General features: G+C 46.1%; 4 protein-coding genes, 1 long non-coding RNA gene and 3 pseudogenes across 22 annotated transcripts; 3 read left to right on the top strand and 5 right to left on the bottom strand.

Moving 5' to 3' along the window:
• Positions 1 to 108,502: 108,502 nt before the first annotated feature.
• Positions 108,503 to 111,764, bottom strand: LOC135051114 (uncharacterized). Its single transcript, XM_063957278.1, has 7 exons — positions 111,678 to 111,764; positions 111,456 to 111,605; positions 110,884 to 110,973; positions 110,676 to 110,759; positions 110,368 to 110,571; positions 109,421 to 109,624; positions 108,503 to 109,302 (listed from the first exon to the last, which is right to left on the bottom strand). The coding sequence occupies exons 2-7, from the start codon at positions 111,490 to 111,492 to the stop codon at positions 108,707 to 108,709; spliced, it is 1,215 nt and encodes a 404-aa protein (XP_063813348.1). The 5' UTR covers positions 111,493 to 111,605; positions 111,678 to 111,764; the 3' UTR covers positions 108,503 to 108,706.
• Positions 111,765 to 152,730: 40,966 nt separating this feature from the next.
• On the bottom strand, positions 152,731 to 690,627 carry LOC135045518 (complement receptor type 1-like). 7 transcript variants are annotated; one of them, XM_063955306.1, is made up of 15 exons: positions 690,551 to 690,627; positions 608,694 to 608,789; positions 582,562 to 582,639; positions 541,379 to 541,573; positions 538,782 to 538,878; positions 495,834 to 495,913; positions 410,495 to 410,674; positions 369,932 to 370,111; positions 346,585 to 346,764; positions 306,922 to 307,101; positions 265,277 to 265,456; positions 241,855 to 242,034; positions 163,251 to 163,347; positions 157,341 to 157,420; positions 152,731 to 153,152 (listed from the first exon to the last, which is right to left on the bottom strand). In XM_063955306.1, the coding sequence occupies exons 1-15, from the start codon at positions 690,603 to 690,605 to the stop codon at positions 152,989 to 152,991; spliced, it is 2,022 nt and encodes a 673-aa protein (XP_063811376.1). In that variant the 5' UTR covers positions 690,606 to 690,627; the 3' UTR covers positions 152,731 to 152,988. The 7 variants fall into 7 exon arrangements, with proteins under 7 accessions (XP_063811376.1, XP_063811375.1, XP_063811379.1 ...); XM_063955305.1 differs by lacking the exon at positions 163,251 to 163,347 and adding an exon at positions 158,778 to 158,874; XM_063955310.1 differs by lacking the exon at positions 152,731 to 153,152 and adding an exon at positions 158,778 to 158,874.
• LOC135054300 (5S ribosomal RNA) lies at positions 314,882 to 315,000 on the top strand (annotated as a pseudogene).
• On the top strand, positions 356,253 to 356,371 carry LOC135052637 (5S ribosomal RNA; annotated as a pseudogene).
• Positions 690,628 to 716,127: 25,500 nt separating the features above from the next.
• On the top strand, positions 716,128 to 724,328 carry LOC135045502 (serine/arginine repetitive matrix protein 1-like). The gene is made up of 7 exons (XM_063955304.1): positions 716,128 to 716,496; positions 720,532 to 720,710; positions 720,878 to 721,397; positions 721,481 to 721,978; positions 722,082 to 722,207; positions 722,283 to 723,358; positions 724,218 to 724,328. The coding sequence occupies exons 2-6, from the start codon at positions 720,534 to 720,536 to the stop codon at positions 722,531 to 722,533; spliced, it is 1,572 nt and encodes a 523-aa protein (XP_063811374.1). The 5' UTR covers positions 716,128 to 716,496; positions 720,532 to 720,533; the 3' UTR covers positions 722,534 to 723,358; positions 724,218 to 724,328.
• Positions 724,329 to 756,104: 31,776 nt separating this feature from the next.
• Positions 756,105 to 757,054, bottom strand: LOC135051113 (uncharacterized). The gene is made up of 3 exons (XR_010242044.1): positions 756,807 to 757,054; positions 756,353 to 756,709; positions 756,105 to 756,271 (listed from the first exon to the last, which is right to left on the bottom strand). It is a non-coding gene; the product is annotated as an uncharacterized LOC135051113 (long non-coding RNA).
• An 83,390-nt stretch (positions 757,055 to 840,444) lies between these two features.
• Positions 840,445 to 1,002,766, bottom strand: LOC135045354 (complement decay-accelerating factor-like). 12 transcript variants are annotated; one of them, XM_063955295.1, is made up of 13 exons: positions 1,002,534 to 1,002,766; positions 989,957 to 990,031; positions 975,395 to 975,586; positions 962,346 to 962,445; positions 912,737 to 912,816; positions 895,856 to 896,035; positions 885,524 to 885,703; positions 869,480 to 869,533; positions 868,778 to 868,837; positions 866,571 to 866,627; positions 863,200 to 863,229; positions 850,993 to 851,065; positions 840,445 to 842,017 (listed from the first exon to the last, which is right to left on the bottom strand). In XM_063955295.1, exons 2-13 carry the CDS (start codon positions 990,015 to 990,017, stop codon positions 841,966 to 841,968), a joined length of 1,119 nt encoding a protein of 372 aa, XP_063811365.1. In that variant the 5' UTR covers positions 990,018 to 990,031; positions 1,002,534 to 1,002,766; the 3' UTR covers positions 840,445 to 841,965. The 12 variants fall into 12 exon arrangements, with proteins under 12 accessions (XP_063811365.1, XP_063811364.1, XP_063811363.1 ...); XM_063955294.1 differs by lacking the exon at positions 1,002,534 to 1,002,766 and adding an exon at positions 1,002,414 to 1,002,435; XM_063955293.1 differs by lacking the exon at positions 1,002,534 to 1,002,766 and adding an exon at positions 1,002,143 to 1,002,191.
• On the bottom strand, positions 928,596 to 928,711 carry LOC135054233 (U6 spliceosomal RNA; annotated as a pseudogene).
• Positions 1,002,767 to 1,126,875: the final 124,109 nt, after the last annotated feature.

Below are 1,126,875 nucleotides of genomic sequence, written 5' to 3'. Positions count from 1 at the left end.
TCAGGCCAGAAGTCAGAATTTCCCAAGAAGACTTTTATCATTCCGGTGACCTTGAAGATCCTCGGTCAAACTGTCAAGACTGAGGCCTTTGTGGACAGTGGGGCCGACGGGGTTTTTATGGACCGCCAATTCGCCCTAAAACACTCTGTTCCCTTAGTACCCTTGGCATCGGAAATTGAGATTTGTGGGTTAAACGGGGAACCATTATCCCAAGGTAAAATTACCTCTTGCACTAGCCAGATTTCTTTGTTTATTGGAGCCACACACTCTGAAAAATTGTCCTTTTATGTGACTGTCTGTACTTTTGCCCCATTGGTGTTGGGGTTACCCTGGTTAAGGGCCCACAATCCTCAATTTGACTGGGTCTCTGGGGAGATTCTTAGTTGGGGTACTGATTGTTTCAGGAGTTGCTTGAGCCTTCCAGTCAGGCTCTCGCAGCTAAGTTTGCCAGGATTGCCAGGGTGTTATGCAGATTTTGCGGACGTGTTCTCCAAAAAAGTTGCAGAGGTACTACCTCCCCATCGCCCCTATGACTGTGCCATTGATTTGTTGCCAAATGCTAAGCTTCCCAAGAGCAGGTTGTACTCCCTGTCACGTCCTGAGACTCAGGCTATGGCAGAGTACATTCAGGAGAACTTGGCTAAGGGATTTATCAGACCTTCACAGTCTCCAGTTGGGTCGGGGTTCTTCTTCGTGGGTAAAAAGGACGGTTCGTTGCGACCCTGCATCGACTTCAGGGAATTGAACCGTATCACGATTAAAAACTCATACCCACTGCCTCTCATTTCGGTCTTGTTTGACCAGCTTCGTACTGCCACCATTTTTTCTAAGATTGACCTACGCGGTGCGTACAATCTAATCCGAATAAGAGAGGGGGATGAATGGAAGACTGCCTTTAATACCCACTCAGGGCATTATGAATATTTGGTGATGCCTTTTGGGCTCTGTAATGCCCCGGCAGTCTTCCAGGATTTCATGAATGATGTGCTCAGGGAATATTTGGATAGATTCTTAGTTGTATACTTAGATGACATCCTAATCTTCTCCCATTCCCTGGAGGAACATCGGAAGCATGTACGCTTAGTCCTCCAGAAACTCAGAGACCACCGGCTTGGGGTGAAGCTGGAGAAGTGCGAATTTGAAGTTCAGCAAATCGCATTTCTAGGATATATTATCTCCCCAGAAGGTTTCCAAATGGAGGGTTCCAAGGTACAGGCAGTCCTGGATTGGGTGCAGCCCACTAGTTTGAAGGCGCTTCAGCGTTTCCTGGGCTTTGCAAATTTTTATAGACGATTTATCGCTGGATTTTCGTCTATAGTGGCGCCCTTGGTGGCACTCACTAAGAAAGGGGCGGATGTTGCTCACTGGTCTTGTGAGGCTAAAGCGGCTTTTGCCCGTCTCAAAAGGGCATTTGTTTTGGCCAAGGTGCTGCGACACCCAGATCCAGAGCGTCCTTTTGTGGTGGAGGTGGATGCCTCTGAGATGGGTATTGGGGCAGTGCTTTCTCAGATGGGAGTGTCTGATAATCGCCTTCATCCCTGTGCTTACTTTTCCCGTAAATTTTCGCCTGCCGAGATGAATTATGACGTGGGTAACCGGGAATTGTTGGCTATTAAGGATGCACTCGAGGAGTGGAGACACTGGCTTGAGGGGGCTAAGTTTGTGGTCTCAATTCTCACTGACCATAAGAATCTGGCATATTTAGAGTCAGCGAAGCGTCTCAATGCCAGGCAGGCACGATGGGCTTTGTTTTTTGCTCGCTTTAATTTTTTGATAACATATCGCCCTGGGTCAAAAAACATCAAGGCTGATGCGCTCTCGCGGAGTTTTGCTCCAATCCAGGAGACCACCGAGGAGCCGTTGCCCATTGTTTCCCCATCATGTATTAAAGTGGGCATTACCCAGGACCTCTTATCATTAGTCCTTAGAGCACAGGAGCAGGCTCCTCCAGACCTTCCGGTAGGTCTTTTGTTTGTGCCTCCTAGGTTAAGACAGCGAGTGTTCCTGGAATTCCATGCCAAGAAGTCGGCAGGTCACCCGGGTATTGCCAGAACTCGGGAGTTGCTATCTAGGGCGGTGTGGTGGCCCTCGGTGGCTAAGGATGTGGATCAGTGGGTTCGGGCATGTGACATCTGTGCCCGAAATAAGACTCCTAGAGGGGTTCCTGTTGGCCCATTACATCCACTCTCTATCCCATCTAAGCCATGGACCCACATTTCAATGGATTTTGTGGTGGACTTGCCCAAATCCTCGGGGATGACAGCCATCTGGGTTGTCGTTGACAGGTTTTCGAAGATGGCGCACTTCGTTCCACTGGTTGGGCTGCCATCAGCCAGACGCCTGTCTGAATTATTTATGCTGCATGTTGTGCGTCTCCACGGGTTGCCACTTGATGTGGTCTCTGACCGCGGATCCCAGTTTGTGGCCAAATTCTGGAGGGCATTTTGTTCCGATCTCCAGATTTCTGTCAGCTTGTCGTCAGGCTACCATCCGCAGTCTAATGGGCAGACTGAAAGGGTGAACCAGTCCTTGGAGCAGTTCCTCAGGTGTTATGTCTCCAAGTGTCAGACTGACTGGGTTGCTCATCTGTCCATGGCGGAGTTTGCCTATAACAACGCGGCTCACTCTGCTACAGGGATCTCTCCCTTCCTTTGTGTGTATGGGCATCATCCTAAGGCCAATTCTTTTGACCCCCTGGACTCCACGCCTGGTGGTTCCTCTGTGGTTTCGGTCCTTAGAGGTATTTGGCGGAAAGTGAAGAAAGCCCTTGTGTCTGTGTCATTAGTGACCAAAAGGGTTTTTGATAAGCGGAAAAGACCCTGCAGCTTCAAATTAGGAGACTTCGTCTGGTTGTCTACCAAGAATTTGAAGTTGAGACAGCCATCTCATAAGTTAGGGCCCCGGTTCATCGGCCCTTATAAGATCACCAGGGTTATCAATCCGGTGGCATTTCAGTTAGATCTGCCCCGTTCTTTGGGTATCAATAAAACATTTCATTGTTCCCTTTTAAAACGGGCGATTAGTAATCCTTCTTCCAGTGGAAGACCTTCCCCTCTTCTGATACGTGGCCAGAGGGAGTTTGTTGTTGAAAGGATTCTTGACTCCAAGGTGGTTCGGGGTCGGCTGTCATTTTTGGTGCACTGGAAGGGGTATGGCCCGGAGGAGCGGTCGTGGGTGCGCAGTTGTGATCTTCATGCCCCCAGACTAATACGCTCTTTCTTCTCGCAGTTCCCCGATAAACCCGGTGGTAGGGGTTCTTTGACCCCTCGTCAGAGGGGGGGTACTGTTAGGGTCTCCTGCCCTGTGCTGTCACGTCGTCATGGCAACCGGGAGACAAGTGCTAGTGGAGTAACCTGAGCGCAGCTGATACTCCGGTTCGGGTCTTTTGCTGTGCAGTGGTTATAGGCTCTGTGCACGGCAGGGGATCCGGTGCTGGTTTTTGTGCTCACAGTCTGTGAGGTCTGAGTGGGGCGTGGACAGCACCTGCTTTATAAGGCCTCTTTTCAGGGTAAGCAGATGCTGCTGAATCTCTGTTGGTTAGTCAGTTCATGAAAGTTAGCCAGTACTGTGTAGCTTTGTATTTGTTTGTTGCTTACTGCAAATAGGCCTGGGGATTTGGTATTACACTCTGCCAATCCAGACCTAGCAGTAAGACTGGAGTCAGTCGTTTAGCTTGCTGGGGTTCTGTTATTACTCTGTGAACTTAGCAAGTTTGCGGCTGTATTCTAACACTTGCCTGTCTAATCCTGTCTCACTGTGCTAGGTGTCAGGGGTCAGTTTAGTGGCAGTAAGCTTAAACCTGTGCACTGCAAGTGAGAATCAGGATTGTGGAGGCTCTCCTTGTGTCTATCATTCCATCTCTGACCAAGGAGTTTACTGCCACACCCGTTGGTAACCCTTTAGGGTTTTGCTGTTGCCCTTAGCAACAGCATTTCGGGTTCTCTACGTATTAAAACACAACATCTTGCTTTTTACATCTGAGCAGTTCTAATACAAGGGAGATACCCAGTTCCTTAGCCTCTGGGCTTCTCTGTTCACTGTGTGTGTATTTTGTTACCCTATCACCTTCTGTGTACGTTATGTCATATTCCCCAGTTTGTCTGTGAGTCCATTTGTTTTGCATAACAGTTCAAACACCAGTACATTCCTGCAGACACTGGAGTGCATAACAGTTCTGACACTAGTACTTTCCTGCAGGCACTGGTGTGCATAACACCAACCAAAAGAGCTATGGCCATTCAGTATTTCCATAGGCGTAATTCTAATATTATTATGTTGCAAGAGACCCATCTTAAAACACCCCATTCTTCCCTCACGACCAAACAATATCCCACGGTCTTTCACTCCTCAATGAACACTAAGCGTCGAGGCACTGCGATTCTAATCCATCATAATACACCTATCACTATACATGATTCTATTTCTGATCCACTGAGCCGCTTCCTTATCCTCACGGGTACGTACAAACAAGCCCAAATCATATTAGCCTCAGTTTATGCCTCTAATGACCAACAAGGTTCCCTCTACGCTACCTTCTTCAATCAACTTGCCCAACTGCCCCGGGGACTCACCATTATAGGAGGGGATTTCAATACTATCGTAGACCCCAAACTGGATAGATCTCGCTCCTCTGATACTCCCCCCAGGCACGCCAAGACATCCAAGACACTTTTATCACGACTAGCTCTCCACGACCTATATGATGCTTGGAGAATACAATACCCCCCATGACCTGCACACTTGCATAGATTATTTTTTTGTAGATCGTGCTACATCCCAAACTCTTCTTGGCGCACAGGTCCTCCCGGTCCCGTGGTCAGATCATCTAGCTATCGAATTGGAAATTTCTTCTAATATGGGCTCTCGCCCCGCTCGCCACTGGCAACTTAATGAATCCCTCCTCTTGAAACAATCCAATATTGAGGCTATTAACACAGCCCTCACGGATTTCTTTACCCTCAACACCACCCCTGGTATCCCCCCACCCACCCTATGGGAAGCTCATAAGGCTACTCTTCGGGGTACCCTTATTAGTTTAGCAGCTGCATCTAAGAAAGCAGAGATGGCACGCATATTAGAGCTTGAAAAGACACTAGCCTCCTTAACGGATCTTCACCACAATCATCCTAAAAGACGCACTTATTTAAAGATACTCGCTGTTAAGGGGCAATTGTTGCATATCTTGTCTAAAAAGGCAGTGCAGACTCTTTTGTGGGTTCGACAAACTTTTTACGAAAAGTCTGACAAAGCTGACACCATCTTAGCCCGCAAGCTTCGCGCTAAACGCACTCGCAACCGTATCCTTACGCTGAAATGTCTAGACACCACTGCTACTCACGATCCTCAGGTAATGACTAGGCAATTCCGTCAGTTCTTTGAATCGCTCTACAATCTTTCACATAGCCCCTCTACCTCACCCTCAGACCTCACCTCTCTTACCTAGTACCTGGATTCCTGCTCTTTGCCTAAGTTATCCGTGACTCAGCTTCAAAACCTTAATGCAGCGATCACTGACGAGGAGATTAGGATAGCTATTAAATCGCTACGCTGCTCTGCAGCACCAGGTCCTGATTGTTTCACCGCCCTTTACTACAAAAAATGTACAGACTCGCTGCTCCCTATGCTTCGTCCCCTTTTCAACTCACTACTAGAGGGCGGTTCGCTTGATGATGCCACCACCAGGGCCAACATTGTAATTATCCCTAAACCACAGAGAGACCCTCTAGAGATGGGCAACTATAGGCCTATCTCTCTTCTAAACGTTGATTTAAAACTTTTTGCTAAGATCCTTGCCATGCGCTTAACCCCTTTACTGACGTCCTTGGTCCATCCGGACCAGGTGGACTTTATCCCCAACAGACAAGCTTCCGATAATACGAGGCGTCTGATCAATCTTATTCAAATAGCGACAACCCACTCGCAGTCGACCCTGGTGGTGGCGCTCGATGCCGAAAAAGCCTTTGACAGGGTTGCCTGGCCGTTTTTGACTCAAACCCTCTGTCATATGGGATTTCGAGGCGCTTTCTCAATGGTATTAATTCACTCTATCATAACCCCTCCGCCTCCGTATTGGTAAATGGCCTCTCCTCCGAGCCCTTCCAAATTAAAAACGGTACCCTCGTCATGGAGCCTTTCGCAGCGAGGATTAGACTTAATGGTAATATCAGGGGTATAAAGGTGGGACACTCGGACCATAAGATAGCACTATACACGGACGATGTAATACTGACATTGACCAATCCTACTGTCTCCCTCCCAACCTTATTCGCTGAAGCTCGCACTTATGGCTTACACTCAAATTATAACATCAATATAGATAAAACAGAATTTTTAGATATCAATATCCCATACTCAGATCTAACACTGCTTCAAACTGACTTTCCTTTTCGGTGGCAACCTGAAAAGCTCAAATATTTGGGGGTATACCTAACGAAATCATATCCCTGGTTATACGCGGCCAATTTCCCGAGGTTGCTGGCCTCTATCAAAATGGACCTATCAACGTGGGATAAACAATATATATCATGGTTCGGTCGCACCGCGGCGTTCTACCCCGCTTATTATACTTGTGGCAGACGCTACCAATTCATATCCCCACCTCAATTCTTAAGAACTTACAGCGAGACATCTCAAATTTTATATGGGCAACCAAGAAACCGAGGGTTAAGATGTGAATACTGCAAAAACATCAATCCTCAGGGGGAGTGGGCATACCTGATCTTATTAAATACTTCGAGCTACTCATTTAGCCTCCTGTATTCATTGGCATGCCCCTCCGAACCAGAAAGTTTGGACACACATTGAAGCCCACACATTGTCGGTCTATTTCCCCTCTACCCTTTTATGGTGCTCCCGCGCACATCGTCCGTCAACTTCCTCCTTTCTTCCTACGATACGGTTCACACTATCGACTTGGGATTTCTGTACACGTTTCTACAAACTTCACTCCTTTCACCCCCTTCTGGTCCCCTTATGGAACAACCCTGCTTTCATTCCCGGTATGGACCACTGTCAATTCCCACTGTGGACTGCCCATAATATTTTGTTCCCTCTGGATATAGCTCCCTTACACACCTTTCCGGACTTTGCTAACATACAATCGCGCTTTAATCTCCCCCACAGAGTTTTCTACCAATTTTTACAAATCTGACATTTTTACCACGCACTTAACTGTCCCTTGCACCTACTTCAGCTATTGAATCCCTTTGTTGTTCACACCACTTCTCTAAAGGCCTCATTTCGTCAATTTATCAAATTTACTATCTCACAATCAACCCGCTAAGGAATCTCATGAACTGGCCTGGGAGAATGACACGGGCGAGGTTCTTACTCCCAACGATTGGTCTCAAATTAAATTGGCCATATCAAAATGTTCAATCTCAGTGCGCATTAAAGAAAATGCTTATAAACTGTATACTCGCTGGTATCTAGTTCCGACCCGACTCTGTGTTATTTTCCCTGATGCCTCGGATCTCTGTTGGCGACAATGTGGCCAGAAGGGGTCTTTATTACACGTTTGGTGGACGTGCCCTAGTTTAAACCAATATTGGCAGGAAATACACAAATTAATTAAAAATGTCACTGACTTTGATATGCCCTCTTCACCTTTTTACTCTCTTTTAGCTAGACCGATCCCCAACTTTCCGCGCCCCACACACAAATTGATTAATCATATACTTAACACTGCTAAATGTCAAATTGCAGCACATTGGAAATCTACCGCCCCCCCTCACCTCCCTGCTACTATTAACGCCATATGGTCAACTTACAGATTGGAACGAATCTCCTCAGTTATACATGACACCCCGATTCAATTTGTTCGCGTTTGGTCACCCTGGACCGATTATAACGACGCCGAACCTCCCTTGTCAACCGTCTGATCTTGCTTTGTGGACTTCTGAATTACTATAGTGTGGTGATACACCTCGACTGGCAACCCCCCCCCCCTAATTACTTTTATCTTACGGCTACATCTCTGATTTTGTGATTCCTAACCCTCGTCCTACCTCCCCCTTTCTTCTTTTTCCCCCTTTTCTCTTGCTCTCCCTCTTTATACCCTTTCTACCCTCTTGTCTCTCTCTTTACACATTCCTTAAAATTCTGTGTTTTCTTTTTTTTCTTTTCTCTTACATTCTATTACATATTGTTCAGATTATTGACTAGTATATTCTTCTTCACATAAACAAAATGTTATGCTCTATTTCAGTACTATGATAGATTACACCTTTACTGATTTTTGATGATGTCTACTAGACCGCAGACTTTTTTTTTTACAGTTTAACAATGTCTTGCTTGAGATTCCATGATAAGTCTACTGTTTTCTCCCACTTTGTGCAACCTAATTCTGCATTACCTAATAAAATATTATAAAAAAAAAAAAAAAAAGAACCCGGCGTCCAAAGGAAACATCCTGGGAAGCGGCAGTATCGAATAGAGATGAGCGGGTTTGGCTCCTCGGAATCCGAACCCCCCCGAACTTCAGCCTTTTTACACGGGTCCGAGGCAGACTCGGATCCTCCCGCCTTGCTCGGTTAACCCGAGCGCGCCCGAACGTCATCATCACGCTGTCGGATTCTCACGAGGCTCAGATTCTATATAAGGAGCCGCGCGTCGCCGCCATTTTTCACACGTGCATTGAGATTCATAGGGAGAGGACGTGGCTGGCGTCCTCTCCGTTTATAGAGATTCGAGAAGAGAGTGAGACAGTCTCACTAGAGAGAGACACAGTAGTAATTTTGGGGAGCATTAGGAGGAGTACTACTACTACTAGTACTTGCTGAAGTGAAGTGATAGATAGTGTGACTGTATTGTATTATCTGACTTGTGGGGGAGACACTGACAGTGGGGAGCAGTTAGAGTCTGAGAGCAGGACTCAGGACTCAGGAGTACATACTACATATAACGTACAGTGCACACTTTTGCTGCCAGAGTGCCACACCAGTATAATATATATTGTGATTATATGCTTAGGAGTACTACTTGCAAGTTGCTGATAGTGTGACCAGTGACCTGACCACCAGTTTAATAATCACCACCAGTTTAATTAATATATATATATATATATATAATTGTATATAACTAATATATATATAATATTATAATTGTATACCACCTACCCGTGTTTTTTTCTTTTCTTTCTTCTTGATACATACTACTATAGTAGCTTACTGTAGCAGTCTGCGGTGCTGCTGAGCTGACAGTGTCCAGCAGGTCCGTCATCAGTCATCATTACCTAATAAATATATATCTACCTGTCCGGCTGCAGTACTAGTGATATTATATATACATATATATATTGATTTCATATCATTATCATCCAGTCTATATTAGCAGCAGACACAGTACGGCAGTCCACGGCTGTAGCTACCTCTGTGTCGGCACTCGGCAGTCCATCCATAATTGTATACCACCTACCCGTGGTTTTTTTTTTCTTTCTTCTTGATACATACTACTATAGTAGCTTACTGTAGCAGTCTGCGGTGCTGCTGAGCTGACAGTGTCCAGCAGGTCCGTCATCAGTCATCATTACCTAATAAATATATATCTACCTGTCCGGCTGCAGTACTAGTGATATTATATATACATATATATATTGATTTCATATCATTATCATCCAGTCTATATTAGCAGCAGACACAGTACGGTAGTCCACGGCTGTAGCTACATCTGTGTCGGCACTCGGCAGTCCATCCATAAGTATACTAGTATCCATCCATCTCCATTGTTTACCTGAGGTGCCTTTTAGTTGTGCCTATTAAAATATGGAGAACAAAAATGTTGAGGTTCTAAAATTAGGGAAAGATCAAGATCCACTTCCACCTCGTGCTGAAGCTGCTGCCACTAGTCATGGCCGAGACGATGAAATGCCAGCAACGTCGTCTGCCAAGGCGATGCCCAATGTCATAGTACAGAGCATGTCAAATCCAAAACACCAAATATCAGTAAAAAAAGGACTCCAAAACCTAAAATAAAATTGTCGGAGGAGAAGCGTAAACTTGCCAATATGCCATTTACCACACGGAGTGGCAAGGAACGGCTGAGGCCCTGGCCTATGTTCATGGCTAGTGGTTCAGCTTCACATGAGGATGGAAGCACTCAGCCTCTCGCTAGAAAAATGAAAAGACTCAAGCTGGCAAAAGCAGTAGCACCGCAAAGAACTGTGCGTTCTTCGAAATCCCAAATCCACAAGGAGAGTCCGACTCCAATTGTGTCGGTTACGATGCCTGACCTTCCCAACACTGGACGTGAAGAGCATGCGCCTTCCACCATTTGCACGCCCCCTGCAAGTGCTGGAAGGAGCACCCGCAGTCCAGTTCCTGATAGTCAGATTGAAGATGTCAGTGTTGAAGTACACCAGGATGAGGAGGATATGGGTGTTGCTGGCGCTGGGGAGGAAATTGACCAGGAGGATTCTGATGGTGAGGTGGTTTGTTTAAGTCAGGCACCCGGGGAGACACCTGTTGTCCGTGGGAGGAATATGGCCACTGACATGCCTGGTGAAAATACCAAAAAAATCAGCTCTTCGGTGTGGAAGTATTTCAACAGAAATGCGGACAACAGGTGTCAAGCCGTGTGTTGCCTTTGTCAAGCTGTAATAAGTAGGGGTAAGGACGTTAACCACCTCGGAACATCCTCCCTTATACGTCACCTGCAGCGCATTCATAATAAGTCAGTGACAAGTTCAAAAACTTTGGGTGACAGCGGAAGCAGTCCACTGACCAGTAAATACCTTCCTCTTGTAACCAAGCTCACGCAAACCACCCCACCAACTCCCTCAGTGTCAATTTCCTCCTTCCCCAGGAATGCCAATAGTCCTGCAGGCCATGTCACTGGCAATTCTGACGATTCCTCTCCTGCCTGGGATTCCTCCGATGCATCCTTGCGTGTAACGCCTACTGCTGCTGGCACTGCTGTTGTTGCTGCTGGGAGTCGATGGTCATCCCAGAGGGGAAGTCGTAAGACCACTTTTACTACTTCCACCAAGCAATTGACTGTCCAACAGTCCTTTGCGAGGAAGATGAAATATCACAGCAGTCATCCTACTGCAAAGCGGATAACTGAGGCCTTGGCATCCTGGGTGGTGAGAAACGTGGTTCCGGTATCCATCATTACTGCAGAGCCAACTAGAGACTTGTTGGAGGTACTGTGTCCCCGGTACCAAATACCATCTAGGTTCCATTTCTCTAGGCAGGCGATACCGAAAATGTACACAGACCTCAGAAAAAGAGTCACCAGTGTCCTAAAAAATGCAGCTGTACCCAATGTCCACTTAACCACGGACATGTGGACAAGTGGAGCAGGGCAGGGTCAGGACTATATGACTGTGACAGCCCACTGGGTAGATGTATGGACTCCCGCCGCAAGAACAGCAGCGGCGGCACCAGTAGCAGCATCTCGCAAACGCCAACTCTTTCCTAGGCAGGCTACGCTTTGTATCACCGGTTTCCAGAATACGCACACAGCTGAAAACCTCTTACGGCAACTGAGGAAGATCATCGCGGAATGGCTTACCCCAATTGGACTCTCCTGTGGATTTGTGGCATCGGACAACGCCAGCAATATTGTGTGTGCATTAAATATGGGCAAATTCCAGCACGTCCCATGTTTTGCACATACCTTGAATTTGGTGGTGCAGAATTTTTAAAAAAACGACAGGGGCGTGCAAGAGATGCTGTCGGTGGCCAGAAGAATTGCGGGACACTTTCGGCGTACAGGCACCACGTACAGAAGACTGGAGCACCACCAAAAACAACTGAACCTGCCCTGCCATCATCTGAAGCAAGAAGTGGTAACGAGGTGGAATTCAACCCTCTATATGCTTCAGAGGTTGGAGGAGCAGCAAAAGGCCATTCAAGCCTATACAATTGAGCACGATATAGGAGGTGGAATGCACCTGTCTCAAGCGCAGTGGAGAATGATTTCAACGTTGTGCAAGGTTCTGCTGCCCTTTGAACTTGCCACACGTGAAGTCAGTTCAGACACTGCCAGCCTGAGTCAGGTCATTCCCCTCATCAGGCATTTGCAGAAGAAGCTGGAGACATTGAAGGAGGAGCTAACACGGAGCGATTCCGCTAGGCATGTGGGACTTGTGGATGGAGCCCTTAATTCGCTTAACAAGGATTCACGGGTGGTCAATCTGTTGAAATCAGAGCACTAAATTTTGGCCACCGTGCTCGATACTAGATTTAAAGCCTACCTTGGATCTCTCTTTCCGGCAGACACAAGACTGCTGGGGTTGAAAGACCTGCTGGTGAGAAAATTGTCAAGTCAAGCGGAACGCGACCTGTCAACATCTCCTCCTTCACATTCTCCCGCAACTGGGGGTGCGAGGAAAAGGCTCAGAATTCCGAGCCCACCCGCTGGCGGTGATGCAGGGCAGTCTGGAGCGACTGCTGATGCTGACATCTGGTCCGGACTGAAGGACATGACAACGATTACGGACATGTCGTCTACTGTCACTGCATATGATTCTCTCACCATTGAAAGAATGGTGGAGGATTATATGAGTGACCGCATCCAAGTAGGCACGTCACACAGTCCGTACTTATACTGGCAGGAAAAAGAGGCAATTTGGAGGCCCTTGCACAAACTGGCTTTATTCTACCTAAGTTGCCCTCCCACAAGTGTGTACTCCGAAAGAGTGTTTAGTGCCGCCGCTCACCTTGTCAGCAATCGGCGTACGAGGTTACATCCAGAAAATGTGGAGAAGATGATGTTCATTAAAATGAATTATAATCAATTCCTCCGTGGAGACATTGACCAGCAGCAATTGCCTCCACAAAGTACACAGGGAGCTGAGATGGTGGATTCCAGTGGGGACGAATTGATAATCTGTGAGGAGGGGGATGTACACGGTGATATATCGGAGGATGATGATGAGGTGGACATCTTGCCTCTGTAGAGCCAGTTTGTGCAAGGAGAGATTAATTGCTTCTTTTTTGGTGGGGGTCCAAACCATCCCGTCATTTCAGTCACAGTCGTGTGGCAGACCCTGTCACTGAAATGATGGGTTGGTTAAAGTGTGCATGTCCTGTTTATACAACATAACGGTGGGTGGGAGGGCCCAAGGACAATTCCATCTTGCACCTCTTTTTTCTTTAATTTTTCTTTGCGTCATGTGCTGTTTGTGGAGTGTTTTTTGGAAGGGCCATCCTGCGTGACACTGCAGTGCCACTCCTAGATGGGCCCGGTGTTTGTGTCGGCCACTAGGGTCGCTTATCTTACTCACACAGCTACCTCATTGCGCCTCTTTTTTTCTTTGCGTCATGTGCTGTTTGGGGAGTGTTTTTTGGAAGGGCCATCCTGCGTGACACTGCAGTGCCACTCCTAGATGGGCCCGGTGTTTGTGTCGGCCACTAGGGTCGCTTATCTTACTCACACAGCTACCTCATTGCGCCTCTTTTTTTCTTTGCGTCATGTGCTGTTTGGGGAGTGTTTTTTGGAAGGGCCATCCTGCGTGACACTGCAGTGCCACTCCTAGATGGGCCAGGTGTTTGTGTCGGCCACTAGGGTCGCTTAGCTTAGTCATCCAGCGACCTCGGTGCAAATTTTAGGACTAAAAATAATATTGTGAGGTGTGAGGTATTCAGAATAGACTGAAAATGAGTGGAAATTATGGTTTTTGAGGTTAATAATACTTTGGGATCAAAATGACCCCCAAATTCTATGATTTAAGCTGTTTTTTAGGTTTTTTGGAAAAAAACACCCGAATCCAAAACACACCCGAATCCGACAAAAAAAATTCGGTGAGGTTTTGCCAAAACGCGGTCGAACCCAAAACACGGCCGCGGAACCGAACCCAAAACCAAAACCCGAAAAATTTCCGGCGCTCATCTCTAGTATCGAAGGCATAGAACCTTATGAACGTGTTCACTGAGGACCACGTAGCCGCCTTGCACAATTGTTCAAGGGTCGCACCACGGCGGGCCGCCCAAGAAGGTCCAACAGACGAGTAGAATGGGCCGTAATGTGAGCAGGAGCCGACCGACCAGCCCTCACATAAGCATGTGCAATCACCATTCTAATCCATCTGGCCAAAGTCTGCTTGTGAGCAGGCCAGCCCCGTTTGTGAAATCCAAACAGTACAAAGAGAGAATCAGATTTCCTAATGGAAGCAGTTCTCTTCACATAGATACGGAGAGCCCGTACCACATCCAAAGACCGCTCTATGGGAGACAGATCAGGAGAAACAAGTGCCGGAACTACAATCTCCTGGTTAAGGTGGAACGAGGAAACCACCTTAGGTAAATATCCGGGACGAGTCCTAAGAACCGCCCGGTCACGGTGAAATATCAGATATGGGGAACTACAAAACAAGGCACCCAAATCCGACACTCTTCTAGCTGCAGCAATAGCCAGCAGAAACACCATCTTAAGGGAAAACCACTTAAGATCAGCTGAACCAAGAGGTTCAAACGGCGACTCTTGTACCACCTGCAAAACCACCGACAAGTCCCAAGGAGCCACAGGCGGGACATACGGAGGTTGGATACGCAACACACCCTGAGTAAAGGTATGCACATCAGATAAGGTCGCAATTTTTCTCTGATACCACACCGACAAGGCAGAAATATGAACCTTGAGGGAGGCCAGACGCAGGCCTAAGTCCAGGCCCTGCTGAAGAAAAGCCAACAACTTGGCTATACTAAACTTGGAAGCGTCATAATCGTTAGATGCGCACCAAACAAAGTAAGAATGCCAGACCCTATAGTAAATCCGAGCAGAAGCCGGTTTCCAGGCCCGCAACATAGTTTGAATGACCGCCTCAGAAAACCCCTTAGCCCTTAAGCCGGAAGCTTCAAGAGCCATGCCGTCAAAGACAGCCGGGCTAGGTCCTGGTAGACACAGGGGCCCTGAACGAGGAGGTCTGGGCGTTGTGGAAGTAGAATTGGACGATAGGCCTTGCAGGTCTGAGAACCAGTGCCGTCTGGGACACGCTGGAGCTATGAGAAGCAGAATTCTTTTTTCTTGCTTGAACTTCCGAATTACCCTGGGCAGGAGTGACACCGAGGGAACACGTACGGCAGCCGAAACCTCCACGGCACCGCCAGCGCATCCACGAATGCTGCTTGAGGATCCCTTGTCCTTGCTCCGAAGACCGGAACCTTGTGATTGTGTCGAGACGCCATCAGATCTACGTCTGGAAGACACCACTTTTCCACTAGGGGTTGAAACACTTCTGGATGGAGGCCCCACTCGCCGGCATGTACGTCCTGACAACTGAGAAAGTCTGCTTCCCAATTCAGGACTCCCGGAATGAAGATTGCCGATATGGCCAGTAGATGGCGTTTCGCCCAATGTAGAATCCGTGAGACTTCCTTCATTGCTAGACGGCTTCGAGGGCCGCCTTGATGATTTATGTAAGCCACTGTGGTGGAGTTGTCTGACTGCACTTGAACAGGACGGTTCTGAATTAAATGCTGGGCTGGGTTCAATACCTTGAAGACCGCCCGCAATTCCAGAATGTTGATCGAGAGGAGGGACTCCTCCTTTGTCCACCGGCCCTGAAGGGAGTGTTGCTCCAGCACTGCGTCCCAACCTCTTAGACTGGCATCTGTCGTCAACAGGACCCAGTTGGATATCCAGAAGGGACGGCCTCTGCACAATTGTTGGTCCTGGAGCCACCAAAGCAGCGACAGACGGACCTCCGAAGTCAATGAGATAATTTGAGACCTGATGCAGTGAGGCAGGCCGTCCCACTTGGCTAGAATCAGCCTCTGGAGGGGGCGAGAATGGAATTGAGCATACTCTATCATGTTGAATGCTGATACCATGAGGCCGAGCACCTGCATCGCCAAATGTATCGACACGTGCGGTCAAGAAAGGAAGCAACGAATCCTGTCCTGAAGCGTCAGGACTTTCTCCTGACACAAGAACAACCTCTGGTTGTGAGTGTCCAATAGCGCTCCCAGATGCACCATGCTCTGAGCAGGGATCAGGGAGGATTTCTTCCAGTTGATGAGCCACCCGTGGGCTTGTAGAAACCGGACCATCATATCTAGATGACATAGGAGAAGTTCTGGGGAATTTGCCAGGATTAACAAGTCGTCCAGATACGGCAGTATCCTGACCCCTTGACGGTGGAGTACCACCGTCATCACCGCCATGACTTTGGTGAAGACTCACGGAGCCGTTGTTAAACCAAAAGGTAACGCCCGAAACTGGTAATGGAGGTTGCCAATAGCAAACCTCAGGTATTGCTGATGTGACGCTGCTATAGGAATATGCAGGTAAGCATCCTGTATGTCCAGGGAGACCATGTAGTCCCCAGGTTCCAAGGCCAGAACTATAGAGCGAAGGGTTTCCATATGGAACTTGGAAATCTTCACAAACCTGTTCAATGCCTTGAGGTTGAGAATGGGCCGGGAGGACCCATTCGGTTTCGGGACTAGAAACAGCAGAGAATAGTACCCCCAGCTCGTCTGCGCAAGAGGCACCTGTACTACGACTCCTGTATCCAGGAGGGTCTGTACCACCGAATGCAGAGTGTTTGCCTTTGTCTGGTCCAATGGGACGTCTGTCTGGCAAAATCGATGAGGGGGTCGGTTTTTGAAGGCTATGGCGTAATCTCGAGTGACGACTTTCCATACCCAGGCATCTGAAGTGGTCTTCAACCATTCCTGGGTATACCCTAGAAGCCGGCCCCCCCACCCTGGGATCCCCAAGGGGGAGTCCCGCCCCGTCATGCGGCAGACTTATCGGCCTTGGAAGCTGGCTGACAGGCCGCCCAGGCTCTTTTGGGCTTTGGCTTACCAGGTTTGGAAGTGCGGGCCTGCTTGTTGTACTCCTGACCTTTTAAGTCCTCCCCAACAGAATATCTCCCTTGAAAGAGAGTACCTCCAGGGTTTTTCTAGAGTCCAGATCCACAGACCAAGATCTCAGCCACAATATCCGGCCAGCCAGGACTGACGTAGTAGAGGCCTTGGCTGTTAGGATACCGGCATCAGAAGCCGCCTCTTTAATATAGCGAGAAGCTGTGACAATATACGACAAGCATTGTCTAGCATGGTCAGAAGAGATTTCAGCTTCTAACTCCAAGGCCCATGCTTCAATAGCCTCTGCAGCCCATGATGCTGCAATAGTGGGCCTTTGTGCAGCACCCGTGAGGGTGTAAATTGCTTTCAGACAACCCTCCACACGTTTATCCGTAGGCTCCTTTAGAGACGTGACGGTAGTGACAGGTAAAGCTGAGGAAACCACCATCCTAGCCACATGTGAGTCTACTGGAGGAGGCGTTTCCCAATTTTTAGACAGCTCTGGTGCGAGGGGATAGCGAGCCAGCATCTTCTTTTGAGGCACAAACTTCGTACCCAGGTTTTCCCAGGGTTCCTGATGTATATCCACTAGGTGGTCAGAGTGAGGTAAAACTTGTTTAACCACCTTCTGACGCTTGAACCTATCTGGTTTCCTAGGAGGGACGGATGGCTCGGGATCATCCGTAATCTGTAGAATTAACTTAATAGCCTCCAAAAGATCAGGAACATCCACATGTGAACTACCCTCCCCATCAGCCGTATCTGAGTCAGAACCTGTGGGGTCAGTGTAAGTGCCGTCTTCATCAGACGAGGTGTCAGTGACAGCAGTGGATTGTGAGTAGACTAGCGCTCGCTTAGAGGACCCCTTGGACTTAGGCGAGCGATGGTCAGACTTTTTAGTAGTCAGGGACTGGTTCAACTTCAATTGGGCAGATAAATCATCCGCCCATGGTGGGTTAGCTGCAGGGACCACATACGGTTGTACCAGCATAGGGGGTACCATAGGGGGTGTTAGTTTATTAACTAGCGTATGTAGAAGCGTGGAAAAAGCGGCCCACGGTGGGTCATTATGTACCTCCGTTGCCACAGTCCCACTGGGGGGCAAGGTGCCCCCAGAACCAGAGCCCACAGCTGCTACATTCTCCTTATAGGGATCTGTGGCTTCAGCAACACCGGCAGTGTGTTCAGCCCCAGAACCGTTACCCTCAGAAGCAGACATGATATAACTTGCAGTATCAGGTAACACAGTACAATTGGCAGCAGCACAATACCTCTTACCCAAACCCCTGCGCAGTGTAGTCAGCACTAGCAGAGATAAAGGACAGATATGGTGACTAAAATCACAGAGAAAAATACGTATTAAGGTATATCTTTGTGAAAATCCTATATCAATATAAAACCTGACGCACCAAGCCCCCTCAGGTTATAGAATATAGGGATAGAAAGTTGAGTGAAAGACACGAAATGGACACCACTCAGCTATCTAATGCACACACAGATAGTCACAGCTTGTACAATGCAGAGGTTATTACTAAGAATAATACTGCACTGGACTAGCTTATATATATATATATATATATAGCTATATAGTCAATAGATATAACACTGCACAGTAAGAACTGGATGTATATCACAGGGTAATTGTTTAGAAAACCCTGACTAAATGCACTCTTTCTTAACTAGCACTGTCTAAAAAGGCAGGTAGAATTCTTAAGTGTCATGTAAAGTCACAGCACAACCAGGCGGCTTTACACAGGTGGATTTGCCCAAACAGTCCCAGGAACAGTGAAGCTGAGAGATAATGGCACCCAGACACTGACAGGGAGTGAGGGAGAGACAGTTATGCAGCTCCAGGGCGGGAACATTTGCGTGAAATGGCGCCCTGGGGCTGGGGGAGGGGCTTCAGGTCTAAGCCTTATCCCCCTGCTGGCAAAACCACCGGGTGCTGTGGGCTACTGAAAATGGTTTAGAGAGAAAACCTGACCTGCACCCATGCCCTGGTGATCTAGTGGGATCGCCTGTACTGCCACAGTGTCCACCACCAGCGCGCGCGGCCCGCCTCCCACTGACCGCGCCGGATCGCGATAAAGACCGTGTCCTGCAAGCGGGACCCACTTACCACCTCCTGAAACGCGGCCACGCGATCCCGGAGAGCCCCCGTCATGTGTGCCTGACTTTAGAAGAAAACCGGAGCCTCCTGCTGTAGTTACCCGGCAACCAGGGCTCGGGAGTGTACAGCGCCGCTTGGGAGAGCTGGAGCTGCAGCAGTGAATGTCTTCTGACATTTACCACCGCTGCTGCCCTTGAAGTCTTCACTTTTTTCTTCAAAAAAAGCTCTTCTTAGGGCTGCCTGGAGCAGCCCCTCTGTTATGTGCCTGCTTACTGCAGCACCAAATACAAAACTGAGCTCCTGTGCAGGGAGGCGGGGTTATAGAGGAGGCGGCGCTGTGCATTCTGGGAACAGTCAAAGCTTTGAGCCTGTTGGTGCCTCAGATCAAGATCCTACTCTACACCCCCAATGTCTATCCTTGTGGAGCCCAGTGTACCCCGCAGCAGAAATCTGAATCTCTACCTGAAAAGGTTCAAGTTCAAGATGGAATCCCTGAGGGTACTGATTTCCAGTCTGGAAGAGGGGGACTTCATGGTGTCAGTAGACATAAAAGATTCTTACTTGCATGTTCCCATTTATCCTCTTCACCAAGCTTATCTGAGATTCGCAGTACAGGATTGCCATTACCAGTTTCAGCCGTTGCCGTTCGGACTCTCCACGGCACCGAGGGTATTCACCAAGGTGATGGCGGAGATGATAGTCCTCCTTCGTTAAAAAGGAGTCAATATAATTCCTTATCTGGACGATCTCCTGATAAAAGCGAGATCCAGGGAACAGTTGGTGCAGAACATCGCACTCACCCTGTCAATACTCCAACAACACGGTTGGATCATGAATATTCCAAAGTCGCAGTTGGAACCGATGACAAGATTGTCCTTTTTAGGGATGATTCTGGACACAGAAGTACGGAGAGTATTTCTTCCAGTGGAAAAGGCTCTGGAAATCCAGAAAATGGTCAAACAAATATTGAAACCAACAAGCGTGTTGATCCATCAATGCATTCGGTTGTTGGGGAAAATGGTGGCGGCCTACGAGGCCATACAGTTTGGCCGATTTCATGCCAGAGTATTCCAGGGGGAATACTGGTCCGGATGCCACCTACACATACACCGGAAAATAATCCTGTCCCCCAAAGCCAGGATTTCGCTCCTGTGGTAGCTACACAGTTCTCACCTACTAGAGGGACGCAGGTTTGGGATTCACGACTGGGTCCTAATAACTACAGATGCAAGTCTCTGAGGCTGGAGAGCTGTCACACAGGGGGAAAGCTTCCAAAGAAAATGGTCAAGTCAGGAAGCCTGCCTTCACTTAAACGTTCTGGAATTGAGAGCCATTTACAATGGCCTTCTACAAGCGGTACATCTTCTTCAAGATCCCATGCAGATCCAGTATACAATGTAACAGCAGTCGCGTACATAAACAGGCAAGGCGGAACGAAAAGCAGAGCGGCAATGGCAGAGGTGACAATGATTCTCCTCTGGGCAGAAAGACATGTTAGAGCTCTGTCAGCAATTTTCATTCCGGGAGTGGACAACTGGGAAAAAGACTTCCTCAGCAGATACGATCTCCATCCAGGAGAGTGGGGCCTCCACCAAGAAGTCTTCGCAGAGGTGACGAGTCTTTGGGGAGTTCCTCAAGTAGACATGATGGCATCTCGTCTAAACAAGAAGCTTCAGAGATATTGTTCCAGGTCGAGAGACCCTCAAGCAATAGCAGTGGATACACTGGTGACCCAGTGGGTGTTTCGTTCGGTATATGTTTTCCCTCAACTTCCACTGATTCCAAAAGTTCTTAAAATAATAATAAGAACAAGAGTTTGAGCAATCTTCATTGCCCCAGACTGGCCAAGGAGGGCTTGGTATCCAGATCTTCAGGAGTTGCTCATAGAAGATCCTCGGCTTCTTCCTCCTCGAGAGGACCTACTACAGCAGGGGCCATGTGTGTATCAAGACTTACCGCGGCTACGTTTGACGGCATGGCTGTTGAGCGTCGGATCCTAACCCGAAAGGGTATTCCCAAGGAAGTCATCCCCACTCTTATTCAGGCCAGGAAAGGAGTAACGTCTAAACATTACCACCATATTTGGAGAAAATATGTGTCTTGTGGTGAATCCAAGAAGGCTCCTACGGAAGAGTTTGAGTTGGGACGTTTTCTGCAGGCTGGTGTAGATGCGGACCTTAGATTGGGGTCAATCAAAGTCCAGATTTTGGCCTTATAAGTTTTCTTTCAAAAACAACTTGCCTCCTTTCCAGAAGTTCAGATGTTCGTGAAAGAGGTCCTGCACATCCAGCCTCCATTTGGGCCTCCAGTGGTACCATGGGAACTTAATGTGGTGTTGCAGTTCCTTCAATCGTGCTGGTTTGAGCCTCTACAAGAAATAGAGTTGAAGTTTCTCACTTGGAAAGTAGTGATGCTGTTGGCGTTGGCATCCACAAGGCGGGTGTCTGAATTGGGGGCCTTGTCCCACAAGAGCCCTTACCTGATCTTCCATGAAGATAGGGCAGAGTTGAGAACTCGTCAACATTTTCTTCCAAAGGTGGTTTCCTCTTTCCACATAAACCAACCTATTGTGGTGCCAGTTGCTACTGACACGTTCGCTGAGTCAAAGTCTCTAGATGTGTTTAGAGCTTTGAAGATTTATGTCGCTAAAACAGCTCGAATATGGAAAACAGAGGTTTTGTTTGTCCTGTATGCTCCCAACAAGATTGGGTGTCCTGCTTCCAAGCAGACTATTGCGCGCTGGATCAGAGGTACGATTCAGCAAGCTCATTCTACGGCTGGATTGCCGTTACCGATGTCGGTGAAGGCCCATTCTACTAGGAAGGTGGGCTCCTCCTGGGCGGCTGCCCGGGGGGTCTCGGCATTACAACTTTGCCGAGCAGCTACTTGGTCAGGGTCAAACACATTTGCAAAATTCTACAAGTTTGACACCTTGGCCGATGAGGACCTAAAGTTTGGTCAATCGGTGCTGTAGGGTCATCCGCACTCTCCCGCCCGTACTGGAACTTTGGTATAGACCCCATGGTCTTCATGTCATCCCCAGCATCCTCTAGGACGTATGAGTAAATAGGATTTTGATAACCTACCGGTAAATCCTTTTCTCCTAGTCCGTAGAGGATGCTGGGCGCCCGTCCCAGTGCGTACTTTACCTGCAGTTTAGTTATTAGTTACACAAGTTGTGTTATCATGGTTTCAGCATGTTGCTGCAATTAGTTCATGCCTGTTGGCATGTGTTATGTTGAATGCCATGTGTGCGGCATGGTTGAGGGTGTGAGTTGGTAGACATCTCACTACTAGTTAAGTAATTCCTTTCCTCGAAATGTCAGTCTCCCTGGGCACAGTTCCTACAACTGAGGTCTGAAGGAGGGGCATAGAGGGAGGAGCCAGTTCACACCCAATGAAAAGTCTTTGGAGTGCCCATGTTTTCTGCGGATCCCGTCTATACCCCATGGTCTTGATGTCGTCCGCAGCATCCTCTATGGACTAGGAGAAAAGGATTTACCGGTAGGTTATCAAAATCCTATTATTTAGATGTTAAACAGTAACATATGTACAATAAAAACGTGATTTTTCTTGTAATTGTTCCTAAAAAGCAGAAAAATGGCCGAAATGATGTACCACATGAACTTTGAGAGTTGCATTGATGTAGAAGGGAATTTTGGACTTGAAGATGGGAGGTGAATATTTGCATATACACACACTGTAAATTCAATATAAATAATTTTATTTGCTCTTATTTGATGAAATACAAATCCTGGGTATCGTTTTCCATCGTTTATAAAAGTTGCAAAAAAATCAACCATTTGACATCATGTAATTGTCTCCAATACTTTGTGTATGGTCACTAACACCCTGCTACCTCAAGTGGCGCTTTTTGCAGCTGATTTCTTTTTGGACCTCACATAGGTTGCGTACAGCAGAATTAATGCACAATATTACCCCGATGCCCATGACTTGTTACTTGTAATTAACAACTTTACTGTACAGGTCATGGACCATTTGAATAAAAACACATAATTGTGCATTATTTGTGAAATCTGCCTATTTGTCAAATTGCAGGGACAGATAATATTAATATCCTTCTTAAGCATTTTGTCGAAGTCAAAAATATTACATAGAACATACAGACTCCACACATATAAGTCGCTATACTTGCAAATACGCCCAGCAAGCACAGCAATATATGGTAACACACGCATTTACACGGACATGCCACAGAGATGAATTCGACACTTATTTCATACAGCACATAATTATAATAATATCAAGCGCCAGACATCATAATGATTTAAAATTATATAATGGAGTAATGTCATGTATGTGTATTATTGGAATGAAGCAAGATAGACCTGTCATATTTGGTATTAAAGCAAGCAGATTAATGTGTAGATTCATTTGATACTTGTTATTAAGTTGTAGGACATTGCAACAAGGAGTTATGATTAAATGTATGAAAGCTAAAATCACTCTTATTAGGACAATAGACATTTCCAAACAGGTGGTGGACAGGAAACTCAGGCCAGCCCTTTGGATGTCTTCAAGGCTGAACCTGTTTAGCATATGAACAGACCAGTGACTCATCATGAATGAGAAAGTTCCCTTACTTAAACTAGATAACACATTACAGAGACACACAGTTGCTAGTTGCTGTTTTGTCCCAGACGATGATGGAGTTGCTGCCAGACCAGTTACTGTATTTATTTGCTGAGAGAGAGAGATATATTAAGAGGAGGATGCATTGAAAGATATGGTAATTGTATCGCTGGCCTGTAACTGTATGTATTAACTGCTTACTGTATAAATTGTAACCATGTAACAATATGTATACTGTACATTGTGATATATTGAATACATATCCTTTTAATAACAAATATATACATCAATGAGCTTTGGAACTCAGATAATGTGTGGGTGTATTGTTTTCTCTTATGAGATGCGGTGTTTTTGCGATGTATAGCTCTCATTCATGGCACATGGTAATAAGATTTGCAGGCGTCTACAATATGTATTAGAGCGGGCATTTTAAATATTTTTTAGAAAGCAGTTTGGTATTCACAGATGGGTGCTCGTCCGGGATATCACGGTCTTAATGATGCACTGTACATTACTAACGCAACGCTGTGGTCGATCAGCTTGTGGTGGACGCATCGTGATGCTAAGAAAATCATATCCGTGTGTTCTATTGTGTTATATGTAAGCCGATGGTATGAAAATTCAAGGGACAATGTGTTTCTCATAATATTTAAAATGCTAAAATGTATTTTTATTGTTGCAAAACAAAGTTCAAATAAGTCATATTGTGTTTGATTCAGATTGGATTGTTTATCTGTTAAGTAGATTTAAAAGTACATTTAAAAGTTGCTGCATAGCCTTGAAATAGTTTTTTTTTTAAAAACTCAGGCCTAAAATAACTCCTGGTGCTTGTATAATTTGTGATTTCTTTGTGACAAAATAAGCCGCATGGTCTGTGCTCCATTTTGGGCTAACCACATGGCCTGTCCACCATCTTGTGTAAACCTCATGGATGTGGAAGGGGGAGGAGCAGTGGCCATTTCAGGAAGGTCATTTTCTAAATAGCTGATTTTCAGTCTGCTCAGAACAATCAGTGTCCTTTGTCACATCAAGCACTATTTATGGGTTACCAATTGATTTATTTAACCCATGCCATAGTCAATTACAAATAGTTTCAATTGGGCCTAGTAAGAGAGAAATGGTGAGATAAATGCTTGGCTTGGTGCAAGAAATTGCATACAGAAAAAAATAAAAAAATATTTTTTTCCCTTCTTTCCCAGGATTTAGTTAACTCTCTGTTTGCTATAAGATAGGCATTGAAATGTTAATTAACTGGTTCAACCACTAGTACAGGCAGGCAAAACATCTTTGATATGCAAATTAGAAGCACTGAATGGGTGAATGAGTCTCATAGGAGGCCAGTAAATGAGATAGATAGATATATATATATATATATATATATATATATATATATATATATATATAATATTATTGTAATTATATGTATATTTATATCAGTGTATGTTCTGCAAGATAGCTATCCAATCTGAATCATATCATTTAAATTATAGATTATTGCAGTCATTATAGATCTGTGTGAAATCGGATACATTTGTTGCTATACAGGTTGAGTATCTCTTATCCAAAATGCTTGGGACCAGAAGTATTTTGGATATCGGATTTTTCCGTATTTTGGAATAATTCCATACCATAATGAGATATCATGGTGATGGGACCTAAGTCTAAGTACAGAATACATGTATGTTTCATATACACCTTATACACACAGCCTGAAGTTATTTTAGCCAATATTTTTAATAACTTTGTGCATTAAACAAAGTTTGTGTTTATACACACAATTCATTTATGTTTCATATATACCTAATACACAGGTACCTAATACAAAGGTCATTTAATACAATATTTTTAATAACTTTGTATATTAAATCAGGTAGGTGTAAAATTGAGCCATCAGAAAACAAAGGTTTCATTATCTCAGTCTCACTCAAAAAAGTCCGTATTTTGGAATATTCCGTATTTCGGAATATTTGGATAAGGGATCTCAACCTGTATAGGTAAATTTGAAATAACAGTATTTAAGGATGTAAGTGTAAAGACACAAACACAGTTCTGGCCTGGTTGTTAAGGTTTATACAGAAAAAAAACTGGGTGTTGTATTAAGTGAGCGATTATAGTTAGTATTGCTCACATTTATAGAGTTGTGTGACTTGTTTTATTGCGTTCGCACATTGGTACACGTGGTACTGAACGTGAGGACAGTGTACAAAAATGTGCACGTGGCGCAAGGCCGCACACATGGCATAGGGGTACGCATGGTTGCGTAATTACGCAAGCTTGCGTAGGGTTGTAACTGAAAACAAAACAAAAATTATCTTGGCGCACCAGAGGTTAGAGGAAGAATAACAGAGAGAATAGGTCAGACTGATTATAACTAAATGTATTTATTTTATATTTTTTATTTAAAACACAATATAAAAGGATCATGAAATTCCCTTCAAAAAATCAACATGATTCTATCTTTGCATCACATGATAAAACAAAGTGGTACACTGATATTGTTAATTAACTGCCTTTCACAGACAATAATGTATTAGTGTTAATATCCAATACCTTATACCAATCTAGTTAAATGATCGCCTCAAAGGCGCAGGTAAAAAGTCCCGAGACCTGCTCGTCCCACGTAGATGAAACTTAATGTCCCTTTAGGAGAACAGTCTCTATTGATGTGGACTTTGTTAGCCGTGTGTTACCTTGTCCCCAGCAGCTCAATTTGATTACTCAAAAAACCTTTTAAAGCTTTTAAAAGCAGTTTCGGGTTACTCCACCCTTTACTGCAGCCGTGTTTAATGCACAGGTACTATCCTATGTTGCCCACTATAAGGTGTGTGAGCTGGCGCTTGTTAGGTGATGGTACCTGTAGGCTTTTATGTTTTGTGTCCTCCGTCCACTCCTCTACTGGGTCCGTGCCTTGTGGTGCTTCGTGGACCTCCGGTGGGGCCGGCCAGCCGATTCCCAGAGCTCTGATACAACCTGTATCGCCTGGCCCGCATGTGTGGAACGCAGGCCAGTGGCTTCCGGTTTCGCGGCTTCCGGGGATACGTCTCGTCAGCGGGTCAGGTTAAGCTCCAGCTCCCGAAATCCGCATGCAGCAATTCAACGCGTTTCTCCCGTAAAGGGCTTCGTCAGGGATAGATGCCATGCCTAGGAAAATGTCGTATATGACTTAAACTTCCCAATGATTGGTCCTCACTGTGGGATCCTAATTTGTGTACATTAACTCCTTCCTCCCTTACAAGGATAAAGTTTTTGTGCATATAATAAGGGTAACTCATGTTGTAAAAAATATTAAATTCATAAAACAAAGAGAATCAATCGTGTATAAAAATTTTTCACACATAAAAAATATATAGTTATAAACATTCAAAAATTATCTGTTTATAAATGATCATAAAAAGATCATAAAAAATCGTAAATAATCATGAAAAATCAGTCTGACGAGATAGTAAATGAAAAGGAGAAACAGAAGAAAAAAAGGGGGGAAGAAAAGAGAAAGAGGGGAAAGATTTCTCCCTTTATCCGATCCATAAAGAGGTCTGAAGGATCTATATTTATTAGAAATATGGCACAGCTCATTTAAAACGTCTGGACAAGATGTTCATCTCTGCTCTTTTTCTAATCTTTTTCTGCCCTTTTCCCCTCTTTCTCTTTTCTTCCCCCCTTTTTTCTTCTGTTTCTCCTTTTCATTTACATAGCGCAACTTGATACCCCTTTTACGAGCTTTTGCATCGTGTAGAGCATACGCAAGCGTGATTTGTGTATAAGTGCATAGGGAGTTTTCGCTGGTCTCTCTCAGGAAAATCTCCAGCGGTGGATATTTGCTGGAAAAGGTAAGTCACTCCTAACACTTCCAGTAAATAGAAACCAATAGGGACCTCACTGGGTACGCGGTGGTCACTATTGGAGTGAGTCTTGGTACTCAGCGGAGAAGGAGTGGGTGAAAGCGCTCTAAGAACTTTCACGTCTATTCGTGACGTGCATTGGGGATTGCGTAAAAGGAAAAAGTCTGCGATGGGATCCAATTGCACAAGCGGTGGACGTATGGTAGCCAGGGTTCCGGTTTAAGAGCCGCGGCCCAAGGGGTCAGTGAGGTTTGTTATGTGTGGAAAATATGGTTCACACGCTGAAGACTTTTTGTCTGAATGGGTACGTATGACTAACAAAGATAGGGTATCATTCCATAGGGTGGGCAGCTTTGAGCCAGAGGTACTGCAGAATGTAGGTATTAAAATATGCCTGATTAAATCCAGAAAACAAATGGTCAGACATACAAATTATTTAAACCTGTGGCAGGAAGAGGGGTTGGTGAGTTTGATCCTAAGGTATTGCAGGTGGTATGTCTAACCAAAGTCATATAAGACAAGAATGGAAATATAAGAACTGTTTGAACTTGTAGCAACAATAAACAAGTAGGAAGAAAAAGAGAATGCAAGTACACCGCCATATGTAGATGTGGAAGCAGTTACAGCCAGCATACAAACTATAGAAAATAATAAAACTATGAAAAATATGACCGTACCCTATATATGTACTAATGAATGTTGAAGTTTTATTTAGGAGGAGAAGGTGACCTGATTGTTTTCAGCCATCTCTCATGCACTCAGAGGAGTATCCAATGGGTAAAAGAAGAGCAGTAGCCTGCGGGGGAAGTGGCTGAGACCAGTGGAACTGGTAAGTACATATATAGTAAACCCAAAAAAATAAAAATAAAAATCAAGAAAGTAACGTCAGAAATGGAGAAAAACCTGTCCGCACATTAGTATTTGCCAGTAGGAAAGTGGACAGAGACAAGGTAACCCCTGGGTATTTCTTTCAGTTACCATATAAGAAGTATTCATTCCTAGTAATGCCCCTAGTCAAGATGAGCTTGGAAATGTTTGTTGGACCATGTACAGACCCTTCATACGGGATGAGAAGGACTGAATGAATACTTTGCATGACCTAGAAGCTTGTTAAACTTTTTTTTTTTGTCTTTTGCAGTAATAGAAAACTCTCCATCTGGATAAGATCACTGGTAAACACTAATTCGGCAAATGGGAGGTGGCTGTCTCTGTGCTAATGGACGGGCTCAATAAGGCATTGAGGGCAGGGTGCAGACTTCTTTGCAAAATTGGAAAGGGGTCACAGTAGCTAATCTTAGAGAGTGTGCTATTGAACATACCAAGAATAGTGCTAGGCGCAGAGAACAACAGGACGAGAGTTTGAGGATGGTAAGTATACAGGCACATACAGGAAAGACCCATCAGTCCAAACCCCAGATCCCTAATGGTCAATAATATGTTACACTTGTAGGAAGGGCATTTTGCCAGAGATTGTAGGAGTAGTAGGACACATAGTCAATATAGACCCCCTAGACAGAAAACACAAGCCACATTATTAAACACATAGACGGGACCAAGGGACATATAGTAAGGAATCATAAGCCATATAGAAAACACAGATTTGGCTAATGGGAAGAACAAAATAAATGCAACATTACCCTTTGACAAAACTTGCTGGGGTTAAGATGGGGCCTCTAAACTTTTGCTTCTTTTTTTCCTAGCAGAAATGGCCCCTGATTAACTTAACAGGAGCTTTGTTAGATATGATATACATATAATGTGCTCCCGCTCAGGAAGTACAAAGTATGTTAGACACCCACGAAGACTAATGTTACATTTCACTGTTCTAGATGCATGTCCATCACAGGTAGAGGAAATTATCTCACATATACCGGGTTCTCTATGAACTTAGGATGGACAGGACACTGGATTGATGGCTGGGATAGTCCCAATAGCGATACGATAAACACAGAATTTTTTTTAAGGGGAGTAGACCAAGTAGAGAATCACTTCGCTGTAGTGCCCAATCCAGTTGTCAAATTTTTATAAAATCTTCTCCACCTCTACAAACTCACCTGTCACCAACCTCTATTCTGTTTCTCTAGTTTCCTCTTCATCTTTTGCGTTCACACAGGGTGGTACAATACATGGACCCGATTACAGTTCAAACACTATATGCCTAATTGGTCCTTCAGAGTTCTGCCCGAACCCAGTATATCTCACCAGCATGATAACACCAGTTTTACTGCAGTGTGCCTTGTCATGCACAAAGGGTGGAGGAAGGATGAGAATACTAGTGAAGGGAAATTTTGTATAGACACTGATATGCCTGTTGGTGAATGGCAAACCTGACATTTTCTTTTTCATTTTCTTCTTCTTTCTCTCCTCTAGAGATTTTTTTTTTTTTGAGTTATGCTCATGGTACTCTACACTGTAAACACACAATGACTTCGTACAGTTAACACCCTTTAGGAATTATTGTTATGTATTGGTGTGCACTGATGTTTTCTCAGAGGCATTTACTGCCACCATGAATGCTGCTGTGTTTACCGCAAAGAAAAAAATTGCGCAGAAATTTGTGTGTAGATAATGGTACCCCTAGAAGTAGGAGCAAAGCTTGAAATTGTACTATTGTGATCATAGATACTGCCACTAGTATTATGTAGCATCGGAACCATTCCCAGATCTTCACTTAACGAATCACCCTCTTCAAAATTTGTTTTTGTTTTGGTATTTGTGTCTTTTTGTTGTTTTTGGAAGACAACCTCATGTCATGATTGATTCGCACAATGATCAGAAATACACCAATGAGGTGACAGTACAGTACTTTATCGAGATGAGCCAGCATTTGAGAACTTGACAAAAGAACTTGAAACTGTTGATTGCTGGTATGCCAAATACTAACTGTCTTGATTGTGAACCAAGAGACTGTGTGATTGTTCTTACGCTCAGGTTGCGTAATAGACAGGTGGGAAGGACCATACCAAGTTTTGTTGACAGCACTATCCCAGTGAAAGTAGCCGAGAGAGAGACTTAGGTCCACGATTCCCATTGCAGGAAAGTCGGTAGTCCGGAAGGAACTCGTAAATGGAGTGAGATCGCAAAAGTATCACCAGAGAGTCTGTTCCGTGAAGACTGAGAGGCGGCACTGTTTAACACTACCTGAGCGTACTAAAGGATTGCAGAAAGACCAGTCATTGTAATTGATTTGTTATGAACAAGAGCTGTTTAGTTCTATTTCTCTTTTCTCTCTTTCCCGCTGACAAACTTTTTTTTCAGGACATTCTATTTTTGCGAGGTTTTTTTTATGAGGAGTCGAGTGTGGGACTGGAACTGGTTCTGGAGGAAGGAGTGATTTCCTTATAGGATCCCAGGATTAGCCGATCAGTTTGTTAAAGCCAGAGAAAAATCAAAGGTCTAGTAGTTATGGAGTTCGGAGGTAATCAGGAACAATCAGATAATGGCTATTCACACATTGCAGATAAAGAGCTCATTAATATATGTGGAAGAAAGGTTTATGAGTGGCTCTCCCCGAACTCCGAAGGTTTATGTTATTTAGGAAGGACACTTCTTATAACCCTTGTTCAATTATTAAACAGACCTAGCATATGTTCCAGAAATGGAAACAATGTTCAGAAAAGGATAGGAATATGTAGGAATATGTAGATCATGAAAATTTTATATGTCACGTTCACGATTTGTTTGTGTCTTCTTCATCTACCCAGCAGAACCTCAATCGAATCCAAACAACAGTGTAATGTGTGGGTGTATTGTTTTCTCTTATGGGATGCAGTGTTTTGCGATGTATAGCGCCAGGGGCGGATTGGGAACAAAAAGCGGCCCTGGAAAAATTTGTACTAGTGGCCCCGCATGGGTAGCCCCAGAGGTGTAAGGTCTAGCCATGGGCCGTGGCAGCAGCACCCTCTCCCAAAGACTTTCCAGATAGTGGGCATGTCCAGCATCAAGGGGGAAGTTAAAAAGAAATAAAACTAAATATTATGAGCACATTACATGATACTTCTTCAGAATTTAGGAAACGATATCATTCTTTAGAAAGATATATTTTCCTGCTTATTACACCAACCATATCCCAATCACTATTCACTCAATCTTATATGCCAGCCAAGCTGGCAGACAGAGCATACACTAGATCATCTGCAATCACAGGCTAAGTGGCAAAGTCATTTTCATATAAGCAAATTATTTAGCATCTTATTCATTCTGTCTATAAATAGGACCACATGTCCTCAAACAAAACAGGTCCCACGGGTGCGTCGGCCCACCGGTGATCTTCCCTGTAAACCCTATGGCCAATCCGCCTCTGTATAGCGCACATTCATGGCACATGGTAATAAGATGTGCAGGCATCTACAATATATATTAGAGCGGGCATTTTAAATATTTGTTAGAAAGTAATTTGGTATTCATAATTTCTTCCAAATTTGTACTCATTACTTCTGTTCAACATAGTGATGTAAGTTTGTCCCAGTCACCTGGAGGCAAGATAAATGCAAAATTTAGATTTAAAACATTATATATATATATATATATATATATATATATATATATATATATATAAAACAATTGGTATAAGGGTTCTGGCGACCACAGGTGTATCAATTAAAATATGTATCAGTCCATGTGCATAAAAATATATAACAAATTTATTGAAGAAGTCAACAGGACGAAACGCGTTGGGCTCTCCCTCTCTGACCTTCCACCTATAAGTTAAGACTCTCCTTTAATTATTCTAGATACCTGAACATTTTTATTTTATTTTATCTGGATTTCAGAACCATGTTTATGTGGTTTTAAAGTACAATCCATTCCCTCCCCCCATCTTTTTAAGAGTTTAATATAGTATAGATACATTTTATACCGTTATACTCTATTGTATTTTATCTGTACCAAATAAATTTGTTATATATTTTTATGCACATGGACTGATACATATTTTAATTGATACACCTGTGGTCGCCAGAGCCCTTATACCAATTGTTCATAAACCACTCTTACAGTAACTTACCATTGCTGCATACTTAAGGGACGGCAGACGCCCAAAATTATTGGGAGTTCATTTAGTTGGGTGTCTATAACATTTGTGGCGCTTGCATATTCTTTGTTTTATATATATATAGGGATACAATATAGCCCGGCACTCCTGTTACCCCTGTAGATATAGTGCTGAGGTGCCCTCCTGGTGATGTAAAATCACAATATAGAAGAAGCGTGCTATGGCAGCGGCACTCATTAGACTTGACAAGATTCTGCAAAAGCTGTGTGGTTTAATCCAGCAGTTACCATAGCGTGATTCTTCTATTTATTTATTTATTAGCAGTTTCTTATATAGCGCAGCATATTCCGTTGCGCTTTACAATTAGAACAGTTATAGAACAAAACTGGGCAAAGACAGACAGACAAACAGACAGAGGTAGGAAGGCCCTGCTCGCAAGCTTACAATCTTTAGACACACACACACACACACACACACACACACACACACACACACACACACATATATATACACAATATATAGTGCACTTGCACTTTGGGAGAGCACACAGGAGCACACTTGAATTTGTTGTTCATTTGTGGATATATATATACACCATTTTTTTCGAGATTCTCCCTAAGTGGGGCCTTTTTTCAGTTTTTATTGATTAGACCTTCACGAATTATGACTGAGGTCCTAGAATTTTTTAAATTGTCCAACAAACCTGTACTGTTAAATGGTCCTAAGGACCTGAAGATCTCTATGATTGTCAATTTTGGATTGTATAGCTATATTGATCATCCCTCTGAAAAAGTCCGCTAAGGACGAAACGCGTCAGAGTGGAAGAGAGAAAAAATATACCCTTCATTTCTTCATTTGACACTTAATATTGCTATGTGTTTGTGAAAGGGTGATCTCTTTTAACAATTTGTGCTTTTAATAAATTGTTATTATTTATTCATGTGGTCAATTGCATTGCTGGTATAGCGGGGAGTGAATATTAGCACCATCTGATTCATTGTATGGAGGTGTTAGTTTGGTCCTGGCTAACAGTAGGACCGTATCAGAGGGCAGCAATTTTACAGCGCAGGATAAAGGTTTTTTGGTCTCTCTCTCTCTCTCTCTCTCTCTCTATATATATATATATAAATATATAGCATACGGATGGTGGTACTCAAATAAACCAGTCTCAAACAGCAAGGAAATGATCAACGTTTCGAGACTTTAATCTCGTCGCCGGGATACATACTGCATACAACCAAACAGTGCACTTAAATACCTTCACCACAGAACAATCCGGCCTCCAGGACTCCCGGAAGCCGCCCACAGGACATCATTCACAGGAACCTGTCATACAGGTAACCCACACGCAGAGGCGTATCTAAGGGGGGTCGAGCAGAGGGGGGCGCCGCCGCCGGCCAGGGCATCATGCCCACCTGCCACCCGCTATTGCTCTGCCCCCGTACCGCTGCAATGTGAGTGGGGGAGAGCGCAGCGTCTCTCCTGCCCCTCAATGTGCTCACTGCTCAGTGTGTGTCTGTCTGGTCTCCGGCGGTGTTAGCCAATCAGAGCTTGCAGACCGGCTCCTGATTGGCTGCCGGTCCGCGAGCTCTGATTGGCTAACGAATCGGCGCCACATTTAAGCTAACCGCCGCCAGAAACGGGACTTCATGGAGCGTTGAGGGGCAGGAGAGGTGCTGCGCTGCACTCTCCTCCCCTCACATGGCAGAGGCCAGCGGCAGCGGTGACAGTGAGCGGGGATCCTGTTTGAAGTAAGCAGCAGCCAGCGGGAGGGCACTGTTTGCAATATGTATCTGGCACTGTGGGGCAATGTGTTTCTGGCACTGTGGGGCAATATGTATCGGGAACTGTGGGGCACTGTGTATCTGGCACTGTGGGGCACTGTTTATCTGGTACTGTGGGGCAATATGTATCTGGCACTATGGGGCACTGTATCTGGCACTGTGGGGCACTGTGTATCTGGCACTGTGGGGCAATATGTATCTGACACTGTGGGGCAATATGTATCTGGCACTGTGGGGCACTGTGTGTCTGGCACTGTGGGGCAATTGTGTATCTGGCACTGTGTAAAAATGGGACTCAGCGTGCATACTGTGTAAAATGGGGACTCTGCGTGCGTACTGTGCAAAAATTGAATGAAGGTGTGCTGAGAGACGACACAAGGGGTAGGTGATAGTGTGCTGCGAGGCGACACAGGGGGTAGATGATAGTCATGTTGGCATGCCCCATTTTCAGTGGCCATGCCTCTTCTGGTATGTGACCGCACCCCTTCTGGAAAAACAATCAAACAAACAAACATTGTTTACAAACATTCAGCACATGAAGCAACATCTGTTTATACATATTGAACACTGTTGCAAAATACGATCTGTTATACATACAATAATTGAAAGTTTGTAACAAACTAACTGGCATATTGCATGTGGATACATTATAGCTTGTAAGTACTATATTCAGCATAGCCATAATATGGAACGTTACTAGCACGAATAACATAACGTGCTGTAACCGTATACCTGGGTATCATCAGCCTAACAGGAAATAACTAAATGTCCCAGAAACACATACTGTATATGCTGCATAAAACAAAGCATAAGGGGAACATGATTTTAAATAAAACAATGTAAGCCCAAATGTTCGTTGAGACCCTTCAGGGCTAGTGTACCTAACCTGTGGATTCAGCCAGCCTCACAGCGCAGTGATTTGCCCGATCTATCGCCCCCTCTGATGGACCATGGTATATGGTCAATCAGGGTGAACCTGAACGTGGACATATTATGTCCAGCGTTCAAAAAATGTTGCGCAACTGGTCGCTTTGACTCTTCTCATATGCTGCCTCGATGGCTGATCTATGCATGGCAATGTGCTCGCGTGCTGTCCTCTCCGTCTTGCCAACATAGCTCAGTCCACAGGGACAAGTGATCAGATATATCACAAACGTAGTTTGACAGGTAAGGCGATGACGAATGGTGATGGTCTTGCCACTGTGCGGATGATTAAAAGATGTGCATGACGTCATATACCTACATGTAGTGCACGCCAAAAATTTATAACATCCAGGTTTGAGTGTCAAAAAGCTGGATTGCATCTTCTATTTGGCTTGCAGATCAGTGATGTCAGTTTTCATAACAATGACCCTAATGTCTCGTCCTTTGGTATAACAAGGCATGATGCGAACATCTTTCAGATTCACTGAGGGATCAGATTGCACAATTATATATATATATATATATATATATATATATATTTAATAAAAAAAAAATACAGATACGTTAGCCTCCACTACTCTACTCTGGGTATTAGTAAATCCTACTAGTACAGGTAACATCCATACCATCCATCCCAGTTGTGACCAGTGGCGGGTTTCACCTATGGGCTGCAGGGCTGTAGGAGTGTAGCCCTCCAAGTAAATTTCACCACCCGTCTCAGTGTCAGTGAAGCCAGATGCAGACCGTGACTGCACTGACAATGGGCCTGACTTATAGATGGAAGCAAGCCCGATTTGTACTCAGTTGAGTGATTATCGTCCAACTGCGCATGTGCCACGATGATCTTGCAATGGCGGTCACAGAAATTATTTGACAGGGACCATTTGGGGGGTGTGGCAAAAACACAGGCATGTCATGACCATTTTCCGGGTTTGTCTAAGCCTGCGACTGCGATCCAGTACGCAGTAATGGCAGGCTTCAGCGTTTTACTGCAGCTATGCTGTCGACCGTAGGGCTACACAGATCTTTAATAATGAACTGATCGGTGACCGACACTGCCTGTTTGTAAGCAGCCGGCATTTGCTTATTTTTGCACAGTCACTGCGTACACATTTGCAGCTGCAGTGGCATTAGCGTATACATCTGAATCAGGCCCAGAAACAGTTCTTCAGATAAATTGGTTATATCACACAGATTTAACCAATTTGTCTGAACAACCATTTTAGTTCATTTTCCAGTGTTTGGGGCAAGTGGTTGATTGTTTTTTGCACCCATACATTACCAGATTTTCCAACCAGCCAACTGATAGTAGATGGAACAGTCCCGGGTTTTCTGTACAGGTCAAAGGAACGCTTTACCATGCAGGTTACCAGCAAACACCTCTTTGTCAACGTGTTTCGGTTCTTCCGAGCCTTTTTCAAGACAACAAGTTGTCTTGAAAATGATTCAGATGAACTGAAACATGTTGATAAATGGGACTGTTCCATCTGCTATCAGGTCATATACATATACAATGCATCCGGAAAGTATTCACAACGCTTTACTTTTTACACATTTTGTTATGTTACAGCCTTATTCCAAAATGGAATAAATTCATTTTTTCCCTCAAAATTCTACACACAATACCCCATAGTGACAACGTTAAAACTTTTTTGGGGATTTTTGCAAAATTATTAAAATAAAAAATTAAGAAATGTATACAAGTATTCACATCCTTTGCTCAATACTTTGTTGATGCACATTTGGCAGCAATTGCAGCCTCAAGTATGATGCCACAAGCTTGGCACACCTATCTTTAGACAGTTTTGCCCATTCCTCTTTGCAGCACCTCTCAAGCACCATCAGGTTGGATGGGAAGCGTCAGTGCACAGACATTTTCAGATCTCTCCAGAGATGTTCAATCGGATTCAAGTCTGGGCTCTGGCTGGGCCACTCAAGGACATTCACAGAGTTGTCCTGAAGCCACTCCTTTGATACAGCAGCAGATATTTTTCTGCACCCTTCCTCAGATTTGTGCCTTGAGATAATCCTGTCTCGGAGGTCTACAAACAATTCCCTTGACTTCATGCTTGGCTTGTGCTCAGACATGCACTGTCAAGTGTTGGACCTTATATAGACAGGTGTGTGCCTTTCCAAATCATGTCCAATCAACTGAATTTACCACAGGTGGACTCCAATTAAGCTGTTAGAACATCTCAAGGATGATCAGTGGAAAAAGGATGCACCTGGGCTCAATTTTTGTGCTTCATGGCAAAGGCTGTGAATACTTATGTACATGTGATTTCTTCATTTTTTTATTTTTAATAAATTAGCAAAAATCCCCAAAAACTTTTTTCACATTGTCATTATGGGGTATTGTGTGTAGAATTTTGAGGGACACAATGAATTTATTCCATTTTGGAATAAGGCTGTAACATAACAAAATGTGGAAAAAGTGAAGATCTGTGAATATTTTCCGGATGCACTGTATATACTATTTAATCACATGTGTTTTTATTTTTGTGGAATTTTTTTACATTTTTTATGGATAATTTATTCAGGTCTCCTGCCATCTGTGATTGTGCTTTCGAGTGTCAGCCGAGTGAGGAGAGGCACAGGAAGAGAGCTGTTAAAGAAACCTTTATGTGCAAGAACCAGGATGGCCATTAAATGAGTGTCTTCAAAAACGGGAATATCTACACGTGGTGAAGTTAATCCAAAGATTCTTTTATGTGCATGAAGCAAGATAGTTCCAATGTAAGTGTTGTCAAAAGGGAATCCAATCACATGTTTTGAAGGCAGGCTTTGCACATGCAGCAAGACTTTTTTTTTTTATCTCTTGATTTTTCAAAATAGTCGAACATACATGTTATACAAAAATGCATAAGAAGTATAAAAGCAGATAAAAAATAAGTAATCGTTCAAACAACAAATAGCATGTTGATATATAACAACAGTAGAAATGATCAACTACATTTTTGTAGTAAATTTGGGGTATAAAACAAAAACAGTAAATAAAAAAGAAAACCACATTATTAGTAGACAAATAACGACATACAGTATCAATGGAAAAGGGTGAAGAAGGGAATGGAAGGAGGTATAGGAGGATAAAAAGGCAACCTGCTCTCAGTAACTACGTGTGTGACAGGTGTGCCTGGCACACAGCGCAGTCGTCCTGAGGGCTCAACTCCCCGCATCCATTCATGGGGCCCAGAGTCTGCGGCATTGTAATGAGTCTCATTACAAGCCGCCGGACGGCGCGAGCATTCAAAGGGGAGATGTTGTTATCCGGCAGTGTGCCTGCCTCCTAACCCCCGATGCCTGCTCCCGTCTCCTGGCCCCCCACTGCCTGGCTCCCGCCCTTACACTCTGGCTGCCCGGCTCTTGCTTTATGATCCCGCAGCCCCTCTCTGTCTGCCCTTCCCCCGCCTCCTAACACGCTGGCTCCCTCACGCAGAGGCAGGCTGCCCGGCTCCTGCTTTATGACGCCTCGGGTACACGGATCCTGCACCCACACTCCTGCTCCCGCCTCCTGACACACTGGTTCCCGCACACAGAGGCAGGTCCACCAGCATGAGGAGCCACTGGTGAGAACAGAGGGAACTGACAGTGGAGAGTGCCGGGGCGAGGATAGAGTAGAGTATGTATGTGGCTGATTAGTATGTACACATATTGTATATCTTTGTGTATATATGAGTACATGTGGCTGTGTGTGTGCTTATATGTGGCTGGGTGTGTGTGTGTGTGTGTGTGTGTGTGTATATATATATATATATATATATATATGTGTGTGTATATATATATATATATGTGTGTGTGTATATATATATATATATATATATATATATATTGTTCGGTGTGTGTGTGTGTATATATATACCCTTGCAAAACAGTCGGCACTCCCAGGCTCTTAGAGGCAGCGTGCTCCGTGCCAGATCAGGAAACAATACAAACAACTCCAAGAATGAACGGCACTGGAGACAAGAATATTGCACAGCAGAAATTGTATTGAAGGCTACAGCTGTTTCAGGGCATCAGCCCTTTCCTCAGGCCAAATACAAATAAGGACACACAGACATAGAACACTTACCCTGTTAAATACCCCCCGGGACACACTCGCCGCCGCGTCTCCTCCACGCCGTCCCGTTTCCGGGTGTCGAGCCGTCGGATCACTTCCGCCCAGCGCGTCACCGTAACCATGGCAACACAGTACTTACTTGTCAGCCAGGCACAGCCGCTCTCCAACGCGGACCCCCCGCATGCTCTCCCCGTACACAGGTGCCGGATATAGACACGTTCAGCGGGTGCTCCCTATAACACATAAATGGACATATTTTATTTACTTTATAAAGATAAAAACAACATCTTATATTGCACACATACAATAAGTAAAGGAACCTATTACATATGTCAAAAAACTCATCGCTTAGGTCAAAACCGCACATATCTACCCCATGTCCAAGGTCACTAAAGATAATTTATTTTTAATTAATTTATTACACCAAGACCCACTAATTCACCTAGCCAGCATCCAAATGGAGCAGCTGGTGGAACTGCACACAGGAACAAATGGGGATGTATCTAAGTTATTCTAAACGAATACATTCCAATTAATCTTATCATTGAGACCCCGGGGCCACAAAGTGTCCAGCCTCATGATCCACCGGGTCTCTTTTTCCAATAGGATTTTAGCCCTATCCCCACCTCTTAATGATGGTGGTACATGCTCGATTCCAAAATACTTCAAAGAATTAATGGTATGATGGGCTGTTAAAAAATGTCGGGCCACCGGCTGCTCCACCGGTTTGCCCTCCAAAATCAATTTAATGGCAGAACGATGAGCTGCCATCCGTTCACTGAATTTTCTCGTGGTTTGTCCTATATAGAACAACCCACATGGGCAGACAATAGCATAAACAACGTATGATGTGCTACATGTAATCACCTGTCTGATGGTAAATGTCACATTACAGTTTGGGTGCTTAAACTCTTTGCAGGCAATCATGTGTTTACATGTAGCACATTTGGGACAACTATAACACCCAGGGGGTTTCCTATGTATAGTAACATCATCTACACCCTTCATCCCTGAAATATCGGTTTTTACAACCAGATCTCTGAGGTTTGCCCCTCTCCTGAAGGCTGTAGTTGGTTTTAACCCTCTAAATGATGTTAAATCTGGGTCCGATGCCACTATTGGCCAAAGGGCTTGTGTAGCCCTACGTATGATAGGACTAGTAGTTGAAAAATCACAAGGCCACGGAAGGATATTCCTAGTGCTTTTCTGAATAGGGTGTAATAGCTCATTCCTGGACATCTGGAGTACCTTGTCTTTCTGTATTTGTAATAACGACCCATCATACCCCCTAGCAAGGAATTTAGAGACCATATTATCTAGTAATCCAGGGACTTTTGCCCTGTCACTCGTGATGCGTGCCACTCGCATCATCTGTGACAAGGGAAGCCCCCTCTTAAGGGGTTCAGGGTGGTGACTAGATGCCATCAATAATGTATTTCTATCTGTGGGTTTGGAGAAAATTTCTGTAGAAATCACTCCATCATTAATCATGACTTTAACATCCAGGAACGTAACTTCCTTTTCATCGCAGACATACGTGAATTTGATGGGTGAAGGCAGGGCGTTAATTTCTGCCATCAATTCCACGAAGCTTTCTCTCCCTCCGCTCCACAGAAAGAAAACATAATCTATGTACCTGGTATACATTAGGATGTTATTGGCCACTCCCTGGTCCAGGAAGAACATTCTATGCTCTTCTGAGAACATGAAAACATTAGCGTACGAGGGTGCGACCGATGATCCCATCGCGCACCCTCGCAGCTGTAAATAGAATTCACCATCGAACAGGAAATAGTTCCTGTACAAGGTGAGTTCCAATAAAGTCAAAAACAACTTATGGTCAAATACAGCCGTGTCCAAGTGTTTCTCAAGGAAGCCCTGCATAGCCCTCATCCCCTCCTGATGTGGGATGGATGTGTAAAGGCTGCATACATCTAAACAGCACATCAAGGTGCCTGGAACCAAACCCTGTACTTCATGTAATTTAAGGATAAATGAGTTAGTGTCCTTAAGAAACGTAATTTGGGCTGGTAACAATGGTTGAAGAATGCTGTCAAGGAGTTGTGACACCGGTTGATAGAGAGAATCCCTCGCCGAAATAATCGGCCTTCCCGGAGGGCTGGCTTGATTTTTATGAAGCTTGGGTATCGTGTATAGCAATGGGCTTTTCGGATGGTTAACACGTAGGGCCTTATGAACCTTTGCCGGTAAAAGTCCCTCTTCCTTGGCTTTATCTAGAATAGAGAAAAGTTCCTGTTGATATTCAGAAACAGGGTTGCCCCTCAATTTGCAATACACCCCTTCCTCTCCCAGCTGCGACAAGGCCTCTTGACGATAATATTCAATATCTAAGACGACAATGGCCCCGCCCTTGTCGGCGGGCCGTATGACAATGTCATTATATGAACGCAGATGGCCAAGTGCCTGTCTCTCTTCAACCGACAAATTCCCCTTGACTTTAGCTGGAGCTGCCACATATTTACTAATGGAGTCATCCATTAATCTTCCAAAAGTTTTGATCGAGGAATTCAATGAAACGGGGTCAAAGTTCGACCTAGATTTTTTCTGTAAGAAAGGATCAAAAATGGAAACTGGACTGTGTTCCTGTGGTGTATTCTGAAAAAACTCCTTCAATCGGAGTTTCCGTGTAAACTTATGGAGATCCCTAGACCAAGCAAAGGGATCATGCCGGTTGGTGGGCACAAAGCTGAGTCCTTTGCTAAGGACACCCATTTCATCAGGTGTCAGCACTCTTTTGGAAAGATTAAAGACTAATTGTAGGTCTTGTTTTGGGCCGCTCTTCTGACCCCTTTTGTTCTGGCCACCCCGGCGGGTGCCAGTGCATCGGCTTGGGTCTGACCATCTAAAGGGCCCCGTCCCAAAGGGGCACTTCCAGACGCCTCATCTGTTTCAGAAAAAATAAAATCACTGTCACTGCTTGATTTTGTATTTTTATTCTGTTTTTGCTTTTGCCAGGGACGGCGTCTGTAGGATGGTCTAGGTCTATCCTGAGTATCCATGCCTGCCAACCACCGATACACCTTGTTCTCCTCATAGTCTTGGTCTACCGTCATCTTTTTGTTCCGCTTGAACTTTAATAGATCACGGCGATATTGGTCACATTGGGTTCTCAATTTCCCCATCCAATCCTGTGATTCGTCCTGTTGAAGAATTTTTAAATTTTCTTTTTCAAATGTAGTGATCTTGTGTCTGGTGACTTCTAATTCTCGGTTGGTTTCTTCAATGACAAGAACCATGAGATCAAATGCACACCGGTTCAATATGCCTATCCATTTTCTGACGAAGTCTGGATTATAACGCCCTATCGTGGGCACATTCCGAACACGGAACCCTCTTGGAATCTTATGTTCTTTATAATATTCTGTTAACGATATTCCATGCAGGAGAAAGTCAATTTCCCGACGTTTATATTTCATCAGTTGGAACAGGCAATCTTCCGCTCTCATAACTGAATCAGTAACCGGTATGCTTTCTTTAGACAAGATCCTATCAATCTGTTCTTGTGTGAAACCAAAAGTCTCTCCCGGGGCCATAGTTCCCATGATATGGCACCCTGGGGTATCAGGTTGTGAAGACATGTTGCTTGTCTAGTACCTGTGCGATATTAAAAAAGTTCCTCTCCCAAACACTGGAAGCAGAGTATTCAGGCTTTAGAATTCAGAGAAAAAAAATGAAGCAGATGGTGCCATACAACGGGTGTTCAAAAGACACTTAAATACCCTTGCAAAACAGTCGGCACTCCCAGGCTCTTAGAGGCAGCGTGCTCCGTGCCAGATCAGGAAACAATACAAACAACTCCAAGAATGAACGGCACTGGAGACAAGAATATTGCACAGCAGAAATTGTATTGAAGGCTACAGCTGTTTCAGGGCATCAGCCCTTTCCTCAGGCCAAATACAAATAAGGACACACAGACATAGAGCACTTACCCTGTTAAATACCCCCCGGGACACACTCGCCGCCGCGTCTCCTCCACGCCGTCCCGTTTCCGGGTGTCGAGCCGTCGGATCACTTCCGCCCAGCGCGTCACCGTAACCATGGCAACACAGTACTTACTTGTCAGCCAGGCACAGCCGCTCTCCAACGCGGACCCCCCGCATGCTCTCCCCGTACACAGGTGCCGGATATAGACACGTTCAGCGGGTGCTCCCTATAACACATAAATGGACATATTTTATTTACTTTATAAAGATAAAAACAACATCTTATATTGCACACATACAATAAGTAAAGGAACCTATTACATATGTCAAAAAACTCATCGCTTAGGTCAAAACCGCACATATCTACCCCATGTCCAAGGTCACTAAAGATAATTTATTTTTAATTAATTTATTACACCAAGACCCACTAATTCACCTAGCCAGCATCCAAATGGAGCAGCTGGTGGAACTGCACACAGGAACAAATGGGGATGTATCTAAGTTATTCTAAACGAATACATTCCAATTAATCTTATCATTGAGACCCCGGGGCCACAAAGTGTCCAGCCTCATGATCCACCGGGTCTCTTTTTCCAATAGGATTTTAGCCCTATCCCCACCTCTTAATGATGGTGGTACATGTTCGATTCCAAAATACTTCAAAGAATTAATGGTATGATGGGCTGTTAAAAAATGTCGGGCCACCGGCTGCTCCACCGGTTTGCCCTCCAAAATCAATTTAATGGCAGAACGATGAGCTGCCATCCGTTCGCTGAATTTTCTCGTGGTTTGTCCTATACAGAACAACCCACATGGGCAGACAATAGCATAAACAACGTATGATGTGCTACATGTAATCACCTGTCTGATGGTAAATGTCACATTACGGTTTGGGTGCTTAAACTCTTTGCAGGCAATCATGTGTTTACATGTAGCACATTTGGGACAACGATAACACCCAGGGGGTTTCCTATGTATAGTAACATCATCTACACCCTTAATCCCTGAAATATCGGTTTTTACAACCAGATCTCTGAGGTTTGCCCCTCTCCTGAAGGCTGTAGTTGGTTTTAACCCTCTAAATGATGTTAAATCTGGGTCCGATGCCACTATTGGCCAAAGGGCTTGTGTAGCCCTACGTATGATAGGACTAGTAGTTGAAAAATCACAAGGCCACGGAAGGATATTCCTAGTGCTTTTCTGAATAGGGTGTAATAGCTCATTCCTGGACATCTGGAGTACCTTGTCTTTCTGTATTTGTAATAACGACCCATCATACCCCCTAGCAAGGAATTTAGAGACCATATTATCTAGTAATCCAGGGACTTTTGCCCTGTCACTCGTGATGCGTGCCACTCGCATCATCTGTGACAAGGGAAGCCCCCTCTTAAGGTGTTCAGGGTGGTGACTAGATGCCATCAATAATGTATTTCTATCTGTGGGTTTGGAGAAAATTTCTGTAGAAATCACTCCATCATTAATCATGACTTTAACATCCAGGAACGTAACTTCCTTTTCATCGCAGACATACGTGAATTTGATGGGTGAAGGCAGGGCGTTAATTTCTGCCATCAATTCCACGAAGCTTTCTCTCCCTCCGCTCCACAGAAAGAAAACATCATCAATGTACCTGGTATACATTAGGATGTTATTGGCCACTCCCGGGTCCAGGAAGAACATTCTATGCTCTTCTGAGAACATGAAAACATTAGCGTACGAAGGTGCGACCGATGATCCCATCGCGCACCCTCGCAGCTGTAAATAAATTATCTTTAGTGACCTTGGACATGGGGTAGATATGTGCGGTTTTGACCTAAGCGATGAGTTTTTTGACATATGTAATAGGTTCCTTTACTTATTGTATGTGTGCAATATAAGATGTTGTTTTTATCTTTATAAAGTAAATAAAATATGTCCATTTATGTGTTATAGGGAGCACCCGCTGAACGTGTCTATATCCGGCACCTGTGTACGGGGAGAGCATGCGGGGGGTCCGCGTTGGAGAGCGGCTGTGCCTGGCTGACAAGTAAGTACTGTGTTGCCATGGTTACGGTGACGCGCTGGGCGGAAGTGATCCGACGGCTCGACACCCGGAAACGGGACGGCGTGGAGGAGACGCGGCGGCGAGTGTGTCCCGGGGGGTATTTAACAGGGTAAGTGTTCTATGTCTGTGTGTCCTTATTTGTATTTGGCCTGAGGAAAGGGCTGATGCCCTGAAACAGCTGTAGCCTTCAATACAATTTCTGCTGTGCAATATTCTTGTCTCCAGTGCCGTTCATTCTTGGAGTTGTTTGTATTGTTTCCTGATCTGGCACGGAGCACGCTGCCTCTAAGAGCCTGGGAGTGCCGACTGTTTTGCAAGGGTATTTAAGTGTCTTTTGAACACCCGTTGTATGGCACCATCTGCTTCATTTTTTCTCTCTGAATTCTAAAGCCTGAATACTCTGCTTCCAGTGTTTGGGAGAGGAACTTTTTTAATATCGCACAGGTACTAGACAAGCAACATGTCTTCACAACCTGATACCCCAGGGTGCCATATCATGGGAACTATGGCCCCGGGAGAGACTTTTGGTTTCACACAAGAACAGATTGATAGGATCTTGTCTAAAGAAAGCATACCGGTTACTGATTCAGTTATGAGAGCGGAAGATTGCCTGTTCCAACTGATGAAATATAAACGTCTGGAAATTGACTTTCTCCTGCATGGAATATCGTTAACAGAATATTATAAAGAACATAAGATTCCAAGAGGGTTCCGTGTTCGGAATGTGCCCACGATAGGGCGTTATAATCCAGACTTCGTCAGAAAATGGATAGGCATATTGAACCGGTGTGCATTTGATCTCATGGTTCTTGTCATTGAAGAAACCAACCGAGAATTAGAAGTCACCAGACACAAGATCACTACATTTGAAAAAGAAAATTTAAAAATTCTTCAACAGGACGAATCACAGGATTGGATGGGGAAATTGAGAACCCAATGTGACCAATATCGCCGTGATCTATTACAGTTCAAGCGGAACAAAAAGATGACGGTAGACCAAGACTATGAGGAGAACAAGGTGTATCGGTGGTTGGCAGGCATGGATACTCAGGATAGACCTAGACCATCCTACAGACGCCGTCCCTGGCAAAAGCAAAAACAGAATAAAAATACAAAATCAAGCAGTGACAGTGATTTTATTTTTTCTGAAACAGATGAGGCGTCTGGAAGTGCCCCTTTGGGACGGGGCCCTTTAGATGGTCAGACCCAAGCCGATGCACTGCCACCCGCCGGGGTGGCCAGAACAAAAGGGGTCAGAAGAGCGGCCCAAAACAAGACCTACAATTAGTCTTTAATCTTTCCAAAAGAGTGCTGACACCTGATGAAATGGGTGTCCTTAGCAAAGGACTCAGCTTTGTGCCCACCAACCGGCATGATCCCTTTGCTTGGTCTAGGGATCTCCATAAGTTTACACGGAAACTCCGATTGAAGGAGTTTTTTCAGAATACACCACAGGAACACAGTCCAGTTTTCATTTTTGATCCTTTCTTACAGAAAAAATCTAGGTCGAACTTTGACCCCGTTTCATTGAATTCCTCGATCAAAACTTTTGGAAGACTAATGGATGACTCCATTAGTAAATATGTGGCAGCTCCAGCTAAAGTCAAGGGGAATTTGTCGGTTGAAGAGAGACAGGCACTTGGCCATCTGCGTTCATATAATGACATTGTCATACGGCCCGCCGACAAGGGCGGGGCCATTGTCGTCTTAGATATTGAATATTATCGTCAAGAGGCCTTGTCGCAGCTGGGAGAGGAAGGGGTGTATTGCAAATTGAGGGGCAACCCTGTTTCTGAATATCAACAGGAACTTTTCTCTATTCTAGATAAAGCCAAGGAAGAGGGACTTTTACCGGCAAAGGTTCATAAGGCCCTACGTGTTAACCATCCGAAAAGCCCATTGCTATACACGATACCCAAGCTTCATAAAAATCAAGCCAGCCCTCCGGGAAGGCCGATTATTTCGGCGAGGGATTCTCTCTATCAACCGGTGTCACAACTCCTTGACAGCGTTCTTCAACCATTGTTACCAGCCCAAATTACGTTTCTTAAGGACACTAACTCATTTATCCTTAAATTACATGAAGTACAGGGTTTGGTTCCAGGCACCTTGATGTGCTGTTTAGATGTATGCAGCCTTTACACATCCATCCCACATCAGGAGGGGATGAGGGCTATGCAGGGCTTCCTTGAGAAACACTTGGACACGGCTGTATTTGACCATAAGTTGTTTTTGACTTTATTGGAACTCACCTTGTACAGGAACTATTTCCTGTTCGATGGTGAATTCTATTTACAGCTGCGAGGGTGCGCGATGGGATCATCGGTCGCACCCTCGTACGCTAATGTTTTCATGTTCTCAGAAGAGCATAGAATGTTCTTCCTGGACCAGGGAGTGGCCAATAACATCCTAATGTATACCAGGTACATAGATGATGTTTTCTTTCTGTGGAGCGGAGGGAGAGAAAGCTTCGTGGAATTGATGGCAGAAATTAACGCCCTGCCTTCACCCATCAAATTCACGTATGTCTGCGATGAAAAGGAAGTTACGTTCCTGGATGTTAAAGTCATGATTAATGATAGAGTGATTTCTACAGAAATTTTCTCCAAACCCACAGATAGAAATACATTATTGATGGCATCTAGTCACCACCCTGAACCCCTTAAGAGGGGGCTTCCCTTGTCACAGATGATGCGAGTGGCACGCATCACGAGTGACAGGGCAAAAGTCCCTGGATTACTAGATAATATGGTCTCTAAATTCCTTGCTAGGGGGTATGATGGGTCGTTATTACAAATACAGAAAGACAAGGTACTCCAGATGTCCAGGAATGAGCTATTACACCCTATTCAGAAAAGCACTAGGAATATCCTTCCGTGGCCTTGTGATTTTTCAACTACTAGTCCTATCATACGTAGGGCTACACAAGCCCTTTGGCCAATAGTGGCATCGGACCCAGATTTAACATCATTTAGAGGGTTAAAACCAACTACAGCCTTCAGGAGAGGGGCAAACCTCAGAGATCTGGTTGTAAAAACCGATATTTCAGGGATGAAGGGTGTAGATGATGTTACTATACATAGGAAACCCCCTGGGTGTTATCGTTGTCCCAAATGTGCTACATGTAAACACATGATTGCCTGCAAAGAGTTTAAGCACCCAAACCGTAATGTGACATTTACCATCAGACAGGTGATTACATGTAGCACATCATACGTTGTTTATGCTATTGTCTGCCCATGTGGGTTGTTCTATATAGGACAAACCACGAGAAAATTCAGTGAACGGATGGCAGCTCATCGTTCTGCCATTAAATTGATTTTGGAGGGCAAACCGGTGGAGCAGCCGGTGGCCCGACATTTTTTAACAGCCCATCATACCATTAATTCTTTGAAGTATTTTGGAATCGAACATGTACCACCATCATTAAGAGGTGGGGATAGGGCTAAAATCCTATTGGAAAAAGAGACCCGGTGGATCATGAGGCTGGACACTTTGTGGCCCCGGGGTCTCAATGATAAGATTAATTGGAATGTATTCGTTTAGAATAACTTAGATACATCCCCATTTGTTCCTGTGTGCAGTTCCACCAGCTGCTCCATTTGGATGCTGGCTAGGTGAATTAGTGGGTCTTGGTGTAATAAATTAATTAAAAATAAATTATCTTTAGTGACCTTGGACATGGGGTAGATATGTGCGGTTTTGACCTAAGCGATGAGTTTTTTGACATATGTAATAGGTTCCTTTACTTATTGTATGTGTGCAATATAAGATGTTGTTTTTATCTTTATAAAGTAAATAAAATATGTCCATTTATGTGTTATAGGGAGCACCCGCTGAACGTGTCTATATCCGGCACCTGTGTACGGGGAGAGCATGCGGGGGGTCCGCGTTGGAGAGCGGCTGTGCCTGGCTGACAAGTAAGTACTGTGTTGCCATGGTTACGGTGACGCGCTGGGCGGAAGTGATCCGACGGCTCGACACCCGGAAACGGGACGGCGTGGAGGAGACGCGGCGGCGAGTGTGTCCCGGGGGGTATTTAACAGGGTAAGTGTTCTATGTCTGTGTGTCCTTATTTGTATTTGGCCTGAGGAAAGGGCTGATGCCCTGAAACAGCTGTAGCCTTCAATACAATTTCTGCTGTGCAATATTCTTGTCTCCAGTGCCGTTCATTCTTGGAGTTGTTTGTATTGTTTCCTGATCTGGCACGGAGCACGCTGCCTCTAAGAGCCTGGGAGTGCCGACTGTTTTGCAAGGGTATTTAAGTGTCTTTTGAACACCCGTTGTATGGCACCATCTGCTTCATTTTTTTTCTCTGAATTCTAAAGCCTGAATACTCTGCTTCCAGTGTTTGGGAGAGGAACTTTTTTAATATCGCACAGGTACTAGACAAGCAACATGTCTTCACAACCTGATACCCCAGGGTGCCATATCATGGGAACTATGGCCCCGGGAGAGACTTTTGGTTTCACACAAGAACAGATTGATAGGATCTTGTCTAAAGAAAGCATACCGGTTACTGATTCAGTTATGAGAGCGGAAGATTGCCTGTTCCAACTGATGAAATATAAACGTCGGGAAATTGACTTTCTCCTGCATGGAATATCGTTAACAGAATATTATAAAGAACATAAGATTCCAAGAGGGTTCCGTGTTCGGAATGTGCCCACGATAGGGCGTTATAATCCAGACTTCGTCAGAAAATGGATAGGCATATTGAACCGGTGTGCATTTGATCTCATGGTTCTTGTCATTGAAGAAACCAACCGAGAATTAGAAGTCACCAGACACAAGATCACTACATTTGAAAAAGAAAATTTAAAAATTCTTCAACAGGACGAATCACAGGATTGGATGGGGAAATTGAGAACCCAATGTGACCAATATCGCCGTGATCTATTAAAGTTCAAGCGGAACAAAAAGATGACGGTAGACCAAGACTATGAGGAGAACAAGGTGTATCGGTGGTTGGCAGGCATGGATACTCAGGATAGACCTAGACCATCCTACAGACGCCGTCCCTGGCAAAAGCAAAAACAGAATAAAAATACAAAATCAAGCAGTGACAGTGATTTTATTTTTTCTGAAACAGATGAGGCGTCTGGAAGTGCCCCTTTGGGACGGGGCCCTTTAGATGGTCAGACCCAAGCTGATGCACTGCCACCCGCCGGGGTGGCCAGAACAAAAGGGGTCAGAAGAGCGGCCCAAAACAAGACCTACAATTAGTCTTTAATCTTTCCAAAAGAGTGCTGACACCTGATGAAATGGGTGTCCTTAGCAAAGGACTCAGCTTTGTGCCCACCAACCGGCATGATCCCTTTGCTTGGTCTAGGGATCTCCATAAGTTTACACGGAAACTCCGATTGAAGGAGTTTTTTCAGAATACACCACAGGAACACAGTCCAGTTTTCATTTTTGATCCTTTCTTACAGAAAAAATCTAGGTCGAACTTTGACCCCGTTTCATTGAATTCCTCGATCAAAACTTTTGGAAGACTAATGGATGACTCCATTAGTAAATATGTGGCAGCTCCAGCTAAAGTCAAGGGGAATTTGTCGGTTGAAGAGAGACAGGCACTTGGCCATCTGCGTTCATATAATGACATTGTCATACGGCCCGCCGACAAGGGCGGGGCCATTGTCGTCTTAGATATTGAATATTATCGTCAAGAGGCCTTGTCGCAGCTGGGAGAGGAAGGGGTGTATTGCAAATTGAGGGGCAACCCTGTTTCTGAATATCAACAGGAACTTTTCTCTATTCTAGATAAAGCCAAGGAAGAGGGACTTTTACCGGCAAAGGTTCATAAGGCCCTACGTGTTAACCATCCGAAAAGCCCATTGCTATACACGATACCCAAGCTTCATAAAAATCAAGCCAGCCCTCCGGGAAGGCCGATTATTTCGGCGAGGGATTCTCTCTATCAACCGGTGTCACAACTCCTTGACAGCATTCTTCAACCATTGTTACCAGCCCAAATTACGTTTCTTAAGGACACTAACTCATTTATCCTTAAATTACATGAAGTACAGGGTTTGGTTCCAGGCACCTTGATGTGCTGTTTAGATGTATGCAGCCTTTACACATCCATCCCACATCAGGAGGGGATGAGGGCTATGCAGGGCTTCCTTGAGAAACACTTGGACACGGCTGTATTTGACCATAAGTTGTTTTTGACTTTATTGGAACTCACCTTGTACAGGAACTATTTCCTGTTCGATGGTGAATTCTATTTACAGCTGCGAGGGTGCGCGATGGGATCATCGGTCGCACCCTCGTACGCTAATGTTTTCATGTTCTCAGAAGAGCATAGAATGTTCTTCCTGGACCAGGGAGTGGCCAATAACATCCTAATGTATACCAGGTACATAGATGATGTTTTCTTTCTGTGGAGCGGAGGGAGAGAAAGCTTCGTGGAATTGATGGCAGAAATTAACGCCCTGCCTTCACCCATCAAATTCACGTATGTCTGCGATGAAAAGGAAGTTACGTTCCTGGATGTTAAAGTCATGATTAATGATAGAGTGATTTCTACAGAAATTTTCTCCAAACCCACAGATAGAAATACATTATTGATGGCATCTAGTCACCACCCTGAACCCCTTAAGAGGGGGCTTCCCTTGTTACAGATGATGCGAGTGGCACGCATCACGAGTGACAGGGCAAAAGTCCCTGGATTACTAGATAATATGGTCTCTAAATTCCTTGCTAGGGGGTATGATGGGTCGTTATTACAAATACAGAAAGACAAGGTACTCCAGATGTCCAGGAATGAGCTATTACACCCTATTCAGAAAAGCACTAGGAATATCCTTCCGTGGCCTTGTGATTTTTCAACTACTAGTCCTATCATACGTAGGGCTACACAAGCCCTTTGGCCAATAGTGGCATCGGACCCAGATTTAACATCATTTAGAGGGTTAAAACCAACTACAGCCTTCAGGAGAGGGGCAAACCTCAGAGATCTGGTTGTAAAAACCGATATTTCAGGGATGAAGGGTGTAGATGATGTTACTATACATAGGAAACCCCCTGGGTGTTATCGTTGTCCCAAATGTGCTACATGTAAACACATGATTGCCTGCAAAGAGTTTAAGCACCCAAACCGTAATGTGACATTTACCATCAGACAGGTGATTACATGTAGCACATCATACGTTGTTTATGCTATTGTCTGCCCATGTGGGTTGTTCTATATAGGACAAACCACGAGAAAATTCAGTGAACGGATGGCAGCTCATCGTTCTGCCATTAAATTGATTTTGGAGGGCAAACCGGTGGAGCAGCCGGTGGCCCGACATTTTTTAACAGCCCATCATACCATTAATTCTTTGAAGTATTTTGGAATCGAACATGTACCACCATCATTAAGAGGTGGGGATAGGGCTAAAATCCTATTGGAAAAAGAGACCCGGTGGATCATGAGGCTGGACACTTTGTGGCCCCGGGGTCTCAATGATAAGATTAATTGGAATGTATTCGTTTAGAATAACTTAGATACATCCCCATTTGTTCCTGTGTGCAGTTCCACCAGCTGCTCCATTTGGATGCTGGCTAGGTGAATTAGTGGGTCTTGGTGTAATAAATTAATTAAAAATAAATTATCTTTAGTGACCTTGGACATGGGGTAGATATGTGCGGTTTTGACCTAAGCGATGAGTTTTTTGACATATGTAATAGGTTCCTTTACTTATTGTATGTGTGCAATATAAGATGTTGTTTTTATCTTTATACAGTAAATAAAATATGTCCATTTATGTGTTATAGGGAGCACCCGCTGAACGTGTCTATATCCGGCACCTGTGTATGGGGAGAGCATGCGGGGGGTCCGCGTTGGAGAGCGGCTGTGCCTGGCTGACAAGTAAGTACTGTGTTGCCATGGTTACGGTGACGCGCTGGGCGGAAGTGATCCGACGGCTCGACACCCGGAAACGGGACGGCGTGGAGGAGACGCGGCGGCGAGTGTGTCCCGGGGGGTATTTAACAGGGAAAGTGTTCTATGTCTGTGTGTCCTTATTTGTATTTGGCCTGAGGAAAGGGCTGATGCCCTGAAACAGCTGTAGCCTTCAATACAATTTCTGCTGTGCAATATTCTTGTCTCCAGTGCCGTTCATTCTTGGAGTTGTTTGTATATATATATATATATATATATATATATATTAGAGATGTGCACCGTACATTTTTCGGATTTTGTGTTTTGGATTTGGATTTGGTTCCGTGGCCGTGGTTTGGATTTGGACGCATTTTGGCAAAACCTCCCTGAAATTTTTTTTGTCAGATTCGGGTGTTTTTTTCAAAAACCCCTCAAAAACAGCTAAAATCATAGAATTTGGGGGTCATTTTGATCCTATGGTATTATTAACCTCAATAACCACAATTTCCACTCATTTTCAGTCTATTCTGAACACCTCACACCTCACAATATTATTTTTAGTCCTAAAATTTGCACCGAGGTCGCTGGATGACTAAGCTAAGCGACCCAAGAGGGCGGCACAAACACCTGGCCCATCTAGGAGTGGCACTGCAGTGTCAGACAGGATGGCACTTCAAAAAATTGGCCCCAAACAGCACATGATGCAAAGAAAAGAGAAAAAGAGGTGCACTGTGGTCGCTGGACGACTAAGCTAAGCGACACAAACACCTCAATATCACAGAAATTATTCGTTCTAATCAATGGTATTATTGGTCCAAATCACTGGAAGAAAATGACAAAATTACTGGAATTATTCGTTCTAATCAATGGTATTATTGGTCCAAATCACTGGAAGAAAATGACAAAATTACTGGAATTATTCGTTCTAATCAATGGTATTATTGGTCCAAATCACTGGAAGAAATGACAAAATCACTGGAATTATTCGTTCTAATCAATGGTATTATTGGTCCAAATCACTGGAAGAAAATGACAAAATCACTGGAATTATTTGTTCTAATCAATGGTATTATTGGTCCAAATCACTGGAAGAAAATGACAAAATCACTGGAATTATTTGGCAAGATCACTGGAATTAATAATTATAAATCACTGATATTAATTGGTAAAATCTCGCTATCGCCTGCCTAGTGAAGTGGAATCTAGATGGGATTTTGTACTGGGGACACAATAACTTCATCAATTGTCTAAATCCCACTGCACTAATGGCGGAAAACGGGCACACGTCTAAGAGCACACTGATTATACTGAGAACTGATTATACTGATCACTGATGATACTACGGAGAACTGACACTGAGCAGCGAGAACAGCACTGGACTATTGTACTGTAGTATACTGGTCACCACAATGCAGCACTGACACTGAGCACAGATATTAAGCACTGATCAGGATACTAGAAGTGACTCAGAGCTGCAAGATACAGCAATGGCCTACTGTACTGTACTACTATAATTATATACTGGTGGTCCCCACAATGCAGCACATTGAGCACAGATATTACCAGGTGTATCTCACACATCGCTCAGTACAGATTACAGGATGTATAATCACCAGGTGTATTACACACGTTGCACAGTACAGTATACAGGGTGTATAATTAATTACCAGGTGTATCACACACATCGCAACGTACAGTATATAGGGTGTATAATCCCCAGGTGTATCTCACACATCACACAGTACAGTATATAAAGTGTATAATCCCCATGTGTATCTCACACATCGCTCAGTACAGATTACAGGATGTATAATCACCAGGTGTATAACACACGTCGCACAGTACAGTATACAGGGTGTATAATCCCCAGGTGTATCTCACACATCACTCAGTACAGTATATAGGGTGTATAATCCCCAGGTGTATCTCACACATCGCTCAGTACAGATTACAGGATGTATTATCAATCACCAGGTGTATAACACACGTCGCACAGTACAGTATACAGGGTGTATAATCCCCAGGTGTATCTCACACATCACTCAATACAGTATATAGGGTGTATAATCCCCAGGTGTATCTCACACATCGCTCAGTACAGGTTACAGGATGTATAATCAATCACCAGGTGTATAACACACGTCGCACAATACAGTATACAGGGTGTATTAATTACCAGGTGTATCACACACATCGCATAGTACAGTATATAGGGTGTATAATCCCCAGGTGTATCTCACACATCACACAGTACAGTATATAGGGTGTATAATCCCCAGGTGTATCTCACACATAGATCAGTACAGTATACAGGGTGTATAATCACCAGGTGTATCACAAACGTTGCACAGTACAGTATACAGGGTGTATAATCCCCAGGTGTATCTCACACATCACTCAGTACAGATTACAGGATGTATAAAATCACCAGGTGTATAACACACGTCGCACAGTACAGTATACATACTGGTCACAACAATGCAGCAGATATTGAGCACTGATCAGGATACTAGAAGGGACACAGAGCTGCAAGATACAGCAATGGCCTACTGTACTGTACTATATGTATACTGCTGGTCACCAAAATGCTGCACTGTCCTACTATTTACTACTCACAATAATGCTGCACAGATATGGATAGTATACTTGACACAGAGCTGCAAGATGCAGCAATGGCCTACTGTACTGTACTACTATAATTATATACTAGTGGTCCCCACAATGCAGCACACTGAGCACAGATATTTGCAGCACACTGAGCACAGATATGGAGCGTTTTCAGGCAGAGAACGTAGATATTTGCAGCACACTGAGCACAGATATTTGCAGCACACTGAGCACAAATATTTGCAGCACACTGAGCACAGATACGGAGCTTTTCAGGGAGAGAACGCAGTCATGTCCTCTCCGTTCAATCTCCAATGCACGAGTGAAAATGGCGGTGACGCTCGGCTCTTTATACGGAATACGAATCTCGCGTGAATCCGACAGCTGGATGATGTGTTCGGGCGCGTTCGGGTTAACCAAGCAAGGCGGGAAGATCCGAGGCTGCCTCGGACCCGTGTAAAATAGGTGAAGTTCGGGGGAGGGGGGGGGGGGTTCGGATCTCAATGAACCGAAGCCGCTCATCTCTAATATATATACAGTCCAACTCTTGGTCTGGCACTCCTCGTCCCTACAGGGTATCTGCTCCGGTGCCCTCCTTAAGCATCAATAGCTTAATGTATAGTCGATGGAAGGCGGCACTCGGAGACTTTCACAAATTCAGAAATGTGCTTTAATGTGCGTCAACGTTTCGGGAGTCAAACTCCCTTCTTCAGGACACAGCAAACAAGTGCAGATACAGTGCAAAACAATATTTAAATAGCTTACCCTGGGGAAGGTAAGCTATTTAAATGTTGTTTTACACTGTGTCTGTACTTGTTTGCTGTGTCCTGAAGAAGGGAGTTGTGAACGTCTCCGAGTGCCGTCTTCCATCGACTATATATATATATATATATATATATATATATACATACATATATATATATACATACATACATACATACACTTATATATACATATGTGTACGTATGTATGTGTATCTATCTATCTATCTATCTATCTATATATTTGTTCGGTGTGTGTGTGTATATATATATATATATATATATATATATATATTAAAACAACATATTACAGTATTGTCATATAAACTTCCATAACATGAATAGAAGGATCACACATGTTGATTGAGTAATACATTCATTTGTAATAATCCATTGTATGATGTTCTCAGTCATTCGGTGAAGTGCTTATTCTTCAACATGAATCTGTTCACAAATTCATAGAAACCCAAATTCGTAGAAACACAACGCGTTTCGTCCGTTAGGACTTCATCAGGGTTTCACATCAAAAAATGGCTTCACCAAAATATGTCAATACAAACAAAGCGTGGAATTGCTGAGAATGTATTCCTTTTAGGTACTAATTGACCTTCAATTTATGGGTGTGACCAAAGTAAATCAGTAGTATATCCGTATGCTTCCTTCTAATAAATCCTATTGGACTTCAAAAATAAAAGGGCAAACCAGATGGATTCAAAAAGCACTATCCAATCCACTCCCTGACATAGTGTCTCAAGGTCCACCTCACACCTATAACAGCTGTGAGGTGGACCTTGAGACACTATGGGGTATATTTACTAAGCTCCCGATTTTGACCGAGATGCCGTTTTTTCTTCAAAGTGTCATCTCGGTTAATCTCGGTCATTTACTAAACACTAATCACGGCAGTGATGAGGGCATTCGTAATTTTTTGCAAGTTCAGGTAAAAAATTACGAATGAATACACCATCGGTCAAAACGCGGCTGTTTAAGTATGAATCTCGGTCATTTACTAAGAAGTGCAAAGCCAAAAAAGAACAAACACTGCCGTGAAAAATTTCAACTCGTAAAAAAGTGCTAAAAAAAAACAGAACTTTTTTTTTAATTCGTGATTGGATAGGCATGCACGGATCCATGAGATCCGTGCATGTATATCAGTGGGAAGGGGTGGGAAAGTGCTTATTTTTTAAAAAAAAATTGCGTGGGGTCCCCCCTCCTAAGCATAACCAGCCTCGGGCTCTTTGAGCCGATCCTGGTTGCAGAAATATGGTGAAAAAAATGACAGGGGTTCCCCCATATTTAAGCAACCAGCATCGGGCTCTGCGCCTGGTCCTGGTCCCAAAAATACGGGGGACAAAAAGAGTAGGGGTCCCCCGTATTTTTAAAACCAGCACCGGGCTCCACTAGCTGGACAGATAATGCCACAGCCGGGGGTCACTTTTATACAGCGCCCTGCGGCCGTGGCATCAAAAATCCAACTAGTCACCCCTGGCCGGGGTACCCTGGGGGAGTGGGAACCCCTTCAATCAAGGGGTCCCCCCCCCCCAGCCACCCAAGGGCCAGGGGTGAAGCCCGAGGCTGTCCCCCCCCATCCAATGGGCTGCGGATGGGAGGGCTGATAGCCTTTGTTGTAAAATAAAAGATATTGTTTTTAGTAGCAGTACTACAAGTCCCAGCAAGCCTCCCCCGCATGCTGGTACTTGGAGAACCACAAGTACCAGCATGCGGCGGAAAAACGGGCCCGCTGGTACCTGTAGTACTACCACTAAAAAAATACCCAAAAAAACACAAGACACACACACCGTGAAAGTATAATTTTATTACATACATACACACATACATACATACTTACCTTATGTTCCCACGCAGGTCGGTCCTCTTCTCCAGTAGAATCCAAGGGGTACCTGTTGAATAAATTCTACTCACGAGATCCAGGGGTCCAGGCTCCTCGGCAAATCCAGGGATAATCCACGTACTTGAATAAAACAAAAAAACGGTTGCCCGACCACGAACTGAAAGGTGACCCATGTTTGCACATGGGTCACCTTCCCACGAATGCCAGAAACCCACTTTGCCTTCTGGCTAAGTGGGTTTCTTCAGCCAATCAGGGAGTGCCACGTTGTGGCACCCTCCTGATCAGCTGTGTGGTCCTGTCCTCACTGACAGGCAGCACGCGGCAGTGTTACAATGTAGCGCCTATGCGCTACATTGTAACCAATGATGGGAACTTTCTGCTCAGCGGTGACGTCACTTTAGGTCAACCGCAGGGCAGAAAGTTCCCATCATTGGTTACAATGTAGCGCATAGGCGCTACATTGTAACACTGCCGTGTGCCGCCTGTCAGTGAAGACAGGAGCACACAGCTGATCAGGAGAGTGCTACAACGTGGCACTCCCTGATTGGCTGAAGAAACCCACTTAGCCAGAAGGCAAAGTGGGTTTCTGGCATTCGTGGGAAGGTGACCCATGTGCAAACATGGGTCACCTTTCAGTTCGTGGTCGGGCAACCGTTTTTTTGTTTTATTCAAGTACGTGGATTATCCCTGGATTTCCCGAGGAGCCTGGACCCCTGGATCTCGTGAGTATAATTTTTTCAACAGGTACCCCTTGGATTCTACTGGAGAAGAGGACCGACCTGCGTGAGAACATAAGGTAAGTATGTATGTATGTGTGTATGTATGTAATAAAATTATACTTTCACGGTGTGTGTGTCTTGTGTTTTTTTGGGTATTTTTTTAGTGGTAGTACTACAGGTACCAGCGGGCCCGTTTTTCCGCCGCATGCTGGTACTTGTGGTTCTCCAAGTACCAGCATGCGGGGGAGGCTTGCTGGGACTTGTAGTACTGCTACTAAAAACAATATCTTTTATTTTACAACAAAGGCTATCAGCCCTCCCATCCGCAGCCCATTGGATGGGGGGGGACAGCCTCGGGCTTCACCCCTGGCCCTTGGGTGGCTGGGGGGGGGGGACCCCTTGATTGAAGGGGTCCCCACTCCCCCAGGGTACCCCGGCCAGGGGTGACTAGTTGGATTTTTGATGCCACGGCCGCAGGGCACTATATAAAAGTGACCCCCGGCTGTGGCATTATCTGTCCAGCTAGTGGAGCCCGGTGCTGGTTTTAAAAATACGGGGGACCCCTACTCTTTTTGTCCCCCGTATTTTTGGGACCAGGACCAGGCGCAGAGCCCGATGCTGGTTGCTTAAATATGGGGGAACCCCTGTCATTTTTCCCCCCATATTTCTGCAACCAGGATCGGCTCAAAGAGCCCGAGGCTGGTTATGCTTAGGAGGGGGGACCCCACGCAATTTTTTTGGGGATTTTACATTGTTTAATTAAAAAAAAAAAAAAAAAAGAACCCCAGCACGGATCACACAGATCCGGCCGAGATTGATTGTAAAAAAAAAAAGGCAGTGTTTTGCTAATCACTGCCGTAAAATTAGGTAAAAAAAAAACGAATGACATCGACATCGGAAGAAAAGAAAAACACGAATACGACAGCTTAGTAAATCCATCGTAATAAATTCAAAAAGTTGCAGTTTTACACTGTCGATGTCATTCGTGATTGAACTTTGACCTATTTTCGGGAATTACGAATGTTAGTAAATGTACCCCTATGTCAGGGAGTGGATTGGATAGTGCTTTTTGAATCCATCTGGTTTGCCCTTTTATTTTTAAATTGTATTAAGTAGTGATTCTCCAGTGAGTCATTTAATATAATAGGATTTTAATTACCTACCGGTAAATCCTTTTCTCCTAGTCCGTAGAGGATGCTGGGGTCCATATTAGTACCATGGGGTATAGATGGGTCCACCAGGAGCCATGCGAACTTTAAGACTTTGATAGTGTGGGCTGGCTCCTCCCTCTATGACCCTCCTACCAGACTCAGTCTAGAAACTGTGCCTGACGAGACGGACAACTTCGAGAGAAGGATTTTACACAGATAGTAGCGAGATTCACACCAGCTCACACATACAAGGCACATCAAGCTAACTAGCTTGAAAACTCAGCAATGGCTGAACAATATTACTTAACCAAGTAAGAAAAAACAGTACTTAATCAAGAACAAAGCAGTACTGAACTAAGTAACCACTGCAGGATCACGAAGCACTGGGCGGGTGCCCAGCATCCTCTACGGACTACAAGAAAAGGATTTACCGGTAGGTAATTAAAATCCTATTTTCTCTTACATCCTAGAGGATGCTGGGGTGCATATAAGTACCATGGGGATGTACCAAAGCACCCAGAATGGGAGGGAGAGCGCGGAGGCTCCTGCAGAACTGATTGACCAAACTTTAGGTCACCAGTGGCCAAAGTATCGAACTTGTAGAACTTAGCAAACGTGTTCGACCCAGATCAAGTAGCCGCTCGGCAAAGCTGCAGAGCAGAGACACCCCAGGCAGCCATCCAGGAAGAACCGACCTTACAAGTAGAGTGGGCCTTAACAGATCTTGGACACGGCAATCCTACTGTAGAATATGCATGCTGGATAGTGACCCTGATCCATCGAGAGATCGTCTGTTTAGAAGCAGGACACACAATCTTCTTGGGATCATACAGAAGAAACAGAGAGTCCGATTTCCTGTGACAGCAGTCCTCTTCACATAGATTTTCAGAGCCCTCACAACATCCAAGGACTTTGATGGAATTGAGGAGTCAGTAGCAACTGGCACCACAATAGGTTGGTTGATATGAAAAGCCGACACAACCTTTGGAAGGAATTGCTGACGTGTCCGGAGCTCAGCTCTAATTCATGGAAGATCAAGTAGGGGCTTTTACAAGACAAAGCCCCCAACTCCAACACACGTCTAGCAGAAGCTAAGGCCAGCCAACAAAGTGACAGCCTTCCACGTGAGAAACTTAACCTCAATCTCCTGTAGAGGCTCGAACCAATCCGATTGGAGGAACTGTAACACCACTTTAAGATCCCAGGGTGCCGTAGGCGGCACAAAGGGAGGGTGGATGTGCAGAAACCCTTTCAAGAAAGTCTGAACCTCAGGGAGGGAAGCCAGTTGTTTCTGGAAGAAAATGGATAAGGCCAAAATCTGGACCTTTATGGATCCCAACTTCAGGCCCATATCCACACCTGCTTGCAGGAAGAGGAGAAACCGTCCCAGTTGAAACTCCCCCGTAGGAAACTTATTGGATTCACACCAAGATACATCGTTTTTCCAAATGCGATGGTAATGTTTAGATGTTACTCCTTTCCTAGCCTGTAATAGGGTAGGAATAACCTTGTTCGGAATGTCCTTCCGAGCTAATATCTGGCGTTTAACCTCCATGCCGTCAAATGTAGCCGCGGTAAGTCTTGATAAGCGAACGGCCCCTGTTGTAGTAGTTCCTCCCAAAGAGGAAGAGGCCTCAGATTTTCCAGCAGTAAATCCAGAAGATCCGCGTACCAAGCCCTTCTTGGCCAGTCCGGAGCAATGAGGATCGCCTGAACTCTTGTACTCTTTATGAGCTTTAGAATCCTGAGAATGAGTGGAAGTAGAGGAAACATGTACACTGACTGGAACACCCACGGAGTCACCAGGGCGTCCACCGCCACTTCTTGTGGGTCTCTTGACCTGGAACAGTACCTCCGACGTTTCTTGTTGACACGGGAGGCGATCATGTCTATTTGGGGTACACCCCAAAAATGTGTCACCTCTGTGAACACCTCAGAATGGAGGTCCCACTCTCCTGCTGAGGAAGTCCGCTTCCCAGTTGTCCACTCCCGGAATGAAGATTGCTGACAGCGCCAACGCGTGCCTTTCTGCCCAGAGGATGATTCTTGTTACCTCTGACATTGAAGCTCTGCTCTTCGATCCGCCGATGTTGTAGAAGATGCGCCGCTTGTAGAAGACCATTGTATACAGCCCTTAGTTCCAGAATGTTGTTTGTAAGACTGGATTCCAGACCTGGCCACCTTCCTTGAAAGGTTTCCCCTTGGGTGACTGCGCCCCAACCTCTGAGACTTGCATCCGTGGTTAGAAGGATCCAGTCCTGAATCCCGAACCTGCGGCCCTCTAGAAGGCGAGGCAATTGTAGCCACCGCAGGAGTGGAATCCTGGCTTTTGGTGTCCGACGTATCCTCTGGTGCATGTGTAGATGAGATCCCAACCACTTGTCCAGGAGGTCCAGTTGGAAGGACCGTGCACGAAATCTTCCGTACTGAAGAGCCTCGTAGGAGGCAACCATCTTCCCCAGAAGGCGAATGCACTGATGAACCGATACCTGGGTAGGTTTCAAGACATCCCGGACCATACTTTGGATCACCAACGCCTTTTCCACCGGTAGAAATACCCTCTGCACTTCTGTGTCGAGGATCATCCCCAGGAAAGACAATCTCCTTGTCGGCTCCAAATGTGATTTTGGAAGATTCAGGATCCATCCATGGTCCCTGAGCAGTCGAGTCGTGAGAGCAATGGACTGCAACAACCTCTCCCTGGAAGATGCCTTTATCAGTAGATCATCCAGATAAGGGCTTATATTCACCCCTGCCTGCGGAGGAGGATCATCATCTCCACCATTATCTTGGTGAACACCCTTGGTGCTGTGGAGAGGCCGAACGGCAGTGCCTGGAACTGATAGTGACAGTCCAACAGCGCAAATCTGAGATAAGCCTGATGTGGTGGCCAAATCGGAATGTTGTCCAAGGATACCAGAAACTCTCCCTCCTCCAGCCCTGAGATCACCGCTCTCAGAGACTCCATTTTGAACTTGAATTCCCTTAAATAAGTGTTTAGCGGCCTCAGGTTCAAAATTGGCCTGACAGAACCATCCGATTTCGGTACCACAAAGAGGTTTGACTAGTAACCCTGGTTTACCAGAGGAGGTGGAACTGGAACAATTACATCTGCCCTTTCCAATTTGTGAATGGCTTCCTGAAGGATATCCCTGTCTGACAGCAAAGCTGGCAGATCTGATTTGAAGAACCTGTGGGGTGGGAGCTTTTGAAACTTCAGTTTGTACCCCTGGGACACAATATCCTGTACCCAGGGATCCAGACTGGACGACACCCAGACGTGACTGTAATGTCTGAGCCTTGCTCCCACCTGCCCGTTCTCCAGGCAGGGAGGTCCACCATCATGCTGAGGATTTTGAGGACACAGAGGCAGGCTTCTGGTCTTGGGATCCTGCAGGTGCCGTTTTTTGGGATTTAGCTCGGCCACCCCTGAAGAAAGTGGTAGGAGTCTTGGACTTTTTAGCTTTTGCAGACTGAAAGGAAAGGGTTTCTTCGTCATCTGAGAGGCCGAGGGAAGAAAGGTTGACTTACCAGCGGTTGCAGTGGAGATCCACGCATCCAATGCTTCCCCAAATTTTGCCTGACCTGTGAAGGGTAGGTTCTCCACACTTCTCCTGGATTCTGAGTCTGCAGTCATCATCCATGGCTGAGACAGCCATGGATGATGTCCTTGCAGTCAGATTACCCAGGTCCTTCATGGCATACACCATGAAACCCACATTTTCATGTATGTTACTTAAAAACAATTCAATGTCACTTCTCTCCATAGAATTTAAGTCCTCTAGTAATGTGCCTGACCACTTTACTATGGCTTTAGAAATCCATGCAAAGGCAATAGTGGGCCTTAACGCCACTCCTGAAGAAGTGTATTTGCATTTGAGCGTAGTTTCAATCTTGCGGTCTGCCGGTTCTTTCAAAGTGGTATACCCCGAGACAGGCAACACCACCTTTTTAGACAGTCTAGATACAGAGACATCTACTATAGATGGGGTTTCCCACTTTTTCATCATCCTCAGGGAAAGGAAAAGTCACATGAACCCTCTTTGGGATCTGGAATTTTTTCTCTGGATTTTCCCAGGATTTTTCAAATAATGCATTTAATTCCTTAGACGCAGGGAAGGTCAGGGAGGCCTTCTTATTGTCTGTAAAGTAAGCCTCCTCTACCTGTTTGGGTGGTTTGTCAGTAATGTGTAACACATCCCTAATAGCCTCAATCATGAGTTGCACCCCTCTTGCCAGGGAAGCCTCACCCCCCCATGCAAATCCGTATCACCCTTTGCCATGTCAGAGTCGGTGTCCGTGTCGACCTGCATAATCTGAACAAGCGCACGTTTCTTGGATACACCAGGTGATTTTGAGGTAGTGGGGACAGAACCAGACAAAACCTCCACAGATTGTTTTAAAATATGTGGTTCAGTCTCATAATGTGCAATCCTAGTAGAAATCTGGGATATCATTCCCTTAATAGAAGCCACCCACTGGGGCTCGGATTCGGAAGGCTGAGACAAAATATTACATTCCTGGGTACAAGGAATGGATTCCTCTGGAGAAGATACATATTTTGCTGCACAAGACACAGTGTCCCTGGACATGGCTATGTGATAATCAGCATACACACACACAGGAAAATGTCAGACAGAGTTTCCCCCAAGTACCTTCAGAGAAACACAGAGATTGGAGCCAGCACACACAGCGCCCCAGTAAGCAGTGACAGAGTAACTGCCTGGCGCAGACTGTGTACCTTAATAGATTACACAGTGAAATTACAGCCTCTCCCCCCCCCTTCTACAACCCCCTGGTACAGCACAGGATAGCTGGAGTCGTGTGGAGGGTCAGCGCTCCCTGTCAGTGTCTCTCAGTGATGAACTGCAGGAAGAAAATGGCGCTGGTGAGCTGCTGGGTCTGCTCGGAGAAGGAGCTGCGCCCCCAAACATGGCGGGCTTACCGCACTTACAGGATTATACTGGCCTGAGGTAATTTATACTAGCAGCAGAACAACAAGTTGATCGCTAGCTGAAAATGTTCGCTGCGCAGCGATGATGCCAAAAAACGTCACTTCTGCGCATGCGTATGCGGCGCAATGCGCACGCGCGACGTACTTTCACAAAAGCTGAAGTAGTTTCACACAAGGTCTAGCGAAGCTTTTCAGTCGCAGTGCTGGCCGCAGAGTGATTGACAGGAAGGGGGCGTTTCTGGGTGTCAACTGACCGTTTTCAGGGAGTGATCGAAAAAACGAAGGCGTGCCAGGAAAAATGCAGGCGTGGCTGGGCGAACGCAGGGCGTGTTTGTGACATCAAAACAGGAACTAAACAGTCTGAAGTGATCGCAATCTAGGAGTAGGTCTGGAGCTACTCTGAAACTGCACAATTTTTTTTTTTAGCCGCTCTGCGATCCTTTCGTTCGCACTTCTGCTGAGATACACTCCCAGAGGGCGGCGGCTTAGCATTTGCACGGCTGCTAAAAACAGCTAGCAATCGATCAACCCGGGTTCAGTACGTTTTACCGCCGGACGGAATCCCAGCGGTTGGAATACCGATACCGGGATCCTGACAGGCACAATCCCGACAGGGGGGCGAGCGCAACGCAGCCCCTTGCAGGCTCATTGCGCTCGCCACGCTGCAGGCACGGTGCCTCGCTACACTCGGCACACTAGGCACACTAATTTATTCTCCCTCTGTGGGTGTCGTGGACACCCACAGAGGGAGAATATGTCGGGATTGTGCCGGTCGGGATCCCGGTGTCAGTATCCCATATGTGCTGGCCCAGGGCGCGCCTCACAGCGCAACACCATATGTACCGCTGAGCCTCCGGAGCACAGTGTCAGTACTGCGCTCCCACCCTGATGCCGCCATTCACCCCGGCTCCCCGCTTGTCGGGTCACCGGGGACACACTTACCACCGCGATCTTCTGGCTCTGTTAGGGGGTGGCGGCAGGCTGCGGGAGTGAGCGGTCGCCTTGGGGGCTAACAATCATCACCGTCAGGAGCTTAATGTCCTGTCAGCGGAGATTGTGGCCATTAATTACTCCCCCCCTAAGACCCATGAAGCAGAAAAATAAAACCAGAAAAGCTCTAAGAGCTCCCCTAGCTGTGACCGGCTCCTCCGGGCACATTTTTTAAAACTGAGTCTGGTAGGAGGGGCATAGAGGCAGGAACCAGCCCACACTATCAAAGTCTTAAAGTGCCCATGGCTCCTGGTGGACCCATCTATACCCCATGGTACTAATATGGACCCCAGTATCCTCTAGGACGTAAGAGAAAATATATTACATAATAAGGCTCATACTCATCAATGATCAACTCATCACCATGCTTGGAATAAAACCGCACCTATGGGAAAACATGATTTTTCATCTTGCTTGAGTTACACCTTTTTGGTTCTTTTGTATAATCACACAATGTACTTTCCTATTTATTTGCACCTCAGAAACAGAAGCGGATAATGGGGGTCATTCCGAGTTGTTCGCTCGCAAGCGGATTTTAGCAGATTTGCTCATGCTAAGCCGCCGCCTACTGGGAGTGAATCTTAGCATCTTAAAATTGCGAACGAAAGATTCGCAATATTGCGATTACACACCTCGTAGCAGTTTCTGAGTAGCTCCACACTTATTTGGCATCTGCGATCATTTCACTGCTTGTCGTTCCTGGTTTGACGTCACAAACACACCCAGCGTTCGCCCAGACACTCCTCCGTTTCTCCGGCCACTCCTGCGTTTTTTCCGGAAACGGTAGCGTTTTTCCCACACGCCCATAAAACGGCCTGTTTCCGCCCAGTAACACCCATTTCCTGTCAATCACATTACGATCACCAGAACGATGAAAAAGCCGTGAGTAAAAATCCTAACTGCATAGCAAATTTACTTGGCGCAGTGCGGACATTGCGCATGCGCATTAAGCGGAAAATTGCTGCGATGCGAAGATTTTTACCGTGCGAACAACTCGGAATGTCCCCCAATATGTATATATGAAGGTGACACATGACAGATATCACTTCCAGCTGAGAAGAACTCTGCCACTTGCTTAATAGCTAGCTCCATAATATAGACATTTATGGTATAACCTGGACTTTTTCTTCTCTTTATTTAAAAATAAAATAAAAATAAAATAAAAATAAATGCATTTTTAAATTCCTCATGGCAGTTCAATTAATTTTCTAAGATGCTACTTGTATTTCCTAAATAGAAACTTCAAAATATAATAGAACTCTGCTATAGATGCTTGTGAAATGCTTCAAACATACTGTTCTCCAAAAAGACTGTGGTGCTGCTCGTAATGAGGATTTATTTGCAAAGTGACAGACAGGAAGGGACCTTTTGGGGAAGATAACGGGGAGTGGTGGGAAAACCGCAGGCATGTCATGGCCGTTTACATAAAAGCTGCAATCTCTTACGTACAGAAACATGTGGCCTGCATTGCTATTGCCAAGTCCAGTGTGCATATCCCATACTTGCCTACATTTAGGCTGCTCCCTCCTGGAGGGAGCAGTCTGGTCACGTAGGAGAGGCGTGGAGGTGGTGGTACGGGGGCATGGAAGAGGCGGCATGGGGGCATGGTGATGTGATCACATTCTTGTAGCCCCGACCCCCGCTTTACAATGCCCACAACACCCTGCCCCTTCTGTGTGATGGGATGTCGAGGTGAGCTGGGGGAATGCGGTAAGCAGTGGGGAGCGGCGGGGGTTGACCAGCATGTGGGAGACTTGCCCACTTCCCTGGGAGGCCGGGAGTGCCACACGATTTTCGTGAGCCTCCGGGCCTTTCTGGGAGAGTAGGCAAGTATGCATACCCTTCAACATGACCCTTTCCATTAGGTACAAAATGCTTGGTTCCTGGACTTTCTTTCCAGTGGCAGTTACAGATGTGGGGCTGCAGCACAGTCCAAAATTCAAATAGGGGAGCCACACCAACTGCCACCCCAAACACTGCCAAACATCATTGGCCAGGACTCGCTGGCAGTTGGTGTGGCTCCCCTATTTGAATTTTGGACTGTACTGCAGCCCAACCTCTGTAACTGCCACTGGCAAAGAAATCCAGGAACAGAGCATTTTGTATCTAATGGAACGGGTTATGTGGGAGGCTATGAGTATGGCATATCCATAGGTCTACGTGTAAGCCTGATGTTCCTTGTTCTTGCATATAGTCTGAGAATGTGTATGTAATTGCAAATGAGTTGCGATAGTTCCGGTATGCATCTCTTTTCATTATTGAGAGGCAGTTTCACTTGCGGATATCAGCAGTTGCGAAGGCGAAAAAATCACACTTGCAATTACATTTGTGTTTATCTCTGAATCAGCCCCTCTGCCTATACGTACACTAAAAGAATCAAGGAAACAAACAGAAACATGAGGACAGCTTTTCTCCAATCCCAGTGACTCATGTTCGGACTTCCTGGAAGAAACCTATTTTTATGTTTGGTCAGGTGAAAGTGTTCAGAGTCTGTGAGAGTTTGCCCATGTTGCTTATTCATTTGGCACACACTGATGGATTGCATTGCGGAACCTTTTTTATTTCCTGTGAATTTCTTTTCATTGACTGGTACTGAACCACACGCATGCAGTTATCTCTACAGTAACTATCATGTTGCTAGGGAGTGGTAATTCTGTGTAACTTCTTGCAAAATTTCTCATTACTCAAGCTCTCATAAGTGCATAACAGAACGTCAACAAACGCTTTAAGGCAAACCCTTCACATTCCTAAATGTCTCTATAGATACACTGCAAATGCTTTCCACTTCCCACTGCATACCTCCCAACATGACCCACTCCAGGAGGGACAAAATGCTCTGCTCCTGGACTTTTCTCTTAATTATGATTGCCAGCACCTGTGCTGAACAGGTTAATGAACATGAAAGGTGTTTCAGTACAGGTGCTGGCAATCATAGAGTAAGAGGGAAGTCCAGAAGCAGAGCATTCTGTGCCTCCTGGAGAGGGTCATGTTGGGAGGTATGCCACTGTATTCTCATATATGGGGATGTATCCCTGTTTTTATGCAAGGCGTATAAGGCACGTGTACAAAAAAATAAAACAGTCATATTTACGTACTGGCCAAGGTGCTGTTTTCAATATTTTTAAGCTGCTTTTCTCTATAGTCTGTCTGACTTATCACTTTTGTGATGTCTCAGAGTTGTATTCATTGGTCAGAAATCTCTATAAACAGATCCTGCACAAAAGAGAATTTTTCAAATAAAGTTAATGCAGTTTTCAAGAGGGAACAGTCTTCAAACATACTGTAGTATACAGATGTAACAGTGTTTATTATTGCAGCAATCGCAGCAATCAGTGGCGGAACTAGCAAGCGGTGGGCCCAGGTGCGACAAAATGCTTTGGCCCCCCCCCCCCCCATCCCATCCAAGTTCACCCCCTCACCCCTTGAGAGGATCTGGTGAGGGGGACCTGCTCAGGGCCAGAGAAATGGATACCTAGCAACAGTGCCGTAACTAGACATTTTAGCACTGTGTGCAAGAAACGGCATCGGAGCCCCACCCCTGCATGCAAAACAGGGGCAGTGCACCCGCCGTAGGTGCACGCAAAAATACATAGTGGCGTGGCTTCGCGGGGAAGGGGTGTGGCCACAAAATAATACCAATTCCTAAAACGGTGCACAGTAGTCTCCATTCTTCAAATTACGCCGCACAGTAGCACCACTACACCAGGTAGAGACCCTTTTACACCTTACAGTGAACAGATTCCTCTTTTTACACATTACGGCAGACAGCGTCCCCTTTTTACACATTACGGCAGACAGCGTCCCCCTTTTTATACATTACGGCAGACAGCGTCCCCTTTTTACACATAACGGCAGACAGCGTGCCCTTGTTACACATAGCGGCAGACAGCGTGCACTTTTTACACATTACGGCAGACAGCGTACACTTTTTACACATAACGGCAGACAGCGTGCCCTTGTTAAACATAGCGGCAGACAGCGTACACTTTTTACACATAACGGCAGACAGCGTCCCCCTTTTTACACATTATGGCAGACAGCGTCCCCTTTTTACACATTACGGCAGACAGCGTACACTTTTTACACATAATGGCAGACAACGTACACTTTTTACACATAGCGGCAGACAGCGTGCCCTTGTTACACATTACGGCAGACAACGTGCCCTTGTTACACATTACGGCAGACAGCGTGCCCTTGTTACACATTACGGCAGACAGCGTGCCCTTATTACACTTTACGGCTGGCAGATTCCCCCTTTTTACACGTTGCGGCAAGCAGTCCCCTGTTTTTACACATTGCGGCAGGCAGATTCCCCATTTTTACACATTACGGCAGGCAGATTCTCCCTTTTTACACATAGCGGCAGGCAGATTCCCCATTTTTACACATAGCGGCAGGCAGATTCCCCATTTTTACACATTGCGGCAGGCAGTCCCCCCTTTTTACACATTGCGGCAGGCAGTCCCCCATTTTTACACATAACGGCAGGCAGTCCACCCTTTTTACACATTGCGGTAGGCAGTCCCCCATTTTTACACATAGCGGCAGGCAGTCCCAACAAATAAAGAAAGAAAGAGACAGAAAGAAATAAAGAAAGAGACAGAAAGAAATAAAGAGAAAGAAAGAAAGTAGAATCATACTTACCCTCTCCGCTGGCTCAGGCTCCTCGTGCAGCTTGACGATTCCCGGGCAGTAGACGAGGTGGAGGAGGGAGCCGCAGCAGCGCTGTGTTATTGGTGGAGGCGCTGCTGCTGCTGCCCCCCTGCTTCACTATAGGCTGTTCTCGGAAGACAGCCTATAGTGAAGCAGAGGGGCAGCAGCAGCAGCGCCTCCACCAGTAACAAAGCGCTGCTGCGGCTCCCTCCTTCACCTCCGTCCTCCTTCTTCCCCCGTCCGTGCCGCTGCTCTTCTCCTCTGTGGGCGGCTGTGCGCTGCGGGCAGCGGCATGTAATGAGTCAGTTTGACTCATTACATGCTTGGGCCCCTGGACAGAGGCGGGCCCCAGTGCAACGCACTGCTTGCCCTGCCGGTAGTTCCGCCTCTGGCAGCAATGACTATTTACATCATACTTTCCTACTTTTGAATAAGCATTTCAGGGAGATTGTGAAAGTAACACCTATCAGCGCGGGCGTGTACGGCTACATCGGAGAGGCGTGTCATGAAAATGACTTACATCCAACTGTAAATGAGCCCAAAGTTAGTAAGATATTGATAAGTAAGTTAGTAAGATTGTTGAAGAAAAGACACTGACATTTTGCAGGATTTGTTTGTGTATTGTGTTTTAGAAGAGGTTCCATATACTGTAAGTGTGCATAGGGATCATTGTGCCTTATAACCAATGCAGGGAAATGGCACTAATGATCCCATTTGAATGTATGTATCTCTGATTTATTTTTCCCGCAAGAATGTAATAGCTGCATAATGGGTGTAAAGTGTAATCAGGGAGATTGCTGGTCTATTCAGGGAGTCAGTGAGATTGCTGCTATTTCAGGGAGTCTCCTGCAGAATGAGGGAGGGTAGGCAACTATGATTTACACACGTGATAGAGATGTGCACCGGAAATTTTTCGGGTTTTGTGTTTTGGTTTTGGGTTCGGTTCCGCGGCCGTGTTTTGGGTTCGACCGCGTTTTGGCAAAACCTCACCGAATTTTTTTTGTCGGATTCGGGTGTGTTTTGGATTCGGGTGTTTTTTTTAAAAAACACTAAAAAACAGTTTAAATCATAGAATTTGGGGGTCATTTTGATCCCAAAGTATTATTAACCTCAAAAACCATAATTTCCACTCATTTTCAGTCTATTCTGAATACCTCACACCTCACAATATTATTTTTAGTCCTAAAATTTGCACCTAGGTCGCTGGATGACTAAGCTAAGCGACCCTAGTGGCCGACACAAACACCGTGCCCATCTAGGAGTGGCACTGCAGTGTCACGCAGGATGGCCCTTCCAAAAAACCCTCCCCAAACAGCACATGACGCAAAGAAAAAAAGAGGCGCAATGAGGTAGCTGTGTGAGTAAGATAAGCGACCCTAGTGGCCGACACAAACACCGGGCCCATCTAGGAGTGGCACTGCAGTGTCACGCAGGATGGCCCTTCCAAAAAACCCTCCCCAAACAGCACATGACGCAAAGAAAAAAAGAGGCGCAATGAGGTAGCTGTGTGAGTAAGATAAGCGACCCTAGTGGCCGACACAAACACCGGGCCCATCTAGGAGTGGCACTGCAGTGTCACGCAGGATGGCCCTTCCAAAAAACCCTCCCCAAACAGCACATAACGCAAAGAAAAAAAGAGGCGCAATGAGGTAGCTGTGTGAGTAAGATAAGCGACCCTAGTGGCCGACACAAACACCGGGCCCATCTAGGAGTGGCACTGCAGTGTCACGCAGGATGGCCCTTCCAAAAAACCCTCCCCAAACAGCACATGACGCAAAGAAAAAAAGAGGCGCAATGAGGTAGCTGTGTGAGTAAGATAAGCGACCCTAGTGGCCGACACAAACACCGGGCCCATCTAGGAGTGGCACTGCAGTGTCACGCAGGATGGCCCTTCCAAAAAACCCTCCCCAAACAGCACATGACGCAAAGAAAAAAAGAGGCGCAATGAGGTAGCTGTGTGAGTAAGATAAGCGACCCTAGTGGCCGACACAAACACCGTGCCCATCTTGGAGTGGCACTGCAGTGTCACGCAGGATGGCCCTTCCAAAAAACCCTCCCCAAACAGCACATGACGCAAAGAAAAAAAGAGGCGCAATGAGGTAGCTGTGTGAGTAAGATAAGCGACCCTAGTGGCCGACACAAACACCGGGCCCATCTAGGAGTGGCACTGCAGTGTCACGCAGGATGGCCCTTCCAAAAAACCCTCCCCAAACAGCACATGACGCAAAGAAAAAAAGAGGCACAATGAGGTAGCTGTGTGAGTAAGATAAGCGACCCTAGTGGCCGACACAAACACCGGGCCCATCTAGGAGTGGCACTGCAGTGTCACGCAGGATGGCCCTTCCAAAAAACCCTCCCCAAACAGCACATGACGCAAAGAAAAAAAGAGGCGCAATGAGGTAGCTGTGTGAGTAAGATAAGCGACCCTAGTGGCTGACACAAACACCGGGCCCATCTAGGAGTGGCACTGCAGTGTCACGCAGGATGGCCCTTCCAAAAAACCCTCCCCAAACAGCACATGACGCAAAGAAAAAAAGAGGCGCAATGAGGTAGCTGTGTGAGTAAGATAAGCGACCCTAGTGGCCGACACAAACACCGTGCCCATCTAGGAGTGGCACTGCAGTGTCACGCAGGATGGCCCTTCCAAAAAACCCTCCCCAAACAGCACATGACGCAAAGAAAAAAAGAGGCGCAATGAGGTAGCTGTGTGAGTAAGATAAGCGACCCTAGTGGCCGACACAAACACCGGGCCCATCTAGGAGTGGCACTGCAGTGTCACGCAGGATGGCCCTTCCAAAAAACCCTCCCCAAACAGCACATGACGCAAAGAAAAAAAGAGGCGCAATGAGGTAGCTGTGTGAGTAAGATAAGCGACCCTAGTGGCCGACACAAACACCGGGCCCATCTAGGAGTGGCACTGCACGCAGGATGGCCCTTCCAAAAAACCCTCCCCAAACAGCACATGACGCAAAGAAAAATGAAAGAAAAAAGAGGTGCAAGATGGAATTGTCCTTGGGCCCTCCCACCCACCCTTATGTTGTATAAACAGGACATGCACACTTTAACCAACCCATCATTTCGGTGACCGGGTCTGCCACACGACTGTGACTGAAATTACGGGTTGGTTTGGACCCCCACCAAAATAGAAGCAATTAATCTCTCCTTGCACAAACTGGCTCTACAAGATGTCCACCTCATCATCATCCTCCGATATATCACCGTGTACATCCCCCTCCTCACAGATTATCAATTCGTCCCCACTGGAATCCACCATCTCAGCTCCCCGTGTACTTTGTGGAGGCAATTGCTGCTGGTCAATGTCTCCACGGAGGAATTGATTATAATTCATTTTAATGAACATCATCTTCTCCACATTTTCTGGAAGTAACCTGGTACGCCGATTGCTGACAAGGTGAGCGGCGGCACTAAACACTCTTTCGGAGTACACACTTGTGGGAGGGCAACTTAGGTAGAATAAAGCCAGTTTGTGCAAGGGCCTCCAAATTGCCTCTTTTTCCTGCCAGTATAAGTACGGACTGTCTGACGTGCCTACTTGGATGCGGTCACTCATATAATCCTCCACCATTCTTTCAATGGGGAGAGAATCATATGCAGTGCCAGTAGATGACATGTCCGTAATCGTTGGCAGGTCCTTCAGTCCGGACCAGATGTCAGCATCAGCAGTCGCTCCAGACTGCCCTGCATCACCGCCAGCGGGTGGGCTCGGAATTCTGAGCCTTTTCCTCGCACCCCCAGTTGCGGGAGAATGTGAAGGAGGAGATGTTGACAGGTCGCGTTCCGCTTGACTTGACAATTTTCTCACCAGCAGGTCTTTCAACCCCAGCAGACTTGTGTGTGCCGGAAAGAGAGATCCAAGGTAGGTTTTAAATCTAGGATCGAGCACGGTGGCCAAAATGTAGTTCTCTGATTTCAACAGATTGACCACCCGTGAATCCTTGTTAAGCGAATTAAGGGCTCCATCCACAAGTCCCACATGCCTAGCGGAATCGCTCTGTCTTAGCTCCTCCTTCAATGCCTCCAGCTTCTTCTGCAAAAGCCTGATGAGGGGAATGACCTGACTCAGGCTGGCAGTGTCTGAACTGACTTCACGTGTGGCAAGTTCAAAAGGTTGCAGAACCTTGCACAACGTTTAAATCATTCTCCACTGCGCTTGAGACAGGTGCATTCCACCTCCTATATCGTGCTCAATTGTATAGGCTTGAATGGCCTTTTGCTGCTCCTCCAACCTCTGAAGCATATAGAGGGTTGAATTCCACCTCGTTACCACTTCTTGCTTCAGATGATGGCAGGGCAGGTTCAGGCGTTTTTGGTGGTGCTCCAGTCTTCTGTACGTGGTGCCTGTACGCCGAAAGTGTCCCGCAATTCTTCTGGCCACCGACAGCATCTCTTGCACGCCCCTGTCGTTTTTTAAATAATTCTGCACCACCAAATTCAAGGTATGTGCAAAACATGGGACGTGCTGGAAATTGCCCAGATTTAATGCACACACAATATTGCTGGCGTTGTCCGATGCCACAAATCCACAGGAGAGTCCAATTGGGGTAAGCCATTCCGCGATGATCTTCCTCAGTTGCCGTAAGAGGTTTTCAGCTGTGTGCGTATGCTGGAAACCGGTGATACAAAGCGTAACCTGCCTAGGAAAGAGTTGGCGTTTGCGAGATGCTGCTACTGGTGCCGCCGCTGCTGTTCTTGCGGCGGGAGTCCATACATCTATCCAGTGGGCTGTCACAGTCATATAGTCCTGACCCTGCCCTGCTCCACTTGTCCACATGTCCGTGGTTAAGTGGACATTGGGTACAGCTGCATTTTTTAGGACACTGGTGACTCTTTTTCTGAGGTCTGTGTACATTTTCGGTATCGCCTGCCTAGAGAAATGGAACCTAGATGGTATTTGGTACCGGGGACACAGTACCTCCAACAAGTCTCTAGTTGGATCTGCAGTAATGATGGATACCGGAACCACGTTTCTCACCACCCAGGATGCCTGTCACAACTGAGGGCCTGAGCTGACGGAAGGCAGCCTCAGTTGTAGGGGCTGAGATGTACCGGAACCTGGGAGGTTGTATCAGACCCCTGGACATGTAAGTAACATGAAGAGAAACCGCCCGAAGGCGTGACCACGACAACTTGAGTAAAAGTCAATGATATTTATTTATGACAAACTCCATGCATCACAGAAGCAGTAAAAAGTAACATAAAAATCAGCAGAGAAATAATAATACAGTTCCTGGGTACTACAGGGTGGCAGGGGCCACAGAGCTCTGGTGGTATGAGACAGTTCTTATTATCTGCAAGTTGGAAAGTCCTTACCAGGCTCAACTGTAGCAATGAGGAAAGCCCAGGGTCGTACCAGCTGGTGTTCCAGGGAAAGCTGGACTGCTGTAGATAAAATGCTGCTGTGGGTACTGGTTAGAACCAGACAGGTGTTGGCACGGAGTGGATACTGGCTGGAACCAGTTAAATAATAAATAAAGCTTGAGAGCGATGCAATGTAGATGAAATGTAGAATTTGAGAGCGGAGAAATAATAATACCGGTGGAGAGTGGTAAACTGCAGAAAGGACACCGGCCCTTTAAGAGAAGCTGTACACTGCTGGAAGCTGAGCTGGAAGCAGGTGATGTTGTAACTGGAAACAGGTGAGTCCAGTATGGATCGGAGAGTCAGGCTACACCGCAGATGGAATGCTGGTGCGGGTCTCTATAGCAGAAGTCTGGAGACAGGAGCTGGAACCTGGAAGACATTCACAGAAGAGAGACAAACTGGAACTAGGTTTGACAACCAAAGCACTGACGCCTTCCTTGCTCAGGCACAACCTATTTATACCTGCAGCAAGGAAGGCATTGGCTAGGCAATTATGCAAATTAATAATACTGACAACGGATTGGTAGGAATGATCAGCTGACAGAATCCAAGATGGCTGCGCCCATGCAGACACTTGGAGGGAAGTTTGGATTGTAATCCATGTGGTCTGGAAAACAGTAATGGCGGCGCCGGCCACCGGAGACAGGAGACGCCAGGCTGACAGATGCACATCCGACCACGCGGACACAGCGGAGGCCGCAGCTGACGTAATCGCCACTCTGAATGCAGAAGCTCAGGGACGGCGGCGGAGGCCGCGGGAGACGCCATGCCAGATGTATAAGGCGTTACTGTGACTGCGTTCAGAGAGACAGGAGAGGATGCGGGAATGTGCACATCAGGATAACAGATGGGATCCGGTCCTGGAGCGCTGAGCCAGCCTTAGGAGGCATCTGATAGGTAAGAAATGGCGTCCAGATACCCGGATCGTGACAGCACCCCCCCCTTTAGGAGTGGCCCCAGGACACTTCTTTGGCTTTTGAGGAAACTTGGAATGGAATCTCCGGACCAAGGCAGGAGCATGGACATCAGAAGCATTGGTCCATGAACGTTCCTCAGGGCCATAACCCTTCCAGTCAATAAGATACTGAAGTTGACCGTAACGGTGACGTGAGTCCAGGATCTTGGCTACTTCATACTCAACGCCTCGTTGAGTTTGGACTTTCGGAGTTGGAGGAAGTGAGGAATGAAACCGATTCAAGATTAGCGGTTTCAACAGGGAAACATGGAATGTCCTGGGTATCTTTAAGAAGGGAGGCAACTGGAGTCTGTAAGCAACAGGATTGATGACTTGATCAATTTTAAAAGGACCGATGTAGCGAGGTGCAAACTTCATACTGGGAACTCTTAACCTCAAATTCTTCGTGGATAACCATACCCGATCACCCACCTTGAGAGCAGGAACTGCTCGACGCTTCTTATCCGCAAACTTCTTGTACCTGAACGATGCCTTGAGCAGAGCTGATCGTACGCTCTTCCAGATATTGGCAAACTGATGCAAGGTGATATCCACTGCGGGAACAGAAGTTGCTGGAAGCGGTTGGAACTCAGGGACTTTAGGGTGGAATCCAAAGTTGGTGAAGAATGGTGTTGAAGAAGATGAAGAATGATACTGGTTGTTATGACAGAACTCGGCCCAGGGAAGTAATTGAACCCAGTCATCTTGAGAGGAGGACACATAGATGCGGAGGAAGGACTCCAAGTCCTGATTCACCCTCTCAGTTTGACCATTGGTCTGAGGATGGTAAGCCGTGGAAAACTTTAGCTTGACTTGGAGGGCTTGACATAAACTTCGCCAGAATTTGGCTGTGAATTGAACTCCTCGATCTGAGATAATTTCTTCTGGAAGACCGTGGAGTCGAAAGATCTCTTGTATGAATACTTGAGCCAACTTGGAAGCTGACGGAAGACCGGTGAGAGGAATGAAGTGTGCCATCTTGGTGAACCGGTCAACTACCACCCAGATGGTATTAAACTTGTTGCACATGGGCAAATCTGTAATAAAATCCATCGACAAATGGGTCCATGGTCGACGGGGAACAGATAGTGGAACCAGTTGCCCCGCAGGCGACTGGCGGGATACTTTATGTTGAGCACACTTTGGGCAAGATGCAATAAACTCCAAAACGTCCTTTTTCAGAGTTGGCCACCAATAAGACCTAGAGATAAACTCCAGGGTTTTTTGGATACCTGTATGTCTGGCAAAGCGGGAAGCATGGGCCCAATGCATGAGCTTCTTCCTTAGTGTCGGCTTCACAAAACTTTTCCCTGATGGGGGCGTAGAGTCCATCCCTACCGTGGAGAATGCCAACGGATTTATAATAGGATGCTTGTCTGAAGACTCTGACTCATTTTCTTGCTCCCATGAGCGGGAAAGGGCATCGGCCTTGCGATTCTGAGAGCCCGGACAGAACTGGAGTTTAAAGTCGAACCTGGAAAAGAAAAGTGCCCATCTGGCCTGACGAGGGTTGAGACATTGTGCGCCTTTCAGATATAGAAGGTTCTTGTGGTCTGTAAGGATGGTGATTGAATGAGAAGCTCCCTCCAACAGATATCTCCACTCCTCTAGAGCGAGCTTGATGGCTAGCAACTCCTGGTCGCCAATGGCATAGTTGCGCTCCGCTGGGGAGAACTTCCGTGAGAAGAAACTGCAAGGATGTAAATGGCCATCTTTAGCACTCTGAGATAACACCGCTCCTACTCCAACGGAGGAGGCATCCACCTCTAGGATGAAAGGAGAGTCGATGTCAGGCTGTTTCAGGACAGGCGCAGAGATGAACCTCTGTTTTAAAAGATGAAAAGCTTGCATGGCTTCTTCAGACCACTTGGACGGGTTAGCACCCTTCTTGGTGAAAGCAGTAATAGGCGCCACAATGGTGGAAAAGTCTCGTATAAACTTTCGGTAATAATTGGCGAACCCTAAGAACCTCTGGACCCCTTTGAGGGTTAAGGGTACCGGCCAATTCTGGATTGCTTGTAGTTTCTCAGGATCCATCTCTAGTCCGGAACCGGACACAATGTACCCTAGAAACGGAATGGACTTGACTTCAAAGACGCATTTCTCTAATTTGCAATAGAGATGATTGACACGGAGACGGGACAGAACCTCCTTTACCCAAAAACTATGTTCCTCTAAATTGTTGGCAAAAATGAGGATATCGTCTAGATAGACCACGACATGACGGTATAGAATGTCTCTGAAGATCTCATTGACGAAATGCTGGAAGACAGCTGGAGCATTGCTCAATCCGAAGGGCATGACGAGGTACTCGTAATGACCGTCACGGGTGTTAAATGCGGTCTTCCACTCGTCACCCTCACGGATCCGGATGAGATTGTATGCACCTCTCAAGTCCTGCTTTGTAAAGATGGTAGCTCCGCTAACTCTGTCAAAGAGCTCAGTAATCAGGGGTAAAGGATAGCGGTTCTTAATGGTAATGTCGTTCAAACCTCTGTAGTCGATGCACGGCCGCAGACCACCATCTTTCTTTTTTACAAAAAAGAAGCCTGCGCCGGCTGGAGAAGAAGAAGGTCGAATGAACCCCTTTGCTAGGTTCTCTTTAATGTATGCCTCCATAGAATGCGTCTCGGGCAGAGACAACGGATAAGTTCGGCCTCGAGGTGGAACCTTCCCTGGAACGAGATCAATCGGGCAGTCCCATTCTCTATGAGGAGGAAGGATATCAGCAGAAGCTTTACTGAACACATCCGTGAAATCTTGATATGGAGGAGGTGGAACATCAGACGACCTGGGGGAGGAAGAACAGACAGGCAACACTTTAAACAAACATGTCTCAGCACAGGAGGGACCCCATGCCAGGATTTGCGTAGTCGTCCAATCAATTGTAGGATTGTGAAGACGGAGCCATGGAAGGCCCAGGACCACAGGATGTGTGGCTCTTGGAATCACTAAAAGTGAAATAAGTTCGGAATGAAGAACTCCCACTCTCAGACGAACTGGTAGAGTCCTTAGAGCAATAACTGTATCAAAAATTTTACTGCCATCCACGGCAGTTAAGGAAAAGGAGGAAGGAAGTCTCTCGGTGGGTAGGGACCACCGTTTAACATAGGCTTCGGTAATAAAGTTCCCAGCTGCTCCGGAATCCAGGAGGGCAATGACGTTCTGATAACGTTGAGCAACTTGAAGCGAGACTGGGAGATTACAATCTTGAGGAGATGGAGAGGAGATCATTACTCCTAGCCGGCCCTCTCCTTGACGAGCTAGGACTTGGAGTCCCGGACGTTTGGGACAGGCATTAATGGTGTGAGACGGAGCTGCACAATAAAGACAGAGAGACTCGGAGAGACGTCTTCGGCGCTCAGCAGGAGTTAAACGGGAACGGCCAATTTGCATGGGTTCATCTTTAGTTGGTGACAGTTGGCGAGGAGGAGGAGCAGAAGATTTTGGAGCAGATGATCTTCCACGCTCAGTTGCTCTCTCTCTGAAACGTAAGTCAACTTTTGTACAAAGTGAGATTAGCTCATCTAACTTGGAGGGTAAGTCTCTGGTAGCTAACTCATCTTTAATACGCTCGGATAAACCATGCCAGAATGCAGCATACAGGGCCTCGTCGTTCCATGCCAGTTCAGATGCCAGGATCTGGAACTGTATAAGATATTGTCCTACAGTATGTGATCCCTGGCGTAAACGGAGAATCTCAGACGAAGCTGAAGTTACCCGGCCTGGCTCGTCGAAGATGCGCCTGAATGTTGACACGAATGCAGTGTAAGAAGATAGCAGGGTGTCGGACCTCTCCCAAAACGGTGATGCCCAGTCAAGGGCTGAGCCACTGAGAAGTGAGATGATGTAGGCAATTTTTGTACGGTCACTGGGAAAATTGCCAGGTTGTAGCTCAAACTGAATCTCACACTGGTTGAGAAATGCCCTGCAGAATCTTGGAGATCCGTCAAATTTTGCTGGCGTTGGAAGATGAAGACGTGGAGCAGAAATGGGTAAGGTGGGTGGGGTTATAACTGGAGTCACTGTGGTTGACGCACCAGAAGCGCCTGATCCACGGAGAGTTGTCTGAATCCCATCCAGCCGAGTAGAGAGATCCTGGAGACAGTGGATGATGTGGCCCTGTGCAGCCTCCTGATGTTCTAGTCGGGCTGCCAGTTCTTGCATCGGCCTGGCCGCTTGATCCTGGTCTCCGGCTGGATTCATTAGGTCAGTGCTTACTGTCACAACTGAGGGCCTGAGCTGACGGAAGGCAGCCTCAGTTGTAGGGGCTGAGATGTACCGGAACCTGGGAGGTTGTATCAGACCCCTGGACATGTAAGTAACATGAAGAGAAACCGCCCGAAGGCGTGACCACGACAACTTGAGTAAAAGTCAATGATATTTATTTATGACAAACTCCATGCATCACAGAAGCAGTAAAAAGTAACATAAAAATCAGCAGAGAAATAATAATACAGTTCCTGGGTACTACAGGGTGGCAGGGGCCACAGAGCTCTGGTGGTATGAGACAGTTCTTATTATCTGCAAGTTGGAAAGTCCTTACCAGGCTCAACTGTAGCAATGAGGAAAGCCCAGGGTCGTACCAGCTGGTGTTCCAGGGAAAGCTGGACTGCTGTAGATAAAATGCTGCTGTGGGTACTGGTTAGAACCAGACAGGTGTTGGCACGGAGTGGATACTGGCTGGAACCAGTTAAATAATAAATAAAGCTTGAGAGCGATGCAATGTAGATGAAATGTAGAATTTGAGAGCGGAGAAATAATAATACCGGTGGAGAGTGGTAAACTGCAGAAAGGACACCGGCCCTTTAAGAGAAGCTGTACACTGCTGGAAGCTGAGCTGGAAGCAGGTGATGTTGTAACTGGAAACAGGTGAGTCCAGTATGGATCGGAGAGTCAGGCTACACCACAGATGGAATGCTGGTGCGGGTCTCTATAGCAGAAGTCTGGAGACAGGAGCTGGAACCTGGAAGACATTCACAGAAGAGAGACAAACTGGAACTAGGTTTGACAACCAAAGCACTGACGCCTTCCTTGCTCAGGCACAACCTATTTATACCTGCAGCAAGGAAGGCATTGGCTAGGCAATTATGCAAATTAATAATACTGACAACGGATTGGTAGGAATGATCAGCTGACAGAATCCAAGATGGCTGCGCCCATGCAGACACTTGGAGGGAAGTTTGGATTGTAATCCATGTGGTCTGGAAAACAGTAATGGCGGCGCCGGCCACCGGAGACAGGAGACGCCAGGCTGACAGATGCACATCCGACCACGCGGACACAGCGGAGGCCGCAGCTGACGTAATCGCCACTCGAATGCAGAAGCTCAGGGACGGCGGCGGAGGCCGCGGGAGACGCCATGCCAGATGTATAAGGCGTTACTGTGACTGCATCCAGAGAGACAGGAGAGGATGCGGGAATGTGCACATCAGGATAACAGATGGGATCCGGTCCTGGAGCGCTGAGCCAGCCTTAGGAGGCATCTGATAGGTAAGAAATGGCGTCCAGATACCCGGATCGTGACAATGCCAAGGCCTCAGTTTTCCGCTTTGCAGCAGGATGACTGCTGTGATATTTCATCTTCCTCGCAAAGGACTGTTGGACAGTCAATTGCTTGGTGGAAGTAGTAAAAGTGGTCTTACGACTTCCCCTCTGGGATGACCATCGACTCCCAGCAGCAACAACAGCAGCGCCAGCAGCAGTAGGCGTTACACGCAAGGATGCATCGGAGGAATCCCAGGCAGGAGAGGAATCGTCAGAATTGCCAGTGACATGGCCTGCAGGACTATTGGCATTCCTGGGGAAGGAGGAAATTGACACTGAGGGAGTTGGTGGGGTGGTTTGCGTGAGCTTGGTTACAAGAGGAAGGGATTTACTGGTCAGTGGACTGCTTCCGCTGTCACCCAAAGTTTTTGAACTTGTCACTGACTTATTATGAATGCGCTGCAGGTGACGTATAAGGGAGGATGTTCCGAGGTGGTTAACGTCCTTACCCCTACTTATTACAGCTTGACAAAGGCAACACACGGCTTGACACCTGTTGTCCGCATTTCTGTTGAAATACTTCCACACCGAAGAGCTGATTTTTTTGGTATTTTCACCTGGCATGTCAATGGCCATATTCCTCCCATGGACAACAGGTGTCTCCCCGGGTGCCTGACTTAAACAAACCACCTCACCATCAGAATCCTCCTTGCAATTTCCTCCCCAGCGCCAGCAACACCCATATCCTCCTCATCCTGGTGTACTTCAACACTGACATCTTCAATCTGACTATCAGGAACTGGACTGCGGGTGCTCCTTCCAGCACTTGCAGGGGGCGTGCAAATGGTGGAAGGCGCATGCTCTTCACGTCCAGTGTTGGGAAGGTCAGGCATCGCAACCGACACAATTGGACTCTCCTTGTGGATTTGGGATTTCGAAGAACGCACAGTTCTTTGCGGTGCTTTTGCCAGCTTGAGTCTTTTCATTTTTCTAGCGAGAGGCTGAGTGCTTCCATCCTCATGTGAAGCTGAACCACTAGCCATGAACATAGGCCAGGGCCTCAGCCGTTCCTTGCCACTCCGTGTGGTAAATGGCATATTGGCAAGTTTACGCTTCTCCTCCGACAATTTTACTTTAGATTTTGGAGTCCTTTTTTTCCTGATATTTGGTGTTTTGGATTTTACATGCTCTGTACTATGACATTGGGCATCGGCCTTGGCAGACGACGTTGCTGGCATTTCATCGTCTGGGCCATGACTAGTGGCAGCAGCTTCAGCACGAGGTGGAAGTGGATCTTGATCTTTCCCTAATTTTGGAACCTCAACATTTTTGTTCTCCATATTTTAATAGGCACAACTAAAAGGCACCTCAGGTAAACAATGGAGATGGATGGATACTAGTATACTTATGGATGGACTGCCGAGTGCCGACACAGAGGTAGCTACAGCCGTGGACTACCGTACTGTGTCTGCTGCTAATATAGACTGGATGATAATGAGATGAAATCAATATATATATATGTATGTATATATAATATCACTAGTACTGCAGCCGGACAGGTAGATAATATATTTATTATGTAATGATGACTGATGACGGACCTGCTGGACACTGTCAGCTCAGCAGCACCGCAGACTGCTACAGTAAGCTACTATACTATAGTAGTATGTACAAAGAAGAAAAAAAAAAAAAAAACCACGGGTAGGTGGTATACAATTATGGATGGACTGCCGAGTGCAGACACAGAGGTAGCTACAGCCGTGGACTAACGTACTGTGTCTGCTGCTAATATAGAGTCTAGACTGGATGATAAATTATTGATAATGAGATGAAATCAATATAATATCACTAGTACTGCAGCCGGACAGGTACTATATATATTTATTATGTAATGACTGATGACGGACCTGCTGGACACTGTCAGGTCAGCACAGCACCGCAGACTGCTACAGTAAGCTACTATAGTAGTATGTATAAAGAAGAATGAAAAAAAAAAAAACCACGGGTAGGTGGTATACAATATTATATATATATATATATATTATATACAATTATATATATATATATATATATATTAAACTGGTGGTGATTGATTATTAAACTGGTGGTCAGGTCACGTTGCAACTTGCAACTAGTACTCCGAGGCCTAAGCAGACAATCACAAAATATATTATTATACTGGTGGTCAGTGTGGTCACAACAATGGCAGTGTGGCACTGACTCTGGCAGCAAAAGTGTGCACTGTACTGTACTCCTGAGTCCTGCTCTCAGACTCTAACTGCTCCCCACTGTCAGTGTCTCCCCCACAAGTCAGATAATACACTTACAGTCACACTATCTAATCTATAAATATCACTTCAGCAAGTAGTATAGTAGTATACAGTATAGTAGTACTCCTCCTAATAATGCTCCCCAAAATACTGTGTCTCTCTCTTCTCTAAACGGAGAGGACGCCAGCCACGTCCTCTCCCTATGACTCTATAAATATCACTTCAGCAAGTAGTATAGTAGTATACAGTATAGTAGTACTCCTCCTAATAATGCTCCCCAAAATACTGTGTCTCTCTCTTCTCTAAACGGAGAGGACGCCAGACACGTCCTCTCCCTATGACTCTATAAATATCACTTCAGCAAGTAGTATAGTAGTATACAGTATAGTAGTACTCCTCCTAATAATGCTCCCCAAAATACTGTGTCTCTCTCTTCTCTAAACGGAGAGGACGCCAGACACGTCCTCTCCCTATGACTCTATAAATATCACTTCAGCAAGTAGTATAGTAGTATACAGTATAGTAGTACTCCTCCTAATAATGCTCCCCAAAATACTGTGTCTCTCTCTTCTCTAAACGGAGAGGACGCCAGACACGTCCTCTCCCTATGACTCTATAAATATCACTTCAGCAAGTAGTATAGTAGTATACAGTATAGTAGTACTCCTCCTAATAATGCTCCCCAAAATACTGTGTCTCTCTCTTCTCTAAACGGAGAGGACGCCAGACACGTCCTCTCCCTATGACTCTATAAATATCACTTCAGCAAGTAGTATAGTAGTATACAGTATAGTAGTACTCCTCCTAATAATGCTCCCCAAAATACTGTGTCTCTCTCTTCTCTAAACGGAGAGGACGCCAGCCACGTCCTCTCCCTATGACTCTATAAATATCACTTCAGCAAGTAGTATAGTAGTATACAGTATAGTAGTACTCCTCCTAATAATGCTCCCCAAAATACTGTGTCTCTCTCTTCTCTAAACGGAGAGGACGCCAGCCACGTCCTCTCCCTATGACTCTATAAATGTCACTTCAGCAAGTAGTATAGTAGTATACAGTATAGTAGTACTCCTCCTAATAATGCTCCCCAAAATACTGTGTCTCTCTCTTCTCTAAACGGAGAGGACGCCAGACACGTCCTCTCCCTATGACTCTATAAATATCACTTCAGCAAGTAGTATAGTAGTATACAGTATAGTAGTACTCCTCCTAATAATGCTCCCCAAAATACTGTGTCTCTCTCTTCTCTAAACGGAGAGGACGCCAGACACGTCCTCTCCCTATGACTCTATAAATATCACTTCAGCAAGTAGTATAGTAGTATACAGTATAGTAGTACTCCTCCTAATAATGCTCCCCAAAATACTGTGTCTCTCTCTTCTCTAAACGGAGAGGACGCCAGACACGTCCTCTCCCTATGACTCTATAAATATCACTTCAGCAAGTAGTATAGTAGTATACAGTATAGTAGTACTCCTCCTAATAATGCTCCCCAAAATACTGTGTCTCTCTCTTCTCTAAACGGAGAGGACGCCAGACACGTCCTCTCCCTATGACTCTATAAATATCACTTCAGCAAGTAGTATAGTAGTATACAGTATAGTAGTACTCCTCCTAATAATGCTCCCCAAAATACTGTGTCTCTCTCTTCTCTAAACGGAGAGGACGCCAGACACGTCCTCTCCCTATGACTCTATAAATATCACTTCAGCAAGTAGTATAGTAGTATACAGTATAGTAGTACTCCTCCTAATAATGCTCCCCAAAATACTGTGTCTCTCTCTTCTCTAAACGGAGAGGACGCCAGACACGTCCTCTCCCTATGACTCTATAAATATCACTTCAGCAAGTAGTATAGTAGTATACAGTATAGTAGTACTCCTCCTAATAATGCTCCCCAAAATACTGTGTCTCTCTCTTCTCTAAACGGAGAGGACGCCAGACACGTCCTCTCCCTATGACTCTCAATGCACGTGTGAAAATGGCGGCGACGCGCGGCTCCTTATATAGAATCCGAGTCTCGCGATAGAATCCGAGCCTCGCGAGAATCCGACAGCGTGATGATGACGTTCGGGCGCGCTCGGGTTAACCGAGCAAGGCGGGAAGATCCGAGTCGCTCGGACCCGTGTAAAAAAACATGAAGTTCGGGCGGGTTCGGATTCAGAGGAACCGAACCCGCTCATCTCTAGTGATTAGGCAATGTAATGCCTGTGGATTGCGAGTGTGACTATATATACTTGCACGCCAGTGTGCATCACGCCAAATGAATCGCACCTGCGGCTAGTTGCACTTTATCAACGACTGTCTGTCTTTTTATCTATGATAAATACAGTGGCAAACATATGATTTCTAAAGGGGGTTTCCAAAGGCAGTCTGCAATCTCCCACTCTGCGATACATTGGAGCAAGTGTGTGAGTCTGGGGGAGTGGTAGAAGAACCTAGTAATAATAACAACCCTGGACTTTAATGTAAACATTAGTCTTTTTATACACTGGATACTGTATGGAATACAGTATTAATATTTGACACTATAGATGGTCTATAGTATAGGCTGCATAAAAAATGTAAATAATATAAATAAATGGTCAGGAAAAGGTTAAACATACCATAATAAATAAATAAATAAATACACAAACATAATAGAACCATACTGCACTTTCTAAGCACACATTTTCCCGGGTGGTCTTCAGGTTGCCGAATGTCGGGATCCCGGCGCACAGTATACCGCGCCGGAATCCCGACACCGGGCATACTGACAGATATTCTCCCTCGTGGGGGTCCACGACCCCCCTGGAGGGAGAATAAATAGCGTGGCGAGCGCAGCAAGCCCGCAAGGGGCTCATTTGCGCTCGCCACGCTGTCGGTATGCTGGTCGCCGGGAGCCCGGTCGCCGGCATACCATACTACACCCCATTTTCCCACCTCATGGTAAGGCTCCTGTCTCTTCTTTCTGGCAACTACTGTCTGGTCCAGTGCGCTGATTGTGGACTCAGAACACACACACACACACACACACACACACACACACACACACACACACACACACACACACACACACACCTTGGTAGAAGAGGCTGCTACCACTGGGCATGTCCTGCAGCTCTGATCTGTCCCTTAAACTGTATGATGTGGTGGCAGCTCTAATAATTGTTGTCATGATCCGGGCTACAGCCAGCCATTACTCACTGCGACGCCAGCTTCCAGGGGTGCCATCAGACGTCAGCTACGGCGCCGGCCGGTGGCCGCCATACCTGCTGCTGTTCTGTCTCAGAGTACTCTGTAGTGGAATGCATGGAATACACAGAGTCAGCTGATTGCAGTAATGCCCAAGGGGAACCCTGGACTTGCTCAGCTGATTACTCTGTCCAATAGCAGACTGTCTCAGGGTATATAAATGGGATCCTGGAAACAGGAAGGCGCCTGAACAACTTCCTTCTTCAGTGCATGCTGCTGTGTGTTGCTGCTCCAGGTTCCAGGCTGCACTCTGTGGGCCTAATTCAGACCTGATCGCAGCAGCACATTTTTTTCTCTAATGGGCAAAACCATGGGGGTAATTCCAAGTTGATCGCAGCATGAAATTTTTTAGCAGTTGGGCAAAACCATGTGCACTGCAGGGGGGGCAGATATAACATGTGCAGAGAGAGTTAGATTTGGGTGTGGTGAGTTCAATCTGCAATCTAAATTGCAGTGTAAAAATAAAGCAGCCAGTATTTACCCTGCACAGAAAAAAATAACCCACCCAAATCTAACTCTCTCTGCAAATGTTATATCTGCCCCCCCCTGCAATGCACATGGTTTTGCCCAACTGCTAAAAAAAATTCCTGCTGCGATCAACTTGGAATTACCCCCCATGTGCAGTGCAGGTGGGGCAGATATAACATGTGCAGAGAGAGTTAGATTTGGGTGGGTTATTTTGTTTCTGTGCAAGAAATGGTTTATTTATCCAACTGGATAAAGTACTTTGGCGCTTTTAGGGGACTGATCTCCACGAGCTGCTGCTATATAAGAATAGTCAATTCTCAGCACAAAATACAAAACAATATATACAAGTAGCAGCGCTTAGACCAGGGGTGGACAATTATTTCAGCTGGGGGGCCACTTAACACTTCCAGTGAATATTCGAGGGCCGCACACAAAATATCTTGTATATACAATACTCCTATAGGTGTGTGGTATGTGTGACCGCCGTGATCCCGGCAGCGGAATCCCGGTGGGGGGTGGCGAGTACAGCAAGCCTCTTGCGGGCTCGCTGCGCTCTCCACGCTGCGGTCTTGGTGGTGAATGGGTTCTATTCCTACTCTATGGGTGTCATGGACATCCACGGGTGAGAATAGTCCCTGTTGGTTGGGATTGTGAGGGGGCGGCATGTAGGGGAGATTATGTGACCATCGGTCTCCTGACCGCCGGTCACATAACTACATCCCCTCCTAGAGCAGCTCCCATCTCCCCTGTACCCATATAGAAGCTTCTATCCACCCCTCCATCTCTCCTTGTCCCATATAGCAGCTTCTGTCACCCCCTCCCTCTCCCCTGGACCCATACAGCAGCTTTTAAACACCCCCAACACAAACACAGATACTACCTTCCGCTCCCCCCCCCCCCCACTTCGGGTACAGTTAGCAGCTTTTAACTATCCACTCCCTCCCTCCCTGCACACAGATAGCAGCTTCCTCCCCATACTCAGCACCGCTGTGCCCTCGCCAGGCAGCTCCCGTTGCCAGCCGCCAGCTTTGCATGTTTTCAGATGTGCCGTCCGGATCCACGCTCTTGCTTTGGCTCCCCCCCCCCCCCATGCCGCCCAGTGGCTGACATCAGAGAGGAATTTCCGGTCAGCTGCCCCTGTGACGCGATCTTCCTTTCCTCAGCGGTGCAGCATCTTGGAGCTGCTGTAGCGCAATGACAAGCAGCGGAGCCGATTGGGCCGCTTGTCATTGTGCACTGGGGGGGGGGGGAAGCGCAGCGGGCTACACAGGATCGGTTCGCGGGCCGCATCCGGCCCGTGGGCCGCCTGTTGCCCATCCCTAGCTTAGACCAATAAGTGTTTCAACAGCACATAATAGATAAAATCACACATTTAATTTGAATAAAAGTCAGTAAAAAATTATCATACAATCAGATGGTATAAAATACAGTAAACCACGGAACCTCATTAGTATCCGGTACAATTTTGCAGACCTCACTGATGGTGCTTGTTCTTATTCATATGGACTGCCTCTAGTGGATAGTAGACGGATTATTAGTTAGCACAGTTTATGATGGTAACATTACCAATGTAGAACCGCCGGAGGATTGTCAATGCCTCGTCCAATTGCTCTTTGGATAAGCTGTCCTCTCTAGGCTTTGCTGTGTCTGACGTTAGAAAGTGCATCCACAGGTAAATTGGTGTCCAAAGGCTTCTCCAGCGGCACACCCGCCCCATGCCTGAATCGAATCACCGTACTTTAGGATGGCGTAACCTGAACTGCGGTTTGGTAATTGCAGGGAAGCTCAATTCTTCCCTGCTCTCTGTCCGCACCCAGTGCTGGCTCCACCCCCTGACCTCCCATGAGCCTCTGCGGCCTTCTGGGAGGTCAGCTGGTGGCACATGCACAGACCCGCTGACTGACTTCAAGCACTGCAGAGGGGTACTGCCGGAGAAGAGAGCATTGCTGGAGCCCAGGACACCACACTGATTCGCTGGAAGGGTGAGTATACATGAATTGCTACTTATATCAGCTATATATCGCAACGACCCATGTGATGTATAGTGATAAGTATCAATTAATTTTTCTTTTTTTTATGAATAGGCCCCTTATTCATATTAAATAGACTATCATTTGTTATTTATCCTCTGACTCCTCAGCTTTTACTGGGTACCTGTCCAGGGGGCCGCAACCTGCGAATTAGGAGCGGCAAAACTCAAATCACCATTGGAGGTGGTCACTGGTGAAAACCTTCCGGTCGGTTAGACTCTGCACCTCTGGTCAGGTCTCGTCAACATCCGGTACTAGCAGTACATGAGGAGATCATATATTCGACCCCCTCATCTGTTGTGGCAATCCAACTCAGTAACTCCCTCTCACAAATCACCAGCTGAGTTCACAGGGACCCAGGACGTGTCAGTCGTATTATAATAAGAATTTACTTACCGATAATTCTATTTCTCATAGTCCGTAGTGGATGCTGGGGACTCCGTAAGGACCATGGGGAATAGCGGCTCCGCAGGAGACTGGGCACATCTAAAGAAAGCTTTAGGACTAACTGGTGTGCACTGGCTCCTCCCCCTATGACCCTCCTCCAAGCCTCAGTTAGGATACTGTGCCCGGACGAGCGTACACAATAAGGAAGGATTTTGAATCCCGGGTAAGACTCATACCAGCCACACCAATCACACCGTATAACCTGTGATCTGAACCCAGTTAACAGCATGATAACAGAGGAGCCTCTGAAAGATGGCTCACAACAATAATAACCCGATTTTTGTAACAATAACTATGTACAAGTATTGCAGACAATCCGCACTTGGGATGGGCGCCCAGCATCCACTACGGACTATGAGAAATAGAATTATCGGTAAGTAAATTCTTATTTTCTCTAACGTCCTAAGTGGATGCTGGGGACTCCGTAAGGACCATGGGGATTATACCAAAGCTCCCAAACGGGCGGGAGAGTGCGGATGACTCTGCAGCACCAAATGAGAGAACTCCAGGTCCTCCTCAGCCAGGATATCAATTTTGTAGAATTTTACAAACGTATTTGCTCCTGACCAAGTAGCTGCTCGGCAAAGTTGTAAAGCCGAGACCCCTCGGGCAGCCGCCCAAGATGAGCCCACCTTCCTTGTGGAGTGGGCATTTACAGATTTTTGGCTGTGGCAGGCCTGCCACAGAATGTGCAAGCTGAATTGTACTACAAATCCAACGAGCAATAGTCTGCTTAGAAGCAGGAACACCCAGCTTGTTGGGTGCACACAGGATAAACAGCGAGTCAGATTTCCTGACTCCAGCCGTCCTGGAAACATATATTTTCAGGGCACAGTGACAACGTCTAGCAACTTGGAGGCCTCCAAGTCCCTAGTAGCCGCAGGCACCACCAATAGGTTGGTTCAGGTGAGACGCTGAAACCACCTTGGGGAGAAACTGAGGACGAGTCCTCAATTCCGCCCTGTCCGAATGGAAAATCAGATAAGGGCTTTTTTAGGATAAAGCCGCCAATTCTGACATGCGCCTGGCCCAGGCCAGAGCCAACAGCATGACCACTTTCCATGTGAGATGTTTTAACTCCACAGATTTAAGTGGTTCAAACCAATGTGACTTTTGGAACCCAAAACTACATTGAGATCCCAAAGTGCCACTGGAGGCACAAAAGGAGGCTGTATATGCAGTACCCCTTTTACAACGTCTGAACTTCAGGGACTGAAGCTAGTTCTTTTTGGAAGAAAATTGACAGGGCCGAAATTTGAACCTTAATGGACCCCAATTTCAGGCCCATAGACACTCCTGTTTGCAGGAAATGTAGGAATCGACCCAGTTGAATTTCCTCCGTCGGGCATTACTGGCCTCGCACCACGCAACATATTTTCGCCAATTGCGGTGATAAAGTTTTTGCGGTTACATCCTTCCTGGCTTTGATCAGGATAGGGATGACTTCATCCGGAATGCCTTTTTTCCTTCAGGATCCGGCGTTCAACCGCCATGCCGTCAAACGCAGCCGCGGTAAGTCTTGGAACAGACAGGGTCCTTGCTGGAGCAGGTCCCTTCTTAGAGGTAGAGGCCACGGATCTTCCGTGAGCATCTCTTGAAGTTACGGTTACCAAGTCCTTCTTGGCCAATCCGGAGCCACGAATAAAGTGCTTTCTCCTCTCCATCTTATCAATCTCAGTACCTTGGGTATGAGAGGCAGAGGAGGGAACACATACACTGACTGGTACACCCACGGTGTTACCAGAGCGTCTACAACTATTGCCTGAGGGTCTCTTGACCTGGCGCAATACCTGTCGAGTTTTTTAATCATGTGGACGACTTCTGGGTGAAGTCCCCACTCTCCCGGGTGGAGGTCGTGCTGAGGAAGTCTGCTTCCCAGTTGTCCACTCCCGGAATGAATACTGACAGTGCTATCACATGATTTTCCGCCCAGCGAAGAATCCCTGCAGCTTCTGCCATTGCCCTCCTGCTTCTTGTGCCACCCTGTCTGTTTACGTGGGTGACTGCCATGATGTTGTCCGACTGGATCAATACCGGCTGACCTTGAAGCAGAGGTCTTGCTAAGCTTAGAGCATTGTAAATGGCCCTTAGCTTCAGGATATTTATGTGAAGTGATGTATCCAGGCTTGACCCTAAGCCCTGGATATTCCTTCCCTGTGTGACTGCTCCCCAGCCTCGCAGGCTGGCATCCGTGGTCACCAGGACCCAGTCCTGAATGCCGAATCTGCGGCCCTCTAGAAGATGAGCACTCTGCAACCACCACAGGATGGATACCCTTGTCCTTGGTGACAGGGTTATCCGCTGATGCATCTGAAAATGCGACCCGGACCATTTGTCCAGTAGGTTCCACTGGAAAGTTCTTGCGTGGAATCTATCGAATGGGATTGCTTCGTAGGAAGCCACCATTTTTACCCAGAACCCTTGTGCATTGATGCACTGAGACTTGGTTCGGTTTTAGGAGGTTCCTGACTAGCTCGGATAACTCCCTGGCTTTCTCTTCCGGGAGAAACACCTTTTTTCTGGACTGTGTCCAGGAACATCCCTAGGAAACAGAAGACAAGTCGTCGGAACCAGCTGCGATTTTGGAATATTGAGAATCCAATCGTGCTGCCGCAACACTACCTGAGATAGTGCTACACCGACTTCCAACTGTTCCCTGGATCTTACCCTTATCAGGGAATCGTCCAAGTAAGGGATAACTAAAATTCCCTTCCTTCGAAGGGATATAATTTCGGCCATTACCTTGGTAAAGACCCGGGGTGTCGTGGACCATCCCTACGGCAGCGTCTGAACTGATAGTGACAGTTCTGTACCATAACCTGAGGTACCCTTGGTGAGAAGGGTAAATTTTGACATGAAGGTAAGCATCCTTGATGTCCCGAGACATCATGTAGTCCCCTTCTTCCAGGTTCGCAATCACTGCTCTGAGTGACTCAATCTTGAATTTGAACCTCTGTATGTAAGTGTTCAAAGATTTTAGATTTTAGATTTAGATTTTAGATTTAGAATCGGTCTCACCGAGCCGTCTGGCTTCGGTACCACAATAGTGTGGAATAATACCCCGTTCCCTGTTGCAGGAGGGGTACCTTGATTATCACCTGCTGGGAATACAGCTTGTGAATGGCTTCCAAAACTGCCTCCCTGTCAGAGGGAGACGTCGGTAAAGCCGACTTTTGGAAACGGCGAGGGGGAGACGTCTCGAATTTCAATATGTACCCTTGAGATATTACCTGAAGGATCCAGGGGTCTACTTGCGAGTGAGCCCACTGCGCACTGAAATTCATTGAGAACGGGCCCCCACCGTGCCTGAGCTTGTAAGGCCCTAGCGTCATACTGAGGGCTTTGCAGAGGCGGGAAAGGATTTCTGTTCCTGGGAACTGGGTAATCTCTTCAGCCTTTTTCCTCTCCCTCTGTCACGAGCAGAAAAGAGGAACCTTTTGTCCGCTTGCCAACAAAGGACTGCGCCTGATAATACGGCATCTTATTTTGAGAGGCGACCTGGGGTACAAACGTGGATTTCCCAGTTGTTGCCGTGGCCACCAGGTCTAAAAGACCGACCCCAAATGTCCCCTTTCAAAGGCAATACTTCCAAATGCCGTTTGGAATCCGCATCACCTGACCATTTTACTGGTAGAATTGGACAATGCACTTATACTTGATGCCAGTCGGCAAATATTCCGCTGTGCATCCTGCATATATAGAAATGCATCTTTTAATTGCTCTATAGGCAATAATATACTATTCTTATCTAGGATATCAATATTTCCAGTCAGGGAATCCGACCATGCCAACCCAGCACTGCACCTCCAGGCTGAGGCGATTGCTGGTCGCAGTATAACACCAGTATGTGTGTGAATACATTTTTGGATAACCTCCTGCTTTCTATCAGCAGGATCCTTAAGGGCGGCCATCTCATGAGAGGGTAGAGCCCTTGTTCTTACAAGCGTGTGAGCGCCTTATCCCCCCTAGGGGGTGTTTCCCAACGCACCCTAACCTCTGGCGGGAAAGGGTATACAGCCAATACTTTTTAAGAAATTATCAATTGTTATCGGGGGGAAACCCACGCATCACCACACACCTCATTTTATTTCTCAGATTCAGGAAAACTACAGGTAGTTTTTCCCTCACCGAACATAATACCCCTTTTTGGTGGTACTCGTATTATCAGAAATGTATAAAACATTTTCCATTGTCTCAATCATGTAACGTGTGGCCCTACTGGAAATCACGGTTGTCTCTTCACCGTCGACACAGGAGTCAGTATCCGTGTCGGCGTCTGTATCTGCCATCTGAGGTAACGGGCGCTTTAGAGCCCCTGACGGCCTATGAGACGTCTGGACAGGTACAAGCTGAGTAGCCGGCTGTCTCATGTCAACCACTGTTTTTTTATACAGAGCTGACACTGACACGTAATTTTCAACAGTACATCCACTCAGGTGTCGACCCCCTAGGTGGTGACATCACTGTTACAGACACTCTGCTCCGTCTCCACATCATTTTTCTCCTCATACATGTCGACACAAACGTACCGACACACAGCACACACACAGGGAATGCTCTGATAGAGGACAGGACCCCACTAGCCCTTTGGGGAGACAGAGGGAGAGTATGCCAGCACACACCAGAGCGCTATATATATATACAGGGATAACCTTATATAAGTGTTTTTCCCCTTATAGCTGCTGTATGTTTTAATACTGCGCCTAATTAGTGCCCCCCTCTCTTTTTTTAACCCTTTCTGTAGTGTAGTGACTGCAGGGAAGAGCCAGGGAGCTTCCCTCCAACTGAGCTGTGAGGGAAAATGGCGCCAGTGTGCTGAGGAGATAGGCTCCGCCCCCTTTTCGGCGGCCTTATCACCCGTTTTTCTGTATATTCTGGCAGGGGTTAAATGCATCCATATAGCCCAGGAGCTATATGTGATGTATTTTTTTGCCATGTAAGGTATTTTTATCATGTTTTATTGCGTCTCAGGGCGCCCCCCCCAGCGCCCTGCACCCTCAGTGACCGGAGTATGAAGTGTGCTGAGAGCAATGGCGCACAGCTGCAGTGCTGTGCGCTACCTTATTGAAGACAGGAACGTCTTCTGCCGCCGATTTTTCCGGACCTCTTCGCTCTTCTGGCTCTGTAAGGGGGCCGGCGGCGCGGCTCCGGGACCCATCCAGGCTGGGCCTGTGATCGTCCCTCTGGAGCTAATGTCCAGTAGCCAAGAAGCCCAATCCACTCTGCACGCAGGTGAGTTCGCTTCTTCTCCCCTTAGTCCCTCGATGCAGTGAGCCTGTTGCCAGCAGGTCTCACTGAAAATAACAAACCTAAACTAAAACTTTCACTAAGAAGCTCAGGAGAGCCCCTAGTGTGCACCCTTCTCGTCGGGCACAGAAATCTAACTGAGGCTTGGAGGAGGGTCATAGGGGGAGGAGCCAGTGCACACCAGTTAGTCCTAAAGCTTTCTTTAGATGTGCCCAGTCTCCTGCGGAGCCGCTATTCCCCATGGTCCTTACGGAGTCCCCAGCATCCACTTAGGACGTTAGAGAAATATGATTGATAACAATGTTATTGTTATAATAATAATAATAATAATAACAACAACAACAACAACAACAACAACAACAACAACAACAACAACAACAACAACAACAACAACAATAATTGTATTTATATTGCACTCTTTCTCCAACAGGACTCAAGGTGCTTCATAATTTCAGTCACTTGCCAAAGGGGGGGGGGGGGGTTCCTGGCAACCAGAGACCCCCCCTTGTGTTTGCCTATGCAATAGATCACTGTAGTATTTGAACATAGTATAATAAATTAATAATATGTATATCAGCATAGTTAGTTTTAGTTAGGACACTAATCAAAGTGAATTTAAGGTACACCATTTACTACCATGAGTATAACACATGCAGTACGTTAGTGCTTGTGGAAATAGTATTAAGTTAAGCATGGACAAAATCCTGCTGCCACCAATGCCATCAGGGAAGAACCACCAGGCTAAAGAGAAGCTTCGCACTGCAGCCAAGATGGCGCCAGATGCTGTCTTCCCCGGCTCTCCCCTAGCAGTCTCTCAGTCTCCACAATCTGCCGGCCAGGACTCGCCTTCTCCTGAAGCTCCACAGGTCCCGCTCAGTGCTGCATCACCCCGTGCCTCCCCAGAATTTTCCAGCCTGGCACTCACTTTACCAGACACGCCAGTCACATATACAGTAGTGACATGGTAAATGCCATTCGTGTGGCCATTGGCTCATCGCTAAAGGTGCAGACAGCTGACATAAATAAACAGATTTCACAACTCACACACAGGGTTATGGAATCTGAGCAGAGGTTTTGGGACACTTGTGCTGATGTTGCAGAACAGGCTGTTTCTTATAATACTAAATCTTGCTACCAGCTGCATAACAAAGTTGAACACCTTGGAAATAGGTAGAAGCCCAACAACCTCAGTATCATAGGCCTCAGTGAATCTATCAAAGGTCAAGAATTATATGATTTTTTCAGTCTACCACTACCTACTCTTTTACATGTTCAGGATTGTTGCTCAGACCTCGTTATAGAAAGGGCTCATCGCATAGGCCATCTTCGGTCCCACGATAGCAAGAGACCCAGTGCGGTCATTTTTAGAGCTTAAAATTACCTTCATAAAGAAGCACTCTGGCTGGCCTCGCGCAAACATAGGAACATTACCTGGGATGGTCATAAAATCCTATTGTTCCAGGACTACTCGGCTGAGCTCACAAGAGCTAGGAAAGTGTTTTCTCCTTTATGTTCTAAGCTTATACACAACGGCCAGAAATTTGCTTTGCTGTATCCTGCACGCTTGTACTTTGGGAACACGTTTAAGGATTTCATGTCCGTTACTGATGCAGAGGCGTTCTTACAGGAGGAGGCTGATTTTTCTTCCGATCCTGCCTGATGTTCAGGAATGTCGCTTTTCTCCACTATTATAGTACCAAGTTGCCCACTTCATTTGGTAGACAGACTTTGGATTGTCTGATTCTTTTTCAAGTTCCTGTCTGATGTTTTGACTTGATACATGTGTATGTGATTTTCTCTTCTCATTGTTTATAGTGACTGTGGCAGTATCATCTGGGCTTGACTGATGCGGTGCATGGCCTGCATACTAGAATGGTCTACGGAGAGCTTTAACTACCCCTTAACTGGATATTTTTGCCTTACAGATTCTCCCGCGAAGTAATTTATTTCGGTATACGTGTATTGCATATGTTCTTTTGATTATTTTTCTGTTTGTATATGTACCCCAGTCTGTGATCCCTGTTTGTTCTTTGTTTGTCCCTCCCTTGGCTCTCATCCTCTTCCCCTCACCGGAATTTCTCTTGCACAAAAACAATTTACTAGCACGATGGTTATATATAATTGTACCGCCTTATTCTCAGATCCCACTTTGGCAGTATCTATTACTCTTCCCCCCCAATATATTAATGACTTATATTAGAGTTGGAAGTTGGAATGTAGGCGGGATTAATTCCCCACACAAACATAAAAAATTGTTAATATACCTTTCTAAATTGAAACTGGAGCTGGTCTTTTTACAAGAGTCACATCCAGGGCCGAAACTAGGATTTTCATCACCCGGGGCAAGGCAGTAATTTGGCGCCCCCTCCCTCCCCCCCTCAACCCCCCCCCCACAAAACAAACAAACAAACAAACAAACAAACAAACAAACAAACCCTATCACACTAAAATAATCAGATTATCAAAAGTTTTGAAAAAAGGGGATACTATTGGACAATATTCTCCTATGTGCCTCAAATGCCCTATGCGTCACCAGTGCCTCAAATGCCTCAAATGCCTCAAATGCCCCCGCCAGTGTGATCAACTACATGCTCGTCTGTGTTTCCCCATACATTGCACTATATCATAACACTTCATCACTGCACTACATTCCTCTATTCACTGCACTACATCGCTATACTACATCCCCTACATGCTGAAATACATCACTACACTACATGTCCCTATGCACTGCACTACATACCCTATATGCTATACTACATAGCTATGCTACATCCCCTTATATGCTACACCACATAAGTGCACTACATGCCCCTTTATACTGCAATACATTACTACACTATATACCCTGTATGGTACACTACATCACTGCACTACACCACCCTATAAGCTACACCAAATCTGGGAGGCAAAGCGGGGGTTGATAATGCTAACTGGGAGCACAGTGCGCTTCTATAGCTTGTATGGTGCACTGCACGCTAGTCGCAGCACTGCATAGCAAAGAAGAGAGTTTAAGACAGTAGCCGACATAGGAAAGATCCCAGGTACTGGAGCTCACCCGCACAGCATCGCAGCCAGCTGCAGATACATTGCCCTGGGAGCTGTCTGCTGTCTCACTGGAGCAGCACAGCACTACCAGTAAAAAAAACAAAACAAAAACTTTCTCTGTAACTCCTTGGCGCCCCCCTCAAATCCGGCACCCGGGGCGCATGCCCCGTTAGCCCCTCCCTGGTTACGGCCCTGGTCACATCCCATGCCTAGGAAAATACTTAAATCGGGAATTTTGCAATGGAAAGTCATAGGATCTGCATCCTTCACCTCTAAAGCGAGAGGCATGGTAATTCTAGCTAAACAACATCTTCCTATAGATATTCTTAAGGTTATTGCTGATCCTGAAGTGTTATGCCATATTACTCTGGGAAAACATACCTTCGTATGCTGTAATCTGTATGTACTGTACCTAACATTTATTCCAAGAGCTTTTTTCAGAATATTGTAATGTTACTTACACCATTTTTAGACATGCCTATTTTGCTATGTGGAGATTTCAATTTGATATCTTCAGTATCTCTAGATAGACAGTTTCAGAAGAGTAGCTAGGGAATTCAATTTAAATCGATAACGTCTTAAGACCCGTTAACTTGCGGTCACGTGATCATTTTTCTGGGTGAAATATTATCGGTATATTCATTTACGTGTTTATCGGGTGATAAGTGTATTTTCGTTTTTGCTTTCACCCGTAACCGATTTTCAATGGTTAAAGATAGGTTTAACACGGAATGGTATTCAATTTTTCGAAACCGATTTTTTTCGGTCGTTTTGACGGGTACTTATCGCCGTTTTACTTCACCTACTGCTGAGTAGGTGAAATATATTTTTATGTTATTTTTTTGCTGCAAAAAATAAGATTTTACTCACCGGTAAATCTATTTCTCGTAGTCCGTAGTGGATGCTGGGAACTCCGTAAGGACCATGGGGAATAGCGGCTCTGCAGGAGACTGGGCACAACTAAAGAAAGCTTTAGGACTACCTGGTGTGCACTGGCTCCTCCCTCTATGACCCTCCTCCAGACCTCAGTTAGGATACTGTGCCCGGAAGAGCTGACACAATAAGGAAAGGATTTGGAATCCCGGGTAAGACTCATACCAGCCACACCAATCACACCGTATAACTCGTGATATTATACCCAGTTAACAGTATGAAATCTATCTGAGCCTCACTAACAGATGGCTCATAACAATAACCCTTTAGTTAGGCAATAACTATATACAAGTATTGCAGACAATCCGCACTTGGGAGGGGCGCCCAGCATCCACTACGGACTACGAGAAATAGATTTACCGGTGAGTAAAATCTTATTTTCTCTGACATCCTAGTGGATGCTAGGAACTCCGTAAGGACCATGGGGATTATACCAAAGCTCCCAAACGGGCGGGAGAGTGCGGATGACTCTGCAGCACCGAATGAGCAAACTCAAGGTCCTCCTCAGCCAGGGTATCAAACTTGTAGACTTTTGCAAAAATGTTTGAACCCGACCAAGTAAAAGCTCGGCAAAGTTGTAAAGCCGAGACCCCTCGGGCAGCCGCCCAAGAAGAGCCCACTTTCCTCGTGGAATGGGCTTTTACAGATTTAGGGTGCGGCAGTCCAGCCGCAGAATGTGCAAGTTGAATCGTGCTACAGATCCAGCGAGCAATAGTCTGCTTAGAAGCAGGAGCACCCAGCTTGTTGGGTGCATACAGGATAAATAGCGAGTCAGTTTTCCTGACTCCAGCCGTCCTGGAAACATATATTTTCAGGGCCCTGACTACGTCCAGTAACTTGGAGTCCTCCAAGTCCCACGTAGCCGCAGGCACCACGATAGGTTGGTTCACATGAAAAGCTGATACCACCTTAGGAAGGAATTGGGAACGAGTCCTCAATTCCGCCCTATCCATATGAAAATCTTAGATAAGGGCTTTTGCATGACAAAACTGCCAATTCTGATACACGCCTGGCCGACGCCAAGGCCAACAGCATGACCACTATCCACGTGAGGTATTTTAGCTCTACGGATTTAAGTGGCTCAACCCAATGTGATTTCAGGAAATCCAACACCACGTTGAGATCCCACGGTGCCACTAGAGGCACAAACGGGGGCTGAATATGCAGCACTCCCTTAACAAAAGTCTGAACTTCCGGCAGTGAAGCCAGTTCTTTTTGGAAGAAAATGTACAGAGCCGAAATCTGGACCTTAACGTAACCCAATTTTAGGCCCGTAGTCACTCCTGACTGTAGGAAGTGCAGAAATCGACCCAGTTGAAATTCCTCCGTTGGGGCCTTCCTGGCCTCACACCAAGCAACATATTTTTGCTATATGCGGTGATAATATTTTGCGATCACATCTTTCCTAGCCTTAATCAGCGTAGGAATGACTTCCTCCGGAATGCCTTTTTCCTTTAGGATCCGGTGTTCAACCGCCATGCCGTCAAACACAGCCGTGGTAAGTCTTGGAACAGGCAGGGCCCCTGCTACAGCAGGTCCTGTCTGAGCGGCAGAGGCCATGGGTCCTCTGAGATCATTTCTTGAAATTCTGGGTACCAAGCTCTTCTTGGCCAATCCGGAACCACGAGTATAGTTCTTACTCCTTTCCTTCTTAGTATTCTCAATACCTTGGGTATGAGAGGCAAAGGACGGAACACATACACCGACTGGTACACCCACGGTGTTACCAGAGCGTCCACAGCTATCGCCTGAGGGTCCCTTGACCTGGCGCAATATCTTTTTAGCTTTTTGTTAAGGCGGGACGCCATCATGTCCACCTGTGGCCTTTCCCAATGGTGTACAATCATTTTGAAGACTTCTGGATGAAGTCCCCACTCTCCCGGGTGGAGGTCGCGCCTGCTGAGAAAGTCTGCTTCCCAGTTGTCCACTCCGGGAATGAACACTGCTGACAGTGCTAACACATGATTTTCCGCCCATCGGAAAATCCTTGTGGCTTCTTCCATCACCATCCTGCTTCTTGTGCCGCCCTGCTGGTTTACATGGGCGACCGCCCTGATGTTGTCTGACTGGATCAGCACCGGCTGGTGTTGATGCAGGGGTCTAGCCTGACTTAGGGCATTGTGAATGGCCCTTAGTCCCAAAATATTTATGTGTAGGGAAGTCTCCTGACTTGACCATAGTCCTTGGAAGTTTCTTCCCTGTGTGACTGCCCCCCAGCCTCGAAGGCTGGCATCTGTGGTCACCAGGACCCAGTCCTGTATGCCGAATCTGCGGCCCTCTAGAAGATGAGCACTTTGCAGCCACCACAACAGCGACACCCTGGCCCTTGGAGACAGGGTTATCAGCCGATGCATCTGAAGATGCGACCCGGACCACTTGTACAACAGATCCCACTGGAAGATCCTTGCATGGAACCTACCGAATGGAATTTCTTCGTAAGAAGCTACCATCTTTCCCAGGACTCGCGTGCATTGATGCACCGAAACCTGTATTTGTATTAGGAGGTCTCTGACTAGAGATGACAACTCCTTGGCCTTCTCCTCCGGGAGAAACCCTTTTTCCTGTTCTGTGTCCAGAACCATACCCAGGAACAGTAGACGCGTCGTAGGAACCAGCTGCGACTTTGGACTATTCAGAATCCAGCCGTGCTGTTGTAGCACTTCCCGAGATAGTGCTACTCCGACGAACAACTGCTCCCTGGACCTCGCCTTTATAACGAGATCGTCCAAGTACGGGATAATTATAACCCCCTTTTTTCGAAGGAGTATCATCATTTCGGCCATTACCTTGGTAAATACCCTCGGTGCCGGGGACAGACCAACGGCAACGTCTGGAATTGGTAATGACAGTCCTGTACCACAATTTTGAGGTACTCCTGGTGAGGAGGGTAAATGGGGACATGCAGGTAAGCATCCTTGATGTCCAGTGATACCATGTAATCCCCTTCGTCCAGGCTTGCAATAACCGCCCTGAGCGATTCCATTTTGAACTTGAACCTTCGTATATAAGTGTTCAAGGATTTCAATTTTAGAATGGGTCTCACCGAACCGTCTGGTTTCGGTACCACAAACATTGTGAAATAGTAACCCCGGCCTTGTTGAAGGAGGGGTACCGTGATTATCACCTGCTGGAAGTACAGCTTGTGAATTGCCGCCAGTACTACCTCTCCTCGAGGGCAGCAGGCAAGGCTGATTTGAGGTAACGGCGAGGGGGAGTCGCCCCGAAACTCCAGCTTGTATCCCTGTGATACTACTTGCAGAACCCAGGGATCCACCTGTGAGCGAGCCCACTGGTCGCTGAAGTTCCCGAGACGCGCCCCCACCGCACCTGGCTCCACCTGTGGAGCCCCAGCGTCATGCGGTGGACTCAGAGGAAGCGGGGGAAGATTTTTGATTCTGGGAACTGGCTGTCTGGTGCAGCTTTTTCCCTCTTCCCTTGTCTCTGTGCAGAAAGGAAGCGCCTTTAACCCGCTTGCTTTTCTGAAGCCGAAAGGACTGTACCTTATAATACGGTGCTTTCTTAGGCTGTGAGGAAACTTGAGGTAAATTTTTTCCTTCCCAGCTGTTGCTGTGGATACGAGGTCCCAGAGACCATCCCCAAACAATTCCTCACCCTTATAAGGCAGAATCTTCATGTGCCTTCTAAAGTCAGCATTGCCTGTCCACTGCCGGGTCCCTAATACCCTCCTGGCAGAATGGACATTGCATTAATTCTGGATGCCAGCCGGCAAATATCCCTCTGTGCATCCCTCATATATAAGACGACATCTTTAATATGCTCTATGGTTAGCAAATAGTATCCCTGTCCTGACAGGGTAATAGACCACGCTGCAGCAGCACTATCCATGCTGAGGCAATTGCAGGTCTCAGTATAGTACCTGAGTGTGTATATACAGACTTCAGGATAGCCTCCTGCTTTTTATCAGCAGGCTCCTTCAAAGTGGCCGTATTCTAAGACGGGAGTGCCACCTTTTTTGACAAACGTGTGAGCGCCTTTTCCACCCTAGGGGATATCTCCCAACGTGACCTATCCTCTGGCGGGAAAGGGTACGCCATCAGTAACTTTTTAGAAATTACCAGTTTCTTATCGGGGGAACCCACGCTTCATTCACTCATCTGATGGGGGAACAAAACACTGTCTGCTTTTTCTCCCCAAACATAAAACCCCTTTTTTGTGGTACCTGGGTTAATGTCAGAAATGTGTAACACATTTTTCATTGCCGAGATCATGCAACGGATGTTCCTAGTGGATTGTGTATATGTCTCAACCTCGTCGACACTGGAGTCAGACTCTGTGTCGACATCTGTGTCTGCCATCTGAGGTAGCGGGCGTTTTTGAGCCCCTGATGGCATTTGAGACGCCTGGGCAGGCGCGGGCTGAGAAGCCGGCTGTCCCACAGCTGTTACCTCATCCAGCCTTTTATGTAAGGAGTTGACACTGTCGGTTAATACCTTCCACCTATCCATCCACTCTGGTGTCGGCCCCACAGGGGGCGACATCACATTTATCGGCATCTGCTCCGCCTCCACATAAGCTTCCTGATCAACCATGTCGACACAGCCGTACCGACACACCGCACACACACAGGGAATGCTCTGACTGAGGACAGGACCCCACAAAGTCCTTTGGGGAGACAGAGAGAGAGTATGCCAGCACACACCAGAGCGCTATATAATGCAGGGATTCACACTACCCACAGTGATTTTTCCCTTATAGCTGCTATAATACACAGATTTGCGCCTAAATTTAGTGCCCCCCCTCTCTTTTTAACCCTTTGAGCTTGAAAACTACAGGGGAGAGCCTGGGGAGCTGTCTTCCAGCTGCACTGTGAAGAGAAAATGGCGCCAGTGTGCTGAGGGAGATAGCCCCGCCCCTTTTTCGGCGGACTTTCTCCCGCTTTTTTATGGATCCTGGCAGGGGTATTTTTCACATACCGTATTTTTCGGACCATAAGACGCACTTTTTCTCCCCAAAAATGTGGGGAAAAAAGTATGTGCGTCTTATGGAGCGAATAAGACATGTTTGCGGGTAGCGCCGGGTCCTGGATGCTGCTGCGCCGTCATCAGCAGAGCGCCCGCATCTCAGAAGCAGAGCCGGCATCATGTGACTCCCCCGCTCCCCCCCCCACCCCACCTCCTCCCTCCTCAGGAGTGCACCGCGGGCAGCTTTAGCTGAGAGAGTGGAGGCTGGGAACCACTGATACTGTCAGTGTGTGTGTGTGTCTATGTGTATGCTGGCTCTGATGTGTGTGTGTGTCTCTGTATGCTGGCTCTGACAGAAGGCTGCACTGTACAGAATCTTTGTAGGAGTCTGAGAAATCACACAGAAATATCTCTTAGAGGTTGGTGAAAACTAGGGAGGCAGCGCAAGGATGATAAAGCAGAAATGGTTCCGAATATTTTTTTTCAGTTTTCCTACTCTAAAAACTAGGTGCGTCTTATGGTCAGGTGCGTCTTATGGTCCGAAAAATACGGTATATAGCCTCTGGGACTATATATTGTGATTATTTTGCCAGCCAAGGTGTTAATATTGCTGCTCAGGGCGCCCCCCCCCCCCCAGCGCCCTGCACCCATCAGTGACCGGAGTGTGAGGTGTGCATGAGGAGCAATGGCGCACAGCTGCAGTGCTGTGCGCTACCTTGTTGAAGACCGAAGTCTTCTGCCGCCGATTTTCAGGACCATCTTCATGCTTCTGGCTCTGTAAGGGGGACGGCGGCGCGGCTCCGGGACCGGACGATCGAGGTCGGGCCCTGTGTTCGATCCCTCTGGAGCTAATGGTGTCCAGTAGCCTAAGAAGCCCAAGCTAGCTGCAAGCAGGTAGGTTCGCTTCTTCTCCCCTTAGTCCCTCGTAGCAGTGAGTCTGTTGCCAGCAGATCTCACTGAAAATAAAAAACCTAAAATATACTTTCTTTTCTAGGAGCTCAGGAGAGCCCCTAGTGTGCATCCAGCTCAGCCGGGCACAAGATTCTAACTGAGGTCTGGAGGAGGGTCATAGAGGGAGGAGCCAGTGCACATCAGGTAGTCCTAAAGCTTTCTTTAGTTGTGCCCAGTCTCCTGCGGAGCCGCTATTCCCCATGGTCCAGACGGAGTTCCCAGCATCCACTAGGACGTCAGAGAAAGGCAATAGTTTAGTTGTTGTTTTTTTTTTAAAGTGTGCCCTATGATTTTTTTAAAAAATTCTCTTTTTTTATATTTTTAAAAGCATTTTTAAATTATTTTTTGGGTTACTGTAATATTTATCCCCATGATGCAATGCAAAAGTCCCCAGGATGCATTGCTCCTGTTTTGACAGGAATCTGTCACTCCTCTCTTGGGACTTCAAGGAGAAACACAGCAATTGTGCAGTCTGCTGTTGGATACGTTTTTTTGCGGTTAGTTTGCGGATTTATTACTTGACAACTTTTTAGCTCCGTCTACAATCATGGAGCCATTCACTGATACAGTTTGGATGTTCATGATCCAGGCTGCTGTTGTGACACAGGAGGACAGGACAGATGAGGAAGGTGATCAGTCAATTGCTCCAGGTGGTGAGGTAGAGCGCGTTTCAATTCCACGCCCACGTAACTATCGTTATAGGCGTGTGCTGGCAGACTTATCCGAGGTGGATGTGATTAAGAACTTTCGCTTATCCTCTCGTTCAATCCATATGCTGTATGACTTGATGGAGCCGGACCTTGAACCACGGGTGCCCACTAATCACGCAGTCAGTGGTATGTCTAAACTGCTGGCTGCATTACTTTATTTTGCGTCTGGCACTTTTCAGCCAGTTTTGTCCCAAACAGTCGGTTTTTCACAGCCCACATTTTCGCGTATTTTAACTCAGGTCTGTACGGCTTTCCGTAAATTAACGACCCAGTTTATTTATTTTCCAAGCACTGTCAGCAAATGGAGGGAGGTCAAATTGGAATTTTTTGAGAAATCACGCTTTCCCAATGTATTGGGCGCGATAGATTGCACTCATGTGGCAATTGCACCACCAAGGCAAATGGAAGAGTGTTTTCGTAATAGAAAATCTTTCCATTCCTTGAATGTACAGATGGTGTGTGATGCCAAATTGAAAATCACTAATCTTTTTGTGGGCTTCCCTGGGTTGGCCCACGCCTCCTTTATTTTGAGCCAGTCATACATGTTCCGTGATTTTGAGGATTGCAACATGCCGGATGGGTGGCTGTTGGGTGAGGTTTTTTTTTCCTTTCTGATTTTTACTAAATTTTTTAATTGTGGTTTATTATTTATGTTTTTTCCCACCATTTATTTCTTTAAGGTGATGGTGGATACCCTAACAAGAGTTGGCTTCTTACCCCATTGTCCAATCCCGTTAGTGATGCTGAGCATATGTACCAAAAAGCGCACATTACATCGAGGGGTGTAATTGAAAGGACCTTCGGTGTGCTTAAATCCCGGTTTCGCTGTTCAGACAGGTCCGGGGTTATGCTGTTATATTCTCCGGATAAAGTTTGCAATATAGTTAATGCTTGTTGCATTTTACATAACATCTGTGTTGCAAACCGATATCCGGAGAATATAGATCCAGGTGTTTGGCGGGATTCGGACATTTGCTCAGCATCACTTGAGGGTATGAATGATGGAGGTGATACTCATCGAACACTAATTGATGGATTCTTCGCTGGTGAGTTTTTTTGTATTGCCTTTCTATTTGTTTGTGCTTGTTAGATACTGATCCTACTAATGTTTTTTTCTTTTTTTTGATTTGCAGAAGAATGTGCATGAGATTTTCTTCAGAGTTTGGCCCCTGTTGTTTAAAATATGGCCATTTGGTTTTTCTTGTTTGCTTTTTGAAGCGCAGTTGTTTATTTTTCAATTTACTTGTTGGAGGGTTTTAAAAAATGTTTTACTTACACTTACCTGTCCCTGGCTCCTGTGATCCATCCTTCCCTGCAGCGAGATGGCCTCTCCACTTCTTTCCTGGCAGAAGGAGGTTGATGCTGAGGGATCCCTTCAGTCTCCTTTCCGGTGAGTATCCCCCAAATCCCCTCCCTGCCTCCTCTGTGTCCACGCTAGCTTTTAGGTTGTAACTGTGTACTAAGCCCAGTCCTCTTTGTTTTTCCTAGGAACACTGATTGGGACTTTTCTTTGATCCTTTCAACACAACCAAATCAACTTTCTTATCAAACTGATCAGAAGGTTGCAAAGTTTTAAACTTCTTAAAGGTTACAATGTAAAAGATTATTCAAGGATGTTTTAATGAGTTTATTAAAGTGATGAATTTAATTTGTTTTGTAAATGTCAATGAACTGTAAACATTATTTACTTGTGTTTGCATTTTTATACAAGTTTTTTTTAATGAACTTACATATTAAAAGTAATTTGTTCAATTTTTTTTAATAAATAACAATATAATTGGTATAGTATACCTATATAAATATATAGGTATAGTGTATATCCCTCCATTTAACAGTGCACACACATAAGCATCCAAATGCACAGAAACAAATCATGTAGGCAAGACGCCAAACAATCAAACACAGTTATGTTTACCCTGAGAAACAAATGTAAAATGTATAACATTAAAATGAATGATAGTGCAAACCACAACGAGTAGTACATATAGACATTGGTCTAATTTGAGAGGACAAGTAACAATTAACAATGTGATTCATCTGGTTTTTGTTGTTGTGTGTATGGTCCTGGTGTGGTTGCACTATCAGGAGGAGCAGGACTAGGAGCTGTTGGCATTTGCGGATGGACATCACCAGAGTGCAATCCATGTAATTGTCCCTCTGGACCAAAACCTGGAAATGGTTGAGTTGATTCTTGAATGGCTGGATGGTGTTGTCCCTGACTCAAAGCAGCCAACATCTTCAACATGATAGTATTCATAGTTTGGAGTTGTGTAGCTATTAGAGATGTATTTGCTGCAGTTTGGCTATGGCTGGTCTGCATGATTTGTAGGGTGTTTCCTTGGCACGAAGTGTTGTCCACAAGTTTGTTTAAGGCAACAATCATGGTACCTAGTTTGGACTCTATGCCCTGTAACACGGTAGAAGTGGAGGTTGTCACGTCTCTTAGATAATCAGAGAAACGTCCCAGTGTTTCGTCCATCTTTAGCAGACGGTGGTCTACGGTTACACGAAAGCTTTCTTGTCTGTTCTCCATTTGTTTCGCTATGTCATTCACACGTTCAGTAGTCCCTGTCGATAGGCCTGTCCGTATATCCTCCAACACTTGAAATTGACTTTCTAAAAAAAAAAATAGATTTAATTAAAATGTTAGTTAACTATTATTGTCATACTTGCGTATAGTTTACATTTTAGAAAATTAAAAAAGTTGGAATACACTAGTTACACATTACTGTACCTATAGGAGATGATACTTGTGTCCTATCAGGCTCATCTAAAGGTTCTACATCTTCCTCAAGGGAAAAAGCTGCAGTAATTGCTGTGGCAGATTCAATCAGCTCCTCCGATGTGTTGGTATGTACGTCAGATAATCGTGTACTCTCTTGTTCTGGTTCCTGAAATGGCTCATTTATTGGGCTTGAAGGAGAAGTGGAAATTAAATCTACAATTGAAGAAAAAGTAAAAAATATGAAACATGTTAGTTTACAGTAAATATGTGTTTTGAGCGAGTGCATGAATACGCTTCAAATGTGGAGGTTCAATCTGCTGCTGACAATGGGGGTAATTATGAGTTGATCACAGCAGCAAGTTTGTTAGCAATTGGGCAAGAGCATGTGCACTGCAGGGGAGGCAGATATAACATGTGCAGAGAGAGTTATATTTGGGTGGGTTATTTTGTTTCTGTGCAGGGTAAATACTGGCTGCTTTATTTTTACACTGCAATTTAGATTGCAGATTTAACACACCACACCCAAATCTAATCAATCTGCACAGGTTATATCTGCCTCACCTGCAGTGCACATGGTTTTGCCCAACTACTTAAAAATTTTCCTGCTGCAACCAACTTGGAATTACCCCCAATATATGTTGTTCTCAGTCTCTCAAGTGTGCAACATAACTTCTAATGTTCCTTTACATTTTTCGAGGCAAGAGCAGCTGCATGTTATGCAGAGAAATATTAGAGCTGATCTCAACCTACTTCTGGCAGAATGGTGTGTAATGTTACACAATGGTCATACACCTTCACACTTTTTTAAACCATGGTTGCCACGAAGCATATTTGCACATGATTATTTCCTTAAAACATTGTGAAATTGGGGAGCTCATCTTGCATTTTCACATTAAGTAGTATTGGTGGTTGCATCACAATTGCAGGATATGGTCCTAACTTGAAAATTCTTTTACCTTCCGCAGTGGGCTGTGGGTCCTGGGTTATCGTCAATATGGCAGCGGTGCTGCTTTCCAGAATATGTGATGGTGTCAATTTTTCAGTAACTTTTTTATGAATTAATTTTCCTGGAGTAGGATCAGCTTGGACGTTTTTTACGGCTTTGTCGTGTCTTCTTCTTACATCCTCACTCGTCAGTTGACTCATGGTCAATGTACCTGCTTAATAAGAAAGTTTACTTAGAATAATTTTCAAAACAGTTTATTTAGTTACCAAAATTACTACAAACTTAAGTCGTACTCAATTATTTAACTAATAGATTTACCATGAGTTTTACTTGTCTTTTTGGAAGATGTTCCAGCTGCTGATGCCATTTTTTCAGCAAGATTTCTTAAAAGCTGTGAATCTCCTAATTTTGGAAATTAGGGCATTACAGGTGTACCAATTTTTTTTTACAGAAAATGAATACAATGTAGACCACTTTATTGCTGATATGAATATTGCTTGATATTATCTGGTAATTGTGTAATTACCTTGGCCTTTTGATGACTTTGAAGTTGTGGCTTGTCTACTCCCGCTACCGGATACCTGAACTTGTCTTGGTCGATGTGTTTCACTGGGATCTGTATTAAAGGGAGTGTTATGCATAAATGTTAATCTGCTTAATACAAAGGCAAGTCTGAAGTATTGAATATTTTTTATAAAATAAAAAAATAAAAAATTCTACCTAGACAAAAAAGATGCATAGATTAATGACAGATAAACCAAAATCTACGTTATTTGCTAAACATATTGTAAATTTTTTACAAGAAATAATCAAATGAAAGTCAAAAAAACAATAATAATAATATTCTTCAGGTGCATATAGTTATTACTGTTTTATTTGGGTGAATTGGTGGTGAATACATGGTAGTCTTATTTATTGAAAGTGAGGTGAAGTTTACTTTTGGCCAGCTTTTTGAACACATTTTTTTTTTAACCCTTCAAAATAGTCTGAAATATTTTAATCCATAAGAAAAATGGCATACAGGAGCAGTATTTTTAAATACAGCTTGTAATGTGTTTTGGAGTATTTGAGTTTATTATAAATGGACTTTTAAAATACCTTCTTCAGTGTGTATTCTGCTGACCATTGATGCCATCCTTGCTTGTTTAGGGTGATGGGATTTTGCCCTTTTTTCAACTTCTGCAGTGCGTATTTTTTTACTTGGTCTGCCTTCTTGACTCTCCTTACGAGTACTTTCTTGAATTCCACCTTTAAAACATACTACATTAGTAAAAAAAGAAACTTTTAAATTTGCATACAATTTTTAATTCAAATACTTACTTTGTGCCTAACTTGAGACTGAAGGCCGAGAGTGTCTGTGAGCAGTACCACTTGTTGATGGACCTTGATGTCTTTCCATTGATTCTCTTATATCTGTATATTTTTGATAATAATGTCAAAAAAATTGGTTAAATTAAAGACAATAAAAATGGGGGTGGGTGGTGGGTTGGTTATAATTAGTGATGAGCGGGTTCGGTTTCTCGGAAACCGAACCCCCCCGAACTTCAACTTGTTTACACGGGTCCGAGGCAGGTTCGAACCTTCCCGCCTTGCTCGGCTAACCCGAGCGCGCCCGAACATCATCATCCCGCTGTCGGATTCTCGCGAGATTCGGATTCTATATAAGCAGCCGCGCGTCGCCGCCATTTTCACTCGTGCATTGGAGATGATAGGGAGAGGACGTGGCTGGCGTCCTCTCCGTTTATTGTAGAAGACAGAACTTGATTCATTGGTTGTTTATTGCTTAATTGTGGGGAGGATTGGGGAGCAGCTGTTAGGAGTACAGTGCAGAGTTTTGCTGATAAGTGACCACCAGTTTTTATCCGTTCTCTGCCTGAAAAAAACGCTCCATACCATATCTGTGCTCAGTGTGCTGCATAATATATCTGTGCTGAGTGCTCACACTGCTTAATTGTGGGGACTGGGGAGCAGCTATAGCAGGAGTACAGTGCAGAGTTTTGCTGACAGTGACCACCAGTATACGTTGTCTGCCTGAAAAACACTCCATATCTGTGCTCAGTGTGCTGCTTTATTGTGGGGACTGGGAGTGGGGACCACCAGTATAATTAATATTATATAGGAGGAGTACAGTGCAGAGTGCACTGCTGTACCTACCTCTGTGTCGTCATCAATTAAGTATACTATCCATCTACATTCTAAACCTGTGGTGCATTTTAGTTTTGCAGTTTTCTGACAGTGTCCACCAGTATACTATATATAGCAGTACGGTAGGCCACTGCTGTACCTACCTCTGTGTCATCACTCGTCATCCATTAAGTATACTATCCATCTACATTCTATACCTGTGGTGCATTTTAGTTTTGCAGTTTGCTGACAGTGTCCACCAGTATACTATATATAGCAGTACGGTAGGCCACTGCTGTACCTACCTCTGTGTCGTCACTCGTCATCCATTAAGTATACTATCCATCTACATTCTATACCTGTGGTGCATTTTAGACAGTTTTGCAGTTTGCTGACAGTGTCCACCAGTATACTATATATATATACTTATAGCAGTACGGTAGGCCACTGCTGTACCTACCTCTGTGTCGTCACTCGTCATCCATTAAGTATACTATCCATCTACATTCTATACCTGGGGTGCATTTTAGACAGTTTTACAGTTTGCTGACAGTGTCCACCAGTTTATTATATATATACCTATAGCAGTACGGTAGGCCACTGCTGTACCTACCTCTGTGTCATCACTCGTCATCCATTAAGTATACTATCCATCTACATTCTATACCTGTGGTGCATTTTAGACAGTTTTGCAGTTTGCTGACAGTGTCCACCAGTTTATTATATATATACTTATAGCAGTACGGTAGGCCACTACTGTACCTACCTCTGTGTCGTCACTCATCATCCATTAAGTATACTATCCATCTACATTCTATACCTGTGGTGCATTTTAGACAGTTTTGCAGTTTGCTGACAGTGTCCACCAGTATACTATATATATACTTATAGCAGTACGGTAGGCCACTGCTGTACCTACCTCTGTGTCGTCACTCGTCATCCATTAAGTATACTATCCATCTACATTCTATACCTGTGGTGCATTTTAGACAGTTTTGCAGTTTGCTGGCAGTGTCCACCAGTTTATTATATATATATACTTGTAGCAGTACGGTAGGCCACTGCTGTACCTACCTCTGTGTCGTCACTCGTCATCCATTTAGTATACTATCCATCTACATTCTATACCTGTGGTGCATTTAAGACAGTTTTGCAGTTTGCTGACAGTGTCCACCAGTATACTATATATATACTTATAGCAGTACGGTAGGCCACTGTTGTACCTACCTCTGTGTCGTCACTCGTCATCCATTAAGTATACTATCCATCTACATTCTATACCTGTGGTGCATTTTAGACAGTTTTGCAGTTTGCTGACAGTGTCCACCAGTTTATTATATATATACTTGTAGCAGTACGGTAGGCCACTGCTGTACCTACCTCTGTGTCGTCACTCGTCATCCATTAAGTATACTATCCATCTACATTCTATACCTGTGGTGCATTTTAGACAGTTTTGCAGTTTGCTGACAGTGTCCACCAGTTTATTATATATATACTTATAGCAGTACGGTAGGCCACTGCTGTACCTACCTCTGTGTCGTCACTCGTCATCCATTAAGTATACTATCCATCTACATTCTATACCTGTGGTGCATTTTAGACAGTTTTGCAGTTTTCTGACAGTGTCCACCAGTATACTATATATATATACTTATAGCAGTACGGTAGGCCACTGCTGTACCTACCTCTGTGTCGTCACTCGTCATCCATTAAGTATACTATCCATCTACATTCTATACCTGTGGTGCATTTTAGACAGTTTTGCAGTTTGCTGACAGTGTCCACCAGTTTATTATGTATATACTTATAGCAGTATGGTAGGCCACTGCTGTACCTACCTCTGTGTCGTCACTCGTTATCCATTAAGTATACTATCCATCTACATTCTACACCTGTGGTGCATTTTAGACAGTTTTGCAGTTTGCTGACAGTGTCCACCAGTTTATTATATATATACTTATAGCAGTACGGTAGGCCACTGCTGTACCTACCTCTGTGTCGTCACTCGTCATCCATTAAGTATACTATCCATCTACATTCTATACCTGTGGTGCATTTTAGACAGTTTTGCAGTTTGCTGACAGTGTCCACCAGTATACTATATATATACTTATAGCAGTACGGTAGGCCACTGCTGTACCTACCTCTGTGTCGTCACTCGTCATCCATTAAGTATACTATCCATCTACATTCTATACCTGTGGTGCATTTTAGACAGTTTTGCAGTTTGCTGACAGTGTCCACCAGTTTATTATATATATACTTATAGCAGTACGGTAGGCCACTGCTGTACCTACCTCTGTGTCATCACTCGTCATCCATTAAGTATACTATCCATCTACATTCTATACCTGTGGTGCATTTTAGACAGTTTTACATTTTGCTGACAGTGTCCACCAGTATGCTATATATATACTTATAGCAGTACGGTAGGCCACTGCTGTACCTACCTCTGTGTCGTCACTCGTCATCCATTAAGTATACTATCCATCTACATTCTATACCTGTGGTGCATTTTAGACAGTTTTGCAGTTTGCTGACAGTGTCCACCAGTTTATTATATATATACTTATAGCAGTACGGTAGGCCACTGCTGTACCTACCTCTGTGTCGTCACTCGTCATCCATTAAGTATACTATCCATCTACATTCTATACCTGTGGTGCATTTTAGACAGTTTTGCACAGTAAATATAGTAGTAGGCCATTGCTATTGATACTGGCATATAATTCCACACATTAAAAAATGGAGAACAAAAATGTGGAGGTTAAAGGGAAAGATCAAGATCCACTTCCACCTCGTGCTGAAGCTGCTGCCACTAGTCATGGCCGAGACGATGAAATGCCATCAACGTCGTCTGCCAAGGCCGATGCCCAATGTCATAGTAGAGAGCATGTAAAATCCAAAACACAAAAGTTCAGTAAAATGACCCAAAAATCAAAATTAAAAGCATCTGAGGAGAAGTGTAAACTTGCCAATATGCCATTTACGACACGGAGTGGCAAGGAACGGCTGAGGCCCTGGCCTATGTTCATGGCTAGTGGTTCAGCTTCACATGAGGATGGAAGCACTCATCCTCTCGCTAGAAAAAAGAAAAGACTTAAGCTGGCAAAAGCACAGCAAAGAACTGTGCGTTCTTCAAAATCACAAATCCCCAAGGAGAGTCCAACTGTGTCGGTTGCGATGCCTGACCTTCCCAACACTGCAGTCCAGTTCCTGATAGTCAAATTGAAGATGTCACTGTTGAAGTACACCAGGATGAGGATATGGGTGTTGCTGGCGCTGGGGAGGAAATTGACAAGGAGGATTCTGATGGTGAGGTGGTTTGTTTAAGTCAGGCACCCGGGGAGACACCTGTTGTCCGTGGGAGGAATATGGCCATTGACATGCCTGGTCAAAATACAAAAAAAATCAGCTCTTCGGTGTGGAATTATTTCAACACAAATGCGGACAACAGGTGTCAAGCCGTGTGTTGCCTTTGTCAAGCTGTAATAAGTAGGGGTAAGGACGTTAACCACCTCGGAACATCCTCCCTTAATCGTCACCTGCAGCGCATTCATCATAAGTCAGTGACAAGTTTAAAAACTTTGGGTGACAGCGGAAACAGTCCACTGACCACTAAATCCCTTCCTCTTGTAACCAAGCTCCTGCAAACCACACCACCAACTCCCTCAGTGTCAATTTCCTCCTTACCCAGGAAAGCCAATAGTCCTGCAGGCCATGTCACTGTCAAGTCTGACGAGTACTCTCCTGCCTGGGATTCCTCCGATGCATCCTTGAGTGTAACGCCTACTGCTGCTGGCGCTGCTGTTGTTGCTGCTGGGAGTCGATCGTCATCGAAGAGGGGAAGTCGGAAGACCACTTGTACTACTTCCAGTAAGCAATTGACTGTCCAATAGTCCTTTGCGAGGAAGATGAAATATCACAGCAGTCATCCTGCTGCAAAGCAGATAACTCAGGCCTTGGCAGCCTGGGCGGTGAGAAACGTGGTTCCGGTATCCATCGTTAATTCAGAGGCAACTATAGACTTAATTGAGGTACTGTGTCCCCGGTACCAAATACCATCTAGGTTCCATTTCTCTAGGCAGGCGATACCGAAAATGTACACAGACGTCAGAAAAAGAGTCACCAGTGTCCTAAAAAATGCAGTTGTACCCAATGTCCACTTAACCACGGACATGTGGACAAGTGGAGCAGGGCAGACTCAGGACTATATGACTGTGACAGCCCACTGGGTACATGTATTGCCTCCCGCAGCAAGAACAGCAGCGGCGGCACCAGTAGCAGCATCTCGCAAACGCCAACTCGTTCCTAGGCAGGCTACGCTTTGTATCACCGCTTTCCAGAATAGGCACACAGCTGACAACCTTTTACGGCAACTGAGGAAGATCATCGCAGAATGGCTTACCCCAATTGGACTCTCCTGTGGATTTGTGACATCGGACAACGCCAGCAATATTGTGCGTGCATTACATCTGGGCAAATTCCAGCACGTCCCATGTTTTGCACATACATTGAATTTGGTGGTGCAGAATTATTTAAAAAACGACAGGGGCATGCAAGAGATGCTGTCGGTGGCCCGAAGAATTGCGGGCCACTTTCGGCATTCAGGCACCACGTACAGAAGACTGGAGCACCACCAAACATTCCTGAACCTGCCCTGCCATCATCTGAAGCAAGAGGTGGTAACGAGGTGGAATTCAACCCTCTATATGCTTCAGAGGATGGAGGAGCAGCAAAAGGCCATTCAAGCCTATACATCTGCCCACGATATAGGCAAAGGAGGGGGAATGCACCTGACTCAAGCGCAGTGGAGAATGATTTCAACGTTGTGCAAGGTTCTGCAACCTTTTGAACTTGCCACACGTGAAGTCAGTTCAGACACTGCCAGCCTGAGTCAGGTCATTCCCCTCATCAGGCTTTTGCAGAAGAAGCTGGAGACATTGAAGGAGGAGCTAAAACAGAGCGATTCCGCTAGGCATGTGGGACTTGTGGATGGAGCCCTTAATTCACTTAACCAGGATTCATGGGTGGTCAATCTGTTGAAATCAGAGCACTACATTTTGGCCACCGTGCTCGATCCTAGATTTAAAACCTACGTTGTATCTCTCTTTCCGGCAGACACAAGTCTGCAGAGGTTCAAAGACCTGCTGGTGAGAAAATTGTCAAGTCAAGCGGAACGTGACCCGTCAACATCTCCTCCTTCACATTCTCCCGCAACTGGGGGTGCGAGGAAAAGGCTAAGAATTCCTAGCCCACCCGCTGGCGGTGATGCAGGGCAGTCTGGAGCGAGTGCTGACATCTGGTCCGGACTGAAGGACCTGCCAATGATTACTGACATGTCGTCTACTGTCACTGCATATGATTCTCTCACCATGGAAAGAATGGTGGAGGATTATATGAGTGACGGCATCCAAGTAGGCACGTCAGACAGTCCGTACGTATACTGGCAGGAAAAAGAGGCAATTTGGAGGCCCTTGCACAAACTGGCTTTATTCTACCTAAGTTGCCCTCCCTCCAGTGTGTACTCCGAAAGAGTGTTTAGTGCAGCCGCTCACCTTGTCAGCAATCAGCGTACGAGGTTACTTCCAGAAAATGTGAAGAAGATGATGTTCATCAAAATGAATTATAATCAATTCCTCCGTGGAGACATTCACCAGCAGCAATTGCCTCCAGAAAGTACACGGGGACCTGAGATGGTGGATTCCAGTGGGGACGAATTAATAATCTGTGAGGAGGGGGATGTACACAGTGAAAGGGGTGAGGAATCGGAGGATGATGATGAGGTGGACATCTTGCCTCTGTAGAGCCAGTTTGTGCAAGGAGAGATTGATTGCTTCTTTTTTGGTGGGGGCACAAACCAACCAGTCATTTCAGTCACAGTCGTGTGGCAGACCCTGTCGCTGAAATGATGGGTTCGTTAAAGTGTGCATGTCCTGTTTATACAACATAAGGGTGGGTGGGAGGGCCCAAGGACAATTCCATCTTGCACCTCTTTTTTCTTTCATTTTTCTTTGCATCATGTGCTGTTTGGGGACAATTTTTTTGAAGGGCCATCCTGCCTGACACTGCAGTGCCACTCCTAGATGGGCCAGGTGTTTGTGTCGGCCACTTGGGTCGCTTAGCTTAGTCACACAGCCACCTTGGTGCGCCTCTTTTTTTCTTTGCATCATGTGTTGTTTGGGGACAATTTTTTGGAAGGGCCATCCTGCCTGACACTGCAGTGCAACTCCTAGATGGGCCAGGTGTTTGTGTCGGCCACTTGTGTCGCTTAGCTTGGTCACACAGCCATCTTGGTGCGCCTCTTTTTTTCTTTGCATCATGCGCTGTTTGGGGACAATTTTTTGGAAGTGCCATCCTGTCTTGATTGACACTGCAGTGCCACTCCTAGATGGGCCGGGTGTTTGTGTCGGCCACTTGTGTCGCTTAGCTTAGTCACACAGCGACCTTGGTGAGCCTCTTTTTTTCTTTGCATCATGTGCTGTTTGGGGACAATTTTTTGGAAGTGCCATCCTGTCTTGATTGACACTGCAGTGCCACTCCTAGATGGGCCAGGTGTTTGTGTCGGCCACTTGTGTCGCTTAGCTTAGTCACACAGCGACCTTGGTGCGCCTCTTTTTTTCTTTGCATCATGTGCTGTTTGGGGACAATTTTTTGGAAGGGCCATCCTGTCTTGATTGACACTGCAGTGCCACTCCTAGATGGGCCAGGTGTTTGTGTCGGCCACTTGTGTCGCTTAGCTTAGTCACACAGCCACCTTGGTGCGCCTCTTTTTTTCTTTGCATCATGTGCTGTTTGGGGACAATTTTTGGAAGTGCCATCCTGTCTTGATTGACACTGCAGTGCCACTCCTAGATGGGCCAGGTGTTTGTGTCGGCCACTTGTGTCGCTTAGCTTAGTCACACAGCCACCTTGGTGCGCCTCTTTTTTTCTTTGCATCATGTGCTGTTTGGGGACAATTTTTTGGAAGTGCCATCCTGTCTTGTTTGACACTGCAGTGCCACTCCTAGATGGACCAGGTGTTTGTGTCGGCCACTTGTGTCGCTTAGCTTAGTCACACAGCCACCTTGGTGCGCCTCTTTTTTTCTTTGCATCATGTGCTGTTTGGGGACAATTTTTTGGAAGTGCCATCCTGTCTTGATTGACACTGCAGTGCCACTCCTAGATGGGCCAGGTGTTTGTGTCGGTCACTTGTGTCGCTTAGCTTAGTCACACAGCCACCTTGGTGCGCCTCTTTTTTTCTTTGCATCATGTGCTGTTGGGGGACTATTTTTTTTAAAGGGCCATCCTGCCTGACACTGCAGTGCCACTCCTAGATGGGCCAGGTGTTTGTGTCGGCCACTTGTGTCGCTGAGCTTAGCCATCCAGCGACCTCGGTGCAAATTTTAGGACTAAAAATAATATTGTGAGGTGTGAGGTGTTCAGAATAGACTGGAAATGAGTGGAAATTATGGTTATTGAGGTTAATAATACTATGAGATCAAAATGACCCCCAAATTCTATGATTTAAGCTGTTTTTTAGGTTTTTTTAAAAAAAACACCCGAATCCAAAACACACGCGAATCCGACAAAAAATTTTCGGTGAGGTTTTGCCAAAACGCGTCCGAATCCAAAACACGGCCGCGGAACCGAACCCAAAACCAAAACACAAAACGCAAAAAATTTCCGGTGCACATCACTAGTTATAATGATTACCTGTGCTTATAGCAGGCCTGGAAATGCTGCTATCTATGCTTGCTGGCAAGCCTTGAACCATAGCCGGATTCATTCTCTGAATGATTTTTTCTTCCCAGGGCAGCCAAGTTATGTCCAATGCCGGTCCTCCACCTGTACCTTTTTTTATAATTATGCTCTTTGGCCATTATTTTCTTGGTGCATCTCCTGCAATCACTGTATCTTTTTTTACAAACATCTACTTCCCTGACTACACCAGAAACTGCAGTAACATTATCTGCAATTTTCCGCCATCTTTTCATCTTTTCACTCGGATGAGTTTTAGCAGAGCGATGTCCTAAAAGCTTGTCATAAAATTTGTCAACACCATCGATTAATGCATCATTCTCTGCATTGTTAAATCTGGCAGCTCGGATTGCCTTAGTTTTTTTAGATTTGGAGTGAGCGGGTGGTCTTCAGTATGCCGGCTGTCGGGATCCCGGCGCACAGTATACCGGCGCCGGGATCCCGACAGCCGGCATACCGACACTTATTCTCCGTCGTGGGGGTCCATGACCCCCCTGGAGGGAGAATAAAATAGTGTGGCGCGCGTAGCGCGGCGAGCGCAGCGAGCCCGCAAGGGGCTCGTTTGCGCTCGCCACACTGTCGGTAAGCCGGCGGTCGGGCTCTCGGCGCCGGTATGCTGGGCGCCGGGAACCCGACCGCCGGCATATTGTAGTGAACCCGGAGTGAGCACGTACCTCAGCCTCAGAGGTGTCAGTATCCTCATTATTTCCCTGTAAATTTTGTTTTACAAAAGTTACAACAACAAAAAAAGGGATGGCGGGGTGGGTGCATGTGTGTGGAGGGCTGGCGGGTGGGTGCATGTGTGTGGAGGGATGGCGGGGTGGGTGCATGTGTGTGGAGGGCTGGCGGGTGGGTGCATGTGTGTGGAGGGCTGGCGGGGTGGGTGCATGTGTGTGGAGGGCTGGCGGGTGGGTGCATGTGTGTGGAGGGATGGCGGGGTGGGTGCATGTGTGTGGAGGGCTGGCGGGTGGGTGCATGTGTGTGGAGGGATGGCGGGGTGGGTGCATGTGTGTGGAGGGCTGGCGGGTGGGTGCATGTGTGTGGAGGGATAGCGGGGTGGGTGCATGTGTGTGGAGGGCTGGCAGGTGGGTGCATGTGTGTGGAGGGATGGCGGAGTGAGTGCATGTGTGTGGAGGGATGGCGGGGTGGGTGCATGTGTGTGGAGGGATGGCGGAGTGAGTGCATGTGTGTGGAGGGATGGCGGAGTGAGTGCATGTGTGTGGAGGGATGGCGGGGTGGGTGCATGTGTGTGGAGGGATGGCGGAGTGAGTGCATGTGTGTGGAGGGATGGCGGGGTGGGTGCATGTGTGTGGAGGGATGGGTGCATGTGTGTGGAGGGATGGGTGCATGTGTGTGGAGGGTTGGGTGCATGTGTGTGGAGGGATGGTGGGATGGGTGCATGTGTGTGGAGGGATGGTGGTGGTGGGTGCATGTGTGGGTAGGAAGCATGCGGTGTCAGCCAGTGACGGGACAGGGCAGGTGGGGGTGGGGTGGGGGGGTGGATGGATATGGTGGAGTGGTGGAGGAGTTTGTTAAGCACTGTTTTTAAAAAAAATACCTGTGTCTGTTGATGATGAGACCCTGGACTCTGTATTGGCTCAGGCTGCCACTCCTCATCACTATTAGAATTTGAAGACACTGGAGAAGGGATTGGCCTCTGTCTCTTCTCACGAGACATTCTTTTAACCGCTGTTTTAAAAAAACAGAAGTAAACATGCAGCAGAACATTGAACATGATAGAACATGCAGCACCACACTGCATTTGAAACATAATAATTTCAGACAATTTTTATAAAATTACTGTTATTTAAAAAACAAAAAAACACATAAGAAAATATCAACCAAAAAAAAACAAACAAAAAAAAAACATTAGCATGATGCCCCTCCACCCACCCATCTGAACTTGCCATGTGGCCCCTGCCAGCATATGCCCTTTGCCATTTGGCCCCCAGGGGCCCCATGGCACAGGGGTTAAACTACAGGGGGCCCATGTGGCCACATGGCAGTTTTGTATGGGCGGGCGGGGGTCGGAGCCCCCGGGGGCCACATGGCACAGGGGGGAAAATACAGGGGGCCCATGTGGCCACATGGCAGGTTCCAATGGGTGGGCGGGGGTCGGGGCCCCCGGGGGCCACATGGCACAGGGGGGAAAATACAGGGGGCCCATGTGGCCACATGGCAGGTTCGGATGGGCGGGCGGGGGTCGGGGCCCCTGGGGGCCACATGGCACAGGGGGGAAAATACAGGGGGCCCATGTTGCCACATGGCAGGTTTGTATGGGCGGGCGGGGGTCGGGGTCCCCGGGAGCCACTTGGCACAGGGGGGGAAAATACAGGGGGCCCATGTGGCCATATGGCAGGTTCAGATGGGCGGGCGGGGGTTGGGGCCCCCGGGGGCCACATGACACAGGGGGGAAAATACAGGGGGCCCAGGTGGCCACATGGCAGGTTCGGATGGGCGGGCAGGGGTCGGGGCCCCCGGGGGCCACATGGCACAAGGGGGAAAATACAGGGGGCCCAGGTGGCCACATGGCAGGTTCCAATGGGTGGGCGGGGGTCGGGGCCCCCGGGGGCCACATGGCACAGGGGGGAAAATACAGGGGGCCCATGTGGCCACATGGCAGGTTCGGATGGGCGGGCGGGGGTCGGGGCCCCCGGGGGTCACATGGTACAGGGGGGAAAATACAGGGGGCCCATGTGGCCACATGGCAGGTTTGTATGGGCGGGCGGGGGTCGGGGCCCCCGGGGGCCACATGGCACAGGGGGGAAAATACAGGGGGCCCCTGTGGCCACATGGCAGGTTCAGATGGGCGGGCGGGGGTCGGGGCCCCCGGGGGCCACATGGCACAGGGGGGAAAATACAGGGGGCCCAGGTGGCCACATTGCAGGTTCGGATGGGCGGTTGGACGGACAACACAGATTGGGCAACTTACCAATCTACTCCACCAAACAGGGCAAGAAAAATATGCTTCTTCTAACTGGCTGGCTTCTAGGCTGGCTTCTGGCTGGCTTCTAGATAGCTTGTAGCTGGCTTCTTGGCTGGCTTCGCTTCTTGGCTGACTTCTGGCACTTGCAGTACTTCCACATTAAACATACAGGTATGCTATACACCGTGGAGGCTGAACAACGGCGGGAAAAACAAGCTTATATATAGCGATATTTGGCACCACCCCATATACGGCCGATTGGACAGTTAACGGTTGAAGTGGGCGTTAAGTCGTTGCTAATTGGATACCTGCGCAAAGACGAAACCGAAAGTAATATTTTTCGACCGAATGCACCGAGAACACATTTCACCCGAAAACGTGTGGCGCAGTTCGATAGATTGAATATACCCCCTGTTCACCCGCCTAAATTTGGCGTCCCCTTACTTGCTAAGAAACTACAGCTTTTAGATATCTGGAGAGTTTTACATCCATTGGACAAATTTTTTTCCTGCATCTCTGTCTCCAAAGGCACTACAGTATGTCATGCATTGATTACTTACTAGTTTCAGGCTTTTTACTGTCTAAGATTTCCAATACGGTTATTGAACCGATCTCCTTGTCTGACCATGCTGTGGTCTGGAGGGAACTACAACTCTCTCAGGAACGCTCTAGCTTTACTTCTTGGCGTTGCCCTCCTTCCCTGGCCAGATCTGCTGCATTACATAAAGCAGTACTCAATTCCTGGGATGACTATGCGTATCATAATGCTACATCCCTTGTGGAAGACCCACCTCTCTTTACCGGCAGGCCTCTAAGGCGACGATTAGAGGTCTAATTATTTCCCATTCGGCTACCACAAAACAGACATTGATGCAGGAATACCTCCAAGCTCAACGATCTTTAACCTCCTATCTTGAGGAATTTATACAAACCCCGAACAGTTCCACTAAAATAGTTTATGTTAAGGCCAAGACGCTGTTCGATGGTTTATTTGTTAAAATGGAATCCTCTTACACGTTCCATAAAAATGACAAATTCCACAAATATGGCAATAAATCCAGTAAGATTTTATTTAACCTACTGAAGGGTCAACACCCTCTCTCGACCATACATCCCTTAAAGATGATGGATGGTGGCCTTACTAATAATAATATCCAAACAGATGCTGTGTTATCTGATTTTTACAAGTCCCTTTATGCAGCATGCCCCCCCTCCCTCCCCCCCTCCCCCACCCCCTTTTCCTATAATGGATTTTTGGTTACCAATCCCTCAGCTCACTCCCGAACATGGTGATTCCCTGGTCTCCCCCATCACAGAAGAGAAGTTCTCTAAAGCCATCTCTGGCCTTAAAGTAGGCAAAGCCCCTGTACCTGATGGCTTTACTTCAGATTTTTACAAATTGCTTGCTCCCCGTATTGCTCCAATCCTTGCTAATGTTTTTATTGTTATTTTATTTGAACAGAAAATGCCATCCTATTTCAATTCAGCTGTGTTGAGGGTGATCCCTAAACCGGGACGAGATCTGTCTGATCCTGGTTCCTATCGCCCGATTTACCTCCTAAATATTGATTACAAGATACTGACAAAGATCGTGGCAGAGCATCTAAAATTGATTCTGCCCCGGGTGGTACACCAGGATCAGACAGGTTTCAATATGGATCGAAATCCGGTGGTAAATATTAGAAGAGTTTTGGCGGTAATTGCTGACTCACAGTGCACTATGTCATCAACCCTGAAAGCTATTCTTTCTCTGGACGCGGAAAAGGCTTTCGACATGGTGCACTTTGATTACTTATATGATACTCTTGGTAGATTTGGTTTCCCACCGCTGTATTCTACTTCAGCCTCCAGGGTGATTTGCAATGGTATGCTCTCAGATAGCTTTCCCATATTGAGAGGTACCTGACAGGGGTGCCCTCTGTCCCCGCTTTTGTTCACCCTGGCTCTTCAGCCATTGGCGATCGCTTTAAGACAGTCACCCCTCTATCAGGGTATTCCCATAGGTAATATTAATCTTCGTCTAGCATTATATGCCGACGATATGCTTTTATTTTTTTCCAATCCGGAACATTCCATCCCCATTGCCTTTGACATTATCTAGCAATTTAGCAGTTTTTCGGGTTACAAAATAAATGTTTATAAGTCAGAATTACTAGTATTGAAAGGCCCGCTTCCTTCCCTCCCGAGTAGAGACCACTTAAACGCGATTAAGATAATTCCCATATCAAATACTTGGGAATTAATATTCCGAGCAACCTTAAGATTCTGTACAGACTTAATTTTACAACTCGGTTATCTCATGTTGCTAGAGCACTAGATAACTGGAAGAATTCACCGCTGTCCATGCTTGGGAGGATTGAGGTGATAAAATCGATGATTTTTCCCAAACTTACGTACGTTATGCAAATGCTACTTATTTGCTTTTCTAATACTGATATTAAGGCGGCCACGGTGATGTTTCAAAGGTTTATTTGGAAATTTAAAAAGTCAAGAATTTCATGTATGAAGCTGCAAATGTCTAAATGTAAAGGGGACTATGTTTCCCCGATCTTATACAATATTCTAGAGCTCTGTCTTTTAGATATGTGGTGGATTGGCTGGTGGATTGGCTGGTGGATTGGCTTTTGGAAACTAATACAGTATATTACCTAGACTGTGCGCTCCTTGCACCTTATGCACACCTGGGACACTTCTTCACACTCCAAGAACTCATTTACTGCTTGCCATCTATTCTCATATCTTTTTCACTAATATGTATGAGGCTTGGGGATATATTAATAAAACATTACGTGGGGATCCAGGGAACTCCTGGTGGATTCCTCTGTGGGGAAATCCTATATTTCTTCCCAGCTTAGATAGCTCTGCTTTACATAGACTGCAGCATAAAGGTCTTACTTCTACAGCCCAAGTGTTTGACCCAGGAGGTGAGGTTTGTGCTTTTCCGGACATTCAAGAGCAGTTTGGTCTTTCGTCCCAATACTTATTTCCATTTATACAAAATTAAACATTATTTGGTCTCTCTTCCCCACCGATGCCGGACGTATCTTATCCTGAACCCCTTATCCCCCTGATGGCTGGATTTTCAAAGAATAAATTTAAAACCAGAAAAGTGTATGATATACTGATGAATACCACTGTTCCTAATTTATGGGAATCCTCTGCCTCTCTCTGGAGAAAAGATATGACTTCCTTACACCAAAGTGAGATTCTCTTTAAACACTACCTCAAAGTGATGAATATGCTACAATCTTCCTCGCTTAAAGAAGTACATGTTAAGACGGTATATAGGGCATATATCTCTCAGAAACAGAGGTATTGGTATTTATAGCAATTATCTTGTTTATACAAGTTCAGCAATACCACCCCATATATCTCAATAATAGTAAATTGTACATGTGTAAACCATTTATCCTTATTGTAGCTTATATGTTGTTTGGGAAGGTTTTATGCTATGCCATTAATATACTGTAGGTAATGTATTTATTTCCAATGGTGTGTGTCCCACTAAGAGAATCCTGTTTTGTTTCTCCCCTTTTGGTGTGCCTTGCTGTGGTTTTTTTTCTCAAGTCCCCTTTAATCCTCTTTTCATCCCTCAGAGTTTCTGCTATGGTTATCAGAATCCCACTCATTTGAGTGCCAGCACCTGTTTGCCTCATTCTCTGTGCCTCATGCTTTAAGGAGCAGTAGAAGTAGTTCTAGTACTAACTTGCTCCCTTTTGGTCTTAGCCTGTATTGACTTGGAGGGCCATGACTTACTGCCGCAGTGAAGTCCAGTCTGCCCTGTAGCAGTTCTTGGTGCATATTGGGGAGTTCTTTTGATTCCAGTTTAAGTATCAAATTGGGTAGATTGGCTCAGAATCCACCAAATCCCTGTGAGCATGATAGTGAGGTTCTTGTGAATGAAAGTGCCATTAGCCATAAATTTCTGGGTCCTGATGGGTTGTGGGGAAACTATTATAATCCTCTACAGCATGATGTTGTCCCTGCCCTAATGGGTTTATTTTATGGCACTCATAAACATACACCCTGTCATAATTATGTTATGAATCACAAGATATTAGGCAACATGAAACCCTGTTTGTTTATTAATTGTATAATACTGTACTTTCAGTTATTTTATTTACCAGCATGTTGACTTGTGAATGAACCTTTATGTGTATAGCCAGTTGCTGTGGTAATTATTTGTCTGACAAGGTACCATTAAAAGTGGGGCTGGCAAATTTATGTATACAGGTTGAGTATCCCTTATCCAAAATGCTTGGGACCAGAGGTATTTTGAATATGGGATTTTTCCGTATTTTGGAATAATTGCATACCATAATGAGATATCATGGCGATAGGACCTAAGTCTAAGTACAGAATACATGTATGTTACATATACACCTTATACACAGAGCTTGAAGGTAATTTTAGCCAATATTTTTAATAACTTTGTGCACCAAAAAAAGTGTGTGTACATTCACACAATTCATTTATGTTTCATATACACCTTATACACACAGCCTGAAGGTCATTTAATACAATATTTTTAATAACTTTGTGTATTAAACAAAGTTTGAGTACATTGAGCCATCAAAAAACAAAGGTTTTACTATCTCACTCTCACTCAAAAAAGTCCGTATTCTGGAATATTCCGTATTTCGGAATATTTGGATATGGGCAGTGGTGCAAGTAGAAAAAATGTCTTACAGGTACTGTGTGTGCGCGCCGAAGGCGCGCGCACCCAAAATATGGGCGTGGCCAAATGCCATATGGGGCGTGGCCAATGAAAATGTGGGCGTGATACACATATGGGGGAGGGGCAGATACACATATGACCCCCACATGCCAGATACACGAATGCCCCACAGTGCCAGATACACATTGCCCCACAGTGCCAGATACACAAATGCCCCACAGTGCCAGATACACGAATGCCCCCCACAGTGCCAGATATACATTGCCCCCCACAGTGCCAGATATACATTGCCCCCCACAGTGCCAGATATACATTGCCCACAACAGTGCCAGGTATACATTGCCCCCCACAGTGCCAGGTATACATTGCCCCCCACAGTGCCAGATATACATTGCCCCCCACAGTGCCAGATATACATTGCCCCCCACAGTGCCAGGTATTCCTAAAGCAGCAGAATCCCCCCCCCCCTCCCCCTGCTCACCGCTGCTGCTGACTTGTGTGAGGGGAGGAGAGCGCAGTCTCCGGCGGGTGAGTTCAATATTCAGCGCCGATCCGTAAGCCAATCAAAGCTCCGCGAGCTCTGATTGGCTCACGTGCGGCGCTGATTTGAAAGAAGACAATGAGAGGCAGGAGAGGCGCAGGCTGCGCTCTCCTCCCCTCACATCAGCGGTAGTAAGCGGCGGCCCGTCGGTGTGGGTACGGCGTACCCACGGCGAAATTCTTAAGGGTACGCCGTACCCGCATACTTGCACCGCTGACTTAAAATCACCATGTCCACTGTACAGCAGCAGCACCAAATATAACTTACCTAATAAGTGTGTTATATACAGTGCCCCACATTATATATATATATATATATATATATACATATATATATATATACACACACACACTGCCCCAGGCCGCTGACACTGTTTTATAGTATATATATATATATATATATATATATATACACACACACACACACACACACACACACACACACACACACACACACACACACACACACACGACTAGTACAGACAGTACACTGTCTGTACTAGTCTAGTATCTAGTATATGTACTATTAAAACAGTGTCAGCAGCCTGGGGCAGTGTGTGTGTGTGTGTATATATATATATGTGTGTGTATGTATATACATATATATATATACACACACACACACACACACACACACACACACACACACACACACATATATATATTTATATATGCACACACATACACTCTATATAAAGTTACACTGAGTGTACCTCACTCAGGCAGTTAAGCTGCTAGTGCTCCAGCTCGCCTCTACAACAAACTGCGATGACTGCGCCTAACGGTAACGGCCCCCCGGCCCTGTGTCTCTGCTACTCGCCGCCAGTGCCACTACCGCTGCTCAAGCCTCGGCCTCCTCAGACCCGCCGCGCCCAGCCAGCCCTCAGCTGCGGGAGCGTGATGACGTCATGATCATGCTCCCAGCAGGCTGAGAAGGGGAGGCGCTGATGCGGAGGCGCCCAGCGGCTGCAGCGGAACCTGGGGAGCGCAATACAGTCCAGTGAGCGACGCAGCCCGGCGGAGTGGGTACGGCGTACCCGCGGCAAAATTCTTAAGGGTACGCCGTACCCGCCCGTACCCGCCCACTTGCAGGGCTGGATATGGGATACTCAACCTGTACCACATTGTTACTGCTGGCAAGTGATCCAACAGGCAAAGCTATGGACAGTGAGATTGGAGTATGTTGGAACTGGGATTTCAAATGTAGGTTTATAGTGCAGATAAATGCCTCCAGCTGTGGGCTGGGAGCTGTGCTCTGCCAGATAACTAAACAAGGGGAAAAACGCCATTTCATTTTCCGAAGTAGGAAACTGCTCCCCAGAGAGGTAGCCTCTGTCGGAGTGAGGGCCCTACCATAAGAGCCATCCTACCTGCATGTGCCAGACTTCCCTGTCATTACAGACCACAATCTTGTTAGTTGGTGGAATAAGGTATCTGGAGATAACAGATAGATACTGAAGGGGGTACACATGGAGAGATCAGTGCTTAAATTCTTAGCAATCTGACTAGACTCCATGTGTATGCCCCATAGCGATAGCGATGCTATAGCTGACTATAGACTTGGCATGCATGCCAAATCTAGTGTAACCTCTTTTTCCCTTTAGGGATTACTATTGGTAGTATTTTATAGTTGTGCCTCCACCCAAGCTATAATTTAATTTTGGGCTTGCTTCATCCCTGGAGGGATGAAGAATATGCCGTACGATTTACCTCCCTATGGGTTTACCTGTTTTATCTTTGGGTGCCAGGTTCCGTGGCAAGGTCTACTCTCACATACCCAACACAGTAAGTAACAGTTTTTGTTTTATTGCAATAAGCAATAGCTTTAATAACCTGTGGAGGGTTTACCTCCTGGCATACATTAAATTTATAAACAGGGAATAGTCTGAACTGTTAATATCCCTGATCAAACCTTTAACACTCTATACATATACTAGGTATTTTGGTTTACTCCTATACAATAGGTAATGCAGGCAATACAAAAATTACCTTTTAAAAAAAATATATATAGGTGAATTAATACTGAAATACCCGGGTATTTTGTTATAAATAAGCAGCTGCAATACCTGTTCTAATTGGAGCCCTTAATGCTGTCCCTGTACAGTGGCGGAAGTCCGGGAGGCAGTGGAGTCGGCTGCCGCCGGCCTCCAGCACTGAAGGGCGTACCTTCTCCATTGCCTCTGGTGACTGTGCTGCTGCATGACACCCCTGTTTTTTTTTTTTTTTTTTAATTCAACAATTTTTATTAGATTTTTATATAGAAATACAAAAAACAGGGAAGACCTTCATGGCACAGACAAACCAAAGACCGGAGAGAAACCGGTATAGTTACAGTGTTCCAACGTAAAGTGCTTTTAAATCACATCAGTGAAATCAACAAATACATATATGGTCTGTAGCTGTGGGCTTGGGTAAAAGGCAAAGGATGGACAATCTTAATCTACATGAGGTCTAAGAAATGATGGAAACAGTACCCGTTTGCGTCTCAGCATACGAAATCATCATATACCCAAGGTCAAGCACCTAGCTTTGCCTGAGAGTTCACAGAACATCAATATACCGGAGAGGTCAATGAAGAAGACAGACAGGAGGAGGGGGGGGGGGGGGGAACAAATGGGGAAGACAATACAAGTATGATCAGTTCCTGAATGAGTAACGGCCAAAGACATCTTAATTAAGAATAATAAAAAGGCATTTCCGGCATGTTTAGCCATTCTAACCAAAGAGAAGGTTCAGTATCTAATTGGCCTCGGACTAAACATACAGCGTGGGGTATTAAGATTAGTATGATTACATTTCCTAGGAAAAGAACAGGAGGTCTCAAAGGAACAGTACATAGGCCTAAGTTATCAATAGGCCCTATCGATTTGTCTATATAGGTACCACTTTGTGGTCTCAAATAATTTATAGATGAAAGATTGTATGTCCGGATCTAGAGTATCAATATACCTCTCCCACTTCTTGGCAAACCGCCTGACCCCAATTTCTATGTCAGGAAGAGTAGCACGCCTCTCAAAATAAATAATTCGGAGGGTCATGTGTTTTACAGCCATCAAAGAAGGGGTAGACGGTTTGATCCAATTATTAAGAATTTGTTTCTTGGCAATTGTCAAAATGACAGAGATTACCGGAGCAATATCTCTATCTTCAGGCCCAAGAGACCATTCACTAAAATCAAGTAACAAGCAAGCCTTAGGACGTTTTATTAACTGTAAGTTAAATACTGTGTTGAGATAAGCGACCACCTTATACCAAAACTTAGATATTTTCCGGCAAGACCACATATTGTGGTACAAGGTGGCATTCTGCGCAGTACATTTGATGCAACAGCCAGTGTCGTCTGGGACCATGTGTGCCCTCTGATTAGGTGCTATATATGCCCTTTGGAGCGTTTTCAAGTGTACCTCTTGCAAAGAGGCAGAATATAAGGACCTAAAAATGGGTAAAATGTTATCTAATAATTCAGCGCTCGATCCCATATTGGGGATATCTCTGGACCATGAGGACAGCGCGGGTTCCCAGAGCCGGTCTCTATATGAGACCCTAAAGGTGTTTCTGAAATAATTGAGATGGTAAGGACAATCTTTAGTGAGCACCATTAGGGTGCGCAGCGGGTCTGTGGTAGCCTCAGAAATCATAGGATGAGACTGGGATTGAGCAAAATGCCTAGCCTGTAGGTAAATAAAAAATTCCCGGTGGGATATACCAAACTTTATCTGGATGTCAGAGAAAGAAAGCACTGCGTTGCCTCCTGGGTCATATATGTCTCTAATAGCTGCGATCCCCTTTTCTCTCCAACTCAAAAAATGTGTGTTATCAAGGCCAGGAAGGAAACATGGGTTACCCCAAAACGTAGTGTGAAGAGAGGTGTCAGGTTTTCTCTGTGCTTTAGTGTGTGTGACCTGCCATGCTCGATATGTATGCCAACACAAAATATTCTGTTTTATCCCAGGTGGGAGGCGGGAGTTTGGGGTGTGTAAGAGTGCAGCAGGGGAGAAAGGGTGAAATACGGCCAGTTCAAGTGTCAGGTTCGTAAATACTGATCTGCCCCAAAGCCAGTCTGTGATATACAGTACCTGTACATTGCTGCTCTACTAAATAGGACTGGATCCGGGATTCCCATACCTCCCTCTTCACGTAATAGCTGCAATCTAGCGTAGGGGACTCCTGGACTTTTTCCGGCCCATAGAAATCTAGTGAAACATTGCTTAAGGAAAAGGACATCTTTCTCAACGAGGGCAATAGGGAGCATAAGCAGGAAATAAGCAATCTTGGGAAATATCACAGATTTAATAACCTCTGCATGACCCATAAGAGATAAGGGCAGGGACGCCCAGTCAGTAAGTATTTTAGACACCTTGGACAAAATAGGACCAAAATTAATCGCATATAGATCCGGGAGAGAAGTAGGGATCTGAACTCCTAAATATTTAAGACTATCTCGGGTAACTGGGAATCGGGACAGGACCGGGTGTGATGGAAAGAGGGAGGAGTCCCCTGAGAGGAGGAGGAGCTCGGATTTGGATATATTAATCTTGTATCCCGCAAAAGAACCAAATTGTTCAATCAGGGAGACAATCGCAGGGATGGACGTATCAGGATGGGAAATAAATAGCAGCATGTCGTCGGCATACAGTGATAATTTTAGCGTGGTGTCCATGATTTTTATGCCTGCAAATTCGGGAGAGTTTCTCAGGGAAACAGCTAAGGGTTCTAAAGCTAAGGCAAATAATAAAGGTGACAAGGGGCAGCCCTGTCGTGTGCCACTCTGGATAAGGAAAGGGGAAGAGAGAATACTATTCCCCAAAACTTGAGTGGAGGGAGATTCATATAGACGGGAAATAAGAGAGACAAAGTCCTCAGGTGCACCAAAGCGATGGAGTGTTTCATACAGATTGTCCCAGGTGACCAGGTCTAACGCCTTTTCGGCATCAATGGATAATAATACATTAGTATCCGTGGGTTTGGAAAGCTGAAAGGCCTGCATAACAGTCAAGACCTTTCGGATATTGCTCACTGATTGCCGACCCCAGACAAATCCAGTCTGGTCCGTATGCACTATGTCAGGGACTATGAATTTGAGTCTATTTGAGAGGATTTTAGTGAATAATTTGTAATCCGTGTTTAAAAGGGAGATCGGACGATAAGAGCTGGGAGACTCAGGATCCCGGCCAGGCTTCGGTATAACCTTTATGACGGCTGAATTAAAATATTGGGGCAAGGAAGCACCCTGCATAAAATTAGAGATGAGCGCCTGAAATTTTTCGGGTTTTGTGTTTTGGTTTTGGGTTCGGTTCCGCGGCCGTGTTTTGGGTTCGAACGCGTTTTGGCAAAACCTCACCGAATTTTTTTTGTCGGATTCGGGTGTGTTTTGGATTCGGGTGTTTTTTTCAAAAAACACTAAAAAACAGCTTAAATCATAGAATTTGGGGGTCATTTTGATCCCAAAGTATTATTAACCTCAAAAACCATAATTTACACTCATTTTCAGTCTATTCTGAATACCTCACACCTCACAATATTATTTTTAGTCCTAAAATTTGCACCGAGGTCGCTGTGTGAGTAAGATAAGCGACCCTAGTGGCCGACACAAACACCGGGCCCATCTAGGAGTGGCACTGCAGTGTCACGCAGGATGTCCCTTCCAAAAAACCCTCCCCAAACAGCACATGACGCAAAGAAAAAAAGAGGCGCAATGAGGTAGCTGTGTGAGTAAGATTAGCGACCCTAGTGGCCGACACAAACACCGGGCCCATCTAGGAGTGGCACTGCAGTGTCACGCAGGATGGCCCTTCCAAAAAACCCTCCCCAAACAGCACATGACGCAAAGAAAAAAAGAGGCGCAATGAGGTAGCTGTGTGAGTAAGATTAGCGACCCTAGTGGCCGACACAAACACCGGGCCCATCTAGGAGTAGCACTGCAGTGTCACGCAGGATGTCCCTTCCAAAAAACCCTCCCCAAACAGCACATGACGCAAAGAAAAAAAGAGGCGCAATGAGGTAGCTGTGTGAGTAAGATTAGCGACCCTAGTGGCCGACACAAACACCGGGCCCATCTAGGAGTGGCACTGCAGTGTCACGCAGGATGTCCCTTCCAAAAAACCCTCCCCAAACAGCACATGACGCAAAGAAAAAAAGAGGCGCAATGAGGTAGCTGACTGTATGAGTAAGATTAGCGACCCTAGTGGCCGACACAAACACCGGGCCCATTTAGGAGTGGCACTGCAGTGTCACGCAGGATGTCCCTTCCAAAAAACCCTCCCCAATCAGCACATGATGCAAAGAAAAAGAAAAGAAAAAAGAGGTGCAAGATGGAATTGTCCTTGGGCCCTCCCACCCACCCTTATGTTGTATAAACAAAACAGGACATGCACACTTTAACCAACCCATCATTTCAGTGACAGGGTCTGCCACACGACTGTGACTGATATGACGGGTTGGTTTGGACCCCCCCCAAAAAAGAAGCAATTAATCTCTCCTTGCACAAACTGGCTCTACAGAGGCAAGATGTCCACCTCATCATCACCCTCCGATATATCACCGTGTACATCCCCCTCCTCACAGATTATCAATTCGTCCCCACTGGAATCCACCATCTCAGCTCCCTGTGTACTTTGTGGAGGCAATTGCTGCTGGTCAATGTCTCCGCGGAGGAATTGATTATAATTCATTTTAATGAACATCATCTTCTCCACATTTTCTGGATGTAACCTCGTACGCCGATTGCTGACAAGGTGAGCGGCGGCACTAAACACTCTTTCGGAGTACACACTTGTGGGAGGGCAACTTAGGTAGAATAAAGCCAGTTTGTGCAAGGGCCTCCAAATTGCCTCTTTTTCCTGCCAGTATAAGTACGGACTGTGTGACGTGCCTACTTGGATGCGGTCACTCATATAATCCTCCACCATTCTATCAATGTTGAGAGAATCATATGCAGTGACAGTAGACGACATGTCCGTAATCGTTGTCAGGTCCTTCAGTCCGGACCAGATGTCAGCATCAGCAGTCGCTCCAGACTGCCCTGCATCACCGCCAGCGGGTGGGCTCGGAATTCTGAGCCTTTTCCTCGCACCCCCAGTTGCGGGAGAATGTGAAGGAGGAGATGTTGACAGGTCGCGTTCCGCTTGACTTGACAATTTTGTCACCAGCAGGTCTTTCAACCCCAGCAGACTTGTGTCTGCCGGAAAGAGAGATCCAAGGTAGGCTTTAAATCTAGGATCGAGCACGGTGGCCAAAATGTAGTGCTCTGATTTCAACAGATTGACCACCCGTGAATCCTTGTTAAGCGAATTAAGGGCTCCATCCACAAGTCCCACATGCCTAGCGGAATCGCTCCGTGTTAGCTCCTCCTTCAATGTCTCCAGCTTCTTCTGCAAAAGCCTGATGAGGGGAATGACCTGACTCAGGCTGGCAGTGTCTGAACTGACTTGCACAACGTTGAAATCATTCTCCACTGCGCCTGAGACAGGTGCATTCCACCTACTATATCGTGCTCAATTGTATAGGCTTGAATGGCCTTTTGCTGCTCCTCCAACCTCTGAAGCATATAGAGGGTTGAATTCCACCTCGTTACCACTTCTTGCTTCAGATGATGGCAGGGCAGGTTCAGTAGTTTTTGGTGGTGCTCCAGTCTTCTGTACGTGGTGCCTGTACGCCGAAAGTGTCCCGCAATTCTTCTGGCCACCGACAGCATCTCTTGCACGCCCCTGTCGTTTTTTAAAAAATTCTGCACCACCAAATTCAAGGTATGTGCAAAACATGGGACGTGCTGGAATTTGCCCATATTTAATGCACACACAATATTGCTGGCGTTGTCCGATGCCACAAATCCACAGGAGAGTCCAATTGGGGTAAGCCATTCCGCGATGATCTTCCTCAGTTGCCGTAAGAGGTTTTCAGCTGTGTGCGTATTCTGGAAAGCGGTGATACAAAGCGTAGCCTGCCTAGGAAAGAGTTGGCGTTTGCGAGATGCTGCTACTGGTGCCGCCGCTGCTGTTCTTGCGGCGGGAGTCCATACATCTACCCAGTGGGCTGTCACAGTCATATAGTCCTGACCCTGCCCTGCTCCACTTGTCCACATGTCCGTGGTTAAGTGGACATTGGGTACAACTGCATTTTTTAGGACACTGGTGAGTCTTTTTCTGACGTCCGTGTACATTCTCGGTATCGCCTGCCTAGAGAAGTGGAACCTAGATGGTATTTGGTAACGGGGGCACACTGCCTCAATAAATTGTCTAGTTCCCTGTGAACTAACGGCGGATACCGGACGCACGTCTAACACCAACATAGTTGTCAAGGCCTCAGTTATCCGCTTTGCAGCAGGATGACTGCTGTGATATTTCATCTTCCTCGCAAAGGACTGTTGAACAGTCAATTGCTTACTGGAAGTAGTACAAGTGGGCTTACGACTTCCCCTCTGGGATGACCATCGACTCCCAGCAGCAACAACAGCAGCGCCAGCAGCAGTAGGCGTTACACGCAAGGATGCATCGGAGGAATCCCAGGCAGGAGAGGAATCGTCAGAATTGCCAGTGACATGGCCTGCAGGACTATTGGCATTCCTGGGGAAGGAGGAAATTGACACTGAGGGAGTTGGTGGGGTGGTTTGCGTGAGCTTGGTTACAAGAGGAAGGGATTTACTGGTCAGTGGACTGCTTCCGCTGTCACCCAAAGTTTTTGAACTTGTCACTGACTTATTATGAATGCGCTGCAGGTGACGTATAAGGGAGGATGTTCCGAGGTGGTTAACGTCCTTACCCCTACTTATTACAGCTTGACAAAGGGAACACACGGCTTGACACCTGTTGTCCGCATTTCTGGTGAAATACCTCCACACCGAAGAGCTGATTTTTTTGGTATTTTCACCTGGCATGTCAACGGCCATACTCCTCCCACGGACAACAGGTGTCTCCCCGGGTGCCTGACTTAAACAAACCACCTCACCATCAGAATCCTCCTGGTCAATTTCCTCCCCAGCGCCAGCAACACCCATATCCTCCTCATCCTGGTGTACTTCAACACTGACATCTTCAATCTGACTATCAGGAACTGGACTGCAGGTGCTCCTTCCAGCACTTGCAGGGGGCGTGCAAATGGTGGAAGGCGCATGCTCTTCACGTCCAGTGTTGGGAAGGTCAGGCATCGCAACCGACACAATTGGACTCTCCTTGTGGATTTGGGATTTCGAAGAATGCACAGTTCTTTGCTGTGCTGCTTTTGCCAGCTTGAGTCTTTTCATTTTTCTAGCGAGAGGCTGAGTGCTTCCATCCTCATGTGAAGCTGAACCACTAGCCATGAACATAGGCCAGGGCCTCAGCCGTTCCTTGCCACTCCGTGTCGTAAATGGCATATTGGCAAGTTTACGCTTCTCCTCCGACAATTTTATTTTAGGTTTTGGAGTCCTTTTTTTTCTGATATTTGGTGTTTTGGATTTGACATGCTCTGTACTATGACATTGGGCATCGGCCTTGGCAGACGACGTTGCTGGCATTTCATCGTCTCGGCCATGACTAGTGGCAGCAGCTTCAGCACGAGGTGGAAGTGGATCTTGATCTTTCCCTAATTTTGGAACCTCAACATTTTTGTTCTCCATATTTTAATAGGCACAACTAAAAGGCACCTCAGGTAAACAATGGAGATGGATACTAGTATACAATTATGGACTGCCTGCCGAGTGCAGACACAGAGGTAGCCACAGCCGTGAACTACCGTACTGTACTGTGTCTGCTGCTAATATAGACTGGTTGATAAAGAGATGTCTATGTAACTATGTATGTATAAAGAAGAAAGAAAAAAAAACCACGGTTAGGTGGTATACAATTATGGACGGACTGCCTGCCGAGTGCAGACACAGAGGTAGCCACAGCCGTGAACTACCGTACTGTACTGTGTCTGCTGCTAATATAGACTGGTTGATAAAGAGATGTCTATGTAACTATGTATGTATAAAGAAGAAAGAAAAAAAAACCACGGTTAGGTGGTATACAATTATGGACGGACTGCCTGCCGAGTGCAGACACAGAGGTAGCCACAGCCGTGAACTACCGTACTGTACTGTGTCTGCTGCTAATATAGACTGGTTGATAAAGAGATGTCTATGTAACTATGTATGTATAAAGAAGAAAGAAAAAAAAACCACGGTTAGGTGGTATACAATTATGGACGGACTGCCTGCCGAGTGCAGACACAGAGGTAGCCACAGCCGTGAACTACCGTACTGTACTGTGTCTGCTGCTAATATAGACTGGTTGATAAAGAGATGTCTATGTAACTATGTATGTATAAAGAAGAAAGAAAAAAAACCCACGGTTAGGTGGTATACAATTATGGACGGACTGCCTGCCGAGTGCAGACACAGAGGTAGCCACAGCCGTGAACTACCGTACTGTACTGTGTCTGCTGCTAATATAGACTGGTTGATAAAGAGATGTCTATGTAACTATGTATGTATAAAGAAGAAAGAAAAAAAAACCACGGTTAGGTGGTATACAATTATGGACGGACTGCCTGCCGAGTGCAGACACAGAGGTAGCCACAGCCGTGAACTACCGTACTGTACTGTGTCTGCTGCTAATATATAGACTGGTTGATAAAGAGATAGTATACTCGTAACTAGTATGTATGTATAAAGAAAGAAAAAAAAACCACGGTTAGGTGGTATATACAATTATGGACGGGCTGCCGAGTGCCGACACAGAGGTAGCCACAGCCGTGAACTACCGCACTGTACTGTGTCTGCTGCTAATATATAGACTGGTTGATAAAGAGATAGTATACTCGTAACTAGTATGTATGTATAAAGAAAGAAAAAAAAACCACGGTTAGGTGGTATATACAATTATGGACGGGCTGCCGAGTGCCGACACAGAGGTAGCCACAGCCGTGAACTACCGCACTGTACTGTGTCTGCTGCTAATATAGACTGGTTGATAAAGAGATAGTATACTCGTAACTAGTATGTATGTATAAAGAAAGAAAAAAAAACCACGGTTAGGTGGTATATACAATTATGGACGGGCTGCCGAGTGCCGACACAGAGGTAGCCACAGCCGTGAACTACCGCACTGTACTGTGTCTGCTGCTAATATAGACTGGTTGATAAAGAGATAGTATACTCGTAACTAGTATGACTATAAAGAAAGAAAAAAAAAACACGGTTAGGTGGTATATACAATTATGGACGGGCTGCCGAGTGCCGACACAGAGGTAGCCACAGCCGTGAACTACCGCACTGTACTGTGTCTGCTGCTAATATAGACTGGTTGATAAAGAGATAGTATACTACTAATATTATATATACTGGTGGTCAGGTCACTGGTCACTAGTCACACTGGCAGTGGCACTCCTGCAGCAAAAGTGTGCACTGTTTAATTTTAATATAATATTATGTACTCCTGGCTCCTGCTATAACCTATAACTGGCACTGCAGTGCTCCCCAGTCTCCCCCACAATTATAAGCTGTGTGAGCTGAGCACAGTCAGATATATATATACATTGATGCAGCACACTGGGCTGAGCAGTGCACACAGATATGGTATGTGACTGAGTCACTGTGTGTATCGTTTTTTTCAGTCAGAGAACGGATATATTAAATAAAACAAACAACTGCACTGTCTGGTGGTCACTGTGGTCGTCAGTCACTAAACTCTGCACTCTCTTCTACAGTATCACAGCCTCAGGTCAATCTCTCTCTCTCTCTCTCAACCCTAATCTAAATGGAGAGGACGCCAGCCACGTCCTCTCCCTATCAATCTCAATGCACGTGTGAAAATGGCGGCGACGCGCGGCTCCTTATATAGAATCCGAGTCTCGCGATAGAATCCGAGCCTCGCGAGAATCCGACAGCGTCATGATGACGTTCGGGCGCGCTCGGGTTAACCGAGCAAGGCGGGAAGATCCGAGTCGCTCGGACCCGTGAAAAAAAACATGAAGTTCGGGCGGGTTCGGATTCAGAGAAACCGAACCCGCTCATCTCTACATAAAATAATTAAATAAGACAGAAAGAGGTTCGCTCAGTCTAGTAGATAGAATTTTATAGTAGTCATTGGCGAAACCGTCAGGACCCGGAGTCTTCCCAGTCTTCAGTCCACCTATTGCTAGAGAAACTTCCTCAGTGGTGATAGGTGCAAGAAGAGAGGTACAGTGCGACTCTGACATTTGAGGCAGATCAGTAGAAGACCAAAAGCTAGACTTGTGTGTCTGGTTGATAATAGGACGTGCATACAGAGTGGAATAAAAAGACTGTAGCACCTCAGCAATCTCGGCCGAGGTCCGTACTCTGTCTCTACCTTGGGTGAGCAGAGAGTGAATGACCACTTTAGGGTGTCTACCCTTTAATAAACGTGATAACAGTTTGCCAGACTTGTTGCCATATCTGTAAATGCTACAGTCTCTTGAAAATGAATATTTCGCTTCCAATTGAGAAAGGAGGGTATCGAACAGTGTTTTTTGTGTAAGGTACCGTTCTCTAGTAGAAGGGGAGGGGGAGGACTTAAATTCCTGGAAAGCGAGAGTGAGAGCCGCCTGGGCTTCCAAATATTGTGAATTTAAATCTAAATCCCTTTTTTTACTATAGGAAATAATGTGTCCCCGGATAACTGATTTTGACGCCTGCCAGAAAAGAGCAGGATCGTCGCTCAGAGTTTCTCCATTGTGCATATGATAATCCAGCCACGCTGCATCTAATGATGAGCGGAATTTTAGAGAGCCACTTAAATGAGAGGGGAAGTGCCAGGAGCGGAATGGGGATTTTTCTGAAAGGAGCATCAATTTCATCCAGCATAGAGCATGAACTGAAATACAGATATTCTCAATTTTTGAGTCAGCCACTTTTGAGAAAAGGGATTCAGATAGCAGCAGATAATCAATCCTCAAGAACGTGTGGTGCGCAGCTGAGAGACATGTAAACTCCCTTTCTAATGGATAGCATGCGCGCCACACATCCACTAAGGACAGCTGCGAGCAAATATAGGGGATACCAATACGCGGTAACGAGGGGGGAGTGCGGGGGGGAGTTGATTTATCCATGGTTGAAGAAGAATATATATTAAAATCTCCACCCAGTATTATGGGAATTTCAGAGTAACTTAGTAGCTTAGTGACCATGTTCGTATAGAATTGCCTAGAGTACTGATTAGGGGCATAAATATTACAAAGTAGGAACCTGGATGCATACAATGTGACATCTGCCAATACATACCTACCCTGAGTGTCATCTATAATAGCTTGGACAGAGATAGGGACCGTGTGTCGTGCTAATATAATCACTCCTCTAGCCTTAGAAGAGAAGGAGGAAGAGGCTACCACAGACCAACCCATAGTGTTCAGTTTTACCACCTCATTTGGCATAAGGTGAGATTCCTGAATGAAAACAACATCCATGCCCACCTTCCGAAGATAGAGCAAAATCTTTCTGCGTTTAGCTGGGGAGTTGATCCCTCCCACATTCCACACATAACCAGAAAATATCAGAGCACACAGAGCATGTTACAGAAAAAGAAAAATGCAGCCTGTCACATAAATAAAAGGATGGAAATATCTCCTCTAAACATATGTAAACATTCTAGAAAGATTGCATTTCCAGGAGAAAACAGCAGATGTATAAGAAAAATCTAAAACATAAAACAAAGTAAAATGGTTCGGCCCGTTGTATAAGACCAAATGCTCTTTTGTGGGGAAAAACACCTGCGGCAGCTTCTACCGCAATAATTAAATTATATTAGATTGGCGGGCATCGCCAGAAACAGAGAAGTCCAGGAGCAATACTCAGCCATCCCTCTCCAGGGTGTCGTCCACCTGAGAGGAGTCGTCATCTGCCTGGGAGGCCTCGGAAACATAAGCCTCTGCATCTGCAAGATTTGTAAAGTCCCGGAAAAAATTTCCATCAAACAGACGTAGTCTTGCAGGGAAGAGCAGAGCAAATTTTTTATTCGCCTTTACCAAACGAGAGCAAAGGGGGGTAAATTCTCGACGGGCCCGGGAAACCTCCGCGGAGTAGTCCTGGAAAATGGCCAAACGAGCTCCCTCCCATTGTAAATTTCTATGCTTCCTGGATGCCGACCATATTGCCTCCTTATGGAGAAAGTTCAGACATTTAAATATGACCACACGTGGTCTGCTATTAGGTGCAGAACGTGGGGGACCCAGTCTGTGGGCTCTCTCAATAACTAAGCCGGTGCATTCATCCTGGATATGCAGTAAATCAAGGAGGGACGTTTGCAAAAACAGAGTCAAATCAGGACCTTTCAGTGACTCAGGGAGCCCCAGTACCCGAAGATTCGATCTCCTCGATCTATTTTCAAGATCATCAACCTTGTTCAGCAGTTGAAAGTGAGATTTCTGGAGCTCATCATATCTGTGCTTAAGATCCCCAACATCCTGAAAAGTCTCCCCCAGCCTTTGTTCATTTGTAAGAACAGTCTTGGTGAGCTGCTTGATTTGGGATTTTAGATCTTTTACTGCCTGCTGCATTTTAACAGCATGTGCATCCATGATAGGCTCCATGGCATCCCTAACAGCTCTTACTACATCAGCATAAGTCACTGGAGAGACAGGGGTACAGTCAGGCACACCTGAGGGAGGAGTGTGTTTTTCAGAAGCCTGTTTGGTGCTGCCAGCAGCCTGCAGACTCATTTGTGAGTTAGATGCGGCGGCCATCTTGGATTCTCCCGGCCGTTTTTCAGACCTCGATCTTTGGACTTTAGGGGGCATAGGGGAGGACAGAAATCTCTCCATCCAGTTCTCTACACCTTCCCACTGGTATTGTGCGACCGGCGCGGAGAAAAGCCGCGAATTGGAGGCGCTGTGTGCTCCGGTTGCCGAGGGTGCAGGAGAGCTGCAGCAATCAGCTTCTCCTCACATGGGCGCCGGAACCGGAAGTCTGCATGACACCCCTGTTACCCGGCTCCCGCAAAACACCCTGTGTGCCCGGCTCCCACATGACACACCTGGCTGCCCAACTCCCGCCAGACACCCCCGGCTGCCTGGCACCCGCATGATACGCCCGGGCTCCTGCATATCACCATCGGCTGCCCAGCTACCGCATGACACGGCCGGCTCCCGCATAACACCCCCGGCTGCCTGGCTCCCTCCCCCTACAGAGCAGCAGCCCAGTTCCTGCTTCTGGACCATGGCTGGCCGGCCCCCACCAAACAGAGCAGCTGCCCGGCTCCAGCTCCCTCATGCTGACACCATGGCTGCCCGGCAACAGGTGAGAAGAGGGAACTGATGGCGGAGAGTGTCAGGGTGGGGGCAGTGTGTGTGTGTGTGTGTGTGTGTGTGTGTAAATATTGCTGTGTTTGTGTAATGTGGCTGTGTGTGTGTATCTGTGGCTGTGAGTATGTAGATATGTAGCTGTGTGTGTATTGGTGGTATCGTGTGTGTGTGTGTGTGTGTGTGTATATATGGCTGTGTGTATATGTGGCTGGGTGTGTAATTGTGTATATGTAAGTGTGTGTATGCGTGTATATGTGGCTGTGCATGTATAACTGAACTGGGCCAATAGGGGGGGGGGCAATATAATCTTTTACCGCCTCCGGGCGTCTGCTATTAACTTACGCCCCTGTCCCTGTATCAATGGTATCCGTAGGTGTAATACAAATCCACAGAAGATATGAGTACTAATAAAGGTGTGTACACACAGTAAGATATTTTCTTCCGATTCTGACTATATAGTCAGAATCGGAAGAAAAGATAGTGCAGATCGCAAGGTGACAGTCACCTTGCGATCCCGATCCGATGCCGATGCGCGGCCCCGCGCGGTCGGCATCGGCAGAAAAAATAGGCTGTGCAGGCAAGTCAATCCTGGCTATCTCTATAGAAGAGATAGTCAGGATTGACATCGCACATAGCCAGCATCGCAAGCACACTCATTATGTGCTTGCGATACTGGCTAAGTGCCGACCCGGCCCCCTGTCGCACGGTGAGAATCGGATAAGTCCGAATCTCACCGTGTGTATGCACCCTAAGTCCAGCAGTTTGGGAATGATGTCCTCTTTCTAACTGGGATATCAATCAAGGTAGAAGAATAGTCTTCGTCCTCACACAGGGCGGTTTGCAGGGTATATTGCCCTTATCACTAGGTTACGTTAGCATACCTCCCAACTGTCCCGATTTTCGCGGGACAGTCCCGTTTTTTGGGGACTGTCCCGCTGTCCCACCCGCGGGCCGCAGTGTCCCACGATGGGGGGGGGGGGCAGTTGGGAGGCTCCTACACTCACTGCTCTGCGCACAGCGTCTATTCAGCGCAGACAGTGGGAGAGAGGGCATGCCAGCAGCTCACAGAGCGCTGGCATGCCCCCTCAGTGATGAAAACGGGGGCGTGGCCCACAATCGCGGTCCTCCCGTGAAGCCACACCCCTTTCATAGGCCACGCACCCTTTTCGGGAGCGGCTTCGCCGCGCATGTGTCCCTCTTCATGGGGGAACAAAGTTGTGAGGTATGCGTTAGCCACAAGGGTGGCTTTGCATTTGCATTGGAGTCTGTGAAAAGTCTATTACTTAACTCCCTTGATGTGCAAAGGCCTATAACTCTCACTGGCGGATGGGTGAGTATAATAATAAAGTTAGAGACATTCACTTTATTAGTTCCTTATATGAGTTCCTTATAGATGTTAGCTGGATCTTCCTCACAAATAAATAAAGTGGTAGTAGTAATAGGTGCACCCCAGACACCTGAAATGGATTTTGGATATTGAATCCTTGCGGTAAATTACTTGCTGTAATATATAGTATATGAATCACACTCTTGCTCAGTTCGTGACGGCGTGACTGAAAGGGGAGTAGTGTTGCAACATTCAACCTTGATGTGAGAAGCTTGAGACACAGCAGTTACTTTCACTTTTCCTGTAAGCATTATATATTTATTTATTTATTTATTTACCTACTCCCTCTGTTCTCTTACAGTGCATTGTTATCAAAGGAGCACTGCTCTGAAGTATAAGGTGATTGTATATGTGTCTTCTGAACCTCCGTCTAGTAGTAATACTATCCCAATCCTGAAAAATGATCATATACACTGGTGTAATATAATGTATTATAGTCCTTTAGTGTCTGTGTTGACTCCTGTGAATAGGTCTATAACTATTAGAATATACAGGCATCCAAATACAGCTTATCATTTATGTAGGCTGCCACATACCTCCCAACTTTTACCCTACCTGAAGAGGGACACACGCTCCCGAAAAGGGGCATGACCTACGAAAAAGGGGCGTGGCTTCACGGAGGGCCCGCGATCGCGAGCCACGCCCCGTTTTCGTCACTGAAGGGGCATGCCCAGCGCTCTGTGAGCTGCTGGCATGCCCCCTCTCCTTCCGTCTCCAATGAATAGACGCTGTGCGCATGCGCACAGCGTCTATTCACCGCTGCTCTGCTAAGCACTGTAGCAGGGCAGCGAGAGACAGAGCCTCCCAACTGCCCCCCCCCACCGCGGGACACTGCGGCCCGCGGGTGGGACAGCGGGACAGTCCCCAAAAAACGAGACTGTCCCGCGAAAATCGGGACAGTTGGTAGGTATGCTGCCACTATAAACTCCAGGTTGCTCACTTGCCTAGATTGTTGTCTCTGTAATTACTTTCTGGGTTAAGCTTTTCTGAACAGTTATAAGACAGCTCTACCCCTCTACAGCAAGGGTTAATAATTGCTTCAAAACTCTCACTATCCTGTTATTATTAACCCTTAATTACAAGTCTCTGGGCATGTACTTCTATGTATGGCTGCCTTTGTTAGTGCTGTTTTCAGCCTTTTACAACTGGTGCTTTAGGTAGATAGTAGTCCCCTCACAGCTGACTGCAATGTGTTTTTATAAACACCCTGTGCAGCTGACTTTAATGTTTGTTACAGGCTCCCTGCACTTCATGGTGATGGTATGCAGCGCTATGTACATTCACTTATGCTCCCTTGAATAAAAGGCTGCGGCAATTACTCCCCCTTTGGCTAATGACAGGATGACAGGCAGGGCTATTGTCCCTTCACTGCTCAATGCTGACACTGCTCTGCCTCTGCCACCCAGATCAGCTTATCTGGTTACTAAGGAGCCGCTTCGCAGGTCACACTGGCACTGCACCACCTTTGTCCCTCCTCCCTCTGTCTAGATTCAGTCACTGTGCCCAGGGAGGATGGGGAGGGGACCCAGTTTACTTCACAGATGGCTGCCTTCTGCTGATCCTGGCTCTCTGCTCAATCTGGTAAGCGCCAGTAAGTGCCACACCATCTCCCTTCTTATGAGGCTGTGCTGCGCTCCGCCACCAGTTCCACCTCTCTCCCCTGCTTCTCTCACTGTCACCTCACTCCTCTGGCTGCCAACTGCCTCCAACCGCCTTCCTGCTGCATGCGCCATACCTCGCCCTCCCCAGCTGCCAGATCCTTCCCTCACTCTGCCCCACAAATAGAAGCATACCTCCATATGTAAGGGCTATTTTAGTGATCACCACCCAGTATAGACTCATACCAAACATTAACAACAGAAAGGCTATGAATATAGCTAGGTTAGGGTGATACCGTTGAAATACATAAAATGCTCATAGCAGTAACATCTACAATTCCATACAAAAATAGAAAAAGAAGAAAAGAAGCATTTTTGTCGGATGCACTAGAATTACAATATTTGTTAAAATAACTGTTCTTTATTCACTATCACTATACATTAAAATTGTAGGGACTGGTGAAATATAAAAATATATTATGATTGGAAAAATAAAGTGTGATATAAAACTACAAGTCTCCGATCAGTGATGACTCGACTTGAATTATTGTCCAAAATAAAAGGCTGTTTCGCCTGAAATCTGTGTGTCTTTATTCCATTGTCCTATATGTTCCTCTCTATGTTATATGACAAATTATCTGTATAATGTTAATTTCTCCTTTACACTGCAAAATATGTATCAGTTGAAACACTCTTTGTGGATAACTCAGTATATTCAACAAGGTATAATTATTATGGAAATTGGTTATATAGTATACACTTTGTTGCTTTTATATGCCAGAACAGTGTACACTTTTCATCCTATCATCAATCCTTTATTATCTGCCCTACATGGGTTTATTTCGGAATTAAACAGGATGAAATGTACTCGTTCATTTATTTAATGATACCCATGCATTTCTAATGTCCCCTTATTACTGAGGCTTTTAGCTGGAATACTCTATTCTATAGTCCGTGTAATTAGATTTAGTACATGTCACACAAATCTCATGCATATTATCATTTCTGACACAAAAATATACATGCAATTTAATTAGGCTCTACTTCGAGACCCCTTGTAAGGTTATTATATTGATATGATCTCATATATTGCCATGTATCTAGATAGTATTAATTACAATATGAATGGATTTCAACTGTACATTTGATGATATCGCTGCTTTATGAATACTGGCTCAATATTACTCCTCTGTAATCAGGGAATGTATCCACATTAGGTTATACATATATATCCACATTTTATTATATCAATGCTGTTTGTGTGATCCAGCACTGAGTCTCTGCAGTCACTGGAATTGCATAGTGAGTGTCTATATTAATTATAAGTCAGCGTTCTGAAGCATTTTGCAGTGCACGTGTTTTATGCTGGGCAATCTGTATTGATGTCTCCCAGCTACATATGCTGACACCACTAGCTCAGCGCTGAGCCTAACGTGTGTGCAGTCAGAAGCCGCGGCTCATAGGCTTCCCCTCCTCTCTCCGTTTAGTGGCTTCAGTGAGAAAAGCCGCTGCCGGCAGCGGAGGTGGTGGGGAGCTGTGCCCGCACTAATGAATGAACATATAAACGGACATTATATAATAAAACACATTGTATTATCACATTGAGTATTATCACATTAATCGGAAAGCAGCCCACGGCCATTCCACCATAGGCTTCATCAGGGCTCTCAACCTTGTAAACATCTACAATTTATCTGCAATACATGGTCTATTATTACAGTATACCATAACTATTACATAACTAAGTCACCAAGGCTACACTAGTAGATCGCTCACTACACTGCTGTGTGAAGTGAGCGTGCCCCTGCTCCCACTCGCTCAGCACACATCGCGCTGTGTGCTGAGCTGGGGGAGAGATGTGTGCTGAGCGGTCTGTGCTAGATTGCTCAGCACGCATCTCCCCTTTGTGTACGGGGCTTTAGGCCAATATTCAATTATCCACAGTAATTTACAGCTATCCAATTCGACCCAAAGCCAGCACTCATCTGGTATTTTATTTCGCCTGCCTTAGGCTGGTAAAACCAAATTCCTGATAACCAGGCAATGTTTTGGGTGGAACAAAAATGGAGGCTATTTGATTAGCCAGAAAAAAAAATTGTTGCAAAATAAAAGCTGCAAAAACTCCCCCTTTTTCTGCTCCTGAAAATGTTTCAGGTCTCATTTAATATCCCCATAAGATATAGTTATCCATGCAACAATATAACTTTACCTTCTAGCACAGAACAGATTCTGATGGTAATGCTAATGGGCTCTCCAGGCAGGGTGAAAATGTGTTGACTTGTAAGTAGGAGAATCTGTCATACAGGTCATTGTTCTCCTGGTCACCTTCTTAAGGGGGAGGGGCTGTGAGTATGTTAGTGATCCCAAGATATTAGGCAACATGGAACCCTGTAGGTTTATTAGTTGTTCTGTATAATAATTTAATTAACAGCATGGTGACCTGCAAATTAAACTTTATGGGGGAGATTCAATTGTTTGAAAAGTCAGTTGGGTGTCTGTTTATTCCTGTCTATTAGATAGGAAAAAACAGACACCCAACCGACTTTTAAAGAAAAAATTACCAAGTTGCGCTAGATAATCAAATAAAAAAGCATATATTTTAATGCATAAATTGGATTATAATAACAACAATTCTCCCGGGAGTAAAATACACACTTTAGAATGACATCTCTATAGCTGTAGACCTACTGCTATTTTTATAACAGAAGTACAAATTAGTACTATTCCAGAGCTTATAACCCCAGGGATATCACTTTAAATAGAATATTACCAACAAAAATGAATATTATCTGTTAAAAGACAAAATAAAATAAAAAGTCTGTGTTGACATACATAAACTCACTTGGTCCACATGAATACCGAACAGTCCTGATCATTGATAACTGTAAGCTTAATCCAATGATCCTGTAGTAGACCGGCCTTTTATATCATAAAATTGAAACTTATGTAGTTGATGCTGTGAGCAAATGCATAATTGGTAAACCAGTGATCGCTGTGACAAGGGGGAGAGCCCGGAGCAATGTTGCTGCGGTCAGCCGCTGGCTCCTACACCGACTTTTCAAACATTTGAATTCCCCCCAATGTGTACTATGGCCCTCATTCCGAGTTGTTCGCTCGCAAGGCGAATGTAGCAGAGTTACACACGCTAAGCCGCCGCCTACTGGGAGTGAATCTTAGCTTATTAAAATTGCGACCGACGTAGGCGCAATATTGCGATTACAAACGAGATAGCAGTTTCTGAGTAGCTTCAGACTTACTCTGCCTGTGCGATCAGTTCAGTGCTTTTCGTTCCTGGCTGACGTCATAAACACACCCAGCGTTCGCTCAGGCACTCCCACCGTTTCTCCGGCCACTCCTGCGTTTTTTCCGGAAACGGTAGCGTTTCCAGCCACACGCCCCTCAAACGCCGTGCATCCGCCCAGTAACACCCATTTCCTGTCAATCACAATGCGAACGTCGGAGCGATGAAAAAGCCGTGAGTAAACTTACTTTCTTCATAGTAAAGTTACTTGGCGCAGTCGCAGTGCGAACATTGCGCATGCGCACTAAGAGAATTCTCACTGCGATGCAATGAAAAACTCCGAGCGAACAACTCGGAATGAGGGCCTATATGTCCAACTGCTGGGGTAATTATTTGTCTAAAAAAATGCCATTGTGAGGGGGAGGCTGTAATATTTATTTATAGCCTATTAGGACTGCCAGACAATGATCCAACAGACAGATAATGGTAAAATGATGGGTCTTACAAATTTCAGGCTTGGTTGTTACACCAACATGATGTTAGCCCCGGGAGTGAATGTTTCTGTTTGCAAGCAGTATATTGGATAACTTACATTGACACAAAAAGCCAAGGAGGGGGATCAGGAAACATATCATGTCTCTAAGGAAAATATCATCCCACATCAAAAAAACTCTTTATAATTCTTGGAAGCTAATCTAACATTGGGAATTGCTCAATTTTCTTGCCTCTCCCATCAAACAGGTGAGACATGTAATACCCCTTTTACAACATAGCCGACATGGGATTTGGAACATAATTCCAAGGCAAGTCTGACATGGGACATGACCCTTTTTACACTCCGGTGCGACCCGGGAATATCCCAGTGTGGTGCCATTCACACTGCACATGGGAGCAGTATCTTCTGGCTGGCGCTTCGAGATGATGTAATCTCCAAGCACTAGAGAAAAACCAGCAGATCAGGACCACCTGGAGCGTGTCCTTGGACCCATTAGACCATGTCCCCCAGGCTTCCCCCAGCCTCCGGCACAGACCTTTCCCGGCCAGCGCTGCTGTCTACATAGCAGGACAGTCAGCAGCACTGACAGCATGCGCCATGTCCCCCCACCTCCTGAGGGACACTGTGGTTAGTGAATATGGAGTCATGCATAAACAAGTCCCGTGTCAAATGATCCAGGTAACCTATTTACACTGCCCCTTAACCTGGGACCTACCTGTGTCCAACCCTGGTCGCTAACCGAGTTGGATTCCCAGGTAACTGGACCCAGGTATTTTTTGGGGGACCCTTTTAGACTGAACAAAAACTGGAACTGGTGTTGATGTGCATTCATGTGGCAGTACGGATGGTGTAATGGTTAGCATTACTACCTCACAGCACTGAGGTCATGGGTTCGATTCCCACCATGGCTCTAACTGTGCGGAGTTTGTATATTCTCCCCGTACTTGCGTGGGTTTCCTCCGGGTACTCCGGTTTCCTCCCACAATCCAAAAATATACTGGTAGGTTAATTGGATCCCAACAACATTAACCCTAGTACGAATGTGTGCGCGTGTACATGTGGTAGGGAATATAGAGTGTAAGCTCCACTGGGGCAGGGACCGATGTGAATGGCCAAATATTCTCTGTAAAGCGCTGCGGAATATGTGTGCACTATGGCCCTCATTCCGAGTTGTTCGCTCGGTATTTTTCATCGCATCGCAGTGAAAATCCGCTTAGTACGCATGCGCAATGTTCGCACTGCGACTGCGCCAAGTAACTTTACTATGAAGAAAGTATTTTTACTCACGGCTTTTTCTTCGCTCCGGCGATCGTAATGTGATTGACAGGAAATGGGTGTTACTGGGCGGAAACACGGCGTTTCAGGGGCGTGTGGCTGAAAACGCTACCGTTTCCGGAAAAAACGCAGGAGTGGCCGGGGAAACGGTGGGAGTGCCTGGGCGAACGCTGGGTGTGTTTGTGACGTCAACCAGGAACGACAAGCACTGAAATGATCGCACAGGCAGAGTAAGTCTGGAGCTACTCTGAAACTGCTAACTCGTTTGTAATCGCAATATTGCGCGTACGTCGGTCGCAATTTTAAGAAGCTAAGATTCACTCCCAGTAGGCGGCGGCTTAGCGTGTGTAACTCTGCTACATTCGCCTTGCGAGCGAACAACTCGGAATGAGGGCCTATATAAATAACTGTTAATAATAATAATAATAATAATGTGCATAATCTCAGGTTTTCAATGCAGTGTAAAAGGGGTATAAGTGAGACTGTTCTGATAATATTTTCCCTTTTTGTTTATAAGAAAATTCTAAGTTTAAGATTATCTTTGTATGTCATTCTTATTAATTGTTATTAATGTCAAGCTGATCTTCACAAAGTTGCAGACAGCTGTTAGAGATTGGAATATTTTGGAGCCAGGTTAAGGGGTTATTCAGAGATGAACTGTGGCTATTCCGCCGATCCACGTGTTTTCCGACAAGTCGGGTATTCAGCCCCTATTGAATAGGTCGGAACCCCTTCCGACCTATTTCTATCGGAAGTTGCCGTCTTTCCGACAAGACGGTAGCTTCTGACAGTTATTGAATATACCCCATAATGTTGGTTTTCCTTATAGATGATTACAACTTTAAACATACCTCCCAACATGACCCTCTCCAAGATGGACAGAATGCTTTGCTCCTGGATTTCCTTCTTAATTTATGATTGCCGTCACTTTGTTCCTTCTGGAGAGGGTCATGTTGGGAGGTATGCTTTAAATTTAGCATCAAACTCACTAAAATCACGCTGGTTCATAAATCTCAGAACTTATTACATTACCCCAATATGATGTTATGCCAGATATTTGTGTCCTCAGAGAGGCCGACCTAAACAGACCACTTGAGGCAGACATGTGACTTGGCCCTTCCAATGAAATATTGAAATAACAATCACACCTGCTGCATAATAATACCTTTATTGCAAAACATGTACATGTTTACATATTACACATCTAATTACTTGCAGTATTCCTTTATTGATAGGTTAAAAATATCAATTTAAAATAATAAGAACAGATTTTGTAAAAGCCATTTGGAAAGAACTTTATAACTTGTGTAGAAGACAGAAAAGCATAACAAATAAAATGCATCAATCAGGAATAATTAATACCATGAATTATTTGCTGTTTTTCCTCCCTCAGTTGGGCATGTGTGAGCATCAGGTCAACACTGTATTGTTCTTCTTGATCTCTATGTCCAGCTTCAGGTTTTCTATCTGAAGGTAGAGGTACTGCACCTGGAGGTACTTTATCCAGTCATCTGGAGTGGATGTACATATCCGAACTGCTTCTTGCAATTCCCAGATTTTATCACACATAGACTCTGTGAATGGCAAAGTCAGTTATTACGTCATACATTTATGGCTATGGGCCTGATTCACAGAAGTACACAAAGCTGATGTTCCATGGAACTGAGCGATCATCGGCAGACTGCACATGTGCTGCATTCGCATTGTGCATGTGTTAAGGTGCCGCTGCAAACCCGCATGCAATGAGGTTTCCATTGCAAAGTGATTGACAGGAAGTGACCATTTGGGGGTGTTAACATGGTGTTAGCCTGAAGCATACTTGCCTACCTTGCAGCCGGGAGGAGGCAGCGTTGTAGGCGCATGGGGGTGTGGCCGGCGGCATGATGGGCCACCTGAGGGGCGTGACGACGGGGAAGTGGGTAGTGCGGGGGGGCGTGACATCACGATCACATCATCGTGGCTCCACCCCTGCTATACAGTGCCGATAAACTAGGCACTGTATAGCGGGGGGGTGGAGCTACGATGATGCAATTCACCGCGAATTGCGTCATCGGATCCCCTCGGCCGCCCACTTGTTCTCTGCAGTGGGTGACCGAGGGGTGGAATGGAGGGCCTGACAAGGAAAACGGGAGCCTCCCGGTCCATTCCGGGAGGGTAGGCAAGTATGGCCTGAAGTAGTTGTAAAAACGCAGGCGTGTCATGGCTGTTTTCAGGGTGTGTATCTTATGTTAGCTGTGAGCTCTAACATACAAAATCATGGTGCCTTTGGGACTACTGCTGGGTCCAGTCTGCGTAGCTATAGGGCTACTGTTCCTTGGTTTTGTGTATAGGCTGCATATGATTACTTAATTGCGAATGAGTTGCGGTAGTTCAGGTGGACGTCTCTTTTCATTTCTGGGTGGCAGCTCAGAAATACCCCTCCCTTTCAAGCACCTGAATGATATCACTAAGCTAACTGAGCATCTACCACTATATTTGACCGTAAGGAGATTGACAGGAAGAGGGAGTGTGTGGGTGGCACTGGCAACTGACCGTTTTTGAGGAGTGTCCAGAAAAATGCAGGCGTTTGGAGGGAGGATTCCTGACCTCAGCTCCGGGCCCGATCATCGCAGCGGCTGAGTAAGTCCTGGGCTGTGCAGAGACTGCACAAACTTCTGTTTATGCAGCCATCCTGCACATGCGATCGCACCCCTGCACAGCGATTTTACCCTCCCCCTGTAGGCGGTGACTATCTGATTGCAGGGATGCAAAAAATGCACCCTAGCGATCAGGTCTGTATTAGCCCCATTGTCCATTTGCCCTGATGTCAAAGTGCACTGCTATCAATAGAGCAGTTGTAAAGGATGGAATTAGAATTGATCTTTTCAATTTGCAACTTCATTCTGAATGTACAGTAATATGGTCCATCCGATGGTGGGTGATTTGATGCGATGCTGCGTTCTAGGATGCAGCTCAGATCACCAGAGCCGGCCCTAGCTATAGGCAGACCAGGCAATTGCCTAGGGCATCTGCCTTCGTCTAGGGGCTGGCTCAGCAACCACTGGTCCCCTAAGTCCTGTCCCTATCCACTCTGACCTTGCCCTGTCACCATATTGTGTTCCTGTTCAGTCCTCTCTCCTGTCCCCTCTGTTCAGTCCAGTCCCTGCACCATCTGTCCTGGTCCTGACACCTGTGTTCTAGCCCTTTCCATGTCACCTCTATCCTGCCTTGCCTTTTGTTCTGCCATCACTGTCCTTTCCCTGTTTCCTATTTCACCTTTGTCCTGGTCCTGTCACCTCTGTCCTGTTCCTGTCAGCCCATTCTCCCATCCCCTCTGTTCTGTCCTGTGTCCTGGTCCTATGACCTCTTCCCTGTCACTGTCCTATCACCTCTGTACTGGCCTCACTGTATTGTCCCAGTCCCCACTGTCATATCCCTGTCAACACGCCATCACTCCTCTCTCCCGTACCCTCTGTCCTGTCCCTATCCTCTCTGACCTAGCCCTGCCACACCTCTCAATGTCCTGTCCCCTCTGCCCTGGTCCTGTCCCCTCTGCCCTGGTCCTGTCCCCTCTGTCCTGTCCCTGTCACACTGCTCTCCTGTCCCCCTGTCCTGGTTCTATGACCTCTGCCCTGTCACTGTCCTGTCCCCTCAGTCTTATCACCTCTGTACTGTCCTCACTGTCCCGACTGTCATACCCCTGTCCCCTCTGTCTTGGTGCTATCACTTCTCCCTCCTGTCCCCTCTGCCCTGGTCCTGTCCCCTCTGTCCTGTCCCTGTCACACTGCTCTCCTGTCCCCCTGTCCTGGTTCTATGACCTCTGCCCTGTCACTGTCCTGTCCCCTCAGTCTTATCACCTCTGTACTGTCCTCACTGTCCCGACTGTCATACCCCTGTCCCCTCTGTCTTGGTGCTATCACTTCTCCCTCCTGTCCCCTCTGCCCTGTCCCTATCCTCTCTGACCTTGTCCTGTCACCTCTATTGTGTTCCTGTCACTCCTCTCTCCTGCCCCATCTGTCCTGGTCCTGAAACCTGTGTTCTAACCCTGTCCATGTCACGTCCATCCTGGCCCTGTCACCTCGGTCCTGACTTGCCTTTTGTTCTGCCATCACTGTCCTGTCCCTGTCACCTATTTCCTGCACTGTCACCTCTGTCCTGGTCCTGTCCCCACTGTGGTGTCACTGTCACCTTTCACTTGTCCCTTCGATTCTTTCCAGTCCCTTTTCCCTCTGCCCTAACCCTCTGCCTGTCACCCAGTGTCTTCCTGTTGCCCCTGCCTCCCCAGTCACCCACTATCTCCTTCTCCCTGTCACCCACTATCTCCCTGTCTCCCTCTCGTCCACTATCTACTTTTGGGGGAGGGGGGAAGCCTCAAACAGAATCTTGCCTAGGGCATCAAATTGGCTAGGGCCGGCTCTGCAGATCACTACTGTATGTAAATGCAGCAGGAGGCGTCTACATGTAATAGATGCCTCCTGCTGCATTTACATACAGCGCTATTACTGCAGCTTCCAAGAAAACAGTAGTGATAGCAAATCTGAATGACCCCCAGAATGCACAGCAGATATCTTTGATTTCTGCTGCAGAACCCCTGTAATACTTTCAGAGAATACTTACATTTTAAGGGTATTCTGATTTTTTTGGGTGAATTCCCACAAATAAATATTCTCCAAAAACATAACTGTAATATGTGTGACCTATGTAGAAGATGAAGAGACAGGATCCACTCATAGCTCACACCCTAAAATTGGGGGAGGTCAGGGGGTGCCACGAGAGAAGGGGGTGGGAGGACAAAGGGGCGTTGAGGGGGAAGAGGGGAGGGACATATGAAGTTGGAGGTCAGACGGGCATAGGCATACGTCCTAACTGTCCCGATTCCAGTTCTGCTATTCGGACACTGTCCCGCTGTCCCTCCCACGGGTCACAGTGTCCCTCGGGTGGGGCAGTTGGAGGAGGCTTTGATCATGCACTGCTCTGTTATGCAAAGCAGCGAGTGATCTCTCGCGCACGGCATCTATTCAATGCTGGGAAAGGAGCAGGGGGCTGCCCAGCTGCTCAGGGAGCGCTAGGCACGCCGCCAAAATGCAGAAACTGGTCCGTGGCGCTAGATCACGCCCACTTGACTGAGGCCACGCCCCCTCACATTAAGCCACTCCCCTTTTTTGTGTCGCATGCGAACGCCCTAGCCCTGAACATTGGAAAGTTGGGAGGTATGGTTTAGGGATGGCTCCAGAGGAGGGGCCAGCCCACATTAACTAGCCACACACGGTAGGGGCTGGAGCTGAGTGCAGGGAGAGTAATGCCCTGGAGGCAGTTGGAGAAGGGCTGTAGGGAGAGAGGAGGTAGAGCAGCAGGGAAAGGGATTATGTCAATCCTTGCACTGCCCGTTATAACTAAAGATGGGGGCTGCACTGCTCCCTGCACCTCAGATCTTTAACTGACTCTTCTCAAATATTCAGGGGTGAGAGCCGCCCCCTTGTTCACCCTGTTCCAGCGCCCATGGGTGTACTATATACAAGCAATGGAGGAAATGTTTGACTTTTTATTAAGTGTATTGGATCATACACAAGGTTAAAACATGTTTTGGGTTTGGTGAGCTTTTGTCAGAGTTAATTCATACAGTATTACAAATTTGTATGTATTGTAAGTTACTAAGATACTTATTTTAGATGAACTAAGAGTAATCTATGAATTATTTATTGTCTACGGATTTTACTGTATTCTAGAGATGCTTATATTGTCCTGTGATTTCGACTGTTTAGTGCTCAGTGTTGTTACCCTACCTTTACATACTGGAGCTGTACCACTGCACATTCCATCTGTTTGGCATTCTCGAAAGCTCCTTCCTGATACCATAGTATAACTGGAATATATTAACATAATACAATAACTTAAAGGTATATGAATAATCAAGTAAAGAAATCTTAATCACAAATTAATTACACTTATCAATAAAAACTTGGCATCTTAAGATAAGTTTAGAAGACGCTGATCAACCTTTGGCCTTTACTCTGATTGGTGCACAGTACCAGATGATCACTTTCAGAAATTCTTAAAGCCCAGCAACATTTATCTAGACAACAGATATACTAAGTAGATGCCCAGTGTGATTATAAGATGATAATAGGTGATTCGTTGGTTGATTTGCTGTTTTCTGTGGGATAATGTTTAGCAAATGGGCTACTGAGAACTTTAGAGTGCAGTCAAATTTTAGATTGTGATATTATTTCCAAAAATGATCTGTATTATTATTTATGCTAGTATCTTACATACTTATCTAATTTACAGATAAGGTGTCATTGTTCGTCTCAGGCTAAAATCGAGGATTATGTATCTGTCACAGCCGCTACAATGAATTTATGCTAATGCCACAGCCGATGGACTTCCTGCTGAGACAATGAAAGTCGCATCATGGAGCGTACATCGGCTGCATCATCAGACATTAAGAAAGTCCAATGATACATGAGCGTGTTTCCCTAACACCGGCATGACCCGACATGCCTACCAATCAAACCACCCCCCTGTCACTGCCAAGGAACGCCTGTCAAAACCGCATGGATCTACATACAATACCAATATGCGTCACCGGTGGAAACCATTGGGACAAATTTGCAGTGGATCTTGGACGCATACGCAGATTAAAAGCACCTGATGTTTTAAATACACCTGCCTGTGAATCAGGCCCATTATCTTGCAGGAAAAACAATGTTGGACACTGCCTGACTTGGTAGCTGGTCCAGCGCATCTCAATATGGTTACTTTATCTAGTGAGCCACAACAGCTGCTGTTAGTATACAGTATATTTAAGCATTTTGAATGTTCCCTGCTCCACCCACCACATGGCTACATCCAATCCCATGCTACCTGTGGGGAGTTAAGGCAAGAAGACAACACATTCATGGCTTGGATATTAAGTTTGCTTTCTAGTCCAGCTGTGTCTGCTCTTGACTTTTCTGATTGGATTTCCTGGACATTGTGAACATATTGGCTTGGTTTGACTATCTCTCTTGCCCTCTTTACGTGCTTTGGAGTCTGTTTGGCTACCTGTGCACTGACCCTCTGTTCTGACTTTGGCTCAGTTTAACAGTGTAGCTTCCAGCAACTGCATCACAAATTCTTAAATGACATCGCTACAGCCTCCCAGCTGCAGTTTATGTGACATACAGTGCCTGAATCCGTTACCCTAACAAACTAATTATATAATATTGTGATATACTTACCCGGGATCACATGTATAGATGATTCTTGAACCAAGTAATACGTTTTCATATTCCATCTTTCCATGAGCAATACCTTCTGGGGTCCCACATGATGTGCCTGCAAGGATGGAAAAATAAGAGTTGTAATTGTACTGACATTTTCCTGTGTGTGTGTAACCCACTGTACCATATTTGGAGGACTTTGCCCTGTAATGCAGAATGTATATCTTCTCCTGGGGAATCTATACCATGCTCAAAACTGAACAAATTCTCAGGCTTCGGTGACAGATCCCCCTGTGGTGGCCTCCATAAGGTGTACTTTCACATATATTTCTTCAAATATGTCCCATGCTGAGAAGAAGCCACAGTTTTGATATGTCTGGGGAATCAAATCCCACAATGTGCCTCTCACCCCAACTACGTACCCTGAAAAGCGTACACTTGCCATATATAATGCAACTAACATATGAAGGGTGCAACATATAGTTTGAGGCTAATAGGGATGAGGAATATTTATATATATATATATATATATATATATATATATATATATATATATAAAATAAATGCCTTCCCACAATTTAGAGCGTTAAACGTATTTGGGCAAACCTGAGTACACCCAGAGATATAATCCACATCCCTAAAGAGTGTCTAATTGTCAAAGAAGGTTGTGTTACCTGTCCCTGGTACAACCTCCATAAAGGATTAGACTGATCACAGATTGAGACTACTCTCTAATACTGTGCACTGCTACAGGTGTGGGTCAGAGACCCTCGCGTGCGTAGATCTCTGGGGCTATAGTTATGTGGTCAGGCTCCTTACTTGATGATTTAGATTCTATGTATAGGAGTATAGGAGTATAGGAGTGACATTTGCTTGTCTCTATGTCACTTACAGGATTCTACAGGCTTCACGGCTGGAGGCCATGAAGGAGATTGGCCTGCGTCACGCAGGGACCACTACTCTGGCAGTTTTTTTTGTACAAGCAGGGGACGGTGGCTACACCGATGGACTGCAGATACAGAATCCAAGAAAGGTATGGCCGGTCCACCCTTCACAGGTGAGGCCCTGTTGGGACGCACTGGATACGTGAGTGTCCATGCCAACTGCGGGTAAGTCGACATATCTTCCTTCCGCATCGGCAGGAAAAAATTCCATATATGGACGATCTGCTGCTAAAAGCATCTTCCAGGGAGAGGCAGTTACAGAGTATTGCTCTCTCAACTCGCCTACTCCAGGATCTTGGGTGGATCCTGAACCTTCCAAAGTCCCATTTGGAGCCAACAGAAAGCGTTGGTAATCCAATCAATGGTCCTGAGATGTCCTGAAGCCAGCCCAGGTATCGGTTCGTCAATGCATTCGCCTTCTGGGGAAGATGGTAGCCTCCTACCACGATTCTACGCACTGTTCTTCTAACGGGCTCTCCTGGACAAATGGTCAGGATCACATCTTCATATGTACCAGCGGATACGCCTGTCGCCGAAATCCAGAAATTCACTCCTCTGGAAGCTGCAAACTTCTCACCTACTCGAGGGCCACAGGTTCAGGATTCAGAATTGGATTCTTCTAACTACAGATGCAAGTCTCAGAGGTTGGGGAGCAGTCACCCAAGGGAAGGACTTCCAAGGAAAGTGGTTCAAGTCAGAAAGCTCTCCTTCCGGTAAACATTCTGGAACTAAGGGCCATATACAATGGCCTTCTACAAGCGGCACATCTTCTGAAAGATCAAGCCATTCAAGTTCAGTCGGGCAATGGCAGGGCGGTGCCCTACATAAACAGGCAAGGCGGAACGAAGAGCAGAGCTGCAATGTCAGAGGTAACAAGAATCCTCCTCTGGGCAGAAAGACACGTGCTGGCACTGTCAGCAATCTTCATTCCAGGAGTGGACATCTGGGAAGCAGACTTCCTCATCAGACACGATCTCCATCCAGAAGATTGGTGCCTCTATCTGGAGGTATTCGCAGAGGTAACAAGCCGATGGGGTGTACCTCAGATAGACATGATGGTCTCTCACCTCAACAAGAAACTTCGGAGGCACTGTTCCAGGTCAAGAGACCCACAGGCAGTGGCGGTGGACACCCTGGTGGGTGTCCCAGTCAGTGTATGTGTTGCCTCCACTTCCACTCATTCCAAGGATTCTCAAAGTAATAAAAAGAACAAAAATTCAGGCGATCCTCTTTGCTCCAGACTGGCCAAGAAGGGCTTGGTACGTGGGTCTTCTGGGATTACTCTTGGAGGATCCCAGGCCTCTTCCTCTTCGTGAGGACCTTCTTCACTAGGGGCCGTTCGCTTATCAAGACTTACCGCGGCTGCGTTTCACAGCATGGAGGTTGAACGCTAGATCTTAGCTCAGAAAGGCATTCCGAAAAAGGTAATTCCTACAGGCTAGGAAGGGAGTAACATCAAAACATTACCATCGGATTTGGTAAAAAGTATGTGTCTTGGTGTGAATCCAAGACGTTTCCTACGGTTGAGTTTCATCTAGGACGTTTTCTCCTCTTTCTGCAAGCAGGTGTGGATGTGGACCTACGCTTGGGCTCCATAAAAGTCCAGACTTTGGCCTAGTCCATTTTCTTCCAGAAATAATTTGCTGCCCTCCCTGAGGTTCAAACTTTCTTGAAAGGAGTTCTGCACATTCAACCACCCTTTGTGCCTCCTACGGCACCTTGGGATCTTAATGTGGTGTTGCAGTCCCTGATATCAGATTGGTTCGAACCTTTGCAGGAGGTGGACGTAAAGTTTCTTACTTGGAAGGCTGTCACAGGGGGCATTGTTGCACAAGAGCCCTTACTTGATTTTCCATGAGGATAGAGCTGAGCTCAGAACGCGTCAGTGATTTCTTCCAAAGGTTGTGTCGGCTTTTCATATTAACAGACCTATTGTGGTGCCAGTAGCTACTGACACCTCGATTACTCAAAGTCCTTGGATGTTGTGAGGGCTTCGAAAATATATGTGAGGAGAACTTCTCGTCACAGAAAGTCAGACGCTCTGTTTGTCCTTTATGATCCCAACAAGGTTTGGTGTCCTGCTTCTAAGCAGACAATTTCTCGCTGGATCAGGTTTTCTATCCAGCATGCTTATTCCATGGCAGGCTTGCCATGTACGTAATCTGTTAAGGCCCGCTCTACCCGTAAAGTGGGTTCTTCCTGGGCGGCTGCTCGGGGTGTCTCGGCTTTACAGCTTTGTCGAGCAGCTACTTGGTCAGGGTCGAACACGTTTGCTAAGTTCTACAAGTTTGATACTTTGGCCTCTGAGGACCTAAAGTTTGGTTAATCTATTCTGCAGCTGCCTCAGCACTCTCCCTCCCAACTGGGAGCTTTGGTACATCCCCATGGTACTAAATGGAACCCCAGCATCCTCTAGGACGTAAGAGAAAATAGGATTTTAATTACCTACCGGTAAATCCTATTCTCGTAGTCCATAGAGGATGCTTGGCACCCGCCCAGTGCTTCGTTTTCCTGCATTGTTGCTTGGTTAAGTATTGGTTCAGCTGTTGCTGTTCCTATTTCATCCTGGTTAGCAGGGTTTCTTCTAGTTCCTGCTGGTTAACATGGTTTCTTCATGTTTTATGCTGGTTAACATGGTTTCTACATGTTGCATGCTGGTTGGCATGGTTTCTTCATGTTTTATGCGGGTTCGCATGATTTCTTCATGTTGCATGCTGGTTGGCATGGTTTCTCCATGTTGCATGTTGGTCGGCATGGTTTTTCATTTCAGTGTGAGATGGTGTGAATCTCACCACTATCTGTGTATTTCCTTCTCTCGAAGTATGTCCGTCTCCTCGGGCACAGTTTCTAGATTGAGTCTGGTAGGAGGGACACAGAGGGAGGAGCCAGCCCACACTAGCCTATGGCTCCCACGAGACCCGTCTATACCCCATGGTACACTACGAGAAAAGGATTTACCGCTAGGTAATTAAAATGCTATTTTTAAATACATCTGCCTATGAATCAGGCTCATTATCTTGCAGGAAAAACAATGATGTTGACTGCCTGACTTGATACCTGGTCCAGCACATCTCAATATGGTGACTTTATCTAGTGAGCCACAACAGCTGCTGTTAGTATACAGTATATTTAAGCATTTTGAATGTTCCCTGCTCCACCCACCACATGGCTACATCCAATCCCATGCTACCTGTGGGGAGTTAAGGCAAGAAGACAACACATTCATGGCTTGGATATTAAGTTTGCTTTCTGGTCCAGCTGTGTCTGCTCTTGACTTTTCTGATTGGATTTCCTGGACCTTGTGAACATATCGGCTTGGTTTGACTATCTCTCTTTTGTCTCTTTACGTGCTTTGGAGTCTGTTTGGCTACCTGTGCACTGACCCTCTGTATTGACTTTGGCTCAGTTTAACAGTGTAGCTTCCAGCAACTGCATCACAAACTCTTAAATGACATTGCTACAGCCTCCCAGGTGCAGTTTATGTGACACACAGTGCCTGAATCCGCTACCCTAACAAACTACTTATATAATATTGTGATATACTTACCCGGGATCACATGTATAGATGACTCTTGAACCAAGCAATGCGTTTTCATAATCCATCTTTCCATGAGCAATGCCTTCTGGGGTCCCACATGATGTTCCTGCAAGGATGGAAAAAAAGAGTTGCTTAGGATTATTGGGTCTTCTTCTAGCTTTATATACCAACAATTATCTTGAACCATACTGGAAACAGAAATCACTATGGAATCAGAATCACAGATCACAAGTTATGTTGGAAAAGAGATGCTGAAACATAAGTTTGGATCACCTATTTGTAGAATATGGGTATTTCTATCATTCTTCAGAACTATTTGGGCTTGGACAGGTACTGTCCATATTATATGCTTACTTATATGCATACAGTAGTGTAAAACAATGTTAGTAGTTATGAAAAAATAAAGCACAATATATAAAGAGAACATAATTTACTAGTTTTAAAATTAATTCCAAGTGCCGAAAGTAATGATGCCCGAGATCGCTGGAGGTGCGAGAAGCCCGCTGATATCGGACATTTTTTTTAAGGGGCAATCCCTTACAAGGCAAAACCATGCCTTGTAAGGGATAGCCCCTTTAAAAAAACATCCGAGATCAGTTGGCATCCCGTACCTTAGTTGGCAATCTCGGGCATTACATCCAGGTGTGGACCACACTTAGGTCGACAGTGTCTAGTTCGATAACTATTGGTCGACAGTAAGTGGGTCGACATGAATTTAGGTGCTAGATTGGCCTGCATGCAGGCACAATCTAGCACATCGCTCGTTTCACTCACTGGGTGAAATGAGAGGCCCCCCCCCGACCCCCCTTCCTTGCTCAGCACACATCGCGCTGTGCTGAGCGGGGGGAGAGATGTGTGCTAAGCGGTCACTGATAGATCTCTCAGCACACATCTCTGGACATGTGTAGGGCCCTTAACAAGAAAAGAGAAAAAGAAAGGGGGGGGGGGGGGGGGTTAGGGTGTTTTTCTCATCTGACTGGACGCTCACATCATGAATTAATAAACAGACAGAAAAATCTATTATTTTGTGTGTCGTATCTTTTCTGTAACCCAGAATAAAACAGGTAACAGGGAAATATCACTGATCATTAATACTACAGGTTGATCTGCTAATAGCAGGCAGTAAATTACTGAAGATTACAGGAAGTACCCCTGTACTGCACTGTTTGTTTACGAATATACCCTGTTGTGGTATCAAACACTTCCATGATATCAGTTTATATGGAGTTATTGAGGTGGTTAATATAGATTCCCCATGTCTTGTTGAATTTATATACAACAGTTTCTATATCAGGAAACACTTAGGGCCAAATGTAATAGAGTGAGAGTTTCAAAAATGAGAGATTTGGTAAGGTTTTGCAGTTTTTTTTAAAGTGGCAATCATTTGCACAGCAAGATCAATCAGGTTTTGCATTGTAAATGATTGCCATGTTAAAAAAAACTTAAAAACCTTACCGAATCTCTCACTTTCTGAAACTCTCACTCTATTACATTTGGCCTTTAGCGTCTATCAAAATATAGAATGTCCAACAAGTCACTTTGAACATCAGAGAGATAGGGTACTGCCGGTGTCGTCCACTTTGTTAATAGAGCTTTCTTAGCTACATTTAGAGTAATTGTAAGAAACAGGAGCAGGTCAGGTACTGAGTGCCCCCGCAAATGTGGGGTCCATTCATCAAAGTTGCAAAAGAGAATACGTATAACATGAGATTGAAGCTGTAATTTGGTAACATCCCTAATAAATCCCAAAACTTTATTCCAAAATCGAGCTACTTTCCTACATTCCCGGAAACAATGAAACAGGGTAGCACCAGAATGTTTGCATTTCGGACACGTCCCCTCTTCTTCAGTTACAAAGTGACTTCTCTGAACAGGTGACATGTATGCTCTATTAATAAACTTGATGTGCGTTTCCTGTAGGGTAGAACTTTGTAAATATCGTAATGTATTAAATAGTATTTGAAGATATAATCTGGTGACTCCGGATCCGCTATGTAAGGAGTCCAAGCCATATATGTATGAGACAATACATAAAATAAATCTGTTTCTGTTAAGTATAGAAGCCTGATTCTAAAAGGCTTGGTTTTGAGAAAATGGAGTAGCAGCTCCAATTTATCTGAGGGAGTAACAGGTAGGATGCCGATGTAAATGTGATAGCATGGTTGTGAAGTTGCAAGTACATGAAAAAATAAGTTCTGGGAATGCCAAACCTCTCTTGCAATTGCTGAAAAGAATAGAGGACTCCTCCTGGATCAAATACATCTTTTATTGTGCAATTCCTGCTTCCTTCCAGTCTAGGAACTTTGCATTGTAAAGCACTGGCATAAAATTAACATTGCCCCATATAGGAGTATATTTAGTAGTATAGCTGTAATGACCCAATCTTTTGTTTGGGTGTGGCATTGAAAGTCGACAGTAACTAGGTCGACAATGTCTACGTCGACCACTGTTGGTCGACAGTAAGTAGGTCGACAGGGTCTTTAGGTCAACATGTTCTAGGTCGACAGGTCAAAAGGTCGACATGAGTTTTTAATGTTATTTTGGTGTTGTTTTCTTTGTAGAGTGACCGGGAACCCCAATTAGTGCACCGCTCGCCATGCTTCGGGCATGGTGCCTTCGCTTCGCTCGGCACAGATTACCGTTCCAATCGTAGTCCACGTGGATCGTTAAGTATGAAAAGGTTCAAAAAAAAGAAAAAAATTGTGAAAAACTCATGTCGACCTTTTGACCTGTCGACCTAGAACATGTAGACCTAAAGACCCTGTCGACCTAGGCACCCTGTCGACCTAGTTACTGTCGACCAATAGTGGTCGACCTAGACATTGTCGACCTAGTTACTGTCGACTTAAGACCGGATCCCCTTTTGTTTATGGCTAGCCAGGATATAAGTACAGGTTGAGTATCCCTTATCCAAAATGCTTGGGACCAGAGGTATTTTGGATATCGAATTTTTCTGTATTTTGGAATAATTGCATACCATAATGAGATATCATGGTGATGGGACCTAAATCTAAGCACAGAATGCATTTATGTTTCACATACACCTTATACACACAGCCTGAAGGTCATTTAATACAATATTTTTAATAACTTTGTGTAGTAAACAAAGTTTGTGTACATTGAGCCATCAAAAAACAAAGGTTTCACTATCTCACTCTCACTCAAAAAAGTCCGTATTTCGGAATATTTGGATATGGGATACTCAACCTGTATCATGAAAAAGAATGTTCTCTCTGATCTGTAAAGGAATTTTATTCCTTGGAGCATGTAGTAACGCCCCAGGTGAATAGGGGTAAAACAGGGCATGCTCCATTCCCAAATGAATAAATGTAGAGTCTTCTAAGAGCCACCCTTTAATGTATCAAAAATGAGCAGCATTTTGAAAGGCCGTTAAATCTAGAAACCCATTCCCCTCATGTAATTTATCTGAAGTGAGTTTGTGGTATGCTATACAAGGTTTCTTGCCTTGCCATAAGAATTTGATACATTTCTGTCTAAGTTTACTCAGATCTGATGCTGTCATCCTAATCGGGAGCATTTGCATAAGATAAGTTATTTTAGAAAAGAGAACTGATTTTATAACAGACATATTTCCAATCTCTCATCTCTGCTCAAGCCTCTAATCCCAAGCAACTTTTAAATACATTTATATCACTAAAGGGCCCTATACATTTAAAGATCCGCCGCCGAGCTGCGCGACAGCGGATACGGCCGACCCGGCGGCGGGGGGGGGGGGGGGGGGGCAGTGACGGGGGAGTGAAGTTTCTTCACTCCCCCCGTCACCCGGCTCTATAGCAGTGCAGGCAAATATGGACGATCTCGTACATATTGGCCTGCATGCACAGCCGACGGGGCACCAGCATGAACGAGCGCGGGGCCACGCATCGTTCATCGCTGGTGCCTCCACACTGCACAATATGAATGTTATCTCATTCATTAATGAACGAGATCGTTCAAATCGTGCAGTGATTTCGGCCAGTGTGTATGGCCTATTATACCTCTCTCACCAATTCCACCAGCCACTATCAGTGCGCAAGATCTTGTTTCCTATTTCAAGGACAAGATTGATAAGATCCGAAATTAAATGGTATGCTCTTCCACAGCCAGTGACCTGCTCAATTCCCTTTCTGAACCATCTAACACCTTCTCTTCATTTGATCCCACAAATAAAGATGAAGTATCTGCACTCTTTTCATCTTTCTACTCTACTACGTTTCCTCTTGATTTTATACCCTCACATTAGTAAAGCTCTATCTCCTGTGCTCATCCCAACCTTAACTAAAATCTGTAATCTCTCTCTGTCTACTGGTATCTTTCCTTCTCTGTGCAAGCATGCAGTGATTACTCCCATTCTGGAAAAACAAAATTCTGACCCTAACTCTCTCAAATTACCGTCCCATTTCTCAGCTTCCATGCCCCTCCAAGCTACTTGAGAGACCTGCCTAAACTCGCCTCACACACTTTCTTAACTCAGCTTACTGGGCCCACTTCAGTCAGGATTTCATGCCCAACACTCCACAGAGACAGCAATGACTAAGGTAGTGAATGATCTGGTCACGGCTAAATCTAAAGGCCATTATTCACTACTTTTCTCCTTGATCTCTCTGCTTCTTTTGACATTGTTGACCACTCTCTTCTCACACAAACACTACAATCCCTAGGTCTTCAGAACACAGCCCTTTCTTGGTTCTCATCCTACCTATTTAATCACTTCCTTCAGGGTTTGTTTCTCTGAATCTCCTCTTTGCTTTCAGTTGGAGTACCGCAAGGCTCAGTCTTAGGTCCTCTGCTTTTCTCAATCTATACCACATCTCTTGGTAAACTAATCAGCTCTTTCGGATTTCAGTATCATCTGTATGCAAATGATACTCAAATCTAGCTATCCTCCCCAGGTTTGTCTCTATCTGTATTGGGCCGTGTCACTAAATGCCTTTCTGCCATTTCATCTTGAATGACATCTCGCCACCTCAAACTTAATATTTCCAAAACAGAATTAATTATATTACCAACGGCTAATGGTAGTTTCCAACCTGATATCTCTATTACTGTCGATAACTCAGCAAACATCCCTACCCCACAAGCTCGCTGCCTAGGTGTCATTCTTGACTTTGAACTGTCCTTTGTTCTCCACATTCAATATGTCTCAAAATCATGTTACATACATTTAAGAAACATATCCAAAATAAGACTGTATTTTACACAAGCCACAGCAAAAACTGTAATCCATGCTCTTATTATCTCCCGCAGATTATTGTAATAGTCTCCTGAATGGTCTTCCAAAACATAGGCTCTCACCACTACAATCCATTTTGAATGGAGCAGCGTGGCTAATTTTCCTCGCTAGACGTTCATCATCTGCAGATCTGCTCTGTCAGTCACCCCATTGGTTACTGGAATTCTACCGTAGTCAATATAAAATACTTTTACTCACACATAAGGCCATTAACCAAACTACACCAATGTATATCTCTTCTCTCCTCCCTACCCGACCTCTCCGATCTGCACAAGATCTGCATCTCTTATCCACACGTATTACTTGTTCCCACTCAAAATTACAGGACTTCATCTGGGCTTCACCCACTCTGTGGAATGCCCTCCCACGCACAGTAAGACTCCCCTCTAGCCTCCAGACCTTTAAAGGTTCCCTGAAAACTCACCTCTTCAGACAAGCCTATCAAATTCCAGACCCACCCACATAACCTTCAATGCTTCCCTATCTAATTACATCCTCTCTGTACAGTAAACATAACCTCACATACTGTATTTTGTCTTTCTTTACTCTCACAGCCTCCTGACCCTTGGCCAACATTGGTGGGTGATCACATCATACAACCCATTAAGAACCTAAAATCTGGTGGACCATTATGCAACAGATAGCATCTATCCTTGTGTTTCAATGCCCTAAGCTTGCAAGCAAAGCCTTCCTACCTCTATGTCTGTCTGTTTTTGCCCAGTTTTGCACTATTACTGTTGTTCTAATTGTAAAGTACAACCGAATATGCTGTGCTATATAAGAAACTGTTAATAAATAACAGTGTTCATGCCAAGATGTGACAGCAGCAGATGTTGCCATTGCTGGAGAAGTTTATCTATCGACCCAAGGATCTTAAGAAAATTTTCTGCATATAACTAGAGATGTGCACTTGAAATTTTTCGGGTTTTGTGTTTTGGTTTTGGGTTCGGTTCCGCGGCCGTGTTTTGGGTTCGACCGCGTTTTGGCAAAACCTCACCGAATTTTTTTTGTCGGATTCGGGTGTGTTTTGGATTCGGGTGTTTTTTTCAAAAAACACTAAAAAACAGCTTAAATCATAGAATTTGGGGGTCATTTTGATCCCAAAGTATTATTAACCACAAAAACCATAATTTCCACTCATTTTCAGTCTATTCTGAATACCTCACACCTCACAATATTATTTTTAGTCCTAAAATTTGCACCGAGGTCGCTGGATGACTAAGCTAAGCGACCCTAGTGGCCGACACAAACACCTGGCCCATCTAGGAGTGGCACTGCAGTGTCACGCAGGATGGCCCTTCCAAAAAACACTCCCCAAACAGCACATGACGCAGAGAAAAAAAGAGGCGCAATGAGGTAGCTGTGTGAGTAAGATAAGCGACCCTAGTGGCCGACACAAACACCTGGCCCATCTAGGAGTGGCACTGCAGTGTCACGCAGGATGGCCCTTCCAAAAAACACTCCCCAAACAGCACATGACGCAAAGAAAAAAAGAGGCGCAATGAGGTAGCTGTGTGAGTAAGATAAGCGACCCTAGTGGCCGACACAAACACCTGGCCCATCTAGGAGTGGCACTGCAGTGTCACGCAGGATGGCCCTTCCAAAAAACACTCCCCAAACAGCACATGATGCAAAGAAAAAAAGAGGCGCAATGAGGTAGCTGTGTGAGTAAGATAAGCGACCCTAGTGGCCGACACAAACACCTGGCCCATCTAGGAGTGGCACTGCAGTGTCACGCAGGATGGCCCTTCCAAAAAACACTCCCCAAACAGCACATGACGCAAAGAAAAAAAGAGGCGCAATGAGGTAGCTGTGTGAGTAAGATAAGCGACCCTAGTGGCCGACACAAACACCTGGCCCATCTAGGAGTGGCACTGCAGTGTCACGCAGGATGGCCCTTCCAAAAAACACTCCCCAAACAGCACATGACGCAAAGAAAAAAAGAGGCGCAATGAGGTAGCTGTGTGAGTAAGATAAGCGACCCTAGTGGCCGACACAAACACCTGGCCCATCTAGGAGTGGCACTGCAGTGTCACGCAGGATGGCCCTTCCAAAAAACACTCCCCAAACAGCACATGACGCAAAGAAAAAAAGAGGCGCAATGAGGTAGCTGTGTGAGTAAGATAAGCAACCCTAGTGGCCGACACAAACACCTGGCCCATCTAGGAGTGGCACTGCAGTGTCACGCAGGATGGCCCTTCAAAAAAACACTCCCCAAACAGCACATGACGCAAAGAAAAAAAGAGGCGCAATGAGGTAGCTGTGTGAGTAAGATAAGCGACCCTAGTGGCCGACACAAACACCTGGCCCATATAGGAGTGGCACTGCAGTGTCACGCAGGATGGCCCTTCCAAAAAACACTCCCCAAACAGCACATGACGCAAAGAAAAAAAGAGGCGCAATGAGGTAGCTGTGTGAGTAAGATAAGCAACCCTAGTGGCCGACACAAACACCTGGCCCATCTAGGAGTGGCACTGCAGTGTCACGCAGGATGGCCCTTCCAAAAAACACTCCCCAAACAGCACATGACACAAAGAAAAAAAGAGGCGCAATGAGGTAGCTGTGTGAGTAAGATAAGCGACCCTAGTGGCCGACACAAACACCTGGCCCATCTAGGAGTGGCACTGCAGTGTCACGCAGGATGGCCCTTCCAAAAAACACTCCCCAAACAGCACATGACGCAAAGAAAAAAAGAGGCGCAATGAGGTAGCTGTGTGAGTAAGATAAGCGACCCTAGTGGCCGACACAAACACCTGGCCCATCTAGGAGTGGCACTGCAGTGTCACGCAGGATGGCCCTTCCAAAAAACACTCCCCAAATAGCACATGACGCAAAGAAAAAAAGAGGCGCAATGAGGTAGCTGTGTGAGTAAGATAAGCGACCCTAGTGGCCGACACAAACACCTGGCCCATCTAGGAGTGGCACTGCAGTGTCACGCAGGATGGCCCTTCCAAAAAACACTCCCCAAACAGCACATGACGCAAAGAAAAAAAGAGGCGCAATGAGGTAGCTGTGTGAGTAAGATAAGCGACCCTAGTGGCCGACACAAACACCTGGCCCATCTAGGAGTGGCACTGCAGTGTCACGCAGGATGGCCCTTCCAAAAAACACTCCCCAAACAGCACATGACGCAAAGAAAAAAAGAGGCGCAATGAGGTAGCTGTGTGAGTAAGATAAGCGACCCTAGTGGCCGACACAAACACCTGGCCCATCTAGGAGTGGCACTGCAGTGTCACGCAGGATGGCCCTTCCAAAAAACACTCCCCAAACAGCACATGACGCAAAGAAAAAAAGAGGCGCAATGAGGTAGCTGTGTGAGTAAGATAAGCGACCCTAGTGGCCGACACAAACACCTGGCCCATCTAGGAGTGGCACTGCAGTGTCACGCAGGATGGCCCTTCCAAAAAACACTCCCCAAACAGCACATGACGCAAAGAAAAAAAGAGGCGCAATGAGGTAGCTGTGTGAGTAAGATAAGCGACCCTAGTGGCCGACACAAACACCTGGCCCATCTAGGAGTGGCACTGCAGTGTCACGCAGGATGGCCCTTCCAAAAAACACTCCCCAAACAGCACATGACGCAAAGAAAAAAAGAGGCGCAATGAGGTAGCTGTGTGAGTAAGATAAGCGACCCTAGTGGCCGACGCAAACACCTTGCCCATCTAGGAGTGGCACTGCAGTGTCACGCAGGATGGCCCTTCCAAAAAACACTCCCCAAACAGCACATGACGCAAAGAAAAAAAGAGGCGCAATGAGGTAGCTGTGTGAGTAAGATAAGCGACCCTAGTGGCCGACACAAACACCTGGCCCATCTAGGAGTGGCACTGCAGTGTCACGCAGGATGGCCCTTCCAAATAACACTCCCCAAACAGCACATGACGCAAAGAAAAAAAGAGGCGCAATGAGGTAGCTGTGTGAGTAAGATAAGCGACCCTAGTGGCCGACACAAACACCTGGCCCATCTAGGAGTGGCACTGCAGTGTCACGCAGGATGGCCCTTCCAAAAAACACTCCCCAAACAGCACATGACGCAAAGAAAAAAAGAGGCGCAATGAGGTAGCTGTGTGAGTAAGATAAGCGACCCTAGTGGCCGACACAAACACCTGGCCCATCTAGGAGTGGCACTGCAGTGTCACGCAGAATGGCCCTTCCAAAAAACACTCCCCAAACAGCACATGACGCAAAGAAAAAAAGAGGCGCAATGAGGTAGCTGTGTGAGTAAGATAAGCGACCCTAGTGGCCGACACAAACACCTGGCCCATCTAGGAGTGGCACTGCAGTGTCACGCAGGATGGCCCTTCCAAAAAACACTCCCCAAACAGCACATGACGCAAAGAAGAAAAAAAGAAAAAAGAGGTGCAAGATGGAATTGTCCTTGGGCCCTCCCACCCACCCTTATGTTGTATAAACAGGACATGCACACTTTAACCAACCCATCATTTCAGTGACAGGGTCTGCCACACGACTGTGACTGAAATGACGGGTTGGTTTGGACCCCCACCAAAAAAGAAGCAATTAATCTCTCCTTGCACAAACTGGCTCTACAGAGGCAAGATGTCCACCTCATCATCATCCTCCGATATATCACCGTGTACATCCCCCTCCTCACAGATTATCAATTCGTCCCCACTGGAATCCACCATCTCAGCTCCCTGTGTACTTTGTGGAGGCAATTGCTGCTGGTCAATGTCTCCACGGAGGAATTGATTATAATTCATTTTAATGAACATCATCTTCTCCACATTTTCTGGAAGTAACCTCGTACGCCGATTGCTGACAAGGTGAGCGGCGGCACTAAACACTCTTTCGGAGTACACACTTGTGGGAGGGCAACTTAGGTAGAATAAAACCAGTTTGTGCAAGGGCCTCCAAATTACCTCTTTTTCCTGCCAGTATAAGTACGGACTGTGTGACGTGCCTACTTGGATGCGGTCACTCATATAATCCTCCACCATTCTTTCAATGGGGAGAGAATCATATGCAGTGACAGTAGACGACATGTCCGTAATCGTTGTCAGGTCCTTCAGTCCGGACCAGATGTCAGCATCAGCAGTCGCTCCAGACTGCCCTGCATCACCGCCAGCGGGTGGGCTCGGAATTCTGAGCCTTTTCCTCGCACCCCCAGTTGCGGGAGAATGTGAAGGAGGAGATGTTGACAGGTCGCGTTCCGCTTGACTTGACAATTTTCTCACCAGCAGGTCTTTGAACCCCAGCAGACTTGTGTCTGCCGGAAAGAGAGATCCAAGGTAGGTTTTAAATCTAGGATCGAGCACGGTGGCCAAAATGTAGTGCTCTGATTTCAACAGATTGACCACCCGTGAATCCTTGTTAAGCGAATTAAGGGCTCCATCCACAAGTCCCACATGCCTAGCGGAATCGCTCCGTGTTAGCTCCTCCTTCAATGTCTCCAGCTTCTTCTGCAAAAGCCTGATGAGGGGAATGACCTGACTCAGGCTGGCAGTGTCTGAACTGACTTCACGTGTGGCAAGTTCAAAGGGCAGCAGAACCTTGCACAACGTTGAAATCATTCTCCACTGCGCTTGAGACAGGTGCATTCCACCTACTATATCGTGCTGAATTGTATAGGCTTGAATGGCCTTTTGCTGCTCCTCCAACCTCTGAAGCATATATAGGGTTGAATTCCACCTCGTTACCACTTCTTGCTTCAGATGATGGCAGGGCAGGTTCAGGCGTTTTTGGTGTTGCTCCAGTCTTCTGTACGTGGTGCCTGTACGCCGAAAGTGTCCCGCAATTCTTCTGGCCACCGACAGCATCTCTTGCACGCCCCTGTCGTTTTTTAAAAAATTCTGCACCACCAAATTCAAGGTATGTGCAAAACATGGGACGTGCTGGAATTTGCCCATATTTAATGCACACACAATATTGCTGGCGTTGTCCGATGCCACAAATCCACAGGAGAGTCCAATTGGGGTAAGCCATTCCGCGATGATCTTCCTCAGTTGCCGTAAGAGGTTTTCAGCTGTGTGCGTATTCTGGAAACCGGTGATACAAAGCGTAGCCTGCCTAGGAAAGAGTTGGCGTTTGCGAGATGCTGCTACTGGTGCCGCCGCTGCTGTTCTTGCGGCGGGAGTCCATACATCTACCCAGTGGGCTGTCACAGTCATATAGTCCTGACCCTGCCCTGCTCCACTTGTCCACATGTCCGTGGTTAAGTGGACATTGGGTACAACTGCATTTTTTAGGACACTGGTGAGTCTTTTTCTGACGTCCGTGTACATTCTCGGTATCGCCTGCCTAGAGAAGTGGAACCTAGATGGTATTTGGTAACGGGGGCACACTACCTCAAGAAATTGTCTAGTTCCCTGTGAACTAACGGCGGATACCGGACGCACGTCTAACACCAACATAGTTGTCAAGGCCTCAGTTATCCGCTTTGCAACAGGATGACTGCTGTGATATTTCATCTTCCTCGCAAAGGACTGTTGGACAGTCAATTGCTTACTGGAAGTAGTACAAGTGGGCTTACGACTTCCCCTCTGGGATGACCATCGACTCCCAGCAGCAACAACAGCAGCGCAGGCAGCAGTAGGCGTTACACGCAAGGATGCATCGGAGGAATCCCAGGCAGCAGAGGAATCGTCAGAATTGCCAGTGACATGGCCTACAGGACTATTGGCATTCCTGGGGAAGGAGGAAATTGACACTGAGGGAGTTGGTGGGGTGGTTTGCGTGAGCTTGGTTACAAGAGGAAGGGATTTACTGGTCAGTGGACTGCTTCCGCTGTCGCCCAAAGTTTTTGAACTTGTCACTGACTTATTATGAATGCGCTGCAGGTGACGTATAAGGGAGGATGTTCCGAGGTGGTTAACGTCCTTACCCCTACTTATTACAGCGTGACAATGGCAACACACGGCTTGACAAATGTTGTCCGCATTTCTGTTGAAATACTTCCACACCGAAGAGCTGATTTTTTTGGTATTTTCACCAGGCATGTCAACGGCCATATTCCTCCCACGGACAACAGGTGTCTCCCCGGGTGCCTGACTTAAACAAACCACCTCACCATCAGAATCCTCCTTGTCAATTTCCTCCCCAGCGCCAGCAACACCCATATCCTCCTCATCCTGGTGTACTTCAACACTGACATCTTCAATCTGACTATCAGGAACTGGACTGCGGGTGCTCCTTCCAGCACTTGCAGGGGGCGTGCAAATGGTGGAAGGCGCATGCTCTTCACGTCCAGTGTTGGGAAGGTCAGGCATCGCAACCGACACAATTGGACTCTCCTTGTGGATTTGGGATTTCGAAGAACGCACAGTTCTTTGCGGTGCTTTTGCCAGCTTGAGTCTTTTCATTTTTCTAGCGAGAGGCTGAGTGCTTCCATCCTCATGTGAAGCTGAACCACTAGCCATGAACATAGGCCAGGGCCTCAGCCGTTCCTTGCCACTCCGTGTGGTAAATGGCATATTGGCAAGTTTACGCTTCTCCTCCGACAATTTTATTTTAGATTTTGGAGTCCTTTTTTTACTGATATTTGGTGTTTTGGATTTTACATGCTCTGTACTATGACATTGGGCATCGGCCTTGGCAGACGACGTTGCTGGCATTTCATCGTCTCGGCCATGACTAGTGGCAGCAGCTTCAGCACGAGGTGGAAGTGGATCTTGATCTTTCCCTAATTTTGGAACCTCAACATTTTTGTTCTCCATATTTTAATAGGCACAACTAAAAGGCACCTCAGGTAAACAATGGAGATGGATGGATACTAGTATACTTATGGATGGACGAGCGACTGCCGACACAGAGGTAGCTACAGCCGTGGACTACCGTACTGTGTCTGCTGCTAATATAGACTGAATGATAATGAGATGAAATTAATATATATATATATAATATCACTAGTACTGCAGCCGGACAGGTATATATATTTATTATGTAATGACTGATGACGGACCTGCTGGACACTGTCAGCTCAGCAGCACCGCAGACTGCTACAGTAAGCTACTATAGTAGTATGTATCAAGAAGAAAGAAAGAAAAAAAAAAACCACGGGTAGGTGGTATACAATTATGGATGGACGAGCGACTGCCGACACAGAGGTAGCTACAGCCGTGGACTACCGTACTGTGCCTGCTGCTAATATAGACTGGATGATAATGAGATGAAATTAATATATATATATATATAATATCACTAGTACTGCAGCCGGACAGGTATATATATTTATTATGTAATGACTGATGACGGACCTGCTGGACACTGTCAGCTCAGCACCACTGCAGACTGCTACAGTAAGCTACTATAGTAGTATGTATCAAGAAGAAAGAAAGAAAAAAAAACCACGGGTAGGTGGTATACAATTATGGATGGACGAGCGACTGCCGACACAGAGGTAGCTACAGCCGTGGACTACCGTACTGTGTCTGCTGCTAATATAGACTGGATGATAATGAGATGAAATTAATATATATATATATATATAATATCACTAGTACTGCAGCCGGACAGGTATATATATTTATTATGTAATGACTGATGACGGACCTGCTGGACACTGTCAGCTCAGCAGCACCGCAGACTGCTACAGTAAGCTACTATAGTAGTATGTATCAAGAAGAAAGAAAGAAAAAAAAAACCACGGGTAGGTGGTATACAATTATGGATGGACGAGCGACTGCCGACACAGAGGTAGCTACAGCCGTGGACTACCGTACTGTGTCTGCTGCTAGGAGGAGTGGCACTGCAGTGTCACGCAGGATGGCCCTTCCAAAAAACACTCCCCAAACAGCACATGACGCAAAGAAAAAAAGAGGCGCAATGAGGTAGCTGTGTGAGTAAGATAAGCGACCCTAGTGGCCGACACAAACACCTGGCCCATCTAGGAGTGGCACTGCAGTGTCACGCAGGATGGCCCTTCCAAAAAACACTCCCCAAACAGCACATGACGCAAAGAAAAAAAGAGGCGCAATGAGGTAACTGTGTGAGTAAGATAAGCGACCCTAGTGGCCGACACAAACACCTGGCCCATCTAGGAGTGGCACTGCAGTGTCACGCAGGATGGCCCTTCCAAAAAACACTCCCCAAACAGCACATGACGCAAAGAAAAAAAGAGGCGCAATGAGGTAGCTGTGTGAGTAAGATAAGCGACCCTAGTGGCCGACACAAACACCTGGCCCATCTAGGAGTGGCACTGCAGTGTCACGCAGGATGGCCCTTCCAAAAAACACTCCCCAAACAGCACATGACGCAAAGAAAAAAAGAGGCGCAATGAGGTAGCTGTGTGAGTAAGATAAGCGACCCTAGTGGCCGACACAAACACCTTGCCCATCTAGGAGTGGCACTGCAGTGTCACGCAGGATGGCCCTTCCAAAAAACACTCCCCAAACAGCACATGACGCAAAGAAAAAAAGAGGCGCAATGAGGTAGCTGTGTGAGTAAGATAAGCGACCCTAGTGGCCGACACAAACACCTGGCCCATCTAGGAGTGGCACTGCAGTGTCACGCAGGATGGCCCTTCCAAATAACACTCCCCAAACAGCACATGACGCAAAGAAAAAAAGAGGCGCAATGAGGTAGCTGTGTGAGTAAGATAAGCGACCCTAGTGGCCGACACAAACACCTGGCCCATCTAGGAGTGGCACTGCAGTGTCACGCAGGATGGCCCTTCCAAAAAACACTCCCCAAACAGCACATGACGCAAAGAAAAAAAGAGGCGCAATGAGGTAGCTGTGTGAGTAAGATAAGCGACCCTAGTGGCCGACACAAACACCTGGCCCATCTAGGAGTGGCACTGCAGTGTCACGCAGGATGGCCCTTCCAAAAAACACTCCCCAAACAGCACATGACGCAAAGAAAAAAAGAGGCGCAATGAGGTAGCTGTGTGAGTAAGATAAGCGACCCTAGTGGCCGACACAAACACCTGGCCCATCTAGGAGTGGCACTGCAGTGTCACGCAGGATGGCCCTTCCAAAAAACACTCCCCAAACAGCACATGACGCAAAGAAGAAAAAAAGAAAAAAGAGGTGCAAGATGGAATTGTCCTTGGGCCCTCCCACCCACCCTTATGTTGTATAAACAGGACATGCACACTTTAACCAACCCATCATTTCAGTGACAGGGTCTGCCACACGACTGTGACTGAAATGACGGGTTGGTTTGGACCCCCACCAAAAAAGAAGCAATTAATCTCTCCTTGCACAAACTGGCTCTACAGAGGCAAGATGTCCACCTCATCATCATCCTCCGATATATCACCGTGTACATCCCCCTCCTCACAGATTATCAATTCGTCCCCACTGGAATCCACCATCTCAGCTCCCTGTGTACTTTGTGGAGGCAATTGCTGCTGGTCAATGTCTCCACGGAGGAATTGATTATAATTCATTTTAATGAACATCATCTTCTCCACATTTTCTGGAAGTAACCTCGTACGCCGATTGCTGACAAGGTGAGCGGCGGCACTAAACACTCTTTCGGAGTACACACTTGTGGGAGGGCAACTTAGGTAGAATAAAACCAGTTTGTGCAAGGGCCTCCAAATTACCTCTTTTTCCTGCCAGTATAAGTACGGACTGTGTGACGTGCCTACTTGGATGCGGTCACTCATATAATCCTCCACCATTCTTTCAATGGGGAGAGAATCATATGCAGTGACAGTAGACGACATGTCCGTAATCGTTGTCAGGTCCTTCAGTCCGGACCAGATGTCAGCATCAGCAGTCGCTCCAGACTGCCCTGCATCACCGCCAGCGGGTGGGCTCGGAATTCTGAGCCTTTTCCTCGCACCCCCAGTTGCGGGAGAATGTGAAGGAGGAGATGTTGACAGGTCGCGTTCCGCTTGACTTGACAATTTTCTCACCAGCAGGTCTTTGAACCCCAGCAGACTTGTGTCTGCCGGAAAGAGAGATCCAAGGTAGGTTTCAAATCTAGGATCGAGCACGGTGGCCAAAATGTAGTGCTCTGATTTCAACAGATTGACCACCCGTGAATCCTTGTTAAGCGAATTAAGGGCTCCATCCACAAGTCCCACATGCCTAGCGGAATCGCTCCGTGTTAGCTCCTCCTTCAATGTCTCCAGCTTCTTCTGCAAAAGCCTGATGAGGGGAATGACCTGACTCAGGCTGGCAGTGTCTGAACTGACTTCACGTGTGGCAAGTTCAAAGGGCAGCAGAACCTTGCACAACGTTGAAATCATTATCCACTGCGCTTGAGACAGGTGCATTCCACCTACTATATCGTGCTGAATTGTATAGGCTTGAATGGCCTTTTGCTGCTCCTCCAACCTCTGAAGCATATATAGGGTTGAATTCCACCTCGTTACCACTTCTTGCTTCAGATGATTGCAGGGCAGGTTCAGGCGTTTTTGGTGTTGCTCCAGTCTTCTGTACGTGGTGCCTGTACGCCGAAAGTGTCCCGCAATTCTTCTGGCCACCGACAGCATCTCTTGCACGCCCCTGTCGTTTTTTTAAAAATTCTGCACCACCAAATTCAATGTATGTGCAAAACATGGGACGTGCTGGAATTTGCCCATATTTAATGCACACACAATATTGCTGGCGTTGTCCGATGCCACAAATCCACAGGAGAGTCCAATTGGGGTAAGCCATTCCGCGATGATCTTCCTCAGTTGCCGTAAGAGGTTTTCAGCTGTGTGCGTATTCTGGAAACCGGTGATACAAAGCGTAGCCTGCCTAGGAAAGAGTTGGCGTTTGCGAGATGCTGCTACTGGTGCCGCCGCTGCTGTTCTTGCGGCGGGAGTCCATACATCTACCCAGTGGGCTGTCACAGTCATATAGTCATGACCCTGCCCTGCTCCACTTGTCCACATGTCCGTGGTTAAGTGGACATTGGGTACAACTGCATTTTTTAGGACACTGGTGAGTCTTTTTCTGACGTCCGTGTACATTCTCGGTATCGCCTGCCTAGAGAAGTGGAACCTAGATGGTATTTGGTAATGGGGGCACACTACCTCAAGAAATTGTCTAGTTCCCTGTGAACTAACGGCGGATACCGGACGCACGTCTAACACCAACATAGTTGTCAAGGCCTCAGTTATCCGCTTTGCAACAGGATGACTGCTGTGATATTTCATCTTCCTCGCAAAGGACTGTTGGACAGTCAATTGCTTACTGGAAGTAGTACAAGTGGGCTTACGACTTCCCCTCTGGGATGACCATCGACTCCCAGCAGCAACAACAGCAGCGCAGGCAGCAGTAGGCGTTACACGCAAGGATGCATCGGAGGAATCCCAGGCAGGAGAGGAATCGTCAGAATTGCCAGTGACATGGCCTGCAGGACTATTGGCATTCCTGGGGAAGGAGGAAATTGACACTGAGGGAGTTGGTGGAGTGGTTTGCGTGAGCTTGGTTACAAGAGGAAGGGATTTACTGGTCAGTGGACTGCTTCCGCTGTCGCCCAAAGTTTTTGAACTTGTCACTGACTTATTATGAATGCGCTGCAGGTGACGTATAAGGGAGGATGTTCCGAGGTGGTTAACGTCCTTACCCCTACTTATTACAGCTTGACAAAGGCAACACACGGCTTGACAAATGTTGTCCGCATTTCTGTTGAAATACTTCCACACCGAAGAGCTGATTTTTTTGGTATTTTCACCAGGCATGTCAACGGCCATATTCCTCCCACGGACAACAGGTGTCTCCCCGGGTGCCTGACTTAAACAAACCACCTCACCATCAGAATCCTCCTTGTCAATTTCCTCCCCAGCGCCAGCAACACCCATATCCTCCTCATCCTGGTGTACTTCAACACTGACATCTTCAATCTGACTATCAGGAACTGGACTGCGGGTGCTCCTTCCAGCACTTGCAGGGGGCGTGCAAATGGTGGAAGGCGCATGCTCTTCACGTCCAGTGTTGGGAAGGTCAGGCATCGCAACCGACACAATTGGACTCTCCTTGTGGATTTGGGATTTCGAAGAACGCACAGTTCTTTGCGGTGCTTTTGCCAGCTTGAGTCTTTTCATTTTTCTAGCGAGAGGCTGAGTGCTTCCATCCTCATGTGAAGCTGAACCACTAGCCATGAACATAGGCCAGGGCCTCAGCCGTTCCTTGCCACTCCGTGTGGTAAATGGCATATTGGCAAGTTTACGCTTCTCCTCCGACAATTTTATTTTAGATTTTGGAGTCCTTTTTTTACTGATATTTGGTGTTTTGGATTTTACATGCTCTGTACTATGACATTGGGCATCGGCCTTGGCAGACGACGTTGCTGGCATTTCATCGTCTCGGCCATGACTAGTGGCAGCAGCTTCAGCACGAGGTGGAAGTGGATCTTGATCTTTCCCTAATTTTGGAACCTCAACATTTTTGTTCTCCATATTTTAATAGGCACAACTAAAAGGCACCTCAGGTAAACAATGGAGATGGATGGATACTAGTATACTTATGGATGGACGAGCGACTGCCGACACAGAGGTAGCTACAGCCGTGGACTACCGTACTGTGTCTGCTGCTAATATAGACTGGATGATAATGAGATGAAATTAATATATATATATATAATATCACTAGTACTGCAGCCGGACAGGTATATATATTTATTATGTAATGACTGATGACGGACCTGCTGGACACTGTCAGCTCAGCAGCACCGCAGACTGCTACAGTAAGCTACTATAGTAGTATGTATCAAGAAGAAAGAAAGAAAGAAAAAAACCACGGGTAGGTGGTATACAATTATGGATGGACGAGCGACTGCCAACACAGAGGTAGCTACAGCCGTGGACTACCGTACTGTGCCTGCTGCTAATATAGACTGGATGATAATGAGATGAAATTAATATATATATATATATAATATCACTAGTACTGCAGCCGGACAGGTATATATATTTATTATGTAATGACTGATGACGGACCTGCTGGACACTGTCAGCTCAGCAGCACCGCAGACTGCTACAGTAAGCTACTATAGTAGTATGTATCAAGAAGAAAGAAAGAAAAAAAAAAACACGGGTAGGTGGTATACAATTATGGATGGACGAGCGACTGCCGACACAGAGGTAGCTACAGCCGTGGACTACCGTACTGTGTCTGCTGCTAATATAGACTGGATGATAATGAGATGAAATTAATATATATATATATATATATAATATCACTAGTACTGCAGCCGGACAGGTATATATATTTATTATGTAATGACTGATGACGGACCTGCTGGACACTGTCAGCTCAGCAGCACCGCAGACTGCTACAGTAAGCTACTATAGTAGTATGTATCAAGAAGAAAGAAAGAAAAAAAAAACCACGGGTAGGTGGTATACAATTATGGATGGACGAGCGACTGCCGACACAGAGGTAGCTACAGCCGTGGACTACCGTACTGTGTCTGCTGCTAATATAGACTGGATGATAATGAGATGAAATTAATATATATATATATATATATATAATATCACTAGTACTGCAGCCGGACAGGTATATATATTTATTATGTAATGACTGATGACGGACCTGCTGGACACTGTCAGCTCAGCAGCACCGCAGACTGCTACAGTAAGCTACTATAGTAGTATGTATCAAGAAGAAAGAAAGAAAAAAAAAAACACGGGTAGGTGGTATACAATTATGGATGGACGACCGACTGCCGACACAGAGGTAGCTACAGCCGTGGACTACCGTACTGTGTCTGCTGCTAATATAGACTGGATGATAATGAGATAAAATTAATATATATATATATATATATATATATATAAAATATCACTAGTACTGCAGCCGGACAGGTATATATATTTATTATGTAATGACTGATGACGGACCTGCTGGACACTGTCAGCTCAGCAGCACCGCAGTCTGCTACAGTAAGCTACTATAGTAGTATGTATCAAGAAGAAAGAAAGAAAAATAAAACCACGGGTAGGTGGTATACAATTATGGATCGACGAGCGACTGCCGACACAGAGGTAGCTACAGCCGTGGACTACCGTACTGTGTCTGCTGCTAATATAGACTGGATGATAATGAGATGAAATTAATATATATATATATATATATATAATATCACTAGTACTGCAGCCGGACAGGTATATATATTTATTATGTAATGACTGATGACGGACCTGCTGGACACTGTCAGCTCAGCAGCACCGCAGACTGCTACAGTAAGCTACTATAGTAGTATGTATCAAGAAGAAAGAAAAAAAAAACACGGGTAGGTGGTATACAATTATATATATATTATATACAATTATATATATATATATATATATATTAAACTGGTGGTGATTAATTAAACTGGTGGTCAGGTCACTGGTCACACTATCAGCAACTTGCAAGTAGTATTCCTAAGCAGACAATCACAATATATACTGGTGGTCAGTGTGGTCACAATGGCAGTGTGGCACTCTGGCAGCAAAAGTGTGCACTGTACGTTAAAATATGTACTCCTGCTCTCAGACTCTAACTGCTCCCCACTGTCTCCCCCACAAGTCAGATATACAGTCACACTATCACTTCAGCAAGTAGTAGTACTCCTCCTAATGCTCCCCAAAATTACTAAAGTAAATACTGTGTCTCTCTCTACTCTAGTCTCACTCTCTTCTCTATAAACGGAGAGGACGCCAGCCACGTCCTCTCCCTATGAATCTCAATGCACGTGTGAAAATGGCGGCGACGCGCGGCTCCTTATATAGAATCCGAGTCTCGCGATAGAATCCGAGCCTCGCGAGAATCCGACAGCGGGATGATGACGTTCGGGCGCGCTCTGGTTAACCGAGCAAGGCGGGAAGATCCGAGTCGCTCGGCCCCGTGTAAAAAAAACTGAAGTTCGGGCGGGTTCGGATTCCGAGGAACCGAACCCGCTCATCTCTACATATAACTGTTTTAATGATCTAGTGATAAGTACTCCCAAATATTTGATTTTATCCCATACCACTCTAAAGGACAAAAAAAAAAGTGTCACTAAGATCATAGGGAATTAATCAGGTTTATTAGCAAAGCAAAAAAGTCAGCAGTTGGAAAAAACCCATGTTGCACTGCTGGTGGGGCAGATGTAACATGTGCAGAGAGATTAGATTTCGGTGGGGTGTGTTCATACTTAAATCTAAATTGCAATGCAGAAATTAATCAGCCAGTATTTACCATGCACAGAAACAATATAACCCACCCAAATCTAAATCTCTATGCATGTTACATCTGCCCCACCTGCAGTGCAACATGGTTTTGCCCATTTTCTAACTTTTTTGCTTTGCCAACAAACCTGAATACCCCCTTAATGCGGTGATCGTCCCAGAGGCAATACTTCTGATTTATCAAAATTTATTCTATAGCCCCCAAAGGAGCTAAACACAGAGAGATAAAATAGATAGTATAGATACATCTGGTTGGGAGATCATCAACAATAGGTTGTCGGCAAAGAAAGACAACTTAAACTCCCTAGATCCAATTTTCAATCATTTGAAGTCTGAGCAGTCTCTCAGTTACACCGCCAGAGGTTCAAGAGCCAGGGCAAACAATAAAGGGGACATAGGCCATCCTTGCAGTGTCCCTCTCTGCACATCGAAGGGAGTGGACAACAGTCCGTTAGCCAAAATGTAAGTATAAGGGTTGTGATGCGTCATTCTGACAGTAGTCAAATAAGCTTCTGGGAATCTGAACCTCTGGAGGGTCTCCAATAAATGATTCGACGTGACCATATCAAATGCTGTTTCTGCGTCAAGGTATAGAAGAACTTTTGGAGCCGAATCCCCCAAAGACCCCGAATTTTGAATCAGGGTTAGTACCTGTGGACATTGGTTACAGAATGCCGTCCCCACACAAAACCTGTTTGGTTCTGATGAACTACTGAAGGGGACTATAAGTTTTAAACGATTTGCTAAAATCTTTGTAAAAATTTTATAGTCAGAGTTAAGTACAGAAATTGGTCTGTAAGAGGCTCATGAAGTTGGGTCCCTACCAGGTTTCGGTAACACCCTTACCATAGCAGCATTAAAGTACAAAGACATGGTTCCTTTCTTTAAAATTAAGTTGTAAAAGTGAGTCAATATCAGTGTTAATTTGTCCTTAAGTAACCTATAAAACTCACCACTAAACCCATCAGGGCCGGGAGCAGGCTTCAATGATTTGATAATTTTATCCACTTCATCCTCAGTAATGGGAGCCAAACAGGGGTGGATTTGAATGGAAAACCAGCATGGGAAATTTATGAAAGCAGCCCTAATGGGGCGGGGTCTGTTGTGGGGGTGCAGTCTGTTGACCAGGCAGGATTCGTCCTTAGGGTCTGATTCTGAGTTGGACGCAGTTGCAGCCTTCCTTACGTCATTTGTTGTTGTTTCATCTGTGACTTTATGTTAATGACGCTACAATGCAGTTCTCTATTATACATCCGTGCATCCAAATACAGTATGCAAGTACTGAGACGCCCACTTTCGGTGTCTACAGATGTTGCAATCACGCTTTGTGCATGTCTAGACGCCACAATCGGTCGCACAATTTAAACTTTCACCAGCCCACTGGCGTATTTATAATGGGTACAGTGTGTGTGTTGTGCACACGGGCCCCGGGGCCCAGGAGGCCCACACTGCACACCCTACACCCATTATTTGTAAATCTTACCCTTCCGGAGTTCTGCGGCGAAGCATCAGCGCTGAAGAAATCACTGGAAAAATGGCGCTGCACCATTTTTCTGGTGTTTTGCACATGCGCAGTAGGAAAATCACAGGAAAATTGCCGCTGCACCATTTTTCTGGGGATCTGCACATGCGCTCTAGACTCTGGGACAGTGCTAGGGTCCCTGCCAAGAGTCACAGCGCTGCCACCAGCTACAGAGAAGGGGGCCCTGACGCAGCCTGCACACGGGCCTCCTCCTCTCTAGATATACCCTTACACCAGCCCCATGATAGAGCAATTCATCGTCTTTATATGCAGCCATTATCAGCAACATGCCCACACTACATTACATCTGCATCTGATTAGCCAATCCCCTGTAACCACACATGAATGCCCAACACATTTCTAATACACTTCTTGGTGCATGTGTCTGACTCCGTACTGCAACTTTGTACGAACACCAATTGCTGTACCACTCTGACTCAAGTGCAAATGAAAAACATAGCAGAAGAAAAAAATAAAGCACATTGGCCCCCACAGGAAAAGCACACACATTGGCCCCCAACAGAAAACAAAAAAACAAATGGTCTACCACAGGGGGAAAATAATTAAAGTTATACTATAGCTTTTGGTATTATAATTTGTTTCAAAATTCCACTGCTGCTTGAAAGGCCAAGTGACACCAAGAGGTTTTATAATTATTTGCTGTAACATCTATATATTCCTCTATATAATAACATTTATTCCATCTCACTTTTATAGTCAGAAGGGGTGGTTTGGGAATTGATAGTGGCCCTGGAAAATATTGTAGAAGTGGCCTCACATGGGCAGCACCAGAGACATACCGTGTAACTATGACAGCAGAACCACCTCTCACATGTCAACAAACAAAACAGGCCCCACATACACATTGGCCCACTCATAATCTTCCCTGTGAGTCCAAAGGACAATCCACCCCTAGAGCCAAAAGTGTCTCCACCTGTTAAAGGGTAAGGGCGTGTTTGTGAACAAGGCCGGTTCTAGCCCTTTTGGCGCCCCGGGCAGAAAATAGAGGCGTGGCTTCATACAGGGGGCATGGTCAGTTACGCCCCCTGTAGAGTTGTGCCCCCATTTGTGCCCCCTGTGGGAGTAGCGCCACTTATACAAAAAAAATATTAATACTTACTATCCCCACTCCTGATTCCCGACCGCTGCAGACCTCCGCCGGCGCCGCTCCTCTCCTCGGATCTATGGGACAGATAGACACTAGAGGTCAATTATGACCTCTAGCGTCTGTGTCACCGCACAGCAAAGGTCCTCTCCACGAAGGGAAACTAGCCGGGTAGCGTCTAGTTCCCTTCACAGCGGGGGACCAGCGGGGGGCACAGTAGCACAGTAGCGGATTTTGCCATGGTGCGGCGCCCTCCAGAAGGCGGCGCCCCGGGCAAAAGTCCTGCTTGCCCATGGCAAGATCCGCTTCTGTTTGTGACGTCAAATCCGGAACTGAATGGTCTGAAGTGATCACAAGCGCTGAGTAGGTCTGGAGCTACTCTAAAACTGCACAATTTTTTTTGTAGCCGCTCTGCAATCCTTTTGTTCCCACTTCTGCTAAGCTAAAATACACTCCCAGAGGATGGCAGCTTAGCATTTGCACGACTGCTAAAAACTGCTAGCGAGCGATCAACTCGGAATGACCCCCATAGTCCATTTGGGTCCTTCCTGAGAAATGATCATATTAAATTGGGCCTTGCTATTAAAATACTTAGCTTTATTACCTGGGGACGGGTCATGAGAATAAGTCCTAAAAGCAATGGAAAGAGAGCGTTTTACATTAAGGAATTCTGCTGACTGAGATTCGTTATGAGCTTTAGAACCTGGAGTGTAGAGAGGTGGGAGTCCATTCGTTATTCCAACCCTCATAGAGCCCTGAAATTAGCCCCAAAACCTGAATCTGCATATATATATATATATATATATATATATATAGCGCACAGAAGATATAGGCGGCACTCAGAGGACTTAAGATGCTGATAGTATAACGGCACTAACGCCTATGGGGTATATGCAATTGCGGTCGAATTCCCGAAAATGTCGAAAAACGGGACATTTTCGCCCCCCCAAAAAATTCGACAATGCAATTCAGTACTTTTCGTCAAAAAAACGGACTTTCCAAATTCGACTTTTTGAAATTCGACATTTGTCAAATTCGACATTTCTGCAATGGTACAAATGCGGCAATTCGACAAAAGTATATTCAATTGAAGTTTGGAAATTCGACAACAGTGCTTTTAGACAGTAAATTCGTCATTTTCAATCCGCCACACTTTGGTGGCGGAATCTAATAAAATTTTTTAAAAACATGGTTTTTTTGGTGTTTTTTTTTATTGGTAATAGCATATCTATTTATATTAGAAGGGATTAGGTACTTGGTTTGTCTATTTTGGAGGCACAAGTATTATTTATATATATATATAAAATATTATTATTATTATTTTTTTAAATGGAATGGTAAAAATCCCAAAAAAAATTGCGTGGGGTCCCCCCTCCTAAGCATAACCAACCTCGGGCTCTTCGAGCTGGTCCTGGTTCTAAAAATCCGGGGGAAAAACTGACAGGGGATCCCCCATATTTTTAAAACCAGCACCGGGCTCTGCGCCTGGTGCTGGTGCAAAAAATACGGGGGACAAAAAGAGTAGGGGTCCCCCGTATTTTTTACACCAGCATCGGGCTCCACTAGCTGGACAGATGCCACAGCCGGGGGTCACTTTTATACAGCACCCTGCGGCCGTGGCATTAAATATCCAACTAGTCACCCCTGGCCGGGGTACCCTGGGGGAGTGGGGACCCCTTCAATAAAGGGGTCCCCCCCAGCCACCCAAGGGCCAGGGGTGAAGCCCGAGGCTGTCCCCCCCATCCAAGGGCTGCGGATGGGGGGCTGATAGCCTTGAGAAAAATGAAAGAATATTGTTTTTTCCAGAAGAACTACAAGTCCCAGCAAGCCTCCCCCGCAAGCTGGTACTTGGAAAACCACAAGTACCAGCATGCGGGTGGAAAAACGGGCCCGCTGGTACCTGTAGTTCTACTGAAAAAAAATACCCAAATAAAAACAGGAGACACACACCGTGAGAGTAAAACTTTATTTCACACATGTCGACACATACATACTTACCTATGTTCACACGCCGACCTCTGTCCACTTGTCCAAGTAGAATCCACGGTGTACCTGAAAATAAAATTATACTCACCTGATCCAGTGTCCAGATTATAATCCACATACTTGGCAAAAAAAAAAAAAAAAACGAACAACCGGACCAGGCAGACTGAAAGGGGTCCCATGTTTACACATGGGACCCCTTTCCCCGAATACAGAGACCCCCCCGTGACTCCTGTCACAGAAAGGTCTCTTCAGCAAATCAGGAAGCGCCACGTCGTGGCACTCTCCTGATTGGCTGTATGCGCGTCTGAGCTCAGACAGCGCATCGCACAGCTCCCTCCATTAGTTTCAATGGTGGGAACTTTGCGGTCAGCAGTGGGGTTACCCGCGGTCAGCAGCTGACCGCGGGTGACCCCACCGCTGACCGCAAAGTTCCCACCATTGAAAGTAATGGAGGGAGCTGTGCAATGCGCGTCTGAGCTTAGACGCGCAGAGCCAATCAGGTGAGTGCCACGAAGTGGCGCTTCCTGATTGGCTGAAGAGACCTTTCTGTGATAGGAGTCACGGGGGGGTCTCTGTAGTCGGGGAAAGGTGTCCCATGTGTAAACATGGGACCCCTTTCAGTCCGCCTGGTCCGGGTGTTCGTTTTTTTTGTGTGCCAAGTACGTGGATTATAATCTGGACACTGGATCAGGTGAGTATAATTTTTTTCACAGGTACCCCGGATTCTTCAGTGACGAGGGGTGTGTGGCAGTTGGCGGGTCAACATAGGTAAGTATGTGTGTGTCGGCACGGTGTGTGTCTCCTGTTTTTATTTGGGTATTTTTTTCCAGTAGAACTACAGGTACCAGCGGGCCCGTTTTTCTCCCGCATGCTGGTACTTGTGGTTCTCCAAGTACCAGCTTGCGGGGAAGGCTTGCTGGGACTTGTAGTACTACTGGAAAATACAATATTCTTTCATTTTTGTCAAGGCTATCAGCCCCCCATCCGCAGCCCTTGGATGGGGGGGACAGTCTCGGGCTTCACCACTGGCCCTTGGGTGGCTGGGGGGGACCCCTTGATTGAAGGGGTCCCCACTCCCCCAGGGTACCCCGGCCAGGGGTGACTAGTTGGATATTTAATGCCACGGCCGCAGGGTGCTGTATAAAAGTGACCCCCGGCTGTGGCATCTGTCCAGCTAGTGGAGCCCGATGCTGGTGTAAAAAATACGGGGGACCCCTACTCTTTTTGTCCCCCGTATTTTTTGCACCAGCGCCAGGCGCAGAGCCCGGTGCTGGTTGTAAAAATACGGGGGATCCCCTGTCAGTTTCCCCCCCGGATTTTTAGAACCAGGACCGGCTCGAAGAGCCCGAGGCTGGTTATGCTTTGGAGGGGGGACCCCACGCAGTTTTTTTACGGTTTTTTTACCGTTTTTCCCCGTTTTTTAAAAATCGGATCAAAATCCTTCAAATCGGCCGTTTTTCGACAGCGGGACTGTCGAATCCGTTTTTTATTGAATATGTTGAATTTCGGCACCCACTTTCCGGAATTCGACGGTCGAATTGTGTCTAATTAAAAAACGGGCGAAAAAATTGCCGCGATTCGCCGGCAATTGCATATACCCCTATGTGTCATCAACGTTTCAGTTTTATTTCAAAAACTTTCATCAGGATGAAATAAAACTGAAACGTTGATGACACATAGGCATTAGTGCCGTTATATTATCAGCATCTTAAGTCCTCTGAGTGCCGCCTATATCTTCTGTGCTACATATTCCACTTTAAGTGGTAAGGAAGTCACCGAGGCGATTCTGAACTTGTCAGACGGAGTGCCAGCCAACGCAACAATTCTATATATATATATATATATATATATATATTAGAGATGAGCGGGTTCGGTTCCTCGAGATCCGAACCTCCCCGAACTTCACCCATTTTACACGATTCTGCGGCAGCCTCGGATCTTCCCGCCTTGCTCGGTTAACACAAACGCGCCCGAATGTCATCATCCCTCTGTCGTATTCTCACGAGATTCGTATTGCATATAAAGAGCCACGCGTCGCCGCCATTTTCACTCGTGCATTGGAGATGATAGCGAGAGGACGTGGCTGCGTTCTCTCAGTTTCTGTGTTCAGTGTGCTGCAAATATCTGTGCTCAGTGTGCTGCAAATATCTGTTCTCCGTGTGCTGCAAATATCTATGTTCTCTGCCTGAAAATGCTCCATATCTGTGCTGCATTGTAGTTGTGAACAGTATATAGTAGGAGGACAGTGCAGAATTTTGCTGACCACCACCAGTATATATATAGCAGTACGGTACAGTAGTCCATTGCTCTACCTCTGTGTCGTCAAGTATACTATCCATATCTGTGCTGCATTGTAGTTGTGCGCAGTATAAAGTAGGAGGACAGTGCAGAATTTTGCTGACCACCACCAGTATATATATAGCAGTACGGTACAGTAGTCCATTGCTCTACCTCTGTGTCGTCAAGTATACTATCCATATCTGTGCTGCCTTGTAGTTGTGCGCAGTATAAAGTAGGAGGACAGTGCAGAATTTTGCTGACCACCACCAGTATATATATAGCAGTACGGTACAGTAGTCCATTGCTCTACCTCTGTGTCGTCAAGTATACTATCCATATCTGTGCTGCCTTGTAGTTGTGCGCAGTAAATAGTAGGAGGACAGTGCAGAATTTTGCTGACCACCAGTATATATATAGCAGTACGGTACAGTAGTCCATTGCTCTACCTCTGTGTCGTCAAGTATACTATCCATATCTGTGCTGCATTGTAGTTGTGTGCAGTATATAGTAGGAGGACAGTGCAGAATTTTGCTGACCACCAGTATATATATATAGCAGTATGGTACAGTAGTCCATTGCTCTACCTCTGTGTCGTCAAGTATACTATTCATATCTGTGCTGCATTGTAGTTGTGCGCAGTATATAGTAGGAGGACAGTGCAGAATTTTGCTGACCACCAGTATATATATAGCAGTATGGTACAGTAGTCCATTGCTCTACCTCTGTGTCGTCAAGTATACTATCCATATCTGTGCTGCATTGTAGTTGTGCGCAGTATATAGTAGGAGGACAGTGCAGAATTTTGCTGACCACCAGTATATATATAGCAGTACGGTACAGTAGTCCATTGCTCTACCTCTGTGTCGTCAAGTATACTATCCATATCTGTGCTGCATTGTAGTTGTGCGCAGTATATAGTAGGAGGACAGTGCAGAATTTTGCTGACTACCATTATATATATATATATATATATATATATATATATATATAAAAAAGAGTATATCTCTGTGGAGCGCACTTATTTTATAAACTGATGTAGTTAGATAATTTTTGACGATATTTTATAAAGAGAGGATGACCTTACACATATAAACACCCATATTAAAATCACATATATCTTTTTATTATAAGATTGAAATTTAAAATGAATTGATAATGAAACTTTCTTTTACATTGAAGATACAATTGTATGTTTCAGCATTATTCATGTAAGAAATATATATAAAACGATATAAAAGAGCTTTCATCCAATGCGTTTCGTCTATATCGACTTCTTCAGGGGTGTTCTTCGGGGTGTAATAAAAAAAAATAAAAAGTATAAAACATGTATAAATAAAAAGGATATCCATCAAGGATTGTATCCATTAAGGATTGATAAAATTAAATAAGAATAATATACAAAACAATTAGAAATAAAATAAAATAAATGTAGTCACTATCAGCGAGCACTAAAATATATAAAATAAATAAAAATAAAATAACATAAATTTAGCTCACTATTAGTGAGCACTTAATTAGGGATTCATTAAGTAATAGGGTTTATATATTCAACAAATTCAACGATTTAACATTATTATATTTTTACATAATTACTTGTTCACAATAATAAAATCTAATAAATGAAATAAATTAGAATATAAAATTAATAAAAAAAAATTCACTAATGAGGATATTTCAGTTATATATTGAATAACTTAATTACTAGGGTTAAAATAATCTATTAATATATGAAGTTAATATGCATGTTGGGAGGCCATTAAATATTATTTAAATTATTAACCCCCATAAATTTGCATTTATGACACATCTCAACTGTAGTCCCCGGTTTTAAACTAATGTGGAGTAATCCGGGCTTAATCTCCGATAATTTATAAATATCATAATGTGGTGTTTAACATTAACATCTTAACTTATTGATAGTAAACAGGTTTAACAATATTTAACAATTCGTGAGGAGACAGACACCACATACAGGGAGTGCTCTAAGTAGCACTTATCCTGTATGTAAGACACTGGAGTCAGATTACTGCAAGCAGGAGGCGCCCCAAGTAGCGCTTATCCTGCATGCACAAACGGTTGCTAGGAGACCGTATATGGGAAGCGCTCTGAGTAGCGCTTCCCTTGTTGCTTAGCAACGGGACGCACGCGCTGACGTTGCGCTTGTTGCCGAGCAACAGGGTGCACACGCCGACGTCACGTTCGTTGCTGGGCAACGGGGCGTACACGCCGACGTCACGCCCGTGGTATGAATATCCACAGGAAGCGTTTTCCCGCTCCTGGGACATATAATAACTATTAGTAATTACTCTAACAGTTGCTGGGCAACCTAACGTGCATGATGACGTCACCCCCGCCATAAGGAGGCTTGGAACTCATATAGGAAGCATCTCTTTGCTTCTATGATGCCAATTAAAAACTTCAATTTGGTTTAAATTCTATACTATGAGCTTAATCTCACTTGATAACACAGTTACTTCAATTAGGAATCATTAACAAAATTGTTTCATTAAATAAAGGCTCTTTTATTTCAATTTAAAATACATAAGAAATGTTCAGATTAAATATATCAATTAAGTAATTAACAAGCTATGATAGGAAGTGATGTAACAGGCTGAGGAGCATAAATAGGGAGATTGTGAGCCCAGTCTTCATTCCAATATTGGATCCCCATGCATGCAGACCTATAGGACAACTGCTGGTTAGCAAATATGGCTACTCTTTACTTTATTGCAGTCTGGATATAAATAAGATAGTAAGTAACACATTGTTCTTATTAGGATAACAAAAGGGATTTATTTACCCTAAGCTCATAAGTGGATCCTTCCTTTTGTGCTTCACAGATAGTTTTAAAAATTGCGGGTAAGCTATGCTTTATAAATTAAAAATAATTATAAAAAAAGATTTCAGCCTTTATGAATTAAGAATAGTAGGAGATAATTAATTATCGCTCTGTTCTCATTAGAAATATCAACCTAATGAGGCAAGATAAATAAACAATATATCTACATTTTGGAGAAGAATATAATTCACTAGTAAGTATTGTGGAATCTTTTATTAGATAAATATATTATTAAAAAAATGTTAAAAAAATTAAACCCGAAAGATGTATTTATATATTCATATTATCATGTAGGGCGGCCTATAATAAAGAACCCCATCAAATGCCATCATAGTTTGTGAATCTTCTTCCTCAAGTTTTCCAACCTAGTTAAAAAAAATTTCAGTAAGTATATTAAAACAAATGTATATAATTAAGCTAATATATAAATGAAATTGGGTTACATTAAGATTTGGTCTCTTTTTTTCAACTTAGGCACAATTTGGTCCAATTAAAACTCATTACCTTTTATGAATGATACAGCTATTCCAAATTAAATAGAGAGCTGTTATTTAGAAGTAAGTACCATTATACTGATAGGTCAAACTGTCTGGCCTACTGATTACGGAGTGGTTCAGCAGACAACCATTATTATAATAGGATGTGTGTGTTGTTAAAAACAAGTAAAATCTAAATAATGTATAAGAAAGTATGTGAGCAGTTCCCTTTATAATTCACAAAATCATTATCGTTATATACAATATCAGTTTGTTCAAATATGGATAATATGACCTTATTGTGATATGCATATTCCTCTCTTTATCAATGTTCCTTTTTATTTATACATGTTTTATACTTTTTATTTTTTTTGATTACACCCCGAAGAACACCCCTGAAGAAGTCGATATAGACGAAACGTGTTGGGTGAAAGCTCTTTTATATCGTTTTATATATATTTCTTACATGAATAATGCTGAAACATACAATTGTATCTTCAATGTAAAAGAAAGTTTCATTATCAATTCATTTTAAATTTAAATCTTGTAATAAAAAGATATATGTGATTTTAATATGGGTGTTTATATGTGTAAGGTCATCCTCTCTTTATAAGATATCCATCAAAAATTATCTAACTACATCAGTTTATAAAATAAGTGCGCTCCACAGAGATATTCTCTTTTTTTATCTACATTTGATCCCTATTTGCAAAGGATCCGCTCTGTGTTGAAGCTTGCCCCCTTATTTGGAAATATTACAGTATCTATATTAGTTAATTTAGAAACTAACTGATATAAAGTAAATAAATACTTCAGTAGTGTACAATAAGAGCGCACTAAGGGATCATACTAATTTTTATATATATATATATATATATATATATATCAGCACGGTACAGTAGGCCATTGCTATTGATATACTACTGGCATATAATTCCACACATTAAAAAATGGAGAACAAAGATGTGGACGGTAAAATAGGGAAAGATCAAGATCCCCTTCCACCTCGTGCTGAAGCTGCTGCCACTAGTCATGGGCGAGACAATGAAATGCCATCAACGTTGTCTGCCAAGGCCGATGCCCAATGTCATAGTAGAGAGCATGTAAAATAAAAAAAACAAAAGTTCAGTAAAATGACCCAAAAATCAAAATTAAAAGCATCTGATGAGAAGCGTAAACTTGCCAATATGCCATTTACGACACGGAGTGGCAAGGAACGGCTGAGGCCCTGGCCTATGTTCATGGCTAGTGGTTCAGCTTCACATGAGGATGGAAGCACTCATCCTCTCGCTAGAAAAATGAAAAGACTTAAGCTGGCAAAAGCACAGCAAAGAACTGTACGTTCTTCTAAATCACAAATCGCCAAGGAGAGTCCAATTGTGTCGGTTGCGATGCCTGACCTTCCCAACACTGGACGGGAATAGGTGGCGCCTTCCACCATTTGCACGCCCCCTGCAAATGCTGGAAGGAGCACCCGCAGTCCAGTTCCTGATAGTCAAATTGAAGATGTCACTGCTGAAGTACACCAGGATGAGGATATGGGTGTTGCTGGCGCTGAGGAGGAAATTGACAAGGAGGATACTGATTGTGAGGTGGTTTGTTTAACTCAGGCACCCGGGAAGACACCTGTTGTCCGTGGGACGAATATGGCCATTGACATGCCTGGTCAAATTACAAAAAAAAAAAATCACCTCTTCGGTGTGGGATTATTTTAACAGAAATGCTGACAACAGGTGTCAAGGCGTGTGTTGCCTTAGTCAAGCTGTAATAAGTAGGGGTGAGGACGTTAACCACCTAGGAACATCCTCCCTTATATGTCAACTGGAGCGCATTCATCAGAAGTCATTGACAAGTTCAAAAACTTTGGGTGACAGCGGAAGCAGTCCACTGACAACTAAATCCCTTCCTCTTGTAACCAAGCTCCTGCAAACCACACCACCAACTCCCTCAGTGTCAATTTCCTCCTTAGACAGGAAAGCCAATAGTCCTGCAGGCCATGTCAATGGCAAGTCTGACGAGTCCTCTCCTGCCTGGGATTCCTCCGATGCATCCTTGAGTGTAACGCCTACTGCTGCTGGCGCTGCTGTTGTTGCTGCTGGGAGTCGATCGTCATCCCAGAGGGGAAGTCGGAAGACCACTTGTACTACTTCCAGTAAGCAATTGACTGTCCAACAGTCCTTTGCGAGGAAGATGAAATATCACAGCAGTCATCCTGCTGCAAAGCGGATAACTCAGGTCTTGGCAGCTGCGGTGGTGTTAAACGTGTGTCCGTTATCCACCGTTAATTAAAAGGAAATTAGAGAATTGATTGAGGTACTGTGTCCCCGGTACCAAATACCATCTAGGTTCCATTTCTCTAGGCAGGCGATACCGAGAATGTACACAGACCTCAGAAAAAGAGTCACCAGTGTCCTAAAAAATGCAGTTGTACCCAATGTCCACTTAACCACGGACATGTGGACAAGTGGAGCAGGGCACACTCAGGACTATATGACTGTGACAGCGCACTGGGTAGATGTATTGCCTCCCGCAGCAACAACAGCAGCGGCGGCACCAGTAGCAGCATCTCGCAAAAGCCAACTCGTTCCTAGGCAGGCTACGCTTTGTATCACCGCTTTCCATAAGAGGCACACAGCTGACAACCTCTTACGGAAACTGAGGAACATCATTGCAGAATGGCTTACCCCAATTGGACTCTCCTGGGGATTTGTGACATCCATAGGCGTGCGCACGGGGGGTGCCTTGTGCGCATAGACACCCCCTAATGTCGGGCATTCTCAACACGCAAGGCCAGCAGTTGAATCGCCTTCACTACTGCTGCGACTGTTAATTGTTAATTTAGCCGCCTCTCAAGGTCCACCTCTGACTGGTCACTAAGCTGCTGTACCCGGGCCGGCCTCCGGCTCCACCCTACTTGAAATGCTGCACCTCCAGTCCAGTCCCGCTTACGTCCGCCTCCAGTTCCTCCTCTCCCGTCTCCTGTTAGATGCAGGCAGCAGCTTCACTTACAGGGCCACAAAACAGCTCCGCTCACCGTGGCAGCCTCCTCCGTCCGTCAGACAGGGGCTCCCTGCTACTTACCACTGCTGCACTCCTCCGCACTGCGGCGCCGGCCCACACAGCCACCGCTGAGCTGCCTCACAAGATTTAGGAGCCGCTGTGTCACAGGTACACACAGCGCAGCTCTGTTCCTTCAGAAAGCTGCCTCAGCACTAACGGTCCGTGGGTCCCCTGTTTTTAATCTCCTTTCCTCCAGGGTCCCGACTGTTTCCCCGCTCTCTCTACTAGACCTTGTATAGCTAGCATGCAGGGTACAGTTCCATTACCCGCGCATTGGCTCCTGGGCCTGCTCTCAGTGTCCACTGCCACCAATGAGTCTCTGGCAGCATAAAGTTCAGCTTATATTTATATAGATTAGCAATTGCTCCCTCACTCATAGCCACTACATCTAGCATGGGGTCTATATTGGGAGGGGGGAGGGGTATTAACAGGCTCAGTTGTAGAAGCGAGGTGCCACATTGTGTATTTATTTTTATTCACAAAAATGCTCTTAGTATTTTATGGTGGTCACTAAAATACTCTAGGTATTGTCTGGTGGTCACTGAAATGCTCTCCGTATTATCTGGTGGTCACTGAAATACTCTCCGTATTGTTTGGTGGTGACTAAAATGCTCTCTGTATTGTCTGGTTACGACTAAAATGCTCTTTGTATTGTCTGGTAGTCACTAAAATACTCTAGGTATTGTCTGGCGGTCATAAAAATGCTCTCCGCAGTGTCTGGTGGTGACTAAAATGCTCTCCGTATTGTTTGGTGGTGACTAAAATGCTCTCTGCATTGTCTGGTGGTGACTAAAATGCTCTCGGTATTGTCTGGTGGTGACTAAAATGCTCTTCATATTGTCTGGTGACTAAAATGCTCTTCATATTGTCTGGTGGTGACTAAAATGCTCTTCATATTGTCTGGTGGTGAGTAAAATGCTCTTCATATTGTCTGGTGGAGACTAAAATGCTCTCCGTATTGTCTGGTGGTGACTAAAATGCTCTCCATATTGTCTGGTGGTGATTAAAATGCTCTCTGTATTGTCTGGTAGTCACTAAAATGCTCTCCATATTGTCACAAAAATGATGTCTGTATTGCTTGGTGGCAATCAGTATACTCTCTGTTGTTTGACAATCTTAAAAATAGCATTTTAATTGTATGGCAATCTAAAAAATGATCTCTGAATTATATGGTGAGCACAAAATGCTCTTCATATTGTATAACGGTCACAAAAAATGCTCTGTGTCAATTAGTATATTCTCTTTGCACTGTGTGGTGGTCATATACTGTATATTGGGTGGCAGACACAAAATCATAGGATCCCTCTTCTGTGAGAGTGTCTCCATAGGCAATAAAGCGCATAATGCCATCTGAGGACAGCGTTAAATAATGCACAATAGTTATCGACACGCCCAATAGGCAGTGCAAGACACGCCCCCTCCGGCAGTGCACACCCTAATAAAATGTTCTGCGCACACCTTTGGTGACATCGGACAACGCCACCAATATTGTGCGTGCATTACATGTGGGCAAATTCCAGCACGTCCCATGTTTTGCACACACATTGAATTTGGTGGTGCAGAATGTTTAAAAAAACAACAGGGGCGTGCAAGAGATGCTGTCGGTGGCCCGAAGAATTGCGGGCCACTTTCGGCATTCAGCCACCGCGTGCCGAAGACTGGAGCACCAGCAAACACTCCTGAACCTGCCCCAACATCATCTGAAGCAAGAGGTGGTAACGAGGTGGAATTCAACCCTCTATATGCTTCAGAGGATAGAGGAGCAGCAAAAGGCCATTCAAGCCTATACATCTGCCTACGATATAGGCAAAGGAGGGGGAATGCACCTGACTCAAGCGCAGTGGAGAATGATTTCAACGTTGTGCAAGGTTCTGCAACCCTTTGAACTTGCCACACGTGAAGTCAGTTCAGACACTGCCAGCCTGAGTCAGGTCATTCCCCTCATCAGGCTTTTGCAGAAGAAGCTGGAGAGATTGAAGGAGGAGCTAAAACAGAGCGATTCCGCTAGGCATGTGGGACTTGTGGATGGAGCCCTTAATTCGCTTAACCAGGATTCACGGGTGGTCAATCTGTTGAAATCAGAGCACTACATTTTGGCCACCGTGCTCGATCCTAGGTTTAAAGTCTACATTGTATCTCTCTTTCTGGCAGACACAAGTCTGCAGATGTTCAAAGACCTGCTGGTGAGACACTTGTCAAGTCAAGCGGAACGTGACCCGTCAACAGCTCCTCCTTCACATTCTCCCACAACTGGGGCTGCGAGGAAAAGGCTAAGAATTCCGAGCCCACCCACTGGCGGTGATGCAGGGCAGTCTGGAGCGAGTGCTGACATCTGGTCCAGTCTGAAGGACCAGGCAACGATTACTGACATGTCGTCTACTGTCACTGCATATGATTCTGTCACCATTGAAAGAATGGTGGAGGATTATATGAGTGACAGCATCCAAGTAGGCACGTCAGACAGTCCGTACGTATACTGGCAGAAAAAGAGGCAATTTGGAGGCCCTTGCACAAACTGGCTTTATTTTACCTAAGTTGCCCCCCCTCCAGTGTGTACTCCAAAAGTGTGTTTAGTGCAGCTGGTCACCTTATCAGCAATCGGCATACGAGGTTACTTCCACAAAATGTGGAGAAGATGATGTTCATCAAAATGAATTATAATCAATTCCTCCGTGGAGACATTCACCAGCAATTGCCTCCAGAAAGTACACAGGGACCTGAGATGGTGGATTCCAGTGGGGATGAATTAATAATCTGTGAGGAGTGGGATGTACACAGTGAAAGGGGTGAGGAATTGGACAATGAGGAGGAGGTGGACATCTTGCCTCTGTAGAGCCAGTTTGTGCAAGGAGAGATTGATTGCTTCTTTTTTGGTGGGGGCCCAAACCAACCAGTCATTTCAGCCACAGTCATGTGGTAGACCCTGTCACTGAAATGATGGGTTTGTTAAAGTGTGCATGTCCTGTTTATACAACATAAGGGTGGGTGGGAGGGCCCAAGGACAATTCCATCTTGCACCTATTTTTTCTTTAATTTATCTTTGCATCATGTGATGTTTGGGGCCAATTTTTTTAAGTGCCATCCTGTCTGACACTGCAGTGCCACTCCTAGATGGGCCAGGAGTTTGTGCCGGCCACTTGGGTCGCTTAGCTTAGTCATCCAGCAACCTCGGTGCAAATTTTAGGACTAAAAATAATATTGTGAGGTGTTCAGAATAGACTGGAAATGAGTGGAAATTATGGTTATTGAGGTTAATAATACTATGGGATCAAAATTACCACCAAATTCTATGATTTAAGTTGTTTTTGAGGGTTTTTTGAAAAAAAAAAACACCCGAATCCAAAACACACCCGAATCCAACAAAAAAATTTCAGGGAGGTTTTGCCAAAATGCGTCCGAATCCAAAACACGGCCGCGGAACCGAATCCAAAACCAAAACACAAAACCCGAAAAATGTCCGGTGCACATCTCTAATATATACACAGATACAATTGTGCTCATAAGTTTACATACCCTAGCAGAATTTGTGATTTTCTGGCCATTTGTTAGAGAATATGAATGATAACTCACAAACTTTTCTTTCACTCATGGTTAGTGGTTGGGTGAAGCCATTTATTGTCAAACAACTGTGTTTACTCTTTTTAAATCATAATAACAACAGAAACTACCCAAATGACCCTGATCAAAAGTTTACATACCCTGGAGATTTTGGCCTGATAACAGAAGTTGACACAAACGGGTTTGAATGGCTACTAAAGGTAACCATCCTCACCTGTGATCTGATTGCTTCTAATCAGTGTGTGTGTATAAAAGGTCAGTGAGTTTCTGGACTCCTGAAAGACCCTTGCATCTTTCATTCAGTGCTGCACTGACGTGTCTGGATTCTGAGTCATGGGGAAAGCAAAAGAATTGTCAAAGGATCTGCGGGAAAAGGTAATTGAACTGTATAAAACAGGAAAGGGATATAAAAAGATATCCAAGCAATTGATAATGCCAAATCAGCAGTGTTCAAACTCTAATTAAGAAGTGGAAAATGAGGGATTCTTTCAGCCACAACTGCCAGGAAAATTGTTCGGGGTGCAAAGAAAAATTGCACAAATAACTTCAGCTGAAATACAGGGCTCTCTGAAAAAAAGTGGTGTGGTTGTTTCAAGATGCACAATAAGGAGGCATTTGAAGAAAAATGGGCTGCATGGTCGAGTCGCCAGAAGAAAGCCATTACTACGCATATGCCACTAAGCAGCCCGTTTACAATACTCCAAACAGCACAGAGACAAGCCTCAAAACTTCTGGAACAAAGTCATTTGGAGTGATGAGACCAAAATTGAACTTTTTGGCCACAACCATAAACATTACATTTGGAGAGGAGTCAACAAGGCTTATGATGAAAGGTACACCATTCCTACTGTGAAACACGGAGGTGGATCGCTGATCTTTTGGGGATGTGTGAGCTACAAAGGCACTGGAAACTTGGTCAAAATTGATGGCAAGATGAATGCAGCATGTTATCAGAAAATATTGTAGGAAAATTTGCACTCATCAGCCCGGAAGCTGTGCATGGGACGTACTTGGACGTTCCAACATGACAATGATCCAAAACACAAGGTCAAGTCAACCTGTCATTGGCTACGGCAGAAAAAAGTGAAGGTTCTGGAGTGGCCATCTCAGTCTCCTGACCTCAATATCATTGAGCCACTCTGGGGAGATCTCAAACGTTCAGTTCATGCAAGACAGCCCAAGAATTTACAGGAACTGGAGGCTTTTTGCTAAGAAGAATGGGCAGCTTTACCATCTGAGAAAATAAAGAGCCTCATCCACAACTACCACAAAAGACTTCAAGCTGTCATTGATGTTAAAGGGGGCAATACACGGTATTAAGAACTGGGGTATGTAAACTTTTGATCAGGGTCATTTGGGTAGTTTCTGTTGTCATTATGATTTAAAAAGAGTAAACACAGTTGTTTGACAATAAATGGCTTCATCCAACCACTAACCATGAGTGAAAGAAAAGTTTGTGAGTTATCATTCATATTCTCTGACAAATGGCCAGAAAATCACAAATTCTGCTAGTCTTAATCTGACCTAATAATGTTACTCAATGCCCTAAAATGATCCTACTGTAGTTCTATTCTTACTAGCATGGCCGACAACAGAAATTTTGGGGTCCCATACAGTGATACCTCTGGGGCCCCTTCAAATTATTATATTATATATATTTTTATATATATATATATATATATATATATATATATATATATATATATATATATATACTGTAAGAAACTGTTAAGAAATAAAGAAATATATATATTTATGCAAATATATCAATATGTATATCCCTCATCCTCCCCCATGCAACCCACAGCCTGTCTCTCCCCAATGGCACCATGCTGCATTCCCTGCTCCCCCACATCATCCCAAAGCCCTGTATTCCCTCACCAAGCCATTCTTACCCAGGGGACAGACTCACCTGAGCTGCACTACCCAGTATCCAGACCCGAACACTGTACAGCAGGTACCATTTGACCCTCACACCCAGAGGTGTATCTAGGTGCCATGGTGCCTGGAGCACAGGTAAATTTCAGCGCCCCCTCTTCTATACTGAATTGGGTTACATTTGAAAAGAAACAATATTTAAAAAACCTAAATCGGTAGCAGGGTAGGTTCTAGACTTTGTGGATCTTAGGGCAAAAGTTTCCTTTGGACGTCCCCATGTTTAAGATAGGTACAGTGCACGGCGAAGGTGCGTAACAAAAATTTAGGGGTGTGGCTTCATGGTGAATGGGTGTGGCCACAGAATAGTACCAGATCACATTACACCGCACAGTATTGTCTGTTATAAGGACCGAGCGATCGGATGGGAAGTGAGGTAGGATAAACTTCTAAGCATAGGGGGCTGGCAATGGTGCTTGTCAATCAGTTGTTGTAGCCTATGGCTGGCAGGGGGTGTGCTAGTAAGAAAAGTTATCTAAGGGGCTGTTTGTGTAGAACAAATCCTCTTTATGAGAGTTTGGTTTTAAGTGATTGTATGCACCAATGACACACATCAGCCGATGTATTCACTTTACACTGCACAGTAGTGTCTGTTATTTACATTACACCACACAGTAGTACCCCTTATACACGTTATGCCACACAGTAGAGCCCCTTATACATGCTATGACACACAGTAGATCACCTTATACATGTTACACCGCAGTAGAGTCATTTATACACGTTACACCAGAACCATTAAACGTAGAACCGTTTATACATGTTATGTAACAGTAGAGCCGCATATACATGTTACTCTGCAGCTAATGCAGAGAGAGGTGCTGCAGCATCAATGTAGAGAGAGGTGCTGTAGCAGCCAGGACAGAGAGGGGTGCTGCAACAGCCGGAGCAGAGAAAGGTGCTGCAGCAGCCTGGGTAGAGAGGTGCTGCAGCAGCTGGGGCAGAAAGAAGTGCTGTAGCATCTGGGACAGAGAGATGTGCTGCAGTAGCCGAGGCAGAAAGAAGTGCAGCAGCAGCAGGACAGAGAGTGGTGTAGCAGGACAGAAGTAACCCTGCTGCACAGCTACAAGCGGACAGTGAGAGCTCTGGCATGTGCTGGCTGTAGTGTCTCCTGCTGACTCCTCTGGCCTGCACTGTTCCGTACCTAGTCTCTGAGTCAGTGTACGCCCCTCTGCTTCTCCTCCTCCTGCTCTGTAGCTGGCCTGTACAGCGACCCACGGTATAGTGGGTGGAGGGAGGGTGGGAGCTGCCTGCATGCCCTCTAACTTTTCTGGAGGCTGGAGCTCATGCTCCACTGGAGCCACCCTCACTATGCTCCTGCTCATACCCCACCAAAAGAGGCTGGCGCAGGCCATTGGAATCTTGGCCAGCGGAGCTGCTGCCATATACTGTAACTGCCTTCAACAGAGCTGGACCCAGAAGTGCGAGTGCACACTCGCGCTGCACAGTCACTGTGTGACTACAGCTCGCTGCCCTATTTGTACAACATGGCTCACATCCCCGCCGGGCATTAAATGACATATCCCTGGGGCCCCTCTGATCCTTGGTGCATGGTACAGGTGTCCCCTTTGTCCCCTCTGTCGCCGACTCTGCTTACTAGACTTTTGCATGGTCAATTGTGTATAAAGACTGGCTGATGTGAGATTTCCATGCCTACTGACAGTTACGATTTCTGGATATATTTTCATTCTAATGGGGTGTGGTTTGGGTGGATCAATTGTGAGTTTGCAGTTATGGAATTACTCAGAGCCCGCTCAAATCTTAATGGGTGCAATGATGTAAGAGTAATTTGTGGAATAGTTTTTGGACTCTTATCTACTGGTGATTTCTGTTAATTGTTGGCAGCATAGTAGTGCAATGGTTAACTTGCTGGGTCAAAGTATTGAGGTCTTGGTACAATTTACATCAATGCCCCTTTCTACCTCCTTATTTATGTGGGATTTCTCCCAGACTTCAAACACATACTTATAGGTTGTCTTCTGATAGTGAAATAATTAGTACAACTGATGGATCTTTTAAAATGTGTCAGTCGTGATGTATACATCTGTGCTCCAGCAAGGAGATATGGAACATAGTAACATAGTATCTACGGTTGAAAAAAGACAATTGTCCATCGGGTTCAACCTATTTGTGGTCTCCTATGCACGATTATTTTGTATAAAATTTTGACTGAAGTTGATGACTGCCGTTACGTTTTACCCCTCTTTTTTATAATAACCATAGTGCGTGACTATGCCCCGTAACCCTGGATATCCTTATCCATTAGGAATGTATCTAACCCATTCTTAAAGGTGTTGACTGAGTCGGCCATTACAACTCCCTCAGGCAGGGAATTCCAAACACGTATCGTTCTTACTGTAAAAAAGCCTTTACGCTGTATTGTGCGGAATCTCCTCTCCTCTAACCTGAGCGAGTGTCCACGAGTTCTCTGTGTTGATCTAACCAAAAACAGGTACTGCGCAAGATCTGTATATTGTCCCCTTATATATTTGTAAATGTTGATCATGTCCTCTCTTAATTTCCTCTTTTCCAGTGTAAACATGCCTAATCTTGCAAGCCTTTCCTCGTATTCCAGCGTCTCCATACCCTTAATTAGTTTGGTCGCCCGCCTTTGAACCTTTTCTAGCTCCAGGATATCCTTTTTGTAGTAAGGTGCCCAGAATTGTACACAGTATTCAAGGTGTGGCCTCACAAGTGATATATATAACAGGAGTTTAATACTCTCGTCCCTAGCATCAATTCCCCGTTTTATGCACGCTAATATTTTATTAGCCTTCTTTGCTGCAGTCCTACTTTGGGTACTACTGCTTAGTTTGCTATCTATGAGGACACCTAAGTCCTTTTCCAGTACAGAATCCCCTAATTTTACCCCATTTAATAGGTAGGTGTTATTTTTGTTCTTGTTACCACAGTGCATTACCTTACACTTGTCTGTATTGAAGCGCATTCTCCATTTCGCTGCCCAAGCTTCTAATTTAACTAAGTCATTCTGAAGCGACTCAGCATCCCCCTCCGCATTTATAACTTTACACAATTTGGTATCATCTGCAAAAATTGACACCATGCTCTCTAGACCTTCTGTTAGGTCGTTAATGAAAATATTGAACAATAGCGGTCCTAATACTGAGCCTTGCGGCACACCACTTAGCACTTCAGTCCAAGTTGAAAAAGATCCATTAACCACAACGCGCTGCTCCCTATTATCTAACCAGTTTTTGACCCAAGTGCATATTGTGCTTCCTAGCCCTGATTCTTGTAGCTTGTAGATAAGTCTCATGTGTGGTACAGTGTCGAACGCTTTGGCAAAATCTAAAAAGATTACATCCACCTCTTTACCCTGATCTAGGTTTGCGCTTACTGTTTCATAAAAGCCAAGTAAGTTGGTTTGACAGGATCTGTCCTTCATAAACCCATGTTGATTCCTTTTAATGACCTTATTGACTTCAAGGAACTTCTGAATACTATCTCTTAGAATACCTTCCAATACTTTCCCCACTATAGATGTAAGACTAACTGGTCTATAATTACCTGGTTCAGCTTTACTTCCCTTTTTGAATATAGGCACTACTTCCGCTATACGCCAGTCTTTGGGAACCATACCTGATATTACTGAATCCTTAAAGATCAAAAATAGCGGTTTTGCAAGTTCAGAGTGAAGCTCCATTAGAGCCCTTGGGTGAATACCATCGGGACCTGGTGACTTATTAATCTTTAAATGTTTTAATCGGTCACAGACTACTTCCTCGCTTAAATAAGTACCTATCAATGGGATATTCTCATTATTGAGATTATGTGTTAGTCCCTGAATTGGGTCCTCTCTAGTAAATACTGTTGAAAAAGACTTATTTAGTGTGTCCGCTATGTCATTATCATTTTTGCTTAAGACTCCCAACTTGTCTTTTAAAGGGCCTATACTCTCCTTCTTTAATCTCTTGCTATTAATGTTTCTCTAACGTCCTAGTGGATGCTGGGGACTCCGTCAGGACCATGGGGAATAGCGGGCTCCGCAGGAGACAGGGCACATCTAAAAAAGCTTTTAGGTCACATGGTGCGTACTGGCTCCTCCCCCTATGACCCTCCTCCAAGCCTCAGTTAGGTTTTTGTGCCCGTCCGAGAGGGTGCAATCTAGGTGGCTCTCTTAAAGAGCTAGTTAGAAAAGTTTTTTTTAGGTTTCTAATCAGTGTCTCCTGCTGGCGACAGGAGCACTGCAACGAGGGACTTAGGGGAGAGACTTGCAACTCACCTGCCTGCAGGAGGATTGAAGTCTTAGGCTACTGGACACTGAGCTCCAGAGGGAGTCGGAACACAGGTCAGCCTGGGGTTCGTCCCGGAGCCGCGCCGCCGATCCCCCTTACAGACGCTGAAGAACGGCAGAACGGAGGTCCGGAAACAGGCGGCAGAAGACTTTAGTCTTCATAGAGGTAGCGCACAGCACTGCAGCTGTGCGCCATTGTTGCTACACGGCTCACGGATCTCGGTCACGGAGGGTGCAGGGCGCTGCTGGGGGCGCCCTGGGCAGCAATATAGAGTACCTTAGAGGCAAATAAATACATCACATATAGCCATTAAGGCTATATGTATGTATTTAACCCAGGCCAGTTTATTAGAAAAACCGGGAGAAAAGCCCGCAGAAAAAGGGGCGGAGCTTATTCTCCTCAGCACTCGGCGCCATTTTCCTGCACGGCTCCGCTGGTGAGGAAGGCTCCCACGACTCTCCCCTGCACTGCACTACAGAAACAGGGTAACAAAGAGAGGGGGGGGCATAAATTGGCGATATAATTATATATTGAGAGCGCATATATAGAAACAACACCTTCTAGGGTTGTTATATACAGTATAGCGCTTTTGGTGTGTGCTGGCAAACTCTCCCTCTGTCTCCCCAAAGGGCTAGGAGGGTCCTGTCTTCAATAGAGCATTCACTGTGTGGCTGCTGTGTGTGTCGGTACGTGTGTGTCGACATGTATGAGGACGAAGTTGGTGTGGAGGCAGAGCAATTGCCGATGATGGTAATGTCACCCCCTAGGGAGTCGACACCGGAATGGATGGCTTTGGTTATGGAATTACGTGATAATGTCAGCACATTACAAAAGTCAGTTGACGAAATGAGACGCCCGGCAAACCAGTTAGTACCGGTTCAGGCATCTCAGACACCGTCAGGGGCTGTAAAACGTCCCTTACCTCAGTCAGTCGACACGGGTACCGACACAGATGAATCTAGTGTCGACGGTGAGGAAGTAAACGTATTTTCCAATAGGGCCACACGTTATATGATCACGGCAATGAAGGAGGCTTTGCAGCTCTCTGATACTACTGGTACCTCAAAAAGGGGTATTATGTGGGGGGTGAAAAAACTACCTGTATTTTTCCCAGAATCAGAGGAATTGAATGATGTGTGTGATGAAGCGTGGGTTACCCCCGATAGAAAAATGCTAATTTCAAAGAAGTTGTTGGCATTATACCCTTTCCCACCAGAGGTTAGGGCGCGCTGGGAATCACCCCCTAAGGTGGATAAGGCGCTCACACGTTTATCAAAGCAAGTGGCGTTGCCGTCTCCTGATACGGCCGCCCTCAAGGATCCAGCAGATAGGAGGCTGGAAACTACACTGAAGAGTATATACACACATACGGGTGTTATACTGCGACCGGCAATAGCCTCAGCCTGGATGTGCAGTGCTGGGGTAGTGTGGTTGGATTCTCTGACTGAAAATATTGAGACCCTGGATAGGGACAGTATTTTATTGACTCTAGAGCAATTAAAGGATGCTTTTCTTTATATGCGAGATGCTCAGAGGGATGTTTGTACTCTAGCATCAAGAGTAAGCGCGATGTCCATATCTGCTAGAAGAAGTTTATGGACGCGACAGTGGTCAGGTGATGCGGATTCCAAGAGGCATATGGAAGTATTGCCATATAAAGGAGAGGAATTGTTTGGGGTCGGTCTTTCGGACCTGGTGACCACGGCAACTGCCGGCAAATCCACCTTTTTACCTCAGACCCCTTCACAACAGAAAAAGACACCGTCTTTTCAGCCGCAGTCCTTTCGCTCCTATAAAAAGCGACCAAAAGGACAGTCTTATCTGCCGAGAGGCAGAGGAAAGGGTAAGAAAGGGCAGCACGCAGCCCCTGCCCAGGAACAGAAGCCCGCCCCGGCTTCTACAAAGCCATCAGCATGACGCTGGGGCTTTACAAGCGGACCCAGGAACGGTGGGGGGTCGACTCAAGATTTTCAGCAATCAATGGGCTCACTCACAAGTGGACCCGTGGGTCCTGCAGATAATATCTCAGGGTTACATGCTGGAGTTCGAAAGGTTTCCCCCTCGCCGGTTCCTAAAGTCTGCTTTGCCAACGTCTCCCTCAGAAAGGACGTCGGTTTTGGAAGCCATTCACAAGCTGTATTCTCAGCAGGTGATAGTCAAGGTACCCCTCCTACAACAGGGAAAGGGGTATTATTCCACACTATTTGTGGTACCGAAGCCGGACGGTTCGGTAAGACCTATTCTAAATCTGAAATCCTTGAACCTGTACATACAGAAATTCAAGTTCAAGATGGAGTCACTCAGAGCAGTGATAGCGAATCTGGAAGAAGGGGACTTCATGGTGTCCCTGGACATAAAGGATGCTTATCTGCATGTCCCAATTTACCCCTCACACCAAGGGTATCTCAGGTTCGTGATACAAGACTGTCATTATCAGTTTCAAACGATGCCGTTTGGTTTGTCTACGGCCCCTCGGGTCTTTACCAAGGTAATGACCGAAATGATGGTTCTTCTACGAAGAAAAGGCGTATTAATTATCCCTTACTTGGACGATCTCCTGATAAGGGCAAAGTCCAGAGAACAGCTGGAAGTCGGTGTAGCACTAACCCAGGTAGTGCTCCAGCAACACGGGTGGATTCTGAATCTTCCAAAATCTCAATTGACCCCGACAACTCGTCTGCTGTTCCTGGGAATGATTCTGGACACGGTTCAGAAAAAGGTGTTTCTCCCGGAGGAGAAAGCAAGGGAGTTATCCGAACTTGTCAGGAACCTCCTAAAACCAGGAACGGTGTCAGTACATCAATGCACAAGAGTCCTGGGAAAGATGGTGGCTTCGTACGAAGCGATTCCATTCGGCAGATTCCATGCACGGACATTTCAGTGGGATCTGCTGGACAAATGGTCCGGATCGCATCTGCACATGCATCAGCGGATAGCACTGTCACCAAGAACAAGGTTGTCTCTCCTGTGGTGGCTGCAGACTGCCCATCTGTTAGTGGGCCGCAGATTCGGCATACAGGACTGGGTCCTGGTGACTACGGATGCCAGCCTACGAGGTTGGGGAGCAGTCACAAAGGGAAGAAACTTCCAGGGCGTGTGGTCAAACCTGGAGACGTCTCTTCACATAAATATACTGGAGCTAAGAGCGATCTACAATGCTCTAAGTCTGGCAAAACCGCTGCTTCAGGGTCAGCCGGTGTTGATCCAGTCCGACAACATCACGGCAGTCGCCCACGTAAACCGACAAGGCGGCACGAGAAGCAGGAGTGCTATGGCAGAAGCGGCAAGGATTCTGCGCTGGGCGGAGAATCATGTCATAGCACTGTCAGCAGTGTTCATCCCGGGAGTGGACAACTGGGAAGCAGATTTCCTCAGCAGACACGACCTTCACCCGGGAGAGTGGGGACTTCATCCAGAAGTTTTCCACATGATTGTGAACCGTTGGGAAAAACCAAAGGTAGACATGATGGCGTCTCGCCTCAACAAAAAATTGGACAGGTATTGCGCCAGGTCAAGAGACCCTCAGGCAATAGCTGTGGACGCTCTGGTAACACCGTGGGTGTACCAATCAGTGTATGTGTTCCCTCCTCTGCCTCTCATACCAAAGGTGCTGAGAATTATACGGAAAAGAGGAGTAAGAACGATACTGGTGGCTCCGGACTGGCCAAGGAGAACTTGGTATCCGGAACTTCAAGAGATGCTCACGGAGGATCCGTGGCCTCTACCTCTGAGAAGGGATCTGCTTCAGCAGGGACCTTGTATGTTCCAAGACTTACCGCGTCTGCGTTTGACGGCATGGCGGTTGAACGCCGGATTCTAAAAGAAAAGGGCATTCCAGAGGAAGTTATTCCTACCTTGATTAAGGCTAGGAAGGAAGTGACTGTACAACATTATCACCGCATTTGGCGAAAATATGTTGCGTGGTGTGAGGCCAAGAAGGCTCCAACGGAAGAATTTCAATTGGGTCGATTCTTACATTTCCTGCAAGCAGGATTGTCTATGGGCCTAAAATTGGGGTCCATTAAAGTTCAAATTTCGGCCTTATCAATTTTCTTCCAGAAGGAATTGGCGTCAGTGCCTGAAGTACAAACTTTTGTCAAAGGTGTACTACATATACAACCCCCAATAGTGCCTCCAGTGGCACCGTGGGATTTGAACGTGGTTCTAAATTTTCTCAAATCTCATTGGTTTGAGCCGTTAAAATCGGTAGAATTAAAATACCTTACATGGAAGGTAACCATGCTGTTGGACCTGGCTTCTGCCAGGAGAGTTTCAGAGTTGGCAGCTTTGTCATACAAGAGCCCATATCTGATATTCCATTCGGACAGGGCAGAATTGAGGACGCGTCCTCAATTTCTCCCTAAGGTGGTTTCGGCATTTCACTTAAACCAGCCTATTGTGGTGCCTGCGGCTACTAGCGACTTGGAGGACTCCAAGTTACTGGACGTTGTCAGAGCATTAAAAATATATATTTCAAGGACAGCTGGAGTCAGAAAAACTGACTCGTTGTTTACATTGTATGCACCCAACAAGATGGGTGCTCCTGCGTCTAAACAGACGATTGCACGTTGGATCTGTAGCACAATCCAACTTGCACATTCTGTGGCAGGCGTGCCACAGCCTAAATATGTAAAGGCCCACTCCACAAGGAAGGTGGGCTCATCTTGGGCGGCTGCCCGAGGGGTCTCGGCATTACAACTTTGCCGAGCAGCTACGTGGTCAGGGGAGAACACGTTTGTAAAATTTTACAAATTTGATACTCTGGCTAAAGAGGCCCTGGAGTTTTCTCATTCGGTGCTGCAGAGTCATCCGCACTCTCCCGCCCGTTTGGGAGCTTTGGTATAATCCCCATGGTCCTGACGGAGTCCCCAGCATCCACTAGGACGTTAGAGAAAATAAGAATTTACTTACCGATAATTCTATTTCTCATAGTCCGTAGTGGATGCTGGGCGCCCATCCCAAGTGCGGATTGTCTGCAATGCTTGTACATAGTTATTGTTACAAAATCGGGTTATTACTGTTGTTGTGAGCCATCTTTTCAGAGGCTACTTCGTTTTGTTATCATACTGTTAACTGGGTTCAGATCACAAGTTGTACGGTGTGATTGGTGTGGCTGGTATGAGTCTTACCCGGGATTCAAGATCCTTCCTTATTGTGTACGCTCGTCCGGGCACAGTACCTAACTGAGGCTTGGAGGAGGGTCATAGGGGGAGGAGCCAGTACGCACCATGTGACCTAAAAGCTTTTTTAGATGTGCCCTGTCTCCTGCGGAGCCCGCTATTCCCCATGGTCCTGACGGAGTCCCCAGCATCCACTACGGACTATGAGAAATAGAATTATCGGTAAGTAAATTCTTATTATTTAAATAATTTTTTGGGATTCGCTTTGCTTTCCTTTGCTACTTGTTTTTCTACTTTAGCCGCTTTTATTTCCTTTTTGCATATTTTGTTACATTCCTTATAGTGCTGAAATGACTGCTTCCCCGTCAGATTTGTATTTTTTAAATGCTCGCCTTTTCTTGCCCATAATTTCCTTTATCTTTTTGTTAAGCCACATCGGTTTATGATTTTTATTCCTTTTTTTGCTGCTCGCAGGAATAAATTTGGGTGTATTTTTAGCTAGCAGGAATTTTAGTACCTCCCATTTCTCCGTAGTATTTTTTCCTAAAAACAAACCTTCCTATTCAATATCCCTGAAAAACACCCTCATCTTTTCAAAATTCGCTTTGCTAAAGTTTAGAGTCCTAGTTGAGCCAGGGCTGTTTATGGAAACTGATATTGAATGTGACCATATTGTGGTCGCTGTTTCCTATGGGTTCCCCTACTATAATACCTGATACCAAATCCCCATTGTTTGTTAATACCAGGGGGTATATTTACTAATATTCGTGTTTTAGCCGTTTTTAAGGGTGTTTGAACTCGAATGGTATCGGGTGCATTTTACTGCAACTTTTTTAATCCTGATACAGTCATTTACTAAGCTGCCGAGTTTGCAATGTTCGTCTTTTCCGATGTCGATGTGATTTGTAATGTTAGGCAGTGTTTTACGGGAGTGATGAGTAAAACACTGCCTAAAAAAACACAAGGAATCCCGTCCAGATCTGTGAGATCCGTGCAGAGCTTCTGTTAGGCGCGGTGGTCTTCGGCCGTGCCCTGACTGAGCAGCGGTCACGGCCCCGCGCCTCTCTCCTTCCCTGTCCCCCGCACGGCGTCTCGCAACGCCAGGACACCGTGCGCATGATAGCCACCGGGTCCCTGGCAACGCAGGACGCCGTGCGCGCAGGGCCGCCGGGTGCATAGCAACGGGGACGCCACAGGTGGACCGCGTTCCCCGTTACTAAGAAGAGTTTATTTGGTTGCTCGTGCAGCAGGGCAGCTGCACGGCAACTAGTAATTAGGGTCTGGGGGCTGGTCCTGCTGGCCCTCCTGTTATTGGCCAGCAGGGCCTTTTTATGTGAGCCAGCACACTGCAGCCCCGCCGGTGATAGCTTCTTGTATGCTGTTCCTGCCTTGCAGAACTCTGTTCCTGTCAGCCGTGTTTGGTGGATCTTGCTCCCTGCCCTTTGGTACTTTGGAGGTCTGAAGCCAGTCCTGGGAATCCTTCTAGTCCTTGCGAACCTGTTTGTCATCTGGGGTTCTCGCCCGGTTTCGTGAGTAGCGGCTTCTGCCGCGTGTTGCGGCCTATGCGCTTAGTGTTTACTTTACTGTGAATTGGTGCATTTGCGGAGGTTTCCGCTTTCACTGTCCTCCCCGGAACTCGGCGGTGCCGTGTAGGGGAGTGGACAGTGGTTTCTTTGTAGTTCTTTTTCCTTTGGCGGCGTGCCGCACATACGTTTAGTTTTTAGGTAGTTTATAGCCCCTAGCGTGGTTGTTTCAGTTAGAGATCCCCTTGTTATTACCCTGTCTCAGTTCACGCCTTGTCTCTCTTTAAGACCTGAGGGGGCATCGGAGTTGGGCAGACCTAATCCGCCCTTCAAACGCGGCTGCCATGGGCCCAAGAAACCATAGTCGTTCAGGCGTGAATTGATAACACGGGTAAGACAACGGAGGTAGGGTGCTAGGGGCTATTTCCTTCCCATTTCCCAATCCCAGCATTCCGTCTTGGTGCTCAGGACTCACTACATAAGATCTCCCCTGTCCTGAGCATCAGGATCGTAACATTATCACCGGCCCACATAAAAAAAAAAAAAAAAAGGGGTTTAATTTTTTCCGTTGTATTGGTGGGCCTAGAAATTCGGCCTCATGAATCCGGCAGGTTTAGGGCCAAACCCCAGTCAGCTTTTGGTTAACCAAATACAGGAATTAACTCAGATGGTTCAGGACCTTACTCTTCGGGTGAAATCGCAGGAAGATCTTTTGCGAGCCTCCCCGAGTATGGTTCCAGAACCAAAGATGCATTTACCTGACCGTTTTTCGGGTAACCGAAAGGATTTTTTTAATTTTAAGGAAGCTTGTAAGCTTTATGTTCGTTTAAGGCCCCGTTCCTCTGGTACTGAGTCTCAGCGGGTCGAGATTGTGATGTCTCTACTTCAGGGTGATCCACAGACCTGGGCGTTTGGGCTAAGAGCGGATGCTGCTGCTTTGTTATCAGTAGACGCCTTTTTTAAATCCTTAGGCCTCTTATATGACGACCCAGATAGAGAAGCATCAGCTGAGATTCACCTGCGTGCCCTTAAGCAAGGCAAAAATCCAGCAGAGGTGTATTGTACCGAATTTCGCCGTTGGTCGAACGACTGTGTCTGGAATGACCCGGCCCTGCGCAGTCAGTTTCGCCTCGGACTGTCGGAAGTGATTAAAGACAGTCTCCTTCAGTACCCCGCTCCTGAGACTCTAGACAAACTCATGGAGCTCGCTATGAAAATTGATCGTCGTCTCCGAGAGCGGAGGGCTGAAAGAGGAACAACTTTTAGGCCTAATCCATGTGTATATACTTTTCCTGAGGACGTCGAGGAGCCCATGCAAATGGGTCTCTCCCGGTTGTCCCCAGAGGAAAGAACCAGAAGGTTAAGTTCTGGTCTTTGTTTGTATTGTGGTGGTAAGGGACATATCGCACGTAACTGCCCATAGGCAAACGCAGGGGGGGTTTCCGGTTGCCTGGAAACCCCCTTCCTCTTGGCTAATGGCTCAAATTATGACAAAATCAATGGTTTATAATTCGATTACTAGAGCTGCCACTACATCATGTCGTTAATAGGACAGAGCAGAGCTACTGCACATGCCCAGCGGTAGCAGCTTCTTCTACCAAGTTAGCTGTGTATGTGGATCTGAGTCCTGAGTCCTGAGTCAGCGCACTGGACCAGAGAGTAGCTGCCAGGAAGAAGAGACAGAAGCCTTACTATGAGGTGGGAGAATATGTACTTAGAAAGTGCAGTACTGATTCTATTGTTTGTGTTTTTATTTATTATAATATGTTTAGCCTTTTCCTGACCAATTATTTATATTATTTAAATGTTTGATAAAGCCTACACTATAGACCATCTGTAGTGTTAGATAGAAATACTGTATTCCATATAGCATCCAGTGTATAAAAAAACCCAATGTTTACAATGTCCAGGGTCATTACTAGGTTCTTCTACTGCTCCCCCAGACTCCCGCACTTGCTGCAATGTTCCACAGAGGTGGGAGATTGCATATTGCATTTGGAAACCCCCCTCTAGAAATCCTGCGTTTGCCACTGCTGCCCGAACAAGCCGGGAAACGCTCTGACCAAGTGAATTGTGAGGGGGTTCACTTGGGTCTGCAGTTAATCTCCTCTAATAATTCTCTATTAGTTCCGGTAAAGATTTCCTTTGGCAGCCTCAGTTCGTTGGTGTCGGCCTTCGTTGACAGTGGAGCTGCAGGACATTTTATGGATTTAGCTTGGGCTAAGGCTTTAGGCGTTCCACTGATACCCTTAGATAGACGTATCACCATGCACGGCTTGGATGGGGGTCCGCTTTCCAATTGGGTTATTACTCACCGCACACCTCCAGTATTGCTGACAGTGGGGGCCCTACATTCAGAAGAAATAGAATTTTACCTTACACATTGTCCGGCAGTTCCAGTAGTTTTGGGTCACCCCTGGCTTGCCTTTCATAATCCCACCATAGATTGGCGGTCTGGGGAGATTTCCCAATGGGGTCCTTTTTGTGTTAAGGAGTGTATTTCCCATCCTGTCCGGGTTGCGGCAGTTACCCCAGAACTTATTCCTCTGGAATATCAGGATTTTGCTGATGTGTTCTCCAAGGGTAATGCGGACGTTCTGCCTCCCCATTGGTCCTATGACTGTGCTATAGATTTAGTTCCCGGGGCCACTTTACCTAAGGGGAGATTATATGCCCTCTCCGGGCCAGAAACCACGGCTATGGATAATTATATCCAGGAAAGCCTGAAAAAAGGCTTCATTAGGCCTTCAAAATCTCCTTTGAGTGCAGGATTCTTTTTTGTTGAGAAAAAAGATGGGTCGCTCAGACCATGTATTGATTTTCGGGCTCTGAATAAAATTTCTGTTAAAAACACCTACCCTTTGCCTTTGATTTCAGTACTTTTTGATCAGTTACGCTCTGCCGTTATCTTCTCAAAAATCGAGCTTAGAGGAGCTTACAATCTCATCCGAATAAGATCTGGGGATGAGTGGAAGACGGCTTTCAGCACACAGTTGGGTCATTATGAATACCTGGTGATGCCCTTTGGGCTGTCAAATGCTCCTGCGGTATTTCAAGACCTCATCAATGATGTTCTTCATGACTTTCTTGGAAAGTTCGTTGTCGTTTATTTAGACGACATTTTGATTTATTCTGAGTCTATGGAACAACATATTACCCATGTGCGTCTGGTTCTTCAAAAACTACGGGAGAATCATTTATACGCAAAACTAGAGAAATGTGATTTTCACATCACGGAAGTGTCCTTCTTGGGGTATATTATTTCTCCCCAGGGATTTTTCATGGAACCGAAAAAACTCCAGGCCATCCTTAATTGGGCGCAACCCACAAATTTAAAAGCAATTCAGCGCTTTTTAGGGTTTGCAAACTATTATAGGCGGTTCATTCATACCTTTTCTGATTTGGTCGCTCCTATAGTAGCATTGACTAAAAAAGGAGCGGACCCTTCCAATTGGTCGCCTGCAGCCGAGTCTGCCTTTCGGGCCTTAAAGCAGGCCTTTGTCTCGGCTCCTGTTCTCAGGCACCCTAACCCGGAGCTCCCCTTTATAGTCGAGGTAGATGCCTCAGAGGTTGGAGTGGGGGCTATCCTATCTCAGGAAGATCCGGAGTCTCAGGAATTACACCCTTGTGCCTTCATGTCCAGGAAATTCTCCTCCGCAGAATCCAACTATGACGTTGGTAATCGAGAATTGCTGGCAGTTAAATGGGCTTTTGAGGAGTGGAGGCATTGGCTGGAGGGAGCTAGGCATACTATTACAGTGTTTACTGACCATAAGAACCTGCAGTATATTGAGTCAGCTAAACGGCTTAATGCTCGGCAGGCACATTGGGCATTGTTTTTTACTCGTTTCAGGTTTATTATCACCTTCAGGCCCGGTTCCAAAAATACTAAAGCTGATGCCCTGTCACGTTGTTGTTTTCTTCTGGTTCACAATAACCATCCTGCTACTACCCCCATAGTTCCATCATCTGTCATCCGGGCAGGCCTCACACAGGATTTATTTACTCAGTTAGTCCAGCTTCAACAGCAGGCTCCTAAACCAACTCCTGCTGATCGTCTCTTTGTCCCTGAATTTCTGAGAGGCACTGTTTTAGCTGAGTTTCATGACAACAAAGTCTCTGGTCATCCAGGTATCACTAAGACCTTGGAGTTAGTCTCTCGCTCGGTGTGGTGGCCTAGTCTTTCTAAAGATGTAAGGGAATTTGTCCATTCCTGTCAGGTTTGTGCACGGCATAAGGTTCCTCGTTCATTGCCGATCGGGCAACTCGTACCTTTAGCCGTTCCTCTCAGGCCATGGTCACATATATCCATGGATTTCGTGGTGGACCTTCCTCTTTCAGCCGGATTTCGAGTCATTTGGGTGGTAGTAGATCATTTTAGTAAGATGGCTCATTTCATTGCTCTTCCCCGATTACCCTCTGCTCAAGGGTTGGCAGTCTTGTTTCTCCGTCATGTGTTCAGGCTCCATGGGTTGCCCAGGGATATTGTCTCTGATCGGGGTCCGCAATTCATTGCTCGTTTCTGGAAACGTTTTTGTGCCTCATTAAATATGAAACTCTCTTTAACATCTGGGTACCATCCACAATCTAACGGACAAACCGAACGAGTTAACCAGTCATTAAAACAGTATTTACGGTTGTATTCGGCCAAACTCCAGAATGATTGGTATGAATTTCTTCCGTTAGCCGAATTTGCTTATAATAACTCTTGTCATTCTTCCACCAAGGAGTCCCCATTCTTTTCAGTCTTTGGCTTTCATCCTAGAGCCAACTCTTTTTTTCCTCATTCTCCAGTCTCCTCGTTGACCTTAACCTCCCATCTCAGAACAATTTGGAGAAAGGTGCACCTTGCCTTGAGAAAAGCTGCCTTCCGAGAAAAGACATTTTCTGATAGGCTCCGACGTCCTTGCACTTTTAAGGTGGGAGATAAGGTATGGTTGTCAACTCGCAACATCAAGCTCCGACAACCTTCGGCTAGATTGGGACCCAAATTTATTGGACCATTCCTTATCATTAAGAAGGTCAACCCAGTTGCTTTTCGGCTACGCTTGCCGAGATCTCTCAAAATTGGCAATACTTTTCACTGTTCTCTTTTGAAACAGTATTTTTCTTCCAGGAGATTTCCTCGGAGGACTTCCCAGGGTAGATCTCCGGTGGATGTTCAGGGGCAACAAGAGTTCTTGGTGGAGAAGGTTTTAGATTCTAAGCTTTCTCGGGGTCGGCTCTATTTTTTGGTCCAATGGAAAGGTTATGGCCCTGAAGAAAGATCTTGGGTGTTGGATAAAGATTTACATGCTCCCAAGCTGAAGAGGATTTTCTTTCAGGAGTTTCCTCAGAAACCTGGCTCTAGGGGTTCTTTAACCCCTCCTCAAGGGGGGGGTACTGTTAGGCGCAGCGGTCTTCGGCCGTGCCCTGACTGAGCAGCGGTCACGGCCGCCGCGCCTCTCTCCTTCCCTGTCCCCCGCACGGCGCCTAGCAACGCAGGACGCCGTGCGTGCAGGGCCGCCGGATGCATAGCAACGGGGACGCCACAGGTGGACCGCGTTCCCCGTTGCTAAGAATAGTTAATTAGGTTGCTCGTGCAGCAGTGCAGCTGCACGGCAACTAGTAATTAGGGTCTGGGGGCTGGTCCTGCTGGCCCTCCTGTTATTGGCCAGCAGGGCCTTTTTATGTGAGCCAGCACACTGCAGCCCCGCCGGTGATAGCTTCTTGTATGCTGTTCCTGCCTTGCAGAACTCTGTTCCTGTCAGCCGTGTTTGGTGGATCTTGCTCCCTGCCCTTTGGTACTTTGGAGGTCTGAAGCCGGTCCTGGGAATCCTTCTAGTCCTTGCGAACCTGTTTGTCATCTGGGGTTCTCGCCCGGTTTCGTGAGTAGCGGCTTCTGCCGCGTGTTGCGGCCTATGCCGCTTAGTGTTTACTTTACTGTGAATTGGTGTATTTGCGGAGGTTTCCGCTTTCACTGTCCTCCCCGGAACTCGGTGGTGCCGTGTAGGGGAGTGGACAGTGGTTTCTTTGTAGTTCTTTTTCCTTTGGCGGCGTGCCGCACATACGTTTAGTTTTTAGGTAGTTTATAGCCCCTAGCGTGGTTGTTTCAGTTAGAGGTCCCCTTGTTATTACCCTGTCTCAGTTCACGCCTTGTCTCTCTTTAAGACCTGAGGGGGCATCGGAGTTGGGCAGACCTAATCCGCCCTTCAAACGCGGCTGCCATGGGCCCAAGAAACCATAGTCGTTCAGGCGTGAATTGATAACACGAGTAAGACAACGGAGGTAGGGTGCTAGGGGCTATTTCCTTCCCATTTCCCAATCCCAGCATTCCGTCTTGGTGCTCAGGACTCACTACATAAGATCTCCCCTGTCCTGAGCATCAGGATCGTAACAGCTTCATTGTGCACCTTTAAAAAAAAATTAAAGTGTTAAAAATCAAGAAAAAAAATGCATGGGGTCCCCCCTCCTAAGCACAACCAGCCTCTGGCTCTTTGAGCCGGTCCTGGTTGCAAAAATATGGGAAAAAAATTAACAGGGGTTCCCCCATATTTTAACAACCAGCACCGGGCTCTGCGCCTGGTCCTGGTGCCAAAAATACGGGGGACAAAAAGCGCAGGGGTCCCCCGTATTTTTAAAACCAGCACCGGGCTCCACTAGTCAGAGATAATGCCACAGCCGGGGGACACTTTTATATAGGTCCCTGCGGCCCTGGCATTAAATCACTAACTAGTCACCCCTGGCCGGGGTACCCTGGAGGAGTGGGGACCCCTTAATTCAAGGGGTACCCCCCCTCCAGCCACCCAAGGGCCAGGGATGAAGCCCGAGGCTGTCCCCCCCATCCAAGGGCTGCGGAAGGGGGGGCTGATAGCCATGTGTAAAAATAAGAATATTGTTTTTTGTAGCAGTACTACAAGTCCCAGCAAGCCTCCCCCGCAAGCTGGTACTTGGAGAACCACAAGTACCAGCATGCTGTGGAAAAACGGGCCCACTGGTACCTGTAGTACTACTACAAAAAAAATACCCAAATAAAAACAGAACTCACACACCTTGAAAGTAAAACTTTATTACATACATGCACACCTACATTCACACATACTTACCTATGTTCACATGAGGGTCGGTCCACTTCTCCAAGTAGAATCCATGGGGTACCTGAAATTAAAATTATACTCACAAAAATCCAGTGTAGATCGGTCCTCTTCTGAGCTTGTAATCCACGTATTTGGCAAAAAAACAAACCGAAAAACCCGAACCACGCACTGAAAGGGGTCCCATGTTTACACATGAGACCCCTTTCCCCGACTGCCGAGACCCCCCGTGACTCCTGTCACTGAGGGTCCCTTCAGCCAATCAGGGAGCGCCACGTCGTGGCACTCTCCTGATTGCCTGTGCACTCCTGAGCTGTCAGTCAGGCTGCGCACGGCAGAGATACAATGGTGGGAACTTTGCGGTCAGCGGTGAGGTTACTCGCGGTCAACCGCTGACCGCAAAGTTTCCACCATTGGATACAATGTAGCGCCTATGCGCTACATTGTATCTCTGTCGTGCGCAGCCTGACTGAGAGTTCAGTGCTTGTCGTTCCTGGTTTGACGTCACAAACATACCCAGCGTTCGCCCAGACACTCCTCCGTTTCTCCAGCCACTCCCGCGTTTTTCCCAGAAACGGTAGCGTTTTTTCGCACACACCCATAAAACGGCCAGTTTCCGCCCAGAAACACCCACTTCCTGTCAATCACACAACGAACACCAGAACGAAGAAAAAACCTCGTAATTCCGTGAGTAAAATTCCTAACTGCATAGCAAATTTACTTGGCGCAGTCGCACTGCGGACATTGCGCATGCGCAGTAGCGACTAATCGCTCCGTTGCGAAAAAAAAATAACGAGCGAACAACTCGGAATGACCCCCCATGTGCACTGCAGGGGATGCAGATATAACATGTGCAGAGAGAGTTAGATTTGGGTGGGTTATTTTGTTTCTGTGCAGGATAAATACTGGCTGCTTTGTTTTACACTGCAATTTAGATTGCAGATTGAACACACCACACCCAAATCTAACTCTCTCTGCACATGTTATATCTGCCTCTCCTGCAGTGCACATGGTTTTGCCCAACTGCTAACAAAAATCCTGCTGCGATCAACTCAGAATTACCCCCATGGTTTTGCCCAACTGCTAACAAACTTGCTGCTGCGATCAACTCAGAATTAGGTCCACTGGCCCTCATTCCGAGTTGATCGGTCGCAAGGCGAATTTAGCAGAGTTACACACGCTAAGCCGCCGCCTACTGGGAGTGAATCTTAGCTTCTTAAAATTGCGACCGATGTATTCGCAATATTGCGATTACTAACTACTTAGCAGTTTCAGAGTAGCTCCAGACTTACTCTGCCTGTGCGATCATTTCAGTGCTTGTCGTTCCTGGTTGACGTCACAAACACACCCAGCGTTCGCCCAGGCACTCCCACCGTTTCCCCGGCCACTCCTGCGTTTTTTCCGGAAACGGTAGCGTTTTCAGCCACACGCCCATGAAACGCCGTGTTTCCGCCCAGTAACACCCATTTCCTGTCAATCACATTACGATCGCCGGAGCGAAGAAAAAGCCGTGAGTAAAAATACTTTCTTCATAGTAAAGTTACTTGGCGCAGTCGCAGTGCGAACATTGCGCATGCGTAGTAAGCGGATTTTCACTGCGATGCGATGAAAAATACCGAGCGAACAACTCGGAATGAGGGCCACTGTACGGTGGGGGTCTAGTAACTTGAGACTTAGCAAGGTCCCATCTCGGCCGGCCACCGGGAAGCAGATAGTGTGTAGCCCTAGATCCACGGATATACACTATCTGCTTCCCGGTGACTGGCCGATATTGTGACAACAGGGACAATGCTCACAGACTTTACAGCAAGGTACCTCTGAATTCCCCAGTACGCTAGCGTCAGCGACCATCCTCACACACCTGCAAGGGACATTGTGATCTGGGGTCATCCCATACTGATACCCTCCAACAAGGACCAATTTAGATGGCCCCTCAACAAGAATTAAGCCACACATAACATTGTATGAATTAACGACGCAAAAGGACTGTCTGTATGCCATTGCTATTTGCTGCAAACAGGGTATAACACCCCCAGGACAGTAAATGTTTGAAAAAGGGTCATGTGTTCTGACAATCATGTTTCAATTACACCATATAGATTGTAGGGTAAGGATATGGGGGGTAATTCAGAGTTGATCGCAGCAGCAAATTTGTTAGGTTGGGCAAAACCATGTGCACTGCAGGGGGGGGGGGCAGATATAACATGTGCAGAGAGAGTTAGATTTGGGTGGACTGTGTTCAAACTGAAATTTAAATTGCAGTGTAAAAATAAAGCAGACAGTATTTACCCTGCACAGAAACAAGATAACCAACCCAAATCTATCTCTCTCTGTACATGTTATATCTGCCACACCTGCAGTGCACATGGTTTTGCCCAACTGCTAACAAATTTGCTGCTGAGATCAACTCTGAATTACCCCCATGGAGACAACAGCATGAAAGCATGGAAAGATGGATCCCACAAATAGATCCACTACCATCAACCCTTCAGGAACTGGAAGATGCAGGTCATCACATTTGGGCCAAAATGACTCACAAAACATACCGACCTTTCCATGACAGAATCCATGCCTAGAAGAATTCAAGCCATACCAAGGGCAAAAGGTGGCCCAACAAAGAACTAAACCAGGGGTCATAATAATTTTATATACATACTTATAACTAGAGATGAGCGGATTCGGTTCATCGAGATCCGAACCCCCCCCCCCCCCCCCCGAACTTCACGTGGTTTACACGGGTCCGAGGCAGCCTCGGTTCTTCCCGCCTTGCTCGGTTAACCCGAACGAGGCAAAACGTCATCATCCCGCTGTCGGATTCTCGCAATATTCGGAGTCCATATAAAGAACCGCATGTCACTGCCATTTTCACTCGTGCATTGTAGATTGAGTGGAGAGGACGTGACTACGTTCTCTGCCTTAAAAGCTCAATATCTGTGCTCAGTGTCAGTGCTACATTGTGGTGACCACCAGTATATAGTACTACAGTACAGTAGCCCATTGCTGTATCTTGCTGCTCCGTGTCACTTCTAGTATCCTGATCAGTGCTCGCTCAATATCTGTGCTCAGTGTCAGTGCTACATTGTGGTGACCACCAGTATATATAGTACTACAGTACAGTAGCCCATTGCTGTATCTTGCTGCTCCGTGTCACTTCTAGTATCCTGAACAGTGCTCAGTGTCACTGGTCAGTGTCAGTGCTGCATTGTGGTGACCAGTATATAGTAGTACAGTACAGTAGTCCAGCACTGTTCTCGCTGCCCAGTGTCAGTTCTAGTATCCTCATCAGTGCTCAGTATCACTGGTCAGTGTCAGTGCTGCATTGTGGTGACCAGTATATAGTAGTACAGTACCGTAGTCCAGTGCTGTTCTGGCTGCCCAGTGTCAGTTCTAGTATCCTGAACAGTGCTCAATATCTGTGCTCAGTGTCAGTGCTGCATTGTGACCAGTATATAGAAGTACAGTACAGTAGTCCAGTGCTGTTCTCGCTGCCCAGTGTCAGTTCTAGTATCCTCATCAGTGCTCAGTATCACTGGTCAGTGTCAGTGCTGCATTGTGGTGACCAGTATATAGTAGTACAGTACAGTCGCCCATTGCTGTATCTCGCTGCCCAGTGTCAGTTCTAGTATCCTGAACAGTGCTCAATATCAGTGCTCAGTGTCAGTGCTGCATTGTGGTGACCAGTATATAGTAGTACAGTACAGTAGTCCAGTGCTGTTCTCGCTGCCCAGTGTCAGTTCTAGTATCCTTATCAGTGCTCAGTATCACTGGTCAGTGTCAGTGGTGACTAAAAGTCCAGTGTCTTGTAGGAATGTGCACTTGAAATTTTTCGGGTTTTGTGTTTTGGTTTTGGGTTCGGTTCCGCGGCCGTGTTTTGGGTTCGACCGCGTTTTGGCAAAACCTCACCGAATTTTTTTTGTCGGATTCGGGTGTGTTTTGGATTCGGGTGTTTTTTTAAAAAAACCCTAAAAAACAGCTTAAATCATAGAATTTGGGGGTCATTTTGATCCCAAAGTATTATTAACCTCAAAAACCATAATTTCAACTCATTTTCAGTCTATTCTGAATACCTCACACCTCACAATATTATTTTTCTAAAATTTGCACCGAGGTCGCTGGATGACTAAGCTAAGCGACCCTAGTGGCCGACACAAACACCCGGCCCATCTAGGAGTGGCACTGCAGTGTCACGCAGGATGGCCCTTCCAAAAAACACTCCCCAAACAGCACATGATGCAAAGAAGAAAAAAAGAGGCGCAATGAGGTAGCTGTGTGAGTAAGCTAAGCGACAATAGTGGCCGACACAAACACCTGGCCCATCTAGGAGTGGCACTGCAGTGTCACGCAGGATGGCCCTTCCAAAAAACACTCCCCAAACAGCACATGACGCAAAGAAGAAAAAAAGAGGCGCAATGAGGTAGCTGTGTGAGTAAGATAAGCGACCCTAGTGGCCGACACAAACACCTGGCCCATCTAGGAGTGGCACTGCAGTGTCACGCAGGATGGCCCTTCCAAAAAACACTCCCCAAACAGCACATGACGCAAAGAAGAAAAAAAGAGGCGCAATGAGGTAGCTGTGTGAGTAAGATAAGCGACCCTAGTGGCCGACACAAACACCTGGCCCATCTAGGAGTGGCACTGCAGTGTCACGCAGGATGGCCCTTCCAAAAAACACTCCGCAAACAGCACATGACGCAAAGAAGAAAAAAAGAGGCGCAATGAGGTAGCTGTGTGAGTAAGCTAAGCGACCCTAGTGGCCGACACAAACACCTGGCCCATCTAGGAGTGGCACTGCAGTGTCACGCAGGATGGCCCTTCCAAAAAACACTCCCCAAACAGCACATGACGCAAAGAAGAAAAAAAGAGGCGCAATGAGGTAGCTGTGTGAGTAAGCTAAGCGACCCTAGTGGCCGACACAAACACCTGGCCCATCTAGGAGTGGCACTGCAGTGTCACGCAGGATGGCCCTTCCAAGAAACATTCCCCAAACAGCACATGACGCAAAGAAGAATAAAAGAGGCGCAATGAGGTAGCTGTGTGAGTGTCACAACTGAGGGCCTGAGCTGACAGGAGGCAGCCTCAGTTGTAGGGGCTGAGATGTAACGGAACCTGGGAGGTTGTATCAGACCCCTAGACATGTAAGTAACATGTAGAATAACTGACCGAAGGCGTGACCACGACAACCAGGATAAAAGTCAATGATGTTTATTATGACAAATTCCGTAACACAGCAGCAGTAAAGGAAACATAAAAGTCAACAGAGGATAAATACAATTCCTGGGTACTACAGGGTGGCAAGGGCCACAGGCACTGGTAGTGTGAGACAGTTCTTATAATCTTCTAGTTGGAAAGTCCTTACCAGGCCTGACTGTAGCAATGGAGAGAACCCAGGATCGTACCAGCTGATGTTCCAGGAAAGGCTGGGCTGCTGAAGGTAAAACGGCTGCTGTGGATACTGGCTGGAACCAGACTGTTGTTGGTACGGAGTGGATACTGGCTGGAACCAGTTAAATAATAAACGAACTTGAGAGCGATGAAATAATAATGAAGTTTGGAGTTTGAGAGCGGTGAAATAATAATACCGGTGGAGAGTGGTAAACTGCAGAAAAGGACACCGGCCCTTTAAGAGAAGCTATACACTGCTGGAAGCTGGGCTGGAAGCAGGTGATTGTTTGAGAGCGGTGAAATAATAATACCGGTGGAGAGTGGTAAACTGCAGAAAGGACACTGGCCCTTTAAGAGAAGCTGTACACTGCTGGAAGCTGGGCTGGAAGCAGGTGATTGTTGTAGCTGGAAACAGGTGAGTCCAGAATGGATCGGGGAGTCAGGCTACACCGCAGATGGAATGCTGGTGCGGGTCTCTATAGCAGAAGTCTGGAGACAGGAGCTGGAACCTGGAAGACAACCACAGGAGAGAGACAAACTGGAACTAGGTTAGACAACCAAAGCACTGACGCCTTCCTTGCTCAGGCACAGCATACTTATACCTGCAGCAAGGAAGGGGTTGGCTAGGCAATTATGCAAATCAACAATACAGACAGCAGATTGGTGGAAATAATCAGATGACAAAATCCAAGATGGCTGCGCCCATGCAGACACTTGGAGGGAAGTTTGGTTTGTAATCCATGTGAGAATTGAAACAGTAATGGCGACGCCGGCCACAGGAGACAGGAGACGCCAGACTGACAAGCGCACATTTAACCACGCGGGCACAGCGGAGGCCGCGGCTGATGAAATCACCACTCTGACATTCTGCATGTGGAAACTCAGGAACAGCGGAATCCGGTCCTGGAACGCTGAGCCAGCCTTAGGAGGCATCTGAAGGGTAAGTAATGGCGTCCAGATACCCGGATCGTGACAGTGAGTAAGATAAGCGACCCTAGTGGCCGACACAAACACTTGGCCCATCTAGGAGTGGCACTGCAGTGTCACGCAGGATGGCCCTTCCAAAAAACACTCCCCAAACAGCACATGACGCAAAGAAAAATGAAAGAAAAAAGAGGTGCAAGATGGAATTGTCCTTGGGCCCTCCCACCCACCCTTATGTTGTATAAACAGGACATGCACACTTTAACCAACCCATCATTTCAGTGACAGGGTCTGCCACACGACTGTGACTGAAATGACGGGTTGGTTTGGACCCCCACCGAAAAAGAAGCAATTAATCTCTCCTTGCACAAACTGGCTCTACAGAGGCAAGATGTCCACCTCATCATCATCCTCCGATATATCACCGTGTACATCCCGCTCCTCACAGATTATCAATTCGTCCCCACTGGAATCCACCATCTCAGCTCCCTGTGTACTTTGTGGAGGCAATTGCTGCTGGTCAATGTCTCCACGGAGGAATTGATTATAATTCATTTTAATGAACATCATCTTCTCCACATTTTCTGGAAGTAACCTCGTACGCCGATTGCTGACAAGGTGAGCGGCGGCACTAAACACTCTTTCGGAGTACACACTTGTGGGAGGGCAACTTAGGTAGAATAAAGCCAGTTTGTGCAAGGGCCTCCAAATTGCCTCTTTTTCCTGCCAGTATAAGTACGGACTGTCTGACGTGCCTACTTGGATGCGGTCACTCATATAATCCTCCACCATTCTTTCAATGGTGAGAGAATCATATGCAGTGACAGTAGACGACATGTCCGTAATCGTTGTCAGGTCCTTCAGTCCGGACCAGATGTCAGCATCAGCAGTCGCTCCAGACTGCCCTGCATCACCGCCAGCGGGTGGGCTCGGAATTCTGAGCCTTTTCCTCGCACCCCCAGTTGCGGGAGAATGTGAAGGAGGAGATGTTGACAGGTCGCGTTCCGCTTGACTTGACAATTTTCTCACCAGCAGGTCTTTGAACCCCAGCAGACTTGTGTCTGCCGGAAAGAGAGATCCAAGGTAGGTTTTAAATCTAGGATCGAGCACGGTGGCCAAAATGTAGTGCTCTGATTTCAACAGATTGACCACCCGTGAATCCTTGTTAAGCGAATTAAGGGCTCCATCCACAAGTCCCACATGCCTAGCGGAATCGCTCCCTTTTAGCTCCTCCTTCAATGCCTCCAGCTTCTTCTGCAAAAGCCTGATGAGGGGAATGACCTGACTCAGGCTGGCAGTGTCTGAACTGACTTCACGTGTGGCAAGTTCAAAAGGTTGCAGAACCTTGCACAACGTTGAAATCATTCTCCACTGCGCTTGAGACAGGTACATTCCACCTCCTATATCGTGCTCAATTGTATAGGCTTGAATGGCCTTTTGCTGCTCCTCCAACCTCTGAAGCATATAGAGGGTTGAATTCCACCTCGTTACCACTTCTTGCTTCAGATGATGGCAGGGCAGGTTCAGGCGTTTTTGGTGGTGCTCCAGTCTTCTGTACGTGGTGCCTGTACGCCGAAAGTGTCCCGCAATTCTTCTGGCCACCGACAGCATCTCTTGCACGCCCCTGTCGTTTTTTTAAAAATTCTGCACCACCAACTTCAAGGTATGTGCAAAACATGGGACGTGCTGGAATTTGCCCATATTTAATGCACACACAATATTGCTGGCGTTGTCCGATGCACAAATCCACAGGAGAGTCCAATTGGGGTAAGCCATTCCGCGATGATCTTCCTCAGTTGCCGTAAGAGGTTTTCAGCTGTGTGCGTATTATGGAAACCGGTGATACAAAGCGTAGCCTGCCTAGGAAAGAGTTGGCGTTTGCGAGATGCTGCTACTGGTGCCGCCGCTGCTGTTCTTGCGGCGGGAGTCCATACATCTACCCAGTGGGCTGTCACAGTCATATAGTCCTGACCCTGCCCTGCTCCACTTGTCCACATGTCCGTGGTTAAGTGGACATTGGGTACAACTGCATTTTTTAGGACACTGGTGAGTCTTTTTCTGACGTCCGTGTACATTCTCGGTATCGCCTGCCTAGAGAAGTGGAACCTAGATGGTATTTGGTAACGGGGGCACACTACCTCAAGAAATTGTCTAGTTCCCTGTGAACTAACGGCGGATACCGGACGCACGTCTAACACCAACATAGTTGTCAAGGCCTCAGTTATCCGCTTTGCAACAGGATGACTGCTGTGATATTTCATCTTCCTCGCAAAGGACTGTTGGACAGTCAATTGCTTGGTGGAAGTAGTACAAGTGGGCTTACGACTTCCCCTCTGGGATGACCATCGACTCCCAGCAGCAACAACAGCAGCGCCAGCAGCAGTAGGAGTTACACGCAAGGATGCATCGGAGGAATCCCAGGCAGGAGAGGACTCGTCAGAATTGCCAGTGACATGGCCTGCAGGACTATTGGCATTCCTGGGGAAGGAGGAAATTGACACTGAGGGAGTTGGTGGGGTGGTTTGCGTGAGCTTGGTTACAAGAGGAAGGGATTTACTGGTCAGTGGACTGCTTCCGCTGTCGCCCAAAGTTTTTGAACTTGTCACTGACTTATTATGAATGCGCTGCAGGTGACGTATAAGGGAGGATGTTCCGAGGTGGTTAACGTCCTTACCCCTACTTATTACAGCTTGACAAAGACAACACACAGCTTGACAAATGTTGTCCGCATTTCTGGTGAAATACTTCCACACCGAAGAGCTGATTTTTTTGGTATTTTCACCAGGCATGTCAACGGCCCTATTCCTCCCACGGACAACAGGTGTCTCCCCGGGTGCCTGACTTAAACAAACCACCTCACCATCAGAATCCTCCTTGTCAATTTCCTCCCCAGCGCCAGCAACACCCATATCCTCCTCATCCTGGTGTACTTCAACACTGACATCTTCAATCTGACTATCAGGAACTGGACTGCGGGTGCTCCTTCCAGCATTTGCAGGGGGCGTGCAAATGGTGGAAGGCGCATGCTCTTCACGTCCAGTGTTGGGAAGGTCAGGCATCGCAACCGACACAATTGGACTCTCCTTGTGGATTTGGGATTTCGAAGAACGCACAGTTCTTTGCGGTGCTTTTGCCAGCTTGAGTCTTTTCATTTTTCTAGCGAGAGGCTGAGTGCTTCCATCCTCATGTGAAGCTGAACCACTAGCCATGAACATAGGCCAGGGCCTCAGCCGTTCCTTGCCACTCCGTGTGGTAAATGGCATATTGGCAAGTTTACGCTTCTCCTCAGACAATTTTATTTTAGATTTTGGAGTCCTTTTTTTACTGATATTTGGTGTTTTGGATTTTACATGCTCTGTACTATGACATTGGGCATCGGCCTTGGCAGACGACGTTGCTGGCATTTCATCGTCTCGGCCATGACTAGTGGCAGCAGCTTCAGCACGAGGTGGAAGTGGATCTTGATCTTTCCCTAATTTTGGAACCTCAACATTTTTGTTCTCCATATTTTAATAGGCACAACTAAAAGACACAGAGGTAGCTACAGCCGTGGACTACCGTACTGTGTCTGCTGCTAATATAGACTGGATGATAATGAGATGAAATCAATATATATTATATCACACTAGTACTGCAGCCGGACAGGTAGATATATTTATTATGTAATGACTGATGACGGACCTGCTGGACACTGTCAGCTCAGCAGCACCGCAGACTGCTACAGTAAGCTACTATAGTAGTATGTATAAAGAAGAAAGAAAAAAAAAAACCACGGGTAGGTGGTATACAATTATGGATGGACGAGCGACTGCCGACACAGAGGTAGCTACAGCCGTGGACTACCGTACTGTGTCTGCTGCTAATATAGACTGGATGATAATGAGATGAAATCAATATATATATATATATATATAATATCACTAGTACTGCAGCCGGACAGGTATATATATTTATTATGTAATGACTGATGACGGACCTGCTGGACACTGTCAGCTCAGCAGCACCGCAGACTGCTACAGTAAGCTACTATAGTAGTATGTATAAAGAAGAAAGAAAAAAAAAACCACGGGTAGGAGGTATACAATTATGGATGGACGAGCGACTGCCGACACAGAGGTAGCTACAGCCATGGACTACCGTACTGTGTCTGCTGCTAATATAGACTGGATGATAATGAGATGAAATCAATATATATATATATATTATCACTAGTACTGCAGCCGGACAGGTAGATATATTTATTATGTAATGACTGATGACGGACCTGCTGGACACTGTCAGCTCAGCAGCACCGCAGACTGCTACAGTAAGCTACTATAGTAGTATGTATAAAGAAGAAAGAAAAAAAAAAAACCACGGGTAGGTGGTATACAATTATGGATGGACGAGCGACTGCCGACACAGAGGTAGCTACAGCCGTGGACTACCGTACTGTGTCTGCTGCTAATATAGACTGGATGATAATGAGATGAAATCAATATATATATATATATAATATCACTAGTACTGCAGCCGGACAGGTATATATATTTATTATGTAATGACTGATGACGGACCTGCTGGACACTGTCAGCTCAGCAGCACCGCAGACTGCTACAGTAAGCTACTATAGTAGTATGTATAAGGAAGAAAGAAAAAAAAAAAACCACGGGTAGGTGGTATACAATTATGGATGGACGAGCGACTGCCGACACAGAGGTAGCTACAGCCGTGGACTACCGTACTGTGTCTGCTGCTAATATAGACTGGATGATAATGAGATGAAATCAATATATATATATATATAATATCACTAGTACTGCAGCCGGACAGGTATATATATTTATTATGTAATGACTGATGACGGACCTGCTGGACACTGTCAGCTCAGCAGCACCGCAGACTGCTACAGTAAGCTACTATAGTAGTATGTATAAAGAAAAAAAAAAAAAAAACCACGGGTAGGTGGTATACAATTATGGATGGACGAGCGACTGCCGACACAGAGGTAGCTACAGCCGTGGACTACCATACTGTGTCTGCTGCTAATATAGACTGGATGATAATGAGATGAAATCAATATATATATATATATATATAATATCACTAGTACTGCAGCCGGACAGGTAGATATATTTATTATGTAATGACTGATGACGGACCTGCTGGACACTGTCAGCTCAGCAGCACCGCAGACTGCTACAGTAAGCTACTATAGTAGTATGTATAAAGAAGAAAAAAAAAACCACGGGTAGGTGGTATACAATTATGGATGGACGAGCGACTGCCGACACAGAGGTAGCTACAGCCGTGGACTACCGTACTGTGTCTGCTGCTGATATAGACTGGATGATAATGAGATGAAATCAATATATATATATATAATATCACTAGTACTGCAGCCGGACAGGTATATATATTTATTATGTAATGACTGATGACGGACCTGCTGGACACTGTCAGCTCAGCAGCACCGCAGACTGCTACAGTAAGCTACTATAGTAGTATGTATAAAGAAGAAAGAAAAAAAAAAACACGGGTAGGTGGTATACAATTATGGATGGACGAGCGACTGCCGACACAGAGGTAGCTACAGCCGTGGACTACCGTACTGTGTCTGCTGCTAATATAGACTGGATGATAATAAGATGAAATCAATATATATATATATATATATATAATATCACTAGTACTGCAGCCGGACAGGTATATATATTTATTATGTAATGACTGATGACGGACCTGCTGGACACTGTCAGCTCAGCAGCACCGCAGACTGCTACAGTAAGCTACTATAGTAGTATGTATAAAGAAGAAAGAAAAAAAAAAAACCACGGGTAGGTGGTATACAATTATGGATGGACGAGCGACTGCCGACACAGAGGTAGCTACAGCCGTGGACTACCGTACTGTGTCTGCTGCTAATATAGACTGGATGATAATGAGATGAAATCAATATATATATATATATAATATCACTAGTACTGCAGCCGGACAGGTATATATATTTATTATGTAATGACTGATGACGGACCTGCTGGACACTGTCAGCTCAGCAGCACCGCAGACTGCTACAGTAAGCTACTATAGTAGTATGTATAAAGAAGAAAGAAAAAAAAAAACACGGGTAGGTGGTATACAATTATGGATGGACGAGCGACTGCCGACACAGAGGTAGCTACAGCCGTGGACTACCGTACTGTGTCTGCTGCTAATATAGACTGGATGATAATGAGATTAAATCAATATATATATATATAATATCACTAGTACTGCAGCCGGACAGGTATATATATTTATTATGTAATGACTGATGACGGACCTGCTGGACACTGTCAGCTCAGCAGCACCGCAGACTGCTACAGTAAGCTACTATAGTAGTATGTATAAAGAAGAAAGAAAAAAAAAAACCACGGGTAGGTGGTATACAATTATGGATGGACGAGCGACTGCCGACACAGAGGTAGCTACAGCCGTGGACTACCGTACTGTGTCTGCTGCTAATATAGACTGGATGATAATGAGATGAAATCAATATATATATATATATAATATCACTAGTACTGCAGCCGGACAGGTATATATATTTATTATGTAATGACTGATGACGGACCTGCTGGACACTGTCAGCTCAGCAGCACCGCAGACTGCTACAGTAAGCTACTATAGTAGTATGTATAAAGAAGAAAGAAAAGAAAAAAAACCACGGGTAGGTGGTATACAATATTATGTATATATTATATACAATTATATATATATATATATTAAACTCACTGGTGATTGTTAAACTGGTGGTCAGGTCACTGGTCACACTATCAGCAACTTGCAAGTAGTACTCCAAAGCAGACAATCACAATATATATTATACTGGTGGTCAGTGTGGTCACAATGGCAGTGTGGCACTCTGGCAGCAAAAGTGTGCACTGTACGTTATATGTACTCCTGAGTCTTGCTCTCAGACTCTAACTGCTCCCCACTGTCAGTGTCTCCCCCACAAGTCAGATAATACAGTCACACTATCTACAGTATCACTTCAGCAAGTAACTACTAGTACTCCTCCTAATGCTCCCCAAAATTACTACTGTGTCTCTCTCTACTGTCTCACTCTCTTCTCTATAAACGGAGAGGACGCCAGCCACGTCCTCTCCCTATGAATCTCAATGCACGTGTGAAAATGGCGGCGACGCGCGGCTCCTTATATAGAATCCGAGTCTCGCGAGAATCCGACAGCGGGATGATGACGTTCGGGCGCGCTCGGGTTAACCGAGCAAGGCGGGAAGATCCGAGTCGCTCGGCCCCGTGTAAAAAAAACTGAAGTTCGGGCGGGTTCGGATTCCGAGGAACCGAACCCGCTCATCTCTAGTGTCTTGTGCTGCATCTTGCTGCTGTGGGGTGTTGTGGTAGTATCCTGTCACTGTGCATAGGTCAGCATCATTCCAGTCACAGTGGTATCTGGTATCTATCTAGTGATTACTGCCGTCTAATTCCAGATATATTACTGGCATATAATTCCACACATTAAAAAATGGAGAACAAAAATTTGTATGGTAAAATAGGGAAAGATCAAGATCCACTTCCACCTAATGCTGAAGCTGCTGCCACTAGTCATGGCAGAGACGATGAAATGCCATCAACGCCGTCTGCCAAGGCCGATGCCCAATGTCATAGTAGAGAGCGTGTAAAATCCAAAAAGCACAAGTTCAGTAAAATGATGACCCAAAAATCTAAATTAAAATTGTCTGAGGAGAAGCGTAAACTTGCCAATATGCCATTTACGACACAAAGTGGCAAGGAACGGCTGACGCCCTGGCCTATGTTCATGGCTAGTGGTTCAGCTTCACATGAGGATGGAAGCATTCATCCTCCCGCTAGAAAAATGAAAAGAGTTAAGCTGGCAAGAGCACAGCAAAGAACTGTGCGTTCTTCTAAATCACAAATCCCCAAGGAGAGTCCAAATGTGTCGGTTGCGATGCCTGACCTTCCCAACACTGGACGGGAAGAGGTGGCTCCTTCCACCATTTGCACGCCCCCTGCAAGTGCTGGAAGGAGCACCCACAGTCCAGTTCCTGATATTCAAATTGAAGATGTCACTGTTGAAGTACACCAGGATGAGGATATGGGTGTTGCTGGCGCTGGGGAGGAAATTGACAAGGAGGATTCTGATGGTGAGGTGGTTTGTTTAAGTCATGCACCCGGGTTGACACCTGTTGTCCGTGGGATGAATATGGCCATTGACATGCCTGGTGAAAATACAAAAAAAAATTACCTCTTCGGTGTGGAATTATTTTAACAGAAATGCGGACAACAGGTGTCAAGCCGTGTGTTGCCTTTGTCAAGCTGTAATAAGTAGGGGTAAGGACGTTAACCACCTAGGAACATCCTCCCTTATACGTCACCTGGAGCGCATTCATCAGAAGTCATTGACAGGTTCAGAAACTTTGGGTGACAGCAGAAGCAGTCCACTGACAACTAAATCCCTTCTTCCTCTTGTACCCAAGCTCCTGCAAACCACCCCACCAACTCCCTCAATGTCAATTTCCTCCTTAGACAGGAATGCCAATAGTCCTGCAGGCCATGTCGCTGGCAAGACTGACGAGTCCTCTCCTAACTGGGATTCCTCCGATGGATCCTTGAGTGGAACGCCTACTGCTGCTGGCGCTGCTGTTGTTGCTGCTGGGAGTCGATCGTCATCCCAGAGGGGAAGCCGGCAGACCACTTGTACTGCTTCCAGTAAGCAATTGACTGACCAACAGTCCTTTGCAAGGAAGATGAAATATCACAACAGTCATCCTGTTGCAAAGCGGATAACTCAGGCCTTGACAACTATGTTGGTGTCAGACGTGCATCCGGTATCCACCGTTAGTTCACAGGGACTTAGAGAATTTCTTGAGGTAGTGTGTCCCCGGTACCAAATACAATCTAGGTTCCACTTCTCTAGGCAGGCGATACCGAGAATGTACACAGACGTCAGAAAAAGAGTCACCAGTGTCCTAAAAAATGCAGTTGTACCCAATGTCCACTTAACCACAGACATGTGGACAAGTGGAGCAGGGCAGACTAAGGACTATATGACTGTGACAGCCCCCCTGGGTAGATGTATTGCCTCCCGCAGCAACAACAGCAGTGGCAGCACCAGTAGCAGCATCTCGCAAACGCCAACTCGTTCCTAGGTAGGCTACGCTTTGTATCACCGCTTTCCATAAGAGGCACACAGCTGACAACCTCTTACGGAAACTGAGGAACATCATCGCAGATTGGCTTACCCCAATTGGACTCTCCTGGGGATTTGTGACATCGAACAACGCCACCAATATTGTGCGTGCATTACATGTGGGCAAATTCCAGCACGTCCCATGTTTTGCACATACAATGAATTTGGTGGTGCAGAATTTTTAAAAAAACGACAGGGGCGTGCAAGAGATGCTGTCTGTGGCCAGAAGAATTGCGGGCCACTTTCGGCATTCAGCCACTGCATGCCGAAGACTGGAGCACCAGCAAACACTCCTGAACCTGCCCCGCCATCATCTGAAGCAGGAGGTGGTAACGAGGTGGAATTCAACCCTCTATATGCTTCAGAGGATGGAGGAGCAGCAAAAGGCCATTCAAGCCTATACATCTGCCTACGATATAGGCAAAGGAGGGGGAATGCACCTGACTCAAGTGCAGTGGAGAATGATTTCAACGTTGTGCAAGGTTCTACAACCCTTTGAACTTGCCACACGTGAAGTCAGTTCAGACACTGGCAGCCTAAGTCAAGTCATTCCCCTAATCAGGCTTTTGCAGAAGCAGCTGAAGAGATTGAAGGAGGAGCTAAAACGGAGCGATTCCGCTAGGCATGTGGGACTACATTTTGGCAACCGTGCTCGATCCTAGGTTTAAAGCCTATGTTGTAGCTCTCTTTCCAGCAGACACAAGTCTGCAGATGTTCAAAGACCTGCTGGTGAGACACTTGTCAAGTCAAGCGGAACTTGACCCGCCAACAGCTCCTCCTTCATTTTCTCCCGCCACTGGAGCTGCCAGGAAAAGGATCACATTTTCAAAACCACCCGCTGGCGGTGATGCAGGGCAGTCAGGAGCAAGTGCTGACATTTGGTCCGGACTGAAGGACCTGCCAACGATTACTGACATGTCATCTACTGTCACTGCATATGATTCTGTCACCATTGAAAGAATGGTGGAGGATTATATGAGTGACAGCATCACTGTAGGCATGTCAAAAAGTCCGTACGTGTACTGGCAGGAAAAAGAGGCAATTTGGAGGCCCTTGCACACACTGGCTTTTTTTCCCCTAAGTAGCCCCCCCTTCAGTGTGTACTCCGAAAGACACCTTGTCAGCGATCGGCATAGTAGGTTACTTCCAGAAAATGTGGAGAAGATGATGTTCATCAAAATGAATTATAATACATTCCTCCGTGGAGACATTTACCAGCAATTGCCTCCAGAAAGTACACAGGGACCTGTGATGGTGGATTCCAGTGGAGACAAATTAGTACTCTGTGAGGAGGGGGATGTACACAGTGAAAGGGGTGAGGAATCGGAGGATGAGGAGGAGGTGGACATCTTGCCTCTGCAGAGCCAGTTTGTGCAAGGAGAGATTGATTGCTTCTCTTTTGGTGGGGGCCCAAACCAACCAATCATTTCAGCCACAGTCGTGTGGCAGACCCTGTCGCTGAAATGATGGGTTTGTTAAAGTGTGCATGTCCTGTTTATACAACATAAGGGTGGGTGGGAGGGCCCAAGGACAATTCCATCTTGCACCTCTTTTTTATTTATTATTTGCATCATGTGCTGTTTGGGGACTATTTTTTAAGTGCCATCCTGTCTGACACTGCAGTGCCACTCCTAGATGGGCCAGGTGTTTGTGCCGCCCACTAGGGTCGCTTAGCTTAGTCATCCAGCGACCTCGGTGCAATTTGTAGGACTATAAATAATATTGTGAGGTGTGACGTGTTCAGAATAGACTGGAAATGAGTGGAAATTATGGTTATTGAGGATAATAATACTATGGGATCAAAATTACCCCCAAATTCTATGATTTAAGCTGCTTTTGAGGGGTTTAAAAAAAAAAACACCCGAATCCAAAACGCACCCAAATCCGACAAAAAATCTTAAGGGAGGTTTTGCCAAAATGTGTCCGAATCCAAAACACGACCGCGGAACCGAATCCAAAACCAAAACCCGAAACATGTCCGGTGCACATCTCTTCTTATAACTAGAGATGAGCGCCGGAAATTTTTCGGGTTTTGTGTTTTGGTTTTGGGTTCGGTTCCGCGGCCGTGTTTTGGGTTCGACCGCGTTTTGGCAAAACCTCACCGAATTTTTTTTGTCGGATTCGGGTGTGTTTTGGATTCGGGTGTTTTTTTCAAAAAACCCTAAAAAACAGCTTAAATCATAGAATTTGGGGGTAATTTTGATCCCAAAGTATTATTAACCTCAAAAAACATAATTTACACTCATTTTCAGCCTATTCTGAACACATCACACCTCACAATATTATTTTTAGTCCTAAAATTTGCACCGAGGTCGCTGTGTGAGTAAGATAAGCGACCCTAGTGGCCGACACAAACACCGGGCCCATCTAGGAGTGGCACTGCAGTGTCACGCAGGATGGCCCTTCCAAAAAACCCTCCCCAAACAGCACATGACGCAAAGAAAAAAAGAGGCGCAATGAGGTAGCTGACTGTGTGAGTAAGATTAGCGACCCTAGTGGCCGACACAAACACCGGGCCCATCTAGGAGTGGCACTGCAGTGTCACGCAGGATGGCCCTTCCAAAAAACCCTCCCCAAACAGCACATGACGCAAAGAAAAAAAGAGGCGCAATGAGGTAGCTGACTGTGTGAGTAAGATTAGCGACCCTAGTGGCCGACACAAACACCGGGCCCATCTAGGAGTGGCACTGCAGTGGCACGCAGGATGTCCCTTCCAAAAAACCCTCCCCAAACAGCACATGACGCAAAGAAAAAAAGAGGCTTTTTACTGATATTTGGTGTTTTGGATTTGACATGCTCTGTACTATGACATTGGGCATCGGCCTTGGCAGACGACGTTGCTGGCATTTCATCGTCTCGGCCATGACTAGTGGCAGCAGCTTCAGCACGAGGTGGAAGTGGATCTTGATCTTTCCCTAATTTTGGAACCTCAACTTTTTTGTTCTCCATATTTTATAGGCAGAACTAAAAGGCACCTCAGGTAAACAATGGAGATGGATGGATTGGATACTAGTATACAATTATGGACGGACTGCCACGGTTAGGTGGTATAAAAAAACCACGGTTAGGTGGTATATATTATAATAATAATACAATTATGGATGGACGGACTGCCTGCCGACTGCCGACACAGAGGTAGCCACAGCCGTGAACTACCGCACTGTACACTGGTTGATAAAGAGATAGTAGTATACTCGTAACAACTAGTATGACACTATGACGACGGTATAAAGAATGAAAAAAAAACCACGGTTAGGTGGTATATATTATAATAATAATACAATTATGGATGGACGGACTGCCTGCCGACTGCCGACACAGAGGTAGCCACAGCCGTGAACTACCGCACTGTACACTGGTTGATAAAGAGATAGTAGTATACTCGTAACAACTAGTATGACACTATGACGACGGTATAAAGAATGAAAAAAAAACCACGGTTAGGTGGTATATATTATAATAATAATACAATTATGGATGGACGGACTGCCTGCCGACTGCCGACACAGAGGTAGCCACAGCCGTGAACTACCGCACTGTACACTGGTTGATAAAGAGATAGTAGTATACTCGTAACAATTAGGATGACACTATGACGGTATAAAGAATGAAAAAAAAACCACGGTTAGGTGGTAGGTATATAATAATAAATAATACAATTCTGGTCGGACGGACTGCCTGCCGTGTGCCGACACAGAGGTAGCCACAGCCGTGAACTACCGCACTGTACACTGGTTGATAAAGAGATAGTAGTATACTCGTAACAATTAGGATGACACTATGACGGTATAAAGAATGAAAAAAAAACCACGGTTAGGTGGTAGGTATATAATAATAAATAATACAATTCTGGTCGGACGGACTGCCTGCCGTGTGCCGACACAGAGGTAGCCACAGCCGTGAACTACCGCACTGTACACTGGTTGATAAAGAGATAGTAGTATACTCGTAACAATTAGGATGACACTATGACGGTATAAAGAATGAAAAAAAAACCACGGTTAGGTGGTAGGTATATAATAATAAATAATACAATTCTGGTCGGACGGACTGCCTGCCGTGTGCCGACACAGAGGTAGCCACAGCCGTGAACTACCGCACTGTACACTGGTTGATAAAGAGATAGTAGTATACTCGTAACAATTAGGATGACACTATGACGGTATAAAGAATGAAAAAAAAACCACGGTTAGGTGGTAGGTATATAATAATAAATAATACAATTCTGGTCGGACGGACTGCCTGCCGTGTGCCGACACAGAGGTAGCCACAGCCGTGAACTACCGCACTGTACTGTGTCTGCTGCTAATATAGACTGGTTGATATTTAAAGAGATATTAGTAGTATACAACAATACTATACTGGTGGTCAGGCACTGGTCACCACTCCTGCAGCAAAAGTGTGCACTGTTAATTAATATAATTGTACTCCTGGCTCCTGCTAACAACCTGCAGTGCTCCCCAGTCTCCCCCACAATTAATTATAAGCTTTTAATTTATACATTGATGACTGTGCAGCACACTGGGCTGAGCTGAGTGCACACAGACTGAGTCACACTGTGTGACTGACTGTGCTGTGTATCGTTTTTTTTTTCAGGCAGAGAACGGATATAGCAGAGAGAAGTGAACGGATATTATATTATATTAAATAAAAGTTAACTAGCAACTGCACTGGTCACTGACTGTGGTAAACTAACTCTGTCTGCGACTCTGCACAATCTCTCTCTATCTAATCTATCTATCTCTATTCTAATGGAGAGGACGCCAGACACGTCCTCTCCCTATCAATCTCAATGCACGAGTGAAAATGGCGGCGACGCGCGGCTCCTTATATAGAATCCGAGTCTCGCGATAGAATCCGAGCCTCGCGAGAATCCGACAGCGTCATGATGACGTTCGGGCGCGCTCGGGTTAACCGAGCAAGGCGGGAAGATCCGAGTCGCTCGGACCCGTGGAAAAAAAAGTGAAGTTCGTGCGGGTTCGGATTCAAAGAAACCGAACCCGCTCATCTCTACTTATAACCCTGTTAAATAATTGCATTTAGAACAGTGATCATTTAAAACTGACACATACTGTATATGGCAAAAGCATTTCTAACCTCTGCACTCAGGAGCATCCGGACTCCATTCTCCTTTTTCATTACAGGCCAGAGACTGTTCACCTATAAGTGATGAGGTTCCATTGCAAGTATATGTCACAGAGTCAAGATACGTATAATAGTCTTTTACCGGATAGAAAAATCCCTTTGTAATAGTAGGAGGAGAGGGACAGGATACAACTGAAAGAGAACAAATACAAATATTACACTCTAGATCCAGCCTGTGGCAAATAATCAAAAGTGTATTAAACATGACACCCGCACATATGAAAAAACAGTCCTAAATCATACCTCCACCACTGAGAGCAGCCAAGTCGGGACTACTGCAAGCTAAAGGCGGGCATGGCCACAGTAAACAGGGGCGTGGCTTTGCTGGAATGGCACGATTGTGAGCCACGCCCAGTGCCGTTTCTTGCGGCGGGCGAGCCGTGCAACCGCACGGGGCGCCCGCCGCGGCACTTCTTCATACTTTGAAACCCCCTTCTCCCTCCTCCCGAGTGCCCAGCTCGGGGGGCGGGGTTTCGCAGAATGACGCGATTGCGTCGTGACGTCACGACGCAAACGCGTCATTCCGCGAAACCCCGCCCCCCGAGCTGGACACTCGGGAGGAGGGAGAAGGGGGAGCCGCGCAGACGAGGAGGGAGAGGCGGCTGAAGAGCGGCGAGAACCGCTACAAATGTAAGTCAGCCCCTCTCCCTCTCTCTCCCTTTCTCCCTACCCACCACCTGCAGTAATGTGTAAAATGGGGACCTGTCTGCCTTAATGTGTAAAATGGGGACCTGTCTGCCTTAATGTGTAAAATGGGGACCTGTCTGCCTTAATGTGTAAAATGGGGACACCTGTCTGCCGCAGTGTGTAAAATGGGGACACTTGCCTGCGTACTGTGTAAAATGGGGGCACGTGTCTGCCGCAGTGTGTAAAATGGGGACACTTGCCTGCGTACTGTGTAAAATGGGGGCACGTGTCTGCCGCAGTGTGTAAAATGGGGACACTTGCCTGCGTACTGTGTAAAATGGGGGCACGTGTCTGCCGCAATGTGTAAAATGGGGACACCTGTCTGCCGCAATGTGTAAAATGGGGACACCTGTCTGCCGCAATGTGTAAAATGGGGACCTGTCTGCCTTAATGTGTAAAATGGGGACCTGTCTGCCTTAATGTGTAAAATGGGGACCTGTCTGCCTTAATGTGTAAAATGGGGACACCTGTCTGCCGCAGTGTGTAAAATGGGGACACTTGCCTGCGTACTGTGTAAAATGGGGGCACGTGTCTGCCGCAGTGTGTAAAATGGGGACACTTGCCTGCGTACTGTGTAAAATGGGGGCACGTGTCTGCCGCAGTGTGTAAAATGGGGACACTTGCCTGCGTACTGTGTAAAATGGGAGCACGTGTCTGCCGCAATGTGTAAAATGGGGACACCTGTCTGCCGCAATGTGTAAAATGGGGACACCTGTCTGCCGCAATGTGTAAAATGGGGACACTTGCCTGTCGTACTGTGTAAAATGAGGACACTTTTTCCTGCCGCAATGTGTAAAATGAGGACACTTTTTCCTGCCGCAATGTGTAAAATGCGGACACTTGCCTGTCGTACTGTGTAAAATGGGGACACTTTTTCCTGCCGCAATGTGTAAAATGGGGGCACGTGTCTGTCGTACTGTGTAAAATGGGGACACTTGCCTGCCGTGCTGTGTAAAATGGGGTAGTGTGCCTGCTGTAATGTGTAAAATGAGGACTTTTTTTTTTTAATATCCTGTGGTGGCCGTGTTGATGAGATCAGATGAGGCCACGCCTATCTTAACAAAGCCACGCCCATTTTAATGAGGTCACGCCCCCTTACCGGGAGCGCGCGCGCCTTCGGCGCGCGCATGCTTTTCCTCTTTATATCTATGGGGGGGGGGGGGGGGGCGCATTTTTAAATCTCGCACTGGGAGCCAAATTGGCTAGAAACGGCCCTGGCCACGCCTCCCATTTTTATCATTGTGGGGGCATGTCCAGCGCTCTCTGCATGCCCCCAGCTCCTCTGTCTCTTGTGAATAGACGCTGTGCACATGTGCATGCCGCATAGCGTCTATTCACTGCTGCTCTGCTAAGCAAGCGTCGAGTGACAGGAAGCCTCCCATCTTCCCCACTACAGGATACTGCAGTCCGCAGGGACTGGGCCACGAAAAATGGGGACAATTCGGAAGTATGCTTCATAAAGGATTTGTCTCTTAAACTTTAATAGCATCTACAGGTACTGTATAATCTACAGCACAGGTTCTCAAACTCGGTCCTCAGGACCCCACACGGTTCATGTTTTGCAGATCTCTTCATAGAATCACACGTGACATAATTAGCTCCACCTGTAGGCCTTTTAAAATGTGTCAGTGAGTAATTAATACACCTGTCCACTTGCTGGGTTACCTGCAAAACATGTACTGTGGGGGGCGTGGCCTAGCTGCTGCTGTGAGTGGAAGTGTCTCAGCAGAGCTCCAGGATTTCGGGCACTTCTCTCCCTCCCTGCACATCCATCTCTGCTCCTTTCAGCCTGGTGCCCTCTCCCCCATTCCTCCTGCTTTGCGCTGGCCAGTTGGTGAGGTCCGTGGAATCGGGGAGCACTCCTGGAGGCTCCTGCAGATTGCGGCCTACCTTCTGCCCTGAAGCCGGGGACTAAATTTTCAAGCCTACCCGGGCCGGACTTCCGGGACCCGGGAAAACGGGACGTGGCTCCGCCGGACGGCTCCTACCTCTCCCTGCAGGCTCCTGGAGGGTCTCTGGGGGCAGAGGCTGAGGACCCGTGGGCCCTTGTGCTTTTACTCCTGTGTGCCTGGGATCCACCTCTGTCTCCAGCTGGGAAGGAGACATTCACAGCCAGCGCCTATTTTGGATTCTTCAGTCTGTGCATCTCCGCAGTTCTGTCCCCTTCTGAGGCTGAAACTGAACCCTGAGCTGGACCAGGACCAGTGATATCCGCCTGGGGCTCTCCTCCAGCTTTTTCTACTACATCTCCCTTGGGGTGTATATTCCATTATGTGGTAGTGCTGCCAATTCCTGCTGGAATCCCCTGTTGTGCCTCTCTCATATTTGTTGTTTCTCCCCGACCCTGCAAAGATCTCCTGCATGTAATAATGTTTGAATAGGAATGTGATGTGCTCTGTCCTCTCTACGCCTCCACCCGGGGTTCTCATGCATACATAGTAGCTTCTGTTTGGAACCAGCATACTACTCTGCCTCCAGGGCCTGTGACGCATTGGCCTTCCAGTTTCACTCGTCTACTCCTTCTACTGCAGCCTTCTAATGATGCCCCCTAAAAAAATTAAGGACGTACTCCCTCCCCCGGTGGCTTTCTCTAATCAAAAAGGGGCTCGTATCTCCTCGTCTCCTGCCGAGAGCTCCATCCCATTGAGCCAACCTGACCATCCTAAGGAGAGTTCTGGCCATTCCTTATCGGTCCCTGGGGTGGACTCTAATTCTACGGATCCTCTCACTGTCAAGAATCTGTGTCAAGTCCTTGCGGCTTTTAAATCTGAGCTCACTCAAGACCTCTCTCTGGCTATCCGTGAAGTTAAAGTGGAGCTAACTGCTTTAGGTGATCGCACAGACCATCTTGAACGTAAAATAATGACCTTATTTCGGCCCATGACCGACAACAAGCTGAGATGGAGACGTATAAAGACAAACTGGCGGATATAGAGGACAGGTCGCGGAGAAATCATATTAAAATCCGAGGTATCCCAGACTCTGTGGCCATTTTGGAACTTCTGGACTATGCTATGTCCCTCTTCCGCAAACTGCTACCTTGGGCGGATGACAGAGACCTTCTCATCGATCGCATTAACCGGCTTCCGAAACCACGGTCGTTTTTCGCCTCATACACTCGGGATACCCTCCTCCGTGTTCACTTCTTCACGACCAAGGAACGGATAATGCAAGCTGCCAGATCTGCGTCTGATTCGGATACGCTTGGAGGCATACAAATATTTCCTGACTTCTCGGCACTGACCATCTCTAAACGTAGAGCTCTGGCTCCTATCACGGAGGCACTACGTTCTCATGACATTAGATACAGATGGGGCTTCCCAGTGAAATTGGTGATTTCCCATGAGAATTCCTCCTACGTAGTTGCCACTTGCCACTCTGGACGCTGGGGTTAAGCTGCTTAATGACTGGGATGTTTCGGTCAAAGTGCCCTCTACATTGAAACCTTGCCTGCCACTTACTCGTGACTGGTCTGCGACCTGACTGAGTATTCAATGTTCCAATTAATGTAGTTCCTGCCTGATCTTCATGTTTGGTTGGGGACTCCATCCCCCATATAATGCATACCGGATACGTGAGTTTATCTGTTATATATGTGTATGCTTTTGGTTCCTTCATTTGCTGTTTATATTACTATGTGTACCTGCATTTTCCTCTGATTCTATCTCTTATCTTTCTTTTTCTTCTTACTGTACACATGAGGGTATCTCACTAGTCACTTACATTATTTGTTGATGTGCTTGTCGGTACCCTTATTGGTACTTGTAGTTTGGCTATACGTTATTGCTCCAGGTATACATGTGCCTTTTGTACCCCGGGTGGTGATACTACCGCCATCTCCCCATACTTTTTCTACTGCATACCTTTCCCCTGCAGTAGCAATGCGGTCCCGATATAATGGTCCCTTTTGGTTTTTCCTGCCTGTCCTGGTTTTTTCCCTAGTTTGTCGTCCCCCCCCCCCCCCCCCCCCAATTTGGGATGTCAGCTGTTTTTTGCTTTTTCTACATTTTAAATGGTACGCATATATTCATTGAATGTTAAAGGGTTGAACTCCCCCAATAAACGCAGGCTAGCCTTGAACACTTTTCATAAACACAGAGCTGACATAGTTGCCTTGCAGGAAACGCATTTTTCGTCAGCAGGTCCCCCGGCTCTGAGAGACCGGAGATACCCAGTTGGCTTTTTTGCAAATGGCCCCTTCAAGCGCAATGGAGTGGCTGTTCTTTTTCGGAGCTCTGTTTCGTTTGAACTGCTGTCCCAGATAGCTGACAAGAATGGACGTTTCCTCATTCTAATTGGAAAATTGGAGGATAAGATGGTTACGATTGTATCTCTCTACGCTCTCAATTCTAACCAAGACCCCTTCCTTAAAAAAGTTTGCTCGTTTATTACGAGGGTTCGTCAGGGTGCCCTGCTTATGTTGGGCGACTATAATTTAGTGCTTGATCCTAAATTAGATAGATCTCCTCGGTCTTCTTCCCAGATGTCTGCGGCGTCGGCTGGCCCGTCACTAGCCTTCCATAATTTGCTGGCAGAATATGACCTGTATGACTTGAAGAGAGTTCAGAACCCAACTTCCAGAGATTATATGTATTTCTCTCCAGTGCACAATTCCTACTCTGGCATAGATCTTATTCTTTGCGATAAGTGGACTTTGCGGCACTCAGCACAGGTGGATGTTCGGCCTATTTCCTGGTCAGATCATGCTCCTCTCCTATGGTCTTGGAATATTTGCCACCAATTTACCCCCCCTCGGCCGTGGCGCCTATCTGCCCACCTGCTGTCGGACCCTATATCTAAAAAAGCGATTGATGATTGCATCTCCTTCTATATGGAAACTAATTCCCCCTCAGATACTTCTATCACGACTTTCTGGTGTGCCCTTAAGGCAGTTGTGCGAGGCACTGCAATCCAAGCTGGTGCTAGACTCAAACGACAAGCTATCCAACAACAAGAAGACTTGGTATCTAAACTTAAGGAGGTTGAAGATAGAAATAAGCTCCACCCCTCTAGGGCCCTACGTAGGGAATTAAAGGATATCCGAGGCCAACTTCAGAAACTCCTTATGAGACGGACCCAGTTTGCTTTTAATAGGTTGAGACAGAAATTTTACCTGACTGGTAATAGACCGGGTAAAATGCTGGCTCGCAAGCTCCGTGCTCTCCAGGCTCGTAACAGGATTAGACATCTGATTTATCAGGGTGGTAAAGTGTCCAATCCATATGACATAGCGAATCAATTCGCTAGATATTATACCAAGCTGTACAACCTTTCTTCTGATCCCCTTACTTTTCAACCCACTCCTGATTCTATACAATCCTTCCTAGCCGACGTCAAACTCCCCTCCCTTTCTGCGGAACAGCTCGAGACATTAAATGCCCTGTGGACCCCCTCCGAGGTAATTCAAGTAATGAAATCACTCCCGCATAATAAAGCCCCCGTTCCATATGGCTACATAAATGAATTTTATGTTTCTCTCTGTGATCTACTATCGCCCACCCTGACCTCCTTGTATAATTCAATCTCCTCTCTGGGTGCTTTCCCTACAGAAATGCTGGAGGCTTAAATTATCACTATACCCAAGCCAGGTAAAAACCCAGCGCATTGTCAAAATTATAGGCCCATTGCACTATTGAACGGCGATATTACAATTTTTGCCAAACTTGTCACTTTCCGTTTAAATGTCTTTCTGCCATCTCTCATTGCCTACAACCAAGTTGGGTTTGTGCCTGGTAGACAGGCGTCTGACAATACCCGTAGGGTTTTTGATTTGATTGATATCGTTCCCTCTAACACTGGCCTTCTCCTGCTCTCTTTAGATGCAGAGAAGGCGTTTGATAGACTGAACTGGCAATATATGTCCTCGGTTCTAGACAAGTTTGGTTTTAGTGGTCATATTCTTTCTTTGGTTTTATCTCTATATAGCTCCCCCTCTGCACAGGTATTTAGTAACGGTTTCCTCTCCGATACATTTCCTATTACGAATGGAACCAGACAGGGTTGCCCTCTATCACCCTTAATATTTACATTGGGCATAGAACCCCTTGCTGAGAAGATTAGGATGGGGGGCTTCCCGGGGGTGACTATTGGCACTACTACTCACAAGTTGTGCCTCTTCGCGGACGACGTCCTTCTGTTTGTCACGGACCCGCTATCCTCCCTTTCTTGTTTGCATGCTATCTTGGGACAGTATAGTGAAGCTTCCTTTTATAAAACTAATACGACAAAGACAGATGCTCTCCCCATTAATATCCCTGCTCCCATAGTGTCCACCCTTCAATCACAATATCCATATAACTGGAGTTCGGCTTCAATTCAGTATTTGGGGATCCAAATTCCACCTTCTACGGCCTCTGTTTTTGATGTTAACTTACCTCCACTCATTAATAGTTTTTTAGACCTGACTAAGTCCTGGCTATCTTATGCTATTTCGTGGATTGGCCGCCTAGCAGCCTTCAAAATGACTCTCTTACCTAAACTCATGTACTTATACCGAACCATACCTTTTCTTTTCCCTAAAACGTACCTTGATAGATGTAGTGCTATAATGCTACGCTATGTCTGGAAGGCACGGCCACCCCGATTGGCTCGGTCCAAAATGATTCTTCCTCATAGAAAGGGAGGGCTAGATATGCCCGATCTGATCCTTTACCAGGAGGCATGTGTGCTGGCCCAGTTTAAATAATGGTTGAGTGGGGCGCCTGTAGTGGGATGGGTATCTCTTGAACGTACTGGGAGTTTGGACCTTCCCTTAGAAGACCCTTTTAAGATACACCCAAACTCTAGACCCCGCTTATACCCCTTTTCCACTAGCTTTTTTAAACACGGGTAAATGCGCGGGGGCGCGCATTTACCCGTGTTTTTCCCTAGTGGAAACGGGTCCCCCGACAAATTCCCGGATCAAGTGATCCAGGAATCCTACCCTGGTAGCTAGCCGGGTTGAACACGTGTTCAACTCGGCTAGCTGTCTAGTGTGAACGGGAGCCGCGTCGAGGCGACACGGCTCCCATTCACAGTGCATGTGATCTCCCAGCGCCGCCCCTGCCGAGTCACTAGCGCGCAGTGCCAGATTAAGGTCCACATAGGCCTGGAGCTGAAATTTACAAAGGGCCTATTATATGGGGCCACCGAGGGTGTGACTAGTGATGTGGGGGGGGGGGGGGCAAGACCAGTAGCACCCATTACTGTACTCACAGCAGCACCCATTACTATACTCACACAGCTGCGCCTGTTACTCATATGGTGGCCAATCCTGGGGTCGGGATCGGCAGTATCCTGGGATTTTGGCCTAAAATGGGGCTTACAATCCTGGTATTTGGGCCAACGCTTTTTTTTTTTTAATGCCAGGCAGCGTCTGAGCCAATTCAGCACATGGCTCAGATGCTGCTCGGTTCCCCCTGCCCCTGGCAGTGCGGCTGTGTGCACTGCGCAGCGTGACATGGTGTTAGAGGTCACGCTGTGCAGCACAGCATAAACCTCGCCGCCGGCCTGGAATGCCCGAACCCGCCCATACTCACTGCCTGCTGGAGCCGCCGCCTGCTGCCCGGACCTGCCGATAGCACAGCCGCCTGCCACATGGACCTGCCAACAGCACCGCCGACATCTGGACCTGAGGAGGGTATTTTTTTAAAATTTTTTTTAACCCTAGTTAGTCCCGAGTATTAGGACCATCAGCATTATATAAACCATATAAACTAAATAATATCGTGTTTTTAATTTTTATGCTTTATAACCTAATAAATTGGAGTATACCAGAATTTAAAAGTAAACTGCATATGTGATATTATTTGTTTAGGAGTGAGCGCTGACAGTTAAATACGCTAAGCATCCAATTTCTCCTCAGCTGCTACTCATATAACAAATAGGTGTTAACGCAGCCCTCCCAAACATAGCATATACACACAGACCCCATCATATAAAGTACACACACCCCCACATATACACACATAGTACACACTACACACACAAAGTACACCCCCCCACATATAAACACATAAAGTACACACACACACACACACACACACACACACACACACACACACACACACACACACACACACACACACCACAACATATACACAAACACACACAGTACACACCAGTGGTCGAAGTGGAAATTTTGAAGTGGGGATATGGAAAAGTCAAGGATGCAATTATGCGCGCGCCTTCGCTCCAGAAAAGGGGCGTGGTCACCCAAAAGGGGGCATGTCCAGTGTAGTAGAACCCCTTATACTATCTAGTACTGGTGCCCCTTTTACCTTATAGCACACGGTACGAGCCAAAACTCACATTATAGCACACGGTACGAGCTTAAGTTCACATTACAGCACACGGTACGAGCAGAAATTCACATTACAGCACATGGTACGAGCAGAAATTCACATTATAGCACATGGTATGAGCCGAAATTCACACTATAGCAAACGGTATGAGACGAAATTCACATTACAGCACACGGTACGAGCTGAAATTCACATTATAGCACACGGTATGAGCCGAAATTCACATTATAGCACACGGTACAAGCCGAAATTCACATTATAGCACACGATACGAGCCGAAATTCACATTATAGCACATGGTACGAGCCGAAATTCACATTATAGCACATGGTACGAGCTGAAATTCACATTATAGCACACTGAATAGGCCAAAATTCACATTAAACCACAATGAATAAGCCGAAATTCATATTATAGCACAATGAATAAGCCGAAATTCACATTATAGCACACGGTATGAGCCAAAATTCACATTATAGCACACGGTATGAGCCAAAATTCACATTTTAGCACACGGTACGAGACAAAATTCACATTACAGCACACGGTATGAGCAGAAATTCACATAGCACACGGTATGAGTCGAAATTCACATTATAGCACACGGTATGAGCCAAAATTCACATTATAGCACACGGTACGAGACGAAATTCACATTACAGCACATGGTATGAGCAGAAATTCACATTATAGCACATGGTATGAGTCGAAATTCACATTATAGCACACGGTACGAGACGAAATTCACATTATAGCACAATGAATAAGCCGAATTTCACATTATAGCACATGGTACGAGCCGAAATTCACATTATAGAACACTGAATAAGCCGAAATTCACATTATAGCACACGGTACGAGCCGAAATTCACATTATAGAACACTGAATAAGCGAAATTCACATTATAGCACACAGTAGTGCACCTAATACACATTGCACCAGGTAGAACCTCCTATACACACTGCGACAGGTAGAGCACGTTATACATATTGCGCCAGATAGAGCACGTTATACACATTGCACCAGGCAGAGCACTGAGGCACACTGCACCAGGTAGAGAGCACTGAGACACACTGCACCAGGTAGAGAGCACTGAGGCACACTGCACCAGGTAGAGAGCACTGAGGCACACTGCACCAGGTAGAGAGCACTGGGAGGAAGGGGAGGACAGGCACAGGGCAGATGCAGAGCAGCACTCACCATTGCGGAGGAGGGCGCTGTGCCGGATCTGCAGGGCCAGTCTCTTGATGCTGACGGCGGAGCACAGGTCAGCGCGCAGCGCCGTGGTGAGGCAGAATCAAACCATGCCGGAGGACTGGCAGGAGACACCGCAGGATCTGATTGGCTGCTCCTCCCGGCTGCATGCTGACCCTGTCTCCGCCTTCAGCTGAGAGCTATCAGCGCGGCGGGGGGAGGAGTAACAGTGCTGCCGGGGGGAAGTGACAGCGCGGCGGAGGGAGAAGGCAGTCCTTTGGTGATTAGCAGGGCGCATTCTGTCACTCAGAAAAGGGGCAAGGCGCAGCTCCCTGCGAAAGAAGCTTAACATGAACACTTTAATTTAATAAAAAAATATACCACTCCATTTCGACCACTGGTACACACTATATACACACCCACCACCATCACATATACACAAACACACCCACCCACCACCACATATACTAGTGATGAGCGCCGGAAATTTTTCGGGTTTTGTGTTTTGGTTTTGGGTTCGGTTCCGCGGCCGTGTTTTGGGTTCGACCGCGTTTTGGCAAAACCTCACCGGGTTTTTTTTGTCGGATTCGGGTGTGTTTTGGATTCGGGTGTTTTTTTCAAAAAACACTAAAAAACAGCTTAAATCATAGAATTTGGGGGTAATTTTAATCCCAAAGTATTATTAACCTCAAAAAACATAATTTCCACTCATTTTCAGCCTATTCTGAACACCTCACACCTCACAATATTATTTTTAGTCCTAAAATTTGCACCGAGGTCGCTGTGTGAGTAAGATAAGCGACCCTAGTGGCCGACACAAACACCGTGCCCATCTAGGAGTGGCACTGCAGTGTCACGCAGGATGTCCCTTCCAAAAAACCCTCCCCAAACAGCACATGACGCAAAGAAAAAAAGAGGCACAATGAGGTAGCTGACTGTGTGTGTGAGAAAGATAAGCGACCCTAGTGGCCGACACAAACACCGTGCCCATCTAGGAGTGGCACTGCAGTGTCACGCAGGATGTCCCTTCCAAAAAACCCTCCCCAAACAGCACATGACGCAAAGAAAAAAAGAGGCGCAATGAGGTAGCTGACTGTGTGAGAAAGATAAGCGACCCTAGTGGCCGACACAAACACCGGGCCCATCTAGGAGTGGCACTGCAGTGTCACGCAGGATGTCCCTTCCAAAAAACCCTCCCCAAACAGCACATGACGCAAAGAAAAAAAGAGGCACAATGAGGTAGCTGACTGTGTGTGTGAGAAAGATAAGCGACCCTAGTGGCCGACACAAACACCGGGCCCATCTAGGAGTGGCACTGCAGTGTCACGCAGGATGTCCCTTCCAAAAAACCCTCCCCAAACAGCACATGACGCAAAGAAAAAAAGAGGCGCAATGAGGTAGCTGACTGTGTGAGAAAGATAAGCGACCCTAATGGCCGACACAAACACCGGGCCCATCTAGGAGTGGCACTGCAGTGTCACGCAGGATGTCCCTTCCAAAAAACCCTCCCCAAACAGCACATGACGCAAAGAAAAATAAAAGAAAAAAGAGGTGCAAGATGGAATTGTCCTTGGGCCCTTCCCACCCACCCTTATGTTGTAACTATAAACAAAACAGGACATGCACACTTTAACCAACCCATCATTTCAGTGACAGGGTCTGCCACACGACTGTGACTGAAATGACGGGTTGGTTTGGACCCCCACCCAAAAAGAAGCAATTAATCTCTCCTTGCACAAACTGGCTCTACAGAGGCAAGATGTCCACCTCATCATCATCCTCCGATATATCACCGTGTACATCCCCCTCCTCACAGATTATCAATTCGTCCCCACTGGAATCCACCATGTCAGCTCCCTGTGTACTTTGTGGAGGCAATTGCTGCTGGTCAATGTCTCCGCGGAGGAATTGATTATAATTCATTTTAATGAACATCATCTTCTCCACATTTTCTGGATGTAACCTCGTACGCCGATTGCTGACAAGGTGAGCGGCGGCACTAAACACTCTTTCGGAGTACACACTTGTGGGAGGGCAACTTAGGTAGAATAAAGCCAGTTTGTGCAAGGGCCTCCAAATTGCCTCTTTTTCCTGCCAGTATAAGTACGGACTGTGTGACGTGCCTACTTGGATGCGGTCACTCATATAATCCTCCACCATTCTTTCAATGGGGAGAGAATCATACGCAGTGCCAGTAGACGACATGTCCGTATCCGTAATCGTTGTCAGGTCCTTCAGTCCGGACCAGATGTCAGCATCAGCAGTCGCTCCAGACTGCCCTGCATCACCGCCAGCGGGTGGGCTCGGAATTCTGAGCCTTTTCCTCGCACCCCCAGTTGCGGGAGAATGTGAAGGAGGAGATGTTGACAGGTCGCGTTCCGCTTGACTTGACAATTTTCTCACCAGCAGGTCTTTTAAACCCAGCAGACTTGTGTGCGCCGGAAAGAGAGATCCAAGGTAGGTTTTAAATCTAGGATCGAGCACGGTGGCCAAAATGTAGTGCTCTGATTTCAACAGATTGACCACCCGTGAATCCTTGTTAAGCGAATTAAGGGCTCCATCCACAAGTCCCACATGCCTAGCGGAATCGCTCTGTCTTAGCTCCTCCTTCAATGTCTCCAGCTTCTTCTGCAAAAGCCTGATGAGGGGAATGACCTGACTCAGGCTGGCAGTGTCTGAACTGACTTCACGTGTGGCAAGTTCAAAGGGCATCAGAACTTTGCACAACGTTGAAATCATTCTCCACTGCGCTTGAGACAGGTGCATTCCACCTCCTATATCGTGGTCAGTTGTATAGGCTTGAATGGCCTTTTGCTGCTCCTCCAACCTCTGAAGCATATAGAGGGTTGAATTCCACCTCGTTACCACCTCCTGCTTCAGATGATGGCAGGGCAGGTTCAGGCGTTTTTGGTGGTGCTCCAGTCTTCTGTATGTGCTGCCTGTACGCCGAAAGTGTCCCGCAATTTTTCTGGCCACCGCCAGCATCTCTTGCACGCCCCTGTCGTTTTTTTAAAAATTCTGCACCACCAAATTCAAGGTATGTGCAAAACATGGGACGTGCTGGAATTTGCCCAGATGTAATGCACGCACAATATTGCTGGCGTTGTCCGATGCCACAAATCCACAGGAGAGTCCAATTGGGGTAAGCCATTCCGCGATGATCTTCCTCAGTTGCCGTAAGAGGTTTTCAGCTGTGTGCGTATTCTGGAAACCGGTGATACAAAGCGTAGCCTGCCTAGGAACGAGTTGGCGTTTGCGAGATGCTGCTACTGGTGCCGCCGCTGCTGTTCTTGCGGCGGGAGTCCATACATCTACCCAGTGGGCTGTCACAGTCATATAGTCCTGACCCTGCCCTGCTCCACTTGTCCACATGTCCGTGGTTAAGTGGACATTGGGTACAGCTGCATTTTTTAGGACACTGGTGACTCTTTTTCTGAGGTCTGTGTACATTTTCGGTATCGCAACCCTAGAGAAATGGAACCTAGATGGTATTTGGTACCGGGGACACAGTACCTCCAACAAGTCTCTAGTTGGCTCTGCAGTAATGATGGATACCGGAACCACGTTTCTCACCACCCAGGATGTCAAGGCCTCAGTTATCCGCTTTGCAGTAGGATGACTGCTGTGATATTTAATCTTCCTCGCAAATGACTGTTGGACAGTCAATTGCTTGGTGGAAGTAGTAAAAGTGGTCTTACGACTTCCCCTCTGGGATGACCATCGACTCCCAGCAGCAACAACAGCAGCGCCAGCAGCAGTAGGCGTTACACGCAAGGATGCATCGGAGGAATCCCAGGCAGGAGAGGACTCGTCAGAATTGCCAGTGACATGGCCTGCAGGACTATTGGCATTCCTGGGGAAGGAGGAAATTGACACTGAGGGAGTTGGTGGGGTGGTTTGCGTGAGCTTGGTTACAAGAGGAAGGGATTTACTGGTCAGTGGAGTGCTTCCGCTGTCACCCAAAGTTTTTGAACTTGTCACTGACTTATTATGAATGCGCTGCAGGTGACGTATAAGGGAGGATGTTCCGAGGTGGTTAACGTCCTTACCCCTACTTATTACAGCTTGACAAAGGGAGCACACGGCTTGACACCTGTTGTCCGCATTTCTGGTGAAATACCTCCACACCGAAGAGCTGATTTTTTTGGTATTTTCTCCTGGCATGTCAACGGCCATATTCCTCCCACGGACAACAGGTGTCTCCCCGGGTGCCTGACTTAAACAAACCACCTCACCATCAGAATCCTCCTGGTCAATTTCCTCCCCAGCGCCAGCAACACCCATATCCTCCGCATCCTGGTGGACTTCAACACTGACATCTTCAATCTCACTATCAGGAACTGGACTGCGGGTGCTCCTTCCAGCACTTGCAGGGGGCGTGCAAATGGTGGAAGGCGCATGCTCTTCACATCCAGTGTTGGGAAGGTCAGGCATCGCAACCGACACAATTGGACTCTCCTTGTGGATTTGGGATTTCGAAGAACGCACAGTTCTTTGCTGTGCTTTTGCCAGCTTGAGTCGTTTCATTTTTCTAGCGAGAGGCTGAGTGCTTCCATCCTCATGTGAAGCTGAACCACTAGCCATGAACATAGGCCAGGGCCTCAGCCGTTCCTTGCCACTCCGTGTGGTAAATGGCATATTGGCAAGTTTACGCTTCTCCTCCGACAATTTTATTTTAGGTTTTGGAGTCTTTTTTTTTCTGATATTTGGTGTTTTGGATTTGACATGCTCTGTACTATGACATTGGGCATCGGCCTTGGCAGACGACGTTGCTGGCATTTCATCGTCTCGGCCATGACTAGTGGCAGCAGCTTCAGCACGAGGTGGAAGTGGATCTTGATCTTTCCCTAATTTTGGAACCTCAACTTTTTTGTTCTCCATATTTTATAGGCAGAACTAAAAGGCACCTCAGGTAAACAATGGAGATGGATGGATTGGATACTAGTATACTATATATACAATTATGGACGGACTGCCACGGTTAGGTGGTATAAAAAAACCACGGTATAAAAAAACCACGGCATAAAAAAACCACGGTATAAAAAAACCACGGTATAAAAACCACGGTATAAAAAAACCACGGTATAAAAAAACCGCACTGTACACTGGTTGATAAAGAGATAGTAGTATACTCGTAACAATTAGGATGACACTATGACGGTATAAAGAATGAAAAAAAAACCACGGTTAGGTGGTAGGTATATAATAATAAATAATACAATTCTGGTCGGACGGACTGCCTGCCGTGTGCCGACACAGAGGTAGCCACAGCCGTGAACTACCGCACTGTACACTGGTTGATAAAGAGATAGTAGTATACTCGTAACAATTAGGATGACACTATGACGGTATAAAGAATGAAAAAAAAACCACGGTTAGGTGGTAGGTATATAATAATAAATAATACAATTCTGGTCGGACGGACTGCCTGCCGTGTGCCGACACAGAGGTAGCCACAGCCGTGAACTACCGCACTGTACACTGGTTGATAAAGAGATAGTAGTATACTCGTAACAATTAGGATGACACTATGACGGTATAAAGAATGAAAAAAAAACCACGGTTAGGTGGTAGGTATATAATAATAAATAATACAATTCTGGTCGGACGGACTGCCTGCCGTGTGCCGACACAGAGGTAGCCACAGCCGTGAACTACCGCACTGTACACTGGTTGATAAAGAGATAGTAGTATACTCGTGACAATTAGGATGACACTATGACGGTATAAAGAATGAAAAAAAAACCACGGTTAGGTGGTAGGTATATAATAATAAATAATACAATTCTGGTCGGACGGACTGCCTGCCGTGTGCCGACACAGAGGTAGCCACAGCCGTGAACTACCGCACTGTACACTGGTTGATAAAGAGATAGTAGTATACTCGTAACAATTAGGATGACACTATGACGGTATAAAGAATGAAAAAAAAACCACGGTTAGGTGGTAGGTATATAATAATAAATAATACAATTCTGGTCGGACGGACTGCCTGCCGTGTGCCGACACAGAGGTAGCCACAGCCGTGAACTACCGCACTGTACACTGGTTGATAAAGAGATAGTAGTATACTCGTAACAATTAGGATGACACTATGACGGTATAAAGAATGAAAAAAAAACCACGGTTAGGTGGTAGGTATATAATAATAAATAATACAATTCTGGTCGGACGGACTGCCTGCCGTGTGCCGACACAGAGGTAGCCACAGCCGTGAACTACCGCACTGTACACTGGTTGATAAAGAGATAGTAGTATACTCGTAACAATTAGGATGACACTATGACGGTATAAAGAATGAAAAAAAAACCACGGTTAGGTGGTAGGTATATAATAATAAATAATACAATTCTGGTCGGACGGACTGCCTGCCGTGTGCCGACACAGAGGTAGCCACAGCCGTGAACTACCGCACTGTACACTGGTTGATAAAGAGATAGTAGTATACTCGTAACAATTAGGATGACACTATGACGGTATAAAGAATGAAAAAAAAACCACGGTTAGGTGGTAGGTATATAATAATAAATAATACAATTCTGGTCGGACGGACTGCCTGCCGTGTGCCGACACAGAGGTAGCCACAGCCGTGAACTACCGCACTGTACACTGGTTGATAAAGAGATAGTAGTATACTCGTAACAATTAGGATGACACTATGACGGTATAAAGAATGAAAAAAAAACCACGGTTAGGTGGTAGGTATATAATAATAAATAATACAATTCTGGTCGGACGGACTGCCTGCCGTGTGCCGACACAGAGGTAGCCACAGCCGTGAACTACCGCACTGTACACTGGTTGATAAAGAGATAGTAGTATACTCGGAACAATTAGGATGACACTATGACGGTATAAAGAATGAAAAAAAAACCACGGTTAGGTGGTAGGTATATAATAATAAATAATACAATTCTGGTCGGACGGACTGCCTGCCGTGTGCCGACACAGAGGTAGCCACAGCCGTGAACTACCGCACTGTACACTGGTTGATAAAGAGATAGTAGTATACTCGTAACAATTAGGATGACACTATGACGGTATAAAGAATGAAAAAAAAACCACGGTTAGGTGGTAGGTATATAATAATAAATAATACAATTCTGGTCGGACGGACTGCCTGCCGTGTGCCGACACAGAGGTAGCCACAGCCGTGAACTACCGCACTGTACACTGGTTGATAAAGAGATAGTAGTATACTCGTAACAATTAGGATGACACTATGACGGTATAAAGAATGAAAAAAAAACCACGGTTAGGTGGTAGGTATATAATAATAAATAATACAATTCTGGTCGGACGGACTGCCTGCCGTGTGCCGACACAGAGGTAGCCACAGCCGTGAACTACCGCACTGTACTGTGTCTGCTGCTAATATAGACTGGTTGATATTTAAAGAGATATTAGTAGTATACAACAATACTATACTGGTGGTCAGGCACTGGTCACCACTCCTGCAGCAAAAGTGTGCACTGTTAATTAATATAATTGTACTCCTGGCTCCTGCTAACAACCTGCAGTGCTCCCCAGTCTCCCCCACAATTAATTATAAGCTTTTAATTTATACATTGATGACTGTGCAGCACACTGGGCTGAGCTGAGTGCACACAGACTGAGTCACACTGTGTGACTGACTGTGCTGTGTATCGTTTTTTTTTTCAGGCAGAGAACGGATATAGCAGAGAGAAGTGAACGGATATATTATATTAAATAAAAGTTAACTAGCAACTGCACTGGTCACTGACTGTGGTAAACTAACTCTGTCTGCGACTCTGCACAATCTCTCTCTATCTAATCTATCTATCTCTATTCTAATGGAGAGGACGCCAGACACGTCCTCTCCCTATCAATCTCAATGCACGAGTGAAAATGGCGGCGACGCGCGGCTCCTTATATAGAATCCGAGTCTCGCGAGAATCCGACAGCGTCATGATGACGTTCGGGCGCGCTCGGGTTAACCGAGCAAGGCGGGAAGATCCGAGTCGCTCGGACCCGTGAAAAAAAAAGTGAAGTTCGTGCGGGTTCGGATTCAAAGAAACCGAACCCGCTCATCTCTAACATATACACATACAGTACACACTACAGACACACAAAGTACACCCACCCACCACATATACACACTACACACATCCACACAGAAAGTACACACACACTACAGTGACTACACACTTCACATATAAAGTACACACACACACCCCCATCACTATATATATATATATATATATATATACACACACACACACACACACACACACACACACACACACACACACACACACACACACACACACAGTACACACTACACACACACAAAGTGTACACACACACACACACACACACACACACACACACACACACACCACCACCACCACCACTACCACAAATACACACAGTACACACTATACACACCCACCCACCACCACATATACAGACACACATTCACTACACACATCACACAAACTGTATACCATACTTGCCTACCTGACACTCTCCATGAGGGAGAAAATGCTCTGTTCCTGGACTTTCCTGGTAATGTATGATTGCCATCACCTGTGGTGAGACACCTTTCTTATCAATTAACTAGCTCACTTCAGGTGATAGCAATCATACATTACCAGGAAAGTCCAGGAACAGAGCATTTTCTCCCTCATGGAGAGGGTCAGGTAGGCAAGTATGCTGTATACACATATTAATCAAGAAGCCATCACTGCACTTGCCAGGCTTCCTGCAGCAGCAGCTCCCCGTGGCCCGTGCAGTCTGGGGGCGGAGCTTGGGCCTGTGAGTGACAGCAGGACCCCGCAGAAGGAGAGACTGGAGAGGGAGGGCGGCCAGCACACTGCCTGCACGGCTCCGTGGCAGGTGAGATCGATGGAGCCGTAGAAGGGGGCATGGGAGAGAGGAGGCCGCTGGCAGTATGTGACAGGAAAAAGTTTTTTCCTGTCAATGCTGTCAGTTTGCTGTGGGCCTATTTTCAATGGGGGGCATGGAGCTGCAGCTCCATCCGCCCCATTGTTAATCCGGCCCTGCTAGCGCGGCAGGGTTGGTGAGCGCTGTCTGCAGGGGGCTGTAGCACGGGTCGCAGCCGTGTCAGGCGACACGGCTGTGACCCGTGCTACGCTAGTGGAAAAGGGGTATTATTGTCCGCTACTAGAACATCTTTACAAATCTGGGATAAATTGGTGACTCGCCTGCCTGGACATCAATTTTCATATTCTACTATCTCACTATGAGCCATAGCTAAATTAATCCCTAATTTAAATCTCTCTACCTGGTTTGTTTGTTGTTTGACTGTCTTGGGGGACCTTATGGATGGTAATGTTATGCTATCGTTTTCTCAACTCCAGTCTCGATATAATCTCCCCAGTGGAGAATTATTGCATTATTTCCAAATTCACCACTGGTACAAAGGTTTGCCTAGACAGGTGGCTCCCCCGAACCCGTTATCCCAGGTTGTCTTAACACGTGTATCTCTGTGTGACTCTAGAGGGGACATCTCGTTTTGGTACAGGACGCTTATCAGCTTGCTTACTACTACTAAGTCTAATGCACAGCTGAAATGGGAACGAGACTTGGATCTTCCCCTATCTGAAGCCCAATGGGAACAAATTTTTATTTCTTCTTACCGAATGTCCAAGTGCTTGAATCACACGGAGGTGCATATCAAACTCCTTAATAGACTATATTTAACACCGGATAGGCTACACTCATTCTGGCAGTCTTGTTCCAAATATTGCTGGCGTAACTGTGGGGAAATAGGCCATATTTTCCATATTTTCTGGTCCTGTCCTTCCCTTCGACATTTCTGGGGCGAGATATTTGCTTTGATTAATTTGGTCTTACAGCTGTCCCTTACCCCCTCTCCGGCCATGGCCCTGCTCCACATTTTTCCTGCTGAGATACCACCTCATCAGAGATATCTGGTGGGGCATATTTGTATAGCTGCCAGGGCTGCATTGGCCCAAAGTTGGAAACAAGCTTCTCCCCCTCCTCTATCACTAGTCACCAACAAAATTCAATTCCATTTTACTATGGAAACTGAGTTCATGCCTTACTCTTCTGCGGCCTCCTCCCCAATGGTGAAATGGAGAGCATGGCATGACTATGTCACTGCTGGAGGGGGTGTTTCGCCTTCCCCCTAACTGACTAGGCTTATACTTCCGCTCTGTGCACCGGCTGTGCCTTACTAGCCCTGTGTCTTTTATTGATTATCTGTTTATGGATATGTTTTCATGTTTGACCCGTGTTTATCTTTATCTGTATATTTTTCCAGGATGACTTTGTATTTTTCCTATTGTATCTATATTGGATTGTTATATTTGACGTCTGACAATTTTGATATTTGCATGTTTACATCCCGTTCACTTGGTTCTATGTACCCCCTGCCCCTTCCTTATTTCTTTCTGTACCCCTTCCCCTTGCAAAAAGAAAACTTGTTTTCAATAAAAATTATTGATGAAAAAAAAAAAAAAACATGCACTGTGTGAGGTCCTGAGGACCGAGTTTGAGAACCACTGATCTACAGAAGGGCCGGTTCAGGGGATTTTTGCGCCTCGGGCGGCAATAGAGGGTGTGGCTTCATACAGGGGGCGTGGTCAGTTACGCCCCCTGTACAGTAGTAGCGCCGCTGAAAGGATATGCGGTGCGCGATGACGTCATCACGCACCGCACAGCAAAGGTCCTCTCCACGAAGAGAAACTAGACGCTACGCGTCTAGTTCCCTTTCACAGCGGGCAGCGGCAGCGGGGGCACAGCAGCAGTGGATCTTGCCCTGGTGCGGCGCCCTCCAGAAGGCGGCGCCCCGGGCAAAAGTCCTGCTTGCCCGTGGCAAGATCCGCTACTGATCTACAGTATGTCACAGATCTGGAGCTTGGGCCTAGGGGAGACCTAAAACACTGCATGGCATGTCCCTTAATAAATTACAGTATGCCACTCATTCCGTGTTTTTATTTTATCCCCACATTGAGTGTCAGCTGCTGACATACTGTAGATGAGCTGCATCCAGCAGCTTCTTACCTGTAAACTACTATAGTTACTGCACTTTTAGGACAGTGATACATTGGAAATGTGGTGCTGGGCTATGATTACACAGCTCAGCATCACCTCCCAGTCTGACAAAGAGGAAAATGCTGCCCTCTCCTGCGTTTATCTGGCACTTAACATATATGGGCATCTGCCCATGGCCCCACAATTCTAGGGGCCTTTAATCAGAGGTGTGCTGTGGACTATCTACCCCGCCCCTGGCTGGTGCCCCCATAGCTTCTTAAATGGTGATTAGAGAATGCTGCCCAGCTGCTTTCATTATGAATTACAATCAGAGTGCCAGGCAACATACCAGTAAACAGTGTATGAAACCATGTGGAGAGATGGTGTGGGACCACAGGAGGGGTAAGTTATGTTTTTGTTTCCATTTATTCCCATGGGTAGGTATGGGCCCCAATGTGTCCTGGGCTTACAATGCTGTTTTAAGATGACCCAGCCTGAGGAAGGAGCCCATCATACTGTGTTTGCAATATATAACATTTTATTTTTTATACAGTATATATTATTGGAGACACATATGGTATCAGAAATGTTTTGGAAAAGTGATGGGCATTCCATGGAGGCTACTGAGAGGTATACAATAGGAAGTGTGGTAACACTCTAAATATGGGTTGGGTGCGCTATCCTGGCTTTCAGGAGCCTAACAGTCACAATCCTGGCAACAGAATCCCTATGGTCACAATTCTGTCAGAATCCGGTGAGTATTCTGACCCTAACCCGCCCCTACGCAGCCTAACCTTAACTGTCCCCTTCAGAAGCCTAACCCTAGCCATCCCCTTTGGCAGCCTAACCCTAACCGTCTTCTCCCACGGCCTAACCCTAAACCTAACCCTAATACTCACTGTATGTATCCATCGGCATTGTGACTGTTAGGATTCCACAGCCAGGATTTATGCCACTGGGGTCCTGACTGCTGGAATCCTGACTACACCGATTAAATACATATGATAAACAATGATAAAGTCCACAATTCAGTCTAATGCACCTGTTAGGTGGCTATCTAGGGGCACATTTCACATTGACACACCTTTACTTTATTTTAGCCAGGAAACTGCAAGTGCAAAATGCAGAGGAGGGTCCAGTGGAAAAGAAACGCATCATGAAGTGGAGTGCATGCGCAATAAGAAGAAAAACAGAAAACAAGTTGCAGGCAAATAAGTACATAATGCACAAATGGTTTAGGGGTTCTGTTTGATCATATTGCTGGTAGTTACTTTGCTTATCAACCTGTACAATATATTGTCAGTTATGAAGTCCACCATTATAAAACATCTGCATATGTTTGGGGACGCCGACAGTACTGCCGGGCCCTGGTATAATGAGGGGTCATGGCCAAGGGGGTCATGGCCAAGTGGAGGAGGAGTGGCCAGACCCCCTCTATTAAAAAAAGTAGTAATTATTGGCTCCAGTGTACAGGGCAGGGGGCACCGGTGTCCAGGGCAGTGGGTGGCAGGGTGCGGGATGCGGTCGCTTGCTCCCCTACCACATCTACGGAGAAAGAGGACAGGATGCCACTGCAGCTACCTCTCTCCCCAGCTTAGCACACAGCACTGAGCAGCGTGTGCTGGGCTGGAGAAAGAGGCTGCTGCAGCAGCATTCACTTCTCTCTCTCCTGTCCGGCTTTTGGCGGCAGGAAAGGGGCGCAGCAGGAGCCGGGCCCTTCCAACAGGCCCGGACCCGGGTAAAGAATCCCCCCCCCCTCACCCCCCCTTCTCTGCACCAATGCAGATATTATGGTATGAGACAGTGTGCCAATTTACAGTAGTTAAAGTGCACTTGTGACACTGTATAATCCTATAATCAGGGGAGTTTTAACAGAGAAGGGGGCCCCATGTGCAGACTCCAGGTGGGCCCCTCCTCTCCACAGTGCAGTAGGCTCCAGCATTGCGCCAGAGTCTACTGCGCATGCGCAGGTCTCCGGAAACATGGCGCCTGCATTGCTCCGGAGACTAATTTCACTAGTGCGCATGCGTGGTGGCCATTTTGGCTGTGATTTTTGCCGCTGCTGCAGAGACCGACGCGGACTCCAGAAAGATAAGTATTAAAACATGTGTTCAGTGTGTGCGGTGTGTGCCCCCATAGACCCAGGGTCACGGGTGCACCACACACATGTAAGTTTTCACTTTTTTTTTTGTGTGTGTGTTGATATACTTTTAAAATGACTACTTACCAGTACATGTTGGCAGCTCAGGCTCCCACTGACTATTTAGGTTACATTTTACAATGTCAGATCCATTCAACACATATCCTGGAGAACAAGCAAATTTCACAGCGGAATTCCAAACAAACGGGCCTACAGATTCAAGTAACTCCCTTGCGTGAGGTACAGATGGATCTGGACACTTAATGGCTGTAAAGAACAAACACATACTGTACATATCAATAAAATTTATAAATTTCATAGTTTTATGTAACCAATAAAAAAAGTTGTGTTCTGTAGAGGCTTGTGTTATTCTATTTTCATATATTTGCTTTGCAATTAAGAAACACACTAGGGCAGGAAATCAATTAGCTGCAGTAATTAACTGCAAGCTAACTGAACCCCTTCGGCTAGCCAATGAGCCCTTAGGCTGCACTTATCAAGTATATCTTATAGAGTCTGAGCAGACCCGAAAACAGATACAAGATAAATTAACTGATTACAGGTCCACGGCACATGTTAACACATAGGTTCAGGAAGTTATCTCGGATCTTATGGGTTAATACCTGAAAATAAATATTTTTTGGGGAGAAAAATGGGGTGTAATTGAATTGCTTGAATCTAACTATGGGGCACAATTTGTGAAACAAACACTGTTTTTTTTCCTCCCAAAAAATTAACAGGGCTAATTGAGTTCCTGCCTAGAACTGTTACTACTATGCCAGATAAAGGGGTCTATTTACTAAGCTTTGGATGGAGATAAAGTACATGGAGATAAAGTACCAGCCAATCAACTCTTAACTGCCATGTCACAGGCTGTGTTTGAAAAATGACAGTTGGGAGCTGATTGGTTGGTACTTTATCTCCATCTAAGGCTTAGTAAATAGATCCCATAGACTAGTTAAGCTCAGTGTGTCAGCAGCTTTTTACCTGTGAGCTTTCAGTTGCTGCACCTTTAGGCCATTGATACTGTATATAGGGGGTAATTCCAAGTTGATCGCAGCAGGAAATTTTTTTAGCAGTTGGGCAAAACCATGTGCACTGCAGGGGGGGCAGATATAACATGTGCAGAGAGAGTTAGATTTGGGTGGGTTATTTTGTTTCTGTGCAGGGTAAATACTGGCTGCTTTATTTTTACACTGCAATTTAGATTGCAGATTGAACACACCACACCCAAATCTATCTCTCTCTGCACATGTTATATCTGCACCCCCTGCCGTGCACATGGTTTTGCCCAACTGCTAACAAAGTTCCTGCTGCGATCAACTCAGAATTATCCCCTTTGGTAGTGTGGTGCTGAGCTTTCACAGACCAGCATCACCCCCCAGTCTGACAAAGAGAAAAACGCTGCCCTCTTCTGTGGTTATCTGGCACCTGAGGACAGGGTCATCTTAACATACAGATGTGTCAACATATACTTTTCCTATATTCTGCCATGTATGGCACGGCTGTATGTGAACACATCTGTATAGGCACACTGGGCAGCTATCCAGTGCCCCACCATTTTAGGGGCCTTTAAGCAGAGGCATGCTGTGCCGGGGGCCAACTGCCCCCCCTCCCTTTCCCCTTACCCTCCCGGGCTGATACCTTCAGAGCTTTTTGAATGGCAGGTAGAGAATGCTGTTCAGCTGCTCTCAATGTCAATTACAATCAGAGCGCCAGGCAATATTCTGTACTTGCTACCCAGCCTGCAGCCAGACAGTAAATGACGATTGGGGGCAGAGGTTAGCCCTTGTGCTGTGTGTTTTTTACTACTAAGAGACTCTGCGAGTGCCGTCCAGCTAGTATCATACATGCATTGCTCCCAGGTCGGGTACCGAAGCATGTTGAAAGTATTTTGCTAAACAGGAGTGCCGAACACCTTGTATTGCTATAACATTGTATATATGTATATATATATACCCGGTATATATATATATATATATATATATATATATACAGGGCCGGTTCTAGCCCTTTTGGCGCCCCGGGCGGAAAATAGGGGCATGGCTTCATACAGGGTGTGTGGTCAGTTACAGTGGCAAACGCAGGATTTGCATGGGTAGGGGTTTCCAGAACTGGGTGGAGCCAATCACGGGGGTGGGGACTGAGGTGACCCAGTATATGCTGGGTCCGTAAAACTAGTGTGTCTGTGTGTGTGTGTGTGTATGTATATATATATATATATATATATTAATATATATATATATATATACACATATCTACACATATATAGGGTTCACTATGGTATGCCGGCCGACAGGCTCCCGACGACCAGCATACCGGCGCCGGGAGCCCGACCGCCGGCTTACCGACAGTGTGGCGAGCGCAAATGAGCCCCTTGCGGCCTCGCTGCGCTCGCCACGCTACGGGCACGGGTGGCGCGCTATACGCTATTTTATTCTCCTTCCAGGGGGGTCGTGGACCCCCACGAGGGAGAACAATTGTCGGTATGCCGGCTGTCGGGATCCCGGTTCTGGTATACTGTGCGCCGGGATCCCGCCAGTCGGCATACTGAAGACCACCCCATATATATACCGTGTGTGTGTGTGTATATATATACATAGGTGTGCGCAGGGGGGGTGCCTGGTGCGCACAGGCACCCCCTAATGTCTGGCACCCCGATCTCACATGCCTGATTCAGCGATTGCTGAGCAGGCTGATTACTGTCCCCTCTGCGCTGCACCCTGTCAGGACTGCATTACTGAGCGGATGCCTGGGTTAATCAAGGGTGCCACTGCTACCGGCTTTCAAACTCCCGGCTCCACCTCCATGTACAAAAACAGCGTGATGTGATGTGATTACATCATGCTGCTCGCACACCCACCTCTCTTCTATGCTATGCCAACGCCAGCCACTGATGAGGAGCAGCATGCAGCCAGTGTTCCTCTTACGAAGACAAATTTAATACTGGCAGGCGGTCCACAGCAGCATTGACACGTCACTCGTTTTTCCAACAGCAGCAGTACTAGTCTGCGACTGTCAGTGTCAGTAAGTGACTGGCTTGTAAGTAAGCTGCTGCAGTTTGCAGAGGAAAGAGAGGGGGAGCCAGACCAGGCTGAGGAGTAGCAGTGTAATTGCAGTGAGTGCCATCAGGGGTGTTTGTTTGGTGCACACCACAATATCTGACAATGTATCTGCTTTATTAGGATTGGTACAAGGGTGGATATTTTATATAGCGTTGACCATCAATAGATGGTGCTAAACACGCCCAAAAGGCGGTGCTAGACACACCCCTCTGATGGTGCACCCCCTAAAAAAATGTGCTGCGCACGCCTATGTATATATATATATATATATATATATACACACACACACACACACACACATACACACATACATATACATAGCATATTAAACATGCATATATATATATATATATATATATATATATATATATACACACACATACAGTACACGTATATATACACATGTATATATATCATATGTGTGTGTGTGTGTGTTTATATGTATGTATGTATATACATGTGTATAATATATGTATGCACATGGATATATATGTACTATAATTAAAATAAAGTAAACTTTTATTGCACTTACAAGTGCCACCAGGAAGACAGCAGGCTGCAGAGGACGCTAGACAGCCATTAATAATACTCATGCAGCTAAAAAAAAAAAAAAAAAAAATTTTAGTGGAGGGGGGTTTCTGGGTGCTTGGAAACCTCTCCTGGGTGCGCCACTGAGTTAGTCCCCTGTGGAGTTGTGCCCCCGTTTGTGCTCCCTGTAGAGTAGCGCTGCTTACACATACAAAAAAAAAATTACAATCCCAGCTCCTGATTCCCGACCGCTGCAGACCTCCGCCGGCGTCGCTCCTCTCCTCGGATCTCCTCTCCGCGCAGCTTAGACAGACACTAGAGGTCAAATATGACCCCTAGCATCTGTGTCAGTCCCACAATGCTGTGCGGTGCGCGATGATGTCATCACGCACCGCACAGCAACTGTCCTCTCCACGAAGGGAAACTAGACGCGTAGCGTCTAGTTCCCTTCACAGCGGGGGGCACACAGCGGGTCACAGCGGGGGGCACAGTAGAGGATCTTGCCATGGTGCGGCGCCCTCCGGAAGGCGGCGCCCTGGGCAAAAGTCCTGCTTGCCCGTGGCAAGATCCGCTACTGTATATATCTATATATATCTATATATATATAGATAGATATATATATAATTGAAAATACGCATGCTGGAGCACACAAGGCGTAACATAGTAACATAGGGGGTCATTCTGACCCGATCACACGCTGCAGTTTATCGCAGCGGCGCAATCGGGTCAGAACCACGCACTGCGGCGCCGGCGCATGCCCGACGGCTGAAGGCCGACGCTGCACAAACGATCGCCTCTGCCTGATTGACAGAGGCAGAGGAGGTCGCTGGGAGGGGGGGACGGAACGGTGGCGTTTGGCTGCTGTTTCGTGGGTGCGGTCTGGCCAACGCAGGCATGGTCGGACCGTGGGGGGGGGGGCCACAGCGGCTGCGTGCCGTCACACGCAGCCGCTGCGGGCCGGTGAGTGATGAGTAGCTCCCGGCCAGCACGCTAAAGCTGCGCTGGTCGGGAGCTGCTCCTAAAGTGCAAAAGCATCGTCGCTGTGCGATGCTTTTGAACTTCTGTGGGGAGGGGGTCGGCGCACTGGCATGCGGGGCGGGATAGCCCTGTTCTGGGCGTCCCCCAGCATGTCTATGGACATGATCGTAACCCTGCAAAATTTTGCAGGGCTACGATCAATTCGGAATCACCCCCATAGTAACAAAGTAATTGAGGTTAAAAAGAGGCAAAATGCCCATCGTGTTCTACCTGTATTAAATTGTGTTGATTATAATGTACCTGCTGAAGTAATGTTTTATGACTATTTAACAACTATACTGTAAATCATGTTACACCCAGATTAACAATGTCAATATTTTAAATGTTATAACCTTGGATATCATATTCAATCAGAAATTTATCCAATCCTTTTTTAAATGCATTTACAGAGTCCGCCATTATTACCTTCCCTGGCAGTGAATTCCAAATCCTTATTGCCCTAACAGTGAAGAACCCTTTCCTCTGTTGCGTACGGAATTTCCTCTCCTCCAGCCTCAGCGAGTGCTCACATGTCCTAAACAGTGTTCTTTTAATAATATTTCCTCTGATAACTCTTTGTAATGTCCCTTTACATATTTGAAGATATTAATAATGTCTCCTCTTAGACGCCTATTTTCCAGTGTATACATATTCAACCTAGTAAGCCTTTCCTCGTAGTCCAGTCCCTCTAGCCCTTTAATCAATTTAGTAGCTCTTTCGAGTTCACCGATATCTTTTTTATACAGTGGTGCCCAAAACTGAACACAATATTCCAGGTGTGGACGTACCAATGATTTACAGCTGCAGGATTACATCCTCGTCCTTTGTCTCAAATTCCCCGTTTAATGCACACTAGCACCTTACTTACCTTTTTTACTGCACTTTGACATTGTGTACGGTTATTAAGCCTATTATCAATGAGTACTCCCAAATCTTTTTCCAGTACTGTTACCCCTAGACTTTACCCGTTTAATATGTAGAATGCAAGTTTGTTTTTAGTCCCGAAATGCATAACCTTGCATTTTTCTATATTGAACCTCATTCTCCATTTAGTCGCCCAGGTTTTAAGTTTAGATAAATCATTCTGCAGAGACTCCACATCTATTTCCAAATTAATTACCTTACACAGTTTAGTATCATCTGCAAAGATTTATACTGTGCTTTCCAGGTCTATTTCTAGGTCATTGATAAATATGTTGAACAGTAGTGGCCCAAGTATGGACCCTTGTGGTATTCCACTGACTACTGAGGTCCAGCTTGAGGACTTCCTGTTGACCACTACTCGTTGTACCCTGTTATCCAGGCAGTTACTTATCCATGTGCAAACAGTTTTTCCTAGGTCAAGCTCCTTTAATTTGATGATCAGTCTCCTGTGAGGCACTGTATCGAAGGCTTTTGCAAAATCTAAGTAGACCACATCCACTGCTTTTCCCTGGCTGAAATTATTGCTCACTTCCTCGTAGAAGCTAATTAAGTTAGTTTGACATGACCTGTCCCTCATAAACCCATGCTGGTTCTTGTATTGTGTTGTCAAAAAAAGTGACAAACATAGTGTCCCAAGGCATTTTTTGAAATGCAGTAAAGGTGATATAAGTAAATTTAGCTTCAAGGCCATTGAACATATAAGATTAGATGAGTGAGGAGGAGAAATCTTACAACAGCTGAGTAAAAGAGAAATATTTTGGTTACATACGTTAGAAACCATTAGTCCTTGGGGACTTAATGAGAACTATGATATTACATCTTTTCTGCACTAATGTATGTCCCGGGTATCTGCCCTGTGGGTCATTGTTGTTGGATTAATTGATCCCTTTGCTCCATGAGGGGTGGGTACGAGAAACGGAATACTGACGTGCAGTTCGTGATGTCGTGGTTGCTCTAATAGAAACCCAGTAGACAGTATTTAGAGACATATAAATATGTCATGTTCGTTTTTCCCTTATAGCTCATGGTTGTTTACATTTTTCATTATTTAAATGTACTTTTGTAGGCCTTTTCAGATTGAATGTTAATGATAAGGTGTAATATAAAAATACGTTGCTGGTTTTATATATGAATTTTTCTGTGATCGTGTAGGCTGTCTAGAGACACGAACAGGGTGATTATATATCTAGATGTGAAAACAACATACTAGCGGGCATTTTTCGTGTTTTGTGTTTTGGTTTCGGGGTCCGCGGTCGTGTTTTGGATTCAGACGCGTTTTGGCAAAACCACCCTTTCGGGTTTTGGATTCGGATGTGTTTTGGATTCAGGTGATTTTTGGAAAAAAACCCACAAAAACAGCTAAAATCATAGAATTTGGGGGTAATTTTGATCCTATAGTATTATTAACCTCAAAAACAATAATTTCAACTCTTTTCCAGTCTATTCTGAATACCTCACAATATTATTTTTAGTCCTGAAATTTGCACAGAGGTCGCTGGATGACTAAGCTAAGCGACCCAAGTGGCCGGCACAAACACCTGGCCCATCTAGGAGTGGCACTGCAGTGTAAGACAGGATGGCACTTAAAAAAATAGTCTCCAAACAGCACATGATGCAAAGAAAAAAAAGAGGTGCACCAAGGTCGCTGGATGGTGGTCGCTGGATGGCTAAGCTAAGCGACACAAACACCTGGCCCATCTAGAATTAGACTACAGTATCATGTGAATTACAAGGTAATATCACTGGAATTATTCGTTATAATCAATGGAATTATTAGTCCAAATCACTGGAAGAAAATGTCAAAATCACTAGAATTAGAAGCCAGTATCACAGGAATTATTTGTTCTTATCAATGGTATTATTGGTCCAAATCACTGGAAGAAAATGACAAAATCACTGGAATTAAATGGCAGTAATATCGAGAATTATATCAAATGGCAGTACCACTGGACATATATACGGAAGTGTCAGACAGGATGGCACTTTTAAAAAAATAGTCCCCAAACAGGATGCAAAGAAAAGAGAAAAAGAGGTGAACTGGCACTAAGCACTGACCAGTGATTCTGAGCACTGATGATACTACTGAGAACTGACACTGAGCAGCACAAGACACTGTACTAGTATTAGTAATGTAGTATTACTGAGCAGCACAAGACAATAAGTAGTGATACTGAGCACTGATGATACTACTGAGAACTGACACTGAGCAGCACGATGCAGCATAAGACACTGTACTAGTATTAGTAATTAGTGATGTCCACCGGACATTTTTCGGGTTTTGTGTTATGGTTTTGGATTCGGTTCCGCGGCCGTGTTTTGGATTCGGACGCGTTTTGGCAAAACCTCCCTGAAAATTTTTTGTCGGATTCGAATGTGTTTTGGATTCGTTTTTTTTTTTACAAAAAACACTCAAAAACAGCTTAAATCATAGAATTTGGGGGTCATTTTGATCCCATAGTATTATTAACCTCAATAACCATAATTTCCACTCATTTTCAGTCTATTCTGAACACCTCACAATATTATTTTTTTAGTCCTAAAATTTGCACCGAGGTCGCTGGATGGCTAAGCTAAGCGACCCAAGTGGCCAACACAAACACCTGGCCCATCTAGGAGTGGCACTGCAGTGTCAGACAGGATGGCACTTCAAAAAAATTGTCCCCAAACAGCACATGATGCAAAGAAAAAAAGAGGCGCACCAAGGTCGCTAGATGGCTAAGCTAAGTGACCCAAGTGGCCGACACAAACACCTGGCCCATCTAGGAGTGGCACTGCAGTGTCAGGCAGGATGGCACTTCAAAAAAAATTGTCCACAAACAGCACATGATGCAAAGAAAAAAAGAGGCGCACCAAGGTCGCTGTGTGACTAAGCTAAGCGACCCAAGTGGCCGACACAAACACCTGGCCCATCTAGGAGTGGCACTGCAGTGTCAGGCAGGATGGCACTTCAAAAAAATTGTCCCCAAACAGCACATGATGCAAAGAAAAAAAGAGGCGCACCAAGGTCGCTGTGTGACTAAGCTAAGCGACACAAGTGGCCGACACAAACACCTGGCCCATCTAGGAGTGGCACTGCAGTGTCAGGCAGGATGGCACTTCAAAAAAATTGTCCCCAAACAGCACATGATGCAAAGAAAAATGAAAGAAAAAAGAGGTGCAAGATGGAATTGTCCTTGGGCCCTCCCACCCACCCTTATGTTGTATAAACAGGACATGCACACTTTAACGAACCCATCATTTCAGCAACAGGGTCTGCCACACGACTGTGACTGAAATGACTGGTTGGTTTGGGCCCCCACCAAAAAAAGAAGCAATCAATCTCTCCTTGCACAAACTGGCTCTACAGAGGCAAGATGTCCACCTCATCATCATCCTCCGATTCCTCACACCTTTCATTGTGTACATCCCCCTCCTCACAGATTATTAATTCGTCCCCACTGGAATCCACCATCTCAGGTCCTCGTGTACTTTCTGGAGGCAATTGCTGCTGGGGAATGTCTCCACGGAGGAATTGATTATAATTCATTTTGATGAACATCATCTTCTCCACATTTTATGGAAGTAACCTCGTACGCCGATTGCTGACAAGGTGAGCGGCTGCACTAAACACTCTTTCGGAGTACACACTGGAGGGAGGGCGACTTAGGTAGAATAAAGCCAGTTTGTGCAAGGGCCTCCAAATTGCCTCTTTTTCCTGCCAGTATACGTACGGACTGTCTGACGTGCCTACTTGGATGCGGTCACTCATATAATCCTCCACCATTCTTTCAATGGTGAGAGAATCATATGCAGTGACAGTAGACGACATGTCAGTAATCGTTGGCAGGTCCTTCAGTCCGGACCATATGTCAGCGCTCGCTCCAGACTGCCCTGCATCACCGCCAGCGGGTGGGCTCGGAATTCTTAGCCTTTTCCTCGCACCCCCATTTCTTGCGGGAGAATGTGAAGGAGGAGATGTTGACAGGTCACGTTCCGCTTGACTTGACAATTTTCTCACCAGCAGGTCTTTGAACCTCTGCAGACTTGTGTCTGCCGGAAAGAGAGATGCAACGTAGGTTTTAAATCTAGGATCGAGTACGGTGGCCAAAATGTAGTGCTCCGATTTCAACAGATTGACCACCCGTGAATCCTGGTTAAGCGAATTAAGGGCTCCATCCACAAGTCCCACATGCCTAGCGGAATCGCTCTGTTTTAGCTCCTCCTTCAATGTCTCCAGCTTCTTCTGCAAAAGCCTGATGAGGGGAATGACCTGACTCAGGCTGGCAGTGTCTGAACTGACTTCACGTGTGGCAAGTTCAAAGGGTTGCAGAACAACGTTGAAATCATTCTCCACTGCGCTTGAGTCAGGTGCATTCCCCCTCCTTTGCCTATATCGTGGGCAGATGTATAGGGCTTGAATGGCCTTTTGCTGCTCCTCCATCCTCTGAAGCATATAGAGGGTTAAATTCCACCTCGTTACCACCTCTTGCTTCAGATGATGGCAGGGCAGGTACAGGAATGTTTGGTGGTGCTCCAGTCTTCGGCACGCGGTGGCTGAATGCCGAAAGTGGCCCACAATTCTTCGGGCCACCGACAGCATCTCTTGCACGCCCCTGTCGTTTTTAAAATAATTCTGCACCACCAAATTCAATGTATGTGCAAAACATGGGACGTGCTGGAATTTGCCCAGATGTAATGCACGCACAATATTGCTGGCATTGTCCGATGTCACAAATCCCCAGGAGAGTCCAATTGGGGTAAGCCTTCTGCGATGATCTTCCTCAGTTTCCATAAGAGGTTGTCAGCTGTGTGCCTCTTCTGGAAAGCGGTGATACAAAGCGTAGCCTGCCTAGGAACGAGTTGGCGTTTGCGAGATGCTGCTACTGGTGCCGCCGCTGCTGTTCTTGCTGCGGGAGGCAATACATCTACCCAGTGGGCTGTCACAGTCATATAGTCCTGAGTCTGCCCTGCTCCACTTGTCCACATGTCCGTGGTTAAGTGAACATTGGGTACAAGTGCATTTTTTAGGACACTGGTGACTCTTTTTCTGAGGTCTGTGTACATTTTTGGTATCGCCTGCATAGAGAAATGGAACCTAGATGGTATTTGGTACCGGGGACACAGTACCTCAATCTAGTCTCTAGTTGCCTCTGAATTAACGGTGGATACCGGAACCACGTTTCTCACCGCCCAGGCTGCCAAGGCCTGAGTTATTTGCTTTGCAGCAGGATGACTGCTGTGATATTTCATCTTCCTCGCAAAGGACTGTTGGACAGTCAATTGCTTACTGGAAGTAGTACAAGTGGTCTTCCGACTTCCCCTCTGGGATGACGATCGACTCCCAGCAGCAACAACAGCAGCACCAGCAGCAGTAGGCGTTACACTCAAGGATGCATCGGAGGAATCCCAGGCAGGAGAGGATTCGTCAGACTTGCCAGTGACATGGCCTGCAGGACTATTGGCTTTCCTGGGTAAGGAGGAAATTGACACTGAGGGAGTTGGTGGTGTGGTTTGCAGGAGCTTGGTTACAAGAGGAAGGGATTTAGTTGTCAGTGGACTCCTTCCGCTGTCACCCAAAGTTTTTGAACTTGTCACTGACTTCTGATGAATGCGGTCCAGGTGACGTATAAGGGAGGATGTTCCTAGGTGGTTAACGTCCTTACCCCTACTTATTACAGCTTGACAAAGGCAACACACGGCTTGACACCTGTTGTCCGCATTTGTGTTGAAATAATTCCACACCGAAGAGCTGATTTTTTTTGTATTTTGACCAGGCATGTCAATGGCCATATTCGTCCCACGGACAACAGGTGTCTCCCCGGGTGCCTGACTTAAACAAACCACCTCACCATCAGAATCCTCCTTGTCAATTTCCTCCCCAGCGCCAGCAACACCCATATCCTCATCCTGGAGTACTTCAACAGTGACATCTTCAATTTGACTATCAGGAACTGGACTGCGGGTGCTCCTTCCAGCACTTGCAGGGAGCGTGCAAATGGTGGAAGGCGCAAGCTCTTCCCGTCCAGTGTTGGGAAGGTCAGGCATCGCAACCGACACAATTGGACTCTCCTTGGGGATTTGTGATTTAGAAGAACGCACAGTTCTTTGCTGTGCTTTTGCCAGCTTAAGTCTTTTCATTTTTCTAGCGAGAGGATGAGTGCTTCCATCCTCATGTGAATCTGAACCACTAGCCATGAACATAGTCCAGGGCCTCAGCCGTTCCTTGCCACTCCGTGTCGTAAATGGCATATTGGCAAGTTTACGCTTCTCATCAGACGCTTTCAATTTTGATTTTTGGGTCATTTTACTGAACTTTTGTTTTTTGGATTTTACATGCTCTCTACTATGACATTGGGCATCGGCCTTGGCAGACGACGTTGATGGCATTTCATCGTCTCGGCCATGACTAGTGGCAGCAGCTTCAGCACGAGGTGGAAATGGATCTTGATCTTTCCCTATTCTAACCTCCACATTTTTGTTCTCCATTTTTAATGTGTGGAATTATATGCCAGTATCAATAGAAATGGCCTACTACTATATATACTGCGCACAACTGAAATGCACCACAGGTATGGATGAATAGTATACTTGACGACACAGAGGTAGGTACAGCAGTGGCCTACTGTACCGTACTGCTATATATTATATACTGGTGGTCAGCAAACTGTGCAAAACTGAAATGCACCACAGGTATGGATGGATAGTATACTTGACGACACAGAGGTAGGTACAGCAGTGGCCTACTGTACCGTACTGCTATATATTATATACTGGTGGTCAGCAAACTGTGCAAAAATGAAATGCACCACAGGTATGGATGGATAGTATACTTGACGACACAGAGGTAGGTACAGCAGTGGCCTACTGTACAGTACTGCTATATATTATATACTGGTGGTCAGCAAACTGTGCAAAAATGAAATGCACCACAGGTATGGATGGATAGTATACTTGACGACACAGAGGTAGGTACAGCAGTGGCCTACTGTACCGTACTGCTATATATTATATACTGGTGGTCAGCAAACTGTGAAAAAATTAAATGCACCACAGGTATGGATGGATAGTATACTTGATGACACAGAGGTAGGTACAGCAGTGGCCTACTGTACCGTACTGCTATATATTATATACTGGTGGTCAGCAAACTGTGCAAAAATGAAATGCACCACAGGTATGGATGGATAGTATACTTGACGACACAGAGGTAGGTACAGCAGTGGCCTACTGTACCGTACTGCTATATATTATATACTAATGGTCAGCAAACTGTGCAAAAATGAAATGCACCACAGGTATGGATGGATAGTATACTTGACGACACAGAGGTAGGTACAGCAGTGGCCTACTGTACCGTACTGCTATATATTATATACTGGTGGTCAGCAAACTGTGCAAAAATGAAATGCACCACAGGTATGGATGGATAGTATACTTGACGACACAGAGGTAGGTACAGCAGTGGCCTACTGTACCGTACTGCTATATATTATATACTGGTGGTCAGCAAACTGTGCAAAAATGAAAAGCACCACAGGTATGGATGGATGGTATACTTGACGACACAGAGGTAGGTACAGCAGTGGCCTACAGTACCGTACTGCTATATATTATATACTGGTGGTCAGCAAACTGTGCAAAAATGAAATGCACCACAGGTATGGATGGATAGTATACTTGACGACACAGAGGTAGGTACAGCAGTGGCCTACTGTACCGTACTGCTATATATTATATACTGGTGGTCAGCAAACTGTGCAAAAATGAAATGCACCACAGGTATGGATGGATAGTATACTTGACGACACAGAGGTAGGTACAGCAGTGGCCTACTGTACCGTACTGCTATATATTATATACTGGTGGTCAGCAAACTGTGCAAAATTTAAATGCACCACAGGTATGGATAGATAGTATACTTGACGACACAGAGGTAGGTACAGCAGTGGCCTACTGTACCGTACTGCTATATATTATATACTGGTGGTCAGAAAACTGTGCAAAACTGAAATGCACCACAGGTATGGATGGATAGTAAACTTGACGACACAGAGGTAGGTACAGCAGTGGCCTACTGTACAGTACTGCTATATATTATATACTGGTGGTCAGCAAACTGTGCAAAAATGAAATGCACCACAGGTATGGATGGATAGTATACTTGACGACACAGAGGTAGGTACAGCAGTGGCCTACTGTACCGTACTGCTATATATTATATACTGGTGGTCAGCAAACTGTGCAAAAATGAAATGCACCACAGGTATGGATGGATAGTATACTTGACGACACAGAGGTAGGTACAGCAGTGGCCTACTGTACCGTACTGCTATATATTATATACTGGTGGTCAGCAAACTGTGCAAAAATGAAATGCACCACAGGTATGGATGGATAGTATACTTGACGACACAGAGGTAGGTACAGCAGTGGCCTACTGTACCGTACTGCTATATATTATATACTGGTGGTCAGCAAACTGTGCAAAAATGAAAAGCACCACAGGTATGGATGGATGGTATACTTGACGACACAGAGGTAGGTACAGCAGTGGCCTACAGTACCGTACTGCTATATATTATATACTGGTGGTCAGCAAACTGTGCAAAAATGAAATGCACCACAGGTATGGATGGATAGTATACTTAACGACACAGAGGTAGGTACAGCAGTGGCCTACTGTACCGTACTGCTATATATTATATACTGGTGGTCAGCAAACTGTGCAAAAATGAAATGCACCACAGGTATGGATGGATAGTATACTTGACGACACAGAGGTAGGTACAGCAGTGGCCTACTGTACCGTACTGCTATATATTATATACTGGTGGTCAGCAAACTGTGCAAAACTGAAATGCACCACAGGTATGGATGGATAGTATACTTGACGACACAGAGGTAGGTACAGCAGTGGCCTACTGTACCGTACTGCTATATATTATATACTGGTGGTCAGCAAACTGTGCAAAAATTAAATGCACCACAGGTATGGATGGATAGTATACTTGACGACACAGAGGTAGGTACAGCAGTGGCCTACTGTACCGTACTGCTATATATTATATACTGGTGGTCAGCAAACTGTGCAAAAATGAAATGCACCACAGGTATGGATGGAGAGTATACTTGACGACACAGAGGTAGGTACAGCAGTGGCCTTCTGTACCGTACTCCTATATATTATATACTGGTGGTCAGCAAAATTATGCACTGTACTCCTACTATATACTGTCTACAATGCAGCACAGATATGGGGTGTTTTTCAGGCAGACAACGTATACTGGTGGTCAATGGTCAGCAAAACTCTGCACTGTACTACTCCTCCTATATAATATTATACTGGTGGTCCCCAGTCCCCACAATAAAGCAGCACACTGAGCACAGATATGGAGTGTTTTTCAGGCAGACAACGTATACTGGTGGTCGCTGTCAGCAAAACTCTGCACTGTACTCCTGCTATATATACAGCTGCTCCCCAGTCCCCACAATTAAGCAGTGTGAGCACAGATATATGCAGCACACTGAGCACAGATAAGGAGCATTTTTTTCAGGCAGAGAACGGATAAAACTGGTGGTCACTGATCAGCAAAACTCTGCACTGTACTCCTCTTATATTATACAGCTGCTCCCCAGTCCTCCCCACAATTAAGCAATAAAGCACAATCAATCAAGTTCAACAATAAACGGATAGGACGCCAGCCACGTCCTCTCCCTAACATTTCCAATGCACGAGTGAAAATGGTGGCGATGCGCGGCTGCTTATATAGAATCCGAATCTCGTGAGAATCCGACAGCGGGATGATGACGTTCGGGCATGCTCGGGTTAACCGAGACATACGGGAGAATCCGAGTATGCCTCGGACCCGTGTAAAATGGGTGAAGTTCGGGTGGGTTCGGTTTCCGAGGAACCGAACCCGCTCATCACTATTAGTAATGTAGTATTACTGAGCACCAAGATGCCGCACAAGACAATGAGCAGTGATACTGAGCACTGATGATACTACTGAGAACTGACACTGAGCAGCACGATGCAGTACAAGACACTGTACTAGTATTAGTGAGCAGCACAAAAGCACTCTGGAATTGTCACCCCCCCAGATACCACTGTGACTGGAATGATGATGACCGATGCACAGTCACAGGACACTACTACCAAAGCACCCTACAGCAGCAAGATGCAGCACAAGAGAGACACTGTACTAGTATTACTGAGCAGCAATAAGCACTGATACTGAGCACTGATACTGAGAACTGACACTGAGAGAACGTAGCCATGTCCTCTCTGTACTCTCTACAATGCCTGAGTGAAAATGGCGGCGACGCGCGGCTCTTTATATGGAATCCAAATCTCACGATAATCCGACAGCGGGATGATGATGTTTTGCCTCGTTCGGGTTTTCCGAGTCAGACGGGAATAACCGAGCCAGGCTCGGGTTTTGTGCTTTGGTTTCGGTTTCACGGCCGTGTTTTGGATTCGGACGCGTTTTGGCAAAACCTCCCTTAAAATTTTTTGTCGGATTTGGGTGTGTTTTGGATTCGGGTGTTTTTAAAAAAAAAACCTCAAAAACAACTTAAATCATAGAATTTGGGGGTAATTTTGATCCTATAGTATTATTAACCTCAATAACCATAATTTCCACTCATTTCCAGTCTATTCTGAAAACCTCACACCTCACAATATTATTTTTAGTCCTAAAATTTGCGAGGTCACTGGATGACTACGCTAAGCGACCCAAGTGGGCGGCACAAACACCTGGCCCATCTAGGAGTGGCACTGCAGTGTCAGACAGGATGGCACTTAAAAAAAATTGGCCCCAAACATCACATGATGCAAATATATAAAAAAAAAAAGAAAAGAGGTGCCAGATAGAATTGTCCTTGGGCCCTACCACCCACCCTTATGTTGTATAAACAGGACATGCACACTTTAACAAACCCATCATTTCAGCGACAGGGTCTGCCACACAACTGTGACTGAAATGACTGGTTGGTTTGGGCCCCACCAAAAAAACGGAGCAATCAATCTCTCCTTGTTCAAACTGGCGCTACAGAGGCAAGATGTCGACCTCATCATCATCCTCCAATTCCTCACCCCTTTCACTGTGTTCATCCCTCTCCTCACAGAGGGGTAAATTTACTAAGATTTGTAATTTTCCGTTTGAGGTCATAGTTCAATCACGAATGACATCGAAAGTGTAAATATGCAACTTTTTGAATTTAGTACGACTAATTTACTAAGCTGCCGTATTCTGTTAGGCGCCGCGGTCCGAGTTCTCTTCGCGGCCTGGCGCCTAGCAACTAGGGACGCCGAGCGTGCTGAGACGCCGGGTCCCTAGCGACGCTAGGACGCCGTGCGCGCTGAGCCGCCGGCTCCCTAGCAACGCTAGGACTCCGGGCGCGCCGAGCCGCCAGGACCCTAGCAACGGGGACGCCACGGGCGGACCGCGTTCCCCGTTGCAGGGTCGATCAGTTAATTAAAGACACATGTTTTCTGGTCGTGCAGCAAGGCAGCTGCACGACATTTATGTTAATCAGGCTCTGAAACCCTGATTGGAGGATTCAAGGTTTTAAGCCTTCTCAGTGCCTCACACAGACGCCGGTTATAGCTTCCTGCATGCTGCTTTGGTTTGCTGAACGTCTGTTCCAGTTCTGCTGTGTCCGGTCATTCCTGTCCTCAGAGTCTCTGAATCTTGGTGTTTGTCATCTCATCCCAAGGAGTCTTCTGGTCCTCATTTACCCGCAACAGTCGCTAGAGGATCTCGTGTGGTTTCGTGAGTGGTGGCTCTGCCGCGTGCTGCGGCCTAGGTCGCTTTATTTTGTATTCTGTTTTGGAGCATTTGCGGAGGTTTCCGCTTCCACAGTCCTCTCCGGAACTCGGTGGTGCCGGGTAGGAGAGTGGACAAGTGGGTATTTTGGTTGTCCTTTTCCCTGGCGGTTTTCCACACATACTCTAGTTTTAGGTTAGTTTGCAGCCCCTGGCTTTGTTGTTTAGTTAGAGGGCCCCTTGTTATCACCCTGTCTCGGATCTCTCTTTGTCTCCCATTAAGACCTGAGGGGGCATCGGAGTTGGGCAGACGTAATCCGCCCTTCAAACGCGGCTGCCATGGGCTCAAGCAACCATAGTCTCGCAAGAGAGTTCTGACAGCACGGGCGAGACAACGGAGATAGGGCGCCAGGGGCTATTCCCGTTCCCACTCTCTTTCCCTACATTACGTTCCAGTACTCAGGTCCTTGCTATAAGATCTCCCCAGACCAGAGTATTGGAATCATAACGCTATAACCGGCCCACAAAACTTAAAATTAAAGGGGGTTTAATTTTTTTTCCTCATTCTGTTTTTGTGAGAGTTTATCGGCCTCATGAATCCGACAGGTTTAGGACCAAATTCCGGTCAGCTCTTAGTCAACCAGATGCAAGAACTTACTCAGATGGTTCAGGATCTTTCTCTTCGGGTGAGATCGCAGGAAGATCTTTTGCGAGCCTCCCCAAGGGTAGTCCCAGAACCAAAGATGCATTTACCCGACCGTTTTTCCGGTGACAGAAAGGATTTTTTTTAATTTTAAAGAAGCTTGTAAGCTATATTTTCGTTTAAGACCTGCATCCTCTGGTACTGAATCCCAGCGGGTGGGGATTATTATTTCATTACTCCAGGAAGATCCTCAGACCTGGGCGTTTGGTTTAAAAGCTGAGGATCCTGCGTTGTTATCTGTAGACGCCTTTTTTAAGTCATTAGGGCTCTTGTATGATGACCCAGATAGAGAGGCGTCAGCTGAGAGTCATCTGCGCGCTCTCAAACAAGGTAGAAATCCAGCGGAGGTTTATTGTACCGAGTTTCGCCGTTGGTCGAACGACTGTGGCTGGAATGACGCGGCCCTGCGCAGTCAGTTTCGCCTCGGTTTATCTGATTTCATTAAAGACAGTCTCCTCCAGTACCCCGCTCCTGAGACTCTCGATAAACTCATGGAGCTTGCTATAAAAATTGATCGTCGTCTCCAAGAGCGGAGGGCTGAAAGAGGAACAACTGTAAGGCCTAGTCCTTGTGTTTATACCTTCCCAGAGGACGTCGAGGAGCCCATGCAGATGGGTCTCTCCTGGCTGTCTCCTGAGGAAAGAACCAGAAGACAAAATTCCGGTCTTTGTTTGTACTGTGGTGGTAAGGGACATTTTGCTCGTAACTGCCCGAACAAGTCGGGAAACGCTCTGACCAGGTGAATTGTGAGGGGGTTCACTTAGGTCTGCAGCTTATCTCCTCAAACAACTCTCTATTAGTCCCTGTTAAGGTTTCCTTTGGCAGCCTCAGTTCATTAGTGGCGGCCTTTGTCGACAGTGGAGCTGCAGGAAACTTTATGGATTTAACTTGGGCTAAGGCCTTAGGCATTCCACATTTACCGTTAGATAGATGTATCACCATGCACGGCTTAGATGGGGGTCCGCTTTCCAACGGGGTAATTACTCACCGTACACCTCCAGTAGTACTTACAGTAGGAGCCTTACATTCTGAAGATATAGAATTCTACCTTACACATTGCCCGGCAGTTCCTGTAGTTTTGGGTCACCCTTGGCTTGCCTTTCATAATCCCACCATTGATTGGCGGTCCGGGGAGATTTCCCAATGGGGTTCTTTTTGTGCTAAAGAATGTATTTCTTATCCAGTCAGGATTGCAGCAGTCGTCCCAGAGCTCATTCCTGTGGAATACCAGGATTTTGCCGATGTGTTTTCCAAAGGCAATGCGGACATTCTGCCTCCCCATCGGTCCTATGATTGTGCAATTGAACTAGTTCCAGGTGCCACTTTGCCTAAGGGGAGATTATATGCCTTGTCCGGGCCAGAAACCACGGCCATGAATAATTATATTCAGGAAAGCCTAAAGAAGGGATTTATTAGACCATCAAAATCTCCCTTAAGTGCTGGTTTTTTCTTTGTGGAGAAAAAAGATAGCTCGCTTAGACCATGCATTGATTTTAGGGCACTGAATAAGATCTCTGTTAAAAACACCTATCCTTTGCCGTTAATTTCTGTACTCTTTGATCAGTTACGTTCCGCCGTGATTTTCTCTAAAATTGACCTTAGGGGAGCTTACAACCTCATCCGAATTAAATCTGGGGATGAGTGGAAGACGGGTCACTATGAATACCTGGTGATGCCGTTCGGCCTGTCAAATGCTCCGGCGGTTTTTCAAGACCTCATTAACGATGTTCTCCGTGACTTCCTAGGGAAATTCGTGGTCGTTTACTTAGACGACATCTTGATATATTCTGAGTCGATGGAACAACATGTTACCCAGGTGCGTCTGGTTCTTCAAAAGTTACGTGAGAATCATTTATATGCCAAGCTGGAGAAATGTGATTTTCACATCACAGAGGTATCTTTTTTAGGGTACATAATTTCCCCCCAGGGATTTTCTATGGAACCGAAGAAGCTCCAGGCCATCCTTAATTGGGCGCAACCCACTAATTTAAAAGCAATTCAGCGCTTTTTAGGGGTTGCGAATTATTAAAGGCGGTTCATTCATACTTTTTCTGACCTGGTCGCTCCCATAGTAGCTCTGACTAAAAAAGGAGCGGATCCCTCTAATTGGTCGCATGAAGCTGAGTTGTCCTTCCGGGCCTTGAAACAAGCCTTTGTCTCGGCTCCTGTTCTCAGACATCCTAATCCGGAACTGCCCTTTATTGTGGAGGTTGATGCCTCAGAGGTTGGAGTGGGGGCTATCCTTTCTCAGGAAGATCCGGAGTCTCTGGAGTTACATCCTTGTGCCTTCATGTCCAGGAAATTCTCCTCCGCTGAATCCAACTATGACGTTGGTAATCGGGAGTTACTGGCAGTAAAATGGGCTTTCGAGGAATGGAGGCATTGGCTGGAGGGAGCTAGACATACTATTTCAGTTTTTACTGACCATAAGAACCTGCAATATATTGAATCAGCTAAACGGCTTAATGCTCGACAGGCACGTTGGGCATTATTTTTTACTCGTTTCAGGTTTATAATCACCTTCAGGCCTGGTTCCAAGAATATGAAAGCTGATGCTCTGTCACGTAGCTTTCTTCCGGTTCACAATAGCAATCCTGTTGTTACCCCCATAGTTCCATCTTCGGTCATCCGGGCAGGCCTCACACAGGATTTATTTACTAAGTTAAACCAGCTTCAACACCAAGCTCCTAGACTTACTCCTGCTGGTCATCTTTATGTCCCTGAATTTTTGAGAGGCACTGTTTTAACTGAGTTTCATGACAACAAAGTCTCAGGGCATCCGGGTATCACTAAGACCTTGGAGTTAGTCTCTCGCTCAGTGTGGTGGCCTAGTCTTTCTAAAGACGTTAAGGAATTCGTCCATTCCTGTCAGGTTTGTGCACAGCATAAGGTTCCTCGTTCGTTGCCTATCGGGCAACTCATGCCTTTAACTGTTCCTCTCAGGCCATGGTCTCATATTTCCATGGATTTCGTGGTTGACCTTTCCCTTTCAGCCGGATTCCGAGTCATTTGGGTGGTAGTGGACCGTTTTAGTAAAATGGCTCATTTTATTGCTCTTCCCCGATTGCCTTCTGCTCAAGGGTTGGCAGTTTTGTTCCTCCGCCATGTGTTCAGGCTTCATGGTTTGCCCACTGATATCGTTTCTGATCGGGGTCCACAATTCATCGCACGATTCTGGAAACGTTTTTGTGCCTCATTGAAGATGAAACTGTCTTTAACATCTGGTTACCACCCACAGTCTAACGGGCAAACCGAACGAGTCAACCAGTCATTAAAACAGTATTTACGTTTGTATTCGGCCAAACTCCAGAATGATTGGTCCGAGTTTCTCCCTTTGGCTGAATTTTCTTATAATAACTCTTGTCATTCCTCCACCAAAGAGTCTCCATTCTTTTCAGTTTTTGGTTTTCACCCTAGAGCCAATTCTTTTTTTCATCATTCTCCAGTCTCCTCGCTGACCTTAACCTCCCATCTCAGAGCAATTTGGAGAAAAGTGCACCTTGCTCTCAGAAAAGCGGCCTTCCGAGAAAATAAATTTTCTGATAGGCTCCGACGTCCTTACACTTTTAAGGTGGGAGATAAGGTGTGGTTGTCAACTCACAACATCAAGCTTCGACAATCCTCGGCTAGACTGGGACCCAAATTTATTGGACCGTTTCTTATCATTAAGAAGGTCAAAATCTCTCAGAATTGGAAATACCTTTCACTGTTCCCTGTTGAAACAATATGTTTCTTCCAGTAGATTTCCTCGGAGGACCTCTCAGGGTAGATCTCCAGTGGATGTACAGGGACAACAGGAGTTCTTGGTAGAGAAGGTTCTTGATTCTAAAATGTCCCGGGGCCGGCTTTATTTTTTGGTTCACTGGAAAGGCTATGGTCCGGAGGAAAGGTCTTGGGTCCTGGATAAGGATCTTCATGCCCCTAGACTCAAGAGATCATTTTTTCTGGAATTTCCACAGAAACCTGGCTTTAGGGGTTCATTGACCTATCCTCAAGGGGGGGGGGGTACTGTTAGGCGCCGCGGTCCGAGTTCTCTTCGCGGCCCGGCGCCTAGCAACTAGGGACGCCGAGCGTGCTGAGCCGCCGGGTCCCTAGCGACGCTAGGACGCCGTGCGCGCTGAGCCGCTGGCTCACTAGCAACGCTAGGACGCCGGGCGCGCCGAGCCGCCAGGACCCTAGCAACGGGGACGCCACGGGCGGACCGCGTTCCCCGTTGCAGGGTCGATCAGTTAATTAAAGACACATGTTTTCTGGTCGTGCAGCAAGGCAGCTGCACGACATTTATGTTAATCAGGCTCTGAAACCCTGATTGGAGGATTCAAGGTTTTAAGCCTTCTCAGTGCCTCACACAGACGCCGGTTATAGCTTCCTGCATGCTTCTTTGGTTTGCTGAACGTCTGTTCAAGTTCTGCTGTGTCCGGTCATTCCTGTCCTCAGAGTCTCTGAATCTTGGTGTTTGTCATCTCATCCCAAGGAGTCTTCTGGTCCTCATTTACCCGCAACAGTCGCTAGAGGATCTCGTGTGGTTTTGTGAGTGGCGGCTCTGCCGCGTGCTGCGGCCTAGGTCGCTTTATTTTGTATTCTGTGTTGGAGCATTTGCTGAGGTTTCCGCTTCCACAGTCCTCTCCGGAACTCGGCGGTGCCGGGTAGGAGAGTGGACAAGTGGGTATTTTGGTTGTCCTTTTCCCTGGTGGTTTTCCGCACATACTCTAGTTTTAGGTTAGTTTGTAGCCCCTGGCTTTGTTGTTTAGTTAGAGGGCCCCTTATTATCACCCTGTCTCGGATCTCTCTTTGTCTCCCATTAAGACCTGAGGGGGCATCGGAGTTGGGCAGACGTAATCCGCCCTTCAAACGCGGCTGCAATGGGCTCAAGCAACCATAGTCTCGCAAGAGAGTTCTGACAGCACGGGCGAGACAACGGAGATAGGGCGCCAGGGGCTATTCCCGTTCCCACTCTCTTTCCCAGCATTACGTTCCAGTACTCAGGTCTTTGCTATAAGATCTCCCCAGACCAGAGTATTGGAATCATAACATATTCTGCATTTTCGGTTTTACCGATGTCGATGTCATTCGTTTTTTCAGGCAGTGTTTTACGTGAGTGACTTGTGAAACACTGCCGACTTTAATACAATGAATCTCGGCCGGATCTGAGAGATCCGTGCTGGGCTTCATTGTGCACTTTAAAAAAAAAAAATCAGTGTTAAAATAAAAAAAAAATTGCGTGGAGTCCCCCCTCCTAAGCAAAACCAGCCTCGGGCACTTTGAGCCGGTCCTGGTTGCAAAAATATGAGAAAAAAAGTGATAGAGGTTCCCCCATATTTAAACAACCAGCAGCGGGCTCTGCGCTTGGTCCTGGTTCCAAAAATACGGGGGACAAAAAGCGTAGGGGTCCCCCGTATTTCTGAAACCAGCACCGGGCTCCACTAGCCAGATACATAATGCCACAGCCGGGGGACACTTTTATATAGCTCCCTGCGGCCCTGGCATTACATAACCAACTAGTCACCCCTAGCCGGGGTACCCTGGAGGAGTGGGGACCCCTTCAATCAAGGGGTCCCCCCCCTCCAGCCACCCAAGGACCAGGGGTGAAGCCCGAGGCTGTCCCCCCCATCCAAGGGCTGCGGATGGGAGGCTGATAGCCATTGTGTAAAAAAATGAATATTATTTTTAGTAGCAGTACTACAAGTCCCAGCAAGCCTCCCCCGCAATCTGGTACTTGGAGAACCACAAGTACCAGCATGCGGAGGAAAACCGGGCCCGCTGGTACCTGTAGTACTACTACTAAAAAAATACCCCAATAAAAACAGAAGACACACACCTTGAAAGTATAACTTTAATGCATACATACACACCTCCATATACACATACTTACCTTATGTTCACACGAGGGTCGGTCCTCTTCTCCATGTAGAATCCATGGTGTACCTGTGGAAAAAATTATACTCACAAAATCCAGTGTAGAAGCCTCTTCTTCTTTTAATCCAGTTGTAATCCAGGTACTTGTCAAAATAAAAAAACGGACACCCGACCTCGCACTGAAAGGGGCCCCATGTTTTCACATGGGACCCCTTTCCCCGAATGCCAGGAACCCCCTCTGACTTATGTCTAAGTGGGTTCCATCAGCAAATCAGGGAACGCCACGTTGTGGCATCCTCCTGATCGGCTGTGTGCTCCTGTACTGTATGACAGGCGGCACACGGCAGTGTTACAATGTAGCGCCTATGCGCTCCATTATAACCAATGGTGGGAACTTTGTGGTCAGCGGGTGACCGAAAGTAACCTCACCGCTGACCACAAAGTTCCCACCATTGGTTACAATGGAGCGCATAGGCGCTACATTGTAACACTGCCGTGTGCCGCCTGTCATACAGTACAGGAGCACACAGCCGATCAGGAGGGTGCCACAACGTGGCGCTCCCTGATTGGCTGATGGAACCCTCTTAGACTTAAGTCAGAGGGGGTTCCTGGCATTCGGGGAAAGGGGTCCCATGTGAAAACATGGGGCCCCTTTCAGTGCGAGGTCGGGTGTCCGTTTTTTTATTTTGACAAGTACCAGGATTACAAATGGATTACAAGGAGAAGAGCCTTCTACCCTGGATTTTGTGAGTATAATTTTTTCCACAGGTACACCATGGATTCTACATGGAGAAGAGGACCGACCCTCGTGTGAACATAAGGTAAGTATGTGTATATGGAGGTGTGTATGTATGCATTAAAGTTATACTTTCAAGGTGTGTGTCTTCTGTTTTTATTGGGGTATTTTTTTAGTAGTAGTACTACGGGTACCAGCGGGCCCGGTTTTCCTCCGCATGCTGGTACTTGTGGTTCTCCAAGTACCAGCTTGCGGGGGAAGGCTTGCTGGGACTTGTAGTACTGCTACTAAAAACAATATTCATTTTTTTACACAATGGCTATCAGCCTCCCATCCGCAGCCCTTGGATGGGGGGGACAGCCTCGGGCTTCACCCCTGGTACTTGGGTGGCTGGAGGGGGGGAACCCCTTGATTGAAGGGGTCCCCACTCCTCCAGGGTACCCCGGCCAGGGGTGACTAGTTGGTTATGTAATGCCAGGGCTGCCGGGAGCTATATAAAAGTGTCCCCCGGCTGTGGCATTATGTATCTGGCTAGTGGAGCCCGGTGCTGGTTTCAGAAATACGGGGGACCCCTACGCTTTTTGTCCCCCGTATTTTTGGAACCAAGACCAGGCGCAGAGCCCGGTGCTGGTTGTTTAAATATGGGGGAACCTCTATCATTTCCCCCCCCATATTTTTGCAACCAGAACCGGCTCAAAGAGCCCGAGGCTGGTTTTGCTTAGGAGGGGGGACCCCACGCAATTAAAAAAAACAAAAAACACTTTCCCATCCCATTCCCACTGATAAACATGCACGGATCTCATGGATCCCTGCATGCCTAGCCAAACACGGGATAAAAAAGCAGGTCTGGTTTTTTTTAGCACTTTTTCACGAATTGTGGCCCTCATTCCGAGTTGATCGGTCGCAAGGCGAATTTAGCAGAGTTACACACGCTAAGCCGCCGCCTACTGGGAGTGTATCTTAGCATCTTAAAATTGCGACCGATGTATTCGCAATATTGCGATCACAAACTACTTAGCAGTTTTAGAGTAGCTCCACACTTACTCTGCCTGTGCGATCAGTTCAGTGCTTGTCGTTCCTGGTTTGACGTCACAAGCACACCCAGCGTTCGCCCAACCACTCCCCCGTTTCTCCGGCCACTCCTGTGTTTTTTCCGGAAACGGTAGCGTTTTCAGCCACACGCCCATAAAACGCTGTGTTTCCGCCCAGTAACACCCATTTCCTGTCAATCACATTACGATCGCCGGAGCGATGAAAAAGCCGTGAGTAAAAATACTATCTTCATTGTTAAATTACTTGGCGCAGTCGCAGTGCGAATATTGCGCATGCGTACTAAGCGGATTTTCATTGCGATGCGATGAAAAATACCGAGCGAACGACTCGGAATGAGGGCCAGTATTTCAGCACGGCAGTGTTTGGCTATTGTCGGCAGTGTTTGTGATTTGCACTTTTTAGTAAATTACCGATTTCTACCAAATTGCAGGCGTATTTGACCGATGGTGTATTGATTCGTGATTTTTTTCCTAGGACTTCCAAAATATTACGAATGCCCTCATCACTGCCGAGATTTTGGCTTAGTAAATTACCAAAATGACACTTTGAAGAAAAAACGGCATCTCGGTCAAAATCGGGACCTTAGTAAATATACCCCAGAGTATTAATTCGTCCCCACTGGAATCCACCGTCACAGGTGCCTGTGTACTTTCTGGAGGCAATTGCTGGTAAATGTCTCCACGGAAGAATTGATTATAATTCATGTTGATGAACATCATCTTCTCCACATTTTATGGAAGTAATCTCGTACGCCGATCGCTGACAAGGTGACTGGCTGCACTAAACACTCTTTCGGAGTACACACTGGAGGGGGGGGTGGGGCAACTTAGGTAAAATAAAGCCAGTTTGTGCAAGGGCCTCCAAATTGCCCTTTTTCCTGCCAGTATACGTACGGACTGTCTAACATGCCTACTTGGATGCTGTCACTCATATAATCCTCCACCATTCTTTCAATGGTGACAGAATCATATGCAGTGACAGTAGACGACATGTCAGTAATCGTTGGCAGGTCCTTCAGTCCGGACCAGATGTCAGTTTTCGCTCCTGACTGCCCTGCATCACCGCCAGCGGGTGGTTTTGGAAATCTGATCCTTTTCCTGGCAGCTCCAGTGGCAGTAGAAAATGAAGGAAGAACTGTTGACGGGTCACGTTCCGCTTGACTTGACAAGTGTCTCACCAGCAGGTCTTTGAATATCTGCAGACTTGTGTCTGCCGGAAAGAGAGATACAACGTAGGCTTTAAACCTAGAATCGAGCTTGGTGGCCAAAATGTAGTACTCTGATTTCAACAGATTGACCACCCGTGAATCCTGGTTAAGCGAATGAAGGGCTCCATCCACAAGTCCCACATGCCTAGCAGAATCGCTCCGTTTTAGCACCTCCTTCAATCTCTCCAGCTACTTCTGCAATAGCCTGATGAGGGGAATGACCTGACTCAGGCTGGCAGTGTCTGAACTGACTTCACGTGTGGCAAGTTCAAAGGGTTGCAGAACCTTGCACAACGTTGAAATCATTCTCCACTGCGCTTGAGTCAGGTGCATTCCCCCTCCTTTGCCTATATCGTAGGCAGATGTATAGGGCTTGAATGGCCTTTTGCTGCTCCACCATCCTCTGAAGCATATAGAGGCTTGAATTCCACCTCGTTACCACCTCTTGCTTCAGATGATGGCGGGGCAGGTTCAGGAGTGTTTGTTGGTGCTCCAGTCTTCGGCATGCAGTGGCTGAATGCCGAAAGTGGCCCGCAATTCTTCTGGCCACAGACAGCATCTCTTGCACGCCCCTGTCGTTTTTAAAAAAAATCTGCACCACCAAATTCATTGTATGTGCAAAACATGGGACGTGCTGGAATTTGCCCACATGTAATGCACGCACAATATTGGTGGCGTTGTTCGATGTCACAAATCCCCAGGAGAGTCCAATTGGGGTAAGCCAATCTGCGATGATGTTCCTCAGTTACCGTAAGAGGTTGTCAGCTGTGTGCCTCTTATGGAAAGCGGTGATACAAAGCGTAGCCTACCTAGGAACGAGTTGGCGATTGCGAGATGCTGCTACTGGTGCCGCCACTGCTGTTGTTGCTGCGGAAGGCAATACATCTACCCAGGGGGGCTGTCACAGTCATATAGTCCTTAGTCTGCCCTGCTCCACTTGTCCACATGTCTGTGGTTAAGTGGACATTGTGTACAACTGCATTTTTTAGGACACTGGTGACTCTTTTTCTGACGTCTGTGTACATTCTCGGTATCGCCTGCCTAAAGAAGTGGAACCTAGATGGCATTTGGTACCGGGGACACACTACCTCAAGAAATTCTCTAAGTCCCTGTGAACTAACGGCGGATACCGGACGCACGTCTAACACCAACACAGCTGCCAAGGCCTGAGTTATCTGCTTTGCAACAGGATGACTGCTGTGATATTTCATCTTCCTTGCAAAGGACTGTTGGGCAGTCAATTGCTTACTGGAAGTAGTACAAGTGGTCTTCCGACTTCCGCTCTGGGATGACGATCAACTCCCAGCAGCAACAACAGCAGTGCCAGCAGCAGTAGGCGTTACACTCAAGGATGCATCGGAGGAATCCCAGGCAGGAGAGGACTCGTCAGACTTGCCATTGACATGGCCTGCAGGACTATTGGCTTTTCTGTCTATGGAGGAAATTGACACTGAGGGAGTTGGTGGTGTGGTTTGCAGGAGCTTGGTTACAAGAGGAAGGGATTTAGTTGTCAGTGGACTGCTTCCGCTGTCACCCAAAGTTTTTGAACTTGTCAATGACTTCTGATGAATGCGCTCCAGTTGACATATAAGGGAGGATGTTCCTAGGTGGTTAACGTCCTTACCCCTACTTATTACAGCTTGACAAAGGCAACACACGGCTTGACACCTGTTGTCCGCATTTCTGTTAAAATAATTCCACACCGAAGAGGTGATTTTTTTATTGTAATTTGACCAGGCATGTCAATGGCCATATTCGTCCCACGGACAACAGGTGACTTCCCGGGTGCCTGACTTAAACAAACCACCTCACCATCAGAATCCTCCTTGTCAATTTCCTCCTCAGCACCAGCAACACCCATATCCTCATCCTGGTGTACTTCAACAGTGACATCTTCAATTTGACTATCAGGAACTGGACTGCGGGTGCTCCTTCCAGCATTTGCAGGGGGCGTGCAAATGGTGGAAGGCGCCACCTCTTCCCGTCCAGTGTTGGGAAGGTCAGGCATCGCAACCGACACAATTGGATTCTCCTTGGGGATTTGTGATTTAGAAGAACGCACAGTTCTTTGCTGTGCTTTTGCCAGCTTAACTCTTTTAATTTTTCTAGCGAGAGGATGAGTGCTTCCATCCTCATGTGAAGCTGAACCACTAGCAATGAACATAGGCCAAGGTCTCAGCCGTTCCTTGCCACTCCGTGTTGTAAATGGCATATTGACAAGTTTACGCTTCGCCTCAGATGCTTTTAATTTTAGATTTTTGGGTCATTTTACTGAACTTTTGTTTTTTGGATTTTACATGCTCTCTACTATGACATTGGGCATCGGCCTTGGCAGACGATGTTGATGGCATTGAATCGTCTCTGCCATGACTAGTGGCAGCAGCTTCAGCACTAGGTGGAAGTGGATCTTGATCTTTCCCTATTTTACCCTCCACATTTTTGTTCTCCATTTTTTAATGTGTGGAATTATATGCCAGTGATATATCAATAGCAATGGCCTACTGTACTGCACTACTATATCCTGGTGGTCACCACAATGCTGCACTGTACTACTATATACTGGTCACAACAATGCAGCACTGATCAGGATAGTAGAAGTGACACAGAGCAGCAAGAAACAGCAATGGCCTACTGTACTGTACTACTATATACTGGTGGTCACCACAATGCTGCACTGTACTACTATATACTGGTCACAACAATGCAGCACTGATCAGGATACTAGAAGGGACAAAGAGCAGCAAGAAACAGCAATGGCCTACTGTACTGTACTACTATATACTGGTGGTCACCACAATGCTGCACTGTACTACTATATACTGGTCACAAAAATGCAGCACTGATCAGGTTACTAGAAGTGACACAGAGCAACAAGAAACAGCAATGGCCTACTGTACTGTACTACTATATACTGGTGGTCACCACAATGCTGCACTGTCCTACTATATACTGGTCACAACAATGCAGCACTGATCAGGATAGTAGAAGTGACACAGAGCAGCAAGAAACAGCAATGGCCTACTGTACTGTACTACTATATACTGGTGGTCACCACAAAGCTGCACTGTACTACTATATACTGGTCACAACAATGCAGCACAGATATGGATACTAGACGTGACACAGAGCAGCAAGAAACAGCAATGGCCTACTGTACTGTACTACTATATACTGGTGGTCACCACAATGCTGCACTGTACTACTATATACTGGTCACAACAATGCAGCACTGATCAGGATACTAGAAGTGACACAGAGCAGCAAGAAACAGAAATGGCCTACTGTACTGTACTACTATATACTGGTGGTCACCACAATGCTGCACTATACTACTATATACTGGTCACAACAATGCAGCACAGATATGGATACTAGAAGTGACACAGAGCTGCAAGATACAGCAATGGCCTACTGTACTGTACTACTATATACTGGTGGTCACCATTATGCTGCACTGTACTACTATATACTGGTCACAAGAATGCAGCAGATATTGAGCACTGATCAGGATACTAGAACTGAGTCTGACACGGAGCTGCAAGATACAGCAATGGTCTACTGTACTGTACTACTATAATATACTGGTGGTTACCACAATGCAGCACACTGAGCACAGATATTGAGCTTTTCAGGCAGAGAACGTAGCCACGTCCTCTCCACTCACTCTACAATGCACGAGTGAAAATGGCGGCGACGCGCGGTTCTTTATATGGAATACGAATCTTGTGAGAATCCGTCAGCGGGATGATGACGTTCGGCCTCGTTTGGGTTAACCGAACGAGGCCGGAAGATCCGAGGCTGCCTCGGACCCGTGTAAAACACGTGAAGTTCGGGGAAGGGGGGGTTTCGGATCTCAACTAACCAAACCCGCTCATCTCTAATATATATATATATATATATATATATATTAAAATAAAGACAATAGTGCAAATAGCGCTGCTACCTAAGTGACAAGACTAATAATCAAGAAATAATAAGGAAGTTGAAAAATTAGATTGAGTTCAAATAACACTTCCCCAAAAATAGGGGGGCAGCTAAAAGAGTTCTCTTGTGTGGACTCTATTTCCCAAGTCCAGAAGGTTCTTCAAATATGCAAACTAGTAGAACCCAGCGCCTTCTGTGTTATGTGATTTTCCAAGTGAAAATGATATAAAATTATGCGTACCGCATCCTATAGATATTCAGGACTGTCATATAGATGGTATCTCTCTTAATCGCAGTTTTCTGGCTTTCTCCAGTAACTCCGTAAATGGACCATGAAGAGATTCAAAAAGAGAGCAACAATAGTGTAATATTGCAAACAAGGTATGCTCATTTAGGAAATTTCAGATGTGATGAATAGTGAGGCAAAGAATGATGCACCCAGTGTTAGGTATAAACGCAAAGTGACTTCCCCACGACTTGAGGTAGTTTAAAAATAATTAGCCTCAGAACTTAAAATTCTTGCATGTAGTTGAGTTCTTTGGGGTATTCATCACCCATAGTTCAAACTCGGGGGAATCCTATCAATAAAATATAATTTCCCGAATGCGGGTAGAAAAACCCATAGTGTAGTAAATTCTTTTTTAGAGTTTTTTTAATATAAACATACTAACCATACTAAAAACACAAGATACATATAAAATGGACCCGTACAGTGAGTAAAAAGTATAAAAGCTTATCTGAGATCCTCAGTGGAGGAGTGGATATATCTTGACCAACGCGTTTTGTCCTTTTGCCAATTCGCTAGGACTACATCAAGGGGTATATATATATATATATATATATATATATATTTATTCGTATAATCCCCTAGTGCACCCTTAGTATACACTACTGAAGTTTTTGTTTTCTTTATGTCAGTTAGTCGGTTCTAAATTAACCAAAATCAATACCAATATATATCCAAAAAGGGGCAAGCTTCAACACAGAGCGATCCCTTGTCGATAGAGATCAATAAAAATGAAAATAAAGAGGATATCTCTGTGGAGCGCATTTATTTTGTAAACTGATATAATTAGATTCATTTTAATGGATAATTTATAAAGAGAGGATGACCTTACACATGAAAACACCAATATTTAAAACACATATATCTTTATATTATAAGAACAATATAGTTTAAATTCACATTTGCATTAAAATGAATTGATAATGAACATTTCTTATACATTGAAGATACAGTTAAATGTTTCAACATTATTCATGTAAAAAATAAGATGATATATAAGAGCTTTCACCCAACGCGTTTCGTCTTATAGTGACTTCTTCAGGGGTGTTTTCTAAATAACAGCTCTCTGTTTATTTTGAAAAAGCTGTATCATTCATAAAGGGTAAGGACTTTTAATTGAGCCAATTATTGTGCCCACAATTTTTCTAAATGTCTGTAAAGCACAAAAGGAAGGATCCACCTATGGACTGGATGTAAATAATTCCCTTTTGCTTTCCAGCAGTAGTCCTATAGGTCTTCATACATAGGGATCCAATAATAGGGTTTCCATTTCAAATGCCAGCGTTAATATATGCTGCGAACACAATGTTAGGCGCCATGGTCCGCGATGTCCTCGCGGCCCGGCGCCTAGCAACTAGGGACGCCGAGCGTGCTAGCCGCCGGGTCCCTAGCAACGCTGGGACGCCGTGCGCGCTGAGCCGCCGGCTCCCTAGCAACGCTGGGACGCCGGGCGCGCTGAGCCGCCTGGACCCTAGCAACGGGGACGCCACGGGCGGACCGCGCTCCCCGTTGCAGGGTCAATCAAGTTAACCACACATACACTTGTTTTCTGGGCGTGCAGCAAGGCAGCTGCACGGCATTTATGCTAATCAGGCTCTGAACATCTGATTGGAGGACTCCCTGTTAAATACCTTCTCAGTGCTTCACACAGACGCCGGTAATAGCTTCGTGCATGCTGCTTAGGTTTGCTGAACATCTGTTCCAGTCCTGCTGTGTCCGGTCATTCCTGTCCTCAGAGTTCCTGAATCTTGGAGTTGTCATCTCATCCCAAGGAGTCTTCTGGTCCTCAATTGCCCGCAATAGTCGCCAGAGGATCTCGTGTGGTTTTTGTGAGTTGCGGCTCTGCCGCGTGCTGCGGCCTAGCCCGCTTCATTTTGTATTCTGTTTCGGAGCATTTGCGGAGGATTCCGCTTCCACAAGTCCTCTCCGGAACTCGGCGGTGCCGGGTAGGAGAGTGGACAAGTGGGTATTTTGGTTGTCCTTTTCCCTGGCGGTTTTCCGCACATATTCTAGTTTTAGGTTAGTTTGTAGCCCCTGGCTTTGTTGTTTAGTTAGAGGGGCCCTTGTTATCACCCTGTCTCGGATTTCTCTTTGTCTCCCATTAAGACCTGAGGGGGCATCGGAGTTGGGCAGACGTAATCCGCCCTTCAAACGCGGCTGCCATGGGCTCAAGCAACCATAGAGACTTCTGACAGCACGGGCGAGACAACGGAGTTAGGGCACCAGGGGCTATTCCCGTTCCCGCTCCCTTTCCCAGCATTACGTTCCAGTGCTCAGGTCCTTGCTATAAGATCTCCCCAGACCAGAGTGCTGGAATCATAACACACAAGGCGCATCTTATTACCAAATATGATAAAAGTGCGCTGTACGTTGCATACACTACATCCCTTAAGAGAAAGCGAGCACTCGCACACATTGTATTACTGAGGTCCAATGCTCAGAGATGTATTTATTTGATATCAAAAGGGAATGCATACAATATAACACATGTACAGTCCGCTTCATCTTTGAATCTGCACCAACAGCAACAAAAAACAGAAGTTCTTGGGTGAGGGGAAATACTGGACCAATAACAGAAGACTCAGTCCCAGACAATACACAGTATACATGTAGGTATTTCCCCTCACCCAAGAATTTCTGTTTTTGTTGCTGTTGGTGCAGATTCAAAGATGGAGCTGACTGTGAATTGAGCAAGGGACAAGGTGAAGTATGCTGGCTGTGATTGATCCTTATGTAACTACAACTGCTTCTTGTGTAATTGTAACACTGTAACCTTATATATACTGTACATTTGTTATATTGTATGTATTCCCTTTTAATATCAAATTTATACATCTCTGAGCGTTGGACCTCAGTAATACAATGTGTGCGAGTGCTTGCTTTCTCTTAAGGGATGTAGTGTTTGCGACATACAGCGCACTTTTATCGTATATGGTAATAAGATGCGCTTTGCGTCTGCAGCATATATTAACGCTGGCATTTTAAATATTTATTACAAATAATCAGAAATTTACAATAGCAAACCGAAGACAAATTCCTGAAAAGATATACGCAATAAATTACCTGTTTAAGAGTCCATGGCACACGCTAACACATAAATCCGGGAACTTATCCTGGATCTTATGGGTTAACACCTGAAAACAGATACAGTAATTTCTTGGGAGAAAAATAGGGTTTTAACCATCAGGCATAATTTATGATAAAACCCTGTTTTTTCTCATTCAACCATAGGGGATACTGGCATGTGATGTACAGTGGGGTATAGATGGGTCCTTTCAGCCAATGCACTTTAAATATTTCAAACCAAGTGTGTGTGCTGCCTCCTCCCCTCTATACCCCCTCCATTCAGACCAGTTTAAAAAAAAGGGCCCTCAGAGCTGGTCACACTCTGGAGGGCTCCAGAGTTTTACTTATATTTTTACTGTATTTTTAGTTTCTCTTTAACAAACAACACAGGCAGTTGGCTACTACCTGCCTGCTACTTGGGAGCTTTTTGGGGGGGACCCGTTCCCACCTATCTAAGAGGTTGGCGCCTGGGTCCCCGGCTGCTGGGACATCAGTCCCGGAGGAAGCTCACAGAGAGCTATGTGAGGGCTTGCTTTGGAGTCCCCTGCAGCCTGCAGCCACCCTTAAGCAGCTGAAAATGACAGCAGTGAGAAAGACCTGGGACCTTGACTCGCGGGGGTCCCAGAGCTAGCAGCAGCACAATGCGCTCCTTGCAGAGCACTCTCCCACCCCATAAGGCTTCGTGCACTAATAGCAGAGGTCTGTGAACAGGCAGACCAGGGGTTTTGAATAACAACAACTCCCTTTTGTTTTACACAGCGGTACTCCCACTCAGCTCCGTATTTATGCATACCATCCAACATTTTACACATAAAAATCGGTACAAATTAGGAAAGGGGGCATGGTCATGGGTAAAGGGGGCGTGGCCCTTTTCCTATACTTTCAATGGAAGTTTGGAGAGCCAAAAATCGGTACAGACCATAAAAAAAAGGTACTGTACCTGCTAAAAAGGTACACTTGGAGGGTATGTTTATGGCATACCTCCCCATATGAACCTCTCCAGGAGGGACAAAATGCTCTGCTCCTGGACTTTTCTCTTAATGTATGATTGCCGGCACCTGTTTTTAAATAGGTTAATGGATAAGAAAGGTGTTTTACCACAGGTGATGGCGATCATACATTAAGAGGGAAGTCCAGAAGCAGAGCATTCTGGCCTTCCTGGAGAGTGTAATGTTGGGAGGTATGTTTATGGTGCACTCGGCACCGGGAGCAGGTACACAGACAAGGTGCAATATCAGGTGAAAAAGGGGGTGGAGTTTATATCACTGTCGTTTTCTTTACAATGCAGCGCCATTTGGAGACTGCTTCCAGCCAGGCCCGGCCCAATGCAAACACCGGCTACGCAGCGGCGTAGAGCGCCGGACCGCTGAGGGCGCTGCTGAAATCAGAATCACCTCTGTGGCGTAACGTGCATAAGCGTCTCCTTTATGGCATAACGTGTATAAGCGTCTCCTCTGTGGTGTAGCGTGTATAAACGTCTACACTGTGGTGTAACGTGTATAAGCATCTCCAGCACAGCGGCCTTCCTGCCGGGACGAATTTTGCGTTCCTACAAGCAGGAGTGGACGCTGGTCTCTGACTAGGTTCCCTTACAGTACCAATTCGGCATTGTCAGTGTTTTTTCAGTGTTGATTGACAGCTCTCCCATACGTTCAGACTTGTTCAGGGGAGTACTTTGTCTACAACACCATTGGTGTTGTCAACAGCACCGTGGGATCAAAACTTAGTTTTTGAATATCTCTAGTCCTCATTGTTTGACCGTGGGAATCTACCACTTAACATATGTCATGGGGCTGATCGTTCCTCTTTTGCTTTGGCATCTGTTAGATGAGTCTGGCATTACAGGCTCTGTCATGCAGGCGCTTTTATCTAATTTTCCATGTGGACAGAGCGGAGCTTCACACTTGCCAGCAATTTTTGTCTCAGGAAGTTTCGGAGTTTCATATCAACCAGCCACTAGTGGTCCCAGTCCTTACAGTCTCTTCGGCTACTCCACAGACTCTTCATGTGGTGCGGCTGCTCCGGATCTCCATTTTTTATGTTGTATGATGCTAACCAGATTGACTGGCCAGCATTAACGCAGTCAATAGCTCACTGTATTACATTCACCATCCAACAAGCCTATGCTACCTCGGGTTAATACTGCCGTCTTCTATTACAGCTCTTTATCCGTTCGGTGGGTCCTTCCTAGGTGGCTTCCTGGAGCATTATTTCCGTCTTACAGTCCTGTCGGGCTGCTGTCTGAGTGGGTACAAACGCTTTTGTCAGGTTTTAGGGGTTGATACCTTGACAGCGTCCATCGCTTACTTTGAATGTTCTGTTTTGCAGGGATCTCAGCACACTCCCGCCCGTGATGGGAGATTTGGGACGTTCCTACTGTATATCATATCCCAGTATCCCCTATGGATGAATGAGAAAATAGATTTTGGTACTTACCAGAAAATCCTTTTCTCAAAGTCCATAGGGGATACTGGGCGCCCACCCTGTGCTGTCCTCCCTGCTCAGGAGGTTCTGGTTGTGTGTTCAGGCAATAGGGTTAGTGTCATTCCATTCTGCCTTCATCTCTGTTCTGGTTTTCTGTTCCGTTACGCTTTCTTGTTATCGTTTCCTTCCTCCTATCCAGTTATGTTCCGTCTTCTTCGGGCACAGTTTTTCATGAACCGGTCTGATGGAAGGGGGCATAGAAGGAGGAGCCAGCACACACACTCAGTTTGAAATATTTAAAGTGCACTGGCTTCAAGGATACATCTATACCCCACTGTACATCACATCCCAGTATCCCCTATGGACTTCGAGAAAAGGATTTAACGGTAAGTACCAAAATCCCGTTTTCTCACAAAAAATTAATGGAGCTAATTGAATTCCTGCCTGGAACTGTTATTACTATGCCAGATAAAGTCTAGTTAAGCTCAATGAGCCAGCAGCTTTTTGCCTGTGAACTTTCAGTTGTTGCACCCATACGCCAGTTATACTGTATATTGGTAGCGTGGTACTGGGCTATGATTTTACAGCCCAGGATCACCCCCCAGTTGCCCAAGGCCCCATGATTAAAGGGCCTTTAAGCAGAGGCATGCTGTTCCGGGGGTCAACTGTATCCCCCCCTATCCTCCTGGGCTGTTACCTCCAGAGCTTCTTCAAAGGCAGGTGGAGAATGCTGACCAACTGCTCTCATTGTGAATTACAATCAGAGCACCAGGCAACATTCTGTACTTGCCTCCCAGCCTGCAGCAAGACGGTAAATGACTGTCAGCATGTTGATTGGTGGATTTCTGGAGCAATCCACAATTTAGAGTGCTAGTAGACATTCACTGTATGGAACGATCTGGAAAGATGGTATGGGACCGCAAGAAGGGTACGTTATGATATTGTTTTCCATTCAAGCTCGTGGGTAGGTAGGGGCCCCAGTGGTTTGCTTTGGGAAAGAGCTCATCATACTGTGTTCGCAATATATAACTTTCTTCTTGATTGATTTTTTATATATATATATATATATATATATATATATATATATATATATATATATAGTGGCTACTGAGAGGTGGCTAGAGATGTACGCTGCCAGAAACACTACAGGGAGTGTGGAATCACTCTAGATACAGGTTGGGTACAATATGTCGGCAGTCAGGAGCCTGAAGGTCACAATGCTGATGGAATTCGGTAAGTATTCTGACCCTAACCCACCCCTCCCACAGCCTAATTTTAACTGGCCCCTTTGGCAGCCTAACCCTAACCACACCCTCCCACAGCCCAGTGCCTTAACTAGACATTTTGGTGCCCTGTGCCAGAAAGAAAACTGATACCCCACCATATTTAAAATAGGGACAGTGTGTGCCAAATGCGCGTGTCAAAAATCCCAAATGCGCGTGTCAAAAATATAAGGGCGTGGCTTCATGGGGAAAGGGCGTGGTCACAGAATAGTACCAATTAACATCACACCGCACAGTAGTATCTGTTAGTCACATTACACCACACAGTAGAGCCCCAAATACACATTAAACAACACATTAGAACCTCAGTTGAGCTCCTTATACTGTACATGTTACGCCACCGTAGAGACCCTTATACACCAAAATCCAAAAAGCAAAGCTTTTTAGAGTTTGATCCCCTTGATTTTTGCCATCCTCTGATGCATAAACCATTTCATACCTATAGAAATAAGATCCCACAGCCTCCAGAAACTGACACTGTGTGCAAGCACAGTGTCAGTTTCCCAGGAGGAGTATTTCTGAAATGTAAATATTACAGATTGTACAGTACACTGAAAAAATATCATACCACTTCCACGATTCTTAGTACACAGGCCTCTATATGCATTCATGAACAAGAAAATAAGTAAAATACTATTGAGATATAAAACTTAATGAGTTTTTAATTACGTTTTCAGTCGTCAACTTACAAAATTCTATCTACAGCAATTCGGACTGGGGCATGAAGGGCACACCAGGGAAATGCAATCACAGGGGCCCACTAAGGGGCACTGCCATATGCTGGAAGGGGTGTGGCCACATGCCCATAGAGGAGTGGCCAGCCATTATAGGCGCCATCTAGCATAGTATAAAAAAAAAGAGCTCTAACTCGCTGCCCACTTCAAGCTGTTGTGTATATGCCTGGGTTACATTGGCAGAGAACAGTAGTATATGCGCCTGGGTTACATCGGGAGAGAATAGTAGATACACATAAAGACCCCAGTATTGTGCCAGATACACATATGCCCCCAGCAGTGCCAGTTATACATATGCCCTCAGCAGTGCCAGATACACATATGCCCCAGCAGTCCCAGATACAAATATACCCCCAGTAGTGCAGTGCCTGATACACATATGCCCCCAGCAGTGCAGTGCCAGATACACATATGCCCCCAACAGTGCCAGATACACATATGCCCCCACAGTGCCAGATACACATATGCCCCCACAGTGCCAGGTACACATACTACCCCACAGTGCCAGATACATATACTGCTCCCACAGTGGCAGTTACACATATGTCCCCCACAGTGCCAGCTACACTTACTGCCCCCACAGTGGCAGATACACAGATACTGCCTCCACAGTGCCAGTTACACCTACTGCCCCCACAGTGCCAGTTACACATACTGCCTGCATAGTGCCAGATACACATAATTCCTCCATAGTGCCAGTTACACATACTACCTCCACATTGCCAGTTACACATACTGCCCCCACAGTGCCAGATACACATACTGCCCCCACAGTGCCAGATACACATACTACCTCCACAGTGCCAGTTACACATACTGCCCCAACAGTGCCAGTTACATATACTGCCTCTACAGTGCCAGTTACAAATACTGCCCCAACAGTGTCAGTTACACAGATAGTGCCACCCACAGTGCCAGTTACACATACTGCCCCCACAGTGCTGATCACCACTGCTCCCTGGGCATTGCTGCTGCTCCTGCTGCTGCTACTGTGTCTGAGGGCCATGGAGGAGAGCGCAGCATGCACATTTCCTGCCCCTCAGTCCGATTCTGCTCACCGCCGCTGCCCGGGCTCACCAGCAGCTACTGCTCCAGTGTCTGAGGGCTGGGGAGGAGATGGCAGCGCGCTCCTCTTCTTCCCCTCAGTCCGATTGTGGTAGGCCCCACCCTTACACAAAAGAGGGCGTGGCTTAGAATCAGTAGGGCCTACTGGCTCCCCGGTGGCCCAGTCCGAGCCTGATCTACAGTATATGTGAGGCAGAATTACTCTTGGTGCTCACCAAGTGGGTAAAGCTCTGCTTTTAACACCCAGAGCTATTTAATTATTCAGCATTTTCCTCATGCGGAAAACCCGGATATTGAAGCCACCTGCTGCAGAAGCGCTGAGAGATGAGCCGCAGTGAGCAGGCACCACTGATTGCAGCTGCGGGTCCGCGGCTGGTGCAGAGATGGAGACAACACTGTTGATCCGTCAGGGAGGGTTTGATCCGTCAGGGGGGATTTCTGGGTACTCAGAAACCCCCCCTGCGTGCGTTACTGCACTCCCCCTGTAGGCGGCGACTATCTGATTGCAGGAAAGCACAAAATGCAGCCCAGCAATCAGATCTGAATTACCCCCCATTTGCACTGCAGGGAGTGTAGAGAGCATTAGATTTGGGTGGGGTGTTTTCAAACTGAAATCTAAATTGCAGTGTAAAAATAAGACAGCCAGTATTTACTCTGCATAGAAACAAAACAACCCACCCAAATCTAACTCTCTCTGCACATGTTATATCTGCTCCCCTGCAGTGCACATGGGGGTCATTCCGAGTTGATCGCGCGCTAGCAACTCTTGCAGCGCTGTGATCAGGTTAAATCTCTGCAAAACTGCGCATACTTATGCACCGCATTGCGCAGGTGCGTCATAGGGTACAATGAGGATCGGAGCTGGGCGATAGATTTCACGAAAAATCCATTCGCACAGCCGATCGCAAGGTGATTGACAGAAAGAGGGCGTTTGGGGGTGTCAACTGACTGTTTTCTGGGAGTGCTTGGAAAAACGCAGGCATGTCCAAGCATTTGCAGGGCGGGTGTCTCAAATCAATTCCGGGACCGGACAGGCAGAAGTGATTGCAGCGGCTGAGTAAGTCCAGAGCTACTCAGAAACTGCAAAAAACTTTTTTGTGCCGTCGGCTGCAAAAGCATTCGCACACTTGCAAAGAGAAAATACACGCCCTCATAGGCGGCGTCTATCTGATCGCAGTGCTGCAAAAAGTTGCTAGCGAGCGATCAACTCGGAATGACCCCCATGGTTTTGCCCTTTTGCTAACAAATTGTCTCCTGCAATCAGATCTGAATTAAGCCCGTAGACACTATGGGGGTAATTCCAAGTTGATCGCAGCAGGAAATTTTTTAGCAGTTGGGCAAAACCATGTGCACTGCAGGTGAGGCAGATATAACATGTGCAGAGAGAGAGAGAGATTTGGGTGTGGTGAGTTCAATCTGCAATCTAAATTGCAGTGTAAAAATAAAGCAGCCAGTATTTACCCTGCACAGAAACAAAATAACCCACCCAAATCTAACTCTCTCTGCAAATGTTATATCTGCTCCCCCTGCAGTGCACATAGTTTTGCCCAACTGCTAAAAAATTTCCTGCTGCGATCAACTTGGAATTACCCCCTATATCTGTATCAGCAGTCCTAACCCATGAGTTCCCGTGGGATTGTCTATAGATACTTTTATTGTGTGGAATATTGTGTCACTGGCACTCATATTTGCTCTATAATATACATACAATATGTATCTAACCACCGTGGCTATTTTCCAGTGATTTGTGCATACGCATTAGAGATGTCCTGAGAACGCGGCACAGGCGCCATGTTCCTGGAAACCGTTGCATGTGCAGTAGACTGCGACACAACACCAGGAGAGGAGGGGGCCCAATCGGAGACTGCACTGGGGTAACCACCGCATCCCTTTAATTCTGGACACATTAATTACACAGGTTCTGTGGCTGGCTGACTTCAAGACTTCATTTCACCTGGCTTTAATCAGCCACAGAACCTATGTAATTAATATGTGTCCAGAAATAAAGGGACGAGGTGGTAACCCTAGACTGCACACGGGCCTATCCTATCATATAATGTAAGTTTTAACTTTTCTGTTTTTTTGTGTTGATATACTTTTAAAATGACTACTTACCAGTACATGTTGGCAGCTCAGGCTCCCACTGACTATTTAGGTTACATTTTACAATGTCAGATCCATTCAACACATATCCTGGAGAACAAGCAAATTTCACAGCGGAATTCAAAAAGTATGGGCCTAAATTTCCAGATAACTTCCTTGCATGGGGTACAGATGGATCCAGACACTGAATGGCTGTATAAAACAAACACATACTTATCAATAAACATAAAATGAATATTTTTTATGTAACCAATATAAAAAGTTGTGCTATATAGAGGCTTGTGTTATTCTATTTTCATATATTTATTTCATTGCGTGGGGTACAGATGGATCTGGACACATAATGGCTGTATAGAACAAACACATACATATCAATAAACACGATAAAATGCATAGTTTTATGTAACCATTATAAAAGTTGTGTTCTGTAGAGGCTTGTGCTAATATATATATATATATATATATATATATATATATGTGTACTGCTCAAAAAAATAAAGGGAACACTTAAACAACACAATGTAGCTCCAAGTCAATCACACTTCTGTGAAATCAAACTGTCCACTTAGGAAGCAACACTGATTGACAATCAATTTCACATGCTGTTGTGCAAATGGAATAGACAACAGGTGGGAATTATAGGCAATTAGCAAGACACCCCAATAAAGGAGTTGTTCTGCAGGTGGTGACCACAGACCACTTCTCAGCTCCTATGCTTTCTGGCTGATGTTTTGGTCACTTTTGAAAGCTGGCGGTGCTTTCACTCTAGTGGTAGCATGAGATGGATTCTACAACCCACACAAGTGGCTCAGGTAGTGCAGCTCATCCAGGATGACACATCAATGCGAGCTGTGGCAAGAAGGTTTGCTGTGTCTGTCAGCGTAGTGTCCAGAGCATGGAGGCGCTACCAGGAGACAGGCCAGTACATCAGGAGACGTGGAGGAGGCCGTAGGAGGGCAACAACCCAGCAGCAGGACCGCTACCTCCGCCTTTGTGCAAGGAGGAACAGGAGGAGCACTGCCAGAGCCCTGCAAAATGACCTCCAGCAAGCCACAAATGTGCATGTGTCTACTCAAACGATCAGAAACAGACTCCATGAGGGTGGTATGAGGGCCCCACGTCCACAGGTGGGGGTTGTGCTTACAGCCCAACACCGTGCAGGATGTTTGGCATTTGCCAGAGAACATCAAGATTGGCAAATTCGCCACTGGTGCCCTTTGCTCTTCACAGATGAAAGCAGGTTCTCAATGAGCATATGTGACAGACGTGACAGAGTCTGGAGACGCCAAGGAGAACGTTCTGCTGCCTGCAACATCCTCCAGCATGACCGGTTTGGCAGTGGGTCAGTAATGGTGTGGGGTGGCATTTCTTTGGGGGGCCGCACAGCCCTCCATGTGCTCGCCCAAGGTAGCCTTACTGCCAATAGGTACCGAGATGAGATCCTCAGACCCCTTGTGAGACCATATGCTGGTGCGGTTGGCCCTGGGTTCCTCCTAATGTAAGACAATGCTAGACCTCATGTGGCTGGAGTGTGTCAGCAGTTCCTGCAAGATGAAGGCATTGATGCTATGGACTGGCCCGCCCGTTCCCCAGACCTGAATCCGAATTGAGCACATCTGGGACATCATGTCTCGCTCCATCCACCAATGTCACGTTGCACCACAGACTGACCAGGAGTAGGCGGATGCTTTAGTCCCAGTCAGGGAGGAGATCCCTCAGGAGACCATCCGCCACCTCATCAGGAGCATGCCCAGGCGTTGTAGGGAGGTCATACAGGCACGTGGAGGCCACACACACTACTGAGCCTCATTTTGACTTGTTTTAAGGACATTACATCAAAGTTGGATCAGCCTGTAGTGTGTTTTTCCACTTTAATTTTGAGTGTGACTCCAAATCCAGACCTCCATGGGTTAATAAATTTGATTTCCATTGATAATTTTTGTGTGATTTTGTTGTCAGCACATTCAACTATGTAAAGAACAAAGTATTTAATAATAATATTTCATTCATTCAGATCTAGGATGTGTTATTTTAGTGTCTCCTTTATTTATTTGAGCAGTGTGTGTGTGTATATATGTATATGTATATATATATATATATATATATATATATACTGTATATATATAAAATACGTGCCTACCTGACCCTCATGAGAAAATGCTCTGTTCCTGGACTTTCCTGGTAATGTATGATTGTCAACACCTGAAACACCTTTCTTATCAATTAACTAGCTCACCACAGGTGATGGCAAACAAACATTACCAGGAAAGTCCAGGAACATGGCATTTTCTCCCTCATGGAGAGGGTCAGGTAGGCAAATATATATATATATATATATATATATATATATATATATATATATACCTCCCAACATGAATGCTGTGCTCCTGGTCTTCCCTCTTAATTTGTGATTGCCATCACCTCGGCTGAAACTCCTCTCTTATTCATTAACCTGTTTAAAACAGGTGCCTGCAATCATAGATTAGAGAAATGTCCAGAAGCAGAGCATAATGTCCCTCCTGGAGAGGGTCATGTTGGGAGGTATGTATATTAGAGATGAGCGGGTTCGGTTCCTCGGAAACCGAACCCGCCCGAACTTCATGTTTTTTTACACGGGTCCGAGCGACTCGGATCTTCCCGCCTTGCTCGGTTAACCCGAGCGCGCCCGAACGTCATCATCCCGCTGTCGGATTCTCGCGAGGCTCGGATTCTATCGCGAGACTCGGATTCTATATAAGGAGCCGCGCGTCGCCGCCATTTTCACACGTGCATTGAGATTCATAGGGAGAGGACGTGGCTGGCGTCCTCTCCGTTTAGAGAAGAGAGTGAGACAGTAGAGAGAGACACAGTAGTAGTAATTTTGGGGAGCATTATTAGGAGGAGTACTACTATACTACTACTACTTGCTGAAGTGATATAGATTAGATAGTGTGACTGTATTAATTATCTGACTTGTAGGGGAGACACTGACAGTGGGGAGCAGTTAGAGTCTGAGAGCAGGACTCAGGAGTACATATAACGTACAGTGCACACTTTTGCTGCCAGAGTCAGTGCCACACTGCCATTGTGACCACACTGACCACCAGACCAGTATAATATATTTTGTGATTGTCTGCTAGGAGTACTACTTGCAAGTTGCTGATAGTGTGACCAGTGACCTGACCACCAGTTTAATAATCAATCACCACCACCAGTTTAATATATATATATGTAGCTACCTCTGTGTCGGCACTCGGCAGTCCATCCATAATTGTATACCACCTACCCGTGGTTTTTTTTTTTCATTCTTCTTTATACATACTACTATAGTAGCTTACTGTAGCAGTCTGCGGTGCTGCTGAGCTGACAGTGTCCAGCAGGTCCGTCATCAGTCATTACATAATAAATATATATACCTGTCCGGCTGCAGTACTAGTGATATTATATATACATATATATTGATTTCATCTCATTATCATCCAGTCTATATTAGCAGCAGACACAGTACGTTAGTCCACGGCTGTAGCTACCTCTGTGTCGGCACTCGGCAGTCCATCCATAATTGTATACCACCTCCCCGTGGTTTTTTTTTTTTCTTTCTTTGTACATACTACTATAGTATAGTAGCTTACTGTAGCAGTCTGCGGTGCTGCTGAGCTGACAGTGTCCAGCAGGTCCGTCATCAGTCATTACATAATAAATATATATATACCTGTCCGGCTGCAGTACTAGTGATACTATATATACATATATATTGATTTCATCTCATTATCATCCAGTCTATATTAGCAGCATACACAGTACGATAGTCCACGGCTGTAGCTACCTCTGTGTCGGCACTCGGCAGTCCATCCATAATTGTATACCACCTCCCCGTGGTTTTTTTTTTTCTTTCTTTGTACATACTACTATAGTATAGTAGCTTACTGTAGCAGTCTGCGGTGCTGCTGAGCTGACAGTGTCCAGCAGGTCCGTCATCAGTCATTACATAATAAATATATATATACCTGTCCGGCTGCAGTACTAGTGATACTATATATACATATATATTGATTTCATCTCATTATCATCCAGTCTATATTAGCAGCATACACAGTACGATAGTCCACGGCTGTAGCTACCTCTGTGTCGGCACTCGGCAGTCCATCCATAATTGTATACCACCTCCCCGTGGTTTTTTCTTTTCTTTCTTCTTTGTACATACTACTATAGTATAGTAGCTTACTGTAGCAGTCTGCGGTGCTGCTGAGCTGACAGTGTCCAGCAGGTCCGTCATCAGTCATTACATAATAAATATATATATACCTGTCCGGCTGCAGTTCTAGTGATACTATATATACATATATATTGATTTCATCTCATTATCATCCAGTCTATATTAGCAGCAGACACAGTACGTTAGTCCACGGCTGTAGCTACCTCTGTGTCGGCACTCGGCAGTCCATCCATAATTGTATACCACCTCCCCGTGGTTTTTTTTTTCTTTCTTCTTTGTACATACTACTATAGTATAGTAGCTTACTGTAGCAGTCTGCGGTGCTGCTGAGCTGACAGTGTCCAGCAGGTCCGTCATCAGTCATTACATAATAAATATATATATACCTGTCCGGCTGCAGTACTAGTGATACTATATATACATATATATTGATTTCATCTCATTATCATCCAGTCTATATTAGCAGCAGACACAGTACGTTAGTCCACGGCTGTAGCTACCTCTGTGTCGGCACTCGGCAGTCCATCCATAATTGTATACCACCTCCCCGTGGTTTTTTTTTTTCTTTCTTCTTTGTACATACTACTATAGTATAGTAGCTTACTGTAGCAGTCTGCGGTGCTGCTGAGCTGACAGTGTCCAGCAGGTCCGTCATCAGTCATTACATAATAAATATATATATACCTGTCCGGCTGCAGTACTAGTGATACTATATATACATATATATTGATTTCATCTCATTATCATCCAGTCTATATTAGCAGCAGACACAGTACGTTAGTCCACGGCTGTAGCTACCTCTGTGTCGGCACTCGGCAGTCCATCCATAATTGTATACCACCTCCCCGTGGTTTTTTTTTTTCTTTCTTCTTTGTACATACTACTATAGTATAGTAGCTTACTGTAGCAGTCTGCGGTGCTGCTGAGCTGACAGTGTCCAGCAGGTCCGTCATCAGTCATTACATAATAAATATATATATACCTGTCCGGCTGCAGTACTAGTGATACTATATATACATATATATTGATTTCATCTCATTATCATCCAGTCTATATTAGCAGCAGACACAGTACGTTAGTCCACGGCTGTAGCTACCTCTGTGTCGGCACTCGGCAGTCCATCCATAATTGTATACCACCTCCCCGTGGTTTTTTTTTTCTTTCTTCTTTGTACATACTACTATAGTATAGTAGCTTACTGTAGCAGTCTGCGGTGCTGCTGAGCTGACAGTGTCCAGCAGGTCCGTCATCAGTCATTACATAATAAATATATATATACCTGTCCGGCTGCAGTACTAGTGATACTATATATACATATATATTGATTTCATCTCATTATCATCCAGTCTATATTAGCAGCAGACACAGTACGTTAGTCCACGGCTGTAGCTACCTCTGTGTCGGCACTCGGCAGTCCATCCATAATTGTATACCACCTCCCCGTGGTTTTTTTTTTCTTTCTTCTTTGTACATACTACTATAGTATAGTAGCTTACTGTAGCAGTCTGCGGTGCTGCTGAGCTGACAGTGTCCAGCAGGTCCGTCATCAGTCATTACATAATAAATATATATATACCTGTCCGGCTGCAGTACTAGTGATACTATATATACATATATATTGATTTCATCTCATTATCATCCAGTCTATATTAGCAGCAGACACAGTACGTTAGTCCACGGCTGTAGCTACCTCTGTGTCGGCACTCGGCAGTCCATCCATAATTGTATACCACCTCCCCGTGGTTTTTTTCTTTTCTTTCTTCTTTGTACATACTACTATAGTATAGTAGCTTACTGTAGCAGTCTGCGGTGCTGCTGAGCTGACAGTGTCCAGCAGGTCCGTCATCAGTCATTACATAATAAATATATATACCTGTCCGGCTGCAGTACTAATGATATTATATATACATATATATTGATTTCATCTCATTATCATCCAGTCTATATTAGCAGCAGACACAGTACGGTAGTCCACGGCTGTAGCTACCTCTGTGTCGGCACTCGGCAGTCCATCCATAAGTATACTAGTATCCATCCATCTCCATTGTTTACCTGAGGTGCCTTTTAGTTGTGCCTTTAAAAATATGGAGAACAAAAATGTTGAGGTTCCAAAATTAGGGAAAGATCAAGATCCACTTCCACCTCGTGCTGAAGCTGCTGCCACTAGTCATGGCCGAGACGATGAAATGCCAGCAACGTCGTCTGCCAAGGCCGATGCCCAATGTCATAGTACAGAGCATGTAAAATCCAAAACACCAAATATCAGTAAAAAAAGGACTCCAAAATCTAAAATCAAATTGTCGGAGGAGAAGCGTAAACTTGCCAATATGCCATTTACCACACGGAGTGGCAAGGAACGGCTGAGGCCCTGGCCTATGTTCATGGCTAGTGGTTCAGCTTCACATGAGGATGGAAGCACTCAGCCTCTCGCTAGAAAAATGAAAAGACTCAAGCTGGCAAAAGCACCGCAAAGAACTGTGCGTTCTTCGAAATCCCAAATCCACAAGGAGAGTCCGACTCCAATTGTGTCGGTTGCGATGCCTGACCTTCCCAACACTGGACGTGAAGAGCATGCGCCTTCCACCATTTGCACGCCCCCTGCAAGTGCTGGAAGGAGCACCCGCAGTCCAGTTCCTGATAGTCAGATTGAAGATGTCAGTGTTGAAGTACACCAGGATGAGGAGGATATGGGTGTTGCTGGCGCTGGGGAGGAAATTGACCAGGAGGATTCTGATGGTGAGGTGGTTTGTTTAAGTCAGGCACCCGGGGAGACACCTGTTGTCCGTGGGAGGAATAGGGCCATTGACATGCCTGGTCAAAATACCAAAAAAATCAGCTCTTCGGTGTGGAAGTATTTCACCAGAAATGCGGACAACATTTGTCAAGCCATGTGTTGCCTTTGTCAAGCTGTAATAAGTAGGGGTAAGGACGTTAACCACCTCGGAACATCCTCCCTTATACGTCACCTGCAGCGCATTCATAATAAGTCAGAGACAAGTTCAAAAACTTTGGGTGACAGCGGAAGCACTCCACTGACCAGTAAATCCCTTCCTCTTGTAACCAAGCTCACGCAAACCACCCCACCAACTCCCTCAGTGTCAATTTCCTCCTTCCCCAGGAATGCCAATAGTCCTGCAGGCCATGTCACTGGCAATTCCGACGAGTCCTCTCCTGCCTGGGATTCCTCCGATGCATCCTTGCGTGTAACGCCTACTGCTGCTGGCGCTGCTGTTGTTGCTGCTGGGAGTCGATGGTCATCCCAGAGGGGAAGTCGTAAGCCCACTTGTACTACTTCCAGTAAGCAATTGACTGTCCAACAGTCCTTTGCGAGGAAGATGAAATATCACAGCAGTCATCCTGCTGCAAAGCGGATAACTGAGGCCTTGACAACTATGTTGGTGTTAGACGTGCGTCCGGTATCCTCCGTTAGTTCACAGGGAACTAGACAATTTCTTGAGGTAGTGTGCCCCCGTTACCAAATACCATCTAGGTTCCACTTCTCTAGGCAGGCGATACCGATAATGTACACGGACGTCAGAAAAAGACTCACCAGTGTCCTAAAAAATGCAGTTGTACCCAATGTCCACTTAACCACGGACATGTGGACAAGTGGGGACACGTCTCTCCCGTCTAACGAGGACAGCAGATTCACGCTCCAATATCTATCCTTTCCTTCTTCCCCCCCCCCCCCCATCTCTTCTTTTCCTCCATTCCCCTCTCAGAGGGCAATCCATCTTCTGTTTCGGTGCACTCTCATTAGTGGCACAGGGCAAATCTTCCTACTACCATACCCCTACGCTCACGCCCAATCTCGTCTGATCTTGGAAGCTAAACGGAGGTGGGCTAGGTCAGTACCTAGTTGGGCGACCACTAGGGAATACCCAGTGCAGTAGGAAGGCTGCATTCCCTGTGAGATAACACTAACAGCAGGATCACCACTTTCACTTATTCTTAGCACCTCATTGTGTTCATATCTCATCTCCATCTCCAATAAGGACTTGAATTATCAGGGCTAGATCTCAGTCAGGGTGTAGTCCCTCACTTGAAATCATCCCTACTTAGGGCTTTATCAATACAAACACAGTTTGTACAGATCTTTAGCAGACGGAAGCAGCATGGTATGTAGCTATCTTCCAATATGCATTTATCTGAGCATAAAATAAGATCTGAACATTTCTAATTTCAGAAAAATACAATTTTTGTTTCATCATTTGGAATGCTACTATCCATTTATGTTAAACTTAATCACTGATTTTTTCTTTTGTGCTGAGTTCCCATTTATTTTATGAGTAGAAATAAAGATTTGACTATATTTTTATACACATCACTAATCAATAGACAACACGATACAACAAGAGTGCGCCCAAACAAGAGTCATACTTTTTTCTCCTTTTGTTACATTTTGCCTTCTCTTTGACTCGGGGCGCACCGCCATATGGACAGATGGGAATAATGTTTATTTAATATTATTGTCCGATTTTTGGTTTAAGTATCATTATCTCATATATATCTAAAAAACAGGCCGGTGCAGGATAAACCTTCCCCCTTTTTGGGAGCAGGGCAGGGTCAGGACTATATGACTGTGATAGCCCACTGGGTAGATGTATGGACTCCCGCCGCAAGAACAGCAGCGGCGGCACCAGTAGCAGCATCTCGCAAACGCCAACTCTTTCCTAGGCAGGCTACGCTTTGTATCACCGCTTTCCAGAATACGCACACAGCTGAAAACCTCTTACGGCAACTGAGGAAGATCATCGCGGAATGGCTTACCCCAATTGGACTCTCCTGTGGATTTGTGGCATCGGACAACGCCAGCAATATTGTGTGTGCATTAAATATGGGCAAATTCCAGCACGTCCCATGTTTTGCACATACCTTGAATTTGGTGGTGCAGAATTTTTTAAAAAACGACAGGGGCGTGCAAGAGATGCTGTCGGTGGCCAGAAGAATTGCGGGACACTTTCGGCGTACAGGCACCACGTACAGAAGACTGGATCACCACCAAAAACAACTGAACCTGCCCTGCCATCATCTGAAGCAAGAAGTGGTAACGAGGTGGAATTCAACCCTCAATATGCTTCAGAGGTTGGAGGAGCAGCAAAAGGCCATTCAAGCCTATGCAATTGAGCACGATATAGGAGGTGGAATGCACCTGTCTCAAGCGCAGTGGAGAATGATTTCAACATTGTGCAAGGTTCTGATGCCCTTTGAACTTGCCACACGTGAAGTCAGTTCAGACACTGCCAGCCTGAGTCAGGTCATTCCCCTCATCAGGCTTTTGCAGAAGAAGCTGGAGACATTGAAGGAGGAGCTAACACGGAGCGATTCCGCTAGGTATGTGGGACTTGTGGATGGAGCCCTTAATTCGCTTAACAAGGATTCACGGGTGGTCAATCTGTTGAAATCAGAGCACTACATTTTGGCCACCGTGCTCGATCCTAGATTTAAAGCCTACCTTGGATCTCTCTTTCCGGCAGACACAAGTCTGCTGGGGTTCAAAGACCTGCTGGTGACAAAATTGTCAAGTCAAGCGGAACGCGACCTGTCAACATCTCCTCCTTCACATTCTCCCGCAACTGGGGGTGCGAGGAAAAGGCTCAGAATTCCGAGCCCACCCGCTGGCGGTGATGCAGGGCAGTCTGGAGCGACTGCTGATGCTGACATCTGGTCCGGACTGAAGGACCTGACAACGATTACGGACATGTCGTCTACTGTCACTGCATATGATTCTCTCACCATTGAAAGAATGGTGGAGGATTATATGAGTGACCGCATCCAAGTAGGCACGTCACACAGTCCGTACTTATACTGGCAGGAAAAAGAGGCAATTTGGAGGCCCTTGCACAAACTGGCTTTATTCTACCTAAGTTGCCCTCCCACAAGTGTGTACTCCGAAAGAGTGTTTAGTGCCGCCGCTCACCTTGTCAGCAATCGGCGTATGAGGTTACATCCAGAAAATGTGGAGAAGATGATGTTCATTAAAATGAATTATAATCAATTCCTCCGTGGAGACATTCACCAGCAGCAATTGCCTCCACAAAGTACACAGGGAGCTGAGATGGTGGATTCCAGTGGGGACGAATTGATAATCTGTGAGGAGGGGGATGTACACGGTGATATATCGGAGGATGATGATGAGGTGGAGATCGTGCCTCTGTAGAGCCAGTTTGTGCAAGGAGCGATTAATTGCTTCTTTTTTGGTGGGGGTCCAAACCAACCCGTCATTTCAGTCACAGTCGTGTGGCAGACCCTGTCACTGAAATGATGGGTTGGTTAAAGTGTGCATGTCCTGTTTATACAACATAAGGGTGGGTGGGAGGGTGGGTGGGAGGGCCCAAGGACAATTCCATCTTGCACCTCTTTTTTCTTTTTTTCTTCTTTGCGTCATGTGCTGTTTGGGGAGTGTTTTTTGGAAGGGCCATCCTGCGTGACACTGCAGTGCCACTCCTAGATGGGCCCGGTGTTTGTGTCGGCCACTAGGGTCGCTTAGCTTACTCACACAGCTACCTCATTGCGCCTCTTTTTTTCCTTGCGTCATGTGCTGTTTGGGGAGGGTTTTTTGGAAGGGACATCCTGCGTGACACTGCAGTGCCACTCCTAGATGGGCCCGGTGTTTGTGTCGGCCACTAGGGTCGCTTAGCTTACTCACACAGCTACCTCATTGCGCCTCTTTTTTTCTTTGCGTCATGTGCTGTTTGGGGAGGGTTTTTTGGAAGGGACATCCTGCGTGACACTGCAGTGCCACTCCTAGATGGGCCAGGTGTTTGTGTCGGCCACTAGGGTCGCTTAGCTTAGTCATCCAGCGACCTCGGTGCAAATTTTAGGACTAAAAATAATATTGTGAGGTGTCAGGTATTCAGAATAGACTGAAAATGAGTGGAAATTATGGTTTTTGAGGTTAATAATACTTTGGGATCAAAATGACCCCCAAATTCTATGATTTAAGCTGTTTTTTAGGGTTTTTTGAAAAAAACACCCGAATCCAAAACACACCCGAATCCGACAAAAAAAATTTGGTGAGGTTTTGCCAAAACGCGTTCGAACCCAAAACACGGCCGCGGAACCGAACCCAAAACCAAAACACAAAACCCGAAAAATTTCCGGTGCTCATCACTAAGTATATATCAACTGAGAAAACACACTAGGGCAGTAATGCAATTAGCTGAAGTAATTACCTGTGTGCTAATTGAACCCCTGGGGCTATCCAATTAGCCCCAAAGTCACTTATTGCATATATTTTTTCAGGTCTGAGCAGAACCAAAAAGAAATATGCGATAAATGACCTATCTGTCCGCGGCTTGCGTTAACACATAGGTCCGGGAACTTATCTTGGATCCTATGGGATTTATTTACTAAAGTCACGATTTTGTCAAAACGGGAATTTACTAAGCACAAATCTCAGCAGTGTTGGGGCTATTCATAATGGTTTTCATGGCAGAGGGCAGAAATATGAATGAATAGACCATCGGTCAAACGCGGCTGTTTGTTCATACAACACAGTGATTTACTATTCATTCGTATTTTGGTGTTTGTCAGTGAATGTTCAATTGTGGTCGTATTTTTTTGCAAATCGTAAAAAAAAGCAGCAAAAAAATAGACCTGCTTTTTCCTGGCGTGTTTGGATAGTCATGCACGGATCAGTGAGATCCGTGCATGCTTATCTGTGGGAAAGGGTCTGTTTTCCTTAAAAAGCAAAGGAAAAAATTGCGTGGGGTCCCCCCTTCTAAGAATAACGAGCCTCGGGCTCTTTGAGCTGGTCCTGGTTGTAAAAATACAGGGGAAAAATTGCGTAGAGTCCCCCCATATTTAAACAACCAACACCGGGCTCTGCGTCCGGTCATGGTTCAAAAAATACGGGGGACAAAAGACGTAGGGGTCCCCCGTATTTTTTAAACCAGGACCGGGCTCCACTAGCCAGAGAGATAATGCCACAGCCGGGGGACACTTTTATATCGGTCCCTGTGGCCGTGGCATTACCCCGCCAACTAGTCAACCCTGGCCGGGGTACCCTGGGGGGTAGGGACCCCTTAAATCAAGGAAATGGGGTTTAATTGAATTGCCTAAAGCTAATCACATACCTCCCAACATTACCCTCTCCAGGAAGGACAAAATGCTCTTCTTCTGGTCTTATTTCTTAATTTATGATTGCCGGCACCTGTTTTGAACAGATTAATGGATAAGAAAGGTGTTTCAGCACAGGTGATGGCAATCATAAATTGAGGGAAGTCCAGGAACAGAGCATTCTGTCCCTCCTGGAGAGGGTCATGTTGGGAGGTATGTAATCATCAGGCAAAATTTGGGATAAATCCCTGTTTTGTTTTATTCTGAAATTAATGAGGCTAGTATAATTCCTGCCTGGAACTATTATTACTATGCCAGATAAAGTCTATTTAAACCATAGTTGCCTACCTGACCCTCTCCATGAGGGAGAAAATGCTCTGTTCCCGGACTTTCCTGGTAATGTATGATTGCCATCACCTGTGGTGAAACACCTTTCTTATCAATTACCTAGCTCACCACAGGTGATGGCAATCATACATTACCAGGAAAGTCCAGGAACAGAGCAATTTCTCCCTCATGGAGAGGGTCAGGTAGGCAAGTATGATTTAAACTGAGCGAGCCATCAGCTTTTTACCTGTGAACTCTGAGTTGCATACCTCCCAACATGATCCTCTCCAGGAGGGACAGAATGCTCTGCTTCTGGACTTCCCTCTAAATGTATGATTGCCTGCACCTGTGCTGAAACACCTTTCTTATCCATTAACCTGTTCAACACAGGTGCCGGCATTCATAAATTAAGGTAAAAGTCCAGCAGCAGAGCATTCTGTCCCTCCTGGAGAGGGTCATGTTGGGATGTATGATTCTGTATATTGGCCCTCATTCCGAGTCGTTCGCTCTGTATTTTTCTTCGCATCGCAGTGAAATTCCGCTTAGTGCGCATGCGCAATATTCGCACTGCGACTGCGCCAAGTATCTTTGCTATGAAGAAAGTATTTTTACTCACGGCTTTTTCATCGCTCCGGCGATCGTAATGTGATTGACAGGAAATGGGTGTTACTGGGCGGAAACACGGCGTTTTATGGGCGTGTGGCTGAAAACGCTACCGTTTCCGGAAAAAACGCAGGAGTGGCCGGAGAAACGGGGGAGTGGTTGGGCGAACGCTGGGTGTGTTTGTGACGTCAAACCAGGAACGACAAGCACTGAACTGATCGCACAGGCAGAGTAAGTCTGAAGCTACTCTAAAACTGCTAAGTAGTTTGTGATCGCAATATTGCGAATACATCGGTCGCAATTTTAAGATGCTAAGATACACTCCCAGTAGGCGGCGGCTTAGCGTGTGTAACTCTGCTAAATTCGCCTTGCGACCGATCAACTCGGAATGAGGGCCATTGGTAGTGTGGTGCTGAGCTTTCACAGACCAGCATCACTATCCAGTCTGACAAAGAGAAAAATCCTGCCCTCTCCTGTGTTTGTCTGGCACCTGAGGACAGGGCCTTCTTAACATACAGGCACACTGGGCAGCTCCCCAGGGCCACACGATTCTAGGTGCTCTAAGCTAAGGTGTGCTGTGCTGGGGGCAACTGCCCCCCCATCCCTCCCGGGCTGGTACCTCCTGAGCTTATTGAATGGTAGGTAGAGAATGCTGCCCAGCTGCTCTCACTGTGAATTCCAATCAGAGAGCCAGGCAACATTCTCCAAGCCTGCAGCCAGACAGTAAATGTCTGTCAGCATGCTGATTGGTGGATGGCTGGAGCAATCCACCAATCAAAATGCTGGCAGCCATTACTGTATGGAATCATGTGGAGAGTTGGTGAGGGGTCAGTTATGATTTTCCCCCCCATATATTCTTGTGGGCAGGTAGGGGCCCCAGTGCCTTGCTTTGCCCGAGGCCTACAATGCTGTTAAGAGGGTCCAGCCTGAGGAAAAAGTGCATTATACTGTATTTGCAATATATAATGTTTTTTTTTGTTATACACTACAGTATATATTATTGGAGACACATACGTTATCAGAAATGTTGTTGAAAAGTGATGGGTATTCCATGGCGGCTACTGAGAGGTGGCTAGAAATACACACTGCCAGGAAATACGGGTTGGGTACTATATCGGCAGTTAGGAGCCCAAAGGTCACAATGTTGATGGAATTTGGTGAGTATTCTGACCCTAACCCATCCCACCTGCAGCCTAGTTTTAACTGTCCTCTTCAGCAACCTAACCCTAACCGTCCCCTTTGGCAGCCAAACCCTAATCGTCCCCTCCCACAGCCTAACCCTAATAGTCACTATCTGTAACCGTCGGCATTGTGTCCATTAAATACATATGATAAAGTCCACAATTCAGTCTAATGCACCTGTTAGGTGGCTATCTTGGGGCACATTTTATATTGACACACCTTACTTTATTTTAGCCAGGGAGCTGTAAGTGCAAAAGGCAGCGGAGGCACCAGTGTAAAAGAAACACAAGATAAAACGAAAAACGATAAAACAAGTTGCAGGGAAATAAGGCCATAATGCACAAATGGTTTAGGGGTTTTGCTTGATCATATTGCTATTTGTTACTATATTTATCAACCTGTACAATATAGTGTCAGCTCTAAATTACACCATTACAGAACATCTGCATATGTTATGGTTAGAGATGGAGCGGGTCCAGTTCTCCAAGAACCGGACCCACCCGAACTTCATGATCCGAGTCTGGCTCAGGGTTTCACTGCCTTACTCGGATCCCAAATCGAGGCAAAACATCATCATCCCGCTGTCAGATTCTCGCGGGTTTCTATTCTATAAAGGTCCCCATTTCCACTCTGACTGTGGAGAGTGTACTGAACGGATGTATCTCTCTCAGTACTGTGTTGTCTGGCTGGCGTGGGGCTGGTGTATCTGAAAGGGGTGCTCTATCTGCTGTATCAGTCCAGGGGTGCTCTGTCTGCTGTATCTGAAAGGGGTGCTCTGTCCAAACATCCAGGGGGCTCTGCCCCAGTGTTAATTAATACCCCAGTATAACATACAGGGGCTGGTGTGTCCTATCAGTATCAGTACAGGGGTACACTGTCTGCTGTATCTGAAAGGAGTGCTCTGTTTGCTATATCTGAAAGGTGTGACCTGGTCGTCCATCCAGGGGCTCCGCCCCAGTGTGAAATTAAAGTAATAAAAGCTAAAAACGAAAAGCCTAACAATATAATTATAAAAAATAATATATATATTTTTCTGTGCTCTAACCCAGTGTACTATACAATTTTTATTTTATTTTCATAAGTACTGTGACACTGCCGGTAGACTGCCATATATTATTAAATCGTACTCTTACACGTATAGTGCGACACTGTTGCTGAATTTAAACCGCAGTGTTCGATCACTATTTCTGACTCATACACGTATTGTTTGACGCTGTGGGTGAAGGTGGTATCACAGTAATATATTTAACTTCCTACTCATACACATATTGTGCGACACTGTGAATTTAAACCGCAGTGTTCAATTACTATTTCTGACTCACACACGCATTCTGTGACGCTGTGGGTGAAGTTGGTACCATAGTAATATATTTTATTTCCTACTCATACACATATTGTGTGACACTGTTGGTGAATTTAAACCGCAGTGTTCGATAATAGGATTTTAATTACCTACTGGTAAATCCTTTTCTCATGGTCCGTAGAGGATACTGGGAATCCATTTAGTACCATAGAGTATAGACGGGTCCACTTGGAGCCATGGGCACTATAGAAGTTTGATAATGTGTGCTGGCTCCTCCCTCTATGCCTCTCCTACCAGACTCAGTCTAGGAAACTGTGCCCGAGGAGACGGACATACTTTGAGAGAAGGAAATAGATAAGGAAAGTGGTGGGATTCAAACCAGCCCAACCAGAACAAGAGGAAAGCCATGCTAACCCAACTTGAAAACCAGAATAGCAACAGCTGAACCAAACAACAGTAGTTAAACAAGTAACCGTGCAGGAAAAATTAAGCACCCAGTATCCCCTACGGACTACAAGAAAAGGATTTACCAGTAGGTAATTAAAATCCTATTTTCTCTTACGTCCTAGGGGCTACTGGGAATACATTTAGTACCATGGGGAAGTACCAAAGCTCCCAAATCTGGGGGGTGAGAGTGCTGATGTTCCTTCAGAACTGACTGACCGAACTGAAGGTCCTAAGAAGCCAAGGTATCAAACTTGTAAAACTTGGCAAACGTGTTTGAACCCGACCAAGTAGCTGCTCGGCAAAGCTGTAATGTCGAGACACCCCGTGCAGCCGCCCAAGAGGAACCCACGACCTAGTAGAGTAGGCCTGTACAGATTTAGGAATCGGCAAGCCTGCCGTGGAAAAAGCATGCTGGATAGTGAGCCTGATTCAGCAAGCAATTGACTGCTTTGAAGCAGGACACCCAATCTTATTGGCATCATATAAAACAAACAGCGAGTCCGATTTCCTGTGATGAGCAGTTCGCTTTACACATACCTTCAAAGCCCTTACAACATCCAAGGACTTTTAAATTGCAGAGGTGTCAGTATCAACCGGGACCACAATTGGCTGATTGATGTGAAACGCAGACACCACCTTAGGAAGGAATTGCTGCTGAGTCCTGAGTTCAGCTCTGTCCTCATGGAAAATAAAGTAGGGGCTCTTGTGAGACAATGCCCCCAGCTCCGACACGTGCCTTGCCGAAGCCAAGGCCAACAGTGTGATGGTCTTCCATGTGAGATACTTTACATCTACCTCCTGTAGCGGTTCAAACCAGTCTGAATGGAGGAAAGTCAGAACCAAATTGAGATCCCAAGGTGCCGTGGGAGGCACAAAGGGAGGTTGGATGTGAATAACACCTTTCAAGAATGTCTGAACCTCAGGGAGAGAAGCCAATTGTTTCTGAAAGAAAATAGACACGGACGAAATCTGAACTTTTATGGAGCCTAGGCGTAGGCCCACATCCACTCCCAGCTGCAAAAAAAGCAGGAAACATCCCCGATGAAATTCCAACATAGAATATTGTCTGCTCTCACACCAAGAGGCATATTTCTTCCAGATACGATGGTAATGTCTTGACGTTACCCCATTCCTGGCTTGGATCATAGTAGGGATAACCTTGTCAGGAATCCCTCTCCTGACTAGAATCAGCCGTTCAACTTCCATGCTGTCAAACGTAGCCGTGGTAAGTCTTGCTAGATGAACGGGCCCTGTTGCAGAAGATCCTCTCGAAGAGGCAGAGGCCACGGATCTTCGATTAGCATCTCAAGAAGATCAGCATACCAGGCCCTACGTGGCCAGTCTGGAGCAATGAGAATTGCTTGAACTCTTTCCCTTTTAATTCTTTTGAGAACTCTTGGGATCAGAGGAATGGGAGGAAACATGTACACCGGCTGGTAAACCCACGGAGATGTCAGGGCGTTGACCGCTACAGCTTGTGGGTCCCTCGACCTGGAACAATACCGCTTGAGCTTCTGTTGAGTCGAAAGGCCATCATGTCTATTTGTGGATAACCCCACTGACGTGTCTTCCACTGGAACACCTCCGGGTGGAGGCCCCATTCCCCCGGGTGCAGGTCATGTCTGCTGAGGAAGTCTGCTTCCCAGTTGTCTACTCCCGGAATGAAGCTCACCGACAATGCAATGGCGTGTTTTTTTGCCCAGAAGAGAATTCTTGACACCTCTGACATTGCGGCCCTGCTTTTCGTTCCGCCCTGTTGGTTGATGTAAGACACCGATGTCACATTGTCCGACTGGACTTGAATTGCCTGATTCTGAAGAAGAGATGAGGCCTGCAGAATGGCATTGTAGATAGCCCTGAGTTCCAGGATGTTTATTGGAAGAACGATTTCTTGACTTAACCATCTTCCTTGAAACTGCACCCCCTGGGTGACTGCACCCCAACCTCTGAGGCTTGTGTCTTTGGTTCCTGAACCTGAACCCTCGACCCTTCACTAGGTGAGAAGTTTGTAGCCACCACAGTAGGGAGATCCTGGCTTTTGGCGACAGATAAATCCGCTGATGCATGTGAAGATGTGATCCAGAACATTTGTCCAACAGATCCAGCTGGAAGGACCTTGCATGAAACCTTCCATACTGAATTGCTTCGTAAGAAGCCACAATTTTCCCCAGAAGGCGGATGCACAGATGTACTGAAATCTGAGTCGGCTTCAAGACAGTCCGAACCATCGACTGGATCGCCATTGCCTTTTCCAAGGGAAGGAACACTCTGAGACTCTGTGTCCAGTATCTTTCCCGGGAAATGGGGCTTCTGAATTGGTTTTAGGTGAGATTTTGGTAGGTTCAGAATCCACCCATGATCCAGGAGTAATCTGGTCGTGTGACCAATGTTCTCCAACAATTGTTTCCTGGACGCAGCCTTTATCAGAAGATCGTCCAGGTAAGGAATGACATTTACTCCCTGTCTGTGGAGCAACATCATCATCTCTGCCATCACTTTGGTGAACACCCTCGGTGCCGCGGAGAGACCAAATGGCAGGGCCTTAAACTGGTAGTGACAGTCCTGCAGTGCAAACCGTAGATAAGCCTGATGAGGCGGGCAGATCGGAATGTGAAGGTATGCATCCTTGACATCCAGAGACGCTAGGAATTCCCCCTCCTCCAGACCTGAGATCACCACTCTCAGAGACTCCATCTTGAACTTGAACACTCGTAAGTATGGGTTCAATGATTTGAGATTCCGAATCGGTCTTACTGAACTGTACGGTTTCTGAACTACAGACAATCTGGAATAGTATCCCTTTTTTTGTAGATGAGGTGGAACTGGAACAATGACCTGGGTTTGTAACAGTTTTTGAATGGCTTCTTGTAAGGTTACTCTTGCTTCTTGTGAAACTGGTAAGCCTGATTTGAAGAATCTGTGAGGTGGGAGATCCTGAAACTCCAGCCTGTAGCCCTGGGATATAAGGTCTTTGATCCAGGGATCCTGACAAGATATTGTCCAGGTGTGACTGAAGAATTGTAGCCGGCCATTGTAGACGGCCTCCCACCTGCCTGTCTCCCAGGCATTGCGGTCCACCGTCATGCGAAAAGTTTTGAGGAAGCACAGCCTGAGCTCTGTTCCTGTGAACCAGCAGCCGCTGGTTTGCGTGGTTTACCTCTAGCACCTCTGGCGGCGGTAGAAGACTCTCTGGCCTTGCCCCTAAACTTGGCAGTCCGTAAGAACTGTACATTGAGTCCTGAGTAGGCCTTCCTAGCTGGCGGAAGTAAGGTAAGTGGACTTATCCGCAGTAGCTCGTGAGATCCATTTGTGGAGTTCGTCGCCAAATAAGGCCTTACCTGTGAAAGGCAGGCCTTCAGCACCTTTCTTGGAGTCGGCATCAGCAGTCCACTGACAACCATAATCCCCTGCGTGCCAACACTGCCATAGCTGTAGTGCGTGCGTTAAGCAAACCTATCTCTTTAATGGCTTCCACCATAAAGTTTGCAGAGTCTTGCATGTGTTGCAGAAATAAAATAATTGTTCCTCTTGAGGTAAGGTGTCTAACCCTTCAATTAAATTATCAGACCATTTAGCAATGGTTCGAGTAATTCACCCACATGCTATAGTGGGTGTCTGGGCCACCCCTGCAGCTGTATACAAAGATTTGTGTGTAGTCTCAATCTTACAATCAGCTGTATCCTTTAGGGAGGCTGCACCAGGAAGAGGTAGTACTATTTTACGTGAAAGCCTGGAGACTGATGTATCCACTATTGGTGGATTTTTTCATTTTTTCCTATCTTCAGGAGGAAAGGGAAAAGATGATAATAACCGCCTAGTAATTTGAAATTTCTTATCTGGATTAACCCACGGTTCTTAAAACAGGTTTAGTTCCTTTGATACGGGAAAAGTGGCTGAGGATTGTTTCTTTATATTAAAGAAAGATTCCTCACATTTCTTTGTCACCTTATTAGGGATATTTAGGACCTCTCTGATAGAATCTATGAGAGCCTCTACACCAGGCATGTGCAAACTGCGGCCCCTCCAGCTGTTGAGAAACTACACATCCCAGCATGCCCTGACACAGCTTTAGCATTCTCTGACAGCAAAACTGTGTCAGGGCATGCTGGGATATGTAGTTTCACAACAGCTGGAGGGCCGCAGTTTGGACATGCCTGCTCTAAACCCTGCAACAGAGTACCTTCCCCTACCTCTATGTCCACCTCACCTTCCTCCATTTCTGACTCTTCATTATCAGAGTCAGAATGCAGGATCTGGGCCAAAGTACGTTTTTGTGGACAAATGGTAGAGGACTCAGACATTGGTCTGAGTACTGAGTCCTTTTGCATAAACTCAGCCATAGACTGTCTTAAGTATTGTGTCTCCTTCTCATTAGGAGATAATTTAGTAGAGATGGTGGAAATCATCCCCCTAATACAGTCCAGCCATGCTGGCTCCACTCCACTAGCCTGAGAAGAGATACTACACTGAGTACACACTAGTGAACCCCCTGGAGAAGAGGAACACTGTGCCTTACATGAAATACACTCCTTGCCTGACATACTGTACTGCAGCAGTGACAGCACACACACAGGAAAAGGTTAAATGCACATTTAACCCACAAAGACCCCTTCCCGAGAGACACAGAGAGAGGATAGAACCAGCACACGGTGCCCTAATTGCTTAAGCCAAGCTTAACCAGGTCACAGACTAAGTACCTACATTACATAGTATATCGCTCCCCTCCTGCTGTGACCCCCTGGTACCACTGAGGTAATCTGTAGGCTCTCCGGAGGAGCTGCGCGTCAGTTAGCGTCTGTGTCAACTGCAGTAGAGTAAAATGGCGCCTGTGAGCTGCTGGATCCGCTCTTAGTGATCCCCGCCCATTCAATGGCGCGCAATCTTCCCACTCTTCTTTATACTGGCTTTATGTGTCTGAGTACATAAAATGGAGTAAGCCCCCTTTTAAGCCTGTATTACCAGTCTGGATACTGTGTACACCACAGTGTACTAAGTCTGGAGACTCAATCCGCCCCATGTGGAAGCCGTGCATCTCCGTACCCTCATGCCACCATAATGGCCAGCGACCCGCTAACCGGGACGCCGGCTTATTGCTCATCACTCTTCTTTCTTCTGGCTCTGTTAGGGGTGGCGGCGTGCTGCGGGAATGTACGCTCATCGTGGTGGGGCTTGCGAATAGTCCCCTAACGATCTAGCAACCTGTCAGCTGGGAACGGGACCATTAACCCTTAGTGGGGTTGGGCCGTCCCCCCCCCCCCTCCCCAAGTCCCACAAAGCAGGCAGGATGGTGCCACACAGTCTTGCCTGAAAATAACAAACTTTAAAAATAAATGCAGAAAACTCTTCAGGAGCTTCCAGAGATGTGACCGGCTCCTTCGGGCACATTTTATAAATTGAGTCTGGTAGGAGGGGCATAGAGGGAGGAGCCATCACACGTTATCAAACTTCTATAGTACCCATTGCTCCAAGTGGACCCGTCTATACCCCATGGTACTAAATGGATTCCCAGTATCCCATAGGACGTAAAAGAAAACTATTTCTAACTCATACACGTACTGTGTCACACTGTAGATGGTACTTTTTTAGTAAAAATTGTGGTGTGTGCTGTACCCCACTTCACATTTGTTGATAGAAATGGAGGACGAACAATTGAGAGGAGATCATGAACCACGTACTAGTGCTGAAGTGGCTGCCACTAGTCCAATTCAAGTCTATCAATGTCATCTGCTAAGGCCGATGCCCATTGACATAGAGGGCATGTAAAATCAAGGTCAGTGCATGTAAAATCAAAGAAGCAATACAATTTTATAGTGCTAAATAAAGAAAAATCACAAGTAAAGTTAGCTGCAGAAAATTTTTTTTTTGCAATCTACCATTCACTACACGAAGTGGCAAGGAAAGGCTAAGGCATTTGTTTATGACTGGTGGTTCTGCGTCTCATAATGGTGATGTAAGCCCTTCTCCCTGTAGAGTTAAAAAAATTAAACTTGTTAAGGCACAGGAGCCAACTGTGCCCTCAGAAATATCATCAATTCCCAGGGAGAGTCCAAGTGTGTCCGCGGGTGCCATGTGTGAACCGGACGTTTCCAATACTGTACTGCAAAAGGAGGCTCATTCCACCATTTGCACACCCTTTGCAAGTGTTGGGAGGAGCAGCACAAGTCAATATGCTGACACTGAAAGTGAGGATGTCACTCTGGAAGTACACCAGGATGAGTAGGATATTGGTGTAGCTGGCGCTAATAAAAATGTTGATGATGAGGATGGTGTTTGTTTAAATAAGGCACCAGTGGAAACAATAGTTGCCTAAGGTATGAAAAAGCCCATTGTCATTCCTGGGCAAAATACATAAAAATCCACCTCTTATGTATGGAATAATTTCTACTCAAATCTGGACAACGGTCAAGCCATCTGTAGCCTTTGTAAAGCCATAGTAAGTAGGGGTAGGGAGCTTAACCACCTAGGAACCTTCTCCCTGCTACTTCACTTGCAGCACATTCATCAAAAGTTTCTGGCAAATTCAGAAACTTTGGCTAAGAATGTAACCAGTCCAGCGTCAGCTAGCTCCCTTCTCTCTGTTATATTCAAGCACCTGCAATCACCACCAGCAACACCCTCATCGTAAATCTCCTTAATCATGATTGGAAGTAGTCCTGCATCCAATTTCATAAGCATGACTGACTCCTCTCCTATCCGAGATTCCTCCAAAGGATCCTTGAGTGCTACACCTACTGCTGCTGCTAGGAGTTGATCTTCATCCCAGAAGACTACTTGTAGCAGTAGATTAACAAAACAATTGAGTGTCAAACAATCATTTGCAAGGAGGATTAAGTATAACAGCAGTCACCCAATTGCACAGCGGATTACTGACGCCATAGCAACTATGCTGGTGTTAGACGTGCATCCAGTAGCTGCCATTAGTGCAGTGGGATTTAGACAGCTGATTGACGTACTGTGTCCTCGCTACCGTATCCCATCTAGATTACAGTTTGCTAGAGAAGCAATTCCCAGCCTGTAAAAGGATATTAAAAAAAGAGTTATTAGTGTCCTCAGAAATGCCATTGTACCCACTGTCCACTTAACCACGAATATGTGGACAAGTGGAACAGGGCAAACTAAAGACTACATGACAGTGACAGCCCACTGGGTAGATGTATTGCCTTCCGCAGCACCAACAGCACCAGCAGCATTTCACAAATGGCGGCTCAATCTGAGGCGGGCTACTCTGTGTATTACTGGTTTCACTAAGAGGCATACTGCTGAAAATCTCTTAGAAAAACTCAGTGAAATAATTGCACAATGGTTTCCCTAACTTTGATTCTCATCGGGATTTGTCACTTCTGACAATGCCACCAATATTGTGAGAGCATTACATCTGGGTGAATTTGAACATGTCCCTTGTTTTGCTCACACAATTAATTTGGTGGTGCAAAATAAAAAAAAAATGACAGGGCCATGCAGGAGATTCTCTCAGTGGCCCAAAGAATTTCTGGACATTTTTGACATTCAGCAACTGCATGTCGAAGATTACAGTACCAGCAGGAACTGTTGAATTTGTCCTGCCATCAGCTGAAGCAAGAGGTAGTAACAAGGTGGAATTATACCCTTTATATACTTCAGCGGACGGAGGGGCAGCAAAAAGTCATTCAAGCCTACACATTCACCTATGACATAGGAAAATGAGTGGAAATAAAGTCATGCGCAGTGGAGAATAATTTCCGGGTTATGCAAGGTTCTCAAACCCTTTGAAGTTGCCACATGTCAAGTTAGTTCAGAGATTGCCAGCTTGAGTCAGGTCATTCCCTTAATCAGGCTCATGTAAAAGCAGCTGGAGAAAGTGAAGGAGGAGCTGAAACAGAGCAATTCTGCTAAATATGTAGGACTTGTAGATTAAGCTCTTTATTTGTTGTGCCAGGATACAAGGGTTGTTAATCTCTTAAAATCAAATTTGTCAACCCAAGCGGAACGTGACATCGCAACATGTCCTCCTTCAGTTTCTCCGGCAACTGCGGCTGCAAGGAAAAAACAAAATTTTCCTAAGACTAGTAGATCCACTGGAGGTGATGCAGATCGGTCAGGAAAAACTTTTGACATTTGGTCAGGACTGAAGGAACTGCCAACAATTACTGACATGTCTACTGTCACTGCATATGATAAGGTCACCTTTCAAAGAATGGTTGATGAATTTTTTAGTGATAGCATCCAAATTGACATGTCATACTGTCCATTTTAATGCTGGCAGGAAAAAAAAGGCATCTTGGAGGCCCTTACACAAACTGGCTTTGCTTTACTTAAGTTGCCCACCCTCCAGTGTGTACTCTGAAAGAGTTTTCAGCACAGCTGGGAACCTTGTCAGTGATCGACATAGGGGGTTACTTCCCCAAAATGTGAAGAAAATTATATTCATCAAAATGAATGTCACTGACCTGGGTTCGGAGTGTTGAGAACTCGGGGGTTCTTCAGATGATTGGAAGGAGGAACCACAGCTGGGCCGGAGCAGGGATGGCCGGATGTAAGTTTTCCTCATGCAGAACTAGCCGTAGTAACTGGCGTATAATGCTGAAGAATTAAATGATGATTTGAGAACGATGGTGAAGCACACAGGAGAATGAAGAACTTGTGAGCGATGCTGAAGAGATGAATGAAGATTTGAGAACGATGGTGAAGCACACAGAAGAATGAAGAACTTGTGAGCGATGCTGAAGAAATGAATGAGGATTTGAGAACGACGGTGAAGCACACAGAAGAATGAAGAACTTGTGAACGTTGCTGAAGAAATGAATGAGGATTTGAGAACGATGGTGAAGCACACTGAAGAATGAAGACTTTGTGAGCGATGTTTGAAGAATGAGAAGCTTGTGAGTGATGTTGAAGAAATTAATGAGGATTTAAGATTCAGTGTAACTCTGGAAGTATGGAAGGCGTTCCACTTGGAGATATCATGTAATACAGGAAACACAGGAGGTGTCCCCCTAAGAGAAACACTGTAACTCAGAGAATGTCCCACTGAGTGATACACTGTAACGCTGGTAGCACAGTGAATGTTCCACTGAGTGATACACTGTAACGCAGATAGCACAGTGATTGTTCCACTGAGTGATACACTGTAATGCTGGTAGCACAGTGAATGTTCCACTGAGTGATACACTGTAACGCTGGTAGCACAGTGAATGTTCCACTGAGTGATACACTGTAACGCTGGTAGCACAGTGAATGTTCCACTGAGTGATACACTGTAACGCTGGTAGCACAGTGAATGTTCCACTAGGTGATACACTGTAAACGCTGGAAGCACAAGGAATGTTCCACTGAGTGATACTCTGCAAATGCTGGAAGCACAAGGAATGTTCCACTGAGTGATACTCTGCAAACGCTGGTACATATGAGACGTTCAGTTAGAGAACTCACTGAACGCTGCTAGCACTGGTGATCATAGAAGAGACGATACTCAGGCACCGGAGCTCTGCACGGCGTCTTCCTTTGAACTTCCCGCTCTCTCCCAATTGGCGGAAGGGACCGATGACGTAACTCACAATGGCGGCGCCCACACCCCGGGAACCCGCCGGAGGCAGCGCCAGCAAGACGCAACAACCCGGTGCCCACCGTGGGCAGCGCATCCAGAGTGGTAAGCGCGGCAGCCGCAGTGCCGCGAGTGTGACAGTACCCCCTCCTCTAGGAGTGGCCCCTGAACACTTTCCTGGTTTTGTGGGATGCTTAGAATGAAAGATCCGGACTAGTCGGGGAGCAGTGACTTCAGAAGCTTTGCAAAAAAAATTATATATCAAGTATATAATAAACAGGCGCTGAAATGAGTAGTTCCTCCAAGCTGCTGTAGGTAGGAGAAAGTCAATCTCCTTAATGAGAGTAACACAAGAAATAAAAATTACAGCGCTTATACAACTGATGCTAATAATGTATAAATTTAATAATTACAACATACTTAATTACCAAGCATATAAAAAAAAAAAAATTGATGATAGGATATATTAAAATTGCTTATAGACCAATTCATGGACATACACTATGCTCCTCAAAATTACCTTAATAAGGCAAAAGGTCCATATGTTAAATTCGGACACAGAGTCTAAATTAGACCAGGCCTAATACAGTTTGTTACCCAACATGTGTTCCAATGCAGGGATCCGGATTCAGGTCCTTAGTTATGGAATGGATTCTGGTTCACAGTCTGTGGTGATGACGTTGTGATGTCCTGCACACTGTGTTCCACTTTAGATGAATCCTATGGAGTTATTCCTTGTTGGACCAAATGTAATCGGGATCCTGGTTCACTTTTAGCAAAGAGGTGGGTCATCCTGGATTTGGAGCCAACAGTGAGGTTTGCCTTAAATGAAGTCCAATGGTCTGGAGCAATGTTCCCTTACGCGTTTCGCCGCTCCAGGCAGCTTTGTCAAAGGGTAATGTGATGTTCAAGTTTACCCCTTTTTATAGGGGAAATGATGTCATCAATTAATTTGCATAAACAATCAATTAAAACCAAGCATCATAATTTCAAATTTTAAATTAAGAAGAAACAGCAGAGACTTAAAAATAAAAACACTCATGAACTGATGTTCATAAAACAATTTATAGATCCCTTAAAATAACTTTATATTTATATTCCAATAATCAGTCATGTGATCGTATTGCCGGTCACATGACGCCGCTCAGAGTGACTTCCTATAAGGCTGTCTATTCATAGGGACAGCCATCCGTCACTCAGCACGTCCAGCCCCACTCCCAAATCACGTGGGTATACAATAACGGAAGTGACCCGCTTCTATAACTACGGAGCCGTCACTTCCTGATGCGCACTGTTATTCGCGTTGCTAAGGGGCACAGAAGTAACAAAAAGTGGGAGGATTCTCTTCGGCTACATGTACGATCACCGGAAGTGACCTATTTCTAGGGCAACAGAGCCGTCATGTCACGGTGCGCACTGTTGTTAACAACCATATATGATACCGGAAGTGACCCGCTTCTATAGCAACGGAGCCGTCACTTCCTGATGTGCGCTATTACTAGCATTTATACCATTGATAAGAGGCACAGAAAAAACTAAAAGTGGGAGGATTCTCTTGAGTTGCACGTACGGTCACCGGAAGTGACCTGCTTCTGTGGCAACGAAGCCATCACATCCTGGTGCGCACTATTGTTAGCAACCATAATGAAAAAAGAAAAATATAGAAGAATGTTTATAACACAAAACCAAAAAACCACAGGTGCCTTTATTCCACAGAAGAAATTTGCTGCTTTCCCAGGGGTAATTGGTATGGAAGCCCCTCAAATCAAATAGAACAAGAAAAACAATGGGAGAGCGCTAATTCAATCTGTAGTAGATTTTATTATTCAATAATTAAATTTAAAACTAAAAATCATGATACCGGCCAGTATCAATAAAATTGACTTATATTTTAATGAAACAAATATACATTACACCACTAATATAAATAGTGACCTGCACACGGCTGTATTATATACGTGCACCAATTCTCTATTGGAAAGTCCTTAGTAGATACTTTCTGCTTTGGCTACAAGTTTACTGTTCAGTCCACATATCCAATGTAGCAATCAGCACATGCACCTGATGATTTTTTTCTTTGCAGTTAACAAGTGCCCGTTACTTTAATAGTGCAATTAGTCACTTTTTGTTAGTTTTGACTGCAATATTCGTTTGATAACAAACAGTCATGCATGGCCATGCAAAAAATATATATATCTGTATCTGTGCTGAGTCCAAAGTTGTTATTGACAAATGGGTTGTCTGGACATACTTTTTATGGGTCAGCCAGTAAACCTCTTTCACCGCAGTTAGATGATAACCCTCCCAGCTGCAGCTCTAGTATTCAGCCATATCTGGAGTCCATATATCACCTTTCTGCTGCGATGCTCCTCCCGGCTGCTTACTCACTGTCAGCTTTCTCAGAGGTAGCGGTCACTTCATCGCCTTGCGCCCCTTCTTTTCACAGGGGTGTCTTGATAACCAGCCGGCTGGTAACTCTGCTATCCCGTGTGTGTGGGAGACAAAACAGACGCGTTTCTCTGCCGAGGTTGAAAGAGGCGGAGAAACGCGTCTGCTCGCCGTTTTCAATCCGCAAAGAATTTGTAGCGGCCAGAGATTTTTTTTTTTGAAACTCTTTATTTATTCAACAAGAGCCAAACAGACATATGCAAACATATGCAGGTAACAATAATCAGACAGCTCTCAATTTTTCGAGGGGAAGGAAAAATATAAAAAACAAACAAACAAACAAAAACAAAACAAAAACAAATATAAAACATAACATGATACAAAGTAAGGAAAACGAGTCAAAAGAAAAATGGGGAGGGAGGGGGCGGGTCAGGCTAAAAATAAAAAAAAGGGAAAGCAGGACATCAGAGACAACAATTACTGGCATTAGAACATTCAGTAGTAGAGTGTAAGAAAAACAAAAGGGAAGCCGTGGGGAGGCTCCGAGCGCGAACCGCCAAGGGTCCAAAAGAGGTGGATTGGGGGAGGTGCCGAATCCAAGCCAGGACAGAGCTAATGAGTTGATAACCAGGGGTCCCAGACTAGATTAAATTTATGGGGACAATCATGGAGATAGTACGTAATCTTTTCCATATGAGCAATAAACCAGACATAATTAGTTAGTGCATGAACAGTAGGGGATAAAGGTGATTTCCAATTTCTGGCGATTAAGGATTTCGCTGCTGCTAAAATGTGGGAGAATAATTTGTTCAAAACGGGGTCAAGATCTGGGAAAGGGCGGGCTAAGAGAAACACCCAAGGGTCCAAGACAAGTGGAATGCCTGAAAGAGACCTTAACAGATCGAGGACCCTTGTCCAGAAGGGAGCTATAACAGGGCAAGTCCACCATATATGGTATAAGGTGCCTCTCTGGCCGCAGCCCCGCCAACAAACTGGAGTAGCCGAAGGAAAATTTTTAGATAGTCTATCCGGGGTGTAGTACCATCGATAGTACAATTTATAGGATGTTTATTTTATACGGGTTGAGATTGAGCTCCTGGCTATTCCTTCCCTCACCTCCTCCCAACAGGAGTCATCCGGAGGGGGACCTATATCCCTCTCCCACTCCAGCTCATGGCGGGTCCGCAGAGGTGATGTGGCTTCAATCAATATCGAGTATAAGCGAGAGATCATACCCCTGCCACTAGGATTCTCCAAACAAATATGCTCAAAGGGGGTGGGATCCTCATCTGTCTTAGTATAGGAAAGAGAACGCAGGAAATGTCGAATCTGGAGAAATTCAAAGAAGGGGGGCATCAATGAGGGAAATTTAACTTTGATTTCAGCGAGAGAAATCCACGATCCCTGGGAGCGGAGATCTGACACCACTCTAATACCTGCCTTAAACCACCAATTAAACTCAGTAGGAGAAAGGCCAGGAGGAAAAGCCGGATTATCCCACAGGGGAGTGAGGGGGGAGGGAGAGGAGGACAGCCTAAATTTACTGGCTGAGCAGTCCCAAAGAGATAGGAAGAATTTAAGGGAGGGGAGCAAAGGAAGCAGTGATCTTCTGGAAGGTTTATCTAGACCCCATAGGCAAGCTAGGGAGCGGACCGCCAGCGCATAGGTCTCCAAGTCAATCCATGCAATAGAACCGAGAGGAGCAAAGGAGGACGTGATATGGCTCAGATGACTGGCCACATAATATAATTTAAAATCGGGAAATCCCCTTCCACCCAATGATCTGGGAAGCTTGACAGTACCTAGAGCTAATCTAGGGGATTTATCATTCCACACGAAGCGTGAAAGATATGACTGTATTTCCTTCAGCACTTTTTCAGGGACTTTTACCAGAAGTGTTTGGAATAAATAGAGAAGTTGGGGCAAAATAGTCATTTTGATGGCAATAATCCTGCCCAGCCACGAGATTATGTAGGATTTCCAGAGTCTAAAATCTTGTTTGAGTTTATATATAAGCCTGGGATAGTTTTCTGTATATAGATGATCATTGTGGGAAGTAATATAGATTCCTAAATATTTAATTTTACGGGGTTGCCATTTAAAGTAATATCAGGAGGATAGAGAGCTTTTTAGGTCCTGGGGAATGTGGAGGGGTAGAGCTTCAGATTTAGAAAAATTTATTTTGTAGCCAGACAAGCGGCCATATTCATCGATAATATCATAGAGGGCAGGGAGGGAAGAGTGTGGGTGTGTGAGCGTCAGCAGAACATCATCTGCAAACAGCGAGATTTTGAAAATCTGGGGGCACACTTCCACACCCCGTACCTCGTTAGACAGTCTAATCATGGCAGCAAGTGGTTCAATGACCAGAGCAAATACGAGGGGTGAAAGCGGGCAGCCCTGCCTCATGCCGTTAGTAAGCGGAAAAGGGTCAGAAAGGATACCATTAGTCAGGACTCTCGCCATCGGGGAAGAATATAGGGTCGATACAGCGGTAAAAAACTCACCATTTAAACCAAAGTGTTGCAGGGTTTTAAACAAAAAAGGCCAGAATATGCGATCGAACGCCTTTTCAGCGTCCACGGAGAGGATGAGGGAAGGTTTTTGTCTGCGATTGAGAATTTGGATAAGATCTATAGTTTGCCTCGTGTTATCCCTGGCCTGACGACCTGGGATAAATCCCACTTGGTCATAGTGGATCAGGTCAGGAAGGACACTGTTCAGACGAGTGGCCAAAATTTTAGCGTATAGCTTGATATCAATATTCAGTAGCGAAATAGGCCTATAGTTGGCACAGTCATGAGGATTTTTACCTTCTTTATGGATAACGATTATTTTAGCTTCAAGCATGGTTTGGGAAAACTGGGACCCATGTAGGACTGCAGCCAGAGATTTTTTTGAGATTAGCATGAACCTTACTCCAGATTTGACTGACGTGCTGGAGAGTAGAAGCTGCAGCAGGAACATCCTCCGAAGGAGAGATGGGTAATTCTGGAACTCGTGGATGGAATCCATAATTAATGAAGAATGGAGACTCAGCAGTGGAAGAGTGATACAGATGGTTATGGGCAAACTCGGACCAGGGTAACAGTTCCACCTAATCGTCCTGTGAATGAGAAAGATAAACGCAGAGAAAAGTCTCTAAATCTTGATTGACGCGTTCAGTCTGCCCATTGGTTTGTGGATGGTAAGCAGATGAGAACTTGAGTTTTATTTGTAAAGCTGAACAGAGGGCCCTCCAGAATCTAGCAGTGAACTGTACCCCTTGATCAGAGACTATCTCCCGAGGTAACCCGTGCAGGCGGAAGTGTTCATGAATAAATAGTAAAGCCAACTTGGGAGCCGTTGGTAACTCGGACAACGGAACAAAATGTGCCATTTTAGAAAAGTGGTCAATAATCACCCAGATGGTATTGGAGAGGAGTAATTCAGTAACAAAGTCCATGGAAATATGGGTCCAGCATTTCTTAGGAATGGACAGTGGACGAAGCAACCCTGTAGGAGGCAGACGAAGAGTTTTGTGCTGAGCACATTGAGGACATGAGTTGACATAATCTTGTATATCCTTCTTCATGGTGTCCCACTAATGACCTTAGTAGAAATTCACACATTTTTTGAACACCAGGATGACCGGAAAACTTGGAGATATGAGCCCACTGCAGCAACTTTGGACGAAATTCAACTGGTACAGACATTCTCCCAGGAGGAGGACCCAGAGTAGTGGGAGCTGCTGAAATAGAGACTGGACTGAGAATCAAACTCTTTTCAAAGGAATTCTCCTCATCCGAGGCCGTTAAAGAACGAGACAGAGCATCAGCCTTAGCGTTGAGAGTCCTGGCCCGGTACTTAATAACAAACGAGAATCCAGTGAAAAAGAGCGCCCATCTAGCTTGACGGGAATTCAAGCACTGGGCCGTCTTGATATACAACAAGTTCTTGTGATCGGTATAGATCGTAATTAGGTGTTTAGCACCTTCCAATAAGTACCTCCATTCTTCTAGGGCAGATTTTATTGCTAAAAGCTCCTGATCTCCAATGGTGTAGTTTCGTTCAGCAGGAGAGAACTTACGAGAATGGAAACCACATGGATGTAACTTCCCATCAGAGGAGTACTGTGAAAGAACGGCACCGATGCCTACTGAAGAAGCATCGACTTCCAAGAAGAATGATTTAGAAAAATTTGGTTGTTGGAGTACCGGAGCAGACATGAAGGCTGATTTCAACCGGGCAAATGCTACTTTAGCTTCTGAAGACCAGTGACTTGGGTCAGACCCCTTTTTGGTTAGGGCAGTAATAGGTGCAGCAATGGTAGAAAATCCCTTTATAAATTTCCGGTAGTAATTTGCAAAGCCCAGAAATCTTTGTACCGCTTTCAAGGAGAGAGTCCAGTCCCGAATGGCAGTGAGTTTCTCCGGATCCATGCGAAGCTCCGTACCTGAGATGACATATCCGAGGAATGGAATTGAAGGGACCTCAAAGACGCATTTGGAAATCTTGCCATAGAGACGATTCCTTCGTAGGCGAAGAAGTACTTCTTTGACCTGTACTCTGTGCTCTGCAAGATTCTTAGAAAATATCAGAATGTCATCCAAGTACACCACTATGCTTTGATATAACATATCTCGGAAGATTTCATTTACAAATCCCTGAAAAACGGCAGGGGCATTGCTGAGGCCAAACGGCATTACCAAATACTCGTAATGCCCGTCCCTGGTATTAAAGGCCGTCTTCCATTCTTCCCCCTGTCGGATACGTCTCAAATTATAGGCTCCCCTTAAGTCGAGCTTAGTGAAAACGTGGGCTCCACGAACCCTATCAAATAGCTCCGTGATTAGCGGTAGAGGGTATTTGTTCTTAACGGTGATATCGTTTAAGCCACGACAATCAATACATGGTCTTAACCCTCCGTCCTTCTTCTTCACGAAAAATAAACCTGCTCCAGCCGGGGAGGTAGAGGGGCGAATGAATCCTTTCAGCAGATTAGACTTGATGTAGTCCGACATAGCTTGGGTTTCGGGTAATGATAAGGGATATGTGCGTCCCCGAGGTGGCATTCTCCCTGGGATAAGCTCAATGGGACAGTCCCAGGTTCTATGCGGTGGTAACAGATCGGCCGCCTGTTCTGAAAATACGTCTGTGAACTCCCGATAGGCCTCTGGAATAAGCTCCTCATCCAACTTGGAAGATGCACGGAGCGGGTAAACAGGAGTGAGACAATTAGAGTGACAAAACGAACTCCAGGACACTATTTGTGACGACTTCCAGACGACGTGAGGATTGTGAATTCTAAGCCAAGGTAGACCAAGAACAAGATCGTGAGGCATCTCCGGAATTACTAGGAACTCCAGATGTTCTTGATGCAGAGCTCCGACCTGCAGCTTGATTGGCTCTGTGCGACTTGTAATAAGACCATTAGATATTTTGGTACCATTGATGGCGGTCAACGTAATAGGTCGTTTGACAGACTCTGAACACAAGAAAGAGAAACAAAGTTCCCTGCAGCCCCAGAGTCCAGCAGGGCTTTAACAGGTTTAGCTATAGACTCAGAAAACAGAGACACGGAGAGTAAACAATCCACTGTCGGAGAAGATTTAGATGTAACCCCTAACTCGACTTCTCCGGAACAAGCTAGGACTGCCCATTTCCCGGAATGGGACTTGCAGTATTTGATAAAGTGATCCGCGGCTCCACAGTAGAGGCAGAGTTTACCCTCACGACGGCGCTGTCGTTCTTCCGGGGACAGCCGGGATCGATTGATTTGCATGGGTTCATCCGAACTTGGGGTAACTGTTTGCTTAGACGGGAGAGACCGGAATCTGGATCGATCCGACCAACTACGTTCGCCACCTCGTTCCTGCATGCGGAGATCCACCTTAACACAGAGTGAGATCAACTGTTCTAAGGAATCTGGCAGATCCCTAGTGACCAGCTCGTCTTTTAGACGGACGGAGAGCCCGTTCCAGAAAGCGGCCCGGAGAGCATCATTATTCCAGCGTAGTTCCGAGGCTATGGTCTGGAAGTGAATCACATACTGTCCCACTGAACGGGACCCTTGACGGACTCGGAGCAGGTCCAAGGAAGCAGCGGTCATTCTGCCGGGCTCGTCAAAAATCCTTCGGAATGATGCAGGGAAATTGGTGTAACTGGAAACCAAAGGGTCAGATCGCTCCCACAACGGAGACACCCAATCCAACGCTGAACCTTCAAGCAAGGAAATAATGTATGCCACTTTGGCCCGATCCGTGGGGAAGTTGTGTGAGAGAAGTTCAAAATGCACCTCGCATTGATTGAGAAAACCACGGCAATTCTTTGGATTCCCATTATAGCGAGAGGGAGTGAGAAGCTGAAGGCATGACCTAGTTCCGGACAAGGATTGAACATTACTGGTGGCAACCACTGGAGCGGGTACTGGAACTGGAGCCAGAACTACAGAAGCCAGGGAAGCCAGAATTTGATCCAGCCGGTCGGATAATTCCTGGAGATACTGCATCATCTGGCCCTGTGCCGCCTCCTGACTCTGAACTCGGGAAACTAAGTTTTGGATGGCACTTGATTCTGGGTTCCGATCCCCCGGGTCCATGTGGCCTGAGTATACTGTCACTGACCTGGGTTCGGAGTGTTGAGAACTCGGGGGTTCTTCCGATGATCGGAAGGAGGAACCACAGCTGGGCCAGAGCAGGGATGGCCGGATGTAAGTTTTCCTCATGCAGAACTAGCCGTAGTAACTGGCGTATAATGCTGAAGAATTAAATGATGATTTGAGAACGATGGTGAAGCACACAGGAGAATTAAGAACTTGTGAGCGATGCTGAAGAGATGAATGAGGATTTGAGAACGATGGTGAAGCACACAGAAGAATGAAGAACTTGTGAGCGATGCTGAAGAAATGAATGAGGATTTGAGAACGATGGTGAAGCACACAGAAGAATGAAGAACTTGTGAGCGTTGCTGAAGAAATGAATGAGGATTTGAGAACGATGGTGAAGCACACAGAATAATGAAGAACTTGTGAGCGTTGCTGAAGAAATGAATGAGGATTTGAGAACGATGGTGAAGCACACTGAAGAATGAAGAATTTGTGAGCGATGTTTGAAGAATGAGAAGCTTGTGAGCGATGTTGAAGAAATGAATGAGGATTTAAGATTCAGGAAGTATGGAAGGCGTTCCACTTGGAGATATCATGTAATACAGGAAACACAGGAGGTGTCCCCTTAAGAGAAACACTGTAACTCAGAGAATGTCCCACTGAGTGATACACTGTAACGCTGGTAGCACAGTGAATGTTCCACTGAGTGATACACTGTAACCAGGGCCGGTACAAGGTTTCTCGGCGCCCTAGGCAAATCTTCAGCGCAGTCCCCCTCTCCCCCCCTCCCCCCTTCAATAGCCACCCCCTCAGGTGTAAATGTGCGGAGGCGGCGTCTTATAAGTTCCAAATAACTGCCTGATAAATGTGAGTTTGTGCCGCGCAAAAGAATATTTTCTTCACATAGAAGTTGACGGCAGATAAGAGCATTATGGCCTATCCAGTCTGCTCCTATGGTTAGAGACTAGAGTATTCAGGATAGGTTAGGGGTTAGTTACTGGATTGGGTTAGGATATTAAGGTGAGGGTATTAGGGTTATTTTAGCAGTCTTAGCTAGGGTATTAGGTTAGTATGGGGGATGGGTTTAGGGTATTAGGAATAGGTTATTATTGTTGGTTTATCAGTTTGGGTTAAGGTACTAGGGTTAGGGGTTCTGATTAGGGAGACATTGATAGATACTGTATACTCCTGTACTAATTAGCGCCACTCCATGCATTTAAAAAAACGCAGAAATAGCTTACAATGTTTTCAGATGATTTAATATTGTATCTTTAGCATTGCATCTATTCCCCCAAGATGCAATATTAAAGCATCTAAAATGTTGAAAAGCTATCTCTGCATATGTGTACAATGTGTGGAATTGACAATTCCAGGGAGGGCACCCAGGTACATGCAAAAGTGGAGTGCCTGTCTTTTCTGCTCGCTTTATATATATATCACTCGGAGTCTAGCAGATCTGTGAAAGAAATCAGCATTTAATTATCAATTGTATTCCCATCTTCAGGATACAATGCAAATGATAATAATTAAACACTGATTACTGCACTGACTTGCAAGACTCCGAGTATATATATATATATATATATATAAAACAAGAGGTAGGAACCAGCGCCTACAGTGATTCAAAGTTCTCCAAATGCGGATAGTGATATAATATGCGTACCGGAAACCTACGGATTTTCAGCTCATAAAGGTGCCTTTAGAAGTTAGAGTCGTCCTGGTTACTCGGTCATCCAAGTTCTCCAATATTCCAAATACAGCAGCCAGAATATGGAAAACAAATTGATGAACAGTGATAGTGTAGTATTTCCACTGCGTGGAGTGATAGTGCTCATGTGTAGTGATATAGATGCTATTTAGAAAGCATGCATCAAATGGTGCAAAACAACACCCAGTGTTGCTGGTGTAAAAAGTAGTGCCTTTGACCCAGAGAATGATACAATATATAATAATACCCTCAGTGGTCAAATTGTTCACATGTAGTAGGTTCTCTATGTAGATCTTCTCTTGGGTTGCTGGGAATGCCTTAAAAATAGAGCTCCCAACAGATGGGAATAATGCCCATAGTGTAGTATTTTTATAAAAAAAAATATTTTTAATAACACAGACATACAGTACAATGAGGATATAAGGTGGACCCGTACAATTATAAAAATATAAAAAGCTTATCTGCTTATCCTTAGGTCTCAGCTGTCCAAAGGGGGCAGTACAAGGTATTAACTCTGCAGGGTGCCCAAACTTTTGCAGACGCCATTTTTTGTTTTCTGTTCTTTTTAAAGTGTAAATGATGGAAATAAAATCAAACTTTTTTTGACATGTTATAAGAATGTCTAATCTGTAATTTGATGCCTTTTGGAGATTTTTCCATGTTTCCTTGGCTTCTTTTTGCACATTTAAATGAATTTTTGCCTGGGGTGCCCAAACTTTCGATCCCCACTGTATAAATAATCCAAGGAAGGCAGCAACACTGCGGGATTTGTTGTGCTGAAAAAATTGTATTAAAAGTTACACAAGCATGGTGTAACGTGTAATACAATTTTTTCATCACAACAAATCCCGAAGTGCCGCTGCCTTCCGTGGATTATATATATACAACTTTGTGGAGGGCACCTGGTAACATAATTTATTAGGGAGGGCCAAATATTCATTCTTGATATATATAGATATATACACACACACACACACACACACACACACACACACACACACACACACACACACACACACTATATCCTTCCAAAGTAGCGGCACTCCAACCATATAATAAGGCTTTCTGGTAATCAGTTTATAGTCAATGTTTCAAGAACATGATGAAAATGCCAAAACATTAGTGCACTGAAACGTTGACTAGAAGCTGACCACCAGAAAGTCTTGTTACAGTGTATACTTGGAGTGCTACTATTGGGAAAGTTACTGTGTTATGGAGGGGGTGGGGGGAGAATACACAGACTGCACACAGTCACACTACACAACACACACATACTATACATACATTCACAAATATATATAGTGCACACATACCTGGGGATACAGAGGGGAGACACTGCTAGCTAACTGGGACTTGTGAGGACATAAGAGAGCTGCTGCTGTTGCTGTGCATACACCGCAGCTACCACTCTCTGCTCGCTGGCTTGACTACCAAGAGTTTCCTGCAGAGGAAGCTGTGTTCGCGATCACAAATCGCGTCTTTTCCCCAGTCTTCGGGTGACGGGTCAGGGGAAGGAAGCGGTGGGACGAGCGCTAAGGCAGAAGGGGGAGGCGGTACAGGACACAGACATGCGGCTCCACTACAGCCCCCACCCGGCAGATCCGACCCAGGGTGAGCATGGAGCAGGTGTCTCACATTCCTCCCGGTCAGCGCAACACACATCATCCTGGCTGTCACTCACTATTTCATACTGCTCAGCGTTGCCGCCCCTCAAGTGACGCCGCCCATAGGCAGCTGCCTAAAGCTGCCAAGTGGTGGCGCCGGCCCTGACTGTAACGCTGGTAGCACAGTGAATGTTCCACTGAGTGATACACTGTAACGCAGATAGCACAGTGATTGTTCCACTGAGTGATACACTGTAACGCTGGTAGCACAGTGAATGTTCCACTAGGTGATACACTGTAAACGCTGGTAGCACAGTGATTGTTCCACTGACTGACACTCTGCAAACGCTGGTAGCACAAGGAATGTTCCACTGAGTGATACTCTGCAAACGCTGGTAGCACAGTGATTGTTCCACTGACTGACACTCTGCAAACGCTGGTAGCACAAGGAATGTTCCACTGAGTGATACTCTGCAAACACTGGTAGCACAGTGATTGTTCCACTGAGTGATACTCTGCAAACGCTGGAAGCACAAGGAATGTTCCACTGAGTGATACTCTGTAAACGCTGGTACATAGGAGACGTTCAGCTAGAGAACTCACTGAACGCTGCTAGCACTGGTGATCATAGAAGAGACGATACTCAGGCGCCGGAGCTCTGCACGGCGTCTTCCTTTGAACTTCCCGCTCTCTCACAATTGGCGGTAGGGGCCGATGATGTCACTCGCCCACCACGCTCCCGTGAACGCCAGGCGCAATGGCGGCGCCCACACCCCGGGAACCCGCCGGAGGCAGCGCCAGCAAGACGCAACAACAGGTGCCCACCGGGGGCGGCGGCCGCCAAGAGACCCAGCGCATCCGGAGCTGTAAGCGCGGCAGCCGCAGCGCCGCGAGTGTGACAATGAATTACCAAGTGCTCGGGAAGGGACTTTACCGAAAATTACGTCCACAAAATAAAAGAGGCACCTAATACAGTGTATTCCAGTGGGGACAAAATAATATTGTGTTAAGGAGAGGATGTACTGTACACACTGATGGGGATGAGGAATCAAATGCTTATGATGCATCTTGCCTATGTAGAGACACATTGTGCACTGCCCATTGTCAGCTTGTTTTGTGGGGGCCCAAACAAACCAATAATTTCAGACACAAGTGACAGTCTCTGAAATGATTGATTTGCTAAACTGCATGTCCTGTTTAATTTATACAACATTAAGGTGGTTGGGAGGGCCCAAGGACAATTCCATTTTTGCATTATGTGCTGTTCGGAGCATTACTGTTTTTTTGCGTAGTATATTATCCTGTCTACCGCCCACTGCTGTCGCTTATATTAGCCATCCAGCTACCTCGGTTCAACCTTTTGGACTAATCTGGATGAAAATTATATTGTGAGCTGTGAGGTGGTTAAAATTGACTGGAAATAGTAGAAATTAATGTCATTTATGCTAATAATACTGTAGGAACGAAAACAGGCCACATTCTGTTATTTTAGCTATTTTTGTGATTTAAAAAAAAAATCCAGATCCAAAACCGAAACCCACAAGGGGAAAACCAATCAAGATCCAAAACACGAAGGAGATACAGATCCAAAATTAAAACTCAAGATTTGAGCCAGTGCACATCCCTAGTTATGGTATGAGACAGTGTGCCAATTACAGCAGTTACAGTGCTTTGTATAATTCTATAATATAATGTAATTTTTTACATTTACTTTTTTTTGTGTGTTGATATACTTTCAAATGACTACTTACCAGTACATGTTGGCAGCTCAGGCTCCCACTGACTATTTATGTTACATTTTACAATGTCAGATCCATTCAACACGTAGCCTGGAAAACAAGCAAATTTCACAGCGGAACTCCAAACGTACGTGTGTAAATATCCATATAACTTCCTTGCATGGGGTACAGATGGATTTGGACACTTAATGGCTGTAAAGAACAAACACATACATATCAATAAACATGAGAAAATGCATAGTTTTATGTAACCAATATTAAAAGTTGTGTTCTGTAGAGGCTTGTGTTATTCTATTTTCATATATTTATTTTACAATTAAGAAACACACTAGGACAGTAATTCAATTACCTGCAGTAAGTAACTTTGTGATAATTGAACCCCCCGGGACTATCCAATTAGCCCTAAAGTGTTGCACTTATTGCGTATATCTTTTCTGAGCAGACCCCCCAAAAAATGTGCAATAAATGACTTGTTCACGGGGCCATGGCACGCGTTAACACATAGGTTTAGGAATTTATCATGGATCTTATGTGTTAACACCCGTAAACAGACCATTTTTCAGAAGAAAAAATGGGGTTTACTTGAATTGCCTGAAGCTATCAGGCAAAATTCAGGATAAAACCTTATTTGTTCTCCCCAAAAAGTAATGGGGCTAATTGAATTCCTGCCTGGAACTATTATTACTATCAGGGCCGGCTCCAGGCCTACTAGTTCTCTGAGCAAGAACATGTAAAAGCGCCCCCCCCCCAACCCCTATGCGCGCGGTCCAGGAAAAGTGGGTGTGGCCTCATAACTTCATATTATTAGACTATAAATAAATATATTTTCACACCCCCTCTATGCACACAATTATCAGCCTTACACATATCAGCCACTGTAGTGTTCCTTACACACAATGGGGGTCATTCCGAGTTGTTCGCTCGCTAGCTGCTTTTAGTAGCATTGCAAAAGCTAGGCCGCCGCCCTCTGGGAGTGTATCTTAGCTTAGCAGAATAGCGAACAAAATATTAGCAGAACTGCTAATAAATAATTCTTTGCAGTTTCTGAGTAGCTCCAGACCTACTCACAGATTGCGATCAGCTCAGTCCGTTTAGTTCCTGGTTTGACGTCACAAACACGCCCTGCGTTCGGCCAGGCACTCCCCCGTTTCTCCAGACACTCACACGTTTTTCCCTGACACGCCTGCGTTTTTTTAGCACACTCCCAGAAAATGCTCAGTTACCACCCAGAAACGCCCCTTTCCTGTCAATCATTCACCGATCAGCAGTGCGACTGAAAAGCGCCGCAGGATCCGCAGCAAATCTACTAAGTTTTTAGTTAAATAACTAAGCGCATGCGCCCTGTGTGCCTTGCGCATGCGCATTTTGCAACAAATCGCAGCATAGCGGAAATCGGCAACGAGCGAACAACTCGGAATGACCCCCAATGTCTCCAGTATAGTGTCAGATACACATAATGTCTCCAGTATAGGCCCTCATTCCGAGTTGTTCGCTCGCTAGCTGCTTTTAGCAGCATTGCACACGCTAGGCCGCCGCCCTCTGGGAGTGTATCTTAGCTTAGCAGAATAGCGAACGAAAGGTTAGCAGAACTGCTAATAAATAATTCTTTGCAGTAGCTCCAGACCTACTCACAGATTGCGATCAGCTCAGTCCGTTTAGGTCACAAACACGCCCTGCGTTTGGCCAGCCACTCCCCCGTTTCTCCAGACACTCACGCATTTTTCCCTGACGCGCCTGCATTTTTTAGCACACTCCCGGAAAACGCTCAGTTACCACCCAGAAACGCCCCTTTCCACTGCTGATCATTCACCGATCAGCAGTGCGACTGAAAAGCGCCGCAGGATCCACAGCAAATCTACTAAGTTTTTAGTTAAATAACTAAGTGCATGCGCCCTGTGTGCCTTGCGCATGCGCATTTTGCAACAAATCGCAGCATAGCAAAAATTGGCAAAGAGCGAACAACTCGGAATGACCCCCATAGTGCCTGATACACATAATGTGCAGTGCCAGATAGACATGATATGCCCCCCAGCAGTGCCAGCTACACATGACATGCCCCGCAGCCGTGCCAGCTACACATTACATGCCCCCCAGCAGTGCCAGCTACACACAATATGCCCCCCCCCCAGCAGTGCCACCTACACATGATAGTGTTCACTTTTTAGGGCAGGGTGCTGATCACAGGGAGGGTACATTTTTAAGTTAGGAGGGCAAAGTGATGTACATACTGTAATGCTTGGTGCTCATCTACCTACATGGCAAAGCATGGACTGTGCGCGGCGAAGGCGCGCAGCAAAAATTTAGGGGGCGTTGCTTCGTGGGGAAGGTGCGTGGCCACATAATAGTGGCAATTCGCATTACACCACACAGTAGTGCAGTTAATACACATTGCACCAGGTAGAACCTCCTATACACTTTGCGCCAGGCAGAGCACGTTAGACACTTTGCGCCAGGCACAGCACGTTAGACACTTTGCGCCAGGCACAGCACGTTAGACACTTTGCCTAGCCACAGACGCCTAGCGGGAACACTACATGATATGCTCCCCAGCCGTGCCAGCTACACATGACATGCCCCCCAGCAGTGCCAGCAACACATGGCATATCCCCCGGTAGTGCCAGATACATAAATGGACACACAGTGCCAGATATGTCCCCACAGTTCCAAATACATAAATGCCCCTACAGTGCCAGATACAGAAATGCCCCCACAATGCCAGATATGTCCCCACAGTTCCAGATACATAAATGCCCCTACAGTGCCAGATACATAAATGCCCCTACAGTGCCAGATACATAAATGCCCCCACAGTACCAGAAATGCCCCCACAATGCCAGATAAATAAAGGCCCCTACAGTGCGATACATAAATGCCCCCACAGTGCCAGTTACATAAATGCCCCCACAGTGCTAGATACATAAATGCCCCCACAGTGCCAGATACATAAATGCCCCCACAGTGCCAGATATGCCCCCACAGTGCCAGATAAATAAATGCCCCCACAGTGCCAGATACATAAATGCCCCCACAGTGCTAGATATGCCCCCACAGGGCCAGATACATAAATGCCCCCACAGTGCCAGATACATAAATGCCCCCACAGTGCCAGATACATAAATGCCCCCACAGTGCTAGATACATAAATGCCCCCACAGTGCCAGATACATAAATGCCCCCACAGTGCCAGATACATAAATGCCCCCACAGTGCCAGATAAATGCCCCCACAGTGCCAGATAGATAAATGCCCCCACAGTGCCAGATAAATAAATGCCCCCACAGTGCCAGATACATAAATGCCCCCACAGTGTCAGATACATAAATGCCCCCACAGTGCCAGATAAATGCCCCCACAGTGCCAGATAAATGCCCTCACAGTGCATATATGCCCCCACAGTGCAGATATGACCCCACAGTGCAGATATGACACCACACAGTGCCATGCCCCCACAGTGCAGATATGACCCCACAAAGTGCCATCCATAAATGCCCCCACAATACCTGCGTAAGTATTCGTAGGAGGTGTGCAAAACTAACTGTTCGTGGTATAGCACGGCAGCCATGGCTAACGGTATTGACCGTATTTGTATCCACGGAAAAGTAAGGGGGTTCGGCAGCGTACAGTCTCGTGTCGACCTCTAGTGAAGGGGTCAGGGTTGGACACAGTTCGCCTATATATACATATATGACGTCACCACTGGGAACTGTGGTACGGTGCTTTAATATGGAGTTGCTTCCTGAGGCACTTTGGATCAGGGGCGTCCCCCTGGTTCCCTGTGAGTCCCTTGTAGTGTCAGACCCACCCCCTTTTTGATGGGGCACAATATTATGAGCCAGTAGTGTGAGGATTGTGGATGAGATGGACTAGGTACCTGTCACGTGAGGTTGCAGGGATCCGGATTCCTCTCACTGGTCCTGGCAGCACTGATCGCGTTCCTCTTCTCCGCTCACTGCAGCGGCTCTGCAGCGTGACACTGCTCTCTCTGCCCCCCCCCTCCTGGGAGACCACCGGGGAGTTCACTGGGTGCTGCGGCGGTGATGGACTGCTACTGCGTGTCAGGTGTTCCCCGGACAGACCCCCGGGCGCAGGCACTGATTCACCTGCTACCCGGCTGGTGGCCCTCTCTCCGCTGGCACCTCTCACTCCTGTGAGACGGCGGTGACGGGAGGCTTAACGCTGGCGCGGTCCTCTGCTCCCCTGCTGTCGCTGTGTCGGGCAGCTTCTCCCCCACGTGCGGCTCTCTGCAGGAGCCCTCCTCTCAGCCGCGCTCCGTCCTCTCTCCCTCTCTCGGCGCATCCCCCAATCAGCCGCACTTTTTCCTTTTATTTCTCCCGGTCAGCTCCTCCTCCTCCTTCCGCGCCAACTTCTCCTCCAATCCACTGGGCATCAGGGGTTCCCGCTCTCTCCCTCCTGGCTGGGAATTGCTGGGTCCTAGTCCTCCCCGTCTCAACTCCCTCCATGGGCTGTTGCTAGGCAACCGGAGAGGGGATTCTTTAACACTGTCAGCGCCTGATCTCCTTGGGCTGCGCTGGCTGCAGTTAAGGCCATGATGGGATTAGTAGTGGTATCCCAAACGTGGGTACCACACTGTCTGCGGGTGCGGGTCTGGGTGCCGGCGGGCGGACGGGCGGCCTCCAAAGCGGTTGTGTGCACTATGCGCGCTGCACGGCGCTGGCATCTGATGTTAGACACCGGTGCCGCTCAGCGCACACTGACACACAAGAGTTCAAGGCCGGGTAATGCTGCACAGGGCCGGCTCCAGGCTCGAATATGGCGGCGCCAGTGCGCGGTGCCCATTAAGGGTGGCGCCCTGCTCGGCCGCTCTATTCGAACATGCCTGGAGCCGGCCCTGATTACTATGCCAGATAAAGACTAGTTAAGCTCAGTGTGCCAGCAGCGTTTTACCTGTAAACTGTCAGTTGCTGCACCTTTAGGCCAGTTAGTGTATACTGGTAGTGTGGTTGTATGATTTCACAGCCCAGCATCACAACCCCCCCCCCCCCCCCCCCCCCAGGGCCATGTTAATATATAGGCACACTGAGCAGCTCCCCAGGGACCCACAATTCTAGAGACTACTTTCACCAAGCGTGTGCCTCCAGAGCTTCTTGATTGACAGGTAGAGAATGCTGCCCAGCTGCTCTCATGTGAATTACAATTAGTGCTCCAGGCAACATTCTGTACCTGCCTCCCAGCCTGCAGCCAGACAGTAAATGTCTGTCAGCATGCTGATTGGTGGATGTCTGGAGCAATCCACCAATCTTAGTGCTGACAGCTATTCACTAATGGAACCATATTGAAAGATTGTTTGGGGCCACAGGAGGGGTAAGTTCTGATTTGTTTTTTCATTTAATCTCGTGGGTAGGTAGGGACCCCAGTGCTTTGCTTTGTCCAGGGCCTACAACACTGTTAAGAGGGCGCAGACTGAGGATAGCGCTCATCTTACTGTGTTTGCAAAATATAACTTTTTTTGTTTTGTTATACAGTATCAGCAGCGGCTCCTATCTCAATGGAGGAAGGGGGCTGCCACTGGTCGTGCTGTTGGGTCCCTCCTCCCTGGTCCCCGCTGCTGGGTCTTTCCTCCATGGTCCCCGGCTGGGTCCAGGCATATGTACAATGTAGTTCATAGATGCCGGGACCGGCGCATGCACAGTAGTGGTGATGGTACTGTGCATGCGCAAACCCCAAGCTTCTATGGACTGCATCAGCTTCAACCAGCTCTCTGCTAATTGCAGCCCGGTGTAGCAGTCCCGGAGGGAGGAAACACCTCCCAATAGGAATAGTACCAATGTGGTATGAAGAGATGGCACAGTTATGGGCGCTAGTTTTCTAGAATATATACATCATGTATAAGAAAGAGAAAAAAGAAAATCAATACGTTCCTTTGATGTTGATTCTTGATTTCTGGCCTGTACTGCTAAGGTAACTGATCATCCAAAACTTTTTTATGGTCCGGGTTCCATAGATTGTTTTTTTGCTTTTTCCGATGCCTTGGCAGTCTTGCTAATACAAACATCCTTTTTTATTGTGTTTTTATTTATTCACATATTTTTTCTGTATATATTGTTCCCCAACTATGGGGCACTTTTTATATGCTTGTACAAAATATTTATTTTATTTATATCTATATCTATCTATCTATCTATCTATCTATCTATCTATCTATCTATCTATCTATCTATCTATCTATACACACACACCTTCTTTGGACTGATATTATTCCCCAAATATCCATCTTTTTGAGTTGTCTGATATATAACATGGATGTTTGAAGAGAAGTGGTTCCTCTTTTTTGAAAGAAAATCAAAGAAACCCAGATAGGATTTGAGAATTTATTTTTCTTGTGAGTGTGGTATGCAGAATCTATACAAATCGTATGTCACACAAAAAAGATACCTTTATGTGTTGATTTCCTCTACACTATGGGGGTCATTCCGATTTTTGCTATGCTGCGATTTGCTGCTAATTGCGCATGCGCTTAGTTTTCAGTCGCTCTGCTGATCGGTGAGTGATTGACAGGAAAGGGGCGTTTCTGGGTGGTAACTGAGCGTTTTCCGTAAGTGTGCTAAAAAACGCAGGCGGGTCAGGGAAAAACGCGTGAGTGTCTGGAGAAACGGGGGAGTGGCTAGCCGAACGCAGGGCGTGTTTGTGACGTCAAACCAGGAACTAAACGGACTGAGCTGATGGCAATCTGTGAGTAGGTCTGGAGCTACTCAGAAACTGCAAATAATTATTTATTAGCAGTTCTGCTAATCTTTCATTCGCTATTCTGCTAAGCTAAGATACACTCCCAGAGGGCGGCAGCCTAGCGTGTGCAATGCTGCTAAAAGCAGCTAGTGAGCGAACAACTCGGAATGACCCCCTATATGTGAGTTATGGTACGCAACTAAAATCTACATATCCTTGGGTGGAGGGTCAGTCACTACCCACAAAGAAACTGCTACATATACAGATCTTGATTTTTCACTGTGAGTGGGGTACGCTTACCTAAACACTCCAACATTCTGTTTACATACTGGTCCTAATTTTAAAATAACGACACTACACATTGGATTTTATTTTTATCTTCTATACATGGTACACATATGCTGTGAAAATTCCGGAGAGAGAACATATCCTACAGAGGTGTACTAAAAGAAACCCAGATAGGAGTAGAAAGTCCGCTATTTCAGTGAGCGTGGTACGCAAAATCACAGCTAAATCAACATTTCAAAAGATACCTTGATGTGCATTGTCTTTCCACTGTTTGATGTGAGTTATGGTACGTCACTGACGTGAAAATTATTTGGTGAAGGGTTCATCACTTTGTAAAAAGAAACCTTTATGTACACAGAACCACTCTTTTGATTGTGGGTGGGGTATGCTTGATTGTCTAGAAAAATAAGATTTTACTTACCGGTAATCTATTTCTCGTAGTTCGTAGAGGATGCTGGGGACTCTGTAAGGACCATGGGGAGAGACGGGCTCCGCAGGAGACATGGGCACTTTAAGAAAGAATTTAGTTCCTGGTGTGCACTGGCTCCTCCCTCTCTGCCCCTCCTCCAGACCTCAGTTAGAGAACTGTGCCCAGAGGAGATGGACAGTACGAGGAAAGGATTTTTGTTAATCCAAGGGCAAGATTCAAACCAGCCACACCAATCACACCGTATAACTTGTGATAACAATCCAGTAAACAGTATGACAATAACATAGCATCAGTTCACGCCCGATGCAACAATAACGTAACCCTTATTGAAGCAATAACTATATACAAGTATTGCAGAAGAAGTCCGCACTTGGGACGGGCGCCCAGCATCCTCTATGGACTACGAGAAATAGATTTACCGGTAAGTAAAATCTTATTTTCTGTAACGTCCTAGAGGATGCTGGGGACTCTGTAAGGACCATGGGGATTATATCAAAGCTCCCAAACGGGCGGGAGAGTGCGGATGACTCTGCAGCACCGATTGAGCAAACATGAGGTCCTCCTCAGCCAGGGTATCAAACTTATAGAATTTTGCAAAGGTGTTTGTACCCGACCAAGTAGCATCTCGACACAGCTGTAGTTCCGAGACCCCTCGGGCAGCCCCCCAAGAAGAGCCCACTTTCCTAGTGGAATGGGCCTTGATCGATTTAGGTAACGGCAATCCTGCCGTAGAATGCGCCTGCTGAATCGTGTTACAGATCCAGCGAGCAAGAGTCTGCTTTGAAGCAGGGCCGCCAAGCTTGTTGGCTGCATACAGAAGAAACAGTGCTTCTGTTTTTCGGACTCTAGCCATCCTGGCTACATAAATTTTCAAAGCCCTGACCACATCAAGGGACTTGGAATCCTCTAAGTCCCGTGTAGCCACAGGCACCACAATAGGTTGGTTCATATGAAAGGATGAAACCACTTTTGGCAGGAACTGAGGACGTGTCCGCAATTCCGCTCTATCCATATGTAAAACCAGATAGGGGCTTTTATATGATAAAGCCGCTAATTCCGACACTCGCCTAGCCGAAGCCAGGGCTAATAACATGACCACCTTCCAAGTGAGATATTGCAACTCCACCGTTTTCAGTGGTTCAAACCAGTGTGACTTTTGGAAGCCCAAGACCACATTAAGGTCCCAAGGTGCCACCGGAGGCACAAACGGAGGCTGAATATGCAGTACTCCCCTAACAAAAGTCTGAACTTCTGGGAGAGAAGCCAATTCTTTTTGAAAGAAAATGGATAGGGCCGAAATCTGGACCTTAATGGAGCCTAATTTAAGGCCCAAATCCACTCCAGTTTGTAGGAAGTGAAGGAAACGGCCCAGATGGAATTCTTCCATAGGAGCATTCCTGGCCTCACACCAAGAAACATATCTTCGCCATATACGGTGATAATGTTTTGCTGTTACTTCCTTCCTAGCCTTTATCAGCGTGAACAAGCCTATACATTGGTGAAACGGGACGTTTGGTTAGTGGGATCCAGTGGGACTGCGCAGCCCACCCCCACACAAGGGACACATCGGTTTAGTAAGCGCCCACTTGGGCCATATGATTTAATTTACTCTGTTATCTTTCCCAAACCTTTTTTTGTATTATTACAATTATCTCCTGTATTTAATGCTCAAACATCTGTAATAATAGGAAATACCTATTATCTCCTTGGGTAGCAAAGATAAAAACACTGATTTCATCAGTTATTAATGCTACCTGAAAAACTTGGTTGACAAATAATTTGCTCATAACTGTTATGCATTAACTATATAATGATAGCTTTTCCTCATCATGGACTTTGAACTATGAATTTTCTCTGATATAATCTTTCAATTGTAATATATATACTAATTCTATTAGTTAAAACATGTATTTGTGAAGCATATAACAAACCTGTTCGATAAAGAATCTGTGATCTGATGGGAACAAGCCTTGACAGGATTATATAAATAGCTTTACCTATAAGTATCTAACCAATTTTTTTCATGCTCTAACAGTATTTAACTGTTAAAAAATTGTTTCCTGCTTTTAACTGGCTGATTCATCATTGGAAACATAACAGCATGGGTTTCAAACTGTATTTATAATATAGAGATTGGAGCTTCAGTGACAATACCAGTCAAAAAAGCATCATCTTTTCTACTCACATATTAAACTATATTCTGTATATTTTCAATGCTCTCTCATCCACTAATCTGGACAGCAGAAGCACTTAGGTAGTCATACTCTCTCATTCAGCAGATTACGGCCATACTCCACAGAATACGCCTGATCTCGTCCGATCTTGGAAGCAAATCTGTGGCAGGCCTGGTCAGTAATTGTATGGGGGACCAACAGTGAACACCAGGTGCAGTAAACAACCCAGCTGAACAGCAGAAGTAAGACACCCCTTCTCCTTTGATTCTATCTCTCTTTTTTCTATCTGCTTTGAATTTAAATATTTTACTCTGTGATTGTGTAATATGCTATCTATATACACATATTGCTGACTATGTTACATTGTTATCTTTAAAAATTCATACTCATATTAAATCAGTCACCCCGTATTTTCAGCTATTTGCCTGTCGCAAAAAGTCTAATTATACAACAATTATAAAAACAAATGCCTTTTGGTAACATCACTGCCCAAACATAGAGCAGTTGATGATTAAGGACCTATATAGGCAACATTTTTTACTCGCTAGATGATATTCTTTCCATCCTTTGAGCATTTATAATACGGAGAAGCTAAACCGAGTCACTAATCCCGCTGGGATTAAAAATATAACCTGTTTTACATTATAGACAGGTATTTCCCAGTTCGACGCATTAACAATAAATTATTTTCACCAAGGCATTCCACGTATATATTCTTATAAGAGTAGCATGATGAACATGCACTAATATTGATATCTATGTTTTATGTACACATTAGAGTCACTATATTTTACTAGGCTCATTAAAAGTTAAGTTTTAGTGTCTAATTTGTAATTAAGAGTGCCCCAACAAAGAGTCTTTCTTCTCTTTTGTTTTGCTGCCTAAACCCACTGACTCTGGGAGCACCACCGACGCGTAATTAGCTTTGTACACCCTGTGTACATTTTTAGCCACAAGTCGGTCTCAGACTTAGATCTATTTTTGGTCAGTGTCTGATACAATAACCTGTTGCGGAACTACCTTTAGTAGATAAAAGTGAAGGAAACGGCCCAGATGGAATTCTTCCATAGGAGCATTCCTGGCCTCACACCAAGAAACATATCTTCGCCATATACGGTGATAATGTTTTGCTGTTACTTCCTTCCTAGCCTTTATCAGCGTAGGGATAACCTCAACCGGAATACCTTTTTCCGCTAGGATCCGGCGTTCAACCGCCATGCCGTCAAACGCAGCCGCGGTAAGTCTTGTAACAGACAGGGTCCCTGTTGCAACAGGTCCTGCCTTAGAGGAAGAGGCCACGGATCTTCCGTGAGCATTTCCTGCAGATCTGGATACCAGGTCCGTCATGGCCAATCCGGAACAACGAGGATTGTTCTCACTCCTTTTCTTCTTACTATTCTCAACACCTTGGGTATGAGAGGAAGAGGAGGAAATACATAGACGGACCGGAACACCCACGGTGTCACGAGGGCGTCTACCGCTACTGCCTGAGGGTCTCTGGACCTGGCGCAATACCTCTGTAGCTTTTTGTTGAGGCGGGACGCCATCATGTCTATCTGTGGCAGTTCCCACCGACTCACAATCTGTGCGAAGACTTCTGGATGAAGTCCCCACTCTCACGGGTGTAGGTCATGTCTGCTGAGGAAGTCTGCTTCCCAGTTGTCCACTCCCGGAATGAACACTGCTGACAGTGCGCTTACATGATTCTCCGCCCAGCGAAGAATCCTGGTGGCTTCCGCCATTGCCGCTCTGCTCCTTGTGCCGCCTTGGCGGTTTACATGAGCCACTGCGGTGATGTTTGTCTGACTGGATCAGAACTGGTTGGTCGCGAAGTAAGGCCTCCGCTTGACGTAGGGCGTTGTATATGGCCCTTAGTTCCAGGATGTTGATGTGCAGACAAGTCTCTTGACTTGACCAAAGACCCTGGAAATTTCTTCCCTGTGTGACTGCTCCCCAACCTCGGAGGCTTGCGTCCGTGGTCACCACGATCCAATCCTGAATGCCGAATCTGCGGCCCTCGAGAAGGTGAGCACTCTGCAGCCACCACAGGAGTGACACCCTGGCCCTGGGGGACAGGGTGATCAACCGATGCATCTGTAGATGTGATCCGGACCACTTGTCCAACAAATCCCATTGGAAAGTCCTCGCATGGAACCTGCCAAAGGGAATGGCCTCGTATGAGGCCACCATCTTTCCCAGGACTCGAGTGCAATGATGCACGGACACCTGTCTTGATTTCAAAAGGTTCCTGACCAGAGTCATAAGTTCCTGGGCTTTTTCTATCGGAAGATAAACCCTTTTCTGGGTCGTGTCCAGAATCATGCCCAAGAAATGCAGACGAGTCGTAGGAACAAACTGCGACTTTGGGATATTGAGAATCCAGCCGTGTTGTTGTAACAACAGAGATACGCTGTTCAGCAACTGCTCTCTTGATCTCGCTTTTATGAGGAGATCGTCCAAGTATGGGATAATTGTGACACCCTGCTTGCGCAGGAGCACCATTATTTCCGCCATTACCTTGGTGAAAATCCTCGGAGCCATTGAGAGACCAAACGGCAACGTCTGAAATTGGTAATGACAGTCCTGTACCGCAAATCTTAGGTACGCCTGATGAGGTGGATAAATGGGGACATGAAGGTACGCATCCTTTATGTCCAGTGACACCATAAAATCCCCCCCTTCCAGGCAGGCGATGACCGCTCTTAGCGATTCCATCTTGAACTTGAACCTCTTTAAGTATAGGTTCAGAGATTTTAAATTCAATATGGGTCTTGTCACACCCCGCGGGCAGCGGCGGCCGCGCTTGCCTCTGCGGGTGTCCTGGATGGCCTGGCGTCTCTCCCCTCCGGCGGCCTCGGGGGTCCGGCGTCGGGCCGGCGGGTCTCTCCGGCGGCTCCCGGAGCGAGGGCGCCGCCATGCTGCTCTAGATTAGGTAGGCGGAGCGGGGCTGACGTCATCTGCCCGCTCCGCCAATCAGACTAAGGCGGGAGGTTCAAAGCCAGACGCCGAGCAGGGAGCCGGCGCCTGTGTATCATCATTCTGCTTGTCAGAAGCAGTGATCTCCAGAGCTCCCTTGTTCCTGTTTCCGCTGTGCTTTCCAGTATTCCATTGTCTCCAGTGTCTCCAGTGTCTCCAGTGTCCCCAGTGTCTCCAGTGTCTCAGTGTTTCCTCACGCCTCCAAGCGCCCGAGCGCCATCACGCACCTCCGTGCCTCCAAGCGCCCGAGCGCCATCACGCACCTCCGTGCCTCCAAGCGCCCGAGCGCCATCACGCACCTCCGTGCCTCCAAGCGCCCGAGCGCCATCACGCACCTCCGTGCCTCCAAGGCGCCCGAGCGCCATCAAGCACCTCCGTGCCTCAAAGCGCCCGAGCGCCATCACGCACCTCCGTGCCTCCAAGCGCCCGAGCGCCATCACGCACCTCCGTGCCTCCAAGCGCCCGAGCGCCATCACGCACCTCCGTGCCTCCAAGCGCCCGAGCGCCATCAAGCACCTCCGTGCCACCAAGGCGCCCAAGCGCCATCAAGCACCTCCGTGCCTCCAAGCGCCCGAGCGCCATCTCGCACCTTCGTGCCTCCAAGCGCCCGAGCGCCATCACGCACCTCCGTGCCACCAAGGCGCCTGAGCGCCATCAGCACCTCAGTGCCTCGGCACCTCAGTACCTCAGTGCCTCAGAACCTCAGCACTCCGGTGCCTCAGCACCACAGAACCTCAGCACCTCGGTGCCTCCGCACCTTAGTACCCCAGAACCTCAGCACCTCAGTACCTCGGTGTCTCAGCACCTCAGTGCCTTCAGTACCTCAATAATACCAGCACCTCTGTACCTCAGCACTTAGCACTTTTACTAGTCTTGTTTTTCAGGAGACCTTCATCATTCCTCCGTGCTTCCTGCTTACCGTCTTCATCCTGTATGAAGAAGACCTACATCCGGCCATCTCTATTGCGACCCAGTAGCGGTTCCTCTTCCCAGTCACCGGAAGAAGCCCCGAGTCCACAACACCCTTCGACCAGGTCAGTGATAGTATACACAGGCCTCATGGACCCGGGGAATCGGAACCCAGAAGCAAGTGCCATCCAAGATCTGGTTTCCCGTGTTCAGAGTCAGGAAGCGGCGCAAAACCAGGTGATGCGGTATCTCCAAGAACTATCCGGCAGGTTGGATCAAATTCAGGTTTCCCTGGCTTCAGTAGTTCCAGTTCCAGCTCCAGTACCCACTCCGGTAGTCGTTCCTGTTAATGCTCACGCAGTGTCCGGTACCAGGTCACGCCTTCAGCTTCCCACTCCCTCTCGATACAACGGCAACCCGAAGAATTGCCGTGGTTTTCTTAACCAGTGCGAGGTGCAGTTTGAACTCCTCGCACACAATTTTCCCACGGATCGATCCAAAGTAGCATACATTATTTCCTTGCTTGAGGGTTCAGCGTTGGAATGGGTGTCTCCTTTATGGGAGCGATCTGATCCTTTGGTTTCCAACTACACTAATTTCATCTCATCTTTCCGCAGGATCTTTGATGAGCCTGGCAGAACGGCCGCTGCCTCTTCAGATCTTCTCAGAGTTCGACAAGGCTCTCGTTCAGTGGGTCAGTATGTGATTCATTTTCAGACCATAGCTTCCGAATTGCGCTGGGATAATGATGCCTTACGGGCCGCTTTCTGGAACGGGCTGTCCGACCGTCTTAAAGACGAATTGATTACAAGAGATTTGCCAGATTCTTTGGAACAGTTGATCTCGCTCTGTGTGAAAGTGGATCTCCGCATGCAGGAACGAGTTGGCGAACGTTCTCGGTCTGATCGGTGCAGATTCCGGGCTCCTCCGTCTAAACCATCGGTTACGACAGCTCCAGACGAACCCATGCAGATTAATCGGTCTCGACTGTCTCCAGAGGAGCGACAGCGTCGGCGTGAGAACAAACTTTGCCTCTACTGTGGAGCCGCGGATCACTTCCTCAAGTCTTGCAAAGCTCGCCCGGGAAACGGGCAATCCTAGCCTGTTCCGGGGAAGTCAAGCTGGGTGTGGTTTCTCAATCTTCTCCAGAAGTGGACTGTTTACTCTCAGTATCTTTGTCTACTAAAACAAGAGTCAAGACCGTTATGGCTCTTTTGGATTCAGGTGCTGCGGGGAATTTTATTTCTCTTTCCTGCGCCCAGAGTTTGGGTTTGAAATTACAGTTCGTCGAGCGACCTATTACTATTACAGCCATTAACGGGGTTCAAATTCCTAACGCCTTGATTACGAGTCAGTCTGAGTCAATTCAGCTACAAGTGGGAGCTTTACATCATGAACAACTGAAGTTTCTAGTTATTTAGGAAATGTCTCATGATCTCGTTTTGGGTCTTCCCTGGCTCAGGCTACACAACCCTCATGTCGACTGGGGGTCGACACAAATAATTTCTTGGAGTCCTTTCTGCCGATTGAATTGTCTTAATCCTGTCGTTCCACTCCGTGCATCGGCCAAGTTGGACGTGGAGTTAGTTCCTGAGGCTTATCGAGAGTTTTTGGATGTCTTCTCGGAACAGGCGGCTGATAAATTACCTCCGCATAGGGCTTGGGACTGTCCCATTGAGCTCATTCCTGGGAAAATACCGCCCCGAGGTCGCACTTATCCTTTGTCGGTTCCAGAGACACAAGCTATGTCTGAGTACATCAAGTCGAATTTGCAGAAGGGCTTCATCCGTCCCTCCACTTCTCCAGCGGGAGCTGGCTTCTTCTTTGTAAAGAAAAAAGATGGAGGGCTGAGACCATGCATTGACTATCGTGGTTTAAATGAAGTCACCATTAAAAACAAGTATCCTCTGCCGCTCATCACAGAGCTTTTCGATAGAGTGCGTGGAGCTCGAGTATTTACTAAGCTTGACTTAAGAGGAGCATACAACTTGATACGTATTCGTCAAGGAGATGAGTGGAAGACGGCTTTTAATACGAGAGACGGGCATTATGAGTACCTGGTAATGCCATTTGGCCTCAGCAACGCCCCCGCTGTCTTTCAAGGATTCATTAATGAAGTCTTTCGGGATATGTTGTATCTGAATGTAGTAGTCTATTTGGATGACATTTTGATTTTTTCAAAGAATCTTTCTGAGCACCGACTACAGGTTAAGGAAGTACTCCTTCGGTTGCGCAAGAATCATCTTTATGGCAAGATCTCCAAGTGCACCTTTGAGGTTCCTTCTATTTCATTTTTGGGCTACATTATTTCTGGAACTGAATTGCGTATGGATCCGGAGAAACTTTCGGCCATCCGGGATTGGACTCAACCTCTTTCCTTAAAAGTAGTGCAACGATTTCTAGGATTCGCAAATTATTATCGGAAATTTATAAGAGGTTTCTCTACCATCGTGGCACCTATTACGGCTCTGACTAAAAAAGGGGCTGACCCAAGCAATTGGCCTTCTGAAGCAGTAGCAGCGTTCAAACAGTTGAAGACCGCCTTTATATCTGCTCCCGTACTTCAGCAGCCAGATTTCCTAAAACCATTCTTTTTGGAGGTTGATGCTTCCACGGTAGGCATAGGTGCTGTACTCTCGCAGTACGCCTCAGATGGGAAGTTGCATCCGTGTGGGTTTCATTCTCGCAAGTTCTCCCCTGCTGAACTAAATTACACCATCGGAGACAAAGAGCTACTGGCAATTAAATCTGCGTTGGAAGAATGGAGGTATCTTCTGGAGGGTGCTAAACACTTAATTACAATTTTTACGGACCACAAGAATTTACTGTATCTAAAGACGGCCCAATGTTTGAACCCCCGTCAGGCAAGATGGGCGCTCTTCTTTACCAGATTTTCCTTTATCATCAAGTATCGGGCTGGAACTCTAAATACCAAGGCGGATGCCCTATCCCGTTCAGTGATGGCTTCCGATGAGGAGAATACAATGGGGAAGGCATTAATCCTCAGTCCCATCTCTATTTCTGCAGCTCCCACTAGGTTGGGTCCTCCTCCTGGAAGAATGTCGGTACCAGTTAAATTTCGACCGAAACTGTTGCAGTGGGCACACACTTCTAAGTTTTCTGGTCATCCGGGAGTTCAGAAAATGTGGGAATTTCTGCGAAGATCATACTGGTGGGACACTATAAAAAAAGATGTTCAAGAGTATGTCAATTCGTGTCCTCAATGTGCTCAGCACAAAACTCCACGTCTGCCGCCTGCGGGTTTGTTGCATCCTTTATCCATTCCTAAAAGGCCTTGGACTCATATCTCGATGGACTTTGTTACTGAATTACCGCTCTCTAAGGGTCATAACACCATTCGGGTGATCATTGACCGATTCTCTAAGATGGCACCTTTTATTCCATTGACCGGATTACCCTCCGCTTCCAAGTTGGCCCTGTTATTTATCCAAGAGCATTTCCGCCTGCACGGGTTACCTCTGGAAATAGTCTCAGATCGGGGAGTACAGTTTACAGCGAGATTCTGGAGAGCCCTCTGTTCAACTCTACAAATTAAGCTCAAATTCTCTTCTGCTTACCATCCACAGACTAATGGGCAAACTGAACGCGTCAATCAGGATTTAGAGACTTTTCTCCGTATTTACCTTTCCCCTTCTCAAGATAACTGGGTGGAGTTGTTGCCGTGGGCTGAGTTTTCCCACAACCATCTTTATCATTCTTCTACTGGTGAGTCTCCATTCTTTATTAATTATGGATTTCATCCCCAAGTTCCGGAGTTGCCCATTTGTCCTCCAGAAGAAGTTCCTGCTGCAGCCTCAACTCTCCGACATTTCACTCAAATTTGGAGCCGAGTTCATGCCAATCTTAAGAGGGTTTCCGGTCGCTATAAATTCTTTGCGGGTAGGAAACGACGAGCAGCTCCTCAATATAAGGTTGGTGACAAGGTATGGCTCTCTACCCGCAATCTTCGTTTGAAAGTACCCACCATGAAATTTGCCCCAAGGTTCATTGGTCCTTTCTCAGTGCGGCAAGTCTTGAACCCGGTCGTTTGCAAATTGGAGTTGCCTTCCCACCTTCGAATTCCAAACTCCTTCCACGTCTCTCTCCTCCGCCCCCTCATTCTAAATCGGTTCCACTCAGCATCTCCTAGGCCAACTACTACAGTGTCTGAAGCTGGGACAGAATTTGAAATCAAAGCTATTCTTGACTCTCGTTATTTTCATAAAAAATTACAGTACTTGGTAGAGTGGAAAGGTTATGGTCCTGAAGAGAGAAGTTGGATCGATGCTACTGAGGTAATGGCTCCCCGACTGGTTCGAATCTTCCATTCCAGACATCCAACTAAACCCGGAAAGTGTCCAGGGGCCACTCCTGGAGGAGGGGGTACTGTCACACCCCGCGGGCAGCGGCGGCCGCGCTTGCCTCTGCGGGTGTCCTGGATGGCCTGGCGTCTCTCCCCTCCGGCGGCCTCGGGGGTCCGGCGTCGGGTCGGCGGGTCTCTCCGGCGGCTCCCGGAGCGAGGGCGCCGCCATGCTGCTCTAGATTAGGTAGGCGGAGCGGGGCTGACGTCATCTGCCCGCTCCGCCAATCAGACTAAGGCGGGAGGTTCAAAGCCAGACGCCGAGCAGGGAGCCGGCGCCTGTGTATCATCATTCTGCTTGTCAGAAGCAGTGATCTCCAGAGCTCCCTTGTTCCTGTTTCCGCTGTGCTTTCCAGTATTACAGTGTCTCCAGTGTCTCCAGTGTCTCCAGTGTCTCCAGTGTCCCCAGTGTCTCCAGTGTCTCAGTGTTTCCTCACGCCTCCAAGCGCCCGAGCGCCATCACGCACCTCCGTGCCTCCAAGCGCCCGAGCGCCATCACGCACCTCCGTGCCTCCAAGCGCCCGAGCGCCATCACGCACCTCCGTGCCTCCAAGCGCCCGAGCGCCATCACGCACCTCCGTGCCTCCAAGGTGCCCGAGCGCCATCAAGCACCTCCGTGCCTCCAAGCGCCCGAGCGCCATCACGCACCTCCGTGCCTCCAAGCGCCCGAGCGCCATCACGCACCTCTGTGCCACCAAGGCGCCTGAGTGCCATCAGCACCTCAGTGCCTCGGCACCTCAGTACCTCAGTGCCTCAGAACCTCAGCACTCTGGTGCCTCAGCACCACAGAACCTCAGCACCTCGGTGCCTCCGCACCTTAGTACCCCAGAACCTCAGCACCTCAGTACCTCGGTGTCTCAGCACCTCAGTGCCTTCAGTACCTCAATAATACCAGCACCTCTGTACCTCAGCACTTAGCACTTTTACTAGTCTTGTTTTTCAGGAGACCTTCATCATTCCTCCGTGCTTCCTGCTTACCGTCTTCATCCTGTATGAAGAAGACCTACATCCGGCCATCTCTATTGCGACCCAGTAGCGGTTCCTCTTCCCAGTCACCGGAAGAAGCCCCGAGTCCACAACACCCTTCGACCAGGTCAGTGATAGGTCTGACCGAACCGTCCGGTTTCGGAACCACAAACATGGTTGAACAATAACCCCTTCCCTGTTGAAGGAGGGGATCCTCGACCACCGCCTGCTAAAGATAAATTTTTTGTACTGCATTTAACACTATCTCCTTCTCTAGGGGGGAAGACGGTAGGGCCGATTTGAAAAACCGGCGAGGAGGCACCTCTTCGAATTCCAGCTTGTAACCCTGAGACACAATTTCTATTGCCCAGGGATCCACCTGGGAGTGAACCCACATGTGGCTGAAATTCCGAAGACGCGCCCCCACTGGCCCCGACTCCGCCAGTGGAGCCCCAGCGTCATGCGGTGGATTTTGCAGAGGCCGGGGAGGACTTCTGTTCCTGGGAACTAGCTGTATTGTGCAGCTTCTTTCCTCTGCCCCTCCCTCTGGCAAGAAAGGACGCACCTCGGACTTTCTTGTTTCTTTGTGAACGAAAGGACTGCATTTGATAATGCTGTGCTCTCTTAGGCTGTGGGGGAACATAAGGCAAAAATTTTTACTTTCCAGCCGTAGCAGTGGAGACCAGGTCCGAGAGACCTTCACCGAACAATTCCTCACCCCTGTAAGGTAAATCCTCCATATGCCGTTTTGAGTCGGCATCACCTGTCCGTTGCCGAGTCCACAGGACCCTTCTGGCAGAAATCGACATAGCGTTTATTCTAGAACCCAGCAGACTAATGTCTCTTTGAGCATCTCTCATATAAAGGACAGCGTCTTTAATATGCCCCAGAGTCAATAAAACAGTATCCCTATCTAGGGTGTCAAACTCCTCTGATAAGGTATCAGTCCATGCCGCTACTGCACTACAGACCCAGGCCGACGCGATTGCCGGTCTGAGCAAGGTACCTGAATGTGTATAAATGGACTTCAGGGTACCCTCCTGTTTGCGATCAGCAGCATCCTTGAGGGTAGCCGTATCCTGGGACGGCAGGGCTACCTTTTTGGTCAAGCGTGTTAAAGCTTTGTCCACCCCAGGGGAGGATTCCCATCGTAACCTGTCAGTTGGCGGGAAAGGATACGCCATAAGAATCCGTTTGGAAATCTGCAGTTTTTTATCTGGAGATTCCCAAGCTTTTTCACATACTGTAACTCATTCAGTTCATGTTAGGGGGGAAAAGTTACCTCAGGTTTCTTTCCCTTATACATATAAACCCTTGTGTCAGGGATAGGGGTTTCCTCTGTGATGTGCAAAACCTCCTTAATTGCTATAATCATATATCGGAGTGATTATCCATTTTTGGCTGTAACTTTGCATCATCGTAATCGACACTGGAGTCAGAATCCATGTCGGTATCTGTGTCAACAATTTGGGATAGTGTGCGCTTATGAGACCCTGACGGTCCCTGCGGCATAGGATCAGGCACGGGTTGAGACCCTGACTGTCCCAATGCATCCACCTTGTCTAATCTTTTATGCAAGGAATTTACATAATCATTTAAAACCTTCCACATATCCATCCAATCAGGTGTCGGCGCCGTCGGCGGAGACACCACATTAATTTGCTCCCGCTCCTCTCCCACATAGCCTTCCACATCAGACATGTCGACACAAGCGTACCGACACACCACACACACAGGGAATGTCTCTTCTGAAGACAGTTCCCCCACGAGGCCCTTTGGAGAGACAGAGAGAGAGTATGCCAGCACACACCCCAGCGCTATATAACCCAGGAATAACACAGTAACTTAATGTTAACCCAGTAGCTGCTGTTTATATGCTTCTTTTGCGCCTAATTATGTGCCCCCCCCCCCCCTCTCTTTTCTACCCTCTTCTACCATGTATCAGCAGGGGAGAGCCTGGGGAGCTTCCTCTCAGCGTGCTGTGGAGAAAAAATGGCGCTGGTGAGTGCTGAGGGAGAAGCCCCGCCCCCTCGGCGGCGGGCTTCTGTCCCGTTTAAATTTTATTTCTTTGGCGGGGGCTCCTACATATATACAGTGCCCAGCTGTATATATGTGTTCATTTGCCAGAATGAGGTCCCAATTGCTGCCCAGGGCGCCCCCCCCTGCGCCCTGCACCCTAACAGTGACCGAAGTATGTGTAGGTGTGTGGAGCAATGGCGCACAGCTGCAGTGCTGTGCGTTACCTCCAGTGAAGATCACGAAGTCTTCTGCCGCCTGTGAAGTCTTCTTGCTTCTCATACTCACCCGGCTTCAGTCTTCCGGCTCTGCGAGGGGGACGGCGGCGCGGCTCTGGGACGGACGGCGAGGGTGAGATCCTGCGTACCGATCCCTCTGGAGCTAATGGTGTCCAGAAGCCTAAGACGCAGGACCTAGCTTCAGAGAGTAGGGCTGCTTCTCTCCCCTCAGTCCCACGATGCAGGGAGTCTGTTGCCACTAGAGCTCCCTGAAAATAAAAAACCTAACAAAAAACTTTCTATCAGCAAACTCAGGAGAGCTCACTGAAAAGCACCCATCTCCTCTGGGCACAGAATCAAACTGATGTCTTGAGGAGGGGTAGAGAGGGAGGAGCCAGTGCACACCAGGAACTAAATTCTTTCTTAAAGTGCCCATGTCTCCTGCGGAGCCCGTCTCTCCCCATGGTCCTTACGAAGTCCCTAGCATCCTCTAGGACGTTAGAGAAATATCCCTTTCATCACAGTTATTTGTTTCACAAAAACAATATTACACATTGTCTTTTTTATAACATTTTTCCACATGTTATATGAACACTGGAAATGAGTGAAGAAGAAGAATGTAAAAAGTACACAGAAATCAATAATCAACATCAAAGGAACGTATTGATTTTCTTTCTTCTTTTCTCTTTCTTATACATGATGTATATATTCTAGAAGACTAGCGCCCAAAACTGTGCCATCTCTTCATACCACATTTTGTACTGTACGGTGACACCCCAATTTTTGGCGCACATTTCCAAGAGTATATCAACCCTTTTCTTAACCTCCCAATAGGAATGCCTGCAGTGCTCTGACTGGCAGGTAGGACTTCCAGTAGGAAGTCACTGCCAGTCACAGTGAAGCCATTGCAGTCTCATGAACTGCATCTGGCTTCACAGAATCTGTGCTGAAGTGACGGATTTTACATGGGGGGGGCTGCAGTCCTCCAGCCCATAGGCAAAATCCGCCACTGTATAGTATATATTATTTGAGACACATGCGGTATCAGAAATGTTGTGGAAAAGTGATGGGCATTCCATGGTGGCTACTGAGCGGTGGCTAGAAATGCACACTGCCAGGAATACAATAGGATGAGTGATAACGCTCTAAATATGGGTTGGGTGTGCTATCCTGGCTTTCAGGAGCCGGACAGTCACAATTCTGGCAACAGAATCCCTATGGTCACAATGCTGACGGAATCCGGTAAGTATTCTGACCCTAACCCACCTCTCCGCAGCCTAACCTGAACTTCCCCTTCAGCAGCCTAACAAGCCATTCCCTAACCCTAACAGTCCCCTCCCACAGCATAACCCTAAACCTAACCCTAATACTCACCGTCTGTATCAGTTGGCATTGTGACCGTTAAATTCATATGATAAACAATAAGCAAATCCACAATGCAATCTAACGCACCTGTTAGGTGGCTATCTAGGGGGCCCATTTTACATTGACACCCCTTTACTTTATTTTATCAAGGGAGCTGCAAGTACAAAAGGCAGCGGAGGCACCAGTGTAAAAGAAACACATCATGAAGTGAAGTGCATGCGCAATAAAAACAAAACAAAAAGAAGTAGCAGGGAAATAAGTACATAATGCACAAATGGTTTAGAGGTTCTGTTTGATCGTATTGCTGGTAGTTACTTTATTTATCAACCTGTACAATATATTGCCAGCTATGAAGTCCACCATTACAGAACATCTGCATATCTTATGGTATGAGACAGTGTGCCAATTTTCAGTAGTTACAGTGCATTTATGACACTTTGTATAATCCTATAATATATTCAAAAACGTCAGCATGTGTTGTAGTTGATGGGGGGGCGTAGATAAAAATACATTTTGGCACTCCCCCCCCCCCACGATTACCCCCACCAATCCCCATGCGGGGAGTGCTTAACCCCAGATCACCGTGGAGACTTTGACTTCAGAACTCCGGTGCCGCAGCATGCAGCCCTGTGTCCTGTCCTAACCGGCTCTCAGATGCATTACTGGGAAGAGTTGTGGCCATGCTGAGCCTGCTGGGACATCCCCGCCTCCTCCCAGTAATGCATCTGTGAAGAGCCGGCTGGACAGGACATGGGGCAGCATGTTGTGGCGCGGGAGTCTTGAAGTCAGAGTCTCTGCGGTGATCTGGGGGTAAGCGCTTCCCCTCCCCAGCGCCTGCGCCTCTGATATGTTTTTTTGGGGGGGTGCATGCTGCCCCCTTGCCCCCCCCCCCCCATTCCAACGCCTCTGAATATAATGTAAGTTTTCACTTTTCTTTTTGTGTGTGTTGATATACTGTAAAATGACTACTTACCAGTACATGTTGGCAGCTCAGGCTCCCACTGACTATTTATGTTACATTTTACAATGTCAGATCCATTCAACACATATCCTGGAGAACAAGCAAATTTCACAGCGGAATTCAAAAAGTATGGGCCTAAAATTCCAGATAACTTCCTTGCATGGGGTACAGATGGGTCCAGACACTGAATGGCTGTATAAAACAAACACATACTTATCAATAAACATAAAATGAATAGTTTTTATGTCACCAATATAAAAAGTTGTGTTATATAGAGGCGTGTTATTCTATTTTCATATATTTATTTCACAATTACAAAAACACACTAGGGCAGTGGTTCCCAAACTGTGTGCCTTCTGGCTTGAGGTGCCACAAAGCTCTTGCAGGGATGCCTTAGGTTGGTGGTCCAAGACCAGTGGTTGAAGTGGGAATTTTGAAGAGGGGGTATGGAAAATTTAAGAGGATTTAGTGTTCACTGTCAGGAGTACTGGGGCGGTGAGACAGTCTTGGGTGGTGAGTAGAGATGTGCACCGGAAATTTTTCTGGTTTTGTGTTTTGGATTCGGTTCCGCGGCCGTGTTTTGGATTCGGACGCGTTTTGGCAAAACCTCCCTGAAATTTTTTTGTCGGATTCTGGTGTGTTTTGGATTCGGGTGTTTTTTTTCAAAACCCCCTCAAAAACAGCTTAAATCATAGAATTTGGGGGTAATTTTGATCCTATAGTATTATTAACCTCAATAACCATAATTTCCACTCATTTACAGTCTATTCTGAACACCTCACACCTCACAATATTATTTTTAATCCTAAAATTTGCACCGAGGTCACTGGATGACTAAGCTAAGCGACCCAAGTGGCCGGCACAAACACCTGGCCCATCTAGGAGTGGCACTGCAGTGTCAGACAGGATGGCACTTAAAAAAATTGGCCCCAAACAGCACATGATGCAAAGAAAAGAGAAAATAGGTGCACTGTGGTCTGTGTAAGCTAAGCGACACAAACACCTCAATATCACAGAAATGATTTGTTCTAATCAATGGTATTATTGGTCCAAATCACTGGTAGAAAATGACAAAATCACAGGAATTATTTGTTCTAATCAATGGTATTATTGGTCCAAATCACTGGAAGAAAATGACAAAATCACTGGAATTATTCGTTCGAATCAATGGTATTATTGATCCAAATCACTGGTAGAAAATGACAAAATCACAGGAATTATTTGTTCTAATCAATGGTATTATTGGTCCAAATCACTGGAAGAAAATGACAAAATCATTGGAATCATTTGGCAAGATCACTGTAATTAATAATTAATTATAAATCACTGATATTCATTGGTAAAATGTCGCTATCGCCTGCCTAGTGAAGCGGAATCTAGATGGGATTTTGTACCGGGGACACAATAACTTCATCAATTGTCTAAATCCCAATGCATTAATGGCGGAAAACGGACGCACGTCTAACAGCGCACTGATTATACTGAGAACTGATCATACTGATCAATCACTGATTATACTGAGCACCAGTGCTTAAAGTGGTCCTAGAGAGGTGGTGGAACTCACCCCCCTCCCCACGGCGCCCATGTAATAAAGGGGTGTGGTCTCAAAAAGAAAGGGGTGTGGTCACACAATAGTAATAATGCCCACAGTAGTAGCACCCAAGTGTAAATTTTGAAGTGGGGGTATGGAAAAGTGAAGGTTGTAATTATGTGCGTGCCGATGGCGTGCGCGCTCCTGAAAAGGGGGCATGGCCACGCAAAAGGGGGTGTGCCCTTCAGAGTAGTTTATCACACCATATACCCCTTATACACCACAATAACAGGACCCCTTTCACATTATAGCACACAGTATGAGCCGAAATTCACATTATACCACACAGTATGAGCCGAGATTCACATTACACCACACAGTATGAGCCAAATTCACATTACACCACACAGTATAAGCCGAAATTCACATTATAGCACATGGTATGAGCCGAAATTCACATTACAGCACATGGTATGAGCCGAAATTCACATTACAGCACATGGTATGAGCCGAAATTCACATTATAGCACACAGTATGAGCCGAAATTCACATTATAGCACACGGTATGCGCCTAAATTCACATTATAGCACACGGTATGAGCCGCCATTCACATTATAGCATACAGAATGAGCCGAAATTCACATTATAGAGTGACAGAGTGACAGGGAGAGTGACAGCAGGGACATGGAAAATGACAGCAGGGACATGCAAAGTGACAGCAGGGACATGGAGAGTGACAGCAGGGGCATACAGTAGGCACTAGAGAGAGAGAAAGGCAGCAGGGTAAGATTACCTGTTTAGCAGCGGCGGTGGTCTGCGGTGCTGTGGATGAGTAGGCTGTGGTAGGCGTGGAGTGGAGAAGGCTGTGGGCCTCGGAGATAGTGCGGAGGAGGAGGCTGTGGGCATGCAGAGGTCCGAGGGCGGGGCGGCAGAGGAGGCTGAGGGCGGCTGCAGTGGATCGGGAACCAGGCTGGCTTTATTATCCCTGCCGCCGCATCGAGCTCCTGTGACCACGGTGCTAATATTTCAAAACTGCTGCGGACCATCAGCCAATCAGCGACAGATTTGAACTAGTAGCACCGCAGTCACAGGAGCGCGATGCGGTGGCAGGGATTATAAAGCCAGCCTGGTCCCAGATCCGCTGCAGCTGGGAGTCTGGAACCAGGGCTCCCAGTGCGGCGGCGATGGTAGGGGCGGAGCGACAGAGGGCGGACCAGGAGCTCAGCTTCTTTGTCAGCCCATACAGTAATGCCCACAGCAGTAGCACCCTTTATACTATGCCCACAGTAGTAGTGCCCCTTATGCAATACCCGCAATAGTAGTGCCCCTTATGCAATACCCGCAATAGTAGTGCCCCTTATGTCCCCAAGAGTGGTGCCCCTTATGAAGTGTCCCCTTTACAATGCCCTCATTAGCAGTGCACCCCATCAGTAATGCCCTTAATGGTAATGCCCCTGTGTAGTATTGCCCCCAGTAGTAATGTTGCCTGTAGTAATGCCCCCAGTCGTTTAGCCCCGTGTAGTTTAGCCCCAGTAGTCATGCCCCCACTGGTAATGCCCCTGGAGTTATGACCCCAGTAATTTACTCCCCCCCCCCCCTTTAGTTTAGCCTCCCAGTGGTAATGGCCCCAGTAGTTTTGCCCCATGTAGTTTAGCCCCGTTAGTAATGCCCCCAGTAGTTTGCCCCAGCCCCCCTGTAGTTTGCCCCCTTGTAGTAATGCCCCCAGTAGTAAAGCCCCCCAGTAGTTTGCCCCTTTGTAGTTTGTCCCCAGTATTAAAGCCCCCCAGTAGTTTGCCCCTCTGTAGTTTGACCCAGTAGTAAAGCCCCCAGTAGTTTGCCTCTGTAGTATAGCCCCCCAGTCATTTGATCCTCTGTAGTATAGCCCCCCCAGTAGTTTGCCCCTCTGTAGTATAGCCCCCCAGTAGTTTGCCCCTCTGTAGTATAGCCCCCCAGTAGTTTGCCCCTCTGTAGTATAGCCCCCCAGTAGTTTGCCCCTCTGTAGTATAGCCCCCCAGTAGTTTGCCCCCAGTAGTATAGACCCCCAATAACAGCGCCGCTAGTAGTGCACATATGGGAGGGGGGGAGAGAGAGGCACCATACTTACCAAGCCCCGCTCCCGCCGCAGTCTTCTCCTGGCGCCCGCTCCTCTGCACTATGGGAGAGGCGTCATGACGTCTCTCCCATAGCGCGTACTGACAGAGCCGGAGGCAGGAGCTCAGTACTGAGCTCCTGCCTCCGGCTGCCGCTGTGCGGGGAGAGCCGGGCGCCGCTGATAACAGCGGCCGCCCGGCATCTCCCTGCAGCGCCGGGACATTGAGTTAGGTGAGCCGGGGGAGGCTCACCTTTACCATAGGAGTGATGAATCCTATGTAACTCTGAATCTGAATAAGCGTCAATGTGTGTGAGGTATATGACTAGTTGCGGCGCCCCGCCTGTCAACCTCAATGTGTGCACCGCTAGAAGAAACGGGGGTACGGGCTTGGTTCTCACACTTACCGCCGGGGGTGCGTTCCGCGCGCCTGTGCCGGCTCAGCTTCCGTTCCCGAGTCCTCCGGTGTCCTTGCTTGTCCAGTCCGTCTCGGTCCCCGTGTTTGGCCTGTGGCCGCCGCGTTCCTGCTTCAGCGGGTCCCGTCTGTGACTTCCTGCTTTGACGCTCGCGTGATGTGTCACGTGAGCGGAGTACTCGTTCGGCCCCTGTTGTACGGAGGTCCCTCTCTCCAGCCGGGGAGGGATGTCTGTAAAGTTCAATGTTCAATGTGTAGTGAGACAAGTCATCCAACGCGTTTCAGCAATCTGCCTTTTTCTAGGATTACATGCCTTAAGTCCTAGAGTCATTTATATGCTTGCTTGATTGTGGTGATTGGTTACCGTTCGTTTCATTGTACATGCCACCTAATACTATTGGGTGATACTGATTCATCCGCTGTCACTCATGTTAATGTGAAAAAGCGTCCTACTTCAATGGCAATGGCCTACTGTACTGTACAACTATATACTGTTGGTCACCAAAATGCTGCACTGTACTACTATATATACTACTCACAAAAATGCAGCACAGATATGGAATGGATACTTGCAGTGACACAGAGCTGCAAGATACAGCAATGGCCTACTGTACTGTACAACTATATACTGTTGGTCACCAAAATGCTGCACTGTACTACTATATATACTGCTCACAAAAATGCAGCACAGATATTGAATGGATACTTGCAGTGACACAGAGCTGCAAGATACAGCAATGGCCTACTGTACTGTACAACTATATACTGTTGGTCACCAAAATGCTGCACTGTACTACTATATATACTGCTCACAAAAATGCAGCACAGATATGGAATGGATAATTGCAGTGACACAGAGCTGCAAGATACAGCAATGGCCTACTGTACTGTACAACTATATACTGTTGGTCACCAAAATGCAGCACACTGAGCACAGATATTTGCAGCACACTGAGCACAGATATTTGCAGCACACTGAGCACAGATATTTGCAGCACACAGAGCACAGATATGGAGCTTTTCAGGCAGAGAACACAGCCACGTCCTCTCCGTTCAATCTCCAATGCACGAGTGAAAATGGCGGCGACGCGCGGCTCTTTATATAGAATCCGAATCTCGCGAGAATCCGACAGCGGGATGATGACGTTCGGCCGCGTTCGGGTTAACCGAGCAAGGCGGGAAGATCCGAGGATGCCTCGGACCCGTGTAAAATAGGTGAAGTTCGGGGGGGTTTCGGATCTCGACGAACCGAACCCACTTATCTCTAGTGGTGAGTTCTTCATTACTTACACTACCTCACCACCACTTCATCTGCCCCTCAACACTGTACTCAGCCATCATTACCTTCCTCAGCACTCTTTACCTTTCTCAGCCCCTCATAACTTCCCTAAGCCCCTCGTGACCTTCATCACCTTTCTCAGCCCCATCATTACCTTCCACAGCCATTCATCATCATCCTCACCCCTCATTACCTTCCTCAGTTACCTCATTACTTTCCTCAGCCCCTCAGCACATTCCTCTGCCCCAATATCACTGACCTCATCCCTCGTTATCTTCCTCATCCCCTTGTTACCTTCCTCAGCCCCTCATCACCATCCTCACCCCTCAGTATATTCCCCAGCTCCCTCATTACTTTCCTCAGCCCCTCAGCACATTCTTCTGCTTCTCACCACCGTCCTCACCCTTCATTACCTGCCTCAGCCCCCTCAATACTTTCCTCCACCCTTCAGCACATTCGTCTGCCCCAATATCACTGACCTCAACCCTCGTTATCTTCCTCATCCCTTTGTTACCTTCCTCAGACCCTTTTCCATACCCATTATTGTGCATCTTTCCCCATCTGAAAACACATTATTGTGCCCATCTTTTTAATTATATATACATTTTTGCATCCAACTCCCCACCAACTAATTATTATGGCAATACGTTCCCACCCAACCCCAATCTGAGTGGTTTTTGTATTTTCTGCTACCTCCCTTCCAGTGATTTCTTGATATCTTTTTGAGTTCTCTCAGCACTGCAGCTTGGCGGCTCCTCCAGTCCTCCCGCAGTCACCTCTCATTCCTGCAGCTGCATTCTCACTCCAGCTCTGCAGTTGCCGGGTGGGGAGGGGGGTGCCGCGGGCCACCTTCTCTGCAGCCCTGGGTTGGGGAGGAGGTGGGAGTGCCTGCTCTGCAGCCACTGGTTGGGAAGGGGGGTGCTGTGGACTGCTGGTCACAGTGATCAGGATGCGGCTGCTGAAAAAAGTGCAGCGCTTGAAGTGCCGGTATGCCATATTTAATTTATTTACTTATTTATCGTCAAAGTGATAGGCAAAACCAGTGCTAGTGGCTGGCAATCATAAACTGTGGACAATCAGAAGCATAACTGTATACCACCACATGAGTGAACCTAAGAATGACAGGTAGGCACAATTTACTTAATTTAATATTTCTTCTTTAGGGTCCATGGTCTCCACAGGGTTAACCTTCGGGAATGTTTGTTTGAGACCAGGATTCAGGCACCGAACAGCAAAGCTTTCAGCCTCCCAGGATGCACTGGGTTCCTCTTCCCTCATACCCCGCCCACAGCTCAGGCTCTTCAGTCATGTTTTGATGATAGTAAGAGCTGGACACCATGCTGACAGTGGGGCTACATGCTGCAGGCCAAACTTTCTGTTTTTCACTTTTCACTTTTATTTTCAACTAGTTTATTTATTACAACTGAGCAAGCAGCGCTAGGCAGTCCCTTGGACACCAGCCACCGGTGCCGCAATGCCAGCCACTGCTTGGAGATTTCAGCGGGACCTGCTGCCTTCTTCTGGCAGGGGCACTATGGGACACCCAGGACTGCAAACCGGACACATGGGGGACAGGTAAGGTGGGTTTGCGATCGCTGCTGTCCTATACTGTCAATCTCGGGAAATAGACCGGCGGTGCTGACGTAGACCCAGACCATTGCGTGACCTTGAGCTTCACTAGACCACCAGGGCTAATCTTAAAGGTGCTGAGAGACTGTTATTGAAAGCCAGGAAACTGTTGGTGGATGTCAGCAGGGCCGGTGCTAGGGTGTTCGGCGCCCCCCTGCAAACAGAGCCGACCCTAGGTATAGGCAAACTAGGCAATTGCCTAGGGCATCTGGTATGCCTAGGGGCATCAGCAGCTTCTGCTGATTAAAATGATATGCGGCATGCCTATATTCTGTGTGTAGCATTTTGTACGCAGATACAGCCACAGTCGCACACAGTATATAGGCATGCCGCATATCATTTTAATCAGCAGAAGCTGCTTGTGTATCCTAGCCACATAGCAATGCAAATAAGATGCATTTTCATAAAAAAATAGGCACCCGACGTTAGCAGAGCTGCCAGTTGACTCACGCTGGGAACTACATGTGTCATTATGTGTATAAGGGCATTAATAATGTGTAACATATGTGTAAGGGGCACTGTGTGTGTCATTATGTGTATAAGGGCATTAATAATGTATAACATATGTGTAAGGGGCACTGTGTGTGTCATTATGTGTATAAGGGCACTAATAATGTGCGGCATATGTGTAAGGCCAAATGTGCACACTGTTCTTATTTAAGTTACAGGGGGTAGGAAAACAAAAAAAGGACTGCTATGGGTGGGGGGTGATGGTGCTGGGAAAGGGGTGCAGGGTCAGAGGCGGAACTAGCGGTGGTGCTAGGGGGCACCAGCCAAAATCTTGCCTAGGGCATCATATTGGTTAGGGCCGGCTCTGCCTGCAAACTATAAATTTGCGCACTCCCGTACTTTACAAAAGGACAGCGCACATAATGCTTATACACATAATGCTCCATTTAGTAGTGGGACTTACACACGTAACGCCCCCTGCAGTAGTGATGCTTACACACATAATGCCCCCCTGTACCAGTGACGCTTATACAAGACGCAGTGACGCTTACACACGTAACACCCCTGAAGCAGTGGCGCTTACACACGTTATGCCCCCTGCAGCAGTGGCACTTACACACGTAAAGCACCCTGTACCAGTGACGCTTAGACAAGATGCAGTGACGCTTACACGCGTAATGCACCCTGCAGCAGTTACGCTAAGACAAGTAACGCACCCTATAGCAGTGACGCTTGCACATGTAACGCCCCCTGTACCAGTGACGCTTAGACACGCAACACCCCCTTTACCAGTGACGCTTACACACGCAACGCCCCCTGTACCAGTGACGCTTACACACGTAACACCCCCTGTACCAGTGACGCTTACACACGCAACGCCCCCTGTACCAGTGACGCTTACACACGTAACACCCCCTGTACCAGTGACGCTTACACATGTAACGCCCCCTGTACCAGTGACGATTACACACGCAACTCCCCCTTTAAAAGTGTCGCTTACACACGCAAAGCCCCCTGTATGAGTGACGCTTACACACGCAACACCCCCTGTACCAGTGACGCTTACACACGCAATGCCCCCCGTACCAGTGACGCTTATACACGCAACGTCCCCTGTACCAATGACGCTTACACACGTAACGCCCCCTGCAGCAGTAACGCTTACACACATTATGCTGCACAGTCACACATACACCACATACACATATACATACACACACATGTACATACTGGGGGTCATTCCGAGTTGATCGCACGTAGCAACTTTTTGCTGCCCGCGCGATCAACTCGACGCCGCCTGTGGGGGAGGTATTATTTGCATTGCAAGGCTGTGAACCCTTGTGCAGCCCTGCTATGCAAAAAAAAGTTTTGTGCAGAACTAGACCAATAGTTACTTACCCTGTGCGATCAATCCAGCGTTGCAGGTCCCGGAATTGACATCAGACATCCACCCTCCAAATGCCTGGACACGCCTGCGTTCGCCGAACCACTCCCACAAAATGGTCAGTTGATGTCCCGGATCGCCTTCCTCCTGTCAATCTTCTTACGGTCGCCGCTGCAACCGCTTTCTTTGTTCATGTCGTCGCTGCCCGGCGTGGCAACGACGCGCCTGCGCAATGCAGCTGCCGCCCTTGCGCAGTTCTGACCCGATCGCACCGCTCCGAAGAAGTGCAGCATGCGATCGGGTTGGAATGACCCCCCCTGTACATACATACAGTCACACACACACACACACACACACACACACACACACACACACACACACACACACACACACACACACACACACACACACACACACACTCTTTCCAGCCACTTACATTAAAAAAGAATGGAAACTCGTCCTCCTGTGATGCAGGCTGCAGCATGGTCCCGTGAAGCTCCACCTCCTTTAGATCCGCCCAGCACACCGAGTCTTTGACAGGGGAGGAGGGGAGGAGGAGAGGAGGCTTCATGATGCCGGCGCCGCTGCCTGTCATAGAGTTTGACAGGCACAGCAGCCGGCATCAGCAGGGCAGGGGAACTCAGCACAGGGTTGCAGAGCGGGTAGAGCGCCTCTACCCCATGGCGCTGGCGGCCTACCTGCACTGCATCCCATTGCTGAGCGGTATGTGCTGGGCCTGGATGTCAGCAAAGGGAGGCAGCACTTCTTGCCCACAGCGCCATTCCGCTGAGGTATTCCCACACTGGGGTGCTCCTCCTTCCCCCCTCTTCCTCTCAAAGACACTGGGCAGCCATTTTAGAGTCTCTTCAGGTCTCCATGAATGCTGGGTTTGGTCTCCCTGTATACCTCCTCTTGGAGTCAGGTTATACACAGCGCTACATCGTACCGGCTTTAGGGACATATTCATTATCACTTAAATGTTACAATTTCTACACTCCGCAGGAGATGTAGAAATTGTGACATTCATCAAACTCTGGAAAAGCATTTTTTACGAAATTTGGCTGTGAAACTGTTCGCCATCCTGAGATGAGGAACAGCTTCCGAATCTCAGCACAAGTTACCGTTTACATTGCAGCTTGTGCAGTAGGGGTAGGGGGTCCGTGGCTGCAGAGCGATATCTGCGGCCGGGCATCCCCTGTGCTAATAGGCCGGTGAGGGCAGGAGGGTGCCACACTGAATTTAATCTCTGCTGCCTGGCAGCCCCGGTGGCGGGGGACAGAGGGGGGAGCTTCACTTATTTATGTGGGACTGCCGCTAAATAACATGCTGATTGGGGAAGCGGCCACGACACATAAATTAGCGTGTCGGCGGGGAGCTGCCATGGCTGCAGCGCTGCCTTCACCAGCCAGGCAGTGCTGCACTCATACAAGCCGGGCTGCCCAGTACAGTGCTGGCAGGGGTATCAGTACTCTGGCGGTGGCTTGTTCATGTGCAGTATGAGGAAGTCCTTATGGACGCCTCAGCTGCAGGGGAAAAATATTATTTCTCTAAAGTCCTAGTGGATGCTGGGGACTCCGTAAGGACCATGGGGAATAGACGGGCTCCGCAGGAGACAGGGCACTTTAAGAAAGAATTAGGAATACTGGTGTGCACTGGCTCCTCCCTCTATGTCCCTCCTCCAGACCTCACATTTGAATCTGTGCCCGGACGAGCTGGATGCACCTTAGTGAGCTCTCCTGAGCTTGCTAGATAGAAAGTATTTTGTTATGATTTTTTTATTTTCAGAGAGATCTGCTGGCAACAGACTCTCTGCTACGTGGGACTGAGGGGAGAGAAGCAGCCCTACTCACTGTGGATAGGTCATGCTTCTTAGGCTATTGGACACCATTAGCTCCAGAGGGATCGAACACAGGAACGCACCCTTGGTAGTCCAATCCCGGAGCCGCGCCGCCGTCCCCCTCGCAGAGCCAGAAGCCGGCATGAGAAGCAAGAAGACTTCAAAAGCGGCGGCAGAAGACTCCAGTCTTCATATGAGGTAGCGCACAGCACTGCAGCTGTGCGCCATTGCTCCCACATTAAACCCACACACTCCGGTCACTGTAAGATGCAGGGCGCACGGGGGGGCGCTCTGGGCAGCAATTAGAGACCTCTTGGCAAAGTGGCATATATACAGTTGGGCACTGTATATATGCATGAGCCCCCGCCATTATTTTACACAAAATCGCGGGACAGAAGCCCGCCGCTGAGGGGGCGGGGCTTCTTCCTCAGCACTCACCAGCGCCATTTTCTCTAACGTCCTAGTGGATGCTGGGGACTCCGTAAGGACCATGGGGAATAGACGGGCTCCGCAGGAGACTGGGCACTCTAAAGAAAGATTTAGTACTACCTGGTGTGCACTGGCTCCTCCCTCTATGCCCCTCCTCCAGACCTCAGTTAGAATCTGTGCCCGGCCAGAGCTGGGTGCTTTTAGTGGGCTCTGCTGAGCTTGCTAAGAAGAAAGTATTTTAGTTTAGGTTTTTTATTTTCAGAGAGCTTCTGCTGGCAACAGACTCTCTGCTACGTGGGACTGAGGGGAGAGAAGCAAACCTACTAACTGCGGCTAGGTTGCGCTTCTTAGGCTACTGGACACCATTAGCTCCAGAGGGATCGAACACAGGTACCTAACCTTGATCGTCCGTTCCCGGAACCGCGCCGCCGTCCCCCTCGCAGAGCCAGAAGTACAGAAGCAGCAGAAGCATGAAGACATCGAAATCGGCGGCAGAAGACTCCTGTCTTCACTTAAGGTAGCACACAGCACGGCAGCTGTTCGCCATTGCTCCCGCAGCACACCCGCACACTCCGGTCACTGTAGGGTGCAGGGCGCAGGGGGGGGCGCCCTGGGCAGCAATTAAGGTACCTTTTGTCAAAATAATACATATATCCAGTCAGGCACTGGATATATGTTCGAGCCCCCGCCATTTGTTACACATAGAAGCGGGACAGAAGCCCGCCGCTGAGGGGGCGGGGCCTTCTTCCTCAGCACACCAGCGCCATTTTCTCTTCACAGCTCCGCTGGAAAGACGCTGCCCAGGCTCTCCCCTGCAGTATCCAGGTGCAAAAGGGGTAAAAAAAGAGAGGGGGGGCACATAAATTTAGGCGCAAACGTTCACAAACAGCAGCTACTGGGTAATCACTAAGTTACAGTGTATCCCTAGGTTATATAGCGCTGGGGTGTGTGCTGGCATACTCTCTCTCTGTCTCCCCAAAAGCCTTTGTGGGGTCCTGTCCTCAGTCAGAGCATTCCCTGTGTGTGTGCGGTGTGTCGGTACGTCAGTGTCGACATGTTTGATGAGGAAGGATATGTGGAGGCAGAACAAGTGCAGATGAATGAGGTGTCGCCGCCGACGGTGCCGACACCTGATTGGATGGATATGTGGAAGGTGTTAAATGAGTTGCAGCCTAAAATGACTAAAGCCATCCGCTACATGATTATAGCAATGAAGGATATATTGCACATATCAGAAGAAAACCCTGTCCCTGACAAGAGGGTCTATATTAGTGATGAGCGGGTTCGGTTTCTCGGAAACCGAACCCCCCCGAACTTCACCCTTTTTACACGGGTCCGAGCCATACCTGGATTCTCCCGTATGGCTCGGGTAACCCGAGCGCGCCTGAACGTCATCATCCCGCTGTCGGATTCTCACAAGATTCGGATTCTATATAAGCAGCCGCGCGTCGCCGCCATTTTCACTCGTGCATTGCAAATGTTAGGGAGAGGAAGTGGCTGGTGTCCTCTGCGTTATTGTTGAATTTGATTGTGCATTATTGCTTAATTCATTGTGGGGAGGACTGGGGAGCAGCTGTATAATATAGGAGGAGTACAGTGCAGAGTTTTGCTGATCAGTGACCACCAGTTATCCGTTCTCTGCCTGAAAAAAACGCTCCATATCTGTGCTCAGTGTGCTGCATATATATCTGTGCTCACACTGCTTAATTGTGGGGACTGGAGAGCAGCTGTATTATATAGCAGGAGTACAGTGCAGAGTTTTGCTGACAGTGACCACCAGTATACGTTGTCTGCCTGAAAAACACTCCATATCTGTGCTCAGTGTGCTGCTTTATTTTAATGTGGGGACTGGGGACCACCAGTATAATTAATATTATATAGGAGGAGTACAGTGCAGAGTTTTGCTGACAGTGACCACCATTATACGTTGTCTGCCTGAAAAACACTCCATATCTGTGCTCAGTGTGCTGCTTTATTGTGGGGACTGGGGAGTCGGGACCACCAGTATAATATTATATAGGAGGAGTACAGTGCAGAGTTTTGCTGACACAGTGACCACCAGTATACTATATATAGCAGTACGGTACGAAAGGCCACTGCTGTACCTACCTCTGTGTCGTCATTAAGTATACTATCCATCTACATTCTATACCTGTGGTGCATTTTAGTTTTGCAGTTTGCTGACACAGTGACCACCAGTATACTATATATAGCAGTACGGTATGGAAGGCCACTGCTGTACCTACCTCTGTGTCGTCATTAAGTATACTATCCATCTACATTCTATACCTGTGGTGCATTTTAGTTTTGCAGTTTGCTGACACAGTGACCACCAGTATACTATATATAGCAGTACGGTACGGAAGGCCACTGCTGTACCTACCTCTGTGTCGTCATTAAGTATACTATCCATCTACATTCTATACCTCTGCATTTTAGTTGTGCGCAGTATATATAGTAGTAGGCCATTGCTATTGATACTGGCATATAATTCCACACATTAAAATATGGAGAACAAAAATGTGGAGGTTAAAATAGGGAAAGATCAAGATCCACTTCCACCTCGTGCTGAAGCTGCTGCCACTAGTCATGGCCGAGACGATGAAATGCCATCAACGTCGTCTGCCAAGGCCGATGCCCAATGTCATAGTAGAGAGCATGTAAAATCCAAAAAACAAAAGTTCAGTAAAATCACCCAAAAATCAAAATTAAAAGCGTCTGAGGAGAAGCGTAAACTTGCCAATATGCCATTTACGACACGGAGTGGCAAGGAACGGCTGAGTCCCTGGCCTATGTTCATGGCTAGTGGTTCAGCTTCACATGAGGATGGAAGCACTCATCCTCTCGCTAGAAAAATGAAAAGACTTAAGCTGGCAAAAGCACAGCAAAGAACTGTGCGTTCTTCTAAATCACAAATACCCAAGGAGAGTCCAATTGTGTCGGTTGCGATGCCTGACCTTCCCAACACTGGACGGGAAGAGCTTGCGCCTTCCACCATTTGCACGCCCCCTGCAAGTGCTGGAAGGAGCACCCGCAGTCCAGTTCCTGATAGTCAAATTGAAGATGTCACTGTTGAAGTACACCAGGATGAGGATATGGGTGTTGCTGGCGCTGGGGAGGAAATTGACAAGGGGGATTCTGATGGTGAGGTGGTTTGTTTAAGTCAGGCACTCGGGGAGATACCTGTTGTCCGTGGGACGAATATGGCCATTGACATGCCTGGTCAAAATACAAAAAAAATCAGCTCTTCGGTGTGGAATTATTTCAACACAAATGCGGACAACAGGTGTCAAGCCGTGTGTTGCCTTTGTCAAGCTGTAATAAGTAGGGGTAAGGACGTTAACCACCTCGGAACATCCTCCCTTATACGTCACCTGCAGCGCATTCATCATAAGTCAGTGACAAGTTCAAAAACTTTGGGTGACAGCGGAAGCAGTCCACTGACCACTAAATCCCTTCCTCTTGTAACCAAGCTCCTGCAAACCACACCACCAACTCCCTCAGTGTCAATTTCCTCCTTACCCAGGAAAGCAAATAGTCCTGCAGGCCATGTCACTGGCAAGTCTGACGAGTCCTCTCCTGCCTGGGATTCCTCCGATGCATCCTTGAGTGTAACGCCTACTGCTGCTGGCGCTGCTGTTGTAGCTGCTGGGAGTCGATCGTCATCCCAGAGGGGAAGTCGGAAGACCACTTGTACTACTTCCAGTAAGCAATTGACTGTCCAACAGTCCTTTGCGAGGAAGATGAAATATCACAGCAGTCATCCTGCTGCAAAGCAGATAACTCAGGCCATGGCAGCCTGGGCGGTGAGAAACGTGGTTCCGGTATCCACCGTTAATTCAGAGGCAACTAGAGACTTGATTAAGGTACTGTGTCCCCGGTACCAAATACCATCTAGGTTCCATTTCTCTAGGCAGGCAATACCGAAAATGTACACAGACCTCAGAAAAAGACTCACCAGTGTCCTAAAAAATGCAGTTGTACCCAATGTCCACTTAACCACGGACATATGGACAAGTGGAGCAGGGCATACTCAGGACTATATGACTGTGACAGCCCACTGGGTAGATGTATTGCCTCCCGCAGCAAGAACAGCAGCGGCGGCACCAGTAGCAGCATCTCGCAAACGCCAACTCGTTCCTAGGCAGGCTGCGCTTTGTATCACCGCTTTCCAGAAGAGGCACACAGCTGACAACCTCTTACGGAAACTGAGGAAGATCATCGCAGAATGGCTTACCCCAATTGGACTCTCCTGGGGATTTGTGACATCGGACAACACCAGCAATATTGTACGTGCATTACATCTGGGCAAATTCCAGCACGTCCCATGTTTTGCACATACATTGAATTTGGTGGTGCAGAATTATTTAAAAAACGACAGGGGCGTGCAAGAGATGCTGTCGGTGTCCCGAAGAATTGCGGCCACTTTCGGCATTCAGCCACTGCGTACAGAAGACTGGAGCACCACCAAACAATCCTGAACCTGCCCTGCCATCATCTGAAGCAAGAGGTGGTAATGAGGTGGAATTCAACCCTTTATATGCTTCAGAGGATGGAGGAGCAGCAAAAGGCCATTCAAGCCTATACATCTGGCCACGATATAGGCAAAGGAGGGGGAATGCACCTGACTCAAGCGCAGTGGAGAATGATTTCAACGTTGTGCAAGGTTCTGCAACCCTTTGAACTTGCCACACGTGAAGTCAGTTCAGACACTGCCAGCCTGAGTCAGGTCATTCCCCTCATCAGGCTTTTGCAGAAGAAGCTGGAGACATTGAAGGAGGAGCTAAAACAGAGCGATTCCGCTAGGCATGTAGGACTTGTGGATGGAGCCCTTAATTCGCTTAACCAGGATTCACGGGTGGTCAATCTGTTGAAATCAGAGCACTACATTTTGGCCACCGTGCTCGATCCTAGATTTAAAACCTACGTTGTATCTCTCTTTCCGGCAGACACAAGTCTGCAGAGGTTCAAAGACCTGCTGGTGAGAAAATTGTCAAGTCAAGCGGAACGTGACCCGTCAACATCTCCTCCTTCACATTCTCCCGCAACTGGGGGTGCGAGGAAAAGGCTAAGAATTCCGAGCCCACCCGCTGGCGGTGATGCAGGGCAGTCTGGAGCGAGTGCTGACATCTGGTCCGGACTGAAGGACCTGCCAACGATTACTGACATGTCGTCTACTGTCACTTCATATGATTCTCTCACCATTGAAAGAATGGTGGAGGATTATATGAGTGACCGCATCCAAGTAGGCACGTCAGACAGTCCGTACGTATACTGGCAGGAAAAAGAGGCAATTTGGAGGCCCTTGCACAAACTGGCTTTATTCTACCTAAGTTGCCCTCCCTCCAGTGTGTACTCAGAAAGAGTGTTTAGTGCAGCCGCTCACCTTGTCAGCAATCGGCGTACGAGGTTACTTCCAGAAAATGTGGAGAAGATGATGTTCATCAAAATGAATTATAATCAATTCCTCCGTGGAGACATTCACCAGCAATTGCCTCCACAAAGTACACAGGGACCTGAGATGGTGGATTCCAGTGGGGACGAATTCATAATCTGTGAGGAGGGGGATGTACACAGTGAAAGGGGTGAGGAATCGGAGGATGATGATGAGGTGGACATCTTGCCTCTGTAGAGCCAGTTTGTGCAAGGAGAGATTGATTGCTTCTTTTTTTGGTGGGGGCCCAAACCAACCAGTCATTTCAGTCACAGTCGTGTGGCAGACCCTGTCGCTGAAATGATGGGTTCGTTAACGTGTGCATGTCCTGTTTATACAACATAAGGGTGGGTGGGAGGGCCCAAGGACAATTCCATCTTGCACCTCTTTTTTCTTTAATTTTTCTTTGCATCATGTGCTGTTTGGGGACAATTTTTTGAAGTGCCATCCTGCCTGACACTGCAGTGCCACTCCTAGATGGGCCAGGTCTTTGTGTCGGCCACTTGTGTCGCTTAGCTTAGTCACACAGCGACCTTGGTGCACCTCTTTTTTTCTTTGCATCATGTGCTGTTTGGGGACAATTTCTTTGAAGTGCCATCCTGCCTGACACTGCAGTGCCACTCCTAGATGGGCCAGGTGTTTGTGTCGGCCACTTGTGTCGCTTAGCTTAGTCACACAGCGACCTTGGTGCGCCTCTTTTTTTCTTTGCATCATGTGCTGTTTGGGGACTATTTTTTTGAAGTGCCATCATGCCTGACACTACAGTGCCTCTCCTAGATGGGCCAGGTGTTTGTGTCGGCCACTTGTGTCGCTTAGCTTAGCCATCCAGCGACCTCGGTGCAAATTTTAGGACTAAAAATAATATTGTGAGGTGTGAGGTGTTCAGAATAGACTGGAAATGAGTGGAAATTATGGTTATTGAGGTTAATAATACTATGGGATCAAAATGATCCCCAAATTCTATGATTTAAGCTGTTTTTTTAGGGTATTTTGAAAAAAAACACCCGAATCCAAAACACACCCGAATCCGACAAAAATTTTTCGGTGAGGTTTTGCCAAAACGAGTCCGAATCCAAAACACGGCCGCGGAACCGAATCCAAAACCAAAACACAAAACCCGAAAAATGTCCGGTGCACATCACTAGTTTATATGTATGGGGAGAAAAAGCAAGAAGTGACTTTTCCCCCTTCACATGAATTAAATGAATTATGTGAAAAAGCGTGGGATTCCCCTGATAGGAAAGTAGTTATTTCCAAGAGATTACTGATGGCGTATCCTTTCCCGCCAACGGACAGGTTACGCTGGGAATCCTCCCCTAGGGTAGACAAGGCGTTGACACGCTTATCTAAGAGGGTGGCCCTGCCGTCTCAGGATACGGCCGCCCTAAAGGATCCTGCGGATAGAAAGCAGGAAGCTATCCTGAAGTCTGTATATACACATTCTGGTACTCTACTGAGGCCAGCAATTGCTTCGGCCTGGATGTGTAGTGCTGTAGCAGCATGGACTGATAATCTCTCGGAGGAGATAGATACCCTGGACAGGGAAACTGTTCTACTGACCCTGGGACATATCAAGGACGCTGCCCTATATATGCGCGATGCCCAGAGGGACATATGCCTGCTGTTCTCTAGAATAAACGCAATGTCCATTTCTGCCAGAAGGGTCTTATGGACTCGGCAATGGACAGGGGATGCCGACTCTAAAAAACACATGGAGGTTTTGCCCTATAAGGGTGAGGAATTATTTGGGGACGGTCTCTCTGACCTTGTTTCCACTGCTACGGCAGGGAAGTCAAATTTCTTGCCTTATGTTCCCTCACAGCCGAAGAAAGCACCGTATTATCAAATGCAGTCCTTTCGTTCGCAAAAGAGCAAGAAAGTCAGAGGGGCATCCTTTCTTGCCAGAGGCAGGGGTAGAGGAAAAAAGCTGCACCATGCAGCTAGTTCCCAGGAACAAAAGTCCTCCCCGGCTTCCACTAAATCCACCGCATGACGCTGGGGCTCCACAGGCGGAGCCAGGAGCGGTGGGGGCGCGTCTCCGAAATTTCAGCCACCAGTGGGTTCGCTCACGGGTGGATCCTTGGGCTATACAAATTGTGTCTCAGGGATACAAGCTGGAGTTCGAAGTGACGCCCCCTCACCGTTACCTAAAATCGGCCTTGCCAGCTTCCTCCATGGAAAGGGAGGTAGTGCTGGCAGCAATTCACAAGCTATACCTCCAGCAGGTGGTAGTAAAGGTTCCCCTCCTTCAACAGGGAAGGGGTTACTATTCCACTATGTTTGTGGTACCGAAACCGGACGGTTCGGTCAGACCCATCTTGAATTTAAAATCCCTTAATATTTATCTGAGGAAATTCAAGTTCAAAATGGAATCGCTCAGAGCGGTCATTGCAAGCCTGGAAGAGGGGGATTTCATGGTGTCTCTGGACATCATGGATGCTTACTTGCATGTCCCCATTTATCCGCCTCATCAAGAGTACTTCAGGTTTGTGGTACAGGACTGTCATTACCAATTCCAGACGCTGCCATTTGGCTTGTCCACGGCACCGAGAATATTTACCAAAGTGATGGCGGAGATGATGGTGCTCCTTCGGAAGCAAGGAGTTACAATTATCCCATACTTGGACGATCTCCTCATAAAGGCGAGGTCCAGGGAGCAGTTACTGATCAGCGTAGCACACTCTCAGGAAGTGTTGCGGCAGCACGGCTGGATTCTGAATATTCCAAAGACGCAGCTGATCCCTACGAAGCGTCTGCCCTTCCTGGGCATGATTCTGGATACAGGCCAGAAGAAGGTTTTTCTCCCGGAGGAGAAGGCTCAGGAGCTCGTGACTCTGGTCAGGGACCTCCTGAAACCAAAACAGGTGTCGGTGCATCACTGCACGCGAGTCCTGGGAATGATGGTGGCGTCATACGAAGCCATTCCCTTTGGCAGGTTCCATGCCAGGATCTTTCAGTGGGATCTGTTGGACAAGTGGTCCGGATCGCATCTTCAGATGCATCGGCTGATCACCCTGGCCCCCAGGGCCAGGGTGTCTCTTCTGTGGTGGCTGCAGAGTGCTCACCTCCTCGAGGGCCGCAGGTTCGGCATACAGGACTGGGTCCTGGTGACCACGGATGCAAGCCTCCGAGGATGGGGGGCAGTCACTCAGGGAAGAAACTTCCAAGGGCTGTGGTCAAGTCAGGAGACTTGTCTGCACATAAATATCCTAGAACTAAGGGCCATATACAACGCCCTAAGCCAAGCGGAGCCTCTGCTTCGAGACCAACCAGTGCTGATTCAGTCAGACAACATCACTGCAGTGGCCCATGTCAACCGACAGGGCGGCACAAGAAGCAGGGGGGCGATGGCAGAAGCCACCAGGATTCTTCGTTGGGCGGAGAATCACGTGCAAGCACTGTCAGCAGTGTTCATTCCGGGGGTCGACAACTGGGAAGCAGACTTCCTCAGCAGACACGACCTCCACCCGGGAGAGTAGGGACTTCATCAAGAAGTCTTCACGCTGATTGCAAATCGATGGGAACTCCCACAGGTGGACATGATGGCGTCACGCCTCAACAAAAAGCTAAACAGGTATTGCGCCAGGTCAAGGGACCCTCAGGCGATAGCTGTGGACGCACTAGTAACACCATGGGTGTTCCAGTCGGTCTATGTGTTTCCTCCTCTTCCTCTCATACCCAAGGTGCTGAGAATTGTAAGAAAAAGAGGAGTGAGAACAATATTCATTGCTCCGGATTGGCCAAGAAGGACTTGGTACCCGGAACTGCAAGAAATGCACACAGAGGACCCATGGCCTCTGCCTCTCAGACAGGACCTGTTACAACAAGGGCCCTGTCTGTTCCAAGACTTACCGCGCCTGCGTTTGACGGCATGGCGGTTGAACGCCGGCCCCTAGTGGAAAAGGGCATTCCGGATGAAGTTATTCCTACGCTGATAAAGGCTAGGAAAGACGTGACAGCGAAACATTATCACCGTATATGGCGAAAATATGTTGCTTGGTGTGAGGCCAGGAAGGCCCCTACAGAGGAATTCCAGCTGGGTCGATTCCTGCACTTCCTACAGTCAGGAGTGACTATGGGCCTAAAATTAGGATCCATAAAGGTCCAGATTTCGGCCCTATCCATTTTCTTTCAAAAGGAACTGGCTTCACTGCCTGAGTGTCACAATCCGGGTATCTGGACGCCATTACCTGCCTTTCAGATGTCTCCTGAGGCTCGCTCAGCGTTCCAAGGCCGGATCTCATCTGTGTCCACATACTGCACATCCCTCCTGTCACGCTGAGATGCTGTCACAGCGGAGCCATGTTTGAATCCTGCATGGCGTCTCCCGTTCTCTGCGGCCTCCGCCGCCGCTCCTGTGTTATAGGTGCAGGTTGTCAGTGTGGTGTTCCATGCCTGCCGCGGCCTCTGTTGTCATCCACGAGTATCAGCATACATTTCTCAGTCTGGCGTCTCCTGTCCTCTGCGGCCGGCGCCGCCATTGCAGTTATGTTTCCACATGGTTTCCTAAACCAGTTTTCCCTCCAAGTTCTAACATGGGCGCAGCCATGTTGGATTCAATCACATGCTTCAGTTCCTCCAATCCACTGCCTCTGGAAATCTGCAAAATTGCCCAGCCAATACCTGCATTGCTGCAGGTATAAGTATCCTGTGCCTGGGCCAGGAAATGGTCAGTGCTTTGTTTGTCATACCTTGTTCCAGTCTCTCTCCTGTGGTTGTGTTTCCAGGTTCCAGCTCCTGTCTCCAGCATCCACTAAAGAGACCCGCACCTGCCTACCATCCTGCGGTGCAGCCTGACTCTGCAGTCCTCCGTGGCTGATCCAGTTTCCAGCTTCCAGCTATTTCATCTGCTTCCAGCAGTATCCACTACCACCGGTAATCATCCTTCAACTCCTCTGTTTCCACGCTCGCTAGCATCTTATTATATTCACTCCGTGTTTCATCACCTGGCTGGTTCCACCCAGCATTCATTCAGTGACTTTATCATCTGGCTGATTCCATTCCGCATCCACTCCATGTCTTACCACCTGGCAGGTTCTATCCAGCAATTACAACAGCTGATTCAAGTTACCAGCTTCATCTGTTCCATCTACTGGCATGTTCCTTGGATATCTTCACTACTACAGCCAGGCCTGGTAAGGTTATTCCATCTAAGGACTTTAACAACTGTTCTTAATCTACCAGTGTCCTGTGAAACCATTTCATGGTCAGAGTGCTCCAGGAATCATATTATTTATCATTGCCATTTTTATTATTTGCTGTCTGTTGTTACACGGAGTTTGTCAATAAACTTTTAATTTACTTTTACCTGGTTGTCATGGTCACACCTTCGGGTTTCCTTTTAACACTTACATGTCCAGGGGTCTGATTAAACCTCCCCGGTTTAAGTTCCTCTCAGCCCCTACAACTGAGGCTCCTCCTGTCAGCTAAAACCCTCAGTTGTGACAGTAAGCACTGACCATATGAATCCAGCCGGAGACCAGGATCAAGCGGCCAGGCCGATGCAAGAACTGGCAGCCTGACTTGAACATCAGGAGGCTGCACAAGGCCACATCATCCGCTGTCTCCAGGATCTCTCTACGCGGCTGGACGGGATTCAAACGACCCTCCGTGGACCTGGCACGTCCGGTGCATCCACAACAGTGACACCAGCTGTAACCCCACCCACCTTACCCATTTCCATTCCACGTCTTCATCTCCCAACGCCAGCAAAATTTGACGGATTTCCAAGGTTCTGCAGGGGATTTCTTAACCAATGCGAAATCCACTTTGAGCTTCAGCCTGGCAATTTCCCCAGCGACCGTACTAAAATTGCCTATATCATTTCCCTTCTTAGCGGCTCAGCCCTTGACTGGGCATCACTTTTATGGGAGAAGTCTGATCCCCTGCTGTCCTCCTATACGGACTTTGTGGCAACATTCAGGCGCATCTTCGACGAGCCAGGCCGGGTAACCTCTGCTTCATCTGAGATTCTCCGTTTACGCCAGGGAACACGTACTGTGGGACAGTATCTCATACAGTTCAAAATCCTGGCATCCGAACTGGCATGGAACGAGGAGGCCCTGTATGCTGCATTCTGGCATGGCTTATCAGAACGCATCAAGGATGAGTTAGCTACCAGAGACTTGCCCTCTAAGTTGGATAAGCTAATTTCTCTTTGCACGAAGGTTGATCTACGTTTCAGAGAGAGAGCAACCGAGCGAGGAAGATTGTCTGCTCCAAAATCTTCTGCTCCTCCTCTTCGTCAACCGTCTCCATCCAAGGATGAGCCCATGCAAATTGGCCGTTCCCGTCTATCTCCCGCTGAGCGCCGAAGACGTCTCTCTGAGTCTCTGTGTCTCTATTGTGCAGCTCCGTCTCACATTATCAATGCCTGTCCCAAACGTCCGGGAAACTCCAAATCCTAGCTCGCCAAGGAGAGGGCCGGCTAGGAGTAATGATCTCCTCTCCATCTCCTCATGATTGTAATCTCCCAGTCTCGCTCCAAATTGCTCAACGTTACAGGAACGTCATTGCCTCCTTGATTCCGGAGCAGCTGGGAATTTCATAACCGAAGCTTATGTTAAACAGTGGTCCCTACCCACCGAGAGACTTCCTTCGTCCATCTCCTTAACTGCAGTAGATGGCAGCAAGATTTTCGACGCAGTTATTTCTCTAAGGACTCTACCAGTTCGTCTGAGAGTGGGAGTTCTTCATGCAGAATTTATTTCCTTCCTAGTGATTCCAAGAGCCACACATCCAGTGGTTTTGGGCCTTCCATGGCTCCGTCTCCACAATCCGTCGATTGACTGGACGACTACGCAAATACTAGCATGGGGTCCCTCCTGTGCTAAGACTTGTTTGTCCAAAGTGCTTCCTGTTTGTTCTTCTTTCCCCAGGTCGTCTGATGTTCCACCTCCTCCATATCAAGACTACACGGACGTGTTCAGTAAGGCTTCTGCTGATATCCTTCCTCCTCATAGAGAATGGGACTGCCCAATTGATCTCATTCCAGGGAAGGTTCCACCTCGAGGCCGAACTTACCCGTTGTCTCTGCCTGAGACGCACTCCATGGAGGAGTACATCAAAGAGAACCTGGCGAAAGGTTTTATGCGACCTTCTTCTTCTTCTCCAGCTGGCGCAGGCTTCTTCTTTGTTAAGAAGAAGGACGGTGGTCTGCGACCATGCATCGATTACAGAGGTCTGAACGACATTACCGTCAAGAATCGGTATCCTTTACCTTTGATTACAGAGCTCTTCGATAGAGTCAGCGGAGCAACCATCTTTACAAAGTTGGATTTGAGGGGTGCCTACAATCTCATCCGGATCTGTGAGGGTGACGAGTGGAAGACCGCTTTTAACACCCGTGATGGACATTATGAGTACCTCGTCATGCCCTTCGGATTGAGCAACGCTCCAGCTGTCTTCCAGCATTTCGTGAATGAGATCTTCAGAGACATCTTATACCGCCATGTCGTGGTTTATCTAGATGATATCCTCATCTTTGCCAATAATCTAGAGGAACATCGTTTCTGGGTAAAGGAGGTTCTGTCCCGTCTCCGTGTCAATCATCTCTATTGCAAATTGGAGAAATGTGTCTTTGAAGTTAAATCCATTCCGTGCCTAGGTTACATTGTGTCCGGTTCCGGACTAGAGATGGATCCTGAGAAACTACAAGCAATCCAGAATTGGCCGATACCCTTAACCCTCAAAGGGGTCCAGAGGTTCTTAGGGTTCGCCAATTATTACAGAAAGTTCATACGAGACTTTTCCACCATTGTGGCGCCTATCACTGCATTAACCAAGAAGGGTGCTAACCCGTCCAAGTGGTCTGAAGAAGCTACGCAAGCTTTTCATCTTCTAAAACAACGTTTCATCTCTGCACCAGTTCTGAAACAGCCCGACACCGACTCTCCTTTCATCTTAGAGGTGGATGCCTCCTCTGTTGGAGTAGGAGCGGTGTTATCTCAGAGGGCTAAAGATGGCCATCTACATCCTTGCAGTTTCTTCTCCCGGAAGTTCTCCCCAGCTGAGCGCAACTATGCCATTGGCGACCAGGAGTTGCTAGCCATCAAGCTCGCTCTAGAGGAGTGGAGATATCTGTTGGAAGGAGCTTCTCAATCAATCACGATACTTACCGACCACAAGAATCTTTTATACCTGAAAGGCGCACAATGTCTTAACCCTCGTCAGGCCAGATGGGCACTTTTCTTTTCCAGGTTCGACTTTAAGCTCCAGTTCTGTCCGGGCTCTCAGAATCGCAAGGCCGATGCCCTTTCCCGCTCTTGGGAGCAAGAAAACGAGTCAGAGTCTTCAGACAAGCATCCTATTATCAATCCATTGGCATTCTCCACGGTAGGGATGGACTCTACGCCCCCACCAGGGAAAAGTTTTGTGAAGCCGGTGTTGAGGAAGAAGCTCATGCATTGGGCCCATGCTTCCCGTTTTGCCGGACATACAGGCATTCAGAAAACCCTCGAGTTTATCTCTAGGTCCTACTGGTGGCCAACTCTGAAGAAGGACGTCAAGGAGTTTATTGCCTCTTGCCCAAAGTGTGCCCAACACAAAGTCCCCCGCCAGTCGCCTGCGGGGCAACTGGTTCCATTATCTGTTCCCAGTCGACCGTGGACCCATTTGTCGATGGACTTTGTCACAGATCTGCCTATATGCAACAAGTTTAATACCATCTGGGTGGTAGTTGACCGGTTCACCAAGATGGCACATTTCATACCCCTTACCGGTCTTCCGTCAGCTTCCAAGTTGGCTCAAGTGTTTATCTAAGAGATCTTCCGACTTCACGGTCTCCCTGAAGAGATCATCTCCGATCGTGGAGTACAATTTGTAGCCAAATTTTGGCGAAGTTTGTGTCAAGCCCTCCAAGTCAAGTTAAAGTTTTCTACAGCTTACCATCCTCAGACCAATGGTCAAACCGAGAGGGTGAATCAGGACTTGGAGGCCTTCCTCCGCATTTACGTGTCTTCCTCCCAAGATGACTGGGTTCAACTCCTTCCTTGGGCCGAGTTTAGCCACAACAATCAATACCATTCCTCATCCTCCTCAACACCATTCTTCATCAACTATGGATTTCACCCTAAGGTTCCAGAATTCCAACCGCTTCCAGCAACTTCTGTTCCAGCAGTGGATGTCACCTTGCGTCAGTTTTCAAACAACTGGAAGAATGTCCGCGCAGCCCTGCTTAAAGCCTCATTTAGGTACAAGAAGTTTGCCGATAGGAAGCGTAGAGCGGTTCCTGCTCTTAAGGTGGGTGATCGAGTATGGTTGTCCACGAAGAATTTGAGGTTGAGAGTTCCCAGCATGAAATTTGCTCCTCGTTACATCGGTCCTTTTAAAATTGAACAAGTCATCAATCCTGTTGCTTACAGACTCCAGTTACCTCCCTTTTTGAAAATACCCAGGACATTCCATGTTTCCCTGTTGAAACCGCTGATCCTGAATCGGTTTCATTCTGCACTTCCTCCAACTCCTAAAGTTCAGACTCAACGGGGAATCGAGTATGAGGTGGCCGAGATTCTGGACTCACGTTTCCGTTACGGTCAGTTGCAGTATCTTATTGACTGGAAGGGCTATGGTCCTGAAGAACGCTCTTGGACCAATGCGTCTGATGTCCATGCTCCAGCCTTGGTTCGGAATTTCCATTAGAAGTTTCCTCTAAAGCCTAAGAAGTGTCCTGGGGCCACTCCTAAAGGGGGGGGTGCTGTCACGATCCGGGTATCTGGACGCCATTACCTGCCTTTCAGATGTCTCCTGAGGCTCGCTCAGCGTTCCAAGGCCGGATCTCATCTGTGTCCACATACTGCACATCCCTCCTGTCACGCTGAGATGCTGTCACAGCGGCGCCATGTTTGAATCCTGCATGGCGTCTCCCGCTCTCCGCGGCCTCCGCCGCCGCTCCTGTGTTATAGGTGCAGGTTGTCAGTGTGGTGTTCCATGCCTGCCGCGGCCTCCGTTGTCATCCACGAGTATCAGCATACATTTCTCAGTCTGGCGTCTCCTGTCCTCTGCGGCCGGCGCCGCCATTGCAGTTATGTTTCCACATGGTTTCCTAAACCAGTTTTCCCTCCAAGTTCTAACATGGGCGCAGCCATGTTGGATTCAATCACATGCTTCAGTTCCTCCAATCCACTGCCTCTGGAAATCTGCATAATTGCCCAGCCAATGCCTGCATTGCTGCAGGTATAAGTATCCTGTGCCTGGGCCAGGAAATGGTCAGTGCTTTGTTTGTCATACCTTGTTCCAGTCTCTCTCCTGTGGTTGTGTTTCCAGGTTCCAGCTCCTGTCTCCAGCATCCACTAAAGAGACCCGCACCTGCCTACCATCCTGCGGTGCAGCCTGACTCTGCAGTCCTCCGTGGCTGATCCAGTTTCCAGCTTCCAGCTATTTCATCTGCTTCCAGCAGTATCCACTACCACCGGTAATCATCCTTCAACTCCTCTGTTTCCATGCTCCCTAGCATCTTATTATATTCACTCCGTGTTTCATCACCTGGCTGGTTCCACCCAGCATTCATTCAGTGACTTTATCATCTGGCTGATTCCATTCCGCATCCACTCTGTGTCTTACCACCTGGCTGGTTCTATCCAGCAATTACAACAGCTGATTCAAGTTACCAGCTTCATCTGTTCCATCTACTGGCATGTTCCTTGGATATCTTCACTACTACAGCCAGGCCTGGTAAGGTTATTCCATCTAAGGACTTTAACAACTGTTCTTAACCTACCAGTGTCCTGTGAAACCATTTCATGGTCAGAGTGCTCCAGGAATCATATTATTTATCATTGCCATTTTTATTATTTGCTGTCTGTTGTTACACGGAGTTTGTCAATAAACTTTTAATTTACTTTTACCTGGTTGTCATGGTCACACCTTCGGGTTTCCTTTTAACACTTACATGTCCAGGGGTCTGATTAAACCTCCCCGGTTTAAGTTCCTCTCAGCCCCTACAACTGAGGCTTCCTCCTGTCAGCTAAAACCCTCAGTTGTGACAGTAAGCACTGACCATATGAATCCAGCTGGAGACCAGGATCAAGCGGCCAGGCCGATGCAAGAACTGGCAGCCCGACTTGAACATCAGGAGGCTGCACAAGGCCACATCATCCGCTGTCTCCAGGATCTCTCTACGCGGCTAGACGGGATTCAAACGACCCTCCGTGGACCTGGCACGTCCGGTGCATCCACAACAGTGACACCAGCTGTAACCCCACCCACCTTACCCATTTCCATTCCACGTCTTCATCTCCCAACGCCAGCAAAATTTGACGGATTTCCAAGGTTCTGCAGGGGATTTCTTAACCAATGCGAAATCCACTTTGAGCTTCAGCCTGGCAATTTCCCCAGCGACCGTACTAAAATTGCCTATATCATTTCCCTTCTTAGCGGCTCAGCCCTTGACTGGGCATCACTTTTATGGGAGAAGTCTGATCCCCTGCTGTCCTCCTATACGGACTTTGTGGCAACATTCAGGCGCATCTTCAACGAGCCAGGCCGGGTAACCTCTGCTTCATCTGAGATTCTCCGTTTACGCCAGGGAACACGTACTGTGGGACAGTATCTCATACAGTTCAAAATCCTGGCATCCGAACTGGCATGGAACGAGGAGGCCCTGTATGCTGCATTCTGGCATGGCTTATCAGAACGCATCAAGGATGAGTTAGCTACCAGAGACTTGCCCTCTAAGTTGGATAAGCTAATTTCTCTTTGCACGAAGGTTGATCTACGTTTCAGAGAGAGAGCAACCGAGCGAGGAAGATCGTCTGCTCCAAAATCTTCTGCTCCTCCTCTTCGTCAACCGTCTCCATCCAAGGATGAGCCCATGCAAATTGGCCGTTCCCGTCTATCTCCCGCTGAGCGCCGAAGACGTCTCTCTGAGTCTCTGTGTCTCTATTGTGCAGCTCCGTCTCACATTATCAATGCCTGTCCCAAACGTCTGGGAAACTCCAAATCCTAGCTCGCCAAGGAGAGGGCCGGCTAGGAGTAATGATCTCCTCTCCATCTCCTCATGATTGTAATCTCCCAGTCTCGCTCCAAATTGCTCAACGTTACAGGAACGTCATTGCCCTCCTTGATTCCGGAGCAGCTGGGAATTTCATAACCGAAGCTTATGTTAAACGGTGGTCCCTACCCACCGAGAGACTTCCTTCGTCCATCTCCTTAACTGCAGTAGATGGCAGCAAGATTTTCGACGCAGTTATTTCTCTAAGGACTCTACCAGTTCGTCTGAGAGTGGGAGTTCTTCATGCAGAATTTATTTCCTTCCTAGTGATTCCAAGAGCCACACATCCAGTGGTTTTGGGCCTTCCATGGCTCCGTCTCCACAATCCGTCGATTGACTGGACGACTACGCAAATACTAGCATGGGGTCCCTCCTGTGCTAAGACTTGTTTGTCCAAAGTGCTTCCTGTTTGTTCTTCTTTCCCCAGGTCGTCTGATGTTCCACCTCCTCCATATCAAGACTACACGGACGTGTTCAGTAAGGCTTCTGCTGATATCCTTCCTCCTCATAGAGAATGGGACTGCCCAATTGATCTCATTCCAGGGAAGGTTCCACCTCGAGGCCGAACTTACCCGTTGTCTCTGCCTGAGACGCACTCCATGGAGGAGTACATCAAAGAGAACCTGGCGAAAGGTTTTATCCGACACTCTTCTTCTCCAGCTGGCGCAGGCTTCTTCTTCGTTAAGAAGAAGGACGGTGGTCTGCGACCGTGCATCGATTACAGAGGTCTGAACGACATTACCGTCAAGAATCGGTATCCTTTACCTTTGATTACAGAGCTCTTCGATAGAGTCAGCGGAGCAACCATCTTTACAAAGTTGGATTTGAGGGGTGCCTACAATCTCATCCGGATCCGTGAGGGTGACGAGTGGAAGACCGCTTTTAACACCCGTGATGGACATTATGAGTACCTCGTCATGCCCTTCGGATTGAGCAACGCTCCAGCTGTCTTCCAGCATTTCGTGAATGAGATCTTCAGAGACATCTTATACCGCCATGTCGTGGTTTATCTAGATGATATCCTCATCTTTGCCAATAATCTAGAGGAACATCGTTTCTGGGTAAAGGAGGTTCTGTCCCGTCTCCGTGTCAATCATCTCTATTGCAAATTGGAGAAATGTGTATTTGAAGTTAAATCCATTCCGTTCCTAGGTTACATTGTGTCCGGTTCCGAACTAGAGATGGATCCTGAGAAACTACAAGCAATCCAGAATTGGCCGATACCCTTAACCCTCAAAGGGGTCCAGAGGTTCTTATGGTTCGCCAATTATTACAGAAAGTTCATACGAGACTTTTCCACCATTGTGGCGCCTATCACTACATTAACCAAGAAGGGTGCTAACCCGTCCAAGTGGTCTGAAGAAGCTACGCAAGCTTTTCATCTTCTAAAACAACGTTTCATCTCTGCACCAGTTCTGAAACAGCCCGACACCGACTCTCCTTTCATCTTAGAGGTGGATGCCTCCTCTGTTGGAGTAGGAGCGGTGTTATCTCAGAGGGCTAAAGATGGCCATCTACATCCTTGCAGTTTCTTCTCCCGGAAGTTCTCCCCAGCTGAGCGCAACTATGCCATTGGCGACCAGGAGTTGCTAGCCATCAAGCTCGCTCTAGAGGAGTGGAGATATCTGTTGGAAGGAGCTTCTCAATCAATCACGATACTTACCGACCACAAGAATCTTTTATACCTGAAAGGCGCACAATGTCTTAACCCTCGTCAGGCCAGATGGGCACTTTTCTTTTCCAGGTTCGACTTTAAGCTCCAGTTCTGTCCGGGCTCTCAGAATCGCAAGGCCGATGCCCTTTCCTGCTCTTGGGAGCAAGAAAACGAGTCAGAGTCTTCAGACAAGCATCCTATTATCAATCCGTTGGAATTCTCCACGGTAGGGATGGACTCTACGCCCCCACCAGGGAAAAGTTTTGTGAAGCCGGTGTTGAGGAAGAAGCTCATGCATTGGGTCCATGCTTCCCGTTTTGCCGGACATACAGGCATTCAGAAAACCCTCGAGTTTATCTCTAGGTCCTACTGGTGGCCAACTCTGAAGAAGGACGTCAAGGAGTTTATTGCCTCTTGCCCAAAGTGTGCCCAACACAAAGTCCCCCGCCAGTCGCCTGCGGGGCAACTGGTTCCATTATCTGTTCCCAGTCGACCGTGGACCCATTTGTCGATGGACTTTGTCACAGATCTGCCTATATGCAACAAGTTTAATACCATCTGGGTGGTAGTTGACCGGTTCACCAAGATGGCACATTTCATACCCATTACCAGTCTTCCGTCAGCTTCCAAGTTGGCTCAAGTGTTTATCCAAGAGATCTTCCGACTTCACGGTCTCCCTGAAGAGATCATCTCCGATCGTGGAGTACAATTTGTAGCCAAATTTTGGCGAAGTTTGTGTCAAGCCCTCCAAGTCAAGTTAAAGTTTTCTACAGCTTACCATCCTCAGACCAATGGTCAAACCGAGAGGGTGAATCAGGACTTGGATGCCTTCCTCCGCATTTACGTGTCTTCCTCCCAAGATGACTGGGTTCAACTCCTTCCTTGGGCCGAGTTTAGCCACAACAATCAATACCATTCCTCATCCTCCTCAACACCATTCTTCATCAACTATGGATTTCACCCTAAGGTTCCAGAATTCCAACCGCTTCCAGCAACTTCTGTTCCAGCAGTGGATGTCACCTTGCGCCAGTTTTCAAACAACTGGAAGAATGTCCGCGCAGCCCTGCTTAAAGCCTCATTTAGGTACAAGAAGTTTGTCGATAGGAAGCGTAGAGCGGTTCCTGCTCTTAAGGTGGGTGATCGAGTATGGTTGTCCACGAAGAATTTGAGGTTGAGAGTTCCCAGCATGAAATTTGCTCCTCGTTACATCGGTCCTTTTAAAATTGAACAAGTCATCAATCCTGTTACTTACAGACTCCAGTTACCTCCCTTTTTGAAAATACCCAGGACATTCCATGTTTCCCTGTTGAAACCGCTGATCCTGAATCGGTTTCATTCTGCACTTCCTCCAACTCCTAAAGTTCAGACTCAACGGGGAATCGAGTATGAGGTGGCCAAGATTCTGGACTCACGTTTCCGTTACGGTCAGTTGCAGTATCTTATTGACTGGAAGGGCTATGGTCCTGAAGAACGCTCTTGGACCAATGCGTCTGATGTCCATGCTCCTGCCTTGGTTCGGAATTTCCACTCGAAGTTTCCTCTAAAGCCTAAGAAGTGTCCTGGGGCCACTCCTAAAGGGGGGGGTGCTGTCACGATCTGGGTATCTGGACGCCATTACCTGCCTTTCAGATGTCTCCTGAGGCTCGCTCAGCGTTCCAAGGCCGGATCTCATCTGTGTCCACATACTACACATCCCTCCTGTCACGCTGAGATGCTGTCACAGCGGCGCCATGTTTGAATCCTGCATGGCGTCTCCCGTTCTCCGCGGCCTCCGCCGCCGCTCCTGTGTTATAGGTGCAGGTTGTCAGTGTGGTGTTCCATGCCTGCCGCGGCCTCCGTTGTCATCCACGAGTATCAGCATACATTTCTCAGTCTGGCGTCTCCTGTCCTCTGCGGCCGGCGCCGCCATTGCAGTTATGTTTCCACATGGTTTCCTAAACCAGTTTTCCCTCCAAGTTCTAACATGGGCGCAGCCATGTTGGATTCAATCACATGCTTCAGTTCCTCTAATCCACTGCCTCTGGAAATCTGCATAATTGCCCAGCCAATACCTGCATTGCTGCAGGTATAAGTATCCTGTGCCTGGGCCAGGAAATGGTCAGTGCTTTGTTTGTCATACCTTGTTCCAGTCTCTCTCCTGTGGTTGTGTTTCCAGGTTCCAGCTCCTGTCTCCAGCATCCACTAAAGAGACCCGCACCTGCCTACCATCCTGCGGTGCAGCCTGACTCTGCAGTCCTCCGTGGCTGATCCAGTTTCCAGCTTCCAGCTATTTCATCTGCTTCCAGCAGTATCCACTACCACCGGTAATCATCCTTCAACTCCTCTGTTTCCATGCTCCCTAGCATCTTATTATATTCACTCCGTGTTTCATCACCTGGCTGGTTCCACCCAGCATTCATTCAGTGACTTTATCATCTGGCTGATTCCATTCTGCATCCACTCCGTGTCTTACCACCTGGCTGGTTCTATCCAGCAATTACAACAGCTGATTCAAGTTACCAGCTTCATCTGTTCCATCTACTGGCATGTTCCTTGGATATCTTCACTACTACAGCCAGGCCTGGTAAGGTTATTCCATCTAAGGACTTTAACAACTGTTCTTAACATACCAGTGTCCTGTGAAACCATTTCATGGTCAGAGTGCTCCAGGAATCATATTATTTATCATTGCCATTTTTATTATTTGCTGTCTGTTGTTACACGGAGTTTGTCAATAAACTTTTAATTTACTTTTACCTGGTTGTCATGGTCACACCTTCGGGTTTCCTTTTAACACTTACATGTCCAGGGGTCTGATTAAACCTCCCCGGTTTAAGTTCCTCTCAGCCCCTACAACTGAGGCTTCCTCCTGTCAGCTAAAACCCTCAGTTGTGACACTGAGGTTCAGACGTTTGTTAAGGGAATGCTGCATATTCAGCCCCCTTTTGTGCTACCAGTGGCACCTTGGGATCTTAACGTGGTGTTGAGTTTCCTGAAATCACACTGGTTTGAGCCGTTTAAAACCGTGGAGTTAAAATATCTCACGTGGAAGGTGGTCATGCTATTGGCCTTAGCTTCGGCTAGGCGTGTGTCAAAATTGGCGGCTTTGTCACATAAAAGCCCCTATCTGGTTTTCCATATGGACAGGGCAGAATTACGGACTCGTCCGCAATTTCTGCCAAAAGTGGTGTCATCTTTTCATTTGAACCAACCTATTGTGGTGCCTGCGGCTACTCGTGACTTGGAGGATGCCAAGTTACTAGATGTAGTCAGGGCTTTGAAGGTTTATGTACCCAGAACGGCTGGAATCAGGAAAACTGAGTCGCTGTTTATCCTGTATGCATCCAACAAGCTGGGTGCTCCTGCTTCAAAGCAAACTATTGCTCGCTGGATCTGTAGCACGATTCAGCAGGCTCATTCTGCGGCTGGATTGCTGCCTCTAAAATCAGTAAAAGCCCATTCCACAAGGAAGGTGGGCTCTTCTTGGGCGGCTGCCCGAGGGGTCTCGGCATTACAGCTTTGCCGAGCAGCTACTTGGTCGGGTTCAAACACTTTTGCAAGGTTCTACAAGTTTGATACCCTGGCTGAGGAGGACCTTGTGTTTGCTCATTCGGTGCTGCAGAGTCATCCGCACTCTCCCGCCTGTTTTGGAGCTTTGGTATAATCCCCATGGTCCTTACGGAGTCCCCAGCATCCACTAGGACGTTAGAGAAAATAAGATTTTACTTACCGGTAAATCTATTTCTCGTAGTCCGTAGTGGATGCTGGGCGCCCGTCCCAAGTGCGGACTTCTTCTGCAATGCTTGTATATAGTTATTGCTTAAATAAGGGTTATGTTATGGTTGCATCAGGTTTATCTGATGCTCTGTTGTTGTTCATACTGTTAACTGGGTAAGTTTATCACGAGTTATACAGTGTGATTGGTGTGGCTGGTATGAGTCTTACCATGGATTCCAAAATCCTTTCCTTGTACTGTCAGCTCTTCCGGGTACAGTTTCCTTAACTGAGGTCTGGAGGAGGGACATAGAGGGAGGAACCAGTGCACACCAGTATTCCTAATTCTTTCTTAAAGTGCCCTGTCTCCTGCGGAGCCCGTCTATTCCCCATGATCCTTACGGAGTCCCCAGCATCCACTACGGACTATGAGAAATAGATTTACCGGTAAGTAAAATCTTATTTTTTCAGAAAACCCACAGTTTTTCGGAAATTATATGTTTCTCAGAGAGGAATGATGAATGGCAAAAAAAACGTGAAATAAAATGGTGAGAATTGAAAACTAAAAATTCTTAATTCACAATTTTTTCATGATGAATATGCCCCTTAATCTCATAGCTGGATAGTTGATATTAGTGCCCACTGCAGTTAAATTGATTTCTGCATTGTATGTGACTTATGCTTGTTCTGCTGACTATACTTTTCCATTTTGTCTGTAAGAGTAGCTTATTACTTTCCCTGTCTCTCTCATTTCAAACAGTAAAGCAGGGTTTACTTTTCCACACATTGCATATGATTGTATTTGTGGGGTGGTCTTCTGTATGCCGGCGGTCGGGCTCCCGGCGCTCAGTATACCGGCGCCGGGAGCCCGACAGCCGGCATACCGACACTTATTTTCCCTCGTGGGGGTCCACGACCCCCATAGAGGGAGAATAAAATAGTGTGGCGCGCGTAGCGCGCCACCGTGCCCGTAGCGTGGCGAGCGCAGCGAGCCCGCAAGGGGCTCATTTGCGCTCGCCACACTGTCGGTAAGCCGGCGGTCGGCCTCCCGGCGCCGGTATGCTGGTCGCCGGGAGCCCGACCGCCGGCCAGCCGTAGTGAACCCGTATTTGTGCAGGCTCATTGTCACATACTGTACTCAGTTACACACTGCACATCACCATATTGTGTGTGTACTCTCCTTGCAGTTATGTATAAAAAAAGGCAAGGCAGAACAGACTGGGGCTCCTGCCTTAGGACCTGATAGCTGTTGTGCGAATTTGCAAGGCGGACGATTATCAATTGACTGCGCATGTGTACGGATCGTAATGCGCACGCACGAGGCCAAACTGTGAAATAAATCAGCATCTTTTTTATCGCTAGGGGTACGCAGGTTGATTGACAGGAAGCAGACGTTTGTGGGTGGTAATTGCCCGTTTTCTGGGAGTGTCAGGAAAAACGCAGGAGTTACCAAGCGTTTTCAGGGAAGGCGTGTGACGCCAGCTCCGGCCCGATCAGCCTGATTCTATCACACTGTAGTAGTAAGTCCTGGGCTATGAACAGACTGGAGAAATAATTGAATGGATATGCAGCTGGCCGGTGTTTGCAAAGCTTTTTGCACGGCGTGCGCAGTCTTGCATGGTGTGATTTTCACTCTGTCCGGGCGGCGACTATCCGATCGCAAACCTCTGGAAATTTGCAGAGAAGCGATCAGGTCTGAATTAGGCCCTTAGTGTCATGTAGGACATGTGCAACTGAGGTTTTGCCTCAGGATTTATTGGAGGATCGTCAGTGTACATCATGTGCTGTGCCATCTGGCCTATCAGCTACCCCAGTTTTGGTACAAGAGCCTCCATGGACAGCATTTTCTAACATACTAGCAAAATTGCTGACCATATTGCAGTCCCACCAGTGGTTCCCCCTATGGGTCTCACACAGCCATTACAGCCTGTTTATCAGCCCATCACAGCCCCACCCGTTCCTCTCCCATGGTTGGATTCGTTTTCTAACTCTGTACAGAGTCTGGCTTCTTCCTTTGCTGCATTACAGAACATATTGCAGGGTCAGATGACACTACCTGCTCCTACTGCCATCAAGCATGCGGTGTCATCTTCATAGTCCATGGCACTCTAAGATTCGGAGGAATCTTCTGCTGCAGCAGATCACGCTGAATTTTCTGGTGCAGACTCCCCCTCGTGGAAAGAAAAGGTACAGTCCAAATTTTGGGGGTCATTCCGAGTTGTTCGCTCAGTAAAAATCTTCGCATCGCAGCGATTTTCCGCTTAATGCGCATGCGCAATGTCCGCACTGCGACTGCGCCAAGTAAATTTGCTATGCAGTTAGGAATTTTACTCACGGCTTTTTCATCGTTCTGGCGATCGTAATGTGATTGACAGGAAATGGGTGTTACTGGGCGGAAACAGGCCGTTTTATGGGCGTGTGGGAAAAAACGCTACCGTTTCCGGAAAAAACGCAGGAGTGGCTGGAGAAACGGGGGAGTATCTGGGCGAACGCTGGGTGTGTTTGTGACGTCAAACCAGGAACGACAAGCACTGAAATGATCGCAGATGCCGAGTAAGTCTGGAGCTACTCAGAAACTGCTACGAGGTGTGTATTCGCAATATTGCGAATACATCGTTCGCAATTTTAAGATGCTAAGATTCACTCCCAGTAGGCGGCGGCTTAGCATGAGCAAATCTGCTAAAATCCGCTTGCGAGCGAACAACTCGGAATGACCCCCTTTATGTAGCTGCTTTAGTTAGGGCGGTTAAATTCTCTCTCAAGTTAGTGGATACTGAATCGGCCCCTAAATCTAAAGACCCTCTGTGTAAAGTAAATGCAAAAAAGTAGTAGTGGCTGAGTTTCCACACTAATGCTATGAGTGAAACATGGAAAGCTCCTAGCAAGTTCCCTTCTGCCTATTCCTACAGCATCCTCCCTTAAGGACATACCTGATCGGCAATTGGACAGGTTTCTCTTTATTTTCACTTACAGGTGCTATGACCAGACCTGCCACAGCAACAGCATGGGTAGTTAAAGCCATTGAAACTTGGGCTGATGCCCTTGAAATCAGTTTCACATCTCAGCCTACCACAGAACAAGTGTCACTGATTGCTAGCATCAGAGATGCTGCCTATTACATTGGGAAGGCTGCTCTGGATACAGCTCTACTGTCCCTAAAGCTTCGACTACTTCTGTATTGGCACGCCGCATTGAGTGGATTTTCTCCTGGAAGGCGGACCCTGATGCCTGATAGGGAGGGCATCCCCCTAGTGGTCCCCAGGGTGGGAGGCCAACTTTTTTAGTACACACATGCTTGGCGTCAGATCACAACAGACGCCTGGGTTCAAGAAGTGGTCTCTCACGGGAATGCTCTCTAATTCCTGAAGCGTCCCCCCAGACAGCATTTTCCTACCAATACACCAACAGACCTCAGCAAGGCTAAGGCTCTGAAGATGGTCCTTCATTCCTTACTACATTCAGGCATGACTGTTCCTGTCCCTGGGTCTCAACAGTGCCAGGGGTTCTACTCTACACTCTTTTTGATTCAGAAACCCAATGGGTTTCATTGTTACATACTAAATCTAAAGATACTGAACAAATATCTCAAACTGCTCAGTCTTCAAATGGAAACTCTCCATTCCATTGTCCTGGCTTTGCGACTTGGGAATTTTATGGTCTCCCTGGATATACAGGATGCTTACCTTCTTGTACCTATAGCACCCAGTCATCAACAATATATTTGTCATCCATCAGCATTTCCAGTTCGAAGCCCTACCCTTTGGACTTTCCACAGGGAAACGGATCGCTCATTCTTCTCTATGGATTCCACAAGCGGGGCTGGCAAGGCAATAAACAAACATCGGCACATTTTTCTCCACATGACCATCTCACAGGCTTACATGCAAGCCTATCTGCCATTACCAAACACAGTCTCTGCATAGTCCTAGCCCGGTTCCTGCTATGCAGTTTTAGCCCATTTATTTTAATATGCATTACTGGTCCAAGCCCGGTTCCTGATATGCAATACCAGTCCCAACTTGGTAATTTTAATTGGCATTACTGGTCCAAGCCCGGTTACTCTAACAAACATTATCGGTCCCAGTCCGATTCCTACTGGTTTAAGCCAGGTTACCGAATAGTATACTAGATCCTATCTAGTTGTTCTCTCAAGCCTCTCTCGTCACAGCCTTCCTATCCAGTGCCTAGTACACTCTGCAATACTAAATCCATGCAGAGAAACCTAATAAAGCCTCCCTGCTTTCTTTGCGTAGCTTCCAGTCCAGCTCCTATTGCAAACTCTAGACTGGGTACAGCAAATTCCCCAATACTAGTAGACATGAAAAGCCACAAGTTATATGAACTTACAATATACTATAAGTACAGTGTCAGACTGGGGCATGAAGGGCCCACCAGGGAAATGCAAACACAGGGGCCCACTAAGGGGCGTTCCCATATGTTGGAAGAGATGTGACCATGTGACCAGAGAGGAGTGGCCAGCCATTATAAGCGCCACCTAGCACAGTATATAAAGTGCTGTCCACTTCAAGCTGTTCTGTATGTGCCTGGGTTACAGCGGGAGAGAATGGTAGTATATGCGCCTGGGTTACACCAGGAGAGAACTGAAAACTGCGCTGAAAACTCTTTCTGAGTACACAATGGAGAGTGGGAAACTTAAGTAAAGCAAAGCCAGTTTGTGCAAGGGCCTCCAAATTACCTTTTTTATCCTGACAGTAGTGTCTGATATGCCTATTTGGATGATATCACTAAAATAATCATCATCCATGAATATTACACTGTGGTTTCATCACACAATATGTGTATGAGTTAGAATATATATTACACTATGGTTCACTTTCACCTACAGTGTCACACAAAGGCCCTCATTTCGAGTTGATCGGTCGCAAGGCGAATTTAGCAGAGTTACACACGCTAAGCCGCCGCCTACTGGGAGTGTATCTTAGCTTCTTAAAATTGCGACCGATGTATTCGCAATATTGCGATTACTAACTACTTAGCAGTTTCAGAGTAGCTCCAGACTTACTCTGCCTGTGCGATCATTTCAGTGCTTGTCGTTCCTGGTTGACGTCACAAACACACCCAGCGTTCGCCCAGGCACTCCCACCGTTTCCCCGGCCACTCCTGCGTTTTTTCCGGAAACGGTAGCGTTTTCAGCCACACGCCCCTGAAACGCCGTGTTTCCGCCCAGTAACACCCATTTCCTGTCAATCACATTACGATCGCCGGAGCGAAGAAAAAGCCGTGAGTAAAAATACTTTCAACATAGTAAAGTTACTTGGCGCAGTCGCAGTGCGAACATTGCGCATGCGTACTAAGCGGATTTTCACTGCGATGCGATGAAAAATACCGAGCGAACAACTCGGAATGAGGGCCAATATGTGTATGAGTCAGAAATAATATTACACTGCAGTTCACTTTCACCTACAGTGTCACACAATACATGTATTATATACGTGTATATAATATTACAATGTAGTCTGGCTAGCAATGTCACATTACTTCTGAATTTTTTAAATTGTATAGTACACTGGGGTACAGCTTTTATTATTTAAATTTTACACTGGGGCAGAGCCCCTGGATGGATGGATGGATGGATGGATGGACAGAGCAACCCTGAAGAACACAGCAGCCCCTTTATGGACGGAGAGAGCACCCCTGGAGGACACAGCATCCCCTTTGTGGATGGAGAGAGCCCCCCTGGAGGACACAGCAGCCCCTTTGTGGACGGAGAGAGCACCCCTGGAGGACACAGCAGCCCTTTTATGTATGGACAGAGAGCATCCCTGGAGGAAACAGCAGCCCCTTCATGGGTCGACAGATCACCCCTGGATTGACAGAGCATCCTTGGACGGACATAACAGCCCCTTGTCAGACACTGCACCCCTTTATGTACAACATAGCACCCCTGGGGATGGACACAACACCCCCTTATGTACAACAAAGCACCCTGGGATGGACCACCTATAGTTGGGGTATCACCTGCAGTGTCACTATATGTGTATGATTATTATTACACTACAGTCTGACCGGCAGTGTCACAGAAAATAATAGTATAGTACACTGGGGCATAGCACAAAAAAAAAATATATTTTTTAATTATAATTTTAGCTTTTTTTTTTTTTTTTTGTTACACTGGGGCAGAGCTCCTGGATAGACGGACACAGCACCCCTGGAGGACACAGCAGCCCTTTGATGAACTGACAGTGCACCCCTGGATGGACACATCAGACCCTTGTCAGACACAGTAGCCCCTTTATGGACTACACTGCATCCCTTTATATACAACAATCACATTTGGGGTATTATTCCAGACAAAACATACAGACAGTTCCATAACAGAATCCATGCCTAGAAGAATCCAAGCCTTACCAAGGGCAAAACCCTATTAAATAATTGCATTTAGAACAGTTGGGGTAATTCCAAGTTGATCGCAGCAGGAAATCTTTTAGCAGTTGGGCAAAACCATGTGCACTGCAGGGGAGGCAGATATAACATGTGCAGAGAGAAATAGATGGGTGTGGTGAGTTCAATCTGCAATCTAAATTGCAGTGTAAAAATAAAGAAGCCAGTATTTACCCTGCACAGAAACAAAATAACCAACCCAAATTTAACTCTCTCTGCAAATGTTATATCTGCCTCCCCTGCAGTGCACATGGTTTTGCCCAACTGCTAAAAAAATTCCTGCTGCGATCAACTTGGAATTACCCCCAGTGATCATTTAAAACTGACACATACTGTATATGGCAACAGCATTTCTAACCTCTGCACTCAGGAGCATCCGGACTCCATTCTCCTTTTTCATTACAGGCCAGAGACTGTTCACCTATAAGTGATGACGCCCCGTTGCAAGTATATGTCACAGAGTCAAGATAAGTATAATCATCTTTTACAGGACGGAAAAATCCCTTTGTAATAGTAGGAGGAGAGGTACAGGATACAACTGAAAGAGAACAAATACAAATATTACACTCTAGATCCAGCCTGTGGCAAATAATCAAAAGTGTATTGAACATGCTCCGAAGAGGGCACCTCTCCTCCCATTCTGAGACACCATTGAATTAAGTTAATTGATATCTGCCGCTGTCTTTTCAGTGGCCAACTTCCTCACTGGTCCCTGCACCTTACAAATCACACCCACTTTATTATACTGAATATACACATTTTACTAGAGATGAGCGCCGGAAATTTTTCGGGTTTTGTGTTTTGGTTTTGGGTTCGGTTCCGCGGCCGTGTTTTGGGTTCGAACGCGTTTTGGCAAAACCTCACCGAATTTTTTTTGTCGGATTCGGGTGTGTTTTGGATTCGGGTGTTTTTTTAAAAAAACCCTAAAAAACAGCTTAAATCATAGAATTTGGGGGTAATTTTGATCCCAAAGTATTATTAACCTCAAAAAACATAATTTACACTCATTTTCAGCCTATTCTGAACACATCACACCTCACAATATTATTTTTAGTCCTAAAATTTGCACCGAGGTCGCTGTGTGAGTAAGATAAGCGACCCTAGTGGCCGACACAAACACCGGGCCCATCTAGGAGTGGCACTGCAGTGTCACGCAGGATGGCCCTTCCAAAAAACCCTCCCCAAACAGCACATGACGCAAAGAAAAAAAGAGGCGCAATGAGGTAGCTGACTGTGTGAGTAAGATTAGCGACCCTAGTGGCCGACACAAACACCGGGCACATCTAGGAGTGGCACTGCAGTGTCACGCAGGATGTCCCTTCCAAAAAACCCTCCCCAAACAGCACATGACGCAAAGAAAAAAAGAGGCGCAATGAGGTAGCTGTGTGAGTAAGATTAGCGACCCTAGTGGCCGACACAAACACCGGGCCCATCTAGGAGTGGCACTGCAGTGTCACGCAGGATGTCCCTTCCAAAAAACCCTCCCCAATCAGCACATGATGCAAAGAAAAAGAAAAGAAAAAAGAGGTGCAAGATGGAATTATCCTTGGGCCCTCCCACCCACCCTTATGTTGTATAAACAAAACAGGACATGCACACTTTAACCAACCCATCATTTCAGTGACAGGGTCTGCCACACGACTGTGACTGATATGACGGGTTGGTTTGGACCCCCCCCAAAAAAGAAGCAATTAATCTCTCCTTGCACAAACTGGCTCTACAGAGGCAAGATGTCCACCTCATCTTCACCCTCCGATATATCACCGTGTACATCCCCCTCCTCACAGATTATCAATTCGTCCCCACTGGAATCCACCATCTCAGCTCCCTGTGTACTTTGTGGAGGCAATTGCTGCTGGTCAATGTCTCCGCGGAGGAATTGATTATAATTCATTTTAATGAACATCATCTTCTCCACATTTTCTGGATGTAACCTCGTACGCCGATTGCTGACAAGGTGAGCGGCGGCACTAAACACTCTTTCGGAGTACACACTTGTGGGAGGGCAACTTAGGTAGAATAAAGCCAGTTTGTGCAAGGGCCTCCAAATTGCCTCTTTTTCCTGCCAGTATAAGTACGGACTGTGTGACGTGCCTACTTGGATGCGGTCACTCATATAATCCTCCACCATTCTATCAATGTTGAGAGAATCATATGCAGTGACAGTAGACGACATGTCCGTAATCGTTGTCAGGTCCTTCAGTCCGGACCAGATGTCAGCATCAGCAGTCGCTCCAGACTGCCCTGCATCACCGCCAGCGGGTGGGCTCGGAATTCTGAGCCTTTTCCTCGCACCCCCAGTTGCGGGAGAATGTGAAGGAGGAGATGTTGACAGGTCGCGTTCCGCTTGACTTGACAATTTTGTCACCAGCAGGTCTTTCAACCCCAGCAGACCTGTGTCTGCCGGAAAGAGAGATCCAAGGTAGGCTTTAAATCTAGGATCGAGCACGGTGGCCAAAATGTAGTGCTCTGATTTCAACAGATTGACCACCCGTGAATCCTTGTTAAGCGAATTAAGGGCTGCATCCACAAGTCCCACATGCCTAGCGGAATCGCTCCGTGTTAGCTCCTTCTTCAATGCCTCCAGCTTCTTCTGCAAAAGCCTGATGAGGGGAATGACCTGACTCAGGCTGGCAGTGTCTGAACTGACTTCACGTGTGGCAAGTTCAAAGGGCATCAGAACCTTGCACAACGTTGAAATCATTCTCCACTGCACTTGAGACAGGTGCATTCCACCTACTATATCGTGCTCAATTGTATAGGCTTGAATGGCCTTTTGCTGCTCCTCCAACCTCTGAAGCATATAGAGGGTTGAATTCCACCTCGTTACCACTTCTTGCTTCAGATGATGGCAGGGCAGGTTCAGTAGTTTTTGGTGGTGCTCCAGTTTTCTGTACGTGGTGCCTGTACGCCGAAAGTGTCCCGCAATTCTTCTGGCCACCGACAGCATCTCTTGCACGCCCCTGTCGTTTTTTAAAAAATTCTGCACCACCAAATTCAAGGTATGTGCAAAACATGGGACGTGCTGGAATTGGCCCAGATTTAATGCACACACAATATTGCTGGCGTTGTCCGATGCCACAAATCCACAGGAGAGTCCAATTGGGGTAAGCCATTCCGCGATGATCTTCCTCAGTTGCCGTAAGAGGTTTTCAGCTGTGTGCGTATTCTGGAAAGCGGTGATACAAAGCGTAGCCTGCCTAGGAAAGAGTTGGCGTTTGCGAGATGCTGCTACTGGTGCCGCCGCTGCTGTTCTTGCGGCGGGAGTCCATACATCTACCCAGTGGGCTGTCACAGTCATATAGTCCTGACCCTGCCCTGCTCCACTTGTCCACATGTCCGTGGTTAAGTGGACATTGGGTACAGCTGCATTTTTTAGGACACTTGTGACTCTTTTTCTGAGGTCTGTGTACATTTTCGGTATCGCCTGCCTAGAGAAATGGAACCTAGATGGTATTTGGTACCGGGGACACAGTACCTCCAACAAGTCTCTAGTTGGCTCTGCAGTAATGATGGATACCGGAACCACGTTTCTCACCACCCAGGATGCCAAGGCCTCAGTTATCCGCTTTGCAGTAGGATGACTGCTGTGATATTTCATCTTCCTCGCAAAGGACTGTTGAACAGTCAATTGCTTACTGGAAGTAGTACAAGTGGGCTTACGACTTCCCCTCTGGGATGACCATCGACTCCCAGCGGCAACAACAGCAGCGCCAGCAGCAGTAGGCGTTACATGCAAGGATGCATCGGAGGAATCCCAGGCAGGAGAGGACTCGTCAGACTTGCCAGTGACATGGCCTGCAGGACTATTGGCATTCCTGGGGAAGGAGGAAATTGACACTGAGGGAGTTGGTGGGGTGGTTTGCGTGAGCTTGGTTACAAGAGGAAGGGATTTACTGGTCAGTGGACTGCTTCCGCTGTCACCCAAAGTTTTTGAACTTGTCACTGACTTATTATGAATGCGCTGCAGGTGACGTATAAGGGAGGATGTTCCGAGGTGGTTAACGTCCTTACCCCTACTTATTACAGCTTGACAAAGGGAACACACGGCTTGACACCTGTTGTCCGCATTTCTGGTGAAATACCTCCACACCGAAGAGCTGATTTTTTTGGTATTTTCACCTGGCATGTCAACGGCCATATTCCTCCCACGGACAACAGGTGTCTCCCCGGGTGCCTGACTTAAACAAACCACCTCACCATCAGAATCCTCCTGGTCAATTTCCTCCCCAGCGCCAGCAACACCCATATCCTCCTCATCCTGGTGTACTTCAACACTGACATCTTCAATCTGACTATCAGGAACTGGACTGCGGGTGCTCCTTCCAGCACTTGCAGGGGGCGTGCAAATGGTGGAAGGCGCATGCTCTTCACGTCCAGTGTTGGGAAGGTCAGGCATCGCAAACGACACAATTGGACTCTCCTTGTGGATTTGGGATTTCAAAGAACGCACAGTTCTTTGCGGTGTTTTTGCCAGCTTGAGTCTTTTCAGTTTTCTAGCGAGAGGCTGAGTGCTTCCATCCTCATGTGAAGCTGAACCACTAGCCATGAACATAGGCCAGGGCCTCAGCCGTTCCTTGCCACTCCGTGTGGTAAATGGCATATTGGCAAGTTTACGCTTCTCCTCCGACAATTTTATTTTAGGTTTTGGAGTCCTTTTTTTTCTGATATTTGGTGTTTTGGATTTGACATGCTCTGTACTATGACATTGGGCATCGGCCTTGGCAGACGACGTTGCTGGCATTTCATCGTCTCGGCCATGACTAGTGGCAGCAGCTTCAGCACGAGGTGGAAGTGGATCTTGATCTTTCCCTAATTTTGGAACCTCAACTTTTTTGTTCTCCATATTTTATAGGCAGAACTAAAAGGCACCTCAGGTAAACAATGGAGATGGATGGATTGGATACTAGTATACAATTATGGACGGACTGCCACGGTTAGGTGGTATAAAAAAACCACGGTTAGGTGGTATATATTATAATAATAATACAATTATGGATGGACGGACTGCCTGCCGACTGCCGACACAGAGGTAGCCACAGCCGTGAACTACCGCACTGTACACTGGTTGATAAAGAGATAGTAGTATACTCGTAACAACTAGTATGACACTATGACGACGGTATAAAGAATGAAAAAAAAACCACGGTTAGGTGGTATATATTATAATAATAATACAATTATGGATGGACGGACTGCCTGCCGACTGCCGACACAGAGGTAGCCACAGCCGTGAACTACCGCACTGTACACTGGTTGATAAAGAGATAGTAGTATACTCGTAACAACTAGTATGACACTATGACGACGGTATAAAGAATGAAAAAAAAACCACGGTTAGGTGGTATATATTATAATAATAATACAATTATGGATGGACGGACTGCCTGCCGACTGCCGACACAGAGGTAGCCACAGCCGTGAACTACCGCACTGTACACTGGTTGATAAAGAGATAGTAGTATACTCGTAACAACTAGTATGACACTATGACGACGGTATAAAGAATGAAAAAAAAACCACGGTTAGGTGGTATATATTATAATAATAATACAATTATGGATGGACGGACTGCCTGCCGACTGCCGACACAGAGGTAGCCACAGCCGTGAACTACCGCACTGTACACTGGTTGATAAAGAGATAGTAGTATACTCGTAACAACTAGTATGACACTATGACGACGGTATAAAGAATGCAAAAAAAACCACAGTTAGGTGGTATATATTATAATAATAATACAATTATGGATGGACGGACTGCCTGCCGACTGCCGACACAGAGGTAGCCACAGCCGTGAACTACCGCACTGTACACTGGTTGATAAAGAGATAGTAGTATACTCGTAACAACTAGTATGACACTATGACGGTATAAAGAATGAAAAAAAAACCACGGTTAGGTGGTATATATTATAATAATAATACAATTATGGATGGACGGACTGCCTGCCGACTGCCGACACAGAGGTAGCCACAGCCGTGAACTACCGCACTGTACACTGGTTGATAAAGAGATAGTAGTATACTCGTAACAACTAGTATGACACTATGACGACGGTATAAAGAATGCAAAAAAAACCACAGTTAGGTGGTATATATTATAATAATAATACAATTATGGATGGACAGACTGCCTGCCGACTGCCGACACAGAGGTAGCCACAGCCGTGAACTACCGCACTGTACACTGGTTGATAAAGAGATAGTAGTATACTCGTAACAACTAGTATGACACTATGACGGTATAAAGAATGAAAAAAAAACCACGGTTAGGTGGTATATATTATAATAATAATACAATTATGGATGGACGGACTGCCTGCCGACTGCCGACACAGAGGTAGCCACAGCCGTGAACTACCGCACTGTACACTGGTTGATAAAGAGATAGTAGTATACTCGTAACAATTAGGATGACACTATGACGGTATAAAGAATGAAAAAAAAACCACGGTTAGGTGGTAGGTATATAATAATAAATAATACAATTCTGGTCGGACGGACTGCCTGCCGTGTGCCGACACAGAGGTAGCCACAGCCGTGAACTACCGCACTGTACACTGGTTGATAAAGAGATAGTAGTATACTCGTAACAATTAGGATGACACTATGACGGTATAAAGAATGAAAAAAAAACCACGGTTAGGTGGTAGGTATATAATAATAAATAATACAATTCTGGTCGGACGGACTGCCTGCCGTGTGCCGACACAGAGGTAGCCACAGCCGTGAACTACCGCACTGTACACTGGTTGATAAAGAGATAGTAGTATACTCGTAACAATTAGGATGACACTATGACGGTATAAAGAATGAAAAAAAAACCACGGTTAGGTGGTAGGTATATAATAATAAATAATACAATTCTGGTCGGACGGACTGCCTGCCGTGTGCCGACACAGAGGTAGCCACAGCCGTGAACTACCGCACTGTACACTGGTTGATAAAGAGATAGTAGTATACTCGTAACAATTAGGATGACACTATGACGGTATAAAGAATGAAAAAAAAACCACGGTTAGGTGGTAGGTATATAATAATAAATAATACAATTCTGGTCGGACGGACTGCCTGCCGTGTGCCGACACAGAGGTAGCCACAGCCGTGAACTACCGCACTGTACACTGGTTGATAAAGAGATAGTAGTATACTCGTAACAATTAGGATGACACTATGACGGTATAAAGAATGAAAAAAAAACCACGGTTAGGTGGTAGGTATATAATAATAAATAATACAATTCTGGTCGGACGGACTGCCTGCCGTGTGCCGACACAGAGGTAGCCACAGCCGTGAACTACCGCACTGTACTGTGTCTGCTGCTAATATAGACTGGTTGATATTTAAAGAGATATTAGTAGTATACAACAATACTATACTGGTGGTCAGGCACTGGTCACCACTCCTGCAGCAAAAGTGTGCACTGTTAATTAATATAATTGTACTCCTGGCTCCTGCTAACAACCTGCAGTGCTCCCCAGTCTCCCCCACAATTAATTATAAGCTTTTAATTTATACATTGATGACTGTGCAGCACACTGGGCTGAGCTGAGTGCACACAGACTGAGTCACACTGTGTGACTGACTGTGCTGTGTATCGTTTTTTTTTTCAGGCAGAGAACGGATATAGCAGAGAGAAGTGAACGGATATATTATATTAAATAAAAGTTAACTAGCAACTGCACTGGTCACTGACTGTGGTAAACTAACTCTGTCTGCGACTCTGCACAATCTCTCTCTATCTAATCTATCTATCTCTATTCTAATGGAGAGGACGCCAGACACGTCCTCTCCCTATCAATCTCAATGCACGAGTGAAAATGGCGGCGACGCGCGGCTCCTTATATAGAATCCGAGTCTCGCGATAGAATCCGAGCCTCGCGAGAATCCGACAGCGTCATGATGACGTTCGGGCGCGCTCGGGTTAACCGAGCAAGGCGGGAAGATCCGAGTCGCTCGGACCCGTGGAAAAAAAAGTGAAGTTCGTGCGGGTTCGGATTCAAAGAAACCGAACCCGCTCATCTCTACATTTTACAAGTGTCATACCCAGGATTAGAAACCACAACCTATTACACTGGATGCGGCACCTTACTGATGAAGCTGTTTGCTCCTGTATAGGAAATATGAGAATTCTAACTATATGAAGCTACTTCTCTGACAATTACACGTAACTTCATATAGTTAGAATTCTCATGCTTCTTCTACAGGAGCAAATAACTCCATCAGTAAAGTGTCTGCTGTTAGTGTAACAGGTCATGGGTTCTAATCCTGGGTATGACTGCTAAGAAATGTGTGATTTAAAATAAAAGACAATTAAATGTATAAATACAGTATATAATTTTTTTCAGAACACTCCACACACACACACACACACACACACACACACACACACACACACACACACACACACACACACATATACACGCACACATACATACATATATTTATCTTAATATAGGAAATAGGGGGGTACCAATATTTATCTTGCCTCCGGGCGACTGTGACGAACTTACGCCACTGCAGACAGCGTCCCCCTTTTTACACATTACGGCAGACAGCGTCCCCTTTCTACACATTACGGCAGCCAGCGTCCACCTTTTTACACATTACGGCAGCCAGAATCCCCCTTTTTACACATTACGGCAGGATAGATAGATAAGATAGATAGATAGATAGATAGAATAGATGATACTTACCATCTCTCCGCTGGCTTAGGCAGTCAGGCTCCTCGTGCAGGGAAGGAGGAGGGAGGGGGACTCCGGAGCTGCAGCAGCGCACTGTAATTGGTAGCGGCACCGTATGCAGCTGTCCCTCTCCTTCCGCATTGGCTGGCCGCAACCACTGTGAATGCTGGGATGAGGGAAGCGTGTTAAGACGCCGTTTAGTGGGCGCGATTCGGCCAATGCAGGCGTGGCCGGACCATTGGGGGGGTGGGCCACGGCGGCTGTGTGACGTCTCATGCAGCCGCTGCTGCCAGCGACAGCTAACAACAACTCCCGGCCAGCCGCAGGAGCTGCGCTGGCCGGGAGTTACTCCAGAAATACAAAAACATTGCCGCTGTGCAATGCTTTTGTATTTGTGCAGGATGGGGGGGGGGGGGGGGGGGCGGCACTGACATGCGGGGTGGACTAGCCCTGTGCTGGGCGTCCCCCCCCATGTCAGGGAAGAAGATCGTAGCTGTGCTAAATTTAGCACAGCTACGATCAACTCGGAAAGACCACCTATATCCTTCTATGTAAGTAAAAATATTTTGTATTGAATACCAATAACCAATGGAGGGACTGACAGAGCGGATCTGCAGACGATGAATGTCTACCAAGGAAAATAAGCCTTGCAGCTGCATTCAAAATGGATTATAGTGGTGAGAGCCTATTTATGGGAAGACCAGTCAGGAGACTATTACAATAATCAATGCAGGAGATAATGAGTGCATGGATTAGAGTTTTTGCTGTGTCTTGTGTAAGATATGGTTGTGTTTTGCAGAGCCGTAACTACGTGTGTGCCAGGTGTGCCTGGTACATAGCGCAGTCGCTCTGAGGGCGCAACTACCCACATTCCCTAAAGTCATCAGCGGCTTGTAATGAGTCAAATTGACTCATTACAAGCCACCTGTAAACAAAACAAGAGTTACAAATTAGCTCCCCATTCGGATAAAGGTATATTTAATCTGTCCCAAGTCACCCGGTCCCAAACAGAGAAAAATATTTTGCAAAAAGGCTTATCTTTTGCCCCCACGGTGGGAGTAAATCAGTTTACTCTACATATGGATTTGAATTTGTATATCCGTAATATGACCCTTAAACATTACTTTTTAAAGAATGAGGCTATGATTAAAAACTGGGAAAATGATAAGGTAACGAATGTGACAGGTTTGAAAAATAAAAGTAGCTACTATCCGGTAGAATCGAGGGGTTCTCATTTGGACCTTTTCCATCAGTTGGTAGAAAAAGATATAGAGAATATGAATATGAAAATAAAAGAAAAGAATCTGACACAGGATGAGCTACAGGCGTTGAAGGGGTTAACAGATAATAAAGAGCTAGTTTTTAAACAGGCTGATAAGGGTGGGGGGTTAGTTATAATGGATAGAAGTAATTATATAAAGGAGCTGGAAAGACTCCTAGCTGACCCTATTTCCTACGAAAAAATAAAAGGGGACCAAAGAGTTTATATCTGAACTAGCATAATTATTAAATAGAGGTAAAAAAGATAAAGTGATAAGCCTGGATGAATTTGATTATTTAATGAACGAAACTCCAAGAATAGCTATGAATACCACCTGCCTAAATTACACAAAAATAAAGAATTCCCCCCAGGACGCCCAATAGTGTCGGGCATAGAATCTTTAACTTCAAGAGTCTCAGAATTTGTAGACATGTATCTGAAAAAATATGTTCCATCGTTAGAATCGTAGATTCTACTGCTCTGTTACAAATATTTGATACCTTTGTATGGAAAGATAGCTACATGTGGGGTACTATAGACAAATTCTCTATATACATCGATACCCCATGATAAAGGGATCGAGTGCGTAAAGGCAGTCTTGTCACGTGATCCCTTGATGGAAGTCAAAAGAATGGATTTTATTTTGGAATGTTTGAATTTTGTGTTAAAACGCAACTATTTTACTTTCCTGGGAGGATTCTTTATCCAACGCTGCGGGACGGCGATGGGGACGATTTGCGCCCCAAGCTTTGCTAATGTATATTTGGGGGAGTGGGAACAAAATTGTATATTTAATAATAATAATCCCTTTAAGGACAACATTGTACTGTTCAGGAGATATATTGATGACCTGTTGATAGTTTGGGAGGGGTTGGAAACATCGTTCTCTAATTTTGTACAGTATTTACATAGTAATGATTTTAATTTAGGTTTTAGTTTTACATATAATATACATAAAACGGAAATACAATATTTAGATCTGAATTTAAGTGTAAGGGAAGACCAAAAAATGGTTAATATTTGCACTCATTTTAAACCGGTTGATAGTAATAATTACCTTGACTATAACAGCTGTCATTATGATAAGTGGAAGAAAAACCTCCCTTTTTCACAATTACTTAGATTGAGACGCAATTGCACTGATACAACTAAGTTTGAGGATCAAGCTAATATATGCATCTAGATTTAAAGAAAAGGGATATCCGGATTATTTAGTGGACACAGCTTTAAATAAAACACGTTTATTGGATAGGAAACAGTTAATTCAGTACAAGGATAAAAGGATAGATCCTATTAAAAGCAAGAAAGAATTTGATTGTCCATTTGTAACGCAATATAATGTAAAGGTTAATGAGATTCGTAAGAGTCTGGAAAAGCACTGGCATATATTGAAAATGGACTCGGTGCTGGGAAAAGTGATAACAGAGAAACTGAACCTAGTGTTTAGAAGAGCTAAGACTCTGAAAAACCATCTTTCACCCAGTGAACTCCCGTTAATTAATAAAAATAGTTTGGACACATACGTTTTTGAAGAAAAGCATAGGTTTTTATTAGTAATGAGCGGGTTCGGATCCTCCGGATCCAAACCCGCCCGAACTTCACCTTTTTTTTCACGGGTCCGAGCAACTCGGATCCTCCCGCCTTGCTCGGTTAACCCGAGCGCGCCCGAACGTCATCATCCCACGGTCGGATTCTCGCGAGATTCGTATTCTATATAAGGAGCCGCGCATCGCCGCCATTTTTCACACGTGCATTGGAGATGATCGTGAGAGGACGTGGCTGGCGTCCTCTCAGTTTCTATGTTCAGTGGGCTGCAAATTGTGCTGCAAATATCTGTGCTCAGTGTGCTGCAAATATCTGTGCTCAGTGTGCTGCAAGTGCAAATATCTACGTTCTCTGCCTGAAAAACGCTCCATATCTGAATGTGCTCGGTGTGCTGCAAATATCTGTGCTCAATGTGCTAATTGCTTTATTGTGGGGACTGGTGACCAGCAGTATTATATAGTAGGAGGACAGTGCAGAGTTTTGCTGACCAGTGACCACCAGTATTATACGTTCTCTGCCTGAAAAACGCTCCATATCTGTGCTGCATTGTAGTATGTAGTAGGAGGACAGTGCAGAATTTTGCTGACCACCAGTATAACTATATATATATAGCAGTACGGTACAGTAGGCCACTGCTCTACCTACCTCTGTGTCGTCAAGTATACTATCCATCCATACCTGTGGTGCATTTCAGTTTTGCACAGTTTGCTGACCACCAGTATATACTATATAGCAGTACGGTACAGTAGGCCACTGCTCTACCTACCTCTGTGTCGTCAAGTATACTATCCATCCATACCTGTTGTGCATTTCAGTTTTGCACAGTTAGCTGACCACCAGTATATAATATATAGCAGTACGGTACAGAAGGCCACTGCTCTACCTACCTCTGTGTCGTCAAGTATACTATCCATCCATACCTGTGGTGCATTTCAGTTTTGCACAGTTTGCTGACCACAAGTATATACTATATAGCAGTACGGTACAGAAGGCCACTGCTCTACCTACCTCTGTGTCGTCAAGTATACTATCCATCCATGCCTGTGGTGCATTTCAGTTTTGCACAGTTAGCTGACCACCAGTATATACTATATAGCAGTACGGTACAGAAGGCCACTGCTCTACCTACCTCTGTGTCGTCAAGTATACTATCCATCCATAACTGTGGTGCATTTCAGTTTTGCACAGTTTGCTGACCACCAGTATATACTATATAGCAGTACGGTACAGTAGGCCACTGCTCTACCTACCTCTGTGTCGTCAAGTATACTATCCATCCATACCTGTGGTGCATTTCAGTTTTGCACAGTTTGCTGACCACCAGTATATACTATATAGCAGTACGGTACAGTAGGCCACTGCTCTACCTACCTCTGTGTCGTCAAGTATACTATCCATCCATATCTGTGGTGCATTTCAGTTTTGCACAGTTTGCTGACCACCAGTATATAATACATAGCAGTACGGTACAGTAGGCCACTGCTCTACCTACCTCTGTGTTGTCAAGTATACTATCCATCCATACCTGTGGTGCATTTCAGTTTTGCACAGTTTGCTTATATAATATATAGCAGTACGGTACAGTAGGCCACTGCTCTACCTACCTCTGTGTCGTCAAGTATACTACCCATCCATATTTGTGGTGCATTTCAGTTTTGCACAGTTTGCTGACCACCAGTATATACTATATAGCAGTACGGTACAGTAGGCCACTGCTCTACCTACCTCTGTGTCGTCAAGTATACTATCCATCCATACCTGTGGTGCATTTCAGTTTTGCACAGTTTGCTGACCACCAGTATATAATATAGAGCAGTACGGTACAGTAGGCCACTGCTCTACCTACCTCTGTGTCATCAAGTATACTATCCATCCATACCTGTGGTGCATTTCAGTTTTGCACAGTTTGCTGACCACAAGTATATACTATATAGCAGTACGGTACAGAAGGCCACTGCTCTACCTACCTCTGTGTCGTCAAGTATACTATCCATCCATGCCTGTGGTGCATTTCAGTTTTGCACAGTTAGCTGACCACCAGTATATACTATATAGCAGTACAGTACAGAAGGCCACTGCTCTACCTACCTCTGTGTCGTCAAGTATACTATCCATCCATAACTGTGGTGCATTTCAGTTTTGCACAGTTTGCTGACCACCAGTATATACTATATAGCAGTACGGTACAGTAGGCCACTGCTCTACCTACCTCTGTGTCGTCAAGTATACTATCCATCCATACCTGTGGTGCATTTCAGTTTTGCACAGTTTGCTGACCACCAGTATATACTATATAGCAGTACGGTACAGTAGGCCACTGCTCTACCTACCTCTGTGTCGTCAAGTATACTATCCATCCATATCTGTGGTGCATTTCAGTTTTGCACAGTTTGCTGACCACCAGTATATAATACATAGCAGTACGGTACAGTAGGCCACTGCTCTACCTACCTCTGTGTTGTCAAGTATACTATCCATCCATACCTGTGGTGCATTTCAGTTTTGCACAGTTTGCTTATATAATATATAGCAGTACGGTACAGTAGGCCACTGCTCTACCTACCTCTGTGTCGTCAAGTATACTACCCATCCATATTTGTGGTGCATTTCAGTTTTGCACAGTTTGCTGACCACCAGTATATACTATATAGCAGTACGGTACAGTAGGCCACTGCTCTACCTACCTCTGTGTCGTCAAGTATACTATCCATCCATACCTGTGGTGCATTTCAGTTTTGCACAGTTTGCTGACCACCAGTATATAATATAGAGCAGTACGGTACAGTAGGCCACTGCTCTACCTACCTCTGTGTCATCAAGTATACTATCCATCCATACCTGTGGTGCATTTCAGTTTTGCACAGTTTGCTGACCACCAGTATATACTATATAGCAGTACGGTACAGTAGGCCACTGCTCTACCTACCTCTGTGTCGTCAAGTATACTATCCATCCATACCTGTGGTGCATTTCAGTTTTGCACAGTTTGCTGACCACCAGTATATACTATATAGCAGTACGGTACAGAAGGCCACCGCTCTACCTACCTCTGTGTCGTCAAGTATACTATCCATCCATACCTGTGGTGCATTTCAGTTGTGCGCAGTATATATAGTAGTAGGACATTGCTATTGATATATAACTGGCATATAATTCCACACATTAAAAAATGGAGATCAAAAATGTGGAGGGTAAAATAGGGAAAGATCAAGATCCACTTCCACCTCGTGCTGAAGCTGCTGCCACTAGTCATGGCCGAGACGATGAAATGCCATCAACGTCGTCTGCCAAGGCCGATGCCCAATGTCATAGTAGAGAGCATGTAAAATCCAAAAAACAAAAGTTCAGTAAAATTACCCAAAAATCGAAATTAAAAGCATCTGAGGCGAAGCGTAACTTGTCAATATGCCATTTACAACACGGAGTGGCAAGGAACGGCTGAGACCTTGGCCTATGTTCATTGCTAGTGGTTCAGCTTCACATGAGGATGGAAGCACTCATCCTCCTGCTAGAAAACGTAAAAGAGTTAAGATGGCAAAAGCACAGCAAAGAACTGTGCGTTCTTCTAAATCACAAATCCCCAAGGAGAGTCCAATTATGTCGGTTGCGATGCCTGACCTTCCCAACACTGTACAGGAAGAGGTTGCGCCTTCCACCATTTGCACGCCCCCTGCAAGTGCTGGAAGGAGCACCCGCAGTCCAGTTCCTGATAGTCAAATTGAAGATGTCACTGTTGAAGTACACCAAGATTAGGATATGGGTGTTGCTGGCACTGGGGAGGAAATTGACAAGGAGGATTCTGATGGTGAGGTGGTTTGTTTAAGTCAGGCACTCGGGGAGACACCTGTTGTCCGTGGGACGAATATGGCCATTGACATGCCTTGTCAAAATACAAAAAAAATCACCTCTTCGGTGTGGAATTATTTCAACAGAAATGCGGACAACTGGTGTCAAGCCGTGTGTTGCCTTTGTCAAGCTGTAATAAGTAGGGGTAAGGACGTTAACCACCTAGGAACATCCTACCTTATACGTCACCTGGACCGCATTCATCAGAAGTCAGTGACAAGTTCAAAAACTTTGGATGACAGCGGAAGCAGTCCACTGACCACTAAATCCCTTCCTCTTGTAACCAAGCTCCTGCAAACCACACCACCAACTCCCTCAGTGTCAATTTCCTCCTTACACAGGAAAGCCAATAGTCCTGCAGGCCATGTCACTGTCAAGTCTGACGAGTCCTCTCCTGCCTGGGATTCCTCCAATGCATCCTTGAGTGTAACGCCTACTGCTGCTGGCGCTGCTGTTGTTGCTGCTGGGAGTCGATCGTCATCCCAGAGGGGAAGTCGGAAGACCACTTGTACTACTTCCAGTAAGCAATTGACTGTCCAACAGTCCTTTGCGAGGAAGATGAAATATCACAGCAGTCATCCTGCTGCAAAGCGGATAACTCAGGCCTTGGCAGCCTGGATGGTGAGAAACGTGTTTCCGGTATCCACCATTAATTCTCAGGGAACTAGAGACTTGATTGAGGTACTGTGTCCCCGGTACCAAATACCATCTAGGTTCCATTTCTCTAGGCAGGCGATACCGAAAATGTACACAGACCTCAGAAAAAGAGTCACCAGTGTCCTAAAAAATGCAGTTGTACCCAATGTCCACTTAACCACGGACATATGGACAAGTGGAGCAGGGCAGACTCAGGACTGTATGACTGTGACAGCCCACTGGGTAGATGTATTTCCTCCTGCAGCAAGAACAGCAGCGGCGGCACCAGTAGCAGCATCTCGCAAACGCCAACTCGTTCCTAGGCAAGCTACCATTTGTATCACCGCTTTCCATAAGTGGCACACAGCTGACAACCTCTTACGGAAACTGAGGAACATCATCGCAGAATGGCTTACCCCAATTGGACTCTCCTGGGGATTTGTGACATCGGACAACGCCACCAATATTGTGCGTGCATTACATCTGGGCAAATTCCAGCACGTCCCATGTTTTGCACATACATTGAATTTGGTGGTGCAGAATTATTTAAAAAATGACAGGGGCGTGCAAGAGATGCTGTCGGTGGCCCGAAGAATTGCGGGCCACTTTCGGCATTCAGCCACCGCGTGCCGAAGACTGGAGCACCAGCAAACACTCCTGAACCTGCCCTGCCATCATCTGAAGCAAGAGGTGGTAACGAGGTGGAATTCAACCCTCTATATACTTCAGAGGATGGAGGAGCAGCAAAAGGCCATTCAAACCTATACATCTGCCTACGATATAGGCAAAGGAGGGGGAATGCACCTGACTCAAGCGCAGTGGAGAATGATATCAATGTTGTGCAAGGTTCTGGAACCCTTTGAACTTGCCACACGTGAAGTCAGTTCAGACACTGCCAGCCTGAGTCAGGTCATTCCCCTCATCAGGCTTTTGCAGAAGAAGCTGGAGACATTGAAGGAGGAGCTAAAACAGAGCGATTCCGCTAGGCATGTGGGACTTGTGGATGGAGCCCTTAATTCACTTAACCAGGATTCACGGGTGGTCAATCTGTTGAAATCAGAGCACTACATTTTGGCCACCGTGCTCGATCCTAGATTTAAAACCTACGTTGTATCTCTCTTTCCGGCAGACACAAGTCTGCAGAGGTTCAAAGACCTGCTGGTGGGAAAATTGTCAAGTCAAGCGGAACGTGACCCGTCAACAGCTCCTCCTTCACATTCTCCCGCAACTGGGGGTGCGAGGAAAAGGCTAAGAATTCCGAGCCCACCCGCTGGCGGTGATGCAGGGCAGTCTGGAGCGAGTGCTGACATCTGGTCCGGACTGAAGGACCTGCCAACGATTACTGACATGTCGTCTACTGTCACTGCATATGATTCTGTCACCACTGAAAGAATGGTGGAGGATTATATGAGTGACCGCATCCAAGTAGGCACGTCAGACAGTCCGTACGTATACTGGCAGGAAAAAGAGGCAATTTGGAGGCCCTTGCACAAACTGGCTTTATTTTACCTAAATTGCCCCCCCTCCAGTGTGTACTCCGAAAGAGTGTTTATTGCAGCCGCTCACCTTGTCAGCAATCGGCGTACGAGGATACTTCCAGAAAAAGTGGAGAAGATGATGTTCATCAAAATGAATTATAATCAATTCCTCCGTGGAGACATTCACCAGCAATTGCCTCCAGAAAGTACACATGGACTTGAGATGGTGGATTCCAGTGGGGACGAATTAATAATCTGTGAGGAGGGGGATGTACACAGTGAAAGGGGTGAGGAATCGGACGATGAGGAGGAGGTGGACATCTTGCCTCTGTAGAGCCAGTTTGTGCAAGGAGAGATTGATTGCTTCTTTTTTGGTGGGGACCCAAACCAACCAGTCATTTCAGTCACAGTCATGTGGCAGACCCTGTCGCTGAAATGATGGGTTTGTTAAAGTGTGCATGTCCTGTTTATACAACATAATGGTGGGTGGGAGGGCCCAAGGACAATTCCATCTTGCACCTCTTTTTTCTTTCATTCTTCTTTGCATCATGTGCTGTTTGGGGACTATTTTTTTGAAGTGCCATCCTGCCTGACACTGCAGTGCCACTCCTAGATGGGCCAGGTGTTTGTGTCGGCCACTTGTGTCGCTTAGCTTAGCCATCCAGCGACCTTGGTGCACCTCTTTTTTTCTTTGCATCATGTGCTGTTTGGGGACTATTTTTTAAATCTGCCATCCTGTCTGACACTGCAGTGGCACTCCTAGATGGGCCAGGTGTTTGTGTCGGCCACTTGGATCGCTTAGCTTAGCCATCCAGCGACCTTGGTGCACCTCTTTTTTTCTTTGCATCGTGTGCTGTTTGGGGACTATTTTTTAAATCTGCCATCCTGTCTGACACTGCAGTGCCACTCCAAGATGGGCCAGGTGTTTGTGTCGGCCACTTGGGTCGCTTAGCTTAGTCACACAGCTACCTCATTGCGCCTCTTTTTTTCTTTGCATCATGTGCTGTTTGGGGACTATTTTTTTGAAGTGCCATCCTGTCTGACACTGCAGTGCCACTCCTAGATGGGCCAGGTGTTTGTGTCGGCCACTTGGGTCGCTTAGCTTAGTCATCCAGCGACCTCGGTGCAAATTTTAGGACTAAAAATAATATTGTGAGGTGTGAGGTGTTCAGAATAGACTGAAAATGAGTGGAAATTATGGTTATTGAGGTTAATAATACTATGGGAGCAAAATGACCCCCAAATGCTATGATTTAAGCTGTTTTTGAAGGTTTTTTGTAAAAAAACACCCGAATCCAAAACACACCCGAATCCGACAAAAAATTTTCAGGGAGGTTTTGGAAAAACGCGTCCGAATCCAAAACACGGCCTCGGAACCGAATCCAAAACCAAAACACAAAACCCGAAAAATTTCCGGTACACATCACTAGTTTTTATACATGTGGCAGCTGTAAGATGTGTACACATGGATTAACAGGGAAGAAAGCATTTTTAGATAGTGGGGGGGAAGAAAGAATTTCAAATAAAGGAATTTATTAATTGTAATACCACTTATGTGGTATTCATGTTGCTATGCGGCTGTGGTAAAAAATACGTAGATAAGACAAAAAGAGTCTTAAAACTACGTATTTTAGAGCATTACCGAAATATTAAAAATAATTTAGAAAAACATAGTGTTCCTAGACACTTTAAAAACTGTCAGAAAGGTAACCCTAGCGCAATGAGGTTTATAGGCTTAGAGAATGTAAAATTGGATAAACGACGAGGAGATAGACTCAAATTGTTACCTAGAAGAGAGGCGTTCTGGATAATGACTCTTAATACACTGCACCTGGTGGGTTTGAATGAGGGATTTGAAATTACCCCGTTTTTAAATTAAGAGTTAGGGTGAATTTAATTTCTTTTTAATTAAAAAATTATAGCCCACAACTAAGCTACAGTATGTTTTTTTTCCCCATAGAGGGGTTTGTGGATTTTTAGAATTTATTAGCATAGGTAGGGAAATGGATTATTAGTATATATATGTTTTTAGGATTGTTTATATTTTAATAGCTGAGGCTTATAAATAACTAATTGTTCCGTTTATGTATAAATGCATGTGAAAACTAAATAAGTATAGTAAGGTTCTTTTTACGGACATTTGTATATGGTCCGTTTTGTGCAGTGTACACAGTTGGAAAACACCGCCGTATGTTGATTGGTGGAGAGCTTTGATTTATTGTAAGGTTGTGCTACGCTGGGCCAGCCCTCTGACGAAGTCCAACGTGACCAAACGCGTAGGGGTGTGGCCTGGCGTGAAGGAGCAGACTGTGGTGGTGAGATCGCTGCTGGATACTGCTCGTGGTATTATCCACATATTATCTGGTGTTAAATTTTTCATACTTACGGTGGTTGAAACCATCGCTTCTGGTATGTGATTTTAAACCATATGTGTGTGAAGAATTTTGAATAAATTTGTATGAAACGGATTGATGCACTATGAGGCGCCCTTTCTTATTCTCATTTTAGAAATTATTATCTGCCTGTAGTGGATACTGGCTAAAAGGAGACGCCGATCTCAAAGATATAAGTGCTATCCGGACCCTATTTGAACCATTTGGACACACGTGGTTGGTCTTGGATTTTTATTGCTGCTGCTGGGACTTGTGGTTCCACGGACTGGAAAACAGATTGCGCATTGACTTTTTATTTAATATATATATATATATATATATATACACGCACACATACATACATATATTTATCTTAATATAGGAAATAGGGGGGCACCAATATTTATCTTGCCTCCGGGCGACTGTGACGAAGTTACGCCACTGCAGACAGCGTCCCCCTTTTTACACATTACGGCAGACAGCGTCCCCTTTCTACACATTACGGCAGCCAGCGTCCACCTTTTTACACATTACGGCAGCCAGCGTCCCCCTTTTTACACATTACGGCAGGATAGATAGATAGATAGATAGATAGATAGATAGATAGATAGATAGAATAGATGATACTTACCATCTCTCCGCTGTCTTAGGCAGTCAGGCTCCTCGGTGCAGGGAAGGAGGAGGAGGGAGGGGGACTCCGGAGCTGCAGCAGCGCACTGTAATTGGTAGCGGCACCGTATGCAGCTGTCCTTCTCCTTCCGCATTGGCTGGCCGCAACCACTGTGAATGCTGGGATGAGGGAAGCGTGTTAAGCCGCCGTTTAGTGGGCGCGATCTGGCCAATGCAGGCGTGGCCGGACCATTGGGGGGGTGGGCCACGGCGGCTGTGTGACGTCTCACGCAGCCGCTGCTGCCAGCGACAGCGAACAACAACTCCCGGCCAGCCGCAGGAGCTGCGCTGGCCGGGAGTTACTCCAGAAATTTGTGCAGGATGGGGGGGGGGGGGGGGGGGGCGCACTGACATGCGGGGTGGACTAGCCCTGTGCTGGGCGTCCCCCCGCATGTCAGGGAAGAAGATCGTAGCTGTGCTAAATTTAGCACAGCTACGATCAACTCGGAAAGACCACCTATATCCTTCTATGTAAGTAAAAATATTTTGTATTGAATACCAATAACCAATGGAGGGACTGACAGAGCGGATCTGCAGACGATGAATGTCTAGCAAGGAAAATAAGCCTTGCAGCTGCATTCAAAATGGATTATAGTGGTGAGAGCCTATTTATGGGAAGACCAGTCAGGAGACTATTGCAATAATGAATGCAGGAGATAATGAGTGCATGGATTAGAGTTTTTGCTGTGTCTTGTGTAAGATATGGTTGTGTTTTGCAGAGCCGTAACTACGTGTGTGCCAGGTGTGCCTGGTACATAGCGCAGTCGCTCTGAGGGCGCAACTACACACATTCCCTAAAGTCATCAGCGGCTTGTAATGAGTCAAATTGACTCATTGCAAGCCACCTTTATGCACCGGAGGAGGAGAGGAGCAGCTCCGGAGGCAGCGGAGAAGGAAGAGGAGGGAGATGGAGGAGGGAGCCGCAGCAGCGCTATGTAATTGGTAGCGGCGCCGCTGCAGCAGTCCCTCTCGTTCCACATAGGCTGGCCACCGCGCTGTGAATGCTGGGATGCGCTTCCCTCATCCCAGCATTCACAGCGGCGGCAGCCAGCCAATGCCGAAAGAGAGGGATAGCTGCATGTGGCGCCGCCACCAATTACATAGTGCTACTGCAGCTCCCTCCTCCGCCTCCTTCTTCCCTGCCTCCGGAGCTGCCAGCACCAAGGAGCCAGGACTGCCTGAGCCAGCGGAGAGATGGTAAGTATCATCCAGACTCGGACTGGCCCACAGGGGTACAGGGGAAACCACCAGTGGGCCCAACTGCCTGGGGGCCCACCTCCTGCCCTAAGGATCAGGTTCCAGACTGTGCACTTGAATTATACATTATACATATCTTACCTTATGCTGGACTATGATATATTTTCTACAGTGCATTGCTGTTATTAATATGTTATTAATCTGGTACAGTATCATGCATGCAGCAGCTAAATTTACAGTATATATTTATGAAGGGGCCCAAAAGTTGCACTCTCTAATGGTTAGTCAAACTAATGAGGTGGCAGGACACACCCCTTTTGCAGACTGGCCACGCCCCTAACATAGGCCTCTACCACTGCATTTTCCTGGTGGGCCCTACCCCCTAACTACCCCCTAACATAGGCCTCTACCACAGCATTTTCCCGGTGGGCCCTACATGTCCCAGTCCGACACTGGTATCTATCTATCTATCTATCTATCTATCTATCTATCTATCTATCTATCTATCTATCTATCTATCTATCTATCTATCTATCTATCATGTCTACCTAATGTGTAAATGGGGAACTGGCTGCCATAATGTGTAAAAACGGGGACGCTGTCTGCCGTAATGTGTAAAAATGGGGACTGGCTGCCGTAATGTGTAAAAAGGGGACACCGTCTGCCGTAATGTGTTAAAAGGGGGACACTGTCTGCTGTAATGTGTAAGAAGGGGATGCTGTCTGCCGTAATGTGTAAAATGGGGGACGCTGTCTGCCGTAATGTGTAAAAAGGGGATGGGCTGCCATAATGTGTAAAAAGGGGACGCCACCTGCCATAATGTGTAAAAAAGGGGATGCTGTCTGCCGTAATGTGTAAAAAGGGGACGCTATCTGCCGTAATGTGTAAAAAGGGGACGCTGTCTGCCGTAATGTGTAAAAAGGGGATTCTGTCTGCCGTAATGTGTTAAAAGGGGGACACTGTCTGCCATAATGTGTAAGAAGGGGACGCTGGCTGCCGTAATGTGTAAAAAGGGGGACTGTCTGCTGTAATGTGTAAAAAGGGGGCGCCACTGCCGTAATGTGTAAAAAGGGGACGCTGTCTGCCGTAATGTGTAAAAAGGGGGCGCTATCTGCCGTAATGTGTAAAAAGGGGATGCTGACTGCCGTAATGTGTAAACAGGGGACTCTGTCTGCCGTAATGTGTAAAAAGGGGATGCTGACTGCCGTAATGTGTAAAAAGGGGATGCTGACTGCCGTAATGTGTAAAAAGGGGACTCTGTCTGCCGTAATGTGTAAAAAGGGGACGCTGTCTGCCATCATGTGTAAAAAGGGGGACTGGCTGCCGTAATGTGTAAATTGGGGGTACTGGCTGCCGTAATGTGTAAAAGGGGCTCTACCTGGTGTAGTGGCGCTACTGTGCAGTGTAATTTGAATAACGGAGACTACTGTGCACCGTAATATGAATTGGTATTATTTTGTGACCACACTCCTTCCCCATGAAGCCATGCCCCTATTTTTCACGCACCGATGGCGCGCACTGCCTCTACTTTACATAATCGGGGGAAGGCGTCAATTACATTTTTTGCACACAGTGCTAAAATGTCTAGTTACGGCACTGGTGTTTTGGATATGTTTCTTAGATGTATGAAACATTTTGAGACAGATTGAATGTGAGGAACAAAAGACAAGGGACAGTTCAGAGTCAACAATGACGCCTAGGCTGCGAGCTTGTGGGGTAGGGTTAATTGTTGAGTTATCAACAGTGATAGAGATATTATTGGCCGGTGGAAATATAATTAATTCTGTTTTGGAAATATTAAGTTTGAGGTGGCAATATGTCATCCTTGATGAAATGGCAGAAAGGCATTCAGTGATACGGCCCAATACAGATGGTGACAAATCTGGGGTGGATAGGTAGATTTAAGTATCCTCCTCACAGATGATACTGAAACCTGAAAGTGCTAATTAGTTTCCCAAGAGATGTGGTATAGATTTAGAAAAGCAGAGGATGCAAGGCTGAGCCTTGCGGTACTCAAACTGATAGATGTAGTGAAGAGGAGGTGGATTCAGAGAAACGAACACTGAAAGAGCGATTAGATAGGTAGGTTGATGAACCAAGAAAGGGCTGTGCCCTGGAGACCAAGGGATTATAGTGTAAAAGGGCTGTGCCCTGGAGACCAAGGGATTATAGTGTTTGTATGAGAAGAGAGAGGTGAAAAGTGTCAAAAGCAGCAGAGAGATCACAGAGAATAAGAAGTGAGTAATTTGATTTAGCAGTGATCAGATCAATCACTACCTTAGTCAGTACTGTCTCTGTGTGTTGGGCATGAAAGCCTGACTGAAGTGGGTCCAGTCAGTTGTGTGAGTTAAGAAAGTGTGTGAGGTGAGTGTAGGCAAGTCTCTCAAGTAGTTTGGAGGAGCATATGAGCTAAATAGTGGGATGGTAATTTGAGAAAGAGAAATTTAGGGTCAGAATTGGAGTAATCACTGCATGTTTAAACAGAGATGGAAAGATACCAGTAAATAGAGATAGATTACAGATTTTAGTTTAGGTTGAGATGAGCACAGGAAACAGAGCTGTACTAATTTGTGAGGGTATAGGATCAAGGGAAGAAGTAATAGATTAGGCAGATGGGAAGTGTGCAGATATTTCAACTTCATTTGTGGAATCAAATGAAGAGAAGGTGTTAGAGTAGGGGTGGGCAACATGCGGCCCGCGGACCGATCCTGCCTGGCCCGCTGTGCCCCACCAGAGTGGAATGACAAGCGGCCCGACAGGCTGAGCCGCTTGTCATTGCACTGCTCTCAGACGCGGCGCCGCTGAGGAAATCCCGGTCACGTCACAGGGTCTGCTGACCGGGATTTCCTCTATCATGCGCTGGGCGGCATGGGGGGCGGCGCTGGGCGGGCACTGCAGTGGGGAGCACAAGCGGCGCACGCCCGTTCCCCTCCTGTACGTACGGAAGCCGCGGGCAGACACAGCGTGGGGAACGCGCCGGCGATGTCACGTGATGCGGCGGTCTGGCAGCTGATTGGCTGCTGCGGCTGCCCTGTGCGTGTGATGGTAAAACGTCCCAAATACGTTGCGTTTCATCCTTTCTAGCACATAGGCTGCATGTCACTGCGCACACAGGGAAGGGGGGGGCTAGTGTCCCCAGTTGGCCTAGCTGCCAGTCAGTGTAGCACGCCTCCTGTGCTGTGTACTGGGTAACCGTTCTCCTATAGCTGCTTATTTTGTAGCTTCTAGAGAACTGTGTTTATATTGTTTTCAGAATAAAGTTCACGTTCTGCTAAACATGGCACCTGGGTTATTCTGTGATGTGATTTGGCTTGAGATATTCGCTAATTTCGCATTTGTTTCCCATCAACCTAAATAGACTGTAATACGCTCCCTGCATCTGGCATCTGTGCGCTGTGTGCCTTCAGTATCTTCCATCTGTAAGGCAATGCGTAGCGAAGTCGGATTTAGACATCATGGGGCCCTAAGCAAGATAACAGTATGGGGCCCCACTCCGTCAACTGCATACAATTTCATATACACACACACACCGCCCCCCATAGCGGCATACACAAATACTGCCCCCATAAGCCCCTCACTAGCGACGGGACCTGGCATTGGCAAGTGCATATACACTTGCCAATGTCGGGAGCGACTTTGGCAGCATGGCTGTCGTTAACTATGTCACCTGTCAGACCTGCATGTTGGTCCAACGGGCAATGCCATGTATTTCCCGCAGAAGTGCACATCGTACACGATATATAGTGCGTACACACTAGATTAGGGGTGGGCAACATGCGGCCCGCGGACCGATCCTGCCTGGCCCGCTGTGCCCCACCAGAGTGGAATGACAAGCGGCCCGACAGGCTGAGCCGCTTGTCATTGCACTGCTCTCAGACGCGGTGCCGCTGAGGAAATCCCGGTCACGTCACAGGGTCAGCTGACTGGGATTTCCTCTATCATGCGCTGGGCGGCACGGGGGGCGGCGCTGGGCGGGCACTGCAGTGGGGAGCACAAGCGGCGGCCAGTGGGGAGCACAAGCGGCGGCCAGTGGGGAGCACAAGCGGAGGCCAGTGGGGAGAAGAAGCGGAGGCCAGTGGGAAGAAGAAGCGGAGGCCAGTGGGAAGAAGAAGCAGCGGCCAGTGAGAAGCGGCGGCAGCAGCAGCGCGGATCATCAGACAGCGGGGATCGTCTGCCACTGACAAACAGGTAAACCCCCTGTTCAGCCAGCCCCTGGATAAAGCTAAAGCTGCCATATAGGTTCAGGGGAGGGGGGTTAAAAACGGTTATATGGGTTTAGGGAGGAGGGGGGGGGGGGGTAGGTAGGGACTGCTATATAGGTTTAGGGGAGGGTGGGGAAAAGGGGGTAGGGACTGCCATATATATAGGTTCAGGAGAGAGGGGAGGATAAACTGCTATATGGGTCCAGGGGAGACGGGGGAGGGGGGGGTAGAGGTTGCAGTATTACACAGGGTGCAGCATTACACAGGGTGCATGGCCGGTTCTGGGGCTTTGCGCGCCCCAGGCGGCAATGGGGGGCGTTGCTTCGTACAGGGGGCATGGTCATTTACGCCCCCTGTACAGACTACTGTAGCGCTCTGAAATGTGCCCCCCGCTGCCGCTGGCCGCTGTGAAGCCCTTCGTGGAGAGGTCCTTTAATGTGCGGTGGGCGATGACGTCATCGCGCACCGCACAGTAAAGGACCTCTCTACGAAGGGAAACTCTAGTTTCCCTTCACAGCGACCAGCGGCAGCGGGGGGCACATTTCAGAGCGCTACAGTAGTCTGTACAGGGGGCGTAAAAATGACCATGCCCCCTGTACGAAGCCACGCCCCCATTGCCGATATTTTGTGTGCGGCCCTCGAATATTCGCTGGAAGTGTTAAGCGGCCCCCCAGCTGAAATAATTGCCCACCCCTGTGTTAGAGGGTTAAGGGAGGGAATGGAGCAGGTCACTGGCTGTGGAAAAGCATTCCATTTCATTTCGGATTTTGGAGGTAATTCTGAGTTGATCGCAGCAGGAATTTTGTTAGCAGTTGGGCAAAACCATGTGCACTGCAGGGGAGGCAGATATAACATGTGCAGAGAGAGTTAGATTTGGGTGTAGTGTGTTCAATCTGCAATCTAAATTGCAGTGTAAAAATGAAGCAGCCTGTATTTCCCTTGCACAGAAACAAAATAACCCACCCAAATCTAACTCCCTCTACACATGTTATATCTGCCTCCCCTGCAGTGCATATGGTTTTGCCCAACTGCTAACAAAATTCCTGCTGCGATCAACTCAGAATTAGCCCCTTTATCTTGTCCTTGAAACAGGAAGCATGTTCTTGTGTACTGATAGTGGCTGGTGGGATTGGTGAGTGAGGGATAAATAGTGATTTATATGTATTAAAAAGTCACTTGGGTTTAGAGGCTTGAGCAGAGATGAGAGATTGGAAATATGTTTGTTTGGCAGTGTGCAGAGTGATAAGAGTGGTACATGGTCTAATATGTGAGGAAGTCACTTGAACTACGAGATTTATGCCACTGACGTTCTACTTTCCGTGAACGTTTTTGTAGGTGTCTTGTAGATTTAAAGTGCCACGGTTGACATCTAAGTCTACGTGGAGTGTGATGGGTAGCTGGATCCACTTCATCAAGTGCTGTTTCTAGAGTCTGGTTCAGGTGTGATAAAGCTGTCTCAGGAGAGGTGAATGTCAAAGTTGGTTAAAAAAAAAAGTTTATGCAGAGAGATGGATAGTTGTTGAAAATTGATAGCGTTAATATTTCTGTGGGTTTGAGGAGGTTTGGTAGACTTCAGTGACATTGAGTTTGAAGTAATGGAGGAAAACATGTAGGTAATAGATCTGCAAATTCGGTCCTCATTACCCCACACAGTACATGTTTTGCAGGTCTCCTCACAGTATCGCAAGTGAAATAATTTACTCCACCTGCGGACCTTTTAAAATGTGTCTGTGAGTAATTAATACACCTGTGCACCTGCTGGGTTACCTGCAAAACATGCACTGTGTGGGATAATGAGGACCGAGTTTGCAGACCTATGATGTAGGTCAGTGATGGCAAACCTTGACACATCAGCTGTTGTTGAACTACACATCTCAGCATGCCCTGCTACAGTTTTGCTATTTGGCCATGCTAAAACAGATGCAGAGTATGCTGGGATGAGTAGTTCAACAACAGCTGAGTGTCAAGGATAGCCATCACTGATGTAGGTGATAAGGTTGTGATCTGAGGGTTGTAAGAGATGGAAAGGAGTGTTAGTGAATTCAGAAACAGAACATAGGCGGTCATTCCGACCCGATCGCTTGCTGCAGTTTGTCGCAGCGCAGCGATCGGGTCAGAACTGCGCATGCGCCGGCACCGCAGTGCACTGGTGCATGGCAGCTTTCGTTACCTAGCGATCGCCTCTGAGACCGAGGCGGTCGCTAGGCGGGAGGGGGCTAAACGGCGGCGTTAAGCCACCGTTTAGGGGGAACGGTCCAGCCAATGCAGGCGTGGCCGGACCGTTGGGGAGGCGGGTTGCGGCGGCTGCGTGACACCGCTGCGGCCAGCGGGAGCGACGAGCAACTCCCCGCCAGCCGCAGGAGCTGCGCTGGCCGGGAGTTACTCCTCAAATACAAAGGCATCGCTGCTGTGCGATGCTTTTGTATTTGTGCGGGGAAGGGCGGCACTAACTGACATGTGGGACGGACTAGCCCTGTGCTGGGCGTCCCCCCGCATGTCTGAGTTAACGATCATATCTGTGCTAAACTTAGCACAGCTACAATCAACTCGGAATGACCCCCATAGTCTGGTGAATACAAGATCAATGCAGTTGCCCCCCTGATGAGCAGAGAAGTCAGTCCATTGGGAGAGACCAAGAGAGGAGGTTAGAGAGAGTAGTTTGGAGGCATGGGGAGATTGTGGACTTTCAATAGTGATATTAAAATTACTCATAATGATGGTGGAGATGTCAATGACATGAATTGATTCAACTGGCGTTAAGCTATAAAAAGCTTGTATTTATTCTGACCTGAATCATACAAGCATAATCTAATTATTTTTTTTATTCATTTATTTACACAGAGAGTTTGTTTTTCTTTTGATATTTCATACCCTGGAATGTTTGATTTCATGCTATGACTACAAGAACTGTTTGTCTATAAGACACAGGGGGGTAAATTTACTAAGACGGGAGTTCTATTTAAGATGGGATGTTGCCCATAGCAACCAATCAGAATCTACTTCTCATTTATCTAGCACTTTCTAGAAGATAATACCTGTAATCTGATTGGTTGCTCATCTTAAATACAACTCCCATCTTAGTAAATTTACCCCAGGGTCTGATTCAGATTCAGACACAATGCCGATGTTAATATACTGTAGTGATTTTTTTGCATGCTTGAAAACCTCATAAAACTCCTACGACACATGCGTTACAGAGAGAGTGTATTGCATTGTTGCACTCAAGACAGACAGTATCCAAATTGTTGTGGAAAAAATAGTTCAAGGATGGTGATTGGGAGGTTGCTAGAAATCATGAAAAACAATGGTCTGTTCAGTAGTGATGTGCACCGGAAATTTTTCGAGTTTTGTGTTTTGGTTTTGGGTTCGGTTCCGCGGCCGTGTTTTGGGTTCGAACGCGTTTTGGCAAAACCTCACCGAATTTTTTTTGTCGGATTCGGGTGTGTTTTGGATTCAGGTGTTTTTTTCAAAAAAACCTAAAAAACAGCTTAAATCATAGAATTTGGGGGTCATTTTGATCCCATGGTATTATTAACCTCAATAACCATAATTTCCACTCATTTCCAGTCTATTCTGAACACCTCACACCTCACAATATTATTTTTAGTCCTAAAATTTGCACCGAGGTCGCTGGATGGCTAAGCTAAGCGACCCAAGTGGCCGACACAAACACCTGGCCCATCTAGGAGTGGCACTGCAGTGTCAGGCAGGATGGCCCTTCAAAAAAATACTCCCCAAACAGCACATGACGCAAAGAAAAAAAGAGGCGCAATGAGGTAGCTGTGTGACTAAGCTCAGCGACCCAAGTGGCCGACACAAACACCTGGCCCATCAAGGAGTGGCACTGCAGTGTCAGACAGGATGGCCCTTCAAAAAAATACTCCCCAAACAGCACATGACGCAAAGAAAAAAAGAGGCGCAATGAGGTAGCTGTGTGACTAAGCTAAGCGACCCTAGTGGCCGACACAAACACCTGGCCCATCTAGGAGTGGCACTGCAGTGTCACGCAGGATGGCTCTTCAAAAAAATACTCCCCAAACAGCACATGACGCAAAGAAAAAAAGAGGCGCAATGAGGTAGCTGTGTGACTAAGCTAAGCGACCCTAGTGGCCGACACAAACACCTGGCCCATCTAGGAGTGGCACTGCAGTGTCACGCAGGATGGCCCTTCAAAAAAATACTCCCCAAACAGCACATGACGCAAAGAAAAAAAGAGGCGCAATGAGGTAGCTGTGTGACTAAGCTAAGCAACCCTAGTGGCCGACACAAACACCTGGCCCATCTAGGAGTGTCACTGCAGTGTCACGCAGGATGGCCCTTCAAAAAAATACTCCCCAAACAGCACATGACGCAAAGAAAAAAAGAGGCGCAATGAGGTAGCTGTGTGACTAAGCTAAGCGACCCTAGTGGCCGACACAAACACCTGGCCCATCTAGGAGTGGCACTGCAGTGTCACGCAGGATGGCCCTTCAAAAAAATACTCCCCAAACAGCACATGACGCAAAGAAAAAATAAGATTTTACTCACCGGTAAATCTATTTCTCGTAGTCCGTAGTGGATGCTGGGACTCCGTAAGGACCATGGGGAATAGCGGCTCCGCAGGAGACTGGGCACAACTAAAGAAAGCTTTAGGACTACCTGGTGTGCACTGGCTCCTCCCACTATGACCCTCCTCCAGACCTCAGTTAGGATACTGTGCCCGGAAGAGCTGACACAATAAGGAAGGATTTTGAATCCCGGGTAAGACTCATACCAGCCACACCAATCACACCGTATAACTCGTGATACTATACCCAGTTAACAGTATGAAATAAAACTGAGCCTCTCAACAGATGGCTCAACAATAACCCTTTAGTTAGGCAATAACTATATACAAGTATTGCAAGTATATACAAGTATCCGCACTTGGGATGGGCGTCCAGCATCCACTACGGACTACGAGAAATAGATTTACCGGTGAGTAAAATCTTATTTTCTCTGACGTCCTAAGTGGATGCTGGGACTCCGTAAGGACCATGGGGATTATACCAAAGCTCCCAAACGGGAGGGAGAGTGCGGATGACTCTGCAGCACCGAATGAGCAAACTCTAGGTCCTCCTCAGCCAGGGTATCAAACTTGTAGACTCTTGCAAAGTGTTTGAACCCGACCAAGTAACCGCTCGGCAAATTTGTAAAGCCGAGACCCCTCGGGCAGCCGCCCTATAAGAGCCCCTTTCCTCGTGGAATGGGCTTTTACAGATTTAGGGTGCGGCAGTCCAGCCGCAGAATGTGCAAGTTGAATCGTGCTACAGATCCAGCGAGCAATAGTCTGCTTAGAAGCAGGAGCACCCAGCTTGTTGGGTGCATACAGGATAAATAGCGAGTCAGTTTTCCTGACTCCAGCCGTCCTGGAAACATATCTTTTTCAGGGCCCTGACTACGTCCAGTAACTTGGAATCCTCCAAGTCCCAAGTAGCCGCAGGCACCACAATAGGTTGGTTCACATGAAAAACTGATACCACCTTAGGAAGGAATTGGGAACGAGTCCTCAATTCCGCCCTATCCATATAAAAAAATTAGATAAGGGCTTTTGCATGATAAAGCCGCTAATTCTGATACACGCCTGGCCGACGCCAAGGCCAACAGCATGACCACTTTCCACGTGAGGTATTTTAGCTCCACGGATTTAAGTGGCTCAACCCAATGCGACTTCAGGAAATCCAACACCACATTGAGATCCCACGGTGCCACTGGAGGCACAAACGGGGGCTGACTATGCAGCACTCCCTTAACAAAAGTCTGAACTTCAGGCAGTGAAGTCAGTTCTATTTTGGAGGAAAATCGATAGAGCCGAAATCTGGACATTAATGGAACCCAATTTTAGGCCCATAGTCACCCCTGACTGTAGGAAGAGCAGAAATCGACCAAGCTGAAATTCCTCCGTTGGGGCCTTCCTGGCCTCACAGCACGCAACATATTTCCGCCATATGCGGTGATAAGGGTTTGCGTTCACCTCTTTCCTAGCTTTAATTAGCGTAGGGATAACTTCCTCCGGAATGCCCTTTTCCTTCAGGATCCGGCGTTCAACCGCCATGCCGTCAAACGCAGCCGCGGTAAGTCTTGGAACAGACAGGGCCCCTGCTGCAGCAGGTCCTGTCTGAGCGGCAGAGGCCATGGGTCCTCTGAGATCATTTCTTGGAGTTCTGGGTACCAAGCTCTTCTTGGCCAATCCGGAACAATGAGTATAGTTCTTACTCCTCTCCTTCTTATTATTCTCATTACCCTGGGTATGAGAGGCAGAGAAGGGAACACATACACCGACTGGTACACCCACGGTGTTACCAGAGCGTCCACAGCTATCGCCTGAGGGTCCCTTGACCTGGCGCAATATCTTTTTAGCTCTTTGTTGAGGCGGGACGCCATCATGTCCACCTGTGGCCTTTCCCAACGGTGTACAATCATTTGGAAGACTTCTGGATGAAGTCCCCACTCTCCCGGGTGGAGGTCGTGTCTGCTGAGAAAGTCTGCTTCCCAGTTGTCCACTCCGGGAATGAACACTGCTGACAGTGCTAACACATGATTTTCCGCCCATCGGAGAATCCTTGTGGCTTCTGCCATCGCCATCCTGCTTCTTGTGCCGCCCTGTCGGTTTACATGAGCGACCGCCGTGATGTTGTCTGACTGGATCAGCACCGGCCGGTGTTGAAGCAGGGGTCTAGCCTGACTTAGGGCATTGTAAATGGCCCTTAGTTCCAGAATATTTTTGTGTAGGGAAGTCTCCTGACTTGTCCATAGTCCTTGGAAGTTTCTTCCCTGTGTGACTGCCCCCCAGCCTCGAAGGCTGGCATCCGTGGTCACCAGGACCCAGTCCTGTATGCCGAATCTGCGGCCCTCTAGAAGATGAGCACTCTGCAGCCACCACAACAGCGACACCCTGGCCCTTGGAGACAGGGTTATCCGCCGATGCATCTGAAGATGCGACCCGGACCACTTGTCCAACAGATCCCACTGGAAGATCCTTGCATGGGACCTGGCGAATGGAATTTCTTTGTAAGAAGCTACCATCTTTCCCAGGGCTCGCATGCATTGATGCACCGACACCTGTATTTGTATTAGGAGGACTCTGTCTAGAGACGACAACTCCTTGGACTTCTCCTCCGGGAGAAACCCTTTTTATCCTGTTCTGTGTCCAGAACCATACCCAGGAACAGTAGACGCGTCGTAGGAACCAGCTGCGACTTTGGAATATTTAGAATCCAGCCGTGCTGTTGTAGCACTTCCCGAGATAGTGCTACTCCGACGAACAACTGCTCCCTGGACCTCGCCTTTATAAGGAGATCGTCCAAGTACGGGATAATTATTTCGGCCATTACCTTGGTAAATACCCTCGGTGCCGGGGACAGACCAACGGCAATGTTTGGAATTGGTAATGACAATCCTGTACCACAATTTTGAGGTACTCCTGGTGAGGAGGGTAAATAGGGACATGCAGGTAAGCATCCTTGATGTCCAGTGATACCATGAAATTCTCCAGGCTTGCAATAATCGCCCTGAGCGATTCCATTTTGAACTTGAACCTTCGTATATAAGTGTTCAAGGATTTCAATTTTAGAATGGGTCTCACCGAACCGTCTGGTTTCGGTACCACAAACATTTTGGAATAGTAACCCCGGCCTTGTTGAAGGAGGGGTACCTTGATTTCACCTGCTGGAAGTACAGCTTGTGAATTGCCGCCAGTACTACCTCCCTTTCTCCGAGGGCAGCAGGCAAGGCTGATGTGAGGTAATGGCGAGGGGGAGTCGCCTCGAACTCCAGCTTGTATCCCTGTGATACTACTTGCAGAACCTAGGGATCCACCTGTGGGCAAGCCCACTGGTCCCTGAAGTTCCCGAGACGCGCCCCCACCACACCTGTCTCCACCTGTGGAGCCCCAGCGTCATGCGTTGGACTCAGAGGAAGCCGGGGAAGATTTTTGATCCTGGGAACTGGCTGCCTGGTGCAGCTTTTTCCTTCTTCCCTTGTCTCTGTGCAGAAAGGAAGCGCCTTTGACCCGCTTGCTTTTCTGAAGCTGAAAGGACTGTACCTGAAAATACGGTGCTTTCTTAGGCTGTGAGGAAACCTGAGGTAAAAAAAATTCTTCCCAGCTGTTGCTGTGGATACGAGGTCCCAGAGACCATCCCCAAACAATTCCTCACCCTTATAAGGCAGAATCTCCATGTGCCTTTTAAAGGCAGCATCACCTGTCCACTGCCGGGTCTCTAATACCCTCCTGGCAGAATGGACATTGCATTAATTCTGGATGCCAGCCGGCAAATATCTCTCTGTGCATCCCTCATATATAAGACGACGTCTTTAATATGCTCTATGTTAGCAAAATAATATCCCTGTCTAGGGTATTAATATTATCTGACAGGGTATCAGACCACGCTGCAGCAGCACTATTTATGCTGAGGCAATTGCAGGTCTCAGTATAGTACCTGAGTGTGTATATACAGACTTCAGGATAGCCTCCTGCTTTTTATCAGCAGGCTCCTTCAAAGTGTCCGTATCCCAAGACGGCAGTGCCACCTTTTTTGACAAACGTGTGAGCGCCTTATCCACCCTAGGGGATATCTCCCAACGTGACCTATCCTCTGGCGGAAAAGGGTACGCCAGCAGTAACTTTTTAGAAATTACCAGTTTCTTATCGGGGGAGCCCACGCTCTTTACACACTTCATTCACTCATCTGATGGGGGAACAAAACACTGGCTGCTTTTTCTCCCCAAACACAAAACCCCTTTTATGTGGTACTTGGGTTCATGTCAGAAATGTGTAACACATTTTTCATTGCCGAGATCATGCAACGGATGTTCCTAGTGGATTGTGTATATGTCTCAACCTCGTCGACACTGGAGTCAGACTCCGTGTCGACATCTGTGTCTGCCATCTGAGGTAACGGGCGTTTTTTTGAGCCCCTGATGGCCTTTGAGACGCCTGGGCAGGCGCGGGCTGAGAAGCCGGCTGTCCCACAGCTGTTACGTCATCCAGCCTTTTATGTAAGGAGTTGACATTGTCGGTTAATACCTTCCACCTATCCATCCACTCTGGTGTCGGCCTCACAGGGGGCGACATCCCATTTATCGGCCTCTGCTCCGCCTCCACGTAACCTTCCTCATCCAACATGTCGACACAGCCGTACCGACACACCGCACCCACACAGGGAATGCTCTGACTGAGGACAGGACCCCACAAAGTCCTTTGGGGAGACAGAGAGAGAGTATGCCAGCACACACCAGAGCGCTATATAATGCAGGGATTAACACTATAACTGAGTGATTTTTCCCCCAATAGCTGCTTGTATACACATATTTCGCCTAAATTTAGTGCCCCCCCCTCTCTTTTTAACCATTTGAGCCTAAAAAAACTACAGGGGAGAGCCTGGGGAGCTATCTTCCAGCTGCACTGTGAAGATAAAATGGCGCCAGTGTGCTGAGGGAGATAGCCCCGCCCCTTTTTCGGCGGACTTTTCTCCCGCTTTTTCATGGATTCTGGCAGGGGTAATTTATCACATATAAAGCCCTGGGACTATATATTGTGATGATTTGCCAGCCAAGGTGTATTATATTGCCCTCAGGGCGCCCCCCCCCCCCCCCCCAGCGCCCTGCACCCATCAGTGACCAGAGTGTGAGGTGTGCATGAGGAGCAATGGCGCACAGCTGCAGTGCTGTGCGCTACCTTGTTGAAGACAGAAGTCTTCTGCCGCCGATTTTTCAGAACACTTCTTGCTTCTGGCTCTGTAAGGGGGCCGGCGGCGCGGCTCCGGGAACGAACACCAAGGTCGGGTCCTGCGGTCGATCCCTCTGGAGCTAATGGTGTCCAGTAGCCTAAGAAGCCCAAACTACCACCAGTTAGGTAGGTTCGCTTCTTCTCCCCTTAGTCCCTCGCTGCAGTGAGTCTGTTGCCAGCAGATCTCACTGTAAAATAAAAAACCTAAAATATACTTTCTTTCTAGGAGCTCAGGAGAGCCCCTAGTGTGCATCCAGCTCAGCCGGGCACAAGATACTAACTGAGGTCTGGAGGAGGGTCATAGTGGGAGGAGCCAGTGCACACCAGGTAGTCCTAAAGCTTTCTTTAGTTGTGCCCAGTCTCCTGCGGAGCCGCTATTCCCCATGGTCCTTACAGAGTCCCAGCATCCACTTAGGACGTCAGAGAAAAAGAGGCGCAATGAGGTAGCTGTGTGACTAAGCTAAGCGACCCTAGTGGCCGACACAAACACCTGGCACATCAAGGAGTGGCACTGCAGTGTCACGCAGGATGGCCCTTCAAAAAAATACTCCCCAAACAGCACATGACGCAAAGAAAAAAAAAGGCGCAATGAGGTAGCTGTGTGACTAAGCTAAGCGACCCTAGTGGCCGACACAAACTCCTGGCCCATCTAGGAGTGGCACTGCAGTGCAGGCGCAAGCTCTTCCCGTCCAGTGTTGGGAAGGTCAGGCATCGCAACCGACACAATTGGACTCTCCTTGGGGATTTGTGATTTCGAAGAACGCACAGTTCTTTGCTGTGCTTTTGCCAGCTTAAGTCTTTTTTTTTTTCTAGCGAGAGGATGAGTGCTTCCATCCTCATGTGAAGCTGAACCACTAGCCATGAACATAGGCCAGGGCCTCAGCCGTTCCTTGCCACTCCGTGTCGTAAATGGCATATTGGCAAGTTTACGCTTCTCCTCAGACGCTTTTAATTTTGATTTTTGGGTCATTTTACTGATCTTTTGTGTTTTGGATATTACATGCTCTGTACTATGACATTGGGCATCAGCCTTGGCAGACGACGTTGATGGCATTTCATCGTCTCGGCCATGACTAGTGGCAGCAGCTTCAGCACGAGGTGGAAGTGGATCTTGATCTTTCCCTATTTTTTTAACCTCCACATTTTTGTTCTCCATATTTTAATGCGCACAACTAAAATCCACCACAGGTATACAATGTAGATGGATGGATACTATAGTATTATATTACTTATGGACGACGAGTGCACTGACGACACAGAGGTAGGTACAGCCGTGGCCTACCGTACTGCTATATATATACATATAATATACTGTATAATAATAATAACGGACCTGGTGGACACTGTCAGCAGACTGCTAAACTAGTATGAAGAAAAAAAAAGCCACCACAGGTATACAATGTAGATGGATGGATACTATAGTATAGTATTATATTACTTATGGATGACGAGTGCACTGACGACACAGAGGTAGGTACAGCCGTGGCCTACCGTACTGCTATATATATATATATATATATATAATATACTATATAATAATAACGGACCTGGTGGACACTGTCAGCAGACTGCTAAACTAGTATGAAGAAAAAAAAACCCACCACAGGTATACAATGTAGATGGATGGATTGTATAGTATTATATTACTTATGGACGACGAGTGCACTGACGACACAGAGGTAGGTACAGCCGTGGCCTACCGTACTGCTATATATATATATATAATATACTGTATAATAATAATAACGGACCTGGTGGACACTGTCAGCAGACTGCTAAACTAGTATGAAGAAAAAAAAAGCCACCACAGGTATACAATGTAGATGGATGGATACTATAGTATAGTATTATATTACTTATGGACGATGAGTGCACTGACGACACAGAGGTAGGTACAGCCGTGGCCTACCGTACTGCTATATATATATATATATAATATACTGTATAATAATAACGGACCTGGTGGACACTGTCAGCAGACTGCTAAACTAGTATGAAGAAAAAAAAAACCCACCACAGGTATACAATGTAGATGGATGGATAGTATAGTATTATATTACTTATGGACGACGAGTGCACTGACGACACAGAGGTAGGTACAGCCGTGGCCTACCGTACTGCTATATATATATATATATATATATATAATATACTGTATAATAATAATAACAGACCTGATGGACACTGTCAGCAGACTGCTAAACTAGTATGAAGAAAAAAAACCCACCACAGGTATACAATGTAGATGGATGGATAGTATAGTATTATATTACTTATGGACGACGAGTGCACTGACGACACAGAGGTAGGTACAGCCGTGGCCTACCGTACTGCTATATATATATATATATATATATATATAATATACTGTATAATAATAATAACGGACCTGGTGGACACTGTCAGCAGACTGCTAAACTAGTATGAAGAAAAAAAAGCCACCACAGGTATACAATGTAGATGGATGGATACTATAGTATAGTATTATATTACTTATGGACGACGAGTGCACTGACGACACAGAGGTAGGTACAGCCGTGGCCTACCGTACTGCTGCTTATATATATAATATACTGTATAACGGACCTGGTGGACACTGTCAGCAGACTGCTAAACTAGTATGAAGAAAAAAAAAACACAGGAGTGTTTTTCAGGCAGACAAACGTATACTGGACTGGTGGTCACTGTCAGCAAAACTGTGCACTGTACTCCTGCTATAACTGCTCCCCAGTCCCCACAATTAGGCAGTGTGAGCAGTGCACTCAGCACAGATATATGCAGCAGTGCAGCACACTGAGTGAGCACAGATATGGTGGAGCGTTTTTTTTCAGGCAGAGAAACAACGGATTAAACTCATTGGTGGTATAATCAAAACCCTGCACTGTACTCCCTAACAGCTGCTCCCCGTCCCCAATCCTCCCCACAATTATAACTAAGTCACTCAGTCTTTTCTACTATAACGGAGAGGACGCCAGCCACGTCCTCTCCCTATCAATCTCAATGCACGTGTGAAAATGGCGGCGACGCGCGGCTCCTTATATAGAATCCGAATCTCGCGAGAATCCGACAGCGGGATGATGACGTTCGGGCGCGCTCGGGTTAACCGAGCAAGGCGGGAGGATCCGAGTCGCTCGAACCCGTGAAAAAAAAGGTGAAGTTCGGGCGGGTTCGGATCCCGAGGATCCGAACCCGCTCATCACTACTGTTCAGTGGCCTTGTTATGTTAATACAAGCAGCTGTATTCACAGACACAAAGCCACAGGCATAGGAGGCCATAGTTAGATTGAGAAACTGCACCTACCAAACAATAGTACATATTTATATACCAACAATCTGTATTACAGCGTGAAAAGTGAGCTTCTCAGTCCTTGTGTGTTCTGCCACACGGATGTAGTCAAGGGAAAGAGTTTGCATTGGTGCTATTTACATAAAGCTGCAGATGGGCAGCTACAAATAGATGCTGCTGTGTATGATTTGTGTCCGACTCAGAATCACAAGTTCTTCTCCCTGTATGGATGTGTCCTCATACACAGTCGCTTCAGTTATGCTACACAGCCCCTTTCGGCAAATCAGGTCTTGGGCAACTCAGCCGTGCCAAGCATCTTTTTCACTCCAAATATGCGTCTTACTCACACAAATAAAACATCTGGAAGCGACAAAACTACTCTGCTAGATTGCTCTGTTTGCGAATAAGTGTGAATCTGTATAGGAAGTGCTACGATGCAGTGGCCGCAGCTTTATCTCATGCGAGGTACCATTGTGCTTCATTTGCGACTTTGTACATGTTTAAAACTAATTATTTTGCTGTTAAAATAACAGTCCAGCATCTGTAGTACACTACAACGTGTAGAGAAAAAGATGTTACTCTACACCTCTCAGAGCAATTTAGTCACGCCAGTTGTCTTGCGCCATATGGCTTACTGAGGCTAGGTGTATAAGGATACATCTGTATACTAATTTGATGTTACACACCATATTCACTTTCTATATCTGTTTGATGTCTTTGTGCACCCAATTAGCAGAAAATTTTGCTTATATTTGGCTCTATTAAATCTGGAATCTATGTTGACTTTTGGCCTACCCTCTGAAGGAATGAACAAGTTATTAATTTAATGACGGTGCTGGTAGACTGGAAAGATGACAGGCTGTTCATTATTTGCTTGGCTTTCCATTAGGTGAATGTGAATAGTACTAATACATTTTTTTTTGAAACAAGACCCAAATGTTCCATAATCTGGCCAAACAACAACAACAACAGAAGAGCAGACATCAGCAGCAGAAGCATGTAGCCAGGTCTGCAATAACATGAGAGTTCAGCAGAACACTCTGATACTGTAACTGTTCCATTATGGCAGGACTATTGTGATTTTGGAGACTTTACAACTGTAATATATATACATCCTGCTTCATGCTGGTCTTCTTGTGAAAGAAGAGCTACATGCTTCAGTGATGAGCGCAATATTGCCGGTGCATTTGCAGAAGAAGAGAATGGAGAGTATCCTAGCACCGTCTCAAGTGTTAGCCACTCCCCTTGAATACTGATTATGCCCAATTCCCATTCCAGAAATCACCAGGTTGGACGCTGATGGTGCGCCTACAATGCAAATGCGCTGTGTGCTACGCACCATCCTCCCACACTTAGTTATGGCCTTGCCCCAAACACTTCAGAATATAGGAACCTGTAGGGGAATATTATGGGAAAGGAACTGCTTAACATGGTAGTGGGATGAATGGGGGCAGTAATATATGACAAGGGATTGTCTGACACATGTAGAGTTAGAGACAGCATATATGACAAAGGGAAAGTGGTGACAGTATGTGACAAAATAAAACTTGGGGACATATGTGACAATGGGAGTGTTGGTGGGGGAGACATGGGAAGGAGGATAGAATGTGAACCTAATTACAGAGGAGTCTGTTCAGGTAAGTGGCAGTCAGCAGGATGTCAGACGGGCCCAGCAGGAAGCAGCATCGTGTAGTCATGGCAGACAATGATTCGGGAGTCTGGAAATCCATGCCGCAGCTTTTGGCCTATCCAGACGCCAGAGCTTGGTGGGCCTCCTTCCCCTTGTGGGCCCCTCTAGCCAGTCTAGCCATCTTTTACTTACACAACTGCATTTGTGACACTCGGGGTAAGTATCACATGGAAGGTTGCAATATACAGGTATTAAGGAGTCTGATACTATGTTTGATGGTTTTACTGTATGTAAATTGAATTGCTTTTGTTTACAACAAGTAATGAATGTGCGTTTCAATATCCTAGGATATGTCCACAAATGTTTATGTACAGGAAATTACATTTAAAATAGGATTTTATATACCTACCGGTAAATCCTTTTCTCGTAGTCCGTAGAAGATGCTAGGGTTCCATTTAGTACCATGCGGTATAGACGGGTCCACTTGGAGCCATGGGTACTTTAAGAGTTTAATAGCGTGGGCTGGCTCCTCCCTCTATGCCCCTCCTACCAGACTCAGTCTAGAAACGGTGCCCGAGGAGACGGACATACTTTGAGAGAAGGAAATACACAGATAGTGGTGAGATTCACACCAGCTCACACAACAAAAGGAAAGCCAAGCTAACCAACGACTGAACCAACAATAAGTTACCAAGTAACAATGCAGGAATACGAAGCACTGGGCGGGCGCCCAGCATCCTCTATGGACTATGAGAAAAGGATTTACCGGTAGGTATATAAACCTTATTTTCTCTTACGTCCTAGAGTATGCTGGGGTTCCATTTAGTACCATGGGGATGTATCAAAGCTCCCAGTACGGGAGGGAGAGTGCAGAAGTTCCTGCAGAACAGTTTGACCAAACTTAAGGTCCTCAGCGGCCAAAGTATAGTACTTGTAGAACTTAGCAAACGTGTTCGACCCTGACCAAGTAGCCGCTCGGCAAAGCTGTAAAGTTGAGACACCACGGGCAGCTGCCCAGGAAGAACCCACCTTACGAGTAGAGTGGGCCTGAACAGATCTTGGAATTGGCAATCCTGCCATAGAATAAGCATGCCAGATAGTAAGCCTGATCCAGCAAGAAATTGTCTGCTTAGAAGCAGGACACTCAATCTTGTTGGGATCATAAAGGACAAATAGTGCATCCGACTTCCTATGGCGAGAAGTTCTCTTCACACGTATCTTCAAAGCCCTCACCACATCCAAGGACTTTGAGGTAATTGAGGTGTCAGTAGCCACTGGCACCACAATAGGTTGGTTGATATGAAAAGCCGACACAACCTTTGGAAGAAATTGCTGATGCGTTCTGAGCTCAGCTCTATCCTCATGGAAAATCAAGTAGGGGCTCTTGTGCGACAATGCCTCCAATTCTTACACACGTCTTGCAGATGCCAATGCCAACAGTGTGACTGCCTTCCAAGTAAGAAACTTTATGTCTACCTCTTGTAAAGGTTCAAACCAATCCGATTGCAGGAACTGCAGCACCACATTAAGATCCCAAGGTGCCGTAGGAGGCACAAAGGGTGGTTGGATGTGCAGAACTCCTTTCAAGAATGTCTGAACCTCAGGGAGAGCAGCCAATTGTTTCTGGAAGAAAATGGACAAGGCCAAAATCTGGACCTTTATGGAGCCCAAGAGGGCCCACATCCACACCTGCTTGCAGAATGAGGAGAAACCAACCTAGTTGAAACTCCACCGTAGGAAACATTTTGGATTTACATCCAGAAACATACTTTTTCCAGATTCGATGGTAATGCTTAGATGTTACACCCTTCCTAGCTTGAATCAGAGTAAGAATTACTTTGTTCGGAATGCCTTTCCGAGGTAAGATCTGGCATTCAACCTCCATGCTGTTAAACGTAGCCATGGTAAGTCTTGATAGGTGAACGGCCCCTGTTGTAGAATGTCCTCGCGAAAAGGAAGAGGCATCGTATCCTCCAGCAGTAATTCCAGAAGATCCGCATACCAAGCCCTTCTTGGCCAGTCCGGAGCAATGAGGATCGCCTGAACTTGTGTTCTTTTTATTTGTTTGAGATTCCTTGGGATGAGTGGAAGTGGAAGGAACACACACACTGACTGGAACACCCACGGAGTTACCAGGGCGTCCACTGCCACTGCTTTTGGATCACTTGACCTGGAACAGTACCTCCGAAGCTTCTTGTTGAGGCCATTTTGTCTGAGGTACACCCCATCGGCTTGTTACCTCTGCGAGTACCTCTGGGTGGAGGCCCCATTCTCCTGGATTGAGATCGTGTCTTCTGAGGAAGTCCGCTTCCCAGTTGTCTACTCCCGGAATAAAGATTGTCGACAGCGCCACCGCGTGTCTTTCTGCCTAGAAGAGGATTCTTGTTACCTCTAAAATTACAGCTCCGCTCTTCGTTCCGCCCTGCCTGTTTATGTAGGACACTGCTGTGACATTGTCCGACTGAACCCGAATGGCTTGATCTTGCAGAAGATGTGCCACTTGTAGAAGGGGATTGTATATGGCCCTTAGTTCCAGAACGTTTATTGGAAGGATGGAGTCCAGACTTGACCACTTTCCTTGGAAGTTTTCCCCTTGGGTGACTGCTCCCCAACCTCTGAGACTTGCATCCGTGGTTAGAAGGATCCAATTCTGAATCCCGAATCTGCAGCCCTCGAGTAGGTAAGAAGTCTGCAGCCACCAAAGGAGTGAATTTCTGGCTTTTGGTGACAGGCGTATCCGCTGGTGCATGTGAAGATGTGATCCGGACCACTTGTCCAGGAGATCCAGCTGGAAGAACCTTGCATGGAATTTTTCATACTGCAGAGCCTCGTAGGAGGCTACCATCTTACCCAGAAGGCGAATGCACCGATGAACCATTACCCGGGCTGGCTTCAAGACATTCCGGACCATTGATTTTATCACCAATGCTTTCTCCACCGGTAGAAACACCCTCTGCACTTCCGTGTCGAGTATCATCCCCTGGAAGGGCAGTCTCCTTGTCGGCTCCAAATGTGACTTTGGAAGGTTCAGGATACACCCATGATCCTGGAGTAGTTGAGTTGAGAGAGCAATAGTCTGCAAAAGCCTTTCCCTGGAAGATGCTTTGATCAGGAGATAGTCCAGATATGGAATAATGTTCACTCCCTGCATGTGAAGTAGGAGCATCATCTCTGCCATGACCTTGGTGAACACCCTCGGTGCTGTGGAGAGGGCAAATGGCATTATCTGGAACTGATAGTGACAGTCCTGCAGGGCAAATCTAATAGGCCCTACACACTGGGCGATATTACTGAAAGATATGAAGGATCTCGTTCATTAATGAACGAGATACCGTTCATATCTTTCAGTGTGGAGGCAGCAACGGTGAACGATGAACGATCTTGTCCATATTTGCCTGCACTACTATGGAGCCAGGCCAGGTGATGGGGAGAGTGAAGATAACAATATCTTTTACCAAGGGGTCTAGGCATGAAGACACCCAGACATGACTAAAATTTTTTAGTCTTGCCCCCACCGGGCCAATCTCCAGGCTGCAACGTCCACCGTCATGCTGAAGATTTTGAGGAAGCAGAACCTGGTTTCTGTTCTTGGGAACCTGTTGGTGCAGATTTTCTGGACTTTCCCAACCCCCTCTAAAGAAGGTGGTAGGGGGTTTGGATTCTTTAAATTTTGCGGTCTGAAAGGACTGCAGTGTAGGCGTAGGATAAGATTTCCTAGCCAGTGCTGCTGCGGAGGGAAGAAAGGTCGACTTACCTGCAGTCGCCATGGAAATCCACACATCCAATGTGTCCCCAAACAAGGCCTGTCCTGTGAAGGGTAGGTTCTCCACTTTTTTCTTGGATTCTGCATCCGCAGTCTACTGACGTAGCCAGAGTCCTCTGCTGAGACTGCCATGGAAGTAGCACTTGCATTAAGCAGGCCAATGTCCTTCATGGCCTCCACCATGAAACCTGCAGAATCCTGTATCTGACGTAAAAACAAGTCAATGTCACTCCTGTCAATAGTATCTAATTCCTCCAGTAATGTGCCTGACCACTTTACTATGGCTTTAAAATCCCCGCACAAGCAATAGTGGGCCTTAAAGCCATGCCTGTAGCAGTGTATTTGAGCATAGTCTCATTCTTGTGGTCAGCCGGCTCCTTTAAGGCGGTTGAACCAGGGACTGGTGAAACCACCTTTTTTGACAACCTAGATACAGAAGCGTCTACTATAGGTGCGTTTTCCCACTTTTTCCTGTCCTCTTCAGGGAAAGGGAAAGCAATGAGAATTTTTTTAAGGATCTGGAATTTTTTCTCCGGGTTTTCCCATGATTTTTCAAACAAGGAGTTTAACTGCTTAGAATCAGGGAAGGTAAGCAAGGATTTCTTATTTACGGTAAAATAAATTTCCTCTTCCAGCTCAGGTACCTTCTCAGAAATATGCAAAACATCCCTAATGGCTTCAATCATTAGTTGCACCCCTTTAGCATGGGATGCATCCTCCCCCCCCCCAACCCCCCGCATATCCTCATCACCGTTCCCTCTATCAGAGTCGGTATCAGTGTCAGCTTGCATTATCTGGGCAAGTGTACGTTTTTGTGGGTATGTACTGTAGGTGGGTTTTTAGATGAAGTAGTGGGAGCTGAATACATCATATCCTCCACAGATTTTTTCAAAAACTGTGTCTCTTTCTCAGTATGTGACATCCTTGTTGAAATCTGGGATATCATTCCCCTTAAAGAATCCACCCATGCAGGTTCGGATTCAGAAGGCTGAGAAAGTATATCGCAGTCCTGAGTACATGGAATAGACACAGAGTCCTTAGACATGGTAATGTGGGATTTGTTCTATGATCTGCAGGGAGAAAATGGCGCTGGTGAGTGCTGGATCCGCTCTGAGAGGAAGCCCTGCCCCCTGTAATGGCGCGCGGCTTCCCGCACTTATTCTTTATACTGGCCTGAGGATTCTGTGTGTTAACAGCGGGATTAGCCCCTGTTAACTACGTCACCAGTGTAGGGTTAATGCGCTGGCTCAGGACGCCCCTCAATCGTCTACATGTGCATGTTGCTGAGCCTTCCAGGAGCGCAGCCTGCTGCCATACTCGCCGGCGACCCACTAACCGGGACACCAGCGCTGTACTCACCACTCTTCTATCTTCTGGCTCTGATAGGTGGTGGCAGCCGTGCTGCGGGAGTGAGCGGTTGCCTTGTGGGCTTGTGATCAGTACCCTCAGGAGCTCAGTGTCCTGTCAGCGGAGTAGAGAACCATTAACTCTCCATTAAGTTGGTTCCTACTCCCCCATCCCTAAGTCCCACAAAGCAGGGAGGCTGTGGCCAGCAGCCTTCCGGTAAATTAACTAAATCTAGAAAACAATAAAACTAAGAAAACTCCTAGGAGCTCCCCTAGCTGTGACCGGCTCCTCCGGGAACATTTTCTAAACTGAGTCTGGAAGGAGGGGCATAGAGGGAGGAGCCAGCCCACACTATTAAACTCTGAAAGTCCCCATGGCTCCTAGTGGACCCGTCTATACCCCATGGAACTAAATGGAACCCCAACATCCTCTAGAACGTAAGAGAAATTGTTTGCCTAGATTTCTGAAATTGTGTATGCTTTAGTGTACAGCTTTTCACCCTTTCAAATATAATACTCATAAACACATTACATAATATATTTAAGTTTTTGCTCACCCCTTCACACACACAGCCAGAGGCAAAACTCTGGGAGGCAACAGAGTCATCTGCCGCCGGGCTCCTACTCTGAAGGGGGGCACCTCTCCTCCCATTCTGTGACACCATTCAATTAAGTTAATTGATAGCCACCGCTATCTCTTCAGTGGCTGACTTCCTCACTGGTCCCTGCACCTTATACCTCACACCCTTTTTATTATACATACACATTTTTAAAAGTGTCATACCCAGGATTAGAACCCACACCCTATTACACTGGAAGCAGGTACCTTACTTATGGAGCTATTTGCTCCTGTATAGGAAGCATGAGAATTCTGACTATATGAAGTTACTTCTCTGACAATTACACTTAACTTCACATAGTTAGAATGCTCCTGATTCCTATACAGGAGCAAATAGCTCCATCAGTAAAGTGTCTGCTGCCAGTGTAACAGGTCATGGCTTCTAATCCTGGGTAGAAATGTGTGAGTTAAAATAAAAGACAATTAAATGTATATATACAGTATATACATTTGTATTTCAGAACAACCCGTATAATATATATATATATAAATTTAGGCGGGGCACCAATATTTATCTTGCCTCCGGGCACCTGGGATGAACTTACGCCACTGCACACAGCCCAAACAGAATTTTGTTGATTTGGTGATTACTGTTTAATCAACATGCCGGGATATCTGTCAGTAAGTGTTATTTATGTTATTATTTGCTTCTGATTAGAATTTTTTCAAATGTTGTTTTACATTTATATACTTTTTATTTAGTCTAATGTGTTTAGCTAACATTGTGCAAAGGATTGTGTCATTACATTTATGCAGAAAGTCAGGCATTATTATTACTGTTTTAATTAAAATATATACTTTTTATAACATGTAGGACATTTTACAGTAGATGACGACCTATTATTTTGGCTGATGACATCATCAACACTGTCATCAGCAGCTACAACATTATCTCCGTACCGGGGAGCATTTGGAACCTTCAACCACAGTGGCCATTGTTGCAGGAATATTGAAGGCTGTTTTCAGTTGATTACTGAACAGGTACAGGCATTTCTGTTGAGCATACAGTAAGTAATTTTATTAATTTGCTACTGGATACAGAAGCTTCATCATATTGCTGGTTTTCTACATACTGTTGTGGCAGTGGATATGGTATGTGACCAGAGGTGCCAAGAAGTGATCAATGGCACAGGTAATGCAGAGTCTGGGAACTGTGAGTGCGGGGACCAAATGGCCTAAGGCACTGCGGTGTGTCTGCTGTATAGGAGGTGGCCATGTTGGAGACCAAATAGCTAATACTGAGCACTTGTGAAAACACCTGTGGGCAGGTGTAAGCCAATCCCGTGCTTGTGCTGCCTTTAAGTAGGCTGGGATTATGTCACTCTGGGCCAGTGCTTTGTTGTATCAAAGCTGTGCTCTAGCTCTGAACTCTCTCCGTGCATTCCTGTGTGATTCCCGTGGTCCAGATATCGCCTCCGTTCCCAGAGGTCCGTTTGCAGCCTTCACTGCCAAAGATCTACCGGCTCTCCATTGTGCTATCAGTCAATTGCATACCTATTGGAAATACTTGGATTCCCAGTGTCCTGCATGAGGTTACCTTGTCTGTCTGCCTATCATACAAAGTCTGGAGGATTCCAATTCCCTCAGCTGTTCGTTTGTTCAACTCTGCATTTAACCCATTCATCACCTTGCCATCTACTACAGTTTCACAGTGATCTCCGGAACCCGCAAGTAACCCAATTCAGTACTTTTATTTTCTATGTTGTCATTACAAGGATAATTCTTCACAGTCTCTCAGTTAACTCTTAAAACTCCATTGCAAATTCTTACAGTCAATTCTCCATGTCTGCATTAACCAGTTAAACACAATCTGCAGTTCAGCATCAAAGCCTGTTTATATTTGGACAATTCAACATTTATTCTTCAGCTTGTTTTTGCATATGTTTCCATGAACATTTCTTTTATTTATTTCTGAGTTTTCTCTTGCATATTATTTCTGTCATTCCTGCAATACTTCAGTATAATGATGATTAACAACTAGTCATTTAACTTACTGAATTGTTACTTTAATAAATATATGAAACGGAACTTCCTTCGTCCTCCCTGTTTTCTTCATACCCCAGCACCTACACCTGTGGTTGGTTCCAGGTTAACGGATTCACAAAAACACCCGGACCTGACAATACATAACCTCCTAAGATATTTTTGTCCTATCTCTGGAACCTAGAGATCTCATTCTCTCCTAAACTCCTCCTTCTTCTGCTGAATGTCTTATCCACCGCAAAACTACAAAATAAATAGATTTTTCCTGTTGTTTCAATGGCTACTTGCCAAATTGCTGCGAACTGGTTGCAAACTTCGCCTTTGCAAGCAACAATTAACCACTTTCCAAAAAAACTCTCAGAAATTGTTGGTTTTTTTTAATGAATGAATTTGGTGAAGAACATGTATTTCATCTACCCAAAATGATTTCCTTTAAAAAACAGAACAAAAAAAACAACATTTAAAAAAAAAAAAAAAAAATTAAATTCCCCCCCAAACATCGGAACATTGTACGGCACCATCGGAAACATTGCGACCGTCAAAAACATTGCGACCATCACGACTGTCATTTTAATGGTCAGGACAGCCACCGGTTGGGGGGAGGAGGGGGGGGGGGGCTTAATTTATACTTTCCCAGTCGCTGCTATTTTCTGCAGCCGCCGGGTTCGGGATCCTGCCATTCAGCAGTGAGCGTCAGCAAGGCATACACTGTGGGAAGGTGTGGGAAGGCAGAGGGACCGGTGAGAGTTGCAGCTGCCGGAAGTTTCCCTGCTCTGCAGCTGCAAACACTGTATATCTGACTGGTTGTATCCTGTGTGACCAGGAGCCTAATTCAGAGGCGATCACACTCTGAAGCCCTTTGTGGAGTGTGCTCACGCAGTGGGCGTACTATGCCTGCTGACCCAGTGAGATGCAAAAGCAGCTCACTGGTGCGATCGTCTCTGCCTGATTGACAGACAAAGGCGGTTGCGGGATGGGAGTTCTAACGCCGTTGGGAGGGGGGCACGATCCAGACAACGCTGGCATGTCCGGACCGTTGCTGAGATGGTCCGCGGCAGCTGCGTGACGTCACACGCAGCTGCTGTGACCCAAAACATGGCAGGTAGCCGTCTGCATTTGTGACACTTTACATTTGTGACACTCGGGGTAAGTATCACAAGAAGGTTGCAATTTACACTTACAGGTATTAAGTAGTCTGATACTACGGTTGATGGAGTTACTGTATTTCTTCTGTTATTCCTCTGGTGCTTGTAGCTTTAAACAGGGTGTAAGTTTCCCTTGCAATTCCCAATACAGTTCAAATTACAATTAGCACAGACACTAATTGCACAGTTGCTCCTCAGTAGTTTTTATTTAGCTGGAAAACTTCTGGGGAACCTTTTGGTGTCTTTGGATAAAAGGAGGTGATGTTTGGAAGTACTTATGCAGTTTTATGTCACAAAACGATGCCTGTAGCATTCGAGCTTAGATACAATGTATACAGCTAAACTGTCTTATGAGCCTGGTGTATGGAGTGTAGTCAGAGGTGACACCAGGTGCAAAAGGGGTGGGGATTCACAGAAAGTGACTGTGGCTTTGTGTCCTGATCCCCTTTTTTCGTAACCCCAAGGAGATGCAGGAAAGTCCCCAGGGAGTGCTGTGGCTGCAGTGTCAGCTTTTACACAGGGACAGAAGTCTAGTGTGGCACATAAAGTTACAGTGAAGCACCTAGCACAGAGCAGAAGCTGACATTTTGGTGTCACCCTGCGGCCAGCGACACCAGGGTGTGGGCCACCCCCCCCCCCCCTTCTGACGCCACTGAGGGTAGTGACACTGCTATTATAAAGGCACATTTGTTCTCTTTGAAAAAACAAAACAATTATTTCTGTATTCAAAACATGCTGAAGCAGGGAGTTAGTGACCACCTACTTGTGTGACATCAGAAGTTGGCAGGCCTGGTCAAAACGTTGATTAGGTGTGTGGGGCACAATTTAAGTCGGACAGACAAGTTGGACATTTGGCAGGGCTGAAACCACAGATGTTGCGCCGTCACCTGTGTTTTTGGTTTGAGATCTGTATTAACTTCATGTTTTGGATTCAGTTTTAGTTTTGCCAAAACTCCCCTCACGTGATTTGGTTTAGGTTTTAGATCTGTATTTTGTTATTAATTGCTTTAGCCTGCTAAAATCACATAATTTGTGCTTTATTTTTTGTTCCTACAGTATTATTAACCTCAATAGCTTTCATTTTCAGTCATTTCCAGTCATTTTTTACCACTTCATAGCCTACAATATTGTTTTCATCTAGTTTAGGCCATAAGCTGCTTTGAGCTGGCAGGTTACTAAGCAACAGAGCAGCAGCATAAACACACGGCAGTTTATAGCACATCTATGACACATTGCCACACAGCAAGATGGAATTGTACTTGGGTGCTCCCACCCACCCTTATGTTGGATATTAAGGACATGCAAGGTTTAACAAACCAAGCACTTCAGCAACAGAGACTGCCACATTTGTGGCTGAAGTACTTGTTTTGTGGCCCAAACAAACCAAGCTACCAATCGGCTTAAGGCAGCTAAGTTAACAGTGCTATCAATGGTCTCTTCTTTCAGTGGCATAATGTCATCCTCATCCTCACACTTATCAATGATTACATCCTTCTCACGCAATATTAATTTGCCACTGGAATCCACCATTACAGAATTCTCTTTATTTTGATGTAATTGCCGGTTAAGGTCTTCCTCATGGAATTTCCAGTTCATTTCGATGAACATAATCTTTTCCACATTTTTAGGAAGAAGCCTCCTACGCAGATCGCTGACTAGGTACCTGGCTGCGCTGAAAAACTCTTCCCGAGTGTCACGCTTGTCTTGAGTTGGGGATCTGATGACTGATAATGGACTGGGGGAGCAGCTGTCGGCAAAGGAAGGAAACGGGACGGCTGAATGTAGTTCCTACTCATAGATTTAGGCCCGAAGATGCAGGAGGGTAGGCAATGAGGACAATGGGGGTCATTCTGACCTGATCGCACGCTGACGTTTTTCACAGCACAGCGATCAGGTCACTACTGCGCATGCATGAAGGTAACAGGGAGTTAGACCTTACAAACATTATGGGTGGGGCCGTGATTGGGGATCTCACTTAGTGCATGTCGTGTAAGATGTATGCGCACCTGGAGCAACCATCCCAGTGTGAATACATCTGCGTGGGGTGTATGCGAACGGCAGCCCTGGCAGCCCAGGTAACTGATCTAGAGCAAACCATTACACATCTGAGAGAGAGATTCACAATCTTGAGCAAGGCTTAGATAGAACGGTGGAAGAGTTGCAGGAGGGGTCTGTCAAAGTCAGAAAAATATCACGCTGCACATTGCCATATATGCACCTCATGCGTGTGCCCGCTGCACGTGCATGAGCCCTCCCGTGCGTGCGTATACTCGCAGTTGCGTGCACTCGCAGGCGCACGGTATGCGCATTTATGGTAGAGTTTGTGTGCGTCTAGCGGGCGACTCGATCGTTACATATTTTAGTCATATAATGTATTTTGTAGATTATGGTCCCTTTGATAGAATCTGAAAGTTTAGTCAATGTAGTATGTTCAGAGACAGAGAGATCCCTCTTTGTTTGATACGAAGGGTCAGACAGGGGTGACACAGTGGTGTTTAGTATCCATCGGAAGAGTATTAAATTAGCAATATTCCGGTGTTGGTTAGAAACGGATTAATCGCTCGTGCGTATAGTTATGGCCATAAGAAGTTTATGGACATTTGCTATATTTGCAGTTTATTACCCATGCGGCGGGAAACCTGAGTTTCCCTCCCACTTGAGCAGTTTGAAATAGTCACAGCCCAACTGTATGAACCAACCTATGACCTTTTGTTATAATGCGGAGACGGATTCCTGTGTCCAATAAACAATAAGAATGTAGGGACCATTGTACTGTACTGTGTGTAAGTGTATATAAAGACAAGCCGACCTGGGCCAGCACTACTCTTCTCAACGGTTCTCATCACTGGTAATCGGGAGCTGGATATCCAGAAAGGCGCATGCGATTGTTTCCCCTGTGCGTAAGTTCTCTGCAACCATATTTATCTCCTATTTTGTTGTAAGCCATTTTTCTCTCTCTTTCCCCTTAAATGTAATTGTGCCGCTATTGTATTTTAACGTGTAGTAATTCGGTTAGGTATTTTATGTTAGTTTGGTAGTGTATAAGTTGTAATGTGTATTCTTTTGCAATTGAACGTTCATTCTCTCCCTTAAAAGGTGTTAGACCCTTAGACCGGTATTTGAGTGTTTATTATATTGCTAAGTGTTCTCAGAGCGTCACATACGCTCATACAGCTTTTAAACTAACAAGGTTACACTGTGTTGCATTTACACCCTAACACTGCACAAAGGTTTACAGTATAAGTACATTATTTATGGTATAGTTATAAAGGTTTAACTCTGTGAGCATCAGCGCCGCTTGTGATCTCCTCGTGGTCTCGAGCGTCCGCTACGCTGATAGCGTATCGTTGCGTTAATCGGCAGCCTATAGCGTGCTTGCCTCTACGCATTAAGCCGTGAGCGAACGTGCCACTTGTGTGTCTCGTCCACGGCTAAGTGTCCGCTACGCTAAGTGCGTACCCTTACGGTACCACATACTCCAATAGCGTACTGAGTCTCTTAACCTTTTAGCGTGTTTAATATAGGATAAATCAATAGGCTTTATCAATTGGGCACTCGCCCGCTCTTCACATATCTGCACTAGGTAATTTCAGCAGACATTATCGGTCAGCAAAGGGCGGAAGGTAATATTCCTCGTAGTGCTGACCAGATAAGCGTCTGCTTCGCTTAGTAAGGAGTGCTGAAGGAATCCGGAACCGGAAGGTAGGAACAGTACGTTATTGTCTTTTAAAACCTGTTTAGTTTCTGTTTTGCGAACGTACGCATAAGCACACACACCTGTATTTCTTGTTTAGTATTATTTGTCTGTACCTCATTCTCCTGTTTGCCACACACTAGTGATAACGTGCTGAGACATTTGTTGTTGTTAATAGTTAAAAGCTAAAAAGTAATATTTAAGGGAATAATTGTAAAAGGCATGCACACAGTCTCGCCTAGAAATACAAGGGAGATTTGGGTGGTGTTCAGTGAATGATTACTGTTAAAGATCATTCACATTGATAAACGTGTAGTGTGTTACTGTGGACGTACTTGGTCTGCGTACACGTGTCCTTACAAGGGCAGGGCGTACGCAACGCAAGGGTCGACGCACGGAGCATATATTACGCAACGGAGCGTACGGATACGCCCACATAATACAAACCACACAATAGTATTGTTTTAATAGGCGATAAGGAAGTAACGCGAAAATAACACAAATCTATCTCAAATCCAAAAGTTTAAAGTTAAAAGAAAAAAAAAAAGACTTTCTCAGTTGCAATTCTTCTGGGTTAGACTATTACTGAATGAAAGGAATTCTGTACAGAAATAAGAGTGTTCGAATGTAAGAGTGTATATATATAAGATTTCTCTTTTATTACGGAAGTGGGAACCATAGGCCAGTAGAAAGAGGTACACCAGCGAGAGTGATAGCGCGGGGTGGCTTGGGAGGCGTCCCTTGTTAGTCTCGACATATTAATGAGCAGTAGAGTCTGCTGTACATAACAGACCAGGAGGTCAAGGACCAGGAGGTTCAGGTATAGCAGACTAGAAGTAGAGAGCACAACCGAAGAGGGTTGGTGCGAGACCCATATAGGCTAACAAAGCTCATTGCTGAAGGAATTGCAGCCGAAATTTTCGATTCCACTGATCGTTCCGCACATAAGATTAGTTGCTTGTGTGCAGATACGATTGTACCGCATGTGATTGTGTGCATTAGCGTGTCTTGAATTCAGAAGAGCGCTACTTGCACATTGTTAACGTGATTTGTGTAATTTTTATTTTATTTTAAGGGAAGTAGCCTGATCACTCAGGGACATTCCAGCGACTGATACTTGTTGGGGAGGGTAAGACACTCCCACACGCCCGAGCAAGTAGACGTACTTAGGTGCCCTAGGTTGGGTACGGAACCTCTGGGAACTTTGGTTGCCGTATTGGCCAGCGTGGGCGGGAGTTAAGTGGGCGGACTTCGAAGCAAAACCCCCACCGCAGCCTTACCCCGAGCATCTTGGTTTTTGTAAGGGTTGCCAAAGACCCTGATTTGAGGTCAGAGGTAGTGAAAGCAGCACCTGCAAAGATGGGGGCCAGTTGTTCAGGTAAGGGGCGATCAACCGAGGTTCAGGTTGATTTGGTAAACTGACCAATCGGGTCGGCAAGGTATATCATGTGTGAGAAATATGGTCATCACACAGAAATGTTGTGCAATGAATGGGAAAGGATGACTGTGCATGACGGGGAAAAGTTTCCCCGGGTAGGTAGTTTTAACCCAGAAGTATTACAGAATTTAAGGAGAAGAGTTTGCCTGATTAAATCTTCAAAAAGGCGTATTAGACATTATGATTATTTAACATTGTGGCAACAGGAAGGTGAAATACAAAGGGGGTTGGCGCAAGCCGCTGGGTCTAACCCTATCAGGAAACTGATAGCCACTGCACCCCCACCACCTTACATACCTGGAGAGAAATTGGTTGCAGAGAATGGCACTCAGGGTCATGCTAAATGTATAGAAGTTAAAGATAATGTAACCAAAGTAATTAATGCTAACACTAATCCGTGCAAGTTGTACCCTGTTTTGAACTTTCCCAGGATTGTGACCAAGAGGATGAGCCCACAACAATATCAGCACTCTCCCTAGCAGCCACCATATCAGAAACAGCAGTGGGCACGACCCAACCCGTAAGATTAGTATCAAAGGCCCCTAGCGGAGGGACAGGTGAGGTCGTATCGACTGGTAAGTACGGTACCATACACTATGCTGAAACCATTTCACCACATGTTGTAGAATCTACTCAGAATGATGTTATTGGACTTAATCCCGTTAGGGTAATAGCAGTGCCAAATGGGAAAACTGAAGCTTCAGGAGCAACTCCTGTCAGGAACATCGCCATGCACTGTCCCTATCCCGAGCAGAATTAAGATCAATGATGTCTGAATTCCCTGATCCTAGGAAAGACTTAGTTGCATGTCAAAAGTATATTAGAGAGCTAGGAAATTCTGCAGAGCCAAATAACAAAGATTGGAGGACAGTTTTGAGGGCATGTTTACCCCCCAATGTTGATTTGTTAAAGTTTATCAATGATTGCAAGTTAGATGAGGAAGTACCACTAACAGACGAGTATAATCAGGATAATGTAAAGAGAATCAACTTACAGTTAGGAGTATATTTTCCTGCAGTTGTAAAGTGGAATAAAATCTTTACAATAAAACAAAAAGAAGGTGAATCCACACCAGAGTATTTTCACCGGGCTCTGCAGGATATGGCTAGGTACACTGGTATAGATGACATTAAAACTAATGTACACCACAGGGAAGTAGCTGTTTCAGTATTAATGGACAGTCTAAAAGAGGTTTTAAGGAATAGAATACAAACCACTAGGCCTGATTGGAGAGGTATGTCGGTGGATGCATTGGGAGAGGCTGCTGCTGGGCATGATCGGAATATCATCAGACACAGGGAGTCACAGAGTGATAAGTTAATGGCTGTGAGCATACAGGCCCTCACTACCCGGCCACCTCAGCCCAGAACTGTGACCCCTGTGGGTAAGTCAACAGGTATAAAATGTTATTGTTGCCACAGAGAGGGACACATAGCACGTGATTGTAAAGTAAGACCAATACAAAATTCATATCAACCCTATAGACAACGACCTGATACGAGACATTGGGATCAAGGACCGAAGGGGCGGAGCTATGAGCCACATGCAGGGGAAACCAAAAGGTATCCCCCAAAAAGAGACTGGCAAATCTCTGATAGTTCCCATCTACCCCCACCACAAATAATTGTTGCCAGTGCGATTCAGGGAGGTCACCATACCCAATAGGGGTGTGGCCACACCTGTAATCTGCAGCCAGTGAAATTGGTTGCAAGTCTTGGAAGTGAACCCGAGGTCACAATTGATGTAGCTGGTAAATCATTAAATTTCCTTGTAGATACGGGGGCGGCCAAATCAGTGATAAATTCGACAGTGGGCATGAGAACCACTGGTAAGACAATTACAGCCATGGGAGTAACGGGAGTAGTACAGCACTACCCTATTAGCAAACCAGCAGAGATTACAATAGGGCCTTTACATACCAAGCATTCCTTTTTGCTGGCTGCATCGGCACCGACAAATCTCCTGGGAAGAGATTTATTGTGTAAAATGGGGTGCGTCATATATTGTACTCCTGAAGGTGTATTCCTAGACATACCTGAGAACCACGCCCAGGAAGTACAAGATATGCTAGACTCCCCATCAAAATTAATGTCACATACTGTTATGATAAATAGGAGTCTATCCCAGGTAGAAGAAATGACATCCCAAATACCAGAGTCACTTTGGACTAAAGATGGACAAGACACTGGATTAATGGCAAACGTAGCTCCAGTCGTTGTGCAAGTAAAAGATGGTAGGATAGCTCCAAAAATCCCACAATACCCTCTGAAGCCAGAGGTGGAATTAGGAGTGTACCCCGTAATAGAGCGCTTGCTACAACAGGACATTCTCGTAAGAACATCCAGCACTGCCAATAGTCCCATCTTCCCTGTGAAAAAGAGTGGGGGGAGGGGTTACAGGCTAGTGCAGGATCTAAGGGGGATTAACAAAATAGTTGAGAGTCAGTTCCCCGTAGTGCCAAATCCAGCTGTCATCCTTATGCAAATCCCTCCCACTGCGAAATTTTTCACTGTAATTGACCTCTGCTCCGCCTTCTTCTCGGTACCTCTGCATCCTGACAGCCAATATTTGTTTGCATTCACATACAGAGGAGTCCAATACACATGGACTCGATTACCACAAGGTTTCATAGACAGTCCAAGTATATTTTCACAGGCTTTGCATGATTGTTTACAGTCTTTCCAACCAGAGAGTGGATCAATATTGATACAGTATGTGGACGATTTACTCCTGTGTTCAGATTCACTGGAAGCGTCCCTGAAGATACGAAACAGCTCCTGTTTCATCTTTCAGACACAGGACACAAGGTTTCCAAAGACAAGTTGCAATTATGCCAGACTAAAGTAAAATATTTGGGACACTGTCTGACACAAGGACTGAGACACCTGACCGCTGATAGAATTCAAGCAATTCGAGACATGACTCTGCCACAAACCCAGCAACAGATCAGAACGTTTTTAGGAATGTGAGGGTATTGCCGTAACTGGATCCCAGGTTTTTCCATTCTAGCATTACCTTTGCAGGAGATGGTCTCATCAAACAAACCTGATCGGATCTCGCATACAGACGAATCCGAGATGGCATTTGAGAGACTTAAACAGTGCCTAACACAGGCACCGGCATTAGGTATGCCTGACTATGGGAAACCCTTTGAGCTGTACGGAACAGAAAGTGCTGGTTGCGCGGCAGGCGTCCTAACCCAAAAGCACGGTGATGCCAGCAGGCCGGTAGCATACTACAGCGCTCAGGTAGATACGGTAGCGCGATCCCTCCCCACATGCTTGCGAAGTGTCGCTGCGATAGCATTGCTAGTAACGAAAAGCGAAGATGTAGTGCTAGGACACAACCTCACAATCCATACACCGCATGCAGTGTTAGCCTTGCTAAATTCGGCTCAAACCAGACACGTCTCATCAGCGCGGTTTACAAGATGGGAATTGGCATTGATGGCCCCCGTAAACATCACCATAAAGAGATGCAGCGCATTAAATCCTGCAACGTATCTCCCAGGTGTGCCTGGACAGGCACAAAGGGTGGAGGATGAGAGTAATGGTGAAGGAGGATTTAGTATAGGAAAAGACATGCATGATTGTATGGAATATTTGACCCAAAATTTCACGGCAAGGCCTGACATCAGTGACAACCCACTGGAAGATGTAGATTTTACTTTCTACACTGACGGTAGTTGTCACAGACAGACGGACTCGGGAGACTTGTGTACTGGATACGCAGTCGTAGATGACCAAGGCACCATAGAAGCAGAACCGCTAGGCCCACCTCACTCAGGCCAGGTTGCTGAACTGGTTGCCCTAACCAGAGCATGTGAATTGGCTAAGGGCAAATCAGCCAATATTTATACTGATTCTAGATACGCATTCGGAGTAGTCCATGATTTCGGAGCCCTATGGCGCCTCAGAAATTTCATGACGGCAGCTGGTACACCGGTAGCGCATGCAGCTCACATCAAAAGGCTTCTAACAGCGATACAGGAACCCGACAGAGTGGCTGTTATCAAGTGTAAAGCACATACATATAGCCAAGACCCGGTATCACTTGGTAACAGCCGAGCAGACGAAGCTGCTAAGTTAGCAGCTGGTAACCCCAGACAGACAGACACCACACAACTGATTGTATTTAATACCGTCAACACACAGAAATTGTGTGAAATGCAAAATTTGTGTTACACACAGGAAAAGGCAGTTTGAAGGGCAAAAGGATATGGCCAGGAGTCCTCAGGACTCTGGACAGATGGGCAGGGTAAACCAGTGGCACCCAGAGCATACCTTCCAAGTTTAGCGGAAGCAGCACATGGGCTGACTCATCTAGGCAAGGAAGGGATGTGCAAGTTGGTAAGAGCATATTGGTGCGCCCCAGGATTTTCTTCCCATGCGGGAAAAAGGGCAATGACATGCCTCACCTGCTTGAGGAAGAATATCGGAAAGGCAATACCAACAGAACCATCTCATATCCCACCTACAGGCGGCCCTTTTCAGGTAATACAAATTGATTTCATACAATTACCCCCTTGTCGAAATTTGAAGTATGTACTAGTTTGTATAGATGTGTTTTCAAATTGGGTCGAAGCATTTCCTGCGGCCACAAATACCGCTATGTTTACTGCTAAGAAAATTGTGCAGGAATTTGTGTGTAGATACGGTATCCCTAGAATAATTGAAAGTGATAGGGGTACCCATTTTACAGGTGATGTCTTTCAAGGAATGTGTAAGTTGATGGGAATTGATAGTAAGCTGCACACTCCGTACCGCCCCCAGGCGAGTGCGAAGGTAGAAAGAGTGAACAGCACTATTAAAAATAAATTGAGCAAAGTTATGGCAGAAACAGGATTGACATGGCCAGAAGCTTTGCCCATTGTATTATACAGCATCAGAACCACTCCCAGGTCCCCTCTTAATCTGTCCCCCTTTGAAATTCTGTTCGGTCGACAACCGCATGTTATGATTAACCCTCAGGATGATTTGAAGTGTAACAATGAAGTGACTGTAAAATACCTGGTTAAGATGAGTAAACAGCTAAGGAATCAGAATGACAATTTGAAGTTGGTGATTCCTGATCTGCCAGATAGTAATTGTCATGACATTGAACCTGGGGATTATGTAATGATACAGAATTTTCTACGCTCAGGTTGCCTTATTGACAGATGGGAAGGACCATACCAAGTCTTATTGATTAGCACGACAGCATTGAAGGTTGCCGAGAGAGAGACTTGGGTTCATTCGTCCCATTGTAAGAAGGTTGCTGATCCAGAGAGGTCTCGTGATAAAGAACAGACGGTAGAGGAAGTTGTATCACTGGAGTGTCTGTTTCAGGAAGAGTGAAACGGCACCTGAGCATTGAGAATAATAAGATCGGAGATGGACTTGCCCCAAGAGACTGTGATCCGGATTTTCCTGTTGACCATGATGTTGACCAGAGCAGTCTGTTCCGGCGAGAGTACCATGGAGGTCGAGAGAGGTTCTGGAATGGGTTCTGATGACAGAGATGGAGGCGTAGATTTCCAAGAACAACATAATCACCGAGTAAAGGCGAGTATCAGAAAACGATCTGGTAGCATTGACAATAGAAGGAATTGTGAAGGATTGTTAGCTGAAGAAAACTGCATCTGTAGGCATTGTGATAACTTAGTTAAGGATGGGTGCATCAAGAAATGTCAGTCCAGTTTTAACATTAACATGGACCGGCATCCATTGGGTGACTATCACTCATTAGTGGGTAAGGTGTTAAACCAAACAGACTGTTGGGTATGCTCTCAAGTACCTCAAGGTCACAGCAAGTCAGGACTAGTACCATTTCCTTTAACGATAGGGGAGGTACTTGAGTTAAGTGGTGGGAGGCCGGTGGACAAGAGGTTTAATATCCCTAGTCCTCCTAGTTTGAAGCTCCACCAATATCATGTGGATAGGTCCTTAGTGTGTTTTAACATTTCCAATCCCCGAAAGCCGGGAAATTGGGAAGTGTCATGGATTAATCAAACCATGACATTCTCACATAGAGCCGACAGATTGCCCATAGACACAGAACTTATACGCCAGATAGCCGACCATAGGAAATTCTTTCGGTATAGGTACACCTTAGGAAGTAGGATCATGCGAGTTGGAGAAGTATCACCAGGATACTGTGCACATGTCGTACAAACAGATACGTGTACTAAACAGATGGGAGAATTAGGGTTGGGAGATTTCATATGGAAAATTTGTAATATGGTAATGTCCTACTCCGTCCCATATGTTCTCCCCGATGATGCATACTTCATATGCGGGAGGAAGGCGTATAAGTGGCTTGCCCCAAACTCAGAAGGGTTATGTTATATTGGAAAAGTACTGCCTGAGGTAATGACTTTATCCCACACTAAAATGAAGGATATTCATCGCAGTGCCCAAGCTCCTTATACTCACACTCATTACGAACACATCGTTAAACGGCACCTGATAGAAAGAACAGAGCATCCGGCCTCTGACCTGATCCATGAATCCACCGGGATTCAATTCCTAATCGCGTTAGATATCACTCGTACCGCCAGAGGAGTGATAAATTATAAATATATATCTGCGCTTGCAAATTTATTAGACAATATCACTGAAATGTATGATGACACATTCAGGTATACTGGGAGAGAGTTACAAGCCTACAAAACAGAACTGGTTCAGCATAGGATGATTCTCAATTATCTCACGGCTGTGACAGGCGGGTATTGTGTTACCCTAGCGACTCAGTATGGAATAAAGTGCTGCACGTATATTACAAACAGCACTGAGGACCCAGCCGAGGTCATAGACCAAAAGATGGATGACATTTTGCAATTAAAATGGGAGTTCCGAAGGAAACACAATCTCACCCTTGCCGCTGTGGGTAATGAGCTGACCGGTTGGGTGTCATGGTTGAACCCACGAAATTGGTTCTCTGGTTTAGGAGAATGGGCCCAAGGTATTATCATGGATGTAGGGAAATTTCTTTTGTGTATTCTGGGTGTCATCATATTGGTCGGTCTGATATTTAGATGCGTTCGGGTTTTAACAAAGTGTAAACGTAGCGCCCGAGTGATGAGTTTAAGAAGTGAAGATACTGTAATAACAACGACTGATTTGATTTACGACCCAACCATTGAGACAATGTTGTGATGAAAATGTGATTCCACGGTCCGTTTCTTTCACCCGTTTCTCCTTTGTTTTCCTCTAAGGTACAAAGACATCCGCTTGGAAGAAGAATTTGACAACCTTTTACACAGACAATTGATGGACAATGCCATAGACCCCCAATATCCCTAGCAATTTTAAAATTTTACGATAGCCCAACACTTTTGTAAGTCTATGGACATTGAGAAAGCTTTTTGCTCTCATTTTGGCAAAAGCCCAAAGAGACTACAGTCAACATGTACATCAAGACAAGACATCAGACAAGACTTCAATCAACCAATGTACATTAAACTCACATAGTTTATGACTGCATTTACCATAATTGCTCCTTATCTTCATCTCTACAACCTTCAGGTAATGACACACATAGTCGATAGGGAATATAGGCACAGATATCAGCACTCACATATCCCCCCATTCATGTATCATCAACTAAAATGTGATCCCCCATTTTGTTGCAACCAAAAAAAAAAACCGAAAAGAGCTCGGTAAAGTTTGACAGCCCATCCACAGACCCGTACCACGGGATAAGAAGGAATTCAAATGTATACTTCGCAATACCTCGAAGCTTGATTTAAAACACGTTCGGCACGATGATACATGACCCCTCAAACATGGACTCATACATATATACATGCTTCTACTATCTCACTAGGTCATACCTTTTTCCCACCTTCTTCTCTTCTCCCTTACCCAATCATAGAAATGTATTATACATGACATATATTTTTCTCTTTTTGAACTGTTTTAGGAAGTGGCAGTTATTGGTGACTGCCAAAGGGTGGACTGTCAAAGTCAGAAAATATCACGCTGCACATTGCCATATATGCACCTCATGCGTGTGCCCGCTGCACGTGCATGAGCCCTCCCGTGCGTGCGTATACTCGCAGTCGCGTGCACTCGCAGGCGCACGGTATGCGCATTTACGGTAGAGTTTGTGTGCGTCTAGCGGGCGACTCGATCGTTACATATTTTAGTCACATAATGTATTTTGTAGATTATGGTCCCTTTGATATAATCTGAAAGTTTAGTCAATGTAGTATGTTCAGTGACAGAGAGATCCCTCTTTGTTTGATATGAAGGGTCAGACAGGGGTGACACAGTGGTGTTTAGTATCCATCGGAAGAGTATTAAATTAGCAATATTCCGGTGTTGGTTAGAAACGGATTAATCGCTCGTGCGTATAGTTATGGCCATAAGAAGTTTATGGACATTTGCTATATTTGCAGTTTATTACCCATGCGGCGGGAAACCTGAGTTTCCCTCCCACTTGAGCAGTTTGAAATAGTCACAGCCCAACTGTATGAACCAACCTATGACCTTTTGTTATAATGCGGAGACGGATTCCTGTGTCCAATAAACAATAAGAATGTAGGGACCATTGTACTGTACTGTGTGTAAGTGTATATAAAGACAAGCCGACCTGGGCCAGCACTACTCTTCTCAACGGTTCTCATCACTGATAATCGGGAGCTGGATATCCAGAAAGGCGCATGCGATTGTTTCCCCTGTGCGTAAGTTCTCTGCAACCATATTTATCTCCTATTTTGTTGTAAGCCATTTTTCTCTCTCTTTCCCCTTAAATGTAATTGTGCCGCTATTGTATTTTAACGTGTAGTAATTCGGTTAGGTATTTTATGTTAGTTTGGTAGTGTATAAGTTGTAATGTGTATTCTTTTGCAATTGAACGTTCATTCTCTCCCTTAAAAGGTGTTAGACCCTTAGACCGGTATTTGAGTGTTTATTATATTGCTAAGTGTTCTCAGAGCGTCACATACGCTCATACAGCTTTTAAACTAACAAGGTTACACTGTGTTGCATTTACACCCTAACACTGCACAAAGGTTTACAGTATAAGTACATTATTTATGGTATAGTTATAAAGGTTTAACTCTGTGAGCGTCAGCGCCGCTTGTGATCTCCTCGTGGTCTCGAGCGTCCGCTACGCTGATAGCGTATCGTTACGTTAATCGGCAGCCTATAGCATGCTTGCCTCTACGCATTAAGCCGTGAGCGAACGTGCCACTCGTGCGTCTCGTCCACGGCTAAGCGTCCGCTACGCTAAGTGCGTACCCTTACGGTACCACATACTCCAATAGCGTACTGAGTCTCTTAACCTTTTAGCGTGTTTAATATAGGATAAATCAATAGGCTTTATCAGGTCACCGCCAGACGAGGATGACCAGGCAGCTAGCTGGGTAACAGTTAGAATGAAGAAAAAGAGGAAGAGGCTTGACATCTCTGAACTACCAAACCCCAATAAATTTGCCCGATTGGATGAGGATTCGATGGATGGTAGTGAGAAAATGATGGTGCCGGAAGAGACCATTCCCTCTAGCAACCAGAGGAGCGGTCCCTCTGGCGCAGTTGGGATAAAAGATAGTGAGGTACCTAGTCAGATTGTGGTGGTAGGGGATTCTATTATCAGGAAGCAGATACGGCAATCTGCTGCCGGGACTGTGATCGCCATACATTCCGTTGTCTCCCGGGTGCTCGGGTGCAGCACATCGCGGACTGGGTAGATAGATTGTTGGGTGGGGCTGGAAACGACCCGGCAGTCTTGGTGCATGTTGGCACCAATGACAAAGTTAGTGGAAGGTGGGATGTCCTTAAGAAAGACTATAGGGACTTAGGCAAGAAATTTAAGGCAAGGACATCTAAGGTAATATTCTCAGAAATATTACCCGTGCCACGCACTAGCCCAGGGAGGCAGAGGGAGATTAAGGAGGTAAATGTGTGGCTTAGGGATTGGTGCAGGAAAGAGGGGTTTGTGTTCCTGGAATACTGGGCGGACTTCTCAGTCAGGCGCCATCTTTTTTGTCATGACGGATTGCACCAGAATGAGGAGGGGGCAGCGGTGCTGGGGGAAAAGGAAGGATGGTTAGGAGGTTGGAAGAGATTTTAAACTAGGTGCCTGGGGGGACGGTTTAGTAAGAAACTACGGGTTATGCAGTGAGAATAATAAGGATGGTGGTAGAGAACCAAATGGGGATGGAGAAGGGAGGAGGGAAAGCACAGACTCCACGGCCATTAACATGGGTACTAATGAGGGTATTACCAAGGGTATTGCCAAAACACTGACTGGTGATGATTATGGATCATCGTTACTGCATACAGATAATGATGTCACTTGCCCAAGGGGAAATACTTATCTTACTTGTATATATGTAAATGCTAGAAGCCTAACAGGTAAAAACAGGAAACTAGAAGTCCCTGCCGCAAGCACACAGTACGATATTATAGGCATTACTGAAACCTGGTGGGACGAATCTCATGATTGGTCAGTTAATATGGAGGGTTATGTCTTTATGTAAAGCTATTTTTAAAACCTGATATACGGGAAGATATTCATGAGGAAACTGCAAACACTGTTGAGACGCTATGGGTTGAAATTGCATGCGGGGGAAAGAAAAAGATAGTATTGGGGCTATGCTACAAGCCCCCTGGTATTAATGTGTCTGACGAGGAAATGTTGCTGAAGCAAATTGATAAAGCGGCAGGAGTAGGTGACGTAATAGTGATGGGGGATTTATCCGGAGATAAATTGGACAAATGATTCATATGATACTGCTAGGGGTAATTTGTTTTTAAACACACTAAATGATAACTACTTACTTCAACTAATCGAGGAGCCATCTAGGTACAATGCAATCTTAGACCTGTTGTTGACAAACAATAGGGATTTGATATCAAATATTATTGTAGGGGAGCCCATAGGAAACTGCGACCACAATATGGTCACACTCAATATCAATTTTCATAAGCAGTCCTATATAGGTTCAACTAGGACTCTGAACTTTAGCAAAGCCAACTTTGACATGATGAGGGAAGCTTTAAGGGACACTGAATGGGAACTTTTGTTTCAGGGAAAAAACACTACAGAGAAATGGGAGGTGTTAAAATCACTGCTCGATGAGATTACTCGTAAATTTATTCCCATGGCCAGCAAAGGACTAAAAACTCTAAACCAATGTGGCTTGACAAAAATATCAAGGAACTAATGGGCAAAAAAGCGAGCATTCAAAAAATACAAATCAGACGGGAAGGCAGAGTCATTCCAGTACTATATGGTTTGCAACTAAATATGCAAAAAAGAAATAAGAGCGGCTAAAGTAGAAACTGAAAAACTAGTAGCAAAGTAAATAAAACCCCCGTTTAAAAAAAAAATATATCAGCATCAAACGATTAAAGAAGGAGCGTATACTGGACAAACTGGGAGTCTTAATCAAAAATGATAACGACATAGCGGATAAATTTAAATTAGTTTTTCTCATTGGTATTTACAATAGAGGACCAGATGCATGAGATGCATGAACGTAAACCCAACCTCAATAAGGATAATGTCCCACTGATAACTACTTATTTAAGTGAGAAGGAAGTCTGTGACCGATTGAAAAAAACTAAGATTAACAAGTCACCTGGTATTCATCCAAGGGTTCTCATGGAACTACACTCCGAATTAGCAAGACCTCTAGTTTTAATCTTCGATGATTCACTTTCATCAGGTATGGTTCCCAAAGACTGGCCTATAGCGGAGGTAGTGCCGAACCAACATGGATTTGTGAAGGATAGATCATGTCAAACAAAATTACTAGGCTTTTATGAAAAAGTTAGTGCGAACCTTGATCAGGGTAAGGTGGTGGATGTAATCTTTTTAGACTTTGCTAATGCTTTCAACACAGTGCCACACATGAGATTTATCTATAAGTTACAAAATTTGGGGCTAGGGAGCACAATATGCACTTGGGTTAGCAATTGGTTAAATAATAGGGAGCAGCGTGTTGTGGTAAATGGATCTTTTTCAAATTAGACTGAAGTACTAAGTGGAGTGCCACAAGGGTCTGTACTTGGACCACTATTGTTCAACATTTTCATTAACGATCTAGCAGAAGGTCTAGAGAGCATGGTGTCATTTTTTTCAGACGATACCAAACTATATAAGGTTATAAATTCGGAGGGAGATTATGAGTCTCTCCAGAATGATTTATTCAAACTGGAGTCACAATGGAGAATGAGTTCCAATACAAACAAGTGCAAGATAATGCACCTTGGTAGCAAGAACAAAAATAACACCTGCATACTACATGGGGTGGTGTCAGGGGACTCCGTACTGGAAAAAGACTTAGGTGTTCACATAGATAACAAACTTAGCAGCAGCACCCAATGTAGGATCGCAGCAAAAAAGGCTAACAAGCTACTAACATGTATAAAGAGGGGTATTGATGCAAGGGATGAGAGTGTTATACTCCCATTATATAAAGCCCTAGTGAGGCCCGATCTGGAATACTGCACACAATTTTGGGCACCTTACTACAAAAAGGATATCCTGGAACTAGAAAAGGTTCAGAGACGGGTGACCAAACTAATTAAGGGGATGGAGACGCTGGAATACGAGGAAAGGCTTGCAAGGCTTGACATGTTCACACTGGAAAAGAGGAGATTAAAAGAAGACATGAACAACATTTAGAAATATTTAAGGGGACAATACACAGAGCTTGCGGGGGACCTGTTTTTGGTAAGATCAACATAGAAGACAAGTGGACACCCACTTAGGTTAGAGGAGAGGAGATTCCACACACAGAGGCGAAACGTTTTTTTCACAGAAAGGGTAATACGAGTTTGGAATTCCCTTCCTGAGAGAGTAGTGATGGCAGACTCCGTCAATACTTTTAAGAATGGGCTAGATAAATTCCTAATGGATAATGATATACAGGGTTATGGAAGATAGATAACGTACTATAGTTATAATAAAATGACAACACAATGACAGACTTTATCAAACAGTTAAAACTAGTCAAGAAAATAATACAGAGTAGGAGAATACTTATAGGTTGAACTCAATGGACTAATGGTCTTTTTCAACCTCATAAACTATGTTACTATATTAGATGGAGTTATAGTAGAGGCGTCACTAATTTTGGCCAATTCTGGAAGACCCGACCAGATGTCAAAACTTTGTGTTGACTCCTTTGCATCACCACTGTGTCTATTGGGAAAGCTGTGTTTTTTTTCTTTGCAGCAGCAGTTGCTGGAGAAACTGAAGGAGAAGATGTCATTGTATCATGTGTCAATTTAGTTGACAACTTGCTCACCAGGAGCTCTTTCCATTGGAAAGAAAGACACAAAGGGATATATTTACTAAAAGTCGATTTTGGTTGATTTGTTTTTATTGGTTTTTCTGTTTCAGGGTCAAAATCACACATTTACGAACAGATGATTTTGTACAGCCTTTTAAAAATGTAAAAAATCATCTTTTGTAAATGTGTGATTTAGACCCTTAAACAGAAAAATCAATAAAAAAATTTGACCAAACATTGCCCAAAATAGACTTTTAGTAAATATACCACAATGCATGACTTAAAGCTAGGATCAAGCACGTAATGTAGTGATCCGATATCAAGATATTGACAACCCTTGGATCCTGGTGAAGTGAATAAAGGACTTGATCTACAAGTGTGACATACTTAGTGGAATCGCTTTGTTTCATCTAACTGCTTTTCCAAAAGTCTAATCAGGGAATCACTTGACTCACTTCACAAGTGACTACTTCGAAAGATTTCAGCACCTTGCACAACATGGAAAGTATTCTCCACTGCACTGCACTAAGGTACATTCCCCCTCCTCTACCAATGTCATGGCTTGTTGTGTAGCTTTGGATGGCTTTTTGCTGTTCCTCCATCTGCTTAAGCATGTAAAGTGGACTTCCTCTTTGTTACTACCTCTTGCATCAGTTGGTGGCAGGACAAATTGAACTGTTCTTGCTGGTGCTGCAGTCTTCTGCAGCAGTTGCTGAATGCTGATAATGACCTGACTATTTTTGGGCCACAGACAGCATCTCCTGCATGTCCTTGTAATTTTTTTAAAAACTCTGTAACAGTTAATAGTGTGAGCAAAACATGGGATGTGTTGGAATTCACCCAGCTGTAATGCCTTCACACTATTTGTGGAATTATCAGAAATCCTGTAGAGAGACCAAGCAGGTAAACCATTTTGCTATGACATCCCTTCGTTTTTCTAGCAGGTTATCAGCAGTATGACACTTTGTGAAGCTGGTGATACAGAGAATAACCTGTCTCTTAATGTGCTGGTGTTGTTTGTTAGATGCTTATGTTGTTCTTGCTGCTGAAGGCGATACACCCACCCAGTAGGCTGTCACAGTCATATAATCTTTAGTTTGCACAGTTCTGTTTGTCCACATATCTGTGGTTAGGTTAGGATTGATTTGCCAGCATTCAGAATGTAGCCTAAACCTAACCCCCCTGGGCTGCAGCCTAACCTTAACACTCCCCTGCAGCCTAAACCTAACCCCCCCGCCCCCTTCCGTGGTTTACCTCTCCGGCATGGCAGTGGCTGCTCATTCGGGGTCCTGGTTTATGGGATTACAGCGCTGGGCTGGTGACCTTATTCGGCATGCCGGTGTCGGCATTCTGAATAGTGTTGGGATTCCAGCGTTGGTATTCTGACTGCTGGGATCCCAACCAGATTCCCTGTGGTTAGGTGGACAGTGGGTAAAACTGCATTTTGTAGGCAAATAATTAGTTGTTTTTTTTAACAGCCGAGGAATTGCTTGTCTAGTAAAACAGAATCAAGATGGAATATGGTATCGGGGGCTCAGGACCTAAATTAACTGTCTAAAACCCACTGCATTATTGGCAGATATTAGACACAGATCTAATACAGCATAGCCGTCATAGCACCAGCGACTTGCTTTGTGACTGCGTGACAGCTGTTATACATGTATCATCTCGCAAAGGATTGTTTTACAGTCAATCATTTGAAACTAATAGTAGCCTTCTTGGTCCCCTTCTTGGATGAATATCCACCTTCAACCACAGCAGGCCTAGCAATGAAGGATTCTTATAAGGAATCCTGGATAGAGGAGGAGTCACTTAGCCTTATTTTGGATGCAGAACTACCTCTGATCATTAGTGAGGATATTGATGATGAAGGTGTTGATGGTGGAGATTGCAGGTGCTGGGATCTAGCTGAGGCAAGGGAGCTAACTGATGATGGATTGTCTGTTATTTTTTTAGCACCAGTTTCTGATTTTCCCAAAAAACTGTCCAAGAACGTGCTACAAATGACGTAACAGGGAGGAGGTTCCTAAATAGTTAAAGGTCCCTACCTCTACTTATGCTACAGATTGCTACACAAGTGTTGTATGGGTAAAAAATAATTCCACACATAAGATGTGAATTTTTTGGTGTTGTGTCCGAGCATGACAACGGCCTTATTTTTATCACAGGCAAGAACTGGTGCCTGACTTACACAAACAACATCCTCATCATCCTCATCCTCATTAGTGCTTACCGCTACATAAACATTCCCCTCATCCTCTTGCACTTCCACAGTAGCATCCTCATTTTCTATGGCAGCATGTTGACTTGCTGCTCATCCCTACATTTGCAGAAGGTACAGATATGGTGGAAGGGTGCTTCTCTATGTGTATAGTATCAGAAAGGTCAGGCTCACACTTAGCACTCATAGATACACTTAGACTCTCCTCAGGGATTTATGACTTTTTCTGTTTGTGAATGCACAGTTTGCTCTTCTGCCTTTGTGCTTTTCAGTTTTTACACCTCTTCTAGACTCTAAGTGGAAAGGTATTGCATGAGAGGCAGAAGAAGATGCCTCACTAACAGCTGCAGAACCACCACTCATAAATAAAGGCCAAGGCTTGAGCCTTTCCTTTCCACTGTGTGTGGTGAATGGCATGTTGTCAATTTTATGTTTTTCTGCACCAAATTTTCAGCTTATTAGAGGTGTATTTTTCTTTATCACTGTATATTAGTTTTATGCTTTTTGGTGCCCTGACTTAGACCCTCTATGTCCTTGAGCATCGGCTTTAGTAGATGACGTTCAAAGACTAATGTTGTCATCATGACTGGTGGCAGCAGCTGGAGCAACAGTATTTGGTTGCTCATGTCTAAACTAATCATTATCCATATTCAAGTCACAGACCACTGCATCGAGTCACAGGGCTTATATACGCATCTGAACAAAGTGCTTTATGGTAAGCGCATCAAACAGTACAAACAATAGAACTTAACTATATATATTTTTTCTTTTTCTTTTTTGAAGTTACAACTCAGTTCAAAGTGCATGGAGTCACATGGCTTGAACAAAGCACTCTAGGGAAAAGCACACCAAATAGTACAAACAAAAGATATATATTTTTATCAATTTATTTATTTTTAAACTTTCAGCTCGGTTCAAACTGTGTGGAGTCACAGGGTTTTGAACAAAGCGCACTAGGGCAAATAACTCCAAAAAGTAGAAACAATAGAAGCATATCTTTATTTTTTACTTTGCAGTTCAACTCTCACTGCAGCAATTTAAAGGGCTTTTATTTTATTATGTACATATATAATAAATGCACAGAGGTACAGTGCACACAGGTTGTGCAAAGTTATATAATCAATTTTTTTACCTTTTTTTAAATTCTAACTTTTTAATTTTACTTTTTTCGCAACTGACAATGATGATACACACTGCAGTGCTGCTTGTGAACTCACAGCCACTTTAGATGGATACAGAACAGCCAATTTACAGCAGAGTACAGCACAGCAGACAGCAGCATGCCCAAATATATTACTGATTATACAGAGCACTTGAGTCTGGAGTCTCAGCACAGACAATTTACAGTAGAGTACAGTGCAGCATACAGCAGCGTGCCCCTATACATCACTGACTACTACAGTGCACTGGAGTCTCAGCATAGCCAATTTACAGCAAAGTACAGTACAACACAGCACAGCATATAACAGCATGCCTGAGAGTGAAATGGTGCTGTGTCGCGGTTGCATCACCCTTATATAGAATCTAAAACCCACGAGAATCCAACGCTGGGAAAAGGACACTTTGCCTCATTGTAATCCAAAAATGGCACAGAGACATGAATCCCAGCTTGGATCCATTCGTTATCGGTAAATTCAGGTGGGTTCTGTTTTCTACAAACTGAACCCGCTCATCACTAGCTGACACTAGGATTTTTGCACCCAGAGCAAGCAAGTATCTCTGGGTGCACCCAGAGCAAGCCAGTGTCTCTGGGTGCAGCAGCCTCTGCCCCCAAATGTCTGTACAACAGCCTGTGCTTACCCTCCCTGTGTCTCTACAGCAGTCTCTGTCCCCCCTCCCCTTCCCATATCACTGCAGCAGTCAGTTTCTTTCCCCCCCCCCTATATCTATGCATCAGCGGTCTGTGTTTTGTTACCCCTCCCCAGTGGTGAGAGTAGAATTTTTTTCTTAGTGGTACTGATAGTAAAAAAGGGGCGTGATCACGTATCATGAGGGGGCGTGGTCACACACAACTAGGGGAGTGGCTACATGACAATTGCATGGCCACATTATACCACATACTGTAATGCCCCTTACACATTATGCCAAACACCGTAATGCCCATTACACATTATGCCACACACCATAATGCTTATTACACATTATGCTACACACCGTAACACCCATTACACATTGGGGGTGATTCAGAGTTGTTCGCTCGCTAGCTGCTTTTAGCAGCATTGCACACACTAAGCCGCCGCCCTCTGGGAGTGTATCTTAGCTTAGCAGAAGTGCGAACGAAAGATTAGCAGAATTGCGAATAGAAATTTCTTAGCAGTTTCTGAGTGGCTCCAGACTTACTCAGCCATTGCGACCAGCTCAGTCCTTTTCGTTCCTGGTTTGACGTCACAAACACACCCAGCGTTTGCCCAACCACTCCCCCGTTTCTCCAGCCACTCCTGCGTTTTGCAACTCGAACGCCTGCGTTTTTCCGCACACTCCCATAAAACGGCCAGTTTCTGCCCAGAAACACCCACTTCCTGTCAATCACACTCCGATCAGCACAGCGATGAAAAAGCTTCGTTATGCCGTGAGTAAAATACCTAACTTTTGTGTAAAATAACTAAGCGCATGCCCTCTGCGAACCTTGCGCATGCGCAGTAAGCGATTAATCGCAGTTTAGCGAAAATCTGCAATGAGCGAACAACTCGGAATGACCCCCATTATGTCACACACCGTAATGCTCATTAAACATTATGCCACACACTGTAATGCCTTACATATTATACCACACCATAATGCCTATTACATATTATGCCACACACAATTATGCCACGGACACCATTTTATGTCCCACACACAAAAATGCCCCTTATGCCCCACCTGTGGGCTGGAGGTACTCACCATATTTCTTAATAGTACTCCGTTCCACCCCGTACCACCCCACTTTCAGCACTGTCCCTCCCCCACCACAACTTACCTGGATCTTCTCCTTCCTTCTCCTTACAGTTATGGCGGTAGCAAGCTCCTTACACACCATTCTTCAGCACAAGTGATGTCATGATGTCATGCGCACAGTGCAGATAGGGAGAAAACTTTATTGTGCCGGGTGATCCTGGTCCCTCTATGCCTGTGCCCTGCTGATTATTCCAGCGACATGGAGCCCAGTCACAATCACCAGACAGAACATCAGCAAAAGATAGTCTGGGGTGCCCAGCCGGGGGGACCCTTAGAAAGGGGGTCCTGGGGGCACTCACCCCCTGTAATCCCTCTTAATATGGCCCTCAGTCTCATCCCCAGGTCTCTTAGTACCAGTCATCTCTTAGAACAGTGGTTCTCAACCTCAGTCCTCAAGTACCCCCAACAGTTCATGTTTTCCAGGTCACCGAGTAGTTGAACAGGTGTATTCATTACTCACTGACACATTATAAAAGACCCACAGATGGAGCAAATTATTTCACTTGCAATCCTGTGAGGAGACCTGGAAAACATGAACTGTTGGGGGCACTTGAGGACCGAGGCTGAGAACCAATGCCTTAGAAGATGACTTACATGCAATGATGATGATGATGATGATTACCATCACCAGCAGTATTTAGCCACTTATGATTAGTTGTTTGCTTACTGCCCCCTACAATGGTTAATTTTCAGTGTTGCAGCTTTATTATATCAAGTTGTGGATGTATATTTAAGTGTCTTATATTTCATTTTTTTTATTGAACTACTGCAGGAAAAAAAATACCATTTTAATTTTAAAGAGCTAATCAGTGGATTTGGATTTGTTTTCATTTCATTGAATTATAAATGGTAAATGCAAATTTCACATATATTAATAACTGTCAATACATTGTCAATTGTGTATACAGTATGTTGTGCACAAATAGGGAAATGTGGCTTTTGCATTTACTGCTGTCATCAAACCATGGGCGTGATTCAGACCTGATCGCTTCTGCTTTCGCACACAGCGGGCGATCAATGATTAACTGCGCATGGTACGCGCGTCGGCAAACAACAACAGGCATTGCTGGTCAGCGACAGGCTGGTGTGAAAATACTTATCGCACAGCCATTCGCATGCTGATTGACAGGAGTAGACCGTTTGTGGGTGGTAACTGACCATTTTCTGGGAGTGTCAGGGAAGACGCAGGCGTTCCCAAGTGTTTTCAGGGAGGGTGTGTGACGTCAGCTCTGGACCCGATCAGCCTGTTCTGAACGCACTGTAAGAGTTAGTCCTGGGCTGTGCACAGACTGCACAGACAGGGAAATTATTCAACGGTGAGTGAACTGCGAACTGATTTGCAGCTGTTTGCTGACTGAGCAGGTTTTTAGCACGGCGTACACATGCGATCGCACACTACGGCAAATATACACTCCCCTTGGGCGGCGACCTTCTGATCGCAGGACAACAATTTTTGCAGGCTAACGGTCAGGTCTGAATTAGGCCCCATATCTCTAAATTATAGTTAGACTTAAGTATACACAATTGTGCTCCTGGTGCATTTTTTTGAGTTGGGTACACCTTCAGGTGTCTTCAACTCAACACATACACATGTAAAAATACTTTTCTGCAATAAAATGTGTATGCATATGGTCAGAGCTCTAAATGGTATCTATAGTGTGGAAGGTTTATGACAACTTATTCATAATACAATGGTGGAGTTGCCAAAGCACTAGAGATGAGTGGGTTCGGTTCTCGGAGAACCGAACCGTACCGAACCGAACTTCACCATTCGAGTCCCATTCCGAGCCCGGCTTGGGTTTTCCCGCCTGACTCGGAAACCCGAACGAGGCAAAACGTCATCATCTCGCTGTCGGATTCTCGCGGGATTTGGATTCCATATAAGGAGCAGCGCGTCACGCCCATTTTCACTCTAGTCTCGGAGAGTGTATTGAGAAGACGTGTCTCCATCGCCAGTGTCTGTGTGGGGGCGGGAAAGTGGGGTGGCGAGTCTTATGCTGTGTTGTGCTACTCAGTCCAGTCCAGTGTAGTCAGTGTATTGTGCTGCATCAGTCCAGCCAGTCACAGTGTTGGTGTCCTCTGCTGCTATACTGTATGTCCCCAGTGCTGCTGGCTGCTGTATAAGTCCCTTGCATTTTTGCTGTGTTGTCTTGCATTAGACCAGGGGTAGTGTCTTGTGCAGCATCAGTCCAGTGACCAGTCACAGTGGTGGTGTCCTCTGCTGCCATATATCCCGTGTAGCTGTATAAGTCCCTTTCAGTGGTGCTGTGTTGTCCTGCATTAGACCAGGGGAAGTATATTGTGCAGCATCAGTCCAGTGACCAGTCACAGTGGTGGTGTCCTCTGGTGCCATATATCCAGTGCTGCTGTATAAGTCCCTTTCAGTGGTGCTGTGTTGTCCTGCATTAGACCAGGGGTAGTGTCTTGTGCAGCATCAGTCCAGTGACCAGTCACAGTGGTGGTGTCCTCTGCTGCCATATATCCCGTGTAGCTGTATAAGTCCCTTTCAGTGGTGCTGTGTTGTCCTGCATTAGACCAGGGGAAGTATATTGTGCAGCATCAGTCCAGTGACCAGTCACAGTGGTGGTGTCCTCTGGTGCCATATATCCAGTGCTGCTGTATAAGTCCCTTTCAGTGGTGCTGTGTTGTCCTGCATCAGACCAGGGGAAGTGTCTTGTACAGCATCAGTCCAGTGACCAGTCACAGTGGTGGTGTCCTCTGCTGCCATATATCCAGTGTAGCTGTATAAGTCCCTTTCAGTGGTGCTGTGTTGTCCTGCATTAGACCAGGGGAAGTGACTTATGCAGCATCAGTCCAGTTACCAGTCACAGTGGTGGTGTCCTCTGCTGCCATATATCCAGTGTAGCACCCTTTCAGTGGTGCTGTGTTGTCCTGCATCAGACCAGTGGTAGTGTCATGTCCATCCGTCATTCCAGTGACCAGGCAGTCACAGTGGTATACACTAGTGATGAGCACCGGAAATTTTTCGGGTTTTGTGTTTTGGTTTTGGGTTCGGTTCCGCGGCCGTGTTTTGGGTTCGAACGCGTTTTGGCAAAACCTCACCGAATTTTTTTTGTCGGATTCGGGTGTGTTTTGGATTCGGGTGTTTTTTTCAAAAAACCCTAAAAAACAGCTTAAATCATAGAATTTGGGGGTCATTTTGATCCCAAAGTATTATTAACCTCAATAACCATAATTTCCACTCATTTTCAGTCTATTCTGAACACCTCACACCTCACAATATTATTTTTAGTCCTAAAATTTGCACCGAGGTCGCTGGATGACTAAGCTCAGCGACCCAAGTGGCCGACACAAACACCTGGCCCATCTAGGAGTGGCACTGCAGTGTCACGCAGGATGGCTCTTCAAAAAACTACTCCCCAAACAGCACATGACGCAAAGAAGAAAAAAAAGAGGCGCAATGAGGTAGCTGTGTGACTAAGATAAGCGACCCTAGTGGCCGACACAAACACCTGGCCCATCTAGGAGTGGCACTGCAGTGTCACGCAGGATGGCCCTTCCAAAAAACACCCCCCAAACAGCACATGACGCAAAGAAAAAAAGATGCGCAATGAGGTAGCTGTGTGACTAAGATAAGCGACCCAAGTGGCCGACACAAACACCTGGCCCATCTAGGAGTGGCACTGCAGTGTCACGCAGGATGGCCCTTCCAAAAAACACCCCCCAAACAGCACATGACGCAAAGAAAAAAAGAGGCGCAATGAGGTAGCTGTGTGACTAAGATAAGCGACCCAAGTGGCCGACACAAACACCTGGCCCATCTAAGAGTGGCACTGCAGTGTCACGCAGGATGGCCCTTCCAAAAAACACCCCCCAAACAGTACATGACGCAAAGAAAAAAAGAGGCGCAATGAGGTAGCTGTGTGACTAAGATAAGCGACCCAAGTGGCCGACACAAACACCTGGCCCATCTAGGAGTGTCACTGCAGTGTCACGCAGGATGGCCCTTCCAAAAACTACTCCCCAAACAGCACATGACGCAAAGAAAAATGAAAGAAAAAAGAGGTGCAAGATGGAATTGTCCTTGGGCCCTCCCACCCACCCTTATGTTGTATAAACAGGACATGCACACTTTAACCAACCCATCATTTCAGTGACAGGGTCTGCCACACGACTGTGACTGAAATGACGGGTTGGTTTGGACCCCCACCAAAAAAGAAGCAATTAATCTCTCCTTGCACAAACTGGCTCTACAGAGGCAAGATGTCCACCTCATCATCACCCTCCGATATATCACCGTGTACATCCCCCTCCTCACAGATTATCAATTCGTCCCCACTGGAATCCACCATCTCAGCTCCCTGTGTACTTTGTGGAGGCAATTGCTGCTGGTCAATGTCTCCACGGAGGAATTGATTATAATTCATTTTAATGAACATCATCTTCTCCACATTTTCTGGATGTAACCTCGTACGCCGATTGCTGACAAGGTGAGCGGCGGCACTAAACACTCTTTCGGAGTACACACTTGTGGGAGGGCAACTTAGGTAGAATAAAGCCAGTTTGTGCAAGGGCCTCCAAATTGCCTCTTTTTCCTGCCAGTATAAGTACGGACTGTCTGACGTGCCTACTTGGATGCGGTCACTCATATAATCCTCCACCATTCTTTCAATGGGGAGAGAATCATATGCAGTGACAGTAGACGACATGTCCGTAATCGTTGTCAGGTCCTTCAGTCCGGACCAGATGTCAGCATCAGCAGTCGCTCCAGACTGCCCTGCATCACCGCCAGCGGGTGGGCTCGGAATTCTGAGCCTTTTCCTCGCACCCCCAGTTGCGGGAGTATGTGAAGGAGGAGATGTTGACAGGTCGCGTTCCGCTTGACTTGACAATTTTGTCACCAGCAGTTCTTTGAACCCCAGCAGACTTGTGTCTGCCGGAAAGAGAGATCAAAGGTAGGTTTTAAATCTAGGATCGAGCACGGTGGACAAAATGTAGTGCTCTGATTTCAACAGATTGACCACCCGTGAATCCTTGTTAAGCGAATTAAGGGCTCCATCCACAAGTCCCACATGCCTAGCGGAATCGCTCTGTGTTAGCTCCTCCTTCAATGTCTCCAGCTTCTTCTGCAAAAGCCTGATGAGGGGAATGACCTGACTCAGGCTGGCAGTGTCTGAACTGACTTCACGTGTGGCAAGTTCAAAAGGTTGCAGAACCTTGCACAACGTTGAAATCATTCTCCACTGCGCTTGAGACAGGTGCATTCCACCTTCTATATCGTGCTCAGTTGTATAGGCTTGAATGGCCTTTTGCTGCTCCTCCAACCTCTGAAGCATATAGAGGGTTAAATTCCACCTCGTTACCACTTCTTGCTTCAGATGATGGCAGGGCAGGTTCAGGCGTTTTTGGTGGTGCTCCAGTCTTCTGTACGTGGTGCCTGTACGCCGAAAGTGTCCCGCAATTCTTCTGGCCACCGACAGCATCTCTTGCACGCCCCTCTCGTTTTTTAAATAATTCTGCACCACCAAATTCAAGGTATGTGCAAAACATGGGACGTGCTGGAATTTGCCCATATTTAATGCACACACAATATTGCTGGCGTTGTCCGATGCCACAAATCCACAGGAGAGTCCAATTGGGGTAAGCCATTCTGCGATGATCTTCCTCAGTTGCCGTAAGAGGTTTTTAGCTGTGTGCGTATTCTGGAAAGCGGTGATACAAAGCGTAGCCTGCCTAGGAAAGAGTTGGCGTTTGCGAGATGCTGCTACTGGTGCCGCCGCTGCTGTTCTTGCGGTGGGAGTCCATACATCTACCCAGTGGGCTGTCACAGTCATATAGTCCTGAGCCTGCCCTGCTCCACTTGTCCACATGTCCGTGGTTAAGTGGACATTGGGTACAACTGCATTTTTTAGGACACTGGTGAGTCTTTTTCTGAGGTCTGTGTACATTTTCGGTATCGCCTGCCTAGAGAAATGGAACCTAGATGGTATTTGGTACCGGGGACACAGTACCTCCAACAAGTCTCTAGTTGGCTCTGCAGTAATGATGGATACCGGAACCACGTTTCTCACCGCCCAGGATGCCAAGGCCTCAGTTATCCGCTTTGCAGCAGGATGACTGCTGTGATATTTCATCTTCCTCGCAAAGGACTGTTGGACAGTCAATTGCTTACTGGAAGTAGTACAAGTGGGCTTACGACTTCCCCTCTGGGATGACCATCGACTCCCAGCAGCAACAACAGCAGCGCCAGCAGCAGTAGGCGTTACACGCAAGGATGCATCGGAGGAATCCCAGGCAGGAGAGGACTCATCAGAATTGCCAGTGACATGGCCTGCAGGACTATTGGCATTCCTGGGGAAGGAGGAAATTGACACTGAGGGAGTTGGTGGGGTGGTTTGCGTGAGCTTGGTTACAAGAGGAAGGGATTTACTGGTCAGTGGACTGCTTCCGCTGTCGCCCAAAGTTTTTGAACTTGTCACTGACTTATGATGAATGCGCTGCAGGTGACGTATAAGGGAGGATGTTCCGAGGTGGTTAACGTCCTTACCCCTACTTATTACAGCTTGACAAAGGCAACACACGGCTTGACAAATGTTGTCCGCATTTCTGTTGAAATACTTCCACACCGAAGAGCTGATTTTTTTGGTATTTTCACCAGCCATGTCAAAGGCCCTATTCCTCCCACGGACAACAGGTGTCTCCCCGGGTACCTGACTTAAACAAACCACCTCACCATCAGAATCCTCCTGGTCAATTTCCTCCCCAGCGCCAGCAACACCCATATCCTCCTAATCCTGGTGTACTTCAACACTGACATCTTCAATCTGACTATCAGGAACTGGACTGCGGGTGCTCCTTCCAGCACTTGCAGGGGGCGTGCAAATGGTGGAAGGCGCATGCTCTTCACGTCCAGTGTTGGGAAGGTCAGGCATCGCAAACGACACAATTGGACTCTCCTTGTGGATTTGTGATTTCGAAAAACGCACAGTTCTTTGCTGTGCTTTTGCCAGCTTGAGTCTTTTCATTTTTCTAGCGAGAGGCTGAGTGCTTCCATCCTCATGTGAAGCTGAACCACTAGCCATGAACATAGGCCAGGGCCTCAGCCGTTCCTTGCCACTCCGTGTGGTAAATGGCATATTGGCAAGTTTACGCTTCTCCTCCGACAATTTTATTTTAGATTTTTGAGTCCTTTTTTTTACTGATATTTGGTGTTTTGGATTTTACATGCTCTGTACTATGACATTGGGCATCGGCCTTGGCAGACGACTTTGATGGCATTTCATCGTCTCGGCCATGACTAGTGGCAGCAGCTTCATCACGAGGTGGAAGTCGATCTTGATCTTTCCCTATTTTTGGAACCTCAACATTTTTGTTCTCCATATTTTAATAGGCACAACTAAAAGGCACCTCTGGTAAACAATGGAGATGGATGGATACTAGTATACTTATGGATGGACGAGCGACTGCCGACACAGAGGTAGCTACAGCCGTGGACTACCGTACTGCGTCTGCTGCTAATATAGACTGGATGATAATGATATAAAAAATATATATATATCACTACTGCAGCCGGACAGGTATATATTATATAATGACGGACCTGCTGGACACTGTCAGCACTGCAGACTCCTAAAGTAAGCTACTAGTATCAAGAAGATAGAAAAAAAAAACACCACAGGTAGGTGGTATACAATTATGGATGGACGAGCGACTGCCGACACAGAGGTAGCTACAGCCGTGGACTACCGTACTGCGTCTGCTGCTAATATAGACTGGATGATAATGATATAAAATATATATATATATCACTACTGCAGCCGGACAGGTATATATTATATAATGACGGACCTGCTGGACACTGTCAGCACTGCAGACTCCTAAAGTAAGCTACTAGTATCAAGAAGATAGAAAAAAACAAAACACCACAGGTAGGTGGTATACAATTATGGATGGACGAGCGACTGCCGACACAGAGGTAGCTACAGCCGTGGACTACCGTACTGCGTCTGCTGCTAATATAGACTGGATGATAATGATATAAAAAATATATATATATCACTACTGCAGCCGGACAGGTATATATTATATAATGACGGACCTGCTGGACACTGTCAGCACTGCAGACTCCTAAAGTAAGCTACTAGTATCAAGAAGATAGAAAAGAAAAAAAAACACAACAGGTAGGTGGTATACAATTATGGATGGACGAGCGACTGCCGACACAGAGGTAGCTACAGCCGTGGACTACCGTACTGCGTCTGCTGCTAATATAGACTGGATGATAATGATATAAAAAATATATATATATCACTACTGCAGCCAGACAGGTATATATTATATAATGACGGACCTGCTGGACACTGTCAGCACTGCAGACTCCTAAAGTAAGCTACTAGTATCAAGAAGATAGAAAAAAAAAAAACACAACAGGTAGGTGGTATACAATTATGGATGGACGAGCGACTGCCGACACAGAGGTAGCTACAGCCGTGGACTACCGTACTGCGTCTGCTGCTAATATAGACTGGATGATAATGATATAAAAAATATATATATATCACTACTGCAGCCGGACAGGTATATATTATATAATGACGGACCTGCTGGACACTGTCAGCACTGCAGACTCCTAAAGTAAGCTACTAGTATGAAGAAGATAGAAAAAAAAAAAACCACCACAGGTAGGTATACAATTATGGACGAGTGACTGCCGACACAGAGGTAGCTACAGCCGTGGACTACCGTACTGCGTCTGCTGCTAGTATAGACTGGATGATAATGATATAAAAAATATATATATATCACTACTGCAGGACAGGTATATATTATATAATGACGGACCTGCTGGACACTGTCAGAATGCGTTTATAGATTAAAAACACCACACGACGAGTGTTTAACTTTTTCAGGCAGACAATCACAATATACTGGTGGTCACTGGTCACTGGTCAGTCACACTGGCAGTGGCACTCTGGCAGCAAAAGTGTGCACTGTTAAATATATGTACTCCTGCTATAACTGCTCCCCAGTCTCCCCCACAATTAAGCTGTGTGAGTAGTGAGCACTCAGCACAGTCAGATATACATAGATGATGCAGCACACTGAGGCTGAGCACAGATATGGTATACTGTGTCACTGTGTATCGTTTTTTTTCAGGCAGAGAACGGATTATATTAAATAATAATAAAACTGCACTGGTGGTCACTGGTCAGTCACTAGTAAACTCTGCACTCTCTGAGTACTCCTAAGCTCCAGTAAATCAAGTGTCTCACTGTCACTATCTATTTCTATTCTAAACGGAGAGGACGCCAGCCACGTCCTCTCCCTATCAATCTCAATGCACGTGTGAAAATGGCGGCGACGCGCAGCTCCATATATAGAATCCGAGTCTCGCGATAGAATACGAGCCTCGCGAGAATCCGACAGCGGGATGATGACGTTCGGGCGCGCTCGGGTTAGCCGAGCAAGGCGGGAAATCCGAGTCTGCCTCGGACCTGTGTAAAAAGCGTGAAGTTCGGGGGGGTTCGGTTTCCGAGAAACCGAACCCGCTCATCACTAGTATACACTGCTGCTATATGTTCACTGCTACAGTATAATAATAATAATAATAATAATAATAATAACAACCACAAGTCCCTCACAGTGTTGCTGTGTTGTGCTGCATCAGACCAGTGGTAGTGTCCTGACCATCAGCCATCAGTCATTCCTGTGCCCAGAGCCGGCCCTAGCCAATTTGATGCCCTAGGCAAAATTTTGTCTGGTGCCCCCTAGCTCCGCCGCTAGTTCTACATCTGTACCTGCAACGCTCAGGTAGTGGGGCCCACCGGGGGGTTACCCTGTGGGCCAGTTCAACTCTGCACAATGCCACACAGTAATGACCATAATACATATAATTCCACATAGTAAAGGAACCTTACACATATGCCCCACATTAGTAATGCCCATAATACACATAATGCCACACAGTAATGCACCTTACACATATGCCCCACATTAGTAATGCCCATAATACACATATACTGCCACACTTGCTGGTTATACAAAAAGACCAGTATCAAACATGTAGAAACTGTCCATTCTCTTCACTATTCAGAGTGTTTGCTGGTGTCTGTTACTGCATGCCCTTTACTTTATACTGTGGGAGTGATATGCTCTGCCCTCCAGTCTGATGTGTCCGAAAGTCATGCTGCACTGATGTTTCATATAGAAAAGCACAACGCAACTTACTGACCACGTTACAGTGCTGGGTGGCAGGGGAATTTTACGGCATGGACTGACTAGGAAATAAAGTGTGGGGAGAACATTGCCCATGTTATGTCCCTGCAGACACCTGGGGTTTGCACAGGGATAAGGGACACAGGATAACAGGGTCCCCCTCCCCCATGTGCACAAGCAGTATAGGTGATGTCAGGTTTCTGTGAAGCAGTCTTCCAAAATACACATGTGGTATCATAAGTAACCATCCAGTAATAACCTTATATAGTCAGTGAAAATGTCACAGGTCCAGGAATTGCATTTACTGGGCTTCTGCTGTCTGTCTGAGGTCTCACAAGTCAGGGGCATTCAAGCATGTTAGAGGAAGTTTAAGGCACAGTGTGCATTTTTTTTTACAAATGTAAACAGCAGTGTATACAAGTACTGATTGAATACATTTGGAAAGTAACAGTTAGTTTGCGGACTGTCCCTCCCAGCATGAGATACTGCAGGGACATGCTTGGATGCCCCTAGACATGCTTGGATGCCCTAGGCAAATGCCTAGCCTGCCTATAGCTAAGGCCGGCTCTGCCTGTGCCACATACTGTGTTATATAACTCCAGAAACATAATGGAGAACAAAAATTTGAGTATAAAATAGGGAAAGATCAAGAACCACTTCCTCCTAGTGTTGAAGCTGCTGCCACTAGCCATGACATAGACAATGAAATGCCATTGTCGTCTGCCAAGGCCGATGCCCAATGTGATAGCAGAGAGACCCAAAAAAAGAAATTTAAATGGTCTGAGGAGAAACGTAAACTTGCCAATATGCCATTTACGACACGGAGTGGCAAGGAACGGCTGAGGCCCTGGCCTATGTTCATGACTAGTGGTTCAGCTTCACATGACGGTGGAAGCCCTCATAACTGAGGCATTGACACTTATGTTGGTGTTAGACGGGCGTCTGGTATCCGCCATTAGTGCAGTAGGATTTAGACATCTGATGGAGGTATTGTGTCCCCGGTACCAAATCCCATCTAGATTCCACTTCACTAGGCAGGCGATACTGAGATTTTGCCATTTAATTCCAGTGATTTGGACATATAATTATTAATTCCAGTGATTTTGCCAATAAATTCCAGTGATTTGGACATATAATTACAGTGATTTTGCAGTATAATTACAGGGATTTGGGCGTATAATTATTAATTACAGTGATTTTGCCAATTAATTCCAGTGATTTGGACGTATAGTTCCAGTGATTTGGACGTGTAATTATTAATTACAGTGATTTTGCCAATTAATTACAGTGATTTGGATGTATAATTATTAATTACAGTGATCTTGCCAATTACTTCCAGTGATTTAGACGTATAATTACAGTGATCTTGCCAATTAATTCCAGTGATTTGGATGTATAATTCCAGTGATTTTGCCAATTAATTCCAGTGAGTTGGACATATAATTCCAGTGATTTGGATGTATCATTTTAGTTGGAATTGTTTGTGTCGCTTAGCTTAGTCATATAGCTACCTCACTGCACCTCTTCTACATTTTTGCATGATGTGCTGTTTGTGGCCTTTTTTTTATATCTGCCCTCCTGTCTGCCACTGCAGTGCCACTCGTAGATGGGCCAATTGTTTGTGTTGCTTGGCTTAGTCATACAACTACCTTATTGCAATTCTTTTTCTTATTTGCATGATGTGCTGTTTGGGGCCTTTTTTTTGCATATCTGCTCTCCTGTCTGCCACTGCAGTGCCACGCCTAGATGGGCCAATTGTTTGTGTCGCTTGGCTTAGTCATACTACTACCTCATTGCCATTCTTTTGATTCTTTGCATGATGTGCTGTTTGGGGCCTTTTTTATATATATCTGCCCTCCTGTCTGACACTGCAGTGCCACTCCTAGCTGGGCCAGGTGTTTGTGTTGTCCACTTGTGTCGCTTAGCTTAGTCATCCAGCAACCTCGGTGCAACCTTTTGGCTTAAAAACAATATTGTGAGGTGTGAGGTGTTCAGAATAGACTGGAAATGAGTGGAAAGGATTGTTATTGAGGTTAATAATACCGTAGGAGCAAAATTACCCCCAAATTCTGTGATTTTAGCTGTTTTTATGTTTTTTTTCAAAAATCATCCAGATCCCAAACCAAAACACGTAAGGGTGGTTTTGGCAAAACCAATCCAGATCCAAAACACGAAAGGGGAATTAGAGCCAAAACCAAAACACAAAACACGAAAAGTGCCAGCCGCACATCTCTACAAAGCACCTCATTAGAATTGGTTGTTTTTTTGGCACGATTTAAAATATGAAAACGATCATTATATTAGTTATCATTGGGAATACTCCCTTTTCCTTTGCATAATTTTTCATACATGTTTTCCATGGTGTGTCTTTTACTAAAAAATTAACCTTACACTTTTGAAAGCCATCGCATCTTCAGTGGTTTCATCTGCTTGATTTAGAGGGACAATAAAATTAAACAAAAAACATGCCTAGTTTTAGATTTAATACTCTTTGACCCTTTAAATCCAGTGGGCAAAATCACTGAAGATGTGGCAACTTTGAAAAGCGCCACATAGTAGATCCCACCTCTTATAAATAATTTATTTTAGCTTACCTTCACATTCAGGAAGAGCATTACTCCAGCTTCCATCTGCGAGACATTCTCTATAGTTGTATTTTGATATCATCTTGTGGCTAAAAGACAAATTCAAAATTGACTTTACCTCACTTTACCTCCAAAAGATTGAATAGGACTGAAATCCAAAATGTATGTAGAACTCTAAATCCACTGAAATAGAAGTTCACTTTGTATGTATTTATTTATTTAATTAATTATATTAAAATGTTTTGATGTATAATACATTATGGGCCTTAAATGCTGACCATGGAATTTTTCTATCATTTTGTTTTGCCTACAATTCCAAATCCTGCATGACAACTGGTAGTGCAGGAGACTCCCCATTACTGCCAGTGATTTAGAAAATCTATACCATGCTGGCTGCATGTGATTAACTGGTGAGGCACAAAACCCCGGGGAATCACACTTTCTTGTGGGGATTACTTTGTCAGGAGGGTTTGCCTTTTGGAATATGTAAGATTTTATTTACTGTTTATTCACTAATGTGGTGTACAAAAGTTTGGGGGACCTTTTATCACAATACATTTTATTTAAAAATTTGTGTTTTTTGTTTTTTACCTGACTGTAATAAGCAAGGTTCTGTCCATTATACTAGGACCATTTTGTGTCAACTTCAGGGGTCCCATTAAGCCTAGAGAATTTTTAGAATTTGCAATACAGTAATATATTTACTGATAACCACACCTACAAATAAACACATAGACACTTGTATTTGGTCATAACTTTTATTACAATTTATTTAAAACAAATTGGAAAACGCGCTGAAGATTGAAAAGTGGCAACAAAAGCATGTATACATTAGCTGCACCATGCGTTAATGCAAGACACTAACCAGAATTAGCGCCATTACCACTACCACTCGCTAGGGTCCCCATCTTGTAATATGACCCTAACCCAACCAGTATGCTGATGATGCTTTTCTGCTAAGTATGGTAAAACAAAGTTATTGCAATCCCCAAAAAGCACAAACCACCCACAAATCATAATAGCTCTGATTAGAATAACTGCATCTCTGTTCTACATAAAAGCACTGCACCTGGCCCAAGAAATAAAAAACTGGAAGAGTAAACAAAAGAAGGTGGTAATCAAAGCAGACACGTGTCAGCTGTAAGTGAACAAAAGACACACTCTGCAGCCAAAATTAGTGCAAGTACCACCACCAATCACCAAGTCCTCTCTCCTGAGTTGTGACGCCTGTCTACCCAAATCTGTACTCATCAACCACTTCCGATGCTACTGTATGCACTAATAATGCCACCAAAATAAGGGGCACATAAATGAACGCAACTACAAATAACCATGCGGAAACACATGACAGTCAGTGAAAACCCACACCCGGAGAAAGAAAACACTGACTCCACATGAGTGGCCCATGACACTAAAATCCTCAAACCTGTTGAGGCACTAATCTTTCATCAAACAATAACTGTACCAGGTCCATGACTCCTCACTCCCTCCAACAATAATGAACATGAAATCCAGCCAACCTGCAACCTATAAGACAAGGAACTTGCACCAGCAACCAAGCCAGTCACCCTCAAGCTCACAGGAACCATAGGCGTTTCTATAATGGTGCAGTGTGTGCGGTGCAGATGGGCCCCTGGGTCCAGGGGGGCCCACACCGCACCCATATAATATACTTACCCCTGCTGCTTCCCGTGATTGCTACCCTGCTGTGCGGGCACATATCACTCGGCAAATGGCCGCCACGGAACAAGGCGCGCGCGCCATGTTCCCAGAGACCTGCGCAGTAGACTCTGGCTTTATGTCAGAGTCTACTGCTGCTAGAGTGGAGAGGGTCCGCGACGGAGGCTGCACGCAGGTCTCCTCTTCTCTTAAAACGCCCCTGACAGGAACCATACACAAACAAGGAAGGAGACTAATCCCATGCATGACAATCTAATATGTTGTAGGCAAGCCTAAGAAGCATGATGAAGAATTTGCAATTATTGTAGTCAGTGAGCCTCAAGGCACTCAGGAGCCAAAGTCAAAATATGATTGGCATGAATGAAAAGCCAAGATAGGCAAAGTGACTTTGCAAGATTGAAAAGTCACAATTGAGGAAGACATCCAGAATTGTGAGAGTGAAAGCAGTCCTGAGTTCATGAGTCAAGAGACTGTTCTGGTGGTCCATGCTGTCAGTGAGGGGACTCTTGCTGATGGGTCTATGAAGAAGAATGGATAAAAGTCACGTGATATGTTGATGTTTTGTTATATGTTTAACCCTCTTTCTTTTTTCAGCTCCCTATGAGAAACGCTTTATATGAATGTTTGCGTAACATGGAGAAGCTTGTAGCAATGGGGGGGGGGGAAGCGGGGGCAGGGTGGGGGTGTTGAAAGTGCAGTGCTCTACTGTGCAGACTCCATGTTGCTACTCCTCCAGGGGAGCTGCCTTCGCTGTACCAAGATGGTCCCTGAGGCTACTACTGAGCAGGTGAAGAGCCATCTTGAGGGGATCAGTACGAAATCCCACCGGGCGGGATCCCAGCGGTCGGAATCCTGACACCGGAATACCGACTGGCACAATCCCGACAGGGGGGCGAGCGCAACGCAGCCCCTTGCGGGCTCGGTGCTTCGCTACGCTCTGCACACTAAGAGGGAGAATATGTCGGGATTGTGCCGGTCCGGATTCCGGTGCCGGTATTCCGACCGCCGGGATTCTGTCCGGCGGGATCTTGAGTGTATCCCATCTTGAGACTGTGTGAGAGTGCCACATCGAAAGACAGTAGTCTTCCACTTAGCTCCATTGAGACCTGTGATCACCTGCTGTTTTAGACTCTGTTCCAGGATCCCCCAACCCTACCTACAGTACATATACTCACCAGCTGGTGAGACACTCCACTAGTTGAATAACTGAGCTGTTCGTCAGGGGTGTGGTTCATAGGGTCGACCACACTTAGGTCGACAGTGCCTAGGTTGACACACAAATAGGTTGACACCGGTATTAGGTTGACATGAGCAAGGTCGACATGACAAAAGGTCGACATGTGTTTTTGAAAAAAAAAATTGTGTAATTTTCTTCGTAGAGTGACTGGGAACCCCAATTAGTGCACCGCTCGGCACAGCTTACCGTTCTCAATTGTAGTCCGCATGGATTGTAAAGTATGAAAAAGTTCAAAGAATGATTTTTTTTCATAAAAACTCATGTCGTCCTTTTGTCACGTCGACCTAGAACATGTCGACCTAGTGACCATGTCGACCTAATGCACATCGACCAATAGTGGGCGACCTAGTGACTGTCGACCTAAGTGTGGTCGACCTAGAGACCGGATACCGTTCATAGGGGGTAATTCCAAGTTCATCGCAGCAGGAAATTTTTTAGCAGTTGGGCAAAACCATGTGCACTGCGGGGGGGTAGATATAACATGTGCAGAGAGAGATAGATTTGGGTGGGGTGAGTTCAATCTGCAATCTAAATTGCAGTGTAAAAATGAAGCAGTCAGTATTTACCCTTGCACAGAAACAAAATAACCCAACCAAATCTAACGCTCTCTGCAAATGTTATATCTGCCCCCCCCCCCCCTGCAGTGCACATGGTTTTGCCCAACTGCTAAAAAATATCCTGCTGCGATCAACTTGGAATTACCCCCATAGTTGTAAGGCATCTGCTGGAGTGTACAGAAACTCTCCAGCATCTTCAAACTTATACATACTTATCTCCAACAGCAACCAAACCAAGGCTAATGTACATGCCAGAACAATAAAACATCAGTATACCGTAAATATAATTATGTCTTGCAATAGCCAGATAACCTTCAAAATGCATAAAATGGGGGGGGGGAAGCAATAAATACGGAACCCCATGCAAAAAGATAAAAGGAGAGTAGATTACACAGCATGTCTTAGAGTGTCACCATATGGTATTCGATTTATTTATACGGGTGGTCTTCAGGTTGCCGGCTGTCGGGATCCCGGCGCACAGTATACCGGCGCCGAAATCCCGACAGCCGGCATACCGACCCTTTTTCTCCCTCTTGGGGGTCCACGACCCCCCTGGAGGGAGAATAGATATCGTGGTGCGCGTAGCGCGCCACCGTGCCCGCAGCGTGGCGAGCGAAGCGAGCCCGCAAGGGGCTCATTTGCGCTTGCCATGCTGTCGGTATGCCGGTGGTCGGGCTTCCGGCGCCGGTATGCTGGTCGCCGGGAGCCCGACCGCCGGCATACCCTACTACACCCATTTGTACTGCTGTACAGTTATTTAGTTACTAACTGCCCTTTTACATTTTGGGCATAAACACGAATGGAAGCATCGGATTTTAGTATAAAACACTCAGTAAATAAACCCATAGGGCTGATTAATGGTTAGAAGTTAATAAACCAACCAGCATGTGTGTGGGTTGTTTGAAGAAACTGAAGCACCAGGGAAAACCCATGCTAACATGGGGAGAATATATTGACGCCACATAGTGCTTGGGCAGAAAAAGAACTCACGCCCAGGGGAATGGGGAGAGTAGGAAGAGTTTACTTGGGCCCAAGATTATTTGAGGTCCCCAGCAGGGACCTGGGCTAGCTGGATGACAAATCACCCGTTTGCAGGCCCGTATTGTATTTTCCTTTTTTATCCAGAAGGGATGTGGCTACACCTCCTGATTTAGCCACACCCTCTGTATCACCCAGGCCCATCATTTGTCTTCAAGCCCTGCTCAAGAACTACAGTAAGCGCTGTAAGGTAGCAGTGCTAACTACTATGGCAACTATATTGCCCCTGAGCATTGTGACAAATGTGAGTGTATTAATCTACTCACAATGTTAAAGAAGTGGTGAGAATATGTCTGCTATGTATGGGAAAGTCAGACAAGACAATGTAAATGGCTCACTAGGCTAAGAGACACAGACAAACATAGTGAACAAACTAACTAGCACTGAAATATAGCAGTAAGACCAACCACTTTAAAATATAGATTGTAATTGGATAAGAAGCCACACCCGAACAGTAGATCAGGCTGCCCATCAGAAACACAACTGTACCAACCAGAGGTTAAAGTGAGCCGAAATGGGGTGGAACTGCGTTCCGTCCGTTCAATTTGGAGACGAAACCAGTTCAGCCTCCTCCGGCTCACCTAACCCAGGAGAGAAATGTCGGGTGCCCGCTGAGATTGTGTTACAAGCGGGCGCTGGAGGCCGGAGCTCAATCCTGAGCATTGGCTTCCGGCTCAGGCAGTGTGCGGCTGGGCGGCGCTATGGGAGAGACTATTTCACAAAAATATACCAAAGAAAGGTAGACAAGAACTCTCCTAAAATGGGGCACTCAAAAGTGTTATAATGCATGTGCACAGCATAGGATCAAAAATAGGGGGAAGGGGGGGGGGGGGAGAAAAACGATATATTAAGACTTAACTTTTATTAAAGATCAAAGATTGAAATTGTTTGGAGATTATACTCTCTTCATCTAAAAAGGCGAAATATAGACACAATACATATAATACAACATGTAACAGTTTAAAAGGTACAGGTAATTTATGAACTCCAACGGGCCTTAGCCCTGTCAGTAAGGGAGAGTCAATTTATGAATGATATTCAAAAGCAATATTAAGTCAAGACCTTATGGCATGTTTCGTGGTTCTGCTGCCTCGTATGTGCTACAGCATTATATACGTGGTGAGAGACCCTTACTTGTGCCAGTCTCTAGAGTCATAGACAGTGCCAGAGCATCCGCGGAGAGTGTCTCATTCACTTCTGCTTTTGGTTGATGACACTACGGTCAGCGTAGCCAATGAGAGAGCTACTGACACTCTACCTGCTCTGGTGTTGAAAAAGTAGGATGAACTGAAAAAAAGATGACAATATACTCTCAAATTTGAGAGATACAAAAAGTATAGAAGGCAAGACTGTGCAGCAAACTTCGTGGTTCTGCTACCACGCATGTGCTAGTGCATTGTATGCGTGCGCACGGCGGGCTGCCCCCCGGTACAGGTCGTATGACATAGTAATACGTTCAACTGTGAAGCCCCCAGCCAAAGGCATCTGATGGCCAGATGCCATAACGAACCACATGCTTTCACATGCACGGTCTATGCATGATACAAGAATATCGTTTATCATGATAATTGTTGCCAGGGGTGATAGGCCATTATAGGCTGCATATGTGCATGTTTCACAGTTTGTATATGCTTAATTTCACTATGTCCCCGTATATTTTATGAATGATTCTATTTGTTTAATACAGCAGTGAAAATCCTGAAGTACTGTGATAGGAGGTAGATTGGATATAATGGTCAATACCCTCTCTGACTAGATCGTTATTTTTTTCATGCAAAAAGGTTTGATTGTGTACAAAAAGTAAAAAACCTGGGTCTTTTTAATAACGATGTGTCTAGAGGGATTTACTCTGTACATTTCTTTTTGTGTCCAAGGATATGGTATAAAACACTAGCTTTTTTGAGCACTGTTGCCAGGGGCAACAGACCACCTGCCTTATATACATATAACCACCGTGCTTCATAGTCAGGGTATATACAAAAAAACTCATTGCTGTCTCTTGGATGAATGACTATATTTGTTTGTATAGCAACAAGAATTCAGAAGTATAAAATAGGAGGCTAACGGAATACTAAAGCCAGCATGTTACACTCTAATCATCATTTAATTGTGTAAAAGGTTATAACTATGATGAATCATTTATTTGTATTGATAGAAAACAAAACCTTAGCATGACTTATGATGGGTGTTGAGAGAAAATTATCCTTTCTGTGATAAACAATGTATGCTGATCTCTATTGTGGGTAATGTGTTTCAAGCAAGTGAAATATTGCAACAAAGTACACTTTCTTTAGAAACCAACCATTATATGGCATTAGAGGGCACAAGTTAAAGGGACAGATTCTTCTCACATTGTGTATTGAGATGAGGTTGGGGTGCTATGAATGACGCAGCACACACATGAAAAGTAAGCCAATGTGATATCCCTCTTTCTTGTACTGAATTCAATAGTGCCCTCTGTCTCTTTCAACACCAGAACAGCATAGTGTCAGTAACCCCCAAACTGGCTGCACTGATCTCAGTATCAGCAGCCAATATTGGAGGCGAATGAGACACATTGCATATTGATCTGGCTCAGTCTACATTTCCATAGACTAGCATGAGTAATGGTCTCTCAACACGCATACAATGCACTAGCACATGCGTGGCAGCAGAACCACGAAGTCTGCTGTACAGTCTTGCCTTCTATACTTTTTGTATCTCTCAAATTTGAGAGTATATTGTCATCTTATTTTCAGTTCATCCTACTTTTTCAACACCAGAGCAGGTAGAGTGTCAGTAGCTCTCTCATTGGCTGCGCTGACCGTAGTGTCATCAACCAAAAGCAGAAGTGAATGAGACACTCTCCGCGGATGCTCTGGCACTGTCTATGACTCTAGAGACTGGCACAAGTAAGGGTCTCTCACCACGTATATAATGCTGTAGCACATACGAGGCAGCAGAACCACGAAACATGCCATAAGGTCTTGACTTAATATCGCTGTTGAATATCATTCATAAATTGACTCTCCCTTACTGACAGGGCTAAGGCCCGTTGGAGTTCATAAAATAAGATTTTACTTACCGATAAATCTATTTCTCGGAGTCCATAGTGGATGCTGGGGTTCCTGAAAGGACCATGGGGAATAGCGGCTCCGCAGGAGACAGGGCACAAAAAGTAAAGCTTTTCCAGATCAGGTGGTGTGCACTGGCTCCTCCCCCTATGACCCTCCTCCAGACTCCAGTTAGGTACTGTGCCCGGACGAGCGTACACAATAAGGGAGGATTTTGAATCCCGGGTAAGACTCATACCAGCCACACCAATCACACCGTACAACTTGTGATCTAAACCCAGTTAACAGTATGATAACAGCGGAGCCTCTGAAAGATGGCTTCCTTCAACAATAACCCGAATTAGTTAACAATAACTATGTACAATTATTGCAGATAATCAGCACTTGGGATGGGCGCCCAGCATCCACTACGGACTCCGAGAAATAGATTTATCGGTAAGTAAAATCTTATTTTCTCTATCGTCCTAGTGGATGCTGGGGTTCCTGAAAGGACCATGGGGATTATACCAAAGCTCCCAAACGGGCGGGAGAGTGCGGATGACTCTGCAGCACCGAATGAGAGAACTCCAGGTCCTCCTTAGCCAGAGTATCAAATTTGTAAAATTTTACAAACGTGTTCTCCCCTGACCACGTAGCTGCTCGGCAGAGTTGTAATGCCGAGACCCCTCGGGCAGCCGCCCAAGATGAGCCCACCTTCCTTGTGGAGTGGGCCTTTACAGATTTAGGCTGTGGCAGGCCTGCCACAGAATGTGCAAGTTGGATTGTGCTACAGATCCAACGAGCAATCGTCTGCTTAGACGCAGGAGCACCCATCTTGTTGGGTGCATACAATATAAACAACGAGTCAGATTTTCTGACTCCAGCTGTCCTTGCAATATATATTTTTAATGCTCTGACAACGTCCAGTAACTTGGAGTCCTCCAAGTCACTTGTAGCCGCAGGCACTACAATAGGCTGGTTCAGATGAAATGCTGACACCACCTTAGGGAGAAAATGCGGACGAGTCCGCAGTTCTGCCCTGTCCGAATGGAAAATCAGATATGGGCTTTTGTAAGATAAAGCTGCCAGTTCTGACACTCTCCTGGCCGAAGCCAGGGCTAGAAGCATGGTCACTTTCCATGTGAGATATTTCAAATCCACCTTTTTTAGTGGTTCAAACCAATGAGATTTTAGGAAGTCCAAAACCACATTGAGATCCCACGGTGCCACTGGAGGCACCACAGGAGGCTGTATATGCAGCACTCCCTTAACAAAGGTCTGGACTTCAGGGACTGAAGCCAATTCTTTTTGAAAGAAAATCGACAGGGCCGAAATTTGAACCTTAATAGATCCCAATTTGAGACCCATAGACAATCCTGATTGCAGGAAATGTAGGAATCGACCCAGTTGAAATTCCTCCGTCGGAGCACTCCGATCTTCGCACCACGCAACATATTTTCGCCAAATTCGGTGATAATGTTGCACGGTTACTTCCTTCCTTGCTTCAATCAAAGTAGGAATGACTTCTTCCGGCATGCCTTTTTTCTTTAGGATCCGGCGTTCAACCGCCATGCCGTCAAACGCAGCCGCGGTAAGTCTTGAAACAGACAGGGACCCTGCTGAAGCAAGTCCCTCCTTAGAGGTAGAGGCCACGGATCTTCCGTGATCATCTCTTGAAGTTCCGGGTACCAAGTCCTTCTTGGCCAATCCGGAACCACTAGTATCGTTCTCACGCCTCTTTGCCGTATAATTCTCAATACTTTTGGTATGAGAGGCAGAGGAGGAAACACATACACCGACTGGTACACCCAAGGCGTTACCAGCGCGTCCACAGCTATTGCCTGCGGATCTCTTGACCTGGCGCAATACCCGTCCAGTTTTTTGTTGAGGCGAGACGCCATCATGTCCACCATTGGTCTTTCCCAACGGGTTACCAGCATGTGGAAGACTTCTGGATGAAGTCCCCACTCTCCCGGGTGAAGATCGTGTCTGCTGAGGAAGTCTGCTTCCCAGTTGTCCACTCCCGGGATGAACACTGCTGACAGTGCTATCACATGATTCTCTGCCCAGCGAAGAATCCTTGCAGCTTCTGCCATTGCACTCCTGCTTCTTGTGCCGCCCTGTCTGTTCACATGGGCGACTGCCGTGATGTTGTCCGACTGGATCAACACCGGTTTTCCTTGAAGCAGAGGTTCTGCCTGGCTTAGAGCATTGTATATTGCTCTTAGTTCCAGAATGTTTATGTGAAGAGACGTTTCCAGGCTCGTCCATACTCCCTGGAAGTTTCTTCCTTGTGTGACTGCTCCCCAGCCTCTCAGGCTGGCGTCCGTGGTCACCAGGATCCAATCCTGTATGCCGAATCTGCGGCCCTCCAATAGATGAGGACTCTGCAACCACCACAGAAGAGACACCCTTGTCCTTGGAGACAGGGTTATCCGTAGGTGCATCTGAAGATGCGACCCTGACCATTTGTCCAACAGATCCCTTTGGAAAATTCTTGCGTGGAATCTGCCAAATGGAATTGCTTCGTAAGAAGCCACCATTTTTCCCAGGACTCTTGTGCATTGATGTACAGACACCTTTCCTGGTTTTAGGAGGTTCCTGACAAGCTCGGATAACTCCTTGGCTTTTTCCTCCGGGAGAAAAACCTTTTTCTGAACCGTGTCCAGAATCATCCCTAGGAACAGCAGACGAGTTGTCGGCATTAACTGGGATTTTGGAATATTCAGAATCCACCCGTGCTGTTTTAGCACTTCTTGAGACAGTGCTAATCCCATCTCTAGCTGTTCTCTGGACCTTGCCCTTATTAGGAGATCGTCCAAGTATGGGATAATTAATACGCCTTTTCTTCGAAGAAGAATCATCATCTCGGCCATTACCTTTGTAAAGACCCGAGGTGCCGTGGACAATCCGAACGGCAGCGTCTGAAACTGATAGTGACAGTTTTGTACAACGAACCTGAGGTACCCCTGGTGTGAGGGGTAAATTGGAACGTGGAGATACGCATCCTTGATGTCCAAGGATACCATAAAGTCCCCCTCTTCCAGGTTCGCTATCACTGCTCTGAGTGACTCCATCTTGAACTTGAACTTCTTTATGTACAGGTTCAAGGACTTCAGATTTAGAATAGGCCTTACCGAGCCATCCGGCTTCGGTACCACAAAAAGAGTGGAATAATACCCCTTCCCTTGTTGCAGAAGAGGTACCTTGACTATCACCTGCTGAGAGTACAGCTTGTGAATGGCTTCCAAAACCGTCTCCCTTTCGGAGGGGGACGTTGGTAAAGCAGACTTCAGGAAACGGCGAGGTGGATCTGTCTCTAATTCCAACCTGTACCCCTGAGATATTATCTGCAGGATCCAGGGATCTACTTGCGAGTGAGCCCACTGCGCGCTGTAATTTTTGAGACGACCCCCCACCGTCCCCGAGTCCGCTTGAGAAGCCCCAGCGTCATGCTGAGGCTTTTGTAGAAGCCGGGGAGGGCTTCTGATCCTGGGAAGGAGCTGCCTGTTGCTGTCTCTTCCCTCGACCTCTGCCTCGTGGCAGATATGAATAGCCCTTTGCTCTCTTATTTTTAAAGGAACGAAAGGGCTGCGGTTGAAAGGTCGGTGCCTTTTTCTGTTGGGGAGTGACTTGAGGTAGAAAGGTGGATTTCCCGGCTGTAGCCGTGGCCACCAAATCTGATAGACCGACTCCAAATAACTCCTCCCCTTTATACTGCAAAACTTCCATATGCCGTTTTGAATCCGCATCGCCTGTCCACTGTCGCGTCCATAAAGCTCTTCTGGCCGAAATGGACATAGCACTTACCCGTGATGCCAGTGTGCAGATATCCCTCTGTGCATCACGCATATAAAGAAATGCATCCTTTATTTGTTCTAACGACAGTAAAATATTGTCCCTGTCCAGGGTATCAATATTTTCAATCAGGGACTCTGACCAAACTACCCCAGCACTGCACATCCAGGCAGTCGCTATAGCTGGTCGTAGTATAACACCTGCATGTGTGTATATACTTTTTTGGATATTTTCCATCCTCCTATCTGATGGATCTTTAAGTGCGGCCGTCTCAGGAGAGGGTAACGCCACTTGTTTAGATAAGCGTGTTAGCGCCTTGTCCACCCTAGGAGGTGTTTCCCAGCGCTCCCTAACCTCTGGCGGGAAAGGGTATAATGCCAGTAATTTCTTTGAAATTATCAGCTTTTTATCAGGGGCAACCCACGCTTCATTACACACGTCATTTAGTTCTTCTGATTCAGGAAAAACTATAGGTAGTTTTTTCACACCCCACATAATACCCTGTTTAGTGGTACCTGTAGTATCAGCTAAATGTAACGCCTCCTTCATTGCCAAAATCATATAACGTGTGGCCCTACTGGAAAATACGGTTGATTCGTCACCGTCACCACTGGAGTCATCGCCTGTGTCTGGGTCTGTGTCGACCGACTGAGGCAAAGGGCGTTTCACAGCCCCTGACGGTGTTTGAGTCGCCTGGACAGGCACTAATTGATTGTCCGGCCGTCTCATGTCGTCAAACGACTGCTTTAGCGTGTTGACACTATCCCGTAGTTCCATAAATAAAGGCATCCATTCTGGTGTCGACTCCCTAGGGGGTGACATCCTCATATTTGGCAATTGCTCCGCCTCCACGCCAATATCGTCTTCATACATGTCGACACACACGTACCGACACACAGCAGACACACAGGGAATGCTCCTAACGAAGACAGGACCCACTAGCCCTTTGGGGAGACAGAGGGAGAGTTTGCCAGCACACACCAAAAGCGCTATATATATATATATATATATATCAGGGATAGCCTTATAATAAGTGCTCCCTTATAGCTGCTTTGTTATATCAAAATATCGCCATAAATTTGCCCCCCCTCTCTGTTTTACCCTGTTTCTGTAGTGCAGTGCAGGGGAGAGACTTGGGAGCCGTCCTGACCAGCGGAGCTGTGAGAGGAAATGGCGCCGTGTGCTGAGGAGATAGGCCCCGCCCCTTTTCTGGCGGGCTCGTCTCCCGCTATTTAGAGAAATCAGGCAGGGGTTAAATATCTCCATATAGCCTCTGGGGGCTATATGTGAGGTATTTTTAGCCTTTATATAGGTTACATTTGCCTCCCAGGGCGCCCCCCTCCCAGCGCCCTGCACCCTCAGTGACTGCCGTGTGAAGTGTGCTGAGAGGAAAATGGCGCACAGCTGCAGTGCTGTGCGCTACCTTTAGAAGACTGCAGGAGTCTTCAGCCGCCGATTCTGGACCTCTTCTGACTTCAGCATCTGCAAGGGGGCCGGCGGCGCGGCTCCGGTGACCATCCAGGCTGTACCTGTGATCGTCCCTCTGGAGCTTGATGTCCAGTAGCCAAGAAGCCAATCCATCCTGCACGCAGGTGAGTTGACTCCTTCTCCCCTCAGTCCCTCGCTGCAGTGATCCTGTTGCCAGCAGGAATCACTGTAAAATAAAAAACCTAGCTAAACTTTTTCTAAGCAGCTCTTTAGGAGAGCCACCTAGATTGCACCCTTCTCGGCCGGGCACAAAAATCTAACTGGAGTCTGGAGGAGGGTCATAGGGGGAGGAGCCAGTGCACACCACCTGATCTGGAAAAGCTTTACTTTTTGTGCCCTGTCTCCTGCGGAGCCGCTATTCCCCATGGTCCTTTCAGGAACCCCAGCATCCACTAGGACGATAGAGAAATTACCTGTACCTTTTAAACTGTTACATGTTGTATTATATGTATTGTGTCTATATTTCGCCTTTTTAGATGAAGAGAGTATAATCTCCAAACAATTTCAATCTTTGATCATTAATAAAAGTTAAGTCTTAATATATCGTTCCCCCCCCCCCCCCCCCCTATTTTTGATCCTATGCTGTTGCACATGCATTATAACACTTTTGAGTGCCCCATTTTAGGAGAGTTCTTGTCTACCTTTCTTTGGTATATTTTTGTAAAATAGTTTAACCTAACTCTCAGGGAGCACCCCCCCCGTGTCTCTAATTAACATAAAAGCACAAAAGTGCATGATATATGAAATTGGGGTATAAGTGTCATTTATTCAATGATTGTCCTTCGATCTTTAGTCATTTTTGTTTGGGTTTGTTTTTAAGTCTGTGCGGACAACACTTTTTCTTGCTATGGGAGAGACGTCATGACGTCTCTCCCATAGTTTCGAGGAGCGGGCGGCCAGACGGAGGGCAGCGCAGTCCGGAAGCAAGAGTGGGGCTGGTGACTATAGTGGGTTTTTTTTGTGTATGTGTATGTTTAAGCGGCGCTACTATGGGGCACATCTGCTAGGGGTATAACTACAGGGGCACATCTGGGGGCATAACTAATGGGGGCACATCTACTGGGGGCATAACTAATGGAGGCACATCTGCTGGGGGCATAACTAATGTGGGCACATCTACTGGGGCATGACTACAGGGGGCACATCTACTGGGGCATAACTACATGGGCACATCTACTGGGGGGTATAACTAATGGGGGCACATCTACTGGGGCATAACTACAGTGGGCACATCTACTGGGGCATAACTACAGGGGTCACATCTATTGGGGAATAACTACAGGGGCACATCTACTGGGGGCATAACTACTGGGGGCATTATTACTGGGGTAATACTATATAGGAGAATTACCACGGGAGGCACTACTAATGAGGGCATTGCAGAGGGGGCACTTAATAAGGGGCATCATTCCTGGAGACATAAGGGGCGCTACTACTGGGGACACTGTGTAAGGGGCACTACCACTACAGTGGACATTGCATAAGGGGAACTACTACTGAGGGCATTGTATAAAGGGCACTACTGCTGTGGGCATTATGTGTATTTGGGGTGCTACTACTATGGGCTTTGTATATAAGGGGCACTAATGTGTGTCATAACAAGAATAAGGGGCACTACTATGTGGTGTTATGTGAATAAGATTGTGCTACTGTGTGGCATAATTTGAATTGGGGATACTATTGGGTGACCACGCCTCTTTTATTTTGAGACCTCACCCCTTTTGTTTTGAGCCCACGCCCCTTTTTTGTAGCGTGTGCACTCCCTTTATTTCACAGGCATGGTGGGGGTGGGTGAGTTCCACCACCTCTCTAGGACCACTTTAAGCACTGGTACCATCCATATAATTACCATCATGTCAGTTGTCAAGCAGAAACCTCAAGCAGAAACTGCAAGAGGTTCTGCTAGGAGGGAGGGAGAGAAGAATGGAAAAGCATGGCCAGTCCTATTTGGAGAAGGAACTTGGAAAAGGAACTTCTGATTTACCACTACTGAATGAGGATACCCCAGTCCAGATTGGGATATGTTGCCGGCTGATATAGACCTGCAAAATTTTACCTGGGATTAACAAAACAACGCTGCACTTGGAAATGTCATGTCTAGTGTCACTGAAGTTAATGGCGTGACAAAAACTTCCTACCCACTGGAGGGCACTCTATATTTTGTCCTTAAAGCCAATCTGCTGCACAGAGCAAGGGAAGAAGATTGAACAGTTACGGGTGTGTCTTTCACTAAAAAAGCCATCGCATCTTCAGTAGTTTCAGTAGTTTCAACACTAGTGTTGTGAGACGCTCCACCTTTGAGGAAGTCATTTCAGAAAAGAAGAAAACACTAGAACATATTCTGCTCCGCTTGTTTTGGCCAGGAATCCTGGCTGAGGTAAAGAGATTCTGCCAACGATGTCCTGTGTGCCAGTAGACCAGCCTAAGACCTCATTTGAGGGCACCACAAGTGCTAATGCCTATTGCTGAGGTACCATTTGACCGCATTGCAATGGATCTCGTGGATCTACTGGAGAAGTAAAAACGGAGTAACCAATATGTCGTAGTAATCTTGGATTACGCCACCCACTATCCAGAAGCAATACCCTTATGAAATATCAAAATGGCTACTATAGCCAAATAATTAATGCTCCTCTTTTGTTGTCTCAGAATCCCTAAAGAAATCCTTACAGATCAAAGGACCCCATTCATGTCACAAGTAATGGCAGGGCTGCAGCAAAGTTCCCACCATAGACTATACTGGGGACCGTGATCCTCCATTATAGCCCATGCGCTCTGCCTGATTGACAGGCCGGGAGCGCACAACCAATCAGGAGAGCGCTATGACTTGGTGCTCCGTGATTGGCTGGTGGGTCCTGGCATTCAAGGAAAGGGGATCTATATGTAAATAAGGATCCCCTTTAGTTGCATTGTTAGTGATTTTTCGGTTAGTTATTTTCTTAAAAAATAAAATAAAATATCTCCCAGCGCTTATAATTTTCAAGTGTATCAATATATTTCCTACTATATTAGTCGAGGTATTCAATTTTATAAATAAGTACAATAACAATCCTCTTTCATAAAAATAGTGTTTTCTTTATTAAAAATATAGTGTTAACAACACCTAAAAATAGGAGAATTTTGTCTAATAATATTACTCAATAAAACGTGATCCTAATACCGGTATACGTTTAACACAGAACAAAACAACATAAAACATATACTTTAAACAGTAGGCTATTTCCAGCTGTTTAACCTCATTAAAAGTCCACGATTATAATTTCCAATCACATTCCCATTCCTAACTAGAAGGAATGAATCCTGGATTTCCAGAAATAAGGTGGTATGTTAAGAATTGGATCACAATGGTTCTGTTCACTGTAATGGTTGGTCCTTTGATTGCATCAGCATATTATACATCAGAGTTCCTAGCCAGGAATAAACCATATGTAGACTCACTTAAAAGCCACAGGTCCAGAACCAGTCAATATTCATGACCAAGGGTGCTGGTTTACTCAAATGCCACAGGTCCAAAGCAGTTCAGTATTTATAGCCAGGAATAAAGTGTATGCAGATTTTGCTCAAATGTTGCAGGTCCAGAGCAAATCAACATTCATGACCAAGAGTAAAGTATATGCAAAACTTACTCAGATGCCACAGGTTCAGAAAAAGGTTCGGGTGTCTGCCGGCAGACTGTTGCAGGTGCTTTCAGCGATCAACTAGTTTCGCCTGTCTAAGCAGGCTTCCTCAGGATGGCCGAGTGCACCTTCTACCCCGTGTTTTAACCTCTCCCAGGCATACGTTGCCATGGCGACCGGGGTCTCTCCGCCCCTCGCCACCTCTCGCTGCACACAGCTCAGCATTATGTTGTCATAGTTACCGCGATCTCTCGTCGCGTCACGTCACTTCCGCTTCCTGTCTCTTCCGTTTGTTGTCATGGTAACCCGGCTTGGTGTATAGTAGCTTCCCTGCGTCGCGTAGCTTCCCCGCATCGCGTCACTCTTGAGGCAGTGGCTCCCGTCCATATGACACTCCATTCAGCATCAAGTTGCCATGGTGACGGGAACCTTCTTGTCGCATCACCTCCTCGTTCTCTCAGATGGTGTATTTTTTTCTGCTCCCAGCATTTTCCAATTGCTCCTTTAAAATGTGAATAAGGAGTGTCTTTTATTGGCCATTTTTCTTCTGTTGTTTATTTGTATTTTTCAATCACATTGTGATGTTTGCTTATTACTGTATCTACATGGTCTCATATTGGAAGAAAAAACGTTCTGTTATAGATACACACATCGTCCCTTCTTTCTCTGCAATCTCTACTTCCCGACCATTCTTTTATAGTGTATTTTTATTTTTATTATTATTTTTATTTTTACTCTTACTCAGGAATGTTATGTCATATATGAAAACATTTAATCCACAAACAATAGACATACACACAACAATAGACATACACATAACAGTGCCTAGAGGTGGAGTTAGGTATACACAACTCCCACCTCATTCCCCTTACTTTTATTCTTATGCTATTTAAATCCTATTCTTTTAGAAAGGGATAAAGTTCCCAATCTATATTTAATCCTTTCGGTATCAGCGTCCCTAATTCGAAAATCATCCTTGCTTCTTCCTTAAGGAGTGCACTGTTCCAGTCTCCCCCTCTCCATGGTTTTTGTATTAATTTGATACCAATAAACTCCAGGGCCGCAGGGTTGCCATCATGGACTTTAAGGAAATGTTCTGGAACACTGTGATTGTCCTTTTTAGTCCTGATGTTATTTAAATGTTCGTTTATTCTGATTTGAAGGCACCGGTAGGTCTTCCCCACATATTGAAGCCCACAGGGGCAGGTCATCAAGTAAATCACCCCCTTCGAGTTGCAGGTGATTTTCTCCTTTATTTTATATTCTTTTCCTGTACTATTGGATTTGTATTTCACTGTTGGTTTTGTTGATATATTCTTCGTTTTCCTGCAAACCACACAATTATTGCACCTATAAAATCCCGGCTCCATATCTTTTAGCCAGGTCGTTTCGTCCCTCCTATCGTTCTTACAATAGCTCCTCACTAGGCTATTCTTCAGGGTAGGTGCCCTCCTATAGATTATTTTAGGTCTCTCTGGTAGAAGTTCTTTAAGCTCTTCATCTGCAGTAAGGATGTGCCAATGTTTGTATAGGCTTTCTTCTAAAAGTCTTCGTTGACCTGAATATCCCGTTATGAACATCACATCCTCTTTCTTCCTCTCACCCTTACTTTTGTACCGAAGGAGGTCAGTTCTATTCATCTTGTCCACTTCATCCTTATTCTGCTCCAAATCATTTTTCCTAAAGTTCTTTTCTCCAAATGTATTCATCAAATCCAATGCTTGTGTCTCATAATCTTCTCTCTTAGTGCAATTTCTCCGTATTCGTCTTATCTGGCCTTTGGGGATATTGGCCAACCACTTTGGATGATGGTTACTCTTGAAGTCTAGGTAACTGTTACAGTCCACTTCCTTGCTGAATGTTCGTGTTTCAATCTGATTATTCTCAATGAAGATGGTCAGGTCTAGGAAGTTTATACTTGTTTCGCTGATTTCCTTGTAAATTCCAGATTGTATTCATTTTTATTTATCTCTATGATGAATCGTTCCAGATCTTTCTTTGGCCCATTCCAAATGATGAACACATCATCTATAAATCTTGCCCATACAATCAAATTGTGAAGGTATTCATTGTTTGTCCATATATACTCATTTTCCCATTGGGCAAGGAAAAGGTTGGCATAGGAAGGCGCAAAATTCGTACCCATAGCTGTTCCCTGGGTTTGCCTGTAGTATTTACCCCCATACCAGAAAAAATTGTGCTCTAGGGTGAATCTTATCCCTTCCAATATGAAATCAATTTGATCCCCCTTCATTTTTGATTCCTTTATGAGAATCTTCTGCACATTTTCTATTCCTTGGTTGTGTCGAATTGAATTATAGAGCGATTTCACATCACATGTAGCCAATAGGTACCCTTCTTTCCATTCTATCCTACTTAATGTATCCAGAATCTGTATCGTGTCTTTAATATAACTCTGTTGTGTACTCACTAATTTCTTCAAAAAGACATCAATATAGCATGATAGATGGGATGTTAATGACTGAATTCCAGCCACTATTGGCCTTCCTGGAGGGGTGTTCAGGTTTTTATGGATTTTTGGTAATTGGTAGAACAGGGCCACTTTTGGATGTTCCGGATATATGTACTTAAACTCCTCTTTCGTAAGTATACCTTTTCCCAATGCAGTCTTCAGGATCTTCTCAAGGTCTTTCTTATATTCTTCCATGGGATTCTTTTGTAATTGTTGGTATGTATCGGTATCTTGCAATAATCTCAGACATTCCTTATCATAATTTCCTTTATCCATAATTGTGATACCCCCCCCCCCTTATCTGCTTGTTTGATCACAATCTCATCATTCTGTTTAAGGCTCTTCAAGGCTTTTTTCTCCATCACACTTAGATTCCACTTCCTTTTTTCCTCCATCTTTTTAGGGATTCTTTTAATGTCTTCTTCTACTAATTTTTGAAAGGTGCTTAGTAAGTGACCTTTTAATTGTGCAGGATAGAAGGTGGATTTATTTTGAAGACCTGAGTGTTCGTATGATTCTGGCTCCATTCCTTTCTCCATGTTTATTTTTTGTTTATTTCTTTTGAAGAACTTTTTCAATGTAATGGTCCTAATAAATTTTTGGAGATCTATCATTGTATCAAATTTATTAAGAGTATTTGTCGGAGCAAATTTCAGTCCTTTCTCCAGGATTTTCACTTCAGAGGCGGTCAATTTATACTTGCTTATGTTGAATATCCCCTTCGTGCAACTTTTTTGTTGTTGTATTTCTTTTGTTTTTTCTTTTGCCCTGCTTTTTGCTCCTCCTCGCTTTCCCCGTTTGTTGATGATGAGCTTCTTTTTCGTCTTCTTATTCTTTTTGTTATTGAATCTGGGGATTTTTTCGGGATGGCTCCAAGATTCTGTGAGGAATTGTTCCTCTGCGCCAATTCTAAAAAAGCATCCAAATATGCTTCTGTGTCTTCTAACGCTACTTCCTCTTCTTCTTCTTCTTGTCGTTCCTGATTTTCCAATCTCAAGCCTTTTCTTCCCCTATCTTCCAAACGTTCCATTAAGGTTCGGGCTGAAAGGTCTAGGATCTTCTGATGGTCTTCTCTTCCATTATTGAAGCTTCTAATCAGGGTTTCCGTAGTGGGATAGTCTCCCTTTTTTGACTTCCTTCCTTGATCGTTTCTTTTCATCTCTTCCGAATCCACCTCTTGTTGTCTTTTGCTTTTCATCGGTTGTTGATTCTCTCTTTCCCTTATATCAATATTTCTCTGTGTCTTTCTCCAATTTTGGGATGTATCCCTGGGGTGCCTGTACTCTCCCAGCTGTCTTCCATCTTTCCTTCTCCATGAATCTCCATTATTCATTCCTCTACTGTTTTCAGTATCATAGAACCTCCTTGTTGATTGCCCTGTAGAGTTCTGTGGTCGAGATCGATGGTAATTAATCTCACCTCTGGATGGTTCTTCGTTACGTCTATGGTCATCTAGGTACGGTCTTCTTCTTTCCTCCCTTCCCATCTGAGGTCTTCTATCTATTTTCCAATTTCTAATATCACCTTTATAGTCCTCATGGTCTCTAGCGAACTTCTTCCTCTTTTGTTCTATTATTTCCTGTTCAGTTTTCTGTAGTTTAATATTCGTAAGATTTTCCAAATTCTTAAAATCCGCTAATTTTTCTATTGATTTAAATTTCCTTCTTATATCCTTAATTTCTCCCTCTATCTTATTAATATTTTCTTCTCTATCTGCAATTATTAATTTCATCAGATTCACTGAACAGGTATCGAGGGTATCATTCCACCTTCTTATAAAATCTTCATTCTTTGATAAAAAAGATGGGGCTTTTATTATTCTAAGACCTCTCGGGATCATTTGTTTTTCGATATATTTAGCTAGAGTGGTGCACTCCCACCATTGTTTAATCTCCTGTATTTCTAGTTTTTCTAATCTAGTGTATAGACTACAGAACGTGTCTTCTGTTGCCTCTATATTTACCACTTGGTGTATACCTGCGGTAGGTATGAGTTCATTAAGAACCCTAATTCGCTCTTCTCTACTCAGTGCCATCTTCCTGCAAACTAGCTGCTGTCCTCGTGTGTGGATATAGATATAACAAAGAGACTGGGGGGATTTGAGGACTGCGCTTATTCGCCTCACTTGATTGATTTACAGCTGCTATGGAGAAAAAGGCTTTCCACTAGCCTCTTAAAATCTGAATAAATAAAATAAAATATCTCCCAGCGCTTATAATTTTCAAGTGTATCAATATATTTCCTACTATATTAGTCGAGTTATTCAATTTTATAAATAAGTACAATAACAATCCTCTTTCATAAAAATAGTGTTTTCTTTATTAAGAGTATAGTGTTAACAACACCTAAAAATAGGAGAATTTTGTCTAATAATATTACTCAATAAAACGTGATCCTAATACCGGTATACGTTTAACACAGAACAAAACAACATAAAACATATACTTTAAACAGTAGGCTATTTCCAGCTGTTTAACCTCATTAAAAGTCCACGATTATAATTTCCAATCACATTCCCATTCCTAACTAGAAGGAATGAATCCTGGATTTCCAGAAATAAGGTGGTATGTTAAGAATTGGATCACAATGGTTCTGTTCACTGTAATGGTTGGTCCTTTGATTGCATCAGCATATTATACATCAGAGTTCCTAGCCAGGAATAAACCATATGTAGACTCACTTAAAAGCCACAGGTCCAGAACCAGTCAATATTCATGACCAAGGGTGCAGGTTTACTCAAATGCCACAGGTCCAAAGCAGTTCAGTATTTATAGCCAGGAATAAAGTGTATGCAGATTTTGCTCAAATGTTGCAGGTCCAGAGCAAATCAACATTCATGACCAAGAGTAAAGTATATGCAAAACTTACTCAGATGCCACAGGTTCAGAAAAAGGTTCGGGTGTCTGCCGGCAGACTGTTGCAGGTGCTTTCAGCGATCAACTAGTTTCGCCTGTCTAAGTAGGCTTCCTCAGGATGGCCGAGTGCACCTTCTACCCCGTGTTTTAACCTCTCCCAGGCATACGTTGCCATGGCGACCGGGGTCTCTCCGCCCCTCGCCACCTCTCGCTGCACACAGCTCAGCATTATGTTGTCATAGTTACCGCGATCTCTCGTCGCGTCACGTCACTTCCGCTTCCTGTCTCTTCCGTTTGTTGTCATGGTAACCCGGCTTGGTGTATAGTAGCTTCCCTGCGTCGCGTAGCTTCCCCGCATCGCGTCACTCTTGAGGCAGTGGCTCCCGTCCATATGACACTCCATTCAGCATCAAGTTGCCATGGTGACGGGAACCTTCTTGTCGCATCACCTCCTCGTTCTCTCAGATGGTGTAGTTTTTTCTGCTCCCAGCATTTTTCAATTGCTCCTTTAAAATGTGAATAAGGAGTGTCTTTTATTGGCCATTTTTCTTCTGTTGTTTATTTGTATTTTTCAATCACATTGTGATGTTTGCTTATTACTGTATCTACATGGTCTCATATTGGAAGAAAAAACGTTCTGTTATAGATACACACATCGTCCCTTCTTTCTCTGCAATCTCTACTTCCCGACCATTCTTTTATAGTGTATTTTTATTTTTATTATTATTTTTATTTTTACTCTTACTCAGGAATGTCATGTCATATATGAAAACATTTAATCCACAAACAATAGACATACACACAACAATAGACATACACATAACAGTGCCTAGAGGTGGAGTTAGGTATACACAACTCCCACCTCATTCCCCTTACTTTTATTCTTATGCTATTTAAATCCTATTATTTTAGAAAGGGATAAAGTTCCCAATCTATATTTAATCCTTTCGGTATCAGAGTCCCTAATTCGAAAATCATCCTTGCTTCTTCCTTAAGGAGTGCACTGTTCCAGTCTCCCCCTCTCCATGGTTTTTGTATTAATTTGATACCAATAAACTCCAGGGCCGCAGGGTTGCCATCATGGACTTTAAGGAAATGTTCTGGAACACTGTGATTGTCCTTTTTAGTCCTGATGTTATTTAAATGTTCGTTTATTCTGATTTGAAGGCACCGGTAGGTCTTCCCCACATATTGAAGCCCACAGGGGCAGGTCATCAAGTAAATCACCCCCTTCGAGTTGCAGGTGATTTTCTCCTTTATTTTATATTCTTTTCCTGTACTATTGGATTTGTATTTCACTGTTGGTTTTGTTGATATATTCTTCGTTTTCCTGCAAACCACACAATTATTGCACCTATAAAATCCCGGCTCCATATCTTTTAGCCAGGTCGTTTCGTCCCTCCTATCGTTCTTACAATAGCTCCTCACTAGGCTATTCTTCAGGGTAGGTGCCCTCCTATAGATTATTTTAGGTCTCTCTGGTAGAAGTTCTTTAAGCTCTTCATCTGCAGTAAGGATGTGCCAATGTTTGTATAGGCTTTCTTCTAAAAGTCTTCGTTGACCTGAATATCCCGTTATGAACATCACATCCTCTTTCTTCCTCTCACCCTTACTTTTGTACCGAAGGAGGTCAGTTCTATTCATCTTGTCCACTTCATCCTTATTCTGCTCCAAATCATTTTTCCTAAAGTTCTTTTCTCCAAATGTATTCATCAAATCCAATGCTTGTGTCTCATAATCTTCTCTCTTAGTGCAATTTCTCCGTATTCGTCTTATCTGGCCTTTGGGGATATTGGCCAACCACTTTGGATGATGGTTACTCTTGAAGTCTAGGTAACTGTTACAGTCCACTTCCTTGCTGAATGTTCGTGTTTCAATCTGATTATTCTCAATGAAGATGGTCAGGTCTAGGAAGTTTATACTTGTTTCGCTGATTTCCCTTGTAAATTCCAGATTGTATTCATTTTTATTTATCTCTATGATGAATCGTTCCAGATCTTTCTTTGGCCCATTCCAAATGATGAACACATCATCTATAAACCTTGCCCATACAATCAAATTGTGAAGGTATTCATTGTTTGTCCATATATACTCATTTTCCCATTGGGCAAGGAAAAGGTTGGCATAGGAAGGCGCAAAATTCGTACCAATAGCTGTTCCCTGGGTTTGCCTGTAGTATTTACCCCCATACCAGAAAAAATTGTGCTCTAGGGTGAATCTTATCCCTTCCAATATGAAATCAATTTGATCCCCCTTCATTTTTGATTCCTTTATGAGAATCTTCTGCACATTTTCTATTCCTTGGTTGTGTCGAATTGAATTATAGAGCGATTTCACATCACATGTAGCCAATAGGTACCCTTCTTTCCATTCTATCCTACTTAATGTATCCAGATTCTGTATCGTGTCTTTAATATAACTCTGTTGTGTACTCACTAATTTCTTCAAAAAGACATCAATATAGCATGATAGATGGGATGTTAATGACTGAATTCCGGCCACTATTGGCCTTCCTGGAAGGGTGTTCAGGTTTTTATGGATTTTTGGTAATTGGTAGAACAGGGCCACTTTTGGATGTTCCGGATATATGTACTTAAACTCCTCTTTCGTAAGTATACCTTTTCCCAATGCATTCTTCAGGATCTTCTCAAGGTCTTTCTTATATTCTTCCATGGGATTCTTTTGTAATTGTTGGTATGTATCGGTATCTTGCAATAATCTCAGACATTCCTTATCATAATTTCCTTTATCCATAATTGTGATACCCCCCCCCCCCCCCCCTTATCTGCTTGTTTGATCACAATCTCATCATTCTGTTTAAGGCTCTTCAAGGCTTTTTTCTCCATCACACTTAGATTCCACTTCCTTTTTTCCTCCATCTTTTTAGGGATTCTTTTAATGTCTTCTTCTACTAATTTTTGAAAGGTGCTTAGTAAGTGACCTTTTAATTGTGCAGGATAGAAGGTGGATTTATTTTGAAGACCTGAGTGTTCGTATGATTCTGGCTCCATTCCTTTCTCCATGTTTATTTTTTGTTTATTTCTTTTGAAGAACTTTTTCAATGTAATGGTCCTAATAAATTTTTGGAGATCTATCATTGTATCAAATTTATTAAGAGTATTTGTTGGAGCAAATTTCAGTCCTTTCTCCAGGATTTTCACTTCAGAGGGGGTCAATTTATACTTGCTTATGTTGAATATCCCCTTCGTGCAACTTTTTTGTTGTTGTATTTCTTTTGTTTTTTCTTTTGCCCTGCTTTTTGCTCCTCCTCGCTTTCCCCGTTTGTTGATGATGAGCTTCTTTTTCGTCTTCTTATTCTTTTTGTTATTGAATCTGGGGATTTTTTCGGGATGGCTCCAAGATTCTGTGAGGAATTGTTCCTCTGCGCCAATTCTAAAAAAGCATCCAAATATGCTTCTGTGTCTTCTAACGCTACTTCCTCTTCTTCTTCTTCTTGTCGTTCCTGATTTTCCAATCTCAAGCCTTTTCTTCCCCTATCTTCCAAACGTTCCATTAAGGTTCGGGCTGAAAGGTCTAGGATCTTCTGATGGTCTTCTCTTCCATTATTGAAGCTTCTAATCAGGGTTTCCGTAGTGGGATAGTCTCCCTTTTTTGACTTCCTTCCTTGATCGTTTCTTTTCATCTCTTCCGAATCCACCTCTTGTTGTCTTTTGCTTTTCATCGGTTGTTGATTCTCTCTTTCCCTTATATCAATATTTCTCTGTGTCTTTCTCCAATTTTGGGATGTATCCCTGGGGTGCCTGTACTCTCCCAGCTGTCTTCCATCTTTCCTTCTCCATGAATCTCCATTATTCATTCCTCTACTGTTTTCAGTATCATAGAACCTCCTTGTTGATTGCCCTGTAGAGTTCTGTGGTCGAGATCGATGGTAATTAATCTCACCTCTGGATGGTTCTTCGTTACGTCTATGGTCATCTAGGCACGGTCTTCTTCTTTCCTCCCTTCCCATCTGAGGTCTTCTATCTATTTTCCAATTTCTAATATCACCTTTATAGTCCTCATGGTCTCTAGCGAACTTCTTCCTCTTTTGTTCTATTATTTCCTGTTCAGTTTTCTGTAGTTTAATATTCGTAAGATTTTCCAAATTCTTAAAATCCGCTAATTTTTCTATTGATTTAAATTTCCTTCTTATATCCTTAATTTCTCCCTCTATCTTATTAATATTTTCTTCTCTATCTGCAATTATTAATTTCATCAGATTCACTGAACAGGTATCGAGGGTATCATTCCACCTCTTATAAAATCTTCATTCTTTGATAAAAAAGATGGGGCTTTTATTATTCTAAGACCTCTCGGGATCATTTGTTTTTCGATATATTTAGCTAGAGTGGTGCACTCCCACCATTGTTTAATCTCCTGTATTTCTAGTTTTTCTAATCTAGTGTATAGACTACAGAACGTGTCTTCTGTTGCCTCTATATTTACCACTTGGTGTATACCTGCGGTAGGTATGAGTTCATTAAGAACCCTAATTCGCTCTTCTCTACTCAGTGCCATCTTCCTGCAAACTAGCTGCTGTCCTCGTGTGTGGATATAGATATAACAAAGAGACTGGGGGGATTTGAGGACTGCGCTTATTCACCTCACTTGATTGATTTACAGCTGCTATGGAGAAAAAGGCTTTCCACTAGCCTCTTAAAATCTGAATAAATAAAATAAAATATCTCCCAGCGCTTATAATTTTCAAGTGTATCAATATATTTCCTACTATATTAGTCGAGGTATTCAATTTTATAAATAAGTACAATAACAATCCTCTTTCATAAAAATAGCGTTTTCTTTATTAAAAATATAGTGTTAACAACACCTAAAAATAGGAGAATTTTGTCTAATAATATTACTCAATAAAACGTGATCCTAATACCGGTATACGTTTAACACAGAACAAAACAACATAAAACATATACTTTAAACAGTAGGCTATTTCCAGCTGTTTAACCTCATTAAAAGTCCACGATTATAATTTCCAATCACATTCCCATTCCTAACTAGAAGGAATGAATCCTGGATTTCCAGAAATAAGGTGGTATGTTAAGAATTGGATCACAATGGTTCTGTTCACTGTAATGGTTGGTCCTTTGATTGCATCAGCATATTATACATCAGAGTTCCTAGCCAGGAATAAACCATATGTAGACTCACTTAAAAGCCACAGGTCCAGAACCAGTCAATATTCATGACCAAGGGTGCAGGTTTACTCAAATGCCACAGGTCCAAAGCAGTTCAGTATTTATAGCCAGGAATAAAGTGTATGCAGATTTTGCTCAAATGTTGCAGGTCCAGAGCAAATCAACATTCATGACCAAGAGTAAAGTATATGCAAAACTTACTCAGATGCCACAGGTTCAGAAAAAGGTTCGGGTGTCTGCCGGCAGACTGTTGCAGGTGCTTTCAGCGATCAACTAGTTTCGCCTGTCTAAGTAGGCTTCCTCAGGATGGCCGAGTGCACCTTCTACCCCGTGTTTTAACCTCTCCCAGGCATACGTTGCCATGGCGACCGGGGTCTCTCCGCCCCTCGCCACCTCTCGCTGCACACAGCTCAGCATTATGTTGTCATAGTTACCGCGATCTCTCGTCGCGTCACGTCACTTCCGCTTCCTGTCTCTTCCGTTTGTTGTCATGGTAACCCGGCTTGGTGTATAGTAGCTTCCCTGCGTCGCGTAGCTTCCCCGCATCGCGTCACTCTTGAGGCAGTGGCTCCCGTCCATATGACACTCCATTCAGCATCAAGTTGCCATGGTGACGGGAACCTTCTTGTCGCATCACCTCCTCGTTCTCTCAGATGGTGTAGTTTTTTCTGCTCCCAGCATTTTCCAATTGCTCCTTTAAAATGTGAATAAGGAGTGTCTTTTATTGGCCATTTTTCTTCTGTTGTTTATTTGTATTTTTCGATCACATTGTGATGTTTGCTTATTACTGTATCTACATGGTCTCATATTGGAAGAAAAAACGTTCTGTTATAGATACACACATCGTCCCTTCTTTCTCTGCAATCTCTACTTCCCGACCATTCTTTTATAGTGTATTTTTATTTTTATTATTATTTTTATTTTTACTCTTACTCAGGAATGTCATGTCATATATGAAAACATTTAATCCACAAACAATAGACATACACACAACAATAGACATACACATAACTGTGCCTAGAGGTGGAGTTAGGTATACACAACTCCCACCTCATTCCCCTTACTTTTATTTTTATGCTATTTAAATCCTATTCTTTTAGAAAGGGATAAAGTTCCCAATCTATATTTAATCCTTTCGGTATCAGAGTCCCTAATTCGAAAATCATCCTTGCTTCTTCCTTAAGGAGTGCACTGTTCCAGTCTCCCCCTCTCCATGGTTTTTGTATTAATTTGATACCAATAAACTCCAGGGCCGCAGGGTTGCCATCATGGACTTTAAGGAAATGTTCTGGAACACTGTGATTGTCCTTTTTAGTCCTGATGTTATTTAAATGTTCGTTTATTCTGATTTGAAGGCACCGGTAGGTCTTCCCCACATATTGAAGCCCACAGGGGCAGGTCATCAAGTAAATCACCCCCTTCGAGTTGCAGGTGATTTTCTCCTTTATTTTATATTCTTTTCCTGTACTATTGGATTTGTATTTCACTGTTGGTTTTGTTGATATATTCTTCGTTTTCCTGCAAACCACACAATTATTGCACCTATAAAATCCCGGCTCCATATCTTTTAGCCAGGTCATTTCGTCCCTCCTATCGTTCTTACAATAGCTCCTCACTAGGCTATTCTTCAGGGTAGGTGCCCTCCTATAGATTATTTTAGGTCTCTCTGGTAGAAGTTCTTTAAGCTCTTCATCTGCAGTAAGGATGTGCCAATGTTTGTATAGGCTTTCTTCTAAAAGTCTTCGTTGACCTGAATATCCCGTTATGAACATCACATCCTCTTTCTTCCTCTCACCCTTACTTTTGTACCGAAGGAGGTCAGTTCTATTCATCTTGTCCACTTCATCCTTATTCTGCTCCAAATCATTTTTCCTAAAGTTCTTTTCTCCAAATTTATTCATCAAATCCAATGCTTGTGTCTCATAATCTTCTCTCTTAGTGCAATTTCTCCGTATTCGTCTTATCTGGCCTTTGGGGATATTGGCCAACCACTTTGGATGATGGTTACTCTTGAAGTCTAGGTAACTGTTACAGTCCACTTCCTTGCTGAATGTTCGTGTTTCAATCTGATTATTCTCAATGAAGATGGTCAGGTCTAGGAAGTTTATACTTGTTTCGCTGATTTCCCTTGTAAATTCCAGATTGTATTCATTTTTATTTATCTCTATGATGAATCGTTCCAGATCTTTCTTTGGCCCATTCCAAATGATGAACACATCATCTATAAACCTTGCCCATACAATCAAATTGTGAAGGTATTCATTGTTTGTCCATATATACTCATTTTCCCATTGGGCAAGGAAAAGGTTGGCATAGGAAGGCGCAAAATTCGTACCCATAGCTGTTCCCTGGGTTTGCCTGTAGTATTTACCCCCATACCAGAAAAAATTGTGCTCTAGGGTGAATCTTATCCCTTCCAATATGAAATCAATTTGATCCCCCTTCATTTTTGATTCCTTTATGAGAATCTTCTGCACATTTTCTATTCCTTGGTTGTGTCGAATTGAATTATAGAGCGATTTCACATCACATGTAGCCAATAGGTACCCTTCTTTCCATTCTATCCTACTTAATGTATCCAGAATCTGTATCGTGTCTTTAATATAACTCTGTTGTGTACTCACTAATTTCTTCAAAAAGACATCAATATAGCATGATAGATGGGATGTTAATGACTGAATTCCAGCCACTATTGGCCTTCCTGGAGGGGTGTTCAGGTTTTTATGGATTTTTGGTAATTGGTAGAACAGGGCCACTTTTGGATATTCCGGATATATGTACTTAAACTCCTCTTTCGTAAGTATACCTTTTCCCAATGCATTCTTCAGGATCTTCTCAAGGTCTTTCTTATATTCTTCCATGGGATTCTTTTGTAATTGTTGGTATGTATCGGTATCTTGCAATATTCTCAGACATTCCTTATCATAATTTCCTTTATCCATAATTGTGATACCCCCCCCCCCCCTTATCTGCTTGTTTGATCACAATCTCATCATTCTGTTTAAGGCTCTTCAAGGCTTTTTTCTCCATCACACTTAGATTCCACTTCCTTTTTTCCTCCATCTTCTCAGGGATTCTTTTAATGTCTTCTTCTACTAATTTTTGAAAGGTGCTTAGTAAGTGACCTTTTAATTGTGCAGGATAGAAGGTGGATTTATTTCGAAGACCTGAGTGTTCGTATGATTCTGGCTCCATTCCTTTCTCCCTGTTTATTTTTTGTTTATTTATTTTGAAGAACTTTTTCAATGTAATGGTCCTAATAAATTTTTGGAGATCTATCATTGTATCAAATTTATTAAGAGTATTTGTCGGAGCAAATTTCAGTCCTTTCTCCAGGATTTTCACTTCAGAGGCGGTCAATTTATACTTGCTTATGTTGAATATCCCCTTCGTGCAACTTTTTTGTTGTTGTATTTCTTTTGTTTTTTCTTTTGCCCTGCTTTTTGCTCCTCCTCGCTTTCCCCGTTTGTTGATGATGAGCTTCTTTTTCGTCTTCTTCTTCTTTTTGTTATTGAATCTGGGGATTTTTTCGGGATGGCTCCAAGATTCTGTGAGGAATTGTTCCTCTGCGCCAAGTCTAAAAAAGCATCCAAATATGCTTCTGTGTCTTCTAACGCTACTTCCTCTTCTTCTTCTTCTTGTCGTTCCTGATTTTCCAATCTCGAGCCTTTTCTTCCCCTATCTTCCAAACGTTCCATTAAGGTTCGGGCTGAAAGGTCTAGGATCTTCTGATGGTCTTCTCTTCCATTATTGAAGCTTCTAATCAGGGTTTCCGTAGTGGGATAGTCTCCCTTTTTTGACTTCCTTCCTTGATCGTTTCTTTTCATCTCTTCCGAATCCACCTCTTGTTGTCTTTTGCTTTTCATCGGTTGTTGATTCTCTCTTTCCCTTATATCAATATTTCTCTGTGTCTTTCTCCAATTTTGGGATGTATCCCTGGGGTGCCTGTACTCTCCCAGCTGTCTTCCATCTTTCCTTCTCCATGAATCTCCATTATTCATTCCTCTACTGTTTTCAGTATCATAGAACCTCCTTGTTGATTGCCCTGTAGAGTTCTGTGGTCGAGATCGATGGTAATTAATCTCACCTCTGGATGGTTCTTCGTTACGTCTATGGTCATCTAGGTACGGTCTTCTTCTTTCCTCCCTTCCCATCTGAGGTCTTCTATCTATTTTCCAATTTCTAATATCACCTTTATAGTCCTCATTGTGTCTAGCGAACTTCTTCCTCTTTTGTTCTATTATTTCCTGTTCAGTTTTCTGTAGTTTAATATTCGTAAGATTTTCCAAATTCTTAAAATCCGCTAATTTTTCTATTGATTTAAATTTCCTTCTTATATCCTTAATTTCTCCCTCTATCTTATTAATATTTTCTTCTCTATCTGCAATTATTAATTTCATCAGATTCACTGAACAGGTATCGAGGGTATCATTCCACCTTCTTATAAAATCTTCATTCTTTGATAAAAAAGATGGGGCTTTTATTATTCTAAGACCTCTCGGGATCATTTGTTTTTCGATATATTTAGCTAGAGTGGTGCACTCCCACCATTGTTTAATCTCCTGTATTTCTAGTTTTTCTAATCTAGTGTATAGACTACAGAACGTGTCTTCTGTTGCCTCTATATTTACCACTTGGTGTATACCTGCGGTAGGTATGAGTTCATTAAGAACCCTAATTCGCTCTTCTCTACTCAGTGCCATCTTCCTGCAAACTAGCTGCTGTCCTCGTGTGTGGATATAGATATAACAAAGAGACTGGGGGGATTTGAGGACTGCGCTTATTCGCCTCACTTGATTGATTTACAGCTGCTATGGAGAAAAAGGCTTTCCACTAGCCTCTTAAAATCTGAATAAATAAAATAAAATATCTCCCAGCGCTTATAATTTTCAAGTGTATCAATATATTTCCTACTATATTAATCGAGGTATTCAATTTTATAAATAAGTACAATAACAATCCTCTTTCATAAAAATAGTGTTTTCTTTATTAAGAGTATAGTGTTAACAACACCTAAAAATAGGAGAATTTTGTCTAATAATATTACTCAATAAAACGTGATCCTAATACCGGTATACGTTTAACACAGAACAAAACAACATAAAACATATACTTTAAACAGTAGGCTATTTCCAGCTGTTTAACCTCATTAAAAGTCCACGATTATAATTTCCAATCACATTCCCATTCCTAACTAGAAGGAATGAATCCTGGATTTCCAGAAATAAGGTGGTATGTTAAGAATTGGATCACAATGGTTCTGTTCACTGTAATGGTTGGTCCTTTGATTGCATCAGCATATTATACATCAGAGTTCCTAGCCAGGAATAAACCATATGTAGACTTACTTAAAAGCCACAGGTCCAGAACCAGTCAATATTCATGACCAAGGGTGCTGGTTTACTCAAATGCCACAGGTCCAAAGCAGTTCAGTATTTATAGCCAGGAATAAAGTGTATGCAGATTTTGCTCAAATGTTGCAGGTCCAGAGCAAATCAACATTCATGACCAAGAGTAAAGTATATGCAAAACTTACTCAGATGCCACAGGTTCAGAAAAAGGTTTGGGTGTCTGCCGGCAGACTGTTGCAGGTGCTTTCAGCGATCAACTAGTTTCGCCTGTCTAAGCAGGCTTCCTCAGGATGGCCGAGTGCACCTTCTACCCCGTGTTTTAACCTCTCCCAGGCATACGTTGCCATGGCAACGTATGCCTGGGAGAGGTTAAAACACGGGGTAGAAGGTGCACTCGGCCATCCTGAGGAAGCCTGCTTAGACAGGCGAAACTAGTTGATCGCTGAAAGCACCTGCAACAGTCTGCCGGCAGACACCCAAACCTTTTTCTGAACCTGTGGCATCTGAGTAAGTTTTGCATATACTTTACTCTTGGTCATGAATGTTGATTTGCTCTGGACCTGCAACATTTGAGCAAAATCTGCATACACTTTATTCCTGGCTATAAATACTGAACTGCTTTGGACCTGTGGCATTTGAGTAAACCAGCACCCTTGGTCATGAATATTGACTGGTTCTGGACCTGTGGCTTTTAAGTAAGTCTACATATGGTTTATTCCTGGCTAGGAACTCTGATGTATAATATGCTGATGCAATCAAAGGACCAACCATTACAGTGAACAGAACCATTGTGATCCAATTCTTAACATACCACCTTATTTCTGGAAATCCAGGATTCATTCCTTCTAGTTAGGAATGGGAATGTGATTGGAAATTATAATCGTGGACTTTTAATGAGGTTAAACAGCTGGAAATAGCCTACTGTTTAAAGTATATGTTTTATGTTGTTTTGTTCTGTGTTAAACGTATACCGGTATTAGGATCACGTTTTATTGAGTAATATTATTAGACAAAATTCTCCTATTTTTAGGTATTGTTAACACTATACTCTTAATAAAGAAAACACTATTTTTATGAAAGAGGATTGTTATTGTACTTATTTATAAAATTGAATACCTCGACTAATATAGTAGGAAATATATTGATACACTTGAAAATTATAAGCGCTGGGAGATATTTTATTTTATTTATTCAGATTTTAAGAGGCTAGTGGAAAGCCTTTTTCTCCATAGCAGCTGTAAATCAATCAAGTGAGGCGAATAAGCGCAGTCCTCAAATCCCCCCCAGTCTCTTAGTTATTTTCTTAACCCCTGGATGCCTTTATGGACCGAAGAGGACCGATCTACACCGGATTGTTGGCGAGTATAAACCTTTTTTTTTTTTTTACAGGTTACCCCGTACATTACAAGTGGACATGGAACAAGTGGACGTGAATGGTGGCGTGGGATGTAGGCAAGTATGTGTAAGTGTGTGAGTGTGTTTTAATAAAATTATAGTGTCACGGTGTCTATGTCTTTATTTGAATATTTCTTTTGTTGTGGAACTACAGGTACCAGCGGGCCCTTTAATGCCCTGCAAGCTGGTACTTATGGTTCTCCAAGTACCAGCATGCATGGGAGGCTTGCTGGGATATGTAGTTCCACAGCAAAGGACAATATTTATTTATTTTCTTTTTTTACACATTTATGGCTATCATCCCTCCATCCACAGCCCTCGGATGGCGAGGACAGCCTCGGGCTTCATCCCTGGACCTTGGGTGCCTGGAGGGGAGGGACTTCTTTATTTTAGGGGTCCCCACTCCCCCAGAGAACCATGGCCGGGGTGACTAGTTGGTGTGTGTGATGCTGCGGCCGCAGGGACCTATATAAAAGGGGTGTGGTATGTGTGACTGGCGGTCAGGAGACCGCCGATCAGCATACCTACGTTGGGATCCTGGCAGCAGAATGCCGGCGGGGGTGGGAAAGTGCAACAAGCGCCTTGCGGGCTCGGTGACAACCTGCGGTTGCCATGGGTTCTATTCCCACTCTATGGGAACAAGGAACAGTCCAAGAGCCCGGTACTGGTTGTTTAAATACAGGTAACCCTACTCAATTTTTTCACGTATTTTTGCAACCAGGACCAGCTCAAAGAACCCAGGGCTGGTTATACTTTTGGGGGGGACCTGCACGTAGTTTTTTTTATTTTGATTTCTTTATTCTTAACTCTTTCTTTACTTTTACAGACAGACGCAAGCACTAATCTCATTGATCTGTGCCTAGTTCTGTCTAAATTTGCACCTTGTAATACAACTCGCATTACAAGGTGCAAATTTAATTATAACGTTTCAGGTCTGTTTTTTTTCGCCAGACCACACATGCAGGTTGAGTTTTTCACTAAAATCTCGTACTGCATTACATTTGCAAGTTGCGCCGCCAACTCAAAGTGTGAGAAGGTGCGAGTTTGTGTGACTACAAACTCGCACCGCATTACATCCCGGCTACTGTGTTTTAACAGACAACCTGCCTATGAGTCTTTATTTCAGTAGCCGTTTTACAATATATATTAATAGTAAATACTGCTAGTGCATACATGATAATGTACCAGATTAATAACAGCAATGCACTGTAGAAAATAGACCATAGTCCTGTGCAGTATAATGCAACATATGTATAATATATAATTCAAGTGCACAATGTGGAACCTGATCCCTAAAGGAGAAGGTGGGGGGCCCTCACTAGGGCCCACCGGGGGTTACCCTGGAGAGAGATGAATTAATAACAAATCGGCTTCTGTCATATTTCGAATACAGCCTTTAATATGGGATGGTATTGTAATATGGGATGTCTAAGTTAGAAGCTGATTGGTTGGTACTATGGGGGTCATTCCGACCTGATTGCACGCTGCGGATTTTCGCAGCGCAGCGATCAGGTCAGAACTGCACATGCGTATGCACTGCAATGTGAGGCACGTCGTACGAGTGCAAAGCGGATCGGCGCCCAGCGATAGATTCTACGATGAATCCGTTTGCACGTGCGTTCACAAGGAGATTGACAGGAAGGAGGCGTTTGTGGGTGTCAACCGACCGTTTTCCGGGAGTAGTTGGAGAAACGCAGGCGTGTCCAGGCATTTGCAGGGTGGGTGTCTGACGTCAATTCCAGGACCTGACAGGCTGAAGTGATCGCAGCGGCTGAGTAAGTTCTGAGCCACTCAGAAACTGCACAAATTGTGTTTGCATCTCTTGGCTGCAAAAGCGTTCGCACCCTTGCACAGCAAATATACACTCCCCGGTGGGCGGTGACTATGCGTTTGCACGGCTGCTAAAAACAGCTAGCGAGCGATCAACTCAGAATGACCCCCAATGTTTCTCCACTTGATCTCTCTCCAAGGGTTGATACATCTTCCCAGAGTTTGGAGTTATGACAGCAGCATGTATGGGGAGTATGGGGAGCATTGAGGAGTTAAGGTGTGAAGGACTGGGAAAGGAGCCTCGGCTATGTTTAGGAAGCACCAGCGAAATGGGACAATGAAAAAAATATACATTAAATATACAGTACAAGGAGGACAGAAGATGGGGGTGGGGGTGGGGGGCTTTAAGGGGCTAGGAGCAGGGCTTAAAGTGGTCCTGGTGAGGTGGTGGAACTCATGGAGGAGGACCATGGAGGCATCAGGACCTGAGGAAGGAGTAGGTGGCTGCAGCTCATCAGCAACTTTAGTGCCGCCTGTATCATCGATTGACGCAGATGATGGGGCGGGCTTTTCTGTTAGAATTACTGTGCAGGGCAATGGAGATGGTGGAACTAGTTCCCCCTACCATTACAGGTGGTGGAACTCAGTTCCACCTCGTTCCCCCCCACTTTAACCCCTGGCTAGGAGGGTAACTAAAGAAAGAAAGAAAGCTATAAGGGAAAAAATTAAAATGAAAACACATTGCTAGAGGGAAGCCATGGAATGAGAGTACCACAGGCAAAAGAACAGGAGAAAATTAACTACATAGATGACTAAAAATATATAAACTAGACTAGGTACTGGGCCTGATTCTGATTTGGAAGTAAAGACAAAAAAAGGCAAGTACTGTAATAACTATGCACCTGGGCAAAACCATGTTGCACTGCAGGTCGATGGATATAACGAGCAGAGAGATTAGATTTGGGTGGGTGTGTCCAAACTGAAATCTAAATTGCAGTGTAAAAATAACGCTGTGTAACATTTGTGGTCTACATGCAGAAGCAGCCAGTATTCACCACAGAAAAAAATATATGTATTTGTTCTCCTTGTATTGCAACATGGTTTGATCCAGACACAAAGTTACTGTATTTGCTTCTTTTGCTTTACTTCCAAATCAGAATCAGGCTCACTGTGAAGTATGCAAAGCTTACTGCATCAGGATCCTTAAAACTCTACATACTGTATACTGGGGCACATGCTGTTGCAACCGATTTAGTATCTTTTTTCATAGACGCGCTGTTGCATCCGCTTTAGTATCTTTTGCCATAGTCGCGTCTGTGACTTTATGCTAATGCTAGTATAAACCCTTCCCTGGTATGCAAATTTGTATCTGTGCAAGGACTGTGAAGCTCACTTTCTGCATCTTTAGAAGCAACAATACCGCTAGGTCTGTGTTTAGACGCAACCATCTGTCACACCATTGAAACTTACAACTGCCCTATACTAAGTGCGGAATCTATGTCATGTGGGAGATGTACTAAGCCTTGGAGAGAGATAAAGTGGAGAGAGATAAATATACCTCGGCTTCTCCTTCCTCTGTATCCCACCCCCAGATTCCTGTGTAACTAGTCAATAGGAGTCTGGAGGTTATAGAGGAATGAGAACACACCCCTGGGGACAGCCAGCACACGTTTTATATAACAGACTGTAAAGTACTCTAAAGTTTAGATACAAGACTTGACCGGCCCGCTCCTGCTATATATGATCTTAGCTGCAGCCCACGGGTAGCAGTCACCACTGATTTTACCACAAAGGGGTGTATGCCAATGATGCCATCTATAATGTAGCTTAAGGTGATGTGTAGCAGTCATTTGCTGGCATGCTGCAGCTAGTTAGGAGTTTGGTACTGGCGCCCTCACTGAAAAGGTAGACATTGAATCGTTTTACATCGGCTCACACTGCTCAATTTTATTTTTTTTACTACATGGGTTTCAGACTGGATGGTGGTTTCTATTTTGACCGCTTCCTACCAATTGGAATTGGAATTTGGTTTTATTGTCATTAAATATTCAACGCATGAACAATCAATGAAATTTTCATGTAAGCAAAAAAAAAAAAAAAAACACCACAGAATATGTATAACACAAGAACAATACCATAAGATACTTTAAAAGAGCCATAAGGACATAATAACACATAGACAGATACAACAATCCTATCTATATTTAGAACCATTAAGCATTGTTATAGCCCTAGGAAAAAAGCTATCTTTCAGCCGGCTGGTCTTATCGATCTATAGAGGGAGTTTGAAGGAAGCCGAGTAAACATCCCATAATTAGGATGAGTCGCATCACCCAGTATACTCCCAGCCTTCGCAAGGAGCCTCTTCTCATAAACAGACTGAATACTGGGCAATCGTAAACCAATTATCTTGCCAGCAGTTTTCACAATTCTTTCCAACGACTTACGCTCTATAATACTACAATTTCCAAACCAGGCTAAAATACCGTAAGTAAGAACACTCTCGATAATACATGAATAAAAGTTAATTAAAATTACCTCTTTTATACCTGCTGATCGCATCTTTCTAAGAAAATATAAACGCTGTTGAGCTTTCTTTGTAGCAGCATTAACATAAGAATTCCATGACACATCATTGGATATAGTCAAGCCTAAAAATCTAAAAGATGTTACAATCTCCACCTCTTGCTTATCTAAAACTAGGGGACCAAAAATATACCTATTTTTAATTCTAAAATCGATAATCATCTCCTTAGTCTTTTTGACATTAAGAATCAAATGATTTTCTTGACTCCACTCCTTCGACCTACCTACTTCAGATATAAATTGTGAGTCATCATTTCCACCAATGAGACCCACGATGGCAATATCGTCTGCAAATTTGATTATATGCACAGAGTCTGACTTTGAGACGCGATCGTAGGTAAACAAAGAAAAGAGTAACGGACTCAACACACATCCCTGTGGGACACCAGTGCTAATCATTACCTCACTTGTAATTTTATTATTAGTCCTGACTGCCTGCGGCCTGTCTGTTAGAAAATCAAAAATCCATCTGCAGACAAAACTGTCCAAACCTAGCTGTGTCAGTTTATTAACTAAAGAAGTGGGAATAACAGTGTTAAAAGCCGAACTGTAGTCTACAAATAAAATTCTTACGGAGGAATTCTTATTTTCTAAATGGGTGAGCACGTGGTGGAATAAAGTGAGGGCAGCATCATCGGTTGATCTATTTGCTCTATATGCGAATTGAAAGGGATCCAAGCTATCCGGTAAAAAACCCTTTATATGTCTCATAACTAATTTCTCGAATGACTTCATAATAAGTGAAGTAAGAGCGATTGGCCTGAAATTATTTGGCTCACTGGTATTACTTTTTCCATTTTTTGGAATGGGAACAATTACTGTTGATTTAAAACTTTTGGGGACAACACATTGGGCTAGTGAAAGATTAAAAATTATAGTAAAAATTCCCGCTAACTGTTCAGAGCAATTCTTAATTACACTCCCTGGAATTCCATCGGGACTAGGGGCTTTACTAGATTTAATAGTGGCAAAGCACTTCCTTACAGACAATTCGTCCAATACCAATGGCACACCCTCGTTTACTCCCCACCTAGGAGGAAAATCAGCAACCTTATCGAAACGTGAATAAAAAATATTAAAAGTTTCACCAAACATGGGATCCATGATTTGTTCCAAATTACCCTTATTAGCTTTACAATCGGTGATGTCCTGTATTCCCTTCCACATACTTTTCGCATCTCTATCATTTTTAAATTTAGTTTCAAGTTTAACCGAAAACGCTCTCTTTGCATCACGAATTCCCCTTTTTAAATTTAATCTAGAGACCCTAAAGGCAACCTGGTCATTAGATTTAAAAGCTCTATCCCTTGCTGTTAATAACGCTCCCACTGTATCATTTACCCACGGCTTATTATTTGCGAAGACTTTCACACGTCTCCTACTGGTGACACTCTCGATACAACAATTAATATAACCTAGTACCATAGAGGTAAGATAATCTACGTTAACCAAATTATTATTAATCCCCCCCTCCCGGGATTCCCCAATAAACAAATCCCAGTCAGTAAATTCCAGCATGTCTTGGAGTTTGACCATAGCCTCTTTTGGTCATGTCACAATAGATTTAATTTTAGGTTTAAAACGCTGGACTAGGGGTTTGTATGTGGGTACCAGAAACAGAGAGATATGATCCGAATTGCCAATGTTAGCATGCCTAAAAGGTAAATAAACTTCCTTGATGTTACAATACACATGGTCCAGTAAATTTTTCCCCTAGTAGGAGTATTAATGTACTGATAATATTTAGGCAAAACAGCCTTCAATCTAGCCTGATTAAAATCACCCGCAATTAAGAATACACCATCAACATATTTAGATTCTAATTTAGTTATAGCAGTGTACAGACACCCCAAAGCTGATACCACATAAGCATCTGGGGGAATATAGACAACAACCACAATCACCACTGAGAATTCTCTCGGAAGATAAAAAGGACGGCATTTAACAATAGCATACTCTATATTTGGCGAACAGAAATTTTCAATAAGGAGTGCGTCAGAACACCAATTATCATTCACATACACGCAAACACCTCCACCTTTGGATTTACCAGAATCCAGAGTCCTATCTGATCTAAATAATGTTCTGTCTGCAAGCTGTACAACAGTATCCAACATATAATCGTTCAGCCAAGTCTCCGTAAATATCATAAGGGAACACGGTTTTATAAGAAACTGGCTAGCTATTGTCGCCCGGATCTCATCTAATTTATTTGGAAGCGACCTCACATTTGCAAGAAACACACTGGGAAGAGCAGGTCTATAAGGGCATAGACACAATCTCAGTCTAATGACAGCTCTTTTCCCACGTTTCTGCTTCCTCTCCCTCCGAGGTCTATGTTTCCACATGGACCTAATCAAGCAACCGGGCCTCCAGATTCTCTGTCCCTGAAGCCCATGGTCCTCATCACCTGTATCCTCCTCAGGCACAGTCTTCCTCCAGGTATGCACCCCCACTAACCGGCCCGTACCTCTACTGGACGCCGCAGCAGAGCCGGCAGCACTAGACCTGCACCCCTTCCACAGGCCACGAGATCCTTCAGCAGCCCCTGCAGCAGCCTTCATCCTCGGGTCAGATTGCAGTCGCATTCTACAGAGACGCTGACCCTGGGATCTCCCAGCAGCCCCGGCGGTAGCATCCAGCTCCGGGTCACGCAGTGATTGCGCACTGCGATGACGCTGACTCCTCTGCCGGACGAAGACTCCTCCGCCACACCACGGCCCCGCCACCTGGGTTTCTCCTCCGCATCTGCACCGGCGGTCGCCACAAGACCCGCACCGATCCCATCGGGGTCAGGACCCCTCAACAGCAGGACTCCCGGCCAGCCACCCACCGACCGCGGACCACCAGCGGGATCACCAGCGCCGGGCTGATTACACCAAGCAGCACGAAATGCCAGCAGCTCGCCACGGATGTACACGGCAGTGTCCACTCCCAGGCCCCCTGCGGCCCCCAGGACCAGGCTTAGCACAGCCAGGGTAAGAGTAATGATACTGTGGAGTTCCATACTTCTTTTATTATCTTTTTTCATTATTCTTGTGTAGCATACAGTTCCGTGCCTCTGCTCTCCACTCACAGCCGCTGCGTCTGAACGCGCCGCCAGTCTGTGCCCAGGGGACTGTGCCCAGGGGTGTCCAATCCGTGCCATCAATAGAGCATATGGATCTAGGGGTAGCTCCACAGTCCTTGATTCTGTCTAGAAAGGTATATGGAATTGCACTCTATACAGCTGCTCGGAGCGTCCTCGGGACACTCCAGGCAGTGCTACACTTCTTGCTGCTAGCCGTAATGTGTAAAAAGGGGACGCTGTCTTCCATAATGTGTAAAAAGAGGGACGCTGTCTGCTGTAATGTGTAAATAGGGGGACGCTGTCTTCCATAATGTCTAAAAAGAGGGATGCTGTCTGCCGTAATGTGTAAAAAGGGGGACGCTGTCTACCGTAATGTGTAAAAAGGGGTACGCTGTCTGCCATAATGCGTAAAATGGGGGACGATGTCTGCCATAATGTGTAAAAAGGGGGACGCTGTCTGCCATAATGTGTAAAAAAGGGGACGCTGTCTGCCGTAATGTGTAAAATGGAGGACGATGTCTGCCGCAATGTGTAAAAAAGGGACGCTGTCTGCCGTAATGTGTAAAAAGAGGGACGATGTCTGCCGTAATGTTTAAAAATGGATGCTGTCTGCCGTAATGTGTAAAAAAGGGACACTGTCTGCCGTAATGTGTAAAAAGGGGGGCGCTGTCTGCCATAATGTGTAAAAAGGGGGATGCTGTCTGCCATAATGTGTAAAAAAGGGGACGCTGTCTGCCGTAATGTGAAAAATGGGGGACGATGTCTGCCGCAATGTGTAAAAAGGGGGACACTGTCTACCGTAATGTGTAAAAAGGGGACGCTGTCTGCCGTAATGTGTAAAAAGGGGACGATGTCTGCCGTAATGTGTAAAAAGGGGACGCTGTCTGCCGTAATGTGAAAAATGGGGGACGATGTCTGCCGCAATGTGTAAAAAGGGGGACGCTGTCTACCGTAATGTGTAAAAAGGGGACGCTGTCTGCCGTAATGTGTAAAAAGGGGACGATGTCTGCCGTAATGTGTAAAAAGGGGGACGCTGTCTGCCATAATGTGTAAAAAGGGGGATGCTGTCTGCCATAATGTGTAAAAAAGGGGACTCTGCCGTAATGTGTAAAAAAGGGGACGCTGTCTGCCATAATGTGTAAAAAGGGGACGCTGTCTGCCATAAAGTGTAAAAAAGGGGACGCTGTCTGCTGTAATGTGTAAAAAAGGGGGACTGTCTGCTTTAATGTGTAAAAGGGGCTGTACCTGGTGTAGTGGCGTTACTGTGCAGCGTAATTTGAATAATGGAGACTACTGTGCACCGTAGTATGAATTGGTATTATTTTGTGGCCACACCCCTTCCCCATGAAGCCATGCCCCTATAAATTTTTCACACGCCTACGGCGCGCACTGCCCCTATATTGCATAGGGGGGGCGCGCCAATGCCATTTCTTGCACACAGCGCTAAAATGCATAGTTACGGCACTGTGATCTAGTGTCACTTTACTGACGTAAAGATGCATTGGCCATATGCATAGCACTCTTTAAATAGAATGCAACCCAAAGATTACATAGTAACACAGTCAAGGAGATGTACACTGAGAGGCATCTGATTTAATTGAATTGTCATGGAACCTTTCAAATTCAAGTGGCTGGTACAATCCCCATTGCTAACCACATGCATTTTGCTTTGTGGTTCCAGTCCATTTCTGTGGTGTTTAGTTTAAGCCATGATTGTGGGGTCAAAGACATAGTCATGGGGAGTGATGGTCCCCTTGCTGTCCAAACATTGGTCAGGCTTCCTTAAGGAGAAAATTTCTGAACAAAGTTATCATTATATTTAGCAAACATTAACAAATTCTATATCATGAGTTTACTCACCCTTGCTTACAAACAAATGTTAATCTTGAGCCAAACAAAAAGTCTTCAGCATCCATCTCTGCATTTGTCACTTCTCCAGGATTACCACATGCTCTGCCTGGATTAAACAACAGTAGACAGTTGTGTTTAAAATCACAATGAGCACTTTCCCCAAATAATTTATATTTAATGTCAGATAGACAGAATTGAATACAGGGGCGGATCCAGGAAAAAATGACAGGGGGAGACATCTTGTGCACGCCAAGAAAGTGGGCGTGGCATCACAACAAGGGCATGACCTAGCAACAAGGGTCATGGCCTCAAATGGAATGCCGTATTTGTATGTCGGGTAGAGGGTGATACGTTGGAGAGTCAGAGGGTGAGAGGAGATAGAGGCTGATAGGTATATAGTGACGTGGGGGGGAGGCAGAGGGTGAGGCAGTGGGTGATGGAGAGAGATAGTGGGAGATGGACAGGCAGTGGGTGACAGGGAGAGGATGACAGTGAGAGGCAGTGTGGGTAATGCCAGGGAAAGGGTGATGGGGTGAAAGTGGGTGATACCAGGGGGAGGTGGCAGTGGGTAACAGGGAAAGGCAGTAGGTACCAAAGGTCTCTGTAGGAGTAGGAGGGAGTAAAGAGAGTAAATCAGTTTGAAACCGTTTACTAAGACATAAAGGGAAAGTATCACTGGGGTAGCAGAAAAAACCATGAGAGTTTAACACACTAGCTGAGAGGAGAGGGAGAGAGAGAGAGACAGAGGAAGAGAGAGAGAAAGAGAGGGAGAGAGAGAAATGGCGAGAGATTGGCAGGGGCTTCTAATCCTAGCAAGCAGCCTAATATATCCTATCTTAAAATGAATAAAGCACAAGTGCATCTCCTGGCGCTGTAACTGAGTGTCTGGGTAAAAAAAAAAAAAAAAAATGTCTTCCTGCTTTACTACAGCCGGCTGCAGCGTACTGCAATGACTAATGAGTCAGTCTGACTCATTAATACTACTGCTGCTGCCACTACTAACCCTTTCATTGTGGCGGGTGCTTGTGAATTGCACAGCCTCTGGCTTCTTCTTTCAAGGGACTACTGTGTTTTTTTTTAAACTGCCAGAAATGACAGGGAGGGTCACAATGTGCCTGTCCGTGCGGTGCACAGGCTCAATATGCCCATCATGCGGCCCCATCTTACCAGTCAGAAATTCCTAAAGACGGCGCATGTGCAAAATACAGCATGGTGCCAGAATCTTGCAAGTTTCTGTAAGGTTTCAGTTTATATTACTAGAAAGATGGTGCTGAGGGTTGATCATAGGGAGACCTGGTGCCACATGGGCAAGCACAGTAGTCAGTCCTGGGTGCAAGGTGTGTAGCCTTTGGGCCCTCTGGTCCTATGGGCCTTTGTGCACTGCACCCCCAGCACCCATAACATGGAGGTGGTTCAATAAATTTGGTAACAAGACTTCTCATTGTGTAAATGTTTTGAGCTCATACATATCCGTATAATGAATAGTATGGTACAGATTCTTTTTCCACATACTGTAGTCCCCATACCTGTCTAAGCATGTGTTCCAATGGTACACCAAGACTTCTATCCCGCTATAGAAGAAAGCAGTGTCAAGAGCCTGAAGTAAAGACATGACAGCTTGCTGAACTTCACCGTCAGTTGGAAATTGCTTTCCATCGAGGTCCTTCTTCAGCAGTCCAAAAAGATGGAAATCACTCTGTGCCAGGTCAGGGCTATAGGGAGGAAGGTTTGTGATGAACGTGCTTGGCCGGCTGGATCGCTGCTCATCTTGAATGTCTGTCCTGCCGTTATCAAAGGTAATGCACCAAAGCCAAACCTGTTTCCGTTATATAATCACAAGTTGCCAATGAATTTCAGCTGCTGATGTGTCCTTTAAACCCCTTTCACATCGCAAAAATAACCCGGTATCGACCCTCTGGGTAGACACGGGTCAGTATGCAATGTGATAGGGCCCCATGAGCATTCCCGGGTCGCCTGACCCGGTAATTTAAACAGGGTAATAAGGAGGGTAATCCCAGGGTTGAATACCGGGTCAGTGGCAGCGTAAACGGATTCCCGGGTTGATGCGACCCGGGACCTGTTTACCACATGGGGAGAGGCGGCGTGGAGATGAGCTCATCTCCCAGCGCCGTCTCCACCCCCGCCGCTATGGCAACCGACCCGGCTTATTGCCGGGTCGGAAAGCTAGCCCAGAGGCCCCAATGCTGGATTCCACCTGGGAAGGACCCATTTCCAATTCCCGGGTGGGATCCGGCATTGAAGATCTGAAAGGGATATTAGATGCAGATATCTGATCAAACTACACACCTCAATGTGTGACCATGTTTCCGCCAGCACCATCATCTTACAACTGATACTGGGACAGTATGACTGATTTGAGGTGCCCTCTAATGACCATGAGGGGAAGCAGTGGTATACCTGCTCTGGCCTGGTGGGAAGTTAGAAATAGAGAACATTACAGACATGAGAGGTCTTGTCACCTTACTTATTGCAACACTCCCGTAGATATATCACTGGTGAGTTATATTACAAAAGCAGAGTATTATTCCTTGTAATCCATGACCAACGGATTTTGACAAATTTACATTCAGTTCATTAAAACTTACGTATGCAAAATACTTCGGGAACAGACCAGGTATAATTATCCAAGCAAATTATAGATGTTCTAGTAAAAGGAACTCGTGTGTAACCAGGTCGACACATGTAAGTAACCTTTGTATCCTTAGCAAATTCATTTTTTGCCATATATTCTTCTTTAAGTTGTCCATAGGGAATTGGTGGTGGAGCTTTACAGAAAGTTGCTGAAATAATATAAAAACATCACAGAATTATTGATATACAGTATTAATAATATACTACTCACCTCATATTTTAAAATTTTTGTATGTTTACCATCCACATTCAAGGTTTGCTGTTTGTATCTCGGGTTTGTGTTTACTACTCACAATAAATTTAGTGTTCTTAATTATTTTTTACTTTTGAACACTTTTTAAATAATCATTTTAAATACTGAAAAGGATTCTAATTTCCTGATTAAAAACTGTAAAGTAGTGATGAGCGGGTTCGGTTTCTCGGAAACCGAACCCCCCCGAACTTCACCCTTTTTACACGGGTCCGAGGCAGGTTCGAACCTTCCCGCCTTGCTCGGCTAACCCGAGCGCGCCCGAACGTCATCATCCCGCTGTCGGATTCTCGCGAGATTCGGATTCTATATAAGCAGCCGCGCGTCGCCGCCATTTTCACTCGTGCATTGGAGATGATAGGGAGAGGACGTGGCTGGCGTCCTCTCCGTTTATTGTTGAAGTTGATTGCTTTATTGCTTAATTGTGGGGAGGATTGGGGAGCAGCTGTTAGGAGGAGTACAGTGCAGAGTTTTGCTGATAAGTGACCACCAGTTTTTATCCGTTCTCTGCCTGAAAAAAACGCTCCATACCATATCTGTGCTCAGTGTGCTGCATAATATATCTGTGCTGAGTGCTCACACTGCTTAATTGTGGGGACTGGGGAGCAGCATATAGCAGGAGTACAGTGCAGAGTTTTGCTGACAGTGACCACCAGTATACGTTGTCTGCCTGAAAAACACTCCATATCTGTGCTCAGTGTGCTGCTTCATTGTGGGGACTGGGGACCACCAGTATAATTAATATTATATAGGAGGAGTACAGTGCAGAGTGCACTGCTGTACCTACCTCTGTGTCATCATCCATTAAGTATACTATCCATCTACATTCTATACCTGTGGTGCATTTTAGTTTTGCAGTTTGCTGACACAGTGACCACCAGTATACTATATATAGCAGTACGGTAGGCCACTGCTGTACCTACCTCTGTGTCGTCATCCATTAAGTATACTATCCATCTACATTCTATACCTGTGGTGCATTTTAGTTTTGCAGTTTGCTGACACAGTGACCACCAGTATACTATATATAGCAGTACGGTAGGCCACTGCTGTACCTACCTCTGTGTCGTCAAGTATACTATCCATCCATACCTGTGGTGCATTTCAGTTGTGCGCAGTAAATATAGTAGTAGGCCATTGCTATTGATACTGGCATATAATTCCACACATTAAAAAATGGAGAACAAAAATGAGGAGGTTAAAAATAAAATAGGGAAATATCAAGATCCACTTCCACCTCGTGCTGAAGCTGCTGCCACTAGTCATGGCCGAGACGATGAAATACCATCAACGTCGTCTGCCAAGGCCGATGCCCAATGTCATAGTAGAGAGCATGTAAAATCCAAAAAACAAAAGTTCAGTAAAATGACTCAAAAATCAAAATTAAAATCGCCTGAGGAGAAGCGTAAACTTGCCAATATGCCATTTACGACACGGAGTGGCAAGGAACGGCTGAGGCCCTGGCCTATGTTCATGGCTAGTGGTTCAGCTTCACATGAGGATGGAAGCACTCATCCTCTCGCTAGAAAAATGAAAAGACTTAAGCTGGCAAAAGCACAGCAAAGAACTGTGCGTTCTTCTAAATAACAAATCCCCAAGGAGAGTCCAATTGTGTTGGTTGCGATGCCTCACCTTCCCAACACTGGACGGGAAGAGCTTGCGCCTTCCACCATTTGCACGCCCCCTGCAAGTGCTGGAAGGAGCACCCGCAGTCCAGTTCCTGATAGTCAAATTGAAGATGTCACTGTTGAAGTACACCAGGATGAGGATATGGGTGTTGCTGGCGCTGGGGAGGAAATTGACAAGGAGGATTCTGATGGTGAGGTGGTTTGTTTAAGTCAGGCACCCGGGGAGACACCTGTTGTCCGTGGGACGAATATGGCCATTGACATGCCTGGTCAAAATACAAAAAAAAATCAGCTCTTCGGTGTGGAATTATTTCAACGCAAATGCGGACAACAGGTGTCAAGCCGTGTGTTGCCTTTGTCAAGCTGTAATAAGTAGGGGTAAGGACGTTAACCACCTCGGAACATCCTCCCTTATACGTCACCTGCAGCGCATTCATCATAAGTCAGTGACAAGTTCAAAAACTTTGGGTGACAGTGGAAGCAGTCCACTGACAACTAAATCCCTTCCTCTTGTAACCAAGCTCCTGCAAACCACACCACCAACTCCCTCAGTGTCAATTTCCTCCTTACCCAGGAATGCCAATAGTCCTGCAGGCCATGTCACTGTCAAGTCTGACGAGTCCTCTCCTGCCTGGGATTCCTCCGATGCATCCTTGAGTGTAACGCCTACTGCTGCTGTCGCTGCTGTTGTTGCTGCTGGGAGTCGATCGTCATCCCAGAGGGGAAGTCGGAAGACCACTTGTACTACTTCCAGTAAGCAATTGACTGTCCAACAGTCCTTTGCGAGGAAGATGAAATATCACAGCAGTCATCATGCTGCAAAGCAGATAACTCAGGCCTTGGCAGCCTGGGCGGTGAGAAACGTGGTTCCGGTATCTATCGTTAATTCAGAGGCAACTATAGACTTGATTGAGGTACTGTGTACCTGGTACCAAATACCATCTAGGTTCCATTTCTCTAGGCAGGCGATACCGAAAATGTACACAGACCTCAGAAAAAGACTCACCAGTGTCCTAAAAAATGCAGTTGTACCCAATGTCCACTTAACCACGAACATGTGGACAAGTGGAGCAGGGCAGACTCAGGACTATATGACTGTGACAGCCCACTGGGTAGATGTATTGCCTCCCGCAGCAAGAACAGCAGCGGCGGCACCAGTAGCAGCATCTCGCAAACGCCAACTCGTTCCTAGGCAGGCTACACTTTGTATCACCGCTTTCCAGAAGAGGCACACAGCTGACAACCTCTTACGGCAACTGAGGAAGATCATCGCAGAATGGCTTACCCCAATTGGACTCTCCTGGGGATTTGTGACATCGGACAACGCCAGCAATATTGTGCATGCATTACATCTGGGCAAATTCCAGCACGTCCCATGTTTTGCACATACATTGAATTTGGTGGTGCAGAATTATTTAAAAAACGACAGGGGCGTGCAAGAGATGCTGTCGGTGGGCCGAAGAATTGCGGGCCACTTTCGGCATTCAGGCACCGCGTACAGAAGACTGGAGCACCACCAAACATTCCTGAATCTGCCCTGCCATCATCTGAAGCAAGAGGTGGTAACGAGGTGGAATTCAACCCTCTATATGCTTCAGAGGATGGAGGAGCAGCAAAAGGCCATTCAAGCCTATACATCTGCCCACGATATAGGCAAAGGAGGGGGAATGCACCTGACTCAAGCGCAGTGGAGAATGATTTCAACGTTGTGCAAGGTTCTGCAACCCTTTGAACTTGCCACACGTGAAGTCAGTTCAGACACTGCCAGCCTGAGTCAGGTCATTCCCCTCATCAGGCTTTTGCAGAAGAAGCTGGAGACATTGAAGGAGGAGCTAAAACAGAGCGACTCCGCTAGGCATGTGGGACTTGTGGATGGAGCCCTTAATTCGCTTAACCAGGATTCACGGGTGGTCAATCTGTTGAAATCAGAGCACTACATTTTGGCCACCGTGCTCGATCCTAGATTTAAAACCTACGTTGTATCTCTCTTTCCGGCAGACACAAGTCTGCAGAGGTTCAAAGACCTGCTTGTGAGAAAATTGTCAAGTCAAGCGGAACGTGACCCGTCAACAGCTCCTCCTTCACATTCTCCCGCAACTGGGGGTGCGAGGAAAAGGCTAAGAATTCCGAGCCCACCCGCTGGCGGTGATGCAGGGCAGTCTGGAGCGAGTGCTGACATCTGGTCCGGACTGAAGGACCTGCCAACGATTACTGACATGTCGTCTACTGTCACTGCATATGATTCTCTCACCATTGAAAGAATGGTGGAGGATTATATGAGTGACCGCATCCAAGTAGGCACGTCAGACAGTCCGTACATATACTGGCAGGAAAAAGAGGCAATTTGGAGGCCCTTGCACAAACTGGCTTTATTCTACCTAAGTTGCCCTCCCTCCAGTGTGTACTCCGAAAGAGTGTTTAGTGCAGCCGCTCACCTTGTCAGCAATCGGCGTATGAGGTTACTTCCAGAAAATGTGGAGAAGATGATGTTCATCAAAATGAATTATAATCAATTCCTCCGTGGAGACATTCACCAGCAGCAATTGCCTCCAGAAAGTACACGGGGACCTGAGATGGGGGATTCCAGTGGGGACGAATTAATAATCTGTGAGGAGGGGGATGTACACAGTGAAAGGGGTGAGGAATCGGAGGATGATGATGAGGTGGACATCTTGCCTCTGTAGAGCCAGTTTGTGCAAGGAGAGATTGATTGCTTCTTTTTTGGTGGGGGCCCAAACCAACCAGTCATTTCAGTCATAGTCGTGTGGCAGACCCTGTCGCTGAAATGATGGGTTCGTTAAAGTGTGCATGTCCTGTTTATACAACATAAGGGTGGGTGGGAGGGCCCAAGGACAATTCCATCTTGCACCTCTTTTTTCTTTCATTTTTCTTTGCATCATGTGCTGTTTGGGGACAATTTTTTTGAAGTGCCATCCTGCCTGACACTGCAGTACCACTCCTAGGTGGGCCAGGTGTTTGTGTCGCTAAGCTTAGTCACACAGCGACCTTGGTGCGCCTCTTTTTTTCTGTGCATCATGTGCTGTTTGGGGACAATTTTTTTGAAGTGCCATCCTGCCTGACACTGCAGTGCAACTCATAGATGGGCCAGGTGTTTGTGTCGGCCACTTGTGTCGCTTAGCTTAGCCATCCAGCGACCTCGTTGCAAATTTTAGAACTAAAAATAATATTGTGAGGTGTGAGGTGTTCAGAATAGACTGGAAATGAGTGGAAATTATGGTTATTGAGGTTAATAATACTATGGGATCAAAATGACCCCCAAATTTTATGATTTAAGCAGTTTTTTAGGTTTTTTTGAAAAAAACACCCGAATCCGACAAAAAATTTTCGGTGAGGTTTTGCCAAAACGCGTCCGAATCCAAAACACGGCCGCGGAATCGAATCCAAAACCAAAACACAAAACCCGAAAAATGTCCGGTGCACATCACTAAAGTGAATCATCTAAAGCAGTGGCAGCTTCCCACCTCTGGAGCCACCACTGATCTTAAGTATAAATGTGTTCAAGCCAGTAGGGGTGCCAACCGGCTCAATCACGGGCAAACCGCCTGGAGCCTGATCTTGCCCATTTAATTCTCTCGATTTCAGTTATGTACTTTTTTTATTGCTTTAAAACTTGAGAATGCTTACAACTAACCATTTCCAAAAACAATAAACATCTCTAACTACCATGTCACATAGTTCTGTGACAGTTCCTGTCATTCTGAAGTGCAGAAATAAAACTATGTTTTACAGGACAGGGTTATTGTGATATAAAGGGTGAGTGGTTAGCATATCTTGCTTAACAGAGGATGCACCGCTTTTTTCTGCCTGCAATAAGAGATTAAGGGGGACTTTTATCAAGATACGCAAATTAATTACGGTAGGCCAGTGAAAATAACAATGGAATTCGCAATGTGATAATTAACATTATCATATGAATGTACCACATTTCGCATGCAAGAACAGTGCTTGCGGTAAAGCACTGCCCTGGCGAATCCATTTCCCTGCATTAACGTCAGTCTATTCGCGTGTGCGATAGACTTAATGGTACTATGCATGCGCCACTTCCGGGATCCCAGCAGATCAAAGAGATCCGCGGCACCCTGACACTGTAAAGCAGCTGAAGGGCAGCTGAAGCACTCGGAGGGAGAGGGAGCAGTATGAACGGAAGGCTCATGCTGTTAATTATATACAGAGGTTAAAGTGAGCCGGAACGGGGCGGAACTGCGTTCCGTCAGTTCCACTTGTTTCCGTCTCCTTCAGCTCACCTAACCCGATGTGTGCCGGGGCCGCAGGGAGATGCCGGGCGCCCGCTGAGATTGTGTTTCTCAGCGGCGCCCGACTCTCACTGCACAGCCGGCGGCATGAGCTCACTACTGAGCTCCTGCTTCCAGGCTTAGTGCGCGCTATGAGAGAGACGTCATGACGTCTCTCTCATAGTGCTGGGGAGCGGAGTGAAGCGGACGCCAGAAGGATCATAGCGGGAGCGGGGATTGGTAAGTATGGTGTTTTTTTTGTGGTTTTTTTTAAACGTGTGACTACTACTGGGGGCATAACTACAGGGGGGCTAAACTACAGGGGCTAACTACAAGGGGGCAAGCTACTGGGGACATTACTACTTGGGGCAAACTACTGGGGGCAAACTACATGGGGCAAACCTACAGGGGCACATCACTACTGAGGGCATAATTACAGGGGCACATTACTAGTGCAGGCATAACTACAGGGGCACATTACTACTGGGGGTATAACTACGGGGGCATTACTACTGGTGTCATAACTACAGGGGCTAAACTACTGAGGGCATTTCTACTTAGGGCAATCTACTTGGGGCAATTTTTTGGAAAAACTATCTCTGATCACTAATGAGGAGTTTGATGATGAGGGTGTTAATTACAATAAATTATTGTAATTTTGTAAAATCCATTTTTATGAACTCACTGCAAATAACGTAACATGGAGGAGGTGCCTAGATGGCTAACGTCCCTACCTCTACTAACAATGACCTCATAAATGGTCAGATGCCTACACAATTGTCAAGATATGGGTAAAAATAATCCCTCACCCAAGAGTTGGCCTTTTAATCTTAAATCCAGGGCAGTACGGATGGTGTAATGGTTAGCATTACTGCCTCACAGCACTGAGGTCATGGGTTCGATTCCCACCATGGCCCTAATTGTGTGGAGTTTGTATATTCTCCCCGTACTTGATTGGTTTTCCTCCGGGTACACCGGTTTCCTCCCACAATCCACAAATATACTGGTAGGTTAATTGCCCCCCCCCCCCCCCCCCCACACACACACAAAAAAATAAATAAATATTAAATTAACCCTAGGTAATAAATAATAATAAATCCAGGCATCACAATGGCTTTCTATTTACTGTATCACAGGCAAGACCTGCAGCCACTGGTGGCTGACCTACATAAACTAATCATCAACATCCTAAGTGTCAGAAAATAGTAGTACACACATATCCCCCTCATCCTGTTCCACTTCCACACAAGCATCCTCTATTATGCCGTCATCACCATCTTTACATTACTGCTTACCACATGTGCAAATATAGTAGAAGAATCAAAAGGCTTCTCTATGAGAACAGTGTAAAAAATGTCACACTCACACATAGCCAAGGTGGACACTCCTAGACTCCCCTCAGGTATGTGTGATTGTTCTGAACACACAGTTAGATTTACTGCCTTTGTGCTTTTCATTTTTTTCACCTCTTTTAGACTCTGAGTGAAGAAGGTCTTATATCATCATGAGAGGCAGAAGAAGATGCCTCACTGACAGTTTCAGAACCACCACTCATAAATAAAGGCCAAGACCTGAGCCACACCTTGCCACTGTGTGTGATGAATGGCATGCTGACAATTTTATGTTTTCTGCACTAAACCTTCCCTTTAATCGAGGTGCAATTTGTTTTTGTCTATACCACTGTAAAATATTTTTTTTTATTTCAGATGTCATGACTTTAACCCTCTATGCCCTTGAGCATCAGCTTTAGATGACTTTGAAGGACTAGTATGGTCATCATGACTGGTTGCAGCAGCTGCAGCGATAGTATTTCATTTCTGTTCCTGCTCTTCTCTAAACTGATTGTTATCCATTTTCTAACTCGCGGCCCAGCTCACACTGCATGGAGTCAGACTGCTTTTATATGTACATGAAGTGAACAAAGAGCACTGGGGTAAAGAGCGTAATGGGGTAGAGTGCACAGAACAGTACAAACAAATTGTACAACAATATATTTGTTTACTCTTTTAACTGCCAGCTTGGCCCACATTGTGTGGAGTCACAGGACTTATATGTGTCTGTGAACAAACTCAGTAGGTTACAGTGCACACAGGTTGTACAAACAAAACAAAAATCACTTTTTGTAACTTTTTTTTTTACAATTTTTAAAACTTTGTTTTAATTTTTTTTACTCTTTTGGCATCTGACAATACGGAGTCACACTGCTTATACAGTATGGGTGTGGTATGGCCTGTAGAGTCAGTTCATCATCACTGTGTGACATATTTAGACTAAGGGAACTGGACACAGCCAGCCACTTGTGGATGAACACAACACAGCCACTTGTGGATGGACACAGCACAGCCACTTGTAGATGGACACAGCACAGCCACTTATGGATGGAGACAGTACAGCCACTTGTAGATGGACACAGCCAGACACTTGTTGATGGACACAACACAGCCACTTGTAGATGGACACAGCACAGCCACTTGTAGATGGGCACAGTCATCCACTTGTGGATGGACACAACACAGGCACTTGTAGATAAACATAGCACAGCCATTTGTAGATGGACACAGCACAGCCACTTGTAGATCGCCACTACTGAGTCTGTCATAGAATCTGAATAGGATGAATAGTTACTGCGATTTTATATGTTTTATTGAATATTTTATTAAAGTGGATGGATTGAATGAACAGCTGCTGGCTAATTGGTAGCCTTTAAGGGTATAAATAAATACCTGGCTAGCACACTTGTTTAGCTACCTCTGAAAAAGCTGCAGGACCTGCAGCGAAATGCATCAGGCTCTCCTTGGTCACCTCTACAAGATTGGTTGCTGCCTTCATGTGCCCACACCATCACTGGATTCTCAATTCAGCAGGACATCTTGGTGGTTTAACTGCAGCTGGAGTTTATCGACTACTCCTTCCACATTAAGGACACCGTGCTCTAGTGAGGACCCCATATCCCGGACATTGCCAGCATGCAAAAGGGACTCTTGCATGGGACAACACCTCCAGCGGTGTCTCTGTGGTAACGTTTAACTTTATGGACTGTGCCACCAGTCCCCTTCTTCTTTTTATCCACCTATTTGAAGGCCAGTGTAAAACTAATAGGAATGGACACTATCTTCTAGGCATCCCTGAATATTGTGACCTTTTATTAATGTTTTAAACTGTTGTTTATATGTACTGATATTAAATGTGCAGCTTTTTATTTGATTCATCTACTTTTTAGTATTTATCGATATTATTACTGTATTTAAATATTAGCGCTGCTACCGTCTGTTGTTTTGACATCCTTATCTATTCCTATTGGAGAAAACATATCACATGTAATTAGCTGCTGTGGTTCCTTTAATTCTAGTTTGCGAATATCTCTGATGGTGGGGCACCTGCACTGGTTTGCATCCATCTCCAATGGTGGGGCACCTGCACGGGACCCGCAGCTTGTCACCATTTCGGGGTGAGGAATCCAAAGATGCAGGAGTGATGTGCACTGCATCTATCTCTGATACCCCTTTTACACTAGCTCAAAAAACACGGGTAAATGCACGGGGGCGCGCATTTACCCGTGTTTTTTGCAAGTGGAAAAGGGTCAACCCGGATCAAATGACCCGTGAATCCTACCCGGCTATCTACCTGGGTAGGACACGGGAATGATCCGGGTAGGGTTGTAGTGTAAACGGATGCCGTGTCGATACGACACGGCTCCCGTTTACACTGTATGGAAAGGCGGCGCTGGGAGATCATGTGATCTCCCTGCGCCGCCCCTGCCGCATCACTAGAAGCGTCACCAACCCGGCATATGCCGGGTTGTGACTGCTGATGGGAAAGGGACCGAGCATGGGTCGCAGCAGGGGGCAGCTCCCGTGTCAGGCACCCGGCTGCGACCCGTGCTCGTAGGTGGAAAAGGGGTATGAATGAGGCCCACAATTCTACAGCCACAGTGAACCACGTTTGGGTGCCTTTTTATTAAGGGTTTCTTGATTTCTATAAAAATGTATAAAAACATTTAAAATCATGTAATTTGGCTGTGTCACATAGATTCTTTACAGTATTATTAATATCTGGCCTGGTCCAATGATGGGTGCTATGGTGGTTGCAGCTGCAATTGCGCACATTGAGGATGTGCAAAATTATTTAAAAAACCCAGCAGCCCTGAAAAGTACAGAGACGCCTTGCAGAGTAATCGTAAAGGAGCAGCAACTGAGTACACATTCCCATTGCACACACACATCCTTTGATAATTGTAAGCTCGATAAAATCAACGGCTGTGTAGCACGGCAGCCTGAACAGAGACAGTGAAGTGACGCTGCTGGAATACAGATTCGCAGGCGCACCCGTAAGCATTCCCCAAAAACGGCCGTGACATGTCTGCATTTTTGCCACAACTCCCCCATCTATGCCCACAAGCATTGCCTGACTGTCAATCACTCTGCATAAAAGGTAGGCGCCATGAACGGCATCGCTATTAGACTTTGGTGCATGCACAGTGAGAAGCATATGCATGCGCAATTTACCAATAATCACTTAATTAGAAATACATTGGCATAGCACCCATAATATCTACTTTTCTAGGCATCGTAATGAAGGTTTAGGGAATAGACTGTTGACTAGAAGCTAAATTCGCCTGTCTGCTATTAGTCTATTATTTTTGGGAATTATACTGTATGTCGATTTTGTGCGATTGTTGTTTTCAAATCGAATGTTAGTAGATTAAGGGATCCTATATCCGCCTAGATAATAGTACCAATATTTTCTTGATATTCAATTTTGAATGGGATTCGGCTTGATATTTGATTTTACATTACTAAATCTCCAAATTGCTAAATTGAATGAAAATCAAATACACATACACAACTTTTTTTTTAACCAAAATTCAACAGGTTCTGAACACTGTCATATACAAGGTGACCAAATCTTCTATGCCAGAGTTCTAATCACTGCAACTCACTTGTCATCATTGCGTAACAGTGCTGTTTGTCAAGGAAGTACAATTGCTGAAGTCGTGTGCCGGTAGCTATGATAGTCCCTTTTCTGTTTCTCACAATGCACTTTAATTTAGTGATGTGAAATCTGTAGCCTCTCTATTCTAGGACATTGATGGCAATAAGAGTTGTTCCTATCTCTGGTACATAAAGTACATCTTGGATTTCTGTGGCTTTTGTTTTTGTTCCAATTTTTAAGCAAGATTTAATCGTTCCAACTTTTGTAGCTGTAAGCACTTGGTTGACAATCCCTTTAGTAGTGATAAGGTCACATTTAGTTAATGTAGCAAACCACTTATTACTGTAGCTGAAATATATTGTTGCACCCAAATCAATATACCAGTAATCTTTTCTGTGGCTACTTGTCATACTCAGGGCCTAATTCAGATCTGTTCGCCTGCTAGATATTTTTTGAAGCGCTGCGAACAGATAGACGTCGCCTATAGGGGAGTGTATTTTAGTTTTGCAAGTGTGCGAATGCGTGTGCAGCCGCCCTGTACAAAAACAGCTTGTGCAGTTTCTGAGTAGCTCTGACCTTACTCAGCTGCTGCGATCACTTCAGCCTATTCGAGCCCAGAATTGACGTCAGACACCCGCCCTGCAAACGCTTTGACACGCCTGCGTTTTTCCAATCACTCCCAGAAAACGGTCTCATCCTGTCAATCTCCTTGCGAATGGCTTTTGCGAATGGTTTCTTCGCTAGAACAAGTGCACAACAACAACCATCCACTTTGTAACTGTACGGCGCACCTGCGCATTGCGGTGCATATGCATGCGCAGTAGTTACCTGATCGCTGCACCACGAAAAACGCTAACGAGTGAACAGATCTAAATTAGGCCCTCAATTCTGACTCATCTTTGCCATTGTATTTCTTGCTTTGTATAGGATTCACACTCTAATTACACTCAAAAGCCTTGTGTCCTATTCAGTAAGAACTCAGGGGGTGATTCTGAGTTGTTCGCTCGCTAGCTGCTTTTAGCAGCATTGCACACGCTAGGTCGCCGCCCTCTGGGAGTGTATCTTAGCTTAGCAGAATTGCGAACGAAAGATTAGCAGAATTGTGAATAGAAATTTCTTAGCAGTTTCTGAGTAGCTCCACACCTACTCACAGATTGCGATCAGCTCAGGCCATTTCGTTCCTGGATTGACGTCACACACACGCCCAGCGTTCGTCCAGCCACTCCTCCGTTTCTCCAGACACTCCCGCGTTTTTCCCTGACACGCCTGCGTTTTTCCGCACACTCCCAGAAAACGTCCAGTTTCCACCCAGAAACACCCACTTCCTGTCAATCACACTCCGATCACTTCAACGATGAAAAATCTTCGTTCGGACGTGAGTAAATCTACTAAGTTTTGAGCTAAAATACTAACCGCATGCGCACTGCGTACCATGCGCATGCGCATTTTTGCCTTAATCGCTCCGTTGCGAAAATCGGCAACGAGTGAACAACTCAGAATGACCCCCTCAGGGCCTAATTCAGATCTGATCGCAGCAGTAAATTTGTTAGCAAGTGGGCAAAACCATGTGTACTGCAGGGGAGGCAGATATAACATGTGCAGAGAGAGTTAGATTTGGGTGTGGTGTGTTTAAACTGAACTCTAAAGGTGGCCATCCACTACTCAGACTTGTCTGAACTGCAGATAGCATCAGATTTCTCTTGAACTCTCCCGGGAGCGTCCCGGGAATCGGATCAGACCCTGGCTTTAATTTTAATTACATTCACTTCAGATATATCTGATGCGATATATCATGTGCCAGATCGCATCAGATATATCTGATGCACACATGCTACATGCGATTGATCTGATGCTGCTGCTGCCGCTGTTCCCCCTCTTGGAGGGTGGGAGTGGCCAGGGAGATGTCAGTCAAGTGACGCTTCAGATGAATCTGATCAGATACATCTGAAGTAAAAAAAACAATCCGATGTGCACCTGTTTTCTTCAGATTCAGATAAATAGTTGGGGCAGCCTCAGAGATCTGTAGTTCAGATATATCTGACACGGGAGTGCGCATCGGATCAGAAGAGCCAACCGATGTGACACTTTTCTTCAGATATGACGGTCAGATGTGTCGAAATCTGAAGAAAACTGCCCAAATCGGACTAGTGGATGGGGGCCTTTAATTGCAGTGTAAAAATAAAGCAGCCAGTATTTACCCTGTACAGAAACAATATAACCCACCCAAATCTAACTCTCTCTAAACATTATATCTGCCCCCAGACTGCAGTGCACGTGGGCCCTCATTCCGAGTTGATTGCTCGCTAGCTGCTTTAAGCCGCCGCCCTCTGGGAGTGTATCTTAGCTTAGCAGAAGTGCTCCAGACCTACTCCTATCTTGCGATCACTGCAGTCAGTTTAGTTCCTGGTTTGACGTCACAACCACTCCCCCGTTTCTCCAGCCACTCCTGCGTTTTTGCATGGCACGCCTGCGTTTTTTAGCACACTCCCGGAAAACGCTCACTTACCACCCAGAAACACCCACTTCCTGTCAATCACTCACCGATCAGCAAAGCGACTGAAAAGCGTCGCTCGGACATGTGTAAAATTGCATAGTTTTGTGTGAAATAACTTAGCGCATGCGCCCTGCGGCCCATACGCATGCGCAGAACTGCTGGTTTTTTGCCTGATCGCAATTCTGCAAAAAACGGCAGCGAGCGAACAACTTGGAATGACCACCATGGTTTTGACAATTTGCTAACAAATGTGCTGCTGCAATCAGATCTGAATTAGGCTCTCAAGCATCAAGTTCTGACACATTGCTGTAGCAATCTCCTCTATTAGGATTCACGTGCATATGTCTGGCAGATGAATTGAAAGACAAAATTAGACACTGAAGTACTGTAGGTAACCAGCATATCACAGAATACTGGATGTGTTCAGAACTCTAGGGCAGGGAGCAGCTGGAATCAATTAGAGTTGTGGGGGTATATTTTCTAAGATTCGTAATTGTCGGGATTTGGAGGGAGATTAAATACGAATGACATCGAATGTGTGAATTTGCAACTTTTTGAATTTTTTACGCCTCATTTACTATGCTGTCGTATTCTGCATTTTCGTGTTTTCCGATGTCGATGTCATTTGTAATTTCGGGCAGTGTTTTACGGGAGTGATTAGTAAAACACTGCCAAACTTAACACAATGAATCCTGGCCGGATCTGTGAGATCCATGCAGGGCTTCATTGTGTACCTTAAAAGAAGTGTATAAAGTGTTAAAAATCCTGAAAAAAATTTGCGTGGGGTCCCCCCTCCTAAGCATAACCAGCCTCGGGCTCTCTGAGCCGGTCCTTGTTGTAAAAATACGGGGGGGAAATTGACAGGGGTTCCCCCATATTTAAACAACCAGCACCGGGCTCTGCGCCTGGTCCTGGTGCAAAAAATATGGGGGACAAAAGACGTAGGGGTCCTCCGTATTTTTAACACCAGCACCGGGCTCCACTAGTCAGAGAGATAATGCCACAGCCGGGGGACACTTTTATATTGGTCCCTGCGGCCCTGGCATTAAATCACCAACTAGTCACCCCTGGCCGGGGTACCCTGGAGGAGTGGGGACCCCTTAAATCAAGGGGTTCGCCCCTCCAGCCACCCAAGGACCAGGGGTGAAGCCCGAGGCTGTCCCTCCCATCCAAGGGCGGTGGATGGGAGGCTGATAGCCTTTTGTGTAAAAAAAAGAATATAGTTTTTAGTAGCAAAACTACAAGTCCCAGCAAGTCTCCCCCGCAAGCTGGTACTTGGAGAACCACAAGTACCAGCATGCAGGGGGGAAACGGGCCCGCTGGTACTTGTAGTTCTCCTACAAAAAAATACCCAAATAAAAACAAAACACGCACAGTGAAAGTAAAATTTTATTAAACATACATGCACACTTACATACATACATACTTAACTATGTTGACACAAAGCAGTCGGTCACCTTGTCCAGTAGAATCCCGGGGTACCTGTAAATAAAATTATACTTACAAAGAATCCTGTGTAGATCGGTCCTCTTCTTATACGTTATAATCCAGGGACTTGTTAAAATAAAAAAATGGAATACCCGATCCACGCACTGAAAGGGGATCCATGTTAACACATGGATCCCCTTTTCCCTGACTGGCAGGACCCCCGTGACTGCTGTCAAAGAGGGTCCCTTCAGCCAATCAGGGAGCGCCACGTCATGGCACTCTCCTGATTGGCTGTGCGCTCCTGAACTGTCAGTCAGGCTGCGCACTGTAGATACAATGTAGCGCAGAGGTGCTCCATTGTATCCAATGGTGGGAACTTTGCGGTCTGCGGTAGACCGCGAGGTTAAGTGGGGCCAACCACAAGAGTGACCTCTTCACTTGATAGAAGGGCGGGCCGCTGGGCTGGTCACACAGAGAGCTGGGAAGGCCACGAGCAGCGCAGCTGCAGGCTCCCTGCCCCCCCCACCCCACCCCACCCCCGCAGTGGCTAAATTATAAGAAACAATAGGATTTTATTAAACCTACCATTAAATCCTCTTCTCGTAGTCTGTAGAGGATACTGGGGTCCACATTAGTACCATGGGGTATGGACTGGTCCACTAGGAGCCATTGGCACTTTGAGTTTAATAGTGTGGGCTGGCTCCTCCCTCTATGCCCCTCCTACCAGACTCAGTCTAGAAATTGTGCCCGAGGAGACAGACATACTTCGAGAGAAGGAAATACACAGATAGTGGCGAGATTCATACCAGCTCACACAAACAAGGCAAACCAAGATAACTAGCTTGAAACTCAGCAATAGCTGAAAACATTACTTAACCAAGTAACAACGCAGTACTTAACTAAGAACAAAGTCGTACTGAATCAAGTAACTACTGCAGGATAACGAAGCGCTGGGTGGCCGCCCAGAATCCTCTATGGACTGCGAGAAAAGGATTTACCGGTAGGTAATTAAAATCCTACGTCGTAGAGGATGCTGGGGTCCACATTAGTACCATGGGGATGTACCAAAGCTCCCAGAATGGGAGGGAGAGCGCGGAGGCTCCTGCAGAACTGATTGACCAAACTTCAGGTTCTCAGAGGCCAAAGTATCAAACTTAGCAAATGTGTTCGACCCCGACCAAGTAGCCGCTCGGCAAAGCTGTAAAACCGAGACACCCCGGGCAGCCGCCCAGGAAGAGCCCACCTTTACGAGTAGAGTGGGCCTTAACAGATTTTGGACACGGCAATCCTGCCATAGAATATGCATGCTGAATAGTGAACCTGATCCAGCGAGAGATCGTCTTCTTAGAAGCAGGACACCCAATTTTCTTTGGATCATACAGGACAAACAGAGAGTCCGATTTTCTGTGACGAGCAGTCCTCTTCACATAGATTTTCAGAGCCCTTACCACATCCAAGGACTTTGAAGTAATTGAGGAGTCAGTAGCCACTGTCACCACAATAGGTTGATTAATATGAAAAGCTGACACGACCTTAGGAATAAATTGCTGACGTGTCCGGAGCTCAGCCCTATCTTCATGGAAGATCAAGTAGGGGCTCTTACAAGACAAAGCCCCCAACTCCGACACACGTCCAACAGAGTGACAGCCTTCCACGTGAGAAACTTGACCTCAACCTCCGGTAGAGGCTCGAACCAATCCGATTTGAGGAACTGTAACATCACGTTAAGATCCCAGGGTGCCATAGGTGGCACAAAGGGAGGATGGATGTGCAGTACCCCTTTCAAAAAAGTCTGAACCTCAGGAAGGGAAGCCAGCGGTTTCTGGAAGAAAATGGATAGGGATGAAATCTGGACCTTTACGGATCCCAACCTCAGACCCATATCCACTCCTGCTTGCAGGAAGAGGAGAAACCATCCCAGTTGAAACTCCACCGTAGGAAGCTTCTTGGATTCACACCAAGAGACTAATTTCTTCCAAATGCGATGGTAATGTTTAGACGTTACTCCTTTCCTAGCCTGTAACAGAGTATGGATAACCTTGTTCGGAATGCCCTTCCGAGCTAATATCTGGCTTTCAACTTGAATGCCGTCAAACGTAGCCGCTGTAATTCTTGATAAGCGAATGGCCCTTGTTGTAACAGGTCCTCCCGAAGAGGAAGAGGCCTCGGATCTTCCAGCAGTAGATCCAGAAGATCTGCGTACCAAGCCCTTCTTGGCCAGTCTGGAGCAATGAAGATTTAGAATCCTTGGAATGAGTGGAAGTGGAGGAAACATGTACACTAAATGGAACACCCACGGAGTCACCAGGGTGTCCACCGCCACTGCTTGTGGGTCTCTCGACCTGGAACAGTACCTCTGAAGCTTCTTGTTGAGACGGGAGGCCATCATGTCTATTTAAGGTACACCCCAAAGATTTGTCACCTCCACAAACACCTCCGGATGGAGGCCCCACTCTCCAGGATGGAGATCGTGTCTGCTGAGGAAGTCCGCTTCACAGTTGTCTACTCCCGGAATGAAGATTGCTGACAGCGCCAATGCGTGTTTTTCTGCCCAGAGGATAATTCTTGTTACCGCTGACATTACAGCTCTGCTCTTCGTTCCGCCCTGTCGGTTTATGTAGGCTACCGTCGTTGCATTGTCCGACTGCACTTGAATGGCTCGATCTCGCAGAAGATGAGGCGCTTTGAGAAGACCGTTGTAGATGGCTCTTAGTTCCAGAATGTTTATCGGAAGACTGAATTCCAGGTTTGACCATCTTCCTTTGAAGGCTTCTCCCTTAGTGACTGCGCCCCAGCCCCGGAGGCTTGCATCCGTGGTTAGAAGGATCCAGTCCTGAATCCCGAACCTGCGGCCCTCCAGAAGGTGAGACATTTGCAGCCACCAGAGGAGTCAAATTCTGGCTTTCGGCGATAGACGTATCCTCAGGTGCATGTGTAGGTGAGATCCCGACCACTTGTCCAGGAGATCCAGCTGGAATGACAGAGCATGAAACCTTCCGTACTTTAGAGCCTCGTAGGAGGCAACCATCTTCCCCAAAAGACGAATGCACTGATGAACCGATACCCGGGCTGGCTTCAGGACATCCCAGACCATTGCTTGAATCACCAACAATTTCTCCTTCGGCAGAAACATCCTCTGCACTTCCGTGTCGAGGATCATCCCCAGAAAAGACAATCTCCTTGTCAGTTCCAAATGTGACTTTGGAAGGTTCAGGATCCAACCGTGATTTCTGAGAAAGATGAGCAGATGAGTCGTGAGAGCAATGGACTGCAACAACGTCTCCCTGGACGACGCCTTTATCAGTAGATCGTCCAGATAAGGGATTATGTTCACCCTCGGTCTGCGGAGGAGAACCATCATCTCTGCCATCACCTTGGTGAACACCCTCGATGCTGTGGAGAGGCCGAACGGCAGTGCCTGAAACTGATAGTGACTGCCTAACAGTGTAAATCTGAGATAAGCCTGGTCCGGTGGCCAAATCGGAATGTGGAGGTACGCATCCTTGATATCCAGGTATACCAGAAACTCTCTCTCCTCCAGACCTGAGATCACCGCTCTCAGAGACTCCATTTTGAATTTGAATTCCCTCAGGTAAGGGCTTAGCAACTTCAAGTTCAAAATACGTCTGACCGAACCATCCGGTTTCGGTACCATGAAAAAATTTGAATAGTAACCCTTGTTTTGCATATGTGGTGGTACTGGGACAATGACCTGTGACATTTCCAATTTTCGGATGGCGTCCTGTAGGATCGCCCTGTCTGTCAGCAACGCTGACAAGCCTGATTTGAAGAATCGGTGAGGTGGGAGTTCTTGGAACTCCAGTCTGTACCCCTGAGACACAATATCCTGAACCCAGGGATCCAGGCCGGACGACATCCAGACATTGCTGAAACATCTGAGTCTTGCACCCACCAGCCCGTCCTCCAGGCTGTGCGGCTGACCATCATGCTGAGGATTTTGAGGAACCAGAAGTGGGTTTCTGGTCCTGGGAACCTGCGGATGTAGGCTTCTTGGATTTTGCACGACCACCCCTAAAGAAGGTGGTATGAGGATTGGACCTTTTTGTTCTAGTGGTCCGAAAGTACTACAATGCAGTTAGGGAAAAAGGTTTCCTCGTAGAAGGTGTAGCAGAGGGAAGTAAAGGTGACTTACCCGCGGTTACCGTGGAAATCCACGTATCCAATGCTTCCCCAAATACAGCCTGACCTGTGTAGGGTAGGTTCTCCACACTTCTCCTGGATTCCGCGTCTACAGACCATTGGCATAGCCAGAGTCCCCTGCGAGCCGAGACCGACATGGCAGATATCCGTGCAGTAAGCGTACCCAGGTCCTTCATGGGCTCCACCATGAACCCCGCAGAATCCTGTATGTTACGTAAAAACAATTCAATGTCACTTCTTTCCATTGTATCTAAATCCTCTAGTAATGTGCCTGACCACTTTACTATGGCTTTAGAAATCCATGCACAGACAATGGTGGGCCTTAACGTCACTCCCGAAGCAGTGTATATGGATTTGAGTGTAGTGTCAATCTTACGATCAGCCGGTTCTTTTAACTAGTGATGTGCACCGGACATTTTTCGGGTTTTGTGTTTTGGATTCGGTTCCGCTGCCGTGTTTTGGATTCGGACGCGTTTTGGCAAAACCTCCCTGAAAATTTTTTGTCGGATTCGGGTGTGTTTTGGATTCGGGTGTTTTTTACGAAAACCCCTCAAAAACAGCTTAAATCATAGAATTTGGGGGTTATTTTGATCCCATAGTATTATTAACCTCAATAACCATAATTTCTACTAATTTTCAGTCTATTCTGAACACCTCACACCTCACAATATTATTTTTAATCCTAAAATTTGCACCGAGGTCGCTGGATGACTAAGCTAAGCGACCCAAGTGGCCGACACAAACACCTGGCCCATCTAGGAGTGGCACTGCAGTGTCAGGCAGGATGGCACTTCAAAAAAATAGTCCCCAAACAGCACATGATGCAAAGAAAAAAAGAGGTGCACCAAGGTCGCTGGATGGCTAAGCTAAGCGACACAAGTGGCCGACACAAACACCTGGCCCATCTAGGAGTGGCACTGCAGTGTCAGGCAGGATGGCACTTCAAAAAAATAGTCCCCAAACAGCACATGATGCAAAGAAAAATGAAAGAAAAAAGAGGTGCAAGATGGAATTGTCCTTGGGCCCTCCCACCCACCCTTATGTTGCATAAACAGGACATGCACACTTTAACGAACCCATCATTTCAGCGACAGGGTCTGCCACACAACTGTGACTGAAATGACTGGTTGGTTTGGGCCCCCACCAAAAAAGAAGCAATCAATCTCTCCTTGCACAAACTGGCTCTACAGAGGCAAGATGTCCACCTCCTCCTCATCGTCCGATTCCTCACCCCTTTCACTGTGTACATCCCCCTCCTCACAGATTATTAATTCGTCCCCACTGAAATCCACCATCTCAGGTCCCTGTGTACTTTCTGGAGGCAATTGCTGGTGAATGTCTCCACGGAGGAATTGATTATAATTCATTTCGATGAACATCATCTTCTCCACATTTTCTGGAAGTAACCTCGTACGCCGATTGTTGACAAGGTGAGCGGCTGCACTAAACACTCTTTCGGAGTACACACTGGAGGGTGGGCAATTTAGGTAAAATAAAGCCAGTTTGTGCAAGGGCCTCCAAATTGCCTCTTTTTCCTGCCAGTATACGTACGGACTGTCTGACGTGCCTACTTGGATGCGGTCACTCATATAATCCTCCACCATTCTTTCAATGGTGAGAGAATCATATGCAGTGACAGTAGACGACATGTCAGTAATCGTTGGCAGGTCCTTCAGTCCGGACCAGATGTCAGCACTCACACCAGACTGCCCTGCATCACCGCCAGCGGGTGGGCTCAGAATTCTTAGCCTTTTCCTCGCACCCCCAGTTGCGGGAGAATGTGAAGGAGGAGCTGTTGACGGGTCACGTTCCGCTTGACTTGACAATTTTCTCACCAGCAGGTCTTTGAACCTCTGCAGACTTGTGTCTGCCGAAAAGAGAGATACAACGTAGGTTTTAAATCTAGGATTGAGCACGGTGGCCAAAATGTAGTGCTCTGATTTCAACAGATTGACCACCCGTGAATCCTGGTTAAGCGAATTAAGGGCTCCATCCACAAGTCCCACATGCCTAGCGGAATCGCTCTGTTTTAGCTCCTCCTTCAATGTCTCCAGCTTCTTCTGCAAAAGCCTGATGAGGGGAATGACCTGACTCAGGCTGGCAGTGTCTGAACTGACTTCACGTGTGGCAAGTTCAAAGGGTTCCAGAACCTTGCACAACGTTGAAATCATTCTCCATTGCACTTGAGTCAGGTGCATTACCCCTCCTTTGCCTATATCGTAGGCAGATGTATAGGCTTGAATGGCCTTTTGCTGCTCCTCCATCCCCTGAAGCATATAGAGGGTTGAATTCCACCGCGTTACCACCTCTTGCTTCAGATGATGGCAGGGCAGGTTCAGGAGTGTTTGCTGGTGCTCCAGTCTTCGGCACGCGGTGGCTGAATGCCGAAAGTGGCCCGCAATTCTTCGGGCCACCGACAGCATCTCTTGCACACCCCTGTCGTTTTTTAAATAATTCTGCACCACCAAATTCAATGCATGTGCAAGACATGGGACGTGCTGGAATTTGCCCAGATGTAATGCACGCACAATATTGCTGGCACTGTCCGATGTCACAAATCCCCAGGAGAGTCCATTTGGGGTAAGCCATTCTGCGATGATGTTCCTCAGATTCCGTAAGAGGTTGTCAGCTGTGTGCCTCTTCTGGAAAGCGGTGATACAAAGCGTAGCCTGCCTAGGAACGAGTTGGTGTTTGCGAGATGCTGCTACTGTTGCTGCCGCTGCTGTTCTTGCTGTGGGAGGCAATACATCTACCCAGTGGGCTGTCACAGTCATATAGTCCTGAGTCTACCCTGCTCCACTTGTCCACATGTCCGTGGTAAAGTGGACATTGGGTACAACTGCATTTTTTAGGACACTGGTGACTCTTTTTCTGAGGTCTGTGTACATTTTCGGTATCGCCTGCCTAGAGAAATGGAACCTAGATGGTATTTGGTACCGGGGACACAGTATCTCAATCAAGTCTGTAGTTGCCTGTGAATTAACGGTGGATACCGGAAACACGTTTCTCAAGGTCCAGGCTGCCAAGGCCTGAGTTATCCGCTTTGCAGCAGGATGACTGCTGTGATATTTCATCTTCCTCGCAAAGGACTTTTGGACAGTCAATTGCTTACTGGAAGTAGTACAAGTGGTCTTCCGACTTCCCCTCTGGGATGACGATCGACTCCCAGCAGCAACAACAGCAGAGCCAGCAGCAGTAGGCATTACACTCAAGGACGCATCGGAGGAATCCCAGGCAGGAGAGGACTTGTCAGACTTGCCAGTGACATAGCCGGCAGGACTATTGGCTTTCCTGTGTAAGGAGGAAATTGACACTGAGGGAGTTGGTGGTGTGGTTTGCAGGAGCTTGGTTACAAGAGGAAGGGATTTAGTGGTCAGTGGACTGCTTCCTCTGTCATCCAAAGTTTTTGAACTTGTCACTGACTTATGATGAATGCGCTGCAGGTGACGTATAAGGGAGGATGTTCCGAGGTGGTTAACGCCATTACCCCTACTTATTACAGCTTGACAAAGGCAACACACGGCTTGACACCTGTTGTCCGCATTTGTGTTAAAATAATTCCACACCAAAGAGGTGATTTTTTTTTGTAATTTGACCAGGCATGTCAATGGCCATATTCGTCCCACGGACAACAGGTGTCTACCCGGGTGCCTGACTTAAACAAACCACCTCACCATCAGAATCCTCCTTGTCAATTTCCTCCTCAGCGCCAGCAACACCCATATCCTCATCCTGGTGTACTTCAACAGTGGCATCTGCAATTTGACTATCAGGAACTGGACTGCGGGTGCTCCTTCCAGCACTTGCAGGGGGCGTGCAAATGGTGGAAGGCGACACCTCTTCCCGTCCAGTGTTGGGAAGGTCAGGCATCGCAGCCGACACAATTGGACTCTCCTTGGGGATTTGTGATTTAGAAGAACGCACAGTTCTTTGCTGTGCTTTTGCCAGCTTAAGTCTTTTCATTTTTCTAGCGAGACGATGAGTGCTTCCATCCTAATGTGAAGCTGAACCACTAGCCATGAACATAGGCCAGGGCCTCAGCCGTTCCTTGCCACTCCGTGTCGTAAATGGCATATTGGCAAGTTTACGCTTCTCCTCAGACGCTTTTAATTTTGATTTTTGGGTCATTTAACTGAACTTTTGTGTTTTGGATTTTACATGCTCTCTACTATGACATTGGGCATCGGCCTTGGCAGACGACGTTGATGGCATTTCACCGTCTCGGCCATGACTAGTGGCAGCAGCTTCAGCACGAGGTGGAAGTTGATCTTGATCTTTCCCTATTTTACCCTCCACATTTTTGTTCTCCATTTTTTAATGTGTGGAATTATATGCCAGTATCAATAGCAATGGCCTACTACTATATATACTGCGCACAACTGAAATGCGCCACAGGTATGGATGGATAGTATACTTGACGACACAGAGGTAGGTAGAGCAGTGGCCTACTGTACCGTACTGCTATATATTATATACTGGTGGTCAGCAAACTGAGCAAAACTGAAATGCACCACAGGTATGGATGGATAGTATACTTGACGACACAGAGGTAGGTAGAGCAGTGGCCTTCTGTACCGTACTCCTATATATTATATACTGGTGGTCAGCAAAATCATGCACTGTACTCCTACTATATACTACAATGCAGCACAGATATGGAGCGTTTTTCAGGCAGAGAACGTATAATACTGGTGGTCACTGGTCAGCAAAACTCTGCACTGTACTCCTCCTATATAATACTAGAGATGTGCACCGGAAATTTTTCGGATTTTGTGTTTTGGTTTTGGGTTCGGTTCCGTGGCCGTGTTTTGGGTTCGAACGCGTTTTGGCAAAACCTCACCGAATTTTTTTTGTCGGATTCGGGTGTGTTTTGGATTCGGGTGTTTTTTTCAAAAAACCCTAAAAAACAGCTTAAATCATAGAATTTGGGGGTCATTTTGATCCCAAAGTATTATTAACCTCAATAACCATAATTTCCACTCATTTTCAGTCTATTCTGAACACCTCACACCTCACAATATTATTTTTAGTCCTAAAATTTGCACCGAGGTCGCTGGATGACTAAGCTCAGCGACCCAAGTGGCCGACACAAACACCTGGCCCATCTAGGAGTGGCACTGCAGTGTCACGCAGGATGGCCCTTCCAAAAAACACTCCCCAAACAGCACATGACGCAAAGAAAAAAAGAGGCGCAATGAGGTAGCTGTGTGACTAAGATAAGCGACCCTAGTGGCCGACACAAACACCTGGCCCATCTAGGAGTGGCACTGCAGTGTCACGCAGGATGGCCCTTCCAAAAAACACTCCCCAAACAGCACATGACGCATAGAAAAATGAAAGAAAAAAGAGGTGCAAGATGGAATTGTCCTTGGGCCCTCCCACCCACCCTTATGTTGTATAAACAGGACATGCACACTTTAACCAACCCATCATTTCAGTGACAGGGTCTGCCACACGACTGTGACTGAAATGACGGGTTGGTTTGGACCCCCACCAAAAAAGAAGCAATTAATCTCTCCTTGCACAAACTGGCTCTACAGAGGCAAGATGTCCACCTCATCATCATCCTCCGATTCATCACCGTGTACATCCCCCTCCTCACAGATTATCAATTCGTCCCCACTGGAATCCACCATCACAGCTCCCTGTGTACTTTGTGGAGGCAATTGCTGCTGGTGAATGTCTCCATGGAGGAATTGATTATAATTCATTTTAATGAACATCATCTTCTCCACATTTTCTGGAAGTAACCTCGTACGCCGATTGCTGACAAGGTGAGCGGCGGCACTAAACACTCTTTCGGAGTACACACTTGTGGGAGGGCAACTTAGGTAGAATAAAGCCAGTTTGTGCAAGGGCCTCCAAATTGCCTCTTTTTCCTGCCAGTATACGTACGGACTGTCTGACGTGCCTACTTGGATGCGGTCACTCATATAATCCTCCACCATTCTTTCAATGGTGAGAGAATCATATGCAGTGACAGTAGACGACATGTCCGTAATCGTTGGCAGGTCCTTCAGTCCGGACCAGATGTCAGCATCAGCAGTCGCTCCAGACTGCCCTGCATCACCGCCAGCGGGTGGGCTCGGAATTCTGAGCCTTTTCCTCGCACCCCCAGTTGCGGGAGAATGTGAAGGAGAAGATGTTGACAGGTCGCGTTCCGCTTGACTTGACAATTTTCTCACCAGCAGTTCTTTGAACCCCTGCAGACTTGTGTCTGCCAGAAAGAGAGATCCAAGGTAGGTTTTAAATCTAGGATCGAGCACGGTGGCCAAAATGTAGTGCTCTGATTTCAACGGATTGACCACCCGTGAATCCTTGTTAAGCGAATTAAGGGCTCCATCCACAAGTCCCACATGCCTAGCGGAATCGCTCAGTGTTAGCTCCTCCTTCAATGTCTCCAGCTTCTTCTGCAAAAGCCTGATGAGGGGAATGACCTGACTCAGGCTGGCAGTGTCTGAACTGACTTCACGTGTGGCAAGTTCAAAAGGTTGCAGAACCTTGCACAACGTTGAAATCATTCTCCACTGCGCTTGAGACAGGTGCATTCCACCTCCTATATCGTGGTCAGTTGTATAGGCTTGAATGGCCTTTTGCTGCTCCTCCAACCTCTGAAGCATATAGAGGGTTGAATTCCACCTCGTTACCACTTCTTGCTTCAGATGATGGCAGGGCAGGTTCAGGCGTTTTTGGTGTTGCTCCAGTCTTCTGTACGTGGTGCCTGTACGCCGAAAGTGTCCCGCAATTCTTCTGGCCACCGACAGCATCTCTTGCACGCCCCTGTCGTTTTTTAAATAATTCTGCACCACCAAATTCAAGGTATGTGCAAAACATGGAACGTGCTGGAATTTGCCCAGATTTAATGCACACACAATATTGCTGGCGTTGTCCGATGCCACAAATCCACAGGAGAGTCCAATTGGGGTAAGCCATTCTGCGATGATCTTCCTCAGTTGCCGTAAGAGGTTTTCAGCTGTGTGCGTATTCTGGAAAGCGGTGATACAAAGCGTAGCCTGCCTAGGAAAGAGTTGGCGTTTGCGAGATGCTGCTACTGGTGCCGCCGCTGCTGTTCTTGCGGCGGGAGTCAATACATCTACCCAGTGGGCTGTCACAGTCATATAGTCCTGAGTCTACCCTGCTCCACTTGTCCACATGTCCGTGGTTAAGTTGACATTGGGTACAACTGCATTTTTTAGGACACTGGTGAGTCTTTTTCTGAGGTCTGTGTACATTTTCGGTATCACCTGCCTAGAGAAATGGAACCTAGATGGTATTTGGTACCGGGGACACAGTACCTCAATCAAGTCTATAGTTGGCTCTGCAGTAATGATGGATACCGGAACCACGTTTCTCACCGCCCAGGATGCCAAGGCCTCAGTTATCCGCTTTGCAGCAGGATGACTGCTGTGATATTTCATCTTCCTCGCAAAGGACTGTTGGACAGTCAATTGCTTGGTGGAAGTAGTAAAAGTCATCTTACGACTTCCCCTCTGGGATGACCATTGACTCCCAGCAGCAACAACAGCAGCGCCAGCAGCAGTAGGCGTTACACGCAAGGATGCATCGGAGGAATCCCAGGCAGGAGAGGACTCGTCAGAATTGCCAGTGACATGGCCTGCAGGACTATTGGCATTCCTGGGAAAGGAGGAAATTGACACTGAGGGAGTTGGTGGGGTGGTTTGCGTGAGCTTGGTTACAAGAGGAAGGGATTTACTGGTCAGTGGACTGCTTCCGCTGTCGCCCAAAGTTTTTGAACTTGTCACTGACTTATGATGAATGCGCTGCAGGTGACGTATAAGGGAGGATGTTCCGAGGTGGTTAACGTCCTTACCCCTACTTATTACAGCTTGACAAAGGCAACACACGGCTTGACACCTGTTGTCCGCATTTCTGTTTAAATACTTCCACACCGAAGAGCTGATTTTTTTGGTATTTTCACCAGGCATGTCAATGGCCATATTCCTCCCACGGACAACAGGTGTATTCCCGGGTGCCTGACTTAAACAAACCACCTCACCATCAGAATCCACCTTGTCAATTTCCTCCCCAGCGCCAGCAACACCCATATCCTCCTCATCCTGGTGTACTTCAACACTGACATCTTCAATCTGACTATCAGGAACTGGACTGCGGGTGCTCCTTCCAGCACTTGCAGGGGGCGTGCAAATGGTGGAAGGCGCATGCTCTTCACGTCCAGTGTTGGGAAGGTCAGGCATCGCAACCGACACAATTGGACTCTCCTTGTGGATTTGTGATTTCGAAGAACGCACAGTTCTTTGCTGTGCTTTTGCCAGCTTAAGTCTTTTCATTTTTCTAGCGAGAGGCTGAGTGCTTCCATCCTCATGTGAAGCTGAACCACTAGCCATGAACATAGGCCAGGGCCTCAGCCGTTCCTTGCCACTCCGTGTGGTAAATGGCATATTGGCAAGTTTACGCTTCTCCTCCGACGATTTTATTTTAGATTTTTGAGTCCTTTTTTTACTGATATTTTGTGTTTTGGATTTTACATGCTCTGTACTATGACATTGGGCATCGGCCTTGGCAGACGACGTTGATGGAATTTCATCGTCTTGGCCATGACTAGTGGCAGCAGCTTCAGCACGAGGTGGAAGTGGATCTTGATCTTTCCCTATTTTTGGAAGCTCAACATTTTTGTTCTCCATATTTTAATAGGCACAACTAAAAGGCACCTCAGGTAAACAATGGAGATGGATGGATACTAGTATACTTATGGATGACGAGTGACTGACGACACAGAGGTAGCTACAGCCGTGGACTACTGTGCTGCGTCTGCTAGTATAGAGATGATAATGATATAAAAAATATATATATATCACTACTGCAGGTATATATAATATAATGACGGACCTGCTGGACACTGTCAGCAGACTCCTAAACTACTAGTATGAAGAAGATAGAAAAAAAAACCCCACCACAGGTAGGTATACAATTATGGACGAGCACTGACGACACAGAGGTAGCTACAGCCGTGGACTACCATACTGCGTCTGCTAGTATAGAGATGATAATGATATAAAAAATATATATATATCACTACTGCAGGTATATATAATATAATGACGGACTTGCTGGACACTGTCAGCAGACTCCTAAACTACTAGTATGAAGAAGATAGAAAAAAAAAACCCACCACAGGTAGGTATACAATTATGGACGAGCACTGACGACACAGAGGTAGCTACAGCCGTGGACTACCGTACTGCGTCTGCTAGTATAGAGATGATAATGATATAAAAAATATATATATATCACTACTGCAGGTATATATAATATAATGACGGACCTGCTGGACACTGTCAGCAGACTCCTAAACTACTAGTATGAAGAAGATAGAAAAAAAAAACCCCACCACAGGTAGGTATACAATTATGGACGAGCACTGACGACACAGAGGTAGCTACAGCCGTGGACTACCGTACTGCGTCTGCTAGTATAGAGATGATAATGATATAAAAAATATATATATATCACTACTGCAGGTATATATAATATAATGACGGACCTGCTGGACACTGTCAGCAGACTCCTAAACTACTAGTATGAAGAAGATAGAAAAATAAACCCCACCACAGGTAGGTATACAATTATGGACGAGCACTGACGACACAGAGGTAGCCACAGCCGTGGACTACCGTACTGCGTCTGCTAATATAGAGATGATAAAGATGATAGAGATGAACAAAAAAAATATAACACTACTGCAGGTAAATATTTATATAATATAATGAATGACGGACCTGCTGGACACTGTCAGCAGAATGCGTTTATAGAATAAATAAAAAAAAACACCACAGGAGTGTTTAACTTTTTCAGGCAGACAATATACTGGTGGTCACTGGTCAGTCACACTGGCAGCAAAAGTGTGCACTGTACTCCTGCTATAACTGCACCCCAGTCTCCCCCACAATTCAGCTGTGTGAGCAGTGAGCACTCAGCACAGTCAGATATACATAGATGATATTATCATGCAGCACACTGAGGCTGAGCACAGATATGGTATGTGACTGTGTATCGTTTTTTTTTCAGGCAGAGAACGGATTATATTAAATAATAAATAAAACTGGTGGTGGTCACTAGTAACTATCAGCAAAACTCTGCACTCTGAGTACTCCTAATGCTCCCCAAAATTACTAAGTTAGTAGTAAATCAACTCAAGTGTCTCTATCTATTCTAATGGAGAGGAAGCCAGCCACGTCCTCTCCCTATCAATCTCAATGCACGTGTGAAAAATGGCGGCGACGCGCGGCTCCTTATATAGAATCCAAGTCTCGCGATAGAATACGAGCCTCGCGAGAATCCGACAGCGGGATGATGACGTTCGGGCGCGCTCGGGTTAACCGAGCAAGGCGGGAAGATCCGAGTCTGCCTCGGACCCGTGTAAAAAGGCTGAAGTTCGGGGGGGTTCGGATTCCGAGGAACCGAACCCGCTCATCTCTATATAATACTGCTGGTCCCCACAATAAAGCAGTGTGAGCACAGATATATGCAGCACACTGAGCACAGATATGGAGCGTTTTTCAGGCAGATAACGTATACTGGTGGTCACTGGTCAGCAAAACTCTGCACTGTACTCCTCCTATATAATACTGCTGGTCCCCAGTCCCCACAATAAAAGCAGTGTGAGCACAGATATATGCAGCACACTGAGCACAGATATGGAGCGTTTTTCAGGCAGAGAACGTATAATACTGGTGGTCACTGGTCAGCAAAACTCTGCACTGTACTCCTCCTATATAATACTGCTGGTCCCCAGTCCCCACAATAAAGCAGTGTGAGCACAGATATATGCAGCACACTGAGCACAGATATGGGGCGTTTTTCAGGCAGACAACGTATACTGGTGGTCACTGGTCAGCAAAACTCTGCACTGTACTCCTCCTATATAATACTGCTGGTCCCCAGTCCCCACAATAAAGCAGTGTGAGCACAGATATATGCAGCACACTGAGCACAGATATGGAGCGTTTTTCAGGCAGACAACGAATAATACTGGTGGTCACTGGTCAGCAAAACTCTGCACTGTACTCCTCCTATAATACTGCTGGTCCCAACAATAAAGATATGCAGCCCCCTGAAACAAAGTGAGAGGACGCCAGCCACGTCCTCTCACTATCATTTCCAATGCACGAGTGAAAAATGGCGGTGACGCGCGGCTCCTTATATAGAATCCGAATCTCGCGAGAATCCGACAGCGGGATGATGACGTTCGGGCGCGCTCGGGTTAACCGAGCCATACGGGAGAATCCGAGTATGCCTCGGACCCGTGTAAAATGGGTGAAGTTCGGGGGGGTTCGGATTCCAAAGAATCGAACCCGCTCATCTCTACTTTTAACACGGTAGATCCAAGGACAGGTAAAACCACCTTTTTAGACAGTCTGGAGACGGATGTGTCAACTATGGGTGAGTTTTCCCACTTATTTCGATCCTCAGGGAAGGGACAGGCAACCAGAACCCTTTTGGGGATCTGGAATTTTTTCTCCGGGTTTTCCAAGGATTTTTCAAATAAAGCGTTTAATTTTTTAGACGCAGGGAAGGTTAGCGAGGCTGTCTTATTGTCAGTAAAGTAAGCCTCCTTAACCTACTCAGGTGGCGTGTCAGTAATGTTTAATACATCTCTAATGGCATCAATCATGAGCTGCACCCCCTTTGCAAGGGATGCTGACCCCCTTAGCATGTCCCCATCACCGTATGCTGTATCAGAGTTGGTATCTGTGTCATCTTGCATAATCTGGCCAAGTGCGCGTTTCTGTGGGAACATGCCAGGGGACTTGCCGGAATAGGAACAGAACCTGACCAAACTGCCATAGAATTCTTTTACACCTGAGTTTCTGTCTCAGTATGTGCTACCCTAGTAGAAATCTGAGAGATCATTCCTTTAATGGAGGTCAACCACTCAGGCTCAATCATAGGGATCTGAGAAAAGACAGTACATTCCTGTGTACATGGAATGGATTCTTCCTGAGAAAAAAACATCCTCTGCAGCATATGACACAGAGTCCCTAGACATGGCTATGGGAGATAATAAACACCCATACACACACAGGGAATTGTAGACACAGTTTCCCCCCAAGTATGCCACAGAGAGACACACAGATATTGGAGCCAACCGACACACAGCGCTTCCAGAGGTAGATATAATACAACTACCTAGCGCTTACTATGTACCATAATAGACTACACATTGTTTACACAGCCTCCTTCCCCTTCTACAACCCCCTGGTACCGCACAGGATAGCTGGAGTTGCGTGGAGGGACTGTTTCCCCTGTCAGCATCTGTGTACAGGAACTGCAGGCAGGAAAATGGCACTGAACGCTGCTGGGTCCGCTCTGAGAATAAGCTCCGCCCCCTGAAGATGGCCTGTCTTCCCGCACAAATTCTTTATACTGGCCTGAGGATTCCGTCGCTAGCCGGGGGATTCAGTCCCCGTTTAGCGTCTGTGTACTGAGCATTCTGTCGCTAGCCTGGGGATTTAGTCTCCGGTTAGCGACTGTGACCAGTTTAGGGTAATTAGACGCTGGCTCAGGACGCCCCTCATAGCGCCAACACTTTGTGCCGCTGAGCCTTCCCCGGAGCGCAGCCGTTCAGAGCTGCGCTCCTACCCTTGTGCCACCATATCTCACCACCTTCTTTCTTCTGGCTCTGTTAGGGGGTGGCGGCATGCTGCGGGAGTGAGCGGTCGCCTAGGGCGGCTAACGATCAGCACCCTCAGGAGCTCAGTGTCCTGTCAGCGGAGATAGTGGCTCGGACTCCTCAGGGCGGACACTACTCCCACCCTATTTTCCCCGAAGCAGGGAGGCTATTGCCAGCAGCCTCCCTGTGCCTAAACTCTAAAAAAAAAAAAAAACAACTAGAAAAACTCCTATGGAGTTCCCCTAGCTGTGACCGGCTCCTCCGGGTACATTTTCTAAACTGAGTCTGGTAGGAGGGGCATAGAGGGAGGAGCCATCCCACACTATTAAACTCTTAAAGTGCCAATGGCTCCTGGTGGACCCGTCTATACCCCATGGTACTAATGTGGACCCCAGCATCCTCTAAGACGTAAGAGAAATGGGGGTTTGCCGCAAGTGCATGCCCCCTGACTTGTGGCACGCCCCCACGAATAGTGATCATGGAGCGTATACCCTGTTCACGTACATAGACACTTCTCGGCTCCAGTCCGTCCCTGCCAAGTAATAAGTCTTGATAGAATGTTGCTACATAAACAACTGGCATAACACAAAAGCTTGTAGTGGTAGTAGCATGAGAAGTCCACAGAACACAGGGAAAAGTCCACAGTAATTAACGGATGCAAAATGAGGGTAATTCCAAGTTGATCGCAGCAGGAAATATTTTAGCAGTTGGGCAAAACCATGTGCACTGCAGGGGGGGTAGATATAATATTTGCAGAGAGAGTTAGATTTGGGTGGGTTATTTTGTTTCCGTGCAGGGAAAATACTGGCTGCTTTATTTTTACACTGCAATTTAGATTGCAGATTGAACTCACCACACCCAAATCTATCTCTCTCTGCACATGTTATATCTGCCTCCCCTGCAGTGCACATGGTTTTGCCCAACTGCTAACAAAGTTCCTGCTGCGATCAACTCAGAATTACCCCCAATGTACTTAGTTAAATGGTGTTACTGAAGATCATCCTTATGTACATGCACTAATCAGGGAATGCACCGTGTACTTGACTTAAGCTGATGGTGAAATTTGATATAGATACAAGGCACAGCAGAAGATCAGCAATACTTAACTAGGTAAGCCTTTAAGAGCACAGACAGGCAGAGCATGGAGCATGGAGCCACAGGGACTGGCAAACCAGGTTTCCAGTATGAATCAAAACTAGGACTCAGGAAACAGGACCACCAGATGACTCAGGTGGGAAGTAATATAACCAGCACTGGAGAACTTGGCTAAGTGCCGTATAACAGTTCACTGAACCAATGGGAAGTGCTGGTCTGGAAATGTCAAGCTAATGACAAATACTACACAGCTGCAGCACGTACACACAGGACCTAAGACAAACAGGGAATACATAATGAAATGCCGATCCTGACAGGTTGTTAATGTCAGCCGACACCAGGTACATTCTGAATAGATTAGAGATGTGCACCTGAAATTTTTCGGGTTATGTGTTTTGGTTTTGGATTCGGTTCCGCGGCTGTGTTTTGGATTCGGACGCGTTTTGACAAAACCTCCCTGAAAATTTTTTGTCGGATTCGGGTGTGTTTTGGATTCGGGTGTTTTTTTTACAAAAAACCCTCAAAAACAGCTTAAATCATAGAATTTGGGGGTCATTTTGATCCCATAGTATTATTAACCTCAATAACCATAATTTCCATTCATTTTCAGTGTATTCTGAACACCTCACACCTCACAATATTATTTTTAGTCCTAAAATTTGCACAGAGGTCGCTGGATGGCTAAGCTAAGCGACACAAGTGGCCGACACAAACACCTGGCCCATCTAGGAGTGGCATTGCAGTGTCAGGCAGGATGGCACTTCAAAAAAATAGTCCCCAAACAGCACATGATGCAAAGAAAAAAAGAGGCGCACCAAGGTCGCCGTGTGACTAAGCTAAGCGACACAAGTGGCCGACACAAACACCTGGCCCATCTAGGAGTGGCGCTGCAGTGTCAGACAGGATGGCACTTCAAAAAAATAGTCCCCAAACAGCACATGATGCAAAGAAAAAAAGAGGCGCACCAAGGTCACTGTGTGACTAAGCTAAGCGACACAAGTGGCCGACACAAACACCTGGCCCATCTAGAAGTGGCACTGCAGTGTCAGACAGGATGGCACTTCAAAAAAATTGTCCCCAAGCAGCACATGATGCAAAGAAAAAAAGAGACGCACCAAGGTCGCTGTGTGACTAAGCTAAGCGACACAAGTGGCCGACACAAACACCTGGCCCATCTAGGAGTGGCACTGCAGTGTCAGACAGGATGGAACTTAAAAAAATAGTCCCCAAACAGCACATGATGCAAAGAAAAAAAGAGGTGCACCAAAGTCGCTGTGTGACTAAGCTAAGCGACCCAAGTGGCCGACACAAACACCTGGCCGATCTAGGAGTGGCACTGCAGTGTCAGACAGGATGGCAGATCTAAAAAATAGTCCCCAAACAGCACATGATGCAAAGAAAAAAAGAGGTGCAATGAGGTAGCTGTGTGACTAAGCTAAGCGACCCAAGTGGCCGACACAAACACCTGGCCCATCTAGGAGTGGCACTGCAGTTTTCTAGCGAGAGGATGATTGCTTCCATCCTCATGTGAATCTGAACCACTAGCCATGAACATAGGCCAAGGCCTCAGCCGTTCCTTGCCACTCCGTGTCGTAAATGGCATATTGGCAAGTTTACGCTTCTCATCAGACGCTTTTAATTTTGATTTTTGGGTCATTTAACTGAACTTTTGTTTTTTGGATTTTACATGCTCTCTACTATGACATTGGGCATCGGCCTTGGCAGACGACGTTGATGGCATTTCATCGTCTCGGCCATGACTAGTGGCAGCAGCTTCAGCACGAGGTGGAAGTGGATCTTGATCTTTCCCTATTTTAACCTTCACATTTTTGTTCTCCATTTTTTAATGTGTGGAATTATATGCCAGTATCAATAGCAATGGCCTACTACTATATATACTGCGCACAACTGAAATGCACCACAGGTATGGATGGATAGTATACTTGACAACACAGAGGTAGGTAGAGCAGTGGCCTTCCGTACCGTACTGCTATATATACTGGTGGTCACTGTCAGTAAACTGCAAAACTAAAATGCACCACAGGTATAGAATCTAGATGGATAGTATACTTGACGACACAGAGGTAGGTAGAGCAGTGGCCTTCCGTACCGTACTGCTATATATACTGGTGGTCACTGTCAGCAAACTGCAAAACTAAAATGCACCGCAGGTATAGAATCTAGATGGATAGTATACTTGACGACACAGAGGTAGGTAGAGCAGTGGCCTTCCGTACCGTACTGCTATATATACTGGTGGTCACTGTCAGCAAAACTCTGCACTGTACTCCTCCTATATAATACTGCTGGTCCCCAGTCCCCACAATAAAGCAGTGTGAGCACAGATATATGCAGCACACTGAGCACAGATATGGAGCGTTTTTCAGGCAGACAACGTATAATACTGGTGGTCACTGGTCAGCAAAACTCTGCACTGTACTCCTCCTATATAATACTGCTGGTCCCCAGTCCCCACAATAAAGCAGTGTGAGCACAGATATATGCAGCACACTGAGCACAGATATGGAGCGTTTTTCAGGCAGACAACGTATAATACTGGTGGTCACTGGTCAGCAAAACTCTGCACTGTACTCCTCCTATTTAATACTGCTGGTCCCCAGTCCCCACAATAAAGCAGTGTGAGCACAGATATATGCAGCACACTGAGCACAGATATGGAGCGTTTTTCAGGCAGAGAACGGATAAAACTGGTGGTCACTGATCAGCAAAACTCTGCACTGTACTCCTCCTATATAATACAGCTGCTCCCCAGTCCCCACAATTAAGCAATAAGCACAAATATTTGCAGCAATTAATAAACGGAGAGGACGCCAGCCACGTCCTCTCCCTAACATTTCCAATGCACGAGTGAAAATGGCGGCGACGCGCGGCTCCTTATATAGAATCCGAATCTCGCGAGAATCCGACAGCGGGATGATGACGTTCGGCCGTGCTCGGGTTATCCGAGCCATACAGGAAAATCCGAGTATGCCTCGGACCCGTGTAAAATGGGTGAAGTTCGGGGGGGTTCGGTTTCCGAGGAACCGAACCCGCTCATCACTAGAATAGATGGAATGCATCAGCTAACATGCACCAACAGCAACAGAATCATAACATCCTCATCATCTACTGCACTCCAACAGACATCAGTTGCTGACAAACAGATATAATTGTGTCCATGGGTGTTATTCGGGTTTGTTAGCAAACCAGAAAAGTAAGCAATCGGGCAAAATAATTTTGCACTAAAGGTTGGCCAGAAGTAACACATGCCTCCCAACTGTCCCGATTTTCGTGGGACAGTCCCGTTTTTTGAGGACTGTCCCGCTGTCCCACCCGCGGGCCCCTCAGTGACGAAAACGGGGCGTGGCTCGCGATTGCGGGTCCTCCCGCGAAGCCATGCCCCCTTTTATTAGGCCACGCCCTCTTTATGAAAATGCAAAGTTGGGAGGTATGGTAACATCTGCATAGAGATTTAGATTTGGGTGGGTTAAATTGTTTCTGTGCAGGGCAAATACTGTCAGTTTCATTTCTACACTGCTATTTAGATTTCAGTTTGAACACATCCCACCCAAATCTAAATCTCTCTGCACATGTTACATTATTACCGCCTGCAATGCAACATGATTTTTGCACTTAATTTTATTTTATACAATACATGTCTTAAATTTATTCTCCTCATAATAGCTCCATACTGGTACGCTGCCTGTAGTACTGTTCACATGTCTTTAACTGACATATTTCCATGTACTGTATAATAGAGTTGAACTGTTGCTCCAAATCAGTAGTACCCATGAATCTCTCTACATCATCTGGGCCTGAATCTGCATCTGGTTCTACAGTATAGTGACCTGCCACAATCTTTAACACTTCAATTGCTTTTGCATAGCAAACGTCCAAGTTGTAGCTCCTGTATTCATGCTTTTTACAGACATAACTATACAGCTTCTGTACACCAATCAGTCTCTGTACTGGCACACTGTGCCGGAAACACTATGTGCTGTCTTCACTCGGTTTCCATGCAGCTCATGTGTACTGACTAGCTTTTGTGCTGACACACTGAACTGGAAACACTCTGTGCTGTATGGCAGTCTGCACTACACATGTGCTTGAAATAGCATCTGTACACTGCTCTGCAGAGCCGGCCTTAACCAATATGATGCCCTAGGCAAGATTTTGACTGGTGCCCCCTAGCACCGCCGCTAGTGCTGCAGGAGATGCCTGGCATGAGTCAGCTGGCAGCTCTGCTAACGTCGGGTGCCTTTTGTTTATGAAAATGCATCATATTATTTGCATTACTATGTGGCTAGGATGCACAAGCAGCTTCTGCTGATTAAAATGATATGTGGCATGCCTATATTCTGTGTGCGACTGTGGCTATATCTGCATACGAAATGCTACATTACCGTGATTTCCAGGAATATACTGCAACGTAGCATTTCGTATGCAGATACAACCGCAGTCACACACAGAATATAGGCATGCTGCATATCATTTTAATCAGCAGAAGCTGCTGGTGCCCCTAAGCATACCAAATGCCCTAGGCATTTGCCTAGTTTGCCTATGCCTAAGGCCGGCTCTGCTGCTCTGGCCATCCTAGTATATTTTGTGTCTGTGTGCCTGAGCCCATAACAATATCTGGTAAAAGATTTGAGTGGTGTTGAAGTACGGCGCTACCTTTGATGTCTCAAATCTTAAATCTGCAACATGGGGATGTGGGAATCCCCACAAAGACTTTCCTAATGGGAGAACAATACATTACATTACAATACAGGCCCTCTGGTATACTTAGACTGTACGTTCCTTTTTGGGATATATAAAGGTTTATCTAGATAATCCTCTTTCTCCTCCTCCTCTCACACCGAAAATTCTTCAAATATATTTCATTGTCACTTGGAGAAAACAATAAGAAAGACAGCAGGGCACACAATGTGTAGTAAATTCTTCAATAACTTTTTTCTCCTGGTATGTATTAGGGAGATATCATTGAAGTGAAATGAGGACCGTCATCGGATAGGAGGATCCATGAATGATTATAAAGATAGATGTGTACCAAAACTTGCTTAAAATAGGAAAGTATATTTCTTATCAAGGTATCTTTACACTTAACATCAAGACAGCCAATAGTAAGGGTACCCCACTCACTCAGATTTTGGGGAGGGAAGGTATATAGTGGTATCTTTGAGGTACTGGAAGGGTCTCGGGTGTACACGTACTTTTAATAGGAATAGCTTCAACTTTCACATCCTGGTTTCTCCTCCCTGGATGCTGACGTGGACCACCACAGGTTAGTACTCGCTCTGGCCAACGCGTTTTGAGACATACTGTCTCTTTTTCAAGGCATCTGATGCCATCAAGACATTGGGCCGGATGTAATGACGTCCGAGTACGGCTAGCATCCCGCACGGCCACCGAACGTGGGAGTCATAACATCTGTCCCAGTGTGTCTTGATGTTAAGTGTAAACATACCATGATAAAGAAATATTTTCTTATTTTTTAGTGAGTTTTGGTATGTATCTATCTAGATAATCTTTCATGCAATCCATATGGTGATTGTGCCCATTTCACTTCAAAAATATTTCCTTAATACACACCTTGGGGAAAAAAAGGTTATTGAGGAACTTGCTATACATTGTGTGCCCTCCTGTCTTTCTCTGTGTTTTCTCCATATGCCAATGACATGCATTTGGAGGGTTTCGGTATGAAGAACTTTTCTTGCATTAAGATCACTTGCAATTTTCTAATGTGTGCGCATAAGGAGCAGACCGAGTATCACTTTTTTCTTTCATTTTAAACTCTAAATTTTAGAGCTCCACTGTCCTAAATCCTAAATGAATGTAATATGCTAGTATTTTGGACCTTTCAGTTGTTGGACCGCTAACTATGGTATGAGTGTGCGTGCGTGTGTGTAGATTTTTTTCTGCCTCTTTCCCCACCTTCCCATCTCTTGTTACCCCATTTTTCCTTTTTCTCTCTTCTTAGTCTCCCATTGCGATCACTGCAACGCCACACCATGCAGCCCTATTCAGCAAAGATGTGTTAGGACACATCTGTACGCGTACAGGATTAGTGTGCAGTTTACAACTTGAGTAGACTATACAGCATAAATTGGACTATGCCAGGCAGCACAACAGATTTACAATTAAGCACTTTGTTCCTTTTCCATTTGTAAATTACTGCATTTTTATAGTTATTAATTAAATATATATACAGTATAGTGTTTTGATTTTCTCACTTTTTATGAGCGCAGAGCTCATTTAATTTCTTTTAACATTTTTTATGAGCGCAGAGCCTATATTTGATATGAATGAGGAATATCCTAACAAGGGCCTAAATCAAGGTTGATTGCAAAACAACATTTTTCTCTAATGGGCAAAACCATGTGCACTGCAGGTGGGGCAGATATAACTTGTGCAGAGAGAGTTAGATTTGGGTGGGTTATTTTGTTTCTGTGCAGAGTAAATACTGGCTGCTTTATTTTTACACAGCAATTTAGATTTCAGTTTGAACACACCCGTAAATACCAAATTGCTTTCTAACAAATATTTAAAATGCCCGCTCTAATTTATACTGCAGATGCCAGGCGCATCTTAGTACCATATACGATAAAAGTGCGCTGTACGTCGTAAACACTACATCCCTTAAGAGAAAACAATACACCCACACATTATCTGAGTTCCAAAGCTCATTGATGTATATATTTGTTATTAAAAGGATATGTATTCAATATATATCACAATGTACAGTATATATATATATATATATATATATATAGTTACATGGTTACAATTTATACAGTAAGCAGTTAATACAAACTAAATCAAATACATACAGTTACAGTCCAGCGATACAATTACCATATTTTGCTCAATGCTTTCTACGCTCCAGTTCCTCCATCTTTAGCTCTCAACTCCAGCTAACAGAAGCAAAATATTACCAACACTCCATCTCGCTCAGAACCCAGGGGAAAAAGAACAGAGACTTCTGTGTGTCTCTCAGCAATATACTATGTAGTTTGGGGGAGTGCACAGACTAGTCTAAGGGAGGAAACTTTCTCATTCATGATGAGTCACTGGTCTGTTCGTATGCTAACAAGGTCCAGCCCTGATGGTGTAATTACAGGAGATAGCCACTGGTCAGATTACAATCATGCTGTCTTCCAGGAAATCCATTGTTCTAATAAGAGTGACTTTAGCTTTCATACATTTAATCATATATACTTGTTGCAATGAGCTACAACTTAATAACAAGCATCAAATTAATCTACACATTAATCTGGTTACTGCAATACCAAACACGACATGTCTATCTTGCTTCGTTCCAATGATACACATACATGTCGTTACTCCATTAAATACATTTAAAACATTATGATGTCTGGCGCTTGATATGTTCAAATTATGAGCTGTATGAAATATGTGTCGAATCTATCTCTGTGGCATGTCTGTGTAAATGCGTGTTACCATATATTGCTGTGCTCGCTGCGCGTATTTGCAAGCATAGCAACTGATATGTGTGGGGTCTGTATGTGCTCTCTATGTAATATTTTTGACTTCGACACACCCCACCCAAATCTTTTTCCACTTGTATGGAAGAGTCAGTGCCTAAATCATAGTAACAACAGTGCATCAGCAGCCAGCAGGACTCTCCTCACCTCACTGTTCTGCGGCTTCCTTCAGATTGGGGCTTCATTCAGGGCGCACATGGGTGCCGGGGTGGTGCCTCAGTGATGTCACACATCCTGATATCACACTACATATATGCTGTAGGGAGGCCAGGGCTAGTGAGCCAACCTTCCACTGCGCCGATATGACCAGCACAGAGTGCCGCGGGATGGGATTAATGGGTGGGTGGGCTGATGTACTGAGCATGCAGCGCAGCACAGCGCAGTGCACTCAGTTAAGTAATTAAACAGTTCGCAGGTGACGCGGATGGGGGGGGCAGTGCCGCATATGACAGGTGGCCCCACACACTATTTGGCCCACTGGGATGTTCCCCGGAACGGGCAATGGCCAATCCAGGCCTGCTCCCATTACAGTTCCCATGCAGCTCAAATGGTCATGTGCATGTGTATTATATAATCATCTTTACAAATACTATTGCTATACGGTATATTTATAATTGTTTTACATTAAAGAAATGTCAGTATTACATATAGCATATGTAAAATATATGCTTTACCTACTGAAAATCTATGACTAACTTTTTTTTTTATTATTGAAACAGTTAATATTTTTACATCATACCTATGCTTGGTGTTGTGTCTTCCAGTAGGGGATCTGGTGAAGTAGAATTCATCAACATTACATCCAGAGATGCCTGTGCTGTATGAAATGTAAAATGATGATATTTCATCAGTCTGAAGAAAATTCTGGTATAAAAGACAAATAAAAAACCTATATGCATCCAGAGAGATGGAAAATTGCTTCAAATGTGCTGGACCATTAGTGTGTCCTCTTCTCTACCCCCGAAAGGTCACTAGAGCATATGAATTCAGTCACCCATTTAGCACTGCTGTGCAATGTAGTGAACAGGAAAGACTTGCAATCTTCCAGATCAATCAAAACAGAGCTGTCCCACTTAAATTGTGACAGTTAGGAGGTGTGAAAAGGATCACATGCTCCGAATAAAGTACCACCAGTGTCCTTTATTTCTTAAGGTGGGTACACACTATTAGATATATCTGCAGATCAATTGATCTGCAGATATATCTATGTACGGATCGGGAAGTGTGCTGTGCATACACACAGCCCGATCCGTCGGGGGACTGACGTCATGAACTGGGCGGGCGGGCGCTCGCGCCCGCCCAGTTCACCTGTCAATCACCGCCGGCCGCCGCAGCATGTGTACGGGCGGTCGGACGACCGCCCCGTACACACACAGCGACGGGCCCGTACACACTGGCCGACGGTCCCGCGATGTATCGGCCGTTCAAGAGAACGGCCGATACATCGACCAGTGTGTACGGGCCTTTACACATGCAGACAGCACAATGATACTTTCAGCAAGCAGAATACAGGCCACAGCATCACAGTTTTACAATCTTCTAGCAAAGCCGGTACAAAACTCCAATGGCAGCTACCATGGCCCATACCCTCAGCCTATCACCTTGGCAGCTAGTCCACCATCAGTAGCATTATCCTTTTGCACTGACACATTTTTAAAGCTAGCTAACAGGTGCTGCTAATCAGCCTAACTGTGGTTCAGGTCTGATCTTAGAAAGACCTGGAATGGATTCCAATCACAATCCTGGTGAATTCACTCTGTCCTTACCACAGAGGTATGTGTTATAAATTTTTACTTTCAGTGTGCATTAGTTTGATCTGGCAGGTCTTTCCAAATGCCACAATTCTGTAATGGTTAATCAAACCAAAACCATGAGATTAAGGGGAAGAGGGATGAAGTTCACACAAGACACTTCTCCTAAATTCAAGTCAGCGAGAGATGATCTACATGGAGCACAGAGGGTTTATTAATTACTGTTGAAAATTATAAACACTGTGGTAATATAAAGGAGTTGAAGCAGGTTGACTCATATGCATGGGCGGAATATGCCCTATGCCAGTGGATGTCAAAACATTGGCTCGCTCTCTGGCAGCGATCCATTGGATCTCCACTAAAAACAATGACCATCAGAGACAAACAATCAATGGTTTATAATTGTTGATGGCCATCCCTAGCTGTTGTTAAGTGATGCAATACTATGTACTAGTGCTCTCATAAAGAAAATCTTGGAAGCCGGCCGAACTCTTTGTTAGAGACACTATTATGTAGAATTTATTGTGTTGTTATTACTCTGTATTCATTAAATGTTCCTGGACAAATGTCCTATATGGTGTATAATTTTATGGCAAATATTCTATATAAGTGATTTATGTTATACTTATTTATGGACCCAGGTGCATACCTCCCAACTGTCGATTTTTGCGGGACAGTTCCATTTTTATGTGACTGTCCCGCTGTCGCTCCTGCGGGCCGCAGAGTCCGCATGGGGGGAAGGGGCTGTTGGGAGGCTCCTGTAACTCGCTGCTCTGCACTAAGCAGTAGATGCTCTCTACTTCATCTCTCTCCAAAGCTTAGTACATCTTCCCTTAGACACATGCTCAAAAACCATTGACAACTTGCGTGCACATGTGTATTATGTTATCATCTTTTCAAATACTATTGCTATACAGTATATTTATAATTGTTTTACCTTAAAGAAATGTCAGTATTACATATAGCATATGTAAAATATATCCTTTACCCAGAGCCGGCCCTAACCAATATGATGCCCTTGGCAACATTTTGGCTGGTGCTCCCTAGTACCACCGCTAGTTCCGCCTCTGACCCTGCCCCCTTTCCCAGCACCATCACACCTCAACCATAGCAGTCCTCATTTTGATGCTCCTACCCCCTATATTTTAAAAAGTGCGCACATTTGGCGCACACCCCAAAAAGGGGTGTGTTCTTGCTGAGAAGGGGCATGGCCACACAATAGTATCCCCAATTCAAATTATGCCACACAGGACTGAAACTTTATTCACATTTAATCGTGCCATAGTGTCCCTAATTCATATTACATCACACAGTAGTACCACTTTACCTTATATACGTTACAAGGCTTGGATTGTCCCACAGGGGTACAGGGGAAACCACCGGTAGGCCTCACTGCCTGGGGGCCCACCTCCAGCTCTAAGGAACAGGTTCCAGACTGTGTACTTGAATTATTCATTATAAATATGTTACCTTATACTGGACTATGGTGTATTTTCTACAGTGCATTGCTGTTATTAATCTGTTATTACTCTGGTACATTATCATGCATACAGCAGCTGAATTTTCTGTATATATTTATGACAGGGTCCAGATGTTGCACTCTCTAATGGTTAGTCAAACCCAAAAGGTGGCAGGTCACACCCATTCTGCATACTGGCCACACTCCTAAACAAGGGCCCCTACCACTGCATTCCCCCAGTGGGCCCCTCATGCCCCAGTCCGACACTGTACGTTACTCCTCACAGTAGTGCCCCTTATTCATATTATATCACACTGAATTGCTCCTTATTCACATTACACCACATCATATTGCTTTTTATTCACATTAGACCACACAGTAGTCCCCTTTCTATACGTTACACCACACAGTAGAGCACCTTATACACATAATGCCACACATTAGTAATGCATTAACACACATAATACCACACAGAAAATGCCCCTGGCACACATTATTAATGTCCTTACACATTATGCCAACCTTTATTAATGTCCTTATACACATAATGACCCTTACACATATGCCGCACATTAATGCCCTTATACACATAATGACACATATAATGCCCCTGATCACCATTGCACAACCAACCGACTCACACACAGCACTCACATGGCCGCTAACACTGTACTACTACCTCTGCTTGGATACAGATGTGTCCTCATACATCTTGCCTCAATAGAGAGGAGATGCCTGGCAAGAGTCAGCTGGCAGCTCTGCTAATGTTGGGTGCCTTCTTTTTATGAAAATGCGTCTTAGTTGCATTGCTATGTGACTAGGATGCACAAAGCAGCTTCTGCTGAATAAAATAATATCCGCAGGGCCGGATCTAGACCTTGCGGCGCCCCTGGCGGAAAAATAGGGGCGTGGCTTCATGGAGAAGGGGCATGGTCAGTTATGCCCCTTGTAGCTGTGCCCACAGTAGTATTGTCCCCAGTACTGTGCTCCCTGTAGAATTGCCCCCAGTACTGTACCCCCTGTAGAATTGCCCCCAGTACTGTGCCCCCTGTAGAATTGCCCCAAATACTGTTCCCCCCCATACAGTAGAAAAATAAATAAATAAATAAATAAATAAATGAATACTCACAATCCCTGCTCCTGCTTCCTGACCACTGCTGCTCTCCGTCTCCGGCTGCTGGCGACGCTCCTCGGATCTATGTGAGAGACGTTATGACGTCTCTCCCATAGCACCGCATAGACACTAGAGGTCAAATATGACCTCTAGCGTCTATGTGCCGCTCCCACAATGCAGTGCTGTGCGCGATGACTTCATCGCGCACTGCACAGCAACATACAGCACAGCACCAGCACCAGTAGCGGATCTTGCCACGGCGGCGGCGCCCTCCAGATGGCAGCGGCGCCCTCCAGAAGGCGGCGCCCGGGCAAAATTACTGCTTGCCCGTAGCAAGATCCGCTACTGGATAGTCGGCATGCCTATATCCTGTGTGCGACTGTGACTGTATCTGCATACGAAATGCTACGTTACAGTGATTTCCAGGAATACTCTGTAATGTAGAATTTCATATGCAGAAACAGCCGCAGTCATACACACAATATAGGCATGCCGCATATCAATTTAATCAGCAGAATCTGCTTGTAAAAAAATAAAAAACCTATATGCATCCAAAGAGAGGGACATACCTCTGTGGTAAGGACAGAGCGCTGGCCATGCTCTCATTGTGACTAAAATGGAAGGGCATGGCCTGCGATCACAGCATCTCCGTGAAGCCACGCTTCCTTTTCCACAGGTCATGCCCCCTTTTCGGCACCACGCAGCTTTGCCCGCTGAGGGTCCCCATTTGCCTCCAGTGACTGTTGGGAGGTATGCAAGTGGCACATGGGGAGATAATCAATTAGCTGCGGGGTTTACTTCATGGTTAATTGCCCTGCAATAGCAATCCCATTAGTGGGAATTGCCCAGCGCATGACTCCCTGAAATCGGACTGTAAAGTCCACAGGAAAATGACAAAATCGGGTTTATACGAAATCAGTGTGTTGCCACATCTGCATCCCAATTTTAAGTGCAGGAAAATCGCTATTTCATTAAATAGCATTTCTCCGCTCTGCAATTAGATGCAGGATAAACCCAGCAGCTAATTGAATAGCCTTAATGGTATTCAATAAATAGTAGGTAGTCAAATTTCTATATTGTAAAAAACTCCAACTCTCTCTCAAACAAAATATCACTACAACCATATAGGTTTCAGAACCTATCTGAGTTTGCATCTGTAATCCTTAAGATGTGTGCTGAGTGTGTGCTGAGTGGTCTGTGATTGATCGCTCAGCACACATCTCTTTAGTGTGTACCCCCCTATAGTTGTTACATAACGTGTCAGTAAAGTTGCTCCCCACTTTCCATTCTTATGTGTCTAAAATCCGCCAATGGCAAAAGCTGGTGATGATTGTCAATTGTATCACCCAATCAAATAATTTGTAATACAACAATGGCTGTTACCAATAATATCATAATGTTTTGCATATTTCTCTGGGAAAACCACGGTAACCTAATCCAGCATTAGGATAACTTAGAAACATCACATAGGTAGTGACGGAGAGCGATTTGTAAATTAACTTTTTGTATACATAGTGGTGGTGTTATTCAAAGTTGACATAAATTAGTGCATGGTTATACCATAAGCATTAAAATAATAGTCATAAAAAATATCAATTATAAATACTGTATAAACATTAATCCCACATGTGTGGTTCATGTTGGTTAGGGTTGCACATTCATATTCACCATTTGATTAGTTTACAGTTATATAACTCTCTTAATATTTCCATCTAAAAATGTACAGATGTAGTCATGCTCATCTTTGCTGCAATGTGGCATGCTTTATTACAAAAAGGATTGAAGTTTGCCCCTTCATATCAACCAACAATTTTTTTACTTAGTTCTTGTTGTGCAGAAATTCACACGGAAATTGACGGTAAAACGTTTTTTCCTCAATAAGGAGAAGGAAAAGGTGACTACCTCACTGGAACCGCAATGTTCTGGTACAGGTTTTAGAGCCCCTTCAACGTTTTATCCCACACATTGTAAGGGAAGCTGTGTTGATGTCTTTAATAAAGTCGTAACAGAGGGAAATACAAAAAACAATTAATATAAAGAGAAGGGGAACCTTAACCGAAGTAAAAAGGAATTTATTGCTTTAAAGTCTTTGAAAGAGGATGAATTGATAATTATAAAACCTGCAGATAAGGGTGGAGGGGTAGTCCTTATAGATAGGGAGGCATATATGGGTGAAATTAATAAACAATTGAGTGATAATAAGACATACAAAAGACTTAAAAGTGATCCAACAGTAAGAATTATCAAGGAATTTAAAGAACTTAATACTAGAGCATTGAATCAAAAGGTAATAACTCAGACTTATCTCAATATAAAAGATCCATCAGTACCCATGATATATGTCCTCCCTAAGATTCATAAGGACCCCCTCCACCCCCCCCCCCCCCCGGGACATCCAATGATCTCGGGTTGCAATAGTGTTACTAGCAATCTATCTGCTTTTGTAGATTTTTATCTCCAACCCTTAGTACAGAACATGAAAGCATATTTGAAAGATACCAGTGATGTATTATGGAAACGTTCTAATTATGATTGGCATGAAGGTCACCATCTATCTAGTGCCGATGTAGGCACACTGTATACTATTATTGAGAAAGAAAAAGGTTTGGCTGCGGTATCTTACTTTTTAAATCTGGACACTTTAGGGGTAGAATTGAAGAATTTTATTTTAGAAAGTATTTCTTTGATTTTAGAGAATAATTATTTTATATTTGATGTATTTGATGGTACTACTACGGGCACCATATTTTATATTTGATGGTACTACTATGGGCACCAGGTTCGCCCCCAGCTATGCCAATCTATTTATGGCCCACTGGGAGGAACAAGTGATATTTGGTGGAGAGGAGCTGGGGATGAGCCTGGTGTCCTGGCAATGTTTTATAGACTATATACTTTTTATATGGAGAGGTGACTTGCAGGAATTAAATGGCTTTTCAACTTTATTAAATTCCAACAATGTTTCTATTAAATTAACTTTTAATATTAGAACAATGGATATATCTTTTTTTAGATCTTAATATATATGTAGATATTGGCCAAATAAAAACTCAGACTTTCCAAAAAGCAACCATTTCGAATAGTTTTACTGATATAACAAGCCAACACCACTCTAATTGGTTGGAGTCTATTCCCTTTAGCCAATACATACGCTTTAAGAGAAATTACACCGATAATGTGGTTTGTGATGAGCAGCAAAACGATTTATCCGAGAGATTTATCGCTAAGGGATACTCAGCTGAACTATTGAAGAGAAGCAGGACCCAATATTGGGGGATGTTGTTATGCACACCAGTGCCTGCAGGAAAGTACTAGTGTCAGAACTGTTATGCACTCCAGTGTCTGCAGGAATGTACTGGTGTTTGAACTGTTATGCAAAACAAATGGACTCACAGACAAACTGGGGAATATGACATAACGTACACAGAAGGTGATAGGGTAACAAAATACACACACAGTGAACAGAGAAGCCCAGAGGCTAAGGAACTGGGTATCTCCCTTGTATTAGGACTGCTCAGATGTAAAAAGCAAGATGTTGTGTTTTAATACGTAGAGAACCCGAAATGCTGTTGCTAAGGGCAACAGCAAAACCCTAAAGGGTTACCAACGGGTGTGGCAGTAAACTCCTTGGTCAGAGATGGAATGATAGACACAAGGAGAGCCTCCACAATCCTGATTCTCACTTGCAGTGCACAGGTTTAAGCTTACTGCCACTAAACTGACCCCTGACACCTAGCACAGTGAGACAGGATTAGACAGGCAAGTGTTAGAATACAGCCGCAAACTTGCTAAGTTCACAGAGTAATAACAGAACCCCAGCAAGCTAAACGACTGACTCCAGTCTTACTGCTAGGTCTGGATTGGCAGAGTGTAATACCAAATCCCCAGGCCTATTTGCAGTAAGCAACAAACAAATACAAAGCTACACAGTACTGGCTAACTTTCATGAACTGACTAACCAACAGAGATTCAGCAGCATCTGCTTACCCTGAAAAGAGGCCTTATAAAGCAGGTGCTGTCCACGCCCCACTCAGACCTCACAGACTGTGAGCACAAAAACCAGCACCGGATCCCCTGCCGTGCACAGAGCCTATAACCACTGCACAGCAAAAGACCCGAACCGGAGTATCAGCTGCGCTCAGGTTACTCCACTAGCACTTGTCTCCCGGTTGCCATGACGACGTGGCAGCACAGGGCAGGAGACCCTAACAGTACCCCCCCTCTGACGAGGGGTCAAAGAACCCCTACCACCGGGTTTATCGGGGAACTGCGAGAAGAAAGAGCGTATCAGTCTAGGGGCATGAAGATCACAACTGCGCACCCACGACCGCTCCTCCGGGCCATACCCCTTCCAGTGCACCAAAAATGACAGCCGACCCCGAACCACCTTGGAGTCAAGAATCCTTTCAACAACAAACTCCCTCTGGCCACGTATCAGAAGAGGGGAAGGTCTTCCACTGGAAGAAGGATTACTAATCGCCCGTTTTAAAAGGGAACAATGAAATGTTTTATTGATACCCAAAGAACGGGGCAGATCTAACTGAAATGCCACCGGATTGATAACCCTGGTGATCTTATAAGGGCCGATGAACCGGGGCCCTAACTTATGAGATGGCTGTCTCAACTTCAAATTCTTGGTAGACAACCAGACGAAGTCTCCTAATTTGAAGCTGCAGGGTCTTTTCCGCTTATCAAAAACCCTTTTGGTCACTAATGACACAGACACAAGGGCTTTCTTCACTTTCCGCCAAATACCTCTAAGGACCGAAACCACAGAGGAACCACCAGGTGTGGAGTCCAGGGGGTCAAAAGAATTGGCCTTAGGATGATGCCCATACACACAAAGGAAGGGAGAGATCCCTGTAGCAGAGTGAGCCGCGTTGTTATAGGCAAACTCCGCCATGGACAGATGAGCAACCCAGTCAGTCTGACACTTGGAGACATAACACCTGAGGAACTGCTCCAAGGACTGGTTCACCCTTTCAGTCTGCCCATTAGACTGCGGATGGTAGCCTGACGACAAGCTGACAGAAATCTGGAGATCGGAACAAAATGCCCTCCAGAATTTGGCCACAAACTGGGATCCGCGGTCAGAGACCACATCAAGTGGCAACCCGTGGAGACGCACAACATGCAGCATAAATAATTCAGACAGGCGTCTGGCTGATGGCAGCCCAACCAGTGGAACGAAGTGCGCCATCTTCGAAAACCTGTCAACGACAACCCAGATGGCTGTCATCCCCGAGGATTTGGGCAAGTCCACCACAAAATCCATTGAAATGTGGGTCCATGGCTTAGATGGGATAGAGAGTGGATGTAATGGGCCAACAGGAACCCCTCTAGGAGTCTTATTTCGGGCACAGATGTCACATGCCCGAACCCACTGATCCACATCCTTAGCCACCGAGGGCCACCACACCGCCCTAGATAGCAACTCCCGAGTTCTGGCAATACCCGGGTGACCTGCCGACTTCTTGGCATGGAATTCCAGGAACACTCGCTGTCTTAACCTAGGAGGCACAAACAAAAGACCTACCGGAAGGTCTGGAGGAGCCTGCTCCTGTGCTCTAAGGACTAATGATAAGAGGTCCTGGGTAATGCCCACTTTAATACATGATGGGGAAACAATGGGCAACGGCTCCTCGGTGGTCTCCTGGATTGGAGCAAAACTCCGCGAGAGCGCATCAGCCTTGATGTTTTTTGACCCAGGGCGATATGTTATCAAAAAATTAAAGCGAGCAAAAAACAAAGCCCATCGTGCCTGCCTGGCATTGAGACGCTTCGCTGACTCTAAATATGCCAGATTCTTATGGTCAGTGAGAATTGAGACCACAAACTTAGCCCCCTCAAGCCAGTGTCTCCACTCCTCGAGTGCATCCTTAATAGCCAACAATTCCCGGTTACCCACGCCATAATTCATCTCGGCAGGCGAAAATTTACGGGAAAAGTAAGCACAGGGATGAAGGCGATTATCAGACACTCCCATCTGAGAAAGCACTGCCCCAATACCCATCTCAGAGGCATCCACCTCCACCACAAAAGGACGCTCTGGATCTGGGTGTCGCAGCACCTTGGCCGAAACAAATGCCCTTTTGAGACGGGCAAAAGCCGCTTTAGCCTCACAAGACCAGTGAGCAACATCCGCCCCTTTCTTAGTGAGTGCCACCAAGGGCGCCACTATAGACGAAAATCCAGCGATAAATCGTCTATAAAAATTCGCAAAGCCCAGGAAACGCTGAAGCGCCTTCAAACTAGTGGGCTGCACCCAATCCAGGACTGCCTGTACCTTGGAACCCTCCATTTGGAAACCTTCTGGGGAGATAATATATCCTAGAAATGCGATTTGCTGAACTTCAAATTCGCACTTCTCCAGCTTCGCCCCAAGCCGGTGGTCTCTGAGTTTCTGGAGGACTAAGCGTACATGCTTCCGATGTTCCTCCAGGGAATGGGAGAAGATTAGGATGTCATCTAAGTATACAACTAAGAATCTATCCAAATATTCCCTGAGCACATCATTCATGAAATCCTGGAAGACTGCCGGGGCATTACAGAGCCCAAAAGGCATCACCAAATATTCATAATGCCCTGAGTGGGTATTAAAGGCAGTCTTCCATTCATCCCCCTCTCTTATTCGGATTAGATTGTACGCACCGCGTAGGTCAATCTTAGAAAAAATGGTGGCAGTACGAAGCTGGTCAAACAAGACCGAAATGAGAGGCAGTGGGTATGAGTTTTTAATCGTGATACGGTTCAATTCCCTGAAGTCGATGCAGGGTCGCAACGAACCGTCCTTTTTACCCACGAAGAAGAACCCCGACCCAACTGGAGACTGTGAAGGTCTGATAAATCCCTTAGCCAAGTTCTCCTGAATGTACTCTGCCATAGCCTGAGTCTCAGGACGTGACAGGGAGTACAACCTGCTCTTGGGAAGCTTAGCATTTGGCAACAAATCAATGGCACAGTCATAGGGGCGATGGGGAGGTAGTACCTCTGCAACTTTTTTGGAGAACACGTCCGCAAAATCTGCATAACACCCTGGCAATCCTGGCAAACTTAGCTGCGAGAGCCTGACTGGAAGGCTCAAGCAACTCCTGAAACAATCAGTACCCCAACTAAGAATCTCCCCAGAGACCCAGTCAAATTGAGGATTGTGGGCCCTTAACCAGGGTAACCCCAACACCAATGGGGCAAAAGTACAGACAGTCACATAAAAGGACAATTTTTCAGAGTGTGTGGCTCCAATAAACAAAGAAATCTGGCTAGTGCAAGAGGTAATTTTACCTTGGGATAATGGTTCCCCGTTTAACCCACAAATCTCAATTTCCGATGCCAAGGGTACTAAGGGAACAGAGTGTTTTAGGGCGAATTGGCGGTCCATAAAAACCCCGTCGGCCCCACTGTCCACAAAGGCCTCAGTCTTGACAGTTTGACCGAGGATCTTCAAGGTCACCGGAATGATAAAAGTCTTCTTGGGAAATTCTGACTTCTGGCCTGACAGGATATTTCCCATCACCCTCAGGCCCTGAAGTTTTCCGGCTTTTCTGGGCATGATACTACCACATGACCTTTATTCCCACAGTACAAACACAACCCCTGCTGTCTCCTCCGCGTCTTCTCACGCGAGGAGAGGCGGGTAGCCCCAATCTGCATAGGCTCCTCAGAAAAATCCTCAGAGTCTGAGGTTCCCTTGGGAAGGAAGGAAATCTCAGTCTCCCTTTCAAGCCTACGCTCTCTCAGCCGTCTATCCACCCGGATGGATAACTGCATGAGCTGATCCAAGCTATCAGGCAAGGGATATTGTACCAGTTGGTCCTTTATCTGGTTAGAAAGACCTCTTCGGTACTGGTGTCTCAGGGCTGGGTCATTCCACTGGGTATCATGGGCCAACCTCCGAAACTCCGCACAGTAAACCTCAACTGGCCTTCGCCCTTGCTTAAGGATCGAAATCTGAGCCTCGGCTGAGGCCGTCTTGTCAGGGTCATCATACAACATGCCCAGTGCCGTAAAAAAAACATCAACACTTTTAAGCGACGGACAGTCAGGCTGCAACCCATATGCCCAGACCTGTGGGTCGCCTTGTGTGGCCGGAGAGCCCCAGCCACGAGGCAAATGGCCGCCCTGGCACTGAAGGGGTTAATCCCTAGTGCCCGGCGCCATTTGCAGAGACAAAGGGGCGCTTGGCGCCAAATTTGAATTATGTTGGGCGCTAGGCGCCGTGATGTGTAAATGTATAAAAATGTATTTTTTTTAATATGTGCCGTGGTCCCGGACCCCTCCGGAGACCACGGCAGGGAGGACAGCCCCCGGCGCGCTCAGCAGAGTGTGCGCGCCGAGGGAGAGGAGGCAGCCGCTGACCGCCGGAGTCCGGGAGCTCCGCTCCCGGCAGCGGTCAGTGTAGCCCCGGGCGCACTGGAGTGTGCGCGCCGGGGAGAAGGGTGAGCGCTGCGGCTGGGAGCTCGGCTCCCGCTGCAGTGCTCTCTGTGAGAGCCGCCGCTGGGGGCCGGGAGCTCTGCTCCCAGCGCCTCAGCCCAGCACGGGTGGCCAGCCGCAGCAGCCGGGACGGACGTCCCGGGCTGCTAGTCGGCGAGGGGGGTGCGCTGCAGCCCGGCTCCCCGCCGGACGCTGCAGCGAGGCCACAAGACAGGCGCCGCTCAGGGGGGACCGGGCTAGCCGGCTCCCTAGCGGCGTGGGCACATTAGGCGGGCCAGCAGGATGGTGAGCGCTGGGGTCCGGGAGCTACGCTCCCGGCGCCTCAGCGCTGAAACAAGCCAGGGTCACGGCGGCCGGGACAAGTGTCCCGGTCCGCCGGACTTCGGTACAGGGGGGTGCGCCGCTGCGTGCGGCGAGGCCACTGATTAGTGCCACCCTGGGGGGACAGGGAGAGCCAGCTCCCTGGAACCCCAGAGGCAGAAAAGCAGGCTGGAGGATGGGGGAAGCCAGCCCCATACCTCCAGCACACAGAGAGCCCTCGCAGCCAGGCTGCAGGGCTAGGGAAGGCACTGCAGTGCCTGAGTATGTAGAGTCTGTGCAGGGCACAGGCTCAGAGTATATTTAAAAGGGGGAAATGTACAGTGTGATTTTAAAATGTAATGTATTTAAAGATAAAATGCACTTACTTGATTGTGTGTCCCAGGAGGGGGGAATCCATAGCTGTGCAGGCTGATGGATTCTCCCAGACCTTTTCCCTAAAAACGGAATGCTTTCCCATCCAGCCTCACAGTTCCAATGGGGACAGGGAGAAAAAGAATCAGCTTAGCTATAAGACAAGCTGAGTGGTTTCTTGGAGCTCCATGGAGATCAGCCGTAGTGGACCAGAGACCTGGACCGGGGAGCCAGGCTGCCCAGCTCTGGAGCCCAAATCCAGGCTGCAGGCAGTGAGAAGGGGTCCCGGGCAGGTTTCTGGAAGTCAGTTTAGGAGGGAAAACCTCCCCCCAGCCAGACTGAACGGCACCGTGGGAGTAGCCTGCTCTCCCAGATGGGAGAGACAAAGGAGACCGACCACTCCCCACTGTCCATTGGGGACAATGTTGTGTGTGCATGAGACCAGAGCATGCACAGCTCATGGGTAAACATTGATTGGTTGTACACCACAGGGCGGGCTTACCCCCTGTGGTAAGGGGTCTTGGAGAGGGATAAAAGGAGGGCAGTTGGCCCATAGGATTGTGTATTGTAACATCTTCTTCTGCTGAAACATCTTAATTGTATGCTGTTGCCCCTAGCAATAGGGAGGAGCCTTTTTAAAGGTTATTTTGAGCAATAAACACCTTTGCCTCAAGAAGACTGCTTCATCTTGTGACCAACAGGGTTAGGCCAAACCTAGCCCCGTTCTCCGGCTGTCCAGGGAAGCACCTGACGTCTCCAAGCTCCGCCTTCCGCCAGCTACCGGTAGAGGCCTAGCAAGTGGCTAGTGGGGATTCGTCGACACCACACAGGTGTGGTAAAGCAGTGCGTCGGCACATACAGAGCAGAACCGTGGTTCCAAACGCCACGGCAGGTTAGGAGTTTGGTGGTGGCAGCGAGAACCCGCCCACAGCGCAGTGGGTGGAGTCAGTAACAGGCGGTTACTGACGGTAAGCGGGAATCCCCTATGTGGTCAGGCCTCGTGCGGCTTGACCTTCCATTCTGTGTGCAGTCAACGGGACGCGGAAGCTGCGAGTGCTTCCGTACGGTATCGTCCTGTCACAGAAATTGGTGGCATAGTGGTGGGATATTTCCAGGCGGCTTTTCATCACCCGATTGGAGAAGCCGAGTTACTCAGGAGAGGAGTAACTGCAGCGCAGGAGAACGCACAAGATGGCGGAATTCAGCGGAATGTCCAAGGAGGATCTGGAGATCGTATGCCAGGGGAAGGGTGTGGATATCCCTTCCAACGCGTCCAGAAGCGTCATGCAGGCGGCGCTCAGGAGCTGGGAGGAGTCTCATCGGGCGGAGGTGGAAAGCACTGACGGCGTCAGCATCGCAGAGGACGGCCCAACAGTGGACCTTCGTAAGGAACCGGTGAGAACCACAAGCCCCGCCCCCTCTCACAGCAGCAATGTTTCCCAGCAATCCCTAGCAGGGCCAGGATCCCAACGTCCCAGGGGGGGCGACCCGGATACCCTAGCAGATCGGCTAGCGGAATTGGGGGAAAGGGCAACGGAGCAAGAGCGCTTGATCATCATCCAGATGTGGCGTGATGAGCGGGCACCACAGGCCGTGGTACCCCGGGAGCCGTTGTCAGCTGTTGTACACAGATCAGTAACACGTATACAGTTTGCCAAGTTTGCAGACAGTGATGGGGACATTGATGGACATTTGCAAGTTTTTGAAAGGACTTGTAAACTACACGATCTACCCAAGTCAGAGTGGGTGAGACACCTTGTGCCCACTCTGCATGGAGAGGCCTTGGAGGCCTATCGAGGAGTGGCGACGGAGGACTGTGGGAACTACGACGAAGTCGCGAAGGCCCTCCTCCAGCGATTCTTCATCACTCCAGAGTCTTACAGGAAGAAGTTCAGAGACTTGCCCAAGAATCCTAGCAGCACCCATGAGCAGTTCGCCACCCAGCTGCGGCAGTACGTGGTGAAGTGGGTGAAGGATTCAGAAGCCACTACATGGGACGCACTGATCGACCTGATCTGCAGGGAGCAGTTCTACCGCCGGTGCGCCCAAGAAGTGAAGGAGTGGGTGCTAGATCGGGAGCCACCCAGCTTAAAGATGGCTGCCCAATTAGCCGACAAGTATGTGGCAATTCGGCCACAGGGGCAGAAGCGCCCAGCCAGCAGCCAGCTCCAAAAGACTGTACCACCAAGGGGACCCCCCTCTTCAGCTCATCACCCCCAAAGACAAGCATCTTCCAACCCGGGTGCTCTTGGCCAGCAACCGCACCGCAGCGTCCCTGCAACTGATCAGAGATCATCGGTGCCACGACTGGAGAAGAAGTGCTACGGCTGTGGGAAAATCGGACATCTGAGGATGAACTGTCCTGCATCCCAAGCACCCCAGACTCGTGCCCCAAATCCGAGTGCTGGAGCCCGGATCGCTTGTTTGACGAGAGGAGATGAGCCTACAGAGACTGTTCCCCCTCCAGTCAGTCCAATGGAGTGTGGCGAGAGACAGGTGCACTCTGCGGAGAGAGTCACCTGCATGGCCAAACAGCCCCTACACAACATGTGGAGGCACCTGCAGCCAGTCCACGTGGGACCCCTGCAGGGAGTAGGCCTAAGAGACTCTGGGGCCTCAATCACTGTGGTGAGCCCCCACCTTATAGATCCTGCTGCAGTATTGCAGGGTCGCACTGCCACGGTCACCCTGGCAGAAGGAACAGAAAAAGCGGTTCCCATGGCAAGAGTCTACCTGGACTGGGGAGCTGGACCAGAGTTGCGAGAAGTTGCCGTCATGGATGGTCTCCCAACTGATGTGGTCCTAGGAAATGATCTGGGTGGTGGGATCGTCACTATGTTTGTTGGCGCCATTCCCCGGAGTCAAGTTCCAAAACCACCGTTGACATCAGCTACTCCAGCACAGCCCAGCCCAGAGGAAAAGACTACAGCTGCTAGACAACTGCCAGCACAGCCAACCACAGCATCAACCAGCCCAGAGGAAAAGATCACAGCGGCTAGATCAGTACATCGACCCCGCATGCCTTTTGCCTCTGGTATGCCCACGTCCCCTAGCAACGCAGAGGATGTCGGTTCCAGCTCGTTTGATCCTGTGGGGGTGCCCAATGATGTTCCTGACCCAAGTGGTTTGCCAACTCCGTCGGTGAGTATGAGAAACCACATTGACTTTTCCATGACTGACCCTAGTAGTCCCCACCTAGATCCCCCTGTAGAGTGTCCCAATTTAGGAGAGATTGAGGGCCACAGGCAGGAGTTTAGGGAGGCTCAACTCTCTGACCCATCCCCGAAAGGCATGAGGCGCCACTCTGGCAGCGGCCTTGACAGGGTTGGGGCAGGAAGTTTGACCTGGCGGGAAGGATTAAGGTACAGGGTAGCCAGGAAAGTGGGAGGGGATAGACCAGATAGGGAATGTGTCCAACTGGCCCCCTCAGGGAACGTTCCTGCGCAACCGGTGGCGGTTGCCAGCGAAACCCCTTTGGACAGCAACCCGGAGACAGACCGTACCCTGAAGTGCCTGACACAGAGCTTACCCTGGTCTGGAATGTCGGATGACGCCCAGACCAAATGTAAGGCTGGTGCCATGCGTTGGCAGCCGGGGCACTCCAGCGTTTGTGTTGTCTCTGGGCCTCTGCCCAAAGGAGAACCCTCGCAGCAAGTTGCTGTGGACATAGCAGGTCCCCTGCCTGTGTGCAGTAGATCGGGGAAGACACGCAGCCTCCCTGTAGTGGATGCCACACAGGATCCAGAGGCTGGTGGTCTGGCCACCATCCCTGTGGCACAGGTAGCGGACGAGGAGGAAGGAGTAGGCCTAGGTGACAGGGTAGGTTTCCCGAGTCATAGGTCGACGGAGGAGGATTGGAGGGCAGGTCTGACGGTTAGGGCAGACAGTTGCCAGTTAGGTATGACGGAGGTGCAGTGCCTGGGGCACCATGTGGGAGGAGACAGGGGTAGGCCCAACCCAGAGGGGGTGGAGGCAACCAGAGGCTGTCCCCGACCCACATCACCCAGACCGGTACTGACCTTAGAACCTGTAAGGCCCTACGGACATGTTGTCATTGACTTTAGTCCTGTAGTGAACCCCTTGACAGAGATGGCTAGGAAGGGCATTCCCAAGTCAGTGGACTTTGCACCCGCTTGCGAGTTGGCATTCCAGTCATTGAAGGAGGCTCGGGTACCCGCTCCCGTGCTGATGGCGCACATTCTTGACCAGGACTGTGTGTTACGAACTATTGCGCCACTGCACGGACTGGGAGCTGTACCGAGCCAGAAAGAGCCATATGGGCAGGAGCACCCTGTGGCCTGTTTGAGCAGTATACTGCTATTGTGGGAGGTGGGGTATGCCACAGTTGGGACACCGTGGGTGGCACTTGTTTGTAACCGGCCCCCCACCGTGGTGACTTACCACCTACCTGTTAGGTGGCTGCAACCTACCTTGGGGAAATTGGACAGACTTTTGTGGTGGAGCCTTGAACTTGGACTTCAGGTGGACTATTTGAACATTGTGCACCCACGAAGAGAGGCCCACTGCACTATGGATGAACTGTCTAGGCCGGAGCCTACACCCCCCAGGTAGCGTCCCCTTCACCCCAACGGACTGCGGGACCAGGACCCAAATCGTTGGGACATGGGTCCCTGGTTGACCCGCTTGAATGGGGGGGGAGGAGTGTGGCCGGAGAGCCCCAGCCACGAGGCAAATGGCCGCCCTGGCACTGAAGGGGTTAATCCCTAGTGCCCGGCGCCATTTGCAGAGACAAAGGGGCGCTTGGCGCCAAATTTGAATTATGTTGGGCGCTAGGCGCCGTGATGTGTAAATGTATAAAAATGTATTTTTTTTAATATGTGCCGTGGTCCCGGACCCCTCCGGAGACCACGGCAGGGAGGACAGCCCCCGGCGCGCTCAGCAGAGTGTGCGCGCCGAGGGAGAGGAGGCAGCCGCTGACCGCCGGAGTCCGGGAGCTCCGCTCCCGGCAGCGGTCAGTGTAGCCCCGGGCGCACTGGAGTGTGCGCGCCGGGGAGAAGGGTGAGCGCTGCGGCTGGGAGCTCGGCTCCCGCTGCAGTGCTCTCTGTGAGAGCCGCCGCTGGGGGCCGAGAGCTCTGCTCCCAGCGCCTCAGCCCAGCACGGGTGGCCAGCCGCAGCAGCCGGGACGGACGTCCCGGGCTGCTAGTCGGCGAGGGGGGTGCGCTGCAGCCCGGCTCCCCGCCGGACGCTGCAGCGAGGCCACAAGACAGGCGCCGCTCAGGGGGGACCGGGCTAGCCGGCTCCCTAGCGGCGTGGGCACATTAGGCGGGCCAGCAGGATGGTGAGCGCTGGGGTCCGGGAGCTACGCTCCCGGCGCCTCAGCGCTGAAACAAGCCAGGGTCACGGCGGCCGGGACAAGTGTCCCGGTCCGCCGGACTTCGGTACAGGGGGGTGCGCCGCTGCGTGCGGCGAGGCCACTGATTAGTGCCACCCTGGGGGGACAGGGAGAGCCAGCTCCCTGGAACCCCAGAGGCAGAAAAGCAGGCTGGAGGATGGGGGAAGCCAGCCCCATACCTCCAGCACACAGAGAGCCCTCGCAGCCAGGCTGCAGGGCTAGGGAAGGCACTGCAGTGCCTGAGTATGTAGAGTCTGTGCAGGGCACAGGCTCAGAGTATATTTAAAAGGGGGAAATGTACAGTGTGATTTTAAAATGTAATGTATTTAAAGATAAAATGCACTTACTTGATTGTGTGTCCCAGGAGGGGGGAATCCATAGCTGTGCAGGCTGATGGATTCTCCCAGACCTTTTCCCTAAAAACGGAATGCTTTCCCATCCAGCCTCACAGTTCCAATGGGGACAGGGAGAAAAAGAATCAGCTTAGCTATAAGACAAGCTGAGTGGTTTCTTGGAGCTCCATGGAGATCAGCCGTAGTGGACCAGAGACCTGGACCGGGGAGCCAGGCTGCCCAGCTCTGGAGCCCAAATCCAGGCTGCAGGCAGTGAGAAGGGGTCCCGGGCAGGTTTCTGGAAGTCAGTTTAGGAGGGAAAACCTCCCCCCAGCCAGACTGAACGGCACCGTGGGAGTAGCCTGCTCTCCCAGATGGGAGAGACAAAGGAGACCGACCACTCCCCACTGTCCATTGGGGACAATGTTGTGTGTGCATGAGACCAGAGCATGCACAGCTCATGGGTAAACATTGATTGGTTGTACACCACAGGGCGGGCTTACCCCCTGTGGTAAGGGGTCTTGGAGAGGGATAAAAGGAGGGCAGTTGGCCCATAGGATTGTGTATTGTAACATCTTCTTCTGCTGAAACATCTTAATTGTATGCTGTTGCCCCTAGCAATAGGGAGGAGCCTTTTTAAAGGTTATTTTGAGCAATAAACACCTTTGCCTCAAGAAGACTGCTTCATCTTGTGACCAACAGGGTTAGGCCAAACCTAGCCCCGTTCTCCGGCTGTCCAGGGAAGCACCTGACGTCTCCAAGCTCCGCCTTCCGCCAGCTACCGGTAGAGGCCTAGCAAGTGGCTAGTGGGGATTCGTCGACACCACACAGGTGTGGTAAAGCAGTGCGTCGGCACATACAGAGCAGAACCGTGGTTCCAAACGCCACGGCAGGTTAGGAGTTTGGTGGTGGCAGCGAGAACCCGCCCACAGCGCAGTGGGTGGAGTCAGTAACAGGCGGTTACTGACGGTAAGCGGGAATCCCCTATGTGGTCAGGCCTCGTGCGGCTTGACCTTCCATTCTGTGTGCAGTCAACGGGACGCGGAAGCTGCGAGTGCTTCCGTACGGTATCGTCCTGTCACACCTTGTAGCAAGGAAATCACTATGCCCACCCGCTGAATCTCCGACCCAGAAGACTGAGGCCTAAGCCGGAAGTATAGCTTGCAGCTCTCCTTGAAACAAAAGAACTGCGAGCGATCTCCAGAAAAACGATCCGGGAGATTTACTTTTGGCTCCTTAACCCCTGCAGGTGCTGCTGCTGCGGGAGCTCCGCCAGCAGCCTGGGAGGTGTGCATTTTAATGGACAAATCATTAAATTGTCGAGTCAGGACCTGCACCTGATCGACCACCTGTTGCAACGTATTTTGAGGGGTATGCTCCATATTCCCACAAAATTTCAACAGGAGTATTAGGCTGCTGAATATGTTATGCACACCAGTGCCTGCAGGAAAGTACTAGTGTCAGAACTGTTATGCACTCCAGTGTCTGCAGGAATGTACTGGTGTTTGAACTGTTATGCAAAACAAATGGACTCACAGACAAACTGGGGAATATGACATAACGTACACAGAAGGTGATAGGGTAACAAAATACACACACAGTGAACAGAGAAGCCCAGAGGCTAAGGAACTGGGTATCTCCCTTGTATTAGAACTGCTCAGATGTAAAAAGCAAGATGTTGTGTTTTAATACGTAGAGAACCCGAAATGCTGTTGCTAAGGGCAACAGCAAAACCCTAAAGGGTTACCAACGGGTGTGGCAGTAAACTCCTTGGTCAGAGATGGAATGATAGACACAAGGAGAGCCTCCACAATCCTGATTCTCACTTGCAGTGCACAGGTTTAAGCTTACTGCCACTAAACTGACCCCTGACACCTAGCACAGTGAGACAGGATTAGACAGGCAAGTGTTAGAATACAGCCGCAAACTTGCTAAGTTCACAGAGTAATAACAGAACCCCAGCAAGCTAAACGACTGACTCCAGTCTTACTGCTAGGTCTGGATTGGCAGAGTGTAATACCAAATCCCCAGGCCTATTTGCAGTAAGCAACAAACAAATACAAAGCTACACAGTACTGGCTAACTTTCATGAACTGACTAACCAACAGAGATTCAGCAGCATCTGCTTACCCTGAAAAGAGGCCTTATAAAGCAGGTGCTGTCCACGCCCCACTCAGACCTCACAGACTGTGAGCACAAAAACCAGCACCGGATCCCCTGCCGTGCACAGAGCCTATAACCACTGCACAGCAAAAGACCCGAACCGGAGTATCAGCTGCGCTCAGGTTACTCCACTAGCACTTGTCTCCCGGTTGCCATGACGACGTGGCAGCACAGGGCAGGAGACCCTAACAGATGTCCTACCAGAGAAACCTACATTTATCTACAAAAGAGCACCTTCTTTGAAAAATCACTTAGTGAGAAGTCATATTGAGAGTAACCCAAGACAAAATATACGCACTAAGGGTTTTCACCGTTGCAGTGACTGCCTGATGTGTAAAACTGTTGAAAGTAAAGATAAAAAGATTCAAATTTGGTTATTAATGGCAAGTCTGTTGAAATTAAAGATTTTATTACTTGCCATTCCAAAAATATTATATATATTTTGGAATGTTCTTGTGCTTACTACTATGTGGGGAAAACCACTAGATGTTTGAAAGTGAGAGCAGCTGAGCACATTTACAACATCCGTAAAGGATTTTTGACACACTATTTTCTCTCATTTTAAAGTGAGCCATGAAGCAAATGAGTGCAATATAAGAAGTTTTTGTGGTATACAACAAGTACAACCTAATTGGCGATCAAGGTATATAGATAAAAGACTATCTCAATCAGAAATGAGGTGGATACACCATTTAGGCACCTTTGTTCCCATGGGACTAAATGGTGATTTTGAGCTTAAATGCTTTTTAGTTTAGTACATAATCTTTTTTGATTATATTCTATCTCTTTAATATTTGAGATATTCCTTGCATTTGCACTTCGTGCACATGGTTCGTGTTTTGGGGTTTTGATCTATTTATGTTATTCTGGTGTAAAGATTGATATTATGGATTTTATTGTATATGTGTCACTAATCCCGTTTTTATTTTTGAGGTACCGCTGTAAATATATCAACTGAATACGTTTTTTGAAGAGTGTGTATCATGTGGACACTTGTTACCATATAGCTGGATGGCTAAGAAGACCTTTGACAGCATTTACAACCAGGAGATCGTAACTACCGGTGACTGGAATGCAAACAAACTCATGTTCCGAGGACTTCCAGCCTGGTGGAATGCACGGCCATCGCTCTGTGCAAGTGAATGTGGGACGTTAGCGGCGATGTAGAGCAGCTGATTTGTGTATTAGTTAGGGTATAAATAGGAAGGTTTTGGAGATCATGATACGCTTCTGAGGAAGAACTATATCTGTCTGAAACGCGTTAAGCGTAAAATCTCCCTGTTTCATCATCCCGTTGAGGCTGTCATCTTCATCTGGTGTCGAGTTGCTGTGCTGGATCCCAGTTTCCAGAGCCATCTTTCCAGGGTGCTTCCGTTCATCTGGGGCTTCCAGGACGCTGCTACCAGTTGCTGTTAATGCCTATGAGGATGTTTATGAGCTATTCTTTCGTCTGTTTGGTGTAACTGCGATGTATAAATAAATTTGTGTGATTTTAAAAGGATAATTGCACTATTGCACTTTTTCTATTTTTGTACCCCTTTATGAGCTTTGGGGCTCAAGCCTCACATATATGTGAAGGCGTCACCATTTATTACAGATCTTAGAAAGCTATCGTTGGACTCCAACCGAATGTTTGGGAAATTTTCAGTACATGTGAAATACCATAATTATGGTTCTGCTTTTTTTGCTCATTATCTACCTGTTTGGTGTTTATGTGTAAAACTGGATGTTACTGGAGCGCTTTGATTCTGTGTTTCCTTTTTTTCTCTATCAAATTGTGTATCTTGAGTGCAAAGGGGTATGCACTGAGAAATACAGATTCTAACTGCACCTGTAATTGATTTGCGCAGATCCTCATTACTTTACAATCTCTTCAATGCGACATGCTGCAACACAGCTTGCTGCACGGCGCGTCAGGCTGAGACTGTTCACGATGGGGGATCGCTCCATTAATTCCTAATGGAATTAATGGAGAGATCACCCATCTTCTGTGATTAGTTACAGACCGGCGTGCCATGTAGCATGCCACATTGCAGCAAGATGAGCATGGCTACATCTGTATGCATATAATACCAGTAAAAGTAATATTCATCCACTTCCATCCCGTGTGGAATCAGGACTGGGTTAAGATATAGTTAAAACGACCAATATATACTCCCCATGTACAGAGATGTATTGTATTGTTCTATATAAAGAGATGAATTGTATGGTATGCACAAAAAGGAGAAAGAAAAATGAAATAAGAGAGTACATCATAAACAGGTAAGTTCTTTGCAAGTTATAGGATCTTATTGATGTTACAGAACTCAGCAAGGTTCTAAAACATATATGGATTGAAAGATTTAAAGAATGACAGGACAATAGCAATAAAGCTTGTAGAGAAAGGAGGTGGAGAACTTAAAATGGAAAGACACATACATAATGTGTACTAGCACCGTTAAAGAATTTTATACATGCATAGGACATGAGGCAGGATGTTAGGGATGCATTCAGGATACCGTGTTCTGCTTCCCGGCAGTCTGAATGCCGATGTTGGAATACCGACACTGCTAGGAATGCCAACGCCAGCATCCCCACATGGATCGAAATGCTAGTGCAAGGGAGGCTTAGGGTTAAGCACCCCTAGGAAGGTTAGGCTGCGGTTGTGGAAAGGTTAGGTTAAGGCTTCCGGAAGAGGGGGTTTAGGTATTGGCACCGCCGTGGAGGCTTGCAGTTAGGCTGCAGGGGGAAGGGTGAGAAGGTTAGGGTTATGGTGGTGGTGGGGAGTAAACATAATTACCCAACCCCTGTCAAACTTCACAGCTTTGGGATACTGGTATCAGTCATATGACCGCCGGCATTCCATCTGTCGGGTTATCGTATGTATCCTGAATGTTATTCAACCAGACACTACCTCACCACCCAGACAGACATCTCAAATGCACAAATCAACTTCATCATGGACAATATTGATTTTATATAAAGACACAACTACTTCTGGTATAATGGTGGTTTCAATTTACAAAAAGGAAGACCCGCCATGGGAACATTGTTCGCACCTAGTTATGCTAATCTCTTTATGGCATGCTGGGATGACGAAAACATCTGGAAAGTTAACCTCTACATGAACAACCTTGTTTGTTGGCACAGATATATTGACAATCTCTTCTTTATATGGGAAGGCCCACAAGAAGATCTGAACAAATTTAAGGAATACATGAACAAAACTATATTAAATCTAGAACTTAAATACAATTATAATAGAAAAATGTCATATTCCTAGATTTAGGAATATTCACCTCTCTACAGAACTTCAAATGGCCTTGCAAGACACACTTCTTTACCAAACCCAGCCAAATCTCATCCTAACCCTCTGTCCGATGCTCGGTCTACCCCATCTGTGTTACCCCTGTCTGTCTGCCCCTCCCCTTTAGAATGTAAGCTCTCACAAGTAGGGCCCTCTTCCCTCATGTGATTATCCTTTTCTTTAATAATACTCAACTGCCCAAATCCTGCAGTTCTCGGCCACCTTGATACTTATCTCAGTGATGTCTACTGATGTAGTTATGCTTAGCTACCCTGTACTTGTCCGATATTGTCTTCAACTGTAAGTCACTGTTTTCCTGTTTTGATTATGTGCATATGTACTCTGTAATTGGGTGCTGCGGAACCCTTGGGGCGCCATATAAAGGATAATAATAATAATAAAGTCTTAACAGAGCTTTTAGGTATCCTAGAAAAGACCCGCTTTCCTGTGAATAGACCGACTGGAAGATATCCTCATTGAGATATCCATTGACGCTCAACCTGGTGACCAGTTGTGGTGCAGATAATCAATTGGAGGAATCAGCTGCTATAATTTTGATGTGCCTACTAAAAATCAAATTTCCGGTACGCAGATTACCTATAGACACTTCATTGTAAATAACCAAAATTGGTGTGAAGTTACTGCACTATTAGGCGCTTGTCCCCTCCTTGTTTCTCCAGATTTATTTGTCACTAAACCTAGTGACACCTTGAAGGACTGAGCTGCCGTCTGCAGGGCATCCTGTGGAACCAGAGTGCAAGTTTGATAAATCTAAGACATTTCCTGAATATACTATACTGGTTAAGAAGGGAAGTAGCGCACCAACCATACTTTTGATCCATATATATATATATATATATATATATATATATATAGTATTCACAGTCACTTTTTAAGGCACAAAATTACAAAAAGACCCAGTTGATTAGTTGTATGTTTAAAAACAGTACAATGAACCCAGCAGTTCACATGAGATCACTGCTCTTTTTAAAGCACATTTACTTTTTTATTTCCCCTCTTTTAGACAAACAATAAAAGTTTTTTTTAAGGGTGGTTTTAAAGTTCACACTTGCAGGATCCAGTACATCATTGGAAAGAACCCCAGCGGTACAAAACACTTTGGTAGAGCAATGTGCAATAGCAAGCACCAGCAGGACTACTCCGTGATCAGCATGTACTTCAGCCAGTAAGGAGTGGCTTCATCAGTGGTCACTGCGGCCAGTCTTGTCGGCTCTAGCCAGAGGAAACATGCACTGGAGCAAAATACTGGAGAATGCCAACATTCCAGAGTTCCAGGTAGGAACAGTTAGGGTAAGGATTTTCACCTGGAGCCTGTGCCTCTGCACCATGGAACTGATACAAGTATAATGTTTGCTGCACTAACCCGCACTTACTAAACTAGTCTAAAGAAAATATAAACAGTATATGTGTTTTTATTGCTTTTATGTCATTGTGCCTTTAGAAATAGTGCTCGTTATATGCTAACTTCAAAACAAAACCAGCCAGTCTGCATAAAAATGGATAAAATGCTCTAGTATAGTATCTCACATTTATTATTAACAAAACAGTTCTGCCACTAATAAGATTTGGTGCCAGAGATGGCAATCTCAGAAAGTCATACTCCATGACTTATCTCAAAATATAGTTTCAACCTTATTTAATCCGTTGTGTTGATGAGCAGAATGTAAAGGTTTCTCTATTGACAGCTTGGGTTAGTACTGGCAGGAACAGCATGAAGTCCACCAAACCCTTGGTTTCATTAGGGACACCTGCAAGGAGGTTTAGACTTTGCTGCTGATAGGTTTGCAAATCACTGTCCCTTGCTCCCAGATATGATAAACTGATGCCAAGCACCACTCCCTATCACTCATAGCTCTTACTGAGTGCCTGAAGCACAGAAACAGCCTCTCTTCTCCCTAGGGAAGGGGCTACCATCGATGGTATCATCAGTGCTTTGCATCAATGTTATGAAACCATTCATGGGTAACTATCGATTGACATTCCTACTGTGGTGGACCAATTAGGGAAAGGGGCAGCACTAAGGATGGGGCTAACCAGCAGGCCATTCACAGAAGGGGAAGAGACTGAGCAATCACCAGGGTGATAAGAAAAAGGAAAACATTGCAGCCTGCTCTACCATCAATGCTGAGGAATAAGTGGATCTTCGCTGTCAATGACAAAGCCATTACTCATTGGTGGCAAGCAATCAAATGTTGTTAACCATCAATGGCCATTCCTACTTCTTCCCAGCCAGTACTGTATAATTGTCATTCAATAACACACATAACATACAGAAGTAGCAAGATATTACCATGATTTCCAGTACTAAATGTTGCCAGATGAAACAGTAAGAGGAGTGTAGGGTATGCTTTGATGGGGTGCATCAATGCAGGCATCATTAGAAAACCTAGAAGAGAATAATAAGGATAAGGTTAAAAAAACAAAATTGTCTTTTTTGTCTAGGTCTAATTTTTAATTCTTGTATTTATCTTCAGAACCACAAAGAAATTAGTGAAATAATTTCAGAACTTAATAAAATAGGTATATACAGTAAACACTTATCCAGAGATTGAGACAACTATAAATCTTGCATCAATTTGTAACTTCAGGTGAGCACCAACATATTCATAAAAAAAGCACTGAAAAACTCACATGAACAGATGTGTTATCCAACGTTGCCATGAAGCGCACACACGGGAGCATGCATTGCGGTAATGCATGTAATGTGTATGGATTGTGCGTGCGAGCATAAGCATGAACCCTGTCTTCCACGATTTCCATGCCACAATGCGTACACATAGCGGCAATGTTGGGTAAGGACACATCTGTATGATATATCAGCGTTATAGCGGGATCCGGTCTTTAGGTTGACAGTAAGTAGGTTGACACTGTCTAGGTCGCCCACTATTGGTCGACAGTAAGTAGGTCAACATGGTTTCTAGTCGACAGATACTCTAGGTCGACATGTTCTAGATCGACATGGTTTGTTTGTTTGTTTTTTTTATTTTTTTTTAACTTTTTCATACTTTATGATCCACCTGGACTGCAATTGGGAACGGTAACCTGAGCTGAGTGCAGAGTAGCGGAACGATGCACTTTGCCCGAAGCGAGCCATGCGAGGGGATACGGTGCACTAATTGGGGTTCCCTGGAAACGGTCAGTTGACGCCACTGGCCGGCCTCTTCCTGTCAATCTTCTTGCGGTCATGGGTGCGATCGCTTTCTTAGTTATTTCTGTGGCACCCTGGCAACGTCCGTCGCAAGGGAGCGACGCGCCTGCGCATTGTGATCCATGCGCAGGCGCACTACAGACCTGATCGCACTGCTGCAGAAAATGGCAGCGTGCGATCAGGTCGGAATGACCCCCCTGTACGGAGAAAATGACACCAAAAAAAGTAAAGAAACTCATATCGACCTTTTCTCATGTCAACCTAGTACATGACGACCTAGAGTCCCTGTCGACCTAGAAACCATGTCGACCTACTTACTGTCAACAAACAGTGGTCGACCTAGACACTGTCGACCTAAGTCTAATCTAATTAACATACCACGCCCATTATAGCACATGTTCACATACTTGATTCTATTTTAAAAACTCCTGAGGATGGGTAATCTACCCAAAACATTGATAATAAAAAGCAACTTTCTTCACATTAACATTAATATATATATAAAAACACTTTTATTTAAAACAGGTAAAATCCACTTTAACAAAGGATCCACATTAACACATAGAATCACTGTGACATAGAATCCACATTAAATGAATGACCGAGGTTCTCACCATGTGGACTGGTTACCACATGATGTATACAGAATGAAAGCTCCAATATCTCCCTGCCGGTAAGAGCTGTGCTGCACATTATAGAGGATTAAGTTTCTTTTTTTGAAACAATGTAATGTGATACGTTAATGGCAGACAGTGTATCACTCTTGTTATTCTGTATGTGTTTTTATGTATTTTTGTATTTTTATGTAATTGTATATTTCAGCAAACACTATAGTTGAGGACTCTCCATGACGGCGATCTGTGATGATGTCATGTTTATGTTTACGGAGTGGGTGCGGCGGACGCCGGGCGCCACGGACAGACGGGCGGGGGTATATAGGTAAGCACTTTGTATCTCACATGTTGTCCTGATGAAAATGTTTCACTACAAACATTGAAATGTTGATCTACAAAGACAGTATACTGTTGTTTATTCATAAAGGAGCCGTGAGTGCTGCCTATTGTGCATGCGTATTTGGGGTCTGCCACAGTCACCTATGGAGGGCACCGGCCATTGCTTTATATTTATTGCTCACAGAATGGAGTGCCGCTGATGGTTCTATCTATCTATCTATCTATCTATCTATCTATCTATCTATCTATCTATCTATCTATCTACGCACACACACATCTATCTATCTATCTATCTATCTATCTATCTACGCACACACACACACACACACATCTATCTATCTATCTATCTATCTATCTATGCGCACACACACACCTATCTATCTATCTATCTATCTATCTATCTATCTATCTATCTATCTATCTATCTATGCACACACACAAACCTATCTATCTATCTATCTATCTATCTATCTATCTATCTATTTCACATGAGGTGGCACTCACGAGGCTTGCTGGTTGAGTAAGAGTTATTCTACATACAGCATTTTATCGGGAACCAAAACAACAGCAAGCCTTTGTAAGTGCTGCCTCGTTTGAACTCTATTAACCCAAAAAGGGCACAGGAAGAATTACTTACATCACAGCAGGATGGTGCATTGTACAATTTTGAGTGGCATTTCCCTGGACTTTATTTTTTTTGAGGCACGATCATTAAAACGATGGGTCTTTAGCACATCGTGGGGTATATTTACTAAGCTACCGATTTTGACCGATTTGGTGTTTTTTGTTCAAAGTGTCATCTCGGGAATTTACTAAACTCAATCTCGGCAGTGATGAGGGCATTCGTATTTTTTTTGAAGTTAAAGAAAAAAAAATACGAATATATACACCATCGGTCAAATGTGGCTGTTATTTGATACAACTCGGTAATTTACTAAAAATTCTATTTCACAAACACTGCCGGCAATAGCCAAACACTGCCGTGAAAAAATACAAATCGTAAAAAAAAGCAGTTTTAAAATAGACCTGCCTTTTTTTACCGTGTTCTGATAGGCATGCACTGATCCGTGAGATCCATGAATGTTTATCAGTGGGAAGGGGTGTGAAAGGGTTAAATTTAAGAGAAAAAAATGTGTGGGGTCCCAACTCCTAAGCAAAACCAGCCTCGGGCTCTTTGAGCCGGTCCTGGTTGAAAAAATATGGGGGGGGGGGAATGACAGGGGTTCCCCCATATTTGATCAACCAGCACCGGGCTCTGCGCCTGGTCCTGGTGCAAAAAATACAGGGGACAAAAAGCGTAGGGGTCCCCCGTATTTTTTGTACCAGCACCGGGCTCCACTAGTCAGAGAGATAATGCCACAGCTGGGGGACACTTTTATATAGATCCCTGCGGCCCTGGCATTAAATCACTAACTAGTCACCCCTGGCCAGGGTACCCTGGAGGAGTGGGGACCCCTTAAATCAAGGGATCCCCCCCTCCAGCCACCCAAGGGCCAGGGGTGAAGCCCGAGGCTGTCCCCCCCATCCAAGGGCGGCGGATGGGGGGCTGATAGCCTTGTAAAAAAATAAGAATATTGTTTTTTGTAGCAGTACTAAAAGTCCCAGCAAAGCCTCCCCCACAAGCTGGTACTTGGAGAACCACAAGTACCAGTATGCGGTGGACAAATGGGCCCGCTGGTTCCTGTAGTACTACTACAAAAAAAATACCCCCAAAAAAACAGGATACACACACCGTGACAGTAAAACTTTATTACATACATGCACACCTACATACACACATACTTACCTATGTTCACACGAGGCTCGGTCCACTTCTCCATGTAGACTCCACGGGGTACCTGTGAAAAAAATGATACTCACATAATCCAGTGTAGCAAGTGTCCTCTTTATAATCCACGTACTTGGCAAAAAAACAAACCGGAAACCCGAACCATGCACTGAAAGGGGTCCCATGTTTACACATGGGACCCCTTTCCCCGACTGCCAGGTCCCCCCTTGACTCCTGTCAAAGAGGGTCCCTTCTGCCAATCAGGGAGCGCCACGTCGTGGCACTCTCCTGATTGGCTCTGCGCTCCTGTACTGTCAGTGAGGCTGCGCACTGAAGATACAATGTAGTGCATAGGCGCTCCATTGTATCCAATGGTGGGAACTTTGCGGTCAGCGGTTGACCGTGAGTAACCTCAACCGCTGACCGCAAAGTTCCCACCATTGGATACAATGGAGCGTCTATGCACTACATTGTATCTTCAGTGCGCAGCCTCACTGACAGTACAGGAGCGCAGAGCCAATCAGGAGAGTGCCACGACGTGGCGCTCCCTGATTGGCAGAAGGGACCCTCTTTGACAGGAGTCAGGGGGTGTCCTGGCAGTCGGGTAAAGGGGTCCCATGTGTAAACATGGGACCCCTTTCAGTGCGTGGTTCGGGTTTCCGGTTTGTTTTTTTGCCAAGTACGTGGATTATAAAGAGGACACTTGCTACACTAGATAATGTGAGTATCATTTTTTTCACAGGTACCCCGTGGAGTCTACATGGAGAAGTGGACCGAGCCTCGTGTGAACATAGGTAAGTATGTGTGTATGTAGGTGTGCATGTATGTAATAAAGTTTTACTGTCACGGTGTGTGTGTCCTGTTTTTTTTGGGGTTTTTTTTGTAGTAGTACTACAGGTACCAACGGGCCCGTTTATCCACCGCATGCTGATACTTGTGGTACTCCAAGTACCAGCTTGCGGGCGAGGCTTGCTGGGACTTTTAGTACTGCTACACAAAACAATATTCTTATTTTTTCACAAGGCTATCTGTTACGCACACCAGTGCTAACAGGAGTATACCGGTGTATGAACAGAGAGGGAAGCGAAGCAAACGAACTCACAGACAGTATAACATAACATACACAGGAGGTGATGGAATAACTAATAAACACAAAGTGAACGGAGAAGCCCAAAGGCTCAGGAATTGGGTGTCTCCCTAGTGTCAGGAATGCTCAGATGGAATAGAGCGGACAATGAAGCGATGTGTAGTGATTTAACATGTGGAGCACCTGAAATGATGTTGCTAAGAGCAACAGAAAAAACCCCAAAGGGTTACCAACGGGTGTGGGAATAAACTCCTTGGTCAGAGATAGAAATATAGACACAAGGAGAGTATCCACAATCCTAACCCCTACTTGCAGGGCACAGGTTCAGCTTACTGCCACTAAACTGACACCTGGACGCCCTGCACAGTGAGGGAGGATTAAGCAAGCAGGTCTGAGAGTACAGCCGCAAACCTGCTGGGTTCACAGAATAGCAAAAGAACCCCAGCAGGTCAAACAACTGACTCCAGTCTTACTGCTAGGTCCGGATTGGCAGAATGAAGTACCGAATCCCAAGGCCTATTCGCAGTAAGCAAAAAGTAAATACAAAGTCACACAGTACTAGCTAACTCTCTGGAACTGACTAACAAACAAAGATTCAGCAGCATTTGCCTAGCCTGAGAGGATGGTTTGTATAGCAGGTGCTGTCCACGCCCCACTCAGACCTCACAGACTGTGAGCACAAAACCAGCGCCGGATTCCCTGCCGTGCACAGAGCCTGTAACCACTACACAGTAAAAACCCGGACCGGAGTATCAGCTGCGCTCAGGTTACTTCGCTAACACTTGCCTCCCGGTTGCCATGGCGACGTGGCAGCACAGAGCAGGAGATCCTAACAGTACCCCCCCCTCTGACGATGGGTCAAAGAACCCCTACCACCGGGTTTATCGGGGAACTGCGAGAAGAAAGAGCGTATCAGTCTGGGGGCATGAAGATCACAACTGCGCACCCACGACCGCTCCTCCGGGCCATACCCCTTCCAGTGCACCAAAAATGACAGCCGACCCCGAACCATCTTGGAGTCAAGAACCCTTTCAACCACAAACTCCCTCTGACCCCGTATCAGAAGAGGAGAAGGTCTTCCACTGGAAGAAGGATTACTAACCGCCAGTTTTAAAAGGGAACAATGAAATGTTTTATTGATACCCAATGAACGGGGCAGATCTAACTGAAATGCCACCGGATTGATAACCCTGGTGATCTTATAAGGGCCGATGAACCGGGGGCCTAACTTATGAGATGGCTGTCTCAACTTCAAATTCTTGGTGGACAACCAGACGAAGTCTCCTAATTTGAAGCTGCAGGGTCTTCTCCGCTTATCAAAAACCCTTTTGGTCACTAATGACACAGACACAAGGGCTTTCTTCACTTTCCTCCAAATACCCCTAAGGACCGAAACAACAGAGGAACCACCAGACGTGGAATCCAGGGGGTCAAAAGAATTGGCCTTAGGATGATGCCCATACACACAAAGGAAGGGAGAGATCCCTGTAGCAGAGTGAGCCGCGTTGTTATAGGCAAACTCCGCCATGGACAGATGAGCAACCCAGTCAGTATGACACTTGGAGACATAACACCTGAGGAACTGCTCCAAGGACTGGTTCACCCTCTCAGTCTGCCCATTAGACTGTGGATGGTAGCCTGACGACAAGCTCACAGAAATCTGGAGATCAGAACAAAATGCCCTCCAGAATTTGGCCACAAACCTGGATCCACGGTCAGAGACCACATCAAGTGGCAACCCGTGGAGGCGCACAACATGCTGCATAAATAACTCAGACAGGCGTCTGGCCAATGGCAACCCAACCAGTGGAACGAAATGCGCCATCTTCGAAAACCTGTCAACGACAACCCAAATGGCTGTCATGCCCGAGGATTTGGGCAAGTCCACCACAAAATCCATGGAAATGTGGGTCCATGGCTTAGACGGAATAGAGAGTGGATGTAATGGGCCGGCAGGAACCCCTCTAGGAGTTTTATTTCGGGCACAAACGTCATATGCCCGAACCCACTGATCCACATCCCTAGCCACCGAGGGCCACCACACCGCCCTAGACAGCAACTCCCGAGTTCTGGCAATACCCGGATGCCCTGCCGACCTCTTGGCATGGAATTCCAGGAACACTTGCTGTCTTAACCTAGGAGGCATAAACAAGAGACCTACCGGAAGGTCTGGAGGAGCCTGCTCCTGTGCTCTAAGGACTAATGACAAGAGGTCCTGGGTAATGCCCACTTTAATACATGATGGGGACACAATGGGCAATGGCTCCTCGGTGGTCTCTTGAACTGGAGCAAAACTCAGCGAGAGCGCATCAGCCTTGATGTTTTTTGACCCAGGGCGATATGTTATCAAAAAATTAAAGCGAGCAAAAAACAAAGCCCATTGTGCCTGCCTGGCATTGAGCCGCTTCGCTGACTCTAAATATGCCAGATTCTTATGGTCGGTGAGAATTGAGACCACAAACTTAGCCCCCTCAAGCCAGTGTCTCCACTCCCCGAGTGCATCCTTTATAGCCAACAATTCCTGGTTACCCACATCATAATTCATCTCGGCAGACGAAAATTTACGGGAAAAGTAAGCACAGGGATGAAGGCGATTATCAGACACCCCCATCTGAGAGAGCACTGCCCCAATACCTATCTCAGAGGCATCCACTTCTACCACAAAAGGACGCTCTGGATCTGGGTGTCGCAGCACCTTGGCCGAGACAAATGCCCTTTTGAGACGGGCAAAGGCCGCTTTGGCCTCACAAGACCAGTGAGCAACATCCGCCCCTTTCTTAGTGAGTGCCACCAAGGGGGCCACTATAGACGAAAATCCAGCGATAAGCCATCTATAAAAATTCGCAAAGCCCAGAAAACGCTGAAGCGCCTTCAAACTAGTGGGCTGCACCCAATCCAGGACTGCCTGTACCTTAGAACCCTCCATTTGAAAACCTTCTGAGGAGATAATATACCCTAGAAATGCGATTTGCTGGACTTCCCACTCGCACTTCTCCAGCTTCGCCCCTAGCTGTGGTCCCTGAGTTTCTGGAGGACTAAGCGTACATGCTTCCGATGTTCCTGCAGGGAATGAGAGAAGATTAGGATGTCATCTAGATAAACAACTAAGAATCTATCCAAATATTCCCTGAGCACATCGTTCATGAATTCCTGGAAGACTGCCGGGGCATTAGAGAGCCCAAAAGGCATCACCAAATATTCATAATGCCCTGAGTGGGTATTAAAGGCAGTCTTCCATTCATCCCCCTCTCTTATTCGGATTAGATTGTAAGCACCGCGTAGGTCAATCTTAGAAAAAATGGTGGCAGTACGAAGCTGGTCAAACAAAACCGAAATGAGAGGCAGTGGGTACGAGTTTTTAATCGTGATACGGTTCAATTCCCTGAAGTCGATGCAGGGTCGCAACGAACCATCCTTTTTACCCACGAAAAAGAACCCCGACCCAACTGGGGACTGTGAGGGTCTGATAAATCCCTTAGCCAAGTTCTCCTGAATGTACTCTGCCATAGCCTGAGTCTCAGGACGTGACAGGGAGTACAACCTGCTCTTGGGAAGCTTAGCATCCGGCAACAAATCAATGGCACAGTCATAGGGGCGATGGGGAGGTAGTACCTCCGCAACTTTTTTGGAGAACACATCCGCAAAATCTGCATAACATCCTGGCAATCCTGGCAAACTTAGCTGCGAGAGCCTGATTGGAAGGCTCAAGAAACTCCTGAAACAATCACTACCCCAACTAAGAATCTCCCCAGAGACCCAGTCAAATTTAGGGTTATGGGCCCTTAACCAGGGTAACCCCAAAACCAATGGGGCAAAAGAACAGACAGTCACATAAAAAGACAATTTTTCAGAGTGTGTGGCTCCAATAAACAAAGGAATTTGGCTGGTGCAGGAGGTAATTTTACCCTGGGACAATGGTTCCCCGTTTAACCCACAGATCTCAATCTCTGATGCCAAAGGTACTGAGGGAACAGAGTGTTCCAGGGCGAATTGACGGTCCATGAAAACCCCATCGGCCCCACTGTCAACAAAGGCCTCAGTCTTGACAGTTTGACCGAGGATCTCCAAAGTCACCGGAATGAGAAAAGCCTTTTTGGGAAATTCTGACTTCTGGCCTGACAGGATATTTCCCATCACCCTCAGGCCCTGAAGTTTTCCGTTTTTTCTGGGCATGATACTACAACATGACCTTTATTCCCACAGTACAAACACAAACCCTGCTGTCTCCTCCGCGTCTTCTCACGCGAGGAGAGGCGGGTAGCCCCAATCTGCATAGGCTCCTCGGAATATTCCTCAGAGTCTGAGGTTCCCTTGGGAAAAAAGGAAACTGCGGTCTCGCTTTCAAGCCTACGCTCTCTCAGCCGTCTATCCACCCGGATGGAAAACTGCATGAGCTGATCTAAGCTATCAGGCGAGGGATATTGTACCAGTTGGTCCTTTATCTGGTCAGAAAGGCCCCTTCGGTACTGGTTTCTCAGGGCTGGGTCATTCCACTGGGTATCATGAGCCAACCTCCGAAACTCCGTACTATAAATCTCAGCTGGCCGTCGCCCTTGCTTAAGAACCGTAATCTGAGCCTCGGCTGAAGCCATCTTGTCAGGGTCATCATACAAAATGCCCAGTGCCGTAAAAAAAGCATCAACACTTTTAAGCGATGGACAGTCAGGCTGTAACCCATATGCCCAGACCTGTGGGTCTCCTTGTAGCAAGGAAATCACCATGCCCACCCGCTGATTTTCCGACCCAGAAGACTTGGGCCTAAGCCTGAAATATAGCTTACAGCTCTAATTTGAAACAAAAGAACTGCGAGCGATCTCCAGAAAAACGATCCGGGAGATTTACTTTCGGCTCCTTAACCCCTGAACTTGCCGCTGCTGCTGCGGGAGCTCCGCTAGCGGCCTGCGGGGTGTTAGTTTTAATGGACATCTCATTAAATTGTCGAGTCAGGACCTGCACCTGATCGACCACCTGTTGCAAAGTATTTTGAGGGGTATGCTCCATATTCCCACAAAATTTCAACAGGAGTAGGGCTGCCGAATATGTTACGCACACCAGTGCTAACAGGAGTATACCGGTGTATGAACAGAGAGGGAAGCGAAGCAAACGAACTCACAGACAGTATAACATAATATACACAGGAGGTGATGGAATAACTAATAAACACAAAGTGAACGGAGAAGCCCAAAGGCTCAGGAATTGGGTGTCTCCCTAGTGTCAGGAATGCTCAGATGGAATAGAGTGGACAATGAAGCGATGTGTAGTAATTTAACATGTGGAGCACCTGAAATTATGTTGCTAAGAGCAACAGAAAAAACCCCAAAGGGTTACCAACGGGTGTGGGAATAAACTCCTTGGTCAGAAATAGAAATATAGACACAAGGAGAGTATCCACAATCCTAACCCCTACTTGCAGGGCACAGGTTCAGCTTACTGCCACTAAACTGACACCTGGATGCCCTGCACAGTGAGGGAGGATTAAGCAAGCAGGTCTGAGAGTACAGCCGGTTCACAGAATAGCAAAAGAACCCCAGCAGGTCAAACAACTGACTCCAGTCTTACTGCTAGGTCCGGATTGGCAGAATGAAGTACCGAATCCCAAGGCCTATTCGCAGTAAGCAACAAGTAAATACAAAGTCACACAGTACTAGCTAACTCTCTGGAACTGACTAACAAACAAAGATTCAGCAGCATTTGCCTAGCCTGAGAGGATGGTTTATATAGCAGGTGCTGTCCACGCCCCACTCAGACCTCACAGACTGTGAGCACAAAACCAGCGCCGGATTCCCTGCCGTGCACAGAGCCTGTAACCACTACACAGTAAAAACCCGGACCGGAGTATCAGCTGCGCTCAGGTTACTTCGCTAACACTTGCCTCCCGGTTGCCATGGCGACGTGGCAGCACAGAGCAGGAGATCCTAACACTATCAGCCCCCCATCCGCCGCCCTTGGATGGGGGGTGGACAGCCTCGGGCTTCATTCCTGGCCCTTGGGTGGCTGGAGGGGGGGATCCCTTGAGTTAAGGGTCCCCACTCCTCCAGGGTACCCCGGCCAGTGGTGACTAGTTAGTGATTTAATGCCAGGGCCGCAGGGACCTATATAAAAGTGTCCCCCGGCTGTGGCATTTTCTCTCTGACTAGTGGAGCCCGGTGCTGGTACAAAAAATACGGGGGACCCCTACGCTTTTTGTCCCCTTTTTTTTTTTGCACCAGGACCAGGCGCAGAGCCCGGTGCTGGTTGATCAAATATGGGGGAACCCCTGTCATTTTTTTTCCCCATATTTTTTCAACCAGGACTGGCTCAAAGAGCCCGAGGCTGGTTTTGCTTAGGAGGGGGGACCCCACGCATTTTTATTTTTTTATTTTTAACACTTTAATTTTTTTTTAAAGGTGCACAATGAAGCCCTGCATGGATCTCACAGATCCGGTCGACTTTCATTGTGTTAATGTCGGCAGTGTTTTACTATTCACTCCCGTAAAACACTGCCTGAAAATACGAATGACATCGACATCGGAAAACTCGAAAATGCAGAATACGACAGCATAGTAAATGAGTCGTAAAAAATTCAAAAAGTTGCAATTTCACACATTCGATGTCTTTCGTGTTTGAACTTTAACCTCATTCAGTAAATTACGAATTTTAGTAATTATACCCCCGTGTGTCACTCATGAGACCAGGACTGCCAGGGAGCTCCCGGGAAGTTCAAGGGAAACCCTGAGACGATGTACCTTCTACATATAGCCTATAGATAAAGTAGCATTATCATCTTTAAATATATTTTAAACACTGCAATGATACAATTCTTTTGATAGCACTTGTAAAATAAACATGATAATATTAGATAACACACTGATCGAACTGTGGCTGACCTTCTACCACACTAACAATTTATACAGTTTTTAACGTTGGACTTACATTTCTCAAGTACTAGGGTATTATATAATACGTTTGCGCCTCTCTCTCTCTCACTCCACAGCTAGATATAATTTAAATCATCATTCTATAAAAAGGTGTTAAAGGACATATATATACAGTGGTGGCCAAAATTGCGGACACTTTTTGAAATTTTAATGATTTTCATATTCGAATGCTTATAAAAACTGTTACACTTCATGCAGTGCAATGATTCACATATCAAATGAAAGGAAATGTAATACTGAATTCAACACAATAAACAGAGGTCAAATATTTGCATTACAAGGGAAGTTATGCAGTGAAAACAACTTAGGGTGAAAATCCCTGTGTACTTATGATGTCAATTATAGCCTCAATTAATTCTCTTTTATTGGATGGACACCTCAGATGTACCAGTTTTTTCAAACGGAACCACAAATGTTCTATGGGGTTCAGGTCTGGGCTGTTTCCTGGCTATCCCAGCACCTGTATATCATTCTCCGTGAACCACTGTTTGCATATCCGTGCAGTGTGGCAGGGAGCTGAATCCTGCTGGAAAAAAAATGGGGCATTATATGGAAAAAGATCCCTGATAGAAGGTAGATGTTTTCGTTGTAGGATTGTGTCAATGTACTTTCCGCTGTTCAGTGTGACATCTATGACATGAAGGCGGCCTACAGCATCTGCTGTCATACATACCCAGGTCATAACACTTGTAGGATTCTTTGTTTTCGCTTGAGTGCAATCTGGATGTACTGTACCTCTTCCCCGATGCAACGTCTTACATATTTTCTCCCATCACTACCAAATATCGATATCTTAGTTTCGTCACTCCATATCACTTGTTTCCACTGTCCTTCTGTCCATGCAATGTGTTCTTTTGCCCACTGTATTCGTTTCTGCCGCTGCTTTTTATTCAGGTATAGCTTTTTCCGGGGAATCCTGTCTTTTAGGCCAACCTCTGTTAGTCTTCTCTGTACCGTTCTTGCACTGACAAAAAGGCCAGTTGCACTCAGTTCACCGCTAATGGCTACAGGTGACATCCATCTGTCCCTGACGCAAAAAAATTTATGCTCCTATCATCAACAGGTGTTGTGCACTTTTTCCGGCCTTTTCCTTCTTTGTTTTGTATAGATTGTGTTTCCTGATAGTGTAAACAAAACTTTCGTACTCCTGATGTTGTCACAATCCCACCAACTTCTCTCACAATTGCTGCATACGAAAGACCATTTTCACATAACACCACAATCCTGGATCTCGTTCTGGGTGACCAGTCACCACTGTGCCTGGACGACATTGTTGTATTTATATTTTACACCATTGATAGCACTAAACAATACACACAAACATCCATCCGTAATTGCACCTCAGTAAGCAACTTTATTCTGCAAAATGAAACAAACTGACCTTTCCCACCTTTCAACATGACGTTGCACCTGCTCATAAACGACAGCTGATTGGTCCTCAGAACAACGATTCTGATTGTCTGGTAGTAGCTGTTACTACAATACGCTTCTTGAATCTCACGCATCTGTGCTTCTTTGTCTGACTCGGTGTGGTGGTGGGATCTAACCTTTAAATATCAGTGAATCACATTTGTTTTTGTATGCTTGACAAAAGTGCACTAAAGCGATGAAATATTGCAAACCAGCAGTGTGTTTTGTCTTCTTTATCATGAAGTACCACCTTGGAACTACAATATATATATATATATATATATATATATATATGATACAAAATAGCCCGGCACTCCTGTTACCCCTGTAAATATAGTGCTGAGGTGCACTCCAAGTGATATCTGATCACAATGTAGAAGAAGTGTGCTGTAGCGGCGGCACTCATCAGACTTGGCAAGATTCTGCAAAAGCTGTGTAGTTTAATCCAGCATAGTTACTCCCAGTTACAAAATTTATAGCTCTGGTGCCTTCCTAGGTGTCCGGTTTACCAGGACCCAATATGCGATACCTAAGGTTGCACTCAATTCAATGATTAAAGGAGCAGGTAAAGTCGTTCAACGTTTTGAGATTTATTTCTCGTCATCAGGATACACAATGAATAAATTAAAACTGACATTATATCCCATCACCAACACCACACCCTGTCCCCGCCTCCAGGAATTCCGGAAGCCGCCCACTGGACGTCATTAACCGGAGCCTGTCAGCTAGGTCCCTAAAGACATGAAAAATACACAAAGTAGCATAACAATATTAATGCAAACAGATACAAACATGATAACATTTATCAACATGAAGCATAATTGCTACAATGTAATAGATAAATATAAGAAACCACATTGCTGTCTCTGGCTATAAGCCGTTGCTAATGACAACATCAGGAGTAAAGAAATTCTCATCAAGACAAACTAAGATGAATAGTTTATGCTAAACCCATGCTATAATCCAATAATTGAGTTTATAAAGATATTATTATTATTATTATTATTGTAATGTAATTCCAGACTTTACCAAATCTGAAACATGATAACAGCACAGTGTAAATTAAATGAAACAAAGAAGCCCCATATGCTCATTGAGGCCCGTAGGTGCTAAGGTTCCCAACCTAAGAATCCGCTGTGCCTCACAGCGTAACAGTTTACCTGACCGGTCTCCTCGCCTGACTGACCCTGGAATATGGTCAATAAGAATGAACCTGAAAATAAGAATTTACTTACCGATAATTCTATTTCTCGTAGTCCGTAGTGGATGCTGGGGACTCCGTCAGGACCATGGGGATTAGCGGCTCCGCAGGAGACAGGGCACAAAAGTAAAAGCTTTAGGATCAGGTGGTGTGCACTGGCTCCTCCCCCTATGACCCTCCTCCAAGCCTCAGTTAGGATACTGTGCCCGGACGAGCGTACACAATAAGGAAGGATTTTGAATCCCGGGTAAGACTCGTACCAGCCACACCAATCACACCGTACAACCTGTGATCTGAACCCAGTTAACAGCATGATAACAGAGGAGCCTCTGAAAAGATGGCTCACAACAATAATAACCCGATTTTTGTAACAATAACTATGTACAAGTATTGCAGACAATCCGCACTTGGGATGGGCGCCCAGCATCCACTACGGACTACGAGAAATAGAATTATCGGTAAGTAAATTCTTATTTTCTCTGACGTCCTAAGTGGATGCTGGGGACTCCGTCAGGACCATGGGGATTATACCAAAGCTCCCAAATGGGCGGGAGAGTGCGGATGACTCTGCAGCACCGAATGAGAGAACTCCAGGTCCTCCTCAGTCAGGGTGTGCCCCTGACCAAGTATCAGCTCGGCAAAGTTGTAAAGCCGAGACCCCTCGGGCAGCCGCCCAAGATGAGCCCACCTTCCTTGTGGAATGGGCATTTACATATTTTGGCTGTGGCAGGCCTGCCACAGAATGTGCAAGCTGAATTGTACTACACATCCAACTAGCAATCGTCTGCTTAGAAGCAAGAGCACCCAGTTTGTTGGGTGCATACAGGATAACAGCAAGTCAGTTTTCCTGACTCTAGCCGTCCTGGAAACTATATTTTCAGGGCCCTGACAACATCTAGCAACTTGGAGTCCTCCAAGTCCCTAGTGGCCGCAGGTACCACAATAAGCTGGTTCGGGTGAAACACCGACACCACCTTAGGGAGAAACTGGGGATGAGTCCGCAGCTCTGCCCTGTCCGAATGGACAATCAGATATGGGCTTTTTTGAGACAAAACGCCGCCAATTCTGACACTCGCCTGGCCGAGGCCAGGGCCAACAGCATGGTCACTTTCCCTGTGAGATATTTCAAATCCACAGATTTGAGCGGTTTAAACCAATGTGATTTTAGGAATCCCAGAACTACGTTGAGATCCCACAGTGCCACTGGAGGCACAAAAGGGGGTTGTATATGCAGTACTCCCTTGACAAACTTCTGGACTTCAGGAACTGAAGCCAATTCTTTCTGGAAGAAAATCGACAGGGCCGAAATTTGAACATTAATGGACCCCAATGTGAGGCCCATAGACACTCCTGTTTGCAGGAAATGCAGGAAACGACCGAGTTGAAATTTCTTCATGGGGCCTTCCTGGCCTCACACCACGCAACATATTTTCGCCACATGTGGTGATAATGTTGTGCGGTCACCTCCTTCCTGGCTTTGACCAGGGTAGGAATGACCTCTTCCGGAATGCCTTTTTCCCTTAGGATCCGGCGTTCAACCGCCATGCCGTCAAACGCAGCCGCGGTAAGTCTTGGAACAGACATGGTACTTGCTGAAGCAAGTCCCTTCTTAGCGGCAGAGGCCATGTGTCACGATCCGGGTATCTGGACGCCATTTCTTACCCATCAGATGCCTCCTAAGGCTGGCTCAGCGCTCCAGGACCGGATCCCATCTGTTATCCTAATGTTCACATTCCTGCATCCTCTCCTGTCTCTCTGAGACGCTGTCACAGTAACGCCTTATTACATCTGGCATGGCGTCTCCCGCGGCCTCCGCCGCCGTCCCTGAGCTTCTGCATGCAGAGTGTCAGAGTGGCGATTACGTCAGCCGCGGCCTCCGCTGTGTCCGCGTGGTTGGATGTGCACTTGTCAGCCTGGCGTCTCCTGTCTCCAGTGGCCGGCGCCGCCATTACTGTTTTCATTACCACATGGATTACAAACCAAACTTCCCTCCAAGTGTCTGCATGGGCGCAGCCATCTTGGATTCTGTCAGCTGATCATTTCCTCCAATCTGTTGTCAGTATTGTTAATCTGCATAATTGCCTAGCCAATCCCTTCCTTGCTGCAGGTATAAATACACTGTGCCTGAGCAAGGAAGGCGTCAGTGCTTTGGTTGTCAAACCTAGTTCCTGTTTGTCTCTCTCCTGTGATTGTCTTCCAGGTTCCAGCTCCTGTCTCAAGACTTCCACCATAGAGACCCGCACCAGCATTCCACCTGCGGTGTAGCCTGACTCTCCAATCCATTGTGGATTCATCTGTTTCCAGCTACAACATTACCTGCTTCCAGCTCAGCTTCCAGCAGAGTACAGCTTCCCTTAAAGGGCCGGTGTCCTTTCTACACTTTACCACTCTCCACCGGTATTATTATTTCTCCGCTCTCAAGTTCTACATTTCAGTTCATATTTCATCGCTCCCAAGTTCATTTATTATTTAACTGGTTCCAGCCAGTATCCACTCCGTGCTAACAACAGTCTGGTTCCAGCCAGTATCCACAGCAGCTGTTTTACCTTCAGCAACCCAGCTTTTCCTGGAACACCAGCTGGCACAATCCTGGGTTATCTCCATTGCTACAGTCGGGCCTGGTAAGGACTTTCCATCTAGAAGATCATAAGAACTATCTCACACTACCAGTGCCCTGTGGCTCCTGCCATCCTGTAGTACCCAGGAACTGTATTTATTATTTGCTGACTTTTACGTTTTCTTTTACTGCTGCTGTGTTGCGGAGTTGTCATAATAAACATCATTGACTTTTATCCAAGTTGTCGTGGTCACGCCTTCGGGCAGTTATTATTCATGTTACTTACATGTCCAGGGGTCTGATACAACCTCCCAGGTTCCGGTACATCTCAGCCCCTACAACTGAGGCTGCCTCCCGTCAGCTCAGGCCCTCAGTTGTGACAGTAAGCACTGACCTAATGAATCCAGCCGGAGACCAGGATCAAGCGGCCAGGCCGATGCAAGAACTGGCAGCCCGACTAGAACATCAGGAGGCTGCACAGGGCCACATCATCCGCTGTCTCCAGGATCTCTCTACTCGGCTGGATGGGATTCAGACAACTCTCCGTGGATCAGGCGCATCTGGTGCGTCAACCACAGTGACTCCAGCTATAACCCCACCCACCTTACCCATTTCTGCTCCACGTCTTCATCTTCCAACGCCAGCAAAATTTGACGGATCTCCAAGATTCTGCAGGGGATTTCTCAACCAGTGTGAGATTCAGTTTGAGCTACAACCTGGCAATTTTCCCAGTGACCGTACAAAAATTGCCTACATCATCTCTCTTCTCAGTGGCTCCGCCCTTGACTGGGCATCACCGTTATGGGAGAGGTCCGACACCCTGCTATCTTCTTACACTGCATTCGTGTCAACATTCAGGCGCATCTTCGACGAGCCAGGCCGGGTAACCTCAGCTTCATCCGAGATTCTCCGTTTACGCCAGGGGTCACGTACTGTAGGACAATATCTGATACAGTTCCAGATCCTGGCATCCGAACTGGCATGGAATGACGAGGCCCTGTATGCTGCATTCTGGCATGGCTTATCTGAGCTTATTAAAGATGAGTTAGCTACCAGAGACTTACCTTCTAAGTTAGATGAGCTAATCTCACTCTGCACGAAAGTTGATTTACGTTTCAGAGAGAGAGCAACTGAGCGTGGAAGATCATCTGCTCCAAAATCTTCTGCTCCTCCTCCTCGTCAACTGTCACCATCTAAAGATGAGCCCATGCAAATTGGCCTTTCCCGTTTAACTCCTGCTGAGCGCCGAAGACGTCTCTCTGAGTCTCTTTGTCTTTACTGTGCAGCTCCGTCTCACACCATCAATGCCTGTCCCGAACGTCCGGGAAAACTCCAAACCCTAGCTCGCCCAGGAGAGGGCCGGCTAGGAGTAATGATCTCCTCTCCTTCTCCTCATGATTGTAATCTCCCAGTCTCGCTTCAAGTTGCTCAACGTTATCGGAACGTCATTGCTCTCCTTGATTCCGGAGCAGCTGGGAACTTTATTACTGAAGCCTATGTTAAACGGTGGTCCCTACCCACCGAGAGACTTCCTTCCTCCTTTTCCTTAACTGCCATGGATGGCAGTAAAATTTTTGATACTGTTATTGCTCTAAGGACTCTACCAGTTCGTCTGAGAGTGGGAGTTCTTCATTCCGAACTTATTTCACTTTTAGTGATTCCAAGAGCCACACATCCTGTGGTCCTGGGCCTTCCATGGCTCCGTCTTCACAATCCTACAATTGATTGGACGACTACGCAAATCCTGGCATGGGGTTCCTCCTGTGCAGAGACATGTTTGTTTAAAGTATTGCCTGTCTGTTCTTCCTCCCCCAGGTCGTCTGATGTTCCACCTCCTCCATATCAAGATTTCACGGATGTGTTCAGTAAAGCTTCTGCTGATATCCTTCCTCCTCATAGAGAATGGGACTGCCCGATTGATCTCGTTCCAGGGAAGGTTCCACCTCGAGGCCGAACTTATCCGTTGTCTCTGCCTGAGACGCATTCTATGGAGGAATACATTAAAGAGAACCTAGCAAAGGGGTTCATTCGACCTTCTTCTTCCCCAGCCGGCGCAGGCTTCTTTTTTGTAAAAAAGAAAGATGGTGGTCTGCGGCCGTGCATCGACTACAGAGGTTTGAACGACATTACCATCAAGAACCGTTATCCTTTACCCCTGATTACTGAGCTCTTTGACAGAGTTAGCGGAGCTACCATCTTTACAAAGCTGGACTTGCGAGGTGCATACAATCTCATCCGGATCCGTGAGGGTGACGAGTGGAAGACCGCCTTTAACACCCGTGACGGACATTATGAGTACCTCGTCATGCCCTTCGGATTGAGCAATGCTCCAGCTGTCTTCCAGCATTTTGTCAATGAGATTTTCAGAGACATTCTATACCGTCATGTCGTGGTTTATCTAGACGATATCCTCATTTTTGCCAACGATTTAGAGGAACATCGTTTTTGGGTTAAAGAGGTTCTGTCCCGTCTCCGTGTCAATCATCTCTATTGCAAATTAGAAAAATGCGTCTTTGAAGTCAAGTCCATTCCGTTTCTAGGGTACATTGTGTCCGGTTCCGGACTAGAGATGGATCCTGAGAAACTACAAGCAATTCAGAATTGGCCGGTACCCTTAACCCTCAAAGGGGTCCAGAGGTTCTTAGGGTTCGCCAATTATTACCGAAAGTTTATACGAGACTTTTCCACCATTGTGGCGCCTATTACTGCTTTCACCAAGAAGGGTGCTTACCCGTCCAAGTGGTCTGAAGAAGCCATGCAAGCTTTTCATCTTTTAAAACAGAGGTTCATCTCTGCGCCTGTCCTGAAACAGCCTGACATCGACTCTCCTTTCATCCTAGAGGTGGATGCCTCCTCCGTTGGAGTAGGAGCGGTGTTATCTCAGAGGGCTAAAGATGGCCATTTACATCCTTGCAGTTTCTTCTCCCGGAAGTTCTCCCCAGCTGAGCGCAACTATGCCATTGGCGACCAGGAGTTGCTAGCCATCAAGCTCGCTCTAGAAGAGTGGAGGTATCTGTTGGAGGGAGCTTCTCATTTAATCACCATACTTACAGACCACAAGAACCTTTTATACCTGAAGGGCGCACAATGTCTCAACCCTCGTCAGGCCAGATGGGCACTTTTCTTTTCCAGGTTCGACTTTAAACTCCAGTTCTGTCCGGGCTCTCAGAATCGCAAGGCCGATGCCCTTTCCCGCTCATGGGAGCAAGAAAATGAGTCAGAGTCTTCAGACAAGCATCCTATTATAAATCCGTTGGCATTCTCCACGGTAGGGATGGACTCTACGCCCCCATCAGGGAAAAGTTTTGTGAAGCCGATGCTAAGGAAGAAGCTCATGCATTGGGCCCATGCTTCCCGTTTTGCCGGACATACAGGTATCCAAAAAACCCTGGAGTTTATCTCTAGGTCCTATTGGTGGCCAACTCTGAAAAAGGACGTCTTGGAGTTTATTGCATCTTGCCCAAAGTGTGCCCAACATAAAGTATCCCGCCAGTCGCCTGCGGGGCAACTGGTTCCACTATCCGTTCCCCGTCGACCATGGACCCACTTGTCGATGGATTTCATTACAGACTTACCCATGTGCAACAAGTTCAATACCATCTGGGTGGTAGTTGACCGGTTCACCAAGATGGCACACTTCATTCCTCTCACCGGTCTTCCGTCAGCTTCCAAGTTGGCTCAAGTATTCATACAAGAGATCTTCCGACTCCACGGTCTTCCTGAAGAAATTATCTCAGATCGAGGAGTTCAATTCACAGCCAAATTCTGGCGAAGTTTATGTCAAGTCCTCCAAGTCAAGCTAAAGTTTTCCACGGCTTACCATCCTCAGACCAATGGTCAAACCGAGAGGGTGAATCAGGACTTGGAGGCCTTCCTCCGCATCTATGTGTCCTCCTCTCAAGATGACTGGGTTCAATTACTTCCCTGGGCCGAGTTCTGTCATAACAACCAGTATCATTCTTCATCTGCTTCAACACCATTCTTCACTAACTTTGGATTCCACCCTAAAGTTCCTGAGTTCCAACCGCTTCCAGCAACTTCTGTTCCCGCAGTGGATATCACCTTGCATCAGTTTGCCAATATCTGGAAGAGCGTACGATCAGCTCTGCTCAAGGCATCGTTCAGGTACAAGAAGTTTGCGGATAAGAAGCGTCGAGCAGTTCCTGCTCTCAAGGTGGGTGATCAGGTATGGTTATCCACGAAGAATTTGAGGTTAAGAGTTCCCAGTATGAAGTTTGCACCTCGCTATATCGGTCCTTTCAAGATTGAACAAGTCATCAATCCTGTTGCTTACAGACTCCAGTTGCCTCCCTTCTTAAAAATACCCAGGACATTCCATGTTTCCCTGTTGAAACCGCTGATCTTGAATCGGTTTCATTCCTCACTTCCTCCAACTCCGAAAGTCCAAACTCAACGAGGCGTTGAGTATGAAGTGGCCAAGATCCTGGACTCACGTCACCGTTACGGTCAACTACAATATCTTATTGACTGGAAGGGTTATGGTCCTGAGGAACGTTCATGGACCAATGCTTCTGATGTCCATGCTCCTGCCTTGGTCCGGAGATTCCATTCCAAGTTTCCTCAAAAGCCAAAGAAGTGTCCTGGGGCCACTCCTAAAGGGGGGGGTGCTGTCACGATCCGGGTATCTGGACGCCATTTCTTACCCATCAGATGCCTCCTAAGGCTGGCTCAGCGCTCCAGGACCGGATCCCATCTGTTATCCTAATGTTCACATTCCTGCATCCTCTCCTGTCTCTCTGAGACGCTGTCACAGTAACGCCTTATTACATCTGGCATGGCGTCTCCCGCGGCCTCCGCCGCCGTCCCTGAGCTTCTGCATGCAGAGTGTCAGAGTGGCGATTACGTCAGCCGCTGCCTCCGCTGTGTCCGCGTGGTTGGATGTGCACTTGTCAGCCTGGCGTCTCCTGTCTCCAGTGGCCGGCGCCGCCATTACTGTTTTCATTACCACATGGATTACAAACCAAACTTCCCTCCAAGTGTCTGCATGGGCGCAGCCATCTTGGATTCTGTCAGCTGATCATTTCCTCCAATCTGTTGTCAGTATTGTTAATCTGCATAATTGCCTAGCCAATCCCTTCCTTGCTGCAGGTATAAATACACTGTGCCTGAGCAAGGAAGGCGTCAGTGCTTTGGTTGTCAAACCTAGTTCCTGTTTGTCTCTCTCCTGTGATTGTCTTCCAGGTTCCAGCTCCTGTCTCAAGACTTCCACCATAGAGACCCGCACCAGCATTCCACCTGCGGTGTAGCCTGACTCTCCAATCCATTGTGGATTCATCTGTTTCCAGCTACAACATTACCTGCTTCCAGCTCAGCTTCCAGCAGAGTACAGCTTCCCTTAAAGGGCCGGTGTCCTTTCTACACTTTACCACTCTCCACCGGTATTATTATTTCTCCGCTCTCAAGTTCTACATTTCAGTTCATATTTCATCGCTCCCAAGTTCATTTATTATTTAACTGGTTCCAGCCAGTATCCACTCCGTGCTAACAACAGTCTGGTTCCAGCCAGTATCCACAGCAGCTGTTTTACCTTCAGCAACCCAGCTTTTCCTGGAACACCAGCTGGCACAATCCTGGGTTATCTCCATTGCTACAGTCGGGCCTGGTAAGGACTTTCCATCTAGAAGATCATAAGAACTATCTCACACTACCAGTGCCCTGTGGCTCCTGCCATCCTGTAGTACCCAGGAACTGTATTTATTATTTGCTGACTTTTACGTTTTCTTTTACTGCTGCTGTGTTGCGGAGTTGTCATAATAAACATCATTGACTTTTATCCAAGTTGTCATGGTCACGCCTTCGGGCAGTTATTATTCATGTTACTTACATGTCCAGGGGTCTGATACAACCTCCCAGGTTCCGGTACATCTCAGCCCCTACAACTGAGGCTGCCTCCCGTCAGCTCAGGCCCTCAGTTGTGACACCATGAGTCCTCTGTGAGCATCTCTTGAAGTTCCGGGTACCAAGTCCTTCTTGGCCAATCCGGAGCCACGAGTATAGTTCTTACTCCTCTACGTCTTATAATTCTCAATACCTTGGGTATGAGAAGCAGAGGAGGGAAGACATACACCAACTGGTACACCCACGGTGTTACCAGAACGTCCACAGCTATTGCCTGAGGGTCTTTTGACCTGGCGCAATACTTGTCCAGTTTTTTGTTCAGGTGGGACGCCATCATGTCCACCTTTGGTCTTTTCCAACGGTTCACAATCATGTGGAAGACTTCCCGATGAAGTCCCCACTCTCCCGGGTGGAGGTTGTGCCTGCTGAGGAAGTCTGCTTCCCAGTTGTCCACTCCCGGAATGAACACTGCTGACAGTGCTATCACATGATTTTCCGCCCAGCGAAAAATCCTTGCAGTTTCTGCCATTGCCCTCCTGCTTCTTGTGCCGCCCTGTCTGTTTACGTGGGCGACTGCCGTGATGTTGTCCCACTGGATCAATACCGGCTGACCTTGAAGCAGAGGTCTTGCTAAGCTTAGAGCATTGTAAATTGCCCTTAGCTCCAGTATATTTATGTGGAGAAAAATCTCCAGACTTGATCACACTCCCTGGAAATTTTTTCCCTGTGTGACTGCTCCCCAGCCTCTCAGGCTGGCCTCCGTGGTCACCAGCATCCAATCCTGAATGCCGAATCTGCGGCCCTCTAGAAGATGAGCACTCTGTAACCACCACAGGAGAGACACCCTTGTCCTTGGAGATAGGGTTATCCGCTGATGCATCTGAAAATGCGATCCGGACCATTTGTCCAGCAGATCCCACTGAAAAGTTCTTGCGTGGAATCTGCCGAATGGAATCGCTTCGTAATAAGCCACCATTTTTCCCAGGACTCTTGTGCAATGATGCACTGACACTTTTCCTGGTTTTAGGAGGTTCCTGACTAGCTCGGATAACTCCCTGGCTTTCTCCTCCGGGAGAAACACCTTTTTCTGGACTGTGTCCAGAACCATCTCTAGGAACAGCAGACGTGTCGTCGGAAACGGCTGCGATTTTGGATATTTAGAATCCACCCGTGCTGTCGTAGAACTACTTGAGATAGTGCTACTCCGACTTCCAACTGTTCTCTGGACCTTGCCCTTATCAGGAGATCGTCCAAGTAAGGGATAATTAAGACGCCTTTTCTTTGAAGAAGAATCATCATTTCGGCCATTACTTTGGTAAAGACCCGGGGTGCCGTGGACAATCCAAACGGCAGCGTCTGAAACTGATAGTGACAGTTCCGTACCACGAACCTGAGGTACCCTTGGTGAGAAGGGCAATTTGGGACATGGAGGTAAGCATCCTTGATGTCCAAGGACACCATATAGTCCCCTTCTTCCTGGTTCGCTATCACTGCTCTGAGTGACTCCATCTTGATTTGAACCTTTGTATGTAAGTGTTCAAAGATTTCCCATTTAGAATAGGTCTCACCGAGCCGTCTGGCTTCAGTACCACAATATAGTGTGGAATAATACCCCTTTCCTTGTTGTAGGAGGGGTACTTTGATTATCACCTGCTGGGAATACAGCTTGTGAATTGTTTCCAATACTGCCTCCCTGTCGGAGGAAGACGTTGGTAAAGCAGACATCAGGAGCCTGTGAGGGGGAGACGTCTCGAATTTCCAGTCTGTACCCCTGGGATACTACTTGTAGGATCCAGGGGTCCACTTGCGAGTGAGCCCACTACGCGCTGAAACTCTTGAGACGACCCCCCACCGCACTTGAGTCCGCTTGTACGGCCCCAGCGTCATGCTGAGGACTTGGCAGAAGCTGTGGAGGGCTTCTGTTCCTGGGAATGGGCTGCCTGCTGCAGTCTTCTTCCCTTTCCTCTATCCCTGGGCAGATATGACTGGCCTTTTGCCCGCTTGCCCTTATGGGGACGAAAGGACTGAGGCTGAAAAGACGGTGTCTTTTTCTGCTGAGATGTGATTTGGGGTAAAAAAGGTGGATTTTCCAGCTGTTGCCGAGGCCACCAGGTCCGATGGACCGACCCCAAATAACTCCTCCCCTTTATACGGCAATACTTCCATGTGCCGTTTGGAATCTGCATCACCTGACCACTGTCGTGTCCATAAACATCTTCTGGCAGATATGGACATCGCACTTACTCTTGATGCCAGAGTGCAAATATCCCTCTGTGCATCTCGCATATATAGAAATGCATCCTTTAAATGCTCTATAGTCAATAAAATACTGTCCCTGTCAAGGGTATCAATATTTTCAGTCAGGGAATCCGACCAAGCCACCCCAGCGCTGCACATCCAGGCTGAGGCGATCGCTGGTCGCAGTATAACACCCGTATGTGTGTATATACCTTTTTAGGATATTTTCCAGTCTCTCAGCTGGCTCCTTGAGGGCGGCCCTATCTGGAGACGGTACCGCCACTTGTTTTGATAAGCGTGTGAGCGCCTTATCCACCCTAAAGGGTGTTTCCCAACGCGCCCTAACTTCTGGCGGGAAAAGGTATACCGCCAATAATTTTCTATCGGGGGAAACCCACGCATCATCACACACTTCATTTAATTTATCTGATTCAGGAAAAACTACAGGTAGTTTTTTCACACCCCACATAATACCCTTCTTGTGGTACTTGTAGTATCAGAAATATGTAACACCTCCTTCATTGCCCTTAACATGTAACGTGTGGCCCTAAAGGAAAATACGTTTGTTTCTTCACCGTCGACACTGGAGTCAGTGTCCGTGTCTGTGTCTGTGTCGACCGACTGAGGTAAATGAGCGTTTTACAGCCCCTGACGGTGTTTGAGACGCCTGGACAGGTACTAATTTGTTTGCCGGCCCTCTCATGTCGTCAACCGACCTTGCAGCGTGTTGACATTATCACGTAATTCCTTAAATAAGCCATCCATTCCGGTGTCGACTCCCTAGAGAGTGACATCACCATTTCAGGCAATTGCTCCGCCTCCTCACCAACATCGTCCTCATACATGTCGACACACACGTACCGACACACAGCACACACACAGGGAATGCTCTGATAGAGAACAGGACCCCACTAGCCCTTTGGGGAGACAGAGGGAGAGTTTGCCAGCACACACCAAAAACGCTATAATTATACAGGGACAACCTTTATATAAGTGTTTTTCCCTTATAGCATTTTAATATATATATATACATATCGCCAAATAAGTGCCCCCCCTCTCTGTTTTAACCCTGTTTCTGTAGTGCAGTGCAGGGGAGAGCCTGGGAGCCTTCCCACCAGCATTTCTGTGAGGGAAAATGGCGCTGTGTGCTGAGGAGAATAGGCCCCGCCCCCTTTTCGGCGGGCTTCTTCTCCCGTTTTTCTGAGACCTGGCAGGGGTTAAATACATCCATATAGCCCCCAGGGGCTATATGTGATGTATTTTTAGCTAGAATAAGGTACTATCATTGCTGCCCAGGGCGCCCCCCCCAGCGCCCTGCACCCTCAGTGACCGCTGCTATGAAGTGTGCTGACAACAATGGCGCACAGCTGCAGTGCTGTGCGCTACCTTATGAAGACTGAAGAGTCTTCTGCCGCCGTTTCTGGACCTCTTCACTTTTCGGCATCTGCAAGGGGGGTCGGCGGCGCGGCTCCGGGACGAACCCCAGGGTGAGACCTGTTTTCCGACTCCCTCTGGAGCTAATGGTGTCCAGTAGCCTAAGAAGCCAATCCATCCTGCACGCAGGTGAGTTCACTTCTCTCCCCTAAGTCCCTCGTAGCAGTGAGCCTGTTGCCAGCAGGACTCACTGAAAATAAAAAACCTAACAAACTTTTACTCTAAGCAGCTCTTTAGGAGAGCCACCTAGATTGCACCCTTCTCGGCCGGGCACAAAAATCTAACTGAGGCTTGGAGGAGGGTCATAGGGGGAGGAGCCAGTGCACACCACCTGATCCTAAAGCTTTTACTTTTGTGCCCTGTCTCCTGCGGAGCCGCTAATCCCCATGGTCCTGACGGAGTCCCCAGCATCCACTTAGGACGTCAGAGAAAGTAGAAATACTGTGACCTGCTTGTAAAAAATGTCGAGCGACCAGTTGATCGCTTTGTCCCTTTTCAAATGCAGATTTAATAGCTGATCTATGCATGGCAATTCTTTCAAGTGGGGTACGTTCAGTCTTCCCCACGTAACTGAGCCCACAGGGGCAGGTTATTACATATATAACAAAAGTGGTTTGACATGAAAGCCGATGTCGGATCTGTATAGACTTCCCGCTATGCGGATGATTAAACAACGTACCTGAAGTCATAAACCTGCAGGTAATGCAGTTAGGGCATTTAACACAACCCATTTTAGGTCTGAGAAAACTAGATTCTACTCTCTGTTTAGATTTAAGTTCAGCTACATTGGTCTTCATGACAAAATCCCTAATATTCCGACCCCTGGTATAACAGGGCATAATACGAACATCCTTAAGATTTAATGCTGGGTCGGTCTGCACTATAGGCCATAAGTTTTTAACAGCCTTATTAATCGTCATACTTTTAGGATTGAAATAGTTAACCCAAGGTATACGTTGTTGTTGTTTAGTGATTTTGCGTCTCTCAAACAACTTCTCACGGGGTATAGCGATTACACGCCATTTAGATTTTAATAAAGACTTTTTGTCATAACCACGCTGAGTAAAACGTGCAATCATCTCATCTATTTGCCTTTCAGCAACCACGCTGTCGCTATTAATTCGGAGACGTAAGTCTTTAATCCCTCTGCCCATCCATTATCCTCGGTTGAAATACAGGTACTGAGTAAAGGTATGTCTTTTGTGCCCACTACCAGATTTAACAAGTTACAATGGGAGGTGAAATTTTTTTCACTGAATCGGCAATTAAGACTGCACGAACATTTTAGAGGAACTAAGGCAATACAGTCATCTAGTCAATTACATAATCCGATGCCATCACAAGTTCAGAAGTTACAGAAAAAGAGTACGTTTGAACAATACTCCAATAATGCTTCAATTAAAACTTTTTCCAGGATGCTGAATCAAGGTGACTTCTTGATTAGTGGGACTGGGTCTAACAGTGATAATGTAATCTTTAATAATTTAATTTTCAATGAAAGTGATGCTTTTTACAATTTGACCACTTACACTGATATTGTGATTCGTCCTGCTGATAAGGGAGGGGCAATTGTTGTGCAGGATCTTACAGTATATATGTGTGAAATCGAGAAACAGTTAGCTGATGCTACTGTTTATCGACTACTACCTGGTGATCCTACTATACGTTTCAGTAAGGATTTGAACATATTACTATCTACTGCCGTTAAGGAGGGTTTGATTACACAGGAGCTATGTACAGACTTGATACCTGCTAATCCCGTTGTTCCTCTAATTTACACTTTACCCAAATTACATAAGGACTCTATCTGTCCTCCAGGTCGCCCTATAATAGCGGCACGGGGGTCCTTATTTCAGGTATTATCTACCTATTTAGATGCTATGTTACAACTTTGCATCGTTAACAGCCCTGGTTATTTATTGGATACTACAGTGTTCCTTTTAAGGTTACAGGCTATTGAAAATGTTCCAAATGAATGCTATCTGTGTAGCATTGACATCACTAGCCTATATACAATTATACCCAATTATGACGGTCTTACAGCTGTACACACTTTGATTGAGAACAGTAATGCTTATTCTGGACTTGATGTAAATTTATTTGTGGAGGTGTTGGATATGGTGTTATCTTGTAATTATTTTCTGTATAATGAGAAGTTTTACTTACAAGTATCCGGGTGTGCAATGGGGTCGAATGTGGCCCCATCGTATGCAAATGCTTATATGATGGAGGCAGAGAAGGATATTTTTTTCATTAATCCTTTAACAGCTGGGCATATGCAGTACATATATATTATCGCTATATCAATGATATCTTCATTATTTGGACAGGGACGCGTGAACAGTTTCATCACTTCATTGATATACATAATGTATCTGATAGTCCGATCAAGCTTACATGCAATATCAGTGATCGTACTATTAATTTTCTGGATGTACAGGTTTCAATCGCTAATGGTTGTATTAGTACCACATTATTCCACAAACCCACTGATCGCAATACATTATTACATGCCTCCAGTTTTCATCTGAAAAATTGCAAATTTGGGTTACCCTACTCGCAGTTTGCTAGGGTTAAATGGATTAATAGCGACAGCGTGGTTGCTGAAAGGCAAATAGATGAGATGATTGCACGTTTTACTCAGCGTGGTTATGACAAAAAGTCTTTATTAAAATCTAAAGAGCGTGTAATGGCTATATACCCCGTGAGAAGTTGTTTGAGATACGCAAAAACACTAAACAACAACAACGTATACCTTTGGTTAACCATTTCAATCCTAAAAGTATGACGATTAATAAGGCTGTTAAAAACTTATGGCCTATAGTGCACTGACCCAGCATTAAACCTTAAGGATGTTCGTATTATGCCCTGTTATACCAGGGGTCGGAATATTAGGGATTTTGTCATGAAGACCAATGTAGCTGAACTTAAATCTAAACAGAGAGTAGAATCTAGTTTTCTCAGACCTAAAATGGGTTGTGTTAAATGCCCTAACTGCATTACCTGCAGGTTTATGACTTCAGGTACATTGTTTAATCATCCGCATAGCGGGAAGTCTATACAGATACGAAATCGGCTTTCATGTCAAACCACTGTTGTTATATATTTAATAACCTGCCCCTGTGGGCTCAGTTACATGGGGAAGACTGAACGTACCCCACTTGAAAGAATTGCCATGCATAGATCAGCTATTAAATCTGCATTTGAAAAGGGTCAAAGCGATCAACCGGTCGCTCGCCATTTTTTACAAGCAGGTCACAGTATTTCTACTTTCAGGTTCATTCTTATTGACCATCTTCCAAGATCAGTCAGGCGAGGAGACCGGTCAGGTAAACTGTTACACTGTGAGGCACAGTGGATTCATAGGCTGGGAACCTTAGCACCTAAGGGCCTCAATGAGCATATGGGGCTTCAATGTTTCATTTAATTTACACTGTGCTGTTATCATGTTTAAGATTTGGCAAAGTCTGGAATTACATTACAATAATATCTTTATAAACTCAATTATTGGATTATAGCATGGGGTTTAGCATAAACTATTCATCTTAGTTTGTCTTGATGAGAATTTCTTTACTCCCGATGTTGTCATTAGCAACGGCTTATAGCCAGAGACAGCACTATGGTTCCTTATATTTATCTATTACATTGTAGCAATTATGCTTCATGTTGATAAATGTTATCATGTTTGTATCTGTTTGCATTAATATTGTTATGCTACTTTGTGTATTTTTCAAGTCTTTAGGGACCTAGCTGACAGGCTCCGGTTAATGACGTCCAGTGGGCGGCTTCCGGAATTCCTGGAGGCGGGGACGTTATTTACTATTGTAACCCCTAGAGCTTAATTGAAACTTTCTCTGAGTTAATGTGGTCCGCTATTTTCCTCAGACCATAGTGGTTTTAGGGACAGTGTCCGCCTCTATAGAGGGTCCACAGTGAATCGTCCCTTAGCGCAGGACTCAATTTAAAAAATATAAAAAATGTGAAAAATCCCTCTTCACGATAAAGAAGCCAAGATCTGTATCAGCAACAACTGGACCCAATGAAAATTCTGGAAAAAATCTCTCTCTCTTCTCACAGCATGAATAACTGATTTCTATACAGGAATGTACAAAAAGTAGAAGTTCAATGGTTAACACTCCACTGCAGCCTATACCTGGATCATCTGTTCATGACAGTCAGCAAGAGAGAAGTGCATATATATATGAGACAAAAAGCAGTGGCACTCAGGGACAGATGTAGAAAAATTCATTATTTTGCTGAAGTTATCCTCTGCATCAGAAACCTTGCGGCAGGGATTAGTGCATACGGAATACCATGAAAGTTGGGTTTTTACCGCATTTTCCCATTAGTACATCCCACCCAATGTCTTTCTTTGCCTCCTACAATGAATTGATCCTCTCAGATGGCATCCTCCTATGAGGTAAGCATTATTCCCTTCCCAGTTTCTATGATTAGCAGCAGTCACCACCACCACCACCACACCCCCCATGAATGAGGAAAACATACGACTGGCTAAGGATGCTCCGTTCACTCTCTATGAGACTCCTGACCTCCATTGGTCCATTGTTGACAGGGACAGTTTATATTTACATCTACATGGACTTACATACTGACTCCTTCCAATTAGCCCCAAAAGGGCTAGAAACAAAAGTACCAATCAATTTCTATAAAGGTGCCACTGTATAGATTTTTAGCACTCATCTTTATATTATTAATCCTGTTGTTTTAATAAGCTGCTTTCCCATTCACAAGTGCAGAGGTATTTGTTTTTAACAAGTGATAAATCTACTTTCAGCAAATCACATAAAACCTTTTGTAAAACTACAGACTAGTAATGAGGAAAACAACAATAACAAATGGGAGGAACAAGGAATTCCAATGAATTCTTATACTCTACATATCTGTCCTCTTTTTTTAGAATACACTTCCTCATACAATTACACAATTACATGAAGAAATGTTTCACAAGCTCATTTGCTTCTCTTTTTATAAAAACACTTTGCTGCCTATGCATTTTATTTAAGCCAAATCTCTTCTAAGGTGGCAACATATTTGTTGTACTTAAATTTAATAAAGGTTCATTTACCAAACTGTAAAAATGACAGTGAAAATGTTGCTAATGTAAAAAAAATCTTTTTTGTTATATTTTTTATTAAATAAATTTAGCAACACTAAATGGCACAATCTCTGCACCTAACATTTCTGCAAATGCATGAATATGCTGGGATATATATACACAGTGGCGTAATTCCTGGAGGCAATGGAAGCACTTGCATTTGGGTGCCAGGTGTCAGGGGAACTCGTCTTCTCAATCCAATGCCTCCCTATTCTGCAGCATTAGAGGAAGAGCACTGGGGTGGGGGCAGAGACTGATGATTCCTCGAATCTCTCAGCCAGTGGTCCGAGGAGTAAGATTAGCTGTAACTTCTCAGATCACTGGCTTAGATATCTTTGGTGTCATCAGGAAGCCCATACACGCACGCGCGGGGGGGGGGGTCCGAGTACCTAGAAACCCCCCCTGCCCGCCGATCTATCGCAGAGCTTATCAATATTGTTTTTTTATATATAGTCCAGAGCTCGGGTAGTGTTATGGCCCGTCTGCTGCAGCTGCCTCCTTACATACACAGTGACAGTGGAAGGATGGCAGCTGGCTGCATGTAGAGGGTGCTGAAGCGGGAGCGCGCAGTTCCTCTCAGTAAGCTGAGTTCTTAGCATGGGGATTTGAGGTGACATCACTCCCAGAGGCAATCAAAGGATTTGCCTCTGGACGCCAGCTGTCAAGAGGGCATAGCATAACAGGACCCGTGGGACGGGGATGCGGTCAAGATCCCGCCGGACGGAATCCCGGTGGTCGAAATACCGACACCGGAATCCCGACCGGCACAATCCCAACATATTCTCCCTCCGTGGGTGTCCACGACACCCATAGAGGGAGAATAAATTAGTGTACTGAGCGTAGCGAGGTACCGTGCCCGCAAGGGGTTGCGTTCCGCTCGCCACCCCTGTCGGGATTGTGCTGGTCGGGATTCTGGTGTCGGTATTTTGACCGCCGGGATCCCGTCCAGTAGGATTACGTACTGCTCTCATGGGAAGAGCCAGTGCACGCCAGGACCAGTGCCGGATTACTGACACAGCAATGCAGGCAACCATCCCAATGGCCTGTCTGCATGCAGTTTAGGACCATTTTTTGTAAAGCTTTCTTTATTTCTCACAGTGGGCGGGATGTACTAATGTACATCGCCGCCCTGCGCCACGATGCTGATCGCATATGTACTAACATATGCGATCAGCATTGCGGAGGACAGCTCTTCCGATAAGAGCTGTCCTCCGCGATGCACAGCGGCAGCCTGACTTCCGGGATTCGGCCCCAGAAGTCAGTCTGCGCATGCGCGGGGTGACGGGGGCGGCCGCAGGGCATGCTGAGAGGGATCCAATCGGATCCCTCACACAGCGCCGCGGAGAGAAGCCCATAGGCTTCTATGGACTATCGCCAGCTAAAGCTGGCGAACCCCGCCGCGGCGCTGACCTGGCGGCCGGGGGATAGTACATCAGGAAAATGCGGTAAACAGGGGGTTTACCACATTTTCCGCTTAGTACATCCCGCCCAGTGACTTGTGCGGGAAGGGAGAAGGTAAATCAGGTGAAATCCTGGAGCCCTCTGCTACGATTCAATCTGAGGCAGCAGCAGGGGAATCCCTGCAAATGCATCTCTCAGTCATTGCAGTGCTGAGTCTCTCCCATTATCTCAGCACAAGGATCAGAAAAGCATGTGCTGAGCTCTGATTGGAAGAGCTCAGCACATGCTGATTAGAAGAGACCCTGATTGGTGGAGGCTGACACCTGCTTCCCTGACCCCTGGGACATTTAGGATCTCTCAGCATGGTCCCCATCTGTAAGCAATCAGCCTGCCTCCTCTGTCCCCACGGTTAATGCTCATGTTCCCATAGCTCCTGCATATATCTGCCACCCTCTGTTCACTGCTTCTGTCTCTCTCCATCTTCTGCATGTTTCTGTCTCTCTATATTCTATGCCCACCATCTGTGTCCCCCTTTTCTCTGCCCAGCAGCTGCCTCCCCCTCTCTCTGCCCACCAGCTGCCTCCCCCTCACTCTGCCCAGCATCTGTCTCCCCCCTCTCTGCCCACCAGCTGTTTCCCCCTCTCTGCCCACCAGCTGCCGCCCCCTCTCTCTGCCCAGCATCTGTCCCCCTTCTCTGCCCACCATCTGTCCACCCATCTCTATGCCCATCAGCTGCCTCCCGCTCTCTCTGCCCAGCATCCATCTCCTCCCTCTCTCTGCCCACCATCTGTCCCCCTTCTCTCTGCCCACCAGCTGCCTCCCCCTCTCTCTGCCCACCAGCTGCCTCCCCCTCACTCTGCCCAGCATCTGTCTTCCCCCTCTCTCTGCCAAGCATCTGTCTCCCCCCTTTTTGCCCACCATCTGTCTCCCCCTCTCTCTGTCCAGCATCGATCTCGCCACTCTCTCTGCCCACCATCTGTCCCCCTTTTCTCTGCCCACCAGCTGCCTCCCCCTCTCTCTGCCCACCAGCTGCCTCCCCTCACTCTGCCCAGCATCTGTCTCCCCCCTCTCTGCCCACCAGCTGTCTCCCCCTCTCTCTGCCCACCAGCTGCCTCCCCCTCTCTCTGCCCAGCATCTGTCTCCCCCCTCTCTCTGCCCACCTTCTGTCTCCCCATCTCTCTGCCCATCATCTGTCCCCGTTCTCTGCACCCCATCTGATACTCCTCTCTCTGCCCACCAGCTGCCTCCCCCTCTCTCTGCCCAGCATCTGTCTCCCCCCTCTCTCTGCCCCCCTCTCTCTGTCCAGCATCTGTCCCCATTCTCTGCCCACAATCTGCCACCCCTTGACTCTGCCCACCATCTGTCTCCCCCCTCTCTCTGCCGACCAGCTACTTCCCCCTCTCTCTGCCCACCAGCTGCCTCCCCCTCTCTCTGACCATCATCTGTCTTCCCCCTCTCTCTGCCAAGCATCTGTCTCCCCCCTTTTTGCCCACCATCTGTCTCCCCCTCTCTCTGCCCAGCATCTGTCTCCCCCTCTCTCTGCCCAGCATTAGTCTCCCACCTCTCTATGCCCAGCATCTGTCTCCCCCCTCTCTCTGCCCACCAGAAGCCTCCTCATATCTCTATCCAGCATCTGCCCCCCCCCCCCAAAAAAAAAAAAACCCTTCTTGCTCAGCAACTGGCTGTGCCAATTATTAGGAAACCCCCCTTTCAAAATCCTGCATTTGCCACTGCAGCCCTGCCCCTACCCAAGTGCTCAGCAGCTGACTTCCCAGTTCAGCCCAGGAGCAGCCAGCAGGGGATCACCTGCAGCAGCAGCATCCCGGGGGCACCTTTCTGGCTGGTGGGGATATGAATGTCAAGTGTACCTGGGGAAGGTGGTGGTGGGTTCTAATCAGTGGTTGAAGTGGAAATTTTGAAGTGGGGGTATGGAAAAGTCAAGGATGCAATTATGCGCACGCCGAAGGAGTGCTCCAGAAAGGGGGCATGGTCACCCAAAAGGGGGCATGTCCAGTGTAGTAGAACCCCTTATACTATCTAGTACTGGTGCCCCTTTCACCTTATAGCACATGGTACGACCTGAAATTCACATTATAGCACACGGTACGAGCCAAAATTCACATTATAGCACACGGTACAAGCCGAAATTCACATTATAGCACACTGAATAAGCCGAAATTCACATTATAGCACACTGAATGAGCTGAAATTCACATGATAGCACACTGAATGAGCCGAAATTCACATTATAGCACACTGAATGAGCTGAAATTCACATTATAGCACACTGAATGATCTGAAATTCACATTATAGCACAATGAATGAGCCGAAATTCACATTATAGCACAGTGAATGGGCCGAAATTCACATTATAGCACACTGAATGAGCTGAAATTGTGACAGCAGGGACAGCCAGAGTGACAGCAGGGACAGGGAGAGAGTGACGACAGGGAGAGAGAGTGACGACAGGGAGAGAGAGAGTGACGACAGGGACAGCAGGAAGAGAGAGAGTGACGATAGTGACAGCAGAGGGAGAGAGAGAGTGATGACAGTGACAGCAGGGAGAGAGAGAGTGATGACAGTGACAGCAGGGAGAGAGAGAGTGACAGTAAGGACAGGGAGTAATGACAGGGAGAGAGGGTGACAGCAGGGGAACATTACCTGACTGTGGTCGGAGGAAGCACCCATGGGCAGCGGTGGTGAGGTCCCTCTGACCGCCATTTGTTGCGGGTGGCGGTGGGTGGCTGGTGGCGGTGGGCGGCTGGTGGCGGTGAGTGGCGGGCGGTGGGTGGCGGTGAGCGGCGGGCGGCTATGAGCTAGTGCAGCGCTCTACACAGCCGCCGGCCGCCAAGCAGGGACGGGAACACCAGGTGCAGCAGGATGGCCACTTCCCTCGCCTCCTGCTGCACTTTCATTTCAGTGGAAGAAGTGGTGATATACCATACCGCCCCACTTCGACCACTGGTTCCAATGATGATAAGCTAGGAGGAGGAGCAGTGTGGTGAAGTATCACAGGGAAGGGAACCAAAGAGTAAGGCATGTGGAATGAAGAAAGACAGTAAAGAGTGATGCATGTGGAATGGGCAAGGGCAGCCAGTGCTGCAAGTATGGCGGTACGAGGCGGTACGGCGTACCGGTAAGAAATTCACAGCCAGTACGCCATACCACCAGGCCGTCCATACCTGCAGCCCGCTGCTGTGTGAGGGGAGGAGAGCACAACGCAGCACCTATCCTGCCCCTCAATGCTTTGTGATGTGTCCGGTCTATGGCAGCAGCAGGTTGAATCTCAATAAGGCACTGGTTTGTTAGACAATCAGAGCTCGCGGACCGGCAGCTGTGGCTCCTGATTGGCTGCTGGTCTGTGAGCTCTGATTGGCTAATGAACAGGCTCCTCATTTGAGATACCCGCCGCCGGATCCCGGACTTCGTGAGCATTGAGGGGCAGGAGAGGCACGCGCTGTGCTATTCCCCCCTCACACAGCAGAGGCAGCGGCGAGCAGCAGGGGAGGTGGGGACGACTGGGGCAATGTGTATCTGGCACTGTGGGGCAATGTGTATCTGGCACTGTGGGGTAATATGTATCTTGCACTGTGGGGCAATGTCTATCCGGCACTCTGGGGTAATATGTATCTGGCACTCTAGGGCAATGTGTATCTGGCACTATGGGGTAATGTGTATCTGGCACTCTGGGGCAATGTGTATCTGACACTTTTAGGCAATGTGTATCTGGCACTCTGGGGCAATGTGTATCTGGCACTCTGGGGCAATGTGTATCTGGCACTGTGGGGTAATATGTATCTGGCACTCTGGGGCAATGTGTATCTGGCACTCTGGGGCAATGTGTATCTGGCAATGTGGGGGCATATATGGCACTACTGGGGGCATTTGTGTATCTGGCACCATGGGGCATTTGTGTATCTGGCACTGTGGAGCATGTGTATCTGGCTCCATGGGGCATTTGTGCATCTGGCACCGTGGGGCATTTGTGCATCTAGCACCGTGGGGCATTTGCGCATCTTGCACCATGGGGCATTTGTGTATCTGGCACTGTGGGGGCATATCAGGCACTGTAGGAGCATATCTGGCATGATGGGGGCGTATCAGGCACTGTGGGTGCATTTGTGTATCTGGCACTATTGGGGTCATATGTGTATCTGGGCCCCCTTATGTGTATCATGCCCCTATTTCCATTGGCCACGCCCGATGTGGCATTTGGCCTTTGGCGTGCGCACACAGTACCTATAAGAAAATGTTTCTACTTGCACCACTGAGGGCAGCACAGAACGATGTATGTGAAATGGGGAAGGGGAGCATAGAATTAGGCATGGGGAAGGAGAGCACAGAGTATGTGAATGGGGAAACGGGAGCACAATGGGTAAAGGAGAGCACAGTGTTGACGGTAGAAGCACACTGTTGGATGTGTATGGAAAGAGGCGCACAGTGTGGGATGTGGATTGGAAGAGGAAATTGTTGTGGGATGTGGATGGGGAGAACAATAATGAATATACAGTACGTGTGTGTCCAGTGCCGGATTAAGGGGGGGGGGGGGGTAAATACCCCCGGGTATTCCAATCTCAAGGGGCCCCCCAGCCAGAGCTTTCATCCAAAGACGAGTCTACCTGTCTCCAGGCTCCACCGCTAGCAGCAACACTCCCAGCAGCAGCGGCAGCAGCTGGGGGTGCTGCTGCTCGTTGCGGAGCATGGAGAGACATAAACTCATCCCCGATGCCTGAATGTTTAACTCTGTGCCCAACACGCAAACATGCTCAGCTCTCCTCCATCTGCACTGAGGCGCTGGTGTTGAGAAGTCACATAGACGGAACAGGAGGCGAGGAGCAGGACTCGGGTGGCTACTGGAAGCTGCATAACAGCACTGCATCATCAGTGAACAGTATATAAAGATATGGGGGATAGATGATTTAAAGCTAGTAGGGTCATGAGCGAGCTCTGATGCCAAAAATGCAGCATATGGAGTATATAGGGGCATGAGAGAGTCTGATGCCATAAATTAGTTTAAAAAACAATAACTTCAAATCTGACAACGTAAGTGGTGATAGAGTCCAGCCCAGTGATCACAATACTTCCTCCTTTGAACCCACATCTGTGCTACTGTGCATACACCACTTTGGCGCATGCGCAAGCCGGAGCCAATGGGGAGGAGTGTGTGTGTGTGTGGGGGGGGGGTTGCACCACTGTCTATTTTGTCTCTGGACTCCTGGTATGCCTCTGTGTATATATTACGATCTTAAACACAGTTGCAGCTATGCATAAATTTATTTATGGCTTTAAACTTCAAGCAACCTCGTGCACTGCTCCGTTACCAGTCATGTATGAATATAATAGGGTTCTCTACAATACATGGCATGACATCAAAACGCTTTCCAACTATGCTTATATGTCATGCATTAATGTAATTCATAAATTATAAGTCTGTATAAGGATAATTCTGAAAATTATTTCCAAGCCACAATTCCTTACCAGTGAGTACTTTCGGCCATTAGGACAGTTATCGATACATGTCTGATGCTCAGGAACATCTAAACACATTACACTACACTACCTCCCTACTTTGGTGTGCCTGGAAGCGGGATCCTGCGTTTGACCGGAAAGGGAGTGGAGCTAGGATAAAGGTGGCGGGGCCTCATGGGAGGGTGTCCGCCCCATCACTGAGGGGGCGTGGATAGCACTCTCCAAGGTGCTGGGCTGCCCCCAGGTTCCCCCTACACTGTGAATAGATGCCGCGCAATGTGTGTTCCCACCAACCCGCCACCACGGGACACTGTGGCCTGCGGGTGGGACAAATGGACAATCCCAGAAGAACAGACTATCCCACTAAATGCAGGATGGTTGGAAGGTATTCTACATTACCATTAATAATGAGAATTTAGATACTCAAGATACACAAGATACCGTCTACATTATATATATATATATATATATATATATATATATATATATACAATACTAGCTGAATACCCATGCTTCGCTATGGGATGAGGATGGTAAAATAAGATTTATGGTAAGACTTACCATTGTTAAATCTCTTTCTGCGAGGAACACTGGTTTCCACAGAGTGCCCACCCTGACGCACTTAGCTTCTTTGGGTTTGTATGGCATTAGCCGCTAGTCCCTTCTCCTGTCGTGAGAGTGTGGGTCTGCTGTATGTGACTAACATCTACCGTCTCTCTCTCTCAGCCTGTGCATAAGCTTGTGCAATCACCATTCTAATCCATCTGGCCAAGGTCTGCTTATTCGCAGGCCAGCCACGTTTGTGAAAACCAAAAAGTACAAAAAGAGAATCTGATCTTCCTGATGGAGGCAGTCCTTTCTACATATATGTGGAGAGCCCGTACCACATCCAAAGACCACTCTTTGGAGGATAAACCAGGAGAGATAAAGGCCGGAACCACTATCTCTCGTTTAAGGTGGAAAGATGGCACCCCCTTACATAGATAACCAGGGCGAGTTCTAAGAACTGCCCGGTCACGGTGAAAAATCAGAAATTGTGGACGACAGGACAAAGCGCCTAAGTCTGACACCTTCCTAGCAGAGGCAATAGCCAACAGAAAAATAAGCGTAAGGCATTTAAGGTCCACAACTCAAGAGGTTCAAACGAAGACTCTTGAAGGGCATTAAGAACAACAGACAGATCCCATGGAGCCACAGGAGGGATATAGGGAGGCTGAATCCATAGTACACCCTGAGTGAATGTATGAACGTCAGGAATAGATACAATTTTTCGCTGAAGCCACACCGATAAGGCAGAAATGTGAACCATGAGGGAGGCCAGACAAAGTCCTAAATCCAGGCCTTGTAGCAAAAGAGCCAGAAGTTTGGAAGTACTAAACTTGTATGCATCGTAATTCTTAGCAGCACACCAGATGAAGTAAGAATTCCAGACCCTATAATAAATCCGTGCAGAAGCTGGTTTGCAGACCTTCAACATAATTTAAATAATAACCGCCTCAGAAAATCCTTTGGCTGTCAGGAGTGAAGCTTCAAGAGCCACGCCGTCAAAGCCAGTCTTGCCTGGTAAACACAAGGGCCCTGAACGAGAAGGTCTGGACGTTGAGAAAGTAGAAGAGGACGCTCGATCGAGAGACCCTGCAGGTCTGAGAACCAATGCCGTCTGGGCCACGCTGGAGCGACTAGAAGCAGTATTCCTCCTTCTTGACTGAACTTCCGTAGTACCCTGGGCAGGACACTGGAGGGAACACGTATGGTAGCCAAAAGTTCCATGGAATTGCCAGTACATCCACGAACGCTGCTTGAGGATCCCTTGTCCTTGCTTTGAAGACCGGAACCTTGTGATTGTGTTTAGACGCCACCAGGTCTACATCTGGTAGACCCCACTTGTCCACATGGAGTTGGAAGACCTCCAGATGAAGACTCTACTCCCCGACGTGTACATCCTGACGACTGAGGAAATCTGCTTCCCAGTTGAGGACCCCTGGAATGAACACTGCCGATATGGTTGGCAGATGGCGTTCCGCCCATCGAAGAATTTTTGACACTTTCTTCATTGCCATGCGGGTTCGAGTGCCACCTTGATGATTTATGTACACCACCATAGGGGTGTAGACTGATTGTACTTGAACAGGCCTGTTCTGTATGAAAGACAGGGCCAGAGTCAACGCATTGAACACTGCCCGCAATTCCAGAATGTTTATTGGGAGGAGAGATTCCTCCCTGGTCCACTGACCCTAGAGAGAGTGTTGCTCCAACACCGCACCCTAACCCCGCAGACTGGCATCCCTGTCATCAGGAGGACCCACTTGGAGATCCAGAAGGGACGACCCCTGCTCAATTGTTGGTCCTGTAGCCACCAACTCAGTGAAAGACGAACCTCCGGAGTCAAGGAGATCATTTGAGACCTGATCCAGTGAGGAAGGAGGTCCCACTTGGAAAGGATTAACCTCTGCAGAGGGCTGAAATAAAATTGAGCGTACTCTACCATGTCGAAAGCCAACACCATGAGGCCTAGTACTTGCATCGCCGAGTGTATCGACACTCTTTGGCGAGAGAGGAGGCATCTGATTCCATCCTGAAGTTTCAGGACCTTCGCTGGAGACAAGAACAAACGTTGGTGTGTCCAGTAATGCCCCCAGGTGCACCATGAGCTGAGCAGGGACCAGTGAGGATTTCTTCCAGTTGATGAGCCACCCATCGGCTTGTAGGTACTAGACCGTGATGACGGAGGAGAACCTCTGGGGAGTTCACCAGGATCAACAAATCGTCCAGATACGGCAGGATCCTGATACCTTGAGGGCGGCGAAGGACCGCCATGACCTTGTTGAAGATCCGAGGAGCCGTGGTCAGTCCGAAAGGCAAGGCTTGGAACTGATAATGAAGGTTGCCAATAGCAAACCATAGATATTGCTGATGCGACATGGCAATAGGTATGTGTAGGTAAGCATCCTGTATATCCAGGGATACCATATAGTCCTTGGGTTCCAAAGCCAGTACAATAGAGCGCAGAGTTTCCATACAGAATTTGGACACACTCACAAATTTGTTGAGTATAGGTCGGGAGGATCCATTCGGTCTCGGAACTAGAAACAGGGTCGATTAGCATCCCCTGCCTCTAGCACTATCACTCCTGTATCCAGGAGGGATTGGACAACCAAATGTAGAGTTTGTGCTTTTAACGGATCCGAAGGGATAACAGTTGAGCAAAACTGGCGAGGGGGACGTCTCTTGAAAGAGATCGCGTACCCGTGAGAGACCACTTCCTGCACCCAGGCGTCCAAAGTGGTCTTTAACCAAACCTGGGCGAACTGCAGAAGTCATCCTACCACCCTGGAACCCCCCAGGGGGAGGCCTGCCCCATCATGCAGCAATCTTGTCCAGTTTGGAAGCAGGCTGACGGGCGGCCCAAGAACATTAAGGTTTGGGCTTAGAGGACTTGGAAGTGTGAGCCTGTCTCGGGTACGCCTGACCCTTTGCTTTACCTGGAGGTCAAAAGGAATGAAAAGTAGTACTCTTAGCCTTCGGAACCAAAGGATTAGTACTTGGGAGAAACACAGTCTTGGCCTATGCCAAGTCGGTCACAATCTTATTCAGCTCATCTCCAAATAGTATATCTCCCTTAAAAGTGAGTACCTCCAAGGTCTCAGGACTGTAACCACAGAATCCGGCGAGCCAGGATAGACGTAGTAGATGCCTTCGCCGCCATAACGCCTGCATCAGAGGCCGCCTCCTGAATATAGTGGGAGGCTGTGGTAATATAGGACAGATATTGTCTGGCAGTGTCAGAAAAATTCAGAGGTAGCTATTCCTCAATTGCTTGAACCCATGCTTCAATGCCTTTTGCAGCCCAAGAGGCTGCAAAAGGCATTGAAGCATTGAAGGGTCTATGTACAGCACATGTAAGAGTGTAAATAGACTTCAAGCAACCCTCCACATGCTTATCTGTCGGTTCCTTCAAAGAGGTGATGGTGGTGACAGGCAGAGTAGATGACACCACAAGACGAGCTACATGTGAGTCCACTGGTGGCGGGGTTTCCCACTTATTACTCAACTACGCTGAGATAGGATAACGAGCATCTTTTTAGACAGGGAAAATTTCTTTCCTGGAGAAGACCAGAATTCCTGACATATGTCATTTAAATGGTCAGAATGTGGTAAGACTAATTTAGTAACCTTCTGACGTTTGAACTTATCAAGTTTCTTAGATGTATCAGAAGGGTCAATCTCATCATCAATCTGAAGAATCAGCTTGATAGCCTCCACTAGGTCAGGAACATCAACCTGTGTTGTATAATCTTAATCAGAAGCCGCCGTATCAGCATCTGATGGATCAGTATATTCCCCATCCAAATCGGAAGAATCATCCAAAATATTAGTGGATTGTGAGGAAGAAATGGCCTGCTTGATGACCCTTTGGTCCTAGTAGGGCGAGGGTTAGGTTTTTGTTTAGGTTGATTAACTACAGGGACAATATGTGGCTGTAATGGCACAGGAGGTCCCACAGGGGGCGTAAGTCTTGTTACAAGCATAGTCAGCATATTTGAAAATGCAGCCCAAGGTGGATCTGCCACAGGTGCTGCGGGCTGACTAGGGGGGCCAGAACACCCACTACCTGAACCCTCAGCAGAAATCATTTCCTCAGTTAAATCCGTGGCGCCAGCACTGCATAATACAGGAGCGTCTGCGGATTTCCCACCCTGTGTAGCAGACATTATTGGGGATGTAGCCTTAGGGCATATCAGTACAATATAGCCAGACAACACAATACCTGACAAAACCCCCTGAGATATGTGATCACAATTGCAGAGCACAAACAGAGGATTTAAGTGGTATGAGGTGACTGAAACACACAGTGAAAAATACAAAACAGTATATCCTGTGGAACACTATATGGTATATGAGACCCTGATGCACTTAGACCCCCAGGGCACAGAATATAGTGATAGCAATATGTGTGATACACAGAATATAATCCATACAGCAGCTATAGGCACACACAGTCACAGGTACAAAGCAGAAATAAAAAATATATATAAGAAATAAAACTGCACTGGATTAGCAATACTACATAAAGATATGTATGTATACAGATATAACAATGCACAGGAACCACTGTATGTATATCACAGAATACTTGTACTAAATATTCACATAGAAGTGCACTTGTTCTTAACTAATGCTGTCTAAACAACATGTAGAATACTTAAGTGTCCTGTAAATGCACAGCGCTGATGAGACAGGTGACTTTACAGAGCAGACAGTGCCCAGCAGTCCCAGGATCAGCGCAGCTCTGTGAAATGGCGCCCAAACACTGACAGGGAGAGAGGGAGAGAGATGCAGCTCAAGGGCGGGAACACCTGCTGCTGATGGCACCTGGAGCTGGGGGAGGGGCTACAGGTCAGTGCCTTATCCCCTCTGCTGGACTTCACCACCGGGAACTATGGATCCTATAATAAACGGATTTTAGTAAATCCGACCTGTGCTCCCTGCCCTGGTGAATATAGTGGGGTCCCTGCACGGCCACAGTGTACATGCCAGCGGATTGCGATTTCGGCGGGTCCCAATGGGGGACCCTCTTACCTTCTCCCTGAAGTGCGGCCACGCGATCCAGGAGAGCAGCAGCGGAGCGCCTCCACTGCAAGTACCCGGCAACCAGGGCGCGGGAGTATGCAGCGCTGCTGGGGGAGGTGATGGAGCCGCAGCACAGAATGTCAGCATGACATACACCGCATCTACTGCCTGTGCTGCGGCCCTTGAAGTCTTCTTTCCTCTTAAAAAGCTCTTATTAGGGCTGCCTAGCGGAGCCCCCCCCCCCCCCCTCGTTAGTGACCTGCACTACAGGCACCAACTTACAAACTGAGCTCCAGTGCCTGGAGGCGGGGCTATAGAGGAGGCGGTGTGCATCCTGGGAACAGTCAAAGCTTTAGCCTATTGGTGCCTCGGATCAAGATCCAACTCTACACCCCGATGTTATTCCCTGTGGAATACCAGTGTACCCCGCTGCAGAAATTATAATTATAGTTTGTTAATTTATGTTGGTTGGAGATCTAGTATATAGGCATATCTTGCTTCCCTGACCCACTTTGTGTAGTGGCCGGACCCCTTTTTGGTCCCCCAAGGGACCCTGCTATTCCCACTACATAACTCTCAGTCTGTGGCTTCCTGCTGCTTCCATTCCCCTCCTCACATCATGTGAGTGCCCCTGTGAAATGATCGATTTATTTACAGTTTCTAATATAGCACAGCTCATTATGCATCTCCTGATATACTCTGTGCGGCTGGGGGACCATGCTATTTCCACTATATAACTCTCAGTGTGTGGGTTCGTGCTACCTCCATCATATAGAGAGCTGCCAGGTGTGATTTTAAAGGCAGTACAGATGGTATAATGATTAGCATTACTGCCTCACAGCACTGAGGACATGGGTTCAATTCCCAACATGGCTCTAACTGCATGGAGTTTGTATAATCTCCCCATACTTGCGTGGGTTTCCTCAGGGTACTCCGGTTTCCTCCCACAATCCAAAAATATACTGATAGGTTAATTGGCTCCCAACAAAATTAACCCTAGCGTGAATATGTACATGTGGCAGGGAATATAGATTGTAAGCTCCACTGGGGAAGGGACTAATGTGAATGAACAAATGCTCTCTGTAAAGCACTGCAGAATATTTGTGCACTATATAAATAACAGGTAATAAATAGAGATGAGCGGGTTTTTGGTTCTCCGAGAACCGAACCCCCCCGAACTCCACATGGTTTACACGGGTCCGAGGCAGCCTCGGTTCTTCCCGCCTTACTCGGAAAACCCGAATGAGGGAAAACGTCAAAATCCCACTGTCGGATTCTCGCGAGATTCGGATTCCATATAAAGAGCCGCGCGTCGCCGCCATTTTCACTCGTGCATTGTAGATTGAGCGGAGAGGACGTGGCTACGTTCTCTGAGTGGAAAGCTCAATATCAGCTCAATATCTGTGCTCAGTATCAGTGCTGCATTGTGGTGACCAGTGTACTACAGTACAATAGTCCATTGCTGCATCTTGCTGCTCCGTGTCAGCTCTAGTATCCTCATCAGTGCTCAATATCTGTTCTCAGTATCAGTGCTGCATTGTGGTGACCAGTATATAATATTAGTACAATAGTCCATTGCTGCATCTTGCTGCTCCGTGTCAGATCTAGTATCTTCATCAGTGCTCAATATCTGTGCTCAGTATCAGTGCTGCATTGTGGTGACCAGTATAAAATACTACAGTACAATAGTCCTTTGCTGCATCTTGCTGCTCCGTGTCAGTTCTAGTATCATCATCAGTGCTCAATATCTGTGCTCAGTATCAGTGCTGCATTGTTGTGACCAGTATATAATACTACAGTACAATAGTCCATTTCTGCATCTTGCTGCTCCGTGTCAGTTCTAGTATCCTCATCAGTGCTCAATATCTGTGCTCAGTATCAGTGCTGCATTGTGGTGACCAGTATATAATACTAGTACAATAGTCCATTGCTGCATCTTGCTGCTCCATGTCAGTTCTAGTATCCTCATCAGTGCTCAATATTTGTGCTCAGTATCAGTGCTGCATTGTGGTGACCAGTATATAATACTACTACAGTACAATAGTCCATTGCTGCATCTTGCTGCTCTGTGTCAGTTCTAGTATCCTCATCAGTGCTTAATATCTGTGCTATCTGTGCTCAGTATCAGTGCTGCATTGTTGTGACCAGTATATAATACTACTACAGTACAATAGTCCATTGCTGCATCTTGCTGCTACGTGTCAGTTCTAGTATCCTCATCAGTGCTCAATATTTGTGCTCAGTATCAGTGCTGCATTGTGGTGACCAGTATATAATACTAGTACAATAGTCCATTGCTGCATTTTGCTGCTCCATGTCAGTTCTAGTATCCTCATCAGTGCTCAATATCTGTGCTCAGTATCAGTGCTGCATTGTGGTGACCAGTATATAATACTACTACAGTACAATAGTCCATTGCTGCATCTTGCTGCTCCGTGTCAGTTCTAGTATCCTCATCAGTGCTCAATATCTGTGCTCAGTATCAGTGCTGCATTGTGGTGACCAGTATATAATACTAGTACAATAGTCTATTGCTGCATCTAGCTGCTCTGTGTCAATTCTAGTATCCTCATCAGTGCTCAATATCTGTGCTCAGTATCAGTGCTGCATTGTGGTGACCAGTATATAATACTACAATACAATAGTCCATTGCTGCCTCTTGCTGCTGCGTGTCAGTTCTAGTATCCTCATCAGTGCTCAATATCTGTGCTCAGTATCAGTGCTGCATTGTGGTGACCAGTATATAATTCTACTACAGTACAATAGTCCATTGCTGCATCTTGCTGCTCCGTGTCAGTTCTAGTATCCTCATCAGTGCTCAATATCTGTGCTCAGTATCAGTGCTGCATTGTGGTGACCAGTATATAATACTAGTACAATAGTCCATTGCTGCATCTTGCTGCTCCATGTCAGTTCTAGTATCCTCATCAGTGCTCAATATCTGTGCTCAGTATCAGTGCTGCATTGTGGTGACCAGTATATAATACTACAGTACAATAGTCCATTGCTGCATCTTGCTGCTCCGTGTCAGTTCTAGTATCCTCATCAGTGCTCAATATCTGTGCTCAGTATCAGTGCTGCATTGTGGCGACCAGTATATAATACTAGTACAATAGTCCATTGCTGCATCTTGCTGCTCCGTGTCAGTTCTAGTATCCTCATCAGTGCTCAATATCTATGCTCAGTATCAGTGCAGCATTGTGGTGACCAGTATACTACAGTACATTACTAAAAGTCCAGTGTCTTGTGCTGCATCTTGCTGCTGTAGGCTGCTGTGGTAGTGTCCTGTCACTGTGCATAGGTCATCATCATTCCAGTCACAGTGGTATCTGGTATCTATCTAGTGGTATCTAATTCCAGACATTACTGCCGTATAATTCCAGATATATTACTGCCATATAATTCCACACATTAAAACATGGAGAACAAAAATTTGGAGGGTAAAATAGGGAAAGATCAAGATCCACTTCCACCTAGTGCTGAAGCTGCTGCCACTAGTCATGGCAGAGATGATGAAATGCCATCAACGTCATCTGCCAAGGCCAATGCCCAATGTCATAGTAGAGAGCATGTAAAATCCAAAAAACAAAAGTTCAGGAAAATGACCCAAAAATCTAAATTAAAATCGTCTGAGGAGAAGCGTAAACTTGCCAATATGCCATTTACGACATGGAGTGGCAAGGAACGGCTGAAGCCCTAGCCTATGTTCATGGCTAGTGGTTCAGCTTCACATGAGGATAGTAGCACTCATCCTCCCACTACAAAAATGAAAAGAGTTAAGCTGGCAAAAGCACAGCAAAGAACTGTGCATTTGTCAGATTGTGTTTTGGCTGTGTCCCCGGAGGGGGCGCTAGTGGGTCAGTGGAGGTACCTGGGAGAAAACGAGGAGGCTGGATAAAGTTCCTGCGCATGAGCGCAATGATATTTATTAGCAGATGATATAAACAGAATGGCAGCAGAAATAATAATAACAAATGGAAATGTCAATCACACAGCGTAATAGCTGAAAGTCTATGGCAACAGGATGACAGATGACTGGAGAAATAATAACCGGTAATATGATAAACAGAAGAACAGGTGCTTGTAGAGATGATTCTGGTTTGGAAACCAGTGCAGGTTTTAAACATGAAACTTGGCAGTGAGATGTTGAATGGCAAACCTGGTAGCAGAGGCAGGAGTCTGACTATCCACAGTGCAGGTGGTGAAGCACTGACAGCAGCAAGCTGTATCACAGGTGGAGGAATGGAACACACCTGGAGTCAGTCTCAACTGCAAGGCTGAAGCACACAAGGTGGTGATGAGTGTGAAGCCTGTTTGAAGATTGCAGGTATTGCTGGGCCTTGAAGTTCCACGGAGCTGTGCAGAGTAACCAGGAGTTCAAGTCTTAAAGCAGAGAGCCAGGAACACGGAAGGAACAGGAACAGATCCTTTCACATGGGTCGCAGGAGTGACACAAAGTCCAGGATGCCTGCAGACTGGTCCTGCAGTCTCTTATGTACCCCTTGGTGCACAGGCATTGGATGAGTGAGGGAAAGTGGGTGCGGCCAAGCACCGGATTGGCCGCTGTATGCTGGTTGTTGTGAACTGTCATGGCGGCGCCCATGCCGCAGCCTAGCGGGAACGCGGCGTGCTACACGCCTGCTGTCTCAGGAGCGCTCCCAGGCCCGTGATGGCGTCCAGAGGCAGGGACACGGACGACAGGTGACCGCAGGGAGCCAGGTCGGAGTCCGCAACGGCGGACGGATGTCAGCTTGGTGAGTCGATTCCTGACAGTACCCCCCCTTTAAGGGTGGACACCGAACACCCACGTGGCTTGGATGGATGAGCGCTGTGGAAGACACGGACCAACCTTGGAGCATGGACATCCGATGAATTTACCCAACTTCTTTCCTCTGGGCCATAACCGGACCAATCGACCAAGTACTGGAGACGTCCATACCGGCAACGAGAGTCCAGAATTTTGCCAATCTCGAATTCCACGCCCCGCTGAGTTCGAATTTTGGGGCCAACTGGAAGGGCACTCTGAAAACGGTTCAGGACTAGAGGTCTGAGGAGAGAAACATGAAAAGCGTTAGGTATTCGAAGAGAAGGTGGTAACTTCAGTTTATAGGCCACAGGGTTGATGACTCTTTCGACAGGGAAAGGACCAATGAAACGGGGTGCAAACTTCATGGACGGAACCCTAAGACGGAGGTTACGGGTTGACAGCCAAACCTTGTCCCCAGGTTTCAGGTTAGGAACCGCACGTCTCTTGCGGTCGGCAAAGTACTTGTACCGGCTGGAGGCCTTTTTGAGAGACACGTGAATCTTTCTCCAAATTAATGAGAACTGAGTCAGAGCAGTAGTGGCAGCAGGAACATCCATATGAGGGAGTTCTTGGAAGTCTGGAACACGGGGATGTTGCCCATATACTGCGAAGAATGGTGTTGTTTCAGTAGCAGTATGATAGCGGAAGTTGTGGGCAAACTCGGCCCATGGGAGCAGATCGAACCAGTCATCCTGGGAAGATGAAACATACAATCTTAAAAACGTCTCAAGTTCTTGATTAACCCTCTCTGTCTGCCCATTCGTCTGAGGATGGTACGATGACGAAAACTTCAGCTTGACTTGCATGGCAGAACAGAGGGCCCTCCAAAACCTCGCTACAAACTGTACCCCCCGGTCGGATATTATTTCCGAGGGTAGACCATGTAAGCGGAAAATCTCCCGTAGGAAGATTTGGGCAAGTTTCGGGGCAGAAGGGAGACCCTGGAGAGGAACAAAATGAGCCATCTTGGTGAATCTGTCCACTACAACCCAGATGGTATTGTATCCTTGAGAAGGAGGAAGGTCGGTGATAAAATCCATGGACAGGTGTGACCAGGGACGACTAGGAACAGACAATGGTTGTAACTGACCTGCTGGAGACTGACGAGGAGTCTTATGCTGCACACACTTAGGACAGGATGCCACGAAATCCTTGATGTCAGCCTTCATCTTAGGCCACCAGTACGTCTCGGAGAGAAACTTGAAGGTCTTCAGGACACCAGGATGACCGGTGAACTTGGATTGATGAGCCCAAGATAGCAACTTGGGACGGAGTTCTGGGGAAACAAAAGTCTTACCAGGAGGAGGAGCTGGGGAGACTTGAGATGCAGCGAACACCACTGGACTCAGGATGGAATGAGGCACTGAGTCAGGCGTTTCCTCTTCGGATTCCATAGATCGGGATAAAGCGTCAGCTTTAACATTTTGCGAACCTGGGCGGAAATGAAGCTTAAAATTAAAACGTGAGAAAAACATAGCCCACCTGGACTGGCGAGGATTAAGGCACTGAGCTGCCTTTAAGTATAGCAGGTTTTTATGATCCGTGTAGATGTTGAACGGATGTTTGGCCCCTTCTAGGAGGTATCTCCATTCCTCGAGAGCCAGCTTGATCGCCAGTAGTTCTTGGTCTCCAACGGAGTAGTTAGCTTCTGCAGGAAGGAATTTGCGAGAATAAAATCCACAAGGGTGGACTTTCCCATCGGTTCCCTTCTGGGAGAGAACAGCTCCAACCCCAACTGTAGAGGCGTCCACCTCCAACTCGAACGGTCTGTTTACATCTGGCTGAGACAGAACTGGAGCAGACATAAAGGCCAGTTTGATCTTCTGGAAGGCTGCTAAGGCTTCTTCTGACCAGTTGGAATGGTTTGCCCCTTTCCGAGTCAGGTTGGTAATAGGAGCGATGAGAGTGGAGAATCCCCGAATAAATTTCCTATAGTAGTTGGCAAAACCCAGGAACCGCTGGATAGACTTGAGAGAATTTGGAATGGACCAATTGGCAATAGCTTCTAATTTTGTCGGGTCCATCTGAAGATCCGATCCGGAAATTATATAACCCAGGAAGGGTATAGAGGGAACTTCAAAGGTGCATTTAGAAAGTTTACCGTAGAGCCGGTTCTCACGAAGACGTCGGAGGACTTCACGGACTTGTAGACGATGAGATGGCAGATCTTGGGAGAAGATGAGGATATCATCCAAGTAAACAACGAGGTACTTATACAGGACATCACGAAAGATTTCGTTCACAAAGTGTTGGAACACTGCTGGAGCATTACTCAACCCAAATGGCATTACCAGGTATTCGTAATGGCCATCTCGAGTGTTAAAAGCTGTCTTCCACTCGTCACCACTCCGGATTCTGATGAGATTGTAGGCACCGCGGAGATCTAACTTGGTGAAGATGCGGGCTCCTTTAACTCTGTCAAATAATTCGGTAATGAGTGGTAATGGATAACTATTTTTAATGGTAATGTCATTGAGACCCTGGTAGTCAATGCATGGACGCAGTCCTCCATCCTTCTTTTTAACAAAGAAGAAACCTGCACCAGCGGGTGATGATGAAGGGCGGATGAATCCCTTTTGTAGATTCTCCCTGATATATTCACTCATCGCCTCGGTTTCAGGAACAGACAACGGGTAGGTGCGCCCCCTAGGTGGCTTCTTGCCAGGAAGGAGATCGATGGGACAATCCCACTCCCTATGGGGCGGTAGGACGTCAGCGGCCTTCTCACTGAAGACATCTGAGAAATCTTGATAAACTGCTGGGAGACTTGACTGTGTCTTAACTTCGGTAGACTTTATGGGACACACTTGGGCTAAACAGGACTGATGGCAATGTGAACCCCATGAGGTAAGCTGCAACGTTGACCAGTCAAACTGTGGATTATGTAGCTGGAGCCAGGGCATGCCCAAGACGATCTCCTGGGTGGCTTGAGGGATGACTAAGAACTTAATCAGTTCAGAGTGTAGGAATCCAACTCCCAGAACCACTGGGGCAGTTTGATGAGAAATATTCCCCTTGGAGATTCGACTACCATCCACAGCGGTAATATAAACTGGACAGGAAAGTTCACATATAGGTAAGCAAAATTTATTTACCGCAGCTTGGGTGATGAAGTTACCTGCAGCTCCACAGTCCACTAATGCTGATGCGGACTGGAGCCCAACTGAAGTCTCTAACGTCACAGGAAGGATAAGGTCTTGATTAGAAGGAGCTTGACTAAAAGATCCCAACTTGACTCCTCCTTTACAAGTCAGGATCTGGCGTTTCCCGAACGCACTGTGCAGGAGTTAATCTGATGGCCCGCAGCCGCACAGTACAGACAGAGTCTCTCACGCATTCTTCTTGTCCGCTCTTCAGGAGTTAGGCAGGACCTATTTACCTGCATAGGCTCGTCAGAAGAAGGAGACTGGAACTGTACCGAAGGTATCATCCTTGATCTGCGTGGCTCACTCCGAGCGCGTTCATTATTGCGTTCGCGGATGCGAGAGTCCAACTTAATGCACAAGGAAATCAATTCAGACAATTGTACAGGAAGATCGCGGGTCGCCAGTTCATCTTTGATCCGGTCAGAAAGTCCATGCCAGAAAGCTGCTACCAGGGCCTGATTATTCCACTGAATCTCTGCGGCCAACGTCTGGAACTGAATGACATATTGTCCCATGCTACGGGTACCTTGACGAAGTTGAATCAGGTCAGCGGAAGCTGATGTTGCACGACCCGGCTCGTCAAAGATCCGTCTGAAGGTTGACACGAAGTCTGTGTAGTTGTTAATCAGAGGGTCAGCACGTTCCCACAGAGGAGACACCCAGCTCAGAGCAGATCCAGAAAGTAAGGAGATGATGTAGGCAACCTTGGATCTTGGCGTGGGGAAATTATGTGGCAACAACTCAAACTGGATTTCACATTGGTTGAGAAACCCGCGACATAACTTTGGACTGCCATCATACTTGCTTGGCACGGGCAGGTGCAGACGTGACACTGGAGCTGATGCAGCCGGCATAGAGGAACTCACAGCACTGGCAGGTGCTGGAGTAACAGGAACAGTAGGAGTGAGTACACTAGGCAGGGATTGCTGTAGTGTATCTATCCGGGAGGACATCCCTTGCAGGAATTGAAACATCTGCTGCTGCGCAGCCTCTTGACCATCCAGACGGGAGACCAGATTTTGCAAGGCCTCTGACCCCACACTCCGTCCACCATCCGAGTCCATCGATCCTGGACTTACTGTCAGATTGTGTTTTGGCTGTGTCCCCGGAGGGGGCGCTAGTGGGTCAGTGGAGGTACCTGGGAGAAAACGAGGAGGCTGGATAAAGTTCCTGCGCATGAGCGCAATGATATTTATTAGCAGATGATATAAACAGAATGGCAGCAGAAATAATAATAACAAATGGAAATGTCAATCACACAGCGTAATAGCTGAAAGTCTATGGCAACAGGATGACAGATGACTGGAGAAATAATAACCGGTAATATGATAAACAGAAGAACAGGTGCTTGTAGAGATGATTCTGGTTTGGAAACCAGTGCAGGTTTTAAACATGAAACTTGGCAGTGAGATGTTGAATGGCAAACCTGGTAGCAGAGGCAGGAGTCTGACTATCCACAGTGCAGGTGGTGAAGCACTGACAGCAGCAAGCTGTATCACAGGTGGAGGAATGGAACACACCTGGAGTCAGTCTCAACTGCAAGGCTGAAGCACACAAGGTGGTGATGAGTGTGAAGCCTGTTTGAAGATTGCAGGTATTGCTGGGCCTTGAAGTTCCACGGAGCTGTGCAGAGTAACCAGGAGTTCAAGTCTTAAAGCAGAGAGCCAGGAACACGGAAGGAACAGGAACAGATCCTTTCACATGGGTCGCAGGAGTGACACAAAGTCCAGGATGCCTGCAGACTGGTCCTGCAGTCTCTTATGTACCCCTTGGTGCACAGGCATTGGATGAGTGAGGGAAAGTGGGTGCGGCCAAGCACCGGATTGGCCGCTGTATGCTGGTTGTTGTGAACTGTCATGGCGGCGCCCATGCCGCAGCCTAGCGGGAACGCGGCGTGCTACACGCCTGCTGTCTCAGGAGCGCTCCCAGGCCCGTGATGGCGTCCAGAGGCAGGGACACGGACGACAGGTGACCGCAGGGAGCCAGGTCGGAGTCCGCAACGGCGGACGGATGTCAGCTTGGTGAGTCGATTCCTGACAGCATTCTTCTAAATCACAAATCCCCAAGGAGAGTCCAATTGTGTCGGTTGCGATGCCTGACCTTCCCAACACTGGACGGTAAGAGGTGGCTCCTTCCACCATTTGCACGCCCCCTGCAAGTGCTGGAAGGAGCACCCACAGTCCAGTTCCTGATATTCAAATTGAAGATGTCACTGTTGAAGTACACCAGGATGAGGATATGGGTGTTGCTGGCGCTGAGGAGGAAATTGACAAGGAGGACTCTGATGGTGAGGTGGTTTGTTTAAGTCAGGCACCCGGGGAGACACCTGTTGTCGGTGGGATGAATAAAGCCATTGACATGCCTGGTCAAAATACAAAAAAAATCACCTCTTCTGTGTGGAATTATTTTAACAGAAATGCGGACAACAGGTGTCAAGCCGTGTGTTGCCTTTGTCAAGCTGTAATAAGTAGGGGTAAGGACGTTAACCACCTAGGAACATCCTTCCTTATACGTCACCTGGAGCGCATTCATCAGAAGTCATTGACAAGTTCAAAAACTTTGGGTGACAGCGGAAGCAGTCCACTGACAACTAAATCCCTTCTTCCTCTTGTACCCAAGCTCCTGCAAACCACACCACTAACTCACTCAATGTCAATTTCCTCCTTAGACAGGAACGCCAATAGTCCTGCAGGCCATGTCACTGGCAAGTCTGACAAGTCCTCTCCTAACTGGGATTCCTCCGATGGATCCTTGAGTGGAACGCCTATTGCTGCTGTTGTTACTGCTGGCGCTGCCGTTGTTGCTGCTGGGAGTTGATCATCATCCCAGAGGGGAAGTCGGAAGACCACTTGTACTACTTCCAGTAAGCAATTGACTGTCCAACAGTCCTTTGCAAGGAAGATGAAATATCACAGCAGTCATCCTGTTGCAAAGCAGATAACTCAGGCCTTGACAACTATGTTGGAGTTAGACGTGCATGCTGTATCCGCCGTTAATTCACAGGAACTTAGAGAATTGCTTGAGGTAGTGTGTCCCCGGTACCAAATACCATCTAGGTTCCACTTTCTATAGGCAGGTGATACCGAGAATGTACACAGACGTCGAAAAAAGAGTCACTAGTGTCCTAAAAAATGCAGTTGTACCCAGTGTCCACTTAACCACAGATATGTGGACAAGTGGAGCAGGGCAGACTAAGGACTATATGACTGTGACAGCCCATTGGGTAGATGTATTGCCTCCCGCAGCAACAACAGCAGCAGCGGCAACAGTAGCAGCATCTCGCAAACGCCAACTCGTGCCTAGGCAGGCTACGCTTTGTATCACCGCTTTCCAGAAGAGGCACACAGCTGACAACCTCTTACGGAAACTGAGGAACATCATCGCAGATTGGCTTACCCCAATTGGACTCTCCTGGGGATTTGTGACATCGGACAACGCCACCAATATTGTGCGTCCATTACATGTGGGCAAATTCCAGCACGTCCCATGTTTTGCATATACAATGAATTTGGTGGTGCAGAATTTTTTTAAAAACGACAGGGGCGTAATGGAGATGCTGTCGGTGGCCCGAAGAATTGCGGGTCACTTTCGGCATTCAGCCACCGTGTGCCGAAGACTGGAGCACCAGCAAACACTCCTGAACATGCCCTGCCATCACCTGAAGCAAGAGGTGGTAACGAGGTGGAATTCAACCCTCTATATGCTTCAGAGGATGGAGGAGCAGCAAAAGGCCATTCAAGCCTATAAGGAGGGGGAATGCACCTGACTCAAGCGCAGTGGAGAATGATTTCAACGTTGTGCAAGGTTCTGCAACCCTTTGAACTTGCCACACGTGAAGTCAGTTCAGACACTGCCAGCCTAAGTCAGGTCATTCCCCTCATCAGGCTTTTGCAGAAGTAGCTGGAGAGATTGAAGGAGGAGCTAAAATGGGGTGATTCCGCTAGGCATGTGGGACTTGTGGATGGAGCCCTTCAATCGCTTAACCAGGATTCACGGGTGGTCAATCTGTTGAAATCAGATCACTACATTGTGACCTGCTGGTGAGACAATTGTCAAGTCAAGCGGAACGTGACCCGCCAATAGCTCCTCCTTCATTTTCTCCCGCCACTGGAGCTGCCAGGAAAAGGATAAAATTTCCAAAACGACCCGCTGGTGGTGATGCAGGGCAGTCAGGAGCGATAGCTGACATCTGGTCCAGACTGAAGGACCTGCCAACGATTACTGACATGTCGTCTACTGTCACTGCATATGATTCTGTCACCATTGAAAGAATGGCGGAATGGCTGCCCATCCCTTTACATCATGGAGTGAGGCTGGTATAGCATCTATTCGGTCATTGGTGTCTGTGGAGGACCACCGTTTGCTCACCTTCTCAGAGGTTTCAACGAGACATGCTGCAGTCGTTTCTTCTCCCCTTCCATTTTTGCAAATACAATTTTACATTAGGCATATTCTTACACATTTTGCGGAGGGGGATTGGACTAATCCTCTAGACAGCCTCTTATTGCACCCAGTACCGAGACACAAGGCCATATCCATACACTATACTTTTTTGAGGACAATATTAGATCACGCTACTGTGACAAGTGGCATGTCCAAATGGTTGGCTCACTTTCCTGGACTGACCATACCAACAATGGAAAAAGCACTACTATACTCCCGAAAGGTCCTCTCAGCAAGCATGTACACTGAATTATTTCTTAATGTGTATCATAACACTTATCTATCCCCATTACGACGCTACTATATGGGAACGTCGGAAACACACTCTTGCCCAAGATGCCACCAGAGTGAGGCTGACACATATCATTGTTTGTGGGCATGTCCGATTGTACAATATTTTTGGCATCTCATTAGGAGATATGCGGAGGCTAATTTAATAACCTATGTGCCCTTTACCCCCGAATGGGCAGTTCTGGGCATCATCGATCCCACTCTTCGCATGCCATCGGAATGTAAAAAACTGCTGATAGCCCTTAGTGCGGCCGGGAAAAAAACGATTCTGCAAGGGTGGATAGATAGTACGCCACCATAGATACCATTATTTTTGAGTAAACTACACCATATATTCAGGATGGACTGGGTGGAGGCTATTGTTGATAGAGGTAAACAAGTAGACAGGTTTTTTAATCTCTGGGAATCTTATATCTCCACTCTGCCCCTCACAACACGGCTACACATTCATAACAGCCTCAAGAACACTACGTGGTACTTAACTAGACTGGCTGCGCAGGACCAACCTATATCTTTGGTTTAGGAACAGACAATTGTGGCGGCTCCCCTTATAGATACGTCTGTGATGTATAATACCATCAGTGTATTGACAGACTACTCAATTATAATGCAAAAGTTTTTGTGGTTTGATATATGTGAATTTGCTGTACAACCCCTAGCTATAATCCCTTTGTGTTATTGTATTTTGCATTTTCTGTACATCTTTTATTATGTAATGTGATATCAGTGATGTCTCAATAAAAAGTTTATTAAAAAAAAAAAATTAAAGAATGGTGGAGGATTATACGAGTGATAGCATCCAAGTAGGCATGTCAGACAGTCCGTATGTATACTGGCAGGAAAAAAAGGCAATTTGGAGGCCCTTGCACAAACTGGCTTTATTTTACCTAAGTTGTCCCCCTTCCCTCCCCCCTCCAGTGTGTACTCCGAAAGAGTGTTTATTGCAGCCGGTAACCTTGTCAGCGATCGGAGTAGGAGGTTACTTCCAGAAAATGTGGAAAAGATGATGTTCATCAAAATGAATTATAATAAATTCCTCCGTGGAGACATTTACCAGCAATTGCCTCCAGAAAGTACACAGGGACCTGTGATGGTGGATTCCAGTGGGGACGAATTAATACTCTGTGAGGAGGGGGATGTACACAGTGAAAGGGGTGAGGAATCGGACGATGAGGAGGAGGTGGACATCTTGCCTCTGTAGAGCCAGTTTGTGCAAGTAGAGATTGATTGCTTCTTTTTTGGTGGGGGCCCAAACATAACCAATCATTTCAGCCACAGTCGTGTGGCAGACCCTGCCGCTGAAATTATGGGTTTGTTAAAGTGTGCATGTCCTGTGTATACAACATAAGGGTGGGTGGGAGGGCCCAAGGACAATTCCATCTTGCACCTCTTTTTTTATTTATTTATCTTTGCATCATGTGCTGTTTGGGGACTATTTTTTTAAGTGCCATCCTGTCTGACACTGCAGTGCCACTCCTAGATGGGCCAAGTGTTTGTGCCGCTCACTTGGGTCGCTTAGCTTAGTCTTCCAGCAACCTCGGTGCAAATTTTAGGACTAAAAATAATATTGTGAGGTGTTCAGAATAGTTAAGCTGTTTTTGAGGGTTTTTTGAAAAAAACCCACCCGAATCCAAAACGCACCTGAATCCGACAAAAATTCTTAAGGGAGGTTTTGCCAAAATGCGCCCGAATCCAAAACACGACCGCGGAACCGAATCCAAAACCAAAACACAAAACCCGAAAAATGCCCGCTGCAGTTGGCTGAGGGCAGATTGGGGAGCATACACTGACTGGTGGGGTGGCATAATGAGCAGGGATCTGTCTGCTACAATTGATGGGGGGGCAAACTGAGGATTAAGAAAGGGGGGCCCCAAATCGGTGTCTTGCTTAGGGCCCGCTTCTGGTCCCGACGGTCGATGCTTTTGCCATTAATAGTGGAGATCCAATGGATCTCTGCCATCAATGGCAGAGAGTGAGCCAATGTTTTCCCATGCACTGGCGCACTGGCACAGGGAACACAGGGGGTAAAGGGATCCCCCCCCCCTCCCAATGCATATGAGCAACCCTGCCTCTTCCTTGATTGGACCTCTACTGTCTGAATTCCATCTTCAATTAGAGGTGTAGCTGTTGGCCTGCTGCAGTGATAGCAATTGATGGTGTAAACTACCAAAAGCACTATAGATAGAGATCATCAATGGTACAGCCATTGATGACTATCCCTAGTGAGGAGTGAAAGCTGGATAGGATCCAGGAGGAGGGAAGAGGTACAGGAGCGAACCACATGGGGATAAGTGCTGAAGAGACTTCAAAGTAGCCCTTTTCTCTTGTTGCAGACTCTTCCTAGTCCACTTTAGCCTCAGCACAATCATGAGCAGGCTATTTATAAGAACAGGATTTAGGGGGTAATTCAGTAGCGAATTTGTTAGCTAATGGGCAAAACCATGTTCACTGCAGGTGGGGCAGATATAACATGCGCAGAGAGAGTTAGATTTGGGTGGGTTATTTTGTTTCTGTGCAGGGTAAATACTGGCTGTTTTATTTTTACACTGCAATTTAGATTTCAGTTTAAACACACCCCACCCAAATCTAACTCTTTCTGCAGATGTTATTGCCCACCCCTGCATGCACTGCACATGGTTTTGCCAATTAGCTAACAAATTTGTTGCTGCAATCAGATCTGAATTAGGCCCTTAGAATGGGTGGAGTTCAGTATGCCAACTGTCGGGGTCCCGGCGCACAGTATTCCGGCGCCGGAATCCCGACAGCTGGCATACCAACACCTTTTCTCCATCTTGGGGGTCCACGACCCCCCTGGAGGGAGCATAGACGCGCGCCACTGTGCCCGCAGCGTGGCAAGCCTGCAAGGGGCTCATTTGCGCTCGGCCAGTTGTCAGTATACCGGCGGTCGGGATTACAGCACCGGTATGCTGTGCGCCGGGACCCCGACAGCTGGCATACCATACTACACCCCTTAAAACAAACCCTCCTCATTTTACATGCCACTGATACCAGCACTCTATTGACCTGTTATTAAAACACACATACAAGATATATATCTTCTCCTCTTGAATGTTACTGGACAACACTCCTGATTACTTTTCTTGTGATGTTTAGTATTCATTTGGTATTTCATTTTATTGACGACATCTGACCCTTGATGGGTTTCTCAGCGCCTTCAACAATTTTGTCCATCATGTTATTATATCTGAGGGTTTAGAATACCATGAGACAACAGGTAGAGCCACAGTGGGAGATCATGGCAGCACATCACAGTAAACTGAATTTTACTTTTTCAACTTCTGTCGGGGTTTCCCTTTCCACTCACCTGTATTTTTCCTGAGTGATACTCAATCACCAGCACTGAAATTGGCATACAGGGCCATTAGACATTAAATCAACAGTTCGTTTATGAAGTGCCCTTTATTATCAAACATGTATTAAAAGACCATGTATCCATGGGACCCATGCACAATGTTGTTGTACAACCAGCAACAATTTTAAACATGCTTGATCACCTGTACCGGAATTCACTATGTGACTAGGCTGGCTGCTGTTTCCCTGTCTCAGATCCTCTGCTGATATTCCTCCCATGTAGCACCTGAGGAACAAGCCCACAAGCCCACTCTAGCTTCGCCCTGCCTTATTTTTCATTGGTCACCAATAAGCTCTTGGATATATACCAAATTCTTAGTAATTTCTTATGAAATCAATGCTTTTATAAATAGAGCTAACTACTAAGCAAATAAGGAAACACAAATACTGTATTAGGGATTGTTTAGTTAGTGATAATAAAAATTCCAATGAATTATGAAATGCAGGCTTACAATGTACAGTAGATTTTTTTAATGATTTTCTTTTTATATGACCTGGGTCTACACTTGTAGTGTGCAGCATGTTATTTTTACATTGGTTGTTTTTAACTATAAGGGTATTTTTTTTTCTTTTGCAGATTCCTTGCCCTGTGGTTATGCCAATTCTAATTTATTTTAGGTTATCACCCTGTTATTAATGCTTGTATAATTAAAAGTTTTAGGAAGTGGATTGATGCATTTTACATATGCAACTCTTGCAGCATTACCCAATTCTACAATGTGATAATATCAGCCTCCTGTTTTCCTCAGCTTACTTATATGCTGTTTCCACCAAAATTCCACATCCAACCCGGGTAATAGAACATGGTTTCAAGTCGTGTCACAGCAGCTTGAAACCCCGTTCACACCAAAGTCTGGACCTGAGTTAGTAGTGGGTCTTCCCTCTGCCGGCACAAGGAGATGATATCATCTTCAAGGCTCTCTATAGGCTTTTAGTGTGACACAGCTCATCCATTTACATCGCAGGCTACCCTGGGTCCTTTCTGGGTTTGATCCTGGTAGCTACCAGGGTCAGATTCCTGGGTACCTGAACACGGGTTATTTTTCAGAGACCCTTTTACACACAGACTTGACCCGGGTAGACAGGGCAATAACCCAGGTTATTGCGGCAGTGGAAAAGGGGTGTTATTCAGCAGAGGAGTTGAGTGGGAGAAGCTTGTATCAAAGTAACCAGGCTTGAGCCTAACCGGGGGTTTGGAGATGCCGCCATGTCCTCAAAACATTGTAAACATGCCCTTTTCAGTGGTCATCGCAGCTTGCAAAGAGGGTTTGGAATTCACAACAATGCATGCCCATTGTCCCACATGCTTGGCCATGTCCCCTAGGAATGGGGTCCGACAGATCTCCCAGCAGCCCTCATTGATGAAAGAAAAATAAATTATTTTTCACCAATTAGTTTAACACTTGAGAAATTTAACTATGTATTGAATACATAATACTGTATTGAATACTGTACTGGTATAATACTGTATTGATGCAAGCAAAGATACCGGTATATGAGTTAATCCCATCTCAGCTCAGTGAGTTTGGGTGCGCTCCATACATTTATCAGTGGAACTGAGATACTAGTGCAGCCGTGGCCAACCTGTGGCTCTTGAGCCGCATGTGGCTCTTTCGTTATTCAAATGTGGCTCCCGACACTCAGTCACCTGACCACAACAGATCCTGGAAACTGGTGCACTCCAACCAGAAACACAGCAGCACTACGGCAACTGAAACCTGGGGAACCAGATATTGGGCTGTAGGGACATATGAGGGTGTGCTGGAGTGACACAGAAGGATCCTGGCAGGAGAGACATAATGGGGGAGCTGGCTGGAGTGACACAGGAGGGTGCTGGCAGGAGTGACACAATGGGGAGCTGGCTGGAGTGACAAAGGAGAATCCTGGCAGGAGAGACACAATGGGGAGCTGACTGGAGTGACAAAGGAGGGTGCTGGCTGGAGTGACACATTGACACATGGGGGAGCTGGCTGGAGTAACACATGGAGGAGCTGGCTGGAGTGACACACGGAGGAGCTGAAGTGTATTATGTGAATATGGCTTTTTCAACATATTTTATGTGGATCTGGATTTTTTTAGTTATTTTATGTGGAAGTGTCTTTTTCAATGTATTTTATGTTGACTCTGGCTTTAAAATTTATTTTATGTGGATCTGGCCATTTCATTGTATTTTATACCATGGGGTGTGGCCTAGCAGGCACAAGGTCATACCACATTTTTGCACACACGCCTTCGGCTTGATGTCGGCTCTTTGACGTACCTAACAAGATTTATTGGCTCTTTGTCTCTGACTGGTTGGCCACCCCTGTACTAGTGCATACATTCTGTCATGGATTTTTTTACACATTGTGGCATTTCATTTTTTTTAATGTATTTACGAAAAAACATACATGAACATTGACAAGAACTTTAAGAAAGGTTAAACAAGGTCCACTTTGGTGCCTAGTATAAGAATAGGTTTTTTATTGCATGATATATACAGGTTGAGTATCCCTTATCCAAAACGCTTGGGACCAGAAGTATTTTGGATATCGGATTTTTCCGTATTTTGGAATAATTGCATACCATAATGAGATATTATGGCAATAGGACCTAAGTCTAAGCACAGAATGCATTTATGTTTTATATAGACCTTATACACACAGCCTGAAGGTAATTTTAGACAATATTTTTAATAACTTTGTGCATTAAACAAAGTGTGTGTACATTCACACAATGAATTTATATTTCTCATATACCTTATATACACAGCCTGAAGGTCATTTAATACAATATTTTTAATACATTTGTGTATTAAACAAAGTTTGTGTACATTGAGCCATCAGAAACAAAAGTTTCACTATCTCACTCCCACTCAAAAAATTCCGTATTTCAGAATATTCCGTATTTCGGAATATTTGGATATGAGATACTCAACCTCTACTATTCCATAGTTTTTTTTACAGTGACCCGGAAGGTGGCACCACCTACTGCACTGCTCTTTAATCCTCAAATACTTTGTGCTTAGGATGCTCGGGATATATCCTCTAAGTGCAAATGCGCGGCAGCAACTATCCATAGTGAAGCACACAAATCCAGGGCGTATCTACCCATTGGCCAGAATGGCACTTACCAGGGGCGCCAAGTGAGGAGGGCGCCGCCCGGCGGTGCCACCCGCGGCCTGGGGGTAGTCCCACAGTTTAGAGGCAGCACCAGTCTCCCCCACCCCCCAAGCAGTTCCTCACGTGCAGTGACGCCCGGAAACAACTACAGCAGCAGTAGCGGCAGCCAGTGTTATGTGAGCTGGTGTCCAGCGGCTCCGCACAGCACTACAATAAAGAAACTGCATAAACTACAGCTACCAGCAGCCTTTGCAGCTTTGCTGCTGTGAACTTCGGCAGCAAGGGCTGCCGGGAGCTGTAGTTTATGAAGTTTCTTTTCTGTAGTGCTGTGCGGAACCGCCGGACACCAGCTCACATAACACTGGCTGCCGCTACTGCTGCTGTAGTTGTTTCCGGGCGACACTGCAGGTGAGGAACTGCATGGGGGGTGCTGCCTCTACAGTGTGAATTATTGATATATGTGCACGTGTGTGTTTGTATATATATATATATATATATATATACACTACAGTATATATATATATATATATATATATATACTGTATGTGTGTGTGTGTGTGTATATATATATATATATATATATACACACAGCGATTGCCCGGCACTCTGATAAAAAGTTGCAGCTCCAACGGTGCTCACAATACAGTAAATAGCAGACGAATCAGGGCACTCTGTGGTTTTGTGTTAGAAAAGACTCAGCATACAAATGAGTTAGCTAACTCATTTGTATGCTGAGTCTTTTCTAACACAAAACCACAGAGTGCCCTGATTCATCTGTTATATATATATACATATATATATATATTAGAGATGAGCGGGTTCGGTTCTCAGAGAACCAAACCCCCCGGAACTTTGCCTTCCGAGTCCGGATAACTCGGAAACTCGAACTCGGCAAAACGTCATCATCCCGCTGTCGGATTCTCGCGAGATTTGGATTCCATATAAGGAGCCGCGCATCGCTGCCATTTTCACTCTAGCCTCGGAGAGTGAGAGGACGTGTATTCAGTGTGCTCAGTGTCTGTTTATTGGGGCGGGAAAGTGGGGTAACAAGTGTTGTGCTGTTCAGTCCAGTCCATATATACAGTGTAGCTGTAAAGTGGTGCTGTGTTGTGCAGACCAGTCCAGTATAGTCAGTGTATTGAGGCAGATGTATTAACCTGGAGAAGGCATAAGGAAGTGATAAACCAGTGATATGTGCAAGGTGGTAAAGGCACCAGCCAATCAGATCCTAACTTTTAATTTACATATTGGAGCGGATTGGCTGGTGTGTTTATCACCTTGCACATATCACTGGTTTATCACTTCCTTATGCCTTCTCCAGGTTAATACATCTGCCCCATTGTGCTGTATCAGTCCAGGCAGATATATCCAGTGTAGCTGTAAAGTGGTGCTGTGTTGTGCAGACCAGTCCAGTGTAGTCAGTGTATTGTGCTGTATCAGTCCAGGCAGATATATCCAGTGTAGCTGTAAAGTGGTGCTGTGTTGTGCAAATCAGTCTAGTGTAGTCAGTGTATTGTGCTGTATCAGTCCAGGCAGATATATACAGTGTAGCTGTAAAGAGGGGCTGTGTTGTGCAGACCAGTCCAGTGTAGTCAGTGTATTGTGCTGTATCAGTCCAGCCATTCACAGTGTTGGTGTTCTCTGCTGCCATATATCAGTAATTCCAGTATATACATCAGTAATTCCAGTGACGATATATGCTGCTGCTATATATATCCACTGCTGCAGTATAACAATTATAACAACCTGTTGGGCTGCATCAGACCAGAGGTAGTGTCCTGTGTCATCAGTAATTCCAGTGACGATATACGCTGCTACTATATATCCACTGCTGCAGTATAACAATTATAACAACGTGTAGGGCTGCATCAGACCAGTGGTAGTGTCCTGTGTCATCAGTAATTCCAGTGACGGCATACGCTGCTGCTATATATCCACTGCTGCAGTATAACAATTATAACAACCTGTTGGGCTGCATCAGAGCAGTGGTAGTGTCCTGTGTCATCAGTCATTCCAGTGACGATATACGCTGCTGCTATATATTCACTGCTGCAGTATAACAATTCTAACAACCTGTTGGGCTGCATCAGACCAGTGGTAGAGTCCTGTGTCATCAGTAATTCCAGTGATGATATACATTGCTGCTATATATCCACTGCTGCAGTATAATAATTATACAACCTGTTGGGCTGCATCAGACCAGTGGTAGTGTGCTGTGTCATCAGTAATTCCAGTGACGATATATGCTGCTGCTATATATATATCCACTGCTGCAGTATAACAATTATAACAACCTGTTGGGCTGCATCAGACCAGTGGTAGTGTCCTGTGTCATCAGTAATTCCAGTGATGATATATGCTGCTGCTATATATTCACTGCTGCAGTATAACAATTCTAACAACCTGTTGGGCTGCATCAGACCAATGGTAGTGTCCTGTATCATCAGTAATTCCAGTGACAATATACGCTGTTGCTATATATCCACTGCTGCAGTATAACAATTATAACAACCTGTTGGGCTGCATCAGACCAGTGGTAGTGTCCTGTGTGATCAGTAATTCCAGTGACGATATACCCTGCTGCTATATATCCACTGCTGCAGTATAACAATTATAACAACCTGTAGGGCTGCATCAGACCAGTGGTAGTGTCCTGTGTCATCACTCATCAGTAATTCCAGTGACGGTATATGCTGCTGCTATATATCCATTGCTGCAGTATAACAATTATAACAACTTGTTGGGCTGCATCAGAGCAGTGGTAGTATCCTGTGTCATCAGTAATTCCAGTGACGATATACGCTGCTGCTATATATCCACTGCTGCAGTATAACAATTATAACAACCTGTTGGGCTGCATCAGAGCAGTGGTAGTGTCCTGTGTCATCAGTAATTCCAGTGACGATATACGCTGCTACTATATATCCACTGCTGCAGTATAACAATTATAACAACGTGTAGGGCTGCATCAGACCAGTGGTAGTGTCCTGTGTCATCAGTAATTCCAGTGACGGCATACGCTGCTGCTATATATCCACTGCTGCAGTATAACAATTATAACAACCTGTTGGGCTGCATCAGAGCAGTGGTAGTGTCCTGTGTCATCAGTCATTCCAGTGACGATATACGCTGCTGCTATATATTCACTGCTGCAGTATAACAATTCTAACAACCTGTTGGGCTGCATCAGACCAGTGGTAGAGTCCTGTGTCATCAGTAATTCCAGTGATGATATACATTGCTGCTATATATCCACTGCTGCAGTATAATAATTATACAACCTGTTGGGCTGCATCAGACCAGTGGTAGTGTGCTGTGTCATCAGTAATTCCAGTGACGATATATGCTGCTGCTATATATATATCCACTGCTGCAGTATAACAATTATAACAACCTGTTGGGCTGCATCAGACCAGTGGTAGTGTCCTGTGTCATCAGTAATTCCAGTGATGATATATGCTGCTGCTATATATTCACTGCTGCAGTATAACAATTCTAACAACCTGTTGGGCTGCATCAGACCAATGGTAGTGTCCTGTATCATCAGTAATTCCAGTGACAATATACGCTGTTGCTATATATCCACTGCTGCAGTATAACAATTATAACAACCTGTTGGGCTGCATCAGACCAGTGGTAGTGTCCTGTGTGATCAGTAATTCCAGTGACGATATACCCTGCTGCTATATATCCACTGCTGCAGTATAACAATTATAACAACCTGTAGGGCTGCATCAGACCAGTGGTAGTGTCCTGTGTCATCACTCATCAGTAATTCCAGTGACGGTATATGCTGCTGCTATATATCCATTGCTGCAGTATAACAATTATAACAACTTGTTGGGCTGCATCAGAGCAGTGGTAGTATCCTGTGTCATCAGTAATTCCAGTGACGATATACGCTGCTGCTATATATCCACTGCTGCAGTATAACAATTCTAACAACCTGTTGGGCTGCATCAGATCAGTGGTAGAGTCCTGTGTCATCAGTAATTCCAGTGACAATGGGGGTCATTCCGAGTTGTTCGCTCGTTGCCGAGTTTCGCTATATTGCGATTAGTCGCTTACTGCGCATGCGCAAGGTTCGCAGAGCGCATGTGCTTAGTTATTTTACTCAAAAGTTAGGTATTTTACTCACGGCATAACGAGGATTTTTCATCGTTCTGGTGATCGGAGTGTGATTGACAGGAAGTGGGTGTTTCTGGGCGGAAATTGGCCGTTTTATGGGTGTGTGCGGAAAAACGCTGCCGTTTCTGGGAAAAACGCGGGAGTGGCTGGAGAAACGGGGAATGTCTGGGCGAACGCTAGGTGTGTTTGTGACGTCAAACCAGGAACGAAACTGACTGAACTGATCGCAGTGGCAGAGTAAGTCCCGAGCTACTCAGAAACTGCAAAGAAATTTCTATTTGCAATTATGCAAATCTTTCGTTCGCAATTCTGCTAAGCTAAGATACACTCCCAGTAGGTGGCGGCTTAGCGTGTGCAATGCTGCTAATGTGATACCCGTGTTTGGGGTACCCCGTCTACTAGTTAAACCAGCTGCAGATGCACTGTGAGAATTAAAACCCTTTTTTTTACACTGGATGCTAAGCAACCATGGCACCCAGGAGAGAAATATGTATAGCACTAGGACCCTGGGCTTTCCATCAGGATCCCTGCAGAGCGGGAAGCTGGGAGCGCTCTGATTGGCCGTGGTGTGTGGGGAGAGAAGCAGGGAGGAGGGCTGCAGTGAGCAGAGAGCAGCATGGCAGTGAGACAAGATGCAGTGTGTGGGTGTGAGGAGCTGTACGCGGAGGTCTGGAGGCAGGCTGCGCTGGGAGAGACTGGGCACTGAGAGAAGGCTGTCATCCTGAAAAGCAGCAGTGAGAAGCGACCGGCAGGAGCTGGCAACAGCAGCAGATAATACAGGTACTCTACCTCACCCCAGACAGCCCCCCACGTATGGGCACCCAGACCAACAGTGATCACCCTGACAGCTTTCAACATCACAGCCCCCTTGGGACAGATCACAGCAGGACTCTATGTACAAGGAGAGGGACATGTGTGATTTATTTGGGGCTGCCTGTCACTGTACCAGAGAGCCTTGACGGATGGGGTTGTGTGAAACCCCCTGCTTCCCCTTACCACTTCAATTGCAAGGAAAACACAAAGTGACATTTATTCCTAGGCTGTTTGAGCTGCAGCACCATGTGTGTGCCAGGATTGGGTCATTTGCTCTGTGTCCCTCTGTATACTGACATCATTTCAACTACACAGCGCCCTCTATTTGAAGCTCCTTGCTACACTGTGCTATGACTTACTATACAGCGCCCTCTATTGGAAACTGGTGCTATACATTGCAAGTAGCTGCTCCACGGCACCACCCGTTGGATTACAAATACTGTGCACAGTGCAAACTCATTCTACAGCACCCCCTGTAGGACAGTGATATAGCTGGAACATTTTGTCAGCAGCATAAACTGAACATATCCAATCTAGCGCCATCTAGTGACCCGTCAGTATAACGCATGCGTACTCAGTAAACAGCTGTATAAGACGTCTGAGTGTTGAAATTCTGAAATGCTCTTGTGTTAATGTGATGTTATATTTTTAGTATGTGACTAAAAGTATTGTGGCTTATTGAATTGCACTGAACTCTACTAAGCGGTGAATTAAGTCACATGGACCAGTGACTAACCCTGTTTATAATAAATCTTTGTTACTGTATCCCACCGTAGTGGTCCTTTCACATTTGGGGGGGGGGGTGTTGCCTATACTGGGGTATCTCCGTCCCTTCTGCCCATGTTCTGCACAGGTGTCCTCCGCAGATTCCAACAGGCTTCACACAGCAGGAACTAGACGGCCGGACCGGAACAGATGCAAGATTCCAGGTAAGCTTTTACACATATCACATTTGGCGTCCGCGAACAGGATACGAGCAAGATGACTGATCCACAGGTTCCCGCTACTCCCATGCTACCACCGTCATCCGGACAGGGAAACACGACCACCATGGCGGCATCACCGTTGACTATGCCATACTATTTTGGAGCACCATGGTTACCAACGTTTGCAGGAAAACAAGTGCCGGGTTCGAGTACATTCAAAGAATTTAAAGACAAGATGCACTCCATGTTCTGCCTTTACTCACTAACCGAAGAACAGAAAATAGAGATCGTTATGGGTCAATTGACGGATTCGGCACTACGGGAAGTGAAAGCATGGGAAGACAGCGAAAAGAAGACCGTCGAAGGCATCTTTAAGAAGCTGATGACCATATTCGACTGCGAGACCATAGCGGAATTAAAGAGCCGCCTTTATGCGAGAAAACAAAGACCTGACGAATCACTGCGAGACTTCGCGCTGGCCCTACAAGAAGCTGCAAAGGCTATACGGGCCCTGGATGAACGAGAAGTCGAAGGGATAGATAGAACGTTAACAGACCTGTTTGTAGAAGGGGCAAGAGGAGAGACGATTCGCTCTCAAATGCGCATGGAGAGACGACAGCAACCAGGGAACTCCTTCTCTGAATTCAAAGAGACGGTGCTGCAGATCCTTGGGAAAAATCAGAGCAATAATGTCGTGAAAGATGCGTCTTCAGAGTGGAGTGAAGATGACAGCTACAGAGAAACCGCACTGCCCATGAAGTCAGACGGACTAGCCCAAGTGGGAGTGGTTCTCCAGCAATCACAAGCCCCACCGGGACCAGATCCTATGGAAACGCTCAATCAGAGGCTAACGGAGATGATATTGAATCTCTCCCAAATGAGCCGGAGATTAGAAGAACTCGACAGGGACCAAGATAGGAATAGATACAGAGAATGGCGTCAAGAGCAAGGTTGGCAGAGTCGTCCTCGCTGGGACGTAGTAAGAGAATCGGGCCAACGATTGACCGATCAATTCCATGCTCCGAAAGGCACTGTATGTCAACAGACCTCCGAAAGAGTGGAGAGAGTAGATCTACCATGGGAGGAACGACCCAGAAAAGCAGGACCCAGACTGGTGTTGCAGAGTCAAGTCGGAGTGATGGGTGTACCATTTGGTGGGGATGATCGAAGAACCAGAACAAGAAAGATGACAGGCCAAGTATTGTGGTTTAGTGCAACGCGTGGCTATGGCTTCATAAGGAGAACAGACACTAAGAGAACCATATATGTTCACTATACAGGCATTCAGAAAACCCATCGGAACAAGTACTTCCGAAGCCTAGGAAGCGGGGAATGGGTCGAATTTGAATTGACCAATGGAAAAAGGGGCGTTAAGGCCATCAACGTCACAGGTCCTAATGGCGTTCCAGTGCAAGGCAATAGACATGCCAAGGAGCGTAACCGGTATTGGCGTTGTCCGTGGTATACAAAGCCTCCACTCTACTACCAGCAAGACTACTGGGACAGCGGAAGCAGAGAGGAACCAAGAGACTGTAATAGTGAGGCCGGTAGACCTAACACCAATCCTCCTCGACCTGACCAGATGCCCCGACCACCAGAACCAGTAGTCCCAAAGCAAAGGAAACTGCTGGAAACAAGCGAGAGACCAGTTGTGAAGGGTCAGAGTGAGACAGTGCAGCAGTGCCTTCAAAATGTGATTAAGCCTCAGATTTCTCCTCAACCAAAATGGGAGTACATCCCAAAGAGGCAAGATGCAGATTACCGTGCAGCAAATCTTGAGCAAACAGATGCCGGTGCAACTGACCAGAAAAGGGACACTGAAGCAGTGGTCCACATGGCCGTGGCAAAGATAGTGGAGCCCTTGGAATCCAGAAGTCCAGAACCAGCTATGCCACTGTCTGAACCCAAGACCCAGGCTGAGACCCACTCCATTGAGAAGAAGTCTGTAATGGGTAGCGAGTACACGACCATAACGGGAGAAGAATTCGCCTTCAGAATACAGCAGGCTATACAAAGATCAATGAGATGCGGCAAAGGTGCACCACATGTTCGTTGCAGATCGCACGCCGTGATATAGAGTACCACCCATGTACATTGAAGAACCGTACCGCAGAGGGATGGGAGTCCTGTGGCGAAGGGATGGGGTCCCTGGGGTGGACATACCCTAGCTATTTAACAAGAGTAAAAGTAGAAATGTATAACTGTTCAGGTTTAACTTGTTGGCATCTATTTATTTGCATGTATTGGGAGTTCAAAGACTGTGGTGTAAGACTTTAATCCATTACAGTATGCGTGGGGACACGTATAATTTCAGCGGGCTAACATGTGATACCCGCGTTTGGGGTAACCCGTCTACTAGTTAAACCAGCTGCAGATGCACTGTGAGAATTAAAATCCTTATTTTTACACTGGTTGCTAAGCAACCATGGCACCCAGGAGAGAAATATGTATAGCACTAGGACCCTGGGCTTTCCATCAGGATCCCTGCAGAGCGGGAAGCTGGGAGCGCTCTGATTGGCCGTGGTGTGTGGGGAGAGAAGCAGGGAGGAGGGCTGCAGTGAGCAGAGAGCAGCATGGCAGTGAGACAAGATGCAGTGTGTGGGTGTGAGGAGCTGTACGCGGAGGTCTGGAGGCAGGCTGCGCTGGGAGAGACTGGGCACTGAGAGAAGGCTGTCATCCTGAAAGCAGCAGTGAGAAGCGACCGGCAGGAGCTGGCAACAGCAGCAGATAATACAGGTACTCTACCTCACCCCAGACAGCCCCCCACGTATGGGCACCCAGACCAACAGTGATCACCCTGACAGCTTTCAACATCACAGCCCCCTTGGGACAGATCACAGCAGGACTCTATGTACAAGGAGAGGGACATGTGTGATTTATTTGGGGCTGCCTGCCACTGTACCAGAGAGCCTTGACGGATGGGGTTGTGTGAAACCCCCTGCTTCCCCTTACCACTTCAATTGCAAGGAAAACACAAAGTGACATTTATTCCTAGGCTGTTTGAGCTGCAGCACCATGTGTGTGCCAGGATTGGGTCATTTGCTCTGTGTCCCTCTGTATACTGACATAATTTCAACTACACAGCGCCCTCTATTTGAAGCTCCTTGCTACACTGTGCTATGACTTAATACACAGCGCCCTCTATTGGAAACTGGTGCTATACATTGCAAGTAGCTGCTCCACGGCACCACCCGTTGGATTACAAATACTGTGCACAGTGCAAACTCATTCTACAGCACCCCCTGTAGGACAGTGATATAGCTGGAACATTTTGTCAGCAGCATAAACTGAACATATCCAATCTAGCGCCATCTAGTGACCCGTCTGTATAACGCATGCGTACTCATGAAACAGCTGTATAAGACGTCTGAGTGTTGAAATTCTGAAATGCTCTTGTGTTAATGTGATGTTATATTTTTAGTATGTGACTAAAAGTATTGTGGCTTATTGAATTGCACTGAACTCTACTAAGCGGTGAATTAAGTCACATGGACCAGTGACTAACCCTGTTTATAATAAATCTTTGTTACTGTATCCCACCTTAGTGGTCCTTTCACATTTGGGGGGGTGTTGTCTATACTGGGGTATCTCCGTCCCTTCTGCCCAGGTTCTGCACAGGTGTCCTCCGCAGATTCCAACAGGCTTCGCACAGCAGGAACTGGACGGCCGGACCGGAACAGACGCAAGATTCAAGGTACGCTTTTACACATATCACACTAAAAGCAGCTAGCGAGCGAACAACTCGGAATGAGGGTCAATATACGCTGCTGCTATATATCCACTACTGCAGTATAACAATTATAACAACCTGTTGGGCTTCATCAGAGCAGTGGTAGTGTCCTGTGTCATCAGTAATTCCAGTGACAATGGGGGTAATTCCAAGTTGATCGCAGCAGGACATTTTTTGCAGTTGGGCAAAACCATGTGCACTGCAGGTGGGGCAGATATAACATTTGCAGAGACAGTTAGGTTTGGGTGGGTTATTTTGTTTTTGTGCAGAGAAAATACTGGCTGCGTTATTTTTACACTGCAATTTAGATTGCAGATTGAACACACCACACCCAAATCTAACTCTCTGTGCAAATGTTATATCTGCCCCACCTGCAGTGTACATGGTTTTGCCCAACTGCTAAAAATGTCCTGCTGCGATCAACTTGGAATTACCCCCAATATACGCTGCTGCTATATATATATCCAGTGCTGCAGTATAACAATTCTAACAACCTGTTGGGCTTCATCAGAGCAGTGGTAGTGTCCTGTGTAATCAGTAATTCCAGTGACGATATACGCTGCTGCTATATATCCACTGCTGCAGTATAACAAGTGCAAAGATATAGACTGAATAAAACCAGTGGGGCAGACAGAAGGAACATGCAAAATAATATCAACAATCACAACCTGATTAGCTCATTTGGGGATGCCAATGTTGTTTTGTTAATAAATATATCCATTCTCGATATTGACCTCAAAAGAGAAAATAATTGATAGTGCAACACCGTTTAATAACAAAAGGAATCCCAATTTTTTATTTAGTCCCACTCACATGAAGGGACTTTATCATCGCATGTAATAGAATTCCACAGTGCAGCCAAGATCGTGCGTCTTTCCCGTATTCCTTTAGGTCAATACCTCGGGAGAAATATCATTAGTGCAACACTGTGAGATATTTCTTAAAAACAGTTTTAATCTCTAAAAAACACACTCACATTACACATAAAAAATATCAGCATATAGAAACATGGGTTTTTTTTCCTCACAAACAGCAGAAATGAATCCCAGAAGAAAAGTCCTGGAAGTCCACACCGATGTTAAGAGTCCCAAGTGAACCCCTCCGAGATGTCCACAGTCACAGGCACCTTGCTTAACGCGTTTCGGACCTCCAACGATTCGGGTCCTTCCTCAGAAGATGCTTCTGAGGAAGGACCCGAATCGTTGGAGGTCCGAAACGCGTTAAGCAAGGTGCCTGTGACTGTGGACATCTCGGAGGGGTTCACTTGGGACTCTTAACATCGGTGTGGACTTCCAGGACTTTTCTTCTGGGATTCATTTCTGCTGTTTGTGAGGAAAAAAAACCCATGTTTCTATATGCTGATATTTTTTATGTGTAATGTGAGTGTGTTTTTTAGAGATTAAAACTGTTTTTAAGAAATATCTCACAGTGTTGCACTAATGATATTTCTCCCGAGGTATTGACCTAAAGGAATACGGGAAAGACGCACGATCTTGGCTGCACTGTGGAATTCTATTACATGCGATGATAAAGTCCCTTCATGTGAGTGGGACTAAATAAAAAATTGGGATTCCTTTTGTTATTAAACGGTGTTGCACTATCAATTATTTTCTCTTTTGAGGTCAATATCGAGAATGGATATATTTATTAACAAAACAACATTGGCATCCCCAAATGAGCTAATCAGGTTGTGATTGTTGATATTATTTTGCATGTTCCTTCTGTCTGCGCCACTGGTTTTATTCAGTCTATATCTTTGCACTTGTTTCCTTGGGTTTTGGTGAAATCCCTTTGTGTAAAACTGGGCTGCACTCAGAGTGTTTATTGCGCAAAAAATTGGTTATTTCTATTCTACAGCTGCAGTATAACAATTATAACAACCTGTTGGGCTGCATCAGACCAGTGGTAGTGTCCTGTGTCATCAGTAATTCCACTGACAATATACGCTGCTGCTATATATCCACTGCTGCAGTATAACAATTATAACAACCTGTTGGGCTTCATCAGAGCAGTGGTAGTGTCCTGTGTAATCAGTAATTCCAGTGACGATATACGCTGCTGCTATATATCCACTGCTGCAGTATAACAATTATAACAACCTGTTGGGCTGCATCAGACCAGTGGTAGTGTCCTGTGTCATCAGTAATTCCAGTGACGATATACGCTGCTGCTATATATCCACTGCTGCAGTATAACAATTATAACAACCTGTTGGGCTGCATCAAAGCAGTGGTAGTGTCCTGTGTCATCAGTAATTCCAGTGACGATATACGCTGCTGATATATATATCCACTGCTGCAGTATAACAATTATAACAACCTGTTGGGCTGCATCAGACCATTGGTAGTGTCCTGTGTCATCAGTAATTCCAGTGACGGTATACGCTGCTGCTATATATTTACTGCTGCAGTATAACAATTCTAACAACCTGTTGGGCTGCATCAGACCAGTGGTAGAGTCCTGTGTCATCAGTAATTCCAGTGACGACAGAGGTGTCGGAATGGGGGGGGGGGAGCAAGGGGGCAGCTCGCTCCCCCCAAACATGAGAGAGGCGCCTGCTGCCACAGTACGCGGCTGAGATAGGCGCTGCACATAAAGGGCGCTTCAGCCGCGGACCGCAATTCATTGACTGTCACTGTCATTGACAGTGACTGTCAGTGCTGCTGCTGCTCCTCCCGTATGCTCTGATCACGCATATGTAATGAGCGGCTGAGCGTCATGACGTCAAGCCGCTCATTACATATGCGCAAGCTTTGCTGGGGCAGGACGCGGACGTCGCAGGGGAGAGACTAAAAATGCTGGGGCCGCCCCCTCCTGCTTGTCCGCGCGCACGCCCGGCCAGCCACCCAGCCAGCCAGCGTCCTATGGGGGTATGTGTTCCTGGCACTGTGGGGACATCTGTATATCTGTCTCTGGGGGCATATATGTTTATCTGGCACTGGGGACATATGTATAACTGTCTCTGGGGGTATATATGTATATCCTGCACTGGGGATATATGTATAACTGGGTCATGGGGCATTTATGTATCTGGCACTGGGAACTTGTTTATATAACTGCCTTTATGAATAAATAAATAAATATATATATATATATATATATATATATCTGGGGGCATATATCAGTGATGTGTGCAGTGGGCATGTATGTATAACTGGCTCTGGGGGCATATACTGTATGTATATCTAGCTTTGGGGTATATATGTATATCTGGCACTGGGGAAATATGTATAACTGGCACTGGGCGCATATATGTATATCTGGCTTTGGGGACATGTATAGCTAGCTCTGGGGGCATATATGTATATCTGGCTCTGGGGGTATATATGTATAACTGGCACTAAGGGCATATATGTATAACTGGCACTGGGGGGCATATATGTATAGCTAGCTCTGGGGGCATATATGTATATCTGGCTCTGGGGGTATATATATGTATAACTGGCACTAAGGGCATATATGTATAACTGACACTGGGGGCATATATGTATAGCTAGCTCTGGGGGCATGTACGTATAACTGGCACTAAGGGCATATATGTATAACTGGCACTGGGGGCATATATGTATATCTGGCACTGGGGGAATATATGTATATCTGGCACTGGGGGGCATATATGTATATCTGGCTCTGGGGTCATATATGTATAACTGGCACTGGGGGCATATATGTATATCTGGCACTGGGGGAATATATGTATATCTGGCACTGGGGGGCATATATGTATATCTGGCTCTGGGGTCATATATGTATATCTGGCTCTGGGGGGATATATGTATATCTGGATCTGGGGGCATATGTATAACTGGCTCTGGAGGCATATGTATATCTGGCACTGGGGACACTCTACATAGGCATAATGTGTGTAAGAGGCTTTACCAGACATAAATGTATATAAGGGGCTTGGGGGGTAATTCAGACTGGATTGCTGCAGCGGCAGTGATCACAGTCTGAATCCCTTTTGTGGAGTGCGCACGCACCCCGATAGCCCAGTGAGATGCTGACAGCATCTCTGGGCTGCGATCGCCTCTGCCTGATTGACAGGCAGAGGTGGTTGTGGGGCAGGAGAGGGCGCGCCAACGGCGTAAGAACACCGTTGGCTGGGCGCTGTCCAGACAACGCAGGTGTGTCCGGTCCGTTGCGGGGGCGGGCCGCGGCGGCTGCGTTGGAAGGGAGACACTAGCCAGGTGCAAAATCATCACCGCTATGCGATGCTTTCACACCCGTGCAGGGGGGGGACGGGGGGGGGGAGAGAGCCAGACATGCTGTGTGGACTAGCCCTATGCTGGACGTCCCCCCGCATGTCTGAGAAACTGATCGTAGATGTGCTAAATTTAGCACATCTACGATCAGATCTGAATTAGGCCCTTTACCAGGCATATTGTAAGGGAGCTACCAGACATAATGTATATAAGGGGTCACTCACTCACTGCTACTCCATAAAGTTTCGTACAGGTACTAGTGACCTGTCTAAGGTGGCCATAAATTAGGGGCGCCAAATTGAGATTTTATCTTGCCCCCCCCAACTGACAAACGTTCTGATGCCCCTGAGTGACGATATACGCTGCTGCTATATATATATATATCCACTGCTGCAGTATAACAATTATAACAACCTGTTGGACTGCATCAGACTAGTGGTAGTGTCCTGTGTCATCAGTAATTCCAGTGACGATATACGCTGCTGCTGCTGCTATATATCCACTGCTGCAGTATAACAATTATAACAACCTGTTGGGCTGCATCAGACCAGTTGTAGAGTCCTGTGTCATCAGTAATTACAGTGACAATATACGCTGCTGCTATATATCCACTGCTGCAGTATAACAATTCTAACAACCTGTTGTACTACATCAGACAAGTGGTAGTGTCCTGTGTCATCAGTAATTCCAATGACGATATATGCTGCTGCTATATATTCACTGCTGCAGTATAACAATTCTAACAACCTGTTGGGCTGCATCAGACCAGTGGTAGTGTCCTGTGTCATCAGTAATTCCAGTGACGATATACGCTGCTGCTATATATCCACTGCTGCAGTATAACAATTATAACAACCTGTTGGGCTGCATCAGACCAGTGGTAGTGTCCTGTGTCATCAGTAATTCCTTTGATGATATACGCTGCTGCTATATATCCACTGCTGCAGTATAACAATTATAACAACCTGTTGGGCAGCATCAGACCAGTGGTAGTGTCCTGTGTCATCAGTAATTCCATTGACGATATACGCTGCTGCTATATATCCACTGCTGCAGTATAACAATTATAACAACCTGTTGGGCTGCATCAGACCAGTGGTAGTGTCCTGTATCATCAGTAATTCCAGTGACGAAATACGCTGCTGCTATATATTTAGTGCTGCAGTATAACAATTATAACAACCTGTTGGGCTGCATCAGACCAGTGGTAGAGTCCTGTGTCATCAGTAATTCCAGTGACGATATACGCTGCTGCTATATATCCACTGCTGCAGTATAACAATTACAACAACCTGTTGGGCTGCATCAGACCAGTGGTAGTGTCCTGTGTCATCAGTATTTTAAGTGACGGTATACGCTGCTGCTATATATCCACTGCTGCAGTATAACAATTATAACAACCTGTTGGGCTGCATCAGACCAGTGGTAGTGTCCTGTGTCATCAGTAATTCCAGTGACGATATACGCTGCTGCTATATGTCCACTGCTGTTTGTTTCTATATGTCCATGTGCTGTTGGGGGCCTATTTTTTAAATCTGCCATCCTGTCTGCCACTGCAGTGCCACTCCTAGATGGGCCAGGTATTTGTGCCGCACACTTGTGTTGCTTAGCTTAGTCATACAGCTACCTCATTGGACCTCTTTTTCTTCTTTGCATCATGTGCTGTTTGGGGCCTATTTTTTTAATCTGCCATCCTATCTGTAACTGCAGTTCCACTTCTAGATGGGACAGGTGTTTGTGCCACACACTTGTGTCGCTTAGCTTGGCCATCCAACTACCTAATTGCACCTCTTTTTCTTCTTTGCATCATGTGCTGTTTGGGGATTAGTTTTTGAATAGTGCCATCTTGTCTGCAACTGCAGTGCCACTCCTAGATGGGCCAGGTGTTTGTGCCGCACACTTGTGTCGCTTAGCTTAGTCATACAGCCACCTCGGTGCAACTTTTATGCCTAAAAACAATATTGTGAGGTGTTCAGAATAGACTGGAAATGAGTGGAAATGATTGTTATTGAGGTTCATAATACTGTAGGAGCAAAATTACCCCCAAATTCTGTGATTTTAGCTGTTTTTATGATTTTTTTTAAAAAAAATCATCTAGATCCAAAACCAAAAACCAAAACACGAAATGGAATTAGGACCAAAACCAAAAAACACAAAACACGAAAAGTGCCGCCGCACATCTCTCTCTCTCTCTCTCTCTCTCTCTCTCTCTCTCTCTCTCATATATATATATATATATATATATATATATATACACACACACACACACACACACACATCAGATCATCGCAGGCATCTCCTGGCTGTCAACTTTTCATTTATTTACATAAATTTCATCAGGAGATTCATGTGATGATCTGATGTGAGTGCCGCATCCGCCACATGAACTGTTTTATTGATGGCACCCGGGCATAGTACTGCAAGTGGATTGTGAGTGCCAGATCTATCTATCTATCTATCTATCTATCTATCTATCTATCTATCTATCTATCTATCTATCTATCTAGATGTACTGTATGTGCTTAACAGGACTTGATGGTGGCATAGCAGTAGGCTAAATGTCATAAACTCAGTCAAATAATAGGCTTCATGATAGTCACCCAGCCATCATGAACAGCGTCCAATGGACTGCACGGTACAGTTTATGACATTTACCATACTGTTATGCCACCATCAAGGATTGATGAGTGTCTTTTAATGATTTTTATTATGATTAAATCACTTATTTTGCATTAGTGTGCTGGTCCCCATGTTTACAGAGAAGGACATCAGGTGGTGGCCCTAAACCTCCTTGGTGGTGCATAAACCGAACCCCTCTCTCCATAGCCTAAACCCCCAGCAGTCTTACCCTAACCCACCCTGGTGGTGTCTTACTTTAACAACCCCCCCCCCCCCCTCCTGGCAGCCTACTCTAGCCTCCCCAGTAGTTTCTAAACCTACCCCTTCCCAATAACCCCCTGCCCAGCAGCCTAACCCTAGGAGTCCCAAGCATAATTATGGCCGGGATGTCTGCAGTAGGGATTCCAGCCTCAGCATTACTGCATACTTACCGACTTTATGACTGCTCTCTCCGGGAGAGAGCAGATAGGTTGGCTCAGCAGGGGGCGGGGCAGGGTAGTGATGAGCAGAGAGGGCAGAGGTGAACGGGGGTGGGGCGAAGGTGGGATAGGGGTATCGAGATGTATCGTGTCATTTAAGCCATGCCCTAGCTGTGTAATGCCGATATTATCAGCATTATTCTGCAGTGGGCGTGGATATGATGATGCGATTCAACAAGAATTGCATCATCGACTGCTCAAACCGCCCACTTTACTCACTAAATGGGTGGCCGGGCAGGGGGACCACAGAAATCGGGAGACTTGCCTGCTCTTCCGGTGGGCCGGGAGGGTCACCCGATTTTTGTGAGAATCCGGGCCATTCCGGGAGAGTAGGCAAGTATGCATTACTGTGCGGTGTATTGTGAGTAAGAGATACTACTGTGAGGTGTAATTTGAATTGGGGGTACTATTGTGTGGCCATGCCCTTTATTTGGCATACGCTCCATCCCCATTTCAAATATGGGGAGGGGGGGCACCAGTCCCCTACTTTGCCAGGATGCTCGGACCCCTAGATACACCCCTGCCCAAATTCCCTATTTCCCCTTTTTTTTAATTACTCAGGATGGCTGCCTCATCTGCGCTGCCAAAGCAAATAAATCTGTGTTCAAAAGATGCAGACCCTGGTCTCTGCATTTTCAGAAAACAGGAATGACATGCCCGTTTTCAGTAATGCTGCCCATCGTGGCCCCTTCCATGCCACCAAATGTCCAGAGCATGTCAATCAGGCTGTGGCTTGGGACACTGCAAGCAACATGCAGGATCTGTTCTGCACTTGCGTGGAAGGTGTCCTGTGCATATGCAGTCCACCCACAAGGGGCATATTAAGACAGGAGGGGGCACATGTATAGATTTAGGCCTAAAATTGGCCGGGATTCAATCCCGGGATTGGAGCTTCCAATCCCGGGGATTTCGGGATTAGCCAGCCTTCTTTTATTTTCATTGCCAGGCAGTATTGAGCCTCTTCAGCAGGCTCAGGTGCTGCCCGGCTCCCCCTGCCCTTGACTGTGTGCACTATGCAGATTGTCATGATGTCAGAGATCACGCTCCGCAGCATGATGTCAAACCGTGCGCCTCCTGGACTGCCCACACCTCACCACACCGCAGTCCTCCGTAAATGGACACACCCTCCCACCCATCTGAATAGAGGATGGTAAATTATAATGGGGTGGGGTGGGACATTGACAACTCAATCCCAGGCATCCTGGAAAATTCGGAATTGATCATATTTCAATCCCGATCCCCGGGATTGAAAAAACGGCCCAGGATTGGCCTCCCTCTGAGCCCCCTCTTCTCTAGAAGGCAACGCAGTAGACTCTGAACACTATAGTCAATAGGAGACCCTAGCGCTGTGCCAGAGTCTAGTGCACATACGCAGGTCTCCAGAGAAATGGCAAGGCGCCCATATTCCTGGTGATTTTCCTACTGCACATGCGCAAAACCCTGGGAAAATGGCTACTGCACCATTTTTCAGGTGATTTGTGTAACGCTGCTGCTGACGTGGGACTTCGGAGAGGTACATTTTCAAGAAATAGGTGCAAGGTGTGGGGTGTGGGCTGCCCTGTACTCAGGGGCACATGTGAATTGTACACTTTGCACCCATTATGGACACATTCCTGCCACCCACAATCGGAGTTGTAAGCAAACCATCCAGTTTGTGTATAACTCTTAATCAAACCATTAGTTCAATTTATTATTTTAACTTAATCTGAAATTAACACTACTGAAACATCAGTGATGTCGTTGCTTTTTGTACATTACAAATATGAAAACTTCAATTTTAGATAGAGTGTGGAATTTTCACTGACATTTGTAAATGTACCCTCTGAAGTTTGAACAAGAAACCTTCCCAGCTATTGCATACGAACAAGAAACCTTCCCAGCTATTGCATACAGTGAGTTGCATGTTTTCCAGCTTAGGTATTAAACCATATAACAGATGCAGATATGAAGATTTGCTTACCTGCAAAAGAATCACAATGACGACTCCTAAGCTTGTTCTGCCCAAAATGTTGCATATGTTGAAGTTGTCTGTGGAGAAAGAAAGCAGAAGCTTTATAAAAAGAAAAGGTTGCTATAATTATATAGTGCTGATGTGAAAGACTTCCCATTTCACAGAATTGTCATCCGATGTACTGTACAAGCAGAATTCAGAATAGTGCAACAGTGAGTAGTAACAACTGAAGTGTTAAGGGAACTTTCTGATATGTCTTTTACATCGCAATAAATATCCCGGGTATTTGCACATGAAGGAGCAGCAACTCAGGACAATGGGCTTAATTCAGACCTGATGGTAGATGTGCTAAATTTAGCACATCTACGATCAGCTCCCCTGACATGCGGGGGGCCGCCCAGCACAGGGCTAGTCCGCCCCGAATGTCAGGACCTGCCCCGTCGCACAAGTACAAAAGCATGGCATGGCTTTTGTGCTTGAAGAGTAGCTCCCCACCAGCGCAGCTCCTGCGTGCTGGCAGGGAGGTACCTGTCACTGTGAGGGTCGCAGTGGCTGCGTGTGATGTCACGCAGCCGCCATGGCCAGCCCCCCGCACGGTCCGGGCACACCTTCGTTGCCCGGACCATGCCCCTAAAACGGTGGCCAAACGCCGCCGGCCCGCCCCCTCCCGCCCAGTGGACATCTCTGCCTGTCAATAAGGCAGAGGCGATAGCAGGGCTGAGATGGCCGTCGGCTGTCTGGCATGCGCCGGTGCACTGCGGCACCGGCGCACTGCGGCGCCGGCGCAGTTCATACCTGATCGGCTGCAGTGCGAAAGCGCCCTGTTTAAATTACCCGGGGTCGAGTGACCCAGCATTTCAACCCGGGTAGCAAGCAGGGTTGAGCAAGGGTTCAACACGGCTTGCGGTGCACTGTAAACAGGTGAGCCAGGTCAATATTACTCAGGACCCATTCACTGCATAAAGAAGAGGCGGTGCATTGAGATAATCTGTCTGAAAGAGGTCTCACTGGGTCATACCCGGGAAGGACCTGTGCATAAATCCTGAGTGTGACTCGGTCTTTTTGCATAAAAGCAGTGTTACTGACCTTACCCAAAAGCTACTTATTTAGGTGATAAGATTCAAATAACTTTTAAGAGATAGACATGAACCACATAGCATATTACCATTTTAGGTTTGTTAAACTGAAAATTGTAGTTGCTGTATATATAATGGCCCCTAATAATTTCTAAGTAGTAATTATGCTACAGGAGTTTTATTTAACGTATAATTAGCAGCAGACTTCTTGTCATTAATCCTACTAAAGGGAATTGCAGGCAGTCACTTTAAGCTGGCCCTATACACAGCGCTATACTGTTTATATGTAAAAAATAAAATTGATTTGACCACTATCTTCCCACTGCATGCAATCATTTTCACAGTAAGGGGCTGATTTATCAATGAGTTAAAAAAAACTTGTTGTGTATCGTACATAGGCCCTCATTCCGAGTTGTTCGCTCTGTATTTTTCATCGCATCGCAGTGAAAATCCGCTTAGTACGCATGCGCAATGTTCGCACTGCGACTGCGCCAAGTAACTTTACTATGAAGAAAGTATTTTTACTCACGGCTTTTTCTTCGCTCCGGCGATCGTAATGTGATTGACAGGAAATGGGTGTTACTGGGCGGAAACACGGCGTTTCAGGGGCGTGTGGCTGAAAACGCTACCGTTTCCGGAAAAAACGCAGGAGTGGCCGGGGAAACGGTGGGAGTGCCTGGGCGAACGCTGGGTGTGTTTGTGACGTCAACCAGGAACGACAAGCACTGAAATGATCGCACAGGCAGAGTAAGTCTGGAGCTACTCTGAAACTGCTAAGTAGTTAGTAATCGCAATATTGCGAATACATCGGTCGCAATTTTAAGAAGCTAAGATTCACTCCCAGTAGGCGGCGGCTTAGCGTGTGTAACTCTGCTAAATTCGCCTTGCGACCGATCAACTCGGAATGAGGGCCATAGTGCTCCATCCAATCAGCTCCTAACTGCCATGTGTTTGAAAAATTACAGCTGGGAGTGGATTGGCGGCAGCACCATTTATCATATGCAATGAGTTTTAAAACTTGCTGCGTATAATAAACTTTGTTGATAAATCAGCCCCAAAGGAGGGTATTTATTAAAGCTTGGAGAGAGACATTGTGAGAGATATAGTACCAACCAATCAGATCATGTCATTTTTAAAACACAGCCTGTAAATTGTAAGGCAGAAGCCAAATGGCTGGTACTTTTGTAACTTTTGTATTAGAGGATACACTAGTATGAGTTGCTCACTGATCTGGCTGTTCCAGATGTCTCTTTCTTCCCACGCTACTTAATATGCAGTCATGGTCTGCTTGTAATACCGAACTGCTTAGGAGATTACCAGTATCAAAAAATACCAAACACCTCAATCGGATCAGGGCCAGTGGATGACTGACCGTGCTGTATGGTTTTCTCTATGGGCATGAGGGGGTCTTGTCTTCCTCCATAGCTAACATCGTTGTAACATTCCATCAGCAAGGACAAATTAGCTTCCAAACTTCGATTCAGTCCTAGAATTTTAATAAACTTTTCTTTAAATTCGAGGAAAAGGCAATCTTGATACTGCAGTCTCAACATCCGCATTAGAGTGTGCACTGCCTCCCCAGAAGCTCTTTCAATAAACTGACTGGTCAAGGTTTTGTCTTCCTGGTGGATCTCATTAGGGTCATAGTTCTGTACATCTTGGAGTGATTCTTGTTAGCTGAGAGCAAATTCTCCGAGTGATTCATGGGGCTGTTGTTTTCTTGAATACAAAATGTATTAGTTTGGATACAGTTCGCAAAACAAAAATAGTGAACAATCTTTCAAATATGTCTTCCACAGTCCTTCGGTATCTCTCAGGCCACAAGTTGACTTCCTATAAAGCAGTGTATTTTAACTGTATAAACCAATATTTCTACCTTCTGTGGATCGCTGACTGGGTATAAGCGGAACATTGGGGCAGATGTATTAACCTGGAGAAGGCATAAGGAATATTTAGGAACCCATTGTGCATTTACTTAATCAAAACACATTACACACAAGAATATGCTTATGCACTACTTAATATGCAGTTATGGTCTACTTGTAATACTGAACTGCTTAGGAGATTACTAGCATCAAAAAATACCAAACAGAACCCAGTTTAGATTAAAAAAAAGTCACTATGTAAGTAATATCCCAATCCAATAAAATAACTACCTTTACTCTTCACCCTTACTAACTTGGTTCCAATACTAGCAGGTGAATTGCTACAAGTTTACATTATACAAACAGTCCTTTGTATATCTATAATACTGTAACATGAAACATAGTGATCACTGTAGATACACATTAAGTCAATCTGGTACTTTGGTGCTAATACCATACTAGAACAACAATGGCTCCTGCTTAAAGTTATATATCTGGTGTTAAAATATACAGTATCTACTTGGGGCAAAAATAATGTAAAGTCACAGTATCCTTGGAAACCCTGGTTACTTTGTATATTCAGGGATAATGAAGATTCTGAACTCCTCACTTAATGATCATTTGTATAACATATTAGGGTTTTATGCCTTGGATCTAAAATGCTGTGAAGAAGTTGCACTTTAACGGTGTGAACCGGGGTTCATTATCCTGTTGTTCTTATTTTTCCCCTATACAATAGGGATATACTGTAGAGCAGAGGTTCTCAAACTTGGTCCCCAGGACCCCACACGGTGCATGTTTTGCCGGTAACCCAGCAGGTGCACAGGTGTATTAATTACTCACTGACACATTTTAAAAGGTCCACAGGTGGAGCTAATTATTTCACTTGTGATTCTGTGAGGAGACCTGCAAAACATGCACTGTGTGGGCCCACGAGGACCGAGTTTGAGAACCTCTGCTGTAGTGTAGAGTTTACTTTTATTATAGTAGGGCTACTTTAGCCACTTTAATATTCCCTCGGTAACTTTCCAGTTGCTACAAATGTTGTCTGCACTTTAGTTAAGCAGCGTATGCAGGCAGGGTTATATACTTAGTGTTGGGTTTAATGTGAGCAGCTATTTCCATGGAGCAGTTTACTATTGAGTCATCCTTTTCTGGGGTACATCCTATGCAGCCCTGACAGTATCTTTGCTGTGTAATGCTAGGGTACCTGTCTGAGGTGAGGAGGTGTGCTCAATAATGGGGGTCATTCTGAGTTGTTCGCTCGTTGCCGATTTTCGCTATATTGCGATTAGTCGCTTACTGCGCATGCGCAAGGTTCGCAGAGCGCATGCGCTTAGTTATTTTACACAAAAGTTAGGTATTTTACTCATGGCATAACGAGGATTTTTCATCGTTCTGGTGATCGTACTGTGATTGACAGGAAGTGGGTGTTTCTGGGCGGAAACTGGCCGTTTTATGGGTGTGTGCGGAAAAACGCTGGCGTTTCTGGGAGAAACGCGGGAGTGTCTGAAGAAACGGGGGAGTGTCTGGGCGAACGCTGGATGTGTTTGTGACGTCAAACCAGGAACGAAACTGACTGAACTGATCGCAATGGCTGAGTAAGTCTGGAGCTACTCAGAAAATGCTAAGAAATTTCTATTCGCAATTCTGCTAACCTTTCGTTCACAATTCTGCTAAGCTAAGATACACTCCCAGAGGGCGGCGGCTTAGCGTGTGCAATGCTGCTATAAGCAGCTAGCGAGCGAACAACTCGGAATGAGGGCCCATATACAGACCTGTTCCAGATGAGCTCACTTTTCTGATGCTGCAATCAAATGTCTCTTCCCCTATTGACACCAATCTGCTGGGCACTGCACCTCTCCTCAGTGCTGGCTATCTCTGTCACTAGGGTGTCAGCATTGGAGAATATTCTGCCACCTTGCCATCCCCCTAATCTGTCTCTGGTCCTTCCAGCCATCTCTTCATTCAGCTGCTTCGTGGGCCATTATCCAACTATGGGGGATATTCAATTTGGTCCGAAGAGACATCGGGAGTAAAAACCCCCGATGTTTCTTCGGGTGCTGCGGTCGGGCTATTTAATTTGCTCGGCCGATAACAAGTCCTCTTACACCCGAAAACACACAGGTTCAGTGAAACCTGTGTGTTTTCGGGTGAAACAGCCCCGTTTTCGGTTGAAAACAGGGCTGTTATCGGGCATTTTGCTTCGCCTGCCGGAGGCAGGTGAAGCAAAACCCCCGATAAGCCGCGGCACGCGTCGGCTTATCGAGGCCAATTAAATAGCCCCCACCGGCCGATACTTATCACCCGGCACCCCGGGCCAAATTGAATATCCCCCTATGACTGACTTCGATGGAGAATCGGCCTTTATCTGCAGCACCACCCAATCAGTGCCTCAGGCAGCTGTCTCATGCCACCCTGGTCTCCAAAATGGTTCTCCCTCTCTGACTCTGCCAGATGCAAGTTTTCAGTGCTGTGCAGCTCTGTCCCAACCAACCATTGCTCACTTCCATCTTTCACTGGTCATGTGACCTGCTCCTGACCTCCAGAACTGCTGCCAAGGCTGCTGGGAATTATTTGCCTGTGTAATCAAATGTACAAACTCTGTAGCACGTCACACGTAATACGTCATATAGCAGGGTATTATACTTTATCTCTCACAAATATATCTCTCTCCAACCTTTGATAAATACGCCCCTAAAAGTATGCAATTTACTCTGAAATTTAGCTTGTTGTTGTCCTAGCAACTAGATCTCATTCAATTTCTCCACCTACATGTGTGACCAAATTGGAAAGGGATTCTGCAGCTCTGAGATTGGCTAAATGGCATCATAGGCTGATGTACGGTACAGTCAGCTTTACACTCTTTTTGCAGAAAAATTGCTGAGAATAATAGTTTACAATAAATTCCACAGCAAATGCAAATAATACATAAAAATTCCCAACTTTTAGCGGCATGGGTTGATGGCTTAAAAAAAGTGATTGTGAGCACTTGGGGGTAATGTAATAAGGTAAAAGTTATTAAAAAAGTGGGATTCACCTCAGTTGTTTTTTTTGTTTAACCACTTAACCATCAGATGCGACCATTCCTGCAAGTGCTCTATCTGACCTGGTCGCACAGGATGTGACCAGTCAGATAGAGAGTGTCAGTAGCTGCAGGGAAGATAAACTTCCCTCCGCTACTACTGTCAGAGGGATCGGAAGGTCCCTCTGCCTCCCTGCACTCTCCTCCTGTGTCTGCCCTGCTGCCGATCACTGCTGATCGGTCAGCAGGGCAGTATCCCCCCCTCCAGCAGCTGCAGACAATGGCAGTCGCTGGGGAGAGTAAATGAACCCTCCCAAGCCACCCCCTGACCCCCCCCCCCCCCCCTGCATACCTGCAGGCTGTCCCGGCTTTCAAATTGAAAGCCGCGATAGTCGCGATGTTCCCAATGTTCCGATGGACGCGATGTTCCGATCGATGTTTCGATGTTTGGGGAAAATATTAAAAACTTTATTTTTTCTTTTTCTTTATTTTACTAAAATCATTTGGGATAGGGTTAAAGTCATGTTCTTCACTTAATTCACTAAAAAAAAAAAAAACGACAATTTCGGAGCGGTTTTCGGCGAAATAAATTGTCAGTTAAGTGGTTAAGGGAAAACTAAGTTGTTTCTGCCTTTTAAAATATTACCACTTTACAATCTGCAGCTGAATCATCAAAAAAAATCATCACATTTAATATCTCAGACAGTATTCAATGCCTCTATTGGTGTTTGAGCTCCAGAAATACACCAGTGCAATCCACCAGCATGGGGCCCAAAATTAATACTGAGCATTCCATTTTTGCATCATGCCACTGCTAAAGCTGGCCATACACCAGAACAAGTGTCCGCCTACTTCTTTACCATCATTAGTGCCGAGGCTGCTCTCTTGTCAGCCCAGAATACCTGTCAGTGGTGGAGCCTGAGGATTGGTGTTGGATCAGTTCTGCACAGAGAGTGTCTGCTTCATTACTTTATGATCACCTCCCTCTCCCCAACAGCAGCACCTCCTCTATCTTTGATCCACACCCCCTCGCCTTCCTGCACGAGTGTCTGCATCACTACTTTACCCCCAACAGCATCACCTTAACTATCTCCGATACGGGTTCAGTATGGTATGCCGGTGGTCGGGCTCCCAGCGACCAGCATACCGGCGCCGGGAGCCCGACTACCGGCATACCGACAGTGAGGCAAGCACAAAGGAGCCCCTTGCGGGCTCGCTGCGCTCGCCACGCTACGGGCACGGTGGCGCGCTACGCTATTTTTTTCTCCCTCCAGGGGGGTCGTGGACCCCCACGAGGGAGAATAGTTGTCGGTATGCCGGCTGTCGGGATTCCGGCGCCGGTATACTGTGCACCGGGATACCGTCAGTCGGCATACTGAAGACCACCCCTCCGATACACACACCCCTCCCCTTCTTGCACAGTCTGCTTCACTACTTTATCCCTGCGATCTACCCCCACCCCGCCGGCAGCAGCACCTCTACTATCTCCGACCCCCCTCCTTCCCGCACAGAGTGTCTGCATCACCACTTTACCCCACTGATCACCTCCCTCTACCCAACAGCAGCACCTCCACCAGGGACGGACTGGGGAGTCCAGCCGGCCCTGGCATATGTGCGCGCGCACGAGAAAGGGGGTGCGCACGCTGGGTAAAGGGTGTGCAGACACTGCAAATGGGGGCGTTTCATGAGTCAGGGGGCGTGGACTCGTGGCCCACCCCCATACTGCTTAGCAACGGGTGGCGGCGGCAGCGGGGGACACACCAGAGGGCCAGGAGCTGCACTTAGCGCAGCCTTCCTAGGTCTCTGTGGACCAGACTGGCCCACCAGCCCTTGGCCCTTCTGGCATTTGCCAGAAGTGCCAGATGGCCAGTCCGGCCCAGAATTCCACTATCTCCCAGATCAATGAACCCCAGCAAACATTGCTGCCAGATGAACTGTTGCTGTAAAGGTACCCCTCCTTCTTCGCCTTCCAGAGCCTTGGGGAGAACAAGATTAGGTGAAAATGTGAACAGCCTGGACTTCAGAATGCTGGACTGGACTGGCTCCCTGCAGCACCCACTTTAGTGGATCTCATATTGTGCATCCCAGTCCAGGGGGTGTGTCTGTGACTTCTGTCCCTGTATGAAGCTGAAATTACCCAACTGAAAGTAAACTGTCATCCCTAAATTGAATGGAATTGGGTGCGGGATCGTCAGGATGCCGATAGTCAGAATACCGACAGTGGCATCCTGACGGTTAGAATCCCAACAGTTTTTGAAAGGTAAGCTAACCCTACTTCTTGCCCTCTTCCTGAACCTAACATCAGCCTAACACTAATCCTCTGCTCCCACAAACTAACCCTCCCTACCTGCAGCCTAAAGCCTCATACTGTCACGGCTGGCAAGGTTTGAGGATCTGGCAGCTGAGACTTGCCCAAGGAGGTAGTTGTCTGTGGGTGAACAAGACGAGGGGGTTGGATATAGTTCCTTCTCATAGGACATGGGTCAATGAAGAGCATAGGCGGGGCTAAGAGTCAGTGGATTGTAGTTCTTGTGGACAGGGCTGAGGTAGAGAACTGTGGCTGGTGAACGATGATTTAAAGACGTAGTTGTAGACAAAGAACTGCGGGTTGTGGCTTGAAAGACGAGGTTGTAAATAATGAACTGCGGAACTGTGAATGATGATTAAAGACGTGGCTGGAGACAAAGAACTGTGGACTGTGATTTGAAAGACGAGGCTGTAGACAATGAACTGTGGAACTGTGAATGGTAGTTGGAGACGTGGCTGGAGACAAGGAACGGTGGACTGTGGTTTGAAAGATGAGGCTGGAGATAATGAGCTGCGGACTGTGGACGGTGGTTGGTGGTTTCAAAGACGTGGCTGGAGACAAAGATCTGCGGATGGTGGCTTGAAAGACGAGGCAGGAGACCCGAGGTCGACCATGCCCAAAGGGTCTTACTGGACCGGGTTTTCCAGGAGCGTTTCCACAGGCAGCAGCGGGTTAGGAACGGCAGGGCTGCAGCAGCAACTGAGAACCGGCTAAGCAGGATTAGGAGTAACCAGAATACAGCAAGAATTCTGGGAGCACAGAGCTAAAGCACCTACAACAGGGTTGTAACTTGAAGCACTGGCGTCCCTGTCCTAAACCAGCCCCCTTTTATAGGAAGAAGTTTCCCGGGATTGGCTGGAAGGAACAGGAAGCAAGAACTATGCCTCAAAGTTGGTCTCCAACATGGCGGCGCCCAGTAATGCAGACCTTTTTACATAGCCACACAGCTCACTGCCTCTGGTCTCCTAGCAACAGCTCAGCAAGAGAGACCCGCTGCAGCGGCGTCCCGCCGCCACGAGCGGACCCCCTCACCGCCGATACCGCTGCCCTTGGACCCGGCGCAACAGCCCACCTGCGCCGCTGCTCAGCTGCCTGTGAAGCCAGCCCTGCGGCCCCAGCGTGCCGGTAAGACCCCGGACGCTGACACATACACATGTGCGATTTTCTGTGCGAGTTAGACTATATAGTTCATATCGCATGGAAACATAGTGGATATTAGGGATGGCCATCGGTACATCCCCCAACGATGGTTGCCATCGATGGAGCAATTCTCTGGAACCATCAATGGTTATAACATATGCTATCATCTACCATCGATGGTTCCTAGTATCGAATAGCCACACATGCGCACAAGAGGCTTTGCTGGAGAATATCTCTGCGAGTAATACTTACCTCTGCCCATGCATGGCTTAGCTCCCCCGGTGGCTGGCTGCACACAGTCTCCCACTGAGTGATAGACACAGTGAGGGGGAAGAGGGAGAATGGGAGCGGGGAGAGGGAGGATGGGGGCGGGGCTGGTGACGTGCTGGCTGATAGCAGCCGCTATGCCTTCCCTTTCCCTCCGTTACTGTATCCCGGCAGCACTATACAGTAATGAGTGGAGCCAGGACGTGAGGTACGTCTGGCCAAGGCAGCATCTATCTACCCTTGACTCCAGGCACAGTGCACTGCACAGTAAAAATCCATTGCCATCGGCCTCACACCCCACCATCGATGGCAGAATACTATCTGATGATTCACCATCGATGGTGAAAGTATTAAATACTGGTCAAAAACCATCAATGATTTGGAAACATAGATGATCGATGACCATCCCTAGTGGATATTGCACCGTGTGTATGCACTTACGATGCTAATGTGCAGCCCTGCGGAATCGGCATCATAAGAAAATGTAGTGTGTGCAGGCGGGGCCGATACTCCTCCGGGCATACTGTAGTCAGTATCGGCCATTAGCCTGCATCGGTGCATGTGTACGCACTTTAACCCTAACTCTCAGCTCCACCAAGCCTAACCCTCCCCCTAGTGCCTAACCCTTAGCCTCCCCGGCATACTTACGTTTCGGATTCCGGCTGTCCAGATTCAGGGGCTAATTCAGGTTGGATCACAGTGTGCGATCCAACTGGAATGGGGGGGCGCAGAAAAAGCGATCACCTCTGCGTGTCAATCAGACAGAGGCGGTTGCGGGGCGGGGAGGGGATGGCAACGCTCCGTTTCCAGGGAGGAGACGGACCGTTGTGGGAGTGGGGTGGGGCGGCGCGAATGGTGGGCGGATGCGGACAAACGGGAGCGTGTCATGGGTGTGATCGTGGTGGCTGCTGCGATCAGGAAACTAGTGGCGAGTCTCCTGCGGCCGCAGCTAAGTTGAGTCAGCAGGAGGCTCCCACAGTCTCTGCTAACAAGCAGAAATTGCAAACGCTCCGCAATTTCTGCTTGCTCAACTGGGGGAGGCTCCTTGCCCAGCAATGGGCGGCCCCCAGCATGCGATCCAAAGGATAGCAAATTCTGCCGATTAGCAGAATGTGCTATCCTTACTGAATTAGCCCCTCTGAGTGGTGTCAGTATTCTGATGTCGGTCTTCTGACCGCCGACATTGTGAACTTCGGGATGCCAATTACATCCTATTAATTGCATATGGCAATGACAAAACAACCACATAATAGAGAGAGACCTGTATTTTAATTTAGCGCACTCAAAGCAACATAATGGGGTAGATTTACTAAAGCTTCTGAAACAGAATTGGTGATGTTGCCCATAGCAACCAAGCAGTTGCTGTCTATCATTTTCTAAAAGGCAATAGAGAAATGATAGACAGTTTCTATTGGTAAATTCACCAATTCTCTGTTTTAGAAGCTTTAGTAAATGAACCCCAATATCTGATTGTTTCTCTTTAGACAGATTGGACACCAATAATACTTCAGAAATAGCAAATAAATCACAACCATGTTGAAACCTGTAGCGCACTACAAATATATATATATGTATGTATATATATATATATATATATATACTGTCACAACTGAGGGCCTGAGCTGACGGGAGGCAGCCTCAGTTGTAGGGGCTGAGATGTACCGGAACCTGGGAGGTTGTATCAGACCCCTGGACATGTAAGTAACATGAATAATAACTGCCCGAAGGCGTGACCACGACAACTTGGATAAAAGTCAATGATGTTTATTATGACAACTCCGCAACACAGCAGCAGTAAAAGAAAACGTAAAAGTCAGCAAAGAATAAATACAGTTCCTGGGTACTACAGGATGACAGGAGCCACAGGGCACTGGTAGTGTGAGATAGTTCTTATAATCTTCTAGATGGAAAGTCCTTACCAGGCCCGACTGTAGCAATGGAGATAACCCAGGATTGTACCAGCTGGTGTTCCAGGAAAAGCTGGGTTGCTGAAGATAAAACGGCTGCTGTGGATACTGGCTGGAACCAGACTGTTGTTAGCACGGAGTGGATACTGGCTGGAACCAGTTAAATAATAAATGAACTTGGGAGCGATGAAATATGAGCTGAAATGTAGAACTTGAGAGCGGAGAAATAATAATACCGGTGGAGAGTGGTAAAGTGTAGAAAGGACACCGGCCCTTTAAGAGAAGCTGTACTCTGCTGGAAGCTGGGCTGGAAGCAGGTAATGTTGTAGCTGGAAACAGATGAATCCACAATGGATTGGAGAGTCAGGCTACACCGCAGGTGGAATGCTGGTGCGGGTCTCTATGGTGGAAGTCTTGAGACAGGAGCTGGAACCTGGAAGACAATCACAGGAGAGAGACAAACAGGAACTAGGTTTGACAACCAAAGCACTGACGCCTTCCTTGCTCAGGCACAGTGTATTTATACCTGCAGCAAGGAAGGGATTGGCTAGGCAATTATGCAGATTATCAATACTGAGAACAGATTGGTGGAAATGATCAGCTGACAGAATCCAAGATGGCTGCGCCCATGCAGACACTTGGAGGGAAGTTTGGTTTGTAATCCATGTGGTAATGAAAACAGTAATGGCGGCGCCGGCCACCGGAGACAGGAGGCGCCAAGCTGACAGGTGCACATCCTACCACGCGGACACAGCGGAGGCCGCGGCTGACGTAATCGCCACTCAGACACTCTGCATGCAGAAGCTCAGGGACGGCGGCGGAGGCCGCGGGAGACGCCATGCCAGGTGTAATATGGCGTTTACTGTGACAGCGTCTCAGAGTGACAGGAGAGGATACAGGAATGTACACATCAGGATAACAGATGGGATCCGGTCCTGGAGCGCTGAGCCAGCCTTAGGAGGTATCTGATGGGTAAGAAATGGCGTCCAGATACCCGGATCGTGACAGCACCCCCCCCCTTTAGGAGTGGCCCCAGGACACTTCTTTGGCTTTTGAGGAAACTTGGAATGGAATCTCCGGACCAAGGCAGGAGCATGGACATCAGAAGCATTGGTCCATGAACGTTCCTCAGGGCTGTAACCCTTCCAGTCAATAAGATACTGTAGTTGACCGTAACGGTGACGTGAGTCCAGGATCTTGGCCACTTCATACTCAACGCCTCGTTGAGTTTGGACTTTCGGAGTTGGAGGAAGTGAGGAATGAAACCGATTCAAGATCAGCGGTTTCAACAGGGAAACATGGAATGTCCTGGGTATTTTTAAGAAGGGAGGCAACTGAAGTCTGTAAGCAACAGGATTGATGACTTGTTCAATCTCGAAAGGACCGATATAGCGAGGTGCAAACTTCATACTGGGAACTCTTAACCTCAAATTCTTCGTGGATAACCATACCCGATCACCCACCTTGAGAGCAGGAACTGCTCGACGCTTCTTATCCGCAAACTTCTTGTACCTGAACGATGCCTTGAGCAGAGCTGATCGTACGCTCTTCCAGATATTGGCAAACTGATGCAAGGTGATATCCACTGCGGGAACAGAAGTTGCTGGAAGCGGTTGGAACTCAGGGACTTTAGGGTGGAATCCAAAGTTAGTGAAGAATGGTGTTGAAGCAGATGAAGAATGATACTGGTTGTTATGACAGAACTCGGCCCAGGGAAGTAATTGAACCCAGTCATCTTGAGAGCAGGACACATATATGCGGAGGAAGGCCTCCAAGTCCTGATTCACCCTCTCGGTTTGACCATTGGTCTGAGGATGGTAAGCCGTGGAAAACTTTAGCTTGACTTGAAGGACTTGACATAAACTTCGCCAGAATTTGGCTGTGAATTGAACTCCTCGATCTGAGATAATTTCTTCAGGAAGACCGTGGAGTCGGAAGATCTCTTGTATGAATACTTGAGCCAACTTGGAAGCTGACGGAAGACCGGTGAGAGGAATGAAGTGTGCCATCTTGGTGAACCGGTCAACTACCACCCAGATGGTATTGAACTTGTTGCACATGGGTAAATCTGTAATAAAATCCATCGACAAATGGGTCCAAGGTCGACGGGGAACAGATAGTGGAACCAGTTGCCCCGCAGGCGACTGGCGGGATACCTTATGTTGAGCACACTTTGGGCAAGATGCAATAAACTCCAAGACGTCCTTTTTCAGAGTTGGCCACCAATAGGACCTAGAGATAAACTCCAGGGTTTTTTGGATACCTGTATGTCCGGCAAAACGGGAAGCATGGGCCCAATGCATGAGCTTCTTCCTTAGCATCGGTTTCACAAAACTTTTCCCTGATGGGGGCGTAGAGTCCATCCCTACCGTGGAGAATGCCAACGGATTTATAATAGGATGCTTGTCTGAAGACTCTGACTCATTTTCTTGCTCCCATGAGCGGGAAAGGGCATCGGCCTTGCGATTCTGAGAGCCCGGACAGAACTGGAGTTTAATGTCGAACCTGGAAAAGAAAAGTGCCCATCTGGCCTGACGAGGGTTGAGACATTGTGCGCCTTTCAGATATAAAAGGTTCTTGTGGTCTGTAAGTATGGTAATTGAATGAGAAGCTCCCTCCAACAGATACCTCCACTCTTCTAGAGCGAGCTTGATGGCTAGCAACTCCTGGTCGCCAATGGCATAGTTGCGCTCAGCTGGGGAGAACTTCCGGGAGAAGAAACTGCAAGGGTGTAAATGGCCATCTTTAGCCCTCTGAGATAACACCGCTCCTACTCCAACGGAGGAGGCATCCACCTCTAAGATGAAAGGAGAGTCGATGTCAGGCTGTTTCAGAACAGGCGCAGAGATGAACCTTTGTTTTAAAAGATGAAATGCTTGCATGGCTTCTTCAGACCACTTGGACGGGTTAGCACCCTTCTTAGTGAAAGCAGTAATAGGCGCCACAATGGTGGAAAAGTCTCGTATAAACTTTCGGTAATAGTTGGCGAACCCTAAGAACCTCTGGACCCCTTTGAGGGTTAAGGGTACCGGCCAATTTTGGATTGCTTGTAGTTTCTCAGGATCCATCTCTAGTCCGGAACCGGACACAATGTACCCTAGAAACGGAATGGACTTGACTTCAAAGACGCATTTCTCTAATTTGCAATAGAGATGATTGACACGGAGACGGGACAGAACCTCTTTAACCCAAAAACGATGTTCCTCTAAATCGTTGGCAAAAATGAGGATATCGTCTAGATAGACCACGACATGACGGTATAGAATGTCTCTAAAGATCTCATTGACAAAATGCTGGAAGACAGCTGGAGCATTGCTCAATCCGAAGGGCATGACGAGGTACTCATAATGTCCGTCACGGGTGTTAAAGGCGGTCTTCCACTCGTCACCCTCACGGATCCGGATGAGATTGTATGCACCTCTCAAGTCCAGCTTTGTAAAGATGGTAGCTCCGCTAACTCTGTCAAAGAGCTCAGTAATCAGGGGTAAAGGATAACGGTTCTTGATGGTAATGTCGTTCAAACCTCTGTAGTCGATGCACGGCCGCAAACCACCATCTTTCTTTTTTACAAAAAAGAAGCCTGCTCCGGCTGGAGAAGAAGAAGGTTGAATGAACCCCTTTGCTAGGTTCTCTTTAATATATTCCTCCATAGAATGCGTCTCAGGCAGAGACAACGGATAAGTTCGGCCTCGAGGTGGAACCTTCCCTGGAACGAGATCAATCGGGCAGTCCCATTCTCTATGAGGAGGAAGGATATCAGCAGAAGCTTTACTGAACACATCCGTGAAATCTTGATATGGAGGAGGTGGAACATCAGACGACCTGGGGGAGGAAGAACAGACAGGCAATACCTTAAACAAACATGTCTCAGCACAGGAGGAACCCCATGCCAGGATTTGCGTAGTCGTCCAATCAATTGTAGGATTGTGAAGACGGAGCCATGGAAGGCCCAGGACCACAGGATGTGTGGCTCTTGGAATCACTAAAAAAGAAATAAGTTCGGAATGAAGAACTCCCACTCTCAGACGAACTGGTAGAGTCCTTAAAGAAATAACTGCATCAAAAATTTTGCTGCCATCCACGGCAGTTAAAGAAATGGACGAAGGAAGTCTCTCGGTGGGTAGGGACCACCGTTTAACATAGGCTTCGGTAATAAAGTTCCCAGCTGCTCTGGAATCAAGGAGGGCAATGACGTTCCGATAACGTTGAGCAACTTTAAGCGAGACTGGGAGATTACAATCTTGAGGAGATGGAGAGGAAATCATTACTCCTAGCCGGCCCTCTCCTTGGCGAGCTAGGATTTGGAGTTTCCCGGACGTTTGGGACAGGCATTAATGGTGTGAGATGGAGCTGCACAATACAGACAGAGAGACTCGGAGAGACGTCTTCGGCGCTCAGCAGGAGTTAAACGGGAACGGCCAATTTGCATGGGCTCATCTTTAGTTGGTGACAGTTGGCGAGGAGGAGGAGCAGAAGATTTTGGAGCAGATGATCTTCCACGCTCAGTTGCTCTCTCTCTGAAACGTAAATCAACTTTCGTGCAGAGTGAGATTAGCTCATCTAACTTAGAAGGTAAGTCTCTGGTAGCTAACTCATCTCTAATACGCTCAGATAAGCCATGCCAGAATGCAGCATACAGGGCCTCGTCGTTCCATGCCAGTTCGGATGCCAGGATCTGGAACTGTATCAGATATTGTCCTACAGTACATGACCCCTGGCGTAAACGGAGAATCTCGGATGAAGCTGAGGTTACCCGGCCTGGCTCGTCGAAGATGCGCCTGAATGTTGACACGAAGGCAGTGTAGGAAGATAGCAGGGTGTCGGACCTCTCCCATAACGGTGATGCCCAATCAAGGGCTGAGCCACTGAGAAGAGAAATAATGTAGGCAATTTTTGTACGGTCACAGGGGAAAATTGCCAGGTTGTAGCTCAAACTGAATCTCACACTGGTTGAGAAATCCCCTGCAGAATCTTGGAGATCCGTCAAATTTTGCTGGCGTTGGAAGATGAAGACGTGGAGCAGAAATGGGTAAGGTGGGTGGGGTTATAGCTGGAGTCACTGTGGTTGACGCACCAGACGCGCCTGATCCACGGAGAGTTGTCTGAATCCCATCCAGCCGAGTAGAGAAATCCTGGAGACAGCGGATGATGTGGCCCTGTGCAGCCTCCTGATGTTCTAGTCGGGCTGCCAGTTCTTGCATCGGCCTGGCCGCTTGATCCTGGTCTCCGGCTGGATTCATTAGGTCAGTGCTTACTGTCACAACTGAGGGCCTGAGCTGACGGGAGGCAGCCTCAGTTGTAGGGGCTGAGATGTACCGGAACCTGGGAGGTTGTATCAGACCCCTGGACATGTAAGTAACATGAATAATAACTGCCCGAAGGCGTGACCACGACAACTTGGATAAAAGTCAATGATGTTTATTATGACAACTCCGCAACACAGCAGCAGTAAAAGAAAACGTAAAAGTCAGCAAAGAATAAATACAGTTCCTGGGTACTACAGGATGACAGGAGCCACAGGGCACTGGTAGTGTGAGATAGTTCTTATAATCTTCTAGATGGAAAGTCCTTACCAGGCCCGACTGTAGCAATGGAGATAACCCAGGATTGTACCAGCTGGTGTTCCAGGAAAAGCTGGGTTGCTGAAGATAAAACGGCTGCTGTGGATACTGGCTGGAACCAGACTGTTGTTAGCACGGAGTGGATACTGGCTGGAACCAGTTAAATAATAAATGAACTTGGGAGCGATGAAATATGAGCTGAAATGTAGAACTTGAGAGCGGAGAAATAATAATACCGGTGGAGAGTGGTAAAGTGTAGAAAGGACACCGGCCCTTTAAGAGAAGCTGTACTCTGCTGGAAGCTGGGCTGGAAGCAGGTAATGTTGTAGCTGGAAACAGATGAATCCACAATGGATTGGAGAGTCAGGCTACACCGCAGGTGGAATGCTGGTGCGGGTCTCTATGGTGGAAGTCTTGAGACAGGAGCTGGAACCTGGAAGACAATCACAGGAGAGAGACAAACAGGAACTAGGTTTGACAACCAAAGCACTGACGCCTTCCTTGCTCAGGCACAGTGTATTTATACCTGCAGCAAGGAAGGGATTGGCTAGGCAATTATGCAGATTATCAATACTGAGAACAGATTGGTGGAAATGATCAGCTGACAGAATCCAAGATGGCTGCGCCCATGCAGACACTTGGAGGGAAGTTTGGTTTGTAATCCATGTGGTAATGAAAACAGTAATGGCGGCGCCGGCCACCGGAGACAGGAGGCACCAAGCTGACAGGTGCACATCCAACCACGCGGACACAGCGGAGGCCGCGGCTGACGTAATCGCCACTCAGACACTCTGCATGCAGAAGCTCAGGGACGGCGGCGGAGGCCGCGGGAGACGCCATGTCAGGTGTAATATGGCGTTTACTGTGACAGCGTCTCAGAGTGACAGGAGAGGATACAGGAATGTACACATCAGGATAACAGATGGGATCCGGTCCTGGAGCGCTGAGCCAGCCTTAGGAGGCATCTGATGGGTAAGAAATGGCGTCCAGATACCCGGATCGTGACATATACATTTTAGTGAAATAATAATATATATATATATATATATATTTTAATTTTTCCCCCCAAAACATGCAGAAGTAGGCAGACACTGTCCGCCTACTTTTGTGACATCACAAGTTGGAGAGACGTTTGCTGGGCTGATGAAAAGATTAGCTGGCTGGCTGGTCTATGGAAAAAAGTTAGTTGTGTAGGGCACCGTTTTAGTTGGGCAGACTAGTTGAATTGTTGGAGGAAAGTTGGTCTGATGTATGGCCCACATAAGTTTGCAGCATATACCTTTACTGTAAACATTCCAACATCCTTTTACCTGATAGCGAGAACAGGAGGATTAACAAGCCTTTCTCGGTAAGCTTGATTTGAACCTTTCACATAACAGTTTTCAGGATCCACCATATCTGACCACCTTTAGCACAGTCCCTGTAGTATATCTGCTAGTTCAGGGGCAGGAGCAGAGCAGAAATTACCAGTGACTTCTCCGAACACTGAACAGTCAGGGTTAGGTAGGAGACCACTATCACTGCACCCAAGGACGTAGCTACAAAAGGTGCAGGGAGTGCGGCTACTAGTGGTACTGTAGGGGGGCTGTCTCAATTGGGATGCAACATTTGTGTCTTGTATGTGGCAAAACTTAGCATTTATAATGTATCTGGTATGCATGGGCATAACAGAGGGCTTTGAGGCTAGCATATAAAAGTGCATGACTGACGAGGCTTTGAGAGTAAAAAGTGGCACGAGAGGGCTCTGGGCTATGGCATAAAAGCATTATGGGGCTCTTGGCTTTCATAAAAGGGCATGACTGGCCTCAGGCATATAAAGGGAAATGAGGGGGCTGCAACACTAAGATTATAGGAGTCGAAGGGAGCCCGTACAGTGCTCCCATGAGAGACCAGACAATAAGAGGTGGAGCTTTGGTGTCTTCTGTTTACTAATCAGTCAGAACTGACTTGCCAGAGCCAGGAAAGCTACCTGAACTCAGATAGTGGCACATATTTCCCGGCATGTTTGCACTTATCTGCCAAGTCCACACCTTCCAGGGGGGTGGTATTGGGATCCCGGCGATTGGGATGCAGGCAGTCAGAATACTTACAGGGGCATAGGGATGTATCTGCACACACACAATTAACCAGATAAGAATTTGGAACCAAGGTTCCTTGAAAGACCCCTATAAGTTATTGGTAATTACCATTTATCATGGGGGTGCTACCAACTACAGCTAGAATGGATACCAGAAAAAGAAGAGAAAAAGGCTGTACTATCGGTGCACAAAAAGAGAGGTGGTTTGGTTATCACTTCTCCATAAAATGTAACTTTTATTATTGTTTTCAGAAAAATAATATAGGATATCTTTATTTAGACTGTAAGTTGAGGCGAAACATAGAGGTTAAAATCATTGACATAAACAAAACATATAGAGGTGCAATGAAAGTAAATAAATGTGAGTATAGATTAAAAATGTGTGTCAGCGTTCTTCACTCTAATGTCCAGAAAAATGTAATATTTATCTCACACTAAACCAGTATTAAATTATTCTTTAGTTTATCCACATATTATTTGTGGGTATTAATCTCACTATGTATCACTTGTAAGATTTCCGTAACATAAGGGTATACTAGGAAGTGCAGGTTCTGTTTAATATTATAACATTAGTTCAGAAATTCCATAATAAGTCTTGGATCAAAGCAAATGAATCACTTATTGCTATTTCTAATTATAATGCCAGACACCTTTAACCATTATCCAGCAGATGATTATAACACTGGTTGCACTGTAGAATTATATGATACTAATAAATATAGTGAGCGCTATTAAATATATAGTCTACTATGAGTATGTTATATATCGTCTAAAGAATATATATATCTCCTCAGTAAAGGCAATATATTAGGTGTGATTATAATAAATGATACACCTTAGAGGATATATACCTTCATTGATTAACTATGTGATAGTTATGATAATCTGGTGCACGTATACTTATTGCCCTTAGAGGGGAAACATCCTCATTTATTTAGGGCTAGTGGCATCCTCCAACTAATCACATTTAAATCCATATATTAAAAAAAAATGATAGGTATATTTCAATTTATATATAGTGATACCTCATTATGAGGTGTATCATTAGACCACTCAATCTTGCACACCTTCTAAATGTACAAAATATATTTATTGTAAGGGACATTTTATTTCTTCCACAAATTCATAGAAAACATTCAATTCAAATATTGATTTTATTGTTGCTCACTAGTCACACACCACAGCTGCGTGCTCATTGAGTAGTTTTACATGTTAATATTAGAATATTTATTGTGCTTTTCTGTTAAATTCTGTCTCTGACAGCCCTGACGAAGCTGTCAGAGTACGGCGGAACACGCGTGTGGGCAGCGTGTGTTCGGCGTCCTTCCATGTCCAAATCTAAGCATTAAATTAATGACTAGCCAGTTAGCAACTCAGTAAACATAAATGAATTTAGGTTGTTGCGGAGTGCAGGCAGAGATTTAGATCACAGCAATACAAGGATTGCATAGCACTATATGGATTATTAAGCACCTGGATAATAAGTGGCAAATAGATGGCAAAAAGATGGTAATTTAACTAATAGGTGCATCCTAGATTAATGTGAGGAATTTGTGATTGCTGTGAAACACTTGTGGTATAACTGTCCTTATAAGGATGCAACAAATGTTTCAATCCTAACCCCTAGTACTACTCAAATGAATGCACAGACACCATAATTACCAATAGATGGCAACAATATCAGCCTAATATTGAAACACTGTGTATACATAGGAGAAATCTATGCAGGCTGTATGACATCTGAGATAGAATTCAGCAGACAAGCACAATAAATGTTTTAATACTAAAATATATAACCATTCTATGAACACGCAGCTGTAGTGTGTGAGTAGTGGGAAATTCATGAAGGCTGTGTAACATCTGAGACAGAATTTAACAGAAAAGCACAATAAATATTCTAATATTAACATGTAAAACTACTCAATGAGCACGCAGCTGTGGTGTGTGACTAGTGAGCAACAATAAAATCAATATTTGAATTGAATGTTTTCTATGAATTTGTGGAAGAAATAAAATCTCCCTTACAATAAATATATTTTGTACATTTAGAAGGTGTGCAAGATTGAGTGGTCTAATGATACACCTCATAATGAGGTATCACTATATATAAATTGAAATATACCTATCATTTTTTATATATGGATTTAAATGTGATTAGTTGGAGGATGCCACTAGCCCTAAATAAATGAGGATGTTTCCCCTCTAAGGGCAATAAGTATACGTGCACCAGATTATCATAACTATCACATAGTTAATCAATGAAGGTATATATCCTCTAAGGTGTATCATTTATTATAATCACACCTAATATATTGCCTTTACTGAGGAGATATATATATTCTTTAGACGATATATAACATACTCATAGTAGACTATATATTTAATAGCGCTCACTATATTTATTAGTATCATATTCTACAGTGCAACCAGTGTTATCATCATCTGCTGGATAATGGTTAAAGGTGTCTGGCATTATAATTAGAAATAGCAATAAGTGATTCATTTGCTTTGATCCAAGACTTATTATGGAATTTCTGAACTAATGTTATAATATTAAACAGAACCTGCACTTCCTAGTATACCCTTATGTTACGGAAATCTTACAAGTGATACATAGTGAGATTAATACCCACAAATAATATGTGGATAAACTAAAGAATAATTTAATACTGGTTTAGTGTGAGATAAATATTACATTTTTCTGGACATTAGAGTGAAGAACGCTGACACACATTTTTAATCTATACTCACATTTATTTACTTTCATTGCACCTCTATATGTTTTGTTTATGTCAATGATTTTAACCTCTATGTTTCGCCTCAACTTACAGTCTAAATAAAGATATCCTATATTATTTTTATGAAAACAATAATAAAAGTTAAATTTTATGGAGAAGTGATAACCAAACCACCTCTCTTTTTGTGCACCGATAGTACAGCCTTTTTCTCTTCTTTTTCTGGTACTTACAGGGGCATCCTGGCGCTCAGAATCCCGACACCTGCTAGGTAAGTATGCTACTCCTAATCCCTAACCTTCCTAACCCTTCTTACCCGCAGCCTGACCCTGACCCTAACCCTGTCCCCCTGCAACCTAACCCTCCCCGGTGGTGTCTAACCCTCCCTTCCCCCGCAGCCTAGCTCTAACCCTCCCTTCCCCGCAGCCTAACCCTAACTCTCCCCAGTGGTGCAAACCCCCCCCACCTACCCCGCAGCCTAACCATGATCCACCCCCCGTAGCCTGAACCTAACCTCTCCTCCCCCATGGCTTACCTCTCAGCAGTCCTAGCAAACTTACGTTCAGGATTCTGGCACCGGCATTGCAATCCATGTCAGGTTCATGGCAGCGGTATTCCGACTGCTGGGATCCCGAACACTGGGATCCTTCATGGATCCCCTTCTAGGTATGCTTTGTATCTTACAAAATTAGTCATGTGCTCTGCAGTTAAATTATGAGAAATTTTCACAATTACTGGGGGCTGGTTTGGGGGGAGTCAGGGTGGTTGGTGGAATGAAGTGCTGTTTGTAGAAAATAACACTTCATTCTTAACTAAGATCTAATGGCAGGACAGGAAAAAGATAACCATTAAAGATATACAAACATATAAAGCATCACCAGTGGCATGGCTTGTTAAATTTATCCCACTACTTGTTCTATAACACTGGGATGCTCTCTGTATAGTATGATGTCACTAGGAGGCTTCCTGTATTGTATATCAGTTATTAGAATAGTCCCTGTATTGTATATTGGTCACTAGAATTGCCCTTGTATCAGTCACTAGAATTCCCCCTGTATTGTATATCAGTCACTAGAATTCACCCTGTATTGTATATTGGTCACTAGAATTGCCCTTGTATTGTATATCAGTCACTAGAATTCCCCCTGTATTGTATATCAGTCACTAGAATTCCCCTTGTATTGTATATTGGTCACTAGAATGCTTCCTGTATTGTAAAGAAATCACTGTGATTCTCTTTTGAATATCTAAGTTTTTGCTTTATCAGATGGACTTGTAGGTATTGTATTTGTTTTTAACTACAGTATATTTTTATTGCATTGATTATTTAAACCATACTAGATAAAACAAGTGCACATTGCAATGTGCTGGTGGAAAAGCTAGGGCCGCTTGCTTCAGTTGGCCCCCAGGCTGAAATTTGCCAGCCAGCCCCTGGCTGCCAGCTGCTTTTTATTTCTTTGTACTGTACTAAAGGCACATCTGCTGTTCCTGGCCCGGCTTTGTCTCTCCTCACTGTCACTGATGCTGGAAGGAGGCATGGCTGAGCCTGCAGGAACATCCCAGGACCACGGCCATGCCTCCTCCCCGTGTCAGTGAGGAGAGAGACGGAGAAAGCCCAGCAGAGATGTGCCCGCAGTGCACATAAAGCAGCCAACTGAAGGTGAGTGTCCGCCCGCTGTCTCCATTCGCTCTCTGTTCGTCTGGGAAAGGGGGTTGAGTTAGGGAATTGACTGAGTGGGGGGAAGAAGTTGAACTTGAAGTCGTTTCTGCTAGGGGGAAGGGGGGTTTATAGCAGTTTAGATTTAGAACTGAGACTAGTATGATGCGGTCGGGGAGGTGGGGGGATGCCAGGTGCCCCATGGAAATTGTCCTATAGGGCCCTCAAAGGTATAACTACGCCCCTCACTGCACCTCAGTGAACATGCGTACCTTTGGTAGTTGTCAGTAACATAGTCAGTATCACTACTAAGCTTGTAACATTTCTCATTAGTTAGGTCTGAATGCAGCCCAGCTTTTTCTTCATGCCTCATCTAGGCACAAAGATAAGCACTACCCCACCATTGTTTGTGACTTAACCCCTTCAGTGGTATGTCTGGAAAATTTCCAGGGCCAGCTGTGCTGTGCAGACTGGTTGCCCTGTAAATTTTCCGGGGCATGCCACCGCTCCCCCTCCCTCTGCCTAGTACTATGCTCGGCTTTTGGACTTTTGCAGAATTACATGATCGATCATGATACGATCGCGTCATTCTGCAAAACTCTGCCAGCCGAGCGGAGTACAAGGGATGATGGGGGAGAGGATTTTAGTGCTGATGGGCTAGTGTCCACCAGCAAATGCTACCCCTAGGGATGGCCATCGATGGGTTATCCATCGATGGTCACCATCGATGGTACCATTGATGGATAACCTCGATGGTGAAAAACCATCTGGAATGGATCCATCAATGGTTTTACCCATAGATGGTCATTCCTAGATTACTTTACAAATGTGGGCCAATCAGAGCCCAGGGGCATGGCTTAGTGGGTTTCAGAAGCGGGGCTAAGCTCCGTGCCATGACACTTTGAGAAAAAAAGAACGAAAACAATTTGGTAGCACTGGACCATCGATGATTTTGAGCTACCCCTATGTAACGAGTATTCCCTAAGGCAACGTGCATTCCCCCGTGGCAACGAGCATGGATCCCAGAGCATAAAACCCCTGGCAAAAAGCATGACACAACGCATGAAACCCCTGGCAATGCGCAGGTAAAAAAATTTAAAAACCAACCCTGGAAGCTGTGACCAAATTCCAAAAAGTCACCACTAAAGGGGTAATACACATACAGTTGATTAATGTATCTAAAGCTGCTTACAAATCTAAAGATTATCTCTCCAACCAGCCAACTAAAAGGCTGGTTGAAATGGAAGTCTAATAATGTATGGAAGTGTGATACCCCGCCATCGTGAGGCATCGTGCAGTGGTCTCCAGCCTTCATAACCAGCCATCGGTAGATACCATGCAGTGGTGCCCTAAGCCCTCCCCCAACATTCAGCTGTAGTCACAGAGAAGTCCTGTCCTCAGCTGCACGTGGCTCCATTTTTTTTATACGCCCCTGTTTCCCCCACGCCGCGGCAAAAATGCTCTGTAGCCGACACACCGCCTGCACTGCGAAAGCAAACAGGCAGAGGTGTTTACAGTTAATGTGGGCCAAGTGCATTAACTGCTCGCGCATGCGCAGGACGGGAAACTGTGGTCACATCACGGTTGCGATGCAACCTGAATCAGCCCCTATGTGGTTAACTAATTCAACACAAGTGACTGCAATCAGAAATTGAGGGAAAAGTCCAAGAGCAGAATTTTTTGTACCTGAGGGCAATATTCAAAAAACTGGTTCAACTATTTCTATTTGATATAAAGTGCAATATTGGATTACTAAACAAAAATGACCAAACCTAATAACTACAGTACATTTACACAGATAGTTTTCTAAATCATTGGCAGATGAAATTCTATCTGTTCATTCCTGTTCTGAAACCACCATCTAGTGGTCGAACCGAAAAACACAGCTTCAATGTTATTTTTAATGTGGTTGAAACTCCCCTCTGGTAGATACAATTAGGTATATGCAATAGCGGGCGAATCGCGTCATTTAATCCGCCCCTGTATAATTCGCCCGCTATCGCCAGCCGCAGCCCTGTCGCCGGGACCCTGAATTCACCATATTCAATGTATAACTGATTCGACCCACCCCCAGGCGGATTACGGCCAATCGGCGAGTAGTGGGAGTACTGAATTCGCCTTCCCGCCGAAAGCAGCCCTTTATTAGGGCTTGTTTGCTGCGTGCTCTGCAGCCATTTTGTGAACCTGCAGAGAGGTGTGAGGAGGTGCAGAGCTAGCAATTTGGTTGTTTGCTGTGGATATCGTTTGGACACCCCAGCAGGCTTTATTCCAGGACAGTCAGGAGGATTCCTGTTACCCGGAGGAGAGCCATTTTAGGAGCTTTTACTACATTTGTAGGTAAGTACCACATGTGTGTCTGGTGTTGCATGTATGTGTTTGTGAAGTGGGGGTTGCCATGAGGTGTACATGGGGTGTTTGTGTATGTGTGCATGTGTGCAGGTATGTGTATAGCCCCTTGCTTGTGTTGCTGCATTTTTTGGGGGAGACTTGTGTTTTGGGGTAGTTTTTCACGTTTTTTTTTTATTCTTTAATTGACTTTTTTGGGTCTTCTATTAGCATTGGTGTACCTCCTGAGTGTGTTGGGATGCTTTCTGGCCATTTTGGGGTGATTTGGAGCAAGTTTAGTCGACAGCCTGGTCGACCTGTGCTGTAGACTGTTTGGCAAACATGTGTTTTCCCGCCTAATTTTGCTGTGGTGTACCTCCTGAGTGTGTTGGGATGCTTTCTGGCCATTTTGGGGTGATTTGGAGCAAGTTTAGTCGACAGCCTGGTCGACCTGTGCTGTAGACTGTTTGGCAAACATGTGTTTTCCCGCCTAATTTTGCTGTGGTGTACCTCCTGAGTGTGTTGGGATGCTTTCTGGCCATTTTGGGGTGATTTGGAGCAAGTTTAGTCGACAGCCTGGTCGACCTGTGCTGTAGACTGTTTGGCAAACATGTGTTTTCCCGCCTAATTTTGCTGTGGTGTACCTCCTGAGTGTGTTGGGATGCTTTCTGGCCATTTTGGGGTGATTTGGAGCAAGTTTAGTCGACAGCCTGGTCGACCTGTGCTGTCGGCAGTTTGGCAAACATGTGTTTTCCCGCCTAATTTTGCTGTGGTGTTCCTCCTGAGTGTGCTGGGATGCTTTCTGGCCATTTTGGGGTGATTTGGAGCAAGTTTAGTCGACAGCCTGGTCGACCTGTGCTGTAGACTGTTTGGCAAACATGTGTTTTCCCGCCTAATTTTGCTGTGGTGTACCTCCTGAGTGTGTTGGGATGCTTTCTGGCCATTTTGGGGTGATTTGGAGCAAGTTTAGTCGACAGCCTGGTCGACCTGTGCTGTAGACTGTTTGGCAAACATGTGTTTTCCCGCCTAATTTTGCTGTGGTGTACCTCCTGAGTGTGTTGGGATGCTTTCTGGCCATTTTGGGGTGATTTGGAGCAAGTTTAGTCGACAGCCTGGTCGACCTGTGCTGTAGACTGTTTGGCAAACATGTGTTTTCCCGCCTAATTTTGCTATGGTGTACCTCCTGAGTGTGTTGGGATGCTTTCTGGCCATTTTGGGGTGATTTGGAGCAAGTTTAGTCGACAGCCTGGTCGACCTGTGCTGTAGACTGTTTGGCAAACATGTGTTTTCCCGCCTAATTTTGCTGTGGTGTACCTCCTGAGTGTGTTGGGATGCTTTCTGGCCATTTTGGGGTGATTTGGAGCAAGTTTAGTCGACAGCCTGGTCGACCTGTGCTGTAGACTGTTTGGCAAACATGTGTTTTCCGGCCTAATTTTGCTGTGGTGTACCTCCTGAGTGTGTTGGGATGCTTTCTGGCCATTTTGGGGTGATTTGGAGCAAGTTTAGTCGACAGCCTGGTCGACCTGTGCTGTAGACTGTTTGGCAAACATGTGTTTTCCCGCCTAATTTTGCTGTGGTGTACCTCCTGAGTGTGTTGGGATGCTTTCTGGCCATTTTGGGGTGATTTGGAGCAAGTTTAGTCGACAGCCTGGTCGACCTGTGCTGTAGACTGTTTGGCAAACATGTGTTTTCCCGCCTAATTTTGCTGTGGTGTACCTCCTGAGTGTGTTGGGATGCTTTCTGGCCATTTTGGGGTGATTTGGAGCAAGTTTAGTCGACAGCCTGGTCGACCTGTGCTGTAGACTGTTTGGCAAACATGTGTTTTCCCGCCTAATTTTGCTGTGGTGTACCTCCTGAGTGTGTTGGGGTGCTTTCTGGCCATTTTGGGGTGATTTGGAGCAAGTTTAGTCGACAGCCTGGTCGACCTGTGCTGTCGGCTGTTTGGCAAACATGTGTTTTCCCGCCTAATTTTGCTGTGGTGTTCCTCCTGAGTGTGCTGGGATGCTTTCTGGCCATTTTGGGGTGATTTGGAGCAAGTTTAGTCGACAGCCTGGTCGACCTGTGCTGTAGACTGTTTGGCAAACATGTGTTTTCCCGCCTAATTTTGCTGTGGTGTACCTCCTGAGTGTGTTGGGATGCTTTCTGGCCATTTTGGGGTGATTTGGAGCAAGTTTAGTCGACAGCCTGGTCGACCTGTGCTGTAGACTGTTTGGTAAACATGTGTTTTCCCGCCTAATTTTGCTGTGGTGTACCTCCTGAGTGTGTTGGGATGCTTTCTGGCCATTTTGGGGTGATTTGGAGCAAGTTTAGTCGACAGCCTGGTCGACCTGTGCTGTAGACTGTTTGGCAAACATGTGTTTTCCCGCCTAATTTTGCTGTGGTGTACCTCCTGAGTGTGTTGGGATGCTTTCTGGCCATTTTGGGGTGATTTGGAGCAAGTTTAGTCGACAGCCTGGTCGACCTGTGCTGTCGGCAGTTTGGCAAACATGTGTTTTCCCGCCTAATTTTGCTGTGGTGTTCCTCCTGAGTGTGCTGGGATGCTTTCTGGCCATTTTGGGGTGATTTGGAGCAAGTTTAGTCGACAGCCTGGTCGACCTGTACTGTAGACTGTTTGGCAAACATGTGTTTTCCCGCCTAATTTTGCTGTGGTGTACCTCCTGAGTGTGTTGGGATGCTTTCTGGCCATTTTGGGGTGATTTGGAGCAAGTTTAGTCGACAGCCTGGTCGACCTGTGCTGTCGGCAGTTTGGCAAACATGTGTTTTCCCGCCTAATTTTGCTGTGGTGTTCCTCCTGAGTGTGCTGGGATGCTTTCTGGCCATTTTGGGGTGATTTGGAGCAAGTTTAGCCGACAGCCTGGTCGACCTGTGCTGTCGGCAGTTTGGCAAACATGTGTTTTCCTGCCTAATTTTGCTGTGGTGTTCCTCCTGAGTGTGCTGGGATGCTTTCTGGCCATTTTGGGGTGATTTGGAGCAAGTTTAGTCGACATCCTGGTCGACCTGTGCTGTCGGCAGTTTGGCAAACATGTGTTTTCCCGCCTAATTTTGCTGTGGTGTTCCTCCTGAGTGTGCTGGGATGCTTTCTGGCCATTTTGGGGTGATTTGGAGCAAGTTTAGTCGACAGCCTGGTCGACCTGTGCTGTAGACTGTTTGGCAAACATGTGTTTTCCCGCCTAATTTTGCTGTGGTGTACCTCCTGAGTGTGTAGGGATGCTTTCTGGCCATTTTGGGGTGATTTGGAGCAAGTTTAGTCGACAGCCTGGTCGACCTGTGCTGTCGGCAGTTTGGCAAACGTGTTTTCCCGCCTAATTTTGCTGTGGTGTACCTCCTGAGTGTGCTGGGATGCTTTCTGGCCATTTTGGGGTGATTTGGAGCAAGTTTAGTCGACAGCCTGGTCGACCTGTGCTGTCGGCAGTTTGGCAAACATGTGTTTTCCCGCCTAATTTTGCTGTGGTGTTCCTCTTGAGTGTGCTGGGATGCTTTCTGGCCATTTTGGGGTGATTTGGAGCAAGTTTAGTCGACATCCTGGTCGACCTGTGCTGTCGGCAGTTTGGCAAACATGTGTTTTCCCGCCTAATTTTGCTGTGGTGTTCCTCCTGAGTGTGCTGGGATGCTTTCTGGCCATTTTGGGGTGATTTGGAGCAAGTTTAGTCGACAGCCTGGTCGACCTGTGCTGTCGGCAGTTTGGCAAACATGTGTTTTCCTGCCTAATTTTGCTGTGGTGTTCCTCCTGAGTGTGCTGGGATGCTTTCTGGCCATTTTGGGGTGATTTGGAGCAAGTTTAGTCGACATCCCGGTCGACCTGTGCTGTCGGCAGTTTGGCAAACATGTGTTTTCCCGCCTAATTTTGCTGTGGTGTACCTCCTGAGTGTGCTGGGATGCTTTCTGGCCATTTTGGGCTGATTTGGAGCAAGTTTGGTCGACAGTGTGGGTCAGCCATTTTGTGTGGGTCAGCCATTTTGTGTGGGTCAGCCATTTTGTGTGGGTCAGCCATTTATACATGTATGTATGTATGTATGTTTATTTTATTTTTATTTTATTTTATAACAGAGATGTCAAAGGACAAGCAGACCCGATCCGCCCCTTCCCCCACCCCCTCGGATCTATCCCTTCATAGCAACGAGGAGTGGGAGCCAACCCAGGAGGCGGATACGACCGACCAGGCATGTAGTGACCAGCCGCGGTCGTCAAGGGCCCATGAGAAGTCCAAGAAAAAGCCTAGTAGAAAGGTACTAACCACACCTGCAGACACAAATAGCATCAAACTTTCTTTACTGTAGTTTGCGCAATGCCATGCACACCTACTGGAATATGTGCGCAATGCCAGGGATACTGACACTCACAGGTACATACCGATCTTATTATTATTTATTTTTATTTTTTTTAATCCCTAAAGGCAAGAAGCCAGCCAGAGGAGCAGTCGGAGGAGGAAGCCTCTGGTGAAGATGCAGGACAGAAAAAGGTGCGTGGACCCAGATATACTGAGGCGGAAAACTGTACCTTAGTGGATTGCGTCGACAGGTCCTACGACGATTTGTATGGACCAAGGGCAGAGACAACATCAGCTAGGGCTAAGCGAATCATCTGGGAATCCATTGCCAATCAAGTCACTGCAATATCTGGAAACCGCCGGAGCACCAGAAATTGCTTGAAGCGGTACAGTGATTGCCGCAGACAGACCAAGAAGAAGATGGGGATTCAGCGCCGACATGAGACAGCTACGGGAGATGGCCCGGCTCTCAATCTGAAGTGGCTACCCTGGGAGAACGTTATTAGAAGGCGCATGAACCCTGCCATGGTCGAAGGAGTTCGCGGAGGTGTGGACTCCAGCCGTCCTGCTGGCTTTCCCCAGGAGGAAGAACCGCCCAGAAGACGGAAGAAGGCGGGAGACCAGCCGTCCAAAAGGAGGTCTGATGGTAAGAATACATTCACATGAGCTGTACTTCCCTTTAAAATGTTTGTATGTGCTAAATGTGTTTTTTTTTTTTTTTTTTTTCAGACAGGCCTGCCCAGAGGACATCACCTGCGCACAGGACATCGCCAGCGCACGGACCGTCACCTGTGCAGCAGGCATCGGCAGCAGCGCGCGGACCATCAACTGCGCCGCGAGCACACAGATCGTCACCTGTGCGCCACAGTTCGTCATCGCGCAGTTTGTCACCTGTGCACCAGACGACGTCAGCGCACAGACTCTCACCTGTGCGCCAGACACCGTCGGCGACCACACCACAAGATGGGCGCCAAACTACAGCTCCTGCGCGCAGGCCATCACCAGATCGTCGTCTCTCCAGGAGCTCTGGGACTGTGACTGAAGAGCCTCAAGACACAACCCTTGTGGACCCATCACCCGATCTGTTTGAGTCTACAGGGTTAACAGACGAAACTTTTCTTGGGTTTGAGGACAGCCGTGCAGACGTATCCAGCCAGACCCTTGAAAAGTCTTCCGAAACGAGGACAAGTGGAGCTCCTGGAGCAGCGGCATCACAGGATGGAGAAGGTTTGTATTTATTTTGTGTGTGTGGGAGGGTGGAGGGGGGGGGGGGGGTTCAGCAGTTGTGTAAAGTTTATTAACTTTCCCAAAAAAATTATTTTGCAAACAGTGGTGCCACGGACCAGCAGCGGACTAGCTTCGGGGATTGGTTCCTACTTCAGGCCGGATCTCCTACAGGAGTCGTCAGAGGATGACGAGGTGGAAGTGCAGGAGGCTCCAGTTACTACATCCCTGCGTGAGTAAATTGAATTGTGAGCCTTCAAAAAAATGTATGATGAATGTGTATAATATTGTCTAATTTTCTTTTCAGCTGCCCAAATCCAAGTTGTGGCAGACATCCAGGAAGGGCAGAATCCCTCAACTGTTCAGAGGGTTCACACCCTGGCATCAGAGATTGGGACCCGCCAGGATACATACACAAATGTCGTGGGAAGCAGACTGGACAACATTGAGAGGACAATGGAGAAAAGGCAAACAGTCTGCTTGAACTGCAAAAGACTCTTTCCGACAGCACGGCCACAATACTACAGGTCAGAATGCAAGATCATAGGGAGAGTATGACCGTACTTAACATTCTGGCCGAATCCATGACCCGGCTCGTGGACAACACTGCATGTCTGGCAGCAAGCAATAAAAACATGTCGGAGAGTCATCAACACTCCTCATCCAGCCAACAGGTCATCGCAACCACACTGCAGATGATCTATGATAAGCTCCCAGGAACAGCTAATCAACAAGCTGGTGATCCACCATATCCGCCGTCGCAAGCCACAAGGACGCCTCGTACCCTTCCTCAAGTCCCATCCCAGTACAGACAGTCACAGATGTACCAGGGATATACAGGGATGTACCCCACCCCCCAGATGCCTCCACCACCGGCCACACAATCTTCAGCAGCATGGGCACAGAGGACCAGTCAACATACTCCCCAGCCTCCCAGGACATCCACGCCCTATCAGGGGGAAGAAGAGGATCCGGACAGACTTCCACCATAAACCCGGTCGTATTGTTTTATTTATTTACAAATGTTTTTCATGTATCCCTTTCTTCCCCTCCCATTAGTTTGTTTTTTTTCTTACTATTTTCTGTGTTGGGCTTCCCCACCCGTGACCGGGTACTACCAAGGAGCTTTGTGTAGGCATACATGCGCGGGCATGTATGCGGGCGCGTGTGGTAACGGATGAAAGCTCCTTGTGGCTACATGTATGATGGGCCAAAGAGCTATTCTGATACCACTTTTTTCTTCCAAAAATCCTTTTTGTAATGGTGTACAGTAGGCTTTAATTGTGTGAATTTACTATTCACTAGTCTGTGTTTTTGTCTTCTTCATAGGATTGGTGGGGAAAAATGAAGTGGACGGCATAAGTTTGTGTTGTGCGTACCAAGGTGAGTAGAACCATGTTTCATTCAAGAAACTTTGAACCGCATGCCTCTGTAGAACCACACAGTCCAGCAATGGGTCATGCTGGGCTGTGTTGTTCCACAAATGTTAGCGTGTCAAAGTGCTGACCACTGACGCCACTCTTTCACTTTGAACCGCATGCCTCTGTAGAACCACACAGTCCAGCAATGGGTCATACTGGGCTGTGTTGTTCCACAAATGTTAGCGTGTCAAAGTGCTGACCACTGACGCCACTCTTTCACTTTGAACCGCATGCCTCTGTAGAACCACACAGTCCAGCAATGGGTCATGCTGGACTATGTTGTTCCACAAATGTTAGCGTGTCAAAGTGCTGACCACTGACGCCACTCTTTCACTTTGAACCGCATGCCTCTGTAGAACCACACAGTCCAGCAATGGGTCATGCTGGGCTGTGTTGTTCCACAAATGTTAGCGTGTCAAAGTGCTGACCACTGACGCCACTCTTTCACTTTGAACCGCATGCCTCTGTAGAACCACACAGTCCAGCAATGGGTCATGCTGGACTGTGTTGTTCCACAAATGTTAGCGTGTCAAAGTGCTGACCACTGACGCCACTCTTTCACTTTGAACCGCATGCCTCTGTAGAACCACACAGTCCAGCAATGGGTCATGCTGGGCTGTGTTGTTCCACAAATGTTAGCGTGTCAAAGTGCTGACCACTGACGCCACTCTTTCACTTTGAACCGCATGCCTCTGTAGAACCACACAGTCCAGCAATGGGTCATGCTGGACTGTGTTGTTCCACAAATTTTTAGTGAAAAGAAATGAACATGAGTTTAGTGTGTCTTTACTTTAATATACTTTTTTTTCTTTTCCCCACAGATATCTATATACACAAGAAAAGAATGTAAAGAAGAACAAACTACTTTTTTGTTTTAATTAACTTTCAAACTTTATTAAAAAATTTTCTTCAATAAACTTTTAAAAATAGAAGTTTCCTGTGGTTTTTATTAAAATTTGTAATGCATTTGAATTGTACGTAAGTAGATTGCCCAGGGAACATCAAGGGAACTGTCTCTTCACATCCACACCAATTAGGAAGGATACACCGGAAGACCTGTGGAAGAGAACAGTATGAGCTTCCAGATATGGGTAATAGTGTCACCCTGGGGCTGGAAAAAGAGGTACATACAACAGTCCACACAACACAAGCGGGTTGCAGCGGCCCAAATGCAACCCTCCTGCACTTGCATCACTACACATCCAAACATTCCCTAGCATTGCTGTTTCAGGGAATGTTTGGATGTGCAGTCTTGCAAATGCCGGAGGGCTGCACTTTGGACATGCCGGGGTGATTTTGGACAAGGGATTTTTTGTCAATACATCTCACCTGAGGGGGGTTGTCTGCTACATGGCGGAGGGTCAGGTCCACTTCACCAGTAGGGTCACCCATGGAACATCAGGTGAAATGTCGTGTCTCCTCACATCCACGCCACTTGGGAAGATACATCGCAGGACCTGTGGAAGAGAAAAGTTTGAGCATCCAGATATGGGTGATAGTGTCACCCTGGGGCTGGAAAAAGAGGTACATACAACAGTCCACACAACACAAGCGGGTTGCAGCGGCCCAAATGCAACCCTCCTGCACTTGCATCACTACACATCCAAACTGATAAAGCTGAATCTATTTATCGTATAAATATCCCTTTAAGAGGTCTAAGAACACTATACGCTGACTACGTAAGAAGTACCGTAAGGGTACGCTACTTGCGTAACGATCGCTCAGCCGTAGGCGAGACGCTCAAGCGTCGCGTTCGCTCACGGCCCAGAGATCACAGACTGGCACACTATTGGCTACAGACAAACGTAATGATTCGCTATGGCGTAGCGGACGCTCGAGACCACGAGGAGATCACCAGCGGCGCAGACGCTCACAACGCTATACCTTGATATCTATACCTTTAACAATGAGATACACAGTATACCTTTATGTAGAGACAGTGTGTAAGTGCAACCTGGTGTAACCTGATTAACTACAAAGCTGCTTGAGCGTCACCGACGCTCTGTGAACACTTAACACTATGAGAAAATACACAGATACTTGTTTAGGGTCCAAAGCCTATTAAATGTATTATAACTAATATACTTGTAAAAAGGAATCACAGTACAAATGATACACTACAATATAACAGAGACTTCCTAACCAAATAACTACACTATAAATACAATACAATACAATACAATCTAATCAAGGGAAAATACGAGAGAAAGAGTAGAGAGAGAGAGAGAGAGAGATATAGAGACGAGAGAAATGGCTCGCAGTAAGACAATATGATCACGGAGAAAAACTTACGCACAAGGGTAACGATCGCAAGCGCTTCTGGACATCCAGCTTCCCGATTATCAGCAATGAGAACCGTTTGATGAGAAGTGAAAGCTGGATGCCACAGGCCCGTCTTTTATGCTCCACACACAATGCAATCCAATGGTCCCTACAATCTTGTCGTCCATTGGACACAGGAATTCGGCTTCGCATCATAACAAAAGGTCATTGGGTAATTCATACAGGTGGGCTGTGACGATTTCAAACAGCTCAGGTGGGTGGGAAACTGGGTTTCCCGCCGCATACCTGAGTAAGAGTAAATAATAGTAATGGACATAAACTCCTTATGTCCATAACTATTCGCACGAGCGATTAATACGCTCCAAACCAACACCGGAATATTGCTATTTAAATCCTCTTCCGATGGGTACCAAACACTACTGTATGACTCCTGTTAGACCCTTCCTACAATACAAAGAGGGATTCCTCCGTTCAGGGACATTCTATATTAACCAAACTTTCAGAATCTATCAAAGGGACCATGATCTATAAACTACGTTAATTGTGGAAATATGTAACGATTGGGTCGCACGCTACGACTACATACTCCTTACCGTAAATACGCATACCGATGCGAGCGGGTGCACGCATCAGCGGGTATGCGCTATCACGGGAAAGCGCACGCATGCGCAGCGCGGACCAGAGTGAGGTGCAAATATGGCAGTGTGCATAGAGATATTTTTCTGACTTTGACAGTCCACCCTTTGGCAGTCAATAATAACTGCCACCTTCTAAAACATTTCAAAAGGAGAAAAATATATGTCAGGGGTTAATTCATTTCCATGGTTGGGTAGGGGAGGAGAGAGGAGTAGGTGTGAAGAGGGTATGACCTAGTGAGATAGCAGAAGCATGTGTGTATGAGTCCATGTTTGGGGGGTCATGTATCATCGTGCCGTACGTGTTGTAAATCAAGCTTCGAGGTATTGCGAAGTATACATTTGAATTCCTTCTTATCCCGTGGTACAGGTCTGTGGATGGGCTGTCAAACTTTACCGAGCTCTTTTCGGTTTTTGAACAAAATGGGGAGCACATTTTAGTTGATGATACATGAATGGGGGAATATGTGATTGCTGATATCTGTGCCTGTATTCCCTATACTATGTGTGTTATTACCTGAGGGTTGTAGGGATGAAGATGAAGAACACTTATGGAAAATGCAATGATATTCTATGTCAGGTAAATGTACATCTGTCGTCGAAGTTTTGTTCGGTATCAGTTGAAAGTCGTCTTCTTTGCGCTGTTTTGCTCCTTAGGCATGAGCAACAAGCTTTGTCAGTGCCATCAGATTTACAAAAAATGTTGGGCTAGCGTGAGTTTACAAATACTAGGGAAACTGGGGATCCATGGCAAAGTTCATCAAGTGTCCATTTCTCAAGTGGTCAAAACTCTTTCTTTGGTCCATCCGTTGTCTGTATAGCGTCTCGTCAACTTCCTCGTCCAAGGGGGTCTTTTTATCTTGGAGAAAAACAGAAAAACAGGTGAAAGAAACGGACCGTATAATCGCATTTTCATCACATCCTGGTTTCTATCATTGGGTCATAAATCAAATCCAGGTTAATTACAGTTTCCTCACTCCTCAAACTCATCACTCTTGTACTTTGTTTGCACCTCATTAAAGCCTGCCCGCATCTAAATATCAATCCAATAGATATAACAACACCTAAAATACATAGGAGAAACTTTCCAACATCCATTATGACTCCTTGAGCCCAGTCTCCTAAACCGGAGAACCAATTTCGCGGGTTCAACCATGACACCCAACCAGTCAGCTCATTACCTACAGCAGCAAGAGTGAGATTGTGTTTTCGGCGAAATTCCCACTTCAATTGGAGAATATCGTCCATCTTTTGGTCTATGACCTCTACCGGATCCTCGGTGCTATTCGTGATGTACGTGCAACACTTCACGCCGTACTGTGTTGCCAATGTAACACAATATCCGCCTGTCACTGCTGTGAGGTAATTAAGAACCATTCTATGCTGTACCAGTTCTGTTTTATAAGCTTGGAGTTCTCTTCCAGTGTATCTAAACGTGTCATCATACATTTCAGTGATATTATCTAACAAATTTGCAAGCGCAGAGATGTATCTATAATTCATCACTCCTCGAGCGGTGCGAGTGAAATCTAACGCCACCAGAACCTGAATCCCGGTGGATTCATGGATCAGATCAGAGGCCGGATGCTCTAACCTTTCTGACAGTTGTCTTTTAACTCGGTGCTCGTAATGAGTGTGAGTATAAGGAGCTTGGGCACCACGGTGTATGTCTTTCATTTTATCATGAGTTACAGTCATCACTTCAGGCAATACTTTTCCAATATAACACAATCCTTCAGAGTTTGGGGCAAGCCACTTGTACGCCTTTCTCCCGCATATGAAATAAGCATCATCGGGGAGAACATATGGGACGGAGTAGGACATTACCATATTACACACCTTCCAGGTGAAATCTCCTAGCCCTAATTCTTCCATCTGCTTAATGCACGTATCAGGTTGTACGATATGTGCACAGTATCCTGGTGATACTTCTCCAACTCTAGTAATCCTATTTCCCAAGGTATATCTATACCTGAAAGATTTTCCTCTACTGGCTATGTGGCGTACAAGCTCTGTATCTGTAGGCATTCTATCTGCTCTATGCGAGAAGGTCATGGTCAGGTTGCTCCATGACACTTCCCAATTTCCCGGCTGTCGGGGATTGGAGATGTTGAAACATAAGAGGGACCTATCCACATGGTATTGGTGGAGCTTCAAGCTAGGAGGGCTGGAGATGTTAAATCTCCTGTCCACCGGTCTCCCACCATTTAACTCAAGTACCTCCCCTATCGTTAAAGGAAATGGTACTAGCCCTGATTTGCTATGACCCTGAGGTACTTGAGAGCATACCCAACAATCTGTTTTGTTTAACACATTACCCACTAAGGAGTGATAATCACTCAATGGATGCCGGTCCATATGGATATTAAAACTGGATTGGCATTTCTTTATGCACCCATCCTCAACCAAATTGTTACAAAGCCTGCAGATACAGTTTTCTTCAGCTAACAATCCATCACAATTTCTTCTATCGGATCGTTTTCTGATACTCGCCTTTGCTTGTTGGTTAGGTTGATCTTGGAAAACTACGCCTTCATCATCATAATCGGAACCCATTCCAGAACCTCTCTCGACCTCCATGGTACTCTCGCCGGAACAGACTGCTCTGGTCAACATCATGGTCAACAGGAAAATCCGGATCACAGTCTCTTGGGGCAAGTCCATCTTTGAGGAGGAAATGGAGAAGTATGAGAAGGGGGAAAAAGAAATTTCAAGGGAGAGGGGATGGGAAGTGGAGAAAAAACAATAAAAGGGAGTGGGGAGTCGACAACAGCTCTCGGTCTTCAAGGCTCAGATGCCGCCTCAGTCCTCCTGGAACAGACACTCCAGTGATACAACCTCTACCGTCTGTTCCTTATCACGGGACTTCTCTGGATCAGCAACCTTCTTGCAGTGGGATGAATGGACCCAAGTCTCTCTCTCAGCAACCTTCAATGCTGTGGTGCTAGTCAATAAGACCTGGTATGGTCCTTCCCATCTATCAATAAGACAACCTGAGCGTAGAAAATTTCGTATCATTACATAATCCCCAGGTTCAATGTCATGACAATTACTATCAGGTAGATCAGGAATCACCAACTTCAGATTCTCATTTTGATTCCTCAACTGTTTACTCATGTTAATTAAGTACTTTACAGTTACTTCATTGTTACATTTCAAATCATCCTGAGGGTTAATCATGACATGCGGTTGTCGACCAAACAAGATTTCAAAAGGGGACAGATTAAGAGGGGACCTGGGAGTGGTTCTGATGCTATACAAAACAATGGGTAAAGCTTCTGGCCATGTCAATCCTGTCTCTGCCATTACTTTACTCAATTTATTTTTAATAGTGCTGTTCACTCTTTCGACCTTCGCACTCGCCTGTGGACGGTACGGAGTGTGCAGCTTGCTATCAATTCCCATCAACTTACACATTCCTTGAAAGACATCACCTGTAAAATGGGTACCCCTATCACTTTCGATTATTCTAGGGATACCATATCTACATACAAATTCCTGCACAATTTTCTTAGCTGTAAACATAGCGGTATTTGTAGCCGCTGGAAATGCTTCGACCCAATTCGAGAAAACATCTATACAAACAAGTACATATTTCAAATTCCGACATGGGGGTAATTGAATGAAGTCAATTTGTATTACCTGAAAAGGGCCGCCGGCAGGTGGGATATGGGATGGTTCTGTAGGTATTGCCTTTCCAATATTCTTTCTCAGACAGGTAAGGCATGACATTGCTCTTTTACTCGCATGAGAGGAGAATCCTGGGGCGCACCAGTATGCTCTTACCAATTTGCACATTCCCTCCTTGCCTAGATGAGTCAGCCCGTGAGCTGCTTCAGCCAGACATGGAAGATATGTCCTGGGGGCCACTGGTTTACCATGTCCATCCGTCCAGAGCCCTGAGGACTCCTGGCCATATCCCTTTGCCTTCCAGACTGCTCTTTCCTGTGCGGAACACAAATTCTGCATTTCACACAACTTCTGTGTGTTGATGGTATTGAATACCATCAGTTGTGTGGTGTCTGTCGGTATGGGGGTAGCAGCTGCTAACTTAGCAGCTTCGTCTGCTCGGCTGTTACCAAGTGATACTGGGTCTTGACTATATGTATGTGCTTTACATTTGATAACAGCCACTCTGTCGGGTTCCTGTATCGCTGTTAGAAGCCTTTTTATGTGAGCTGCATGCGCTATCGGTGTACCAGCTGCCGTCATGAAATTTCTGAGGCGCCATAGGGCTCCGAAATCATGGACTACCCCGAATGCGTATCTAGAATCGGTGTAGATATTGTCTGACTTACCCTTAGCCAATTCACATGCTCTGGTTAGGGCGACCAATTCAGCAACCTGGGCTGAGTGAGGTGGGCCTAGCGGTTCCGCTTCTATGGTGTCTTGGTCATCTACGACTGCGTATCCAGTACACAAGTCTCCCGAGTCTGACTGTCTGTGACAACTACCGTCCGTGTAGAACGTGAGTTCTGCATCTTCCAGTGGATTGTCACTGATGTCAGGCCTTGCGGTAAAATTTTGGGTCAAATATTCCATACAATCATGTGTATCTTCCTTTGTATTAAATCCTCCTTCCCCAGCACTCTCACCTTCCACCCTTTGTGCATGACCAGGCACACCTGGGAGATATGTTGCAGGATTTAATGCACTGCATCTCCTTATGGTGATGTTTACTGGGGCCATTAGTGCCAATTCCCATCTTGTAAATCTCGCTGATGAGACGTGTCTGGTTTGGGCAGAATTCAATAAGGCTGACACTGCATGTGGTGTATGGATTGTGAGGTTGTGGCCTAGCACGACATCTTCGCTTTTTGTTACTAGCAATGCTATTGCAGCAACGCTTCGCAAGCATGTGGGGAGGGATCGCGCTACCGTGTCTAGCTGAGCGCTGTAGTATGCAACTGGCCTGCTGGCATCACCGTGTTTTTGGGTTAGTACACCTGCTGCGCAACCAGCACTTTCTGTTCCGTATAGTTCAAAGGGTTTCCCATAGTCTGGCATACCTAGTGCTGGCGCCTGCGTTAGGCACTGTTTGAGTCTCTCAAATGCTGTTTCGGATTCGTCGGTATGCGAAATCCTATCAGGTTTGTTTGAGGAGACCATTTCCTGCAAAGGTAACGCCAATATGGAAAACCCTGGGATCCAATTACGGCAATACCCACACATTCCTAAAAACGTTCTGATCTGTTGCTGGGTTTGTGGCAGAGTCATGTCTCTAATTGCTTGGATTCTATCAGCGGTCAGGTGTCTCAGTCCTTGTGTTAGACAGTGTCCCAAATATTTTACCTTAGTTTGGCATAATTGCAACTTGTCTTTGGACACCTTGTGTCCGGTGTCTGAAAGATGAAACAGGAGCTGTTTCGTATCCTTCAGAGATGCTTCCAATGAATCAGAACACAGTAGTAAATCATCCACATACTGTATCAATACTGATCCACTCTCTGGTTGGAAAGACTGTAAACAATCATGCAAAGCCTGAGAAAATATACTTGGACTATCTATGAAACCTTGGGGTAGTCGAGTCCACGTGTATTGGACTCCTCTGTATGTGAATGCAAACAAATATTGGCTGTCAGGGTGCAGAGGTACCGAAAAGAAAGCGGAGCAGAGGTCAATAACAGTGAAAAATTTGGCAGTGGGAGGAATTTGCATTAGGATGACAGCTGGATTTGGCACTACGGGGAACTGACTCTCAACTATTTTGTTAATCCCCCTTAGATCCTGCACTAGCCTGTAACCCCTCCCCCCACTCTTTTTAACAGGGAAGATGGGACTATTGGCAGTGCTGGACGTTCTTACCAGAATGCCCTGTTGTAGCAAGCGCTCTATTACTGGGAAAACTCCTAACTCCACCTCTGGCTTCAGAGGATACTGTGGGATTTTTGGAGCTATCCTACCATCTTTTACTTGTACAACTACTGGAGCTACGTTTGCCATTAATCCAGTGTCCTGTCCGTCTTTTGTCCAAAGTGACTCTGGTATTTGAGATGTCATCTCTTCTACTTGGGATGGATTCCTATTTGTCATAATGGAATGTGACATTAATTTTGATGGGGAGTCTAACATGTCTCGTACTTCCTGAGCGTGATTCTCAGGTATGTCCAAGAATACACCTTCAGAAGTACAATAAATGACGCACCCCATTTTACATAGTAGGTCTCTTCCCAGGAGATTGGTTGGTGCTGATGCAGCCAGCAAAAAGGAATGCTTGGTATGCAAAGGCCCTATTGTAATCTCGGCTGGTTTGCTAACAGGGTAATGCTGGACTACTCCTGTTACTCCCATGGCTGGAATGGTCCTACCAGTGGTTCTCATGCCCACTGTCGAATTTATCACTGACTTGGCCGCCCCTGTGTCTACAAGAAAGTTTAAAGTTTTACCAGCTACATTGATTGCAATCTCTGGTTCACTTCCAAGACTGGCAATCAATTTAACCGGCTGCAGATTACAGGTATGGCCACACCCCTATTGGGTATGCTGACCTCCCTGAATCCCGTTGGCAGCAACTACTTGTGAGGGAGTTAGCTGGGAACTACCAGAGGCATGCCAATCTCTGTTCGGGGGGTATCTTTTTGTTTCCCCTGTATGTGGCTCAAAACTCCGCCTCTGTGGACCCTGCTCCCAATGTCTTGTGTTGTGTCGTTGTCTAGGGGGTTGAAAAGATCTTTGTACACTCTTTATTCTACAGTCTCGTGCATAGTGTCCCTGTCTGTTACAGGAATAACAAGTTATTTCAGTTGACTTACTTACAGGATTCGATGGTACATACGCAGGCTGCTTTGTGGTCAGCGCCTGTATACTTACTGACATTAACTTATCACTTTGCGATTCTCTGTGCCTGGTGATGTTTCTGTCGTGATCAATAGCAGCCTCTCTCAAAGTGGACACTGACAGACCTCGCCAACATGGTTGCGTGGTCTGTACCCTAGCCTTTAATGTTTCCTTTAAACCATCCATCAGTACAGATACTGCTACTTCTTGATGGTTTGGGTTGGTCCTAATGTCTTCTATACCAGTGTATTTTGCCATTTCTAATAGTGCCCGGTGAAAATATTCTGCTGCCGTTTCGGACTCTTTTTGTCTAATGGAGAATATTTTGTTCCATTTAGCAACGGCTGGGAAATACTCCTTTAGCTGTAAATTTATCCTTTTTACGTTATCTTTGTTGTACACATCTGAAAGCGGTACATCTTTATCTAGTCCACAATCAGCCAAGAATTGAACTGAGTCGACATTTGAAGGTAAACAAGCTCTTAGCAGTATCTGCCAATCTTTGTTGTTGGGCTCTACAGTGTTCCCTAGATCCCTGATGTATTTTTGGCTAGCAACTAAGTCTTTCCTGGGGTCAGGAAATTCGGACACTATGGTTCTTAATTCCATTCGGGAAAATGGTGTGTACATGGCAATGTTCCTTATGGGAGTGGCTCCTGATACATCTGTTTTCCCATTGGGAACTGCTATTACTCTAACAGGGTTAACTCTAACAACCTCATTCTGTGTAGATTCTACAACTTGTGGTGAAATTGTTTCGGTATAATGCATGGTGCCGTACTTACCCGTTGACACGACCTCACCTATCCCTCCGCTAGGGGCCTTCACTAATCTCGTGAGTGGTGCAGTTCCTACTGTGGTTTCTGATATGGTGGCCGCTAGAGAGAGCGCTGAAATTGTTGCCGAATCGTCTTCTTGATCACACTCCTGAGGAAAGTTCAGAACAGGGTACAACTTGCACGGGTCAATAATTGCATGGGTTACTTGGTTAACATCATTAACATTTACAGGGTTGCTAAGAGTTTGTGTTTTACACCCCAGTGCGTTTTTCTCCGCAATCAACTTCTCTCCTGCAATGTATGGTGGAGGCGGGGCTGTGGCTATCAGTTTCCTGACTGCCCCAGATCCCGCCGCCAGAGCCAAACCTCTCTGTATCTCACCTTCCTGTTGCCATAACTGTAAATAATCATGATGCTGGATTCGTCTCTTTGTTGATTTTATGAGACATATCCTCCTCCTTAAATTTTGTAACACTTCTGGACTGAAGCTACCTATTCTTGGGAATTTCTCCCTGTCTTGTACAGTCATTCTCTTCCATTCATCACATAAAACCTCTGTGTGACTTCCGTATTTCTCACACATGATGTACCTTGCCGACCCGACTGGTCGGTTCTCTGAATCAACCCGAACCGAGGTTGATCGCCCCCTACCTGAACAACTGGCCCCCATAATCTGCAGGTGTTGCTTACTACTCCTTTGATCTTTATATCACGGTCTTCAGCGAACCCTTACAGCAAACCAAATTATTCAAAATAGGCCGGCGGTGGCGGTTTACCGAGTACCCCACTCACTCGCCCACCTCGACCAATACGACCTGATCACACCGATATGGTGCTGGCGTACTCGATACAGGGCCCTACCAGAAACCTTCTGTTTACTGGAACATGTGAGGGTTACCCGCAGGACACTTACTCTTTCCAGTAAAGGTGGGGTTGTTAGATAGTTCCTGAGTGACCAGCGAACTTCCCTTCAAAAATAAAAAATTACACAAATCACGTCAGAATGTACAACTAGCGTTTATGACTTTCGTATGCAAAATGATACTAGTCAGGTTTACTAATGCACACAATGACGTGCGGTACAATCGTTCAGTACATAAACACTACCTGTTATGTACTGAGAGATCAGTGGAATCGAAAATTTCGGCTGCGAATTCCTTCAGCCAGAGCTTATATGGCCTATATGGGTTCTGCACCAACCCCCGGGGTTGTGCCTCTTACCTTTATAGCGGACCTCTTTGTCTCCTTATGACCTCCTGGTCTTGTCTGTACGACCTCCTGGTCTGACCTCCTGGTCTTGTACTGGTCCGCTATACTCTAATGCTCAAATATTATGTTTAACCAGGGATGCCTCCCTAGCCACCGTATATGTCACTTACACGTATGTCCCTTACGAGTACCCGATTTCTTTTTGGTTCAACCTCTTATGTGATAAAAAAAACACACTCACTCAACACATGTATACTTTCGTTTCAATGTCTATTTCTGCGCAGAAATTTTCTTTAGCCCAGCTGTGTTACCAATTAGGAGCAGGATCTGTTAAACTAAATTTCAGATTTTCCAAAAATAGACTTGCGTTATTTATCGCCTTTTGCGCTATTTACCGCTTAGCGCTAACTATCGCCTTTGCGTTAATTATCGCTTTGCGCTAAAATTCAACTTTTCGTGATTTGAGCTACGTGGGCGTAACCGGACGCTCCGTTGCGTAATGTACGCTGCGTGCGTCGGCCTTTGGATTGCGTACGCTAGTCTTTGTTAGAGACACGTGTACGCAATGCAAAGATCCACCGTAACACAATATACTTTTTATCAATGTAGACGATCCCTGATCATCTACCGCGTACCCCACTGGCTTTGCCTTATCTCCCAGGCAAACCTGTGTGTTTCTCTACACTTTTAACTATTACCTCTATTCTTAAACTATAAAATAACAGCAAGTCTCTTTTAGCACTTTTCTATCAACTATAAAATTGGCAAACAGGATAGTGATATACGAAAATGAAAAAGAAATGCAGATATATGTATGCGTGCGTGTGTACGCAAGACAGAAGACAAATAAACAGTTTTAAAAGACACAAGCGTTTTGTTCTTACCTCCGGTTCCCGGATTCCTTCAGCACTCTTTATCTAAGTGAAACAGACGCTTATCCCGTCAGCACTGCGAGACAACCTCCCACCCTTTGCTGGGGGATAATGTCTGCTGATCTACCTAGTGCAGATATGTGAAGGACAGGACGAGCCCCCAATTGATAAAGCTGAATCTATTTATCGTATAAATATCCCTTTAAGAGGTCTAAGAACACTATATGCTGACTACGTAAGAAGTACCGTAAGGGTACGCTACTTGCGTAACGATCGCTCAGCCGTAGGCGAGACGCTCAAGCGTCGCGTTCGCTCACGGCCCAGAGATCACAGACTGGCACACTATTGGCTACAGACAAACGTAATGATTCGCTATGGCGTAGCGGACGCTCGAGACCACGAGGAGATCACCAGCGGCGCAGACGCTCACAACGCTATACCTTGATATCTATACCTTTAACAATGAGATACACAGTATACCTTTATGTAGAGACAGTGTGTAAGTGCAACCTGGTGTAACCTGATTAACTACAAAGCTGCTTGAGCGTCACCGACGCTCTGTGAACACTTAACACTATGAGAAAATACACAGATACTTGTTTAGGGTCCAAAGCCTATTAAATGTATTATAACTAATATACTTGTAAAAAGGAATCACAGTACAAATGATACACTACAATATAACAGAGACTTCCTAACCAAATAACTACACTATAAATACAATACAATACAATACAATCTAATCAAGGGAAAATACGAGAGAAAGAGTAGAGAGAGAGAGAGAGAGAGATATAGAGACGAGAGAAATGGCTCGCAGTAAGACAATATGATCACAGAGAAAAACTTACGCACAAGGGTAACGATCGCAAGCGCTTCTGGACATCCAGCTTCCCGATTATCAGCAATGAGAACCGTTTGATGAGAAGTGAAAGCTGGATGCCACAGGCCCGTCTTTTATGCTCCACACACAATGCAATCCAATGGTCCCTACAATCTTGTCGTCCATTGGACACAGGAATTCGGCTTCGCATCATAACAAAAGGTCATTGGGTAATTCATACAGGTGGGCTGTGACGATTTCAAACAGCTCAGGTGGGTGGGAAACTGGGTTTCCCGCCGCATACCTGAGTAAGAGTAAATAATAGTAATGGACATAAACTCCTTATGTCCATAACTATTCGCACGAGCGATTAATACGCTCCAAACCAACACCGGAATATTGCTATTTAAATCCTCTTCCGATGGGTACCAAACACTACTGTATGACTCCTGTTAGACCCTTCCTACAATACAAAGAGGGATTCCTCCGTTCAGGGACATTCTATATTAACCAAACTTTCAGAATCTATCAAAGGGACCATGATCTATAAACTACGTTAATTGTGGAAATATGTAACGATTGGGTCGCACGCTACGACTACATACTCCTTACCGTAAATACGCATACCGATGCGAGCGGGTGCACGCATCAGCGGGTATGCGCTATCACGGGAAAGCGCACGCATGCGCAGCGCGGACCAGAGTGAGGTGCAAATATGGCAGTGTGCATAGAGATATTTTTCTGACTTTGACAAAACATTCCCTAGCATTGCTGTTTCAGGGAATGTTTGGATGTGCAGTCTTGCAAATGCCGGAGGGCTGCACTTTGGACATGCCGGGGTGATTTTGGACAAGGGAGTTTAGGTCAATACATCTCACCTGAGGGGGGTTGTCTGCTACATGGCGGAGGGTCAGGTCCACATCACCAGTAGGGTCACCCATGGAACATCAGGTGAAATGTCGTGTCTCCTCACATCCACGCCACTTGGGAAGATACATCGCAGGACCTGTGGAAGAGAAAAGTTTGAGCATCCAGATATGGGTGATAGTGTCACCCTGGGGCTGGAAAAAGAGGTACATACAACAGTCCACACAACACAAGCGGGTTGCAGCGGCCCAAATGCAACCCTCCTGCACTTGCATCACTACACATCCAAACATTCCCTAGCATTGCTGTTTCAGGGAATGTTTGGATGTGCAGTCTTGCAAATGCCGGAGGGCTGCACTTTGGACATGCCGGGGTGATTTTGGACAAGGGAGTTTAGGTCAATACATCTCACCTGAGGGGGGTTGTCTGCTACATGGCGGAGGGTCAGGTCCACATCACCAGTAGGGTCACCCATGGAACATCAGGTGAAATGTCGTGTCTCCTCACATCCACGCCACTTGGGAAGATACATCGCAGGACCTGTGGAAGAGAAAAGTTTGAGCATCCAGATATGGGTAATAGTGTCACCCTGGGGCTGGAAAAAGAGGTACATACAACAGTCCACACAACACAAGCGGGTTGCAGCGGCCCAAATGCAACCCTCCTGCACTTGCATCACTACACATCCAAACATTCCCTAGCATTGCTGTTTCAGGGAATGTTTGGATGTGCAGTCTTGCAAATGCCGGAGGGCTGCACTTTGGACATGCCGGGGTGATTTTGGACAAGGGAGTTTAGGTCAATACATCTCACCTGAGGGGGGTTGTCTGCTACATGGCGGAGGGTCAGGTCCACATCACCAGTAGGGTCACCCATGGAACATCAGGTGAAATGTCGTGTCTCCTCACATCCACGCCACTTGGGAAGATACATCGCAGGACCTGTGGAAGAGAAAAGTTTGAGCATCCAGATATGGGTGATAGTGTCACCCTGGGGCTGGAAAAAGAGGTACATACAACAGTCCACACAACACAAGCGGGTTGCAGCGGCCCAAATGCAACCCTCCTGCACTTGCATCACTACACATCCAAACATTCCCTAGCATTGCTGTTTCAGGGAATGTTTGGATGTGCAGTCTTGCAAATGCCGGAGGGCTGCACTTTGGACATGCCGGGGTGATTTTGGACAAGGGAGTTTAGGTCAATACATCTCACCTGAGGGGGGTTGTCTGCTACATGGCGGAGGGTCAGGTCCACATCACCAGTAGGGTCACCCATGGAACATCAGGTGAAATGTCGTGTCTCCTCACATCCACGCTACTTGGGAAGATACATCGCAGGACCTGTGGAAGAGAAAAGTTTGAGCATCCAGATATGGGTAATAGTGTCACCCCGGGGCTGGAAAAAGAGGTACATACAACAGTCCACACAACACAAGCGGGTTGCAGCGGCCCAAATGCAACCCTCCTGCACTTGCATCACTACACATCCAAACATTCCCTAGCATTGCTGTTTCAGGGAATGTTTGGATGTGCAGTCTTGCAAATGCCGGAGGGCTGCACTTTGGACATGCCGGGGTGATTTTGGACAAGGGAGTTTAGGTCAATACATCTCACCTGAGGGGGGTTGTCTGCTACATGGCGGAGGGTCAGGTCCACATCACCAGTAGGGTCACCCATGGAACATCAGGTGAAATGTCGTGTCTCCTCACATCCACGCCACTTGGGAAGATACATCGCAGGACCTGTGGAAGAGAAAAGTTTGAGCATCCAGATATGGGTGATAGTGTCACCCTGGGGCTGGAAAAAGAGGTACATACAACAGTCCACACAACACAAGCGGGTTGCAGCGGCCCAAATGCAACCCTCCTGCACTTGCATCACTACACATCCAAACATTCCCTAGCATTGCTGTTTCAGGGAATGTTTGGATGTGCAGTCTTGCAAATGCCGGAGGGCTGCACTTTGGACATGCCGGGGTGATTTTGGACAAGGGAGTTTAGGTCAATACATCTCACCTGAGGGGGGTTGTCTGCTACATGGCGGAGGGTCAGGTCCACATCACCAGTAGGGTCACCCATGGAACATCAGGTGAAATGTCGTGTCTCCTCACATCCACGCCACTTGGGAAGATACATCGCAGGACCTGTGGAAGAGAAAAGTTTGAGCATCCAGATATGGGTGATAGTGTCACCCTGGGGCTGGAAAAAGAGGTACATACAACAGTCCACACAACACAAGCGGGTTGCAGCGGCCCAAATGCAACCCTCCTGCACTTGCATCACTACACATCCAAACATTCCCTAGCATTGCCGTTTCAGGGAATGTTTGGATGTGCAGTCTTGCAAATGCCGGAGGGCTGCACTTTGGACATGCCGGGGTGATTTTGGACAAGGGAGTTTAGGTCAATACATCTCACCTGAGGGGGGTTGTCTGCTACATGGCGGAGGGTCAGGTCCACATCACCAGTAGGGTCACCCATGGAACATCAGGTGAAATGTCGTGTCTCCTCACATCCACGCCACTTGGGAAGATACATCGCAGGACCTGTGGAAGAGAAAAGTTTGAGCATCCAGATATGGGTAATAGTGTCACCCTGGGGCTGGAAAAAGAGGTACATACAACAGTCCACACAACACAAGCGGGTTGCAGCGGCCCAAATGCAACCCTCCTGCACTTGCATCACTACACATCCAAACATTCCCTAGCATTGCTGTTTCTGGGAATGTTTGGATGTGCAGTCTTGCAAATGCCGGAGGGCTGCACTTTGGACATGCCGGGGTGATTTTGGACAAGGGAGTTTAGGTCAATACATCTCACCTGAGGGGGGTTGTCTGCTACATGGCGGAGGGTCAGGTCCACATCACCAGTAGGGTCACCCATGGAACATCAGGTGAAATGTCGTGTCTCCTCACATCCACGCCACTTGGGAAGATACATCGCAGGACCTGTGGAAGAGAAAAGTTTGAGCATCCAGATATGGGTAATAGTGTCACCCTGGGGCTGGAAAAAGAGGTACATACAACAGTCCACACAACACAAGCGGGTTGCAGCGGCCCAAATGCAACCCTCCTGCACTTGCATCACTACACATCCAAACATTCCCTAGCATTGCTGTTTCAGGGAATGTTTGGATGTGCAGTCTTGCAAATGCCGGAGGGCTGCACTTTGGACATGCCGGGGTGATTTTGGACAAGGGAGTTTAGGTCAATACATCTCAGCTGAGGGGGGTTGTCTGCTACATGGCGGAGGGTCAGGTCCACATCACCAGTAGGGTCACCCATGGAACATCAGGTGAAATGTCGTGTCTCCTCACATCCACGCCACTTGGGAAGATACATCGCAGGACCTGTGGAAGAGAAAAGTTTGAGCATCCAGATATGGGTAATAGTGTCACCCTGGGGCTGGAAAAAGAGGTACATACAACAGTCCACACAACACAAGCGGGTTGCAGCGGCCCAAATGCAACCCTCCTGCACTTGCATCACTACACATCCAAACATTCCCTAGCATTGCTGTTTCAGGGAATGTTTGGATGTGCAGTCTTGCAAATGCCGGAGGGCTGCACTTTGGACATGCCGGGGTGATTTTGGACAAGGGAGTTTAGGTCAATACATCTCACCTGAGGGGGGTTGTCTGCTACATGGCGGAGGGTCAGGTCCACATCACCAGTAGGGTCACCCATGGAACATCAGGTGAAATGTCGTGTCTCCTCACATCCACGCCACTTGGGAAGATACATCGCAGGACCTGTGGAAGAGAAAAGTTTGAGCATCCAGATATGGGTGATAGTGTCACCCTGGGGCTGGAAAAAGAGGTACATACAACAGTCCACACAACACAAGCGGGTTGCAGCGGCCCAAATGCAACCCTCCTGCACTTGCATCACTACACATCCAAACATTCCCTAGCATTGCTGTTTCAGGGAATGTTTGGATGTGCAGTCTTGCAAATGCCGGAGGGCTGCACTTTGGACATGCCGGGGTGATTTTGGACAAGGGAGTTTAGGTCAATACATCTCACCTGAGGGGGGTTGTCTGCTACATGGCGGAGGGTCAGGTCCACATCACCAGTAGGGTCACCCATGGAACATCAGGTGAAATGTCGTGTCTCCTCACATCCACGCCACTTGGGAAGATACATCGCAGGACCTGTGGAAGAGAAAAGTTTGAGCATCCAGATATGGGTAATAGTGTCACCCTGGGGCTGGAAAAAGAGGTACATACAACAGTCCACACAACACAAGCGGGTTGCAGCGGCCCAAATGCAACCCTCCTGCACTTGCATCACTACACATCCAAACATTCCCTAGCATTGCTGTTTCTGGGAATGTTTGGATGTGCAGTCTTGCAAATGCCGGAGGGCTGCACTTTGGACATGCCGGGGTGATTTTGGACAAGGGAGTTTTGGTCAATACATCTCACCTGAGGGGGGTTGTCTGCTACATGGCGGAGGGTCAGGTCCACTTCACCAGTAGGGTCACCCATGGAACATCAGGTGAAATGTCGTGTCTCCTCACATCCACGCCACTTGGGAAGATACATCGCAGGACCTGTGGAAGAGAAAAGTTTGAGCATCCAGATATGGGTGATAGTGTCACCCTGGGGCTGGAAAAAGAGGTACATACAACAGTCCACACAACACAAGCGGGTTGCAGCGGCCCAAATGCAACCCTCCTGCACTTGCATCACTACACATCCAAACATTCCCTAGCATTGCTGTTTCAGGGAATGTTTGGATGTGCAGTCTTGCAAATGCCGGAGGGCTGCACTTTGGACATGCCGGGGTGATTTTGGACAAGGGAGTTTAGGTCAATACATCTCACCTGAGGGGGGTTGTCTGCTACATGGCGGAGGGTCAGGTCCACATCACCAGTAGGGTCACCCATGGAACATCAGGTGAAATGTCGTGTCTCCTCACATCCACGCCACTTGGGAAGATACATCGCAGGACCTGTGGAAGAGAAAAGTTTGAGCATCCAGATATGGGTGATAGTGTCACCCTGGGGCTGGAAAAAGAGGTACATACAACAGTCCACACAACACAAGCGGGTTGCAGCGGCCCAAATGCAACCCTCCTGCACTTGCATCACTACACATCCAAACATTCCCTAGCATTGCTGTTTCAGGGAATGTTTGGATGTGCAGTCTTGCAAATGCCGGAGGGCTGCACTTTGGACATGCCGGGGTGATTTTGGACAAGGGAGTTTAGGTCAATACATCTCACCTGAGGGGGGTTGTCTGCTACATGGCGGAGGGTCAGGTCCACATCACCAGTAGGGTCACCCATGGAACATCAGGTGAAATGTCGTGTCTCCTCACATCCACGCCACTTGGGAAGATACATCGCAGGACCTGTGGAAGAGAAAAGTTTGAGCATCCAGATATGGGTGATAGTGTCACCCTGGGGCTGGAAAAAGAGGTACATACAACAGTCCACACAACACAAGCGGGTTGCAGCGGCCCAAATGCAACCCTCCTGCACTTGCATCACTACACATCCAAACATTCCCTAGCATTGCTGTTTCAGGGAATGTTTGGATGTGCAGTCTTGCAAATGCCGGAGGGCTGCACTTTGGACATGCCGGGGTGATTTTGGACAAGGGAGTTTAGGTCAATACATCTCACCTGAGGGGGGTTGTCTGCTACATGGCGGAGGGTCAGGTCCACATCACCAGTAGGGTCACCCATGGAACATCAGGTGAAATGTCGTGTCTCCTCACATCCACGCCACTTGGGAAGATACATCGCAGGACCTGTGGAAGAGAAAAGTTTGAGCATCCAGATATGGGTGATAGTGTCACCCTGGGGCTGGAAAAAGAGGTACATACAACAGTCCACACAACACAAGCGGGTTGCAGCGGCCCAAATGCAACCCTCCTGCACTTGCATCACTACACATCCAAACATTCCCTAGCATTGCTGTTTCAGGGAATGTTTGGATGTGCAGTCTTGCAAATGCCGGAGGGCTGCACTTTGGACATGCCGGGGTGATTTTGGACAAGGGAGTTTAGGTCAATACATCTCACCTGAGGGGGGTTGTCTGCTACATGGCGGAGGGTCAGGTCCACATCACCAGTAGGGTCACCCATGGAACATCAGGTGAAATGTCGTGTCTCCTCACATCCACGCCACTTGGGAAGATACATCGCAGGACCTGTGGAAGAGAAAAGTTTGAGCATCCAGATATGGGTAATAGTGTCACCCTGGGGCTGGAAAAAGAGGTACATACAACAGTCCACACAACACAAGCGGGTTGCAGCGGCCCAAATGCAACCCTCCTGCACTTGCATCACTACACATCCAAACATTCCCTAGCATTGCTGTTTCTGGGAATGTTTGGATGTGCAGTCTTGCAAATGCTGGAGGGCTGCACTTTGGACATGCCGGGGTGATTTTGGACAAGGGAGTTTAGGTCAATACATCTCACCTGAGGGGGGTTGTCTGCTACATGGCGGAGGGTCAGGTCCACATCACCAGTAGGGTCACCCATGGAACATCAGGTGAAATGTCGTGTCTCCTCACATCCACGCCACTTGGGAAGATACATCGCAGGACCTGTGGAAGAGAAAAGTTTGAGCATCCAGATATGGGTAATAGTGTCACCCTGGGGCTGGAAAAAGAGGTACATACAACAGTCCACACAACACAAGCGGGTTGCAGCGGCCCAAATGCAACCCTCCTGCACTTGCATCACTACACATCCAAACATTCCCTAGCATTGCTGTTTCTGGGAATGTTTGGATGTGCAGTCTTGCAAATGCCGGAGGGCTGCACTTTGGACATGCCGGGGTGATTTTGGACAAGGGAGTTTTGGTCAATACATCTCACCTGAGGGGGGTTGTCTGCTACATGGCGGAGGGTCAGGTCCACTTCACCAGTAGGGTCACCCATGGAACATCAGGTGAAATGTCGTGTCTCCTCACATCCACGCCACTTGGGAAGATACATCGCAGGACCTGTGGAAGAGAAAAGTTTGAGCATCCAGATATGGGTGATAGTGTCACCCTGGGGCTGGAAAAAGAGGTACATACAACAGTCCACACAACACAAGCGGGTTGCAGCGGCCCAAATGCAACCCTCCTGCACTTGCATCACTACACATCCAAACATTCCCTAGCATTGCTGTTTCAGGGAATGTTTGGATGTGCAGTCTTGCAAATGCCGGAGGGCTGCACTTTGGACATGCCGGGGTGATTTTGGACAAGGGAGTTTAGGTCAATACATCTCACCTGAGGGGGGTTGTCTGCTACATGGCGGAGGGTCAGGTCCACATCACCAGTAGGGTCACCCATGGAACATCAGGTGAAATGTCGTGTCTCCTCACATCCACGCTACTTGGGAAGATACATCGCAGGACCTGTGGAAGAGAAAAGTTTGAGCATCCAGATATGGGTAATAGTGTCACCCCGGGGCTGGAAAAAGAGGTACATACAACAGTCCACACAACACAAGCGGGTTGCAGCGGCCCAAATGCAACCCTCCTGCACTTGCATCACTACACATCCAAACATTCCCTAGCATTGCTGTTTCAGGGAATGTTTGGATGTGCAGTCTTGCAAATGCCGGAGGGCTGCACTTTGGACATGCCGGGGTGATTTTGGACAAGGGAGTTTAGGTCAATACATCTCACCTGAGGGGGGTTGTCTGCTACATGGCGGAGGGTCAGGTCCACATCACCAGTAGGGTCACCCATGGAACATCAGGTGAAATGTCGTGTCTCCTCACATCCACGCCACTTGGGAAGATACATCGCAGGACCTGTGGAAGAGAAAAGTTTGAGCATCCAGATATGGGTGATAGTGTCACCCTGGGGCTGGAAAAAGAGGTACATACAACAGTCCACACAACACAAGCGGGTTGCAGCGGCCCAAATGCAACCCTCCTGCACTTGCATCACTACACATCCAAACATTCCCTAGCATTGCTGTTTCAGGGAATGTTTGGATGTGCAGTCTTGCAAATGCCGGAGGGCTGCACTTTGGACATGCCGGGGTGATTTTGGACAAGGGAGTTTAGGTCAATACATCTCACCTGAGGGGGGTTGTCTGCTACATGGCGGAGGGTCAGGTCCACATCACCAGTAGGGTCACCCATGGAACATCAGGTGAAATGTCGTGTCTCCTCACATCCACGCCACTTGGGAAGATACATCGCAGGACCTGTGGAAGAGAAAAGTTTGAGCATCCAGATATGGGTAATAGTGTCACCCTGGGGCTGGAAAAAGAGGTACATACAACAGTCCACACAACACAAGCGGGTTGCAGCGGCCCAAATGCAACCCTCCTGCACTTGCATCACTACACATCCAAACATTCCCTAGCATTGCTGTTTCTGGGAATGTTTGGATGTGCAGTCTTGCAAATGCCGGAGGGCTGCACTTTGGACATGCCGGGGTGATTTTGGACAAGGGAGTTTAGGTCAATACATCTCACCTGAGGGGGGTTGTCTGCTACATGGCGGAGGGTCAGGTCCACATCACCAGTAGGGTCACCCATGGAACATCAGGTGAAATGTCGTGTCTCCTCACATCCACGCCACTTGGGAAGATACATCGCAGGACCTGTGGAAGAGAAAAGTTTGAGCATCCAGATATGGGTAATAGTGTCACCCTGGGGCTGGAAAAAGAGGTACATACAACAGTCCACACAACACAAGCGGGTTGCAGCGGCCCAAATGCAACCCTCCTGCACTTGCATCACTACACATCCAAACATTCCCTAGCATTGCTGTTTCAGGGAATGTTTGGATGTGCAGTCTTGCAAATGCCGGAGGGCTGCACTTTGGACATGCCGGGGTGATTTTGGACAAGGGAGTTTAGGTCAATACATCTCAGCTGAGGGGGGTTGTCTGCTACATGGCGGAGGGTCAGGTCCACATCACCAGTAGGGTCACCCATGGAACATCAGGTGAAATGTCGTGTCTCCTCACATCCACGCCACTTGGGAAGATACATCACAGGACCTGTGGAAGAGAAAAGTTTGAGCATCCAGATATGGGTAATAGTGTCACCCTGGGGCTGGAAAAAGAGGTACATACAACAGTCCACACAACACAAGCGGGTTGCAGCGGCCCAAATGCAACCCTCCTGCACTTGCATCACTACACATCCAAACATTCCCTAGCATTGCTGTTTCAGGGAATGTTTGGATGTGCAGTCTTGCAAATGCCGGAGGGCTGCACTTTGGACATGCCGGGGTGATTTTGGACAAGGGAGTTTAGGTCAATACATCTCACCTGAGGGGGGTTGTCTGCTACATGGCGGAGGGTCAGGTCCACATCACCAGTAGGGTCACCCATGGAACATCAGGTGAAATGTCGTGTCTCCTCACATCCACGCCACTTGGGAAGATACATCGCAGGACCTGTGGAAGAGAAAAGTTTGAGCATCCAGATATGGGTGATAGTGTCACCCTGGGGCTGGAAAAAGAGGTACATACAACAGTCCACACAACACAAGCGGGTTGCAGCGGCCCAAATGCAACCCTCCTGCACTTGCATCACTACACATCCAAACATTCCCTAGCATTGCTGTTTCAGGGAATGTTTGGATGTGCAGTCTTGCAAATGCCGGAGGGCTGCACTTTGGACATGCCGGGGTGATTTTGGACAAGGGAGTTTAGGTCAATACATCTCACCTGAGGGGGGTTGTCTGCTACATGGCGGAGGGTCAGGTCCACATCACCAGTAGGGTCACCCATGGAACATCAGGTGAAATGTCGTGTCTCCTCACATCCACGCCACTTGGGAAGATACATCGCAGGACCTGTGGAAGAGAAAAGTTTGAGCATCCAGATATGGGTAATAGTGTCACCCTGGGGCTGGAAAAAGAGGTACATACAACAGTCCACACAACACAAGCGGGTTGCAGCGGCCCAAATGCAACCCTCCTGCACTTGCATCACTACACATCCAAACATTCCCTAGCATTGCTGTTTCTGGGAATGTTTGGATGTGCAGTCTTGCAAATGCCGGAGGGCTGCACTTTGGACATGCCGGGGTGATTTTGGACAAGGGAGTTTTGGTCAATACATCTCACCTGAGGGGGGTTGTCTGCTACATGGCGGAGGGTCAGGTCCACTTCACCAGTAGGGTCACCCATGGAACATCAGGTGAAATGTCGTGTCTCCTCACATCCACGCCACTTGGGAAGATACATCGCAGGACCTGTGGAAGAGAAAAGTTTGAGCATCCAGATATGGGTGATAGTGTCACCCTGGGGCTGGAAAAAGAGGTACATACAACAGTCCACACAACACAAGCGGGTTGCAGCGGCCCAAATGCAACCCTCCTGCACTTGCATCACTACACATCCAAACATTCCCTAGCATTGCTGTTTCAGGGAATGTTTGGATGTGCAGTCTTGCAAATGCCGGAGGGCTGCACTTTGGACATGCCGGGGTGATTTTGGACAAGGGAGTTTAGGTCAATACATCTCACCTGAGGGGGGTTGTCTGCTACATGGCGGAGGGTCAGGTCCACATCACCAGTAGGGTCACCCATGGAACATCAGGTGAAATGTCGTGTCTCCTCACATCCACGCCACTTGGGAAGATACATCGCAGGACCTGTGGAAGAGAAAAGTTTGAGCATCCAGATATGGGTGATAGTGTCACCCTGGGGCTGGAAAAAGAGGTACATACAACAGTCCACACAACACAAGCGGGTTGCAGCGGCCCAAATGCAACCCTCCTGCACTTGCATCACTACACATCCAAACATTCCCTAGCATTGCTGTTTCAGGGAATGTTTGGATGTGCAGTCTTGCAAATGCCGGAGGGCTGCACTTTGGACATGCCGGGGTGATTTTGGACAAGGGAGTTTAGGTCAATACATCTCACCTGAGGGGGGTTGTCTGCTACATGGCGGAGGGTCAGGTCCACATCACCAGTAGGGTCACCCATGGAACATCAGGTGAAATGTCGTGTCTCCTCACATCCACGCCACTTGGGAAGATACATCGCAGGACCTGTGGAAGAGAAAAGTTTGAGCATCCAGATATGGGTAATAGTGTCACCCTGGGGCTGGAAAAAGAGGTACATACAACAGTCCACACAACACAAGCGGGTTGCAGCGGCCCAAATGCAACCCTCCTGCACTTGCATCACTACACATCCAAACATTCCCTAGCATTGCTGTTTCTGGGAATGTTTGGATGTGCAGTCTTGCAAATGCCGGAGGGCTGCACTTTGGACATGCCGGGGTGATTTTGGACAAGGGAGTTTAGGTCAATACATCTCACCTGAGGGGGGTTGTCTGCTACATGGCGGAGGGTCAGGTCCACATCACCAGTAGGGTCACCCATGGAACATCAGGTGAAATGTCGTGTCTCCTCACATCCACGCCACTTGGGAAGATACATCGCAGGACCTGTGGAAGAGAAAAGTTTGAGCATCCAGATATGGGTAATAGTGTCACCCTGGGGCTGGAAAAAGAGGTACATACAACAGTCCACACAACACAAGCGGGTTGCAGCGGCCCAAATGCAACCCTCCTGCACTTGCATCACTACACATCCAAACATTCCCTAGCATTGCTGTTTCTGGGAATGTTTGGATGTGCAGTCTTGCAAATGCCGGAGGGCTGCACTTTGGACATGCCGGGGTGATTTTGGACAAGGGAGTTTTGGTCAATACATCTCACCTGAGGGGGGTTGTCTGCTACATGGCGGAGGGTCAGGTCCACTTCACCAGTAGGGTCACCCATGGAACATCAGGTGAAATGTCGTGTCTCCTCACATCCACGCCACTTGGGAAGATACATCGCAGGACCTGTGGAAGAGAAAAGTTTGAGCATCCAGATATGGGTGATAGTGTCACCCTGGGGCTGGAAAAAGAGGTACATACAACAGTCCACATAACACAAGCGGGTTGCAGCGGCCCAAATGCAACCCTCCTGCACTTGCATCACTACACATCCAAACATTCCCTAGCATTGCTGTTTCTGGGAATGTTTGGATGTGCAGTCTTGCAAATGCCGGAGGGCTGCACTTTGGACATGCCGGGGTGATTTTGGACAAGGGAGTTTAGGTCAATACATCTCACCTGAGGGGGGTTGTCTGCTACATGGCGGAGGGTCAGGTCCACATCACCAGTAGGGTCACCCATGGAACATCAGGTGAAATGTCGTGTCTCCTCACATCCACGCCACTTGGGAAGATACATCGCAGGACCTGTGGAAGAGAAAAGTTTGAGCATCCAGATATGGGTAATAGTGTCACCCTGGGGCTGGAAAAAGAGGTACATACAACAGTCCACACAACACAAGCGGGTTGCAGCGGCCCAAATGCAACCCTCCTGCACTTGCATCACTACACATCCAAACATTCCCTAGCATTGCTGTTTCTGGGAATGTTTGGATGTGCAGTCTTGCAAATGCCGGAGGGCTGCACTTTGGACATGCCGGGGTGATTTTGGACAAGGGAGTTTTGGTCAATACATCTCACCTGAGGGGGGTTGTCTGCTACATGGCGGAGGGTCAGGTCCACTTCACCAGTAGGGTCACCCATGGAACATCAGGTGAAATGTCGTGTCTCCTCACATCCACGCCACTTGGGAAGATACATCGCAGGACCTGTGGAAGAGAAAAGTTTGAGCATCCAGATATGGGTGATAGTGTCACCCTGGGGCTGGAAAAAGAGGTACATACAACAGTCCACACAACACAAGCGGGTTGCAGCGGCCCAAATGCAACCCTCCTGCACTTGCATCACTACACATCCAAACATTCCCTAGCATTGCTGTTTCAGGGAATGTTTGGATGTGCAGTCTTGCAAATGCCGGAGGGCTGCACTTTGGACATGCCGGGGTGATTTTGGACAAGGGAGTTTAGGTCAATACATCTCACCTGAGGGGGGTTGTCTGCTACATGGCGGAGGGTCAGGTCCACATCACCAGTAGGGTCACCCATGGAACATCAGGTGAAATGTCGTGTCTCCTCACATCCACGCCACTTGGGAAGATACATCGCAGGACCTGTGGAAGAGAAAAGTTTGAGCATCCAGATATGGGTGATAGTGTCACCCTGGGGCTGGAAAAAGAGGTACATACAACAGTCCACACAACACAAGCGGGTTGCAGCGGCCCAAATGCAACCCTCCTGCACTTGCATCACTACACATCCAAACATTCCCTAGCATTGCTGTTTCAGGGAATGTTTGGATGTGCAGTCTTGCAAATGCCGGAGGGCTGCACTTTGGACATGCCGGGGTGATTTTGGACAAGGGAGTTTAGGTCAATACATCTCACCTGAGGGGGGTTGTCTGCTACATGGCGGAGGGTCAGGTCCACATCACCAGTAGGGTCACCCATGGAACATCAGGTGAAATGTCGTGTCTCCTCACATCCACGCCACTTGGGAAGATACATCGCAGGACCTGTGGAAGAGAAAAGTTTGAGCATCCAGATATGGGTAATAGTGTCACCCTGGGGCTGGAAAAAGAGGTACATACAACAGTCCACACAACACAAGCGGGTTGCAGCGGCCCAAATGCAACCCTCCTGCACTTGCATCACTACACATCCAAACATTCCCTAGCATTGCTGTTTCTGGGAATGTTTGGATGTGCAGTCTTGCAAATGCCGGAGGGCTGCACTTTGGACATGCCGGGGTGATTTTGGACAAGGGAGTTTAGGTCAATACATCTCACCTGAGGGGGGTTGTCTGCTACATGGCGGAGGGTCAGGTCCACATCACCAGTAGGGTCACCCATGGAACATCAGGTGAAATGTCGTGTCTCCTCACATCCACGCCACTTGGGAAGATACATCGCAGGACCTGTGGAAGAGAAAAGTTTGAGCATCCAGATATGGGTAATAGTGTCACCCTGGGGCTGGAAAAAGAGGTACATACAACAGTCCACACAACACAAGCGGGTTGCAGCGGCCCAAATGCAACCCTCCTGCACTTGCATCACTACACATCCAAACATTCCCTAGCATTGCTGTTTCTGGGAATGTTTGGATGTGCAGTCTTGCAAATGCCGGAGGGCTGCACTTTGGACATGCCGGGGTGATTTTGGACAAGGGAGTTTTGGTCAATACATCTCACCTGAGGGGGGTTGTCTGCTACATGGCGGAGGGTCAGGTCCACTTCACCAGTAGGGTCACCCATGGAACATCAGGTGAAATGTCGTGTCTCCTCACATCCACGCCACTTGGGAAGATACATCGCAGGACCTGTGGAAGAGAAAAGTTTGAGCATCCAGATATGGGTGATAGTGTCACCCTGGGGCTGGAAAAAGAGGTACATACAACAGTCCACATAACACAAGCGGGTTGCAGCGGCCCAAATGCAACCCTCCTGCACTTGCATCACTACACATCCAAACATTCCCTAGCATTGCTGTTTCAGGGAATGTTTGGATGTGCAGTCTTGCAAATGCCGGAGGGCTGCACTTTGGACATGCCGGGGTGATTTTGGACAAGGGAGTTTAGGTCAATACATCTCACCTGAGGGGGGTTGTCTGCTACATGGCGGAGGGTCAGGTCCACATCACCAGTAGGGTCACCCATGGAACATCAGGTGAAATGTCGTGTCTCCTCACATCCACGCCACTTGGGAAGATACATCGCAGGACCTGTGGAAGAGAAAAGTTTGAGCATCCAGATATGGGTGATAGTGTCACCCTGGGGCTGGAAAAAGAGGTACATACAACAGTCCACACAACACAAGCGGGTTGCAGCGGCCCAAATGCAACCCTCCTGCACTTGCATCACTACACATCCAAACATTCCCTAGCATTGCTGTTTCAGGGAATGTTTGGATGTGCAGTCTTGCAAATGCCGGAGGGCTGCACTTTGGACATGCCGGGGTGATTTTGGACAAGGGAGTTTAGGTCAATACATCTCACCTGAGGGGGGTTGTCTGCTACATGGCGGAGGGTCAGGTCCACATCACCAGTAGGGTCACCCATGGAACATCAGGTGAAATGTCGTGTCTCCTCACATCCACGCCACTTGGGAAGATACATCGCAGGACCTGTGGAAGAGAAAAGTTTGAGCATCCAGATATGGGTGATAGTGTCACCCTGGGGCTGGAAAAAGAGGTACATACAACAGTCCACACAACACAAGCGGGTTGCAGCGGCCCAAATGCAACCCTCCTGCACTTGCATCACTACACATCCAAACATTCCCTAGCATTGCTGTTTCAGGGAATGTTTGGATGTGCAGTCTTGCAAATGCCGGAGGGCTGCACTTTGGACATGCCGGGGTGATTTTGGACAAGGGAGTTTAGGTCAATACATCTCACCTGAGGGGGGTTGTCTGCTACATGGCGGAGGGTCAGGTCCACATCACCAGTAGGGTCACCCATGGAACATCAGGTGAAATGTCGTGTCTCCTCACATCCACGCCACTTGGGAAGATACATCGCAGGACCTGTGGAAGAGAAAAGTTTGAGCATCCAGATATGGGTAATAGTGTCACCCTGGGGCTGGAAAAAGAGGTACATACAACAGTCCACACAACACAAGCGGGTTGCAGCGGCCCAAATGCAACCCTCCTGCACTTACATCACTACACATCCAAACATTCCCTAGCATTGCTGTTTCAGGGAATGTTTGGATGTGCAGTCTTGCAAATGCCGGAGGGCTGCACTTTGGACATGCCGGGGTGATTTTGGACAAGGGAGTTTTGGTCAATACATCTCACCTGAGGGGGGTTGTCTGCTACATGGCGGAGGGTCAGGTCCACTTCAGCAGTAGGGTCACCCATGGAACATCAGGTGAAGTGTCGTGTCTCCTCACATCCACGCCACTTGGGAAGATACATCGCAGGACCTGTGGAAGAGAAAAGTTTGAGCATCCAGATATGGGTGATAGTGTCACCCTGGGGCTGGAAAAAGAGGTACATACAACAGTCCACACAACACAAGCGGGTTGCAGCGGCCCAAATGCAACCCTCCTGCACTTGCATCACTACACATCCAAACATTCCCTAGCATTGCTGTTTCAGGGAATGTTTGGATGTGCAGTCTTGCAAATGCCGGAGGGCTGCACTTTGGACATGCCGGGGTGATTTTGGACAAGGGAGTTTAGGTCAATACATCTCACCTGAGGTAGGTTGTCTGCTACATGGCGGAGGGTCAGGTCCACATCACCAGTAGGGTCACCCATGGAACATCAGGTGAAATGTCGTGTCTCCTCACATCCACGCCACTTGGGAAGATACATCGCAGGACCTGTGGAAGAGAAAAGTTTGAGCATCCAGATATGGGTGATAGTGTCACCCTGGGGCTGGAAAAAGAGGTACATACAACAGTCCACACAACACAAGCGGGTTGCAGCGGCCCAAATGCAACCCTCCTGCACTTGCATCACTACACATCCAAACATTCCCTAGCATTGCTGTTTCTGGGAATGTTTGGATGTGCAGTCTTGCAAATGCCGGAGGGCTGCACTTTGGACATGCCGGGGTGATTTTGGACAAGGGAGTTTTGGTCAATACATCTCACCTGAGGGGGGTTGTCTGCTACATGGCGGAGGGTCAGGTCCACTTCACCAGTAGGGTCACCCATGGAACATCAGGTGAAATGTCGTGTCTCCTCACATCCACGCCACTTGGGAAGATACATCGCAGGACCTGTGGAAGAGAAAAGTTTGAGCATCCAGATATGGGTGATAGTGTCACCCTGGGGCTGGAAAAAGAGGTACATACAACAGTCCACACAACACAAGCGGGTTGCAGCGGCCCAAATGCAACCCTCCTGCACTTGCATCACTACACATCCAAACATTCCCTAGCATTGCTGTTTCAGGGAATGTTTGGATGTGCAGTCTTGCAAATGCCGGAGGGCTGCACTTTGGACATGCCGGGGTGATTTTGGACAAGGGAGTTTAGGTCAATACATCTCACCTGAGGGGGGTTGTCTGCTACATGGCGGAGGGTCAGGTCCACATCACCAGTAGGGTCACCCATGGAACATCAGGTGAAATGTCGTGTCTCCTCACATCCACGCCACTTGGGAAGATACATCGCAGGACCTGTGGAAGAGAAAAGTTTGAGCATCCAGATATGGGTGATAGTGTCACCCTGGGGCTGGAAAAAGAGGTACATACAACAGTCCACACAACACAAGCGGGTTGCAGCGGCCCAAATGCAACCCTCCTGCACTTGCATCACTACACATCCAAACATTCCCTAGCATTGCTGTTTCAGGGAATGTTTGGATGTGCAGTCTTGCAAATGCCGGAGGGCTGCACTTTGGACATGCCGGGGTGATTTTGGACAAGGGAGTTTAGGTCAATACATCTCACCTGAGGGGGGTTGTCTGCTACATGGCGGAGGGTCAGGTCCACATCACCAGTAGGGTCACCCATGGAACATCAGGTGAAATGTCGTGTCTCCTCACATCCACGCCACTTGGGAAGATACATCGCAGGACCTGTGGAAGAGAAAAGTTTGAGCATCCAGATATGGGTGATAGAGTCACCCTGGGGCTGGAAAAAGAGGTACATACAACAGTTCACACAACACAAGCGGGTTGCAGCGGCCCAAATGCAACCCTCCTGCACTTGCATCACTACACATCCAAACATTCCCTAGCATTGCTGTTTCTGGGAATGTTTGGATGTGCAGTCTTGCAAATGCCGGAGGGCTGCACTTTGGACATGCCGGGGTGATTTTGGACAAGGGAGTTTTGGTCAATACATCTCACCTGAGGGGGGTTGTCTGCTACATGGCGGAGGGTCAGGTCCACTTCACCAGTAGGGTCACCCATGGAACATCAGGTGAAATGTCGTGTCTCCTCACATCCACGCCACTTGGGAAGATACATCGCAGGACCTGTGGAAGAGAAAAGTTTGAGCATCCAGATATGGGTGATAGTGTCACCCTGGGGCTGGAAAAAGAGGTACATACAACAGTCCACACAACACAAGCGGGTTGCAGCGGCCCAAATGCAACCCTCCTGCACTTGCATCACTACACATCCAAACATTCCCTAGCATTGCTGTTTCAGGGAATGTTTGGATGTGCAGTCTTGCAAATGCCGGAGGGCTGCACTTTGGACATGCCGGGGTGATTTTGGACAAGGGAGTTTTGGTCAATACATCTCACCTGAGGGGGGTTGTCTGCTACATGGCGGAGGGTCAGGTCCACATCACCAGTAGGGTCACCCATGGAACATCAGGTGAAATGTCGTGTCTCCTCACATCCACGCCACTTGGGAAGATACATCGCAGGACCTGTGGAAGAGAAAAGTTTGAGCATCCAGATATGGGTGATAGTGTCACCCTGGGGCTGGAAAAAGAGGTACATACAACAGTCCACACAACACAAGCGGGTTGCAGCGGCCCAAATGCAACCCTCCTGCACTTGCATTACTACACATCCAAACATTCCCTAGCATTGCTGTTTCAGGGAATGTTTGGATGTGCAGTCTTGCAAATGCCGGAGGGCTGCACTTTGGACATGCCGGGTTGATTTTGGACAAGGGAGTTTTGGTCAATACACCTCACCTGAGGGGGGTTGTCTGCTACATGGCGGAGGGTCAGGTCCACATCACCAGTAGGTTCACCCATGGTAGAGTTGGATAAAAGGATCAAATATTTGCGGGAACCCAACAACTGGATAAAACGGGGTAACGAACTGTACAAACATGGCCTGGGGATATACATCAACAGGATGTAAAACTCTGAAATACATAAATGAAGAGGTTTTTTTAAAAATATTCCAATGTCAGTTTACACGATAATACAAATGTCAGTATACTCACAGGCAACTGCAAAATAATTTTGGATCAATGTCCGCCGGGAATCCTCTCCTTCGTCCATACCCACCGGTAGAGCAGAAGACCGGTTCCTGCGACGAAGAGTCACCGGCAAACGGTTTGCGACACATATGTTGTGTAAAATACAACATTCATTTACCATGCCGCAAACCTTCGACGGTGAGTACAAAAGAGCACCGCCGGAAGTGTCTAAACATCGAAACCGGCTTTTAAGTACACCGAAGGCACGCTCAATTACTCCCCTCGATGCAATGTGTGTCTCTTGGTAACGTTTTTCTGCTCTACCAACAGGATTAGACAATGGGGTCAACAGCCACGGTTTGTTTGGATAACCCGCATCGCCTATAGAAAATATAAAAAAAATGTTAGGTACTTGTAAAAAATAATAAAAAAAAATAATAATAAAATAATAAAAAAATAAAAAAATTAAAATACATACCTAACAGCCAGCCACCAGGCATGTTTCCTGTTTCAAACTTGTCAAACAGCGATGACTGGCTTAGGATGAAGGAGTCGTGAGATGATCCAGGAAATCCCACAAAAATGTTCAAAAATCTCATGTTTACATCACAGACCGCCTGCACGTTCAGGGAATGGAACTGTTTTCGGTTCCGAAAACATTCCTCTGAATTCCGTGGCGGTCTGATCTGCACGTGGGTACAGTCAATCGCGCCCAGCACATTGGGAAATTTGTATTTGTTGAAAAAGCCTAATTTGATCTCACGACATTCGCTGTCCGTCTCTGGAAATGTGATGTACTGGATCGTCAATTTGCGGAAAGCCCTAATGACCTGGGTTATACAGCGCGACAGTGTCGACTGTGAAAAACCGCATGTTTGAGACAGTGTAGGCTGGAATGTGCCTGACGCCAAAAAATGTAACGTCCCCAGCAGTTTCTGAAAACCGCTGATTGCACGATTTGTCCGTGCCCGAGGTTCCAAGTCGGCCTCCAACAGAGCGTACAGCGAATATATGTCGCGAGTCGATAAGCGATAATTTTGTATCACCTCGAACTCGCTGAGATCCTCCAGTTCACGCCTAGTGCGATACTGGCGTGGACGTGGAAATGAAACCCGCAATACTGGCTCACCCAATGCAGACATTTGCTGACCTGGATCCTGATGTTCATCAGCACTTTCTTCCTCCATCATGCTTGCAGCCAGCATGAACATCACAATCTGGTCAGAAAAAGGCTCCATCATTGTAGTCAGTACAAAAATAGGAATGTGTTTTAAAACGCAGGAATTTTCCTAAAAAAACGATTCCACAGAGCTGACTGTAAAATGGCTCCTTCTCCCTGTAGTCTCAAACCTGGGAGTGAGGAGATAGGAGGGGCTTTGCAGAAGTGTATCCTGGGAAAAACTGTGGAATCATGGGTAAATTTCCCTCAGGAGATTGAAGAAAAAAATATTCCTTTAAAAAATCAATTAAATAATACTTGTGAAGCAAAAAAAGACAAACCAAGTAGATAATCCTTTCAAATATAAATAGATATGCTACTAGCAATCCTCAAATATCCAAAAAAAACATGTACTAAAAAATTTTTTTTAGATCCCGCCAGTCAACTGAGGCGGACTGAAATAGGCGAATTTGCGGTCGAAAAGCACTGCAGGCGAATTTCCAAACTTGAATTGAATATGCTTTGGGCGAATTGCAGCATCTGTACCATTGCAGAAAAGTCGAATGCGAAAAAAGTCGAATTGCCAAAAGTCGAATTTTGAATGTCCGTTTTTTTGCGATAAAGTACTGTACTGTATAGGCGAATTGTTTTTTTGAGGCGAAAAAGTTCCGGAATTCGACTTTTTCTGGAATTCGCCTGCAATTGCATATACCCCAATAAGTGAATAATTTTATGTTATAGAGAGCTCACTGTAACAATGCAACAAGTTTAGAGACATCCTCCACCACTCACCCACAATCTTACACTATTATACAAGCAATGAGTAGCAAGCACCTCATTGCTCATCATGCAAAACAATCTCTCCAAAGTCAATTGAGGCTCCCCCAAGAATTATCCAGTACCTCACATGCCAGGAAACCCAAAATGCACACAACTACCACCATCCTCCACTAAAGTGACAATTCATATTTTACAGAATACAGATCACTAGCCATCAAAAGCAACCTCTAGTATAAACTATGATGATTGAGTTTAATGACTCATTCACCTCTATACTTGGAAGTTGTCTGGAGCCTTCACAAAGGATATTGCAGAACTAGCACAAAAAAACAAAAAAAAAACAAAAAAAAAACCACTATGGAAACTAAAGGTGTGTACACACGATGCGATGGGATGCGGTCAAGATCCAGCTGGATGGAATCCCGGCAGTCGGAATACCAACACCGGGATCCCGACCGGCACAATCCCAACATATTCTCCCTCTGTGGGTGTCCACGACACCCACAGAGGTAGAATAAATGAGTGTGCCGAGCGTAGCAGAGCACCGTGCCCGCAGCGTGGCGAGCGCAGCGAGCCCGCAAGGGGCTGGGTTGCGCTCGCCCCCTGTCGGGATTGTGCCAGTCAGTATCCTGGTGTCGGTATTCCGACCGCCGGAATTCCATCCGGCGGTAAAACGTACTGATCTTGGGGCGATATGCACTTAACTTTCCTTACGATTGGAAAGTTAGTGCATATCGCACCGTGTGTATAGTCCTTGCGATGCCGATGTGTGGTCCCGTGGGATCGGCATCGCAGGGAAAAATAGACTATGTAAGCAGCCCAACATTGACTATATTGGAGGGGCTGGGCTTCGGCCCTGTCGAAAAGTCGATGTCGTGCTTACGGCGCATCGCGCCATGAGTAAACACCATAAAACACATACCAATTCAAAACGCCTATTTAAAGCAGTGCAAAAATCAAATATTTGCAAAGTCCAGTTGCATTTATGAGAGATAAAACTGAGGATCTCCAGAATAGGCAACAAAGAAACATTTTCAGTATTTGGAATTCTATATACATGAATTGATTGACTCATGCAACTTTGCGTGACATCTAATCCATCTATTCAAGCCATTGTGCCTAGTTTAACTGAAAAAAACCTTCAGATTGAACAGACATACTGTAAAGGGCACTTCCCCCAAAACCTAATTACTAATCCTCCAAGAGACACCAAGCAGAAGTTTGTCGCAGCAGCCAGTAGGACTGTGTCGAAGTCAAAAATATTACATAGAGAGAACATACAGACTCCACACATTATGAGTCGCTATACTTGCAAATACACGCAGCGAGCACAGCAATATATGGTAACATACGCATTTACATAGACATGCCACAGAGATAGATTCGACACATAGTTCATACAGCACATAATTTGAACATATCAAGCGCCAGACATCATAAAGTTTCAAATTATATAATGGAGTAACGTCATGTATGTGTATCATTGGAACAAAGCAAGATGGACATGTCGTGTTTGGTATTAAAGCAACCAGATTAATGTGTATATCAATTTGATGCCTGTTATTAAGTTGTAGCTCATTGCAACAAGTAGATATGATTAAATGTATGAAAGCCAAAGTCACACTTATTAGAACAATGAATTTCCTGGAAGACAGCATGCCTGACCAGTGGCTATCTCCTTGTTATGCACACCAGTGCCTATAACCACTGCACAGCAAAAGACCCGAACCGGAGTATCAGCTGCGCTCAGGTTACTCCACTAGCACTTGTCTCCCGGTTGCCATGACGACGTGGCAGCACAGGGCAGGAGACCCTAACAGTACCCCCCCTCTGACGAGGGGTCAAAGAACCCCTACCACCGGGTTTATCGGGGAACTGCGAGAAGAAAGAGCGTATCAGTCTGGGGGCATGAAGATCACAACTGCGCACCCACGACCGCTCCTCCGGGCCATACCCCTTCCAGTGCACCAAAAATGACAGCCGACCCCGAACCACCTTGGAGTCAAGAATCCTTTCAACAACAAACTCCCTCTGGCCACGTATCAGAAGAGGGGAAGGTCTTCCACTGGAAGAAGGATTACTAATCGCCCGTTTTAAAAGGGAACAATGAAATGTTTTATTGATACCCAAAGAACGGGGCAGATCTAACTGAAATGCCACCGGATTGATAACCCTGGTGATCTTATAAGGGCCGATGAACCGGGGCCCTAACTTATGAGATGGCTGTCTCAACTTCAAATTCTTGGTAGACAACCAGACGAAGTCTCCTAATTTGAAGCTGCAGGGTCTTTTCCGCTTATCAAAAATCCTTTTGGTCACTAATGACACAGACACAAGGGCTTTCTTCACTTTCCGCCAAATACCTCTAAGGACCGAAACCACAGAGGAACCACCAGGCGTGGAGTCCAGGGGGTCAAAAGAATTGGCCTTAGGATGATGCCCATACACACAAAGGAAGGGAGAGATCCCTGTAGCAGAGTGAGCCGCGTTGTTATAGGCAAACTCCGCCATGGACAGATGAGCAACCCAGTCAGTCTGACACTTGGAGACATAACACCTGAGGAACTGCTCCAAGGACTGGTTCACCCTTTCAGTCTGCCCATTAGACTGCGGATGGTAGCCTGACGACAAGCTGACAGAAATCTGGAGATCGGAACAAAATGCCCTCCAGAATTTGGCCACAAACTGGGATCCGCGGTCAGAGACCACATCAAGTGGCAACCCGTGGAGACGCACAACATGCAGCATAAATAATTCAGACAGGCGTCTGGCTGATGGCAGCCCAACCAGTGGAACGAAGTGCGCCATCTTCGAAAACCTGTCAACGACAACCCAGATGGCTGTCATCCCCGAGGATTTGGGCAAGTCCACCACAAAATCCATTGAAATGTGGGTCCATGGCTTAGATGGGATAGAGAGTGGATGTAATGGGCCAACAGGAACCCCTCTAGGAGTCTTATTTCGGGCACAGATGTCACATGCCCGAACCCACTGATCCACATCCTTAGCCACCGAGGGCCACCACACCGCCCTAGATAGCAACTCCCGAGTTCTGGCAATACCCGGGTGACCTGCCGACTTCTTGGCATGGAATTCCAGGAACACTCGCTGTCTTAACCTAGGAGGCACAAACAAAAGACCTACCGGAAGGTCTGGAGGAGCCTGCTCCTGTGCTCTAAGGACTAATGATAAGAGGTCCTGGGTAATGCCCACTTTAATACATGATGGGGAAACAATGGGCAACGGCTCCTCGGTGGTCTCCTGGATTGGAGCAAAACTCCGCGAGAGCGCATCAGCCTTGATGTTTTTTGACCCAGGGCGATATGTTATCAAAAATTTAAAGCGAGCAAAAAACAAAGCCCATCGTGCCTGCCTGGCATTGAGACGCTTCGCTGACTCTAAATATGCCAGATTCTTATGGTCAGTGAGAATTGAGACCACAAACTTAGCCCCCTCAAGCCAGTGTCTACACTCCTCGAGTGCATCCTTAATAGCCAACAATTCCCGGTTACCCACGTCATAATTCATTTCGGCAGGCGAAAATTTACGGGAAAAGTAAGCACAGGGATGAAGGCGATTATCAGACACTCCCATCTGAGAAAGCACTGCCCCAATACCCATCTCAGAGGCATCCACCTCCACCACAAAAGGACGCTCTGGATCTGGGTGTCGCAGCACCTTGGCCGAAACAAATGCCCTTTTGAGACGGGCAAAAGCCGCTTTAGCCTCACAAGACCAGTGAGCAACATCCGCCCCTTTCTTAGTGAGTGCCACCAAGGGCGCCACTATAGACGAAAATCCAGCGATAAATCGTCTATAAAAATTCGCAAAGCCCAGGAAACGCTGAAGCGCCTTCAAACTAGTGGGCTGCACCCAATCCAGGACTGCCTGTACCTTGGAACCCTCCATTTGGAAACCTTCTGGGGAGATAATATATCCTAGAAATGCGATTTGCTGAACTTCAAATTCGCACTTCTCCAGCTTCGCCCCAAGCCGGTGGTCTCTGAGTTTCTGGAGGACTAAGCGTACATGCTTCTGATGTTCCTCCAGGGAATGGGAGAAGATTAGGATGTCATCTAAGTATACAACTAAGAATCTATCCAAATATTCCCTGAGCACATCATTCATGAAATCCTGGAAGACTGCCGGGGCATTACAGAGCCCAAAAGGCATCACCAAATATTCATAATGCCCTGAGTGGGTATTGAAGGCAGTCTTCCATTCATCCCCCTCTCTTATTCGGATTAGATTGTACGCACCGCGTAGGTCAATCTTAGAAAAAATGGTGGCAGTACGAAGCTGGTCAAACAAGACCGAAATGAGAGGCAGTGGGTATGAGTTTTTAATCGTGATACGGTTCAATTCCCTGAAGTCGATGCAGGGTCGCAACGAACCGTCCTTTTTACCCACGAAGAAGAACCCCGACCCAACTGGAGACTGTGAAGGTCTGATAAATCCCTTAGCCAAGTTCTCCTGAATGTACTCTGCCATAGCCTGAGTCTCAGGACGTGACAGGGAGTACAACCTGCTCTTGGGAAGCTTAGCATTTGGCAACAAATCAATGGCACAGTCATAGGGGCGATGGGGAGGTAGTACCTCTGCAACTTTTTTGGAGAACATGTCCGCAAAATCTGCATAACACCCTGGCAATCCTGGCAAACTTAGCTGCGAGAGCCTGACTGGAAGGCTCAAGCAACTCCTGAAACAATCAGTACCCCAACTAAGAATCTCCCCAGAGACCCAGTCAAATTGAGGATTGTGGGCCCTTAACCAGGGTAACCCCAACACCAATGGGGCAAAAGTACAGACAGTCACATAAAAGGACAATTTTTCAGAGTGTGTGGCTCCAATAAACAAAGAAATCTGGCTAGTGCAAGAGGTAATTTTACCTTGGGATAATGGTTCCCCGTTTAACCCACAAATCTCAATTTCCGATGCCAAGGGTACTAAGGGAACAGAGTGTTTCAGGGCGAATTGGCGGTCCATAAAAACCCCGTCGGCCCCACTGTCCACAAAGGCCTCAGTCTTGACAGTTTGACCGAGGATCTTCAAGGTCACCGGAATGATAAAAGTCTTCTTGGGAAATTCTGACTTCTGGCCTGACAGGATATTTCCCATCACCCTCAGGCCCTGAAGTTTTCCGGCTTTTCTGGGCATGATACTACCACATGACCTTTATTCCCACAGTACAAACACAACCCCTGCTTTCTCCTCCGCGTCTTCTCACGCGAGGAGAGGCGGGTAGCCCCAATCTGCATAGGCTCCTCAGAAAATTCCTCAGAGTCTGAGGTTCCCTTGGGAAGGAAGGAAATCTCAGTCTCCCTTTCAAGCCTACGCTCTCTCAGCCGTCTATCCACCCGGATGGATAACTGCATGAGCTGATCCAAGCTATCAGGCAAGGGATATTGTACCAGTTGGTCCTTTATCTGGTTAGAAAGACCTCTTCGGTACTGGTGTCTCAGGGCTGGGTCATTCCACTGGGTATCATGGGCCAACCTCCGAAACTCCGTACAGTAAACCTCAACTGGCCTTCGCCCTTGCTTAAGGATCGAAATCTGAGCCTCGGCTGAGGCCGTCTTGTCAGGGTCATCATACAACATGCCCAGTGCCGTAAAAAAAACATCAACACTTTTAAGCGACGGACAGTCAGGCTGCAACCCATATGCCCAGACCTGTGGGTCTCCTTGTAGCAAGGAAATCACTATGCCCACCCGCTGAATCTCCGACCCAGAAGACTGAGGCCTAAGCCGGAAGTATAGCTTGCAGCTCTCCTTGAAACAAAAGATCTGCGAGCGATCTCCAGAAAAACGATCCGGGAGATTTACTTTCGGCTCCTTAACCCCTGCAGGTGCTGCTGCTGCGGGAGCTCCGCCAGCAGCCTGGGAGGTGTGCATTTTAATGGACAAATCATTAAATTGTCGAGTCAGGACCTGCACCTGATCGACCACCTGTTGCAACGTATTTTGAGGGGTATGCTCCATATTCCCACAAAATTTCAACAGGAGTATTAGGCTGCTGAATATGTTATGCACACCAGTGCCTATAACCACTGCACAGCAAAAGACCCGAACCGGAGTATCAGCTGCGCTCAGGTTACTCCACTAGCACTTGTCTCCCGGTTGCCATGACGACGTGGCAGCACAGGGCAGGAGACCCTAACACTCCTGTAATTACATCATCAAGGCTGGACCTTGCTTGCATATGAACTGACCAGTGACTCATCATGAATGAGAAATTTCCCTCCCCTAGACTAGTCTGTGCACTCCCCCAAACTACATAGTATATAGCTGATTGCAGACACAAGAGCTGGCTGTTCTTTTTGTCCCAGATGATGGTGGAGATGTTGACTGTCCAGTGGCTTCATGATTTTACAGAGAGAGAGAGAGTGATATGGAATGGACACTTTATTTGAGCAAAATATGGTAATTGTATCGCTGGCCATGTATGTAGCTGAATTAGTTTGTATTAACTGCTTACTGTGTAAATTGTAACCATGTAACTTTATATATATACTGTACATTGTGATATATTGAATACACATCCTTTTAATAACAAATATATACATCAATGAGCTTTGGAACTCAGATAATGTGTGGGTGTATTGTTTTCTCTTATGGGATGCAGTGTTTTGCGATGTATAGCACACATTCATAGCAGATGGTAATAAGATACGCAGGCGTCCACAGTATATATTAGAGCGGGCATTTTAAATATTTGTTAGAAAGAAATTTGACATTAACAACTGTCTCTTACATCTTCCTTGAGAAGTCTTAAATCCAGATAATCTTAGATCTTATGGTGCCCATACACTTGTGAGATAATCTGTGCTAACCTTCGATTTCGACCGCATCTGTGAGAGAAATCGAAGGATTGTATGTACATTTTAGGTACCTTTTGACGCGATGTGTGGGCACGCCGGTCGAATCTCACGTCTCAAGATAGTATGTGCTGCACTTAATATTTATCGAATCGCAGTGCGATCGCATGTGTTTTTAAAAACACATGCTATATATTGCACTGCGATGTGCGATGGGCCGCTCCCACTCGGCGGTGATGTGCCCATCATGTGATTACCATGCGATCTATCAACAAGCATTGGGAGAAAAACCTGAAGAGGGAATACTTAATGTATAGACTTCCCCTTCAATCTATTCACAGGCAAGTCAATGTGCAAGGCCCTATCAAAAGTAGATGGGTGTGGTATAAAAAATTGACAATGCTATGTTCGACAGTCTGTATATCAACCCGGGATATAATGAAGTTGATGTTCGGCAGCCATGCGGGATGCCGGCCGAACTCAAAATTTTTTAAAGAGACAATCATTTTCAAGGAATGATTTAGCCTTATAAATGATTGCCCCTTTAAAAAAAAAGTCTGCGTTCGGCCGGCATCCCGCACAGCTGCTGAACTCAAACTTTATGACATCTCGGCACAAATGATCGACATGCATTAGGTCAACAGGGACAAAAGATGAAAAAAATTACATATGAAAGGTCTCTTGCAGCTAACCTGGATCTCTCTGTGGTAATGAGTGCCTGTGAAGATCCTTCTTCATCCGTCCATTGCTATATATGGGACAACTGCAATGGATATTATCTACCTTGTGCGTATACGACCCTGCATGCCACACTGTCAAGACCATTGGTTTGACAACAGTGTTAGTGAACTTATGAAAAGGGGTCGCAGACTTGGAAAACAATGGAGGAAGACAAACCTGGTAGAGGATAAGTAAAAACTAATTAAACATATTGGAAAAAATCAGTCAACAGTCATCCATAAATAAAAAAGGGTTCTTTCAAATGAGATCATGGCAGCAAACAATAGGCCAGCTCAGCTTTTCCATACAGTGGAAATGCTTTGCAAACCAGCATGCCTGCACCCCGATGAGACCCTATCCCAGGCTATATGCAATAAGTTTGCACACTTTCACTATCTGGTCTGCAATCTTCACAGTGCCATCAAAGAAGTGCCAAACTACCAAGCCTACAAATGTAAGACATCTGTCTTCATGGAACAGCTTTGACCCAATGGTTGTAAAAGAATTGCTGAAATAGCCCAAATGTTGCATCCCACCAACTGTGATCTGGACCCTGCCTCAACCGAGCTCCTAATAGAGTGTATGTACCAGGGATGTTTTAACAGAGGAGGCAGCCCTTGTGCAAACTCTGAATGGGCCCCCTTCTCTCCGTGGTGCAATAGGCTTTGGCATTGTGCTGGAGTTTACTGCGCATGCGCGGGTCTCTGGAAACATGGTGCCCGCCATCTTCTGGAGACTAATTTCACCACTACGCATTCTTGCCGGCTATTTTCGCTGTGATTGTTGAAGCGGCTGTGGGGCTGTACGTGGGACTCCGGAAAGGAATGTATTAAAACATGTATGTGGTGTGCATTGCACCCATTATAAAAACGCCAATGGTATGGACATAATTAGCCCTGTATTTGCAAAATGTGTTCAGTGCTCTTTGCAGACGGGCATTAAAAAAAATCTAATTTAGACCCTGACTGCTTGACTGGAATCAAACCTTCCTTTCCTAGGAAAGGTTATTGAGAAAGTGGTTGCATCTCAACTCTAAACCACCTGACAACCAATGATATTTATGATCCATTCCAGTCAGATTCAGGAGAAGATGTCAACCTGAAACAGCCATGCCATGTGTGCTTAATGATCTTTTGATGGCAAGAGACAGAGGTGACTGTTCAATCTTAATCCTTCTGGATCCCTCTGCAGCATTTGATACCATGGATCATGGGATTCTAATTGAATGCCTGAAAAAATTCTGTGGACTGGATGACACAGCCCTTAGCTGGTTAAAATAATTTCTCACTGTGGCAGCTCATAGAGAGTTTCTTTAAGAGTACACTTATCGACAGCAGTGCCACTTCCATGTGGTGTCCAATATGGTTCTGTACTATCGCCCGGTGGCAGATTGGCCATAGGCCACTCAGGGAAGATCCCCAGTGGGCCAATATGCCAGCAAGGCCTGTTTTATTTGTTGGCATGTGAGGGGTGGTGCTGCCTCCATGGTTACACGGTATACCTCTGGTGCTGCCCATCTGAGACCACTTATACAAATTTTTCCACAGCCACTTTCAGTTTCCAGTCCGCCCCTGCCCGACTTTGAAAGAAAATGCAATGGAATATACTAGCGCAACATAAATATTAATAAATAAATAAACATATAGATGTTAAAGCCAAGAAGTATAAAACCTCATGGTGTCATTGGGCCTTTCAAATAGCAGTGGAAATTGGAAACAAATAGTAATACCAAAAGCTATATTATACATTTACTATTTTTCCTTGTGGGGGGCAATTTGTTTGATCATTTTCTGTGGGGGCAAATGTGTGTTTTTCCTGTGGGGGCCAATGTGTTTTATTTTTTTCTTGTGCAATGTCTTTTATCTGCACTTGTGTCTAAGTTGCACCACGCTTGTACCATGATGGTGTTCGTACAGAGTCTCAGAACAGAGGCAGACACACGCACAAAGAAGTGTATTTGAAATGTGTTGGGCATTCTAATGTGGTTACAGAGGATTGGCTGATCAGACGCAGATGTAACATAGTGTGGGCATGTTGTTGAAAGTGGTTGCATATCCCGACGTTCAATTGCTCATGTTGGAGGCCATACTCGGATGATCTGCACCTACAGTAGCATAGGGCTGGTGAAAGTTTTAATGGTGTGACAATGGTTGCCTCTAAAGACACACAAAGCATGATTGCAGCATCTGTAGACACTAATGGCGGGATGTAATGCAGCTCGAGTCCAACGGCCGCGCAGGATTCCGGCTGAACTCTGACTTTTTTTAAAGGGACAATCACTTACAAGGCATGGTTTTGCCTTGTAAGTGATTGCCCCTTTAATAAAGCATCTGAGTTCGGCCGGCATCCTGCATGGCCACCGGACTCGGGGGGCATTACATCCTGCCGTAAAAGTGGGCACCTCAGTTCTTGCATATTTGAATGCATGGATGTACACCAGGGAAATGCTTTGTAGCGTCATTAGCATAAAGTCCCAGATGCAACTGCAGCAAAAGATCCAGGGAAGACCGCAACGGCTTCCAACTCAGAATCAGACACTATGAGGAGGAATCCCTCCCCTTCTACAGACCCCTCCCCTTCTACAGACCCCTCCCCTACAACAGAGTCCACCCCTATTATGGCTGTTTCCATAAATGTCCTGGGCTGGTTTTCCATCGCCCCTGCTATCTCCTATATTTGTTTTGCAGTATACATGCTACCACTGGATCGAATAATCAGATATCATGGCCTGGACTACCACTGCTATGCAGATGATACATAACTGTACCTATCCTTTGGTACCTTGCAGGGCCATCAACAGAAATCTTGGGGCCCGGTACACTGAATAAATATATTGACAAATATTTGACACTGTAATACCATAATTGTGCAGATACAGTGAGCCTTACAATTTATTTATTTATTTACTAACAGTTTCTTATATAGCACAGCATATTCCATTGCGCTTTACAATTAGAACAACAGTAATAGAACAAAACTGGGTAAAAACAGACAGACATAGAGGTAGGAAGGCCCTACTCGCAAGCTTACAATCGATGGGGAAATAGGCATTGATATACAAGGATAGATGCTAGCTATTGCATAATGGTCCACCAGATTGCTATGTTCTTAATGGGTTGTATGATATGATCACCCCACAATGTTGGCCAAGTGTCAGGGGGGTGTGAGAGTAAAGAAAGACAAGATATGTGATGTTATGTGTACTGTACAGAGAGGATGTAATTAGATAGCGAAGCACTGACGGTTATGTGGGTGGGGAATTTGATAGGCTTGTCTGAAGAGGTGAGTTTTCAGGGAAAGTTTAAAGGTTTGGAGACTAGAGGCAAATCTACTTGTACATGGGAGGGCATTCCACAGAGTGGGTGAAGCCCGGATAAAGTCCTGTAATTTTGAGTGTGAACAAGTAATGTATGTGGATGAGAGATGCAGATCTTGTGCAGAGTGCAGAGGTCGGGTAGGGAGATATTTTGAGATGAGTTAAGAGATGTATGTTGGTGCAGTTTGGTTAATAGCCTTCTATGTCAGTAAAAATAGGATTTTAATACCTACCGGTAAATCCTTTTCTCTTAGTCCGTAGAGGATGCTTGGGATGCTTCAAGAACCATGGCGTATAGACGGGAAACCGCAGGTGACATGGGCTCCTCCCTCTATGCCCCTCCTCCAGACTCCAGTTATAGGAACTGTGCCCAGGGAGACGGACATTTCGAGGAAAAGGATTTATTGTTAAACTAAGGGTGAGATACACACCAGCTCACACCACAAACACGCCGTACAACATGGCATTAGCAAAAAGTCCAGTCAACGGCATGAACAAAATCAGCAACAGGCTGACCGTAACTGAAACACAACCTTTGTGTAACACAAGCAATAACTATTGAACAAGTATTGCAGATAGTGTCCGCACAGGGACGGGCGCCCAGCATCCTCTACGGACTAAGAGAAAAGGATTTACCGGTAGGTATTAAAATCCTATTTTCTCATACGTCCTAGAGGATGCTGGGGATGCTTCAAGAACCATGGGGTTTATACCAAAGCTCTAGAACTGGCGGGAGAGTGCGGATGACTCTGCAGCACCGATTGACCAAACAAGAGGTCCTCCTCAGCCAGGGTATCAAACTTGTAAAACTTCGCAAAGGTGTTTGATCCCGACCAAGTAGCAGCTCGGCAAAGCTGTAATGCCGAGACCCCTCGGGCAGCCGCCCAGGATGAGTCCACCTTTCTGGTAGAATGGGCCTTCACCGATTTCGGTAACGGCAATCCTGCCGTAGAATGAGCCTGCTGAATCGTATTACAGATCCAGCGTGCAATAGTCTGCTTGGAAGCAGAAGCCCCAATCTTGTTGGGAGCCCACAGGACAAACAGAGCCTCTGTTTTCCTAATCTGAGCCGTTCTGGCGACATAGATTTTCAAAGCTCTGACAACATCGAGAGACTTCGATTCCGCCAAAGCGTCAGTAGCCAGAGGCACCACAATAGGCTGCTTTACGTGAAACGACGATACCACTTTTGGCAGAAATTGCTGACGAGTACTCAACTCCGCTCTATCTGCATGGAAGATTAAATAGGGGCTTTTGTGAGACAAAGCCGCCAATTCAGACACCCGCCGTGCGGATGCCAAGGCCAACAGCATGACTACTTTCCAAGTAAGGAATTTCAACTCAACCTTACGCAAAGATTCAAACCAATGAGATTGCAGGAACTGCAACACCACATTAAGATCCCATGGTGCCACTGGGGGCACAAAGGGAGGTTGGATGCGCAGCACGCCCTTCACGAAGGTCTGAACTTCTGGAAGGGAGGCCAATTCTTCTGAAAGAAAATAGATAAGGCCGAAATTTGTACTTTAATGGAGCCTAACTTTAGGCCCGCATCCACACCTGCTTGCAAAAAATGGAGTAAGCGCCCCAGCTGAAATTCTTCCGTAGGAGCCTTCTTGGATTCACACCAAGACACCTATTTTCTCCAAATACGGTGGTAATGCTTCGCCGTTACCTCTTTTCTAGCCTGAAGTAGTGTGGGAATGACTTCACTGGGAATACCCTTTCGGGCTAGGATTTGGCATTCAACCGCCATGCCATCAAACGCAGCCACGGTAAGTCTTGATACACGCACGGTCCTTGCTGTAACAGGTCCTCTCGTAGAGGAAGAGGCCAGGGAACTTCTATGAGTAATTCTTGAAGATCTGGATACCAAGCCCTCCTTGGCCAGTCCGGAACAATGAGGATCGCCTGAACCTTTGTTCTTCTTATGATCTTTATCACCTTCGGAATGAGCGGAAGTGGAGGGAACACAAAGACTGACTGAAACGGTGTCACCAGGGCGTCCACCGCTATTGCTTGAGGGTCCCTCGACCTGGAACAATACTGTATCTCTGAAGTTTCTTGTTGAGGCGAGACGCCATCATGTCTATTTGAGGAATTCCCCAATGACTTGTCACTTCTGCAAAGACCTCTTGATGAAGACCCCACTCTCCTGGATGGAGATCGTGTCTGCTGAGGAAGTCTGCTTCCCAGTTGTCCACTCCTGAAATGAAGACTGCTGACAGAGCGCTTGCATGTTTCTCCGCCCAGCGAAGAACTTTTGTGGCCTCCGCCATCGCTGCTCTGCTCTTTGTTCCGCCCTGGCGGTTTATGTACGCCACTGCTGTTACGTTGTCTGACTGAATCAAGACGGGCAGACCGCGAAGAAGATGTTCCGCTTGCCGAAGGCCGTTGTAAATGGTCCTTAATTCCAGAATGTTTATGTGCAGACAAGCTTCCTGGCTTGACCATTTTCCCTGGAAATTTTTCCCCTGTGTGACTGTTCCCCAGCCTTCGGAGACTTGCATCTGTGGTCACCAGGATCCAATCCTGAATCCCGAACCTGCGCCCCTCTAGGAGGTGAGAACTGTGCAGCCACCACAGGAGAGAGATTCTGGTCCTGGAAGATAGGATTATTTTCCGGTGCATCTACAGGTGAGACCCGGACCACTTGTCCAACAGGTTCCACTGAAACACTCTGGCATGGAACCTGCCAACCTGAATGGCCTTGTAGGCCGACACCATCTTCCCCAGCAACCAAGTGCATTGAAGAATCGACACTCTTGCCGGTTTCAGAATCTGTTTTACCATGTTCTGTATTTCCAGAGCCTTTTCTTCTGGAAGAAAAACTCTCTGTAATTCTGTATCCAGAACCATACCCAAGAACGACAGTAGTGTCGTCGGAACCAACTGTGACTTTGGCAAGTTCAGGAGCCAACCATGTTGCTGCAGAATTGTCAGGGAGAGCGTAACGTTTTTCAGTAATTGCTCCTTGGATCTCACCTTTATCAGGAGATCGTCCAAGTACGGGATAATTGTGATTCCCTGCTTGCGCAGGAGAACCATCATTTCCGCCATAACCTTTGTGAAAATCCTCAGAGCCGTGGGCAGGCCAAACGGCAACGTCTGAATTTGGTAATGACAATCCTGAACAGCAAACCTCAGATAAGCCTAATGTGGAGGATATATGGGAACGTGTAAGTAGGCATCCTTTATGTTGACTGACACCATAAAATCCCCCTCCTCCAGACTGGAGATCACTGCTCGGAGTGATTCCATCTTGAATTTGAATTTTTTTAGATAGAAATTGAGTGATTTTAGGTTCAAAATCGGTCTGACTGAGCCATCCAGCTTCGGGACCATGAACAGGCTCGAATAAAAGCCTTCCCCCTGTTGCGACGGGGGTACCGTGACAATGACATGATTTTGATACAGCTTTAGTATTGCAGCGCATACTACCTCCCTTTCTGGAAGAGAAGCTGGCAAGGCCGATTTGAAAAATTTGTGAGGGGGCACGTCTTGAAACTCCTTGGGCTACTATTTCTAATACCTAAGGATCCAGGGCCGAGTGAACCCAGACCTGACTGAAGAGATGGAGACGTGCCCCCACCAGTGCAGACTCCCGCAGAGGAGCCCCAGCGTCATGCGTTGGATTTGGTAGAAGCCGGAGAGGACTTCTGCTCTTGGGAACTTGCCACAGCCTGTGACCTTTTCCCCTTTCCTCTTCCTCTCGTAGCAAGGAAGGAAGATCCTCGTCCTTTTTTGTATTTATTGGGCCGAAAGGACTGCATCTGATAGTGGGGCGTTTTCTTTTGTTGTGCAGGCACATAAGGTAGGAACGATGATTTACCCGTGATAGCCGTAGATATCAGGTCAGTGAGGCCGTCACCAAACAAGACACTACCGTTAAACGGCAGAGACTCCATAGTCTTCTTAGAGTCAGCATCAGCATTCTATTGATGAATCCACAATGCCCTCCTAGCCGAGACTGCCATGGCATTGGCCCTTGATCCCAAAAGGCCAATATCCCTCGCAGCTTCCTTTAGATAGGCTGCAGCGACCCTGATATGACCCAGTGTCAAGAGCATGCTATCCCTGTCTAGGGAATCTATCTCAGATGACAAGTTATCTGCCCACTTTTCAATAGTGCTACTCACCCATGCCGATGCAACGGCAGGTCTGAGCAGCGTACCTGTAGTGACATAAATGGATTTTAGTGTATTTTCCTGCTTACGATCCGCAGGATCATTTAGGGCTGCCGTGTCAGGAGACGGAAGCGCCACCTTTTTGGACAGCCTCGATAGAGCTTTGTCCACCGTGGGGGTTGACTCCCACTTATCCCTGTCCCCAGAGGAGAACGAATATGCCACCGGAATTCTCTTGGGAACCTGTACTTTCTTGTCAGGATTTTCCCAAGCTTTTTCAAAAAGAGCGTTCAGTTCATGAGAGGGAGGAAACGTTACCTCAGGTTTCTTTCCCTTAAACATGTAGACCCTAGTATCAGGAACACTAGGGTCTTCCGTAATATGTAATACGTCTTTTATCGCCACAATCATGTACTGAATGCTTTTAGCCAGTTTAGGATTCAATCTGGCATCACTATAGTCGACACTGGAATCAGAGTCCGTGTCGATATCTGTATCCGCTATCTGGGTAAATGAACGCTTCTGTGACCCCAAGGGGGTCTGTACTTGTGATAATGCATCCTCCATGGATTTCCTCCATGTCTGGTTCTGAGACTCAGATTTATTTAATCTCTTATTCAAGCGAGTCACGTTTGCATTCAAAACACTTAACATATTTACCCACTCAGCCGTCGGCGGTGCCAACACGGTCACTCCCACAGTCTTTTCTGTCCCCCCTCCAGCCTCCTCCTGGGAAGAGCACTCAGCCTCAGACATGTCGACACACGCGTACCGACACCCACAACCACACTGGGGCTATAGGGGACAGACCCACAGCAAAGCCTGTTAGAGAAACACAGAGGGAGTTTTGCACCCTGTTACTTGTACAGTAGTGTAGGAGGTCAGGACCAGCATCTCTGCAGCTCTGTGAAGAGAAAATGGCGCTGATTAGAGCTGTGAGGGCTAAGCCACGCCCCCTCAATGGCGTGCTTCAGCCCCGCTATTTTTCTAATTTTTTATACTGGCGGGGGTATGGTTTTTAGTGCCCAGGCACTTTAAGCCTTTTATGCCAGATTATTATTGAGTATTCATGCTGCCTAGGGCTCCCCCCCTGCGCCCTGCACCCTGTAGTGCCGCTGTGTGTGTGGGATCATGGCGCGCAGCGCGGCCGCTGTGCGGTACCTCAAAGCCATCACTGAAGTCTTCTGATCTTCTTCTACTCACCCGTCTTCTGACTTCTGGCTCTGCAAGGGGGGTGACGGCGCGGCTCCGGGAACGAGCATCTAGGCGTACCTAGCGATCAGACCCTCTGGAGCTTATGGTGTCCAGTAGCCTAAGAAGCAGAGCCTTGAAACTCACAGAAGTAGGTCTGCTTCTCTCCCCTCAGTCCCACGATGCAGGGAGCCTGTTGCCAGCAGGTCTCCCTGAAAATGATAAACCTAACATAAGTCTTTTTCTGAGAAATTCTGGAGAGCCTCTCAGTGTGCATCCAGTCTCACTGGGCACAGAATCTAACTGGAGTCTGGAGGAGGGGCATAGAGGGAGGAGCCAGTTCACACCCATTTAAAGTCTTAAAGTGCCCATGTCTCCTGCGGATCCCGTCTATACCCCATGGTTCTTGAAGCATCCCCAGCATCCTCTAGGACTTATGAGAAAGTATTTGACATTTAATACGGTAGAATACTGGAAACCAATGGAGGGACTGACAAAGCGGATCTGCAGACGATGAACGTCTAGCGAGGAAGATTAGCCTCGCAGCTGCATTTAAAATGGATTGTAGTGGTGAGAGCCTATGTTTGGGAAGACTGGTCAGGAGACTATTACAATAATCAATGTGGGAGATAATGAGAGCATGGATTAGAGTTTTTGCTGTGTCTTGTGTAAAGCTGGCCATACATCAGGACGATATCTTTCCAACCAGCCAACTAGTTGGCTGGTTGGAAAGATAATGTGGCAGTGTGTGGGAGCAAACGATTATCAGCCGTTTGCTCCCACACGCTGGAAAAACGGACAGAAACGGTCTGTCCAACTAGTTGGGAAAATCAAACCTGTTTGATTTTCCCAACCAATCGTTCAGGTGTAGGGGAAACTGTCCCCCCAACTGTACGATAAGTAGGCGGACACTGCCTGCTAGTGTCCGCCTACTGTGCCGGCAGCATGAAAAGCCCCCCTCCCCCCCCCCAATCACCTGTGACAGCGGGCTGTGCAGTGCGGGGTCTGAAAAGGGTGCGGAGCTACGGCGGCACGAGGGGGCGGAGCTACACGGAATAGAGGGGCGGAGCTACACGGGACCAGACAGCTTTGCAGTGACGGCCAGCCAGACTTGGTAAGTGGAGGGTGAGAGAGAAGTGTGTGTGTGTGTGTGTGTGTGTGTGTGTGTGTGTGTGTGTGTTTGTATATATGTGTGTGTGTGTGTGTGTGTGTGTGTGTGTGTGTGTGTGTGTTTGTATATATGTGTGTGTGTGTGTGTGTGTGTGTGTGTTTGTGTGTGTTTGTATATGTGTGTGTGTGTGTGTGTGTGTGTGTGTGTGTTTGTATATATGTGAAGTGTGTGTGTGTGTGTGTGTGTGTGTGTGTGTGTGTGTATGGTGGAGATGTGTGTGTGTGCAAGGTGGGGTGTGTGTGTGTGTGTCTGTATATATGTGTGAATTGTGTGTGTGTGCAGGGGCGGAACTCTGGGAGGCAGTGGAGTCGGCTGCCGCCGGGCTCCTGGCCTCAAGGGGGCACATCTCCTCCACTGTCTCCCACTGCCGCTCACCGCGCTGCTACTGCTGTCTGTGAGGGGAGGAGAGCGCAGCGTGCGCCTCCCCTGCCCCTCACTCTCCGGCGGCGGCACGCTTCAATTCAGCGCCGGTCCGTGAGCCAATCAGAGCTCGCGGACCAGCAGCTAAGGCTGCCGGTCCGCAAGCTTTGATTGGCTCATGGACCGGTGCATAATTGAAGAGGGACACAGCCGTCGGAGAGTGAGGGGCAGGAGAGGCGAACGCTGCACTCTCCTCCCCTCACAGACAGCAGCAGCAGCGCGGTGAGCAGCACAAGGGATGGGGGGGATTCATGTATATCTGGCACTGGGGGCATTGCTGGCACTGTGGGGACATGTATACCTGGCACTGGGGGTCATATCTGGCACTGTGGGGACACTGGCATTGGGGGCATAGCTGGCACTGTGGGGACATATATATCTGGCACTGGGGGGCATATCTGGCACTGTGGGGACACTGGCATTGGGGGCATAGCTGGCACTGTGGGGACATATATATCTGGCACTGGGGGGCATATCTGGCACTGTGGGGACACTGGCATTGGGGGCATAGCTTGCACTGTGAGGACATATATATCTGGCACTGGGGGCATATCTGGCACTGGGGGCATATCTGGCACTGGGGGCATAGCTGGCATATCTGGCACTGGGAACACTGGCATTGGGGGCATAGCTGGCACTGTGGGGACATATATATCTGGCACTGGGGGCATATCTGGCACTGGGGGCATAGCTGGCACTTTGGGGACATATATATCTGGCACTAGGGGCATAGCTGGCACTGTGGGGGCCTATATATCTGGCACTGGAGGCATATCTGGCACAGGGGCATAGCTGGCACTGGGGACACACGTATATCTGGCACTGGGGGCAGAGCTGGCACTGTGTGGGGACATGTATATCTGGCACTGGGGCATATCTGGCACTTAGGGGACACTGCATTGGGGGCATAGCTGGTACTTTGGGAACGTATATATCAGGCACTGGGGGCATATCTGGCACTGGGGGGACATGTATATCTGACACTGGGGGGTCATGTGTATCTGGCACTGTGAGGCATATATGTATCTGGCACTGTGAGGCATATATGTATCTGGCACTGTGCGGCGTATATGTATCTGGCACTTTGGAGCATATATGTATCTGGCACTGTGGGGACATATGTTTCTGGCAGTGTGGAGGCACCCATTTTTTGACATTTTTATATGTATGTGGCACTGTACAGGGGCATTATGGGTGGTCTTCAGGTTGCCAACTGTCGGGATCCCGGCGCACAGTATACCGGCGCCGGAATCACGACAGCCGGCATACCGACAGTTTTTCTCCCTCGTGGGGGTCCACGACCCCCCTGAAGGGAGAATAAATAGCGTGGCGCGCGTAGCGAGCCCGCAAGGGGCTCATTTGCGCTCGCCACGCTGTCGGTATGCCGGCGCCGGTATGCTGGTCGCCTGGAGCCCGGCCGCCGGCAAACCATACCTCACCCGGGCATTATATGTATTTGGCACTGTACAACATGACTAAAAATGGAGTTATGACACGAGGTCATACTCCTACAAACGTCATAACGAAAGGTGTGCGCACAAAATGGGGTGTGGCTTTGTGAAAACTAGACCATGCCCCCATTTTTGCACACGCGCCTTCGGCGCGCGCATGATACTGACTCTTGCCCTTGACTACAGATCTTTTCTGGCTCTTTGCATCTGACTGGTTGGCCACCCCTGTCCTAGTATATACAGAGAGCTGGCTGTGGCTACAGCGTTGGGGAGCTCCAGAACGCAGCTACTGCCAGGCCCTTCCAGATGAGCTGGCCAAGTGATGCTTTCTGTCCTTCCGTTGGGCTGATAGCAGCAGGTAGGCACTGGCAGCACTTGCCTCAAGCTGCACTGTGGGGGGGGGGGGGTGTAGTTGGAAAGGGGAGGGGTGCTGGGGGGTCGTTAATGAATGTTGGCAGCACTGTGTTTTATGTGTGCATGTTTAAGTGAGGTGTGTGTGTGTGTGTGTGTGTGTGTGTGTGTGTGTGTGTGTGTGTGTGTGTGTGTGTGTGTGTGTGTGTGTGTGTAAGTGAAGGAAGCATGTGTTTGTTTTTGTGTGTGTGTGTTTTTAAGTGAAAGAGGCATGTGTACGTGTAAGGCAGACATGTGTGTGTGTGTGTATGTGTATGTGTGAGAGAGGCATGTGTGTGTATGTGAAAGAGGCATGTTTGTGTGTTTAAGTGAAGGAAGTGTGTGTGTGTGTGTGTGTGTGTGTGTGAGAGTTTAAATGAAGGAGGCGTGTGTGTGTGTGTGATTTTAAGTGAAGGAAGCATGTGTAAGTGAGAGGCGTTTGTGTAAGTGAGAGGCATGTGTGTGAGAGGTGTGTGTGTAAGTGAGAGGCGTGTGTGTAAGTGAGGATTGTGTGTGTTTAAGCGAAGGAGGCATGTGTGTGTTTAAGCTAAGGAGGCGTGTGTAAGTAAGAGGTGTGAGTGTAAGTGAGAGGTGTGTGTGTTTAAGTGAAAGAGGCGTTTGTGTGTTGTTTATATATATATATATATATACTGTATATCGGCACACCACTGCGCCAAAGCATCTACATTGTGACACACTGTTGGGTGAGGGAGTACTGTAGGTGTGCTATAAAGGTATGCTGGTGTCTATTTTATTGTGATGACTGACTTGGAGTGCCGTCCACTTTGTATGTGTATCTATATTACTATTTGGAAAGGCACCTGAGCACGCTACTACTGTTCAACATGAGTGCCGGATAGCTACATATGAAGGGTGTGTATGTATACAGTATGTAGGGGGGGCACCAACATTTATCATGCCTCCGGGCGACTGGGGCGAACTTACGCCACTGGGTGTGTGAGGTATGTCTGTGTGTGCGCGCTTTATGGACGCCACTGCTAGGGGGGCCATTACATGCAAGGACGCTACTACTATAGGAGGGGCATTACGTATAAGGACGCTACTACTATAGGGGGGGCATTACGTATAAGGACGCTACTATTGCTGGGGGGGGGCATTACATATAACGATACTACTGCTGGGGGGGCATTATGTATAAGGACGCTACTATTACTGGGGGGGCATTACCTATAACAATGCTACTACTACTGGGGGGCATTATGTATAAGAACGCTACTACTACATGGGGGCATTACATATAACGATGCTACTACTACTGGGGGGGCATTATGTATAAGAACGCTACTACTACAGGGGGGCATTACATATAACGATGCTACTACTACTGGGGGGGCATTATGTATAAGGAGGCTACTAATACTGGGGGGGCATTACATATAAGGACGCTACTACTGGGGGGGCATTATGTATAAGGACTCTTACTACTGGGGGGCATTATGTATAAGGACTCTTACTACTGGGGGGCATTATGTATAAGGACGGTGCTACTACTACTGGGAGGGCATTACATGTAAGGATGCTACTACTACTGGGGGGGGGGCATTATGTATAAGGGCGGTACTACTACTGGGGGAACATTACGTATAAGGATGCTACTACTACAGGGGTGGCATTACGTATAAGGACGCTGGATCAGATGAGTATAATTATCTTTTATTTTCAGGTACCCGTGGATTCTACTTGGAGAAGAGGACCGACTGCTTCGTGTCAACATAGGTAAGTATGTGTGTGTCGACATGTGTGAAATAAAGTTTTACTGTCACGGTGTGTGTCTCCTGTTTTTATTTGGGTATTTTTTTTCCATTAGAACTGCAGGTACCAGCGGGCCCGTTTTTCTCCCGCATGCTGGTACTTGTGGTTCTCCAAGTACCAGCTTGCGGGGGAGGCTTGCTGGGACTTGTAGTACTACTGGAAAAAACAATATTCTTTAAATTTTCTCAAGGCTATCAGCCCCCCATCCGCAGCCTTTGGATGGGGGGGACAGCCTCGGGCTTCACCCCTGGCCCTTGGGTGGCTGGGGGGACGGGACCCCTTGATTGAAGTGGTCCCCACTCCTCCAGGGTACCCCGGCCAGGGGTGACTAGTTGGATATTTAATGCCATGGCCGCAGGGCACTGTATAAAAGTGACCCCCGGCTGTGGCATTATCTGTCCAGCTAGTGGAGCCTGATGCTGGTGTAAAAAATATGGGGGACCCCTACTCTTTTTGTCCCCCGTATTTTTTGCACCAGCACCAGGCGCAGAGCCCGGTGCTGATTTTAAAAATACGGGGGATCCCCTGTCCGTTTTCCCCCCGGATTTTTAGAACCAGGACCGGCTCGAAGAGCCCGAGGCTGGTTATGCGTTGGAGGGGGGACCCCACGCAAAAAAATTTCGGGTTTTTCCCATTCCATTTAAAATATATATATATATATATATATATATATAATAAGAATTTACTTACCGATAATTCTATTTCTCGGAGTCCGTAGTGGATGCTGGGGTTCCTGAAAGGACCATGGGGAATAGCGGCTCCGCAGGAGACAGGGCACAAAAAAGTAAAGCTTTACTAGGTCAGGTGGTGTGCACTGGCTCCTCCCCCTATGACCCTCCTCCAGACTCCAGTTAGGTACTGTGCCCGGACGAGCATACACAATAAGGGAGGCATTTTGAATCCCGGGTAAGACTCATACCAGCCACACCAATCACACCGTACAACTTGTGATCTAAACCCAGTTAACAGTATGACAACAGAAAGGGCCTCTTAAAGATGGCTCCTTAACAATAACCCGAATTAGTTAACAATAACTATGTACAAGTATTGCAGATAATCCGCACTTGGGATGGGCGCCCAGCATCCACTACGGACTCCGAGAAATAGAATTATCGGTAAGTAAATTCTTATTTTCTCTATCGTCCTAAGTGGATGCTGGGGTTCCTGAAAGGACCATGGGGATTATACCAAAGCTCCCAAACGGGCGGGAGAGTGCGGATGACTCTGCAGCACCGAATGAGAGAACTCCAGGTCCTCCTTTGCCAGGGTATCAAATTTGTAAAATTTTACAAACGTGTTCTCCCCCGACCACGTAGCTGCTCGGCAGAGTTGTAATGCCGAGACCCCTCGGGCAGCCGCCCAAGATGAGCCCACCTTCCTTGTGGAGTGGGCTTTTACAGTTTTAGGCTGTGGCAGGCCTGCCACAGAATGTGCAAGTTGAATTGTGTTACAAATCCAACGAGCAATCGACTGCTTAGAAGCAGGTGCGCCCAACTTGTTGGGTGCATACAATATAAACAGCGAGTCAGATTTTCTGACTCCAGCCGTCCTTGCAATGTATATTTTTAAGGCTCTGACAACGTCCAACAACTTGGAGTCCTCCAAGTCGCTAGTGGCCGCAGGCACCACAATAGGTTGGTTCAGATGAAATGCTGATACCACTTTAGGGAGAAAATGCGGACGAGTCCGCAGTTCTGCCCTATCCGAATGGAAGATTAGATAAGGACTTTTATAAGATAAAGCCGCCAATTCAGATACTCTCCTGGCAGAGGCCAGGGCTAGTAACATAGTCACTTTCAATGTGAGATATTTCAAATCCACCTTTTTCAATGGTTCAAACCAATGGGATTTGAGGAAATCTAAAACTACATTTAGATCCCACGGTGCCACCGGAGGCACCACAGGAGGCTGTATATGCAGTACTCCCTTGACAAAAGTCTGGACCTCAGGGACAGAGGCCAATTCTTTTTGGAAGAATATTGACAGGGCCGAAATTTGAACCTTAATGGATCCCAATTTGAGACCCATAGATAATCCTGATTGCAGGAAATGTAGGAAACGACCCAGTTGGAATTCCTCCGTCGGAACCCTCCGATCCTCGCACCACGCTACATATTTTCGCCAAATGCGGTGATAATGTTTCACGGTGACTTCCTTCCGTGCCTTAATCAAGGTAGGAATGACTTCTTCTGGAATGCCTTTCCCTTTTAGGATCTGGCGTTCAACCGCCATGCCGTCAAACGCAGCCGCGGTAAGTCTTGAAAAAGACAGGGACCCTGCTGTAGCAGGTCCCTTCTCAGAGGTAGAGGCCACGGTTCGTCCGTGAGCATCTCTTGAAGTTCCGGATACCAAGTCCTTCTCGGCCAATCCGGAACCACTAGTATTGTTCTTACTCTTCTTTGCCGTATGATCTTCAATACCTTTGGTATGAGCGGCAGAGGAGGAAACACATACACTGACTGGTACACCCAAGGAGTTACCAGTGCGTCCACAGCTATTGCCTGTGGATCTCTTGACCTGGCGCAATATTTGTCCAGTTTCTTGTTGAGGCGAGACGCCATCATGTCTACAATTGGTCTTTCCCAACGGTCTATTAACATGTTGAAGACTTCTGGATGTAGACCCCACTCTCCCGGATGAAGATCGTGTCTGCTGAGGAAGTCTGCTTCCCAGTTGTCCACGCCCGGGATGAACACTGCTGACAGTGCTATCACGTGATTCTCCGCCCAGCGAAGAATCTTGGCAGCTTCTGCCATTGCACTCCTGCTTCTTGTGCCGCCCTGCCTGTTTACATGGGCGACCGCCGTGATGTTGTCCGACTGAATCAACACCGGCTTTCCTTGCAGGAGAAGTTCCGCCTGGCTTAGAGCATTGTAGATTGCTCTTAGTTCCAGAATGTTTATGTGAAGAGACTTTTCCAGACTCGTCCATACTCCCTGGAAGTTTCTTCCTTGTGTGACTGCTCCCCAGCCTCTCAGGCTGGCGTCCGTGGTCACCAGGATCCAATCCTGAATGCCGAATCTGCGGCCTTCTAATAGGTGAGCCTTCTGCAACCACCACAGAAGTGACACCCTTGTCTTTGGTGACAGGGTTATTCGCAGGTGCATCTGCAGATGCGACCCTGACCATTTGTCCAACAGATCCCTTTGGAATATTCTTGCATGGAATCTGCCGAATGGAATTGCTTCGTAAGAAGCCACCATTTTTCCCAGGACTCTTGTGCATTGATGTACTGACACTTTTCCTGGTTTTAGGAGGTTCCTGACCAGATCGGATAACTCCTTGGCTTTTTCCTCTGGAAGGAAAACCTTTTTCTGAACCGTGTCCAGAATCATTCCTAGGAACAGCAGACGAGTTGTCGGGATTAAATGGGATTTTGGAATATTCAGAATCCACCCGTGTTGTCTTAGCACCTCTTGAGATAGTGCTAAAGCTGTCTCCAGCTGTTCTCTGGACCTTGCCCTTATTAGGAGATCGTCCAAGTATGGGATAACTAATACGCCTTTTCTTCGAAGAAGAATCATCATCTCGGCCATTACCTTGGTAAAGACCCGAGGCGCCGTGGACAATCCGAACGGCAGCGTCTGAAACTGATAGTGACAGTTTTGAACAATGAACCTGAGGTACCCCTGGTGTGCGGGGTAAATCGGAACGTGTAGATACGCATCCTTGATGTCCAAGGATACCATAAAGTCCCCTTCTTCCAGGTTCGCTATCACTGCTCTGAGTGACTCCATCTTGAACTTGAACTTTTTTATGTAGAGGTTCAAGGACTTCAGATTTAGAATAGGCCTTACCGAGCCATCCGGCTTCGGTACCACAAATAGAGTGGAATAATACCCCTTTCCTTGTTGTAATAGGGGTACTTTGACTATCACCTGCTGAGCGTACAGCTTGTGAATGGCTTCCAACACCCTCTCCCTTTCGGAAGAGACGGTTGGTAAGGCAGACTTCAGGAAACGATGAGGAGGATCCGTCTCTAATTCCAACCTGTACCCCTGAGATATTATCTGCAGGATCCAGGGGTCTACCTGCGAGTGAGCCCACTGCGCGCTGTAATTTTTGAGACGGCCCCCCACTGTCCCCGAGTCCGCTTGAGAGGCCCCAGCGTCATGCTGAGGTTTTTGCAGGAGCCGGGGAGGGCTTCTGTTCCTGGGAAGGAGCTGCCTGTTGGTGTCTCTTCCCTCTTCCTCTGCCTCGTGGCAGGTACGACAAGCCCTTTGCTCTCTTATTTTTGTAGGAGCGAAAAGGCTGCGGTTGAAAGGTCGGTGCCTTTCTCTGTTGGGGAGTGACTTGAGGTAAAAAAGTGGATTTCCCGGCAGTAGCCGTGGCCACCAAGTCTGATAGACCAACTCCAAATAACTCCTCCCCTTTATACGGCAAAACCTCCATGTGACGTTTTGAATCCGCATCGCCTGTCCACTGTCGTGTCCATAAGGCTCTTCTGGCTGAAATGGACATAGCACTCACCCGAGATGCCAGTGTGCAAATATCCCTCTGTGCATCACGCATATAGATAAATGCATCCTTTATTTGTTCTAACGACAGTAAAACATTGTCCCTATCTAGGGTATCAATATTTTCAATCAGGGATTCTGACCAAACTACTCCAGCACTGCACATCCAGGCAGTTGCTATAGCTGGTCGTAGTATAACACCTGCATGTGTGTATATATTCTTTTGAATAACTTCCATCTTTCTATCTGATGGATCCTTAAGTGCGGCCGTCTCAGGAGAGGGTAACGCCACTTGTTTGGATAAGCGTGTGAGCGCCTTGTCCACCTTAGGGGGTGTTTCCCAGCGCGCCCTAACCTCTGGCGGGAAAGGGTATAATGCCAATAACTTTTTTGAAATTATCAACTTTTTATCAGGAGCAACCCACGCTTCATCACACACGTCATTTAATTCTTCTGATTCAGGAAAAACTGTTTGTAGTTTTTTCACACCATACATAATACCCTGTTTTACGGTATCTGTAGTATCAGCTAAATGTAACGTCTCCTTCATTGCCAAAATCATATAACGTGTGGCCCTACTGGAAAATACGTTTGAATTTCTACCGTCGTCACTGGAATCAGTGCCCGTGTCTGGGTCTGTGTCGACCGACTGAGGCAAAGGGCGTTTTACAGCCCCTGACGGTGTTTGAGGCGCCTGGACAGGCATTAATTGATTGTCCGGCCGCCTCATGTCCTCAACTGACTGTTTAAGGGAAGATAAACCATCACGTAATTCCACAAATAAAGGCATCCATTCTGGTGTCGACCCCCTGGGGGGTGACATCTGCATATTTGGCAATTGCTCCGCCTCCACACCAATATCGTCCTCATACATGTCGACACCACGTACCGACACACACCGCAAACTCACAGGGAATGCTCTAATGAAGACAGGACCCACTAGCCCTTTTGGGGAGACAGAGGGAGAGTCTGCCAGCACACACCACAAAGCGCTATATATACAAGGGATATCCTTATATTAAGTGCTCCCTTATAGCTGCTTTAATATATATATATATAGCCATTAATGTGCCCCCCCTCTCTGTTTTACCCTGTTTCTGTAGTGCAGTGCAGGGGAGAGACCTGGGAGCCGTTCTGACCAGCGGAGCTGTGACAGAAAATGGCGCCGTGTGCTGAGGAGATAGGCCCCGCCCCTTTTTCGGCGGGTTCTTCTCCCGCTATTTTTCCAGTCAGGCAGGGGTTAAATATCTCCATATAGCCCCTATGGGCTATATGTGAGGTATTTTTAGCCTTGTATAAGGTTTATATTTGCCTCTCAGAGCGCCCCCCCCCAGCGCTCTGCACCCTCAGTGACTGCCCAGTGAAGTGTGCTGAGAGGAAAATGGCGCACAGCTGCAGTGCTGTGCGCTACCTTATGAAGACTGAGGAGTCTTCAGCCGCCGGTTTCCGGACCTCTTCACGCTTCAGCATCTGCAAGGGGGTCGGCGGCGCGGCTCCGGGACCGGACTCCACGGCTGGGCCTGTGTTCGATCCCTCTGGAGCTAATGGTGTCCAGTAGCCAAGCAGCAAATCCACTCTGCATGCAGGTGAGTTTACTACTTTCCCCCTAAGTCCCACGTTGCAGTGATCCTGTTGCCAGCAGGACTCACTGTAAAGAAAAAAACCTAAACTAAACTTTCTCTAAGCAGCTCTTTAGGAGAGCCACCTAGATTGCACCCTTCTCGTTCGGGCACAAAATCTAACTGGAGTCTGGAGGAGGGTCATAGGGGGAGGAGCCAGTGCACACCACCTGACCTAGTAAAGCTTTACTTTTTTGTGCCCTGTCTCCTGCGGAGCCGCTATTCCCCATGGTCCTTTCAGGAACCCCAGCATCCACTTAGGACGATAGAGAAATAATAATAATAATCTTTTTAAAAATATATAAATAATACTTGTGCCTCCAAAAAAGAGGGCACCAGGCAAGCTGTACATTTTACTACATTGGGAGTGCCGAATATCTACATCTTATATATATATATATATATATATATATATATATATTTGCCTTGGCAGCCCAACCATGCTGGTATCCATAGTTCAGTATAAAAATAAGTAAATCTAATAAATGTATGGTGGTGAAAGAAAAGCCCAGTTTCACTGAAAAAAAGACACTTCTGCATGTTTTGAAATTAAAAAACAAAACAAAACTGAAGAACTGTAGGCAGGCACTGTCCGCCTACTTCGGTGACATCACAAGTTGGACAGAAGTTGGAAGGTTGGTTGGTCTGATGAAAAGTTGGTTAGATGTGTGGAGCACTGGTAAAAAGTTGGTGAGATGTGTCGGGCACTGTTTTAGTTGAACAGACAAGTTGGATGGTTGGAAGTTTGGAGTGTTGGAGAAAAGTTGGTCTGATGTATGGCTAGCATCAGATATGGTCGTATTTTGGATATGTTTCTTAGATGTATGTAACATGATCTTGAAACAGATTGAATGTGGGGAACAAAGGACAGTTCAGAGTCAAGAATGACACCTAGGCAGCGAGCTTGTGGGGTAGGGATGATTGCCGAGTTCTCAACAGTGATAGAGATATCAGGTTGGAAACTACTATTGGCCGGTGGAAATATAATTAATTCTGTTTTGGAAATATTAAGTTTGAGGTGGCAAGATGTCATCCAAGATGAAATGGCAGAAAGGTATTTGGGGGTCAAGGGCATGTTAGAAGTAGAATTAGAGTTTCCTCTGAACATTTCATGTGACAATAAATGTTAGTTTCAATTGAAATATATTCTAGCCTTTTTATTGTACAGAAACAGGTCATGGACCCATATAACCTACAGAACACAAGTATATAAAAAAAATACAGACTCCCTAACATTTAGGGGGGAATTCAATTGTTTGAAAAGTCGGTTGGGTGTCTGTTTTTTCCTGTCTATTAGATAGGAAAAAACAGACACCCAATTGACTTTTCAAACAATTGAATACCCCCTGTAGAAAACACAACAACTTTAATGGAACATCCATTTATATAGATACAAAATAATACAATGCTCTACAATACAGAAAAAGGAAATTTTTATAATATTTAACAAACCATGTGATAAACAACATCAAAATAAAAACCCAAAATAAATTGCACCCTGTGCATTTAAAGTTATAAGAGTCTTCTTACTTTCAATTAAGCAAAAGCTTTTATAACATCAGTGAATTCAATACTCCGTGCTATATCATGTTTAATTGACAGCAATGCTAAACCATTTAAGTGGCTTTCATGTGGTATTTTATAATGGCAAGTTAGCTGAATGCTCGCTCCCCTTCTGCGACTGTAATTGGGAGAGTGCAGAAGATTCATAATCCAATACACACTTCTTCGAAAATGTCTTCCAACTGCAGCTTGTAAATTGGGATCAGTACTAAATCCCGCTGGACGGGATCCCGGCGGTCGAAATACCGAAGCCGGAATCCCGACCATACAATCCCGACCATACAATCCCGACATGGGTGGCGAGCGGAACCCGGCCCCTTGCGGGCTCGCTTCGCTCGCCACGCTGGCACACTATTATATTCTCCCTCTATGGGTGTCGTGGACACCCACGGAGGGAGAATATGTCGGGATTGTGCTGGTCGGGATTCCGGCGTCGGTATTTCGACTGCCAGGATCCCGTCCAGCGGGATCTTGACCGCCTCCCTGTAAATTGCATTCAGAAGTGAAAAAGAGCCAGAGACATGGGGGGAATGTAATAGGATGTGCGAATCAGGAAGTAAGAGATTTTATAATGTTATCCTGTTTTTTAAAGGGGCAATCATTACCAGGTTGATTTTTCCATGTAAATGTTTACCACCCTAAAAAAAAAAGAACTCTCACAAAATCTGTCACTTCCTGATTATCACACCCTATTACATTTCTCCCATCTTCTCCTAGCGTCGCTTGCAGATACTTTCAAGATGTATTATTTTGTTTTCCAAACTGGAAGTAAGGTCATCTGGATACTTGTCCAGCAAGTATTTGCATTGTTGACGGATCTCAACTTCACTTAGGACATGGAAATTTAGAGGTGGTAAAAACATGGTTGAAGTGAGGTCCATGTAATGAAACCTTTCCGTGAGTTCTTATACAATGGAATCCATTATTAAAAAGAAGACATCTCTCTTAAATTTATCCTCAGGAGGGAAACACCAACACATTCAGCTTGGATATTTCTTCTTGTTTCTCCGGGCTGTTTAAGCTTTGCAGGGTTATTCACATTTTCAGCAACAATTTTGGCTTCAGAGAGAAGAAGTGGCCATTGTTCTCTTAGTGATTTCATTTCAACGTTAGGTCATTTATGTTTGCTGTTGCAGTTTCAAGTGTGATGGCCCTTGACTGAAGAATTAAATTTCTTTCATCAAAACGTTCTAGAATCTAAACCCCTATGGCTGCCATCAGTACAGCCTTGAAACTTGAAAAACTACAACATAAACCACCTAGTTCAGAGTAAGCATCGTGTGTAAGTTGTTTCCTTTTGGTGGTGATCAATTTGTGTAATGCTTCAATAACACTGGGAAGGTGTCGAGCAACTGGGCGAATCGCTTCTTTTTAGCACTCCAACGGGTGTCACTTTGACTGTGTAGAGAACATCTTGTTTTTTTCAGTGATTAACTTCTGTCAGGGCTGCTACTAAACAGAGCATACAGGCAATTAACATATCCCAAAAAAGTAATTGCTTCATTGCAGCATGATGCAGCATGTACACCAACAAGATTCAGAGTGTGCAGCGCATGGTGAATAAATCGATGTTCGATGTTTTCTTTAATACGTACAGTACCTGGCAGGGGTGTATCTAGGGGCCTGAGCGCCCATGGCAAAATAAGGGACTGGCGCCACCCCACCCCACCCCCCCGGGACACAGAGGGGAAGTTACAGGGGAGGGCAGGTATACTGAGGGGGAGTTACAGGATAGGGTGAGTGCAGGGGCACTGAGGGGGAGTTACAGGATAGGGTGAGTGCAGGGGCACTGAGGGGGAGTTACAGGATAGGGTGAGTGCAAGGGCACTGAGGGGGAGTTACAGAATAGGGTGAGTGCAGGGGCACTGATGGGGAGTTACAGGTGAGGGTAAGAGCAGGGACACTGAAGGGGAATTAGAGGTGAGGGCAGGGACACTGAGGGGGAATTATAGGGTGGGTGAGGGCAGGGATACTGAGGGAGAGTTATAGGGAGGGTGAGGCCAGGGATATTGAGGGGGAATTACAGGAGAGGGTGAGGGCAGGGACACTGAGGGGGGGGGGGGGGGGTTACAGGAGAGGGTGAGGGCAGGGACACTGATGGGGAATTATAGGGTGGGTGAGGGCAGGGATTCTGAGGGGGAGTTATAGGGAGGGTGAGGCCAGGGATATTGAGGGGGAATTACAGGAGAGGGTGAGGGCAGGGACACTGAGGGGGGGTTACAGGAGAGGGTGAGGGCAGGGACACTGAGGGGGAATTATAGGGTGGGTGAGGGCAGGGATACTGAGGGGGAGTTATGGGGTGGGTGATGCCAGGGATACTGAGGGGGAGTCAGCTCTGCTCTTCATCTCTCTACCGGCAGCTGGTCACTTGTAATGGCACCCACCTGCACAATTTAAAGGGAAGTGACACACCTTGCACCACACTGGCCAAGGACTGACCATCTCTCTGGCTGGCTGGATGAGCGGGTCACAGTGACTGTGGGGCGGGTTAAGGCGCCTATTCACTCAGGGTGGGATAAAACTTTATATTTTCTCATTCCCCACCCACTATATGCCGAACTCGGCAGCCTGGCTGCATTGCAGAAAGGGAACTGCAGGGGAGTGGGGACAGCGGGGTGCATTGCAAGCAGCAAGCCCACTGCCGTGGTTGCTTCTGCAGAGGCAGCAGCGGAAATAAATGGGTTGAAGATGGGCCAGCGGCATGCCACATGCGCTACACTCTGAGGGTCATGGGGTCAAAAGATATTTAATAGGTGCTGCCAGGAAAGATTGGTCCCATCGGCAGCAGCCTTACTGAGCCCCATATGGTGTGGCGTCGCAGTTTGACCACACTGGTCGAATAGCCCTCAAGTCGACAATGGATAGTACCCCCGTGGACTCTGCTTATCAGTGTGGACTGTGAGCAAAGTTTAGTCTGCTCGCTTGTCACACAGTCAAAGCCCCGCCAACTACACACTGACAAAACCTATAACGCTGGCCTCTGACATCCAGCCCACCCACTGATGCTGGATCCCCACCCCATCGTGCTCCTATTGGCTCTTCAGCATCTACCCAGCCACTCCCATCTGAGCAGAAATGGAGTACTGCATACAAGAATTCCGGGGGATATTCAACATTGAACCTGGGAGATGTCCAGCAGCCTGCAAGGACCTTTAAAAATTTTTTGCCACAGGTGACCCGCCCCCAACCCGCAGGAGTCCCCCCACCCACTGGTGCACCTCTCATCTGCGAGTGACATTCCCCCCACCCCCGCCCGCGGGTGTCACCTCTCATTTTGTCAGGTTGAGCTCGCTGCTTCCCCCTCCTCTCAGCCAGTGCTGTGCTTCTGATCAGCACTGGCTGAGAGGAGGGGGAAGCAGCGAGAGCATCATGGAGCTTTGATCACAGACAGCACCGGCCGCGGGTGGCACAGCCAGGCAGCGCCCCCTCTCGGCCAGCGCCCCTGGTGAGTGCCATCCTCGCCAAACAGTAGATACGCCCCTGGTACCTGGACACATTTTACTTTTCTATACATGTTACTGCCATTGTCATAGCCCTGTCCTCTGTAATCAGCTATGTGTATGCCATGGTGCTGTAGTCTTTTTAATACCTCATCTGCAATTTCATCCCAGTTTTCTGTGAGAAATAAAAAAAACTCAATAAACCTGTCTTGCGTACACCATTGCCTTGTTTCTGCATCTTTTTGAATGTAGCGCAAAATTAGAACATTGATTGCTCAATGTGAGCTGTGTCAGGTGTTGCATCACATATCAGAGAAAAAAAATTAGTTCAGATCTTTCATCCAGAATAACACCCTAGACACGTTTCCCACACAAATCAATAAACTCATTTTGAGTTTCATGTGACAAGTAGTCAGAGCTGGATTAAGGCTTTGGGGGGCCCGGGCATTTAAGACTGGGGGGGGCCCTCATTCAGATGTGGATGGAGTAGTTATCGCTGCTGCTTACATAAAAGCAGCAGCGATAGCACTAATGTAGTAATGCAGCAGTAGGCATCATGCCTCCAGCTGCATTACTGATATGAACTATGTCCAAGGATGGGGATTTAGTTGGTCACAAAACCGACGGTTACATCCCAAAACCCCTAAATCCCGACAAGCATTGGCTGGCAGCGTGACCCAAGGGGTTGCGCAAGCCGCCTGCCACAATACCTACCAAGAGGCCAGGAAATATCCGTCCTCTGACAGAGATCCTGGCCTACTGTGTCCCCGGAGACATGCCTCTGTTTGGAGAAATGAAGGCCGTCGCTGCCCCCAAACGGCATCAGACTGTCAATCACTGACAGTCTGATGCCGTCTTATGTCTGGCGCCACAGACCCGTAGTGCGCACATGCAGTACGGGTCTGGTCCATGCACAAAGTACTGAACATCGGTACTTTGCTGCATGAGCCGCTACTCATCCACATCTCAATAAGAACCATAGTGCGCAAGCCTTCTGTGTGTACATAAACAGGGAGCGTGGACACACATCACGCAAAAAATTAACTTCACATGCCCCCAGCATCATGCACACAGCAGGTGGGAGCGTTCCCTCCGTACCTTTTCTCCATCCCACAGGTGGGACAGTACCCGAACACAAGACGGTCCCACCAAAACGTGATGGTTGGCAGGAAATGCATGCATTCATACTCATATACACTTACACACACACACACACACACAATATATATATATATATATATATATATCACACACACACGTGTATATATATATGTATATATATATATATATATATATATATATATGGATATAGATATATATATAAACACACAAAAGCATACATACAGTCTCACACGTATACACATGCATGTATACTGTTACACACTGACAGTTACACACTTATACACATACATTCACACAGTCACACAGACACATATATTCACAAACATAGTCACACACTTATACATATATATACATTTGTCACACACAGTCAGAAACATAAACACCTTACCACAAACAATCACACATTTATACACATATTATACAAATACTGTAGTGTGCTCCTCTCCTCCCTAGTCTTACCTCACTATCACACACACTGACTGGGTAGCTGCTCCTCCTGCCTTCTCTCCTCCCTCCTCTCACATGCTGCCTGCAGTGAAACTGAAAGCAGTGCCGTGTAGCCCCGCCCCCCGGCTTGGATTCCACCCCTCTGCCCTCTCCCTCTACTCTCTTTGGAATTTATGCAGCTTGCTGTGCACTCTGCACTGCAGCTGCACACTGAACTGTTGGGCCCCTAGCAGCAGGGGGGCCCAGGGTAATGTACCCCCTGTGACCCCCCTTAATCCGGCTCTGCAAGTAGTGAGCTTAAAGCTGTTTACCCCAGAATGCCTGACCACGTGAGCTTAAATGAATGATGACATCGAGAAAATGTTTCAATAAGGAAATCAACTTCTCTCTTGCGGATACCAACTGTTGTTGTAGTTAACTGTCTATTGTTCTACTGTCTCCCCTAACAGCATATCCAAGTGTCCCCCACTGCAAATAAAACTGCCTGTGTTGAAGACTGCTCTCTTGCTCTGGAAGTCTTCAGTATACTTTCTGCCATTTCTGTTTCTTAGGATTAAAACCCTCATCTGTGGCAAGGGAGCTTACATGATGCTTAGCCTGAGAAGCAGACACATAGAGTCAATGTAGAGTATTATTTACTAGACTTGGAAATAGGCAAACTCTGGGTGACTCATGTCCATTTGAGTTCATGTGTGGAGTAGATAAGTGGAAAATGAATTGCCTTCAACATCTGCAGGAAGTTGCCCAACCATTTCTTCCAGTTTAGCTTCAGAGTTTAGAAAAAATTTTCACATTGACTTGCCGGTCATGGGGGCAGATGTATTAACCTGGAGAAGGCATAAGGAAGTGATAAACCAGTGATAAGTGCAAGGTGATAAACACATCAGCCAATCAGCTCCAATATGTAAATAAACAGTTACGAGCTGAATGGCTGGTGCGTTTATCACCTTGCACTTATCACTGGTTTTTCACTTTCTTATGCTGTCTCCAGACTTAATACATTTGCCCCATTGTCTGTTAACACTTGAGGCCATTCACCTGTATCCTTTGGGTTAAATGTGTTCTTCTGGCTCACATCCAGCTCCATTTTGCTTTGTTCAGGCATCACTTCATCAGGACTGAGAGTTATAGTCCCAGAAGGTATTTCCAGGTTGGATAAACTTGAAGTTGATGTTTCACAAATTGTATTTAGTTCATACTGGGAATCTACCGCAGTCTCAGATGACTTCTCAAAACTTATAACCTCTTCATCAGTCTTCTGTCTCTCCTCTTCATCAGTCTTCGGTTTCTCCTCTTCGTCCAGTCTTCTGTCTCTTCTCTTCGTCCGTCTTCTGTCTCTTCTCAAAATAATTATAAAGGACATTCTCTTGAGGTCTTGAGCTCTTTTTTCCTTGTCTTTCTTTTCCTTCCTTTTTGGGCATCAGATTTATATTGATTCATCATGACGATACCTGCAAAGGTAATATAAATAAATACAATCATCTAGACCAGTGTTTCCCAACCTCCCAACTAGTAGGCACACTAATAGTCCATATTTTAAGGATATGATATATTGATATATCTATGTTTATGCACAGATTGTTCAATCAAAATAACTGAGGTACTTATTACGTCAACTGTGCTCAAGTATGGCTATCCTTAAAAACGTTACTGTTAGTGTGCCTTGAGGTTGGGAAACACTGATCTAGACCCTTCCTTCACTTATTCCTCCCCTGCACAGTGGTAACACTAACCTTAAAGGTGTTCTGCCTCTATACTGTGAGGTCTGGCTTCTTTGGCTCTTCTCAGGTACTGTACATCAGGGTTAGCCAACCAGTCAGGAACTAAGTAAAACAAAGATCTATAGATACCAGAGCCTTAACTAGACTTTTTGGTGCCCTGTGCCACAGAAAGAAGAGGCATCCTTCCCCCCATTTTTTTCAGTAGGGACAATGTAGGGAAGGGGCATGACAAGACTGATCCCAGAGAAAGCCAATTCTGCAACGCCCAAAATGGATTTGGACACAAATCCTCTTTCTACCACATTCATGCACTTAACTTGAGTTCTCATTGTTATTCAGTTACAATATCCTTTATTAAATAACACATTTCAATATACTACCATACCCGTGATTCAAACCATATAACCTTTTGAATTCTAATCAAACACCCTACTCATTGAGCTATTTGATAAAAACTATGAGAACTATATTGTCACAACTGAGGGCCTGAGCTGACGGGAGGCAGCCTCAGTTGTAGGGGCTGAGATGTACCGGAACCTGGGAGGTTGTATCAGACCCCTGGACATGTAAGTAACATGAAGAAGAACCGCCCGAAGGCGTGACCACGACAACTTGAATAAAAGTCAATGATGTTTATTTATGACAAACTCCATGCATCACAGTAGCAGTAAAAGAAACATAAAATCAGCAGAGAAATAATACAGTTCCTGGGTACTACAGGGTGGCAGGGGCCACAGAGCTCTGGTAGTATGAGACAGTTCTTATTATCTGCGAGTTGGAAAGTCCTTACCAGGCCTGACTGTAGCAATGAAGAAAGCCCAGGATCGTACCAGCTGGTGTTCCAGGGAAAGCTGGACTGCTGTAAATAAAATAGCTGCTGTGGGTTCTGGTTGGAACCAGACAGATGTTGGCACGGAGTGGATACTGGCTGGAACCAGTTAGATAATAAATGAAGCTTGAGAGCGATGCAATATGAATGAAATGTAGAGTTTGAGAGCGGAGAAATAATAATACCGGTGGAGAGTGGTAAACTGTAGAAAGGACACCGGCCCTTTAAGAGAAGCTGTACTCTGCTGGAAGCTGGGCTGGAAGCAGGTAATGTTGAAGCTGGAAACAGATTAATCCACAATGGATCGGAGAGTCAGGCTACACCGCAGGTGGAATGCTGGTGCGGGTCTCTATGGTGGAAGTCTTGAGACAGGAGCTGGAACCTGGAAGACAATCACAGGAGAGAGACAAACAGGAACTAGGTTTGACAACCAAAGCACTGACGCCTTCCTTGCTCAGGCACAGTGTATTTATACCTGCAGCAAGGAAGGGATTGGCTAGGCAATTATGCAGATTATCAATACTGAGAACAGATTGGTGGAAATGATCAGCTGACAGAATCCAAGATGGCTGCGCCCATGCAGACACTTGGAGGGAAGTTTGGTTTGTAATCCATGTGGTAATGAAAACAGTAATGGCGGCGCCGGCCACCGGAGACAGGAGGCGCCAAGCTGACAGGTGCACATCCAACCACGCGGACACAGCGGAGGCCGCGGCTGACGTAATCGCCACTCAGACACTCTGCATGCAGAAGCTCAGGGACGGCGGCGGAGGCCGCGGGAGACGCCATGCCAGGTGTAATATGGCGTTTACTGTGACCGCGTCTCAGAGTGACAGGAGAGGATACAGGAATGTAAACATCAGGATAACAGATGGGATCCGGTCCTGGAGCGCTGAGCCAACCTTAGGAGGCATCTGATGGGTAAGAAATGGCGTCCAGATACCCGGATCGTGACAGCACCCCCCCCTTTAGGAGTGGCCCCAGGACACTTCTTTGGCTTTTGAGGAAACTTGGAATGGAATTTCCGGACCAAGGCAGGAGCATGGACATCAGAAGCATTGGTCCATGAACGTTCCTCAGGGCCATAACCCTTCCAGTCAATAAGATATTGTAGTTGACCGTAACGGTGACGTGAGTCCAGGATCTTGGCTACTTCATACTCAACGCCTCGTTGAGTTTGGACTTTCGGAGTTGGAGGAAGTGAGGAATGAAACCGATTCAAGATCAGCGGTTTCAACAGGGAAACATGGAATGTCCTGGGTATTTTTAAGAAGGGAGGCAACTGGAGTCTGTAAGCAACAGGATTGATGACTTGTTCAATCTTGAAAGGACCGATATAGCGAGGTGCAAACTTCATACTGGGAACTCTTAACCTCAAATTCTTCGTGGATAACCATACCCGATCACCCACCTTGAGAGCAGGAACTGCTCGACGCTTCTTATCCGCAAACTTCTTGTACCTGAACGATGCCTTGAGCAGAGCTGATCGTACGCTCTTCCAGATATTGGCAAACTGATGCAAGGTGATATCCACTGCGGGAACAGAAGTTGCTGGAAGCGGTTGGAACTCAGGGACTTTAGGGTGGAATCCAAAGTTAGTGAAGAATGGTGTTGAAGCAGATGAAGAATGATACTGGTTGTTATGACAGAACTCGGCCCAGGGAAGTAATTGAACCCAGTCATCTTGAGAGGAGGACACATAGATGCGGAGGAAGGCCTCCAAGTCCTGATTCACCCTCTCGGTTTGACCATTGGTCTGAGGATGGTAAGCCGTGGAAAACTTTAGCTTGACTTGGAGGACTTGACATAAACTTCGCCAGAATTTGGCTGTGAATTGAACTCCTCGATCTGAGATAATTTCTTCAGGAAGACCGTGGAGTCGGAAGATCTCTTGTATGAATACTTGAGCCAACTTGGAAGCTGACGGAAGACCGGTGAGAGGAATGAAGTGTGCCATCTTGGTGAACCGGTCAACTACCACCCAGATGGTAATGAACTTGTTGCACATGGGTAAATCTGTAATAAAATCCATCGACAAATGGGTCCAAGGTCGACGGGGAACAGATAGTGGAACCAGTTGCCCCGCAGGCGACTGGCGGGATACCTTATGTTGAGCACACTTTGGGCAAGATGCAATAAACTCCAAGACGTCCTTTTTCAGAGTTGGCCACCAATAGGACCTAGAGATAAACTCCAGGGTTTTTTGGATACCTGTATGTCCGGCAAAACGGGAAGCATGGGCCCAATACATGAGCTTCTTCCTTAGCATCGGTTTCACAAAACTTTTCCCTGATGGGGGCGTAGAGTCCATCCCTACCGTGGAGAATGCCAACGGATTTATAATAGGATGCTTGTCTGAAGATTTTGACTCATTTTCTTGCTCCCATGAGCGGGAAAGGGCATCAGCCTTGCGATTCTGAGAGCCCGGACAGAACTGGAGTTTAAAGTCGAACCTGGAAAAGAAAAGTGCCCATCTGGCCTGACGAGGGTTGAGACATTGTGCGCCTTTCAGATATAAAAGGTTCTTGTGGTCTGTAAGTATGGTGATTGAATGAGAAGCTCCCTCCAACAGATACCTCCACTCTTCTAGAGCGAGCTTGATGGCTAGCAACTCCTGGTCGCCAATGGCATAGTTGCGCTCAGCTGGGGAGAACTTCCGGGAGAAGAAACTGCAAGGTGTAAATGGCCATCTTTAGCCCTCTGAGATAACACCGCTCCTCCTCCAACGGAGGAGGCATCCACCTCTAAGATGAAAGGAGAGTCGATGTCAGGCTGTTTCAGAACAGGCGCAGAGATGAACCTTTGTTTTAAAAGATGAAATGCTTGCATGGCTTCTTCAGACCACTTGGACGGGTTAGCACCCTTCTTAGTGAAAGCAGTAATAGGCGCCACAATGGTGGAAAAGTCTCGTATAAACTTTCGGTAATAGTTGGCGAACCCCAAGAACCTCTGGACCCCTTTGAGGGTTAAGGGTACCGGCCAATTTTGAATTGCTTGTAGTTTCTCAGGATCCATCTCTAGTCCGGAACCGGACACAATGTACCCTAGAAACGGAATGGACTTGACTTCAAAGACGCATTTCTCTAATTTACAATAGAGATGATTGACACGGAGACGGGACAGAACCTCTTTAACCCAAAAACGATGTTCCTCTAAATCGTTGGCAAAAATGAGGATATCGTCTAGATAGACCACGACATGACGGTATAGAATGTCTCTGAAGATCTCATTGACAAAATGCTGGAAGACAGCTGGAGCATTGCTCAATCCGAAGGGCATGACGAGGTACTCATAATGTCCGTCACGGGTGTTAAAGGCGGTCTTCCACTCGTCACCCTCACGGATCCGGATGAGATTGTACGCACCTCTCAAGTCCAGCTTTGTAAAGATGGTAGCTCCGCTAACTCTGTCAAAGAGCTCAGTAATCAGGGGTAAAGGATAACGGTTCTTGATGGTAATGTCGTTCAAACCTCTGTAGTCGATGCACGGGCGCAGACCACCATCTTTCTTCTTTACAAAAAAGAAGCCTGCGCCGGCTGGAGAAGAAGAAGGTCGAATGAACCCCTTTGCTAGGTTCTCTTTAATGTATTCCTCCATAGAATGCGTCTCAGGCAGAGACAACGGATAAGTTCGGCCTCGAGGTGGAACCTTCCCTGGAACGAGATCAATCGGGCAGTCCCATTCTCTATGAGGAGGAAGGATATCAGCAGAAGCTTTACTGAACACATCCGTGAAATCTTGATATGGAGGAGGTGGAACATCAGACGACCTGGGGGAGGAAGAACAGACAGGCAATACTTTAAACAAACATGTCTCAGCACAGGAGGAACCCCATGCCAGGATTTGCGTAGTCATCCAATCAATTGTAGGATTGTGAAGACGGAGCCATGGAAGGCCCAGGACCACAGGATGTGTGGCTCTTGGAATCACTAAAAAAGAAATAAGTTCGGAATGAAGAACTCCCACTCTCAGACAAACTGGTAGAGTCCTTAAAGAAATAACTGCATCAAAAATTTTGCTGCCATCCACGGCAGTTAAAGAAATGGACGAAGGAAGTCTCTCGGTGGGTAGGGACCACCGTTTAACATAGGCTTCGGTAATAAAGTTCCCAGCTGCTCCGGAATCAAGGAGGGCAATGACGTTCCGATAACGTTGAGCAACTTGAAGCGAGACTGGGAGATTACAATCTTGAGGAGATGGAGAGGAGATCATTACTCCTAGCCGGCCCTCTCCTTGGCGAGCTAGGATTTGGAGTTTCCCGGACGTTTGGGACAGGCATTAATGGTGTGAGACGGAGCTGCACAATAAAGACAGAGAGACTCGGAGAGACGTCTTCGGCGCTCAGCAGGAGTTAAACGGGAACGACCAATTTGCATGGGCTCATCTTTAGTTGGTGACAGTTGGCGAGGAGAAGGAGCAGAAGATTTTGGAGCAGATGATCTTCCACGCTCAGTTGCTCTCTCTCTGAAACGTAAATCAACTTTCGTGCAGAGTGAGATTAGCTCATCTAACTTAGAGGGTAAGTCTCTGGTAGCTAACTCATCTTTAATACGCTCAGATAAGCCATGCCAGAATGCAGCATACAGGGCCTCGTCGTTCCATGCCAGTTCGGATGCCAGGATCTGGAACTGTATCAGATATTGTCCTACAGTACATGACCCCTGGCGTAAACGGAGAATCTCGGATGAAGCTGAGGTTACCCGGCCTGGCTCGTCGAAGATGCGCCTGAATGTTGACACGAATGCAGTGTAAGAAGATAGCAGGGTGTCGGACCTCTCCCATAACGGTGATGCCCAATCAAGGGCTGAGCCACTGAGAAGAGAAATAATGTAGGCAATTTTTGTACGGTCACTGGGAAAATTGCCAGGTTGTAGCTCAAACTGAATCTCACACTGGTTGAGAAATCCCCTGCAGAATCTTGGAGATCCGTCAAATTTTGCTGGCGTTGGAAGATGAAGACGTGGAGCAGAAATGGGTAAGGTGGGTGGGGTTATAGCTGGAGTCACTGTGGTTGACGCACCAGAAGCGCCTGATCCACGGAGAGTTGTCTGAATCCCATCCAGCCGAGTAGAGAGATCCTGGAGACAGCGGATGATGTGGCCCTGTGCAGCCTCCTGATGTTCTAGTCGGGCTGCCAGTTCTTGCATCGGCCTGGCCGCTTGATCCTGGTCTCCGGCTGGATTCATTTGGTCAGTGCTTACTGTCACAACTGAGGGCCTGAGCTGACGGGAGGCAGCCTCAGTTGTAGGGGCTGAGATGTACCGGAACCTGGGAGGTTGTATCAGACCCCTGGACATGTAAGTAACATGAAGAAGAACCGCCCGAAGGCGTGACCACGACAACTTGAATAAAAGTCAATGATGTTTATTTATGACAAACTCCATGCATCACAGTAGCAGTAAAAGAAACATAAAATCAGCAGAGAAATAATACAGTTCCTGGGTACTACAGGGTGGCAGGGGCCACAGAGCTCTGGTAGTATGAGACAGTTCTTATTATCTGCGAGTTGGAAAGTCCTTACCAGGCCTGACTGTAGCAATGAAGAAAGCCCAGGATCGTACCAGCTGGTGTTCCAGGGAAAGCTGGACTGCTGTAAATAAAATAGCTGCTGTGGGTTCTGGTTGGAACCAGACAGATGTTGGCACGGAGTGGATACTGGCTGGAACCAGTTAGATAATAAATGAAGCTTGAGAGCGATGCAATATGAATGAAATGTAGAGTTTGAGAGCGGAGAAATAATAATACCGGTGGAGAGTGGTAAACTGTAGAAAGGACACCGGCCCTTTAAGAGAAGCTGTACTCTGCTGGAAGCTGGGCTGGAAGCAGGTAATGTTGAAGCTGGAAACAGATGAATCCACAATGGATCGGAGAGTCAGGCTACACCGCAGGTGGAATGCTGGTGCGGGTCTCTATGGTGGAAGTCTTGAGACAGGAGCTGGAACCTGGAAGACAATCACAGGAGAGAGACAAACAGGAACTAGGTTTGACAACCAAAGCACCGACGCCTTCCTTGCTCAGGCACAGTGTATTTATACCTGCAGCAAGGAAGGGATTGGCTAGGCAATTATGCAGATTATCAATACTGAGAACAGATTGGTGGAAATGATCAGCTGACAGAATCCAAGATGGCTGCGCCCATGCAGACACTTGGAGGGAAGTTTGGTTTGTAATCCATGTGGTAATGAAAACAGTAATGGCGGCGCCGGCCACCGGAGACAGGAGGCGCCAAGCTGACAGGTGCACATCCAACCACGCGGACACAGCGGAGGCCGCGGCTGACGTAATCGCCACTCAGACACTCTGCATGCAGAAGCTCAGGGACGGCGGCGGAGGCCGCGGGAGACGCCATGCCAGGTGTAATATGGCGTTTACTGTGACCGCGTCTCAGAGTGACAGGAGAGGATACAGGAATGTAAACATCAGGATAACAGATGGGATCCGGTCCTGGAGCGCTGAGCCAACCTTAGGAGGCATCTGATGGGTAAGAAATGGCGTCCAGATACCCGGATCGTGACATATATGAAGCTACTGATACTTTGTAAAAAGAATAATCAGCATTGCAATTGAACAGACCTATGTAGCGTGCAGCCACAATCCAATCCCTTTCAGCCTCATACTACATAAAACTGCTCAGCCACAATGCTGATCATATTTTCACAAAGTACAAGGTAAGCTTCAAATAGTTAGAATTATCTAGCTTTCTATGCAAGGGCAAATAGCTCAATGAATAGATTGACTGCAATGCCACAGGCAATGGGTTTGAATCCCAGGTATGTCATCATCTTGAAATGTAATAAAGCACAGTGTGACTGAATAACAAAGAATTCTCAAGTTAGGTTGATGAATGCTGTATATGTATTAGTGCCAGAGAGGGTCAGGGTAGGAGACAGCTGTGGTCAGGAGATGCTGGTCTTCAAAAAGGGTGGGACGCTGCAAGTGAAAGTAATTTAAACAGATAATTGACAAGTGCTGCCAGCAGCAGCCTGCAGCCCTCCTACCCTGCAGCACTATGTGCAGTGCCCCCTCCGCACACATCTAGTTATGGCCCTGATAAATACCAACAGGAAATTTTTATGTGTTTGTACTACTACATATATAATACACAATTTAAAAACACACACATACATGTCAATTTATTGAATGCTTAAAAAATAACATCATTTGCTATGTTTAAAAATTAAACATAAATTGCTAATACCAAGCAATCAATAGATTTATTTATCTTTTTGTGATGGAATTATACGCAGTATTTACTACTACACATTTCCAGCTCCCGGGTTTAATGCCCGTAAATAATCTATTACTTGCCAATTTCCACGCATGGTAAATCCGTGGCTAGCTAACAGCTCCTGGATTAAGTGCACAGAGCTAGGGACATACAGTATGAGTCAGCGTTAGGCTACAAGTCTTCAAATAGGTACAGACTGCTTGCAATTCCATATCTGTGGTTTTGGAATGTTATATTCAAAAAGTACATATGGATGTATTGTTCAGGTGTACACAAAGAAACAGCTAATTTGATCGCAGACACACTGGCGTATCTATAATGGGTGCAGTGTGTGCGGTGCACACGGGCCCCTGGGTCCAGAGGGGGCCCACACCGCACACACTGCACCCACTTCTTCGATACTTACCTTTCCGGCATCCATCTGCGACTGTGTGTGAGCCCCTCCGTAGCCGTCACCGCCGCTGCCAGCGCACTGAGCACTAGAGACTCTGCCACAGTGCCAGAGTCTACTGCGCATGCGCAGGACTCCGGAAAAATGGTGTGGCGGACATTTTTCAGAGTCCTGCGCATGCACTGTAGACTCTGGCACTGTGCCAGAGTTTTAGCGCTGAGAGCACTAGCAGCGGTGGTGACGGCTACAGGAGAGGAGGGGGCCCACACACGGGTCCCCTCCTCTCTAGAAATGCCGCTCCGCAGAAAAGAACCATTTAGTGCATCTAATCTGCGCTAAACACGTGTACACACACTTAGACATAGAGCACTATTCAATTCAAGTCGAATTTCCCGACTTGTCGAATAAACAGCAATTTAAGGTGGAATCGAGATTCGACCTATTCAATCAAAGTGACGTTTATCCAACAAGTCAGAAAATCAGACTTGTCAGAAGGCACATGGAATCCGACAGGTTTTAGCCCCGTTTCCGACAATGTCAATCCGACTTTAAAAAAGTTGGATTAGCATTGTTGGGAACGGCCAAATCGATAGGATTTGGCTGCTAATTGAATACTGAGATGTCGGATCCTTTTCATCGGACGGGATCCGACTTCAATTGAATACACCCCATAGTATATTTTTGGAGTGTGGGAGGAGACTGGAGTACCCAGAGGAAACCCACACAAGCATTTGGAGAATCTACAAACTCCACACAGTTAGTGCCAAGTTACTATACATACATTGCACTAGTGTTTAGCACAGTGGGCCATAATAGCACTATCTGTACTCTGAATAGAAGTAGAGAAGTTCTATTCATAGTGCAAATAGCGCTAGCTATGTGCTCAGCAGAAGTGCAGTGTATTTTTATCACATTGCATAAAGAATATTTTTTTTAATATTACAAAAAAACACAAATATTAACTATGTAATTCAATAAAAATATGCTGCACTAATGCTGAGCACTCAGCACTGTAGCCAAAATAGCACTATCTGCACTAAATTACATAAGATATGCATAGGGATTCAGCGAATATTATGATTTTGGGGGTTTGTTTTTTTGGGGTTTTTTTTTTTTTGCTCATAGTCATAATGAGAGAGATTCTGTGCTTCCACACTTTTGTAGTGAATGTGGATGCTGAAAGGCATTGGAGCAGACCCATTAAGATCAATCTTAAACTGATATGGGCTCCTCTCATTAAAAAAAACAGGATTTTAATTACATACCGGTAAATCCTTTTCTCGTAGTTCGTAGAGGTTACTGGGAATCCATTTAGTACCATGGGGTATAGACAGATCCACTAGGAGCCTTGGGCACTTTCAGAATTTAATAGTGTGTGCTGGCTCCTCCCTCTATGCCCCTCCTACCTTTCTCAGTCTAGGAAATTGTGCCCGAGGAGACAGACATACTTTGAGAGAAGGATAGATAATAAAAGTGGTGAGATTAGGAACCAGCACACACAGAACAATAGGAAAGCCATGCTAAACAAACTTGAAACATGAACAGCAATGGCTGAACAAACCAGAATTCTTAACCAAGTAACAGTGCAGTAAAGATGAAGCACCAGGCCGGCGCCCAGTATCCCCTACGGACTACAAGAAAAGGATTTACCGGTAGGTAATTAAAATCCTAATTTCTCTTTCGTCCTAGAGGATACTGGGAATCCATTTAGTACCACGGGGAAGTACCAAAGCTCCCAAACCGGGTGGGAGAGTGCTGAGGTTCCTGCAGAACTGATTTACCAAACTGAAGGTCCTCAGAGGCCAAAGTATTGAACTTGTATAACTTTGCAAACGTGCTCGAACCTCACCAAGTAGCTGCTCGGCAGAGCTGTAAAACCGAGACAGACCAGGCAGCCACCCAAGATGAATCCACCGACCTGGTAGAGTGGGCCTGTACAGATTTTGGAACCGCCAATCCTGCCTTGGAATAAGCATGCTGGATTGTGAGCTTGATCCAGCGTGCAATAAACTGCTTTGAAGCAGGACACCCAATTTTATTGGGATCATAGAGAATGAACAGCAAGTCGGATTTTCTGTGACGAGCTGTTCTCTTTACATACACCTTCAAAGCCCTCACAACATCCAAAGACTTTGCCGTAGCAGAGGTGTCCGTCACAGACGGAAACACAATAGGTTGGTTGATGTGAAAAGCAGACACCACCTTAGGAAGAAATTGCTGATGAGTTCTGAGTTCAGCTCTGTCTTCATGGAAGTACTCTTGTGAGATAATGCCCTAGTTCCGACACACGTCTCACTGAGGCCAAGGCCAATAGTGTGACGGTCTTCCACGTAAGGTACTTTATGTCAACCTCCTGTAACGGTTGAAACTAATCTGATTGGAGGAACTGCAGCACCAAATTGAGATCCCTAGGTGCCGTGGGAGGCACAAAGGGAGGTTAGATGTGATGAACACCTTTCAAGAACGTCTGGACCTCAAGGAGAGAAGTCAATTGTTTTTGAAAGACAAAAGACAAAGCCGAATTCTGGACTTTAATGGAACCTAAGCGTAGGCCCACATCCACTCCCGACTGCAGAAAAAGCAGGAGACATCCCAGATGAAATTCTACCGCAGAATATTGTCTGCTCTCACTAGGATTAGCTGTTCAACCTCCATGCCGTTAAACGTAGCCGTGATAGATGAACGGGCCCTGTTGCAGAAGATCCTCATGAAGAGGCAGAGGCCACTGACATTTTAGGAGCATCTCCAGAAGGTCCGCATACCAGGCCCTTCTTGGCCAGTCCGGAGCAATGAGTATTGCTTGAACTTTTTCCCTTCTTATTCTTTTCAGAATTCTTGGGATCAGAGGAAGTGGAGGAAACATGTACACCATCTGGTAGACCCACGGAGTTGTCAGAGCGTCTACCGCCACTGCTTGTGGGTCTCTCGACCTGGAACAATACCGCTTGAGCTTCTTATTGAGACGAGAGGCCATCATGTTGATTTGTGGCTATCCCCACTGATGTGTCAAGCACCTGAACACTTTCAGTTGTCTACTCCCGGAATGAAGACCGCCGACAATTCCATGGCATGTTTTTCTGCCCAGAGGAGAATTTTTGACACCTCTGACATTGCTGCTCTGCTTTTTGTTCCACCCTGTCGGGTTTATGTACATTACCGCCGTTACATTGTCCGACTGGACTTGAATGGCCTGATTCTGAAGTAGGGATGAGGCCTGCAGAAGGGCGTTGTAGATAGCCCCGAATTCCAGGATGTTTATTGGAAGGACGACTTCCTGACTTGACTAATTTCCTTGAAACTGCAGCCCTTGGATGACTGCTCCCCAACCTATGATGTTTACGTCCATGGTTAGCAGTATCCAATTCTGAATCCCGAACCTCTAACCATCGACGAGGTGAGAAGTCTGTAGCCACCACAGAAGGGAGATCCTGGCTGTTGGCGACAGACGGATCCTCTGGTATATGTGAAGATGTGATCCGGACCATTTGTTCACTATTTCTAGCTGGAAGGGCCTCCCATGAAACCTTCCGCACTGAAGCGCCTCGTAAGAGGCCACCATTTTCCCTTGGAGGTGAAAGCACAGATGCACCGAGATCTGGGTTGGCTTCAGGACAGCACGAACCATTGACTGGATTTCCATAGCCTTCTCCACAGGAAGGAACACTCTCTGAGTTTCCGTGTCCAGTATCATTCCCAGAAAGGAAAGTCTCTGCATCGGTTCCAGGTGAGATTTTGGTAAGTTCAGAATCCACCCGTGATCCAGGAGTAGTGTGGTTGAGAAGCAAATACGGTCCATCAACCGCTCCCTGGACAGTGCCTTTATCAGAAGATCATCCAGGTATGGAATTATGTTCACTCCCTGTTTGTGGAGTAGAAACATCATCTCTGCCATCACCTTGGTGAACACTCTCGGTGCCGTGGAGAGACAAAAATGGCAGGGACTGGAACTGGTAGTGGCAGTTCTGCAATGTAAACCGTAGATAAGCCTGATGAGGTGGCCAGATCAGAATGTGAAGGTATGCATCCTTGATATCCAGAGACACTAGGAATTCCCCCTCCTCCAGACCTGAGGTCACCACTCTCAGAGATTCCATCTTGAATTTGAGTACAGGTTCAATGACTTGAGGTTCAAAATCGGCCTTACTGAAACGTCTGGTTTCGATACTACAAACAGGTTGGAATATGGGGGTAATTCAGAGTTGATCGCAGCAGCAAATTTGTTAGCAGTTGGCCAAAACCATGTGCACTGCAGGGGGGGGGGCAGATATAACATGTGCAGAGAGAGTTAGATTTGGGTGTGGCGTGTTCAAACTACAATCTAAATTGCAGTGTAAAAATAAAGCATTTACCCTGTACAGAAACAAAATAACCCACCCAAATATAACTCTCCATGCAAATGTTATATCTGCCACACCTGCAGTGGACATGGTTTTGCCCAACTGCTAACAAATTTACTGCTGCGATCAACTCTGAATTACCCCAGATGTCCCCTGTTTTGCATCCCCTGTAAGCCTGATTTGAAGAATCTGTGAGGGGGGAGCTCCTGAAACTCCAGTCTGTAGCCCTGGGGAAAAAAGATCTATGACCCAGGGATCCTGGCATGATGTTGTCCAGACGTGACTGAAAAAATTTAGTCGGGCTCCCACCTGCCAGTCTTCCAGGCATCGCGGTCCACCATCATGCTGAAGGCTTTGAGGAAGCAGAACTTGAGCACTGCTCCTGTGAACCTGCAGTTGCTGGTTTTCGTGGTTTACCTCTAGCGCCTCTGTTGGCTGTAGAAGAACCTCTGGTTTTGCCCTTGAGTTTGGCAGTCTGAAGGGACTGTAGATTAGGTCCTGAGTAAGCCTTCCTGGCTGGGGGAGCTGCAGAAGGAAGATACTTGGACTTACCTGCAGTAGCTTTGGAGATTCATTTGTCTAGTTCATCTCCAAAAAAGGCCTCTCCTGTGAAGGGTAGGCCTTCCACGCCTTTCCTGGAGTCCGCGTCGGCAGTTCACTGGTGTAGCCATAAGCCTCCACGTGCTGACACTGCCATAGCAGTCCTGTATATGTTGTAGGAGTAAAAAATCTCCCCCTTAGGCAAGGTACCTAACCCCTCAATTAGGTTACCCGACCATTTTGCGATGGCCTTAGTAATACACCCACATGCTATAGTGGGCCTCTGTGCCACCCCAGCAGCTGTATACAAAGATTTGAGTGTATTCTCAATCCTATGATAAGCCATGTCTTTTAGGAAGGCTGCACCTCCCTAATTTTCCGTGACAGCCTGGATACTGATGCATCCACTATTGGTGGATTTTCCCATTTTTTCTATCATCAATAGGAAAGGTAAAAGATGTCATCAATCTTTTAGGGATTTGAAATTTCCTATCAGGATTAACCTACGGTTCTTCAAACAGGGTAGTTAGTTCTTTTGACACAGGAAAAGTGGCTGAGGATTTCTTTTTTACATTAAAATAAGATTCCTCAGTCTTCTCTGTTACCTTATCAGGGATATGCAGAACCTCTCTAATAGATTCTATGAGAGCCTCTATTCCGTGACAGAGTAGCCTCCCCCACCTCTGCATCCACCTCCCCCTCCTCCATGTCTGACCCCTCACCATCAGAGTTAGACTGCAGGATATGGGCCAAAGGACGTTTTTGCGGACAAATGTCAGGGGTCCTGAGTCTCTGTTCATAAAATTGTCTTAAGTATTGTGTCTCTTTCTCTTTGCGGGACAATTTAGTGGAAATATTGGAGATCATTCCCCTAATGGAATCCATCCAAGCTGGTTCTGCCCCGCTAGCCTGGGAGGGTACACTGCATTGAGTATACTGTAGTGAACCCCCTGGAGAAGAGGAATACTGTGCCTTACAAGTGACACACTCTTTTTCTGACATACTGTGACAGTGACAGCACACACACACAGGAATAGGTTAAAAGCACAATTAACCCACAAAGAGCCCTTCAAGAGAGACACAGAGATAGCCTGGAGACAGCACACAGCGCCCTTACTGCTAATGCCAAGCTTAGCCAGGTTGCAGACTAAGTACTCAGATTGGGGACACTAGTAAGCGCTCCCCTCCTGCTATGACCCACTGGTACCGCTGATGTAATCTGGAGTCCCTCTGGAGGAGCTGCGCGTCCCTGTCAGTCAGCGTCTGTGTCCACTGCAGAGGAAAAATGGCGCTGGTGAGCTGCTGGATCTGCTCATAGTGAATCCCCGCCCCTTCAATGGCGCATGGTCTTCCCACTTTTTTTTATACTGGCTGAGGTCATTTTTAATGCTTAAAATGGAGTCAGTCGCCTTTTAAGTCTGTAATGCCAGTCTGGGTATTGTGTACACTTGTAGTGTACTTAGACTCAGTTTGCTCTCTCAGAAGCGGTGCGTCCACACGGTGTACTGAGTCCCGATACTCCGTCGCTCTCCCGTAGAAGCCGTGCCTCTCTGTACCCTCATGCCGCCATAATGGCCGATGACCCGCTACCGGAACGCTGGCTTAGTACTCACCACTCTTCTTTCTTCTGGCTCTGTTAGGGGTGGTGGCGTGCTGCGGGAATGTACGCTTGCTATGGTGGGGCGTGCAAATAGTTCCCTCAGGAGCTAGTGTCCTGTCAGCAGGGAACGGGACCATAAACCCTTCAAGAGGGTGGGCCATTCCTCCCCCTAAGTCCCAAAAAGCAGGCAGGCTGGTGCCATCCAGTCCTGCCTGAAAATAACAAAACAGATCAAATAAATTCAGAAAACTTTTCAGGAGCTTCCAGCGACTGGATCGGCTCCTCCGGGCACATTTTGAGTCTGGTATGTCAAAGTCGAAAAATATTGTAATGCATACACCATGTACTAACATGGCACATGCCCGCTGCGCGTGCACTTAATCCGCCATGCGTGCACATATCTGCAATTTGCGTATGATCGCTCCCGCGTTCCTGCGCGTGGTATGGGTATTTACGGCGGAGTTTGTGAGCGCGTAGAGGGTTATTAGAACATTACATATTTAACCCAAATAGTGTACATTTTAGATATAGCTCCCTTGCACCACATCAGCGAGTATCAACAGTTTAAACAGTTTCAGAACTAAGGGATTCACCTTTGCATGATAGGAAGGGTCAGATAAAGGTTGGAAGGTGATGTCTAGTATCCAGCTGTAGGGTATTTTAAGGGTAACATTCCGGTGTTGGTTAGAGAAAGATCGCATGTTCCTGCGTATAGTTATGTGCAAAAGTAGAATATAGATATTAACTGTATTTACTGTATATTATGTATGCGGCGGGAATCCAGAGGATACCACCCCCAAGAGCAGTTGAGAAAGACATCGCCCACCTTTTCAAATCAACCTATGACCTCTCCTGTAATATAAAGACACATCTCTGTGTCCAATGGACAATGAGATTACAGTGACCATTGTATTGCGTATGTAAGTTGTGTATAAAAAGCCTGTTGTTGCCTGGCCGGTCAGAAGACTCTAAACGCTTTCTACCTGATAAGCGGAGGACTGGTCCAGGTTGCGCTTGCGAACATTCTCACGTATGTACATTGACTGTAGCCATTATTCTGTTTTAGATTTATCTTGTTAGCCTGTAGTGTATGATTTGTACTGTTTTACCTTTTGAAATAATCCACTGTGGCCTTAGAACCCTGTGGTTTCAACTACAAATCGGTGTTGTATCCTCACTTTCCTGCAAGGGTTTAAAGCGTAATTAACTGTATACGGTTTACAAGTATTAATAAGGTGTACGCACTGTGGGTACTTTATACCGCCAGCGCTACTTAAGGTTTAAAGTATAACATCATTACAGTGCTTTCCGGCACATGGTTTAGAGTGTAAGAATAACATTGCATTGCATTCCGAATAAGGTTTAAAGGTTATCAATTGTGTGTGCGCGCGCTGTGCGTACTCTGTACACTCAGCGCGGCGTGTGTACGCCAAGTACGTACCACGTACGGGACTCTGTACGCAAATAGCGTACAAAGTGCGTAGCGCGAGTATTCAGTCTACCGGCCATAGCGGCTCCACGGTAAAAGTGTATCTAGAGGTATAGCTTTATGGTTTAAGATAATATCGAAATTTATCAGGTAAGAGGGGCATAGAGGGAGGAGCCAGCACACACTATCAAATTCTTAAAGTGGCCAAGGCTACTAGTGGACCCGCCTGTACCCCATGGTACTAAATGGATTCCTGGTATCCTCTAGGACAAAAGAGAAATATAAATAAATCTTTGTTCTTGTGTCAGTTCCACATGACCACAAGGAACATATTTGGTATCTCGATACTCTACACAATACATCATTTGAGTTTGAGATAACATTCAAGAAACTATATATTGTCTTACTGATATATCGGTAATAAGGCACTAATAAAAATGTGCTCCAGGCCTCTGAACAGAACTGGCTATGTGTGAACGGGTTGTGTATATGGGATATCGGCAGTCAGGATGCTAGCGGTCAGAATACCAACACCGGCATTCCAACTGCTTGGAATCCCGACAAGGGTGCAGGTATCGTTAATTCTAACCATCCCCCTAACCCTCCCTCCCCGCATAGCCATAGCCATAATATACCTTCCCTGCAGCCTGAACCTAACCCTCCCTTCCCACAATCTAAACCTAACCCTCCCTTCCCACAACCTAAATCTAACCCTCCCCTTGCAGTCTAAACTTAACACCCTCAGGCATACTTATGTTTGGGATTCTGGCATTCGCGATGCCAGCGTTGGCATTCTGACAGGTGTTGGGATTCTGGCAGTGGCATTCTCTCTCCTGGGATCCCAAACACTGGAATCCCAACTACATTCTGTGTAAACAGTCCATATTTATACAACTCATTTCAGAAGCCTAGTTCCTGTCTCACGACCTTAACAACACCTCTGGCAATACCCAACCCTCAACATATCCCCTGCCTGGAGCCCATTGTTCAGGGGTTCCCCCTAAAAAACATTATCTGCACTATGTTCTTCCTCAAGCACTTGGCACTATCAGGATGTTCTTTACAGTAATAAGCACACAGACCCAGGTTGTCACATGCACCTCCCCAACACTAATATAATGGGATCATCCCAATGAATGTCCAATCCAAAATTAAGACTCCCAGAATCTGACTTTGGCCTTTATTTCCCAGTGCTATAATTCCTCCATACCACCTCACCCATGGGCAGTCTTGCAGTGTCTGTTCTGAGCTCCACCAATCACCAGACATTCTCTGATCTGTACTGAAATCTTTGAGTAGATGTAATTTACTGCCCCCATGGCATGCCCTCCAAATTCCTTGACAACTTTGCTACGCTAATGTGGTGCAGGAAGGTAGTGCGGGATGGTAACACGGTAATGTGGTGCTGGAAGGTAGCGCGGTAAGGTGCGGAAGGTATCGCGTTAATGTGGTGCGGGAAGGTAGCACAGTAATGTGGTGCAGGAAGGTAGCGCAGTATGGTGGTGTGAGAAGGGAATGCAGTACGGTGGTGTGGGAAGGTAAAATAGTATGGTGGTGTTGGAAATTATTGCAGTCCGGTGGTGTGGGAAGGTAGTGCAGTAATGTGGTCTGGGAATGTAACGCAGTATGGTGGAGTGGGAAAGTAGCGCAGTAATGTGGTGTGGGAATGTAACACAGTACAGTGGAGTGGGAATGTAGCGCAGTAATGTGGTGTGGGAAAGTAGCGCAGTAATATGGTGTGGGATTGTAACGCAGTACGGTGGAGTGGGAATGTAGCGTAGTAATGTGGTGTGGGAAGGTAGCTCAGTAATGTGGTGTGGGAAGGTAACGCAGTAATGTGGTGTGGGTAGATAGCACAGTAATGTGGTGTGGGACGGAAGCGCAGTAATGCAGTGTGGGACGGTAGATGTAGTGTGGGAATGTAGTCTGGGGAGGTAGTGCAGTGAAATAGTGTGGGGATGTAGTGTAGTGATATAGTGTGGGGATGTAGTGCAGTGATGTAGTGTGGATAAGTATCATAATGATATGGGGGGTCATTCCGACCCATTCGCACGCTGCTGTTTTTTGCAGTGGTGTGAATGGGTTGGTCCTGCGCATGCACGGCGGCTGCAATGCACAGGCGCGTCGTTGCCCAGCGACAACGACAAGAAGAACGAAGAAAGCGTTCGCTGCCGTGATCGCAAGAAGATTGACAGGAGGACGGCTTTCCGGGGCATCAACTGGTTTCTCGGAGTGGTGCAGCGAACGCAGGCGTGTCCAGGCGTTTGGATGGCGGATGTCTGACGTCAATTCCGGGACCTAACATAGTATCTGAGGTTAAAAAAAGACAATTGTCCATCGAGTTCAACCTATTTGTGGTCTCCTATGCATGATGATTTGACTAAAATTTCTGACTGATGCTGCTGTCAGCCGTTACATTTTATCCCTATTTATAGTAACTATAATGCATGACTATGCACCATACCCCTGGATATCCTTATCCATTAGGAATTTATCTAACCCATTCTTAAAGGTGTTGACAGATTCCGCCATTACAACTCCCTCGGGCAGGGAATTCCAAACATGTATTGTCCTTACCGTGAAAAAGCCTTTACGCCGTATTGTGCGGAATCTCCTCTCCTCTAACCTGAGTGAGTGTCCATGAGTCCTCTGTGTTGATCTAACCAAAAACAGGTCCCGCGCAAGCTCTGTGTATTGTCCCCTTATATATTTGTAGATGTTGATCATATCCCCTCTTAGTCTCCGCTTTTCCAATGTAAACATGCCTAGTCTTGTATTCCATCGTCTCCATGCCCTTAATTAGTTTGGTCGCCCTCCTCTGTACCTTTTCAAGCTCCAGGATATCCTTTTTGTAGTACGGTGCCCAGAATTGTACACAGTATTCAAGGTGTGGCCTCACTAGTGATTTATATAACGGGAGTATAATACTCTCGTCCCTAGCATCAATACCCCGTTTTATGCATGCTAATATCTTATTAGCCTTCTTTGCTGCAGTCCTACTTTGGGTACTACTGCTTAGCTTGCTATCTATGAGGACACCTAAGTCCTTTTCCAGTACAGAATCCCCTAATTTTACCCCATTTAGTAGATAGGTGTAATTTATGTTCTTGTTACCACAGTGCATTACCTTACACTTGTCTGTGTTGAAGCGCATTCTCCATTTGGCTGCCCATGCTTCTAATTTAACTAAGTCGTTCTGAAGAGACACGGCATCCTCCTCTGTATTTATAGCCTTACACAATTTGGTATCATCTGCAAAAATTGACACCATGCTCTCTAGACCTTCTGTTAGGTCGTTAATGAAAATATTGAACAATAGCGGTCCTAATACTGATCCTTGCGGCACACCACTTAGCACTTCAGTCCAAGTTGAAAAAGATCCATTAACCACGATGCGCTGCTTCCTATTATCTAACCAGTTTTTGACCCAAGTGCATATTGTGCTTCCTAGCCCTGATTCTTGCAGTTTGTAGATAAGTCTCATGTGTGGTACAGTATCGAACGCTTTGGCAAAGTCTAAAAAGATTACATTCACGTCTTTACCCTGATCTAGGTTTGCGCTTACTGTTTCATAAAAGCCAAGTAAGTTGGTTTGACAGGATCTGTCCTTCATAAACCCATGTTGATTCCTTTTAATGACCTTATTGGTTTCAAGGAACTTCTGAATACTATCTCTTAGAATACCTTCCGATACTTTCCCCACTATAGATGTAAGACTAACTGGTCTATAATTACCTGGTTCAGCTTTACTTCCCTTTTTGAATATAGGCACTACTTCCGCTATACGCCAATCTTTGGGAACCATACCTGATATAACTGAATCCTTAAAGATCAAAGATAGCGGTTTTGCGAGTTCAGAGTGAAGCTCCATTAGAACCCTTGGATGAATACCATCGGGCCCTGGTGATTTATTAATCTTTAAATGTTTTAATCAGTCACAGACTACTTCCTCGCTTAAATAAGTACCTATCAGTGTGATATTCTCATTATTGAGATTGTGCGTTAGTCCCTGAATTGGGTCCTCACGAGTGAATACTGTTGAAAAAAACTCATTTAGTGTGTCCGCTATGTTATTATCATTTTTGCTTAAGACTCCCAACTTGTCTTTTAAAGGGCCTATACTCTCCTTCTTTAATCTCTTGCTATTAATGTATTTAAAGAATTTTTTGGGATTCGCTTTGCTTTCCTTTGCTACTAGTTTTTCAGTTTCTACTTTAGCCGCTCTTATTTCCTTTTTGCAAATTTTGTTACATTCCTTATAGTGCTGAAATGACTCTGCTTCCCCGTCAGATTTGTATTTTTTAAATGCTCGCCTTTTCTTGCCCATAAGTTCCTTAATCTTTTTGTTAAGCCACATCGGTTTATGATTTTTATTACTTTTTTTGCTACTCATAGGAATACTTTTGAGTGTATTTTTACCTAGCAGAAATTTTAGTACCTCCCATTTCTCCGTAGTACTTTTTCCTAAAAACAAACCTTCCCATTCAATATCCCTGAAAAATACCCTCATCTTTTCAAAATTTGCTTTGCTAAAGTTTAAAGTCCTAGTTGAGCCAGTATAGGGCTGTTTATAGAAACTGATATTGAATGTGACCATATTGTGGTCGCTGTTTCCTATGGGTTCCCCTACTATAATACCTGATACCAAATCCCCATTGTTTGTTAATACCAGGTCTAAGATTGCATTGTACCTAGTTGGTTCCTCAATTAGTTGGACTAAGTAGTTATCATTAAGTGTGTTTAAAAACATATTGCCCCTAGCAGTATCACATGAATCGTTTTTCCAGTTTATCTCTGGATAGTTAAAATCTCCCATCACTACTATGTCTCCTACTCCTGCTGCTCTTTCAATTTGCTTTAGTAACAATTCATCATCAGATGCGTTGATACCAGGCGGCCTATAGCATACACCCAATACTAACTTTTTTATTCCTTTTTCCCCGCATGAAATTTCTACCCATATTGTCTCGACAGTGTCTACAGTCCCCTCCTGAATATCTTCCCATATATTAGGTTTTAAAAACGGCTTTACGTAAAGACACACCCCTCCACCCTTTTTATTTAGTCTGTCTCTCCTAAACAGTGTATAGCCCTCTAGATTGACTGTCCAATCATGAGATTCATCCCACCAAGTTTCAGTAATGCCTATAATATCATACTGTTTGCTTGCTGCAAGTATTTCTAGTTCACCCTTTTTACCAGTAATGCTTCTGGCGTTTACATACATACAACTAAGATAAGTATTTTCCCTTGCGTTAGGGACATCTTTCACCTTATGTAGCAAGGATGACCTGTAATCGTCATTGGTTAGTGCTTTGGTAAAATCCCTTTTAGTACCCATGTTAGTAACCTTACCGCCTGCTCTTACCCTCCCCCCAACTTCTCCCCCATTTCGTTTACTACCGCCATCCCCACTATTCTCACTGCATGACCCGTAGTTTCTAGCTAAACCCTCCCCCCAGGTTCCTAGTTTAAAATCTCCTCCAACCTTCTAACCATCCTTCCCCCCAGCACCGCTGCCCCCTCCTCAGTCAGGTGCAATCCGTCACGACAAAAGAGATGGCGCCTGACTGAGAAGTCCGCCCAGTGTTCCAGGAACACAAACCCCTCTTTCCTGCACCAATCCCTAAACTACACATTTACCTCCCTAATCTCCCTCTGCCTCCCTGGACTAGCGCGTGGCACGGGTAATAATTCCGAGAATATTACCTTAGATGTCCTTGCCTTCAGTTTCTTTCCTAAGTCCCTATAGTCTTTCTTAAGGACATCCCACCTTCCGCTAACTTTGTCATTGGTGCCAACGTGCACCAAGACCGCCGGGTCTTTGCCAGCCCCTCCCAACAATCTATCTACCCGGTCCGCGATGTGCCGTACCCGAGCACCCGGGAGACAACAGACTGTACGGCGATCACGGTCCCGGTAGCAGATTGCCCTATCTGCCTTCCTGATGATAGAATCCCCTACCACCACCATCTGACTAGGTACCTCACTATCTTTTATCCCAACCGCGCCAGAGGGACCGCACCTCTGGATGTTAGAGGGAGCAGTCTCCTCCGGCACCGTCATTTCTTCACTATCATCCTCCGATTCCTCGTCCAATCGGGCAAATTTGTTCGGGTTTGACAGTTCGGAGATGTCGTGCCTCCCCCTCTTTTTCTTCCTTCTAACTGTGACCCAACTGGCTACCTGATCATCATCCTCTTCTACCAGTGACCCGTCCCGCAACTCCTCCACTGTTCTGTCTAAACTACGCTCGAGATTGTGAATCTCCCTCAGTCGCGTAACGGTTTGCTCTAGATCAGTTACCTGGGCTTCCAGGGCAACAGTTCGCACACACCTCGTGCAGATGTAATCACACTGGGCCGGTAGCTCCAGGTGTGCATACATCTTGCACGACATGCACTGAGTGAGGTCCTCAATCACAGCCCCTCCCATATTGTTTGTAAGGTCTAACTCCCTGTTACTCTCACAGAAAAAGCAGCAAAAATAAAAAGTAGAAGACAAGCAATCTCACTTATACAATAAATTAAGCTGGCTTATACTTATCTATCTTTGTGCGGTTCTTGGTCCTTCACTTTTATGCAGCCGTAGTACTCTCTCCTGCGGCACCTATACTCCACTTAGCAGTTGCAGTTGTTCCAGCTCACTGCACCTCCTTTTCACTCGGCTTCCAGCTCCTGCTAATAAAAAAAGAGAAAAAAAAAGCCCCTCACACACGCACAATCACAGCCCCTCTGCTACTCCAAGTAAGAGACCCTCTCACACACTCACAAGGTCAGCCCCTTGCAGCCTCACCAGAAGTTTAATGGTACTGCAAATGTGTGTTCCTGATTGTGTATTATAAAACTCAAACTCACCTTTTTGCTGTTTAAAACTCACACTTAGAAGTCCAAGCAGCACTTGGAAGAGACAAGTTCACAGAGCAAGCTCCAAGAGTCTAGTCACTGCTTATATAGGCTCAGCCAGCTGCTTTAATCAGCCCCTCCTCCTCCTGATTACTCCTGATTACTCACACCTGAGTTAACCCCTCTGGCTTTTCACCTCACACTTTTTTTTTCCCCTCCAAAAAACAACAACCCAGTACAGATATAATAAAACAAAAAGAAACAGTATAGATACAAACAATCAGAATCAGATTACTTTCTCTCACAATATTACTATCCCTATATGGATAGACAGAGATTAATCAGAGTTCACCTTTTTGCTGTTCAAAACTCACACTTAGAAGTCCAAGCAGCACTTGGAAGAGACAAGTCCACAACGCTGCAACGCTGGATTGATTACACAGGGTAAGTAACTCCTATCCTTGTCTTGTTCCACACAAAACTTTTTTGCATAGCAGGGCTGCACAAGCGATCGCAGCCATGCTATGCAAAAATACACTCCCCCATAGGCGGCGTCTAGTTGATCGCATGGGCTGCAAAAAGTTGCAGCATGCAATCAACTCGGAATGACCCCCATAGTGTGGGGATGTAGTGTGGATAAGTATCATAGTGATATAGTGTGGGGATATAGGGGGTCATTCCGAGTTGTTCGCTCGCTAGCTGATTTTAGCAGCATTGCACACGCTAGGCCGCCGCCCTCTGGGAGTGTATCTTAGCATAGCAGAATAGCGAACGAAAGATTAGCAGAATTGCGAATAGAAAATTCTAAGCAGTTTCTGAGTAGCTCGAGACTTACTCCTACACTGCGATCAGCTCAGCCCATTTCGTTCCTGGTTTGACGTCACAAACACTCCCTACGTTTGGCCAGCCACTCCCGCGTTTTTCCTTGACACGCCTGCGTTTTTTAGCCAACGCCGGGAAAACGCTAAGTTGCCGCCCAGAAACGCCCCTTTCCTGTCAATCATTTACCGAACACCAGTGCGACTGAAAAGCGCCGCAGACGCTGCAGCAAAACAGCTAAGTATATAGTAAAATAACTAAGCGCATGCGCTCTGCGTACCATGCGCATGTGCAGTTAGCGACTAATCGCAGTATATCGAAAAGCGGCAACGAGCGAACAACTCGGAATGACCCCCATAGTGCAGTGATGTAGTGTGGATAAGTATCATAGTGATTGTGTGGGGAAGTAGCACAGTAATGTAACGTGGGTAGGTAGTTCAGTGATGTATTGTGGGAAGATAGTTCAGTAATGTAGTGCAGGAAGGTAGCTTAGTGATGTAGTGTGGGGAGGTAGTGCAGTGATATAGTATGTTACCACACCTCTTCATCAAACATGGGAGAACTTCTCTACAGTGGTGTGCCATGCGTACTCTAATACTGTATAGAGGGGTTCATGAAGCAGTGAAAAGTGTGAAGAAGTGAGCCAGTGGAGAAGTTGCCCATCGCAACCAATCAGCATTGAAGTAACATTTATACTATACTATACAGTTGTACAGAGCAGCTGATTGGTTGCCATGGGCAACTTCTCCACAGGTTCACTTCTCCACTCTTTTCACTGCTTCATGAATAGACCCCAGAATCTCCCTGAAACTGGTTTCCAAAGGTAGGCAAGTATGCAGCCACTGCAGTTATGACAGTCCAGGGAGCCCATGTATTTCTCATCAACCACTAATGCGGTCTATAGTATATGGGGGTCACTAATGCTGTCTGTAGTATCAGGGGGTCACCATTGTTGTTGTTGTTGTTGTGTGTGTTGGGGGGGGGGGGGAGGCCGGGCACTGGCTATTTTCGGCTTAAGGCACCTGGTATGAACTTACACCTCTGTAATTAATGAACTGTGAACTCTGATTTCAGACAATATTGCACTACTGTATTACCCTTTCCATTCCTTGGAGAATCAGCACAACAGAGGAATTATATTTTTCATGTGGTCTACTTAGAGAGAAGACCTTTAACGATTCTGCAGATGATCTTAATTTCTGCCTTTTTAAAGTAATCTAATTATCTAGTTGTGAAATTTGATAACAGAACATACTACACTACTGCATTTTATTGTTTTTACTTTTTGATATTCTAAAAAAAAAATAATAATTTTAGAGATGTGGAATTCCTAAGAGAGAAGCATACAGCCATTTAAAGACCTGACTGATGAACTAGATTTAACGGGCGGTGTAATGGTTAGCATTACTGCCTTACTGAGGTCATGGGTTTGATTCCCAATATAACCTTACTGTGTGGAGTTTGAATATTCTCCCCTTGCTTGCATGGGTTTTTTACGGGTTCTCAGGTTTCCTCCCACAATCCAAAAGTATACTGGTAGGTTAAATGGCTTCCAACAAAATTAACCCTAGCATAAATGTGTGTACATGTGGTAGGGAATATTGGGGCAGATGTATTAACCTGGAGAAGGCATAAGGAAGTGATAAAGCAGTGATAAGTGCAAGGTGATAAACGCACTAGCCAATCAGCTCCAATATGTAAATTAACTGTTAGGATCTGATTGGCTGGTGTGTTTATCACCTTGCACTTATCACTGGTTTATCACTTCCTTATGCCTTCTCCAGGTTAATACATCTGCCCCATAGTTTGTAAGCTCCACTAGGGCAGGGACTGATGTGAATGGTCAAATGTTCTCTGTAAAGTGATGCAGAATATGTGTGCGCTATATAAATAACTGATAATAATAATAATAGAGATAAAACTTAAAAGACAAGTGTTGTGAACACCATGGTGCTCCCTTTATGGTTCGATGTAAGCAACAGTGATGTAAGCAGCCATAAATTAAAATACGTTAAAACAAAACCATACGCCCCTTTATGTCTGTGTAGTCCTTGCATCCCTATGCATCTCCCTTCTTTGTCAGAACGTGTGCTCATCCCAATGTTCTTCCCAGAGAGTATTCCGCATGAACCAGGACTGTTAAGGCATGCCAAACTGTGGCTGGGCATGTTGGGATGCAGTTCAACAACAATGCTACTCTATTCTGACACTACCCTTCCCCCTCCAAATTTGTGCTCCCCACCCAAGTAGTTACTTACCCAGACTGTCTTCTTCCTGCTCCTCTGAATCTGACAGGCGACATCACATCAGGCTTCCTTCTCCTGGGATATTCAAAAAGACTGAGCATAACCTCAGAGGCTCAGACACATTTGGATGTTCCCATGGTTGGCGGCCAGAAACATCAGATGAGAAAGAACTGGGCGGGAAGGAAGGGATGGTCTCCCCTCTGTTCAGACCACACCCTCCCTCATCAGTGACATATGCCTACAGAATAAATATTAAAGAGCGTCACTGACTCAATGTGTTTTTTTGTGCAGGTATTACAATGAAAGTGTATCCTCCATCACTGAAACTATATTCTGGTTGCAAACGTTTAGCCTTGTTTGATCTTGAGCAGTCAGCTTTAATAAATTTAGCAGTTCAGAAAAAAAAATATATATATATTTTTTTTAATATGATGCCCCAGCTCTTGCATCCTGATAATGGATAAGCGTTTTAATAAATTGATTCTTTCCATTATTGATCTCCATTCCTGATGTAACCGTTTCATTGTTGAGCATTAAGAGGTACAGCCTTGTGTATACATACAGTCAGGGATGTGTACTCTTTGTTTAAGGCATCAGTTTTGCAATTGATCTCCAAATAGCAAAAGTACCATGGTTTAGGTCAGAGGTTCTCAAACTCGGTCCTCTGGGGCCCACACAGTGCATGTTTTGCAGGTCTCCTCACAGAATCGCAAGTGAAATAATTAGCTCCACCTGTGGACCTTTTAAAATGTGTCAGTGAGTAATTAATACACCTGTGCACCTGCTGGGTTACCTGAAAAACATGCACTGTGTGGGCTCCCGAGGACCGAGTTTGAGAACCTCTGGTTTAGGTTAATGAACAGGATTTATTAGTCATGGCAGCAGTGATGGCAATGAGGGTGGCTTGGGAGTGTCCCATGCCCCAGACTTGAACCCTTAGACCAGTGGTTCCCAAACTTTCTGGAATCATGGCAACCTAGAGTATCAGAATTTTATCCACGGCACCCCTAGGCCAAAAATTTCTTAGCAAGAAATTTTGAAATAAATATTAAATCAAAAATTGTGTTTATATGTCATCTTTAGGTTCCATTATGTGGTGAGGTACAAGATCTGCTTCTGTTTGTCCACATATTTTATGATTGGCAGCCACCAGCACTGGTTTTGCCTATTGCATTGACCAGAAATAATTTTGATTGGTCCTGGACCACCAATCCAAGGCACCCCTGCAAGTGTAACAAGGCACCCCAGGGTGCCACGGCACACAGTTTGGGAACCACTGCCTTAGACTGTTAGGACCTTAACTGATGATGAAGGTACCTGGACGTAGTGGTTAAGCCCATAACCTTCGCCAAGATTATGCAAAACACCTCTATTTAAATGCAAAATGTATTACTATTAATAACGTACCTGCATTCTTTCTGTTTGTGTGTGTTAATACAGGCAAGGTACTTTGTAGTTAGGGTGTGCAGTCTGGGGCCCCTCCTGGAATATATATTATAGTAAAGCAAGTCACTGACTCTGACAAGTGCCACCCTTCCACCCCCATATGCTCTGGGCTATATTTGCCCTAGGGCCTAGACAAATGGCTAGGTCGCCTAGCCCAAAGCCAGCCCTGACTGGTCATTAACAATGTGTTTGTTGTGAGGTTATTGCAATGAAAGTGTAGGTATGACACACCTCAATCACTGAAACTATATAATGGATGCAAACATTTAGCCTTTGATCTTGAGCAGTCAGATTAAATAAATGTAGTAGTTCAGAAAAAATATATACTTTGATGCCCCAGCTCTTGCATCTTGATAATAAAGTGTTTTAGTAAATTTATTCTTTCCATTATTGATCTCCATCATGATGTAACAGTATCATTGTTGAGCATCAAGAGGTACAGCCTTGGCACTACTAACTGTTTCATGTTGTGTAAACATACAGTCAGGCATGTGTACCCTGTGTTCTTGGCCTCAGTTGATCTCCAAATAGTATAAGTGCCATGGTTCAGGAATTATAATAGGATTTATAGTCAGGGCAGTAGCGAGGGCAGTCACCCAGTGTGCGATGCCTTACAGGTAGCACAGCAACTGCTCCTGCCCATAACACTGCTGGCTACCTGCTGCAGTGACCCCATCCCCGCACAATAGAGTATATGTGCGGGCACACCCAGTTTTCCCTTGCTTCTCACTTCAGAGTCGAACAAGGGCTCGGCTGTTTAAAAATGAAATGTACAGTGGGCACGGAATGCGATTTTAAGACGTCATAACATATCAGCCACTAATGACTGAGTGAGGAGCCTGCATGGATCTGCTCCCCAGCATGCTCTGTGGTTTTCTGGAATAGGAAAATGAATGTGAGAAATGGCTTGCTACAGCAGTGACATGCATGTTTTTCTCAGCAAGCATGCTCTGCATCATCTGCTCAAAGTAAAAGCAAACATCAGGTGAAATCTCTATTATACATGGACTGGGAGACTATGGGCCCGATTCAGACCTGATTGCTGCTGTGCGATTTTGCAGCAGTCTGCGATCAGATAGCCTCCGCCCATAGAGAGTGAAAACCCACCCCGTGCAAGTGTGCATGTGTACGGTGTGCGAAAATTCCACCAGACAGCTGCAAATATGTTCACAACTCACTCACCAACAAATGATTTTTCCAGTCTGTGTATAGCCCAAGACTTACTCCTACAGTGCGATATAAACAGGCTGATTGGGGACTGAGTTGACGTCACACACCTGCCCTGAAAACGCTTGGGAATTCCTTTTCCTGTCAATCACCTTGCGACCACCTGTGCCAATGAAATTTTAGCACCATCCTGTCGCTGTTTGGCGACGCGCCTGCGCATTGCTGTGCATACACAGGCATTCAATAATTGTCCACTGTGCGATTTTGCACAACAGCGATCAGGTCTAAATTGGGCCCTGTGATGGAAGAGGACTGTGAAAAGGATTGCTGACCAGAACTGCATTTTATGTAGAAAATGATATTCTTGTAAGAAATTATTTTTCAGGTATGGAGTTTAAAAACAAACAGATTTTTACGTGCAAAATGCTTTGTAAAATAAGTCCAGACTGCAGACTGTCCACATTCCCTTTATGTGCAGTCATCCCTCTATAAATGTCCCTAATATGCCATCAGAATCCTCCATATGCCTTGTAGATGCCAACAGAGCCATCCACATACCCCTTACAATCAGTGTTCTCAAATAATATCCTCGTGTGATGCAAGTTGATCATTACCACAGATTATAAGAATGCGTATTCCTTCTATGCACCCCCATATTGAATTTGAAAGAAATTAACACACTACCTGATCTATCTCAGCGCACAGAGAACTGATCACTCACTGTATTTGTCAGCTCATTGTGGTTGTTATACTAAAATGTAAATTTAGTATTAAACATCTTCTTGTATCAAGATAACACAAACAGATTTTGACCACGCGCTTATCAACCTAATTCCTGTGCTGTCGGTTATATAGGGATTACCCAACCCTATAAATCGTAACAGACACAGAAAAAAGAAGTATATTACAGCGCTCAGGAACTAGTTCAAATTATTTATAAAAATATATGGTATTCAGAAAAATATATATCATTTTAAAATACATATACTATCCACTGGCCGGTTGATTTAATTTCAAACAGCTGCAGCCAGCTACATGCAAAGCACCAATATCACAACAAGGATTTCTTTTTCCTGTAGCCTAGTAATCTGTGGCTTTTTTTCAGAAAACAGTGCTCATATCTTCAAAAGATACACTGTTTCAATAGTCTCATTTTGTAACATGTTTAAGAGTTCTGCTGCAAGAATCAGATACTGAGGCTGTTACTAGAGATGAGCGCCTGAAATTTTTCGGGTTTTGTGTTTTGGTTTTGGGTTCGGTTCCGCGGCCGTGTTTTGGGTTCGAACGCGTTTTGGCAAAACCTCACCAAATTTTTTTTGTCGGATTCGGGTGTGTTTTGGATTCGGGTGTTTTTTTCAAAAAACACTAAAAAAACAGCTTAAATCATAGAATTTGGGGGTCATTTTGATCCCAAAGTATTATTAACCTCAAAAACCATAATTTACACTCATTTTCAGTCTATTCTGAATACCTCACACCTCACAATATTATTTTTAGTCCTAAAATTTGCACCGAGGTCGCTGTGTGAGTAAGATAAGCGACCCTAGTGGCCGACACAAACACCGGGCCCATCTAGGAGTGGCACTGCAGTGTCACGCAGGATGTCCCTTCCAAAAAACCCTCCCCAAACAGCACATGACGCAAAGAAAAAAAGAGGCGCAATGAGGTAGCTGTGTGAGTAAGATTAGCGACCCTAGTGGCCGACACAAACACCGGGCCCATCTAGGAGTGGCACTGCAGTGTCACGCAGGATGGCCCTTCCAAAAAACCCTCCCCAAACAGCACATGACGCAAAGAAAAAAAGAGGCGCAATGAGGTAGCTGTGTGAGTAAGATTAGCGACCCTAGTGGCCGACACAAACACCGGGCCCATCTAGGAGTGGCACTGCAGTGTCACGCAGGATGTCCCTTCCAAAAAACCCTCCCCAAACAGCACATGACGCAAAGAAAAAAAGAGGCGCAATGAGGTAGCTGTGTGAGTAAGATTAGCGACCCTAGTGGCCGACACAAACACCGGGCCCATCTAGGAGTGGCACTGCAGTGTCACGCAGGATGTCCCTTCCAAAAAACCCTCCCCAAACAGCACATGACGCAAAGAAAAAAAGAGGCGCAATGAGGTAGCTGACTGTGTGAGTAAGATTAGCGACCCTAGTGGCCGACACAAACACCGGGCCCATTTAGGAGTGGCACTGCAGTGTCACGCAGGATGTCCCTTCCAAAAAACCCTCCCCAATCAGCACATGATGCAAAGAAAAAGAAAAGAAAAAAGAGGTGCAAGATGGAATTGTCCTTGGGCCCTCCCACCCACCCTTATGTTGTATAAACAAAACAGGACATGCACACTTTAACCAACCCATCATTTCAGTGACAGGGTCTGCCACACGACTGTGACTGATATGACGGGTTGGTTTGGACCCCCCCCAAAAAAGAAGCAATTAATCTCTCCTTGCACAAACTGGCTCTACAGAGGCAAGATGTCCACCTCATCATCACCCTCCGATATATCACCGTGTACATCCCCCTCCTCACAGATTATCAATTCGTCCCCACTGGAATCCACCATCTCAGCTCCCTGTGTACTTTGTGGAGGCAATTGCTGCTGGTCAATGTCTCCGCGGAGGAATTGATTATAATTCATTTTAATGAACATCATCTTCTCCACATTTTCTGGATGTAACCTCGTACGCCGATTGCTGACAAGGTGAGCGGCGGCACTAAACACTCTTTCGGAGTACACACTTGTGGGAGGGCAACTTAGGTAGAATAAAGCCAGTTTGTGCAAGGGCCTCCAAATTGCCTCTTTTTCCTGCCAGTATAAGTACGGACTGTGTGACGTGCCTACTTGGATGCGGTCACTCATATAATCCTCCACCATTCTATCAATGTTGAGAGAATCATATGCAGTGACAGTAGACGACATGTCCGTAATCGTTGTCAGGTCCTTCAGTCCGGACCAGATGTCAGCATCAGCAGTCGCTCCAGACTGCCCTGCATCACCGCCAGCGGGTGGGCTCGGAATTCTGAGCCTTTTCCTCGCACCCCCAGTTGCGGGAGAATGTGAAGGAGGAGATGTTGACAGGTCGCGTTCCGCTTGACTTGACAATTTTGTCACCAGCAGGTCTTTCAACCCCAGCAGACTTGTGTCTGCCGGAAAGAGAGATCCAAGGTAGGCTTTAAATCTAGGATCGAGCACGGTGGCCAAAATGTAGTGCTCTGATTTCAACAGATTGACCACCCGTGAATCCTTGTTAAGCGAATTAAGGGCTCCATCCACAAGTCCCACATGCCTAGCGGAATCGCTCCGTGTTAGCTCCTCCTTCAATGTCTCCAGCTTCTTCTGCAAAAGCCTGATGAGGGGAATGACCTGACTCAGGCTGGCAGTGTCTGAACTGACTTCACGTGTGGCAAGTTCAAAGGGCATCAGAACCTTGCACAACGTTGAAATCATTCTCCACTGCGCTTGAGACAGGTGCATTCCACCTACTATATCGTGCTCAATTGTATAGGCTTGAATGGCCTTTTGCTGCTCCTCCAACCTCTGAAGCATATAGAGGGTTGAATTCCACCTCGTTACCACTTCTTGCTTCAGATGATGGCAGGGCAGGTTCAGTAGTTTTTGGTGGTGCTCCAGTCTTCTGTACGTGGTGCCTGTACGCCGAAAGTGTCCCGCAATTCTTCTGGCCACCGACAGCATCTCTTGCACGCCCCTGTCGTTTTTAAAAAAATTCTGCACCACCAAATTCAAGGTATGTGCAAAACATGGGACGTGCTGGAATTTGCCCATATTTAATGCACACACAATATTGCTGGCGTTGTCCGATGCCACAAATCCACAGGAGAGTCCAATTGGGGTAAGCCATTCCGCGATGATCTTCCTCAGTTGCCGTAAGAGGTTTTCAGCTGTGTGCGTATTCTGGAAAGCGGTGATACAAAGCGTAGCCTGCCTAGGAAAGAGTTGGCGTTTGCGAGATGCTGCTACTGGTGCCGCCGCTGCTGTTCTTGCGGCGGGAGTCCATACATCTACCCAGTGGGCTGTCACAGTCATATAGTCCTGACCCTGCCCTGCTCCACTTGTCCACATGTCCGTGGTTAAGTGGACATTGGGTACAACTGCATTTTTTAGGACACTGGTGAGTCTTTTTCTGACGTCCGTGTACATTCTCGGTATCGCCTGCCTAGAGAAGTGGAACCTAGATGGTATTTGGTAACGGGGGCACACTGCCTCAATAAATTGTCTAGTTCCCTGTGAACTAACGGCGGATACCGGACGCACGTCTAACACCAACATAGTTGTCAAGGCCTCAGTTATCCGCTTTGCAGCAGGATGACTGCTGTGATATTTCATCTTCCTCGCAAAGGACTGTTGAACAGTCAATTGCTTACTGGAAGTAGTACAAGTGGGCTTACGACTTCCCCTCTGGGATGACCATCGACTCCCAGCAGCAACAACAGCAGCGCCAGCAGCAGTAGGCGTTACACGCAAGGATGCATCGGAGGAATCCCAGGCAGGAGAGGAATCGTCAGAATTGCCAGTGACATGGCCTGCAGGACTATTGGCATTCCTGGGGAAGGAGGAAATTGACACTGAGGGAGTTGGTGGGGTGGTTTGCGTGAGCTTGGTTACAAGAGGAAGGGATTTACTGGTCAGTGGACTGCTTCCGCTGTCACCCAAAGTTTTTGAACTTGTCACTGACTTATTATGAATGCGCTGCAGGTGACGTATAAGGGAGGATGTTCCGAGGTGGTTAACGTCCTTACCCCTACTTATTACAGCTTGACAAAGGGAACACACGGCTTGACACCTGTTGTCCGCATTTCTGTTGAAATACCTCCACACCGAAGAGCTGATTTTTTTGGTATTTTCACCTGGCATGTCAACGGCCATATTCCTCCCACGGACAACAGGTGTCTCCCCGGGTGCCTGACTTAAACAAACCACCTCACCATCAGAATCCTCCTGGTCAATTTCCTCCCCAGCGCCAGCAACACCCATATCCTCCTCATCCTGGTGTACTTCAACACTGACATCTTCAATCTGACTATCAGGAACTGGACTGCGGGTGCTCCTTCCAGCACTTGCAGGGGGCGTGCAAATGGTGGAAGGCGCATGCTCTTCACGTCCAGTGTTGGGAAGGTCAGGCATCGCAACCGACACAATTGGACTCTCCTTGTGGATTTGGGATTTCGAAGAATGCACAGTTCTTTGCTGTGCTGCTTTTGCCAGCTTGAGTCTTTTCATTTTTCTAGCGAGAGGCTGAGTGCTTCCATCCTCATGTGAAGCTGAACCACTAGCCATGAACATAGGCCAGGGCCTCAGCCGTTCCTTGCCACTCCGTGTCGTAAATGGCATATTGGCAAGTTTACGCTTCTCCTCCGACAATTTTATTTTAGGTTTTGGAGTCCTTTTTTTTCTGATATTTGGTGTTTTGGATTTGACATGCTCTGTACTATGACATTGGGCATCGGCCTTGGCAGACGACGTTGCTGGCATTTCATCGTCTCGGCCATGACTAGTGGCAGCAGCTTCAGCACGAGGTGGAAGTGGATCTTGATCTTTCCCTAATTTTGGAACCTCAACATTTTTGTTCTCCATATTTTAATAGGCACAACTAAAAGGCACCTCAGGTAAACAATGGAGATGGATACTAGTATACAATTATGGACTGCCTGCCGAGTGCAGACACAGAGGTAGCCACAGCCGTGAACTACCGTACTGTACTGTGTCTGCTGCTAATATAGACTGGTTGATAAAGAGATGTCTATGTAACTATGTATGTATAAAGAAGAAAGAAAAAAAAACCACGGTTAGGTGGTATACAATTATGGACGGACTGCCTGCCGAGTGCAGACACAGAGGTAGCCACAGCCGTGAACTACCGTACTGTACTGTGTCTGCTGCTAATAATATAGACTGGTTGATAAAGAGATGTCATAGTAGTATGTATGTATAAAGAAGAAAGAAAAAAAAACCACGGTTAGGTGGTATACAATTATGGACGGACTGCCTGCCGAGTGCAGACACAGAGGTAGCCACAGCCGTGAACTACCGTACTGTACTGTGTCTGCTGCTAATATAGACTGGTTGATAAAGAGATGTCTATGTAACTATGTATGTATAAAGAAGAAAGAAAAAAAAACCACGGTTAGGTGGTATACAATTATGAACGGACTGCCTGCCGAGTGCAGACACAGAGGTAGCCACAGCCGTGAACTACCGTACTGTACTGTGTCTGCTGCTAATATAGACTGGTTGATAAAGAGATGTCTATGTAACTATGTATGTATAAAGAAGAAAAAAAAACCACGGTTAGGTGGTATACAATTATGGACGGACTGCCTGCCGAGTGCAGACACAGAGGTAGCCACAGCCGTGAACTACCGTACTGTGTCTGCTGCGACTGGATGATAAATAATATAAAAAATATGTATATATCACTACTGCAGCCGGACAGGTATATATTATATAATGACGGACCTGCTGGACACTGTCTGTTAGCAGAATGAGTTTTATTTTTATAGAATAAAAAAAAAAACAACACACAAGTGAAGTCACACGACGAGTGTTTAACTTTTTCAGGCAATCACAATATAAGTATACTACTAACTATACTGGTGGTCAGTGTGGTCAGGTCACTGGTCAGTCACACTGGCAGTGGCACTCCTGCAGCAAAAGTGTGCACTGTTTAATTTTAATATAATATTATGTACTCCTGGCTCCTGCTATAACCTATAACTGGCACTGCAGTGCTCCCCAGTCTCCCCCACAATTATAAGCTGTGTGAGCTGAGCAGTCAGACAGATATATAATATATATAGATGATGCAACACACTGGGCTGAGCCTGAGCAGTGCACACAGATATGGTATGTGACTGAGTCACTGTGTGTATCGCTTTTTTCAGGCAGAGAACGGATATATTAAATAAACTGCACTGTCTGGTGGTCACTCACTATATAATATTATGTACTCCTGGCTCCTGCTATAACCTATAACTGGCACTGCAGTGCTCCCCAGTCTCCCCCACAATTATAAGCTGTGTGAGCTGAGCAGTCAGACAGATATATAATATATATAGATGATGCAGCACACTGGGCTGAGCCTGAGCAGTGCACACAGATATGGTATGTGACTGAGTCACTGTGTGTATCGCTTTTTTCAGGCAGAGAACGGATATATTAAATAAACTGCACTGTCTGGTGGTCACTCACTAGTAAACTCTCTGCACTCTCTACACTTCTACAGTACTCCTCCTAGTCCTAAGCTCCAGTAAATCTCTCTCTCTTATAATCTAAATGGAGAGGACGCCAGCCACGTCCTCTCACTATCAATCTCAATGCACGTGTGAAAATGGCGGCGACGCGCGGCTCCTTATATAGAATCCGAGTCTCGCGAGAATCCGACAGCGTCATGATGACGTTCGGGCGCACTCGGGTTAACCGAGCAAGGCGGGAGGATCCGAGTCTGCTCGGACCCGTGAAAAAAACCATGAAGTTCGGGCGGGTTCGGATTCAGAGAAACCGAACCCGCTCATCTCTAGCTGTTACATAGACTCCTTTATATTAAGAGTCTGAAGGAATCCAATAGCAAGATAATTAACAGCTACTATGGGGGTAATTCCAAGTTGATCGCAGCAGGAAATTTTTTAGCAGTTGGGCAAAACCATGTGCACTGCAGGGGGGGCAGATATAACATTTGCAGAGAGAGTTAGATTTGGGTGGGTTATTTTGTTTCTGTGAAGGGTAAATACTGGCTGCTTTAATTTTACACTGCAATTTAGATTGCAGATTGAACTCACCACACCCAAATCTAACTCTCTCTGCACATGTTATATCTGCCCCCCCTTTAGATGCAGACTTCTCTGGGAGACAGGTGAGCAAAATAAATAACGGTTCTGCAGCGTGTTCCAATAACACCTTCTCCGGCATCAGTGGATTGTAGTGCAGTAGTAAAGTGCTTGACACGTTTCCCCGCCCTTTGTAGTCTCAGAGGCTTCTTCAAAAGTGTATCACTAATACCAAGGTGGTTGTGGTGGTGTTTACTTGTGCTCTCTCTACACTGGGGCACTAAAATGTCTAGCTACGGCTCTGTTTATAGTACATTAAGATAAGCAGTTTTTTGTTTTTTTAATTTTCATTACCAGGTGATTATTCATTGGTCTGATTTGCTTATTTTCCTTTCTACATTACAATTATCACACAAGTTCTCAGCAAAAATTTAAATCACTTACATGATAAGAAAAGAAGATGAAAAAAAAAATAGATTTTATTGAGTCATTTTAAAAAGGTTACAGAAAAATGTTTACATTTATTACAATACTAAAAGCAAAATGTAGAATGCTTATTAATTAAGATTTGCAACTACTTTAAATATTTTTTTTTTGCTCCCACAGTAACTGAGCAACAATTTGACAATGGCAAACTTAAATTTCTTCTACGCTACTCCATGGCAGCCATTACTCTGGGATTTATCCCTACTCCTAGATTTTAGACAGGAAGTTTTTTCTATTTTAGGCTCCGCCCCCTCAGGGAATATAGGTCCGTCCGCCTCTGGCTTCCCCAGTCTTTTTCCTGTCTCCTTAGATAGTGACAGTGTAGTCGTTTGTTATTTTTATTCAAATATGAGGCTTACCAGGAATTTTTCCCGGCCTAATGCGCCTCTGTGAGCCGCGGCTGGAAGGGGTTTGGCACCCAGGACCCATGGAGGAGCATTGTATGACTGCCTGTGACAGTACAAATGCTGGAAGGAAAAACCATAATAATTGCTGCCTGTGGCAGTACAAATATGGAGGTAAAGGAAAGCCATAATAATTGCTGCCTGTGGCAGTACAAATATTGAAAGGCACTGCTTATATCCTGCTGCACGGAATATATTACATTGGTGGCAGTGTGAAGTACCTGACTGATTGCTGTGGGCTCCCCCCGCCTGTTGCCGCTGGTGACCGCCGGAGACTGGAGGGCGGAAGTCGCGCTGAGCCTGGATGGCAGCGCTGGACGCGGCGGGCGGAAGTACGCGGCCGAAAACCGGAAGTGCCGTACATCGGTCTGCGCATGCGCCGCCCGGAGGCTGAGAGTCAAGGGAGGATAAAAATGGCGCGGTCCACCGCTGAGAGTGAAGGAGCAGTGTGGATTATTAATATTAACAAAGAGCAATATTGGAGAAAGGATTCTGCAGACATGGACAGAGAGATGTCCCCCTCCACGCCTACATGTGCCCAGGAATGGTAAGCAGCCTCATTTAGGGCACTTATTATTACTTTATATAGTTAGGGTGCTTAGTGTATCATCTGTTTTGGTTGCAGTGTGTCTGATGTGTCTAGGAAAAGAACACATAAAAAGAAACATCATTTAACTTGTTCTGGCTGTAGAAAGAGTATATCTGGAAGTAAACATAGCAAGTTATGCGAGGATTGTGAAGCATCCCAGGGCCAATCCAAACAGATTCAGGATCTAATGGAGTGGATGAAAAAATCATTTGTGACAAAAGAGGAATTAAAGGAACTTCAGGGGGCTAAAAGGTCCAGGTCACAGACCAGCCTAGATGTTGCTGAGGATTCTGATAATCTTGTTGTATTGGATTATGCTGATAGTCCCTCGCCGGCAGAGTCAGAGGAAGCTCAGGAGCCAGATAGGTCATTTAATCTGGATATAGTGGATGGCTTATTAAAGCATATGTATAGAGCTTTAAATATTAAGGATGAAGCACAGGAGGATGGTGCTCAAGATCCTTTGTTTGAAGACAGAATTAAGAAAAGCCGGTGTTTTCCAGTACATAAGGTGTTAAAGGAGATCATGTCAGTGCAGTGGCAGACTGCTGACAAGCGTCTCAATTATATGAAGAGGTTGGAACGTATGTTTCCGATACAAGATGCAGAATTCACTAAGTGGTGTGAATTACCTAAAGTGGATGCAGCTGTGGCAGAAGTAGTTTCCAAAACCACAATTCTGTTAGAAGACGGTGCGGTGCTTAAGGATGCAATGGATAAGAAGGTTGAGAGTTCCTTGAAAAAGGTCCATAAAGCATCAGCAGTGACGCTGAAGGCCGGGGTAGCGATGGCGTCAACAACTAGGACCCTAAGGCTTTGGGGGAACAATCTGCACCGTGACTTGGAGGATCAGGTATCAAGACATCACCTGCAGAAAGACCTGACCGTGATGATGAAGGCGGTGGAGTACCTGTGTGAGGCCTCTCTTGAGGTGGTAGAATATGCAGCAAAATCATTAGCGGCAGGTGTTGCGGCTAGAAGATCATTGTGGCTGCGTACCTGGACAGCAGATGTCCACTCAAAAAATAGGTTGGTAGCCCTTCCGTATGAAGGATCTCGCCTCTTTGGAAGTAAGCTGGAGTCTATAATTAGTGTAATGTCAGGCGGTAAATCCGCAAAACTGCCATTTGATAGGAAAACGAAGTTTAGGGCCTCTTCACCTAAACAACAGTTTAAAGAGGCCAGGTCATACAGACCAGGTAGGCAGTATGGCAGATACAATTCAACAACCACCAGGCAGTCCTTTCGTCAGTCTGGCAGAAGAGGAAATAGAAAATTCTGACTATATGAGAGAAAAGAAAGTGCCCCAGAATGCTGCGCCAGTAGGAGGCAGATTAATGAAATTTGCAGGTCAGTGGCAGGAATCAACTCAAGAAGCCTGGGTATTAAAGGTAATCTCCCAGGGTTACCGTATAGAGTTCATAAAGAAGCCGGTAGGACGGAATTTTGTGAAGTCAAAAAGCTTAACATCAAAAGAACAGATAATAGCCTTTCAGGGTATTATAGAAAACCTCATCAAAACACAGGCAGTCGTGAAGGTGCCGAAGGCAGAAGAGAGAAGAGGTTTTTATTCCAGGATGTTCCTGATTCAGAAACCATCAGGCGAATTCAGGGCCATTCTGGATTTAAGAAGTTTGAACAAATTCCTTATAAAGAAAAGGTTTCACATGGAAACATTGAAGACCATATTATTAGGGATAAAGCAGGAAGACTTTATGGCCTCTATAGATCTGAAGGATGCATACTTTCATGTGCCAATTCACCGGGACGACCAGAAGTTTCTAAGGTTCCACGTCCTTGGAGAACATCTTCAGTTTACCTGCCTGCCGTTCGGCCTGTCTTCCTCGCCAAGAGTCTTCACGAAAGTGCTTCTAGCTCTAGTAGCACATATGAGAGTGATGGGCATAGCATTATGGCCGTACCTGGACGACTTGCTGATCTGTGCGAACACAAAAGCAACTCTGATAATAGCCGTACAGAAGACTCTTCAGATTCTTCAAGCTCATGGTTGGCTAGTAAATTGGAAGAAGAGCAAGCTAGATCCAACACAAGGGCTGCAGTTCCTAGGTGTTTGGATAGATTCGAAGAAGTACACAGTGGCATTATCAGAAGACAGATGCAAAAAGATTCAAGATCTTTCATCTCTAGTTCAGGTAGAGGACAGCATTTCACTCCGTCTGGGTCTGCGTCTTGTGGGGATGTTGTCTTCTACAATAGATGTAGTACCCTGGGCCAGGTGGAAGATGAGAACGTTCCAGTGGGACATAATCAGAGCGGTCCGTATAGGCAGAGACCTAGACCACAAGATTATCCTTACTCAAGGAGCAAAGAAGTCCCTGGATTGGTGGATGGACCAGAGTCTGAGGCAGAGGTCGGTGTCCTTAGCACAACCCAAGTACGCTGTCTTAACAACAGATGCAAGTGCCACAGGTTGGGGAGGTCATCTGTTAAGTCACACATGCCAGGGGTCATGGTCCACCCAAGAAAAACTCATGTCTTCCAACAAGCGAGAAATGAGAGCAGTGTGGAATTCAATATGTTGTTTTCAGATGCTGCTGGTACAGTCTCATCTGAGGGTGTTCTCGGACAATGTGACAGTCGTGGCATATTTAAACCGGCAAGGAGGCACCAGAAGTCGAGATCTAGGGCTGGAAGTAGCGAAGATCTTGGATTGGGCAGTACAAAATCTAAAGTCCATAACAGCCCTTCATGTTCCAGGAGAATCCAATCTAGTGGCGGATTACCTGAGCAGACACGAGGTATTACCAGGAGAATGGGAGCTAAATCCTCAAGTGTTCCACTTGATAACACAGAGGTTTGGGTACCCTCAGATAGACCTGATGGCTACATCCCAGAATACGAAAGTGGAGCATTTCTTTTCAAGGTACCAGTCCCCAAATGCCAACGGGACAGATGCTCTCTCCCAGAGGTGGAACTTCAGCCTCAGCTATGTGTTCCCTCCACTACCGATGATACCCCGGGTTCTACGGAAAATCAGAGAGGAGAAAGCGGTAGTTATAATAATTCTACCTCACTGGCCAAACAGAGTGTGGTTCCCCACGGTACTCAGGATGGCAATACAGGGTCCATGGGTCTTACCAGTAGAACCAGAGCTACTGCGTCAGGGACCAGTCTTTCACCCGAACCCACAGAGTCTTCATTTGACGGCGTGGAAGTTGAAAGGTCAATCTTGAGAACTAAAGGCCTTTCAGAACAGGTTGTCACCTTACTTATGAAGGCAAGAAAAAGCACCTCTTCAAAATCCTATTACAGAGTGTGGAGAAAATTTGGAGAATGGCTGGGAGATGATGCCGAAATCTCTAAGGTTGGGGTCCCTCAGATACTGCAGTTCTTAAGCGAAGGTTTCCAGATGGGTTTGGCAGTATCAACCATCAAGGTACAAATATCAGCCTTAAGTGTACTGCTGGATAGGAAGTTGTCAGAGGATAACTTGATACAGAGATTCTGCCAAGCCATCAAGAGGGAACGTCCCAGAGTCAGATCAGTTATGCCAACCTGGGATCTGAACCTTGTTCTGAACACACTCATGGATTCACCCTTCGAACCTCTGCGGGAAATTCCGTTAAAGATGCTTACCTGGAAGGTAGTTTTCCTCACGGCAATAACCTCAGCGGAAAGGGTCGGGGAACTACAGGCTCTTTGGGCTGAGGAGCCCTACCTGAAGATTCTTCCAGACAGAATAATACTGAGGAATAATCCCGAATTTCTACCAAAAGTAGTATCAGACTTCCATATGAGTCAAGAAATCATTCTACCATCTTTCTTTCCATACCCAACGGATGATTATGAAGAAAGACTGCATATGCTGGATGTTCTGCGGGCAGTCTCTATATATTTGGAGAGAGTGAAAGACTTCCGGAAAGTTAAGAATCTGTTTGTTTTACACTCTGGAGTCAAAAAAGGTGAATCACCTTCTAAAAACACGATTTCTAGGTGGATCACGGAATTGATTGCATTCACCTATCAAGAGAATGGCCGACCAATTCCAGACCACATTAAGGCACACTCTACGAGGGCTGTGGCTACATCCTGGGCAAGGAGAGCGCAGGTGTCGATTAAAGAGATATGTGCGGCAGCGACGTGGTCGTCCATCCATACATTCACCAGACACTATGGCTTAGATGTCTCTGGTGGTCACTTTGGAGAAGCAGTACTGAAGGAAGCAACTGCATAAAAATTTACTTTAAGCATCATTTGGGTTCTGTGTGGTTTATTTTCCCTCCCTACTAGTATGCTTTGGTATATCCCAGAGTAATGGCTGCCATGGAGTAGCGTAGAAGAAAGTAGCAAATTATACTTACCGATAATTTCATTTCTTCAAGATACTCCATGGCAGCCTAGTTTTTCCCACCTCAATATATCTTTGTTTTTTCTCAGGCTCCGTCAAGGAGACACTCAAAGACTGGGGAAGCCAGAGGCGGACGGACCTATATTCCCTGAGGGGGCGGAGCCTAAAATAGAAAAAACTTCCTGTCTAAAATCTAGGAGTAGGGATAAATCCCAGAGTAATGGCTGCCATGGAGTATCTTGAAGAAATGAAATTATCGGTAAGTATAATTTGCTACTATCTTGCCTATTAGGCAGTAATGCAGTTTTAGTAAATGAACACATTTACCACAATAACTTCCTCATTCAAACCTGATCAAAGCAATTAGTCATACAAATAAAAAAACACACATATATATATATATATATATATATACATACATACATACACACACTGAGGTTTTTTTTTAAATATAATTTCAATTATCACTTTTAGGGTCAGAAATGTTGTTCTGGTTTTCTGATTATACTATTGCTCAAGTTAATGCTACAATCCTGAAAGCAGAAGGAAAAAAATCTAGCAACTATAACAGTTAAGGTTAGCATTTTTTTATATTTGGATCAAACATTCATGACATAAAATGTTTGAAAGAGGACACTTTTAAACAAAAGGGTCTCATCTAATCCTAATACAGGAATGGGAACTAATACAGAATACTTGGTGCTTACAGTTTACGGCATTAGGGTTCTTATGTACTTTGGGGCACAATATCTAAACTATACTACACAGTTAACTCCATTTTCTCCCTTTACACTGCCCTTCCTTACCATTTCATAGGTTCACTGCAATTGTTTTGCGGATATCCCATACTTAGTGGGCCTGACACAGGGGGCAATTCTGAGTTGATCGCAGCAGCAAGTTTGTTAGCAATCGGGCAAAACCATGTGCACTGCAGGGGGGGGGGGGGGGGGGCAGATATAACATTTGCAGAGAGAGTTAGATTTGGGTGGGTTATTTAATTTCTGTGCAGGGTAAATACTGGCTCTTTTATTTTTACACTGCAATTTAGATTTCAGTTTGAATACACCCCACCCAAATCTAACGCTCTCTGCGCATGTTATATCTACCCCCCTGCAGTGCACATGGCTTTGCCCAACTGCTAACAAATTTGCTGCTGCGATCAACTCAGAATTAGGCCCCCAATCCCTTATTTGGGTAGTTATACTGCATACTTTACCCAAAATCTGTCCAACAGCTTTCCCTACCATAAAGAGTTTACATAACATACAGTAAATGAATCTAGTTTGTACATTCAAGTAAAAATTATTAATTTTAAAAAATAAAAAAAATATCATATAATCACACACAAGTACAGTCCACATATACTCACTTGGAAAGTATGTATGGACTGCTAGAGCTACTATATATTCACAGTTAATCACTTTTTTTTTCTCCAGTAGACACACCTCCCCAAAACACAATATGGGGGGTATTCAATTAGGGCCTTTTTTCGCCTAGGTGAAAACCCGCCACTTTTAGCTATTTTTTTTAGGGAAAATGGGGATTCACCCTATTCAATAGCAGGGCTATTTTGAGCAAAAAACATGTGTATCAGCGGATCCACGTGTTTTCGTACCTGTGAAAAAGCGAGGCATTTTCGACAATTTTGAGCCATTTCTCGCCAATGCCTTTTCACAATAAAAAAAAGAAGTGAAAAGGCACTGGCGAAAATGCCTTAAAAACCGGGAGGTGAAAATGTCCCGCAATTAAAGACGCAGGGAGGAAGGGGGAGTGAATTTAATAGCTCCGAAATTGATGGAGCTAATTGAATACCCCCCAGTTTCAACAACAAAGTTTAAAGAACAGAGAGTCCCATACACGTGATAAGTAATTCTTTAGGGAACATTTTCTGAATGTATCACTACACAAAGAGCTTACATGAACACAAAATATTGCCTGTTCCTTCAGGGTACAAAAGCTGGACAAGCCAACTTTAAAATAGGCCATTGACACATTTAATAAATACAAAATAAAGCTTAAACATGAAGTCTGTAGAACAAGGCAACACTTATAGGCCAATAAAATACTGCAAAATAAATGAAAGTAGCTTGCTACAGGAAGAATCTATGGGTTTTATAGAAAGATTTGTTATTTTGCAGAAAGAACGTTACATTAATTTATGTCAAAATTCATATGAAAGTTAGGGTACATAGCATCACAATTAATGAAAATACAGCACACACAATTAGAGTCTACACAGTATATTACTATAAAGTAAAAAATCTAAACCGCGCATTAAAATGGCCTGTCACTTAGAGCAGGGGTTCTCAAACTCTGTTCTCAGGACCCCGCACAGTTCACGTGTCCAGGTCACCCGGCAAGTGCACTGTGTATCCCTATCATATTTTAAAAATCTACAGGTGACCTGGAAAAATGAAGGTTCTGAGGACCAAGTTCGAGTACCTGTGACTTAGAGCATCAATAGTTAAAAATTGTATCAAGAATTCTAAAATTAAAGATAAAGATTATAGTGTGAAATGAATCCAAAACTGATCTGTTGATCTTGAAGTCCAACAGTGGAGCACTAAAGTTATTCTAGCATATCCTAGGTCAGGCATTCCCAAAATCGGTCCTCAATGCACACTAAAGGGCCCTACACATTTAACGATCCACCGACGGGTGACCTGGCGGCGGGGGGAGTGAAGTTTCTTCACTCCCCGTCACCCGGCTCCATAGAAGTGCAGGCAAATATGGACGATCTCGTCCATATTGGCCTGCATGCACAGCCGACGGGGCACCAGCGATGAACACTGAAAGATATGAACGTTATCTCATTCATTAATGAACGAGATCGTTCATATCTTGCAGTCAAATTACCCAGTGTGTAGGGCCTATAACAGTGCAGGTTTTAGTGATATCCAGGCTTCACTAAAGCCTGATTTGTGCCTTGAGGACAGATGTTGGGAATGCCTGCCCTAGGTGGTTGATCAAAAACACTCCAATGAAATACACCAGCTATGTATATGACATGCATTTCAAGTGGTAGGTGCTTTCTTAAGCTTCCAGGTAAGGGAAAGTGGTCATTTAGGTTATTCGCTGTATGCCCATATGCGAAAGTCTCGGAAAGCACTTGCCACCTGAAACTACAAATGTGTCCACTTACATCTAGCCTCCCAGCACCTTAAACAGCCGCTCAAGCAATGCAGTGGCGTGACTTGGTAGCGTCCAGCATCTTTTTGTGCAACTATTTCCAGTAAAATGCATCTTATTCACAAAATAATGTGAATAGGAAGCACAAGCAGCTTTTGCCGATTTAAATATGTAGCATGCCACATGCAGTATGAAATGCAACGCTACAGTGTTTTCCTAGAAAACACTGCAATGTAGCATTTCATATGCAGATACAGCCACAGTTGGCCAAAGAATATATGCATGCCACATATCATTTGAATCAGTCTGTTTGTGCGCTCTATTCAAACAGCGATGTGAATAAGATGCATTTTTGGCAAAAAATAAAAATGACACCCAACGTTAACGGAGTTGCACAGGACCTGTCGGCTCACTCACGCAAGGCATCTCCTACTGTGCAGCATATTAATGCAAGATGTATGAGGACACATCTGTAGTGCCCCAGATGCACTCCCTAGTACATATGTGTCCTCTTACATCCTTGCTGCAGACACGCTAAACAGTCCTTGAAGTCGCACCATGCTGTGGTGGGACTTGGTAGTGCCCATTGTATTTTTATGTGGGGACACAAGGACACGTCTGTACATTTTTGCTGCAGGCATGCCAAACAGTCCCTCTTGGCACGCAAGGTCATGTGAGAATCTTCTAGTGCCGGGCGTCTTTTTTGCAGAAAATGAATCTTATGCGGAATGCAACTAAGACACATGAGGAGACTGTGCTGATTAATTTGATATGACACTTGTACGTGCAGATATGTCTCAGTTTCACAATCTGTAGTGTTGTGCCACCGGTGTGCACCATAAAAATGGATGGATCGATTGTGGAAAAGTATATTTTTATTATTAACATTGCTTTTGAATATTCTTGTAGATAAAAGACAACTTTTTGTGGCAAAGAGTTGCAGATACTCCCCAAGATCATTAGTAGCATGCCATTATTTAATTCTTTCTTGTTGTCTTTGCATTTTCAAGGAGACATACCCTAATTCTGCATTTTGATTTAGTCTGTTCAGCCACAAGTGGTTCTGTCAAATATATACTGTATAGTGTTATTTCCATTACATTTTGATGCTATGCACCTTGGCTGTTATGAGTTTTTTCATACTCGCAATCGGTATGTGATGGCAGCATTGATGCTGTATTCTTAAGAGGACCAAGGATGGAGTCAACTCGTGCTTATCTTGGGTGCGAGAGTATGGGACCTGTTTGATCTTAAATACCATCACCATTTGGCCTGGGTAATCGCATAGTTCCTTGAAGCAAGTAAACCCCAGAAGGATTCCACCTGTTGGTTTTGCTTTTATGTGCTTATTAAATGGGAGTGCTTTGTATTTCCCTTTCCTTAAAGGAGGAGTTGTTTGCTTTTGAGAGCTTTTACATTGATGCCATTTATGGAGGGTGGAAAAGTTGGCATGGAGTGTTTGTGCTGAATAAGAAAGGATCCCCCTGCCTATGCTACTAAGAAGGAGGAGGAAGGATATTGCTGTGCTGTCAATGGTGTTCAAAACTGTATAAAAGAGTCAAAGACATCCCTTATTAGGTTGATTTGAACTTGGATTTTAACACATTTTTGGTTCCTATATACTATCTGTGTTAGCGCCACTGCAGTACAATTATTTTATTCCATTGAGCATTTCTGCCATGACATACCGATCTGTGAATATCGAGTGGACAGACTACACTTCTGGTGCAGCTTTAGCAATCTAAACTTATTAAACAGGTAGTGTGCTATTTAGTCTATAGCCTTAATACCTGAGCAAAGTAATGTGGCTAATGCTGTAGTTTGCAAACCATAACATTTCACAATGGATCCTTTTCTAACAGATTGTACACATATTTTTGTGCGGGACATAGAAGACCATAAAATATGTGAGGTATGTTAAAATACTCTTTTGTAGTCCATTTAGTGGTGCAAAGGGTCTTCACAGACTTAATTCATTCATACTTGCAAATTCACAGTTACATACAATGTGCATTGCAGTACTAATACAGCATTTCTGAAGACAGGGTGATGAAATATCTGTAGAACAAACCTAAAGCAAATTGCAGGAGTGTATTCCCCTAGAAACAATTTTCTAGATTAAACAAGTAATTTGTACCCCTTTTTTTGTTACAAAACAAGAATCAAAAGAGTTTTCTTGTGCAAATTTAGCAAAAAAAATAAAATAAAGAAAAAATACGCATCAACAGCCAGACAATAAACTGGAGAATAACGTCCACTTAATGCATTAAATAGTGGCCATAGCATGATGTGAAATCTTCAGTGCTGCACTATGTGGTTCATCCAAAAGCATCCATGGTAGCAGCACATCTGACATATTCCTCCATTTTCAGAATCCATTACTTAGCACAAGTCCCATAAGTGACACTGTGAGGATCACTATAAGGTTTCCTAAGAGAAAATATAAAGCACATTAAAAAGGATACCAGAGCTACAGAAAGGTTTAGAATACAGACTGACAAAGCATAGCTACCTAAAAGAAATGGCGAACCATACAGTATGTTAAAAGCATACAAAAAATAAATAAATCACATAGGGCCAAATTTACTAAGAGGAGCTTGAAACTGCTGCTGCTATTTTGGCAGATAGATTTAAAGGGGCAACAACACTAAAAACAAAACATGCCTGTTTAATTACGCAAACGTGATGCTCTGTTATTATTTTCCTCAAGTGGTCATACTTTAGTATGAGGATACGTTTATAGATCAAATAAAATTGGTCAATTTTTAATGACACAGCTTAGTGTGTTTCTGTTTTAATTATTACAACCTCATGACCGTCCATTGAATATTAAACTGCTCACTGTACCTTCTTATTAACCCCTAACCCAATCTACTAAGGACTTTATGGTTGCCCACTTAACATTTAACCACTTAAATGGCAAATTTGTTTTCTAAAAACCGCTCAAATATATATATATTTTTTTTACTGAGTGAATTAGGCGGAGAACATGTATTTAAAAACTTTCCAAAATGATTTTGTTTAAATGTTTGTAAAAAAAATTATTTTATTTTGCACATCTGATCGTCACCATCGGAACAGCAGCAGCAGCGATCGCAGCACGGCAGACACTGGGAAGGGTGCAGTGAGAGCAGCAGCTATGGAAAGATTCTATTCCTGCAGCCGCCCACACTGTATATCTGACTGGTCGCATTGTTTAGGCCAGATCGGATAAAACACTGCCTGGTGTGGTCACAAACAATGCGACTATGCCAGGCAAGTGGTTAATACAGTGATTCAGTGTTCTGATATGAAGGGAAGAAGGGTTCTTAAAGATTGTACTTACAAATAAACTGTTAAAAAGAGAAAAACAAATGCAAAAATACTTTACTTCTCGTTTTAAAAAGAGTATTTTTTTTTTTTTTTTTTTTTTTTTTTTAAGGCAAGGGATGTGATTTTGCTAGAATAATGTAATGTAGCAGACAATAGCAGCTTGTGCGGAACCGAATGTGCTGTGTTTGATGGTTTGAGACCAGGGCCCTGATTCAGTTAGGAACAAAGCAAAAAAAAAAAAAAAAGGAGCAATTTGCGCCTGGAACAAACCATGTAGTAATGCAAGGGGTACAAATACAGGGATTTTTTAGTTTGTTATCTTTTTGTATGCAAGTAAAAATACAGACTGGTTTATATGTAAAGATAAATACTGGGCAGCTATGTTTTAACACTGAAATATAGAATTAATATTGGACACTACCCCACCCCCTTAAATGTCCCCGCACATTTTATATCTGTTCAATGTGAAGTGCAACATGGTTTTGCCAAAGTACCATGGCTCCTTTTTATTTGTCCCTAACTCTGATTTGCAAATGGTCTAAACCAGTGGTTTCCAAACTTTTTTGAGTCACGGTGCCCTAGAAAATCAGAATTTTTTCACGGCACCCCTAGGCCAAAAATTTCTTATTGAGAAATTTAGAAAGAAATATTACATTAAGTAGATTGCATTTATATGTCATCCTTAGGGCCAGTTGTGTGGTGTGGGGACAAGATTTGCTTCTGTTTGGCCACATATTTTATGACTGGCAGCCACCAGCACTGGTTTTGCCTATTATATTGACCATGAATAATTTGAATTGGTCCTGGACCACCAACCCAGGGCACCCCTGCAAGTGTCCTGAGGCACCCCACACAGTTTGGGGACCTCTGGTCTAAACCAAAAGAGCCTGTTTTAAAATCTAGCAGAATTATCTTTATCTTTTGCTTTCGGTCGACTCACTTTAACCTAACCTCATGCATCGATTGGTCTAAAACCAACTGACTGTTGAGCTAGATACTTCTTGTGAGCCTTCAATTGGTGAAAGAGTGTATACAATTTTATTACTTCCATCTCCTACATTTGATTTGGAAGACAGAGGAGAAACAGAATTACACCCCAAGAGTGACATTTAAAAAAAAAAGCATGTATTCATGGTTCTGCAATGGACCATTTCATTTGCCAGCAGTCACTTGATGGTATTATTTAAGTGGCTGAAAAACGCATGGTAAAATATGGGTAGTGATTTTTTTTTTTATCATTTCAATTGGACAGATACAACCTAGATCTAAACATATCTGGAAAGACAAATGGGAATATGAAAATAGAAAGTTATAAAAGCACAAAACTGGAAGAGACAGTAAAAAAATAAACTAGAGATGTGCGGGTTCAGATTTACCCGGATCTCAAAACGGCATCTTATTGGCTCTCGGATGTCTCATGTTTTGGATAGCCAATAAGAAAAATCCAGATAAATCGGAGTTAAGAACCAACTAAATCCGAACTCGCACATCTCTAAAATAAACCCACATGAACAAACGATCCTGTGAATTAAGTAAACGGATCATGCTCAAAGGTTATAAAAAGTTAACACAATGTAAACTGAAACACCACAATTACATAGAGATGTAAGTTACAACTAACAAGTTATGCGTTTTTATTTTAAAGGGGTTGTATTTAACAAAAAAAAAAAAAAAATACATTTCAACTCAAAGAAATATGGTTTAACCATTGCTTTGCGAGGTATCCCCTAACCAACAAAAAGTTGCATTACTTGTGCGTTATTTGCCTCCTCGACCACCTGGAAGCATCTAGCCGGAGGCAAAATATTTTTATAGTAAAGTACAGTATATGCAACTACAACTATAGACAAGTGTGGCACTACTTTACCATGACATGTACTAGCAGACAATGGGCCATGTTTAATGAAAAAACGGTATCCGTTCACATGGACGAACATGTTATGGTCGACAGTCATTAGGTCGACCACTATTGGCCGACATTGACATGGTCGACATGGACACATGGTCGACACATGAAAATGGTCGACAAATGAAAGGTCGACACATGAAAAGGTCGACATGAGTTTTTTTAACTTTTTTTTCTTTTGGGGAACTTTTCCATACTTTACGATCCACATGGACTACGATTGGAACGGTAAAGTGTGCCGAGCGAAGCGGTAGCGGAGCGAAGGCACCATGCGAGGGGCCGCGGTGCACTAATTGGGGTTCCCAGTCACTTTACGCAAAAAACGACACCAAAAAAGTAAAAAAACTCATGTCGACATTTTCACATGTCGACCTTTCACGTGTCGACCATTTTCATGTGTCGACCATGTGTCCATGTCGACCATGTCAATGTCGACCAATAGTGGTCGACCATAACATGGTCGACCATTCATACCGGAACCTGAAAAAACACAGCTTAAAATAGTTACAACCCCTTTAAAATAGACCCAGTACTGGTCTTATTAATAACAATACAGTACATACAAACAGATCTTAAATGCAACTGATGACATAGGTTAATGACACAGGTTAGTGACACAGGTTAGTGACACAGACAGATGATGGCAAAAGTTGTTGTGTTTTACACGAGATGGGTTATGTGGTATATTGAGCTCGACGATCTTCTGCAAGTCTGTATAATCAGCAGAGCACACTCTTACTACAATCTTTATCCTCAGTAGCTCTGCAAGGTAGGTTAGTTTGACTTGTGGAGAATGCAGATAACAACCGCGTGCATTCAAACGTAGTGTAAAACAAAAAACGGATTTGAAATTTCAGAGTTTGGCCACATTTTTCCAAACATCTTAATTTATTGATGTGTCAGTAAATTTCCTCCTAGTGACGGAAAGCAAATTTTTGTGATGCCGATGTGCCTCAGACAAGGCAAAGGTTACAAATTCATGAATGGATGATGTCCTCCAAGCGAAGTTGCACATTTATCCTGAGAAGGGTTTTGACAGATTTCAAGCATGAAATTGATTCACTTAACTTGATCCATGGGTTTTTGAGGTTACTTGATCTACCACCATCTGTGTGCATTCCAAATACAGACACAACACAAACACCCAAACATCACAAAGAGTATGAACTGACAAACATAAGAGTAATGCGCAAACAAATGTTATATGCAGTGGGAAGAAAATATTTTATAAAAACAACTTTGGTAATCAATGTGTATATTAACTAGTCAGATTTATACAGTTTAAATTCCACATTTTGTTACCGATAAGCAGACCAATATGATGCACTTTGAACCTCTCGTTAACATTTTAATTAAAAAAATAATTAACCTAAAAGCTTTAAAAAGGTGCTTCACCAACATCTTACAGGGAGCACGTAAAGCTACTGTACTTTGGCTGTTACCTACACTTCAACGACATTGTGTAGATCTTAAAATCAGTATTAGTGTACCCAACAAAGTGAAGTGGTAAAGGATCAGTTTTGAATAGAAGGGTAATGCCGGATCCTTTCATACCAAATTCAATACACAATAGATACACCCAAATGACTGGCTTTGTTTTTGTTATTAAGCCAATTCTACACAAAAAAAAAAAATGACAAAACTATATCCCCACAAGTCCTGTCTTCATTACTCTAAAAGGTGAGCAATTCAATTGTTAGATGGAAATTTAGCTCCCAGGTTAAGTGCCCGGTAGCTATTCAATTCACATGACTGGTTTATGCAAATTAAGCAGCTTCACCCATGCTACAGTTACAGTGCGCCCGGCAACGAAGCTCTATTTTATGCAGTTTTATACTTACACCACAGGAGAGTGCGAGCAGAAACTATGGGGGTAATTCAGAGTTGATCACAGCAGCAAATTTGTTAGCAGTTGGGCAAAACCATGTGCACTGCAGGGGGAGGGGGGGGGACAGATATAACATGTGCAGACAGTGTTAGATTTGGGTGGGGTGTGTTCAAACTGAAATCTAAATTGCAGTGTAAAACTAAAGCAGCCAGTATTTACCCTGCACAGAAACAAAATAACACACCCAAATCTAACTCTCTCTGCAAATGTTATATCTGCCACACCTGCAGTGCACACAGTTTTGCCCATCTGTAACAAATTTGCTGCTGCGATAAACTCTGAATTACCCCCTATAAGTACAGCATAAGGGTTGGTTGTGCAAATAAATTAAATAGCTCCTGTGCATTTTAGATGGAAGCTAAATTCCCACAAACAACTGAGTCATCCCCTAAGAGCCATAATTCTAAGAAGATGTGCACTGTGACTTATAGGACTGGAGTTGGAAGTAAAGCAAAAATGAGCAAGTACAGTACCTGTAACTTTTCACCTTGGCAAAACAACGCGTCACTGCAAGTGGGGCAGATTTAAATCTAAGGCATCTATTTACTAAGCCTTGGACGGAAATAAAGTGGATGGAGATAAAGTACCAACCAATCAGCTCTGTCCTTTTTTTAAAGACAGCCTGTAACATGGTAGTTAGGATGATCGACTGGTACCTTATCTCCGTCCAATTTATCTACGTCCAAAGCTTAGCAAATAGACCACTAAATCGTTCTGCATTTAAAGAGGGATGTGTTCAGACTGACAACTAAATTGCAGTGTCAAAATAAAAAAAACGAAAAAACAAACAAACAGTTGCCCAGTATTTGTGGGCTACACGCAAAATAAAATATATTTTAATTATCTATAGTAAAAGGAAGAGGCGGCAGCACTCAGACAGAGACTGATAATTATATGTGTATTAAATATACAACCATACCACCAACATCTCGGGGCCACTCGTGCCCCTTTGTCAAGCTCACCTTGACAAAAGAGGCACGAGTGGCCCGAAGCGTTGGTATCATGGTTGTATATTTAATACACAAAATTGATATATATATATATATATATATATATATACACACACACACACACACACACACACACACACACACGCATCACAAGGTGAGTGCAGGACACAGCCAGGCATCACCCTTCGAATTATTAAAGTGGAATGGCTTCAACTGACCCCATTTATTCCCCATGGTACTAAGACCATCCCAGTATCCCCTAGGACATTAGAGAAAGCCTAATGCAAATTTTTTAGGCTATGAACTTGCTAACCCAGGCCTGGCCAACCTGTGGCTCTCCAGATGTAGTGAAACTACACATCCCAGCATGCCCTGCCACAGTTTTAGCATTCCCTAATAGCAAAACTGTGGCAAGGCATGATGGGACTTGTAGTTTCACAACAGCTGGAGAGCCACAGGTTGGCCAGGCCTGTGCTAACCATTGTTAGCAATGTGAACCAGCCACCCAGAAATGAATAGAGATGCCCACTGAAGCCATCACAAATTCCTTAGCAACTTCATACACATACGCAGCATCGATGCAGACATGAGGAGCATCGACTCCCCAAATGAGTCTATGGTCATGAAAACTGTCCGCAGCAGTAGCGATACTGGCGACATGTTTCTCTACGTACATGATTGCAGCTGAAGGCAGTAACACGACCCAAAAACAGCCATGGCACGCCTGTCTTTTGGCAGTCACTCTCAGTTACCTCCCCCAAATGGTCTCTTACTGTCAATTAGTCTGCGATTAAAGCTTTTTAACTGCAGCAGAGGAACCCATTGGGGCCAGAAATGTAATGGCACAGTGTATTGTCCCACTAAAACATACCTCCCATCATGACCCTCTCCAGGAGGGACAGAATGCTCTGCTTCTGGACTTCTCTTAATTTCCAGCACCTGTGTTGAACATGGTAATGGATAAGAAAGGTGTTTCAGCACAGGTGATGGTAATCATAGATTAAGAGGGAAGTCCAGGAGCAGAGCATTCTGTCCCTACTGGAGAGGGCCATGTTGGGAGGCATGCTAAAATCAAGTTAAGCCAATATTTTATTATTTTGTATCCGTGTTTTTCTCTATCTTTATCCTTGGTTTTTTTGTCCTTTTGTCACTATAATAATAATCCACAATTTTTACGCATTTGGTCAGTTTTTGTATGTGTTTGCACATTAGGCATTGGTCACTTTTTATTCATTATTAATATTCCTCAGGACCTCAAACAGTTTATGTTTTGCAGGTCACCCAGCAAGCGCACAGGTGTAGTTATTACTCACTGATGCATTTTAAAAGAACAACAGGTGGAGCTAATTGTTTCACTAGGCATTCTGTGAGGAGACCTGGAAAACATGCACTGTGTGGGGTCCTGAGGACAGAGTTTGAGAACCTGTGCACCCTCTGTATATTTAATCACATTCTGTGGAGCTCTCCAATAACAGAGGTCTTTGGCTGGTATCTTTTTAGGTGGAAAACCAAAATCATGGCTAATATATTGGATGCAACTCTTTAAATATTAAGCTGGTACAGAGATATTATTATACTCCGTAACACGGGTTGAGTCTCCCATATCTGAAATACAGATTTTTTTCAGTGTGATTAAGATAGTGACACCTTTGCTTTCTGATGGTTTAGTGTATATAAGCTTTGTTTAATACACAAAATTATTAAAAATATTGTATAAAATTACCTTCAGGCTATCCATTTAAACTGTACAGTACATGAAACAAATGCATTCTGTTTTTAAATTTGGGTCCCATCCCCTACATACAGTTGAGTCCTAGCTCATTCTACCTGCTAATTGCATTAGCGTGCCAGCAGATGTGCGCATGCACCCGCAATCCATAGGATCGTTTGGGTTCATATGATCCTGCAAAAGGGGCATACACAGGCGTAGCAAATCGATGCGTGCGTGCGACCCACTCGCGGGATAGATGAGCCAGGACGGGATGCGGTCTAGATCCCGCCGGACGGAATCCTGGCGGGTTGGAATACAGACACCGGAATCCCGACCGGCACAATCCCGACATATTCTCCCTCTGTGGTTGTCCACGACACCCATAGAAGGAGAATAAATTAGTGTGCCCAGCGCGGCGAGCCCGCAAGGGGCTGCGTTGCGCTCACCCCCCTGTCGGGATTGTGCCAGTCGGGATTCCGACCGCCAGGATCTCGTCCGGCGGGATTTCGTACTGATCCCGCCAGGACACATCTGTATCTCATTACGTATTCCAAAATCCGGAAAAATCAGATATCCAAAATACTTTTGGACCCAAGCATTTTGTATATAGGAGACTCAACCTGTATCTATATTGCACAATTTGAAGTGCTTTATCTGCATTGGGTGATTTTTTTTTTTTTTTTCACAAGTATTACTGCATGAGGGCACAGAATTTTCACATCAGTACGACACTATATTTGTCTTTCTTATGGCCTACACTACACAGACAGCCGTTAGGGTTAGGCACTAAGAGGGGTGTGTGTGTTTGTGTATGTGATAAAATACTTACCCCCTCTGATGTAAGGATCTTTAATGTTGGGGTACTGCTGTCTGTTATCTGACCGTCAGCATTCTGACAAGCAGTATTTCATACCGAACCCATAATATCGATTAAGAAATATTACACTGAAAGCACAATTTCTTACTACTATTCAGATTTATTTTAATATAATTTTGGAATATGAGTTACACTTGAAGAAAGCGGTCATCTTTTGTATGAGGTAGTGCATATTCAAAGATTGGACTTTTCATTTGTGAACTTTATTTTTATATTTGCGCAAAATATGTTTTGGGGTAATATGCACTAGACTATTTGTAGCACCTTTTATACTTCTGTTTGTTAAAATATATTTGCATTGTTCCCGATAAAAATAGTATGCTTTTTTTTTTTGCTTTGCTCCCAACTCAAAATCAGCCCCATAGGGTTAAATTTACTAAAGGCTCTAAAAATGAAAAGTGGTGATGTTGCCCATAGCATCTATTGGATCCTAGAAAATGGTAGACAGAATCTGATTGGTTGCTATTGGCAACATCACCACTTTTAAATTTTAGAAGCTTTAGTAAATTTACCATATAGTGTTAAGTGAGGGGGAAGGGGGAGAATGCTCCATTCTACCAAAGCCAGGACAGATCAGCCCATCAAGAAAACAGCTGCTGCTTCTGATCTCTGTATTTGATGAAACCAGTATTTACTAAAATCTGTAATTAACTTAGCTAGTGTTGGTTTAGAATTTTACAATACTTAGTGCTAAATCAGTTGACTTTCTTGTGATAAAAAATAGGATGTAAAACAAGTAATTTAAAAATAATTGGGCTCACCCGCTTTTAATCTTACACCACCAAATAAAAACAGCGACTGCCGTGACAGCCACAATTCCTGCGATAACTCCTCCTTAAAGGAAACACAGCAAGGTTACATACAAATGCATGTTTATTGCAGTTGTCCCTGAATGGACTAAAACCGTTTTCTTGCCATGTGCACCATTCCCCTTTTTTAATAGTGTAGGCAGTAAGAGAAAGCAAATATCTTGTTTAGCTTTCACATGTTCACCACGCTCAAGTAACACTGATTGCACAACAAAGTTTTTTCTTTGGACTTGTTTGTTTGTTAAGCAGCAATAAATTACCTACGCAAGTCATATTCGGGATGAGGATTTTAAGACGCGTTATTTAACCAGTTTACAAAGTGCTTGTACTTAGGGAGTGATTCAGACCTCATCGTTGCTGTGTGTTTTCGCACAGCGGGCGATCAGCAATAGACTGCATGTGTGTATGCACCGCAATGCGCACGCGCTGGCAAACAGGCATCACCAGACAGCGACAGGTTGGTGTGAAAATTTAGATCGCGTGGGCTTGTTCACAAGGTGATTGACAGGAAGAGGCAGTTTGTGGGTGGTAACTGACGCTTTACTAGGAGTGTCAGGGAAAACGCAGGCGTTCCTAAGAGTTTTCAGGGCGGGTGTGTGATGTCAGATCCGGACCCGATCAGCCTGTTCTCATCACACTGTAAGAGTAAGTCCTGGGCTGCAGATAGACTGCACACTGGAAAAATCATTCAATGGTGAGTGAGGTGCGAACGGATTTGCAGCTGTCTGCTGACTGAGGTTTTTTTTGCAGCTCGGCGTACACAGGCGATCGCACACTTGCACGGCAAATATACACTCCCCTTGGGCAGCGACAATCTGAATGCAGCACAACAAAATTTAGCAGCCCAGCGATCAGGTTTGAAACACCCCCTTAATCCAGATACAAGGCCAGTTGGTTAGAGAGCTACAAAAATAAGATTTTAATAACCTACCGGTAAATCATTTTCTCGTAGTCCGTAGAGGATGCTGGGGTCCATTTTAGTACCATGGGGTATAGACGGTTCCGCAGGAGCCTTCGGCACTTTAAGACTTTTTAACAGTGTGAACTGGCTCCTCCCTCTATGCCTCTCCTCCAGACCTCAGTATAGAAACTGTGCCCGAGGAGACGGACATTCACGAGAGAGGAATTTAAACTAAACTAGTGGCGAGATTCATACCAGCTCACACCATACACCAAACATGCCGGCTAACATGGCCTTTAACATAACCCATGCCAACGAGCATGCATAAAGCAACAGCAACAGCTGTTAACACTTTAACACATGAAAAACCGTGCAACAGGATAACGTAATTCAGCAGGAAAAATGAGCACGGGGCGGGCGCCCAGCATCCTCTACGGACTACGAGAAAAGAATTTACCGGTAGGGTATTAAAATCCTATTTTCTCTTACGTCCTAGAGGATGCTGGGGTCCATTTTAGTACCATGGGGATGTACCAAAGCTCCCAGTACGGGCGGGAAAGTGCTAATGTTCCTGCAGAACTGACTGACCATATTTAAGGTCGTCAGCATCCAAGATGTCAAACTTGTAAAACTTAGCAAACGTGTTTGCACCTGACCAAGTAGCAGCTTCGCAGATTTGTAATGCCGAGACACGCCAGGCAGCCGCCCAGGACGAGCCCACTTTCCTAGTAGAATGGGCTTTTACCGAAGTAGGTAGTGGCAATCCTGCCGTGGAATAAGCGTGCTGAATGGTACCTCTGATCCAGCGCGCAATAGTCTGCTTAGAAGCAGGACCCCCAATTTTGTTGGGGTCATAGAGGGCAAACAAAGATTCTGTTTTCCTAATCCGAGCCGTTCTAGTAACATAAGTCCTTAATGCTCCGACGACATCCAAGGACTTTGAAACGGCTGAGGTGTCAGAAGCCACTGGCACCACCACAGGTTGGTTGATATGGAAAGACGACACAACCTTCGGGAGAAAGTGCTGATGCGTTCTCAGTTCAGCCCTATCTTCATGAAAAATCAAATAAGGACTCTTGTGCGACAGAGCCCCTAATTCAGACACTCGTCTGCCTGAGGCCAAGGCCAACAGCATGACGACTTTCCACGTGAGAAACTTCAGCTCTACCTCTTGTAGAGACTCAAACCAGTCTGATTTAAGGAACTGCAACACCACATTAAGATCCCATGGCGCCGCAGGAGGCACAAAGGGAGGTTGGCTGTGCAGAACCCCTTTCAAGAACGTCTGGACCTCAGGAAGGGAAGCCAACTGCTTCTGAAAGAAAATGGACAAAGCTGAGATTTGGACCTTGATGGACCCCAATCTCAAACCAGCATCCACATCTGCCTGTAGAAATAGGAGAAGATGTCCTAAATTAAACTCCACCACAGGAGACCTCTTGGATTCGCACCAAGATACGTATTTTCTCCAAATGCGATAGTAATGTTTGGACGTTACCCCTTTCCTGGACAGAATAAGTGTGGGAATGACTTCATTGGGAATACCCTTATGGGCTAGGATCTGGCGCTCAACAGCCATACCGCCAAACGCAGCTGCGGTAAGTCTTGATAAACTAACGGCCCCTGCTGAAGCAGGTCCTCGCGAAGAGGAAGAGGCCGAGGATCTTCCAGTAGTAACTCCTGAAGATCTGGATACCAAGCCCTCCTTGGCCAGTCTTGAGCAATAAGAATTGCTCGAACCCTTGTTCTTCTGATGATCTTGAGAACTTTTGGTATTAGCGGAAGTGGAGGGAACAGATACACTGACTGGAACACCCACTGGGTTACCAGAGCATCCACTGCTATTGCTTGTGGGTCTCTCGACCTCGAACAATATTTCTGAAGCTTCTTGTTGAGACGTGATGCCATCATATCTACTTCAGGAACGCCCCAACGACTTGCTACCTCCGCAAAGACCTCAGGGTGGAGGCCCCATTCTCCTGGATGGAGATCGTGTCTGCTGACGAAGTCTGCTTCCCAGTTGTTCACTCCCGGAATGAAAATTGCCGCCAGAGCTTTTGCATGTCTCTCTGCCCAGAGGAGTATTTTTGTCACCTCTGCCATTGCCGCTTTGCGGTTTGTTCCGCCTTGATGGTTTATCTAAGTCACTGCCATTACATTGTCTTACTGGATCAGTACGGGACGGCCTTGTAGAAGGTGCGCTACTTGATGAAGGCTGTAGTACACAGCTCTCAATTCCAGAATGTTTATGTGAAGGAGCACTTCTTGACTTGACCATCTTCCTTGGAACCTTCCCCCTTGCATGACTGCTCCCCAACCTTGGAGGCTTGCATCCGTTGTCACCAGGATCCAGGCATGAATCCCGAACCTGCGTTCCTCCAGGAGGTGAGAACTTTGTAGCCACCACAGGAGCGAAATTCTGGCTTTCGCTGACAAGGTTATCCGTTGATGCATGTGCAGATGCGATCCGGACCACTTGTCCAGTAGGTCCCACTGGAAAACCCTGGCATGGAATCGACCATATTGTAGAGCCTCATAAGCTGCTACCATCTTCCCCAGCAGGCGAATGCACTGATGAATGGATGCACGTTTTGGTCTCAAAATCTGTCTGACCATGCTCTGGATCTCCTGAGCCTTTTCCACTGGTAGAAATACTCTCTGTTCTTCGGTGTACAGTATCATTCCCAGAAATGATAACCTCATTGTCGGTTCCAATTGTGATTTTTGAAAGTTGATGATCCAACCGTGATGTTGCAGCACCGTCAGGGATAGTGTTATGTCCTGGACTAACTTTTCCCTCGATCTCGCCTTTATGAGGAGATCGTCCAAGTAAGGAATTAGGTTGAATCCTTCCTTGCGAAGGAGAAACATCATCTCCGCCATTACCTTGGTGAATATTCTCGGAGCCATGGAGAGTCCGAAAGGTAACGTCTGGAATGGATAGTGAGAGTCTTGAACCGCAAACCTCAGGTATGCTTGATGCAGAGGAATAATGGGAACATGCAAATAAGCATCCTTGATGTCCAGCGACACCAGGAATTCCTTTCCCTCCAAGCTGGAGATCACCGCTCTCAGGGACTCCATCTTGAATTTAATATTTTTCAAATAAAGATTCAGAGTTTTTAAGTTTAAGATCGGCCTGACCGAGCCATCCGGCTTCGGCACTACGAACAGGCTTGAATAATATCCCTTGCTCTGTTGTTCGGCAGGAACAAAGGAAATTACTTCATCTTGAATTAATTTCTGTATTGCATTCAGCACTTTTGTTCTGTCCTGAACAGAAACTGGCAAGCCTGATTTGAAAAATCGGCATGGGGGAAGGTCTTGAAATTCCAACTTGTAACCTTGGGATACTATTTGTAATATCCAAGGATCCAGAGCGGAGTGATCCCAAACTTGGCTGAAGAACAGAAGACATGCCCCCACCTGATCGCACTCCCGCAGGGGAGCCCCAGTGTCATGCTGTGGTTTTGGCAGAAGTAGTTGTTGACTTCTGCTCCTGCGAGCCTGATGGTGTTGTGGATTTCCTACCTCTTCCTCTCCCTGCGAAGACGGGAGTACCCTTTGCCTTTTTGTACTTGTTGGGCCGAAAGGACTGCATAGTATGAGAATGAAATACTTTTTTAGCCGGTGCAGCTGCCGACGGCAGTAATGCTGATTTGCCAGATGTAGTAGTTGATATTATGGCATCCAGCATTTCACCAAAAAGGGCCTCACCATTATTATGGGAGCGCCTCAATATTTCTTTTGGATTCTGCGTCAGCATTCCATTGGCGATCCAGAGCGCCCTGTGGGCTGAAATTGCCATAGCAGAGGCTCTTGAGCCCATTAAACCAACGTCCTTCATAGCCTCAACTAAGTAACCTGCAGAATCTTTGATATGACCTAAAATTAGAAGCATATCATACTTATCGTCAATTTCAATATTAACAATCAAGTTGTCTGCCCATTTTTCCACTGCGTTACCTACCCACACAGAAGCAATTGTGGGCCTGAGCAACGTACCCGTAGCACACCCAGTGCATTTTAAAGCAACCGTTCTTACGTTGCAGAAAATGCTTTGGAGTCTCCTTGAATTTTGCCATGTCAGTTTTAACTACCATATCTTTAATGCTCCGCCCTTTCACATAACTGGGCATCACTCTCTGATGGCGGAACACAGGCAAATCAGGGTCAGTTGATACCAGGGGCCATAATTTTTTGACCTGCTTTTGTGTATGGTTACTGAATACATTAAAATCACAAACCCAAGGGATTTTTTGTCACTCTTTGGTTTCAGACTTTCAATCCTATTTTTGCTTATAGCTATAAGCAAAAATAGGATTGAAAGTCTGAAAGTCTGCTGGTCTAAATGACAATCTAGGTCTCATTCATTTTATTTAATGGAGGTTGAGATTCCCCAAAATGGCCTAGTGACGTGATATTCGTTCCATAATCCCTGTAGATCTTTAATTGAGAGGGTTTTGGCATTCTATGGATATCATGTTAAGGTAGGACAGTAAGAGAGAAAATAAAAATAGTAAAAAAGAAGAAAAAAAACAGGAAAGTCGGTATAATTTTAACATCCGCTCTAGGTATTAGTAACATTTTTGTATTGACATGTGATTCTCTATGTATATAGGGGGTCATTCCGAGTTGTTCGCTCGCTAGCTGCTTTTAGCAGCATTGCACACGCTAAGCCGCCGCCTACTGGGAGTGAATCTTAGCTTATCAAAATTGTGAACGAAAGATTAGCAGAATTGCGAATAGACACTTCTTAGCAGTTTCTGAGTAGCTCCAAACTTACTCAGCATCTGCGATCAGTTCAGTGCTTGTCGTTCCTGGTTTGACGTCACAAACACACCCAGCGTTTGCCCAGACACTCCTCCGTTTCTCCAGCCACTCCCGCTTTTTTCCCAGAAACGGTAGCGTTTTTTTCACACACTCCCATAAAACGGCCAGTTTCCGCCCAGAAACACCCACTTCCTGTCAATCACATTACGATCACCAGAACGAAGAAAAAACCTTGTAATGCCGTGAGTAAAATTCCTAACTGCATAGCAAATTTACTTGGCGCAGTCGCACTGCGGACATTGCGCATGCGCATTAGCGACTAATCGCTCCGTTGCGACAAAAAAATAACGAGCGAACAACTCGGAATGACCCCCATAGAGCGAGTTAACAATTGGTCGTGGTGTAGCCATTAGGTTGGTTCATCGATGTATTTTTATTTTTATTTTTCATTTTTTCACATTCTTTATTATGTCAAAAAAGCTGTTTTTATGTGTGCACAATTTGATTATTAACCTGGCATCAAGTAATGAGAGCACTTTAAATCTGAGATTGTTTTTATGTTACTGAGTTACTTCTTAACATTTAACAGGCACATTAACTGTTTTAACCAGTAAGGTCCACGGCACTGTATTACTAAGTTTGTTTACATGCTCCTCTGTTGCCAGGCAGCGTGGCCATGGACGCGCCTCCAGGCGCCGGCACGTCACTTCCGCTGAGACGACGGCTGGACGCCGGGACGGCGCGGTCAGCGGCACACGCTGGAGGGGATGTTCCTATGGGGGGGTAAGTTCTATTTAAGCACATTATGTATTGTAAAGCACTAATCATGACAAAGGGGGAGACCCCGAAACGTTGACATGCACTATTACAAGTTTTAAGCTCTTTCAAGACTCTGAGTGCCGCCTCATCTTTCCACGTCGGTATATATATATATATATATATATATATATATGTATATATAGACTTTAAAGTCGTCTCTAGCTTGCGGTCAGCAGGTTCTTTTAAGGAAGCCGACCCTGGGGCAGGCAAAATTGTTTTCTTCGACAGCCTAAAGACTGAGGTGTCTACCATTGGGGGTGACTCCCACTTACGTCTGTCCTCTTCAGGGAAAGGGTACGCTACACGCAACCTTCTAGGAATAGCAAACTTCTTTTCCAGGTTAGACCAGGATTCTTCAAAGAATGCATTTAAGTCCTTAGACGGAGGAAAAGTCACCACCTGTTTTTTATTTAATTTAAAATTATCTTTTTCCTCAGGTGCAGGTGTTGTATCAGTAAATTCTAACACCTCTTTTATAGCGACTATCACACACTGAATGCTCTTAGCTAGTTTGGGGTCTACCCCTCTCAAATCCCCAGTGTCGACCTCCATGTCGGAATCTGTGTCAGTGTCCCTTTGCATAATCTGCGCCAGAGACCTTTTCTGGGAACTGGAGGGATCCCGAGTGGATGACGTGGAGGAGTCAGCAAACAGTGCATCCTCCACAGACTGTCTCCAATACTTTGTCTGTTGTTCAGACTCAGAGAATTTCTTTGCAAGCTTAGACATATTATTCTGCAGCTTTCTCACCCACACAGGCTCAGAACACTCTTGTGCATTCAAATTGGGTTCCTCTGGGGAAGAACTTTCTCCAGACACGGTACACACTTGTACAGTCACACCACTTCCACACCGGGGAGCTAATGGGGACAGACCTAGACTAATGTCTGTCAGAGGAACCCAAAGGGATATGCCAGTCCACACCACGCGCCTATAAGTATTGTATACAGTATACACAATCACAGCGCTGTTAAGTCTGCAGACCTAATGTAAATATGTGCTCCCCTCCCTTCTATAACACCCTGGTACTTGTAACAGCGATGTGTGAGGAGAAGCAGCTTCAGGATCAGCACTTTGGCGTTTCTGTTGAAGAAAATGGCGCCCAATGAGTGTTACTGGCAAGTCTGAGGAGAAGTCCCGCCCCCTATAATGGCGCGATTCTACCTCAGTGAACACATTTTTTATACTGGCGGGGGTATGTACATCAGCGGCTCACATGTATGTACTTTTTGCCAGTGAGAGTAAGGATTTTAATATGTCCCTCAGAGTGTGTCCCACCCCGCTCGCTCTGCACCCTGTGCTGAGAGACATGTTGCTGTGCAGCATCCCGCGCTGCGCTGGTACCTTAATGCCACCAAGATGACCGGAGACCCCTCTCTGCAGGTCTCCGGTGAATACTCACCAGCCTTCTGACTTCTGGCTGTTCGGGGGTGGCGGCAGTGCTGTGGGAGTGAGCAGCAGCCAGGCAAGGGCTGTGTTCAGTACCCTTCAGGAGCTAATGGTGTCCTGTCAGCGAAAGCAGAGCCATTGAACTAATGGAGAAGTTGGTTCCTACTTCCCCCACGAAGCAGGGAAGCTGTTGCCAGCAGCTTCCCTGTAAAATAAAAAACCTAACAAAGTCTTTTCCAGCAGAACTCTGTAGAGCTCCACTGGTGTGCATCCAGTCTCCCGGGCACATTTTCTAAACTGAAGTCTGGAGGAGGGGCATAGAGGGAGGAGCCAGTTCACACTGTTAAAAAGTCTTAAAGTGCCGAAGGCTCCTGCGGAACAGTCTATACCCCATGGTACTAAAATGGACCCCAGCATCCTCTAGGACGTAAGAGAAAGAAAACTTTACACCCCAGGGCCAGGGTTACTAGTACCATGTGCAAGAAATTTTGAAACCAACTATATTCATAATTAAAATCTTTAACTGAAAAAAATATTTCCCAGTTTTTAAATAAGCAAATTATTCACACATTGGCTTCGACAGGAAACAAACAAACAAACACACACATTGGGAAAAAAGCCCACACACCTTGCCCATGACAGGTGGAAAAAAGACAAACCCACACACAAACACTACAGCCATAACATTAAACCAGCAGCCTACCATTGTGTAGGTCCCCCGTGTGCCACCAAAACTACTCTGACTCATCAGGCATGGACTTCACAAGACCTCTGAATGTGTCCTGTGGTATCTGGCACCAAGATGTTAGCAGCAAATCCTTTAAGTATTGTAAGTTGTGAGGAGGGATCTCCATGGCTCAGACTGGTTTTTACAGTGCATCCCACAAATGCTCAACTGGATTGAGGTCTGGAGAATTTGTAGGACGAGTCAACATCTTGAACTTTGTTATGTTCCTCAAACCATCTCTAAAAATTATTTGTAGTGTTATATTGCGCATTATCCTGCTGAAAGAGGCCATTCCCATCAGGTGATCGCGTTGCCATGAATAGGTGTACATTACCTGCAATAATGTTTAGGTAGGTGTCAAAGTATCCACATGAATGCCAGGACCCAAGATTTACCAGAAGAACATTGCCTCCGCTGGATTGCCTTCTTCCCATAGTGCACCCTGGTGCCACCTTCTTCCCAGGTAAACAACCCATATGGCTGTCCAAATCATATAAAAGAAAACATGCTTCAGACAGGCCACCTTCTTCCATTGCCCCATAGTCCAGTTCTGATGTTCCCGTGTCCATTGTAGGTGCTTTTGGTTATGGACCAGAGTTGTGTTCTGACACCTATCATAACTATTATTAACTTTTTTTTAGCAATTTGTGCTACAGAAGCTCTTCTGTGTGATAGGATCAGATGGGCTAGTCGTCACTCCCTACTTGCATAAATGAGCCTTGGGCATCCATGAACCTGTTGCGGGTTCACAATGGTTGCCCTCGCTTGGACCACATTTGGTGCTATGTGGAGCAAATTGCTGCCTTCTCAGGTTTGGAAGGTGGTAGCTGTAACTCAAGTGATACATAATACACAAAGCGAGCTCATTGTGAAGTTTCATGACTCCTCATAGTCCATCTTTCTTTATTTGGACACCTAACCACTTATTCTGTTTCTAGGACAATTTATACTCATGGGAAAATATGAAAGTGAGCATACATTTACAAAACACATAATTCACTTTTTTACATTAAGGTCAGCCACATTTCAGTAAAAGGAGTGTCCTTTACTGTCACTTACAATTTCAGTTTTTTGTGTAATATGCAGATTTTCACATTGCAAACTTGTGTGTATATTGCTGCACATAGATATTGCCATATTCTTATGCATAGAGAGGTGCGAGAGGAGCGGTCAAGTGTAGATCTAATACAGCTATGCATATTAGGAGGCCTTTCAGTACTCTTGCTAGTGCAACATTACACAATTATGATGAAGACAACCAGCAGCACTATCTAGCCACTTAAGATGGTCTTATTACCTACTGATCACACTAAGCTGACAGCACTTTAACACAAATTATTTGGGTAGCAATCACCTATTCACAAAAAAATAATGGACCAATCCATTTGGACACATGCAGGAAAGAACACTCCCATTTTGTTTTTGAAAAGGGGAAATATATTAGTACTGTGCATAAGTTTTAGGCAGGTGTGGAAAAAATGTTGCAAATTAAGAATGCTTTCCAAAATAGAATTGCTAGTAGTTTATTAACAAAATGCTAAGCGAATAAATAGATGAGAAATCTAAATCAAAATCAATATTTGGTGTGGCCACCCCTTGCTTTCAAAACAGCATCAATTCTTCTAGGTACAATTGCACACAGCTTTTGAAGGAACTTGGCGGGGAGGTACACCTGACTATACTCCTACAAGATCCCTGACTTTGCAAATGTACCTAAAAGAACTCATAAAAATAAACTACTAACAGTTCTATTTTGGAAAGCATTCTTACTTTGCAACATTTTTTTCCACACACACACACACACACACACACACACACACACACACACTGCAACTTTAATAAGTTTATAGACAACATTCTCTCACATAAGACACCTCATTATTAATATTATACTGTATACATATAGGGTAATGAGACTTGAGCATTTATTCCTGATAATGTTGTGACAAAGGTTAAGAGTCAGTAAGTCTGGCAACCCCAATATACTTTGGATGCAACACACAAAAATACATTTACAAAATACATTGTAATGAACATGCATTGATCTAAGTGCAGCATATAAAATAATTTTAATTTTTTTTTTTTTTTTTTTAACAAGGAATAGAAAAAGATTATTCAAAAGAGTGATATGGGGTACATATGCATCCTCCATTATTACGTCATCGTTTCATATATAAATAAAGTAGAATGCTTGGTAGATTAAAACTCTAAGCTTTATTTTTAGATCTATAAAGTAATTTTCAAAATAATAAACATACATAGGTGTGACAGCGAGATAAATAACTTCAAGCAAAATTACAATACATTGCATTGTATCAATCACATATATACAGATGTTTTTTCATACATCTAGCAACAATGAGCCATGCACCGCGAGATGCCTGTCGGCAGTTCCCATGAAACCCTGCTAACATTTGGCTTCCTTTTGTTGCTGAAAATGCTCCTAATTCACATAGCAATGAGAATAAAACACACAAGCAGAGTCTGCTGATAAAAAGGATACATGGCATGCCTATATTCTGATGTGTGACTGTGGCTCTATCGGCATACAAAATGCTATGTTACAGTGTTTTCCTGGAAACATGTAGCATTTCACATGCAGATAGCGCTGCATATGAAAGAAGCATTTTCAGAGAAAAGAATGCACAAACAACAGCCAGCGTTAGTAAACGTGTTCACTACTACTGTAGGTGTGATGAGAAGGGCTGTTTAATGCGACTGCAACAACAATGAAGGATGAAACATCTGTAATATTATATCTGTTTGACAGCAGTACTATTACCTTCTATTTTTGCTTTGGAATGTAACCAAATACAGTATATTGATACTGCAAAGTGGGTTCCCTACTGATGCTTAGGAAATCATATGATTTGTACCTAGATTTTTCCTTAGGTGTCTTTGCGGTCCTATTTGACAAGCACAAAATAATTACAGTATATGTGAATTGTATTTACTGTTTCTTGCATATGACAAATACGCGATGCAGTCTCTAGGTCGACAGTAAGTAGGTCGACAATGTTTAGGCCGACCAATATTGGTCGACAGTAACTGTCGACAGGGTCTTTAAGTCGACATGTTCGAGGTCGACAGGTCAATAGGTCGACACGAGTTTTTCACATTTTTTTCTTTTTTTGAACTTTTTCATACTTAACGATCCACGCGGACTACGATTGGGAATAGTAACCTGTGCCGAGCGCAAAGAACTCAAACCTATTTAAATCAAATGTAAATAAGAGGTTATTTTAAAATGTAAATGTAGGTGTTTTTTTTCTTTTACTTTCACTGTTTTTAGCCCGTGCAGGCTTTCAGATGTTTCTGTAAATTGTATTGGCTTTATTTGTTAATGTTTTTCATTTACAAGTCTTTAGAGATTCCTTCAACCTCAATTTAATATTTAAAATAGTCACCGGTTCCAGATCTCCTCTTCTTTTTCGTGAAAGAAGCTAAATATAAAGTAGTGACCTGATATGCATTGCTTTTCTGATCTTCTTACATAGCTACAAAGCGAAAACATAAACTCGGATATTAGGTAACAAAATAATTGTCTTACCTACAATAGCACCAACATGTCCTCCTGCGCCTAAAAGACAAGAAACCCACAGAATGATATAATAACTCAAACAAAAACATTGCATAATGGCAGTATGAAAAGTAATAAAACCAAACAAGCAACTATATTATATACTTCCATAAAATACCCAATATTCTCTGTTCACGTCAATGGTGTTGTGACTGAGAAAGTTTTCATACAGAGCTATATACAATATTTAGCTTTTTTCCCTGATTGCTTATTAAGAGAAAAAAAAAAAAAGGTACAACCACCACCAAAAAGAAGAACTTTATTCCATACTAATTAAAAACACTTCGTTCTTAGTGCTAAGAGTGTGCACCTGCACTTTCCTGTTTTTTATGTGTGGCACTACAAGTCTCAGCAAGGTAAAATTAGGGGGTGCAGTCCAGCCGCCTTTTACTCTGTAATTGAGTATGTATGTACACATGAAGGTGGACCTTTCCATCTGGACTAGCAACCCCCCCCCCCCGCCCCCCCCAATCCTATACCCCACCTGCTCCTTGGTGTTTTTAATTAGTATGGGTCCTTGCATTAGCTGTCTACATATTAGTATGGCCACTATGATAGGCAAGACCTGTATAAATGTATTTATGATTTATTTTAGTAACAGTTTCTTATATAGTGCAGCATATTCCGTTGCGCTTTACAATTAGAACAGTAATTGAACAAAACTGGGTAAAAGACAGACAGAGGTAGGAAGGCCCTGCTCACAAGCTTACAATCTATAGGGAAATAGGCATTGATGCACAAGGATAGATGCTACCTATTGCATAATGGTCCACCAGATTGCTAGGTTTTTAATGGGTTGTATGATATGATCACCCAGCAATGTTGGCCAAGTGTCAGGAGGATGTGAGAGTAAAGAAAGACAAGATATGTAAGGTTATGTGTCCTGTACAGAGAGGGAACGTTTAAAGGTTTGGAGACTAGAGGTGAGTCTTATTGTGCGTGGGAGGGCATTCCACAGTGGGTAAAGCTGGATAAAGTCCTGTAATTTTGAGTGTGAACAAGTAATGCGTGTGGATGAGAGACGCAGTTCTTGTGCTGAGCAGAGAGGTCGGGTAGGGAGATATTATGAGATGAGTGAAGAGATGTATGTTGGTGCAGTTTGGTTAATAGCCTTGTGTGTGAGTAAATGTATTTTATATTTAATACGGTAGAATACCGGTAACCAATTGAGGGACCGACAGAGCGAATCTGCAGAAGATGAACGTCTAGCGAGGAAGATTAGCCTCGCAGCTGCATTCAAAATGGATTGTAGTGGTGAGAGCCTATGTTTGGGGAAGACCGGTCAGGAGACTATTACAATACTCTATGCGGGAGATGAGAGCATGGATTAGAGTTTTAGCAGTGTCTTGTGTAAGGTATGGTCGTATTTTGGATATGTTTTTTAGATGCATGTAACATGATCTTGAGACCGACTGAATGTGGGGAACAAAGGACAGATCAGAGTCTAGGATGACACCTAAGCAGCGAGCTTGTGGGGTCGAGTTTTCAACAGTGATAGCGATATCAGGTTGGTACCTACTATGGGCCGGTGGAAATATTATTAACGGTCTTTGAAATATTAAGTTTGAGGTGGCGAGATGTCATCCAGGATGAAATGGCAGAAAGGCATTCAGTGACATGGCCCAGTACAGATAGGGACAAGTCAGGGGAGGATAGGTAGATTTGAGTATCATCTGCGTACAGATGATACTGAAATCCAAAAGAGCTGATTAGTTTACCAAGAGAGGAGGTATACATAGAGAAAAGCAGAGGACCCAAGACTGAGCCTTGCTGTACTCCAACTGAAAGAGGTAGCAAAGAGGCGGTAGATTCAGAGAAGCGAACACTGAAGGAGCGATTAGATAGGTAGGATAGGAACCAAGAAAGGGCTGTCTCTTTAAGACCTAGGGATTGTAGTGTTTGTATGAGAAGAGAGTGGTCAACAGTGTCAAATGCAGCAGATAGATCTAGAACAGAGGTTCTCAAACTCGGTCCTCAGGACCCCACACAGTGCATGTTTTGCAGGTAACCCAGCAGGTGCACAGGTGTATTAATTACTCACTGACACATTTTTAAAGGTCCACATGTGGAGCTCATTATTTCAATTGTGATTCTGTGAGAAGACCTGCAAAACATGCACCGTGTGGGGTCCTGAGGACAGAGTTTGAGAACCTGTGATCTAGAAGAATAAGTAGTGAGTAATGGTCTTTAGACTTCGTAGTAACCAAATCATTAACCACTTTAGTCAGTGCTGTCACTGTGGAGTGTTGGGAACGAAAGCCTGACTGAAGTGGGTCCAATAAAGTGTGTGAGTTAAGAAAGTGTGAGAGTCGAGTGTAGGCAAGTCTCTCAAGTAGCTCAGAGAGACAAGGGAGCTGAGAGATAGGGCGGCAGTTTGAGAGAGTGTTAGGGTCAGAATTTTGTTTTTTTTAAATGGGAGTAATCACTGCATGCTTGAAGAGTAAAGGAAAAATAACAGTAGAAAGAGAGATTGCAGATGTTAGTTAAGGTAGGGATGAGCACCAGAGACAGAGCTTTACTTATTTGTGAGGGTAAAGGATCAAGAGGAGAGGTAGTAGAGAAGCAGGATGAGAAGAGTGATGATACTTCATCTTCATTTGTGGGATCAAATGAAGAGAGAGTGCCAGAGGGTTCAGGTAAAGAACGGAGCAGGTCACTGGCTGCTGAAGAGCATACCATTTCATCTCTGATCTTATCACTCTTCTCCTTGAAGTAGGAAGCAAGATCCTGTGCCTTGATAGTGGCTGGTGAGGTAGGTGAGGGAAGATTTAGAAGTGATTTAAACGTATTAAAGAGTCGTTTGGGGTTAGAGGCTTGAGCAGAGATAAGAGTTTGGAAATATGTTTGCTTGGCAGTATCCAGGGCATTTCTATGAGTGGTAGACAGTCTTATATGTGAGGAAGTCACTTGAAATACGAGATTTACGCCACAGACGTTCAAGGTGTTTTCTGTGAAAGTCAGACTCCATGGCACAGGCCACACACCACTGTGCTGACCACACGCACACAGAACTGGCCACGCCCCCACATCACTGCTCACACCCCCTGAAGCAGCATACAATAGGCCCTAAATAAATTTCAGCTCCAGGCCCAATTGGACCTTAATCTGGCACCGAGCAAATGTACAGATGAAGATGAATCACCATGGAATCAGCACACCAGCAAGTATGAATCATTAGAAGTTATATTTAAAGAATAAATAAACCCATTGTAGAAAAAAAACATTTTTCCAAAGTAGCTTGTGATTATCTCGTTAAAAGTGTACTGAAAATATATGGTTTTATTTAAGAGGGTTTAGTTATGCTTTGATTAAAAGTATCAAACAATAGGTTCCTATTATACCTGTACCGTCCGTTGGTTTCACTTTTTCAGTTGTTGGCTTCTGGGTGACAATACCTGCTTTAAAAATAAGGTTAGTTTGTCCTCAGTGCTCATTACATTCTATATAGATTTACGGTAATTGGGAGTTTTAGTGTACATTATTTTGTTAGTTTGGCTCAGTGCTTGTTATTGTATTTTTAAAGCATTTCTGCTATTGGGGTGTTTTAAATACAGCCATGTTTTGCTCTTCATACAGTAGACTCGTACATTTGTTGTGATTGCCCTCTTAGTACAGGTCTTTCTCCAAGAATCCATCAAGATGACAGAAAACTTTAGACATGCATTTTACAACAGGATTAGGGATGGTACAAACTAGCATTTTGCTGGTTCTCAAAATCTGACAAAGAGGGTGTGCAAGATACAGCCCCATCATAACACAAATCAGGTTATTCTACTGCACTAGGATCCAGCCACACCTTGTTATTTCACATACAGGAAACGGCTTACATTTACATGTCAGAGCACCTCCATACATTGGTGTCTGTGTACTTTATGCAACACTACATTAACTGGAACAGCACTTAGTCTGAATCACTACATAAACAAATCTCACTTCAACATGACTCAAAAGAATTTCTAAATGTAAGCATGAATTCCTAAGAATATGGAACTCAAATGTTAGCAGAAAAGTCAGATTGGATACCACTTGGACCTTAAAAACACTTGTTCTCTCAATGTGTGCATGGTTTGAATTTATGGCATCTACAGTTGCAAAATTATAAAAAAAATAAAAATGAAGAATGGATATTAACGTAAACTCTGAACAATGACCAAACTAACCAAATTAGGAATCTATGAGTAAAGAGCCTCTTTAAAAAAATACTGAAAGGCAAGCTAACATTTATTGGCCTCTGTATTTATTAGATGTAAAACATGTGTGACATAGGGTGAGATGCAACAAAGGCAGAAATGCAGTCAAACCTCCAAAATTGCTGTTTTCTGGGGTTTCACTGCATTACACATGCATGAAGCTCTGGAAAGTGAACCTTTCTGGAGCTTAGATCAAATATAGATTGCGTTACCTAATATAAACCTAAGGGCTTCATTCCACAATGTACCCAGGAAGGATTTCAATAGGATCCTTCCCAGTGTCCCCTGCGGTTTTTCACATGCGCTGGCCAATGGCCTGACATGCACAGATGGACTCCCGTGTCATATAAACCCTTATCAAGAAAGCGGTTATTTCCAATTTAACCTGCAAATGTCCACACCATGCAGTGGGAGATGCTTGGCGTGAATGAGCTGTTAGGTCCTGTGCAAATCTGCGAAAGTTAGGCATCTTTTTTGCTTAAAGATAATGCGACTAGGATGCACACAGAAACGGTGTTGATTAATTTGCTATGACACTTGTATATCTGTGTACGACTGAATCTGTATATGAAGCACAATGGAACTTGCATGGAAATAAGCCTTGGCCGCTGCATCGTAGCACTTCGTATGCATATTGGGAGGCAGTTGCATGCGGAAATGTTGCATATTCAATTAATCAGCAGTCTCCTGGTGCACCCTAGTCACAAAAAAAGATGTCAAATGCTAGTAGAGTCTCATGGGGCATTGCGTGCCATGAGGGCCTGTTTGGCATGACTTTAGCAAAACCTTGTAAATTAATTTGTTCATTGAGGATATTTCTCTATTAATGGTGGGCTAGCAAACATTACATGCCCGCTTACGGCATCCATGACGAGAAAACAGGGGTTGATGTCAAGTGAAAAGAGTGGAGAAGCAGACCAGTAGAAAAGTTTCCCAAAACAAAAAAAATCAGCTTTGAGGTAATATTTAGCAAGTACATTCTATAAAATGATAGTTAGCAGCTGATTAGTTGCCAGGGGTAACTGCTCCACTGCTTGATATATCAACCCTAAAGTTTGCTATCCTAATTGTCCTCAATCACTGTCAGGGAGGTGTTCTCCCCTTACTTTATGCGGCAACAAATCTTCTATGAGCCATGCCACCTGGTCACAGCCCCAGTCATTGCCCTGGAACACACCTAAACCTTTAGAGGCTATGCTGGTGTGACCATTTCGGTTATCAACTGTGGAACAAACAGTCTGGTGGCACGATCTTAGAAACAACTAATAAGAATAGGACTATGGTTATCATAACCCACAGGGAAGAAATGGGGGGTGGGGGCTGGAGGGAGAACACCCAGAAATCCTTTAAAATTTTACCCCCAGAGTCTGCATCTGTCTTCTTTGTGGTTGCTGGTTTTGGAGTGGTGGTGGTAGAACCTAGGATCAAATAGATGTCTGACATTTTTATTACAATTCAAATATGTAAAAAAAAAAAAAAAAGTGTCCTGCATCTATACAGTGCATCCGGAAAGAATTCACAGCGCTACACGTTTTCCACATTTTCTTATGTTACAGCCTTTTTCCCTATTCCAAAATGGAATTAATTCATCTTTCCCCTCAAAATTCTACACATAATACCCCAAAAGTTTATTTTTGATATTTTTGTAAATGTATTAAAAATAAACAAGAAATCACATGTACATAAGTATTCACAGCCTAATAACAAAAACTGGAAAAAGTGAAGTGCTGTTAATAATACTATTTTCCTAGGTATTTTGGCCAATGGTTTCAAATAAAAGTTACTAGATTATTATTGTACCTTGGTAGGACAATCAAAGAAACAGTTATGTTAATCAAAGCAAATCTACAGATGAAGATTAATCACCATGAAGTCAGTATATCAGCAAGTATGCATCATCAATTCTTAAAAGTTATATTTAAAGAATAAATAAACCCATCTGGAACAAACTTTTTTCCAAAGTCTCTTGTGATCATCTTGTTGAGAGTGTACTGGAAATACATGGTTTTAGTTATGAGGGTTTTGTTATTCTTACACAATACTGTAGGTTCTTATTATACCTGTATTTTCTGTTGGTTTCACTTTTTCGGTTGTTGGCTTCTCTGTGACAATGGCTGATTTAAAAAAAAAGGTTAGTTTGTTAGTTAGTTAGTTAGTGCTAGTCATAGGGGTATATGCAATTCCGGGCGAATTGCGGCACTTTTTCGCCCGTTTTTAAATTCGACCGTCGAATTCCGGCAGGTGGGTGCCGGAATTCGACATATTCAATAAAAAAACGTATTTGACAGTCCCGCTGTCGAAAAACGGACGATTTGACGGATTTTGATTAGATTTTTAAAAAATGTTGAAAAAACCCGAATTTTTTTTTGCGTGGGGTCTCCCCCTCATAAGCATAACCAGCCTCGGGCTCTTTGAGCCGGTCCTAGTTGCCAAAATACGGGGGGAAAAATGACAGGGGATCCCCCGTATTTTAACAACCAGCACCGGGCTCTGCGCCTGGTCCTGGTGCAAAAAATACGGGGGACAAAAAGAGTAGGGGTCCCCCGTATTTTTTGTACCAGCACCGGGCTCCACTAGCTGGACAGATAATGCCACAGCCGGGGGTCACTTTTATACAGCGCCCTGCGGCAGTGGCATTAAATACCCAACTAGTCGGTCACCCCTGGCCGGGATACCCTGGAGGAGTGGGGACCCCTTCAATCAAGGGGTCCCCCCCCCAGACACCCAAGGGCCAGGGGTGAAGCCTGAGGCTGTCCCCCCCCCCCCCCATCCAAGGGCTGCGGATGGGGGGCTGATAGCCTTGTTGAAAATGTAAGAATATTGTTTTTTTGCAGAAGAACTACAAGTCCCAGCAAGCCTCCCCCGCAAGCCGGTACTTGGAGAACCACAAGTACCAGCATGCGGGGGGGAAACGGGCCCGCTGGTACCTGTAGTTCTACTGCAAAAAAAATACCCAAATAAAAACAGGACACAGACACCGTGAAAGTATAACTTTATTACATACATGCACACCGACACACATACTTACCTATGTTGACACGCCGACTGTGGCCACGTCTCCAATGTCGACGTCCGGGGTACCTGAAAATAAAATTATACTCACCTGACCCAGTGTCCAGTTCTTTTATTGTAATCCACGTACTTGGCAAAACAAAAAAACGCATTTACCCGAACCAGACAGACTGAAAGGGGTCCCTTGTTTACACATGGGACCACTTTCCCCGAATGCAGAGACCCCCCGTGACTCCTGTCACAGAAGGTCCCTTCTGCCAATCAGGAAGCGCCACTTCGTGGCACTCTCCTGATTGGCTGTATGCGCGTCGGAGCTGTCAGACGCGCATCGCACAGCCCCCTCCATTATCTTTAATGGTGGAAACTTTGCGGTCAGCGGTGAGGTCACCCGCGGTCAGTGGCTGACCGCGGGTAACCCCACCGCTGACCGCAAAGTTCCCACCATTGAAACTAATGGAGGGAGCTGTGCAATGCGCTGTCTGCCAGTTCAGACGCGCAAAGCCAATCAGGAGAGTGCCACGAAGTGGCGCTTCCTGATTGGCAGAAGGGACCTTCTGTGACAGGAGTCACGGGGGGTCTCTGTATTCGGGGAAAGGGGTCCCATGTGTAAACAAGGGACCCCTTTCAGTCTGTCTGGTTCGGGTAAATGCGTTTTTTTGTTTTGCCAAGTACGTGGATTACAATAAAAGAACTGGACACTGGATCAGGTGAGTATAATTTTATTTTCAGGTACCCCGGACGTCGACATTGGAAACGTGGCCAGAGTCGGCGTGTCAACATAAGTAAGTATGTGTGTCGGCATGTATGAAATAAAGTTATACTTTCACGGTGTCTGTGTCCTATTTTTATTTGGGTATTTTTTTGCAGTAGAGCTACAGGTACCAGCGGGCCCGTTTCCCCCCCGCATGCTGGTACTTGTGGTTCTCCAAGTACCGGCTTGCGGGGGAGGCTTGCTGGGACTTGTAGTTCTTCTGCAAAAACCAATATTCTTACATTTACAACAAGGCTATCAGCCCCCCATCCGCAGCCCTTGGATGGGGGGGGACAGCCTCGGGCTTCACCCCTGGCCCTTGGGTGGCTGGGGCGGGAGACCCCTTGATTGAAGGGGTCCCCACTCCTCCAGGGTACCCCAGCCAGGGGTGACTAGTTGGGTATTTAATGCCACGGCCGCAGGGCGCTGTATAAAAGTGACCCCCAGCTGTGGCATTATCTGTCCAGCTAGTGGAGCCCGGTGCTGGTATAAAAAATACGGGGGACCCCTACTCTTTGTCCCCCGTATTTTTTGCACCAGGACCAGGCGCAAAGCCCGGTGCTGGTTGTTAAAATACGGGGGATCCCCTGTCATTTTTCCCCCCGTATTTTGGCAACCAGGTCCGGCTCAAAGAGCCCGAGGCTGGTTATGCTTAGGAGGGGGGACCCCACGCAAAATTTTTTCGGGTTTTTACCCCATTCCATTAAAAAAAATAAAATGTTTTTTTAAAATATATAAATAATACTTGTGCCTCCTAATAGACAAACCAAGTACCTAATCCCTTCTAATATAAATAGATATGCTATTACCAATAAATAAAAAAAACACAAAAAAAACAAGTTTTTTTAAAAATTTTATTAGATTCCGCCAGCAAAGTGTGGCGGATTGAAAATGACGAATTTACGGTCTATAAGCACTGTTGTCGAATTTACAATCTTCAGTTGAATATACTTTTGTCGAAATGCCGCATTTGTACCATTGCAGAAATGTCGAATTTGACAAATGTCGAATTTCAAAAAGTTGAATTTGGAGTGGCCGTTTTTTTGACGAAAAGTACTGTATTGCATTGTCGATTTTTTTTTGGGGCTAAAATGTCCCGTTTTTCGACATTTTCGGGAATTCGACCGCAATTGCATATACCCCATAATATTTTGTGCTGATTTATGGTAATTGGGAGTTTTTGTTGTGTGTTAGTTTGTTAATTTGACCTCCATGCAAGTTACTGTATTTTCTTGGGGTTTCTGCTATCAGGAAATTTTAATATACAGCCATGTTTGCTCTTCATACAGGAGAATCGCACATTTGTTGTGGTTGCTCTCTCAGTAATACCACTTTCAGACAGAAAAGTCTGAAAGTCCCAGCAATTACCTGGCATTTCAATGCTGGGTAGTTTTGCCGAGACCTGCCTGACCCCCCCTTTCACACAGACAAGAAAATTACCGGGTCGATAATTTCGACTCGGTTATTTGTAGATAAACACGGGTATTTTGTCTGTGTGAAAGGGTCAACCTGGGTCGAAATTCCCGGGTCTCCGACCCTGGTAATTTCCAGGGTCGAAGTCCTGGCAATTTCAACCCGGGTTGACCCTTTCACACAGAAAAGGGACCCGCATGTTTCATGAAATTACTGGGTGGAACTGCTTCACCCGGTAATTTCACTTTCTGAAAGGGGTATAATGGTATTTTTTCCAAAAATCAATCTATTGTTATACAGATGACAGAAAACTTCATCCTTGCATTTTACAACAGGATTAGGGATTGTTTAAACTAACATTTTATGGATTCACAAAAAGTTTGACAAAGAGCTTGTATAAAATACAGCCTGACAAGAACACAGATCAGGTTATGTTACTGCTCTATGATCCAGCCACACCTTGTTATTTTACATACTGGGGATGGCTTACATTTACATGTCAGAGTACCACCATAGGGCTCGGCATGTAATACCGCCGCCTGAGATGCCAAATGTCACTACCCAGACATCGGCATCGCGAGCGGTTGAATGCCGGCAGGGAGGTGAGAACAATGAAGCCCCTTCCGGGCTCGCTGTGCTCGCCATGCTGCGGGCTCGGTAGCTCGCTGTGTTTGCCACAGGTTCTATTCTTTCTCCCTCTATGGGTTTCGTGGACACCCACAGAGGGGGAATCGCCTAACTCGCCGGTATACCAGCGGCGGTATCCCAGTGTCTGTATTGTGACTGCTGGGATCCCGACGAATGGTATGGTAACCGCATACCCCACCATACATTGGTGTCTGTGTACTTTATGCTACACTGCGTAAACAGGCACAGCATATCTAAAAAGATGATTAACTTCATCCGAATCTCTACATAAACAAAAATCACTTAAACAAGATTACAAAAGATTTATAAATGTCAGCATGAATTGTTAAGAATATGCATCTCAATCGTTATCAGAAGAGTGATATTGGATGATGGAATCAGTAAATGATTTGTAGTAATTGCTTGAACCTTTACAAAAAAAAAAAAAAAACCTGGTGAGAAACCTCTGCATTTGGCTATGTGCATCGATAGAGAATGGTTCTGTTTGGTAATCCATGTTAACCTGGTCTCCAGACAACTATATGCCTCCAGGTGCAGTTCTCTTTCAATTCTACACAGACCTGCCTTGCAATGTGGCCTGTGAAGCCAAACTGTAAACAGTCATTGAACCTAAACAGAATCGAACCATTGTATTTGTCACATAAATCCTCTCGTCATCCAGTTTGAAGACAAAATTAAGTGCCTAGGACAAGTCTGACGTGTTGGCAAATAAAAGTAATAAAAATACAGGAGAGCAGGCAAAACAGTGGAGTTATGCCATTGATATCCCTTTTACATTGCAAAGTCAGGTCGCACCTGGGAATTGTACATGGGTCCTTCCTGGGTACGACCTGCCATGAGAACCCTTTCAGACCGTCGACCCGAACCAGTAATATGCCGGATCTGGTTGCCACCCGGGGCGGAGGCAGCACTGATGTCACTGGTGGTGACGCTTGAAGATGAGATGCTGCCTTCTCCATAGCGTGTACAGGTCCTGGCTCATATTGACCCAGATAACCCGTTCATGCCGCACTTGACACAGGAATAACCTATGTAAAACACTTTTTTTTTTTTTACCAGGTTGAAATACTGGGTTGCTCAACCTGGTATATTTTAACCTGGCCCTTTCACATCGCACTTCCACCCGGGTCGACCCGGCAATATACTGGCCAATTTTTGCGTTGTGAAAGGGGTATTATACATTACCTGTCTGGACACTTATGCTGAAGTACATTTGGTTAATGTGCATGTGCGGCCTTATAGGCTTGCGTAGCCTGGAATTAGTATCAAACAGCCGCACACTAACTATATTCTGCATTAAGCATATGCATATGTGGTACTAGGGTATGACAGGTCGCAGGAGGAATACAATACCGCTCCAGTGACTGCAGTATTGATACTTTACAGCCAAAGACCTTAAAGACTAAATATTCATACACGTTAGTTCTAACTACAAAGTTCCACTGCTCACTAATTAAATCCAAATTAAGTCTCCTAATTACATGATGATGATTATGCAGGAAAGAACAGTTGTTTCCTTTGACAGAGCATGTCACTATGATACAAGCAACAGGAATTTATATATTGATTTTCTTTGTCTATTATTATCAGATACTCATGGCCAGAGTTACATTTCCCAAACAGTTATCAATTACTTTGTTCATTGTTTTTATAATGAGGATATTTTCTCTGTTAACGGTGGGCTAACAATACTAGCAAACATTACATATCCGCTTGCTGAGTCCATGATGAGAAAATAGGGATTGATGGATCAAGTGAAAAAAGTGGTGAAGTGGACCCACGGAAAAGACGCCCAAAGCAACCAAGCATCTTTAAGGTCGTATTTATCAAGTACATTGTAAAAAAAGAGGTTGGGTATTATCCGATTAGTTGATACGGCCAACTTCTCCACTGGTCCATTTCTCTACTCTTTTCACTGCTTAATATATCTGTAACCCACCCCCACCCCCCTTATGTGCCTACTAACTAGAGATGAGCGCCTGAAATTTTTCGGGTTTTGTGTTTTGGTTTTGGGTTCGGTTCCGCGGCCGTGTTTTGGGTTCGAATGCGTTTTGGCAAAACCTCATCGAATTTTTTTTGTCGGATTCGGGTGTGTTTTGGATTCGGGTGTTTTTTTCAAAAAACACTAAATAACAGCTTAAATCATAGAATTTGGGGGTCATTTTGATCCCAAAGTATTATTAACCTCAAAAACCATAATTTACACTCATTTTCAGTCTATTCTGAATACCTCACACCTCACAATATTATTTTTAGTCCTAAAATTTGCACCGAGGTCGCTGTGTGAGTAAGATAAGCGACCCTAGTGGCCGACACAAACACCGGGCCCATCTAGGAGTGGCACTGCAGTGTCACGCAGGATGTCCCTTCCAAAAAACCCTCCCCAAACAGCACATGACGCAAAGAAAAAAAAGAGGCGCAATGAGGTAGCTGTGTGAGTAAGATTAGCGACCCTAGTGGCCGACACAAACACCGGGCCCATCTAGGAGTGGCACTGCAGTGTCACGCAGGATGGCCCTTCCAAAAAACCCTCCCCAAACAGCACATGACGCAAAGAAAAAAAGAGGCGCAATGAGGTAGCTGTGTGAGTAAGATTAGCGACCCTAGTGGCCGACACAAACACCGGGCCCATCTAGGAGTGGCACTGCAGTGTCACGCAGGATGTCCCTTCCAAAAAACCCTCCCCAAACAGCACATGACGCAAAGAAAAAAAGAGGCGCAATGAGGTAGCTGACTGTGTGAGTAAGATTAGCGACCCTAGTGGCCGACACAAACACCGGGCCCATTTAGGAGTGGCACTGCAGTGTCACGCAGGATGTCCCTTCCAAAAAACCCTCCCCAATCAGCACATGATGCAAAGAAAAAGAAAAGAAAAAAGAGGTGCAAGATGGAATTGTCCTTGGGCCCTCCCACCCACCCTTATGTTGTATAAACAAAACAGGACATGCACACTTTAACCAACCCATCATTTCAGTGACAGGGTCTGCCACACGACTGTGACTGATATGACGGGTTGGTTTGGACCCCCCCAAAAAAGAAGCAATTAATCTCTTCTTGCACAAACTGGCTCTACAGAGGCAAGATGTCCACCTCATCATCACCCTCCGATATATCACCGTGTACATCCCCCTCCTCACAGATTATCAATTCGTCCCCACTGGAATCCACCATCTCAGCTCCCTGTGTACTTTGTGGAGGCAATTGCTGCTGGTCAATGTCTCCGCGGAGGAATTGATTATAATTCATTTTAATGAACATCATCTTCTCCACATTTTCTGGATGTAACCTCGTACGCCGATTGCTGACAAGGTGAGCGGCGGCACTAAACACTCTTTCGGAGTACACACTTGTGGGAGGGCAACTTAGGTAGAATAAAGCCAGTTTGTGCAAGGGCCTCCAAATTGCCTCTTTTTCCTGCCAGTATAAGTACGGACTGTGTGACGTGCCTACTTGGATGCGGTCACTCATATAATCCTCCACCATTCTATCAATGTTGAGAGAATCATATGCAGTGACAGTAGACGACATGTCCGTAATCGTTGTCAGGTCCTTCAGTCCGGACCAGATGTCAGCATCAGCAGTCGCTCCAGACTGCCCCTGCATCACCGCCAGCGGGTGGGCTCGGAATTCTGAGCCTTTTCCTCGCACCCCCAGTTGCGGGAGAATGTGAAGGAGGAGATGTTGACAGGTCGCGTTCCGCTTGACTTGACAATTTTGTCACCAGCAGGTCTTTCAACCCCAGCAGACTTGTGTCTGCCGGAAAGAGAGATCCAAGGTAGGCTTTAAATCTAGGATCGAGCACGGTGGCCAAAATGTAGTGCTCTGATTTCAACAGATTGACCACCCGTGAATCCTTGTTAAGCGAATTAAGGGCTCCATCCACAAGTCCCACATGCCTAGCGGAATCGCTCCGTGTTAGCTCCTCCTTCAATGTCTCCAGCTTCTTCTGCAAAAGCCTGATGAGGGGAATGACCTGACTCAGGCTGGCAGTGTCTGAACTGACTTCACGTGTGGCAAGTTCAAAGGGCATCAGAACCTTGCACAACGTTGAAATCATTCTCCACTGCGCTTGAGACAGGTGCATTCCACCTACTATATCGTGCTCAATTGTATAGGCTTGAATGGCCTTTTGCTGCTCCTCCAACCTCTGAAGCATATAGAGGGTTGAATTCCACCTCGTTACCACTTCTTGCTTCAGATGATGGCAGGGCAGGTTCAGTAGTTTTTGGTGGTGCTCCAGTCTTCTGTACGTGGTGCCTGTACGCCGAAAGTGTCCCGCAATTCTTCTGGCCACCGACAGCATCTCTTGCACGCCCCTGTCGTTTTTTTAAAAATTCTGCACCACCAAATTCAAGGTATGTGCAAAACATGGGACGTGCTGGAATTTGCCCATATTTAATGCACACACAATATTGCTGGCGTTGTCCGATGCCACAAATCCACAGGAGAGTCCAATTGGGGTAAGCCATTCCGCGATGATCTTCCTCAGTTGCCGTAAGAGGTTTTCAGCTGTGTGCGTATTCTGGAAAGCGGTGATACAAAGCGTAGCCTGCCTAGGAAAGAGTTGGCGTTTGCGAGATGCTGCTACTGGTGCCGCCGCTGCTGTTCTTGCGGCGGGAGTCCATACATCTACCCAGTGGGCTGTCACAGTTATATAGTCCTGACCCTGCCCTGCTCCACTTGTCCACATGTCCGTGGTTAAGTGGACATAGGGTACAACTGCATTTTTTAGGACACTGGTGAGTCTTTTTCTGACGTCCGTGTACATTCTCGGTATCGCCTGCCTAGAGAAGTGGAACCTAGATGGTATTTGGTAACGGGGGCACACTGCCTCAATAAATTGTCTAGTTCCCTGTGAACTAACGGCGGATACCGGACGCACGTCTAACACCAACATAGTTGTCAAGGCCTCAGTTATCCGCTTTGCAGCAGGATGACTGCTGTGATATTTCATCTTCCTCGCAAAGGACTGTTGAACAGTCAATTGCTTACTGGAAGTAGTACAAGTGGGCTTACGACTTCCCCTCTGGGATGACCATCGACTCCCAGCGGCAACAACAGCAGCGCCAGCAGCAGTAGGCGTTACACGCAAGGATGCATCGGAGGAATCCCAGGCAGGAGAGGACTCGTCAGAATTGCCAGTGACATGGCCTGCAGGACTATTGGCATTCCTGGGGAAGGAGGAAATTGACACTGAGGGAGTTGGTGGGGTGGTTTGCGTGAGCTTGGTTACAAGAGGAAGGGATTTACTGGTCAGTGGACTGCTTCCGCTGTCACCCAAAGTTTTTGAACTTGTCACTGACTTATTATGAATGCGCTGCAGGTGACGTATAAGGGAGGATGTTCCGAGGTGGTTAACGTCCTTACCCCTACTTATTACAGCTTGACAAAGGGAACACACGGCTTGACACCTGTTGTCCGCATTTCTGGTGAAATACCTCCACACCGAAGAGCTGATTTTTTGGGTATTTTCACCTGGCATGTCAACGGCCATATTCCTCCCACGGACAACAGGTGTCTCCCCGGGTGCCTGACTTAAACAAACCACCTCACCATCAGAATCCTCCTGGTCAATTTCCTCCCCAGCGCCAGCAACACCCATATCCTCCTCATCCTGGTGTACTTCAACACTGACATCTTCAATCTGACTATCAGGAACTGGACTGCGGGTGCTCCTTCCAGCACTTGCAGGGGGCGTGCAAATGGTGGAAGGCGCATGCTCTTCACGTCCAGTGTTGGGAAGGTCAGGCATCGCAACCGACACAATTGGACTCTCCTTGTGGATTTGGGATTTCGAAGAATGCACAGTTCTTTGCTGTGCTGCTTTTGCCAGCTTGAGTCTTTTAATTTTTCTAGCGAGAGGCTGAGTGCTTCCATCCTCATGTGAAGCTGAACCACTAGCCATGAACATAGGCCAGGGCCTCAGCCGTTCCTTGCCACTCCGTGTCGTAAATGGCATATTGGCAAGTTTACGCTTCTCCTCCGACAATTTTATTTTAGGTTTTGGAGTCCTTTTTTTTCTGATATTTGGTGTTTTGGATTTGACATGCTCTGTACTATGACATTGGGCATCGGCCTTGGCAGACGACGTTGCTGGCATTTCATCGTCTCGGCCATGACTAGTGGCAGCAGCTTCAGCACGAGGTGGAAGTGGATCTTGATCTTTCCCTAATTTTGGAACCTCAACATTTTTGTTCTCCATATTTTAATAGGCACAACTAAAAGGCACCTCAGGTAAACAATGGAGATGGATACTAGTATACAATTATGGACTGCCTGCCGAGTGCAGACACAGAGGTAGCCACAGCCGTGAACTACCGTACTGTACTGTGTCTGCTGCTAATATAGACTGGTTGATAAAGAGATAGTATACTCGTAACTAGTATGTATGTATAAAGAAAGAAAGAAAAACCACGGTTAGGTGGTATATACAATTATGGACGGGCTGCCGAGTGCCGACACAGAGGTAGCCACAGCCGTGAACTACCGCACTGTACTGTGTCTGCTGCTAATATATAGACTGGTTGATAAAGAGATAGTATACTCGTAACTAGTATGACTATAAAGAAAGAAAAAAAAACCACGGTTAGGTGGTATATACAATTATGGACGGGCTGCCGAGTGCCGACACAGAGGTAGCCACAGCCGTGAACTACCGCACTGTACTGTGTCTGCTGCTAATATATAGACTGGTTGATAAAGAGATAGTATACTCGTAACTAGTATGTATGTATAAAGAAAGAAAGAAAGAAAAACCACGGTTAGGTGGTATATACAATTATGGACGGGCTGCCGAGTGCCGACACAGAGGTAGCCACAGCCGTGAACTACCGCACTGTACTGTGTCTGCTGCTAATATAGACTGGTTGATAAAGAGATAGTATACTCGTAACTAGTATGTATGTATAAAGAAAGAAAAAAAAACCACGGTTAGGTGGTATATACAATTATGGACGGGCTGCCGAGTGCCGACACAGAGGTAGCCACAGCCGTGAACTACCGCACTGTACTGTGTCTGCTGCTAATATAGACTGGTTGATAAAGAGATAGTATACTCGTAACTAGTATGTATGTATAAAGAAAGAAAAAAAAACCACGGTTAGGTGGTATATACAATTATGGACGGGCTGCCGAGTGCCGACACAGAGGTAGCCACAGCCGTGAACTACCGCACTGTACTGTGTCTGCTGCTAATATAGACTGGTTGATAAAGAGATAGTATACTACTAATATTATATATACTGGTGGTCAGGTCACTGGTCACTAGTCACACTGGCAGTGGCACTCCTGCAGCAAAAGTGTGCACTGTTTAATTTTAATATAATATTATGTACTCCTGGCTCCTGCTATAACCTATAACTGGCACTGCAGTGCTCCCCAGTCTCCCCCTCAATTATAAGCTGTGTGAGCTGAGCACAGTCAGATATATATATACATTGATGCAGCACACTGGGCTGAGCAGTGCACACAGATATGGTATGTGACTGAGTCACTGTGTGTATCGTTTTTTTCAGGCAGAGAACGGATATATTAAATAAAACAAACAACTGCACTGTCTGGTGGTCACTGTGGTCGTCAGTCACTAAACTCTGCACTCTCTTCTACAGTATCACAGCCTCAGGTAAATCTCTCTCTCTCTCTCTCTCTCAACCCTAATCTAAATGGAGAGGACGCCAGCCACGTCCTCTCCCTATCAATCTCAATGCACGTGTGAAAATGGCGGCGACGCGCGGCTCCTTATATAGAATCCGAGTCTCGCGAGAATCCGACAGCGTCATGATGACGTTCGGGCGCGCTCGGGTTAACCGAGCAAGGCGGGAGGATCCGAGTCTGCTCGGACCCGTGAAAAAAACATGAAGTTCGTGCGGGTTCGGATTCAGAGAAACCGAACCCGCTCATCTCTACTACTAACGAGGGGAGTTAATCATTAACAATTATATTGAGATGTTTTCAGTATAGTGTCTCCACCCAAGTCTAAGATAGGTTATTTATCCTTGAAGTAGACTTAGGAACATCTCCAAAGTGAATAGGGTCTCAATAACTATACACTTTTAAAACTGTATACAATTTATTTGACAGGAACACTTAACTTCTTAACTCAGTTCTCAAGGTGCGCAAAATAGCATTATGCAATAGCATCTAATTCTCTGTGGTATTAAAATACTACTTCAGTAACTATTTCTTATACAATAAATTCTTAGTTAAAACTTGGTGCAAACACATTCCAGCCTGTGGCACAATAAATGCATATCTCTAAATGCCCAGTGGGATACAAGGTCACAATTTAATGCTCGCTTAGAACATTCCCAAATAGTAATATAGGATCTAAATAATCCCAATGACACCTCTTGGTTAACAATACTAGTAAATAACTAAAAATCTCCAAAGCACCTTAAGATACAGTACACATACAGCACACACAATCTAGGTTTGTATCTTAAACACTTCATGTAACAGTTTGTCATGACTCCAGTTAGCTATTTATAGCCATAGTCTCAGAGGTGCACCTTTCTTTTAAACTATTAGAAACCTGGGTTTCAAATTTAGAAGCGTATTATCCTTGGTTTAAAAGAAGGGATTCAGATGGCAATCCTGCTCTGAACTGGACACATACCGTTGATTCATTTTGTGTCGACAGTCAGCAGCACCAGGTTATGTACTCAAATAGGGATAATTTATCCAGCTGTATATTGATGTCAATGTGACTGTATACTTGGATGGATCTCTACATTTAACAAGTCAATGATGCTTTAGACAACACAAGGTTACTATAGTATAGCTGCCCTGATAATTGCTGATCCCAGATTACTGCTAATTGCTACCACCTCCAGTTTAGATGCTCCTGAAGAAAAGACTAGCTAGCATATTTGACGCGCCTTGTGAAAAGTCCGTAGCTGGAATATGTAATGTATCACAGGATAGGGAACTATATCACAGAGTGGTCTCCACTTGTATAATAGGGGCTCTGCTCTGTATGCCGTGTGTTACTGTGGCACCTGACCCACCTCTCCAGATGTAGTGTGTCACCTCAGCACAGATCTATGAGTACTGCAGCAACCTGGCACACAGCTGCTATCACAAAGCCCATCTCAGCGTCACGTGTTTTCCTCTCCGGGGTTGCCTCTCCTTTAGAAATGTCCGTCCAATCCTCTCTACAGGCTGCAGGCTTCTCCTCAATCTTTCCTTACACAGTCATATGTCGCTTTGCAGAGTACCTCTCTCCCCCAGACCAGTGCCACGGGATCGGTATGGGATCCCGGCGTACTGGATGCCAGCTGTCACTTCACTCGCCACAGGTTCTATTCTCCCTCTATGGGTGTCGTTAACACCCACAGAGGAAGTATCGCCTAACTCGCCGGTATTACAGCAGCAGCATTGTACCCGTCGGGATTTCAGCGTCGGGATTGCAGACCACCAGGATCCAGACGGGTGGCATTTTAAACGCATACGGATGCCACACATGGGGCTAATCTCAAGGGGTGATTTCTGTAGTATTTAGCAGCCACTGCCCAGAAGTCACTGCATGTTGAGGCAGCAGCAGTGCAGATCTGCGGTCTCTCCCAGTCCCAACTGACGCCAACTCCTTTTTTGTGTCAGAGCTTTTTAACCCTCTTCTTCCTGTCCTGCATGGCTCTTGCTCACCCTGCTCACTAGCCTCCTCTCTCCTGATCTCTATCCAGCCATATGGGCTTCTATTAACTCACACAAGTCTTTATTAGTACCATTTTCTCACTGCGGCCCAGTCCTAATGCTTCCCCGCAAATAACCGCATCAAAACAGTATATAAAAAAAGACACACAAGAGTTTTATTAACCCCACAAAAGGGGGTTACACATCAACCCCAAAGCATGCGATCCTAATTGTTCTTAATCACTGTTACATAATTATACTTATGCTTTACTTTTACACTGTTCACAGACAGTACTACTGTAAGAATCTCTTGTGTTCGTTTTTTTAGGGCTGTGTAGACACCCTGAGCTCTAGTCTAAGTCACACACTGCCAATGTCTGACACACTGGTGTGAATTTTCTTTCTTTCTGTGCATCATCTATGTCACACTGCACATCTGTCCAGATACCATGTGCACATAACTGGAGTTAAGACTGAGACACACAGTCTTAAAAAATTTTTTTAAAAATGTAGTGAGCGTTCATGGGCGGTGACAGGAATGTTGCTTTGTGCACGCATGGAGATGGTCCGTCTTATGGGTGTGTTAAGGTAGTGTCAGTGAAAATTTGTGTACACAGACGCTCAACTGTTCATACAGAAAGCCACAGTTGGATTGAGAAACTGTATTTGCCATTGGGCTGGTGCAAATATCGATGACACACCTAAAGATGTGCCAAAATGTATTTCTGTTTCTACGGATGCTGACAGTAGAAGCCTCAGTCTTTGCACATTCAGATGTACAATAGAGACGGGCTTGCACCATTTGCATAAAGTCGCAGACGATCACCCGCCAATAGACATAGAAGTGGTGCGTCAGACTCAGAATTCACCCTCTCTCCTGTGGGGTTCTGATGCTGTGATATTGGAGTGGATTATCACTGCATAGCACCTGATATTGTTCCTTTCTTTATGGTCTTTATTTATATACCTGGGAGTGACAATTCTCTCTCACATTCCACAATACTGGGGTAGCTGATAGGCAGGAAGGTATTATTTACTTAATTTATAAGGTGGTGACACAACGCTGTATATTTTGGGGATGATGACACAAACAAGTGACATACACTGAAATGGAAGGAAAAGATGGCCCTACCAAAATTGATTTACAGTGTAAGTGGAGCAGGAACCCTTTTCTACACAAGGCAGCAGAATATTTATTGCACCTGCAGGCAAATTAAGAGTGTGTACCCATCGTAATGATTAAGCTGTCAGTAATAAGCCATTGGTGACTGGAATCTGTGTAAGTACAAGATGTATGGTATTGCTGAAAACTGGAGAGGGTGCAAGATAGAGACATCAAGCGTGAATTACAGTAGTTATTGTATTCTGATGACAGTCAGCTACTGCCAACTTTAACGGTCCTTTACTTTTCCCATTACCTGAACCTCCTTTTTCTCCTGGTTCTGGAGAAAGATGTTTCTTTTCATGCAGCCTGGGCACTCTTCGGGGTATATACAAACTAATGCTGGGTACACACTGGCTGATATATTGCTGGCTTGTTGGCCAGTGTGTACCAGAGATAAGTCTGTGAATGCAGTTGTTCACATACATAACACGTCGACCCTGCAGCACACACGATGACCAATATATCTACAGATATATTGATGCATCGTTGTGTGTGTGTGTGTGCGTGCGTACATAATACATACATAAGGGAATCAGATATACTAAGGGTTAACCCTACAATTTGCAACATTACCACACTGGTTGTCATTAGTAACCACTTTATGCGATCCAGCATTCAGTCTACTATTGCAAAACATCATCTGTATTAGATTGCCATACACGGGACAGCAATCTCCACAGGATCAACACACGTGAGACGGCTCACGCGCAGAGAAACTTTGCCATTTACACAATTTGGGTCATACATCAGGGGCTGAGCGCAGTGTTTCACTTGCTCCATAAATTGTTCAGTAGGAAAGACCACCTACGAACACTAGCAGCTCGCCACATTCAGTAGGTAGATTGCCTCAGTGCGCAGGTGGTAACTTCTCGCAATATAAAAATAAACTGGATGTAAGAAGATTTTTGGGGAGCAACACATCTTATTAGGATGCAGCCTTCACAGTTCTGTTCAACTAATGCATTACAATGCTGCTGGAGGAATTTAAAATTACCCAATGCCTGGAGGTAATACATAGCTATGCCAAACTGTTGGATAACCACAGAAGTATCATACTTCCGTAAAACCTAAAAACAAAAGTAGGTTCAATGAAGTTAAATGGTGAAAGTCAAATACTGTAAGGTTTCAGTAACCGAACTTTTTAAGATTTTTATAATAAAGTAGTTTAAGAGTCATGACCCCACCTTGCAGTGCTTCAACTGGCCACAAGTGCGGATATTTACCCTCAGATTCATATAAGTGAAAGTCATTTATTTGCGTTTTAATACTCGCCCATGCAGAGTGATGCCTAATATGCCAAAGAGTTATAAATATATTATAATAATGTTAAAGGTTTTTTTTTGTTATTCACCCTCGGGTGGATATTGCCAAGCCTCTTGTGCCATCATATACATGGGTGTCCTTAAAAATGTTAAGTTATCTGTAATATTTTTGAGCTTATTCACATAAAAATAAAATTGTAAGATTTAAGAAAAATATACTTACTTTTACAAGTAGGTGGAGAAGGGTCCCACAAGCTACTAGCATTGCACGTTATAAGAGAATACCCAACCATCGTGTAGCCTTTTATACATTCAAATGTTATTGCAGAATGGAGAGTGTATGGGCCAGTAAATCCAGACAGTCTCACCGAGTTTTGGACGTGTGGATCAGCGCAATCAACAGCTAGAAAGGTGCAGACATGCAACTTTAAGTTAATACAAAAAAAATTAAAGCACATCATTTTTATAACCCCTAATTAGCACATTTTTATAGTTATGTTAAATCATAAGAACAATGGCAAAAATAAGATTTTAAACCTACTGGTAAATCTTTTTCTCCTAGTCCGTAGAGGATGCTGGGGACTCCGTAAGGACCATGGGGTATAGACGGGCTCCGCAGGAGGCATGGGCACTATAAAGAACTTTAGAATGGGTGTGCACTGGCTCCTCCCTCTATGCCCCTCCTCCAGACCGCAGTTAGAGAAACTGTGCCGAGAGGAGATGGACAATCCGAGGAAAGGATTTTGTTAATCTAAGGCAGGCATGTCCAAACTGCGGCCCTCCAGCTGTTGTGAAACTACATATCCCAGCATGCCCTGACACAGTTTTGCTGCCAGAGAATGCTAAAGCTGTGTCAGGGCATGCTGGGATGTGTAGTTTCTCAACAGCTGGAGGGCCGCAGTTTGGACATGCCTGATCTAAGGGCAAGATTCATACCAGCCCACACCATCCACACCGCATAACCAGGAATATACGCAACCAGTAAACAGTATGAATAAAACAGTATCAGCTAAAGACTGATCTCAACTGTAACATAACCCTTATGTAAGCAACAACTATATACAAGCCTTGCAGATTTTGTCCGCACTGGGACGGGCGCCCAGCATACTCTACGGACTAGGAGAAAAAGATTTACCGGTAGGTTTAAAATCTTATTTTCTCTTACGTCCTAGAGGATGCTGGGGACTCCGTAAGGACCATGGGGTTTATACCAAAGCTCCAGACCGGGCGGGAGAGTGCGGACGGCTCTGCAGCACCGACTGAGCAAACGCAAGGTCCTCATCAGCCAGGGTATCAAACTTATAGAACTTTGCAAAAGTGTTTGAACCCGACCAGGTAGCTGCTCAGCAAAGCTGTAAAGCCGAGACGCCTCGGGCAGCCGCCCAAGAAGAGCCCACCTTCCTAGTGGAATGGGCCTTTACCGAATTTGGTAACGGCAATCCAGCCGTACAATGAGCCTGCTGAATCGTGTTGCAGATCCAGCGAGCAATAGTCTGCTTCGAAGCCGGAGCGCCAACTTTGTTGGCTGCATACATGACAAACAGTGCCTCTGTTTTCCTAACCCGAGCCGTCCAGGCTACATAGATTTTTAAGGCCCTGACTACATCCAGGGACACAGAATCCTCCAACTCATCCGTAGCCACAGGCACCACAATAGGTTGGTTCATATGAAATGAAGAAACCACCTTAGGCAAAAATAGAGGAAGAGTCCTCAACTCTGCCCTATCCACATGGAAAATCAAATAGGGGCTCTTGTGAGACAAGGCCACCAATTCAGACACCCGCCTTGCCGATGCCAAGGCCAACAACATGACCACCTTCCAAGTGAGAAATTTTAATTCAACCGTTTGAAGCGGTTCAAACCAATGAGACTTCAGGAACCGTAACACCACATTAAGGTCCCATGGTGCCACTGGTGGCACAAAAGGAAGCTGGATGTGCAGCACTCCCTTTACAAAAGTCTGGACTTCCGGGAGAGAAGCCAATTCCTTCTGAAAGAAAATAGACAGGGCCGAAATCTGTACCTTAATGGAGCCTAATTTTAGGCCCATATCCACTCCTGTCTGTAGAAAGTGGAGAAAACGGCCCAGATGGAAATCTTCCACAGGAGCCTTCGTGGCTTCACACCAAGATACATACTTCCTCCAGATACGGTAATAATGTCTCGCCGTCACCTCCTTCCTAGCCTTTATAAGAGTATGGATGACCTCCTCCGGAATACCTTTTCCAGCTAGGATTCGGCATTCAACCGCCATGCCGTCAAATGTAACCGCGGTAAGTCTTGGAACACACAGGGCTCCTGTTGCAACAGGTCCTCCCTGAGAGGAAGAGGCCACGGATCTTCTGTCAGCATCTCCTGAAGATCTGAATACCAGGCCCTTCGAGGCCAATCTGGGACAATGAGTATTGTCTGTACTCTTTTTCGTCTTATGATTCTCAATATTTTTGAGATGAGAGGAAGAGGAGGGAACACATAGACCGACAAACTCCCATGGAGTCACCAGGGCGTCCACCGCTACTGCCTGCGGGTCCCTTGACCTGGCACAATACCTCCGAAGCTTCTTGTTGAGGCATGATGCCTTCATGTCTATTTGAGGAAGACCCCAAAGACTTGTTATCTCTGCAAAGACTTCTTGATGAAGTCCCCACTCTCCTGGATGGAGATCGTGTCTGCTGAGGAAGTCTGCTTCCCAGTTGTCCACTCCCAGAATGAATACCGATGACAGAGCACTTACGTGATTTTCTGCCCAGCGCAGAATCCTGGTGGCTTCCGCCATTGCCACTCTGCTTCTTGTCCCGCCTTGGCGGTTTACATGAGCCACGGCTGCGACGTTGTCTGATTGAATCAGAACCGGTAGGTCGCGAAGAAGAGTCTCCGCTTGTCGTAGGCCGTTGTATATGGCCCTTAATTCCAGTACGTTGATGTGTAGACAAGCATCCTGGCTTGACCACAGTCCCTGAAAATTCCTTCCTTGTGTGACTGCTCCCCATCCTCGGAGGCTCGCGTCCGTGGTTATCAGAACCCAGTCTTGAATGCAGAATCTGCGATCCTCTAGAAGGTGAGCACTCTGCAGCCACCACAGGAGAGACACCCTGGCCTTGGGGGACAGGCTTATCTTCTGATGTATTTGTAGATGGGATACGGACCACTTGTCCAGAAGGTCCCACTAAAATGTCCTCGCATGAAACCTTCCGAAGGGGATGGCCTCGTAGGCTGCCACCATTTTTCCCAGAACTCGAGTGCATTGATGAACCGACACTCTTTTTGGTTTTATCAGGTCTCTGACCATGTTCTGGAGGTCCTAGGCTTTTTCCATTGGGAGAAAAACCCTCTTCTATTCCGTGTCCAGAATCATGCCTAGGAATGATAGCAGCGTCGTTGGAATCAATTGCGACTTCGGCAGATTTAGAATCCAACCGTGCTGTTGTAGCACTCTCAGGGAGAGCGACACGCTTTTCAGAAATTGATCTCTCGATCTCGCTTTTATCAGGAGATCGTCCAATTACGGGATAATTGTGACTCCCTACCTGTGCAGGAGCACCATCATCTCCGCCATCACCTTGGGTGAAAATCCTCGGGGCCGTGGAAAGCCCAAACGGCAACGTCTGAAACTGGTAATGACAGTCCTGTACAGCGCATCTCAGGTACGCCTGATGAGGAGGCTATATGGGGACATGAAGGTATGCATCCTTTATGTCGAGTGACACCATAAAATCCCCCCCTTCCAGACTGGAGATCACAGCTCGGAGCGATTCCATCTTGAATTTGAACTTTTTCAAGTACAGGTTTAGGGATTTTAGATTTAACATGGGTCTGACCGAGCCATACGGCTTCGGGACCACAAACAGGGTTGAATAGTACCCTTTCCCCTGTTGGACTAGGGGAACTGTGATAATCACTTGCTGTTGACACAGCTTTTGAATTGCAGCTAACACTACTGCCCTCTCTGGGGGAGAAGCTGACAAGGCCGACTTGAAAAATCGGCGAGGGACCACCTCTTCGAACTCCAGTTTGTAGCCTTGGGATACAATTTCCATCACCCAAGGATTCACGTCTGACAGAACCCAGACCTGGCTGAAGAGTCGAAGACGTACCCCCACCGGCGCGGACCCAGCCTCTTTGCAGATCTCTGTGGAGAAAATGGCGCTGGTTAGTGCTGAGGGACCAAGCTCCGCCCCCTCCAGCATCGGGCTTCGGTCCCGCTCAAAGTATAAAAACTGGCGGGGGATTTATATACTTACTGCCTCCGCAGCCCATAAACTTATAAATTCCAGATTTAGAGGTTTTTATTGCTGCCCAGGGCGCTCCCCCTGCGCCCTGCACCCATCAGTGCCTGCTAGTGTGTGTTGTGTGTGGGAGCGCGCTTACCTCAGGGAAGATCTGAAGTCTTCTGCCGCCTAAGAAGTCTTCTTTCTTCTTATACTCACCCGGCTTCTATCTTTCGGCACTGTGAGGAGGAGGACGGCGGCGCGGCTCTGGGACGAACGGCGAGGGGAGACCTGCGTTCCGACTCCCTCTGGAGCTAATGGTGTCCAGTAGCCTAAGAAGCAGAGCCTATCAGTTAAGTAGGTCTGCTTCTCTCTCCTCAGTCCCACGATGCAGGGAGCCTGTTGCCAGCAGTGCTCCCTGAAAATAAAAAACCTAACAAAATTCTTTTTCAGAGAAACTCAGGAGAGCTACCCTGTAATGCACCCAATCTCCTCTGGGCACAGGATCTAACGGAGGTCTGGAGGAGGGGCATAGAAGGAGGAGCCAGTGCACACCCATTCTAAAGTTCTTTATAGTGCCCATGTCTCCTGCAGAGCCCGTCTATACCCCATGGTCCTTACGGAGTCCCCAGCATCCTCTAGGAAGTAAGAGAAATCAATGTTAATGTTGCTGGCCAATTTAGACTGAAAATGGTCATATTGATCAGTTAAGACTGCTAAGTAAATTAAGTAAAAACTGCTAATTTTGTGCAGTAATACACAAAATTTATATATTCATGAACAACCTCTATGAACACGGATACCCCAAATGAAGTGATCCTATAGTATCTGGCTGTTCTATCTGAACACTAGACAGCAATGTACAGTAAATGCAGATATACTTTGTAATTTCGTATCCAGCAGTAAAAATGATTTAAGTGTAATACTTATCAAGGTGCGGGTGCCTGGGGGTTTGATCTCTGGTGAACAAGTCTAATGGGTGAAACGCGCATCCAATGACCATCTACCTGCAATGACCTCCTACATACAGTACCTGAGGATTCTTGGTCTTAGTGCACAAGATTAATCGCTCAGGCATCTTGTGCACTAAGACCAAGAATCCTCAGGTACTGTATGTAGGAGGTAATTTCAGGTAGATGCTCATTGGATGTGTGTTTCGCCCATTAGTAACTATATAGGAGGAGTAACTATATAGGAGGTGTCCCCTGGTCTATAGGAGGTGACCCGAGCCTATAGGAGTTGACCCCTGGTCTATAGGACGTGACCCTAGTCTATAGGAGGTGCGCCCTGGTTTATAAGAGGTTATCCCCAGTCTATAGGAGGTGAGCCCTGTTCTATAAGAGGTTATCCCCAGTTTATAAGAGGTGTCCCCTGGTTTATAAGAGGTTATCCCCAGTCTATAGGAGGTGAGCCCAGTTCTATAAGAGGTTATCCCCAGTTTATAAGAGGTGTCCCCTGGTTTATTAGAGCATATCCCCAGTCAATAGGAGGAGAGCCCTGGTCTATAAGAGATTATTCCCAGTCTATAGTAGGTGTCCCCTGGTCTATACGAGGTGACCCTAGCCTATAGGAGGTGAGCCCTGGTCTATAAGAGGTTATCCCCAGTCTATAGGAGGTGCGCCCTGGTTTATAAGAGGTTATCCCCAGTCTATAGGAGGTGAGCCCTTGTCTATAAGAGGTGACTCCCAGTCTATAGGAGGTGTCCCCTGGTCTCTAGGAGGTGACCCTAGCCTATAGGAGGTGACCCCTGGTCTTGCACGCTGAACTAGCAAGACCTCCATTTTTGATCTTCATGGATTCGGTTAAATCGTGTATGGTTCCCAAAGACTGGCGTATAGCGGAGGTAGTGACGATATTTAAAAAGGGGAGCAAAGCTGAACCAGGTAATTATAGACCAGTTAGTCTTACATCTATAGTGGGGAAAGTATTGGAAGGTATTCTAAGGGACAGTATTCAAAAGTTCCTTGAAGCAAATAAGGTCATTAAAAGGAACCAACATGGATTTGTGAAGGACAGATCATGTCAGACCAACTTTCTTGGCTTTTATGAAATAGTAAGTGCGAACCTGGATCAGGGTAAGGAGGTGGTTATAATCTTTTTAGACTTTGCCAAAGCTTTCAACAATGTACCATACATGCGTCTTATCTACAAGCAATAGGGCTAGGGAGCACAATATGCACTGGGGTCAGTAATTGGTTAGATAATAGGGAGCAGCGCATTGTGGTCAATGGATCATTTTCAAATTGGACTAAAGTACTAAGTGGTGTGCCACAGGGTCTGTACTTAGACCACTTTTGTTCAACATTTTCTTCAACAACCTAACAGTAGGTCTAGAGAGCATGGTATACATTTTCGCAGACAATACCAAATTGTGTAAGGTTATAAATACGGAGGGGGATGCTGAGTCTCTTCAGAACGACTTACCTAAACTGGAAGCATGGGCAGCAAAATGGAAAATGAGATTCAACACAGACAAGTGTAAGGTAATGCACTGTGGGGGCAAGACCAAAAATAACACCTACATACTAAATGGTGTAATATTAGGGGATTCTGTACTGGAAAGAGACTTAGGGGTTCACATAGATAACAAATTAAGCAGCAGTACCCAAAGTAGGAGTGCAGCAAAGAAGGCTAATAAGATATTAGCATGCATAAAATGGGGAATTGATGCAAGGGACGAGAGTATTATACTCCCATTATATAAATCACTAGTGAGGCCTCATCTTGAATACGGTGTGCAATTTTGGGCACCATATTACAAAAAGGATATCCTGTAGCTAGAAAAGGTTCAGAGGCGGGAGACCAAACTAATCAAGGGCATGGAGACGCTGGAATACGAGGAAAGGCTTGCAAGGCTAGGCATGTTTACATTAAAAAAAGAGGAGACTAAGAGGGGACATGATCAACATCTACAAATATATAAGGGGTCAATACACAGAGCTTGGGAGGGACCTGTTTTCTATAAGATCAGCATAGAGGACACATGGTCACTCGCTTAGGTTAGAGGGGAAAAGTTTCCACAGGTTGAGGCGAAAAAGTTTATTTCACAGTAAGGACAATACGTGTTTGGAATTCCCTGCCTGAGAGAGTAGTTAACTGCGGAATCAGTCAACACCTTTAAGAATGGGTTAGATAAAATCCTATTGGATAAAGATATTCAGGGTTATGGTGCGTAGTCACGCATTATAGTTAATATAACTAGTCCTAACATAAAAATAACTAGTCCTATAATAAGACTGCATAGGAGACCACAAATAGGTTGAACTCGATGGACAATTGTCTTTTTTCAACCTTAGTTACTATGTTACTATGCTTGTTCACCAGAGATCAAACCCCCAGGCACCCACACCTTGATAAGTATTACACTTAAATAATTTTTACTGCTGGATGCGAAATTTCAAAGTGAAATGAGCGCCCTCCCCCCCCCCCCCCCCCCCTTCTCCCCCATTCCCGTGCTGTGCTGAGCAGGGAGAGATGTGTGCTGAGCGGTCTGTGACAAATCGCTCAGTACACATCTCTCCCCATGTGTACAGGATTTAAGATTATTACCTATGGTTACTAATTGATTATTTAATCACACGTGGAAGAGACCCAGTCTCTTATCCTACATACCATATATTCATTGTGTATTATACCATCAGCATTGAGTGTGTGATCATATCGAATGTGTCTATGCTGTATGCAGTGAGTTGAGTATTTTCACCTTATCAACTAGCATTCTTTCATATTTGATCAGATATATGCATACTAATAAAATAAAGCCAGGTTATATTGTGATGGTCAGGATACTAAACCATCCGTATATGTGAATTACTATAACCACGGGCTGATACAAAAATAATATAAATATAAATCAATACATTTTTCAATATATATATTTTTTTCATTTATCCTCTGTGTGTTGATTGATGGGATACATGTACCCCTGTGAGAGGTTAATCATGTTCACCAATATCTTTTAATGCATATCATTAAAAAACAATTTTAATCAAGAGAAGTACCCCAACAAAGAGAGTCTCCATTCCCTCTCATATGTTTAGACAAATTGTACTTAGACTCTTGGCAGCACCACCAACTATGTAATTATATCCAGAACACTCCTATCAAAGTAATATTCTTAAAATGATGTTGGTTTCTTGATATCATGCTTTATAGATGTGACATAACGCAATGACCTGATCGGTGCGAAAACTCCTCTACCTCGATATAAGCTTGCTATGTCTATCTGAGCAGCCTCCGAGGTCTACAAAGACAAATTGTTGCGTGGTTAAATTTGATGTGCAAAACCCCAAAATAATTTTGGGTACACTACTAGAATTTATTGGGAGGAGGTTTGTTTATAGAATCCTTAAGCGGTTTATGGGAATAATGTTACTGTCCCTTTAAAGATCTTTATTATCTGCATGCCTGAACTTAAAAAGCTTTGATGAGCAATTATTTTGGTAGTCAGTCACATCAAGCACTTAGTCACTTTGGTCCTAATTGAAGTTTGCAAGCAAATGCATATGCAGCTCCATTTTTTTCAGGTTACGGAACTGCTAATCATCACAAGCGAAGCTGCCACCCAGGAAAGAAGATAGACACCCACTGGAGCCATTGCAAAGTCCCCCACAATTGCATACTCATACGCAGCACCAACAAGGAACATTGACTCCTGGGGTTGCCCAATGGTTCTGCAGAATAGCCGCCGCAATAGCAATGTTTCTCTACACACATGATCGCAGCTGAAGGTAGATACACAGCTCAAATTGAATACGGCCATGACATGCCTGAGTGTTTGCCGCCACACCCACGTTAACTCCCCCCGAACCGTCCCTTCATGTAAATCACTGCGTAAAAAACTTCAGTGCGGGCACAAAGGTACCTTGGCGCGTGGGCAGTGTGATCGCGGCACAGGCACAGTCTGCTGATAATCACTGCACTGTGAAAATAACAGCAGTGCATACAAACATGAATTAGGCCCTTTATTGTTATCAAGTTTACATGATTATATATTTTTATAGCCTACATTTCCCGAGGGTTGAAATACTTACCTAAACAGGCATCTTATTATTTTATGGTATGTGAGCAATTTGGAAGTGTCTTGACAGATTTAACAGTCTTATTCAAAGATACTACTTTACACTAGATGACACCAGGGAGAGAACACATTGAGGCACTATAGGAGCCAAACTCTACCACTTCTCGGGACTCCTACTGTAAGCAACCTTTGCTGGTAAGCAACCAGATGAGCTTTAATTTGTAAAAAAAATAAAATTATATATTCATTTTACTAAATGTATGGGCATTATTTACATTTTTTATGTTCATGGGTGACTATAATCAGTTAAAAGTACAGGCTGAGTTTCCCACATCCAAAATTCATAAATATGGAATTTTTTTGAGCATGATGACATAGTGATACCTTTTCTTTCTGATGGTTCAATGTACACAAACTTTGTTTAATGCACAAAATTATTACAAATATTGTATAATATTACCTTCAGCCAATGGGCGATATCGGCCGATAATACATGGGATCCGTGATAACATCGCTGACCCATGTGTTACCGTCCGATAATGGGTCTCCTGGGGCTGGTTATCAGGGATTCTGCTTTGCGTACCTCAGCATAATCACAGAAAAGTGCAGATTTACAGGGCTAATTGAATAGCTGCACTGGGAAGCTCCACCTCAATGCAGATGCCCTCTCAAAAAAGTTTATAAACCCCGATGCTACAGCTAACCATGTGGTGAAGCTAGGGGAGGGGGAAGGAGAGGCTGAGGAGGAGGAACAATTGTGGACAGCTGATAGGAATTGGTCTGGGCGAATTAGGGTGTTTGCCTAGGATCCGGTAGCTTCACCAGCACGGTCGAAGCTATGGGGGAAGGCGTGTGACAGAGTATTAATCGGACATGGGTGTAAATCTGCAGAGTTGTGGCTGGAGAGAATCCAGGACAGATATTTCTTGAGGCGAGGGTTGAGAAGCAGCTGATTGCAGGCACCTGTCAGTTGCTGGTAAAAAGGCTTCAGACACAAAGAACATTGCTCCTGATGTGGACAAGTTGCCCAGGTGATAGGCCAGGAGGTGGTTACTGTTAGGGGTCCTGAACCTTAAAGGCTACTGAAGAATTGTGTTTGAAGACTCTGAACATTGTTTGGCTGTAAGGAACGGACCTATCCTGTGAATCCTGCAATTGCTTGTAAACTACCTGTGGTGGGAATAAAACTGATCTTTTTACGCCAGTCTATGCGATTCCTGTCACACACACACACACACACACACACACACACACACACACACACACACACACACACAGTAGAAAGGGCATTCTTAATTATAAACAGAAATTGTACAATTCTCCAACCTTTGCACAGAGGAGGATCAGAACTCCAATTTCCATGAGCTGTGCAGTAAATAGAGGAGCTACCGATAAGAGATAAGCCGCTGTTGCAGCTGTAGGTCACAGAATTTAGGTACACATAATCCAGCAAAGTAGGGTCATACTTTCCATCGGTAATTGCAGGTGGAGGAGGACATTCTTGGACTGAAAAAAAAAAAAAAAAAAATATGATTATATATAACATTAATCAATATAGACAGATTAAGTAAAAAACACATTTATTTGTAAAGGAAAAATAAGAATTTACTCACCGGTAATTCTATTTCTCGTAGTCCGTAGTGGATGCTGGGTACTCCGTAAGGACCATGGGGAATAGACGGGCTCCGCAGGAAACTGGGCACTCTTTAAAGAAAGATTAGGTACTATATCTGGTGTGCACTGGCTCCTCCCTCTATGCCCCTCCTCCAGACCTCAGTTAGGGAAACTGTGCCCGGAAGAGCTGACATTACTAGGAAAGGATTTGGAATCCAGGGTAAGACTCATACCAGCCACACCAATCACACCGTACAACTTATGATAACTATACCCAGTTAACAGTATGAACAACAGCTGAGCCTCATTCAACAGATGGCTCAGAACAATAACCCTATAGTTAAGCAATAACTATATACAAGTATTGCAGAAATACGCACTTGGGACGGGCTCCCAGCATCCACTATGGACTACGAGAAACAGAATTACCGGTGAGTAAATTCTTATGTTCTCTGACGTCCTAGTGGATGCTGGGTACTCCGTAAGGACCATGGGGATTATACCAAAGCTCCCAAACGGGCGGGAGAGTGCGGATGACTCTGCAGCACCGAATGAGCAAACTCAAGGTCCTCCTCAGCCAGGGTATCAAACTTGTAGAATTTTGCAAACGTGTTTGATCCCGACCAGGTAGCAGCTCGGCAAAGTTGTAAAGCCGAGACCCATCGGGCAGCCGCCCAAGAAGAGCCCACCTTCCTCGTGGAATGGGCTTTTACTGATTTAGGATGCGGCAGTCCAGCCGCAGAATGTGCAAGTTGAATCGTGCTACAGATCCAGCGAGCAATAGTCTGCTTAGAAGCAGGAGCACCCAGCTTGTTGGGTGCATGCAGGATAAACAGCGAGTCAGTTTTTCTGACTCTAGCCGTCCTGGAAACATAGATTTTCAGGGCCCGGACTACGTCCAGCAACTTGGAAGCCTCCAAGTCCCGAGTAGCCGTAGGCACCACAATAGGTTGGTTCAAATGAAACGCTGATACCACCTTAGGGAGAAATTGGGGACGAGTCCTCAATTCTGCCCTATCCATATGGAAGATCAGATAGGGGCTTTTACATGACAAAGCCGCCAATTCTGACACACGCCTAGCCGAAGCCAAGGCCAAAAGCATGACCACTTTCCACGTGAGATACTTCAACTCCACGGTCTGAAGTGGCTCAAACCAATGTGATTTTAGGAACTCCAACACAACGTTGAGATCCCAAGGTGCCACTGGAGGTACAAAAGGGGGCTGAATATGCAGCACTCCCTTAACAAACGTCTGAACTTCAGGCAGTGAAGCCAGTTCTTTTTGAAAGAAAATAGACAGGGCCGAAATCTGGACTTTTATGGATCCTAATTTTAGGCCCATAGTCACTCCTGACTGTAGGAAGTGCAGAAATCGACCCAGCTGAAATTCCTCTGTTGGGGCCTTCATAGCCTCACACCAAGCAACATATTTTCGCCATATGCGGTGATAATGTTTTGCTGTCGCATCCTTTCTAGCTTTTATCAGCGTAGGAATGACTTCAACCGGAATGCCCTTTTCCATCAGGATCCGGCGTTCAACCGCCATGCCGTCAAACGCAGCCGCGGTAAGTCTTGGAACAGACAGGGCCCCTGCTGCAGCAGGTCCTGTCGGAGCTGCAGAGGCCAAGGGTCCTCTGAGATCATTTCTTGTAGTTCCGGGTACCAAGTTCTTCTTGGCCAATCCGGAACGATGAGTATAGTTCTTACTCCTCTCTTTCTTATTATCCTCAGTACCTTTGGTATGAGAGGAAGAGGAGGGAACACATAAACCGATTGGTACACCCACGGTGTAACTAGAGCGTCCACAGCTATCGCCTGAGGGTCCTTGCTTCTGCCATTGCCATCCTGCTTCTTGTGCCGCCCTGTCGGTTTACATGGGCGACCGCCGTGATGTTGTCTGACTGAATCAGCACCGGCTGGTTTTGAAACAGGGGTTTTGCTCGACTTAGGGCATTGTAAATGGCCCTTAGTTCCAGAATATTTATGTGTAGGGAAGTCTCCTGACTCGACCATTGTCCTTGGAAGTTTCTTCCCTGAGTGACTGCCCCCCAACCTCGGAGGCTTGCATCCGTGGTCACCAGGACCCAGTCCTGAATGCCGACTCTGCGGCCCTCGAGAAGATGAGCACTCTGCAGCCACCACAGCAGAGACACCCTGGCCCTCGGGGACAGGGTGATCAACCGATGCATCTGAAGATGCGATCCGGACCACTTGTCTAACAGATCTCACTGAAAGATCCTTGCATGGAACCTGCCGAAGGGAATTGCTTCGTATGAAGCTACCATCTTTCCCAGGACTCGCGTGCAGTGATGCACCGACACCTGTTTTGGTTTCAGGAGGTCTCTGACCAGAGATGACCACTCCTTGGCCTTCTCCTCCGGGAGAAACACCTTCTTCTGTTCTGTGTCCAGAATCATACCCAAGAACAGCAGACGCGTCGTAGGAACCAGCTGCGACTTTGGGAAATTCAGAATCCAGCCGTGCTGTTGTAGCACTTCCTGAGATAGTGCTACTCCGACCAACAACTGCTCCATGGACCTCGCCTTTATAAGGAGATCGTCCAAGTACGGGATAATTATAACTCCCTTCTTTCAAAGGAGTATCATCATTTCGGCCATTACCTTGGTAAATACCCTCGGTGCCGTGGACAGACCAAACGGCAACGGCTGGAATTGGTAATGGCAGTCCTGTACCACAAATCGGAGGTACTCCTGGTGAGGTGGGTAAATGGGGACATGTAGGTAAGCATCCTTGATGTCCAGTGATACCATATAATCCCCCTCTTCCAGGCTTGCAAAAACCGCCCTGAGCGATTCCATTTTGAACTTGAACTTCCTTATATAAGTGTTCAAGGATTTCAAATTTAGAATGGGTCTCACCGAACCGTCTGGTTTCGGTACCACAAACATTGTGGAATAGTAACCCCGTCCCTGTTGAAGGAGGGGAACTTTGATTATCACCTGCTGGAGGTACAGCTTGTGAATTGCCGCCAGTACTACCTACCTTTCCTTGGGAGTAGCTGGCAAGGCTGATTTGAGGTAACGGCGAGGGGGAGACGTCTCGAACTCCAGCTTGTATCCCTGAGATACCTCTTGTAGACCCCAGAGATCCACCTGTGAGCGAACCCACTGGTCGCTGAAGTTCCGGAGACAGGCCCCCACTGCACCTGGCTCCACCTGTGGAGCCCCAGCGTCATGCGGTGGACTTAGTGGAAGCAGGGGAGGATTTTTGTTCCTGGGAACTGGCTGTCTGGTGCAGCTTTTCCCTCTACCCCTGCCTCTGGGCAGAAAGGACGCGCCTCTGACCCGCTTGCCTTTCTGAGGCCGAAAGGACTGTACTTGATAATACGGTGCTTTCTTAGGCTGTGAGGGAACCTGAGGTAAAAAAGTCGACTTCCCAGCTGTTGCTGTGGATACGAGGTCCGAGAGACCGTCCCCAAACAATTCCTCACCCTTATAAGGCAAAACCTCCATGTGCCTTTTAGAATCAGCATCACCTGTCCACTGCCGAGTCCATAATACTCTCCTGGCAGAAATGGACATTGCATTAATTCTAGATGCCAGCCGGCAAATGTCCCTCTGTGCATCCCTCATATATAAGACTACGTCTTTAATATGCTCTATGGTTAGCAAAATAGTGTCCCTGTCAAGGGAATCAATGTTATCTGACAGGGAATCAGACCATGCTGCTGCAGCACTACACATCCATGCTGAAGCAATAGCAGGTCTCAGTATAGTACCTGAGTGTGTATACACAGACTTCAGGATAGCCTCCTGCTTTCTATCTGCAGGCTCCTTTAAGGCGGCCGTATCTTGAGACGGCAGTGCCACCTTTTTTGATAAGCGTGTGAGCGCCTTGTCCACCCTAGGGGATGTCTTCCAGCGTAACCTATCCGTTGGCGGGAAAGGGTACGCCATTAGTAACCGCTTAGAAATCACTAGTTTCTTATCTGGGGAACCCCACGCTTCTTCACACAATTCATTTAACTCATCAGATGGGGTAAAAGTCACTGGCTGCTTTTTCTCCCCAAACATAATACCCTTTTTTGTGGTAACCGGGTTAATGTCAGAAATGTGCAACACATTTTTCATTGCCGTAATCATGCATCGGATGGCCCTTGTGGATTGTACATTTGTCTCATCCTCGTCGACACTGGAGTCAGACTCCGTGTCGACATCTGTGTCTGCCATCTGAGGTAGCGGGCGTTTTTGAGCCCCTGATGGCCACTGAGATGCCTGGGCAGGCGCGGGCTGAGATGCCGGCTGTCCCAAAGCTGCGTCATCGAACCTTTTATGCAAGGAGTTGACACTGTCTGTTAATACCTTCCACATATCCATCCACTCTGGTGTCGGCCCCGCAGGGGGCGACATCACACTTATCGGCACCTGCTCCGCCTCCACGTAAGCGTCATCATCAAACATGTCGACACAGCCGTACCGACACACCGCACACACACACAGGGAATGCTCTGACTGAGGACAGGACCCCATAAAGTCCTTTGGGGAGACAGAGAGAGAGTATGCCAGCACACACCAGAGCGCTATATAACAGAGGGATTTACACTAGTACAAAGTAAATTTTCCCCCCAACAGCTGCTTATTATCACAATTGCGCCTAAATTTATGTGCCCCCCCTCTCTTTTTTACCCTTTCCGTAGTGTATACTGCAGGGGAGAGCATGGGGAGCGTCCTTCCAGCGGAGCTGTGAAGAGAAAATGGCGCTGGCTGTGCTGAGGAAGATAGCCCCGCCCCTTTAGCGGCGGGCTTCTCCCGCTTTTTTAATAATATTTATGGCGGGGGATTAGGCACATATACAGTTTAGAACTGTATTATGTGCATTTTGCCAAGTAAGGTATACAAATTGCAGCCCAGGGCGCCCCCCCCCAGCGCCCTGCATCCACCAGTGACCGGAGCGTGTGGTGTGCTGTGGGAGCAATGGCGCACAGCTGCAGTGCTGTGCGCTACCTTATTGAAGACCGGAGTCTTCAGCCGACGATTTTCTCTGGAATCTTCCGTCTTCTGCCTCTGCAAGGGGGACGGCGGCGCGGCTCCGGGAACGGACGATCGAGGTCGGGCCCTGTGTTCGATCCCTCTGGAGCTAATGGTGTCCAGTAGCCTTAGAAGCACAAACTAGCTGCAAGCAGGTAGGTTTGCTTCTCTCCCCTAAGTCCCACGTAGCAGTGAGTCTGTTGCCAGCAGATCTCACTGAAAATAAAAAACCTAACAAATACTTTCTTTTTTAGTGAGCTCAGGAGAGCCCACTAAGTGCATCCAGCTCTGGCCGGGCACAGATTCTAACTGAGGTCTGGAGGAGGGGCATAGAGGGAGGAGCCAGTGCACACCAGATATAGTACCTAATCTTTCTTTAAAGAGTGCCCAGTCTCCTGCGGAGCCCGTCTATTCCCCATGGTCCTTACGGAGTACCCAGCATCCACTAGGACGTCAGAGAAAAATGTATCATATGTTCATAGCAACTGCCCTTATCAAATAACAATATTGAGGGCAAGGCCTGATTTAAAGCATCAGCTCCATTTGGTCTTCAAAATGTCACACTGTAGCTTGAGAGGTGTGAGGATGGATGGGTGGGGATCATTAACTAACAAAGTATACATTTACTAAGTTTGCCTGATTTGACTAGAACAATCATTGCAAATTGCGAATTGTTACAAAGGTTTACTGCTACACTTTCACATTCTTGATTAAATTGAACTTTGTGGCCTAGACCAGTGGTTCCCAAACGGTGTGCCTAGGCGCCCTGGGGTGCCACGAGGTTCTTGCAGGGGTGCATTGGATTGGTGGTCCAGGACCAAGTCAAATTATTTATGGTCAACGTGATAGGTAAAACCAGTGCTAGTGGCTGCCAATCATAAAACATGTCGATGAACAGGAGTAAAACTGTACTCCACCACATAACTGAACCTAGGGATGACAGGTAGGCACAATTTACTTAATTTGATATTTTTTTTTTACAAATTTACCAATAAAAAAAAAAACTTTTTTATCCTTCTGATACTCTAGTGCAGTGGTTCTCAAACTCGGTCCTCAGGACCCCACACAGTGCATGTTTTGCAGGTAACCCAGCAGGTGCACAGGTGTATTAATTACTCACTGACACATTTTAAAAGGTCCACAGGTGGAACAAATGATTTCACTTGTGATTCTGTGAGGAGACTTACAAAACATGCACCGTGTGGGGTCCTGAGGACCGAGTTTGAGAACCTGTGCTCTAGTGCATAGGTTCTCAAACTCGGTCTTCAGGACCCCACACAGTGCATGTTTTGCAGGTAACCCAGCAGGTGCACAGGTGTATTAATTACTCACTGACACATTTTAAAAAGGTCCACAGGTGGAGCTAATTATTTCACTTGCGATTCTGTGAGGAGATCTGCAAAACATGCACTGTATGGGGTCCTGAGGACCGAGTTTGAGAACCTATTGCTCTAGGGCACCGTGATTCAAGAGAGTTTGGGAGCCGCTGACCTAGACAAATAAAACACATTTTAAACATTATTGTTCAGGGAAAGAGAAAAAAAAATGGTGTGGCAACAATTCTATGTACAAGTTGTATAAAAATATACTCATGCGGCAAAGGATTCATGTTTCTCAGCCTACACTATCCCAACCAGGACGAACCATCAATTTGGTCTCTGGTTTTAGAACATCTTTAACTTCTACAAAAGGGAATCTTAAAACACATATTGCAATTTGTACTGGGTAAGTGACAGATCCTTCCATCGTATTTCTTCTTGACTTTCACTAGAATCTCCTGACATTAAACAACCCCTGGTAAGAGGCTACACATTCTATTCCTACACACCCACACATACATACATATATATGACCTTATTCAGAGTAATAACTAAACATGAAATGATGCTTTTTTTATGCACTTTTTTTTGCAGCTAAATTTTTTTATTTTTTAGAAACTACCACTTAAAACGCTCTACATGTACAGAGTTGGATCAGGGGTTGGAAGGGACCCATAAACGTGGTACAATAAGGGTGTGTTTACGCAAAATATGGCCAGAAAGCCAACCGAAAAAAAACAATTACATCTGGCTGAAGTGGCATGAGTTGTGGGTATTAGAACCCCGGTGCAAGTTGAGAACTAATAATGAGTGACACAGGCTGTGCCTGATTGGACAAAAGTGACTAACACACCCATTCAGTGGCGCTTTAAGCGAGGAGGAGACCCGTGTCCAGTCTACTCCGTTCGGGCCCCCTCCTCTCTGCCGGCAGTGCTGAGAGTCCGAGCACTAGAGGGTTCAGACTCTACTGCGCATGCGCAGATCTCCAGGAAAATGGCGCAGCAGCCATTTTCCCTGTGATTTCTCTACTATGCATACGCAGAACTCCGTGAAAATGGGCACTGCGCCATTTTCACGGTGTTTTAATAGTGCTGCGGATGCTGGCATGGGACTCGAGGTGTGATTATTCAAAAGAATTAATGCAGCATGTGCGGTGGGGGCCCCCTCTGGACTCAGGGGTCCATGTGCACTGCACACAATGCACCCATTATAGATACGCCAGTGCGCCCATTAATGTACTTTGAGTGAAACTGTAGCACCTATGTTTTAAGAGTCAAATTACACTGCATGTTTTTGCTGTTAGCATTTACATTTGCATGTTTTTGCAGTTAGCATTTTTTGGTGCTTCAATCCACTTGGGTACTCTGCATTATACGGCCATTTAATGTAACGTGTATGCATTGTGTACTACGAATTTTAGCATTTTGCACTCTCAGGTAAGCAATACCTTCTGTCCTTTTCCTGGTGTATTATTGCCTGTTACTTGCATAGGAAAGGAGTTGCATAATGCTAATGATTCAGAGTTGTTCACATGCATCTACGAATTCTGCAATTTCTTTTCAGATGCATTTTGTAATTACGTTTAAGATTCACAATGTATAACAGACATTTACACTTGCTTTCAGTGCTATAGGACAGATCACAAGGGTGTATCACATCCCAATCTACAGCTCAGTTAAGCTGGGTACACACTAAATACATGGGTATCTTTTGAGTTTTCAACATAGGTTGACATGTTAAATTATACCTCTAATATTTTTGATTTTTTTATGAAAACCTAACAAACTCCCCCCCCCCAAAAAAAAAAAAAAACAACAACCAAAAACACATTCTCTTAATACAGTTGAGCTGAATTATCAAGTACAGTAGGTTTCCTTTACAAAACGGTGGTGGACTTTGCTTGTCCCGTACTGGACAACTACATTTTGCGGTATTGTATTGTGTTGGGAATAACAGAGAAATATTTTTTTATACTTAAAAAATAAGCATAGTTAAGCACTTTGATATTACATCCATCTTTTAAAAAAACGAGCGACAGCGGATTGGCACCAAAACGATCACAAGCTTTCAGTCCTCCCAGGATGCAACGGGCTCGTCCATATATCCCCACCCACTAGCTCAGGCAAATCAGTAGTATTCCAATGCATTTAGGCAGGAACATCATATAGAGCCCTAATCAGGTGAGAACACACATGCACACACTTCTGTACAAGAAGGAAGAGGTTTAGTGAGTAGAAAGATCCTCAAATCAGGTGCGTCAGGGTGGGATCTCTGTGGAACCTGTGGACTTTGGATAAATACCGTTATCAACGGTAAGTTCTTACCATAACGTATATTTCTCCGGCATAGTCCACAGGTTATCCACAGGATAACAATGGGATTTCCCAAAGCAATTTAGTGGTGGGGACGCTCCTGTTTAGACAGGAGAACCTTTCGCCCGAATTCAGTGTCATTAGAGGCAAAAGTATCCAAGGAATAATGTCTAATGAATGTGTTAATGGAAGACCATGTGGCTGCCTTACATATCTGTTCTGCTGAAGCACCATTTTGTGCTGCCCATGGAGGACCTACCTTACGAGTAGAGTGAGCAGAGACATTATCCGGAACAGGGAGATCAGCTCGAGAATATGCTTCTGAAATCATCATTCGAAGCCATCTTGCCAGCGTCTGTGTAGTAGCAGGCCATCCTCTCTTGTGAAATCTGTAGAGAATGAAGAGAGAATCTGTCTTTCTGATGGCACTGGTACGATCTACGTAGATCCTTAATGCCCGGACTACGTCCAGCGACGCATCTCCCGCAGAAAGTCCGATAACTGAAAAGCCAGGACAACAATTTCTTCATTATGGTGGAATTTAGACACCACCTTCGGAAGATACCCAGATCTAGTTCTTAGAACTGCTTTATCTGGATAAAAAGTCAGAAAAGGAGAATAACAAGACAGCGCTCCTAAATCTGATACTCTTCTAGCTGATGCCATAGTCAGTAGAAAGAGAACTTTATCTGTCAACCATTTAAGATCCACTTTATTAAGTGGTTCAAATGAAGCAACTTGAAGGGCTTTCAGGACTAAATTTAAGTCCCAAGGCATTGTAGGAGGAACAAAGGTAGGTTGAATGCGCAGCATTCCGTGAAAAAAAGTATACACATCCTGTAAATTGGCAATTTTCTTTTGGAACCATACAGTCAATGCTGATACTTGTACTCTCAATGAAGCCACCTTCAAACCTTTATCCATTCCTGCCTGAAGGAAATCTAAGACCCTAGAAATTTGGAAAGATTTTGGCTCCATATTTCTTTCACTGCACCAATGAATATAGGCCTGCCATATTCTGTGATAAATGCGAGCTGAGGAGGGTTTCCTTGCTCTGAGCATTGTTTGAATGACCTGTTGTGAGAACCCTCTTGACTTCAGGATAGAGGTTTCAAGAGCCACGCCGTCAACGATAGTCGATCCAGATGCCTGTGGTAACAAGGACCCTGCATTAGTAGATCTGGACGTTGAGGGAGCAGAAGTGGAGCATCCATCGCCATTCTCTGCAGATCTGTGTACTAATGCTTTCTGGGCCAAGCCAGAGCTATTAGAATCATGGCACCCTTTGCTTCTTTTATCTTCCTCACCACCCTGGGTAGCAGGATGATCGAAGGAAACAGATACGCCAGATGAAAATCCCATTTCACTGACAGGGCATCTACAATGATCGCTCCGGGATCCTTTGTTCTTGACCCGTACATGGGTACTTTGTTGTTCAGATGGGACGCCATGAGATCTATCTCTGGCGAACACCACTTGTCTACTAGAGCCTGAAAGACTTCCGGATGTAGAGCCAATTCGCTTGCTTGAATGGCGTGTCGACTGAGAAAGTCTGCTTCCCAGTTTAGGACTCCCGGAACGAATACTGCAAACAATGCTGGAAGATGGAGTTCTGCCCATTTTAGTACGTGATTTACCTCTTTCACTGCGTGTTCCTCCCTGATGGTTGAGGTACGCTACCGCTGTTACACTGTCCGAGTGGATCTGGACTGGTCTTCCTTGAAGTGTGTCCTTTGCCTGAATCAGTGCCATGTATAAGGCCTGAAGTTCTAACAGATTTATTGGCAGGCAACTTTCTTCTGTGGTCCACTGTCCCCAGAACCATAATCTTCTGGACACTGCTCCCCAGCCCTAAAGACTGGCATCTGTTGTCAGGATCTCCCAATCTGATATCCAAAAGGGTCTCCCTTTGTTTAGATGGGATGTTTGTAGCCACCAGGCTAATGACTTTCTTACCTTGTGTGAAAGTACCATAGTCTGTTTCTTTTTTGTATGATGTATTCCATTCCATCTGGCCAGAATCAGATGCTGCAGAGGTCTTGATGGAATTGTGCATACTCCACCATATTGAATGTTGACACCATCAAACTCATCATTCGCATCGCTGCGTGGATTGATATTGTTTGACTGTGTAACAACTCTTGAGTCCTAGACTGTACCTTGGCTATCTTGTCCAGAGATAAAAATATTTTCTGCAGACTTGAATCCAGTACAGCCCCCAAGTGATTCATCCGTTGTGACGGAACTAGAGACGATTTTGTCCAATTTATGAGCCATCCGTGCCTCTGCAGACATGTTATTGTCTGTTTAAGATGGTCCAGGAGGATTTCCTGTGATTGTGCTAGAATTAACAGGTCGTCGAGGTATGGAAAAATTCTTATCCCCTGCTTGCGAAAATAAGCTACCATAACCACCATGATTTTGGTAAACACTCCGGGTGCCGTGGCTAACCCAAAAGGTAATGCCTGGAACTGAAAATGCTGCTGGAGGATAGCAAACCTGAGATAGCATTGATGGGACAGTGCTATAGGAACATGTAGGTAAGCATCCAGAATATCCAGGGATACCATATAATCCCCTGGTTCCATAACCAAAACTATGGAGCGTAACGTCTCCATGTGAAACAGAGGTACCCAAATGTATTTGTTCAGCATTTTGAGATTGAGAATTGACCGGAATGACCCATTTGGTTTCTGAACCAAAAATAGGTTGGAGTAAAACCTCTGTCCCCGTTGTGCAGGGGGTACTGGAATGATTACTCCTGACTGAAACAATGTCTAAACTGCTTCTTGCAAAGCCCTGGCCTTCGTCTCTACCCGAGATGGGCTGGTGCAGAAGAACCTTCAAGGAGGATGCTTCTTGAAGGGAAAAACATAACCCAGAGATAACACTTCTTGCACTCAGGCATCTGTTGTTGACTGCTGCCATAACTGTGCAAACTGAAGAAGTCTGCCCTCTACCATGGGGTCCCCCAGGAGGAGGCCCGCACCATCAAACTTATTCTCTGTTTTTTCTCTGGTTTTGAGGCTGGCGTTCTGGTAGCCCATTGCTTTTTTGCCTTATCAAATTTATTGTATTGGGGCTGCTTACGATCACTTTTTCCTTTTGCTTTTCCTTGTGACCCAAAGGGCCGAAAAGCGGGACCCCTACGTTTGGGATTATATGTGGAAGGAAATTTTACCTTTTTGGAGTCTGCTTCTGACTCCAGAATATCGGTCAATTATTTACCAAACAGAATGCTTCCAGTAAAAGGCAAAGATTCCAGAACCTTCTTAGATTCTGAATCAGCTTTCCATGTATGTAACCAAAGTGCTCTGCGAGCAGCTATTGTTGAAGCTGATGCCCTGGAGGCGATAGTGCCCATATCTAATGCTGCTTCTTCCAAGAATATTGCAGCCTGTTTTATGTGAGCTATATAGGATTCTTGCTCCCTTGAAGTTGCTGAAAGACCGTCTTCCAGTACCTCTATCCAGGCAGCAACTGCTTTTGCCATCCAAGCTGAAGCCATGGCTGGCCTTATGACTGCGCCAGACAGAGAAAATATGAATATGGTTTTCAGAAAACCATCCACTCTCCTATCCGTGACATCATCCAATGACATTGATGGCAAAGGCAATATAGATTTTCGCACTAATCGAATGACATGCGTATCTACTTTGGGAGCCATTTCCCATTTTAAACAGTCCCCAGCTGGAAAAGGATAATTGGATCCCATTTTTTGGGAATTCTATATTTTTTACTGGGTGTAGCCCAAGCCTCTTCCATGATTTCCGTAAGCTGGTCTGAAACTCAAACTGAAACTGGAAACTCAGTCTTACCTGCTTTGGGCAGTTTAAACACAGATGCCTTGGTTTTTAACACAGGCTCTGCTGAATCCTCTAAGGATAGAATGGCCTTTATTTCTCTAATTAGCTCAGCTATATCCACTGAGCTGAGACCTTATACTTGTTCTTCGTATGCCGAAGTAGAGTAAATAGAGCTTTCATCGTCCGATGAATCATCCTGTGTAGTCTGTGAAGTTGACGGTTTACTTACACTTGGTTTGTCAGCTTGTCTTTTAGGAGAAGCTGGTGAGGGAAATTATATACTGTAAGTAGGGAGTTGCATGTATGGGTTATTAGTGTACCCAATTCCTGGTAGCGAAGCTGCAGGAATTACCCATTCAGCTATACTGGACAAGGTCTGTGCAAACATTGCCCAAAGTGGGTCTATCTGTACCTCACGTTGAACAGGGATCTGCCTTGTAATCTGCTGAAACGCATAACAATTTGCAAATAAACCATCCTGTACCAGATCCTGAGGATAATACAGTTTTGCAAGACAAACATGATATTAGTGTTGGTGTCACTGTGAGTGTACCCTCGTCACCTTTGCCACTTTTAGACATGATATATAATCAGCACTTACACAGCGTACTACACAATTTGTGACTGTAATCACTTTAACCTTCTAAAGTGATATCAATCTGACCCTACCCATGCACCAGCATTGAGGACCAGAAGAAACAACTGACAAACATATATTAAAGTCAGCAATCACACTAGCAGTCAGTCACATGTTATATATTAGTCATATGAGCACATAATCAACTACAAACACATTTTAAAGTATGTAGGAGTACATATTACTGAATTCTGTTTTATACAGATCTTAAAGTATTCAGACGCAATGCGAAGAAAACCACAGTAATGTACACAGACCCATATGCAATAGGCACTTAAATGTAACTATTCATACTGACAAAAGTAGATAGAAATTTAGTGCTGTATAACCCGTACTCAGTAGAGTGAGATACAGGGACACTCACCTCACTTTCAAGATCGTTCAATACGTTAGCGATCGCTGAGTGGATCCAGACGCTACTAGTGTACACTGCCGCTCCGGGAACTCTTAAGTGGACACAGACAAACTGTGCATAGAGGCGCACCGGTCATACAGACTACCTCACGGTAGTGCTTAGTGAACACAGACGCAGCGGCCATTGCTGCGACCGAGACCCCTCGTGGTAGCGTCTGAGACGGAAGTGAGGCAACAGTTCATGGCGGGAGACTCGCAGAAACTGGTCATGAACTGGGGGGAGGGGCGACCAGGAGAGCATCTAACTCCCCACTGCTGACATCAACCCTAGGGATCGCCGCCTCCTACTAATCCTGGTGCCTTATGATCCCTATGGCCTAGCGCTGGAGCACCCGTGGTGGCGGCGGCGCGTCAGCTACCGTTTGGTAGTCTACTCCCAAAACAGTGCGGCTGTGTCCGTATTCCCCGATTACGTGGAACTGATGCCTTACCTTCTCCCCGTGCTCCGGCCACAGCCTGGTAACGTCTGCTGGACCTGCTAGTATATCCGACACAGACGCCCGTCGAGACAGCACTGTACGCATGGGTAAGTGTTGTTGTGACCCGGCGGAGAGATGTTGGAGCGACTTTTTCCAATATGCGTATAAGACGCTGTTAAGAAAGATCGCTCAAAAACATAGTAAGACTATGAAAATAAAATAAGAAAGCTTAGGGCTGCCAAGAACAGCAGCTCTCTGACCATGGTCCAGCTCCTGCCGCACCAAACAGAAAACTGATTTGCCTGAGCCAGTGGGCGGGGTTATATGAACAAGCCCATTGCATCCTGGGAGGACTGAAAGCTTGTGATCGTTTGGTGCCAATCCACTGTCGCTCCATCATATCCCATTGTTATCCTGTGGATAACCTGTGGACCTTGCCGGAGAAAAGTTTTTTTATGTGAAGCTTCTTACTCCCCCTTACAAGTACCAATTAACTTAGTGATCGTGTCCCAACAAAAAGTTTCTATTAAAAAAATAAAAATAAGTATGGTTAGTCTAAACCAGGGGTGGGGAACCTCCGGCACGCGGGCCGTATAAGGCCCGCGAAGCCGTTTGCTCCGGCCCACCCGCTTGTGTCAGTGAGACACACCGCCGCTCAGTCCGGCGGCGGCGTGTCTCAGCTGTCAGGGCAGGGAGGATAGCGCGGCTATGTCGGGCGGCGGTGTGTAGGACCTCAAACCAGCCACCGGTTCGTGAGCCAATCAGAGCTCGCGGATTGGCAGCCAATCAGGAGCCACCGCTGCCGGTCCGCGAGCTCCGATTGGCTCACGAACCGGCGGCTGGTTTGAAGTCCTACACGCCGCCGCCCGGCATAGCCGCGCTCTCCTCCCTGTCCTGACCCCCTGCCAGCCGAGATACGCCACCGGATGGAGCAGCAGGAGCGGTAAGCAGCAGTGGGGTGGGGTGCACTGTGGGGGCATTTGTGGATTTGACACTGTGGGGGCGTTTGTATACCTGGCACTGTGGGGGCATTTGTGGATCTGGCAATGTGGGGGCATTTGTATACCTGGCACTCTGGGGGCATTTGTGGATTTGGCACTCTGGGGGCATTTGTATATCTTGCACTGTGGGGGGCATTTGTATACCTGACACTGTGGGGGGCATTTGTATACCTGACACTGTGGGGGGCATTTGTATACCTGACACTGTGGGGGGCATTTGTATACCTGACACTGTGGGGGGCATTTGTATACCTGGCACTGTGGGGGGCATTTGTATACCTGGCACTGTGGGGGGCATTTGTATACCTGGCACTGTGGGGGCATTTGTATACCTGGCACTGTGGGGGCATTTGTATACCTGGCACTGTGGGGGCATTTGTGGATCTGGCACTGCACTATTGGGGGCATATGTGTATCACGTCCCATTTTAATTGGCCACACCCATTTTTTTGGCGCACACACAGTACCACTAAGGTGCAGACCTACTGGGGGGGGGGGGGGGGGGGAGGCAGGGTAATTTTTTAAGTTGAGAATTTTTGTATGGCCCCCGAAGGATTTTATAAATATCCAAATGGCCCTTGGTAGTAAAAAGGTTCCCCACCCCTGGTCTAAACTGTGGTCATCTCCAATTTTGGTAGTGTGCCAAAGAGCTGGTTGATTTGACTCACACACAAAAATAAAAACACAGTATTTTACTAATTCTGAGACCTGGGTCTAACACAGAAGCAAAGCATATGCATTGGGGCTGCTACTGAAGCTCTATTATGTCCTTGGGAACTTAATCATCCATAAACAAGTGAACCAACCTGAAGTCTTCGTTACATCCCCGCTATAAGATAACTTGTAATAAATATATTATGCTCACACTAAAAAGTGTTTAGGGTCACAAAGAATAAATGTTTGCCAAAAACCACAAAGACTAATCAAACATTGTAAACAGAGGTGACACCCGCATAAAAGGTTTCTTATTATTAAAACCATAAAGACCATTGCACATACATGATTACAGAATATTAACATGAACAAATAAAAAAATCTATTTTTTTCACAAAAGTTCGAGAATAAGATTACAGAGCACTTATTTGATTTAACTAGACTCAATAAAGTACATTTATGTAGGGGGAACATTTCTGTACTTACTGAAATGTGACAGTAAAGATGAAAATGGCTAGAAGCTAGGCGTATACCCCTTTCACACCGCACAAATAACCCGGTATCGACCCGGCATATTGCTGGGTCGGCGTGCGGTGTGAAAGGGGCATAGCCGAAATCGCGGGTCGCCTGACCCGGCAATTCACATCGGGAATAAAGCATTGTTATACCCGCATTGAATACCGGGTCAGTGGCTGCGTAAACGGGCTCCCGAGTCGATGCGTCCCGGGACCCGTTTACTACAGCAGGGAGAGGAGGCGCGGAGATGATCTCAACTCCCAGCGCCGCCTCCACCTCCGCCCCCCGCTGCTATGGCAACCCGCTCGACATATTGCCGAGTCGGGGAAGCCTGCAGCAGTGGCCAATGCCGGATCCCACCCGGGAAGGACCCATTTCCAATTCCCGGGTGGGATCCGGCATTGGCAGCGTGAAAGAGGTATAAGATGTTTACATGAATAGAGAAAGGAGGGAAAAAGCAAAACACAGCAGTTATACATAAATTAAAAAAAATAAACAATCATATTGGTGTGTCTCCCAGGCTTACCAGCACAGGTAGGTGGAATATGACTCCAATCTCCATTAGCTAGGCATATGATAGTGTCTATTTTGGACTCTAGTCTGTATCTAAAAAACATAACAAAAAGAACATTTAAACAATATTAGTTGAAAATACTGCTTTTTAAATGGCGACCTTCTTCAATTACATTTTTACTGTTTAAAACTCCATGTACCAATAAAGGAATATATATATATATATATATATATATATATATATATATATATATATATATTTATTTTTTATTTTATCTTTACTTTTTTCCCAGTATATAAACAGTAGATATATGTCAAGTTATGGCAAAGGAAGTCAGCATCAGCAGACCACTGAAAAGTCTCAGATTAATAAAGGGCACTCTTCTGATAGTATGATAAATTTGTTAACTAAAACTTAAGTTTTAATTCATATTTATAAAATTCAGCCTGTAACAGTCACATATAACAAATATCTTAAAGGAACCACAGTTCCAACAAGGGGGCGAAATATGGACAAAGACAATAACTACACATAAGGGTTAAAATACACACAATTAAAATGCATGCAGGTTTATATTCATATGCAGTGTTGAGAACAAAAACATATAAAAATTCTCTCAAAACAATATGATAATATCTCTTGGACACAGGTGTCACGGCTACAATCTTTGACAATATGACAGATGATAGACAGGACTACTCGAGCACGTTCTGAATTCTGCTGTCTCTCCGTTGCCGTGGCAGTGAATGAGTGATGAGAGATTCTTACTAGTGCCAGTCCTGGGAAAATAAAGAAATAACACTGATTACGTCAGCCTTTCCTTTCTGCTTTTGGCTGTTGTGTACTAGACACAGCGCAGCCAATGAGAGACGTACTCGGCCGTCTTCCTCAGGTTAGAGAAAGAAGAGGGTAATTGTTCATAAATAATCACAACATAAAGTGCATAGTCCAGAAAACATACGGCTCAGAAGAACAAAAATCAGAAACCATAGGCTCTGTGTCCGTTCAATTTTCAACTGAAAAACAGGTCCCTAGCCTAAGTTAGCCATGATATGGATATTCAAATCATGCCGGAAATTTATTGACAACTTGCTGTACAGGTAGTGAAATAATTTTCATAAATCCGTGGCTTCAAGATAATATATGTTGTCATCTATATTTTGTGGCAACAGTAGATGGATAATACCCTCCTCTACCTAACTTTAAGTCATGAATTAGAAACAAAAAGGATTTTTGTTACCTACCGGTAAATCCTTTTCTCGTAGTCCATAGAGGATACTGGGGTCCACATTAGTACCATGGGGTATAGACAGGTCCACTAGGAGCCTTGGGCACTTTTAGAAATCAATAGTGTGCACTGGCTCCTCCCTCTATGCCCCTCCTACCAGACTCAGTCTAGAAACTGTGCCCGAGAGGAAGGATTTAACAGAACAGTGGTGAAATTCGAACCAGCACACACAAAACAAGAGGAAAGCCATGCTAAGCAAACCTGAACAGGAACAGCAACAGCTGAACCAACAACATTACTTAACGAAGTAACAGTGCACGAAGCACTGGAAGGGCGCCCAGTATCCTCTACGGACTACGAGAAAAGGATTTAATGGTAGGTAATTAAAATCATATCTTCTCTTACATCAGGCTTTTTCAACCAGTGTGCCGTAGCACACTAGTGTGCAGAGACCAGTTGCAAGGTGTGCCGCGGAGCCAGAGCAGCTTCCTGCACCTACAGACGGAACTGTTGGCCCGGGCTCTTCTTAAAGGATCAGTCGTGCTTCAGCTGTGACCTGTGCTTTGATGACACGGCGGTGTGATATCATAGGTCACGGCCGCAGTGTCTCACCACCCAGCCAGCCCACCCGCCTGTATACACATCTTCCAGTTCCTGCCTGCATCCATAGCTTTCCTTGCCCATCCACATCCACACCTGCCCGCAGCTCAGTATTTGCAGCACTCCACTATGAACAACCCCCGCCACTGAGGAACAGGGAGGAGGACAGCTGACCGGTAGGGACTAATATTTGTTATGTTATTTCTCCTGTGGGGAACAATAGGATTTCTGGATTTATGGGGGTAACAATGTGAATAATTCATGTGGGGAGCAATAGGATTTATGTAGGGAGCAATGTAATTGTTTTTTCTGTGTAGGCCAATGTGTGTGTGGATTTTTTATTACTGTGAGGGCCAATGTGTGTTTTTTGTTGTTTTTTTTTCTGTGGGGAATGGATGGTGTGCATTGGCAATTTTTTAGTATTGTTCAGTGTGCCACAAGTAAAAAAAAGGTTGAAAATCACTGTCTTACACCCTAGAGGATACTGGGGTCCACATTAGTACCAAAGCTCCCAAACCGGGTGGGAGAGTGCGGAGGTTCCCGCAGAACTGATTGGCCTCTGAGGACCTTCAGTTTGGTCAAAGTATCGAACTTGTAAAACGTTTTTGAACCAGACCAAGTAGCTGCTCGGCAGAGCTGTAAAGCCGAGACACCCCGGGCAGCCACCCAGAAAGAACCCACCGACCTAGTAGAGTGGGCCTGTACTTTAGGAACTGGAAATCCTGCCGTAGAATAAGACTGCTGGATAGTAAGCCTGATCCAGCAAGCAATAGACTGCTTTGAAGCAGGACACCCTTTCTTGGGATCATAGAGAACAAACAGCGAGTCTGATTTTCTATGACGAGCTGTCCGCTTCACATAGATCTTCAAAGACCTCACAACATCCAAGGACTTTGGAGGTAGCAGAGGCGTCAGTAAGCACCGGAACCACAATAGGTTGGTTGATATGAAACGCAGACACCACCTTAGGAAGAAATTGCTGACGAGTTCTGAGTTCAGCTCTATCTTCATGAAAAATCAAACAGGGGCTTTTGTGAGACAACGCCCCAGTTCCGGCACAGACCTTGCTGAAGCTAAGGCCAACAGTGTAACGGTCTTCCACGTAAGAAACTTTACGTAAAAGGTTCACTCTTGTAAAGGTTCAAACCAGTCCGATTTCAGAAACTGCAACAGGAGGCACAAAGGGCGGTTGGATGTGCAGAACACCCTTCAAGAACGTCTGAACCTCAGGGAGGAAAGCCAAGTGTTTCTGGAAGAAAATGGACAAGGCCGAAATCTGGACTTTCAAGGAGCCCAAACGTAGACCCACATCCACACCTGTAGAAAAAGGAGAAAACGTCCCAGTTGAAATTCCACTGCAGGAAAATTCCTGTTTTCCCACCACGAGACATATTTTTTCCAAATACGGTGGTAAATGTTTAGACGTTACCCCCTTCCTAGTTTGGAACAGGGTTGGAATAATCTTGTTCGGAATGCATTTCCGGGCTAAAATCTGACGCTCAACTTCCATGCCGTCAAACGTAGCCGCGGTAAGTCCTGATAGACGAACGGCCCCTGTTGCAGTAGATCCTCTCGCAGAGGCAGAGGCCACGGGTCCTCCAGGAGCAACTCCAGTAGATCCGCGTACCAGGCCCTTCTCGGCCAATCTGGGGCAATGAGAATTGCTTAAACTTTTTCCCTTTTCATTCTTTTGAGAATTATTGAGATCAGTGGAAGAGGTGGGAACATCTAAACCATCTGGTAAAACCACGGAGTCACCAGAGCGTCCACCGCCATTGCTTGTGGGTTCCTCGACCTGGAACTATAGCGATTTAGCTTCTTGTTGAGACGAGAGGCCATCATGTCTATCTGTGGAATTCCCCACCGACTTGTCAAGGACTCGAACACCTGCGGGTGAAGGCCCCACTCTCCTGGGTGGAGGTCGAGTCTGCTGAGTAAGTCCGCTTCCCAGTTGTCTACTCCCAGAATGAAGATTGCAGACAGCGCCACCTCGTGACTTTCTGCCCAGACGAGAATCTGTGTTACCTCTGACATTGCAGATCTGCTCTTCGTTCCGCCCTGTCGGTTTATGTACGTTACTGCCGTCACATTGTCCAACTGAACCTGAATGGCTTGATCTTGAAGTAGATGCGATGCCTGTAGAAGTGCGTTGTAGATGGCCCTTAGTTCCAGAATGTTGATTGGAAGAATGGCTTCCTAACTTGACCATTTTCCTTGGAACTGTTCCCCTTGGGTGACTGCTCCCCAACCTCTGAGGCTTGCGTCCGTGGTTAGCAGAATCCAATTTTGAATCCTGAACCGTCGACCCTCAGTCAGGTGAGAAGTCTGGAGCCACCACAAAAGAGAAATCCTGGCTTTTGGTGACAGACGTATCTTCTGGTGCATGTGAAGATGCGATCCGGACCATCTGTCCAACAGATCCAGCTGGAATGGCCTGGCATGAAAACTTCTGTACTGCAGAGCCTTGTAAGAGGCTACCATCTTCCCCAGAAGACGAAAGCACAGATGCACAGATATCCGGCTTGGTTTTAGGACATCCCGCACCACTGACTGGATTACCAATGCCTTTTCCAAGTGAAGGAACACCTTTTATTACTCCGTTTCCAGGATCACTTCTAGGAACGGAAGGCTCTGTGTTGGGTCCAGGTGGGATTTTGGCAGGTTCAGAATCCACCCGTGATCCTGGAGAAGTTTGGTTGAAAGGGCAATGCTGTCCAACAACCTCTCCCTGGAAGGCGCTTTTATCAGCATGTTGTCCAGGCATGGTATGATGTTCACTCGCTGTTTGCGGAGAAACATCATCTCTGCCATCACCTTGGTGAAAACCCTCGGTGCCGTGAAGAGGTCAAATGGCAGGGCCTGAAACTGGTAGTGACAGTCCTGCAGTGCCAACCTTAGATATGCCTGGTGAGGCGGACAAATCGGAATGTGAAGGTACGCATCCTTGATGTCGAGAGAGACCAGGAATTCCCCCTCCTCCAGACCTGAGATCATTGCTCTCAGAGACTCCATCTTGAATTTGAACACCCTTAAGTACGGGTTCAGTGACATGAGGTTTAAAATGGGCCTTACTGAACTGTCCGGTTTCGGTACTACAAACAGGTTGGAATAATAACGTTTCGTAGGTGTAGTGGAACCGGAACAATGACCTGAGTCTGTACCAGTTTTTGAATTGCTGCCTGCAAAGTCAAACCTGCTTCTGGAGATTTGAAGAATCTGGGAGGTGGGAGTTCCTGAAACTTCAGTCTGTATTCCTGTGCAATAAGATCTTTGACCCAGGGATCTTGGCATGATGTCGCCCATATGTGACTGAAATAACGTAACCGGGCTCCCACCAGCCTGTCTTCCAGGCAGTGCGGTCCACCGTCATGCTGAAGGCTATGAGGAAGCAGATCCGGAGGTCTGTTCCTGAGAACCTGCAGCAGCGGGTTTTCTGGGTTTACTTTTACCGCCTCTGAAGGTTGTAGAAGAACACTTGGATTTTGCTTTAAATTTTGCTGTCCAAGGGCGTGGCTTGGCTGACTAACAGGGAACACGCCATTTAATAGAGCTCCGGTTTTAATAGCTTTAATACCAACTGTCAGCGGTCTGTTAGGGCGGCTACACCACCCCTGACACGGGGTAACACGTTGCCTGTGACGGAGGCTTGGTTGCAGAGCTGGGGGTCGCTCCGTGCGGCCCTGCGGTTTGCGACCTACCTCCCTATGTGATGCTGGGGACTCGGGTCACTTGTGGTCCCGTACCGGAAGTCCGCCGGAAGTCGGAGCCGGAGCTGTTCTGCCAGCGTGTTGGCCTCTGCCTGCTGGAGACCCACGCTGCCCACCGCGGTTCCGCTCCTGGTCCTCCCACAGACGTAAGGTGGCTGGACGTCCCCCTCCACTGAGCCCTGCGGCGCGTGCCCCGTCTCTTACCTCGCTGAGGCGGTGGATGGCCGGAGCTCCCCGTGATGGTCCCAAGCGCGGGTGCTGGTCTCTCCTCTGCTCCGGATCTGCTGATCCCCCTGCTGCTGTTGCCTGCTCCTGGAAGTCCGGTGGGGGCTCTTTTTCTCCTGCTTCGGGCTGCCGATTGCTGGAGCTCCCAGGGATCCCCTCCTAAGCTGTGAGTAGCTCCCTCTGTTCAGCTGATGCTGATCTTTATCTATGTGCTGCAGCCTCCACATTGTTCAACTCCATATATACTTCGGCACACATACTACTCCTAGGTGCTTTTACAGGGGATTTTCCATGACTTTTGCGGTGTATTGCTCCTCCATTTTGCATTAGCTGCATATCTTATTATTCCCACTCTCTGGAACTTTGCTCAATTACACTATCTCAGACGTCTCTCCCCGTGATCACCAACATGATGTGAGGGCTCCCGACTAGCTATGCTGTCTCACTAGCAGGGGAATGTTTCCCCCGTCGTCCTTCCAGACAATGGTGTTGTCCTTTAAAATGGTCTTTTCGCCCATCGTCTTCTGATGGCCAGAGGTAAGAAAAATCAACAGGGAAAGTCCGCCCGGTCTACACGTAGTAATACTTCCATATCGAATCTCCGGTCCTACTTATCTCTACTGCCAGTTGCTGACCCTTCTCCTGCTACGCCTGATAATTCTAACGGTCCGCCCACAATGGTCCATTCTCCCCCGTCAGGTGATCTACAAGCTCATATGTCCCAACTACGGGGTGAGATTGGAGAAATTTTGATGCACGTCCGCTCCCTTCGTTCCTTATAAACAAGGCATGCAAGCTCTTGACTGCCGCCTACAGGACTCCTTTCAGACCCAGATCTCATCGGTGCAATCTGATATAAAACATCTGGGAGCTAGAATTGTCTCTCGAGGAAGAGAAAGATTCAGTGGAGGACCAACTACTTCATCTCCGTGACATGGTCTCCCAACAGGGGTCGGATATGAGATTGATGCAGAATAAATTAGACGACCTGGACAACAGAGGCCGTCGGAATAATATTAGCATCCTCGGCTTCCCTTAAACGGTCCCTTCATCCGGCCTTATTGACGCTCTTAACAAAATTTTCAGAGAAATCCTAGGCCTGGACCCCGAAAATTCTATTGAATTCGACCGGGCCCATACAGCCCTCAGACCGAAAGGGACAGCTTATGACCGCCCAAGGGATGTCATTTGTAGACTCCACTATTTCTCACAGAAGCAGGAGATTCTTCGCAAGGTGTGTGATTTGGAGGCAGTCGACTTCAATGGAACCCAGATCCAAATTTTCCAAGACCTCTCATGGCGTACGCTCCAACAGTGGATGTTGTTGAGCCATTGACAGAAGCGATGCGCAAACGTGACCTGAAGTACAGATGGGGTTTCCCATTCTCCTTACAGATGTCCCATGCTGATAAGCTCTTCTCTCTCCAATCTCCAGCGGATTTGCCTGGCTTTTGCTCTGCTTTAGGCCTAGAAGATATTTCCCTCCCTGATTGGCAAGCTTTTGTCCTCTCTACTGTGACCCCAGTCAAAAGAGAGAGGTGGCATTAGGTCCAGAATCCTAAAAGGAAATCCAAGGATGGAGTCCCTCTCCAAACGTTGGACGCCACCTGACGGGAATATGGCCGGTGTGCTTCTCTAGGATCAGATCTCGTCAGTCTACCCTATCGGGTTTGCAGACTGACCCCCGTGAGGCTTCCCTGCTTGTTTTATTTTATGTACTGTATATTACATACCTCACGATTTGTGATCTACACTGTCAAATCTCCATGTTTTTTTCTCTTTAGCTTCACGTAGTGTTTGACAACGGCTGTATTATGTTCTCGGATATTATTACCATGTTATAGCCGTTTAGAGACAGTTTATCTTCACACATAGAGCCTTGTTATTGCGTGTTTCTTTACCGTGCTTAAAGCTCACACTCTGACCTCATTTCTTTTCTTCCTCTGTGCTTCAATGTTTAACTTTTTCACTTTTATCCTGAAAAGACCTATATTGTTATTGTTTTAATTCTATATCGACAACACCGTTTGTCTTAGTTTATCACATTATACTTTAAATGATTATCCTATAGGATGACGGGGCCGCGGCCCCCTAGTGAACCCCCAACCGCCATGGTTTTCCAGAGACAGACACACCCCTACGGTCCCTTTCTTGTCCGGATGCGGTATTCTACTGTTCAACTTACTTTGTTGTGCTGCTTACTTTCTCTTTTGTTCCCAGATGTTTTTATTTTTTCTCTTCTCTTTTCCTTGTGACCCTCCTTCTCTTCTTCCTCTCTTCACCTGATCCGAAGTGTACATTTATTGGTGTCTTTTTACTACTTCTACATATGTCTTCTACACTTAGGATACTCTCCGTAAATGCCAGGGGTCTGAATGTCCCTGAGAAGAGGGGGGGAGCTCTTTGTTCATTTCATGCTGAGAAGGCTGATATTGTCCTCGTTCAGGAGACCCACTTTCGACACTCCCCCTCTGCTTCCCAACTTAGGAACAGGTTCTTCCCTACCAAATATTATTGTAATTATTCCAAATCGAAATCTAAAGGAGTGGACATCCTTTTTGCCAAACACATACCCCTTACCAATGTTATGGTACACCGGTTGGAGGAGGGAAGATGCCTTTTACTTATATGCTCGATTTTTAACACAACTTTTATGGATTGTTAATAGCTATGCTCCCAACCAAGGCCAACCAGCCTCTCTCTAAAATATTCTGGACAGGGTTGATTCGCTCAAACAGGAGATCCAGATAGTGGGTGGGGATCTTAACTGGGCTCTCAATCACAATCTAGACAATTCCTCAAAGTCCCCGGTGGTCCCTCACCGTTTATCTAGGAGGGTGAGGCGCTTGTTCCATATTCACCAGCTGTCCGACGTCTGGCGCATACTTCACCCTTCGGATCGAGATTTTACATACTACTCGACTCCTCACCACTCCTATTCTAGGCTAGATTATATCCTGCGTAATCAGACACCGTCCCTTGGTTTGCGCTGCTTCCATTGGCCAGATGACATGGTCCGATCACGCCCTGGTTAGACTTTTCCTTTCCAAAGGACCCACTTTCTCCCAGCATCGTCCTTGGCGTTTTAACGAATCATTACAGCATGACCCATATTGTAAAGCCCAACTTGAGGATGCCATTGATATGTATATTGAATGCAATGTCTCTCCTGACGTCTCTGACTTGACAATTTGGGAGGCTCATAAATGTGTGCTATGGGGAAAATGCATCCAACTGGGCTCCTATTTAAGGAAACAACGCTTAGGCCAAATTGAGGGACTTTTACGGCGTATCGAATTACTAGAAACTTCCCATAAGGCCTCTCCCTCCTGACACCTATGTCGAGTTGGTTGCAGTCCGTTCGTCCCTAAATAAATTACTCTTGGATAAAGTAAAATTTTCCTTTCGGAAGTGTCGCAATAGGTATTACAGCTGGGGCAACAAACCGGGCAAAATGCTTGCCAGGACTTTACGTTCCCAGAGAGCGCTCTCGTTTATCCCCTGCATAAAGGACGCACAAGGCCATCTTTTCCATGATACGGATAAAACTGCAGAGACATTTTGTTTGTATTACTCCTCCCTATACAATCTCCCCTCTCCCGAATCCTATCCTGCTGCTGGAGGATATTTTTCCCCTAAACTCACGGGGGATGCCAGTGAGGACCTGGAAAAGCCCTTTACTCTCCAAGAGCTCGGTGATGCCATTAAATCCACCCCCTCTGGAAAGAGTCCTGGCCCTGATGGCTTTACCATCACTTACTATAAAGCTTTTAAAGATAAATTTACTCCTCTTCTTCTGGAAGCGTGCAACAAAGTCTCAGATACTAACCCTTTTTCTAGGCCATATCACGGTCATCCCTAAAGGTGGTAAGGATCCCTCCCTATATCCCTTCTCAATGTCGACATTAAAATCTTCGTCAAGCTTCTTGCATAGAGGTTTAAATCCCTTCTACCCTCCCTTATACACAATGACCAAGTGGGGTTTGTCCCAGGTTGAGAGGCGAAGGATAATACTTCTAAGATCATAGCTCTTATTCACCACATTTTTTCGACGGGCTCTCCAGCGATTCTACTGTCCACTGACGCAGAAAAAGCATTCAATAGAATTGACTGGGGTTTTATGTCGGGGGTGCTGAGACACATGGGACTGGGTCCGACCTGCCTACATCGCATCTTGGCCCTCTACGCCTCTCCTTCGGCTAGAATCATGATTAATGGTTACCTGTCGGGTTCGTTCAATATTAACAATGGGACTAGGCAGGGGTGCCCCCTTTCCCCTCTGCTTTTTGTCCTCTGCATGAAGGCCCTAGCCAGGGCGATTAGGCTTAACCCGAACATCTCTGGGATCAGACTGCAGGCCACCGAATATAAACTTGCCCTCTTTGCCGATGATTTACTGGCCACGATCACGAATTCTACTGTCTCCCTGCCTAATTTAGTTGACGAGTTTAAGATTTTTGGTGACCTCTCTAATTTTAAAATAAATAATTCCAAATCGGTAGCCCTGAACATTACAACCCCGCCTGCTATGGCTTCAGGACTTAAGGCTGCATTTCCCTTTGCCTGGCATAACTCCCAATTGAAATATTTAGGGATTACACTTACCAAAGATCTTTCACGTCTTTTCGATTTTAATTTTACCCCGCTACTAACTACCGTATTTGCCGGCGTATAAGACAACTGGGCGTATAAGACGACCCCCAACATTTCCACTCAAAATATAGAGTTTGTTATATACTCGCCGTATAAGACTACCCCCTCTTCTGCACACGTTCCACACACCAAATAAAACGTAAAAGAACAAAAGTTTAAAACTTGCATCATATTTCTTTCTTTTTGCTGGTGCCATGATAGGGTTGATAGGCGTTTGACGGCTGGACTTTTTCTATGCTGTATTGTACTGTAAAAACAGGATTTTGGTACTTACCGATAAATCCCTTTCTCCGATTCCACAGGGGCCACTGGAGCGTAGTTACAATGGGGATATAGTAGGCAGTAATTGGGAGCTGGCACTTTAAAATTCTCAACCTGTGGCTAGCTCCTCCCCTACTATCTCCCCTCCAAGCCAGTCTACGTAAAACTGTGCCCGATGAGAGATGGAATAAACAAACCTTAAGGTAGAGGAGGTTAATGACGCCCTGTAAACCAGGATAACCCAAACTAAACCTGGAACAGAACCTGACAAAAAACCAGGCTAGCCTGAACTCAACAAGCAGTCATATGGTGATCTGCAAACCGTTAAGCAAAAAACAAGGAGGAACAGCGCTGGGCGGGCGTCCAGTGGCCCCTGTGGAATCGGAGAAAGGGATTTATCGGTAAGTACCAAAATCCTGTTTTCTCCTTCATCCACTAGGGGCCACTGGAGCGTAGTTACAATGGGGACGTCCCAGAGCTCCCAAAAACGGGCGGGAGAGCGCTGCGAGTCCTGTAAAAACTGCTCGGCCAAATTGTGATGCAGAGGCCGCAAAAGTGTCAAACTTGTAGAATTTGACAATAGGAATGTCAGTCCGACCAAGTAGCCGCCCGACAAACTATTTATGGAGACCCCACGGGCAGCCGCCCACAAAGGTCTTACCACGCGCGTTAAGTGCGCTGAAATGGAATACGGAGGCTCCCTAGCAACCTCCAAGAAGACTGTCTGATGGTTAGATGTATCCAACGGCCCAGCGTATGTTGGGACCCCGGCTATTTAGCACGGGAGCATTGTACAGCACCAAGAAGAAAACACTTTGTCGAATAGCCGAAGACCTCTGTAGGGAGAGTCGGCGAGCCATGACAACATTCAAAGAGGACCAAAAAACACTAGTGTCAGATTTGTCGGAAAAATGGACATCCCCTCAGGAAGAAACGACCGCTGAGACCGAAACTCAGCCGGGGGAGATGCCATAGAGCACTCCCTGAAAAAGAGGCCGAACCTACGGCCGCTAGGCTAATCTCTTTTGGAAGAAAACCGAAAAAAACAGAGACCTAAAATTCAGGTCAGTGTGGTATGAAGCGCAGCGGAGCAAAACCTCCCAGAGAAACCAAAGATGACGGCTGAATGGTAACTGAAAGAAGGGGAAAACCCCTTTTATGCTTATTATGTCCGATACAGTTTTCCAAAAGTGGCAAAAGCGAGAAGAGGTAACAGACTTCTGAAATCGGGGCCCGGTAGGCCTAACCAACCTAGGGAACTACTCCCTTCTGAGGTCTCGTGAACAGTCACACGGTTACACGGAACCAGTGTAAGATTGAACAAGGAAAAGTTGTTGAAGTGGACAGTCCAGTCGAGGTAGTAGCATAGGCTCCTCTACTGACAACAGGTGTATCTGTATCTTCAAGACATCTGTGGCCCAACCAGAGCCACCGAGAGGACTAGCACGCATAATCCCCTCCTGTGTTACCGAACCGGAGGTAGAAATTAAAAAGGGAGGCCGGATAGAATAACCAGAAAACTCCCCGGAGCCCTGAGGGCCTCCTCGGCTACTGCCCGAGCTCACGCCCGAGAGTAGTAAAGGGTTAAAAAGTCAGTCAGAACGCCCTGAGGTCGATCCGAAATCTCCGCCCACAGCGGACCAGCTGACAAAACTCCGGGGAATGTTTTCTCCCCCGGGAGTCTGACCTGGTGGCTTGACCCGGAAAGAAGATTGTTGTCCCCCGCTCAGAGAGGGATGTTGTCCCCCGTTCAGAGAGGAATGTTGTCCCCCGCTCAGAGAGGAATGGAGGCGACCACTCCTTGCGTCGCAACTTGACTGAAGGAATAGAGTACCTGGTGCCGAGGAAGGAAAAATCCTCTGACGGACCAAGTTGAGAAACGTCTATGAGGAGCATAAATTGGATCTGTGTTGAACCATAAGCTCCTGGATCCTCCGGATATTCAGAAGCCACCTAATGTACAGAGTGGGAAAGCAGCAGTAGATTGTCCATTTAGGGAACCAACGTCACCTTCTGCCCTTGAAAGAGTTATTCTGTGATCTTCCTGAACTCTGTGGGAGCGGAAGAGATACCGAGAGGAAAGGACTGACAGTGAAAATGAGAATCCTGTAATGTGAATCTGAGAAAAGCCCGTCCAACTGAAATCAGTAAACAGGCATCTCTGAAGACAAGGGACACGTAAAAACTCCCTTTCTTGTTCAAAAAAAAAAAATAGCAATCACAGACTGAAAGGATTGTAAGGCCAGAATAGGTCTGGCCGAGCCAACTGGCTTCGGAACGTGAGAAGAAAACAAAGGCCTGAGAACTGTCCCGATTCAAATGATATGTGAAAAACAGGGATCAACACTCTTTGCGGTTAGAAGCATATGGAGCGCCGCCTGCAGTATGACTCTTGTCATCGTAAATCGGCCGCCCCCTGCCGAGGGACTCCTGAGATGGTTGTTCCGAAATCTAGTTTGCCCCAGCCTTCTCAGTTCTTCCCATAGGACCACCGACCTGCGCCTACCCTGGGACCCTCCAGGTGGTAGGAAAGTCTGACCTGTAGTGGGTTTATAAGGATGATGCTGAACCTCTGCTTCAGCTCTTTTTTTTTTTTTTTTTTTTTTGAGATCCCCTGGCGACTGAAATATCGCCCGTGTGGAGTCGAAAGTTTCCGAAGGGTCACGGAAAAATCTAAAGGAAAGACCGGTAACGGTCTGTCTTGGAGCTGGGGCAGTATTAGGAGAAAGCAAAGTGGACTTACCTCCAATGGTTCAAGAAATCCTGCAGAAAGTTCCTTCCCCTGAACCATCTGCCCCGTAGGATTACATGTTCACCTGTCACAGTCGCAGCCCCAGAGGTCGACGGTTTAAGACAGCCCAAGCGAAAATGCAGGGTCCGAGTCTGCAGACGTGGTGACCTTCAAAGATCATAGAGCAGAATCGTGATTCGGACCTGTACCAAAGTATCAATTGATCCTGATGTGAAACATCCTGTAACCTAGAGGACAATTGTTCCACAACCTACCTGTTCCGGACAAGGTAGAAACATGCTGCCGTATATGTCTTCGATGGGTCCCTGAACAAGGTTGCTCAGGAAAACGGCAGCTTGTTGGACCGGCGGTACATCGAGGGGTATATCCTAGAAAGGTTCTGATACCATCTCCTGACGACTGTGGGAAGAGGGTAGGGAAAACAAACATTGTTTGATACCTGATTTTGTGTGTTCGGGTGTCTGACGGCCGCCTACCGGAGCCTGCCCAGCTCATCCGAGACTGGGCCAGTCGCTGTCATTTCGTCATTGGCGTCGAACCCTGATGGACTTGACGTGTCCGCCTCCTTTACCTGCAGTACCAGACGAACTGCTGTATAATGCACCTGGATATTCTGAGACACTGGTTCAGACTCCACAGAAAACAGACATCATTAGTATTGTAACCTGGAAGGTTAGCAAGGTTCCTTTAGAAACCTGGAGAGGTGAAATGACGTACAAGATCTCTGGTTAATAGTGACATTACCTGTATAATCTGAGCTGTTCAACAGGAGTGTCCTGCAGGCGCGTGGAGGGCTCTGCAGATGGCTCCACCGCATACTTCACACCTAAGAGGGAATTCTTTAACTATCCCAGGTGAGAGGAGAAAAGGTGGGTTAAAGAAACACAGCCATATGTAAAGTCTGCACTATAATATATAGTGACCGACATCAAATAAACTTTCTGGAGCAGCGGAGACCTGAACCAGTAGCGCTGCGCTGTGGGACAGGAGTCTTAGCCCTAGGCTATAGGGGCTCCCCTTAAAGTTTCTTTATTTTCAAACCCTGGTCCCCCTGTACAGATACCCGCTACTAGCGTACTGAGCCGCAGCGCTATTTGTCTGATGCCTTACACGCATTCCCCAAATTACAAATAGCATTAGTAACTAGCCAAGGAATAATAAAGGGAAGACCACACTGTATGTAGTGTACCGCTAAATTTAGGTGCACCAGATGTTTCTCGGAGGTTCCGCTGGCTTTTCAAAATGGTGACCAGACTGTGAGAAAAGATGGGGGAAATTGTTATGTGGCAAGGAGGTATTTTGTTATTAGAAAACATTGCGGAAGTGGTTTGTTTTATCTTAAAGATGTATGTGGACACCTCTGTACAAACTACACAAAAGTAGGGCACTGGTAGGAACCAGACCCACGCCCTCCATGCCGCAAGGCAGCAACGCCAACCACCACACCATCCGCACTGCCCTATATACGGCATTGTATGCATATATCTATATACATACCTCCACACATCTATATATATATATATTCATACATACACATCTATATATATATATATATATACACACCCACAGTGAATCCAACCCTGTATGTGAACCCATTAGGGTAGATAAATACTGTAGTATATGTATGGTAAATAAATTGTGCACATTTTTGAATCATTATGAGATGAGCCCCAGCTCCTGTAATAGAGCAGGCTCCTGTATGAAATGCCTGTCAGAGGACTCTCCTGCAGGGAGGAATGTCAGCAACTCCCTGCACAGAAAATTTAAAAACCCCCCCTGAGACAGGATTTGTGTCTAGAGGCAGTGAACGCTGCGATCCGCCGCCGGGAGCCCGCTGAGCAAAGCGGGAATAGCCTTCACCCCCACATCCTACCTTTATCCTCCCTGAACAGCCCGGAGAGGGAAGGGAGCTTGCAGCGGCCGGGGAGCGGTGTGACAGTGCAGCGGCGTGTCCTGTAGCGGCCGGGGGACGGAGTGCGCTTAGCCCGCCGAACAGAGCGGGAGTTAGCTCCGCCCCCTCCGCTTCGGCGCCAAATTTAAACCTGCTCTACCATAAGCGGGAAGCGCCCTGTATCTCCCCGGCCGCTTGTAAGCTGTGGCCGGGGAGCGTTTCATGCACCGAGTCCCATGTGACCTTGTGTGCCAGAGTCTGGAGCCTAGCTGTGTGAGCAATAATGACTCACTTTTGCAAATAATAATGTGCTAAGTATGCTCCTTAGACTCTGGCATACAGCTTCTATTCTCACTGTGTATCCCCCGGCTGCCTTCTGCAGCCGGGTAGTGAAGAGCGCTGAGCCCGCTTACAGAGCGGGCTGAAGCTCCGCCCCCCATATAATGGCGCCAAGTTCAAATTATTAAGCGCCTTTGATGCACTCCAGCCTTCTATGACTGGAGTATAGGGGACCATACCTATGTTGAAAACTGAAACTGTTTAATTCTGGTCAGGATTATATGGAACGCTTCAAGAATTTGCATGTCATCCTTGCACAGGGCTCATGCTGCGCAGGGGCTTTGCTAAACTTCTCTATATCGTTCCAATTTAGTGCTGCCGAAGCAAGCACTTCAAACACATGATAAAACATACATCAGTGACAAGGGGGGATGTTTGTACTCACCACACTTTAGGCGTACTCCAACTCGACCCCGAGGCTCCGACACACGCCGCACGCAGCGGTGTCCGGTCCCTTTTGTACTCATCTTCTGATGGAGTGGCCCCGACACGAGCCGCACGCAGCGGTGTCCGGCCATTTTTGATACTCACCGCTGCCATGCTGCCGGAATCTTCTGCTGGATGGAGTGGCCGCGACACGCGCCGCACGCAGCGGTGTCCGCCGACTCAGGAGAGCTCAGTGTCTCCCTCAGCCGGGGCCCATCCCTAGCCGCACGCAGCTGCGATGGGACCCCGCCGGCAGCTCCCACGGTGCAGACTGGCAGTGGCAGAGCTGCCAGTCTGTGAGTGTAAGAAAGAAAAATAAAATAATAAAGAAAAAAGAAAAATTTCTTCAGCTAAACCCAAGTGAACCAGCTCACATCGGGCACATACTAAGACTGGCTTGGAGGGGAGATAGTAGGGGAGGAGCTAGCCACAGGTTGAGAATTTTAAAGTGCCAGCTCCCAATTACTGCCTACTATATCCCCATTGTAACTACGCTCCAGTGGCCCCTAGTGGATGAAGGAGAAATGGTGCAGTACTGTGGTTGGCTGTTGGCTGTATACAAAGCCTGATTGGATTGGTCCCTGCTCCCTGTCTGCCCTCCCTGTCTCCCTGTCACTAGCAGCAGTCTATTAATACCAAGTGACATTACTATATTATGACCGCAAGGGGCGGGCCGAAGCGACGCTGCTTCCCGAGCAGAACGAGCCGGTCACTCCGAAAAGGCTGGCACCCCTGTATCGCCGCAGCCACGCTGATGACCCGCCACAGCCGCAGTGCATCGGGAGGCACTGCGGCGTATACGACGTATAAGACGACCCCCGGCGTATAAGACGACCCCCCCACTTGGTGGCATGTTTTGCAGGGCCAAAAAGTCGTCTTATACGCCAGCAAATACGGTAGATTACGTGCAGACCTTCAGTCCTGGAATTCTAGATCATTCTCTTGGCTTGGCAGACTGGGTATTCTTAAGATGAATTCTCTCCCGAAAATCCTGTATCTATTACAGACTCTACCGATTAAAATCCCTTCCAAATGGTTCCGTGACATCCACTTGTTATTTAGAGAATTATTTTGGTGCGGTAAGAGACCCCGTATGAGATTTAACATAATGGTCAGGCAGAAGGATAGAGGTGGCTTACGCATGCCCGATATTCAAGGTTACCACCGAGCCTATCATTTACAAAGGATCCTGCTGTGGTCCAGAGCTGAGCCATCGAAACAATGGGTACAGATAGAGAATCATGTACTCTCGACGCCTATTGCCGTCGCTCCGTGGTTACATACCCTTCCTACCACTTCCCACCCCACTGTAAGACCCACCTTAGCTTGTTGGAAAGCTATTAGAAAATCCCCTTTTATTTCCTCTTTGGCCTCCTCCTACTTGTCCTTTTTATTTAATGACCGATTTCCTCCCGACACGGACACGCGGGCCTTCCAAACTTGGTACGACATGTAGGGTCGGACAGCTGGTGAATGGGGAGGAAGGGGGGGGGGGGAATCGTCTCCTTCTCGGCTTTACGGGAGATATGGAATTTAAATGCCCAGAGACTTTTGACGCTACTTACAAGTACGACATTTCTTGGTATCTCAGGGTTTTCCTAGGAAGCAATTCCTAGCCCTTACACCGTTCGAATGTCTCTGCGATAGCCCATCCCCTCCGTCCCACTCTATTTCCTTGATATGCAACCTTTTACTGGCGGACTCTAGCCGAACTCTCCCCCAATTCACTAAGACATGGGATAGAGAGCTCGGCCAGGAGGTAGGAGAAGACACTTGGGAGAAAATATTTAAAAATTAGCCCATGCTTGCTCTCCCAGTACATTAGTGGTGGAGACTCAATATAAATTGATTTCTCAGTGGTACAGATGTTCTGACACCCTTTCTAAGATGGGTTTTGGAGTCCCTAATACCTGTTGGCGCTGCTCTAACGGCCCAGGGAACCCGCTCCATATCTGGTGGCAATGCCCCTCACGCCAACACTCCTGGAAAGGAGGTACTTTCGCTCTCTGCCGAAATAACGGGACAGGAAGTGCCTACCGATCCCTTGTTTTGGTTGTTTCATTACTCGTCTAAATCCGTCTCGAGTTATAAACATTCCTTACTGTGTCATCTCAAGAATGCTGCTAAGTCAGTGATTCCTGTCCATTGGCGATCTTCCTCTCCTCCAACAGTTAGGGTTTGGTTGAATAGTGTAGATTTCTATATGGATTTGGATGATATAATGAAATCTGATGATAGGGGTTATTTATCCTTCAGAGACACATGGGTTAGATGGCTACATTTTAAAGACTCCCCAACCTTCAGGAACATCCTTGCCTCCAGTTTTTCTGCATCCTCTTAGACACTTCTCGACCTGAATGTGTTGCTTGCTGTGGTGTTATAGGCAATGGACTCTCGCTTTGGATCGGGTGATTCTCATTCTCTTTCTCTTTCTCTTTTCCTTTTTTCCCCCATATCTCTTTTCTCCTCTTCTTCCCTTTTCTTTTTTTCTCTTTTTTGATTTGTGCTTACAGTATTAACATGACATGTCTGACTATTGATCTGCTCCTTACCATATATTTGGACTTTTGTAGTATGTTGTTTGAATGCTCTCTTGTTATTAGTTATGGTCTATAGGAGCTGTTTAGGCCCACAGATGCATTGAGATAATACTCTTCATCACATATGTTTGCATGATGGCTGTTTTGATATTGTAATTTTCTTTCGCTGTTTTTCAATAAACATATTTTGCACTAAATTTTGCTGTCCAAAAGGACTGCAGAGTTGGAGCAGAGTAGGTTTTCCTAGCTGGGGTTGCTGCGGAAGGAAGGTATGTAGACTTACCCACCGTAGCTTTGGATATCCACATATCCAGTTCATCTCCAAAAAGAGCCTCATTCGTGAATGGTAGGCTTTCCACGGCTTTCCTGTAATCCACATCCGCAGTCCACTAGTGTAGCCACAAGCCTCTGTGTGCTGACACTGCCATGGAAGTGGTGCGTGGGTTGAGCAAACAAATTTCCTTTAAGGCCTCCACTATAAAGTTATCAGAATTCTGAATATGCTGTAGGAGTAAAATAATTTCCCCCCTGGGTAAGGAATCTAAACCGTCAATTAGGTTACCTGACCACTTAGCAATGGCCCTAGTGATCCATGAACAAGCAATAGTGGGTTTCTGGGCCACCCCAGCTGCAGTGTATAAAGATTTGACAGTGGTCTTAATCTTGCGGTCAGCTGTGTCCTTTAAGGATGCTGCCCCCGAGACAGGTTAGACTATCTTACGCGACAACCTAGACACCGATGCATCCACAATTGGTGGGTTTTCCCATTTCTTCCTATCTTCCAGAGGAAAAGGAAAGGAAGAAATAACCTTTTAGGGCTCTGAAATTTTTTGTCAGGGTTTACCCAAGTCTCTTCAAACAGGGCATTCAATTCTTTTGATGCAGGAAAGGTAGCCGAGGATTTCTTTTTCGTATTAAAATAAGATTCCTCTTCCACCTCCGTAGCCTTGTCAGGAATGTGCAGGATCTGATTAATCTGGATCAGTATCTTCCTGCATGATCTGGGCCAGAGTACGCTTTTGTGGGCAGATGGCGAGGGTTTGAGACACAAGGATGGGAGCTGAATCCCTTTTCATCAGGTCATCCATAGACTGTCTTAAGAATTGTGTCTCCTTTTCATTATTATATATTTTTGTAGAAATATTAGATATCATCCCTTTAATGGAAGATAACCATGGGGCTTCTGCCCCAATGGCCTGAGAATGAGCACTATCCTGAGTACAGGATAGTGAGTCCCCAGGAGAGGAAAGACACTCTGCTGTGCATGAAATGCAGTCCCTGGACATGGTTCTGAAGGGACACACACACACACACACACACACACACACACACACACACACACACAAGGTGAAACACAGTTTAATATACAGAGTCCTCAGGGAGACACAGAAGCCTTAGCCAGCAACACAGCGCCCCTTTAGCATAAGTAAAACTCAGCTGGGTCACAAGAACTAAGCACCTTAATAGGGCTTAGTAGCCTAACACTGCTCCCCCCCCTCACTAATACCCCTTGGTACTGCTGAGGAGACGTGGAGTCCATGTGGAGGAGCTGCATTTCCCTGTAGGTCCTGTCGGTCTCAGAAGCAGAGGGAAAACGGCGCTGGTGAGCTGCTGGATCCGCTCAGCATGAAGCCCCGCCCTCTAAATGGCACACGGTTTCCCGCACTTTTATTATACTGGCCTGAGGAATAATTTGTATAACAAAGGGTTAAAACCCCTGATATGATGTGTTAGCCAGTGTGGGTATCAACGGTGGCTCAGCGCGCCCCTCATCAGTGTGACACACAACACTGCATGTCCTGTGAGCCCCCTGGAGCGCAGCCTGTACACAGAGCTGCGCTCCTACCCTTATGCCGCCATTCTCGCCGGGGACCTGCTAACCAGGACGCCGGCGCTGTACTCACCACTCTTCTGTCTTCTGGCTCTGTTAGGATGTGGTGGCATGCTGCGGGAGGGTATGCTGCACCGCAGTGTGGCTTGCGAATGGCTCCCTCAGGAGCTCAGTGTCATGTCAGCAGAAAAACGGGACCATTAACTCTCCAGGAAGTTGGGCCGTTCTCCCCCCTAAGTACCACGAAGCAGACAGGGTGTTGCCAAAAAGCACTGTCTGAAAATAACAAACAGAAAAATAAATTAAGAAAATTCTTCAGGAGCTCTCCAAAGTATGACCGGCTCCTCCGGGCACATTTTCTAAACTGAGTCTGGTAGGAGGGGCATGTATGGGGAGGAGCCAGTGCACACTACTGATTTATTAAAGTGCCCAAGGCTCCTAGCGGACCCGTCTATACCCCATGGTACTAATGTGGACCCCAGTATCCTCTAGGACGTAAGAGAAAATCATGAAAGTCTACAACAACATTATGCAATGATTACCACAAACTACATATAGGGGGTCATTCCGAGTTGATCGCTCGCTAGCAGTTTTTAGCAGCCATGCAAACGCATAGTTGCTGCCCACGGGGAAGTATATTTTCGCTTTGCAGGAGTGCGAACGCCTGTGCAGCAAAGCATCTGCAAACACATTTTGTGCAAAACAAGATCAGCCCTGTAGTTATTTATCCTGTGCGATGATTGCTGCGACGAGTGACAAAGTAATGACGTCAGATACCTGCCCAGCAAACGCCCGGCCATGCCTGTGTTTTTCCAAACACTCCCAGAAAACAGTCAGTTGCCACCCAGAAACTCCCACTTCATTTCAATCTCCTTGCGATCGGCTGTGCGATTGGAATCGTAGCTAGAACCAGTGCAAAACCACAAAGGACTTTGTACCCGTACAACGCGCGTGCGCACTGCGGTGCATACGCATGTGCAGAATAGCCATTTTTTCACTGAACGCAATGCAGCGAACAACGGCAGCTAGCGATCAACTCGGAATGACCCCCATAGTTGAGTATGCAAAAAACAACAAATGTCATAGAACCTGTATCAGTACAGTCCCCCACTAATTGAGGAAAGACCTGATTAAGTTGACAAAAAAAAGATTTTTTTTTAAAATCATATTGTATAAAAGGTTTATTAATATCTCGCTGTGCGTGTGATGAAAAAGTAACAGCTTTCAAAAACCCATTGTTTAGAGGTCATATATCGAGATTTAAATGCAAAACTGTACACAGTCTGGTCATACCACGATAAGAGTATGCTACCGTTAGCATTCTATAACAACGGTGAGAAAGGTGATATCATCATCATCCACCTGGCCATTAGACCTTGAAATAGACATGTAAGCATCGCACTCAGTATATACCACGTGACACTGCAAGTATTGTAGTCAACGCAATAGCCAAAACATAGATGTTCACATACAACCTGCGTGCTGGGGCTGCCCGTTATGCGCAACTAGCGGGTATGCCCAGGGACTCCCAGACATATGTTTCACTGGGTCAAAAGGCTTGCTTACAAGGAAAAAGCTCACAGTGTCCAGCCGCCGGGTTGAGCTATTTAAGCTCCATATATCCGACTGGGCATCCAATCAAAGGAGGTATTCTCATTCAAAAAATACAGCGTCGATGTTCTACTCTCAAGCCCTCAATTAAATATCTTTAACGAGTAAAGGGTTGCGGCTCATTACAGCTTGGCGCGAGACAACGAGGCTAGTTAACACAATTGTAACGTCGCCACAATAATGAGACAGAATCAGCTGTGTGGTACAGAGATTGTTTAAGATGATAATTTATTTAAAAGCGAGATTTATGCTAAGAACTTACCGTTGTTAAATCTCTTTCTGCGAGGTACACTGGGTTCCACAGGGAATAATATCGGAGTGAAGAGTAGGATCTTGATCCGAGGCACAAACAGGCTAAAAGCTTTGACTGTTCCCAGTATGCATAGTGCCGCCTCCTCTATAACCCCGCCTCCGTGCACAGGAGCTCAGTTTTATTTACCAGTCCAATGCAGTAGCAGGTAAAAGACGACAACCATTAATAGCCACATACACCACATTCTCACGACAGGAGGTGGTGTCGTGGCTAATGCTATACAAACTCAAAGAAGCTAAGTACGTCAGGGTTGGCGCCCTGTGGAACCCAGTGTACCTCGCAGAAAGATTTAACAACTGTAAGTTCTTACCATAAATCTCATTTTCTGCAGTGGGGTACACTGGGTTCCACAGGGAATACCATTGGGGATGTCCTAAAGCAGTTCCTCATGGGAGGGGACGAACTGCAGCGGGCACAAGAATCCGGCGTCTAAAGGAAGCATCCTGGGAGGCGGAAGTATCGAAGGCATAGAACCTTATGAACGTGTTCACTGAGGACCACGTAGCCACCTTGCACAATTGTTCAAGGGTCGCACCACAGCGGGCCACCCAATAAGCTCCAACCGACCGAGTAGAATGGGCTTTGATGGTATCAGGAGCTGGAAGACCAGCCTGTACATAAGCATGTGCAATCACATTCTAATCCATCTGGCCATCGGGTCTGCTTGTGAGCAGGCCAGCCACGTTTGTGAAAACAAACAGTACAAAGAGAGAATCAGACTTCCTGATAGGAGCTTTCCTCTTCATATAAATATGGACCCGTACCACATCCAAAGACCGCTCTTTGGAAGACAATTCAGGAGAGACAAAGGGCGGAACCACAATCTCCTGATTAAGGTGGAAAGAAGACACCACCTTAGGTAGGTACCTGGGACGTGTTCTAAGAACCGCACGGTCACAGTAAAAAAATCAGATAGGGGGACCTACAAGACAAGGCACCTAAATCCGACACCCGTCTAGCAGAGGCAATAGACAGTAGAAACAATAACTTAAGAGAAAGCCACTTAAGGTCTGCAGATTCAAGAGGCTCCATCGGAGACCCTTGTAATGCCTCCAGAACCACGACACATCCCAAGGAGCCACAGGCGGGACGTAAGGAGGTTGAATCCGTAACACACACTGAGTAAATGTATGAACATCAGGCAGAATTTTTCTCTGAAACCAAAACTGACAAGGCAAAAATATGAGCCTTGATGGAGACCAGATGAAGGCCCAAGTCCAGGCCCTGTTGTAGAAAGGCCAGAAGTTTGGCAGTACTAAACTTGAAAGCGCCATGATTGTTACATGAGCACCAAGCAAAGTAAGAATTCCAGACCCTATGGTAAATCAGAGCAGAAGCCAGCTTGCGGGCCTTCAACATAGTCTGAATGACTGCCTCAGAAAAACCTTTGGCCCTCAGTACGGAAGCTTCAAGAGCCACGCCGTCAAAGCCAGCCGGGCCAAATCCTGGTAAACACAAGGGCCCTGAATGAGGAGGTCTGGTCATTGTGGAAGCAGAAGAGGATACTCTAACGAGAGACCATGAAGGTCTGAGAATCAATGCAGTCTGGGCCACGGTGGAGCGATCAGAAGTCGGATTCCTCCTTCTTGCTTGAACTTCCTTATTACTCTGGGCAGGAGTGACACCGGAGGGAACACGTATGGTAGCCAAAAGTTCCATGGAATTGCCACAGCGTCCACGAACGCTGCTTGAGGATCCCTTGTCCTTGCTCCAAAGACCGTAACCTTGTGAGTGTGTCGAGACGCTATCAGGTCCACATCTGGGAGGCCCCACTTGTCCACTAGGAGTTGAAATACTTCTGGATGGAGACTCCACTCTCCGGCGTGTACGTCCTGATGACTGAGGAAGTCCGCTTCCCAGTTGAGGACCCCCGGAATGAACACTGCCGATATGGCTAGCAGATGGCGTTCTGCCCACTGAAGAATTCTTGATACTTCCCTCATTGCCATGCGGCTTCGAGTGCCGCCTTGATGATTTACGTATGCCACCGTGGTGGCGTTGTCTGACTGTACTTGAACAGGTCTGTTCTGTATTAAATGCTGGGCCAAGTTTCGCCAAGACTCGCTGAGCCGTGGTCAAACCAAAAGGTAAAGCCCGAAACTGATAATGGGGGTTGCCTACAGTAAACCTCAGGTACTGTTGATGCAACATTGCAATAGGAATATGCAGGTAAGCATCCCGAATGTCCAGGGAGACCATATAGTCCCCGGGCTCCAAGGCCAGAACAATAGAGCGAAGAGTTTCCATACAAAAAACTTGAAGACTCTCACAAATTTGTTCAAGGACTTGACGTTGAGAATGGGCCGAGAGGACCCATTCGGTTTCGGGACTAGGAATAGCGGTGAATAGTACCCCTTGCCTCTCTGAGCTAGAGGCACCTGTACTACCACTCCTGTGTCCAGGAGGGACTGTACCACCGAATGAAGAGTTTTTGCCTTCACCCGATCCGAAGGAACGTCCGACAGGCAAAATCGATGAGGGGGACGATTCTTGAAGGATACGGCGTAACTGCGAGTGATGACTTCCCGTACCCAGGCATCGGAAGTGGTCTTCAACCATTCCTGGGTAAACCCTAGAAGTCGGCCTCCCACCCTGGGATCCCCGCCCCGTCATGCAGCAGGCTTGTCAGTTTTGGAAGCAGGCTGACGGGCATTTAGGTTTGGGCTAAGCAGTTTCTGACGTGCAAACCTGTTTCGGGTATGCCTTGACCTTTTGCTTTACTTGAAGGACGAAAGGAGTGAAAGGAAGTACTCTTAGTCTTTGGCACTGAAGGAGCAGTACTAGGTAGACACGCTGTTTTAGCAGAAGCTACGTCAGCCACTATCTTGTTGAGGTCCTCTCCAAAAAGAATGTCTCCCTTAAAAGGGAGCACCTCCAGGGTTTTCTTAGAATCCAGATCCACAGACCAGGATCGCAACCATAGAATCCGGCGAGCCAAAATGGACGTAGTAGGAGCCTTGGCCTCCAGAATACCGGCATCAGAAGCCGACTCCTTAATGTAATGGGAGGCTGTGACAATATACGAAAGGCATTGTCTAGCATTATCAGAAAAGTTGGAAGACAGCTCTGCTTCCACCTCCTGAGCCCATGCTTCAATAGCCTCTGCAGCCCATTTTGCTGCAATAGTGGGCCGACGCACAGCACCCGCTAGGGTGCAAATCACTTTTAAATAACCCTCCACATGCATATCCGTCGGTTCTTTCAGAGAAGTGACGGTAGTGACAGGCAGAGCTGAGGACACCACCAGCTGCGCCACTTGCGAATACACTGGCAGGGAGGGGATAGCGAGCCAGCATCTTCTTGTGAGGTGTGAATTTCTTTCCTAGATTTTCCCAGGATTCCGGACGTATGTCAACTAAATGGTCAGAATGAGGTAAAACTTGTTTAACGACCTTCTGACGTTTAAATCTGTACGGTTTCTTAGAGGTAGTCTCAGGCTCAGGGTCACCAGTAATTTGAAGAATTAGCCTGATAGCCTCCAATAAGTCAGGAACATCCACCTGTGAGGCCGATTCTCCATCAGAAGTATCTGGATCAGTGTCAGTATACACGCCCTCCTCGTCAGGAGAGGTGTCTGGGACGTGGGTGGATTGTGAGGAAGTAATGGCCCGCTTAGAGGACCCCTTGGTCTTATGCGGGCAAGGGTTAGATTTCTGTTTAGTCAGTAAGTGGTTCAATTGCTGTAACTGAGTGGACAGGTGATCTGCCCATGACGGTTTAACTGCAGGGACCATAAGTGGTTGTACCAGCATTTGAGTTCCCATAGGGGGCGTAAGTCTAGTTACCAGCATACTTAATAACGTGGAGAAAGTAGTCCAAGGTGGGTCGTTATGCACCCCTATGCATCAGTCATACTGCCTTGACGTTCACACCTTTACTTTAATTTTATTTTTATTTAATTAATATATTTTATTTTTAACATTCAGTTTTTTACTTTATTATGTTACAATATCTAAAAAGCCGCCAATTGTTAGTGTATCACAATATTAAACATACAGCACTATGGTAACGGCATATTACTATTTCTTTTATTAGGTTTCAATCTGGATGTTGTTTTGGCCAGATTACTTATACCCCTTTCACATCGCAAAAATAACCCGGTATATTGCCGTGTTTGAGCCGTGTCAACCCGGTTTGAGGTGCAGTGTGAAAGCGCCATTATGAATTTACCATGTCAAACAACCCGGTATTTTAACCCGTGTAAAAAGAAGGATCCTACACGGTTCAGAACCGGTTCATTTGGCAGTGTGAAAGCCTCAGACCCGCTATATTCAACCCGGTAATCTTAAAAAGGAGGTGATAGGTTGTCTCCCTGCATGATGTCACCTGTCTGAACCCGGAAATAAACAGGCAGCACGCTTTAAACAGTGTGTTTTTATTTATACTACATTCACAGTGCTGCATTGCTACAGTGCTTGGAGAATATGGCAAACTGGAGTGAGGATGAGGTTAGGGAGCTGTTACGGATAAGAGGGGAGTCGGAAATCACCCACCAAATGACAGGGACTGTTAAGGATGCAATCACGTACAAAAACATAACGAAGATGCTTGCAGCCTCTGGATTCCACCGTACCTCCCAGCAGGTAATCAATAAACTAAAGGCCCTTAAAAGGAATTTCCATAAGGTCCACGACCACAACAGAAACAGAAGTGGTGCTGCCCGTATGGAGTGGCAATATTATGAGCAGTGTGCCACCATATTTGGCCACACAGCACTTGCAACACCGGTTAGCTTATCCTCCAGCATAGCAGCAGCAGAAACAAGACAGGCCTGTGCTGCTTCCACCTGCAGCGTACAGGACCCAGACACCCGATCACAGGACCCAGACACCCGATCACCACCACCACCATCTCCACTACTCGTACTGGATGATACGCAACCGATGCCAACCACTATGCCTGACCCAGTTGTACAGGAGCCCAGCAGGACTGAAACCACTGATGCGCCAGAAGACACAGAGGCTGGGCCAAGTTACAGAATGTGAGAAGCTCAAATATCCTCTCACAGGCTGAATCCAAGAGCAGTACAGCTGAGACTATCACAAAGTCTATAGAGACATGTGCTGTGTCGGCCATGATTGCTGCACTACTGAGCACTCCCCAGCCCCTCCTTGTAATACCTTTCAAACCTCATCAATAGGAGACAGAAAAGTCCATTTATAATGACATCACAAATGTTTTCAAAGGGTGAACCGGGTTCAGTGTGAAAGGCACCTACCCGGGAATAACCCGGTAATAACACGGCTCCAAACTGCGATGTGAAAGGGGTATAGCGTGTTCAGACCCGGGTCGGAAGCGTGTTCAAAAGCCGGTTCATTACCGGGTTAGCGATGTAAAAGCGGTATTACTCGCTCAGTTACTACCATGTATCAATAGTGATTGTCTCTATCCATAGAAGCTCCTGGCTACAAATCCTCCATATTCTATCCTGACACGAATCTTGTCTGGAACATTAATTTTCATCTCAGCAAGCATTATAACTCTGACATTAATGGTTTCATTACAGCTATGATTAGCATCAGTCAACAGTAAATTGTGGTATAGACAATTTCCATAAATCCAAATTCGTCTCACATATATATAATACAATAAATGGGATAATGCTTCAACAAATATCCCAATTTTCAATTATACGTGACAGACGGGATTGCACAGTATAAAGATACCTTTCAGTGAACGGTATTGGTTTGCTTAAAGTGAGTGTCATCATATTAAGGAATACAGCAAGAACGGTGATTTTGTCTGGCTGATTAAAACTACTAGCAACATGCTGGATGCAAAGTTTGCATGAACATCTTTCCATACAAAATCTATAGAATACTGTGTAGATTCGTATTAAAAACTATATAAGTAGTATAAAAGGGAAAACGCACCTTAGAAAATCCCTATACTGCTGTCACGTATAATTGAAAATTGGGATATTTGTTGAAGCATTATCCCATTTATTGTAATATATATATATATATATATATATATATATATATATATATATATGTGTGTGACGAATTTGGTCTATTTGTATTGAGTGGCTTTCAGTGCTGTATAATCCTCTCCAATCTCTATTTGTCAGTATTAGCTACAGGTGTTGGTGTACACCTGGGAGTGGAGATGAGCAGCTGATTGTAAGCGCTGTGAGGATGAATACCTTTTTTTTCTTGTTATTCAATTTCCATAAGGCGTACAGATGGCACTTTATTAGTTTAGATGTTTATTTTGAATATATTATCAGCCAGTGGTTGAAGTGGAAATTTTGCAGTGGGGGTATGCAAAAGTCAAGGATGCGCTCCAGAAAAGGGGGCATGGTCACCCAAAAGGGGGTGTGGTCACCCAAAAGGGGGCATGTCCAGTGTAGTAGACCCTTTTATACTATCTAGTACTGGTGCCCCTTTCACCTTATAGCACACGGTATGAGCCGAAATTCACATTGTAGCACACGGTATGAGCAGAAATTCACATTGTAGCACTGAATGAGCAGAAATTCACATTGTAGCACTGAATGAGCAGAAATTCACATTGTAGCACTGAATGAGCCGAAATTCACATTGTAGCACACTGAATGAGCCGAAATTGTGACAACAGGGACAGGGAGAGAATGACGACATGGAGAGAGAGAGTGACGACAGGGAGAGAGAGAGTGACAGTAGGGACAGGGACAGTAACGACAGGGAGAGAGGGTGACAGCAGGGGAACATTACCTGACTGTGGTCGGTGGAGGCACCCATGGGCAGTGGCGGTGATAAGGAGGCCTTTGGTGCGGTGAGGTCCCTCTGACCGCCATTTGTTGCGGGTGAGCGGCTGGCGGCGGTGAGCGGCGGGCTGCTGACTATTGCTGTATTGATCATTGGTGGCCAGTGGTGCCAGTAATATAAACATTGCTGGCCTGTGTCAGCAATGTATATATTACTGCTTTATTGATCATTGGTGGGCAGTGGTGACAGGAATATATACATTGCTGGCCTGTGTCAGCAATGTATATATTACTGCTTTATTGATCATTGGTGGGCACTGGTGACAGGAAAATCTACATTGCTGGCCTGTGCCAGCAATGTATACATTACTGCCTAAAAATAATAAAAAAAAAAGCATAAAAGCATTGGTGGCCAGTGGTACGGTATATACATTGCTGGCCTACGCCAGCAATGTATATAACTGAGGGCAACAGCTATATGCAGCGACTTACTGATAGCGCTGCTTCTGAAGGAGGGAGCCTGGAGCACTGAACGGCAGCTGATGGAGGCCGGAGGCGAAGCACTGAGCTGGAGCGGAGGGAGCAGAGCAGACGGACTGCGGCGGGGAGAGTGCAGGGTGGCTGTGAGCTAGTACAACGCTCTACACAGCCGCTGGCCGCCGAGCAGGGGGGAGCACCATGTGCAGCAGGATGGCCACTTCCCTCGCCTCCTGCTGCACTTGCATTTCCGGGTCAGTGGAAGAAGTGGCGGTATACCATACCACCGTATACCGCCCCACTTCGACCACTGTTATCAGCTTAAACAATCTCTGTACCACAGAGCTGATTATGTCTCATTGTGGCAATGTTACAGTTGTGTTAACTAGCCTCGTTGTCTCGCTCCAAGCTGTAAGTGTAATGACAATCTAATGAGCTGCAACCCTTTACTCATTAAAGATATTTAATTGCGGGCTTGAGAGTAGAACATAGACGCTGTATTTTTTGAATGAGAATACCTCCTTTGATTGGATGCCCAGTTGGATATACGGAGCTTAAATAGCTCAACCCAGCGGATGGACACTGTGAGCTTTTTCCTTGTGAGCAAGCCTTTTGACCCGGAGAAATGTACGTCTAGGAGTCCGTGGACATGCCCGCTAGTTGCGCATAGCGGGCAGCCCCAGCACGCAGGTTGTATGTGAACATCTATGTTTTGGCTATTGCGTTGACTACAATACTTGCAGTGGTATATACTGAGTGTCCGGGCCGGCTCCAGGCCTACTAGTACCCTGAGCGAGCACATGTAAAAGCCCCCCTCCCACCAACCCCTATGCGCGCACCGAAGGGGCGCACGTTCCAAGAAAAGTGGGCGTTGTTTCTGGAAAAGTGGGCGTGGCCTCATAACTTCATATTATTAGACTATAAATATATTTTCACACCCCCTATTTGCACACAATTAGCAGCCTTACACATAACAGCCACAGTAGTGTTCCTTACACACAATGTCTCCAGTATAGTGTCAGATACACATAACGTCTCCAGTATAGTGCCAGATACACATAATGTGCAGTGCCAGAGACATGATATGCCCACCAGCAGTGCCAGCTACACATGACATGCCCCGCAGCCGTGCCAGCTACACATGATAGTGTTCACTTTTTAGGGCAGGGTGCTGATCACAGGGATGGCACATTTTTAAGTTAGGAGGGCAAAATGATGTACATACTGTAATGCTTGGTGTTCATCTACCTACAAGCCAAAGCATGGACAGTGCGTGCCGAAGGGGCGTTGCTTCGTGGGGAAGGTGCATGGCCACATAATAGTGGCAATTCGCATTACACCACACAGTAGTGCAGCTAACACACATTGCACCAGGTAGAACCTCCTATACACTTTGCGCCAGCAGAGCACGTTAGACACTTTGCGCCAGGCAGAGCACTGAGACATATTGCAGATATGGAAAAATGATTGATGGTCCGCGCTGTATTGTTTTAGCTGCTCAAAATTTAAAAAGAGTTTAGTAAAGGAGTAATTGAGCGCTTGTGTTTTGTATAAAATAAACTAATATCATAAAATAGGAGGTGAAAAAAATATATATAAAATGGGAGGTAAAAAATGAAAAAGTGGTAAAAAGTAAAATTAAATATACATGGCACCTGTGGAGAAAATATTTTTGGTTAAAACTTAATGTTTACAGCTCCTTTTGGAGTAGGTTTGAAATTGGACAGTCAGGGAGTGGTTCAGATGTAACTCGCCCTATCTTACCCTATTCATACGGAGATGATGTTATTCCGTCCCTCCTGCGGCTCCACATGTGTGTTTCCGTCGCGCTTCCACTGCGGGGAGCGGGGTACACTAGCTGGTGTGGAGTGGAGTCTCTGATGTTATGGCGCCGTTATACCGCTGCATCCAGCGGAAGTTGTGAGTGGCGCGATCGAGCCGGAAGTGCGGGTCTCCTAGATGGAGGATGTTTCTCCTGTCTTGTCCAAGTCACCTCTCCAACGCGTTTCGTACACACTCGGTGTACTTTTTCAAGGATGAAGTGACTATCCACTGTGGTCCTTTGCCTCAGTTTGTGGAACTACAGGTCACAGCTAGCTCCTGCATAGTTGTCTCCCAGTGTCTCAGCTCCTGCATTCAGCAACTGACTTCACAGGTGTCTGGATTCTGTAATTACAGCTGGTTACCTGAAACCTACTATTCAGCTTGTTGAGGCTGACAAGAAGACCAAGAAAAATATCAGACAGAACAGCTCGCAGGATTGTGAGAAAAGCAAGTCAAAATCCACGTTTGACTGCACGATCCCTCCAGGAAGATCTGGCAGACACTGGAGTTGTGGTACACTATTCCACTATAAAGAGATACTTGTACAAATATGGTCTTCATGGAAGAGTCATCAGAAGAAAACCTCTTCAGACGCTGATTTTTGTGGTGAGGACGTAGAAGTTTGCAAATTAACATATAGACAAGCCTGATGCATTTTGGAATAAAGTTCTGTGGACCGATGAGGTTAAAATAGAACTTTTTGGCCGTAATGAGCAAAGGTACGTTTGGAGAAGGAAGAGCACAGAATTTAATGAAAAGAACCTCTGTCCAACTGTTAAGCATGGGGGTGGATCAATCATGCTTTGGGGTTGTATTGCAGCCAGTGGCACAGGGAACATTTCACGAGTAGATGGAAAAATGGATTCAATAAGATTACAGCAAATTTTGGACGCTAACTTGATGCCATCTGTGAAAAAGCTGAAGTTAAAGAGAGGCTGGCTTCTACAAATGGATAATGATCCTAAACACACCTCAAAATCCACAGTGCATTACATCAAGAGGCGTAAACTGAAGGTTTTGCCATGGCCTTCACAATCTCCTGACCTCAACATAATTGAAAATCTATGGATAGACCTTAAAAAAGCAGTGCGTCACAGACAGCCCAGGAATCTCAAAGAACTGGAAGACTTTTGTAAGGAAGAATGGGCGAAGATACTTCAAACAAGAATTGAAAGACTCTTGGCTGGCTACAAAAAGCGTTTACAAGCTGGAATACTTGCCAAAGGGGGCAGTACAAGGTATTAACTCTGCTAGGTGCCCAAACTTTTGCAGACGCCATTTTTTGTTTTCTGTTCTTTTGAAAGTGTAAATGATGGAAATAAAATCAAACTTTTTTTTGACATGTTATAAGAATGTCTAATCTGTAATTTGATGCCTTTTGGAGATTTTTCCATCTTTCCTTGGCTTCTTTTTGCACATTAAAATGAATTTTTGCCTGGGGTGCCAAAACTTTCAATCCCCACTGTATAGTATACTATAAGCTAACTTTATTTCAGTAACAACTTCAGTAAGTGAGTACAGTATATACTAGTCTGCCGTTTATTGCAGCCTACACATTCATATTACAGCCGTTAGTATTATACCACAGAGAATCTGATCAAACTTCTGTGTTATAGTGTCTCCTTAACCAGCATCTGTGCATGCGGCTATAATCTTTGTTAATGTCCGCTTTCACTAAGTGAAGAGAGCACCACTGGCAGCTTGTGACGTAGGCTATTCCTTCTCAATGACTGGACTACGCCACTTCTACCCCCACGTGCCGGCCTAGTGTACTGTACCTCTCTGCCTATGGTCACGCTAGCACCTCCAGGTGCCTGTGAAGTTAGCTAGTCCTTAACAGTAATCGGACCGAGCTGCTGATGCTTACACAGACCGGTTCTACGTGCTGCTATCTTTTACTCAGACATTGGCAACAGTTTCTCCTTATTAATAGGCAACATACATGTAGTTAACTTTGTATCACATAATCAATGATTTGAAAACAGTTAGAGAGCCAGCAGCCGTTTCACTGATAAGGTATCACCCGTCATGTAATTTCCTTTTCCTTATATCTGCCCTCCTTGATTCTGATGGGCTGACAGCATTTTTTCAGTGTTTGAATTGTTTCCTATTGGAAATCAATTAATGTTTTTTTAGTTTTTCTTAGTCAACTTTTGATACATTAACCAGGAAGTTCGCCGTAGGATTAAATATTAGTTGTTGGTAACATTCTTTATTGTTTACTTGCCTTATAATCTCCTCAAGGTATAGTTCTCTTTTCAAGGACAATGTTTCCGCCTCTATCCAACTGTTTCACCTCTGAATCCTCCAATGTTTCAATCTCCCGTAGTGCTTTGTGTTCATCTTTTGTGAGGTCATGGTGTTTACTATTATTCTTCATGAAGAGTACATCCACATCTCTAGATACCATACCGAGGAAAATTTTTAATTGAGGACATATTCGGTAACTGGGAACGAAGGTAGACTTCTTTTTCAGGGTCTGGTCTCTGTAATCCAAGGACAGTGTGGAAGTTTCTTCTCTATTTTTGAGGCTTAATTCTTCTAAGGCTATGATTGCCTCTTCATCCATCTCGTCGATATTGGGGACTCTGGGGGTTACACACTCTTGATTTGCTCTGTTCCTATAGAACATTTCAAATAAAATTATTCTCAAAGATGTTGAGATCTTTTCCAGTAGTAAACCTGTCCATCGACTTGGTTGGCGAGTGTCACTGACCTGGGTTGGGGGTATTGTGAACTCGGGGGTTCTTCCGATGGTCGGGAATAGGAACCACAGCTGGGTCGGAGCAGACATGGTCGGATATAGGTTTTCCTCATACAAGACTCTTATAGTTAGGATTGGTGAAAAATGCTGAGGAACTTTATTAAGGGAAGGGAGCAATACAGTGACACATGAAAGAAAAGAGGACTTATGGGCAATGTCAAAAGGCTACTGGAGAATTTGTGAGCAATGTTTAAAGACACTGATGAATAAAGAACTTGTGAGCGATGATGAAAAACACTGAAGAATTTGTGAGCGATGTTTTGAAGACACTCATGAAATGAAGAACTTGTGAGCGATGATGAAAGACACTGAGGAATTTGTGCGCGATGTTTTGACACTGATGAATGAAGAACTTGTGAGCGATGTTTAAGACACTGAAGAATTTGTGAGCGATGTTTCGACACTGATGAATGAAGAACTTGTGAGCAATGTTTAAAGACACTGATGAATGAAGAACTTGTGAGCGATGATGAAAGACACTGAGGAATTTGTGAGCAATGTTTTGACACTGATGAATGAAGAACTTGTGAGCGATGTTTAAGGACACTGATGAATGAAGAACTTGTGAGCGATGTTTAAAGACACTGATGAATGAAGAACTTGTGAGCGATGTTTAAAGATACTGATGAATGAAGAACTCGTGAGCGATGTTTAAAGACACTGATGAATGAAGAACTTGTGAGCGATGTTTAAAGACACTGAACGCTGATAACACTAGAGTAAGTTCAGCCCGCAGGTTATGCTGAATCCAGGAAGCGCTGGCAACTGCACTGCAGAGGAACACACTAGTTGCTAGGATCACTGGAAACTGTGCTGCAGGAAGGCACCCTGAATGCTGGAAGCACTGGAGTACAGCTGCCGGGAAACACACTGCGTACGGGAGCTCTGGCCCTCTTCTGAAAAGAGACGATACTCAGGCGCCGAGGCTCTGCCCGGCGTCTGGTTTTGAATCTCCCGCCTCTACTGGATTAGTGAAGCGGGTTGGTGACGTCACCTGCTCCCTGCCCACGTGACGCCGGCTGTCATGGCGGCGCCCACGCTCCGGGAAACCGCCGGGAGCCACACCAGCCAGACGCCGGGACCAGAGGACCGCCGGAGGCGGGGACCGCCAAACGGACCAGCAGCCACGCAGGGGTAAGCGCGGCGACCGCTGCCCCTGGCGTGTGACAGCGACAATGACAAACCTTTAGATACAAGATATGTTCCTTAAGAATTCTGTTAAATTGACAATTCTTAGGTTGTCATCTGATGTTATTTCCTGTAGTTGTGGTATTTTTGTGGGTTCATCCCCCAGACCCATCTTTCTCTCTTCCTTTCAGTTTCTTATTGTTTCTTTCCTCTTTGTTCTCGACAGCACCGTATCTCCTTGCGTAGTTGGGGCTAGACCCTTTATATAATAATTTTATTATACACACTCTTTTCTTTTTCATTATCCTTTATTTTAGATTTCACCGTTGTAACAAATAATGAGATATTTGAATGCATACCAATAAAGTGAAACTTTTAATAAAAAAAATTGGAGTTTCAGTGCACCCTGGTAAACTACTTACTTTCTTCTTCTGTTATACTGTGATATATACTTCTATGACAGCTTGAGATTTTCCCAGATAGGAGACAAGGTGGTGACAAAGGGGTAATTTTTTTTCCATAACCGGTGACGTTGCCCATAGCAACCAATCAGATTATCTTCTAGAAGCAGCTAGATAAATGTTAAGTAGAATCTGATTGCTTGCTATGGGCATCATCACAGTTCTAAAAAAAACAAAAAAAACCCATGGTATTTGAAGCAAAATAGGTTTTTATTTTTATTATTTATTTATGAGACACTTTGGAAATACACTTTGTATTGCTGTCTTATTAAAATGTAACTTTTATTAAAATAGTTTGCTGCAACCTGCAACATACTTAACAGTGCCAAAATAAATAAAAATTCAGTATTAAAAAATTAAACAATAGTACTTATGATGTTACAGAAATAAACTTAAATTCTGTTGCTCTTTTAAATTAGTTAAAATCCCTATGCAAACTGGTCTCATACTGTCTATAGTAGCACCACGAGTCAACAAATAACACAGCTATTAAAATGTGGACTGATATTGTACCATACTTTCCTGAAGATAAGCTTCAGCTCTACACCTGCAGAATATTTTTATTCTGGGGGCCGGTTTTTGTTGAGGCATTCTGGTTGGCCATTGTGTGTAACAGAGGTCAGCCAGGGTTTAGCCTCCTTGTCAATTATAGGTTCATGCCCTGGTGTTTAGCTTCCTTATCCTGGTGCCATGATGTTGTAGTCCTGGATTCACTTTGCCTCTATTGATTGGTCTACAGTCTCTTGCCCTCTGCATCTTCTGCTGTTTGAATATTACCTTCTGCACTGTACCAGAGTCCTGCCAGTATTCCTTTTGCTGCATTTTCTGTCCCATTTCATTACTACTGCAAGTGTACAGATCTATTCCAGCCTATTTCCTGTGGTCACACGGTTATTTGTGTAAACTCTTAAAATGGGTGGAGAAGAAAAAATGTGTAGACAGCTGCGCTATCAACAGCTGCTGATATTGGGGTGGTCAAAGGTCCCCTAGAAAAATTTTAATAAAATAGAAAGGTATAGGCAGCGCTGATTGTTATTGCTAATAAACAACAATTAGGCTTGTATTAATATGCATAAAATTTAATATAGATCAATAAAAATCACATGTATTAGTATTATGTAAAGTGCCAGTGATATTTAAAGGCCACTGTTGTTCCACTTAGATTTGGCTTGAGAGCGTGGATTCCAGACAATTGCGAAGTCAGTGTACGCCACTGACGTTGCAATTGTCTAGAATCCATGCTCTCAAGCCATCCTGTGAATCAGGACATCATTTGAGACCCACCTTCATCATTTCTGCAGCTTGTTGGAAAATTTCTATCAGCACACAAAGGACATCCCAGCTGATTTCACCAGGAGAGTGCTATCTCCCAAATATCTTGGTTTCTCCAGAAGTTGGACATTTTCTCAGCATTTAAAAGGACATCCCAGCTGATGAGAACAAGGGACTGCCTATTCCCACCAACCATTCTGGTAAAAAGATTACAGATCTTATCCATTTCTGCTAGATTGTGGGTCTCAATTTAAATCTAAGTGGAACAATTGCTAACAATGGCCTTTAAATATCACTGGTACTTTACATAATACTAATACATGTGATTTTTATTGATTTTATTGTTCTATATTAAATTTTTATGCATATTAATACAAGCCTAATTGTTGTTTATTAGCAATAACAGTCAGCGCTGGTTATACCTTTCTATCTTAAAATGGGTGGCTGTTATAGGCAAAGACCTCTGTAGTGTGGTTCTGATAGTACTACATAATTTCTCCGGTGTACCCTAACAGCAATACACTGTTTATTGAGAGCCATTTAAACTGATGCAGATTATCCGTAATTTGATGCACTTTTGACTGTCTGTGGTACAAACGATTCTGCCCACTCTCTATTCCACTCAGCATGCAGTAGCCATTTACGAACACAGGACATGCACTCAGAGTTGTGTGTCTGCTGGTCTACTCTGTGTACACTTTACCTGCCATCTGTGAACAAGTCAAAAAAGTTTTGCTATTGTTCGCAACACTGCTGGGCTTTAGCAGTCCACGTAGAAAATGTGACAGATTGCGTTATTTACCCATTATTTCATGAATGACACTTCCTTAGTCTCTGCATACCTGTGCCTTTACTATTCTTCATTCAGATTAAGACAACCTAAGTCAGCATTCTCTGTGGAATAGCAGCAATTCACATACCACACAGTAGTGACCCCCAACTCATAGTAATACTATAAGGGTAAAGGGGTTAAAATGAATCCAAAAAGTTGACCAATCGCTAGCTGCCGTTTGTCATTACCATGCAGTGTGGGCGATAGGTCACAGCCAGACAGGAAGATCTCATACTGTCTATAGAAACCTCTTCAGAGACAGCCAGAATCAGTTTTATAAGGGCTGTAGAACTTGATAAAAGGATAAAGGCAAATGTGGCACAACAGATAACATTTAGTGGAGTAAAGCAGCGGGAGTGTTTAAATCGGCATGGACCAGAGAGTCAATAACTTCCTATTTGTCACCAAATTCAGTATGATTATCACAACATACGATAATCATGTAGTGTGGAGACTTACTGTATTAAAAAAAAAACATTTTAAAAAATCATCAGATTAAACCATAGACTTTCTCTGAATTGGAAAATAAAAAAATAAAAAAAATTAATAAAGAAAAAAATAAAAAGGTTCCCGCACTAAGATTAAAGTACTTGTTATTTCATGGAATGATTAATTCCTATTTATGTGGAAATATTTCCATATCTAGTACACTTAGGGCCTAATTCAGTAAGGATTGCATTTGCAAAGCTGCTCACACCACTGTTGCAAATGCAATCTTTCACAATGCAAATGTAGGAGGTGTTGCATAGCACTTCTTTTCTCCATCTGAGACAGCAATACAGAGATGGCATCGCAGTAAGGGACATTCAATCGCGAAGTTAATCTGCAACGGCAGACTGAGTAAGCCCGCGCTTGTCACAGTCCTTGGCTTCGCCACTCTCAGAAAACGGGGGCAGCACGCCCCCATTTCAGCAACGCCGACCGCCCCCATCCAGCGAACGCCTCTGCCTGTCAATTAGTAAATACCTGATCGCATGAGCAATCCAACCTTAATTAGGCCCTTAGTTGGTGCCACAAGATCAGTATGAGATCCCGGCGGACAGGAGACAGACGCCGGGATCCTGGCAGTGAGCGCAGCTAGTCTCCTCGAGGGCCTTCGGTCACCACATCATTCTAGTCCCCCTCAGGTGGTGGTGTGGACCACCACCCAAGTGGGGAAACAAGCAGGCAGTCGGGACTTACAGTACTAGACTAAAATTACATTCTCACATACTGCTCATAGTCCTACAGACAGACATGGTGTTGCTGCATTCATTTCTCCTCTCACCCACTGCTCATAGTTCTTCAGAGAGACATGAGGTGTAGCTGCATTCACCGCTCATCTCATCATCTGTCCTACTGATAGTGATAAGGTGGCCAGATGTGTTCACATACACCTAACATAGTAACATAGTTAATGAGGCTGAAAAGAGACAAAATGCCCATCGGGTTCAACCTGTATTCTGTATTAAGAAGTGCACATTATAATGCACCAGCTGAAGTAATGGATTCGTACCAATTATCAACTATATTTCGTATTACTCCCATATACTTAATGTCAATATATTAAATGCTATAGCCTTGGATATTTTTTCAGCTAGAATACGGTCCAATCCATTTTTAAATGCATTCAGAGAGTCTGCCATTATTACCTTCTCCGGCAGGGAGTTCCAAATCCTTATTGCCCTTACGATGAAGAACCCTTTCCTACGTTTTGTACGGAATTTTCTCTCCTTTAGCATCAGCGAGTGCCCACGTGTCATATACAGAATTCTATTAATAAACAAATCCCCTGCTAACTCTTTGTATTGACCCTTTACATATTTGAAGATTTTAATAATGTCTCCTCTTTTCAAGGGAATACATATTTAACCTTAGAAGCCTTTCCTCATACTCCAGTGTCTCTAACCCTTTAATCAGCTTAGTAGCTCACCTTTGAACTCTTTCGAGTTCCCCGATATCTTTTTTATAATATGGTGCCCAAAATTGAACACAATATTCCAAATGCGGACGTACCAATGATTTATACAGAGGCAGGATTACATCCTCGTCCCTTGTCTCAATACCCCGTTTTATGCACGCAAGGACTTTAATTGCCTTCTTTGCTGCATTTTGACATCGTATACTGTTATTAAGCCTATTATCTATGAGCACCCCCAAATCTTTTTCCACTACTGCTACCCCTATATTTTCCCCATTACGTGTGTAGGATGCAAGTTTGTTTTTAATCCCAAAGTGCATTTTTCAATACTGAACCTCATTCACCATTTAGATGCCCAGGTTTCAAGTTTAATTAAGTCATTCTGTAGAGACTCCACATTGATTTTTTTAATTAAATTACCTTACACAGTTTAGTATCATCTGCAAAGATTGACACTGTGCTTCCCAGGCCTATTCCTAGATCATTAATAAATAGATTGAACCGTAGCGGGCAAGTATGGACCTTGTAGTATTCCGCTGACTACTGGTGCCCAGCTGGAAAACATTCCATTGACCACTACTTGTACCCCGTTATCCAGCCAATTCCCTATCCATGTACAAATGGTTTTTCCTAGTCCAAGTTCCCTTAATTTGATGATCAGTCTCCTGTGAGGCACTGTATCGAAGGCTTTTGCTAAATCTAAAAAAGACCACATCCGCTGCTTTCCCTTGGTCGAGATTATCGCTCACTTCATCATAGAAGCTAATTAAGTTAGTCTAACATGATCTGTCCCTCACAAACCCATGCCGACTCTTGCTAATAAACTTAGTACTCCGCAGATAATCCTCTATGCTATCCCTCAAAATTCCTTCCAATAATTTACCCACTATAGAGGTTATACTAACTGGTCTGTAGTTCCCTGGATGATTTTTAGATCCCTTTTTAAATAAGGGCACTACCTCAATTATACGCCAATCCCTCGGTACTATACCTGATCTAATTGAACTATAGAAAATCAAGTATAAGGGTTCTGCTAGCTGTGCCCTAAGCTCCATAATAACCCTCGGGTAAAAAAAACATCTGTGCCCAGTGATTTATTCATCTTTATGTTGCTTAACCTCTCCAGAACTACTTCCTCACTTAAACAAGCATCTAGCCAAGAGTCATTACCTTCACTGTCATTATGCACTACTATCTCCTTCTGATTCTCCATGGTGAATACGGATGGAAAAAAAAAAAAAACTTGTTCAGTATGTCCGCTTTTATTTTGTCATCATTTAGCAAGGCTCCCAGTTCATCTTTTAATGGGCCTACAGTCTCCTTTTTTACCCTTTATTGTTTATGCATTTATAAAACTTTTTAGGATTGGCTTTACTCTCTAAAGTGATTTGCTTTTTGTTTACAATTTTAGCTGCTCTTATTACCTTTTTGTATCTTTTATTGCATTCCTTGCAATACCGGAATGCCTTCTCCCCTCCAATTGATTTAAATGCTTTGAAAGCATGCCTTTTATTAGCCATTTCATTTTTGACCTCTTATTAAGCCACATTGGTTTGTGTTTAGTACTCCTGCGTTTATTGCCCATGGGAATGAATTTGTGACTATTGCTATCAAGCAGCCCTTTTAAAAGCATACCACATTTCTGAAATGTCCTTATCCTGAAACAAAAACTTCCCAGTCAATGTCGTTTAGTGCCTGCCTCAGCATATTGAAGTTAGCTTTTCTAAAGTTAAATGTTTTAGTTGTTCCCTTATAGCTATGTTTCTTGAAACTAATGTCGAATGTGATCATATAATGGTCACGGTTTCCCAAGGTCTCCCCAACTGTAATGTCTGATATAAAGTCCACATTATTGATAATAACTAGGTCCAGGATATTATTACCTCTGAGACAAGTATTGATCCTTAAATGTGTTTGGCAATCTACTGCTCCTAGCTTTTACACACAAATTGTTACTCCAAATAATATCAGGATAATTGAAATCCCCTATCACTAGGATGTCCCCCATTCCCGCGGCTTTTTCAATTTGCTGCAAGAGATGTTCCTCGTCATGTACGCCGATAATCCGGTTGTTTATAGCATGTGCCAATGACCAGTTTTTTGGTTCAATGCCCCCACTTGTGATCACAACCCATAGCGATTCCACGTTATCGCCAGTCCCCTCGTAAAAAAAAAATCTATTATGTTTGGTTTTAGAGATGGTTTTACATAGAGACATACATCTCCTCCAATCCTCAAATCATGTCAAATAGCTCCATTTATCACATCACAGACTTTGCTACTTAGACGCACCAAAGCACTATTCCCAAAAACCAAGTACTATTTGAAAACTAAGGGCCTAATTCAGCATTGATCATAGATGTGTGAAAAAAAAAGAATTTACTTACCGATAATTCTATTTCTCATAGTCCGTAGTGGATGCTGGGGACTCCGTAAGGACCATGGGGAATAGCGGCTCCGCAGGAGACTGGGCACATCTAAAGAAAGCTTTAGGACTAACTGGTGTGCACTGGCTCCTCCCCCTATGACCCTCCTCCAAGCCTCAGTTAGGATACTGTGCCCGGACGAGCGTACACAATAAGGAAGGATTTTGAATCCCGGGTAAGACTCATACCAGCCACACCAATCACACCGTATAACTTGTGATCTGAACCCAGTTAACAGTATGATAACAGAGGAGCCTCTGAAAAGATGGCTCCCAACAATAATAACCCGATTTTTGTAACAATAACTATGTACAAGTATTGCAGACAATCCGCACTTGGGATGGGCGCCCAGCATCCACTACGGACTATGAGAAATAGAATTATCGGTAAGTAAATTCTTATTTTCTCTAACGTCCTAAGTGGATGCTGGGGACTCCGTAAGGACCATGGGGATTATACCAAAGCTCCCAAACGGGCGGGAGAGTGCGGATGACTCTGCAGCACCGAATGAGAGAACTCCAGGTCCTCCTCAGCCAGGGTATCAAATTTGTAGAATTTAGCAAACGTGTTTGCCCCTGACCAAGTAGCTGCTCGGCAAAGTTGTAAAGCCGAGACCCCTTGGGCAGCCGCCCAAGATGAGCCCACTTTCCTTGTGGAACGGGCTTTTACAGATTTTAGCTGTGGCAGGCCTGCCACAGAATGTGTAAGCTGAATTGTACTACAAATCCAACGAGCAATAGTCTGCTTAGAAGCAGGAGCACCCAGCTTGTTGGGTGCATACAGGATAAACAGCGAGTCAGATTTCCTGACTCCAGCCGTCCTGGAAACATATTTTCAGGACCCTGACAACATCCAGCAACTTGGATTCCTACAAGTCCCTAGTAGCCGCAGGCACCACAATAGGTTGGTTCAGGTGAAAACGCTGGAACCACCTTAGGGAGAAACTGAGGACGAGTCCTCAATTCCGCCCTGTCCGAATGGAAAATCAGATAAGGGCTTTTACAGGATAAAGCCGCCAATTCTGACACGCGCCTGGCCCAGGCCAGGGTCAACAGCATGACCACTTTCCATGTGAGATATTTTAACTCCACAGATTTAAGTGGTTCAAACCAATGTGACTTTTGGAACCCAAACTACATTGAGATCCCAAATTGCCACTGGAGGCACAAAAGGAGGCTGTATATGCAGTACCCCTTTTACAAACGTCTAAACTTCAGGGACTGAAGCTAGTTCTTTTTTGGAAGAAAATTGACAGGGCCGAAATCTGAACCTTAATGGACCCCAATTTCAGGCCCATAGACACTCCTGTTTGCAATCGACCCAGTTGAATTTCCTCCGTCGGGCCTTACTGGCCTCGCACTACGCAACATATTTTCGCCAATTGCGGTGATAATGTTTTTGCGGTTACATCCTTCCTGGCTTTAGATCAGGATATGGATGACTTCATCCGGAATGCCTTTTTTCCTTCAGGATCCGGTGTTCAACCGGCATGCCGTCAAACGCAGCCGCGGTAAGTCTTGGAACAGACAGGGTCCTTGCTGGAGCAGGTCCCTTCTTAGAGGTAGAGGCCACGGATCCTCCGTGAGCATCTCTTGAAGTTCCGGTTACCAAGTCCTTCTTGGCCAATCCGGAGCCACGAATATAGTGCTTTCTCCTCTCCATCTTATCAATCTCAGTACCTTGGGTATGAGAGGCAGAGGAGGGAACACATACACTGACTGGTACACCCACGGTGTTACCAGAGCGTCTACAACTATTGCCTGAGGGTCTCTTGACCTGGCGCAATACCTGTCGAGTTTTTTAATCATGTGGACGACTTTTGGGTGAAGTCCCCACTCTCCCGGGTGGAGGTCGTGCTGAGGAAGTCTGCTGCCCAGTTGTCCACTCCCGGAATGAATACTGTTGACAGTGCTATCACATGATTTTCCGCTCAGCGAAGAATCCCCGCAGCTTCTGCCATTGCCCTCCTGCTTCTTGTGCCACCCTGTCTGTTTACGTGGGTGACTGCCATGATGTTGTCCGACTGGATCAACACCGGCTGACTTTGAAGCAGAGGTCTTGCTAAGCTTAGAGCATTGTAAATGGCCCTTAGCTTCAGGATATTTATGTGAAGTGATGTATCCAGGCTTGACCCTAAGCCCTGGATATTCCTTCCCTGTGTGACTGCTCCCCAGCCTCGCAGGTTGGCATCCGTGGTCACCAGGACCCAGTCCTGAATGCCGAATCTGCGGCCCTCTAGAAGATGAGCACTCTGCAACCACCACAGGATGGATACCCTTGTCCTTGGTGACAGGGTTATCCACTGATGCATCTGAACATGCGACCCGGACCATTTGTCCAGTAGGTTCCACTGGAAAGTTCTTGCGTGGAATCTAACGAATGGGATTGCTTCGTAGGAAGCCACCATTTTTACCCAGAACCCTTGTGCATTGATGCACTGAGACTTGGTTCGGTTTTAGGAGGTTCCTGCTAGCTCGGATAACTCCCTGGCTTTCTCTTCCGGGAGAAACACCTTTTTCTGGACTGTGTCCAGGAACATCCCTAGGAAACAGAAGACAAGTCGTCGGAACCAGCTGCGATTTTGGAATATTGAGAATCCAATCGTGCTGCCGCAACACTACCTGAGATAGTGCTACACCGACTTCCAACTGTTCCCTGGATCTTACCCTTATCAGGGAATCGTCCAAGTAAGGGATAACTAAAATTCCCTTCCTTCGAAGGGATATCATTTCGCCCATTACCTTGGTAAAGACCCGGGGTGCCGTGGACCATCCCTACGGCAGCGTCTGAACGGATAGTGACAGTTCTGTACCATAACCTGAGGTACCCTTGGTGAGAAGGGTAAATTTTGACATGAAGGTAAGCATCCTTGATGTCCCGAGACATCATGTAGTCCCCTTCTTCCAGGTTCGCAATCACTGCTCTGAGTGACTCAATCTTGAATTTGAACCTCTGTATGTAAGTGTTCAAAGATTTTAGATTTAGAATCGGTCTCACCGAGCCGTCTGGCTTCGGTACCACAATAGTGTGGAATAATACCCCGTTCCCTGTTGCAGGAGGGGTACCTTGATTATCACCTGCTGGGAATACAGCTTGTGAATGGCTTCCAAAACTGCCTCCCTGTCAGAGGGAGACGTCGGTAAAGCCGACTTTTGGAAACGGCGAGGGGGAGACGTCTCGAATTTCAATATGTACCCTTGAGATATTACCTGAAGGATCCAGGGGTCTACTTGCGAGTGAGCCCACTGAGCACTGAAATTCATTGAGAACGGGCCCCCCCCCCCCCCCCCCCGTGCCTGAGCTTGTAAGGCCCTAGCGTCATACTGAGGGCTTTGCAGAGGCGGGAAAGGGTTTCTGTTCCTGGGAACTGGGTAATCTCTTCAGCCTTTTTCCTCTCCCTCTGTCACGAGCAGAAAAGAGGAACCTTTTGTCCGCTTGCCAACAAAGGACTGCGCCTGATAATACGGCGTCTTATTTTGAGAGGCGACCTGGGGTACAAACGTGGATTTCCCAGTTGTTGCCGTGGCCACCAGGTCTAAAAGACCGACCCCAAATGTCCCCTTTCAAAGGCAATACTTCCAAATGCCGTTTGGAATCCGCATCACCTGACCATTTTACTGGTAGAATTGGACAACGCACTTATACTTGATGCCAGTCGGCAAATATTCCGCTGTGCATCATGCTTATAGAAATGCATCTTTTAAATGCTCTATAGGCAATAATATACTATCCTTATCTAGGATATCAATATTTCCAGTCAGGGAATCCGACCATGCCAACCCAGCACTGCACCTCCAGGCTGAGGCGATTGCTGGTCGCAGTATAACACCAGTATGTGTGTGAATACATTTTTGGATACCCTCCTGCTTTCTATCAGCAGGATCCTTAAGGGTGGCCATCTCATGAGAGGGTAGAGCCCTTGTTCTTACAAGCGTGTGAGCGCCTTATCCCCCCTAGGGGGTGTTTCCCAACGCACCCTAACCTCTGGCGGGAAAGGGTATACAGCCAATACTTTTTAAGAAATTCTCAATTGTTATCGGGGGGAAACCCACGCATCATCACACACCTCATTTTATTTCTCAGATTCAGGAAAACTACAGGTAGTTTTTCCCTCACCGAACAGAATACCCCTTTTTGGTGGTACTCGTATTATCAGAAATGTATAAAACATTTTCCATTGTCTCAATCATGTAACGTGTGGCCCTACTGGAAATCACGGTTGTCTCTTCACCGTCGACACAGGAGTCAGTATCCGTGTCGGCGTCTGTATCTGCCATCTGAGGTAACGGGCGCTTTAGAGCCCCTGACGGCCTATGAGACGTCTGGACAGGCACAAGCTGAGTAGCCAGCTGTCTCATGTCAACCACTGTTTTTTTATACAGAGCTGACACTGTCACGTAATTTTCAACAGTACATCCACTCAGGTGTTGACCCCCTAGGTGGTGACATCACTGTTACAGACACTCTGCTCCGTCTCCACATCATTTTTCTCCTCATACATGTCGACACAAACGTACCGACACACAGCACACACACAGGGAATGCTCTGATAGAGGACAGGACCCCACTAGCCCTTTGGGGAGACAGAGGGAGAGTATGCCAGCACACACCAGAGCGCGCATATATATATATATATATATATATATATATATATATATATATATATATATATATATAGGGACAACCTTATATAAGTGTTTTTCCCCTTATAGCTGCTGTATGTTTTAATACTGCGCCTAATTAGTGCCCCCCTCTCTTTTTTTAACCCTTTCTGTAGTGTAGTGACTGCAGGGAAGAGACCGGGAGCTTCCCTCCAACTGAGCTGTGAGGGAAAATGGCGCCAGTGTGCTGAGGAGATAGGCTCCGCCCCCTTTTCGGCGGCCTTATCACCCGTTTTTCTGTATATTCTGGCAGGGGTTAAATGCATCCATATAGCCCAGGAGCTATATGTGATGTATTTTTTTGCCATGTAAGGTATCCTGTTTTATTGCGTCTCAGGGCGCCCCCCCCAGCGCCCTGCACCCTCAGTGACCGGAGTATGAAGTGTGCTGAGAGCAATGGCGCACAGCTGCAGTGCTGTGCGCTACCTTATTGAAGACAGGAACGTCTTCTGCCGCCGATTTTTCCGGACCTCTTCGCTCTTCTTGCTCTGTAAGGGGCCGGCGGCGCGGCTCCGGGACCCATCCAGGCTGGGCCTGTGATCGTCCCTCTGGAGCTAATGTCCAGTAGCCAAGAAGCCCAATCCACTCTGCACTCAGGTGAGTTCGCTTCTTCTCCCCTTAGTCCCTCGATGCAGTGAGCCTGTTGCCAGCAGGTCTCACTGAAAATAACAAACCTAAACTAAAACTTTCACTAAGAAGCTCAGGAGAGCCCCTAGTGTGCACCCTTCTCGTCGGGCACAGAAATCTAACTGAGGCTTGGAGGAGGGTCATAGGGGGAGGAGCCAGTGCACACCAGTTAGTCCTAAAGCTTTCTTTAGATGTGCCCAGTCTCCTGCGGAGCCGCTATTCCCCATGGTCCTTACGGAGTCCCCAGCATCCACTTAGGACGTTAGAGAAATCTTACATCTAAGACCTACTACATTTACATGCAGGGGAACGTCCAGCACAGTGCAAGTCCGCCCCATGTGCCGGGCCCTGTCCCCCTCCCTCTGCAAACATGTGAAAGTATTGTATGATGGTGATGCTTTCACATGTTTAGTGTAGCCCTCTGCTTATGCAGCCTAGCTGCAAAGGCAGGCAGATACCAGCCATATTGCGGGTCGCAGCAGCTGGGTGTGATGTCACGCAGCCACCGCAGCACGCCCCGCAAATGGTCCACACACGCGCTGTCCGGGCCACTCCCCACAACTCTGCATCAACGCTGCTTAAACAAGAGTTGACAGCCCATCCTGCCACACGAAAGCCTTTGCCTGTCAATCAGGCAGAGAGTTGTTCACACAAGATGCTGTTGCATCTAACTATGGCCCTCATTCCGAGTTGATCGCTCGCTAGCTGCTTTTAGCAGAAGTGCACACACTAGGCCGCCGCCCTCTGGGAGTGTCTCTTAGCTTAGCAGAAGTGCGAACGAAAGATTAGCAGAACTGCGCGTGAAAAATGTCATGCCGTTTCTGAGTAGCTCCTGACCTACTCCTATCTTGCGATGAATGCAGTCTGTTCAGTTCCTGGTTTGATGTCCCAAACACGCCCTGCGTTCGGCCAGCCACTCCTGCGTTTTTGCCTGGCACGCCTGCGTTTTTTAGCACACTCCCTGAAAACGCAGAGTTGCTGCCCAGAAACACAAACTTCCTGTCAATCATACTACGAACACTGGAGCAACTGAATAGAGTTGCTCGAGCTTGGCTAAAACGACAAAGTTTTGTGTGAAAGTACTTAGCGCATGAGCGCTGCGTACCTTGAGCATGCACAGAATTGCCGCTTTTTCACTTGATCGATGCACTGCGAAAAACAGCAGCGAGCGAACAACTCGGAATGAGGGCCAATGTGCGCATTGCTTCTTTTGACCAATGTATTCAGGACTGCGCATGCTCTGGAGCTGCAGTGCGCATGAGTCTCAATGGTGCCGCAGCACTTCTCGCAGTGCCTTGTTCGCTGCAGCCTGATTGACAGACTGTAGATGTTTGGGGCAGGGGCATATTCGGATACTTTCCCCACCATCCTGATCATGTCTGATTCTGCAACCAATGGTTGCGATGTTGATCCAATGCTGCATCTTTGTACGCAGGAAGCTAACCCAGAAGTCAGCAGTTGTCGCCTTTTTACATAAGATGCCTCCTGCGGCATTTACATATTTTCACACAGCTGCTCTGTTTGAAAATGCATCAGCGGAGACATTTGTGTCTACCCCTAAATCAGGTGCTAGGATTGCGGATAAAGTGGCAAAGTTGAGAAGAACTTACACAGGTATTGCACCAGTATTCTCGCACCATATGGCAGAAAAAGAGATAGACATAGGAGGGGTGGTATTCATGTGACCGCCGGTCAGCTGACCGACAGTCACATGACCTCCTCCGTGAGCCCGACGGCTCACTATCCCGATGGTCGGCATGCCGATTAACAGGGACTATTTCCACTCGTGGGTGTCCACGACACCCATAGAGTGGGAATAGAACCCGTGGCGACCGCAGCGTGGCGAGCGTGGCGAGCGCAGCGAGCCCGCAAGGGGCTTGCTGCACTCACTCCTCCCCGCCGGGATCCCGGCATCGGTATGCTGCCGGGATCCCGGCGTCGGTCAGGAGACCGCCGGTCACCAGTACTACACCCCATAGGAGAACACATCTGTATCCACATTCATCTCTCACCTACTGCTCAGATGCATTCACTGACTGCTGCATGCAGCCAAAAGAGCTGTACAGTAGATTGAGGAGAGATACATGCAAGTACCTGCCTGCATGGATCTATTTGACAGTAAGATGTATATTTCACAGCATACAAAATCTCCCCTATATATAATTCAGGTAACAGAGAACTCACCCAATATTACATGTGTATGTCACTGTGGATCCAAATAGGAAACCATCATCAGCTTTAAAATCTCCATTTTGTACATCTGGAAGGCTTGGACATGATCTACCTGTAAAAGAAAGAACAGCATCAAGAGTGAAAGGGGACAAGGAAGGCTGTTTAACAAAGGAGAAAGTAAAGTTGATGTAATCAAACATGTGTAAAAACCATACGACCTATGTAACTAGAGTTCAAGATAGAGGTAATGATCAGTCTATGACAGTGGTTCTCAAACTTTTTTGGATCATGGCGCCCTAGAGGGTCAGAATTTTTTTCACAGCACCCCATGGCTATAACATTCTTATTGAGAAATTCAGAAAAAATATGAAATTAGTTAAAATTGTGTAAATGTCATCCTTAGGTTCAGTTATGTGGTGAGTGACAGGTTTCACTACTGTTTCTTAAAGTTATTAAGAAATTTAGAAAGAAATATTAAATGAAAGTAAATTATATGTCATCCTTAGGTTCAATTGTGTGGTGAGGGATCATCTGTTTGTCCACATAGTTTATGATTGACAGCCACCAGCACTGGTTTTGACTATTACATGGACCATAAATAATTTGAATTGGTCCTGGACCACAAACCCAGGTCACCCCTGTAAGTATCCCAAGGCACACCAGTGTGCCACGGCACACAGTTTGAGTACCACTGGTCTATGCAGTAAAAGCTTTCGTATGGAAAAAGGTATTTCTGTAAACACCCTATCAATCTATCTAGCAGAGGAGTATGTGTGCCATCTCCAAAACTGTGGTCATTTGGCATTTAGGTAAACTGCCTATCTACTTTCTACATAGACAGAAGGCCATCAGATTAGGAATGAACCAACAAAGCTGTCTACAACACCAGAACCCTTTCATACAGCTAAATAAATAGGATTTAAAAATACCTACCGGTAAATCCTTTTCTCGTAGTCCGTAGGGGATCCCGGGGATCCATTTTGTACCATGGGGTATAGACGGATCCACTAGGAGCCTAGGGCACGTTAAGAATTTGAGAGAGTGCGCTGGCTCCTCCCTCTATGCCCCTCCTACCAGACTCAGTCTAGGAAACTGTGCCCGATGAGACGGACATACTTTGAGAAGGATAGGATAAGGAAAGTGGTGAGATTAGGAACCAGCACACATAGAACAATAGGAAAGCCATGCTAACCAAACTTGAAACATGATCAGCAACAGCTGAATCAAACAACATTACTGAACCAAGTAACAGTGCAGGAAGGACGAAGCACCAGGCGGGTGCCCAGTATCCCCTACGGACTAAGAGAAAAAATCCTATTTTCTCTTATGTCCTTGGGGATACTGGGAATCCCTTTAGTACCATGGGGAAGTGCCAAAGTTCCCAAACCAGGTGGGAGAGTGCTGAGGTTCCTGCAGAACTGATTGACCACACTAAAGGTCCTCAGAGGCCAAAGTATCGAACTTGTAAAACTTTGCAAACGTGTTCGAACCTGACCAAGTAGTTGCTCGGCAGAGTTGTAAAGCCGACACCCCCTGGGCAGCTGCCCATGAAGAAACCACCGCCCTAGTAGAGTGGGCCTGTACAGATTTTGGAACCGTCAATCCTGCCGTGGAATAAGCATGCTGGATAGTGAGCCTGATCCAGCGTGCAATGGACTGCTTTGAAGCAGGACACCCAATTTTATTGGGATCATAGAGAACGAACAGCGAGTCGGATTTTCTGTGACGAGCTGTTCCCTTTACATACACCTTCAAAGCCCTCACAACATCCAAAAACTTTGAGGTAGCCGGAACCACAATAGGTTGATGTGAAACGTGGACACCACCTTAGGAAGAAATTGCTGACGAGTTCGGAGTTCAGCTCTGTTCTCATGGAAAATTACGTAGAGACTCATGTGAGACAACGCCCCTAGCTCCGACACACGTCTTGCTGAAGCCAAGGCCAACAGTGTGACGGTCTTCCACATAAGGTACTTTACGTCAACCTCCTGTAACGGTTCAAACCAGTCCGATTGGAGGAACTGCAGCACCAAAATTGAGATCCCAAGGTGCCGTGGGAGACTGGATGTGCAGAACACCTTCAAGAACGTCTGGACCTCAGGGAGAGAAGCCAATTAAATAGACAAGGCCGAAATCTTGACTTTAATGGAGCCTAGATGTAGGCCCACATCCACTCCCGACTGCAAAAAAAGCAGGAGATGTCCCAGATGAAAATCCACCGTAGAATATTGTCTGCTCTCAAACCAAGAGACATACATCCTCCATATATACGGTGGTAATGTTTAGACGTTACCACCTTCCTGGCTTGGATCACAGTCGGGATGACCTTGTCAGGAATCCCTCTTCCTGGATAGAATCAGCCGTTTAACTTCCATGCCGTTAAACGTAGGTCCCCACCGACGTTTACTCCCTTACTCCCCCGGGTGCAGGTCGTGTCTGCTGAGGAAGTCTGCTTCACATTTGTCTACTCCCGGAATGAAGACCGCCAACAATGCCACAGCGTGTTTTTCCACCCAGAGCAGAATTCTTGACACCTCTGACATTGCTGCTCTGCTTTTCGTTCCACCCTGTCGGTTTATGTACGTTTCTGCCGTTACATTGTCAGACTGGACCTGAATGGCCTGATTCCGAAGAAAAGAGGAGGCCCGCAGAAGGGCATTGTAGATTGCCCTGAGTTCCAGGATGTTTATTGGAAGGACGACTTCCTGACTTGACCATCTTCCTTGAAACTGCACCCCCTGAGTGACGGCTCCCCAACGTCTGAGGCTTGCGTCTGTAGTTAGCAGAATCCAATTCTGAATCCCGAACATCCGACCCTCGACAAGGTGAGACGTCTGTAGCCACCACAAAAGGGAGATTCTGGCTCTTGGCGACAGACCGTTCATGTGCAGATGCGATCAGGACCATTTGTCCAACAGATCCAGCTGGAAGGGCCTTGCATGAAACCTTCCGTATTGAAGCGCCTCGTAAGGGGCCACCATTTTCCCCAGAAGGCGAAAGCACAGAGATCCGGGTTGGCTTCAGGACAGCCCGAACCCTCGACTGGCGCTCCCTGGACGGTTCCTTTATCAGAAGATCGTCCAGGTACGGAATTATGTTAACTCCCTGTTTAAGGAGTGAAAACATCATCTCTGCCATCACCTTGGTGAACACTCTCGGTGCTGTGGAGAGACCAAATGGCAGGGCCTGGAACTGGTAGTGGCAGTCCTGCAGTGCAAACCGTAGATAAGCCTGGTGAGGCGGCCAGATCGGAATATGAAGGTATGCATCCTTGATATCCAGGGACAATAGGAATTCCCCCTCCTCCAGACCTGAGATCACCGCTCTCAGAGACTCCAACATGAATTTGAACACTCGTAAGTACGGGTTCAACGACTTGAGGTTCAAAATCGGTCTTACCGAACCGTCCGGTTTGGTACCACAAACAAGTTGGAATAATGGGGGTGACTCTGACCCGTTTGCACGCTGCGGTTCGTCACATCGGTGCAAACGGGTCGGAAGTGCGCATGGGCAGCGGCCGCAGCAACGCCGCATACGAAGAAAGCGTTCGCAGCGGCGACCGCAAGATTGACAGGAGGAAGGCATTCCGGGGCGTCAACTCACTGTTTACCGGGCATGGAGATCCGAATGCACGAGTGACCAGGCGTTTGGAGGGCGGATGTCTGACGTCAATTCCGGGACCTTCATCGCTGGATCCATCGCACAGGGTAAGTAACTGCAGGGCTAGTCTTGTATCCACAGGATAGCCTTGGGATATTGTCGAGCGACAGCGAAAATGGCACCAACACGGTCACGAGCTTTCTGGCCTCCCAGGATGCATTGGGGCCTTCACCATATAGTCCCGCCCCCTGACTCAGTCAGATCAGTTCTTTCCACAGCAATTTTAGGCAGGATCATCAGGTAGACACCTGTATAGGCGATAAGAACACACATGCACACCCTTCCATACAAGAAGGAAGAGGTTTTAGTGATTGTCTAGATCCTCAAATCAGATGCGTCAGGGTGGGATCCCTGTGGATACCTGTGGACATAAGAGAAATCACGTTATCAACGGTAAGTTCTTACCATAACGTATATTTCTCTGGCTGGGTCCACAGGATTATCCACAGGATAACCTTGGGATTCCCAAAGCCATTTTAGTGGTGGGGACGCTCCTGATTGCACAGGAGGACCTTTCGCCCGAAGTCTGCGTCATGAGAGGCAAAAGTATCGAAGGCATAATGTCTAATGAATGTGTTTATGGAAGACCATGTGGCTGCCTTACATATCTGTTCTGCTGAAGCACCCTGTTGTGCTGCCCAAGAAGGACCTACCTTACGTGTAGAGTGTGCAGAGACATTAGCCGGAATAGGGAGATCTGCATGAGAATAAGCTTCTGATATTACCATTCGGAGCCATCTCGCCAGCGTCTGTTTACTAGCAGGCCATCCTCTTCTATGGAATCCGTAGAGGATGAAGAGAGAATCTGTTTTCCTGATGGTACTAGTACGATCTATGTAGATTCTAAAAGCCCGGACCACGTCCAGCGACGCTTCTCCTGCAGAAAGTCCCGATACCTGAAAAGCTGGGACTACAATCTCTTCATTCAGGTGAAACTTTGATACCACCTTTGGAAGATAACTAGATCTCGTTCTGAGAACTGCTCTGTCTGGAAAAAAACTTAGGAAAGGAGACTTACACGATAATGCTCCTAAATCTGACACTCTTCTGGCTGACGCCATTGCCAGTAAAAAAAGAACTTTAACCGTTAACCACTTAAGATCTGCTCTCTCAAGTGGTTCAAACAGAGGACCCTAGAGAAATTTAAGAACTAAATTAAAATCCCAGGGAGCTGCAGGAGGAACAAATGGAGGTTGAATATGTACTACTCCTTGAAAAAATGTACGTACATCCTGTAAATCAGCAATCTTCTGCTGAAACCATACAGTTAACGCTGAAACTTGAACCCTCAAGGAAGCAACTTTCAACCCTTTATCCAATCCTGCCTGAAGGAAATCCAAAATCCTAGCTACTTTAAAAGGATCTCGGATTGAAATTTTTTCCAGTACACCAATGAATATAGGCTTGCCATACTCTATGATACACACGGGCCGAAGAAGGCTTTCTTGCTCTAAGCATAGTTTGGATTACTTGTTTCGAAAAACCTTTAGCCTCTAAGATAGAGGTTTCAACATCTACGCCATCAAAGACAGGCGATCCAGATGACTGTGACAACAAGGTCCCTGCATTAGCAGATCTGGACGTTGAGGGAGCAGTATTGGTGCTTCCACGGACATTCTCAACAGATCTGTGTACCAATGCCTTCTTGGCCAAGCTGGAGCTATTAGAATGATTGCTCCTTTTGCCTGTTTTATCTTTCTCAGTACTCACATTCTACTGACAGTGCGTCTACAAGGACCGCTCCTGGGTCCCTTGTTCTCGATCCGTACCTTGGAACTTTGTTGTTTAGACGAGACGCCATAAGGTCTATCTCTGGTAGACCCCATCTATTCACCAGTGTCTGAAACACTTCTTGGTGTAGTGCCCATTCGGTTTCCTGAATGGTGTGCCGACTGAGAAAATCCGCTTCCCAGTTTAGTACACCCGGGACAAATACTGCTGACAATGCTGGGAGATGGAGTTCTGCCAATTCTAGAATGGGAGTTAGTTCCTCCATCTATCTCTTGCTGCGAGTTCCTCCTTGATGATTGAGGTATGCTACTGCCGTCGCATTGTCTGAGCGGATCTGGACTGGTCTTCCTTGTAGATTGTCCTTTGCCTGAACCAGAGCCAAGTAAATGGCCCTTATTTATTTATTGGCAGGCGACTTTTCCTTGCGGTCCACTTTCCCTGGAACCATAGGCTTCCGAGAACCGCCCCCCAGCCCTGCAGGCTGGGATCTGTTGTCAGGACTTGCCACTCTTTTATCCAAAATGGTCTCCCCTTGTTTAAATGGTCTGTCTGTAGCCACCACGCTAGAGACCTTTTTATGTTTACTGGAATCTTTATCATCTGCTTCTTTATCGTCTGATGATTTCCGTTCCATTTGGTCAGAATAAGGTGCTGCAATGGTCTGGAGTGGAATTGCGCATATTGCACCTTGTCGAAGGTTGATACCATCAGACCCAACAGTCGCATTGCTGCATGGACTGACATTGTCTGGGCTTGCAACGCTTCCTGAGCCATGACCTGCACCCTGACTATCTTTTTCTCTGGTAAGAGGACTTTCTGTAGGTCTGAATCCAATATGGCTCCCAAATGAACCATCCGCTGTGACGGATTCAGGGACGACTTTTCCCAATTTATGAGCCACCCGTGTCTCTGTAAACAAACTATCGTCTGTTGAAGATGGCTCAACAGTAAATGTTGCGACTGTGCGAAGATTAACAGGTCATCTAGGTATGGGAATATTCTTATCCCCTGCTTGCGCAGACAAGCTGCCATAACCACCATGATCTTGGTAAAACACCCTGGGTGCTGTAGCTAGCCCGAAAGGCAGAGCTTGGAACTGGAAATGTTCCTGGAGGATGGCAAACCTGAGGTAACACTGATGAGACAGTGCTATAGGCACATGTAGGTAAGCATCCCGTACATCCAGAGATACCATGTAATCTCCCGGTTCCATAGCCAACATTATGGAGCGTAATGTCTCCATGTGGAACTTCGGGATCCATACGTATCTGTTCAGCATTTTCAGATTTAGAATTGGTCGATATGACCCATTTGGCTTCTGGATTAGAAATAGATTGGAGTAAAACCCCTGTCCCCTCTGTGATGGAGGTACTGGGACAATCACACCTGACTGCAGTAATTTTTGGACTGCTTCTTGCAGGACATTGGCCTTCGACTCTATACGAGACGGGCTGGTGCAAAAAAATCTTTGAGGAGGCTGCCTCCTGAATGGGAACCCATACCCCTGAGATACTACCTTCTGCACTCAAGCATCTGCTGTTGACTGTTGCCATATGTGTGCAAAAAGAAGGAGTCGGTCCCCAACCCTGGAATACTCCAGGCGGAGGCCCGTGAGCGAAATTTTAAACCCTTGGACTTAGGGTTATAAGCAGCCGGAAATCTGACCTTTTTCGATTCAGCCTCTGATTCTAAGATATCCGATAAAGGTTTTCCAAATAATATATTACCGACAAAAGGCAATGCTTCCAATTCTTTCTTGGACTCCGCATCTGCCTTCCAGGTCCGTAGCCAAACTGCTCTGCGAGCGACTACTGTCAAGGCTGAAGCTTTAGAAGCAACTGTACCTACATCAATTGCTGCTTCTTCCAAATACTGGGCAGATTGTCTTAAACGGCAAAAACGATCCTCTTGCTCCCTAGTAGGAGAAGGGATGTCATTCTCTAGTTCCTCTATCCATTCGCCCATTGCCTTTGCTACCCAGGCCGAAGCCATAGCAGGTCTTACCACTGCTCCTACTAGAGAAAAAATAATTTTTCAAAAGGCTCTCTACCCTTCTGTCTGTGACATCATTCAATGAGGTAAAGGACAGTGGTAAAGCAGATTTATGCACGAGTCGCAGAACATGTGCATCTACTTTTGGAGGAACTTCTCTTTTCGAACAATCCACAGCAGGAAATGGATAATAAGAATCCCATCTCTTAGGAATCTTATACTTTTTACTGGGCGCTGCCCAAGACTCATCCATCATTTCCGTCAGCTCATCTGACGCTGGGAATTCAGCTTTCACTGATCTTGTTCGTTTAAATACAGGTGCTTTAGCTTTTAACACTGTCTTGGCTGGCTCTTCCAATGAGAGAACAGTCTTCACAGCATTAGTAAGTTCAGCTACATCTTCTGAACTAAAGCTCTGAGACTGATCATCATACAGAGTTGAATCTATTGTATCATCATCATCCGATGTATCATCTTGTGTAGTCTGCCACACAGACGCTAGTCTTACCTGTCCCTTGGTTGCTTGTAGAGGCTACTGGAACCAAACCATAGGAAGGGAGCTGCATATATAGGTTCATAGTGTAACCTAACCCTTGAGGTGGTGCTACCGGAGTTAACCTGTCCGCTACTGAAGATAGAGTCTTTGCGAACATATTCCATGGTGGCTCTGTTGGTGGTTGAACCAACTCCTGTTTTTTACTTCGCTGAAAAGCGAAACAGTTTGCACACAAACCCTCATAAGTGACCAATTGATTCATATCAATTACCCCTGACTTACAAGATAAGCATGTTAGGGATGTAGGAGTGCTCAATAAATTCTCATCACTTTTGCCGCTCACAGACATGGTATTAACCTGTTATTGACTACACAATTTGTGACTGAAAATCACCCTATATGTCAGTATATAGAGGTGAGATCAATCTGACCACAGTACACTTGATTTGAGGGTCAGAACAGGACTGACATTACACAGAAAAGTCAGCACACATACTAGCAGTCAGTCACATGTTAAAGCATTAGACATTGCCATATGAGAATACAACCTCCATAACAACTTATATATAAGTAGGAAAATTGTACTTCTGTTTTAAACTGGTTCTTTTTTCAACATAGCATGCAGAAAACACAGTAATAGACAGGTCTCATATGCAATAGGTACTAAAAATTAACAATGCATACTAAGAAGTAGAGAGAATTTTTAGTACTGTATACCCTGCCTCCGTAGAGCGGGATACAGGGAGACTCACCACACTTCCATATCCAAGCAAATACGCTTGAAAGACGCTGAGTGGATTTAGACGCTACTGTGGTACACTGCCGCTCTTGATAACTGATAACGGACGCTCACCAACGGACACGGACGCTGAGCGACTTCCACGTGTATGCAGACGCTAAGGCCTGTGACTCGGTCTGGGCGGGTTTATCTCCAGTGTACACAACCGCAGCGTCTAAGCTGCGACTGAGTACCCTCGTGGTAGCGTCTGAGCCGGAAATGAGGTCACTTAGTTCATGAAACGAGAAACACGCGGGAACTGGCCATGAACTCGGAGGAGGGACGGCCAGGAGAGCATCTGAATCCCCCTGTTGACTTAAACTCCAAGGCTCGCGGCCTCTACCTAGTCCTGGCGCCTATGATCCCCGGAGCGTAGCGCTGTCGCACTCTAGATGTTCGGCGTATCAACACACTGTTTGTAGTCTCCACCAAAATCAGTGTAGCTGTGTCCTGACCCCTCTAGTAAGAGGAAGTCCATAGACTCACCGTCTCCCCATGCTCCGGCCACAGCCTGGTTACGTCTGCTGGACCTGCTAGAACATCCGACACAGACGCCCTTCGAGACAGCACTGATACCCGAAGGTAAGCGTTGTTGCGACCCGGTGGAGAGTTGTTGGAGCGACTCTTTCTAGAATGTGTTTAAGACGCTGTTAAGATAAGTCACTCAAAAAAACAATATAGTAAGTCTCTAAAAATAAAATAATAAAAGCTTGAGGCTGCTCTCACAGCAGCCCTATGACCATGCGGCTTCCTGCCGCCCCAAGCAAAAAAACTGATCTGACTGAGTCAGGGGGCGGGACTATATGGTGAAGGCCCCAATGCATCCTGGGAGGCCAGAAAGCTCGTAACCGTGTTGGTGCCATTTTCGCTGTCGCTTGACAATATCCCAAGGTTATCCTGTGGATAATCCTGTGGACCCAGCCAAGAAACTTTTTTAGCATAGCAGGGCTGCACAAGTGATCGCAGCCCTGCTATGCTAAAATACACTCCCCCATATGCGGCATCTAATTGATCGCACGAGCAGCAAAAAGTTGCTACGTGCGATCAACTCGGAATGACCACCAATAGCCCTTGTTTTGCAGATGAGGTGGAACTGGACCAATGACCGGAGTCTGTACCAGTTTTTGAATGGCGTCCTGCAAGTTTATACTTGCCTCTTGTGAAACTGGTAAGCCTGATTTTAAGAATCTGTGAGGTAGGAGCTCCTGAAACTCCAGTCTGTAGCCCTGGGAAATAAGATCTACGACCCAGGGATTATGGCACGAATCTGTCCAGATGTGACTGAAAAATTTTAGTTGGGCTCCCATCTGCTAGTCCTCCAGGCATCGCTGTCCACCATCATGCTGAAGGCTTTGAGGAAGCAGAGCTTGAGCTCTGTTCCTGTGAACTGGCAGTTGCTTGTTTGCGTGGTTTACCTCTAGCTCCTCTCGTGGCTGTAGAAAAACGTCTGGTTTTGCCCTAAAACTGGTCAGTCCGGAAGGACTGTAGATTAGGTCCTGAGTAGGCCTTCCTGGCTGGGGGAGCTGCAGAAGGAAGATAAGTGGACTTACCCGAAGTAGCTTTGGAGATCCATTTGTCTAGTTCCTCTCCAAATAAGGCCTCTCCTGTGAAGGGTAGGCCTTCCACACCTTTCCTGGAGTCCACGTCAGAAGTTCACTGGCATAGCCATAAGTCTGAGTGCTCACACTGCCATAGCAGTGGGGCATGCATTAAGCAAACCCATTTCTTTTATGGCTTGCATCATAAAATTCGCAGAGTCCTGTATATGTTGCAGTAGTAAAATAATCTCCCCCTGAGGCAAGGTATCTAACCCCTCAAGTAGGTTACCCGACCATTTGGTGATGGCCTTAGTAATCCACCCACATGCTATAGTGGGTCTCTGGGCCACCCCAGCAGCTGTATACAAAGATTTGAGTGTAGTCTCAATTCTACGATCAGCCGTGTCTTTTAGAGAGGCTGCACCCGGGACAGGCCATACAATTTTCCGTGACAGCCTGGATACTGATGCATCCACTATCGGTGGATTTTCCCATTTTTTCCTATCCTCAGGAGGAAAAGGAAGAGATGATATCAACCTTTTAGAGATTTGAAATTTCCTATCAGGATTAGCCCACAGTTCTTCAAACAGGGTATTCAGTTCTCTTTGATACAGGAAAAGTGGCTGAGGATTTCTGTTTCATATTAATATAAAAGATTCCTCACTCTCCTCTGTCACCTTATCAGGGATATTCAGAACTTCTCTGATAGCTTCTATGAGAGCCTCACCCTCTTCCAGTTTTGACCCCCCATCATCAGAGTCAGACTACAGGAGATTGTAAGCTTGCGAGCAGGGCCTTCCTACCTCTATGTCTGTCTGTTTTTACCCAGTTTTGTTCTATTACTGTTGTTCTAAATGTAAAGCGCAACGGAATATGCTGCGCTATATAAGAAACTGTTAATAAAAAAAATAATAATAATAAAAATGTGGGCCAAAGTACGTTTTTGCGGACAAATGGCACGGGACTGAGACGCTGGTTTGGGTACAGGGTCCTTTTTCATGAACTCAGCCATACACCGCTTTAAGTATTGCGTCTCTTTCTCATTCCGAGATAACTTAGAAGAAATGGAGGAAATCATTCCCCTAATGGGAGTCCAGCCATGCTGGTTCTGCACCGCTAGCCTGGGAAGGGACACCACACTGACTACACACTAGTGAACCCCATGGAGAAGAGGAACACTGTGCTTTACATGAAACACGCTGTTTGCCTGACATACTGTAATAGTGATAGCACACAGAGGAAAAGGTTAAATGCACAATTAACCCACAAAGAGCCCTTCCAGGGAGACACAGAGAGAGAGTATGGAACCAGCCCTAATCGCTAATGCTAAGCTTAGCTGGGTCGTAGTCTAAGTACCCAGATTGGGGATTTAGTACACTAATAATCGCTCACCCCCTGCTATGACCTCCTGGTAATCTGGAGTCTCTCCGTAGTCTCTCCTGTCGATCAGCGTCTGTGTCAGCTGCAGTAGGGAAATGGCGCCTGCGAGCTGTTGGATCTGCTCATAGTGAAGCCCCGCCCCTTCAATGGCACGTGGTCTTCCTGCTCTCTTTTATACTGGCTGTATGTGTCTATATGCATAAAATGAAGACTCCTTTTATGGCTTTGTTCCCAATCTGGGTACTGTGTCCGCTGTTCAGCGTCTGTGTCCGTACACTGTCGGGAGACGCAGTCCGCCACGTTTAGAAGCCGTGTGTCTCAACCTCATGCCACCATAATGGCCGGCGATCCACTAACCGGGACGCCGGCTTAGTACTCACCACTCTTCTTTCTTCTGGCTCTGTTAGGGGTGGCAGCAAGCTGTGGGAATGTACGCTCGCTGTGGTGGGGCTTGCGTACAGTTCCCTCAGGATCTAGCGTCCTGTCAGCAGGGAACGGGACCATTAACCCTGAGAGAGGTTGGGCCATTCCCCCCCACCCCTCCCTAAATCCCACGAAGCAGGCAGGCTGGTGCCATCCAGTCCTGCCTGAAAATAACAAACCAGGAAACTAAAAGCAGAAAACTCTTCAGGAGCTTCCAGAGACGTGACAGTCTCTTCCGGGCACATTTTCTAAACTGAGTCTGGTAGGAGGGGCATAGAGGGTGGAGCCAGCACACCTAGTCAAATTTCTATAGTGCCCATGGCTCCTAGTGGACCAGTCTATACCCCATGGTACTAAATGGATTCCCAGTATCCCCTAGGATGTAAGAGAAATATCATCTCAGAACAACCACCTGTCACTGTAGCCCACAAGACTGCGATCTAGGTCTAGAACTTTCTGCCACACCCACTTTGATTTTACCATGGCTTTCAAAATCAAGCTTACCCTACTTGCACTTATACTATCCACCGTAACGTAAACTCACATCTGCCCCAATCTCCGCTTTGAAGCACACCAGCTCCTTGTTTCATCTGTGCTCTCTTCCTACTTGAATGTAAGCACTCTCATGAGCAGGGCTCTCCCTAGCTTTGGTTTTCAGATCTGCATTTATTGTGTCTGTCATGTATGCCCTATTTTCCCCATTGCCCTGTACTTGACAAATTTATGATCATAAAAATAAACAATCTTCTGAAAACTAGAAAATTACTGAGGAGTATCTACAGAAGACATTCCACCATATTGTGCTAGCTTTAGTGAGAATGTTTATAAAAATGTGATACATTTTCTGAGTAACAAGAAGACCCATCGATTATTGCACAAACTGTATAAAAGTATTTCTGTATTCCCGTTTATTAGACTGGAAATCATTGTTTAAACAAACATTTATACCATTTTATTATACCAGTTTGCCAAAATCTATTTACCATCTACTGTACCTCAGGTTTTGCAGTAGTAGTCATTAGGCAGCTAAAATAACGTAAGACTAATAATAAACAGCACTTACGTGTGCAGAACACTTCTGGAGTAGACCACGTTGAGTTACTTAAGCAAGTTCTATTTTTACTGATCCCAGGAACAGAAATATAGCCAGGCACACAAACATAGGTTACAGTTGTATTCACAGGAAAATCCACTTTATCGATAAATTCATCACTCAGCTGCCCATATGCCAGGGGGTCAGGTTTTGTGCAGTTACCTGATGATGACAGCAACAGCAGTATTAAGACATATAGCAAACAGAAGTAAAAAAACAAAAAACTTCGGCATACCCTTGACTGTAAATTTGTGACTATTCTTGTTTACTTAAAATACTGGGAAAATTATATGACATTAACAATAATAGTTATCCTATGACATGGAGAACAATTCCTCCAGAACTGCCAACATAAAAAAGTGCAGGTATTGTTTGTACAAGGCAGCCACAAGTCTGTTTTCCCTTTTACGATGGATCATTACTGCAACCCTTACAGCAGTAATACAAACTGGAGTACTGTTGTATGAGTAAACAGCAGAGATCCCAAACAAAGCCTCCCACCAGTGCCCTAAATAAACACTGCAGAAGATGGAGATATTAAAAACCTCCATTCTTAACACAAGCAGGGAACACATTAAAGATGGTGTAAAATGACTAACAATAAAATGTATGCTTATGACTTGCATGGGTTCACTACGATATGCCGGCGGTCGGGCTCCCGGCAACCAGCATACCGGCGCCGGGAGCCCGACCGCCGGCTTACCGACAGTGTGGCGAGCGCAAATGAGCCCCTTGCGGGCTCGCTGCGCTTGCCACGCCACGCTATTTTATTCTCCCTCCAGGGGGGTCGTGGACCCCCACGAGGGAAAATAAGTGTCGGTATGCCGGCTGTCGGGATCCCGGCGCCGGTATACTGTGCGCCGGGATCCCGTCAGTCGGCATACTGAAGACCACCCGACTTGCATAACTACTGGAAGATGGGTCACCGTTCCTATTACCACCTAGATTTACGATAAGAGACTAAACAAAATCTTACACCACCTAGGAGGTTATAAGATTAAGATAGTTAAATATAATAGTAGATAATGAGGAGAGGAAAGAAAAATATTTGGTGGGGCACTCTTTATGTATAGTTAGATTTAAAACGTAACTTCTGTTAGTATATACAAAGACTCTCACATACATACATACATACATACATACATACATACAACACTTAATAAAAATACAGCTTGATATGTGGGCATAATGCAAAACAGATGTTGCTATGGAAAATTAGATTTTACTTACCGGTAAATCTATTTCTCGTAGTCCGTAGTGGATGCTGGGGACTCCGTAAGGACCATGGGGATAGACGTGCTCCGCAGGAGACATGGGCACTTTAAGAAAGAATTTAGGTTCTGGTGTGCACTGGCTTCTCCCTCTATGCCCCTCCTCCAGACCTCAGTTAGAGAAACTGTGCCCAGAAGAGCTGACAGTACAAGGAAAGGATTTTGGTAATCCAGGGCAAGATTCATACCAATCACACCGTATAACATGTGATAACAACCAGTTAACAGTATGACAAATAGCAGAGCATCAGGTCAAAACCCCGATGCAACCATAACTTAACCCTTATTGAAGCAATAACTATATACAAGTCTTGCAGAAGAAGTCCGCACTTGGGACGGGCGCCCAGAATCCACTACGGACAACGAGAAATAGATTTACCGGCAAGTAAAATCTTATTTTCTCTAACGTCCTAGTGGATGCTGGGGACTCCGTAAGGACCATGGGGATTATACCAAAGCTCCCAAACAGGCGGGAGAGTGCGGATGACTCTGCAACACCGATTGAGCAAACAAGAGGTCCTCCTCCGCCAGGGTATCAAACTTGTAGAACTTTGCAAAAGTGTTTGAACCTGACCAAGTAGCCGCTCGGCAAAGTTGTAATGCAGAGACCCCTCGGGCAGCCGCCCAAGAAGAGCCCACCTTCCTAGTGGAATGGGCCTTAGCTGATTTTGGCAGCGGCAATCCAGCCGCCGAATGAGCCTGCTGAATCGTGTTACAGATCCAACGAGCAATAGTTTGCTTTGAGGCAGGAGCACCAAGCTTGTTGGATGCATACAGGATAAACAACGACTCTGTTTTCCTGACCCTAGCCGTTCTGGCTACATAAACCTTCAAAGCCCTGACCACATCAAGCAACTCGGAATCCTCCAAGTCACGAGTAGCCACAGTCACGACAATAGGTTGATTCATATGAAAAGATGAAACCACTTTTGGCAGAAATTGTGTACGGGTCCGCAATTCTGCTCTATCCATATGGAAAATCAGATAGGGGCTTTTATGTGACAAAGCCGCCAACTCTGACACGCGCCTGGCCGAAGCCAAGGCTAGTAGCATGACCACCTTCCACGTGAGATATTTCAACTCCACCGTTTTAAGTGGCTCAAACCAGTGTGATTTCAGGAAACTTAACACCACGTTAAGAACCCAAGGTGCCACTGTAGGCACAAAAGGAGGCTGAATATGCAGCACTCCCTTTACAAACGTCTGAACTTCTGGTAGAGAAGCCAAATCCTTTTGAAAGAAAATGGATAGGGCCGAAATCTGGACTTTAATGGAGCTCAATTTTAGGCCCAAATTCACTCCGGATTGTAGGAAGTGAAGGAAACGGCCCAGCTGGAATTCCTCCGTAGGAGCATTCCTGGCCTCACACCAAGAAACATATTTTCGCCATATTTGGTGATAATGTTGAGCTGTCACGTCTTTCCTAGCCTTTATCAGCGTAGGAATGACCTTCTCCGGAATGCCCTTTTCTGCTAGGATCCGGCGTTCAACCGCCATGCCGTCAAACGCAGCCACGGTAAGTCTTGGAACAGACAGGGCCGCTGTTGCAACAGGTCCTGTCTTAGAGGAAGAGACCACGGGTCCTCTGTTAGCATTTCTTGCAGATCTGGATACCAAGTCCTTCGTGGCCAATCTGGAACAATGAGGATTGTTCTCACTCCCCTTTTTCTTATTATCCTCAGCACCTTGGGTATGAGAGGAAGAGGAGGAAATACATAGACCGACCGGAACACCCACGGTGTCACCAGGGCGTCCACAGCTACTGCCTGAGGGTCTCTTGACCTGGCGCAATACCTCTGTAGCTTTTTGTTGAGGCGGGATGCCATCATGTCCACCTGTGGCTGTTCCCACCGACTTATAATCTGTGCGAAGACTTCCTGATGAAGTCCCCACTCTCCCGGGTGGAGGTCGTGTCTGCTGAGGAAGTCTGCTTCCCAGTTGTCCACTCCCGGGATGAACACTGCCGACAGTGCGCTTACGTGATTCTCCGCCCAGCGAAGAATTCTGGTGGCTTCCGCCATCGCCACTCTGCTCCTTGTGCCGCCTTGTCGGTTTACATGAGCCACTGCGGTGATGTTGTCCGACTGAATCAGAACTGGTTGGTCGCGAAGCAAGTTCTCCACTTAACGCAGGGCATTGTATATGGCCCTTAGTTCCAGGATGTTGATGTGAAGGCAAGTCTCTTGACTTAACCACAGCCCTTGGAAATTTCTTCCCTGTGTGACTGCTCCCCAACCTCGGAGGCTTGCGTCCGTGGTCACCAGGACCCAGTCCTGAATGCCGAATCTGCGGCCCTCCCGAAGGTGAGCACTCTGCAGCCACCACAGGAGTGACACCCTGGCCCTGGGGGATAGGGTGATTAACCGATGCATCTGAAGATGTGATCCGGACCACTTGTCCGGTAAGTCCCATTGAAAGGTCCTCGCATGGAACCTGCCGAAGGGAATGGCCTCGTATGATGCCACCATCTTTCCCAGGACTCGAGTGCATTGATGCACTGACACCTGTTTTGGTTTTAATAGGTTCCCGACCAGTGACAAGAGTTCCTGAGCTCTCTCTATCGGGAGATAAACCCTTTTCTGGTCTGTGTCCAGAATCATGCCCAGGAAAGGCAACCGAGTCGTAGGAACCAACTGCGACTTTGGAATATTTAGAATCCAGCCGTGTTGCCGTAACACTTCCAGAGAAAGTGATACGCTGTTCAGCAACTGCTCTCTTGATCTCGCTTTTATGAGGAGATCGTCCAAGTACGGGATAATTGTGACCCCTTGCTTCCGCAGGAGTACCATCATTTCCGCCATTACCTTGGTAAATATTCTCGGTGCCGTGGAGAGACCAAACGGCAACGTCTGAAATTGGTAATGACAATCCTGTAGCACAAATCTGAGGTACACCTGATGAGGTGGATAGATGGGGACATGAACGTATGCATCCTTTATGTCCAGAGACACCATAAAAATACCCCCCTTCCAGGCTTGCGATGACCGCTCTCAGCGATTCCATCTTGAACTTGAACCTTTTCAGGTATATGTTCAGGGATTTTAAATTCAATATGGGTCTGACCGAACCGTCCGGTTTTGGGACTACAAGCATGGTCGAATAATAACCCCTTCCCTGTTGCAGGAGGGGAACTTTTACCACCACCTGTTCAAGATACAATTTGTGAATTGCAGTTAACACTATTTCCCTGTCGTGGGGGGAAGCTGGTAGGGCCGATTTGAGGTATCGGTGAGGGGGCATCTCTTCGAATTCCAGCTTGTATCCCTGAGACACAATTTCTATTGCCCAGGGATCCACCTGGGAGTGAACCCACTTGTGGCTGAAATTTTGAAGACGTGCCCCCACCGGGCCTAGCTCCGCCTGTGGAGCCCCAGCGTCATGCGGTGGATTTTGTAGAGGCTGGGGAGGACTTCTGTTCCTGGGAACTAGCTGTGTTGTGCAGCTTCTTTCCTCTGCCCCTGCCTCTGGCAAGAAAGGATGCACCTCGGACTTTCTTGTTTCTTTGTGATCGAAAGGACTGCATTTGATAATGCGGTGCTCTCTTAGGCTGTGAGGGAATATAAGGCAAAAACGTTGACTTTCCAGCTGTAGCTGTGGAGACCAGGTCCGAGAGACCCTCCCCAAACAATTCCTCACCCTTGTAAGGTAAAACCCTCCATATGCCTTTTTGAGTCGGCATCACCTGTCCATTGTCGAGTCCACAGGACCCTTCTGGCAGAAATAGACATAGCATTTATTCTAGAACCCAGTAGACTAATGTCTCTTTGAGCATCTCTCATATATACGACAGCGTCTTTAATATGCCCCAGGGTCAACAACATAGTATCCGTGTCTAAGGTATCAATTTCCTCAGATAAGGTATCCATCCATGCTGCTACAGCACTACACACCCAGGCCGACGCGATTGCCGGTCTTAGTAAGGTACCTGAATGTGTATAAATGGACTTCAGGGTAGCCTCCTGTTTGCGATCCGCAGCATCTTTGAGAGTAGCCGTATCCTGTGACGGCAGGGCTACCTTCTTGGATAAGCGTGTTAAAGCTTTGTCTACCCTAGGGGAGGATTCCCAGCGTAACCTGTCCGTTGGCGGGAAAGGATACGCCATAAGAATCCTTTTGGAAATCTGCAGTTTTTTATCTGGCGATTCCCAAGCCTTTTCACATAACTCATTCAGCTCGTGTGAGGGGGGAAAGGTTACCTCCGGCTTCTTTTCCCCATACATATGCACCCTCTTGTCAGGGACAGGGGTTTCCTCTGTGATGTGCAACACATCCTTAATTGCTATAATCATATAACGGATGGATTTAGCCAATTTTGGCTGTAACTTTGCATCATCGTAATCGACACTGGAGTCAGAATCCATGTCGGTATCTGCGTCAACAATTTGGGATAGTGGGCGCTTCTGACACCCTGACGGCCTCTGCGACATAGGATCAGGCACGGGTTGAGACCCTGACTGTCCCGAGGCTTCAGCCTTGTCTAACCTTTTATGCAAGGAATTAACATTAGCATTTAAAACCTTCAGCGGAGACACCACATTCATTTGTTCCCACTCTGCTTCCACATAGCCTTCCTCATCAGACATGTCGACACAAGCGTACCGACACACCACACACACAGGGAATGTCCTTTCTGAAGATAGTTCCCCAACAAGGCCCTTTGGAGAGACAGAGAGAGAGTATGCCAGCACACACCCCAGCGCTATAAAACCCAGGAATAACACAGTAACTTAATGTTAACCCAGTAGCTGCTGTTTATATTATGTGCCCCCCCTCTCTTTTTTACCCTCTTCTACCGTGTGTCTGCAGTGGAGAGCCTGGGGAGCTTCCTCTCAGCGGAGCTGTGGAGAAAAAATGGCGCTGGCGAGTGCTAAGGAAGAAGCCCCGCCCCCTCGGCGGCGGGCTTCTGTCCCTCTTAAATATGCAATTTTTGGCGGGGGCTCATACATATATACAGTGCCCAGCTGTATATATGTTTAACTTTTGCCAAAAGAGGTCCCAAATGCTGCCCAGGGCGCTCCCCCCGCGCCCTGCACCCTTACAGTGACCGGAGTATGTGTAGGTGTGTGGACCAATGGCGCACAGCTGCTGTGCTGTGCGTTACCTCAGTGAAGATCACGGAATCTTCTGCCGCCTATGAAGTCTTCTTTGCTTCTCATACTCACCCGGCTTCTGTCTTCTGGCTCTGCGAGGGGGGCGGCGGCACGGCTCTGGGACCGGACGGAGAGGGTGAGAACCTGCGTACCGATCCCTCTGGAGCTAATGGTGTCCAGTAGCCTAAGAAGCAGGATCTAGCTTCAGAGAGTAGGGCTGCTTCTCTCCCCTCAGTCCCTCGATGCAGGGAGTCTGTAGCCAGCAGAGCTCCCTGAAAATAAAAAACCTAACAAAATACTTTCTCTCAGCAAGCTCAGGAGAGCTCACTGAAAAGCACCCAGCTCGTCTGGGCACAGTATCAAACTGAGATCTGGAGGAGGGGCATAGAGGGAGGAGCCAGTGCACACCAGAACCTAAATTCTTTCTTAAAGTGCCCATGTCTCCTGCGGAGCCCGTCTATCCCCATGGTCCTTACGGAGTCCCCAGCATCCACTAGGACGTTCGAGAAATGTGGTTATAACTCAACAGTTATAATTTGTGAAGGACTACTATCTGTTGCTGGCTAGTTTCAAACAAACTTAATATATACGTCACAGTAGACGCTGTGACAGTGTATCAAATACATAAACCTCTTTGAGAGGTTGCTTACCAATTGCATAGAAGATTCAGAGGTGGATGTGGCTGCCCATCTGCAGCTCTATGCAAAGTCGCTACAAAGCCCCTGCCTGCTGTAAATCTTTGTGTACGAATGTGAAATGTCGAAGACGTCCACCTTAAGAGTCTACAGATGCTGTGATACTGGCTGGTGCATCTTTAAATGCCACCATCAGTCACACCATCAAAGCTTGCACCAGCCCTGTGGCAGCTGCAAATTTTTTGACTGTGGGCCTAACTCAGACCTGATCGATGGGCAGCGATTTATGTAGCCCTGCGATCAGATAGTCGCCGCTCACTGAGGGAGTGTATTTTATCTGTGCAATTATGCAAACGCATGTGTAGCAGAGCTGCACAAACTGATTTTGTGCGGTCTCTGTGCAGCCCAGGACTTACTCAGCCGCTGCGATCACTTCAGCCTGTCCGGGACCGGATTTGACGTCAGACACCCTCCCTTCCAACGCTTGGACACGCCTGTGTTTTTCCAGACACTTCCTGAAAATGGTCAGTTGCCACTCAAAAACGCCCCCTTCCTGTCAGTCACCTTGCGATCGCCGGTGCAATCGATCTTTCCGCACCATCTCGTCGCTATGCATCGATCCCGGTTGCCGAGGTCCATCGTGCGTGTGCATTGCGGTGCATACGCAGTTTGGACCTGATTGCAGGCTGTGAGAAACTGCAGCCTAGCGATCAGGTCTGAATTACCCCTTGTGTACGGTCCCAATGTGAATAGCAAACACTTTAGTGCAGGCTTAACACATTTTTGGAAATGCTAGGAGCAGGCTTACAGTTTAGGAGCCAGACTATCATCCACAACAAAAAAAAAAATATATAAAAAACTTCTACAAAAAACCACTCATGCCCCTCAGATGCCACCACGTCATCAGAAACAAATACATGCCTGTGTCAGGTACTCATTTGATAGAATACCACCAATTCACACCAGGCCACACCACAGTGCTGCCAATACAGAATATGCCACACCACAATACAGCCAAAAATGTCTCAATGCTTGTAAATTTAAATTAATGTGTATAGGACGATTCTCCAGAAAGTGAACATAAAAGTACAAAAAATAAAATGTCACTAACCAGCAATTTGTTTATATTTATTAAATCTACACATTCCAAAGTATAAGAAACTATTTTGATTTAACTCTAAGCTATATTTTAGATTTTTCATTATCATAAATAATAAAATAAAATCATTTAAAACAAACGGCAATTCTAACAAAGTTTTCACAGACCACTGGGGGTCATTCAGAGTTGTTCGCTCGTTGCAGATTTTCGCAACGGAGCGATTAAGGCGAAAATGTGCATGCGCATGGTACGCAGTACGCATGCGCTAAGTATTTTAGCTCAGAACTTAGTAGATTTACTCACGTCCGAACGAAGAATTTCCATCGTTGAAGTGATCGGAATGTGATTGACAGGAAGTGGGTGTTTCTGGGCGGAAACAGGTGGTTTTCTGAGAGTGTGCGGAAAAGCGCAGGCGTGCCAGGATAAAATGTGGGAGTGTCTGGAGAAAAGGGGGAGTGGCTGGCCGAACGCAGGGCGTTTGTGGTCAAACCAGGAACGAAACGGGCTGAGCTGATCGCAGTGTAGGAGTAAGTCTCGAGCTACTCAGAAACTGCTAAGAATTTTCTATTCGCAATTCTGCTAATCTTTCGTTCGCTATTTTGCTAAGCTAAGATACACTCCCAGAGGGCGGCGGCCTAGCGTGTGCAATGCTGCTAAAATCTGCTAGCGAGCGAACAACTTGGAATGACCCCCTCTGTTCTGTAAATTGTAACTGTTTGGAAGTACCTTCTCTTTGTTCACTCTACCCAATATGTGGTACAGGTCGAGTATCCCATATCCAAATATTCCGAAATACGGAATTTTTTGAGTGAGATAGTGAAATCTTTGTTTTCTGATGGCTCAATGGCCCTCATTCCGAGTTGTTCGCTCGGAGATTTTCATCGCATCGCAGTGAGAATTCTCTTAGTGCGCATGCGCAATGTTCGCACTGCGACTGCGCCAAGTAACTTTACTATGATGAAAGTAAGTTTACTCACGGCATTTTCATCGCTCCGACGTTCGCATTGTGATTGACAGGAAATGGGTGTTACTGGGCGGATGCACGGCGTTTTAGGGGCGTGTGGCTGGAAACGCTACCGTTTCCGGAAAAAACGCAGGAGTGGCCGGAGAAACGGTGGGAGTGCCTGGGCGAACGCTGGGTGTGTTTATGACGTCAGCCAGGAACGAAAAGCACTGAACTGATCGCACAGGCAGAGTAAGTCTGAAGCTACTCAGAAACTGCTAACTCGTTTGTAATCGCAATATTGCGCGTACGTCGGTCGCAATTTTAAGAAGCTAAGATTCACTCCCAGTAGGCGGCGGCTTAGCGTGTGTAACTCTGCTACATTCGCCTTGCGAGCGAACAACTCGGAATGAGGGCCAATGTACACAAACTTTGTTTAATACACAAAGTTATTAAACATATTGTATTAAATGACCTTCAGGCTGTGTGTATAAGGTGTATATGAAACATAATTGAACTGTGTGAATGTACACACGCTTTGTTTAATGCACAAAGGGGGTCATTCCGAGTTGTTCGCTCGGTAAATTTCATCGCATCGCAGCGATTTTCCGCTTAGTGCGCATGCGCAATGTTCGCACTGCGACTGCGCCAAGTAAATTTGCTATGAAGTTAGGAATTTTACTCACGGCTTTTTCTTCGTTCAGGCAATCGTAATGTGATTGACAGGAAGTGGGTGTTTCTGGGCGGAAACAGGCCGTTTTATGGGCGTGTGGGAAAAAACGCTACAGTTTCTGGGAAAAACGCGGGAGTGGCTGGAGAAACGGAGGAGTGTCTGGCCGAACGCTGGGTGTGTTTGTGGCGTCAAACCAGGAACGACAAGCACTGAACTGATCGCAGATGCCGAGTAAGTCTGGAGCTACTCAGAAACTGCACAGAGATGTCTTTTCGCAATATTGCGAAACTTTCGTTCGCAATTTTACTATGCTAAGATTCACTCCCAGTAGGCGTAGGCTTAGCGTGTGCAAAGCTGCTAAAAACGGCTTGCGAGCGAACAACTCGAAATGACCCCCAAAGTTATTAAAATATATTGGCTAAAATTACCTTCAGGCTGTGTGTATAAAGTGTATATGAAACATAAATGCATTCTGTGCTTAGATTTAGGTCCCATCGCCATGATATCTCATTATGGTATGCAATTATTCCAAAATACGGAAAAATTCGATATCCAAAATACTTCTGGTCCCAAGCATTTTGGATAAGGGATACTCAACCTGTATTTTCAAATTGAATATGAAATCTGCCATATAGCTTACATATGCACAGAAATATTCCCAATTAAATATGCTAAGCAGCTCCGTCCCGTGCATCACTGTGAACGGCAACATTTTCATACTGTACTAATAATATGAATCACAAAACAAAACCACCACAGATAATCTTTGTAGTCTGGATATGTAACTAAAATCCATGAACAAATTTAGATAATTGTTTTTATTTGCTCTAAAATACAGAAAAACTAAAGTGTCATGTGCATTACACAAATCAAACTAAATCTGGAAAGTAGTAATAACATCTTGCATTTGCAACTTCTGGAGGCTGTATCTTTCTTAAAAGGTTATCCTGGGTCTTTAAAAAGAAGGGTTTTTGGGGGGAAAAAAGCGCACTGGGTTTCACCCTTCAGTGGGTGAGAAGGTCAACTGAGTACCTGTATTTAGTATTCTAAGTGAAAGACCATAGTCGTCTGGGTGTCAAAAGATTGATATAACAGACCGGAGGTGATACCTAGAGTTAAATATAAGAGTAGATAATGAGGAGAGGAAAGAAAACTATTTTGTGGGGCACTCTTTATGTATAGTTAGATTTAAAACGTAACTTCTATTAGTATAAACAAAGACTTGCACAGACATACAAACAATCAACACTTAATAAAAATACAGCTGGATATGTGGGCATAATGCAAAACAGATGTCGCTATGGAAATGTGGTTATAACTCAAGTTATAATTTGTGAAGGACTACTATCTGCTGACGGCTAGTTTCAAACAAACCTAATATATAGGTGACAGTGTATCAAATACATAAACCTCTTTTAGAATTGGTGAGTAAATTGGAAAGCTTGCTTGGTAAATAAATGAAGAGAATACCGCAACAAAATATCAATAATCCCTAAAATGAGGTCAGCTGTTTTCAAAATACCACTGTTTCTGTCTTGATGCTGTTATAATCTTGGTGGTAAAACACTTAGGGGAGTATTCAATTAAGGTCGGAGTTCCGACAGGGAGGAAAGACGGCACTTTACGCAGATAATCGGAACTTTCCGACACTTCGATATTCAATTGAAGTGCCGGTCTTCCGCTCTGTCGGAAATACAGACAAGTCGAAAAACACATGAATCCATGTGTTTTTGACCCTGCCGCGGTCGAAAGCTTTCCGTTTTCGACCATTTATTTTCACCCATAAGAGAGGGCGGAAATGAATGGTTGGTATGGAAGGGGAAATTACCGAAAACGGCCCGCTATTGAATAGTGACATGTCGGAGAGGATCCGACTTCAATTGAATCTACCCCCTAATATCCTGTATTAAATGTATCAATATAATACAGCAGCACAATGGTTATCTGACAGAAATGCAGAATAATTAAATATGGTTCCTGTACCAGTCTTGTCCTCCTCTATAGATGGAAAATAGGTTAGGGTTATCAAAGCATTGACTCATAAGGTTTGTTCACAGTTAGAAGAAAAATGTTGTCCTGCGTGTAAAACACCTTATCCTCCTGTGTTGGCCATTTCCACTGTTTAGTTCTACAGTGCTGATCATTACTGAAACTTCTAATTCAGACCCAATAACCTGAGTTATCTCCCCAGAATACTGCTGTCCATTGTAAGTTACCAACAACCAGTTTCCCTTTTCAATTTCATTTTCAGTGACTTGAAACGGAAATTCATTACTGGATGAAACTGCATTTGCATACACCTATACTTCTTTACTTGGCGTGCATTTAATTCCAAGTAACTTTGATATTTCTGGAATACTTGTTGCATTTTTACAGATCTCATCATTACGTGGAATGTCTTTTTCCCCAATGTATAGGACTCTTGTGGCTGGCATCAATGACTTTACAAGTTCTGCAAAATCATAAGCAGATTGCACAATAGGGGCATTGCATAACCCTCCAACACTACTGTGCAGAAAACCGGTACAAATTCAGAAAGGGGGCATGGCCCCACAACGCTCTCATCGGAATGAATAGGATTGGGAGATGTCAAAAGCTGGTACAAAGCCCTTTTTGGCCAGTACAGACCATAAAAAAAACAGAACTGTACTGGCCAAAAAGGTAAAGTGTAAGGGTATGGCATTGGTCTTTTTGCTCATTACTGTTTGCCTCACAATTGATTTGGACCTTCCTCCTATATCGTCAACCACAGCCTTGCCATGTGAGGTGACAAAATACTTCCAGTGAAATACCTTGCTTTATTTTTCACAGAGTTATTTCAGAAATAAAATCATATCTGTTCTTAAACTCTGAAGAAGGTCCATCTGTCCAAATCACTACTTCAAACTTCTTATTTCCTTCAGAGCTTGGTTGAATAGTGTCATAAATTGTCTGGATAAAAGATCTGTTTTTTTCCTCTTTTTCTTAAGTGTTAGAACAGATTAGGAAAGTCTGACAAGTCTGGTGGCACATTACAGCGTCAGTGAATACTGTCACACTACTTCTAGACCAAAGTGCACTCTGCACTTCACTTTGAAATTCACAGTCTACCTGCATAGCAAAATCTACCTGTAAGATTCGAACATTGCGATTGATTTTGTCTTTGTGAAACTCATCTGCCTCAATGCGTCATGATGTCCCTGCAGGTTCGGGATATTCTGGTTTTCGGAATATTTCGGATAACGGAGACCCAACATGTATTATGTTTTGAACTAACCATAAAATTGCCCAAATCATTGTTCCAAAATGCAAAACATAGCCTTCAAGACTGGAAAACACGTAATAATTCACACAAGTCCCGTGCATCACAGGGTTTAAAAATTCTCAAAATTTCAGTTATTTAATTTAATTTACACCAAAGCATTCTCTGATGTATATTTAAATAGAAAATGCATTTTACAAGCATGTAACCTTCCACACTTCACAGATTTATTCATTTTATTCCGTTAATGTAGAAAATATTGTTTTCCAAGTGTCCCTTTTAAATTTGTATTAATTACTTTTAAACTGGTCTGTTAAGAAATTGTTATATGAAAACTTAATTGCTTAGTAGCAATGCCTTACCCTATCACTTAAGACCCACTAAAATCTTGGTATTTTGGAGAAGTATGTATTTGAATTTGTGTAGCTGTCCAGTGCATTACCAGGAGAATCACCCTATATGGAGACAAGGCTGCTGTCCCTTGTGTGCATGGGTTGGGATCGGAGTCACCAGTAGAATGACCTGGTTGAGTCTCACTGACAGGTACTTGCTTGAAGCTGGGCAGCTGCAGAAACACTGAGATGATGTTGAGCTCATCTGACAAGGTCCATCAAGGAGTCCTGGGAGCTAGCCCGATTCAGCAGCCCCAGCCTGCTCTGCCCCCTTGCTGTTTTTGCATGAAGTCACCTACAGTATGTGCAGCCCAGAGAGCTTCCCGACAAGCCAGCCCAAGCTGTCCATCTGGTATGGAAGAGTAACTAGCAGCATTTGGTCTGAATGACAGTCACAAAGCAGCCATCCTCTCAGCATAGCAGGTCACAGCAGTTCCTGCCTGCCTGGAAGTCTGGACTGCTGTAATCATCGGAGACCCTTCCAGGAAACCCAGCACCGTCCTCTCTACTCAGGGAGCCAGGAGTTACTACTGCAATAGCAAAATGGAGTGGCGCTAAAGCTTGGTGGAGAGCCAGGCCAAGGCGCAGATACTCTTGTTAGCAATGCAGCGCGTTCTGCGGGACTTTGCGCACATTTTGAAACCAGTAGTGTACCAGGCTATGGCTCATCCAATCACAAAATAGGGGCAGGTCCTCATTTAGCACGATTACCACTGAATGCAAAAGTCATGCAGCATGCAGTGGACAGAGTGGAGTTTTATTTCTAAATGGAACCTCACTTTCATCACTGTCAGGCCAGGGTCTCTGCAAATCCGGTTGAGCCCTGCTTTAGCAACATGCCCATAAGACAGACCATTTTTGTACATCTTAATAGCCACCGCCCAGTACTTTTCCAAGACTTTATTGATAACGTCTGTCTCAACTGCAACTGCGTCTTTGTGTGTACACACTGTGACCCATGCACCATACAAGTTTAAGAATTTTCATGTACGAGCATTAACAAAAAAAACCAAAAAAAGTGTATAATGGATATGTTTTATGCATATTTGAATCATCTCATTATGGTTGCATAAATAAAACAAGTTAGAGTACAAACATTATTATGACAGCATAACATATCACATTCATAGTTGTTGGCATGAAAGGGTCCAAGTTTTCCAACCCTGCTTATAGAAACACAGGACTTACCATGAGCGGCAGTGAAGAAGGTAAAAAGGTATACAAGCAGAAGTGTCCAGTGGTTTCTCATAGTGCTGAAAATTTCTATCATGAGAAGGGAAGAAAAAAACAAAAACTGTATTTTAGTTTTGGTTAGACAAAACTAATACGTTAGCTTTTATCCCTGTAACACAAAAGGTGCCAATTATATATTTAATGAAAATACAAAAACTAAGTGATAGTATCTAGGTAAAAGTGGAAACAGCAAGCATATTGAACGCAAGGTTATCCACAGAAGTGTGGCTCATGCAAATAACCAGCATTGCAAGGGCCATGCATACAACGCTGAACTGTCTTGGATGCAGAGTCAGGCTGGTTTACCGAGGTATTGTCAGGATCGACTACCAGTACGTGTTTTCCAGGACAATGTTTATAGAAACCCTGCTCTCTGCACTCACAATGAGAATCACTCACATCAGTGGTGTGTGAGAGAACTCGGTGCCACTAAACATTGTCCCAGCAGAAGCGGACTGGTAGCCCAACCCAGCAGTACCCAGGTGAGCCAGTCCAACTATGCTTGGATGCCTACAGTTATGATTAGAGTGGCAGTAAGGGTTACATACTAATAAACCCCTAAGGGTGTGCTTTATTAGCAGTGACATTTCGGGGACTTGCCCCTTCCTTAGACAAACCAAACATTGAGCAACAAAGTGTTAAAAAAGACAAGACAATTAGGATGACACTTACCCTCCTCACACCACAGCAGTGTGCTCTGTGAGCGGGGGTGTGAGGAGGGCAAGTGTCATCCTAATTGTCTTGTCTATTTAAACACTTTGTTGCTCACTGTTTGGTTTGTCTAAGGAAGGGGCAAGTCCCTGAAACATCACTGCTAATAAGGCACACCTTTCGGGGGTTTTATGCAATTTCAACTGGTACCCAGACTGAGTGCCGCCTTTACTACTGTGAGGATATACTGGTGGGTTTGCTACAGACCCACAGGGAAGGCACAGGAGCAAGCTACAGTATAAGTCCAGAGTGCCTGGGTCTCTAGCTACTCTAGTCAAAAAGCCCCTTGCAGTGGGTATAGTCCCTGTTAGTCGGCATGACGACTGTCTGGATTTTGAGGGGGCAGGATGCAGGCGTCAGTATTGTGACCGCCGGTCACATAAATACATCCTGAATTGTACACTTCTTGCAGTGTGCCAGTCTCTACTGGTTATCATCAAACTAAATGGATATTCCTATTACAAATCACAATTTGATAAATCATTACAAAACTGATACCGTGATGTTAACCAGGTGGCATTGTTCAGCGGACATTCACATTTAAATTGTTTTATACCTTTTCATACTGTGATTATTTAGTAACAAAACTGCAATTGTGCAATGCCCCATGGCAGCTGATCAGCATTAGGTTTGATCAATTAAGGGCAGGATATGCATTAAAATAGGTGGTTGTTAGGAGTACATTTGCAGGAGCAAGGGTAATGGCATACTGGCATTTAGCTGCCAGCTTACAGTTACATGATGCCATGCCACAAATGCACAGTTCGTAAAGTAATGCGACACATTACAGCACAAAATGAGCCTGGCACAGTTGATAAACAGAGAACTTTGCCTCATGATTAGTGTATACTACTAAGTCCAGTAAACCATACAGCAGAGGTTATCAAATGCGGTCCTCAAAGCACCTCAACAGGTTTTAAGTTTATCCATGCTTTGACCCAGGCAACATAATTAGTACCTCAATTTGATTTAACCATTTATACTGAGTCATGAATATAATTAAAACCTTGACAGTTGGGGTACCTTGAGGACCGCATTTGAGTACCTCTGCCATACAGAGTTCTCTGGGCCCAATTCAGATGTGATCGCAGCAGCAAATTTGTTAGCATGTGGACTGGGCAAGACCATGTGCACTGCAGGGGGGGGGGGCAGATATTTAACATTTGCAGAGAGAGTTAGAGTTGGGTTGGTTATTTATTTTGTTTCTGTGCAGGGTAAATAATGGCTGCTTTGTTTTTACACTGCAATTTAGATTTCAGTTTGAACACACCCCACCCAAATCTAACTCTCTCTGTACATGTTATATCTGCCCCCCTTCCTGAAGTGCACATGGTTTTGCCCAACTGCTAATTTGCTGCTGCGATCAACTCTGAATTAAGCCCATGGTATTGCCCATTAGCTAACAACTTTGCTGCTGCTATCAGATCTGAATTAGGTCCCCTGTCAGCAGCAATTTATATCTAGTACCAAAATATTGCCCACTCCCTGATCTAACAAAAGTGCCTTTTACCTAAATACTACCCACACCCTGATCTAACCAAAGTGCCTATTACCTAAATACTACCCACTCCCTGATCTAACCAAAGTGCCATTTGGTACTACGAAAGTCGAGACAATTGGGAGGTATACAAATAATGTGGATTATGCACAAAATGCTATGACAGCTGCAAGCACTATCACATCACTATAAATAGGGAAAACCATCCTCTGGACAGGCATGATTTACAGGGTTGAGCCTAATTAGGTTGACAGTCACTAGGTTGACCACAATTGAGCAATATGCCAAAGGTTAACATGGTCAGAAAGTCAACACTGGAAAAGGTTGATATGACAAATGGTCGATACAACATTTTTTCATTCTTTGGGTGTCGTTTTCACAGTAAACTGGAATCCCAATGAGTCTACTGCATCCCCTTTCTTCAGACAGGTTACTATTCCCAATTGTTGTCCATGTGGATGGTAAGCATGATAAAATATAAGAAAGGAAAAACCAAAAAAAAACAAAAATCAAAACAGTTTTGACCATACGTGTTGACCATTTGTATCTGTCAACCATAAGCACTGTTGACCTTTAATGTCAACCTAATGACCATGTCTACATTTTGTCCATGCCGACCAGTAGTGTTTGACCTAATTAAGGTCAACCAATCATCCGGAAACCCTCTGGACTTAACCCTGAGGAATGCTAGGGACCCACCAGATGAGGTCACCTGCCCATGGTAGTTGGGCCCATATTTTTAGACTCCAAGTTAAATTGCACAGGTTATTATAATTATTCTGATTACCAGTGTACTTAGTGTTTAAAGGGTGCACCTGCATTTTATATTTTTTTTTCTGTGTGGTAGCACCTCTCTCTCAGCATGGTAGCACCTCTTATAATGTTTATAATTAGGGTGTGCAGTCCAGCCCCCATAGCCTTGTTTTTTTTTTTCTTTATTAGTGCCATGACTTCTTAAAAAAAAAAAAGCCTATTATAAAGGGAATCCCACTGGGAGTATATTTGCTATCATTCGATTTTGATTTTAAAAGGGATATGGCATTCGATATCCATTCGATTTTAATTGAGCAGTGTTCTCAAATACGCGCTATAACATGTATTTTACCCCATAATTGCCGGGGGGGCTCAGAAATAAAAAAAAACGCTGGGTCCCTCAGGTGGCGCTCTGACCAAAAAGCAGCGCTGTACTGTGCCGTCAATCAGTTCTGCTCTCCAACTGCAAAGGAAGGGGAGGAGACCATGAAGCATGTGATCTCCCTCCCTTCCCTCGCCCTCCGCTCCACACGGGACCCGGATTCACTTGGAGGCTGTGGCGCCTGCCGCCTATACTTATATAGGGACCGCGCTGGTCATATGGTCATAACATAAACTGTGGTAACACCCGGCTCCCCGGGCACGACATGACAGCGTCCTAGCAGCCGCCGGGAGAGAAAGAAGCCCAGTCCTCATGGTGTCACAGCTCTCCCGGGCCTGGCGGATTACCTGATCAGCGGGGGCACCTGCTGTGTAGTGGATGATCGTCTCTCAGCGCAGCAGCTCATCTGGGCCGGAGATGGACTCACCAGCAAGTAAGTGACCCCGAGCCCTCTGCTCAATGAGGGGACGCTCCTGTCTGTCTGCTAAGAATGTTCCGTTAGACTCCTGGGAGGGACAGCAATTAAGAGATGTGGTACCGTAAGTCCCAGCATGACGTGCTAAGGGGTGTGAGGGGACCAAAAGTCCCAGCATGATGCGCCAGCAGGGATGATTGGACCATAAGTCTCATCACAACGTACCATGGGACCATAAAACCCAGCATTATATGCAGGCCTCTGTGATGTTACAATAAGTGTCAGCCTCTGGAACTTTTAGGTTCAGATGTGAAGTCATTGGTTGCCTACTAATGGGTATATGCCAATCTTCTCCCAATATAAGCCGTATAACTCCATTAATCAACTGTAATTAAGTCTTCTGTAGTAGGGTCAAGTGAAAGGGCTAGAAATAAAGGAAAACTTTTTTTATTTTGTTTAATCTCTTATCAGCTTATTCCTATGTGTACAAGTGCTCTACCTGGTCCAAAGTGTATACCGTGCTCTACCTGGTCCAAAGTGTATACCGTGCTCTATCTGACGCAATATGTATAACGTGCTCTACCTGGAGCAGTGTGTATAGGAGGTTCTACCTGGCGCAATGTGTGTATAGGAGGTTCTACCTGGCGCAATGTGTGTATAGGAGGTTCTACCTGGCGCAATGTGTGTATACGAGGTTCAACCTGGCACAGTGTGTGTATACGAGGTTCTACCTGGCACAGTGTGTATAGGAGGTTCTACCTGGCGCAGTGTGTGTAGGAGGTTCTATATGGTGTAATATGTAGAAGCGGCATTTCTGTGGTGTAATGTAAATTGGCACTAGTATGTGACCACGCCCCTTCCCCACAAACCAATGCTCCTAAATGTTTGCTGTCCAGTCTTTTTCATATAGGAGGGGGAGCACCAATTCACTTTCGGCCAAAGGGCACCAGAATGTTTAGTTACAGCTCTGGTGCAGAGTGTCCTGTATGCTACACAGTCCAGCAGCATTGTCACCCCCTCCACCCCCCGGGCAACACTTTTGTAGTGTCTAAGTCTCTGGTTTTATATTTGAATCATTAATAAGATTAATAAGAACCTTGATTCCGATGGGACCCGGAAAAGGATAGGTAGGACCCCAATTTTTAAAAGTGAGGGGTCCCTGGGACCCACTTATTGGGGGGCTCAGCGTGATCACTGTTGAGATATTTACTAAAGGCAAAATCAAATGTCAAATTGATTCTAAAACCGAATTCAACTCAACTCAAAATCGAATTTCTGAATAACATCAATGTTTTCCCATAGTTGAATATAAGATCCCCTCATTTACTAAAATTCTTTTTTTCAAATCGATTTGAAAACAAACTATAAATCAGACTTCAAATCCCCAAATGAAGTGAATCATGTTTAGGCATTCAATTTGTGCTCCTAAACACCATTCTATTAGTAGGAAATTGATTGTGATGACTTTTAAAGTACCCAAAAGCATGTGGAGCAATGTGGTACACCTACTGTACCTGCAGTATGCCAATCACTACCTGACTAAGAGAACCTAGGAGCATTAATCAGAGCAACATTATAGCTTCATGAGTTGAATACTGCCCATTTTTATACAAATAGGCATCATACCTAATCCATGAATGCACAATAGATAGCAGCATAGCACAATATAGGACTCTTTTGTCGGATGATATAATTAAACTTAAATTCATTAGTGTTGTTACTGGCTATCCTGGTTCGTGCCATGATGCCTACATCCTCAGCAAAACATCCCGGTCTTCAAAATTTGAGTTGAGACAAAATGCAAGTTGTTGAGTAAGATACCTATAAGTGTTAATGAAGCAGCTAATAGTACTTGTTATTATATTGTTCTAATCCCCCCACCCCACCCACCCACAAACAAACAAACCAGGTGATTTAGGCTATGGCTTTTGCTCCTGGCTTCACACTCCATCAACAAATTATCAAACTACTGCTGAGCCTAAGTATAGAAGAGGCACATATAGCCACCCAATCCATGACAGAATGCACCTTTGGTCTATTTAAAAAATAAAATAAAATAAGATAATTGTACATATTATTATATCATTTAGCAAAAGTATCCAATATTGTGCTCTGCCGCCGTCTATTGCATAATCACACATTAAATAAACCACTCCCCCTAGATAATGCAATAAACAGGGAGCAAGCAGAGGTTTTGTTACCAACAACTGACTATGTGAGCACAGAGAGATTATGGCTAAGTTTATTGGCAACTATTTCAGCTGTATTTTTTTTTTACTCATCAGTTAGGTTTTCATGTATAAAACGGTAAAGAAAGAGCTTCCCATTTAATTAGTATGCATGTGATAATTTTGGGCCAATAGGAAGCAATGAGGAAGTTCTGTTCGATTTTGCATTTGAAGTTTGAAGGGATTTCATAATCACAACACAAAATCTCTTGAAAACATGAATCAAAATCAAATACGATTTGAAAACCAAATGCAAAATCGATTTTTAGTAAACAATGGATTTTTTAAGGTATTTTAAAGTTTCAATAGAATCCATTTCAGTTAATTTTTTGGATTCATAGAAAATTAATCCCAAATCTTTAGTAAATTTACCCCCTGGTGGTGTTTCACATTGCTGTTTCTTGTGATATTCATTTGAGTGAGCTGAACTAATACAATAAATTCACACACACACACACTAGAGATATAGGGAGGGGGAACCAGATCAGAGAGGTACTGAATCTGCCTAGCATCAGTCAACGCTCCAAAAACTCCTCCCCTAACAAAGATCTGCTTTAGGCACGCAAATTAAGGACTTTAAACGCTTTTTTTCGCACCTACGCAGGCTGCAAGAATAAATCTGTGTGCCACGGGTAATGCGCGTCTGATCAGAGCAACAACTGAATAGCTTTGATAGAAGCCCATTACTATAGATGGCAAGCAGGAGCGTGCAAAGGAACGAATCAGCCCCTTAATGGGTAAACAACTCCAACACATTAAACAGACAATACCTCATGGTTTAATTTCCTTCATGCTTAAGACAATTCCAAAACTTCAGTTCTATGTATGTTAGAATATGTTTAGTCTATCTATAAACACACACAGATAGATAGAGATATATTCGGTGATCATGCAGAGTCCAAAAAAAAAAAAAAAGTGGGTCCCAAGGACCCCTCACTTTTAAATATTTGGGTCCTACCTGTACTTTTCTGGGTCCCATCGGAATGAAGGTTTTTATTCATCTTATTAATTATTCAAATATAAAAAAACAGACTTGATTAGGACACTACAAAGTGCTGAAAGGGGAAGGAGGGGGGTGACAATGCTGCTGGGCTGTGTAGCATACAGGACACTGCACCAGATATGTCACTAGACATTAAGGCGCCCTAAGACAGAAAGTGAATTGGTGCTCCCCTTCCTACATGCCAAAGCATGGATAGAGCACGTTATACACTTTGCGCCAGGCAGAGCACATTATACACAGGTAGAGCACCGAGACACACTGTGCCAGGTAGAGAACCGAGACACACTGCCGTAATCACTCTGACCTCCAGTCGTCATCCCCAAGACAGCGTCGCAGGAACCCACTACAGCAAGCCCATCCACCACCACACACACAGCCTGCTGCAGCCCGTGAACACATGCCGCTGGGGGCATAGGGCAGATGTGGAGCGGTACGCACCATTGCGGAGGAGGGCGCTGTGCCGGGTGAGCGGGGTCAGTCTCTTGGTGCTGGCGGCGTAGCCCAGTGTCAGCGTGTAGCGGGAAGGGGGTGGAGCTGTGTCAGGTGAGCGAGGCCAGTCTGCCAGCGCTGCAGCACAGATTCATGTGCTCTCTGCGGAGCCCAGGGTCAGCGTGTAGCGGGAAGGAGGTGGACCTGTGCGAGGTAAGCGAGGCCAGTCTGCCAGCGCTGCAGCACAGATTCATGTGCTGCCGACGGAGCCCAGGTCAGCGCACAGGGAGGAGGATTCAACGCGTGAACCGTACTAGTGTGGATATCCACAAAAGCAATGACATTGAGCCCACGGGTAGAGGAGTGAAGATCATGGCTCAGCAGCAAGGACTGCACATCGTAGTCAGGGCCGGTTCTAGCCCTTGTGGCGCCCCGGGCAAAAATAGGGACGTGGCTTCATACAGGGGCGTGGTAAGTTATGCCCTCTGTAGAGTTGTGCCCCCAATTGAGTAGCGCCGCTTACACAAAAAATAAAAATAAATTAATACTTACTATCCCCGCTCCTGATTCCCGACCGCTGCTGACGTCCGCCGGCGGCGCTCCTCGGATCTATGGGAGAGACGTCATGACGTCTCTCCCATAGCACATCATAGACACTAGAGGTCAATTATGACCCCTAGCGTCTACGTGCCAGTCTCACAATGCTGTGCGGTGCACGATGACGTCATCGCGCACCGCACATAAAAAAAGGTCCTCTCCACAAAGAGAAACTAGACGGGTAGCGTCTAGTTTCCTTCACAGCACCGGGGGGCACTGCTCAACAGTAGCGGATCTTGCCATAGCGGCGGCGCACTCCAGATGGTGGCGGCACCCCAGGCAAAAATCCTGTGTGCCCGTAGCAAGATCCGCTACTGATCGTAATGACAGAGACAAAGACCCTGGTAAGGTACAGGAATACATATTTTGCAATGTGATAAAGCCCTTGGTATGGACAAATGTTTTCCATTACCGTGTACTTTGTGTTTTTACAGTATATAATAAAATGGTGCATCTTACACCAACTATTTGCCTAGGTTATTTAACCCATTTCAAGAAACCACATATGGCACCACATATGGCTAAACAGCAAGCTGCCAAAGTAAAGAACTTTACACATAGGACCAGCATCAGATTTTGGGATAAATAGCCTGCGATCTGCAGACATCAGAGGGTATAAATGACTACTCATTTAAAACATCAGAACCCGTCACAATCCCTGCAATTCTCAGGCTATTACATTTAGCTCTTGGTGTCTCCAACACATATCTAATTTAATACAGGACTTATCAATTTGCAAACACAATTTTAGTTTAATCCATAACCAGCAACAATATATAACCATATGTAGTGTATAGTACAAAAAATTTACAGTAGGTCAGAACCTATGCAGCTACAAAAGAAACCAAAATTGTAAAAAGCAACTTTACCACAATTCAGGAGCACTGTACCAAATATACTCTAGAAAACAAACACACTCTTTAGAAGAAGAAAAAACAAAAACACATACTGTAACACAATCTATTCTCAAACTATTAAAATATACTTTAGTTAGCAGTGTAACAAACCAGGTCACTGATTCAAAATAAATAAATAAAATAAGTTATACTGTAGTAACCCAAAGCATTTCTTCTGGGTTCAAAACCTCACCTTATTCTATCTAAATCCCCACTGGCCACTTCCTATGGACCATTGTTTGGTAGCAGACAGTTTGGGCGCAACATTGTTTCTCCACGTGTCCAGTACTAGATGGCGCACAACTGAGCAATTCAATTGTTGTCAGTTAGGGTGCGAAGTGCTGTGGGGAGACATATCTCAGCTCGCAGGCCCCTGTGCTGGCAAGTTACCAAAGGTTTTCACAAATTTCAGGAGGGAAACATTCTTCAAAGGCAGAGAAGTATTAGAACTCGAGGACATACACTGAAACTGGAGGGAGGCAGGTTCAGGGGAAATTTAAGGAAAAATTACTTCACAGAAAGAGTAGTGGATAAGTGGAATAGCCTCCCATCAGAGGTGGTAGAGGCTAAGACTGTAGAGCAATTTAAACATGCTTGGGATAGGCATATGACTATCCTTACAAAGAAGTAAGGTTCAAAAAGGTTGAGATTACCTAAAGGATAAAAAGTAAAAGGGGTAGACTAGATGGGCCAAGTGGTTCTTATCTGCCGTCAAATTCTATGTTTTTATGTTTCTAAGTTGAAATATGCGAAGTGACTCGTTTGGACGCCCAAATGGCACTTTTTCGCGTCACGCCCACAGTTTTGGTCAGGTTTAGCTGTTTTATGTGGCTAAACCAAGCCTATCTGGGCGCGATCAGTGCAATAAAAAAAAAAGAAAAATATGTGAAAATAGCCACCCGATATTTAAGATGGGAGATCAGAGGCGATACACAATTAAATCACCCACTTTGGGTCAGGAGTGACACCCCCCCCCCCCCCCCCAGTGCACACAGGTTTGCCCAACTGCTAACAAATTTGCTGCTGTGATCAAACTCTGAATTACCCCCTATATTTGTTATTCTGGTGAGATTGCAGTTTTTCTGTTTGAATGCGAACACAGAATTTGTACAATAGTACACTAGATGGCGCCATTTCCCATACACACACATTATATATATATATATATATTTTATTCTTTTTTCTTTTCTAACAAAACAAGAGATACTATTAATTGCATGTGCAAAAAAAGGTACAACAGAATATCCCAAGAACATTCTTAAGAAATCTGGAAATTTAGCAGGTAGCAATTTGTGCCACTAAACGGTCTTCCTCAGGGTACGTATCTCATAGATTCTAGCCAAAAGTTTTTGTATCTTCTGATGTTCATAGATACATACTTCAGATTTTGTATCATCACTACTACCCCTTTCTCACACAGAAAAGCAAATTACCGGGTCAAGCATTTTCACCGGGTAATTTGCTGATCAACACAGGTATTTCTTCTGTGTGAAAGGGTCAACCTGAGTCTCAATTCCTGGGACTTCCACCCTGGTAAAAGCCAGGGTCGAAGTCTCAAGAATTTCGACCAAATTTGACCCTTTCACACAGAAAAAGGACCCATGTTTCTCTGTAAATTATTGGGTCTAAATGCTTGAACTGGCAATTTGCTTTTGTGTGTGTGAAACAGGGACATGCGGCACGTCACTGGTGTGAAAAGGGTAGTAATGATGCAACAAAACCTGGAGTATAGCCAGGTTGTCAACTTGTGTCAATAATATTCCGAAAACTTGTTCCACAAACTGCGTGTGACACAAAGCTAATATCACCCTCAAGTGTGCCAGTTTAAATTGCCTGGTATCTGATAATAATACCCCTGTCACATCGCACAAATAACCCGGTATCGACACGGCATATTGCCGTGTCGAAACGGGTCAGTGTGCGATGTGAAAGCTCCTTTGCTGAATTAGCGGGTCGCCTTCCCCCGGTAATTCAACCCGGTTAAAAAGAAGGGTTATTACCGGGTTGAATACCGGGTCAGGTGCAGTGTGAATGGGAGCCGTTTCGATGCGACACGGCTCCCATTCACAGCATAGGGAGAGGCGGCGCAGGAGATGAGCTCATCTCCCAGTGCCGCCTCCACCCCCGCCCCTGCTGCGCCCCCCGCTGCTATGGCAACCGACCCGGGAGAGCAAATGCCGGATCCCACCCGGTAAGGACACGTTTCTCTTACCGGGTAGGATCCGGCATTTGCGATCTGAAAGCAGCATAATTGTACCGCTATGTCAAAGAAGCTTAACAACTATAAGGGAAGGGGGTCCCACATAAGGGAGAATACAATTGTTTTATGAGGCACAATAATTAATGGTCGTCTGGCTGAGCATTTCAATTGTTTCCAGTAAGTAGTGCTTGTGGGAAAATAATAGGGGGCAAAATAGGCCATAGGGGGCGAAATAAATTGTATTGTGGGTGCCTAAACGTTATGGGCACCCACCAAAGCTATTCAATAGCCCCTGCCTTGGGTTCACATGTCACATGTGTGTATCCATTAGTACCGGGTTCAGCAGCGCAAAGTGGATAAACCTGTCTAAAGTCCTGGTTAGGTATCTCAAAGGGATCAGTATGATATACCGACGGCCAGGATGCCGGCTATCAGTATACAGACAGCAGCACAGGTTACTATTCCCAAGCGTAGTCCACGTGGATGGTAAAGTATAAAAAAAGTTGAAAAAATAAAAAAACAAAAAGCTGTGTCGACCAAACGTGTGTCAACCATTTGCATCTGTCGACCGTCAACCTAATTAAGGTTAACCTATTATCCGGATACCCCATCAGACGCAGTTAAAGGTGGCACAGCATGCCTTAATTTACACAATGGTGGCACAGGGGACCTTACTCTGCATAGGCCTGGTGGCACACCATACCATGTGAAGTGCTAGACCCTCCACCAGGTACAAAATGCTCTGCTCCTGGACTTCCCTCTTAATTTATTATTGCTGTTACCTATGTTAAACTAGTTAAAACAGGAAAAGACAATCATAATGTAAAAGGTGCATACTCCTTAAGAGAGAAGCCCAGGAGGAGAGCATTTTGTACCTGATGGACGGTCTGTCGTCCCTGTATTTGCTACCATTACCAGTCCTGCACAACTCCAACATATGACGCTGATCGCCACAATAATACGGATATACTGTAGCGATGGTTAATAGCTTTCTCTTATCTCCGCTGAAGCAGTTATTGTACTGCATACCTCCCAACATGACCCTCTCCAGGAGGGACACAATGCTCGGCTTCTGGACTTTTCTCTTAATTTATGATTGCCATCACCTGTGCTGTAACACCTTTCTTTTCCATGAACCTGTTCAAAACAGGTGATGGCAATCATACATTAAGAGAAAAGTCCAGAAGCAAAGCATGTTGTCCCTCCTGGAGAGGGTCATGTTGGGAGGTATGGTACTGTAGCATATGGCCATAACATAATGGCTCAGTGTAACCTCCCTCACTTCTACTGCGGAACACACCTGACATTCTGCAATGGACGTGGGAAGTTATCAAAACTCCATTATAAATTCACCCATTTTATAATCTAGTTCCTGACAGGCATAAAGCCTGGACTAAGCAGCGGTGAGCTCTGCCCTTACCTCGGTGTAACGCCGCTTCCGGGTTGTGTAGCCGCAGCAGCACAGGATTATACTCCAGGGAAAGTTCGCAGAAGTGAAAGCGCTGTCAGCTGCTGCTGAGAGTACACACCGTAGTCCGGGAACTCTGTGCTGCTACTGACGCGCTCCGTATGACCAATTAGCAAGGGGCGCCGCTTAGCGAGGACAAATGATTTTCAGAGTTTCATTTCTTATTAATCTTGGTCTCCCTGAACATGTCTTCACGCTGTTGACTGTGGATTTCCCCTTCCCCTTTCCTGTTATGTAATTATGTTTACCTGCAACTGGTTAGTAGGTTGAATGAGTCGCTGGACTGATAGGCAGTAAGTACAATATGTTTCATATTGCTTAGTGCAAATTATAGTTTCCTCTGAACTTTTTTTTTTTTTTAATATTTATTTGCTTGAAAAGAAGTTAATCATATAAAGCAGTTGCACAGTCAGCTCCATTTTAAAGGACAAATGACTACTAACGTTGGAAACAGAAAACAATTATTTTCTCAAGAAATATCTATTTAAGAATTTGTATGGTACCCCCTCCACACACACCTAGTTACATACCCTCCAACATTTTGCACATAAAAATCGGTACAAATTTGAAAAGGGGCGTGGTCACGGGTAAAGGGGCGTGGTCACGCCCCTTTTCCTATACTTTCAATGTAAGTTTGGAGAGCCAAAAATCGGTACAGACCTTAAAAAAAAGGTACTGTACCTATTAACAAGGTACAGTTGGAGGGTATGTAGTTACGGCCCTGCCTCCAACTGTACTTTTTTTGATCAATACAGTGCCGTTTTCTCTTACGTCCTAGAGGATGCTGGGGTCCACATTAGTGCCATGGGGTATAGGCGGGTCCACCAGGAGCCATTGGCACTTTAAGAGTTTGAGAGTGTGGGCTGGCTCCTCCCTCTATGCCCCTCCTACCAGACTCAGTTTAGAAAATGTGGCCGGAGGAGCCGGTCACAGCTAGGGGAGCTCTCCAGAGTTTTTCTAGTAAAAGTTTATTTTAGAGTTTATTATTTTACAGGGATGCTGCTTGCAACAGCCTCCCTGCTTCGTGGGACTAAGGGGGGAAGTAGTGTCCACCCTGTGGGGTCTGAGCCACTATCTCCGCTGACCGGACACAGCTCCTGCGGGCAGAGCCGGCCCTAACCAATATGATGCCCTAGGCAAGATTTTGGCTGGTGCCCCCTAGCACCACCACTGGTTCCGCCTCTGAACTTGCACCTCTTTCCCAGCACCATCACCCCTCACCCATAGCAGTCCTTATTTTGGTGTTTGTACCTCCTATATTTTAAATAGTAACAGTTCGCACATTTGGCGCACAGCCCAAAAAGGGAGGTGTTTTTGCTGGCAAGGGGCATGGCCACACAATAGTAACCCCAATTCCAATTATGCCACACAGTACTGCAACTTTATTCACAGTTGGTCATGCGATAGTGTCCATAATTCATATTACATCCCACAGTATTTTTTTACCTTATAAACATTACTCCTCACAGTGGAGCCACATTACATCACACTGAATTGCTCCTTATTCACATTACACCACACCCTATTGCTCTTTATTCATATTAGACGACACAGTAGTGCCCTTTCTATACGCAACGCCACACATTAGTAATGCATTTATACACATAATTCCACACAGTAATGCCTCTTACACATTATTAATGTCCTTATAAACATAATGCGCCTTACACATTATGACAACCTTTAGTAATGCCCTTTTACACATAAAGTCCCTTACATATATGCCGCACATTATTAATGCCCTTATACACATAATGACACACATAGTGCCCCCTACACATTTGCTGCACATTATTAGTGCCCTTATACACATAATGACACACATACAGTGGTACCCTGTTACACATATGCCGCACATTATTAATGCCCTTCTACACATAATGACACACACAGTGCACCTTACACATATGTTGCACATTATTAATGCATTTTTACATGACACACATAATAACATTACTGCACAACCAACCCACTCACATGCACACAGCACTCACACTGCCACTAACACTGTGACCTCTGCCTCTGCTTGGATACAGACGTGTCCTCATAAATCTTGCCTCAATGCTAACATCGGGCACCTTTTTTTCTTATTTGCATTGCTATGTGGCTAGGATGCACAAGCAGCTTCTACTGATTAAACTGATATGCAGCATGCCTATATACTGTGTGAGACTGTGGCTGTATCTGCATAAGAAATGCTACACACAGAATATAGGCATGTCACCTATCATTTTAATCAGCAGAAGCTGCTGATGCCCCTAGGCATATCAAATGCCCTACCTATGGCCGGCTCTGCCTGCGAGGATAGATGGTTCCCCGCCACAGGGGTTCGCTCACCCCAGCAGCATGCAACCACCCCCTTACTGAGGGGGGGTGGCGGCATGCTGACGATCAGTGGCGAGTGAGTCACCGACCCCCCTAGCAAGCGGAAGCTTAGCGGTATATAGTGCGACGCTGTGAGGGGCGCCCTGAGCCAGCGCCTACACCCTACACTGGTCACACAGCCTGTCGGGGTCCTGGGATCTCAGCCAGCATAAATCCTCAGGCCAGTATAATCCTAGGAAGAGCGGGAAGACAGCGCCATTTTGGGGGCGGTGTTTCTCTTCAGAGCGGACCCAGCAGTGTTCAGCGCCATTTTCCTGCCTGCACAGCGCTGTCCAGGAAAAGCAAGTCCCTCCAAAGCAACTCCAGCTATCTCTCATGGTACCAGGGGGTCTGAGTCTCGTAGGAGGGGCATAGAGGGAGGAGTCTCGTAGGAGGGGCATAGAGGGAGGAGCCAGCTCACACTCAAACTCTTAAAGTGCCAATGGCTCTTGGTGGACCCGTCTATACCCCATGGTACTAATGTGGACCCCAGCATCTTCTAGCACGTAAGAGAAAAACCGTCCAGTGGTTCTCAAGATTAGCCATAACATACAGATAGATGCCTACCGTGGACTTTATTTTATTTATTGATATATAATATTAAATCAACTAGTGAAAATGTGGAGGTTTTTTGTAGCATTCCTGTGCCCTGCCTCACCAGGAACAATGGAAATGCTCTGCCTGTAAGGAAGGTAGGCCCTCATTCAGAGTTGTTTGCTCGCTAGCTGCTTATAGCAACATTGCACACGCTAAACCGCCGCCTTCTGGGAGTGTATCTTAGCATAGCAGAATTGCGAACGAAAGATTAGCAGAATTGCGAATAGAAATTTCTTAGCAGTTTCTGAGTAGCTCGAGACTTACTCAGCCATTGCGATCAGTTCAGTCAGTTTCGTTCCCGGTTTGACGTCACAAACACACCCAGCGTTCGCCCAGACATTCCCGCGTTTTTCCCAGAAACGCCAGCGTTTTTTGGCACACGCCCAGAAAACGTCAAGTTTCTGCCCAGAAACACCCACTTCCTGTCAATCACAGTACGATCACCAGAACGATGAAAAAACCTTGTTATGCCGTGAGTAAAATACCTAACTTTTGTGTAAAATAACTAAGCGCATGCGCTCTGTGAACCTTGCGCATGCGCAGTAAGCGACTAATCGCAATATAGCGAGAATCGGCAACGAGCGACCAACTCGGAATGACCCCCCGTAGGCTGGGAGTCAAGTGTATTTAGTGCTTTCGTTTTTGCAGTCTTATTATTTGCTTTGCTTTTAGGGCTACTTTATATTGTTTCAACTGTCATTCTTTCAGCTCGCCAAATAACTATTACTAATGAAAGACAATAAACAGGATAACAAAATACAGCAATTTCAATATATGGCTGACATGTTGGTCAATAAAGTATATGGTTGGAGTTTTTTGTAAGTAAATTAAATGCTTTACATAATAAATGCTAGTTGTTTAGATGTTATCATAGTAAAGGCTAGGCTGGAGATTGCAGAATTTTCCATTACTATGCACACATCCACACCTGCCCCAGAAAACTGTCAATACATACACATGAATGCTGGATGCAAAAATCTGCTGTTGCATGTGTTTATGTTGAGTTACGTGCATCTTGAGATATGTCCACGCCAGGTAAGTATTACCCCTTTTCAGACCATATTTGGCGTGTCGCACCCTTGAGCCGTACACTGATGCTTCCTGGGAGCGACCCGCCTCGGGCCCTTTCACAGTGGCGTCCCCAGCCCAGCATATTGCCGGGTTGGTGACATCAGTGGTAATGCGCGGGGGCGGCACTTGGAGATCAGATGATCTTCAAGCGCCACCTGTCCATACAGTGTGAATGGGAAACAGGTCGCATCGACCCGGCAACCCGTTCTCACACCACACAGCGACCAGGGTTGAAACCGCGTTCAACCCTGGTCGCCACCAGGGTTGAAACACCTGGTCACTCGACCCGGAATATTTCCCCTGGGCCCTTTCAGACTACACAGCAACCAGGGTTATGTGCATGGTATATGTTAAAATGTGACCGCATTAAAACATTTTTAAAGTGCATCAAGATATTTAAATAACACTAGATACACTAGTCATAATCAACAACTTATAAATGTATGTGTATTTTAGAAAATTTTATATATATATATATATATATATATATATATATATATATGAAAAAAATGGAGAATAGCGCCTAGGACGATCCTGATATAAACAACGGCGTATATTAGATATGTGACTCTAATTATAAAACACCCCCCAACTATTAGTGGGTGGCAGCTCCTGCCCAGAGGTGGGTTAAAGATAAACAGAAATGAAGTGCAACAGTTTGTGCAGTCTCTGCACAGCTCAGGACTTACTCTTCCAGTGCGATGATCTGGCCCGGAGCTGACGTCAGGAACCCTCCCTTCAAACGGCTGGACACGCCTGCATTTCTCCGGACACTCCTAAGAAACGGTCAGTTGACACAAATAAACGGCCTCTTCCTGTCAATCTTCTTGTGATCGCCGGTGCGACCACTTTCTTCGGCCATCCCGTCGCTGTCCTGCACTCCCCTCCACTTGGAGGACTTTGACCTGCGCATAGCGGTGCATACACATGCACAGTTCCTACCCGATCGCTGCTGAGCGAAAACGCACAGCCGTGATTGGGTCTGAATGACCCCCATAGCCCAGGCAGATTACAACTAATACAGTGGCACAAGTGCAGGATCAAATTACAAGAGCTGCAGCCAGCAGCCAGCAATGACAGGCTGGACTGGTCACAGAGGTGGATTTAGACCTCACGGGGCCCTAAGCAGGATACCGATTTAGGGCCCCCCTCCTTCAAACAATCCATAGCACTTTATTTGAATTCATGATTTCTGCCCCTTACATTATTTGTTGTTAGTTTTCCCCTTTATAGCCTATTACAGTATACTGCTTTCCATCTTCACTGATTGTACCATGTCCCCTCACATCTAATTTCCATTATTGACACACCCACCCATCTCTCAGCACCCCATTCTCTAGCACACCTAGCCATATCTCAGAACCCCATCATCTGACACCCCCAGGCATCTCTCCAGCACCCTATTCTTGGACACCCCCAGTCATCTCTCCAGAATCCCATTCCCTGACACCTCCAGCCATCTCTAAGCATCCCAATTTCTGACACACCCAGCCTTCTCTCCAGCACCCCATTCTCTGACACCCCCAGCCATCTCCCAGCATCCCTTTCTGTTACACGCCCAGCCATCTCTCCAGCACCCCATTCTCTGACACCCCCTGCCATCTCCCAGCATCCTATTCTCTTACACCCCCAGACATCTCTCCAGCACCCCATTCTCTGACACCCCCAGCCATCTCCCAGCATCCCATTCTCTTACACCCCCAGACATCTCTCCAGCACCCCATTCTCTGACACCCCCAGCCATCTCCCAGCATCCCATTCTCTTACACCCCCAGACATCTCTCCAGCACCCCATTCTCTGACACCCCCAGCCATCTCTCAGCACCCCATTATCTAACACACCTGGCCATCTCTCAGCACCGAATCATCTGACACCCCCAGGCATCTCCCCAGCACTCCATTCTCTGACACCCCCCAGTCATCACTCCAGTACCCCATTTTCTGACACCCCCAGTCATCTTCCAGAATCCCATTCTCTGACACCCCCAGGCCTCCAGCATCTCCATTCTTTGTTAACCCAAGCCATATCACTAGCACTCCATTCTCTAACACCCTCAGGCATCTGACAACACCCCATTCTCTTACACCCCCAGCCATCTCCCAGCATCCCATTCGCTTACACCCCCAGCCATCTCTCCTGCACCCCATTCTCTGACACCCCCAGTCATCTCCCAGCATCCCCTTCTCTTACACCCCAAGCCATGTCTCCAGCACCCCATTCTCTGATAACCCCAGCCTTGTCTCAGCAGCCCATTATCTGACACCCTCAGTCATGCCTCAGTACCCCATTCTCTGACAGCCCCAGCCATCTCCCAGCATCCCATTCTCTTACACCCCCAGCCATCTCTCCTGCACCCCATTCTCTGACACCCCAGTCATCTCCCAGCATCCCCTTCTCTTACACCCCAAGCCATGTCTCCAGCACCCCATTCTCGGACACCCCCAGCCCTCTCTCCAGCACCCCATTCTCTGATAACCCCAGCCTTGTCTCAGCAGCCCATTATCTGACACCCTCAGTCATGCCTCAGTACCCCATTCTCTGACAGCCCCAGCCATCTCCCAGCATCCCATTCTCTTACACCCCCAGCCATCTCTCCTGCACCCCATTCTCTGACACCCCAGTCATCTCCCAGCATCCACTTCTCTTACACCCCAAGCCATGTCTCCAGCACCCCCATTCTCTGAAAACTGCCCCTATATCTTCTAAACACAAACTCTGCAGCAACGTACTGTGGTTATTAGCAGTTTTCCTGTGCTTCTGCAGGCTGTGTAAATCTGGAACTTTCCACTGCACAAACTCATCAGGCTCACTCTAATGTGGTCTCAGTATCTCTCAGTGGCTTCCTCTACATTTCTGGTCACTTCACCATTGTTTGTGTCTCTTATCTGTCACTCCTCTCCTTTTTCCAACTGTCATTTACTTGCCTGTTTATTTCTGAGCTCCTGCAATGCATTCTGGAGTGTGTAGTTTTTGACAGCCTTGGCGCCCTGCAGCCTCAATAGCTGTGGCCAAATCTGGCACCAATGAAAGTGAGACCTCACAAAATGCAGGGCTTCATACATATGCCAGTTGCCCTCCATTTACCCCACTCAGCCACAAATGAAAATGAGGCTGAGATGTGTAAACTCTGAACCTCCCATGGTTTTTTAAAGTTGTGTTTGCTCGGGTACAGAACATTTGCAAAGCGAAAAATCTCAATATCCAAAACAGATTTGTGCATCTGAATCAGCAGCAGAGAGCGGGGTTTTGTCCTTGTCATAGCTAAGGCCTTTCTTATATGCAGGTCTTGCTTCTTGGTCTACCATGCAGAGCCGGCTTTAGGCATAGGCAATCTAAGTAAATTCCGAGGGCATTTGAATGCCTAGGGCAGGGGTGGCCAACCAGTCAGAGGCAAAGAGCCCAAAAGATCTGTAGTCAAGGGTAAGAGCCACTATCATGCACGCACCTTTGTCGCGCACACAAAAATGGGGGTGTGGTCTATTCACAAAGCCACACCCCATTTTTGTGCGCACACCTTTCAGTATGACGTTTGTAGGAGTATGACCATGTGTCATAACCCCGTTTTTAGTCATGTTGTACAGTGCCACATACATACAATGCCCCAGTACAGTGCCACATACATATAAAAAGGCCAAGAAATGGGTGCCTCAACAGTGCCAGATACATATATGCCCCCACAGTGCCAGATACACATGTCCCCACAGTGTCAGATATGCCCCCACTGCCAGATACACATGTCCCCACAGTGCCATATATGCCCCCTGTGCCAGATACACATGTCCACACAGTGCCCCCCTGCCCAAGTGCTGCCCACCGCGCTGCTGCTGTCTGTGAGGGCAGGGAGGAGAGTGCAGCGTCCGCCTCTCCTGCCCCCCAATCTTTGGCGGTGGTGTCTATCTTCAATTAGGTGCTGGTCCATGAGCAATTAAAGCTTGTGGTCTGGCAGCCAATCAGGAGCCTTAACTGCCGGTCTGCGAGCTCTGATTGTCTCACGGCCCGGCGCCGTTTGAAAGAAGTGTGCCTGGCTGTCGGGCAGCGGGAGCCGACTGAGCCGCATGCGGAGGTTGAAAGAGCCGCGGGTTGGCCACTGCTGGCCTACGGGCATGCCTAGGTCCAGCTCAGCTTGACAACAGAGAGACTGGGATGCACCAGCGTCGGTTTTCGGGGCACCAGACCTGGATGGGCAGATGGTGCTTGCAGCTTTGCTCTTGCTGCCTTATCCTGATTTGTGCTCTCTGATCAGCTCTGATCCTGTGGCAGCTCACATAGCCAGCAGGAGCAGGCAGCACAGAAAGTAAGGGCAGGGGTGTTTTAAGAGAGGAGGGGACCCGTGTACAGCCTCCGTTGTGGGCCCCCTCCTTTCCGGCAGCAAATGGACTCTGCCGGGGATGACTCCAGTGCACATGCGCAAATCCCTCGGAAATGGCCCCCGTTGTGGGCCCCCTCCTTTTCGGCAGCAAATGGACTCTGCCGGGGATGACTCCAGTGCACATGCGCAAATCACTTGGAAATGGCCGCAGCGGCTATTTTTGAGTGATTTTGCCCGTACTAGAGGGCCGTCGCTGCGGAACTCCAGAATGGTACTGTAAGTATATTATTTGGGTGCAGTGTGGGCCCCCCTGGACCCAGGGGCCCATGTGCACTGCATACACTGCACCCATTATAGAAACGCCAGTGGGCAGTAACAAAAATGGCTGCTGGAGGAGTGCTGGTGTATTATGTGTATAAGGGCATTACTAATGTGGGGCAAAATGTGTAAAGGGCATTACTGTGTGACATTATGTGTATAATGGGTGCTACTGATGTGTGGCATTATGGGGATAATTCAGACCTGATCACTGCTGTGCTTTTTCTCACAGACTGCGATCAGGTCTGAACTGTTCATGCGTATACACCGCAATGCACCGGCACAACGAGGAGCGCCGATCAGCGATGGGATGGTGCGAAAAATCAGAATGCACCGGCGATCGCAAGGAGATTGACAGAAAGAGGGTGTTTGTGGTTGTCAACTGACCGTTTTTAAGGAGTGTCCGGAAAAACGCAGGAGGGACCAGGCGTTTGAAGGGAGGGATTCTGACGCCAGCATCGGCCCCGATCATCACAGCGGCTAAGTCCTGGGCTGAGCAGAAACTGCAGTTCAGCAACACATTCTATCGTACACCTGTAGGGATCGACTACCTGATCGCAGGGATGCAAAAAACGCACACCCTAGCGATCAGGTCTGAATTACCCACAACGTGCATAACTGTGTGTGGTAACATGTGTAAAGACACTACTGTGTTGTGTAATGTGAACAAGGATCAATACGGTGTGATATAATGTGAATAATGGATGCTACTGTGTGATATAATGTAAATATGGGGCATTACTGTGAGGCGTAACATGTATAAGGTAACAGATTACTACTGTGTGCTGTGATGTGTATAAAGGACATTATCATGTGGTGTAATTTGAATAAGGTTGCACTACTGTTTGGCGTTATTTGAATTGGGGGTTCTATTGTGTGGCCTTGCTCCATCCCAGCAAGACTATGCCCCTTTTTGGTGGCACGTGACAAAGGCACACGCTGTTCTTATTTAAAATGTGGGGGTGGGGGGTGACAATGCTCTTGCTGGCACAGGTCACCAAAATGTCTGGTTATGGTTCTGTGGATGAGAATTGCTATGGATGAGGGGTGATGGGTGTTGCTGGCTACTGCTGTGATCTGTGCTGCTGGGTGATGGATGCTGTGCTGGATCAGAGGTGTGCTGGGTCAGAGGTGGAAATAGCAGCAGTGCTAGGGGGCACCAGCCAAAATCTTGCCTAGGGCATCAGATTGGTTAGGGTCTGTCAAACTTCTCCAGTCCTATATTGTGATTTCAGACAATTTTTTGTGTGGATTTACTTCATGTAATTAGATATAATTATATAAACTAACTAGATATAATCTTTTCCAATACTGATTTGTTTGCGGCATCACTCGAAATTCTTCATGATCTTTCCCCTTAATATACATAGAGTGGGAAAATGTGGCAAAAAATCTGAAATGCGCAATTTGGGCGCATTTCCCATATGTACTATCTGTATGTAGCTTGGACCAAGTGGGTAACGCGAGCTGTAGCTGATGATTCCCAATACAACCTTAATGGCCCTGGCACTGACAACTGCTTTGTCCCTGTGCCAAAAGTCACCGGCCTCCTCCTGCTAGAAGATACTGTAGCTTATTTCATGCAGACATGTAAAAGGGAGAAGTTATTGAATGGCTATATACACAACATACTGTTATTAGCTTTAAAATGACTAACATGGTTATAGTATTGCGTCACTATAAAATGACAATATGTTAAAAAGAAATATTTGTTTTCTTCTTGCAAGTGTATGTTGCAATCTGGGACACAGGAGCACTCCTTGTTCTACGGTAATAAAGGCCTGCCTGTGTTCTTTATTCTGTTGTGAGAAGTCATGTCACAGTCACACATGACTTTTGAGCAACTTGATTATCACAGGAAATATTTTGGGTTCTGCAGGGAAACCTTAGCCAACCTGCTTTGTGAAACAACTACGGCACAGACAACGCAGTTATTTTAAATAACCTTTCCTCTTTAGTTCTAATTTATGCAAAACATTGTACTAGCAAGTTCACTATTTAATAATAGTAGGTGAAAGTTTCCATTTGGATATGGAGAAGGTGGTGTGATACAATGGTGCTACCCTATGTAGCCAAAGACATGGAATTAAATCAAAACTGCAAATAAAATTAAAATAAAATTTTATTTTTCATGGCAATAACATGCTAATAGGTCTCATGTTGGTGGAAAGATACAAACTGCTGTATGGTAAGTACAGTAGAAACCAAAGTGAAGTTATTGTGCTATGGGTGAGAGGGTGAAGATCACACGCATAATGATATAAAACAATGAGACAGAAGTAAGTCCTCTTTGGTACCAGATGATGCGTCAGCTATATCACCTGAGAAGGCGAGCTGATCTGAGTAAATAGATAAATATGACCTCTTTATGTTTATGTTCCTTGGTGTACAATGAACAGTCAGCTGTAATTATCTTTGATGGCTAATAAGATGACAGAAATATTGCCTAAGAAGGCTATGATGAAAAATGTAACAATGTACACTTACAGGGTGTAAATAATCAGGAACTGGATGGTAAATAAGCTATAATTACCTAAGCAGGCTATATATGTGCTGATTAGAGAAGAGGCGTAGCATGTAGATTTTTTTTTATTGTGTATAGAGTATGCTCCTAAATGTGGAGTTACTCAACTGATGTATCAGCTATAATAATTACCTGTGAAGGTTTTGTGAATGCTGAATTAGGTGTAAAATTTCACGTCTTATAACAATGACAGCCTTAATACCAAATAAAGGGCCTGATTCAGTGTGCAGTAACAGTAGTACACAAACTCAATTATAAGCTTATTACTCCGATTGTTGTGGGTCTGTGCATGTGTTGTTACTCGTAGTTCCTCCAAACCGCAGCATCACTGACATGCTTTGGCTGTTAGGGGGGGAGCAGGGGTGTGGTTGGCCTGCATATCCTGGAAACGGGAGCATATAGCCCATGTTTTCTTGGAGTGCCAAGGTCAGGATCTGCTGTGGAATATGCAAGCAGCCATGAGGTGGCCAGTCTAAGTAATGGTACCCATACACTTGTGCGATTGCCTTCAACACGATATCAGGCCCGATTTCCCTTGAAGCTCACCTTAAGACAAATTGCATCAAAAGTGCATTTTTGGTGTATTCAATGCGCATACAATCCTGCAGTTTATCTCATGCCCCTTACGACCGGAAATCAGGTGGTATCGGATGCTCGAATTTGAGCGCATCGCATGCTGACCAAAAGCACACCAGATTTATCTGCCAGATTTTTAAAAATTTAAATAGAGGGCTGTTCTATCTGGGGGATATATAAACAAGCAGCCATTTTATAGTCTGTGCACTTCTGTTTGCTCTGTGACTAGAGAAGTTTGGTTTATACCTGCTGCTCGTTCCACATTGCTAGCTACCGTGCACTGCTTTCTTCTGCTTGCATTACAAAGTGTTTCTATACTGCTGTGTGCAGAGATGGATTCTGCTCGTTATCAGGCTCCTACATGCCCCTCCTGGATGAGATCAGGGAGAACAATCCGGATGACTACCGCAACTTCCTGCGCATGAATGATGACACCTTCCAGGAGTTGCTGCATCTGTTGACCCCTCTTATACAGAAGCGGGATATCAAATGGCGGGTTCCTATCCTTGCTGAGGAGAGGCTCGTGGCTACCCTGCGGTTACTTGCTACTGGACAGTCGTTTGAGGACCTGAAGTATGGGACCCATATCTCTGCGCAGGCTTTGGGACACATCATACCTGAAACCTGCAAGGCTATTATCAAAGTGCTTCAGTATAAGTACTGCGAGGTAAGAATATTTCACCACACATTGCTTGTCGTGTAACAAAATGTTTTATTTTGCAAACTGAAATTGCGTAGAAAAAAATATGTGCTTTTTATTTCAAGACATGATTGTACTGTATATGTGGCCAACATGGCTAAACATCAGCAAACAGTATGGAGTTTTCATGATGCAGCACATCTGCATCATTACATTTATGACATGATAACAGAAATACTATATATAACAACAAATGTGGTGCATTTTGATACTACGGCGTTGAGTGGCACCGCAGCCAGAGGCACAATTCACGCATGCAACTTGGGGTAGGAAGATGGGTCCCCGGTAGCATCAAGCTGCACCAAGTTGCATGTGTGCATTGTGCCCCTGGTAGCGGTGCCACTCAATGCCGTAGTATCACAATGCACCACATCTGTTGCTATATATAGCAAGGTCAGCAATTCCATTTGAGAAACGTAAAAAGAAATGCCATATATATATATATAAAAATATAACTTTTTATAACTATGCAGCCAACATGACTGAACTTTTTTTCAAACAGTATAAAGTTTTCATGATTCAGCACATCTGCATCATTACATTTATGACATGATAACAAAAATACTACATATAACAACAAATGTGGTGCATTTTGATACTACGGCCTTGAGTGGCACCGCAGCCAGGGGCACAATGCACACATGCAGCTTGTGGTAGGAAGATGGGTCCCCGGTTCCATCAACCTGCACCAAGTTGCATGTGTGCATTGTGCCCCTGGTAGCGGTGCCACTCAATGCCGTAGTATTACAATGCACCACATCTGTTGCTATATATAGCAAGGTCAGCATTTCCCTTTGAGAAACGTAAAAAAAAATGCTATATATATATATATATATATATGTCTCAAAATATAACTTTTTATAAATATGTAGCCAACATGGCTGAACTTTTTCAAACAGTATAAAGTTTTCATGATGCAGCACATCTGCATCATTACATTTATGACATGATAACAAAAATACTGTATATAACAACAAATGTGGTGAATTTTAATACTACGGCATTGAGTGGCACCGCAGCCAGGGGCACAATGAATGCACACATGCAACTTGGGATTGGAAGATGGGTCCCCGGTACCATCAACCTGCAGCAAGTTGCATGTGTGCATTGTACCCCTGGTAGCGGTGCCACTCAATGCCGTAGTATCACAATGCACCACATCTGTTGCTATATATAGCAAGGTCAGCATTTCCATTTGAGAAACGTAATGCACCATATCTGTTGCAAAATATAAGTGCAGTATGATATATGGTGCAGTATGATATACAGTGTTTTTTGAGTGGTAGCGCTTTCAGGGGCACAATGCACACATGCAGTTATGCCCAGCTTCAGGCTCCCTGGCACTATCAACCGGACCCAAGCTGTATGTGTGCATTGTCCACCTGAAAGCGGTGCCACTAAAATGCTGTATATCATAGAGCACCAGATCTATCACAGTATATACCAGGGCACCAGGAATTTTATATATACCAACAGATGTGGTGCATTCTGATACTGCGGTGTTGAGTGTCACCAGTGCCAGGGGCGCAATGCACACATGCAGCTAGGGGCAGGAAGATGGGTCCCCGGTACCATCAACCTTTCCCTAGCAGCATGTGTGCATTGTCCGCCTGGAAGCGTTGACACTCACCGTAGTATCAGAATGCACCACATTTGAAAGACACTTGTCTCATCCTCCTCTTGTCCCCCCGTGACATCAAGGAGGTCAAAATTGTGGAGGAGATAGTGAATGTGTGGCTGCCTTGGGAAGGGTAGCTGGTTTGAGGAGGAGATTGGATAGTGGGGAAAGGGTGGGTGGATGGGGGTTGACGATAACGGGAAGGGTTGCTGGATTGATGAGGAGGGGTTTGAGTCGGGTGGAAAGTGGAGGAAGGGTAGTTGGATGGGGCCTGCGGTTGCGGATAACCGGAATGGTAGCTGTGATGCACAGTAGTAGATGTAAGGTAGGTGGATGGTGGTGAACTGAAGGTCAGTGGGAGATGAGGAGCATGTGCTTGAGGTTCTGGCCCATAAACGTTCCACTCTGGTGTCAGTTGTCCTGAGAGTGTTTGGTACAAAACCAGTGACACCAGGCGCTGGCACTCTACTTGCTGCTGCGCAGAAACCTTACGCATAGTTTTGCTCACATATGATGCAAAGTCATCAAATTCATCTGGTTTTCGGAGCAGCTGTGAACGGGCCTTCAATAGTAGAGGGGCCTCTAAAAATTATATTTTCCGTGGCTTCTTTCTGGCAGCCTGTCGCTGTGGAGAGGTTGTTTCCTCTGGTGAGGTGTTGATGTGGGCAGGGGTACAGCTGAGGTCTTCTTCAGGTGTCTGTAGTTCTTGTGACTGTAGGGTAAAGAAAAACATATTTTGTGAATATTCAAACATTTTTTTTCTTTTACAGTTCCCTACAGCATGGCAGAATGGCAAGCTATTGCAGAGGACTTTGACAGGCGCTGGAATTACCCAAACTGTGGTGGTGCGATAGACGGGAAACGTGCGCATCACCAAACCCACCAACAGCGGGTCGGACTATTTCAGTTATAAAGGCTACTTTAGCATTGTTCTCATGGCGGTGGTCAATGCAAACTATGAATTTATTTTCCTGGATATTGGGAAAAATGGTTGTTGCTCAGATGGTGGATCGTTGAAAAATACGCGCTTCTATGATAGGCTCACCACCAACTCCATTCATCTGTGACCTGTGGAGCAAACAAAGAATAGCCTGGGATTTGTGTTCGTGGCAGATGAGGCCTTCGCACTGCGCGAAAACATAATGAAGCCCTACCCGCAAAGAGTCCTGAACCACGATAGGCGCATTTTCAAGGGCCCGCAGCAACCGGTTCAGTATCTTCCACAAACCCATTAACATGAGGCTGGACAAAATTGACTGTGTAGTAACAGCATGTTCTATACTACACAACATGCTCCGACGCAAGGCCACGAGGCAAATGCCTTTGCTCCCAGCAGGACCGGAAGATCCCAACCAGCCATTGGTGACAGTGCCAATTTCCTCGGTGGGACCACCTGCAGTAACTTTACGCGGCACTGCAAGGGCAAAAGAGGTCTGGGAAAAATGTAATGCCTTCTTCAATGGGGCATGGCAGGAGGAATATATTAGGTAAAAACAATTTAAAAAGCAAATTACCCCTTAGGCCTCCTCCACGTCCAGACTTCCCTCCTCGGACTCTGCCATCACCACTAGGGACTCCTTAGCTGACCGTTTCTACAGAAGTGTAGATCTTTGTAGTACCACAGCTGCGGCACATACACCTTGTCTGCACCTGCCCCTGACCTCTTGGACTCCTCCACCTTGCGGTTCTCTTTGACAAAGACTGTCCGTAGATTGGCGATTTTCTTCCGGACTCAGGCCACCGAGGCAGCAGAGTAGGTGGGCTTGAAGTACTCCACCATGTGGGTATAAGCAGCCTCCCCCTTCTGCTTGTTGCTGTAGTCTGGTGAGGACGTCAGCCACAGACATTCCTCCTCATGGTACAGGATGATAAAGCCTGAAAGAAATTCGCAGTTCTCATAGACATCTGCAGAATCCAAAAAAAGGAAAATTAATAAACATGAAAAAGTTCCAATATTCTGGTTAAATAAAGTTTGTTTTCTAGTTATTGGTGTGAGTTATCTAAAATATGTTGTGAGAATACATTGGTGTGCAGGGTGCAGCAGCATAATGGTGGGCTGTGGCTTGCAGTGGCGCAGTATAATGGCGTTTAGGGTGCGGCCACCTGGGGCTTGCAGTGGTGCAGCATTTTGGGCAGGGGGCCAGTATAATTCTGGGTGCAGCAGCATAATGGTGGGCAGTGTTGGTAAAAAAGAATAGTAGTCATTGGCGGCCAGTGGCACAGTATAATGGCGTTTATGGCCCGGCTGCATGGGCTTGCAGCGATGCAGCATTTTGGGCAGGGGGCCAGTATAATTCTGGGTGCAGCAGCATGATGGTTGGCAGTGTTGGTAAAAAAGAATAGTAGTCATTGGTGGCCAGTGGCGCAGTATAATGGCGTTTAGGGCGCGGCCGCATGGGGCTTGCAGTGGTGCAGCATTTTGGGCAGGGAGCCAGTATAATTCTGGGTGCAGCAGCATGATGGTGGGCAGTGTTGGTAAAAAAGAATAGTAGTCATTGGTGGCCTGTGGCGCAGTATAATGGCGTTTAGGGCGCGGCCACATGGGGCTTGCAGTGGTGCAGTATTTTAGAGCAGGAGGCCAGTATAATCGTGAGTAGAGCAGCATAACGGTGGGCAGTGTTGGAAAAAAGAATAGTAGTCATTGGTGGCCAGTGGTATAGCCTGCCTACCTTGTGCGGTGTTTGGGGGCTCAGCAGCGTGCTTGCAGCCTCCGTTCCAGTCATGTGCGCAGTGAGGGGAAGAGGAGTGTCCAGGAAGTCAGATCCTGTCTTCACATATCGCACATCACGGTGTGATAAATCGAAAGTGTTAAAAAACAGCATGCGATCACGCCAGGATTCGATAAAAATTAAGTGCAGCACATACTATCTTGAGACGCGAGATTCGACTGGCGTGCCCGCACATTGCGTCGAAAGGTACCTAAAATGTGCATACAATCCTCCAAATTCTCACACAGATCCAGTCGAAATTGAAGATTAGTACCGATTATCTCACAAGTGTATGGGCACCATAAGATTTGGCTTACTCAGATGACTGGTGCTGGAAACATGGTCATGATGGTGATCCAATGCTGCATCTTCAGGAGGTGTCTTTTTCTTCAGACACCTGCAGCATTGGCATATTAATTGTATGGCATTGCACAGCTGCTTCCCTGCAGCTGTGCAGTACTGTACAACTATGAATCAGGCCCAAAGCTCCTAAGTGCAAGATACTAAGGCCCTAATTCAGACGTGATCGCTGGTTGTGCGAATTCGCACAGCGGCCGATTATCGAATGACTGCACATGCATATGGATCGTAATGTGCATGCGCTAGGGCAAACTGCTAAAAAATCCTGTGTTTTTTTATCGCTAGGCGAACGCAGGCTGATTGACAGGAAGCGGACCCAGGCTAATTGACAGGAAGCGAACATTTGGGGGTGGTAACTGGCTGTTTTCTGGGAGTGTCAGGAAAAACGCAGGCATTTCCACGCGTTTTTAGGGAGGTCGTGTGACGTCAGCTCCGGCCCCGATCAGCCTATTTGTATTGGAATTAAAAAAAAAATTGGTCCAACATCTTGCAAACCAGGTTAAAAATATTTCCACATGCCAAAAAACGGGAAAAAAACTACGGCATCCCCCTGGCTACAGTATCTTCCATACACAACCTTTTTAATCTCCACTTTTCATTAGTAGAATGGGGCTTACAATTTTAGCTGTTTTATTTTTCCTTTTTATGATTGGCTTTGCGCACAAATATAAATGGTGATCATGTGATACAGCGTAAGGGATCATTTATGTGCATACAACCTTCATACAGTATTAAAATGGAAAACATACAACATTCCAGTTAACTAAAGGGGCACATTTGAATAGGTGTTCACAAAATCTGCTGCTATATAATTGCACTGAGGCACATTGCAGTGCTTCTGATACAAATGAATAGAATCAGAGATAAGCTGTGGCAGCCGCTCATTAAACTTAACGAGCGGCTTCTGGAGCTAACGGACAAGGGGGGAGATTCAAATGTTTGAAAAGTCGGTTGGGTGTCTGTTTTTTCCTGTCTATTAGATAGGAAAAAACAGACTCCCAACTGACTTTTTCAAACATTTGAATCTCCCCCACAGAATTTGAAAGAGCTCCAACGCATTCCATTGGAGGGTTTATGGGGTAAATATCAGGATTTGGGCAGGCGATAGTCAGTATATCCCTGAGAGAGCCTGTATTGGTGGTGGTGCTGCGTGTCGCTGGTATCAGATTATTTAATATTTAAATACACATGTCAAAATGGGCTAATATTGAGCTAAAGTGTGGAGAATCACATTGTGAGGAATATAGCAAGCCTACTATAGAGACAGAGATATTGGCCCTCATTCCGAGTTGATCGTTAGCTACTTTTAGCAGCCATGCAAACGCATAGTCGCCGCCCACAGGGGAGTGTATTTGCGCTTTGCAAGAGTGCGAATGCCTGTGCAGCCGAGCGGTACAAAAACATTTTGTGCAAAACAAGACCAGCCTTGTAGTTACTTATTCTGTGTGATGATTGCTGCGACGAAGGTCCCGGAATTGACATCAGATACCCGCCCTGCAAACGCCTGGACACGCCTGTGCTTTTCCAAACACTCCCAGAAAACGGTCAGTTGACACCCATGAACACCCTCTTCCTGTCAATCTCCTTGCGATCAGCTGTGCGAATGGAATCGTCACTAGAAGCAATGTAAAACACTGATGCTCTTTGTACCGTACGCCACGTGTGCGCATTGCGGCCCATGTGCATGCGTAGTTTTGCCGTTTTTTTTAAATGATCGCTATGCAGCGAACAACGGCAGCTAGCGATCTACTCGGAATGAGGGCTATAGTTCTTTTTAGGATAAGGATTAAACACACTGCATGCAATACTGAACAGTGTAACCATTGTGTAATCTCTACTTACAATTACTAAAGTGTACAGGAAGCCATAAATATTATATCTTTCCTGTGTGGCAACAATACAATATTGAGCTAATGTGGAAAATATATGTAAATTATAACAAGTAAAACTACACTGCAAATTATTCCTTGAAATACATAGGAGATTGAGAATGCACTGTAAAATAACCAGTCAGTTCTGTCTCATATACTAAACTGATAAAGCCGATTCATAAATAAATGAAATCTAAATCAAAGGTTGACATGAAACTTGAGAAATAACATTAGTTCATTAACATACCTCCCAACTGTCCCGATTTTCGCGGGACAGTCCCGTTTTTTGGGGACTGTCCCGCTGTCCCACCCGCGGGCCGCAGTGTCCCGTGGTGGTGGTGGGGGGGGGGGGGGGGCAGTTGGGAGGCTCTGTCTCTCGCTGCCCTGCTTAGCAGAGCAGCGGTGAATAGATGCTGTGCGCATTCGCACAACATCTATTCACTGGAGTCAGAGGGAGAGGGGGCATGTCAGCGGCTCACAGAGCACTGGGCATGCCCCTTCAGTGACGGATATGGGGGCGTGGCTCGCAATCGTGGGTCCTCCCGCAAAACCACACCCCCTTTTTCTTAGGCCACACCCCCTTTTCGGGAGCGCATGTTCCTCTTTAGAGAAGGGAAAAGTTGGGAGGTATGCATTTATATTATTACTTTACAATTACTGAACTAAAAAGTTCGGTGAATATCTTTATGTAACCCTGCACAGAACGGGTACTACAGGTTGAGTATCCCTTATCCAAATTTAAAAATCCCTGTATATATGGCAGTTATCCCATAGGGAAACATCATTCATTATACAGCCATTCTCAAACAACATCTATTTGTCCAGTAAACCATTACACACAAAAAAACATGGTGGAGTGTGAATCTTGTCTACGCTGCAGATCTAGAATAAGAAACATTTGAATGTGCAACATAGTATATTAATGCACGATACAGGTGCAATTTTGTAAACAATCTTGAAGTGTGATCTCAGTGTACATATCAAATATTGATACATTAGTTACACCTTAAGGGAAGTGATTGATACCGCTTTCACATCACAATGCCAGGTCCCACCCGGAAATTGGAAACGGGTCCTTCCCGGGTGGGACCCAGCATTGGACCATACACACCGCGATCCCGACCCGGCAATATGCTGGGTTGGAATGCCATCCGGGGGCGGGGACGGAGCCGGCATCGGGTGCGAAGGCAACGCTGGAGATGAGATCATCTCCGTGCCGCCTCTCCCTTTGCTATGACCGGGTACTGGGTCACATCGACCCGGTTAACCCTTTTCACACTGCGCCTGACCCGGTAATTATCCGGGAATAACCTTTCTTATATCCCGGGTTGAATTACCGGGTCAGGCGACTCGGGAATTCGTCCATGGCCCCTTTCACACAACACAGCAACCTGTGTCGACCTGGCAATATACCTGGTCGAAACCGGGTTATTTGTGCAGTGTGAAAGGGGTTTAAATGTCTTACTTTTACAATCCAGGCTAAATAGCTATACTCTATAGAGATGGAAGTAAAGGATTGCGTTAACATCTAATTGCTGTATTTAAAAGCCTATTATAATACACTTGGCTTTAAAATCACACTGATATAATACTAACATCTATAAGCCCTGTTATAAATACGGTAAATAACATTTGATATGAGGAAATAAGCAGACGACACGCAGCTTGCTTTTAATATCTTCTTTATTTACACAATTTTCTTTGTTTCATAGCTTTTTCACTTTCTTTTCTTTATCATAATTTTAATGCCTCACTCTGAAAACCTTAACATAAGGTAATTTAAATACTTTTTGGCATTGCAATCACAGCAACATGCATTGGATATGAATACCTTTTAAATAAATTCTAAATAAACAGTGATTTTAAAAATAGCTTTTTGCTATCTAGGGAGGCAGTGCACCCAATCCAGAACTGATTCCTGCTCATTTTTGTTAGATAGACCACAAGTACTGGTAAGCATTTTTTAACAATGTGTGTTTTGTATTCACTTCACATGTTTTTTATTTATTTTTTTATTTTGTGGTTTGGGATACATAGGGGGACATGTACTAAGCAGTGATAAAAGTGGAGAAGTGAGCTAGTGAGAAGTTGCTCTTGGCAACCAATCAGCTGCTCTGTATACCTTTTATAGTATGCAAATTATAAATGTTACGTCAATGCTGATTGGTTGCTATCAGGGCCAGATTAACAATGGGGTGGATGGAGCTGTAGCCCACACATCACCTGCAGTTCAGATAGTGTTGACAGAAAAAAAAAATCCTGTTGTCACCAGTAGCATTCTCCTATTCTACTCCAGTCACGACCCTCCAAGCCACCAGCAGCTGTTCACAATCACCCCCACTCCATGCTATTGGCCAAAGCTCATACTGAGGTTAACAAAAAAACTCTGCCCCTTAAAAAAACTGGACCTTAATAAGCTTCGCCCCAGACATTGAGAAGCTCCGCCCCTGGTCTGTCTGCAGCTGTCAGAAGTTTCTCTCTCACATGCCATCCGAAGCTGTGTCTCTAGGCCATTATAAGTTCTGCCCCCTGGTCCTTCCACTTCTGAGGTAAAGGGAGCACTACACTGTATTATTAGAGGGGTAAGAGGCAGCAGCTCGGCTAGGCATGTATTCCTACACTTAGTGTGCTGTCCCAGCACACTAAGCAGTCCTGACCTTCTCACACTGCACTTCTGTGTTGTAAACGCTGGTTTACTTACAGGACTAAAAAGCTTATACCTTAAACACACTTGATACACTTTAAAATTGAGCCGCTGCGGCCGCAGTAATTAACCTTTTACATTTATATTATTTACAAACCTTACGTACACAAGGTCGCACAGTGTACGCACTCTGCGTATGCACGCCGAAAGGGTGTAGGGACTACACAGTTTGCGTACACAGGCCTATATGCTGTTAGCACAATGCAGCAGCCCGAGTGGCTGTAAATACACTTTAAACCTTAGCAAGGAAATGGAACACGCCACAATTGAAATTCAAAACTACAGTAGGTTGGGGTCTAACCCACCAACGGTTCTTTACTTGCAGGGGGTAACAATATAAACTATACAATACAAGAGAATAATGGCTACAGTCAATGGTACATACTTGTTTGGTTTTCGCCTGCGCTTCCCAGTCTGGTCCTCAGTCATCAGGGTAGATGACCTTAAGAGTCTGTGTGTGACCAGGCATGCAGCTGGCTCTTTTATACAATCTTCCAAAACCTAACACAATGGATACTGTAATCTCTTTGTCCATTGGACACAGGGATGGTCATTTACAGTACAGGAGAGGTCATAGGTTGGTTTGAATAGGTGGGCGATGTCTGTTCCAGATGCACTTGTAGGTGGTCTCCTCTGGATTCCCGCCGCATAACAAATGTACAGTAAATACAGTTTATATTTATATTCTGCTCCTGCGCATAACTATTCGCAGGAGCGTGCAATCTTCTGAAAACCAACACCGGAATATTGCCCTTAAAATACCCTATAGCTGGATACCAAACACCACCTTACAACCTTGTTCTGTCCCCCTCCTATCCTGTAAAGGTGAATCCCTTTGTTCTGATACCATTTAAACTGTTGTAACTTGCTGGTGTGATGCAGGGAGACTATGTGTACATTGTGCACTATTTGGATTAAACATGTAATGTGTTTTTATTACTTTTCCATGCGAATACAAACACTACCGTAAATACTCATACCACGCGCTAATGCACAGAACCGCGGGAGCGACCATACGCAAATTGCAAATATGTGCACGCACAGCAGAATAAGTACGCACACGGAGGCCATCTGTGTGTAGTTTGTACGTGATGTGTGTACTGCAATATTTTTCGACTTCGACAGTCCACCCTTTGGCAGTCACCAATAACTGCCACTACCTAATCAATAAACAGAAAAATATCTATACAATATATATAGAAGCTTGGATGGTCGGGGGAGAGTTGTAGGTGGGAAATGTATGACCTAGTGGGATAGTAAAAAGCATGTATGTATGAATCCATGTCTGAGGGGCATGTATCATTGTGCCGTATATGTTCTAAATAAGCTTCGAGGTATTGCGAAGTATACATTAAATCCTTCTCATCCCATTTTAAGGGTCTGTAAGTGGGCCAACAAACACTACCGAGTTCATTTTGGCTTCTTGTTTCAACAAATGGGGTGCACATTTAGTTGATGATACATGGAGGGGGAACATATGTGAGTGCTAGTATATGTGGACATCACCTGTCGACTATGTGTGCCATTAACTGGAGGTTGAAGAGATGAAGATAAGACACATATATAAAAATACATTCACATAAACATTTTGGGTAGGGCTGACGTCTTTTCCGGTTGGCTGTATCTGGGCAGAGGGGGAGACAAAGAAAAACGGGTGAAAGAAACAGGCCATGAAATTCATTTGCAATCATCATAACGCTGTCTCTATTGATGGATCATAAATTAAATCCGCTGCTGTAACAGCGCCCTCGCTCCTTAGACTCATCAAATTTGTGCCATGCTTGCGCCGCTTTAGAATTTGAACACACCTAAATATCAAACCAATAATTATGATGACTCCCAGGATACAAAGGAGAAACTTCTCCACACTCATAATTACATTTTGAGCCCACTCTCCTAAACCTGAGAACCATTTGCATGGGTACAACCATGAGACCCTGCCGGTCAGTTCATTACTCACAGTCGCTAAGGTAAGGTTGTACTTCCTCCTGAACTTCAACTGCAAGATCTCGTCTATCTTCTGATCGATGATCTCCGTGGGATCATCAGTGCTGTTTGTAATATACGTACAGCACTTCACACCATATTGAGTTGCCAGAGTAACACAGTACCCACCTGTCACGGCTGTGACATAATTAAGGACCATCCTGTGCTGGATCAGTTCCTTCTTGTAGGCTTGTAACTCCCTTCCCGTATACCTGAAGGTGTCATCATGCATCTCAGTGATATTATCTATCAAGTTCACTAGCGCATGGATATACTTATAATTTATTAGTTCCTCTGGCAGTACGGGTGATGTCTAATGCGAGAAGGAACTGAATCCCGGTGGATTCTTGGTTCAAATCAGAGGCTACGTGCTCTGCCCTATCTATGAGGTGTCTCTTGATGATGTGTTCATAGTGAGTATGAGCACTGCGGTGAACATCTTTCATTTTATCATGGGTTATGGTCATGACCTCCGGTAGTACTCTCCCAATATAACACAAACCCTCTGAGCTCGGGGCAAGCCACTTGTACGCTTTCCTCCCACATATGAAATAGGCATCATCTGGGAGAACATAGGGGACAAAATATAACATCACCATATTACAAATTTTCCAAGTAAAGAAACCAATCCCTAGTTCTCCCATTTGCTCAGTACAAGTATCGGGCTGTATGATATGGGCACAATACCCTGACGATACTTTTCCAACCCACATGGTCTTGCTTCCACGGGTATACCTATACCGAAGATACGTCCCACTGTTGGCTATTTGGCGTACAAGTTCAGAGTCTATGGGTATCCTATCAGCTCTGTGTGAAAAGGTCATTGTCTGGTTATTCCACGTCACTTCCCAATTTCCTGGTTTTCGGTAATTGGAAATATTAAAGCACAGTAAGGATCTGTCTACATGATACTGGTGGAGCTTCAAACTAGGGGGCCTAGAGATATTGAATTTCTTGTCCACCGGTCTCCCACCCCATAATTCGAGTACCTCATCTATTGCTTAAGGGTATGGTACTGATCCTGACTTACTCTGACCTTGAGGTACCTGTGAGCACACCCAGCATTCTGTCTGGTTTAAGACCTTACCCACTAGTGAGTGGTAATCACTCAACGGATGGCGGTCCATGTCGATATTAAGGTTGGACTGACATCTCTGGATGCACCCATCCTCTACTATATTCTCACAATTCCTACAAATACAATATTCATCAGACAATAACCCTTCACAGTGCCTTCGAGCTCCATGACTACCAGAGCACTTACTGATACCAGCCTTTACTCGAGTGATGTGCTGCTCCTGAGATCCTACAAATTCGTACTCACCATCAGAACCCATTTCAGATCCCCGCTCGACCTCTCTGGGACCCTCATCAAAACAAATTGTCCTGATCAAAAACAGAATTACTAGTAGAACCCGAAACGCAGTCTCTTGTGATAGATCCATTTAGTTAGGGGAAATAAGGAAAATAAGAGGGAGAAAAGAAAGGAAAATGTAGGGGGGAGGTGAAAAAAGAAAATGGTGCGACAACCGTCCTAGATCTTATTGCTCTCCGTGCTCAGATGCCTTTCAACAGTCCTGCCTCTCAACTTTCTCGGCACAAACACTCCAGTGATACAAGGTTCTCCACACTCTGCTCTTTGTCACGAGTTCTTTCCGGGTCAGCGACCTTCTTGCAGTGGGACGAGTGGACCCAATTCTCTCTTTTGGCGACCTTCAATGCTGTCGTGCTGGTTAACAAGACTTGATATGGTCCTTGCGTTTCTTTGGAAGTAAACAGTTTGAGCCTCTAGGGTGCCCAATACTGAAGAGTGCTTAATGTGTGGCGCACTCTTTTATAGATATAATTGAAAAACAAAGTTAAAACTTAACTTTTATTTAATATATTTTAAAATAGAATTCTTTTACCAGGCATAATGTTTATTTGATAGCCTGAGAATAAATGAATTAACTTTTTTTTTTTTGTTCAATTTTTATGTACATTACAAATGTGTGTACACATGTGTGTATATATATATAAATATATTTATCTGCCCTTATTGCTAAATACAAAAATGCATATAAAGCAGGTGGCAGAATAATAAATGTTATTAAGCCTGGCGAAAATATGAAAAAAATTCTCTATATAGTAATATATCTTGTATAAATCTTTACTATGAGTATACGAGACACTAAAAAAATTTCTTGGTCTCTAAACAAGATTATATACTAATACCTTAAACAGAGCTTCAGGACAGTGTATCAATTATTATCAATGTAGATAAACACAGGCATATAGAAGAGATAAATTGGTTGGAGCAGGAATTTCACAGCACAAAATTTATAGCATGATCTATAATTCTGCAGCAAATTGCTGAGCACAGAGGATACTAATCCAAAATTAATAAACACAAAACATATGGTAATCGATTAGTGTGTCCAGAATGCAAGGTCCCTATCCACAATTGTATGCAATGGCATATGCCTACTAGATGGTATAATTAATAGACCAATAAATTCCAATGAAGTCTGATTGGCAATCAGCAAGATTTTTAATAACTGGGATAATAGTCACAAACGATCTCTCACTAGTCCACTGTTAAACAGTTTAGATACAATTCCACAGATCAAAGCACAGTGAGAGCAGCTTATTTGTCATTACATAAACATTGCATAATGAAGTGGGGATATATTCATTAAATATAGAAACATTGAAACATAGAATTTGACGGCAGATAAGAACCACTTGGCCCATCTAGTCTGCCCCTTTTTTATTTTATCCTTTAGGCAATCTCAACCCTTTGTTAACCTTAATTATTTGTAAGGATATTCATATGCCTGTCCCAAGCATGTTTAAATTGCCCTACAGTCTTAGCCTCTACCACCTCTGATGGGAGGCTATTCCACTTATCCACTACCTTTTCTGTGAAGTAATTTTTCCTTAAATTTCCCCTGAACCTCCCCCCCTCCAGTCTCAATGTATGCCCTCGAGTTCTAATACTTCTCTTCCTTTGAAGAATGTTTCCCTCCTGAACTTTGTTAAGACCCTTGATATATTTGAAAGTTTCTATCATGTCCCCCCTTTCCCTTCTCTCCTCCAAACTATACATGTTAAGATCTTTTAGCCTTTCCGGGTAAGTTTTGTGATGTAGGCCATGCACCATTTTAGTTGCCCTTCTTTGTACACTCTCTAATGTATTTATATCCTTCTGGAGATAGGGTCTCCAGAACTGGACACAGTATTCCAGATGGGGCCGTACCAATGACCTATACAGTGGCATTATCACTTCTTTTTTCCTGCTACTGATTCCTCTCCCTATGCAACCAAGCATCTGACTTGCCTTTCTCATTGCTTTGTTGCATTGCTTTCCTGCCTTCAAGTCACTTGAAATAGTGACTCCTAAATCTCTTTCCTCCTCAGTAGTTTCCATTATAGTACCCTTGATACTATACTTAGCCTTTGGGTTTTTGAGACCCAAGTGCATGATTTTGCATTTTTTTAGCATTAAACTGTAGTTGCCACGTTCTTGACCACTTCTCAAGCCTGCCTAGGTCATTAATCAATTGTTTGACCCCTCCCGGTGTGTCTACCCTGTTGCATATCTTTGTATCATCTGCAAAAAGGCATATCTTCCCTTCAATACCATCTGCTATGTCACCAACAAAGATATTAAAGAGAACTGGACCAAGTACAGATCCCTGGGGTACTCCACTGGTAACATTTCCCTCCATAGATTGCACTCCATTAACTACGACTGTCTGTTTCCTATCCTGCAACCAAGTTCTTATCCATTTAACTGATTTATAATCCACCCCCAGGCTTTCAAGTTTATTTAGCAGTCTGCGATGTGGGACAGTGTCAAATGCCTTACTAAAGTCTAGATATGCTACATCTACAGCTCCCCCTTGATCTATTATTTTCATCACAGAGTCAAAAAAGTCAATAAGATTTGTTTGGCATGATCTCCCACCAGTAAATCCATGCTGTTTTGGATCCTGTAAGTTGTTTGATTTAAGATATTCCACTACTCTTTCTTTTAATAGTTTTTCCATTACTTTCCCTACTACTGATGTAAGGCTTACTGGTCTGTAGTTACTTGCTTCTTCCTTGCTTCCACTTTTGTGCAGTGGAACTACATTTGCTCTTTTCCAGTCCTCTGGAATAGCACCTGTATTTAGTGACTGGTTAAATAATTCTGTTAAAGGTGTAACCAGCACATCTTTTAGCTCTTTGAGTATCCTTAGGTGTATCCCATCTGGTCCCATTGATTTATCCACTTTTAGTTTTGAAAGTTCTGTTAGGACCTTCTCCTCTGTAAATGTATTTTCATCTACCTTATTTTTATGAATGTCCTTGTAACTTAACAGTGGCCCCATCCCTTCTTCTGTAGTAAATACTGAGCAAAAATAATTATTTAGGTGATCTGCTATTGCCTTGTCTCCCTCCACCAAATGCCCACTCTCTGTCTTAAGTCTTATTATTCCTCCATTTGATTTTCTCCTTTCACTTATATACTTAAAAAAAGTTTTGCCCCTTTTATCTACTGACTGGGCCATTTTCTCCTCAGCTTCTGCCTTTGCACGTCTGATCACTTTCTTAGCATCCTTCCGTTTGTCCAGATACACCTCTTTGTCGTTATTATTTTGAGTCTGTTTGTATTTCCTAAAAGCCATCTTTTTTGCTTTCACACTAGTTGATACTTCTTTTGTGAACCACACTGGCTTCCTTTTCCTGGTGCTTTTCCTAACCATTTTGATACAAAGGTCTGTTGCACTTAGCATTGCACTTTTCATTTTTTTCCACCTCTCCTGCACTCCTTCCAAGTTCCTCCAGTCTGCCAATGAATCACTTAAACATCTCCCCATGTTTGCAAAGTCAGCATTTCTAAAATCCAACACCTTTGTTTTTGTGTGACAGGAGTTGGATCCTGTCTTTATACTAAACCATACTGCTTGATGATCACTGGATCCCAGGTGCTCACCCACATATATATCAAATATCCTATCACCATTTGTAAGAATTAGATCTAATATTGAGTCTTCGCGAGTGGGCTCCCTCACCAATTGCTTGAGAGATGCTCCCTGTAAGGAATGTAAAAATTTGCCACTTGTAGCTGAACTTGCAAAAGACCCCTCCCAATTTACATCAGGTAAATTAAAGTCTCCCATGATTATGACTTCTCCCTTAAAAGCCATTTTAGAGATGTCCAACAATAGGTTCCTGTCCAAATCCTGCCCCTGGCCTGGTGGTCTATAGATCACCCCAATGCGAATAATGTCCTTCTTCCCAGTTTCTATGGTGACCCAAAGGGCCTCAGTTTTGGCTTCAATATTTTCTATTAAAGTAGCATTTATGCTTTTGATAGATGATAGTCGTCTCCTAGCTGTATCTAAAGAAGTGGTATTCTTCCATGGTTGAAATCCGTTATAAAGAAACAGGTTAATTATCAATACACCTTAATAGGTGTGACAATCATCTGGTGTTGATAAACAGATAAAGGGTCTCAGTGTGTTAGAACGGATTCCCTTTCTGCTGTTGCCCCATGTGCCAAGGATATTAAGGCAGTGAACGGGGTCAATGAGAGCGGGGAAGAGCCCATAACACTGGGACAGAAAGACAGTTGCAGAGCGAGCGGCTTCTGCTTTCCCCGGTCCGCGACCAGCTTCCTCTGTTGTGCTAGCACATTGCAAGGGGGGCTATGGAGGCAGACTGCCGGATGAGAGGGCCGCTCTGAATACCTGTTAGATGTCAATTCACTGTCCGAACAGATTGGCTCCGTTATATTCAAAAGGTTGTTCGGGTACTGGACGCCGGGTCGGGTGTGATTCCTGTGCCGTCAGAAATGCCGTGCGTCCACGTTCCCGCAGCCTGTGTGGGTGCTGGACGTAGGATCGGGTGTGATTCCCGTGTCTACAGAGATGCTGTGCGTCGGCATTCCCACAGCCTGACTGATATGGTCCTTACCACCTGTCTATAAGGCAACCTGAGCCTAAGAAATTTCTAATCATCACATAATCCCCAGGCTCAATGTCATGACAATTACTGTTCGGTAGGTCAGGAATCACCAGCTTTAAATTTCTTTGTTGATTTCTCAGCTGCTGGCTCATCCCAACCAAATATTTCACAGTCACTTCATTATTACATTTCAAATCATCCTGGGGGTCTATCATTACATGAGGTTGTCGACCAAAAAGAATTTCAAAGGGTGATAAGTTAAGTGGAGACCTGGGAGTGATTCTGATGCTGTACAACACTAGTTGCAAAGCTTCTGGCCACAACAATCCAGTTTCAGCCATTAATTGCTCAGCTTGTTCTTAATAGTGCTGTTCACTCTCTCTACCTTTGCACTTGCCTGTGGCCGGTACGGAGTATGCAGCTTGCTATTAATTCCCATCAGTTTGCACATGACCTGAAAGACTTCACCTGTAAAATGGGTACCCCTATCACTTTCAATCATTCTAGGGCAATTTTCTTTGCTGTGAACGTAGCAGTATTTGTGGCAGCAGGGAATGCTTCTACCCAGTTGGAAAATACATCAATACAAACTAGCACATATTTCAAATTCCTACAGGGTGGTAACTGTATGAAATCTATTTCTATTACCTGAAAAGGTCCATCTGGCGGAGGGATATGGGATGGCTCTGTTGGTATTGTTTTTCCAATATTCTTCCTCAAGCAAGTACAACATGTCATTGCTCTCTTCCCTGCATGAGAAGAGAATCCTGGCGCACACCAGTAGGCTCTTACCAACTTGCACATACCCTCTTTGCCCAAATGAGTCAGACCGTGTGCTGCCTCAGCTAGGCTTGGAAGATATGCTCTGGGGGCCACCGGCTTACCGTGTCCACCTGTCCAAAGTCCTGAGGACTCCTGGCCATATCCCTTTGCCCTCCAGACTGCCTTTTCCTGTAGGGGACACAAATTTTGCATTTCAACTAATTGTTGTGTGTTGATCGTGTTAAATGTCATCAGTGATGTGATGTTCGTTTGTATGGGGGTGCTTGCTGCTGATTTAGCAGCTTCATCTGCCCGGCTGTTACCAAGTGAAATTGGGTCTTGGTTGTAAGTGTGTGCTTTGCACTTGATAACAGCCACTCTGTCTGGTTCCTGTATTGCTGTCAAAAGCCTTTTGATGTGGGACGCATGCGCTACAGGTGTGCCAGCTGCCATCATGAAATTTCTGAGGTGCCATAGGGCCCCAAAATCATGTACCACTCGAAAGGCGTACCTAGAATCTGTGTATATATTAGCTGACTTACCCTTGGCCAATTCACACGCTCTGGTTAGGGCGACCAACTCAGCAACTTGTGCTGAGTGCGGTGGGCCCAGGGGTTCAGCTTCTATGATACCTTCGTCATCTACAGCTGCATATCCAGTACACAAGTCTCCCAATTCTGTCTGTGGCAACTACCGTCAGTGTAGAAGGTAAAGTCTACTCCTTCCAGTGGGTTGTCACTGATGTCAGGTCTCGCTGTGAAAGTCTGATTCAGGTATTCCATACAATCATGCGTATCACTATCTGCACTAAATCCTTCTTCACCATCATTCTCATCCTCCACCCTTTGTGCCTGTCCAGGCACACTTGGCAAGTAGGTTGCAGGATTTAGTGAGCTGCATCTCTTAATGGTGATGTTTACCGGGGCCATCAGTGATAATTCCCACTTTGTAAACCGAGCAGATGAGACATGTCTGGTTTGGGCAGAGTTTAGTAAGGCTGATACTGCATGAGGTGTATGAATGGTCAGGTCGTGTCCTAACACTACGTCCTCGCTTTTACTTACCAGCAAAGCTATCGCTGCAACACTTCACAAGCAAGTGGGGAGAGACCGCGCTACAGTGTGCACTGTAGTAAGCTACCGGTCTGCTGGCATCACCATGTCTCTGAGTTAAGACACCTGCCGTGCACCCAGCACTTTCAGTACCGTACAATTAAAAGGGCTTCTCATAATCTGGCATACCTAATGCAGGTGCCTGTGATAGGCACTGTTTGAGTCTCTCAAACGCCAGTTCGGACTCATCTGTGTGAGAGATCCGTTCCGGTTTGTTCGAAGAGACCATTTCTTGCAAAGGTAAAGCCAGTATAGAGAACCCTGGAATCCAGTTTCGACAGTACCCACACATTCTAAGGAAAGTGCGGATCTGTTGCTGAGTTTGTGGCAGAGTCATGTCGCGAATCGCCTGTATTCCATCAGCGGTGAGGTGTCTAAGTCCTTGAGTCAAGCAATGTCCCAAATATTTGACCCTGGTCCGGCACAACTGCAACTTATCCTTTGAAACCTTGTGTCCCGTATGCGAAAGATGAAACAGAAGCTGTTTCGTGTCTTTCACGGACGATTCAAGTGAGTCAGAACACAACAATAAGTCATCAACATACTGTATTAGTACTGATCCACTCTCAGGTTGAAAGGATTGTAAACAGTCATGCAAAGCCTGGGAGAAAATACTCGGGCTGTCAATGAAACCTTGGGGGAGACGAGTCCAAGTGTACTGTACTCTCCTGTATGTAAAGGCAAAAAGGTATTGGCTGTCAGGCTGAAGAGGGACAGAAAAGAAAGCAGAACAGAGGTCAATGACAGTGAAGAATTTTGCAGTAGAGGGAATTTGCATGAGGATGACAGCTGGATTGGGTACTACGGGGAATTGGCTCTCAACTATCTTGTTTATCCCCCTTAGATCCTGCACTAGCCTGTAACCCCTCCCCCCACTCTTTTTTACGGGGAAGATGGGACTATTGGCGGTGCTGGACATCCTGACTAGGATGCCCTGCTGTAGCAGCCGCTCTATGACGGGGTACACTCCTAACTCTACCTCTGGCTTTAGAGGATACTGAGGGATTTTTGGAGCTATCCTACCATCTTTTACTTGTACTACTACTGGAGCTACATTCGCCATCAATCCAGTGTCTTGTCCATCTTTGGTCCAAAGGGAACCCGGTATTTGTGAGATCATTTCCTCTACCTTTGATGGACACCTGTCTATAACAGTAGAATGTGACAGTAGCCTTTGAGGGGTGTCTAGTATATCTTGTACTTCTTGAGCATGGTTCTCAGGTATATCCAAGAAGACACCCTCAGGAGTACAATATATGACACACCGCATTTTACACAATAAGTCTCTGCCGAGTAGATTAGTCGGAGCCGATGCAGCCAGCAGAAAAGAATGTTTGGTTTGCAAGGGCCCTATCGTAATCTCTGCAGGTCTACTCAAAGGGTATTGTTGCACCGTTCCTGTTACTCTCATTGCCAAAATCATTTTTCCCGTGGTCTTTACACCTGATGTGGAATTCAACACTGACCTGGCCGCCCCTGTATCTACAAGAAAAGGTAATGGTACACCAGCTACATCAACCGTGACCTCAGGTTCACTACCAAGGCTAGCAATCAACTTCACTGGCTGCAGACTACAGGTGTGGCCCAAACCCTATTGTGTATTGGGACCCTTCCGCATCATATTGGCAGCTATGATAAGTGAGGGGGGTAGCTGAGAATTTTCGGAGGTCTGCCAGTCTCTCCTTGGTGGGTACCTCCTTGTTTCCCCTGCATGTGGCTCGTAATTTCTCCTATGTGGTCCCTGATCCCAATTATGTGAATTGTAGTGTGGTTCGTATCCTGGTCTAGGGGGTCGGTATATGTTATGTGTACCTTTATTCCTACATTCCCTCGAGAAATGTCCTTCCTTCCGACAATTATAACATACTACTACACGTGGCTTACCATCAGGGGTCTGGGGTTTTGGCTGATGTGGTTTTGTTGTAAGAGCATTTATACTCACTGTCATCAGCTTATCCCCCTGAGACTCCCTGTGCTTACTGATGTTTCGGTCGTGCTCGATAGCGGACTCTCTCAATGCAGCCACCCAGATACCTCTCCAGTTAGGTAGAGAGGTTTGTACTCTTGTTCTCAGTGCCTCATTTAACCCGTCCATTAATACAGAAATGGCTACCTCCCTATGATGTGCATTATCTTTAATGTCCTCGATCCCAGTGTATCTAGCTATTTCCTGCAGTGCTCGATGGAAATATTCGGATGCCATTTCACCTTCCTTTGTCTTATGGAGATTTTATTCAATTTGACAACAGTAGGGAAATACACTCCTAGTTGCAGATTGATTTGCCGTACATTCTCCTGATTGTATTCATCAGTGAGAGGTACCTTCTGCGTCTAACTTACAATCGGTTATGAATTTCGTGGTGTCAATATTTGAGGGTACATATGATGGTGAGCTGCTCAATCAGATTGTAATTTCACTCAGGTGCTAAAAGGGAGGGGTAATTCTGTGGAAGAAAAAACAATTTCTATTCCCTAATGCACACTGAGTGAAAAATAATAATACTACATAATAATCAGATAATACGGAGATCTTAGTTGCGTATATCTGCAGATATAGGGTTAAGCCCCCAAGCCGATCGACAAGGCTTCTCCGTCACTGGGAGTCTCTAATACTAGGTATGGGTACGGGGTGCAGGGCCCCATCACGTCGGCATAGGTCGGCTACCCCAGGTCAGCACACAGGTGAAAATTAATAAGGGTTAATAAGAAGCTCAGTGTGCATTAGGGAACACAAAATATTTGAGGGTAAACACACTCGTAGCACTGTTCGCCAATCTTTAATTGTGGGCTCATGTTCGTTACCTAACTCTTTAATGAAACTCTGGCATCCGACTAGATCTTTTCTGGGATCGGGAAATTCAGACATAATTGACCTTAACTCTGCTCGGGACCAAGGACAATGCATGGCAATGTTCCTGATGGGAGTTACTCCCTGATTGTCAGTTCTCCCGTTGGGAACTGCAATGACCCTGACAGGATTTAATTCAATTATGTCATTCTGGTTTGACTCTATAATGTGAGGAGCTATTGTTTCTGCATAGTGTATGGTACCGTACTTACCTGTGGACACGACCTCACTTATCCCTCCGCTAGGGGGGGCCTTGCTACAACTCTTGGTGATTGGGCCGTGCCCACCTGGGTGTCCTGTATGGTGGCTGCTAGAGAGAGTGCCGATATCGTGCTGGGCTCATCTTCCTGTTCACAATCCTGGGAAAAATATAAAACGGGATACAACTGGCAAGGGTTAGCGTTAATACATTTATCAATCACATTCCTATCCTGTACCAATGCACCATTGCTTGTAACCACTTTCTCCCCATCAATATATGGTGGTGGTGGTGCGGTCGCCATTGTTTTCCTGCTAGGTTTGGAACCTGCTGCGCAAGCTAATTCCCTTTGCACATCCCCCTCTTGCTGCCATAGATTTAAACAATCCGTATGTCTAATCCTTAGTTTTCTGGATTTTATCAGACATATCCTTATCCTTAAGTTCTGCAATACCTCTGGTTCAAAGCTGCCCACCCTAGGGAATGGTACCCTATCTTTGTCAGTCATACGTACCCATTCAGACAAAAAGTCTTCAGTGTGTGGACCATATTTTCCACACATAACAAACCTCGCTGACCCCTTGGGCCGCGGCTCTTCAACCTGAACCCTGGCTACCATACGTCCACCGCTTGTGCAATTGGATCCCATCGCGGACTTTTTCCTTTTACGCAATCCCCAATTGCACTACACGAAAAGACGGTGAAAGTTCTTAGAGCGCTTTCACCCACTCTTTCTCCGCCGAGTACCACGACTCACTCCAATAGTGACCACCGCGTACCCAGTGAGGTCGACCTAATTGGTTTATATTTACTGGAAGTGTTAGGAGTGACTTACCTTTTCCAGCAAATATCCACCGCTGGAGATTTTCCTGAGAGAGACCAGCGAAAACTCCCTATGCACTTTTTATACACAAATCACGCTTGCGTATGCTCTACACAGCGCTAATGATACCGCGATTTTACACAAAAGCTCGTAAAAAGAAAGTATCAAGTTGCGCTATATATCCAGTAGCGGATCTTGCCACGGGCAAGCAGGACTTTTGCCCGGGGCGCCGCCTTCCGGAGGGCGCCGCACCAGGGCAAGATCCACTGCTGCTGTGCCCCCCGCTGCCGCTGTGAAGGTTCGTGGAGAGGTCCTTTTCTGTGCGGTGCACGATGACGTCATCGTGCACCGCACATCTTTCAGTCTGTACAGGGGGCGTAAATGACCACGCCCCCTGTACGAAGCCACGCCCCCTATTGCCGCCCGGGGCGCACAGAGCCCCAGAACCAGCCCTGTATATATCGCACCCACAAATGCGCGGTCCAATCGCACGACGTATAGGTACTTGTTACCTATCTGCCGTACGACCACGAGTCGATGTACAAACTGCGACCCTCAGCCGGAGCGTAACAACAACCTTTTTACTTCAATACTACACAATGGACAATTCCCTATTATGTTCCTTTGCAAATGTCCTCACAATTTGCGTATTTCATTCTATACTAACGTGAGTCAGCCGCCTCACGCCGCCAAGCCTCTACTTACTTGGTGTACCAAACGACGGGATCCCGAATTCCACGGGGTTCAACTCACTCACTCCTGCTTTCACTCATTCAAATATGCTTTGTTTTTCTGTACAGAAAATTTTCACTCATTCTGATTGGCAGCTTTACCCCCAGAGGCAATACTGTTTAAACAAAAGTTTTATACTAATCTGCTTTAGAAACCGGATAGTTATGTGCTATTGTAGCATGGCTACTGTCCCACCTTTTAACTGAACAAAACTATCGTGTAATTTGTACTTATCGTCCGCACTATTACGCACTTTGCGTTAACATGCGACCGTGCATGTCTTTTACGCTGCGTGCGCAGTCCTGTACTTTGTCAGAGACACGTGTACAAAACTGTGCATCCGCAATAAAACAAATCCCACAACTCTATAAATGTGAGCAATACTAACTACTATTGTCCACTAGACACAACTTGTTCTGTATAAACTTTTATGCAGACCTGTGTTTGTGTCTTTACACTTACTTCCTTAAATACTGTTATTTCAATTTTAACTATATAGCAACAAATGTATCCGATTTCACACAGATCTAAATGACTCTAGCAATCTGAATCTTGCTGCAACAATGTGAGAGGGTATGCAAAGTATCGGTGCCCTTTGTGTACGCTTTTGGTGCCAAAAAAAAAATCTGATTTTTAAATAGCTTTTTTTTTTTTCTGTTTTACGGGCTATATCAGCATCTCTGCAGGGGTGGTATTCATGTGACCGCCGGTCAGCTGACCGACAGTCACATGACCTCCTCCACCATCCCGACGGCTCGATATCCCGATGGTCGGCATGCCGACCAACAGGGACTATTTCCACTCGTGGGTGTCCACGACACCCATAGAGTGGGAATAGAACCCGTGGCGACCTCAGGTCGCCACCGAGCCCGCAGCGTGGCGAGCGCAGCGAGCCCGCAAGGGGCTTGCTGCACTCGCCCCTCCCCGCCTGGGATCACGGCGTCGGTAAGCTGACCGGTGGTCTCCTGACCGCCGGTCAGCCGTACTACACCCCTCTGCAGACCAGACAGAGCAGACGCAATCTAACAGCACACAAATAGGGTTTTCAGCACATCCATCGATCATGAAAAGGTTACATAGGATGACTTTTCGCCCTTTGCTGATAGATTAAGTCTGCTATGACCTGTTAGGCTGTGAGCATGTGAAAACCGGACGATGCCCCCAATTGTAAATGCTGGTTTACTTACAGGACTAAAAAGCATATACCTTAAACACACTTGATACACTTTAATATTGAGCCGCTGCGGCCGCAGTAATTAACCTTTCACCTTTATAGTATTTACAAACCTTACGTACACAAGGTCGCACAGTGTACGCACTCTGTGTATGTACGCCAAAAGGGCATAGGGACTACACAGTTTGCGTACATAGGCCTATACGCTATTAGCACAATGCAGCAGCCCAAGTGGCTGTAAATACACTTTAAACCTTAGCAAGGAAATGGAACACGACACCAATTGTAATTCAAAACTAGGTTGGGGTCTAACCCACCAACGGTTCTTTACTTGCAACAATTTAAACAATACAATACAGTAGAATAATGGCTACAATCAATGGTACATACTTGTTTGGTTTTCGCCTGCGCTTCCCAGTCTACTCCTCAGTCATCAGGGTAGATGACCTTAAGAGTCTGTGTGTGACCAGGCATGCAGCTGGCTCTTTTATACAATCTTCCAAAACCTAACACAATGGATAATGTAATCTCTTTGTCCATTGGACACAGGGATGGTCATTTACAGTACAGGAGAGGTCATAGGTTGGTTTGAATAGGTGGGCGATGTCTGTTCCAGATGCACTTGTAGGTGGTCTCCTCTGGATTCCCGCCGCATAACAAATGTACAGTAAATACAGTTTATATTTATATTCTGCTCCTGCGCATAACTATTCGCAGGAGCGTGCAATCTTCTGAAAACCAACACCGGAATATTGCCCTTAAAATACCCTACAGCTGGATACCAAACACTACCTTATAACCTTGTTCTGTCCCCTCCTATCCTGTAAAGGTGAATCCCTTTGTTCTGATACCATTTAAACTGTTGTAACTTGCTGGTGTGATGCAGGGAGACTATGTGTACATTGTGCACTATTTGGATTAAACATGTAATGTGTTTTTATGGCTTTTCCATGCGAATACAAACACTACCGTAAATACTCATACCACGCGCTAATGCACAGGACCGCGGGAGCGACCATACGCAAATTGCGAATATGTGCACGCACAGCAGAATAAGTACGCACACGGAGGCCATCTGTGTGTAGTTTGTACGTGATGTGTGTACTGCAATATTTTTCGACTTCAACAGTGTTATCACCCAACTTCACGTTGAAAGTATGTCGGCACGTTCTGTGACCTTGTGGGCATACTGTATTGCAATATTGCTTGGTTTTATATAAGTTGTAACACTGTAGGGGAACCGGACCCCGTTTCTTGGGGTAGATGGCAGCAGGCAGCAGCTGAAAAGTCATACAAGTCCAGTTTTTATGGTGCTACTGGCCACGACCAGTTTTATTAAACAGAAAACAAAACAAACATCAAAAGAAAATACCTTGCCTGTCCGGCACTAACTAAACACAAGATGTTCCTAACTGTCTCTAAACAAAAAAACACAGAGTTTTCCAGTAAACACTGTACGGCTCACTTGTATAAGGAAGCGTATTTCTCTCACAGAGATCCTGCAGTCTTCCCAGGCAGTCTGCCCACACTAATCAGGCTAGAAGCCCTAAAAGGCTCTTGCACAGCTGAAAGCCCTGATTAGCCCTCTGTGAGGCCAAAGACCCGAACTGGGCCCAATGTCTGGAACTTGCCCTATCTCTCTTTCAGGGCCCTTATCCAGCTTTTCCAATAAACTGAAAAGGTTCTGACAAAACAAAACATTTTCCTAGAAGTTTTCATTCTTCTAATGCATGTAAGACAAGAACCTGGGACAAACATACCTGCCCTCAAACACTATTCCAGTGTTCTTGTCACTATATATATATATATATATATATACATACAGTGTATGTGCATGTATACTTCTGCTGCGGTGTACACTGGGCTCCACAGGGAATGACATTGGGGTGTAGAGTGGGATCTTGATCCAGGCACCAACAGGCTAAAAGCTTTGACTGTTCCCTGAATGCATAGCGCTGCCTCCTCTATAACACCGCCTTCATGCACAGGAGCTCAGTTTTGTTGTTGGTGCCATGTAGTGCAGGCATACAACAGGGGGGCTGCTCCAGCAGCCCTGAGAAGAGCTTTTAAAGTGAAAAATGAAGACTTCAAGGGCTGCAGCAGAGGCACTGTAAGTGTTAGATGTCAGTCAGACATCTCCTGCTGCAGCTCCATCACCTCCCCCAGCGGCGCTGTACACTCCCGCTCCCTAGTTGCCAGGTACTTACAGCGGAGGCTTCGGTTTTTCTCACCACCACTGCTCTCCAGGATCGCGTGGCCGCACTCAGGGAGGAGGTAAGTGGGTTCCCCAGATGGGACCCGCTGGAAATCGCGATCCTGCACGGCCGATGGGAGGCGGGCCACGCGCGCTGGCGTGGACACTGTGGCAGTACAGGGACCCCACTAGACCACCAGGGCAAGGGCACAGGTCGGTTATGATAAAAAAAACTTTTATTATATAGCCCACAGTATCCAGTGGTGAAGTCCAGCAGGGGGATAAGGCTATCCCCTCCCCCCAGCCTCAGGGCGCCATTTAGAGTAAATGTTCCCGCCCTGGAGCTGCATATCTCTCACTCACTCCCTGTCAGCGTTTGGGCACCATTAGGACAAGCTGAGCTAATCCTGGGACTGTTTGGGCAAATCCTCCTCTGTAAAGCCACCTGCATGTCAGCTCTGTGCATTTTACAGGACACTTAAGTATTCTACATATCTGCTGACAGTGTTAGTTAAGAAAGATTGCATTTAGTCAGGGTTAAATAGTACAAGTACCCTGTGATATACATCCAGTCTTTACTGTGCATTGTTATATCTATTAAGTATATAACTATACTTAGTACTACTCTGTACTGCAAGTCCAGTGCAGTGTTATTGCATGTCATAATATCTGCATTGTACATTGTGACTATGTGTGTGTGCAATCCCATGGAACTTTTGGCTGCCATATGTGTTCCCTCCAGTGTCTTTACTGCCCAGAGTGATATGGAAGTGCAAACAAGAGGGAGGCATACTACTTCTAATTGCTCCCGCGTGGCCCAGACGGCATTGGTTCTTAGACCTACAGGGCCTCTAGATAGAGCGTCCCCTTCTAATTACACAATGGCCAGACCTCCTCGTTCAAGGCCCTTGTGTCTATCAGGATTTGGCCCGACTGGCTTTGACGGCGTGGCTCTTGAAGCTTCCGTACTAAGGGCCAAAGGATTTTCTGAGGCAGTCATTCAAACTATGTTGAAGGCCCGTAAGCCGGCTTCTGCTAGGATTTACCATAGGGTCTGGAATTCTGACTTTGCTTGGTGCGCAAATACCAATCATGACACTTACAAGTTTAGTATGGCCAAACTTTTGGCCTTCCTACAGCAAGGCCTGGACCTATGCCTTCGTCTGGCCTTCCTCAAGGTTCATATTTCTGCCTTGTCGGTATGGTTTCAGAGGAAAATTGCATCTCTGCCCGATGTTCAGACCTTCACTCAGGGTGTTTTGCGCATTCAGCCTCCTTATGTACCACCTGTAGGCTCTTGGGATTTGTCGGTGGTGTTGGAGACCTTGCAAGAGTCTCCATTTGACCCTCTTGCATCTGCGGATCTTAAGTGGCTTTCCCTTAAAGTCTTGTTTCTGCTAGCGATTGCTTCTGCTAGATGTGTTTCAGACTTGGGTGCCTTATCCTGTAGGTCCCCCTATCTGATTTTTTCACAGTGATCGGGAAGTTCTTAGAACATGCCCTGGTTATCTACCTAAGGTGGTGTCTTCCTTCCACCGTAAACAGGAGATTGTGTTTCCTGCCTTTAATTCTCCTGAGTTGTCTTCCAAAGAGTGGTCTTTGGATGTGGTACGGGCTCTCCATATCTATGTGAAGAGAACTGCTTCCATTCGGAAGTCTGACTCTCTCTTCGGACTGTTTAGTTTTCACAAACGTGGATGGCCTGCTAACAAGCAGAACTTGGCCAGATGGATTAGAATGGTGATTGCACATGCTTATGTACAGGTTGGTCTTCCCGATTCTGCTACCATTAAGGCCCATTCTACTCGGTCCGTTGGACCTTCTTGGGTGGCCCGCCGTGGTGCGACCCTTGAACAGTTGTGCAAGGCGGCTACGTGGTCCTTAGGGAACACGTTCATAAGGTTCTATGCCTTCGATACTTCCGCCTCCAAGGATGCTTCCTTTGGACGCCGGATTTTTGTGCCCGCTACAGTGCGTCCCCTCCCATAAGGAACTGCTTTAGGCAGGCTCGGACTGGCCCATAGGGGTACAGGGGAAACCACCGGTAGGCCCCACTGCCTGGGGGCTCACCCTCTCAATTATACATTATAAATATGTTACTTTATACTGCACAGGACTATGGTGTATTTTCTACAGTGCATTGCTGTTATTAATCTGGTACATTATCATGCATGCACTAGCAGTATTTACTATATATATTATTTATCAAGGGGCCCAGACCATGAACTAATGGTTAGCCAAGCATATAAGAATGGGCCCCTACCACTGCATTTCCCCAGTGGGCCCTTCATGCCCCAGTCCGACACTGGCTTTAGGACATCCCCGATGTTATTCCCTGTGGAGCCCAGTGTGCCCCGCAGCAGAAAACGAGATTTATGGTAAGAACTTACCTTTGTTAAATCTCTTTCTGTGTCACAATCCTGACTGTAGGTTTTATATTTGGTGACTTACCCCTGCCATCTGTCCTGGATCCTGTGTCTTTTCACTCACGGAGTTAAACAGCTTGTCAGTTTTCCTGAGTTCTCTGCCTGAGAGGTAATAGTTAATTAGCTCCACCTGTGGTGATCTCCTGTGTGAGGCTGAATTCAGTAATCTAAAAGCAAGCATCCTGTGTTTTGCAGAAGTCCAGGCTTCAGTGTTCTCTTGGCCTGCTAGGCCTCATTCTACATCACAGCCTTGGCTAGAGTAGTCACATGACAGTGACATCACCTAATCCTGCCCACCAATCATCAAGGACCAGGAAGTATAAATCAGGAGGCTGAGTTGGAATCTGGGCCAGTTCCTTGTGTCACATACAGCTTTGTGTGGGTCTTAAGCTGAGCTCCCTAAAGGTAACCTTTGTACCTAAGTTCCTGTGGAAACTCTGTTCCCTTGTTACCGTTTGGTTTATTTGTGTGTTGCCATTTGATTTCACCATTTCCCTGAGTCTCAATGTAAAGGTACAGCTGCAATGTTTCGTCTTAAAGGCACAGTACTGAATTCCGTGTTCTCCACTGAAAACCACAGCTGTCGTGTTTCAGTTTTACTTCTGTTGTAGTTGGGATCTCCAGGGCTCAGTACCTCGTGCCTCAGCATCTCCGTGCTTCCAGCATCTCCGTGCCTCAGCACCTCAGTGCCTCAGCATCTCCGTGCCTCAGTACCTCCGTGCTTCCAGCACCTCCGTGCCACAGCACCTCCGTGCCTCAGCACCTCCGTGCCTCAGTACCTCCGTGCCTCAGTACCTCCGTGCTTCCAGCACCTCAGTATCTCCGTGACTCAGCATCTCCGTGCCTCAGTACCTCCGTGCCTCAGTACCTCCGTGCTTCCAGCACCTCAGTATCTCCGTGACTCAGCATCTCCGTGCCTCAGCACCTCAGCGCCTCAGCATCTCCGTGCCTCAGTGCCTCAGTACCCCCGTGCTTCCAGCACCTCCGTGCCACAGCACCTCCGTGCCTCAGTACCTCCATGCCACAGCATCTCCGTGCTTCCAGCACCTCCGTGCCTCAGCACCCCTACGCACCCCAGTGTCTCTACGCACCCCAGTGTCTCTACGCACCTCAGTGCCTCCACGCACCTCAGTGCCTCCACGTACCTCAGTGTCTCCAAGCACCTCAGTGTCTCCAAGCACCTCAGTGTCTCCAAGCACCTCAGTGTCTCCAAGCACCTCAGTGTCCGCAAGCACCTCAGTGTCTCCAAGCACCCCGTGCCCTTTAGCACAATTATACCTGGTATTCTTCACTGATTCATCAGTGCCTTTCCAGTTCTGTCTTTCAGGAGACCTTCAGCATGCCTCCTGTCTGCCGACCTAATCCTGCATGAGGAGAACCTAGATTCGGCCATCTCTGCTGCGGTTCCTCTTCCCAGTCACCGGAGGAAACCCAGAGTCCACAGCATTTCCAAACCAGGTCAGTGGTAGTATGCACATAATCCTCCAGTCGCCCGCACAGACTTCACTACACCGGGTTCACAAAAACCTCAGTCATGACAGTAACCTAGATTCGGCCATCTCTGCTGCGGTTCCTCTTCCCAGTCACCGGAGGAAACCCAGAGTCCACAGCATTTCCAAACCAGGTCAGTGGTAGTATTCACATAATCCTCCAGTCGCCCGCACAGACTTCACTACACCGGGTTCACAAAAACCTCAGTCATGACAGTAGGAACTGGCCACATGGACCCGGCCGAAAGTGTTAGTCTGACGCATGACCTCCTAAGCAATATTGCAGGACGCTTGGAAGGTCTGGAGTCGACTCAGCATCGATTGGCACAGTGTCTGCAGCGGAATTCGTCCTCCAGAGATTCTATGACCTTCTGCTCTAAGACTCCTGACCAACTGCAGATTTTCTACCAGATGTTACTACAGTTACAAGAACTTTTGCCTAGTATTCTCTCTGTGATGCCTGATCTCCTCAGGAATACTACCAACGTTGTTGATCCTGTTTTGTCTCATCCAGTTAATAGAGTCTCTTCCTCTGCGCAAGGGAAAGTTTTTCATCAGAGCTATCCACGGCCCAAGCTCTCTGAAGCTGAACGTCAGCGGCGTAAGGAGCTACATCTCTGTCTTTACTGTGGAAATTCTGGTCATTTTGTTAAAGACTGCATTCTTCGCAAGCCAGGTAATAGTGACAAATCTCAGTATCATAGTGCTCATGTCTACAAGTCATCCACAGTATCCGATCCTTCTGCTGCTGCTGACGGGGGTATCAAGAAGGCTACTCTTCTGAGAGAGACTCAAATTTATGACTGGGGTCCGGTGGTTAAAAGACCTTATCCCAAGTTGGGTGTCCAGAGAAGAATGTTCAAGCCATTTACAGTCACAGAGGAGTCCGTGTCCACAGACCCAGGAGGGGCGTTTTCAGAGCGTCCAGCCCCAGGAGGGGCGTTTTCAGAGCGTCCAGCCCCAGGAGGGGCGTTTTCAGAGCGTCCAGCCCCAGGAGGGGCGTCTTCAGAGCGTCCAGCCCCAGGAGGGGCGTCTTCAGAGCGTCCAGCCCCAGGAGGGGCGTCTTCAGAGCGTCCAGCCCCAGGAGGGGCGTCTTCAGAGCGTCCAGCCCCAGAGAGTCTTCAGAGTGCTGCCCAGCCAGTGAGTCTTCAGAGTGCTGCCCAGCCAGTGAGTCTTCAGAGTGCTGCCCAGCCAGAGATTCTACAGAGTGCTGCCCAGCCAGAGATTCTACAGAGTGCTGCCCAGCCAGAGATTCTACAGAGTGCTGCCCAGCCAGAGATTCTACAGAGTGCTGCCCAGCCCCGTGAAGAGGGGGCTCTTGCCTCAGCCCAGCCCCGTGAAGAGGGGGCTCTTGCCTCAGCCCAGCCCCGTGAAGAGGGGGCTCTTGCCTCAGCCCAGCCCCGTGAAGAGGGGGCTCTTGCCTCAGCCCAGCCCCGTGAAGAGGGGGCTCTTGCCTCAGCCCAGCCCCGTGAAGTGGGGGCTCTTGCCTCAGCCCAGCCCTGTGAAGAAAGGGCTCAGCCCGTCCCGGTTCCAGCCGGTCCAGCAATATTCCAGGCCCTGCCTGGTCAGTCCGTCCCGGTTCCAGCCGGTCCAGCAATACTCCAGGCCCAGCCTGGTCAGTCCGTCCCGGTTCCAGCCGGTCCAGCAATACTCCAGGCTCCGCCTGGTCAGTCCGTCCCGGTTCCAGCCGGTCCAGCAATACTCCAGGCTCCGCCTGGTCAGTCCGTCCCGGTTCCAGCCGGTCCAGTAATACTCCAGGTTCTGCCTGGTCAGTCCGTCCCGGTTCCAGCCGGTCCAGCAATACTCCAGGCCCAGCCTGGTCAGTCCGTCCCGGTTCCAGCCGGTCCAGCAATACTCCAGGCTCCGCCTGGTCAGTCCGTCCCGGTTCCAGCCGGTCCAGCAATACTCCAGGCTCCGCCTGGTCAGTCCGTCCCGGTTCCAGCCGGTCCAGCAATACTCCAGGCTCCGCCTGGTCAGTCCGTCCCGGTTCCAGCCGGTCCAGCAATACTCCAGGACCAGCCTGGTCCGTCTCCTTTGGTTCCAGCCAATCCAAGTATCCTCGGATCCAATCCAGTCCTACTCGTCCAGCCAAAGCTTTCTTCAGTTTCATCCTCTAAGCTTTCGTCTGATGGTTTTCCACCTATTTACTTTGATGGAGATTTATTGCAATATGCCGCTCTGGTTGAACAATTTCTCTCTCGGATGGAGTCTGATCCTTCAGGTGCAGTAACTCTTTCCAACGTTACTCGATATCTGTTCCTGGCATTCAGAGGAAGAGCTTTGGAGTGGGCCAACATGCTCTTTGAGAGTAATGATCCTGTGTTCCATGACTTACAGACTTTCAGTAACGCTGTAGTTAAAGAATTTAGTCCTAAACCTTTGGAATCTGCATCAACGAAGGTCCTAAATTCTTCTGTATGAATTTCTCAAGTTCCTCTAAGATTCAAGATGGGTGTCCGGAGTCCACCCTTGAAGAGGGGGATACTGTCACAATCCTGACTGTAGGTTTTATATTTGGTGACTTACCCCTGCCATCTGTCCTGGATCCTGTGTCTTTTCACTCACGGAGTTAAACAGCTTGTCAGTTTTCCTGAGTTCTCTGCCTGAGAGGTAATAGTTAATTAGCTCCACCTGTGGTGATCTCCTGTGTGAGGCTGAATTCAGTAATCTAAAAGCAAGCATCCTGTGTTTTGCAGAAGTCCAGGCTTCAGTGTTCTCTTGGCCTGCTAGGCCTCATTCTACATCACAGCCTTGGCTAGAGTAGTCACATGACAGTGACATCACCTAATCCTGCCCACCAATCATCAAGGACCAGGAAGTATAAATCAGGAGGCTGAGTTGGAATCTGGGCCAGTTCCTTGTGTCACATACAGCTTTGTGTGGGTCTTAAGCTGAGCTCCCTAAAGGTAACCTTTGTACCTAAGTTCCTGTGGAAACTCTGTTCCCTTGTTACCGTTTGGTTTATTTGTGTGTTGCCATTTGATTTCACCATTTCCCTGAGTCTCAATGTAAAGGTACAGCTGCAATGTTTCGTCTTAAAGGCACAGTACTGAATTCCGTGTTCTCCACTGAAAACCACAGCTGTCGTGTTTCAGTTTTACTTCTGTTGTAGTTGGGATCTCCAGGGCTCAGTACCTCGTGCCTCAGCATCTCCGTGCTTCCAGCATCTCCGTGCCTCAGCACCTCAGTGCCTCAGCATCTCCGTGCCTCAGTACCTCCGTGCTTCCAGCACCTCCGTGCCACAGCACCTCCGTGCCTCAGCACCTCCGTGCCTCAGTACCTCCGTGCCTCAGTACCTCCGTGCTTCCAGCACCTCAGTATCTCCGTGACTCAGCATCTCCGTGCCTCAGTACCTCCGTGCCTCAGTACCTCCGTGCTTCCAGCACCTCAGTATCTCCGTGACTCAGCATCTCCGTGCCTCAGCACCTCAGTGCCTCAGCATCTCCGTGCCTCAGTGCCTCAGTACCCCCGTGCTTCCAGCACCTCCGTGCCACAGCACCTCCGTGCCTCAGTACCTCCATGCCACAGCATCTCCGTGCTTCCAGCACCTCCGTGCCTCAGCACCCCTACGCACCCCAGTGTCTCTACGCACCCCAGTGTCTCTACGCACCTCAGTGCCTCCACGCACCTCAGTGCCTCCACGTACCTCAGTGTCTCCAAGCACCTCAGTGTCTCCAAGCACCTCAGTGTCTCCAAGCACCTCAGTGTCTCCAAGCACCTCAGTGTCCGCAAGCACCTCAGTGTCTCCAAGCACCCCGTGCCCTTTAGCACAATTATACCTGGTATTCTTCACTGATTCATCAGTGCCTTTCCAGTTCTGTCTTTCAGGAGACCTTCAGCATGCCTCCTGTCTGCCGACCTAATCCTGCATGAGGAGAACCTAGATTCGGCCATCTCTGCTGCGGTTCCTCTTCCCAGTCACCGGAGGAAACCCAGAGTCCACAGCATTTCCAAACCAGGTCAGTGGTAGTATTCACATAATCCTCCAGTCGCCCGCACAGACTTCACTACACCGGGTTCACAAAAACCTCAGTCATGACAGTAACCTAGATTCGGCCATCTCTGCTGCGGTTCCTCTTCCCAGTCACCGGAGGAAACCCAGAGTCCACAGCATTTCCAAACCAGGTCAGTGGTAGTATTCACATAATCCTCCAGTCGCCCGCACAGACTTCACTACACCGGGTTCACAAAAACCTCAGTCATGACATTCTGCGAGGTACACTGGGCTTCACAGGGCGCCCACCCTGATGCACTTAGCTTCTTTGGGTTGGTATGGCATTAGCCACTAACACCCTCTCCTGTCGTGAGTGTGTGGTGTAGGTGGCTACTAACGATTGTCGTCTCTTTTACCTGCTACTGCATGGGACTGGTTAACAAAAACTGAGCTCCTGTGCACAAAGGCGGGGTTATAGTGGAGGCGGCGCTAGGCATCTTGGGAAGAAGGTCAAAGCTTTGAGCCTGTTGGTGCCTCGGATCAAGATCCTACTCTACACCCCAATGTTATTCCCTGTGGAGCCCAGTGTACCTCGCAGAAAGAGATTTAACAAAGGTTAGTTCTTACCATAAATCTCAATTTTTTAAAAGGCATCCAATAAATCAGAGTGATTAACTTGATTGAGTGGTATGTATACTGATATGCCTGGCAACAAACCATACCCCCTGATGAAGTCCCTATAGGACGAAATTAGTTGGGAATGGCTTAACAATGTGGATGCTGTGATGTCACCTGCTTGGTCCGAAGCTGACGAGGAGGAGTGCCGGGTGGCCTGGAATACCAATGGCTCTTGCAAGCGGCTAAGTGACTGCTACATTTGTGTGATTTTAATCTTCCATGTACATGAACATTTATTTTTAGTAAAAGTGTTGCTTTTAATACACTTACGAGTGCACTCTACATTCTTTTATATATATATATATATATATATATATATATATAAATCCTGGGAATGGGCGGCACTCAGCCAGAGTGTGTAAGCAATATGACGTTTCGGAATATAGGGGCTGATTCCGACCCGATCGCATGCTGCACTTCCACGCGGCAGTGCGATCGGGTCTGGAATGCGCATGCATGGCGCGCACATTGCGCATGCGCATTGTTTCCCTGCTACAGCTGTCACCGGGCAACGACGCTGTCTACGAAGAAAGCGGTCGCAGCGGTGACCACAAGAAGATTAACTGCAGGAAGATGTTCCGGGGCGGCAAGCTGACCGTTTGGAGCCATTTTCGGGCGTGGTAAGTAAAACGCAGGCGTGTCCAGGCGAACGGAGGGCCGATGTCTGACGTCAAAGCCGTGACCATCATCGCTGGATCTGTCGCACAGGGTAAGTGTGTCCAGGGCTAGTCTTGTTTTGTGTGAAACTTTTTTAGCATAGCTGGGCTGCACAAGCGATCGCAGTCCTGCTATGCTAAAATACACTCCCCCATAGGCGGAGATTAGTTGATCGCACCAGCAGCAAAAAGTTGCTTGGTGCAATCAACTCGGAATGAAGGCCATAATACCTTTTTCAAAAACCTTTCTTTGAAAAATCCAGAAGTTTTAACAAAACCGCAAAAGCAGTTAGCAGGCCATCTCATAAGTTAAAAAATCAGTAATTGACATATTCATATTGATTAAGGCATCAGCATCATGCAGCTTCAGCCATTTCTGTGCTGATGCACCCTTTTTATTAAAACCTTTGGATTAATTATGATTGTACTGATCCTTCCACCTAGAGCCCCTGTGGATCAGAGGATGGACATTTGCTGTTTAATGTTTTAGACCTGGCACCTGCATTTTGGATTGGAAGTGTGTGCGTCTCCTTTCTACTGTGTGTGTGTGTGTGTGTGTGTGTGTGTGTGTGTGTGTGTGTGTGTGTGTGTGTGTGTATATATATATATATATACATTGCTAAAAAAAAAGGGGACACTTAAATAACACATCCTAGATCTGAATGAATGAAATATTCTTATTAAATACTTTGTTCTTTACATAGTTGAATGTGCTGACAACAAAATCACACAATAATTATCAATGGAAGTCAAATTTATTATCCCATGGAGGTCTGGATTTGGAGTCACACTCAAAATTAAAGTGGAAAAACTTGCACTGGGTTTCTGAGCCCTCCCCCTCTACAGGATGTTGCCTGGGAGCTATCCTCTGTTCAGGGCACTCTCAGTGGTACGTTAACTCTTTCAAACCCATGTTGTTTTTTATAGCAATGTCATGTATACCTTCCAATGTGTCCTACTAATGTATATTTTCAGTGTGTCAGCATCTGTAGGTGTCAGTGCATAGCCAGATTAAGGGGGGATGCAGGGCCAGAGCACACTGACATCACTAGCTTTTCCTCTTATGAAGCAGCAGAACCAGGCAGCCAGAATGCGAGCAGGACAGTATGCAGTGCAGGCAGAGACACAGGAATATCAGGTTTCATGAGATACCGACCAGAGTAGAGATAGGAGGGTGGAGAGAGCCATAAGTGAGACAGTGATCCCAGCTTCTCCTCCTCCCTGCCTCGGAGTCTCGGTCCTGTGTAACCTGCTATCTAATGAGGGTATAGACAGAGACACACATAGAGAGTCCTCCTGCGTCCTGTCCCAGTGTGCAAGTAGCACAGGGGATACTGCTATTCTTTGCATGTGACAAGATAAATTATACATTTTCTATATGCATTTTAAAAGGTAGTTTAAGTTACCTTCATTGTACTACAATTAGGTGGAGCTATAAAAAGTACCCAGGCATTATTAAACTATTAGAAAAAGATAAAAACAATTCAGCGCTAGTTTTCTGTTTCCAATAAGGGTCTAACTAGCCCTCTTATTCAGCAGCTTGAGGATCCACAACAATTGTCAGCGCCATCCTACCTTGGTAGTTTTTCTCACATTATTAAACTATTAGTTTAAATCTAATATACACCATTGGTTTAAATTTAATATATACAATCCATACATCCCAACATGACCCATTCCAGGAGGGACAAAATGCTCTCTATCTGGTCTTCCCTCTTAAATTATGATTGCAATCACCTGTGTTGAAACACCTTTCTTATCAATTAAATAGTTAAACACAGGTGATACCAGTCATATATGCACAATCTAATATAAACATAGAAACATAGAATTTGACGGCAGATAAGAACCACTTGGCACATCTAGTCTGCCCTTTTTTTTATCCTGTAGGCAATCTTAACCCTTTTTGAACCTTAATTCTTTGTAAGGATATTCATATGCCTATACCAAACATGTTTAAATTGCTCTACAGTCTTAGCCTCTACCACCTCTGATGGGAGGCTATTCCACTTATCCACTAACCTTTCTGTGAAGTAATTTTTCCTCAAATTTCCCCTGAACCTCCCCCCCTCAAGTCTCAGTGTATGACCTCGAGTTCTAATACTTCTCTTCCTTTGAAGAATGTTTCCCTCCTGAACTTTGTTAAGACCCTTGATATATTTGAAAGTTTCTATCATGTCCCCCCTTTCCCTTCTCTCCTCCAAACTATACATGTTAAGATCTTTTAGCCTTTCTGGGTAAGTTTTGTGATGTAGGCCATGCACCATTTTAGTTGCCCTTCTTTGTACACTCTCTAATGTATTTATATCTTTCTGGAGATGGTCTCCAGAACTGGACACAGTATTCCAGATGGGACCGAACCAATGACCTATACAGTGGCATTATCACTTCTTTTCTCTTACGTCCTAGAGGATGCTGGGGACTCCGTAAGGACCATGGGGATAGACGGGCTCCGCAGGAGACATGGGCACTAAGAAAGTACTTTAGGTATGGGTGTGCACTGGCTCCTCCCTCTACGCCCCCCTCCAGACCTCAGTTTATTACTGTGCCCAGAGGAGACTGGTTGCATTACAGGGAGCTCTCCTGAGTTTCCTGAAAAGAAAGTATTTGCCTGCTGGCAACAGACTCCCTGCATCGAGGGACTGAGGGGAGAGAAACAGACCTACTTTAATGTTAGGCTCTGTTTCTTAGGCTACTGGACACCATTAGCTCCAGAGGGAACGGAACGCAGGTCTCACCCTCGCCGTTCGTCCCAGAGCCGCGCCGCCGTCCTCCTCGCAGAGCCGGAAGATAGAAGCCGGGTGAGTATGTGAAGAAAGAAGACTTCAGAGGCGGCAGAAGACTTCAGATCTTCATAGAGGTAACGCACAGCGGTAACGCTGTGCGCCATTGCTCCCACACAGCACACACACACGACAGTCACTGTAAGAGTGCAGGGCGAAGGGGGGGGGGGGGGCGCCTTGGGAAGCAATAAGGACCTCCAAATCTGGCTAAAATAGTGATATACAGGCTAGGCACTGTATATATGAGAGCCCCAACAGTTTTCTTTTTAATTTTCAGCGGGACCGAAGCCTGCCGCTGGGGGGGCGGAGCTTGTTCCTCAGCACTCACCAGCGCCATTTTCTCCACAGCACACCGCTGAGAGGAAGCTCCCCGGACTCTCCCCTGCTTACCACGGTGAAAGAGGGTTTTAAAGAAGGGGGGGGGAGACATAATTTGGCGCAAAATAGATGATAACAGCGCTATCTGGGTAAACATATTGTGTGTTTTTTCCTGGGTCATCAGCGCTGGGTGTGTGCTGGCATACTCTCTCTCTGTCTCTCCAAAGGGCCTTGTGGGGGAAACTGTCTTCAGATAAGACGTTTCCCTGAGTGTGTGGTGTGTCGGTACGCGTTTATCGGCATGTCTGAGGTAGAAGGCTTTCCTAGGGAGGAGGTGGAGCAAATGAGTGTGGTGTCTCCGTCGGCAACACCGACACCTGATTGGTTGGATATGTGGTATGTTTTAAGTGCTAATGTGAATTTATTGCACAAAAGGTTGGACAAAGCTGTGTCCAGGGAACATGCAGAGAGTCAAGCCCTGCCTGCCCCTATGTCGCAGGGACCTTCGGGGTCTCAAAAGCGCCCACTATCCCAAATAGTAGACACTAATACCGACACGGATTCTGACTCCAGTGTCAACTACGATGATGCAAAGTTACAGCCAAAATTGGCTAAAAGTATTCAATATATGATTATTGCAATAAAAGATGTTTTGCATATCACAGAGGAACCCCCTGTCCCTGACATGAAGGTACACATGTATAAGGAAAAGAAACCTGAGGTAACCTTTCCCCCTTCTCATGAGCTGAACGAGTTATTTGAAAAGGTTTGGGAATCTCCAGACAAGAAACTGCAGATTCCCAAAAGAATTCTTATGGCGCATCCTTTCCCGACTAAGGACAGGATACGGTGGGAATCCTCCCCAAGGGTAGACAAAGCGTTGACGCGCTTATCCAAAAAGGTAGCGCTGCCATCCCAAGATACGGCTACCCTCAGGGATCCTGCTGATCGCAAGCAGGAGGCTACCTTAAAGTCCATTTACACACATTCTGGTACTTTACTCAGACCGGCGATAGCGTCGGCTTGGGTTTGTAGCGCTGTAGCAGCGTGGACAGATACCTTATCGGCGGAAATTGATACCCTGGATAAGGATACCATTTTATTGACCCTGGGTCATATTAAAGATGCTGTCTTATATATGAGGGATGCTCAAAGAGACATTGGCCTACTGGGTTCTAGAGTCAACGCTATGTCGATTTCTGCTAGACGAGTCCTATGGACCCGGCAATGGACAGGAGATGCCGACTCAAAGAGGCATATGGAGGTTTTACCTTACAGGGGTGAGGAATTGTTTGGGGAAGGTCTCTCGGACCTGGTCTCCACAGCTACAGCAGGTAAATCAAATTTTTTGCCTTATATTCCCTCACAGCCTAAGAAAGCGCCACATTATCAAATGCAGTCCTTTCGGTCAAATAAAAACAAGAGAGTACGAGGATCGTCCTTTCTTGCCAGAGGTAAGGGCAGAGGAATAAAGCTGCCAACCACAGCTAGTTCCCAGGAGCAGAAGTCCTCCCCGGCCTCTACAAAATCCACCGCATGACGCTGGGGCTCCGCTGAGGGAGTCCGCCCCAGTGGGGGCACGTCTTCGACTTTTCAGCCACATCTGGGTTCACTCACAGGTGGATCCCTGGGCAATAGAAATTGTTTCCCAGGGTTACAAGCTGGAATTCGAAGAGGTGCCTCCTCGCCGGTTTTTCAAATCGGCCCTACCAGCTTCTCCCCCAGAAAGGGAGATAGTTTTAAATGCAATTCACAAATTGTGTCTTCAACAGGTGGTGGTCAAAGTTCCCCTGCTTCAGCAAGTGAGGGGGTATTACTCAACCCTGTTTGTAGTCCCGAAACCGGACGGTTCGGTCAGACCCATTTTAAATTTTTAAATCCTTGAACCTATACTTGAAAAGGTTCAAGTTCAAGATGGAATCGCTCAGAGCGGTCATCGCCAGCCTAGAAGGGGGGGATTTTATGGTATCCCTGGACATAAAGGATGCATACCTTCATGTACCCATATATCCACCTCATCAGGCGTAGCTGAGATTTGCGGTACAGGATTGTCATTACCAATTTCAGACGTTGCCGTTTGGGCTTTCCACGGCCCCGAGGATTTTCTCCAAGGTAATGGCGGAAATGATGGTGCTCCTGCGTAAGCAGGGGGTCACAATTATCCCGTACTTGGACGATCTCCTCATAAAAGCGAGATCACGAGAGCAGTTGTTGAACAGCATGTCACTTTCACTGAAGGTGTTACAGCAACACGGCTGGATTCTCAATATCCCGAAGTCACAGTTGGTTCCTACGACTCGTTTGACCTTCTTAGGCATGATTCTGGATACGGACCAGAAAAGGGTTTATCTTCCGATAGAAAAGGCCCAGGAACTCATGAGTCTGGTCAGGGACCTATTGAAGCCAAAACAGGTGTCAGTGCATCACTGCACTCGAGTCCTGGGAAAGATGGTGGCATCTTACAAGGCCATTCCCTTCGGCAGGTTCCATGCGAGGACCTTCCAATGGGACCTACTGGACAAGTGGTCCGGGTCACATCTACAGATTCATCAGTTGATCACCCTGTCCCCCAGGGCCAGGGTGTCTCACCTGTGGTGGCTGCAGAGTGCTCACCTTCTAGAGGGTCGCAGGTTCGCCATTCAGAACTGGATTCTGGTAACCACGGACGCGAGCCTCCGAGGTTGGGGAGCAGTCACACAGGGGAGAAACTTCCAAGGTCTTTGGTCAAGTCAAGAGACTTGTCTTCACATCAACGTCCTGGAGCTGAGGGCCATATACAACGCCCTTCGTCAAGCGGAGACTTTGTTTCGCGACCTACCGGCTCTGATCCAGTCGGACAACATCACCGCAGTGGCTCATGTAAACCGCCAAGGCGGCACAAGGAGCAGAGTGGCAATGGTGGAAGCCACCAGGATTCTTCGCTGGGTGGAAAATCATGTAAGCGCACTGTCAGCAGTGTTCATTCCGGGAGTGGACAACTGGGAAGCAGACTTTTTCAGCAGACACGATCTACATCCAGGAGAGTGGGGACTTCATCAGGAAGTCTCCGCACAGACTGCAAGTCAGTGCGGACTGCCCCAGATAGACATGATGGCGTCCCGCCTCAACAAAAAACTACAGAGGTATTGCGCCAGGTCAAGAGACCCTCAGGCGGTGGCAGTGGACGCCCTCGTGACACCGTGGGTGTTCCAGTCGGTCTATGTGTTTCCTCCTCTTCCTCTCATCCCCAAGGTGTTGAGAATAATAAGAAAAAGAGGAGTACAGACAATTCTCATTGTTCCAGATTGGCCGCGAAGGGCCTGGTATCCGGATCTGCAGGAAATGCTCACAGAAGATCCGTGGCCTCTTCCTCTAAGACAGGACCTGTTACAACAGGGGCCCTGTCTGTTCCAAGACTTACCGTGGCTGCGTATGACGGCATGGCGGTTGAACGCCGGATCCTAGCGGAAAAGGGCATTCCGGATGAGGTCATTCCTACTCTAATAAAGGCTAGGAAGGACGTGACAGCTAAACATTATCACCGTATATGGCGGAAGTATGTTTCTTGGTGTGAGGCCAGGAATGCTCCTTTGGAAGAATTCCATCTGGGCCGTTTCCTTCACTTCCTACAAACTGGAGTGAATTTGGGCCTAAAATTAGGCTCCATTAAGGTTCAGATTTCGGCCCTATCCATTTTCTTTCAGAAGGAATTGGCTTCTCTCCCAGAAGTACAGACTTTTGTGAAGGGAGTGCTGCATATCCAGCCTCCTTTTGTACCTCCGGTGGCGCCTTGGGACCTTAACGTGGTGTTGAGTTTTCTTAAGTCGCACTGGTTTGAACCACTTAGAATGGTGGAATTAAAATACCTCACTTGGAAAGTGGTCATGTTGTTAGCCTTGGCTTCGGCTAGGCGAATGTCGAAATTGGCGGCTTTGTCTCATAAAAGCCCCTATCTAGTTATCCATATGGATAGAGCGGAATTGCTGACCCGTCCTCAATTCTTGCCTAAGGTGGTTTCATCTTTTCATATGAACCAACCTATTGTGGTGCCTGTGGCTACGCGAGACTTGGAGGATTCCGAGTCCCTTGATGTGGTCAGGGTTTTGAAAATTTACGGGCCAGAACGGCTAGGGTCAGGAAAACAGAAGCACTTTTTGTCCTGTATGCAGCCAACACGGTTGGCGCTCCTGCTTCCAAGCAGACTATTGCTCGCTGGATCTGTAACACTATTCAGCAGGCTCATTCTACGGCTGGATTGCCGTTACCAAATCGATAAAGGCCCATTCCACCAGGAAGGTGGGCTCTTCATGGCCGGCTGCCCGAGGGGTCTCGGCATTACAGCTGTGCCGAACTGCTACTTGGTCGGGTTCAAACACCTTTGCAAAGTTTTACAAGTTTGATACCCTGGCTGAGGAGGACCTCATGTGTGCTCAATCGGTGCTGCAGAGTCATCCGCACTCTCCCGCCCGTTTGGGAGCTTTGCTATAATCCCTATGGTCCTTACGGAGTCCCCAGCATCCTCTAGGACGTAAGAGAAAATAAGATTTTAAACCTACGGTAAATCTTTGTCTCCTAGTCCGTAGAGGATGCTGGACGCCCGTCCCAAGTGCGGACTACTTCTGCAAGACTTGTATATAGTTTTTGCTTACATAAGGGTTATGTTACAGTTTTCCTCAGTCTCGGACTGATGCTGTGTTGTTTCATACTGTTAACTGGTTCGTATATCCCAAGTTATATGGTGTGGATGGTGTGGGCTGGTATGAATCTTGCCCTTGGATTAACAAAAATCCTTTCCTCGTACTGTCCGTCTCCTCTGGGCACAGTTTCTCTAACTGAGGTCTGGAGGAGGGGCATAGAGGGAGGAGCCAGTGCACACCCATACCTAAAGTTCTTTCTTAGTGCCCATGTCTCCTGCGGAGCCCGTCTATCCCCATGGTCCTTACGGAGTCCCCAGCATCCTCTACGGACTAGGAGAAAAAGATTTACCGGTAGGTTTAAAATCTTATTTTTTCCTGCTACTGGTTCCTCTCCCTATGCAACCAAGCATCTGACTTGCCTTTCTCATTGCTTTGTTGCATTGCTTTCCTGCCTTCAAGTCACTTGAAATAGTGACTCCTAAATCCCTTTCCTCCTCAGTAGTTTCCATTATAGTACCCTTGATACTATAATTAGCCATTGGGTTTTTGAGACCTAAGTGCATGATTTTGCATTTTTTAGCATTAAACTGTAGTTGCCACGTTCTTGACCATTTCTCAAGCCTACCTAGGTCATCAATCATTTGTTTTACCCCTCCCGTGTGTCTACCCTGTTGCATATCTTTGTATCATCTGCAAAAAGGCACACCTTCCTTTCAATACCATCTGCAATGTCACCAACAATGATATTAAAGAGAACTGGACCATGAACAGATCCCTGGGGTACTCCACTGGTAACATTTCCCTCCATAGATTGCACTCCATTAACTACAACTGTCTGTTTCCTATCCTGCAACCAGGTTCTTATCCATTTAACTGTTTTATAATCCACCCCCACGCTTTCAAGTTTATTTAGCAGTCTGCGATGTGGGACAGTGTCAAATGCCTTACTAAAGTCTAGATATGCTACATCTACAGCTCCCCCTTGATCTATTATTTTCGTCACAGAGTCAAAAAAGTCAATAAGATTTGTTTGGCTTGATCTCCCACCAGTAAATCCAAGCTGTTTTGGATCCTGTAAATTGTTTGATTTAAGATATTCCACAACTCTTTATTTTAATAGTTTTTCCATTACTTTCCCTACTACTGATGTAAGGCTTAGTGGTCTGTAGTTACTTGCTTCTTCCTTGCTTCCACTTTTGTGCAGTGGAACTACATTTGCTCTTTTCCAGTCCTCTGGAATAGCACCTGTATTTAGTGACTGGTTAAATAATTCTGTTAAAGGTGTAACCAGCACATCTTTTTGCTCTTTGAGTATCCTTGGGTGTATCCCATCTGGTCCCATTGATTTATCCACTTTTAGTTTTGAAAGTTATGTCAGAACCTTCTCCTCTGTAAATGTACTTTCATCTACCTTATTTTTATGAATGTCCTTGCAACTTAACTGTGGCCCCCATCCCTTCTTCTGTAGTCAATACTGAGCAAAAATAATGATTTAGGTGATCTGCTATTGCCTTGTCTCCCTCCACCAAATGCTCACTCTCTGTCGGTCTTAAGTCTTATTATTCCTCCATTTGATTTTCTCCTTTCACTTATATACTTAAATAAAGTTTTGCCCCCTTCAGGGCCGGTGCTAGGGTGTTCGGCGCCCCCCTGCAAACTATAAATTTGCGCCCTCACATATTCCTTTGGCGCGCGCCGGGAAAAGGGGTGTGGTCTCACAAGTAAGGGGCATGGCCACACAGCAGTACCCCCATTTAAAATTACGCCACAATGTAGCACAATCTTATTAATCTTATACGTAAAGCCCCACAGGTAGTAGTAGCGTCCTTATATGTAATGCCCCCCCAGTAGTAGTAGCATCCCTATGCATAATGCCCCCCCAGTAGTAGTAGCGTCCTTATATGTAATGCCCTCCCGGTAATAGTAGCGTCCTTGTACATAATGCCCCCCCAGTAGTAGCGTTTTTATATGTAATGCCCCCCCCCCCAGTAGTAGTAGCATCCTTATACATAATCCCCCCCAGTAGTAGTAGCATCCTTATACATAATGCCCCCCAGTAGTAGTAGCATCCTTATACATAATGCCCCCCCAGTAGTAGTAGCACCCTTATACATAATGCCCCCCAGTAGTAGTAGCGTCCTTATATGTAATGGCCCCCCCCAGTAGTAGTAGCATCCTTATACATAATCCCCCCCAGTAGTAGTAGCATCCTTATACATAATGCCCCCCAGTAGTAGTAGCACCCTTATACATAATGCCCCCCCAGTAGTAGTAGCACCCTTATACATAATGCCCCCCAGTAGTAGTAGCACCCTTATACATAATGCCCCCCAGTAGTAGTAGCGTCCTTATACGTAATGCCCCCCCCCCAGTAGTAGTAGCATCCTTATACATAATCCCCCCAGTAGTAATAGCATCCTTATACATAATCCCCCCCAGTAGTAGTAGCATCCTTATACATAATGCCCCCCTGTAGTAGTAGCATCCTTATACATAATGCCCCCCCAGTAGTAGTAGCACCCTTATACATAATGCCCCCCCCCAGTAGTAGTAGCGTCCTTATACGTAATGCCCCCCCAGTAGTAGCGTTGTTACACGTAATGCCCCACTGTAGTAATAGTGTCCTTACACGTAATGGCCCCCCCAGTAGTAGCGTTGTTACACGTAATGCCCCCCTGTAGTAATAGCGTCCTTATACGTAATGCCCCCCCAGTAGTAGCGTTGTTACACGTAATGCCCCCCTGTAGTAATAGCATCTTTACATGTAATGGCCCCCCCAGTAGTAGCGTTGTTACACGTAATGCCCCCCTGTAGTAATAGCGTCCTTATACGTAATGCCCCCCCAGTAGTGGCGTCCATAGAGCGCGCGCACAGACATACCTCACACACACACACCCACACACACACACACACACACACACACACAATTCACACATATATACACACACACACACACTTCTCTCTCACCCTCCACTTACCTAATCCAGTCTCACTCTCCCTCTGTACAGCAGCCAGGTCAGTGTAGCTCCGCCCCCTTATGGCACGTTTAGCCACGCCCCCTACCATCCCGTGTAGCTCCGCCCCCTGCTGTCCCGTACTCGGCGCTCTTACACAGATGAGATGAGGGGAGGGGAGGGAGGAGGCGTATCATGCTGCAGGTGCCCGCTGCCAGTGCCTGTCATACAGTGACAGACACAGCACTGGCAGCAGCAGCAGGGGGGACAGGACGGCGCAGCAGGGAAGGAATGCAGAGCAGGGGAAGCGCCTATCCGTCCCAGCGCCTCCCTGCACTGCATCCCTTCGCTGAGCGGGTAGCGCCGGGCCTGGCCCCCTTTATCTACTGACTGGGCCATTTTCTCCTCAGCTTCTGCCTTTGCACGTCTGATCACTTTCTTAGCATCCTTCCGTCTGTCAAGATACACCTCTTTGTCGTTATTATTTTGAGTCTGTTTGTATTTCCTAAAAGCCATCTTTTTTGCTTTCACACTAGTTGATACTTCTTTTGGAACCATACTGGCTTCCTTTTCCTGGTGCTTTTCCTAACCCTTTTGATACAAAGGTCTGTTGCACTTAGTATTGCACTTTTCAGTTTTTCCCACCTCTCCTGCACTCCTTCCAAGTTCCTCCAGTCCACAAATGAATCACTTAAACATCTCCCCATTTTTGCAAAGTCAGCATACACCCCTGCTGCACCAGGGCCCCCTGTCTAAAGTGCCCCGGGCACTCCCAAGGCTTAATCCAGCCCTGTGTCAGTGTCAGCATCCATATGTCAATGTCCATGTGTCAACATCTGTGTGTCAGCATCCATGTGTCAACATCTGTGTGCCAGTGTCCGTGTGTTAGCATCTGTGTGCCAGCTTCTGCCTGTGTCGTCATCTGTGTCAGCATCTCTGTAGATCAGCATAAGTGTCAGTGTGTCGGCATCTGTGTGAGCATCTGTGTGTCAGTGTCTGTCTGCATGTGAGCGTCTGTGTGTCACTGTGTCTATGCGTGAGCTTCTGTGTGTCAGCGTGTCAGTGTCTGTGTGTCAGCATCATGTGTCAGTGTCTGTGCCAGCGTGTTATGCTGGGTACACACTGGCCGATATATTGGCCATTCTATTGAACGCCCGATATATCGTGGGTCCATCGGCCAGTGTGTACGTATGATATGTCGATGAATGCCGTCATTCACAGCCATATCGTGTAGGCCCTGCAGCACAGCCGATGACCAATATATTTACAGATATATTAGCGCATCCCTTTGTGTGTACTGGCAGTCAGCTGACCGCCCGTACCCATGCTGCACCAGCTGGCGGTCATTGACCGCTAAACTGGGCAGGTGCATGTATGGTTGTGAGAGAGAAAGGAGGACTCCACCTTTAAAACCCATTTCGGGTTTTTAGGCCTTCAGCCTGATAGCTAGCTAATAAGTGCCTGCACATGTAAGAGGCTGATATAACAGGGCTTGGCACAGGGTCTTACTACCTGGAAAATACATTTTACTGTGTGATGTTTAGTTAGTGCCCAGACGGGCTAGGATTTATTTTCATGTTTTGATTTTGTACTGCACAATTAAACTAGCCATGGCTGGATTGCTTGAAAACCTAGGACTGGTGTGCTGTTTTACTAGCTGTGTTTTTGGAGGTGTCCCTCTACCCCAGGAGAGAGCACCCCTATCCTGACAATATATATAAGGTACTGTGCAAAAGTTTTAAGCAGGTGTAGAAAAAATGTGGCAAAGTAAGAATGCTTTCAAAAATAGAAGTGTTAATAGTTAGTTTTATCAATTATCAAAATGCAAAGTGAATGAACAGAAGATAAATCTACATCAAATCAATATTTTGTGTGACCATCCTTCAAAACAGCATCAATGCTTCTAGGTACACTTGCTCACAGTTTTTGAAGGAACTCTGCATTGAGGTTGTTCCAAGCATCTTGGAGAACTAACCACATATCTTCTGTGGATGTAGGCTTGCTCAAATACTTTTGTCTCTTCATGTAATCCCAGACAGACTCGATGATGTTGAGAACAGGGCTCTGTGGAGGCCATATCATCATTTCAAGGACTCCTTGTTCTTCTTTACTCTGAATATAGTTCCTAATGACATTGGCTGTATGTTTGGGTTGTTGTCCTGCTGCAGAATACATTTGGAGGCAGTCAGATGCCTCCATGATGGTGTTTCATAATGGATAAGTTAGCCTGTATTTCTCAGCATTGAGGATACCATTAATCCTGATCAAATCCCCAACTCCATTTGCCGAAATGCAGCCCCAAACTTACAAAGAACCTCCACCATGTTGCACTGTTGCCTGCAGACACTCATTGTACCACTCGCCAGCCCTTCAGCAAACAAACTGCCTTCTGTTACTGCCACATATTTCAATATTTTGACTCATCAGTCCAGAGCACCTGCTGCCAATTTTCTGGCCCAAGTTCCTATGTTTTCATGCATAGTCAAGTTGTTTGGTTTTGTTTCCACATTGAAGGTATGGCTTTTTGGCTGCAATTCTCCCAGGAAGACCACTTCTGGACAGACTTCTCCAAACAGTACATTGGTGTACCTGGGTCCCACTGGTTTCTGCCAGTTCTGAGCTGATGGCACAGCTGGACATCTTCCAATTTTGAAGGGAAGTAGGCATAAGGTGTTTTTTATCTGAGGCACTAAGTTTCCTTTGCTGACCATTGTGTCTACGGTTGCCCGTTTCTTTGTGCTTCAATGCTGAGAAACACAGGTAGGTACTTATCCATCAGGCAGTGCCATTAGAGAGGTGTCTGATTGGCTCCAAATTTATTCTGCAGCAGGACAACAACCCCAAACATACATCCAATGTAATTAAAAACTATCTTCAGCTTAAAAAATAACAAGGTGTTCTGGATGTAATGATACGGCCCCACAGAGCACTGATCTCAATATCATCGATCTGTGGGTAGTTCTCCAAGATATTTGGACAACATCCCTGCTGAGTTCCTTCATTAAGTGTGTACATGTGTACCTAGAAGAATTGATGCTGCTTTGAAGGCAAAGGGTGTTCACACCAAACATTGTTTTGATTTAGATTTCTCCTCCACACATGCTTCAAACTATTGCACCATAGATATATATATATATATATATATATATATCTGTGTGTGTGTGTGTGTGTGTGTGTATGTATGTATGTATGTATATATATATATATATATATATATATATATAGTTACATGTGCTGCTTGCAGCTCTGTTTAGTCTGCTTAATTGCTGTAGCAGCTGCATGAGGCTGCTGATTGGCTCTTGTTCCTTTATCTCCTGAATCTGCCTTGCACTGCTTGCTGGTAACAGTGCTAAGTTGCAGCTGAAGCCCTTGTCCCTCAGTGTCAAGTCCCAGTTCTGTAGGAACACTGCTTCCATTCTTTTATACTGTAGCTACAGCTCTGCAGTATCCTTGTTTGTTTGTCCCTGTAACGAATCCATCATTTGTGTCCCTGTTTCATTTGCTGTTTGTAGGAGTACATTGTATAGTCAATCCATTGTTTGTGTCTCTGTTTCATGTGCTGTTTTTAGGAGTACATTGTATAGTTCATTGGATACTGAAAAGCAAACACCACCTGACTACCTTGTACGCCTGCTATACTGTAATCATCTCCATCCTAACAGTAGTATTGCTCCTTAGTGTCAGCTACTGCAGTTGCCAGGAGCATTCAGTGTTGTTTGTGTATCTGCTCTGCTCTCCCTGTCTAATCATCTCCTAACAGTAGTATTGCTTCTTTGTGTTGGTTACTGCAGTTGCCAGGAGTAACATCCACTGGCCTGAGAATTCTGTGTAGTTTGTGTTCTGCTCTCTTTGTCTAATCATCTCCTAATAGTAGTATTGCTCCTTCATGTTGGTTACTATGATTGCCAGGAGTAACACCCACTGGCCTGGAGCATTCTGTGTTATTTATGTATCTGTTCTTCTTTCTCTGTCTGAACTCTATTGTCATGCATTTCTGTGGTTGCCAGTAGCTATTACTGCTGGTTCACAGCATTCCTTGTTATTTTTGTACCAATTGAATTAGGTTCCTTGCTTGTCTCTTTTGTCAGATTACCCTGTCTGTCAGTCGGTTATTGCTTCTCTCCAGACTACTTCCTCGTTGCTATTATCATTGGTGCACCATTCCTTCTGTATCTCTCAATACCCAGGTATCTCGTTAGTACCTTGACCCTATTACTATACTTTGTTAATAATTAATTATTCTCTTGTCTCGTTCTTGTCTTCTTGTATTCTTGATCTTGTCCTTGTTGTCTTTTCTACGGCATTGATTCAGGTTACTTGAGGATTAAGCTCATACTACAGCCAAAAACGTCTCTTATAGACGAGAAGACCTGCTGGTGGGTTATATGAGGACGTAACTCAGGGTGTACAGGGGTCACTTCCCAGAAGACTATCTACAACCTCAACTCCTGCAGAGTACTCTGATGAAGGATTAAATTATCCGAAACGTTAGTACTGTACATGGTGGTACAGTGTCCTTTCTTGTTACAAGTCCAGAGAGTGTCGCCTCCATTGCTGTTTGTTTTATTTATATATATATATATATATTAGTGCTGGGCAAGATAACGCGTTATTAACGCGTTAACGCCATAAGGCAATAACGACGATAATATTGTTAACGCCGTTAACGCTGCTGCGCCGGAAGAAGCCGCCGGAAGCAGTAATTCATCTGACCCCCTTGATGGAGATGCCGCTGGATGCTGCCGGAGAAGAGGAAGCCACCGGATGCCGCCGGAGATGAGGAAACCGCCAGCCGCCATAACCTCTTGAGACTGAGACATCTTCACAATATCTCTGTGAGTACTGGTTTTTATACAGAGCCCTAGCAAAGGCATAGGATTCCCTTATAGCTGCTCTTTAGCATTTAGTTTTTAGTTAGATAGGTAGCGATTAACTTAGAAGTTCTAACTAAGTTACCCAGCTCCGGCCAGCGCGCGCTACGGGATCCCACTCACCCAGTCCCACCGCGGCGCAGCTCCCGCTTGTGTTCTAAGCTATTCACTGGTTCTATCAACGCCGCTGTGGGACTGGATGTGACGGGTTTATGTACATTGGGGCTGATATTGCTTATATTAACAGGAGAGTTAGTGGATGGGATTGGAAGTTTGGGCCTCCTTCGTTCATTAAGGTCTCCCTGCTGAGCTATTATACTCCCTTTTATTGCTGGGGTGCCTAATCTGCTATAAACAAAAAATACAGTTTTGTTTTTTTTTATAAATTTTATTTTATTTATTTAAAATGTTTTCACAGAAAATGGAGAAAGGAACCGAAATCTTACATGGACATTTTCATTTTAAATCTCTACCAGATGGCACAGTTGATAAAACCAAAGTTATTTGTAAACACTGCAAAGCTGAATTTTCCTATCACCGGAGTACTTCGAGTCTGAAGTATCACTTAAATGCAATACACACCGTTGATGCCAGCAACTCACCCACTCAAACAAACAGTGGAGGGAAGCTTCGGCAGACTACATTGGATACAGCGTATGGGAGAAGTATAGATAAACAAAAGCAAGAAAAGCTAACAAATAACATAGTGAAGTGGATAGCTACAAACTGCAGGCCAATTAGTATTGTCGAAGATGTCGGTCTGAGTAACGTTCTAAGGATCGCAACGAATGACAGCACGTATGAGCCTCCCTCAAGACGCACCATCACAAGAAGAATACATGACTTGTATGAAAATGAGAGGACTACAAAAGCGATGGCGTTACAATGTGTACCACATGTTGCTCTCACTGGAGATTACTGGACATCACTGGGTAACCATAATTACCTCGGAGTTACAGTGCATTATATTGATGAACACTGGGAGCTACATTCACATGCTCTGACTGTAATGAAAACAGAAGAGAGACATTTTGCTGAAACGTGCGCTGAACATTTTATTCATGTTGCACAGGAGTGGAACATTTCAAATAAAGTCGGCACACTTAGCACAGATAGTGCAAGAAATATGATTGCTGCTGCAAGACACCTGCCTTTTGAACATGTCCCCTGCACTGCGCACAGTCTCCAGCGTTCTGTCACAGTATCTCTGCAGAACAGTGCGTTACACAATGTCCTGGCCAAATGCAGAAAAGTTGTAGGCCACTTTAAACACAGTCCAGCAAGTGCTGCATAATTACAAAAACAACAATTTCAACATAGACAAAATAAGTAGTCGCTTACACAAGATATTCCAACCAGATGGAATTCGACTCTGGACATGATAAAAAGTGTCTGTAGAAATGAACAGCCACTGAGGGATGTCCTCACCACACACAATACCAAGATTGCCATGCCAACTACAGCTGAAATGGACAAACTGCAGAGGTTGGAAACGCTACTGGAGCCCTGCAGGTATATTTTACATACTTCATATATTTCATTTTTCCACTGTCCTGTCTGTAAAAAATATAGCATGAATGGGATGTAGTTAGGTAGGTTTAGGCACTTACTGGTGGTGGGTTCGAAGCAGGGAGGGTTAGGGTTAGTAGGGAGCAGGGAGGGTTAGGGTTAGTAGGGAGCAGGGAGGGTTAGGGTTTGGCTGCATGGAGGGAGAGTTAGGGTTAGGCAGCACCAGCGGACGTTTAGGGTTAGGCACTATGCAGGGAGGGTTAAGGGTAGGGAGGGTTAGTATACTTACCGGGGACTTTTGGGTATCTGGATTCCAGGATGCCGCTGCCGGTCTTCTGACCACCAGCATTCTCCCGTACCCAAAGAAATGGGTTTGATTTTTTTTTGCTGTTGCAGGTATGTGACTGAACTTCTGGGAGGAGAAAAGTATGTTTCATGCTCTGTGGTTCTGCCTGCTTTTTGCCATCTCTCTCGGGTCATGGAGAGTTCAGATGATGACCCAGCCTACGTGGTCAAATTTAAGTCTACATTCAGAACAGACCTGGAGACACGCAAAGAAAATGCCAACATTGCATATCTGAAGATTGCTACCGCATTGGACCCTAGATTCAAGGACCTCAAGTGTATACCCAGAGCTGAGAGGGGTGAGGTGTGGGCCTTAGTCACCAACTTACTAAAGGAACAGAGGTTTGTTGCAGAGAAACCTGTGGAAGCAACAACATCAGAGCCACCAAATAAAAAGTTAGCCCTATTGGCTGCTTCATCAGAGTCTGATTCTGAACAGGAGGAAGATTCAGTTGAGAACAGTGTGCGTCGATTCAGAGCGGAGCCCACCATCAGTACAGAGTCCTGTCCATTAGAGTGGTGGTCCAAACATGCAGGCTCACACAGCAGGCTGGCCTCCATTGCACAGAAGTACTTGGCCACACCTGCAACATCAGTACCCTGTGAAAGGTTGTTTTCTCTTGCTGGTCATATTGTACAGAAGAAGAGAGTTTCTTTATCATCTGAAAATGTAAATAACCTTGTGTGTCTTAGCAACTGGCTTGGTGCAGAGCAGTTAATAGGTTACACACCTAAAATATATCTGTCCAATCTGGTGGGAACAAAAATCTGGGTAAGAAAACAGATTTAGATTCTCAGAAAACATATTTTATTTTTTAATTTTAATTTTTAACGTTTTTTAAATGCTACTGTGTTAAGGGAAAACTGCAAACCAAATGTTTTTGCAGTGTTGTTTAATGTTATTGCACTGTTGTTCATATAGAAGTACTAAAAGTGCGCAATACACCACTTTTGAATTAATTATTGACTTTAGTCGGCTAACAATACGATTAATCGCTATTAATCGCATGAAATCCTGCGATTAATTGCGATTAAAAATTTTAATCGTTGCCCAGCACTAATATATATACTTATATATATATATATGTGTGTGTGTGTGCCAGAAGTCATGGGATAGGTGCATTGAATCATGTAATAACTCCCATAGCCAAGAGAAGGGCAGTGACTCAACATGGAAGACCTCTGGAGAGATGTGTACCCATGCAATCTGGATAGGTTTCCACAGCTCTATGATATTTGTAGATGTGAATGGACCTCTCTACCATGTCCATAAATGCTCGATTGGGTTCATGTCGGGCAGACGTGTTGGCCACATAATTTATTGGAAGTTTCCAGAATTCTACTGAAACCAATTCAGGACAACCTGGGACCGACAACACAGTGCATTATCCAGCCGGAATATTCCTTCATTTTGTGGGAACATAAAGTCAATAAAGGACTGCAAATTTTACCAAGCTCTGCAGTGTAGCAGTTACTGGTCAATGATGTGTTAAGGCACTCAACCAATGCCATGTGAACACACCCCACACCATTATGGACCACCACCAACCTGCACAGTGCCTTGTTAACAACTGGGGTCCATGGCCTCATGGGGTCTGCCCCACACACAAACCCTACCATCAGCCCAATCAACTGGAACTATAACTTAACAGACCACTTCACAAGTTGCCAGTACCCCAGGGTCCAATTAGTGATGTCACCAGCCCAGGTGAGGTACTGTATCCAGTGTCCTAGTATTAACAGAGGCACTCTGGTGGGTCTTACTGTTCCATCATCCATGGAAGCTAAAGAATGCTGCACTGACCTGCTGGATATGGGTCTAATACATCCTGTATTGAAAGTGGATGTGATTTGAGCCAGTGTCGCTTGTCTGTTACCACAGACAATGCTGGCCAGACACCACTGGTCACAATAATTAAACACCTCCCGCGTCAGCCAAGTCGATGTCCACAGTGGCTGGTTAAGCCTTCCATGAGGTATTCCCAGTACACATGTGACACCATAGATCGAGCAATGTTAAATGTCCCCACAATTTTAAAAATTAAATATTCCATATTTCGGGCACCCAATGTCATGCCTTGTTTGAACTCCAATAATTCACAACACCTTACCATGAGCAGTCTAGCCAGTGTTCAAACTGATTCACGAGATGTCAGATTACAACTGAGACAGGTCTGTGTATTTCCAAATATTTCACAGTTTGTTATTTTCGAGAGCCTGTACCTATATTCTTGTGTGTGCGAGAGAGAGAGAGAGAGAAAGAAAGAGAGAGAGACTTTTAAAGCAGGTACAGTGTATTCAACACAGAATGTCCAGTCGAACATTTTCGGGGTCACACCCCTTCCTCAGGACCATGTACAAGCAGTAACAACATAACAACATACAAGTGAAAAAGAAACACCATAAATACCTCCCAGGCATACTCACCTGTAGGGAGGCCAATCTCGGGCCATTTTTTCAATCCCGGGATTCGGGATTGAAAAACGGTCAATCCCGGGATTCCCGGGATTGCAGTAGGGACCAGTGAAGGTTGTAGGGCGCAGCACTGGAGGGAGGGTGTAGGTAGCGATGCGGGAGGGAGGGCGTAGGTAGCGGTGCGGGAGGTAGGGAGGGGGTAGGTAGCGGTGCGGGAGGGTGGGTGTAGGTAGTGGTGCGGGAGGGGGGTGTAGGTAGCGGCTCGGGAGGGTTGGTAGTGGCGCGGGAGGGAGGGTAGGTGTAAGTAATAACACTTACTATTAGGTGGGTGTCCGCGGCAGCCATGGACTCACTGAACGCGGCAGCATTTCAAATGAAGCGCCGGCCGCCAGCTAACCAGAGCTGGCGGACCGGCAGCCAATCAGGGAAGCGGCCGCAGCAGTGGCTCCTGATTGGCTGCTGCTGCTGTGGCAGCTTCCCTGATTGGCTGCCGCGCCGCCAGCCCTGATTGGCTGGCGGCCGGCACTACATTTGAAGTGCCGCCGAGTTCAGCTTGTCCATGGCTGCCGCGGCCGCCCGCCTAATAGTAAGTGTTATTACTTACTCCCGCACATGCGCACTATAATCCCTTGAATCCCGGGATTGGAAGCTCCAATCCCAGGATTCAAATCCCGGCATTTTTGGGTCCAAATCCCGGGATCCCGCTGATCCCGATCCCGGGATTGGCCTCCCTACTCACCTGCATCTGAGCAGCTAATTAGGGCACCACACCTCTGGCTGTCTATGATCTCACACTTCTGGTTACTGCCGATCCGGTTACCAAGGATACAGTAAGCACAAAGATCCTGCGTTCCACAGCCCAGATTAACTGTGTTCCAGAAGGATATGATCAGGGCATATGCACAGAGAACTGTCTCCACAAAGAAGTGGTATCCTCACAGGGGATAAAAAAAAAAAAACCACAAACAGTATAAACATTAAAAACAGGTAAGATAGCAGTCTATAAGGAATACGATACAATTTGTACAATACATTTAGGCAGTAGTGCACATTATACATAGTAGTATGAGATGTAGTTATGTGACCGGCGATCGGGAGACCCCTGACTGCCGGTCACGCATACCACACCAAGTAGTATAACTACAATGCAGGCAGCATAAGTCTCGGTTTCAATCATATAGACAGTTTTAGTCGATGGACGCATAATCTATTTGGTCTCTTTAATAAGCAGGTTTTCTTTTTCATCCACTAGGGGTCACTGGAGTACTCTAGGGATATGGACGGTTCCACAGGAACTAGGCACTGAATAGTTAAACTTTGACTATACCTCCCCTCCATATTCCAGAGTACCTCAGTGTTTTTTCGGTGCTCACCGAGACTAGGCTTGTGGAAGATGATCCACAATGACTGAATTTTTTGATTATTTTTTTTTTTTGAATCCCTTTCCCCCTTCCAAGAAGGCGAGGGTCTGGGATAGGAAAGCTGCTGAAGCAGCTGTGGGTGTCGGACCTCTCTAGAAGAGCTCCCTCACTACCACGTGCAGGTCACCTGCAGTAAAAGGCTGACAGTGCTTACAGAGAAGCCCCGTCATTGCCCTCACCACAGGGTCCAGGTATGTTGAACGGGGCGGTCAGCTCACGCTGCCGCCCTGCTGTGTGGGATACTGTGTGTGTGTGGCCGCCGGCCGCTGCCTTCAGCCGCCGCTTCCAGCGCCGCTGTTTATGCTGTGTCCCCCGCCGCTCTGAGCCGCGCCGGCCACATTGATTTATGCATAGGCCGCTCCACGGCTCTATGCAGCGCGCTCACCGGCCCTCGATGCCACTTCCAGCTCCCTCTCCACCATAGCCCGGCTCCGTGTATAGAGAACGATACACGGAGCACGGGGGGGGGGCACACAAATGTGAGTAACTTTGATGCCACAGTGATGTTCCCTGCACACAGAAATGTCAGGGTCACTGGATAAAATCTCATGATTCAACTCTTGTTGATAAAAGAAGTATGTTTACTAGAATACAGCAGCGCTGCATATGTATTACAATAGGCTATTAAGTCTTTGTTAAACAGGATACATGTTGCTCATATATGTGCAGGTTTGAATGCAACATAGTATGTTTATTAAATCTGCTTACATAATTATAAGTCTGCATATTTAACCATTTTTCCTGTTGTTTTTCCAGAATTTCCTGTATTACATCTCTCCTCCATTGAAGGCGCAGGGGTGTTAAGGGGAATTTGGAACCAGGCATATTGCTGACGTGTACTGCACTTGGCCAGATATATATTTGTAAAGACACCTTAGTGCTATTTACTGAGTCGCGCAAGTTGTATTTTGTATTGTCTGTCGGTATAATGAGTAAGACACCAGCAAAGACTATTATTCTTATCATAACTGTTTATAATGATATTATCCCAAAGACTGCAAATCTGAATCATGGCTGTGGTCAGCCAAATACTGGCTTTGTTCACTGTTGTAAAGTAAGATGTGTTATACAATTGGTCAGCACATGGTGATTATAAAACAGTATCTGTGGAGCACTGCAAGCATTGTGAGTTCAGGCTCACCTGCAGCAGCTTTGCTTAATTCACTTAGCCACACCACAATTGGATACGCCCGATCTCATCTGATCTTGGAAGCTGAGCAGTGTTGGGCCTGGTTAGCCACCTGGGAATACAAGGTGCTGTAGGTATTTTTAAATCTACAGCCACACCACACTGGATTCGGGACCCATTAACTAAGCTACGGTTAAGCAGCAGACTTCTCAGGTTTTTAAGCCTGTGAGTGGTTACATTTAGTTTCAGACTTCTAAGAATTATTATACTTCTGAATCAGGATATATCTGGATATATGTATATGGGTATATAATATATATGTGTATGTGTGTATGTATGCATATATGAAATATATATATTTATAAGGTCTGAGTATGTGTGAATATACATGGTTGTATATATGTGTATATATATATATATATATTTCTCTAACGTCCTAGTGGATGCTGGGAACTCCGTAAGGACCATGGGGGATAGCGGGCTCCGAAGGAGGCTGGGCACTCTAGAAAGATTTAGGACTACCTGGTGTGCACTGGCTCCTCCCACTATGACCCCCCTCCAAGCCTCAGTTAGATTTCGTGCCCGGCCGAGGTTGGATGCACACTAGGGGCTCTCCTGAGCCCTTAGAAAGAAAGTATAATTTTAGGTTTTTTATTTTCAGTGAGACCTGCTGGCAACAGGCTCACTGCAGCGAGGGACTAAGGGGAGAAGAAGCGAACTCGCCTGCTTGCAGCCGGATTGGGCTTCTTAGGCTACTGGACACCATTAGCTCCAGAGGGATCGACCGCAGACCCAGTCCTTGGTGTTCGGTCCCGGAGCCGCGCCGCCGTCCCCCTTACAGAGCCAGAAGCAAGAAGAGGTCCGGAAAATCGGCGGCAGAAGACATCAGTCTTCACCAAGGTAGCGCACAGCACTGCAGCTGTGCGCCATTGCTCCTCATGCACACTTCACACTCCGGTCACTGAGGGTGCAGGGCGCTTGGGGGGGGGGGGGGGCGCCCTGAGCTGCAATAAAAACACCTTGGCTGGCAAAAATACCACAATATATAGCCCTAGAGGCTATATATGTGGTAGATTCCCCTGCCAGAATCCAGAAAAAAGCGGGAGAATAGGCCGCGGAAAAGGGGCGGAGCTATCTCCCTCAGACACACTGGCGCCATTTCTCCTTCACAGATCCGCTGGAAGGAAGCTCCCTGGCTCTCCCCTGCAGTCTACACTTCAGAACAGGGTAAAAACAGAGAGGGGGGGCACTAAATTTGGGCGCAATACATATATAATATAAAAAGCAGCTATAGGGGACATAACTTAGTTAGTCCCTGCATTATATAGCGCTCTGGTGTGTGCTGGCATACTCTCACTCTGTCCCCCCAAAGGGCTTTTGTGGGTCCTGTCCTCATTCGGAGCATTCCTTGTGTGTGTGCGGTGTGTCGGTACGGCTGTGTCGACATGTTTGATGAGGATAATGATGTGGAGGCGGAGCAGATGCCTTTAGAAGGGATGTCACCCCCTGCGGGGCAGACACCTGAGTGGATGGGCTTATGGAAAGTAATGAGTGCACGTATAGACTCCTTATATAAGAAAATCGACGACATGCCAAATGTGGCACAGCCGACTTCTCAGCTCGTGCCTGCCCAGGCGTCGCATGGGTCGTCAGGGGCTCTAAAACGCCCGCTACCTCAAGCAGACCCAGATGTCGACACGGATACTGACACCAGTGTCGACGACGATGAGTCAAACCTGATGCCCACTAAGGCCATTCACTGTATGATTGAGGCAATGAAAGAGGTGTTAAACATTTCTGATATAACTACTGGTACCACTAAAAAGGGTATTATGTTTGGAGAGAAAAAACTACCCGTAGTTTTTCCCCCATCAGATGAATTAAATGAAGTGTGTGAAGAAGCGTGGGCTTTCCCTGATAAAAAATTGGTAATTCCTAAGAAGGTACTAATGGCGTTCCCTTTCCCGCCAGAGGATAGGTCACGTTGGGAAACACCCCCTAGAGTGGATAAAGCGCTCACACGTTTGTCTAAAAAGGTGGCACTACCGTCTCCGGATACGGCCGCCCTCAAGGAACCTGCTGATAGAAAGCAGGAGGCGATCCTGAAGTCTGTATATACACACACAGGCATTATACTTAGGCCAGCTATTGCGTCAGCTTGGATGTGCAGTGCTGCCGCTGCGTGGTCAGATAAACTGTCAGAAAATATTGACACATTAGACAGAGACACGATCCTGTTAACCATAGACCATATAAAAGACTCAGTCTTATATATGAGAGATGCACAAAGGGAAATCTGCCGATTGGCATCTAAAGTAAGTGCATTGTCCATTTCTGCTAGGAGAGGCTTATGGACTCGCCAGTGGACAGGAGATGCAGATTCAAAAAAGCACATGGAAGTGTTACCATATAAGGGTGAGGAATTATTTGGGGATGGTCTCTCGGACCTAGTTTCCACAGCAACGTCTGGGAAGTCAGCATTTTTACCCCATGTCTCCTCACAGCCTAAGAAGGCGCCGTTTTATCAGGTTCAGTCCTTTCGGACCCAGAAAAACAGGCGTGGAAAAGGCGGGTCCTTTCTGTCCAGAGGCAGAGGTAGGGGAAAAAGACTGCAACAAACAGCAGGTTCCCAGGAGCAAAAGTCCTCCCCCGCTTCTTCTTCCAAGTCCGCCGCATGACGGTGGGGCTCCACAGGCGGAGCCAGGTACGGTGGGGGGCCGCCTCAAGAATTTCAGCGATCAGTGGGCTCGCTCACAGGTGGATCCCTGGATCCTTCAAATAGTATCTCAGGGGTACAAACTGGAATTCGAGGCGTCTCCACCCCACCGGTTCCTAAAATCTGCCTTGCCGATTGCTCCCTCAGACAGGGAGGCGGTGCTAGCGGCAATTCACAAGCTGTATTCCCAGCAGGTGATAATCAAGGTACCCCTACTTCAACAAGGCCGGGGTTACTATTCCACACTATTTGTGGTACCGAAACCGGACGGTTCGGTGAGACCCATTTTAAATTTGAAATCCTTGAACACATACATAAAAAAATTCAAGTTCAAGATGGAATCGCTCAGGGCGGTTATTGCGAGCCTGGACGAGGGGGATTACATGGTATCCCTGGACATCAAGGATGCTTACTTGCATGTCCCCATTTACCATCCTCACCAGGAGTACCTCAGATTTGTGGTACAGGATTGCCATTACCAATTCCAGACGCTGCCGTTTGGACTGTCCACGGCACCGAGGGTATTTACCAAGGTGATGGCGGAAATGATGATACTCCTTCGAAAAAAGGGAGTTTTAATTATCCCGTACTTGGACGATCTCCTAATAAAAGCGAGGTCCAAGGAACAGTTGTTGGTGGGAGTAGCACTATCTCAGGAGGTGCTGCACCAGCACGGCTGGATTCTGAATATCCCAAAGTCACAGCTGGTTCCGACGACACGACTACTGTTCCTGAGTATGATTCTGGATACAGTCCAGAAAAAAGTGTTTCTCCCGGAGGAGAAAGCCAGGGAGTTGTCATCTCTAGTCAGAGACCTCCTGAAACCAAAACAGGTATCAGTGCATCGCTGCACGCGGGTCCTGGGAAAGATGGTGGCTTCTTACGAAGCAATTCCCTTCGGCAGGTTCCATGCCAGAATCTTTCAGTGGGACCTGTTGGACCAGTGGTCCGGATCGCATCTTCAGATGCATCGCTTGATAACCCTGTCTCCAAGAACCAGGGTGTCGCTACTGTGGTGGCTGCAGAGTGCCCATCCTCTAGAGGGCCGCAGGTTCGGCATACAGGACTGGGTCCTGGTGACCACGGATGCCAGCCTTCGAGGCTGGGGGGCAGTCACACAGGGAAGAAACTTCCAAGGACTATGATCGAGTCAGGAGACTTCCCTTCACATAAATATTCTGGAACTAAGGGCCATCTACAATGCCCTAAGTCAAGCAAAATCCCTGCTCCTACACCAGCCGGTGCTGATCCAGTCAGACAACATCACGGCAGTCGCCCATGTAAATCGACAGGGCGGCACAAGAAGCAGGATGGCGATGGCGGAAGCCACAAGAATTCTCCGATGGGCGGAGAATCATGTACTAGCACTGTCAGCAGTGTTCATTCCGGGAGTGGACAACTGGGAAGCAGACTTCCTCAGCAGACACGATCTCCACCCGGGAGAGTGGGGACTTCATCCAGAAGTCTTCCAGATGCTGGTAAACCGTTGGGAAAAACCACAGGTGGACATGATGGCGTCCCGCCTCAACAAAAAGTTAAAAAGATATTGCGCCAGGTCAAGGGACCCTCAGGCGATAGCTGTGGACGCTCTAGTGACACCGTGGGTGTACCAGTCGGTTTATGTGTTCCCTCCTCTGCCTCTCATACCAAAGGTATTGAGAATAATAAGAAAGCGAGGAGTAAACACCATTCTCGTGGTTCCGGATTGGCCAAGACGAGCGTGGTACCCGGAACTTCAAGAGATGCTCTCAGAGGACCCGTGGCCTCTACCGCTCAGACAGGACCTGCTACAACAGGGGCCCTGTCTGTTCCAAGACTTACCGCGGCTGCGTTTGACGGCATGGCGGTTGAACACCGGATCCTAAAGGAAAAGGGTATTCCGGAAGAAGTCATTCCTACGCTTATTAAGGCCAGGAAAGATGTTACGGCAAAGCATTATCACCGCATATGGCGGAAATATGTTGCATGGTGCGAGGCCAAAAAGGCCCCAACAGAGGAATTTCAACTAGGTCGATTTCTGCATTTCCTGCAAGCAGGAGTGAATATGGGCCTAAAACTAGGCTCCATTAAAGTACAGATCTCGGCTCTGTCGATTTTCTTTCAAAAAGAACTAGCTTCAGTACCTGAAGTTCAGACATTTGTGAAAGGAGTGCTGCATATTCAGCCCCCATTTGTGCCTCCTGTGGCACCTTGGGATCTCAACGTGATGTTGAGTTTCTTAAAATCACATTGGTTTGAGCCACTAAAAACCGTGGATCTGAAATATCTCACGTGGAAAGTGGTCATGTTATTGGCCTTGGCTTCAGCCAGGCGAGTGTCAGAATTGGCGGCTTTATCATGTAAAAGCCCTTATCTGATTTTCCATATGGATAGGGCAGAATTGAGGACTCGTCCCCAGTTTCTCCCTAAGGTGGTGTCAGCGTTTCACCTGAACCAGCCTATTGTGGTGCCTGCGGCTACTAAGGATTTGGAGGACTCCAAGTTGCTAGACGTTGTCAGGGCCCTGAAAATATATGTTTCCAGGACGGCTGGAGTCAGAAAATCTGACTCGCTGTTTATCCTGTATGCACCCAACAAGCTGGGTGCTCCTGCTTCTAAGCAGTCTATTGCTCGCTGGATTTGTAGTACAATTCAGCTTGCACATTCTGTGGCAGGCATGCCACAGCCAAAATCTGTAAATGCCCATTCCACAAGGAAGGTGGGCTCATCTTGGGCGGCTGCCCGAGGCGTCTCGGCTTTACAACTTTGCCGAGCAGCTACTTGGTCAGGGGCAAACACATTTGCAAAATTCTACAAATTTGATACCCTGGCTGAGGAGGACCTGGAGTTCTCTCATTCGGTGCTACAGAGTCATCCGCACTCTCCCGCCCGTTTGGGAGCTTTGGTATAATCCCCATGGTCCTTACGGAGTTCCCAGCATCCACTAGGACGTTAGAGAAAATAAGAATTTACTCACCGGTAATTCTATTTCTCGTAGTCCGTAGTGGATGCTGGGCGCCCATCCCAAGTGCGGATTGTCTGCAATACTTGTAAATAGTTATTGTTAACTAAAGGGTTATTGTTGAGCCATCTGTTGAGAGGCTCAGTTGTTTTTCATACTGTCAAACTGGATATAGTATCACGAGTTGTACGGTGTGATTGGTGTGGCTGGTAAGAGTCTTACCAGGGATTCTAAATCCTTCCTTATTATGTCTGCTCGTCCGGGCACGGTGTCCTAACTGAGGCTTGGAGGGGGGTCATAGTGGGAGGAGCCAGTGCACACCAGGTAGTCCTAAATCTTTCTAGAGTGCCCAGCCTTCTTCGGAGCCCGCTATCCCCCATGGTCCTTACGGAGTTCCCAGCATCCACTACGGACTACGAGAAATAGAATTACCGGTGAGTAAATTCATATTATATATATATATATATATATATTTCTCTGACGTCCTAAGTGGATGCTGGGACTCCGTAAGGACCATGGGGAATAGCGGCTCCGCAGGAGACTGGGCACAACTAAAAGAAAGCTTTTGGTCTAACTGGTGTGCACTGGCTCCTCCCTCTATGACCCTCCTCCAGACCTCAGTTAGAATCTTGTGCCCGGCTGAGCTGGATGCACACTAGGGGCTCTCCTGAGCTCCTAGAAAAGAAAGTATATTTTAGGTTTTTTATTTTCAGTGAGATCTGCTGGCAACAGACTCACTGCTACGAGGGACTAAGGGGAGAAGAAGCGAACCTACCTGATTGGAGATAGTTTGGGCTTCTTAGGCTACTGGACACCATTAGCTCCAGAGGGATCGAACACAGGACCCGACCTCGATCGTTCGGTCCCGGAGCCGCGCCGCCGTCCCCCTTACAGAGCCAGAAGCATGAAGATGGTCCTGAAAATTGGCGGCAGAAGACTTCGGTCTTCAACAAGGTAGCGCACAGCACTGCAGCTGTGCGCCATTGCTCCTCATGCACACCTCACACTCCGGTCACTGATGGGTGCAGGGCGCTGGGGGGGGGGCGCCCTGAGCAGCAATATTCATACCTTGGCTGGCAAAAAATCACAATATATAGTCCCAGAGGCTATATATGTGATAAATACCCCTGCCAGAATCCATAAAAAAAGCGGGAGAAAAGTTAGCCGAAAAAGGGGCGGGGCTATCTCCCTCAGCACACTGGCGCCATTTTTCCCTCACAGCTCCGCTGGAAGGATCGCTCCCTGGCTCTCCCCTGCAGTATCAAGCTTCAAAAGGGTAAAAAAGAGAGGGGGGGCACTAAATTTAGGCGCAGCAATATATATATATAAGCAGCTATAAGGGAAAACACTCAGTTATAGTGTTAATCCCTGTGTTATATAGCGCTCTGGTGTGTGCTGGCATACTCTCTCTCTGTCTCCCCAAAGGGCTTTGTGGGGTCCTGTCCTCTGTCAGAGCATTCCCTGTGTGTGTGCGGTGTGTCGGTACGGCTGTAGAGGCTGACGTGGAGGCGGAGCAGATGCCGATAAATGTGATGTCACCCCCTGCGGGGTCGACACCTGAGTGGATGGTTATGTGGAAGGAATTACGCGACAGTGTCGACTCCTTACATAAAAGGTTTGACGACATACCAAATATGGGACAGCCGGCTTCTCAGCCTGTACCTGCCCAGGCGTCTCAAAAGCCATCAGGGGCTCTAAAACGCCCGCTACCTCAGATGGCAGACACAGATGTCGACACGGATACTGACTCCAGTGTCGACGACAATGAGACTAATGTAACTTCCAATAGGGCCACACGTTACATGATTGAGGCAATGAAAAATGTGTTGCATATTTCTGATGTTACCCCAGGTACCACAAAAAAGGGTATTATGTTTGGGGAGAAAAAACTACCAGTAGTTTTTCCTCCATCTGAGGAATTAAATGAAGTGTGTGAAGAAGCGTGGGCTTCCCCCGATAAGAAACTGGTAATTTCTAAAAGGTTACTAATGACGTACCCTTTCCCGCCAGAGGATAGGTCACGTTGGGAAACATCCCCTAGAGTGGATAAAGCGCTCACACGCTTGTCAAAGAAGGTGGCACTACCGTCTCCGGATACGGCCGCCCTAAAGGAACCTGCTGATAGAAAGCAGGAGGCTATCCTGAAGTCTGTATATACACACACACAGGTATTATACTGAGACCAGCTATTGCTTCAGCATGGATGTGCAGTGCTGCAGCTGCGTGGTCAGATTCCCTGTCGGAAAATATTGATACCCTAGACAGGGACACTATATTGCTAACCGTAGAACATATTAAAGACGCAGTCTTATACATGAGAGATGCACAGAGGGATATTTGCCGGCTGGCATCTAAAATAAGTGCAATGTCCATTTCTGCCAGGAGAGGGTTATGGACTCGGCAGTGGACAGGTGATGCAGATTCTAAAAGGCACATGGAAGTTTTGCCTTATAAGGGTGAGGAGTTGTTCGGGGATGGTCTCTCGGACCTCGTTTCCACAGCAACAGCTGGGAAGTCTACATTTTTACCCCATGTTCCCTCACAGCCAAAGAAAGCACCGTATTATCAGGTACAGTCCTTTCGGCCCCATAAGGGCAAGCGGGTTAAAGGCGCGTCCTTTCTGCCCAGAGGCAGAGGTAGAGGGAAAAAGCTGCAGCATACAGCCAGTTCCCAGGAGCAAAAGTCCTCCCCCGCTTCCTCCAAGTCCACCGCATGACGCTGGGTCTCCACAGGCGGAGCCAGGTACGGTGGGGGCCCGTCTCAAAAACTTCAGCAATCAGTGGGCTCGCTCACGGGTGGATCCCTGGATCCTTCAAGTAGTATCTCAGGGGTACAAGCTGGAATTCGAGACAACTCCCCCCCGCCGTTTCCTAAAATCTGCCTTGCCAACAACTCCCTCAGGCAGGGAGGCAGTGTTAGAGGCAATTCACAAGCTGTATTCCCAGCAGGTGATAGTCAAAGTGCCCCTACTTCAACAAGGACGGGGTTACTATTCCACACTATTTGTGGTACCGAAACCGGACAGTTCGGTGAGACCCATTTTAAATTTGAAATCCTTGAACACATATATAAAAAAATTCAAGTTCAAGATGGAATCGCTCAGGGCGGTTATTGCAAGCCTGGACGAGGGGGATTACATGGTATCACTGAACATCAAGGATGCTTACCTGCATGTCCCCATTTACCATCCTCACCAGGAGTACCTCAGATTTGTGGTACAGGATTGTCATTACCAATTCCAGACGTTGCCGTTTTGTCTCTCCCCGGCTCCGAGGGTATTTACCAAGGTGATGGCCGAAATGATGATACTCCTTCGAAAGAAGGGAGTTTTAATTATCCCGTACTTGGACGATCTCCTGATAAAGGCGAGGTCCAGGGAGCAGTTGTTGGTCGGGGTAGCACTATCTTGGGAGGTGCTACAACAGCACGGCTGGATTCTAAATATTCCAAAGTCACAGCTGGTCCCTACGACACGTCTACTGTTCCTGGGGATGGTTCTGGACACAGAACAGAAAAAAGTGTTTCTCCCGGAGGAGAAGGCCAAGGAGCTGTCATCTCTAGTCAGAGGCCTCCTAAAACCAAAACAGGTGTCGGTGCATCACTGCACGCGGATCCTGGGAAAGATGGTACTGTAGCTTCCTACGAAGCAATTCCATTCGGCAGGTTCCATGCAAGAACTTTTCAGTGGGACCTGTTGGACAAGTGGTCCGGATCGCATCTTCAGATGCATCGGCTGATAACCCTGTCTCCAAGGACCAGGGTGTCTCTGCTGTGGTGGCTGCAAAGTGCTCATCTTCAAGAGGGCCGCAGATTCGGCATACAGGACTGGGTCCTGGTGACCACGGATGCCAGCCTTCGAGGCTGGGGGGCAGTCACACAGGGAAGAAACTTCCAAGGACTATGGTCAAGTCAGGAGACTTCCCTACATATAAATATTCTGGAACTGAGGGCCATTTTCAATGCCCTAAGTCAGGCAAAACCCCTGCTTCAAAACCAGCCGGTACTGATCCAGTCAGACAACATCACGGCAGTCGCCCATGTAAACCGACAGGGCGGCACAAGAAGCAGGACGGCGATGGCAGAAGCCACAAGGATTCTTCGATGGGCGGAAAATCACGTGTTAGCACTGTCAGCAGTGTTCATTCCGGGAGTGGACAACTGGGAAGCAGACTTCCTCAGCAGACACGACCTCCACCCGGGAGAGTGGGGACTTCATCCAGAAGTCTTCCAACTGATTGTAAACCGTTGGGAAAAGCCACAGGTGGACATGATGGCGTCCCGCCTAAACAAAAAGCTAGAAAAATATTGCGCCAGGTCGAGAGACCCTCAGGCGATAGCTGTGGACGCTCTAGTGACACCGTGGGTGTACCGGTCGGTTTATGTGTTCCCTCCTCTTCCTCTCATACCAAAGGTACTGAGGATAATAAGGAGAAGAGGAGTAAGAACTATACTCATTGTTCCGGATTGGCCAAGAAGAGCTTGGTACCCGGAACGTCAAGAAATGATCTCAGAGGACCCATGACCTCTGCCGCTCAGACAGGACCTGCTACAACAAGGGCCCTGTCTGTTCCAAGACTTACCGCGGCTGCGTTTGACGGCATGGCGGTTGAACACCGGATCCTGAAGGAAAAGGGCATTCCGGAGGAAGTAATTCCTACGCTGATTAAAGCTAGGAAAGAAGTGACTGCAAACCATTACCACCGCATTTGGCGAAAATATGTTGCGTGGTGTGAGGCCAGGAAGGCCCCAACGGAGGAATTTCAGCTGGGCCGTTTTCTGCACTTCCTACAGTCAGGGGTGACTATGGGCCTCAAATTGGGTTCCATTAAGGTCCAGATTTCGGCTTTATCGATTTTCTTCCAGAGAGAACTGGCTTCACTACCTGAAGTTCAGACTTTTGTTAAGGGAGTGCTGCATATTCAGCCCCCTTTTGTGCCTCCAGTGGCACCTTGGGATCTCAACGTGGTGTTGGATTTCCTAAAGTCACATTGGTTTGAGCCACTTAAAACCGTGGAATTGAAATATCTCACGTGGAAAGTGGTCATGTTGTTGGCCTTGGCCTCGGCCAGGCGTGTATCAGAATTGGCGGCTTTGTCATGTAAAAGCCCTTATCTGATTTTCCATATGGATAGGGCAGAATTGAGGACTCGTCCCCAGTTTCTCCCTAAGGTGGTATCAGCTTTTCATCTGAACCAACTTATCGTGTCGCCTGCGGCTACAAAAGACTTGGAGGCTTCCAAGTTGTTGGACGTAGTCAGGGCCCTGAAAATTTATGTTTCCAGGACAGCTGGAGTCAGAAAGACTGACTTGCTATTTATCCTGTATGCGCCCAACAAGTTGGGTACACCTGCTTCAAAGCAGACTATTGCTCGCTGGATCTGTAGTACGATTCAGCTTGCACATTCTGCGGCTGGACTGCCGCATCCTAAATCAGTGAAAGCCCATTCCACGAGGAAGGTGGGCTCTTCTTGGGCGGCTGCCCGAGGGGTCTCGGCTCTACAACTTTGCCGAGCAGCTACTTGGTCGGGGTCAAACACATTTGCTAAATTCTACAAGTTTGACACCCTGGCTGAGGAGGACCTAGAGTTTGCCCATTCGGTGCTGCAGAGTCATCCGCACTCTCCCGCCCATTTGGGAGCTTTGGTATAATCCCCATGGTCCTTACGGAGTCCCAGCATCCACTTAGGACGTCAGAGAAAATAAGAATTTACTCACCGGTAATTCTATTTCTCGTAGTCCGTAGTGGATGCTGGGCGCCCATCCCAAGTGCGGATTGTCTGCAATACTTGTATATAGTTATTGTTTAACTAAAGGGTTATTGTTGAGCCATCTGTTGAGAGGCTCAGTTGTTGTCATACTGTTAACTGGGTATTGTATCACGAGTTATACGGTGTGATTGGTGTGGCTGGTATGAGTCTTACCCGGGATTCAAAATCCTTCCTTATTGTGTCAGCTCTTCCGGGCACAGTATCCTAACTGAGGTCTGGAGGAGGGTCATAGAGGGAGGAGCCAGTGCACACCAGTTAGACCAAAAGCTTTCTTTTAGTTGTGCCCAGTCTCCTGCGGAGCCGCTATTCCCTATGGTCCTTACGGAGTCCCAGCATCCACTACGGACTACGAGAAATAGAATTACCGGTGAGTAAATTCTTATTATATATATATATATATATATATATATATATATATATATATATATAATATGCTGACATTAAAAATCTATTTTGGCAAGACTACAGTGGCGCAATTGGTCAGCACACAGTGCTTATTAAACAGTATCTGTTGAGCACTGCAAACATTGTCAGTTCAGGCCTCACCTCCCCAGATCCCCAGTGGCCTAATGGATAGGACACTGCCCTCCTAAACCAGGGATTGTGGGTTCAGGTACCATCTGGATTGCAAGTCACTACAGCAACCATTTCATCACCAGAGTTGATGTTTAAACAGCAGCTTTTGCTTTTTATTTTTACAGGTGGCTCTGTAGCCAAGTGGTTAGGCTTCCCGCCCACAGTGAACATTGTGATTGCATGGACACTGGTTCAGATCCTGGTTTAACAGGTGTAATATATATATATATAATAATAATAAAAAAAAAACATGGTAGGACACCATTTTTTACGTTACTTCCTGGGTCTTTGCTGGAGGTTGCTGCCCTACAACACTCAGCCTCTGGGGGAGCGGGGGGTTGTTAGGAATTTAATTTATTAATTGTTTTTAACAGCATGTCTCTACAGGAAGATTCACTATTGCTGGAAACCACATGCACGGTAATGCAGGTTTATACACAGATTACTTCCGTGGTGTACTTACTGGTCGGGGTACATGATCACTAAGTCTAATGCATAATCAAACAAGCACCTTCGCTGCAGAGTCGGTCACACAGTGTGTCGGACAAATTCGACTGTGCAGACAGACCCTTACCGGTCCTCTTTGGGGGGAATGCGGGCGCATGTACTGCCTGAGAGGGAAAAATTTACTGTTTCAGCTAGATTGTTGCGGTCGATTCGCCGCCAGCCCTCATAGCACCAGGCCAGTACGTCAGGTTCTCAGCGAAGGCTGAACAATTTCCAATGAGAGACAATTGCAATTATTGGGCGTTTAACTACCTATCGGAGTGTACCCTACACAGCAGTAGGGGTGTTGCTTCGCCCTGTTTGGTAAGGGTTTGAGGTAACAAGGCTGTAGTGGCAGGGTGCTCCAGTTCAGGTTTGCCCTAAATAAAGACCACCTTACACTTCTTGCTGCCTACAGCTTCTGTGAAGTTGGCAGTTGGTTCTTGCGTCTCAGCTTCGCTAGTGGCGCACAACGTCCACTTTGGCTACGTTCCAAACGAGAATAGATCGCAGACCGAGTGGGGGGGCAAATCTGATTTCCTACCATTGTCTACGCGAATTCCTGAATGATTCCGTCTCAACGATTTCAATTCCTAGGTATGATTCTCGATACGGTAAATCAAAGAATTTACCTACCCGAACGGAAGTACAGGTCATTCGTCATCTGGTACAATTAGTGCTCAAGCCTTGCACAGTCTCGGTTCATTTGTACATTCGCCTATTAGACACAATGGTGGCGGCTTTTGAAGCGCTTCAGTTCGGAAGACTTCACTCACGTCCTTTTTAACTGGATGTGCTCGCAATGGTTGGCTGTGGCCTAACGGGTACAGTGTCTGCCTGCAATGCATGCCAAAAACAATGGTCGGTCTCGCTTCTGCAGATTCACAGCAGGGTGAGGTGGTCTCCAAGGGCCAGGGTGTCTCTACTCTGGTGGCTCAAAGTACAGAATCTAACCGCAGGGAAATGGTTCGGCGCCTGGAATTGGATAATTCTCACGGCGGACGCAAGTCTCAGAGGTTGGGGAGCTGTAGTTCAAAATTTTCAGCTCCAGGGTCTCTGGGCGGATCACGAAAGATTGCTGTCTATAAATGTCCTGGAACTCTGGGCAATTTACAGTGCGCTACGACAAGCAGTGCACATGCTGCAGGCTCAGGCTGTTCAGGTGCAGTCAGACAATGCGACGGTGGTCGCATACATCAACAAACAAGGAGGAACGAAAAGCCGCATGGCAATGCGGGAAGTAGCTCGAGTCCTCAATTGGGCCGAGGTGATTTTGTCGGCAGTATTCATTCCGGGAGTGGACAACTGGGAGGCGGATTATCTCAGCTGCCAGGATTTTTATCCAGGATGTGCATTAAATCCAGAAGTGTTTCACATGCTGGTCCAGAAGTAGGGTTACCCGCAAGTGGACCTGATGGCATCTCGCCACAATTATCAAACGCCCCAGTACGTGTCCAGAACGAGAGATCCAAAGGCAGTGGCGGTGGATGCTCTCACAATCAAGTGGCCATACAGTCTCGTGTATCTGTTTCCACCGTTTTCCGCTGCTCCCTCTGTTGCTAAAACGGATCAAAAGAGAGTCCGTCACAGTCATACTAGTGGCGCCTCATTGGCCTCTGAGAGCTTGGTTTTCGAATCTCCGCGGTCTACTCGCGGACGTTCCTTGGCCGCTCCCACTGCGTCCGGACCTGTTACAACAGGGTCCGTTCTTTTTCTCCGATTTAGCGCGGCTGCGTTTGACGGAGTGGCTGTTGAGACAGCCCTCTTAAAAAGAGAGGGCATTCCAGAATAGGTTATACCAACCATGTTACGAGCTAGGAAGCCGGTTACGGCAGCTCATTATTACAGAATTTGGCGTGCCTATATAGGTTGGTGTGAAGTTCGGAAGTTTCCGACATCATCTTTCAAGTTATCCCGTCTTTTGTTATGTCTACAGATGGGGTTAGATGGAGGTCGGCGTTTATCCACACTAAAGGTGCAGATATCTGCGTCGTCAATTTATTTTCAAAGAAGATTGGCTCTATTGCCGTCGGTACACACCTTTATGCAGGGTGTCCTCAAAATACAGCCTCCATTTTACTCCACTTACTGCGCCATGGGACTTGAATCTGGGTTTAGATTTCTTATAGTCTTTTTGTTTCGAACCCTTACAACAAGTGGATATTAAGTTTCTCACTTGGGAAACAATTTCTCTCCTAGCCTTAGCTTCGGCAGGGCGGGTTTAAATTTTGGGTGCCTTGTCATGCAAGCCACCGTATTTAGTGTTTCATAATGACAGAACGGAATTTTAGACGAATCCCGCTTTCCTGCCAAAAGTAGGGTCCTCTTTTCACATCAATCATCCAATAGTAGTTCCTGTGTTAACAGGAGATTCTGGAATTTTGGTTGTGGTACGCACATTACGAGTTTATGTATTCCGAACGTCTACAGTTCCTAAGACGGATACGTTGTTATTCTCTATGATGCAGCCAAGATGGGTTGGCCACCTTCTAAGCAGACCTTATCCAGATGGATAAAACTGACCATACGTCAGGCTTACCTTCATGTTCGGTTACAGCCGCCTACATCAGTAACAGCTCATTCCACACGTTCTCCGGGAATGTCATAGGCAGCTGGTCGTGGAGTTCTACGACACAGCTTTGCAGTGCGGCTACATGGTCTTCAGTGCATATGTTTGTGCGCTTTTACAGGTTTGATACTTTTGCGGCATCAGCATCTAGCTTTGGCCGTCTAGTGTTACAGGTGCCAAACAGCTCTCCCGCCCAGGGGGGAAACTTTGGTACGTCCCTAGAGTACTCCAGTGACCCCTAGTGGATGAAAAAGAAAATAGGATTTTGGTACTTACCAGGTAAATCCTTTTCTTTGAATCCATAGGGGGCACTGGACGCCCACCCAGAGCAGTTGTTTACCTGGTTGTGGTAAGTGCAGGGAATTTTATGGTAACACACTCTTACCGACTGTTTCAAATTAGAAATTCTATCGGGTTGGTGTCAACTGTTAGTTGTCAGTTTCGTTTGTGTCAACTTTATTGTTGTCCGTTTTTGGTTATATGTATTTCTCCATTGTCAACCTCTATAGCTCCAGTTCGGCTCAGTAAAAAAACACTGAGGTACTCTGGAATATGGAGGGGAGGTATAGTCAAAGTTTAACTATTCAGTGCCTAGTTCCTGTGGAACCGTCCATATCCCTAGAGTACTCCAGTGCCCCCTATGGATTCAAAGAAAAGGATTTACCTGGTATGTACCAAAATCCTATTTTTAGACCTATCCCCTCTCTGCATTGAAAAGGGGGCATGGTCTGTAATTAAATATTTTAATGAGGACAGAGTATGTCCTGCATTTTTAAAGTGTTACGCGCCCGGTTGGCTGATATTTCTGCCCTGTAGTGATAACCAGATAGCTGACCTGTGGGCTGTCATTCGTTCAGTAAATTTACGGGTCATCTTACCAACATAATGCAGTCCACAGAGACATATTATGACATAAATTACAAAGGTGGTGGTACATGACAGCACAAGATGGATGTCAAAGATTTTATTGTTGTGCGGGTGTTTGAATGATTTACATTTAATCTCGCAGTCGCATGTAGCACAACAATTGCATTTATAGCAGCTACAAATGCATTCAAACACCCACACAAAAGTAAGATCTTTGCTGCTACTTGGGATACAGACCTCTGTGCATATGCCCTGATAATAACGTGCTGGAACGCAGTTAATCTGGGCTGTGGAACGCAGGAGCTTTGTGTTTACTGTATCCATGGTAACTGGACCTGCAGTTTCCAGAAGTGTGAGATCATGGACAGCTGGAGGTGCGGTGCCCTGACTAGCTGCTCAGACGCAGGTGAGTATGCCTGGGGAATGCTAAATACAATTGACAAGCGTCCCTATGAGGATGGGCTACTGTCCCCAAAAGTCCTCTACCAGTGAGGGCCAAGTAGATCTGGATATAAAATGGTGTTTGGGTAGCACCCAAGCTTGCAACCTGCTAATTACCACAGATTGTCTTTAATGGTAATTTAGACCTTTTTTTACAATAGAGATTGAGAATATGTACTGTATTCAAAGGTAGAAACCCTCATATCAGTATACACTCATAAAATATAACGAGATTTATGGTAAGTGTATGTAATTTCATTTAGGGTTATGTATGTTAAAGCAGCTCATTTAGAAAAAATTCTAGATCTATGTAGGTTAAAAACAAGCGCTGATGGGTAACTTAAATGAGTCAGGACACACAAACATATAGAGAAACAGTTTAGGCTCTTTCGTGATTGTTATGGGATTCAGCAGCAAAATACAGAGGCGTTGGTGGTATAGCGCTATCCCTATCTTACCCTAACCAGCAGCGTCCCTTCTCCGTCAGGTACGAGCACTGGAGTGAGCGGCGGTTAGCGGGCCACGCCGCTGGATGATGACGTCACCGGTTGTTCGGAGTTAGCGGAGGGAGTCCTGGTGTTGAGAAGAAGGTCTCTTGTTGTTGCTCTTTAGTCTTACCAACGCGTTTCGCACCACTGCGGGTGCTTTATCGAGGATATCAGTCCACTTCCCAAATGTCCATTTATATAGCTAAAAAACTTTATTGATGACTGGAAGTACTGCCCGGAAGTTCATTTAAAAAGTGGGAATCACATGTTCATCCCCTTGCTGTTTCTTTTAAACTTTTTTCAACATTTTTCGAATATATAAAATATCCCAAAGAGCTTGTATACTGACTCATTTGTTACCTGATTGATTTATGTGTATGTATGTGTGATTAAAATTATAAAAATATTCCAATATCAATGTCTATATTAAGACCATGTGGTTCTAATGTTTGCATTTGGTAGACCCATTTTGTTTCCTGTTTCTTAAAAGCAGTTACAATGTCATTATTTCTCCAGTTTCCTTGGAGTTTTTGTATTCCAACAAATGTCAAACCAGATGGATTTTTATTATGATATTTAAAAAAATGTGCTGATACACTATGTGATTCAAGTCCACGTTTAATATTATATATATGCTCCGATATCCGTATTCTCAATTTTCTTTTTGTCTGTCCAATGTACTGTCTGCCACAAGGGCATTCTAACAGGTATATTACCCCTTCCATATTGCATTATACAAAGTTCGTAATTTTATGTTGTTTTTCGGTCTTGTTGGATTTAAACATCTCTGTGCATCGAGTGCTAAGTTTCTGATTCTTACAACCCTTGCATTCTAAACAGTAATGGAATCCTTTTCGTCTGCAGTGTATTCTCTCTCTCTTATGTAACTCCTTGTTAGTTCCTTCTTCAAATTATTTGCCTTCCTATAAATTATTGTTGGTTTTCTTGGTAATGATGGTTTGAGTGTCTCATCTAAATTGAGTATGTGCCAATGTTGATTTATGATTTTTTCTATTTCCTTATGATTACTTGTGTATTGAGTTATAAAGCTTATTCCCTGTTCTTTATTAATTGGTAATGTTTCTTTGTATTCCAGCAATTCCTTGCGTGGGATTTTAGCAATTTTATCAATTTCCTTTTGCAAAAATGCCTCCTCGTATCCTTTCTTTTTTTCATCTGGGAAGGTCCACAAGAACTTCTTGAAGAGTTTAAATTATATATGAACTCAAATAGTCAAAATCTATAATTTACGACAAACTACAGTAAATAAATGGTTATCTTCCTGGATTTAGAGGTATACCGTATATTCAAAATAACACCATGATGAGTAGAACACATGTGAAGGAAGTAAATGGAAACAACTCCTTACCAACCTCAAGCAATCATCATCGCCGTTGGATAATGAATATACCGAGCGGACAATTCAGACGATTGACGCGTAATTATACAGATGATGACACATTTTACCTACAGAGCATTAAAATTAAAAAGAACTTCTTGTAGAAAAGATACGAGGAGACATTTTTGCAAAAGGAAATTGATAAAATTGCTAAAATCCCACGCAAGGAATTGCTGGAATACAAAAAAACATTACCAATTAATAAAGAACAGGGAATAAGCTTTATAACTCAATACACAAGTAATCATAAGGAAATAGAAAAAATCATAAATCAACATCGGCACATACTAAATTTAGATAAGACACTCAAACCATCATTACCAAGAAAACCGACAATAATTTATAGGAAGGCAAATAATTTGAAGAAGGAACTAAAAAGGTGTTACATAAAAGAGAGAGAAGAGAATACACTGCAGACGAAAGGATTCCAGTACTGTTTAGAATGCAAGGTTGTAAGAATCAGAAACTTAGCACTCGATGCATAGAGATGTTTAAATCCAACCAGACCAAACAACAACATAAAATTATGAACTTTGTATAATGCAATATGGAAGGGGTAATATACCTGTTAGAATGCTCTTGTGGCAGACAGTACATTGGACAGACAAAAAGAAAATTGAGAATACGGATATCGGAGCATATATATAATATTAAACGTGGACTTGAATCACATAGTGTATCAGCACATTTTTTTTAAATATCATAATAAAAATCCATCTGGTTTGACATTTGTTGGAATACAAAAACTCCAAGGAAACTGGAGAAATAATGACATTGTAACTGCTTTCAAGAAACAGGAAACAAAATGGGTCTACCAAATGCAAACATTAGAACCACATGGTCTTAATATAGACATTGATATTGGAATATTTTTATAATTTTAATCACACATACATACACATAAATCAATCAGGTAACAAATGAGTCAGTATACAAGCTCTTTGGGATATTTTATATACTCGAAAAAATTTACTAAAAAGTTTAAAAGAAACAGCAAGGGGATGAACATGTGATTCCCACTTTTTTAATGAACTTCCGGGCAGTACTTCCAGTCATCAATAAAAAAATTTAGCTATATAAATGGACATTTGGGATGTGGACTGATATCCTCGATAAAGCACCCGCAGTGGTGCGAAATGCGTGGAAGACTAAAGAGCAACAACAAGAGACCGTCTTCTCAACACCAATACTCCATCCGCTAACTCCGAACCATCGGTGATGTCATCATCCAGCGCCGCGGCCCGCTAACCGCCGCTCACTCCAGAGCTCGTACCGGACGGAGAAGGGATGCTGCTGGTTAGGGTAAGATAGGGATACCGCTATACCACCAACGCCTCTGTGTTTTGCTACTGAATCCCATAACAAAAAAGATCACGAAAGAGCCTAAACATTATACTGTTTCTCTATATGTTTGTTTGTCCTGACTCATTTAAGTTACCCATCAGCGCTTGTTTTTAACCTACAGAGATTTATGGTAAGAACTTACCGTTGTTAAATCTCTTTCTGCGAGGTACACTGGGCTCCACAGGGAATGACATTGGGGGTGTAGAGTAGCATCTTGATTCGAGGCACCAACAGGCTCAGAACTTTGACCTTCTTCCCAGAATGCCTAGCGCCACCTTCTCTATAACCCCGCCTCCGTGCACAGGAGCTCAGTTTTTGTTAACCAGTCCAATGCAGTAGCAGGCAAAAGAGACGACAACTGTTAGTAGCCACATACACCACATTCTCACGACAGGAGAAAGTGTCAGCGGCTAATGCCATACCAGCCCAAAGAATTTAAGTGCATCAGGGTGGGCACCCTGTGGAGCCCAGTGTACCTTGCAGAAAGAGATTTAACAACGGTAAGTTCTTACCATAAATCTCATTTTCTACAGCGGGGTACACTGGGCTCCACAGGGAATGACATTGGGGATGTTCTAAAGCAGTTCCTTATGGGAGGGGATGCACTGTAGTGGGCACAAGAACCCAGCATCCAAAGGAAGCATCCTGGGAGGCGGAAGTATCGAAGGCATAGAACCTTATGAACGTGTTCACTGAGGACCACGTAGCCGCCTTGCACAATTGTTCAAGGGTCGCACCACGGCGGGCCGCCCAAGAAGGTCCAACTGACCGAGTAGAATGGGCCTTTATGTTAGCAGGAGCTGGAAGGCCAGCCTGTACATAAGCATGTGCAATCACCATTCTAAACCAACTGGCCAGGATCTGCTTGTGAGCAGGCCAGCCACGTTTGTGAAAACCAAACAGAACAAAGAGAGAATCCGACTTCCTGATGGAGGCAGTTCTCTTCACGTAGATATGGAGAGCCCGTACCACATCCAAAGACCGCTCTTTGGAAGACAATTCTGGAGATGCAAAGGCCGAAACCACAATCTCCTGATTAATGTGGAAAGAAGACACCACCTTAGGTAAATCCCCGGACGTGTTCTAAGAACCGCCCGATCATGGTGAAAAATCAGATATGGTGACCTACAAGACAAGGTACCCAAATCCGACACCCTTCTAGCAGAGGCAATAGCCAGCAGAAACAATACCTTAAGAGAAAGCCACTTAAGGTCTGCAGATTCAAGAGGCTCAAACGGAGACCCTTGCAACGCCTCCAAAACCACGACAAGTCTCAAGGGGTCACAGGCGGGATATAGGGAGGTTGAATCCGCAACACACCCTGGGGGAAATTTACTAAGCTCCCGATTTTGACCGAGATGCCGTTTTTTCATCAAAGTGTCATCTCGGTAATTTACTAAGCACTAATCACGGCAGTGATGAGGGCATTCGTAATTTTTTGCAAGTTCAGGTAAAAAATTACGAATGAATACACCATCGGTCAAAACGCGGCTGTTTAAGTATGAATCTCGGTCATTTACTAAGAAGTGCAAAGCAAAAAAAGAACAAACACTGCCGTGAAAAATTACAACTCGTAAAAAAGTGCTAAAAAAAAACAGACCTTTTTTTTTTATTCGTGATTGGATAGGCATGCACGGATCCATGAGATCCGTGCATGTATATCAGTGGGAAGGGGTGGGAAAGTGCTTATTTTTTCTAAAAAAATTGCGTGGGGTCCCCCCTCCTAAGCATAACCAGCCTCGGGCTCTTTGAGCCGATCCTGGTTGCAGAAATATGGGAAAAAAAATGACAGGGGTTCCCCCATATTTAAGCAACCAGCATCGGGCTCTGCGCCTGGTCCTGGTCCCAAAAATACGGGGGACAAAAAGAGTAGGGGTCCCCCGTATTTTTAAAACCAGCACCGGGCTCCACTAGCTGGACAGATAATGCCACAGCCGGGGGTCACTTTTATATAGTGCCCTGCGGCCGTGGCATCAAAAATCCAACTAGTCACCCCTGGCCGGGGTACCCTGGGGGAGTGGGGACCCCTTCAATCAAGGGGTCCCCCCCCCCAGCCACCCAAGGGCCAGGGGTGAAGCCCGAGGCTGTCCCCCCCCATCCAATGGGCTGCGGATGGGGAGGCTGATAGCCTTTGTTGTAAAAGAAAATATATTGTTTTTAGTAGCAGTACTACAAGGCCCAGCAAGCCTCCCCCGCATGCTGGTACTTGGAGAACCACAAGTACCAGCATGCGACGGAAAAACGGGCCCGCTGGTACCTGTAGTACTACTACTAAAAAAATACCCAAAAAAAGACAAGACACACACACCGTGAAAGTATAATTTTATTACATACATACACACATACATACATACTTACCTTAAGTTCCCACGCAGGTCGGTCCTCTTCTCCAGTAGAATCCAAGGGGTACCTGTTGAAGAAATTATACTCACGAGATCCAGGGGTCCAGGCTCCTCGGGAAATCCAGGGGTAATCCACGTACTTGACAAAAAAAACAAAACGGTGTCCCGAGCCACGAACTGAAAGGGGACCCATGTTTGCACATGGGTCACCTTTCCACGAATGCCAGAAAGCCACTCTGACTTCTGTCTAAGTGGGTTTCTTCAGCCAATCAGGGAGCGCCACGTTGTAGCACTCTCCTGATCAGCTGTGTGGTCCTGTCCTCACTGACAGGCAGCACACGGCAGTGTTACAATGTAGCGCCTATGCGCTACATTGTAACTAATGATGGGAACTTTCTGCTCAGCGGTGACGTCACTTTAGGTCAACCGCAGGGCAGAAAGTTCCCATCATTGGTTACAATGTAGCGCATAGGCGCTACATTGTAACACTGCCGTGTGCTGCCTGTCAGTGAGGACAGGACCACGCAGCTGATCAGGAGAGTGCTACAACGTGGCGCTCCCTGATTGGCTGAAGAAACCCACTTAGACAGAAGTCAGAGTGGCTTTCTGGCATTCGTGGAAAGGTGACCCATGTGCAAACATGGGTCCCCTTTCAGTTCGTGGCTCGGGACACCGTTTTGTTTTTTTTGTCAAGTACGTGGATTACCCCTGGATTTCCCGAGGAGCCTGGACCCCTGGATCTCGTGAGTATAATTTCTTCAACAGGTACCCCTTGGATTCTACTGGAGAAGAGGACCGACCTGCGTGGGAACTTAAGGTAAGTATGTATGTATGTGTGTATGTATGTAATAAAATTATACTTTCACGGTGTGTGTGTCTTGTCTTTTTTTGGGTATTTTTTTAGTAGTAGTACTACAGGTACCAGCGGGCCCGTTTTTCCGTCGCATGCTGGTACTTGTGGTTCTCCAAGTACCAGCATGCGGGGGAGGCTTGCTGGGCCTTGTAGTACTGCTACTAAAAACAATATCTTTTCTTTTACAACAAAGGCTATCAGCCTCCCCATCCGCAGCCCATTGGATGGGGGGGGACAGCCTCGGGCTTCACCCCTGGCCCTTGGGTGGCTGGGGGGGGGGGACCCCTTGATTGAAGGGGTCCCCACTCCCCCAGGGTACCCCGGCCAGGGGTGACTAGTTGGATTTTTGATGCCACGGCCGCAGGGCACTATATAAAAGTGACCCCCGGCTGTGGCATTATCTGTCCAGCTAGTGGAGCCCGGTGCTGGTTTTAAAAATACGGGGGACCCCTACTCATTTTTGTCCCCCGTATTTTTGGGACCAGGACCAGGCGCAGAGCCCGATGCTGGTTGCTTAAATATGGGGGAACCCCTGTCATTTTTTTCACCATATTTTTGCAACCAGGATCGGCTCAAAGAGCCCGAGGCTGGTTATGCTTAGGAGGGGGGACCCCACGCATTATTTTTTATTATTTTACAGTGTTTAATTAAAAAAAAAAAAAAAAAAAAAACCCAGCACGGATCACACAGATCCGGCCGAGATTGATTGTAAAAAAAGTCGGCAGTGTTTTGCTAATCACTGCCGTAAAAATAGGTAAAAAACCACGAATGACATCGACATCGGAAGAAAAGAAAAACCCGAATACGACAGCTTAGTAAATCCATCGTAATCAATTCAAAAAGTTGCAATTTTACACTGTCGATGTCATTCGTGATTGAACTTGGACATGAATTTGGAAAATACGAATCTTAGTAAATGTACCCCCCTGAGTGAACGTATGTACATCAGGTAAAGTCACAATTTTTCTCTGGAACCAAACCGACAAGGCAGAAATATGAACCTTGATGGAGGCCCAAGTCCAGGCCCTGTTGTAGAAAGGCCAAAAGTTTGGCCATACTAAACTTGTAAGCATCATGATTGTTAGATGCGCACCAAGCAAAGTAAGAATTCCAGACCCTATGGTAAATCCGAGCAGAAGCCGGTTTCCGGGCCTTCAACATGGTTTGAATGACCGCCTCAGAAAATCCTTTGGCCCTCAAGATTTGGCCCTCAAGACGGAAACTTCAAGAGCCACGCCGTCAAAGCCAACCAGGCTAAATCATGATATACACAGGGGCCCTGAATGAGGAGATCTGGGCGCTGTGGAAGTAGAAGAGGACGCTCTATCAAGAGACCCTGAAGGTCTGAGAACCAATGCCGTCTAGGCCACGCGGGAGCGATCAGAAGTAGGATTCCTCCTTCTTGCTTAAACTTCCTTATTACTCTGGGCAGGAGTGACACCGGAGGGAACACGTATGGCAGCTGAAAGTTCCATGGAATTGCCAGTGTGTCCACCAATGCTGCTTGAGGATCCCTTGTCCTTGCTCCGAAGACCGGAACCTTGTGATTGTGTCGAGACACCATCAGGTCCACATCTGGAAGGCCCCACCTGTCCACGAGGAGTTGAAACGCTTTTGGATGGAGGCTCCATTCTCTGGTGTGTACATCCTGACGACTGAGAGAGTCCGCTTCCCAGTTTAGGACCCCCGGAATGAATACTGCCGATATGGCTGGCAGATGGCGTTCCACCCACTGAAGAATCAGTGATACTTCCCTCATTGCCATGCGGCTTCAAGTGCCTCCTTGATGATTGATGTATGCCACCGTGGTGGCGTTGTCCGACTGTACTTGAACAGGTCTGTTCTGTATTAAATGCTGGGCCAAGTTCAATGAGTTGAACACCGCCCGCAATTCCAGAATGTTTATCGGGAGGAGAGACTCCTCCTTGGTCCACCGACCCTGAAGGGAGTGTTGCTCCAACACCGCTCCCCAACCTCTCAGACTGGCATCCATTGTCAGAAGGACCCAGTTGGAGATCCAGAAGGTACGATCGCTGCTCAATCATTGGTCCTGAAGCCACCAGCTCAGTGACAGACGGACCTCCGGAGACAAGGAGATCACTTGAGACCTTATCTGGTGAGGCAGGCCGTCCCACTTGGCAAGAATCAGCTGCTGCAGATGGCGGGAATGGAATTGAGCGTACTCCACCATGTCGAAAGCCGACACCATGAGACCTAGCACTTGCATCGCCGAATGTATCGACACTTGCGGACGAGATAGGAAGCATCGAATCCTATCCTGAAGCCTTAGGACTTTCTCCTGAGACAAGAACAACCGCTGGTTGTGAGTGTCTAACAACGCCTCCAGGTGCACCATGCTCTGACCAAGGACCAGGGAAGATTTCTTCTAGTTGATGAGTCACCCGTGGACGTGCAGAAACTGGATAGTCAGATACAGATGGCGTAGGGGAATTTCTGGGGAATTTGCCAGGATCAACAAGTTGTCCAGGTACGGTAGGATCCTGAGCCCTTGACGGCGGAGTACAGCCGTCATTACCGCCATGACCTTGGTGAAAACTCACGGAGCCCTGGTCAAACCAAAAGGTAATGCCCGAAATTGGTAATAGAGGTTGCCAACCGCAAACTTCAGGTACTGCTGATGCGACACTGCAATGGGAATATGCAGGTAAGCATCCTGTATGTCCAGGGAGACCATATAATCCGCAAGTTCCAATGCCAGAACAATAGAGTGAAGAGTTTCTATACAAAACTTGGAGACCCTCACAAATTTGTCCAGGAGGGACTGTACCACCGAATGAAGAGTTTTTGCCTTCACCTGATCCGAAGGGACGTCTGTCAGGCAAAATCGATGAGGGGGACAATTCTTGAAGGATACGGTGTAAACTCGAGTGACGACTTCCCGTACCCAGGCATCGGAAGTGGTCTTCAACCATTCCTGGGTAAACCCTAGAAGTCGGTCCCCCACCCTGGGATCCCCCAGAGGGAGGCCCGCCCCATCATGCGTCAGGCTTGTCAGTTTTGGAAGCAGGCTGACGGGCAGCCCAGACCCGTTTGTATTTGGCCTTATTGGGATTGGAAGTGCGAACCTGTTTCGGGTACGCCTGACCTTTTGCTTTCCCTGAAGGACAAAAGGAGCAAAAGGGAGTACTTTTAGCCTTCGGCACCGAAGGAGCAGTTCTGGGCAGACATGTTGTCTTAGCAGAAGCTAAGTCAGCTACTATCTTGTTGAGGTCTTCTCCGAAAAGAATGTCTCCCTTAAAACGGAGTACCTCCAGGGTCTTCTTAGCGTCCAGATCCACAGACCAGGACCGTAACCAGAGAATCCAGCGAGCCAAAATGGACGTAGTAGAAGCCTTGGCCACCAGAATACTGGCATCAGAAGCCGCCTCCTTAATATAATGAGACGCTGTGACAATATATGACAGACATTGCCTAGCATGATCAGAAGCATTGGAAGGCAACTCCGCCTCCAGCTCCTGAGCCCACGCTTCAACAGACTCTGCAGCCCATTTCGCTGCAATGGTGGGCCTATGCACAGCACCAGTTAGGGTGTAAATTGCCTTTAAACAACCCTCCACACGCTTATCCGTCTGTTCTTTCAGAGACGTGACGTTAGTTACAGGCAGAGCCGAGGATACCACCAGCCTCGCCACCTGTGGATCCACTGGCGGGGGTGTTTCCCAATTTTTACTTGGCTCCGGTGCAAGGAGGTAACAAGCCAGCATCTTCTTGTGAGGCATGAATTTCTTTCCTGGATTTTCCCAGGACTCCTGACGTATGTCAACTAAATGGTCAGAATGAGGTCAAACTTGTTTAACTACTTTCTGATGTTTAAACTAGAGATGAGCGCCTGAAATTTTTCGGGTTTTGTGTTTTGGTTTTGGGTTCGGTTCCGCGGCCGTGTTTTGGGTTCGAACGCGTTTTGGCAAAACCTCACTGAATTTTTTTTGTCGGATTCGGGTGTGTTTTGGATTCGGGTGTTTTTTTCAAAAAACACTAAAAAACAGCTTAAATCATAGAATTTGGGGGTCATTTTGATCCCAAAGTATTATTAACCTCAAAAACCATAATTTACACTCATTTTCAGTCTATTCTGAATACCTCACACCTCACAATATTATTTTTAGTCCTAAAATTTGCACCGAGGTCGCTGTGTGAGTAAGATAAGCGACCCTAGTGGCCGACACAAACACCGGGCCCATCTAGGAGTGGCACTGCAGTGTCACGCAGGATGTCCCTTCCAAAAAACCCTCCCCAAACAGCACATGACGCAAAGAAAAAAAGAGGCGCAATGAGGTAGCTGTGTGAGTAAGATTAGCGACCCTAGTGGCCGACACAAACACCGGGCCCATCTAGGAGTGGCACTGCAGTGTCACGCAGGATGGCCCTTCCAAAGAATGCACAGTTCTTTGCTGTGCTGCTTTTGCCAGCTTGAGTCTTTTCATTTTTCTAGCGAGAGGCTGAGTGCTTCCATCCTCATGTGAAGCTGAACCACTAGCCATGAACATAGGCCAGGGCCTCAGCCGTTCCTTGCCACTCCGTGTCGTAAATGGCATATTGGCAAGTTTACGCTTCTCCTCCGACAATTTTATTTTAGGTTTTGGAGTCCTTTTTTTTCTGATATTTGGTGTTTTGGATTTGACATGCTCTGTACTATGACATTGGGCATCGGCCTTGGCAGACGACGTTGCTGGCATTTCATCGTCTCGGCCATGACTAGTGGCAGCAGCTTCAGCACGAGGTGGAAGTGGATCTTGATCTTTCCCTAATTTTGGAACCTCAACATTTTTGTTCTCCATATTTTAATAGGCACAACTAAAAGGCACCTCAGGTAAACAATGGAGATGGATACTAGTATACAATTATGGACTGCCTGCCGAGTGCAGACACAGAGGTAGCCACAGCCGTGAACTACCGTACTGTACTGTGTCTGCTGCTAATATAGACTGGTTGATAAAGGGATGTTGTAGTAGTATGTATGTATAAAGAAGAAAAAAAAACCACGGTTAGGTGGTATACAATTATGGACGGACTGCCTGCCGAGTGCAGACACAGAGGTAGCCACAGCCGTGAACTACCGTACTGTGTCTGCTGCGACTGGATGATAAATGATATAAAAAATATATATATATCACTACTGCAGCCGGACAGGTATATATTATATATTATATAATGACGGACCTGCTGGACACTGTCTGTCAGCAGAATGAGTTTTATTTTTATAGAATTAAAAAAAAAAAAACACACAAGTGAAGTCACACGACGAGTGTTTAACTTTTTCAGGCAATCACAATATAAGTATACTACTAACTATACTGGTGGTCAGTCTGGTCAGGTCACTGGTCAGTCACACTGGCAGTGGCACTCCTGCAGCAAAAGTGTGCACTGTTTAATTTTAATATAATATTATGTACTCCTGGCTCCTGCTATAACCTATAACTGGCACTGCAGTGCTCCCCAGTCTCCCCCACAATTATAAGCTGTGTGAGCTGAGCAGTCAGACAGATATATAATATATATAGATGATGCAGCACACTGGGCTGAGCCTGAGCAGTGCACACAGATATGGTATGTGACTGAGTCACTGTGTGTATCGCTTTTTTCAGGCAGAGAACGGATATATTAAATAAACTGCACTGTCTGGTGGTCACTCACTATATAATATTATGTACTCCTGGCTCCTGCTATAACCTATAACTGGCACTGCAGTGCTCCCCAGTCTCCCCCACAATTATAAGCTGTGTGAGCTGAGCAGTCAGACAGATATATAATATATAAAGATGATGCAGCACACTGGGCTGAGCCTGAGCAGTGCACACAGATATGGTATGTGACTGAGTCACTGTGTGTATCGCTTTTTTCAGGCAGAGAACGGATATATTAAATAAACTGCACTGTCTGGTGGTCACTCACTAGTAAACTCTCTGCACTCTCTACACTTCTACAGTACTCCTCCTAGTCCTAAGCTCCAGTAAATCTCTCTCTCTTATAATCTAAATGGAGAGGACGCCAGCCACGTCCTCTCCCTATCAATCTCAATGCACGTGTGAAAATGGCGGCGACGCGCGGCTCCTTATATAGAATCCGAGTCTCGCGAGAATCCGACAGCGTCATGATGACGTTCGGGCGCGCTCGGGTTAACCGAGCAAGGCGGGAGGATCCGAGTCTGCTCGGACCCGTGAAAAAAACCATGAAGTTCGGGCGGGTTCGGATTCAGAGAAACCGAACCCGCTCATCTCTAGTTTAAACATGTCTGGTTTCTTATAGGCAGCATCAGGCTCTCGGTCATCAGTAATTTGTAGAATGAGCCTGATAGCCTCTAACAAGTCAGGGACATCCACCTGTGAAACAGCTTCCCCATCAGAGGCGTCGGGATCAGAATCTGTGGGGTCAGTATAAACGCCATCCTCATCAGACAAGGTGTCTGGGAAGTTGGTGGATTGTGAGGAAGTAATGGCCCGCTTAGAGGACCCCTTGGTCTTAGGCGGAAGGAGGGTTAGACTTCTGAGTAGTCAGTGATTGGTTCAATTGCTGTAACTGAGCGGACAGTTGATATGCCCATGGCGGGTTAACCGCGGGGACCATAAGCGGTTGTACCGGCACAGGAGGTCCCATATGGGGCATTAGTCTAGTTACCAGCGTATTCAATAGCATGGAGAAGGTAGCCCAAAGTGGGTCATTTTGAACCCCCATTGCTACAGTCCCACTTAGGGGTAAGGATCCCCCAGAACCTGAACCCTCAGCTGCTATATTTTCCTCAAATGTGTCTGCAGCGTCACCACCACGCAATGTAGGATCAGCCCCAGCACCATTGCCCTGTGTAGATGACATATCCGAAAGCTCATGCACGTACAATATCAGCAGCACAATACCTGACAAGAATCCCCTGTGCAGTGTATCAGCATTTCAAGAGGTATATGGTGACTAAAAATCACAGAGAAAAATACACATTGAGTATATCCTGTGAACTACCTATTTTAAATGATAAACCTGACGCACTTAGGCCCTCATTCCGAGTTGATCGCTCGCTAGCTGCTTTTAGCAGCAGTGCAAACGCTAAGCCGCTGCCCTCTGGGAGTGTATCTTAGCTTAGCAGAAGTGCGAACGAAAGATTAGCAGAACTGCTTGAAAAACTTTTCATGCCGTTTCTAAGTAGTTTTAAACCTACTCCTACCTTGCGATCACTGCAGACAGTTTAGTTCCTGCTTTGACGCCACAAACACACCCTGCGTTCGGCCAGCCACTCCCCCGTTTCTCCAGGCACGCCTGCGTTTTTACCTGACACGCCTGCGTTTTTTAGCACACTAACGGAAAACGCTCAGTTACCTCCCAGAAACGACCCTTTCCTGTCAATCACTCCCCGATCAGCCGTGCGACTGAAAAGCGCCGCTAGACCTTGTGTAAAACTGCATAGTTTTGTGTGAAATAACTTCGCGCGTGCATACTACGGCCCGTACGCATGCGCAGAAATGCCGCTTTTTTACCTAATCGCTGCGCTGCGACCGAAAGCAGCTAGTGATCAACTCGGAATGAGGGTCTTAGCCCCCTCAGGTTATAGAATATAGGGATAGCAATCTGAGTGAGATACATGAAATGGAGGTCACACAGCAGCTATATGCACACACACATAGTCACATTGTACAATAAAACTGCACTGGACTAGCAATACAGTGTAGTACTATGTATAGCTATACACTCAATAGATATAACAATGCACAGTAAAGACTGGATGTATATCACAGGGTACTTGTACTACATAACCCTGACTAAATGCACTCTTTCTTAACTAACACTGTCTGCAGACATGTAGAATACTTAAGTGTCCTATAAAATGCAGGCGGCTTTACAGAGGAGGATTTACCCGAACAGTCCCAAGATCAGCTCAGCTTGTCCTAATGGCGCCCAAACGCTGACAGGGAGTGAGGGAGAGAGAGAGATGCAGCTCCAGGGCGGGAACATTTACTCTAAATGGTGCCCTGGGGCTGGGGGAGAGGCTACAGGTCAAAGCCTTATCCCCCTGCTGGACTTCACCACCGGGTACTGTGGGCTTATATAAACGGTTTATGAGAGAAAACCGACCTGTGCCCTTGTCCTGGTGGTCTAGTGGGGTCCCTGTACTACCACAGTGTCCACGCCAGCGCGCGTGGCCGGTGGGATCGCGATTTACAGCGGGTCCCGCCGGGGGGACCCACTTACCTCCTCCCTGAGTGCGGCCACGTGATCCAGGAGAACAGCGGTTGTGTGTGTAACTAATTGGAAGAAAACCGGAGCCTCCGCTGTAGGTACCCGGAATCCAGGGTGCGGGAGTGTACAGCGCCGCTGGGGGAGGTGATAGAGCTGCAGCAAGAGATGTCTGACTGACATCTAACACAGTCAGTGTCTCTGCTGCAGCCCTTGAAGTCTTCATTTTTCTTAAAAAGCTTCTTCTCAGGGCTGCTGGAGCAGCCCCCCTGTTGTACGCCTGCTTACTGCATGGCACCAACTACAAAATTGAGCTCCTGTGCACGGAGGCGGGGTTATAGAGGAGGCGGTGCTAGACATTCTGGGAAGAAGGTCAAAGCTTTGAGCCTGTTGGTGCCTCGGATCAAGATCCTACTCTACACCCTCAATGTCACTCCCTGTGGAGCCCAGTGTACCCCGCAGTAGAAATGTAACTTTTCACAAATAAAAGGTTTATTAAAATCAGGTTTTAAATTACATATCACAAATATAACATTGCCTTCTTGACCTTTGTAGGTCTGATGGTATAAAACTCGCTGTCAACCGCAGTCGAAGAGAGCACACAAAGAGTTAGACCAGGCATGTCCAAACTGCGGCCCTCCAGCTGTTGTGAAACTACATATCCCAGCATGCCCTGACAGTTTTGCTGTCAGAGAATTCTAAATCTGTGTCAGGGCATGCTGGGATGCGTAGTTTCTCAACAGCTGGAGGACCGCAGTTTGGACATGCCTGAGTTAGACCATTCGTGTCAAGATGGCATCACCCAACGCGTTTCGTCACTTGTGACTTACTCGGGGGTGTTTTGTTATAGAAGGTATGCGAAGACCTCCTCAAATACATCAGTGGAGTGCTTATTGCTAAGTGTTACGGTGACATGGAGCAGGGGCAGGCTTTTTTCTGCCACTCTCTCCCTGGGCTCCTCTGATTGGCCAGTTACAGAGAAGGGGGCAGGGAGAAAAGGAAGAAGGCAGAAAACAGCAGTCTTCTCTACTTTTCTACCCTCTGGAGCATCTTTGCGTCATCCTGAGATGGCAAATTATTTTGTAGAAGCGAAACGGAAAGCTGAGCTTTCTTTGCACGTATGTATCGCTCTTCCCACACTAGTGTATAGTGAAGCGTTAAGTACACTGATCCGGGGCACTGCTTGAGAAATCCGAGAGTTCTCCATGGTAACTGCTTTTGTAAATAGGGTGAAGCAGTGAAAAACCCTTTTATCATTGCTACATGAATTGACTCTAGATCTATTGTACTTCATTTTGTATTTATTGTTTTGTACAAAATATTTCTGACACATTTTTGATTTATAATTTGAAATGATATTTTTTTCTTATACACCTCCATATATTTATTTTGTTTTTCTGACTGTTATGCTACATCAATAAAAATGATTATATCTTCACCTTTCCTGTTTTTTATTGACTAAAGGCACATACACACTAGCTGATTTTGAGCTCAAAGAAGCTCACTTTTGGTGTTTTGAGCTACTTTGAGCTCAAAGTTGGGCAGTGTGTATGGCCAAGAGATGAGCGGTGCACACTGATGCGCTCTCCTGCATCATCGCTGTCCGCCGCCATCTGTCGGGTTGTTTGAACAGCCAAGTTAAGGAAACTGTGGAAAGTGCTTCACCCCCCCCCCCCCCCCACCACCACCATCCTCCCCGAACATCGCTGGGCACAGGAAAAATAGCCCAGTTTGCATACACTGAGCTATTTTCCTGCTAGCGGTGTTCACGATCATCGCTGTGCATACACGCTAGGCAAAATCACCCAGTGTAAAGAAATAAAATGATATAGTCCTTGTGCGTACAATTGGGCAGCTCTAATAAGCCCTGAGATAGGGGATCACACCCTAGACCCCAAGTAATAGACACAAACACAAGTTATCTCTGGCTAATTTGTGCGCCCAAACAAATGAAATAACAAATGAGAGAAATGAATGTACTCCCCTGATAAGTGTGATTCTGGAGGTATTCCACTTGTTTATTAAAATGGCGTAGAGCATAAAAGAAACAGAAAAAAACACAAAAAAATCCTTGTGTAGTATTGTTAGGCAGAATTGCACTTTGACAAGGTAATGAAATAACACTTCAATGATAGTGATATATTCCGGGGTCTCATACCCCTACATCAAATCACTCACAATCATGAATGAAAATTAAGCTTCTCATATATTAACAGAGAACCGTCACCATATAGATTCAGGGGATGCCCCCTTCAGTGAAGACTCACAATTGAAAGCTTATATTCATATTCAGGCTCATAAAATGCTCAATCAAGTGGATCCAACACCAGATATAGAAACCAGGGATGCCCCCTGTCACCAAAACACTCACAAACTAAAACTTGTATAGATGCATGGTAGGTGGGTCTTTTTCCTTTTCCTTTTTAATCCTCATTCATCTCCCAGACATAAATCCTCAAGAAAAAGTATATAAGTGAACCAATCTTTTCACTCATAAAAACACTTTATTAAAAGACAACTTCTTAAAAAACTTTAAGGAGCATACCCGGATTGGAGATAGCCCAAGGATAAGATGGTGACTTTAAAACAAACGGGGCCCCGTTTATTTCAATCCCGGAATTCTCTCCTCACCAGATAGCGTCCTCACCGTAGCACAGGTACCCACAACTACGCATTTCGATCCTCTGGGGATCTTTGTCAAGATGTATGGGGTGGCCTGTGATATGTGCAATATATATACCCATTGTAATTAACAACAATATTCAGGTGTGAACAATTACAGACACAACCCCCTCCTCTGTATATTGAAGAACACTTTCCCTTTAATATAATGTTCTTATATTGAATAATACATGGTTTCGGACTTAGAACAGCCCTTTGCCTCTCCCAATATGGCCGCCGGCTGACTTCCGTCCAAAACAAGATGGCGTCTGTCTCACTTCCGTCAAGGCTCCGTCCCAAAATCACCCAGTGTGCATGCACCTTAAGATTCTACAGTATTGTAAAACACTGTTATTTCCTGAGAATCTGCATTTGCAAGTCATTCAGTGAAGATAATCTACAGTGTGTTGCAAAAACTGATATAAATCAAAAGTAAACTATGTACTTAGGATTTCACAGTGGGGAGTTGGCTGGTTATCAAGCCACACAAGACACAAGGAAAGTAATGACATTTTATGTCTGGGCATGCATTAATGTAGGGAACTGTTGAAAACAAGACCTATGAGCAGACGATAGGAAAGTAAGGTTCTAGCAGACTGTTGTTATGTAGTAACAGTATAACCATATCTTGTATAATAATCACAAGAATACCACAAAATGAGGATAATGAAAAGGAACACTTGTAACCATACTTGCCTACATTGTATGTCTCCTCTCCGGGAGAAGCCCGGAGAGGAGACGCTGCAGTAGTCTTCGGGGGGCGGGACCGGATGGTGACATCACCAAGCCCCGCCCCCACAACGGCAAATGCCGCGATTCGCGGGTCCACCGGAAGGGGCGGAGCTAAAATGACACAATTTGCGTCATTTTAACCCCTTCCCCACCCGACGGACACGTGAAAACGGGGGATTTTCTCTTCATCCTGCTCGCATCACTAAGGTGCGAGCAGGATGCGGGAGACCTGCCCACTCTTCCGGGGGTGCGGGGGGCTACCCCAAAAAACGGGAGCCTCCCGCAGCTTCCGGGTTAGTAGGTAAGTATGCTTGTAACAGGCACTAGCATTTAAAAAGGATAGTACTGTTATGTTATAGAAAGTGTGGCAACCAACAGAGTTTTTCATCAAGAAGAACAGCAAACAGCAATTAGGCTAATTACACGTACAAGTGGGAATTGTGTTTAGAACAACTGGAAAACACCCAGCAACCACCAGAGGTGTGAGAAATAGCTCTTCATTATTGTTACCGGGAAATAAATGTAGTGATTAAAGTGTAAAACATGTACCACTTGCCATGGAGTTACAGTAACTTTAACTACGGTATATCTGGGATTCGGTCAAGATCCCGGCAGTTGAAATGCCAACGCTGGTATACCAACCATTGTAAGTATAGCCATCGAGCTGGGGTTACTTCCGGGGGAAGTGGGTTTAAGTTTACCCACCACTGGGAAGGGTAGGGGGGGGGGGTTAGGGTTAGGCTGTGGGAGGTTAGGGTTAGGCTGCCGACAGGGGGGTTAGGCATCACCGGGAGAGGGGGGGTAGGTTTAGGCACCACTGGTGAGAGGTTAGGGTTAGGCTGTTAGGGTTAGGCTGTGGGTAAGGGACGGTTAGGGTTAGGAGGGAGGGGACAGGGGTTAGCATAGTAAACTCCCCTCTGTCGGGATTACATACTTCGGGATGCCGGCATTGGTATTTTGACCGCTGGCATCCTGTCTTACGGTCATTCAATCCGAACCTGAATATCTATCAATGTTATTAGACAAAGAAAGGTCTAGAGAAAAGAGCTGACACTCTACCATTTTGTCTTTTTGTAAAATGAATCATTCAGGCATAGGGAAGTATCTAATTTCCCGCGGTCATTGACAGCGGGTAATTGCTTCGCTGGGGGGCTATTCAATAAGCCATGATAAGCCGGTCTGAGCTGCTGCTTATTGGGGATTTTGTTTCACCAGCGACTGGTGAAAACACACTCGTTTTTCTGAACCTGTGTGTTTTTGTGAGAAAATTTATTTTTTTATGGGTGATCTAATTGGATAGCCTGTAAAAAAATATCATTAAAACATCGGGGAAAAATTGCAAGACATTTTTTTTTTTTTTTACTCGATGTTTTATCGTGGGTAATTGGATACCCCCCAGTGGTGAATCCATGGGAGGGTGGGGGCGGATCACTGGGCACTTTGAGTGGCCATGATGTGAGTGAGGAGGCAGAGCCAGATGACAGCATGTCCCCGGGGAGGAGAGGTTTCGAATGTCAAGATGTGCATGTATCAGCCCAACTCCCCTGAATCTGCCACTGTTCCCATGAAGTCGTAAATAATATATAAAAGGCAAATACAGTATTCATTTTAAAAAGTTACAAAATGTGATATAATTTAGCAGAACAACACCTGTAGTAAAATTTGTAATTCTTTAAGTGAATTTGCTTCAAGGCTATATTTTATTTTTACACAGTTACATTATGCAGCATAATCTATGTATGGTTGCACAAATTCTTGGTCCACTGACATTTCCAAACCAGAGCTGGATTATGGCCACAGTATGCCCTAGTCAATATAGTATCCAGTTGACAGATAGACAGTGTCTAGTTAGACAGTCAATAGATAGACACCATATGTTAGACAGACATTAGGTCGACAGGGTCAAAAGGTCGACATGAAAATGGTCTACATAAAAAAGATAGACAAATGTTTTTTTTTAAATTTAACATGTTTTTGGACTATTTCATACCTTCTCTATCCATGTCGGCATAGAGCTGGTTATAAACCTTGTGGCGAGCGCAGCGAGCCACCAAGCCCGAAGCGTGGCGAGTGAAGCGAGCCCCGCGAGGGTATGCCTTTTTACAATTGGGGGTCCCAGATGACAAAACTATCCACACAAACCACAAAAGTGCAAAAAACATGGTGTCTACCTTTTTTATGTCGACCATTTTCATGTCGACCTTTTGACCCTGTCGACCCTTTGTACTGTCTACCTTTTTCATGTCGATCTCTTGACCCTGTCGACCTAATGTCTGTCTAACATATGGTGTCTATCTATTGACTGTCTAACTAGACACTATCTATCTTTTATACCACACCTAGTCAATATACTGTTTTGGGCCCTACATTTGGGATAAAGAAATGGCCACAAGCCCCTCACATTTATGCACTCACCATAGGATTTTCTCTCCCACATACACATACATGCAACAAGCCTCTTACATGCCCGTCATACCCTCCCACATGACACAATGAAAATTAAATCAGACATCTCACACGTGCCCATTTCGTGTACATGAAATATACTGTACCTAAATGCATCAGAGCTCCCCCATGCCCGTAAATTGCTACATGCCCCTGATATGCTAATCTGATACCCTCCATGTCACTTATATGCCCATCAGATCAGTGCTGTAACTAGACATTTTAGAGCTATGTGCAAGAAACAGCATCAGCCCCCCCCCTTATTTAAAAGTGTCAGTGCACGTCAAAAGTATAGGGGCATGGCTTCATGGGGAAGGGGCGCGGCCACAAAATAATACCAATTCATATTACACTGCACAGTAGTCACCATTATTCAAATTATGCCACACAGTAGCACCACTACACCAGGTAGAGCCCCTTTTCCACATTACGCCAGGTAGAGTCCCCTTTTTACACATTGCGGCGAGGCAGAGTCCCTATCACACATAATGGCACATAGAGTACACTTATAAAATAAAAAATTTTGCCCCTTAAATTGTCATTTAAAATTCTGGCTGAATTCTCATGCACACACATACACTGACACTATACAGGGGTCCATACACACACAGTACACTGACATTATACAGGGGTCCATACACACACACGCACTCACACATACAGTACACTGACACTATACAGGGGTCCATACACACACATACACTATACATGGGTCCATACACACACACTGACACTATACAGGGGTCCATACACACACACACACTGACACTATACAGGGGTCCATACACACACATACACTGACACTATACAGGGGTCCATACACACACACGCACTGACACTATATAGCAGGGACATGCAGTCAGGGGAGGCAGGAGAGGCAGTGCCTCCCCTGTCATTAACGATTAAAATAATACAAAGAAGATACTTATGACACATATTCTGTGTCATAAGTATCTCCTTTAGCATTGATATTATTTTAATCATTTTTACCTTTAAAAAACAGTTCTAAATGTGCTTTGGAGGCACCGCTCTCGGTGCCTCCCGCTGTCTCTGTGAAAGGGCCGGAAGCGGGGGGCGGAGCCAAGCACTGGGCAGTGAAAGCCCATTCAAAAAAGCAGCAGAAGCGGCACTCACTAGAAGTGCCGCTTTGACAGGGGTGTGCTTTCATGCTCATATGAAAGCACACCCCTGTCACTAACACTGACGTGATTGGGCAGATTCGGGGGGGAGGGGGGGGGGACTGTGAGCACCGGACCGCAGGACAAGCCAGATATTGGAGCAGCTGTCAGGAAGCAGTTCGGGGGCGTGGCCTAATCACGAACCCATGGCCACGCCCCTTTGTCAGCTCAGGCATCCAGCTACACAGCGGTGCACTGACCAGCCTGCGCAGCCCTAAACATGGCAAGCGGGGCTAGAAAGTGCAGGAGAGGATGAGGAGCCCCACCACATCCAACAGGTTTGCTAATTCCTCAGTAACAGGCGGGGGCAGTAGGAGGGGGGGCGAGTACTTCAGTCTGCAATGGGATGAGCTCTCCCATGCTGTATCAGGGACTCAAGGCTCAGGGCTGTACTGTTGTATGCTATACCTCCAGCAGAGTGGACTCTCCCTCCTATCACCCCCTCCCTGTCCCGCTCCCTGGCATCACCCTCACCCTGTCACCCTCTCACTGTCATCCGCTTCCTGTCACCTTCACCCTGTCACCCGCTTCCTGTCACCCACTCCCTGGCATCACCCTCATCCTGTCACCCTCTCCCTGTCACTCTCTCCCTGTCACCTGCTCCCTGTCACTCTCTCCATGTCACCCCCTCCCTGTCCCGCTCCCTGGCATCACCCTCACCCTGTCACTCTCTCACTGTCATCCGCTTCCTGTCACCTTCACCCTGTCAGCCTCTCCCTGTCACCCACTCCCTGGCATCACCCTCATCCTGTCACCCTCTCCCTGTCACTCTCTCCCTGTCACTCTCTCCATGTCACCCGCTCCCTGGCATCACTCTCTCCCTGTCACCCTCTCCCTGTCACCCGCTCCCTGTCACAAGCTCCCTGTCACAAGCTCCCTGTCACCCACTCCCTGGCATCACCCTCACCCTGTCACCCGCTCCCTGTCACTCTCTCCCTGTCACCCGCTCCCTGGCATAACCCTCTCTCTGTCACACTCTGCCTGTCACCCGCTCCCTGTCACCCTCTCCCTGTCACCTACTGCTGTCACCATTTCCCTGGCGTCACCCTCTTCCTGTCACCCTCTCTTTGGTGTCACCATCTCCCTGTCACCTACATCTGGCACCGACTGCTGTCACCTTCTCCCTCTCACCTTCTTCCTGGCATCACCCTCTCCCTAGCATTACACACTGCTGTCACCTCCCTGTCAACCATTGCTGTTACCTTCTCTCTTTCAACCACTGCTGTCACCCTCTCCCTGTCACTGCTGTCATCCTCACCATGATGTTAACCTCTCCCTGTGACCCACTGCTATCACCCACTTACTGGCGTCACCCTCTCCCTGACATCCTCTCCATGACATCACCGCCAGCGTCTCCCTGGCATTTCTCCATCACCCACTGCCTCTCTCCATCACCCTCTCACCCACTGCTGTCACCCTCTCCCTGGTATTACCCTCTTCCTGTCACCCACTGCTGTCATCCTCTCCCTATCACCCACTGCCTCTCTCCATCACCCTTTACCTGTCACCCTCTCCCTGTCACCCACTGCCTCTCTCCAACACTCTCTCCCTGTCGCCTACTGCATCTCACCTGCTTCACTGTCTCCCCATCACCAGATCTCCCCTGTCACCTTTTTCCTTTCCAAGGCCACACCCTCTCCTTCACATATGACCACGCCCCTTGTTGTGAGTCTACACCCTCATTTCAAGACCACACTCACTTTTCCGGGAGCACGTGTACCTTTGGCGCACACAAGGACAACAGCGGTAGCAGGCATCGTCTTGGGGTTGGTAGCGGGTATCAGCGGGACACGGTGGACATTATGGCTACAGTGCCTCACCAGCCACTGACCTCACCGCACGCCACTGTTATATAGGGGTCCATACACACACACACACACACACACACACACACACACACACACACACACACACACACACACACACAGTACACTGACACTATACAGGGGTCCATACACACACATACAGTACACTGACATTATCCAGGGGTCCATACACACACATACACTGACACTATACATGGGTCCATACACACACACTGACACTATACAGGGGTCCATACATACACACACACACACACACACACACACACACACACACACACACACACACACACACACACACACACACACTGACACTATACAGGGGTCCATACACACACATACACTGACACTATACAGGTGTCCATACACACATACACTGACACTATGCATGGGTCCATACACACATACAGTACACTGTCACACACACACACACACACACACACACACACACACACACACACACACACACACACACACTACACTGACATTATACAGGGGTCCATACACACACATACAGTACACTGACATTATCCAGGGGTCCATACACACACATACACTGACACAATACATGGGTCCATACACACACACACACACACACACACTGACACTATACAGGGGTCCATACACACACACTGACACTATACAGGGGTCCATACACACACATACACTGACACTATACAGGGGTCCATACATACACATACAGTACACTGACACTATACAGGGGGTCCATACACACACATACACTGACACTATTCAGGGGTCCATACACACACATACAGTAAACTGACACTATACAGGAGTTCATACACACACATACAGTACACTGACACAATACAGGAGTTCATACACACACATACAGTACACTGACACAATACAGGGGTCCATACACACACATAGACACTATACAGGGGTCAATACATACACATACAGTACACTGACACTATACAGGAGTTCATACACACACATACAGTACACTGACACAATACAGGAGTTCATACACACACATACAGTACACTGACGCAATACAGGGGTCCATACACACACATAGACACTATACAGGGGTCAATACATACACATACAGTACACTGACACTATACACGGGGTCCTTACACACACATACACTGACTCTATACAGGGTCCATATACACACATACAGTGCACTGACATTATACAGGGGGTCCCTACGTACACATACAGTACACTGACATTATACAGGGGCTCCATATGTACACATACAGTACACTGACACTATACAGGGGGTCCATACACACACATACAGTACACTGGCACTATACAGGGGTCCATACACACACATACAGTACGCTGACATTATACAGGGGGTCCATCCACACACATACAGTACACTTACATTATACAGGGGGTCCATACGTACACATACAGTACACTGACACAATACAGGGGGTCCATACACACACAAACACTGACATTATACAGGGTCCATACACACACATACAGTACACTGACCCTATACAGGGGTCCATACACACACACATGCACTGACACTACACAGGGGGTCCATACACACACATACAGTACACCAACATTATACAGGGGGTCCATACGTACACATACAGTAAACTGACATTATACAGGGGTCCATACACACACACTGACACTATACAGGGGGTCCATACACACACATACAGTACACTGACATTATACAGGGGGTCCATACACACAGATACAGTACACTGACATTATACAGGGGTCCACACACACACTCATACAGTACACTGACACTATACAGGGGGTCCATACACACACACACCGCGATCGTGGCAAAAAAGGGTGCGTGGTCCTTCACTTAAGGGGCGTGGCTTCACGGGGATCCCTGAATCGTCACTCTGGGGGCGTGCGGGCTTCCCCCAGAGACAGTCTCCGTATGCTGTCGGCAGTGGCGGATCTTGCCACGGGCAAGCAGTACTTTTGCCCGGGGTGCCGCCTTCCGGAGGGCGCCGGCGCCATCCGGAGGGTGCCGGCGCCATCCGTAGGGCGCCGCACCAGGGCAAGATACGCCACTGTGCCCCCCACAGTGCCCCCCCGCTTAAAGGGAACCAGACGCTACTGTCTAGTTTCCCTTCATGTAGAGGACCTTTGCTGTGCGGTGCGCGATGACGTCATCGCGCACCGCACAGCATAGTGGCACAGACACTAGGGGTCATAATTGACCTCTAGTGTCTATGCTGTTCTATGGGAGAGACGTAATAACGTCTCTCCCATAGATCGAGGAGAGGAGAGGAGAAGAGCGGCGCCGCTTGCGGAGGAGGTCTGCAGGGGTCTGGATCAGGAACGGGGATGGTAAGTATACTTTTTTTTCTTTTATTTTTTCTTTCAGCATCGCTACAGGGGGCATAAATGGGGGCGTAACTGACCACGCCCCCATTTGAAGCCACGCCCCTATACTTTGCCCAGGGCGCCACAAGGCCAAGAACCGGCCCTGCCTGTCGGCTCCTCTTTTATGACAGGAGCTGGGTGCTGTAGGAGACTTTCTCACTGCAGCACCTGGCTCCTGTCACTGCGGAGGAGCTGACATTTGGTGTCACCCCCCTCCAGGTGTCACCCGGGTGCGGGCCGCACCCCCCGCTCTTGCCTTGTGAAGCCACTGGGTCCATACACACACATACAGTACACTGACATTATATAGGGTGTCCATACACACACATACTGTACACTGACATTATACAGGGGTCTATACAGGGTCTATACACACACACACACACACACACACACACACACACACACACACACACACTACACTGATCCTATACAGGGATTTATAGGGGTCATTCCGAGTTGATCGTTAGCTGCATTTGTTCGCTGTGCAGCGATGAGGCTAAAAAACGGCAGTTCTGCGCATGCATATGCACCGCAATGCGCATGCGCGACGTACTATTACAACGACAGGCATGCCAGGAAAAACCCAGGCGTGGCTGGGAGAACGCAGGGCGGGTTTGTGACGTCAAATCCGGAACTGAATGGTCTGAAGTGATCGCAATCGCTGAGTAGGTTTTGAGCTACTCTGAAACTGCACTTTTTTTTTTTGTAGCCGTTCTGTCATGCAAATGTTCGCACTTCTGCAAAGCTAATATACACTCCCAGAGGGTGGCGGCTTAACGTTTGCAAGGTAGCGAAAATCTGCTAGCGAGCGAACAGCTCGGAATGACCCCCATATGCGATCGCGGGGGTGGGGCGGAGGGGGGAGACATGTAATGTAATTAGGCAGGATGGTTGTTACTGAACAGATTGGAGTGAGAGAAAGACTGTCGTACCAGCATTAGTAGCAGCTGGGCTGATCCGCAGCACTGGTCCTAACGATCCTCCTCCTGCTCTGCCTCCATTACTGCGATCTCGGACTGACAGATGTCTCTGCTACAGGCACGCTGCTTGGCTGTCGCGGGTGCTAGCGCGTGCGCGGGGGCAGGGGGGAAGTGACCTTTGTGATTTCGGCGGGGGAGTTGCGTGGTGATCATATTCATGTGGCACATAGGAGTGAAGCAGGCCGGGTGTTCTGCCAGGGAAGGTGTGTGTGGAGGTGAGAAGCAGAGACAGAGGGGGCGCTGGCAGCAGCCTCCGGGAGATTGGTTTGGATGGTGCCTGCAATAAGACCACATCTTGGCTATGAGCTGAGACAGTACCTGCCTCTCCAGCCTGCCCTGCAGGCTCTACTGCTGCGGCTCCAGAGTCTCCCTCACTCACCCCCTGCCTCCGGAGCTGCGTCTCTGCTCCTCACCTCACCCCGGGGCAGAGGACAGCACAGGCGGCTTGTAATGAGTCAGTGTGACTGCAATGCTGCAAACTTTTGGGCCCCTTTTAGGCGCGCGTGGTGCGGCTCAACTGGGATGCGGGCAGTTGCGCCCCAGGGCGACTGCTCTGTGTGCAGGGCCAGATTGGCCATTGCTATTACCGGGGAAGTCCCCGGTGGGCCGAGTGGCGTGAGGGGCCGCCTCTCATATGTGGCTCCTCCCCCCCCTACGTGTCACCCTGCATCGCGGCAGCTATAGAGAGCACAGGCTCTCTAGGGAGGAGAGACTGTGCAGCCGCGGGTCCTGCAGCAGAGCCAGCCCCAGCCTTAATGCAGACTAGGGCCGACTTTGGCTGGTGCTGGGCACAGTGGGGCAGATCCTTACTCCCGTGCCACCACCTCCTCCCCCGGGCTCCAGCCTGCAGCTTGCTATGGAGGAATTTCTAAAAGGGGGTGTGGCCACGGGGCCGATTAGGCCACCCCCCCAAGTCGAGTGGTCGTCTTTGTGGCCCGTACCCTGCTTGCCTCCCTCTGTGCTGGAGGTAACATTTGACTTATATGTGTGTATGCATGCATGCATACATACATATATGGGCTTGTGTGGAGGGTGGTGACTCCAGGGAATGGGCGGAACTCTGTCAGGGGCGGAACTCTGGGAGGCAGTGGAGTCGGCTGCCGCCGGGCTCCTGACCTCAAGGGGGCACATCTCCTCCACACTGTCTCCCGCAACCTGACTCCTGAAGAGGAGCTTTCGTGTCAGTGTCAGGGGGAGCCCGCAGATCAGGAGGAGGACTGGAGGAGCTACTCGCAGCCTGGAGCCTGTCACCGGAGGAGGAGGAGCTCGTAGCAGCATGCGCACGCTCAGCGTTCCGAGGGAAAATCCCACCGGCCAGCCGCTGTGTGCTCCGGCTCTGCGGGTAAGTGGAGGTCCAGGGCAGCCTCACTTACCCATCCTTGTGACGGTCACATTATCATGCCGAAAGCCGGTGATTGGGCGCGCGCGCGGGGGGTCTCATTGTATACATTGCTAGGAGGTGCTGCACTTAGGATACCTTCAATCATGAAACACAGCAGCACCATTATATAATCAATATTTCAATCTGGTATAGATTGTCACCAGGATACCATACGTGATGACAATCTATAGTACCAGATTGAAATATTGATTATATAATGGTGCTGCTGTGTGTCATTATTGAAGGGATCCTAAGTGCAGCACCTCCCAGCAATATATTAGAACTTCTTGTGGGGGCACCAGAATAAGTAAATGTATATATAGAGAGAGAGATGTGGAATTCAGTGGCACTCCACAGACTTGAATATATTAATAATAAATAATTAATCCATGAATTAAATAAAGTATGGAGTATTAACTGTATACAAGTCTGTGGAGTGCCACTGAATTCTACATCTATATGAGACCATTGCTTTGACCTAAGGAGGGCACCACAGCAAGAATTTATTGTACCCTCAAAGGAGTGCCAGGCTCACAGTCCTATAAAATATATATATATATATATATATATATATATATATATATATATAGTAGTGGAAGTATGGCGCCACAGGTGTGTGAGTAATAGAACAAACAAAATGATAAAAATGCAACAAATTCAGACACTCCTTAAGTGATACAAGGCGTCAGCTAACCCTTAAGTATTAGGCAGGGATAAACTGCCTCAATTTGGATATGTAAAAGGGGGGATAAGGGTTTCAGCGACTAACAGTGTCTGATAAAGTAAGATATAAATATGAGGAGACTTAAAGGATACGTATAAAGTAATAGAGCATTTATTTAAACAATATAAAAATAATTAATATCAGGGTGGGTTAAAAGCCGGAGGATAAATACTACTTAACTAATACAAAATAAAAGGACAGCTAAAAAACTAGATAAATTACATATAATAAAAGACAATAAATAATTAAATATCGGATAAGAGAGTGCTGCTTATCTTTGAAAGTGTAGAGTCAATTGAGGTACCTCAATTGACTCTCCACTTTCAAAGATAAGCAGCACTCTCTTATCCGATATTTAATTATTTATTGTCTTTTATTATATGTAATTTATCTAGTTTTTTAGCTGTCCTTTTATTTTGTATTAGTTAAGTAGTATTTATCCTCCGGCTTTTAACCCACCCTGATATTAATTATTTTTATATTGTTTAAATAAATGTTCTATTACTTTATACATATCCATTAAGTCTCCTCATATTTATATCTTACTTTATCAGACACTGTTAGTCGCTGAAACCCTTATCCCCCCTTTTACATATATATATATATATATATACAGGTTGAGTATCCCATATCCATATATTCCGAAATACGGAATATTCCGAAATACGGACTTTTTTGAGTGAGAGTGAGATAGTGAAACCTTTGTTTTTTGATGGCTCAATGTACACAAACTTTGTTTAATACACAAAGTTATTAAAAATATTGTATTAAATGACCTTTAGGCTGTGTGTATAAGGTGTATATGAAACATAAATGAATTGTGTGAATGTAGACACACTTTGTTTAATGCACAAAGTTATAAAAAATATTGTCTATAATGACCTTCAGGCTGTGTGTATAAGGTGTATATGTAACATAAATGCATTCTGTGCTTAGATTTAGGTCCCATCACCATGATATCTCATTATGGTATGCAATTATTCCAAAATACGGAAAAATCCGATATCCAAAATACCTCTTGTCCCAAGCATTTTGGATAAGGGATACTCAACCTGTATATATATATATATATATATAGGCAAAGTGTGACATCCCTAGATGCTCCCAGCACCAGGTAAGAGATACTGCATGGCACTTCAGGACTTCTTTGAATCAATTACATTTTACTGCAATATATAAACGTTTCTGTTGATCAGATCCTGATGACGGGTCTCTAGTAACCCAGAATCGTTGATATATTGCGGTAAAAGTTTATTGATTTAAAGAAGTCCTGGAGTGCCATGCAGTATCTCTCACCTGGTGTTGGGAGCATCTAAGGAAAGGACGCCACACTTATATACATCATTATCAGCAAGGGCACCCAGGCAACTGCATTTACAATAGTGAGTACTGAACCACAAGATGGGGGAAAAAAATAAATAAAAAAAAATATATATATAGTATTATCATTAACTGTATCAGTGCGCAGTATGTTACTGTCCATGGAATAAAGTGACTTGCATACTCCCTTTAGTGTGGACGGTGTGATGGTTATCATTATGCATCACAGCACTGAGGTCATGGGTTCTGTTCCCACCATGGCCCTAACTGTGTATAGTTTGTATATTCTCCCATTGCTGGTGTGGATTTCCACCAAGTACTCTGGATAGGTAGGTTATTTGGCTCCCAACAAAAATTAACCCTAGTGCATGAGTGTACAGGGGCAGACTACATAGGCCAAGTATTTCTTATCTGCCATCAAATTCTATGTGACAGGTCTCGCAATAGTACAGCTGTCTGGTTCTCGCCTCCGGCCGGGGAGAGGGAGTGCAGACTAGAGTCCTGGGAGCTGCTCTCCACCTCCTCCTTCTCCAGTGTGACCTGCCACCTCCACACTTCCCTATGATTTGTCCCTGAACTGTGATCAGGACTAACGCTAGGAGAGAAAGCCTTGTGATGAACATCTGCTTACCTCTCCATGTCCGCCACCCTGCATGATACCCTGCCTGCTGTATGTGAGAGTGTAGAGAGCAGTCACTGGACGTTGTGTCCCCTATACTGAGCGGGATGTCAGAGTTATTTCTGCGTCTTCTGTCATTCTGCTGCGGAGCCCATCCACACACTGTTGATGCGGGGGTCACCCACTTTATAGGCTGCTACACAGGTACTTAAGGTGTTAAAATAGGAAGAAGAGCTGTTGTGTAGCCTACAGATGGAGCCCTCCTCATCAATCCCTATAATAGGATTAACTGAGCCAGGGCAGTCGGACTTAATCCCCTGCTGTATTGTTCTTGAAAGTGGCGTTTGTGTGTTTTTGATATATATATATATATACTGTATATTGGCACACCACTGCGCCAAAGCATCTACATTGTGACACGCTGGTGGGTGAGTGAGTACTGTAGGTTTGCTATAAAGGTATGCTGGTGTCTGTTTTATTGTAATGACTGACTTGGAGTGCATCCACTTTCTATGTGTATCTATATTACTATTGGGAAAGGTACCTGAGCACGCTGCTACTTTTCAACATGAGTGCCGGATAGCTACATATGAAGGGTGTGTGTGTATACAGTATGTAGGGGGGGGGGGGGGCACCAACACTTATCATGCCTCCGGGCGACTGGGGCGAACTTACGCCACTGGTGGGTGTGTGTGGTGAATGGGAAGTAACTTGGTGGGTAACAGGGTGTGTGTGTGTGTGTGTGTGTGTGTGTGTGTGTGTGTGTGTGTGTGTGTGAAGTGTCACCCCCCCCTCCCCAGTGTTCTGTGAAGTGTCACCCCCCCCAGTGTTCTCTGAAGTGTCACCCCCCCCAGTGTTCTGTGAAGTGTCACCCCCCTAGTGTTCCGTGTTCTGAAAAATATCACCCCCCCCTCCCCAGTGTTCTGTGAAGTGTCACCCCCCTCCCCAATGTTCTGTCATTGTGTCACCCCCCTCCCCAGTGTTCTGTCATTGTGTCACCCCCCCAGTGTTCTGTCACTGTGCCTCCCCCCAGTGTTCTGTCACTGTGCCTCCCCCCCCAGTGTTCTGTCACTGTGCCTCCCCCCCAGTGTTCTGTCACTGTGCCTCCCCCCCCCAGTGTTCTGTCACTTTGTCACCCCCACTGTTCTGTGAAGTGTCACCCCCCCAGTTTTCCATGTTCTGTAAAGTGTCACCCCCCCAGTGTTCTGTGAAGTGTCACCCCCCAATGTTCTGTGAAGTGTAACCCCCCCCTTCCCCAGTGTTCTGTGAAGAAGTGTTTCACCCCCCCATTATGTTAGTGTCACCCCCAAAGTGTTCTGTCATTGTGTCCCCCACCCCAGTGTTCTGTCACTGTGCCTCCCCCCTCCAGTGTTCTGTCACTGTGCCTCCCCCCAGTGTTCTGTCACTTTGTCACCCCCCCCCCAGTGTTCTGTCACTGTGCCTCCCCCCCAGTGTTCTGTCACGTTGTCACTCCCAATGTTCTGTCACTTTGTCACCCCCCCCAGTGTTTTGTGAAGTGTCACCCCCCAGTGTTCCGTGTTCTGTAAAGTGTCACCCCCCAGTGTTCCATGTTCTGTAAAGTGTCACCCCCCCCAGTGTTCTGTGAAGTGTCACCCGCCCAGTGTTCTCTGAAGTGTCACCCCCCCAGTGTTCTGTGAAGTGTCACCCCCCTAGTGTTCCGTGTTCTGAAAAATATCACCCCCCCTCCCCAGTGTTCTGTGAAGTGTCACCCCCCTCCCCAACGTTCTGTCATTGTGTCACCCCCCTCCCCAGTGTTCTGTCACTTTGTCACCCCCACTGTTCTGTGAAGTGTCACCCCCCCCAGTTTTCCATGTTCTGTAAAGTGTCACCCCCCCAGTGTTCTGTGAAGTGTCACCCCCCAATGTTCTGTGAAGTGTAACCCCCCCTTCCCCAGTGTTCTGTGAAGAAGTGTTTCACCCCCCCATTATGTTAGTGTCACCCCCAAAGTGTTCTGTCATTGTGTCCCCCACCCCAGTGTTCTGTCACTGTGCCTCCCCCCTCCAGTGTTCTGTCACTGTGCCTCCCCCCAGTGTTCTGTCACTTTGTCACCCCCCCCAGTGTTCTGTCACTGTGCCTCCCCCCCAGTGTTCTGTCACTTTGTCACTCCCAATTAGTGATGAGCGGGTTCGGTTTCCGAGAAACCGAACCCCCCCGAACTTCACCCTTTTTACACGGGTCCGAGGCAGGTTCGAACCTTCCCGCCTTGCTCGGCTTACCCGAGCGCGCCCGAACGTCATCATCCCGCTGTCGGATTCTCGCGAGATTCGGATTCTATATAAGCAGCCACGCGTCGCCGCCATTTTCACACGTGCATTGAGATTGATAGGGAGAGGACGTGGCTGGCGTTCTCTCCGTTTATATAGTTAATTATTAATAGTATACTACACAGCTGATCTGATTGCTTAGCTTATGGTGGGGAGGATTGGGGACTGGGGAGCAGCTGTTAGGAGGAGTACAGTGCAGAGTTTTGCTAGTTTTTATCCGTTCTCTGCCTGAAAAAAACGCTCCATACCATATCTGTGTTCAGTGTGCTGCATGATATATATCTGTGCTGAGTGCTCACACTGCCTAATTGTGGGGACTGGGGAGCAGTTATAGCAGGAGTACAGTGCACAGTTTTGCTGACAGTGACCACCAGTATACGTTTGTCTGCCTGAAAAACACTCCTGTGGTGGCTTTTTTTTATACTAGTTTAGCAGTCTGCTGACAGTGTCCACCAGGTCCATTATACTGTATATAGCAGTACGGTAGGCCACTGCTGTACCTACCTCTGTGTCGTCACTCGTCGTCCATAAGTATACTATAGTATCCATCCATCTACATTGTATACCTGTGGTGTCTTTTTTTTTTATACTATAAACGCAGTCTGCTGACAGTGTCCACCAGGTCCATTATACTGTATATAGCAGTACGGTAGGCCACTGCTGTACCTACCTCTGTGTCGTCACTCGTCGTCCATAAGTATACTATAGTATCCATCCATCTACATTGTATACCTGTGGTGTCTTTTTTTTATACTATAAACGCAGTCTGCTGACAGTGTCCACCAGGTCCATTATACTGTATATAGCAGTACGGTAGGCCACTGCTGTACCTACCTCTGTGTCGTCACTCGTCGTCCATAAGTATACTACAGTATCCATCCATCTACATTGTATACCTGTGGTGTCTTTTTTTTTAATACTATAAACGCAGTCTGCTGACAGTGTCCACCAGGTCCATTATACTGTATATAGCAGTACGGTAGGCCACTGCTGTACCTACCTCTGTGTCGTCACTCGTCATCCATAAGTATACTATAGTATCCATCCATCTACATTGTATACCTGTGGTGTCTTTTTTTTTATACTATAAACGCAGTCTGCTGACAGTGTCCACCAGGTCCATTATACTGTATATAGCAGTACGGTAGACCACTGCTGTACCTACCTCTGTGTCGTCACTCGTCGTTCATAAGTATACTATAGTATCCATCCATCTACATTGTATACCTGTGGTGTCTTTTTTTTTATACTATAAACGCAGTCTGCTGACAGTGTCCACCAGGTCCATTATACTGTATATAGCAGTACAGTAGGCCACTGCTGTACCTACCTCTCTGTCGTCACTCGTCGTCCATAAGTATACTATAGTATCCATCCATCTACATTGTATACCTGTGGTGTCTTTTTTTTTATACTATAAACGCAGTCTGCTGACAGTGTCCACCAGGTTCATTATACTGTATATAGCAGTACGGTAGGCCACTGCTGTACCTACCTCTGTGTCGTCACTCGTCGTCCATAAGTATACTATAGTATCCATTCATCTACATTGTATACCTGTGGTGTCTTTTTTTTTTAATACTATAAACGCAGTCTGCTGACAGTGTCCACCAGGTCCATTATACTGTATGTAGCAGTACGGTAGGCCACTGCTGTACCTACCTCTGTGTCGTCACTCGTCGTCCATAAGTATACTATAGTATCCATCCATCTACATTGTATACCTGTGGTGTCTTTTTTTTTTATACTATAAACGCAGTCTGCTGACAGTGTCCACCAGGTCCATTATACTGTATATAGCAGTATGGTAGGCCACTGCTGTACCTACCTCTGTGTCGTTACTCGTCGTCCATAAGTATACTATAGTATCCATCCATCTACATTGTATACCTGTGGTGTCTTTTTTTTTTATACTATAAACGCAGTCTGCTGACAGTGTCCACCAGGTCCATTATACTGTATATAGCAGTACGGTAGGCCACTGCTGTACCTACCTCTGTGTCGTCACTCGTCATCCATAAGTATACTATAGTATCCATCCATCTACATTGTATACCTGTGGTGTCTTTTTTTTTTATACTATAAACGCAGTCTGCTGACAGTGTCCACCAGGTCCATTATACTGTATATAGCAGTACGGTAGGCCACTGCTGTACCTACCTCTGTGTCGTCACTCGTCGTCCATAAGTATACTATAGTATCCATCCATCTACATTGTATACCTGTGGTGTCTTTTTTTTTATACTATAAACGCAGTCTGCTGACAGTGTCCACCAGGTCCATTATACTGTATATAGCAGTACGGTAGGCCACTGCTGTACCTACCTCTGTGTTGTCACTCGTCGTCCATAAGTATACTATAGTATCCATCCATCTACATTGTATACCTGTGGTGCCTTTTAGTTGTGCGCACTAAAATATGGAGAATAAAAAATGTGGAGGTTAAAAAAATAGGGAAAGATCAAGATCCACTTCCACCTCGTGCTATAGCTGCTGCCACTAGTCATGGCCGAGACGATGAAATGCCATCAACGTCGTCTGCCAAGGCCGATGCCCAATGTCATAGTACAGAGCATGTAAAATCCAAAACACAAAAGATCAGTAAAATGACCCAAAAATCAAAATTAAAAGCGTCTGAGGAGAAGCGTAAACTTGCCAATATGCCATTTACGACACGGAGTGGCAAGGAACGGCTGAGGCCCTGGCCTATGTTCATGGCTAGTGGTTCAGCTTCACATGAGGATGGAAGCACTCATCCTCTCGCTAGAAAAAAGAAAAGACTTAAGCTGGCAAAAGCACAGCAAAGAACTGTGCGTTCTTCAAAATCACAAATCCCCAAGGAGAGTCCAATTGTGTCAGTTGCGATGCCTGACCTTCCCAACACTGGACGGGAAGAGCTTGCGCCTTCCACCATTTGCACGCCCCCTGCAAGTGCTGGAAGGAGCACCCGCAGTCCAGTTCCTGATAGTCAAATTGAAGATGTCACTGTTGAAGTACACCAGGATGAGGATATGGGTGTTGCTGGCGCTGGGGAGGAAATTGACAAGGAGGATTCTGATGGTGAGGTGGTTTGTTTAAGTCAGGCACCCGGGGAGACACCTGTTGTCCGTGGGAGGAATATGGCCATTGACATGCCTGGTCAAAATACAAAAAAAATCAGCTCTTCGTGTGGAATTATTTCAACACAAATGCGGACAACAGGTGTCAAGCCGTGTGTTGCCTTTGTCAAGCTGTAATAAGTAGGGGTAAGGACGTTAACCACCTCGGAACATCCTCCCTTATACGTCACCTGCAGCGCATTCATCATAAGTCAGTGACAAGTTCAAAAACTTTGGGCGACAGCGGAAGCAGTCCACTGACCAGTAAATCCCTTCCTCTTGTAACCAAGCTCCCGCAAACCACACCACCAACTCCCTCAGTGTCAATTTCCTCCTTACCCAGGAAAGCCAATAGTCCTGCAGGCCATGTCACTGGCAAGTCTGACGAGTCCTCTCCTGCCTGGGATTCCTCCGATGCATCCTTGAGTGTAATGCCTACTGCTGCTGGCGCTGCTGTTGTTGCTGCTGGGAGTCGATCGTCATCCCAGAGGGGAAGTCGGAAGATTACTTGTACTACTTCCAGTAAGCAATTGACTGTCCAACAGTCCTTTGCGAGGAAGATGAAATATCACAGCAGTCATCCTGGTGCAAAGCGGATAACTGAGGCCTTGGCAGCCTGGGCGGTGAGAAACGTGGTTCCGGTATCCATCGTTACTTCAGAGCCAACTAGAGACTTGATTGAGGTACTG

This window comes from Pseudophryne corroboree, chromosome 2 (genome assembly GCF_028390025.1).
Source record: "Pseudophryne corroboree isolate aPseCor3 chromosome 2, aPseCor3.hap2, whole genome shotgun sequence".
Classification (NCBI taxonomy): domain Eukaryota; kingdom Metazoa; phylum Chordata; class Amphibia; order Anura; family Myobatrachidae; genus Pseudophryne; species Pseudophryne corroboree.
This window is presented reverse-complemented; position numbering and strand designations above follow the sequence as displayed.

Excerpts from the sequence above, each read along its gene's own strand:
- LOC135051114 (XM_063957278.1), bottom strand. The coding sequence starts at position 111,492 with ATGGCATCAATGGTCAGCAGAATACACACTGAAGAAG. Across the intron at positions 110,572-110,675 it reads AAAGACAAGTAAAACTCATG|CAGGTACATTGACCATGAGT; the intron begins GTAAATCTATTA and ends TTTCTTATTAAG. Across the intron at positions 109,625-110,367 it reads CCCACAGCCCACTGCGGAAG|ATTTAATTTCCACTTCTCCT; the intron begins GTAAAAGAATTT and ends CTTCAATTGTAG.
- LOC135045518 (XM_063955306.1), bottom strand. The coding sequence starts at position 690,605 with ATGCAACATTTTGGGCAGAACAAGCTTAGGAGTCGTCATTGTGATTCT. Across the intron at positions 541,574-582,561 it reads AGACACAACACCAAGCATAG|CAACTTTCTGTAAAGCTCCA; the intron begins GTATGATGTAAA and ends ATATTATTTCAG. Across the intron at positions 157,421-163,250 it reads ATCTATACATGTGATCCCGG|TTATACTATGGTATCAGGAA; the intron begins GTAAGTATATCA and ends AATATATTCCAG.
- LOC135045502 (XM_063955304.1), top strand. The coding sequence starts at position 720,534 with ATGTCAAAGGACAAGCAGACCCGATCCGCCCCTTCCCCCACCCCCTCG. Across the intron at positions 720,711-720,877 it reads AGAAAAAGCCTAGTAGAAAG|GCAAGAAGCCAGCCAGAGGA; the intron begins GTACTAACCACA and ends TAATCCCTAAAG. Across the intron at positions 721,398-721,480 it reads GTCCAAAAGGAGGTCTGATG|ACAGGCCTGCCCAGAGGACA; the intron begins GTAAGAATACAT and ends TTTTTTTTTCAG.
- LOC135045354 (XM_063955284.1), bottom strand. The coding sequence starts at position 1,002,025 with ATGGTAGCAAATACAGGGACGACAGACCGTCCATCAG. Across the intron at positions 990,032-1,001,988 it reads GACGACAGACCGTCCATCAG|AAATTTTCAGCACTATGAGA; the intron begins GTACAAAATGCT and ends TTCTCATGATAG. Across the intron at positions 962,446-975,394 it reads TCCAGAAGTGTTCTGCACAC|GTAGATCATGTCCAAGCCTT; the intron begins GTAAGTGCTGTT and ends TTTCTTTTACAG.